Source organism: Ranitomeya imitator, chromosome 1 (assembly GCF_032444005.1).
Source record: "Ranitomeya imitator isolate aRanImi1 chromosome 1, aRanImi1.pri, whole genome shotgun sequence".
Taxonomy (NCBI): domain Eukaryota; kingdom Metazoa; phylum Chordata; class Amphibia; order Anura; family Dendrobatidae; genus Ranitomeya; species Ranitomeya imitator.
In genome coordinates this window covers 964,872,597-966,026,029 of record NC_091282.1, presented here as the reverse complement: position 1 = coordinate 966,026,029, position 1,153,433 = coordinate 964,872,597, and the positions used below count along the sequence as shown (strand labels likewise).

At 44.8% G+C, this 1,153,433-nt stretch overlaps 3 protein-coding genes across 5 annotated transcripts; 1 reads left to right on the top strand and 2 right to left on the bottom strand.

Annotated features, from left to right (window-relative positions):
* The first annotated feature begins 570,573 nt into the window (after positions 1-570,573).
* UGT8 (UDP glycosyltransferase 8) lies at positions 570,574-764,804 on the top strand. 3 transcript variants are annotated; one of them, XM_069743766.1, is made up of 8 exons: positions 570,591-570,896; positions 571,111-571,179; positions 629,292-629,405; positions 649,914-650,737; positions 715,898-716,040; positions 718,119-718,195; positions 731,541-731,760; positions 761,172-764,804. In XM_069743766.1, exons 3-8 carry the CDS (start codon positions 629,387-629,389, stop codon positions 761,518-761,520), a joined length of 1,632 nt encoding a protein of 543 aa, XP_069599867.1. In that variant the 5' UTR covers positions 570,591-570,896; positions 571,111-571,179; positions 629,292-629,386; the 3' UTR covers positions 761,521-764,804. The 3 variants fall into 3 exon arrangements, with proteins under 3 accessions (XP_069599868.1, XP_069599867.1, XP_069599866.1); XM_069743765.1 differs by lacking the exon at positions 571,111-571,179; XM_069743767.1 differs by lacking the exons at positions 571,111-571,179; positions 629,292-629,405 and having other exon boundaries at positions 570,574-570,896.
* Positions 764,805-769,259: 4,455 nt separating this feature from the next.
* On the bottom strand, positions 769,260-1,064,653 carry LOC138656668 (EF-hand calcium-binding domain-containing protein 14-like). The gene is made up of 10 exons (XM_069743764.1): positions 1,064,408-1,064,653; positions 967,319-967,506; positions 938,206-938,255; positions 926,746-926,832; positions 926,100-926,186; positions 911,529-911,603; positions 849,318-849,495; positions 784,705-784,806; positions 780,226-780,402; positions 769,260-769,781 (listed from the first exon to the last, which is right to left on the bottom strand). The coding sequence occupies exons 1-10, from the start codon at positions 1,064,503-1,064,505 to the stop codon at positions 769,777-769,779; spliced, it is 1,047 nt and encodes a 348-aa protein (XP_069599865.1). The 5' UTR covers positions 1,064,506-1,064,653; the 3' UTR covers positions 769,260-769,776.
* A 24,581-nt stretch (positions 1,064,654-1,089,234) lies between these two features.
* On the bottom strand, positions 1,089,235-1,090,745 carry LOC138658240 (son of sevenless homolog 1-like). Its single transcript, XM_069745735.1, has 3 exons — positions 1,090,576-1,090,745; positions 1,090,348-1,090,498; positions 1,089,235-1,090,264 (listed from the first exon to the last, which is right to left on the bottom strand). Exons 1-3 carry the CDS (start codon positions 1,090,706-1,090,708, stop codon positions 1,089,649-1,089,651), a joined length of 900 nt encoding a protein of 299 aa, XP_069601836.1. The 5' UTR covers positions 1,090,709-1,090,745; the 3' UTR covers positions 1,089,235-1,089,648.
* Positions 1,090,746-1,153,433: the final 62,688 nt, after the last annotated feature.

Genomic DNA, 1,153,433 nt, shown 5'->3' with positions numbered 1-1,153,433 from the left:
TTATAAAATCCAATTCTTAGCCATGTAGTCTGCCTATGCAAACATTTGTAAAAAATGGTTTATTTTGAAGACAGCTTATTGAATTTAAGTATGATACTGTAAAATGATGTAACCTATTACCTTCACAAACATTTGAAAAAGAATGAACCATTCTAAAGAGCTCACTAAATTCGAGCATGGTATTGTATTGGGACACCTTTATCGCAAATGAGCTCATGAAATTTCTTCCTTCCAAAATATTCCATGATCAACTGTGAGTGGCATTATTGAAAAGTGGAAGCATGTAGGAATTGCAGCCACTCAGGGATGAAGTGATCATTTAAAGTTACAGAATGGGGTTGCTATGGAATATAACACAAAAAGTTCCAATTCTTTTCTGATATTAACATCAGCACAATAACTGTGCACTGAAAGAATCGTGACATGGGTTTCAACAGTCAAGCAGCTGCCTGCAAACCTCACATTACCAACAAAATGCCACGTGTCAGATGGAATTTTTGAGTTGTGAACTGTAAACAAGTTGAATTTGTCAGGATGAAGGATGACTCTGGAGTTGGCAAATGGCAGGATGGTGTTACTTGCCTGACTGCATTGTGCAAACTGTAATTTTTGGTGAAGGAAAGCTAATGCCATTGGGTTGGCTTTCAGAGGTTGCCCTAGACCCCTTCATTCCAGTTAAGGATAATCTTAATGCTTCAGTATAACAAGAAAGAAATATATCTTGGTACCGTGTTAGCATCTTTTTTTTTTCTACACTATGTTGTGCATTCTAAGAATTGGCCAAATATTTATGGACGTAACTGTTTATCACCCATGGTAATTCTGCTTCATGTCACCTGGCTTATCCATGTTTTTTTTCCCCCTTTTTTTTTTTCTATACTATGTTGTGCATAAATATGTGATTCTTCAGAATTTGTTTTAGTCTATGCCTGATGAAGAGACGTATGTAGTCTCGAAATCTTGCAATTTGTTACCATCTTTTCAGTTAGCCATTAAAAGGTATCAACCACTGAGGACTCTCAATTCTAAATATTTTTCAGTATAACAAGACATTTGGGACAATTGTACACTTCCAAATTAGCTGCAAATTGATTTTTCTTTTTAAAGATTTGCTGAACTTTTTGAATTTAAATTTCAAAAGGTTTGATCATCTCTACTATTAAAACGTCTAATCCAGTACTGAAGTGGATAAGAAGTGTGTAAATACAGTTTGCCTCTCAGTTTTACACTTTCCAATAAAAAGCAATGCTGAACCAGATCGAGGATGAATTTAACAATTACATTCTCTATGTATTGCATTCCTGTTACAGGACAAACATTTATTAGTCTGTATAACCCATAAGAAATTGGCAGCAAATACTCCTCTGAGTAAAAGGGTAAAGATTGTCTTTTGTGCTAGATTACATTTAGAACTAGCTCTAAATTTACAATTAACGAAGACTTTTTCTCAATTAAATGAAAATGTTGTTCAGCTTGAACTATGCATTTATTGTTTCTGGGTTAAAGCTCTCTTTATGCAAAATGGCAATAGACTGGAGAGGAGGCATGGTAACATGTTTTCTTTCCATGTTTGGCCTAAAAAATGGTCAGACCTCTGGAAAACAGGACAGAAAGCTTAATGAAAAGGAACACTTTGTAGTCAGTTTTGCAATACTTTCATTCATTCAGACGACTTTGTGAATCTAACATTAAGGGAACTTCCCTTCTCTATGGTTTATGTTTTCTTATTAAAAGTGATAGATTGCAGATCTGTACAGTTTAGAATTTGCCCTGCGCCCAGCTGTAGCTGCAGTGTGTTATCTGCAAGTACCCATATAACACTCATTTGTACAAAAAAGCATACATCTTTGAATTATGCAACCACAAGCCGCCGACTGGACTGGGATTTAATTAAAATGAATGTAAACAAAAACCTAGAGAAGGCGAGGATCCTTTGCTTGTAAGACAAAAGGTACTTTCACACATAACGATATTGTTAACGATATCGTTGCTATTTGTGACGTAGCAACGATATCGTTAATGAAATCGTTCTGTGTGACAGCGACCAACGATCAGGCCCCTGCTGGGAGATCGTTGGTCGCTGAAAAAAGTCCAGAACTTTATTTCGTCGCTGGACTCCTGCTGACATCGCTGAATCGGCGTGTGTGACACCGATCCAGCGATGTCTTCACTGGTAACCAGGGTAAACATCGGGTAACTAAGCGCAGGGCCGCGCTTAGTAACCCGATGTTTACCCTGGTTACCAGCGTAAAAGTAAAAAAAAACAAACACTACATACAGTGGGGCAAAAAAGTATTTAGTCAGTCAGCAATAGTGCAAGTTCCACCACTTAAAAAGATGAGAGGCGTCTGTAATTTACATCATAGGTAGACCTCAACTATGGGAGACAAACTGAGGAAAAAAAATCCAGAAAATCACATTGTCTGTTTTTTTAACATTTTATTTGCATATTATGGTGGAAAATATGTATTTGGTCAGAAACAAAATTTCATCTCAATACTTTGTAATATATCCTTTGTTGGCAATGACAGAGGTCAAACGTTTTCTGTAAGTTTTCACAAGGTTGCCACACACTGTTGTTGGTATGTTGGCCCATTCCTCCATGCAGATCTCCTCTAGAGCAGTGATGTTTTTGGCTTTTCGCTTGGCAACACGGACTTTAAACTCCCTCCAAAGGTTTTCTATTGGGTTGAGATCTGGAGACTGGCTAGGCCACTCCAGGACCTTGAAATGCTTCTTACAAAGCCACTCCTTCTCTGCCCTGGCGGTGTGCTTTGGATCATTGTCATGTTGAAAGACCCAGCCACGTTTCATCTTCAATGCCCTTGCTGATGGAACGAAGTTTGCACTCAAAATCTCACGATACATGGCCCCATTCATTCTTTCATGTACCCGGATCAGTCGTCCTGGCCCCTTTGCAGAGAAACAGCCCCAAAGCATGATGTTTCCACCACCATGCTTTACAGTAGGTATGGTGTTTGATGGATGCAACTCAGTATTCTTTTTCCTCCAAACACGACAAGTTGTGTTTCTACCAAACAGTTCCAGTTTGGTTTCATCAGACCATAGGACATTCTCCAAAAACTCCTCTGGATCATCCAAATGCTCTCTAGCAAACTTCAGACGGGCCCGGACATGTACTGGCTTAAGCAGTGTGACACGTCTGGCACTGCAGGATCTGAGTCCATGGTGGCATAGTGTATTACTTATGGTAGGCCTTGTTACATTGGTCCCAGCTCTCTGCAGTTCATTCACTAGGTCCCCCCGCGTGGTTCTGGGATTTTTGCTCACCGTTCTTGTGATCATTCTGACCCCCCGGGGTGGGATTTTGCGTGGAGCCCCAGATCGAGGGAGATTATCAGTGGTCTTGTATGTCTTCCATTTTCTAATTATTGCTCCCACTGTTGATTTCTTCACTCCAAGCTGGTAGGCTATTGCAGATTCAGTCTTCCCAGCCTGGTGCAGGGCTACAATTTTGTTTCTGGTGTCCTTTGACAGCTCTTTGGTCTTCACCATAGTGGAGTTTGGAGTCAGACTGTTTGAGGGTGTGCACAGGTGTCTTTTTATACTGATAACAAGTTTAAACAAGTGCCATTACTACAGGTAATGAGTGGAGGAAAGAGGAGACTCTTAAAGAAGAATTTACAGGTCTGTGAGAGCCAGAAATCTTGATTGTTTGTTTCTGACCAAATACTTATTTTCCACCATAATATGCAAATAAAATGTTAAAAAAACAGACAATGTGATTTTCTGGATTTTTTTTCTCAGTTTGTCTCCCATAGTTGAGGTCTACCTATGATGTAAATTACAGACGCCTCTCATCTTTTTAAGTGGTGGAACTTGCACTATTGCTGACTGACTAAATACTTTTTTGCCCCACTGTACTTACCTACCGCCGTCTGTCCTCCAGCGCTGTGCTCTGCTCTCTTCCTGCTCTGCTTTCCGGCTCACAGACAGTACAGGAGGAGAGCAGAGCACAGCGCTGGAGAACAGACAGCGGTAGGTAAGTATGTAGTGTTTGTTTTTTTTTACTTTTAGCATGGTAACCAGGGTAAACATCGGGTTACTAAGCGCGGCTCTGCGCTTAGTTACCCGATGTTTACCCTGTTTACCGGCATCGTTGGTCGCTGGAGAGCGGTCTGTGTGACAGCTCTCCAGCGACCAAACAGCGACGCTGCAGCGATCCGGATCGTTGTCGGTATCGCTGCAGCGTCGCTTAATGTGAAGGGGCCTAAAGTCATCAACAGATAAAAATCAAGGACTTGGGAAATAATGGACACAGTTGTTTAAAGGGAATCTATCACCTACTTTTTTGTATACAAGCTGCGGCCACCACCATTAGGGGCTTATCTACAGCATTCTCTAATGCTGTAGATAACCCCCCCATATAACCTGAAAGATAAGAAAAACAGGTTATATTATACTCACCCAGGGGCGGTCCCGGTGCGGTCCGGTCAGATGGGCGTCGCGGTCCGGGTCTGGCACCTCCCATCTTCATGCGATGACGTCCTCTTCCTTGCTTTCTGTCACGGCTCATGCTCAGGCATACTTTATCTGCCCAGTTGAGGGCAGAGGAAAGTACTGCAGTGCGCAGGCATCGGGAAGAAGGCCAGCTCCTGCGCACTGCAGTACTTTGCGCTGCCCTCAACAGATAAAGTACACCTGCGCAGGAGGCGCGACAGGAAGCAAGGAAGAGGACGTCATCGCATGAGCCTTAGGCTTTGTTTAATTATGCACCTGTGTCTCACCCTGTCTCACTCTTTATCTGTGGTTCTGGATGGGCAGTGTGGAGGTTGGATCTGAAATGTCTGTCTGGACCTGGTCAACCTTTATCCTCGCTTGCCTACTCTGGCGCCATGGGGGTGACTCAGTAATGCTCCAGGTACAGCTTGCATTTAATGTGGTCTTGCTTTTAGTTCATTTAGGAGGCCTTTATGGCACAGCGAATATAAAAAACGTAGTGTAGGACTGCCCCAATATGAGAATGCCGTGAAGAGGCGGGGTGGCTGAAAGAATTGATCAATTGTTTGCTAAATGTCTCATTTTGAAAATACAGTTAGAAATTAATATGTGCATTTGAACTTTATATATTGCGTCTTAACCTTAGGCTGTGCTGGCTTCTCCCCTCTTTTGCTCTGTCATCGCATGAAGACCTGACTGTAACGCCCATTGGACCGGACCGCACCCTGGGTGTGTATAATATAACCTGTTTTTCTTATCTTTTGGGTTACATCGGGGGCTTATCTACAGAACTAGATTGTGGCCCGATTCTAACGCATCGGGTATTCTAGAATTTGCATGTCCCCATAGTATATGGACAATGATGATTCCAGAATTCGCTGATTGGTCAAGGCAACCTTTATGACATCATCATCGCCATGGCAACCATTATGACATCTATGTCGATACTGTGCCCGTCGCTGATTGGTCGAGGCGAATTCGCGGCAGACTGTGCAACCTTTATGACATCATCGTCGCCATGCTGTGCCTGTCGCTGATTGGTTGAGGCCTGGCGGCCGCGACCAATCAGAGACGTGGGATTTCCAGGACAGACAGAAAGACAGACAGACAGACAGATGGAAAAACCCTTAGACAATTATATACGGTATATAGATTATAGAATGTTGCAGATAAGCCCCTAAAGGCAGTGGCTGCAGCTTATATATGAAAAATGAGGTGACAGATTCCCTTTAATAGCATGCTGGCTTGATTTGTATCCAATTTTATAAAGAGTTTCCATCTGTTAATGTTAGGGCGCATTTCTAGGATAGCACCATTGCTCCTTGATTTCTATGACTACCAGAAATCTTGAGAATAAAGTGTATAAATCTCTTCTGGAGATGAAATCAATCTACTGTGAATAGACTTCAAGTCAAATTTCCTGAAGTTCGCAGTTCCCAGCTAATTTGAACAATTTGGCCAGCATGGCCCGCCACCCAACTCGCCCCCACAAAAAATTACAGGCTTCATTTAACAGATTGTTGAAAATTCCATCAGCAGAGAGCGCACTTACATGAATTAAGGGGTGGTCTCACCTTCTCCATAATGTCTTGAAGCTATCACATCACAAGGACTAGCACAATCAATCAGGGGGAACTATTCCAACCAGTGTAAATGATGAGGGCAGGGAAAGAAGTTGCCATTTTGTGTTCGGCTCATCATTATAAATAGTGAAACAGAAATGCCTAAACCAGAGTCCAATGTTCTACTTCAGTGCTAAATAACATAGAAAATTGGAGTGGTAGTCTCAGTCTATGGCTGGTGTCACACATGCGAGTGCACTGCGAAAAACTCTCGTGAGTCTCTAGCATCAATATCCAGCACTACCGCTGGCACTCGGGACCGGAGCGTGCGGCTGCATGAAATACATGAAGCCGCATGCTCTGGTCCTGAGTGCCAGCGACAGTGCTGGGTATTGATGCACGAGTTCCTTGCATTGCACTCGCAAGTGTGACACCGACCTATGAATAATACACTGATTCAAGTGATAGAGAAGGAGTTTGTAGTGCGCAAGGGTAGAAAGAATAGGACTGTATGGTAGGTGATGAGCAATTTAGAGGTGAGCAGTGAAGAATTAGTTTTTTCTTTGAACATCTGAGGTTCATAAACAGGGGTCGTATGTACTGTAAGTCAGATGTTCGTATGTGGGAAAATACTGATACAGGGAACATAAGTAAAGATACACTATCAAACCCTTTTATTTAATAAGACAGACGTGTCACTCACCCGAAGTATGCTGATTCAATGTCCTTTATTGATCTTCATATACAAATGGACATATTCGTGGAGAGGCGGCAGCCAAACGAGGGTGTGCGGGGAGTGAAGGACGGACAACGGCTGTTTCGCGCAAATGCGCTTCTACGGGTCCAGGTCTCATACTTCGGGTGAGTGCCACGTCTGTCTTATTAAGCATAGGTCTTCTATTTTTCAATATACGTTGAGCACCACCTGTGAAACGCTTGGAATGTATGTGTTAAAAAGGTCCTAATGTGAATCCTCCAGCAGTGACTGAGCCTGCATATAAGAATATCCCTGGTGCCGTTCATTCCTGACTGTTTGCGATTCCTAGAAAACCCTTTTATTTGCTCAGTCCTGGCCAAGGTCCACTCCTGTGAGGGGTTCTACCGGGAAACTTCACCTAACTCAGGAAACTGTAAAAAAAAAATGAGAATTTTGTAAAGAAAACTACATTAACAGAAAACCAAGATTTTTTGTTTCCTATGTTTCAACATTTTTTTCCTTTCCTGCTCTGTCCAACATAGGGGCCCGATCCTACCAGGGAACATCATACGATCAAAAAATATTATTCAATATTTATAGACAAATTTTGAATTTTGTTAAAGAAAATTACATTGATGGAAGATTTGTTCACTAAGTTGCAAACATTTTTGGCCTGTGTGTTCCCTTGTGCAGAGTCTGACTGGGGGAATTCCCTCTGGATGCTGCTCATGCCAAATTAATTTCAGCAAAAATTTGGGGAATTCATAGATATGTCAAAAAATTTAGTCACAAGCAGTCGTTATTTGCCATGTGAGAACAGTTGAAATGCCCACATTTTTTAAAAAGATGTTGTATGATCAAATTGAGAACATGTGTGCATGTGTTAGGGAGAATGTGTATGGCAGCCACTATAGTTTTGGCATTGTCATTTACTGGGTTGAGTGGTTGTAGTTTATATGAGTCTTCTTGTGTGACAGTTGATACACTATTTCTCCCTAATGCAGGTGGAGACAGAGGGATGATCTTTGAAAAAGATGTGGATGAAGTGTATACTCGTTGCCTATTGTTGACGTATCACTTCACCACAATTAAACAACAAGCCCACTTTCAGTCATGCATCGCCACCAAGCAAAACATTAACTCAACAGGCTATAAAATGTATTTAAAATCTCTGTTACTGCAGTAGGAGGAGTGCAACTTGCAGTAAAAAAATAAATTCCAGGGATCATGGTCTCTGCAATGAATAGGCTTATATCAGCAGTAGCTTAAATAATGGCAGCTTGATAGCTTCCATTGAGGTTGAGAACCTGCTATTATTTTGCAAAAGGCAACACAATTCATCGGGTTTGCCATTAATTATAGTGAACTTGGACAATTGATATTTCAGTTTCCATGCAAACGAATGACAGAATGCATGTTTCTTGTGCACAACAAAAGGTAAACTGACCATGGAATGCACGGAAAGCAGGAAAAGTAAATATAGCAGTAGAGAAAGACGATGATGGGGCTGATGACAGTGACCAGGCAGTGGCACTACATGTGTGCAGATTGCCTACCAGAAAGATAATCAAAAGGAAAAGGAGGACATCTTGAACCTTGCCCATCGTGCATGTTAATTTGCATGCTCCACATTAACAGGTGATGCTGTTTAATGTGCTACCTGAGATGCACAGTTCCCACTTGATGTGCCAGGATTTTTGTGGCTTATTTTCAACAGCAGCCTTGCAGCGCTGGAGTCCTGGGTTCAAAACCCACCAAGGATAACATCTGCAAGGAGTTTGTATGTTCTCCCCGTGTTTGCGAGGGTTTCCTCCGGATTCTCCGGTTTCCTCCCACATTCCAAAAATATACTGATAAGGAATTTAGATTGTGAGCCCCAACTGGGATAGCGATGATAATGTGTCTAAAGCGCTGCGGAATATGTTAGCTCTATATAAAAATAAAGGTTATTATTTTTATTATTATTATCATTATTAACAGCAGAGCCTGCAATAGATTTGTCCTCTGGTAGCATGGAAAAAGATTTCCACACCCAAGATGCCAGCTCATAAGAATCTCTGCTACTACTACTACAACCACCAACGAGCTTTCAGACACTTTTGAACTTCCAGTACCAACATTAGTTGTGACATTACCTGCTCCTAAGCTTACTGCAGAAAAAGAAAATCTTCCATCAGAAAATCTTTTAGAGAGACATCGTCTCCGCTCTTTGATGCTAACCCGGCAACACTCCCTCTCTGATGACATCAACTCTCCCTTTGGTGGAGCTCAGTTATGTTAAAGCAGAAATTATACCTACATAAGACTTTATTTGTGGATTTATTTATAAGAGATGCCTACTGAGATGTATGAATAAAATCATGTTATTCTTTAATTCATGTGTATAAATCATATTATGAATGTTATTGTTCTCCGCTTTTAAGCCGCCTTTGAAATCACAAGAATACAATTACATGTTAAAGTGGCTATTTATTCTCAGAATAAAACAAGACAGACTTCTTTTTCCAATCAGGCAGCATTAGTAATCCACAAAGATTGTATGTGTAATCCTGTTCTTTTCTGCCCAGCTGCAAACTGTTACAGAAAGCACAAGCATTACATGGAAAATGTTCTGGCGATTGGAGGAAAAGGACATACAAAAACACAACAGACGTGTTTCACAAATGTCTTCCCCTCAGTCTAAAGAGATACAAGACTTCCTCGGGACATACAGTATGTTGTCTATATAGACTAAATATAGGATTTCTTTAAATAGATCCCATGTTATGAGCTCTTACTTTCAATATATACCATCAATAGCAAATGTCCTCCACAGGGATGAATAGTGGGCAACCCAAGTACATTCCTTGTAAGTAGTGTTGAGCGATACCGTCCGATACTTGAAAGTATCGGTATCGGATAGTATCGGCCGATACCCGAAAAATATCGGATATCGCCGATACCGATATCCGATACCAATACAAGTCAATGGGACATCAAGTATCGGAAGGTATTCTCATGGTTCCCAGGGTCTGAAGGAGAGGAAACTCTCCTTCAGGCCCTGGGATACATAGAGATAGTAACATAGTAACATAGTAACATAGTTAGTAAGGCCGAAAAAAGACATTTGTCCATCCAGTTCAGCCTATATTCCATCATAATAAATACCCAGATCTACGTCCTTCTACAGAACCTAATAATTGTATGATACAATATTGTTCTGCTCCAGGAAGACATCCAGGCCTCTCTTGAACCCCTCGACTGAGTTCGCCATCACCACCTCCTCAGGCAAGCAATTCCAGATTCTCACTGCCCTAACAGTAAAGAATCCTCTTCTATGTTGGTGGAAAAACCTTCTCTCCTCCAGACGCAAAGAATGCCCCCTTGTACCCGTCACCTTCCTTGGTATAAACAGATCCTCAGCTAGATATTTGTATTGTCCCCTTATATACTTATACATGGTTATTAGATCGCCCCTCAGTCGTCTTTTTTCTAGACTAAATAATCCTAATTTCGCTAATCTATCTGGGTATTGTAGTTCTCCCATCCCCTTTATTAATTTTGTTGCCCTCCTTTGTACTCTCTCTAGTTCCATTATATCCTTCCTGAGCACCGGTGCCCAAAACTGGACACAGTACTCCATGTGCGGTCTAACTAGGGATTTGTACAGAGGCAGTATAATGCTCTCATCATGTGTATCCAGACCTCTTTTAATGCACCCCATGATCCTGTTTGCCTTGGCAGCTGCTGCCTGGCACTGGCTGCTCCAGGTAAGTTTATCATTAACTAGGATCCCCAAGTCCTTCTCCCTGTCAGATTTACCCAGTGGTTTCCCGTTCAGTGTGTAATGGTGATATTGATTCCCTCTTCCCATGTGTATAACCTTACATTTATCATTGTTAAACCTCATCTGCCACCTTTCAGCCCAAGTTTCCAACTTATCCAGATCCATCTGTAGCAGAATACTATCTTCTCTTGTATTAACTGCTTTACATAGTTTTGTATCATCTGCAAATATCGATATTTTACTGTGTAAACCTTCTACCAGATCATTAATGAATATGTTGAAGAGAACAGGTCCCAATACCGACCCCTGCGGTACCCCACTGGTCACAGCGACCCAGTTAGAGACTATACCATTTATAACCACCCTCTGCTTTCTATCACTAAGCCAGTTACTAACCCATTTACACACATTTTCCCCCAGACCAAGCATTCTCATTTTGTGTACCAACCTCTTGTGCGGCACGGTATCAAACGCTTTGGAAAAATCGAGATATACCACGTCCAATGACTCACCGTGGTCCAGTCTATAGCTTACCTCTTCATAAAAACTGATTAGATTGGTTTGACAGGAGCGATTTCTCATAAACCCATGCTGATATGGAGTTAAACAGTTATTCTCATTGAGATAATCCAGAATAACATCCCTCAGAAACCCTTCAAATATTTTACCAACAATAGAGGTTAGACTTACTGGCCTATAATTTCCAGGTTCACTTTTAGAGCCCTTTTTGAATATTGGCACCACATTTGCTATGCGCCAGTCCTGCGGAACAGACCCTGTCGCTATAGAGTCACTAAAAATAAGAAATAATGGTTTATCTATTACATTACTTAGTTCTCTTAGTACTCGTGGGTGTATGCCATCCGGACCCGGAGATTTATCTATTTTAATCTTATTTAGCCGGTTTCGCACCTCTTCTTGGGTTAGATTGGTGACCCTTAATATAGGGTTTTCATTGTTTCTTGGGATTTCACCTAGCATTTCATTTTCCACCGTGAATACCGTGGAGAAGAAGGTGTTTAATATGTTAGCTTTTTCCTCGTCATCTACAACCATTCTTTCCTCACTATTTTTTAAGGGGCCTACATTTTCAGTTTTTATTCTTTTACTATTGATATAGTTGAAGAACAGTTTGGGATTAGTTTTACTCTCCTTAGCAATGTGCTTCTCTGTTTCCTTTTTGGCAGCTTTAATTAGTTTTTTAGATAAAGTATTTTTCTCCCTATAGTTTTTTAGAGCTTCAATGGTGCCATCCTGCTTTAGTAGTGCAAATGCTTTCTTTTTACTGTTAATTGCCTGTCTTACTTCTTTGTTTAGCCACATTGGGTTTTTCCTATTTCTAGTCCTTTTATTCCCACAAGGTATAAACCGCTTACACTGCCTATTTAGGATGTTCTTAAACATTTCCCATTTATTATCTGTATTCTCATTTCTGAGGATATTGTCCCAGTCTACCAGATTAAGGGCATCTCTAAGCTGTTCAAACTTTGCCTTCCTAAAGTTCAATGTTTTTGTAACTCCCTGACAAGTCCCCCTAGTGAAAGACAGGTGAAACTGCACAATATTGTGGTCGCTATTTCCTAAATGCCCAACCACCTGCAGATTTGTTATTCTGTCAGGTCTATTAGATAGTATTAGGTCTAAAAGTGCTGCTCCTCTGGTTGGATTCTGCACCAATTGTGAAAGATAATTTTTCTCGGTTATTAGCAGAAACCTGTTGCCTTTATGGGTTTCACAGGTTTCTGTTTCCCAGTTAATATCCGGGTAGTTAAAGTCCCCCATAACCAGGACCTCATTATGGGTTGCAGCTTCATCTATCTGCTTTAGAAGTAGACTTTCCATGCTTTCTGTTATATTTGGGGGTTTGTAACAGACCCCAATGAGAATTTTGTTACCATTTTTCCCTCCATGAATTTCAACCCATATGGACTCGACATCCTCATTCCCTTCGCTAATATCCTCCCTTAAAGTGGACTTTAGACAAGACTTTACATAGAGACAAACCCCTCCTCCTCTCCGATTTTTACGATCCTTTCTAAACAGACTGTAACCCTGTAAGTTAACTGCCCAGTCATAGCTTTCGTCTAACCATGTCTCGGTTATTCCCACTATGTCAAAGTTACCTGTAGATATTTCTGCTTCTAGTTCTTCCATCTTGTTTGTCAGGCTTCTGGCGTTTGCGAGCATGCAGTTTAGAGGATTTTGTTTTGTTCCAATCTCCTCACTGTGGATTGTTTTAGAAATGTTCTTACCTCCCTTCTGAGTATGTTTTCCTGGGTCGTCTTTGTTCGAGTCTAATGTTTTTCTTCCCGTCCCCTCTTCTTCTAGTTTAACGCCCTCCTGATGAGTGTAGCGAGTCTTCTGGCGAATGTGTGTTTCCCAGGTTTGTTGAGGTGTAGTCCGTCTCTGGCGAGGAGTCCATCATACCAGTAATTCACACCGTGGTCCAGGAATCCAAATCCTTGCTGTCTGCACCATCGTCTTAGCCAGTTGTTTGCATCAAGGATCCTGTTCCATCTCCTGGTGCCATGCCCGTCTACTGGAAGGATAGAAGAAAAAACTACCTGTGCATCCAGTTCCTTTACTTTCTTCCCCAACTCTTCAAAGTCCTTGCAGATTGTCGGTAGGTCCTTCCTTGCCGTGTCATTGGTGCCAACATGTATCAGAAGAAATGGGTGGACGTCCTTGGAGCTGAAGAGCTTTGGTATCCTATCGGTCACATCCTTGATCATCGCACCTGGAAGGCAGCATACTTCTCTTGCAGTTATGTCTGGTCTGCAGATGGCTGCTTCGGTGCCTCTCAGTAGTGAGTCTCCCACCACCACCACTCTTCGTTGCTTCTTGGCTGTACTTTTTGCTGTAACTTGTTGCTGTGTGCCCTTTTCTTTTTTGCTTGCTGGTATTGCTTCATTCTTAGGTGTGCCATCTTCATCCTCTACAAAGATTTGATATCGGTTCTTCAGTTGTGTGGTTGGTGATTTCTCCATGGTCTTCTTGCTTCTTTTGGTCACATGCTTCCACTCATCTGCTTTTAGAGGTTCTCTGACACTTTTTGCACCTTCTGTGACCAGTAGAGATGCTTCTGTTCTGTCTAGAAAGTCTTCATTCTCTTTGATGAGTTTCAAAGTTGCTATTCTTTCTTCCAGACCCCGCACCTTTTCTTCTAAAAGGGCCACTAGTCTACACTTCTGACAGGTGAAATTGGATTCTTCTTCTGGTCGATCTGTGAACATGTAGCACATGCTGCAGCTCACCATGTAGGTTGTCACATCTGCCATGTTGCTCCTAGATCCTGCTGACTTGCTGTGTGTTTTCCTTCTTGTGTAATCTACTCAGCCAAGCTCTCTTGCAATAATGTCCTACAGGCAAAAATTTGCGCGGTTTGGTGATGCTTTCGAAGCAGCTGGTCCCGGCTGTACCCAACGATCTTCTAGCTTAGGGAGACTTCGCTTCTCCCAGAAGGCACCTGGAATATGCAAATTAGCCTCCTGAAGCTTGAATCCCTGGTTTGGTGATGCTTTCGAAGCAGCTGGTCCCGGCTGTACCCAACGATCTTCTAGCTTAGGGAGACTTCGCTTCTCCCAGAAGGCACCTGGAATATGCAAATTAGCCTCCTGAAGCTTGAATCCCTGGTTTGGTGATGCTTTCGAAGCAGCTGGTCCCGGCTGTACCCAACGATCTTCTAGCTTAGGGAGACTTCGCTTCTCCCAGAAGGCACCTGGAATATGCAAATTAGCCTCCTGAAGCTTGAATCCCTGGTTTGGTGATGCTTTCGAAGCAGCTGGTCCCGGCTGTACCCAACGATCTTCTAGCTTAGGGAGACTTCGCTTCTCCCAGAAGGCACCTGGAATATGCAAATTAGCCTCCTGAAGCTTGAATCCCTGGTTTGGTGATGCTTTCGAAGCAGCTGGTCCCGGCTGTACCCAACGATCTTCTAGCTTAGGGAGACTTCGCTTCTCCCAGAAGGCACCTGGAATATGCAAATTAGCCTCCTGAAGCTTGAATCCCTGGTTTGGTGATGCTTTCGAAGCAGCTGGTCCCGGCTGTACCCAACGATCTTCTAGCTTAGGGAGACTTCGCTTCTCCCAGAAGGCACCTGGAATATGCAAATTAGCCTCCTGAAGCTTGAATCCCTGGTTTGGCGATGCTTTCGAAGCAGCTGGTCCCGGCTGTACCCAACGATCTTCTAGCTTAGGGAGACTTCGCTTCTCCCAGAAGGCACCTGGAATATGCAAATTAGCCTCCTGAAGCTTGAATCCCTGGTTTGGCGATGCTTTCGAAGCAGCTGGTCCCGGCTGTACCCAACGATCTTCTAGCTTAGGGAGACTTCGCTTCTCCCAGAAGGCACCTGGAATATGCAAATTAGCCTCCTGAAGCTTGAATCCCTGGTTTGGTGATGCTTTCGAAGCAGCTGGTCCCGGCTGTACCCAACGATCTTCTAGCTTAGGGAGACTTCGCTTCTCCCAGAAGGCACCTGGAATATGCAAACTAGCCTCCTGAAGCTTGAATCCCTGGTTTGGTGATGCTTTCGAAGCAGCTGGTCCCGGCTGTACCCAACGATCTTCTAGCTTAGGGAGACTTCGCTTCTCCCAGAAGGCACCTGGAATATGCAAATTAGCCTCCTGAAGCTTGAATCCCTGGTTTGGTGATGCTTTCGAAGCAGCTGGTCCCGGCTGTACCCAACGATCTTCTAGCTTAGGGAGACTTCGCTTCTCCCAGAAGGCACCTGGAATATGCAAATTAGCCTCCTGAAGCTTGAATCCCTGGTTTGGTGATGCTTTCGAAGCAGCTGGTCCCGGCTGTACCCAACGATCTTCTAGCTTAGGGAGACTTCGCTTCTCCCAGAAGGCACCTGGAATATGCAAATTAGCCTCCTGAAGCTTGAATCCCTGGTTTGGTGATGCTTTCGAAGCAGCTGGTCCCGGCTGTACCCAACGATCTTCTAGCTTAGGGAGACTTCGCTTCTCCCAGAAGGCACCTGGAATATGCAAATTAGCCTCCTGAAGCTTGAATCCCTGGTTTGGTGATGCTTTCGAAGCAGCTGGTCCCGGCTGTACCCAACGATCTTCTAGCTTAGGGAGACTTCGCTTCTCCCAGAAGGCACCTGGAATATGCAAATTAGCCTCCTGAAGCTTGAATCCCTGGTTTGGTGATGCTTTCGAAGCAGCTGGTCCCGGCTGTACCCAACGATCTTCTAGCTTAGGGAGACTTCGCTTCTCCCAGAAGGCACCTGGAATATGCAAATTAGCCTCCTGAAGCTTGAATCCCTGGTTTGGTGATGCTTTCGAAGCAGCTGGTCCCGGCTGTACCCAACGATCTTCTAGCTTAGGGAGACTTCGCTTCTCCCAGAAGGCACCTGGAATATGCAAATTAGCCTCCTGAAGCTTGAATCCCTGGTTTGGTGATGCTTTCGAAGCAGCTGGTCCCGGCTGTACCCAACGATCTTCTAGCTTAGGGAGACTTCGCTTCTCCCAGAAGGCACCTGGAATATGCAAATTAGCCTCCTGAAGCTTGAATCCCTGGTTTGGTGATGCTTTCGAAGCAGCTGGTCCCGGCTGTACCCAACGATCTTCTAGCTTAGGGAGACTTCGCTTCTCCCAGAAGGCACCTGGAATATGCAAATTAGCCTCCTGAAGCTTGAATCCCTGGTTTGGTGATGCTTTCGAAGCAGCTGGTCCCAGCTGTACCCAACGATCTTCTAGCTTAGGGAGACTTCGCTTCTCCCAGAAGGCACCTGGAATATGCAAATTAGCCTCCTGAAGCTTGAATCCCTGGTTTGGTGATGCTTTCGAAGCAGCTGGTCCCGGCTGTACCCAATGATCTTCTAGCTTAGGGAGACTTCGCTTCTCCCAGAAGGCACCTGGAATATGCAAATTAGCCTCCTGAAGCTTGAATCCCTGGTTTGGTGATGCTTTCGAAGCAGCTGGTCCCGGCTGTACCCAACGATCTTCTAGCTTAGGGAGACTTCGCTTCTCCCAGAAGGCACCTGGAATATGCAAATTAGCCTCCTGAAGCTTGAATCCCTGGTTTGGTGATGCTTTCGAAGCAGCTGGTCCCGGCTGTACCCAACGATCTTCTAGCTTAGGGAGACTTCGCTTCTCCCAGAAGGCACCTGGAATATGCAAATTAGCCTCCTGAAGCTTGAATCCCTGGTTTGGTGATGCTTTCGAAGCAGCTGGTCCCGGCTGTACCCAACGATCTTCTAGCTTAGGGAGACTTCGCTTCTCCCAGAAGGCACCTGGAATATGCAAATTAGCCTCCTGAAGCTTGAATCCCTGGTTTGGTGATGCTTTCGAAGCAGCTGGTCCCGGCTGTACCCAACGATCTTCTAGCTTAGGGAGACTTCGCTTCTCCCAGAAGGCACCTGGAATATGCAAATTAGCCTCCTGAAGCTTGAATCCCTGGTTTGGTGATGCTTTCGAAGCAGCTGGTCCCGGCTGTACCCAACGATCTTCTAGCTTAGGGAGACTTCGCTTCTCCCAGAAGGCACCTGGAATATGCAAATTAGCCTCCTGAAGCTTGAATCCCTGGTTTGGTGATGCTTTCGAAGCAGCTGGTCCCGGCTGTACCCAACGATCTTCTAGCTTAGGGAGACTTCGCTTCTCCCAGAAGGCACCTGGAATATGCAAATTAGCCTCCTGAAGCTTGAATCCCTGGTTTGGTGATGCTTTCGAAGCAGCTGGTCCCGGCTGTACCCAACGATCTTCTAGCTTAGGGAGACTTCGCTTCTCCCAGAAGGCACCTGGAATATGCAAATTAGCCTCCTGAAGCTTGAATCCCTGGTTTGGTGATGCTTTCGAAGCAGCTGGTCCCGGCTGTACCCAACGATCTTCTAGCTTAGGGAGACTTCGCTTCTCCCAGAAGGCACCTGGAATATGCAAATTAGCCTCCTGAAGCTTGAATCCCTGGTTTGGTGATGCTTTCGAAGCAGCTGGTCCCGGCTGTACCCAACGATCTTCTAGCTTAGGGAGACTTCGCTTCTCCCAGAAGGCACCTGGAATATGCAAATTAGCCTCCTGAAGCTTGAATCCCTGGTTTGGTGATGCTTTCGAAGCAGCTGGTCCCGGCTGTACCCAACGATCTTCTAGCTTAGGGAGACTTCGCTTCTCCCAGAAGGCACCTGGAATATGCAAATTAGCCTCCTGAAGCTTGAATCCCTGGTTTCATTGAGAGATGTGTAAAATAAAGAATTAAAATAAAAAATATTGATATATTTACCTCTCCGGCGGCCCCTGAACTCAGCGCGGATAACCGGCAGGCTTCTTTATTCAAAATCCGCGCTCTTAGGACCTGAGAATCACGTCCCGGCTTCTGATTGGTCGCGGGCCGCCCATGTGACCGCCACGCGACCAATCACAAGCCGCGACGTCACCGCAAGCTATTAGCGCGCTCATTTTTGAAAAATGAGCGCGTTAATGACTTTCAAAGACGTAGCGGCATGTGATTGGTCGCGGCCACGCGACCAATCACAAGCCGCGACGTCACCGCAAGCTATTAACGCGCTCATTTTTAAAAATGAGCGCGTTAATAGCGGCTTTTTAAAAATGAGCGCGTTAATGACTTTCAAAGACGTAGCGGCTTGTGATTGGTCGCGGCCACGCGACCAATCACAAGCCGCTACGTCTTTGAAAGCCATTAACGCGCTCATTTTTAAAAAATGAGCGCGTTAATAGCTTGCGGTGACGTCGCGGCTTGTGATTGGTCGCGGCCACGCGACCAATCACAAGCCGCTACGTCTTTGAAAGCCATTAACGCGCTCATTTTTAAAAATGAGCGCGTTAATAGCTTGCGGTGACGTCGCGGCTTGTGATTGGTCGCGGCCACGCGACCAATCACAAGCCGCTACGTCTTTGAAAGCCATTAACGCGCTCATTTTTAAAAATGAGCGCGTTAATAGCTTGCGGTGACGTCGCGGCTTGTGATTGGTCGCGTGGCCGCGACCAATCACAAGCCGCTACGTCTTTGAAAGTCATTAACGCGCTCATTTTTCAAAAGTGAGCGCGCTAATAGCTTGCGGTGACGTCGCGGCTTGTGATTGGTCGCGGCCACGCGACCAATCACAAGCCGCTACGTCTTTGAAAGCCATTAACGCGCTCATTTTTAAAAATGAGCGCGTTAATAGCTTGCGGTGACGTCGCGGCTTGTGATTGGTCGCGTGGCCGCGACCAATCACAAGCCGCTACGTCTTTGAAAGCCATTAACGCGCTCATTTTTAAAAATGAGCGCGTTAATAGCTTGCGGTGACGTCGCGGCTTGTGATTGGTCGCGTGGCCGCGACCAATCACAAGCCGCTACGTCTTTGAAAGTCATTAACGCGCTCATTTTTCAAAAATGAGCGCGCTAATAGCTTACGGTGACATCGCGGCTTGTGATTGGTCGCGGCCACGCGACCAATCACAAGCCGCTACGTCTTTGAAAGCCATTAACGCGCTCATTTTTAAAAATGAGCGCGTTAATAGCTTGCGGTGACGTCGCGGCTTGTGATTGGTTGCGTGGCCGCGACCAATCACAAGCCGCTACGTCTTTGAAAGTCATTAACGCGCTCATTTTTCAAAAATGAGCGCGCTAATAGCTTGCGGTGACGTCGCGGCTTGTGATTGGTCGCGTGGCGGTCACATGGGCGGCCCGCGACCAATCAGAAGCCGGGACGTGATTCTCAGGTCCTAAAAGCGCTGATTTTGAACAACGAAGCCTGCCGGTTACCCGCGCTGAGTCCATGGGCCGCCGGAGAGGTAAATATATCAATATTTTTTATTTTAATTCTTTATTTTACACATCTCTATGTATCCGATACCGATACCCGATACCACAAAAGTATCGGATCTCGGTATCGGAATTCCGATACCGCAAGTATCGGCCGATACCCGATACTTGCGGTATCGGAATGCTCAACACTACTTGTAAGTCAAAATTTAGGTAGCAATATGGAAATGGGAGAATCAACACTGTATTTCTTCTTTTGATTTTGCTTAATTTTAAAAAAAAAATAGTTTTACTGATTATTATCGCAGGTTATGATACAGAAAAAAGTAGAATAACCACTATGGAGCCCAGGAGCTTGCTATGTACAGTGGGGCAAAAAAGTATTTAGTCAGTCAGCAATAGTGCAAGTTCCACCACTTAAAAAGATGAGAGGCGTCTGTAATTTACATCATAGGTAGACCTCAACTATGGGAGACAAACTGAGAAAAAAAAATCCAGAAAATCACATTGTCTGTTTTTTTAACATTTTATTTGCATATTATGGTGGAAAATAAGTATTTGGTCAGAAACAAACAATCAAGATTTCTGGCTCTCACAGACCTGTAACTTCTTCTTTAAGAGTCTCCTCTTTCTTCCACTCATTACCTGTAGTAATGGCACCTGTTTAAACTTGTTATCAGTATAAAAAGACACCTGTGCACACCCTCAAACAGTCTGACTCCAAACTCCACTATGGTGAAGACCAAAGAGCTGTCAAAGGACACCAGAAACAAAATTGTAGCCCTGCACCAGGCTGGGAAGACTGAATCTGCAATAGCCAACCAGCTTGGAGTGAAGAAATCAACAGTGGGAGCAATAATTAGAAAATGGAAGACATACAAGACCACTGATAATCTCCCTCGATCTGGGGCTCCACACAAAATCCCACCCCGTGGGGTCAGAATGATCACAAGAATGGTGAGCAAAAATCCCAGAACCACGCGTGGGGCCTAGTGAATGAACTGCAGAGAGCTGGGACCAATGTAACAAGGCCTACCATAAGTAACACACTACGCCACCATGGACTCAGATCCTGTAGTGCCAGATGTGTCCCACTGCTTAAACCAGTACATGTCCGGGCCCGTCTGAAGTTTGCTAGAGAGCATTTGGATGATCCAGAGGAGTTTTTGGAGAATGTCCTATGGTCTGATGAAACCAAACTGGAACTGTTTGGTAGAAACACAACTTGTCGTGTTTGGAGGAAAAAGAATACTGAGTTGCATCCATCAAACACCATACCTACTGTAAAGCATGGTCGTGGAAATATCATGCTTTGGGGCTGTTTCTCTGCAAAGGGGCCAGGACGACTGATCCGGGTACATGAAAGAATGAATGGGGCCATGTATCGTGAGATTTTGAGTGCAAACCTCCTTCCATCAGCAAGGGCATTGAAGATGAAACGTGGCTGGGTCTTTCAACATGACAATGATCCAAAGCACACCGCCAGGGCAACGAAGGAGTGACTTCGTAAGAAGCATTTCAAGGTCCTGGAGTGGCCTAGCCAGTCTCCAGATCTCAACCCTATAGAAAACCTTTGGAGGGAGTTTCAAAGTCCGTGTTGCCAAGCGAAAAGCCAAAAACATCACTGCTCTAGAGGAGATCTGCATGGAGGAATGGCCCAACATACCAACAACAGTGTGTGGCAACCTTGTGAAGACTTACAGAAAACGTTTGACCTCTGTCATTGCCAACACAGGATATATTACAAAGTATTGAGATGAAATTTTGTTTCTGACCAAATACTTATTTTCCACCATAATATGCAAATAAAATGTTAAAAAAACAGACAATGTGATTTTCTGGATTTTTTTTTCTCAGTTTGTCTCCCATAGTTGAGGTCTACCTATGATGTAAATTACAGACGCCTCTCATCTTTTTAAGTGGTGGAACTTGCACTATTGCTGACTGACTAAATACTTTTTTGCCCCACTGTATAAATCTAGATTGTGTCTACCTACGTAGCGGATGTTGGTTCCAGCAATTAAAGGGGCAATATCAACGGAGCTTCAGATTTGAAGGTTAGAGTAAGTAGAGATGAGTGAATTAATTTGAGTGGAATTAACTTCTACTCAAATTAAGCAGAAATCTTCATTTTCCAAAATGTGGAATTATTGTAATTCGCTTCTAAGCAAATTTAGTAAAATCGCAGCCGTTTGCTGCCTTTTGCCTGAACTATAAAGAACAATCAAAAGGTTAAAACAAATCCTCATACTCACTTCTCTAAATGAAATATATGAAACTGAAATTGCATTACTGCTCTAGAAAAAAGGAGAAAACAAAGATACTTAGTGCATAAATTGGCCAATTCATGCCTGCCCAATAACAACGACAAGTTTGCATTCTATAGCGATACACAGTGCAATTTTATTTGTTAGCTACATATGGAGATGGTACTCTTAGTATGCACCTGTTCATACCTGTTCAGTTTGGAAGGGACGTTTAGTGCTTTGATATTTGTATTCATAGGCTCTCTGAACAAGCACTCCACCGATCAGCCGATGGCGGTCTTAATAATAACAGGATCCTACCTACCCTTATAAATGTAGGCCATCAGACCAGGAGAGGAAAAACATTAGGTTAGGTTCCCAGCAAAGAAGATCGCCTTGCCGTGGCCACTGGGCATACATGAATTGTCCAATTTTTGCGGTAAGTATCTTCTTGACTTGCATAACTGACCTGATTCCCTTGGATGTGAATATACATGGTGGTATGCATCTAACATTTCTGAGGCTCCTTCAAACAGCAATTCAAGCGGACTCTCATCATGTATCTGTTGTGTGCCTATGCTTCCCTTAGTGGGCTCTGGGATCATTGCGGATGCATTCACTGTACTATAATGCTAAACATGATGGTGCTATAAAACTTAGCAGGAATTAAAACAAATAAATGAAAAGATATTTTGCAAGTTTCCATTCCAAATGAAACTTTATACTCCATTAGTCTAATCAGCTGGCATGTATCAAGTCAGTTTTACACGATTAGACAGTATTCTGAGCTCCTATTCTCTCTCCTGCATTCAATAAAATAGAACCTGGCCAGCACCTTTTCTATTCATATTACTGAAGCCATGTTAATTTTTGCAGAAGGTTTAACCCCGAGTGTTGTAGTGTATGAACACATCTTTGGCTCAAACTCAAAGATTATTATTAGCAGATCATAAAATTCTAAGCTGAATAACAAGAACTTATGAAATGAAATTAAATCCCTTTAAAAGCGCCTTATGCGAGCTTTTGATCTTAGAAATTGTTTACATAAATGTAATTGTATTTTGCAAAGGCAGGATAACAACATGAGCCCCGTAATTTACCAAAATCATAGCTGTTATTCCCAGGTTATAGAGTAGAGCTAAACAATTCAGATTCATTGTAATGAAAAAAATATGTTTAGATCGTAACAGAAATGAAATACACATTACTGAATAGGCCAGGTTATACATAACACGCACATGGATGCAGTCAGCATATGCATGTCATCATTAGTAGACACCATATGGTAAGAATGTCTGTCTTCTTTGAAAAAGAAATGTGCACACTTTTCCTTTTGTATACCTTGGAGAGGTCAAGAATTGGTTAATGTCTCTTTGTCTTATTCTCAGTACCTGAATTTTACAAATTATTCCTTGGAGTATCTTAAATGTCAAAAGGGATGATGGAATCAAACAAACAAAGGAAAAAAACACAATCATATTTTCAGCAAAGAGACAAATTCATTACTGTCATGACAGTTGCAAAGCCTGTCTGTTATTAATGAGGATTTACATTAGCGACCTTTGTGAGTGTTTTCTATGCAGTTAGCATTAATGAGGCAGTGAATGGGGAGTGGGTGCAATTATGTGGAGAATAGGCAATATTCTTAGAAAAACTGAGATTCCAATATTCTGTGCTATGGAAATGTTAATACAGAGGCATGGTGGCTGACCAGATAGAGAATATGTAATATGATTTTCTGTATTACTTTGAAAGCTTATATCAGGCCTTTATCTTTCTTAACTAGTTATACTAGAGGATAGGTTGGACTTGAAATAGGCAGTCAGCATTAAGCTTGTCCCTTTATTCAGTTAAAGAAGCACTCCTCCCATCAAAGTTTTTATCCTCTTAATATGTTACATCATATTGTATAGCACTGTGAACTTACAATTGCTCATTTTGCCTTTCTATCCAGTAAATTCTTCACTTTTTTCTGCTCTATGTAAAAACAGGAATCCTCTTGTCCCTGGATTTATCATTCCCCTCTTCAACGCCTGACACTTCTGCTCCCTCCTCCCCCCCCCCTGCAAGGGACTTTTGCAGTGACTCGTGATTCATGCTGGGAAAATTGACCTCCTGTTTCTCCATAGAGCTTAGAAGGATTTAGCTAGTCAGTTTTTAATCACTTAATGTCATAGACCCAATGGAAATCAGAAGAATTTACTTGGTTACAAAGGCAAAATGAGCAATTCTAAGTACACAATGCTATATAATATGATGATTGTAATATATTAAGAGGATACACTCTTTGATGGGAGTGCATCTTTTAGTTATTACATTTTTTAAATCAATGTTTCATCTGTTAAAGTTCAATTTACCAGTAGCAAGTTGTCTACTAATAAATTTTCCTTAAATTTTGTCTATTTTGTCTGAAATTTGTACCAATAATCAAAATTTACATAAAAAAACCCTTTCAAATATGACTTTATTCAATACATTAAAAAATATATATTCCAATTCAAAATAGAATTAAATAGAAGCCACTATCAAGAAAAAATACAATTATTATTAATCAATATGGGTCCAATATTTTCCCTTGTATTGGACTAATCCAGCTGTCATGAAGATAAGAGCGGGTTGGCTAAAAACAAATTCATATACAGTGAATACTAATTCAACCATCCAGTTAAATCAAAGAAATAGAGGACACAAAGTTGGATTGTAAAGGGTACTGGGGGTATATCTTCCCCTAATGAAACATCTGTCAATTAAAAATACTGCTCCTAGCAGACCATATGAACCTTAATCACAGGTTTTCAACAGCATAAAATACCTTGATATGTTGAATTACTTGCAAATGCTGCACAAAGATTATCCATTTTCTATTGTTTTTACTTTAAAATGGGCAGAGCTTGGATGGGAAGGGACAAGGCAAAGCCCTCCTAGCAATATTATGAACTCTATTTTTAAATTACAACCAGAAATGTACCCCAGTCCAGACTGGAGTAAAATTTTCCTGCAGAAAATGTTGTAAGATGCGCTTAATCCATTGAGAGGCATGCACCTAATGAATTAGGCACACATATTACTCCAGCAATGCCTTCATTAAGATTGGCATGCACAAGACCAGCCTTAATAAATCCGTCCCAATACTTATACTATGCCATAATTCATGAAAGTTATCATATGTATCAGATTTGGGGTCAATACACAAACATGCACATTTCGATATCAAAGAGTAGTACCATCATAAAGGAACAACACTCTAACCCCTGTATGCTTATCTGCCAAAACGGGGTAAATTTTCAATTCCTGATGAGATTCCTCTTTGAGTTTCAGAGGTTCTTCAAGGGAATAGACGAGGCTAAGGTGTATGATGAAGCATAAGGGACCCAGTCGTCCCACTAAAGTATCCATCTCCTGTGAGGTATCTTAATGGTGGCCTGATCCTGTAATGCATGTGTTTTAGCCTCATTAGCATGAAGTTCCACGTGCTACACGGTTGGTAATTGAACACGTGTACCCAGCTCATATATATATGGAGAGGCCACACAAAGATGCTTGTACCTGGCTATTTAGTAATATAGTTAATATATCATGGGGCTATTTTTGTCAGATCAATAGGATGTAACTGTACAATCAAATTATTTGAGTTAATCCTAATATACATGGATATCTTTAACCCCTTAGTGACAGAGCCAATTTGGTACTTAATGACCGAGCCAATTTTTACAATTCTGACCACTGTCACTTTATGAGGTTATAGCTCTGGAACGCTTCAACGGATCCCGCTGATTCTGAGATTGTTTTTTCATGACATATTGTACTTCATGTTAGTGGTAACATTTCTTCGATATTACTTGCGATTATTTATGAAAAAAACGGAACTATGGCGAAAATTTTTAAAATTTTGCAATTTTCAAACTTTGTATTTTTATGCCCTTAAATCAGAGAGATATGTCACGAAAAATAGTTAATAAATAACATTTCCCACATGTCTACTTTACATCAGCACAATTTTGGAACCAAACTTTTTTTTTGTTAGGGAGTTATAAGGGTTAAAAGTTGACCAGCAATTTCTCATTTTTACAACACCATTTTTTTTTAGGGACCACATCACATTTGAAGTCATTTTGAGGGGTCTATATGATAGAAAATAAGGAAGTGTGACACCATTCTAAAAACTACACCCCTCAAGGTGCTCAAAACCACATTCAAGAAGTTTATTAACCCTTTACGTGCTTCACAGGAACTGAAACAATGTGGAAGGAAAAAATGAACATTTAACTTTTTTTGCAAACATCTTAATTCAGAACCATTTTTTTTTATTTTCACATGTGTAAAAACAGAAATGTATCCATAATTTTGTTATTCAATTTCTCCTGAATACGCCAATACCCCATATGTGGGGGTAAACCACTTTTTGGACGCACCACAGAACTTGGAAGTGAAGGAGCGCCGTTTGACTTTTTCAATGCAGAATTGGCTGGAATTGAGATTGGACGCCATGTTGCGTTTGGAGAGCCCCTGATGTACCTAAACAGTGGAAACTCCCCACAAGTGACACCATTTTGGAAACTAGACCACTTAAGGAACATATCTAGATGTGTGGTGAGCACTTTGAACCCCCAAGTGCTTCACAGAAGTTTATAACGTAGAGCCGTGAAAATAAAAAATCGCTTTTGTTTACACAAAAATGATCTTTTCGCCCACAAATTCTTATTTTCACAAGGGTAACAGGAGAAATTTGACCACAAAAATTGTTGTGCGATTTCTCCTGAATACGTCGATACCCCATATGTGAGGGTAAACCACTGTTTGGGCGCACCGCAGAGCATGGAAGGGAAGGAGTGCCGTTTTACTTTTTCAATGTAGAATTGTCTGGAATTGAGATCGGACGCCATGTTGCGTTTGCAGAGCCCCTGGTGTGCCTAAACAGTGGAAACCCCCCACAAGTGACATTATTTTGGAAACTAGACCCCTTAAGGAACTTATCTAGATGTGTGGCGAGCACTTTGAACCCCCATGTGCTTCACAGACGTTTATAACGTAGAGCCGTGAAAAAAAAAATCGGATTTTTTCAACAAACATGATATTTTTGCCCACAAATTTTTATTTTCACAAGGGTAACAGGAGAAATTAGACCACAAAAGTTGTTGTGCGATTTCTCCTGAGTACGTCGATACCCAATATGTGGGGGTAATCCACTGTTTGGGCGCACCGCAGAGCTTGGAAGAGAAGGAGTGCCGTTTTACTTTTCCAATGTAGAATTGTCTGGAATTGAGATCGGACGCCATGTCGCGTTTGGAGAGCCCCTGATGTGCCTAAACAGTAGAAATCACCCACAAGTGACCCCATTTTGGAAACTAGACCCCCCATGGAACTTATCTAGATGTGTGGTGAGAACTTTGAATGCCCAAGTGCTTCACAGAAGTTTAGAATGCAGAGTCGTGAAAATAAAAAATATATTTTTTTTCCACAAAAAAGATTTTTTAGCCCCCAAGTTTTTATTTTCACAAGGGAAACAAGAGAAATTGGACCCCAAAAGTTGTTGTCCAATTTGTCCTGAGTATGCTGGTACCCCATATGTGGGGGTAAACCACTGTTTGGGCGCACAGCAGAGCTCGGAAGGAAGGAGCGCCGTTTTGGAATGCAGACTTTGATAGAATGGTCTGCGGGCGTTATGTTGCGTTTGCAGAGCCCCTGATGTACCTAACCAGTAGAAACCCTCCACAAGTGACCGCATTTTGGAAACTAGACCCCCCAAGGAACTTATCTAGATGTGTGGTGAGAACTTTGAATGCCCAAGTGCTTCACAGAAGTTTATAATGCAGAGTCATAAAAATAAAAAATATTTTTTTTTCCACAAAAAAGATTTTGTAGCCCCCAAGTTATTATTTTCACAAGGGTAACAGGAGAAATTGGACCCCAAAAGTTGTTGTCCAATTTGTCCTGAGTATGCTGGTACCCCATATGTGGGGGTAAACCACTGTTTGGGAGCACAGCAGAGCTCGGAAGGAAGGAGCGCCGTTTTGGAATGCAGACTTTGATAGAATGGTCTGCGGGTGTTATGTTGCGTTTGCAGAGCCCCTGATGTAGCTAACCAGTTGAAACCCTGTAACATATGGGATAGCTGACGCACCACTGCAATATGCAGATATAATATATAAAGGGGGTGCAAGACTGATGGCTAATAATGCAAACTAACAAAAGCACAAGAAACAAGAGCCATCAAAATATCTGCACACCACCAAAGTTATGATAAAAATAATCTAAGCTTTATTGGGAACATAATTAAAAACATCTAAAATCACACATAACCTCCGTGCAGATGCCCCTATGAACACTGTATGCCAAAATATACATAGATATATAAACGTATGAAATCTTCCAGACGTGTCCCTGCCCTCTGCACTTAATATTATTAATGTAACTATATATAGTCAAAATTTGAAATGAACACGCTGTATACAACCATATAACAACAAATATGCACACAGTCAAGTATAATACAAGCCACACAGCATGCAAATAGCATGCAACACCCCACCACAATATGCAGCTTCCAGCAAAAAAACCTATGGACCCAGAGGAGCAGATAAAATAAACTGCCCTAGATATCCAAAGAAAGGGACAGGGGAAGATGTCCAAATATATACCCTGAAATACCCTGCATAGTCTGATCCTAGGAGTGGTCAAAAGGTGAAGATAGTGCTGGAGAAAGCACCATAGGATAAATCCTGCTGCAGGATGCTGTGAGGCTGAATAGTCACAGGGCAAATGCGACCGGAGGAGAAGCCCAACGCGTGTCGCTGTTCTAGGACAGCTTCGTCAGGGGAAGTAGTGCAAATACCCCCAATAGCGCTTAAATACCTTATAATCAATTGTGTGGTCAGGTCTGGTGTGTGGCTGGCAGAGCATGGGGGCCGGAAAACCGGAAGTGACTCACCAGGAAGAAGGGAAAATGAAAGTGTCCTGAATAACACACTGCACATGTGCCAATGGAAGGTCAAAACAGCTGAATGGATACAGGCAAAAAGCCTGAAGAAACGTAAGTGTTTATGACAGCGCAGCTCCCGGGAGCAGATGTGGTGACAGTCCTGCGATGCATGACTGTCAGCACATCTATGGGCACAAGAGAGGAAGCATACTTGTACAGTCCATAGAGAGAGGCAGCAAGTACACAGCAAGGAAGAAAATGCAGAACAAATCCTATAAGATTAATATAGAACCAGAAGATTAAATCCTGAAAAAAGATTTTATGATTATGTACATATATATACCAATAAATAAGCACATATATAGATCATAGTGTTATAACATGAAATAAATATATATACAGTGGGGCAAAAAAGTATTTAGTCAGTCAGCAATAGTGCAAGTTCCACCACTTAAAAAGATGAGAGGCGTCTGTAATTTACATCATAGGTAGACCTCAACTATGGGAGACACACTCAGAAAAAAAAATCCAGAAAATCACATTGTCTGTTTTTTTAACATTTTATTTGCATATTATGGTGGAAAATAAGTATTTGGTCAGAAACAAAATTTCATCTCAATACTTTGTAATATATCCTTTGTTGGCAATGACAGAGGTCAAACGTTTTCTGTAAGTCTTCACAAGGTTGCCACACACTGTTGTTGGTATGTTGGCCCATTCCTCCATGCAGATCTCCTCTAGAGCAGTGATGTTTTTGGCTTTTCGCTTGGCAACACGGACTTTCAACTCCCTCCAAAGGTTTTCTATAGGGTTGAGATCTGGAGACTGGCTAGGCCACTCCAGGACCTTGAAATGCTTCTTACGAAGCCACTCCTTCGTTGCCCTGGCGGTGTGCTTTGGATCATTGTCATGTTGAAAGACCCAGCCACGTTTCATCTTCAATGCCCTTGCTGATGGAAGGAGGTGTGCACTCAAAATCTCACGATACATGGCCCCATTCATTCTTTCATGTACCCGGATCAGTCGTCCTGGCCCCTTTGCAGAGAAACAGCCCCAAAGCATGATGTTTCCACCACCATGCTTTACAGTAGGTATGGTGTTTGATGGATGCAACTCAGTATTCTTTTTCCTCCAAACACGACAAGTTGTGTTTCTACCAAACAGTTCCAGTTTGGTTTCATCAGACCATAGGACATTCTCCCAAAACTCCTCTGGATCATCCAAATGCTCTCTAGCAAACTTCAGACGGGCCTGGACATGTACTGGCTTAAGCAGTGGGACACGTCTGGCACTGCAGGATCTGAGTCCATGGTGGCGTAGTGTGTTACTTATGGTAGGCCTTGTTACATTGGTCCCAGCTCTCTGCAGTTCATTCACTAGGTCCCCCCGCGTGGTTCTGGGATTTTTGCTCACCGTTCTTGTGATCATTCTGACCCCACGGGGTGGGATTTTGCGTGGAACCCCAGATCGAGGGAGATTATCAGTGGTCTTGTATGTCTTCCATTTTCTAATTATTGCTCCCACTGTTGATTTCTTCACTCCAAGCTGGTTGGCTATTGCAGATTCAGTCTTCCCAGCCTGGTGCAGGGCTACAATTTTGTTTCTGGTGTCCTTTGACAGCTCTTTGGTCTTCACCATAGTGAAGTTTGGAGTCAGACTGTTTGAGGGTGTGCACAGGTGTCTTTTTATACTGATAACAAGTTTAAACAGGTGCCATTACTACAGGTAATGAGTGGAGGAAAGAGGAGACTCTTAAAGAAGAAGTTACAGGTCTGTGAGAGCCAGAAATCTTGATTGTTTGTTTCTGACCAAATACTTATTTTCCACCATAATATGCAAATAAAATGTGAAAAAAACAGACAATGTGATTTTCTGGATTTTTTTTTCTCAGTTTGTCTCCCATAGTTGAGGTCTACCTATGATGTAAATTACAGACACCTCTCATCTTTTTAAGTGGTGGAACTTGCACTATTGCTGACTGACTAAATACTTTTTTGCCCCACTGTATATATGTATTCCGGTGTGCAGACTTCATTAGAACATACAGTACATTGAAGACAGAATTAAATACTATCAAACTATGCTGAATCAGATTATTTCATCAATATATATACAGCATCCTCACAATATATATGGATAACACTTCCATGATATGATATTACACAGGATTACAGGCGGATACTTCAATTGTCCTGTTATGTAGTATATGGTCCAATGGGGAGGAGAAGAATTGGATCCCTCTCCCTTTCCCCCATATAATGTTCCATTTAGGTCCAGAGTCTTTTCCTCTTCTCCGAAGTTTTGTAAAAAAAAAAAAAACATATAAATTCTTCTCCAGTTGAAACCCTCCACAAGTGACCGCATTTTGGAAACTAGACCCCCCAAGGAACTTATCTAGATGTGTGGTGAGAACTTTGAATGCCCAAGTGCTTTACAGAAGTTTAGAATGCAGAGTCGTGAAAATAAAAAATATTTTTTTTTCCACAAAAAAGATAGTGTATCCCCCAAGTTTTTATTTTCACAAGGGTAACAGGAGAAATTGGACTGCAATAGTTGTTGTCCAATTTATCCCGAGTACGCTGATGTGCCATATGTGGGGGTAAACCACAAAGTGGATATACTTCAGTCCTGTTAGTTTGTCGTATATCAGCCAGCCACTTTCTGCCACTTACATTGTGTTGTTTTATGCACAGGGCCTGAGTTTTGGTTCAGTCCCCCCCAAAAAAAGGAGATTTAAATTCTCAACAAGTTTATATACACCTTCTACCTTGTTTTACAGTACCATATAACAGTTGTTATTTTGGTTAGATTTTCCAAAAAATTAGGAAATCTGGTGGAAGAGCCCATGGGCGGTGGTTGCCAGCTGGTACTGATGGTGGTGGTGTGTTATGAATTCTGTTATCGAACTCCCTCCTGTGGTCATGAATGGTACTTCGGCGAGTTCTGTCCATGGACTCCCTCTGGTGGCTGTGAGTGGAGCTGCTGCTTCTGAGGTTCCTTCCACAGGTGACGTAGGTTATTCTTTGGCTGGCTGCTCTATTTAACTCCACTCAGATCGTTACTCCATGCCAGCTGTCAATGTTCTTGTACTGGTTCAGTTCGCTCTTGGATCTTTCTGGTGACCTGTCTACTCCAGCAGAAGCTAAGTCACTGCTAGTTTATTATTTGTTCATTGTTTCCTTGTCCAGCTTGCTATCATGATTTTGCTTTGCTAGCTGGAAGCTCTGGGATGCAGAGTGGCATCTCCGCATCGTGAGTCGGTGCGGAGGTCTTTTTGCACACTCTGCGTGGTCTTTTTGTAGTTTTTTGTGCTGTCCGCAAAGATACCTTTCCTATCCTCAGTCTGTTTAGTAAGTCGGGCCTCCCTGTGCTAAAACCTGTTTCATTTCTGCGTTTGTGACTTTCATCTTAACTCACAGTCAATATATGTGGGGGGCTGCCTTTTCCTTTGGGGAATTTCTCTGAGGCAAGGTAGGCTTTATTTTCTATCTTCAAGGCTAGTTAGCTCTTAGGCTGTGAAGAGGCGTCTAGGCAGAGTCAGGTACGCTCCACGGCCATTTCTAGTTGTTGTGATAGGATTAGGGGTTGTGGTCAGCAGAGCTCCCACTTCCCAGAGCTTGTCCTGTGTGAGTTTAACCATCAGGTCAATTCTGGGTGCTCCTAACCACCAGGTCCATAACAGTGGTGGTGCATCTGGTAGTAGTGGCAAAAGCACAATAGCACCTAAGGCTGGAGGTGTTGAGCCAGAGTCATCGTCTGGCTACACAAGGCCTCAAAGGCTCCCTTATCTGGGAGTAGGAAAACAGCTTTTAAAGTCGGATGATCTAACCTTCATTAAAATGAACCAATCATGGATTTCAAATTATTTTGCCCCACCTTCCCCTGCTGACACGTAGCTTGCCTGAAAAATGTCTTGCTTTTGGCCTCCTCTTACTGACTTCTCCAATTCCTCCATTTGCAGCTGCTGAATGTCCACCATAGGCCATTTTTATACCTCCCTAAAAGGGCTGACTCCCCCCACAGGGCCGTGGTCACCACCTGGCGCAAGCACCCATGCGAGTGCCGTTTGCCTGGACAGGTGGGTGGGCCCACTCTTGGGCGACGGCACTGGCACAGGGTCCCTCATAATACAATGAAGTGTTTCTGACAGTGGTGGTGCACAACCAACGTCAGACACACCGTCGTAATATGAGGGGCCCTGTGCCAGTACCGCTGCCCATGAGAGAGTGTTCTCCCCCAGCTCGAACAGTACTCTACCACTTGCAATACTTACCTCTCCCTGCTCCACCACTGTGTAGTCTGTGCTGTTAATTCCTTCAATGGCACTGCCAATACAAATTTGTTGAAATGATAGATGATAGTTAAAATATACAGGGGCCTGGCCTCCATTTAGACCAATTAATAATTTGCGCCTAGTACCACTGTCTGCTACTCAGCAGAGGAGCCCACCCCTGTACCTAGCTATGCCACCTGTTTATTTATGAACAATTTTTTGGCAGACATTTAGCCCACTTTATTATTTAGGCCTACTAACTTAGTCTGCTACTCATTACAATTTTCCGACTCTGAGCAAAGCAATGTCGCCTGTTTATTTATGAACAATTTTTTGGCAGACATTTAGCCCACTTTATTATTTGGGCCTACTAACTGTGTCTGCCACTCATTACAGTTTTCCTCCACTGAACAAAGCAATGCCGCCTATTTAGTCCTGTTACCAATTTTGAACTGCATTTAGCCTACTTTATTATTTGGGCCTACTAACTGTGTCTGCCACTCATTATAGTTTTCCTCCACTGAACAAAGCAATGCCACCTGTTTAGTCCTGTTACCAATTTTGAATTGCATTTAGACTATTTTATTATTTGGGCCTACTAACTGTGTCTGCCACTCATTACAGTTTTCCTCCACTGAACAAAGCAATGCCGCCTGTTTAGTCCTGTTACCAATTTTGAACTGTATTTAGCCTACTTTATTATTTGGGCCTATATCTTTGTTTCCTCCTCATCCTGCCCATTGCCCAGCCACTGCTAGATGAGTTTGCTGGTATATTGACCCAGACCACTACATTCCCCTTGCACTCTACACAGCCAGAATCTGACCCTGCTGAAAGTCAAGTTCCCCTTCCCGCATACTATACCACCTTACACGGGGACAAAGAGGAAGGTACAGATGAAAGTGCAGATTCCTTCATCAGGTGGGGGGGCATACTCATTGGCGACGTCACTGGCACAGGGCCCCTCATAGTACGCAAAAGTGTCTCTGCCAGTGGGAGGCGCCACCCGCCGTCAAACACACTGCCGTACTATGAGGGGCCCTGTGCCAGTGCCAACTAGTTGGCCCCCCCTGCTTGTTCAGGATCACAGCACTTGCAAAGTTGAAATACTTACCTCTCCCTGCTCCACCGTTGTGACGTAGTCTGCGTATCCTGGGCCCACGAAAATCTTGAGCCAGCCCTACTCCCCCACAACTTTAGCCAAATGACCCCAGTTTTCAATGCTTAACTATTATTATAAAGTAAATTAAGATTGACAAGCTTAAGTAATAAGAATTGATGTTTTTGGCATTAAAATGGGCACTGTAGGTGTTTTTCTGTCCTCCACTCACTGCCGACTTTGATTCCCCATTGACTTGCATTGGGTTTCCTGTTTCAGTCAGCCCCCGACTTTTCGCAATAATCGGCCGATTTCACCCGACCCGACTTTTGACCCGACTCCTTGAAAAAGCCACGTCTAGGCGAAACGTGTGTTGGAGCTAGCAGGATACTATTGGGTATGGACTGTTTAATGTTATAGGATATTTGTTCTATCCCATTCCCCTTTGCATTTTCTGAACGCATGTTTGCAAAACAGATGGGCTATGTAATATGGGATATATTTTTTGCATTATTATGTTTAATATTTTGTCTATAAGCCCACTCCAATTATTGCACTAGTGGTTTTTTGTATTATTCTGTTGTTTTTCTTCCCCTTTTTTGAATGTGTATTTTAATATTATTAAATAAAATTTACATATTTTTACCATATTGGTTTTGTATTTTTGTTTTTTCACCCTTTCTGTTTGAAGAGGTGGTATTTAGTTATATGGGGTGATACCTGTTAAATTTATATCCTATTGATTGTGCAGTTGTATTTAAAGTCGGGTTTCGCGAAACCCGACTCGATCCGAAAAAAGTAAAAGTCGCTCAACTCTGGTACTGAGCACAAAGAAAAACAGATAACACTTCCCACATTTCCAACCCTACCCACTCACAAATGCATCTTATCTATAAAAAAATAATCAAAGACAGAAATGTCTAATCTACAACACTCCAATTGGATTTTCTACTCATTGAAAAATAGAGCTCCTTAACCCCTTCACAACCTTGCAATGTCAGGGCGAGTTGTAATTTTGAATGACACCATTGAACTTCCCATACAGTGTACTGGAAAATGGGAAGAACTTCCAAACTTTTTTTTATTTACCATGTTCACTAAATGCTAAAACTGACCCGCCATTATGATTCTCCAGGTCAATACGAGTTCGCATTCACCAAACATGTATTGAGTCTTTTTTATTTAACTGATGACAAAAGAATCCAAAGTTTTTAAAGAAAAAATAGCACCATTTTCCGAGACTCATAACGTCTCCTTTTTTAAAAATCTGGGGCTGGTTGAGGGCTTGTTTTTTGTACACTGAGCTGACATTTTTATTGATACCATTTTGGGGTAGATATGATGTTTTGAATGCCTGTTATTGCATATTATTGCAGGAAAGGTCTTTTCAGAGGTATGGATAATAAAAGGTACACGTTTTTACACATAGATAGAGAAGTAACAGAGCCTCTTGTGTCCCCAGGATATTCTTTGTCCCTTCAGGAGAAATGTTACACGTTATCATCAGACTTATGTCTCTGAAATAACGTTATGAATATTTGAGTTTGTACAGATCAGATAATGATAGGGCATGCATTTTCAGCTTCTGGACGAATTGGAGAAAAGATGCATGGTTTTTCATAACTGTAACCCCTGCCTATAAGCCACAAATCAATAGTGGGAAGATAATTGACAACAACTATGTCATAATTTGAGAATTTCATAAAATCCTGAAGGTTGAGGACATCCCACAACCTAGTCCATGTGAGGTCATCATGGGGGTGGGAGTGAGGGTGTAACTCAGGTGCTGATAAAAGATTAAGACAAATAATGATCTGTGCTCATGAAGAGAAATACTTATCAGTGTTTGCATGATTCCCGTTCGCTGGACATTTTTCAATCAAAGCACTTTCCTTCACTAGGCCAAATCATATCTGTGATAAGGGTAGTACGTTTCTTTTGTTTCTTCCATTTTAATTCATGCAACTGTATATGATATATTGTTTTGTCCCCCTTGTAAATTTTTTGGCATATTTTTATAAACACTGCCTATCGTTTTGAATTAAATATAAAATGTATTATTTCTGTTCCTTTGGTTCTGTGAAATGCACCCCAAAGCCATACGCTACCAGAAGCAGAACCAGGCCTCCAGTCAGCCTGTATAAACCACAACTGATGGTGGCAGTGAGTAGTCTGGGGTTATAGTGGAGTTCGCAGTGATTGCATCAGGGGTATATACATATATTCCATACATTGGAATTACAGGTGTTTATATTCCATACGCTCGCTATTAACCAGACTATTAGTGGAAACAGCCTGTGGCCTCCTCCATTGATCATCCATCAATCACATAATTGCCCAAACGATAGGGGACAGCAGAGAGCTGTTCGTTCCACAGATAACAGCGGGTGGATCTGCGCGGTCTCACAGCGTGCGATCTCTGACAGTCAGTATGCTATTTTGCGACCTCTGCTGGCCAGGAGATGTGGTACATTCAGGCTATGTTCCTTCTCAGTCAGACATAGTCATTACACAGTATATAGCAGGGGCACTTTTATAATATTATCTGAACATAGAAACATATTTTTTTTGTAACACATCCAATTGTGGAATTGATTTTTATTCCAAGATCTATTGATTAAAATGTACTATATTCAAAGGAAATGAGAGAAGCAAAATAATTTGCTCTTTTAAGCACCACTGGATGATCTTACTTCTCAAGTTATTTTTTTTTATCTCTAGAACATTTGTATTTTTGGATAGCTGAGCTAAATAAACCTTGGCCAAAGCACACATGACACTTGGATTTATTTCCAGTGAGATCATGTACTTATTTGCTTATTTTCCTAGAAATATTTTGAGCCTGTATATATAGAATACAATAAATGTAAAGAATATGGAAGCAGTTATAAATAATATGAATATCTTATTGCTGCTGAGACCTTAATAAGTTACTTTTATGTGTTTGCTGGATAAAATTAACAACTTTTTGACATCACTACATAAATGTATAAAGGCAAGAATAACATTCTCACATGATACAAAAGTTTTAAGTCAAATATAACTAGAAAATAATTAATATGTAGCAGTCTGTAGATAGGGTTTTGCTACAAGAGCCACAAATCTTTTATGTTTCCATTAACATAGCTGTAATAGGACTTTTTTTTGTCAAACAAGATGTAGTATCAAATTACCCCATTCATTTTACCATTTAATTTACTGGAAAAGGAAAAAATAAAGTGAGGTGAAGCTGTGAAAAAAGTGCAATTCTGCCATTAGTAACTAACTCCTGGTAGCCCCAGAGACCTAAATTTGGATTAAAGTGCAGCGCCCCAGAGACCTGGTCGTTGCAGTATAGCGCTCTGCCACTAAGGGGAGCAGCGGTACGTCTGATGGCACTAAAGAGTTATCCAGACCAGGTATCACCAAAACACATTACACTTCACACTCCGGCCACTAGGGGGGGCAAAAGGCTTTATTTATTGGGCCACTCCTCACACTGGTAAAACTAGGGGCTGGGGAGGAAGTTAGTCAGAAGCTGACTGGGTTGGAACCAGGCAACATCCCGTGGCAGGGGGTGTTGCAGGGAGAAGGCACAGGGGGGTCCCTGTCAGGCATGGGAACCTGGCAGGTGCCTACCGACAGAACAGAACGTAACGGAACCGCGCCTGAACACCTTGCGGCGGTAAGAGAGAGACAAGAGGGGAAGAATATTGTGGAACAGTGTAAACGAGATCAGCACAAAGGAGAGCCAGTAAGAGTCATGCCGAGAGGGGAAGGCAACATCTTACTGAGGCGCGTAGTCGGTGGCCGGATCACCGTAGGAGTAACTGACTTCAGGCCTTACTTAAAATTCCGCTGGACAGTTGATTATAGGTTGGCTGTCTACCTTTTACACCTACGAAGACATAGGGGGCAACATTGGGAGAGGGGCTGTTGTGAATTCTGTTATCGAACTCCCTCCTGTGGTCATGAATGGTACTTCGGCGAGTTCTGTCCATGGACTCCCTCTGGTGGCTGTGAGTGGAGCTGCTGCTTCTGAGGTTCCTTCCACAGGTGACGTAGTTTATTATTTGGCTGGCTGTTCTATTTAACTCCAATCAGATCGTTACTCCATGCCAGCTGTCAATGTTCTTGTACTGGTTCAGTTCACTCTTGGATCTTTCTGGTGACCTGTCTACTCCAGCAGAAGCTAAGTCCCTGCTAGTTTATTATTTGTTCATTGTTTCCTTGTCCAGCTGGCTATCATAACTGTTGTGAATTCTGTTGTCGGGCTCCCTCCTGTGGTCATGAATGATACTTCGGCTGGTTCTGTCCATGGACTCTCTCTGGTGGGTGTTTCTGAGTTTCCTTCCACAGGTGACGAGGTAAATTCGTTAGCTGGCTGCTCTATTTAACTCCACTTAGATCTTTGCTCCATGCCACCTGTCAATGTTCCAGTATTGGTCTAGTTCACTCCTGGATCGTTCTTGTGACCTGTCTTCCCAGCAGAAGCTAAGTTCCAGCTTGTATTTCTTTGGTTTGCTATTTTTCTGTCCAGCTTGCTATTTTTATTGTTGTCTTGCTTGCTGGAAGCTCTGGGACGCAGAGGGAGCGCCTCCGCACCGTGAGTCGGTGCGGAGGGTCTTTTTGCACCCTCTGCGTGGTCTTTTTGTAGGTTTTTGTGCTGACCGCAAAGTAACCTTTCCTATCCTCGGTGTGTTCAGTAAGTCGGGCCTCACTTTGCTAAATCTATTTCATCTCTGTGTTTGTATTTTCATCTTTACTCACAGTCATTATATGTGGGGGGCTGCCTTTTCCTTTGGGGAATTTCTCTGAGGCAAGGTAGGCTTATTTTTCTATCTTCAGGGCTAGCTAGTTCCTTAGGCTGTGCCAAGTTGCATAGGGAGCGTTAGGCGCAATCCACGGCTATTTCTAGTGTGTTTGATAGGATTAGGGATTGCGGTCAGCAGAGTTCCCACGTCCCAGAGCTCGTCCTTTATTATCAGTAACTATCAGGTCATTCCGTGTGCTCTTAACCACCAGGTCCATTATTGTCCTGACCACCAGGTTATAACAGTACAGGTGGCCCAAAGTACTAATGCATCTCAATAGAGGGATAAGAGAAGTTCTGAGACCATTTTTTTTTCTTTGCAGTTTGTTTTGTCTCTCTTTTCCCCTTTACCTCTGGGTGGTTCAGGACACAGGTGTAAACATGGACATTCAAGGTCTGTCCTCTTGGATGGATAATCTCACTACAAGGATACAAAACATTCAAGATTTTGTGGTTCAGAATCCGATGTCAGAGCCTAGGATTCCAATTCCTGATTTGTTTTTTGGTGATAGATCTAAGTTCTTGAATTTCAAAAATAATTGTAAATTGTTTCTTGCCTTGAAACCTCGCTCCTCCCCTGATCATTATTTCTTTGTTATGTGGTGACCCTCAAGACTGGGCATTTTCCCTTGCGCCAGGAGATCCGGCATTGCGTGATGTTGATGCGTTTTTCCTGGCGCTTGGATTGCTTTATGACGAACCTAATTCAGTGGATCAGGCAGAGAAAATCTTGCTGGCTCTGTGTCAGGGTCAGGATGAAGCAGAGATATATTGTCAGAAGTTTAGAAAGTGGTCTGTGCTCACTCAGTGGAATGAATGTGCCCTGGCAGCAATCTTCAGAAAGGGTCTCTCTGAAGCCCTTAAGGATGTAATGGTGGGATTTCCCACGCCTGCTGGTCTGAATGAGTCTATGTCCTTGGCCATTCAGATCGATCGGCGCTTGCGTGAGCGTAAAGCTGTGCACCGTTTGGCGGTATTCTCTGAGCATATGCCTGAGCCTATGCAGTGTGATAGGACTTTGACCAGAGCTGAATGGCAAGAACACAGATGTCGGAATGGGCTATGTTTTTACTGTGGTGATTCCACTCATGCTATCTCCGATTGTCCTAAGCGCAGTAAGCGGTTCGTTAGGTCTGCCACCATTGGTACGGTACAGTCTAAATTTCTATTGTCCGTTACTCTGATTTGCTCTTTGTCATCCTATTCTGTTATGGCATTTGTGGATTCAGGCACTGCCCTGAATTTGATGGACTTGGAGTATGCTAGGCGCTGTGGTTTTTTCTTGGAGCCCTTGCAGTATCCTATTCCATTGAGAGGAATTGATGCTACGCCTTTGGCCAAGAATAAGCCTCAGTACTGGACCCAATTGACCATGTGCATGGCTCCTGCACATCAGGAGGATATCCACTTTCTGGTGTTGCATAATCTGCATGATGTGGTCGTTTTGGGGTTGCCATGGCTACAGGTTCATAATCCAGTATTGGACTGGAAATCTATGTCTGTGTCCAGCTGGGGTTGCCAGGGGGTACATGGTGATGTTCCATTTTTGTCTATTTCGTCTTCCACTCCTTCTGAAGTTCCAGAGTTTTTGTCGGATTATCGGGATGTATTTGATGAGCCCAAAGCCAGTGCCCTACCTCCTCATAGGGATTGCGATTGTGCAATTAATTTGATTCCTGGTTGTAAGTTTCCTAAGGGCCGATTGTTCAATTTATCTGTGCCAGAACACGCCGCTATGCGGAGTTATATAAAGGAATCCTTGGAGAAAGGCCATATTCGCCCGTCGTCATCACCGTTAGGAGCAGGGTTCTTTTTTGTGGCCAAGAAGGATGGTTCTTTGAGACCTTGTATTGATTACCGCCTTCTTAATAAAATTACAGTCAAATTTCAGTATCCTTTGCCGTTGCTGTCTGATTTGTTTGCTCGTATTAAAGGGGCTAGTTGGTTCACCAAGATAGATCTTCGAGGGGTGTATAATCTTGTGCGTATTAAACAAGGCGATGAATGGAAAACAGCATTTAATAAGCCCGAGGGCCATTTTGAGTACCTGGTTATGCCATTCGGGCTTTCCAATGCTCCATCAGTATTTCAGTCCTTTATGCATGACATCTTCCGAGAGTACCTGGATAAATTCCTGATTGTGTATTTGGATGATATTTTGGTCTTTTCGGATGATTGGGAGTCTCATGTGAAGCAGGTCAGAATGGTGTTCCAGGTCCTTCGTGCGAATTCCTTGTTTGTGAAGGGGTCAAAGTGTCTCTTTGGAGTTCAGAAGGTTTCATTTTTGGGGTTCATTTTTTCCCCTTCTACTATCGAGATGGACCCTGTTAAAGTCCAGGCCATTTACGATTGGACTCAGCCGACATCTGTGAAGAGCCTGCAAAAGTTCCTGGGCTTTGCTAATTTTTATCGGCGCTTCATCGCTAATTTTTCTACTGTTGCTAAACCGTTGACTGATTTGACCAAGAAGGGTGCTGATGTGGTCAATTGGTCTTCTGCAGCTGTAGAGGCTTTTCAGGAGTTGAAGCGTCGTTTTTCTTCTGCCCCTGTGTTGTGCCAGCCAGATGTTTCGCTCCCGTTTCAGGTTGAGGTTGATGCTTCTGAGATTGGAGCAGTGGCTGTTTTGTCGCAAAGAAGTTCTGATGGCTCGGTGATGAAGCCATGTGCTTTCTTTTCTAGAAAGTTTTCGCCTGCTGAGCGTAATTATGATGTTGGTAATCGTGAGTTGTTGGCCATGAAGTGGGCATTCGAGGAGTGGCGTCATTGGCTTGAAGGAGCCAAGCATCGCGTGGTGGTCTTGACAGATCACAAGAATTTGACTTATCTTGAGTCTGCCAAACGGTTGAATCCGAGACAGGCTCGATGGTCGTTATTTTTCTCCCGCTTTGATTTTGTGGTTTCGTACCTTCCGGGCTCTAAGAATGTGAAGGCTGATGCCCTGTCAAGGAGTTTTGTGCCTGACTCTCCGGGTGTTCCTGAGCCGGTGGGTATTCTCAAAGAGGGGGTAATTTTGTCTGCCATCTCCCCTGATTTGCGACGGGTGCTGCAAAAATTTCAGGCTGATAGACCTGACCGTTGCCCAGCGGAGAAACTGTTTGTCCCTGATAGATGGACTAGTAGAGTTATCTCTGAGATTCATTGTTCAGTGTTGGCTGGGCATCCTGGAATCTTTGGTACCAGAGATTTGGTGGCTAGATCCTTTTGGGGGCCGTCTTTGTCACGGGATGTGCGTTCTTTTGTGCAGTCCTGTGGGACTTGTGCTCGGGCTAAGCCCTGCTGTTCTCGTGCCAGTGGGTTGCTTTTGCCCTTGCCGGTCCCGAAGAGGCCCTGGACGCATATTTCCATGGATTTTATTTCAGATCTCCCTGTCTCTCAAAGGATGTCGGTCATTTGGGTGGTTTGTGATCGCTTCTCTAAGATGGTCCATTTGGTACCCTTGTCTAAATTGCCTTCCTCCTCTGATTTGGTGCCATTGTTTTTCCAGCATGTGGTTCGTTTGCATGGCATTCCGGAGAACATCGTCTCGGACAGAGGTTCCCAGTTTGTTTCGAGGTTTTGGCAGTCCTTTTGTGCTAAGATGGGCATTGATTTGTCTTTTTCTTCGGCTTTCCATCCTCAGACAAATGGCCAAACTGAACAAACTAATCAGACTTTGGAAACATATCTGAGATGCTTTGTTTCTGCTGATCAGGATGATTGGGTGTCCTTCTTGCCTTTGGCTGAGTTCGCCCTTAATAATCGGGCCAGCTCGGCTACTTTGGTTTCGCCTTTTTTCTGTAATTCTGGTTTCCATCCTCATTTCTCTTCAGGGCAGGTTGAGCCTTCGGACTGTCCTGGTGTGGATACGGTGGTGGACAGGTTGCAGCAGATTTGGACTCATGTGGTGGACAATTTGACATTGTCCCAGGAGAAGGCTCAACGTTTCGCTAACCGCCGGTGCTGTGTTAGTCCCCGACTTCATGTTGGGGATTTGGTTTGGTTGTCATCTCGTCATGTTCCTATGAAGGTTTCCTCTCCTAAGTTTAAGCCTCGTTTCATTGGTCCGTATAAGATTTCTGAAATTCTCAATCCTGTGTCATTTCGTTTGGCCCTTCCAGCTTCTTTTGCCATCCATAATGTGTTCCATAGGTCGTTATTGCGGAGATACGTGGCGCCTATGGTTCCCTCCGTTGATCCTCCTGCCCCGGTGTTGGTCGAGGGGGAGTTGGAGTATGTGGTGGAGAAGATTTTGGATTCTCGTATTTCGAGACGGAAACTCCAATACCTGGTCAAGTGGAAGGGTTATGGTCAGGAAGATAATTCCTGGGCTTTTGCCTCTGATGTTCATGCTGCCGATCTAGTTCGTGCCTTTCATTTGGCTCGTCCTGATCAGCCTGGGGGCTCTGGTGAGGGTTCGGTGACCCCTCCTCAAGGGGGGAGTACTGTTGTGAATTCTGTTATCGAACTCCCTCCTGTGGTCATGAATGGTACTTTGGCGAGTTCTGTCCATGGACTCCCTCTGATGGCTGTGAGTGGAGCTGCTGCTTCTGAGGTTCCTTCCACAGGTGACGTAGTTTATTCTTTGGCTGGCTGTTCTATTTAACTCCACTCAGATCGTTACTCCATGCCAGTTTATTTTATTCATCAATAATTAGCAGCAATTGGTTTAATTTATACTCTTTTGTAGTAAAGCTTCTTAGCCTCAGACAAGGCATGCAATTTAAATCTATATCGACCTATCTGGGAGCAACACACGTGCTGGAGGCTCCATATCCCAGTGTACATCTACTATATATTTGTCTAAGGGTCACTTCCGTCTGTCTGTCTGTCTTTCTGTCACGGATATTCATTGGTCGCGGCCTCTGTCGTCTTTCTGTCACGGATATTCATTGGTTGCGGCCTCTGTCTGTCATGGAATCCAAGTCGCTGATTGGTCGTGGGCATTTTGCCACAACCAATCAGCGACGGGCACAGTCCGGCAGCAATATGGCTGCTCCTTCCTCCCCGCAGTCAGTGCCCGCTCCATACTCCCCTCCTGTCAGAGCTCACACAGGGTTAATGGCAGCGCTAATGGAGCGCCGCGGTGTAACGCACTCCCTTAACGCTGCTATTAACCCTGTGTGACCAACTTTTTACTATTCATGCTGCGTATGCGGCATCAATAGTAAAAAAATCTAATGTAAAAAATAATAAAAAAATAAAAAATCGTTATATACTCACCGTCCGTCGAGCCTGGATCCAGAACAGGTCTTTCCTGCTCCTCGCAATGCTCCGGTAACCGCTCCATGCATTGTGATCTCGTTAGATGATGTTGTAGCGGTCTCGCGAGACCGCTACGTCATCATCTCACGAGACCGCAATACACTCTTGAGACTGGAGCGCACGAGGAGCATCCTTAACCGCTTCGATCCGGGGGCCAACGGAAGGTGAGTATATAACTATTTTTTATTTTAATTATTTTTTTTAACAGGGATATGATGCCCACAATGCTATATACGTGGGTTGTGCAATATACTACATGGGCTGTGCAATATACTACATGGGATGTGCAATATACTATGTGGGCTGCGCAATATACTACATGGGCTGTGCAATATACTATGTGGGCTGCGCAATATACAATGTGGGCTGCGCAATATACAATGTGGGCTGTGCAATATACAACGTGGGCTGCGCCATATACTATGTGGGCTGTGCAATATACTACGAGCGCTGCGCAAAATACTATGTAGGCTGGGCAATATACTACGTGGGCTGCGCAATATACAACGTGGGCTGCGCAATATACTACGTGGGCTGCTCAATATACTACGTGAGCTGCGCAATATACTATGTGGGCTGCGCAATATACAACATGGGCTGCGCAATATACAACGTGGGCTGCGCAATATACTATGGGGGCTGCGCAATATACTATGCATGCTGCGCAATATACTACACGGGCTGTGCAATATACTACGTGGGCTGCACAATATACTACGTGGACTGTGCAATGTACTACGTGGGCTGCGCAATGTACTACTTGGGCTGCGCAATATACTGCGTGGGCTGCGCAATATACAACGTGGGCAGCGCAATATACTACGTGGGCTGCGCAATATACTACGTGGGCTGCGCAATATACTATGTGGGCTGCGCAATATACAACATGCGCTGCACAATATACAACGTGGGCTGCGCAATATACTATGGGGGCTGCGCAATATCCTATGCATGCTGCGCAATATACTACGCGGGCTGCGCAATATACTATGTGGGCTGCACAATATACTACGTGGACTGCGCAATGTACTACGTGGGCTGCGCAATGTACTACGTGGGATGCGCAATGTACTACGTGGGCTGCCCAATGTACCGCGTGGGCTGCGCAATGTACTGCGTGGGCTGCGCAATGTACTACGTGGGCTGCACAATGTACTATGTGGGCTGCACAATGTACTATGTGGGCTGCCCAATGTACCGCGTGGGCTGCGCAATGTACTGCGTGGGCTGCGCAATGTACTGCGTGGGCTGTGCAATGTACTGCGTGGGCTACGCAATGTACTGCATGGGCTGCGCAATGTACTGCATGGGCTGTGCAATATACTACGTGGCTGTGCAACATACCACGTGGGCTGTGCTATACACTATGCATACATATTCTAGAATACCCGATGCGTTAGAATCGGGCTACCATCTAGTAAAATATAAACAGCTACAAGTGCATCTCACAAAATTAGAATATCATCAAAATGTTAATTTATTTCAGTTCTTCAATATAAAAAGTAAAACTCATATATTAGATAGAGTCATTACAAACAGAGTGGTCTATTTCAAGTGTTTACTTCTGTTAATGATGATGATTGAATTACAGCCAATGACAAATCAAATATCATTATCTCAGTGAATTAGAATACTTTATAACACCAGCTTGAAAAAATGATTTTAAAATCTGAAATGTTGGCCTATTATTATTATTTATTATTATAGCGCCATTTATTCCATGGCGGTTTACATGTGAGGAGGGCTATACATACTAAAACAAGTACAATAATCTTGAACAATACAAGTCACAACTGGTACAGGAGGAGAGAGGACCCTGCCCGCGAGGGTTACTGAAATGTATGTTCAGTAAATGCACTTAATACTTGGTCGGGGCTTCTTCGGCATCAATTACTGCATCAATGTGGCGTGGCAAGAAGGCGATCAGACTGTGGCACTGCTGAGGTGTTATGGAATCCCAGGATGTTTTGATAGTAGCCTTCAGCTCGTCTGCATTGTGGGGTCTGGTGTCACTCATCTTCCTATTTACGATACCCCATAGATTCTCTATGGGGTTAAGGTCAGGCGAGTTTGCTGGCCAATCAAGCACAGTGATACTGTTGTTTTTAAACCAGGTATTGGTTCTTTCAACAGTGTGGACAGGTTCCAAGTCCTGCTAGAGAATGAAATTTCCATCTACAAAAACCTTGTCGACAGAGGGAAGCTTGAAGTGCTCTAAAATTTTCTGATGGATGGCTGCTAACTTTGCAGCCAAAGTTAAAAGAGTTGCCCAGTGATTCCTCATTTTTACAACTAAATTTACAAAACCATTTTTTTTAGGAACCACAACACATGTGAAGTCACTTTGAGGGGTCTATATGATAAAAAAGTGACCCCATTCTAAAAACTGCACCCATCAAGGTGCTCAAAATCACATTCAAGAACTTTATTAACCCTTTAGGTGCTTCACAGGAATTTTTGGAATGTGGAAAAAAAATTAACATTTAACTTTTTTTCACACATTTAGTTAAGATTTTTTTATTTTGACAAGGGTCACAGGAAAAAATAGACCACAAAACGTGTTGCGTAATTTCTCCTGAGCATGCCAATACCCCATGTAAGGGAGAAAACCATTGTTTAGGAGCACAGCAAAGCTCGGAAGTAAGGAGCGCGATTTGACTTTTTGAATGCAAAATTTGATGGAACAATTGGCGGATGCCATGTCCTATTTGAAGAGCTGCCTAAAAAGTGAAAATCCCCCACAAATTACATCATTTTGGGAACTGATCTTGATGTGTGGTGAGCACAGTAAACCCTCAGGTGCTTCACAGAAGTTTATAAAGTTGAGCCTTAAAAATAAAAAAAATCTAATTTTCCCCACAAATTTGTTTTTAGCACAAATTATTGCATTTTCATAATGGTAACGGGAGAAATTGCACCATACAATTGGTTGGGCAGTTTCTTCCGAGTATGTCGTACCCAATATGAGGGAGGAAACTACTGTTAGGGTGCATGGCAGAGCTTGGAATGGAAGAAGCATCATTTGACTTTTTGAATGTTATATTTCCTGGAATCATTAGCAGATGTCATGTTCCATTTGGAGAGCCTCTAATGTGCCTTAATAGTGGAAACCCCTGCCCAAATAACCCCATTTTGGAAACTAGAGCCCTCATGGAATTGATCTAGATGTGTGGTGAGCACATTGAACCCTCAGGTGCTTCACTGAAATTTATAATGGTGAGCCGTGAAAATAAAAAAATCAAATTTTCCGCACAAGAATGTTACTTTGACCCCAAAGTTTGCATTTCCATAAGAGTAACAGGAGAAATTGCACCATACAATTTGTTGTGCAGTTTCTCCTGAGTACACAAATACCCCATATGTGGAGGAATACTACTTTTGGCGCACAGTGCAAAGCTTTAAAGGGAATAGTTCAGATTTTGTTGGAATGGTTTGGGGGTGCCATGTCACATTGGCAGAGCCCCTGAGGTGCCAGAACAACAGAAACCCTCTGTATGTGAACTCATTTTAAAACCTACACACCCCAATGAATTCATCTAGTGGTGCAGTGATCATATTGACACCACATGTGCCTCACATAATTTTATACCACTAAGCATGCAACAGTCACCTTTTATTTCAAGAATGCAAAAATCTGTCTTCAATGAATACAGATATTTTACCCCTGAGTTGAGAGTTTTGAGATAGTATCAACAATCCAGTAAGAGAAAGGAGCAGATTTCAATAAGATATATTTCAAAGCTTCTTATTTTTATACGTACTATTGACATAAGAAATAAAAATTTAAAATGTCGATTATGCTTTAACTGTTCAAAGTTTCTTTTAACCCCTTCATGACCCGGGGTATTTTTGTTATTTTGTTTTTCGCTCCCCTCCTTCCCAGAGCCATAACTTTTTATTTTTCCGTCAATATGGCCATGTGAGGGCTTATTTTTTGTGGGACAAGCTTTACTTTTGAACGACATCATTGGTTTTAGCATGTCATGTACTAGATAAAGGGAAAAAATTCCAAGTGCGGTGAAATTGCAAAAAAAAGTGCAATCCCACACTTGTTTTTTGCTAGGTTCACTAAAAGCTAAAACTGGCCAGATCACTCCTTTGTAGTAGAATAACAAACTTGCTATGAGAGCCAACCACTGGGTGGCGCTCATAGCAATCCGGCATCAACAACCATAGAGGTCTTCAATTGACCTCTGGTTGTCATGCCGGCGCATCCCTGACCCCCGATCACATGACGGGTGTCAGCGATGAGCCCATTTCCAGCCGGATGGCCGGAAGCACTAGTTAAATGCGGCTGTAAGCATTTGAGAGTGGTATTTAACTAGTTATTAGCGGCGGGTGAATCGCGATTCCACACACCGCTATTGTGGGCACATGTCAGCTGTTCAAAACAGCGGACATGTCCAGCTTTTGATGCGGGCTCACTGCCGGGGCCCGCATCAAAGCACAAGATCTGACCTCAGATGTAATATTCCGTCCAAGGTCAGAAACGGGTTAATCACAACACAATCCACTGTATGTAGTGTTAGCATACACTATAAAATTTCTGTGTTTTTCCTTTTGTAAGAGATACCTGAAATCTATAATATATGTTCTTCTATGTTACCTTTTAGTATGACATTAATGTATGTTCGTGCCTGTCAAAGATGACACCAGAGAGATCACACAGAATCCCACTGCTGCCACCACTAGTGAAGGATGACATCAGAGAGATCGCACAGAATCCCCCCACTGTTACCACGTGTGATGAACCCGCACCTTGCCACACAAGCTGACATCACTATTACATCAGCAAGATCAGGTGGTATGGACTCCTCACTTGCACAAATCTGATCTTATGCACCCCTTGGGGACATGTAACGTCAGCTTGGTGCTGTTTTACACACACACACACACACACACACACACACCACACACACACACACACCTCCTGTACTCATGGCTCCAGAGTGGCAAGAGCAGTAAGAGAATGTCGCCCACACAGTTACTGATATGGCACTACACTCACTCACAAATCTGACAGGCTGAGAGGCCCCCTTCACTAGCCCTAGTGAAACAGTAGGACTGCCACCAGTTCCTCTTTAGATGTAAAGCTGGTCCATTAATGAGATTATATTGGGCCGGAAACCAGCCCCAAAGCATGGTAAGTCAAACCGAGAAATGGACGTGTGGATTCGTGGATCAGGATAAAAGAGCAGCCCAAGGTTAACAAATATATTAAATTGCCTAAAGGGCACACTAGACAATACACTATATACACAATGGTTATACATAAACATTGTTCAGATATGCAAATACAAATAGTGGTAGGACAAAAGATATAAGCAGATTATATGTCAATTATTGGAAGATGTTAGATCATGGGTGCGCTGGGCCACAGGGGGCATGGGCTGCTAGCCATTTCATTGGTCCTTTCTCAGCACTTTACTTGATTGCAAAGTGGACCTCATGCATAACAGAGAGCACATGGCCATCCCTTCTACAAGGGATCTCCACAACGTCAGAGTCAGGTTTATCTGGTTGTGCAAAATGAACTGCCTGAAACAGTCTGGCCGCATGGACATCAGAAGCTGGTGCTCACATCCTCTCCTCAGGACCGTACCCATCCAATGTACCACATATTGAAGCGACCGATGAACAACATGAGAGTCTAAGACCGTTGCTCTCTGGAACACCAGATTACCATCGATAATGACATGAGAAGGTGGTAGAGGCAAAGATACAGCAGATGCCACATACTTCTTGAGAAGCGAACGATGCAAAACATTATGGATTCTAAAGGTAGGTGGCAGAGCAAGGCGGAATGATACTGGATTGACGACAGTTAAGATCTTACAAGGACCGATAAACTGGGACCCAGTATCCAAGACGGAACCTTCAGCTTAATGCTCCTCGAGGCCAGGAATACCAAGTCACCAACACACAGGTACGGACCCACCAAACATCTCCGATCAGCCACACTCTTATATTTGGAACCCATCTGTCACAAATTTTTAGTCACCCCATGCCATATGGTGGAGATTGAAGTTGAAAACCATTCTTCCTCCAGTAATCCGGAAGGGCAATTACCATTGAAAGAACTAAACTGCGGATGGAACCCATACTGTATTTCCCCCCGAAAAATGGGGACTTACCAGTTGATTCCTGACAATTATTTACCGTGAATTCAGCTAACGGTAAGTAGGTAACCCAGTTGTCCTGATTCTCAGACACGAAACATCTGATACATGTCTCTAAATTTTGATTAACCCGTTCAGTCTGCCCTTTAGACTGCAGGTGAAAAGCATAAGAAAAAGACAAATAGATCCCCAGTCGGGTGCAAAATGCCCTCCAAAATTTGGAGATAAACTGTACCCCCCGATCAGAAACAACATCAGTAGGAATCCCATGCAGTCTAATTATTTCCCAGATGAAAATTTGAGCCAGAGATTTGGCATTAGGCAAAGCCGATAAAGCAATAAAATGAGACATTTTACTCAACCTGTCCACCACCACCAGGATTACAGTGTTCCCTGCTGACACGGGTAGGACCATAATAAAATCGACCGACAGATGAGCCCAAGGTCTGCTGGGAATCTCCAATGGTTGTAGAGCCCCTGTTGGATGGGTATGGGAAGTCTTAAGGTACCGTCACACTAGACGATATCGCTAGCGATCCGTGACGTTGCAGCGTCCTCGCTAGCGATATCGTCCAGTGTGACAGGCAGCAGCGATCAGGATCCTGCTGTGCTGTCGCTGGTCGGGGAAGAAAGTCCAGAACTTTATTTTGTCGCTGGACTCCCCGCAGACATCGCTGAATCGGCGTGTGTGACACCGATTCAGCGATGTCTTCGCTGGTAACCAGGGTAAACATCGGGTAACTAAGCGCAGGGCTGCGCTTAGTAACCCGATGTTTACCCTGGTTACCATCCTAAAAGTAAAAAAACAAACGCTACATACTTACCTACCGCTGTCTGTCCTCCAGCGCTGTGCACTGCACTCCTCCTGTACTGGCTGTGAGCGTCGGTCAGCCGGAAAGCAGAGCGGTGACGTCACCGCTCTGCTTTCCGGCCGCTGTGCTCACAGCCAGTACAGGAGGAGAGCAGAGCACAGCGCTGGAGGACAGACGGCTGTAGGTAAGTATGTAGCGTTTGTTTTTTTTTTACTTTTAGGATGGTAACCAGGGTAAACATCGGGTTACTAAGCGCGGCCCTGCGCTTAGTTACCCGATGTTTACCCTGGTTACCGGCATCGTTGGTCGCTGGAGAGCTGTCTGTGTGACAGCTCTCCAGCGACCAAATAGCGACGCTGCAGCGATCCGGATCGTTGTCGGTATCGCTGCAGCGTCGCTTAATGTGAAGGGGCCATTAGAATGCGCACAGATGTTGCAGGTGACCACATACTCCCGAACATCATTATGAGCACCTGGCCGCCAAAAACGTCGTGTAAGTAGATCCACAGAAGCCTTATTCCCAGGATGTCCAGTCCTCACCGTATCATGATGCTCACTGAGGAACCTAAGACAGAGATTGACTGGAATGAACTGTTTACCAAGTGGACAGGTAGCAGGGGCATCCCCCTGAATATCAGCAACCTCTCTTTCAATATTGGAGCATATAAACATCATCACTACCCCTTTTTGGAGAATAGGAACATGTTTGCACTTATCTCCTCTGTCTTAACATTTTTGCTACCCGTCCTAAAAGTAACAAAAAAGTTAAACCTGGTAAAGAATAATGCCCATCTTGCCTGTCGTGGTGTAAGATGTTTCACCGACTCCAAGTATACCAGATTTTTATGTTCTGTGATAATCATCAGTGGGTGAACCTCTCCCTCCAAAAAATGATGCCACTCCTCAAATGCTCATTTGATAACTAAGAGTTCCCTATTACCAATATCATGATTTCTGTCAGCTGGCAACAGTTTCTTAGAAAAGTAAGCACATGTAGCCATTTAGCAGGAGACGCACCTTGTGACAATACAGCCCCCACTCCCACCTCAGACGCATCAACCTCCACAATGAAAGGCTGAGAGACATCAGGCTGGATAAGAATTGGTGCAGAAGCACAACACCTTTTCAACATGTCAAACGCATCCAGGAAAGGACTTGACCACTTGGAGACGTCTGCCCCCTCCTTGGTCATATCTGTGAGAGGTTTGGCTACTACCGAAAATGTTTTTTTGAATTTTTGGTAGTAGTTGGCAAAACCCAAGAATTTCTGTAATGCCTTCAAATCCTCAGGACGATCCCACTCCAATATCGTCCAGACTTACACTGGATGAATGCAAAAACCGGTAGCAGACAATACATAGTCAAGGAAAGGGATCTCCTCAACAGAGAACATACGCTTCTTGGGTTTCACATACAGTTTATTGTCACATAGTATGTGTAGGACTTGATGACATGTCCCTGGTATGACTCAAGGTCAGGTAAATAAATAAGAATATCATCCAGGTAGATCATAATGAACCTGCCTACCTGGTGACTAAATATGTCATTAATAAAGGCTGAAGGATGGCGGGTGCGTTCCTCAGCCCAAAAGACATCACCAGATTATCATAGTGTCCTTCTGGCTTAATGAAGGCAGTCTTCCACCCAATCCCCTCTTTAATGTGGGTGAGGTTGTATGCCACCCTGAGGTCCATCTTAGAGAACCATTTTGCCCCAACAATTTGATTAAAGAGGTCAGGGATCAGGGGACATTGATACGGAATACGGACAATGATCACAATGAGTTCCTGGAAATCCAGGCAAGGACGTAACCCCCATCTTTTTTCTTGGCAAAAAAGAACACTGCAGCGATGGGAGATGAAACGGTCTGATATGACCCTTAATCAGAATTTCTTTAATATAGTCCTTCATGGCCTGCCTTTCTTGACCTGAGATGCTATAGAGTCTGCTCTTGGGCAGCTTGGCATCAGGAACTAGATTAATGGCACAATCATAAGGACAATGGGAGGGGGAAGTTTTTGGCTCCCCTGCTCAGAAAACACATCCCCGAAGTCTGACCGGTAATTGGGCACAGACTGTGTATCCACCCCAGCCAACTGGGTACCCAAGCAGTGTCCTTGACAGTATGTACTCCAATTAACTACTTTCTGTGTCTGCCAATCAACTACCGGATTGTGCAGAGCAAGCCAAGGAAGTCACAGTACCACAGGTGAGGGCAGGCACGCATCAGTTTGATACCTCAGAGTGTATGGCCCCCACGTGTAGCCACAAGTCACAGACCACCAGCGTAAAGTACCCCTGCTCGAAGGGGGCAGAGTCAATTGCAATAATGACTGTAGGTCTGGACAATGTATGTGGTCCTGGCTGAACCTAGCATCGACCAAATTAAACCCTTCCCCACTGTCCAGGAAGGCGGAAACGTCCACCTTATTTCCACAAACGTGTAGTAGAAAAAATGAGTCTTACCCACCGAGATAATAAGTACATCGGGATTGCCAATCTCCCCGCAACCCAGGCCCACTGGTTCTTCTAGCGGTTGTTTAAATAGAGGTCAGGAAGGACATGTGCTCACAAAACAGCACTTTCTACTACAACCAAAAGACACTCCCCCTTACGCCAAACTACAATTTGCCAGCATGAGATGCCGCACCCACCTGCATGGGTTCCACAGTAGGGTCAGTACTGAACCCCTTTGACCTCAGACCTCCTGCCCTCAGAGGTGACTCCCTATGTCCCTGGCAAAGAAGGTGATCAAATCAGATCACCAGAGACATGGCTGCCTCAAGGGAGTCAGGAGTCTCATAGAGAGCTAAAGCATCTCTTACTCTCACTGAGAGTCCCTCGCAGAATTGACTACGAAGGCCTGGGTCGTTCCACCTAGTGTCCCTGGCCCACCTCCGGAAGCAATATTCCTCCGACTAGCGGTCTCCATTCTGAAATTGGCATAGAGAGGAGTGAGCCAGGAAGATGAAATCGGGGTCTTCAAACACAAGGCCCAGAGCCTGAAAAAATCCCTCTACTGTCCAGAGTGACTGTGAGTAGGATGGGAGAGAAAAAGCTCATGCTTGTTGGTCCCTCCTGGAGGAGAGAGATTACAATCCCTACCCATTGCTCCTCTGTACCTGAGGATACCGGACGCAACCTGAAATAAAGTTTGCATGCCTTAAGGAACACCACAAACTTGTCACGCGCCCCAGAGAACCTGTCCAGTAAAGCAACCTTGAGCTCCACAATGATTTGCCTGGTGAGCGAGACCCCCACACCAGATGTAATAGGGTGCTTTGAAACCACTATGCACAAATCTGCCACCTCCAAACTGAGCTGCTGCAACAGCCCTGTCAGAGTAGATATAGGATCTGAAAAATTGATTGCGGTCTGAGTTAATGTCACTATTTGACTGACAAGTTATCTGGGACCTGGGGCACCTTTCCTTGCCCTAACACTAGGGGGCACCTTAACTCACTCTGTTCCCTGGGATACTTCAGATGGCAAAGACGCCAGGGCCTCTGCCCTTGCCCTATCTCCTAAATTAGCCCTTTGTCTGTCCCCTTCCCCCAGCCGGGGAAGAGGGAGCACTACTCTGCACCGCAGTACACCAACCCGACAGATAGGGTAACAAAGACAAGGGTAAACTTAAAACTCAACACACACAAAATATACACTCACATACAACAGAGGTATTCAGAATGTGTAGGGAGGGTGAAGAAAGCAAAACAGGGAAGGATAAGGAATTACCAAGAAAGCAAAACAGGGAAGGATAAGGAATTACCAAGCGTTCAAACCAGACAACAGTCTCTAATAAATTCCTCCAGCACTCCATTTATAAAACCAATGCACAGCTGAATGCAGGAATTTCCAACATGGACGATTAACCCTTATTCTGCTGAAAGAAATAAACACGTTTAATACACTGGAGAAGTGCTTCTTCTCAGCGGTGGAGTAGGAGCCACCAGACGCTGCAGTCTTCTGGCTCCACTCTGTTGCGGTAACTACGTGACAAGATTTTGGTGGGAAAAAATTTATTTTTTGATTTTCATAGCTCAACATTATAAACTTCTGTGAAGCACCACACATCTAATTACATTCCCTAAGAGGTCTAGTTTCCAAAATGAAATCACTTATGGGCAGTTTTCATTGTTTAGGCACATCAGGGGCTCTCCAAAATCGACATGGTGCCCGCTAATTATTTCAGCAAATTTTACATTCAAAAAGTTATGTTGTGCTCCTTTGCTTCTGAGTTTTGCCATGCACCAAAACAGTTGTTTTCTCCCACATATGGGGTATTGGCGAACTCAGGAGAAATTGTAAACCACATTTTGTGGTCCATTCTTTACTGTTTACCTTGCAAAAATAAAAAAATGTGGGTCTAAATTTAAACTTTTTGTGAAAAAAAGTTAAATGTATTTTGTTTCCTTTCAAATCCCATTAATTCATGTGAAGCACCTGAAGAGCTAATAAACATATTGAATGTGGTTTTGAATACTTTGAGGGTTGGAGTTTCTAGAATGGTGTAACTTTTGGGCATTTTCTGTCATATATACCCTTGAAAGTCACTTCAAATATGATGTGGTCCCTAAAAATAGATTTTGCAAATTTTGGTGGAAAAATGAGAAATCACTGGTCAACTTTTAAACTTTATAAGTTCCTAACAAAAAAAAAAAAAATTGGGCTGATGTAAAATAGACATGTTATGATATGTTATTTATTAACTATTTTGCGTCACGACTCTTTGATTTAAAGGCATAAAAACTAAAAGTTTGAAAATTACAAAATTTTCCAAATTTTCGCCAAATTTACGATATTTTCACAAATAAAAGCAAGTCATATCGAGCAAATGTTACCACCATCATGAATCGCCTGCCTGCTATGACCCTTCAAAGCGGCACTAAAATCTTGCTCAGGCAAGATACTTGTGGAAGGCAGCACATTACCTCTAAGGCACAGAGGGACAACACATTCCAGGTGTCCAGCTTTGAGACCCAAAAACTGAAGGTCACAAAGGAATTAGGGAGTATGCTGGCTTTGTTGGCCAGGTATTGCTTGACCATCTTTAAAAATGTCTCTCCTTGTCAAAAATACACAGACATCAGGACCAAGACTCTGGGAAGGTGTCATGAAATTGGTCCAGGCCTTTGACAGTGTACCCTACCTATGCTGTGTGTCTCCCTCGCCTCTCCTCATTGGTTTGGCAAGGAAGCTTGTCCCCTGCTGCTAGCATTGTCTGATGGTAATTTTTCCAACATATGTTCCACAACGGCCTTCTGCTGTAGCACCATTTTAGTATACCTCTCTGCCTCAGGGAGGAGAGATGTAAGGTTCTTCTTATAACGTGGGTCTAGCTGGTTGAACAATCATTACTCTTTTTCAACCAATATTAATATAATGAGAGGGTCACGGGAATGGCAGCCGTACATAAAATAGAAAAGGAAAGGAGAACCAGCTCACCCTTTGAAAGGCACGTGAAAGCACAGACTCCAAAGGACTGCTTGGAAGGAAACCAATGAACAAAAAGGTCCAGATTCCAATGAAGGCTTACATTTATTGAAAAACATTTAAAACGTTAAAGCATCTGCAGCGCCCCAGGGTCCTGGTCGTTGCAGTAGTGTCATTCCACCAGGGGGAGTGATGTTACGTCTGATGGCAATAAAGGAGATCACCTTACCAGGTATCACAAACCACACAACACACTTCACACTCCAGGCCACCAGGGGGAGCCATGCTTCTATCTATTAGGGCACTCACAATTAGGTAAAAACTGGTGGTCTGGATAGGAAGTTAGGCAGAAGCTGACTGGGCATTGACCGAGGCAGAAGCTGGCTGGGGATTGACCGAGGCAGAATCTGACTGGGCTTGACCCAGGCAGCACCTGTAAGGCAGACAGGGGGAAGGAGGAACATCAAACAGCTGCAGACAGAGTGGTCCCTGACAGGGGTGGGATCCTGTCAGAGGCCTAGATAGAAGGCCACAGAGCTGCGCCTGCCCCACGTGCGGCAGCATCCTAAGAAAGGACGCAAAGAGAGTTGCGTTGCTGAGAGTGAGAAACAAAGTCATAGCACAAGGAGAGGATTCCAGAGGGAGTTCTGCCCTGCAATAGGCTGCCTCCCTCTGAGAAGCCAGTAGCCAGAACACCGAGGGAGTAAGGAACTCTATGCTTTACTTCAGAGACTGGCAGGACAGTTAATTCAACGTTAGCTGCCCGACCTCACACCCAGGAGGCATGGTGGCAACTTGTGGGGGCTGGGGCGTCGTAGGGTCCCTGTAAAAAGCCTCAGGCCATCAGTCATATGGGTTTGTCCTATCCATACCATCTGGGGGACAGAGAGAAAGAGACAGAACACCTAGAACACCGACATCAGTTGTGAGGACCTCACAGAGAAGCTCAGCAGGGAGGTACTACAACACTCAGGTGCTAGAGGAAGGCTACTGATTTCCACCTGGATAAGGGGATTCTGGAATTGCCTTCGGACCGGCCGGACTCTGCCCGCCCTGTGATCTGGTGCTCTGGACTGTGGACGCTGAAGCCTTCAGTAAAGGTAAAGAGACTGCAACCTTGTGTCCTCGTTATTCACTGTGCCTTACAACATCCACCATTCTCCATCTACACTCTGGGAAGCCCTGGGGATACACTTCACCTGTGGGAAGGTATACCATCTAGCTGCCATAACATCACCCCAGTGGACCCCTAAGCAGCGTCGGTCACCCTGACCGAATACCACAGGTGGCGTCACGAACACTATCTCTTTAAAGACCTTTCCCCCATTTTTCAACGGACGTCCCTTAGGGCCATGGACCGGGTCAGCCACCGTGACATCCCCATTGAGAGCAAAAGGGCCTGGATCCGAGTACCCCACTGCCCCTACTGGGGGGCAATCCACATCCATGACATCAGCAATGCGTTTTGAACACTAGCAGTGTTCTTTATTAGCCAGCTCTTGTTCCTCTCCTCCTTCTCAGCATTCACGTCCTCATTGTTACCCAATCCATGCTGAGCAGATGAGATGAGGCTGGGCTGGCTAGTGTCTCCCTGTCTCATGCCTTCCTCTTTCTCCATCTGGTCCGCATGCAAAGCTTCATGTTAAACTTTTAGCAGTGATGTTGTAAGAAGGTGGAACGGTGTGGTAGTCATGGGCGAGTTCACTAAGCAACAGTTAGTGAGCACCCCGGAACCTTGTACATGAAAAGATAAATAAAGTCCTTTGTGCTGCATGTGCTGCATGCACCACAGCACACTCACAGGCTCTGTCAGATTGCCCTCAGCTGCTGCCATGCCGGCTCTGCATTCTTGAGCTCCACAAATTACTTCAGAGACGAGGTCTTTTTCCAACAGCTTAACTTTACTGGACAGCAGCATATTCTTCTCACAGACAGTACAGTTCAAACACAGAGACACCTTCTTATCTGCATTCTTCACATTAGCAGCACAGTTTACACAGTGCAACGTTTCCTGTACTTTCCCTTCCTCTGCCATACGGGCAGACTCTAGTATATCTGTAATTTCTCTCTCTTTACTCTCAGCGTTCAAGGCTGTACCTCTAGCCAGACTATGTCCTGTCTGCGCTTTCCTTTCCTCCGCCATCCTGGCAGCATCTTTGGACAGTTCATATCCCATCTGTACCTTTAGCATCACCAGCTCCCTGGCAGCCCCTTGTCTGGTTCCAATAGGGAAAGGTGCCGGGAACGCCATCTCAGCTGCTCCCACCCCAGTCGTAGACCCCAGATCCTTCTTGGGGATGGTCCTGTTGAGCTGGTGTCTGACTGCACTATTCTTCAGCCGGAGGGCCCTTTACTACTGTCTGCAGACCTATCCCTCACAGCCAGTTACTGTCTCACTGTATGTGTTCTGACCCTTGGACAGACTGCACGGGTGACTGACAGAACCGGGAAGTGTCTGTCTTATATCTCCCTGCTCTGTGCTGCTCTGCTCTGTGCCCCTTCCATCTACTTAAGTCCTTGCTGCATGTGCCTAAACTAATACTCTTATCTTTCCTATTCTCTATCTCTAATGTGCCCCCTCTATTCTAATCCCCCTATGGGCCTATACTGTCCCTAAGCTTACACACAGTATATAACAAATGTATCACATTACAATACATCACACACATTAATGAACATTAGGGAACCACACATTACATTAGCAATAGTGACATGAATAACTGTCAGGGTGCTGCACGGGACATATGTGCTAAGTGTTCAGGAGAGAGGAAGCACACAAGGGTCTCTGCTACCTCCTTTCAGCATCATCATCGCTCACCATCTTTGTAAATATCTCAAAGTCTTGGTGAACTGCACACATTTCTAACATCCATGCTCACTTTCAGTTGTTATTTGTGGAGGCCAACAAGAATACTGATGGGCATGTTGGAGCTGGTATTCTACAACTGGCCTCTTCTGCCCACAAAACCTTGCCAGCATTGACATTATGAAGTTCCATCGCATGGTCACATCAGACATCAGTTGGTGAGCCTCCACTTGCCTGCGTTGCTGCAGCACTGCCAGGGCAGTGGCAGCTGTTGCTGACTTGCAGAAATTGGTGCTGACGTGGTGTACCTTGACCAGAAGCTTTTTGGTTAGGTTTTCAGAAACTACTGAACTACCAAGTTGAGCATGTGGGCCAAGCAAGGTACATGTATGAGGTTGCCAAGCTTCACAGCTGTCACCATTTTATGGCCATTATCTCTTACAACAATGTCTGGTTGTAAGTTCAGCGAGAGAGCCACTAATCTGTATGGTTTTTTATTACTTTAAATAACTGTGCTGTGGTTTACAGGTTATCTCCTAGAGCGATGTTCCCCAAGTCCGGTCCTCAAGAGCCACCAACAGGTCATGTTTTCAGGATTTCCTTAGTATTGCACAGGTGATAATTGCATCACCTGCACAGGCAATAATTCCATCACCTGGGCAATACTAAGGAAATCCTGAAAACATGACCTGTTGGTGGCTCTTGAGAACCGGACTTGGGGAACACTGTCCTAGAGAAATTAGCTTCAGCAGAGGCTCTTGCCTCTTCACTGAGGCAGTTCTACAGAGCTTCCAGCTGATGTGTGCTCTGATATAACACATTGTAGATGGAGGATGAGGAGGAGCATGAGGGGGTGCAGGAAGTTGTGTAGTAGATGGAAGAAACCCTGATAGACGTCGGGACAACAATTCTCAGCATTGGTAGCACATCTGTCATGCCAAGGTGGGACTCAGCCCCAGCCTCAATAATGTTGATCCAGTGTGCCATCAGGGAAATGTAGTGTCCCTGGCCACAAATGCTTGTCCACATGTTGGTCACTAAGTAGACTGTACTAGTAACCATATTGGTAAGGACACACGGGTGATGTTCCTGGACACATGCTGGTACAATGCGAGAATGCCACACCAGGAGAAATAGTGGTCGCTGGGGACAGAGTACTGAGGGAGCAAATTTGTACACATGTAGCCGGCCAATTTTTGTTTTTATTTCAAACAAATGAAACTGCACACAAACCAAGTTCTACAGTATATCTGACAATAATAAATTTTTGAACAACCAAATTTGTACACCTGTAGCAAATCTAATTTAGTTTTCATTTCAAACCAGTGAAATTTCACACAAAGCACGTTTTACAGTATAGATGACAATTGTCCATTTTTTTTAGCAAAAATATTTTGTGAACTGTACCAGGTCAAGTGATAAAATTTGAACCCACTGTAATTTTCTACAAAGTACTTTAAACTGCATGGATGAGTAATTGAATCCATAAAAAATTTGGAAAAGTTTTTGGGATTTTTATATACTACCGTAATGTGATAAGAGTCACATTAAACTGTATGGATGAAAATTGAATCAATAAAATTTTTGGTAAGGTTTTTTTTTTAGTTTTATATATCACCAAAATATAATATTAAGCATGCAATACTGTATAGATGAGTAATTGAATCCAGACAAATTTTTTAACGCTTTTTTGAGTGGTAAATACTATGAAAGTTAACACAAAGCATGTACTACTGTATGGATGAGTAATTGAAGTCAGACAAATTTTTCAATGCTTTTTTTGGAGTGTGATATACCACTCTAATGGCACAAAAAGCATCTAATACTCTAATTGAATACAGGCAAATTTTACAAAGCATTTTTGGAGTGTTATATAACAGCAAAATATACCACAGACCTTGTAATACCATATGGATGAGTAATTGAATCCATAGAAAAATTTCAATGTTTTTTTGGAGTATTGTACATCACATAAATGTACCACAAAGCACATAATACCATATGCATGACTAATTGAATCCCTCAAAATTTTTTGAAAGTAAATATTTTGAAAGTTTAGTTGATGTATTCATACAATCATAAAGGCTCTGCAGAAAGTGCAATGTCAGGAAAAAATTATAAGGAGGGTTATCCATAGAACCCTGAAAGGCAACAACAGACGGGTCTCATTTAAATATTTTTAAAGTCTAGTTTCTGTACTCCTACAGTCATAAAGACAAAAAAAAATAAGAAGGGTAATATAGTAATCCTCCTCAGGGGTCCACTTCTTCTCTTTCCTCTGGAGACTGGGGGAACTGCCTCCAAATGTTTCTTGGAGCCCAATTCCCAAGTGTCTAGGCTGTAAGTGACTCGGCTTCTGGTAGTGCCAGAGCCCTTTGTGTCACCTGCAATTTTGACTGCTCCCGCATAGAAGTAACAGAACCCCATGGACAATTCGATCTCTCTGGGGTGGTAGCATGCCTATCTCAAACTGCCTCTAGGAGCCTCTCCCAGGCCTGTTCATTCCTCAAGAAGGGTTCATCCTGCTCTTTTCCTTTTCCGATCACACCCACTACATACCAGCGACATTGCTCCTCCATGAGTAATGTCATCCTGATTCCAGCTGTCAGTTCTAGCAGCCTTTTTGGCAAGTGTTCCATCTCTACTGCCCACTGGTTGAACGAGATGGGATGACAGGTCCAAAACTCTTCAATGGACCATCATCTCAGATGCAGGTCGTACATAATGATGTCCCCAGATTCCAGCTGGTGGTATCTTGCGGCTAGAGGGCCTGCTAGCATTTCTCCAGCCCTGGTCCTGGCTCTCCTCCTTGACTCTTCTTATCAGCCTAGGCCCCGCAGTCTGCTCTCCAGTTCCTGGAACCTAGTTCTCCTGTCTTCAGTCTGAAAGAACCCCAGCGATGAAGACTGTGGCCTGGGTTCAGGCCTTGATGGTTCCACAAAAATGCCCGGTTCAGGACCTCAGGTTCCTGCCACCTCCGCTGTCTAGCCACCTTTGTCTGGCTCCAATATTCCTCCAGTCACTCCTTCTGAAGTGTTGCATGATTCTGCCACTTTTGTCACCCACTAAACACGTTACACTACATCCATACTAATTGAATCCAGAAAATTTATACAACACTTTTTTGGAGTGTTATATACCACAAAAAGGTACCATGAAAATTTTACAACCCTTTTTTGTAGTATTATATAACACAGAAATGTACCACAAAGCACTCTATGGATGAGTAATTTAATCTATAAAAATCTTGCAATGCTTTTTAGAAGTATTATGCAGTGAAGAGCAAAAGGGTAACAATGTTTTGTACTTTTGAATTTCAGGCTCCATATATCCTCATCTACTACTGTTTTGACTGTGAGACTACCATCATTTTATAGACATTCATATTGGCTATATCATACATAAATTTGACTTGTAACTATTTAGCATATGATTAGATGTGCAAAGTCCAGTCATGTCACTGCATTGTTATAGTTTAGTTCCTGGTGGTGGAAAAATATTTTTCTTCCTAAATACTACAAAATACAACCTGTTCTCACATTCCCTAATGGCTCAGTGTATTAGTAGGTTTATTTCCAAGTGAAAGGTCACTGGTTCACAGGTAACGATCTCTTGGCCCAGAAAATTACCAAACTGCATCATGTGAGTGCCATGACAGTTGGAATAATGCGAAATGAAGTCGGTCCATCCTTTCAAAAACCAAAAAGTGGACATCCAGGCAAAATATCATAGTCAAAAAGTCAGCTCATCCCAAGGTCTATCAGTTCTGGTGCAACAAACACAACAGTGGAGTTGGCTCATATGATTGACAATAGTGAGATCATGTACATCCTTGCAAGCTTCGTGTGATGCACATTAAACAAGTCTGGAATGGTGGCCCAAGAAAAAGGTGAAGAAGCCTTAACTTCAATATTGTCATAAGAAGTGTTGGCTTGAGTTTGCAAACACGTAAGAAAAGTGGTTATTTAAAGATTTGAAATGGGTGATTTGGAGCGATAACATGAAAGTCAATAGACCTAGGCTCTTATAGGTGCAAATAAGTCTGAAGGAAACAAGGGGAAAAGGGGCTAAAGGATTGAGAAATTGAAGGAAATGTCAAGTTCAGCGGAGGAAGCCTGATATCGGGTTGGCAGCAGTACACAGAGGGGCCCGCAGATCCGGGGCCCCACTGTTGTGCTTCTACTGATCGGGCCCCATCATGCACTAAAATACTGTGCACTGCGGCGCACAGGTCTGCGCTGGGGCCCGGGAGCCTTCTTGGAGCTGTGCACAGCCGTCTCACCTAGCCAGCTGCGCAGCTCCTGCTCGGCTGTAGCTAGAATGTATGGGCTCCCTGCAGGTCCTGACTACAGCCCATACATTCTAGCCGTCTCAGTAGTGAATGTGCTAGAATGTAGGGGCTCCTGTCAGGTCTTCTCAGCAGCCCATACATTCTAGCTGCTGCTTCACTGCTGAAGACACTAGACGCCCCGGGAACGACTGAGGTAAGTATAAAAAACATTTTTGTTTTTTTAAATAGGTGAGGTGAGGTGGGGGGGAGTGAGACTGCAGATGATGAAGTGTGTTTTAGGGAGTACTGCACATGATGAAATAATAGGGGGCTGCAAATGATGAAGTGTATTTGAGGGGGTACTGCACATGAAATGATAAGGGACTGCAGATGAAGTGAAGGGGGATAGGGGACTGCAAATGATGATGTGGGGGTGATGGGAACTGCAAATGATGTGGGGGTGATGGGGACTGCAAATGATGTGGGGGTTATAGGGACTGCAAATGATGTGGGGGTGATGGGGACTGCAATTGATGATGTGGGGGTGATGGGGACTGTAAATGATGATGTGGGGGTGATTGGGACAGGAAATGATGTGGGAGTGATAGGGACTGCAGATGATGAAGTGTGTTTGAGGGGGTTCTGCACATGATGAAATGATAGGGGCTGCAAATGATGAAGTAAGGGTGACTGCAGATGAAGTGATGGGGGGATAGGGGACTAAATGATGATAGGTGACTAAGGCTGGTTTCACACTTGCATTTTAAAACGCATGCGTTTTTAAAAAAAGCGCATGGTGAAAAAACGGATGTAAACGCGTGCAAATGCTGCGTTTTTTTGACGCATGCATTTTTGCATGTGGTGAAAAAACGCGGCGTTTTGACGCATTTACATGCGTTTTTTCATGCGTTTGCGTTTTTTAAACGCATGATGAGAAATGTGTGACAGCTGCCAATCATCAAAATAAAGTAAAAAACCCACTATAAACAGAAATAGTTAGGGTTAGGGTTAGGGGTAGAGTTAGGGGTAGGGATCATAACCCTAACCCTAAAGGGATCCTAACCCTAACCCTAACCCTACCCCTAAGCCTAAAGGGATCCTAACCCTAACCCTAACCCTAAAGGGATCCTAACCCTAACCCTAATTAGGGGTTAGGGTTAGGATCCCTTTAGGGTTAGGGTTAGGATTCCTTTCGGCTTCGGGTTAGGGGTAGGGTTAGGGTTAGGGTTAGGATCCCGTTAGGGGTAGGGTTAGGGTTAGGGGTAGGGTTAGGGTTAGGGATAGGGTTAGGATCCCGTTAGGGTTAGGGTTAGGATCCCTTTAGGGTTAGGGTTAAGATCCCTTTATCACCTTTATGGTGGGGGGTGGCATATCAGTGAGTTTTCTGTTTTTTTTTAAATAAAAACGCATGCGTTTTTAACGCAAACAAACGCATGTGCTTAAAAACACATGCGTTTACATAGACATCAATAGGTTTTTTGCCGTGAAAAAACGCATGCGTTTTCTTGCGGCAAAAAAAACGCTGCAAAAATTACTACATGTTGCATTTCTGCAACACAACGCATGCAGAGAAAAAAAGCATTCATTGCAAAAACGCATCAAAACGCATGCAAAAAACGCATGCGTTTTTATTTGTTAAATATAGGGGGGAAAAACACATGCGTTTTTTGCATTTTTTACCGCAAAAAAAAAAACCGCAAATGTGAAACCAGCCTAAATGATGAAGTGGGGGTGATGGGGACTGCACATGAAGTGAGTGTGAGGGACGTGGACAGCAATTGAATTGAAGGTGGGGGTGGGAAGAGCAAATGGTGTATTGAAGGTGGGGAGAGCAAATAATGAATTTTGAGGGTGGGGAAGAGCAATTGATAATGAATAGAGGATGGGAGAGAGAGAAGACATGGCAATGAACTGAGGCAGAAGGGGCATGTAACTATAATGAATTGGGGTAAGGGTTAGAGCGGGAGGTAAATAGTGGGGGTCGTTGAGGATAAAGTGACTGGTAATAAATTGGGAGAAAGAATGCAGGTGCTAATTAATTTATATGTATTAAATGGGGAAAGTGGCTATATACAGATAGTGGGGGCACAGTGGTGGATCATAATTTATATTTGGAATGGTGGGTTGCATAATAACCAATTATATATTAATGGTGGGTGAACGTCTGTAATCAGATGTGTAGTGTAGAAGAAAGGGAAAAAATGGGGAATATGCTCTGGAAGCGGTGCTCTAGATAACTGTGTTATTTTATGCAGAGACGAGTCCTGGCAGAAAGAAGTGATAATCTGCGCTGGATTAAAAAGAAACGCAAAGATGAAGGACTTTAGCTAGAGGCGTCACTGGTGAGTATGTTACCTGTACACTGACACCATACACTGTATACTGCATATAGAGCTCCTGTGTATAATGTCACTGGTGATCACTATATTATCTGTACACTATACACTCTATACAGAGCTCCTGTGTATAATGTCACTAGTGATTGCTGTATTACATGTACACTGTACCCTATATACAGAGCTCCTGTGTATAATGTCACTGGTGATCCCTGTATTACCTGTACACTGACACTATATAAAGAGCTCCTGTGTATAATGGCATCAGTGACCACTGTATTACCTGTACACACACTGCATACTAAGTACAGATCTCCTGTGTATAATGTCACTTATGGTGATAGTATTTTTTTTTAATTAATGATCAGTATTGTACTATTCAGTCACAATGTGGTGGTAATATGTTGTCCGGCCATGATGTAGCGGTATTTGTTCCTTGTATGTGCTATTATTCGGGCACTGTGTGGTGGTAATATGTGGTCTGTTCATGTTGTGTTGGTATTTGTTCCTTGTATGTAGTTGGTCACCATGTGATGGTAATATGTGGTCTGGACATGCTGAGGTGGTATTTGTCCCTTGTATGTGGTATTGTTCAGTCACTGTGGTGGTAATATGTGGTCTGCACATGGTGTGGCGGTATTTGTTCCTTGTAGATAGTATTATAGGTCACTATGTGGTGATAATATGGTGTCTGGTCATGGTGTTGTGGTATTTGTCCAATTGAAAAATAAATAAAAATACATCTAAATTGTATTGCATATTTTAACAAATGTTTAATAGGTTAGAGTAGAGTAGGGCCCGGCCAAAAGAGTCTACCTTGTTGTCATCTCAGATTAAAAAAAAACCTTTTGGCCAAAACAAAAGCTGCTGGCTATGTGTTTGATCTGGTGATGGGAACTGTTAATGTGTGATTTGTGAGAAGTGGAGTTTTGCCAAGAGACAGCGGTGAGGCTGTGGACAGTTCGAGGGGTGGAGCCTGGGTGGAGTCTTAAGGGGGCCCTGAAAATTTTGCCAGTATGGGGCCCTGAAATTCCTAGTGGCAGCCCTGGATACAAATAACAAAGCAAATATTTAGCCTTTGCAAGGGCTGTTATTAAGCTGGTTCAGAATCAGCACCAGTATCAACATTATAGGACTCTGATTCATTCAACTGTGCACACACAGTCCTGGACAAGGAGTTTCTCCCCCCAGTAAGAACTATCTCTGAGCTGTGCAATGGCATCAGTAAGCAGAAAGTGGTGGCATCTGTTCTTTCATAACAGCTGATGATGTCACACGGCCAACCAAGCACTGTAATGCCACTACCAAGATGGCTACGGCATTACAGGGACTCATAGGCAATGTCCACATGCTTATTGGCTGTTTAATAGGTGACAAACATCCAGTGCCGAGCACATCCGAACACCCAGATACACGAGTGATATCAGAGTATCACCGAGCATGTTCGCTTATCCTTAAAGGGAACCTGTTACCCCCCCTCAGGCATTTGTAACTAAAAGAGCCACCTTGTGCAGCACTAATGCTGCATTCTGACAAGGTGGCTCTTTTAGTTATGCTCCCTGCACACGCTGAAATAAACGCTTATAAAATGTGCCCCCCAAATCGTGAAATCGTCCCGGGGGCAGGTCTTTCCCCCCTAATCTGACGCAGCACAGCCGTCACTCCGGGCCTTCGTGCGCCGGGCACCGCCTCCTCTTACTTCATTAGCGTTCCTGGCGCCTGCACTGTAAGTATTTTTTCCAGGCATGCGCACTTGCGCTTCCCTTCGAACTTACAGCGCAGGTGCCAGAGACGCTAATGAAGCAAGAGGAGGCGGCACCCAACGGGCACAGGCCCGGAGTGACAGCTGTTCTGCGTCTGATTAGGGGGGGAAAGACCCGCCCCTGGTATGATTTCATGGTATGGGGGGGGGGCACATTTTCTAAGCGTTTATTTCAGTGTGTGCAGGGAACATAACTAAAAGAGCCACCTTGTCAGAATGCAGCATTAGTGCTGCGTAAGTTGGCTCTTTTAGTTACAAACACCAGGGGGGTGACAGGTTCCCTTTAATTAATATAAGAGGTTATCAGGAGTCCTGAAATTCTTGAAAAGAACACATTTTGTGGTAAAGGTTTTCAAAAACAAGACTAGTACTTAGACATATGGGACCCAAAGTCTTAATGTGGTTTCACCCTACATATTTGCTTTGATACTTAATTGAATACATTTAGTAAGCCAACGTACATAAACAGTCAACTACTGTTGACTTCCTATGGCTGTGCTTCAAAGAAAGTATGTGTAGCTCACATCGATTTCCAGGCTGAAGTTAAAGGTAATAAAATTTGACTGTAGCACCACAATGTTAACCAGCAGAAGACTGTACTGAAGGGTAACTTAGAGCTTTTTAGCAATAAGTCTTGTAGAAATATTCCTCTGTAGGTCCTGTTAGCTTCCTCCTGACTCATGTAGGGAACAGGCTAAGGAACTGAGTTTGCTCTGCATGCAACCAATGTCGGCTGTGCTATACAATGTTACATTAAGATTAGGAGCAGTATTTTAATAATAATTAATAGATACATTCCAAAACTTATTACGGGGACAGTTGATTTCAATTGATCAGCCAGTATACAGGGGTATAAGAAATATGCAGCTTTAACTATAAGGATCTTTCATGAACATTGGCAGCGTATCTAAAGGCATGTACACAACATTTGATTAACAGACTTTAAAGGGAACCTGTCATGTAAAAAACACTATTAACCTGCAGATATGGGGTTAATCTGCATCTTAACAGTGTTCTGAAGCCGCACATTGCCTACACTTAGACCCCCATTGTCAGGAGGAACTTAACTCTATTCCTCCAGTCAGCATTTGGCTTCCACTTATAGGGGAGGTGCCAGCACGGTTTCAGTCACCGCTCTGTATATAGTGAATGGCGGCTGAAACCACGCTCCCCCCATACTGACAGCCAGTTCTGAGGGTCCGCTCTCACTGCCGTTCATTCTCTCATGCAAAAATCGGGCCAATTATTCTAATCACATTCAGGTCAAACTCTGTCAGCGTTTGATCCAAGTGTCATCTTAGTGTGATCCGATTCTCTCACATGAGCAGCTGCAAAGGGCCCAGAGGGGTCCAGCATTGCAAAGTTCACAATTATGTATCCTGTGTTTGAGATATAATCATGTTGATCAGCAGGTGGCAGCATTACAGAACTGCAGCACAACACTCTGCTCTGCATTAGGGTCTCTCTATAGCACTGGAGGCTGTCGGAACTAGTGAAGGCCAGTCCGGCCTTTTTTGGTGATCTGGCTGTCATGGCTCCGTGCACCAAAAAGAGCTGGCTCTTTTTGGATCCTAAATGGATCCTTATTAAACATCTGATCACACATCCGAAACCCCACCCACCTATGGCAAGAACTCCGCCCACTTGCTGGTAACCAAATAAATTGATGAGTTGGTGTAGTTTTGTTCTGGTGGGGGCGTTATGTATGCTGAACACTGGGATTTTACATCCGGTGAGAGCCATTCAGAGAATGTAGTGGCTCTCACTGGGGTGCCAGATCCTATCACTCACAGCAGGGCGCCGGCTCTTTGTACCGGATTGTTTGAACACAACCCATCACTTGTTGGAACAGAAGGAGAGAGGGAGACAACAGACTGATCATCTGCAGGGAGCGAAAAGAGAGCACTCCACTTATAGTCCTCTCCATTTCTATCAGGGCAAACTATCAGGAGAAACCGCCAGGTGGCACTCCCCAGCGGTTTATGCTGCCCTGACAGTGAGAACCCAGAGTCTCAGACAGCCTGTGACAGCTGCACTCACAGTGCCCGAGAGCTGGGCAAGAAAACACCGTAAAAGCAGAGCTGGAGTGAGCAGAACGCCAGGTAGTAAGTGTACTGAAAGGACCTGTGGTCACGTGACAACAGTGGGCGGGGCTTAGTGTCCTGTAGCAGGAGTATGCAGGATACTACAGTAACAAAGGGTACAGGAGAAGGGAAAGGGAGTCACCAGACACCAGGGAAAGGATGAGGCAGAGGGAGGCGCAATCCAAGACAAGCCGAGGTCAATAAACGGGAGCGGTAACGCAGTACACAATGAGCAAGGAAATAAAGAATAGTCAGGGACGTGGCAGGAGTCAGAAAACCAGAGAAGCAGATACACAGTACAGAATCAAAAGGCAAAATCACACCAGGGAACAGAACTGAGTCAGAACCATACAAGCAAACTAGAATACTGGCACAAGGCACAAGCAAACAGAGGTCAACACACTCAGCCAATAGCAAAAGTATAACTGACAGAGATTGGAGCTTCCCAGGGCTATAAGAAGCTCACCCCGAACCAAAGAGAGGCCAATAATAAGCCCCAGGTGTGCAGGTCAGAGCCTGCACTTATCAACACATTAACCACCGGTGTGCAGGTGAAACCCTGCACTGGGATCATGACAATTTCCTTCTGTGTCCTCCTCCTCTATCTAGATACTTGGTAATAGCTTCAGTGAAGGATGTGTTAGGCTTCTTTCACACTAGCGTTGTGTGACGGCCGTCGCAATGCATTGTTTTGGAGAAAAAACGCATCCTGCAAAGTTGCCCGCAGGATGCATTTTTCTCCATTGACTTGCATTAGCGATGCATTGCGACGTATGGCCACACGTCGCATCCGTCGTGGTTTGGCGGACCGTCAGCACAAAAAAAGTTACATGTAATGTTTTTTTGTGCGACGTGTCCGCCATTTCCGACTGCGCATGCATGGCTGGAACTTCGCCCCCTCCTCCCAGGACATTACAATGGGGCAGCGGATGCATTGAAAAAATGCATCCGCTGCCCCGTTGTTCATTTATTTCACAACGTGCGTCAGTACGTCGGCCCGACGCATTGCGACGGGCCCTTACCGACGCAAGTGTGAAAGTACCCTAAGGCCCGTGCTACTTCCAGAGATTGTGTGAGATTAGCTTGGGTAAGTATATGTATTAGTGTATATGCTGTATGTGTAATGTGTGGTTTTCTTTGTGTAAATAATTGCATGTGACTATGTATCTGCATTCCTGTGTAAGTATGATTATGGTTTCACAGGAAGATTTTATGCTGTAGTTATTGCTAACCTAGCAGCCAGAGTTTGATCAGTATTAGACCCTGTTTTTATCCATGTGTCATGATCCATTTTTGGATTCATGGCAGCTCTGGTTCCACTCTGTTTTAACACCTTTCTAACATTCAATGTACTATCCCGTCGAGGTGACCTGGGCCTGTATGACCATCGACGGGATAGTACGTCATGCCCTTTAATGAAACACTGCGACTTAAGTCGCCGTGATCGCATTAAAATTCCGACGCCATCTTATCTGGAGGAAGATGGTGTCGGCATCACAGGGCCTGTCTCCACCCCCCCAGCCTCCCGATCACTGTGATTGGCTGTTCAATTCTGAACAGCCAATCGCAGCCTTTCTCATTGTTTCAGCCAATCAGATTGGCTGAAACAGAGAGGTCCCAGGCTAGGATCGAGTAACCTTCATCGATCGTGCCAATCACAGAGCACAGCGGCAGTGTTACAGCGCTGTGCCCCGCCGGTACCTGCCTAGATCGGTGCTGTAATAGCACCGATTCTAGACCAGTACCTAGGACAGGCCTAGAAAGGCTTGCAGCTTCTGATTGGTGTGATCGACAATCGCGCCAATCACAGGGCATAGCAGCTGTGTGACAGCACTGTGCCCTGCTGGTGACCTGCCAGTGACCTGCTTAGGATTGGAGCTGTGAGCTCCGATCATAGGCCGGTGCCTAGCAACACCAACGTCACCAGGGCCACCTGTTATGACCTGGTGGTGAGGACAATAATGGACCTGGTGGATAAGAGCACACGGAATGACCTGATAGTTACTGATAATAAGGACGAGCTCTGGGACGTGGGAACTCTGCTGACCGCAATCCCTAAACCTATCAAACACACTAGAAATAGCCGTGGATTGCGCCTAACGCTCCCTATGCAACTCGGCACAGCCTAAGAAACTAGCTAGCCCTGAAGATAGAAAAATAAAGCCTACCTTGCCTCAGAGAAATTCCCCAAAGGAAAAGGCAGCCCCCCACATATAATAACTGTGAGTAAAGATGAAAATACAAACACAGAGATGAAATAGATATAGCAAAGAGAGGCCCGACTTACTGAACAGACCGAGGATAGGAAAGGTTACTTTGCGGTCAGCACAAAAACCTACAAAAAGACCACGCAGAGGGCGCAAAAAGACCTCCCGCACCGACTCACGGTGCGGAGGCGCTCCCTCTGCGTCCCAGAGCTTCCAGCAAGCAAGACAACAAATTAAATAGCAAGCTGGACAGAAAAATAGCAAACCAAAGAAATACAATCTGGAACTTAGCTTCTGATGGGAAGACAGGTCACAAGAACGATCCAGGAGTGAACTAGACCAATACTGGAACATTGACAGGTGGCATGGAGCAAAGATCTAAGTGGAGTTAAATAGAGCAGCAGCTAACGAATTAACCTCATCACCTGTGAAACTCAGAAACACCCACCAGAGGAAGTCCATGGACAGATCCAGCCGAAGTACCATTCATGACCACAGGAGGGAGCCCGACAACCGAATTCACAGCAGTACCCCCCCTTGAGGAGGGGTCACCGAACCCTCACCAGAGTGCCCAGGTTAGTAGAAGGGGAAAAAATGAACCCCAAAAGTGAAGCCTTCTGAACTCCAAAGAGACACTTTGACCCCTTCACAAACAAGGAATTCGGACGAAGGACCTGGAACACCATTCTGACCTGCTTCACATGAGACTCCCAATCATCTGAAAAGACCAAAATATCATCCAAATACACAATCAGGAATTTATCCAGGTACTCTCGGAAGATGTCATGCAAAAAGGACTGAAACACTGATGGAGCATTGGAAAGCCCGAATGGCATAACCAGGTACTCAAAATGGCCCTCGGGCTTATTAAATGCTGTTTTCCATTCATCGCCTTGTTTAATACGCACAAGATTATACGCCCCTCGAAGATCTATCTTGGTGAACCAACTAGCCCCTTTAACACGAGCAAACAAATCAGACAGCAACGGCAAAGGATACTGAAATTTGACTGTAATTTTATTAAGAAGGCGGTAATCAATACAAGGTCTCAAAGAACCATCCTTCTTGGCCACAAAAAAGAACCCTGCTCCTAACGGTGATGACGACGAGCGAATATGGCCTTTCTCCAAGGATTCCTTTATATAACTCCGCATAGCGGCGTGTTCTGGCACAGATAAATTGAACAATTGGCCCTTAGGAAACTTACTACCAGGAATCAAATTAATTGCACAATCGCAATCCCTATGAGGAGGTAGGGCACTGGCTTTGGGCTCATCAAATACATCCCGATAATCCGACAAAAACTCTGGAACTTCAGAAGGAGTGGAAGACGAAATAGACAAAAATGGAACATCACCATGTACCCCCTGGCAACCCCAGCTGGACACAGACATAGATTTCCAGTCCAATACTGGATTATGAACCTGTAGCCATGGCAACCCCAAAACGACCACATCATGCAGATTATGCAACACCAGAAAGCGGATATCCTCCTGATGTGCAGGAGCCATGCACATGGTCAATTGGGTCCAATACTGAGGCTTATTCTTGGCCAAAGGCGTAGCATCAATTTCTCTCAATGGAATAGGATACTGCAAGGGCTCCAAGAAAAAACCACAGCGCCTAGCATACTCCAAGTCCATCAAATTCAGGGCAGCGTCTGAATCCACAAATGCCATAACAGAATAGGATGACAAAGAGCAAATCAGAGTAACAGACAATAGAAATTTAGACTGTACCGTACCAATGGTGGCAGACCTAGTGAACTGCTTAGTGCTTAGGCTTCAGAGAGACCCTTTCTGAAGATTGCTGCCAGGGCACATTCATTCCACTGAGTGAGCACAGACCACCTTCTAAACTTCTGACAATATATCTCCGCTTCATCCTGACCCTGACACAGAGCCAGCAAGATTTTCTCTGCCTGATCCACTGAATTAGGTTCGTCATAAAGCAATCCAAGCGCCAGGAAAAACGCATCAACATCACGCAATGCCGGATCTCCTGGCGCAAGGGAAAATGCCCAGTCTTGAGGGTCACCACGTAACAAAGAAATAATGATCTTTACTTGTTGAACAGGGTCACCTGAGGAGCGAGGTTTCAAGGCAAGAAACAATTTACAATTATTTTTGAAATTCAAGAACTTAGATCTATCACCAAAAAACAAATCAGGAATAGGAATCCTAGGCTCTGACATCGGATTCTGAACCACAAAATCTTGAATGTTTTGTATCTTTGTAGTGAGATTATCCATCCAAGAGGACAGACCTTGAATGTCCATGTTTACACCAGTGTCCTGAACCACCCAGAGGTAAAGGGGAAAATAGAGACAAAACACACTGCAAAGAAAAAAAAAAGGTCTCAGAACATCTCTTATCCCTCTATTGAGATGCATTAGTACTTTGGGCCACCTGTACTGTTATGACCTGGTGGTCAGGACAATAATGGACCTGGTGGATAAGAGCACACGGAATGACCTGATAGTTACTGATAATAAGGACGAGCTCTGGGATGTGGGAACTCTGCTGACCGCAATCCCTAAAGCTATCAAACACACTAGAAATAGCCGTGGATTGCGCCTAACGCTCCCTATGCAACTCGTCACAGCCTAAGAAACTAGCTAGCCCTGAAGATAGAAAAATAAAGCCTACCTTGCCTCAGAGAAATTCCCCAAAGGAAAAGGCAGCCCCCCACATATAATGACTGTGAGTAAAGATGAAAATACAATCACAGAGATGAAATAGATATAGCAAAGAGAGGCCCGACTTACTGAACAGACCGAGGATAGGAAAGGTTACTTTGCGGTCAGCACAAAAATCTACAAAAAGACCACGCAGAGGGCGCAAAAAGACCCTCCACACCGACTCACGGTGCGGAGGCGCTCCCTCTGCGTCCCAGAGCTTCCAGCAAGCAAGACAACAAATTAAATAGCAAGCTGGACAGAAAAATAGCAAACCAAAGAAATACAAGCTGGAACTTAGCTTCTGCTGGGAAGACAGGTCACAAGAACGATCCAGCAGTGAACTAGACCAATACTGGAACATTGACAGGTGGCATGGAGAAAAGATCTAAGTGGAGTTAAATAGAGCAGCAGCTAACGAATTAACCTCATCACCTGTGAAACTCAGAAACACCCACCAGAAGAAGTCCATGGACAGAACCAGCCGAAGTACCATTCATGACCACAGGAGGGAGCCCGACAACCGAATTCACAACAGCCACCTCTGATTGCTGGGATCGATGTGATCATCGATCCCACCAATGACAGGTCACAGCAACGGTATGACCGCTCTGTGACCTGTCTCTCACCTGTCTCTGACCTGTCTAACTGCTCTACAGGAATCCTCACACTAGTTGAGGATTCCTGCAGAGCGGTCACACTGCCAGATCCCCTCCTGCACTGGGTCTTGTTGTGCCACAATTGCCTGTGACACCACAATTGATGCTGAAGACAGAAAAAAGAAGACAGAAGAAAGAAGAGAGACTACAACTGCAAGTGTTGATCCCCGATCCCAGCCCAATCTCTCTTCATCCACCCCAATCCCCCCATCCTCCCTATCCCCCTTCCCTTTCCCCCTCCACCCCCACTTTGCGCAGCTTCCGTGCACACATTTAGCAGCCGCCGAGCGTTGATTGGTGACGTAGTTCACCGATCAACACTCGTGCTCACTTTTCTTTTTCACACCCCCATGTTCCCCCATAGCTTCCATAACTAACTCATGCCTACCGTTTTCCTTTTTAGTTTGTCTTCACATCCCCGTGCGCACACCCACCAGCTGCTCCTAACTCATGCCTGCCATTTTTCTTTTTTTTTTCACATCCCCGTGGCACACCCAGCAGCTGTGTCTTACTCATGCTTGCCATTTTCCTTTTTTTGCACACCCAGCAGCGGCGCCTACCTTATGCCTGCCATTTTCCTTTTTTTTCACACCCCCGTGCGCACATCCAGCACCTGCCGAACTTTGATAAGTGACGCGGTTCACTTATCAGAGCTAAGCGCCTGCTGTTTTAGACTTTTTTCTTTTCACAGGCATTTTTTTCTCCCTATTTGCTATTTTTCTTTTAGCTTTTTCTTTTTCAGACAAGTTTGCACCAATCACTATCCCCCCTGCACACACATAGTTACAAATAAAGTACACCCAAGCACAGTATTCACACAAAAAATGTCCCACCCGTCATGCTCGTCCCAACAGCGCTATTTATTGGAGGAGGCATATTCTTTCATTGCCTCCAACACTGATAGTGAGGGAGAGGATCCCACATTCCTTTACTTTTCGTATTCTTCATCCTCTTCCTCTTCCTCCTTCTCATCTTCCTCCTTGGGTCCTGCGGAACTGCCACGCAGACTTTGCGTGGCGCCCCCTCCTGAAGATGAACCAGCGCACCTTTCTTCGGACCCCGTATGGACCTAACCCCAAAAAATTCTGAGCCACTGATTCCTGATTTTGTGGCAGAATCAGGAATCAAGTTTGACACCACCACAGAAATAGACTTTTTCAAAGTATTTTTCTCTGAGGAGTTTATTAACCTCATGGTGGACCAAACTAATTTGTACACTCGGCAATTTTTGGCGCAAAAATCCTGGTTCATCCTTTTCTAACTGGTCTCCTGTAGACACAGATGAAATGATGCAGTTTTGGGTCCTGGTCCTTCATATGGGGATCCTGAAGAAGCCAGATACTCGGCAATATTGGAGTGGTGATATTTTATACAACACTCCAGTGTTCTGAATGGTCATGGCCCGAACACGTTTTGAGGCCATACACAAATTCCTGCATTATATGGATAATGCAAAGTGTCCCCCATGAGATGACCCTAACTTTGACCGTCTGTTCAAAGTTAAGCTGGTCATTGAACACTTCAGCAAAAAGTTTGCTGAAGTGTATGTACCCCCAAGGGACATCTGCGTGGATGAGTCATGGTTCGTTTTAAGAGAAGGCTCAGATTCCGTCAGTACCTGCCCAGCAAGAGGGCCAGGTACGGAATCAAACTCTATAAGCTGTGCGAGAGTACCTCAGGTGTTATGATAAGATAATTCAGTACCACAATGGACATAGAGGTCAGAGCACATACAGTGACATGACAATAACCCAAAAACATAGAACGAGCTCTGAGACGTGGGAACTCTGCTGACCGCAATCCCTAATCCTCTCCAACAACACTAGAGGCAGCCGTGGATTGCGCCTAACGCTCCCTATGCAACTCGGCACAGCCTGAGAAACTAGCTAGCCTGAAGATAGAAAATAAGCCTACCTTGCCTCAGAGAAATACCCCAAAGGAAAAGGCAGCCCCCACATATAATGACTGTGAGTTAAGATGAAAAGACAAACGTAGAGATGAAATAGATTTAGCAAAGTGAGGCCCGACTTTCTGAACAGAGCGAGGATAGGAAAGGTAACTTTGCGGTCAACACAAAACCCTACAAAAACCACGCAAAGGGGGCAAAAAGACCCTCCGTACCGAACTAACGGCACAGAGGTACACCCTCTGCGTCCCAGAGCTTCCAGCAAGCAGGAAAAAACAAATAGACAAGCTGGACAGAAAAAACAGCAAACAAAATAGCAAAGCAGAACTTAGCTATGCAGAGCAGCAGGCCACAGGAACGATCCAGGAGGAAACAGGTCCAATACTAGAACATTGACTGGAGGCCAGGATCAAAGCACTAGGTGGAGTTAAATAGAGCAGCACCTAACGACTTCACCACATCACCTGAGGAAGGAAACTCAGAAGCCGCAGTACCACTTTCCTCCACCAATGGAAGCTCACAGAGAGAATCAGCCGAAGTACCACTTGTGACCACAGGATGGAGCTCTGCCACAGAATTCACAACAGTACCCCCCCTTGAGGAGGGGTCACCGAACCCTCACCAGAGCCCCCAGGACGACCAGGATGAGCCATATGAAAGGCACGAACAAGATCGGGAGCATGGACATCAGAGGCAAAGACCCAGGAATTATCTTCCTGAGCATAACCCTTCCACTTAACCAGATACTGGAGTTTCCGTCTTGAAACACGAGAATCCAAAATCTTCTCCACAATATACTCCAACTCCCCCTCCACCAAAACCGGGGCAGAAGGATCAACAGATGGAATCATAGGTGCCACGTATCTCCGCAACAATGACCTATGGAATACGTTATGTATGGAAAAAGAATCTGGAAGGGTCAGACGAAAAGACACAGGATTAAGAACCTCAGAAATCCTATACGGACCAATGAAACGAGGTTTAAACTTAGGAGAGGAAACCTTCATAGGAATATGACGAGAAGATAACCAAACCACATCCCCAACACGAAGTCGGGGACCCACACAGCGTCTGCGATTAGCGAAACGTTGAGCCTTCTCCTGGGACAAGGTCAAATTGTCCACTACATGAGTCCAAATCTGCTGCAACCTGTCCACCACAGTATCCACACCAGGACAGTCCGAAGACTCAACCTGCCCTGAAGAGAAACGAGGATGGAACCCAGAGTTGCAGAAAAACGGCGAAACCAAGGTAGCCGAGCTGGCCCGATTATTAAGGGCGAACTCAGCCAAAGGCAAGAAGGACACCCAGTCATCCTGATCAGCGGAAACAAAGCATCTCAGATATGTTTCCAAGGTCTGATTGGTTCGTTCGGTCTGGCCATTAGTCTGAGCATGGAAAGCCGAGGAAAAAGACAAGTCAATGCCCATCCTACCACAAAAGGCTCGCCAAAACCTTGAAACAAACTGGGAACCTCTGTCAGAAACGATATTCTCTGGAATGCCATGTAAACGAACCACATGCTGGAAGAACAATGGCACCAAATCAGAGGATGAAGGTAATTTAGACAAGGGTACCAAATGGACCATCTTAGAGAAGCGATCACAGACCACCCAAATGACTGACATCTTTTGAGAGACGGGAAGATCTGAAATAAAATCCATAGAGATATGTGTCCAAGGCCTCTTCGGGACCGGCAAGGGCAAAAGCAACCCACTGGCACAAGAACAGCAGGGCTTAGCCCGAGCACAAATCCCACAGGACTGCACAAAAGTACGCACATCCCGCAACAGAGATGGCCACCAAAAGGATCTAGCCACTAACTCTCTGGTACCAAAGATTCCAGGATGACCAGCCAACACCGAACAATGAACCTCAGAGATAACTTTATTCGTCCACCTATCAGGGACAAACAGTTTCTCCGCTGGGCAACGATCAGGTTTATTAGCCTGAAATTTTTGCAGCATCCGCCGCAAATCAGGGGAGATGGCAGACACAATTACTCCCTCTTTGAGGATACCCACCGGCTCAGATAAACCCGGAGAGTCGGGCACAAAACTCCTAGACAGAGCATCCGCCTTCACATTTTTAGAGCCCGGAAGGTACGAAATCACAAAGTCAAAACGAGCAAAAAACAGCGACCAACGAGCCTGTCTAGGATTCAACCGCTTGGCAGACTCGAGATAAGTCAAGTTCTTATGATCAGTCAAGACCACCACGCGATGCTTAGCTCTTTCAAGCCAATGACGCCACTCCTCGAATGCCCACTTCATGGCCAGCAACTCTCGATTGCCCACATCATAATTTCGCTCAGCAGGCGAAAACTTCCTGGAAAAGAAGGCGCATGGTTTCATCACCGAGCAATCAGAACTTCTCTGCGACAAAATAGCCCCTGCTCCAATCTCAGAAGCATCAACCTCGACCTGGAACGGAAGCGAAACATCTGGTTGACACAACACAGGGGCAGAAGAAAAACGACGCTTCAACTCTTGAAAAGCTTCCACAGCAGCAGAAGACCAATTGACCACATCAGCACCCTTCTTGGTCAAATCGGTCAATGGTTTAGCAATACTAGACAAATTGCAGATGAAGCGACGATAAAAATTAGCAAAGCCCAGGAACTTTTGCAGACTTTTCAGAGATGTCGGCTGAGTCCAATCATGGATGGCTTGGACCTTAACAGGGTCCATCTCGATAGTAGAAGGGGAAAAGATGAACCCCAAAAATGAATCCTTCTGAACACCAAAGAGACACTTTGATCCCTTCACAAACAAAGAATTAGCACGCAGGACCTGAAACACCGTTCTGACCTGCTTCACATGAGACTCCCAATCATCCGAGAAGATCAAAATGTCATTCAAGTACACAATCAGGAATTTATCCAGGTACTCTCGGAAGATGTCATGCATAAAGGACTGAAACACTGATGGAGCATTGGCAAGTCCGAATGGCATTACTAGATACTCAAAATGGCCCTCGTGCGTATTAAATGCAGTTTTCCATTCATCGCCTCGCTTAATACGGACAAGATTATACGCACCACGAAGATCTATCTTGGTGAACCAACTAGCCCCCTTAATCCGAGCAAACAAATCAGATAACAACGGCAAGGGGTACTGAAATTTAACCATGATCTTATTTAGAAGGCGGTAATCTATACAAGGTCTCAGTGAACCATCCTTCTTGGCTACAAAAAAGAACCTTGCTCCTAATGGCGACGATGACGGGCGAATATGCCCCTTCTCCAAGGACTCCTTCACATAACTCCGCATAGCGGCGTGCTCAGGCACAGATAAATTAAACAGTCTACCTTTTGGGAATTTACTACCAGGAATCAAATCGATAGCACAATCACAATCCCTATGCGGAGGTAGGGTATCGGACTTGGGCTCATCAAATACATCCCGGTAATCAGACAAGAACTCTGGAACCTCAGAAGGGGTGGATGACGAAATAGTCAGAAATGGGACATCACCATGTACCCCCTGACAACCCCAGCTGGACACAGACATGGATTTCCAATCTAATACTGGATTATGGACTTGTAGCCATGGCAACCCCAACACGACCACATCATGCAGATTATGCAACACCAGAAAGCGAATAACCTCCTGATGTGCAGGAGCCATGCACATGGTCAGCTGGGTCCAGTACTGAGGCTTATTCTTGGCCAAAGGCGTAGCATCAATTCCTCTCAATGGAATAGGACACTGCAAGGGCTCCAAGAAAAACCCACAACGCCTAGCATACTCCAAGTCCATCAAATTCAGGGCAGCGCCTGAATCCACAAATGCCATGACAGAATATGATGACAAAGAGCAGATCAAGGTAACGGACAGAAGAAATTTTTACTGTACCGTACCAATGGTGGCAGACCTAGCGAACCGCTTAGTGCGCTTAGGACAATCAAAGATAGTATGAGTGGAATCACCACAGAAGAAACACAGCCCATTCAGACGTCTGTGTTCTTGCCGTTCAACTCTGGTCAAAGTCCTATCGCACTGCATAGGCTCAGGTTTAAGCTCAGGTAATACCGCCAAATGGTGCACAGATTTACGCTCACGCAAGCGTCGACCGATCTGAATGGCCAAAGACATAGACTCATTCAGACCAGCAGGCATAAGAAATCCCACCATGACATCCTTAAGGGCTTCAGAGAGACCTTTTCTGAAAATAGCTGCAAGCGCACCTTCATTCCATTGAGTGAGTACGGACCACTTTCTAAATTTCTGACAATATACCTCTATCTCATCCTGACCCTGACACAGAGCCAGCAAATTTTTCTCTGCCTGATCCACTGAATTAGGTTCATCGTACAGCAATCCGAGCGCCAGGAAAAACGCATCGATATTACTTAATGCAGGATCTCCTGACGCAAGAGAAAATGCCCAGTCCTGAGGGTCGCCACATAAAAAAGAAATAATGATCCTAACTTGTTGAACTGGGTCACCAGAGGAGCGAGGTTTCAAAGCCAGAAATAGTTTACAATTATTTTTGAAACTCAGAAATTTAGTTCTATCTCCAAAAAACAAATCAGGAATAGGAATTCTCGGTTCTAACATAGAATTCTGAACCACAAAGTCTTGAATATTTTGTACTCTTGCCGTGAGCTGATCCACACATGAAGACAGACCTTTAATGTCCATCGCTACACCTGTGTCCTGAACCACCCAAATGTCTAGGGGAAAAAAAAGGCAAAACACAGTGCAGAGAAAAAAAAATGGTCTCAGAACTTCTTTTTTCTTTCTATTGAGAATCATTAGTACTTTCGGCCTCCAGTACTGTAATGATAAGATAATTCAGTACCACAATGGACATAGAGGTCAGAGCACATACAGTGACCTGACAATAACCCCAAAACATAGAACGAGCTCTGAGACGTGGGAACTCTGCTGACCGCAATCCCTAATCCTCTCCAACAACACTAGAGGCAGCCGTGGATTGCGCCTAACGCTCCCTATGCAACTCGGCACAGCCTGAGAAACTAGCTAGCCTGAAGATAGAAAATAAGCCTACCTTGCCTCAGAGAAATACCCCAAAGGAAAAGGCAGCCCCCACATATGATGACTGTGAGTTAAGATGAAAAGACAAACGTAGAGATGAAATAGATTTAGCAAAGTGAGGCCCGACTTTCTGAACAGAGCGAGGATAGGAAAGGTAACTTTGCGGTCAACACAAAACCCTACAAAAACCACGCAAAGGGGGCAAAAAGACCCTCCGTACCGAACTAACGGCACGGAGGTACACCTTCTGCGTCCCAGAGCTTCCAGCAAGCAGGAAAAAACAAATAGACAAGCTGGACAGAAAAAACAGCAAACAAAATAGCAAAGCAGAACTTAGCTATGCAGAGCAGCAGGCCACAGGAACGATCCAGGAGGAAACAGGTCCAATACTAGAACATTGACTGGAGGCCAGGATCAAAGCACTAGGTGGAGTTAAATAGAGCAGCACCTAACGACTTCACCACATCACCTGAGGAAGGAAACTCAGAAGCCGCAGTACCACTTTCCTCCACCAACGGAAGCTCACAGAGAGAATCAGCCGAAGTACCACTTGTGACCACAGGAGGGAGCTCTGCCACAGAATTCACAACACTCAGGGTACACCTACAGCTTACAGCTTTAGAGTATACGAAGGGAAGGACACCAGGATTGAACCCCTTGAGTGTCCCCCTGTCCTGGGAGTGAATGGGAAAATTGTGTGGGATTTGGTGCACCCACTGCTGGATAAAGGTTATCACCTCTACACCAATAACTTTGATTCCAGAACCCCACTCTTCAAATCCATCTCTGCATGAGGTACTGCAGCCTGCGGTACTGTCCGCAAAAATCAGAGAGGACTCCCAGAGATGCTACTTGGGCAGATGCTCAGAAAAGGTGAGAGCAGAGCCCAATGTGGCGACCACCTGCTGGTGGTCAAGTACAAGGACAAGAGGGATGTCCTTCTCTTGACCACCATAGACGGTGATGGCAGCACCCTCAGCACTGTACGAGGTACCTCTACACAGGTCAGCAAACCGACCTATGTACTGGGGTACAACAAAAACATGGGGGGGCGTTGATCTCTCAGATCAACTCCTCCAACCGTACAGTGCTTTGAGAGAGGCCAAGGTGTGGTACAAAAAGCTGTCCGTGCACACCGTACAAATGGCAATGCTCAATGCTTTCCTGCTGCCACGATGTGCACGCCACACCGATACGTCGTACCTTCAGTTCCAGGAGGTAGTCGTTAATGCCCTGATATTTGGCACTCGGGAAGGAGCGGGCCCCAGTACTTCCGGAACTGAAGGTGCTCGTATTGTAACAGGTCAGCATTTTCCGGGGGTTGTCCCACCAGCTGGTAGAAAAGGTAAGCCGCCAAAAATTTCAGAGTGTGTTACAAAAGAGGAATACGCAAGGACACCACTTTTCAATGTGACACCTGCTCCGACAAACCTGGCCTGTGTATGAAGAATTGCTTCAAATTCTACCACATCTCCTTGCACTATTAATTTACTTTAGAGGAAACAGTAGGTTAGTTCCAAAGAGGGGGCATATCTAGATAAGTTCCTTGGGAGTCTAGGTTCCAAAATGATGTCACTTGTGGATTTCTTTTACTGTTTAAGCACATCAGAGGCTCTGCAAAAGGAACATGATGCTCGCAGACCATTCCATCAAAGTCTGCATTCCAAAACATGACTGCTTCCCTTCCGAGCCCCGACGTGTAGCCAAACAGTTTTTACTCCCACATATGGGGTATTATTGTACTCAAGACAAATTGGACAACAACTTTTGGGGTCCAATTTCTCCTGTTACCCTTGGGAAAATTAATAATTGGGGACTAAAAGATCATTTTTGTGGGAAAAAAATAGGATTTTTTATTTTCACACCCGGGCATTATAAACTTCAGGGAAGCACTTGGGGGTTCCAAATTCTCACCACACACCTAGATAAGTTCCGTAGGGGGTCTAGTTTCCAAAATGGGGTCACTTGTTGGGGGTTTCTGCTGTTTAGGCACATTAGGGGCTCGCCAAATGCGACATGGCATTCGATATCAATTCCAGCCAATTTTAGCTTGAAAAAGTCAAACGGCACTCCTTCCCTTCTGAGCCCGGCGTGCACCCAAACAGTGGTTTCCCCCACATATTGGGTATCAGCGTGCTCCAGACAAATTGACAACTATTTTGGGGTCCAATTTCTGCTGTTACCCTTGGGAAAATAGAAAATTGGAGACTAAACAATCATGTTTGTGGAAAAAATGATTTTTTATTTTCTCACCCGGGCAGTATAAGCGTCTGTGAAGCACTTTTGGGGTTAAAGTGCTCATCACACATCTAGATAAGTTCTTTAGGGGGGGTCTAGTTTCCAAAATGGGGTCACTTGTGGGGGGTTTCCATTGTTTAGGCACATCAAGGGCTCATCAAACGCAACCTCTTGGCTCTTACTGAAACCTGGATCCAGCAGTCAGACACCACTGCTGCTGCTGCTCTCTCATATGATGGACTACATTTTTCTCATGCCCCAAGATCGGACAACAGAGCAGGTGGAGGAGTTGGTCTGCTCCTATCACCCAAATGTACCTTCCAAGTTATCCCCCAAGTACCCTCACTTGTCTTCCCTTCCTTTGAAGTCCATGCTGTCAGACTCTATACCCCCTTCTCAATGTGAGTGGCGGTGGTGTATCATCCTCTCGGCCCCTCTCATCAGTTCCTGGATCACTTTGCCACCTGGCTTCCTGAATTTCTTTCCTGTGACATCCCCACCCTCATCATGGGTGATTTCAACATCCCCATTGCTTTTCCCCTCTCCCCATCTGCTTCTCACCTTTTATCTCTAACCTCCTCTTTTGGCCTCTCGCAGCATACTAACTCTCCAACGCATGAAGACGGAAACTCCCTCGACTTGGTCTTCTCCTGGCTTTGCTCAGTGGACGATTTCACAAACTCCCCTCTCCCGCTCTCTGACCCCCACCTTCTTTCATTATCTATCAATAACTGCCATCCCGCCCAGGTCACCCCCACTTTCCACATGTATAGAAACATACAGGCCATTAACACCCAGAAACTTATGCAGAGCTTGCAGTCCTCATTGGCCCCTATCTCCTCCATCTCATGTCCTAATTCTGCACTGAAGCATTACAATGAAACCCTGCAAAGTGCCCTGGATGAAATTGCACCTCATATACATAGAACATGGCACAGGCGACGACAACCGTGGCACACGCTGCAAACACATTTCCTACAGCAGTGCTACAGGTGCGGCGAACGTCTGTGGAGAAAATCTTATCTCCCCCCGAAGATTTCAACCATTATAAGTTTATGCTTAAAACATACAACTCTGCCCTTCACCTCTCCAAGCAAACCTATTTTAACACCCTCATCAACTGACCTCACTGTCCAAATAACCCTAAACATCTCTTTGACACTTTCCATTCCCTACTCAACCCAAGAGTTCAGGCCCCAACCACTGATCTCCGTGCTGACGATCTGGCCAATTACTTCAAAGAAAAAATTGACCACATTCGACAGGAAATTATCTCCCAATCCCTTCATACCATGCACTGTCCTCCCTCCCCCACTGCATCCAGTTCACTCTCTGACTTTGAACCACTGACAGAAGAAGTAATCAGACTCCTTGCATCTTCTCGCCCGAACACTTGCACCAGTAACCTCATTCCATCACATCTCCTCCAGTCCCTTTTCCCGGCTGTCACCTCTCACCTAACAAAAATATTCAACCTTTCTCTCTCTTCCGGTATTTTTCCCTCCTCATTTAAGCATGCCATCATACACCCATTACTTAAAAAATCATCCCTCGATCAAAACTGTGCCGCTAATTATAGACCTGTCTCTAATCTTCCCTTCATCTCTAACCTCCTCGAATGCCTGGTCCACTCCTGTCTTATCCGCTATCTCTCAGATAACTCTCTTCTTGACCCTCTTCGATCTGGTCTCTGCTCTTTACACTCTAATGAATCTGCCCTCACTAAAGTCTCTAATGATCTTCTAACAGCTAAATCTAATGGTCACTACACCATGCTAATTCTCTTTGATCTCTCCACAGCATTCGATACTGGGGATCATCAGCTCCTCCTCACTATGCTCTGCTCCATCGGCCTCAAGGACACCGTTCTCTCCTGGTTCTCCTCCTATCTCTCTGACCGCTCCTTCACTGTATCTTTTGCTGGTTCCTCCTCCTCTCACCTTCCCTTTACTGTTGGGGTTCCTCAAGTATCAGTCCTAGGCCCCCTCCTCTTCTCTTTGTATACTGCCCCTATTGGACAAACAATCAGCAGATTTGGTTTCCAGTACCATCTCTATGCTGATGACACCCAATTATACACTTCTTCTCCTGATATCACACATGCCTTTTTAGAAAACACCAGTGATTTTCTTACCGCTGTCTCTAACATCATGTCCTCCCTCTATCTGGAACTGAACCTGTCAAAAACTGAACTCCTTGTGTTTCCTCCCTGTACTAACCAACCTATGCCCAACATTGCCATCTCTGTGTGTGGTTCCACCATTAATCCAAAGCAACATGCCCGCTGCCTTGGGGTCATCCTTGATTCTGAGCTTTCCTTCACCCCCTACATCCGATCATTGGCTCGCTCTTCTTATCTGCATCTCAAAAACATTTCTAGAATTCGCGCTTTTCTTACTTTTGACACTGCAAAAAACTCTTACTCTTTCACTCATTCATTCTCGTCTGGACTAGAGTAACTCTCTCCTAATTTGCCTCCCTCATACCAAACTCTCCAAGCTCCAATCTGTCCTGAATGCTGCTGCCAGGATTATATTCCTCACCAACCGTTACACCAATGACTCTACCCTGTGCCAGTCATTACACTGGTTACCCATCCACGCAAGAATCCAGTAAAAAACTTTTACCCTCATCCACAAAGCACTCCATGGCTCAGCACCACCCTACATCTCCTCCCTGGTCTCAGTCTACCACCCTACCCATGCTCTCCGTTTTGCTAATGACCTGAGGTTAAAATCCTCAATAATCAGAATCTCCCTCTCCCGTCTCCAAGACTTTTCACATGCTTCGCCAATTCTTTGGAATGCACTACCCTGGTTAATAAGATTAATCCCCAATCCCCACAGTTTTAAGCGTGCCCTAAAAACGCATTTGTTCAGACTACCCTACCGCCTCAATGCATTAACCTAACTATCCCTGTGTGGTCCATTCAGAAAAAAAACAAACAAAAAAAACCTTAATCAGGTTCCTCACATCATGTTCTCATATATTTCATGCAGTTAATGTCTCTTTGTCTGTACTGTTACATACTTAGGCTGTTAACTGGTTCATGCAGCTTTACATGATCACCCGATCCTTAAGGTACCTTCACACATAACGATATTGTTAACGATATCGTTGCTATTTGTGACGTAGCAACGATATCGTTAATGAAATTGTTATGTGTGACAGCGACCAACGATCAGGCCCCTGCTGGGAGATCGTTGGTCGCTGAATAAAGTCCAGAACTTTATTTCGTCGCTGGACTCCCTGCAGACATCGCTGGATCGGCGTGTGTGACACCGATCCAGCGATGTCTTCACTGGTAACCAGGGTAAACATCGGGTAACTAAGCGCAGGGCCGCGCTTAGTAACCCGATGTTTACCCTGGTTACCATGCTAAAAGTAAAAAAAAACAAACACTAGATACTTACCTAACGCTGTCTGTCCTCCAGCGCTGTGCTCTGCACTCCTCCTGCACTGTCTGTGAGCCGGAAAGCAGAGCGGTGACGTCACCGCTCTGCTTTCCAGCTCACAGCCAGTACAGGAGGAGAGCAGAGAAGCAGAGCGCAGCGCTGGAGGACAGACAGCGTTAGGTAAGTATGTAGTGTTTTTTTTTTTTTACTTTTAGCATGGTAACCAGGGTAAACATCGGGTTACTAAGCGCGGCCCTGCGCTTAGTTACCCGATATTTACCCTGGTTACCGGCATCGTTGGTCGCTGGAGAGCGGTCTGTGTGACAGCTCTCCAGCGACCAAACAGCGACGCTGCAGCGATCCGAATCGTTGTCGGTATCGCTGCAGCGTCGCTTAATGTGAAGGGGCCTTTACACTATGGCTGGTTCGAACAACAAAAGCAATTGGTATCATCCACCTCTCGTGTCTCCCTTTTTCCTGTAGATTGTAAGCTTGCGAGCAGGGCCCTCACTCCTATTGTTATCTATTTTGAACTGTGATTTTTGTTATCCTGTAATGTCTATTGTCTGTACAAATCCCCTCTATAATTTGTAAAGCACTGCGGAATATGTTGGCACTAGCACTAATATGTTGGCACCAATGTTTATAAAAAAAACTGCCATTTTCCAAGACCCATAGCGTCTCCAGTTTTCGGGATCTGGGGTTGGGGGAGGGCTTATTTTTTGCGTGCCGATCTGACGTTTTTATTGATACCATTCTGGTATAGATAGATTCTTTTGTTCGCCCATTATTGCATTTTATTGCAATGTTGCAGCGACCAAAAAAACGTAATTCTGGCGTTTCAATTTTTTTTCTCGTTACACCGTTTACCGATTGTTTTAATTCTAATTATATATTGATAGATCGGGCAATTCTGAAAGTGGTGATACCAAATATGTGTATATTTGATTTTTTTTCTATTGTTTTATTTTGAATGGGGCAAAAAAGGGGTGATTTGAACTTTTATTTTTTTCTTATTTTTTAAATACTGTATTTTTAAAAACTTTTTTTTACTTTTTACTTGTTTCAACAGCCTCCATGGGAGACTAGAAGCTGCACTTGTCCGATCACCTGTGCTACATAGAGCAGGGCTGCAGCCCTGCTCTATGTAGCAAATATGCTCACTTGCTATGAGCAACAACCACTAGGCAGTGCTCATAGCAATCCAGCAATGACAACCACGGGGGTCTCCTGCTGACCCTGGGTTGACATGCCAACCCATTGGCAACCCGCGTTCATGTGACACGGGCGCCGATGGGTGGAGGTAAAGACACGCTTCCTGCGCATCCTTGTTAAATGCCATTGTCAGAGTTTGACAGAGGCATTTAACATGTTAAAAGCTGCGGATGAATCGCGATTCCACCCGTGGCTGTACCGGGCACATGTCAGCTGATCAAATCAGCTGTCATGTGCCAGAACAGGTGCGGGTTTCATGTGCTGGGGAGGCATCCATTGACGGACTGTTTCCGTCAATGGTCGTTAAGGTGTAAAGCTCACTCCAGTAAACTTCCTTTTACAAAACTAGAGATCCCCTTAAACCATAAAATGAGTCAATGTAGGTAAAGGGAATGCAATGACAATAATACCGGCATGTGAGGAGAATACAGTGCTAGAATAAGTGCTAGATTATGAACTTTTAGCAATTTCTTATATTTTTTTCTTGCGCATTGGTTAAGGAGGATTTGGAAGGGGAAATATTTTGGTTTTGGTTGAGCCTATTTTCTTTTATATAGCAGTAAAACTTATATTAATTGTTTTTGATGGATTACTGAAAATTGCCTAATGTTACGGCTGCGACCGCAGATGCGGCCAAGCCGACACCTCCACGTCAAACAACGACGTGGGGCAAGCGTCCCTAGTGGGAACGGAAAGTGGACCCACTGGACCACATAGAGTTACCTGGACCTATCCAGACTAGGGAAGGGCAGTGAGCAGGGTCTGTGGCAGCTGAGCATGTGGACAAGATGGCGATATGCAGAACTAGATTACACCGCACAACTTCAGGTATGAAGAAACAAAGTTTACTTAAATGAAAACACAGTACATAATGAAACATAATGTCAGGATCCCGATTCCACACATCAGAGTAGGGTACACCTCTCAGGTTAACAGATGAAGGCAGGAGGACATCACAGGTTGATGAAGTCCGGGGTTATCTTGCACGGGCATGCTAGGCTGGCCTCTCTCACAGGCTTCAGGCGCAGCACAGGCTCAGCAGGAGAACATCAGACACCGACCTCAGAGGGACGTCAGACGGTGGCAAGGGTCATCACGGGTTGATGCAGTCCAGGGTCATCTGGCACGGGCTTACTAGAACGGCCTCTCTCTCAGGCCTCGGGCGCAGCACAGGCTCAGCAGGAGAACATCAGACACCGACCTTGGACAGACGTCAGACGATGGCAAGGGTCATCATGGGTTGATGCAGTCCAGGGTCATCTGGCACGGGCCTACTAGAGCGGCCTCTCTCAGACCTCAGGCATAGCACTGGCTCAGCAGGAGAACATCAGACACAGACCCAGGACAGACGTCATCACAGGGTGGACCCCAGGGAACCGGTGGAACATTGGGTCACAGGCAGGACATCGGGACAGGCAGGACATCAGACACAGGCAGGACATCAGGACATCGGACACAGGCAGGACATCAGGACATCGGACAGAGGCAGGACATCAGGACATCGGACACAGGCAGGACATCAGGACATTGGACAGAGGCAGGACATCAGGACATCTGGGACACTGGCATGGCAGCCCAGGTCATCGGCTGGGACACTGGCGTGGCAGCCAAGGGCATCAGGTCATCGGACACAGGAAGGACATCAGGACATCAGACACAGGCTGGATATCAGGAATACCGGATAGACATCTGGGACACTGGCGTGGCAGCCCAGGTCATCGGCTGGGACCTAGCGTGGCAGCCCAGGGCATCAGGTCATCGGACACAGGAAGGACATCAGGACATCAGACACAGGCTGGATATCAGGAATACCGGATAAACATCTGGGACACTGGCGTGGCAGCCCAGGTCATCGGCTGGGACTCGGAAGGCACAGGACCAGGTAACGGTGGACATCAGGTTCCTAGCTACAGCCGTCAAGCTCCGGGCATCGGACCTAGGAAGGAACTCAAGCGTGATGGTGCAATCACCGCCGGACTGGAACTGGGCCAGACGGGGTTAGCACCGCGTGGAAGACTGAGCGCAGCATAGTAAGAGCTCAGCAAGAACATTGGACTCCATCTTTAAAAAATGAGCCCTGAAAGTTCAGTCACTGGGTGCGCGGTGTCAGACACAAAAGGACTTCAGGAACATAGCACAAGGGACACAGTTCAGACAGGAACAGGTACTGGATATGCAGCCTCCAGGATAAGCGGGTCTGGGTACTCTGCCCCCAGAACAGTAGGGTAAACAAGACACAAACGGATCTGGATATACAGCCTCAAGGAAAGGCGGATCTTTGTACTCTGCTGTTTTTTTAAATGTTTTTATGTACACTTGCACTGTGACTTGGTCTCAATAAAGCTTTGGTATTATACAGTATTGTGTGTGCTCACTTCATGAGTGCAAGTTGTATGTCATTATGTCAGTAAAACAGGCTGTATCTGCTTAGGGCCAACAGAATTTTCTTTCAGCCTCCTTGGTTTTTCATTATATACTCACTATAAGGATTCTTAGTCAGTTTTAACTTATCCTCTAATATGTACATTTTACATAGTAGATTAATTTACTGTGAGACGAGACCATAAGAGCTTTTACCCTACAGAAGAGTACCCCGTTGACCTTTAGCGCTTACACTCTACAAGAGAGAGAACCTTGCTGATCATAAGGCTATGTGCCCACAATCAGGAAATAGCAGCGTTCAGTGAACCATGTGGATACAGCACATCTAATGATTGGCTATGGGTGAAATTACACAATGGAGACAAGCGTCTCCGTTGCAGATAATTGACATGCTTCGGCTCATAAACGCTCACCGTGAGGGTACACAGCATTAAATAGAAGCAAAGTGGGTATGGCATTTCTATAAATGACTTCCACTGTGCTTTTAATGTAGAACGCCGTGTTTTGGACGCAGCTAAGGTTAGCTGCATCCAAAACGCTGCTCTTCCTTATCTTGGACACATACCTTAAGAGCTAACACTGTATAGAAGTGAGAGACTTACCCAGTGATTCTGGAGATGGAAAATGACTCTGCAGTATAAACTGTGCTTCTCTTGGAACCACTGATCTGTGATGGTCCAGGTATTGACCGCCATTTTAAAAGGTCTAATGATCTATACGATGTCATAAAGGTAGGGCATTATGGAGATACCATGCGGCAATGTATAATTACGTTTACCTTGTGGAAAAAAAATAAAAAAGTAAAAGCATTAAAAAACAAAAAATGCAAAATAAAAATGAATAAAAAAAAAACGAATTAAAAATGACAAAAACAAAAGCAGGTACAGTATCTATTAACATGTACCATATCACTAGTGGACCTTTACTTTGTTCTGTAACTTAAATGTTTTGTTGATTTAGAGGTATGGTATAAAATGTCTTTTAGATGTTGATTGGATGGATTACATTATTGATGGTATTATTTCTGTTTTCAATAGATGACAAATAACCTGTCTACCAAATATAGTCAAAATGTAGATACATAAATTGAAATAAAAAATAAATCAAATCACTCTATTTTCATTGTGATATTCATCAGTTTTGCCTTTTTTTCTCTTTAGTAAATAAGGAGTAATGATATCCTGCACGTCACATTCCCAGTCACTACATCAGTTAATTTTTGATTCTTCAAACCCTCTATTTCAATGTCATTCTCAAACTGTCTTCTTTCTTTTATCATCTATTTTATGTAACTTTCACCTATGAAAGATTCTGATATTGATAGAAAAAATTAGTAAACTATCTCACCAGTGCTGTAGGCGGACAGAAGCATGGATTCCATGGGACCAAGTGTAAGTGCGAAATGAAAAGATAAAGCTTCAGCTTTGTTAAATTGCCTAAAAAAACTTTATTGGAAAAATTAATTGAAAGTTTTCAAGGTGGCTCAAGCAGCATGTTTCGAACGCAGACTGTGTACTTTGTGGAAGCTCAGCTCACACATATCCCATTTTGTGTGCTAAAGGAGCCAATAACAAATGGGGAAAAAATCACATGATGCAAAACAAAAAAAAAAACTTGTTATAAAAAAAAGTAAAAAACACAATAGAGTATACATTTGCAAAAGACAGACAACATTCTATGTTAAAATAAACCAAAATATTAAAAGACCAGTAGCGCTTCTAACCTCAAAGACCCGCAGCAGGTAATGATACAAATCCACCCTTTTGTATCGTAGTCTATAAGAATGATAGATAATATAATACCTGCGCTGGGTAAAAAAAAATTCCTCCACTCTATATCAATATGACCAAATGTTACCACAAGAAAAAACAAGATGTAGAATTCACCAGACTCTAACCAAACTATTGTGAAATTGAACACAAAGGAGTGAAAACCGAGCTATGTAAGAGACCAGGACCGTTTTGTCTCAGAATACATAGATAGTGCAGATGATATGGACTTTTACCTCTATTTTCTACAGTGGTGACGTAGGGTCTTCTTGTAGTGCTCTTTTTAGGAGATGTCGACTGTGACCGAGGGTCCAATGGTAATCTTCAGCTAGACCGGCTTTGGACACTGCCCCGGCCGGTGGCAGAACGCTCCAGGCTCGCCTACCACGTGGAGTGAATGAGCGCTTGTAGAGCCGCTAGGTTCTCTGCTGAAGCAGGAACTTCCGTGACGTCATGGTCACGTGAATGTTCACGTGACTGGGCTAAGGGAAGCGAAATGGACCAATTCCAACGCGTTTCGGAACTGACGTGTTCCTCATCCCTGAGTTAGTTAGTTTGGTTAGTGTCTGGTGAATTCTACATCTTGTTTTTTCTTGTGGTAACATTTGGTCATATTGATATAGAGTGGAGGAATTTTTTTACCCAGCGCAGGTATTATATTATCTAACATTCTATGTTAATATGCTTAATAATATAAAAATAATATAACACAAATTATTTACATGTATTCAAACCATTAAGACTATGCATTCCCAGATTATATATCTAAAACGCCTCTCGAGTGAACAAGCATCTTCTAATGTCCTCACCTCGGATTGTAACACTAAGCCTCTCGATGCCAAATACCTGCAAAGAAGTCTGCCATTGGTGTTTTTGATGAAGTGTTTAGACACATGAGAAATAGCACTGTGAGTATTAAATAAATTCTGAATATCTGAAATGTGCTCAGAAATACACATCTTTAATGTACGAGTGGTGTAGTCTACATACATTTTTACTACAAGATGCGCAACGTATGATGTACACTACATTTTGGGTATTGCAATTGATGTAATTTTTATTTTAAAGTTCTGTGATAAGCTTTTTATCCTAAACTATGGCTGTAGATCTATTAAGGGTCCCAGACGGATAACCTCTTTTAATGAATGTGGTTTTGGAAGCTGCAAGTTCAAAACTCAGATTATAGGTGTCACTGCATTTCCATTTACCCTGGTAAACTCCTCTATGGGAGTAGCCTTAATGGTATGTGCTACCTGAAAAAGGCTTAGAATAGGTGGAAGTGATGATTTTCTGACTTGAACCCTCCAATATGAGATTCCAAAAAAAGAGATGGAGGTTGTAACGGGAGTGGTGGTCCATGGTCTGAGGAGAGCCTTGAGGGGTGTGGCTAGGTGAGCACCTGACTTTTCTAGAGCCCCTCATGGTGGGGTTAGGCTTGGCTTCCAATGAACACCAAGGGCTACTCCAGGACAGACCATGGACGTACGGCAGCCAATGGACTAGTAGCTGGAACAGCCTGGAAAGTGAGCACAGCTGATGCAGGCAGGAACTGGCATGATCGGACTGGTACAACTGATGTACAGACTGGCATGGCAGATACAGGCGGGTCAGGCTGATATACAGATTGACACTGTGTCACGCACAGTGTAGGTCAGACTAAGTGCAACACAAAAGGATAAGGGAAAAGGGTGCCCAACACTAGGGAAATGGGGAGTGTAGACCCCTAGGAAGATCTAATGTCACTGTGTCTGCCCTAAGAGACCCTAAATAGGTTCCACACCTATTGCCGAGCAGGATACCTAGTCCCTCTCAGACCCTAGCAATAAGCCCTGAATCAGGGAGGACAGGATGAGCTCTAGTCAATACTCACTACCGCTAAAGACAACTGGGATAGACAAACAAAACAAGGGAACACTTAGTTTGAGAAGACTCAGAGAGAAACACCATCAACCTTCAAACTGTAAGAGAACGCTAGCCAACTGCTGCAGCTCCAAACCTCAACAGGGAAATGCAAACAGAAAAAATCATCCACGCTTGCCATCAGCAAGCAGGAAGTATGTCAACACTCAGGTTCTGGTGTGGCCATTAGCACGGGTGGAAGGTGGCTACTGGGTCCTTGTGTCAGAAGGACCAAGCAGAAGTCTGCAAAGCAAACTGCTGAGACCTACTGCAGACAGATGTAGTGCAACAGTCTGCAACCTCTGACACATCCATGACAGTACCCCCTGTTCTACAAGTGACCTCCAGACAGTCAAGACTAGGTTTCTCATGATATGAGGTGTGGAACGAATGAACCAGTCAGGTGACACTCACCACTGATGCAGAAACCCACATCCTTTCTTCTGCACCATAACCCCTCCAAAGCACCACGTATTGTAGGGAACAACATCGGAGGCGAGAATCCACAATCCTTGAAATTTGAAACTCTAGGTTTCCTTCAACCATAATTGGGGAAGGCGGTAGGGATGAGAGCTCAAAGGGTTCCATATATCTCTTTAGCAAAGACCTGTGAAAAACATTGTAGACCTTAAGAGCCTGAAGTAGCTCAAGATAAAACGCTGCTGGACCAATGACGGTGGTTATCTTATAGGGACCAATGAATCTAGGTCCCAACCACACAAAGTCATTCACAATCAGGTCCAGACCTGGCATCTGTTTACGGGCAGTTATACGTTTACGATAAGCAATAAATTACTTGGCACTCAGGAGTTCTTTATGCATGATCAGAAGTGAACAATTCGTTTATTTAGTGCATCCAGCTCAAACATTAAACGTTTTCGGTCTAATCACAAGACCTTCATCAGAAACAGATATGGAGTACTGGAAGCCATGAAGTGTATGTGTGGGCCCACAAGGGTGCCAACAACAGGCGGAGTCCAGGAGAGAATGGCGCCTTGAAGAGTCTGGAAAACGGAAGCAGAGCGCTGCTGAAGGGCGAGATACTCGCGGTGGCGGTAGCGCTGAATCCTCAAAGTAGAAGGAGTCGCGTTACACCTGTCTCCCCTGACCCTGTTTGGAACAGGTAGTGGTGAAACAGGACCACATGGATGGGTATGCGGTACTTTAGAACATGCACAAACATTGCAGGTAGACACTTGTTCAACCACATTCCGATGCAACTCCAAAGATGACGAGAAAGGAGGTACGCAGTTGCCTTACCACCTGGGTGGCCAGCAAGTACAGAGTTATGAAATTCTCTAGTTACCTTGCGGCGCAATTTAAATGGCACAAATAACTTCACCGGAGGGCAGGACACAGGGGCATCCCCCTGAGCCTCCAACAACTCACTCTCCAGATCAGTGTACGAGGCCAAGATGCCTACCCCTTTCTGCAAAATTGGGGCAGAATCCTCCAAGTCAGACAAAAATGCCGGTAAGGACCATGTAGATACAGCAGAAGGGGAAATGTTTAGGCAGTTACCATGACAGTAATCTCCCCACTTTACAATCTCTATGGATTGCCAATGCACAGTTGGATTACACTGTGTTCCAAATTATTAGGCAAATTGGATTTAAGTGTCAAAGATTTAACTGTTTTGTTTTTGTTATAAACTTGTGGATCGTATTGTGTCTCGGCTCAATGGATCACTGAAATCAATCTTAAACACATGTGATAATTAGTTTTCCAAGTGATTCTAATTAAAGGAAAACTACATAAAGACATAATGAGCAAGGTTTCTGCCAGGCAAATAATTCATTGGATTAAGAGAACAGCTGCGAAAATACCATTACAAAGCAGCAAACAGTTATTTGAAGCTGCTGGTGCCTCTGGAGTCCCTTGAACCTCAAGGTGTAGGATCCTTCAAAGGTTTGCTGTGGTGCATAAACCTACTATTCAGCCACCCCTAAACAGAGTTCACAAGCAGAAATGGTTGCAGTGGGCCCAGACATACATGAAGACTAATTTTCAAACAGTCTTGTTTACTGATGAATGTCCAGCAACCTTGGATGGTCCAGATGGATGGAGTAGTGGATGGTTGGTGGATGGCCACCATGTCCCAAAAAGGCTGCGACGTCAGCAAGGAGGTAGAGGAGTCATGTTTTGGGCCAGAATCATGGGGAAACAGCTGGTAGGGCCCTTTAAGGTTCCTGAAGGTGTGAAAATGTCCTCTGCAAAGTATATAGAGTAACTGACTGACGACTTTCTTCCATGGTATAAATAGCAGAAACGTGCCTTCAGGAGCAAAATCATCTTCATGCATGACCATTCCACCTTTGGTAAAAATGATCAGACAGCTTTGTTCTTCAGATCAGTACGATTACAGCGGATACCACATCTATTTTTTTAATGTTTTGGTGCTTTTACACAAAACTGCACTGCTCAAAAAAATAAAGGGAACACTAAAATCCCACATCTTAGATATCACTGAATGAAATATTCCAGTTGTAAATCTTTATTCATTACATAGTAGAATGTGTTGAGAACAATAAACCCTAAAAATGGCCAACGTAAATCACAACTAATATCCCACTGAGGTCTGGAGATGGAATGATGCTCAAAATCAAAGTTGAAAATGAAGTTACAGGCTTATCCAACATCAGTGGAAATGTCTCAAGACAAGGAAATGATGCTCAGTAGTGTATGTGGCCTCCATGTGCCTGTATGATCTCCCTGCAATACCTGGGCATGCTCATGATGAGGCAGCGGATGGTCTCCTGAGGGGATTTCCTTCCAGACCTGGACTAAAGCATCCGCCAACTCCTGGACAGTCTGTGGTGCGAGACATGTTTCCCAGATGTGTTCAATCGGATTCAGGTCTGGGGAATGGGCGGGCCAGTCCATAACTTTAATGCCTTCATCTTGCAGGAACTGCTGACACACTCCAGCCACATGAGGTCTGGCATTGTCCTGCATTAGGAATAACCCAGGGCCAACCACACCAGCATATGGTCTCACAAGGGGTCTGAGCATCTCAACTCAGTACCTAATGGCAGTTAAGCTACCTCTGGCGAGTACATGAAGGGCTGTGCGGCCCTCTAAAGAAATGCCACCCCACACCATTACTGACCCACTGCCAAACCGATCATGCTGAAAGATGTTGCAGGCAGTAGATCGCTCTGCTTGGCGTCTCCAGACTCTTTCATCTGTGAAGAGCACAGGGTGCCAGTGGTGAATTTGCCAATCCTGGTGTTTTGTGGCAAATGCCAAGCGTCCTGCATGGTGTTGGGCTGTCAACACAACCCCCGTCTGTGGACGCCAGGCACTCAGACCATCCTCATGGAGTCGGTTTTTAACTGTTTATGCAGACACATGCACATTTGTGGCCTGCTGGAGGTCATTTTGCAGGGCTCTGGCAGTACCCCTCTTGTTCCTCCATGCACAAATGCTGAGGTAGCTGTCCTGCTGCTGGGTTGTTGCCCTCCTACGGCCCCCTCCACATCTCCTGGTGTACTGGCCTGTCTCCTTGTAGCGCCTCCAGCCTCTGGACACTATGCTGACAGACATAGCAAACCTTTTTGCCACAGCTCGCATTGATGTGCCATCTTGGATGAGCTGCACTACCTGAGCCACTTGTGTGGGTTGTAGAGTCTGTCTCATGCTACCACGAGTGTAAAAGCACAATCAACATTCAAAAGTGACCAAAACATCAGCCACTGAGATGTGGTCTACGGTCCCCACCTGCAGAACCACTCATTTTTTGAGTGTGTCTTGATAATTGCCAATAATTTCCATCTGTTCGGGACATTTGTCTTATAAAACTAGATATATTTTTGAGATGGACATATTGAAACCCAAGGGCCTGAACAATGAAGTGGAACTGTTCGTATTCAATTAAGCCTATGGGGGACGAACCGCAGGTATATAAAGCCATTCAGCGCAGGGGGAGCCAACCCTGATGAGGGAATCCATAGCTATTCCGAAACGTGTAGGTTTTCTGGCTCCCACTGCGATCCGTAGTATCTCCAGAGACACCACGTGACTGATGATCACGTGACCCGAACATCATCAAAGGTCCTGCAAAGCATCGCGCAAGGATCCTCAAGCATAGGCCGCACGAGCGTCTGTCACCGGCCGGGACGGTGCTCGCACAAGCCGCCTGGAAGCCGATGGGCAAACACATCCATTAAGCTAAGTAACCTGCTCTATTATTACCGCCTGGGATTCATGGACAGCTTTTAATTTTTGCATGTATCTGCATTACAGGTACCGAACTAAGACTATACCTTCTATTGAATCCCTTATATAAGCACATTTACCAGCTCAGTAAGCACACCGGGGTTCTGTTCGGGCAGTCCATCTGCGGAGTAACAGCCAAAGCCCTCCTCAATCAGAGGATCACATTCATATTTATAATATTCTAATTTGCTTTTACTGCCAATCAGCGCTATGATATTTTATGTATAACAAATAAGGGGCACACTAGCAACCTAGTTACACTTTGAAGAAGCAGTGATTGAGACATATCTTTTTTTCTCTTCCTCATCACAGTCCTTGCCCCCATCCAATCTTTAACCCGATATACATTCTAATAGAGCAACTCGAGCACTCTTCCTATCAAACAGGTAAACACGCATCATAAATGTTTGACTAATGTACTTTATTTTATAGCGCAGATAAAATATATAACTTTTACTTTTTTATAATTATCCATTCCGTTGTGTGGTACGGAACATTACCCGCAGCTATTCCTATCTATCTATACAGGCCCCGCTACTCTATAAACCCTTTCTAAGTATAATACTAGTGTCAAGGAGCTAAGATTAGTTGCACCACTCTAGCAATAAAATAAAATAAAACACTGAAGTGGTGCTTAAAGGTCCATTTATACCAGTCAATGCACGGCTGTTAACAACTGACGATTGATGGTCATTTAATAGCCAGGCAGACTACCCTTCAGATGTGCAGAGCATGATCAGTAATATATCACTGTCTGCAAAGAGTGTCCTTGCTCTCGGCATCACATGTCCAGTTGATATTAGCTGGAATCACTGATGATCAGAAAAGTTGCTTAGAATTAATTCTGTTATAAGACATTTCAAATACATTATTTTAAAGTATTGGTAGGAAGTTGATTTTGATCTAATGATCTACTGGCATATTTATCTGTTTTCATTTCTAAAAATAACACATATTTCAGTGACATTTATTACTAGTACAGTTCTATATTGATTTATGACTATTTAATCCAAAAGGTAATGGAAAGCATAAAATCTATTGAAAATGAGCTGTGAGATGATATACTGTAAAATAAAAGAAAAAAGGTTCAGTAATTCTGGCTCTCACATAAATTTATAGCTCCAGAAATGGGATTATGTAGTTATCCATAATAGCCACATGTGAGTTGTTGAAAGTGACATTCCTGTGATGGACACTCCATAAATCACTTTTATTAACCTAGTTCACATTCAAGATGGTCATATTAGAAAGACTATAACATAAATAGGATATGGTACCCTAAGAAAAATTCTCAGTCTAGTACATTCTGAGCAGAATTCCCATTATTTTAACATTTTATTTTAGCATGTTTTATTCACTTATTTAAAAAAAACTAAGTATGCTTATCCTATGTAGAATTTCACATTTTCTTTTCTCTACTTCCAATATTTGTAAATAGAAATATCTTAAAATACATGAACTTTATGCTCATCAGCAATTCTGAGCCAGTTTATTGTTGTCACATGATATAGATTTGGTGCATAAAATTTAGGGAGAAAGTCTTTTGAAATTCAACTTTGCCACCTTTGACAAATTTTCCCTCAAAAATATATTTGTGGTGAACAAACATGCTGCAAATCTCTCTACTGCTAAACTTCTAAATACATGTATTACATTATGGGTTACCGTATGTTAGACCTGTTTTGACCCTCTTTTGAGCTCTTTAAAGGGACCCTGTCACCTGAATTTGGCGGACTCTCTGTCCGGTCCGATGGGCGGTGTTTTCTCTCCTTTCATGCACCCCTTCCTTTCCTGCTGGTCGCAATATTATCTTGAATATGAATTTGTTTCCTCTGTAGTTCACGCGTGCACAATGCAATCTTGCCTTGCTCACGCGCAGTGTGCTTTGCCCAACTGTGGGGAAAGCCGAAAAGCACTAGTGCGCATGCGCCGGCCCACTATGTCCCGGAAGTATTTTGTTGTGTTCTGGGACATAGTGCGCCGGCACATACGCACTAATGCTTTTCGTCTTTGCCCGCAGTTTGGCAAAGCATACTGTGCATGCGCAAGGCAAGAGTGCTTTGCGCACGTGTGAACTACAAAAGGAAACAGACTCATATTCAAGACAATATTGCGGCCAGCGGGAAAAGAAGGGGTGCATGAAAGGAGATAAAACACTGCCCAACGGACCAGACAGAGAGCCCGCCAAATTCAGGTGACAGAATCCCTTTAAAGCAAGCAGTGTTAGTAATTTCCAAGCGACCTACATTTACCTAGCTAGTGGAAAATGGATGGAAACAAACAGCATATTTAACAATAGATGGGTGTATCAAATTTCTCAGTTACTTAAGTTGTAAAAATTGTCAAAAAAATTATCTTTTTAGCCACAGACACCTGCCTTTGTAGTTATAAGCAGCTGGTGCAAATGGAAGAAACTGACTTTTTACGTGGCATGATGCACAAATTATCCCTGTTTGGGGCAAAAGGAGAGATCTTTTTTCTTTGCTAAATGAAAAATTAATATATTTTCACAATCTATCCAAAAATTAGTCATTATTCTGAGAACATAAACAATATGCTGTTTGAAGGCAATGGCTTATCAGAAGCTAGAGGTAAAAAAAATCATCCCTATTTTGGAATCTTCAACAGGTTTTCTATTTTCAACAGCACTAAAGAATTACAAAAGCTTTTTGTTAAGACATCCAAAAATGATCCATTTTTTTAGAGGGCAGGAAAAGGCTAGCAATTTTCAAAGTGAAGAAACAATGGTTTGTCAGCAAGTTGTGAAAAAAATGAACCACATTTTGAGAGTTGTATTATATGTGTACTCTTAAGAGAGTGTGCTTCCCGTTAGCAAGTCAATATACAGTAGCTATACAACACACTGGGAAAGTGCAGGATATGTGTGTATAATAATGTTGAAACAGTAAAGAGATATTTGGCTGTGTAGGGGCTGTGCAGGCCCAGCAACGGCAGTCTTGACAATACAGCACTATAAACCCGGTGTGCAGCTAGGAGATGTGTTGCCAACGTGGCTGTGTATTGGCAGTGGTAGTGGAAAAAGCTGCATGTTATCAAAATATGACGGGTCAGGCAAGGCGATATCCGGCAGGGTAGGGCCAACTACAGTAGCTCCGGAAGAAGTTGTGTAGTGCACTTTCAAATATGGTGTGCAGCCAGGAGATGTGGCTGGTATGGTTATGCAGTGACAGAATCCACATGAAAATGATAGATCAGGCAACAAGATTTCAAACCTTGTAAGGCTAGCATTGACAGCCCTAGCCACAGCAGTACTACTGTACACTATAGATAGCATAATGGACAGGAATTACCATAGATTCCTTTCTATGCATGTGTCATCAACACTGATGGCAGCAGAACAATGTAGCTGACAGACAACTGGTCCACTTTGGTGTGACAAAGCCACCATTTTATCTCTTTTACCTTAAAAAAAACAAAAAAGAAAACTGTGGCTTGGTCATCACACATGTCAGGAAGCAGATTTTCTCTGACACAAGTCTCAGTTTCAAGATTTTTGTATAATAGGAAAATAAGGATAGCGAGGTGTTAATTTTCCCTCCTTGTTTGCAGTGTGTGAAGAATACAGTATACAGTATATCACAGAACAATCAATTCACAATCACACTGACTATGCAGATACTGCACCTACCTTTATGAATCTCTGTATTATTATTCACAGGCTTGGACTAGCACATCCATATTGTGATTCAGCAGTGCAATAATATCTCACAATCAGATTTAGGCATTATTTTATCCATATGTGCAATGAGCTGTGCGTTCTGACCTCCTATGCCTAGGCTGTAAAATCTAAGAATGTCCACTGCTTGCCATGACCCCATCTTTTATTGTCCCGCTGATACTACCCCCGATTGGCTGCGCTAGATAATGTGGTGTCCAAGCTGCAAGGAATTATGGGAAAATGACTTCTCTTGGAGTCACTTCTTTTTTTATTACACACACATCTATATATATAATTGTCTAAGGGTTTTTCCGTCTGTCTGTCTGTCTGTCTGTCCTGGAAATCCCGCATCTCTGATTGGTCGAGGCCGCCAGGCCTCGACCAATCAGCAACGGGCACAGCGACGATGATGTCATAAAGGACGTAGACATCTCACGTTTCTGATTCAGCGACGGGCACAGTATCGACGTAGATGTCATAATGGTTGCCATGGCGACGATGTCATAAAGGTTGCCTCGACCAATCAGCGACGGGCACAGTCTGCCGCGAATTCTGGAATCATCATTGTCCATATACTACGGGGATATGCATATTCTAGAATACCCGATGCGTTAGAATCGGGCCACAATCTAGTATATATCTATATATATCTATATATATAATTGTCTAAGGGTTTTTCCGTCTGTCTGTCTTTCTGTCTGTCTGTCTTTCTGTCTGTCTGTCTGTCTGTCCTGGAAATCCCGCCTCTCTGATTGGTCGAGGCCGCCAGGCTTCGACCAATCAGCAACGGGCACAGCGACGATGATGTCATAAAGGACGTAGAAATCCCACGTTTCTGATTCAGCGACGGGCACAGTATCGACGTAGATGTCATAATGGTTGCCATGGCGACGATGATGTCATAAAGGTTGCCTCGACCAATCAGCGACGGGCACAGTCTGCCGCGAATTCTGGAATCATCATTGTCCATATACTACGGGGACATGCATATTCTAGAATACCCGATGCGTTAGAATCGGGCCACAATCTAGTATATATATATATATATATATATATCTATATATATAATTGTCTAAGGGTTTTTCCGTCTGTCTGTCTTTCTGTCTGTCTGTCTGTCTTTCTGTCTGTCTGTCTGTCTGTCCTGGAAATCCCGCCTCTCTGATTGGTCGAGGCCGCCAGGCTTCGACCAATCAGCAACGGGCACAGCGACGATGATGTCATAAAGGACGTAGAAATCCCACGTTTCTGATTCAGCGACGGGCACAGTATCGACGTAGATGTCATAATGGTTGCCATGGCGACGATGATGTCATAAAGGTTGCCTCGACCAATCAGCGACGGGCACAGTCTGCCGCGAATTCTGTAATCATCATCGTCCATATACTACGGGGACATGCATATTCTAGAATACCCGATGCGTTAGAATCGGGCCACAATCTAGTATATATATATATATATATATATATATATATATATATATATACAGTATATATGGCAATTACTATAAATTTTTCTCTTTGTGTGTAATGCCTACTTCATACTTCCCTGAAACACCGTCTGTGATGTACAGACTGGCTAAACTGAACTTAATGGTTTTGAAGGTATATACAAGGCTTTTCTGTTCAGATAGGGAGACTCGAAGCCAATGAATATATTAATTTCCTCACACGCCTACATTCAGCCTAAATTTACACCTACCTCTATATTAGACATGCAGTTGAAACCAGAAGTTTACATACACTAGATAAAAGACACATATGCATGTTTTTCCCGTTTTAGGTCAATTAGGATTATAATCATTATTAATATTTGCCAAATGTCAGAATTATGAGAGAGAGAGAATGTTGTAAGGCATTTTGCACTTTGCATTTACTGCAAAGATAAATTTTACATACACTAAGATTACTATGCCTTTAAACATTTCTGGACTGCCCATATGATGATTTCATGTGTTTGGAAGCTTCCGTTTTTTTGGCAACATCTAATAATAATAATCTTTATTTATATAGCGCCAACATATTCCGCAGCGCTTTACAGTTTAACAGTATCAAACACAACAGACATATGTAACAACGTTAACAATACAGTAATTAAAGCAAATGACCCTGCTCGTTAGAGCTTACAATCTACAATGAGGTGGGGGAGATACAAGGTACAAGTTTGTACGTACAATTATGTATTTACAATGATGGGAATAGATGGGGATAGTGAATGGGCTACACACACACAAACATAAAATGAGTTTGATCAGTGAACGTGGTAGGCCGCTCTGAACAAATGTGTTTTGAGCGAGGGCCTAAAACTATGCAAATTGTGGATGGTCCTAATATCTTGTGGTAGAGCATTCCAGAGGATTGGCGCAGCACGGGAGAAGTCTTGGAGTCGGGAGTGGGAGGTATGGATTAGTGCAGAGGTTAGTCGAAAGTCATTTGCAGAGCGCAACGGTCAGCTAGGCCGATAGACAGAAATGAGGGAGGAGATGTAAGGGGGTGCTGCACTGTGGAGAGCTTTGTGGGTGAGAACAAGTACTTTGAATTGTATCCTGTAATGAATGGGCAGCCAGTTTAATGACTGGCGAAGAGTGGACGCGTCCGAGTAACGATTAGCCAGATCCTGCATTAAGGATGGATTGGAGAGGGGAACATCTGAGTAAATTAGAGACACACCTGTGGATGTATTTTAATACACACTTGAAACACACTACCTCTTTGTGTAGCATCATGGGAAAGTCTAAAGAAATCAGCCAAGATATCAGGAAGAGAATTGTGGACTTGCAAAAGTCTGGCTCATCCTTGCGTACAATTTCAAGATACCTGATGGTGCCTCGTTTGTCTGTAGAAACAATTATACACAAGTACAAACAAGATGGGAATGTCCAGCCATCATACTGCTCAAGATGGAGACGGGATCTGTGTCCCAGAGATGAATGTGCTTTGGTCCGACATGTGCATATCAGCCCAAGGACTAAAGCAAAAGACCTTGTGAAGATGATGGCGGAAGCTGGTAGGATTGTGTCAATTTCCACAGTGAACCGAGTACTGTATTAACGTGAGCTGAAAGGTCACTCTGCCAGGAAGAAGCCATTGCTCCAAAAATTTAATGTTTGCAAATGCACACAGGAACATAGACTTTAATTTTTGGAGACATGTCCTGTGGTCCAATGAAATTAAAATTGAAAATCTCAAGACAATATAAACAATAACCCAAAGGCATATTGCCAAAATGGTAACAAATTGGCTTAAGGATAATAAAGTCAATGTTTTGGAGAGGTCATACCAAAGCCCTGATGTCAATCCTATTGAAAATTTATGGGCAAGGCTGAAAAGGCAGGTGCGAGCAAGGCGACATACAAACCTGGATCAGTTACACGAGTTTTGTCAGGAGGAATGGGCCCAAATTCCAACCAAATATTGTGAGAAGCTTGTAGAAGATTTATTCTGATTTCAACTTCCCGTAGCTGCATAGGGCGAAACTTGAACCATGTCCACTGCAGTCTCCCATTCTCCTCCACCCGCAGTGGAACCTGCTCAGCAGAGACATCGATTCCAGTGTCTGGCTCAAGCTGATACGGTGCGCTTGGTTACTGCTGCTTTTTCAGGCTCAGCCCTTGTAGCCATCACTGATCAGTGGCGAGCAGTCATTCCAGGGACTATGTCCTGCTTTTCCCCTACTGAGCATGCCCACGGGTCGACCTCTCATTGGAGCTCGGGAGTCACATGCTCACGTCCTGTAGCAGCTCCTATTGGATCACTAGAAAGGTCCTGGAGAGCTACAGCTATGAAAGGTTTGCATGGCCACACGGCCATGCACTAGTATAAATCAGTAATTGTGTGTGTGTGTGTTTGTGTGAATGTATGCCTGTTCTGGTGAAAGCTCCGAATCATACCCATCCCTAGTGTTGATGAATGCTCGCGAATGGTGGAGCTGTCTAATTAGTGCTATCCAGCACCAGGCACAATCTATAGCATCTATCAGTAGCGTTAGCTAGTGCCGCACTGTGCATAACCAGTGCGCTTACCTGTCCCTTGTTAGGGCTGTTAGTGGTGTCCGCCAGAGCGGCGCTGTGCGCACCGTGTCTGCTGAATCTATTTTATCTCAGTTTTCTCCTGACACCACTGTAGCAGTGTTGAGCGCAAGAGGTCTACAGGGACTCTAACCCCGCATTCTTGGGGCAGAGTTCTGTGATTCCTTACTTGCGTTTTCTCTGCGGTATTGCGGCCCTGTGACACAACAGGGTTCGCTTCCTTCATACCGGGTGTAGGTAACCCATGTGTGTTTTTATTATACCGCCATTTACTATCCACCATTACCTAGCAGCAGGTGTCATCTCTGCACGGTGGACCCGTGGCTGCGAATGCACATTTTCCATCTTTATAATTATTTGGTGCATTCCGCCAGCCCTAACACAGATATTGAGAAAAACATGCATATATGTATTTTTATATAGTGTATGTAAACTTCTGGTTTTGACTGTATGTGCTAGGAAAAAACCCAACTTCGGTTTATACAAAGCTGTAATATGACACCCAAAAATGTGCAGGAGACCAATACTGTACTATGTTATTCTTCTAATATCCTGATTTTTACTATTGGTTAAATATGAATTTGACAGAAAAAAAGGATTTTTTCCATCTGGTATGGCTTCTAGGGGAGATCATTTCTGCACATGTGACAACCTTCAGAGTCACTATAGTAGCACATTGAAATTGTAGGGTTCCCATGCTACACAAGCGTACAACTTTGATTTACACGGTCTACGCTTGATCCAATAAGCACCTGAAATAATCTGTAAAACAATTACAGCAACAATTATAAGAACATTAATAGTGCAGTTTTATAGTGTTTGATGGACACTCTGTCCAACAATCTACTATATAAAGCTGAATGTGTGTGTGTGTGTGTGTGTATGTGTGTATGTCCGGGATTGGCATCTGCACCGTCGCAGCTACAGCCACTAAATTTTGCACAGTCACACGTCTGGACCCTGAGAGCGTCATAGGCTACGTTGTGAGGTGAAATTTTAACCCCGCGCTTTCCAATTCACCAAACAATTTTGCCCCTATCTACATAATGGGGAAAAAAGTGAAAGGAAAAGTGTTTGAGGCGTCGCAGCTACAGAAACAAAATTTTGCACAGTCACACGTCTGGACCCTGAGAGCGTCATAGGCTATGTTGTGAGGTGACATTTTAACCCCGCGCTTTCCAATTCACCAAACTATTTTTCCCCTATCTACATAATGGGGAAAAGTGAAAGGAAAAGTGTTGGAGGCAAATTGACAGCTGCCAGATGTGAACAAGGGGGACTTAAAGAATGAGAGCGATGGCGCAAAAGAGTATATACCGATCAGTTGCTAAGGTGGGGCCCCGACATGGGATACTCACCACACACGGGGATATGAACACACACACAAAATGCGCCACACACTACCACGTGCTTGAACACATAGACCACCCTCAGCACACATTTCACCACACATACACCAACCTCGCCACATAAAAGTCGAAACACAAAAGTCGCCGCTCAAAACTCGCCACGCGCAAAACTCGCCACATGCAAAAACTAGGCTCACGCAAAACTCGCCACAAGTGCAAAACTCACCTCATGGAATACTCACCACACGCAAAACTTGCACACGCGGAAAAATTGCCACATGCACAAATTTTGCAACACATGCAAAAGTTGCCTCACACAAAACTTGCACATACTCAAAAGGCACCAGATATAAAACTCACCATGCGCAAAACTCGCCATGCGCAAAACTTGCTGCACACAACTTGCTACACTAACCTGTCACATGCAACTCGACACACAAAAGTTGCTACACGCATGTTGCCACACAAAACTCAGCTCACAAAAGTCGCTACATGCATGTCGCCACACACAACTCAACACACACAACTTGACAAACGAAACTCGCCCTAAAACACACACAAGTCTGGTATTAGCCTTCAAAAATAAAAATCTGATTAATAAGCAGACAAACTACAAGAGCAACAAATGTACCATATAGGAAATACGGCAGCTGTCAGTCACATGACCTGTCTATTATGTGTATGTGTGAGCTAATATATACTGCCAGGGGGAGGGCTTCCTGTTGGCTGGGGATTTATCAGGCTGCCAATTTATCTTACAAATACTGAGGTAAAAATACTGAGCAAATAACGTGTTAACGAGGTCTAATACAGGAGATCACACAGGTATATACTATATACAGGGGAGATGACACACAGATATATACTATATACAGGAGAGATGACACACAGGTATATACTATATAGAGGAGGAGATGACATACAGGTACATACTATATACAGGAGGAGATGACATACAGGTATATACTATATACAGGAGGAGATGACACACAGGTATATACTATATACAGGAGCAGATTACCTACAGGTATATACTATATACAGGAGGAGATGACATACAGGTATATGCTATATATAGAAGATGACATACAGGTATATACTATATACAGGAGGAGATGACACACAGATATATACTATATGCAGGGGAGATGACACACAGGTATATACTATATACAGGAGGAGATGACATACATGTATATACTATATATAGAAGGAGATGACATACAGGTATATACTATATATAGGAGGAGATGACATACAGGTATATACTATATATAGGAGGAGATGACATACAGGTATATACTATATACAGGGGAGATGACACACAGCAGGTATATACTATATACAGGGGAGATGACATACAGGTATATACTATATACAGGAGATGACATACAGGTGTATACTATATATAAGGGAGATGACAAACATGTATATACTGAGGTGAAAATGAGAGGTGTGAGGTGAAAATGAAAAGGTGTGAGTGCAAAATGAGAGGAGTGAGGGAAAATAGTGTAGTGATCGGAAAATGACAGATGTGAGGTCGAAATGACGTGTTAGGGGGGAATGAGAGGAGTGAGGGAGAAAATGAGAGGTGTGAGGGAGAAAATGAGAGATGTGAGGGGGAAAATTAAAGATGTGATTGGGAAAATGAGAGGCGTGATGGGAAAATAAGAGAAGTGACGTGCTATAACTAACCACAGATATTTACTATGCCCAGGCAACGCCGGGCTCTTCAGCTAGTCTAATATATAAAGCTGAATGTGTGTGTGTGTGTATGTGTGTATGTCCGGGGATTGGCATCTGCACCGTCGCAGCTATAGCCACAAAATTTTGCACAGTCACACGTCTGGACCCTGAGAGCGTCAAAGGCTATGTTGTGAGGCGAAATTTTAACCCCGCGCATTCCAATTCATCAAACAATTTTGCCCCTATCTACATAATGGGGAAAAAATGAAAGGAAAAGTGTTGGAGGCAAATTGACAGCTGCCAGAAGTGAACAACGGGGACATAAAGTGTGAGAGCGATGGCGCCAAAGAGAATATACCGTACAGTTGCTAAGGTGGGGCCCCGACATGGGATACTCACCACACACGGGGATATGAACACACACACACAAAATGCGCCACACACTACCACGTGCTTGAACACATATACCACCCTCAGCACACATTTCACCACACATACACCAACCTCGCCACATAAAAGTCGAAACACAAAAGTCGCCGCTCAAAATTCGCCACGCGCAAAACTCGCCACATGCAAAACTATACTCACGCAAAACTTGCCACACGTGCAAAACTCACCTCATGGAAAACTCACCACATGCAAAACTTGCACACGCGGAAAAATTGCCACATGCACAAAAGTTGCAACACATGCAAAAGTTGTCCCACACAAAACTTGCACATACTCAAAACGCACCACACATAAAACTCGCCACGCGCAAAACTTGCCAAGCGCAAAACTTGCTGCACACAACTTGCTACACTAACCTGTCACATGCAACTCGACACAAAAAGTTGCTACACGCATGTTGCCACACAAAACTCATCTCACAAAAGTCGCTACATGCATGTCGCCACACGCAACTCAACACACACAACTTGACACATGAAACTCACCCTAAAACACACACAAGTCTGGTATTATCCTTGAAAAATAAAAATCTGATTAATAAGTAGACAAACTACAAGAGCAACAACTATACCATAAAGGAAATACGGCAGCTGTCAGTCACATGACCTCTCTATTATGTGTATGTGTGAGCTAATATATACTGCCAGGGGGGAGGGCTTCCTGTTGGCTGGGGATTTATCAGGCTGCCAATTTAGCTTACAAATACGGAGGTAAAAATACTGAGCAAATAACGTGTGAACGAGGTCTAATACAGGAGGAGATGACACACAGATAGATACTATATACAGGAGGAGATGACACACAGGTATATACTATATACAGGGGAGATGACACACATAAATACTATATACAGGGGAGATGACATACAGGTATATACTATATATAGGAGGAGATGACATACAGGTATATAGTATATACAGAAGAGATGACATACAGGTATATACAATATACAGGAGGAGATGACATACAGTAGGTATATACTATTTACAGGGGAGATGACATACAGGTATATACTATATACAGGAGATGACATACAGGTGTATACTATATATAAGGGAGATGACAAACATGTATACACTGAGGTGAAAATGAGTGGTGTGAGTTGAAAATGAAAAGGTGTGAGTGCAAAATGAGAGGAGTGAGGAAAAATAGTGGAGTGATCGGAAAATGACAGATGTGAGGTCGAAATGGCAAGTGTTAGGGGGGAATGAGAGGAGTGAGGGGGAAAATAAGGAGTGAGGTGAAAATGAGAGATGTGAGGGAGAAAATGAGAGATGTGAAGGGGAAAATGAGAGGCGTGATGGGAAAATAAGAGAATTGAGGTGCTATAACTAACCACAGATATTTTCTATGCCCAGGCAATGCCGGGCTCTTCAGCTAGTACAATTATAATTGTCTATATGGATTGCAGACTGTAATTCAATATTTCTCAATTGTTGGCGTTCTTCATGAGATTTTTATAATTTATCACTTTTATTCATGGTCTCAGTTAGTGAAATCTTTACAGCTGCTCAGAAGATATTACATGTATTACATCATATAACTACCATGACTTATAGGCAACTTACATTGAGAGGATGAAATCTTGTAACTAGAATCTGGATGTGAGGAAACATTATTTTATAACAACAATCAGTTACCAGGATTGTCACTTCATTCATCTGCTCACTTTAATCACATTTTATCCTGCGTAAACTGTTATTCCAGCTGTTAGAAAGCTGACTGTTGTATTTACTGATGAAATCATAGAGTACGATGGGTGTAATAGCTGAAAAAGTATATATTTATAGTTTTATATATTTAATATAACTATTAATGAACATTTTTTCAGTTTCACATAAATAAATAAAAGGACAGGGTGGGAGTAATTTGAGGAATCTAAAGCCCCCGTCACACATAGCGAGATCGCTAGCGAGATCTCTGCTGAGTCACAAGTTTTGTGACGCAACAGCGACCTCAGTAGCGATCTCGCTATGTGTGACACGTAGCAGCGACCAGGCCCCTGCTGTGAGATCGCTGGTCGTGTCAGAATGGCCTGGACCGTTTTTTGATCGTTGAGGTCCCGCTGGGTAGCACACATAGCTGTGTTTGACACCTTAGCAACGACCTCGTTGACAGGACGTCCCATTGAATCGTCATGAAATAGCATCGTTGTACAGGTCGCTACAGGTCGCCGCATCGCTGCTGCGTCGTTGGGGAGATCGCACTGTGTGACATCTCACCAGCGACCACATAGCGACGCAACAACAATCCCTGACAGGTCGTATCGTTGTCGGGATCGCTTAAGCATCGCTATGTGTGACGGGGCCTTAAGGCTTAACACATATTCTGGTTGGCTTTAAATATGTTTCTTTAGTCATTGTTTGCAGATGTATATCCTTGTGGTTTTGTTACCTTTAGTCTGAATCTACAGTTTGCACATTTCAACAAGAATAAGGAAAACCAATGCATGCGGAGCTGTGTCCAAACGTATGGGACTGTATATAATTATGTTTCTTCATGTATCATATTTTAACGCAAAGGTACTGTTTATGTGTAAAGAGGTAAAAATTGAATCTCTTGGGATCCCATGCGCCCTTAATAATATAAGTGTCTCCTTTTGATGTACCCCTGTATATAGGGATAAAATGCATGAGAGATCCTTGACCTGTTAAACTCTACCACAGTACTGCAGAAGTAATACACAAAAATCATTTCTTTCAAAATGGAATTTTGTAAGAGGGAATGCTTAATGATGTCACCTATGACTAAGGCTGCTTTCAAACTGGCAGGACAGTATATTTGTAAAAGAAAGTGTTGTCATACAGTTTCCATTGGAAGAAAAACAGTACTAAAGATGGTAATGTAGGGCTAACACAGTTAATATCATTCCTAAGAAAGTTCTTTGGCTAAATAAGGTACCAATAAACTAATAATATACCTTTACTTACATTTATGATTTTTCCATTTATAAACCCATACAGTTCATGTCCTCCTGGTGCTGGTGGACATTTATATTATTGGCACAGTGATACCTTTAGATATGTAAAGTAGAAAGTGTATGTATTCCGCAGCTTGTAACATTTTATATAAAATGAAAAGTATGTGGGTTGTTCTGACTTTCCCAATTCATTTATACTTAACCCTTTCAAGACCAGGAGAATTTTTGCTTTGTGCTTTCATTTTTCGTACGCTTCTTTTTTTAAATGTATTTATCAAATCCTTTTCAAGCATAACACAAAGACACAGAAGGAAATGTGCAGAAAAAAAGCAGAACAAATAAAGGCAGTCATCAGAAGTACAAAGTATTGTCTCTCAACAATGGGATCTTACCGGAAATCCATGCAATAGCACAAATCGTATATCAAGGAACAGAATGCAAAATTCCACAATAGAAAAAACAGAAAAACTTTTCAGCTCATCCAATGGAAACATTCGCCTGTAGTCCACAATATGTCCGAGCAAGGAAAAAACATCTCTGTCTGACGTTGAAACGTGTGCACATGGAAAGAAAAATCCAGCTCAAGGAGTAAAAAGTATGAAAGATTTATTTAAACATATTAAAATTTGGAAAACTGCTGACAAGCGAAAAATTACATCATTTGGATGGAAGCTACCATATAGTCGCTGGACGCGTTTCGAGCACAAACGGCACTCTTAGACTTCAGCACCATTTGTGCTCGAAACGCGTCCAGCGACTATATGGTAGCTTCCATCCAAATGATGTAATTTTTCGATTGTCAGCAGTTTTCCAAATTTTAATATGTTTACTTAAAATTCCACAATAACACAAAACAAGTGAAATTCCACATCCAAAACAATTAGAAAAGCATGGAACAGAAAATGCCAGGAAGAAGCACAAGAAAAAAAGAAGAGGTGAGAGAGGATAAAGAAGGAATTAAAAAAATAGGAAAAGAGAGTGGGAGTGTGAGAGGGAAAAGGGGTTCCGGCCTGCGACCCAATAACCACAGACTTAGCCTTCCACAACAAGGACCAGATAGTCAGCAGAAGATCTAAATTCCTTTCAATAAATCCAGGTTTTATAAAAAAAATATCAAAATTTTTGACTGAGGAGGTGAGTTCCTTCATTATCATTACTTTATTCATTTTAGAAAACCAGAAAAAGACTGTTGGAATGGAGTCTTTTTTTTCCAAAGCAGAGGAAGGCACGATCTTGCCATCATGGCTAGTGATGAGTGAATTTTTTCAGAAAACGATCACCAAATATAAATTCGGCACGAATGTGGCACATTTGGATTCGTGATCAGAAAAACGAGCAAAATTTTATAAAATCAGTAAAAATAGGCAACATTCGTAAAAGAACGGGAAAATATTTGCATTGCCACAAAAGTATTTTCAGCACTTTAGCAATGATAATGGTGGTGTATCATGAGCGTTTGGCACGTGTTTGATGTGGGGAGGGGGTTTGCAGTGTTCAGAGGCACGGCGCTCTTGTAAACAGTCATTTTTTTTCCTAACTTTATGTGTGCACATTGCGGCTAGCCAATCAGAGTGCAGGAAACACCCACAATGTTCTGATACAACGACTTGTGTCATTGGCTGCTGAAATCATTTGACCATCTCCATATAAATAGCGGACATCTTGTTTTAGAGCCATTTTGACACTGTAACAGTGCAGGAAGGCTGCTCTAGACACTGGCACTGTTAACAGGAAGATTTTAGCTAGTTAGTTGGGCAGTTGTATATCAGTTAGTTAGTGTCCAGTGTGGCGGTTAAATTTACCTTCCAGACTTTTTTTTTGGCCATTACTGAGGTCCACAGTCTATGACAGCAAGGCACATGTCCTACAAGTGTGTTGTACACTGCTTCTATCATGCTCCATGCACGAGTATAGCATTCTAATAAAAACATTTTCACTAGCTAAATGTGAAACAGCCTACTGTATCCCACCTTGTGATTTAGTGCTGTGGTGATAAGAACCTGCCTGCAGATCTAAGGCACATTAAAAAAAATTATAATTTTTCAGTTGCAAAAAAGTTAGACAACCCGCCATATCACACTTTGTCTTTTGATTGGGTTGAAATTAAGCTGTAGAGACCAGATCCAGAGGCCACAAAAAATCTTCTATTCCTAATGTCACACATAGTAACATAGTAACATAGTAACATAGTTAGTAAGGCCGAAAAAAGACATTTGTCCATCCAGTTCAGCCTATATTCCATCATAATAAATCCCCAGATCTACGTCCTTCTACAGAACCTAATAATTGTATGATACAATATTGTTCTGCTCCAGGAAGACATCCAGGCCTCTCTTGAACCCCTCGACTGAGTTCGCCATCACCACCTCCTCAGGCAAGCAATTCCAGATTCTCACTGCCCTAACAGTAAAGAATCCTCTTCTATGTTGGTGGAAAAACCTTCTCTCCTCCAGACGCAAAGAATGCCCCCTTGTGCCCGTCACCTTCCTTGGTATAAACAGATCCTCAGCTAGATATTTGTATTGTCCCCTTATATACTTATACATGGTTATTAGATCGCCCCTCAGTCGTCTTTTTTCTAGACTAAATAATCCTAATTTCGCTAATCTATCTGGGTATTGTAGTTCTCCCATCCCCTTTATTAATTTTGTTGCCCTCCTTTGTACTCTCTCTAGTTCCATTATACCCTTCCTGAGCACCGGTGCCCAGAACTGGACACAGTACTCCATGTGCGGTCTAACTAGGGATTTGTACAGAGGCAGTATAATGCTCTCATCATGTGTATCCAGACCTCTTTTAATGCACCCCATGATCCTGTTTGCCTTGGCAGCTGCTGCCTGGCACTGGCTGCTCCAGGTAAGTTTATCATTAACTAGGATCCCCAAGTCCTTCTCCCTGTCAGATTTACCCAGTGGTTTCCCGTTCAGTGTGTAATGGTGATATTGATTCCTTCTTCCCATGTGTATAACCTTACATTTATCATTGTTAAACCTCATCTGCCACCTTTCAGCCCAGTAGGGGACCCGAGTTTAAAATAGTTTGTAGCATCTAGCGTGTTATAGATGCCTGTTCCATAGGCCACAAAAAATCTTCTGTTCCTAGTGTCATACAGTAGGGGACCTGACTTGAAAATAGTTTGTAGCATCTAGTGTGTTATAGAGGCATAACTCATAGGCCACAAATAAATTCTTCTGTTTCTAGTATCATACAGTAGGGGCCTGACTTTTAATTTGTAGCATCTAGTGTGTTATAGAGGCCTGATCCAGAGGCCACAAAAAATTATTCTGTTCCTAGTGTCATACAATAGGGGACCTGCCTTTGAAATTGTTTGTAACTTCTTTGTCATACAGGCCCCACTGACACACAAACAATTATTTTTTCAGTGACTAACACGATACAGCACGCCATATTTCAACTTGGAATTTACTGTCGCTGAAATTCAGCTGTTTGCAGAGGTGGTGTAGAGTTTTAAATCTATTTTTTTGTTGCTAATACTGTGCTCCTACCACACTATCTGAGCAACATGACTGGGAAAAAGCAAGGCCGCGGTGGAAGGGGAATTAGGCTTAATGTTCAAGGTGTATGTGGGGTAGTTGGTATTGTTTGTGGAAGCACTATTGAAGCAACATCACATCCTATTCAAAGACAACTGACAACTTATGTAACTGGACAAGCTACACTACTACCTTTCTTTGGCAGATGCACAGCGGTACACCTTGTCGATGATGCCCAGAAAGATCATGTACTAGAGTGCATGGTAACCACAGCTTCAAATGGCCTCTCCTCCTCTTCCTCCATCTCAGCATCACACCCAGTACAGTCCACAGAGGTGGCACCCAAATTCTTCTTACTTCCCTCCGTGTCCCAACTATCCAACCATTCAGCTGACTGAACCACGGATGGGTGAGTCTGAATAGCTTTTCACACATTGTATGCCATGTTCATCAGAAGTGTACTCAAAAGCTTCACAGAGTCAAAAGGAGGAGGACAACTGTAATGAGAGGCTCACACAGACTTAGTAGGCCTAAAATAAAAAAGTAGGCTAAATGCAGTTCAAAATTGGTAAGAGGAGTACACAGGCGGCATAGCTTTGTTCAGCGGAGGAGGACAACTGTAATGAGAGGCTCACACAGTTACTAGACCCAAGTAACTAAGTAGGCTAAATGCAGTTCAAAATTGGTAAGAGGAGTACACAGGCAGCATAGCTTTTTTCAGCGGAGGAGGACAACTGTTATGAGAGGCTCACACAGACTTAGTAGGCCTAAAATAAAAAAGTAGGCTAAATGCAGTTCAAAATTGGTAAGAGGAGTACACAGGCGGCATAGCTTTGTTCAGCGGAGGAGGACAACTGTAATGAGAGGCTCACACAGTTACTAGGCCCAAGTAAGTAAGTAGGCTAAATGCAGTTCAAAATTGGTAAGAGGAGTACACAGGCGGCATAGCTTTTTTCAGCGGAGGAGGACAACTGTTATGAGAGGCTAACACAGACTTAGTGTTCCTAAAATAAAAAAGTAGGCTAAATGCAGTTCAAAGTTGGTAACAGGAGTACACAGGCGGCATAGCTTTGTTCAGTGGAGGACAACTGTTATGAGAGGCTCACACAGACTTAGTAGGCCTAAAATAAAAAAGTAGGCTAAATGCAGTTCAAAATAGGTAAGAGGAGTACACAGGCGGCATTGCTTTGTTCAGTGGAGGACAACTGTAATAAGTGGCTCACACAGTTAGTAGGCCAAAATAATAAAGTGGGCTAAATGTCAGCCCCAAAAATGTTCATAAATAAACTGGTGGCATAGCTAGGTACAGGGGTGGGCTCCACTGCTGAGTAGTAGACAGTGGTAGATGGCGCAAAGTATTAACTGGTCTAAATGGAGGCCAGGGCCCCTGTATATTTTTACTATCATCTATCATTTCAACAAATTTGTATTGGCAGTGCCATTGAAGGATTTAACAGCACAGACTTCACAGTGGTGGAGCAGGGAGAGGTAAGTTTTGCAAGTGGTAGAGCACTGTCGAGCTGGGGGGAACACTCACTCGTGGGCGGCCGTACTGGCACAGGGCCCCTCATATTACGATGGTGTGTCTGACGTTGGTTGTGCACCACCACCATCAGAGACACTTCATTGTACTATGAGGGACCCTGTGCCAGTGCCGTCGCCCAAGAGTGGGCACACCCACCTGTCCAGGCAAACAGCACTCGCACGGGTGCTTGCGCCAAGTGGTGACCACAGCCCTGTGGGGGGAGTCAGCCCATTTAGGGAGGTATAAAAATGGCCTATGATGGAAATTCAGCAGCTGCAAATGGAGGAATTGGAGCAGTCAGTATGAGGAGGCCAAAAGCAAGACATTTTTAAGGCAAGCTACGTGTCTGCAGGGGAAGGTGGGGCAAAATAATTTAAAATCCATGATTGGTTCATTTTAATAAAGGTTAGATCATCAACATTTCGGGTAGCCATAAGTGTCCTTTTTTTGGTCAGTATTGAACCAGCAGCACTGAAGACTCTTTCTGATAGCACACTATCAGCTGGGCAAGCGAGCTCCTGTAATGCATATTCTGCCAATTCAGGCCAGGTGTCTATTTTAGATGCCCAGTAATCAAAGGGGAATGACTTGTGAAGGAGAACATCGATAAGGGAGGAAAAGGAGTTCGTAACCATACTGGACAAATGCTGTCTCCTGTCACTTTGAATCGATGCAGCAGTACCTGTGACAGCGGTCATTGCAAAATCACTCCACAACCTGGTCATAAAACCCTTCTGTCCAACGCCACTTCGGATTTGTGCACCTCTAACACCTCTGTCATGTTGCCCCCTACAGCTTGTGTGAAAACCATCACCGCCGCTGTGTGCTGGGAATGCCTGAACCAAACGGTCTACAAGAGTTGCTTGTTTGGTAGCCAATATTTGCTCAAGGTTCTCATGTGGCATGATATTTTGTAATTTTCCTTTGTATCGTGGATCCAGGAGGCAGGCCAACCAGTAATCGTCATCGGTCATCATTTTGATAATGCGGGGGTCCCTTTTTAGGATACGCAAGGCATACTCAGCCATGTGGGCCAATGTTACAGGTGTCAATTCACTGCTTGTGCTGGGTTGAGGAGCACTTTCTTGCAAATCAACATCACTTGTGGCCCGCAAAAACCCTGTACTTGACCTTGCAACGTCACCAGTTTCTATTGCCCCCTGAGAAGGATCCTCCTCCATAAATATTCATCCCCATCATCCTCCTCCTCCTCTTTGTCTGCCACCTCATCCAGGAGAGTTCCCTGACTAAACAATGGCTGACTGTCATCAAGGCTTCCCTCCTCCTCGGCTGCAGACGCCTGCTCCTTGATGTGCGTCAAACTTTGCATCAGCAGACGCATTAGTGGGATGCTCATGCTTATGATGGCGTCATCTGCACTTACCAGCCGTGTGCATTCCTCAAAACACTGAAGGACTTGACAAAGGTCTTGGAGCTTTGACAACTGCACACCAAACAACTCCATGTCTGCCATCCAACTGCCTGTCCATGTATGTGTATCCTCCCACAAATAAATGACAGCACGCCTCTGTTCGCACAGCCTCTGAAGCATGTGCAGTGTGGAGTTCCACCTTGTTGCAATGTCGATTATTAGGCGGTGCTGGGGAAGATTCAGCGATCGCTGATGGTTCTGCATACGGCTGGAGTGTACGGGCGACCGGCGGATATGCGAGCAAAGTCTTCGCACCTTCAGGAGCAGGGCTGGTAACTCCGGATAATTTTTCAGGAAGCACTGCACCACCAGGTTCAAGGTGTGAGCCAGCAAGGAATGTGTTTCAGTTCTGAAAGGGCTATGGCAGCCATAAAATTCCTTCCATTATCACTGAGTACCTTGCCTGCCTCAAGATGTGCACTGCCCAGCCATGACTGAGTTTGTTGCTGCAAGTACTCAGCCAGTACTTCCGCGGTGTGTCTGTTGTCGCCCAAACACTTCATTTGTAGCACAGCCTGCAGAAGCTTACCACTAGCTGTTCCATAATGGGAAACCTCGTGTGCAACACTAGCAGCTGCGGATGGAGTGGTCATGCGACTGCGCTCTGTGGACGAGCTCTCACTTCTGAAGGAGGAGGAGTAGGAGGAGGGGTGGCAAATGCCTAGAGCAAACTGTTTCCTAGACCGTGGGCTAGGCATATCTGTCCCAATATGGCTGTCCCCTGTGGACCCTGCATCCACCACATTAACCCAGTGCGCCGTGACGGACACGTAACGTCCCTGGCCATGCCTACTGGTCCATGCATCTGTTGTGAGGTGCACCTTTCTACTGACTGATTGCCTCAGTGCATGGACAATGCGGTCTTTGACATGCTGGTGGAGGGCTGGGATGGCTTTTCTCGCAAAGAAGTGTTGACTGGGTACGTCATAGCGTGGTACTGTGTAGGCCATCAGGGCTTTGAAAGCTTTGCTTTCAACCAACTGGTAGGGCATCATCTCTAACGAGATTAGTCTAGCAATGTGGGCGTTTAAACCCTGTGTACGCAGATGACAGGATGAGTACTTTCTTTTCCTAACGAGAGTCTCTTGTAGGGTGAGCTGGACTGGAGAGCTGCATATGGTGGAACTAGCGGGGGTGGTGGTGGACATGGCAGATTGAGAGAGGGTTGTTGATGGTATTCTTGATGTTGGCCTACCTACAGTGTTTCCTACCAAGAACCTTGTGATTCCCTGACTGCTTTGGCCTTGCGATGATACCTCCACATTTGCTGCTGGTGGTGTCCTAACCGGTGGGCTTACTGTGAGGGAAGCAATGTAGCGTTGCTGACTACCTTCATTCTGAGCAGGTGCACCAACGGTACTGGATGTTTGATAGTTAGTCAAGGCTTGCACGTGCATGCTGGTTAAATATCTACGCATGCACGTTGTATTTAAATTTAGGAGAATCTTCCCTCTGCTAAAGGTCTTTGAGCCCTTCTTACAGATAACTTCTAAAATTCCCACACTGCACTCTTCCTACTATGTATTACTTTTTCAGGCATTGCACGCTGTGCTAGTTTCACCGGATGGCCATGCTGTCCTAAAACTGTTTTTGGTTTTGACAAACGTTTTTGGCCTGATACGGGCCTGCCAGATGAAAGCTGTTGCGATGTAGATGGCTGCTGTGGATCATCCTCCTCCGCTTCTGAGCTACTGGCAGCGGCACCCTCTTCCCCCAATGGCTGCCAATCTGGGTCAACAACTGGGTCATTTATCACCTCCTCTTCAATGTCATGTGCACCTTCCTCTGTGTCACCATGTAAGGTGCTATAGCGTTCGTGACACTGCACCATAGTCTCATCAGGGTCAGATTCTGGCTCAGTACACTGCGAGGGCAATGTAGTGATCTGAGTCAATGGAACAGCATAATAATCTAGCTGTGGCTGTGCATCTGTGCACTCGATGTCCGATTCATCTTGTAATGGGCTTTTAACAATTTCCCTCTCTAACCCAGGCACGGTATGTGTAAAGAGCTCCATGGAGTAAACTGTAGTTTCGCCTGCCGCATCCTTCACTTTTGGTTTGGGTGAAGGACACAAGGAAGCGACTTGTTCCTGACCGGGAGCATCCACTGACGACTTGCTGCTTTTAGATTTCAAACCTTCTGAAGAGGAGGCGAAAGAGCTAGAGGCTGAGTAAGCAAGGAAAGCAAAAACTTTTTCCTGCTGCTCCGGCTTTAAAAGCTGTTTTCCTACTTTCAGATAAGGGAGCCTTCGAGGCCTTTTGTAGCCAGACAATGACGCTGGTTCAACACCTCAAGCCTTTGGTGCTATTTTGCTTTTCTCACTACCACCAGATGCTCCACCACCAGCTTCAGTACCAGCTGGCAACGACCTCCCAGGGCCTCTTCCACCAGACTTCCTCATTTTTGGAAAAATCTAACCAAAATAACAACCGTTATATGGTACTGTGAAACAAGGTAGAAGGTGTATATAAACTTGTGGAAAATTCAAATCTCCCTTTTTTGTGGGGGGGACTGCAACAAAACTCAGGCCCAGTGTATTACACTACACAATGTAAATGGCAGAACATGGCTGGAAAATGTACGACAAACTAACAGAACTGACGTAGATCCACTTAGTGCCAATTTAAATCTCCCTTTTTTGGGGGGGAGACTGCAACAAAACTCAGGCCCAGTGTATTACACTACACAATGTAAGTGGTAGAACGTGGCTGGAAGATGTACGACAAACTAACAGAACTGTGACATAGATCCACTTAGTGCCAATTTAAATCTCCCTTTTTTTGTGGGGAGACTGCAGCAAAACTCAGGCCCAGTGTATTACACTACACAATGTAAGTGGCAGAATGTGGCTGGAAGATATATCAAAAAATACAAGGGCTGTAGTACAATTTCAATCTCCCTACAATGATCTCAGGACAAGTATGGCAGCTATAAAAAGGACTGCTGCACACAAAAGTGTGGACAAATAAACAAGAGAACTGTGCAGAAAGGAGCAACAGGATTTTTGTTTTTTAAAAAGCAGTTGGTTTGCACAGCAGCGTGCAATCAGCAATGCAGCTATCAGGGAGCCTTATAAGGCAGCCTAATAAGCTACAGCCGAAATCGCTACAGCACAAGCATTTTTGGGGTTAATCTTCCCTCCCTAACTATATCCCTTCTTCTGATGCAGCTGCAGCAACCTCTCCCTATGCTAAGATCGGCAGAAGTAAGATGGTGGTCGGCGTGCACGCCCCTTATAGCCCCTGTGACGCCGCAGAAAGCAAGCCAATCACTGTAATGCCCTTCTCTAAGATGGTGGTGACCGAGACCTATGTTATCACGCTGCCCACACTCTGCGTTCTCCTTCATTGGATGAGAAATGGTGCTGAAAACGTCATACAAAACGTGACTTTGGCGCGAAGATCGCCGACCTCATGGCCGATCCCACACTAGGATCGGGACGGGTTTAACAAAACCCGACTTTGACAAAAGTCGGCGATTTTTGAATTTGTCCGATCCGTTTCGCTCAACCCTAGCCATCAGCTCTGGTGGAAGCTGGATATCAGCCTTTTTAGTGGCTAAAGATTTCTTATCAGCATGTCTACTCTTGATACCATCATTAAGACCTACAAATCTAGAAGTACCAATCTTTCAAACAACCCAGGCAGTAAACTGGAAAACTGGAAGATTTATACAAATGTCTGGATGATTTAAAAATCTACTGCTGTAGGCAAGCCATACCTGTTGACATTCAACTGCCCATTTCTTCTTTCTGCTGACAACTGCTGCCAATCAAGAAAAGCCAGCATCACAAAATTACTTATAGCTTGAATCAGATTTTTGTTTGTTTAAAAAAAATGCTGCCAGTGTTTGTTTTTTTATATACAGTATATCAGAATCTTTATAAAAAATATCAATTTTTCAATTCACACTATGGTCACAGAGATTTTTAAACTTACTTCCTGTCCTTCCAGAAAGAGTTATCAGCAAGGCTCGTTATCCTTAGAAGTCGGATTACAATGACAGGAAACACCTGTAAACACAGCTGATAACAAAGCATTAACCATTCACAATAGGTGACTTCACAGCTGTCCCTGCTCAACCTCTTTTCACAGTGACATTTGCAGAGACTGATAAGATGCGTCAATACAAAAGATAGTTGACGGCATTTAACTAGTGTGTCTATGTACATGTGTTGTTTCCTTAAACAAAATAAAATTAGAGCTAAAAGAGCCTCAGTGGTCAATGTGAAAATTGCAAGCCTTTTTGTATTTTTATTACAGATTATAGTATGTGAAAAAGAAGAAAAATTGCCAATATTTGAATAAAAAGTAAATGAAGTCTAAGGGGGAAAGTTTATTTTTGTGTAGTGTGTCAGAAGGCTTGTAGGCCATGCAAATCTTCTCTTCAGAGAGGAAAAAGACTGGAGCTAAACTACCAACTATTGGGCGCAGCAATCCTAAAAGTTAATATTAACCCTTTAATGAGCTTTGCCACATGAATAAAAACTACATTTGCAAAAACATGTTTTGGAATGTTTTCCCCCTCATCAATGCAAAGCAAGTGGTCTGATTATGACTAAGGATCTAAGGAGGAATTTTTCTCCATATGGAAAGTGTCAAGCAAGCGTAAAAGCGTAAAGAGACTTATAGGCCATGCAATGCTGCTCTGGGAATTTAAATGAGTAAATATCCTCTTCGAGATAGTGGACACTAGAGTTCTAGTCCTCTTCCTCTCTGAAAAGTATATTTTAATGAAAATAACGCATTTGACACAGAAATAGATTTAATTAATATTCTGATGGTAGCTTCCCTATGGTTTATATGTATTGTATGGCTTACGTCATGAATATATAGTCTAAACTGTAAATACAATTTAGTAACCCAGTGAAAAGTTAATTATAATATTGCTGTATTACAGCTTATGGTGGTAATACCTTTAAAAATAAGTTCACATTTAGAGAAAATATTCAGATCCACAAAAAGACTTCAGAATCACACAGGGCATTTTGATATTATAACAGAAATTTACTGACATGTTAAATGGTTCAAAAACTGCTGTGCTTCACTTTCAGTCTCCCACAGAGTTGTATCTGATTTGCAATTTCATACAGGCAAATGAGTGCATGTGCCCTTATTTTCGTGCTTGACATTACGATATTCTCCAGCTACTGTACTTTCTAACATGTAAAATATAATTATTTTTAAAGTTGATAACATGGAGAGACTGGCAACAAGCTGTTTCAATTAATCAATGAGCAGTATAATTAGACTTTACTGAAGCAGACAGAACGTGTACAGTATGTCTTCTGTGGTCTTACTCTTTCTAGAATGTAGAAAACTTTTAAGATGAATATGAGAAACCTACTGTGTTAGTAATGACAGTCTAATAGAACTCAATAATTAGACCCAGAAGTCTGCGCAATTTTTAAAACAGGTGAAAGAAGTAATATTTTACCATGTAGAAACAAGTAACCACACAATTTATTACCAGAAGTACATTAATACCATGGTAAAAAAAGGGTACTTAAATATTAAAAAGTGATATTTTAGGGGCGTGGCTTGCACGGGATCAGGAGCAGACCTGTGGCACAGGAGCTCCTGCTGAACCCCGTATTATAAGCGGCAATTTGCTTACTTTCTTGGGAAAGATTGCTCAAAACTTTAGTGGAAGTGTTCAGGATTGGACACATAATGAAAAAAGCGGACTCTAAGAAGACACAAACAGTTCCGGGACGTCCGGACCCCAGCTGCGGCCTTGCTGCAGGCCTGTGCTCACAGGACAACAGGAGGCTGCACTCATCGGCGCTATCAAGCCCCAGACCAGCTTTGTTTACAAATGGGACCACGGGCAGGCCCCTGTCAACAGCAACTCCCACACTGAAAGCTGCGGGGTCCTCCGGTGTTACTACGAGAACCGGAGCCGCCGCCGCAAATAGGCCCAAAGCCGCGGCCTCGCCTAAGCTGGCGAGGCCAAAAAGCAGAGGAGAGGAGGAAACCCCGCCCATAGACCGACTTACAGCTCCACCCATGGCACACGGCGGCGCCACCCCCAGAACATGGAGCCACAGCCGGACAGCTGCGCGGACACCGGGTAAGTCGGCGCTTCTAGCAACTTGTGCCGCGAGACCCCAGGGACATTTTGATCACCGCTCCCGGGCTGGCACAACTCTCAGGACCAGACCCAGAGCTGCGGCATTGAGCAGGCCGGAGAGAGGAGGCGGAGATGGAGCCACACCCACAGCTCCGCCCACAACTAGTGGCGGCGCCGCTCCAGGACGGAGGAGAACTGCCACGGCTGCAGGGGACATGTCAGGTGAGCTCTCACAGCGAGTGACACCTCTGCTAAAACCCCCTGGTCCCTCTACCTTGGCCCCCCGAACTGGAGCAACATCCAGTATTGTAGCAGCGGTCACATCTGTGCAGGCAGGGAGGGGGAACAGGAGATGGGAGGAAACTACTCTGCACACAGTATACAGTAACTCTACAACTATGGAGGCAAAGAAACAGGCTGCCAGCCGAGCATTAAATTATGATGCCCCAGAGTTTGTGCCCTACTCCAGCCCCCAGATGATAGAGGGGATTAAAGCTAACAGTCCAGAAAAAACGTCAGCCAGTCCAGAAGGCACACCACAACCAAAAAACTACCCTCAAATCGCACAACTTCAGGGACCCAATGTATATTCCTACTGGGGGGGGAGAACCCCATTGCAGAGTCATCACACCCCTCCCCCGATACAGAGGGGGTTAGAGCCACAGAAAATCTACCCACTGAACTATTTATAGACAAAGTGATGGAAGCTTTCTGCGAACGTCTTAACAAAGCAACGGAGGAGCTACTCCCAATGCTAGTGTTCTCTTTTAATTCACCAAGAACAGGTTCACCTTGTACGGATATAGCATCAGAATCATACATAAAAGACGCGCTGACATCCATCGCGGAAAGCTTGGAATCCTCCTCGTCCTTATCTTCCTCAAGATCCTCCCTCTGCGATCACTCCTCACCAACACATGATCCATACGAACCCTCTGTACACTCTTCGGACAGCAGTATGGGGAACTTTCCACCTGAGGGTCGTGATTTGCCCCACTCGGATCTTCCTCCAACCCCTCCTATGTCCTCAGCCTTACTAGTAAGCCTGCAAAGAGACATAGACTCACTCAAATGTAATTTGGCGACTCTCGAAGATTATAGACGTAGAAGCAACGTGAAAATTAGGGGAGTCCGGGAATCTATTAAACCCCCCCACTTGAAATATTATATTCACAAAATGATCTCTAAATTCTTTCCTGACGTCAACGATCCCAATATAATAGAAAGAATCTACCGAATCAAAAGACCCGTGTCCCTCCCACCAGACGTGCCAAGAGACATTATTGTCTCCTTCTTCCCAGCCTGGATTAAGGGTAAACTGTTCGACCTCTCCTCCGAAAAAAGCTTTTTGCTCTCCTCATATGGCCACCTAACATTCTTCAGAGACCTGTCTAAAGACACTTTGAAAAGGCGACATGATTTTTTATTCGTCACACGGGAGCTCCGGAGATCCCATTTTACTTATTCATGGTCACCCTCCTCCACTCTCTCGGTAAAACTCCACTCTGGTACTGTACATATTGCAACGCCGGAGGAGGGTATGACCTTTCTGCAGCGACATGGTCTGCACCCCTCTAGAGCCTCCAATGGTCCTTCTTGACTTGTAGTCCCGTGTTATACATAAAAGCATATATAATTATTATGCCTATAAGTTACAATTATATTTCTTCCCATTATTTAGCCTTGATATTGAGCCAGACTTTTTTGCTGCCCACACAGTCACAGGATCACCCACGGGTGCTCCCGTACAGCACAAGCTACCATTTATCATACATCAAGCTTAAAGTTCCAATAATGTGTATATTATTGCATTATTTATGTCACTGCATTTTGTTTCAAGGGCTGCGTCCCTTGCTTTATTCAGGCTTTTCTGTTGCCACTCCACACCTTACGTGTGATCTGTCTGTCATGCTTCCCTATTGCCTCTCCCTCCCTCTCCCCCCCCCCTACTAGCCCTTTATAATTGTTAAAAATTAATAAAAACATTGGAAAAGAAAAAGTGATATTTTATTAACTCAAAAATAAGACAATGTAGTAATAAGATACAAAAAGAAAGGTGTCAGCTCAATAAAGAGGGACTTAATACCATGGAGTACCACGTGACACAAACTATTTTATGGCATAAAAAAACATGACGTGACACAATATAGACCAACCAATGAGTGGATCCAATCTGAAATAAACCCAAAAGTGCAATATGAAAAAAAGTTCTAGTAAATCAATGTATAGTAATCAATGGGGGACCTATTTATATGCATGACATGTGGCAACTATGTATACAAGATAGAACTAGATGATAGTCTAAGGTGGATAGACCTATGCTTATGATGGCTGCATTAAAAGTACATGCCAGAACATGACAATAAGGTAACCACCAGAGTGCTAAAAGCTCAGTATGTCTGCTGCTTATACAATGCCAGCTGCACCTCTGAAAAAATAGGTATATGCCAATGGAAAATGTTGTGAATTCTGTGGCAGAGCTCCCTCCTGTGGTCACAAGTGGTACTTCGGCTGATTCTCTCTATGAGCTTCCGTTGGTGGAGGAGAGTGGTACTGCGGCTTCTGAGTTTCCTTCCTCAGGTGATGTGGTGAAGTCGTTAGGTGCTGCTCTATTTAACTCCACCTAGTGCCTCCAGTCAATGTTCTAGTATTGGACCTGTTTCCTCCTGGATCGTTCCTGTGGCCTGCTGCTCTGCATAGCTAAGTTTCGCTTGTGTTATTTTTGTTTGCTGTTTTTTCTGTCCAGCTTGCATTTTTGGTTTTTCTTGCTTGCTGGAAGCTCTGGGACGCAGAGGGTGTACCTCCGTGCCGTTAGTCGATATGGAGGGTCTTTTTGCCCCCTTTGCGTGGTTGTTTGTAGGGTTTTGTGTTGACCGCAAAGTTACCTTTCCTATCCTCGCTCTGTTCAGAAAGTCGGGCCTCACTTTGCTAAATCTATTTCATCTCTACGTTTTGTCTTTTCATCTTAACTCAGTCATTATATGTGGGGGGCTGCCTTTTCCTTTGGGGTATTTCTCTGAGGCAAGGTAGGCTTATTTTCTATCTTCAGGCTAGCTAGTTTCTCAGGCTGTGCCGAGTTGCATAGGGAGCGTTAGGCGCAATCCACGGCTGCCTCTAGTGTGGTTGGAGAGGATTAGGGATTGCGGTCAGCAGAGTTCCCACGTCTCAGAGCTCGTTCTATGTTTTTGGGTTATTGTCAGATCACTGTATGTGCTCTGACTTCTATGTTCATTGTGGTACTGAATTACCTAATCATAACAGGAAAATATGTTGGAGCGTGCAGTGGGTACGGAAAGTAATCAGACCCCTTTAAATTTTTCACTCTTTGTTTCATTGCAGCCATTTGGTAAATTCAAAAAACTTCATTGTTTTTTCTCAATAATGTACACTGTGCACCCCATCTTGACTGAAAAAACAGAAATGTAGAAATTTTTGCAAATTTATTAAAAAAGAAAAACTGAAATATCACATGGTCATAAGTATTCAGACCCTTTGCTCAGTATTGAGCAGAAGCATCCTTTTGAGCTAGTCTTCTTGGGAATGATGCAACTCCATGATGCACTTACCCATTCCTCACTACTGTACTATCATCATCCTCATCACCACCTGTATCATCTAATCAAATTGTTTGGTCTACCCACAGCCCACAGGTATGCTCATCCAATCAGCTTTTCTGCTTTATCTGTCTATATGAAGTGCATATAATCCCCACCTGGTATGCTTATCCACTCAGCTTTCCTGCTTTGTCTGTCTATATGAAGCACATATAATCCCCACCTGGTATGCTCATCCACTCAGCTTTCCTGCTTTGTCTGTCTATATGAAATACATGTAATCCCCACCTGGTATGCTCATCCACTCAGCTTTCCTGCTTTGTCTGTCCATATGAAGTGCATATAATTCCCCACCTGGTATGCTCATCCACTCAGCTTTCCTGCTTTGCCTGTCTATATGAGGTGCATATAATCCCCACCTGGTATTCTTTGCTTACCCATTATTTTCTATCCATATGTACTTCATTCCTCTTGTGTATCCCTTGCATACCTGAGTGGTCAATCTACCACACCCCTCTTTATGACCTGGCTTAACTGTGAACATGTGCTCTGGACACACACGCCCACATCCCCTCTCAGCTGCGAGCTCTTAAGTGGACATACATTCAAAGCCATAAGTCTAACCAGATGTGTCTGACCGTCTTTCAAATTACAGATTTCTAATTACTATGAATTAGAATAGAATTGGACTGGAATTGACTGGAAGGTAAAGAAATAGAAAACTACTATAATGTTTCGGCTTCTTTTAACATTCATCCCCATACTACTTTATTTCTTCCTATCTCCTGTAATCCCTCCAACAAGTAAGGAACTAGTCATTTCTTCCTCCATTCTCCCCAGCCACCTCACCTCCTCCACAGAACTGTTCCTCCACATACAATCCTTATTCTCCAGACACACACGGCCACATCATGTCCTATCTAGCTCCCACCTTCTAACGCTCTGTCTGCTACTCCTCATTGATGGCAACATATCTCCTAATCCTGGCCCTCCTCAACACATCCCCACACTCACTTCCAACCCCCTGCCATGATCCTCTACACATCTTCGCAACCACAATAATCTCATACCCATTCATCCAGGCCTCACTCCCAGGGGTGAACCTAGCCTCTCTGCTGCCTGAGGCGAACGGAAAAATGGCGCCCCCCCCACAGTCCCTGCCTCACTGCCTGTGCACACACATCCCTCCACCGGACCCGGTAATCACCGCTTGCAGTAGCATACCAGCAGAGGTGTATCTAGGGTTTCTGGCACCAGGGACAAGAATTCATTTTGGTGCCCCCCCTCCACCAAGGACATATGCGATTTGCACACTTAGTCATGTACCAACGAGCTCCTCTCCCTAATGCTCTCAATGTTCAGTGAAAAACTGAGAGAAGCAGAAGAGAAGCTCGTTGTCACAGGACCATAAGTATGAAAGTTGCATATGAGTGAAGTGTCCATGTGACGACTACTGGAACCTGCAGAGCTGAATCCTGACATCGCAGCTTCTGAATTCTCACAATGCATGCACTGCACACTTTTAGGATTCTCCCTTGCCGGTGGACGGTCATGTCAGAACAATCATGCGATTTGTATACTTCTGACCACATTCCGCCTAGACGTGCCCGGCCTCGCTTAGTTCATTTTCAATGACGGAGGCTACACATGTCTAGTCAGCACGTGACCGCATGTATGTAAATCACCAGCACGAGAGAATCCTGACAGCGTGCAGTTCGCACTGTGAGAAGTCAGAAGTCTGCAGTCACAAAGAATGACTGCAGACTCATTACAAACCTGGACAACCCCTTTAAAGCTCCTAACATAAATAAAAACATGAGAATTAGTTAGTATCACAAATAACATTTACATCCAGATACCTTATAGATGGCGTTGACTCTGGAGCCGTTCTTTTCTTCATCTTGTCCAGACCCCATGATGAGTTTTCTCAGCCACAGCCGTCTCTGCAGACTTCCATCTTCTCCACTCTTTTGCAGAAAGTCTCCACAAGACGCCCTTAAAGATACAAGTGTCATTATAATGCTCCGGAATAAAAAATTGCCCCTCACTATATTGTCTGCACAAAATATGACCCCACACTGTCCCTCTAAAGGTACATGCTCTTCACACTGACCTCTCCTTTCTATACCGGCCCCCTCTTCACACTGTCCTCTCACACTGTGTCCCCCCTATAAGGCCTAGTATTTATACTCCATATTTATACTCCATCCTCCCACCCTGTGTGCATGGCTCCCCCATCCTTCTCCCCTGCATGCATGGCTCCTCTATCCTCCCACCCTGCGTGCATGGCTCCCCCATCCTTCTTCCCTGCGTTCATGGCTCCCCCATCCTTCTCCCCTGCGTGCATGGCTTCCCCATCCTTCTCCCCTGCATGCATGGCTCCCTCATCCTTCTCCCCTGTGTTCATGGCTCCCCCATCCTTCTCCCCTGCGTTCATGGCTCCCCTATCCTTCTCCCCTGCGTGCATGGCTCCCCCATCCTTCTCCCCTGCGTTCATGGCTCCCCCATCCTTCTCCCCTGCGTGCATGGCTCCCCTATCCTTCTCCCCTGTGTGCATGGCTCCCTGCGTGCATGGCTCCCCTATCCTTCTCCCCTGCGTTCACAGCTCCCCCATCCTTCTCCCCTGCGTGCATGGGTACCCCATCCTTCTCCCCTGCGTTCACGGCTCCCCCATCCTTCTCCCCTGCGTTCATGGCTCCTCCATCCTTCTCCCCTGCGTTCACGGCTCCCCCATCCTTCTCCCCTGCGTTCACGGCTCCCCCATCCTTCTCCCCTGAGTTCACGGCTCCCCCATCGTTCTCCCCTGCGTTCACGGCTCCCCCATCCTTCTCCCCTGCGTTCACGGCTCCCCCATCCTTCTCCCCTGCGTTAATGGCTCCCCATCCTTCTCCCCTGCGTTCATTGCTCCCCCATCCTTCTCCCCTGCGTTCACGGCTTCCCCATCCTTCTCCCCTGCGTGCATGGCTCCCCTATCCTTCTCCCCTGCGTTCACAGCTCCCCCATCCTTCTCCCCTGCGTGCATGGGAACCCCATCCTTCTCCCCTGCGTTCACGGCTCCCCCATCCTTCTCCCCTGCGTTCATGGCTCCTCCATCCTTCTCCCCTGCGTTCACGGCTCCCCCATCCTTCTCCCCTGCGTTCACGGCTCCCCCATCCTTCTCCCCTGAGTTCACGGCTCTCCCATCCTTCTCCCCTGAGTTCACAGCTCCCCCATCCTTCTCCCCTGCGTTCACGGCTCCCCCATCCTTCTCCCCTGCGTTAACGGCTCCCCATCCTTCTCCCCTGCATTCATTGCTCCCCTATCCTTCTCCCCTGCGTTCATGGCTCCGCCATCCTTCTCCCCTGCGTGCTTGGCTCCCCTATCCTTCTCCCCTGCATGCATGCCTCCCCTATCCTCCCACCCTGCGTGCATGGCTCCCCTATCCTTCTCCCCTGCGTGCATGCCTCCCCTATCCTCCCACCCTGCGTGCATGCCTCCCCTTTCCTCCCACCCTGCATGCATGGCTCCCCTATCCTTCTTCCCTGCGTGCATGCCTCCCCTATCCTCCCACCCTGCGTGCATGGCTCCCCATCCTTTTTCCCTGTCATACTCACCTCTCACCACGCGGCACAGAACAGAACTTCCTGGCATCTCTTCTGCAGCGTCTTCTTTCCTGTCTTCAGCGGTCACATGATAGCGCTAATTAAGGTCATGAATATGCGCATATTCATGACCTTAAATGAGCGGTACCATGTGACCGCTGAAGACAGGACGCGCTGCCGGCGCTGAGATGCAGTTGCAGCCACCGCTGGAGGAAGGTGAGTATTACATCTTCAGGGAGGGGGGCGGGAGGGATGGAGAGAGGAGGGGGGGTGGGAAGGAGGGAGGGAGAAGGGGGGGAGGGAAGGAGGGAGGCAGGGAGGGAGGAGGGGGGGGCGGGCACTTGACCCCAGAGTTTTATAAAAAAAAAAAAAACCTAGCAGCGCAAATCCAGTTACTACGGAATCTGCCGCCCCCTCTCTTCTGCCGCCTGAGCCAAAGGGCTCAAATCGCCTAATGGAAGCAGCGTCCCTGCTCACTCCCCCAGTCCCCCTACCTGGAGTACTATGAAATGCACGCTCTGTCTGCAATAAACTGTCATTTATTTATGCCATATTTATCAATAACAAACTCTCCTTCCTTGGCATCACTGAAACCTGGCTCACCCCCTCTGACTCAGCCTCTCCAGCTGCACTTTCTTATGGTGGACTCAATCTCTTTCACACCCCTTGCCTCAGGAACAAACGTGGTGGTGGAGCTGGCTTGCTCCTGTCCAATACCTGCTCCTCTACCCCAATTCCACTACCACCCTCTGCTACTCTTCCCTCATTTGAGGTGCACTCCACCTGCATCTACTCCCCTCCAGCCTCCAGCTGGCTGTCATCTACCGCCCCCCAGAGCTAGCCATCTCCACCTTTCTTGACCACTTCACCACCTGGCTATTTCATTTCCTCTCAGCCGACATCCCCACTATCATCATGAGTGACTTCAATATCCCCATTGACACTTGCACCTCAGCTGCCTCTAAACTTTTATTGCTCACTGCCTCCTTAGGTCTCACTCAATGGTCATCCGCAGCCATCCATAAAGATGGCCACACACTGGTCCTCATCTTCACCCGCCTCTGTTCACTTACAAATCTCACTAACCCACCCCTCCCCCTGTCTGACCACAACCTACTGACATTTTCTTCCCTCTCCTCTCCTAGTGCACAACCCCCACTCCACAAACTCACTCACCCTCGCAGAAATCTCAAACACCTCAATTTACACTCACTCTTTGAGTACCTTCTCCCTCTTACAGGCATAGTTTCCTTCCATGGCACAGATGCTGCTGCATCTTTTTATAACACCACAATAACAGCTACACTTGATTCGGCCGCCCCCCTCACGCATAGCAAGACTCGTACAATCATCAGGCAGCCCTGGCTGACCAGCCTGACCAAAGAACTGAGATGGGCTTCCAGAGTCGCTGAGCAGAGATGTAAGGGATCTCATTCTGCTAAGCAATTTATCGCATACAAGCAGTCTCTCACCAGCTTCAAGTCCACTCTCACTGCCGCAAAACAAACCTACTTCTCATCTCTCATATCCTCCCTGACTCACAACCCTAAACAGCTCTTCAACACTTTTAATTCTCTACTCCGTCCCCAGCACCTCCTTCCTCTCCTCTCATTTCTGCTGAAGACTTTGCCTCTTTTTTTAAGCAGAAGATCGATAACATCAAAGCTTTGACCCGCAGCCCCCAATGCCCATCCTCTTGACTGCTCAGCCCTGTTATTCCAAAGCCAACTTCTCCACCATGACAGAAGATCAGCTGTCCACCCTCCTGTCAGGATCACATCTAACCACTTGCACGCTTGATCCGCTCCCGTCCCACCTCATCCCTAACCTCGCCAAAGTCTTCATCATAACCCTAACACAACTCTTCAACCACTCACAAACAGTGTCTTCCCCTCATCCTTCAAACATGCATCAATCATACCTATCCTCAAAAAACCCTTCCTCTGTGTTCGGCTATCGCCCGATACCCCTTCTCCCTTATGCTGCAAAATTACTGGAACAGCATGTCCATCTTGAACTGTCCTCCCACCTCTCCTCCTACTCCCTCTTTGACCGGTTACTATCTGGCTTCCAATCACATCACTCAACTGAAACTGCCCTAACTAAAGTGACCAACGACCTACTAACCGCCAAGCTCAAGCGACACTACTCTTTCCTCCTCCTCCTGGACCTGTCTTCTGCCTTCGACACTGTGGACCACTCCCTCCTATTACAGATTCTCTCATCTCTTGGCATCACAGACTTGGCCCTATCCTGGATCTCATCATAACTAACAGCTCAGACATTCAGTGTCTCCCTCTCCCACACCACCTCCTCATCTCGCCCCCTGTCTGTCGGTGTTCCCCATGGCTCAGTTCTAGGACCCCTTCCCTTCTCCATCTACACCTTCGGCCTGGGACAGCTCATAGAATCCCACAGTTTACAATATCAGCTCTATGCTGATGACATGCAGATCTACCTATCTGGATCTGACCTCACTTCCTTACTGACCAAAATCCCACAATGTCTGTCTTCTATTTCATCTTTCTTTTCTGCTCACTTTCTAAAACTGAACATAGACAAGACAGAATTCATATTTCCCCACCTCACTCTACCCCTCCATCTGACCTACCCATCAATGTCAATAGCTGCTCACTTTCCCCAGTCCTGCACTCTTGGTGCCTCGGGGTGATCCTTGACTCTGCCCTCTGTTTCAAGCCACATATCCAAGCCCTTGCTTCCTCCTGCCGATTCAAACTCAAAAACATTTCCCAGATCCGTGCATTCCTTGACCATGAAACCACAAAAACACTAGTGCACACCCTTATCATCTCCTGCTTTGACAACTGCAACCTCCTACTCTCTGGCCTCCCCTCTAGCACTCTGGCACCACTCAAATCCATCCTAAACTCTGCTGCCCAACTAATCCACCTGTCTCCCCATTATTTCCCAGCCTCTCCTCTCTGCCAGACCCTTCATTGGCTTCCTATTGCCCAGAGGCTACAGTTGAAAACACTAACAATGACATACAAAGCCATTCATAACCTGTCTCCTCCATACATCTGTGACATGGTCTCCCGGTACCTACCTACACACAACCTCTGATCATCTCATGATCTCCTTCTTTACTCCTCTCTCATCTCTTCCTCCCACAACCGCATCCAAGACTTCTCCTGTGCTTCCTCATACTCTGGAACTCTCTACCACAACACATCAGGCTCTCGCCTGAAATGGAAACCTTCAAAAGGAACCTGAAGACCCACCTCTTCCGACAATCCTACAACCTGCAGCGATCATCTGTCTACTGAACCACCGCATGACCAACTCTACCCTCTCCTAGTGTATCCTCACCCATTCCATGTAGACTGTGAGCCCTCTCGGGCAGGGTCCTCTCTCCTCCTGTACTTGTGTGTGCCTTGTTTTACTCATGTTTATTGTACTTGTCTATAAATGCCCCAATCACATTTAAAGTGCCATGGAATAAATGTATAATAATAAATCCCTTCCCGACCTATAATGCCACATAGGCGTCATGAAAGTCGGTGCCAATCTGACCTATGACGCCTATGTGGCATCTAGGAGGGATCGCGTCCCTGCAGATCGGGTGAAAGGGTTAACTCCAATTTCACCCGACCTGCAGGGATAGGGGGAGTGGTACTTCAGCCCAGGGGGGGTGGCTTAGCCCCCCCGTGGCTACGATCGCTCTGATTGGCTGTTGAAAGTGAAACAGCCAATCAGAGCTATTTGTAATATTTCATCAATGAAACTTGGTGAAATATTACAATCCAGCCATGGCCGATGCTGCAATATCATCGGCCATGGCTGGAGACCCCGATCTGCACTCACCATTGACTGACGATCTGCTGCTGCCGTCAGTTTTTCCTCCCCTCCGTTATGTCCTCGACTGCCCTCCGCTGCCTTCCTCTCCCCTCCTCTCCCCTCCATCCTGTACGGTGCCCCCCGCTGTCCGATCTCTCCCCCCGTACCTCCAGAACTCGGGGTCCCTCTTGATGTCCATCCGGCAACTAGAAAGGGCGCCGCCATCTTCCAAAATGACGGGCGCTTGCGCAGTGCAGCCGCCGAATCTGCAGGCTGGCAGATTCGTTCATTCATTTTGATCACTGCGATAGGTTCTATCACAGTGATCAACATAAAAAAAATAGTACATAGCCCCCCTTTATCACCCCATAGGTAGGGAACATCATAGAATAAAGAAAATATATTTATTTGTATTTTTCCACTAGGGTTAGGGTTAGAATTAGGGTTATGGTTATGGTTAGAACTAGGGTTAGAGTTTGAACTAGGGTTAGGGTTAGAATTAGGGTTAGAACTAGGGTTATGGTTAGAACTAGGGTTAGGGTGAGAATTAGGGTTAGGGTTTGAACTAGGGTTAGGGTTAGAACTAGGGTTAGGGATAGAATTAGAATTAGGGTATGTTTCCACGTTCAGGAAAAGCTGCGTGTTTGACGCTGCAAAGAGCCGCAGCGTCAAACACGCAGCGTCCAGATGTTACAGCATAGTGGAGGGGATTTCATGAAATCCCGTCTCCACTATGCATTAAAAGATGCATGCAGCAGAACCGCGTAAATGGACATGCGACGCGTCTTTTCAGAACGCAGCATGTCCTTACAATGCGATGACGCGTCAAAAAAAAGCATGAAAAATGCAGGTGACCTGCCAGAGACGTCAGGTGCAGATTTGGTGCAGATTTTACCTGCGTAAAATCCTGATCAAATCCTGATGCAATCCTGAACGTGGACACATACCCTTAGGGATAGAATTAGGGTTAGAATTAGGGTTGGAATTAGGGTATGTGCACACGGTGCGGATTTGGCTGCGGATTCGCAGCAGTTTTTCATCACGTTTACAGTACCATGTAAACCTATGGAGAACCAAATCCGATGTGCCCATGGTGTGGAAAATAACACGCAGAAACAGTGAGTTGTATTTTCCGCAGCATGTCAATTATTTGTGCGGATTCTGCAGCGTTTTACACCTGATCCATAATAGGAATCCACAGGTGTAAAACCGCAAGTGAAATCTGCACAAAAAACGCAGGAAATCCACCGTAAATCCGCAGGGAAAAAAACAGTGTGTTTTAACCACTGATTTTTCAAAAAGGGTACGGAAAGAACTGCACATGAATCCACAACGTGGGCACATAGCATTAGGGTTAGGGTTGGAATTAGGGATAAGATTAGGGTTAGCGTTGTGTTGGGGTTAGGGTTAGGCTTGTAGTTATGGTTATGGTTAGGGTTGGGATTAGGGCTAGGGGTGTGTTGGGGTTAGAGCTAAGGGTGTGTTGGGGTTAGACTTATGGTTAGGGATATGGTTAGAGTTCGGATTAGGGTTAGGGGTGTGTTGGGGTTAGTGTTTGAGTTAGAATTGAGGGGTTTCCACTGTTTAGGCACATCAGGGGGTCCCAAACGACATGCCGCCAGTGCCACCAATCATGCATTCAAAAAGTCAAATGGTGCTTCCTCCCTTCCGACCCTGACGTGCGCCCAAACAGTGGTTTTCCCAAACATATGGGGCATAAGCGTACTTCGTAAAAATTGCACAACAAATTTGGGGGTCTAATGTCGCCTGTTACAGTTGGGAAAATAAAAAAATGTGGACTAAAAAAATTTTTTGTGGGAAAAAAATGATTTTTTAATTTTCACGGCTCTGTGTTATAAACTTCTGTGAAGCACTTGGGGGTTCAAAACGTTAGGGGTCGAGTTCCCACCTCTGCACAGGGGGAATCTCGGGCCATCTCCGCTGCGGTCTCCCATTCTTCTCCTGCCACAGTGGAGCCTGCTCAGCGGAGACGTCGGTCCCAGCGTCTTGCTCAGTCCCACTCTGTACAAAGAGTTACTGCTGCTTTTCCTGCTTCTGCCATTAAAGTCAGTGCTGGGCAGTGGCGAGCAGATGCTTCTGGGACCAAGTCCTGCTTTTCTCGTTCTGAGCATGCCTTGAGTAAGATCTCTCAGTGGAGATTGAGGGTCACATAGTCAGATACTGCAGCTAAGTCCATTGGTCCTTTCAGGAAGGTCCTGTAGGTGCTAGGACTAAGTCCTGCTTTGCACACACTGAGCATGCCCAGGGCAAGATCTCTCAGTGGAGATTTAGGGTCACATGCTCAGGTATGGCAGTCTCTCATTGGTCCTTCTAGGAAGGTCTTTTACTTGCTGCAGCTATATATGGCTCGCATGACCGCACGGCCATGCGCTAGTATCAATTTATATATGTGCTTTGCGCCAGTGTGGTTATGCATGAGTGTGTTCAGGGACCCGGCTGAAATAAGCCCCTAGAATACCGGCTTCTCCGGTGAGGAGATTGCATGTTGCATAACCACTGACTGCTATCAGCTTGGCAGTAAGCTTGTGCTCCTGTGAGGCTAACAGGGCACAGTGCTTCCCTTTCACGGCTACTCTCTGGAGTAACAGAGCTAGTCTATACCGCCAAACAGTGCCGCCATTCGCTAGCAGCAGGTTCCTCCTGCACGGTGGACCCCAGGCTGCGAACGCACCATTTATAAGGCTACGTTCACATTAGCGTTGCGCGCCGGTGCGTCGGCGACGCAACGGCGACGCAACGCGCGACGCACCAAAAACGCGCGCAAAAACGCTGCGTTTTGCGATGCGTGCGTCGTTTTTTGACGAAAATCGGACGCACGAAAAATGCAACTTGTTGCATTTTCGTGCGTCCGACGCTAGCGTCGAAAACGATGCACATGTCGAAAAACGCTAACAAAAAAACGCACGCGTCCCCTATGTTAAACATAGGGGCGCATCGCCGCTGCGTCGCCGCTGCGTCGCCGACGCAACAGCGACGCACATTAGCGTAACGCTAATGTGAACGTAGCCTAATACACATCTCTATTTACTCGGTGCGTTCCGCTAGCCCTAACAGTATACTAGCGCCAGGGTCTGGCTAGTAAATGGCGGACGATCAGTGTTTACAGTGGTACATCCAGCAGCTGGAGGGTAGGTTGGCGGCTCTCGAGCTCACAACCTCAGCTGTGGATGTTACCACAGTCGCTGTTCAGGCTGCAAGTGTAGCTGCAGCAAGTTTGTCCTCTGCCACCCCTGCTCCGACTTTATCCTGTCTCCCGCTTCCAGACAAGTTTGCTGGTGACAGTAAGCAATGTCGGGGATTCGTGAGTCAGTGCTCCATACATCTTGAGCTTCCGGCTGCACGTTTTCCTACGGAATGGGTGAGTGGGATTTATCTTATCCCTTTTGTCGGGCAGGGCGTTGGAGTGGGCAACGCCGCTATGGGAGCGCAATGATCGTGTGGTGCAGAGTGCTCCTCTCTTCCTGGATGCTCTGAAACAGGTCTTTTTGGGATCTCGTGCCACCCACGATACCACACTTCAATTGTTGGCAACAACCCAGGGTTAGTCCATGGTCAGCCAGTTCGCCGTCCAATTCCGGACTCTGGGGTCTGAGCTGGAGTGGCCGGATAAAGTCCTTATTCCGGTGTTCTGGAGAGGACTGGCAGACAATGTGAAGGACGCCTTGGCCACCAGGGAGATGCCCGCCACACTCGAGGAGCTTATTTCAATATCTACCTGCGTCGACCTCCGTTTTAACGAGCGGAGGTTGGAGCGGGCCCAGTGTAGGCAGAGGTTTCGGCTGGCTCCCACCTTTGCCAGACCTCTAGAATCTTCCGTTCAGGCATCCAACTCCCATGAGACCATGGAGGTTTCTCGAGCGGGACCTAAGTCTCGGACCGCTCGAGTACCCGTGGTTTGCAGAAATTGCCAACAAGAAGGACATTATGCCAATAAATGTCCACGGCGGTTGGGTAAACGATCGTGTCTAGTAACCAATGGAGGAGGTTCTCTAGACACAGCGGCATTTTCCTCCAAGCTGTCCTTCAAGGGGACAATCATATTAGGCTCTTACTCTCTAACAGTCGAGCTTTGTGTGGACTCTGGAGCAGAGGGGAATTTCATGTCCTCGGCTTTTGCTCTGCGCCATGCGATACCTCTGGTGATGCTCGCCAAACCGGTGACTGTTAGAGTAGTGAATGGGTCAACACTTCCATCTCAGATCACACACCAGACTGTCCCTTTCACGTTAGCTATGTCCCCATCTCACCAGGAGATAATTTCCCTTCTTGTCCTTCCCGAGGGAATGGATGAAATTCTGCTGGGAATACCGGCTCCGTTTCCACTCCCCACATATTGAGTGGACCTCTGGGAGGATATTGGGTTGGAATGAATCCTGTAAGGGCAGATATGTGAAAGAGTGCGTTCAGGTTTCCACCACAGAGATACCGGCAGATCTCTCTTCTCATCCCAAATACTATTGGTCCTATGCAGATGTCTTCTCCAAAAAGGCTGCGGAGACCCTTCCGCCTCACCGTCCCTATGACTGTCCTATAGATCTCTTGCCTGGAGCAGAACCTCCTCGGGGACGTGTCTATCCCCTCTCTCTTCCGGAAACGGAGGCCATGTCCCAATACATCCAGGAGAATTTGGCAAGAGGGTTCATTAGGAAGTCAGTGTCACCAGCAGGGGCAGGGTTCTTCTTCGTGCAGAAGAAGAACGGAGAATTACGTCCTTGCATAGATTACAGGGGTCTTAACACCATCACCGTTAAGAATAAGTACCCGCTGCCCCTGATTTCTCAGCTTTTTGATAGGCTACGGGGAGCTAAGGTATTTACCAAATTAGATCTGCGGGGTGCCTATAACCTGATTCGCATCCGTGAAGGGGACGAATGGAAGATGGCGTTTAACATCAGAGATGGGCACTATGAGTACCTGGTGATGCCCTTCGGGCTCTGTGATGCCCCAGCCGTTTTCCAAGACTTTGTCAATGACATCTTCCTGGATATGCTTTCCACCTCGGTCGTAGTCTATCTGGATGATATTCTCATCTTTTCTCCAGATATTGACTCCCACCGGAGAGATGTTGACAGAGTCTTCGACCTCTTACGGGCAAATTCTCTCTATGCAAAGTTGGAGAAGTGTATGTTTGAGCATGAGTCTTTACCTTTCCTGGGCTATATCATCTCCGCCCAGGGATTGGCTATGGATCCTGTCAAACTACAGGCTGTGATGGACTGGCAAGAACCCCATTCTCTTAAAGCGGTGCAGCGCTTTATGGGGTTCATTAATTATTACCGCCAGTTCATTCCCCACTTCTCAACTTTGGTAGCTCCCTTGGTAACCCTCACCAAGAAGGGAGCAAATCCCAAATTGTGGTCTGAAGAGGTCTCCAGGGCCTTTTCTTCTATTAAGTCTCATTTTGCTAGCGCTCCCATCCTACATCGTCCCGATGTTGATAAGCCGTTCAAAATGGAGGTGGATGCCTCTTCCGTTGGTGTAGGAGCAGTCCTCTTCCAAAAGGATGCTCAAGGTCGGAAGCATCCATGCTTCTTCTTCTCCAAGACCTTCACAACTGCGGAGAGGAATTATTCCATTGGGGATAGGGAGTTGCTAGCGATGAAGCTGGCTTTCTCGGAATGGAGACATCTCTTGGAGGGGGCTCGTTTTCCCTTTCAAGTCTTCATGGACCACAAAAATTTGTTATATCTGCAAACAGCCCAGTGGCTAAATTCTCGCCAGGCCAGATGGTCCTTGTTCTTCTCCCAGTTCCACTTCACCCTTCACTATCTCGCTGCTGTGTCATCTGATACGGAGGAAGGGGAGCTTCGGCTTATTGTCCCTTCAGAGAGCCTGAGTACCGTAGCGCCGGTTTTGCTATAGTTTGTGCCTCCGGGCAAGACTTTTGTGCCCATTAATATGCGACCGGAGGTTCTCTCTTGGGCTCATTCATCCAGGGTGGGTGGACATTTTGGGACAAAGAGGACATCTGAGCTGCTGGCGAGGACGTACTGGTGGCCACATATGGTCCGTGATAGCAGAGATTATATTCAGGTGTGTGGCTCCTGCACCAAAATTAAATCTCCTCATCAACGGCCAGCTGGGTTACTCTATCCCTTGCCGGTGGCAGACAGGCCCTGGGAGATGGTCAGGATGGACTTTGTTGTGGGTTTACCCAAGTCTCGCGGCTGTACCATCATTTGGGTCATCACCGATCATTTCTCGAAAATGGTGCATTTGGTGCCGCTATCACGGTTACCTTCTGCTCGGGCCTTGGCAGCGTTGTTCATAAAACACATCTTCCGCCTACACGGTATGCCAGACAAAATTGTCAGTAACCGGGGTCCCCAGTTTGCATCTTGGATCTGGAGAGAGCTTTGTCGTCTTCTCAGCATTGAGTTAAATCTCTCTTCTGCATATCATCCTGAGACGAACGGGTTGGTAGAGAGGGCCAACCAGACCTTGGTCACATATCTGCGACATTTTGTCTCAGCCAGGCAGGGTGACTGGGCATCCTTGTTATCGTAGGCAGAGTTTGCACTGAACAACGCTGTAGCCAACTCCACTGGAAAAACCCCATTCCTTCTCAACTATGGTCAGCTTCCGCAGGTACCTGTGCCTATGCCCGTGTCTTCCGCCGACTTCAGGGTGGCAGACTGGGCTGTGGAGGCACGGGATATTTGAGACCGCACTCAGGATGCCATTCGGGCCTCCAAGGAGAGAATGAGGTCCTCCGCCGATGCACATCAGCGCCCCGCTCTGACCTTTGCTCCTGGCGAATGGGGTGGCTCTCCGCCCGTAACATCAGGCTGCGAGTTGAGTCCACTAAGTTTGCACCTCGCTACTTGGGTCCCTTCAAGGTCCTCGAGCAGGTTAATCCTGTGGTCTATCGTTTGGCCCTTCCGCCACGCCTAGGTATCACCGACACCTTTCATGTGTCCCTCTTGAAACCCGTATACATGTCCCGGTTTTCCGAGTCATCTGCTGGGACATCGGGTTCGTCTACCTATGATTACGAGGTGAACACTATTTTGGGGTGCAAGGTGGTACATGGCAAAAAATTTTATTTGGTGGATTGGAAGGGTTATGGTCCTGAGGACAGGTCCTGGGAGCCTGCTGAGCACATTCAGGCTCCACAGCTCATTGCCGCCTTCCAGCGTAGTGAGGCCCAAGGAGGGGGGGCAATGTTAGGGGTCGAGTTCCCATCTCTGCACAGGGGAAATCTCAGGCCATCTCCGCTGCAGACTCCCATTCTTCTCCTGCCGCAGTGGAGCCTGCTCAGCGGAGACGTCGGTCCCAGCGTCTTGCTCAGTCCCACTCTGTACAAAGAGTTACTGCTGCTTTTCCTGCTTCTGCCATTGAAGTCAGTGCTGGGCAGCGGTGAGCAGACGCTTCTGGGACTAAGTCCTGCTTTTCTCATTCTGAGCATGCCCTGAGTAAGATCTCTCAGTGGAGATCGAGGGTCACATGGTCAGATAATGCAGCTAAGTCCATTGGTCCTTTCAGGAAGGTCCTGTAGGTGCTAGGACTAAGTCCTGCTTTGCACACACTGAGCATGCCCAGGGCAAGATCTCTCAGTGGAGATTTAGGGTCACATGCTCAGGTATGGCAGTCTCTCATTGGTCCTTCTAGGAAGGTCTTTTACTTGCTGCAGCTATGTAAGGCTCGCTTGGCCATGCGCTAGTATCAATTCATATATGTGCTTTGCGCCAGTGTGGTTATGCATGAGTGTGTTCAGGGACCCAGCTGAAATAAGCCCCTATAATACCGGCACCTCCGGTGAGGAGATTCTATGAGTGTGTTCAAGGACCCGGCTGAAATAAGCCCCTAGAATACCGGCTTCTCCGGTGAGGAGATTGCATGTTGCATAACCACTGACTTCTATCAGCTTGGCAGTAAGCTTGTGCTCCTGTGAGGCTAACAGGGCGCAGTGCTTCCCTTTCACGGCTACTCTGTGGAGTAACAGAGCTAGTCTATACCGCCAAACAGTGCCGCCATTCGCTAGCAGCAGGTTCCTCCTGCACGGTGGACCCCGGGCTGCGAACGCACCATTTATAATAAACACCTTTATTTACTCGGTGCGTTCCGCTAGCCCTAACACAAAGTGCTCACCACACATCTAGTTAAGTTCCTTTGGGGGGGTCTAGTTTCCAAAATGGGGTCACTTGTGGGGGTTTCTACTGTTTTAGGCACATCAGGGGCTCTGCAAACGCAACGTGACGCCCGCAGACCATTCCATCACAGTCTGCATTTCGAAACGTCACTACTTCCCTTCCGAGCCCCGACGTGTGCCCGAATAGTAGATTACCCCCACATATCAGGTACCAGCATACTCAGGACAAACTGGACAAGAACTTTTGGGGTCCAATTTCTCCTTTTACCCTTGAGAAAATAAAAAATTTTTGAGGAAAAAAAAGATTTTTTTAATTTCACGGCTCTGCATTATAAACTTCTGTGAAGTACTTGGGGGGGAAAAGTGCTCACCACACATCTAGATAAGTTCCTTGGGAGGTCTAGTTTCCAAAATGGGGTAAATTGTGGGGGAGCTCCAATGTTTAGGCACACAGGGGCTCTCCAAACGTGACATGGTGTCCCCTAACGATTGGAGCTCATTTTTCATTCAAAAAGTCATATGGCGCTCCTTCTCTTCTGAGCCTTGCCGTGCGCACAAACAGTGGTTTACCACCACGTATGAGGTATCAATGTACTCAGGAGAAATTGCCCAATAAATTTTAGGATTCGTTTTATCCTGTTGCCCATGTGAAAATGAAAAAAATGAGGCTAAAATAAATTTTTTGTTAAAGAAAAGTACTTTTTCATTTTTACTGATCAATTTGTGAAGCACTTTGGGGTTCAAAGTGCTCACTATGTATCAAGATAAGTTCCTTGGGGGGTCTAATTTCCAAAATGGGGTCACTTGTGAGGGAGCTCCAATCTTTAGGCACACAGGGGCTTTCCAAACGCGACATGGTGTCCGCTATAGATTGGAGCCAATTTTTCATTCAAAAAATCAAATGGCGCTCCTTCATTCCGAGCCTTGCCGTGCACCCAAACAGTGGTTCCCCCCCCCACATATAGGGTATCAGGATTCTCAGGACAAATTGGACAACAACTTTCGAGGTCCACTTTCTTCTTTTACCCTGGGGAAAATAAAAAAAAATTGTTGCTTAAAGATCATTTTTGTGACTAACAAGTTAAATGTTCATTTTTTTCTTCCATGTTGCTTCTGCTGCTGTGAAACACCTGAAGGGTTAATAAACTTCTTGAATGTAGTTTTGAGCACCTTAAGGGGTGAAGTTTTAAGAATGTTGTAACTTTTGGGTATTTTCAGCCATACAGACCCTTCAAACTGACTTTAAATGTGAAGTGGTCCCTAAAAAAATGGTTTTGCAAATTTTGTTGTAAAAACGAGAAATTGCTGGTCAAATTTTATCCCTTATAACTTCCTAACAAAAAAAATTTTGTTTCCAAAATTGTGCTGATGTAAAGTAGACATGTGGGAAATGTTATTTATTAACTAGTTTGTGTCACATAACTCTCTGGTTTAACAGAATACAAATTCAAAATTTGAAAATTGTGAAATGTTCAAAATTATCGCCAAATTTCCGTTTTTTTCATAAATAAACGCAAAAATTATCGACCTAAGTTTACCACTATCATGAAGCCCAATATGTCATAAAAAAACAGTCTCAGATTCACTAGTATCCGTTTAAGCGTTCCTGAGTTATTACCTCATAAAGGGACACTGGTCAGAATTGCAAAAAGTGGCCAGGTTATTAAACGGAACCTGTCACCCCCAAAATCGATGGTGAGGTAACCTCTCCATCATCAGGGGCTTATCTACAGCATTCTGTAATGCTGTAGATAAGCCCCCGATGTAATCTGAAAGAGGAGAAAAAGAGGTTAGATTACACTCACCCAGGGGCGGTCCCGCTGCGGTCAGGTCAAATGGGTGTCTCAGGTCCACTCTGGAGCCTCCCATCTTCATTCCATGACATCCTCTTATGGTCTTCACGCCGCGGCCCCAGCAGTGCGCAGGCGCCGTGCCTCTCTGACCTTTCCAGCGCCTGCGCCTGGGTTGGTACAAAATCCATGCCTCTGCCAGGGCAGTGAGTGCCCAACGTTTGTCGCCACTAGTGTGTAGTTTCCTCAGGGGCCAATGCAAAAAAGGTGTGTAGCAAACATCTTATCTACATGAAGGTTGATTGTTAAATAAAATCAGCTGTTGGAGAACTTACCCGAAACAAGAGAGAAGTTTACGATCGACGCTAAATACCAGTATACATGAGCAAGACCAAAAAGGCCAGAAAAAATCAAGACCAAAAGGGCCATTGACTGTTTCTTTGTTTCCGTCCATTTCTGGGTGCTTCTTAAAGAATGTTTGGGGCCATTGACCTGCTGTTAGACCCATGACCTACTACGATACAAGCCCAGCTTTCTGACCTCGGACATTACATAACGACTAGTGTTGAGCGATACCTTCCGATATCGGAAAGTATCGGTATCGGATTGGATCGGCCGATATTCGAAAAATATCGGATATCACCGATACCGATACCCGATCCCAATGCAAGTCAATGGGACCAAAATATCGGAATTAAAATAAACCCTTTCTTTCCTTGTAGGTTCATTCTACATGAAGGAAAACAACTAAGAATAATGCAGGATGTATTTTGGGAGGTGGCGGAGACATTAAAGTCATAGAGGTTTAGCGCAATCAAATAGAATAGCCTTTTATTTTTTTTAAAGACGTTCGTAGTGACAAAGATATTGACTATGTAATTTTTTTTATTTTGTCAGATATTGATGTTTCACTATTCCACGCCCTTCCCCTTTTTTTTTTTTACTTTTCCCACACTTTCATCTTCATCATCATCAGCATCTTTGACATCAACTTCTTCACCTTATTCATCTTCTTCTTCATCCTTTACCTTTTTTTTTTTTTATTACATTCTTCATATCCATTTTATTCAACTATTATTATTCTTCCTATTCTACATATTCATTTTATTCAACTGTTATTATTCTTCCTATTCTACTTCTTCATCATATTCTCATTTGTGACAGGCATTCCCGTAGTTGTTATCTATAAAAGTTGGAAGATTACACCTTCCGTTCTGCCAGTCACAAAAGTTACATTTGTCCGCGTTCAGTTTGGCCTGCAGCATCAGGCTTTATCCAGGGGCACCACGAGGAGGAACGGACTCACCCCCATACACTGCTTAGTCTTCTTCTGCATATAATTTAGATAATATCTTTTGCTCTGATATTAAGTGTTATGCTTAATGTTCTTCTGCTCTTTGTTCTGCAGCCTCTTGTTCTTCTGCTTCTCGGTCTTCCATGTCGTCGTCTCCAGGGTCGTCGTCTCCAGTGTCGTCATCTCCACCGTCGTCATCTCCGCCGTCGTCGTCTCCGCCGTCGTCGTCTCCGCCGTTGTCGTCTATGCCATCGTCGTCTCCGCCGTCGTCGTCGTCGTCGTCATCGGGGTGGTCTTCCGGGTCGTCGACTTTAGGATCTTCAACTTGGAAATGTAGCAGAAGGTACAAGAAGGCTGAGAAAATGCCAAGAACCAGCTGATGGAACTGGAACTCGGATGGCTACCCGAAGGTTCAAGAGCCTATGGAACTAACGAGGACCAGCTGACGTTACTGGAACCCGGTTACTAAGCAGGAGGTACCCGTGCTAAAAAGCACTACCAAGGACCGCCTGACGTTGGCGGAACTCGGATACCCAGAAGGAGGCACCTAAGCCAAAGGCTCTGCCCGGAACCAGCTGACGGTACTGGAACCCGGATGGGTAGCCGAAGGTCCAAGAGCCAATGGAACTACCGAGGACCAGCTGACGTTACTGGAACCCGGTTACTAAGCAGGAGATACCCGTGCCTGAAAGCACTACCAAGGACCACCTGACGTTGGTGGAACTTGGATACCCAGAAGGAGGCACCTAAGCCAAAGGCTCTGCCCGGAACCAGCTGGCGGTGCTGGAACCAGGTGGTGGACCCGAAGGCCCACAGGAGAGGAGAGAACAGCTAGGCCGTGAGGCAGCCGCAGTTACCGAACCTCAACAGTCCTACAGGGGGAGCTGGGCCTACTGGCACTACAGAACCAGCCTTGACTACCAATTCATGCAGCCCACATAGGAAGCTCCAAAACTGGAGGCACCCTGGAGTTGGCTAACCCGACCGCACCACGACGGGGCAAGCATAGGCGTCTCAGTGAGCTTAACACAACCCGGAAACAGCTGACGGTGCTGAAACCAGGCTTGGCACGAGGGAGTACATGTGACAAAAACACTGCCGAGAACCAGCTGGCGGTGCTGGAACCCGGATGCGTTGCCCCAGTGTGCAAGAGCCAATGGCACGACCGAGGACCAGCTGACGGTGCTGGAACCCGGTTACTAAGCTGTAGGTGCCCGCGCTTAAAAGCACTACCTAGGACCGCCTGGCGTTGGCGGAACTGGGATACCCAGGAGGAGGCACCTAAGCCAAAGGCTCGGCCCGGAACCAGCTGGCGGTGCTGGAACCAGGTGGTGGACCCGAAGGCCCACAGGAGAGGAGAGAACAGCTAGGCCGCGAGGCAGCCGCAGTTACCGAACCCCAACAGTCCTACAGGGGGAGCTGGGCCTACTGGCACTACAGAACCAGCCTTGACTACCAATTCATGCAGCCCACATAGGAAGCTCCTAAACTGGAGGCACCCTGGAGTTGGCTAACCCGACCGCACACGACGGGGCAAGCATAGGCGTCTCAGTGAGCTTGACACAACCCGGAAACAGCTGACGGTGCTGAAACCAGGCTTGGCACGAGGGAGTACCTGTGACAAAAACACTGCCGAGAACCAGCTGGCGGTGCTGGAACCCGGATGCGTTGCCCCCGTGTGCAAGAGCCAATGGCACGACCGAGGACCAGCTGACGGTGCTGGAACCCGGTTACTAAGCTGTAGGTGCCTGCGCTTAAAAGCACTACCAAGGACCGCCTGACGTTGGCGGAACTCGGATACCCAGGAGGAGGCACCTAAGCCAAAGGCTCGGCCCGGAACCAGCTGGCGGTGCTGGAACCAGGTGGTGGACCCGAAGGCCCACAGGAGAGGAGAGAACAGCTAGGCCGCGAGGCAGCCGCAGTTACCGAACCCCAACAGTCCTACAGGGGGAGCTGGGCCTACTGGCACTACAGAACCAGCCTTGACTACCAATTCATGCAGCCCACATAGGAAGCTCCTAAACTGGAGGCACCCTGGAGTTGGCTAACCCGACCGCACCACGACGGGGCAAGCATAGGCGTCTCAGTGAGCTTGACACAACCCGGAAACAGCTGATGGTGCTGAAACCAGGCTTGGCACGAGGGAGTACCTGTGACAAAAACACTGCCGAGAACCAGCTGGCGGTGCTGGAACCCGGATGCGTTGCCCCAGTGTGCAAGAGCCAATGGCACGACCGAGGACCAGCTGACGGTGCTGGAACCCGGTTACTAAGCTGTAGGTGCCTGCGCTTAAAAGCACTACCTAGGACCGCCTGGCGTTGGTGGAACTGGGATACCCAGGAGGAGGCACCTAAGCCAAAGGCTCGGCCCGGAACCAGCTGGCGGTGCTGGAACCAGGTGGTGGACCCGAAGGCCCACAGGAGAGGAGAGAACAGCTAGGCTGCAAGGCAGCCGCAGTTACCGAACCCCAACAGTCCTACAGGGGGAGCTGGGCCTACTGGCACTACAGAACCAGCCTTGACTACCAATTCATGCAGCCCACATAGGAAGCTCCTAAACTGGAGGCACCCTGGAGTTGGCTAACCCGACCGCAACACGACGGGGCAAGCATAGGCGTCTCAGTGAGCTTGACACAACCCGGAAACAGCTGACGGTGCTGAAACCAGGCATGGCACGAGGGAGTACCTGTGACATAAACACTGCCGAGAACCAGCTGGCGTTGCTGGAACCCGGATGCGTTGCCTATTAAATATTGTCTTCCTACAGCCCCAACTAGCGGTGTTGGAGCAAAGGGTAAGCAGGGGGAGCAGAGTGTAGGACGAAGCCTGCACTGGAGTCAGCTTTGTGTCTGCGTTGCGTTTGCAGGACACTTTGCCGGCTACACAGTGGGGGAACAGCTGGCGTTGCTGAACCCCACTGACACAATGGCGGGTGTTTTTCTCTGTGCAGCTAGCACTTCCGGGCAAAAACTAGCGGTGTTAGAGCCCAAGGGCAGCAGGAGGAGGAGAGGAGCAGAGTGTAGGCCAAAGCCAAGTTGAACCAATTTCAAAGGTAACCTTTAACCCCCCCTCAGGTGTTACAAAGTACAAGAGCCACACCTTGTGCAGCATTATTGCTGCACAAGTCAAAGGTTGCTCTATTAATTTGTCTACTTGCACACGCTGAATGCAACACGTACACAATTTAGCCCATTGAACAGTCAAACTGTAGTTGAGGCGTGACTTGTATTTTTAAGGAGACGCAGCACAGGTGTCCCAAATAACGCCTTGGTGCTTGGCGCAGCTTCCTGAGCGTTGTTATTTGCTGTACAGGAGTCTGCGCTCTTGTGTTATCCCTTAGCAATGCCCTATTAGCGCTGCCCGTCTTATGACCTCATTTCATGTTGGCCGCTGCGGTTAACGATGGCCATAAATCCCAGACCCACAGTGCCTTTTCATAAAGTCACACTGCGGTGCTGGGATTCGTGGCCTTGATCAGTAAATATTTTCGCCGCTCACACACGTCCTTACACCTGCTTCAGACTGGGCGGCCTCAGCTGATCCCTTATCGCCTACCACGGGCATGAGGCCGCACAGTCTGAAGAAGGCGGAAGGAGATGAGTTAAGACAGGCGAACATATGCACTGCACATGCCCATTAATCACATCCTCGCTGTCCAAAAAAAGTAAGACACCAAGGGGCGTTGTTTCGAGCAGGGCAGACGCACAGGCGCAGCCAGCTAACCAATGATGTCAAAAGACGGGCAGCGCTACCAAGGGTGGTGCTGCGTATCATTATAAAGGAAAGTCACACCTCTGGGACAGTGGAATGGTCTCAATGAGACACATTTAGTACGTGTTTAATTAAACGTGGGCAAGGAGACAAAGTCAGCCACCTTGTACAAATGCAGCAGTACTGCTGTACAAGGTGGCTGTTATACATAGAAACACCTGGGGGTGGGGGGCAGTCTCCCTGCAATTTCAGTTCATGTGCCTGCGTGGCGTTTGCAGGTCACGTTGCCGGCTACACAGCAGGGGAACAGCTGGCGGTGCTGAACCCCACTAACACATTGGCTGGTGTTCTTCTCTGTGTAGCTAGCATGTCCGGGCAAAAACTGGCGGTGTTTGAGCCCATGGTCAGCAGGAGGAGGAGAGGAGCAGAGTGTAGGCCGAAGCCTGCACTGGTGGCAGCTTTTGTTCTGTTGTGCCAGCGTGGCTTGTGCTGGACACGTTGCCGACTACACAGCAGGGGAACAGCTGGCGATGCTGAACCCCATTGACACATCAGCTAGTGTTTTTTCTGTGTAGACAACACTTCCAGGTGGCAACTGACAGTGTTGCAACCCAGGGAATCAAAGAGGAGCAGAGTGTAGGCCGAAGCCTGCAGTGGAGCAAGTTGAAAGGGAACCTTTAACCCCCCCCCAGGCATTTGTTGCTGAAAGAGCCATCTTGTACAGCAGTAATACTGCACATGGAAAATGGTGGCTCCTAAAATTATGCTCCTTGCAAACGCAGAAGTACACACTCATATAATGTGTCCCCTCACACCGTCAAACCGTCCCGGAAGTGGGACTTTCCTTTGTAATGTGACACAGCACAGCCGTCATTACAACCCCCTTGGTGCCGTGCGCCACCTCCTCAACGTTGTTTGGTTCTGTCACGGAGCCCGCGCTGTAATGTTATCCCTTGGCCATGCACAGTTAGCGGTGCCCGTCTTCTGACATCATTTAGGTGTCAGGCTGGCAGTGCCTGTGCATCCAAGCTGCCCGAGATCAAACCTCGCAGTCTCATCTAATGTAATCCCACTGCGGGACTGGGATCCATGGGCATGCGCAGTGCATATCATCGCCTCTCACTCACCTCCTTCCTGCTTCTTCAGACTGTGCGGCGTCACGGCCATGGCATGCTATTAGGGATCAGCTGACGCCGCCTAGTCTGAAGAAGCGTGAAGAAGGGGAGTGAGAGGCTAGTATATGCACTGCGCATGGCCATGGATACCAGGCCCACTGTGGGATCACATTAGACGACACTGCGAGGTGGGATTTCGGGCAGCGTGGACGCACAGGCGCAGCCAGGACGACAACAAATGATGTCAGAGGACGGGCAGCGCAAGCTGTGCATGGCCACGGGATAACAGGGTCCATGACGGAATCAAACAACGCTAAGGAGGCAGCACACGGTGCCAAGGGGGTAGCAATGACGGCTGTGCTGCGTCACATTACAAAGGAAAGTCCCACCTCCGGGACGGTTGGACGGTGTGAGGGGACACATTACATGAGTGTGTAGTTCAGCGTTTGCAAGGAGCATAATTTCAAGAGCGACCTTTTCCTTGTGCAGTATTAGTGCTGCACAAGGTGGCTCTTTCAGTAACAAACGCCTGGGGGGGGGGGGACAGCTCCCCTTACATTTTAGTTGTGCCAGCGTGGCGGTCGCATGACACGTTGCCGGATACACAGCTGGGGATCAGCTGACGTTACTGAACCCCAATAACAGAGGAGCGACTGTTGACTGTGCACACAGCACTTCCAGGCACCAACTGGCAGTGTTAGAGCCCAGGGACAGCAGGAGGAGCAGATTGGAGGTATTGCCGCACACACAGCTGGGGATCAGCTAACGTTACTGAACCCCAATAACAGAGGAGCGACTGTTGACTGTGCAGACAGCACTTCCAGGCACCAACTGGCGGTGTTAGAGCCCAGGGACAGCAGGAGGAGCAGATTGGAGGTATTGCCGCACACACAGCTGGGGATCAGCTGACGTTACTGAACCCCAATAACAGAGGAGCGACTGTTGACTGTGCACACAGCACTTCCAGGCACCAACTGGCGGTGTTAGAGCCCAGGGACAGCAGGAGGAGCAGATTGGAGGTATTGCCGCACACACAGCTGGGGATCAGCTGATGTTACTGAACCCCAATAACAGAGGAGCGACTGTTGACTGTGCACACAGCACTTCCAGGCACCAACTGGCGGTGTTAGAGCCCAGGGACAGCAGGAGGAGCAGAGGAACAGAGTGTAGGCCGAAGCCTGATTGGAGCAAGTTGAAAGGGAACCTTTAACCCCCCCCAAGACGTTTGTAGCTGAAAGAGCCTTTTTGTGCAGCACTAAGGATGCAAAAGGAAAAGGTTGCTCTTTTAATTATGCTCCTTGCAAACACAGGAGTAAACACTAAAAATGTGTCCCCTTATACCGTAAAACCGTCCCGGAGGTGGGAATTTCCTTCGTAATGGGACGCAGCACAGCTGTCATTCCTATCCCCTTGGTGCCGTGCGCTGCCTCCTCAGCGTTGTTTTAAGCTGTCACGGAGCCTGCGCTGTTCTGTTATCCCTTGGCCATGCCCAATTAGCGCTGCCTGTCTTCTGACATAATTTGGTGTCAGGCTGTCAGTGCCTATGCGTCCACGCTGCTCCAGATCTCACCTCGCAGTGTCGTCTAATGTAATCCCACTGCGGGCCTTGGATCCATGGGCATGCACAGTGCATATCCTCGACTCTCACTCCCCTCCTTCCCTCTTCTTCAGACTGTGCGGTGTCACGGCCGTGGCATGCTATTAGGGATCAGCTGACGGCGCACAGTCTAAAGAAGGCAGAGGGAGATGGGCGAGAGCCCGAGGTGAAGATATGCACTGCGCATGCCCATGGATCCCAGGCTCGCAGTGTGATTCAATCAGAAGACACTGCGAGGCGGGTTCTCGGGCAGCGCGGGTGCACAGGCGCAGCCATCCTGACACCAAATTATGTCAGAAGAAAGGCAGCGCAAAGTGGACATGGCCAAGGGATAGCAGAACAGCGCAGGCTTCGTGACAGCTTAAAACAACGCTGAGGAGGCAGTGCATGGCACCAAGGGGGTAGGAATGACGGCTGTGCTGCGTCACATTATGAAGGAAAGTCCCAGCTCCGGCACGGTATAACGGTATCATTGAACACATATTATAAGTGTTAAGTTCTGCGTGTGCAAGGAGCTAAACTAAAAGAGCTACCTTTTCCTTGTGCAACATTACTGCTGCAGAAGATGGCTCTATCAGTAACAAACGCCGAGGGAGTGGGGGGGGGAACAGGTTCCCTTACATTTAGGTTGTTGTGCCAGCGTGGCGGTCGCAGGACACATTGCCGGCTACACAGCTGGGGATCAGCTGATGTTACTGAAACCCAATAACACTGGGTCGTATGTTTAGACTGTGCAGCCTGCACTTCTGAGCCGCAACTGGCGGTGTTGGAGCCCAGGAATAGCAGTTCAGGTGGTAGAAAGATGAACACATCAGGAGACCTGGATGACACCCAATTACTTAATCAGGCAGAGGAGTGGCAAATTCCTGCGAGATCCAGGCCTGGTTCATTTTCAGGAAAGTAAGGCGGTCAACGTTATCGGAGGATAGTCGCATGCGATGGTCTGTTAGTACACCACCTGCGGCACTAAAGACACGTTCCGATAAGACACTAGCCGCAGGGCAAGCCAGCACCTCCAATGCATACTGGCTTAGCTCTGGCCATGTATCCAGCTTAGAGACCCAAAACTTGAACGGGGAAGAGCCGTCTGGGAGTACACTAAGAGGGCAAGCCATGTAGTCTGTCACCATCTGACGGAACCGTTGCCTCCTGCTGACTGGAGCCGCCGGTGATGGTGTAGACATTTGGGGCGGGCACACAAAAGTTTTCCACAGTTGTGCCATACTTGGCTTGCCTTGGGCAGAGGCACTGCTTCTGCTCCCTCTTTGTGCAGAGCCTCCTCCTCCACTGCCTCGACGCACTGAGCGGCTTTGTAAAGCACTAGCAGCACTCCTCTCAGTTGGACTGTAGAAGATGATGGAATTCACCAGTGTGTTGTGGTACTCCCGCATTTTACGCTCCCGTGTCAACGCCGGGATGAGGTTTTGGACATTGTCACGGTAGCGAGGATCGAGGAGGGCGTACACCCAATAATCAGGCACGTTGAGAATGTGGTCGATGCGGCGGTCGTCTCTCAGGCACTGCAACATGAACTCAACCATGTGCTGCAGACTGCCAACTGGCCCAGAAACGCTGTCCCCTGCTTGAGACATGATCTCTGCCCGCTCTTCATCACCCCACCCTCGCTGTACACACTGACCACTGGACAATGGTGGAACTCCCTCCTCTGGATGTAGCTCTTCCTCGTCCATTGACTCCTCCTCATCCTCCTCACAAAGGGTCCCCTTCCAACCCCTTTGTGAGGAACCACGTGGCGCTGACTGTCCAGAACCTGATGGAAAAGGTGACTCCTCATCCTCCACCTCTTCCACATCATCCCTTATCCCTTGCAGGGTTTCTTGAAGCAAGCAGATAAGGGGGACAGTCATGCTGACTAGTGCATCATCTGCACTTGCCATCCGCGTGGAATAATCAAAAGGACGCAAAACCTGGCAGACGTCCTTCATAGTGGCCCACTCTGTGGTTGTGAAGTCTGAGCGGCGCTGACTGCGACTTTTTTGCGCCTGATGCAGCTGGTACTCCATTACTGCTTGCTGCTGCTCACACAACCGCTCCAACATATGTAACGTGGAATTCCACCTGGTAGGTAGGTCACATATGATGCGATGTTCAGGAAGGCGAAACCGACGCTGCAGAGCAGCAATGCGGGATCTTGCCAAGCTGGAACGCCGCAAGTGAGCACACTCTAAGCGGGCCTTGTGCAGAAGTGCATCAAGATCCGGATAGTCCCTCAGAAAACTCTGCACAACCAAATTGAGCACATGTGCCAGACATGGGATGTGAGTGAGGTTGCCAAGGCCTAAAGCTGCCACCAGATTTCGGCCATTGTCACACACTACCATGCCTGGCTGGAGATTCGCTGGCACAAACCACACATTGCTCTCCTGCTTTAGGGCACTCCAGAGCTCCTGCGCTGTGTGGCTTCGATTCCCCAAAGAAACTAGTTTCAAGACGGCCTGCTGACGTTTGGCCACGGCTGTGCTCATGTCGGTCATAGGTAAACGTTCACGGGTCCATGTGGAGGTGGACTGTGATGGATCCTGCAGCGATGAATCTGAGGAACTGGTGTAAGAGGAGGAGTCAATGCGTACAGACTGGATTCCTGCTATCCTTGGAGTGGGCAGGACACGTCCTGCGCCACTCGCACGGTCTGTACCTGGCTCAACAACATTAACCCAATGGGCAGTGACGGAAAGGTATCGCCCCTGTCCATGTTGACTGGTCCACGCATCGGTGGTGAGGTGGACCTTGCTACTGACGGCGTTCAGTAGCGCATGTTTTATTTGTCCCTCCACATGCTTGTGCAGGGCAGGGACAGCTTGCCTGCTGAGCAAAAGCGGCTGGGCACCTTGTACTGTGGGACTGCCAATGCCATCAAGTCACGGAAGCTGTCAGTCTCCACCAGCCTGAATGAGAGCATTTCCAGCGACAGAAGTTTGGCAATGCCTGCATTCAGAGCCTGTGCTCGGGGGTGGTTTGCCGAGAATGCCCGCCTTTTCTCCCATGCCTGTATTACCGATGGCTGTAGACTAGGCTGGGAGTGTGAGGATGACTGGGAATGTGGTGCTGTGGGTGGAATTACACTAGGTCTCTGGACAACAGTGCCAGAGGTTCTTCCATGGCGATCCAAGGAGGAAGCCGAACCAGCTGTGCGTGAGCTGGAGGAAGAAGCAACACGAGCTGAAGAGGTGGTAGCTGCCGCTGTTGGTTGGCCTAGCTCTTCAGTGTGTTTTTGGTACTCCACCACGTGCCTGGTCCGCACATGTTTCCACATATTTGTGGTATTGAGGTTGCTGACACTTTTACCTCTTTGTACTTTCTGATGACACAGCTTGCATTTGACAAAACAAATGTCATCTGCAACTGTGTCAAAAAAGGACCAGGCACTGCAAGTCTTGGGAGCGCCCTTTTTGGCTTTTGAAAGAGACAGGCTCCTAACTGGTGCCAAAGTGGAGTCTACAGGCTCTGCAGTCTTCCCCCTCCCTCTCCCTCTTTGGCCCGTTAGGGGAATCTCTTCCTCTGAGCTGCTCCCACCACCTTCCTGTTCCTCACGCCACGATGGGTCAAGGACCTCATCATCTCCACTACCCTCTGCCACCAACTGCTCCTCCTGGGTAGTCTCGGCAACACAGTACGCACCAGAAAGCGGCACCTGAGTTTCATCATCAGATGCGTACTGCGCTGTGGTCACCGCAGGCACTGACCCACCCGCCTCTTCAGAGTCAGAGAGACAAAGCTGTTGGGCATCACTGCACACTGCCTCTTCTTCCATTTCTCCAATACTGCTTGGCTGGCCCCCTGTTTCCAAGCCAAGAGATTCAGAGAACAGAAGTAGAGACTGCTCCTGTCCTGGGCTCTCTGACTGCCTGGCCAATTTGGCAGGTGGTGAAGAGACAGATGGCTGCTCTCCAGTGGTCTGTGCCTGAGAGGATGTGGCACTAATTGAAGTCAATGCGTTAGCTGCCATCCATCCGACAATGGCTTCAATTTGATCTTCACGCAGCAGCGGTGCACGGCGCTCTCCGACAAAGCTGCGCATAAAGGACTGTTCCCTGCTGAAACTGGGTGATGGTGAGTCACCGGTGCCAGCAGCAGGCATAAAATCACCATGTCCTCTCTCTGCTCCTCTCCCAGCTCCACGCCCACGCCCACGACCCTTACTCCCTGCCCTCTTCATCTTGGTTGACAGATAAAGATAAGCAGAAAAGTACAAAGGCCTTAGTGTGCTTATTCCTGAAATGCTCCTCCTAACAGGTGTAAGAAACACTAATGTTGTAAAGTGTGGACTAGACTTTATTATTGATAAAATGTGGCCTACACAAGTGTTAAGTGGTGTTTGGTGAACTTTACTTTTTTTTGTGCAGATCGGGCTACAGAGCTAGTTTAAATCACACGGAGACCGTGCAGACAGCCGTAAACGGCGCTGCAAGGCCCAAAAACCCTCCTCTAGGTTATCCTATCTAGTGTTTTTCCACTATTTTGCTGGAGACGGGTGGAAAGACACTAATAGGAAATTGTTTACAAAATGTTCAACAGGCTGCACTAGTTGAAAAAAAATTAAAAGTTATTTAACGGTATGAGGCAGTGACAATCCCTGAGCTGAATACAACGGGCTGTCGCTGCACACAGACTATAGGGCGAACTGCGCTCACACGGAGACCGTGCAGACAGCCGTAAACGGCGCTGCAAGACCCAAAAACCCTCCTCTAGGTTATCCTATCTAGTGTTTTTCCACTATTTAGCTGGAGACAGGTGGAAAGACACTAATAGGAATTTTTTAAATAATTTTTAAACAGGCTGCACTAGTTGAAAAAAATGAAAAGTTATTTAACGGTATGAGGCAGTGACAAACCCTGAGCTGAATACAACGGGCTGTCGCTGCACACAGACTACAGGGCGAACTGCGCTCGCACGGAGACCGTGCAGACAGCTGTAAACGGCACTGCAAGGCCCAAAAACGCTCCTCTAGGTTATCCTATCTAGTGTTTTTCCACTATTTGGCTGGAGACGGGTGGAAAGACACTAATAGGAAATTTTTTAAAAATTTTTCAACAGGCTGCACTATTTGAAAAAAGGAAAAGTTATTTTACAGTATGAGGCAGTGACAAAACCCTGAGCTGAATACAACCGGCTGTGGCTGCACACAGACTACAGGGCGAGCTGCGCTCACACTGAGACCGTGCAGACAGCCGTAAACGGCGCTGCAAGGCCCGAAAACCCCCCTCTAGGTTATCCTATGTAGTGTTTTTCCACTATTTGGCTGGAGACGGGTGGAAAGACACTAATAGGAAATTTTAGAAAAAATGTGCAGCAGGCTGCACTATGAGCAAAAAAGGACAATGGATAGAACTGTGTGAGGCAGTGTGAACCCGTCCTGAGCTGAATACAACCTGGTATATGGCTGCACACAGACTACAGAGTGAGCTGCACACACACACACACACACTGAGACCTTGCAGAACGCTGTTAAAACAGCGCTGCAAGGCAAGAGCAAGGTGAACTGAACAGTGAACACAGCGTTTGCTAAATTAGCCTTGGAAAAGCAAAATTAAGCAATTAGCTATCTCAACTGGCCCTCAGTTAGAACACAGCATCCTGTCCCTAACTGAAATCACAGCAGAGTGAGCGCAAAATGGCGGCAGCGTTTTTTATAGTGCAGAGTGACATCATTTCAGCAGCCAATCACAGCCTTGCCAGTACTTACATGCCCACCATGCTAAACAGGATGTGCCCACACTTCCATTCATTCCTCATTGGCTGCTGCGTTAACTTTGAATTCTGAGAACTTCCGATTCCGGTATCCGATACGCGGGAAGTATCGGAATTCGGTATCGGAATTCCGATACCGCAAGTATCGGCCGATACCCGATACTTGCGGTATCGGAATGCTCAACACTAATAACGACGCAAAATTATTTGAGAGTCTTCCCATTTCATGATGCCTTGCACACAGTCAAAGAACCCAAGGTAAGAGACAATAAAACAACCCCAAAATATCTTTGAACCTTACTGTGGTCTTTTATTTGTAGGCCTCTTTCTGTTTCTAGTAAACAGTAGAATTTCGTGCTTTAGCAAAAAACGATCTTGGTCTCATCTGTCTACAAGACACCTGCTGACCCTCTAACAATATAAAGGGACGCCTGATAGCTCTACAAATAGTGATGGCAAGCAGATGCCCCCCCCCCAAAAAAAAAGGTGACTTTCAATGTGTCTGAGCAGGTCTCACACACCACATTGGCAGATGAGGTATTAAAAAGCTAAAATTGCATTTCCTGTTTAATATTCTCTTTACTCTTGGAAGTAATACAAATGTGCAAAAAATGCAGCAAAAACACTGTATGAATACAGCCCAAGTTGTGGAGGAGAATTTATTTTCTCTTATTTATTTTGCCTTGTATGCAAGTAATTATCCTGGAAAGAATGTTTGTCAGCCCATAAAAGTGGCGTAATACTCTGACAACATTGTTCTCAGCACCAACCTGGGATTCAGAGATGCTTCCGGTGGTTTTCCCCATGCTGTTCCTATGCCATTTCATGGCTGTTTACATGATTTTAGCAATTTTTAGACCCCATCCCGACCTCAGGGGGAGGCAGCCACAAAAAATGCTTGCATTTCCCATTGACTTCAATTACACTCGTTACTCGGGTCAACCATCCAAGCATTGTGAATTGCTCGACTCGAGTTAGGAGTACCTGAACATTTTAGTGCTCGCCCGTCACTAAGTATCACATGTTCTTGGGGACATTTCCTTGGTATATAACCCTCAAAAACTTGACAAATTTATCAGTATTAAATTGCTCACCGATAGGGTTTTATGTCTTTTTTGGGGGGCACATTTAGTTGCCATCTAAGCTTCCAAAAACTTTATAAAAAATTTATCGGTATTCTATTGCTCACTCATAGACTATTCCTTGGTCTGGAATACATTTCCTTTTTATATAACTCTCAAAAACATGTTTAAAAATGTATCAATAACCCAAAACGAAAAATCCGGTCGATTTTTAGCTCTCATCCATAACTGTAATATTAGCCCAACAAGATTAGACGCAGAAGCGTATCAAAAATATCAACAATCTTTATTAGACTAATTCATAAAAGTATAAGTAAAAAGCAAAACATTGCTATTTGCAGTGGAGGAAAAAGCAACACCAACGTGCCACATCCATACGGGGGGGAGAGGGGGAGGGGGGGGCAAAGTCTGTGGGAAAAAAAAAAAAAATGAACATGCGATTGAGAGAAACCGGGAAAGACAAGAAAGTCTGTAAGAACTAAATAACAATATTCCCAAAGTGGATAACTAGTAATAGAAGACAATTGATAACACATTGTATAATATATATACAGTACAGACCAAAAGTTTGGACACACCTTCTCTTTTACAGATTTTTCTGTATTTTCATGACTATGAAAATTGTACATTCACACTGAAGGCATCAAAACAATGAATTAACACATGTGGAATTATATACTTAACAAAAAAGTGTGAAACAACTGAAAATATGTCTTATATTCTAGGTTCTTCAAAGTAGCCATCTTTTGCTTTGATGACTGCTTTGCACACTCTTGGCGAGCTTCAAGAGGTAGTCACCGGGAATGGTTTTCACTTCACAGGTGTGCCCTGTCAGGTTTAATAAGTGGGATTTCTTGCCTTATAAATGAGGTTGGGACCATCAGTTGTGTTGTGCATAAGTCTGGTGGATACACAGCTGATAGTCCTACTGAATACACTGTTAGAATTTGTATTATGGCAAGAAAAAAGCAGCTAAGTAAACAAAAACGAGTGGCCATCATTACTTCAAGAAATGAAGGTTAGTCAGTCGGAAAAATTGGGCAAACTTTCAAAGTGTCCCCAAGTGCAGTGGCAAAAAGCTTCAAGCGCTACAAATAAACTGGCTCACATGAGGACCGCCCCAGGAAAGGAAGACCAAGAGTCACCTCTGCTTCTGAGGATAAGTTTATCCGAGTCACTAGCCTCAGAAATCGCAGGTTAACAGCAGCTCAGATTAGAGATCAGGTCAATGCCACACAGAGTTCTAGCATCAGACACATCTCTACAACAACTGTTAAGAGGAGACTTTGTGCAGCAGACCTTCATGGCAAAATAGCTGCTAGGAAAAAACTGCTAAGGACAGGCAACAAGCACAAGAGACTTGTTTGGGCTAAAGAACACAAGGAATGGACATTAGACCAGTGGAAATCTGTGCTTTGGTCTGATGAGTCCAAATTTGAGATCTTTGGTTCCAAAGACCGTGTCTTTGAGCGACGCAGAAAAGGTGAACGGATGGACTCTACATGCCTGGTTCCCACTGTGAAGCATGGAGGAGGAGGTGTGATGGTGTGGGGGTGCTTTGCTGGTGACACTGTTGGGGATTTATTCAAAATTGAAGGCATACTTAACCAGCATGGCTACCACAGCATCTTGCAGCGGCATGCTATTCCATCCGGTTTGCGCTTAGTTGGACCATCATTTATTTTTCCACAGGACAATGACCCCAAACACACCTCCACGCTGTGTAAGGGCTATTTGACCAAGAAGGAGAGTGATGGGGTGCTACGCCAGATGACCTGGCCTCCACAATCACCAGACATGAACCCAATCGAGATGGTTTGGGGTGAGCTGGACCGCAGAGTGAAGGCAAAAGGGCCAACAAGTGCTAAGCATCTCTGGGAACTCCTTCAAGATTGTTGGAAGACCATTCCCGGTGACTACCTCTTGAAACTCATCAAGAGAATGCCAAGAGCGTGAAAAGCAGTAATCAAAGCAAAAGGTGGCTACTTTGAAGAACCTAGAATATAAGACATTAATTGCAGTTGTTTCAAACTTTTTTGTTACGTATAAAATTCCTCATGTGTTAATTCATAGTTTTGATCCATTCAGTGTGAATGTATAATTTTCATAGTCATGAAAATGCGGAAAAATCTTTAAATGAGAAGGTGTGTCCAAACTTTTGGTCTGTACTGTATATATATATATATATATATATATATATATATATCCTGCGGGGCAATATAAAGTGCTTGTGCAACCAAATAATATAGATAAATTAATTTGATAATACTATATTACAGTAGTATAAAGTGCCAAGTATACATAAAACCCGATTCAAATAATCAATAATTATTTTTTAAATACAGCAGCCAGCATATAGAGGCTAAAACACCAAACATTTCCGATCCCAAGTTTCTAATATAATAGAAGAATATGAATCTCACATTACTAGCCTGATTGATTATGTGGATGGATGGTCCCAATGAGCATTTCGCGTTTGTCTTCCTCGGGGGCTTTTGTGTCTAAGGGGGTTGGCTGGTCACGTTTATATAAGATGCTAAATGCCATCTGTATAGGACATATATGCAGTGCTTTTGACAGCCGAAGCAAGGACCGGAAGACATGGAGCCGGCGTTCCACACATAAGGTCAACACCCACCGCTGATGGAACCACATAGGGGCATGGAGTGCAACATCACAGGGACACGTGTCCATGACGACAGAGCCACGCCAGCCGGCAGAGACAAAAGCCGCAGGAAAATTGTAGCATCATAGAGATAAGTGGTGAAAATAAATGTGAAAAGAAACGGGGATCCATAAAATAATGGTGAGTGAGCACAAATGCAAAATAGAATATGATATAACCGTTAGGCAAGTGATAGAGAATGTGAAAGCTGAAAAGGTGATATCTGCAAAAATGCCTTGTGAAGGAATAAGTAAGTGGAGCAAATAGTGAAAATCTCTTAGATGATAGTCTGAGCATGCCCACAGATACAGTAGTGTTCAAAAGAATAACGGTGTTCAAAAATATTAATCACAAAATCTTTATACTAGTTTTTATTTCCATGCATTGGGAATATTGTACTCTTCTTTTTTTAATTCAAAACAAGATAAATGTATACAATTTTTAATTACTTTACAGGAAATTAAAAAAAAAACCCATTGGGATGTTCTGGAAAATAGTGTCTGCATTTGTCTTTGCAAACTCACAATATGTACTATTTTTGTTTGGATTTAGCATCTTCTGATATCTTCCCCCATGTAATCTCCAGTCCTCCCAAGACCTCTTTCTCTCCTCCACACTTATTCGCTCCTCATCCAACCGCCTCCAATACTTCTCCAGAATATCCCCCATCCTCTGGAATTCTCTGCCCCAACATGTCTGACTATCAACCACATTCGGATCCTTCAGGCGGAACCTGAAAACCCACCTCTTCAGGAAAGCCTACAACCTGCACTGACCCCGCTGCCGCCTCATCACTACCAGAGATACTGCCTTACCAACACCGGAGCTCCTGCAACCCTCAACCTATTGTCTCCCGCAAGGGCAGGGTCCTCGCCCACCTATTGTCTCCTTCACCATAATCCTGTAGAATGTAAGCCCGCAAGGGCAGGGTCCTCGCCCCTCTGTATCAGTCTGTCATTGTTTACTTTGTAAGTGATATCTGTAACTTGTAGGTAACCCATTCTCATGTACAGCACCATGGAATTAATGGTGCGATAAAAAAAAAAAATAATAATAATCTATGTTGCGTAGAGTCAACCAACTTCTGGCACCTCCCAACTATTATTCCGGCCCCGGATGCTTGGACTACACCCCACAATTTGTTTACATTTGTTGGCTTTGCACAAGAAACAACATTTCGATGTCACATCACAAGTGTTCTATCAAATTAAGGTCAAGGGATTGGGCTGGCCACTCCATAACCTCAATTTAGTTAGACTGGAAGCAAGATTTTGCTTGTTTACTGCTGTGTTTAGGGTCGTTTTCTTGTTAAAACACCCATTTCAGTGAGGCGTGGTTTGCAAGGGGAATGGAGCAGTCCTTTTCCACAGGAGCTCCTGCAATTCCCCTTAATAAAGCATCTAAAAGCTTACAAAAAGTTGAAATATCGATCCTAAAAGCAGTCACAACATGCCAGGATCCCCTTACAACAAGAAAAGACTGGATTCCACGGAGAAAAATCCTCCTTTGGGACAAAGAAGCATGAGGGATCTTAACGGAGGCCTACCAGCACTCCAGACCTAAATGGAGCAGGCCTGCAACTATAGCTCCTGGCCCTCGCTGTATCCCGGTGAAATCGAAGTTCTCTAAACCACAACAATCTCCTCCGGGAAGAAGCCAACACTCACCGGACTCCCTGCTCCGGCTGGAAATGACGAGATGAGAAGCCGGAAAGCAGCGTTGAGCTCGGACGCTGGGAAGCAGTGGAGGAAAGCCGGAAATAAAGCGGAGGTATCGCCACAACAAGTGCCCGACACGGCGCTTCCAGATGAGCGGGTCCAGGGAGCAGGTCTGTGATATGAAGCGCCAGTGTTTAGCGCAAGGCTGCAGCAGGATACGGGGCTCATTGGGGCACAGCAACGGAGCAGAGCAGCGTTCCGCTGCAGCAGTACAGAACAGGGGAGTCCCACTCCAGACAGACCGAGGGAGCCTGCTGTGGAACATACCTGGGAGGCGATTACCTAGAGGGGGAACCCCTTCTCACAGCAGCAGGACCCGTTGCTCAAAAGGAGGACAAAAGAGCTCTTGTGTGCTGGAGGAGCGGAGAGGGTCAGGAAAAGACCTCCGCACGGATTAAACCCAGGGACATGCAGGAGAAAAAAGGGGCCAGCCATAAAGAGATGAAGGTAAGCAGACCTTCACAGCCTCCCCACATACCACACAACCAACAGCTCATCTTAGGGGAGAGAACTGGGAAGAAAAAGCTCCCTGCCCCAACCTCACAAACCAATAAGCATCATTCCAATGCCATATGTCCTCCTTGTAGCCCCACCATAGACAATCAGAATCTAACATTAAGGGTTACATTTTCTGAAGATCTCCCAGGGCATCTTGAAAGACCATTGATTACACCTGAGTTTGAATCCTATATGTTCCAGCTTATTGACGCCAGCTTTAAAAGATATGAATATTCTTTTCAGACCTTGGGGGGCGGGGTGGAGGTGGGGAGAGATCGTCCTGTCAAATCATTCAGTTAGTTCTACTGGATCCACAGAAAGTTTAAATTGTATAGATGCATCGGACTATATTAAAACTGACTCATCTGACAATATCTCATCTACCCACTCTTCATTCAATGACGTCTCTTGTGAGAACCATATACAGGTTGAAAACCCTAATTTGGGAAGGTCCTCCCCTGGTTTATTACTTATTGAAGAGATCCATGCATTGGACAATCAGCCAACGGAGGGTTTTATGATTGATATGTTCAAAACCTTCCTAATATCAGTGAACCTATTGAAAGATGAAGCTATTGGGGATAAGGACAGGGATTTACTGCATGACCATAATAAACAAGGCAATTCCATAGCATCTGAAGCTTTTATAAAAAGACTTTTTAAAGACACTCTAATATCCGTGACTAATGATGCCGATTTAACTAACTCAGAATCCCCTGTGGGTCCCTGCTACGCTTCGAAATAATAAAAAAAATCCATCCAGAAAAAACGAACTAAAAGTTTCCCAAAATTATTCCTTACCCCAAGAATCACTGGATAGGATTCAAAAGGATATTTCTACTCTCAAAACTAATTTGGCCAATTACGAGAACCATAAAAGACAGAACAATGTAAAAATAATGGGAATCCCAGAGTCAGTTCAAACTTTCCAGCTCAAAATTACATTACATCAATGGTATCTCACTTGTTTCCCAACACCAATGAAAAATTCTTAATAGACAGATTTTTTAGACGGTCATCTCTTCCCCAGGACGTGTCAAGGGATGTAATTGTCAACTTCTACCCCAACTGGATAAGAAATGCACTTCTCAACATATCAAAGGAGTCAGAATTTCTTTCTTCGCCTTATAGCCACTTGGTTTTCTTTAAAGACCTATCGATAAAGAGACTCTACAGAAAAGGAAAGCTTTTTCCCACACCACGAGCAGACTCCGACGGGCCAGGATACCCTACGTTTGGACACAGAGTCGACTCTCAAAGTGAAATAAGCTTCAAGCCTTATTTCTATCACCTCTCCATACGATGGTGATATTTTTCTACAATCAACCGGAATACAACATCCTATGGCCTCCTCTGGATCTCCCTCTATGCCGACATCAGATCGGAACTCCGATGGAGGAATTTGAACCAGACTTGTCTATCTACGCTTTGGAGCCTTCTGAATGAACCGAACATTGGCCCCCAATCAGTCTGAGGTCACCTAAAGGAGTGCCCAGACTAGACAGACGTCCATATTTATACATTATTAAATGCATACTGCTATAGTTAATCTTCTTTCTCCTAGGTACAAATACGAGCAACTGACTTTTGGCTACTATTATATAGGCATATGCATGTCTGTTTTTTTTTTCCTTTTCTTTCAGGTGTGGAAGTCAAGCAACTGACTTTTGGCTAATTTTAAGCATATATATATGTCTGACTCTTCTTTTTCAGGTAACCGATACTATGTATTACTACTTGTACACTCATTCATATACCTGTCTCTCTTTCCCTTTCTCCATATCCTCTTCCCTCCCCTCCCTTTTCCCACCCCCACTTCCCCAAATTAGAAGGATGTTACTACCTACAAAATGCAAAGTTCAAATTAAAAAAACCAAAACAAACAAACAAAAAAAAAACATTTCAAATGGCATATCCTCGTCAACATAAGACATACTCTTCAAGTATTTTAAAAATATATGCAAACTGCTCCATAATCCCTGGTACAAAGGTAAATAGGTCCAGCACCATAAGAAACATGCCCATATCAAGATGCTTGCATTACCATACTTCACTGTCTTCAGAGTGTACTGTGGCTTGAATGAGTGTTTGGGGGTCATCTGACTAACTGTCTGCGGCCCTTGGGCCCAAAAAGAACAATTTGACTTTCATCAATTCACAAAATGTTTCTCCATTTTTCTTTTGGCCATTTGATGTGTTCTTTGACAAATTGTATCCGCATTCAGTATCTGTGTTTTTTTTTTTTTTTTTTTAACAGTGGGACTTTTCGGGGACATCTTGCTAAGAGATTAGCTTCACACAGGCGTCTTCTAAATGTCGCAGTACTCACAGATAACTTGAGACTGTTTTTGATTATCCTGGAGCTGATTATTGGCTGAGTTTTTGCCATTCTGGCTATTCTTCCATCCATTCGAATGGTAGTTTTCTGTTTTCTTCCACATCTCTCTAGTTTCGACCATTTGTGAGGGCTCTCACTCCTAAATTTAGGAGGACCCTCCCTCATGCCAAATAGCAAGATACTGGAATACATATTCCTCATCCTTTCACAATCCTTTTACAATTTCAAACATGCTCATTTGAATTTTGGGTTTTGCCCAACACCACCACCATGTCATTATGCGGCCCCTGGCATACAATTTGCAGATTGCCAGAAGGTGCCATGAAATAATACATTTGGGAGAGCTCTCACTCCTACATTTGGGAGGGCCTTCCCTCATGCCAAATAGTTAGCAAAATAGTGGAATACATATTCCCTATCCCTTTACAATGCCATTTAAAACATGCCCATTTGAATTTTGGGTTTTGCCCGCCCCCTCCATCATGTCCTGTCATGTTATTATGCGGACCTCGCTTTTGGAACCAAATTTTTTTTTTTGTTAGGGAGTTATAAGGGTTAAAAGTTGACCAGCAATTTCTCATTTTTACAACACAATTTTTTTTTTAGGGACCACATCTCATTTGAAGTCATTTTGAGGGGTCTATATGAAAGAAAATAACCAAGTGTGACACCATTCTAAAAACTGCGCCCCTCAAGGTGCTCAAAACCACATTCAAGAAGTTTATTAACCCTTCAGGTGCTTCACAGGAATTTTTGGAATGTTTAAATAGAAATGAACATTTAACTTTTTTTCACACAAAATTTTGTTCAGCTCCAATTTATTTTATTTTACCAAGGGTAACAGGAGAAAATGGACCACAAAAGTGTTGTACAATTTGTCCTGAGTATGCAGATACCCCATATGTGGGGGTAAACCACTGTTTGGGCACATGGCAGAGCTCGGAAGGGACGGAGCCTGTTTGACTTTTCAATGCAAAATTGACTGGAATGGAGATGGGACGCCATGCTGCGTTTGGAGAACCCCTGATGTGCCTAAACATTGAAACCCCCCACAAGTGACACCATTTTGGAAAGTAGACCCCCTAAGGAACTTATCTAGATGTGTGGTGAGCACTTTGACCCACCAAGTGCTTCACAGAAGTTTATAAGGCAGAGCCGTGAAAATAAAAATTATTTTTTTTCCCACAAAAATTATTTTTTAGCCCCCAGTTTTGTATTTTCCAAGGGTAACAGGATAAATTGGACCCCAAAAGTTGTTGTGCAATTTGTCCTGAGTACGCTGATACCCCATATGTGGGGGGAACCACCGTTTGGGTGCATCACAGAGCTCGGAAGGGAAGGAGCGCCATTTGGAATGCAGACTTAGATGGATTGGTCTGCAGGCATCACATTGCATTTGCAGAGCCCCTAATGTACCTAAACAGTAGAAACCCCCCACAAGTAACCCCATATTAGAAACTAGACCCCCCAAAGAACTTATCTAGATGTGTTGTGAGAACTTTGAACCCCCAAGTGTTTCACTACAGTTTATAACGCAGAACTGTGAAAATAAAAAATCATTTTTTTCCCACAGAAATGTTTTTTTAGCCCCCCAATTTTTTATTTTCTCAATGGTAACATGAGAAATTGGACCCCAAGAGGTGTTGTCCAATTTGTCCTGAGTACGCTGATACCCATGTTGGGGTAAACCCCTGTTTGGGCGCACGGGAGAGCTCGAAAGGGAAGGAGCACTGTTTTACTTTTTCAACGCAGAATTGGCTGGAGATTGAACGCCATGTCGCATTTGGAGAGCCCCTGATGTGCTTAAACAGTGGAAACCCCCAATTCTTACTGAAACCCTAATCGTAGCCACAACACTAACCCTAACCCTAGCACCAACCCTAGCCCTAACCCTAACCCTAGCCGTAACCCTAGCCCTAACCCTAACCCTACCCCTAACCTTAGCCTCAATCCTAACCCTAGCCCCAATCCTAACACTAGCCCTAACCCTAGCCCTAAGCCTTGTCCTAAAGGAAAAATGGAAATAAATACATTTTTTTAATTTTATTATTTTTCCCTAACTAAGGGGGTGATGAAGGGGGGGGTTGATTTACTTTTATAGAGGGTTTTTTTAGCGAATTTTTATGATTGACAGCCGTCATACACTAAAAGACGCTTTTTATTGCAAAAATAGTTTTTCACATTTTGAGAGCTAAAATTTTTCCATATTTTGGTCCACAGAGTCATGTGAGGTCTTGTTTTTTGCTGGATGAGTTGACATTTTTATTGGTAACATTTTTGGGCACGTGACATTTTTTGATCGCATTTTATGAGGCAGAATAACCAAAAACCAGCTATTCATGAATTTCTTTTTTGGGGGGGCATTTATACCTTTCCACGTTTGGTAAACCTGATAAAGCAGTTTTTTTTCTTCAGGTCAGTACAATTACAGCGATGCCTCATTTATATCTTTTTTATGTTTTGGCGCTTTTATACGATAAAGACTATTTTATTGAAAAAATAATTATTTTTGCATCGCTTTATTCTGAGGACTATAACTTTTTCATTTTTTTGCTAATAATGCTGTATGGCAGCTCATTTTTTGCGGAATAAGATGACATTTTCAGCGGTACCATGGCTATTTATATCTGTCTTTTTGATTGCGTTTTTATTCCACTTTTTGTTCGGCGGTATGATAATAAAGCATTGTTTTTTGCCTCTTTTTTGAGGAGTTTTTTACTGCGTTCACTGAAGGGGTTAACTAGTGGGACAGTTTTATAGGTGAGGTCGTTACGGACGTGGCGATACTACAGCTGCTATTGCTGGCCTTAAACATCCTCCTGCCGATTCCCAGGCCCCTTTATGGAAGGTATCAGCTCTTTTATCCAGGGGATCCTTTAGGGTTCCCATGTCCTCACAGGGTAGAACAATTTTTTTTGAGGCCTTAGCCACCGCAACGTCAAGTTTAGGGGCTTTATCCCATGAAGTAGAAGACTCCTCCTCAAAGAGATATTTCCTTTTAAGGGAGGGCACCGATGAGTTTTTTCTCTCTGGCTTTTCCCACTGATTTTTAATTAAAGCTTTGATATTTTCATTAAAAGGGAAGACTTTACGCTTGTTTGGCCTAATCCCCCAAACATTATGTCCTGAACCGTTTTGTCAGGATGAGGATCCAGCACCCTAATAGTCGATCTTACTGCCTTCACAAGTGCGTCAACTTCATCTAGGGAAATCAATGATGACCTCTACTCTCGTTATCCGAGGAAGAGAAGGAGAAGTCCCATGTATCTGAGTCCCCACTCTCAGAATTAGAGGAGTCAGAGTGGGAATAAACTATAGGTGTTTTTCCTTTAATCTTTTCCTCCTCTTTAAGGGATTTAAACCTGTTTTTACCTCTGACTTTATTACGGATCATAACTCAGAGGCAAAGTTTGGGGTTTCCTCACAGAGAACTCATCCTCTACAGGAGTCACAGAACTTCTTATCCAAGGTTTGTGGTAGGTCCTTCTCACACAGGGGGCAGGTTCTGTGTTTTGTTTTCCCTGTTCTTTTCCTTGCCTAAGAAAAACGGAGAAGAGGAGACCCCAATTATACCAGTGAACTTTCACGAAGATCACTCACCAATCTGATGCAGCTGTAAGTACTGGTTCTGGAGGAGTGGTAGGATCCTGTATGAGAGCCGTAGGTGGTGGTGTTGGCTGGTTCACCACACTGGAGCTCTTACTATGTTGCGTGGAATAGCTGCTGGACCGAGTATTCCAGGTGTCAGCAGAAGATCTCTTAATCTGTACATCCGGTTGTGCTGCTGTGGTGTCTTCGGCGGCCGGAGCTACTGGTCGCTGTCTTCCATGGCTCCTTACTTCCTTGGGACGGCATGCAGCAAGGAGCTCTGTTGTCCACCTGCTTTTAAAACTGGTGCCTATTACCAGTCCCCTCCCGTATGGCTGCATCTCTGGGGAAGCGCTGGTTCCTTTTTTTGTTTAGTTTTTTTCCCCCTGCTTCTGCGCTTGCGTGCGCTGCCAGGGAGCCAGAAATGAACAGAATAGATCCGGGGCGGCGGCCATCTTGGTGCACCTCATGCACACTCAGCGCATGCGCTCGCCCCGAACCGGAAGTGTTCATCATTTCCAGCACGGCATTGAACTTGGATGGACACCCTTGTGCGTGCCAGGTCCCAGAAGCCCCTACCTCCTATCCAGAGTGGCAGCTACGCTTCCCCCTGCACACGCTTCAGACCCATTGGTCCCAGCAGTGGCAGCATCGGACACCGCACCAGCCGTGGCAGGGGCCTCCCTGCTGCCAGAACCTGACTGGCTGGCTCCAGATCCTTGCTTCAGACATCTTCAGTCTTCAGGTACCAACACCTATTAGGTTCCCCATCAGGGACGGGAAACAAAACTAATGCAGGGGAGAGGTGTTGTGAATTCCGCTCTTGGGCTCCTTCCGGTGGTTGTAAGTGGCACTTTTGTGAGTTCTGCTCTTGGGCTCCCTCTTGTGGTTTCTAGTGGTATGGCTGCTCCTTGGAGTTAGCTGTCATCAGCTGCCTCCACTTATCTTCTCTTCTGCTCGGCTATTTAGGTCTGGCTCTTTCTTCAGCCAGTGCCACTTGTAAATTGTTCCTGGTTGGATTCACATCTCTTTGGAGTTCCCTGTTATCCTGACCAGTTCAGCTAAGCTAATGGTACCGTCACACTAAGCGATGCTGCAGCGATACCGACAACGATCCGGATCGCTGCAGTGTCGTTGTTTGGTCGCTGGAGAGCTGTCACACAGACAGCTCTCCAGCGACCAACTATGCCGGTAACCAGGGTAAACATTGGGTTACTAAGCGCAGGGCCGCGCTTAGTAACCCGATGTTTACCTTGGTTACCAGCGTAAAAGTAAAAAAAAACAAATACTACATACTTACCTTCCGCTGTCTGTCCCTCGGCGCTCTGCTTCTCTGCCCTGTGTAAGCACAGCGGCCGGAAAGCACAGCGGTGACGTCACCGCTCTGCTTTCCGGCCGCTGTGCTTACACAGGGCAGAGAAGCAGAGCGCCGAGGCACAGACAGCGGAAGGTAAGTATGTAGTATATGTTTTATTTTTACTTTTACGCTGGTAACCAGGGTAAACATCGGGTTACTAAGCGCGGCCCTGCACTTAGTAACCCGATCTTTACCCTGGTTACCAGCGAAGACATCGCTGAATCGGCGTCACACGCGCCGATTCAGCGATGTCAGCAAGAAGTCCAGCGACTAAATAAAGTGCTGGACTTTCTGCAGCGACCAACGACATCACAGCAGGATTCTGATCGCTGCTGTGTGTCAAACTGAACGATATCGCTAGCCAGGACGCTGCAACGTCACGGATCGCTAGCGATATCGTTCAGTGTGATGGTACCTTAAGTTTTTGCTTGCTCTTTTCTGTCCATAGATTGTGGACTTATCCATTCTGTGCTTTCTATGTTTGTCCAGCTTATCAGTGTGAATTAATTCTGTCTTGCTGGAAGCTCTGGGAGGCAGATTTGCCCTCCACACCTTTAGTCAGGTGTGGAGATTTTTTGTAAACTCTGCGTGGATTTTTGTAGTGTTTTATACTGACCGCACAGTATTCCATCCTGTCCTATCTATCAAGCTAGACTGGCCTCCTGTGCTCATCCTGGTTTCATTCTGTGTATGTCTTTTCCCTCTCCGCTCACAGTCATTATTTGTGGGGGGCTAATCTATCCTTTGGGGATTTTCTCTGAGGCAAGATAGTTTTCCTGCTTCTTTCTTTAGGGGTAGTTAGATCTTAGGCTGTGACGAGATGCCTAGGGAGAGTTAGGAGCATTCCACGGCTACTTCTAGTGTTGTGTGGAGCTTAGGGACTGCGGTCAGTACAGTTACCATGTCCTTCAGAGCTCGTTCCATGTTGCTCCTAGACCACCGTATCATAACAGTACAAGTGGCCAAAAATGAATTAAATGCATCTCAAAAGAAGGAAAAGAAAGTTCTGAACCATTTTTTTTTCTGTGCTTTGGTTTGTCTTTTTTTTTTCTCTTGATATCTGGGTGGTTCAGGATATATGCTTTGGCATGGATGTTCAGGGTTTGTTTTCTCGTGTGGATCAACTTGCTGCAAGAGTACAGAATATCCAGGACTATGTTGTCCAGACTCCAGCTTTAGAGCCCAGAATTCCTACTCCTGATTTGTTTTTTGGGGACAGATCCAAGTTTTTGAACTTTAAAAATAACTGTAAATTGTTTTTTGCTTTGAAACCCCGTTCTTCTGGTGATCCCATTCAGCAAGTAAAAATCGTCATATCCTTGCTGCGTGGTGACCCTCAAGACTGGGCTTTTTCTCTTGAAACATTATTGAATGTAGATGCATTTTTTCAAGCACTCGGATTATTGTATGACGAACCTAATTCTGTGGATCATGCAGAAAAAACCCTGTTGGCCTTGTGTCAAGGTCAGGAAGAGGCAGAGTTATACTGCCAGAAATTTAGAAAATGGTCTAAATGGAATGAAGAGGCTCTGGCTGCTATTTTCAGAAAAGGTATTTCTGAAACCCTTAAAGATGTTATGGTGGGCTTTCCTACGCCTGCCGGTTAGAGCGAATCTATGTCTCTAGCTATTCAGATTGATCGGCGTCTGCGCGAGCGCAAAGCTGTGCACCATATGGCAGTATCCTCTGAGCAAAGTCCTGAACCTATGCAATGTGATAGGATTTTGACTAGAAAAGAACGGCAGGAATTCAGACGTCAGAATAGGCTGTGTTTTTACTGTGGTGATTCGGCTCATGTTATCTCTGATTGCCCTAAGCGTACTAAGAGAGTCACTAGGTCTGTTACCATTAGTACTATACAGCCTAAATTTCTCTTATCTGTGACCCTGATTTGCTCATTGTCATCCTTTTCTGTCATGGCATTTGTGGATTCAGGCGCTGCCCTGAACTTAATGGACTTAGAATTCGCCAGGCGCTGTGGTTTTTCCTTGCAGCCTTTGCAGAGCCCTATTCCTTTGAGGGGCATTGATGCTACACCCTTGGCCAAGGATAAACCTCCGTACTGGACACAGATGACTATGTACATGGTTCCTGCACATCAGGAAGATTGCCGTTTTATTGTGTTGCATAACCTGCATGATGTTGTTGTACTGGGATTTCCATGGTTACAGGAACATAATCCGGTGCTGGATTGGAAAACTATGTCGGTGACTAGTTGGGGTTGTCGAGGAGTACATAGTGACGTTCCTTTGATGTCAATTTCCTCTTCCCCCTCTTCTGAGGTCCCTGAGTTTTTGTCGGATTTCCAGGATGTATTTGATGAGCCCAAGTCCAGTTCCCTTCCTCCACATAGGGACTGTGATTGTGCTATTAACTTGATTCCTGGTTGTAAGTTTCCTAAGGGCCGACTTTTCAATCTGTCTGTGCCAGAGCATGCCGCCATGCGGAGCTATGTTAAGGAATCTTTGGAGAAAGGGCATATTCGGCCCTCTTCGTCACCATTGGGAGCGGGTTTCTTTTTTGTTGCTAAGAAGGATGGCTCCTTGAGACCCTGTATTGATTATCGTCTTCTTAATAAGATCACGGTCAAATTCCAATACCCCTTGCCTTTGCTTACTGATTTGTTTGCTCAGATTAAGGGGGCTAGTTGGTTTACTAAGATTGACCTCCGAGGGGCATATAATCTTGTTCGTATTAAACAGGGTGACGAATGGAAAACTGCATTTAATACGCCCGAAGGCCATTTTGAATACTTTGTGATGCCATTTGGGCTCTCTAATGCTCCATCTGTGTTCCAGTCTTTCATGCATGATATTTTCCGCAATTATCTTGATAAATTCATGGTCATATATTTGGATGATATTTTGATTTTTTCCGATGATTGGGAATCTCATGTGAAGCAGGTCAGGATGGTGTTCTAGATCCTTCGTGATAATGCTTTATTTGTGAAGGGGTCTAAGTGCCTATTCGGAGTTCAGAAGGTCTCTTTTTTGGGTTTTATTTTTTCTCCCTCATCTATAGAAATGGATCCTATTAAGGTCCAAGCTATTCATGACTGGTGCCAACCTACATCTGTGAAGGGTCTTCAAAAATTTTTGGGCTTTGCTAATTTCTATCGCCGTTTCATTGCCAATTTTTCCAGTGTGGTTAAGCCTCTTACTGATTTGACGAAGAAAGGCGCTGATGTGACGAATTGGTTCTCTGAGGCTGTTGAGGCCTTTCAAGAGCTTCTGCCCCTGTGTTGCGTAAACCGGATGTTTCTCTTCCTTTTCAGGTTGAGGTGGACGCTTCTGAGATTGGGGCAGGGGCCGTTTTGTATCAGAGGGAGTCTGATAGTTCTTTGATGAAACCGTGTGCTTTTTTTTCCAGAAAGTTTTTGCCTGCGGAACGCAATTATGATGTCGGCAATGGGGAGTTGTTGGCTATGAAGTGGGCGTTTGAGGAGTGGCGACATTGGCTTGAGGGAGCTAAACACCGTGTTGTGGTCCTGACCGATCATAAGAATCTGATTTACCTCGAGTCGTCCAAGCGGCTGAATCCTAGACAGGCTCGATGGTCCCTGTTTTTCTCCCATTTTGATTTTGTGGTCTCGTATCTTCCGGGATCTAAGAATGTGAAGGCTGATGCCCTCTCTAGGAGTTTTTCGCCTGATTCTCCTGGAGTCCTTGAGCCGGTTGGCATTCTTAAGGAGGGGGTTATTCTTTCTGCTATCTCCCCTGATTTGCGGCGGGTGCTTCAGGAATTTCAGGCTGATAGGCCTGACCGCTGTCCAGTGGGGAAGCTGTTTGTTCCTGAAAGATGGACAAGTAAGGTAATTTCTGAGGTTCATTGTTCAGTGTTGGCTGGTCATCCTGAGAGGAGGTGGCCTTCCTTGTCACGCGATGTGCGTGCTTTTGTGCAGTCCTGTGGGACTTGCGCCCGGGCCAAGCCTTGCTGTTCCCGTGCTAGTGGGTTGCTTTTGCCTTTGCCGGTCCCTGAGAGGCCCTGGACGCATATTTCCATGGATTTTATTTCGGATCTTCCTGTTTCCCAGAAGATGTCTGTTATCTGGGCTGTTTGTGACCGGTTCTCTAAAATGGTCCATCTGGTACCTTTGCCTAAGTTGCCTTCCTCCTCAGATCTGGTTCCATTATTTTTTCAGCATGTGGTTCGTTTGCATGGCATTCTGGAGAATATTGTGTCTGACAGAGGTTCTCAGTTTGTCTCTAGATTTTGGCGAACCTTTTGTGCTAGGATGGGCATTGATTTGTCTTTTTCTTCGGTGTTTCATTCTCAGACTAATGGCCAAACTGAGCGAACTAATCAGACCTTGGAGACCTATTTGAGATGCTTTGTGTCTGCTGATCAGGATGATTGGGTGTCTTTCTTGCCATTGACCGAGTTTGCCCTTAATAATCGGGCTAGTTTGGCTACTTTGGTTTCACCTTTCTTTTGTAATTTTGGTTTTCATCCTCGTTTTTCTTCTGGGCAGGTTGAGCCTTCTGATTGTCCTGGTGTTAATTCTGTGGTGGACAGGCTGCAGCAGATTTGGACTCAGGTGGTGGACAATTTGACGTTGTCTCAGGAAAGGGCTCAACGTTTTGCTAACCGCCGTCGTCGTGTTGGTCCCCGGCTTCGTGTGGGGGATTTGGTTTGGTTGTCTTCTCATCATGTTCCTATGAAGGTTTCTTCTCCTAAGTTTAAGCCTCGGTTTATTGGTCCTTATAAAATTTCTGAAATTATTAATCCGGTGTCTTTTCGTTTGGCTCTTCCTGCCTTTTTTGCCATTCATAATGTTTTCCATAGATCTTTGTTGCGGAGATATGTGGTGCCCGTTGTTCCCTCGGTTGACCCTCCTGCCCCGGTGTTGGTTGAGGGAGAGTTGGAATATGAGGTTGAGAAGATTTTGGATTCTCGTTTTTCGAGGCGGAGGCTACAGTATCTTGTCAAGTGGAAGGGTTATGGCCAGGAGGATAGTTCTTGGGTTGTTGCCTCCGATGTCCATGCCACCGATTTGGTTCGTGCTTTTCACTTGGCTCGTCCTGATCGGCCTGGGGGCTATGGTGAGGGTTCGGTGACCCCTCCTCAAGGGGGGGTACTGTTGTCAATTCCGCTCTTGGGCTCCTTCCGGTGGTTGTAAGTGGCACTTTTGTGAGTTCTGCTCTTGGGCTCCCTCTTGTGGTTTCTAGTGGTGTGGCTGCTCCTTGGAGTTAGCTGTCATCAGCTGCCTCCACTTATCTTCTCTTCTGCTCGGCTATTTAGGTCTGGCTCTTTCTTCAGCCAGTGCCACTTGTAAATTGTTCCTGGTTGGATTCACATCTCTTTGGAGTTCCCTGTTATCCTGACCAGTTCAGCTAAGCTAAGTTTTTGCTTGCTCTTTTTTGTCCATAGATTGTGGACTTATCCATTCTGTGCTTTCTATGTTTGCCCAGCTTATCAGCGTGAATTAATTCTGTCTTGCTGGAAGCTCTGGGAGGCAGATTTGCCCTCCACACCTTTAGTCAGGTGTGGAGATTTTTTGTAAACTCTGCATGGATTTTTGTAGTGTTTTATACTGACCGCACAGTATTCCATCCTGTCCTATCTATTTAGCTAGACTGGCCTCCTGTGCTCATCCTGGTTTCATTCTGTGTATGTCTTTTCCCTCTCCACTCACAGTCATTATTTGTGGGGGGCTAATCTATCCTTTGGGGATTTTCTCTGAGGCAAGATAGTTTTCCTGCTTCTTTCTTTAGGGGTAGTTAGCTCTTAGGCTGTGACGAGATGCCTAGGGAGAGTTAGGAGCATTCCACGGCTACTTCTAGTGTTGCGTTGAGCTTAGGGACTGCGGTCAGTACAGTTACCACGTCCTTCAGAGCTCGTTCCATGTTGCTCCTAGACCACCGTATCATAACAGAGAGGTACCGCCTTTTTATCCTGTATATTTCCTATCCCTGAAGGGCGGATCCTCTTTCTCTGTGGTGCTGTCATGGGGGAGTGATGAGAAAAAATGTTCCCATTATTAGGAAGTGGGTCTCCCATAGTGTTGGCCTATGCAATGAATGCAAGGGCTGCCACAAATTTGGAGGCACTCCAATGCACCTTGAAAGAGACGTGGATGAGGGCCTCATAAAAGAAATGTTCCCATTAGAAAGCAGCTGGTCTCCTATACTTGTATTGCCCATGCACTAAGTGTATGGGCTGACAAACATTTAACACTGGATATACATGAACATACTGTCTAACAATTTTTTTTTTTACGGACATCATAAACACCATTTAAAAAAAAAATATGTGGGTGTTGCATCATGGACCATGGTCACTCTGATGGATCCACTTCAAAATCCATGTCAAATAACCCTTTCTCAACACATTTCAAACATGACTACTGAAAAAAAAAAGAAGATTGACACATTTTTGGAGTGGATGTTTTAGCCAGAAAAATCCATGTAAAAACTTGACATAAACACACTATTATAACAAAGAAAAATATGAATAATTCTGACCCAGGATATTCATATACAGAAATTATTAAATCCTCACTGCTGTAAAATGTTTTGTCTTTTTCTTTGTATAGAAAATCTGAAATGATCCATTTTTTAAGGGAAATGGTAGTCAATGGTGTGTTAATAGATGTCATTAGTGCAGTGGGAGCTGCTCCCTTTTCACCCCTGCTTACCTTTCATATCTACAGAAGGTTGACTGGAGGCACTAACACAATGTGTCCTTTTAGCCAATATCCTTAATTAAGCTACATCTCTCCTTCACTCTGATGGATTGCCACTGAATGAAGGTCATACACAATAGATAGAGTAGCCTTTTCTTGGAAGTTTTGGATATCGTCCAGAGTTCCATAAGTGCAGGGTCTTTTGGGATTAAGTCAAAGTTTGCTTAACTGAAGCCATTATGCTAGACTCAAATAGGGCACCTTTGTGAATATATTTTCCATCTGATATTCTGTACAGGTTTATATTTTATACTGTTTCAATTAGATGCTATTCTCACTAGGGAATTCATGTTTATAGAGAGGTTTCTTTTTCTTATTACACTTATATTAACCAATTACTGTCCAAATATACCTCTTTAATAAAAACATTTTTATATTTTTATACAGTATGTTCACAAGCATTCATATACCTGATAGAGAAAAGAAGGCTACTACTTAAAGTGTGACCTGTTACTTTAAATTAATGCTGTTTATAGTAAATTATCCACATTAAAGTACTATATACAAGTAGATTAGTGGGTAGAAAAAAAGAGCACTTAAGGAAAATGAAAATTGTAGCTAATGTAGTTTTATATAGTGGATGTTACCTCATCTTTAGGCCGGGATCACACATACTCGAGATAGGGCCGAGTCTCGCAGGTGAAAACCAAGCTCTGGCGCCAGCACTCCGGAGCGGAGCATGCAGCCGCACTGCAATACATGGAGCTGCACGCTCCGCTCTGGAGTGCCAGAGCATGGGTTTTCACCTGTGAGACTCGGACATATCTCGCTTATGTGTGATCCCGGCCTTAAAAGAAGCATTCCAATCAACGTTTTTATCCTCTTAATATATTGCAATCATCTATAATATGATGGTAGGAGCGTCACTCTGTCTGAAGCCTTTATAGACTGCGGAAGCCTTTATAGACTGCGCAAGCAGAACGCGCCTGCTCAGTCTGGACCCCACAGAGTTGCGCATCCAGAGATGAGGATTGTGGCCCAGGAGATCACGGTAAGTGTAAGCACTGAATGCATACTTCAGCAGCTCCTCAGGTGTTAGATGAACCCCCATAGCATGTGTGTTGTGATGCTTTGCTGCGCTGCCCCGAGCCCGACGTCATCTCCTCTCCCCGGGATCGCAGCTGAGATCAGAGACCCCCAAATCCCCCAGAAAATGACATAAGGCGCCGCTACATGATGACATGGAGGGGGCGGACCAGACTCTGTTGGCAGCTTTAAAGCTGCGGATGTGCAGCGGCAGCCAGAGAGCTGTCAGAGGCAGCAGCATGAAGCAAAGATGCCCGGGACCTCACCGCTCGAGACCGCTTCCTGAAAGGGGGGCAATCCCTGCCCTGTGAGAACAGCCATGTGGGCTCTGGGCCCAGACCCCTGCTCTGCTCCTGTCTGGGCTGCTGCTGGCTCTCTGCACTTCTGAGCTGCCCCTGTGGTTGGCCTCCTGATGGTTGGCAGCGCTTCCTCAGGTATAGCTCCTGTTGGCTCCTGCTCAGATTTATCACGGTTTTCTTGCACCGGCTCCGTGGATTTGGACGTATATTCTGGATTGACAGAATGGGGGTGCAGGATGGGAGCAGCACATGACAGGATGTCAGCACCACATGACAGGATGGGGACGCAGGATGAGAGCACCACATGACAGGATGGGGGTGCAGAATTGCAGTAGCACATACCAGAATGGGGGCACAGGATGGGAGCACCACATGACAGGATTGGGGTGCAGGATGAGAGCACCACATAACAGGATTGGGGCACAGGATGAGAGCACCACATGACAGGATTGGGGCGCATGTTGGGAGCACATGACAGGATGAGGGTACAGGAAGAGAGTAGCACATGACAAGATGGAGGCTCACAAAACAGGATGAGGGCGCAGCATGGGGGTTGCACATGACAGGAAGGGGCGCAGGATAGGAGCAGCATAAAACAGGATGGAGACCATATACCAATATAAATGCTCACCACCCGGGCGTAGAACGGGTTCAGTAGCTAGTGTTATATAACACTGTGTACGTCTAATTTCTCATTTTGTCCTTCTATGCAGTAAATTACATAGTAACATAGTTAGTAAGGCCGAAAAAAGACATTTGTCCATCCAGTTCAGCCTATATTCCATCATAATAAATACCCAGATCTATGTCCTTCTACAGAACCTAATAATTGTATGATACAATATTGTTCTGCTCCAGGAAGACATCCAGGCCTCTCTTGAACCCCTCGACTGAGTTCGCCATCACCACCTCCTCAGGCAAGCAATTCCAGATTCTCACTGCCCTAACAGGTGAGAAATTCTTCTTTTCTCCGCTCTATATAGAAACAGGAAGTCTTTTGTCCCTGCATTTATCATTCCCCTCTTCATATCTTAACCCAGCTGCTCTCTCCTCCCCTGCCAGAGACTTTACAGTGACTCATACAGGGAAAATTGTCTTGCTGCTTCTACATAGAGCTCAGCAGAATTCAGTTGTCAGTTTTTAGCCCCTTACCGACATCGGGCGTTATAGTATGCCGATGTCAGACTCCCTCCCTTTGATGTGGGCTTCAGCGGTGACATCTTTCTGGGGACATGTCAGCCATTTTGAACAGCTGACATGTGCCCACAATAGGGTGGAATTGCGATCCACCTGCGATTATTAACCAGTTAAATGCCATTGTCAAACTCTAACAGCGGCATTTAAATTGCGCTTCTGGCGATCACGTCAGAAATACACACACCGGTGACACCCATCACGTGATCGTAGGTCACCGTGTGTTGGCATGACAACATGAGGACTCCTGAAGACCTCTATGGTTGTCAGTGCCAGAATGCTATGAGCGCCACCCAGTGGTCGGCACTCATAGCAAGTGATCTGCTATATAGAGGCAATCTGAACATCGCCTCTATGTAGCAGAGCCGACCGGGTTGTGGAAGCTTCTAGTTTCCTATGGAGACTATTAAAGCATGCCAAAAGTAATAAAAAAAAATATTAATTCTATAAAAGTTCAAATTACCCCCCCTTTTGCCCCATTCAAAATAAAAACAATAAAAATAAAATCAAACATACACATATTTGGCATAGCAGCGTTCAGAATCGCCCAAGCAATAAAAAAAAAAAAATTATGTGATCGCTAAACGGAGTAGCGAGAAAAAAAAGTCGAAACGCCAGTATTACATTTTTTTGGTCGCCGCGACATTGCATTAAAATGCAATAACGGGCGATCAAGAGAAGGTATCTGCATCAAAATGGTATCATTAAAAACATCAGCTTGTCACACAAGAAAATAAGCCCTCACCCAACCCGAGATCACGAAAAATGGAGACGCTACGGGTATCAGAAAATTGCGCAACTACTTAGATAAAAAGGAACCTAGACATGTTTGGTGTCTATGAACTTGTAATGACAATCAAAATGGCCGGTCAATTTTAGCATTTAGTGAACCTAGTAAAAAAAAAGACAAAAAAGTGTGGGATTGCACTTTTTTGCAATTGCACAGCACTTGAAACTTTTTTTCCCCGTTTTCTAATACAAGACATGGAAAACCAATGGTGTTATTCAAAAGTACAACTTCTCCCGCAAAAACACGCCCTCATATGGCCATATTGACAGAAAAAAAAAAGTTATGTCTCTGGGAAGAAGGGGAGCGAAAACGAAAACACAAAACCGAAAAAAAGCTCCGGGGGTTAAGGTATGTGCACGCGTTGCAGACTGGCCTGTGGAATTTTCATCTCTTGGCCGAAAACACAGGCCAAAATGCTTGCGGATTTAACGCGGATGTGTTGCGCATTGTCACGCTTTCTTTGATGTGTGGATTTTCCTTACTCAATCTATAGTTCATTTGTCCATCAAAGAATTGACATGCTGTGGAAAAAAAACACAGCGAATCCACATGGATTTTTCCTCAGCATGTACAAAGCAATTCTCAAATTCCCATTGACTAACATTGTTACTGTACTACACTGTGTATTTGATGCAATTCCGCAAGTCCAAAAACACTGCGGAAATCATGTGATGTCATAGACCTAATGGAGAAGAATAGAATTAGCTGGGTAGAAAGGCAAAAGGAGCAATTATAGGTACACAGTGCTAACATGATTGTGACGCTAGTTACAACCCATGGACAGGCTGTGAATCAGCGCAGTCAGATGTTACGGGGTCAATAACAAAAGATCAAGTAATAAACCAAAGGAAAATACGAAGTCGTAAGTCACGTCACATGCCAGGGTCAGAATACCAGAGAAATAGCGGATAAGCAAAGGGCAATAACAAACGAGTAATCTGAACATGGTTCAAAGGTCAGCAGCAGCAGACATCAGAATTTACAGTACCAGCGAACACACTAGAGAGCACAAGCTTAGAACAAGCTTTAAAGGGAAGGTGCCGCAATTTTGTTTTTGTATTAAAAATAATTGTTTATATAAACAATTATTTTTAATACAAAATTATTTTTTTTAACTTTAATATATTTTTTATTATTAATTATTTTTGCAGCCACTGGGCGCCACCATTTTGCTTTGCAGCAGTGTAAGAGTCCCAGCACGACACTTACACTGTGCAAATACAGCAGCCCTGGGCATAGGAGGCTGTGGTCGGGAGCCGACCCCATAGCTATTGTCATACCGGCCTCCTCTGACGCTGCGGCCGCTTCTCCTATCAGTCCCGCTCTCTCCATTTCTCCTCGCCGCTCTCAGTGTCGCGCCGGTTCCCCGCGTCCTCTTCCTGCTGCTCTGGGATTTCGGCGTGGGGTGCGCGCTCCTCTTCCCTCCCGTCCTGTACCTGCTCCACACATGCGCCTTAGGACGCGGGCGTGCACTTCTTCCTCCACACCGAGCCTATGACTGCCCTATCAAGTTAATTCCTGGATCTACCCTTCCCAAGGCAAGAACCTATCCGTTATCTCCGGCAGAGACCTTAGCCATGTCAGAATACATCCGAGAGAATTTAGCCAAGGGTTTCATCCGGAAGTCCTCTTCTCCAGCTGGAGCCAGTTTTTTATTCGTTCGGAAGAAAGATGGATCCCTTCGGCCATGTATAGACTACCGAGGTCTGAATGCCATCACAGTCAAGAATAGGTATCCCCTACCGCTGATTCCTGAACTCTTCGACCGACTGAGAGGAGCCCGAATTTTCTCCAAACTAGATTTACGCGGAGCCTATAATTTGATCCGAATTCGCGCTGGAGACGAGTGGAAGACTGCCTTCAACACCCGGGATGGCCACTATGAATACCTGGTCATGCCCTTTGGTCTCTGTAACGCTCCAGCGGTCTTCCAGGAATTTATAAATGAGATCTTCCGTGATCTACTGTATTCTTGTGTGGTGGTGTATCTTGACGACATCCTTATTTTTTCACCCGACTTGTCCTCTCACAGAAGAAGTGTTCGTCTGGTTCTACAGCGTCTTCGGGAGAATCGCCTCTACGCAAAGATCGAGAAGTGTTTGTTTGAACAGACTTCTTTGCCTTTCTTGGGATATATTATTTCTGACATGGGGTTGGAGATGGATCCTGAGAAGCTATCTGCTGTACTTAAGTGGCCTCGTCCTATTGGAGTGAAGGCCATCCAACGATTTTTGGGCTTCGCTAACTACTATAGACAATTCATTCCGCATTTCTCTTCTGTGACCAAGCCTCTCGCCGCTCTTACCCGGAAAGGAGCGGTTCACAATGTTTGGCCTCCGGAGGCAGAAGACGCCTTCTCTCCCTAAAAAGGGCCTTCACATCTGCTCCTGTTCTTCATCGGCCTGTGGCCAGCAGGCCTTTCATCCTTGAAGTGGATGCCTCCTCTTCGGGTGCTGGGGCAACTCTCTCCCAAAGATCTCTCTCCGGTCGTCTGGTTCCTTGTGGGTTCTTCTCGAAGTCATTTTCGCCCGCGGAATGCAATTATTCAATTGGAGATCGAGAATTACTTGCTATAAAGATGGCTCTACAGGAGTGGCGTTATCTCTTGGAAGGGGCCATTCATCCCTTTAAAATTTTCACAGACCACAAAAACTTGGCTTACATTCAATCCGCCCAAAGACTTAATTCCAGACAGGCCAGATGGTCTTTTTTCTTTTCTCGTTTTGATTTTAAGCTTCATTTTCGACCCGGAGATAAGAATTCTAAAGCGGATGCACTTTCCCGATCCTTGCAATCTCCCGAGACAGAAGAAGGTCCTTCACATATTATTGATCCTGCCAAAATCATCATGGTGGCTCCCTCTAACCTCCTCTCTGTTCCCCCTGGCAGAACTTTTGTCCCGTGTGACAAGAGAACAGAGGTATTGCATTGGGGACATTCTTCCAAAGTTGCTGGACATGTCGGCACCAAGAAGACTCTCGCTCTTCTCTCCCGGTACTATTGGTGGCCGTCTCTCCGACAAGATACTTCGGATTTTGTGGCCTCCTGCACGACTTGTGCTAAAAACAAAGTACCTAGAGGGCTACCTTCCGGTCTCCTGCATCCGTTACCCGTTCCCGAGGCCCCTTGGCAACAAATAGCTATGGATTTCGTTACAGATTTGCCTCGTTCCTCTGGATGCACAACCATCCTGGTGGTGGTGGATCGGTTCTCCAAGATGGCCCATTTCGTTCCATTGCCTGGATTACCCTCGGCTCCAGAATTGGCAAGAATTTTCATCCATCAGATCTTCAGATTACATGGACTTCCTCAGCGAATTGTGTCGGATCGAGGGGTCCAATTTACCTCCAAGTTCTGGAGAGCACTTTGTAAGCTCTTGGGCATTTCGCTGGATTTCTCCTCCGCCTATCATCCTCAGACCAACGGGCAAGTGGAACGGATAAATCAAATCTTGACCTCCTACCTCCGCAATTTTACCAACGCTCATCATGATGACTGGGTAACTCTTCTTCCTTGGGCTGAGTTTGCCCATAATAATCATCCTAGTGGGGCAACTTCTAAATCTCCATTCTTTGTGGTTTCTGGTCTGAACCCGGGAATACCTCTTCCTATGTCTTCCCCTTCTGGAGTGCCTGCAGCAGACGCCTTTTCTTCTGAATTTTCCCAAATTTGGAGAGAGACCAAGGAGGCTCTCGTTCGGACTGCAGCCCAGATGAAGAGACACGCCGACAAAAGGAGGAGGGATCTTCCACCGTATCATCCTGGTGACAAGGTCTGGCTTTCGACTAAACACATTCGCTTGAAGATTCCTTCCTACAAGTTGGGTCCTCGATACATCGGTCCCTTCGAGATTTTGGGACGTATTAACAACGTGGCCTATAGATTGAGATTGCCGGCTTCTCTCCGAGTCCCTAACGTCTTCCATGTCTCGCTCTTGAAACCTCTCATTCTTAATTGATTCTCTCCTGCACCCATGGACTCCCCTCAGCCCTTTAGCATTGACAATGATTTTGAAGTAAAGGATATTCTGGCCATGAAGAGGGTTAGAGGAAGGGTCTTCTATCTTATTGATTGGAAGGGGTTTGGTCCTGAGGAGAGGTCGTGGGAGCCTAGGGAGAACGTTAATGCTCCACGGATTCTGAGAAGATTCACAGCCAGTCTCGGAGGGGGGAGTCTTAGGAGGGGGGGTACTGTCATACCGGCCTCCTCTGACGCTGCGGCCGCTTCTCCTATCAGTCCCGCTCTCTCCATTTCTCCTCGCCGCTCTCAGTGTCGCGCCGGTTCCCCGCGTCCTCTTCCTGCTGCTCGGGGATTTCGGCGTGGGGTGCGCGCTCCTCTTCCCTCCCGTCCTGTACCTGCTCCACACATGCGCCTAAGGACGCGGGCGTGCACTTCTTCCTCCAGTTAACCATTTCGGACCCTCCCTGCTCCTGTCTCCTCCAATCAGGTACTTCTTTGGGCTATATCAGGCCTCGCCTCCATAATGGAGGTGCCTGATTGTTGTGTGCAGTTTGTACCTTCGTTTGGCCCTGTCTGGTTCAGATCCTTTTCTGCTCCGGTCTGGTCCATTTTCTCAGGCTCATTCTCCTACTGTCTTCCCTCCTTTTTCCCAGCCTGTCTCCCTTAGTTCGTCCCTTCTGTCCTTTCCAGAGCCGTCCCTCTTGGTGCCAGCTGTTGCGGTATTGTTCCCCTCGGGCCTGCTCCCCAACTATGCCTGTATAGGGGTTGTCATCGCGGGTTCGCTCGTCCCTGGGTGTATCAGTACCGTGACCCAGTGGGTCCACTCTCTGTCCGGTTCTTCCGTCCTCACGGTCACTATTGGACTGCGCTCAGATTTTATCAGAGTGCAGTCAGATTGTCACAGTCTTCCGTTCTCACGGTCACTATAGGACTGCGCTCAGATTTCATCAGAGTGCAGTCAGATTGTCTCAGTCTTCTGTTCTCACGGTCACTATAGGACTGCGCTCAGATTTCATCAGAGTGCAGTCAGATTGTCTCAATCTTCCGTTCTCACGGTCACTATAGGACTGCGCTCAGATTACATCAGAGTGCAGTCAGATCGTCACAGCTATCATTGTGCTGTGATGTGGCCACGCCCCCTGGGCTGTCTCCACATCACAGCAGAGGCAGGAGATCGGCGCCATCTTGCTTCAGCCCACAGTGGAGTGTAACTGTGAGCTCCACTGTGACTGAGAGCTGTGCTGTTGGAGGAGCAGCTACATCTGTCTCCCCTCACACTGTCAGCGGCCATTCCCTGTCCTCTGCTGCCTGGTGTGTGGCTGTAATCTCTAGAATCGCTAGAGAGGGTGAAGGAGTGCTGCCGTCTGATGTCCTCTATCAGGAGCTGCAGAGAGGTAACAGAGGGGGATGGGGGAGGCTCTGTGCTGCTCCGACCCTGCCTCTCACTGTAGCTCCTCACAGGACATCAGACCGTGCATCTATCACTATATTGTGCTGAGCCATGTATCTAATCCTCTCCTGTGTAATACTGTCTACTGGCCCGTGTATCTAATCCTCTCCTGTGTGATACTGACTGCTGAGCCGTGTATCTAATCCTCTCCTGTGTGATACTGTCTGCTGAGCTGTGTATCTAATCCTATACTGTTTGATATTATGCTGAGCCGTGTATCTAATCCTATCCTGTGTGATACTGTCTGCTGAGCCGTGTATCTAATCCTCTCCTGTGTGATACTGTCTGCTGAGCCGTGTATCTAATCCTCTCCTGTGTGATACTGTCTGCTGAGCCGTGTATCTAATCCTATACTGTGTGATATTATGCTGAGCCATGTATCTAATCCTCTCTTGTGTGATACTGTCTGGTGAACCGTGTATCTAATCCACTCCTATGCACTCCTCTCCCCCCTGCATATCTTTCCCCATTGCACACCCAACTCAATGCGTGCGATAACAGGAGCTGCGGGCGTCATGCTGTATTATGGCATTATGTGAGATCTATATGACGGTATTATGTGATCTGTATGGTGGTATTATGCTTGATCAGTATTGTGAGGTTTATATGGTGGTATTGTGTGTGATCTATATGGCGGTATTATGTGAAAACACTGGCAGTATTGTGTGATCTATATGGCGGTATGTGAGAACACTGGTGGTATTATGTGTGATCTATATGGCGGTATGTGAGAACACTGATGGTATTATGTGTGATCTATATGGCGGTATGTGAGAACACTGGTGGTATTATGTGTGATCTATATGGTGGTATTATGTGTGATCTATATGGCGGTATTATGTGAGAACACTATGGCAGTATTATCTTCAGAAAGCGGACCCATTCTATGGTGGTTTTGGCTGAGCACCTGCACGCGGGTCTGGGGTAATAGAGGGGGCAGCATGACCTCCAGTTAGGTGTAGTCAGGGGAAGGCTGGTGAGGTAGCTGAAGAGAGGGGTCTCATTTTTATCATTACTATATGGCTACATTTCCTTCCCAGCGTCACCCCAGACTGCGCCTATCACCTCGCTTTCACATATTGCCAGGACAGGATGGGGAAGACAGGATCTGAGGAGGGGAATGGGGTCTGTATGCAAAGTCTGGATCAGACCAGGCCATTAATCCGCAGAAATGTTTCCTGGATTTCTGTGAAGCAGACGGTCCATCCATGTGTATAAAAGACAGCGCTCTACATACAATCCCTGGCTGCTCCGCGCACCAAACAGGGGGCCCCTATAGACCAGCACACTGCTCTCCTGAAATACTCTGTGCTGCTGTCACCCTGCTCCCTCCACCACATATCTCCCAGAATCCTTGCTGCCTGCCATCCTCGGTGACCGTCTACTTGTCAGTATAAGGCTGCTTTCACACTAGCGTCGGTACGGGCCCGTCACAGTGCATCGGGCCGACGGGCCGACGCATGCTGTGAAAGAAATGTCCGACGTGGGCAGCGGAAGCAGTCTTACGACGCTTCCGCTGCCCCATTGTAAGGTCTGGGGAGGATGGGGCGGAGTTTCTGCCGTGCATGCGCGGTCGAAAATGGCGGACTCGACGCACAAACAAATGTTACAAGTAACTTTTTTTGTGGCGGCGGTCCACCAAAACATGACGCGACCGTCGCACGACAGTTGCGACGTGTGGCAATACGTCGGTAATGTTAGTCTATGGGGAAAAAACGCATCCTGCAGACAACTTTGCAGGATGTGTTTTTTCTCCTGAACGACGCATTGCAACGTACAGCCAACAACGCTAGTGTGAAAGTAGCCTAAGGCTGCCGTCCACGCTCAGTATTTTACCTCAGTATTTGTAGCTAAAACCAGAAGTGGGTGATAAATGCAGAAGTGGTGCATATGTTTCTATTATACTTTTCCTCTAATTGTTCCACTCCTGGTTTTGGCTTACAAATACTGAGGTAAAATACTGACCAAATACTGATAGTGTGACGGCAGCCATACTCTGCAGTCACCAACAAAATGGCTGCTCATTTGGTTCCTGAATATCATCCTCTCTAATCCCTTAGCAAACACCCAGAAGGGGAGGAGAGGAGACATCACACACATCAGCAGACTCCGCCCATATTTACTGCAGTGCAGTAATGTGAGCTATTTGTACACTAGGTTTTTCTGAAATTTCAGCAGCTGCCCCTCCTAGTGTTTAAAAGTGGAAATTCCAAAACTTTTCAAATTATTTTTCATATTTTACTAAATTATAAACAAATGATAATATTTTTTAAGAAAATGTAATCATTAATTCTTTACATTTTTAAAATTTCTGAAAAAAAATTTTTTTGATGGCACCTTCCCTTTAACTGGCAGTGATCGGGTGCAGACAACTCACCTAAGTATCAGGGCAATTACCAAGAAAATGGAGCACTTGTGAAAATCTCTGTACTGTCCAGTCAGATAGGTCAACCGAACTGTCAATCAAAGCACCGACTGCTCAGCAGGCCCCAGCTGACAGAGGATGACAGAGCTGTTTATCACAGAGTCCCAGACACTCTGAGCAGAGCAATCATGACAATGATGATTGCGATATAATAACAGGATAAAAAAATTATGTGAGTGCTTTTTTAAGTGAATAAAACTAGGGATGAGTGGAAATTTTAAAATTTGAATTCACCGATGTTGGCGACTTTTCCAATATTATTTTTGTGACAAATAAATTCACCCAATTTAAACTCTGAAAAGCTTGTAATTGATCAGAAAATAAATGTGGCAGAGAGAAGAGTGAAAACCCAGCTAAGCATGAGTTTACATTTTACAGGTGAGAGAGAGGACCCCACTGACTATAAGAGCTTACACTCCACAGGAGAAAGAGGACCCAATTAACCATAAGGTTATGTGCCCATGTTGCGGATTCGTGTTCGTATTGGAGGGAGAGAGCTTGTCTAGGCTGTGCAAACAGTATAAAGAATCACAGGCCTGTGGCAGTGATACTGCTGCTGAGCCATCATACTAACATCATACTAACAGCCCTTCTAAGGGCTAATCATTTGCAGCACATACAATTTTCATTTAGCCTAGGGCGGGAGAGAAAGTCACAAGAGCAGGAAGAGTGACAGAATCCAGTTTGACGTTTTTTGCATATGGGATGGCATTGGACTCACTATTCGCTTTTCATGCCTTCCTCAATCCCACCTGGAATGGCCAAACATTTACTTTATAGCATGACCTTAACCAAATCAATTTCCCTGATACTTTAGTCATTAAGACACCTTCTGGTACACTTACCACGGACCTTTTTGTTAAGAATACAGATCGGAACAACTTGCTGCAGTTTGAGAGTTTCCATCCACATTCAGTCATGAGGTCAATTCTTATCTTTCAGATTCAATGCATCAATCGCATATAGTAATGTCCCATACTGGGACAATGTAATAAAGTTAAAAAAAAATATATTGTAATGTGTAAAAATATGTTTTAAAAAAATCACCAAGTAAAGAAAAAAATATTTTACCAATAAATACATTTATTTATGCAAATAATAAAAGACAATAAAAATAAAATATTTGGTATCGCTGTGTCTGTAACGACCAGCTCTATAAATCTGTCTCACTAGTTAACTCCTTCAGTGAACACCATAAAAAATAAATAAAAAACGAGGCAAAAAACAATGCTTTATCATCATACCATAAAAATGACAATAAAACGCAATCAAAAAGACAGATGTAAATCAAAATGGTACCCCTGAAAACGTCACCTTGTCCCGCAGAAAACAAGCCACCATACAGCTCCATCAGCAGAAAATTTAAAAAGTTATAGCTCTCAGAGTAAAGCGATGCAAAATAATTATTTTTTCCATAAAATAGTTTTTATTGTGTAAAAGCACCAAAACATAAAAAAATATATAAATAAGATATTACTGTAATTGTATTGACCCGAAGAATAAAGCTGTCTTACTAATTGTCTTACCAATTTTACCACATGCGGAACGATATTACAAAAAAGCAATTCCTGAATTGCTGGTTTTTGTTCATTCTGTCTCCCAAATAGCGGAATAGAAAGCGATCAAAAAATTTCATGTGCCCAAAAATGGTGGCAATAAAAACATCATCTCATTCCGCAAAAAACAAGCCCTCACATGACTCTGTCGGCTAAAATATGAAAAAAAATTATAGCTCTCAAAATATGGTGATGCAAAAACTAGTTTTCGCAATAAAAAGCGTCTTTTAGGGTGTGACAGCAGCCAAACATAAAAACGTGATACAATTCTGGTATTGCTCTAATAGCACCGACTCGAATAATAAAATTACCTAATCATTTTTACCACACAAGAAATGGTGTAAAAATTAAATAAAACCAATTATTCACATGCTGTTCATTTTTTCATTCTGCCTCTCAAAGAACCCAGTAAGGCTCAGCGCACATTTATCCCGTGCCCTGCGCTGAGCACTTACATCGGGGTTTCCATGTAAATCTTTGAAATTCGTGATTCAGACAGAACCCCCGGCGGAAGATTCCCTATAATGAGCCACTGTGGACCTGTGATCTTTTTAGGATTGCATAAAAGTGCCATTGGCCATAGTTTTGTGCACTTCTGAAAAGGACAATGCTGAACAGAGGACAGACAGAGTCCACAGTAACTCTGCTGCCTGATTATAGTGTCACGTCACTCGGAGATTTAGATGGAAACTCTGATGTAAGTGCTCAGCGTAGAGCGCCGGATAAATGTGATCATAAATGTTATGTAAAAAATTCCCAATAAAATCTTCAACTCAGTCCACAAAAAAAGCAAGCCCCCTCTCAGGTCTGTCATCTGTTCATGGAAATATAGTGTCATGCCCCCAACCATGGGACCGGCATCTATCACACAACTCCACTGGTACTGCTCACCCTATCCATGGCTCCAGATGATCGGCGGCTCCTTCTCTGCTAGGAATCTGCATCCCCTTTGCAAGTCTCCTAGAAATGCTCTTAAGGGTGGTGCCTGGGCAACGTGTTAATTCTGTAGGATTGTTGCCGCCTGCCCATGCTCTGCACATGCTCTGCTCTAACTGTTGCTTTGTATTATAATAATATCTTTGTCTCCACAGAATCCTCTGCTGACAGTTCCCTATCCTGGATTTATCTGGGATCTATCCAGATACCACTACCGGCTGCATCAGTCTTTCCGGGATTTCACAGAACTTCCAGGATTCTCTTCACCGGCAGAGCTATTGGAGCGCCCCCAGACGCAGGGCCGTGGGTTAATCGGTACCGGTCCTCTCTGTCTCAGTGCTGGGGTGGTCACGGTGGCTGGACCCGGTCCGTGACCCTGCTAAGGGGCGTCCAATGAAAGGGGTGATGGCTGTTTGTCAAGGGTTCGTGACGCCACCTGTGGTATTTGGTCAGGGTGACCGATGCTGCTTAGGGGTCCGCTGGAGTGATGGAATGGCAGCTAAATGGAATACCTTCCCACAGGTGAAGTATATCCCCAGGGCTTCCCAGTAGTGTAGGTGGCGATGATATGAGGCGCAGTTAATAACGAGGACACAGGGTTGCAGTCTCTTTACCTTTTTACTGAAGACTTCGGGATCCGCAATCCAGAGCACTGCTAACAGGTCTGGCTGAGTCCGGCCTGTCCGAAGGCACATCAAGAGTTCCCTTTGCAGGTGGAAATCAGTGCCTACCAACTAGCGCCTGTGTGTTGTAGTCCTTCCCTGCTGAGCATTCGGGATAGTCCTCACAACTTTCGTGTTCATTCTTTCTCTTCTCCATCCCCCAAGTTTATCTGGCTAGGACGCACCCGTATGACGGGTAGGCTCGGAGCTATTCTGCGACCCTAGAGACGCCCCTCTCAAACTTTGCCCCCTATATCTGCTTAGGTGATCTAAGGTAGATAGCCAACCTATAATCAACTGTCCTGCCGCTGTTTGAAGCAATGCTTGAAGTCTGTTACTTCCTCGGCATTCCAGCCACCGGCTACGCGCCTCAGTAGGATGTTGCCGATCTCGGGGCATGACTCCTACTGGTTATCTCCTTGTACTGCGATTTTGTTTCTCACTTCTCCACAATATCCTTTGCTTCATGTCCTTCCTTAGGATGCTGCCACAAGGTAGTGCAGGCGCGGCTCCATAACTGTCCTTTCTGCTAGGTACCTGCCAGGAACCCACCCCTGACAGGTCCTCCCTGGAGCTCTCCCAGGCTGCGTTCTGTCCTAACTTCCTATCCAACCCCCAGTTTTACCAAAGTGTGAGGAGTGGCCTAATACATAGTGCCTTTTGCTCCCCCTGGTGGCCGGAGTGTGAAGTGTAATGTGTGACTGTGATACCTGGTCAGGTGAAATTCTTTAGTGCAATTAGACATAACATCACTCCCCTTAGTGGCAGAGCGACATTATTGCAACGACCAGGACTCTGGGGCGCTGCACTATTATTCTACAGTGTCTTCTATCCGGTCTGTATGAGTTGTCTCTCTGGTCCAGGATTCGTGGCATTGAGGCCTCCTGGTGTTGTGACGTGGGAATCCCTGTATAGGGGTATACCTTGCCTGGTGCTCCACTATGTGGTACAATGTTGTGATCCAGAGGGTCCTCCCCTCAGGCATCTTTTCCCTTTTGATAAACTTCCTTTAATAAATCTCTTGGTTTTATGGATCTCATTCTATAGTCTATTGAGTATAGGGTATACAGCTACCACTGCACCATCAGTGGTCTAGTGAGTCCACTATACTTCATCCCATCCTGTGGGCGTAACATATAGTGGGCTTACTTGTTACTTGTAGCACAAATGCTCTGGAAAAGCGAAATTGCTCCTCGCCTCCCAAAAGAAGTTCATCAAATTCTCCACTCCCAAATCTCCCCATTCTTTGGAGCCCCAGTGTGCCTAAACCACATTTAGCGCCCACATGTTTGGCATTTCTGTAGTGATGAGAGCCCGCCTAATTTCCAGGTGTATGTCTCCAGAAGCATGAGCTCGGCATAATGTACTGGTCACCACAACAGCAGTTTGCAATTTGCACTCAGCAACATCCACTGCTGCTTACTTCTGGAAAACACCCATGGAGTCAAAATTGTTACTACATCAGAAGTTAAATTCCGAAATGGGTATAATTTTCAAAATGAGGTCACTTGAGGGGGGGGGGGGGTCTACTTTTCTAGCACTTATGGCTCTTTATATGGAATCTGCAAACTATTCTAGGGAAATCTGCGCTCCAGGAGGCAAATAGCTTCCCGTCTTTCCCGAGTCTCTCCGTACGGCTAAGCAGTACTGTACATACACACGGGGTAATTCTACATTCAGCATAAATTGAGGGACAAATTTTGATGCCATTATTACCCATTATCCAGGATGAAAATGTAAAACTTAAGGCTGACACACAATCTTGGTAAAAATGTGAATTATAGTTTCTCACCGCTTAATAGTATAAAAGTCTGTGACACAACTGCGGAGTCAATATAATCACTGCACCCCTAGATTAATTAATTGAAAGGTTTCGTTTGGAACCTCAGGGGCTCTGCCAATGTAACATGGCACCCTCAAACAAGTGCAGCAAAATCTGCTCTGTAATATGGCGTTTCGTCCCTTCTGATCTTTGCACTGTGCCCCAAAAGTAGTTTTTGACAACATATTGGATATTGGTTAACTCAGGAGAAATTGCTCAACAAATTTTGAGGACCATTTTCTCCTGTTACCCTTGTGAAAATACAAAATATTTTTTCACGGCTTCACGTAATAAACTTCTGTGAAGCACCTGGGGGTTCAAGGCGGTTATTGCACATTTAGATAAGTTCCCTAAGGGGTCTAGTTTCCAAAATGGTGTTACTTGTTGGGTTTTTTCACTGTTTAGAGGCACCAATTGCACTGTTTCTCAGTGTTTTAGGCAATCACATTGCCTTAAAAACTGATGACTGGCCTATGCTCACTACTATAATCCAATCATAGGCTGGAGCCTAGCAACACCAGGATCACCAGGGCCGCTCTGATTGAAGCGATCAATGATGACATTGATTGCACCAATTAGAGCACACAGATGCTGTGTGACCAGCGGCAGCAGGAGCAGGAGCACAAGCAGCAGCTAGAACAGGCTTTGTGGCACCACAAGGCACAGCACAGTGCACTGAGTGACACAGTGACCGCTCTGTACAAATCCGCAGCTAAAACGAGGAAGTACAGGGCGGTCACTGTGTCACTTGCAGCGCTGAAGTCCTGGGTTCAAATCCCACCCAGGACAACATCTGCAAGGAGTTTGTATGTTCTCCCCATGTTTGTGTGGGTTTCCTCCGGTTTCCTCCCACATTCCAAAGTCATACTGATAGGGAATTTAGATTGTGAGCCCCATCGGGGACAGTGATAATAATTTGTGTAAACTGTAAAGCGCTGCGTATATTAGCGCTATATAAAAAAAGGGATGTCCTTTTCTTGACCACATACATGATGATGGCAGCACCCCCACCACTGTACAAGGTACCTCTATACAGGTCCACAAACCACAGTGTTTACTGGTGTACAACAAGAAAATGAGGGAGGTTGATCCCTCTGATCAAGTCATCCAGTCGTACAGTGCAATGAGGAAAGCCAAGGTGTGGTACAAGGAGGTGGCCCTGCACATCATACAGATGGCTATGTACATCGCTTTCATGCTATCATGATGTGTAGGCCAGACCACTACGTTGTTCCTTCAGTTCCAGGAGGTAGTGATCAAGGCCCTAATCTTTGGAGATCAGGAAGGAGCCAGTACTTCCAGAACTGAAGGTGCTCATGTCGTACCAGGCCAATATTTCCCAGGGGAAATCCCTCAAACCACAAAGAAAGTAAGGTATCAAAATACAGTGGGGCAAAAAAGTATTTAGTAGTGTTGAGCATTCCGATACCGCAAGTATCGGGTATCGGCCGATACTTGCGGTATCGGAATTCCGATACCGAGATCCGATATTTTTGTGATATCGGGTATCGGTATCGGAAGTGTAAAATAAAGAATTAAAATAAAAAATATTGTTATATTCACCTCTCCGGCGGCCCCTGGACATCAGCGGGAGGATCCGGCGTCCGGCACGGCTTCTTTCTTCAAAATGCGCGCCTTCAGGACCTGTGGAATGACGTCCCGGCTTCTGATTGGTCGCGTGCCGCCCATGTGACCGCCACGCGACCAATCAGAAGCCGCGACGTCATTCCTCAGCTAAAGTCCTAGAATGAGCGCCTTCTAGGACCTGAGGAATGACGTCGCGGCTTCTGATTGGTCGCGTGGCGGTCACATGGGCGGCACGCGACCAATCAGAAGCCGGGACGTCATTCCACAGGTCCTGAAGGCGCGCATTTTGAAGAAAGAAGCCGTGCCGGACGCCGGATCCTCCCGCTGATGTCCAGGGGCCGCCGGAGAGGTGAATATAACAATATTTTTTATTTTAATTCTTTATTTTACACTTTAATATGGATCCCAGGGCCTGAAGGAGAGTTTCCTCTCCTTCAGACCCTGGGATCCATGAGGATACATTCCGATACTTGATGTCCCATTGACTTGTATTGGTATCGGATATCGGTATCGGCGATATCCGATATTTTTCGGGTATCGGCCGATACTATCCGATACCGATACTTTCAAGTATCGGACGGTATCGCTCAACACTAGTATTTAGTCAGTCAGCAATAGTGCAAGTTCCACCACTTAAAAAGATGAGAGGCGTCTGTAATTTACATCATAGGTAGACCTCAACTATGGGAGATAAACTGAGAAAAATAAATCCAGAAAATCACATTGTCTGTTTTTTTAACATTTTTTTTGCATATTATGGTGGAAAATAAGTATTTGGTCAGAAACAAACAATCAAGATTTCTGGCTCTCACAGACCTGTAACTTCTTCTTTAAGAGTCTCCTCTTTCCTCCACTCATTACCTGTAGTAATGGCACCTGTTTAAACTTGTTATCAGTATAAAAAGACACCTGTGCACACCCTCAAACAGTCTGACTCCAAACTCCACTATGGTGAAGACCAAAGAGCTGTCAAAGGACACCAGAAACAAAATTGTAGCCCTGCACCAGGCTGGGAAGACTGAATCTGCAATAGCCAACCAGCTTGGAGTGAAGAAATCAACAGTGGGAGCAATAATTAGAAAATGGAAGACATACAAGACCACTGATAATCTCCCTCGATCTGGGGCTCCACGCAAAATCCCACCCCGTGGGGTCAGAATGATGACAAGAACGGTGAGCAAAAATCCCAGAACCACGCGGGGGGACCTAGTGAATGAACTGCAAAGAGTTGGGACCAATGTAACAAGGCCTACCATAAGTTACACACTACGCCACCATGGACTCAGATCCTGCAGTGCCAGACGTGTCCCACTGCTTAAGCCAGTACATGTCCGGGCCCGTCTGAAGTTTGCTAGAGAGCATTTGGATGATCCAGAGGAGATTTGGGAGAATGTCCTATGGTCTGATGAAACCAAACTGGAACTGTTTGGTAGAAACACAACTTGTCGTGTTTGGAGGAAAAAGAATACTGAGTTGCATCCATCAAACACCATACCTACTGTAAAGCATGGTGGTGGAAACATCATGCTTTGGGGCTGTTTCTCTGCAAAGGGGCCAGGACGACTGATCTGGGTACATGAAAGAATGAATGGGGCCATGTATCGTGAGATTTTGAGTGCAAACCTCCTTCCATCAGCAAGGGCATTGAAGATGAAACGTGGCTGGGTCTTTCAACATGACAATGATCCAAAGCACACCGCCAGGGCAACGAAGGAGTGGCTTCGTAAGAAGCATTTCAAGGTCCTGGAGTGGCCTAGCCAGTCTCCAGATCTCAACCCTATAGAAAACCTTTGGAGGGAGTTGAAAGTCCGTGTTGCCAAGCGAAAAGCCAAAAACATCACTGCTCTAGAGGAGATCTGCATGGAGGAATGGGCCAACATACCAACAACAGTGTGTGACAACCTTGTGAAGACTTACAGAAAACGTTTGACCTCTGTCATTGCCAACAAAGGATATATTACAAAGTATTGAGATGAAATTTTGTTTCTGACCAAATACTTATTTTCCACCATAATATGCAAATAAAATGTTAAAAAAACAGACAATGTGATTTTCTGGATTTTTTTTTCTCAGTTTGTCTCCCATAGTTGAGGTCTACCTATGATGTAAATTACAGACGCCTCTCATCTTTTTAAGTGGTGGAACTTGCACTATTGCTGACTGACTAAATACTTTTTTGCCCCACTGTAGGTGCCGAGTGTGTTAGGCCGGGATCACACATGCGAGAAATACGGCCGAGTCTTGCATGTTTATACCTGGCATTGCCGCCATCACTCAGGAGCGGAGTGTGTGGCGCATAGCAAGACATGCAGCCGCACGCTCCACTCTTGAGTGACAACGGCAATTCCGTGTATTAACATGCGAGACTCGGACGTATTTCTCACATGCATGATGCCGGCTTTACAGAAGGTGGACACACAAGGATGCCACTTAAAGGAACTAGAAACTATGAATGGCATATTGCTGGTATTATATACAGCATTACCACAGTATTTCTTTGCATAGCAAAAATTACAGCCTTTTATGAAGTCCAGCCACAGGCTGGTTTTTATAGGAGTACCGTACCGTTATGGTAGACACGGGGGTCTTCAGCAGCCCCATGGTTGTCTTGGCGACCAAATAGAAAACCATGATTATGTCACGGAAAGGACGATGGGTGATTAGAATGGCTATAATTGGACATATGGACAGAGAGTATATTCACAAAATAACTTTTTATACTATAAATATTATCTGTGTTAGAATAAGGGAAATAATGCTGAGTGAAATAGCAAGTAGTGACCATGCACTACAGTATGCAGCAAATACTCTTTTTTGGGGCTTCTTTTAGGGTATTGCTGTATGACACTAATAACAGATAGTTGAATAACAAAGCACCACCTTGTGGGTTTTTTCCATGTTAAACAATATTTTGCTGATCACACACTATAAACTTTCACCTGAAATAATTTTCATTTCTTACATACATGACAAAACCCTTTACGTTTAATGAACATACTAATTATTAGTAACCAAGGAGAGCTTTACATATTTTGAATGTTATATTACTAGACATAAGCAGAATTCTTTTAATTTATACAGAAGTACTGTATGCCTAATATAAAGCTTGGAGCACCACCTAGTGAACATTTTTCATTATCACGATGAGCTTTAGTTTATGGAACATAATAAGGAGACATCGACATAAAGATTGTATTTTTTAATACTATTTTCACAATATGAGGACATAATAATATTTTACATTAACACGTAATATAGAAGAGGGAATTGAATAAATAGCAATTTGCTGTAATGCAGCAAGCAAAAACTTATGGACATGTCATGCTCTGTTTCTGTCTACCTGGGTAGACTAAGCGACTAGAAAAAATGTTTTCCAGCTCCTTCATGGAATATTTTTTACTGGTTTAAGGGATTTCATTGATGGACAAAGCATATTAAATCCTCCTACAGCATATCAGATATAGATATTGGTTTTGACTTGATTGATTTGAATTCATACTCTCTATTTCTTTTTTAAACTACATTTATGTTTAGGGTTATTGTCATATTGCAAGATCTATAGTCTCCTGACAAATGGTCGCGTATTATCCTCTTGTACTCATTAGTGAATGAAAAATTCATAATCAATTCTATGATGGTCAGTTGCCCAGATCTGGATCCAGCAACACAACCCTAAACCAACATGTCCACCGTTCTTTAAATTTGCCATTGAGATCTTCTGATGAAGTGCTTTCTTTGGTTTCCCCAAACTTATCTTCTGGTACTATTAATGTTGACAACATACATGAATTTCCCAGGACTGTCCTGATTTTCAAACACAATCCTGGCAAATGCAGTTTAGTATGAAAAATACAGCAGAGATGGGGAGGAGGATGTGCATGGGAGATCAGAGTGTGATGATGGGGAAAAGGATCAAAGTCTTCAAAGAAGGCAAATCATATAACTGGAAAGGGAAGCGGGGGATGAGGCGGGGGTAGGGACAGTGTCGGTCCGCGGTGCATAGGATGCATTAGTAAAATTAATTCTGGGATCCCACCGCACAGCTCGATGCATATATAACCTGAACTTCCCGATAGCAGAATCTGTACACTTTATGGAAATGTTGACTGAATTTTCATCTTGTGTCCATGGAAATATATACAGAGCATGCTGCACTCATTTGTGTTTTGTTTGCAAAAATCTGTGCCCCTTTAGTAAAGAAAAAAATTTTAACCCACATTCTCGCCTTCAATTTCAAAGTTGTCAGAACAGTCAACTCAAATCTTCTCTACTTCACTAATTGAAAGGAGTGCTGGTGGGGGGGGGAGGGTGGTCAAGTGGGATGGAGCTGGGGGCTCTGATGGCAGAGATCTCCTTTTGCAAGAAGTGTGAGCCTCACTCTTCTTGATGCCTACTGGATGTGATAAATGTAATGTGTGAGCAGATTTTTACTGTGTAATCTGAGGACACCATGGCTTGGGGCTGAGATACTGATTTCTCTGATGTGTCACTTATTAGACAGTGTGCTGTTGTTTCAATGCAATAAATGTTATATCACCAGCAAATTATCACTGCTTGGACTACAGTTTTGTGAGCCTTTGTCTGACCACGTCCCAAGCACTGATTAGCAGATTACTGTAAATAGATAATGTGCAAATAAAGCTGTTGTGTGGGCGGGTTTAGCTTTCGAAGCTCTGCTACATGCTACATCTTAGTGACCGAGCCAAAGTTTTGAAATCTGACCAGTGTCACTTTATGCTGTAACAACTCTAAGATGCTTCAACACATCCAACTGATTTTGAGAATTTTTTTTGTGACATATTGTGCTGTATGTAAGAACAGAAATTGGAGGGCACCAAAGGACAATAATTAAGGTGATCGACCCAAGGCCCAAAAAGTAACCATGTAAACACAGAGAGAAAAAGCTAGGGCCATAAAAAGGGTGATCAGCACACAATAGATTAAATAATCACAAGTTTTTATTGAGTGCAAAAAACATGCAACAGACACATTTAAAAACATTTAAAAGTCGCATAAGTGACTAAGTAACTATACTTGTAACCCAAGAAAAGATGACACCCCTAATACAATGATGCTCATAATAACAGCCAGTAAAAATTGACGAAAGCAGGATACAAACAGCACACCATATAAGAATTAATTTCTAGATACCAAGTATCGGTGAAACATGGCACAATATGGAGCTAAGCCATCCAATATATATTGTAGCATTCAAATGTCATGCTAAACAATGATCCCTAATAGGTAACACAAGCAACAATAGTAAAATACTATGTCCACCTAGAAAAACGAAGCCACCGAGAGTGGCGACACGCGTCAGGCTCTTCACCCATATTCCATGACACTCATTTTGTAGGACATATTGTGCTGTTTGATAGTGGTAAACTTAGGTGGATACGTTTTGCGTTTATTTATAAAAATATCAGAAATTTTGCAAAAATTTCAAAACATTTTAAATTTTTAAACTTTGAATAATAATAATTCCTTTAATCGCTTGAGGATCAGGGATATTTCCATTTTTGCATTTCCATTTTTTGCTTCCCTTCTTCCCACAGCCATAACTTTATTATTTTTTTGTCAATATTTCATATGAGGGCTTCATATTTTGTGGGACGAGTTGTACTTTTGAATGGCACCATTGATTTTATCATATTGTGTACTGGAAAACGGGAACAAATTTCCAAATGCTGTGAAATTGCAAAAAAAGTGCAATTCTACAATGTTTTTTGGGATTTTTTTTGTACCTTGTTCACTAAATGCTAAAACTAACCATATTTTTCTGACCATAAGACGCACTTTTTTTCCTCCAAATTTGGGAGGAAAGTGTGGGTGCGTCTTATGGTAGGGATGTAACGTGGGGAGGGTGCAGCAGCGAGTGGGATTGCACTGGGAGGCAGGAGGCAGAAGGCAGAAAATGTCCCTGCCCGGCTTCAGGAATCAGTGCTGGGGAAACCACATGGTCCCGATCATTAAAGTGCAGTGAATATTCATTAGCTGCTTCTCCGCCCACCTGTCAGCTGAGTGGTGAGATGGGAGCAGCAAATGAATACTCATTCACAGGGACACACATGGTTTCCCCAGCGCTGGATTCCTGCAGCAGCTGGGGAGATCTGTATGTCTGGTGGAGGAGGCAGCAGCAGGGGCCAGAGGGGACAAGATCGCTGCATACCTGCCTGCTGGGGCTGTGCTGGATGGATGCTGAGTGCTCCAGCACAAGGACCTGTGTGATGTCATGAAGAGGGCGGGCTGGAGCATCACATGGCAGCACAGATCCCTCCCTCTTCTGATGTCATCACAGGTCCTGCAGACACCACACTACAATCTGCATGCTTACTCCTGTGCTGTGGAGAGGCAACAAGAGGGAGCGCTCTGTGGTGTCATGGGATGGGATGCTCCAGCATTTTACCTCGCCACATCTGGCTGGCTGCCACAATTAAAAGGTTAGTTACTACAACACACCATAAAGCACTCTGCCACTTCTGTGGTGAACTATAACTCCCAGCATGCCATAGGATCTGCAGGACATGCTGGGAGTTATAGTTCTCCCAATGGGACCTCAAAGCAGCACTCTAGTGTTATTTTCCAGTGCTGGAGTGGTGCTTTAAATATAAGCCCTGTATACAATTCCTATACTCACCCTCCAGCGTCTTCATATAGTACTTTACAGACACCCACACTGGTCCTGTAGCTTCCAACATAATAGCATACTATTATATATAATAACAACACATATAATAGTATGTTTATGTTATTAAATATTTTACCACCTTTTTTGCTTCAAATATGTTTTTCTCCATTTTCCACCTCTAAAACCTGGTGCGTCTCATAGTCCGGTGCGTCTTATAGTCCGAAAAAATATGGTACCTGCTGAAATGATTCTATATGTCATTTAGAGTTCATAGACACCAAACATATCTAGGTTATTTATTATTTACGTGGTGAAAAAAATTCCAATGCTTGTAAATAAAAAAAAAAAATGTTGCCATTTTCCGAGACCCGTAGCGTCTCCATTTTCTGGGATCTGGGGCCGGGTGAGGGCTTATTTTTTGCATGCCGATCTGACGTTTTTATTGATATCATTTTGGTGTGTGTAGACGATCTTTTGAACACTTGCTATTGCATTTTATTGCAATGTTGCAGAGACCAAAAAGGTAATTCCGGCATTTCTAATTTTGTTTACTAGCTACTTCGTTTACTGATGGGATTATTTATTATTTTTACTTTTTTTTATTTTTACTTCCTTCAATAGTCTCCATGGGAGACTAGAAGTTTTGATCATCAGGCCTGCTCTATGTAGCAGAAATGCTCGCTTGCTATTACCTTATATTGCAGGGCAGTAAAAAGACGTATTGGTGGTCACTAAGGGGTTAAGATCAAAGAATAATTTAGCATTTTTGTTTATAATAAAATAATGCAGGAGAAGCACCATTATGCTCTACACTAGTGCCATTTCCACACCCTATAAACAACGCCTGGACTTCACTGAAAGACAGCAATAGTGGATGATCGTCGATTTCTTTCCATGGTGTAGAAAAACCCATACAATTACACAGCATCCACCCAAGTGAAGAACACTCTCCAGGAAGTAGGTGTTTCAGCATCTAAATCTACCATAAGTCCACTTTCACAAGTTCAGTATTTGGTCAGCATTTTACATCAGTATTTGTAAGCCAAAACCAGGAGTGGGTGAGAAATCCAGAAGTGGTGCATATGTTTCTATTATACTTTTCCTCTGATTGTTCCACTCTTGGTTTTGACTTGCAAATACTGATGTAAAATACTCAACAAATATTAAATGTGAGAACGTGGCCTGAAGCTAAGACTTTATGAAAGCAAATACAGAGCATTCACCACAAGGTGCAAACCATTATTCGGCCTTAAAAATAAAAAGACCCCATTAGACTTTGCCAAAAAATATTTAAAGAAGCCACCCAAGTTCTGGTAGAGCATTCATTGTTCAGAGAAAATAAAGATCAACCTGTACCAGAATTATGTGAAGGAGAAAGTATGGAGAAGGCGTGAAATGGCTCAAGATCCAAAGCACACCTTATCATCTGTAACACATTATTTAGACAGTGTGGTGACATGGGCATGCATGACTTCCAATGTCATGGGCTCACTAGTATTTATTGATGATGTGATGAAGACCGAAGCAGCCAGGTTAATTTCGAAGTGTGCAGAGTTTGCTCACATTCTACCTAATGTATCAAAATTGATTTGATGGTGCTTCACACTACAGATGGAAATGACTCATAACATGCTGTGTAAGCAACCCAATAGTTTTTATGGCAAAGAAGTGAAATATTTTTCAATGGCTGAGTCAATCACAAGTAGGGATGAGTGAAACCCAAACTGTAAAGTTCAGGGTTTGTACTGGACATCTAGTGTCCGATACTGAACCCTGAACATGGACTTCTTTCTGTACATCTGGTTTACTGTTTGTGTTTGGAAGACTAATAAAGCTTGTTGAAAGTCCGCAGCGCAGCCAGAGCCCATCCACAAGCTTTTTCAGTGCGGGTACTTCCAGCACCATCACAACCGTGCCAAGTATTGGTATGGCTGTGACTGGCTGGAGCATCATTTTAGAAAAAAAATTAAAAAAAGATTTGGGTTCCCCCTTTTTTATAACAAGCATAAGTAAAGCAGAAAGCTGGGGGCTGCAGCCCTCAGCTGTCTGCTTTATCTTTTTTTTTTTAATTATGGTCCACTCAATTTTTGATAACTAGCCAAAATAAAGTAAACAGCTGGGGGTTGGTATTGAGACATCAGTAGTTCAAGTGTTTTTGAATATCCATATTGAATCAGGAGCCCCATATAATGCTCCATACAGTTCATGATGGCCCCATAAGATGCTCCATACAAAATACGCCCCGTATAATGCTCCATACAGTTTATGATGGGCTCCATAAGATGCTCCATATTAAAATATGCCCCATATAATGCCGCACAAATGTTCATTATGACCTCATAAGATGCTCCATAGACACATTTGCCCCGTATAATGCTCCACAAATGTGGATTATGGCCCCATAAGATGCTCCATAGAAATATTTGCCCCATATTAAGCTGCACATGGCCCCATAAGATGCTCCATAGAGATATATGTCCATAGTAACTATGTCCATAGTTTGTAAGCTTGCGAGCAGGGCCCTCACTCCTCCTGGTATCTGTTTTGAACTGTATTTCTGTTATGCTGTAATGTCTATTGTCTGTACAAGTCCCCTCTATAATTTGTAAAGCGCTGCGGAATATGTTGGCGCTATATAAATAAAATTATTATTATTATTATTATTATTATTATTATTATTATATTTGCCCCATATAATGCTGCACATGGCCCCATAAGATGCTCCATAGAGATATTTGCCCCATATAATGCTGCACATGACCCCATAAAAGATATTTGCCCCATATAATGCTGCACATGGCCCCATAAGATGCTCCATACAGATAATTGCCCCAAATAATGCTGCACATGGCACCATAAGATGCTCCATGCCGATAATTGCCCCATATAATGCTGCACATGGCCCCATATGATGCTCCATAGAGACATTTGCCCCATATGCTGTTGCTGCAAATAAAAAAATAAAAAATTACATACTCACCTCTCAGGCCCCAGGCGCTTCTGATATTCACCTGCTCCCCGTTCCACTGCCGACTGCCGCTGTGACTTCCCCATCCTCCACGCTGACGTTCCGGCAGAGGGCAGCGCGCACAAATCGCGTCATCGTGCCTTCTGACCGGAGCGTCACTGCAGAGGACGCGGAAGATGCTCATTACAGTAATGAATATGCGGCTCCACCCCGATGGGAGTGGAGCCGGGTCCATACTCATTACTGTAATGAGCGGTACCATGTGACCGCTCACTACAGGAAGAAGCTGCCGGCGCCAGGGAACCAGGGACATGCAGGGACCGTGCCAGGAGCAGGTGAGTATTATTACACAGCTCTCCTCCCCCTCCCCTGCTGACCCCTGGGTATGACTCGAGTATAAGCCGAGAGGGTTACTTTCAGCCCAAAAAAGTGGGCTGAAAATCTCGGCTTATACTTGAGTATATACGGTAGATGTGATAATTCTGGTGCTTTGCCCAGCTTTTCACGCTCGCCTTGGTGCAATGGCAAGAGGGGTAATATTTTGGAGTTCATGTCAGCCATGTAATATCCGTTAGCATCAATCCAACAGGTTAGTAATGGGGAGGAGTCTATCAGACACCCCTATTACTAACCCCGTAAGTTAGTAGTTAAAAAAACCACACACATGAAAAACCATCTTTATATGAATAAAGACTCCCCTTACACTCCCTCGTTTACCCATTCATTAATTAAAAATAAATCCAACGTCAGAAGTTCCGACGTTAATCCAGTAGTAAAATGTCCCACGACATACACTGAATCCTATGGAGTCTCGTTGTCAGAAAGTTCTCAGAACAAGACTCCATAGGGTTACTCCCATTCAGCAGTAGATGCAAAAATTCTCATGTTAGTATTTTTGATTGTCAGACCTTTTCTATAAAGGAAGTAACATCATTTTAGATTCACATGGACCCGTAGAATCGCTGATTGCGCGAAGCGGCCGTCGTCCCTTCCACACTCCCCGCACTCTCACCGTTACCTGCCGACCCAAATGAATTGTTTGTAACCGGATTCCTGGTACATTAAAGGCTACAGTGTCACTCAAGTTGGGTGAGTGCCGCATATTTTCTTTCCTCTTGAAAACGAAGACTGAACGATTACTTGTGTATATGCAGAGTACCAACAACCAGTGGGGCATACTACCGCATGTCAATAGGAAAATCCAACAGAAAGGGCGTTCTCTGCTCAGGACTGCATTCCTTGTGCCATTCATTATTTTGTTGCTTAATTATTTAAGGCTCCAATTCTGGTGCCTAGCCTTGGCTCTTCTGAATTGCCTGGTGCAGTGGCAATGGGATTGTGGGGTTGTTGTGAGCTGTGTAATGTGTGCTGAAATCAAGCCCACAGGTTAGTGATGGACAGTCATCCATCAAAAATGCCCATTACTAATCGAGTAAGTAAAAAGAGAAGAAAATAAACAGAAAACAAATATTTATATGAAAAAAAATCCCCCAAAATTTCCCTCTTTCCTCCATTTATTAAAAAAGTTAAAAAAAATAATAATAATAATCTACAGGGTCAGCCTTAATACATAATATGGGGTTCCCACACCGATCCTAGTCTTCCTCATCCAGTCTATAAAGCGACAATCAGATAATGCAGCTCCATGGCCTGGGGAAGCAGCCACTGCTAGGTGTCATGCTCAATGAGACCTAGCTGCTGTGAACTGAGGTGACGTCAGCAAGGTTATCTCAGTTCTCAGCTGCTGGTTCTTGAAGGCAGAACTGCTGTGAACTGAGGAGATTTTACTGACGTTATCTCAATTTACAGTGGCCGGTTCTCATGAGGTCAGTGTGTGTCCCAGACTAATAAGTGACTGCAAGATCCATCGATTTTCATCTCAGATAATCCAGAAACATAAAGTTAGCCTGTAAGGGAGACTTTAAGGTTACTGGTGTTTCTAACTATTGGAGCACCTGGATGCTAAGGTTACCAAAGTTCACAGCCTCCAGGTGTTCCAGTAGCTGAAACTCCAGTAACCTTAAATTCTCTCTTAAAGGCTACCTTAAGAATTCTGGGCATCATAGCTGCCAGGAGCCCCGGTGACTATGAACTCTGTTAACAAGAAATGAGAGAACCGGTGGATGTCTGTGTTCGGCTTTTGGGTATTTTCTGCAATATAGGCCCTTCAAATTCACTGCAAATGTGAGGTGGTCCCTAAAAAATGATTTTGTAAATTTTGTTGGAAAATTGAGAAATCGTTGGTTAACTTATAACCCTTATAACTTCCTAACAAAAAAATAATGTTTCCAAATTTGTGCTGATATAAAGTAGACTTGTGGTAAATGCTATTTATTAACGATTTTACGTGACGCAATTCTCTTATTATATGCATACAGATTAAAAGTTTTAAAACTGCAAAATTGTCCAAATTTTTGCCAAATTTCCAATATTTTCACAAATAAATGCAAGTCATATCGAAGAAATTTTACCACCATCATGAAGTATCGCAATACAACTATATTAGAATCAGTAGCGTAGCTGGGGTATCAGGTGCAGTAATAGAGACTTACGGCAGCAGTTGCTCAGTATTGGGGTATCAGCAGGATGAGGAGTTTGTGCAGGTTGGGAATAGATGATGATGGGGCTGGAATATGAGAAGTGAAATGTGTCTTTGTTGTATTCTCTGCAGACGAGTACTGGCTGGTAGGGTTGAGTGAAACGGATCGAACAAATTCAAAAATCGCCGCCTTTCGGCAAAATCGGGTTTCATGAAACCGGACCCAATCCTAGTGTGGGATCAGCCATGAGGTCACCGATCTGCGCGCAAAAGTCGCGTTTCATATGATGCTTTCAGCGCCATTTTTCAGCCAATGAAGGAGGACGCAGAGTGTGGGCAGCGTGATGACATATGTCTTGGTCCCCACCATCTTAGAGAAGGGCATAACAGTGATTGGCTTGCTTTCTGCGGTGTCACATGGGCTATTAAGGGGCGTGCACGCCGAACGCCATCTTACTTCTGCCGATCTTAGCATAGGGAAAGGTTGCTGCAGCTTCATCAGAAGAAGGATATACTGTAGATAGGGAGGGAAGATTAACCCCAAAACTGCTTGTGCTGTAGCGATTTCCACTGTCCAACACCACCATTTTTTTTGCAGGGACAGTGGAGGCTATATTTTTGTGCATCAGCTCTGTAGCTTATTAGGCTGCCTTATAAGGCTCCCTGATAGCTGCATTACTGTTTGCACGCCTCTGTGCAAACCAACTGCTTTTTTAAAAGCAAAAATCCTGTTGCTCCTTTCTGCACAGTTATCTTGTTTATTTGTCCACACTTTTGTGTGCAGCAGTCCATTTTATTGCTGCCATACTTGTCCTGAGATCATTGTAGGGAGATTGAAATTGTACTACAGTCCTTGTATTTTTTGATATATCTTCCAGCCACTTTCTGCCACTTACATTGTGTTGTTTTATACACTGGGCCTGAGTTTTGGTTCAGTCTCCCCCCAAAAAAAGTGAGATTCAAATTCTCACAAAGTGGATATACCTCAGTCCTGTTAGTTTGTCGTATGTCAGCCAGCCACTTTCTGCCACTTAGATTGCGTTGTTATATACACTGGGCCTGAGTTTTGGTTCAGTCTCCCCCCCCCAAAAAAAAGGGAGATTCAAATTCTCACAAAGGGGATATACTTCAGTCCTGTTAGTTTGTCATATATCAGCCAGCCACTTTCTGCCACTTACATTGTGTTGTATTATGCACAGGGCCTGAGTTTTGGTTCAGTCTCCCAAAAAAAAAGGGAGATTTAAATTCTCAACAAGTTTATATACACCTTTTACCTTGTTTTACAGTACCATATAATGGTTGTTATTGTGGTTAGATTTTCCAAAAAATGAGGAAGTCTGGTGGAAGAGCCCATGGGCGGTGGTTGCCAGCTGGTACTGATGGTGGTGGTGGTGCATCTGGTGGTAGTGGCAAAAGCACAATAGAACCTAAGGCTGGAGGTGTTGAGCCAGCATCATCGTCTGGCTACACAAGGCCTCGAAGGCTCCCTTATCTGGGAGTAGGAAAACAGCTTTTAAAGCCGGAGCAGCAGGAAAAAGTTTTGGCTTTCCTTGCTGACTCAGCCTCTAGCTCTTTCGCCTGCTCTTCAGAAAGTTCCAAATATAAAAGCAGCGAGTCATCAGTGGATGCTCCCGGTCAGGAACAAGACGTTTCCTTGTGTCCTTCACCCAAACCAAAAGTGAAGGATGCGTCAGGTGACACTACAGGTTACTCCATGGAGCTCTTTACACATTCCGTGCCTGGGTTAGAAAGGGAAATTGTTAACTGCCCATTACAAGATGAATCGGACATGGAGTGCACTGATGCACAGCCAGAGCTAGATTATTATGCTGTTCCATTGACTCAGATCACTACATTGCCCTCACAGTGTACTGAGCCAGAATCTGACCCTGATGAGGCTATGGTGCCCCGTCCCGAACGCTATAACACCTTACACGGTGACACAGAGGAAGGTGCACATGACATTGAAGAGGAGGTGATAGATGACCCAGTTGTTGACCCAGATTGGCAGCCATTGGGGGAAGAGGATGCCGATGCCAGTAGCTCTGAAGCGGAGGAGGATGATCCGCAGCAGCCATCTACATCACAAGAGCTGTCATCTGGCAGGCCCGTAACAGGCCAAAAACATTTGTCAAAAACAAAAATAGTTTTAGGACAGCGTGGCCATCCGGTGAAAGTAGCACAGTGTGCAAGCCTGAAAAGATATTCCGTAGAAGGAAGAGTGTAGTGTGGCAATTTTTTAACCAAGATCCGAATGATCAGTCAAAAGTTATCTGTAAGAAATGCTCAAAGACCTTTAGCAGAGGGAAGAATCTTCAAAATTTAAATACAACGTGCATGCTTAGACATTTAACCAGCATGCACTTGCAAGCCTGGAATAACTACCAAACATCCCGTACCATTGGTGCACCTGCTCAGAATGAAGGTAGTGAGCAAAGCTACATTGCTTCCCTCACTGTAAGCCCACCGGTTAGGACACCATCAGCAGCAAATGTGGAGGTATCGTCGCAAGGCTAAAGCAGTCAGAGAATCACAAGGTTATTGGTAGAAAACACTGTATGTAGGTCAACATCAAGAATATCACCAACCCTCTCTCAATCCGCCATGTCCACCACCACCACCACTAGTTCCACCATATGCAGCTCTCCAGACCAGCTCACCCTACAAGAGACTCTCATTAGGAAAAGAAAGTACTCATCCTCTCATCCGCGTACACAGGGTTTGAATGCCCACATTGCTATACTAATTAGAGATGATGCCCTACCGGTTGGTTAAAAGCGAAGATTTCAAAGACCTGATGGCCTACACAGTACCGCGCTATGACCTACCCAGTCGGCACTTCTTTGCGAGAAAAGCCATCCCAGACCTCCAACAGCATGTCAAAGACCACATTGTCCATGCACTGAGGCAATCAGTCAGTAGAAAGGTGCACCTCACAACAGATGCATTGACCAGTAGGCATGGCCAGGGACGTTACGTGTCCATCACGGCGCACTGAGTTAATGTGGTGGATGCAGGGTCCACAGGGGACAGCCATAGTGGGACAGTTCTGCCTAGCCCACGGTCTAGGAAACAGTTGGCTGTAGGCGTTCGCCACCCCTCCTCCTCGTCCTCCAGCAGAAGCGAGAGCTCGTCCACAGAGCGCAGTCCCACGACCACTCCATCCGCAGCTGCCAGTGTTGTACACGAGGTGTCCCATTATCGAACAGCTAGTGGTAAGCGTCAGCAAGCTGTGTTACAAATGAAGTGTTTGGGCGACAACAGTCACACCGCGGAAGTACTGGCCGAGTACTTGCAGCAACAAACTCAGTCATGGCTGGGCAGTGTGTTGTGAATTCTGTGGCAGAGCTCCCTCCTGTAGTCACAAGTGGTACTTCGGCTGATTCTCTCTGTGAGCTTCTGTTGGTGGAGGGAAGTGGTACTGCGGCTTCTGAGTTTCCTCCCTGAGGTGATCTAGTGAGGTCGTTAGGTGCTTCTCTACTTAACTCCACCTAATGCTTTGATCCTGGCTTCCTGTCAATGTTCCAGTGTTGGACTTGCTTTTCCCTGGATCATTCCTGTGGCCTGCTGCTCTGCATAGCTAAGTTCTTCTTTGCTATTTGTTTGCTATTTTTTCTGTCCAGCCTTGTCTATTTTGTTGCTGGAAGCTCTGGGACGCAAAGGGTGTACCTCCGTGCCGTTAGTTCGGTATGGAGGGTCTTTTTGCCCCCTTTGCGTGGTGTTCTTTAGGGTTTTGTGTAGACCGCAAAGTTACCTTTTCTATCCTCGATCTGTTAAGAAAGTCGGGCCTCACTTTGCTGAATCTATTTCATCTCTACGTTTGTCTTTTCATCTTAACTCACAGTCATTATATGTGGGGGGCTGCCTTTTCCTTTGGGGTATTTCTCTGAGGCAAGGTAGGCTTATTTTCTATCTTCAGGCTAGTTAGTTTCTCAGGCTGTGCCGAGTTGCATAGGCAGAGTTAGGCGCAATCCACGGCTGCCTCTAGTGTTGTTTGGAGAGGATTAGGGATTGCGGTCTGCAGAGTTCCCACGTCTCAGACCTCGTTCTATGATTTTGGGTTATTGTCAGATCACTGTATGTGCTCTGACCGCTATGTCCATTGTAGTACTGAATTGCCTTTCATAACAGCAGTGTACATCTTGAGGCAGGCAAGGCAGTCAGTGATAACGGAAGGAATTTTATGGCTGCCATAGCCCTTTCACAACTGAAACACATACCTTGCCTGGCTCACACCTTAAACTTGGTGGTGCAGTGCTTCCTCAAAAATTATCCAGAGTTACCAGCCCTGCTCCTGAAGGTGCGAAGACTTTGCTCGCACATCCGCCGGTCGCCCGTACACTCCAGCTGTATGCCGAACCATCAGCGATCGCTGAATCTTCCCCAGCACCGCCTAATAATCGACGTTGCAACAAGGTGGAACTCCTCACTGCACATGATTCAGAGGCTGTGCGAACAGAGGCATGCTGTAATTATTTTGTGGGAGGATACACATACACGGGCAGGCACTTGGATGGCAGACGTGGAGTTGTCTGGTGTGCAGTGGTCGAAGCTACAAGACCTCTGTCAAATCCTTCAGTGTTTTGAGGAATGCACATGGCTGGTAAGTGAGGACGACGCCATCATAAGCATGAGCATCCCACTAATGCATCTGCTGATGCAAAGTTTAACGCACATTAAGGAGCTGGCGTCTGCAGCCGAGGAGGAGGGAAGCCTTGATGACAGTCAGCCATTGTCTGCTCCGGGAACTCTCCTGGATAAGGTGGCGAACGAAGAGGAGGAGGAGAATGATGATGGGGATGAATATTTATGGGAGGCGGATCCTTCTCAGGGGGCAATACAAACTGGTGGCGTTGCAAGGTCAGGTACAGGGTTTTTGCGGGACACAAGTGATGTTGATTTGCAAGAAAGTGCTCCTCAACCCAGCACAAGCAGTGAATTGACACCTGGAACATTGGCCTACATGGCTGAGTATGCCTTGCCTCTCCTAAAAAGGGACTCCGCATTATCAAAATGATGACCGATGATGATTACTGGTTGGCCTGCCTCCTGGATCCACGATATAAAGGAAAATTACAATATATCATGCCACATGAGAACCTTGAGCAAATATTGGCTACCAAACAAGCAACTCTTGTAGACCGTTTGGTTCAGGCATTCCTAACACACAGCGGCGGTGATGGTTCTCACATGAGCCGTAGGTGGCAACATGGCAGAGGTGTTAGAGGTGCACAAATCCGAAGTGGCGTTGGACAGAAGGGTTTTATGACCAGGTTGTGGAGTGATTTCGCAATGACATGAAAGGTACTGCTGCATCGATTCAAAGTGACAGGAGACAGCATTTGTCCATATGGTTACGAAGTACTTTTCTTCCCTTATCGATGTTCTCCCTCACAGGTCATTCCCCTTTGATTACTGGGCATCTAAAATAGACACCTGGCCTGAATTGGCAGAATATGCATTACAGGAGCTCGCTTGCCCAGCTGCTAGTGTGCTATCAGAAAGAGTCTTCAGTGCTGCTGGTTCAATACTGACCGAAAAAAGGACACGTCTGGCTACCTAAAATGTTGATGATCTAACCTTCATTAAAATGAACCAATCATGGATTTCAAATTATTTTGCCCCACCTTCCCCTGCTGACACATAGCTTGCCTGAAAAATGTCTTGCTTTTGGCCTCCTCTTACTGACTGCTCCAATTCCTCCATTTGCAGCTGCTGAATGTCCACCATAGGTCATTTTTATACCTCCCTAAATGGGCTGACTCCTCCCACAGGGCCGTGGTCACCACCTGGCGCAAGCACCCGTGCGAGTACCGTTTGCCTGGACAGGTGGGTGGGTCCACTCTTGGGTGACGGCACTGGCACAGGGTCCCTCATAGTACAATGAAGTGTCTCTGATGGTGGTGGTGCACAACCAACGTCAGACTCACTGTCGTAATATGAGGGGCCCTGTGCCAGTACCGATGCCCACGAGGAGTGTTCCCCCCCCAGCTCGAACAGTGCTCTACTACTTGCAGTACTTACCTCTCCTTGCTCCACCACTGTGTAGTCTGTGCTGTTAAATCCTTCAATGGCACTGCCAATACAAATTTGTTGAAATGATAGATGATAGTTAAAATATACAGGGGCCCTGGCCTCCATTTAGACCAGTTAATACTTTGCGCCTACTACCACTGTCTGCTGCTCAGCAGAGGAGCCCACCCCTGTACATAGCTATGCCACCTGTTTATTTATGAACAATTTTTTGGCAGACATTTAGCCCACTTTATTATTTGGGCCTACTAACTGTGTCTGCCACTCATTGCAGTTTTCCTCCACTGAACAAAGCAATGCCGCCTGTTTAGTCCTGTTACCAATTTAGCCTACCTTATTATTTGGGCCTATATCTGTGTTTCCTCCTCATCCTGCCCATTGCCCAGCCGCTGCTAGATGAGTCTGCTGGTGCATTAACCCAGACCACTACATTCCCCTTGCACGCTACACAGCCAGAATCTGACCCTGCTGAAAGTCAGGTTCCCCTTCCCGCATACTATACCACCTTACATGGGGACAAAGAGGAAGGTGCAGATCAAAGTGCAGGTTCCTTCATCAGGTGGGGGGGCATACTCGTTGGTGACGTCACTGGTACAGGGCCCCTCATAGTACGCAAAAGTGTTTCTGCCAGTGGGAGGCGCCACCCACCATCAAACACCGCCGTACTATGAGGGGCCCTGTGCCAGTGCCAACGAATGGGCCCCCCTGCTTGCTCAGGATCACAGCACTTGCAAAGTTGAAATACTTACCTCTCCCTGCTCCACTGCCGTGACGTATTCCGTGTTTCCTGGGCCCACGAAAATCTTGAGCCAGCCCTACCCCCCACAACTTTAGCCAAATGACCCCCAGTTTTCAATGCCTAACTATTATGATAAAGTAAATTAAGATTAACAAGCTTAAGTAATAAGAATTGATGTTTTTGTCATTATTATGGGCACTGTACGTGTTTTCCTGTCCTCCACTCACTGCTGACTTTGATTCCCCTTTGACTTGCATTGGGTTTCGTGTTTCAGTCGGCCCCCGACTTTTCGCAATAATCGGCCGATTTCACCCGACCCGACTTTTGACAAAGTCGAGTTTCGCGAAATCCGACTCGATCCGATAAAAGTAAAAGTCGCTCAACTCTACTGGCTGGAAGAAGTTGTCATGTCGGTCTGTGCCAGATGGAAAAGATGGGAAAAGTGAACAATTCCATCAGAGAACATCAGCGGTAAGTCATTATCTGTAACTGTGCTGTGATCTCTTATATATTCTGTAGGACTGGTATCTACCACTGACCATATGGCGGTAATATCCATGTTGGTCGTTATAAAGAGATTATCTTCAGTAATAGCGCAGTCATCTGCTGAGGTTCTCCTCGACTATTAGGAAGCGTCACCGAATTGTAATGAAGGTTGCCTGGTTATGGGCCCACTCAGAAGCAGGGGCGGATTATAAGAGGGTCAATCTGGGTGGTAGCCCAGGGCCCAGTGGTGTGGGGGGCCCTGGGCTACCGCACAGATTGCCCGCCGGCCGCCGCCATCAGGGCATTACTGCACGTGCTCCATCATTTTTGTGCCCCCGGACCCGGTGGGCAGAGAGAGGGGGCCCGCATCGGGCCTCGTCTCATCTGCTAACCGGCCCCCTACCGGCGCTGCAGCGGTTTCCTATTGACGTGCGGGCGCGTCATAGTCAGTCGCTGGCGAGTGCGCGCTGCTGTAGGGAGCTCGTCGCCTGGAGCGCTGGTCAGGTGAGGAGAACTCGGTTTGTTTATTTTTTGTTTTTTTTTATAACCTATTGGTGGAGACACTGGGGGCAATGCTGGAGGACACACTGGGGCAGATGATTGCTGGACACACTGACTGGGGCAATGCTGGAGACAATGAGGCAATGCTGGAGACACTGGGGCAGATTGCTGGACACACTGGGGGCAATGCTGGAGGACACACTGGGGGAGATGATTGCTGGACATACTAACTGGGGCAATGCTGGAGACACTGGGGCAATGCTGGACACACTGGGGCAGATTGCTGGACACACTGGTGGTAATATGCTGGACACACTGGGGGCAATGCTGGAGGACACACTGGGGCAGATGATTGCTGGAGACACTGGGGCAATGCTGGAGATACTGGGGCAGTGCTGGAGACACTGGGGCAGATTGCTGGATACACTGGGGGCAATGCTGGAGGACACGCTGGGGCAGATGATTGCTGGAGACACTGGGGCAATGCTGGAGACGCTGGGGCAATGCTGGAGACACTGGGGCAGATTGCTGGACACACTGGGGGCAATGCTGGAGGACACACTGGGGCAGATGATTGCTGGAGACACTGGGGCAATGCTGGAGATACTGGGGCAGTGCTGGATACACTGGGGCAGATTGCTGGATACACTTGGGGCAATGTTGGAGGACATGCTGGGGCAGATGATTGCTGGAGACACTGGGGCAATGCTGGAGACACTGGGGCAACGCTGGAGACACTGGGGCGGATTGCTGGACACACTGGGGGCAATGCTGGAGGACACACTGGGGTAGATGATTGCTGGACACACTGGGGCAATGCTGGAGACACTTGGGCAATGCTGGAGACACTGGGGCAGATTGCTGGACACACTGGGGCAGATTGCTGGACACACTGTGGGCAATGCTGGACAATTGGACATACTGGGGCATATTGCTGGACAGGAGACACTGGGGGCAATGCTGGACATACTGAGGCAGATTGCTGGACACACTGGGGGCAATGCTGGAGGACACACTGGGGCAGATGATTGCTGGACACACTGGGGCAATGCTGGAGACACAGGGGCAATGCTGGAGACACTGGGGCAGATTGCTGGACACACTAGGGGCAATGCTGGAGGACACACTTGGGGAGATGATTGCTGGACACACTAACTGGGGCAATGCTGGAGACACTGGGGCAATGCTGGAGACACTGGGGCAGATTGCTGGACACACTGGGGGCAATGCTGGAGGACTCACTGGGGCAGATGATTGCTGGAGACACTGGGGCAATGCTGGAGACACTGGGGGCAATGCTGGACAATTGGACATACTGGGGCATATTGCTGGACAGGACACACTGGGGGCAATGCTGGACACACTGGGGCAGATTGCTGGACACACTGGTGGTAATATGCTGGACACACTGGGGGCAATGCTGGAGGACACACTGGGGCAGATGATTGCTGGAGACACTGGGGCAATGCTGGAGATACTGGGGCAGTGCTGGAGACACTGGGGCAGATTGCTGGATACACTGGGGGCAATGCTGGAGGACACGCTGGGGCAGATGATTGCTGGAGACACTGGGGCAATGCTGGAGACACTGGGGCAATGCTGGAGACACTGGGGCAGATTGCTGGACACACTGGGGGCAATGCTGGAGGACACACTGGGGTAGATGATTGCTGGACACACTGGGGCAATGCTGTAGACACTTGGGTAATGCTGGAGACACTGGGGCAGATTGCTGGACACACTGGGGCAGATTGCTGGACACACTGTGGGCAATGCTGGACAATTGGACATACTGGGGCATATTGCTGGACAGGAGACACTGGGGGCAATGCTGGACATACTGAGTAATAAATCGAAACAGGTACAAAAGGGCACAGATATGAAGAATACAACACTACGTGGCAGTACATAAAAAGGCCCAAGGTACCACCCACAGCCGAAGCATAACATACTCAAATTATATAGGACATCAATCCATAAATATGGGCAACAGATATACAGAGTGCTGGTACTATGACCCGATATCCAAGAAGGCAAAGAAGTGTAACAGAGCAATATAACGCACATTACCTGGTATACTCAGCAGTGGGGGACCCAGAGCCCACCCCAACGCGCGTTTCGGAGCCACAGACCAGCTCCTTCCTCAGGGGGCGTGAGTAAGGAGCTGGTCTGTGGCTCCGAAACACGCGTTGGGGTGGGCTCTGGGTCCCCCACTGCTGAGTATACCAGGTAATGTGCGTTATATTGCTCTGTTACACTTCTTTGCCTTCTTGGATATCGGGTCATAGTACCAGCACTCTGTATATCTGTTGCCCATATTTATGGATTGATGTCCTATATAATTTGAGTATGGTATGCTTTGGCTGTGGGTGGTACCTTGGGCCCTTTTTATGTACTGCCACTTAGTGTTGTATTCTTCATATCTGTGCCCTTTTGTACCTGTTTCGATTTATTGGTTTTAATATATATTAATAAAGGTAAACTTTTATGGGATTAATCTGCATTGTGTTGTGATTAGGATAACTGTTATGTTTGCAGCTGTCACTTTATGGTCCTTGGCATACATACATGGGGTATTTGATTTTTTGGTTTCTATTTATGTTCCCATATATTAGATTATAATTTCTCCCTGTATGTAAAATGCAAGTTGCAACTCTATTGGACATACTGAGGCAGATTGCTGGACACACTGGGGGCAATGCTGGAGGACACACTGGGGCAATGCTGGAGACACTGGGGCAATGGTGGAGACACTGGGTCAATGCTGGACACACTGGGGCAGATTGCTGGACACACAGTGGGCAATGCTGGACAATTGGACATACTGGGGCATATTGCTGGACAGGACACACTGGGGGCAATGCTGGACATACTGGGGAAGATTGCTGGACACACTGGGGGCAATGCTGGAGGACACACTGGGGCAGATGATTGCTGGACACACTGTTGCAATGCTGGAGACACTGGGGCAATGCTGGAGACACTGGGGCAGATTGCTTGACACACTGGGGGCAATGCTGGAGGACACACTGGGGCATATGATTGCTGGACACACTGGGTCAATGCTGGAGACACTGGGGCAATGCTGGAGACACTGGGGCAATGCTGGACAATTGGAGATACTGGGGCAGATTGCTGGACACACTGTCTGGGGGCAATGCTGGACACACTGGGGCAGATTGCTGGACACTGAGGCAATATGGTGGACATACTGGTGCAGATTGCTGGACACACTGGGGGTAATATGCTTGACACACTGGGGCAGATTGCTGGACACACTGGGGGCAGGACTGGAGGCATGGGCAGAATTTAGATATGGGGCATGATTGGAGACACCGGGTAGAATGAAAGACATGGGGCAGGATTGGATCATGGGGCAGTATGGATACGATGGAGACAGATGGGGCAGGATGGGGAGATCATATGGGGTAGAATGGATACTCATGAGAGGAGGATGCGAGAGCATATGGCTGGAGCCAGGAATGAGATAAACAGGGCCAGGATGGGGAATATTTTTACCATAGGGGCTAATTAAGGGATATTATTACTGCAGTGATATATTTATTTTATTTTTTGAGTATACTGTTTTAAATGGGGGGCGGTCCTGTTACTGTGCAGAGTGACACTATATCGCCTTTTATTCTTCATGTGGTGTAATGTAGAAGTTGTGAAAAATTAAGTAATGTGTTCTGCAAGCGGAGCTTGAGATAACTGTGTTATTTCCTGCAGAAACGAGTCCTGGCTGGAAGAAATGATGGCGGTCTGTGCTGGATGAAAGATGAAGGACTTCACCTAGAGATGTCACTGGTGAGTCAGTGTTACCTATATACTGACACTATACACTGTATACTATATACAGAGGTCCTGTGTACAATGTCACCAGTGATCTCTGTATTACCTCTACACAGACACTGCATACTAAGTACATATCTCCTGTGAATACTGGCACTTATGGTGATGGTATTGTGTTTTTTGTTTTTTTATTACTGATCAGTATTGTAGTATTCAGTCACTATGTGGTGGTAATATGTGGTCTGGAAATGGTGTTGTGGTATTTGTCCCTTGCATGTGCTATTTGGTCACCAAGAGGTGGTAATATGTGGTCTTGACATGGTGCGGTGGTATTTGTTCCTTGTATGTGATACTATTCGATCACTGTGGTGAGATATATATATATATATATACATACAGTGGGGGAAATAAGTATTTGATCCCTTGCTGATTTTGTATATATATGGTCTGTAAAATGCTGATATCTGTTGTGAATTCTGTGGCAGAGCTCCCTCCTGTGGTCACAAGTGGTACTTCGGCTGATTCTCTCTGTGAGCTTCCGTTGGTGGAGGAGAGTGGTACTGCGGCTTCTGAGTTTCCTTCCTCAGGTGATGTGGTGAAGTCATTAGGTGCTGCTCTATTTAACTCCACCTAGTGCTTTGATCCTGGCCTCCTGTCAATGTTCTAGTATTGGACCTGTTTCCTCCTGGATCGTTCCTGTGGCCTGCTGCTCTGCATAGCTAAGTTCTGCTTTGCTATTTTGTTTGCTGTTTTTTTCTGTCCAGCTTGTCAATTTGTTTTTTCTTGCTTGCTGGAAGCTCTGGGACGCAGAGGGTGTACCTCCGTGCCGTTAGTTCGGTACGGAGGGTCTTTTTGCCCCCTTTGCGTGGTTTTTGTAGGGTTTTGTGTTGACCGCAAAGTTACCTTTCCTATCCTCGCTCTGTTCAGAAAGTCGGGCCTCACTTTGCTAAATCTATTTCATCTCTACGTTTGTCTTTTCATCTTAACTCACAGTCATTATATGTGGGGACTGCCTTTTCCTTTGGGGTATTTCTCTGAGGCAAGGTAGGCTTATTTTCTATCTTCAGGCTAGCTAGTTTCTCAGGCTGTGCCGAGTTGCATAGGGAGCGGTAGGCGCAATCCACGGCTGCCTCTAGTGTGGTTGGAGAGGATTAAGGATTGCGGTCAGCAGAGTTCCCACGTCTCAGAGCTCGTTCTATGTTTTTGGGTTATTGTCAGGTCACTGTATGTGCTCTGACCTCTATGTCCATTGTGGTACTGAATTACCTTATCATAACAGTACTGGAGGCCCAAAGTACTAATGATTCTCAATAGAGGGAAAAAAGAAGTTCTGAGACAATTTTTTTTTCTCTGCACTGTGTTTTGCCTTTTTTTTCCCCTAGACATTTGGGTGGTTCAGGACACAGGTGTAGCGATGGACATTAAAGGTCTGTCTTCATGTGTGGATCAGCTCACGGCAAGAGTACAAAATATTCAAGACTTTGTGGTTCAGAATTCTATGTTAGAACCGAGAATTCCTATTCCTGATTTGTTTTTTGGAGATAGAACTAAATTTCTGAGTTTCAAAAATAATTGTAAACTATTTCTGGCTTTGAAACCTCGCTCCTCTGGTGACCCAGTTCAACAAGTTAGGATCATTATTTCTTTTTTACGTGGCGACCCTCAGGACTGGGCATTTTCTCTTGCGTCAGGAGATCCTGCATTAAGTAATATCGATGCGTTTTTCCTGGCGCTCGGATTGCTGTACGATGAACCTAATTCAGTGGATCAGGCAGAGAAGAATTTGCTGGCTCTGTATCAGGGTCAGGATGAGATAGAGGTATATTGTCAGAAATTTAGAAAGTGGTCCGTACTCACTCAATGGAATGAAGGTGCGCTCGCAGCTATTATCAGAAAAGGTCTCTCTGAAGCCCTTAAGGATGTCATGGTGGGATTTCCTATGCCTGCTGGTCTGAATGAGTCTATGTCTTTGGCCATTCAGATCGGTCGACGCTTGCGTGAGCGTAAATCTGTGCACCATTTGGCGGTATTACCTGAGCTTAAACCTGAGCCTATGCAGTGCGATAGGACTTTGACCAGAGTTGAACGGCAAGAACACAGACGTCTGAATGGGCTGTGTTTCTACTGTGGTGATTCCACTCATGCTATCTCTGATTGTCCTAAGCACACTAAGCGGTTCGCTAGGTCTGCCACCATTGGTACGGTACAGTCAAAATTTCTTCTGTCCGTTACCTTGATCTGCTCTTTGTCATCGTATTCTGTCATGGCATTTGTGGATTCAGGCGCTGCCCTGAATTTGATGGACTTGGAGTATGCTAGGCGTTGTGGGTAGTGTTGAGCATTCCGATACCGCAAGTATCGGGTATCGGCCGATACTTGCGGTATCGGAATTCCGATACCGAGATCCGATATTTTTGTGATATCGGGTATCGGTATCGGAAGTGTAAAATAAAGAATTAAAATAAAAAATATTGTTATATTCACCTCTCTGGCGGCCCCTGGACATCAGCGGGAGGATCCGGCGTCCGGCACGGCTTCTTTCTTCAAAATGCGCGCCTTCAGGACCTGTGGAATGACGTCCCGGCTTCTGATTGGTCGCGTGCCGCCCATGTGACCGCCACGCGACCAATCAGAAGCCGCGACGTCATTCCTCAGCTAAAGTCCTAGAATGAGCGCCTTCTAGGACCTGAGGAATGACGTCGCGGCTTCTGATTGGTCGCGTGGCGGTCACATGGGCGGCACGCGACCAATCAGAAGCCGGGACGTCATTCCACAGGTCCTGAAGGCGCGCATTTTGAAGAAAGAAGCCGTGCCGGACGCCGGATCCTCCCGCTGATGTCCAGGGGCCGCCGGAGAGGTGAATATAACAATATTTTTTATTTTAATTCTTTATTTTACACTTTAATATGGATCCCAGGGCCTGAAGGAGAGTTTCCTCTCCTTCAGACCCTGGGATCCATGAGGATACATTCCGATACTTGATGTCCCATTGACTTGTATTGGTATCGGATATCGGTATCGGCGATATCCGATATTTTTCGGGTATCGGCCGATACTATCCGATACCGATACTTTCAAGTATCGGACGGTATCGCTCAACACTAGTTGTGGGTTTTTCTTGGAGCCCTTGCAGTGTCCTTTTCCATTGAGAGGAATTGATGCTACGCCTTTGGCCAAGAATAAGCCTCAGTACTGGACCCAGCTGACCATGTGCATGGCTCCTGCACATCAGGAGGTTATTCGCTTTCTGGTGTTGCATAATCTGCATGATGTGGTCGTGTTGGGGTTGCCATGGCTACAAGTCCATAATCCAGTATTAGATTGGAAATCCATGTCTGTGTCCAGCTGGGGTTGTCAGGGGGTACATGGTGATGTCCCATTTCTGTCAATTTCGTCATCCACCCCTTCTGAGGTTCCAGAGTTCTTGTCTGATTACCGGGATGTATTTGATGAGCCCAAGTCCGATACCCTACCTCCGCATAGGGATTGTGATTGTGCTATCGATTTGATTCCTGGTAGTAAATTCCCAAAAGGTTGACTGTTTAATTTATCTGTGCCTGAGCACACCGCTATGCGGAGTTATGTGAAGGAGTCCTTGGAGAAGGGGCATATTCGCCCGTCATCGTCGCCATTAGGAGCAGGGTTCATTTTTGTAGCCAAGAAGGATGGTTCACTGAGACCTTGTATAGATTATCGCCTTCTAAATAAGATCACGGTTAAATTTCAGTACCTCTTGCCGTTGTTATCTGATTTGTTTGCTTGGATTAAGGGGGCTAGTTGGTTCACCAAATAGATCTTCGTGGTGCGTATAATCTTGTGCGTATTAGGCGAGGCGATGAATGGAAAACTGCATTTAATACGCCCGAGGGCCATTTTGAGTATCTAGTAATGCCATTCGGACTTGCCAATGCTCCATCAGTGTTTCAGTCCTTTATGCATGACATCTTCCGAGAGTACCTGGATAAATTCCTGATTGTGTACTTGGATGACATTTTGATCTTCTCGGATGATTGGGAGTCTCATGTGAAGCAGGTCAGAACGGTGTTTCAGGTCCTGCGTGCTAATTCTTTGTTTGTGAAGGGATCAAAGTGTCTCTTTGGTGTTCAGAAGGTTTCATTTTTGGGGTTCATCTTTTCCCCTTCTACTATCGAGATGGACCCTGTTAAGGTCCAAGCCATCCATGATTGGACTCAGCCGACATCTCTGAAAAGTCTGCAAAAGTTCCTGGGCTTTGCTGATTTTTATCGTCGCTTCATATGCAATTTTTCTAGTATTGCTAAACCATTGACCGATTTGACCAAGAAGGGTGCTGATGTGGTCAATTGGTCTTCTGCTGCTGTGGAAGCTTTTCAAGAGTTGAAGCGTCGTTTTTCTTCTGCCCCTGTGTTGTGTCAACCGGATGTTTCGCTTCCGTTCCAGGTCGAGGTTGATGCTTCTGAGATTGGAGCAGGGGCTGTTTTGTCGCAGAGAAGTTCTGATTGCTCGGTGATGAAACCATGCGCCTTCTTTTCCAGGAAGTTTTCGCCCGCTGAGCGAAACTATGATGTGGGCAATCGAGAGTTGCTGGCCATGAAGTGGGCATTCGAGGAGTGGCGTCATTGGCTTGAAGGAGCTAAGCATCGCGTGGTGGTCTTGACTGATCATAAGAACTTGACTTATCTCGACTTAACTCGCCAAGCGGTTGAATCCTAGACAGGCTCGTTGGTCGCTGTTTTTTGCCCGTTTTGACTTTGTGATTTCGTACCTTTTGGGCTCTAAAAATGTGAAGGCGGATGCTCTGTCTAGGAGTTTTGTGCCCGACTCTCCGGGTTTATCTGAACCGGCGGGTATCCTCAAAGAGGGAGTAATTGTGTCTGCCATCTCCCCTGATTTGCGGCGGGTGCTGCAAAAATTTCAGGCTAATAAACCTGATCGTTGCCCAGCGGAGAGACTGTTTGTCCCTGATAGGTGGACGAATAAAGTTATCTCTGAGGTTCATTGTTCGGTGTTGGCTGGTCATCCTGGAATCTTTGGTACCAGAGAGTTAGTGGCTAGATCCTTTTGGTGGCCATCTTTGTCGCGGGATGTGCGTACTTTTGTGCAGTCCTGTGGGATTTGTGCTTGGGCTAAGCCCTGCTGTTCTCGTGCCAGTGGGTTGCTTTTTCCCTTGCCGGTCCCGAAGAGGCCTTGGACACATATCTCTATGGATTTTATTTCAGATCTTCCCGTCTCTCAAAAGATGTCAGTCATTTGGGTGGTCTGTGATCGCTTCTCTAAGATGGTCCATTTGGTACCCTTGTCTAAATTACCATCCTCCTCTGATTTGGTGCCATTGTTCTTCCAGCATGTGGTTCGTTTACATGGCATTCCAGAGAATATCGTTACTGACAGAGGTTCCCAGTTTGTTTCGAGGTTTTGGCGATCCTTTTGTGGTAGGATGGGCATTGACTTGTCTTTTTCCTCGGCTTTCCATCCTCAGAATAATGGCCAGACCAAACAAACCAATCAGACCTTGGAAACATATCTGAGATGCTTTGTTTCTGCTGATCAGGATGACTGGGTGTCCTTTTTGCCTTTGACTGAGTTCGCCCTTAATAATCGGGCCAGCTCGGCTACCTTGGTTTCGCCGTTTTTCTGCAACTCTGGGTTCCATCCTCGTTTCTCTTCAGGGCAGAATGAGTCTTCGGACTGTCCTGGTGTGGATACTGTGGTGGACAGGTTGCAGCAGATTTGGACTCATGTAGTGGACAATTTGACCTTGTCCCAGGAGAAGTCTCAACGTTTCGCTAATCGCAGACGCTGTGTGGGTCCCCGACTTCATGTTGGGGATTTGGTTTGGTTATCTTTTCGTCATATTCCTATGAAGGTTTCCTCTCCTAAGTTTAAACCTCGTTTCATTGGTCCGTATAGGATTTCTGAGGTTCTTAATCCTGTGTCTTTTCGTCTGACCCTTCCAGATTCTTTTTCCATACATAACGTATTCCATAGGTCATTGTTGCGGAGATACGTGGCACCTATGGTTCCATCTGTTGATCCTCCTGCCCCGGTTTTGCTGGAGGGGGAGTTGGAGTATATTGTGGAGAAGATTTTGGATTCTCGTGTTACAATACGGAAACTTCAGTATCTGGTTAAGTGGAAGGGTTATGCTCAGGAAGATAATTCCTGGGTCTTTGCCTCTGATGTCCATGCTCCAGATCTTGTTCGTGCCTTTCATGTGGCTCATCCTGGTCGTCCTGGGGGCTCTGGTGAGGGTTCGGTGACCCCTCCTCAAGGGGGGGTACTGTTGTGAATTCTGTGGCAGAGCTCCCTCCTGTGGTCACAAGTGGTACTTCGGCTGATTCTCTCTGTGAGCTTCCGTTGGTGGAGGAGAGTGGTACTGCGGCTTCTGAGTTTCCTTCCTCAGGTGATGTGGTGAAGTCGTTAGGTGCTGCTCTATTTAACTCCACCTAGTGCTTTGATCCTGGCCTCCTGTCAATGTTCTAGTATTGGACCTGTTTCCGCCTGGATCGTTCCTGTGGCCTGCTGCTCTGCATAGCTAAGTTCCGCTTTGCTATTTTGTTTGCTGTTTTTTTCTGTCCAGCTTGTCAATTTGTTTTTTTCTTGCTTGCTGGAAGCTCTGGGACGCAGAGGGTGTACCTCCGTGCCGTTAGTTCGGTACGGAGGGTCTTTTTGCCCCCTTTGCGTGGTTTTTGTAGGGTTTTGTGTTGACCGCAAAGTTACCTTTCCTATCCTCGCTCTGTTCAAAAGTTGGGCCTCACTTTGCTAAATCTATTTCATCTCTACGTTTGTCTTTTCATCTTAACTCACAGTCATTATATGTGGGGGCTGCCTTTTCCTTTGGGGTATTTCTCTGAGGCAAGGTAGGCTTATTTTCTATCTTCAGGCTAGCTAGCTTCTCAGGCTGTGCCGAGTTGCATAGGGAGCGGTAGGCGCAATCCACGGCTGCCTCTAGTGTGGTTGGAGAGGATTAGGGATTGCGGTCAGCAGAGTTCCCACGTCTCAGAGCTCGTTCTATGTTTTTGGGTTATTGTCAGGTCACTGTATGTGCTCTGACCTCTATATCCATTGTGGTACTGAATTACCTTATCATAACAGATATCTACGGGTATATAGTAGCTTGATTCAGCAAGAGAACAGTCGTATTGTCTAATTACAAATGGGCATGAGGTTTTACAAGTGAAAGACCTGTTATCCTGCTAAATCAAGTTCTTAAAAGTGTGACCAGGGATGGACTGGGACTGAAATTCAAAGCTGGCATTTAAAAGCACAAAAGCCCATGTTATCTCCATCCCCAAATCCCAGATTGGGATCTTTATCACTAATGTTATGCTGTCTGAAAGAAATCACAATTTACTACAAGACCTATATTTCTATTAATACCGCTATATACTATTTAATAATAATACTGCAATATAACAGACAAATGTCACCATAATACTGTATAACCAAATATTACCAGCATATAAAGTAAAGATAATTCCACCATACTGATCATTAAAGGGGTTGCCCAGGCTTGAGGTTAAAGTCTTCAGTTACTCTATGTGACTAAAGACTTCTGAATACTCACACCTCAGGCATCATAGTAGTAATGTCTTAGGCCAGAGGTCCCCAACCTTTCTGACCTTGAGAGCCAAATTCAGCTCTGCAAGAGGGTCACAAGCCACATCCAGCTCCTGCCTCCCTCACAGTAGTGGCAACCAATGCCCCCATTATGGGTTTAATGATAACTAGTGTTGAGCATTCCGATACCGCAAGTATCGGGTATCGGCCGATACTTGCGGTATCGGAATTCCGCTACCGAATTCCGATACTTCCCGCGTATCGGATACCGGAATGGGAAGTTCCCAGAATTCAAACTGAACGCAGCAGCCAATGAGGAATGATTGGAAGTGTGGGGACATCCTGTTTAGCATGGTGGGCATGTAAGTACTGGCAAGGCTGTGATTGGCTGCTGAAATGATGTCACTCTGCACTATAAAAAACGCTGCCACCATTTTGCGCTCACTCTGCTGTGATTTCAGTTAGGGACAGGACGCTGTGTTCTAACTGAGGGCCAGTTGAGATAGCTAATTGCTTTATTTTCCTTTCCCAAGGCTAATTTAGCAAAACGCTGTGTGTTCTTCATTGTTCACCTTGCTCTTGCCTTGCAGCGCTGTTTTAACAGCGTTCTGCAAGGTCTCTGTGTGTGTGTGTGTGCAGCTCACTCTGTAGTCTGTGTGCAGCCATATACCCGGTTGTATTCAGCTCAGGGGGGGTTCACACTGCCTCACACAGTTGTCCTTTTTTGCTCATAGTGCAGCCTGCTGCACATTTTTTCTCAAATTTCCTATTAGTGTTTTTCCACCCGTCTCCAGCTAAATTGTGGAAAAACACTACATAGGATAATCTAGAGGGGTTTTTGGGCCTTGCAGCACCGTTTACGGCTGTCTGCACGGTCTCCGTGTGAGCGCAGCTCGCCCTGTAGTCTGTGAGCAGCCATAGCCGGTTGGATTCAGCTCAGGGTGCGTTACTGCCTCATACCTTGAAAAAAAATTTCCTTTTTTTCAAATAGTGCAGCCTGTTAAAAAATTAAAAAAAAAAATTCCTATTAGTGAGTTTCCACCCGTCTCCAGCTAAATAGTGGAAAAACACTACATAGGATAACCTAGAGGAGGGTTTTTGGGCCTTGCAGCGCAGTTTACGGCTGTCTGCACGGTCCCCGTGTGAGTTAAACTTGCTCTGTAATCCGATCTGCAGAAAAAAAAAAAAGTAAAGTTCACCAAACACCACTTAACACTTGTGTAGGCCACATTTGAAAAATAATAAAGTTTAGTCCACACTTTACAACATTAGTGTTTCTTACACCTGTTAGGAGGAGCATTTCAGGAATAAGCACACGAAGGCCTTTGTACTTTTCTGCTTATCTTTATCTGTCAACCAAGATGAAGAGGGCAGGGAGTAAGGCACGTGGGCGTGGGCGCGGAGCAGGGAGAGGAGCAGGGAGAGGACGTGGTGATTCTGTGCCTGCTGTGGGCACCGGTGACTCGTCGTCACTCAGTTTCAGCAGGGAACAGTCCTTCATGCGCAGCTTTGTCGGAGAGCGCCGTGCATCGCTGCTGCGTGAAGATCAAATTGAAGCCATTGTCGGGTGGATGGCAGCTAACGCCTCGGCATCGACTTCAGTTAGTGCCACATCCTCTCAGGCACAGAGCACTGGAGAGCAGCCATCTGTCTCTTCACCACCTGCCAAATTGGCCAGGCAGTCAGAGAGCCCAGGACAGGAGCCGTCTCCACTTCTGTTCTCTGAATCTCTTGGCTTGGAAACAGGGGGCCAGCCAAGCAGCATTGGAGAAATGGAAGAAGAGGCAGTGTGCAGTGATGCCCAACACCTTTGTCTCTCTGACTCTGAAGAGGCGGGTGGGCCAGTGCCTGCGGTGACCACAGCGCAGTACGCATCTGATGATGAAACTCAGGTGCCGCTTTCTGGTGTGTACTGTGCTGCCGAGACTACCCAGGAAGAGCAGTTGGTGGCAGAGGGTAGTGGAGATGATGAGGTCGTTGACCCATCGTGGCGTGAGGAACAGGAAGGTGGTGGGAGCAGCTCTGAGGAAGAGATTCCCCTTACGGGCCAAAGAGGGAGAGGGAGGGGGAAGACTGCGGAGCCTGTAGCCTCCACTTTGGCACGCGGTAGGAGCCTGTCTCTTTCCAAAGCCAAAAAGGGCGCTCCCAAGATTTGCAGTGCCTGGTCCTTTTTTGACACAGTTGCAGATGACATTTGTTTTGTCAAATGCAAGCTGTGTCATCAGAAAGTCAAAAGAGGTAAAAGTGTCAGCAACCTCAATACCACAAATATGTGGAAACATGTGCGGACCAGGCACGCGGTGGAGTTACAGAAACACACTGAAGATGTAGGCCAACCAACTGCGGCAGCTACCACCTCTTCAGCTCGTGTTGCCTCTTCCTCCAGCTCACGCACAGCTGGTTTGGCTTCCTCCCAGGATCGCCATGGAAGAACCTCTGGCACTGTTGTCCAGAGACCTTGTGTAATTCCACCCACAGCACCACCTTCCCAGTCATCCTCACACTCCCAGTCTACTCTACAGCCATCGGTAGTACAGGCATGGGAGAAAAGGCGGGCATTCTCGGCCAACCACCCCCGAGCACAGGCTCTGAATGCAGGCATTGCCAAACTGTTGTCCCTGGAAATGCTCTCATTCAGGCTGGTGGAGACTGACAGCTTCCGTGACTTGATGGCATTGGCAGTCCCACAGTACAAGGTGCCCAGCCGCTTTTACTTCAGCAGGCAAGCTGTCCCTGCCCTGCACAGGCATGTTGAGGGAAACATAAAACATGCGCTACTGAACGCCGTCAGTAGCAAGGTCCACCTCACCACCGATGTGTGGACCAGTCAGCATGGACAGGGGCGATATGTTTCCCTCACTGCCCATTGGGTTAATGTTGTTGAGCCAGGTACAGATCGTGCAAGTGGCGCAGGACGTGTCCTGCCCACTCCAAGGATTGCAGGAATCCAGTCTGAACGCATTGACTCCTCCTCTTACACAAGTTCCTCAGAATCATCTCTGCAGGAGCCGTCACAGTCCACCTCCACATGGACCCGTGAACGTTTACCTATGACCGACATGAGCACAGCCGTGGCCAAACGTCAGCAGGCCGTCTTGAAACTAGTTTCATTGGGGAATCGAAGCCACACAGCGCAGGAGCTCTGGAATGCCATCAAGCAGGAGAGCGATGTGTGGTTACTGCCAGTGAATCTCCAGCCAGGCATGGTAGTGTGTGACAATGGCCGAAATCTGGTGGCAGCTTTGGCCCTTGGCAACCTCACTCACATCCCATGTCTGGCACATGTGCTCAATTTGGTTGTGCAGAGTTTTCTGAGGGACTATCCGGATCTTGATGCACTGCTGCACAAGGTCCGCCTAGAGTGTGCTCACTTGCGGCGTTCCAGCTTGGCAAGATCCCGCATTGCTGCTCTGCAGCGCCGATTCCGCCTTCCGGAACACCGCATCATATGTGACCTACCTACCCGGTGGAATTCCATGTTACATATGTTGGAGCGGTTGTGTGAGCAGCAGCAAGCAGTTATGGAGTACCAGCTGCATCAGGCGCAAAGAAGTCGCAGTCAGCGCCGCTCAGACTTCACAACCACAGAGTGGGCCACTATGAAGGACGTCTGCCAGGTTTTGCATCCTTTTGATTATTCCACGCGGATGGCAAGTGCAGATGATGCACTAGTCAGCATGACTGTCCCCCTTATCTGCCTGCTTCAGCAAACTTTGCAAGGGTTAAGGGATGATGTTGTGGAAGAGGTGGAGGATGAGGAGTCACCTTTTCCATCAGCTTCTGGAGAGTCAGCGCCACGTGGTTCCTCACAAAGGGGTACGCAGGGGCCACTTTGTGAGGAGGATGAGGAGGAGTCAATGGAGGAGGAAGAGCTCCATCCAGAGGAGGGAGCGACACAATTGTCCAGTGGTCAGTGTGTACAGCGAGGGTGGGGTGATGACGAGCGGGCAGAGATCATGTCTCAAGCAGGGGACAGCGTTTCTGGGCCAGTTGGCAGTCTGCAGCACATGGTGGATTTCATGCTGCAGTGCCTGAGAAACCACCGCCGCATCGACCACATTCTCAACATGCCTGATTATTGGGTGTTCACCCTCCTCGATCCTCGCTACCGGGACAACGTCCAAAACCTCATCCCAGCGTTGACCCGGGAGCGTAAATTGCGGGAGTACCACGACACACTGGTGAATTCCATCATCTTCTCCAGTCCAACTGAGAGGAGTGCTGCTAGTGCTTTACAAAGCAGCTCAGTGCGTCGAGGCAGTGGGGGAGGCTCTGCCCAAAGAGGGAGCAGAAGCAGTGCCTCTGCCCAAGGCAAGCCCAGTATGGCACAACTCTGGCACACTTTTGTGTGCCCGCCCCAAATGTCTACACCATCACCGGCGGCTCCAGTCAGCAGGAGGCAACGGTTCCGTCAGATGGTGACAGACTACATGGCTTGCCCTCTTACTGTACTCCCAGACGGCTCTTCCCCGTTCAAGTTTTGGGTCTCTAAGCTGGATACATGGCCAGAGCTAAGCCAGTATGCATTGGAGGTGCTGGCTTGCCCTGCGGCTAGTGTCTTATCGGAACGTGTCTTTAGTGCCGCAGGTGGTGTACTAACAGACCATCGCATGCGACTATCCTCCGATAACGTTGACCGGCTTACTTTCCTGAAAATGAACCAGGCCTGGATCTCGCAGGAATTTGCCACTCCACTGCCTGATTAAGTAATTGGGTGTCATCCAGGTCTCCTGCTGTGTTCATCTTTCTACCACCTGAACTGCTATTCCTGGGCTCCAACACCGCCAGTTGCGGCTCAGAAGTGCAGGCTGCACAGTAAAAACATACGACCCAGTGTTATTGGGTTTCAGTAACGTCAGCTGATCCCCAGCTGTGTAGCCGGCAATGTGTCCTGCGACCGCCACGCTGGCACAACAACCTAAATGTAAGGGAACTCGTCCCCCCCCCCGTCGTTTGTTACTGAAAGAGCCATCTTGTGCAGCAGTAATGCTGCACAAGGAAAAGGTAGCTCTTTTAGTTTAGCTCCTTGCACACGCAGAACTTAACACTTATAAAATGTGTTCACTGATACCGTTATACCGTCCCGGAGCTGGGACTTTCCTTCGTAATGTGACGCAGCACAGCCGTCATTCCTACCCCATTGGTGCCATGCGCTGCCTTCTCAGCGTTGTTTTAAGCTGTCACGGAGCCTGCGCTGTTCTGTTATCCCTTGGCCATGCCCTATTTGCGCTGCCTGTCTTCTGACATAATTTGATGTCAGGCTGGCTGCACTTGTGCGGCCGCGCTGCCCGAGATCCCGCCTCGCAGTGTCTTCTGATTGAATCACACTGTGGGCCTGGGATCCATGGGCATGCGCAGTGCATATCTTCCCCTCGGGCTCTCGCTCATCTCCCTCCGCCTTCTTTAGACTGTGCGCCGTCAGCTGATCCCTAATAGCATGCCACGACCGCACAGTCTGAAGAAGAGGGAAGGAGGGGAGTGAGAGTCGAGGATATGCACTGTGCATGCCCATGGATCCAAGGCCCGCAGTGGGATTACATTAGACGACTGCGAGGTGGGATCTGGAGCAGCGTGGACGCACAGGCACTGACAGCCTGACACCAAATTATGTCAGAAGACAGGCAGCGCTAATTGGGCATGGCCAAGGGATAACAGAACAGCGCAGGCTCCGTGACAGCTTAAAACAACGCTGAGGAGGCAGCGCACGGCACCAAGGGGAAAGGAATGACAGCTGTGCTGTGTCCCATTACGAAGGAAATTTGCACCTCCGGGACGGTTTTACGGTATAAGGGGACACATTTTTAGTGTTTACTTCTGTGTTTGCAAGGAGCATAATTAAAAGAGCAAACTTTTCCTTTTGCATCCTTAGTGCTGCACAAGATGGCTCTTTCAGCTACAAACGTCTTGGGGGGGGGGGGTTAAAGGTTCCCTTTCAACTTGCTGCAATCAGGCTTCGGCCTACACTCTGTTCCTCTGCTCCTCCTGCTGTCCCTGGGCTCTAACACCGCCAGTTGGTGCCTGAAAGTGCTGTCTGCACAGTCAACAGTCGCTCCTCTGTTATTGGGGTTCAGTAACGTCAGCTGATCCCCAGCTGTGTGTGCGGCAATACCTCCAATCTTCTCCTCCTGCTGTCCCTGGGCTCTAACACCGCCAGTTGGTGCCTGGAAGTGCTGTCTGCACAGTCAACAGTCGCTCCTCTGTTATTGGGGTTCAGTAACGTCAGCTGATCCCCAGCTGTGTGTGCGGCAATACCTCCAATCTGCTCCTCCTGCTGTCCCTGGGCTCTAACACCGCCAGTTGGTGCCTGGAAGTGCTGTCTGCACAGTCAACAGTCGCTCCTCTGTTATTGGGGTTCATTAACGTCAGCTGATCCCCAGCTGTGTGTGCGGCAATACCTCCAATCTGCTCCTCCTGCTGTCCCTGGGCTCTAACACCGCCAGTTGGTGCCTGGAAGTGCTGTCTGCACAGTCAACAGTCGCTCCTCTGTTATTGGGGTTCAGTAACGTCAGCTGATCCCCAGCTGTGTATCCGGCAACGTGTCATGCGACCGCCACGCTGGCACAACTAAAATGTAAGGGGACCTGTCCCCCCCCCCCTAGGTGTTTGTTACTGAAAGAGCCACCTTGTGCAGCACTAATACTGCACAAGGAAAAGGTCGCTCTTGAAATTATGCTCCTTGCAAACGCTGAACTACACACTCATGTAATGTGTCCCCTCACACCGTCCAACCGTCCCGGAGGTGGGACTTTCCTTTGTAATGTGACGCAGCACAGCCGTCATTGCTACCCCCTTGGCACCGTGCGCTGCCTCCTTAGCGTTGTTTGATTCCGTCATGGACCCTGCGCTGTTATGTTATCCCTTGGCCATGCACAGTTTGCGCTGCCTGTCCTCTGACATCATTTGTTGTCGTCCTGGCTGCGCCTGTGCGTCCACGCTGCCCGAAATCCCACCTCCCAGTGTCGTCTAATGTGATCCCACAGTGGGCCTGGTATCCATGGCCATGCGCAGTGCATATACTAGCCTCTCACTCCCCTTCTTCACGCTTCTCCAGACTAGGCGGCTTCAGCTGATCCCTAATAGCATGCCACGGCCGTGACGCCGCACAGTCTGAAGAAGCAGGAAGGAGGTGAGTGAGAGGCGATGATATGCACTGCGCATGCCCATGGATCCCTGGCCCGCAGTGGGATTACATTAGATGACACTGCGAGGTTGGATCTCGGGCAGCTTGGACGCACAGGCACTGCCAGCCTGACACCTAAATGATGTCAGAAGACGGGCACCGCTAACTGTGCATGGCCAAGGGATAACATTACAGCGCGGGCTCCGTGACAGAACCAAACAACGTTGAGGAGGTGGCGCACGGCACCAAGGGGGTTGGAATGACGGCTGTGCTGTGTCACATTACAAAGGAAAGTCCCACTTCCGGGACGGTTTGACGGTGTGAGGGGACACATTATATGAGTGTGTACTTCAGCGTTTGTAAGGAGCATAATTTTCGGAGCCACCATTTTCCATGTGCAGTATTACTGCTGTACAAGATGGCTCTTTCAGCAACAAATGCCTGGGGGGGGGGTTAAAGGTTCCCTTTCAACTTGCTCCACTGCAGGCTTTGGCCTACACTCTGCTCCTCTTTGATTCCCTGGGTTTCAACACTGTCAGTTGCCACCTGGAAGTGTTGTCTACACAGAAAAAACACTAGCTGATGTGTCAGTGGGGTTCAGCACCGCCAGCTGTTCCCCTGCTGTGTAGTCGGCAACGTGTCCAGCACAACAGAACAAAAGCTGCCACCAGTGCAGGCTTTGGCCTACACTCTGCTCCTCTCCTCCTCCTGCTGCCCCTGGGCTCAAACACCGCTAGTTTTTGCCCGGAAGTGCTAGCTGCACAGAGAAAAACACCAGCCAATGTGTTAGTGGGGTTCAGCACCGCCAGCTGTTCCCCTGCTGTGTAGCCGGCAACGTGACCTGCAAACACCACGCAGGCACATGAACTGAAATTAAAGGGACCCTGCCACCCACCCCAAGGTGTTTCTATGTATAACAGCTACCTTGTACAGCAGTACTGCTGCATTTGTACAAGGTGGCTGACTTTTTATCCTTGCCAACGTGGAACTCAACACGTACAAAATGTGTCTCATTGAGACCATTCCACTGTCCCTGAGGTGTGACTTTCTTTTCTAATGACACGCATCACCCCCCTTGGTAGCGCTGCCCGTCTTCTGACATCATTGGTTGGCTGCCTGTGCCTGTGCGTCCGCCCTGCCCGACACAAGCCCCCTCGTTGTCTCATATATTTTGGCTGCGAGGGTGTGATTGATGGGCATGTGCAGTGCATATGTTCGCCTGTCTTAACTCATCTCCTTCCGCCTTCTTTAGATTGTGCGGCCTCATGGCTGTGGTAGGCGATAAGGGATCAGCTGAGGCCGCCCAGTCTGAAGCAGGTGTAAGGACATGTGTGAGCGGCAAACATAGTTACTGCACAAGGCCACGAATCCCAGCCACGCAGTGTGATTTTTTGAAAACACACTGCGTGTTAGAGCTAGCGGAACGCACCAAATAATAAGACAGATAGTGTATGGTGCGTTCGCAGCCCGGGGTCCACCGTGCAGAGATGGAACCTGCTGCAAAGTAATGACGGACTATATGGCGGTACTCATAAGTATACACACGTGGGTTAAACTTCACCCAGCGTGAAGTTAGCGATCCTGTTGCGTCACAGGATCGCGGTACCGCACATAGAAGGCGAGCAAGTAGTCAGCGAACTCAACCCCAACTAGGATTGAAGTCCGATTAGACCCTTGCTGGCACAACACCGCAACTGGGTGCGTAAGGAAGCAGAATAACAATATTAGGGCACAAGAGTGCATGCGGTGCCGCACTGACGAACGCCACTAACCACCCAGGCTTGGGTAAGGAAAGCACAGAGGAAGTGCACGGCGCCGTACTGGTGGTCACAGCAACTGGACGCTGTAACGTGTGATTAGTGCTGTAGGATAAGTCGGGCACTAGATAGCAACCATACACCTTCTGCGAACAGACATTCAATAGGGAAGGGGTATCCAAGGACGACTTGCACTCACAACAAACACACGTAAGCAAATGTACACTAGCGCATGGCCGTGCGGTCATGCGCAGTTTATATAGTTGCAGCACAGGAAGTGGCCATAGAAACTTTGCCCTTCCAAGACCTGCCAAGAGGACCAATGGAATGTGCTGCAGAGCCTGAGCACATGACCCTCGATCTCCAACGGGAGATCTTGCCCTGGGCATGCTCAGTGTGTGCAGACAAGGACTTAGTCCCAGAGAAGTCCGCTCGCTGCTGACCAGCACTGGCTTTAATGGCAGAAGCTGAAGAAGCAGCAGTAACTCTCTGTACAGAGTGAGACTGAGCAAGACGCTGGGACCGACGTCCCTGCTGAGCAGACTCCACTGTGGCAGGATAAGAATGGGAGACCGCAGCAGAGATGGCCCGAGATTCCCCCTGTGCAGAATCGGGAACTCGAGACCTAACACTGCGGGCCTGGGATTCATGGCCATTGCTAACCGCACCGGCCAACATGAAATGAGGTGAGAAGACAGGCAGCGCTCACAGCGCATGGCCAAGGGATCACAATAGCGCAGACTCCTGTACAGCAAATAACAACGCTCAGGAGGCTGCGCCCAGCACCAAGGCGTTATTTATGTGCACCTGTGCTGCGTCTCCTTAAAAAGACAAGTCACGCCTCCAATACAGAACTGAACTACTGTTCAATGGGCTAAATTGTGTACGTCTTTCATTCTGCGTGTGCAATGAGCAAAACTTAAAGGGCAACCTTTAACTTGTGGAACTTTACTGCTGCACAAGGTGTGGCTCTTCAACATTGTAACACCTGAGGGTGAGTTAAAGGTTACCTTTGAAATTGGTTCAAGTAGGCTTCCGCCTACACTCTGCTCCTCCTGCAGACCCTGGGCTCTAACTACGCCAGTTGGGGCCCGGAAGTGCTGGCTGCACAGAGAAAAACACCCACCATTGTGTCAGTGGGGTTCAGCTGTTCCCCTGCTGTGTAGCCGGCATCGTGTCCAGCACAAGCCACGCTGGCACAACAGACCAAAAGCTGCCACCAGTGCAGGCTTCGGCCTACACTCTGCTCCTCTCCTCCTCCTGCTGACCCTGGGCTATAACACCGCCAGTTGTAGCCTGGAAGTGCTAGCTGCACAGAGAAAAACAACCGCCAATGTGTTAGTTGGGTTCAGCAGCGCCAGCTGTTCCCCTGCTGTGTAGCCGGCATCGTGTCCAGCACAAGCCACGCTGGCACAACAGACCAAAAGCTGCCACCAGTGCAGGCTTCGGCGTACACTCTGCTCCTCTCCTCCTCCTGCTGCCCCTGGGCTCAAACACTGCTAGTTTTTGCCCGGAAGTGCTAGCTGCACAGAGAAAAACACCAGCCAATGTGTTAGTGGGGTTCAGCAACGCCAGCTGTTCCCCTGCTGTGTAGCTGGCAACGTGTCCTGCAAACGCCATGCAGGCACCTGAACTGAAATTAAAGGAAACCTGGCCCCACCCCCCCAGGTGTTTCTATGTATAACAGCCACCTAGTACAGCAGTACTGCTGCATTTGTACAAGGTGGCTGATTTTTTCTCATTGCCCACGTTGAATTAAACACGTGGAATATGTGTCTCATTACAGACCATTACAATGTCTCTGAGGTGTGACTTTCCTTTTTAATGACACGCACCACCCCCCTTGGTAGCGCTGCCCGTCTTCTGACATCATTGGTTGGCTGCCTGTGCCTGTGCGTCCGCCATGCCCGACACAACCCCCCTCGTTGTCTCATATATTTTAGCTGCGAGGGTGTGATTGATGGGCATGTGCAGTGCATATGTTCGCCTGTCTTAACTCATCTCCTTCTGCCTTCTTCAGACTGTGCGGCCTCATGGCCGTGGTAGGCGATAAGGGATCAGCTGGGGCCGCCCAGTCTGAAGCAGGTGTAAGGACATGTGTGATTGGCAAACATATTTACTGCACAAGGCCACGAATCCCCCAGCCACGCAGTGTGATTTTTTGAAAACACACTGCGGGCCTGGGATTGCTAACCGCACCGGCCAACATGAAATGAGGTGAGAAGACAGGCAGCGCTCACAGCGCATGGCCAAGGGATCACAATAGCGCAGACTCCTGTACAGCAAATAACAACGCTCAGGAGGCTGCGCCCAGCACCAAGGCGTTATTTATGTGCACCTGTGCTGCGTCTCCTTAAAAAGACAAGTCACGCCTCCACTATTGTTTGACAGTGCAATGGGCTAAATAGTGTACGTGTTTTATTCAGCGTGTGCAAGGAGCAAAATTAATAGAGCAACCTTTGACTTGTGCAGCATTAATGCTGCACAAGGTGTGGCTCTTGTACCTTGCAACACCTGAGGGTGGGTTAAAGGTAACTTTTGAAATTGGTTCAACTAGGCTTCAGCCTACACTCTGCTCCTCTCCTCCTCCTGCTGACCCTGGGCTCTAACACCGCTAGTTTTTGCCCGGAAATGCGAGCTGCACAGAGAAAAAAACCAGCCAATGTGTTAGTGGGGTTCAGCACCGCCAGCTGTTCCCCTGCTGTGTAGCCGGCATCGTGTCCAGCACAAGCCACGCTGGCACAACCGACCAAAAGCTGCCACCAGTGCAGGCTTCGGCCTACACTCTGCTCCTCTCCTCCTCCTGCTGCCCCTGGGCTCTAACACCGCTAGTTTTTGCCCGGAAGTGCTAGCTGCACAGAGAAAAACACCCGCCATTGTGTCAGTGGGGTTCAGCAACGCAAGCTGTTCCCCCACTGTGTAGCCGGCAAAGTGTCCTGCAAACGCAACGCAGACACAAAGCTGCCTCCAGTGCAGGCTTCGGCCTACACTCTGCTCCCCCTGCTTACCCTTTGATCCAACACCGCTAGTTGGGGCTCTAGGAAGACAATCTTTAATAGGCAACGCATCCGGGTTCCAGCACCGCCAGCTGGTTCTCGGCAGTGTTTTTGTCACGGGTACTCCCTCGTGCCCAGCCTGGTTCCAGCACCGTCAGCTGTTTCCGGGTACTGTCAAACTCACTGAGACACCTATGCGTTGCCCCGTCGTGTTGCGGTCGAGTTAGCCAACTCCAGGGTGCCTCCAGTTTAGGAGCTTCCTATGTGGGCTGCATGAATTGGTAGTCAAGGCTGGTTCTGTAGTGCCAGTAGGCCAAGCTCCCCCTGTAGGACTGTTGGGGTTCGGTAACTGCGGCTGCCTCGCGGCCTAGCTGTTCTCTCCTCTCCTGTGGACCTTCGGGTCCACCACCTGGTTCCAGCACCGTCAGCTGGTTCCGGGCCGAGCCTTTGGCTTAGGTGCCTCCTCCTGGGTATCCGAGTTCCGCCAACGTCAGGCGGTCCTTGGTAGTGCTTTTAAGCGCAGGCACCTACAGCTTAGTAACTGGGTTCCAGCACCGTCAGCTGGTCCTCGGTCGTGCCATTGGCTCTTGCACACTGGGGCAACGCATCCGGGTTCCAGCACCGCCAGCTGGTTCTCAGCAGTGTTTTTGTCACGGGCACTCCCTCGTGCCCAGCCTGGTTCCAGCACCGTCAGCTGTTTCCGGGTACTGTCAAACTCACTGAGACACCTATGCGTTGCCCCTTCGTGTTGCGGTCGAGTTAGCCAACTCCAGGGTGCCTCCAGTTTAGGAGCTTCCTATGTGGGCTGCATGAATTGGTAGTCAAGGCTGGTTCTGTAGTGCCAGTAGGCCAAGCTCCCCCTGTAGGACTGTTGGGGTTCGGTAACTGCGGCTGCCTCGCGGCCTAGCTGTTCTCTCCTCTCCTGTGGACCTTCGGGTCCACCACCTGGTTCCAGCACCGTCAGCTGGTTCCGGCCGAGCCTTTGGCTTAGGTGCCTCCTCCTGGGTATCCGAGTTCCGCCAACGTCAGGTGGTCCTTGGTAGTGCTTTTAAGCGCAGGCACCTACAGCTTAGTAACCGGGTTCCAGCACCGTCAGCTGGTCCTCGGTCGTGCCATTGGCTCTTACACACTGGGGCAACGCATCCGGGTTCCAGCACCGCCAGCTGGTTCTCGACAGTGTTTTTGTCACGGGTACTCCCTCATGCCCAGCCTGGTTCCAGCACCGTCAGTTGTTTCCGGGTACTGTCAAACTCACTGAGACACCTATGCGTTGCCCCGTCGTGTTGCGGTCGAGTTAGCCAACTCCAGGGTGCCTCCAGTTTAGGAGCTTCCTATGTGGGCTGCATGAATTGGTAGTCAAGGCTGGTTCTGTAGTGCCAGTAGGTCAAGCTCCCCCTGTAGGACTGTTGGGGTTCGGTAACTGCGGCTGCCTCGCGGCCTAGCTGTTCTCTCCTGTGGACCTTCGGGTCCACCACCTGGTTCCAGCACCGTCAGCTGGTTCCGGGCCGAGCCTTTGGCTTAGGTGCCTCCTCCTGGGTATCCGAGTTCCGCCAACGTCAGGCGGTCCTTGGTAGTGCTTTTAAGCGCAGGCACCTACAGCTTAGTAACCGGGTTCCAGCACCGTCAGCTGGTCCTCGGTCGTGCCATTGGCTCTTGCACACTGGGGCAACGCATCCGGGTTCCAGCACCGCCAGCTGGTTCTCGGCAGTGTTTTTGTCATGGGTACTCCCTCGTGCCCAGCCTGCTTCCAGCACCGTCAGCTGTTTCCGGGTACTGTCAAACTCACTGAAACACCTATGCGTTGCCCCGTCGTGTTGCGGTCGAGTTAGCCAACTCCAGGGTGCCTCCAGTTTAGGAGCTTCCTATGTGGGCTGCATGAATTGGTAGTCAAGGCTGGTTCTGTAGTGCCAGTAGGCCAAGCTCCCCCTGTAGGACTGTTGGGGTTCGGTAACTGCGGCTGCCTCGCGGCCTAGCTGTTCTCTCCTCTCCTGTGGACCTTCGGGTCCACCACCTGGTTCCAGCACCGTCAGCTGGTTCCGGGCCGAGCCTTTGGCTTAGGTGCCTCCTCCTGGGTATCCGAGTTCCGCCAACGTCAGGCGGTCCTTGGTAGTGCTTTTAAGCACAGGCACCTACAGCTTAGTAACCGGGTTCCAGCACCGTCAGCTGGTCCTCAGTCGTGCCATTGGCTCTTGCACACTGGGGCAACGCATCTGGGTTCCAGCACCGCCAGCTGGTTCTCGGCAGTGTTTTTGTCACGGGTACTCCCTCGTGCCCAGCCTGGTTCCAGCACCGTCAGCTGTTTCCGGGTAGTGTCAAGCTCACTGAGACGCCTATGCTTGCCCCGTTGTGTTGCGGTCGGGTTAGCCAACTCCAGGGTGCCTCCAGTTTAGGAGCTTCCTATGTGGGCTGCATGAATTGGTAGTCAAGGATGGTTCTGTAGTGCCAGTAGGCCAAGCTCCCCCTGTAGGACTGTTGGGGTTCGGTAACTGCGGCTGCCTCGCGGCCTAGCTGTTCTCTCCTCTCCTGTGGACCTTCGGGTCCACCACCTGGTTCCAGCACCGTCAGCTGGTTCCGGGCCGAGCCTTTGGCTTAGGTGCCTCCTCCTGGGTATCCGAGTTCCGCCAACGTCAGGCGGTCCTTGGTAGTGCTTTTAAGCGAAGGCACCTACAGCTTAGTAACCGGGTTCCAGCACCGTCAGCTGGTCCTCGGTCGTGCCATTGGCTCTTGCACACTGGGGCAACGCATCCGGGTTCCAGCACCGCCAGCTGGTTCTCGGCAGTGTTTTTGTCACGGGCACTCCCTCGTGCCCAGCCTGGTTCCAGCACCGTCAGCTGTTTCCGGGTACTGTCAAACTCACTGAGACACCTATGCGTTGCCCCTTCGTGTTGCGGTCGAGTTAGCCAACTCCAGGGTGCCTCCAGTTTAGGAGCTTCCTATGTGGGCTGCATGAATTGGTAGTCAAGGCTGGTTCTGTAGTGCCAGTAGGCCAAGCTCCCCCTGTAGGACTGTTGGGGTTCGGTAACTGCGGCTGCCTCGCGGCCTAGCTGTTCTCTCCTCTCCTGTGGACCTTCGGGTCCACCACCTGGTTCCAGCACCGTCAGCTGGTTCCGGGCCGAGCCTTTGGCTTAGGTGCCTCCTCCTGGGTATCCGAGTTCCGCCAACGTCAGGCGGTCCTTGGTAGTGCTTTTAAGCGCAGGCACCTACAGCTTAGTAACCGGGTTCCAGCACCGTCAGCTGGTCCTCGGTCGTGCCATTGGCTCTTGCACACTGGGGCAACGCATCTGGGTTCCAGCACCGCCAGCTGGTTCTCGGCAGTGTTTTTGTCATGGGTACTCCCTCGTGCCCAGCCTGGTTCCAGCACCGTCAGCTGTTTCCGGGTAGTGTCAAGCTCACTGAGACGCCTATGCTTGCCCCGTCGTGTTGCGGTCGAGTTAGCCAACTCCAGGGTGCCTCCAGTTTAGGAGCTTCCTATGTGGGCTGCATGAATTGGTAGTCAAGGCTGGTTCTGTAGTGCCAGTAGGCCAAGCTCCCCCTGTAGGACTGTTGGGGTTCGGTAACTGCGGCTGCCTCACGGCCTAGCTGTTCTCTCCTCTCCTGTGGACCTTCGGGTCCACCACCTGGTTCCAGCACCGTCAGCTGGTTCCGGGCCGAGCCTTTGGCTTAGGTGCCTCCTCCTGGGTATCCGAGTTCCGCCAACGTCAGGCGGTCCTTGGTAGTGCTTTTAAGCACAGGCACCTACAGCTTAGTAACCGGGTTCCAGCACCGTCAGCTGGTCCTCGGTCGTGCCATTGGCTCTTGCACACTGGGGCAACGCATCTGGGTTCCAGCACCGCCTGCTGGTTCTCGGCAGTGTTTTTGTCACGGGTACTCCCTCGTGCCCAGCCTGGTTCCAGCACCGTCAGCTGTTTCCGGGTAGTGTCAAGCTCACTGAGACGCCTATGCTTGCCCCGTTGTGTTGCGGTCGGGTTAGCCAACTCCAGGGTGCCTCCAGTTTAGGAGCTTCCTATGTGGGCTGCATGAATTGGTAGTCAAGGCTGGTTCTGTAGTGCCAGTAGGCCAAGCTCCCCCTGTAGGACTGTTGGGGTTCGGTAACTGCGGCTGCCTCGCGGCCTAGCTGTTCTCTCCTCTCCTGTGGACCTTCGTGTCCACCACCTGGTTCCAGCACCGTCAGCTGGTTCTCGGCAGTGTCTTTTGCTCTTGTACCTTCTGCTCCCCATCCTGGTTCCAGTACTGTCAGCTGGTTCCGGGCAGAGCCTTTGGCTTAGGTGCCTCCTTCTGGGTATCCAAGTTCCACCAACGTCAGGTGGTCCTTGGTAGTGCTTTAAGGCACGGGTACCTCCTGCTTAGTAACCGGGTTCCAATAACGTCAGCTGGTCCTCGGTAGTTCCATTGGCTCTTGGACCTTCGGCTACCCATCCGGGTTCCAGTACCGTCAGCTGGTTCTCGGCAGTGTCTTTTGCTCTTGTACCTTCTGCTCCCCATCCTGGTTCCAGTAACGTCAGCTGGTTCCGGGCAGAGCCTTTGGCTTAGGTGCCTCCTTCTGGGTATCCGAGTTCCGCCAACGTCAGGCGGTCCTTGGTAGTGCTTTTTAGCACGGGTACCTCCTGCTTAGTAACCGGGTTCCAGTAACGTCAGCTGGTCCTCGGTAGTTCCATAGGCTCTTGAACCTTCGGGTAGCCATCCGAGTTCCAGTTCCATCAGCTGGTTCTTGGCATTTTCTCAGCCTTCTTGTACCTTCTGCTACATTTCCAAGTTGAAGACCCTAAAGTCGACGACCCGGAAGACCACCCCGATGACGACGACGGCGGAGACGACGACGGCAGAGACGACGACCCTGGAGACGACGACCCTGGAGACGACGACCCTGGAGACGACGACATGGAAGACCGAGAAGCAGAAGAACAAGAGGCTGCAGAACAAGGAGCAGTAGAACATTAAGCATAACACTTAATATCAGAGCAAAAGATATTATCTAAATTATATGCAGAAGAAGACTAAGCAGTGTATGGGGGTGAGTCCGTTCCTCCTCGTGGTGCCCCTGGATAAAGCCTGATGCTGCAGGCCAAACTGAACACGGACAAATGTAACTTTTGTGACTGGCAGAACGGAAGGTGTAATCTTCAAACTTTTATAGATAACAACTACGGGAATGCCTGTCACAAATGAGAATGTGATGAAGAAGTAGAATAGGAAGAATAATAATAGTTGAAGAAAATGAATATGTAGAATAGGAAGAATAATAATAGTTGAATAAAATGAATATGAAGAATGTAATAATAAAAAAAAATAGGTAGAAGATGAAGAAGAAGATGAATAAGGTGAAGAAGTTGATGTCAAAGATGCTGATGATGATGATGAAGATGAAAGTATGGGAAAAGTAAAAAAAAAAAAAAAGGGGAAGGGCGTGGAATAGTGAAACATCAATATCTGACAAAATAAAAAAAAAGTTACATAGTCAATATCTTAGTCACTACGAACGTCTTTAAAAAAAAAAAAAGGCTATTCTATTTGATTGCACTAAACCTCTATGACTTTAATGTCTCCGCCACCTCCCCAAATACATCCTGCATTATTCTTTGTTGTTTTCCTTCATGTAGAATGAACCTACAAGGAAAGAAAGGGTTTATTTTAATTCCGATATTTTGGTCCCATTGACTTGCATTGGGATCGGGTATCGGTATCGGCGATATCCGATATTTTTTGAATATCGGCCGATCCTATCCGATACCGATACTTTCCGATATCGGAAGGTATCGCTCAACACTAATGATAACCAAAGCTTTTCCACACAAATCACCCTGAAGCAGTATACTAAGATCCAGGGGTGCCCACAATATCCCCATTCAGCATTCTCCCATCACGCACTCCCAAGGCAGTCACATCCAGCTTCAAGCTCCTCCTCTGACCGGTAGTATCATCCTGCCTCCAGCGTACTATTCTTAAATTATCTCTAATCCCCCAAGACCAGTAGATGCGCATCCAAGTCTGCTCTTCTGTGCAGGGCTACTCACAAAGTTCACCATTTTGAGATGTGCTCTTCATACCTATTTGCTAGACCTGGAGCTAATGCACCAAGCTGGCAGACAGTCGCGAGCCACAATTCATGGGACCGCGAGCCACATGTGGCTCCCGAGCTACAGGTTGGGGACCCCTGTCTTAGGCTATGTGCACACGATGCGGATTTATTGCGGATGCGCAGCGGATTTTTCCGTGCAGAAACGCTGCAGATCTGCACTGTGATTTACAGTACAATGTAAATCAATGGATAAAAAAAAAGCTGTGCTGATGGTGCGGAAAATCAGTGCGGAAATGCTGCGGATTTAAAGAAGTGCATGTCACTTCTTTTGTGCAGATCTGCAGCGTTTCTACACCCTTCCATTATAGAAATCCGCAGTGGTAAAACCCACAGAAAATCCACACAAAATCTGCATCAATTCCGCTGCAAATCCGCACAAAATCCGCATAAAAACCGCGGCAAATCCGCAGCTGCGGATTCTGCCAGGAGATGCGGCTTTTGTGCAGAAAATTCTGCACCCCATTCCCTACATGTGCACATAGCCTTATAGCTGCCTTATATTAATTCCCCTATGCTTCCTTTAATACTACTCCCTATTGACAGCTTATAATAACGATCCCATACCGCCTTATAATAATAAAATTAATGCCTACTTTGCTTCCCCTATAATGATAATCCCCAAACATACCTCCTTATAGTTATGAGCCTCAGAGCATTTTTAATGCATTTTACATAGAAATCATGTGACCCCCATAGCAAAAGTCCTTTCACAGCACATAGAGCGCAGCCACAGAAATACTTTTTAAGAAACAGAGAGGGATATGTATTGCGGCACATACACACTTATTTTATGCCTACTGACACCCCTTAGTGTTCTTACCCACAATAACCTTATCATGGCATCCACAGAGTAAGAGGCCTCCACACAGTATGATGGCCTCACAAACCCATTATGATGTGCCCCACTGACCTCATTACTGACCTCCCCTTACAGTATATCAACCACAGCCCTTGTACAGTATGGTGTCCTCCACATCTGCTCCATTCAGTATAATCATACTTCCCAACTTTTGAAGATGGGAAAGAGGAACAGAGTGTGCGCCTCAGCAAATTTTAGGCCACACATCTGACCACACCCATTCATAACTAGTCACACCCATATCCAAGTCCTAACCACACCCATTTAGCATTGCTGATCACACTGTTTCATAAAGAATAATTATAAACAAAAAAATATGGCACACAGTGCTCCACACTGTACAATGGCCACACATGATGCTCCATACTGTATAATGGCCACACATGATGCTCCATACTGTATAATGACTGCACATGATGTTCCATACTGTATAATGGCCACACATGATGCTCCACGCTGTATAATGGCCACACATGATGCTCCATACTGTATAATGGCCACACATGATGCTCCATACTGTATAATGACTGCACATGATGCTCCATACTGTATAATGGCCACACATGATGCTCCACGCTGTATAATGGCCACACATGATGCTCCATACTGTATAATGACTGCACATGATGCTCAATACTGTATAATGGCCACACATGATGCTCCATACTGTATAATGACCACACATGATGGTCCATGCTGTATAATGGCCACACATGATGCTCCATACTTTATAATGGCCACACATGATGCTCCATACTGTATAGTGACTGTACATGATGCTCCATACTGTATAATGACTGCACATGATGCTCCATACTGTATAATGGCCACACATGATGCTCCGTACTGTATAATGACTGCACATGATGCTCCATACTTTATAATGGCCACAAATGATGCTCCATACTGTATAATGACCACACATGATGATCCATACTGTATAATGTCCCCACATGATGCTCCATTCTGTATATTGGCCGCACATGATACTTTGTACTGTATAATGGCCACACATAGCTACTCCTACACACGCGGCTGCGCTCCGCACACTTTGCACACGGCTCCGATCCGTACACACGCGCTCCACTCCATAACCTCGTACACATGTGGCTCCACTCCGGGCACCTCGTACACATTCAGCTCCGCTCCATACACCTCGTACACATTCAGCTCCGCTCCATACACCTCATACACATTTAGCTCCGCTCCATACACCTCATACACACACGGCTCCGCTCCGTACACCTCGTACACATTCAGCTCCACTCTATGCACCTCGTACACATTCAGCTCCGCTCCATACACCTCGTACACATTCAGCTCCGCTCCATACACCTCATACACATTTAGCTCCGCTCTATACACCTCACACATGGCTCCGCTCCGTACACCTCGTACATATTCAGCTCCACTCTATACACCTCGTACACATTCAGCTCCACTCCTTACACCTAGTACACATTCAGCTCCACTCCATACACCTCGTACACATTCAGCTCCGCTCCATACACCTCGTACACATACGGCTCCGCTCCATACACCTCATACACACACAGCTCCGCTCTGTTAACCTCGTACACATTCAGCTCCGCTCTGTACACCTCGTACACATTCAGCTCCGCTCCATACACCTCATACACATTCAGCTCCGCTCCATACACCTCATACACACACAGCTCCGCTCTGTTAACCTCGTACACATTCAGCTCCGCTCTGTACACCTCGTACACATTCAGCTCTGCTCCATACACCTCATACACATTCAGCTCCGCTCCATACACCTCATACACATACACGGCTCCACTCCATATACCTCATACACATGGCTCCGCTCCATATACACATGGCTCCGCTCCGTACACCTCGTGCACACATGGCTCTGCTACATCCACATTGTAAACACCTCCTGACCCCACACATGAGGCAGCTCACTTACCTCATCCAGCAGCACCATGGCAAGTTGGCAACCAGCACAGCCGAGTCCTGCAATCCACGGAGGTCCCGATCATGTGACCCCTGACTCCTCCCCCATGTGCCCTTCTCACAGGTCCTGTGCGCACGGAGCAGCCAATATGTCGTGTGCTGTGCTCAGGCTGCTTTGCGGGTGTGGAATGAGGCTGACAGCCTGATATTGCAGCACACCTCCCAACCACTGCGGGACAACTAATGTCCCGCCCGTGACCGTGGGGCTGACTGTCAAAATCAGGACAGTACTGCTGGATTCAGGATGGTTGGGAGGTATGGTATAATGTCTACCACAGCCACCCCACACAGTATGATTGCCCCCCGCAGCTTCTCATACAGTATTATGGTGCCACCACAGCCCCTACACAGTATGATGGTTCTCCACAGTCCCCTATACAGTATAATGCTCCTCCCACAACACCCTATATTGTGTGATGGCCTCCTACAGCCCCCTAAATAAAAAAAAAAACTTATACACACCTAATCCAGGATCCCTGTCCTCTGCAACCTCTGTTTCCTTTTCTATCCTGTCTTGCAAGTGATGCGGGCAGCAAGTTGCAGTGAAGTAATCGCTTCATCCGATGACCCCTGTGTGCCGCTGACCTACGTCACGCCACAGGCATAAAACAAGCCCTGCGGCCCACTGGAGTAACTAACAGAGCCACGAGGCAGTGACTATGTGTTTCATTACAACTGTTAACATTATCAGCGTCCTGAGGATGCTGATACTGTTAACAATGTAGCAGATAATTTGACCCACGGCCTGACTGATGGCCAGTCCAGCTCTGGCGTTGACTACTACTTTTATTTTATCAATCAAATATAGTTAACTTGCATAAGTACATGCAAAGTCAGTAAGTAAAAAATTAGCCAGTAGGACTTTAGTACAGTCATGGACAAAAATTTTGAGAATGAGACAAAGATTAATTTTTCCAAAGTCTACTGCTTCAATTTTTCTAATGGCAATTTGCATATACTCCTGAATGTCAGAGTGATCAGCTTAACAGCAATTACTGTACTTGCAAAGTCAATATTTGCCCAGAAAATGAACTTTAACCCCCAAAACACATTTCAACATCATTGCAGTCCTGCCTTAAAAGGAGCAGCTAACATCGTTTTAGTGATTGATCCATTAACACTAGGGTTGAGCGAAACGGGTCGGCCATTTTCAGAAGTCGCCGACTTTTGGCAAAGTCGGGTTTCATGAAACCCGACCCGACCCCTGTGTGGGGTCGGCCATGAGGTCGGCGATCTTCTGAATCTGGTATCGGAATTCCGATACCGAGTTCTGATATGTTTGCAATATCGGAAATCGATATCGGAATCCATATTTAAGTGTAAAATAAAGAATTAAAATAAAAAATATTGCTATACTTACCCTCTGACGCGCCCTGGTACTAACCGGCAGCCTTCCTTCCTTAGAATCAGTGCGTGAAGGACCTTAGATGACGTCGCGGCTTGTGATTGGTCGCGTGAGCGGTCACATGGGCGGTCGCGCGACCAATCACAAGCCGCGACGTCATCTAAGGTCCTTCACGCACTGATTCTAAGGAAGGAAGGAAGGCTGCCGGTTAGTACCAGGGCGCGTCAGAGGGTAAGTATAGCAATATTTTTTATTTTAATTCTTTATTTTACACTTAAATATGGATTCCGATATCGATTTCCAATATTGCAAACATATCGAAACTCGGTATCGGAATTCCGATACCAGATTCAGAAGATCGCCGACCTCATGGCCGACTTCTTTCCGGCAGCCTTCCTTCCTAAGAATCAGCGCTTGAAGGACCTTCGGTGACGTCGCGGCTTGTGATTGGTCGCGTGAGCGGTCACATGAGCGGTCGTGCGACCAATCACAAGCCGCGACGTTTTCTAAGGTCCTTCACGCGCTGACTCTAAGGTAGGAAGGCTGCCGGTTAGTACCAGGGCGCGTCAAAGGGTAAGTATAGCAAAAAGGGTCAACACTGCAAATATTGACTTGCTGCATTAACTCATTCTAACTGTCAATATAACCTATTGGTACTCATAATATGATTGCAATTATATTTCTGTATGTGATATAAACATCAGACAAACACTAATAAAAACCAGAGGGCAGCAGATCATGTGAAAATATAATTTTGGTGTCATTCTCAAAAATTTTGGCCATGACTGTATATAAAATATGTGCAATTATGACCATAATAACAGGGAGTATAAAAGAGATAAATCTTTATTGAGAAATAATTAAAAAATATATGGGGCACACAGTTAAGCCAAGTAATAAAATGGCATCACACTCCAATAGCAAAGCATATGTAACAATACACATAAAGGTAACAGCTGAACAGACCTTAGTATTTAGGATTAGAAAGACATAGTAATATGGTGTTAGGGTTGGCGGAACGCACCAAATATATAATTTATTAAATGGAATTGGTGCGTTCGCAACCCGGGATCCACCGTGCAGGAAAGCACCTGCTGCTAAATAATGGCGGCTCTATATGGCGGTATATACCAACTCTGTTAGCTTCACAGAGTAACCGCGAGAGGAAAGCTCTGTGCCCTGTTAGACTTTCACAGAGGCACAGGCCAACAACCCAGATGTGAGCAGTGAGTGGTCATGCATGCATACAAAACTCGTCGCCGGAGATGCCAGCATTCTAGGGGCTTATTTCAGCCGGGTCCCTGAACACACTTAAACACAATCTTCTCGCCGGAGGTGCCAGCATTCTAGGGGCTTATTTCAGCCGGGTCCCTGAACACATTCAAACACATGACCACATTGGCGCAAAGCATATAGCATAAGACGATACTAGCGCATGGCCGTGCGGTCATGCGCAGTTTATATAGTTGCAGCACAGGAAGCTGCTACTGAAGTTTTTGCCCTTTCAGGACCTTCCAGAAGGACCAATGGAAAGTGCTGCAGTACCTGATCATGTTTTGCCCTTTCAGGACCTTCCAGAAGGACCAATGGAATGTACTGCAGCACCTGAGCATGTGACCGAACACGTGGCCCTCGACCTCCAATGGGAGACCCTGCCCTGGGCATGCTCAGTGTGAGTAAACAAGGACTTAGTCCCAGAGAGGCTCGCTCGCCGCAGATCAGTGCAGGGTACCATAGGAAAGCCAGAAAAGGCAGTAGTGACCCTATGCACCGAATCAGCCCCAGCGAGATGCTGGGAGCGACGCCTCCGCTGAGCAGAGCCCACTGCGGCCGATACCGAATGGGAGACTGCCGCAGACACGGATCGAGATTCCCCCTGTGCAGCAGAGGAAACTCGACTCCTAACATTACCCCCCCTCCTAGGGCCCCCCCCCTCCTTGAGCCTCACTACGCTCAAAAGCTGCGATAAGCAGCGGAGCCCGAATGTGCTCCACAGGCTCACAGGTTCTATCCTCTGGGCCGTGACCCTTCCAGTCCACCAGATAAAATTTCTTGCCACGTACCACCTTGCACCCCACAATAGCATTCACCTCAAACTCATCCGTGGATGAACCCGATGTCCCAGCAGATGACTCGGAAAACCGGGACAAATGAACGGGCTTTAAGAGGGAAACGTGGAAAGTATCGGTGATACCAAGGCGTGGAGGAATAGCCAAACGGTAGACCACAGGGTTGACTTGTTCCAGAACCTTAAACGGGCCAATGTAGCGAGGAGCAAACTTAGTGGACTCAACTCGCAGCCTGATGTTACGGGTGGAGAGCCACACTAAGTTGCCAGGAGCAAAGACCGGAGCGGGGCGTCGGTGTGTATCAGCCGAAACCCTCATTCTCTCCTTGGAGGCCCGGATGGCATCCTGTGTGCTTTCCCAGATGTCACGTGCCTCCACCGCCCAGTCTGCCACCCTAGAATCGGTGGATGACACGGGCATGGGCACAGGGACACGCGGATGCTGGCCGTAATTAAGGAGAAAAGGAGTTTGACCAGTGGAATCGGCTACGGCGTTGTTCAGGGCAAATTCCGCCCAAGGTAGCAAAGATGCCCAGTCATCCTGCCTAGCAGAAACGAAATGTCGCAAATATGTCACCAGAGTCTGGTTGGTTCTCTCCACCAACCTATTCGTCTCGGGATGGTATGCAGAGGAGAGGTTTATCTCTATGCTGAGTAAACGGCAGAGCTCTCTCCAAAACCGAGATGCGAACTGGGGACCCCGATCGCTGACAATCTTATCAGGCATACCATGCAAACGGAAAACGTGTTTAATGAACAACACCGCCAAGGCCCATGCTGAGGGTAACCAAGGAAGCAGCACCAAATGCACCATCTTGGAGAAATGGTCGGTGACAACCCAAATAATGGAGCAGCCACGCGACTTGGGTAGACCCACCACAAAGTCCATCCCGACCATCTCCCCGGGCCTGTCTGCCACTGGTAGAGGGTAAAGCAACCCAGCAGGCCGTTGCCGAGGAGACCGATTCTGGGCGCAAGAAACGCACGCCTGAATATAGTCCTTGACATCTCGGGCCATATGCGGCCACCAGTATGTTCTCGCCAGAAGCTCAGATGTCCTCTTGGTCCCAAAATGCCCACCCACTCTGGAGGAGTGAGCCCAAGAGAGAACCTCCGGTCGCAAGTTAGCTGGTACGAAAGTCTTGCCCGGGGGCACAGACTCTAGCGAAACCAGAGCTACAGTTCTCAGGCTCTCAGAAGGGACAATAAGCCGAGGCTCCTCCTCCTCCTCCTCCGATGACACCACGGAGCGGGAGAGAGCGTCAGCACGAACGTTCTTCTCCCCGGAGAGGAAATGGAGAGTAAAATGGAACCGGGAGAAGAACAGGGACCATCTAGCCTGGCGAGAATTCAGCCGCTGGGCCGCTTGCAGATACACCAAGTTCTTGTGGTCAGTGAAGACTTGGAAGGGAAAGCGAGCTCTCTCCAAGAGATGTCTCCACTCCGAAAAAGCCAACTTCATGGCCAGCAACTCCCTGTCCCCGATGGAATAATTCCTCTCCGCTGGTGTGAAGGTCTTGGAGAAGAAGAAGCAAGGATGCTTCCGACCTTGAGCATCCTTCTGGAAAAGGACTGCTCCAGCACCAACGGATGAGGCATCCACCTCCAAGATAAATGGCTTATCAACATCGGGGGACTGTAGGATGGGAGCGCTAGCGAAGTGTGACTTGATCGAGAGAAAGGCTTTGGAGACCTCCTCTGACCACAACTTGGGATTTGCTCCCTTCTTGGTGAGGGCAACCAAGGGAGCTACCAAAGTTGAGAAATGTGGAATGAACTGGCGATAGTAATTAATGAACCCCATAAAGCGCTGCACCGCTTTAAGAGAATGGGGTTCCTGCCAGTCCATTACAGCCTGTAGCTTGGCAGGATCCATAGCCAAACCCTGGGCAGAGATGATATAACCAAGGAAAGGCAAGGACTCCTGCTCAAACACACACTTCTCCAACTTGGCATAGAGGGAGTTTGCCCGTAAGAGGTCGAAGACTTTACGAACATCTCTCCGATGGGAGTCAATATCTGGAGAGAAGATGAGAATATCATCCAGATAGACTACGACCGAGGTGGTGAGCATATCCCGGAAGATGTCATTCACAAAGTCTTGGAAAACGGCTGGGGCATTACAGAGCCCGAAGGGCATCACCAGATATTCATAGTGCCCATCCCTGGTGTTAAAAGCCGTCTTCCATTCATCCCCCTCACGGATGCGAATCAGGTTGTAAGCACCCCGCAGATCTAACTTTGTAAATACCCTCGCTCCCCGTAGCCTATCAAACAGCTCAGATATCAGGGGTAGTGGGTACTTGTTCTTAACGGTGATGGCGTTAAGACCCCTGTAGTCTATGAATGGACGTAAGTCTCCAGTCTTCTTCTGTACGAAGAAGAACCCTGCCCCTGCCGGTGACACTGACTTCCTAATGAATCCTCTTGCCAGATTCTCCTGGATGTACTGGGACATTGCCTCCGTCTCCGGGAGAGATAACGGATAGACTCGACCCCGGGGAGGCTCAGCACCAGGCAAGAGGTCAATAGGACAGTCATAGGAGCGGTGAGGCGGAAGGGTCTCCGCAGCTCTTTTGGAGAACACGTCTTCATAGGGCCAATAGTGCTTGGGGAGAGAGGAAAGATCTGCGGGTACCTGTGTAGTAGCAACCTGAACGCACTCCCTCAGACATCTACCCTCGCAAGATTTACTCCAACCCAAAATTCTCCCAGAGGACCACTCAATATGAGGAGAATGGTAGCGAAGCCATGGTATCCCCAACAGGACCTCATCAATTCCCTCAGGAATGACTAATAGTGAGATTATCTCCTGATGTGATGGAGACACAGATAGCGTGAAAGGAATGGTTTGGTGGGTAATCTGTGAAGGTAGTGTTGACCCATTTACCACTCGAACGGTTACCGGCTTGGCGAGCATCACCAAGGGTATTGCGTGACGCTGGGCAAAAGCGGAAGACATAAAGTTACCCTCTGCCCCAGAATCCACGCATAGCTTGACCATAAGAGTGGATGGGCCTATGGTAATTGTCCCCTTGAAGGACAACTTTGAGGCAAACGTCGCCGTGTCTAGTGTACCTCTTCCAACTGCCACTAGACGCTGACGTTTCCCCGACCGCTGAGGACCCTTGGAGGCAAGGTGTCCTGACTGCTGGCAAACATGACGGACCTTATGTGCACGGGCAGACTGAGACTTGGATCCCGCTCGTGTCACCTCTAAGGCCTCATGTGACTCGGATGCCTGGACTGGAGATTCCAAAGGTTTGGCGAAGGTGGGAGCCAGCCGAAACCTCTGCCTACACTGGGCTCGCTCCAACCTCCGCTCGTTAAAACAGAGGTCAATACGAGTAGATACGGCTATGAGCTCCTCCAGTGTGGCGGGAATCTCCCTAGCGGCCAAAGCATCCTTCACATGGTCAGCCAGCCCCCTCCAAAATATGGGAATGAGGGTTTTATCTGGCCATTCCAACTCAGACGCTAATGTCCGGAAGTGAACAGCAAAATGGCTGACCATGGTTGAACCCTGAGTCAAAGCCAGCAGTTGGAGCGCTGTATCATGGGTGACTTGAGGTCCTAAAAAGACCTGTTTCAGAGTGACCAGAAACCTAGGAACACTCCGCACCACATGATCGTTGCGCTCCCACAGCGGCGTAGCCCACTCCAACGCTCTGTCCGACAGGAGAGAGATTATGAATCCCACCTTTGCCCGCTCAGTAGGGAAACGTGCAGCCAGAAGCTCGAGGTGTATACCACATTGGCTCACGAAACCCCTACAGGACTTACTGTCCCCAGAGTATCTCTCAGGCAAAGGAAGGTGAGATAGGGTCGGAACAGAGGTGGCAGTGGGTAAAGCTGCTGCAGCCACGCTAGCAGCCTGAACAGCTATTGCGGTAACATCCACCGCCGAGGTTGCACGCTCAAGAGACGCCAACCGGCCCTCCAGCAGCTGGATGTACCCCTGCAATCGCTGTTCATCCGCCATTACTTAGCCAGATCCTGGCGCTAGTATACTGTTAGGGTTGGCGGAATGCACCAAATATATAATTTATTAAATGGAATTGGTGCGTTCGCATCCCGGGATCCACCGTGCAGGAAAGCACCTGCTGCTAAATAATGGCGGCTCTATATGGCGGTATATACCAACTCTGTTAGCTTCACAGAGTAACCGTGAGAGGAAAGCTCTGTGCCCTGTTAGACTTTCACAGAGGCACAGGCCAACTACCCAGATGTGAGCAGTGAGTGGTCATGCATGCATACAAAACTCCTCGCCGGAGATGCCAGCATTCTAGGGGCTTATTTCAGCCGGGTCCCTGAACACACTTAAACACAATCTCCTCGCCGGAGGTGCCAGCATTCTAGGGGCTTATTTCAGCTGGGTCCCTGAACACATTCAAACACATGACCACATTGGCGCAAAGCATATAGCATAAGACGATACTAGCGCATGGCCGTGCGGTCATGCGCAGTTTATATAGTTGCAGCACAGGAAGCTGCTACTGAAGTTTTTGCCCTTTCAGGACCTTCCAGAAGGACCAATGGAAAGTGCTGCAGTACCTGAGCATGTTTTGCCCTTTCAGGACCTTCCAGAAGGACCAATGGAATGTACTGCAGCACCTGAGCATGTGACTGAACATGTGGCCCTCGACCTCCAATGGGAGACCCTGCCCTGGGCATGCTCAGTGTGAGTAAACAAGGACTTAGTCCCAGAGAGGCTCGCTCACCGCAGATCAGTGCAGGGTACCATAGGAAAGCCAGAAAAGGCAGTAGTGACCCTATGCACCGAATCAGCCCCAGCGAGACGCTGGGAGCGACATCTCCGCTGAGCAGAGTCCACTGCAGCCGATACCGAATGGGAGACCGCAGCAGACACGGATCGAGATTCCCCCTGTGCAGCAGAGGAAACTCGACTCCTAACATATGGTCCAAGGAAACAATGTGCACATCATGAATAAGTAATAAGTCTAGACATGATAAAAATAGGTTCTTATTTGCATTTTGCAGCATAGTAAGGTAGAAAGTAACCAATTTTGGAGGTGTCTGCCAGGTCCCGGAAGTGCTTTTTTGGTGCTAAATGCCTTACACTCCCTGTTATTATGGTCATAATTGCACATATTTTTTCATATGATCCCCACTTTTATTTTATGTGGGCCCCTTAATCACTTAAGAAGAGATTGTCCAGTTTTGGATAATCCCTTTAACATTCAATAGCATCATAGTTATTTACATTACAAACACTTTTTTTCTGTTTTCAGTACTTAACATGGTAAAATGAATGCTGTCATTCAAAACTGCAACTCCCTGAAATCCTTTACCAGAGATTCCACCCATTTGTTGCAACTCCTGGAAGAATGTGATATCCCTGAGAACACCTTGTTAATCAGTATGGATGTGGAATCCCTGTACACCAGCATCGCACATCGTTCAGGTATGCAGGCGGTTACTTATTTCCTAGAAAATCCACAGAGAGAACCATAGAGCATGATAACTTTATTTTAAGACTATTACACTTTATACTGGACAAGAATTACTTTGTCTTTGATAGGAAATTCTTCAGACAGGTGTCCGGTACTGCCATGGGGGCTCGTTGTGCCCCCACTTACGCCAACCTATTTTTAGGTTGGTGGGAGGAGACAGTAGTGTATCAACATCGTTTGTTTAGCTCTAGGGTACATACCTGGCAACGATATATCGATGACATCCTGCTAATATGGATGGAGCCTGTAGAAGACTGCAATCAATTTATTGGGGATCTTAACATTAAGCTTACATCTGTGATTTCAGCAACCACCATCGATTTCCTGGATTTGAGACTTTCGATTATGGAATCGAGAATCGTAAGTGGATTACACCGTAAGACTACAGCTACTAATAGTCTCCTCCACTTTACAAGTTTCCATCCTTTCCATCTTAGAAAGAGCATCCCGAAGGGTCAATTCTTACGCGTAAGAAGAAATTGCAGCACAGATGAAGAATTCAGGCATCAAGCGAAGGATCTATCTGCCCGCTTTAAGAAAAGAGGATATCCACAGAGACTCATTTCAGGGGCCTTTCAGCATGCCCTTCAACAGGATAGGAAACATCTTTTTGAGAGAAAGGTACGTGGGCCTACACGCCCTCTGGCAATTATTACCACCTTCAATAACCAGTGGGCGGATGTACGGGACCTTCTAAGTAGGAATTGGGATATTCTCATGACCGACAAAAAGATTCCACCAGTGGTCTCTACCTCACCCTGCATGGTAGCAAGAAGGGCAAAAAAACTTAGGGATGACCTTTGTCACAGTCATTATCAACGCCTGGTTTTGAAGTTGAATCGAGGGATCAGAACTTATAGTTCTTATCCATGTGGGGGATGTAACATCTGCCAATTCATGATCTCTCAAGATGGTTTCTCTATTCCTACAGTACCATTTCGGATTCAACCGAAGGAATATTTTAACTGTAGATCCAGGAACGTGGTGTATGCTATCTTCTGCGATTGCCCAAAGGTGTATGTGGGACAGACCACACAGTAGTTAAGGAGGAGAATGCAACAGCATCTTTCAAGCATCTCTACGGCATCGAGGGACCGGGCGAAAAATAAAACTCTTTCTTCTTTGGCTGCGCATTTTCTGGACCACCATCGTTGTAAAATTTCTAACTTCAAGGTTATGGGACTGGAAGGAGTGCACCTGAATATCAGGGGCGGGGACACTATCAATCGGCTTTTGTGTTGTGAAACCAAATGGATATACAATCTACAGAGCATGGCCCCTAGGGGCCTTATTAAAGAATTTCTCTTCACCGGTTTCTATAAACAACTATGACATGGACAATCTGGGCATCTACGGTTTACTTTGTTATCCATAATTCTTCTGTCTCTGATGTCTAGCGCCGCTCCCCCATGTACCAGAATTATATAATTCAAGCAACTATGTACATATTTTTAAGATGGGACGGGCATCTATAGCCCTTTTTTGGCCTGGCACCAGCTCGTATGCCTTGTATATGTTCTAAGTTTTGAAGCCCTTACATTCAGTTGGGGCTCACTCTACGGACCTATTGAATCTATGTCAGGAATGTTTTTCCAACTAGATTTGGTCTAATTTGGAATGAGTAACTGGTCATTATTAGGGTCTTGGGTCTATTAGTCGTCCTATGAGTATGGGTGGTTGTGTGGTGTGATCGCTTATCTTTGTATATATGGGAAAGGGATTGTTATGTTATATCTATTCCGCTTTGATTAAACATTCATTTATGAAATAGCTAAAAACCATATAGGCTTGCTCTTTTTGTATGTGTTTATTTAAATACTACTTTTTGCTGGCATGCGTATATAGACACAACTTTTGGAGGCCAATTGGCCCCTCTGTGTCTTGCCAATGATTATCTAGTGTCGTGTGGAGAGAATAGCCTCCTTCTTGGCTATTATCAGATTTGGTACCTCTTTAAGGGGCTATGGGTATGTGGATATATTTGATATGGTTTATATGCACATTCAGGACAACTATGTCTTGACAGCGTGATATTTCCTTATGAGATGACCTATATATACTTACCTCTGGCAGGTTCTACATCTAAGTATGTGATCACATGTGATAAAGAGTGCGGCGATTTTAGGTCTTATAACGAGTGCCCATGACATCATATGTAGTATACACATCTGATCTACTCCCACGGCTATATATATAGCTGAATTTGGGGATCATTACCACTACTTTTTACTATCCTTTATTGTGGGTAACTCTTGTAAAATATATATGGGTCTTCCTCCCCAATCTGGTGTGGCCTACCGCACTGCACTAACCTTGGTACTATGCATATTTCAGCAGCAACCATTCCGACGTCTCATTTTGTTGCTCCGTGTCTCTGTGAGGGTGCGGAGTCTTTTATTTAGTGCTCGCGCAGTATGGATTACCCGCAGCTATCTGTGTGCCTTGTAGCATTTTCTATCATTTATGGATATGAGTGCTGTGCGTGCGCATGAGGTGCCTTTACGGCTATCTTAGTACCCCCGGATTTGGTATCATCACTATCGCTCTCTGTTAGTCTGTATCTGTGTGCAATTTTTATAAATTATTATGCGCGGCTTCTTTCCCCACCTTGTGTGGTTTCACCGCACTCTATCAGTTTGGGAACTATGCAAGTTTCAGCATTAAGCATTTTGACGTCCTGTCTGCTTTTCTCTCCCCTGAGGGGGTGGAGTCTGCTTAGCGCGTGCGCAATATGGTCTTTCCCGCAGCCATCTTTGTACGCGGGAGTATTCCCTTCCATTCATGGACGCCAGACCTGCGCATGCGCATTTAGTGCCTTCACGGCCATCTTAATACTCCCGGATTTATGTGTGTGTGTTGTCACGTCCGGTGTGGGGAACGCTGCTCTCCTGCTCACTATGGTAATGCCATGCTGCCGTCTCACAGCTGCTGTGGATTTATCCATTTGGGTATGCTTTAGTATGTATATAAATGGTGGTCGGCCACACAATGCGGTACCTGCTCTTGACGAAGCCACTCCCATGGCGATACGCGTTGGGCTTCGGCCCCCTGGACCTCTGTAGCGATAGGTATCCTGGTCATGTTCTACTGGCAGTACTATCTTTACCTATAGTAGTGTGGTAGCATTTTGCTCTGCACAGTGGTTTTTTTTCCCCTATATGCTGCATTTATTCAGCTTCATACATAGGTATGCACCTGGATGTGAGGGGGTTCTGGACACTTTAACTAGGTTCGGATACACCTCTGGGATACTCACTGTGTATGATATATACTTTATCTAGGCTATTTTGTATTTGTTTTGGGCTTTTCTTTATCATCCAGATATGTTTTTTATATACTTGGGTAAAATATTGAATCCGTCATAATAACAAATTTCAGTGCTGGAGGCTTATCCCCTTCTGACTGTTACTTTACTGGATGGTACCTTCCACTTCTCTTTATTTATCTTTTTTAAGTGATTCAGGCGATTCATTATGAGCAGCCTCATTTGCCTAGGAAACATTTGATATACTCCATGTTTATATTGTTGCTACCACTCACCTATTATGTATATACCGGTTATGCATTTTTAGGTATTTGTTTATTTAATTAGCAGGTTTATACATGTTCTTATAAGTAACTATCCTTAAGTGCTGCGAGCTGGGCCAGATATAAATTATACTACCTTCTGATTGTATACTGATTTGTTGTCATATTAAGCTAGCAAGACTGTACATGACTTCATCATATATTTAGGTGTGTATTTTAGGCAGTTATACCATCAGAAATATTTGTTATCTGGTGATACCTATTACGTTACATGTCCAGGGGGAGGTTCCTTATTAGGAACCTCTAATGTCATATTCTGTTTTTAAATTATTTTAAAAGTGTGGTGTGCTGTTTTGTGTTTCTTTTGGCTGACAAAATAAAGAATTTAAAAGTGATTTATATACTATTTTGTGGTGGTCCCCATTATATAGTGTGACGTATTTTTCTTGTTTTTCTTGAAGTTTACTACAGGTCATACTTTGGGTTGACCCCCTTATTGCTGCTATTATGCTGGATGGTGCCCTCCACCTTTCTATTATATCAAAACTGCAACTGCTTTTGCAAAAAAAATAAGCGCTAACAAGAGAAGAAGAGGAGGAAAAGATGAATGCACAAAAATATAATTGGCTGCATTCTTAAAAGGTTACATGATAGTACACTTCAGGAAACTTTTCATGGGGTTATATATGTGCAAATCATCAACATGATGTGTAGCATTCAGTAATGTAGACAGTACAGGTGGTATTACACATCTAATACATATACAGTGTGGAAGTAAGTATTTGATACAGTGCCGATTTTGCAAGTTTTCCCACCTACAAAGAATGGAGACGTCTGTAATTTTTATCGTAGGTACACTTCAACTGTGAGAGAAAGAATAAAATAAATCCAGAAAATGACATTGTATGGTTTTCACGTGATTAATTTGCATTTTACTGCATGAAGTAAGTATTTGATAGAATAGAAAAATAGAAATAAATATTCGGTACAGAAACCTTTGTTTGCAATTACAGAGGTCAGATGCTTCCTGAAGTTCTTGACCAAGTTTGCACACACTGCAGCAGGGCTTTTGACCCACTAATCCATACAGAACTTCTCCAGATCCATGTTCAGGGCTGTCTCTGGGCAACATTGAATTTCAGCTCCCTAAAAAGATTTTCTATTGGGTTCAGGTCTGGAGACTGGCTAGGCCACCTTCTCAGGGAGTTGCCCTAACTTTGTGTTACAGGTCATTGTCATGCAGAAAGACCCAGCCACGGCTCATCTTCAATGCTCTTACTGAGGGAAGGAGGTTGTTGGCGAAAATCTTGTCATACATGACCCCATCCATCCTCCCTTCAATACTTTCAATACAGGTCAGTTGTTCTGTCAACTTTGCAAAAAAAAAAAAAAAAACACTCCCAAAGTATGATATTTTCCCCACCATGCTTCATGGTTGGGAAGGTGTACTTGGGGTTGTACTCATCCTTCTTCTTCCTCCAAACACGGCGAGTATAGTTGATACCAAAAAGTTCTATCTTTGTCTCTTCTGACTACATGGCCTTTTCTCATGCCTCCTCTTCATCATCCAGATGGTCATTGGCGAACTTAAAATGGGTCTAGACATGTGCTGGTGCGAGAAGGGGGACCTTGTGTGCCCTGCAGGATTCGAATACATGATGGCATAGCTTGTTACTAACTGTAATATTTGAAACTGTGGTCCAGCTCTCTTCAGGTCATTGGCCAGGTCCTCCCATGTAGTTCTGAGCTGATTCCTGACCTTTCTCAGAATCATCCTTATCCCACGAGGCAGGATATTGCATGGAGCCCCAGACTGAGGAAGATTGACAGTCATCTTGTGTTTTTTCCATTTTCTAATAATTGTTCCAACAGTTGTTTCCATCTCACCAAACTGCTTCCCTATTGACTTCCCCATCACAACCTTGTGCAGGTCTACAAATTTTTCCCTTTTTATATTTTATACAGGTAATGATTTTAATCTGGTGTAATTAGTACAGGTAATGAGTGCAGAGGAGGAGGGATTCTTAAAAAAAAAAGCCTAACAGGTCTGTAAGAGCCAGAATTCTTGCTGATGGTAGGTGAACAAATAAATAAAATGCATTTTCTAGCATGAAATATTTAATAATCATACAATCGGATTTTCAGTTTTTTTTATTTATAGATTCTGTCTCTCACATTTGAAGTGTACCTAAGATAAAAATTACAGACCTCTCCATTCTTTGACGGTGCGAAAACTTGCAAAATCAGTAGAGTATTTATTATGTATACCCCTTTTCACATGCAATGCACCATGGAATAAATGGCACTGTAAGAATAAATAATGACAGTTATAAATAATTTTATTTTCAAGGCATTTTCTGTTACTGTTGAAACCAGTTTGTTCCACTAGAGGGCAACATTTTAACAGAAATGTGCAAATGCACTAATTCCATGCTTTTTTACATAAATACTTAGCTTTGTAGGGTTTTTTCTTTTAAATTTCTAACCTATTTTTGTCTGTCAAAACCCTTACGGACCAAGCCACTTTGTAGGTTAATGAGCAGGCCTTAATTTTGAAATCTGACCACTTCATGTGGGTATAACTCTGGAACGCTTCAATGTATTTCGGTGATTCTGAGAATGTTTTTTCATGGCATATTGTACTTTATGAGAGTGGTAAAATTTCTTTATGACTTCTGTGTATTTGTGAAAAAAATATAAATTTGGCAAAAATTTTAAAAATGTAACAATTTTCAAACTTTTCATTTTTATGCCCCTAAATCAAAGTCTTATGTCACACAAAATAGTAAATAAATAACATTTCCCACATGTCTACTTTACATCAGCACAATTTTTGAAACAGAAATTTTTTTGTTAGGAAGTTCTAAGGGTTAAAAGTTGATCAGCGATTTCTCATTTTTACAACAAAATTTACAAAACCATTTTTTTAGGGATCACTTCAAATTTGAAGTGACTTTGGGGGCCTATATGATACCCAAACGTGACACCATTCTAAAAGCTGCACTCCTCAAGGTGCTCAAATCCACATTCAAGAAGCTTATTACTCCTTCAAGTGCTTCACAAGAACTGCAGCAGTGTTGAAGGAAAAAAATGAACATTGAACTTTTTTTCACAAACATTTTAATTCTGGCACAATTTTTTTAAATTTCTCAAGGGTGTAAGGAGAAAATGAACCACAATATTTGTTGAGCAATTTCGCGTGAGTATTCTGATACCCCATGTGTGGAGGAAAACCACTGTTTGGGCGCACGGCAGGGCTCAGAAGGGAATGAGCACCATTTGAGGTTTTGAACGTAAAATTGGCTAGATTAGAGAGAGTGCACCATGTCGTTTTTGGAGAGCCCCTGATGTGCCTAAAGAGTGGAAACCCCCCCACAAGTGACCCAATTTTGTAAACTAGACCACTCTAGTCCTTATCTAGATGTTTGATGAGTACCTTAAACCCCCAGGTGCTTCACATAAGCTTATAACGTAGAGCCAAGGAAATTAATAATCACATTTTTTTTCCACAAAAGTCATCTTTTAGCACCAAATTTTTTATTTTAACAAAGGTAGCAGTAGAAAATGGATGCAAAAAATTGTTGTGCAATTTTTCCTGAGTATGCCGACACCCCATTTGTGGTGGAAGACAACTGTTTGGGCACATGGCAGGGCTCAGAAGGGAAGGAGAGCCGTTTCATGTTTTGAACCCAAAATTGGCTGGAATCGAGAGCGGACGCGATGTCGCATTTGGAGAGCCTCTGATGTGCCTAAACAGTGGAAACCCTCCACAATTGACCCTATTTTGGAAACTGGATCCCTCATGGGACTTATCTAGATGTTTGATGAGCACCTTGAACCCCCAGGTGCTTCATATAAGTTTATAATGTAGAACCATGAAAATTAAAAATGACATTTTCTCCACAAAAATCATATATAGCACCAATTTTTTATTTTCTCAAGGGTAAAAGGAGAAAATGGACCCCAAAATTTGTTGTCAAATTTCTCATGAGTGTGCCAATACCCTATGTGTGGGTAAAAACTACTTTTGAGGCACAGTGTAAAACTTAAAAGGGAAGGAGTACCATACTATACTGCAGATTTTACTATTCTGGTTTGAGGGTGCCATGACCCACTGGGAAAACCCCTGATTTGCAAGAACAGCAAGACTCCTCATAAGTGACTCAATTTTACAAAATACACCCTTTGATGAATTGATCTAGGGGTGAAGTGATCATTTTGTCACCATCGTTGGGTCACAGAATTTTATACCATTGTCAAGTGAAGAAAAAATAATTACATTTTTACCACAAAAATTTTATTTTAGCCCCAGATTTTGTATTTTCACACGAAGTGGGTAAGATTGGCACCAGAATTTGTACCAAAATTTTTGCTGAATTTAGAAATGCAGCATATGTGTACAGTACTGCTTAGCCATACGGAGAGTCTCGGTAGGGATGGAGCACTGTTTGCCTCCTGGAGCACAGATTTTCCCAGAATAGTTTGCGGACTCCATATACAGAGACCTTAAGTGCTAGAAAACAGAATCCCCCCTCAAGTCATCCCATTTTCGAAATTATACCCCTGCTTCATGTTCGTGTCTAACGTTTTTCTTCCTGTCCCCTCTTCTTCTAGTTTAGCTGCCTTCTGATGAGTGTAGCGAGTGTAGTGTGTTTCCCAGGTTTGTTGAGCTGTGGTCCGTCTCTGGTGAGGAGTCTGTTGTACAGGTACTTCACACCGTGGTCCAGCAATTCAAATCCATGTTGACTGCAGCATCGTCTTAGTCAGTTGTTTGCATCAAGGATCCTGTTCCATCTCCTGGTGCCCTGCCCGCATACTGGAAGGATAGAAGAAAAAACTACCTGTGCATTCAATTCCTTTACTTTCTTCCCCAAAAGGTGTCAGTTGACAGTCATTTTGAATTTCTTCCATTTTCTTACTATTGCACCAACAGTTGTCTCCTTCTCACCCAGCGTCTTACTTATGGTTTTGTAGCCCACTCCAGCTTTGTGTAGATCTATGATCTTGTCCCTGACATCCTTAAAGAGCTCTTTGGTCTTGCCCATGTTGTAGAAGTTAGTCTGACTGATTAATTGAGTTTGTGGACAGGAGTCTTTTATAAAGGTGACTATGTAAGGCAGCTGTCTTTAGTGCAGGTAACGAGTTGATTAGGAGCTTCTAACTGGTCCGTAGGAGCCAGAACTCTTAATGGTAGGTAAGGGATCAAATACTTATTTCTCACTGCAAAACGCAAATAAATTTAAATTAATTTTAAATTTATACAATGTGATTTTCTGGATTTTATTTTTGATATTCTATCTCAATGTTAAAAGTAACCTACCCTTAAAATTATAGACTGTTCATGTCTTTGTCAGCGGGCAAATTTACAAAATCAGCAAGGGATCAAATACTTATTTCCCCCACTGTATATAATGCATATTTTTGTTAATAATAAATGTAACGGGACTATGGAGGCATCAATACAGTGTAGTTACCTAAACACATTGTGGGGACAAGTGAGGGGAACATCATAATTTGTTGGGGCCATTATACCATGTGGGGGCTACTGTGTGGGACACAATGCTCTATGGATACTTCTGTGTGTGTCATCATTCAGTGTGGTGGCTACCATTGGATCATCATACAGTAAGAGGTCAGCTGTAGGTTCATGATAGTGTGGGCGCTAATATGGGAGCCATTATAGAGTGGGGGCTACTGTAGGAGCATCAAACAGTGTGGGAGCCATCATACAGTGTGTGGACTCTTATACAGGCCATTATACAGTGGTAGAGCTGCCAAGGGGATCATAATACAGTGTGGGAACTACTGTGGGGGCACTATATAGTGTGAGGTACAATATACAGTGTGGGGGCCATGATACAGTATGGGGCTACTGTGCAGGCCGTCATACAATGTGGGGTCATTATACATACTATGGGCATTATACTGTATATAGGAAACTATGGGGGCATTATACTGCGTATAGGGAAAATATGGGCCTTTCACCCTGTTCATAGGGGAGCTATGGGCCTATCATGCTATGGGGGCATCACACTTTATATAAGGGAGCTTTAGGGGCATTATATTGTACATGCGGAAGATGTGAGCTCATCATACTGTGTATAGGGAGCTATAGGGAGGACAGAGAGGACATTATTGCCATAAATGGGGAAATTCAAGGGACATGTTTAAATGTTAAGTGGTCGCTTATGAACCATTATTGTTATAGTAGCACTTGAGGTAGTGTGACTGTATAAATTACGCAGAGGGGGAATTATTACTTTCTAGGGGGCAAAATCTGTGCACTGTTTTCAAGAGCAGTTGCAAAGGATAGTAATATTTTCTATGTATTTGGATAGTAATATTTTCTATGTATTTTACCATCAAGTAGGCATTAAAGATATGCTTTGCCCTGTAAGGGCACATTGGTGTACATTATAATGTGGGACATTAAGTGGAGTACTGTTACTGATTCTGTGCCACACAATATGTGCAGTTATAAGGACACAAATCGCAGCAGAAGGCTCAGCATTGGGGAGAGTGTGAGACAGGGTTTCTGCGGTTTTGGAATAGAGACAGTGCTAGAAATGTGATAAGTCAAATGTGCCTTTGTTGTAAACCTTCCTGGAAGAGGTTGTAATGGAGGTACAGTGGCATGTACATTTTTGAGCATACCTGGTCAAAATCACTGTTATTGTGAACAGTTAAGCAAATTATAGATGACATTATTTCTAAAAGGTCCAAAGTTAGAGATGTCACATTTCCTTTGCATCTTAGGTACAATATATATATATATATATACATATACATATATATATATATATATATATATATATATACTGTATGTATATACAGTATATTATTATTTATTATAGCACCATTTATTCCATGGCGCTTCACATGTAAGGAGGGGTATATATAGTAAAGAACAAATACAATAATCTTAATGCAAGTCATGACTGGTACAGAAGGAGAGCGGACCCTGCCTGTGAGGGCTCACAATCTACAAGAGATGGGTGAGGATACAATAGGTGAGGGCAGAGCTGGTCGTGTAGCGGTTTGGTGGATCGGTGGTTACTAGAGTTGAGCGACCTTGACCTTTTTAGAGTCGAGCCGGGTTTCGCGAAACCCGACTATCTCAAAAGTTGGGTCGAGTGAAATCGGCCGATTATGGCGAAAAGTCGGGATCGACCGAAACACGAAACCCAATGCAAGTCAATGGGGCAGCATAGTCGGCAGTGAGTGGGGGCCAGGAAAACATCTACACTGCCCATTTTAATGGCAAAAACATCCATTCTTCTTAATGAAGCTTGTCAAGCGTAATTTACCTTATAATAATTGGAAGGCATTTGAAATTGGGGGTCATTTGGCTAAAGTTGTGTGGGGTAGGGCTGGTTCAAGTAATTAGTGGGCCCAGGAAATCTGGACCACGTCACGGCAGTGGAGCAGGGAGAGGTAAGTATTTCAACTTTGCAAGTGCTGTGATCCTGAGCAAGCAGGGGGGGCCCACTTGTTGGCATTGGCACTGGCACAGGGCCCCTCAAAGTACAGCGGTGTGTTTGCACGGCGGGGGCGCCTCCCACCGGCAGCAACACTTTTGCGTACTATGAGAGGCCCTGTGCCAGTGACGTCGCCAACTAGTATTCCTCCCCCCACCTGATGAAGGAACCTGCACTTTCATCTGCACCTTCCTCTTTGTCCCCGTGTAAGGTGGTATGGTATGCGGGAAGAGCAACCTGACTTTCAGCAGGGTCACAATGTTGTTGTGTAGCATGCACTGGGAATGTTGCGTTATGGGTCAATGTACCAGCAGACTCATCTATCACTGGCTGGGCAATGGGCACGATGAAGTGGAAACACAGATATAGGCCCAAAGAATAAAGTGGGCTAAATGCAGTTCAAAATTGGTAACACAGGAATAACCAGGGGGCATTGCAGTGGAGGACAACTGGAATGAGAGGCTTACACAGAGAGTAGGGCCAAATCAGTAAGTAGTCGAAATGCAGTTCAAAATTGGCAACCGTAGTAAACAGGCGGCACAGCTTTGTTCAGTGGAGGAGAACAGCAAGGAGTGGCAGACACCGATAGTAGGCCCCAACCCAACTAGTAGGCCAAATGCAGTCTAACATTAACAACTACTTAACGAGAGCCTGAAAATGGAATTTCAGGACAGGAAACCAGGAGAACAGCAAGGAGTGGCAGACACCGATAGTAGGCCCCAAACCAACTAGTACCCCAAATGCAGTTGTTCCATTTAACCACAATTTAATGAGAGCCTGAAGATAGAAGCTCAGGAAAGGCAACCTGGGGAACACCTTGGAGTGTAACACACCATCTCTCTCCACCCCATACCCATTTTGTAGGCCTAATGCAGTGTACTTTTCTACAACTACTAAACGAGAGTCGGAAGACCGAAGCAATGGCAAGGAAACCTGGGGAACACCTTGGAGTGTAACACACCATCTCTCTCCACCCCATACCCAATTTGTAGGCCTAATGCAGTGTAGTTTCCAAGAACTACTAAACGAGAGCCGGAAGATCGAAGCTCAGGAAAGGCAACCTGGGGAACACCTTGGAGTGTAACACACCCTCTCTCTACACCCCATACCCAATTTGAAGGCCTAATGCAGTGTAGTTTCCAAGAACTACTAAACGAGAGCCGGAAGATCGAAGCTCAGGAAAGGCAACCTGGGGAACACCTTGGAGTGTAACACACCCTCTCTCTACACCCCATACCCAATTTGAAGGCCTAATGCAGCGTAGTTTCCAACAACTACTAAAAGAGAGCCGGAAGATCGAAGCTCAGGAAAGGCAACCTGGGGAACACCTTGGAGTGTAACAAACCCTCTCTCTACACCCCATACCCAATTTGTAGGCCTAATGCAGCGTAGTTTCCGACAACTACTAAACGAGAGCATGAAGATCGAAGCTCAGGAAAGGCAACCTGGGGAACACCTTGGAGTGTAACACACCCTCTCTCTACACCCCATACCCAATTTGAAGGCCTAATGCAGTGTAGTTTCCAAGAACTACTAAACGAGAGCCAGAAGATCGAAGCTCAGGAAAGGCAACCTGGGGAACACCTTGGAGTGGAACACACCATCTCTCTACACCCCATACCCAATTTGAAGGCCTAATGCAGCGTAGTTTCCAACAACTACTAAACGAGAGCCGGAAGATCGAAGCTCAGGAAAGGCAACCTGGGGAACACCTTGGAGTGTAACACAACGTCTCTCTACACCACGGAAGGGCTGATTCTTAGGAAGGAAGGCTGTTGGAAATAAGCATTGCGCGTCCGAGGGTGATTATATTCTTATTAGGTATATACTCACCCTCGGACGCGCCCTGCTTCTTTATTTGGAATGAATGTTTATTTGCAATGTGGTGTTGACTTTCTCTATTATTTTGGTAATTAATGATTTTATTATTTTCATTGTTTTGCATCTTCTCGGCAATAATATAAAGAAGACGCGACAGGACAACACTCGGTGGATGCCATATCTGTGTTTTAAATTGAAAAAAACTTTCAGTTAACTACTTGCAGGAGAAAGTTATTGTAGCTGGTGGCCATTTTTAGTACTGTACCAGATTTTAGTTGTGTTTGTTTTTAATGTTAAAATGTCTGCATTTGATATCTCACCAGTATTTTCTTTTTTATAAGCAAAATACTTTTTTTTTTATTTTATGATGTTGGTTCAAGGGGTACACGGGCAGCAGTAGACAGGTCAGTGGAGGTCTAGTGGAAGGAGGGACCGCAGACAGGCTTCGAAGCCCTAACATAATACATTGGCCTGCCTGTAGGCAGTTTAAAATTGGTTCCAGGGGAACACGGGCAGCAGTAGACAGGTCAGTGGAGGCCTAGTGGAAGGAGGGACCGCAGACAGGCTTCGAAGCCCTAACATAATAAATTGGGCTGCCTGTAGGCAATTTAAAATTGGTTCCAGGGGAACACGGGCAGCAGTACACAGGTCAGTGGAGGCCTAGTGGAAGGAGTGACGGCAGACAGGCATCAAAGGCCTAACATCATAACATTGGGCTGTTGGCAATTTAAAATTGGTTCCAGGGGTACACGGGCAACAGTGGTCTGGTCAGTGGAAGTCTAGTGGAAGGAGTGACGGCAGACAGGCATCAATGGCATAACATAATAACATTTGGCTGTTGGCAATTTAAAATTGGTTCCAGGGGTACACGGGCAACAGTGGTCTGGTCAGTGGAAGTCTAGTGGAAGGAGTGACGGCAGACAGGCTAAGAAGGCCTAACATAACAAAATTGGGCTGGCTGTAGGCAAGTTTAAATTGGTTCCAGGGGAACACGGCCAGCAGTGGCCTGGTCAGTGTAGTAGTTGTAGAAAGAACGGACCGCAGACAGGCTTCGAAGGCCTAACATAACAAAAATGTCAAAACAATGGTATTGTCAGTGCCAGGCATTGAAGGATGTCAGCGCATAGACTAAACATTGGTGAAGCTGTGAGAGATAATTTTGCTAGTGGTAGAGCACTGTTTGAGCTGGGGGGGGGGAACTGTCTTGTGGCTGGCGGTACAGGCCCAGGGCCCCTCATATTACAATGGTGTGTCTGACGTTGGGTGCGCACCACCACCGCCAGAGACACTTTATTGTACTATGAGGGACCCAGTGGCAGTGCCGTCGACCAAAAGCGGGCACACCCACCTCTTCAGACAAACAGCACTCTCACGGGTGCTGGCGCAAAGTGGCGATACCACGGCCCCGTGTGGGGAGTTTGGCCATTTTGTTAGGAGTAAACATGTCGTATGCTGGACAATCAGGTGCAGAAAATTACGAGATTGGAAAAGTCATTCAGAAGAGTCCACAGGCAAGACCTTTTCATAGGAAAGTTAGGTGTCAGCCGGGCAAGGTGGGGCAAAAGATTTCGAAATCCAGTTGTGGTTCATTTTAATGAAGGTTAGATCATCTACATTTTGGGTAGCCAGACGAGTCCTTTTTTCAGTTAGTATTGAACCTGCAGCACTGAATACTCTTTCTGATAGGACACTAGCTGCCGGGCAAGCAAGCTCCTGCAATGCATATTCTGCCAATTCTGGCCAGGTGTCTAATTTGGATGCCCAGTAATCAAATGGGAATGACGGTTGAGGGAGAACGTCGATAAGGGATGAAAAATAGTTTGTAACCATACTGGACAAATGTTGTCTCCTGTCACTTTGAATTGATGCTGCAGTACCTGTCCTGTCTGCGGTCATAGCAAAATCACTCCACAACCTGGTCAGAAAACCCCTCTGGCCAACGCCACTTCTGATTTCTGCCCCTCTAACACCTCTGGTCTGCTGGTCCCTGGAGCTCGTGTGAGAACGATCACGGGCGCTGTGTGCAGGGAATGCCAGAAGCAAACGGTCAACAAGAGTTGATTGTTTTGTTGCTAATATTAGTTCCAAGTTCTCATGTGGCATAATATTTTGCAATTTGCCTTTATAGCGAGGATCAAGGAGGCAGGCCAACCAGTAATCGTCATCGTTCATCATTTTTGTAATGCGTGTGTCCCTTTTGAGGATACGCAAGGCATAATCCGCCATGTGGGCCAAAGTTCCAGTTGTCAAATCTGCGGTTGTGCTTGGTTGAGGGGCAGTTGCAGGCAAATCTACGTCACTTGTGTCCCTCAAAAAACCAGAACCCGCCCTTGCCACGCCACCAATTTCCAATGACCCGGGAAAGCTTCCTCATTAAAAATATACTCATCCCCATCATCCTCCTCATCCTCCACCTCCTCTTCGCCCGCTACCTCGTCCTGTACACTGCCCTGACCAGACAATGGCTGACTGTCATCAAGGCTTTCCTCTTCCTCTGGTGCAGACGCCTGATCCTTTATGTGCGTCAAACTTTGCATCAGCAGACACATTAGGGGGATGCTCATGCTTATTATGGCGTTGTCTGCACTAACCAGCCGTGTGCATTCCTCAAAACACTGAAGGACTTGACACATGTCTTGAATCTTCGACCACTGCACACCTGACAACTCCATGTCTGCCATCCTACTGCCTGCCCGTGTATGTGTATCCTCCCACAAAAACATAACAGCCCGCCTCTGTTCGCACAGTCTCTGAAGCATGTGCAGTGTTGAGTTCCACCTTGTAACAACGTCTATGATTAGGCGATGCTGGGGAAGGTTCAAAGAACGCTGATAGGTCTGCATACGGCTGGAGTGTACAGGCGAACGGCGGATATGTGCGAAAAGTCCACGCACTTTGAGGAGCAGGTCGGATAACCCCGGATAACTTTTCAGGAAGCACTGCACCACCAGGTTTAAGGTGTGAGCCAGGCAAGGAATGTGTTTCAGTTGGGAAAGGGAGATGGCAGCCATGAAATTCCTTCCGTTATCACTCACTACCTTGCCTGCCTCAAGATCTACAGTGCCCAGCCACGACTGCGTTTCTTGCTGCAAGAACTCGGACAGAACTTCCGCGGTGTGTCTGTTGTCGCCCAAACACTTCATAGCCAATACAGCCTGCTGACGTTTGCCAGTAGCTGCCCCATAATGGGAGACCTGGTGTGCAACAGTGGCAGCTGCGGATGGAGTGGTTGTGCGACTGCGGTCTGTGGACGAGCTCTCGCTTCTGCAGGAGGACGAGGAGGAGGAGGAGGAGGAGGGGGTGCGAACGGCTACAGCCAACTGTTTCCTAGACCGTGGGCTAGGCAGAACTGTCCCAAACTTGCTGTCCCCTGTGGACCCTGAATCAACCACATTTACCCAGTGTGCCGTGATGGACACGTAACGTCCCTGGCCATGCCTACTGGTCCATGCATCTGTTGTCAGGTGCACCTTTGTGCTCACAGATTGCCTGAGTGCATGGACGATGCGCTCTTTAACATGCTGGTGGAGGGCTGGGATGGCTTTTCTGGAAAAAAAGTGTCGACTGGGTAACTCGTAGCGTGGTACAGCGTAGTCCATCAGGTCTTTGAAAGCTTCGCTTTCAACTAACCGGTAGGGCATCATCTCTAACGAGATTAGTCTAGCTATGTGGGCGTTCAAACCCTGTGTACGCGGATGCGAGGCTAAGTACTTCCTTTTTCTAACCATAGTCTCATGTAGGGTGAGCTGGACTGGAGAGCTGGAGATCGTGGAACTAGCGGGGGTGCCGGTGGACATGGCAGACTGAGAGACAGTGGGAGATGGTATTGTTGCCGCCGGTGCCCTAGATGCAGTGTTTCCTACTACGAAACTGGAGATTCCCTGACCCTGACTGCTTTGGCCTGGCAAAGAAACCTGCACAGATACTGCAGGTGGTGCAGAAAATGGTGGCCCTACACTGCCGGAAGGGATGTTGCGTTGATGAGTAGCTTCATTGGCCGAGGGTGCTACGACCTTAAGGGACGTTTGGTAGTTAGTCCAAGCTTGCAAATGCATGGTGGTTAAATGTCTATGCATGCAACTTGTATTGAGACTTTTCAGATTCTGCCCTCTGCTTAAGGTAGTTGAACATTTTTGACAGATTACTTTGTGCTGATCAATTGGATGTTGTTTAAAAAAATGCCAGACTGCACTCTTTCTAGCATCGGATACCTTTTCAGGCATTGCAGACTGAGCTTTAACCGGATGGCCACGCTGTCCTCCAACAGGTTTTGACTTTGCCACGCGTTTTGGCCAAGATACGGGCCCGGCAGATGGAACCTGTTGCGATGTTGATGCCTGCTGCGGCCCCTCCTCCTCCGCTTCAGAACTGCTGCCGCCTGCACCCTGTTCCCCCAATGGCTGCCAATCGGGGTCAAGAACTGGGTCATCTATTACCTCTTCTTGTAGCTCGTGTGCAACTTCGTCTGTGTCACCGTGTCGGTCGGTGGTATAGCGTTCGTGATGGGGCAACATAGTCTCATCAGGGTCTGATTCTTGATCAGCACCCTGCGAGGGCAATGTTGTGGTCTGAGTCAAAGGACCAGCATAGTAGTCTGGCTGTGGCTGTGCATCAGTGCACTCCATGTCAGATTCAACTTGTAATAGGCATGGACTGTTAACTGCTTCACTTTCTAAGCCAGGGACGGTATGTGTAAAGAGCTCCATGGAGTAACCCGTTGTGTCGCCTGCTGCATTCTTCTCTGTTGTTGTTTTTGCTGAAGAGGACAAGGAAGCGACTTGTCCCTGACCGTGAACATCCACTAACGACGCGCTGCTTTTACTTTTACCAGTTTCACGAGAGGAGGCAAAAGAGCTAGAGGCTGAGTCAGCAAGATAAGCCAAAACTTGCTCTTGATGCTCCGGCTTTAAAAGCGGTTTTCCTACTCCCAGAAAAGGGAGGGTTCGAGGCCTTGTGTAGCCAGACGACGAACCTGGCTCCACAGCTCCAGACTTAGGTGCAATATTTTTTTTCCCACGACCACCTGATGCTCCACCACTACCACTACCCTCATTACCAGCTGACAATGAACGCCCCCGGCCACGACCTCTTCCACCAGACTTCCTCATTGTTTTAAAAACGTTACCAAACGAACGGTATTTGTTGCTGTCACACAACTTACACGGTGAGCTATAACTTCAGTATGATTTAGCTACCCCTTTACAGGTGGGTGAGACCACAACGAAAATCAGCCACAATGTTACACACTCTGTTGTTGTTGGCAACAAATGAGATGGCACACACGCAGGACTGTCACTGAAGCGCAAATGTAAATATTTATCTCCCACTGATTTGTGTTTGTTTTTTTTAAAAGGGAGACTTCAGAAAAAAAAAAAATTAAAAAAAAATTATTTTTTACAGAAGAATTTATAAAACAAATAAAATGAAATGATTGTTTCAGGGAGAATTTAGGAAAAAAAAAAAAAAAAAGGCTTTGTAGGGCCCACTGAGTGAGAGAGGACGCACACAGGAGTCAGGAGTGGCACACAAGCCCAGAGGCCAATATTAATCTCCCACCGATTGATTTAGTTATTTTTTTTGGTAGATTTTGGAACCCAAATCAAGCAAAAAAATTAATAGGCTTTCTATGGCCCACAATTGGGGAGAGAGAGATGGCACACCCAGGAGTCAAGACTGGCACACAAGCAGAAGGGGCAATATGAATCTCCCACAGATTTTTTTTTTTTTTTTTTTTTTTCAGGGAGACTTGAGAGAAAAAAAAAAACAAAAAAATGATTTTTTTCAGGAATAATTTAGAAACCAAAGAAAATAAAATGATTGTTTCAGGGAGAATTTAGAAAACAAATAAAACAAAAAATAGGCTTTCTAGGGCCCACTGAGTGACAGATGACGCACACAGGAGTCAGGAGTGGCACACAAGCCCAGAGGCCAATATTAATCTCCCACTGATTGATTTAGTTATTTTTTTTGGTAGATTTTGGAACCCAAATCAAGCAAAAAAATTAATAGGCTTTCTATGGCCCACTATTTGTGAGAGAGATGGCACGCTCAGGACTGGCACACAAGCCCAGAGGCCAATATTAATCTCCCATTTTTTTTTTTCCAGGGAAAATTTATAAACCCAATAAAAAAAATAATAATAAATAGGCTTTCTATGGCCCACTATCTGAGAGAGAGAGATGGCACGCTTAGGACTGGCACACAAGCCCAAAGGCCAATATTAATCTCCCACTGATTGATTTATTGATTTTTTCAGGTAGAATTTAGAACCCAAATCAAGCAAAAAAATTAATAGGCTTTCTATGGCCCACTGAGTGAGAGATGGCACACACAGGAGTAAGGAGTGGCACACAAGCCCTGAGGCCAATATTTTTCTCCCACTGATTGATGTTGTGATTTTTTCTGGTAGATTTTGGAACCCAAATCAAGCAAAAAAATAAATAGGCTTTCTATGGCCCACTGAGTGAGAGATGGAACTGTCCTTCAATTACTATCTCCCTCCAGTAATCTCAGCCAGGTATGGCAGGCAGCAATAAGGAGTGGACTGATGCACAAATTAAATAAAAAGTGTGGACAAACAAACAAGATAGCTGTGCAGAAAGGAAGGAACAAAAGGATTTGTGCTTTGAAAAAAGCAGTTGGTTTGCACAGCGGCGTACACACAGCAATGCAGCTATCAGGGAGCCTTCTAGGGCAGCCCAATGAGCTACAGCGCTGAGGAAAAAAAAAAAAAAAGGAGCTTCCACTGTCCCTGCACACCGAAGGTGGTGTTGGGCAGTGGAAATCGCTACAGCACAAGCGGTTTTGTGGTTAATGGACCCTGCCTAACGCTATCCCTGCTTCTGACGAAGCGGCAGCAACCTCTCCCTAAGCTCAGATCAGCAGCAGTAACATGGCGGTCGGCGGGAACTCCCCTTTATAGCCCCTGTGACGCCGCAGACAGCAAGCCAATCACTGCAATGCCCTTCTCTAAGATGGTGGGGACCAGGACCTATGTCATCACGCTGCCCACACTCTGCGTTTACCTTAATTGGCTGAGAAATGGCGCTTTTCGCGTCATTGAAACGCGACTTTGGCGCGAAAGTCGCGTACCGCATGGCCGACCACGCACAGGGGTCGGATCGGGTTTCATGAAACTCGACTTCGCCAAAAGTCGGCGACTTTTGAAAATGTTCGACCCGTTTCGCTCAACCCTAGTGGTTACTGCAGGTTGTAGGCTTGTTATATACTGTATATACTCGAGTATAAGCCGACCCGCGTATAAGCTGACCCCCCTAATTTTGCCACAAAAAACTGGGAAAACTTAATGACTTGAGTATAAGCCTAGGGTGCAAAATGCAGCAGCTACCGGTAAATTTCAAAAGTAAAAATAGATATCAATAAAAGTAAAATTAATTGAGACATCAGTAGGTTAAGTGTTTTTGAATATCTATACTGAATCAGGAGCCCCATATAATGCTCCATAAAGTTTGATGGGCCCCATTAGATGCTCCATATTAAAATATGCCCCATATAATCCTGCATAAAGGGTAATAAGGGCCCCATAAGATGCTCCATACAGTCACTTGCCCCATATAGTGCTGCACAAGTGTTATGGCCCCATACAGATGCTCCGCACAGCCACTTGCCCCATATAGTGCCGCACAAGTGTTATGGCCCCATAAGATGCTCCGCACAGCCACTTGCCCCATATAATGCTGCACAAGTGTTATGGCCCCATACAGATGCTCCGCACAGCCACTTGCCCCATATAGTGCTGCACAAGTGTTATGGCCCCATAAGATGCTCCGCACAGCCACTTGCCCCATATAATGCTGCACAAGTGTTATGGCCCTATACAGATGCTCCGCACAGCCACTTGCCCCATATAGTGCTGCACAAGTGTTATGGCCCCATAAGATGCTCCGCACAGCCACTTGCCCCATATAATGCTGCACAAGTGTTATGGCCCCATAAGATGCTCCGCACAGCCACTTGCCCCATATAATGCTGCACAAGTGTTATGGCCCCATACAGATGCTCTGCACAGCCACTTGCCCCATATAGGGCTGCACAAGTGTTATGGCCCCATAAGATGCTCCGCACAGCCACTTGCCCCATTTGCTTTTGCTGCCATAAAAAAAATCACATACTCACCTCTCCATCGCTCAGGACTCAGACACTTTTACTTGCTCCTCGTGTGGCTCTGTCTTCGGCACTGACGTTCTGCAGAGGGCATGCACTGACTACGTCACCGTGCCCTCTGACCTGAGCGTCACTGCCAGAGGACGCTGAAGACGGAGCCGCACCGGAACGAGGAGCGGTAAATATCGCGCAGCGCTGCGCTTCCCCTCCCCGTATACTCACCTACTCCTGGCGCTGTGTCCCTGCTTCTTCCACCGCTGCATCTTCTTCCTGTATTGAGCGGTCACTGTTACCGCTCATTACAGTAATGAATATGCAGCTCCACCTCTATGGGAGGTGGAGCGCATATTCATTTCTGTAATGAGCAGTACCATGTGACCGCTCAGTACAGAAAGAAGCTGCAGGGCTGGAAGAAGCAGGGACGTCCAGGGACCGCGCCGGGAGCAGGTAAGTATAATTATACAAACCCCGCTCCTCCTCCCCTGCCGACCCCCGGGTATGAATCGAGTATAAGCCGAGAGGGGGACTTTCAGCCCCGAAAAATGGGCTGAAAATCTCGGCTTATACTCAAGTATATACGGTATATATATATATATATATATACTGTATATGTTGTGATGCAGTGACCCCTGTTACAGGTAGGGGGCGTTGTATGGGCTTCAAAGAATATGCATGGAGGCGTATTGAGGCCATAGGAATGCATGGCAGTCACAGGCATAACTGTGGTGATATGACAAAGTCTGGCGTTATTGTGAATGGCCAGTATGTGTGTCGCAGAAGAAGATACTCTGCACTGTCAGCCTGAAGTAAGGATGTTCTGGGACCTGTATTCCTACAAGTGAATTGTGTTGCTTAACAAGGGAGACTGACAGGGCTAGTTATGAGAGATGGGGGGTCAAACTAGCCACACACACAACTCCCACCTATGGAAGTGGTTACAAGTATGTCATGTGACCAGGGTGTGGGTCACATAGTTGAGAGTGTTTGGACCTGAATGGTCTGGGCTGTAGGTCCTGGAAAGGCCTATGTGTTGGGAGTGCCGTCTCCCTGAATAGCACGTGGTGGGCTTTGGACCTGGTGGCCTGGGTGTTGGACGAGTGTCCTGAATATCACCCGGACAGGCCACATGTGTGTGTAGAGCCTGGGATAATCTAATCTTTATTTTTTTATATAGCGCTAACATATTCCGCAGCGCTTTACATGTTGCACACATTATCATCGCTGTCCCCGATGGGGCTCACAATCTAGAATCCCTATCAGTATGTCTTTGGAATGTGGGAGGAAACCGGAGTGCCCGGAGGAAACCCACGCAAACACGGAGAGAACATACAAACTCTTTGCAGATGTTGTCCTGGGTGGGATTAGAACCCAGGACTCCAGCGCTGCAAGGCTGGATAGCCCTACGCTGAGAAAGACACTGTACTGTTGAGGACCTTGGACAGACAAGGAGTCAGCCTGTGGAGCAGGAGCTCCTGGAAGGTAACCCTGGACAAGGTGATTGTGATATACCTAAGAGAAGTTTATCTGCTACATGAACAGACTGGGGGTCATGACATGTTCATGGATGTATTTTAATGAACTTTACGTTATGTAGTTTATGATGGTTAACAAACCTAAGAGACCGATTTTATATGAGGAAACCGTGCCTGAGTGCTTGAATCCCGTGCCAAGAGAGTGTCCCCCAAGTCACGTAGTAAGCAAAATGCTACAATTGGTGCTAGACTGCGGGCAGCGGTCCAAGAAGCACATGTTATAGTGCTGGCTGGTCTGAGCCAGAAAAGTCGACAGTCTGACAACCGTGTGTTATGCTGACCGGGGTCAGTGAGAACTGTTTGCGGGATACCTCTGAGAAGAGGGATCCAGGAACCTGTGTGGCCGACACCATCAGGTAACGGACAGGAGTCCGTGTTATTCTGACCGGGGTCAGTAAGAAACTGTGTTTGTGCTGTGAAGCCGAGTGTGTAACAGACAGGAGTCTGTGTTATTCTGACCGGGGTCAGTGAGAAACTGTGTTTACGCTGTAAAGCCGAGTGTGTATCAGACAGGAGTCTGTGTTATACTGACCGGGGTCAGTGAGAGATGTCTGTGGGATACCTCTGAGGATAAGAGGTATCCGGGAACCTGTGTAGTCGGCACCAACAGGTAATGGAAAGGGATCTGCGTTATACTGACCGTGGTCAGAGAGAGAGAGAAAGTTAGAGTGTGTTATTTTTTGTCCCTCAAACCAACTTGCTGTGGATTGGCAGGTCCACGAAGGTGACAAGCGTCTTGCTGTGGATCGGCGGGTCCATGAAGGTGACAAGCTTCTTGCTGTGGATCAGCGGATCCACAAAGCCTGCAGTGGAGCCATACAGATCATTGTGGAGTGTAGCGGCAGGTGCAGCAAGAGGTTCTGCAGCAGCCAGAGCTGTAGTGGCAGCAGCAGCGGATGGGGATCGGCAGCCGGAGGTGCCAGTGATTTGTGACTGCAGCGGGAGCTGTGGCACTACCAGCAGGAACTGGTGAGGTGTTGCAAAGACATTGTGCTCCAGGTCGTGCAGACTCTTAAAGGGCCAGTGCAAGCCCAGAGACATATATATGTACAGTCATGGCCAAAATTTTTGAGAATGACACCAAAATTATATTTTCACATGATCTGCTGCCCTCTGGTTTTTATTAGTGTTTGTCTGATGTTTATATCACATACAGAAATATAATTGCAATCATATTATGAGTACCAATAGGTTATATTGACAGTTAGAATGAGTTAATGCAGCAAGTCAATATTTGCAGTGTTGACCCTTCTTCTTCAAGACCTCTGCAATTCTCCCTGGCATGCTCTAAATCAACTTCTGGACCGAATCCTGACTGATGGCAGTCCATTCTTGCATAATCAACGCTTGCATTTTACCAGAATTTGTTGTTTTTTGTTTGTCCACCCGTCTCTTGATGATTGACCACAAGTTCTCAATGGGATTAAGATTTGGGGAGTTTCCAGGCCATGGACCCAAAATCTCTATGTTTTGTTCCATGAGCCATTTAGTTATCACCTTTGCTTTATGGCAAGGTGCTCCATCATGCTGGAAAAGGTATTGTTGGGCGCCAAACTGCTCTTGGACGGTTGGGAGAAGTTGCTCTTGGAGGACATTCTGGTACCATTCTTTTTTCATGGCTATGTTTTTAGGCAAGTCTGTGAGTGAGCCGATTCCCTTAGCTGAGAAGCAACCCCACACATGAATGGTTTCAGGATGCTTTACAGTTGGTATGAGACAAGACTGGTGGTAGCGCTCACCTCTTCTTCTCCGAATAAGCTGTTTTCCAGATGTCCCAAACAATCGAAAAGGGGATTCATCAGAGAAAATGACTTTGCCCCAGTCCTCAGCAGTCCACTCCCTGTACCTTTTGCAGAATATCAGTCGGTCCCTGATGTTTTTTCTGGAGAGAAGTGGCTTCTTTGCTGCCCTCCTTGAAAGCAGGCCTTGCTCAAAGAGTCTCCGCCTCACAGTGCGTGCAGAAGCACTCACACCAGCCTGCTGCTATTCCTGAGCAAGCTCGGCACTGCTGGTAGTCCGATCCCGCAGCTGAAACAGTTTTAAGATACGGTCCTGGCGCTTGCTGGTCTTTCTTGGGCGCCCTGGAGCCTTTTTGACAACAATGGAAGCTCTCTCCTAGAAGTTCTTGATGATGCGATAGATTGTTGACTGAGGTGCAATCTTTGTAGCTGCGATACTCTTCCCTGTTAGGCCATTTTTGTGCAGTGCAATGATGGCTGCACGTGTTTCTTTAGAGATAACCATGGTTAACTGAAGAGAAACAATGATACCAAGCACCAGCCTCCTTTTAAAGTGTCGAGTGATGTCATTCTTACTTAATCATGACTGATTGATCGCCAGCCCTGTCCTCATCAACACCCACACCTGTGTTAATGGATCAATCACTAAAACGATGATAGCTGCTCCTTTTAAGGCAGGACTGCAATGATGTTGAAATGTGTTTTGGGGGTTAAAGTTCATTTTCTGGGCAAATATTGACTTTGCAAGTACAGTAATTGCTGTTAAGCTGATCACTCTGACATTCAGGAGTATATGCAAATTGCCATTAGAAAAATGAAGGAGTAGACTTTGGAAAAATTAATATTTGTCTCATTCTCTAAATTTTTGTCCATGACTGTATATATATATACAGTATACATATATATATATTTGGACAGAGACAACATTTTTCTGATTTTGGTTATAGACATTACCACAATGAATTTTAAACAAAACAATTCAGATGCAGATGAAGTTCAGACTTTCAGCTTTCATTTGAGGGTATCCACATTAAAATTGGATGAAGGGTTTAGGAGATTCAGCTCCTTAACATGTGCCACCCTGTTTTTAAAGGGACCAAAATAATTAAACAGATTCAATAATTTTAAATAAAATGTTCATTTTTAGTACTTGGTTGAAAACCCTTTGTTGGCAATGACTGCCTGAAGTCCTGAACTCATGGACATCACCAGACGCTGTGTTTCCTCCTTTTTGATGCTCTGCCAGGCCTTCACTGTGGTGGTTTTCAGTTGCTGTTTGTTTGTGGGCCTTTCTGTCTGAAGTTTAGTCTTTAACCAGTGAAATGCATGCTCAATTGCGTTGAGATCAGGGGACTGACTTGGCTATTCAAGAATATTCCACTTCTTTGCTTTAATAAACTCCTGGGTTGCTTTGGCTTTATGTTTTGGGTCCTTGTCCATCTGTAGTATGAAATGACAACCAATCAGTTTGGCTGCATTTGGCCGGAACTGAGCAGACAGTATGTCTCTGAATACCTTAGAATTCATTCGGCTGCTTCTGTCCTGTGTCACATCATCAACAAACACTAGTGACCCAGTGCCACTGGCAGCCATGCATGCCCAAGCCATCACACTGTCTCCGCCGTGTATTACAGAGTATTATTATTATTATTTATTGTTATAGCACCATTTATTCCATGGCGCTTTACATGTAAGGAGGGGTATACAGAATAAAAACAAGTACAATAATCTTAAACAATACAAGTCATGACAGGTACAGGAGGAGAGAGGGCCCTGCCCGCGAAGGCTCACAATCTACAAGGGATGAGTGAGAATACAGTAGGTGAGGGTAGAGCTGGTCATGCAGCGGTTTGGTCGATCGGTGGTTACCTCAGGTTATTGGCTTGCCGGAAGAGGTAGGTCTTCAGGTTCTTTTTGAAGGTTTCAATGGTCGGGGAGAGTCTGATATGTTGGGGTAGAGGGTTCCAGAGTAGGGGTGATGCGCGAGAGAAATCTTGTATACGATTGTGGGAAGAGGAGATAAGAGGGGAGTAGGGAAGGAGATCTTGTGAGGATCGGAGGTTGCATGTAGTTAAGTATCGGGAGACGAGGTCACAGATGTATGGAGGAGACAGGTTGTGGATGGCTTTGTACGACATGGTTAGGGTTTTGTACTGGAGTCTCTGGGCAATGGGGAGCCAAGGAAGGGATTGACAAAGGGGAGAAGCTGGGGAATAGCGAGGGGACAGGTGGATTAGTCGGGCAGCAGTGTTTAGAATAGATTGGAGGGGTGTGAAAGTGTTAGAGGGGAGGCCACAGAGCAGGAGGTTGCAATAGTCAAGGCGAGAGATGATGAGGGCATGGACTAGGGTTTTTGCAGATTCTTGGTTGAGGAATGAACGGATTTGTGAAATATTTTTGAGTTGAAGTCGGCAGGAAGTGGAAAGGGCTTGGATATGTGGTTTGAAGGAGAGATCAGCATCAAGGATTACCCGAAGGCAGCAAGCTTGTGGGACTGGGGAGAGTGGGCAGCCATTTACTGTAATGGATAGATTCGTTGGGGGGGTCACGTGAGATGGGGGAAAGATGATGAATTCTGTTTTGTCCATGTTGAGTTTCAGAAATCTAGCGGAGAAGAAGGATGAAATAGTGGACAGACATTGAGGGATTCTGGTTAGTAGGGAGGTGATATCTGGTCCAGAGATGTAGCTCAGTGTGTCATCAGCATAGAAATGATACTGAAAGCCATGAGATTCTATGAGCTGTCCCAGGCCAAAGGTGTAAATGGAGAAGAGCAGGGGCCCTAGGACTGAACCTTGTGGGACTCCGACAGATAAGGGGCGAGGTGGGGAGGTGGTGTGAGTGGGAGACGCTGAATGTCTGGTCTGTTAGGTATGATGAGATCCAGGATAGGGCCAAGTCTGTGATGCCAAGGGATGAGAGGGTCTGTAATTATAGGGAATGGTCCACTGTGTCAAAGGCAGCCGACAGGTTCAGGAGGAGGAGGAAAGAGTAGTGTCGCTTGCTCTTGGCAGTTAAGAGGTCATTGGATACCTTAGTTAGGGCAGTTTGAGTGGAGTGGTGTAACCGGAAGCCAGATTGTAAGCGGTCAAAGAGGGAGCAAGAAATGAGATTGGAGGACAGTTCAAGGTAGACGTGTTGGTCCAGTAGCTTGGAGGCATAGGGGAGAAGTGATATAGGGCGATAGCTAGATACAGAGGATGGGTCAAGAGAGGGCTTTTTGAAAATAGGTGTGATGGAGGCATGTTTAAAGCTTGAGGGGAAAACACCAGTTGTTAGTGATAGGTTGAAGAGATGGGCTAGGGTTGGGATGAAGACTGTGGTGAGGTTTGGGATGAAGTGGGATGGGATCGGGTCAAGTGCACAGGTGGTGAGATGTGATCTTGAAAGTAGAGTGGAGAGTCGATCTTCTGTAATGGTGGAGAAGTTGGTTTTGGAGGTGGAGGGCTGGGAAGTCAGGAGGAAGGGCTCTGGGGTTATTGACCAAAACTGTCTCTGATGTTATCAATCTTCTGCTTGAAAAATGAGGCAAAGTATTCAGCTGAGATGAGTGGGGAGGGAGGAGGTGCTGGGGGACGGAGGAGAGAATTGAAGGTGTTGAATAACTGTTTAGGGTTGTGAGACAGGGAGGATATGAGAGATGAGAAGTGGGTTTGTTTAGCTGTGGCGAGTGTGGTCTTGAAAGTAGTGAGGGACTGTTTGAATGCGATGAAGTGCTCTTTGGAGTGGGATATTTTCCGTCTGTGCTCAGCAGCCCTGGAAGCTCGCCTCAGTTCTTTGGTCAGGCTGGTGTGCCAGGGCTGTCTATTGATTTTGCAAGCTTTGGTATGTGTAAGTGGGGCAGCAGATTCCAAAGCTACAGCTATTGTGGTGTTATATAGAGCGGCAGCATCATCCGCATTGTGTAAGGAATTTATTTCTGTGAGAGGGAGGAGGGATTCAGAGAATGAGTGTAGGTCAATGTGTTTAAGATTTCTGCGAGGGTGTGAAAGTTTGTGGGGTGGGGATTACAGACATGGAGTGGAGAGGGAAGAGAATGTGAGAAGGTTGTGGTCAGAGAGAGGAAAAGGTGAGTTAGAGAGGTTAGATAGAGAGCAGAGGAGGGTGAAGATGAGGTCCAGTGTGTGGCCATCTTTGTGGGTCGCTGTAGAAGACCATTGAGTGAGGCTGAAGGAGGAAATGAGAGATAGAAGTTTAGTGGCAGCTGAGAGGGAAGTGTCAATGGGGATGTTGAAGTCGACCATGATGATAGTAGGGAAATGAAGTAGCCAGGTGGTGAAGTGGTCAAAGAAGGTGGTGGCTGGCCCTGGGGGGCAGTAGATGACAGCCATTTGGAGGTTGAAGGGGGAGTAGATGCGCACAGAGTGCACCTTAATGGAAGGGAGGGTAACAGAGGGTGGCAGTGGGATTGGGGTGAAGGAGCAGGTATCTGACAGGAGAAAACCAACTCCTCCGCCATGTTTACTGCTGGGGCGGGAGGGGGGGGTGAGAAAGGTGGAAGCCACCATACGAAAGTGCAGCAGGAGAGGTTGATCTCGGTTTCATCTGTGCAAAGAATGTTCTTCCAGAACTGTGCTGGCTTTTTTAGATGTTTTTTAGCAAAGTCCAATCTAGCCTTTTCATTGATGCTTATGTTAGGAGTCGAGTTCCCGCCGCTGCACAGGGGGAATCTCGAGCCGTGTTTTCTGTGGTCTCCCATTCTGCATCAGCCGCAGTGAAGCCTGCTCAGCAGAGACGTCGGTCCCAGCGTCTCATCGAATCTGATACTGTGCAAAGGGTTACTGCTGCCTCTCCAGGCCCTGCACTGGTCTGCGACAAGCAGGCTTTTCTGGGACTAAGTCCTGCTTTGCACACACTGAGCATGCCCAGGGTAAGATCTCTCAGTGGAGGTCTAGGGTCACATGCTCAGGTACTGCAGCAACTTCCATTGGTTCTCCAGGAAGGCCCTGTACCTGATCAAGTTCTGTGGCAGCCTTCCATTGGTCCTTCTAGGAAGGTCCTGAAGTTGCTGCAGCTATAAAAGGTTCTCATGACCGCACGGCTATGCGCTAGTATCAAATATGTACGAGCTCAGGGCCAGTGTGGTCGTGTGTGTGGTCAGGGACCTGGCTGAAATAAGCCCCTAGAATGCTGGCACCTCCGGCGAGAAGTTTTTGTGTGTATGCAGTCAGGGACCCGGCTGAAATAAGCCCCTAGAATGCTGGCACCACCGGCGAGGAGTTTCTCATGAGTGAATTCAGGGCTGGCTAATAGCCATTAGAATTCCGGCTCACCCGGAGAGGAGCAGCGTGTTTGGTTGGGACTGCATGACCACTGTCGGCTCTACTCAGTAGCTGCGTTCCCTGTGAGCTAAACAGCGCACAGCATTCTCTTTACTACGGGCTCTGTGAAGTAACAGAGTTCGTTTATACTAATTTACTTCACCGCCTTACTTAGCAGCAGGTTCTTTCCTGCACGGTGGATATATTCGGTGCGTTCCGCCAACCCTAACAGCTTATGAGTGGCTTGCATCGTGTAGTGAACCCACTGTATTTACTTTCATGCAGTCTTCTCTTTATGGTAGATTTGGATATTGATACGCCGACCTCCTGGAGAGTGTTGTTCACTTGGATGGCTGTTGTGAAGGGGTTTCTCTTCACCATGGAGATTTTTCTGCGATCATCCACCAATGTTGTCTTCTGTTGGTGCCCAGGTCTTTTTGCATTGATGAGTTCACCAGTGCTTTCTTTCTTTCTCAGGATGTAACAAACTGTAGATTTTGCCACTCCTAATATTGTAGCTATTTCTCGGATGGGTTTTTTCTGTTTTCGCAGCTTATGGATGGCTTGTTTCACCTGCATGGAGAGCTCCTTTGACTGCATGTTTACTTCACAGCAAAACCTTCCAAATGCAAGCACCACACCTCAAATCAACTCCAGGCCTTTTATCTGCTTAATTGAGAATGACATAACAAACGGTGACCAGAAAAATGCCCACAGGAATATTGCCCACAGGAAAATTGCCCACATGGAAAATTGCCCATATGGAAAATTGCCCACACGGAAAATTGCCCACATGGAAAATTGCCCACATGGAATATTGCCCACACAGAAAATTTGGTAGCAAAAAGAGAAATCTAGCTCACCATAGTAACGATCCCAGGAGGCTCGGAGCACGGAAACGCTGTGTCAAGGCGTGAGGAAACCAGGAAAAGAAAAAGAATTCCAGCTCGACGAGGCAGTGAAAAGTAAAAACTTGGTACTTTATTCACTTCATATGGGAAGCAGAGGATAAAACATCAGAACAATATAGATAAAAAACACTATCTACGCGTTTCAGGTGACAAAGCACCCTTAGTCATGATATCTAGTATGTAGCCTGTTCAGTGCTTTTTATGTTAGCATCCGGTAGGCACACCGGTGCGATAATTAATTGGGAAAATGATCTAATAAAAGTGGAAACACCTGATGGTATGTATGGACCACAATTTAGCCACATAAGACAAAAGAGTTCACAGAACAAGCAGAAAAAAATCGACAGAAAAAAACACACATATACTTTGGCTATACATGAGACAAGAGATATATAGAACACAAAAAATCTGATTGCTTAATCATGTAAAAACAATAGTTCTCTGCAACGACAATATCCAAAATTACATAAATACAAAATCTACATAATGATGAGTTCTTCCTGAAATAATTAAGAAGACAAAACTTGAAACAAAATCCGAATAAGAAACTTGATGGAGTGATTTGCGTGCATTCACCATGATAATTATTCAGAGATGCCATAGCATAATAAACAAAGAGATAAACAAATTTCTTTAGATAATTTGACTAGTCCGGGACCTGTAAAAGTATGTATATAAAACACAAATATGATATGATTAATAAACAAATGACTTAAAAAGAGTTATTATTACGCATAAACAGAAGCCAGAAGAGACATAGCAATATAATATAATAAAGAGTAATGAGGAAATTTGCTGAATAAAGAATTCGCAAGCTCTGATATGTACATTCGGTTACTCAAATACCCCACAGGAACAGTAGACAAGTAGCTACGTGAGAGGGTAAAGACCCTAGGAGCTGTAATATTTGCAAATGGTTGCTAAAATAAGTCGCAGAAGCAGCAGACCATACAGGGGGGAAAGGAGAGCGTAGCGATCGTACGCGCCAAACGGCGCAGCGCCAAACACAAGCAAGCCAGCTCGGGCACACATGGTGCGCCGACACAAAGGGAAATGCGAAAAAGAAGTTCAGATGCGTTTAAGGAGCAATACAACTAATAAAAAAGCATGATATCTCTTCTCTTGTTAAGGCCATGCGGTGTTCTAGTTCCCAATTTGAATATCCACCATGTCTCCCTATTTCTCAGGGTTACCTCAGTATCCCCTCCTCTAAAAGGTCTATGCGTTTTTTCAATTGCATAAACCTTAAGGGAATTGAGATTAGATTGATGAGAATTGATGAAATGTTGTGACACTTGCGATATATTTCTGTGAATGTTGACATTTTCTACATCATAAATGTGCTCACAAATTCTTGTTTTTAATGGGCGCATGGTGCTCCCAACATATTTGAGATGACAAATCGTGCTTTCCATAATGTAAACTACGTTGTTGGTATTACAATTAAGAAATGTTTTCATTTGGTATGTTTTCTGATCGTTCACATCCGTAAAATCGGAGCATTTCTGTGCAAATTTACAAATTTTGCATACTGAGGTACCACATTTATAGAAGCCCTTCACGCTGAGCCAATTAGATGGCTGAGCATGGGACATATTGAGGGAGCTGGGGGAAAGACTATTGCCTAAAGATGGTGATTTTCTAGACACGATTCTACATCCATGTTTAAGTACAGCAGCGATGTCAGGATCCTCCCTTAAGATAGTTAGATTGTTTCTGATTAATTTACTAATGGAAGCAAATTGGTTGCTGTATTGAAAAACCAAAGTGATGGGATTGGTAGGAGTTGTTATTTTATTCTGTTGGGGTTTAAAACGAGTTTTTTTTATCAACTATTTTTTCTGCCCTCTGTAAACACCATTTGCTATAGCCTCTCTGTGTAAGTCTACCTTTAATGTCCTCAACTTCTTTGACATAGTCCTCCTGGGTACTGCAATTGCATTTTGCTCTAACCATTTCACCTACGGGTATACTTTTGATTGTATGTTTGGGATGGTGACTATTTGCCCTCAAAATTGTGTTTCCTGCTGTAATTTTTCTGAAGGTTGTTGTGACTACAGGAAAGTCGCTCACACCTTTGAGTTTTAAATCCAAAAACTCTATACATGTATGTTCCTGACGAGCAGTGAAACTAAGGTTAAAGGGGTTGCTATTGAAATATTCAATTAGTTTGTGCGCGGTAGATACATCGGAATTCCAAATCAATATGATATCATCGATGTATCTACCGTACCAAAATATATAATCCCTGAATGGGTTCTCAGCATTGTAGATGTAAGACTCCTCCCACCAACTCATGACCAAATTGGCGAGAGAAGGTGAGTACTTGGCCCCCATCGAGACGCCACTGATTTGCATGTAATAAATTTGATTAAAACAAAAAAAGTTAGTAGTGATCAGTAGTGTTGAGCGATACCTTCCGATATCGGAAAGTATCGGTATCGGATAGGATCGGCCGATATTCAAAAAATATCGGATATCGCCGATACCGATACCCGATCCCAATGCAAGTCAATGGGACCAAAATATCGGAATTAAAATAAACCCTTTCTTGCCTTGTAGGTTCATTCTACATGAAGGAAAACAACTAAGAATAATGCCGGATGTATTTGGGGAGGTGGCGGAGACATTAAAGTCATAGAGGTTTATCCCAATCAAATAGAATAGCATGTTTTTTGTTTTTTTTTAAGACGTTCGGAGTGACAAAGATATTGACTATGTAAATTTTTTTTTTTATTTTGTCAGATATTGATGTTTCACTATTCCACGCCCTTCCCCTTCTTTTTTTTCTTTTTTTTTTTTCTTTTCCCACACTTTCATCTTCATCATCATCAGCATCTTTGACATCAACTTCTTCTTCACCTTATTCATCTTCTTCTTCATCCTTTACCTTTTTTTTTTTTTTATTACATTCTTCATATTCATTTTATTCAACTATTATTATTCTTCCTATTCTACTTCTTCATCATATTCTCACTTGTGACAGGCATTCCCGTAGTTGTTATCTATAAAAGTTGGAAGATTACACCTTCCGTTCTGCCAGTCACAAAAGTTACATTTGTCCGCGTTCAGTTTGGCCTGAAGCATCAGGCTTTATCCAGGGGCACCACGAGGAGGAACGGACTCACCCCCATACACTGCTTAGTCTTCTTCTGCATATAATTTAGATAATATCTTTTGCTCTGATATTAAGTCTTATGCTTAATGTTCTTCTGCTATTTGTTCTGCAGCCTCTTGTTCTTCTGCTTCTCGGTCTTCCATGTCGTCGTCTCCAGGGTCGTCGTCTCCAGTGTCGTCATCTCCGCCGTCGTCGTCTCAGCCGTCGTCGTCTCCGCCGTCGTCGTCTCCGCCGTCGTCGTCTCCGCCGTCGTCGTCGTCGTCATCGGGGTGGTCTTCTGGGTCGTCGTCGTCGTCATCGGGGTGGTCTTCCGGGTCGTCGACTTTAGGGTCTTCAACTTGGAAATGTAGCAGAAGGTACAAGAAGGCTGAGAAAATGCCAAGAACCAGCTGATGGAACTGGAAATCGGATGGCTACCCGAAGGTTCAAGAGCCTATGGAACTACCGAGGACCAGCTGACGTTACTGGAACCCGGTTACTAAGCAGGAGGTACCCGTGCTAAAAAACACTACCAAGGACCGCCTGACGTTGGCGGAACTCGGATACCCAGAAGGAGGCACCTAAGCCAAAGGCTCTGCCCGGAACCAGCTGACGGTACTGGAACCAGGATGGGGAGCAGAAGGTACAAGAGCAAAAGACACTGCCGAGAACCAGCTGATGGTACTGGAACCCGGATGGGTAGCCGAAGGTCCAAGAGCCAATGGAACTACCGAGGACCAGCTGACGTTACTGGAACCCGGTTACTAAGCAGGAGGTACCCGTGCCTGAAAGCACTACCAAGGACCACCTGACGTTTGTGGAACTTGGATACCCAGAAGGAGGCACCTAAGCCAAAGGCTCTGCCCGGAACCAGCTGACGGTACTGGAACCAGGATGGGGAGCAGAAGGTACAAGAGCAAAAGACACTGCCGAGAACCAGCTGACGGTGCTGGAACCAGGTGGTGGACCTGAAGGCCCACAGGAGAGGAGAGAACAGCTAGGCCGCGAGGCAGCCGCAGTTACCGAACCCCAACAGTCCTACAGGGGGAGCTGGGCCTACTGGCACTACAGAACCAGCCTTGACTACCAGTTCACGCAGCCCACATAGGAAGCTCCTAAACTGGAGGCACCCTGGAGTTGGCTACCCCGACAGCACCACGACGGGGCAAGCATAGGTGTCTCAGTGAGCTTGACACAACCCGGAAACAGCTGACGGTGCTGAAACCAGGCTTGGCACGAGGGTGTACCTGTGTCAAAAACACTGCCGAGAACCAGCTGGCGTTGCTGGAACCCAGATGCGTTGCCCCAGTGTGCAAGAGCCAATGGCACGACCGAGGACCAGCTGACGGTGCTGGAACCCGGTTACTAAGCTGTAGGTGCCCGCGCTTAAAAGCACTACCAAGGACCGCCTGACGTTGGCGGAACTCGGATACCCAGGAGGAGGCACCTAAGCCAAAGGCTCGGCCCGGAACCAGCTGACGGTGCTGGAACCAGGAGGTGGACCCGAAGGCCCACAGGAGAGGAGAGAACAGCTATGCCGCGAGGCAGCCGCAGTTACCGAACCCCAACAGTCCTACAGGGGGAGCTGGGCCTACTGGCACTACAGAACCAGCCTTGACTACCAGTTCACGCAGCCCACATAGGAAGCTCCTAAACTGGAGGCACCCTGGAGTTGGCTAACCCGACCGCACCACGACGGGGCAAGCATAGGCGTCTCAGTGAACTTGACACAACCCGGATACAGCTGACGGTGCTGAAACCAGGTTTGGCACGAGGGAGTACCTGTGACAAAAACACTGCCGAGAACCAGCTGGCGGTGCTGGAACCCGGATGCTTTGCCTATCAAACATTGTCTTCCTACAGCCCCAACTAGCGGTGTTGGAGCAAAGGGTAAGAAGGGGGAGCAGAGTGTAGGCCGAATCCTGCACTGGAGTCAGCTTTGTGTCTGCGTTGCGTTTGCAGGACACTTTGCCGGCTACATAGTGGGGGAACAGCAGGCGGTGCTGAACCCCACTAACACATTGGCTGGTGTTTTTCTCTGTGCAGCTAACACTTCCGGGCAAAAACTAGCGTTGTTACAGCCCAGGGTCAGCAGGAGGAGGAGAGGAGCAGAGTGTAGGCCGAAGCCTAGTTGAACCAATTTCAAAGGTAACCTTTAACCCCCCCTCAGGTGTTACAAAGTACAAGAGCCACACCTTGTGCAGCATTAATGCTGCACAATAAAAGGTTGCTCTATTAATTTGTCTACTTGCACACGCTGAATGCAACATGTACACAATTTAGCCCATTCTACAGTCAAACTGTAGTTGAGGCGTGACTTGTATTTTTAAAGAGACGCAGCATAGGTGTCCCAAATAACGCCTTTGTGCTAGGCGCTGCTTCCTGAGCATTTTTTTTTGCTGTACAGGAGTCTGCGCTCTTGTGTTATCCCTTGGCAATGCCCTGTTAGCGCTGCCCGTCTTATGACCTCATTTCATGTTGGCCGCTGCGGTTAACGATGGCCATAAATCCCAGACCCACACTGCCTTTTCATAAAGTCACACTGCGGTGCTGGGATTCGTGGCCTTGAGCAGTAAATATTTTCGACGCTCACACACGTCCTTACACCTGCTTCAGACTGGGCGGCCTCTGCTGATCCCTTTTCGCATGCCGCGGCCAGGAGGCCGCACAGTCTGAAGAAGGCGGAAGGAGATGAGTGACGACAGGCGAACATATGCACTCCTCGTGCCCATAAACCACACCCTCGCTGACAAAATAAATAAGACAACGAGGGGCGTTGTTTCACGCAGGGCGGATGCACAGGCGCAGCCAGCTAACCATGATGTCAAAAGACGGGAAGCGCTACCAAGGGGGGTGCTGCGTATCATTAGAAAGGAAAGTCACACCTCAGGGACAGTGGAATGGTCTCAATGAGACACATTTTGTAATTGTTGAGTTCCACGTGGGCAAGGAGAAAAAGTCAGCCATCTTGTAAAAATGCAGCAGTACTGCTGAACAAGGTGGCTGTTATACATAGAAACACCTGGGGGTGGGGGGCAGGCTCCCTTCAATTTCAGTTCATGTGCCTGCATGGCGTTTGCAGGTCATGTTGCCGGCTACACAGCTGGGGAACAGCTGGCGGTGCTGAACCCCACTGACACATTGGCTGGTGTTTTTCTCTGTGCAGCTAGCAATTCCAGGCAAAAACTAGCGTTGTTAGAGCCCAGGGTCAGCAGGAGGAGGAGAGGAGCAGAGTGTAGGCCGAAGCCTGCACTGGTGGCAGCTTTTGATCAGTTGTGCCAGCGTGGCTTGTGCTGGACACGATGCCGGCTACAAAGCAGGGGAACAGCTGGCGGTGCTGAACCCCACTAACACATTGGCTGGTGTTTTTCTCTGTGCAGCTCGCATGTCCGGGCAAAAACTGGCGGTGTTAGAGCCCAGGGTCAGCAGGAGGAGGAGAGGAGCAGAGTGTAGGCCGAAGCCTAGTTGAACCAATTTCAAAGGTAACCTTTAACCCCCCTCAGGTGTTGCAAGGTACAAGAGCCACACCTCGTGCAGCATTAATGCTGCACAAGTAAAAGGTTGCTCTCTTAATTTTTCTCCTTGCACACGCTGAATAAAACACGTACACTTTTTAGCCAATTATACTGTCAAACAGTAGTGGAGGCGTGACTTGTCTTTTTAAGGAGATGCAGCACAGGTGTCAAAATTTACACCTAGGTGCTGGGCGCAGATTCCTGAGCGTTGTTATTTGCTGTACAGGAGTCTGCGCTCTTGTTATCTCTTGGCCATGCGCTGTGAGCGATGCCTGTCTTCTCACCTCATTTCATGTTGGCCGGTGCGGTTAGCGATGGCCATGAAACCCAGACCCGCAGTGTCTTTTAATAAAGTCACACTGCAGAGCTGGGATTCGTGACCTTGCGCAGTAAATTTTGTCGCCTGTCCCTCATGTCCTTACACCTGCATCAGACTGGGCGGCCTCATCTGATCCCTTCTCGCATGCCGCGGCCATGAGGCCGCACATTCTGAAGAAGGCGGAAGGAGATGAGTAAAGACAGGCGAAGATATCCACTGCTCGTGCCCATCAATCACACCCTCGCAGTCAAAATAAGTAAGACAACGAGGAGCGTGGTTTCAGGCAGGGCGGACGCACAGCCGCAGCCAGCCAACCAAAGATGTCAGAAGACGGGCAGCGCTAACAAGGGGGGTGCTGCGCGTCATTAAAAAGGAAAGTCACACCTCAGGGACATTGTAATGGTCTGTAATGAGACACATTTTTTACGTGTTTAATTAAATGTGGGCAAGTAGACAAAGTCAGCCACCTTGTACAAATGCAGCAGTACTGCTGTACAAGGTGGCTGTTATACATAGAAACACCTTGGGGTGGGTGGCAGGGTCCCTTTAATTTCAGTTCATGTGCCTGCGTGGCATTTGCAGGTCACGTTGCCGGCTACACAGCAGGGGAACAGCTGGCGTTGCTGAACCCCACTAACACATTGGCTGGTGTTTTTCTCTGTGCAGCTAGCACTTCCAGACTAAAACTGGCGGTGTTATGAGCCCAGGGTCAGCAGGAGGAGGAGAGGAGCAGAGTGTAGGCCGAAGCCTGCACTGGTGACAGCTTTTGTTCTGTTGTGCCTGCGTGGCGTTTGCAGGTCACGTTGCCGGCTACACAGCTGGGGAACAGCTGGCGGTGCTGAACCCCACTAACACATTGGCTGGTGTTTTTCTCTGTGCAGCTAGCACTTCCGGGCAAAAACTAGCGGTGTTTAAGCCCAGGGTCAGCAGGAGGAGGAGAGGAGCAGAGTGTAGGCCGAAGCCTAGTTGAACCAATTTCAAAGGTAACCTTTAACCCCCCCTCAGGTGTTGCAAGGTACAAGAGCCACACCTCGTGCAGCATTAATGCTGCACAAGTAAAAGGTTGCTCTCTTAATTTTTCTCCTTGCACACGCTGAATAAAACACGTACATTATTTAGCCCATTCTACTGTAAAACAGTAGTGGAGGCGTGACTTGTCTTTTTAAAGAAAAGCAGCCCAGGTGTCGAAAATAACACCTTGGTGCATGGGCGCAGCTTCCTGAGCGTTGTTATTTGCTGTACAGGAGTCTGCGCTCTTGTTATCCCTTGGCCATGCGCTGTGAGCGCTTCCTGTCTTCTGATCTCATTTCATGTCGGCCGTTGCGGTTAGCGATGGAAATGAATCCCAGACCCACAGTGTGTTTTCAAAAAATCACACTGCGTGGCTGGGATTCGTGGCCTTGTGCAGTAAATATGTTTGCCGCTCACACATGTCCTTACACCTGCTTCAGACTGGGCGGCCTCATCTGATCCCTTATCGCATGCCGCGGCCATGAGGCCGCACAGTCTGAAGAAGGCGGAAGGAGATGAGTTAAGACAGGCGAACATATGCACTGCACATGCCCATCAATAACACCCTCGCAGCCAAAATATATGAGACAACGAGGGGCGTTGTGTTGGGCAGGGCGGACGCACAGGCACAGGCAGCCAACCAATGATGTCAGAAGACGGGCAGCACTACCAAGGGTGGTGCTGCGTATCATTAGAAAGGAAAGTCACACCTCAGGGACAGTTGAATGGTCTCAATGAGACACATTTTGTACGTATTGAGTTCCACGTGGGTAAGGAGAAAAAGTCAGCCACCTTGTACAAATGCAGCAGTACTGCTGTACAAGGTGGCTATTATACATAGAAACACCTGGGGGTGGGGGGCAAGCTCCCTTCAATTTCAGTTCATGTGCCTGCGTGGCGTTTGCAGGTCACGTTGCAAGCTACACAGCAGGGGAACAGCTGGCGGTGCTGAACCCCACTAACACATTGGCTGGTGTTTTTCTCTGTGCAGCTAGCAATTCCGGGCAAAAACTAGCGGTGTTAGAGCCCAGGGTCAGCAGGAGGAGGAGATGAGCAGAGTGTAGGCCGAAGCCTCCACTGGTGGCAGCTTTTGGTCGGTTGTGCCAGCGTGGCTTGTGCTGGACACGATGCCGGCTACACAGCAGGGGAACAGCTGGCGGTGCTGAACCCCACTAACACATTGGCTGGTGTTTTTCTCTGTGCAGCTAGCACTTCAGGGCAAAAACTAGCGGTGTTAGAGCCCAGGGTCAGCAGGAGGAGGAGAGGAGCAAAGTGTAGGCCGAAGCCTAGTTGAACCAATTTCAAAGGTAACCTTTAACCCCCCCTCAGGTGTTGCAAGGTACAAGAGCCACACCTTGTGCAGCATTAATGCTGCACAAGTAAAAGGTTACTCTATTTAGTTTGCTCCTTGCACACGCTGAATAAAACACGTACACTATTTAGCCCATTATACTGTCAAACAGTAGTGGAGGCGTGACTTTTCTTTTGAAGAAGACGCAGCACAGGTGTCAAAATTTACACCTAGGTGCTGGGCGCAGACTCCTTACCGTTGTTATTTGCAGTACAGGAGAGTGCGCTCTTGTGTTATCCCTTGGCAATACCCTGTTAGTGCAGGCCGTCTTATGACCTCATTTCATGTTGGCCGGTGCGGTTAACGATGGCCATAAATCCCAGACCCACAGTGCCTTTCCATAAAGTCACACTGCGGTGCTGGGATTCGTGGCCTTGTGCAGTAAATATGTTCGCCGCTCACACATGTCCTTACACCTGCTTCAGACTGGGCGGCCTCAGCTGATCCCTTATTGCCTGCCACGGCCATGAGGCCGCACAGTCTGAAGAAGGCGGAAGGAGGGGAGTGAAGACAGGCGAACATATGCACTGCTCGTGCCCATCAATCACACCCTCGCAGTCAAAATATATGAGACAACGAGGGGGGTTGTGTCGGGCAGGGCGGACGCACAGGCACAGGCAGCCAACCAATGATGTCAGAAGATGGGCAGCGCTACCAAGGGGGGTGGTGCGTGTCATTAAAAAGTAAAGTCCCACCTCAGGGACATTGTAATGGTCTCTAATGAGACACATTTTGTACGTGTTGAGTTCCACGTGGGCAAGGAGAAAAAGTCAGCCACCTTGTACAAATGCAGCAGTACTGCTGTACAAGGTGGCTGTTATACATAGAAACACCTGGGGGTGGGGGGCAGGCTCACTTCAATTTTCAGTTCATGTGCCTGCGTGGCGTTTGCAGGACACGTTGCCAGCTACACAGCAGGGGAACAGCTGGCGGTGCTGAACCCCACTAACACATTGGCTGGTGTTTTTCTCTGTGCAGCTAGCAATTCCGGGCAAAAACTAGCGTTGTTAGAGCCCAGGGTCAGCAGGAGGAGGAGAGGAGCAGAGTGTAGGCCGAAGCCTGCACTGGTGGCAGCTTTTGATCAGTTGTGCCAGCGTGGCTTGTGCTGGACATGATGCCGGCTACACAGCAGGGGAACAGCTGGCGGTGCTGAACCCCACTAACACATTGGCGGGTGTTTTTCTCTGTGCAGCTAGCAATTCCGGGCTATATCTAGCGTTGTTAGAGCCCAGGGTCAGCAGGAGGAGGAGAGGAGCAGAGTGTAGGCCGAAGCCTGCACTGGTGGCAGCTTTTGATCAGTTGTGCCAGCGTGGCTTGTGCTGGACACGATGCCGGCTACACAGCAGGGGAACAGCTGGCGGTGCTGAACCCCACTAACACATTGGCGGGTGTTTTTCTCTGTGCACCTAGCACTTCCAGGCTACAACTGGCGGTGTTATAGCCCAGGGTCAGCAGGAGGAGGAGAGGAGCAGAGTGTAGGCCGAAGCCTAGTTGAACCAATTTCAAAGGTAACCTTTAACCCCCCCTCAGGTGTTGCAAGGTAGAAGAGCCACACCTTGTGCAGCATTAATGCTGCACAAGTAAAAGGTTGCTCTATTTAGTTTGCTCCTTGCACACGCTGAATAAAACACGTACACTATTTAGCCCATTAAACTGTCAAACAGTAGTGGAGGCGTGACTTGTCTTTTTAAGGAGACGCAGCGCAGGTGTCAAAATTTACACCTAGGTGGTGGGCGCAGATTCCTGAGCGTTGTATTAGCTGTACAGGAGTCTGCGCTATTGTGATCCCTTGGCCATGCGCTCTGAGCGCTGCCTGTCTTCTCACCTCATTTCATGTTGGCCGTTGCGGTTAGCAATGGATATGAATCCCAGGCCCACAGTGTGTTTTCAAAAAATCACACTGCGTGGCTGGGATTCGTGGCCTTGTGCAGTAAATATGTTTGCCGCTCACACATGTCCTTGCACCTGCTTCAGACTGGGCGGCCTCAGCTGATCCCTTATCGCCTACCACGGCCAGGAGGCCGCACAGTCTGAAGAAGGCGGAAGGAGATGAGTTAAGACAGGCGAACATATGCACTGCACATGCCCATCAATCACACCCTCGCAGCCAAAATATATGAAACGAGGGGGGTTGTGTCGGGCAGGGCGGACGCACAGGCACAGGCAGCCAACCAATGATGTCAGAAGACGGGCAGCGCTACCAAGGGGGGTGGTGCGTGTCATTAAAAAGTAAAGTCACACCTCAGGGACATTGTAATGGTCTGTAATGAGACACATATTTTACGTGTTTAATTCTACGTGGGCAAGGATAAAAAAACCGCCACCTTGTACAAATGCAGCAGTTCTGCTGTACTAGGTGGCTGTTATACATAGAAACATCTGGGGGGGTGGGGCCAGGTTCCCTTTAATTTCAGTTCATGTGCCTGCGTGGCATTTGCAGGTCACATTGCCGGCTACACAGCAGGGGAACAGCTGGCGGTGCTGAACCCCACTAACACATTGGCTGGTGTTTTTCTCTGTGCAGCTAGCACTTCCGGGCAAAAACTAGCGGTGTTTGAGCCCAGGGTCAGCAGGAGGATGGAGAGGAGCAGAGTCTAGGCCGAAGCCTGCACTGGTGGCAGCTTTTGTTCTGTTGTGCCAGCGTGGCTTGTGCTGGACACGTTGCCTACTACACAGCAGGGGAACAGCTGGCGGTGCTGAACCCCACTGACACATCACCTAGTGTGTTTTCTGTGTAGACAACACTTCCAGGTGGCAACTGACAGTGTTGAAACCCAGGGAATCAAAGAGGAGCAGAGTGTAGGCCGAAGCCTGCAGTGGAGCAAGTTGAAAGGGAACCTTTAACCCCCCCCCCCCCCAGGCATTTGTTGCTGAAAGAGCCATCTTGTACAGCAGTAATACTGCACATGGAAAATGGTGGCTCCGAAAATTATGCTCCTTGCAAACGCTGAAGTACACACTCATATAATGTGTCCCCTCACACCGTCAAACCATCCCGGAAGTGGGACTTTCCTTTGTAATGTGACACAGCACAGCCGTCATTCCAACCCCCTTGGTGCCGGGCGCCACCTCCTCAACGTTGTTTGATTCTGTCATGGAGCCCGCGCTGTAATGTTATCCCTTGGCCATGCACAGTTAGCGGTGCCCATCTTCAGACATCATGTAGGTGTCAGGCTGGCAGTGCCTGTGCGTCCAAGCTGCCCGAGATCCAACCTTGCAGTGTAATCTAATGTAGTCCCACTGCGGGCCAGGGATCCATGGGCATGCGCAGTGCATATCATCGCCTCTCACTCACCTCCTTCCTGCTTCTTCAGACTGTGCGGCGTCACGGCCGTGGCATGCTATTAGGGATCAGCTGACGCCGCCTAGTCTGAAGAAGCGTGAAGAAGGGGAGTGAGAGGCTAGTATATGCACTGCGCATGGCCATGGATACCAGGCCCACTGTGGGATCACATTAGACGACACTGCGAGGTGTGATTTCGGGCAGCGTGGACGCACAGGCGCAGCCAGGACGACAACAAATGATGTCAGAGGACGGGCAGCGCAAACTGTGCATGGTCAAGGGATAACATAACAGCGCAGGGTCCATGACGGAATCAAACAACGCTAAGGAGGCCGCGCACGGTGCCAAGGGGGTAGCAATGACGGCTGTGCTGCGTCACATTACAAAGGAAAGTCCCACCTCCGGGACGGTTGGACGGTGTGAGGGGACACATTACATGAGTGTGTAGTTCAGCGTTTGCAAGGAGCATAATTTCAAGAGCGACCTTTCCCTTGTGCAGTATTAGTGCTGCACATGGTGGCTCTTTCAGTAACAAACGCCTAGGGGGGGGGGACAGGTCCCCATATATTTTAGTTGTGCCAGCGTGGCGGTCGCATGACACGTTGCCGGATACACAGCTGGGGATCAGCTGACGTTACTGAACCCCAATAACAGAGGAGCGACTGTTGACTGTGCACACAGCACTTCCAGGCACCAACTGGCGGTGTTAGAGCCCAGGGACAGCAGGAGGAGCAGATTGGAGGTATTGCCGCACACACAGCTGGGGATCAGCTGACGTTACTGATCCCCAATAACAGAGGAGCGACTGTTGACTGTGCACACAGCACTTCCAGGCACCAACTGGCGGTGTTAGAGCCCAGGGACAGCAGGAGGAGCAGATTGGAGGTATTGCCGCACACACAGCTGGGGATTAGCTGACGTTACTGAACCCCAATAACAGAGGAGCGACTGTTGACTGTGCACACAGCACTTCCAGGCACCAACTGGCGGTGTTAGAGCTAGCTGAAAGAGCCATCTTGTGCAGCACTAAGGATGCAAAAGGAAAAGGTGGTTCTTTTAATTATGCTCCTTGCAAACACCGAAGTAAACACTAAAAATGTGTCCCCTTATACCGTTAAACCGTCCCGGGGGTGCGAATTTCCTTTGTAATGGGACACAGCACAGCATAGCTGTCATTCCTATCCCCTTGGTGCCCTGCGCTGCCTCCTCAGCGTTGTTTTAAGCTGTCACGGAGCCTGCGCTGTTCTGTTAGCCCTTGGCCATGCCCAATTAGCGCTGCCTGTCTTCTGACATAATTTGGTGTCAGGCTGTCAGTGCCTGTGCGTCCACGCTGCTCCAGATCCCACCTCGCAGTCTCGTCTAACGTAATCCCACTGCGGGCCTTGGAACCATGGGCATGCACAGTGCATATCCTCGACTCTCACTCCCCTCCTTCACTCTTCTTCAGACTGTGCGGTGTCACGGCCATGGCATGCTATTAGGGATCAGCTGACGGCGCACAGTCTAAAGAAGGCGGAGGGAAATGAGTGAGACCCCGAGGGGAAGATATGCACTGCGCATGCCCATGGATCCCAGACCCGCAGTGTGACTCAATCAGAAGACACTGCGAGGCGGGATCTCGGGCAGCGCGGCCGCACAGGAGCAGCCAGCCTGACACCAAATTATGTCAGAAGACAGGCAGCGCAAATAGGGCATGCCCAAGGGATAACAGAACAGCGCAGGCTCCGTGACAGCATAAAACAACGCTGAGGAGGCAGCGCATGGCACCAAGGGGGTAGGAATGATGGCTGTGCTGCGTCACATTACGAAGGAAAGTCCCAGCTCCGGGACAGTATAACGGTATCAGTGAACACATTTTATAAGTGTTAAGTTCTGCGTGTGCAAGGAGCTAAAAAAAAGAGCTACCTTTTCCTTGTGCAGCATTACTGCTGCACAAGATGGCTCTTTCAGTAACAAACGACGGGGGGGGGGGACAGGTTCCCTTACATTTAGGTTGTTGTGCCAGCGTGGCGGTCGCAGGACACATTGCCGGCTACACAGCTGGGGATCAGCTGACGTTACTGAAACCCAATAACACTGGGTCGTATGTTTTTACTGTGCAGCCTGCACTTCTGAGCCGCAACTGGCGGTGTTGGAGCCCAGGAATAGCAGTTCAGGTGGTAGAAAGATGAACACAGCAGGAGACCTGGATGACACCCAATTACTTAATCAGGCAGAGGAGTGGCAAATTCCTGCGAGATCCAGGCCTGGTTCATTTTCAGGAAAGTAAGCCGGTCAACGTTATCGGAGGATAGTCGCATGCGACGGTCTGTTAGTACACCACCTGCGGCACTAAAGACACGTTCCGATAAGACACTAGCCGCAGGGCAAGCCAGCACCTCCAATGCATACTGGCTTCGCTCTGGCCATGTATCCAGCTTAGAGACCCAAAACTTGAACGGGGAAGAGCCGTCAGGGAGTACAGTAAGAGGGTAAGCCATGTAGTCTGTCACCATCTGACGGAACCGTTGCCTCCTTCTGACTGGAGCCGCCGGTGATGGTGTAGACATTTGGGGCGGGCACCCAAAAGTGTGCCAGAGTTGTGCCATACTGGGCTTGCCTTGGGCAGAGGCACTGCTTCTGCTCCCTCTTTGGGCAGAGCCTCCCCCACTGCCTCGACGCACTGAGCTGCTTTGTAAAGCACTAGCAGCACTCCTCTCAGTTGGACAGGAGAAGATGATGGAATTCACCAGTGTGTCGTGGTACTCCCGCAATTTACGCTCCCGGGTCAACGCAGGGATGAGGTTTTGGACGTTGTCCCGGTAGCGAGGATCGAGGAGGGTGAACACCCAATAATCAGGCATGTTGAGAATGTGGTCGATGCGGCGGTCGTTTCTCAGGCACTGCAGCATGAAATCCACCATGTGCTGCAGAGTGCCAACTGGCCCAGAAACGCTGTCCCCTGCTTGAGACATGATCTCTGCCCGCTCGTCATCACCCCACCCTCACTGTACACACTGACCACTGGACAATTGTGTCGCTCCCTCCTCTGGACGGAGCTCTTCCTCCTCCATTGACTCCTCCTCATCCTCCTCACAAATTGGCCCCTGCGTACCCCTTTGTGAGGAACCACGTGGCGCTGACTCTCCAGAAGCTGATGGAAAAGGTGACTCCTCATCCTCCACCTCTTCCACAACATCATCCCTTAACCCTTGCAAAGTTTGCTGAAGCAGGCAGATAAGGGGGACAGTCATGCTGACTAGTGCATCATCTGCACTTGCCATCCGCGTGGAATAATTAAAAGGACGCAAAACCTGGCAGACGTCCTTCATAGTGGCCCACTCTGTGGTTGTGAAGTCTGATCGGCGCTGACTGCGACTTCTTTGCGCCTGATGCAGCTGGTACTCCATAACTGCTTGCTGCTGCTCACACAATCGCTCCAACATATGTAACATGGAATTCCACCGGGTAGGTAGGTCACATATGATGCGGTGTTCCGGAAGGCGGAATCGGCGCTGCAGAGCAGCAATGCGGGATCTGGCCAAGCTGGAACGCCGCAAGTGAGCACACTCTAGGCGGACCTTGTGCAGCAGGGCATCAAGATCCGGATAGTCCCTCAGAAAACTCTGCACAACCAAATTGAGCACATGTGCCAGACATGGGATGTGAGTGAGGTTGCCAAGGGCCAAAGCTGCCACCAAATTTCGGCCATTGTCACACACTACCATGCCTGGCTGGAGATTCGCTGGCAGTAACCACACATCGCTCTCCTGTTTGATGGCATTCCAGAGCTCCTGCGCTGTGTGGCTTCGATGCCCCAATGAAACTAGTTTCAAGACGGCCTGCTGACGTTTGGCCACGGCTGTGCTCATGTCGGTCATAGGTAAACGTTCACGGGTCCATGTGGAGGTGGACTGTGACGGATCCTGCAGAGAGGAATCTGAGGAACTGGTGTAAGAGGAGGAGTCGATACGTACAGACTGGATTCCTGCAATCCTTGGAGTGGGCAGGACACGTCCTGCGCCACTCGCACGATCTGTACCTGGCTCAACAACATTAACCCAATGGGCAGTGAGGGAAACATATCGCCCTTGTCCATGCTGACTGGTCCTCGCATCGGTGGTGAGGTGGACCTTGCTACTGACGGCGTTCAGTAGCGCATGTTTTATGTTTGCCTCAACATGCCTGTGCAGGGCAGGGACAGCCTGCCTGCTGAAGTAAAAGCGGCTGGGCACCTTGTACTGTGGGACTGCCAATGCCATCAAGTCACGGAAGCTGTCAGTCTCCACCAGCCTGAACGAGAGCATTTCCAGGGACAACAGTTTGGCAATGCCTGCATTCAGAGCCTGTGCTCGGGGGTGGTTGGCCGAGAATGCCCGCCTTTTCTCCCATGCCTGTACTACCGATGGCTGTAGAGTAGACTAGGAGTGTGAGGATGACTGGGAAGGTGGTGCTGTGGGTGGAATTACACTAGGTCTCTGGACAACAGTGGAGGAAGAGGCAACACGAGATGAAGAGGTGGTAGCTGCCGCTGTTGGTTGGCCTACGTCTTCACTGTGTTTCTGTAACTCCACCGCGTGCCTGGTCCGCACATGTTTCCACATATTTGTGGTATTGAGGTTGCTGACATTTTTCCCTCTTTTTACTTTCTGATGACACAGCTTGCATTTGACAAAACAAATGTCATCTGCAACTGTGTCAAAAAAGGACCAGGCACTGCAAGTCTTGGGAGCGCCCTTTTTGGCTTTGGAAAGAGACAGGCTCCTAACGGGTGCCAAAGTGGAGGCTACAGGCTCCGCAGTCTTCCCCCTCCCTCTCCCTCTTTGGCCCGTAAGGGGAAGCTCTTCCTCAGAGCTGCTCCCACCACCTTCCTGTTCCTCACGCCACGATGGGTCAAGGACCTCATCATCTCCACTACCCTCTGCCACCAACTGCTCCTCCTGGGTAGTCTCGGCAGCACAGTACGCATCAGAAAGCGGCACCTGAGTTTCATCATCAGATGCGTACTGCGCTGTGGTCACCGGAGGCACTGGCCCACCTGCCTCTTCAGAGTCAGAGAGAAAAAGCTGTTGGGCATCACTGCACACTGCCTCTTCTTCCATTTCTCCAATGCTGCTTGGCTGGCCCCCTGTTTCCAAGCCAAGAGATTCAGAGAACAGAAGTAGAGACGGCTCCTGTCCTGGGCTCTCTGACTGCCTGGCCAATTTGGCAGGTGGTGAAGATACAGATGGCTGCTCTCCAGTGCTCTGTGCCTGAGAGGATGTGGCACTAACTGAAGTCGATGCCGAGGCGTTAGCTGCCATCCACCCGACAACGGCTTCAATTTGGTCTTCACGCAGCAGCGGTGCACGGCGCTCTCCGACAAAGCTGCGCATGAAGGACTGTTCCCTGCTGAAACTGAGTGATGACGAGTCACCGGCGCCCGCAGCAGGCACAGAATCACCACGTCCTCTCCCTGCTCCTCTCCCTGCTCCGCGCCCACGCCCACGTGCCTTACTCCCTGCCCTCTTCATCTTGGTTGACAGATAAAGATAAGCAGAAAAGTACTAAGGCCTTAGTGTGCTTATTCCTGAAATGCTCCTCCTAACAGGTGTAAGAAACACTAATGTTGTAAAGTGTGGACTAAACTTTATTATTTTTCAAATGTGGCCTACACAAGTGTTAAGTTGTGTTTGGTGAACTTTCCTTTTTTTTGTGCAGATCGGGCTACAGAGCTAGTTTAAATCACACGGAGACCGTGCAGACAGCCGTAAACGGCGCTGCAAGGCCAAAAAACCCTCCTCTAGGTTATCCTATGTAGTGTTTTTCCACTATTTAGCTGGAGACGGGTGGAAAGACACTAATAGGAATTTTTTTTTTTTAATTTTAAACAGGCTGCACTATTTGAAATAAAGGAAATTGTTTTTCAAGGTTTGAGGCAGTAACGCACCCTGAGCTGAATCCAACCGGCTATGGCTGCACACAGACTACAGGGCGAGCTGCGCTCACACAGAGACCGTGCAGACAGCCGTAAACGGCGCTGCAAGGCCCAATAAACCCCCTCTAGGTTATCCTATGTAGTGTTTTTCCACTATTTAGCTGGAGACGGGTGGAAAAACACTAATAGGGATTTTTTTAAAAAATTTTTAAACAGGCTGCACTATTTGAAAAAAAGGAAAATTTTTCTCAAGGTATGAGGCAGTAACGAACCCTGAGCTGAATCCAACCAGCTATGGCTGCACACAGACTACAGGGCGAGCTGGGCTCAAACGGAGACCATGCAGACAGCCGTAAATGGCGCTGCAAGGCCCAAAAACCCCCCTCTAGGTTATCCTATGTAGTGTTTTTCCACAATTTAGCTGGAGACGGGTGGAAAAACACTAATAGGGAATTTTTTTTTAAATTTTTTAACAGGCTGCACTATTTGAAAAAAAGGAAAATTTTTCTCAAGGTATGAGCCAGTAACGAACCCTGAGCTGAATCCAACCGGCTATGGCTGCACACAGACTACAGGGCGAGCTGGGCTCACACGGAGACCGTGCAGACAGCCGTAAACGGCGCTGCAAGGCCCAAAAACCCCCCTCTAGGTTATCCTATGTAGTGTTTTTCCACAATTTAGCTGGAGACGGGTGGAAAAACACTAATAGGGAATTTTTTTTAAAATTTTTAAACAGGCTGCACTATTTGAAAGAAAGGAAAATTTTTCTCAAGGTATGAGCCAGTAACAAACCCTGAGCTGAATCCAACCGGCTATGGCTGCACACAGACTACAGGGCGAGCTGGGCTCACACGGAGACCGTGCAGACAGCCGTAAACGGCGCTGCAAGGCCCCAAAACCCCCCTCCAGGTTATCCTATGTAGTGTTTTTCCACAATTTAGCTGGAGACGGGTGGAAAAACACTAATAGGAAATTTGAGAAAAAATGTGCAGCAGGCTGCACTATGAGCAAAAAAGGACAACTGTGTGAGGCAGTGTGAACCCCCCCTGAGCTGAATACAACCGGGTATATGGCTGCACACAGACTACAGAGTGAGCTGCACACACACACACACACAGAGACCTTGCAGAACGCTGTTAAAACAGCGCTGCAAGGCAAGAGCAAGGTGAACAGTGAAGAACACACAGCGTTTTGCTAAATTAGCCTTTGGAAAGGAAAATAAAGCAATTAGCTAGCTCAACTGGCCCTCAGTTAGAACACAGCGTCCTGTCCCTAACTGAAATCACAGCAGAGTGAGCGCAAAATGGCGGCAGCGTTTTTTATAGTGCAGAGTGACATCATTTCAGCAGCCAATCACAGCCTTGCCAGTACTTACATGCCCACCATGCTAAACAGGATGTGCCCACACTTCCAATCATTCCTCATTGGCTGCTGCGTTCAGTTTGAATTCTGGGAACTTCCGATTCCGGTATCCGATACGCGGGAAGTATCGGAATTCGGTATCGGAATGCTCAACACTAGTGATCAGGAATTGGGTGACTTCTATTACATAGGATTGAAGATCTGAGGAAAAATCACTGTATTTTTCCATATCAAATTTTAATGCATAGAGTGCTATCTCAGGTGGTATGGACGTGTATAATGAAACAACGTCTGAAGTAATCCATGAAAAATCAGTCTGCCATGTGAGATCTTTCATGACATTAAGTACATCTGTACTGTCACTAAGATAGCCAGGTGTTCTCCGGACGGGAGGCTGAAGGAGCTGGTCAAGCCACTCCCCCAGTCTCTCGCCCAGGGACCCAATACCTGAGACGATCGGTCTCATAGGTGGAGGATATACATCTTTATGCGTTTTGGGCAAAGCATACAATACTGGGGTAACAGGAGTCGCAACCTTGAGATAATCACTCTCTTTCTTGTTGAAAAAGCCCAGACTGAGGCCCTCATCGATAAGTCCAAAGATTTTATCCCTAATAGATGGGGTGGGATTGGCAGGTAAACATTTATACACAGCAGAATCAGATAACATTTTATCAACCCAAGCTATATAGTTATTTCTATCCATAACTACAACGGAACCACCTTTATCGGAGTTTTTAATGACAAGATCATCATTGTCACGTAATTCTCGTAGTGCCCGTTGCAGTTTAGGTTTGAGATTACTATTGTGTAGGCGTGCATCAGAGGTGCTCTCAGAGAGAAGCCTTAGCTGTGTTTCCATGACAGTTTGAAACCTGTCCATCACAGGTCTGCATGCTTGTACAGGATAGTAATGGGGATTGGGTACCTTAATGCGATTTCTAGGAGGATTAGGGCCATTGCTTGAACTAAGACCATCCTCCTGTAGTTCTAATAAACAAATAAGTGACAATTGGTCAGCAAAATTGAAGGATTTAAAAACATTATCACATTCATATGCATTACCTTCAGTCTCAGACGGATCGTCCTTAAAGTGCAATTTGAGCGCAATATTCCTGATAAACCTGTTTACATCACAAATGGTAGAAAAAAGATCAAAATTATAGCTGGGCACAAAATTAAGACCATGAGACAGGAGTTCTTTCTGGTCATTTGTAAGGGAAGACGAGGAAAGATTGATCACATCAAATTGTCCTAACGTTGATGTCTGAGATGATATCTTGGGGGATTTTTGTTGGCGTCGATGTTTCCTTCCCTTTCTCCGATAAACCTTCTTCTGTTGTTGTTTAGTGGAGGCTTGCTTTTCTTGAAATAGGAGTTTTTTGATGCCTGCAAAGGTTCTGAGTCTGAATCTTCGGTGACTCCAGTGGACGTATCTAATTCTGATGAACTGAAAGTAACCTGTCTTTGCATGCGATTTTTTGAAGCGCGACGTTTATGGGATTTGAGGATTGATTTTTGGGATTGAGTCATTCTATCCCACCTTCCCCACTCATAGACCTGTTCATGAGCATAGTCGTATAAGTCGCGATCCAGTTTGCGTTTTTTCATGTCCATAATATTTTCCTCTGCTTTCACAATTTTGGAGTTGCTGGTATTCATGAACTCATCAAATTGGGCAGATGTCATTTTGTCTTTAGCGTCCTTAGTTGCAATTTCAATGTCCTTTTGCAATTTTGTTAACATTTCCTCCTCATGATGAATAATTAGTGCAATAAGTTTCAAAGAGCATTCAGATAAAATTGTGTTCCATTCTTTGACAAACATGTCTGAATAAACAGTACTAGGGATTTTCTTTAATCTCAGCCCTCTCGGGATCACATTTTTGTCTTTATAGTTCTTAAGTGAGCTGAGATCCCACCACACACGGTTTTCTTTCAGCATTAGTAGTAACAAATTGTCCAACAATGCATCTTTGTTACCAGGCGGTGAAGTGTCCTCTGTTGCCGTTGCTGCAAACAATCTCTCAGCTTTGTTTTGTCTTCCAGACACATTCATAATTATAAGCCAAAGTCTATTGCGCTGATGTGAAATTAAATCTCAATCCTCTTGATAATAACAATGAAAATGGGAGAAACTATGCGAGCACGGAGACACTGGTACACATGGTAGCAAAAAGAGAAATCCAGCTCACCATAGTAACGATCCCAGGAGGCTCGGAGCACGGAAACGCTGTTTCAAGGCGTGAGGAAACCAGGAAAAGAAAAAGAATTCCAGCTCGACGAGGCAGTGAAAAGTAAAAACTTGGTACTTTATTCACTTCATATGGGAAGCAGAGGATAAAACATCAGCACAATATAAATAAAAAACACTATCTACGCGTTTCAGGTGACAAAGCACCCCTAGTCATGATATCTAGTATGTAGCCTGTTCAGTGCTTTTTATGTTAGCATCCGGTAGGCACACCGTTGCGATAATTAATTGGGAAAATGATCTAATAAAAGTGGAAACACCTGATGGTATGTATGGACCACAATTTAGCCACATAAGACAAAAGAGTTCACAGAACAAGCAGAAAAAAATTGACAGAAAAAAACACACATATACTTAAGCTATACATGAGACAAGAGATATATAGAACACAAAAAATCTGATTGCTTAATCATGTAAAAACAATAGTTCTCTGCAACGACAATATCCAAAATTACATAAATACAAAATCTACATAATGATGAGTTCTTCCTGAAATAATTAAGAAGACAAAACTTGAAACAAAATCCGAATAAGAAACTTGATGGAGTGATTTGCGTGCATTCACCATGATAATTATTCAGAGATGCCATAGCATAATAAACAAAGAGATAAACAAATTTCTTTAGATAATTTGACTAGTCCGGGACCTGTAAAAGTATGTATATAAAACACAAATATGATATGATTAATAAACAAATGACTTAAAAAGAGTTGTTATTATTACGCATAAACAGAAGCCAGAAGAGACATAGCAATATAATATAATAAAGAGCAATGAGGAAGTTTGCTGAATAAAGAATTCGCAAGCTCTGATATGTACATTCGGTTACTCAAATACCCCACAGGAACAGTAGACACGTAGCTACGTGAGAGGGTAAAGACCCTAGGAGCTGTAATATTTGCAAATGGTTGCTAAAATAAGTCGCAGAAGCAGCAGACCATACAGGGGGGAAAGGAGAACGTAGCGATCGTACGCGCCAAACGGCGCAGCGCCAAACACAAGCAAGCCAGCTCGGGCACACATGGTGCGCCGACACAAAGGGAAATACGAAAAAGAAGTTCAGATGCGTTTAAGGAGCAATACAACTAATAAAAAAGCATGATATCTCTTCTCTTGTTAAGGCCATGCGGTGTTCTAGTTCCCAATTTGAATATCCACCATGTCTCCCTATTTCTCAGGGTTACCTCAGTATCCCCTCCTCTAAAAGGTCTATGCGTTTTTTCAATTGCATAAACCTTAAGGGAATCGAGATTAGATTGATGAGAATTGATGAAATGTTGTGACACTTGCGATATATTTCTGTGAATGTTGACATTTTCTACATCATAAATGTGCTCACAAATTCTTGTTTTTAATGGGCGTATGGTGCTCCCAACATATTTGAGATGACAAATCGTGCTTTCCATAATGTAAACTACGTTGTTGGTATTACAATTAAGAAATGTTTTCATTTGGTATGTTTTCTGATCGTTCACATCCGTAAAATCGGAGCACTTCTGTGCAAATTTACAAATTTTGCATACTGAGGCACCACATTTATAGAAGCCCTTCACGCTGAGCCAATTAGAGGCCTGAGCATGGGACATATTGAGGGAGCTGGGGGAAAGACTATTGCCTAAAGATGGTGATTTTCTAGACACGATTCTACATCCACTTTTAAGTACAGCAGCGATGTCAGGATTCTCCCTTAAGATAGTTAGATTGTTTCTGATTAATTTACTAATGGAAGCAAATTGGTTGCTGTATTGAAAAACCAAAGTGATGGGATTGGTAGGAGTTGTTATTTTATTCTGTTGGGGTTTAAAACGAGGTTTTTTATCAACTATTTTTTCTGCCCTCTGTAAACACCATTTACTATAGCCTCTCTGTGTAAGTCTACCTTTAATGTCCTCAACTTCTTTGACATAGTCCTCCTGGGTACTGCAATTGCGTTTTGCTCTAACCATTTCACCTACGGGTATACTTTTGATTGTATGTTTGGGATGGTGACTATTTGCCCTCAAAATAGTGTTTCCTGCTGTAATTTTTCTGAAGGTTGTTGTGACTACAGGAAAGTCGCTCACACCTTTGAGTTTTAAATCCAAAAACTCTATACATGTATGTTCCTGACGAGCAGTGAAACTAAGGTTAAAGGGGTTGCTATTGAAATATTCAATTAGTTTGTGCGCGGTAGATACATCGGAATTCCAAATCAATATGATATCATCGATGTATCTACCGTACCAAAATATATAATCCCTGAATGGGTTCTCAGCATAGAAGTGAATAAAGTACCAAGTTTTTACTTTTCACTGCCTCGTTGAGCTGGAATTCTTTTTCTTCACACAGAAAATTGCCCACACAGAAAATTTCCCACATGGAAAATTGCCCGCACGTAAAATTGCCCACACAGAAAATTGCCAATTGCAGCATCACAAAGTTTCAGATCCATGATATTTGAGGTGCAAAGTGAAGAATGCCCACAGAAAATTGCCCACAGGCTGAATTATAGGTTAAATGCTCTGCATGACAGGGGCATGGTATGCAGGTATACGTGAGATGCTCTGCAGAGCAGAAGAATAATATATAATTATTGGTGAGATGCTCTGCAGGACAGAGAATAGCAAAGACCAATAGGTTAAATGCTCTGCAGGACAGGGGATAGTATGCAGGTATATGTGAGATGCTCTGCAGGGCAGAAGAATAATATAGAATTATAGGTGAGATGCGCTTCAGGGCAGAAGAATAATATAGAATTATTGGTGAGATGCTCTGCAGACAGAGAATAGCAAATAGATATAGGTTAAATGCTCTGCAGGACAAGGGGATATTATGCAGGTATACGTGAGATGCTCTGCAGGGCAGAAGAATAATATATAATTATAGGTGAGATGCTCTTCAGGGCAGAAGAATAATATAGAATTATAGGTGAGATGCTCTGCAGGACAGAGAATAGCAAAGATCTATAGGTTAAATGCTCTGCAGACAGGGTGAATATTATGCAGGTATACGTGAGATACTCTGCAGGGCGGACTAATAATATAGAATTATAGATGAGATGCTATGCAGGACAGAGAATAGCAAAGATCTATAGGTTAAATGCTCTGCAGGACAGGGGGATAGTATGCAGGTATACGTGAAATGCTCTGCAGAACAGAGAATAGTATAGAATTATAGGTGAGATGCTCTGCAGAACAGAAGAATGTCGGCGAAAATTGCCCACACAGAAAAAAATAACTTAAGTTTATTAAACAATCATTACATACCTGCAAATAAGTAGCTGCCGGGTGATTGTCCTTGACTTCCATGGGCTCCATTGAAATACAATACAGCACAACACAAGCAGCAAAGAAAATGCAAACTGGATTTCAACAAAGGTCTCTGGGCCCAGTTTACTTCTCCGGGTTCTACAGGTTCGGTTCACTCATCTATAGTCCCAGAGTATGGATTCTGTTCTTATGAGTTGTCATTCCACTGTGCTAACAATAATTCTACTCTCATTGTGGTGTGTCTGGGCCTAGAGACCCATATTCCACTCTCATTGTGGGGTGTCTGGGCCTAGAGACCCTTAGTCCACTCTCATTGTGTTGTGTCTGGGCCTCGAGACCCTTATTCCACTCTCAGTGTGGTGTGTCTGGGCCTAGAGACCCTTATTCTACTCTCTTTGTGGTGTGTCTGGGCCCAGAGACCCTTACTCCACTCTCATTGTGGTGTGTCTGGGCCTAGAGACCCTTATTCAAATCCACTCTGCATTTCCTGCCATCCTATGCCTGCCTACACCTGCAGCATATGTGTATGATACATAACTAGGTAGGGTCTGTTCACTCTTACTCTTGGTAGCCATAAGTGGACAGAGAAGGAAGTGCATGCCCCAGATTCACTGCCAATGAAATCAATTGGAGAGTGGCGCTGCTATGGCACTTTCGGCTCCTCTGACAGATTCTTACAGCATCTCACTTTTCTCCTATGCCTTCTGGGCTTCCAGGACCATCTATCTCAGCCAGCAGCACCCTGCTTTTGGTGGGCTACCACTGAGATGATAATGTATTAGATCTGACCTGCAGTCCCTTGTAACTCCACAGATAATACAGTGATACTTTTGTGGGTACTGATAGCAGTGATGGCTCCTCTGGATCATACTGCTGCTGTTTCTGCATGTGCTACTGTTCTGGGCTGGTGGGAGGAGTAAGGCAGAGTCAGTGAGAGATGAGAGCAGACTAGATCTATCTATTGCTGAGAATGACAGACTGCTACAAACCACAGATCTTCAGCATGTTTGCAGTTTTGCACTAGGTCAGCTGTAAATCACAAGTTGATCACACATCATGTGAATATCCTCACCTTTCACCTCAAATATCATAGATCTGAAACTTTGTGATGCTGCATTGGCAATTTTCCATGCGAGCAATTTTCCATGCGGGCAATTTTCCGTGTGGGCAAATTTCCGTGTGGGCAAATTTCCATGTGGGCAATTTTCCGTGTGGGCAATTTTCCGTGTGGGAAATTTTCCATGTGGGCAATTTTCCGTGTGGGGAATTTTCCGTGTGGGTAATTTTCGGTGTGGGCAATTTTCTGTGTGGGGCATTTTCTTTATGGGCAATTTTCCTGTGGGCATTTTTCCTGTGGGCATTTTTCAGGGAACCGATGCCCGCAATCTACTTCAGCCAAATTTGTGTTCTAAAATTCAAATATATCTCTTTCTGTTCCAAGCCCTACTGTTTGCCCAAACAGAACTTTTTGACTGCATGTGGGGTATTGCTAGGCTCGAAAGAAAGTGGTAAACAAACTATGGAGTCCACTTTTTGGTGCTACCTCTTGCAAAAGTGAAAAAATTGGGGCTAAAAACAACAATTTACAGGTAAAGTTTTAATGTATTTGTTTTTCATTCCACTTTGCATTAATTCCTGTGTTGCACGTGAAGGCGTAAAAAATGTCATGGCAACTTTTGGGGCGTTTTGCAAGGCCTACACCTAAATCTGAATAGTGTTATGAACTGGTGGTTTAGGAGCAACATGGGACGAGCTCTGAAGGAGGTGGTACCTGTACTGACCTCAGTCCGTAAGCTCAACACAACACTAGAAGTAGCCGTGGGATGCTCCTGTCATTCCCTAGGCACCTCATCACAGCCTGAGAACTAACTACCCCTAAAGATAGAAACAGGAAAACTATCTTGCCTCAGAGAAAATCCCCAAAGGAAAGATAGCCCCCCACAAGTAATGACTGTGAGTGGAGAGGGAAAAGACATACGTAGAATGAAACCAGGATGTAGCACAGGAGGCCAGTCTAGCTAGATAGATAGGACAGGACGGAATACTGTGCAGTCAGTATTAAAAACTACAAAATTCCACACAGAGTTTACAAAAATCTCCACACCTGACTAAAGGTGTGGAGGGTAAATCTGCTTCCCAGAGCTTCCAGTTTAACTGAATTAATCCATACTGACAAGCTGGACAAAACATAGAATGCACAGAACGAATAAGTCCACAACATGTGGACAGGAAAGAGCAAAGAGAGAACTTATCTTTGCTGAACTGGTCAGGATATCAGGGAAATCCAAGAGAGATGTGAATACAACCAGGAACCATTGACAAGTGGCACTGGCTGAAGGGAAGAGCCAGGCATAAATAGCCGAGCAGAAAGACAATCAGTGGAAGCAGCTGCAGACTGCTAAATCCAAGGAGCAGCCATTCCACTTAAAACCACCGGAGGGAGCCCAAGAGCGGAATTCACAACAGTACCCCCCCCTTGAGGAGGGGTCACCGAACCCTCACCAGAGCCCCCAGGCCGATCAGGACGAGCCAAGTGAAAAGCACGAACCAAATCGGCGGCATGGACATCGGAGGCAACAACCCAAGAATTATCCTCCTGGCCATAACCCTTCCACTTGACAAGATACTGAAGCCTCCGCCTTGAAAAACGAGAATCCAAAATTTTCTCACCCTCATATTCCAACTCTCCCTCAACCAACACCGGGGCAGGAGGATCAACCGAGGGAACAACGGGCACCACATATCTCCACAACAAAGATCTATGGAAAACATTATGAATGGCAAAAGAGGCTGGAAGAGCCAAACGAAAAGACACCGGATTGATAATTTCAGAAATCTTATAAGGACCAATAAACCGAGGCTTAAACTTAGGGGAAGAAACCTTCATAGGAACATGACGAGAAGACAACCAAACCAAATCCCCCACACGAAGCCGGGGACCAACACACCGACGGCGGTTAGCAAAACGTTGAGCCTTTTCCTGAGACAACGTCAAATTGTCCACCACATGACTCCAAATCTGCTGCAGCCTTTCCACCACAGAATCCACACCAGGACAATCAGAAGGCTCAACCTGCCCTGAAGAAAAACAAGGATGAAAACCAAAATTACAAAAAAAAGGTGAAACCAAAGTAGCCGAACTAGCCCTATTATTAAGGGCAAACTCGGCCAACGGGAAGAAAGCCACCCAATCATCCTGATCAGCAGACACAAAGCATCTCAAATAGGTTTCCAAGGTCTGATTAGTTCGCTCAGTTTGGCCATTAGTCTGAGGATGAAATGCCGAAGAAAAAGACAAATCAATGCCCATCCTAGCACAAAAGGCCCGCCAAAACCTAGAGGCAAACTGAGAACCTCTGTCAGACACAATATTCTCCGGAATGCCATGCAAACGAACCACATGCTGAAAAAACAATGGAACCAAATCTGAGGAGGAAGGCAACTTAGGCAAAGGTACCAGATGGACCATTTTAGAGAACCGGTCACAAACAACCAGATAACAGACATCTTCTGGGAAACAGGAAGATCCGAAATAAAATCCATGGAAATATGCGTCCAGGGCCTCTCAGGGACCGGCAAAGGCAAAAGCAACCCACTAGCGCGGGAACAGCAAGGCTTGGCCCGGGCACAAGTCCCACAGGACTGCACAAAAGCACGCACATCCCGCGACAAAGAAGGCCACCAAAATTACCTAGCAACCAAATCTCTGGTACCAAAAATCCCAGGATGACCAGCCAACACTGAACAATGAACCTCAGAAATTACCTTACTTGTCCATCTATCAGGAACAAACAGCTTCCCCACTGGACAGCGGTCAGGCTTATCAGCCTGAAATTCCCAAAGCACCCGCCGCAAATCAGGGGAGATGGCAGAAAGAATCACCCCTTCCTTAAGAATGCCAACCGGCTCAAGGACTCCAGGAGAATCAGGCAAAAAATTCCTAGAGAGGGCATCAGCCTTAACATTCTTAGATCCCGGAAGATACGAGACCACAAAATCAAAACGGGAGAAAAACAGGGACCATCGAGCCTGTCTAGGATTCAGCCGCTTGGCCGACTCGAGGTAAATCAGATTCTTATGATCAGTCAGGACCACAACACGGTGTTTAGCTCCCTCAAGCCAATGTCACCACTCCTCAAACGCCCACTTCATAGCCAACAACTCCCGATTGCCGACATCATAATTGTGTTCCGCAGACGAAAACTTTCTGGAAAAAAAAGCACACGGTTTCATCAAAGAACCATCAGAATCCCTCTGAGACAAAACGGCCCCTTCCCCAATCTCAGAAGCGTCAACCTCAACCTGAAAAGGAAGAGAAACATCCGGCTGACGCAACACAGGGGCAGAAGTAAATCGGCGTTTAAGCTCCCGAAAGGCCTCAACAGCCGCAGAGGACCAATTTGTCACATCAGCGCCTTTCTTCATCAAATCAGTAAGGGGATTAACCACACTGGAAATGTTGGCAATGAAACGGAGATAGAAATTAGCAAAGCCCAAAAATTTTTGAAGGCTCTTCACAGATGTGGGTTGAATCCATTTCCATAGACGAGGGAGAAAAAATAAAACCCAAAAAAGAGACCTTCTGAACTCCGAATAGGCACTTAGACCCCTTCACAAATAAAGCATTATCACGAAGGATCTGGAATACCATCCTGACCTGCTCCACATGAGACTCCCAATCATCGGAAAAAATCAAAATATCATCCAAATATACAACCATGAATTTATCAAGATAATTGCGGAAAATATCATTCATGAAAGATTGGAACACAGATGGAGCATTAGAGAGCCCGAATGGCATCACGAGGTATTCAAAATGGCCTTCGGGCGTATGAAATGCAGTTTTCCATTCGTCACCCTGTTTAATACGAACAAGATTATATGCCCCTCGAAGGTCAATCTTAGTAAACCAACTAGCCCCCTTAATCTGAGCAAACAAATCAGAAAGCAAAGGCAAGGGGTATTGGAATTTGACCGTGATCTTATTAAGAAGACGATAATCTATACAGGGTCTCAAGGAGCCATCCTTTTTAGCAACAAAAAAGAAACCCGCTCCCAATGGTGACGAAGACGGCCGAATATGCCCCTTCTCAGCATATTCAGGAGCAACATGGGACGAGCTCTGAAGGAGGTGGTACCTGTACTGACCGCAGTCCCTAAGCTCAACACAACACTAGAAGTAGCCGTGGGATGCTCCTGTCACTCCCTAGGCACCTCGTCACAGCCTGAGAACTAACTACCCCTAAAGATAGAAACAGGAAAACTATCTTGCCCCAGAGAAAATCCCCAAAGGATAGATAGCCCCCCACAAGTAATGACTGTGAGTGGAGAGGGAAAATACAAACGTAGAATGAAACCAGGATGTAGCACAGGAGGCCAGTCTAGCTAGATAGATAGGACAGGACGGAATACTGTGCGGTCAGTATTAAAAACTACAAAATTCCACACAGAGTTAACAAAAATCTCCACACCTGACTAAAGGTGTGGAGGGTAAATCTGCTTCCCAGAGCTTCCAGCTTAACTGAATTAATCCATACTGACAAGCTGGACAAAACATAGAATGCACAGAACGAATAAGTCCACAACATGTGGACAGGAAAGAGCAAAGAGAGGGCTTATCTTTGCTGAACTGGTCAGGATATCAGGGAAATCCAAGAGAGATGTGAATCCAACCAGGAACCATTGACAAGTGGCACTGGCTGAAGGGAAGAGCCAGGCATAAGTAGCCGAGCAGAAAGACAATCAGTGGAAGCAGCTGCAGACTGCTAAATCCAAGGAGCAGCCATTCCACTTAAAACCACCGGAGGGAGCCCAAGAGCAGAACTCACAAAAGTGCCACTTACAACCACCGGAGGGAGCCCAAGAGCGGAATTCACAACAGAATAGGTACCGAAAGAAACAGGTTTTGTACATTTGTTGAAAAAATTAGAAATTGCTGCTAAACTTTAAACTGCTCTAACATCCTAAGAAAATAAAATGGCATTTGAATAATGATGCAGATGTAAAGTAGACATATGGGGAATGTTATTTATTATTTATTAATTATTTTGTACAGCATGACTAACTGGTTTAAGGATATAAAGTTTGAAAGTTTGAAAATTGCAATTTTTTTTTTCAAAAATGTTCTCCAAAATTGTGATATTTTCACAAATAAATGCAAGTTATATCGAACAAATTTTACCACTATCATGAAGTACAGTGTGTTACAAAAAAACATTTTCAGAATCACTGGGATCAGTTGAAGCGTTCCAGAATTATGACCTCATAAATTTACAATGGTCAGATTTCTAAAATTTGGCCTGGTCATTAAGGTCAAAATTAACTCAGTCACTAAAGGGTTAATATTTAGCAAAAATTCTCAGTAAGCCAACTTTGCAAGGTAGCATGCTGAACCTGACTGTAGTTGCCCTGTAACTAGAGATGAGCAAATATATTCGACTCCCTTCTTTTCAGCAAGCTATAGCGCTTACTGAATAAGCTGCAGAAGGAAACCGGCTTCCTGGATCGCTCCTGCTGATCAGCTGTCTGGTGCCGCAGCTGCATGTGTCGCGACTGTTTCACTGTCACAACACATGCATGCAGGGCTTGTTTGTTGGGCTCTCCATGCATGTGTTGTGACAATGAAACAGCCGCGACACAGTACAGATGATTATTGGGAGCGATCCAGGAAGCCGGTTTCCCTCTGCAGCTTATTACCATTAGGATTCACCTGCTCTTGTAAACATGTGCCAAACAGATTGGGTTTCATGCACACTCCTCCTTCATGCCGATGCTTAGCTGCACCTCTGGCCCAATGTACTGAATAATATAATATTATGGAAATAAATAGTGATGAGCCAGTATACTCGTTACTTGAGATTTCTCAAGCACGCTCGGGTGTCCTTCGAGTTTTTTTTAAGTGCTCAGAGATTTAGTTTTCATCGCGGCAGCTGAATGATTTACATCTGTTAGCCAACTTGATTACATGTGGGGGTTGCCTGCCAACCAGGCAACCCCCACATGTACTTATGCTGGCTAGTAGCTGTAAATCATGCAGCTGCGTCAACAAAAACTAAATCTCCGAGCACTTACAAATCCTCGGAGGCCCCCCGAGCGTGCTTGAGAAATCTCGAGCAAGGAATATATTCGCTCATCACTAGAAATAAAACCTTCTTAGTAAGTATGCAAAAGTTACATGACTTCCAGATATGACTCATGTTTCAGTACTTCATCATTTTCAAGGTTTGATGGCTCTCTGCATGCAGAAACATTCTTGTTTATATCCAAAGCACAAGAACCATGCCCCTGTTTCAGTTTCACACAACAAGGGTTGGGTTACTGTCTTTGAACGTAAAATATTAATAATTTATTATACGCTGTTAGCAAGCCGTGATTTCAGAAATTGTGAGGACAGTGACATAGCATACTAGTTGCATAAGTTTATATTATACACTTTATAATTGATTTTTTTTACTTGGAAGACTACAAAAATGGCCATGCAAATGTTTTGCTGGATTTGTCTTTGAAAGAGCAACATGCATTTATAATTTGCTAGGGGAAGAAATCGTGATGACATATTCCCTTTAATATATTTTCTAGAACAGCCTTGATTAAAGGACCTTTGACACATTTTGGAAGTTGAAAGCCCTTTTTCATAATATTGGAAAGTATTACAGTAGTGCGTGCAAAGACAGGCAAATCTGTAAAATCTGATACACTGCACGGTAAGTCAGTAAGATCTATCATTCGCCTTTAGAATTTGCTCTAAGTCGGATAAGGCACTGCATCTGTAGATCGCAATATAAATGGAAACCGTCACAGGGTAGAATGCAGGATTTCTCCATTGACTATAATTTTTGTTTCTTGGGTCCAAAACATTAAGATAAATAATCAATATCTCCATGGTCTTCCACCAGTGTTCTCTTTCTTCTGTAGCTCATACATGCTGATAACTGGTCTATAGTGATGAACATTACTATGGAAAGAGTTAATGCTGGGGTCAATGAAAGTTTAAAATAATTTTTAGGGTTGCTTTATGTTTAGAGATTCTCTGGTCAAATGACTGAATCTGAATTTTGAGTCATATCAGACTCCTTTGACGGCAGCTTATCTCACCGAGAATAGTATCTGGGTTCTTAAATTACTTGTAACTCAGCGATCATTGGGCGGTGCTCAATGTAAAACTCTAATCCCTGCCTCACATGTTTGGCGCCTGTCAATAAACATGCATGAATTACCTGCGCATAACTGTAATGCCGTAGCCATCTTGGTTGTAGCATTACTGTATTTGGATGGAAATGTGACATCATCAGGGATTATAAAAGACAGGCGCCGCTCGGCTCAGCATACTGGCACCATTGCACAGCTCTGTGACACTATGTATTGGAGGGAGAGAGTGCTTGTCTAGGCCTGTGTGCACAGTATAATGAATCAGTCCTGTAGTGTTAATACTGATGCTGAAGCTGAGCCATCATACTATCACCTCTTCTTAGGGCTAATCGTTTGCTTTGCTGTTTGTGTCACATACATTCTGCATTTAATCTAGGTAGAGAGAGAGAGACCTGCAGGAGCAGAGACAGTGGCAGAATACAGTCTGTAGACAGGGATTAGGGGTTGTAATATACAAAGAGAAAAAAGGAGTACAAAACTGCCCATGTATAAAAAATGTAACAATTACACAGGTCTGCGACTAAAAAGCTGTTTGATTATTTTCATCTAATTTCCACGTATTTTGGTGTGCTGAAAACGAAAAAAATATTGAAAAAAATACTGGACGTCAGGATTTGCCACAAAATGCAAAATTCTCTTCAAATTTTGTAGATTTTTCTCAATTTTTGGTATTTTTATCTTAGGGTTTTCAAAGTCAAAATTACTATTAATTAATTCACATCAATGCATTGAAGATATACAAGACCAAAAAATACAACTTTCAAAGAAAAGAACTTTCAGAGTGAGCTAATGAAACCAGCATCAACATGTTGCAAGCTGAACGGGCAGGCTCTGACATGCTCGGGCTTGATTCAATTGTTTTATCTTGGTTCTCGCCTGTTCACACTTTTTCATCTCAGTTCGTGTTAGCTCGTCATACTCAACCGTGTTTCCCAAAATTAGCATTATGACTCAACGGAAGTGTATTAATTCGCCTGACAGTTTCTGTGACATTTGTGGTGAATATCCTCCAAAAGAAGGATGGCTTGCATTTAATATAATATAATCTCACCCAATTTTGTCCAGGCAATAGGTCAGACCATGCAGCCCCAACGCGCATTTCGCGTGGGCTTCCTTAGGGGGCTGAGAATATATTGATATAAGGATTTGCACTGCCTACACCTCAATCATGTTTATAGGGATATAGCCACATTGGCTTTATGCTTCTTTTACTCTGATTATATTTATGGTGGTTAGATAGCGGAGCAAGATGGAATATATATTATGATCTCTGACTTCCCAGTCCTTTGATATATATAATTGTGTCGGACCTTTTTCTGTTCTGTGTCCTTCACTCTATATTTCTTTGTCTTTGGAAAAATCTTTTTATAATCATGTATGTGGTGATTTTATGATAATTATTAAATAATTGGTACATTTTTTATACATGGGCAGTTTTGTACTCTTTTTTCTCTTTGTATATTATGCTATTTTGGAGTATTGTAGTATGTTTTTAACAGTGTATTTTTTATTGATTTATTTCTGGGTTTTTTATTTAAGGGATTAGGGCTGTGCAGTCCCTCGCAAAATATATAAATTATTCATCGCTATTATTCTGTGGCTTGGGGTATATTTTTGTGAACTCTATCACTCCAAAAATGCAATAAAAATTTTTGCTGGGTTAAATTACTCTCCCATACAGTATTTGGTAGATTAGGATACATTGGTGTGATATCTATCACTCCAAAAAAGCATTTAAAAATGATGATGGGTTAAATTTCACAGCCATACAGTATTTCATGGTCTGGGGTACATTTTTGTGACTTATACCGTATTTTTCGGACTATAAGATGAACTTTTTTCCCAAAACATTTGGGGGAAAATGGGGGTGCATCTTATAGTCAGAATGTCCTTACAGTTAGCATGGTGGCAGCAGGAGTCGGGTGATTCTTCCAGTGGTGTGACGCTGTAGGGCAATGATCTCGCTCCCATCCCAACCTGATGTGGCAGGATCAGTAGTGATTGGTGGTGCACGGTTTGGAGAAATGTTATTGGGCCCTGTAGCCTCACGTTACCAAGAATTGGCAACCTGGGGGGTGGTGTTTACTTAAAACTGGCAGCAGAAAAGAGTTTGAGATCCATCATCACATGTCATTCAACCGTCAGGCAGTATGTAATGGGTGTGATCCCAGAAGAAAGGCAGCAGGATAAACTCTTTTTGAGGAATGAATGAGCCTGGGAGATGCTCCTTGAGGTGGCTCGAGACAGAGCTACTTCCATCCCGAAACAGCGTACTGTCCTTGGGATTCCCCACTTCCTATGCGAGAGCAGCCAATGGTGTAGGTGACACAGGGGTCCGTTGCCAATTTCTATATTTTTGGGGTTCAGCAATACCCAAAGCTGGGTCACCTGGGACCTGGGAATCGGGCTCCAGGAAACAGGTGGAGGCAGTACCCCCAGCCTACCAAAGAAGGAAAACAAGTGAACACCTGAAGAGGATTACTGCATTACCCTCTTTATAATTTTTTACTGGCTTTGCACTTTGTACAAAGCCTTTGAGTGTAGGAGTATAGCAATTACACTTTAAAAATATTTCAATGAGGCCCGCCAGTTGTTTCTTTCAGATGTCTATGGATGACCCTCCTTATAATTTTGTCCTGGCTTTGCACTTTCTGCAAAGCCTTTATGCATGTAGAAGTGCATAAACTACACGTTTAAAATATTTGCCTTCCAAAATTTATTCTGGAACCAATTAGCCATTCATACAATTTAATGCGGTTATTGGTACCTAATGGTGGTATATAAAACTAAGAAAAAGCGTTAAAAAATTTGACTGGGTCAAATTTTTCACCCATATACAATTCTGTGATATCTGACCCTGCAAAAAAGTTTGAAAAATGTTTCTGTATTAAATTACTCAGAAATACAGTATTTTGTGGCCTGTGTTACATTTCTGTGACATCTAATCCTCCAAAAAACGCTTAAATATTTATCTGGATTCAATTATTCATCCATAGAGTATTACATGTTCTGGGGTATATTTTGGTAGTATATAACTCTCTAAAAAAGCATTCCAAAATTTTATCTGGATTAAATTACTCAAGCATAGACTATAACGTGTTCTTGGGTACATTTTGTTAGTATCAAACCCTGAAAAAAATAGAGCAAAATTGTATCTGTATTAGCCTATACATACAGCATTACGTGTTCTTGAGCACCCAAACTTCAAAAAAATTGTGCAAAAATGTATTGGCATTATATTGCTCAGCCATAGTGTATTACATCTTTTAGGGTAGATTTTGGTTGTATCTAACCTTCTAAAAAATTGTTAAAAAATGTATCTATATTATATTGCTGGTCCATAGTGTATTACGTCTTCTTGGATGCATCTTGCTCTAAAAAATTGTTCATAAACTTATCAGTATTATATTGCTCATCCACACACTATTACATCTTCTTGGGTACATTTTGGGGGTTTCTAAATCTCCAAATAATTGTAAAAAAAAAAGTATATTGCCCATGCATACAGTATTACATGTTCTTGGTTACATTTTGGTTGTACATAATCTTTAAGAAAATTGTTAAAGAATATATTGGTATTATATTGCTCATCCACACAGTACTAGGTTTTCTTGGGTATATTTTCGTGGTATGTAACCATCAATAAAATAGTTAAAAAATCTATATGTATTATGTTGCTCATCCATTGAGTATTAAGTCTTCGTGGGTGCATTTCGGTGGTATATAACCCTCCAAAAAATTGTTCAACAATGTGTTGGTATTATATTGCTCATTTACATATTGTTACATGTTATTTAGTACCTTTTGGAGGTATATACCTTCAATAAAATTGTAGAAGAATTTATCGGTACTATATTGCTAATCCACACAGTATAACGCGTTCTTGGGTACATTTTAGTCATATTTAACCCTCAAAAAAACTTTTTAAAAAATGCATCTGCGTTATATTGCTCATCCAGTCTTATGTCTTCTTAAGTGCATTTTGGTGGTAACTAACCCTCCAAACAATTGTTCAAAAATGTATCAGCATTATATTGCTCATCCAAATGGTACTATGTCTTGTTGGGTACATTTCGGTGGTATCCAAACCTCCAAAAAATTGTTAATGAATTTATGGGTATAATATTACTCATCCACAGAGTATTACGATTTCTTAGGTGCATTTCAGTGGTATCTAACTTTCTAAAAAACTGTTCAAAAATATATCTGTATTATATTGCTCATTCATATAGTATTACGTTTTCTTGGGTGCATTTCAATGTTATCTAACTCTCCAAAAGACTATTCAAAAATGTATCGGTACTGCTCATCTACACAGTATTCCGTTATTAATATATTAATAATATTACATATTTTTGGGTACATTTTGGTGCTATATATAACACTACAAAAAAAATTGAGAAATTTGTCTGGATTCAATTACTCATCCATACAGTTTTACGTGCTTTCTGCTACATTTCAGCGTTATATAAAGCTAAAAAAAATTGAATTTTTTTTTATTAATTCAATTACTGATCCATACAGCATTACATTCCTTCTGTTACATTTTGGTGTTATAGAAAAATAAAAAAAAACCTTTAAAAAATGTTTATGGATCCAATGGTTCATCCCTACTGTATACTCTAAAGGTACCGCCACACTGAACGATATCGCTAGCGATCCGTGATGTTGCAGCATCCTGGCTAGCGATATTGTTTAGTTTGACACGCAGCAGCGATCAGGATCCTGCTGTGATGTCGTTGGTCGCTGCAGAAAGTCCAGCACTTTATTTCGTCGCTGGACTCCCTGCAGACATCGCTGAATCGGCGTGTGTGACGCCGATTCAGCGATGTCTTCACTGGTAACCGCCGGCCGGAAAGCAGAGCGGTGACGTCGCTCACAGTCAGTGCAGGAAAGCACAGCATCGGGGACAGACAGCGGAAGGTAAGTATGTAGTGTTTGTTTTTTTTACTTTTACGATGGTAACCAGGGTAAACATCGGGTTACTAAGCGCGGCCCTGCGCTTAGTAACCCGATGTTTACCCTGGTTACCGGCATCGTTGGTCGCTGGAGAGCTGTCTGTGTGACAGCTCTCCAGCGACCAAACAGCGACGCTGCAGCGATCGACATCGTTGTCGGTATCGCTGCAGCGTCGCTGAGTGTGAAGGTACCTTAAGCAAAGCTATAGTCTAAACAATGGTAAAGAGAGAGGGAGCAATTGGTGAGCCTGTAATGAGACAGTAGGTGGAATTCAGACATCGTGTTAACCCTATACTGTACAATGCAAATGAGGTACAAGCATAAGCAGTCGCAGAAATCAGACCTGTCCCGCTGTGACAATCTTGTTTCAGAGAGCAAATATGGAACATTTATGAAAAAATGCATCAGATTTTGAATTGTTGACCCATCATGATTGAAATGAATTGTGGACCGTGTGAACCCAGCATAAATCAGCTCTTCGACAACTGCTCTTAATGTGAGTTATGCCGATGACTGACTGACGTTTTAAACAATAATTTTAGCACCTGAATTGTAAATATAGAGACATTGAACCCATTCCCATTTTGCAACCATCGTAAATTTGAGTAACTGACTTATTCCTATTTGCACTGTAGATATGCATGAAGATAAGAAGTTATTAGGAGAAATGTCAGTGTCATGTGCAGCTCACCATGAAACTGCCATTCCTTTGTTTTCCCACTGCTTCATTGGTTGGACATTCCTCTGAATATGAGACATAGTTCTTGTGTCTTCAGGGCATAAGCTGTGCATTGGGTGTATTTATTACACAGATGCACTTGTATAAAAGTTTTGTATGTTAGGAAACAGAACTTCATTGTTACATTTAAAGTGACTTCAGGTGTCTTTGTACGAGCCTTCACAATAGTTTCAGATATCAGAATGGTTTTAGCTTTCTTCTTTCACTGGAAGACAGAAATAAAAAGGTCTTTTTGAGGCATTACCATAACATTCATTGGCTACATTACAAAAACTGAATTGTACCTGGAATCATGGCAAGCTTGGATGCTGAAACAAAACTTGCTTCAACTCTCCATGGCATCTTGGTTGGCAGCAGATTACCAGAATAAAGGTATTTGTATGATTTTAACCCCTTAGTGACAGAGCCAATTTGGTACTTAATGACCGAGCCAAATTTTGCAATTCTGACCACTGTTACTTTATGAGGTTATAACTCTGGAACGCTTCAACGGATCCCGCTGATTCTGAGAATGATTTTTCGTGACATATTGTACTTCATGGTAGTGGTAACATTTCTTCGATATTACTTGCGATTATTTATGAAAAAAACAGAAATATGGCGAAAATTTTTAAAATTTTGCAATTTTCAAACTTTGTATTTTTATGCCCTTAAATCAGAGAGATATGTCACAAAAAATAGTTAATAAATAACATTTCCCACATGTCTAATTTAAATCAGCACAATTTTGGAAACAAAATTTTTTTTTGTTAGGGAGTTATAAGGGTTAAAAGTTGACCAGCAATTTCTCATTTTTACAACACCATTTTTTTTTAGGGACCACATCACATTTGAAGTCATTTTGAGAGGTCTATATGATAGAAAATAATGAAGTGTGACACCATTCTAAAAACTACACCCCTCAAGGTTCTCAAAACCACATTCAAGAAGTTTATTAACCCTTTACGTGTTTCACAGGAACTGAAACAATGTGGAAGGAAAAAATGAACATTTAACTTTTTTTTTGCAAACATCTTAATTCAGAACCATTTTTTTTATTTTCACAAGTGTAAAAACAGAAATGTAACCATAAATTTTGTTATGCAATTTCTCCTGAATACGCCAATACCCCATGTGTGGGGGTAAACCACTTTTTGGGCGCACCGCAGAACTTAGAAGTGAAGGAGCGCCGTTTGACTTTTTTTAATGCAGAATTGGCTGGAATTGAGATCGGACGCCATGTCACGTTTAGAGAGCCCCTGATGTGCCTAAACAGTGGAAACTCCCCACAAATGACACCATTTTGGAAACTAGACCCCTTAAGGAACTTATCTAGATGTGAGGTGAGCACTTTGAACCCCCAAGTGCTTCACAGACGTTTATAACGTAGAGCCGTGAAAATAAAAAATCGCTTTTGTTTACACAAAAATGATCTTTTCGCCCACAAATTCTTATTTTCTCAAGGGTAACAGGAGAAATTAGACCACAAAAAATGTTTCGCGATTTCTCCTGAATACGTTGATACCCCATATGTGAGGGTAAACCACTGTTTGGGCGCACCGCAGAGCTTGGAAGTGAAGGAGCGCCGTTTTACTTTTTCAATGTAGAATTGGCTGGAATTGAGATTGGACGCCATGTCGCGTTTGGAAAGCCCCTGATGTGCCTAAACAGTGGAAACCCCCCACAAGTGACCCCATTTTGGAAACTAGACCCTTTAAGGAACTTATCTAGATGTGTGGTGAGCACTTTGAAACCCATGTGCTTCACAGAAGTTTATAATGTAGAGCCGTGAAAAAAAAAAGAAAAATCGCATTTTTTCAACAAAAATGATCTTTTTGCCCACAAATTCATATTTTCACAAGGGTAACAGGAGAAATTAGACCACTAAAGTTGTTGTGCAATTTCTCCTGAGTACATCGATACCCAATATGTGGGGGTAAACCACTGTTTGGGCGCACCACAGAGCTTGGAAGAGAAAGAGTGCCGTTTTACTTTTTCAATGTAGAATTGGCTGGAATTGAGATCGGACGCCATGTCGCGTTTGGAGAGCCCCTGATGTGCCTAAACAGTAGAAATCCCCCACAAGTGACCCCATTTTGGAAACTAGACCCCCCATGGAACTTATCTAGATGTGTGGTGAGAACTTTGAATGCCCAAGTGCTTCACAGAAGTTTATAATGCAGAGTCGTGAAAATAAAAAATATTTTTTTTTTCCACAAAAAAGATTTTTTAGCCCCCAAGTTTTTATTTTCACAAGGGTAACAAGAGAAATTGGACCCCAAAAGTTGTTGCCCAATTTGTCCTGAGTATGCTGGTACCCCATATGTGGGGGTAAACCACTGTTTGGGCGCACGGCAGAGCTCGGAAGGAAGGAGCGCCGTTTTGGAATGCAGACTTTGATAGAATGGTCTACGGGCATTATGTTGCGATTGCAGAGCCCTGATGTACCTAAACTGTAGTAACCCCCAACAAGTGACCCCATTTTGGAAACTAGACCCCCCAAGGAACTTATCTAGATGTGTGGTGAGAACTTTGAATGCCCAAGTGCTTCACAGAAGTTTAGAATGCAGAGTCGTGAAAATAAAAAATATTTTTTTTTTCACAAAAAAGATATTGTAGCCCCCAAGTTTTTATTTTCACAAGGGTAACAGGAGAAATTGGACCACTAATGTTGTTGTCCTATTTATTCTGAGTATGCTGATGCCCCATATGTGGTGGTAAACCACTGTTTGGGTGCACGGCAGAGCTCGGAAGGGAAGGAGCGCCGTTTTGGAATGCAGACTTAGATAGAATGGTCTGTGGGCGTTATGTTGCATTTGCAGAGCCCCTGATGTACCTAAACAGTAGTAACCCCCCACAAGTGACCCCGTTTTGGAAACTAGACCCCCCAAGGAACTTATATAGATGTGTGGTGAGAACTTTGAATGCCCAAGTGCTTCACAGAAGTTTATAATGCAGAGTCATAAAAATATATTTATATATTTCTCCACAAAAAAGATTTTGTAGCCCCCAACTTTTTATTTTCACAAGGGTAACAAGAGAAATTGGACCCCAGAAGTTGTTGTCCAATTTATCCCGAGTACGCTGATGCCCCATATGTGGGGGTATCCCACTGTTTGGGCGCACAGCAGAGCTCAGAAGGGAGGGAGCACCATTTGACTTTTTGAGCGCAAAATTGGCTGTCGTGTTTGGAGACCCCCTGATGTACCTAAACAGTGGAAACCCCTCAATTCTAGCTCCAACCCTAACCCCAACACACCCCTAACCCTATTCCCAACCTGATCCATAATCCTAATCACTAACCCTAACCATAATCACAACCCTTACCCCAAAACAACCTTAATGTCAACCCTAACCATAACCCTAATCAAAACCCTAAATCCAACACACCCCTAATCCTAATCTCAACCCTAACCTCAAACCTAACCCTAATCCCAATACACCCCTAATCACAACCCTAACCTTAACCCTAATCCCAAACTTAACCCTAATCCCAAGCGTAACCCTAATGCCAACCCTAACCCTAATACCAACCCTAATCCAAACCCTAACGCTAATCCCAACTCTAACCCTAACTTTAGCCCCAACCCTAGCCCTAACTTTAGCCCCAACCCTAACCCTAGCCCTAAGGCTACTTTCACACTTTGGCATTCTGTCGCAATCCGTCGTTTTGGACAAGAAACGGATCCTGCAAATGTGCCCGCAGGATGCGTTTTTTGCCCATAGACTTGTATTGCCGACCGATCGTGACGGATGGCCACACGTCGCGTCCGTCGTGCACTGGATCAGTTGTGTTTTGGCGGACCGTCGGCACAAAATAACGTTCAATGAAACGTTTTTTTGTACGTCGCATCGGCCATTTCTGACCGCGCATGCGTGGCCGTAACTCTGCCCCCTCCTCCCCAGGACATAGAATGGGCAGCGGATGCGTTGAAAAACTACACCTGCTGCCCACGTTGTGCACAATTTTCACAACGTGCGTCGGTATGTCGGGCCGACGCATTGCGACGGCCCCGTACCGACGTAAGTGTGAAAGAAGCCTAACCCTAAAATTAGCCCCAACCCTAACCCTAAAATTAGCCCCAACCCTAACCCTAAATTTAGCCCCAACCCTAGCCCTAACCCTAACCCTAGCCCTAACCCTAGCCCTAACCCTAACCCTAACCCTAGCCCTAACCCTAGCTCTAACCCTAACCCTAACCCTAGCCCTAACCCTAACCCTAGCCCTAACCCTAGCCCTAACCTTAGCCCTAACCCTAACCCTAACCCTAGCCCTAACCCTAACCCTAGCCCTAACCCTAACCCTAGCCCTAACCCTAGCCCTAACCCTAACCCTAGCCCTAGCCCTAACCCTAGCCCTAACCCTAGCCCTAACCCTAACCCTAGCCCTAACCCTAATTTTAGCCCCAACTGCTGTTCTCCTGCCATCCAGCAGATGGAGACCGATGGCGGGCGCACTGCGCATGCGCCCGCCATTTTCTTTTGCTGGCGGCCAGGAGGAGCAGCAGGAGGATCCAGGGACACAGGTGAGTATAATAGGGTCCCCGAATCCCCCTATTTCTCTGTCATCTGATGTGCGATCACATCAGAGGACAGAGAATTACACTTTACTTTTTTTTTTTTTGCGGTCGCCGGTAAACAGTTAATTACCAGCGATCGCAAAACAGGGGTCGGTAAAACCGACCCCGATCATGCTCTTTGGGGTCTCGGCTACCCCCGGCAGCCGAGACCCCAAAGATTCTCGCGGGGCCGGCCGGCGGGCGCACTGCGCATGCGCCCGCCATTTTGAAGATGGCGGCGCCCACCGGGAGCCACGAGGAGCACCGGGGGAGACAGGTAAGTATTGGGGGGCTACCTGGGACCCCTTTTCTCTGTCCAGAGAAATTAAAAAGAGATCGCATGTTTTTTTTTTGCGATCGCCGGTAAACGGTTAATTACCGGCGATCGCAAATGCGGGGTGGGTAAAAAACCCCCCGAATCATGTTCTCTGGTGTCTCGGCTACCCCCGGTAGCCGAGACCCCGGAGAAAATCTGACTCTGGGGGGCGCTATTCACTTTTGCCACAGCGTCATTAATTAACGGCACTGTGGTTTAAGTACCCTTAGCGGCCGCCGTTAAAAGGCGTATCGGCGGTCGCTAAGGGGTTAAGATAACGCTAATCTACTAGCTACTAGTAAGTAAAAAAAAGATTGAAGCACTCCTGTCACTGGGATACCGTGACAAACAAGGGCCCGAAGATCGTGGTATCTGCTTTCATGAACTCCTGCACTGGTTTGAAGTACTTCACCATCTTATTTAAAAGTGTTGGTATTTTACTTGCTTGCAGTTCAAGGGTTAATCTGTTCAGTTGAAGCTCTATCATGCCCACCAGGTTTAACAGCAGCCAGAGCCAGGAAAGAAAGTTATATTCTCCCTGCAGTCACTCACTTTCAGTCATCACGGTGATACAGGGAACTTTTTGGCGGTGTGCACACGGTCAGGATTTTTTGTGTCTTTTTCACGTTTTTTCACTATAAAAACGTGATAAAAACGCATACATATGCATCCCATCATTTATAATGCATTCCGCAATTTTTAGGCAAATGTTGCATTTTTTTCCACAAAAAAAGCATCGCGGTAAAGAACGCAGCATGTTCATTAATTTTGCAGATTTTTTGTGGATTTCCCACTATATTATTGCATTGGGAACCTCCGGAAAACAATCCGCAAAAAATCTGCTAAAAAAACCACGCAAAAAACGTGAGAAAAATGCGAAAAAAATGCATGCGGATTTCTTGCAGAAAATGTCCGGTTTTGTTCAGGAAATTTCTGCAAGAAATCCTGACGTGTGCACATAGCCTAACAGTCACCACTGACTGCACAGAGATCACTCCCTTGCTCCTTGAATGACAGATAACCTCCTCTTACGCATATGTGCAGCATGTGTGTGTAGGAAGCTGGATGTCAATGTGGCGGAGAAAGAGAACAGTGTGCGCACTGTACAGTGAACGGAACTCTCTGCACTGTCCCAATGACTTGAATGGCTATGGGGGAGAATATACCTTCATTTTCTCCTTGTAATTACTGCTCGATTAGGCTTCCAGATTATTGATATTTAATAATAATAATAATAATAATAATAATAATAATAATTGTATTTCTATAGCACCAACATATTCCACAGCAGTTTACAATTGAGCAAGGACATGTACAGGCAATAAAAACATTATAAAGTAACACATAATACAAGTTACAGGAGGAGTGAGGCTCGTTTACAATCTTCAATCATGGCCGAAAGTGTTGGTTCCCTGGAAATTGTTCCAGAAAATTAGGTATTTCTCCCAGAATTTTATTGCAGTTACACATGTTTTGTTATACACATTGTGAGGGGTTGACTCACCAACTACTTTACAAGGCAGACACAGGAACAGTTCTGGTAGTTGTTCACCTGTTGGTTTATTATAGACAGCATAAACCTTAGCAAGGTTCAGCAAAATAAAGAGAGCCTTTCTGGAATAAAGGTAAAACAAAAAATAACGTCCATCAGGGTCCTTTTTTCTGCAGGCTTCACTGCAGGTAATGCACACAGCATCCTTAGTTCCTATGGGAGCCACGTGGGAGTTCCATCTTTCCCCAATACTGACTCTCATGGCCAGGTTTTTAACACACATGTGATGGTCACATGACCTTGACCTCACACAGGTCCTGTCAGGACTCTGCATGTGGAGATGCAGTAGACCTCTGCCCACCCGCTCTATGAAGGTCCCCTAAAACCAGCCCAAAACAGGTTCCGATTAACCCTCTCAACACTTAGCGTGCTGAAGGCAAAAAGCACTCTGGTTTTACATCACTGACCGCAGTATGCGCAGTGACACGTATCTCCCTTCACATTCTATGCTAGTGACTCTGTCACGTATTCCCCCCTCTGCCCAAAGCCAGGGGTTTGGGCACCTTCAGATACTAAACAGGGAATTTGGGAGAGAGCATCTGCATTCCCATGTAACTTTCCTGGTCAATGCTCTATGGGGAACGTGAAGTATTGAAGGCCTAAGAACCACCTGGTCACCTTGGCATTATAACCCTTCTTCTTTCTCAACCATCTCAGAGGGGCATGGTCCAACACTAACTTAAACCTATGATCTAGCAAGTAGTTCTTCAGTGTGTCTACGGCCCATTTTATGGCTAAGCACTCTTTCTCCACTATTACGTAGATCTTTTCGCAAGATGAGTTTCCGGCTCAAGTATAGGATGGGATGCTCTTCTCCATTGATTTCCTGTGACAGCACAGCTCCCAACGCAACCTCTGAAGCCTCTGTCTGGACCACGAATTCCTTGCTAAAGTCTGGTGTGACCAGAACTGGATGCTTGCACAGAGCTGGCTTCAGCTCTTGAAACTCCATCTCTGTACCAGGAGTCCATTTCACCATCGTTGACTTGGTTCCCATAAGGAGATCTGTTAATGGTGTGCCAATTATGGCAAAGTTCAGGATAAAATGCCGGTAATAACCCACAGTACCATGAAACGCTGTCACTTGTTTCTTGGAGAGCAGTTGCAGCCACTCCTGAATTGCCTCTATTTTATTAAACTAGGGTTTGATTTGGCCTCTCCCGATGATGTAACTTAAGTACCTGGCCTCTTTCTTCCCTATGACACACTTCTTGTGATTTATGGTGAATCCTGCTTTCCTCAATTCATCGAGAATCGCCTGTACCTTGGGCAGGTGCGAACTCCAGTCAGGGCTAATGATGACAATGTCATTCAAGTAGGTTGAGCATATTTCTTATGTGGAGCCAAGATTCAATCCATCGCCCTCTGGAAGGTAGCTGGGGCCCCCTGCAGTTCGAAGGGCATTCTATTGTACTGAAAACATCCATCCAGCTTCGAGAAGGCCTGTACTCCTTGGCGCTCTGTGACACGGAGATCTGCCAGTACCCATTCGTCAGGTCGAGGGTTGTGGATGTACCTTGCGGGTCCCAGTCGTTCAATGAGTTCATCCACGCTAGGCATCAGGTATGCGTCAAAATTGGACACCTCATTGAGCTTGCAGTAGTCATTACAAAACCGCCATTCACCATTTGGCTTTGTTACGAGGACGATGGGACTTAACCAGCCACTATCAGGTCCATCATTCTTTTCACCTCCTTGAAAATTATCTCCCGCCGTGCTTTGGGGACTCTGTAGGGTTTGAGGTTTACCCTTACATGCGGTTCTGATAACTCATCATGTTCCACAGCCTGTGTAGGCCCTGGCAACTCTGAAAACAGGTCATGGCTCCGCTGCAGCAGTTCTCAACATTGTTGCTTCTGGGCCGGCGTTAACATCTCAGTGATCACAACCTTCTCGATCTTGGCTTCAGGATGGCCTCCAGACAAGGAGCTTCCAGTGGTTCACGGACCCGCCAAGGTTTAAGTAGTTTCACATGCTATACCTGATGTGGCTTCCTGCGACTGGGCTGGTGTACCTTGTAATTCAAGTGCTAGAGTTTCTCCACTATATCATGCAGGCCTTGCCACTTTGCCAAGAATTTGCTCTCCACCTTAGGGATAATTACTAGCATAGAGTCCCCGGGCTTGAATAGCCTTAGCCTTGATGATCAGTTGTATACCCTTGCTTGGGCCTCCTGTTGTGAATTCTGTGGCCAAGCTCCCTCCTGTGGTCGTGAGTGGTACTGCGGCTGGTTCTGTCTATAAGCTTCCTTTGGTGGATGAGAGTGGTACTGCGGCTTCTGAGTTTCCTTCATCAGGTGATGAGGTTAAGTCGTTAGGTGCTGCTCTATTTAACTCCACCTGATGCTTTGATCCTGGCCTCCAGTCACTGTTCTAGTATTGGTCTTGCTTCCTCCTGGATCGTTCCTGTGGCCTGTCTATCCTGCATAAGCTAAGTTCTGCTTATGTTATTTTTGTTTGCTATATTTTCTGTCCAGCTTGCTATATTGGTTTTTTTTGCTTGCTGGAAGCTCTGAGACGCAGAGGGAGCACCTCCGTACCGTTAGTCGGTGCGGAGGGTCTTTTTGCCCCTCTGCGTGGTTGTTTGTAGGTTTTTGTGTTGACCGCAAAGCTATCTTTCCTATCCTCGGTCTATTCAGTAAGTCGGGCCTCACTTTGCTAAATCTATTTCATCTCTGTGTTTGTATTTCATCTTTTCAGTCATTATATGTGGGGGGCTGCCTTTTCCTTTGGGGAATTTCTCTGATGCAAGGTAGGCTTATTTTTCTATATTCAGGGCTAGTTAGTTTCTCAGGCTGTGCCGAGTTGCATAGGGAGCGTTAGGCGCAATCCACGGCTACCTCTAGTGTGGTGTGATAGGATTAGGGATTGCGGTCAGCAGAGTTTCCACGTCTCAGAGCTCGTCATATGTTTTTGGTAAATGTCAGGTCACTTTGCGTGCTCTGAACTTCAAGGTCCATTGTGGTTCTGAATTACCTGTTCATAACAGCCTCCTGCGCCTGGAGAAAATGTTCCCTTACAATAGGCATTACATGTGCCATCCTTTCTTGCAGCTGTGCGACATGCTCAGTGACCCTTTGGTGCGGCATGAGCTCAGCTTCCCAAGTTTCCTTGGCGATGTCCAGTGGATTTCGTCCATACAGGAGCTTGAACGTCGAGAAGCCAGTGGAGGCCTGTAGGACTTCTCTGATAGAAAAGAGCAAGAATTGAGGCAGATAGTCACAGTCTCGACCATCCTTCTCAACGACCTTCTTGAGCATGGCCTTCAAGGTCTTGCTGAAGTGCTCTACCAGCCCATCAGTCTGTGGATGGTAAACAGAGGTTGGCAACTGGGCAATCTGGAGGACTCTACACAGCTCCCGCATCACTTTGCTCTTAAACGGGGTCCCCTGGTCGGTCAAAATATCTTTGGGCAAACCGGTCCTGGCAAAGATAAAGACAAGCCCCTGGGCTATACTTTTAGCTGAGGCTTTCCTTTGTGGCACTGCTTCCCAGTATCTGGATGCATAGTCCATGACCACTAAGATGTACTGATGGCCTCTTGTTGATTTAACGAGGGGACCTACCGCGTCCATAGCAATCCTCTCAAAGGGGATCCCAGGTAAGGGCACTAAGAGTTTTCAGAAGTGAGTGGTAGGAGCAGTTATCTGACAGGTGGGGCAGGACCTACAATAATTCAAGATCTCTCTATAACACCCTGGCCAACAGAATCTCTATAAGATTCTCTCCTGAGTTTTCTCATCTCCCAGGTGTCCACCCAAAACATGTGAATGGGCCATGACTAAAATCCTCCACCGGTAGGGTCCTGGAACTAGTAACTGCTCTACTATCTCTTATCCGCTCAGTTGGTCACCCAATACAATAACTCACCATGTACTGCAAAATGAGGAAACCTGGTGTCAGCCCCCGGCTCTTGAGCAACCCCATTACTTACAGTCACATTCTCCAATGCCCCCTTTAATGTGAGGTCACGAAGTTGTGCAATCCCAATTTTCTTTTTAGGCACCTCTAAACCAGGAAAGCTGGGCTCCTCTGTTACCATCACATCCTCCTCTCCAGCGGGGACACATAGTGGGAATGCCTCCAACTTTAATTTTGATGTAGACGTCTTCGGAGGGGCCTGTTTTTTTACTGGGACATTCTGTACAGCCCCCTTTTGTCACAAGTTCCAAAACAGAGGAAAATCCTGCCCCAGTATGACAGGATGGATCAAGTCTTTTATCACCCCAACCTCATGGGACTTATCACCACAGTCTGTTTGCATGGTTACTCGGGCTACAGGGTAGTCCTTGGCATCTACGTGTATGCAGCAGACGCTCACAAACTTGTTATGGATTAACTGGTGGGGTAGTGTGTGGCGCCCCAGGGTCCTGGTCATCACTGTGGTATTGCTTTCCTCTCGGGGAGAGTGATGCTACATTTGGAGGCAATGAAGAATAACTGCATCCGGGTAACACAATTCATGCAACATGTTCACACTCCAGACCAGAAGGGGGAGCTCTAAGCCTGTTTTAGGTGAACTTCCCTATAAGAACATCCTGATCTGGAGGGAAAAGTTCAGTTCCTGTCAGAAAGACAGAGGGAAAGGAAGCAGAGGAGCTGTCCATGCCCTGAGAGCTGCACATCCCAGAAAGAGACATTGAAAGGCAGAATTGTATTGCAGCGAGCGTGAAGGAAGTCGAAGCAAAGGAGAGGATATATATATTTTTTTAGCATTTATGAAAACTTTCTTTACACTTTTTTATTTGCTTCAATGGTTTCCTTAGTAGATTTAAAGTTGTGATCTTCTCATCGCTTGTGCCACACATACAGGGCTTCACCACTGCCATGTGTAGCAGAACTGATCATTTGCTATAAATGCTGGCAAAAGGGTGGCTCTCACAGCAGATCGGCAATGACTATCACAGGGGTCACCTGCAGACCTTGAGTTGTCATGCCCACCCATTAATGCCCCGCAATCAAGTGACAGTGGCGCCGATGGCAGGAGCTAGTGATGCGCTTCTGGCATGATCATGTTAAATTTCACTGTCTGAGAGTGACAGCAGCATTGAACATGCTAACAGCTGCGTTTGGATCGCTATTCCACCTGCAGCTGTTAGGGGCACTTGTCAGCTGATTAAATCAGCTGTCATGTGCCGGAAAAGATGTTGGCTCGGTGCCGGAACCCGCATTAAAGGGGGAGACACAACATGTGATGTACTTATACATCATATGTTGTGAATGGGTTCATATTTGGAATAAGTAACTGCAACCAATCACTTTTTTTATAACCATCAGCAAGTTTTTTACACCTCTGAACTGGAATTTAGAGCACTCTTCTTTTGAAAACTGCTCCAGGTCACTCATATTTGGTGCCTTCTCCAAGCAGCAATTTTAGATCTCTACACAGGAGTTCAATGGGATTTAGATCCAGGTTCACTACTGGTCACTTCAGAACTCTTTAGCACTTTATTTCCATCCATTTCTAGGTGCTTCTTAAAGTAGGTGTGGGGTCATTGTCCTGCTAGAAGACTCATGACCTAGAATGTAAACCCATCTTTCTGACACTTGGCACTACATTGCGACCCAAAGTCTTTGGTAATCTTCAGATTTCATTATGCCTTGCACACAGTCAAGATACCAAGTGCCAGAAGCAGCAAAACAACGGCAAAACATCTTTGAACCTCCACAATATATGTTAATAGGTACTGTGTTATTTTCTTTATAGGCCTCATTCTCTTTTCGGTAAACAGTAGAATGATGTGCTTTATCAAAGCGCTCTACCATGGACTCATCTGTCCATAAGACGCTTTTACAGAAGGATTTTTTTTAACTTACTCATGTATATTTTTGGAAAACTGCAGTCTAACTTTTTTATCTCTCTGTGTCAGCAGTGGGGTCCTTCTGGGTCTCCTGCCATAGCGTTTCATTTCATTCAATTGTTGACAGCAATGCACCCAAAGCCTGCAGGACAGCTTTATTTTCTTTGGAACTTGATTGGGGTTGATTATCCACCATCCAGGCTATCATGCATTGCAACTTTTCATCAAGTTTTCTCTGTCGTCTATGTCCATGGAGATTAGTTATGGAGTCATGGGTTGTAAATTTCTTGATTATATTGTGCAACATGGACAAAGGAACATCAAGATCGCTGGAGAACTTGAAACCTTGAGATTGTTGATATTGTTAAACAATTTTAGCTCTCAAGACCTCAGACAGTTCTATTCTCCTCTTTATGTTCTCCATGCTTAGTATGGCACCCACAGACACACAAGCAAAGATTGAGTCAACTTTACCCCTTGTTATCTAATTTCAGGTGTGATTTTTCGTTTTACCTATGAAAAGATTTCTGTGGCCAAAATGGAATTTAACCCCTTAGGCCCATCATCTGTACCAACAAATGCTCAAAAGAAAGCAGAATATGGGTCCATGTACTAATTATAGTATACAGTGGAAAAGTAAACCCTGTACTATAAAACATCTATATCAAAAATCCCAAGAAAACAGAAAGGGTTTTTTTTAGTGAAAAAATATATACATTTTATTAAACATATATCATATAAGGATAGGACAAAAATTCCAAAAAGGAGATATATATATATAGGTAGAATGCAGCTAAAAGGTCACTAGCACCATGAAGATGACAATTTTGGTGCCAACAATAAGAGAAATGAGCGTGTCTCAGTGGGTACAGTAGCACACAGTATCCAAGACGATGGGCAACTATAATAACCCCTTCATGACCTTGGGATTTTTTGTTTTTCCGTGTTCGTTTTTCGCTCCCCTCCTTCCCAGAACCATAACTTTTTTATTTTTCCGTCAATTTGGCCATGTGAGGGCTTATTTTTTGCGGGACGAGTTGTACTTTTCAACAACATCATTGGTTTTAGCATGTCGTGTACTAGAAAACGGGAAAAAAATTCCAAGTGCGGTGAAATTGCAAAAAAAGTGCAGTCCCACACTTGTTTTTTGTTTGGCTTTTTTGCTAGGTTCACTAAATGCTAAAACTGACCTGACATTATGATTCTCCAGGTCATTACGAGTTCATAGGCACCTAACATCACTGGGTTATTTTTTATCTAAGTGGTGAAAAAAAATTCCAAACTTTGCTAAAAAAAAAAAAAAAAAAAAAAAATGCGCCATTTTCTGATACTCGTAGCGTCTCCATTTTTCGTGATCTGGGGTCGGGTGAGGGCTTATTTTTTGCGTGCCGAGATGACGTTTTTAATGATACCATTTTGGTGTAGATACGTTCTTTTGATCGCCCGTTATTGCATTTTAATGCAATGTTGCGGCGACCTAAAAAACATAATTCTGGCGTTTCAAATTTTTTTCTCGCTACGCCGTTTAGCGATCAGGTTAATGCTTTTCTTAAATTGATAGATCGGGCGATTCTGAGCGTGGCGATACCAAATATGTGTAGATTTGATTTTTTTTATTGATTTATTTTGATTGGGGTGAAAGGGGGGTGATTTAAACTTTTATATATTTTTTATTTTTTTAACATTTTTTTCAACTTTTTTTTTTCACTTTTGCCATGCTTCAATAGCCTCCATGGGAGGCTAGAAGCAGGCACAACTCGATTGCCTCTGCTACATAGCAGCGATCTGCGATCGCGATGACGTGGGATCGGCGATGACGTCATTTCCGGCCGCCCGGCCGGATGCGGTAGTTAAATGCCGCTGTCTGCGTTTGACAGCGGCATTTAACTAATTAATAGGTGCGGGCAGATCGCGATTCTGCCCGCGCCTATTATGGGCACATGTCAGCTATTCAAAACAGCTGACATGTCCCGGCTTTGGTGCGGGCTCACCGCGGAGCCCTGCATCAAAGCAGGGGATCTGACCTCGGACATACTATCCCGTCCAAAGTCAGATAGGGGATAATATACAATTAGAAACTTGCCATTGTGTAATTAGATACATATTTGAGTCTACACCGTCAGCTGGCTTGAGAGAGCTGAAAGCCGATTGACATACCACTGTGAAGGATAGCTATCTCAAATCATAGCAGGTACCTGGTGGTTAATAGTGATTGGTGCTCTCTGGTTACAAATAGTCACTCAATATTACCCAGCAGCAGCGGTTATTTCATACTGGCAGTTAGTTAAATCTAAAGTCTTAGAGTAAAGGCAACGGGTCATAATACCTTACCTTGGGACACAGTGTTCCTTGTGTGCCGCTGTGTCCGTGAGACACGCTATGCCTCGACGCGTGTTTCACCGCACACGGCTTCGTCAGGAGGCGTGGTTAAAAGCTAAGAGTCATGGGTATATGTATCTAGAAGGTGAAGGCCAAACAACGAAACGGCGCACTGTCGTGCATGATGCCCCACCCCATGAGGAGGCAGCCTGGTGCGTGGTGCAAATGATGGGAAGGAGGACACACGTCATCACCTCCCATCCCTAAGGCAATGCGTCCAAGCTTTCCCCAACACCGGGCTAGTGCAGCGCATGCACGAAGTGCGTCTGCGCCGGGATCTATATTATTGCGCCGAACGGAAACAACAGAGTTCCAGAGTATATGAAGTTGAAGACCAGTCAGCGAGTTGACGCGCTGTCATGCGTGAATCCCCGCCATGTGAGGAGGCAGCCCGGCGCGCAACGCGAATGATGCGAAGGAGGACGTGCGTCATCACTTTCCATCACTATGGCAACGCCCTCGAGCTTTCCCCAGTACACGGCTGGTGCAGCGCACGCACGAGGCGCTTTTGCACCTAGGTCTATGCTATTGTACCGAAAGGGATAACAGAGTTCCAAAATATGCAATAAAGTTGCATATTACCAAAGTAGATATGGCGACAGGCTAATGTGGCAATCAATAGGTTAGTGACTATCAAAAAGTGCAAATATAGTCTAAATATTTGGTCAGAGGGTTGTAAATTTCTTGATTATATTGTGCAACGTGGACAAAGGAACATCAAGATCGCTGGAGAACTTGAAACCTTGAGATTGTTTATATTGTTAAACAATTTTAGCTCTCAAGACCTCAGACAGTTCTATTCTCCTCTTTATGTTCTCCATGCTTAGTATTGCACCCACAGACACACAAGCAAAGATTGAGTCAACTTCGCCAGGTGAGTTTATGAGCATCACATGCTTGAAACAAAATTGTTGCCAACAATTTTGTCTGACCAATTTTGAGGGTTTTGTGTAAAATTATGTCCAATTAACCTTTTTTCCTTGTTGTTCTAATACACATAGAGGAAATAAACATTTATATAACAAAACATGTGTAATTGCAACAGTTTTCAGGGAGAAATACTTCATTTCTTGGAACAATTTCAAGGATACCAACACTTTCAGCCATCACTGTATAAGATGGGGGTGGTTAAATAATGGGTAGAAGATTCTCGTCATGTATGGTCCAGCCATCATTATAATAAATAGGACATTTCAAGTAAGCTGTAATATCCAGTCATTAGCCAGTTTCTTTCTAAGTACAGCTAACAAGTGCTATTGGGTACTTGGAAGATGTGGAAAAAGATGAGTAGAAAGGGCCAAAGTGTGAGGAAAATTTAAAAAGAAGGAACAATGAAAAGTTAGACTAATAAATTGAGATGATATGCTTGCCTAAAGAGATGTGTTTTTAAGGGATGCATAAAATTGTATGGGCTAGATATTAGATCTTTCGGGGTAGTACATTCTAGAAAACTGGCGTAGCATGAAAGAAGCCTTGGAGACAGAAGAGTACTTAACCATTTTCAGGTAAATAACGTTTTTGAGAAAGACAAGCTTTTTCAGATTTTTGTGCTTACTAATTGGAAAGATGCTGAGTAGTGGTTCTAGATTTGTACCCACTCAATAAACATGCCACTAATTTCTTTGAGTTTTACATCTGCCTATAAAATTCATCCATCTTTCTTTTGTTCCATCAGCTCCACTTTTATGTATACTGGCGTGCACTTGTAAATCAGAAACTTTTAAACCCTGTTAAAAATTTTACTACAGAACTACTATAATCTATTGTATAAAAGCAGTCAAGATCTGGTATCACTGTATCCTAATTTATTAAAAATTTATACAGTAGGTACTCTGACTAATGAAGAGGTAAAGATAATTGACAGAGGTTTAATCTTTGGCTAGATTTTTTAAAAGCAATGCAAGTTCAGTGTTGTGAATAGAGATAAAAAATTTTAAACGCTTAAGATATAATATTTTATTTATTTAATATTTTATGCATTTGTCAATCTATCAGAAGTGTTGAGCATTCCGATACTGCAAATATCGGGTATCAGCTAATATTCGCTGTATCGGAATTCCGATACTGAGTTCCGATACTTTTGCGATATCGGATACCGGAATTGGAAGTTCCTATAGTGCGTGGGTGGAGACTGCGTGTGTGTGTGTGGGTGGGGTCTGTGCGTGATCGTGGGGGGTCTGTGCGTGCCTGCCAGGGCTCTGTGCGTGTGTGCCGAGGCTCTGTGCGTGTGTGCTGGGGCTCTGTGCGGGCCTGCCGGGGCTCTGTGCATGTGTGCTGGGGCTCTATGTGGCATGCAGGGGCTCTGTGCAGCGTGCCGGGGCTCTGTGCGTGTGTGCCAGAGCTCTATGCAACATGCCGGGGCTCTGTGCAGCGTGCGGAGCTCTGTGCAGCGTGCGGGACTCTGTGCGTGTGTGCCAGGGCTCTGTTCGGCATGTCGGGGCTTTGTGCGGCATGCTGGGGCTCTGTGCGGTGTGCCAGGGCTCTGTGCGTGTGTGCCGGGGCTCTGTGCGGCGTGCGGGGCTCTGTGCATGTGTGCCGGGGCTCTGTGCGGCGTGCTGGGGCTCTGTGCGTGTGTGCCGGGGCTCTGTGTGGCGTGTGGGGCTCTGTGCGGGCTGCCGGGGCTCTGTGCCTGTGTGCAGGCATCGTCCGATGGGACTACAAGTCACATCGGACGATGCCTACTACAGTGACAGTGATTGACACATTAGCTAATGATGGGACAGTAGTAGTTCCATCATCCGGCTAATGTGTTGAATGAAAAAAAAAACATACATACTACATACATACTACATACATGCTACATACTACATACATACTACATACATACTACATACATGCTACATGCATGCTACATTGTACATACTACATACATACAACATACAAACTACATGCATGCTAAATACTACATACATACCACATACATGCTACATACATGCTACATACATACTACATACATACTACATGCATGCTACATACATAGTAACATAGTAACATAGTAACATAGTAACATAGTTAGTAAGGCCGAAAAAAGACATTTGTCCATCCAGTTCAGCCTATATTCCATCATAATTAATCCCCAGATCTACGTCCTTCTACAGAACCTAATTGTATGATACAATATTGTTCTGCTCCAGGAAGACATCCAGGCCTCTCTTGAACCCCTCGACTGAGTTCGCCATCACCACCTCCTCAGGCAAGCAATTCCAGATTCTCACTGCCCTAACAGTAAAGAATCCTCTTCTATGTTGGTGGAAAAACCTTCTCTCCTCCAGACGCAAAGAATGCCCCCTTGTGCCCGTCACCTTCCTTGGTATAAACAGATCCTCAGCGAGATATTTGTATTGTCCCCTTATATACTTATACATGGTTATTAGATCGCCCCTCATGCTACATACATGCTACATACATGCTACATACATACTGCATACTACATACATACTGCATACACACTACATACATACTGCATACATGCTACATACATGTTACATACTACATATATGCTACATACATGCTGCATACATACCTACATGCTACATACATGCTACATACATACTACATGCACACTACATACATACTACATATACACTACATACAGTACATTCATACATTACATACAATACATACATACAGACATACAGTACATTAAACATAGAGTTCATACTCACCATTACTTGTCACTTTGTTCCCCGAAGCCAGTGTCATCTGTAAAAAAAATGAAAGTAACAAACAACCAATATACTCCCTGTCCGCAGAAATCCACGAGTGTCCCACAACGATCTCCCGTATAGAACGGCAGCACAGCTGATGCAACCGCTTTCTAGGGGCTCCAGGAACATAATGATGGGAGAAAGGTATCCTTCCACAGTGTATTCCTCCACCGCTGTAAAAAACAAATAGTCCCTGGTGTCACTTTTGTCATTGCTGTATGAGAAAATTTCCCACGCAGCAATTGCCATAAAGTGAGACTTTGTCCTAAGGTAACCTCTCAGTGATGCACTGCTGGAGCCATTGTCTCCTGTCAGTGTATCATTGAGGGTCCTATAGAGCAGTGACATCACCCAATGTCACTGTTCTATAGGCGAGATCGTCGTGGGACACTCGTTATTAATTGGACTAAGGAGGACAGGTAGTATACGGTTTATTATTTTATGTTTTTTTGCAGGCGCTGAAGTATGGTAAGTATGGTTAAATGAAGAATATTAAAATACTTTTTTCCTAATGTGTGTGAGTTTTATTAACCCTTTATTACTATTGGATTAATAATGGATAGGCGTCTTATTGACGCCTCTCCGTTATTAACCCGGCTTAATGTCACCTTGCAATAGCAAGATGACATTAACCCCTTGTTACCCCATGTCCCACCGCTACGCGGGAGTGGGAAGAGAGGGGCCAAGTGCCGGAATTGGCACATCTTACAGATGCGCCATTTCTGGGGAAGCTGTGGACTGGTATTTGAAGCCGGGGGGAGGGCAATATCCATGACCCCTCTCTAGGCTATGAATATCAGCCCGCAGCTGTCTGCGTAGCCTTTCTGGCTATAAAATATAGGGGGACACCACGTCATTTTTTGGGGCGTCCCCCTATTTTAAAGGGAACCTGTCACCCCCAAAATCGATGGTGAGGTAAGCTCACCATCATCAGGGGCTTATCTACAGCATTCTGTAATGCTGTAGATAAGCCCCCGATGTAACCTGAAAGAGGAGAAAAAGACGTTAGATTATACTCACCCAGGGGCGGTCCCGCTGTGGTCTGGTCAAATGGGTGTCTCAGGTCCGATCCTGCGCCTCCCATCTTCATTCCATGACGTCCTCTTCTGGTCTTCGGCGCAGGCGTACTTCGTCTGCCCTGTTGAGGGCAGAGCAAAGTACTGCAGTGCGCAGGCGCCGGAAAGGTCAGAAAAAAGGTCATGTTTCTATGGCTACTTTCACACTTGCGTTTTTAGCAATCTGTCACAATCCGTCATTTTGGGGAAAAAAACGGATCCTGCAAATGTGCTCGTAGGATGCATTTTTTACCCGTAGACTTGCGTTATCGACGGATCGAGATGGATGGCCACACGTCGCATCCGTCGTGCAACAGATCCGTCGTGTTTTGGCAGACCGTCGGCACGAAAAAACATTCAAGTGAACGTTTTTTTGTCCGTCGCGTCCGCCATTTTCTACCGCGCATGTGCTGTTGAAACTCCGCCCCCTCCTCCCCGGACTTCAGAATGGGCAGCAGATGCGTTGAAAAACTGCATCCGCTGCCCACATCGTGCACAAATTTCACAACGTACGTCGGCTCGACGCATAGCGACTGACCTATACCAACCCTGGTGTGAAAGAGGCCTTAAAGAGCAGGTCACTGGACTGGGGGAATTTTTCCTGGATGTATCTTTGCAGCATTAGCTCACTCTAGTACCTTAGGTAGTATTGAGCATTGGCACTTAATGCCGTTAGAATGAATAACTACAGGGACTGATTATTTTTGTCAGAATTCTTATCCTCCTCCTCTTCATGATGTGATACTGAGTACTTTTGGTGCACCCTGTCTTAATATTCGAATATCTCTGTTTGATTATATTACTATATTGTTGGATTATATTCTATTATTTTTAATGTGTTAATAAACTTATAACTTTTATTGATACTGTGAGTTGTTATACTTCGTTTTCTTGTCGTTGGCTATGTATGTACAGTATGTATGTAGTATGTATGTTGTATGTAGTATGTATGCAGCATGTATGTAGTATGTATATATGTAGAATGCTGTATGCATGTATGTAGTATGTAGTATGTATGTAGTATGTATGTATTATTATTATTATTTATTGTTATAACGCCATTTATTCCATGGCGCTTTACATGTAAGGAGGGGTATACATAATAAAATCAAGTACAATAATCTTAAACAATACAAGTCATAACTGGTACAGGAGGAGAGAGGACCCTTCCCGCGAAGGCTCACAATCTACAAGGGATGGGTGAGAATACAGTAGGCGAGGGTAGAGCTGGTCATGAAGCGGTTTGGTCGATCGGTGGTTACTGCAGGTTATAGGATTGCCGGAAGAGGTAGGTCTTCAGGTTCTTTTTGAAGGTTTCAATGGTAGGTGAGATTCTGATATGTTGGGGTAGAGGGTTCCAGAGTAGAGGTGATACGCGAGAGAAATCTTGTATACGATTGTGAGAAGAGGAGATAAGAGGGGAGTAGAGAAGGAGGTATTTTGAGGTTCGGAGGTTGTGTGTAGGTAAGTACCAGGAGACGAGGTCACAGATGTATGGAGGAGACACGTTGTGGATGGCTTTGTACATCATGGTTATGGTTTTGTACTGGAGTCTCTGGGCAATGGTGAGCCAGTGAAGGGATTGACAGAGGGGAGAAGCTGGGGAATAGCGGGGCACAGGTGGATTAGTCGGGCAGCAGAGTTTAGAATAGATTGGAGGGGTGCGAGAGTGTTAGAGGGGAGGCCACAGAGCAGGAGGTTGCAGTAGTCAAGGCGAGAGATGATGAGGGCATGAACTAGGGTTTTTGCAGATTCTTGGTTGAGGAATAAACGGATTTGTGAAATATTTTTGAGTTGAAGTCGGCAGGAAGTGGAAAGGGCTTGGATATGTGGTTTGAAGGAGAGATCAGCATCAAGGATTACCCTGAGACAGCGAGCTTGTGGGACTGGGGAGAGTGGGCAGCGATTTACTGCAATGGATAGAGTCGTTGGGGGGGGGGTCACGTGAGATGGGGGAAAGATGATGAATTCTGTTTTGTCCATGTTAAGTTTCAGAAATCTAGCGGAGAAGAAGGATGAAATAGTGGACAGACATTGAGGGATTCTGGTTAGTAGGGAGGTGATATCTGGTCCAGAGATGTAGATCTGTGTGTCATCAGCATAGAGATGATATTGAAAGCCATGAGATTCTATGAGCTGTCCCAGGCCAAAGGTGTAAATGGAGAAGAGCAGGGGCCCTAGGACTGAACCTTGTGGGACTCCGACAGATAGGTGGCGAGGTGAGGAGGTGGTATGCGAGTGGGAGATGCTGAATGTCCAGTCTGTTAGGTATGATGAGATATATATGTATGTAGTATGCATGTAGTATACCATGTAGTATGGTATGTATGTATGTAGTATGTATGTATGTAGTATGCATGTAGTATGTAGTATGTATGTAGTATTTTTTTTTTTACATTCAACAGATTAGCCGGATGATAAGACTGCTACTGTCCCATCATTAGCTAATGTGTCAATCACTGTCACTGTAGCAGGCATCGTCCGATGGGACTTGTAGTCCCATCAGATGATGCCTGCACACACGCACAGTCCCCCGGCAGCCGGCACAGAGCCCCGGCAGCCCACACAGAGCCCCGGCAGCCTGCACAGAGCCCCGGCAGGCACGCACAGAGCCTCGGTAGCCCGTACAGAGCCCCGGCAGGCACGCACATAGCCCCGGCAGCCTGCACAAAGCCCCGGCAGCCCACACAGAGCCCCGGCAGGCCCGCACAGAACACCAGCAGCCCACACACAGCCCTGGGAGGCCCACACTTAGCCCCGGCAGACCGCACAGAGCCCCGGCAGGCCTGTACAGACCCCCAGCAGTCCGCACAGACCCCCGGCAGGCATGAACAGACCCCCCATGGTCACGTTCAGACCCCGCCCGCACACACACACACACGCAGTCTCCGCCCACATACCGACCACACTCCATTATAGTGCATCATTGCACTATGGGAACTTCCGATTCCGGTATTCGATATCGCAAAAGTATCGGAACTCGGTATCGGAATTCCGATACAGTGAATATCGGCCGATACCCGATATTTGCAGTATCGGAATGCTCAACACTAGTGTACATAAATTGGCAAAAGCTAAACACAAAGAATACAAATTAAAATACTAGGCTGATTTTGCTATCTATACATACAAATACTGACTCACGAGAGCCAGCCCAGGCTTAATGCACAGCTACCCCACATAAACAATTGCTTCGCTCACACAGCAGTGTTTCCAGTTGCTGAGAGAGCCATCATCTTGATGAGTCTGTTATTTTATGCCATACCTCAATACTGCAAGTATAATTAGCCCCAATTGTCCTGAAAACCTGGAGTGACTTAATGGAGCAGAGAAAATGCACAGTTCTATGCTGCATAACATATAAAAAAATCGGTCCATTTTTCACAGCCGAGAATCGCACAAATGTTCCCTGAACAGAGATCCGTATGTCATCAGTGTGCAATGCGAGGTTACGATTTTGTCGCATGTAAGCATCCGTGTGGCATCCGTATGGCGAGATTTTATTGCCGGCTTGCAAAAAAGACATATAATGGATCCATGGCCTCAAATATTTGTGAAAATATATGTACAGTCTATATATACAGTATGTATATATATACATATGTCAGAGAGACACATACATCTATCTACAGTATCTTTAGATTTCATACAGAACTAGATAGCAGAATAGCTGACATTTCAATTGTCGGGTTCTGTAAAATCATTACAGAAGCAGATAGGATATGAGACATGGTTTACATACAGTAAACCATTGCACATCTGTTAGTTTTTTTTATTTCCCTCACTAATAATGTTAGTAGTGTGTGTGTAAAATTTTGGAGCTGTAGGTGTTAAATTAAAGAATTAATTCATGGAAAAAGCTGGGGTGGGCTCCCGAACAATTTTCTCTGTCAGAGAAGGAAAGCTAGTGACTATGGGCAGATATTAATAGCCTAGAGAGGGACCATGGTTATTGGACCCACCTGGCTAAAATCATCTGCCCCCCCAGCCACCCCAGAAAAGGTGCATCTGTAAGGTGTGCCTATTCTGGCACTTAGCCTCTCTCTTCCCATTGCCCTGTAGCAGTGGCATATGGGGTAATAAGGGGTTAATGTCACGGTTGTATTGTAAGGTGACATTAAGCCCGATTAATAATGGAGAGGTAGTAATAAGCCACCTATCCATTACTAATCCTATAGTATGAATGGGTTAAAAAATACACACACATTAAAAATAAAACCTTTTAATGAAATAATTAAACACACAGGTTTTTCCATCTTTATTACACTCTCAATCCAAGCGAAGCCCTCGTTCTTATGTAAAAAATCCAAAATAAAAAAGCAACAATAGCCCATACCTGTCTGCTATATAGTCAAGTCCCACGCTGCAATCCATCTCAAGGGGTTAAATAGTTTACGACTGGGAGCGGTGCTAATGCTACCACCCTGACTGTAAACCACTGTGCAATAAATGAAAAGCTGCCTGTGCAGCCTCTCCGCCTGACCAGACATGAACTCTGTAGCATGGGAAAGTTTTTGAACATTTTCCCATGATGTCAAGTTCACTGCAGGTCAGGCTACCGTTAACATCACTGAGGCTGTGCAGACTCCCTGACTGACCCTGTCAAAACTATCTCCTCCCATCGGTGCCCGTGTCACATGACCGCAGGTCAACGATTGGTTGACATGACAACCTGGGGTTAGCTGTAGACCCCTGTGGTTGTCATAGCCAGATAGCTATGAGCATCGACCAATCCTGCAGACTTCTATGGTTGTCACTGCTGGATTGCTATGAGCGCCGCCCTGTGGTCGGAGTTCATAGCAAGTGAGGTATTCTGCTACACGCAGGTGATATGATCATCTCCTGCATGTAGCAGAGCCGATGGGGTTATGGCAACTTCTAGTCTCCCATGGAGACTATTGAAGTATGCCAAAAGTGAAAAAAAAAGTTTTTAAAAATATTTAAAAAATATATAAAAGTTTCAATCACCCCCCTTTCAAACGATTCAAGATAAAACAATAAAAAATACACATATTTGGTATTGATGTGTTCAGAATTGCCCAATCTATCAATATAAAAAAGAATTAATCCAATCGATAAATGTGGTAGCGAGAAAAATTATTGAAACACCAGAATTACATTTTTTTGGTCACTGCAACATTGCAATAAAATGCAATAACACTTGATCAAAAGATAGTATACACACCAAAATGGCATCAATAAAGACATAAGATCGCTGCGCAAACAATAAGCCCTCCCCCGGCTTCAGATCCCGAAAAATGGAGACACTAGAGGTATCATAAAATGGCAAACTTTTTTTTTTTACATACATTGGATTTTTTTTCCACCACTTAAGTAAAAAAGAACCTAGACATGTTTGGTATCTGTGAACTCATAATGACCTAGATAATCTTAATGGTCAGTTTTAGCATTTAGTGAACATGGTAAAAAAAAATCTAAAAAACAATTGTGGAATTGCACTTTTTTTGCAATTTCACCGCATTTGGAATTTTATTCCCATTTTCCAGTACATGATATAGTAAAATCAATGGTGCCATTCAAAGGTAGAACTCGCCCCACAAAAAGCAAGCCTTCACATGGCCATAATGATGGAAAAATTAAAATTGTTGTTGCTGTGCGAAGAAGAGCAAAAAATAGAAATGCAAAAACTAAAATACCCCTGATCCATAAGGGGTTCATACAGGCTTTGGTAGTTCCTTCTGATTGTCTGTGGTAGTTTCGAGGCAATTATAAAGAAACCAATCTAGGTAATGTCATCTTATCTGGCTTATGCAATCTTGAAAAATGTGTAAAATGGCGGCGCTATATTAGGTGATTCCTGCAACGTTAATAGCAAACTGTTCTAATTTGCCTCAGCTCAACAAATGGAAACTAAAACTTAGACACAATGCCAATTTGCGTCATGTAAGGCCGTACTGGGCCGCGGGTCTTTGAAGGGAGGATGCCATGACAGGGTTAAGTGAGACTACATGAGGGAGCATGGGAAAGAAGGATAGTTGGGCAGGGAAGGGTTAACAAGTTTGAATTGTGGAATGAGGTTAGGCTGGGGGGAGGGGTAAGAGGGAGAGGAGGTGGAGTAAGGACGGGCAGTATAAGGACCAACAGCCATCTCGGTGGGGCAATCATTTTAGGTCCCCCACTATACTAAAAGCAAGCTACCACAGTCATGGAGACTGAAGCGATTCTGCAGCAGTTGAGAGCTGCTGCGGGAACCAGAGGTGCGGGATGGCTACAGGCATCTATTCAGGGCCTGCTGCCTGAAGGGGGAGTCGAGCAATCCCAGGCTCCAGATGCCAGGTGATGGCCTCGGAGGTCCAGGCCTCTGGAGCACCTCAGCCCTGAGGCTACCCCCAGGGCTCAGCGCCATATAAGGAGCCCCTTTAGGGACCTCCAGCTGTGGTCATGCAGCGCAGGCCGGGGGCGCGTAGACCTGCAGCTGGGAGGAATCCACCACATCGGCAGGGCCTGCAACAGGGGGAGGTGTCGGCCTCCTCCGCCGCTATGGCGTCCAGAGGAAGTGGGGAACCAGGACCAGGAGCGGCCACTGCCCAACCGGGAACGGGCACGCCTCGGCGTGGGAGAGAGGTATGGAGGAGCGCACGAGGGCCTGCTAGTCAGGCATCTTCGGTCAGAGAGGGGAGCTGGGGATCCGATCACTCACTGGCAGCATCTGGAGCCAAGGATCCAGAGGTGGGAACGGCAGGGGCCCCTTCTGCTCGGGCCCCGGCTCGGCGAGCATCTGGCATCAGTGAGAAGTCAGCAACGCAAGCCCCAGCACGCAGGGCGGCTGGTGAGTGGCAGCATGAGGACTCCTCCCGCTTACTAGCTGTTGCTGCTACAGATAGCAGAGTTCAAAGGCCTTATGCTGCAGCTGGGAGGGAAAGGGGGGGGGCGACGCTGAACGCAGGCCTGGAGGGGATCGTTTGGAAACAGGAGCGAAGGAATCTTCAGCCACTTGGGGGGGAGAGGGGGAAATTTGGATTGTGACGCTCGCCCAGAAGAAGAGGATCAGCATCCGGATTTGATCCAGGACAAGCGGGATTCTTGGACATTAGGGACGCAGTGATCGAGTCGGGGTCGGCTGTACAATACATCACCAGCTATGGGACAGCAGGAGGATGGAAGAGGAGCGCGCCCAGAGAGATCGCTTCAGGATGCTGGATTGGCGGCTGCTGGGAACACAGCACCCAGGCAGCTAGGTGAGAGAGAACTTACTTAATTTTACTTACCGGCACTAGCCTCAAACATAAATGCAAGGGGGGAGGATTTGTCTGTTGGGGGGCTAGTGGCTGCAAAGTTTAAAAGAGTTTGTTTGTTTATGGGAAGTGGGGAGTAATCAGGGCACGTCGTCCCCATCGGCAGCTTGGTTAGGTAATTTAAGGGGTATGGGGGACGCAGGAAGAGGTCGAGATTCACGTTCTGTGGTTCAGAGCGTGGCGACAGGGGCTACTGCGACGGTTGGGGACATGGCGGCATCAAGCAGCGAGGTAATGGGTCAGGTATCTGTGACAGTTGATAGTGGGGAAAAAGAGAAAGAAGAAACAGTGTGTCTGGGGAATACGGCAAAGGGGGAAGTTTATGTCTGTTTTGAAGGGCCGCTGGGGGCACATTTAAAGCAGGAAGTAAGGGAGAGGATTTGGAAGGGGGAATATGTAGAAATATTTTTGCTACTCCCACTGGAACATTGTAATTTAAAAGGGTTAGAAGGGATGAGTCAAAAAAGGAGGATGAGGACAAAAGACAATTTCGTCTAATTCCCCGCACATTCAATAATTGGTTACAGGCCTTCGCTATACTGGCTAGCGTGATTGGGAAAAAGTGCCAGAAAATTGTTCCCCCCTGTTCTGCTATATTGATACCATCGGGGGGAGTGTATGGGCGGCAAGAATGGCTGAGATACGACGAACAATTCCGCCAGCGGAAAGCGGTTCGTCCAAACATCCGATGGGATCATAAAGACATAACCCTATGGATGAGAGTAATGGCTCCAGGAAAAGGGGAGAAGAGTTCACAATCATTTCTTGGGGGCACTGGGGGTTCAGGGCAGTCAGGGCACTCGGTGGCAGTACAGAAAGGACTGTGCTTCGCATACAATGATGGCGCATGCAGGTTTGGCACCAAATGCAAATTTAAGCACGAATGTTCCGCCTGAGGAGGTAATCACGGGGTGTAGAATTGTTTCAAAGGAGGAAGACAGAAGGGTTCTGAGGGTTTTGAAAAAAGGGGTGACACCAGTTTGGCTGGAAGAGATAGAGCACTTTCTAAATAGATACCTTGACGAAGAGGCTGCAAAAATGTTACGGGATGATTTTCACTTTTTTCAGTTTAGATTAACAAATTGGGGTATTAATTCAATAGAAATCATACAATTCCCCCCAAAACACAACAAATTTTTATTAAATATTATTTAAAAAAAGCCACCAACCTGTGGTTGCACCAGACAACAACAACAAACACACAGTGAAAAAACTAGTGTGGGGGACTGAGCATACTCTGCACAATGTCTGTACTGAGGTCTGCCTATCTGCGGGGGTTGGCGCCCTATGGGATGCGTATTGGCACCCCCGCTCAGCGTCGGCTGACCCTGGGGTCCCTACAAAACCTCTATCAACTCAATGGGGTCTGTCTACCCACACAGTCATGTACTGAAGGTCCCCTATACACTAATCAAAGATCACACCTATGCCTAGGGAGTCTCAAAATAGAGAACATGTAATAGGCTCTTGACGGAAATGCAAAATAATTAGCGCCTTTGCTCAGAATGATATATAAGAGAAGTCATTACACGGCTTTCTCAAGATAACAATAATTGACATTCACCAATACCATGAGATATACTTATATAGTAATAATATTGATGTTGTGAACCATAGGATTCCATGGATATATTCCATCCAAATTATGCCACAAAAATATATCTCAATTCAGCCACCATGCTTAAATGCCGACCAATCCTGATATATAAAGTCAGCCTATAGCCAGTATATATCCACCACATTCCATCAGGAATGTATCACATCAATATGTACATTCAAAAAGGATTGGTACTCATCATAAGGTAAGGTCCCGTCCGCCTAATGTCTGTGTAGCCTCAACACGTTTCGCCTCTCTGGCTCATCAGGAGGCTCGATTCAATGCCATGTGTCTCGGTGGTTTATGATGGATTTAAGATCCCTTTTGTCGACGTGGAGGTGGGGTTGTCAACCAAGAATTTGAAATCAGCCAGAGAATTTCCAGAGGTGGTCACGGAAAAAAGAAGTGGCCTTAGGTAGAATGGCTGGCCCGTTTGACACAGCCCCTGTGGGTAATCTGAGAGTGTCGCCATTGGAGGTTGTGCCAAAAAAGGAGCCTAACAAATTCAGTTTGATTCATCACCTTTCATTTGCAAAGGGCTCTTTGGTAAATGATGGGATTGACCCCCAATTGTGTTCTGTTTTATATACATCTTTTGACTCAGCAATGATGTGGGTTAGAAAATGTGGGCAAGGTGCCCTGTTGGCAAAAACAGACATTGAAGCGGCGTTTAGATTGCTCCCAGTTCACACGGACAGTATGCATTTGCTAGGTTGTTTTTGGGAAGGCAGATTTTTTTGTGGATCGTTGCTTGCCGATGGGGTGTTCATTGTCATGCGCGTATTTCGAGGTATTTAGCACATTTTTAGAATGGGTAGTTAAGGACGTGGCAGGACTCAGTTCATGTGTTCATTATTTAGATGATTTTCTGTTTGTCGGGTCGGCTTTTTCCTCGGATTGTTCTGTTTTACTTCACTCGATGGAAGAGGTGTCTAAAAAATTTGGCGTTCCACTGGCAGCCGAAAAAACTGTCGGGCGTGTTACAATTTTGAGTTTTCTGGGTATTGAAATCGACACGGTGGCAATGGAGTGTAGATTATGAAAGGACAAACTGGAGAACATGAGATTGGAGGTGAAGCGCGTGGGTAGCTCGAAGAAGGTAACACTTTGCGAGGTGCAGTCGTTGCTTGGTAAACTGAACTTCGCATGTCAGATCATGCCAATGGGAAGAGCCTTTTGTCGTAGACTTTCTTTGGCCATGGTTGGGATTAGAGCGCTGTCTCATTCCATTCAGCTTAAAGAAGAGCTGAAGGATGATTTGAAGGTTTGGGCATTTATTCTGGAGTCATACAATGGAAGATCGCTTTGGATCGCGTCGGTGGTGTCGGCGGAGTTTCTCTGCATCTTGGTAGGTTTGGCTGATGAGAAGGTTTCTCTTTGTTCTTTCAGAATGAATGGTTAGTGGCTCAGTGGCCACAAGCTTGGAAAGAAAACGGTCTGATAGCCGATCTTACACTATGTGAGGTTTTTCCTATTGTTGTAGCTTTGACATTATGGGGAGGCAATGTTCGGGACAAGAAGATTTGTTTTAGTTGCGGGTCAATTGGGGCCGTGTCAGCTATAAATTCGTTGTCATCATCAGATTGATCACTGCTGCGAGTTATACAGCACTTGGTTTGGGCAGGTTTGAATTTTAATTTGTGGGTCTCGGCGGAGCTTGGGGTTTTGAAACATTACCACATTCTTGAAGCTCTTTCTTCTTCACAGTGGGATCGTGTTCGGGAGTTGGCACCGCAAGCGGAACCCACAGGGAAGGTTTGCTCAGAGGAACTATGGAATCTTCCGTTGGGGAAGTGAAAGATTTGTTGGTCAGATCGCTCTCGTCTGGAACTTGGTCGCACTACATTAGGGCTTGGGATGCTTGGGAAAAGCAAGTTGCTTTTATTTATCGGTCACAACTGGGAGACAGGATGGCCAGTGGCAAAAATCAATAATCTCTTATCAGGTTTGGCATTTGGCTTTAAGTTCAGGGGGTTGACGGATTTGAGAAAATCATTTCTGGTTCGGCAGGTGGTAAAAGGCTGTTGTAAAGGCTGGAAGGTAACAGACGGTAGACGTCCGGTATCATATGAAGTTTTATTGAATTTGGAAAAACAGTTGGAGGCTGTTTGTTCAGATCAGGGGGAGGTAATTTTGTTTAGATTAGCCTTTTCTCTAGCGTTTTTTGGTGCTTTTCAACTAGGCGAATTAGTTAGTCCTTACAGACATAAGAAGGGAGGTCTACTTAGGCAAGATGTGGACATGTTTGGGGACAGGTTAGCAATATTCTTGCATTCTTCTAAAACGGATACTGAAGGAAGAGGTTGTAGAGTGGTTCTTTTTGAGGTAAGCGGCTCTCCAGTATACCCTGTAAAATGTTTGAGAGAGTTCCTGTCTGGTTCAAGTTTGGGGGATTACCCATCGTTGGTACATAAGGACGGGTCATTTCTATCCCGTCTTCAATTTTTAACTATATTTAGACGATGTTTGGAAAAAGGGGGCATTTTGGCAAAGAATTTTAGTGGGCATTCATTTCAGATTGGGGTGGCAACGGAGGCTGCCAGGAGGGGTTTAGGAGATAAAATGGTCCAGAGGATTGGTCGCTGGGAGTCGGTGAGATTTCGTTCTTACATCTGCCCATCTTTGTTGTAACGGATTTTGATCGAATTGACTGTTTTTTTCCTTTCTAGTTATACAGTTATGATGTTTCTTTTCTATTTTCAGAGCCTAGACAATTACTTACATGGATCAAGGGTCATTCATTTGTCTTTTGGGTGGCAATGAGGGCCGACGTGCGACCGGAAGGGAGACAACTAGGAGTGCCACGATCACTTGGAACCCTGAGGTGGATCGGTAAAATGGGGATGATGTGGAGGCAACTGCTGCCAGAGTTTCACAGATTCATTTGGTTGGATCGGGTGCCGCACTAGTTGGTGATTCACTTGGGGGGCAATGATTTGGGCAAACGTCCATGCAGGGACCTAATCAGAGATATCAAATTTGATATGTTGAGGCTTTGGTCTATGTTTCCATGTTTGTTAGTGGTATGGTCTGACATCATTCCCAGTAAGGTATGGCATGGGGCGAGATCTGCTCAGGGTATGAACAAGGCAAGGATCAATTAAACAGAATGGTTTCATGTTTCATTTATGAGGAATGTTGTAATTGTGGTACGGCATAGGGATCTAGAGTCTGGACAGGGGGAGTATAGGAGGAAGGATGGGGTACAGTTAAATGCAATTGGTTTCGATATGTGGTGTCTGGCAATACAAGAGGGCATTAAAAAGGTCTGCTGGTATGGCATGACATAAATGTTTGAGGGGTCAGAACATTTATGCAGGTGGCGTGGGGGGGCTCTCGAGGTTGGTGGTCATAGAAATGGTGGATCGGAGGGGGGGGATTTCAGAGATCCTGGACTCCCCCTTGGGTGGATATAATTGGAATGGAACAAAAAGATCACATAGAGGTGATAACTGGGATCCGTGGGTAATTTTGAAGGAGATTGACCGGGTGAGTTTATGTCTCTGAGCTGGAGCGTAGCGACTATAGGCAAGACGCAACCTGGAGTGTTATCACCTGGTGGTGAGGACAATAATGGACCTGGTGGTTAAGAGCACACGGAATGACCTGATAGTTACTAATAATACAGGACAAGCTCTGAGACGTGGGAACTCTGCTGACCGCAATCCCTAATCCTATCACACACACTAGAAATAGCCGTGGATTGCTCCTAACGCTCCCTATGCAACTCGACACAGCCTAAGGAACTAGCTAGCCCTAAAGATAGAAAAATAAAGCCTACCTTGCCTCAGAGAAATTCCCCAAAGGAACAGGCAGCCCCCCACATATAATGACTGTGAGTTAAGATGAAAATTACAAACACAGAGATGAAATAGATTTAGCAAAGTGAGGCCCGACTTACTGAACAGACAGAGGATAGGAAAGGTAACTTTGCGGTCAGCACAAAAAAGTAAAAAAGACCACGCAGAGGGCGCAAAAAGACCCTCCGCACCGACTCACGGTGCGGAGGCGGTCCCTCTGCGTCCCAGAGCTTCCAGCAAGCAAGACAAAAATCAAAATAGCAAGCTGGACAGAAAAAATAGCAAACAGAGAAAAGCAAGCAGGAACTTAGCTTCTGCTGGGAAGACAGGTCACAAGAACGATCCAGGAGCGAACTAGACCAATACTGGAACATTGACAGGTGGCATGGAGCAATGATCTAGGTGGAGTTAAATAGAGCAGCCAGCTAACGAATTAACCTCGTCACCTGTGGAAGGAACCTCAGAAGCCGCAGCCCCACTCACAACCACCAGAGGAAGCCCATGGACAGAACCAGCCGAAGTACCATTCATGACCACAGGAGGGAGCTTAACAACAGAATTCACAACAGTACCCCCCTTGAGGAGGGGTCACCGAACCCTCACCAGAGCCCCCAGGCCGACCAGGACGAGCCAAATGAAAGGCACGAACCAGATCGGCAGCATGAACATCAGAGGCAAAGACCCAGGAATTATCTTCCTGACCATAACCCTTCCACTTGACCAGGTACTGGAGTTTCCGTCTCGAAATACGAGAATCCAAAATCTTCTCCACCACATAATCCAACTCCCCCTCAACCAACACCGGGGCAGGAGGATCAACGGATGGAACCACAGGCACCACGTATCTCCGCAACAACGACCTATGGAATACATTATGGATGGCAAAAGAAGCTGGAAGGGTCAAACGAAATGACACAGGATTGAGAACCTCAGAAATCTTATACGGACCAATGAAACGAGGTTTAAACTTAGGAGAGGAAACCTTCATAGGAACATAATGAGACGACAACTGTTGTGAATTCTGTTGTCGGGCTCCCTCCTGTGGTCATGAATGGTACTTCGGCTGGTTCTGTCCATGGACTTCCTCTGGTGGGTGTTTCTGAGTTTCCTTCCACAGTTGACGAGGTTAATTCGTTAGCAGGCTGCTCTATTTAACTCCACTTAGATCTTTGCTCCATGCCACCTGTCAATGTTCCAGTATTGGTCTAGTTCACTCCTGGATCGTTCTTGTGACCTGTCTTCCCAGCAGAAGCTAAGTTCCAGCTTGTATTTCTTTGGTTTGCTATTTTTCTGTCCAGCTTGCTATTTTTATTGTTGTCTTCCTTGCTGGAAGCTCTGGGACGCAGAGGGAGCGCCTCCGCACCGTGAGTCAGTGCGGAGGGTCTTTTTGCACCCTCTGCGTGGTCTTTTTGTAGGTTTTTGTGCTGACCGCAAAGTAACCTTTCCTATCCTTGGTATGTTCAGTAAGTCGGGCCTCACTTTGCTAAATCTATTTCATCTCTGTGTTTGTATTTTCATCTTTACTCACAGTCATTATATGTGGGGGGCTGCCATTTCCTTTGGGGAATTTCTCTGAGGTAAGGTAGGCTTTATTTTTCTATCTTCAGGGCTAGCTAGTTCCTTAGGCTTTGCCGAGTTGCATAGGGAGCGATAGGTGCAATCCACGGCTATTTCTAGTGTGTTTGATAGGATTAGGGATTGCGGTCAGCAGAGTTCCCACGTCCCAGAGCTCGTCCTTTATTATCAGTAACTATCAGGTCATTCCGTGTGCTCTTAACCACCAGGTCCATTATTGTCCTGACCACCAGGTCATAACAGACAACCAAACCAAATCCCCAACATGAAGTCGGGGACCCACACAGCGCCGGCGGTTAGCGAAACGTTGAGCCTTCTCCTGGGACATTGTCAAATTGTACACCACATGAGTCCAAATCTGCTGCAACTTATCCACTACAGTATCTACACCAGGACAGTCCGAAGACTCAACCTGCTCTGAGGAGAAACCAGGATGGAAACCAGAATTGCAGAAAAACGGCGATACCAAAATAGCCGAGCTGGCCCGATTATTAAGGGCGAACTCAGCCAAAGGCAAAAAGGACACCCAATCATCCTGATCAGCCGAAACAAAGCATCTCAGATATGTTTCCAAAGTCTGATTAGTACGTTCGGTTTGGCCATTTGTCTGAGGATGGAAAGCCGAGGAAAAAGACAAATCAATGCCCATCCTAGCACAAAAGGATCGCCAAAACCTCGAAACAAACTGGGAACCTCTGTCCAAAACGATGCTCTTCGGAATGCCATGCAATCGAACCACATGCTGGAAAAACAACGGCACCAAATCAGAGGAGGAAGGCAATTTAGACAAGGGTACCAAATGGACCATCTTAGAGAAGCGATCACAAACCACCCAAATGACCGACATCTTCTGAGAGACAGGGAGATCCGAAATAAAATCCATAGAAATATGCGTCCAGGGCCTCTTCGGGACCGGCAAGGGCAAAAGCAACCCACTGGCACGAGAACAGCATGGCTTAGCCCGAGCACAAGTCCCACAGGACTGCACAAAAGAACGCACATTCCGCGACAAAGACGGCCACCAAAAGGATCTAGCCACCAAATCTCTGGTACCAACGATTCCAGGATGACCAGCCAACACCGAACAATGAACCTCAGAGATAACTCTACTAGTCCATTTATCAGGGACAAACAGCTTCTCCGCTGGGCAACGGTCAGGTCTATCAGCCTGAATTTTTGCAGCACCTGCCGCAAATCAGGGGAGATGGCAGACAAAATGACCCCCTCTTTGAGAATATCCGCCGGCTCAGGAACACCCGGAGAGTCGGGCACAAAACTCCTTGACAGGGCATCAGCCTTCACATTCTTAGAGCCTGGAATGTACGAAACCACAAAATCAAAGCGGGAGAAAAATAGCGACCAACGAGCGTGTCTAGGATTCAACCGTTTGGCAGACTCGAGATAAGTCAAATTCTTGTGATCCGTCAAGACCACCACTCCTTCAAGCCAATGACGCCACTCCTCGAATGCGCACTTCATGGCCAACAACTCTCGATTGCCAACATCACAATTGCTCTCAGCAGGTGAAAACTTTCTAGAAAAGAAGGCACATGGTTTCATCACCGATCCATCAGAACTTCTTTGCGACAAGACAGCTCCTGCTCCAATCTCAGAAGCATCAACCTCGACCTGAAACGGGAGCGAAACATCTGGCTGGCACAACACAGGGGCAGAAGAAAAACGACGCTTAAACTCCTGAAAAGCTTCCACAGCTGCAGAAGACCAATTGACCACATCAGCACCCTTCTTGGTCAAATCAGTCAACGGTTTAGCAACACTAGAAAAATTACTGATGAAGCGACGATAAAAATTAGCAAAGCCCAGGAATTTTTGCAGACTCCACAGATGTCGGCTAAGTCCAATCATAAATGGCCTGGACTTTAACAGGGTCCATCTCGATAGTAGAAGGGGAAAAAATGAAACCCAAAAATGAAACCTTCTGAATAGGGTTGAGCGAAACGGGCCGTTCATTTTCAAAAGTCGCCGACTTTTGGCAAAGTCGGTTTCATGAAACCCGATCCGACCCCTGTGCGGGGTCGGCCATGCGGTACGCGACTTTCGCGCCAAAGTCGCGTTTCAATGACGCGAAAAGCGCCATTTCTCAGCCAATGAAGGTAAACGCAGAGTGTGGGCAGCGTGATGACATAGGTCCTGGTCCCCACCATCTTAGAGAAGGGCATTGCAGTGATTGGCTTGCTGTCCGCGGCGTCACAGGGGCTATAAAGGGGCGTTCCCGCCGACCGCCATGTTACTGCTGCTGATCTGAGCTTAGGGAGAGGTTGCTGCCGCTTCGTCAGAAGCAGGGATAGCGTTAGGCAGGGTCCATTAACCACCAAACCGCTTGTGCTGTAGCGATTTCCACTGCCCAACACCACCTTCGGTGTGCAGGGATAGTGGAAGCTACATTTTTTTTTTTCCTCAGCGCTGTAGCTCATTGGGCTGCCCTAGAAGGCTCCCTGATAGCTGCATTGCTGTGTGTACGCCGCTGTGCAAACCAACTGCTTTTTTCAAAGCACAAATCCTCTTGTTCCTTCCTTTCTGCACAGCTATCTTGTTTGTTTGTCCACACTTTTTATTTAATTTGTGCATCAGTCCACTCCTTATTGCTGCCTGCCATACCTGGCTGAGATTACTGCAGGGAGATAGTAATTGAAGGACAGTTCCTTTTTTTTTTTTTTTTTTTTTTTGTGGGAGATTAAGATTGGCATTTCTGCTAGAGTGCCATCCCTGTCTGTGTCATCTCTCACTCAGTGGGCCATAGAAAGCCTATTTATTTTTTTGCTTGATTTGGGTTCTAAAATCTACCTGAAAAAATCACTACATCAATCAGTGGGAGAAAAATATTGGCCTCAGGGCTTGTGTGCCACTCCTTACTCCTGTGTGTGCCATCTCTCACTTAGTGGGCCATAGAAAGCCTATTTATTTTTTTGCTTGATTTGGGTTCCAAAATCTACCTGAAATAATCGCAACATCAATCAGTGGGAGAAAAATATTGGCCTCAGGGCTTATGTGCCACTCCTGACTCCTGTGTGTGCCATCTCTCACTCAGTGGGCCATAGAAAGCCTAATAATTTTTTTGCTTGATTTGGGTTCTAAATTCTACCTGAAAAAATCAATAAATCAATCAGTGGGAGATTAATATTGGCCTTTGGGCTTGTGTGCCAGTCCTAAGCGTGCCATCTCACTCTCTCAGATAGTGGGCCATAGAAAGCCTATTTATTATTTTTTTTATTGGGTTTATAAATTTTCCCTGGAAAAAAAAAAAAAAAGTGGGAGATTAATATTGGCCTCTGGGCTTGTGTGCCAGTCCTGAGCGTGCCATCTCTCTCACAAATAGTGGGCCATAGAAAGCCTATTTATTTTTTGAGTTGATTTGGGTTCTAAATTCTACCTGAAAAAATCAATAAATCAATCAGTGGGAGATAAATATTGGCCTCTGGGCTTGTGTGCCACTCCTGACTCCTGTGTGCGTCATCTCTCACTCAGTGGGCCCTAGAAAGCCTATTTTTTGTTTTATTTGTTTTCTAAATTCTCCCTGAAAAAATCATTTTATTTTATTTGGTTTCTAAATTATTCCTGAAAAAATCATTTTTTTTGTATTTTTTTTTCTAAAGTCTCCCTGAAAAAAAAAAAAAAAAAATCAAATCAGTGGGAGATTAATATTGCCCTTTCTGCTTGTGTGCCAGTCTTGACTCCTGGGTGTGCCATCTCTCTCTCTCTCTCCAATTGTGGGCCATAGAAAGCCTATTTATTTTTTTGCTTGATTTGGGTTCCAAAATCTACCTGAAAAAATCACTAAATCAATCAGTGGGAGATAAATATTGGCCTCTGGGCTTGTGTGCCACTCCTGACTCCTGTGTGCGTCCTCTCTCACTCAGTGGGCCCTACAAAGCCTAATTTTTTTTTATTTGTTTTCTAAATTCTCCCTGAAATAATCATTTTATTTTATTTTGTTTCTAAATTCTTCCTGAAAAATTCATTTTTTTGTATTTTTTTTTCTAAAGTCTCCCTGAAAAAAAAAAAAATCAAATCAGTGGGAGATTAATATTGCCCTTTCTGCTTGTGTGCCAGTCTTGACTCCTGGGTGTGCCATCTCTCTCTCTCTCTCCAATTGTGGGCCATAGAAAGCCTATTTATTTTTTTGCTTGATTTGGGTTCCAAAATCTACCTGAAAAAATCACTAAATCAATCAGTGGGAGATAAATATTGGCCTCTGGGCTTGTGTGCCACTCCTGACTCCTGTGTGCGTCATCTCTCACTCAGTGGGCCCTAGAAAGCCTATTTTTTGTTTTATTTGTTTTCTAAATTCTCCCTGAAAAAATCATTTTATTTTATTTGGTTTCTAAATTATTCCTGAAAAAATCATTTTTTTGTATTTTTTTTTTCTAAAGTCTCCCTGAAAAAAAAAAAAAAATCAAATAAGTGGGAGATTAATATTGCCCTTTCTGCTTGTGTGCCAGTCTTTACTCCTGGGTGTGCCATCTCTCTCTCTCCAATTGTGGGCCATAGAAAGCCTATTAATTTTTTTGCTTGATTTGGGTTCCAAAATCTACCTGAAAAAATCACTAAATCAATCAGTGGGAGATAAATATTGGCCGCTGGGCTTGTGTGCCACTCCTGACTCCTGTGTGAGTCATCTCTCACTCAGTGGGCCCTAGAAAGCCTATTTTTTGTTTTATTTGTTTTCTAAATTCTCCCTGAAAAAATCATTTTATTTTATTTGGTTTCTAAATTATTCCTGAAAAAATCATTTTTTTTGTATTTTTTTTTTCTAAAGTCTCCCTGAAAAAAAAAAAAAAAATCAAATCAGTGGGAGATTAATATTGCCCTTTCTGCTTGTGTGCCAGTCTTGACTCCTGGGTGTGCCATCTCTCTCTCTAAAATTGTGGGCCATAGAAAGCCTATTAATTTTTTTGCTTGATTTGGGTTCCAAAATCTACCTGAAAAAATCACTAAATCAATCAGTGGGAGATAAATATTGGCCTCTGGGCTTGTGTGCCACTCCTGACTCCTGTGTGCATCATCTCTCACTCAGTGGGCCCTAGAAAGCCTATTTTTTGTTTTATTTGTTTTCTAAATTCTCCCTGAAAAAATCATTTTATTTTATTTGGTTTCTAACTTATTCCTGAAAAAATCATTTTTTTTGTATTTTTTTTTTCTAAAGTCTCCCTGAAAAAAAAAAAAATCAAATCAGTGGGAGATTAATATTGCCCTTTCTGCTTGTGTGCCAGTCTTGACTCCTGGGTGTGCCATCTCTCTCTCTCTCTCCAATTGTGGGCCATAGAAAGCCTATTTATTTTTTTGCTTGATTTGGGTTCCAAAATCTACCTGAAAAAATCACTAAATCAATCAGTGGGAGATAAATATTGGCCTCTGGGCTTGTGTGCCACTCCTGACTCCTGTGTGCGTCCTCTCTCACTCAGTGGGCCATAGAAAGCCTATTTTTTTTATTTGTTTTCTAAATTCTCCCTGAAACAATCATTTCATTTTATTTGGTTTATAAATTCTTCCTTAAAAAATCATTTTTTTTTATTATTTTTTTTTTCTAAAGTCTCCCTGTTAAAAAAAACAAAACAAATCAGTGGGAGATTAATATTTACATTTGCGCTTCAGTGACAGTCCTGCGTGTGTGGCATCTCTCTCATTTGTTGCCACCAAGAACAGAGTGTGTAACATTGTGCCTGATTTTCGTTGTGGTCTCACCCACCTGTAAAGGGGTAGCTAAATCATACTGAAGTTATAGCTCACCATGTAAGTTGTGTGACAGCAACAAATACCGTTAGTTTGGTAACGTTTTTAAAACAATGAGGAAGTCTGGTGGAAGAGGTCGTGGCCGGGGGCGTTCATTGTCAGCTGGTAATGAGGGTAGTGGTAGTGGTGGAGCATCAGGTGGTCGTGGGAAAAAAAATATTGCACCTAAGTCTGGAGCTGTGGAGCCAGGTTCGTCGTCTGGCTACACAAGGCCTCGAACGCTCCCTTTTCTGGGAGTAGGAAAACCGCTTTTAAAGCCAGAGCAGCAAGAGCAAGTTTTGGCTTATCTTGCTGACTCAGCCTCTAGCTCTTTTGCCTCCTCTCGTGAAACTGGTAAAAGTAAAAGCAGCGCGTCGTTAGTGGATGTTCACGGTCAGGGACAAGTCGCTTCCTTGTCCTCTTCAGCAAAAACAACAACAGAGAAGAATGCAGCAGGCGACACAACGGGTTACTCCATGGAGCTCTTTACACATACCGTCCCTGGCTTAGAAAGTGAAGCAGTTAACAGTCCATGCCCATTACAAGTTGAATCTGACATGGAGTGCACTGATGCACAGCCACAGCCAGACTACTATGCTGGTCCTTTGACTCAGACCACAACATTGCCCTCGCAGGGTGCTGATCAAGAATCAGACCCTGATGAGACTATGTTGCCCCATCACGAACGCTATACCACCGACCGACACGGTGACACAGACGAAGTTGCACACGAGCTACAAGAAAAGGTAATAGATGACCCAGTTCTTGACCCCGATTGGCAGCCATTGGGGGAACAGGGTGCAGGCGGCAGCAGTTCTGAAGCGGAGGAGGAGGGGCCGCAGCAGGCATCAACATCGCAACAGGTTCCATCTGCCGGGCCCGTATCTTGCCCAAAACGCGTGGCAAAGTCAAAACCTGTTGGAGGACAGCGTGGCCATCTGGTTAAAGCTCAGTCTGCAATGCCTGAAAAGGTATCCGATGCTAGAAAGAGTGCAGTCTGGCATTTTTTTAAACAACATCCAATTGATCAGCGCAAAGTCATCTGTCAAAAATGTTCAACTACCTTAAGCAGAGGGCAGAATCTGAAAAGTCTCAATACAAGTTGCATGCATAGACATTTAACCACCATGCATTTGCAAGCTTGGACTAACTACCAAACGTCCCTTAAGGTTGTAGCACCCTCGGCCAATGAAGCTAGTCATCAACGCAACATCCCTTCCGGCAGTGTAGGTCCACCATTTTCTGCACCACCTGCAGTATCTGTGCAGGTTTCTTTGCCAGGCCAAAGCAGTCAGGGTCAGGGAATCACCAGTTTCGTAGTAGGAAACACTGCATCTAGGGCACCGGCGGCAACAATACCATCTCCCACCGTCTCTCAGTCTGCCATGTCCACCGGCACCCCCGCTAGTTCCACGATCTCCAGCTCTCCAGTCCAGCTCACCCTACATGAGACTATGGTTAGAAAAAGGAAGTACTTAGCCTCGCATCCGCGTACACAGGGTTTGAACGCCCACATAGCTAGACTAATCTCGTTAGAGATGATGCCCTACCGGTTAGTTGAAAGCGAAGCTTTCAAAGCCCTGATGGACTACGCTGTACCACGCTACGAGCTACCCAGTCGACACTTTTTTTCCAGAAAAGCCATCCCAGCCCTCCACCAGCATGTTAAAGAGCGCATCGTCCATGCACTCAGGCAATCTGTGAGCACAAAGGTGCACCTGACAACAGATGCATGGACCAGTAGGCATGGCCAGGGACGTTACGTGTCCATCACGGCACACTGGGTAAATGTGGTGGATGCAGGGTCCACAGGGGACAGCAAGTTTGGGACAGTTCTGCCTAGCCCACGGTCTAGGAAACAGTTGGCTGTAGCCGTTCGCACCCCCTCCTCCTCCTCCTCGTCCTCCTGCAGAAGCGAGACCTCGTTCACAGACCGCAGTCGCACAACCACTCCATCCGCAGCTGCCACTGTTGCACACCAGGTCTCCCATTACGGGGCAGCTACTGGCAAACGTCAGCAGGCTGTATTGGCTATGAAGTGTTTGGGCGACAACAGACACACCGCTGAAGTTCTGTCCGAGTTCTTGCAGAAAGAAACGCAGTCGTGGCTGGGCAATGTAGATCTTGAGGCAGGCAAGGTAGTGAGTGATAACGGAAGGAATTTCATGGCTGCCATCTCCCTTTCCCAACTAAAACACATTCCTTGCCTGGCTCACACCTTAAACCTGGTGGTGCAGTGCTTCCTGAAAAGTTATCCGGGGTTATCCGACCTGCTCCTCAAAGTGCGTGGACTTTGCTCACATATCCGCCGTTCGCCCGTACACTCCAGCCGTATGCAGACCTATCAGCGTTCTTTGAACCTTCCCCAGCATCGCCTAATCATAGACGTTGCAACAAGGTGGAACTCAACACTGCACATGCTTCAGAGACTGTGTGAACAGAGGCGGGCTGTTATGTTTTTGTGGGAGGATACACATACACGGGCAGGCAGTAGGATGGCAGACATGGAGTTGTCAGGTGTGCAGTGGTCGAAGATTCAAGACATGTGTCAAGTCCTTCAGTGTTTTGAGGAATGCACACGGCTGGTTAGTGCAGACAACACCATAATAAGCATGAGCATCCCCCTAATGCGTCTGCTGGTGCAAAGTTTGACGCACATAAAGGATCAGGCGTCTGCAGCTGAGGAAGAGGAAAGCCTTGATGACAGTCAGCCATTGTCTGGCCAGGGCAGTGTACAGGACGAGGTAGCGGGCGAACAGGAGGAGGAGGACGAGGAGGATGATGGGGATGATTATATTTTTAATGAGGAAGCTTTTCCGGGGTCAGTGGAAATTGTTGGCGCGGCAAGGCCGGGTTCTGGTTTTTGGAGGGACACAAGTGACGTGGATTTGCCTGAAACTGCCCCTCAACTAAGCACAACCACAGATTTGAGAACTGGAACTTTGGGCCACATGGCGGATTATGCCTTACGTATCCTCAAAAGGGACACACGCATAACAAAAATGATGAACGATGACGATTACTGGTTGGCCTGCCTCCTTGATCCTCGCTATAAAGGCAAATTGCAAAATATTATGCCACATGAGAACTTGGAACTAATATTAGCAACCAAACAATCAACTCTTATTGACCGTTTGCTTCTGGGATTCCCTGCACACAGCGCCCGTGATCGTTCTAACACGAGCTGCAGGGGCCAGCAGACCAGAGGTGTTAGAGGGGCAGAAATCAGAAGTGGCGTTGGCCAGAGGGGTTTTCTGACCAGGTTGTGGAGTGATTTTGCTATGACCGCAGACAGGACAGGTACTGCAGCATCAATTCAAAGTGACAGGAGACAACATTTGTCCAGTATGGTTACTAACTATTTTTCATCCCTTATCGACGTTCTCCCTCAACCGTCATTCCCATTTGATTACTGGGCATCAAAATTAGACACCTGGCCAGAATTGGCAGAATATGCATTGCAGGAGCTTGCTTGCCCGGCAGCTAGTGTCCTATCAGAAAGAGTATTCAGTGCTGCAGGTTCAATACTAACAGGAAAAAGGACTTGTCTGGCTACCCAAAATGTAGATGATCTAACCTTCATTAAAATGAACCACAACTGGATTTCGAAATCTTTTGCCCCACCTTGCCCGGCTGACACCTAGCTTTCCTATGTAAAGGTCTTGCCTGTGGACTATTCTGAACGACTTTTCCAATCTCGTAATTTGCAGCACCTGATTGTCCAGCATCCGACATGTTAACACCTCCCTAAATGGCCAAAGTCCCCACACGGGGCCGTGGTATCGCCACTTGGCGCCAGCACCCGTGAGAGTACTGTTTGTCTGAAGAGGTGGGTGTGCCCGCTTTTGGTCGACGGCACTGCCACTAGGTCCCTCATAGTACAATAAAGTGTCTGGCGGTGGTGGTGCGCACCCAACGTCAGACACACCATTGTAATATGAGGGGCCCTGGGCCTGTACCGCCGGCCACAAGACAGTCCCCCCCCCCCAGGTCAAACAGTGCTCTACCACTTGCAAAATTTTCTCTCACAGCTCCACCAATGTTTAGTCTATGCGCTGACATCCTTCAATGCCTGGCACTGTCAATACCATTGTATTGACATTTTTCTTATGTTAGGGCTTCGAAGCCTGTCTGCGGTCCCTCCTTCCACTAGGCCTCCACTGACCTGTCTACTGCTGCCCGTGTTCCCCTGGAACCAATTTTAAATTGCCTACAGCCAGCCCAATTTATTATGTTAGGGCTTCGAAGCCTGTCTGCGGTCCCTCCTTCCACTAGGCCTCCACTGACCTGTCTACTGCCGCCCGTGTTCCCCTGGAACCAATTTTAAATTGCCTACAGCCAGCCCAATTTATTATGTTAGGGCTTCGAAGCCTGTCTGCGGTTCCTCCTTCCACTAGGCCTCCACTGACCTGTCTACTGCTGCCCGGGTTCCCCTGGAACCAATTTTAAATTGCCTACAGCCAGCCCAATTTATTATGTTAGGGCTTCGAAGCCTGTCTGCGGTCCCTCCTTCCACTAGGCCTCCACTGACCTGTCTACTGCTGCCCGGGTTCCCCTGGAACCAATTTTAAATTGCCTACAGCCAGCCCAATTTATTATGTTAGGGCTTCGAAGCCTGTCTGCGGTCCCTCCTTCCACTAGGCCTCCACTGACCTGTCTACTGCCGCCCGTGTTCCCCTGGAACCAATTTTAAATTGCCTACAGCCAGCCCAATTTATTATGTTAGGGCTTCGAAGCCTGTCTGCGGTCCCTCCTTCCACTAGGCCTCCACTGACCTGTCTACTGCTGCCCGGGTTCCCCTGGAACCAATTTTAAATTGCCTACAGCCAGCCCAATTTATTATGTTAGGGCTTCGAAGCCTGTCTGCGGTCCCTCCTTCCACTAGGCCTCCACTGACCTGTCTACTGCTGTCCGTGTTCCCCTGGAACCAATTGTAAATTGCCTACATCCCAATTTTTGTTATGTTAGGCCTTCGAAGCCTGTCTGCGGCCCGTTCTTTCCACTACTACTACACTGACCAGGCCACTGCTGCCCGTGTTCCCCTGGAACCAATTTTAAATTGCCTACAGCCAGCCCAATTTATTATGTTAGGCCTTCAAAGCCTGTCTGCGGTCCCTCCTTCCACTAGGCCTCCACTGACCTGTCTACTGCTGCCCGTGTACCCCTTGAACCAACATCAGAAAATATAAAAATAAGTATTTTGCTTATAAAAAAGAAAATACTGGAGAGATATCAAATGCAGACATTTTAACATTAAAAACAAACACATACAACAAAAATCTGGTACAGTACTAAAAATGGCCACCAGCTACAATAACTTTCTCCTGCAAGTAGTTAACTGAAAGTTTTTTTCAATTTAAAACACAGATATGGCATCCACCGAGTGTTGTCCTGTCGCGTCTTCTTTATATTATTGCCAAGAAGATGCAAAACAATGAAAATAATAAAATCATTATTTACCAAAAAAACAGAGTAAGTCAAAACCACATTGCAAATAAACATTCATTACAAATAAAGAAGCAGGGCGCGTCCGAGGGTGAGTATATACCTAATAAGAATATAATCACCCTCGGACGCGCCCTGCTTCTTTCCGACAGCCTTCCTTCCTAAGAATCAGCCCTTCCGTGGTGTAGAGAGAGGGTGTGTTACACTCCAAGGTGTTCCCCAGGTTGCCTTTCCTGAGCTTCGATCTTCATGCTCTCGTTTAGTAGTTGTCGGAAAGTAGGCTGCATTAGGCCTACAAATTGGGTATGGGGTGGAGAGAGATGGTGTGTTACACTCCAAGGTGTTCCCCAGGTTTCCTTGCCATTGCTTCGGTCTTCCGACTCTCGTTTAGTAGTTGTAGAAAACTACACTGCATTAGGCCTACAAAATGGGTATCGGGTGGAGAGAGATGGTGTGTTACACTCCAAGGTGTTCCCCAGGTTTCCTTGCCATTGCTTCGGTCTTCCGACTCTCGTTTAGTAGTTGTAGAAAACTACACTGCATTAGGCCTACAAAATGGGTATCGGGTGGAGAGAGATGGTGTGTTACACTCCAAGGTGTTCCCCTGGTTTCCTTGCCATTGCTTCGGTCTTCCGACTCTCGTTTAGTAGTTGTAGAAAACTACACTGCATTAGGCCTACAAATTGGGTATCGGGTGGAGAGAGATGGTGTGTTACACTCCAAGGTGTTCCCCAGGTTTCCTTGCCATTGCTTCGGTCTTCCGACTCTCGTTTAGTAGTTGTAGAAAACTACACTGCATTAGGCCTACAAAATGGGTATCGGGTGGAGAGAGATGGTGTGTTACACTCCAAGGTGTTCCCCAGGTTTCCTTGCCATTGCTTCGGTCTTCCGACTCTCGTTTAGTAGTTGTAGAAAGCTACACTGCATTAGGCCTACAAATTGGGTTTCGGGTGGAGAGAGATGGTGTGTTACACTCCAAGGTGTTCCCCAGGTTTCCTTGCCATTGCTTCGGTCTTCCGACTCTCGTTTAGTAGTTGTAGAAAACTACACTGCATTAGGCCTACAAAATGGGTATCGGGTGGAGAGAGATGGTGTGTTACACTCCAAGGTGTTCCCCAGGTTGCCTTGCCATTGCTTCGGTCTTCCGACTCTCGTTTAGTAGTTGTAGAAAACTACACTGCATTAGGCCTACAAATTGGGTATCGGGTGGAGAGAGATGGTGTGTTACACTCCAAGGTGTTCCCCAGGTTTCCTTGCCATTGCTTCGGTCTTCCGACTCTCGTTTAGTAGTTGTAGAAAACTACACTGCATTAGGCCTACAAAATGGGTATGGGGTGGAGAGAGATGGTGTGTTCCACTCCAAGGTGTTCTCCAGGTTGCCTTTCCTGAGCTTCTATCTTCAGGCTCTCGTTAAATTGTGGTTAAATGGAACAACTGCATTTGGCGTACTAGTTGGTTTGGGGCCTACTAACAGTGTCTACTGCTCCTTGCTGTTCTCCTGGTTTCCTGTCCTGAAATTCCGTTTTCAGGCGCTCGTTAAGTAGTTGTTAATGTTAGACTGCATTTGGCCTACTAGTTGGGTTGGGGCCTACTATCGGTGTCTGCCACTCCTTGCTGTTCTCCTCCACTGAACAAAGCTGTGCCGCCTGTTTACTACGGTTGCCAATTTTGAACTGCATTTCGACTACTTACTGATTTGGGCCTACTCTCTGTGTCAGCCTCTCATTCCAGTTGTCCTCCACTGCAATGCCCCCTGGTTATTCCTGTGTTACCAATTTTGAACTGCATTTAGCCAACTTTATTCTTTGGGCCTATATCTGTGTTTCCTCCTCATCCTGCCCATTGCCCAGCCAGTGATAGATGAGTCTGCTGGTACATTGACCCATAACGCAACATTCCCCGTGCACGCTACACAACAACATTGTGACCCTGCTGAAAGTCAGGTTGCTCTTCCCGCATACCATACCACCTTACACGGGGACAAAGAGGAAGGTGCAGATGAAAGTGCAGGTTCCTTCATCAGGTGGGGGGAGGAATACTAGTTGGCGACGTCACTGGCACAGGGCCTCTCGTAGTACGCAAAAGTGTTGCTGCCGGTGGGAGGCGCCCCCGCCGTGCAAACACACCGCTGTACTTTGAGGGGCCCTGTGCCAGTGCCAATGCCAACGAGTGGGCCCCCCCTGCTTGCTCAGGTTCACAGCACTTGCAAAGTTGAAATACTTACCTCTCCCTGCTCCACTGCCGTGATGTGGTCCAGATTTCCTGGGCCCACTAATTACTTGAACCAGCCCTACCCCCCACAACTTTAGCTAAATGACCCCCAATTTCAAATGCCTTCCAATTATTATAAGGTAAATTACGCTTGACAAGCTTCATTAAGAAGAATGGATGGTTTTGACATTAAAATGGGCACTCTAGGTGTTTTCCTGGCCCCCACTCACTGCCGACTATGCTGCCCCATTGACTTGCATTGGGTTTCGTGTTTCGGTCGATCCCGACTTTACGTCATAATCGGCCGATTTCACTCGACCCGACTTTTGAGATAGTCGGGTTTCGCGAAACCCGGCTCGACTCTAAAAAGGTCAAGGTCGCTCAACTCTACTTCTGAACTCCAAAGAGACACTTAGACCCCTTCACAAACAAAGAATTAGCACGAAGGACCTGGAACACCATTCTGACCTGCTTCACGTGAGACTCCCAATCATCCGAGAAGACCAAAATATCATCCAAATATACAATCAGGAATTTATCCAGGTACTCTCGGAAGATGTCATGCATAAAGGACTGAAATACTGATGGAGCAATGGAAAGCCCGAATGGCATAACCAGGTACTCAAAATGGCCCTCGGGCGTATTAAATGCTGTTTTCCATTCATCGCCCTGTTTAATACGCACAAGATTATACGCACCACGAAGATCTATCTTGGTGAACCAACTAGCCCCCTTAATCCGAGCAAATAAATCAGACAGCAGCGGCAAAGGGTACTGAAATTTGACTGTGATCTTATTAAGAAGGCAGTAATCAATACAAGGTCTCAAAGAACCATCCTTCTTGGCCACAAAAAAGAAACCTGCTCCCAATGGTGACGACGACGGGCGAATATGACCCTTCTCCAAGGATTCCTTTATATAACTCCGCATAGCGGCGTGTTCTGGCACAGATAAATTGAACAGTCGGCCCTTAGGAAACTTACTACCAGGAATCAAATTGATAGCACAATCGCAATCCCTATGAGGAGGTAGGGCACCAGATTTGGGCTCTTCAAATACATCCCGGTAATCTGACAAAAACTCAGGGACCTCAGAAGGGGTGGATGACGAAATAGACAAAAATGGAACATCACCATGTACCCCCTGACAACCCCAGCTGGACACAGACATAGATTTCCAATCCAATACTGGATTATGGACCTGTAGCCATGGCAACCCCAAAATGACCACATCATGCAGATTATGCAACACCAAAAAGCGAATATCCTCCCGATGTGCGGGAGCCATGCACATGGTCAATTGGGTCCAGTACTGGGGCTAATTCTTGGCCAAAGGCGTAGCATCAATTCCTCTCAATGGAATAGGGTACTGCAAGGGCTCCAAGAAAAAACCACAGCGCCTAGCAAACTCCAAGTCCATCAAATTCAGGGCAGCGCCTGAATCCACAAATGCCATAACAGAATAGGATGACAAAGAGCAAATCAGAGTAACGGACAAAAGAAATTTCGACTGTACCGTACCAATGGTGGCAGACCTAGCGAAACGCTTAGTGCGCTTAGGACAATCGGAGATAGCATGAGTGGAATCACCACAGGAAAAACACAGCCCATTCCGACGTCTGTGTTCTTGCCATTCAGCTCTGGTCAAAGTCCTATCACATTGCATAGGCTCAGGTCTATGCTCAGATAATACCGCCAAATGATGCACAACTTTACGCTCAGCGTCGATCGATCTGAATGGCCAAAGACATAGACTCATTCAGACCAGCAGGCACGGGAAATCCCACCATGACATCCTTAAGAGCTTCAGAGAGACCCTTTCTGAAAATTGCTGCCAGCGCACATTCATTCCACTGAGTGAGTACAGAGCACTTCCTAAACTTCTGACAATATATCTCTACCTCATCCTGACCCTGACACAGAGCCAGCAAGATTTTCTCTGCCTGATCCACTGAATTTGGTTCATCATAAAGCAATCCAAGCGCCAGAAAAAACGCATCAACATCACGCAATGCCGGATCTCCTGGCGCAAGGGAAAATGCCCAGTCTTGAGGGTCGCCACGTAACAAAGAAATAATGATTTTCACTTGTTGAATAGGGTCACCTGAGGAGCGAGGTTTCAAAGCAAGAAACAATTTACAATTATTTTTGAATTTCAGAAACTTAGATCTATCCCCAAAAAACAAATCAGGAATTGGAATCCTAGGCTCTGACATCGGATTCTGAACCACAATATCTTGAATGTTTTGTACCCTTGCAGTGAGATTATCCATACAAGAGGACAGACCTTGAATGTCCATATCTACACCTGTATCCTGAACCACCCAGAGGTAAAGGGGAAAAGAGAGACAAAACACACTGCAAAGAAAAAAAAATGGTCTCAGAACTTCTCTTATCCCTCTATTGAGATGCATTAATACTTTTGGGCCACCTGTACTGTTATGACCTGGTGGTGAGGACAATAATGGACCTGGTGGTTAAGAGCACACGGAATGACCTGATAGTTACTAATAATACAGGACAAGCTCTGAAACATGGGAACTGTGCTGACCGCAATCCCTAATCCTATCACACACACTAGAAATAGCCGTGGATTGCTCCTAACGCTCCCTATGCAACTCGACACAGCCTAAGGAACTAGCTAGCCCTAAAGATAGAAAAATAAAGCCTACCTTGCCTCAGAGAAATTCCCCAAAGGAACAGGCAGCCCCCCACATATGACTGTGAGTTAAGATGAAAATTACAAACACAGAGATGAAATAGATTTAGCAAAGTGAGGCCCGACTTACTGAACAGACAAAGGATAGGAAAGGTAACTTTGCGGTCAGCACAAAAAACTACAAAAAGACCACGCAGAGGGTGCAAAAAGACCCTCCGCACCGACTCACGGTGCGGAGGCGCTCCCTCTGCGTCCCAGAGCTTCCAGCAAGCAAGACAAAAATCAAAATAGCAAGCTGGACAGAAAAAATAGCAAACAGAGAAAAACAAGCAGGAACTTAGCTTCTGCTGGGAAGACAGGTCACAAGAACGATCCAGGAGCGAACTAGACCAATACTGGAACATTGACAGGTGGCAGGGAGCAATGATCTAGGTGGAGTTAAATAGAGCAGCCAGCTAGCGAATTAACCTCGTCACCTGTGGAAGGAACCTCAGAAGCCGCAGCCCCACTCACAACCACCAGAGGAAGCCCATGGACAGAACCAGCCGAAGTACCATTCATGACCACAGGAGGGAGCTTAACAACAGAATTCACAACACTGGAGGCCATGTTTTATGGATATGGAGGCCAAGTTTATGGTCTGGAGGCCAAGTTTATTACAGTTTGGGGCTTCGAGGACCACCCTCCGTGGTTAATGTTTAATAAATAAACTGTTTTTGTTATGTGTTAATAAAATGGCTGCTGTGGCCAATTTATCCAAATAAAAATGTGGTAAGTCTTTATTTCAGATAAAGTAGTTGGGCGGATATAATGAATGGAATAAAGAGGAATTGGATGAAAGGTTGGTAGAGAAATTCATGGGGATTCACGTATAACCAACTGTCAAATGAATTACATTTTTCTCTACTCTATTACAACATAAAGACATTTTTCATCTTTATTTTGACTACATGATCTCTGGGGTGGGCTTACAATCAAAATCAAACATACAAGCTATTGTAGAAGCTATCCGTTATCCCATTAAACATTGTACATGTCATATAACTTTCGAAATGTAAATCACCTTTCTACTCTGTAGTTGAATATTTTGAAAAACATATTCCAAATAAATGCATAATTTGAACACATAATAAAAAACACCAAAACCTTGTCAAATGACAGATGCACTAGCAGGGTGCATCAGGCCCCCCACTGATAAAGGTTGGAGCAGCACAGGTGCTAGGCAGCCACCTCTCCATTATTTAGGTGAGTGGGTGGGTGTTCACATCAGTAGCTTGCACCTGTGCTGCTCCAGCTTTTATCAGTGTGGGGCCTGATGCACCCTGCTAGTGCATTTGTCATTTGACAAGGTTTTGGTGAGTCTGATTTTTATGATGTGTTCTTTTGAGTTTCTCTATGTTAGCTGTCTAAATAAATGCATAATTTGAAAAAAAAAAAAAATATGTGAGCCCATTGGCTTAATATGACTTATTGTTGCCATCAGCAGTATGCATTTTCAGTAGCATAGATTGCAAATAAAGTTTATAAAGTATTCACCGTGAACACATAACTTGTAATGTCTGTATGCTAGAAGGCCCTATATAACTTGCATCTGTTGCTGTTAGTGGTGTTTTCAACTTTAGGTATCTGGTTTAGGGCTCAGTAGCCAATTAACAATTGATAATGGTTTCAAATAGCTCACTTGATATGTCTCCTTTTTCTTCTTATATGCATATTCCTCTCTATCAATGACTCAGTAAGGTCACAAAAAGGAAAATGGACATAAAGCAAAACAGATACACATAATATTCTTCCTATAATATTCTTCTTTTCAGAACTACAGTGGGGGAAATAAGTATTTGATTCCTTGCTGATTTTGTAAGTTTGCCAACTGACAAAGACATGAACAGTCTATCATTTAAAGGGTAGGTTAATTTTAACATTGAGAAACAGAATATCAAAATAAAATCCAGAAAATCACATTGTATAAATTGTATAAATGTATTTGCATTTTGCAGTGAGAAGTAAGTATTTGATCCCCTACCAACCATTAAGAGTTCTTGCTCCTACAGAAAAGTTAGATGCTCCTAATCAACTCGTTACCTGCATTAAAGACAGCTGTCTTACATAGCCACCTTCACAAAAGACTCCTTTCCGCAAACTCAATTAATCTGTTAGACTCTAATCTCTACAACATGGGAAACATTAAAGAGCTGTATAAGAATGTCAGGGACAAGATCAAAGACCTGCACAAAGCTGGAATGGGCTACAAAACCATAAGTAAGATGCCAGGTGAGAAGGAGACAGCTGTGGGTGCAATAGTAAGAAAATGGAAGAAATACAAAATGACTGTCAATCGACATCGATCTGGGGCACCATGCAAAGTCTCACCTCGTGGGGTATACTTGATCATGAGGAAGGTGAGAGATCAGCCTAAAGCATCACGGAGGGGAACTTGTCAATGATCTAAAGGCAGCTGGGGCCACAGTCACCAAGAATACCATTGGTAACATAACATTGCACTGTAAAGGTTTAAAATCCTGCAGTGCCCGCAAGGGTCCCCCTGCTCAAGAAGGCACCTGTACAGGCCCATCTGAAGTTTGCCAATGAGCACCTGGATGAATCTGTAGGTGATTGGGAGCAGATGCTGTCCAGATGAGACAAAAATTGAGGTCTTTGGCATTAACTCAACTCGCCATGTTTGGAGGAAGAAAAATGCTGTCACTGACCCAAAGAACACAATCCCCACTGTCAAGCATGAAGGTGGAAACATTATGTTTTGTGGGTGTTTCTCTGCTAAGGGCACAGGACTACTTCACCGCATTAATGGGAGAATAGATTTGCCATGTACCTTAAAATTATTTTAAAAATTATTATTAGTACCTTACAGTTATTAGGTTTTTTAGAAGGATGTAGATTTGGGAATTTATTCTGATGGAAAATAGTCTGAACTGCATGGACAAATGTCTTTTTTCAGCCTTGCAAACTGTGTTACTATGTTACTATGTTAAAATCCTTAATGACAACTTCCTTCCCTCCGCCAGGACAATAAAAATGGGTCGTTGCTGGGTCTTCCATCAAGACAATGACCCAAAACATACAGCCAAGGCAACAAAGGAGTAGCTCTAACAAGAAGCACATTAAGGTCATGGAGAGGCCTAGCCAGTCTCCTGACCTTAATGCCATATAAAACTTATGGAGGGAGTTTAAGCTCTGCCAAGTGACAGCCTCAAAATCTGAATGACTTAGAGATGATCTGCAAAGAGGAGTGGACCAAAATTCCTCCTCACATGTGCGCAAAACTCATCATCAAAACTTCTGACTGCTATGCTTGCCAACAAGAGTTTTGCCACAAAGATTTAAGTCTTTTTTGCCAGAGGGATCAAATACTGTTCATGTCTTTGTCAGTGGGCAAACTTGCAAAATCAGAAAAGGATCAAATACTTAATTCCCCCACTGTAGTTCTGAAAAGTAGAATATTATAATGTGTATCTGTTTTGCTTTATGTCAACTTTCCTTATTTTCCCCACAGTATATTTAACATTTAGGCAAAATAGTCTAATGCATGGAAAAATTATTCCACATGAATTTACTTAGCAGACAGCAGATGGTGCTGTGTTACCTGTCATAGCATGTTGATATGTGGTAGTTCCTCTCTAAACTGTGCTATGACACCTATTTGGTTTTGTATCAGTTCTCTCCTGTAAATCCCCTTCTTGAAATGATATGGATAATAGTTGTGTCCCAAGTAAAATAGTTTGTCACAGAATGTCTGAATGCTCCTGCTGAAAGAAAAATCTGCAATACTTATTTCTGCTAATTAGAGTTGAGCGACCTTGACCTTTTTAGAGTCGAGCCGGGTTTTGCGAAACCCGACTATGTCCAAAGTCGGGTCGAGTGAAATCGGCCGATTATGACGTAAAGTCGGGATCGACCGAAACACGAAACCCAATGCAAGTCAATGGGGCAGCATAGTCGGCAGTGAGTGGGGGCCAGGAAAACACCTAGAGTACACATTTTAATGTCAATACCATCCATTCTTCTTAATGAAGCTTGTCAAGCGTAATTTACCTTATAATAATTGGAAGGCATTTGAAATTGGGGGTCATTTGGCTAAAGTTGTGGGGGGTAGGGCTGGTTCAAGTAATTAGTGGGCCCAGGAAATCTGGACCACGTCACGGCAGTGGAGCAGGGAGAGGTAAGTATTTCAACTTTGCAAGTGCTGTGAACCTGAGCAAGCAGGGGGGGCCCACTCGTTGGCATTGGCACTGGCACAGGGCCCCTCAAAGTACAGCGGTGTGTTTGCACGGCGGGGGCGCCTCCCACCGGCAGCAACACTTTTGCGTACTATGAGAGGCCCTGTGCCAGTGACGTCGCCAACTAGTATTCCTCCCCCCACCTGATGAAGGAACCTGCACTTTCATCTGCACCTTCCTCTTTGTCCCCGTGTAAGGTGGTATGGTATGCGGGAAGAGCAACCTGACTTTCAGCAGGGTCACAATGTTGTTGTGTAGCGTGCACGGGGAATGTTGCGTTATGGGTCAATGTACCAGCAGACTCATCTATCACTGGCTGGGCAATGGGCACGATGAAGTGGAAACACAGATATAGGCCCAAAGAAGAAAGTGGGCTAAATGCAGTTCAAAATTGGTAACACAGGAATAACCAGGGGGCATTGCAGTGGAGGACAACTGGAATGAGAGGCTGACACAGAGAGTAGGGCCAAATCAGTAAGTAGTCGAAATGCAGTTCAAAATTGGCAACCGTAGTAAACAGGCGGCACAGCTTTGTTCAGTGGAGGAGAACAGCAAGGAGTGGCAGACACCGATAGTAGGCCCCAACCCAACAAGTAGGCCAAATGCAGTCTAACATTAACAACTACTTAACGAGAGGCTGAAAATGGAATTTCAGGACAGGAAACCAGGAGAACAGCAAGGAGTGGCAGACACCGATAGTAGGCCCCAAACCAACTAGTACGCCAAATGCAGTTGTTCCATTTAACCACAATTTAATGAGAGCCTGAAGATAGAAGCTCAGGAAAGGCAACCTGGGGAACACCTTGGAGTGTAACACACCATCTCTCTCCACCCCATACCCATTTTTTAGGCCTAATGCAGTGTACTTTTCTACAACTACTAAACGAGAGTCGGAAGACCGAAGCAATGGCAAGGAAACCTGGGGAACACCTTGGAGTGTAACACACCATCTCTCTCCACCCCATTCCCCATTTTTTAGGCCTAATGCAGCCTACTTTCCGACACCTACTAAACGAGAGCATGAAGATCGAAGCTCAGGAAAGGCAACCTGGGGAACACCTTGGAGTGTAACACACCATCTCTCTCCACCCCATACCCATTTTGTAGGCCTAATGCAGCGTACTTTTCTACAACTACTAAACGAGAGCATGATGATCGAAGCTCAGGAAAGGCAACCTGGTGAAAACCTTGGAGTGTAACACAACCTGTCTCTACACCCCATACCAAATTTGTAGGCCTAATGCAGCGTAGTTTCCACCAACTACTAAACGAGAGCCGGAAGATCGAAGCTCATGAAAGGCAACCCGGGGAACACCTTAGTGTAACACAACCTCTCTCTACACCACGAAAGGGCTGATTCTTAGGAAGGAAGGCTGTTGTAAATAAGCATTGCGCGTCCGAGGGTGATTATATTCTTATTCGGTATCTACTCACCCTTGGACGCGCCATGCTTCTTGATTTGTAATTAATGTTTATTTGCAATGTGCTTTTGACTTACTCAATTAATTTTTTAATTATTGATTTTATTAAATTAATAGTTTAACATCTTATTGGAAATAATTTAAAGGAGACGCGACAGGACAACACTCGGTGGATGCCATATCTGTGTTAACAACTCCAAAAAACTTTCAGTTAACTTCTTGCAGGAGAAAGAAATTGTAGCTGTTGGACCTTTGTAGTACAGTTCCAGATATTTGTTGTGTGTTTGTTTTGATTGTTAAAATGTCTGCATTTGAGATCTCAACACGATCTTATTTTTTATAATCAAATTAATTTTTAAAATATTTTATTAGGTTGGTTCAAGGGGTACACGGGCCGCAGTAGACAGGTCAGAGGAGGCCTAGTGGAAGGAGGGACCGCAGATGCGCCACTGTTTCACCCATACACAATTAGTAGGCCTAATGCAGCGTAGTTTCCAACAGCTACTAAACGAGAGCCGGAAGATCGAAGCTCAGGAAAGGCAACCTGGGGAACACCTTGGAGTGTAACACAACCTCTCTCTACACCACGGAAGGGCTGATTCTTAGGAAGGAAGGCTGTTTTAAATAAGCATTGCGCGTCCAGGGTGATTATATTCTTATTCGGTATCTACTCACCCTTGGACGCGCCATGCTTCTTGATTTGTAATTAATGTTTATTTGCAATGTGCTTTTGACTTACTCAATTAATTTTTTAATTATTGATTTTATTAAATTAATAGTTTAACATCTTATTGGAAATAATTTAAAGGAGACGCGACAGGACAACACTCGGTGGATGCCATATCTGTGTTAACAACTCCAAAAAACTTTCAGTTAACTTCTTGCAGGAGAAAGAAATTGTAGCTGTTGGACCTTTGTAGTACAGTTCCAGATATTTGTTGTGTGTTTGTTTTGATTGTTAAAATGTCTGCATTTGAGATCTCAACACGATCTTATTTTTTATAATCAAATTAATTTTTAAAATATTTTATTAGGTTGGTTCAAGGGGTACACGGGCCGCAGTAGACAGGTCAGTGGAGGCCTAGTGGAAGGAGGGACCGCAGATGCGCCACTGTTTCACCCATACACAATTAGTAGGCCTAATGCAGCGTAGTTTCCAACAGCTACTAAACGAGAGCCGGAAGATCGAAGCTCAGGAAAGGCAACCTGGGGAACACCTTGGAGTGTAACACAACCTCTCTCTACACCACGGAAGGGCTGATTCTTAGGAAGGAAGGCTGTTTTAAATAAGCATTGCGCGTCCGAGGGTGATTATATTCTTATTCGGTATCTACTCACCCTTGGACGCGCCATGCTTCTTGATTTGTAATTAATGTTTATTTGCAATGTGCTTTTGACTTACTCAATTAATTTTTTAATTATTGATTTTATTAAATTAATAGTTTAACATCTTATTGGAAATAATTTAAAGGAGACGCGACAGGACAACACTCGGTGGATGCCATATCTGTGTTAACAACTCCAAAAAACTTTCAGTTAACTTCTTGCAGGAGAAAGAAATTGTAGCTGTTGGACCTTTGTAGTACAGTTCCAGATATTTGTTGTGTGTTTGTTTTGATTGTTAAAATGTCTGCATTTGAGATCTCAACACGATCTTATTTTTTATAATCAAATTAATTTTTAAAATATTTTATTAGGTTGGTTCAAGGGGTACACGGGCCGCAGTAGACAGGTCAGTGGAGGCCTAGTGGAAGGAGGGACCGCAGATGCGCCACTGTTTCACCCATACACAATTAGTATTCCTAATGCAGCGTAGTTTCCAACAGCTACTAAACGAGAGCCGGAAGATCGAAGCTCAGGAAAGGCAACCTGGGGAACACCTTGGAGTGTAACACAACCTCTCTCTACACCACGGAAGGGCTGATTCTTAGGAAGGAAGGCTGTTTTAAATAAGCATTGCGCGTCCGAGGGTGATTATATTCTTATTCGGTATCTACTCACCCTTGGACGCGCCATGCTTCTTGATTTGTAATTAATGTTTATTTGCAATGTGCTTTTGACTTACTCAATTAATTTTTTAATTATTGATTTTATTAAATTAATAGTTTAACATCTTATTGGAAATAATTTAAAGGAGACGCGACAGGACAACACTCGGTGGATGCCATATCTGTGTTAACAACTCCAAAAAACTTTCAGTTAACTTCTTGCAGGAGAAAGAAATTGTAGCTGTTGGACCTTTGTAGTACAGTTCCAGATATTTGTTGTGTGTTTGTTTTGATTGTTAAAATGTCTGCATTTGAGATCTCAACACGATCTTATTTTTTATAATCAAATTAATTTTTAAAATATTTTATTAGGTTGGTTCAAGGGGTACACGGGCCGCAGTAGACAGGTCAGTGGAGGCCTAGTGGAAGGAGGGACCGCAGATGCGCCACTGTTTCACCCATACACAATTAGTAGGCCTAATGCAGCGTAGTTTCCAACAGCTACTAAACGAGAGCCGGTAGATCGAAGCTCAGGAAAGGCAACCTGGGGAACACCTTGGAGTGTAACACAACCTCTCTCTATACCACGGAAGGGCTGATTCTTAGGAAGGAAGGCTGTTTTAAATAAGCATTGCGCGTCCGAGGGTGATTATATTCTTATTCGGTATCTACTCACCCTTGGACGCGCCATGCTTCTTGATTTGTAATTAATGTTTATTTGCAATGTGCTTTTGACTTACTCAATTAATTTTTTAATTATTGATTTTATTAAATTAATAGTTTAACATCTTATTGGAAATAATTTAAAGGAGACGCGACAGGACAACACTCGGTGGATGCCATATCTGTGTTAACAACTCCAAAAAACTTTCAGTTAACTTCTTGCAGGAGAAAGAAATTGTAGCTGTTGGACCTTTGTAGTACAGTTCCAGATATTTGTTGTGTGTTTGTTTTGATTGTTAAAATGTCTGCATTTGAGATCTCAACACGATCTTATTTTTTATAATCAAATTAATTTTTAAAATATTTTATTAGGTTGGTTCAAGGGGTACACGGGCCGCAGTAGACAGGTCAGTGGAGGCCTAGTGGAAGGAGGGACCGCAGATGCGCCACTGTTTCACCCATACACAATTAGTAGGCCTAATGCAGCGTAGTTTCCAACAGCTACTAAACGAGAGCCGGAAGATCGAAGCTCAGGAAAGGCAACCTGGGGAACACCTTGGAGTGTAACACAACCTCTCTCTACACCACGGAAGGGCTGATTCTTAGGAAGGAAGGCTGTTTTAAATAAGCATTGCGCGTCCGAGGGTGATTATATTCTTATTCGGTATCTACTCACCCTTGGACGCGCCATGCTTCTTGATTTGTAATTAATGTTTATTTGCAATGTGCTTTTGACTTACTCAATTAATTTTTTAATTATTGATTTTATTAAATTAATAGTTTAACATCTTATTGGAAATAATTTAAAGGAGACGCGACAGGACAACACTCGGTGGATGCCATATCTGTGTTAACAACTCCAAAAAACTTTCAGTTAACTTCTTGCAGGAGAAAGAAATTGTAGCTGTTGGACCTTTGTAGTACAGTTCCAGATATTTGTTGTGTGTTTGTTTTGATTGTTAAAATGTCTGCATTTGAGATCTCAACACGATCTTATTTTTTATAATCAAATTAATTTTTAAAATATTTTATTAGGTTGGTTCAAGGGGTACACGGGCAGCAATAGACAGGTCAGTGGAGGCCTAGTGGAAGGAGTGACGGCAGACAGGCATCAAAGGCCTAACATTGGGCTGGCTGTAGGCAAGTTAAAATTGGTTCCAGGGGAACACGGCCATCAGTGGCCTGGTCAGTGTAGTTGTAGTTGAAAGAATGGGACGCAGACAGGCTTCGAAGGCCTAACATAATAACATAGGGCTGGCTGTAGGCAAGTTAAAATTGGTTCCAGGGGAACACGGCCATCAGTGGCCTGGTCAGTGTAGTTGTAGTTGAAAGAACGGGACGCAGACAGGCTTCGAAGGCCTAACATAACAAACTTGGGCTGGCTGTAGGCACTTTTAAATTTGTTCCAGGGGTACATGGGCAGCAGTGTATGGTCAGTGGAAGTCTAGTGGAAGGAGTGACCGCAGACAGGCTTCCAAGGCCTAACATAACAAACTTGGGCTGGCTGTAGGCACTTTTAAATTGGTTCCAGGGGTACATGGGCAGCAGTGGTCTGGTCAGTGGAAGTCTAGGGGAAGGAGTGACCGCAGACAGGCTTCCAAGGCCTAACATAACAAACTTGGGCTGGCTGTAGGCACTTTTAAATTGGTTCCAGGGGTACACGGTCAGCAGTGGTCTGGTCAGTGGAAGTCTAGTGGAAGGAGTGACCGCAGACAGGCTTCCAAGGCCTAACATAACAAACTTGGGCTGGCTGTAGGCACTTTTAAATTGGTTCCAGGGGTACACGGGCAGCAGTGGTCTGGTCAGTGGAAGTCTAGTGGAAGGAGTGACCGCAGACAGGCTTCCAAGGCCTAACATAACAAACTTGGGCTGGCTGTAGGCACTTTTAAATTGGTTCCAGGGGTACATGGGCAGCAGTGGTCTGGTCAGTGGAAGTCTAGGGGAAGGAGTGACCGCAGACAGGCTTCCAAGGCCTAACATAACAAACTTGTGCTGGCTGTAGGCACTTTTAAATTGGTTCCAGGGGTACATGGGCAGCAGTGGTCTGGTCAGTGGAAGTCTAGTGGAAGGAGTGACCGCAGACAGGCTTCCAAGGCCTAACATAACAAACTTGGGCTGGCTGTAGGCACTTTTAAATTGGTTCCAGGGGTACACGGGCAGCAGTGGTCTGGTCAGTGGAAGTCTAGTGGAAGGAGTGACCGCAGACAGGCTTCCAAGGCCTAACATAACAAACTTGGGCTGGCTGTAGGCACTTTTAAATTGGTTCCAGGGGTACACGGGCAGCAGTGGTCTGGTCAGTGGAAGTCTAGTGGAAGGAGTGACCGCAGACAGGCTTCCAAGGCCTAACATAACAAACTTGGGCTGGCTGTAGGCACTTTTAAATTGGTTCCAGGGGTACATGGGCAGCAGTGGTCTGGTCAGTGGAAGTCTAGTGGAAGGAGTGACCGCAGACAGGCTTCCAAGGCCTAACATAACAAACTTGTGCTGGCTGTAGGCACTTTTAAATTGGTTCCAGGGGTACATGGGCAGCAGTGGTCTGGTCAGTGGAAGTCTAGTGGAAGGAGTGACCGCAGACAGGCTTCCAAGGCCTAACATAACAAACTTGGGCTGGCTGTAGGCACTTTTAAATTGGTTCCAGGGGTACACGGGCAGCAGTGGTCTGGTCAGTGGAAGTCTAGTGGAAGGAGTGACCGCAGACAGGCTTCCAAGGCCTAACATAACAAACTTGGGCTGGCTGTAGGCACTTTTAAATTGGTTCCAGGGGTACATGGGCAGCAGTGGTCTGGTCAGTGGAAGTCTAGTGGAAGGAGTGACCGCAGACAGGCTTCCAAGGCCTAACATAACAAACTTGGGCTGGCTGTAGGCACTTTTAAATTGGTTCCAGGGGTACATGGGCAGCAGTGGTCTGGTCAGTGGAAGTCTAGTGGAAGGAGTGACCGCAGACAGGCTTCCAAGGCCTAACATAACAAACTTGGGCTGGCTGTAGGCACTTTTAAATTGGTTCCAGGGGTACATGGGCAGCAGTGGTCTGGTCAGTGGAAGTCTAGTGGAAGGAGTGACCGCAGACAGGCTTCCAAGGCCTAACATAACAAACTTGGGCTGGCTGTAGGCACTTTTAAATTGGTTCCAGGGGTACACGGGCAGCAGTGGTCTGGTCAGTGGAAGTCTAGTGGAAGGAGTGACCGCAGACAGGCTTCCAAGGCCTAACATAACAAAATTGGGCTGACTGTAGGCACTTTTAAATTGGTTCCAGGGTAACACGGCCAGCAGTGGCCTGGTCAGTGTAGTAGTTGTAGAAAGAAGGGACCGCAGACAGGCTTCGAAGGCCTAACATAACAAAAATGTCAAAACAATGGTATTGTCAGTGCCAGGCATTGAAGGATGTCAGCGCCTAGACTACACATTGGTGAAGCTGTGAGAGATAATTTTGCTAGTGGTAGAGCACTGTTTGAGCTGGGGGGTGGGAACTGTCTTGTGGCCGGCGGTACAGGCACAGGGCCCCTCATATTACAACGGTGTGTCTGACGTTGGGTGCGCACGACCACCGCCAGAGACACTTTATTGTACTATGAGGGACCCAGTGGCAGTGCCGTCGACCAAAAGCGGCCACACCCACCTCTTCAGACAAACAGCACTCTCAAGGGTCCAAGCGCAAAGTGTCGATAGCACGGCCCCGTGTGGGGAGTTTGGCCATTTCGTGAGGTGGAAACATGTCGTATGCTGGACAATCAGGTGAAGAAAATTACGAGATTGGAAAAGTCATTCAGAATAGTCCACAGGCAAGACCTTTTCATAGGAAAGCTAGGTGTCAGCTGGGCAGGGTGGGGCAAAAGATTTTGAAATCCAGTTGTGGTTCATTTTAATGAAGGTTAGATCATCTACATTTTGGGTAGCCAGACGAGTCCTTTTTTCGGTTAGTATTGAACCTGCAGCACTGAATACTCTTTCTGATAGGACACTAGCTGCCGGGCAAGCAAGCTCCTGCAATGCATATTCTGCCAATTCTGGCCAGGTGTCTAATTTGGATGCCCAGTAATCAAATGGGAATGACGGTTGAGGGAGAACGTCGATAAGGGATGAAAAATAGTTTGTAACCATACTGGACAAATGTTGTCTCCTGTCACTTTGAATTGATGCTGCAGTACCTGTCCTGTCTGCGGTCATAGAAAAATCACTCCACAACCTGGTCAGAAAACCCCTCTGGCCAACGCCACTTCTGATTTCTGCCCCTCTAACACCTCTGGTCTGCTGGCCCCTGGAGCTCGTGTGAGAACGATCACGGGCGCTGTGTGCAGGGAATGCCAGAAGCAAACGGTCAACAAGAGTTGATTGTTTTGTTGCTAATATTAGTTCCAAGTTCTCATGTGGCATAATATTTTGCAATTTGCCTTTATAGCGAGGATCAAGGAGGCAGGCCAACCAGTAATCGTCATCGTTCATCATTTTTGTAATGCGTGTGTCCCTTTTGAGGATACGCAAGGCATAATCCGCCATGTGGGCCAAAGTTCCCGTTGTCAAATCTGCGGTTGTGCTTGGTTGAGGGGCAGTTGCAGGCAAATCTACGTCACTTGTGTCCCTCAAAAAACCAGAACCCGGCCTTGCCACGCCACCAATTTCCCGTGCCCCCGGGAAAGCTTCCTCATTAAAAATATACTCATCCCCATCATCCTCCTCATCCTCCACCTCCTCTTCGCCCGGTACCTCGTCATGTACACTGCCCTGACCAGACAATCGCTGACTGTCATCAAGGCTTTCCTCTTCCTCTGGTGCAGACGCCTGATCCTTTATGTGCGTCAAACTTTGCATCAGCAGACGCATTAGGGGGATGCTCATGCTTATTATGGCGTTGTCTGCACTAACCAGCCGTGTGCATTCCTCAAAACACTGAAGGACTTGACACATGTCTTGAATCTTCGACCACTGCACACCTGACAACTCCATGTCTGCCATCCTACTGCCTGCCCGTGTATGTGTATCCTCCCACAAAAACATAACAGCCCGCCTCTGTTCGCACAGTCTCTGAAGCATGTGCAGTGTTGAGTTCCACCTTGTTGCAACGTCTATGATTAGGCGATGCTGGGGAAGGTTCAAAGAACGCTGATAGGTCTGCATACGGCTGGAGTGTACAGGCGAACGGCGGATATGTGCGCAAAGTCCACGCACTTTGAGGAGCAGGTCGGATAAACCCGGATAACTTTTCAGGAAGCACTGCACCACCAGGTTTAAGGTGTGAGCCAGGCAAGGAATGTGTTTCAGTTGGGAAAGGGAGATGGCAGCCGTTATCACTCACTACCTTGCCTGCCTCAAGATCTACAGTGCCCAGCCACGACTGCGTTTCTTGCTGCAAGAACTCGGACAGAATTTCCGCGGTGTGTCTATTGTCGCCCAAACACTTCATAGCCAATACAGCCTGCTGACGTATGCCAGTAGCTGCCCCATAATGGGAGACCTGGTGTGCAACTGTGGCAGGTGCGGATGGAGTGTTTGTGCGACTGCGGTCTGTGGACGAGCTCTTGCTTCTGCAGGAGGACGAGGAGGAGGAGGAGGAGGAGGGGGTGCGAACGGCTACAGACAACTGTTTACTAGACCGTGGGCTAGGCAGAACTGTCCCAAACTTGCTGTCCCCTGTGGACCCTGAATCCACCACATTTACCCAGTGTGCCGTGATGGACACGTAACGTCCCTGGCCATGCCTACTGGTCCATGCATCTGTTGTCAGGTGCACCTTTGTGCTCACAGATTGCCTGAGTGCATGGATGATGCGCTCTTTAACATGCTGGTGGAGGGCTGGGATGGCTTTTCTGGAAAAAAAGTGTCGACTGGGTAGCTCGTAGCGTGGTACAGCGTAGTCCATCAGGTCTTTGAAAGCTTCGCTTTCAACTAACCGGTAGGGCATCATCTCTAACGAGATTAGTCTAGCTATGTGGGCGTTCAAACCCTGTGTACGCGGATGCGAGGCTAAGTATTTCCTTTTTCTAACCATAGTCTCATGTAGGGTGAGCTGGACTGGAGAGCTGGAGATCGTGGAACTAGCGGGGGTGCCGGTGGACATGGCAGACTGAGAGACGGTGGGAGATGGTATTGTTGCCGCCGGTGCCCTAGATGCAGTGTTTCCTACTACGAAACTGGTGATTCCCTGACCCTGACTGCTTTGGCCTGGCAAAGATACCTGCACAGATACAGCAGGTGGTGCGCTAAATGGTGGTCCTACACTGCCGGAAGGGATGTTGCGTTGATGACTAGCTTCATTGGCCGAGGGTGCAACAACCTTAAGGGACGTTTGGTAGTTAGTCCAAGCTTTCAAATGCATGGTGGTTAAATGTCTATGCATGCAACTAGTATTGAGACTTTTCAGATTCTGACCTCTGCTTAAGGAAGTAGAACATTTTTGACAGATGACTTTGCGCTGATCAATTGGATGTTGTTTAAAAAAATGCCAGACTGCACTCTTTCTAGCATCGGATACCTTTTCAGGCATTGCAGACTGAGCTTTAACCGGATGGCCACGCTGTCCTCCACCAGGTTTTGGCTTTGCCACGCGTTTTGGGCAAGATACGGGCCCGGCAGATGGAACCTGTGGCGATGTTGATGCCTGCTGCGGCCCCTCCTCCTCCTCTGCTTCAGAACTGCTGCCGCCTGCACCCTGTTCCCCCAATGGCTGCCAATCGGGGTCAAGAACTGGGTCATCTAATAACTCTTCTTGTACCTCCTGCGCAACTTCGTCTGTGTCACCGTGTCGTTCGGTGGTATAGCGTTCGTGATGGGGCAACATAGTCTCATCAGGGTCTGATTCTTGATCACCACCCTGCGAGGGCAATGTTGTGGTCTGAGTCAAAGGACCAGCATAGTAGTCTGGCTGTGGCTGTGCGTCAGTGCACTCCATGTCAGATTCAATTTGTAATGGGCATGGACTGTTAACTGCTTCACTTTCTAAGCCAGGGACGGTATGTGTAAAGAGCTCCATGGAGTAACCCGTTGTGTCGCCTGCTGCATTCTTCTCTGTTGTTGTTTTTGCTGAAGAGGACAAGGAAGTGACTTGTCCCTGACCGTGAACATCCACTAACGACGCGCTGCTTTTACTTTTACCAGTTTCACGAGAGGAGGCAAAAGAGCTAGAGGCTGAGTCAGCAAGATAAGCCAAAACTTGCTCTTGCTGCTCCGGCTTTAAAAGCGGTTTTCCTAATCCCAGAAAAGGGAGCGTTCGAGGCCTTGTGTAGCCGGACGACGAACCTGGATCCACAGCTCCAGACTTAGGTGCAATATTTTTTTCCCCACGACCACCTGATGCTCCACCACTACCACTACCCTCATTACCAGCTGACAATGAACGCCCCCGGCCACGACCTCTTCCACTAGACTTCCTCATTGTTTTAAAAACGTAACCAAACTAACGTTATTTGTTGCAGTCACACAACTTACACGGTGAGCTATAACTTCAGTATGATTTAGCTACCCCTTTACAGGTTGGTGAGACCACAGCGAAAATCAGGGCCAATGTTACACACTCTTTTTTTGGTGGCTGCAAATTAGAGAGATGCCCCACACGCAGGACTGTCACTGAAGCACAAATGTTAATATTAATGTCACACTATTATTTTTTTTTTATTTTTATTTTTTTCAGGAACACTTTAGAAACCGCAAAAAAAAAAAAAATAGATTTTTGCAGGGAGAATTTAGAAAACAAATGTAACAAACTATATGCTTTCTATGGGCCACTGAGTGAGAGATGACGCACACAGGAATCAGGAGTGGCACACAAGCCCAGAGGCCAATATTTTTCTACCAATGATTGATGGAGTTATTTTCTCTGGTAGATTTTTGAACCCAAATCAAGGAAAAAAAATATAGGCTTTCTATGGACCACAATTGGAGAGAGAGAGAGAGAGAGAGAGAGAGAGAGATGGCACACCCAGGAGTCAAGACTGGCACACAAGCAGAAAGGCCAATATTAATCTCCCAATTTTTTTTTGGGTTTGTTTTTTTTTTTTTTTTTTCAGGGAGACTTTAGAAAAAAAAATAATAATAAAAATATGATTTTATCAGGAAGAATTTAGAAACCAAATAAAATAAAATGATTTTTTCAGGGAGAATTTATAAAACAAATAAAAACAAAAATAGGCGTTCTATGGCCCACTGACTGAGAGATGACGCACACAGGAGTCAGGAGTGGCACACAAGCCCAGAGGCCAATATTTTTCTACCAATGATTGATGTAGTTATTTTCTCTGGTAGATTTTTGAACCCAAATCAAGGAAAAAAAATATAGGCTTTCTATGGACCACAATTGGAGAGAGAGAGAGAGAGAGAGAGAGAGAGAGACAGATGGCACACCCAGGAGTCAAGACTGGCACACAAGCAGAAAGGCCAATATTAATCTCCCACTGTTTTTTTTGGTTGTTTTTTTTTTTTTTTTTCAGGGAGACTTTAGAAAAAAAAATAATAAAAAAAATATGATTTTATCAGGAAGAATTTAGAAACCAAATAAAATAAAATGATTTTTTCAGGGAGAATTTATAAAACAAATAAAAACAAAAATAGGCGTTCTATGGCCCACTGACTGAGAGATGACGCACACAGGAGTCAGGAGTGGCACACAAGCCCAGAGGCCAATATTTTTCTACCAATGATTGATGTAGTTATTTTCTCTGGTAGATTTTTGAACCCAAATCAAGGAAAAAAAATATAGGCTTTCTATGGACCACAATTGGAGAGAGAGAGAGAGAGACAGATGGCACACCCAGGAGTCAAGACTGGCACACAAGCAGAAAGGCCAATATTAATCTCCCACTGTTTTTTTTGGTTGTTTTTTTTTTTTTTTTTTCAGGGAGACTTTAGAAAAAAAAATAATAAAAAAAATATGATTTTATCAGGAAGAATTTAGAAACCAAATAAAATAAAATGATTTTTTCAGGGAGAATTTAGAAAACAAATAAAACCAAAAATAGGCGTTCTATGGCCCACTGACTGAGAGAGAGAGAGAGATGGAACGCTTAGTACTGGCACACAAGCCCAAAGGGCAATATTAATCTCCCTTTTTTTTTCAGGGAGAATTTCTAAAACCCAAAAAAAAAAAAAAATAGGCTTTCTATGGCCCACTATTTGTGAGAGAGATGGGACGCTCAGGACTGGCACAGATGGCACGCTCAGGACTGGCACAGAAGCCCAGAGGCCAATATTAATCTCCCTTTTTTTCTGGGAGAATTTATAAAACCAAAAAAATATTTAAATAGGCTTTCTATGGCCCACTATTTGTGAGAGAGATGGCACGCTCAGGACTGGCACAGATGGCACGCTCACAACTGGCACACAAGCCCAGAGGCCAATATTAATCTCCCTTTTTTCAGGGAAAATTTATAAAACCAAAAAAAAAATTAAATAGGCTTTCTATGGCCCACTATTTGTGAGAGAGATGGCACGCTCAGGAGTGGCACAGATGGCACGCTCACAACTGGCACACAAGCCCAGAGGCCAATATTAATCTCCCTTTTTTCAGGGAAAATTTATGAAAACCAAAAAAAAAATTAAATAGGCTTTCTATGGCCCACTATTTGTGAGAGAGATGGCACACTCAGGACTGGCACAGATGGCACGCTCACAACTGGCACACAACCCCAGAGGCCAATATTAATCTCCCTTTTTTTCAGGGAGAATTTATAAAACCAAAAAAAAAAATTAAATAGGCTTTCTATGGCCCACTATTTGTGAGAGAGATGGCACGCTCAGGGCTGGCACAGATGGCACGCTCACAACTGGCACACAAGCCCAGAGGCCAATATTAATCTCCCTTTTTTCAGGGAAAATTTATAAAACCAAAAAAAAAATTAAATAGGCTTTCTATGGCCCACTATTTGTGAGAGAGATGGCACGCTCACAACTGGCACACAAGCCCAGAGGCCAATATTAATCTCCCTTTTTTCAGGGAGAATTTATAAAACCCAAAAAAAAATAAAATAGGCTTTCTATGGCCAACTATTTGTGAGAGAGATGGCACACTCAGGACTGGCACACAAGCCCAAAGGCCAATATTAATCTCCCACTGTATTTTTATCAGGGAGAATTTATACACCCCACAAAAAAAAATACAGAAAAATGAAAAGGCTTTCTATGGCCCACTATGTGAGAGAGATGGCACACACAGGGATGGCACTCTAGCAGAAATGCCAAATTGCCAATCTTAATCTCCCACCAAAAAAAAAAACAAAAAAAAAACAGGGAATGTCCTACAATTACTATCTCCCTGCCTGCAGTAATCTCAGCCAGGTATGGCAGGCAGCTACTATCTCCCTGCCTGCAGTAATCTCAGCCAGGTATGGCAGGCAGCAATAAGGAGTGGACTGATGCACAAATGAAATAAAAAAAAAACTTCCACTGTCCCTGCACACCGAGGGTGGTGTTGGACAGTGCAAATCGCTGCAGCACAAGCGGTTTTGTGGTTAATGGACCCTGCCTAACGCTATCCCTGCTTCTGACAAAGCGGCAGCAACCTCTCCCTAAGCTCAGATCAGCAGCAGTAAGATGGCGGTCGGCGGGAAAGCCTCTTTATAGCCCCTGTGACGTCGCAGACAGCAAGCCAATCACTGCAATGCCCTTCTCTAAGATGGTGGGGACCAGGACCTATGTCATGACGCTGCCCACACTCTGCGTTTACCTTCATTGGCTGAGAAATGGCGCTTTTCGCGTCATTGAAATGCGACTTTGGCGCGAAAGTCGCGTACCGCATGGCCGACCCCGCACAGGGGTCGGATCGGGTTTCATGAAACCCCGACTTAGCCAAAAGTCGGCGACTTTTGAAAATGTTCGACCCGTTTCGCTCAACCCTACTGCTAATCGTCAATGGACCGAGGGCACTGCCAATATTCATGCATTGATATACAATACTAAGAATGGTGTACAAATGTTATAATTCTTGGAATCCTCATTAAAGAATTTAAGAAATAATTTTGTAAGTATTTGACTGTAAAAATAAGTTTATAGTGGTACAAAATATCAATGAATTGACACCAATTATATACAATTATGAAGTATGAATTAAACAGAAAAATGAAAACATTTATATAAAAGCAAATATTCAGTTAATAGGTAAATGCTTCTTGACTTGCCAAGAAAAATATAAACAAATGTTAACAGACAAAAGCTTCATATAGTGTATGCAGACTCTATGTGGAGTTGTTGCAGTTTTTTCAGTAAATTTGTTGTGCCTTTTCAACTGTTCCTGATCAGGAATGACAATTGTTACAGCAAGTACAAATTTGTGTGAAAAATAATTGCTAGAATTTCATTAGTGTTTCCCAACTCATACAGATTTGTGTCAGGCACAGCCAAGGTTGAATAAGAATACTGATCCCGGTCAACATGCCATGATAACTAAACATCCCAGTCAAAGAATCTTAATGCAAAATTTTCCTAAAGTCATGGTACTATTATAACCAAACTCTTATGATTCATCAATTAAGTATTCCCATAATACCAACATTGGATAAAGACTGATTTGTCTGTTGAACACGGATATTAAAATCCGCTGTTTAAATTCAATTAGATCCTATTTAGGTTAACCCCTTGCCAGAAATGTTTCACACATTTCATCCAATCTCCGATTTACACGTGTATCGCTGGTGACAATTCTCCTTACTCTCAATAATTGGCTCCATGGCAGTGATTGTATCATATTTCTAGGATGCTCATGGGAGAAATGCAGCATATTGTTTCTGTCTGTTGTTTCGACAAACAAATCTGTTTGCAGTTTATCACTATCCTTATAGACCAATGTGTCTAAAAATTTCATCTTCTCCACTGAGCAATCCATAGTGAACTTTAATTCCTGAAAAAACCCATTAAGCGATTGGTGGAATGCCATCAAATCTTCCTTGCTCCCATCCTACACAAAAGAGACGTTGTCTACGTAACGTCGCCAGTTCCTCACAATGTGCCAGAATGGTGACTTGTACACATGTTCACCTTCCAGAACAGCCATATAGATGTTAGCATATGTAGGGGCCACGTTGGACCCCATCGCTGTCCCGCAGTGGTGGAGGTAGTAATCATCCCCAAAGAGGAAGTAATTCCTCCTAAGGATGAACTCGAACAGCGCTAAGGTGAACCATGTACATTCCGGTGCCATGTCTGAACCGGCGAGCATCATGTGTACGGCAAAGAGGCCTCTTTCATGTTCAATCAAGGTGTACAAAGACACCACATTGAATGACACCAAAAAAGTTGATTCATCAACCCGTACATCCTCCAAAGATCTAATAAAATCACTAGTATCCCTAGTGTATGACGGAGCTATCATCGCAAATTTAGGCAGTATCCGATCTAAAAGAATTGCCACCTTGTTAAGCAAGGACCTTCTACCTGAAACAATTGGGCATCTGGGTGGATTGCAAAGATCTTTATGTATCTTTGGAAGGGTGTACAGGATTGGAACAATAAGATATTCAACAATTAAATAATCAGCCAATTTTTGATCAATAATTCCACTCAGAAGAGCTTCCTCTATCAGATATTTCACTTCCAATTGAAACCTCTAAGTGGGATTATAAGGCAATTTCTCATAAACCTGAAAGTCTGACAATTTAAAAAATTTAAATAAATCATTATCTAAATCAAACCAATTGATGCTACCCGAGGGGCAAAAAGAAAGTCCCCTGGATAACAACTGTATCTGACCTCTGTTTCCTATGTTTCCTGCCACCCCTGTGGCCACATCAGTTCCTCTTCGTGGGTTGGCTAAAAAATCAGTTGAACTAGGACGTATATTAGCACCATCATCAGTGGAGTCAGATTCACCACCTGTAAAACCAAAAGATGTTTGTGGTGCTCCAGATTTCTGCTCTTTCTTGAATTTTTTATTAGTTTGTATTTTACCAGAACCCGTTTTAAATTTGGGGCCCATCAATTAGGAATTCTTGAATTGCCAATTAAACACGCTACCATTATTGTAATCCACCAACTCTCTGTACCATTTAGAGTGCTTGGTATCTTCCAACTCGGCTCTGTATTTAGATAGATTATATCAATAACCTTTGACTCAATAGCTCGTAGTTCGTCCTCAGTAGTGTTATCAACGAGCCAGAGCCTAGTCTCATCACGCTTTTTCTTCAGAGTCTCTATTTCCTTTTTAAGGAACTCTATGTTAAGAAGCATAATATCAAAGGCATATTTATTACTAATTGCCTCAAATTTGGTGCAGAATTGGGTATTATTAGGTAGTAGTGTTGGATGTAAATTTGGCCTTAGTTCTCTCGGGATCCTCCGTGCCTTATAATATTCAACAAGAGTCCCAATATGCAATTCAAAAGAGATCAATTTTCATTTCTCATTTTCCCACCTCAACTTCAGCATATCAGCCGTAGGCTTATTGAGAAATGAATTATCAGTCTCTGCATCAGAAATCATTCTCACAGCATCCTCCTCTGTTTAAAAAAATGACAGGCAGGCAGAATCTGGCTCACCAACACTTAATCCAGCCGGTATATCCATATTGCAATAGCTACAGTATAGATGCACGTGAAAACTTGACTCCACATGTATTCAAAGAAAAAACAATTCACAGCACCTCATAGCAAATACAGGGTTAACTTTTACCCACAAAAGAGGCGCGCGTCAATTCCAGAGAGTCCTTTCTGGAAAACATCCAAACATTTAAGTAGAAAATGAAGACAGCGACTTAAACGGTGAAAAATCGCAGTTCCTTTATTCTTTCCTCTGTGGCGACGCTTCGATCCACATGATCTTTTTCAAGCACAGCACATGTCACAATTACCCTGTTTAAATAGTCTCATCTTTTTAAGTGGGAGAACTTGTACAATTAGTGCTGACTAAATCCTTTTTTTCCTCACTGTATATGTAAACCCGGCAATATTACAAAGCTTTGGGGCAAGGCAATTAGTTTCAGTCTCCCCTTAATTGTATCCATAATGATTGATTAAAGCAAAACTGACATCAATGTGATAATTTAGAGCGCTGTGTTTTCATGGTTGACCTATTCAGGGGTGTGAGAAGTATAATATTACAGGTAGCTGATGAGATGTAAAACCATTACTAACTGACTAGCGAGCCTAATGTTGGAGAAATGATTAACCATGCTTGGTAACTAATTGCCAAGCAATATAAACATCTAATATAGTAATTAAGTAAAGAGGTGTATTCTGAATACATTTATATCTTACTAGATGAAAAGCCCAGCATTGTCCGGGCATAGTAACTAACTGTGGTTAGTTATAAGAAATTATAATGATTATATTGCACATAAAAACATTTCACATCATATATTCTACACTACAGATTTGAAACACAAAATAACTAAATGATTGCCCAAGTATTGGTATTATTTTATTTGGTGCTGTTACTCTGGCCCCCGCCTGTGGTGACCCCTCCAACCCTGATCCCCACCATTGGTGACACCTCCAACCCTGGCTCTTGCCTGCGGTGACCCCTCAAACCCCAGCTGCCACCACTGGTGACCCCACCAATCCCTGACACCTCAGTATGCAGTATCTGCTGTCTGTAATGGGTGGCCGCTGTGTGTACACAGTGGCTGCTGTCAGTACACAGTGGCTGTGTCTGTACACAGTGGCTGCTGTCAGTGTACAGTGTAGCTCCCGTTTCTCTGCTGTGCTCGGCAATGCTGGGTATGTGAATGCCCCGGGTCTCATGTTTCCCCTCCTGAACACAATGCTGTGGTTGCCATTACCTCAGTCTGCAGCGGACCGCACATACACACATAGCGGATGGAGGACACTGAGCAGCGGCCCCATCTCACACTGTTTAGGCTGGTTTCACATTTGCGTTTTTTGCTGCTGCGTTTTAGCGCAAAAAAGTGCATGCGTTTTTTTTCCCTATACTTAACATTAAAAACGCATGCATTTCTTTGCATGCGTTTTGCTGCATTTTGCGGCCGCATGCGTCTTTTCTATGCATGCGTTGTGTTGCAGAAATGCAACATGTAGTAATTTCTAGCGGCGTTTTTTTGCGGCAAAAAAACCTATTGCTGTCTATGTAAACGCATGCGTTTTTAAGCACATGCATTTGCATGCATTTATAAACGCATGTGTTTTAATAGAAAAACACAAGAATACACACTGATAAGCCAACCCCAAACCCTAACCCTAACCCAAACCCTAACCCTTACCCTAACCCTAAGGGATCCTAACCCTAACCCTAAGGGTTAGGGTTAGGATCCCTTAGGGTCAGGGTTAGGGTTAGGATCCCTTAGGGTTAGGGATAGGGTTAGGGTTAGGGATAGGGTTAGGGTTAGGGTTAGGATCCCTTAGGGTCAGGGTTAGGGTTAGGATCACTTAGGGTTAGGGATAGGGTTAGGGATAGGGTTAGGGTTAGGGTTAGGGATAGGGTTAGGGTTAGGGTTAGGATCCCTTAGGGTTAGGGTTAGTATCCCTTAGGGTTAGGGTTAGGGATAGGGTTAGGGTTATGATCCCTTAGGGTTAGGGTTAGGGATAGGGTTAGGATCCCTTAGGGTTAGGGTTAGGATCCCTAGGGTTACTAGGGATCCTAACCCTAACCCTAACCCTAGCTATTTCTGTTTAAAGTGGGTTTTCTTGTTGATTTTGATGATTGGCAGCTGTCACACACTTCTCATCATGCGTTTTAAAAATGCAAACGCAGGAAAAAACGCATGTAAACGCATCAAAACGCCACGTTTGTATTAAAACATGCAAAAACGCATGCGTCTAAAAAACGCGGCATTTATTTCACCACATGCGTTTGCGTTTAAAATGCTGCATTTTTAAATGCAAATGTGAAACCAGCCTTACACATTCGGTGTATTGGGGTCAGATGAGGCGGTGTGTGGATGTCACATATTTCCTCTGCCCGCCCCTGGTGACTTCCTGCCCTCCCTCCTCCTCCTGGTTCCCCTCTCTCATTGCTTCCTCTCCAGGTCCCACTGTTCTTCGTCCCTTTGTCAGTAGGGTCTGGCCGCAGTGCTGCCCCGGAGGACAGCATGAAGCGCTCCTGCTGTGGATACTGAGCTGCTGCTGCCGCCTCTGATCATGCAGCTCAGAGCTCAGCAGCGCACCCTGGGGATGAGAGCACCTGCAGCCACAGAGCGTGGAGTGGGCGTGGCTTTATACATACATGCACACACAAATACATACACTCAGCATTATATATAAATTGCCAGAGGTAATATTTTGTGTGTTTCACAGGCATAGTAGCAAACAGGTTGTGGCTGCTTCTAACTGGAGTACTTGTGAAAAGATATCTGCTACTCCATGAGTGGACTAAAATCTTCAAATTTATTTCAGGAACATAAATATAGACAGGACATCTCAGTCAGTAAAAAACAACATGTTTCGACTAGAAGGTTTTAATCATGGTTTACATTTAGAGCAAAAAGGAACATATATATCAAAACAAGTGATTCTTCCCACTAAAAGGTTGGACTAATAACTGTAATGACCACACTAATTAAATGGCATCAGTTGTGCAACTACTGTTATATGAAAAAGTTTGGGCACCCCTATTAATCTTAAGCTTAATGTTTTATAAAAATTGTTTTTTTTGCAACAGCTATTTCAGTTTCATATATCTAATAACTGTTGGACACAGTAATCTTTCTGCCTTGAAATGAGGTTTATTGTACTAACAGAAAACGTGCAATCTGCATTCAAACAAAATTTGACAGGTGCATAAGCATGGGCACCCTTATCATTTTCTTGTTTTAAATACTCCTTCCTACTTTTTACTGACTTACTAAAGCACTTTTGGTTTTGGTTTTCTAACCTCATTGAGCTTTGAACTTCATAGCCAGGTGTATGCAATCACGAGAAAAGCTACTTAAAGTGGCCACTTGCAAGTTGTTCTCCTGTTTGAATCTCCTCTGAAGAGTGGCATCATGGGCTCCTCAAAACAACTGTCTAATGATCTGAAAACAAAGATTATTCAACATAGTTGTTCAGTGGAAGGATACAAAAAGCTGTCTCAGAGATTTAACCTGTAAATTTCCACTGTGAGGAACATAGTAAGGAAATGGAAGAACACAGGTACAGTTCTTGTTAAGGCCAGAAGTGGCAGGCCAAGAAAAACATCAGAAAGGCAGAGAAGAAGAATGGTGAGATCAGTCAAGGACAATCCTCAGACCACCTCCAGAGAGCTGCAGCATCAACTTGCTGCAGATGGTGTCACTGTGCATCGGTCAACTATACAACGCACTTTGCACAAGGAGAAGCTGTATGGGAGAGTGATGCGAAAGAAGCCGTTTCTGCAAGCACGCCACAAACAGAGTCGGCTGAGGTATGCAAAAGCACATTTGGAGAAGCCAATTTCTTTTTGGAAGAAGGTCCTGTGGACTGATGAAACCAAGATTGAGTTGTTTGGTCATACAAAACATGCATGGTGGCCAAAAAACACAGCATTCCAAGAAAAACACTTGCTACCCACAGTAACATTTGGTGGAGGTTCCATCATGCTTTGGGGCTGTGTGGCCAATGCCGGCCCCTGGAATCTTGTTAAAGTCGAGGGATGCATGGATTCCTCTCAGTATCAGCAGATTCTTGACAATAATGTTCATGAATCAGTGACAAAGTTGAAGTTACGCAGGGGATGGATCTTTCAACAAGACAATGGTCCAAAACACTGCTCCAAATCTACTCAGGCATTCATGCAGAGGAACAATTACACTGTTCTGGAATGGCCATCCCAGTCTCCAGACCTGAATATCATTCAACATCTGTGGGATCATTTGAAGAGGGCTGTCCATGCTCGGCGACCATCAATCTTAACTGAACTGGAATTGTTTTGTAAAGAGGAATGGTAAAAAATACCTTCATCCAGGATCCAGGAACTCATTAAAAGCTACAGGAAGCGACTAGAGGCTGTTATTTTTGCCAAAGGAGGATCTACTAAATATTAATGTCACTTTTCTGGTGGGGTGCCCATACTTATGCACCTGTCAAATTTTGAATGAATGCAGATTGCACATTTTCTGTTAGTACAATAAACCTCATTTTAAGGCAGAAACATTACTGTGTCCAACAGTTATTAGATATATGAAACTGAAATAGCTGTTGCAAAAAAACAATTTTGATAAAACATTAAGCTTAAGATTAATAGGGGTGCCCAAACTTTTTCATATAACCGTATCTAAACATGGAAACAACATGAAAATAGAATAAAATAATGAATTGAATTCTATTTTCGTCTTGTTTTTCATGTTTAGATATATGTACAACGCGTTGGTTTTGCTGACTAAGCTGTCCTGTGTATATTTATGTCCCTGAAATAAATTTAAAGATTTTAGTTCACTCACAGAGTGCCAGATATCTTATCACCGTTATCATCTGACAAGCTCATGTGCCTGTGCACCTGTAATAGGATTATACTGCAAGACTAATGAGCTGAAATCCCCATTCCCTGGATAACTGGAGTACTAGATTATGGCCTATGAATAGAGACATGTGAATCACCTCAAATTAGTTTCTGGCAGATTAGCTCGATTCTGCTAGTGGATTCAATTTGGCTAATAAAAATTATATTTTAATTAAAAGTGATTGGAAGGAGTTAAAAATAAAAAAAATACATTATACGCAGCTGTCCTAAGCCCTCACCTGTCCTTACACTGCCAGTCTTTGTTTTTTGCTGTGCTCTCTTCTGATGATGAGACCAGTGATGAGTAGTGTTGAGCGATACCGTCCGATACTTGAAAGTATCGGTATCGGATAGTATCGGCCGATACCCAAAAAATATCGGATATCGCCGATACCGATATCCGATACCAATACAAGTCAATGGGACACCAAGTATCGGAAGGTATTCTGATGGTTCCCAGGGTCTGAAGGAGAGGAAACTCTCCTTCAGGCCCTGGGATCCATATTAAGGTGTAAAATAAAGAATTAAAATAAAAAATATTGATATATTCACCTCTCCTTTGTTTAAAATGAGCGCCTTTAGGACCTGCGAATGACGTCGCGGGTTCTGATTGGTCGCGTGCCGCTCATGTGACCGCCACGCGACCAATCAGAAGCCGCGACGTCATTCGCAGGTCCTTAATTCCTCGAATTAGGAGTTTAGTGAATGAGAATGACGTCGCGGCTTCTGATTGGTCACGTGGCGGTCACATGAGCGGCACGCGACCAATCAGAACCCGCGACGTCATTCGCAGGTCCTAAAGGCGCTCATTTTAAACAAAGAAGCCTGCCGGTTACCAGCGTGATGTCCAGGGGCCGCCGGAGAGGTGAATATATCAATATTTTTTATTTTAATTCTTTATTTTACACATCCCTATGGATCCGATACCGATACCCGATACCACAAAAGTATCGGATCTCGGTATCGGAATTCCGATACCGCAAGTATCGGCCGATACCCGATACTTGCGGTATCGGAATGGTCAACACTAGTGATGAGATGGATGAGATGAGGGCAATCACTAGCCTCATAGCTGGAAGATGAGCAATGGAAAAACCAAAGACCAGAATGAAGGACTGGACAGCTTCCATGATGATGGTGATGAGGAAAGAACAGTTGAGTGTCTTAGAAAAGTGAGATTAACATAGTTCATCATTTTAACTTTTCTACCATCAAAAGTAGAGCGTAGAAAAGCTGCTAGCAGGCAGGAACCATTTTTCTGGATTTTTGTGATGTCAGTTCCCAAATTTTTGGATTCATCAGAATCAGAGATTTTGTGGACATTCAGAGCAAATTTAATTCATTACAATTTGATTTGATCTCTATGAGATAAAAAATTAGTCAAAGCCATTTTCATTTGATGCAAATGGACACACACTTACTCGTAAATCAGCATCAGGGTTTGCCTGTGTGGAAGGGGTCTCCAGTTCACATGTGAAAGCACGAACTGTGCTATACACTGAGGATCTGCCTTTATCAAGGCCTGGAACTAGCTCCGATCACTGCTGTTTAACTTTTTTTGGACGCCAGTGTTAATCATTTAAATGGAGAGATCACCAGTTACCATGGGCATTGGTTCCCATCTGTCCCTTGTAATGTTGATGGATTACCTGCTATATTCCTTTGAAGCTCAGCCGTAGTTGACCAAAGTATTGCAGTATATAGAAGAAATGATCAATGGATCGCCGATTCAAGTCCCAAAGTGCGAGTAAAAAATTTAGGACGGGGTCACACTTGCGAGTTCAATGCGAGAAACTTGCATCAAGTCCTGGCACTGCCGCCGATACTCGGGACCGGAGTTTGCGGCTGCATGTGTTTCTATGCAGTAGCACGCTTCAGTCCTGAGTGCCGGTGGCAGTACCAGGGCTTGATGCGAGAGACTTGTACGAATGTCTCGCTTTGACCTCGCAAGTGTGACCCTAGCCTTAAAAAGAGACCGCAGGGAGAAACCACCCTCCAGAATTGCAATTTTTTTTATAGCTCTCTTAAAAAATATGCAATAACATTTTTTTAAAATGTTATTCTCTCCAATTTGGTATCAATAAAAAGGTCAGCATTCAGTGCAACAAACAAGCCCTCAGCTTGATTGCCAGTAAAAGAAAAAGTTATGGGTCTTAAAAAAATGGCCACAAAACTTTTTTCTTACGAAGTTCTGATTTTTTTAATGACAAATATAAAAAAAAATCTGGTATTGCTGTATTCATACTGACTTGGAAAATCATGTTACTGTGTGATTTTTACCATACAATGAACAATCTATCAATAAATAGAAAAAAAAAGTAATGGTGGAATTGCATTATTTTTAACCGTTTCAATCCACTTGGATTTTTTTTCACTCCATTATATGGTAAATTGAATGGAGTCATTCAAAATGACAATGCCATATTCTATCTAATGATGAATTTCGGAGGTATGTTACTACGTTTTTCTTCCTGTAAAATGCCATGTTAGTGCACATTAAGGCTACTTTCGCACTTCCGTTTTCTGGGGTCCGTCGTGGTGCAGTAAAATGACGTATCGACGGATGTCATGAAAATAGGTAATAACGTGTGCGACGGATTCAGTGTAAAAATTCCGGGAATTAAATGTCCGGGAGAGAGTGAGAGAGAGAATGAATTTTTCCAGACTTGAAAATCCTTCTGGCATGCTCAGATGGAAAAAACTGGATCCGTCGCTGGATTCCAGTGTGTGACGGTCAGCGACGGATCCTGTGTCCATAGGCTTCCATTGTAGCCGACAACGGGCAGCGCAGGATGCGTCACTGACCGATTTTCCGACGTACACAAAAAATGTTACAATGAACTTTTCTCTGCACGACGGACCACTATTTTATGACGGATCCAGTGGACGACGGATGAAACGAATAGCTATCCATCACAATCCGTCCCTAATACAAGTCAAATTTTTTTGCAGGATCCTACATTCTCAAAAATCGACAGATTGTGATGGATCTGAAAAGATGGAAGTGTGAAAGTAGCCTAAGTCTCTGGAGTTATGCAGTAAGAGGCAGCAGTGAACTCCATGTTCCACAAGGGGTGTGCATCACACTTGGATTCTGGACCTTCCTGGTAATGTAACCTTCCTGCTTGTATGATGAGACCTTTTGCCTCCCTTGATGCACCATTTTTGGTTTCTAATGTCATGGCTTGATCTCTATGCTGATTTACCTATATGAGCCATCTAACTACCATTAACATTTCTGTGTGCAATACCCTGCTTCTGTGCCTTTCATAACCTTATACTTACCTCTTTTACTTATTTTCTTTACTGCTCCTATATTGCATGTGACCATGCACACTCAGTCTGATACTGAGTGTGAATGTGGTGAATGTGCTCTGTACGGTTAATTTTGGGCAAGGGGGCTGTGATAGCACTATTTTATTTAGTAAAAAAAATTGTCAGCTCATGCCCTCCATTACAAGTCTCAGAGACCCACACCCCTACATTGGGCCTACTTCTTAACTCTGTTTCCTACAATGTCACTTCCTTATCTCCGACGACATGACCTGGGTGAATGTGTTCTGTGCTTTTATAGGCCACAGAATTTTGAGCAAGGGGGGGCTGTGATGGCAATAGTATATTTTTAAAAAAGGTACCCCTCAATGTTGAAACCACATCCTTGTTGGCAAAGACTTCATAACATTTGTGTACCTTAAAGAGCTCACTTGAAAAGCTTCTTTTTGTGTTGCTTGGTTGCTCACATTGGACACAATACACTTCATATGAATTTGATAAAGCAATGCTGTTAGTTTGGCTCAGTAGTTCATTACAAATATTTCTTTGTTGACTATATTAGTTTCTCTCCTTGAGAGCCATAACTTTGGCTGTCTCAAATGTACAAATGGCGAATATACAAATGGCGATTTGGAATCCAGATTAAAATACTGTATACTGAATGCATTCAGACAATCACATAGCTGCATTTTATGTAAAAGATTTACAGATGTTTCAGACAATGCTCATAGTGACACAATCTTAAGAAATGTTTGTTTATTCACTTCACAAATAGTTCTAAGCCTCTATGTGTTTGCTGTTTGTCATTGTAAAACATTAAGGTTTACTGCAACTCTGCCAATGGTGGCTTGATCTAAATCCTTGTGGCTTTTATTTTCTAGGGGTTTATGGCCCCTCGTCTGATGACTCCATGATATCTAAGCTTCATACAACCTTGAATGCTGGCCACTTGAAGGTCTCGGTGAAATAAGAGTTACTACATAGTCTAAATCACTATATAAGATCAGAGAAACATGACTAAGACAGATGTCAAAACTGGGGTACCTGTACATGTACAGTGTGCTGATACTTGCATAATTGGGGATGCCCATGCAGAACTCCAGGAGTTCTCTGTCTTGGTGTTGCTTCTCTGATATTCCAGACGAATGATATTTAAAAGCCTTTTGGTGATGATGTAAATTTGCTGCATGTAGTTAATCTTCATATATACGTAATCACTATATGTATTTAATCCTTACATGTACTTATTAACCTTTGTATGTTAACATATAGAAAAGTGTAGGCACTCACACTATTCAATCATACTATTCCTTGAATTTTGTGGTTTGCAATAAAATTGCATTGTATTGCAAGTATTAGCCTTATTTAAATCAGGGGGTGCAAAAAATGGCTAAAAATAATGACCATAAAGAAAAAGAAGGAGAAAAGAAGCCACTACATAATCTGTACACCACCAGTAAGATATGTGAAAAAAAGAACAAGCTTTATTGGTAACAATACTAAAAACAATTAAAACCAATACAAAAGACACTTCCTCATTAGGACAAAATCCCCCACATGGCACTGAAAGAATACCGTAGTATACTGCTGGGTAAAATGCAAAATACACACACTATAATAAGAATGCAAGTCTTTTGAGTGTAGTTGATCCCCACAGATAGTCAGGCATAGAAAAGGTCCCCTTGGGATATAATAAGATGCATATAAGCTAGTGCTACCCCAAACATAAGGTTGCACCAGCCCAAATGCAAAGTGCAATGATGCTGCAAATGAAAATGCGAGTGAATAAGGTCCCACATCCATGGAAACCCTGAGAGGACCACAGCAAAAACAGCAAAAATATTGCCCAGGTAAGACCTGATGATGAGAGAGAATAACCTGACTGGCCAGTGGAGAGAACAGGGCGAAATGGCAGGAGGACCCAACGCGTATCGCGGTTGCTAAGACCGCTTCGTCAAGGGAAGTACATATCTTACTGGTGGTGTGCAGATTATGTAGTGGCTTCTTTTCTCCGTTTTCTTAGTGGCAGGTAAAGAAGAGACATTGCAGGAGACAGAGTTAAGAAGTAGGCCCAATGTAATGTATGCTCAATTCCCCAATGTGGGGTCCTGTTTTTACTAAATAAAATAGTGCCATCACAGCCCCATCCCCAAAATACACCGGCCTATAATGGTACAGAGCACGTTCACCCTGGTCATCTAGTTGTTCTGGAGGATGAGAATAAGGAGGAAGATAACAACAAACAGACCAAATCTGGAAGCGTATACCGATGTATACCGGTGCATGAGAATACACCTCCCCAAAAGAAAGAATGTATTTGAGGTCATGTTTCGCTGTTTTCACTTGGTGGTGTACAGAAGTCTTTCCCAATCCAGCCCTTGTTCATTTTTATAAGAGTCAGCCTGTCAGCATTTTCAGTTGACAGGTGGATGCGCTTATCTGCTATAATTCCACCAGCAGCACTAAAAACCCACTCTGACAGAATGCTAGCAGCAGGGCAGGCCAGGACCTCCAAGGCGAATAGAGCCAGTTCATGCCACGTGTCCAGCTTGGCTACCCAATAATTAAAAGGCACAGAGGAATCACGGAGGATGTTTGTATGATCTGCAAGGTACTCCCTCACCATCTTCCCAAACATTGCACTTCTTGTGACAGCACCCCTTGCCTCTGTCCAGGGACAATGGGAGGGTCTGATAAAACTGTCCCAGAACTTTGCCATTGTTCCCCTGCCTGGGCTGGATTGCACTTCTCTCTCGCTTGGACTCCTTGGTTGTACAACAAACTCTGACGTCTGCTGCCAGCATTCTCACATGGGAATTCCGCTACAAGGGCCCTCTGGTACAGCAACATTTTAGTACACCTCTCTGCCTCTGGTAGAACAGATTGAAAGTTCTCCTTGTAGCGTGGGTCTAGAAGTGTAATCAACCAGTAATGAGTGTCATCCAAAATTTTTATAATGCGAGGGTCACGTGAAACGCAGCGCAACATAAAGTCAGCCATGCGTGCCAGACTGCTAACAGGCAAGACTTCCGTGTCCTCACCAACAGGACAATTGACCATGCTGTCCTCCTCCTCCTCATCCTCCTCCTCCTCAGGCCATTCCCGCTGAGCAGTGGAAAATTTAACCGTGAGTACTACTAGAGAAGGGGTGCTAAGGACAGGTTCCCAAACCATATAGATTAATAGTAAGAGACTTAGCACTCAACTCAGTTGAGTGCTAAGTCTCTTACTATTATTCCCGCTGAACAGATGGTATGATAGCTGTGTTTGTAGTACCGTCTATAGAGCATGAAAGTAGCTCCTGTTCTTCTTCCTCCTCCTCCTCATTGACTACCAGGTTGAGAAGACATGAGGCTGGGGTGAGTGTAATCCCCCTGTATGGTTCCTTGCTCCATGTCCTCGTGCTCTGCTTGAAATGCATCCTCTTTGATTGTGAGCAGAGAGGTTTTCAGAATGCTGAGAAGTGGGATAATAATGCTAATTATGGCGCCATTGCCGCTCATCATCTTGGTGCAGTCCTCAAAGTTTTGGAGGATGGTACATGAGTCGAACATCCATGTCCACTCCTGAGGTCTTATGTGTGGAATCTGAAGTGAATATTGACAGCCTTGTTGATGTTAGTGGTCAACAACTGCTCTCTTCTGCTCACAAATCCTTCCCAACATATGCAGCGTAGAGTACCAGCATGTGGGGACATCACACACCAGCCGGTGAGCTGGAAGCTGCAAACGCTGCTGAAGCACGGCAAGACCGGCTGAAGCTATAGCTGACTTTCTAACATGGGCAAACAGATGGTGTACTTTCACTAGCAGATCCGGCAGCTCTGGGTAGCTTTTCAGAAAACTTTTGACCACGAGGTAAAGCACATGGACCAAGCAAGGTACGTGTGTGAGATCACCTTGCCTCAGAGCCGCCACCAAGTTACGGACATTGTTACACACGACCACGACTGGCTATAGGTTCAGCGGTGTTATCCAGACATCTGACTGCTCTTTCAGCGCTGTCCACAACTCTTCTGCTTTGTGTGGTTTGTCACCTATGCAGATTAGCTTCAGCACAGGCTGTAGCCACTTGGCTGAGGCAGTGCTGCAGTGCTTCCAGCTTCTGACTGATGTGTTGATTTCAGAGACAGAGGATGAAGAGGAGGAGGAAGTGCCGAAGCTGTAGACTGTGGAGGCAACCCTGATTGACGTAGGGCCTGCAATCCTCGATGTGGGGAGGATGTGTTCCATCCCAAGGTCTGACTGGGACCCGGATTCCACTATGTCAACCCAGTGTGCTGTCAGTGAGATGTACCATCCCTGCCCACAAGCACTTGTCCATGTGTCCGTGGATAGGTGGACTTTCCCTGTAACAGCATTGTTAAGGGCATGGGTAATGTTATGGGACACATGCTGGTGTAATGCCGGAATGGCTCACCGGTAGAAATAGTGGTGACTGGGGACTGAGTACCTTGGGACGGCCGCCGCCATCAGGTTGCGGAAAGCTTCTGTTTCAGTGAGACTAAAAGGCAGCATTTCTAGTGCAAGCAGAAGAGAAATATTAGAATTTAGGACTGTGGCCTGTGGGGCATTGGCTGGGTATTTGCCTTTGCGTTCCAAAGTCTGGGTTATAGACAACTGAAGGCTGTGCTGGGACAAGGACATGGACGGCTTGATGATGGTGCTGCTTGACTGTGGGCCACAACAGGTGCAGGGTTAGAGGCATCTTCACATGCACAGTGTACTGGGGATTGGCTTCTATGCAAAACAGTGGATGAAGCAGTGGTGTGACATGCAGGCAGTGGTCCTGGAGCCTGGGGTTCGGCCCACAAAATCAGGTGCTTTGCTGCCATGTGCCTGATCATGCCTGTGGTGGTCAGGCTGGTTATTTTGCTACCCCTGTTGACATGACAGGTGCTGCAAATGGCCTGTTTGGGGTTATCAGCAGAGTCTTTAAAAAATAACCAGACTCGGGAAGATCTAACATTTGGATGGCAACTTTCCTCATGGTGGTGTTACGGGGAACGGATGCACGCCTGTCTATGGCCACCACACTGCTTCTTCCTGCCTGTTGGAGTGATATGCCTCCTTCCCCATGTGTGCTGCTGCCCTTGCTTTGCATGTCCTCCTTCCAGGTTGGGTCAGTCACATAGTAATCCACCACCTCATCTTCCACATCCGCACCCTTCTCCTCCTCCTGACTTTCTGGCAATTGTGTCTCATCATTGTCCGCCTCTTCTGAAACTTTCCCACCATCACCTTCACATGACTGGGGCTGGTCAAAGCTTTGGGCATCTCTACATGTGATCTCATCTGTCCCCATTTCAGGTTGACCGGCCGAGAGTTCTGAATCATTAAATGGAAAACTGAACAGCTCTTCAGAGAGTCCAAGTGTGGGATCAGTTGTCTCAGGGCACTCGGCATGGTGGGAGGAAGGAGGATCAAGGTGAGGAATATCCGGACCACACTCACAGCTACTCAGACTTGACCGTGTGGAAGACATGGTGGTGGTGGTGGAGGCTAAGAGACTGCAAGCATTATCTGCTATCCAACCAACAACCGTTTCTCACTGCTCTGGCTTCAATAGTGGTGTGCTGAGGTCCCCTAGAAACTAGGACAGGAGAGAGAGAAGATGTAGGTCTTTGTTGTTGCCCACTTTCACCTTTACCACGGCCTCGTCCTCTGCATGCACCACATCATCATCACATCCACTTCCCTGTCCCTTGCCCCTTGCATTGCCCATTTTAAATGGACTACTGCACTATTTCAAATGCTCAACACAAATATATTTATTAGTAGCGAAATAATATCTGATCAGTATGCTTGCAAATCTACCATTTTTCAAACCCAAACACCAAGCAGGCCTCAGCCTGACATAACAGACTGTATTCAATTTTTGAGGGCTTTTTTGTGAAGTTAATTTGTGCAAAATAGTGCTGTATATAAGTAGAGTAACAGACAGCAAAAAAGTGGTTCACTGGCGTACAATGCCCAAACTTGGAGCACGCAGATATATGAGGGCTGTCACGGAAATACCACACTGACAAATATGTGGCCTTTTTATTTTTTTTAAAGCTAGATAGTGCTGTATATAATTAGAGTAACAAACAACAAAAAAAGTGGTACACCGGCCTACAATGATCAAACTTGGAGCACACAGATATATGAGGGCTGTCACGGATATACTACACCAGCAAATATGTGGCCTTTTTATATTTTTATATGCTAAATAGTGCTGTATAGTGTTGAGCATTCCGATACTGACTGAATGCCAGTTTGAGATAGCGATTTGCATCATAGTGCTTTACCCAGGCTAATTTAGCAACCGCTGTGTGAGAACCTTGCTTTTGCCTTGCAGCGCTGTTCACGGCTGTCTGCAAAGTCTGTGTGTGAGTGCAGCTCACTCTGTTGTCTGTTCTGCAGCCACAGCTGGTTGTTGTCAGCTCAGCGTGCGTCTGTTGTGAATTCTGTTTTCGAACTCCCTCCTGTGGTCATGAATGGTACTTCGGCGAGTTCTGTCCATGGACTCCCTCTGGTGGCTGTGAGTGCAGCTGCTGCTTCTGAGGTTCCTTCCACCTCAGTGCCTTCGGACTGTCCTGGTGTGGATACGGTGGTGGACAGGTTGCAGCAGATTTGGACTCATGTGGTGGACAATTTGACATTGTCCCAGGAGAAGGCTCAACGTTTTGCTAACCGCTGGCGCTGTGTTGGTCCCCGACTTCGTGTTGGGGTTTTGGTTTGGTTGTCCTCTCCTAAGTTTAAGCCTCGTTTCATTGGTCCGTATAAGATTTCTGAGGTTCTCAATCCTGTGTCATTTCGTTTGGCCCTTCCAGCTTCTTTTGCCATCCATAATGTGTTCCATAGGTCGTTATTGCGGAGATACGTGGCGCCTATGGTTCCCTCCGTTGATCCTCATGCCCCGGTGTTGGTCGAGGGGGAGTTGGAGTATGTGGTGGAGAAGATTTTGGATTCTCGTATTTCGAGATGGAAACTCCAGTACCTGGTCAAGTGGAAGGGTTATGGTCAGGAAGATAATTCCTGGGTTTTTGCCTCTGATGTTCATTCTGCCGATCTAGTTCGTGCCTTTCATTTGGCTCATCCTGATCAGCCTGGGGGCTCTGGTGAGGGTTCGGTGACCCCTCCTCAAGGGGGGGTACTGTTGTGAATTCTGTTTTCGAACTCCCTCCTGTGGTCATGAATGGTACTTCATGGACTCCCTATGGTGGCTGTGAGTGGAGCTGCTGCTTCTGAGGTTCCTTCCACAGGTGACGTAGTTTATTCTTTGGCTGGCTGTTCTATTTAACTCCACTCAGATCGTTACTCCATGCCAGCTGCCAATGTTCTTGTACTGGTTCAGTTCGCTCTTGGATCTTTCTGGTGACCTGTCTACTCCAGCAGAAGCTAAGTCCCTGCTAGCTATTATTTGTTCATTGTTTCCTTGTCCAGTTGGTTATCATGATTTTGCCTTGCTAGCTGGAAGCTCTGGGATGCAGAGTGGCACCTCCGCACCGTGAGTCGGTGCGGAGGTCTTTTTGCACACTCTGCGTGGTCTTTTGTAGTTTTTTGTGCTGACCGCAAAGATACCTTTCCTTTCCTCAGTCTGTTTAGTAAGTCTGGCCTCCCTTTGCTGAAACCTGTTTAATTTCTGTGTTTGTGACTTTCATCTTAACTCACAGTCAATATATGTGGGGGGCTGCCTTTTCCTTTGGGGAATTTCTCTGAGGCAAGGTAGGCTTTATTTTCTATCTCTAGGGCTAGTTAGCTCTAGGTCGTGTTAGGTACGCTCCACGGCTATTTCTAGTTGTGTGATAGGATTAGGGGTTGCGGTCGGCAGAGCTCCCACTTCCCAGAACTTGTCCTGTGTGAGTGTAACCATCAGGTCGTTCCGGGTGCTCCTAACCACCAGGTCCATAACAGCGTCACTGCCTCATACTGTTCCATTGCCCTTTTTTTCAATTAGTGCTGTCTGCTGCACATTTTTCCTGATTTATCCTATTATTGCTTTTCCATCCGTATCCTGCTAGATTGTGGAAAAACACTATATAGGAGTACAAAGAGGAGCTTTTTTGGTCTTGCAGCGCCATTCATGGCTGTCTGCAAGGTCTCTGTGTGAGTTCTGCTCACGCTATAGTCTGTTCTGCTAAAAAAACAAAAAGTTAATAAAGTTCACCAAACACTCCACTTTACAGTTGTGTAGGCCACATTAGCTCATATTAAAGTCTAGTCCACAATTTATAAAATTTGTGTTTCTTATACCTGTTAGCAGCTGTTCAGGAATAAGCACACTAAGCCCATAGTACCTTTCTGACTATCTTTATCAGTCTACCAAGGTGAAGAAGGCATGGAGTAAGGCACGTGGTCGTGGGCGTGGGGTTTCTGCAGGGAAAGGATGTGGGGATTCTGTGCCTGTGGCATGCACCGGTGACTCATCATCCCCCAGTTTTAGCAGGGAACAGTCCTTCATGCGCAGCTTTGTAGGAGCTCGTCGTACCCCACTGCTGCGGGACGAACAAATTGAAGCCATTGTTGGATGGATGACAGCTAACGCATCAACATCAATTAGTGCCACATCCTCTCAGGTCTTGAACACTGAAGAGCACCCATCTATCTCTTCACCACCTGCCAAATTGCCCAGGCAGTCAGAGAGCCCTGTACAGGAGCCATCTCTACTTCTATTCTCTGAATCTCTTGGCTTGGAAAGAGGGGGCCAGCCAAACAGCATTCGAGAAATGGAAAAAGAGGCAGTATGCAGTGATGGCCAACTGCTTTGTCTCTCTGAATCTGAAGAGGCGGGTGGGTCAGTGCCTCTGGTCAGCACACCTCAGTACGCATCAGATGATGAGACTCAGGTGCCACTTTCTGGTGCATACTGTGCTGCCGAGACTACCCAGGAGCAGCAGTTGTTGGAAGAGGGTAGTGCAGATGATGAGGTCCTTGACCCATTATGGCGTGAGGTACAGGAAGGTGGTGGGAGCAGCTCTGAGGAACAGATTCCCCGAATGGCCCAAAAAGGATGGAGAGGGAAAGGGAAGACTGCGTTGCCTGTAGCCTTCACTTCGGTACCCATTAGGAGCATGCCTCTTCCAAAACCCAAAACGGGTGCTTCCAAGACTTGCAGTGCCTGGTCCTTTTTTGACACAGTTGCAGATGACATTTGCTTTGTCAAATGCAAGCGGTGTAATCAAAAAGTCAAAAGAAGGAAAAGTGTCAGCAACCTCAATACCAAAAATATGTGGAAACGTGTGCGGACAAGGCAAGTAGTGGAGTTACAAAAACACACTGAAGACCTAGGCCAACCTACAGCGGCACTTACCACCTCTTCAGCTCGTGTTGTAGCTTCTTCCTCCAGCTCACACACAGCTGGTTCGGCTTCCTCACAGGATCGCCATGGAAGAACCTCTGGCACTGTTGTAGAGAGACCCAGTTTAATTCCACCCACAGCACCACATTCCCAGCCCAGTCTACAGCCATCGGTAGCACAGGCATGGGAGAAAAGGCAGCCATTCTCGTCAAACCACCACTGAGCACAGGCTCTGAATGCTGGCATTGCAAAACTACTGTCCCTTGAAATGCTGTCATTCTGGCTGGTGGAGACTGACACCTTCCGTAACTTGATGGCATTGGCAGTCCCACAATACAACGTGCCCAGCTGCTTTTATTTCAGCAGACAAGCCATCCCTGCCCTGCAAAAGCATGTGGAGGGAAACATTAAACATGCGCTACCAAACGCCCTCAGTAGCAAGGTCCACCTCACCACCGATGCGTGGACCAGTCACCATGGACAGGGACGATACCTTTCCCTCACTGCCCATTGGGTAAATGTTGTGGAGCCAGGTACAGATCTTGAGAGTGGCGCTGTACGTGTGTTGCCAACTCAAAGAATTGCAGGAATCCAGTCTGTACACAATGACTCCTCCTCATACTCCAGTTCCTCTGAATCAGCGCTGCAGGAGCCGTCACAGTCCACCTCCACATGGACCCGTGAACGCTTACCTGTTACGACCGATATGAGCACAGCCGTGGCCAAACATCAACACGCCATATTGAAATTAATTTCTTTGGATAATTGAAGCCACACAGCGCAGGAGCTCTGGAATGCCATCAAGCAGGAGAGCGACGTGTCGTTTGTGCCAGCGAATATCCAGCCAGGCATGGTAGTGTGTGACAATGGCCGAAATCTGGTGGCAGCTCTGGGCCTAGGCAACCTCACTCACATCCCATGTCTGGCACATGTGCTCAACTTGGTTGTGCAGAGTTTTTTGAGGGACTATTCGGATCTTAATGCACTGCTGCACAAGGTCCGCCTAGAGTGTGCTCACTTGCGGCGTTCCAGCATGGCAAGATCACACATTGCAGCTCTGCACCACTGATTCCGTCTTTCAGAACATCGCATCATATTTGACCTACCCACCAGGTGGAATTCAATGTTACATATGTTGGAGCGGTTGTGTGAGCAGCAGGCAGCAGTAATGGAGTAGCAGCTGCATCAGGCGCAAAGAAGTCGCACTGCGCGCCGTTAAGACTTCACAAACACTGAGTGGGCCACTATGAAGGACATCTGCCAGGTTGTGCATGCCTTCGATGATTCCACACGGATGGCGAGTGCAGATGATGCACTAGTCAGCATGACTATCCCCCTTATCTGCCTGCTTGAAAAAACACTGCAAGCGCTTAAGGGATGAGATTGTGAAAGAGGTGGAGGATGAGGAGTCACAAATTCCATCTGCTTCTGGACAGTCTGCACAATGTGGTTCCTCACAAAGGCCTAGGCAGTGGACACTTTGTGAGGAGGATGAGGAGGAGTCAATGGAGGAGGAAGACATCTGTCCAGAGGAGGGAGTTACACAATGCTCCAGTAGTCAATACATAGAGCGAGGGTGGGGTGATGCAGAGCAGGCAGAGATCACGCCTCAAGCAGGGGACAGCGTTTCTTGGCCAGTTGGCAGTCTGCAGCACATGGTTGATTTCATGCTGCAGTGCCTGAGAAACGACCGCCGCATCGCCCACATTCTCAACACAGCTGATTATTGGGTGTCCACCCTCCTAGATCCTCACTACCAGGACAACTTACAAAGCCTCATAACACCGTTGAACCGGGAGTGTAAAATGCAGGAGTACCAAGACACACTGGTGCATTCCATTATCTTCTCCAGTCCAACCGAGCGCAGTGCTGCTAGTGCTTTACAAAGCAGCTCAGTGTGTTGAGGCAATGGAGGAAGCTCTGCACAAAGAGGGAGCAGAAGCAGTGCCTGAGCACAAAGCAAGACGAGTATGCCCCAACTGTGGCAAAGTTTTGTATGCCCGCCATAAATGTGTACACCATCACAGACGGCTCCAGTCAGCAGGTTTGCAACGTTTCTGTCAGATGGTGACAGACTACATGTCTTGCCCTCTCAGTGTTTTCCCACACGGCTCTTCCTCCTTCAAGTTTTGGGTCTCTAAGCTGGATACATGGCAAGAGCTTAGCCAGTATGCATTGGAGGTGCTGGCTTGCCCTGCTGCTAGTGTATTAACGGAACGCGTCTTTAGTGCCGCAGGTGGTGTACTAACAGACCGTCGCATGCGACTATCCTCCGATAACATTGACCAACTTTCTTTTCTGAAAATGAACAAGGCCTGGATCTCACAGGAATTTGCCACTCCTCTTCCAGATTAAATAATTGGTTGGCAACTGTCATAGTCATAGTCATAGTTATTAAGGTTGAAGGAAGACTTTAAGTCCATCTAGTTCAATACATAGCCTAACCTAACATGCCCTAACATGTTGATCCAGAGAAAGGCAAAAAAAACCATGTGGCAAATATTAAGCTCCACTTTGGGGAAAAAAATTCCTTCCTGACTCCACATTCGGCAATCAGACTAGTTCCCTGGATCAGCGACCTATCAAGTAATCTAGTATATATACCCTGCAACATTATACTTTTCAAGAAAGGTATCCAATCCTCTCTTAAATTTAAGTAATGAATCACTCATTACAACATCATATGACAGAGAGTTCCCTAGTCTCACTGCTCTTACAGTAAAGAACCCTCATCTATTATTAGGCCTAAAACATCTTTCCTCCAGATGTAGAGGATGCCCCCTTGTCCCTATCTCAGGTTTATGATTAAAAAGATCATCAGAAAGGTCTTTGTACTGTCCCCTCATATATTTAGACATTAAAATAAGATCATCCCTTCAGTAATGTCAGTTGCTCCCCTGCTGTGTATCCAGCAATTGCTCCTGCTACCTCCACACTCACACTACTTCAGATATTAAACTTGCTCCAATTAGGCCTCGGCCTACACTCTGCTTCTCCTGGATTCCCTGGGCTACAACACCGTCAGTTGCTGCTCAGAAGTGCCGTCTGCACAGAGAAAAACATTAGCTCCTGTGTTAGTGGGGTTCAGTAACGTCAGCTGCTCCCATGCTGTGTATCCGGCAATTTCTCCTGCTCCCTCCACACTAAGACTACAACAGATATTAAACTTGCTCAAATTAGGCCCCGGCCTACAGTCAGTTTCTAGCATTGACCCTGGGCTCCAACACCACCAGTTGCTGCTCGGAAGTGCCGTCTGCACAGTCAACAGTTGCTCCTCTGTTATTGGGGTTCAGTATTGCAGCTGCTCCCCTGCTGTGTGTGCGGCAATTTCTCCACTCAGTTTCTAGCATTGACCATGGGCTCCAACACCGCCAGTTGCTGCTCGGAAGTGCTGTCTGCACAGTCAACAGTTGCTCCTCTGTTATTGGGGTTCAGTAACGCCAGCTGCTCACCTGCTGTGTGTGCGGCAATTTCTCCACTCAGTTTCTAGCATTGACCCTGGGCTCCAACATCGCCAGTTGCTGCTCGGAAGTGCCGTCTGCACAGTCAACAGTTGCTCCTCTGTTATTGGGGTTCAGTAATGCCAGCTGCTCCCCTGCTATGTGTGTGGCAATTTCTCCACTCAGTTTCTAGCATTGACTCTGGGCTCCAACATCTCCAGTTGCTGCTCGGAAGTGCCGTCTGCACAGTCAACAGTTGCTCCTCTGTTATTGGGGTTCAGTAACGCCAGCTGCTCCCCTGCTATGTGTGCGGCAATTTCTCCACTCAGTTTCTAGCATTGACCCTGGGCTCCAACACCGCCAGTTGCTGCCCGGAAGTGCTGTCTGCAAAGTAAACAGTTGCTCCTCTGTTATTAAGGTCCAGCAACGCCAGCTGCTCACCTGCTGTGTGTGCGGCAATTTCTCCACTCAGTTTCTAGCATTGACCCTGGGCTCCAACATCGCCTGTTGCTGCTCGGAAGTGCCGTCTGCACAGTCAACTCTTGCTGCCGTGTTATTGGGGTTCAGTAACGTCAGCTGATCCCCAGCTGTGTATCCGGCAATTGCTCCTGCTCCCGCCACACTCACACTACTAGAGATTTGAAACTTGCTTTAATTAGGCCTTGGCCTACCTCTGTTTCTCCTGTAATCCCTGGGCTCCAACACCGCCAGCTGCTGCTCAGAAGTGCTGTCTGCACAGTCAACAGTTGCTCCTCTGTTATTGGGATTCAGTAACGCCAGCTGCTCCCCTGCTGTGTGTGTGGTAATTTCTCCACTCAGATTCTAGCATTGACCCTGGGCTCCAACACCGCCAGTTACTGCTCGGAAGTGTCTGCACAGTCAACACTTACTGCCGTGTTATTGGGGTTCAGTAATGTCAGCTGATCCTCTGCTGTGTATCCGGAAATTGCTCCTGCTCCCGCCACACTCACACTACTACAGATATGAAACTTGCTCCAATTAGGCCTTGGCCTACCTCTGTTTCTCCTGTAATCCCTGGGCTCCAACACCGCCAGTTGCTGCTCAGAAGTGCTGTCTGCACAGTCAACAGTTGCTCCTCTGTTATTGGGATTCAGTAACGCCAGCTGCTCCCCTGCTCTGTGTGCGGTAATTTCTCCACTAAGATTCTAGCATTGACCCTGGGCTCCAACAACGCCAGTTACTGCTCGGAAGTGTCTGCACAGTCAACACTTGCTGCCGTGTTATTGGGGCTCAGTAATGTCAGCTGATCCTCTGCTGTGTATCCGGCAATTTCTCCTGATCCCTCCACACTCACACTACTGCAGAAATTAAAGGGAACCTGTCCCCCCAGGCATTTGTAACTAAAAGAGACACCTTGTGCAGCACTAATGCTGCACAAGGAAAAGGTGGCTCTTTTAGTTATGCTCCTTGCACACGCTGAACTAAACACTTATAAAATGTGTCCCCTCATACCGTGAAAGTCCCGGAGGCGGGACTTTCCTTCCTAATCAGACGCGGCACAGCTGTCATTCATACCCCCTTGGCACCGTGCGCCACCTCCTGAGTGTTGTTTGCATCTGTCCCGGAGCCTGCGCTGTTATGCAATCCCTTGACCATGCACAGTTAGCGCTGCCCGCCTTCTGACATCATTTTATGTCAGGCTGACTTCACCTGTGCGGCCGTGCTGCCCGAGATCCTGCCCCGCAGTGTCTTCTGATTTCTTCACAATGCGGGGGCTGGGATTCATGGGCATGCGCAGTGCATATCTTCGCCTCTCACTCATCTCCCTCTGCCTTCTTCAGACAGTGCGGCATCAGCTGATTCCTAATCGCCGTGGAATGCAGCACAGGCGCAGTCAGCCTGACAACAAATGATGTCAGAAGATGGGCAGCGCTAACTGCGCATTCCCAAGGGATAACATAACAACACAGGCTCCGGGACGGGTTCAAACAATGCTGAGGAGGCGGCGACTGGCGCCAAGGGGGTATGAATGACGGCTGTGCTGCGTCTCATTATGAAGGAAAGTCCCGCCTCCGGGATGGCTTCACGTTATGAGGGGGCACATTTTATAAGTGTTAACTTCAGCGTGTGCAAGGAGCATAAGTAAAAGTGCCACCTCTTCCTTGTGCAGCTTTAGTACTGCACAAAGTGGCTCTTTTAGTTACAAACGCCTGGGGGGAGGGGGAGTTACAGGCTGCCTTTTAACTTGATCCAATTAGACCTCAGCCTACAATCTGTTTCTCCTGTAATCCCTTGGCTCCAACACCGCCAGTTCCTGCTCGGAAGTGCTGTCTGCACAGTCAACACATGCTTCATTGTTTTGGGGTTCAGTAAAGTCAGCTGATCCCCAGCTGTGTGTGCGGCAATTTCTCCTGCTCCCTCCACATTGACACCACTACAGATTTTAAACTTGCTCCAATTAGGCCTCAGCCTACACTGTTTCTCATGTAATCCCTGGGCTCCAACACCTCCAGTTGCTGCTTAGAAGTGTCTTTGGCACGGGTACTCCCTCCTACACAGCCTGGTTCCAGTACGCCAGCTGTTTCCGGGTGGTGTCAAGGTCACTTTGCCTCCAATACGTTGTCCTGTCGGGTTGCGGTCGGGTTAGCCAATGCTATGGTGCCTGCAGTTTAGGTGTTTCCTATGTGGGCTGCGGGAACTGGCAATCAAGGCTGGTTCCGTAGTGTCAATAGGACAAGCTCTGTTATGATATGGTGGTTTAGGAGCAACATGGAACGAGCTCTGAAGGAAGTGGTAACTGTACTGACCGCAGTCCCTAAGCTCAACACAACACTAGAAGCAGCCGTGGAATGCTCCTAACTCTCCCTAGGCATCTCGTCACAGCCTAAGAGCTAACTACCCCTAAAGATAGAAGCAGGAAAGCTATCTTGCCTCAGAGAAAATCCCCAAAGGATAGATTAGCCCCCCACAAATAATGACTGTGAGTGGAGAGGGAAAAGACATACACAGAATGAAACCAGGATGAGCACAGGAGGCCAGTCTAGCTTGATAGATAGGACAGGATGGAACACTGTGCGGTCAGTATAAAACACTACAAGAATCCACGCAGAGTTTACTAAAAATCTCCACACCTGACTAAAGGTCTGGAGGGTAAATCTGCTTCCCAGAGCTTCCAGCAAGACAGAATTAATTCATACTGATAACGCTGGACAAACATAAAAGCACAGAACGGATAAGTCCACAAACTGTGAACAGAAAAGTGCAAGCAAAAACTTAGCTATGCAGAACTGGTCAGGAAAACAGGGAACTCCAAAGAGATGTGAATCCAACCAGGAACATTTACAAGTGGCACTGGCTGAAGGACAGAACCAGGCATAAATAGTCGAGCAGAAAAGACGATCAGTGGAAGCAGCTGAAGACAGCTAACTCCAAGGAGCAGCCATACCACTTGAAACCACAAGAGGGAGCCCAAGAGCAGAACTCACAAAAGTGCCACTTACAACCACCGGAGGGAGCCAAAGAGCGGAATTCACAACAGTACCCCCCCCTTGTTGAGGGGTCACCGAACCCTCACCAGAGCCCCCAGGCCGATCAGGACGAGCCAAGTGAAAAGCACGAACCAAATTGGTGGCATGGACATCGGTGGCAACAACCCAAGAATTATCCTCCTGACCATAACCCTTCCACTTGACAAGATACTGAAGCCTCCGCCTCGAAAAACGAGAATCCAAAATCTTCTCAACCTCATATTCCAACTCTCCCTCAACCAACACCGGGGCAGGAGGGTCAACCGAGGGAACAACGGGCACCACATATCTCCGCAACAAAGATCTATGGAAAACATTATGAATGGCAAAAGAGGCTGGAAGAGCCAAACGAAAAGACACCGGATTAATAATTTCAGAAATTTTATAAGGACCAATAAACCGAGGCTTAAACTTAGGGGACGAAACCTTCATAGGAACATGACGAGAAGACAACCAAACCAAATCCCCCACACGAAGCCGGGGACCAACACACCGACGGCGGTTAGCAAAACGTTGAGCCCTTTCCTGAGACAACGTCAAATTGTCCACCACATGAGTCCAAATCTGCTGCAGCCTGTCCACCATAGAATCAACACCAGGACAATCAGAAGGCTCAACCTGCCCAGAAGAAAAGCGAGGATGAAAACCAAAATTACAAAAGAAAGGTGAAACCAAAGTAGCCGAACTAGCCCGATTATTAAGGGCAAACTCAGCCAACGGCAAGAAAGACACCCAATCATCCTGATCAGCAGACACAAAGCATCTCAAATAGGTCTCCAAGGTCTGATTAGTTCGCTCAGTTTGGCCATTAGTCTGAGGATGAAACGCCGAAGAAAAAGACAAATCAATGCCCATCCTAACACAAAAGGCCCGCCAAAATCTAGAGACAAACAGAACCTCTGTCAGACACAATATTCTCCGGGAATGCCATGCAAACGAATCACATGCTGAAAAAACAATGGAACTAGATCTGAGGAGGAAGGCAACTTAGGCAAAGGTACCAAATGGACCATTTTAGAGAACCGGTCACAAACAACCCAGATAACAGACATCTTCTGGGAAACAGGAAGATCCAAAATAAAATCCATGGAAATATGCATCCAGGGCCTCTCAGGGACCGGCAGAGGCAAAAGCAACCCACTAGCGCGGGAACAGCAAGGCTTGGCTCGGGCGCAAGTCCCACAGGACTGCACAAAAGCACGGACATCGCGCGACAAGGAAGGCCACCAAAAGGACCTAGCAACCAAATCTCTGGTACCAAAAATCCCAGGATGACCAGCCAACACAGAACAATGAACCTCAGAAATCACCTTACTCGTCCATCGATCAGGAACAAACAACTTCCCCACAGGACAGCGGTCAGGCCTATCAGCCTGAAATTCCTGAAGCACCCGCCGCAAATCAGGGGAGATGGCAGAAAGAATCACCCCTTCCTTAAGAATGCTAACTGGCTCAAGGACTCCAGGAGAATCAGGCGAAAAACTCCTAGAGAGGGCATCAGCCTTAACATTCTTAGATCCCGGAAGATACGAGACCACAAAATCAAAACGGGAGAAAAACAGGGACCATCGAGCCTGTCTAGGATTCAGCCACTTGGCCGACTCGAGGTAAACCAGATTCTTATGATCAGTCAAGACCACAACGCGGTGCTTAGCTCCCTCAAGCCAATGACGCCACTCCTCAAACGCCCACTTCATAGCCAACAACTCCCGATTGCCGACATCATAATTGCGTTCCGCAGGCGAAAACTTTCTGGAAAAAAGGCACACGGTTTCATCAACGAACCATCAGACTCCCTCTGAGACAAAACGGCCCCTGCCCCAATCTCAGAAGTGTCGACCTCAACCTGAAAAGGAAGAGAAACATCTGGCTGACACAACACAGGGGCAGAAGTAAATCGGCGCTTAAGCTCCTGAAAGGCCTCAACAGCCTCAGAGGACCAATTCGTCACATCAGCGCCTTTCTTCGTCAAATCAGTAAGGGGCTTAACCACACTGGAAAAGTTGGCAATGAAGCGGCGATAGAAATTAGCAAAGCCCAAAAATTTTTGAAGGCCCTTCACAGATGTGGGTTGAATCCAGTCATGAAAAGCTTGGACCTTAACAGGATCCATTTCTATAGACGAGGGAGAAAAAATAAAACCCAAAAAAGAGACCTTCTGAACTCCGAATAGGCACTTAGACCCCTTCACAAACAAAGCATTATCACAAAGGATCTGGAACACCATCCTGACCTGCTTCACATGAGACTCCCAATCATCGGAAAAAATCAAAATATCATCCAATTATACGATCATGAATTTATCAAGATAATTGCGGAAAATATCATGCATGAAAGACTGGAACACAGATGGAGCATTAGAGAGCCCAAATGGCATCACAAGGTATTCAAAATGGCCTTCGGGCGTATTGAATGCAGTTTTCCATTCGTCACCCTGTTTAATACGAACAAGATTATATGCCCCTCGGAGGTCAATCTTAGTAAACCAACTAGCCCCCTTAATCTGAGCAAACAAATCAGTAAACAGAGGCAAGGGGTATTGGAATTTAACCGTGATCTTATTAAGAAGACGATAATCAATACAGGGTCTCAAGGAGCCATCCTTCTTAGCAACAAAAAAGAAACCCGCTCCCAATGGTGACGAAGAGGCCGAATATGCCCCTGTGCTCTGGCACAGACAGATTGAAAAGTTGGCCCTTAGGGAACTTGCAACGAGGAATCAAGTTAATAGCACAATCACAGTTCCTGTGCGGTGGAAGGGAACTGGACTTGGGCTCATCAAATACATCCTAGAAATCTGACAAAAACTCAGGGACCTCAGAAGAGGGGGAAGAGGAAATTGACATCAAAGGAACGTCACTATGTACCCCTTGACAACCCCAACTAGTCACAGTCATAGTTTTCCAATCCAGTACCGGATTATGTTCCTGTAACCATGGAAAACCCAGTACAACAACATCATGCAGGTTATGCAACACCAGAAAACGGCAATTTTCCTGATGTGCTGGGGCCATGTACATAGTCATCTGCGTCCAGTACTGAGGTTTATCCTTGGCCAAGGGTGTAGCATCAATGCCCCTCAAAGGAATAGGGCTCTGCAAAGGCTGCAAGGAAAAACCACAGCGCCTGGCGAATTCCAAGTCCATTAAGTTCAGGGCAGCGCCTGAATCCACAAATGCCATGACAGAAAAGGACAACAATGAGCAAATCAGGGTCACAGATAAGAGAAATTTAGGCTGTACAGTACTAATGGTAACAGACCTAGCGACTCTCTTAGTACGCTTAGGGCAATCTGAGATAGCATGAGTAGAATCACCACAGTAAAAACACAGCCTATTCTGAAGTCTGAATTCCTGCCGTTCTGTTCTAGTCAAAATCCTATCACATTGCATAGGTTCAGGACTCTGCTCCGAGGACACTGCCATATGGTGCACAGCTTTGCACTCGCGCAGACGCCAATCAATCTGAATAGCTAGAGACATAGATTCGCTCAAACCAGCAGGCGTAGGAAAGCCCACCATAACATCTTTAAGGGCTTCAGAAAGACCTTTTCTGAAAATAGCAGCCAGAGCCTCCTCATTCCATTTAGTGAGCACAGACCATTTTCTAAATTTCTAGTAGTATATCTCTGCCGCTTCCTGACCTTGACACAAGGCCAACAGGGTTTTTCTGCATGATCCACATGAGAAAACAAACCCTGAACATCCATGCCAGAGTATATATCCTGAACCACCCAGATATCAAGAGGAAAAAAAAAAAAGACAAACCAGAGTACAAAAAAAAAAAAAAATGGTTCAGAACTTTCTTTTCCTTCTTTTGAGATGCATTTAATTCATTTTTGTCCACTTGTACTGTTATGATATGGTGGTTTAGGAGCAACATGGAACGAGCTCTGAAGGAAGTGGTAACTGTACTGACCGCAGTTCCTAAGCTCAACACATCACTAGAAGCAGCCGTGGAATGCTCCTAGCTCTCCCTAGGCATCTCGTCACAGCCTAAGAGCTAACTACCCCTAAAGATAGAAGCAGGAAAGCTATCTTGCCTCAGAGATAGTCCCCAAAGGATAGATTAGCTTCCCACAAATAATGACTGTGAGTGGAGAGGGAAAAGACATACACATAATGAAACCAGGATGAGCACAGGAGGCTAGTCTAGCTTGATAGATAGGACAGGATGGAATACTGTGCGGTCAGTATAAAACACTACAAAAATCCACGCAGAGTTTACTAAAAATCTCCACACCTGACTAAAGGTGTGGAGGGTAAATCTGCTTCCCAGAGCTTCCAGCAAGACAGAATTAATTCATACTGATAACGCTGGACAAACATAAAAGCACAGAACGGATAAGTCCACAAACTGTGAACAGAAAAGAGCAAGCAAAAACTTAGCTTTGCAGAACTGGTCAGGAAAACAGGGAACTCCAAAGAGATGTGAATCCAACCAGGAACATTTACAAGTGGCACTGGCTGAAGGACAGAACCAGGCATAAATAGTCGAGCAGAAAAGACGATCAGTGGAAGCAGCTGAAGACAGCTAACTCCAAGGAGCAGCCATACCACTTGAAACCACAAGAGGGAGCCCAAGAGCAGAACTCACAAAAGTGCCACTTACAACCACCGGAGGGAGCCCAAGAGCGGAATTCACAACAAAGCTCCCCCTGTAGGACTGTGGGTTTTCGGTAACTACGGCCGGCTCGCGGCCTAGCAATTTTTTTTCCTGTGGACCTTCTGCTGCCTATCTGAGTTCCAGCACCCTTAGCTGGTTCTTTGGAAGACAATCTTGAATAGGTCCCCCTGGTTCCAGTACCGTCAACTGGTTCCAGGCAGAGCCTTTGGCTTAGGTGCCTCCTTCTGGGTTCCACGAACATCTGGTGGTCCTTGGTAGTGCTTTCTAGCACGGGTACCTCCTGCTTAGTAACCGTGTTCCAGTACCGTCAGCTGGTCCTCGGTAGTTCCATTGGCTCTTCTACCTTCGTGTAGCCATCCGGGTTCCAGTACCATCAGCTGGTTCTCGGCAGTTCCTCAGCCTTTTTGTACCTTCTGCTACATTTCTAAGTTCAAGCTTTTGGAAATGGTTTTTGCTAATCACTCTGGATCTCCCTGATGACGACCCTAAAGACGATGACCCTGAAGACCACCCTGAAGAAGACGATGACCCCGGAGACGATTACCCCGGAGACAATGCCCCTAGAGACGACGACCCTGAAGACCGATAAGCAGAAGAACAAGAAGCTGCAGAACAAAAAGCAGAAGAACATTAAGCATACGACTAAAAATCAGAGCAAAGGATATTATCTAAATTATAAGCAGAAGAAGACTAAGCAGTGTATGGGGGTGAGTCCGTTCCTCCTCGTGGTGCCCCTGGAAAAAACCTGCTGCTGCAGGCCAAACTGAACATGGACAAATCCTGTTGTAAATCTTTTGTGACAGGCAGAATGGAAGGTGTAATCTTCAAGCTTATATAGATAACAACTACAGGAATGCCTGTCACAAATAAGAATATGATGAAGACGAAGAATATGAGAAAGATGAAGAAGTAGAATATGAAGAAGAATAATAGTTGAATAAAAAGAATATGATGAATGTAAAAAAAAAAGAATAATAGGAAGAAGGTGAAGAAGATGAATAAGGTGAAGGAGAAGTCGATGAAAAAGATGCTGCTGCTGAGGATGATGAAGAAGAAAGTGTGGGAGAAGTAAAAAAGAAGGTGAAGAGCATGGAAGTAGTGGAACATAAATATCTGGCAAAACATAAAAAATCTTAACATAGTCAATATCTTTGTAACTCCGAACATCTTAAAAAAAAAAAAAAAAATTCCTGATATTCCATTTGATTCCGCTAAACATCTATGCCTTTAATGTCTCCTCCACCTCCCCCAATACATCCTACATTATTATTAGTTGTTTTCCTTCATGTAGAAATAACCTACAAGGAAAGAAAGGGTTTATATTAATTCCGATATTTTTGTCCCATTGACTTGCATTGGTATCGGGTATTGTTTTCGGGGATATCCGATATTTTTTAGATATTGGCCTATGCAATCCGATACCAATATTTCCGAATATCGGAAGGTATCGCTCAACACTAGTGCTGTATATAATTAGAGTAACAGACAGCAAAAAAGTGGTCCACCGGCCTGCAATGCCTAAACTTGGAGCACACAGATATATGAGGGCTTTCACGGAAATACTACACTGGCAAATACGTGACCTTTTTATATTTTTTTATGCCACATAGTGCTGTGTATAATTAAAGTAACAGACAGCAAAAAAAGTGGTACACCGGCCTACAATGCCCAAACTTGGAGCACGCAGGTATATTAGGGCTGTCATGGAAATACCACACTGGCAAATATGTGGCCTTTTCATATTTTTTATGCTAAATAGTGCTGTATATAATTTGAGTAACAGATAGCAAAAAAAGTGGTACACCGGCCTACAATGCCCAAACTTGGAGCACGCAGATTTATGACGGCTGTCACGGAAATACCACACTGGCAAATATGTGACCTGTTTTTTTTTTTTAAATGCCAAATAGTGCTGTATATATTTAGAGTAACAAACAGCAAAAACAGTGGCAAGACGGCCTAAAATGCCAAAACTTGGAGCACACAGATATATGAGGCCTTTTTTAGGTGAATTTAAAACACCAAAAAAAAAAGAAGTGGCACAAGGCTAGCACAAACAACTATGCTACGTATGCCTGACAAACTATGATTTTAAACAGGCCACATTCTGACAAAACACATATTGTATAATTCTTTTTTGGGGGGGGTGAATTTTTTGGGAAAAAAAAGGAACTAGGTATATAGTAAAGAAGCTGCAGCAGCAGCAGACTGTCATGGAGCTTTGGGAGGGATATAGCGGGAGCAATGGACACACATACAGTGCCTGCAGGCCTTGCACTAATGTGGATATGCTGTGCCCTGCCTACCTAGTGCTGCAATATCGGGATACACGAATTAGCCCTAAAAAGGACTGTTGGTTTCTCAGGAGTTTTGGATTTAAGAGTTGCAGACCTACAGTAACTATAAAAATCAAGATTCTGACCCTATCTCGACAGCAGCTCTCCTTACTCTTGCTGAATTCGGAGCAGAATGCGGCGAGCAGGGCAGCGCCAGGTCTCTTATACTCAGGATGATGCTGTGCGGCCAAGCCAGTCACTGCACGACCACAACAAAGATGGCGTTTCATGGCCTGGCAGACAATCCCTGTAGCGTGATTGGGTCTCTAAAGTCTACCAAAAATGCTGGGTTGAGACACCAGTTACCACCGAATAATCCCGGAAATACTCGATACTCGCCAAGTACACCGAGCATAGTGATACTCGAGCGAGTAACGAGCAGTGGCGAGCATGGTCGATCATCACTATTGCGAGTCGACACATACCAATCAGTATATCAAATGTGATTACATAATGAGTGTCACATCCACTCTTGGAAGCAGAGTCTTCACTGGAGGACAAGTTGGAACAGCAGGCAGCAGTCAAGTGAAGCACTACAGAAAAGAACAGATAAGAAAAATTGAACTTGCTAAAAGAGCCAAAGAAAACTAAAACATTTTTGAAGAGCATTATTTAAATTACAGGCAGCAGTCCAACAGCACAGCAGGCAGCACAGAACCGTGACAGCAGCACAGCACCAAGACAACACAGCACCACAACACTGGGACAGCACCACAACCCCGGAAAGAAGCACAACTCGGGGACAGCACTGCACAAATCCAAAAAGAAGTTAAACCGCACCCTATGTCCATACAGCTTCCATACGCATGTTGGCGCACGTCAGTGCCAGGGGGTCCAACCCGGCTACAAGTCCATATCCAAAAATAGAAAAAAGACAGCGCCACAATGGACAGTGATAACAATCTTACATTTTTAATCTGCCTCCTGCGGCAGCGCCACAATGGACAGTGATAACAATCTTACGTTTTTGCCGCAGGAGGCAGATTAAAAACGTAAGATTGTTATCACTGTCCATTGTGGCGCTGTCTTTTTTCTATTTTTGGAGTAGCACTGCACAGTCTACAAGGAAAAAATATGGGTGTGACTGGGCAGAGCAACATAGTAATTGAAAAGTACACACATTCATACTTACTGTACACAGGGCCACAGGAGCAATCCATGACAGGTAATCCAAGACAGGCAGGAGCAATCCAGGCAAGGAAGAGTCCAATACAGGAACATGTCAGAGTCTAGAAGGAGCAGAAAGCAAAACATAAGTACAGCGTACAGACTGCAGTCAGAGAGATAGACAGACATTTTCAAAGCTTCAGAGTCTTGAGAGTAATGGACTTCCAGTGTCCAGAAACCCTTTTATAAAGCTGGAATTTTGCAGGTGTTGAAATCATTTCCTGATTAGTCTGAAGTACGCATGCATATCGAACGCATGTGTACGCATGTTCTTGCATAACAATGCGTTCCCATAGACAGTATGTCTGAGCTTATTTGGTGCCTCAAAAAATGCAACATGTTGCGTTCGCCGCACACTGCGAAATGACGCATGTGTACGCATCTGCATGCGAACTGATGCAAACGCATGTCCCTGCAACCACAATGTTAAATATATGTACTCAAGACGCATGACGATCGGTACCCAGGTATACGCTGTGCACACATACGCTAATATGAACCTGGCCTAAGTAAGTCATTAGTCAGTTTGGCCAAGGCAGTTTCAATGGAAAGGTGGGGAAGGAAGCCACATTGTAGGTTGTCGAAGAGCGAGTTAGTTGCAAAGTGAGAGGAAAGTTCAGCGGGAGCAACGATATGGGGCGATAGCTGGATATAAAGCTCGGGTCAAGGGATGGCTTTTTGAGGATATGTGTGATTGTGGTATGTTTGAAAGCTGAAAGGAAGGTTAGTGATAGTTTGAAGAGATGGGTTAGGGATGGGATAAGTGTGGTGGTGAGGTTGGGGAAGAAGTGGGATGGGGTCAAATGCACATGTGGTGAAGTGTGATTTGGAGAGAAGATGAGTAAGCTCTTCAGTGATTTTGATTAGGGAAGTTATGGGGTTAGGGCATTGGTCTGGTATATAAAGGGGTTGTGGTGGATGGACAATAAAGACTTGCCTTGTTTGGTCTATCTTATTTTTGAAGTGCGTGACAAAGTTCTAGGCAGAGATTAGGGAATTCAGAGGGGGCAATGGTGGGCAGAGGAGGGAGTTGAAAGTGCTGAATAACTGTTTGTGGCTGTAGGATATGAGGGATGTTTAACAGAGGTGAGGGCGGATTTGAATGCGAGTGTTGTTTGTTTGATTGCGGTGAAGTTGTCTTGTGAAAGCATTTTCTTCCAGTGCTGCTCTGGAATTCTGGATACTTGCTGAAGCTTATTAGTGATGCAATGGATTCAAGCTTCAGGAGGCTAATTTGCATATTCCAGGTGCCTTCTGGGAGAAGCGAAGTCTCCCTAAGCTAGAAGATCGTTGGGTACAGCCGGGACCAGCTGCTTCGAAAGCATCACCAAACCAGGGATTCAAGCTTCAGGAGGCTAATTTGCATATTCCAGGTGCCTTCTGGGAGAAGCGAAGTCTCCCTAAGCTAGAAGATCGTTGGGTACAGCCGGGACCAGCTGCTTCGAAAGCATCACCAAACCAGGGATTCAAGCTTCAGGAGGCTAATTTGCATATTCCAGGTGCCTTCTGGGAGAAGCGAAGTCTCCCTAAGCTAGAAGATCGTTGGGTACAGCCGGGACCAGCTGCTTCGAAAGCATCACCAAACCAGGGATTCAAGCTTCAGGAGGCTAATTTGCATATTCCAGGTGCCTTCTGGGAGAAGCGAAGTCTCCCTAAGCTAGAAGATCGTTGGGTACAGCCGGGACCAGCTGCCTTTTTGCCTGTAGGACATTATTGCAAGAGAGCTTGGCTGAGTAGATTACACAAGAAGGAAAACACACAGCAAGTCAGCAGGATCTAGGAGCAACATGGCAGATGTGACAACCTACATGGTGAGCTGCAGCATGTGCTACATGTTCACAGATCGACCAGAAGAAGAATCCAATTTCACCTGTCAGAAGTGTAGACTAGTGGCCCTTTTAGAAGAAAAGGTGCGGGGTCTGGAAGAAAGAATAGCAACTTTGAAACTCATCAAAGAGAATGAAGACTTTCTAGACAGAACAGAAGCATCTCTACTGGTCACAGAAGGTGCAAAAAGTGTCAGAGAACCTCCAAAAGCAGATGAGTGGAAGCATGTGACCAAAAGAAGCAAGAAGACCATGGAGAAATCACCAACCACACAACTGAAGAACCGATATCAAATCTTTGTAGAGGATGAAGATGGCACACCTAAGAATGAAGCAATACCAGCAAGCAAAAAAGAAAAGGGCACACAGCAACAAGTGACAGCAAAAAGTACAGCCAAGAAGCAACGAAGAGTGGTGGTGGTGGGAGACTCACTACTGAGAGGCACAGAAGCAGCCATCTGCAGACCGGACATAACTGCAAGAGAAGTATGCTGCCTTCCAGGTGCGATGATCAAGGATGTGACCGATAGGATACCAAAGCTCTTCAGCTCCAAGGACGTCCACCCATTTCTTCTGATACATGTTGGCACCAATGACACGGCAAGGAAGGACCTACCGACAATCTGCAAGGACTTTGAAGAGTTGGGGAAGAAAGTAAAGGAACTGGATGCACAGGTAGTTTTTTCTTCTATCCTTCCAGTAGATGGGCATGGCACCAGGAGATGGAACAGGATCCTTGATGCAAACAACTGGCTAAGACGATGGTGCAGACAACAAGGATTTGGATTCCTGGACCACGGTGTGAATTACTGGTATGATGGACTCCTCGCCAGAGACGGACTACACCTCAACAAACCTGGGAAACACACATTCGCCAGAAGACTCGCTACACTCATCAGGAGGGCGTTAAACTAGAAGAAGAGGGGACGGGAAGAAAAACATTAGACTCGAACAAAGACGACCCAGGAAAACATACTCAGAAGGGAGGTAAGAACATTTCTAAAACAATCCACAGTGAGGAGATTGGAACAAAACAAAATCCTCTAAACTGCATGCTCGCAAACGCCAGAAGCCTGACAAACAAGATGGAAGAACTAGAAGCAGAAATATCTACAGGTAACTTTGACATAGTGGGAATAACCGAGACATGGTTAGATGAAAGCTATGACTGGGCAGTTAACTTACAGGGTTACAGTCTGTTTAGAAAGGATCGTAAAAATCGGAGAGGAGGAGGGGTTTGTCTCTATGTAAAGTCTTGTCTAAAGTCCACTTTAAGGGAGGATATTAGCGAAGGGAATGAGGATGTCGAGTCCATATGGGTTGAAATTCATGGAGGGAAAAATGGTAACAAAATTCTCATTGGGGTCTGTTACAAACCCCCAAATATAACAGAAAGCATGGAAAGTCTACTTCTAAAGCAGATAGATGAAGCTGCAACCCATAATGAGGTCCTGGTTATGGGGGACTTTAACTACCCGGATATTAACTGGGAAACAGAAACCTGTGAAACCCATAAAGGCAACAGGTTTCTGCTAATAACCAAGAAAAATTATCTTTCACAATTGGTGCAGAATCCAACCAGAGGAGCAGCACTTTTAGACCTAATACTATCTAATAGACCTGACAGAATAACAAATCTGCAGGTGGTTGGGCATTTAGGAAATAGCGACCACAATATTGTGCAGTTTCACCTGTCTTTCACTAGGGGGACTTGTCAGGGAGTCACAAAAACATTGAACTTTAGGAAGGCAAAGTTTGAACAGCTTAGAGATGCCCTTAATCTGGTAGACTGGGACAATATCCTCAGAAATGAGAATACAGATAATAAATGGGAAATGTTTAAGAACATCCTAAATAGGCAGTGTAAGCGGTTTATACCTTGTGGGAATAAAAGGACTAGAAATAGGAAAAACCCAATGTGGCTAAACAAAGAAGTAAGACAGGCAATTAACAGTAAAAAGAAAGCATTTGCACTACTAAAGCAGGATGGCACCATTGAAGCTCTAAAAAACTATAGGGAGAAAAATACTTTATCTAAAAAACTAATTAAAGCTGCCAAAAAGGAAACAGAGAAGCACATTGCTAAGGAGAGTAAAACTAATCCCAAACTGTTCTTCAACTATATCAATAGTAAAAGAATAAAAACTGAAAATGTAGGCCCCTTAAAAAATAGTGAGGAAAGAATGGTTGTAGATGACGAGGAAAAAGCTAACATATTAAACACCTTCTTCTCCACGGTATTCACGGTGGAAAATGAAATGCTAGGTGAAATCCCAAGAAACAATGAAAACCCTATATTAAGAGTCACCAATCTAACCCAAGAAGAGGTGCGAAACCGGCTAAATAAGATTAAAATAGATAAATCTCCGGGTCCGGATGGCATACACCCACGAGTACTAAGAGAACTAAGTAATGTAATAGATAAACCATTATTTCTTATTTTTAGTGACTCTATAGCGACAGGGTCTGTTCCGCAGGACTGGCGCATAGCAAATGTGGTGCCAATATTCAAAAAGGGCTCTAAAAGTGAACCTGGAAATTATAGGCCAGTAAGTCTAACCTCTATTGTTGGTAAAATATTTGAAGGGTTTCTGAGGGATGTTATTCTGGATTATCTCAATGAGAATAACTGTTTAACTCCATATCAGCATGGGTTTATGAGAAATCGCTCCTGTCAAACCAATCTAATCAGTTTTTATGAAGAGGTAAGCTATAGACTGGACCACGGTGAGTCATTGGACGTGGTATATCTCGATTTTTCCAAAGCGTTTGATACCGTGCCGCACAAGAGGTTGGTACACAAAATGAGAATGCTTGGTCTGGGGGAAAATGTGTGTAAATGGGTTAGTAACTGGCTTAGTGATAGAAAGCAGAGGGTGGTTATAAATGGTATAGTCTCTAACTGGGTCGCTGTGACCAGTGGGGTACCGCAGGGGTCAGTATTGGGACCTGTTCTCTTCAACATATTCATTAATGATCTGGTAGAAGGTTTACACAGTAAAATATCGATATTTGCAGATGATACAAAACTATGTAAAGCAGTTAATACAAGAGAAGATAGTATTCTGCTACAGATGGATCTGGATAAGTTGGAAACTTGGGCTGAAAGGTGGCAGATGAGGTTTAACAATGATAAATGTAAGGTTATACACATGGGAAGAGGGAATCAATATCACCATTACACACTGAACGGGAAACCACTGGGTAAATCTGACAGGGAGAAGGACTTGGGGATCCTAGTTAATGATAAACTTACCTGGAGCAGCCAGTGCCAGGCAGCAGCTGCCAAGGCAAACAGGATCATGGGGTGCATTAAAAGAGGTCTGGATACACATGATGAGAGCATTATACTGCCTCTGTACAAATCCCTAGTTAGACCGCACATGGAGTACTGTGTCCAGTTTTGGGCACCGGTGCTCAGGAAGGATATAATGGAACTAGAGAGAGTACAAAGGAGGGCAACAAAATTAATAAAGGGGATGGGAGAACTACAATACCCAGATAGATTAGCGAAATTAGGATTATTTAGTCTAGAAAAAAGACGACTGAGGGGCGATCTAATAACCATGTATAAGTATATAAGGGGACAATACAAATATCTCGCTGAGGATCTGTTTATACCAAGGAAGGTGACGGGCACAAGGGGGCATTCTTTGCGTCTGGAGGAGAGAAGGTTTTTCCACCAACATAGAAGAGGATTCTTTACTGTTAGGGCAGTGAGAATCTGGAATTGCTTGCCTGAGGAGGTGGTGATGGCGAACTCAGTCGAGGGGTTCAAGAGAGGCCTGGATGTCTTCCTGGAGCAGAACAATATTGTATCATACAATTATTAGGTTCTGTAGAAGGACGTAGATCTGGGGATTTATTATGATGGAATATAGGCTGAACTGGATGGACAAATGTCTTTTTTCGGCCTTACTAACTATGTTACTATGTTACTATGTTACTATATTGTCAGGGTTGTATATTTATTCGTCGCACTCTGCTATGCATTAGAGGGGTGACCGAGTTGATAGCCAATGCGAGAGTGGTATTGTAGAAACTAGTGGCAGTGCCTGTGTTGGGGAGTGAAGATATGGAGGACAGTGGTGCAATAGAGTCAGAGAGTGAGCGAGTGTCTAAATGTGCAAAGTTTCTGCAGGGGCGTGCTAGTTGTTGGACATAGGTAAGAGGTGAGGTGGGCAGTGATTAGAACGTGAGTAGATGGTGGTCAGATAGTAGGAGAGGAGAGGTTGCAAAGTTAGAAAGGGAGCAGAGATGGGTGAATACCAGGTCTAATATGTGTCCATGTGCATGGGTGGCTGAGGAGGAAAACAGAGTAAGTCCAAAAAATGAAGTGAGGGACAAGAGTTTGGAGGCTGCTGACTGTCAGGTGTCAATAGGGATATTGAAGTCATCCATGATGATGGGGGGTATGTCAGCAGAGAGAAAGTGAAGAAGCCAGGTGGAGAACTGGTCAATAAAGGCAGTGATCGGGCCTGGAGGTCAGTATATGACAGCCACATGGAGGTTGCAGGGTGAGTAGATGCGGACAGAGTGGACTTCAAAAGAAGGGAGGATGAGGGAGGAAAGAGGTGGGATTGAATTAAAGGTACAGTTGTTAGAAAGGAGAAGGCCCACTCCTCCACCATGTCTGTTGCCAGGGCGAGGAGTGTAGGTGAAGTGGAGGCCATCATAGCATAGCGTAGCATGGGAGGCTGTGTCAGAGGATGTCAGCCATGTTTCGGTGAGGCCCAGGAAGGAAAAATTACGAGAGGTAAAGAGTTCTTGAATCACATAAAGTTTATTGCAGATGCAGTGGGCATTCCAGAGTGATTCAGAGAGAGGGTGCAGGGGGGTGGTCATCAAGGGCATGGGTTTTACATAGGAGAGAATTCAGGTGTTTATATTAGGTTAGGAGCGATATGAGGGAAAATAATGGAAGGTATTAGCTGTGGGGGTCCAGGATTGGGGGATATGTCACCAGCAGTGAGGAGAAGCAGAGAGAGAAAGAGAGAAGATGGGAGAAGGAGAGTGGTTGGTATGTTTTATGTTTTAGTAGGAGATCTGTGATGTTGAGGGGCAGGTCAGCAGAAGAGGTCAAGTGGGGTGGTAAGAGGGAAGGAGAATTTATTATTTGGTTGTAGGGTGCTGGGGTTTGGGGATAGCGAAGAAGAGTGAGGATTAATGGAGCAAAAACTGTTAGGGCACAGATAAGCATGGTGAGAGGAAGTGTGAGGAAGAAAAATTAGTTACATTTAATAACAGTGGTTACTTGTAACTTATGTTCACATCTGGTCCATTTCTGGCATATTTCTACTGCACACTTAAAGAGCCCTACTTATGGAGCCAGACTATGAAATGTCCCCCTGTATTTATTTGGGTCCCTTGTGAATCATATTACAGCTATTCCACACTGAGTCTGTATGCTACTTTATCCCATAAACTATTAACATACTTTTTTTTACTTGACTTCAACTTTATGTGTTTCAATAGGGAGTGGGTATTTTCGCTATTATCTAGCACTCTGCACGACAAACAGAACATCTCTACCATAGCACATGAGTCAGTGTTTCCATGGACAAGGATTTATTTGTCAGGAAACTGTACTCGTCTTTAGCATGGAAACCGCACAATAGCATGTTCACAGCAGCTAAAATGATGAGAAAAATGGTACAAAAATATCATCTATAAATAATTCATGAACAACAACAGAAGGAAACATTATAGTCTTGTGATTGACTTTGAAACTATATTATATGTAAAGTTACGTCAAAGTTAAATTTCAATCTAATTATCCTAAAAAAAAAATTAAGCATACTGTAATCTTTGCTTAGGCTAGTTTCACATTTGCGTTTAAATCCGCAGCGTTTAAAACGCATCCGCAAGTGGTGGAAAAAATGCATATAAACATGTAAAAAAGCAGCGTTTTTTAGACGCATGCGTTGTCGCATGCGGTTAAAAAAATGCCGCATTTGTACGCGTTTACATGCGTTTTTTCCTGCGTTTGCGTTTTTGGTGCGCATGATGAGAAACTTCACAAGAGAAAAATCAAGATAGCCACACACCGCCAATGGGACTACAGAGGGCGTGTATGATGGGATCTCTATATATAGACCCTAGGGCTACTGAAATTTTAACAGTTTGCTACTGTATCCTGTGTCATGATGGATCTTTGCATGGAGAGCTTTTATTTCAACCTGGATTTCAGCTTCAAGCTGTTTCTTGCCTGTGCTTTTGCTTGGGAGCAAGACAGAAATTGCGAAAGATGGAGAAGGAGACAATGTAGGCGTTTTTGGAGGCACCCCATTATCGAACTACGTGAGAGCCGTGGAGCCTATCACACGCTCTATGCCGAGCTTAATGCCAACCCGGAGAAATTCCAGGAATACACACGAATGTCGCAAGACTCGTTCCGGGATTTGCTTTCTCGTGTCCAAGGAGCCATACGGCGACAGGACACCCAGCTCCGTAGAGCGATTCCACCCGAGGAACGTCTGCTGGTTACATTAAGGTACATTCAAAATCTAAACCAATGGCAGTCCAAATTTAGTGTTTTCTGACATTTATTTTTTGTGTATTTTCCTTTCTTTTTTTATCGTAACCACACCATAAAAAGAATAGATTGTAATTTTTTTTGTGTTTGTTTTTCTTCAAGATTTCTGGCCACCGGAGAGAGTTTATCATCCCTCCACTTCCAATACCGGCTTGTAATATCCACCCTGTCTGGAATAGTTGCGGACACCTGCTGGGCATTGTGGAATGTACTCCGGGATGAGTTCATACCCCTACCCACCTTGGACATGAAATTGCGGAAAAATTCTAGAATGTGTGTGATTTCCTCAACTGTTTAGGAGCGGTGGATGGAAAGCACATTCACATTATCAAACCAGCCAGGACAGGATCGGAGTACTTCAATTACAAAAAATATTTTTCTGTGGTGCTCATGGCAATAGCCGATGCGAACTGTCGCTTCATCGCCGTGGACATTGGAGCTTTTGGCCGTGGCAACAATTCCCAGACTTTCAAGAACTCGGATATGGGCCACCGTGTGTATGGCAACAATTTCAATTTTCCACCGCCACAACCTCTCCCCAACACTCAATGTCCACCAATGCCATTTGTTATGGTTGGGGATGAGGCCTTCCAGATGTGTGAAAACCTACTGAAGCCATATTCCAGTCAGGACTTGAACCACACTAGAAGGATCTTTAACTACAGACTGACCAGGGCCCGAAGAACAGTAGAGTGTACCTTTGGCATTCTGGTCGCTAAATGGCGCATTCTTGCATCAGCCATAAATCTAAAAGTGGAAACAGTCGACGAGGTGGTCAAAGCCTGTGTGGTTCTGCACAATTATATAATGGTTAAGGAGCAACCCAACATTGAACTGGATGAACCAGTTGCACACCCACTGCCCGATTTCCAGCATCAGCCACTGTGGTCAACTGCAGCCGTTGGTCACATGCGGGACCAATTTGCTGCCTTTTTTTATTCAGATATTGGACATGTGTCATGGCAGGACAATGTTGTTTAAAAGTCATGTTGTAATTACATCTGTACCAGTAATTTTCTACAATGATAATAATATTTCTCATTAATAAACTTTAGTTTTGGTTGTGTTGACCGTCTCTCCTATCTTTTTCCTCTCCAAACCAAGGTTGTCCTAAAACTGGCAGTATTTGATCTGTATTTAATATCAGTTTTTGTAATCCAAAACCAGGAGTGGGTGATAAAGGCAGAGGTGCTAGTTATTATGTTAATATCATAATTTACCTCTAATTGTTCCACTCCTTGTTTTGGCTTACAAATACTGATATAAAACACTGGCCACATACTGCTAGTAATGGCAGCCATGTTGCTTTATTGGTAAGCTTGTTGACGTCATTGCATCATGATTCTCTTCTCCTGTATCCATTGGACACAAATTGAAGAGACAATCACTGTCACACTATCTATACTCATCAAGTCAGGTGTCAGAAATAATGAATTCATGATAAACATATACAGGCTCATGAATTCACTATTTCTGACACCTGTGCAGGTGAGCATGGATATGTAGCGTGTGACCAACATTGTCCCCTCAATTTGTGTGTAATAGATTATGTATAAAGAAGAGAAAATGGTGGTTATACAAGGCAGTTCTCTACTCAACAGGTCAGGTGTCATAACTAATGAGTTTTTTGACACCTGACCTGTTCAGTAGAGGACTGCACTGTATTTCCACCATTTTCTCTTCAGACTGCCACACTAGGCACAGACAAAAAGAGATTATGGAGATACATGTAATATTTTTTGGCCCACCTCATATCTGTATACTAAAGACACACAAAGCTGCAGTCTTTTTATTTTTAACTACTGGAGATATGATGTGGCCCAAGAAGTAAGTGTGTCGACTTTTCTTGGCACACGGTGTGTGTTGCCGGCGGCAGAAGACACAATAAACCAAACATAATTGTGGCAAATCAAACTTTTTTTATTTTGTTAACTCAAAAAATTATTTTTTACTGTGCCGGCTTGGGGTAGAGTGATGTAAACAGGGGGTGTGAAGAACTGAGGCCTGGCTAACCGTGGACAATGCAGAGGTGGCAGGAGAAGGGGCGATGAAACTAGAAGGGTCTGGAAGTTTCAGGGATGGGGCTTGACACATGAGAGGCTTGAGACGCACTGGAAGGGTGAGACAAACCTGACATTACAGACACATTGGTAGGTGAAGGGGGAGTAATGCTAAGAGTCCTCTGTTTTTTTTTCTGTTTTTTTTGTGGTTTGCCTGGTTGGGGGAGGTTTTGGTGGGCTCATTTGCCATGGCGTGGTGGCGGGTGACCTGTCAGGGTCCGGCTGCACTGTGTCAGAGTCCATAGTGCTCGAAGAGCGTGCAGCCATGCCAGAGTCCATAGTGCTCGTAGAGCGTGCAGCCATGCCAGAGTCCATAGTGCTCATAGAGTGTGCAGCCATGCCAGAGTCCATAGTGCTCGTAGAGCGTGCAGCCATGCCAGAGTCCATAGTGCTCGTAGAGCGTGCAGCCATGCCAGAGTCCATAGCGCTTGTAGAGTGGAAGGCCATGCCAGGGTCCTGCTGCATCGAGGTGGTGGCGGTATGGAAGGCCATGCCAGGGTCCTGCTGCATCGTGGAGGTGGCGTTACGGAGGGCCATGCCAGGGTCCTGCTGCATCGTGGTGGTGGCAGTACGGAAGGCCATGCCAGGGTCCTGCTGCATCGTGGAGGTGGCGGTACGGAAGGCCATGCCAGTGTCCCGCTGCATCGTGATGTCAGTGGAGGAGGTCCAAGCAGGAGCAGCGGATGTCATGGTGGTGGCGGTGGGATGTCCAACTGCACTCAGCATGGTGGTGCTGTAGTGGTGTCCGGCTGTGGAAGGAATTGAGGTTGCCGTGCAGTGGGATGCAGCAGAGGTCGGCATTGAGGACAATCGTGACAGTGAAGGCACAGGTGGATATGCCCCCACTGTCTGCTGGAAATACCGACTCTGCTGCATAGCCTGCACGTAAGCAGCATTGCAGGCCTGTATGACACTCAGCTGGAGATCAGGAGTATGGTGTTCTGACATGCCCTTCTCAATTTTGTTAAAAAAAATGATGAGCTGGCCTCTGGAGGTCGGCTTTCACTTGATCAAGGCTTTTGGTGACCTCCTGGATACGTGCATTCAAGAGGTTATGTGAAACATCCATTCGGTCACCTAATGCCTTGATTGCTTCGTGTAAAACCGAGCTCAAGTGCAAAAACTCGGGCATGAGTGACCTGTCCAAAGCCCTCTGCCGCTGCCGGGATGAGCCCAAAAAAAGGGGGCAGTGGAAGAGGACTGCGAAAGGGAATACCTGATGGACTAGCTCCCTGGTCTCCAGTTAGTGTGGAAGGCCCACTTGCTGCTGCGCTGCTGGATGGCTGGGACGGGTCCGTGGCTGTCGGATGAAGGACCGCTCCAGAACCTGGGCCGACAGTCGTGCTGTATGTGCTGTGAAAAAAGGAAAAATAAAATTATTATCAAAAATTTACCAGATGCAAAATCCTGTGGAATTTAAAAATACAGATTATGGCAATACAATACAACCTAAAGCATGTGATAAATACTTACGTTCTCTGGGCAACGACCGAACGCGATGGTATTTGCAGCATCTGATCCTTGCTCCTGAACCACTGGGAACACGGCTCTCTTGACGCAGGTCCTTGTTGAAGCGGTCCTTCATCGAACGCCAACATGTTTTGACTTTGCCCACTTTTAAAAAAAACATTATGGTCAGAAAATGGACTTTTTGCCGTGCTCAGACAACTGTGTGTGATGAGAGAAACTCCTGAGAGTTTCTTTCATCACACACAGTCGAGTGAGCATGGCCAAGGTCTCTGCTGCTTCACACTGCAGTGCAATACTTACCAAATGCAGTTTGGACCCGTGTCGAGGCATTGTCCCAGCCATCCCACATCGCTTGCGCCACCTCATTCCATAACCGCCGGATCGTGGTGGTGTTCCAGTGCAGTGGATCCCGGCTGTCCCACAACGGGACTCGCTCCTGGATGTAGCCTGTCTGCATCTCGTCTGCTTCAGAGTCTGGTGAGAAGTGACCTGCAACTGTCCACACCCTCCCTTTTATCATCTTGATGGTGGGGGGTGGCTTATCAGTGTCTAGACATGGTTTTCTCAATTGGAACGCATGCGTTCGATTGCGCAAGGTTTGCATCAAAAAACGCATTGCTGTCTATGTAAACGCATGCGTTTTTAAGCACATGCATTTACATAGACAGCAATGCGTTTTTTTGATGCAAACCTTGTGCAATCGAACGCATGCGTTTCATGGAGGCAAATAGATGCCTCTAGAAATTACTAAATGTTGCATTTCCGCGCCAAGACGCAAGCAAGGAAATGACGCATGCGTCGTCAAACGTGGCAAAACGCAAACAAAAAAAAACGCATGCATTTCTAATGTTAAGTATAGGAAAACACGACGCATGCGTTTATATGTGGTACAAACGCTGCAGCAAAAAACGCAAGTGTGAAACCAGCCTTAGACTGTCAAACATAGCCAGTAGAGCTGACTGGCCTGTAGGGATCAGTGTAACAAACACAATTACAACTTTTGCTTGGAGCAAATCCGTTAACATATAATTATTACATATGTAGTAAAAGAATAATTTTTTATATTGTAGAAAATCCAACAAAATATGGGATTTGCAGCATGTAGGAGCAGAAACCATAATTCCAGCGATGCATAACTTACTGAGCTACGTGCTATCGTTTTGATGAAATCCCTGTTTTCTCTGCTACATATCCTCCAGTTCTCTGAATGGTATAACCCCGCCCACACCCCACTGATTGGCAGATTTCTGCCCAAATACAGTGTACACAGAAACTGCCACTTTGCCACAGTGGTGGGGGCGGGGTTATACTGAGCTCATGAATATGGAGGACTACATGGCAGCTGATTTACTAGTCCTCTAATCCTTGCTGATAAAACAGCAGTGACTTTATCAAAGCTACAGTATGTAGCCCAGTAAGTGACACAGCTCTGGAATCACGATTTCTGTCTCTTCAACATGCTACTTTAACCCCTTTACCCCCAAGGGTGGTTTGCACGTTAATGACCAGGCCAATTTTTACAATTCTGACCACTGTCCCTTTATGAGGTTATAACTCCGAAACGCTTCAACGGATCCTGGTGATTCTGACATTGTTTTCTCGTGACATATTGTACTTCATGATAGTGGTAAAATTTCTTTGATAGTACCTGCGTTTATTTGTGAAAAAAACGGAAATTTGGCGAAAATTTTGAAATTTTCGCAATTTTCAAACTTTGAATTTTTATGCAATTAAATCACAGAGATATGTCACACAAAATACTTAATAAGTAACATTTCCCACATGTCTCCTTTACATCAGCATAATTTTGGAACCAATTTTTTTTTTGTTAGGGAGTTATAAGGGTTAAAATTTGACCAGCAATTTCTCATTTTTACAACACCATTTTTTTTTAGGGACCACGTCTCATTTGAAGTCATTTTGAGGGGTCTATATGATAGAAAATGCCCAAGTGTGACACCATTCTAAAAACTGCACCCCTCAAGGTGCTCAAAACCACATTCAAGAAGTTTATTAACCCTTCAGGTGTTTAATAGGAATTTTTGGAATGTTTAAATAAAAATGAACATTTAACTTTTTTACACAAAAAATTTACTTCAGCTCCAATTTGTTTTATTTTACCAAGGGTAACAGGAGAAATTGGACCCAAAAAGTTGTTGTCCAATTTGTCCTGAGTACGCTGATACCCCATATGTGGCAGTAAACCACTGTTTGGGCGCATGGGAGAGCTCGGAAGGGAAGGAGCGCTATTTGACTTTTCAATGCAAAATTGACAGGAATTGAGATGGGACGCCATGTTGCGTTTGGAGAGCCACTGATGTGCCTAAACATTGAAACCCCCCACAAGTGACACCATTTTGGAAAGTAGACCCCCTAAGGAACTTATCTGGATGTGTGGTGAGCACTTTGACCCACCAAGTGCTTCACAGAAGTTTATAATGCAGAACCGTAAAAATAAAAAATCATATTTTTTCACAAAAATTATATTTTTGCCCCCAATTTTTTATTTTTCCAAGGGTAAGAGAAGAAATTGGACCTCAAAAGTTGTTGTCCAATTTGTCCTGAGTACGCTGATACCCCATATGTGGCAGTAAACCACTGTTTGGGCGCATGGGAGAGCTCGGAAGGGAAGGAGCGCAGTTTGACTTTTCAATGCAAAATTGACAGAAATTGAGATGGGACGCCATGTTGCGTTTGGAGAGCCACTGATGTGCCTAAACATTGAAACCCCCCACAAGTGACAACATTTTGGAAAGTAGACCCCCTAAGGAACTTATCTAGAGGTGTGGTGAGCACTTTGACCCACCAAGTGCTTCACAGAAGTTTATAATGCAGAACCGTAAAAATAAAAAATCATATTTTTTCACAAAAATTATATTTTTGCCCCCAATTTTTTATTTTTCCAAGGCTAAGAGAAGAAATTGGACCTCAAAAGTTGTTGTCCAATTTGTCCCGAGTACGCTGATACCCCATATGTGGCAGTAAACCACTGTTTGGGCGCATGGGAGAGCTCGGAAGGGAAGGAGCGCCGTTTGACTTTTCAATGCAAAATTGACAGGAATTGAGATGGGACGCCATGTTGCGTTTGGAGAGCCACTGATGTGCCTAAACATTGAAACCCCCCACAAGTGACACCATTTTGGAAAGTAGACCCCCTAAGGAACTTATCTGGATGTGTGGTGAGCACTTTGACCCACCAAGGGCTTCACAGAAGTTTATAATGCAGAGCCATAAAAATAAAACAAAATTTTTTTCCCACAAAAATTATTTTTTAGCCCCCAGTTTTGTATTTTCCCTAGGGTAACAGGAGAAATTGGACCCCAAAAGTTGTTGTCCAATTTGTCCTGAGTACGCTGATACTCCATATGTGGGGGGGAACCACCGTTGGGGCGCATGGGAGGGTTCGGAAGGGAAGGAGCGCCATTTGGAATGCAGACTTAGATGGAATGGTCTGCAGGCGTCACATTGCGTTTGCAGAGCCCCTAATGTACCTAAACAGTAGAAACCCCCCACAAGTGACACCATTTTGGAAAGTAGACCCCCTAAGGAACTCATCTTGATGTGTTGTGAGAGCTTTGAACCCCCAAGTATTTCACTACAGTTTATAACGCAGAGCCATGCAAATAAAAAATATTTTTTTTTCCACAAAAATTATATTTTAGCCCCCAGTTTTGTATTTTTCCAAGGTTAGCAGGAGAAATTGGACCCTAAATGTTGTTGTCCAATTTGTCCTGAGTACGCTGATACCCGATATGTGGGGGGGAACCACCGTTTGGGCGCATGGGAGGGCTCGGAAGGGAAGGAGCATCATTTGGAATGCAGACTTAGATGGATTGGTCTGCAGGCGTCACATTGCGTTTGCAGAGCCCCTAATGTACCTAAACAGTAGAAACCCCCCACAAGTGACCCCATATTGGAAACTAGACCCCTCAATGAACTTATCTAGATGTGTTGTGAGAACTTTGAACCCCCAAGTGTTTCACTACAGTTTATAACGCAGAGCCGTGAAAATAAAAAATCTTTTTGTTTTCCCACAAAAATTATTTTTTAGCCCCCAGTTTTGTATTTTCCCAAGGGTAACAGGAGAAATTGGTCCACAAAAGTTGTTGTCCAATTTGTCCTGAGTACGCTGATACCCCATATGTTGGGGTAAACCCCTGTTTGGGCACACAGGAGAGCTCGGAAGGGAAGGAGCACTGTTTTACTTTTTCAACGCAGAATTGGCTGGAATTGAGATCGGACGCCATGTCGTGTTTGGAGAGCCCCTGATGTGCCGAAACAGTGGAAACCCCCCAATTATAACTGAAACCCTAATCTAAACACACCCCTAACCCTAATTCCAATGGTAACCCTAACCACACCTCTAACCCTGACACACCCCTAACCCTAATCCCAACCCTATTCCCAACTGTAAATGTAATCTAAACCCTAACCCTAACTTTAGCCCCAACCCTAACTGTAGCCCCAACCCTAACCCTAACCCTAGCCCTAACCCTAGCCCTAACCCTAGCCCTAACCCTAGCCCTAGCCCTAACCCTAGCCCTAACGGGAAAATGGAAATAAATACATTTTTTTTTATTTTTCCCTAACTAACGGGGTGATGAAGGGGGGTTTGATTTACTTTTATAGCGAGTTTTTTTGCGGATTTTTATGATTGGCAGCCGTCACACACTGAAAGACCCTTTTTATTGCAAAAAATATTTTTTGCAATACCACATTTTGAGAGCTATAATTTTTCCATATTTTGGTCCACAGAGTCATGTGAGGTCTTGTTTTTTGCGGGACGAGTTGGCGTTTTTATTGAAAACATTTTTGGGCACGTGACATTTTTTTATCGCTTTTTATTCCGATTTTTGTGAGGAAGAATGACCAAAAGCCAGCTATTCATGAATTTCTATTGGGGGAGGCGTTTATACCGTTCCGCGTTTGGTAAAATTGATAAATCAGTTTTATTCTTCGGGTCAGTACGATTACAGCGATACCTCATTTATATCATTTTTTTATGGTTTGGTGCTTTTATACGATAAAAACTATTTTACAGAAAAAATAATTATTTTTGCATCGCTTTATTCTCAGGACTATAACTTTTTTATTTTTTTGCTGATGATGCTGTATGGCGGCTCTTTTTTTGCGGGACAATATGACGCTTTCAGCGGTACCATGGTTATTTATATCTGTCCTTTTGATCGCGTGCTATTCCACTTTTTGTTCGGCGGTATGATAATAAAGCGTTGTTTTTTGCCTCGTGTTTTTTTTTTTTTTTTCTTACGGTGTTTACTGAAGGGGCTAACTAGTGGGACAGTTTTATAGGTCGGGTCGTTACGGACGCGGCAATACTAAATATGTGTACTTTTATTGTTTTTTTTTTTTTATTTAGATGAAGAAATGTATTTATGGGAATAATATATTTTTTTTTTTTCATTATTTTGGAATATTTTTTTTTATTTTTTTTACACATTTGGAAAATTTTTTTTTTTACTTTTTTACTTTGTCCCAGGGGGGGACATCACAGATCAGTGATCTGACAGTTTGCACGGCACTCTGTCAGATCACTGATCTGACATGCAGCGCTGCAGCCTTCACAGTGCCTGCTCTAAGCAGGCTCTGTGAAGCCACCTCCCTCCCTGCAGGACCCGGATCCGCGGCCATCTTGGATCCGGGGCTCGAGCAGGGAGGGAGGTGAGGAGACCCTCGCAGCAACGCGATCACATCGCGTTGCTGCGGGGGGCTCAGGGAAGCCCGCAGGGAGCCCCCTCCCTGCGCGGTGCTTCCCTGCACCGCCGACACATCGCGATCATCTTTGATCGCGGTGTGCCAGGGGTTAATGTGCCGGGGGCGGTCCGTGACCGCTCCTGGCACATAGTGCCGGATGTCAGCTGCGATAAGCAGCTGACACCCGGCCGCGATCGGCCGCGCTCCCCCCGTGAGCGCGGCCGATCGGCTATGACGTACTATCCCGTCCAGGGTCAGATAAGCCCAGGGCAACTCGACGGGATAGTACGTCTAAGGTCACAGAGGGGTTAAGATAAGGTGGCAAAAACCTGGGGTACAGATTCCATTTGAGGTATATCCCACCATTTTGTTCCAAGAAATATATTAATGACAAAATCTTTAAAACAGCCTTGAGTAAAAAAATCATTTTGTATTGTTTTTAGAGCTCTAATTCAGACCTTCCTTTTTACCCTATGGTAATAGACAACAAACTTTGTAGCTTTAGATTGTAGATCTGCTCCATTTCATAGATTCCCCACTTCTTGGGACACTTTTTATGTAAAACTGTGCAGATCGTGGTCATTTAATAGCAAGTTTATACAGACAAATCACAGCAAACAATGTGCAAAAAGCGATGAATAAGAAATGGCTCAGTGGCATAGACTGCCATGGTTCTCGGTAGTGGGAGACCTGTTTACACAGGAGGATGCACATCCAAGAATGATGATTTTTTTTGAGCTTTGCAAAAGATCATTTCACCCTTTTAAAGAGCGTTTGCTTGTTCATCAGGTGATTGCCGTCCTGATTTTGTTCACAGTTATCTGTCATTGTAAATGCAGTTTTGGTTGCATAATTAGAAATGTTGGACCCATGCAGAAGAGTATGACTGAAAGTTTCCTGTCTGCTAGCATGACAATGACGCACATGTCTGTAGAAAAGATGTGTAGACGAAACAACTAGGCATTTTGGTGGTTGGGAATAGTGATCAATGAGTATACTCGCTCCTCGGGTTTCCCAGAGCATGCTCGGGTGGTCTCCGAGTATTTTGGCGTGCTCGGAGATTTACTTTTTGTTGACACAGCTGCATGATTTGTGGCTGCTAGACAGTCTGAATACATGTGGGGATTCCCAACAAACAGGCAACCCCCACATGTATTCAGGGTGTCCAGCAGCCGCAAATCATGCAGCTGCGGCTACGAAAACTAAATCTCCGAGCACTCCAAAATACTCGGAGACCACCTGAGCGTGCTCAGGAGAACCAGAGTCATGAGTATACGTGCTCATCACTAGTTGGGATGTGTGAATATAATCAGTAAAATTAGTTTAATTCACTTGTTTGTGCAATTACTGTATCCAATATAAATGCATATAAAATGTTCAACACTATTCATTCGGAATCATAATATCAAATGCTGTAATCAGGTAAAACGCTGGACTTTCCAGACAGAGTTTTAATTGTGCTTGTATAGCCCACATTTATGTCCCAGCCTGTGTGTTGATGTATTGTTCCACTGATAGAGGACAACGCAGGCTCCTTGCACTGGACGCCCCTGGTTGCATTCCTCTGAACACAATGACATTTTGAAGGGATGTGCGCTCAACAAAGAGTAATTCATGAGATTAAAATAAGGAATTGTAAAATAATGACGAAAGCGCATACTTTGTATTCTGACTTTTTCCGTTCAGAGGCTTAAACATTTGATAGATTTACAATATCTGAGAAGCATTTTAATTATGAAATACAATTCTGAATAAGTGTCAATCTTTATAAGTTTTTTTTTAAATGTCTAAACCATGCCCATCCTGAAAATAATTTTTCTTTTGCCCTTCATACAGTATGTGCAAACATTTCAGGCCATATAATCATAGTTATAAGATAACATTCTCGATGAAGTTGTACAGCTTATCAGAATCACAGTACAGGAATGACTGTTTTCTGCTACACTACAAAGAAGGCTTGATAATAGGTGAATGATTAATATGTACACGATTAATAGGTGCAAGATGTGGCAAGGGCCATATAGAAAAGTCAGACGAATGTCGGCAAATACTTAAAAGATGGAAAAAATAAGCTACTAATAAGTGATGTCGATATATGGAGCAAAAATATACAAGATAATGTTTCCAAACATAACTACATGTGGCACCGAGTTCAGCTTACCTTTAAAAAGCTGTTTTAAAGAAATCTGTCAACAGGATCAACCCTCCTAAACAGTCTACATCTCTGGCAAAAATTAAGAGACCACCACATGAAAACCCTGTCATGGGCAGCCCATTCTCCAGACCTGAACCCCCTTGGAAACCTCTTGAATGTAATCAAGAGGATGATGGATAGTCACAAGCCATCAAACAAAGAAGAACTGCTTACATTTTGCGCCATAAACAGTGTGAAAGACTGGTGGAAAGCATGCCAAGACGCATGAAAGCTGTGATTAAAAATCATGGTTATTCCACAAAATATTGATTTCTCAACTCTTCCTGAGTTAAAACGTTAGTATTGTTGTTTCTAAATAACTATGAACTTTTTTTCTTTGCATTATTTGAGGTCTGAAAGCACTGGGTTTCTTTTAATTTTCACCATTTTTCTTTGTCAGAAAAAAATACTAAATTTATTGCTTGGAAATTCAGAGACATGTTGTCAGAAGTTTATAGACTAAAAGAACAATTAAAAATTTTACTCAGAAATATACTGTACCTGTAAGGAGAAAAATCAGACAAAGTGAACATTTTGCTGTGGTCTCTTAATTTTTTCCTGAGCTTTAAATGGGTGAGTAGGTCATAGAAAGTTGAATAAAATGATACACTGATAGCTGCAATCTGATGATTCATTCCAGGAAATCCATGTTTTTATTATATGTAAATGAGCTGTAAAGATCTTGGAGCCGGACATGGATCTCCCTGCGAATCTGCCTCCAGATATTGCGTTAAATGAAATGGAAAGTTAGGCTACTTTCACATTTGCGTTGTGCGCCGCTGCGTCGGCGACGCAACGCACAACGCAAATAAAAACGCACCAAAACGCACGCAAAAAGGCTGCGTTTTGCGATGCATGCATCTTTTTTTGCCGAAATTTGGACGCAAGAAAAATGCAACTTGTTGCGTTTTCTGCGCCCGACGCTTGCGAAAAAAAAAACGCATGCGTCGCACAACGCAGCACAACGCATGTCCATGCGTCCCCCATGTTAAATATAGGGGCGCATGATGCATGCATCGCCGCTGCGTCGCCCGACGCAAACACGCAAAACGCTAATGTGAACGTAGCCTTAGCAGTGTGAGACATAATGGCTGACATGTGTGCTCCTTGTTTTAGCAGTGGAGACTTTAGACTCTCACACAGCATGCTTCCACACTGTTCTCCACTATCCACATGATAGTATATATGTGTCCCTGCTGTGTACTGTGTAATAGTTGTGTCTGACCGTACAGCAACATGGTCTGATCATATCACATCTCCTGGGCAGGGGAAGGAAGCAAAAGAGTATACAGACATTACAGCACGTGATCGCAGCAAATTCTTTTTGTGAGGTAAAACATTTCTCTGTTTGTTTCTAAACTATATTTTAGGCCACAGAATAATCTGTGATCCCATGCTGTCCTGTCTGTATTCTCTCTTTTGTGTCCTCCCCTGCCCAGGAGATGTGATATGATGAGACCATGTCCCTGTACGGTCAGACACAGCCATTACACAGTGCACAGCAGGGGCACATTTATAAGATTCTCAAAACAGGAACATTTTAATCACATCCAATTGTGGAAATTATTTGTATTTCAAGATCTAGTGAATAAAATGAACTTTTGTTCATGGGACAACCACTTTAAAAGTTTCTAGCAATAATAGTCTGAGAAGCTGCTATTTGTGCCACATGAGTGTGGCTGAGCAGAAAAGCAGTTTGAACTGTTGCATGAGGCATCAGGGCTCCCAGCACAGCAGGCTTGCACCAGTCCCTCAACCACCTCATCTAAGCTTAAACTTAAATTAAAAGCTCTAAATGCTGGCTCGGACCCTGATACCTCATACATGGCCTATGGCTTACAGCTGCTGTGCCATTAAAACATTTCTACTGTGGGTCAATTGATGCCACTTTTCATGGCATCTGCCCCAAATTTTTGGAAATGTTTGGACTTCATGTTTCCTGAATTTTTGCAGGTCTCTTAGCACCAGGCTTACATCTGTCATTCAACCACTTGAATCTGCTTCTTATTTGTTTTTACATCTGCTTTATCACAACTCGCCCGCCCTTTAACACATTCTGGGCACTCTCTCTATATCCACCCCTCCCTTCTCCCCTCTCCCATGTATGACTCTGAGGCTTTACTGACATTTCTTACCCACTCCAAACCAGCCACTACCGCCATGCAGCACTCAAAACATTCATCCAAATCATCCCACCACCTGCTCTTTCTGTTTTTTCTCCTTCTACTAGTTGCAGGTGACATCTCTCCAAACCCTGGACCTCCCTCCACCAGCATACATTACTCTCCTCCATCTTCATTTAGAAACCCTGCTAATCTTATTAACATTCAGTGCATGCTTTCTCCTATTGCTTTCCACTGTGCTGTCTGGAAGGCACGGACTGTGTGTAACAAACTAACTTACATTCATGATCTTTTCCTCTCTAATTCCCTTAACCTTCTGGCTATTACAGAAAACTGGATCCAGCATTCAGACACCACCGCCGCTGCCGCTCTCTCGTTTGGTGGTCTGAAATTTTCACATACCACCAGACCTAAGAACAGACAGGGTGGAGGTGTTGGTTTACTCCTTTCATCACAATGTGCTTTCCAGGTCATCCCCCCGTTCCCTCAATTACATTTCCTTCCTTTGAAGTCCACGCCGTCAGACTCTTTAAGCCCTTCTCCTTGTGGGTGGCGGTTGTTTATCACCCTCCAGGCTCCTCCCACCTGTTCTAGACCACTTTGCCACCTGGCTTCATCACTTTCTATCCTGTGACATCCCCACCCTGATCATGGGAGACTTTAACATCCCCATCAATGATACCCTCTCCCAATCTGCCTCTCATCTTCTCTCTCTTACTTCTTCATTCAACCTCTCACAGTTTACTAATTCTCCTACGCTTGAGGACAGGAATACTCTGAACCTGGTTTTCTCTCATCCCGGATCGCTGCACGACTTTACTAACTCCACTCTCCCGCTCTCGGACCACAACCTTCTTTCCTTCTCTGTCAAGAATTGTCTCCTCACCCAGGACACCCCCACTTACGACACTTATCGGAATATATGTACCATTCATACCCAACAGCTTATGGACAACCTCCACACATCTTTAGCCCCCATCTCCTCCCTCTCCTGTCCAGAATGCCCTGGATGAAGCAGCACATTCTACACGCAGAAAGACCTGACACAGACAATGGCAGCCCTGGCACACTATGCAAACACACTTTCTTTAGCATTGCTCAAGGTGTGCAGAGCGGCAATGGAGAAAATCTCTCTTAGCAGAAGACTTCATCCACTATAAGTTCATGCTCAAAACCTATAACTCTGCCCTTTCTCTGGCCAAACAATCCTACTTCACCATCCTCATCACCTCACTATCCAACAACCCAAAACGACTTTTTGAAACCTTAAACCTAAAGTACAGGCCCCCATCTCCAATCTCAGTGGTGAGGATCTGGCCACTTATTTCCTAGAAAAAATCAACCACATCCATCAGGATATCTCAGTCCAATCTCCTCAGTGCCTGGATCCCCTTCCCTGCCGCACCTCAAGCTCATTAGACATCTTTGAGCCTGTTTCAGAAGAAGTTTCCAAGCTCCTCACTTCTGCTAGGCCTACAACCTGCAATAGAGACCCCATTCTTTCACCTCTCTCACCAGTGGTCACCACTCACCTGACTAAAATATTTAACCTCTCTCTTTCTTCAGGTATCTTTCCCTACTCATTTAAACATGCCATCATTACCCCTTTACTTAAAAAGCCATCCTTGGACCAGAACTGCACGGTTAACTACAGACCTCTCTAAACTTTCCTACATCTCTAAACTCCTGGAACGCTTGGTCCACTCCTGTCTAATCCGCTATCTCTAGGATAACTCTCTTCTTGACCCCTTACAATCTGGTTTCCGCTCTTTACACTCCACTGAAACTGCCCTCACTAAAGTCTCTAATGATCTAATAACAGCTAAATCCAAAGGTCATTGCTCTCTGCTGATTCTCCTGGATCTATCTGCCGCATTGGATACTGTGGATCACCAGCTTCTTCTCACTATGCTCCGCTCCATAGGCCTCAAGGACACAGCCCTCTCCTGGTTCTCCTCCTACCTCTCTGACCGCTCCTTCACTGTATCTTTTGCCGGCTCCTCTTCCTCTCCTCGTCCCCTTACTATTGGATTTCCGCAAGGCTCAGTCCTTAGCCCCCTCCTCTTCTCTCTTTACATGGCCCCTATAGGACAAACAATTAGCAGATTTGGGTTCCAGTATCATCTCTATGCTGATGACACCCAATTATACACTTCTTCCCCCAACATCACCCCTACTCTAATTCAAAATACCAAGGATTGTCTGTCTGCTGTCTCTAACATCATATCCTCTCTCTATCTGAAACTAAATCTCTCCAAAACTGAATTACTTGTGTTTCTCCCTTCTACTAACCTCACTCTACCCAACATCGAAATTACCCTGAAGGGTTCAACCATAACTCCCAAGCAGCATGCCCGCTGTCTTGGGGTCATATTTGGCACCGAACTTTCCTTTACTCCCTATATCCGATCACTCACTCGCTCCTGTCACTTGCATCTTAAAATCATCTCCAGAATCCAACCTTTTCTCACCTTTGAAACTGCTAAGACTCTTACTGTCACTCTTATTCATTCTCGTCTCGACTACTGCAACTCTCTTCTGATCGGTCACCCTCTTTCCAAACTTTCTCCTCTCCAATCCATCAGCCATGGTCATATTTCTGTCCAGCCACTTCACCGATGCCTCCATCTTGTGCCAGTCATTACACTGGCTACCCATTCGCTACAGGGTCCAATATAAACTCATCTCTCTCACCCAAAAAGCTCTCCACAGTTCTGCACCACCTTATATCTCCTCTATCATCTCCGTCTATCGCCCTACACGTACCCTCCTTTCTACAAATGACCTAAGACTAACATCCCCCGTAATCCGAACCTCGCACCTCCGTCTCCCAGACTTCTTTCATGCTGCGCCAGCTCTCTGGAATGCACTTCCCCAGACGATCAGACTGATACCTAGCCCCGACCTATTCAAGCGTGCTTTAAAAACCCATCTCTTCAAACAAGCCTACCACATCAACTACTCAGTAAACTAATTTTGTCCTGTTCCCTCCTTCCAAATATTATCTGCATGTGAATCTGCACCCTACTATTCATCTGTCTCCACACCCTCCATGCACACGATAACTGCACTTGATACTTGACTATTGCACTTAAACACACGGGCTGATGACCGGATTATGCAGCTTTATATGAAAATCCCTATTTATTATAATTGCCAGACATGAAATAACAAGCACTTTTCAACTATTGTGTCCCCCCATTTTCTTGTAGATTGTAAGCTTTCGAGCAGGGACCTCACCCCTAATGTCACTGTTTTCTTAACTGGTACTGAATTTATTGTCTGTACATGTCCCCACCTATTTGTAAAGTGCTGCGGAATATGTTGTCGCTATATAAATAAAAATTATTATTATAAAATTATTATTATTTGTACTCTGGGTCAACTTATGCCAATTTTCCTGGTGTCTGCCCCTACTTTGAGCTGTATTGACAGCTATTTGGCCCACCCGAAGTGTTGTGTATCCATTACGTTTTGCCACCCATTAAGTTCAATGGGGTTCAGTTGTGTTCGACGAACCTTTTGGTGAATTTGTTCAGCGAACATCGGGGTGTTTACCAAACTGAACCGAATCTTGAAAGGTTTGCTCATCTCCACACATGACAGCTGATCAAATCAACTGCCATGTGCCAGAAAAGGTGTGGGCTCAGCACCGGAACCCTCACCAAATACATTTTACAGTATGTTTAGAAAACTTCAGCTGCAGATATTGCACAAATCCATGTCAAATTTTTTGTAAAATGTAAAAAAATGCAACAATTCTAATACAGTTACTCAATGTCCCAAAATAGAAATAATGGCACTTCCAGAGCATTAAATACAAACCAAAGGAGGCAACACATAGGCCATGGAGAGCCTTTGAAAAAATGCAGAATACCATAAAATCCTCCTTAAAGGGAACCTGTCACCCCCAAAATCGATGGTGAGGTAAGCTCACCGTCATCAGGGGCTTATCTACAGCATTCTGTAATGCTGCTTCTACAGCATTCTGTAATGCTGTAGATAAGCCCCCGATGTAACCTGAAAGAGGAGAAAAAGAGGTTAGATTATACTCACCCAGGGGCGGTCCCGCTGTGGTACGGTCAAATGGGTGTCTCAGGTCCGCTCCGGGGCCTCCTATCTTCATTCCATGACGTCCTCTTCTGGTCTTCATGCCGCGGCTCCAGCGCAGGCATACTTTGTCTGCCCTGTTGAGGGCAGAGCAAAGTACTGCAGTGCGCAGGGGCCGGTCCTCTCTGACCTTTCCTGCGCCTGCGCACTGCAGTACTTTGCTCTGCCCTCAACAGGGCAGACAAAGTACCCCTGCGCCGGAGCCGCGGCGTGAAGACCAGAAGAGGACGTCATGGAATGAAAATGGGAGGTGCTGTTCCGGACTTGAGACACCCATCGGAGCAGGACCGCCCCTGGGTGAATATAATCTAACCTCTTTTTCTCCTCTTTCAGGTACAGAATGCTGTAGATAAGCCCCTGATGAGTGAGCTTACCTCACCATCGATTTTGGGGGTGACAGGTTCCCTTTAACAAGTCCTGAAATAACTCCATTATGTCCGTTTAAAAAAAAAACAAAAAACTATTGACTTGCAAATTTCCAGTGTCTTGTACTGGAGCTCAAAGTGTTTAATGTATTTCTCAAATACAAGCCAGCACGTTGAACTGGTCAAGTGACAAACTGGTGTCTTGATGCTCCTTATCTATGATATCTGATCTCAGAACACCTGAACTTTCTAGTTAATTTGCTTCTAATGTTCCTTTCACTATACAGAGCACTAATGGGGATCAATAAATAGTCATATCATTATAGTTGTTAAGAAACCTATACACCAGGAGCATGTTTTAGTGTATAAGTAACGAATGCTTATTTTGGTCTTTGTTGCAGTCTTCAGAATCCACAATAATCTACAGGTCACTAACAAATCACCATACAAACAAACAAACAAACAGGGGCATCTCAATGGATCACACTGCGTTGATTAAAGGGCATATCACCCATTATTGAACTGTAAGACCTCCTGTACTATACTTCTCCCCTGAGCCAAAATACACTGCTCAAAAAAATAAAGGGAACACTAAAATCCCACATCCTAGATATCACTGATTGAAAAATTCCAGTTGTAAATCTTTATTCATTACTAGTGTTGAGCATTTTGATACTGAAATATCGGGTATCGACCGATATTCGCTGTATTGGAGTTTCGATACTGAGTTCCGATTCTTTTAGGATATCGAATACCGGAATCAGAAGTTCTCATAATGCAATGAGCCAGTTTGATTTTATTCAGCCAATGAGGATCCTAAGAAGTGCGTGGACATCCTGTTAGGCATGTTAGACATGTTAACTAATGGCATGGCTGTGATTGGCTGCTGAAATGATGTCATGATGCACTATAAAAGCCGGCGCCATCTTGGGTTCACTTTGCTGTGAATTTACTTATGGTAGGGACAGGACGCTGCTGTTTTGACTCTGAGGGACAGTTTGAGCTATCGATTTGCTTTATTGTGCTTTATCCAGGCTACTTTAGCAACTGCTGTTTGAGATGCTTTCTTATGCCTGTTCATGGCTGTCTGTGAGGTCTTTGTGTGTGAGTGCAGCTCACGCTGTAGTGTGTTCTGCAGCCACCTTCGGTTGTAGTCCACTCAGCGTGCGTCACTGCCTCATACATTGTCCTTTTTTGCATTATTGCTGCTCATTTTTCCTGATTTCTCCTATTAGTGTGGTTCCATCCGTATCCAGCTAGATTGCTTGCAAACACTATATAAGAGTAGATAGAGGAGCTTTTCTGCAGCCTTGCAGCACTAGTGCACAGTTCTCTGCACTGTTCACAGCTGTCTGCGAGGTCTGTGTGTGTGAGTGAAGCTCACGCTGTAGTGTGTTCTGCAGCCACCTCCAGTTGTAGTCCGCCTAGCATGCATCACTGCCTCATACATTGTCCTTTTTTGCATTAGTGCTGCTCATTTTTCCTGATTTCTCCTATTAGTGTGGTCCATCCGTATCCAGCTAGATTGCTTGCAAACACTATATAGGAGTAGATAGAGGAGCTTTTCTGCAGCCTTGCAGCACTAATGCACAGTTCTCTGCACTGTTCACAGCTGTCTGCGAGGTCTGTGTGTGTGAGTGCAGATCACGATGTAGTGTGTTCTGCAGCCACCTCCAGTTGTAGTCCGCTCAGCATCCATGCTTTGTGAGGAGGATGAGGAGGAGTCAATGGAGGAGGAAGACATCTGTCCAGAGGAGGGAGGTACACAATGTTTTTGTAGTCAGTATTTAGAGCGAGGGTGGGGTGATGCAGAGCAGGCAGAGATCACGCCTCAAGCAGGGGACAGCATTTCTTGGCCAGTTGGCAGTCTGCAGCACATGGTTGATTTCATGCTGCAGTGCCTGAGAAGCGACCACCGCATTGCCCACATTCTCAACATGGCTGATTATTGGGTGTCCACCCTCCTAGATCCTCGCTACCGGGACAACTTGCAAAGCCTCATAACACCATTGAGCCAGGATCGTAAAATGCGGGAGTACCAAGACGCACTGGTGCATTCCATCATGTTCTCCATTCCACCCGAGAGCACTACTGCTAGTGCTTTACAAAGCACCTCAGTGCATCGAGGCAGTGGAGGAAGCTCTGCACAAAGAGGGAGCAGGAGCAGCGCCTCAGCACAAGGCAATAAAGGCACAGATGATTGGCCTCGGGGAGACCAAAACATCCAACACTGCGGAGACACCATCACGTGTTTCTCAACGCAGTGATTCCAGAACACTGCCCCCATCCCTTATGGGAAATATGCAGATGCATGTAAAGAAGCTGCGGAGACACCATCACGTGTTTCTCGACGCAAGCAGTGAATAGCCAGGCCTTTCCCCGGGAAGGAACAACCACGGGAAGGGCAGCATCCTATGAAGGAAAGCCACCTATGCCAAGCATGGTATCTATCCACAGACAGCTGTTTCAGGGTTTCTGCCCCTCATCAGTGTGGAGTAGGAATCTGGCTATTAGGAGCAGTGCCTAGTAAAAAGGCTATAAAGGCACAGATGATTGGCCTCGGGGAGACCAAAACATCCAACACTGCGGAGACACCTTCACGTGTTTCTCAACGCAGTGATTCCAGAACACTGCCCCCATCCCTTATGGGAAATATGCAGATGCATGTAAAGAAGCTGCGGAGACACCATCACGTGTTTCTCGACGCAAGCAGTGAATAGCCAGGCCTTTCCTCGGGAAGGAACAACCACGGGAAGGGCAGCATCCTATGAAGGAAAGCCACCTATGCCAATCATGTTATCCATCCACAGACAGCTGTTTCAGGGTTTTTGCCCCTCATCAGTGTGGAGTAGGAATCTGGCTATTAGGAGCAGTGCCTAGTTAAAAGGCTATAAAGGCACAGATGATTGGCCTCGGGGAGACCAAAACATCCAACACTGCGGAGACACCATCACGTGTTTCTCAACGCAGTGATTCCAGAACACTGCCCCCATCCCTTATGGGAAATATGCAGATGCATGTAAAGAAGCTGCGGAGACACCATCACGTGTTTCTTGACGCAAGCAGTGAATAGCCAGGCCTTTCCCCGGGAAGGAACAACCACGGGAAGGGCAGCATCCTATGAAGGAAAGCCACCTATGCCAAGCATGGTATCCATCCACAGACAGCTGTTTCAGGGTTTTTGCCCCTCATCAGTGTGGAGTAGGAATCTGGCTATTAGGAGCAGTGCCTAGTAAAAAGGCTATAAAGGCACAGATGATTGGCCTCGGGGAGACCAAAACATCCAACACTGCGGAGACACCATCACGTGTTTCTCAACGCAGTGATTCCAGAACACTGCCCCCATCCCTTATGCAAAATATGCAGATGCATGTAAAGATGCTGCGGAGACACCATCACGTGTTTTTCGACGCAAGCAGTGAATAGCCAGGCCTTTCCCCGGGAAGAAACAACGACGGGAAGGGCAGCATCCTATGAAGGAAAGCCACCTATGCCACCTATGGAATCACTGCGTTGAGAAACACGTGATGGTGTCTCCGCAGCTTCTTTACATGCATCTGCATATTTCCCATAAGGGATGGGGGCAGTGTTCTGGAATCACTGCTTTGAGGAACACGTGATGGTGTCTCCGCAGTGTTGGATGTTTTGGTCTCCCCGAGGCCAATCATCTGTGCCTTTATAGCCTTTTTACTAGGCACTGCTCCTAATAGCCAGATTCCTACTCCACACTGATGAGGGGCAAAAACCCTGAAACAGCTGTCTGTGGATGGATACCATGCTTGGCATAGGTGGCTTTCCTTCATAGGATGCTGCCCTTCCCGTGGTTGTTCCTTCCCGGGGAAAGGCCTGGCTATTCACTGCTTGCGTCGAGAAACACGTGATGGTGTCTCCGCAGATTCTTTACATGCATCTGCATATTTCCCATAAGGGATGGGGGCAGTGTTCTGGAATCACTGCGTTGAGAATCACGTGATGGTGTCTCCGCAGTGTTGGATGTTTTGGTCTCCCCGAGGCCAATCATCTGTGCCTTTATAGCCTTTTTACTAGGCACTGCTCCTAATAGCCAGATTCCTACTCCACACTGATGAGGGGCAAAAACCCTGAAACAGCTGTCTGTGGATGGATACCATGCTTGGCATAGGTGGCTTTCCTTCATAGGATGCTGCCCTTCCCGTGGTTGTTCCTTCCCGGGGAAAGGCCTGGCTATTCACTGCTTGCGTCGAGAAACACGTGATGGTGTCTCCGCAGCTTCTTTACATGCATCAGCACAAGGCAAGACAAGTATGGCCCAAATGTGGCAAAGTTTTGTGTCCCCGCCACAAATGTCTACACCATCACAGACAGCTCCAGTCAGCAGGAGGCAAAGTTTCTGTCAGATGGTGACAGACTACATATCTTGCCCTCTCAGTGTACTCCCAGACGGCTCTTCCCCCTTCAAGTTTTGGGTCTCTAAGCTGGATACACAGCCAGAGCTTACCCAGTATGCATTGGAGGTGCTGGCTTGCCCTGCTGCTAGTGTATTATCGGAACGCGTCTTTAGTGCCGCATGTGGTGTACTAACAGACCGTCACATGCAACTATCCTCCAATAACGTTGACCGGCTTACTTTTCTGAAAATGAACAAGGCCTGAATCTCGCAGGATTTTGCCAGTCCTCTTCCAGAATAAATAACACTGGTCAACGCAATTTTTCTGGCAAAAGGTTTTAAAACATATTTTAAGTCAATTTTGGCTGCTGATTACGAATATGAACTCTGTTTTTGGCTATCATATCAGGATTTTGAGATATTTTCAATTTTTGATGAAAATTACTAATGTTTTATGATAAAAACACCTGATTTTCGGTACTACATTTTGTATATTTTTAATCAAGGAAAAACAAACATAGTATGTTACTAACATACAAACAAACATAGTATGTTACTATGTTACTATGTAACAAAGTCTATGTACAGCAAATCAAATATACATACAGAATTAAACTACAAAATATAAAAACACGTATATATGGCACACAGATGAATGACAAATGGCAGTTATTTGAACTTTCTTTTCTTGGCTGATCTGTGATGTACAGAGTCTGGGTTGTCTCTCATCAAGCTCCAGCAATAGTCAGCCATCATATGTGAGTCCCACCGGCCTTGATACCATTCTTTCATTGTTTTAATGTCCTGATGAAAACGCTCCCCTTGTTCCTTGCTCACATCCCCAAGGTTCTCTGGAAAAAAGTCAAAATGGCTGTGTAAATAGTGAATCTTGATACTCATCCTACATCCAAGATTTTGCAGACTCATTAGTAGCTCTTCCACAATCTCTTCATAGTTGTCTGCTTTCTTATTCCTTAGAAAATTCTGCACCACATTACAAAATGCATTCCAAGCTCTTTCTTTTGTCTCATTCATTAATATGATAAAAATTAGGTCTCTCATAAGTGTTCTTATTTAAGGGCCATCAAATATTCCAGCCTTTTTCTTCTCTTCACTAAGACCAGGAAAAGTTGACCATATATATAGTTAAAGCATTCTCCACTGTGATTGAGAGCTTTGACGAACTGCTTCATCAATCCAAGTTTTAAGTCTAAGGGAGGAAAGACAATGTCCTTCCTATCCACTAGAGGATCATGGATGACATTCTTATCGCCAGATGCCAAACTCTGTCGCTGAGGCCATTCAGTTTTCACCCAATGCCCTGCTGTAGCTCTACTGTCCCAGTAGCACAGAAAACAAGGGTGTTATCATAACAAATGGGAAATATGCATGTTCAAAGAAAACAAAGATATTCTCACATTTATTGGGAGACTAAAGGAAAACTAAATTTACCTTAGTGAACCATATAAACCTGCACTTTTCATACACTACTTATATTTATCATGGAATTCATGAAAATAGGCTATATACCTATAGTGCAAAAACGTGATGTGATAGAGAAATTATAAGATCAGATTTGAATTCAGCACCTCCAAAATAGTCTAAAACTTTTCTTAAAGTCGAGGCCAGAAATTTTTATTTTATTTGTAGACCAGTGTAATCGGTTGGCAACAGTATCCAAGTCTCCTGTTGTGTTCATGTTTCTACCACCTGAACTGTATTCCCTGGGCTCCAACACCACCAATTGCTGCTCGGAATTGCCGTCTGCACAGTCAACACATTCTCCAGTGTTATTGGGGTTCAGTAACGTCAGCTGATCCCCTGATGTGTGTCCGGCAATTTCTCCTGCTCTGTCCACATTCACACTACTACAGATTTTAAACTTGCTCCAATTAAGCCTTTGCCTCCACTCTGTTTCTAGTATTTACCCTGGGCTCCAACACCGCCAGTTGGTGCTCAGAAGTGCCGTCTGCACAGTCAACACATGCTTCAGTATTATTGGGGTTCAGTAACATCAGCTGATCCCCTGCTGTGTGTCCGGCAATTTCTCCTGCTCTGTCCACATTCACACTATTACAGATTTTAAACTTGCTCCAATTAGGCCTCTGCTTCCACTTTGTTTCTAGTATTTACCCTGGGCTCCAACACCACCAGTTGCTGATCAGAAGTGTGATCTGCACAGTCAACACATGCTCCAGTGTTATTGGGGTTCAGAAATGTCAGCTGATCCCCTGCTGTGTGTCCGGCAATTTCCCCTGCTCTGTCCACATTCACACTACTCCTGATTTTAAACTTGCTCCAATTAGGCCTCTGCCTCCACTCTGTTTCTAGTATTTACCCTGGGCTCCAACACCGCCAGTTGCTGCTCAGAAGTGTGGTCTGCACAGTCAACACATGCTCCAGTGTTATTGGGGTTCAGTAACATCAGCTGATCCCCTGCTGTGTGTCCGGCAATTTCTCCTGCTCTGTCCACATTCACACTACTACAGATTTTAAACTTGCTTTAATTAGGCCTCTGCCTCCACTCTGTTTCTAGTATTTACCCTGGGCTCCAACACCGCCAGTTGCTGCTCAGAAGTGTGGTCTGCACAGTCAACACATGCTCCAGTGTTATTGGGGTTCAGTAACTTCAGCTGATCCCCTGCTGTGTGTCCAGCAATTTCTCCTGCTCTGTCTAAATTCACACTACTACAGATTTTAAACTTGCTCCAATAAGGCCTCTACTTCCACTTTGTTTCTAGTATTTACCCTGGGCTCCAACACCGCCAGTTGCTGCTCAGAAGTGCGATCTGCACAGTCAACACATGCTCCAGTGTTATTGGGGTTCAGAAATGTCAGCTGATCCCCTGCTGTGTGTCCAGCAATTTCCCCTGCTCTGTCCACATTCACACTACTACTGATTTTAAACTTGCTCCAATTAGGCCTCTGCCTCCACTCTGTTTCTAGTATTTACCCTGGGCTCCAACACCGCCAGTTGCTGCTCAGAAGTGCGGTCTGTACAGTCAACACATGCTCCAGTGTTATTGGGGTTCAGTAACATCAGCTGATCCCCTGCTATGTGTCCGGCAATTTCTCCTGCTCTGTCCACATTCACACTACCACTGATTTTAAATTTGCTCCAATCAGGCCTCTGCCTCCACTCTGTTTCTAGTATTTACCCTGGGCTCCAGCACTGCCAGCTTTTTCCCGGCAGTGTCTTTGGCACGGGTACTCCCTCCTGCCCAGCCTTGTTCCAGCACGCCAGCTGTTTCCAGGTAGTGTCAACGTCACTTTGCCTCCAATACAATGTCCTGTTGTGTTGCGGTCGGGTTAGCCAACTCTATGGAGCCTGCAGTTTAGGTGCTTCCTATGTGGGCTGCAGGATCTGGCAATGAATTCTGGTTTCGTAGTGCCAATAGGACAAGCACCACCTGTAGGACTGTGGGGTCCGGTAACTGCGGCCGGCTCGCGGCCTTGCAAATTTTTTTCAAATGTACCTTCTGCTACCTATCTGAGTTCCTGTACCATTAGCTGGTTCTTTGGAAGTCAATTGTCAGGACTTATTACCTTTTGTGCATTACTGCCCTTTTCCAAGATGGCATCTTTGGTCTCATGTGCACTGTGTCTTCCTGCTATAAAACTCCACCCCAGCCTGCAGTCTGTGCTAGAGTATTCTGCTTTGCATCCAGCTCCTGACCCTGGTGACTCCCTGGCTATATACCTGCTCCTGTGAACCTGTGTGGCGATCCTGCTACTCTGCTCTGAGTTCCTGCTGCATACACCAGTTTCCAGTAATCCTCCTTCATCTGCTACTTGTGTTTACTTGCATCTGCATTTGTTGGACATGTAAGCTATTGCTGCTCTGCAAATACCTGAGACTATTACCCAGGCCTCCCTGGTTGAGCTAAGATATTGTTTGAACTGTCTAATAAGCATAGCTATCTGTGTTTGGACTAAACAAGGACTTAATTGTGTCAAGTATCCTCAAGAATAATTGTGCTTCATAGACTTTCTGCGTGATTGCATTTTCCTCTGAAGTTCCCTATAGACTGCTAAGCTGCATTTAATATTTACACCAAGTGTTGTGGACTTGAGTTTCTCTCTGCATCTGTTTGAATCACCGTGTGATAATATAGACTTTACCACTTATAAAACTGTGTCCTGTAGTTGTCTTGTTCCACGCAAAGAGTCTCCTGAGTTATCCCCTATAATTATTACATCAATCTTTAATATGTTCCCCCTGGGTTCCAGTAACATCAGCTGGTTCCAGGCAATGCTTTTGGATTAGGTGCCTCCTTCTCGGTATCCGAGTTCCATCTATGTCTGCTGCTCCTTGATAGTGCTTTCTGGCACAGGTACCTCCTGCTTAGTAACCAGGTTCCAGTACCATCAGCTGGTCCTCGGTAGTTCCATTGGGTCTTGTACCTTCTGCTACCCATCCAGGTTCCAGCACCGTCAGCTGGTTCTCGGCAGTTTCTCAGCCTTCTTGTACCTTCTGATACATTTCCAAGTTCTACCTTTTTTAAATGGCTTTTGGTAATCACTCTGGATCTCCCTGATGACGACCCTAAAGACGATAACCCTGAAGACCACCCCAAAGAAGACAACTACCCCGAAGGTGACGACAACCCTGAAGACCACCCCGAAGAAGACGACGACCCTGATGACAACGAACCTGAAGACCACCCCAAAGAAGACCAATAAGATGACCCTGAAGAAGATGACCAAGAAGACAAAGAACAAGAAGACAACTACCAAGATACAGAAGAACAAGAGACAGAAGACTAAAAAACAAAGCAAAAGATATTATCTAAATTATAAGCAGAAGAAGACTAAGCACTAAGCAGTGTATGGGGGTGAGTCCGTTCCTCCTCGTGGTGCCCCTGGAAAATAACTGCTGCTGCAGGCCAAGTTGAACGCGGACAAAGCCTGTTGTAAATCTTTTGTGACAGGCAGAACGGAAGGTGTAATCTTCAGACTTTTATAGATAACAACTACAGGAATGCCTGTCACAAATAAGAATATGATGAAGAAGAAGAATATAAAGAAGACAAAGAAGTAGAATATGAAGAAGAATAATAGTTGAATAACAAGAATATGAAGAATGTAAAAAAAAGAATGTTAGGAAGAAGGTGAAGAAGAAGATGAATAAGGTGAAGAAGAAGTTGATGAAAAAGATGCTGCTGCTGAGGATGATGAAAGAGAAAGTGTGGGAGAAGTAAAAAAGAAGGTGAAGAGCATGGAATTAGTGAAAGATAAATATCTGACAAAATATAAAAAAGCTTAACATAGTCAATATCTTTGTAACTCCGAACGTCTTAAAAAAAATGTAATTACTGCTATTCCATTTGATTGGGCTAAACCTCTATGCCTTTAATGTCTCCTCCACCTCCCCCAATACATTCTACATTATTCTTAGTTGTTTTCCTTCATGTAGATGTAACCTGCAAGGAAAGAAAGAGTTTATTTTCATTCCGATATTTGTGTCCCATTTGTGTATTGGTTTCCGGTATCGGAATCAGCGATATCCGATATTTTTAGGGTATGGCTCCGATCAAATCCGATCCGATATTTCCCGATATTGGAAGGTATCGCTCAACACTATTCATTACATAGTAGAATAAGAACAATAAAACCTAAAAATTATCAATGTAAATCACAACTAATATCCCACTGAGGTCTGGAGTTGGATTGATGCTCAAAATCAAAGTGGAAAATGAAGTTACAGGCTAATCCAACTTCAGTGGAAATGCCTCAAGACAAGGAAATGATGCTCAGTAGTGTGTGGCCTCCATGTGCCTGTATGACCTCCCTACAATGCCTGGTCATGCTCCTGATGAGGCGGCGGATGGTCTCCTGAGGGATCTCCTCCCAGACCTGGACTAAAGCATCCGCCAACTCCTGTGATGCAACGTTACATTGGTGGATGGTGCGAGACATGATGTCCAAGATGTGTTCAATCGGATTCAGGTCTGGGTGACGGGTGGGCCAGTCCATAGCTTCAATGCATTCTTCTTGCAGGAACTGCTGACACACTGCAGCCACATGAGATGTGGCATTGTCCTGCTTTAGGAGGGACCCAGGGCCAACTACACCAGCATATGGTCTCACAAGGGGACTGAGGATCTCATCTCGGTACCTAATGGCAGTCAGACTACCTCTGGCAAGCACATGGAGGGCTGTGCGGTCCTCCAAAGAAATGCCACCCTACATCATTACTAACACACCGCCAAACCGGTCATGCTGAAGGATGTTGCAGGCAGCAGATCGCTCTCCACGGTATATCCAGACTCTGTCACGTCTTTCACATGTGCTCAGTATAAACCTGCTTTCATTTGTGAAGAGCACAGGGTGCCAGTGGTGAATTTTTCAATCCTGGTGTTCCGTGGCAAATGCCAAGCGTCCTGCACGGTGTTGGACTGTGAGCACAATCCCCATCTGTGGACGTTGGGCACTCAGACCATCCTCATGGAGTCAGTTTCTAACCATTTGTGCAGACACATACACATTTGTGGCCTGCTGGATGTCATTTTGCAAAGCTCTAGCAGTGCTCCTCCTGTTCCTCTTTGCACAAAGGCTCAGGTAGGGATCTTGCTGCTGGTTTGTTGCCCTCCTACGGCCCCCTCCACATCTCCTGGTGTACTGGCCTATCTCCTGGTAGCGCCTCCAGCCTCTGGATACCACACTGACAGACACAGCAAGCCTTCTTGCCACAGCTCACACTGATGTGCCATCCTGGATGAGCTGCGCTGCCTGAGCCACTTGTGTGGGTTGTAGAGTCCGTCTCATGCTACCACAAGTGTGAAAGCAGAACCAACATTCAAAACTCCCCAAAACATCAGTCAGAAAGCATTGGTACTGAGATGTGGCCTGTGGTCCCCACCTGCAGAACTACTCCTTTATTGAGTGTGTCTTGATAATTGTCAATAATTCCCATGTGTTGTCTATTCCATTTGCACAACAACATGTGAAATTGATTGTCAGTGTTGCATCCAAAGTGGACAGTTTGATTTCACAAAAGTTTGATTTACTTGGAGTTATATTCTGTTATTTAAGTGTTCCCTTTATTTTTTTGAGCAGTGTACTTTGAGCTTTAGACCTTTGAGCTAAAAGTGGTTTGAAGAATCCCCCCCGATCTCCACTAGTCATCACCCCCAATTACTTTCTTGGAGCCCTACCCAACAAACATTCCCTCTTTATTCTGATACTTGATACTGGAGAGTCCACTGCATGTCATTTGGGAGCACAGCTCTAATTCTTTTGTGTCTCAGACCCCTGAGAAAGAGATCTGATTTGAGATTATCCTCACATATGTCAAGGATATAGCCCCTGATGGATTACGAACCATAAAGATTAGCTTCAATTTCTGTTAGGGCCACTATACTGGAGATTTTATTTTACAAAAATTGCTTGCATGCCAATAACAAGCCAAATGCACACATTAGACCATATTTAATAGTGTAACATACCTCAGACAATGTAACCCATGGGTAATTACAATATTGATATAGCAAAAAGGGGTTAAAATATAATTTTTACTAATTCAATTAAAACAACACAAGAAACTGCAGGTGCATAACACTGTCAAAAATACTAACATAAACTTGTAAACTAGACATAATAAAATATAGGTAGTATGCAAGGGGATTTAGGCAAATCCAGATCTAGTGTACAAAAAGGGTTAGATATAACCACAAAATAATCGATAAGTCCCATGTGTGATTATCAAAACCCCAAAAGTGCTTATACCATCATTTAACAATCCGTGTACACTAATACAAGGGAATGTATCCGATGTATGGCAGAATCAAGAACCCCAAAATATATGCCCAGAGATCAAATATCCACCCTGCAGTTGTCATGATCCAGTTCTGAGTTTATGTTCAGCTGTTTTATCTCTGGACTGGTCATGTGGGAGTTAATCCTCTCTGCCTCACTGTGAAGCTGGCTGAGCTATTTAAGTCCTCTGCAGCCTGCGGGCCAGTGTCAGCAATAGTTCATGCTGCACGGTTTGAGCACCTGACCTGGATCCCTGTACTAGTGTTCCTCTTTGCCTTTGACTGCCTGCACCCGTTTATGACTTGTTCCGACCTTTGGCCTGTACCCCGACTCCGTCTTACGTCTCACGTTTTGGTTACCACGTTCCTGGTAGTCTCTGACGTCTTGCTTGTCCCCGACTATTCTCTGCTCGCCCCTTCTGTACTGCGCTGCTATCTCCGTGTATGACCTTGGCTTGTCTCGCTTCTCTTTAATTACCTGTGACACCTGTGTTGTTGTTCAGTGTTGCTGCGCTGTGTGTACAACCTCCTTTCCTTAACCAGCACCCACTGGTGGACGTTGCTCTATACTGCACTGCAGCAGCACATTACAGCAGTAATTGATAGTCCCCCTGTGTTTAATCATAGTCCACACTGTACTTTAACAGTTGTCCAGAACAATACTTAGAAGAGCACATTTATGTGAGGGCACATATTCATAGCACAGCATCTCACTTTGTATTTGAGAAAAACGATAAGGCATATAATTATACAAATTTAAAAATGCCATACTTTAATTAAAAATACATTAATGACTGTGGTGCTGATATGAAAATATTATCTCTGTACCTCAAATAACCATAATGCTGATCAATTGACCTATCATTGGAAGAAATTGTTATATGACAGTAACCCAAACTGATTAAAAGGTGAAAGGAATGTTCTCACACGTTTACTCAGATTGTGCAGTTGTCTTCATTTACATCATATCCTAGGTGGAAGCCAGTTTGTCACCTTGCCTCCTATTGTGTTTTTTCCTCTCAAGATTCAACAGGGGAGTAGCATATTTAGCCTGGTTCTTCATGTCACATATGCATTCAGTCACCGATTCCTGTGGTTTTCAGATAGATGCTGCCAAGTATACCAAAAGATAAACTGTATTTATAGTTACTAGGGTTGAGCGAAACGGGTCGAACATTTTCAAAAGTCGCCGACTTTTGGCTAAGTCGGGGTTTCATGAAACCCGATCCGACCCCTGTGCGGGGTCGGCCATGCGGTACGCGACTTTCGCGCCAAAGTCGCGTTTCAATGACGCGAAAAGCGCCATTTCTCAGCCAATGAAGGTAAACGCAGAGTGTGGGCAGCGTGATGACATAGGTCCTGGTCCCCACCATCTTAGAGAAGGGCATTGCAGTGATTGGCTTGCTGTCTGCGACGTCACAGGGGCTATAAAGAGGCGTTCCCGCCGACCGCCATCTTACTGCTGCTGATCTGAGCTTAGGGAGAGGTTGCTGCCGCTTTGTCAGAAGCAGGGATAGCGTTAGGCAGGGTCCATTAACCACAAAACCGCTTGTGCTGCAGCGATTTGCACTGTCCAACACCACCCTCGGTGTGCAGGGACAGTGGAAGTTTTTTTTTTTTTTTTTTTCCCCTCAGCGCTGTAGCTCATTGGGCTGCCCTAGAAGGCTCCCTGATAGCTGCATTGCTGTGTGTACGCCGCTGTGCAAACCAACTGCTTTTTTCAAAGCACAAATCCTCTTGTTCCTTCCTTTCTGCACAGCTATCTTTTTTGTTTGTCCACACTTTTTATTTCATTTGTGCATCAGTCCACTCCTTATTGCTGCCTGCCATACCTGGCTGAGATTACTGCAGGCAGGGAGATAGTAGCTGCCTGCCATACCTGGCTGAGATTACTGCAGGCAGGGAGATAGTAATTGTAGGACATTCCCTGTTTTTTTTTTTTTTTTTTTTTGGTGGGAGATTAAGATTGGCAATTTGGCATTTCTGCTAGAGTGCCATCCCTGTGTGTGCCATCTCTCTCACATAGTGGGCCATAGAAAGCCTTTTCATTTTTCTGTATTTTTTTTTGTGGGGTGTATAAATTCTCCCTGATAAAAATACAGTGGGAGATTAATATTGGCCTTTGGGCTTGTGTGCCAGTCCTGAGTGTGCCATCTCTCTCACAAATAGTGGGCCATAGAAAGCCTATTTTATTTTTTTTTGGGTTTTATAAATTCTCCCTGAAAAAAAGGGAGATTAATATTGGCCTCTGGGCTTGTGTGCCAGTCCTGAGCGTGCCATCTGTGCCAGCCCTGAGCGTGCCATCTCTCTCACAAATAGTGGGCCATAGAAAGCCTATTTAATTTTTTTTTTGGTTTTATAAATTCTCCCTGAAAAAAAGGGAGATTAATATTGGCCTCTGGGCTTGTGTGCCAGTTGTGAGCGTGCCATCTGTGCCAGTCCTGAGCGTGCCATCTCTCTCACAAATAGTGGGCCATAGAAAGCCTATTTAATTTTTTTTTTTGTTTTATAAATTTTCCCTGAAAAAAGGGAGATTAATATTGGCCTCTGGGCTTGTGTGCCAGTTGTGAGCGTGCCATCTGTGCCAGTCCTGAGCGTGCCATCTCTCTCACAAATAGTGGGCCATAGAAAGCCTATTTAATTTTTTTTTTGGTTTTATAAATTTTCCCTGAAAAAAGGGAGATTAATATTGGCCTCTGGGCTTGTGTGCCAGTTGTGAGCGTGCCATCTGTGCCAGTCCTGAGCGTGCCATCTCTCTCACAAATAGTGGGCCATAGAAAGCCTATTTAAATATTTTTTTGGTTTTATAAATTCTCCCAGAAAAAAAGGGAGATTAATATTGGCCTCTGGGCTTCTGTGCCAGTCCTGAGCGTGTCATCTGTGCCAGTCCTGAGCGTCCCATCTCTCTCACAAATAGTGGGCCATAGAAAGCCAATTTTTTTTTTTGGGGGGGTTTTAGAAATTCTCCCTGGAAAAAAAAAGGGAGATTAATATTGCCCTTTGGGCTTGTGTGCCAGTACTAAGCGTTCCATCTCTCTCTCTCTCTCAGTCAGTGGGCCATAGAACGCCTATTTTTGGTTTTATTTGTTTTCTAAATTCTCCCTGAAAAAATCATTTTATTTTATTTGGTTTCTAAATTCTTCCTGATAAAATCATATTTTTTTTATTATTTTTTTTTCTAAAGTCTCCCTGAAAAAAAAAAAAAAAAAAAAAAAAACAGTGGGAGATTAATATTGGCCTTTCTGCTTGTGTGCCAGTCTTGACTCCTGGGTGCGTCATCTCTCAGTCAGTGGGCCATAGAACGCCTATTTTTGGTTTTATTTGTTTTATAAATTCTCCCTGAAAAAATCATTTTATTTTATTTGGTTTCTAAATTCTTCCTGATAAAATCATATTTTTTTTATTATTTTTTTTTCTAAAGTCTCCCTGAAAAAAAAAAAAAAAAAACAACCAAAAAAAACAGTGGGAGATTAATATTGGCCTTTCTGCTTGTGTGCCAGTCTTGACTCCTGGGTGTGCCATCTCTCTCTCTCTCTCTCTCTCTCTCTCCAATTGTGGTCCATAGAAAGCCTATATTTTTTTCCCTTGATTTGGGTTCCAAAATCTACCAGAGAAAATAACTCCATCAATCATTGGTAGAAAAATATTGGCCTCTGGGCTTGTGTGCCACTCCTGATTCCTGTGTGCGTCATCTCTCACTCAGTGGCCCATAGAAAGCATATAGTTTGTTACATTTGTTTTCTAAATTCTCCCTGCAAAAATCAATTTTTTTTTTTTGGGGGGGTTTCTAAAGTGTTCCTGAAAAAAATAAAAATTAAAAAAAAATAATAGTGTGACATTAATATTAACATTTGTGCTTCAGTGACAGTCCTGCGTGTGGGGCATCTCTCTAATTTGCAGCCACCAAAAAAAGAGTGTGTAACATTGGGCCTGATTTTCGCTGTGGTCTCACCAACCTGTAAAGGGGTAGCTAAATCATACTGAAGTTATAGCTCACCGTGTAAGTTGTGTGACTGCAACAAATAACGTTAGTTTGGTTACGTTTTTAAAACAATGAGGAAGTCTAGTGGAAGAGGTCGTGGCCGGGGGCGTTCATTGTCAGCTGGTAATGAGGGTAGTGGTAGTGGTGGAGCATCAGGTGGTCGTGGGGAAAAAAATATTGCACCTAAGTCTGGAGCTGTGGAGCCAGGTTCGTCGTCCGGCTACACAAGGCCTCGAACGCTCCCTTTTCTGGGATTAGGAAAACCGCTTTTAAAGCCGGAGCAGCAAGAGCAAGTTTTGGCTTATCTTGCTGACTCAGCCTCTAGCTCTTTTGCCTCCTCTCGTGAAACTGGTAAAAGTAAAAGCAGCGCGTCGTTAGTGGATGTTCACGGTCAGGGACAAGTCACTTCCTTGTCCTCTTCAGCAAAAACAACAACAGAGAAGAATGCAGCAGGCGACACAACGGGTTACTCCATGGAGCTCTTTACACATACCGTCCCTGGCTTAGAAAGTGAAGCAGTTAACAGTCCATGCCCATTACAAATTGAATCTGACATGGAGTGCACTGACGCACAGCCACAGCCAGACTACTATGCTGGTCCTTTGACTCAGACCACAACATTGCCCTCGCAGGGTGCTGATCAAGAATCAGACCCTGATGAGACTATGTTGCCCCATCACGAACGCTATACCACCGAACGACACGGTGACACAGACGAAGTTGCGCAGGAGGTACAAGAAGAGTTATTAGATGACCCAGTTCTTGACCCCGATTGGCAGCCATTGGGGGAACAGGGTGCAGGCGGCAGCAGTTCTGAAGCAGAGGAGGAGGAGGGGCCGCAGCAGGCATCAACATCGCCACAGGTTCCATCTGCCGGGCCCGTATCTTGCCCAAAACGCGTGGCAAAGCCAAAACCTGGTGGAGGACAGCGTGGCCATCCGGTTAAAGCTCAGTCTGCAATGCCTGAAAAGGTATCCGATGCTAGAAAGAGTGCAGTCTGGCATTTTTTTAAACAACATCCAATTGATCAGCGCAAAGTCATCTGTCAAAAATGTTCTACTTCCTTAAGCAGAGGTCAGAATCTGAAAAGTCTCAATACTAGTTGCATGCATAGACATTTAACCACCATGCATTTGAAAGCTTGGACTAACTACCAAACGTCCCTTAAGGTTGTTGCACCCTCGGCCAATGAAGCTAGTCATCAACGCAACATCCCTTCCGGCAGTGTAGGACCACCATTTAGCGCACCACCTGCTGTATCTGTGCAGGTATCTTTGCCAGGCCAAAGCAGTCAGGGTCAGGGAATCACCAGTTTCGTAGTAGGAAACACTGCATCTAGGGCACCGGCGGCAACAATACCATCTCCCACCGTCTCTCAGTCTGCCATGTCCACCGGCACCCCCGCTAGTTCCACGATCTCCATCTCTCCAGTCCAGCTCACCCTACATGAGACTATGGTTAGAAAAAGGAAATACTTAGCCTCGCATCCGCGTACACAGGGTTTGAACGCCCACATAGCTAGACTAATCTCGTTAGAGATGATGCCCTACCGGTTAGTTGAAAGCGAAGCTTTCAAAGACCTGATGGACTACGCTGTACCACGCTACGAGCTACCCAGTCGACACTTTTTTTCCAGAAAAGCCATCCCAGCCCTCCACCAGCATGTTAAAGAGCGCATCGTCCATGCACTCAGGCAATCTGTGAGCACAAAGGTGCACCTGACAACAGATGCATGGACCAGTAGGCATGGCCAGGGACGTTACGTGTCCATCACGGCACACTGGGTAAATGTGGTGGATTCAGGGTCCACAGGGGACAGCAAGTTTGGGACAGTTCTGCCTAGCCCACGGTCTAGTAAACAGTTGTCTGTAGCCGTTCGCACCCCCTCCTCCTCCTCCTCCTCCTCGTCCTCCTGCAGAAGCAAGAGCTCGTCCACAGACCGCAGTCGCACAAACACTCCATCCGCACCTGCCACTGTTGCACACCAGGTCTCCCATTATGGGGCAGCTACTGGCATACGTCAGCAGGCTGTATTGGCTATGAAGTGTTTGGGCGACAATAGACACACCGCGGAAGTTCTGTCCGAGTTCTTGCAGCAAGAAACGCAGTCGTGGCTGGGCACTGTAGATCTTGAGGCAGGCAAGGTAGTGAGTGATAACGGAAGGAATTTCATGGCTGCCATCTCCCTTTCCCAACTGAAACACATTCCTTGCCTGGCTCACACCTTAAACCTGGTGGTGCAGTGCTTCCTGAAAAGTTATCCGGGGTTATCCGACCTGCTCCTCAAAGTGCGTGGACTTTGCGCACATATCCACCGTTCGCCTGTACACTCCAGCCGTATGCAGACCTATCAGCGTTCTTTGAACCTTCCCCAGCATCGCCTAATCATAGACGTTGCAACAAGGTGGAACTCAACACTGCACATGCTTCAGAGACTGTGCGAACAGAGGCGGGCTGTTATGTTTTTGTGGGAGGATACACATACACGGGCAGGCAGTAGGATGGCAGACATGGAGTTGTCAGGTGTGCAGTGGTCGAAGATTCAAGACATGTGTCAAGTACTTCAGTGTTTTGAGGAATGCACACGGCTGGTTAGTGCAGACAACGCCATAATAAGCATGAGCATCCCCCTAATGCGTCTGCTGATGCAAAGTTTGACGCACATAAAGGATCAGGCGTCTGCACCAGAGGAAGAGGAAAGCCTTGATGACAGTCAGCGATTGTCTGGTCAGGGCAGTGTACATGACGAGGTACCGGGCGAAGAGGAGGTGGAGGATGAGGAGGATGATGGGGATGAGTATATTTTTAATGAGGAAGCTTTCCCGGGGGCACGGGAAATTGGTGGCGTGGCAAGGCCGGGTTCTGGTTTTTTGAGGGACACAAGTGACGTAGATTTGCCTGCAACTGCCCCTCAACCAAGCACAACCGCAGATTTGACAACGGGAACTTTGGCCCACATGGCGGATTATGCCTTGCGTATCCTCAAAAGGGACACACGCATTACAAAAATGATGAACGATGACGATTACTGGTTGGCCTGCCTCCTTGATCCTCGCTATAAAGGCAAATTGCTAAATATTATGCCACATGAGAACTTGGAACTAATATTAGCAACAAAACAATCAACTCTTGTTGACCGTTTGCTTCTGGCATTCCCTGCACACAGCGCCCGTGATCGTTCTCACACGAGCTCCAGGGGCCAGCAGACCAGAGGTGTTAGAGGGGCAGAAATCAGAAGTGGCGTTGGCCAGAGGGGTTTTCTGACCAGGTTGTGGAGTGATTTTTCTATGACCGCAGACAGGACAGGTACTGCAGCATCAATTCAAAGTGACAGGAGACAACATTTGTCCAGTATGGTTACAAACTATTTTTCATCCCTTATCGACGTTCTCCCTCAACCGTCATTCCCATTTGATTACTGGGCATCCAAATTAGACACCTGGCCAGAATTGGCAGAATATGCATTGCAGGAGCTTGCTTGCCCGGCAGCTAGTGTCCTATCAGAAAGAGTATTCAGTGCTGCAGGTTCAATACTAACAGAAAAAAGGACTCGTCTGGCTACCCAAAATGTAGATGATCTAACCTTCATTAAAATGAACCACAACTGGATTTCAAAATCTTTTGCCCCACCCTGCCCGGCTGACACCTAGCTTTCCTATGAAAAGGTCTTGCCTGTGGACTATTCTGAATGACTTTTCCAATCTCGTAATTTTCTTCACCTGATTGTCCAGCATACGACATGTTTCCACCTCACGAAATGGCCAAACTCCCCACACGGGGCCGTGCTATCGCCACTTTGCGCTTGGACCCTTGAGAGTGCTGTTTGTCTGAAGAGGTGGGTGTGGCCGCTTTTGGTCGACGGCACTGCCACTGGGTCCCTCATAGTACAATAAAGTGTCTCTGGCGGTGGTGGTGCGCACCCAACGTCAGACACACCGTTGTAATATGAGGGGCCCTGTGCCTGTACCGCCGGCCACAAGACAGTTCCCCCCCCCAGCTCAAACAGTGCTCTACCACTAGCAAAATTATCTCTCACAGCTTCACCAATGTGTAGTCTAGGCGCTGACATCCTTCAATGCCTGGCACTGACAATACCATTGTTTTGACATTTTTGTTATGTTAGGCCTTCGAAGCCTGTCTGCGGTCCCTTCTTTCTACAACTACTACACTGACCAGGCCACTGCTGGCCGTGTTACCCTGGAACCAATTTAAAAGTGCCTACAGTCAGCCCAATTTTGTTATGTTAGGCCTTCGAAGACTGTCTGCCGTCACTCCTTCCACTAGACTTCCACTGACCAGACCACTGCTGCCCGTGTACCCCTGGAACCAATTTAAAAGTGCCTACAGCCAGCCCAAGTTTGTTATGTTAGGCCTTGGAAGCCTGTCTGCGGTCACTCCTTCCACTAGACTTCCACTGACCATACACTGCTGCCCATGTACCCCTGGAACCAATTTAAAATTGCCTACAGCCATGTGTTATTATTTTAGGCCTTCGATGCCTGTCTGCGGTCACTCCTTCCACTAGGCCTCCACTGACCACACCACTGCTGCCCGTGTACCCCTGGAACCAATTTAGAATTGCCTACAGCCATGTGTTATTATTTTAGGCCTTCGATGCCTGTCTGCGGTCCATTCTTTCAACTACTACTACACTGACCAGGGCACTGCTGCCCGTGTACCCCTGTAACCAATTTAGAATTGCCTACAGCCATGTGTTATTATTTTAGGCCTTCGATGCCTGTCTGCGGTCCATTCTTTCAACTACTACTACACTGACCAGGGCACTGCTGCCCGTGTACCCCTGGAACCAATTTAAAATTGCCTACAGCCATGTGTTATTATTTTAGGCCTTCGATGCCTGTCTGCGGTCACTCCTTCCACTAGGCCTCCACTGACCACACCACTGCTGCCCGTGTACCCCTGGAACCAATTTAAAATTGCCTACAGCCATGTTTTATTATTTTAGGCCTTCGATGCCTGTCTGCGGTCACTCCTTCTACTAGGCCTCCACTGACCACACCACTGCTGCCCGTGTACCCCTGTAACCAATTTAGAATTGCCTACAGCCATGTGTTATTATTTTAGGCCTTCGATGCCTGTCTGCGGTCCATTCTTTCAACTACTACTACACTGACCAGGGCACTGCTGCCCGTGTACCCCTGTAACCAATTTAGAATTGCCTACAGCCATGTGTTATTATTTTAGGCCTTCGATGCCTGTCTGCGGTCCATTCTTTCAACTACTACTACACTGACCAGGGCACTGCTGCCCGTGTACCCCTGGAACCAATTTAAAATTGCCTACAGCCATGTGTTATTATTTTAGGCCTTCGATGCCTGTCTGCGGTCACTCCTTCCACTAGGCCTCCACTGACCACACCACTGCTGCCCGTGTACCCCTGGAACCAATTTAAAATTGCCTACAGCCAGCCCAATTTTTTTATTTTAGGCCTTCGATGCCTGTCTGCGGTCCATTCTTTCAACTACTACTACACTGACCAGGGCACTGCTGCCCAAGTACCCCTGGAACCAATTTAAAATTGACTACAGCCATGTGTTAATATTTTAGGCCTTCGATGCCTGTCTGTGGTCACTCCTTCCACTAGGCCTCCACTGACCACACCACTGCTGCCCGTGTACCCCTGGAACCAATTTAAAATTGCCTACAGCCATGTGTTATTATTTTAGGCCTTCGATGCCTGTCTGCGGTCACTCCTTCCACTAGGCCTCCACTGACCACACCACTGCTGCCCGTGTACCCCTGGAACCAATTTAAAATTGCATACAGCCAGCCCAATTTTTTTATTTTAGGCCTTCGATGCCTGTCTGCGGTCCATTCTTTCAACTACTACTACACTGACCAGGGCACTGCTGCCCGTGTACCCATGGAACCAATTTAAAATTGCCTACAGCCATGTGTTATTATTTTAGGCCTTCGATGCCTGTCTGCGGTCACTCCTTCCACTAGGCCTCCACTGACCACACCACTGCTGCCCGTGTACCCCTGGAACCAATTTAAAATTGCCTACAGCCATGTGTTATTATTTTAGGCCTTCGATGCCTGTCTGCGGTCACTCCTTCCACTAGGCCTCCACTGACCACACCACTGCTGCCCGTGTACCCCTGTAACCAATTTAGAATTGCCTACAGCCATGTGTTATTATTTTAGGCCTTCGATGCCTGTCTGCGGTCCATTCTTTCAACTACTACTACACTGACCAGGGCACTGCTGCCCGTGTACCCCTGGAACCAATTTAAAATTGCCTACAGCCATGTGTTATTATTTTAGGCCTTCGATGCCTGTCTGCGGTCACTCCTTCCACTAGGCCTCCACTGACCACACCACTGCTGCCCGTGTACCCCTGGAACCAATTTAAAATTGCCTACAGCCATGTGTTATTATTTTCGGCCTTCGATGCCTGTCTGCGGTCACTCCTTCCACTAGGCCTCCACTGACCACACCACTGCTGCCCGTGTACCCCTGGAACCAATTTAAAATTGCCTACAGCCAGCCCAATTTTTTTATTTTAGGCCTTCGATGCCTGTCTGCGGTCCATTCTTTCAACTACTACTACACTGACCAGGGCACTGCTGCCCGTGTACCCCTGGAACCAATTTAAAATTGCCTACAGCCATGTGTTATTATTTTAGGCCTTCGATGCCTGTCTGCGGTCCCTCCTTCCACTAGGCCTCGACTGACCTGTCTACTGCGGCCCGTGTACCCCTTGAACCAACCTAATAAAATATTTAAAAAATTAATTTGATTATAAAAAATAAGATCGTGTTGAGATCTCAAATGCAGACATTTTAACAATCAAAACAAACACACAACAAATATCTGGAACTGTACTACAAAGGTCCAACAGCTACAATTTCTTTCTCCTGCAAGAAGTTAACTGAAAGTTTTTTGGAGTTGTTAACACAGATATGGCATCCACCGAGTGTTGTCCTGTCGCGTCTCCTTTAAATTATTTCCAATAAGATGTTAAACTATTAATTTAATAAAATCAATAATTAAAAAAATAATTGAGTAAGTCAAAAGCACATTGCAGATAAACATTAATTACAAATCAAGAAGCATGGCGCGTCCGAGGGTGAGTAGATACCGAATAAGAATATAATCACCCTCGGACGCGCAATGCTTATTTACAACAGCCTTCCTTCCTAAGAATCAGCCCTTCCGTGGTGTAGAGAGAGGTTGTTGTTACACTCCAAGGTGTTCCCCAGGTTGCCTTTCCTGAGCTTCGATCTTCCGGCTCTCGTTTAGTAGCTGTTGGAAACTACGCTGCATTAGGCCTACTAATTGTGTATGGGTGAAACAGTGGCGCATCTGCGGTCCCTCCTTCCACTAGGCCTCCACTGACCTGTCTACTGCGGCCCGTGTACCCCTTGAACCAACCTAATAAAATATTTAAAAAATTAATTTGATTATAAAAAATAAGATCGTGTTGAGATCTCAAATGCAGACATTTTAACAATCAAAACAAACACACAACAAATATCTGGAACTGTACTACAAAGGTCCAACAGCTACAATTTCTTTCTCCTGCAAGAAGTTAACTGAAAGTTTTTTGGAGTTGTTAACACAGATATGGCATCCACCGAGTGTTGTCCTGTCGCGTCTCCTTTAAATTATTTCCAATAAGATGTTAAACTATTAATTTAATAAAATCAATAATTAAAAAAATAATTGAGTAAGTCAAAAGCACATTGCAAATAAACATTAATTACAAATCAAGAAGCATGGCGCGTCCGAGGGTGAGTAGATACCGAATAAGAATATAATCACCCTCGGACGCGCAATGCTTATTTACAACAGCCTTCCTTCCTAAGAATCAGCCCTTCCGTGGTGTAGAGAGAGGTTGTGTTACACTCCAAGGTGTTCCCCAGGTTGCCTTTCCTGAGCTTCGATCTTCCGGCTCTCGTTTAGTAGCTGTTGGAAACTACGCTGCATTAGGCCTACTAATTGTGTATGGGGTGTAGAGACAGGTTGTGTTACACTCCAAGGTTTTCACCAGGTTGCCTTTCCTGAGCTTCGATCTTCATGCTCTCGTTTAGTAGGTGTCGGAAAGTAGGCTGCATTAGGCCTACAAATTGGGTATGGGGTGGAGAGAGATGGTGTGTTACACTCCAAGGTGTTCCCCAGGTTTCCTTGCCATTGCTTCGGTCTTCCGACTCTCGTTTAGTAGTTGTAGAAAAGTACACAGCATTAGGCCTACAAAATGGGTATGGGGTGGAGAGAGATGGTGTGTTACACTCCAAGGTGTTCCCCAGGTTGCCTTTCCTGAGCTTCGATCTTCATGCTCTCGTTTAGTAGGTGTCGGAAAGTAGGCTGCATTAGGCCTAAAAAATGGGGAATGGGGTGGAGAGAGATGGTGTGTTACACTCCAAGGTGTTCCCCAGGTTTCCTTGCCATTGCTTCGGTCTTCCGACTCTCGTTTAGTAGTTGTAGAAAAGTACACTGCATTAGGCCTAAAAAATGGGTATGGGGTGGAGAGAGATGGTGTGTTACACTCCAAGGTGTTCCCCAGGTTGCCTTTCCTGAGCTTCGATCTTCATGCTCTCGTTTAGTAGGTGTCGGAAAGTAGGCTGCATTAGGCCTACAAATTGGGTATGGGGTGTAGAGAGATGGTGTGTTACACTCCAAGGTGTTCCCCAGGTTTCCTTGCCATTGCTTCGGTCTTCCGACTCTCGTTTAGTAGTTGTAGAAAAGTACACAGCATTAGGCCTACAAAATGGGTATGGGGTGGAGAGAGATGGTGTGTTACACTCCAAGGTGTTCCCCAGGTTGCCTTTCCTGAGCTTCTATCTTCAGGCTCTCATTAAATTGTGGTTAAATGGAACAACTGCATTTGGCGTACTAGTTGGTTTGGGGCCTACTATCGGTGTCTGCCACTCCTTGCTGTTCTCCTGGTTTCCTGTCCTGAAATACCATTTTCAGCCTCTCGTTAAGTAGTTGTTAATGTTAGACTGCATTTGGCCTACTAGTTGGGTTGGGGCCTACTATCGGTGTCTGCCACTCCTTGCTGTTCTCCTCCACTGAACAAAGCTGTGCCGCCTGTTTACTACGGTTGCCAATTTTGAACTGCATTTCGACTACTTACTGATTTGGCCCTACTCTCTGTGTCAGCCTCTCATTCCAGTTGTCCTCCACTGCAATGCCCCCTGGTTATTCCTGTGTTACCAATTTTGAACTGCATTTAGCCCACTTTCTTCTTTGGGCCTATATCTGTGTTTCCACTTCATCGTGCCCATTGCCCAGCCAGTGATAGATGAGTCTGCTGGTACATTGACCCATAACGCAACATTCCCCGTGCACGCTACACAACAACATTGTGACCCTGCTGAAAGTCAGGTTGCTCTTCCCGCATACCATACCACCTTACACGGGGACAAAGAGGAAGGTGCAGATGAAAGTGCAGGTTCCTTCATCAGGTGGGGGGAGGAATACTAGTTGGCGACGTCACTGGCACAGGGCCTCTCATAGTACGCAAAAGTGTTGCTGCCGGTGGGAGGCGCCCCCGCCGTGCAAACACACCGCTGTACTTTGAGGGGCCCTGTGCCAGTGCCAATGCCAACGAGTGGGCCCCCCCTGCTTGCTCAGGTTCACAGCACTTGCAAAGTTGAAATACTTACCTCTCCCTGCTCCACTGCCGTGACGTGGTCCAGATTTCCTGGGCCCACTAATTACTTGAACCAGCCCTACCCCCCACAACTTTAGCCAAATGACCCCCAATTTCAAATGCCTTCCAATTATTATAAGGTAAATTACGCTTGACAAGCTTCATTAAGAAGAATGGATGGTTTTGACATTAAAATGGGCACTCTAGGTGTTTTCCTGGCCCCCACTCACTGCCGACTATGCTGCCCCATTGACTTGCATTGGGTTTCGTGTTTCGGTCGATCCCGACTTTACGTCATAATCGGCCGATTTCACTCGACCCGACTTTGGACATAGTCGGGTTTCGCAAAACCCGGCTCGACTCTAAAAAGGTCAAGGTCGCTCAACTCTAATAGTTACCACTCAGAGACATCGACGATCTCCTATAGCCCATAGAGGTGACTTCACATCTGAATGCCAGGCTGCATATCCTGTCTTTGAGCAGCAATTCAGGGTACTGGAACGTATGACACTGGTGCTGACACGCACACGTCATATCTGGTGTGTGCACCAGGTACAAATGGCTGAAAATGACGTCACCTCGGTAACTAGTGAGGGAGGGTGATATCAAAGTGATACCACATGCTCCCTCACTATAATAGGGGATTCATGAGTGAATCAATAACCCTGTTAATACATAGATATTGCTATCCTTCAATAGTGCATACAATGCAAAGTTGAAGAGAAGCTAACCATAAATGAGACATTAGGATCCTAAAAAAATGGATCAATAAGTCAATAGCAGAGTTATATGCAGGACTTATCCATCAAACAATTTGTATACAATACCAGGGAACTCAGCAGAAAAGGACAGAAACAAATACTCAAAAAAGTCCCAGTAACAGAGCATCATGGGATAAGGAGAGGTGGGTATAAGGCGTGTAGCATGAAAACCAAAACACCTATGTAAATACACCACACAATGGAGTCAGAGAAGGCAAACTACCGATCCCTATTCTTCCCAAGTTGAGTTAGAGCCTTCCTATCAGTGGACGTTGGCACCCTAGAAGACTTCAGCAAGAGGCGCCCCAACTCAACAGTGGCTATCCCTATCCTAACTGACACTATTAATCATCTCGTCTTAGAAAAAAAATCACTAAAATCAGATGTACTTCCCTTCCATATGACAACTATATTGTCTATGTAACATACCCATAAGGCACGTTATCACCAAAAGGAGACTGTACGTCACCAAGGACAATAATTTCTTCTCACCAGCTCAGGAGCAGGTTAGCTTAAGGGGGAGCACATGGGCTCCAAATAGCTGTGCCCCTGAGCTGATGGATGTATTTCCTGTCAAAAAGGAAAACATTGTTGGTTAAGCAGTTGTTATGTCCATTGTATTGACATCCTCTTGTTTTTAGGTAGTTGTCCACAGTCACTAAACCTTTATAATGGGGAATCAAGGAGTATAGGGCCTCCATATTTATACTCCCCAGGATCATGTCGGGACAAGAACAATACTATCAAGTTTTCTCAATATATCCATTCTGTCACCCACATATAAATGAAGAGATGTCACAAATGGTCTCAATACCTGTTCTACGTAAATACCTAGGTTTTGTGTTAGGCTGATGACTCCAAAAACTATAGGTCTCACCTTTAACCCCTTTCTGACCTCGGATGGGATAGTACGTCCGAGGTCAGATCCCCCGCTTTGATGCAGGGCTTCGGCGGTGAGCCCGCATCAAAGCCGGGACATGTCAGCTGTTTTGAACAGCTGCATGTGCCCACAATAATAACTAGTTAAATGCCACTGTCAAACGCTGACAGCGGCATTTAACCAGCACTTCCGGCCGGGCGGCCGGAAATGAGAGCATCGCTGACCCCGTCACATGATCGGGGGTCAGCGATGCTTCTGTACAATAACCATAGAGGTCCTTGAGACTGCTATGGTTACTGATCCCGGCCTGCTGTGAGCGCCACCCTGTGGTCGGCGCTCATAGCACACCTGCATTTTTGCTGCATAGGAGCGATCTGATGATCGCTGCTATGTAGCAGAGGCGATCGAGTTGTGCCAGCTTCTAGCCTCCCATGGAGGCTATTGAAGCATGGCAAAAGTTAAAAAAAAAAGTGAAAAAAAAAAGTGAAAAAAATAAAAAAATATAAAAGTTTATATCACCCCCCTTTCGCCCCATTCAAAATAAAACAATAAAAAAAAATCAAACCTACACATATTTGGTATCGCCACGTTCAAAATCGCCCGATCTATCAATAAAAAAAGGATTAACCTGATCGCTAAACAGCGTATCGAGAAAAAAAAATTGAAACGCCAGAATTACGTTTTATTGGTGTCCGCGACATTGCATTAAAACGTAATAACGGGTGATCAAAAGAACATATCTGCACCGAAATGGTATCATTAAAAACGCCAACTCGGCACGCATAAAAAAAAATAAGCTCTCAACCGACCCCAGATCATGAAAAATGGAGACGGGATAGGAAAATGGCACATTTTTTTTTTTTTTTTTTTAAGCAAAGTTTGGAATTTTTTTTCACCACTTAGATAAAAAATAACCTAGTCATTTTAGGTGTCTATGAACTCATAATGACCTGGAAAATCATAATGGCAGGTTAGTTTTAGCATTTAGTGAACCTAGCAAAAAAGCCAAACAAACAACAAGTGTGGGATTGCACTTTTTTTGCAATTTCACCGCACTTGGAATTTTTTTCCTGTTTTCTAGTACGCGACATGCTAAAACCAATGATGTCCTCACATGGCCATATTGACGGAAAAATAAAAAAAGTTATGGCTCTGGGAAGGAGTGGAGCGAAAAACGAACACGGAAAAAACGAAAATCCCAAGGTCATGAAGGGGTTAAGGGGGGTAGTACCCTAGTGGACTTTTGGCAAATTACAGAAGGTTGCCATAATAGGAAATTGTGGAATTAAAAATTCAGTTCATTTTTGTCAATGAGCCCCTTGCAAAACCAAGATTGACTAATGTTTTGAGATCTTTGTGAAATTGTTTAAGCAGCTTTGAGAGTAGCATTTTATAACCCATACTTACAACCCATGGAATCTCCGATCCAAAGACAAGAGCTTTTGGATGAAAGTAAATGAGTCAACAGATTCTCTGAGATCACTCTGGCCATCTTGATCTCCTCACATGTTCGTTTGTCATAATTTATTCACGACAAGCTACTAAATAATGTGAAACTAGTACTTTATAGCTGCGCCCGTGGCTTTAAGGAATCCTCTCGTGACTATCCTACCTGACCAAAGTAATTTCAAACACCTATGAGCATCTCTCAATCATTGCTACTTCTGCCCTTCATTATATTATGGAAAGGAATCTGGATGAGCACTTTATACCCAGAGAAATGAATAGTAGGTTCGGAGCCTCACATACAGTGGCTTACAAACGTACCCCTTGGCTTTTTTCATGTGTTTTCTACCTTGCAACCTGGAATTTCACAATTTATTTTGAGGGTCTGTATCAGGTCATGTAAAGAACATGTCTACAACTGTGAAACTTTGTTTTTCTTTTTTTTTGTGAAGCAAAAAGAAATAGGACAAAATAAATGAAAACTTCAGAGTGCATACCTATTCAATCCCCCGCCTTAAGTCAGTACTTTGAAGAGCCTCCTTTTGTGGAAAATATAGCTGCCCGTAACTTTGGATAAGTCTCTATGAGCTTTCCTTATCTTGCCATTGGGATTTTTGCCCATTCCTCAAGACAAAACTGCTCCAGCTCTTTCAAGTTAGATTGTTTACTCTGGTGAACAGCAATCTTAGGCTATGTGCACACGTTGCGGTTTTTGCTGCGGATCCGCAGCGGTTTTGAAGCTGCGTATCCGCAGCAGTTTTCCATGCGGTGTACAGTACAATGTTAACCTATGGAAAAAAAAACTGCTGTGCACATGCTGCGGAAAAAACTGCGCAGAAACACTGCGGTTTATTTTCCACAGCATGTCAATTCTTTGTGCGGAATCCGCAGCAGTTTGGCACCTGCTCCATATTAAAAAACCGCAGGCGTCTAAAACCGCAGTGGAAACCGCTCAATAAACCGCAATAAATCCGCAGTACTTTTTGCACTGCGGATTTAATGAAATCCGCAGCGGAAAATTCCGCAATGGAATCCGCAGCATGTGCACATACCCTTAAAGTCTGACCACAGATTCTCAAATGGATTAAAGCTCATTTTTTGGTCTCATCTGACCACAGCACCTTCCTCCATACATTTAAGGATTCTCCCACATGTAAAGTAAAGGATTTTTTTTTGCTCATTCTTCCATAAAGACCACCTCTGTGGAGTGTATGGCTTATTGTGGTCATATGGACAGATATTCCAGTCTCTGCTTGTGATCTCGGCAGCTCTTTTAGGCTGGTTTCACACGTTATTCACACGTTAGTGGCTCCGGTACGTGAGGTGACAGATTCCTCACGTACCGGAGACACTGACTCACGTAGACACATTAAAATCAATGTGTCTCTGCACATGTCAGCGTGTTTTCACGGACCGTGTGTCCATGTGCAAAACACGGAGACATGTCAGTGTTCGTGGGAGCGCACGGATTACACGGACCCATTAAAGTCAATGGGTCCGTGTAAAACACGTACCGCACACGGACGCTGTCTGTGTGCAGTCAGTGTGCCGTGCAGGAGACAGCGCTACAGTAAGCGCTGTCCCCCCAGCGTGGTGCTGAAGCAGCCATTCATATCTTCCCTCCAGCAGCATTCGCTGTAGAGAAGATATGAAAAATCCTTTTTTTTTTTTTCTCGTGTTTAAAATAAAGATCCATGTCCCCACCCCAATCCCACCCCCTGTGCGCCCGCCCGCTGTTACTAAAATATTCACCCGGCTCCCTCGAAGCATCCTCTCTGCGCCGCACCTTCTCCTGTATGAGCGGTCATGTGGTGCCGCCGCTTACAGTCATGAATATGCGGCTCCACCTCCCATAGACGTAGGCTAAATGCAGTTCAAAATTGGTAACAGGACTAAACAGGTGGCCTAGCTTTGTTCAGTGGAGGACAACTGTATTGAGTGGCGCAGACACGGTTAGTAGGCCGAAATACAAAGGTAGGCTAAATGCAGTTCAAAATTGGTAACAGGACTAAACAGGCGGCCTAGCTTTGTTCTGTGGAGGACAACTGTAATGAGTGGCACAGACAGTTTGTAGGCCCAAAATAAAAAGTAGGCTAAATGCAGTTCAAAATTGGTAACAGGACTAAACAGGCGGCATTGCTTTGTTCAGTGGAGGACAACTGTAATGAGAGGCGCAGACACAGTTTGTAGGCCCACAATAAAAAAGTAGGCTTAAGGCAGTTCAAAATTGGTAACAGGACTAAACAGGCAGCATTGCTTTGTTCAGTGGAGGACAACTGTAATGAGTGGTGCAGACACAGTTTGTAGGCCCACAATAAAAAAGTATGCTAAATGCAGTTCAAAATTGGTAACAGGACTAAACAGGCAGCATTGCTTTGTTCAGAGGAGGACAACTGTAATGAGTGGTGCAGACACAGTTTGTAGGCCCACAATAAAAAAGTAGGCTAAATGCAGTTTAAAATTGGTAACAGGACTAAACAGGCGGCATTGGTTTGTTCAGTGGAGGACAACTGTAATGAGTGGCGCAGGCACAGTTTGTAGGCCCACAATAAAAAAGAAGGTTAAAAGCAGTTCAAAATTGGTAACAGGACTAAACAGGCGGCATTGCTTTGTTCAGAGGAGGACAACTGTAATGAGAGGCGCAGACACAGTTTGTAGGCCCACAATAAAAAAGTAGGCTAAATGCAGTTCAAAATTAGTAACAGGACTAAACAGGCGGCATTGCTTTGTTCAGTGGAGGACAACTGTAATGAGTGGCGCAGACACCGCTTGTAGGCCCACAATAAAAAAGTAGGCTTAATACAGTTCAAAATTGGTAACAGACCTAAACAGGCGGCATTGCTATGTTCAGTGGAGGACAACTGTAATGAGTGGCGCAGGCACAGTTTGTAGACCCACAATAAAAAAGTAGGCTAAATGCAGTTCAAAATTGGTAACAGGACTAAACAGGCGGCATTGCTTTGTTCAGAGGAGGACAACTGTAATGAGTGGCGCAGACACAGTATGTAGGCCCACAATAAAAAAGTAGGCTAAATGCAGTTCAAAATTGGTAACAGACCAAACAGGCGGCATTGCTTTGTTCAGTGGAGGACAACTGTAATGAGTGGCGCAGACACAGTTTGTAGACCCACAATAAAAAAGAAGGCTAAAAGCAGTTCAAAATTGGTAACAGGACTAAACAGGCGGCATTGCTTTGTTCAGAGGAGGACAACTGTAATGAGTGGCACAGACACAGTTTGTAGGTCCATAATAAAAAAGTAGGCTAAATGCAGTTCAAAATTGGTAACAGGACTAAACAGGCGGCATTGCTTTGTTCAGTGGAGGACAACTGTAATGAGTGGCGCAGACACAGTTAGTAGGCCCAAATACAAAAGTAGGCTAAAAGCAGTTCAAAATTGGTAACAGGACTAAACAGGTGGCAAAGCTAGCTACTGGGGTGGGCTCCTCTGCTGAGTAGCAGACAGTAGTAGTAGGTGCAAAGTATTAACTCGTCTAAATGGAGGCCAGGGCCCCTGTATATTTTAACTATCATCTATCATTTCAACAAATTTGTATTGGCAGTGCCATTGAAGGATGTAACAGCACAGACTACACAGTGGTGGAGCAGGGAGAGGTAAGTATTGCAAGTGGTAGAGCACTGTTCGATCTGGGGGGGACACTCTCTCATCGGCGGCGGTACTGGCACAGGGCCCCACATATTACGACGGTGTGTCTGACATTGGTTGTGCACCACCACTGTCAGAGACACTTCATTGTACTATGAGGGACCCTGTGCCAGTGCCGTCACCCAAGAGTGGGCACACCCACCTGTGCAGGCAAATGGCACTCGCACGGGTGCTTGCACCAGGTGGTGACCACGACCCTGTGGGGGGAGTCAGCCCATTTAGGGAGGTATAAAAATGGCCTATGGTGGACATTCAGCAACTGCAAATGGAGGAATTGGAGAAGTCAGTGAGAGGAGGTCAAAAGCAAGACATTTTTCTGGCAAGCTACGTGTCAGCAGGGGAAGGTGGGGCAAAATAATTTGAAATCCATGATTGGTTCATTTTAATGAAGGTTATATCATCAACATTCTGGGTAGCCAGACGTGTCCTTTTTTCGGTCAGTATTGAACCAGCATCACTGAAGACTCTTTCTGATAGCACACTAGCAGCAGGGCAAGCGAGCTCCTGTAATGCATATTCTGCCAATTCTGGCCAGGTGTCTATTTTTGATGCCCATAAATCAAAGGGGAATGACCTGTGAGGGAGAACATTGATAAGGGAGGAAAAGTATTTCAAACCATACTGGACAAATGCTGTCTCCTCTCACTTTGAATCGATGCAGCAGTACCTGTTGTGTCAGCGGTCATTGCGAAATCACTCCATAAACTGGTCATAAAACCCCTCTGTCCAACGCCACTTCAGATTTGTGCACCTCTAACACCTCTGCCATGTTGACCCCTACGGCTCGTGTGAGAACCATCACCGCCGCTGTGTGCTGAGAATGCCTGAACCAAACGGTCTGCTAGAGTTGCTTGTTTGGTAGCCAATATTTGCTCAAGGTTTTCATGTGGCATGATATTTTGTAATTTTCCTTTATATCGTGGATCCAGGAGGAAGGCCAACCAATATCCGTCATCGGTCATCATTTTGATAATGCGGGGGTCCCTTTTTAGGATACGCAAGGCATACTCAGTCATGTGGGCCAATGTTCCAGGTGTCAATTCACTGCTTGTGCTGGGTTGAGGAGCACTTTCTTGCAAATCAACATCAGCTGTGTCCCGCAAAATCCCTGTACCTGACCTTGCAATGCCACCAGTTTGTATTGCGCCCTGAGAAGCATCCTCCTCCCATAAATATTCATCCCCATCATCCTCCTCCTCTTCGTCCACCACCTCATTCATGAGAGTTCCCTGAGCAGACAATGGCTGACTGTCATCAAGGCTTCCCTCCTCAGCTGCAGATGCCAGCTCCTTAATGTGCGTCAAACTTTGCATCAGCAGACGCATTAGTGGGATGCTCATGCTTATGATGGCGTCGTCTGCACTGACCAGCCATGTGCATTCCTCAAAACACTGAAGGACTTGACAGAGGCCTTGGAGCTTCGACCACTGCACACCAGACAACTCCATGTCTGCCATCCAAGTGCCTGCCCGTGTATGTGTATCCTCCCACAAATTAATTACAGCACGCCTCTGTTCGCACAGCCTCTGAACCATGTGCATTGTGGAGTTCCACCTTGTTGCAACGTCGATTATTAGGTGGTGCTGGGGAAGATTCAGCGATCGCTGATGGTTCAGCATACGGCTGGAGTGTACGGGCGACCGGCGGATGTGCGAGCAAAGTCTTCGCACCTTCAGGAGCAGGGCTGGTAACTCCGGATAATTTTTGAGGATGCACTGCATAAATTTCCTTCCGTTATCACTGACTACCTTGCCTGCCTCAAGATGTACACTGCCCAGCCATGACTGAGTTTGTTGCTGCAAGTACTCGGCCAGTTCTTCCGCTGTGTGTCTGTTGTCGCCCAAACACTTCATTTGTAACACAGCCTGCTGACGCTTACTACTAGCTGTTCGATAATGAGACACCGCGTGTGCAACACTGGCAGCTGCGGATAGAGTGGTCATGCGACTGTGCTCTGTGGATGAGCTTTCGCTTCTGGAGGAGGAGGAGGAGGGGTGCGAACGCCTACAGCCAACTGTTTCCTAGACCATGGGCTAGGCAGAACTGTCCTACTATGGCTATCCCCTGTGGACCCTGCATCCACCACATTAACCCAGTGTGCCGTGATGGACACGTAACGTCCCTGGCCATGCATCTGTTGTGAGGTGCACCTTTCCACTGACTGATTGCCTCAGTACATGGACAATGCGGTCTTTGACATGCTGGTGGAGGGCTGGGATGGCTTTTCTCACAAAGAAGTGCCGACTGGGTAGGTCATAGCGTGGTACTGCGTAGGCCATCAGGGCTTTAAAACTTCACTTTCAACCAACTGGTAGGGCATCATCTCTAACGAGATGAGTCTAGCAATGTGGGTATTCAAACCCTGTGTATGCAGATGAGAGGATGAGTACTTTCTTTTCCTAACGAGAGTCTCTTGTAGGGTGAGCTGGACTGGAGAGCTAAATATGGTGGAACTAGCGGTGGTGGTGTTGGACATGGCGGATTGAGAGAGGGTTGGTAATGGTATTCTTGATGTTGGCCTACGTAGAGTGTTTCCTACCAATAACCTTGTGATTCCCTGACTGCTTTGGCCTTGCGACGATACCTCCACATTTGCTGCTGGTAGTGTCCTAATCGGCGGCCTTACAGTGAGGGGAGCAATGTAGCATTGCTGACTACCTTCATTCTGAGCAGCTGCACCAACGGTATGGGACGTTTGGAAGTTAGTCAAGGCTTGCAAGTGCATGCTGTTTAAATGTCTAAGCATGCACATTGTATTTAAATTTTGAAGATACTTCCCTCTGCTAAAGGTCTTTGAGCATTTCTTACAGATAACTTTTGACTGATCATTCGGATCTTGGTTAAAAAATTGCCACACTACACTCTTCCTACTATGGAATACCTTTTCAGGCATTGCACGCTGTGCTACTTTCACCGGATGGTCACACTGTCCTAAAACTGTTTTTGTTTTTGACAAACATTTTTGGCCTGATACGGGTCTGCCAGATGACAGCTGTTGCGATGTAGATGGCTGCTGCGGATCATCCTCCTCCGCTTCTGAGCTACTGGCAGCGGCACCCTCTTCCCCCAATGGCTGCCAATCTGGGTCAACAACTGGGTCATCTATCACCTCCTCTTCAATGTCATGTGCACCTTCCTCTGTGTCATCGTGTAAGGTGCAATAGCGTTCAGGACGGGGCACCATAGTCTCAGCAGGGTCAGATTCTGGCTCAGTACACAGCGAGGGCAATGTAGTGATCTGAGTCAATGTAACAGCATAATAATCTAGCTGTGGCTGTGCATAAGTGCATTCCATGTCCGATTCATCTTGTAATAAGCAGTTAACAATTTCCCTTTCTAATCCAGGCACGGTATGTGTAAAGAACTCCATGGAGTAACCTGTAGTGTCGCCTGATGCATCCTTCACTTTTGCTTTGGCTAAAGGACACAAGGAAACGTCTTGTTCCTGACTGGGAGCATCCACTGACGACTCGCTGCTTTTATATTTGGAACTTTCTAAAGAGGAGGCGAAAGAGCTGGAGGCTGAGTCAGCAAGGAAAGCCAAAAGCTGTTTTCCTACTCCCAGATAAGGAGCCTTCGAAACCTTGTGCAGCCAGACAATGACGCTGGCTCAACACCTCCAGCCTTAGGTGCTATTGTGCTTTTACCACTACCACCAGATGCACCACCACCACCATCAGTACCAGCTGGCAATCACCGCCCATGGGCTCTTCCACCAGACTTCCTCATTTTTTGGAAAATCTAACCAAAATAACAACCGTTATATGGTACTGTAAAACAAGGTAGAAGGTGTATATAAACTTATTGATAATTTAAATCTCCCTATTTTTTTTGGGGGGGACTGAACCAAACCTCAGGCCCTGTGCATAAAACAACACAATGTATGTGGCAGAAAAAGGCTGGCTGATATACTACAAACTAACAGGACTGAAATACTGTATATCCACTTTGTGATAATTTGAATCTCACTTATTTTTTTGGGAGACCGAACCAAACCTCAGGCCGTGTGCATAAAACAACACAATGTAAGTGGCAAAAAGTGGCTGGCTGATATACCACAAACTAACAGGACTGAAGTATATCCACTTTGTGAAAATTTGAATCTCAATTTTTTGGGGAAGACTGAACCAAAACTCAGGCCCAGTGTATATAAAAACGCAATCTAAGTGGCAGAAAGTGGCTGGCTTATATACGACAAACTAACAGGACTGCAGTAGATCCACTTTGTGAGAATTTGAATCTCACTTTTTTTGGGGAGACTGAACCAAAACTCAGGCCCAGTGCATAAAACAACACAGTGTAAGTGGCAGAAAGTGGCTGGAAGATATATGAAAAAATACAAGGACTGTAGTAAATTTTCAATCTCCCTACAATGATCTCAGGAAAAGTATGGCAGCAATAAAAAGGACTGCTGCACACAGAAGTGTGGACAAATAAACAAGATAACTGTGCAGAAAGGAGCAACAGGATTTTTGCTTTTAAAAAAGCAGTTGGTTTGCAAAGCAGCGTGCAAACAGCAATGCAGCTATCAGGGAGCCTTATAAGGCAGCCTAATAAGCTACAGAGATGATGCACAAAAATATAGCCTCCACTGTCCCTGCAAAAAAATGGTGGTGTAGGACAGTAGATATCGCTAAAGCACAAGTGGTTTGGGGGTTAATCTTCCCTCCCTAACTGAATCCCTTCTTCTGATGAAGCTGCAGCAACCTCTTCCTATGCTAAGATCGGCAGAAGTAAGATGGCGGCCGGCGTGCATGCCACTTTATAGCCCCTGTGACGCCGCAGAAAGCAAGCCAATCACTGTCATGCCCTTCTCTAAGATGGTGGGGACCGAGACCTATGTCATCACGCTGCCCACACTCTGTGTCCTCCTTCATTGGCTGAAAAATGGCGCTGAAAGCATCATACGAAACGCGATTTTTGTGCGCAGATCGCCGACCTCATGGCCGATCCCACACTAGGATCGGGTCGGGTTTCATGAAACCCGACTTTGCCGAAAGTCAGCGATTTTTGAATTTGTCCAATCCGTTTCGCTCAACCCTAGTCAATGCTACAAGACAGCAAAGCCTAGAGAACATGACCATAATACCTATCAACAAGCCAGAGATCCAGGGGGCATATGGAGCCCAATGCGTGTTCCCACCAAGGTGGCTTCTGCAGGGGCAGATATATCAGTGTAGGCTGACTACTATATATATATATATATATATATATATATATATATATATATACATATACTACATACCCTTTAGTATGAACTTGCATCAGCTGTGGAAGAACGGCATGACATAGTAGAGAATACAGAGTTCCGGCGTTCTAGGCACCGGAAATGAAGTCAGCAGGGGAGGGCTCGCATAGGAGTACAAAGATGGCTGAAAAACTGAAAACTGCACATGCGCGTGCACCATCCGCAAATAGAGGACGGCGCATGCCCCAGGTGTGCCAATATGGTCCTCGGTCGCTTGGCATGCACACTCGCCGATATCCGAGCATTTCAATAGCACGTGCGTATAAAACAGGACAAGTAAGTCCATTTAGGGTAGCCGCAAATCCATTATATATGTATGTACATCTAAGCATGAATTTTTTCAGATAGTCCAATTCGAATACTTGCACAGGCCCCAAGTCAACGGGGCTCTTACCTTACATCTAGGAAAGTTGCAACCCCCCCCTTCCCCCGGCTCAATCACTGCCAAACCCGTTATTTATGATGAAATAAATTGATAAATATATACACCTGGTCCCGAATATACCACTGTAACTAACATAAAAAATAGTGAGTAAATCAAAAGGCACACACCAAAATTAGTGTGGCCGGGAAGAAGTTTTAGGCAACTCTGGCACCTGTTTTTTTTTACTAAAGATTGTGTAGGAACAGGGGTTAATCAATGTATGGTGCCAAACTGCACCTACCTGTGCCTGCATGAAATAAAATAACCAAGGAACCAAAAAGCATGCTAGCAAAAGAATGCTAAGTGCCCCAAATTGTCGGGGCCCCAGCAATCATAATCAACGTCCAGATCTTCTTGTGTCTAGGAAAAGACTATATAAGTAAACTTAATTGGGAACAAACATATGTATGAATAGATATGATGAAATCGTATACTTTGTGAGGGATACACTATCAAGAAAGTGAGCCGGGTAACACCAAATTATGTCGACTGAGCATATGAGGCACAACAAATGTTTGCACAGGAAAAAACCTACATGCATGCGAGCTTGTGCCAAGTCCACGTCTTCAAATTACCCATGTTATAAAAGATAGCCGTTACAATCAGGCATTTTGGCCTGTAGGGGAAATTGAGTGTTGGATATGATACCTCCAAGCTTAAGAAAAAAAAAATGATTTATGTGGGGCAGACCACGCAGGAATTAAGGAAGAGAATGCAACAACATCTTTCAAATATTTCAACGGCACAAAAGGATCGGGAGAAAAACAAGGATGAGGAATACACTGCAATCTTAGAATAACACGTTTAAGGATTGGCGTTGGCCATTCCATTTTTGATAAACAACAGTGATGAACCCTGAGCAAGCAGGACAGCTTGAATTTCTTTATAACTTTATCAGGGCTGCTTATCCACCATCCTGCATTGCGATCTTTCATCAATTTTTCGTTGCCGTCCAAGTCCTGGGAGATTAGCTACAGTCCCATGGGTTGTAAACTTCTGCGCACAGTGGACCGAAAAATACTTAGATCTGTGGAGATGGAGCTGTAACCTTGAAATTGTTGATATTGTTGCTTTACCGCGTTTTTTCTGCGGATTTCACTGCGGTTTTACAACCATGGTTTTCTATAGGAGCAGCTGTAAAACCGCTGCCGAATCCGCAGAAAGAAGTGACATGCTGCGGAATATAAACCGCTGCATTTCCACGCGTTTTTTCCGCAGCATGTGCACTGCGTTTTTTGTTTCCCATAGGTTTACATTGTAATGTAAACTTATGGGAAACTGCTGCGGACCCACAGCTGCGGAAACGCTGCCGTTCCACAGGGTTTTCCGCATCGTGTGCACATACCCTTAGTATCCGCTCTCCTTGGGGCTGTGATGCTGTGTTGTGACACATGACACCGCCGTCCAAACAGCACTGGCATCACTGTCTCCACCTTCGGACAAATTGAATATGTTGAGCAAGTCAGGGATCAGCTGCAGTCTCGACTTCCTCTTAATGCTCAGTTTGTCTGAAGGCTGAGACAATGACGCCAGCACAGATTGAGCGCCGGGCATCACGTGTCATTCCACCACATTACAGCCCCTTAACGACACAAAACCACTTGAATGATGCCAGCACAGGAGCTGAGTATAGGTTTTATTATTTTATAAGGGCCAAACATTTAGTTTAAGAAGGGGTTTTCCAAGTAGTGGAAACCCCTTTTAAAATGGCATCATTTGGGGTATTTTCTGTCTCATAGGTCCCTCAAATTCACTTCAAATGTGACCCCTAAATAAAAAATAGTTTTGTAATTTTGGGGGGAAAAAGTAGAAAATGCTCATAAATCTTCAACTCTTCTAACTTCCTGTAAATTATGTTTAAAAATTGATACTGATGTGAAGTAGACATGTGGTAAATGTTATTTATTATTTTATGTGATGTAACTATCAGGTTTAAGGGGATAAATATTGCAAAATTGCAACATTTTCTAAAATTTCTTCAAAATTCCGATAATAACCTAAATTTACCACTAACATGAAGTACAATATGTCTCAGCCAAAAAATCACTGGGATACGTTGAAGCGTTCCAGAGGTTTCACCACACAAACTGACACTGCTCAGAGTTAAAAAATTGTCCTGGCAGACGCGGTACTGAATAAGGTACGCGTCTCTGACTGGGGAGCACTTATAGAGAGCTGCACGAAAAGGTGGTCTGTGCCAGTTCCCCCCTAGCATCACTTCCCCCTTAGTGATGCACTAATTGGAAGACCCCCAGCCGGCCAGTGGGCACTAGAGGGGAGGGGTCCTACTGCCACTCCTACAGGGGTTAAATCCAGGTGTCCGGCCGGGAACTTTCTCTTTCACTCTCGGCAGGACACCTGGAAGCTTTTGTCCCTGCAGTCGTGATGTCGGACCCCCTGATTGAGGCCTTACAGAAGAGAGCGGCACAGAGAGGTGAGAACTGGCTTCGGTCCATTTTTACCGACATCAGGGCTCAGCTTTCTGTGCCCTCTCCCGACCCCTGCTCACACCCCCCTTATCTGGTCCGGCCTCGTCCTCCCTCACGCCTGCGCCCCCGGGGCACCTTGTGGCAAGCTCACCTTCCACGCTGGCCTGCTTGCCAGCTGGGGGCCGTCCCGTGCAGCATTCATGCGGTCCAGGGTATGATTTGGTGCTGCCCCTCTCTTCCACCCTACGGGCTGAGGGTATCACAGCCGCAGACGCTGTGAGGGCCTCCAGGAAGCGGCGGGGGAGGGCCGGGCGCCGCACACAGCGCAAAAGAAGGGTAGTCCCCCCGGGCGTCGCGGGCCGCGCCGTGCAGCTGACAGGGTCGCCTCCTCCCCCTGCGCCTCCGGTGGCCGGTGGTGAGCTGGCTAGCGGCGCCGGGCGGCTTGAGGCTTCGCCTCCTTCCCTGGCCGCTCCGGCGGCTACTGCGGCTGTGCGGGGGGGAAGGCGGTCTGCCCGCCTACCCCGCGCCCCGGAGCGGCTCCAGGTCGGTGAAGGGGCGGCCTCGACACCTCGCAGCGGCCGGCGTCCTCGGGCACCGCTTGCTGCATCGGTCCGGCGCTCGGTGGAAGCTCCGCCCACCGACTTCCTGTCTCCGCCCACCCACTTCCGGTCCCCTCATTTCAGCAGTGCTGGTTACAGCGCCGGACAGTCCTCCGTTACCTTCCCTGCGGGCACATATATGCCGCCCGCAGGGGGTAACCTGGAGGCTACCACTAGCGCCCCACGGTCCCCAGAGCGCGCTGATCGGTCAAACCAGACCGATCAGCGCACTGATTTCTCACCTGGTCTGACCTCCTGCCCACCCCCGGCAGACGCCGCACTGATGCCTGCTCGGGGGTATCAGGGGTCACTACGAAGCGGTTACAGCGCGGCTGAAGAGCGCATTGTTCGGTCCCATAGGACCGAGCAGGGCGCTCAACAGCTGCACAACGGGAATCACTTCGAAATATCAATAAACGCACCAAGCACGGACATATTTACACCTCCCCCCATTGCCCAATTTCCTAATAAAAATTATCCGTCAACTGCCGCCCCGTTAAATCCCAGCAACAAGGCTGAATACAGTTACCGCCTGACTCCCCCCCCCTTCTAAGTAGCACAACAGGACCGGATACCTCCAATATTCACCCCCCATAATACCGCTAGAACCCCCCCATTACACCGCTGAGCAACGGCGGACGAAGGCGTAGACGCCGCACGTCCTCCCAATCCTCATCAGATAACTCCCATCACCATTCCCGCTACCCCTCTAAACGCCCCTCCCGTCACCGTCGCAGATGCAGCTCCCATAGGAGCTGCCGCAGATCTCAGACAACATCCGAGGGGTCCGAATTATCGCAGAGCCCGGATAGAAGTCGCGCACGTGGCAAATCATCTAAATCACGGGCACCCTCTAGGGCTATCAGCCGGGGAGAACAATCCCCCGCGGCTTCCAGCCACAACAACCACCACGCAGTCGCTGAAGACAGAGCCAACAATCCGCCACTACGTGGTTGTAATCGGGCTCCATCGCAAGATACTCACCTTCAATCCCTCGCTGTAGCGGGAGCCAGAGTTTCCCCATCCTGCGACATCACCCCGTCAACATCGGCGGGGGTTCCTCCAGGATCGGTGTACACTCGTCCAGAGTCACACAGCGGTGAGTGTTCCAAGGATAGCGAGGAAACGTTACGCTACGGGGTTAATGTAAAGGAAATGGAGCTAACTTCAGCGTTAAAGGAGATAATCCTACAATTATCTCAGGCAAGGGGAAATGTGGTGAACAATTCAACACCACAGTCCGCTAATCTAAACAAAGACGCCTTCTTCTGCGGGATCAGCCCGCTAGGTGCTCATATAGATCTGGACACTAGACAGAAGATATGGAACAACGATTATATTGACATATGGTCGCTGTTATCAGCGGACCAACAAACGGTGGATAGACCTAACGATAGGGGTTTCGATAGGGGGAGATCGAAAATCGGTTTAACCATGAATAATTGGCTCCAGGCCTTCGCAGTATTGGGCTGTATTATGGGCCAGAAACATCCGGAACGCTGCTCCGAATTGTTTATATATCAGGACATGATATATAGTTCGTATAAGTCGCATGGCGGTTCAGCCTGGCGACGGTACGACGAGGAGTTCCGCAGGCGTCTGGCCCTACAGCCCGATCTAGGTTGGGGGGTGAAAGTGACATGTGTGGTTGCGGCTGATGCTGTCCCAAAAGCAGCCCCCCTTTTCAGCTACGACCACTAATTATTCCGCAGCCGCAGGTCAGAACTCGGTGGTCGTGCGAAAACCCGGGGCCTGCTGGCTATATAACGAGGGAAACTGCCGTTTCCACACATTATGCAAATTTAGACATGATTGCTCCGCTTGCAGGGGGGAGCACCCAGCATCAAGGTGCACTCGTCAGCTGCACAAAGGGCCTACACGGCAGAACCCCGGTGAGCGTAACCGCGATGGCCCCCTGGCTAAAGCTCTATCCTAATAAGAAAGCGGCTCAGCAGCTGCAGGCAGGATTCTCTGACGGTTTCTTTATCCCCATTAGGCTAACAAAAACGCCAACCCTATCTGATAACATAAAATCGGCTTGCGAATTTCCCCAAATTCTCAGACTAAAAATCGAAAAGGAGGGAGAAATGGGTAGAATAGCCGGCCCCTTTAAATCGCTCCCCTTTAAAAACATGAGAATATCACCGTTAGGCATCATACCAATAAAGGAACCCGGTAAATACTGCCTAATCCACCATTTATCTCACCCAAAGGGCGATTCGGCTAACGACGCAATTTCCCCAGAAGAAGCTTCCGTCTCATACGCATCGTTCGATAAAGCGGTAGAACTAGTCCGGGCAGCCGGACCCGGCGCCCTGCTAGCCAAATCCGACATAGAATCGGCATTCCGGTTACTACCCGTGCACCCCGAATGTTTCCACCTTCTGGGCTGCAAAGTGGACCAATACTATTACTTCGACATGTGCCTCCCGATGGGATGTTCCATCTCATGTCACTATTTCGAGCTGTTCAGCACCTTCCTAGATTGGGTAGTTCGGTACGAGACGGGCAGTAAATCCCTAATTCACTACCTCGACGATTTCCTGTTCGTCGGCCCCAGAAATTCTAAACTCTGCTTCGATCTACTAGAAAAATTCAAATCTATCTCACTCAAATTCGGCGTGCCCTTGTCACCAGAGAAAACGGAGGGACCATGTAATGTATTGCCCTTTCTGGGCATTGAAATAGATACCAACATGATGGTGTTCCGCTTACCAGAGGCTAAAATACAAAAAAACCCTGCAAATGTTGAAAGGCTTCTGCGAAATTCACAAGGTAACCCGACAGCAAATGCAGGCGTTATTGGGTCTTCTAACGTTCGCCTGCCGTGTAATGCCGGTCGGCAGAGCATTTTCGCGCAGACTATCTCTGGTGACAAAAGGCGCTTCTCAGCCCGGCCATAGAATTAGGCTCACTCGTTCGCTAAAAGCAGATCTGCTGGTATGGCAGACGTTCCTACAATCGTACAACGGTCACACGTGCATCATGGCTAGAGAGATCACTAGCAAGGAATTAGGGCTGACAGTAGGGTGGAACAAAAAAGAGGGTTTCGCAGCAATCTATAAAAACCAATGGTGCAAATCTGGTTGGCCAGAGAAATGGACGACAACAAAATGGGGGCATGACCCAGCCCTATGGGAATTGTTTGCGGTAGTAGCAGCATTGGAGATATGGGCCGATCAGTTGAGGAACATGAACATTCGTTTCCAAACTAAAAATGTGAAAACAGCGAAGAGTCTAAATCACATGTCTTCTTCATCCTTGCCCATACTCGCTCTCTTGCAAAGGCTCGCACTGATATGCCTGGAAAACAATATTTCGTGTAGAGCCATGGTGGCGGAAGTTGACGAGAATATCATTAACCCATTGTTATTTTCCAATTGGCAGACTTTCAGAATCCAGCAGCCTAACGCGCAACCCCGGGGTATTCGGTGTCCACAGTCCCTGTGGGACACAGTGGCCAATCATTGATGCCCTTAATCCGGGCCTCTGTTTTGCCAGCTACCTGGCACGTGTATGGTAAGGCTTGGGAGGAGTGGTGCTCACTAATTCAGGGTAGGCCAGTCGATAAATGCGACCGAGCACGAAGCGCGGTGACAACCGATTTCTTATTACGGATGAGGGAAAGTGGGGCGTCGGGCACCTCGGCACAACGGAAATTATCGGGGCTAGCAATTTTCTTTCAATTATTGGGTTGGGTAGACGTAACTAAGTCCTTTTGCATAAGACAAGCCATAAAAGGTTTGAAAAGGCTTCAGCCAAGCCAAGAATGTCGCCGCCCCATTTCACTGAGATTATTGCAGGACCTGATTGCGATATCCCCGTCGGTCTGCTCATCGCAATATGAGGCGGCCCTCATATCAGCAGCTTTTGCGACCGTCTTTTTCGGAGCACTGCGTATCAGCGAATTGCTACCGCGGTCAAAAAACGCGTCGGAAGGAGGCCTAATTAATGAGGACATAGTTATATGCAGTGACGCCCTGCGCATCAGGGTTAGAAAGTCCAAATGCGATCCCACTGGTAGGGGCACATGGATACTGGTTAACTCCACAGATGGCCCAGTTTGCCTGCTAAAAATGGTTAGAAGATACTCCGGGATAAGACACGCTGGTAGATTTTTCTTCACTCATACAGACGGGTCCCCTCTGACCAAGTACCAATTTCAGGCGATGTTCAAGCTATGCTTGGAAAAAGCCGGGGCAAATCCAGAGTACGGAACACATTCGTTCCGCATAGGGGAAGCCACAGAAGCAGCTAGGGCAGGAGTGTCAGAGGCCGAAGTGCAGAGAATGGGTCGTTGGAAGTCCGCATGCTTCGCCAGATACATAAGACCCGACTTGCTTAATTAACATGTGTTGTCTCTTTCAGGGGTTGAAGTTTGGGTTGTAGGAGATTCCTACGTTTACTGGGCCGAAAAGAGGGCCGAACGGCGGCCAGGAGGGACAAATCTTTACCTCCCGGGCATAAAAGTTAACTGGAGGGGTGTCAGAGGCCTCCAGTGGAAACAGGTGTTCAAAGAGATGGTTGGCATAGCAAGGATGGCGGAACATCCGGTGATAATGGTGGTACACGCGAGTGGCAATGACCTTGGCAAACAAAAGGTGGCCGAATTGTACAAATGGGTGACAACGGATATGGAAAGGTTCAGCTGTCTATTCAGGAACATGATACTGGTGTGGTCGGATATAGCACCACGGGACGTCTGGCGAGGAGTAAGAGATAAAAAAGCCATAGAGCGGACAAGAAGGAAATTCAACGCGCGGATTGGAAAATATGTGAGAGGAAGAGGCGGTATCGTGATCCGTCACCGCCCGCTACAAGGGGATAACACGCCACAATTAAGACCGGACGGAGTTCACCTAACCGACATTGGCCTCGATATTTTTCTGTCTGGTTTACAGGATGGAGTTGAACAGGCCCTAACATCGAGAAGTGGGGTCAGAGTCCCGCGTAGTTAATACACGGGATCCTCCGTGGCGGAAAAAGCGGAGGAGGGCAAAGGTCGTAACCGCTCGTTGGGCCAATTCCCCTGTCGATCACTGACAGGAGCTCGGCGCGAGCCGCTCGTTACGATATGTAATTGCCCTTTCTCCGATTATTTAATTAATAAACTGTGACCGACCTGTTCAACCCACCTAGGACTGTGTGTGTTTCATTACGGGATTGATGGGAGGGGGGAAGGCACTGGTTACGACACCCAGGTCTCCACAGTCTGGCAGACGCGGTACTGAATAAGGTACGCGTCTCTGACTGGGGAGCACTTATAGAGAGCTGCACGAAAAGGTGGTCTGTGCCAGTTCCCCCCTAGCATCACTTCCCCCTTAGTGATGCACTAATTGGAAGACCCCCAGCCGGCCAGTGGGCACTAGAGGGGAGGGGTCCTACGGCCACTCCTACAGGGGTTAAATCCAGGTGTCCGGCCGGGAACTTTCTCTTTCACTCTCGGCAGGACACCTGGAAGCTTTTGTCCCACCCACCCTCCCTTTTTAAAGGCTAATGATTAAACTAACCCACAGGATAATGTAAATGTGTGAATTATCTTATAAGATTTAAAAAAAAAAAAAAAAAAAAAAATTATTACGTATGTTGATATAACTAACCCCTGGTAACCTTTATTAAGTCACAGCGGAAAAAGCGGAGGAGGGCAAAGGTCGTAACCGCTCGTTGGGCCAATTCCCCTGTAGATCACTGACAGGAGCTCGGCGCGAGCCGCTCGTTACGATATGTAATTGCCCTTTCTCCGATTATTTAATTAATAAACTGTGACCGACCTGTTCAACCCACCTAGGACTGTGTGTGTTTCATTACGGGATTGATGGGAGGGGGGAAGGCACTGGTTACGACACCCAGGTCTCCACAGTCTGGTCAGGAAGGAGAAAAAAGGCTCTGGCACAAAAGAGAATCTGTTGCAAAATTTATTAAAAAATATGTCTTCATATTGTGTTGAAAATATAAAAACATACATTTTGGATACTACAGGGAACAGCTGCTTGCATTTACCAAGAAAAACAGTAGTAAGACTGTGTAGCATTATGACTGCTGCAAGGCTGGGCTGACAATGCACCCACTAGTGTGACTTTACTCCTGTCCCCCACTTTTGAGTTTTGGCAAAAAGAGATGTAAGAAGACATACTAATTGGGATAACAGATTGTGAGCCTCAGTGTAGACAGTGATCATGATGTCTGTAAAGCGCTATGTAAAACGCCATTCAAGCAAGTAAAATAAATAATAATGTTTTGAAACACTGTTTAGCACCTTCTTATTGGTGATCGCACTGTGATCAAGTGTCCGATGTTTTTATGGCACTGCTCACAAAGAGCAGCGCCATGAATAGTGCTACAAGGTTGTGGCGGTAAGCACATTATCGCTCACTGCCATGTCCCTATCTGTGTTTTCCGAGCTGTGGATGTGCTCACTGTTGTGGCCCGCAGACAGTAGATGCAAGTGCCAGCTGAATGAGTACAAGCAGTGGTCCGACAGTACATCCAGGGGTTATCTTTGATGTGCTTAGCCCTATTACCCTGCTCATTGTTTACAGCGCCACAAGGGACAATTCCTTAATTGTGATCCAAAAATGTATTGTCCCACGTCCTTTTGCTAATACTCAAAAGGGGGAGACTGACCTTAGTCTTCTACATCCATTGTATGCTCTATTTGATTTCTGTAAGCATCATGAACTGACTTATAAAGTCAAGCAAATACAAATGGCAGCCCCAATAATATGTTTTGTTCTTTATTCAAAATAAAAATAAATCTGTTAATTAAAAAAAGTGACAATACCTTTAAAGTTAGTCTTTACCTTGCTATGATCTAACTCGGCTTCCCTGATAATTTATTCTCATGTCTAATGTACAATATCCTCATCCTGCTTGGCCTCTTGTTACCTGATTCCTCTTCAGCTTGCTTTTATCTGTTCCACAATATTGCACTCTCTGTCTTCCCGACCTTTAATACCCAACCCTTATCTTCTTTAACTATGCACACATCTATTACAACGTACAGCATACCTGACTCTGTCTAACCTGTGTCACCTGACATAGGTCTTGCATGATTACACACTAGAATTGCCTGATTGTCATTCTAACGTTTATCAGTACTTTCTGATATATATATTTTTTTAATATGGAGACCCATCGCATTTGTACCACTTAGCTATTCCTGTTGATTTCGGTTCCATTACTGTTAGATGTTGATCTAAGAATCGACCTCTGGAATAGTGAAGGAAACATCATTTTTGGGATGAGTTAAGTTGCTTGAACCATAATCATAAGAAATTAATGTCCTATGATTGGTCAAGTCTGATTATTTATTTCGCCGAGTACTGCAAGGAGTTTGTGGTGGTCAAATTAGTTCATTATGGGATTTTCATATGAATTTGGTAATCTACCAAAGTACTAGGCAAACTTGTGGCATAAAATAACCAGCTTCCTTTTTTTAGGATATAGAAGATTGGAAAATATTCCAATCACTTGACTATACTAAGATGTTGGCCTCCAATCTTATTAGAGAAAACAAGCTACATAGATACAAATTAATACTTATGTATGGTCACAGATATTGTTAATTGGCATGCAATATAATTTGAACTTAACCTAGATATTTATAAAAGAAAAATTTGGGAGCAAGACAATAAGTAGCTAAACATTTAGAATTTTCTTACAGATAGATGACGGGAACCAAGGTCAGCAATATACCAAAATGATGCACGCTGAGCTTTAAGACTTAAGAATCAAGGACCCACTATGCCATGGATCTGGGAGAGCCTGGAGGGGCGTGAATAAGCGACCACCAGGGTTTTCACAAGAGCCATTGATGGTGTGGTTAGATATGAGCCACAGGTGGACGCCAGGTGGCACCCCTCCAGGACAGATCCTTGCACTGCAGCAGCTGACCCGAAGGGTAAGGAAAGCAGACATGGACACTGATTCAAAGACGGGACCAGATTCTGGTTGAACATACTGTATATTAGAGCTGGTTCATACTGGACAGGGTTTCATGCACAAGTACTGGTTCAGGTACTGAAGGAGAGGTTTCAGGTTCAGGTGCCACCAGAGTGGCTTAATGGTTCAAGTACCATAGGTGCAGTTTCAGGTCCTAGTACCACTTGTGCAGTTTAAGGCTCGAGGTACAGATTTAGACTTGGCTGATGCAGGTACATAGAACTAGTACTGGCACAGGTTTAACTGAATGGATACAGGGACTTGAAAGCAGGATAGCAGCTTGCAGACTGACTAAATACAATTGTTGCTCAGGCACCTACCAACAGGTGTAGATGCCTTACGTACTTAGTGCCTTCTAAGCATTGGCTGGGGACACATTAGGAGTGTCCGCTCTGCCATGGAACCTGCAAGACGTGCACAGGCCCAAGCACACAGAAGCTGGGACAGAAAACTCATTGGAGCGGCAAGGGTGGCATCCTTGCAGGGAGGGAGGAGCTGAAGCCGGTGTTACAGTAGCGCTCAAACCTAATAATACAATTCATACAAAATACTGAAATGCATGATTAGAAGAAGAATTTGTTAGAAGCAATACAGTATATAGGAAACGTTATTTAGTATAATTAATACTGCAGTGTATCAATGCCATTTACTCAAATAAGAGTTACCAGTCACAGCTAGTTATCAATTATTCCTATGCTACATGCTTCACGTTCAATGCTTACTTCTTACACTGACATGGCTGAAAGTGCTGGCACCCTTGAAATTGTTCCAGAAAAAGAGTTTTCTCTCAGAAAATTATTGCAATTACGCATGTTTTGTTATACACATTATTTCCTTTTTGTGTATAGGAACAGCTCAAAAAAAATGGAAAAAAGGCAAATTGAACATAATTTCACAGACAAAATTGTTGGCATCTTTCCAAAAATGGGGGTAAACAACTTTGTTTCAAGCATGTAATGCTCATTCAAAGTCACCTGTGGCAAGAAACAGGTGTGGGAAATATGAAAATCATACCTAAAATCAGATAAAAAGGGGAGAAGTTGACACAAACTTTACATTGTCTGTGAGTGCCACACTAACCATGGAGAACAGAAAGAGAAGAGAACTGTCTGAGGACTTGACAACCAAAATTGTTGAACAATATCAACAATTTCAAGGTTACAGCTCCATCTCCAGAGATCTAAGTGTTTTTTGGTTCACTGTGCGCATAAGTTTACAACCCATGGGACTGTAGCTAATCTCCCAGGACTTGGAAGGCAACGAAAAATTGATGAAAGATCGCAATGCAGGATGGTGGATAAGCAGCCCTGATAAAGTTATAAAGAAATTCAAGCTGTCCTGCTTGCTCAGGGTTCATCACTGTTGTTTATGAAAAATGGAATGGCCAACGCCAATCGTTAAACGTGTTATTCTAAGATTGCAGTGTATTCCTCATCCATAAGATAGGCGATAGCTTACTGATCACATGTAGTTCAACAACTGGGACACACACCAATCCTGAAAACAGAGCCATTCAGAGCCAATCTGAATGGGATTAAGGTTGAGCTTGCATATTTCTGTTCCATTTTTGCATAGGTACTGTCAAAGATAGTGAAGAACAGTGCTCAGTTATCTATAGCAGTGCTGCAGACAGTGAATACAGCAGGGTCATAGAAACTCGAACTCTACTCCATTCAGATGTGCTCTGCAGGGACTTGCTCTTGGGGTCGATGGAGGTCGCAGTGATTGGACTCCCTGCAATCAATAAATCATCTCCTATCCTATGGATATCGAATACCTTACATTCTCAAGACAACCATTGTTTTAAGTCAGCAAAAATTGTAAATATTCACAATACATTTAAACAGTATAATATTAATTTATATATTTGCATTGACGTATATAATTATTTCTCAAAAATGTTATTTCATTGGGTTTAAATGTCAAACATATTGAAGTTCATGTTAGCTAAAACTATGGGATATGTTCATTAATGGGGTTGTCTTATGAACAAAGTACCATATATACTCGAGTATAAGTCGACCCGAGTATAAGCCGACCCCCCTAATTTTGCCACAAAAAACTGGGAAAACATAATAACTCGAGTATAAGCCTATGGTGGAAAATGCAGCAGCTACCGGTAAATGTCAATAATAAAAATAGATACCAATAAAAGTAAAATTAATTGAGACATCAGTAGGTTAAGTGTTTTTGAATATCCATATTGAATCATGAGCCCCATATAATGATCCATAAAGTTCATGATGGGCTCCATATAATGCTCCATACAAAATACGCCCCATATAATGCACCATACAGTTTATGACAGGCCCCAGAAGATGCTCCATATTAAAATATGCCCCATATAATGCTGCACAAATGTTGATTATGGCCCCATAAGATGCTCCATACAGACATTTGCCCCCATATAATGCTGCACAAATGCTGATTATGGCTCCATAAGATGCTCCATAGACACATTTGCCCCATATAATGCTGCACAAATGCTGACTATGGCCTCCATAAGATGCTCCATAGAAACATTTGCCTCGTATAATGCTTCAAAAATGCTGATTATGGCCCCCATAAGATGCTCCATAGAGATATTTGCCCCCATATAATGCTGCACAAATGCTGATTATGGCCCCATAAGATGATCCGAAGACACATTTGCCCCATATAATGCTGCACAAACGCTGATTATGGCCCCCATAAGATGCTCCATAGAAACATTTGTCTCGTATAATGCTTCAGAAATGCTGATTATGGCCCCATAAGATGCTCCATAGAGATATTTGGCCCCATATAATGCTGCACAAATGCTGATTATGGCCCCATAAGATGCTCCATAGAGATATTTGCCACCATATAATGCTGCACATGGCCCCATAAGATGCGCCATAGAGATATTTGCCCCATATAATGCTACACATGGCCCCATAAGATGCTCCATAGAAATATTTGCCCCATATGCTGTTGCTGCGATAAAAAAAATCACATACTCACCTCTCGTTGCTCAGGCCCCCGACACTTGCTATATTCACCTGTCCCCCCATTCCACCGCCGAGCGCAGCTTTCTTCCTCACCCTCAGGCAGAGGGCAGCGCGCACATTAATCGTGTCATCGCGCCCTCTGACCTGAGCGTCAATGCAGAGGACATGGAAGATGGAGCGGCGCCGATGGTGGAATGTGAAACAGGTGAATATGCCCCCGTTATACTCACTTGCTACTGGCGCAGTCCCTTCAGGTCCCTGGTTCTCCAGGCGCTGACAGCTTCTTCCTGTATTGAACGGTCACATGGTACCACTCATTACAGTAATAAATATGCGGCTCCACCCCTATGGGAAGGGAGTCGGGTCCATATTCATTACTGTAATGAGCGGTACCATGTGACCGCTCAATACAGGAAGAAGCTGTCAGCACCCGGAGAATAAGGGACCTGCAGGGACCGCGCCAGGAGAAGGTGAGTATTATTAGACAGCTGCCGCTCCCCCTTCCCTGCCGACCTCTGGGAATGACTCGAGTATAAGCTGAGGGGGCAATTTCAGGCTAAAAAAAAATGGGCTAAAATTCTCTGCTTATACTCGAGTACATACTGTACTTTTATTTCAATCATTAGATCTTGGAATAAAAATAAGTTGCATAATTAGATGTGTTAAAAATGTTCCTTTGCTGAGATAATCTTATAAATGTGCCCATGCTATATACTGGGTAATGGCTGTGTCTGACTATGCAGGGACATGGTCTGATCATACCACATCTCCTGGGCAGAGTGGAAAGCAAAAGAGAGTATACAAACATTACAGCATGAGATTGCAGTTGCTTCTTTTTGTAAGATCAAACATTTTACAGTATGGAAATTAATGCTTTATCTCACAAAAAGAACCAACTGTGTTAAGGTACCTTCACACATAACGATATTGTTAACGATATTGTTGCTATTTGTGACGTAGCAACGATATCGTTAATGAAATCGTTCTGTATGACAGCGACCAACGATCAGGCCCCTGCTGGGAGATCGTTGGTCGCTGAATAAAGTCCAGAACTTTATTTCGTCGCTGGACTCCCTGGAGACATCGCTGGATCGGCGTGTGTGACACCGATCCAGCGATGTCTTCACTGGTAACCAGGGTAAACATCGGGTAACTAAGCGCAGGGCCGCGCTTAGTAACCCGATGTTTACCCTGGATACCATGCTAAAAGTTAAAAAAAACAAACAGTACATACTTACCTACCGCTGTCTGTCCTCCAGCGCTGTGCTCTGCACTCCTCCTGTACTGTCTGTGAGCCGGAAAGCAGAGCGGTGACATCACCGCTCTGCTTTCCGGCTCACAGACAGTACAGGAGGAGAGCAGAGAAGCAGAGCGCAGCGCTGGAGGACAGACAGCGGTAGGTAAGTATGTAGTGTTTGTTTTTTTTAACTTTTAGCATGGTATCCAGGGTAAACATCGGGTTACTAAGCGCGGCCCTGCGCTTAGTTACCCGATGTTTACCCTGGTTACCGGCATCGTTGGTCGCTGGAGAGCTGTCTGTGTGACAGCTCTCCAGCGACCAAACAGCGACGCTGCAGCGATCCGGATCGTTGTCGGTATCGCTGCAGCGTCGCTTAATGTGAAGGGGCCTTTACCCTTCTATCCTGTCTGTATACTCTCTTTTGCTTACTGCCCTGCCCAGGAGCTGTGGTATGGGCCGATCGTGTTCCTCCTTGTACCTTTAAAGATGGACCGTTTTTAGGTCTGAAAAGTGTCAGGAGTTCGGGGTTCCCCCTTATGCACTGTTTTTATTGGTGAAGATGTCTGAATAAAGAGAATATTTTTTTAAGAAAAGGACTCCTGTGCTGGAAAAATCCTTTGTTTCTACTGTGAACACAGCTATTAGGCTACGTTCACATTAGCGTCGCGTCGCTGTTGCGTCGGCGACGCAGCGGCGACGCATGGAAAAACGCGCGCAAACGTTTTGCGACGCGTGCGTCGTTTTTTGACGAAATCGGACGCAAGAAAAATGCAACTTGTAGCGTTTTCTTGCGTCCGACGCTAGCGTCTAAAACGACGCACGTGTCGGAAAACGCGTGCAAAAAGACGCACGCGTCCCCTATGTTAAACATAGGGGCGCGTCGCCGCTGCGTCGCCGACGCAACAGCGACGCGACGCTAATGTGAACGTAGCCTGACACAGTACTTATCATGAGATACTTATTATCTTAGCACAGGCACATTTTTTAACATATCCAATTGCGGAACTTATTATTATTCCAAGAACTATTAATTGTAATGTACTTTGTTCATGGGAAACCTTTTAAAGACTGCTATTTCATACGCCAATCTTAATGAAGGGCTAGCTTAAGTACGATGCACGAAATTAATTAAAAGGCCTAATAATGAGTTAATTGAATTTTCTTAGGGGGGTGTCCCTCACCAGAAATGCTACTCCTGTCAAATAAGAGAGTAGTACTTCTGGCCAGCACTTTTCCACACATTTCAGGTGGAAGTAGCCACACATTTTCCTGCCCTAACTCCATCCTCGCATCTGCCCATTTTAAAGGAACCATTTCAAAATAGAGTGAAAACTCCAAATGTCACAATACTTTCCCAAACATATTTTGGAAAAAAATTGTGCAACTTTTCAAAGTGTTTTGCTTAAGTTTTCTGGTGAATATACTTTGCCAAATTGCCCCGTATATATGCAAATATACCATATACACCACATGTACAGAATTAGAATAAAAAACTCTAATTACTGCTAAAAGTATTCAAATTTAAATAACTGAAACATTTTAGCCATTGGTGAAATACTTGTGTCAGCAGTGATTGTTATCTAGATTGTGTTTCCTTGATGGCTTGAATTTATCACAATGCTGATGTTGCTAGAAGGGCCCTGGCTGCATCTCATTTTATACAAGGGATCTATTGATGTACAGTATGTGTAGTACATTCTTTTTTGGGATTGTTCATTTCTCACTTAATTTGAAGCTAATGTATTCCATAGCTAGCTTCAGAATCCATTGTACAGTTCTGTTTGTTACTTTAGGATTGTTTCCAATGTCAAATGAATCAATTTCAACATCACATAACATTATAGTATTGAGCATTTTAAATATTTTGTGCTTTTGTTTCTTTTTAATATTTTGACTGACTATATTTCACTGACTTCTAAGACAGGAAAAGTGTGAAATCCTTACATGGAGCTACTTCCCTCTTTGATGTCAAAACTAAATGACATTGTCCACCATACCTAGGATAGTTTGAACTAGGGGCTGTACATTATACTTTAATCAATGCATAATTTATAGCTTATTTATATCTTCTACAACTATTTATTTACTAGATGGTAGCCCGATTCTAACGCATCGGGTATTCTAGAATATGTATGTAGTTTATTTATGAAGATTTTAGAATAATACATTGAATACACAGGATAGCACAACCACGTAGTATATAGCACAGCCACGTAATATATAGCACAGCCACATAGTATATAGCACAGCCCACGGAGTATATAGCACAGCCCACAGAGTATATAGCACAGCCACATAGTATATAACAGCACACGTAGTAAATAGCACAGCCACGTAGTACATAGCACAGCCACATAGTATATTGCACAGCCATGTAGTTTATTGCACAGCCACGTAGTATATAGCAAAGCCACATAGTATTTAGCAGAGCCAACAGAGGATATAGCACAGCCATGCAGTATATAACACAGCCCACAGAGTATATAGCACAGCCCACGGAGTGTATAACAGCCCACATAGCATATCACACAGCCACGTAGTTTATAACAGCCCATGTAGCATATAACACAGCTCATGTAGTATATAACAGCTCACGCACGCAGTATATAACATAGCCCACGTAGTGTATAACACAGCCCACGTAGTATATAACAGCCCACGTAGTGTATAACAGCCTATGTAGTGTATAACACAGCCATGTAGTATATAGCACAGCTCACATAGTATATAACATAGCCACGTAGTATATAGCACAGCCACGTAGGATATTGCACAGCCATGTAGGATATTACACAGCCATGAAGTATATTGCACAGCTACGTAATATATTGCACAGCCCACATAGTATATTGCACAGCCCACGTAGTATATTGCACAGCCCGCGTAGTATATTGCACAGCCCACGTAGTATATAGCACAGACACGTAGTATATTGCACAGCCATGTAGTATATTGCACAGCCCACGTAGTATATTGCACAGACCGCGTAGTATATTGCACCGCCCACGTAGTATATTGCACAGACACGTAGTATATTGCACAGCCATGTAGTATATTGCACAGCCCACGTAGTATATTGCACAGCCCACGTAGTATATAGCAATGTGGGCATCATATCCCTGTTTAAAAAAAGAATTAAAATAAAAAATAGTTAAATACTCAGCTTCCGTTGGCCCCCGGATCCAGGCGAAGAATTTACCGATGCTCCTCACGCGCTCCGGTCCCAAGAGTGCATTGCGGTCTTGCGAGATGATGATGTAGCGATCTCGCGAGGTGAGTATATAACTATTTTTTATTTATTTTTTTATTTGTAACATTAGATCTTTTTACTATTGATGCTGCATAGGCAGCATCAATAGTAAGAAGTTGGTCACACAGGGTTAATAGCAGCGATAACACGGTCCATTAACGCTGCCATTAACCCTGTGTGAGTGCTGACTGGAGGGGAGTATGGAGCGGGCGATGACTGCAGGGAGTAAGGAGCGGCCATTTTGCTGCCGGACTGTGCCCATCGCTGATTGGTCATGGCTGTTTTGCCGCGACCAATCAGCGACTTGGGATTTCCGTTACAGACAGACAGAAAGACAGACAGACAGAAAGACGGAAGTGACCCTTTAACAATTATATAGTAGATTTACACTGTTAGAGGGCAAGAAATGTAATAATTTAATTTCTAATTTTTTTTTGCAAAACGCTCATGTGTCTAAATATTCCTGTTAATAGCAAGTCATGATGCGTTCTGCTGTTGTTTTGATTTTGTTGCAGAATGTCCACATAGGGCTTGGTTCACACCTTCTCCGGAGTCTCAGTTAGCGGACTGTGTCTTAAGTTCCATCATTTTTTCTGAATTGCATCCAGGGCAGAGAAACATTTGCATGTATTCTTTTTGACACAGTTTTATGATCATGGCTTCTTTCATCTTTAGGACCAAATTTCACATCCCTCCCTAAGGTTACAAACCTTTGGCTTGCTCCATGTGGAGTTTTATAGTGTCCTGCCATTCATCAGTGACATCATCACCCAAGGCGTTTTAAAGTCCACTTGGACAAAGCCTTGTGTCTGAGTATTGATACTGTACTTATATTCATTTGGAGTTTTCCATCATCCAGATTCTTCTGTTGCCATGATGGATGTGCTGCATCAGTGACTTGCACTCATCATTTGCTGTAAGCATCACTAAATATTATCAGTCTGTTTACATTATGTTGCAATTTGCTATGAATTCTATAACTTGCATCTACTGCTCCTATAATCCTGCTTTTTGGCGGATTTTTTCCTGTATGCATCACAAACTATTATTAGAGACTGTTCACATTACGCTGCATTCAACTTTGTATTCTGCTTCCCATATCCGAGTTCTGCTTAAGATCATCTTTTTTCGTCTTAATCTGACATTAATTGTTAAGTGTGCTCAGCTTCGATTGTTCACCATAGCCTGTTGTTCGGGTCCTTACTGTTCCACTACTGTTCCACATGATTTCCAGCCTCCTTTGTCAATGCCCTGAGCCCATATTTCCACCCTGACCCACAGCTTTGTGAATCTACCTCACTGACCGCCGATACGCATTAAAACTGCCACCTTTAAGGGGCCTTATTCCTCTTTGCCGTTTTACCACTTTGTGCCGCTTGTCAATCATGTCTGCTGTTTATTTGCTGTTACCTTTGTGCCCAGAAGAGGCTGCTTTGGTGTTAAATCCATTGGATTTTTAGGAAAGCAATTAAACTGCACCTGTTTGGACCAAACTGCATTGCCTGTGTGAATACTACCTAATGCCAACCTGAAAGCCTGAATCCCTACAATGGCCTTAAAGCATATAGGAAAAGATTGAATACCTAATTTGTGTCATAAATCATGATTTTTTTTCACAAAATACCCTGACATAAGCTAGGATTGATTTCTATTTTGCGGAAACAATTCTCAGTACAGAAGCAGAGCATACCATGCAGATGGTGTTATTGAGCAAACAATTGCTGCATCATAGCAAATAGTCAATGGTGAATAGTTCACAAAAATTCCCTTAAGCGTTAACAACAACATAAATTTCAATGTTCGTGGGAAAAAGAAACAAAAAAGTCTTTCCTTTGGCAGCACATTCAAATGAGTCACATGGTAGAACACCACTTTTCTTGTATCTCACGTGTACTCATATTTTCTTCACATTTACTAATAAACCATGACACCAAATTCATATAACTAGAAAAGCCATTATGACTGCCTGAAGAAAATTACTGGTTACATTACTAATTCAGATTTCTTTAAGGGTATGTGCACACGTCAGGATTTCTTGCAGAAATTTTCCTGACAAAAACCGGACATTTCTGCCAGAAATCCGCATGCGTTTTTACTGCGATTTTACCGCGTTTATGATGCGTTTTTGGTGTCTTTTTTGTGCGTTTTTTCCCAAATGCATAGAATTGCGGGAAAAACACAGAAAATCCGCAAAAATAATGAACATGCTCATTTTTTTACCGCGATGCATTTTTTTCCGCGAAAAAAACGCTTCCATGTGCACAAAACATGCAGAATGCATTCTAAATGATAGAATGCATAATGTATGCGTTTTAATGAGTTTTTATATCGTTTTAGTGTGAAAAAACACAAAAAAAACCACAAAAAATACTGAACGTGTGCATATAGCCTAACAGTTATTCCATAAATGTCAGGTCAGGGGTCTAATCTTTTGGATAACACAACTTTAACTGATTGAGGAACCACAACACCTCTGCTACAATGTGGCAGAATATGAGAAGTTGCAGAACAGGTTTGTTGAGCTGGGATTTTGGAGCAGTGGAAACATATTGTGTGGAATGATAAACCATACTCCTTTATCTGGTAGCCTAATTTAACAATTTATATAGAAAAAAGGAAAACACAGTCCTCCTGAGGTCCAAGGGAGTATAATCAATATACAAAAATCTTTATTGGTAATCAGTGAAGGTACATGGGGCTAAAAGTACACACAGAACCAGCATCCATGCAAGGAGCTGGTAAAACAAAGCTACATATAAATAAAGATACACCATAATAAGATTCAATCACATTGTGCCCATAGTGCAATGCATAGTTAATCAGGCAGGAGTCCCAGAATCACAACCGGTATCACATAGTACTACACAATCTTATGCAGATCACTTAAAGTATGCGATAGCAGGAACCAACGTGGTCCAGCAGCCCACCCCGACGCGCGTTTTGGAGACAGAACTCCTTCCTCACGCCTCACTGCAGTAATATGGGCAAGAGTCATACATCTATTTTGAAAAGACAACATCTAGATATGACGCTGAGCATGTGCACTCAACTTCTTTGATCGACCATGACAAGACCAGTTTTGAGTAGAACCTTTCTTGTTAAACTGCTGTTTGGTCTTGGCCATAATACTGCAGCTCAGTTTCAGGATATTGGCAATCTTCTTATAGCCTAGGCAATCTTTAGGTAGAGAAAAATTATTTTTTACAGTTCCTCAGAGAGTTCGCCTCCATGCCACATCACATTGATGCAGTAATTGATGCAAAATTAGACCCGTCCAAGTATTGAGTGCATTTACTGAACACTCATTTCAGTAGAACAAAAATTTGGATTTAATATCATTTTTCAAGATGATGTTATAAAGTATTCTAATTTACTGAGATAATGACTTTTGGGTTTTCATTGGCTGTAAGCCATAATCATCAACATTAACAGAAATAAACACTTGAAATAGATCAATATGTTTGCAATGACTCTATATAATATATGAGTTTCACTTTTTGTATTGAAGAACTGAAATAAATAAAATTTTTGGTGAAATTCTAAATTAATGAGAAACACCTGTATATATAATATAAAGGGATACTGTATACAATATTAAGGAAGAACACTTTACATAACAAGGAATAATGCTATGTATAATAAGGGAGAACACTTTGGCCTCTCTTCATCAAGACCGCCATTGTTCATGCAAGTCTTTATGAGGGAGTGTGTGGGAGTTAGACGTGCCTGATTAATTAAAAGGCTCAATCCCCTTTATGAATAAGTTGCATTTCAAAAGTTGCATTTACCTCTGTGCCCGTGCTACAATTCTTACTTAAAGACTGGAGTAAGATTTGTGATACAAGGTACGCCACAGCTTGTTATGACGTAGATGAGAGGGCATCTTCAAGCACCTTTCCACCCATTTTGGCAGAACTGGCCAAAACTGTGACTTTCCAAAAACTTCAGCTTGATGAATTGGGGTCCTTATGCATAGCTAGGCCTTTAGAGGAGCCACAACACATCTGCACAGATCTGGTTTAAACTGACCTGCAATATAAGATTATACTGTGTGAAACTACATCTCCTAGTGAAACCCTTAAATGGTAGTGTATGCTGGGAGTTGTTGTTCTACAAAAAAGGTTGTTATTACAAGAGATGAGCGAATATTTCAATGTTCGGTTCGGATAATGATCGCCAAAGTTGCTATATTTGCCAATTAATTTGTTGAATATTCGCCTAACATAACCGAACGCCATTCATGTCAATGGGAGGCAAAATCAAACGCATGCACAACACCTTATAACAGCCCCAAATGCTGCTAAAAACACATCAAATGAGTGACAGACACCAGGAAAGTGGCCTCAATCCATAGTACAAATGCCAGCATGGCACTGCAGCAATCAGCCAGTCATGAGGTATCGGGGTCTGGGACAGCATTTACAGCTTTCAATTGAACGTCACAGTAAGACAAAGTAGATGTGGGATCGGTGTAGGCCTCCTTTGCTGGGAACCCTTATACCACATGCAACACCTCTACCTGGTTCCATGCTGAGCCACACTGAGGTGGCACAAATATCAGTTTTTCAGACTACCAATGTCAGAAAAATTTAAGGATAGTGTAACACAGGTAGTTGAGTCCAAGGTAGTGTTCACATTTCCAAAAATTATTGGCAGACACCACTAAAGTGGCATCAATTTCACCACAGTATAGATAGTATAATAGGGACCGACAGGTCTTCCACTGCACGCAGAGGTGTAGCTAGGGTTTTGGTTCAAGGGGGGGCGAAACTTCTGAGTGGGCCCCTAACCAGGTAACCTTGATTACAACTGGATTATTCACCTTAATAGTGGAGGAGAACCTCAGCAGATGACCGCGCTGTTACTGAAGATAATCTACTATATAATTGTCTAAGGGTCAGTTCCGTCTGTCTGTCTGTCTGTCTGTCGCGGATATTCATTGGTCACGGCCTCTGTCTGTCATGGAAATCCAAGTCACTGATTGGTCGTGGCTAGTGTTGAGCGATACCATCCGATACTTGAAAGTATCGGTATCGGATAGTATCGGCCGATACCCGAAAAATATCGGATATCGCCGATACCGATATCCGATACCAATACAAGTCAATGGGACATCAAGTATCGGAATGTATCCTGATGGTTCCCAGGGTCTGAAGGAGAGGAAACTCTCCTTCAGGCCCTGGGATCCATAGCGAGGTGTAAAATAAAGAATTAAAATAAAAAATATTGATATGCTCACCTCTCCGGCGGCCCCTGGACATCACGCTGGTAACCGGCAGGCTTCTTTGTTTAAAATGAGCGCGTTTAGGACCTGCGAATGACGTCGCGGCTTCTGATTGGTCGCGTGCCGCTCATGTGACCGCCACGCGACCAATCAGAAGCCGTGACGTCATTCGCAGGTCCTTAATTCCTAGAATTAGGAGTTTAGTGAATGAGAATGACTTGCGGTATCGGAATGCTCAACACTAGTCGTGGCAAAATGCCCACGACCATTGCCACGACCAATCAGTGACGGGCACAGTCCGGCGGCAAAATGGCCGCTCCTTCCTCCCCGCAATCAGTGCCCGCACCATACTCCCCTCCAGTCAGCCCTCACACAGGGTTAATGGCAGCGTTACTGGACCGCGTTATGCCGCGGTGTAACGCACTCCGTTAACACAGCTATTAACCCTGTGTGACCAACTTTTTACTATTGATGCTGCGTATGCAGCATCAATAGTAAAAAGATCTAATGTTACATATAATAAGAATACAAAAAAAAGGTTATTCTCACCTTCCAAGGTCGTGTGGTGTCCTCAGCAGTGCAAGCGGCAGGTTCCAGTGCCAAGTATGCTATGCGAGAAGCACCTGCCATGACGTCACGGTCATGTGACCGCAACGTCATCACAGGTCCTGGAGGTTCGGTGCCAAGGTCCTGCGCTCATACCAACCCTGGGACCGGAAGCTACGTTCATGTGACCGCGATGTCATCACAGGTCCTGTGCACACAGGCGCCAGGACTTCAAGGGGCCTTCGGAAGGTGAGTATATGTTTATTTTTTATTTCAAGTCTTTTTTAACCACGCAAATAGTGCCCACATTGCTATATACTACGTGGGCTGTGTTACATACTGCTTGGGCTCTGTTATACACTACGTAGCTGTGCAATACACTACGTAACTGTGTTATATACTACATGGGCTGTGCAATATACTACGTGCCTGTGCAATACACTACATAGCTGTGCAATACACTACGTGGCTATGTTATATCATACATGGCTGTGTTACATACTGCGTGGGCTCTGTTATACACTACGTAGCTGTGCAATACACTAGGTCACTGTGCTATATACTACGTAGCTCTGCTATATACTACGTACGCTGTGTTACATACTACATACTGTAGCTCTGTTATATACTACATCAGTTGTGTTATATACCTCGTCACTGTGCAATATAGTACGTAGCCTGTGCTATATACTACCTACATATTCTAGAATACCCGATACTTTAGAATCAGGCCACCATCTAGTCTCTATATAAAGACTATATAAAGACATAGTACCATCATATGGTCAGTCCTACAGAACATATAAGAGCACAGAACAGTTATAGATGGGTATTTACTGCTGACATTCTTTCTGATGGAATCGTTAATATTTCCCCTCTTTTCCTACTGGCCCAGACTGACATGACTTTTTCCAGCCATGACTCGTCTGCAGAGAATACAACAAAGACACATTTCACTTCTCATATTCCAGCCATCACCATCTATTACCAATCTGCACAAACTCCTCATCCTATTGATATTGCAATGCTGAGCCGCTGCTGCCATATGTGTCCCTATTACTGCACCTACTGTGTGGTTCTCTGTGTCGTCTAAATTCTCAAGCAACCCTCTATAGTATAGTAATGCCAGGTGTAAGTGCCCTAGAAAACAGTGCCCATATTTTGCCCCCTAGAAAGTAATAATGCCCTCTGTGCCCTTTTAATAGTCACAGTAACCTGAGTTCCCCTATAACAATAAGTGCCCATTTTGCATTTAATAATGTCCTGAGTCTCTCCACTGTACATCTCTCCTATACACAGCATGATGCTCTCTTATACACAGTATATTGCCCCCTCACTGTATAGTACCACACACACAGTATACTGACCCCTTAGTAGCCTCCAAACTGTTTGATAGCTCCAACACTGTATGATTGCCCCTTTACTGTAATCCTCACACTGTACAATGGACCCCTCACTGTAATCTCCACACTGTATGATGCCCCCTAGAAGACCTCCATATAGTATAATGCACCAGATAGTCCTAAATGTAGTATAATGCACTCCCCATAAGCCTCCATATAGTATAATGCACTCCCCCAAAGCCTCCATATAGTATAATGCACTCCCCATAAGCCTCCATATAATATAATGCACTTACCATAGACCTACTATATATTGTATAATGCACGCCCCATAGGCAGACTCTATAGCACAAGAAAGCCCCCATAGGCAAACTCTATACTGTATAATGATGTCAATCTATGAGAAAACACAGCTGACCGCACCACCGCTCAGAGGAAAAAATCACTCCTGCTCACCTGCGATGGGAGTCCCGTGGAAGCGCCAGGTGGGCGCGAAACGGCTGTCGTCAGGCTTGCCGCACTCTATACATCTGCACCCCTGGCCGTGAAGAGTTTTATGTAAGATAATAAAGTTACCTCTCGTGAAGGATCAGTGAGTGCTGCCTTTTCTGTTTTCTTCTATTGGATGGACTCTATACTGTATAATCCATCCCCCATAGGCAGACTCTATAGCACAAGGCAGCACCCATAGGTAGACTGTCGTATAAGGCAGCACCCACAAAGGCAGACCCTGTAGTATAAGGCAGCACCCCCATGGTCAGATGCTGTAGTATAAGGCAGCACCCCATAGGCAGACCCTGTGGTATAAGGCAGCACCCCCATAGGCAGAACCTGCAGCATAAGGCAGCACCCCACAGGCAGACCCTGTAGAATAAGACAGCACCCCATAGGCAGACCCTGTAGCATAAGGCAGCACACCACAGGCAGATCCTGCAGTATAAGACAGCACCCCATAGGAAGACCCTGTAGTATACGGCAGTACCCCTATAAGCAGACCCTGTAGCACAAGGCAGCACCCATAGGTAGACTCTGTCGTATATGGCAGCATCCACAAAGGCAGACCCTGTAGTATAGGACAGCACCCCCACAGGCAGACCCTGTAATATAAGGTAGCACCCAATAGGCAGACCCTGCAGTATAAGGCATCACCATTATAGGCAGACCCTGTAGTATAAGTCAGCACCCCCATAGGCAGACCCTCTAGTGTAAGGCAGCACCCCACATGCAGCCCCTGTAGTATAAGGCAACACCCTATAGGCTGACCTTGTAGTATAACCCAGCACCCATATAGGGAGACCAAGTAGTATAAGGCATAGGCAGACCCTGTAGTATAAGGCAACACTCCATAGGCTGACCTTGTAGTATAACCCAGCACCCATATAGGGAGACCAAGTAGTATAAGACAGAACCCACATACACAGATCCTGTAGTATAAGGCAGCACCCTCATAGGCAGACCCTGTCATATAAGGCAGCACCTCACAGGCAGACCCTGTAGTATAAGACAGCACCCCCATAGGAAGATCCTGTAGTATGACAGCACCCCCATAGGCAGACCCTGTAGTATAAGGCAGCACCCCCATAGGCAGACCCCATAAAATTAGGCAGCCTGGAGGCAATAGTGGATCCCTCTCCCTGAGGTCCCTGCTGCCTGTAGCTTGCTGGCAAAGTCCTCTCCCTCCTGTCCTGAAACAGGTAACTGTATGATGGGCAGCTTGAGCCATTTTATAGGGTCTCTATCACGGCCCGGGCTCTTCAGGTGCTGCGTTGCTTCCATGCGAGGTGTGGGCAAATGACATACAGTCCTATGCTATCCGGTTCTGCTAGGTGTCCTAGAGTATAACACAGCCTCGGGCTCCCGGTGCCCAGCTCCTGCACTTCAGCTCTGAGGGTGCCCGGTCATAGTTCCCCTCTGAGCCCCTTGCTTTCTTCACTGTGCTCCTTTCCTCAATAGCATCACTACATTCAACCCCTTGGGTTCACGTCCTTCCCTGGAGCTGCAGCTCAGTCCTGGCTGCACGGCTCCGCTGTCTGCTCTCAGTACCAGACTTCCTTCTCTGTCCACTGTCTCTCAGCAACTAACCTAACTCCTCCTCCAGACCAGAACACTTAAAGCTGGGGAAGCTCCCCTGAATCCGGGTTCTGAGCTCCCCCTTCTTGCCTGGATTCAAAATGTGTTTAATGTGGGTGTGTTACCTGGTAAATGGAATCCTCCTTGCCTCCAAGCATGATATCGCCCTCCCGAAAGGAAGGCAACATCACTGTAACAACCAGTTACCTGGCATGTTACAGACACCCAACCAGGAGTGTTGACATGTAAACAAATGATGGTCATATGCCACAAAAGCGGCATAAATTTCAAGAGAATAGAAATAGTATAATTGGGACTGACGCGTCTTCCACTACAGCGAGCACAGCAGATGTAGCCTAACCATGACTGTTCATATTTCCACAAATTTGTGCTAACATCTGCAGCAGCATCAGCAGCAGCAAAAGCAGGCACAGAAGCCACACTAAAGATATCACAGAGTTCAGTTACATGAAATTAATTCATCACACTAAAAAATGCAAGATCACCTAGTCTGTACAGTCTGTGATTGGGGTGTAAAGGTCCTTGGAGATCCTTGACTTGTTCATCTTGATGAAAGTTAGGCTGTCTACAGCTGCGCTTATCTGTCAGGATACCACCAGCAGCACTGAAGACACATTCTGAGATAATGCTGTCTGCCAGGCATGATAAAACCTCCAAGGCTTGTGAGGCAAGCTCAGGCCACTCATCCATTTTGGAAGACCAAAATGTGAAAAAGTCCAAACCCTCCTTGATGGTATTGATATGCAGTTCTAGATACTCCTGCACAATCCTCTTCATTTGTTCACCACTTGTAAGACTTGGACTCTGTTGTGCTGGTGCTCGAGCTGGTCTGAAAAAAGTGTCAAAGGACTCACAGTAATTGCTTCTTCCTCTTACACTACTGCTGCTGCTAATGTTTTGGCATTGACAATTTGACGTGCCGAAGTTTGGAAATCTAGAGCTGCGAAGCAAACTGTGTGCTTCACTGCAATCTTGGGGAAAAGCTCTTTTAAGGTTATGGAAAAGAGTGGCAACCCATTAGTCAGCAGTATTCCTATTCATAACTATACGGTGATTATGCTGCAGATAGTGCAGCAAGAAGGCACTCATGTGTCGGGCTCTACCATGAGGTCAAAGCCCATTCTGTGTTGGTGGCTGGGTAGCAATGATGCTTGTTTACTCCATCCCCTCCCACTAACCATGAGCAACAGAGAGAGGAGAATTATCCTGTTCATCTGGCAGTTGCTCGCCCATCACCTCTTCCCCTTCCATTTGTTCCTCGGATCTTGCACTTTTGATAACAGTTTGTCTGTGATCACCAGCCCTGTTGTGAATTCTGTTGTCGGGCTCCCTCCTGTGGTCATGAATGGTACTTCGGCTGGTTCTGTCCATGGACTTCCTCTGGTGGGTGTTTCTGAGTTTCACAGGTGACGAGGTTAATTCGTTAGCTGCTGCTCTTTTTAACTCCACTTAGATCTTTGCTCCATGCCACCTGTCAATGTTCCAGTATTGGTCTGTTCACTCCTGGATCGTTCTTGTGACCTGTCTTCCCATCAGAAGCTAAGTTCCAGCTTGTATTTCTTTGGTTTGCTATTTTTCTGTCCAGCTTGCTATTTAATTTGTTTTCTTGCTTGCTGGAAGCTCTGGGACGCAGAGGGAGCGCCTCCGCACCGTGAGTCGGTGCGGAGGGTCTTCTTGCGCCCTCTGCGTGGTCTTTTTGTAGGTTTTAGTGCTGACCGCAAAGTAACCTTTCCTATCCTCGGTCTGTTCAGTAAGTCGGGCCTCACTTTGCTAAATCTATTTAATCTCTGTGTTTGTATTTTCATCTTTACTCACAGTCATTATATGTGGGGGGCTGCCTTTTCCTATGGGGAATTTCTCTGAGGCAAGGTAGGCTTTATTTTTCTATCTTCAGGGCTAGCTAGTTTCTTAGGCTGTGCCGAGTTGCATAGGGAGCGTTAGGCGCAATCCACGGCTATTTCTAGTGTGTTTGATAGGTTTAGGGATTGCGGTCAGCAGAGTTCCCACGTCCCAGAGCTCGTCCTTATTATCAGTAACTATCAGGTCATTCCGTGTGCTCTTAACCACCAGGTCCATTATTGTCCTGACAGTACAGGACATTATTGTCATAACAGTACAGGTGGCCCAAAGTACTAATGCATCTCAATAGAGGGATAAGAGAAGTTCTGAGACCATTTTTTTTCTTTGCAGTGTGTTTTGTCTCTATTTTCCCCTTTACCTCTGGGTGGTTCAGGACACTGGTGTAAACATGGACATTCAAGGTCTGTCCTCTTGGATGGATAATCTCACTACAAGGATACAAAACATTCAAGATTTTGTGGTTCAGAATCCGATGTCAGAGCCTAGGATTCCAATTCCTGATTTGTTTTTTGGTGATAGATCTAAGTTCTTGAATTTCAAAAATAATTGTAAATTGTTTCTTGCCTTGAAACCTCGCTCCTCAGGTGACCATGTTCAACAAGTAAAGATCATTATTTCTTTGTTACGTGGTGACCCTCAAGACTGGGCATTTTCCCTTGCGCCAGGAGATCCGGCATTGCGTGATGTTGATGCGTTTTTCCTGGCGCTTGGATTGCTTTATGACGAACCTAATTCAGTGGATCAGGCAGAGAAAATCTTGCTGGCTCTGTGTCAGGGTCAGGATGAAGCGGAGATATATTGTCAGAAGTTTAGAAAGTGGTCTGTGCTCACTAAGTGGAATGAATGTGCCCTGGCAGCAATCTTCAGAAAGGGTCTCTCTGAAGCCCTTAAGGATGTCATGGTGGGGTTTCCCATGCCTGCTGGTCTGAATAAGTCTATCTCCTTGGCCATTCAGATCGATCGACGCTTGCGTGAGCGTAAAGCTGTGCACCATTTGGCGGTACTATCTGAGCATGGGCCTGAGCCTATGCAATGTGATAGGATTTTGACCAGAGCTGAACGGCAAGAACACAGACGTCGGAATGGGCTATGTTTTTACTGTGGTGATTCCACTCATACTATCTCCGATTGTCCTAAGCGCACTAAGCGGTTCGCTAGGTCTGCCACCATTGGTACGGTACAGTCTAAATTTCTATTGTCTGTTACTCTGATTTGCTCTTTGTCATCCTATTCTGTTATGGCATTTGTGGATTCAGGCGCTGCCCTGAATTTGATGGACTTGGAGTATGCTAGGCGCTGTGGTTTTTTCTTGGAGCCCTTGCAGTATCCTATTCCATTGAGAGGAATTGATGCTACGCCTTTGGCCAAGAATAAGCCTCAGTATTGGACCCAATTGATCATGTGCATGGCTCCTGCATATCAGGAGGTTATCCGCTTTCTGGTGTTGCATAATCTGCATGATGTGGTCGTTTTGGGGTTGCCATGGCTATAGGTTCATAATCCAGTATTGGACTGGAAATCTATGTCTGTGTCCAGCTGGGGTTGCCAGGGGGTACATGGTGATGTTCCATTTTTGTCTATTTCATCTTCCACTCCTTCTGAAGTTCCAGAGTTTTTGTCAGATTATCGGGATGTATTTGATGAGCCCAAAGCCAGTGCCCTACCTCCTCATAGGGATTGCGATTGTGCAATTAATTTGATTCCTGGTAGTAAGTTTCCTAAGGGCCGATTGTTCAATTTACCTGTGCCAGAACACGCCGCTATGCGGAGTTATATAAAGGAATCCTTGGAGAAAGGCCATATTCGCCCGTCGTCATCACCGTTAGGAGCAGGGTTCTTTTTTGTGGCCAAGAAGGATGGTTCTTTGAGACCTTGTATTGATTACCGCCTTCTTAATAAGATCACAGTCAAATTTCAGTATCCTTTGCCGTTGCTGTCTGATTTGTTTGCTCGTATTAAAGGGGCTAGTTGGTTCACCAAGATATATCTTCGAGGGGCGTATAATCTTGTGCGTATTAAACAAGGCGATGAATGGAAAACAGCATTTAATACGCCCGAGGGCCATTTTGAGTACCTGGTTATGCCATTCGGGCTTTCCAATGCTCCATCAGTATTTCAGTCCTTTATGCATGACATCTTCCGAGAGTACCTGGATAAATTCCTGATTGTGTATTTGGATGATATTTCGGTCTTTTCGGATGATTGGGAGTCTCATGTGAAGCAGGTCAGAATGGTGTTCCAGGTCCTTCGTGCGAATTCCTTGTTTGTGAAGGGGTCAAAGTGTCTCTTTGGAGTTCAGAAGGTTTCATTTTTGGGGTTCATTTTTTCCCCTTCTACTATCGAGATGGACCCTGTTAAAGTCCAGGCCATTTACGATTGGACTCAGCCGACATCTGTGAAGAGGCTGCAAAAGTTCCTGGGCTTTGCTAATTTTTATCGGCGCTTCATCGCTAATTTTTCTACTGTTGCTAAACCGTTGACTGATTTGACCAAGAAGGGTGCTGATGTGGTCAATTGGTCTTCTGCGGCTGTAGAGGCTTTTCAGGAGTTGAAGCGTCGTTTTTCTTCTGCCCCTGTGTTGTGCCAGCCAGATGTTTCGCTTCCGTTTCAGGTCGAGGTTGATGCTTCTGAGATTGGAGCAGGGGCTGTTTTGTCGCAAAGAAGTTCTGAGGGCTCGGTGATGAAGCCATGTGCTTTCTTTTCTAGAAAGTTTTCGCCTGCTGAGCATAACTATGATGTTGGTAATCGTGAATTGTTGGCCATGAAGTGGGCATTCGAGGAGTGGCGTCATTGGCTGGAAGGAGCCAAGCATCGCGTGGTGGTCTTGACAGATCACAAGAATTTGACTTATCTTGAGTCTGCCAAACGGTTGAATCCGATACAGGCTCGATGGTCATTATTTTTCTCCCGTTTTGATTTTGTGGTTTCGTACCTTCCGTGCTCTAAGAATGTGAAGGCTGATGCCCTGTCAAGGAGTTTTGTGCCTGACTCTACGGGTGTTCCTGAGCCGGCGGGTATTCTCAAAGAGGGGGAAATTTTGTCTGCCATCTCCCCTGATTTGCGGCGGGTGCTGCAAAAATTACAGGCTGATAGACCTGACCGTTGCCCAGCGGAGAAACTGTTTGTCCCTGATAGATGGACTAGTAGAGTTATCTCTGAGATTCATTGTTCAGTGTTGGCTGGGCATCCTGGAATCTTTGGTACCAGAGATTTGGTGGCTAGATCCTTCTGGTGGCCGTCTTTGTCGCGGGATGTGCGTTCTTTTGTGCAGTCCTGTGGGACTTGTGCTCGGGCTAAGCCCTGCTGTTCTCGTGCCAGTGGGTTGCTTTTCCCTTGCCGGTCCCGAAGAGGCCCTGGACGCATATTTCTATGGATTTTATTTCGGATCTCCCCGTCTCTCAAAAGATGTCGGTCATTTGGGTGGTTTGTGATCGCTTTTCTAAGATAATCCATTTGGTACCTTTGTCTAAATTGCCTTCCTCCTCTGATTTGGTGCCATTATTTTTCCAGCATGTGGTTCGTTTACATGGTATCCCGGAGAACATCGTTTGTGACAGAAGTTCCCAGTTTGTTTCAAGGTTTTGGCGATCCTTTTGTGCTAGGATGGGCATTGATTTGTCTTTTTCCTCGGCTTTCCATCCTCAGACAAATGGCCAAACCGAACGAACTAATCAAACTTTGGAAACATATCTGAGATGCTTTGTTTCTGCTGATCAGGATGATTGGGTGTCCTTTTTGCCGTTGGCTGAGTTCGCCCTTAATAATCGGGCCAGCTCGGCTACTTTGGTTTCGTCGTTTTTCTGCAATTCTGGTTTCCATCCTCGTTTCTTTTCAGGGCAGGTTGAGTCTTCAGACTGTCCTGGTGTAGATACTGTGGTGGATAGGTTGCAGCAGATTTGGACTCATGTGGTGGACAATTTGACATTGTCCCAGGAGAAGGCTCAACGTTTCGCTAACCGCCGGCGCTGTGTGGGTCCCCGACTTCGTGTTGGGGATTTGGCTTGGTTGTCATCTCGTTATGCTCCTATGAAGGTTTCCTCTCCTAAGTTTAAGCCTCGTTTCATTGGTCCGTATAAGATTTCTGAGGTTATCAATGCTGTGTCATTTCGTTTGGCCCTTCCTGCTTCTTTTGCCATCCATAATGTGTTCCATAGGTCGTTATTGCGGAGATACGTGGCGCCTGTGGTTCCATCCGTTGATCCTCCTGCCCCGGTGTTAGTTGAGGGGGAGTTGGAGTATGTGGTGGAGAAGATTTTGGATTCTCGTGTTTCGAGACGGAAACTCCAGTACCTGGTCAAGTGGAAGGGTTATGGTCAGGAAGATAATTCCTGGGTTTTTGCCTCTGATGTTCATGCTGCCGATCTGGTTCGTGCCTTTCATTTGGCTCATCCTGGTCAGCCTGGGGGCTCTGGTGAGGGTTCGGTGACCCCTCCTCAAGGGGGGGTACTGTTGTGAATTCTGTTGTCGGGCTCCCTCCTGTGGTCATGAATGGTACTTCGGCTGGTTCTGTCCATGGACTTCCTCTGGTGGGTGTTTCTGAGTTTCACAGGTGACGAGGTTAATTCGTTAGCTGCTGCTCTTTTTAACTCCACTTAGATCTTTGCTCCATGCCACCTGTCAATGTTCCAGTATTGGTCTGTTCACTCCTGGATCATTCTTGTGACCTGTCTTACCATCAGAAGCTAAGTTCCAGCTTGTATTTCTTTGGTTTGCTATTTTTCTGTCCAGCTTGCTATTTGATTTGTTTTCTTGCTTGCTGGAAGCTCTGGGACGCAGAGGGAGCGCCTCCGCACCGTAAGTTGGTGCGGAGGGTCTTTTTGCGCCCTCTGCGTGGTCTTTTTGTAGGTTTCCTCTCCTTGAGACCTTGGGAACCATGAAGGATACATTCCGATATTTGTGTCCCATTGACTTGTATTGGTATCGGGTATCGGTATCGGCAAGATCCGATATTTTGCCGGTATCAGCCGATACCATCTGATACTGATACTTTCAAATACCGGAAGGTATCGCTCAACACTAGGGTTGAGCAACTTTTACTTTTTTAGGGTCGAGTCGGGTTTCACGAAAACCCAACTATCTCAAAAGTCGAGTCGAGTAAAATCGGCCGATTATCGCAAAAAGTCGGGGATCGACCGAAACACGAAACCCAATGCAAATCAATGGAGAAGCATAGTCGGCAGTGAGTGGAGGCCAGAAAAACACCTACAGTACCCATTTTAATGGCAAAAACATCCTTTCTTGTTACTGAAGCTTGTCAATCTTAATTTACCTTATAATAATAGTTAGGCATTGGAAATTGGGGGTCATTTGGCTATAGTTGTGGGGGGTAGGTCTGGTTCAAGTATTTAGTGGGCCCAGGAAATGTGGACCACGTCACGGCAGTGGAGCAGGGAGAGGTAAGTATTTCAACTTTGCAAGTGCTGCGATCCTGAGCAAGCAGGGGGGGGGGCCCACTGGTTGGCATTGGCACTGGCACAGGGCCCCTCAAAGTACGGCGGTGTGTTTACACAGCGGGGGCGCCTCCCACCGGCAGCGACACTTTTGCGTACTATGAGGGGCCCTGTGCCAGTGACGTCGCCAACGAGTATTCCACCCCACCTGATGAAGGAACCTGCACTTTCATCTGCACCTTCCTCTTTGTCCCATGTAAGGTGGTATAGTAGTGTGCACGGGGAATGTAGCGTTCTGGGTCAATGTACCAGCAGACTCATCTATCACTGGCTGAGCAATGGGCAGGATGAGGAGGAAACACAGATATAGGCCCAAATAATAAAGTGGGCTAAATGCAGTTCAAAATTGGTAACAGGACTAACCAGGGGGCATTGCTTTGTTCAGTGGAGTATAACTGTAGTGAGAGGCTGACACAGTGAGTAGGTCCAAATCAGTAAGTAGTCTAAATGCAGTTCAAAATTGTTAACAGAAGTAAACAGGCGGCACTGGTTTGTTCTGTGGAGGAGAACATCAAGGAGCGGCAGACACCGTTAGTAGGGCCAACAAAACAAGTAGGCCAAATGCAGTGTTATATTAAAAACAATTTAACGAGAGCCTGAAGATAGAAGCTAGGGAAAGGCAACCTGGAGAAGACCTTGGAGCGGCAGACACCGTCTCTACAACCCAGACCCAACTTGAAGGCCTAATGCAGTGTTGTTTGAACAACTACTTAACAAGAGCTTGAAGATAGAAGCTAGGGAGAGGCACCCTGGAGAACACCTTGGAGCGGCAGACACCGTCCCTACAACCCAGACCCAACTTGTAGGCCAAATGCAGTGTAATATTAACAACTACTTCACGAGAGCCTGAAAATGGAAGTTCAGGACAGGAAACCAGGAAAACAGCAAGGAGCAGCATACACCGTTAGTAGGCCCCAACCGCACTAGTAGGCCAAATGCAGTGTAATATTAATAACTACTTCACGAGAGCCTGAAAATGGAAGTTCAGGACAGGAAACCAGGAGAACAGCAAGGAGCGGCATACACCGTTAGTAGGCCCCAACCAAACTAGTAGCCCCAATGCAGTTTTAAAATTCCGATAGGCTGAAAACCTGACAATTGCAGGTCATTTTTTTTAAAGAGGACAGCTGTATAGAGTGGCACAGACAGACACTGCTAGTAGGCCTTACACCACAAATTTGGCTCAACGCAGGTTTAAAAAAGGTTACATGGGTACACGGTCAGCATTAGTGTGGTCAGTGGAGGACAATTGGAAGGAGGGACCGCAGACAGACTTATTAGGCCTAAAATAAAAAAGGAGGCTCTATGCACTTTTAATTAGGTTCCAGGGGTACACAGGCAGCATTGGTGTGATCAGTGGAGGACTATTGGAAGAAGGGACCGCAGACAGACTTAGTAGGCCTAAAACTAAAAAAAATAGGCTCAAAGCACCTTCGATTATGTGGCAGGGGTACACAGGCAGCATTGGTGTGGTCAGCGGAGGACGATTGGAAGGAGTGTCTGACACAGTTAATACTCCCAAAAAAGAAATAGATGTTAATGTCTCGCAAAACAACAAAACCCCCCAAAAAAGGGTGGCATACTTAGGTACAGCAGTGGGTGTTATGACCTGGTGGTCAGGACAATAATGGACCTGGTGGTTAAGAGCACATGGAATGACCTGATAGTTACTGATAATATAGGACGAGCTCTGAGACGTGGGAACTCTGCTGACCGCAATCCCTAATCCTATCACACACACTAGAAATAGCCGTGGATTGCTCCTAACGCTCCCTATGCAACTCGACACAGCCTAAGTAACTAGCTAGCCCTAAAGATAGAAAAATAAAGCCTACCTTGCCTCAGAGAAATTCCCCATAGGAAAAGGCAGCCCCCCACATATAATGACTGTGAGTAAAGATGAAAATTACAAATCCAGGAAAAAGATGTGCACACTGTCACTAGGTTGGTGCAGGCATGAACAAAATAGTCCAAGTATAAGAAAAATCAGCCGCACTCAAATGGTTGATATCCCACCAGGCGGACGTGCTTCCACACAACTCCACCAGAGCTGTGAGGTTTTGATAAAGACCCGCTGGGGTCGAAACGTTACCCGAATTGAATAGTCCGCCACCCATTTACCTCCTAAAAAAGCACCTGGTGATGTTTATTGTTTGTGTTAATAAAGAAACTACACAGTTTGCTGAACTTTCAACCATTTGACTGCGGCTGATTTTTCTTATACTAAGATGAAAATTACAAACACAGAGATGAAATAGATTTAGCAAAGTGAGGCCCGACTTACTGAACAGACAGAGGATAGGAAAGGTAGCTTTGCGGTCAGCACAAAAAACTACAAAAAGACCACGCAGAGGGCGCAAAAAGACCCTCCGCACCGACTCACAGTGCCGAGGCGCTCCCTCTGCATCCCAGAGCTTCCAGCAAGCAAGACAACAATCAAAATAGCAAGCTGGACAGAAAAATAGCAAACCAGAGAAAAACAAGCAGGAACTTAGCTTCTGCTGGGAAGACAGGTCACAAGAACGATCCAGGAGCGAACTAGACCAATACTGGAACATTGACAGGTGGCATGGAGCAATGGTCTAGGTGGAGTTAAATAGAGCAGCCAGCTAACGAATTAACCTCGTCACCTGTGGAAGGAACCTCAGAAGCCGCAGCCCCACTCACCACCACCAGAGGAAGCCCATGGACAGAACCAGCCGAAGTACCATTCATGACCACAGGAGGGAGCTTGACAACAGAATTCACAACAGGTGGGCTCCTCTGCTGAGTTTCAGACATAGTAATTTGGCGCTAAGTATTTACTGGTGTCAATATAGGACACTGACCCTGACAATTTTAACTAGCATCATACATGTCAACAAATTGGTGTTTTCAGTGCCAGGCATTGAAGGATGTCAGCGCATAGACTAAACATTGGTGGAGCTGTGAGAAATAATTTTGCAAGTAGTAGAGCACTGTTTGAGCTGGGGGGGAAACTCTCTTGTGGCCGACGATACAGGCCCAGGGCCCCTCATGCTACAATGGTGTGTCTGACGTTGGGTGCGCGCCACCATCGCCAGAGACACTTTATTGTACTATGAGGGACCCAGTGGCATTGCCGTCGACCGAAAGCGGGCACACCCACCTCTTCAGACAAACGGCACTCTCACGGGTGCTTGAGCCAAGTGGCGAGACTACAACTCCGTGGGGGGAGTTAGACCATTTAGGGAGGTGTAAACATGTCGTATGCTGGACAAACAGCTGCTGCCAATTAAGAGATTGGAACAGTCAGTAAGACCAGTCCACAAGCAAGACCTTTTCATAGGAAAGCTAGGTGTCAGCCGGGAAAGGTGGGGCAAAATAATTCGAAAACCATGAGTGGTTCATTTTAATGAAGGTTAGATCATCAACATTTTGAGTAGCCAGACAAGTCCTTTTTTCTGTCAATATTGAACCAACAGCACTGAATACACTTTCTGATAGCACACTAGCTGCTGGGAAAGCAAGCTCCTGCAATGCATATTCTGCCAATTCAGGCCAGGTGTCTATTTTGGATGACCAGTAATCAAATGGGAATGACGGTTGAGGGAGAACATCGATAAGGGATGAAAAATAGTTAGTAACCATACTGGACAAATGTTTTCTCCTGTCACTTTGAATTGATGCTGCAGTATCTGTCCTGTCTGCGGTCATTGCGAAATCACTCCACAACCTGGCACTGTGTGCTGGGAATGCCTGAATCAAACGGTCTACAAGGGTTGCTTGTTTGGTTGCTAATATTTGTTCGAGGTTCTCATGTGGCATGATATTTTGCAATTTGCCTTTATAGCGAGGATCAAGGAGGCAGGCCAACTAGTAATCATCATTGGTCATCATTTTAATAATGCGTGGGTCCCTTTTGAGAATACGTAAGGCATAATCCGCCATGTGGGCCAAAGTTCCAGTTACATAGTTACATAGTTACATAGTTATTAAGGTTGAAGGAAGACTATATGTCCATCTAGTTCAACCCATAGCCTAACCTAACATGCCCTAACATGTTGATCCAGAGGAAGGCAAAAAAAACCCATGTGCAAAGAGTAAGCTCCACATTGGGGAAAAAAATTCCTTCCCGACTTCACATACGGCAATCAGACTAGTTCCCTGGATCAACGCCCTATCAAGGAATCTAGTGTATATACCCTGTAACATTATACTTTTCCAGAAAGGTATCCAGTCCCCTCTTAAATTTAAGTAATGAATCACTCATTACAACATCACACGGCAGAGAGTTCCATAGTCTCACTGCTCTTACAGTAAAGAATCCGCGTCTGTTATTATGCTTAAACCTTTTTTCCTCCAACCGCAGAGTTGTCAAATCTGCGGTTGTGCAGGGTTGAGGGTCAGTTTCTGGCAAATCTACGTCACTTGTCTCCCTCAAAAAGCCAGAACCCGGCCTTGCAACGCCACCAGTTTTCTCATCCCCATCATCCTCCTCGTCCTGTACACTGCCCTGACCAGACAATGGCTGACTGTCATCAAGGCTTCCCTCTTCCTCGGCTGCAGATGCCTGCTCCTTTATGTGCGTCAAACTTTGCATCAGCAGACGCATTAGGGGGATGCTCATGCTTATTATGGCGTTGTCTGCACTAAACAGCCGTGTGCATTCCTCAAAACACTGAAGGACTTGACTCAGGTCTTGTACCTTCGACCACTGCACACCTGACAACTCCATGTCTGCCATCCAACTGCCTGCCCGTGTATGTGTATCCTCCCACAAATACATAACAGCACGCCTCTGTTCGCACAGTCTCTGAAGCATGTGCAGTGTGGAGTTCCACCTTGTTGCAACGTCGATGATTAGGCGAAGCTGGGGAAGGTTCAAAGACCGCAGATGGTTCTGCATACGGCTGGCGTGCACGGGCGAACGGCGGATATGCGAGCAAAGTCTTCGCACTTTGAGGAGCAGGTTGGGTAACCCTGGATAACTTTTCAGGAAGCACTGCACCACCAGGTTTAAGGTGTGAGCCAGGCAAGGAATGTGTTTCAGTTGTGAAAGGGCTCTGGCAGCCATAAAATTCCTTCCGTTATCACTCACTACCTTGCCTGCCTCAAGATGTACAGTACCCAGCCATGACTGAGTTTCTTGCTGCAAGAATTCGGACCGAACTTCCGCGGTGTGTCTGTTGTCGCCCAAACACTTCATTGCCAATACAGCCTGCTGACGCTTGCCACTAGCTGTCCCATAATGGGACACCTCGTGTGCAACAGTGGCAGCTGCGGATGGAGTGCTCGTGCGACTGCGGTCTGTGGACGGGCTCTCACTTCTGCAGGAGGACGAGGAGGAGGAGGAGGGGGGCGAACGCCTACAGCCAACTGTTTCCTAGACCGTGGGCTAGGCAGAACTGTCCCAATATTGCTGTTCCCTGTGGACCCTGCATCCACCCCATTAACCAGTGTGCCGTGATGGACACGTAACGTCCCTGGCCATGCCTACTGGTCCATGCATCTGTTGTCAGGTGCACCTTTGTACTCACAGGTTGCCTGAGTGCATGGACGATGCGGTCTTTTTCATGCTGGTGGAGGGCTGGGATGGCTTTTCTCGAAAAGAAGTGTCGACTGGGTAGCTCGTAGCGTGGTACAGCGTAGTCCATCAGGGCTTTGAAAGCTTCGCTTTCAACTAAGCAGTAGGGCATCATCTCTAACGAGATTAGTCTAGCAATGTGGGCGTTCAAACCCTGTGTACGCGGATGCGAGGATGAGTACTTCCTTTTCCTAACGAGAGTCTCATGTAGGGTGAGCTGGACTGGAGAGCTGCAGATGGTGGAACTAGGAAACAGGAACACATGGGCTACTTGCACAGTGAACAAGTCTGTATGATCATGTTCACACACCACCAAGAAAGTAGCCCATGTGTTCCTGTTTCCATAATTGTTCTCTTGTGTCTACAAGACTGGGGAGTTCCACCACTCCTCTTGGGCTATCTGCACAAAAGCTGTTCTACCCTGTATGCACACATGGATTTTTCCTCTCTGAACCCTGTTCACACAGGTTATATACAGATGATCAGGTTTTTAAATACATCAGATAGGGATTGCATACATTAGTTAGGACTGCTCTGATAAGGGTATACCGTGAAGATTGGTAGAGCAGCTTAGTATACATTTTTTGCAAAAAAAATATCAACCAAATACCCTGTTTTTTACATCTTTTACTAGCACTTGCGGATTACTGCAACATTTTTTCAAACTGAGTGTTTTTGGTTTTACTATTCTCTTTTGTGTCTTCAGGTTTCTTGGTGGTGTGTGAACATGATCATACAGACTTGTTCACTGTGCAAGTAGCCCATGTGTTCCTGTTTCCATAATTGTTCTCTTGTGCCTACAAGACTGGGGAGTTCCACCACTCCTCTTGGGCTATCTGCACAAAAGCTGTTCTACCCTGTATGCACACATGGATTTTTCCTCTCTGAACCCTGTTCACACAGGTTATATACAGATGATCAGGTTTTTAAATACATCAGATAGGGATTGCATACATTAGTTAGGACTGCTCTGATAAGGGTATACCGTGAAGATTGGTAGAGCAGCTTAGTATACATTTTTTGCAAAAAACGTATCAACCAAATACCCTGTTTTTTACATCTTTTACTAGCACTTGCAGATTACTGCAACATTTTTTCAAACTGTGTGTTTTTGGTTTTACTATTCTCTTTTGTGTCTTCAGGTTTCTTGGTGGTGTGTGAACATGATCATACAGACTTGTTCACTGTGCAAGTAGCCCATGTGTTCCTGTTTCCATAATTGTTCTCTTGTGTCTACAAGACTGGGGAGTTCCACCACTCCTCTTGGGCTATCTGCACAAAAGCTGTTCTACCCTGTATGCACACATGGATTTTTCCTCTCTGAACCCTGTTCACACAGGTTATATACAGATGATCAGGTTTTTAAATACATCAGATAGGGATTGCATACATTAGTTAGGACTGCTCTGATAAGGGTATACCGTGAAGATTGGTAGAGCAGCTTAGTATACATTTTTTGCAAAAAAATATCAACCAAATACCCTGTTTTTTACATCTTTTACTAGCACTTGCAGATTACTGCAACATTTTTTCAAACTGTGTGTTTTTGGTTTTACTATTCTCTTTTGTGTCTTCAGGTTTCTTGGTGGTGTGTGAACATGATCATACAGACTTGTTCACTGTGCAAGTAGCCCATGTGTTCCTGTTTCCATAATTGTTCTCTTGTGTCTACAAGACTGGGGAGTTCCACCACTCCTCTTGGGCTATCTGCACAAAAGCTGTTCTACCCTGTATGCACACATGGATTTTTCCTCTCTGAACCCTGTTCACACAGGTTATATACAGATGATCAGGTTTTTAAATACATCAGATAGGGATTGCATACATTAGTTAGGACTGCTCTGATAAGGGTATACCGTGAAGATTGGTAGAGCAGCTTAGTATACATTTTTTGCAAAAAAAATATCAACCAAATACCCTGTTTTTTACATCTTTTACTAGCACTTGCGGATTACTGCAACATTTTTTCAAACTGAGTGTTTTTGGTTTTACTATTCTCTTTTGTGTCTTCAGGTTTCTTGGTGGTGTGTGAACATGATCATACAGACTTGTTCACTGTGCAAGTAGCCCATGTGTTCCTGTTTCCATAATTGTTCTCTTGTGCCTACAAGACTGGGGAGTTCCACCACTCCTCTTGGGCTATCTGCACAAAAGCTGTTCTACCCTGTATGCACACATGGATTTTTCCTCTCTGAACCCTGTTCACACAGGTTATATACAGATGATCAGGTTTTTAAATACATCAGATAGGGATTGCATACATTAGTTAGGACTGCTCTGATAAGGGTATACCGTGAACATTGGTAGAGCAGCTTAGTATACATTTTTTGCAAAAAACGTATCAACCAAATACCCTGTTTTTTACATCTTTTACTAGCACTTGCAGATTACTGCAACATTTTTTCAAACTGTGTGTTTTTGGTTTTACTATTCTCTTTTGTGTCTTCAGGTTTCTTGGTGGTGTGTGAACATGATCATACAGACTTGTTCACTGTGCAAGTAGCCCATGTGTTCCTGTTTCCATAATTGTTCTCTTGTGTCTACAAGACTGGGGAGTTCCACCACTCCTCTTGGGCTATCTGCACAAAAGCTGTTCTACCCTGTATGCACACATGGATTTTTCCTCTCTGAACCCTGTTCACACAGGTTATATACAGATGATCAGGTTTTTAAATACATCAGATAGGGATTGCATACATTAGTTAGGACTGCTCTGATAAGGGTATACCGTGAAGATTGGTAGAGCAGCTTAGTATACATTTTTTGCAAAAAAAATATCAACCAAATACCCTGTTTTTTACATCTTTTACTAGCACTTGCAGATTACTGCAACATTTTTTCAAACTGTGTGTTTTTGGTTTTACTATTCTCTTTTGTGTCTTCAGGTTTCTTGGTGGTGTGTGAACATGATCATACAGACTTGTTCACTGTGCAAGTAGCCCATGTGTTCCTGTTTCCATAATTGTTCTCTTGTGTCTACAAGACTGGGGAGTTCCACCACTCCTCTTGGGCTATCTGCACAAAAGCTGTTCTACCCTGTATGCACACATGGATTTTTCCTCTCTGAACCCTGTTCACACAGGTTATATACAGATGATCAGGTTTTTAAATACATCAGATAGGGATTGCATACATTAGTTAGGACTGCTCTGATAAGGGTATACCGTGAAGATTGGTAGAGCAGCTTAGTATACATTTTTTGCAAAAAAAATATCAACCAAATACCCTGTTTTTTACATCTTTTACTAGCACTTGCGGATTACTGCAACATTTTTTCAAACTGAGTGTTTTTGGTTTTACTATTCTCTTTTGTGTCTTCAGGTTTCTTGGTGGTGTGTGAACATGATCATACAGACTTGTTCACTGTGCAAGTAGCCCATGTGTTCCTGTTTCCATAATTGTTCTCTTGTGCCTACAAGACTGGGGAGTTCCACCACTCCTCTTGGGCTATCTGCACAAAAGCTGTTCTACCCTGTATGCACACATGGATTTTTCCTCTCTGAACCCTGTTCACACAGGTTATATACAGATGATCAGGTTTTTAAATACATCAGATAGGGATTGCATACATTAGTTAGGACTGCTCTGATAAGGGTATACCGTGAAGATTGGTAGAGCAGCTTAGTATACATTTTTTGCAAAAAACGTATCAACCAAATACCCTGTTTTTTACATCTTTTACTAGCACTTGCAGATTACTGCAACATTTTTTCAAACTGTGTGTTTTTGGTTTTACTATTCTCTTTTGTGTCTTCAGGTTTCTTGGTGGTGTGTGAACATGATCATACAGACTTGTTCACTGTGCAAGTAGCCCATGTGTTCCTGTTTCCATAATTGTTCTCTTGTGTCTACAAGACTGGGGAGTTCCACCACTCCTCTTGGGCTATCTGCACAAAAGCTGTTCTACCCTGTATGCACACATGGATTTTTCCTCTCTGAACCCTGTTCACACAGGTTATATACAGATGATCAGGTTTTTAAATACATCAGATAGGGATTGCATACATTAGTTAGGACTGCTCTGATAAGGGTATACCGTGAACATTGGTAGAGCAGCTTAGTATACATTTTTTGCAAAAAACGTATCAACCAAATACCCTGTTTTTTACATCTTTTACTAGCACTTGCGGATTACTGCAACATTTTTTCAAACTGAGTGTTTTTGGTTTTACTATTCTCTTTTGTGTCTTCAGGTTTCTTGGTGGTGTGTGAACATGATCATACAGACTTGTTCACTGTGCAAGTAGCCCATGTGTTCCTGTTTCCATAATTGTTCTCTTGTGTCTACAAGACTGGGGAGTTCCACCACTCCTCTTGGGCTATCTGCACAAAAGCTGTTCTACCCTGTATGCACACATGGATTTTTCCTCTCTGAACCCTGTTCACACAGGTTATATACAGATGATCAGGTTTTTAAATACATCAGATAGGGATTGCATACATTAGTTAGGACTGCTCTGATAAGGGTATACCGTGAAGATTGGTAGAGCAGCTTAGTATACATTTTTTGCAAAAAACGTATCAACCAAATACCCTGTTTTTTACATCTTTTACTAGCACTTGCGGATTACTGCAACATTTTTTCAAACTGAGTGTTTTTGGTTTTACTATTCTCTTTTGTGTCTTCAGATGGTGGAACTAGCGGGGATGCCGGTGGACATGGCAGACTGAGAGAGGGTTGGAGGTGGTATTCTTGCTGGTGCCCTACATGCAGTGTTTCCTACTACGAACCTGGTGATTCCCTGACTGCTTTGGCCTGGCGACGAAATCTGCACATTTACTGCAGGTGGTGCGGGAAATGGTGGGCTTACAGTGAGGGAAGGGATGTAGCGTTGCTGACTAGCTTCATTGGCCGAGGGTGCTACAACCTTAAGGGACGTTTGGTAGTTAGTCCAGGCTTGCAAATGCATGGTGGTTAAATGTCTATGCATGCAACTTGTATTGAGACTTTTCAGATTCTGACCTCTGCTTAAGGTAGTTGAACATTTTTGACAGATGACTTTACGCTGATCATTTGGATGTTGTTTAAAAAAATGCCAGACTGCACTCTTTCTACTATCGGATACCTTTTCAGGCATTGCAGACTGAGCTTCTTTAACCGGATGGCCACGCTGTCCTGCAACTGGTTTTGGTTTTGCCACGCGTTTTTTGGCCAGACACGGGCCTGGCAGATGGAACCTGTTGCGATGTTGATGCTTGCTGCGGCTCCTCCTCCTCCGCTTCAGAGCTACTGCTGCCTGCACCCTGTTCCCCCAATGGCTGCCAATCGGGGTCAACAACTGGGTCATCTATGACCTTCTCTTCTATCTCGTGTGCAACTTCGTCTGTGTCACCGTGTAAGCCGGTGGTATAGCGTTCGTCACGGGGCACCATAGTCTCATCAGGGTCAGATTCTGGATCAGTACACTGCGAGGGCAATGTTCTGGTCTGAGTCAAAGGAACAGCATAGTAATCTGGCTGTGGCTGTGGATCTGTGCACTCCATGTCCGATTCAACTTGTAATGGGCATGGCCTGTTAACTATTTCACTTTCTAACCCAGGAACGGTATGTGTAAAGAGATCCATGGAGTAACCTGTTGTGTCGCCTGACGCATCCTTCTCTGTTGTTCTTGGTGAAGAAGACAAGGAAGCAACTTGTCCCTGACCGTGAACATCCACTGACGACGTGCTGCTTTTACATTTAGCAGTTTCAGAAGAGGAGGCAAAAGAGCTAGAGGCAGAGTTAGCAAGGAAAGCCAAAACTTGTTCTTGCTGCTCCGGCATTAAAAGCGGTTTTCCTACTCTCAGAAAAGGGAGCGTTCGAGGCCTTATGTAGCCAGATGACGAAGCTGGCTCAAAAACTCGAGACTTAGGTGCTATATTGCTTTTCCCACGACCACATGATGCTCCACCACCACTACCATCATTACCAGCTGGCAATGACCGCCCACGGCCACGACCTCTTCCACCAGACTTCCTCATTGTTTGAAAAACGTAACCAAACTAATGGTATTTGTTACTGTAAAACCAGTTACAAGGTGAACTCAAACTTCTGTTGGATTTATATATGCCTTTATAGGCGGGTGAGACTGCAGGGAAAATCAGGCCCAATGTATAACAGTACACAGCTTCAGTGGCAGACAGATATGCCACTAACAGGACTGACGCAGATGCACACACTACCAATAAAAATCTCCCCCTTTTTATTTTTTCAGGGAGAATATTGAAGAAATGTGGCCCACTCTTATACAGTATATGTTCTGTGGAATAAAATGAAAGACAGATGCCACAGACAGGACAGGCACTGAGGCAGAAATGCCAATCTTAATCTCCCACTATTTTTTTTTCCTGGGAGAATTGTCAAAAAATCTGGCCCAGTGTTACACACTAGGTTTTCTGTGGCACAAAATGAGATACAGATGCCACACACAGGACTGTCACTGAGGTAGAATTGCCAATCTTAATCTCCCACTAGTTTTTTTTCCTGGGAATATTGTCAAGAAATCAGGCCCAGTGTTACACACAAGGTTTTCTGTGACACAAAATGAGAGACAGATGCCACACACAGGTCTGGCACAGAGGCAGAAATGCCAATCTTAATCTCCCACTATTTTTTTTTCCTGGGAGAATTGTCGAAAAATCTGGCACCGTGTTACACACTAGGTTTTATGTGGCACAAAATGAGAGACAAATGGCACACACAGGACTGGCACTGAGGCAGAAATGTTAATCTTAATCTCCCACTTGTTTTACTTTATTGTGGGAGAATCGTCAAGAAATCAGGCCCAGTGTTACACACTAGGTTTTCAGTGGCACAAAATGAGAGACAGATGCCACACACAGGACTGGCACTGAGGCAGAATTGCCAATCTTAATCTCCCACTATTTTTTTTTCTGGGAGAATTGTCAAGAAATCAGGCCCAGTGTTACACACTAGTTTTTCTGTGGCACAAAATGAGAGACAGATGCCACACACAGGACTGGCACAGAGGCAGAATGGCCAATCTTAATCTCCCACTTGTTTTATTTTATTGTGGGAGAATTGTCAAAAAATCTGGCACCGTGTTACATACTAGGTTTTCAGTGGCACAAAATGAGAGACAGATGCCACACACACGACTGGCACAGAGGCAGAATGGCCAATCTTAATCTCCCACTATTTTTTTTTATTTATGGGAGAATTGGCAAGAAATCAGGCCCACTGTTAGACTGTATGTTTTCTGTGCCAGAAAATGAGACACAGATGCCACACACAGGACTGCCACTGATGCAGATTTGCCAATTTTAATCTGCACCCTTTTTTTTTTCCTTAGGGAGACTAGTGAATAAATCTGGGCCACTGTATTAGAGTATATTTTCTGTGGCAGAAAGTGGCTTGAAGAGATATAACGAAAAAAAAAAGGCACTGTACTACAATTACTATCTCCCTGCAGTAATCTCAGCAAAGAATGGCAGGCAGCAATAACAAGGAGTGGACTGCTGCACAAAAAAGTCAAAAGTGTGGACAAACAAACAAGATAGCTGTGCAGAAAGGAAGGAGCAACAGGATTTGTGCTTTGAAAAAAGCAGTTGGTTTGCACAGCAGCGTACAAACAGCAATGCAGCTATCAGGGAGCCTTCTAGGGCAGCCCAATGAGCTACAGCGCTGAGGAAAAAAAAATGTACCCTCCACTGTCCCTGCAAATAAAAGGTGGTGTTGGACAGTGGAAATCGCTGCAGCACAAGCAGTTTGGGGGTTAATGTACCCTGCCTAACGCTATCCCTGCTTCTGACGAAGCGGCAGCCACCTCTCCCTATGCTCAGATCAGCAGCAGTAAGATGGCGGTTGGCGGGAATGCCCCTTTATAGCCCCTGTGACGCCGCAGAAATCTAGCCAATCACTGTCATGCCCTTCTCTAAGATGGTGGAGACCAGGAACTATGTCATCACGCTGCCTACACTCTGCGTCCACCTTCATTGGCTTAGAAATGGCGCTGAACGCGTCATTGAAAGGTGACTTTGGCGCGAAAGTCGTGTACCGCATGGCCAACCCCACATAGGGATCGGGTCGGGTTTCATGAAACCCGACTTTGCCAAAAGTCGGCGACTTATGAAAATGACCGATCCGTTTCGCTCAACCCTACTCAACACTACACGTCACATATCAACCTGTTAACTGGCATGGACAAAGACCTCTGTATCGATACAAGTCGATAACCTGAGAGGTTCGAACAGCGGAAATAAGCACACAGCTTCCACGCTTTCTGAAGCAGCTCACCAGGCCAGGATAGCAGCAGAGAGAATGCTGTGCCACCAGGTTGAGGACGTGAGCCATGCAAAGCACATGTGTGAGCTCGCCTAACCTTAGGGCCACCACTAGGTTCGCACCATTATCGGACACGGCCTTCCCTGAATGCAGGTTCAGTGGAGACAGCCATTGATCAAACTTAGCCTGGAGAGCTGTCCACAACTCTTCAGCAGTATGACTGTGATCTCAAAGGCATATCAATAGGGTTGAGCGAAACGGGTCGTTCATTTTCAAAAGTCGCCGACTTTTGGCAAAGTCGGGTTTCATGAAACCCGATCCGACCCCTGTGCGGGGTCGGCCATGCGGTACGCGACTTTCGCGCCAAAGTCGCGTTTCAATGACGCGAAAAGCGCCATTTCTCAGCCAATGAAGGTAAACGCAGAGTGTGGGCAGCGTGATGACATAGGTCCTGGTCCCCACCATCTTAGAGAAGGGCATTGCAGTGATTGGCTTGCTGTCTGCGGCGTCACAGGTGCTATAAAGGGGCGTTCCCGCCGACCGCCATGTTACTGCTGCTGATCTGAGCTTAGGGAGAGGTTGCTGCCGCTTCGTCAGAAGCAGGGATAGCGTTAGGCAGGGTCCATTAACCACCAAACCGCTTGTGCTGTAGCGATTTGCACTGTCCAACACCACCTTCGGTGTGCAGGGACAGTGGAAGCTACATTTTTTTTTTTTCCTCAGCGCTGTAGCTCATTGGGCTGCCCTACAAGGCTCCCTGATAGCTGCATTGCTGTGTGTACGCCGCTGTGCAAACCAACTGCTTTTTTCAAAGCACAAATCCTCTTGTTCCTTCCTTTCTGCACAGCTATCTTGTTTGTTTGTCCACACTTTTTATTTAATTTGTGCATCAGTCCACTCCTTATTGCTGACTGCCATACCTGGCTGAGATTACTGCAGGGAGATAGTAATTGAAGGACAGTTCCTTTTTCTTTTTTTTTTGTGGGAGATTAAGATTGGCATTTCTGCTAGAGTGCCATCCCTGTCTGTGCCATCTCTCACTCAGTGGGCCATAGAAAGCCTATTTATTTTTTTGCTTGATTTGGGTTCTAAAATCTACCTGAAAAAATCACTACATCAATCAGTGGGAGAAAAATATTGGCCTCAGGGCTTGTGTGCCACTCCTGACTCCTGTGTGTGCCATCTCTCAGTCAGTGGGCCATAGAAAGCCTATTTATTTTTTTTGCTTGATTTGGGTTCCAAAATCTACCTGAAAAAATCACTACATCAATCAGTGGGAGAAAAATATTGGCCTCAGGGCTTGTGTGCCACTCCTGACTCCTGTGTGCATCATTACTCACTCAGAGGGCCATAGAAAGCCTATTTTTTTTTTTTGCTTTATTTGGGTTCTAAATTCTACCTGAAAAAATCAATAAATCAATCAGTGGGAGATTAATATTGGCCTTTGGGCTTGTGTGCCAGTCCTAAGCGTGCCATCTCTCTCACAAATAGTGGGCCATAGAAAGCCTTTTTTTTTCTTTTTTTTTGGTTTTATAAATTCTCCCTGAAAAAAAAAGGGAGATTAATATTGGCCTTTGGGCTTGTGTGCCAGTCCTAAGCGTGCCATCTCTCTCTCTCAGATAGTGGGCCATAGAAAGCCTATTTATTATTTTTTTATTGGGTTTATAAATTTTCCCTGAAAAAAAAAAAAAAAAAGTGGGAGATTAATATTGGCCTCTGGGCTTGTGTGCCAGTCCTGAGCGTGCCATCTCTCTCACAAATAGTGGGCCATAGAAAGCCTATTTATTTATTTTTTTTTGGTTTTATAAATTCTCCCTGAAAAAAAAAAGGATGATTAATATTGGCCTTTGGGCTTGTGTGCCAGTCCTAAGCGTGCCATCTCTCTCTCTCAGATAGTGGGCCATAGAAAGCCTATTTATTATTTTTTTTATTGGGTTTATAAATTTTCCCTGAAAAAAAAAAAAAAAAAGTGGGAGATTAATATTGGCCTCTGGGCTTGTGTGCCAGTCCTGAGCGTGCCATCTCTCTCACAAATAGTGGGCCATAGAAAGCCTATTTATTTTTTTGGTTGATTTGGGTTCTAAATTCTACCTGAAAAAATCAATAAATCAATCAGTGGGAGATAAATATTGGCCTCTGGGCTTGTGTGCCACTCCTGACTCCTGTGTGCGTCATCTCTCACTCAGTGGGCCATAGAAAGCCTATTTTTTGTTTTATTTGTTTTCTAAATTCTCCCTGAAAAAATCATTTTATTTTATTTGGTTTCTAAATTCTTCCTGAAAAAATCATTTTTTTTTATTATTTTTTTTTCTAAAGTCTCCCTGAAAAAAAAAAAATCAAATCAGTGGGAGATTAATATTGCCCTTTCTGCTTGTGTGCCAGTCTTGACTCCTGGGTGTGCCATCTCTCTCTCTCTCTCTCCAATTGTGGGCCATAGAAAGCCTATTATTTTTTTAGCTTGATTTGGGTTCCAAAATCTACCTGAAAAAATCACTACATCAATCATTGGGAGAAAAATATTGGCCTCTGGGCTTGTGTGCCACTCCTGACTCCTGTGTGTGGCATCTCTCACTCAGTGGGGCATAGAAAGCCTTTTTTTTTTATTTTTTTTTTTATTTGGTTTCTAAATTGTCATTGGAAAAATCATTTTATGTTATTTGGTTTCTAAATTCTTCCTGAAAAAATCATTTTATTTTATTTTGTTTCTAAAGTCTCCCTGAAAAAAAAATAAAAAAATACAGTGGGAGATTAATATTTACATTTGTGCTTCAGTGACAGTCCTGCGTGTGTGGCATCTCTCTCATTTGGTGCCACCAAAAACAGAGTGTGTAACATTGTGCCTGATTTTCGTTGTGGTCTCACCCACCTGTAAAGGGGTAGCTAAATCATACTGAAGTTATAGCTCACCGTGTAAGTTGTGTGACAGCAACAAATACCGTTAGTTTGGTTACGTTTTTAAAACAATGAGGAAGTCTGGTGGAAGAGGTCGTGGCCGGGGGCGTTCATTGTCAGCTGGTAATGAGGGTAGTGGTAGTGGTGGAGCATCAGGTGGTCGTGGGAAAAAAAATATTGCACCTAAGTCTGGAGCTGTGGAGCCAGGTTCGTCGTCTGGCTACACAAGGCCTCGAACGCTCCCTTTTCTGGGAGTAGGAAAACCGCTTTTAAAGCCGGAGCAGCAAGAGCAAGTTTTGGCTTATCTTGCTGACTCAGCCTCTAGCTCTTTTGCCTCCTCTCGTGAAACTGGTAAATGTAAAAGCAGCGCGTCGTTAGTGGATGTTCACGGTCAGGGACAAGTCGCTTCCTTGTCCTCTTCAGCAAAAACAACAACAGAGAAGAATGCAGCAGGCGACACAACGGGTTACTCCATGGAGCTCTTTACACATACCGTCCCTAGCTTAGATAGTGAAGCAGTTAAAAGTCCATGCCCATTACAAGTTGAATCTGACATGGAGTGCACTGATGCACAGCCACAGCCAGACTACTATGCTGGTCCTTTGACTCAGACCACAAAATTGCCCTCGCAGGGTAATGATCAAGAATCAGACCCTGATGAGACTATGTTGCTATGTTGCCCCATCACGAACGCTATACCACCGACCGACACGGTGACACAGACGAAGTTGCACACGAGCTACAAGAAGAGGTAATAGATGACCCAGTTCTTGACCCCGATTGGCAGCCATTGGGGAAACAGGGTGCAGGCGGCAGCAGTTCTGAAGCGGAGGAGGAGGGGCCGCAGCAGGCATCAACATCGCAACAGGTTCCATCTGCCGGGCCCGTATCTTGCCCAAAACGCGTGGCAAAGCCAAAACCTGTTGGAGGACAGCGTGGCCATCCGGTTAAAGCTCAGTCTGCAATGCCTGAAAAGGTATCCGATGCTAGAAAGAGTGCAGTCTGGCATTTTTTTAAACAACATCCAATTGATCAGCGCAAAGTCATCTGTCAAAAATGTTCAACTACCTTAAGCAGAGGGCAGAATCTTAAAAGTCTCAATACAAGTTGCATGCATAGACATTTAACCACCATGCATTTGCAAGCTTGGACTAACTACCAAACGTCCCTTAAGGTTGTAGCACCCTCAACCAATAAAGCTAGTCATCAACGCAACATCCCTTCCGGCAGTGTAGGGCCACCATTTTCCGCACCACCTGCAGTATCTGTGCAGGTTTCTTTGCCAGGCCAAAGCAGTCAGGGTCAGGGAATCACCAGTTTCGTAGTAGGAAACACTGCATCTAGGGCAACGGCGGCAACAATACCATCTCCCACCGTCTCTCAGTCTGCCATGTCCACCGGCACCCCCGCTAGTTCCACGATCTCCAGCTCTCCAGTCCAGCTCACCCTACATGAGACTATGGTTAGAAAAAGGAAGTACTTAGCCTTGCATCCACGTACACAGGGTTTGAACGCCCACATAGCTAGACTAATCTCGTTAGAGATGATGCCCTACCGGTTAGTTGAAAGCGAAGCTTTCAAAGCCCTGATGGACTACGCTGTACCACGCTACGAGCTACCCAGTCGACACTTTTTTTCCAGAAAAGCCATCCCAGCCCTCCACCAGCATAATAAAGAGCGCATCGTCCATGCACTCAGGCAATCTGTGAGCACAAAGGTGCACCTGACAACAGATGCATGGACCAGTAGGCATGGCCAGGGACGTTACGTGTCCATCACGGCACACTGGGTGAATGTTGTGGATGCAGGGTCCACAGGGGACACCAAGTTTGGGACAGTTCTGCCTAGCCCACGGTCTAGGAAACAGTTGGCTGTAGCCGTTCGCACCCCCTTCTCCTCCTCCTCGTCCTCCTGCAGAAGCGAGAGCTCGTCCACAGACCGCAGTCGCACAACCACTCCATCCGCAGCTGCCACTGTTGCACACCAGGTCTCCCATTATGGGGAAGCTACTGGCAAACGTCAGCAGGCTGTATTGGCTATGAAGTGTTTGGGCGACAACAGACACACCGCAGAAGTTCTGTCCGAGTTCTTGCAGAAAGAAACGCAGTCGTGGCTGGGCACTGTAGATCTTGAGGCAGGCAAGGTAGTGAGTGATAACGGAAGGAATTTCATGGCTGCCATCTCCCTTTCCCAACTGAAACACATTCCTTGCCTGGCTCACACCTTAAACCTGGTGGTGCAGTGCTTCCTGAAAAGTTATCCGGGGTTATCCGACCTGCTCCTCAAAGTGCGTGGACTTTGCTCACATATCCGCCGTTCGCCCGTACACTCCAGCCGTATGCAGACCTATCAGCGTTCTTTGAACCTTCCCCAGCATCGCCTAATCATAGACGTTGCAACAAGGTGGAACTCAACACTGCACATGCTTCAGAGACTGTGCGAACAGAGGCAGGCTGTTATGTTTTTGTGGGAGGATACACATACACGGGCAGGCAGTAGGATGGCAGACATGGAGTTGTCAGGTGTGCAGTGGTCGAAGATTCAAGACATGTGTCAAGTCCTTCAGTGTTTTGAGGAATGCACACGGCTGGTTAGTGCAGACAACGCCATAATAAGCATGAGCATCCCCCTAATGCGTCTGCTGATGCAAAGTTTGACGCACATAAAGGATCAGGCGTCTGCAGCTGAGGAAGAGGAAAGCCTTGATGACAGTCAGCCATTGTCTGGCCAGGGCAGTGTACAGGACGAGGTAGCGGGCGAAGAGGAGGAGGAGGACGAGGAGGATGATGGGGATGATTATATTTTTAATGAGGAAGCTTTTCCGGGGCCACTGGAAATTGTTGGCGCGGCAAGGCCGGGTTCTGGTTTTTGGAGGGACACAAGTGACGTGGATTTGCCTGAAACTGCCCCTCAACCAAGCACAACCGCAGATTTGAGAACTGGAACTTTGGCCCACATGGCGGATTATGCCTTACGTATCCTCAAAAGGGACACACGCATTACTAAAATGATGAAAAATGACGATTACTGGTTGGCCTGCCTCCTTGATCCTCGCTATAAAGGCAAATTGCAAAATATAATGCCACATGACAACTTGGAAATAATATTAGCAACCAAACAATCAACTCTTGTTGACCGTTTGCTTCTGGCATTCCCTTCACACAGCGCCCGTGATCGTTCTCACACGAGCTGCAGGGGCCAGCAGACCAGAGGTGTTAGAGGGGCAGAAATCAGAAGTGGCGTTGGCCAGAGGGGTTTTCTGACCAGGTTGTGGAGTGATTTTGCTATGACCGCAGACAGGACAGGTACTGCAGCATCAATTCAAAGTGACAGGAGACAACATTTGTCCAGTATGGTTACAAACTATTTTTCATCCCTTATCGACGTTCTCCCTCAACCGTCATTCCCATTTGATTACTGGGCATCCAAATTAGACACCTGGCCAGAATTGGCAGAATATGCATTGCAGGAGCTTGCTTGCCCGGCAGCTAGTGTCCTATCAGAAAGAGTATTCAGTGCTGCAGGTTCAATACTAACAGAAAAAAGGACTCGTCTGGCTACCCAAAATGTAGATGATCTAACCTTCATTAAAATGAACCACAACTGGATTTCGAAATCTTTTGCCCCACCTTGCCCGGCTGACACCTAGCTTTCCTATGAAAAGGTCTTGCCTGTGGACTATTCTGAATGACTTTTCCATTCTCGTAATTTTCTGCACCTGATTGTCCAGCATACGACATGTTTACACCTCACTAAATGGCCAAACTCCCCACACGGGGCCGTGGTATCGCCACTTGGCGCCAGCACCCGTGAGAGTGCTGTTTGTCTGAAGAGGTGGGTGTGCCCGCTTTTGGTCGATGGCACTGCCACTGGGTCCCTCATAGTACAATAAAGTGTCTCTGGTGGTGGTGGTGCGCACCCAACGTCAGACACACCGTTGTAATATGAGGGGCCCTGGGCCTGTACCGCCGGCCACAAGACAGTTCCCCCCCCCAGCTCAAACAGTGCTCTACCACTTGCAAAATTATCTCTCACAGCTCCACCAATGTTTAGTCTATGCACTGACATCCTTCAATGCCTGGCACTGACAATACCATTGTATTGACATTTTTGTTATGTTAGGCCTTCGAAGCCTGTCTGCGGTCCCTCCTTCCACTAGGCCTCCACTGACCATTGTACTGCTGCCCGTGTACCCCTGGAACCAATTTTGAATTGCCAACAGCCCTATTTTTTTATGTTAGGCCTTCGAAGCCTGTCTGCGGTCCCTCCTTCCACTAGGCCTCCACTGACCATTGTACTGCTGCCCTTGTACCACTGGAACCAATTTTAAATTGCCAACAGCCCTATTTTTTATGTTAGGCCTTCGAAGCCTGTCTGCGGTCCCTCCTTCCACTAGGCCTCCACTGACCATTGTACTGCTGCCCTTGTACCACTGGAAGCAATTTTAAATTGCCAACAGCCCTATTTTTTTATGTTAGGCCTTCGAAGCCTGTCTGCGGTCCCTCCTTCCACTAGGCCTCCACTGACCATTGTACTGCTGCCCGTGTACCCCTGGAACCAATTTTAAATTGCCAACAGCCCTATTTTGTTATGTTAGGCCTTCGAAGCCTGTCTGCGGTCCCTCCTTCCACTAAGCCTCCAGTGACCACACCACTGCTGCCCGTGTACCCCTGGAACCAATTTAAAATTGCCTACAGCCATCTGTTATTATGTTAGGCCTTCGATGCCTGTTTGCGGTCACTCCTTCCACTAGGCCTCCACTGACCACACCACTGCTGCCCGTGTACCCCTGGAACCAATTTAAAATTGCCTACAGCCAGCCCAATTTTTTTATTTTAGGCCTTCGATGCCTGTCTGCGGTCCGTTCTTTCTACTACTACACTTACCAGGCCACTGCTGCCCGTGTTCCCCTGGAACCAATTTAAAATTGCCTACAGCCATGTGTTATTATGTTAGGCCTTCGATGCCTGTTTGCGGTCACTCCTTCCACTAGGCCTCCACTGACCACACAACTGCTGCCCGTGTACCCATGGAACCAATTTAAAATTGCCTACAGCCATCTGGTATTATGTTAGGCCTTCGATGCCTGTCTGCGGTCACTCCTTCCACTAGGCCTCCACTGACCACACCACTGCTGCCCGTGTACCCCTGGAACCAATTTAAAATTGCCTACAGCCAGCCCAATTTTTTTATTTTAGGCCTTCGATGCCTGTCTGCGGTCCCTTCTTTCTACTACTACTACACTGACCAGGCCACTGCTGCCCGTGTACCCCTGGAACCAATTTAAAATTGCCTACAGCCAGCCCAATTTTTTTATTTTAGGCCTTCGATGCCTGTCTGCGGTCCCTTCTTTCTACTACTACTACACTGACCAGGCCACTGCTGCCCGTGTTCCCCTGGAACCAATTTAAAATTGCCTACAGCCATGTGTTATTATGTTAGGCCTTCGATGCCTGTCTGCGGTCACTCCTTCCACTAGGCCTCCACTGACCACATCACTGCTGCCCGTGTACCCATGGAACCAATTTAAAATTGCCTACAGCCATCTGTTATTATGTTAGGCCTTCGAAGCCTGTCTGCGGTCCTTCCTTCCAATAGTTCTCCACTGACCAGACCAATGCTGGCCGTGTACCCCTGGAACCCAGCTGAAAGTGCATGTAGCCTCCTTTTTTTCTTTGTTTTATATTTAGAAAGCCCAGATGAACTACGCTGTGCAACGGTTCAAGCTACCCAGTCGACATTTCTTTTGCGAGAAAAGCCATCCCAGCCCTCCACCGGCATGAAAAAGTCTGCATTGTCATAGCACTCAGGCAATCAAACAGTAGAAAGGTGCACCTGACAAGAGACGCATGGACCAGTAGGCATGTCCACAAAAAGTTACGTGTCCATTACGGCGCACTGGGTTAATGTGTTGGATGCATGGTCCACAGGGGACAGCCTACAAAGTCTGTCTGCAGTCCCTAATTCCAATTTTCCTCCGCTGACCACACCACTGCTGCCCGTGTACCTCTGGAACCAATTTTACAGTGTCTACAGCCTAATTTTGTTATGTTAGGCCTACTACGCCTGTCTGCGGTCCCTCCTTCCAATACTCGTCCACTGACCACACCACTGCTGCCCGTGGACCCCTGGAACCTATTTTTAATTGCATAGAGCATCCTTTTTTTAATAGTAGGCGTACAAAGTCTGTCTGCGGTCCACTATTGAAATTGTCCTCCACTGCCCAGAGCACTGCTGCTTGTGTACCCCTGTAACTTTTTTAAGCTGCAGTGAGCCACATTTTTGGTTTAAGTCCTACTACCTGTGTCTGTCTGCGCCACTCAATTCAGCTGTGTTCCTTTGAAAAAAGCTGAGCGTCAATAGTCTTGTTTTCAGCCTCTAGGAATTTTAAAACTGCATTGGGGGTACAACTTTGGTAGGGCCTACTAACGGTGTCTGCCTCCCCAAGGTGTGCCCCAGGTTTCCTCGCCATTGCTTCGATCTTAATGCTCTCGTTTAGTAGTTGTTGGAAACTACACTGCATTAGGCCTACAAATTGGGTATGGGGTGTAGAGAGATGGTGTGTTCCACTCCAAGGTGTTCCCCAGGTTTCCTCTCCATTGCTTCGATCTTCATGCTCTCGTTTAGTAGTTGTAGAAAACTACACTGCATTAGGCCTACAAATTGGGTATGGGGTGTAGAGAGATGGTGTGTTCCACTCCAAGGTGTTCTCCAGGTTGACTTTCCTGAGCTTCGATCTTCCGGCTCTCGTTTAGTAGTTGTTGGAAACTACCCTGCATTAGGCCTACAAATTGGGTATGGGGTGTAGAGAGATGGTGTGTTCCACTCCAAGGTGTTCCCCAGGTTTCCTCTCCATTGCTTCGATCCTCATGCTCTCGTTTAGTAGTTGTTGGAAACTACACTGCATTAGACCTACAAATTGGGTATGGGGTGTAGAGAGATGGTGTGTTCCACTCCAAGGTGTTCTCCAGGTTGCCTTTCCTGAGCTTCGATCTTCCGGCTCTCGTTTAGTAGTTGTTGGAAACTACGCTGCATTAGGCCTACAAATTGGCTATGGGGTGTAGAGAGATGGTGTGTTCCACTCCAAGGTGTTCCCCAGGTTTTCTCTCCATTGCTTCGATCTTCATGCTCTCGTTTAGTAGTTGTTGGAAACTACACTGCATTAGGCCTACAAATTGGGTATGGGGTGTAGAGAGATGGTGTGTTCCACTCCAAGGTGTTCTCCAGGTTGCCTTTCCTGAGCTTCGATCTTCCGGCTCTCGTTTAGTAGTTGTTGGAAACTACACTGCATTAGGCCTACAAATTGGGTATGGGGTGTAGAGAGATGGTGTGTTCCACTCCAAGGTGTTCCCCAGGTTTCCTCGCCAATGCTTCGATCTTCATGCTCTCGTTTAGTAGTTGTTGGAAACTACACTGCATTAGACCTACAAATTGGGTATGGGGTGTAGAGAGATGGTGTGTTCCACTCCAAGGTGTTCCCCAGGTTTCCTCTCCATTGCTTCGATCTTCATGCTCTCGTTTAGTAGTTGTTGGAAACTACACTGCATTAGGCCTACAAATTGGGTATGGGGTGTAGAGAGATGGTGTGTTCCACTCCAAGGTGTTCTCCAGGTTGCCTTTCCTGAGCTTCGATCTTCCGGCTCTCGTTTAGTAGTTGTTGGAAACTACACTGCATTAGGCCTACAAATTGGGTATGGGGTGTAGAGAGATGGTGTGTTCCACTCCAAGGTGTTCCCCAGGTTTCCTCGCCAATGCTTCGATCTTCATGCTCTCGTTTAGTAGTTGTTGGAAACTACACTGCATTAGGCCTACAAATTGGGTATGGGGTGTAGAGAGATGGTGTGTTTCACTCCAAGGTGTTCCCCAGGTTTCCTCTCCATTGCTTCGATCTTCATGCTCTGGTTAAGTAGTTGTTGGAAACTACACTGCATTAGGCCTACAAATTGGGTATGGGGTGTAGAGAGATGGTGTCTTCCACTCCAAGGTGTTCCCCAGGTTTCCTCGCCAATGCTTCGATCTTCATGCTCTCGTTTAGTAGTTGATGGAAACTACACTGCATTAGGCCTACAAATTGGGTATGGGGTGTAGAGAGATGGTGTGTTCCACTCCAAGGTGTTCCCCAGGTTTCCTCTCCATTGCTTCGATCTTCATGCTCTCGTTTAGTAGTTGTTGGAAACTACACTGCATTAGGCCTACAAATTGGGTATGGGGTGTAGAGAGATGCTGTGTTCCACTCCAAGGTGTTCTCTAGGTTGCCTTTCCTGAGCTTCGATCTTCCGGCTCTCGTTTAGTAGTTGTTGGAAACTACACTGGATTAGGCCTACAAATTGGGTATGGGGTGTAGAGAGATGGTGTGTTCCACTCCAAGGTGTTCCCCAGGTTTCCTCGCCAATGCTTCGATCTTCATGCTCTGGTTTAGTAGTTGTTGGAAACTACACTGCATTAGGCCTACAAATTGGGTATGGGGTGTAGAGAGATGGTGTGTTCCACTCCAAGGTGTTCTCCAGGTTGCCTTTCCTGAGCTTCGATCTTCCGGCTCTCGTTTAGTAGTTGTTGGAAACTACGCTGCATTAGGCCTACAAATTGGCTATGGGGTGTAGAGAGATGGTGTGTTCCACTCCAAGGTGTTCCCCAGGTTTCCTCTCCATTGCTTCGATCTTCATGCTCTCGTTTATTAGTTGTTGGAAACTACACTGCATTAGGCCTACAAATTGGGTATGGGGTGTAGAGAGATGGTGTGTTCCACTCCAAGGTGTTCTCCAGGTTGCCTTTCCTGAGCTTCGATCTTCCGGCTCTCGTTTAGTAGTTGTTGGAAACTACGCTGCATTAGGCCTACAAATTGGCTATGGGGTGTAGAGAGATGGTGTGTTCCACTCCAAGGTGTTCCCCAGGTTTCCTCTCCATTGCTTCGATCTTCATGCTCTCGTTTAGTAGTTGTTGGAAACTACACTGCATTAGGCCTACAAATTGGGTATGGGGTGTAGAGAGATGGTGTGTTCCACTCCAAGGTGTTCTCCAGGTTGCCTTTCCTGAGCTTCGATCTTCCGGCTCTCGTTTAGTAGTTGTTGGAAACTACACTGGATTAGGCCTACAAATTGGGTATGGGGTGTAGAGAGATGGTGTGTTCCACTCCAAGGTGTTCCCCAGGTTTCCTCGCCAATGCTTCGATCCACATGCTCTGGTTTAGTAGTTGTTGGAAACTACACTGCATTAGGCCTACAAATTGGGTATGGGGTGTAGAGAGATGGTGTGTTCCACTCCAAGGTGTTCCCCAGGTTTCCTCTCCATTGCTTCGATCTTCATGCTCTCGTTTAGTAGTTGTTGGAAACTACACTGCATTAGGCCTACAAATTGGGTATGGGGTGTAGAGAGATGGTGTGTTCCACTCCAAGGTGTTCTCCAGGTTGCCTTTCCTGAGCTTCGATCTTCCGGCTCTCGTTTAGTAGTTGTTGGAAACTACACTGGATTAGGCCTACAAATTGGGTATGGGGTGTAGAGAGATGGTGTGTTCCACTCCAAGGTGTTCCCCAGGTTTCCTCGCCAATGCTTCGATCTTCATGCTCTGGTTTAGTAGTTGTTGGAAACTACACTGCATTAGGCCTACAAATTGGGTATGGGGTGTAGAGAGATGGTGTGTTCCACTCCAAGGTGTTCTCCAGGTTGCCTTTCCTGAGCTTCGATCTTCCGGCTCTCGTTTAGTAGTTGTTGGAAACTACGCTGCATTAGGCCTACAAATTGGCTATGGGGTGTAGAGAGATGGTGTGTTCCACTCCAAGGTGTTCCCCAGGTTTCCTCTCCATTGCTTCGATCTTCATGCTCTCGTTTATTAGTTGTTGGAAACTACACTGCATTAGGCCTACAAATTGGGTATGGGGTGTAGAGAGATGGTGTGTTCCACTCCAAGGTGTTCTCCAGGTTGCCTTTCCTGAGCTTCGATCTTCCGGCTCTCGTTTAGTAGTTGTTGGAAACTACGCTGCATTAGGCCTACAAATTGGCTATGGGGTGTAGAGAGATGGTGTGTTCCACTCCAAGGTGTTCCCCAGGTTTCCTCTCCATTGCTTCGATCTTCATGCTCTCGTTTAGTAGTTGTTGGAAACTACACTGCATTAGGCCTACAAATTGGGTATGGGGTGTAGAGAGATGGTGTGTTCCACTCCAAGGTGTTCTCCAGGTTGCCTTTCCTGAGCTTCGATCTTCCGGCTCTCGTTTAGTAGTTGTTGGAAACTACACTGGATTAGGCCTACAAATTGGGTATGGGGTGTAGAGAGATGGTGTGTTCCACTCCAAGGTGTTCCCCAGGTTTCCTCGCCAATGCTTCGATCTACATGCTCTGGTTTAGTAGTTGTTGGAAACTACACTGCATTAGGCCTACAAATTGGGTATGGGGTGTAGAGAGATGGTGTGTTCCACTCCAAGGTGTTCCCCAGGTTTCCTCTCCATTGCTTCGATCTTCATGCTCTCGTTTAGTAGTTGTTGGAAACTATACTGCATTAGGCCTACAAATTGGGTATGGGGTGTAGAGAGATGGTGTGTTCCACTCCAAGGTGTTCTCCAGGTTGCCTTTCCTGAGCTTCGATCTTCCGGCTCTCGTTTAGTAGTTGTTGGAAACTACACTGCATTAGGCCTACAAATTGGGTATGGGGTGTAGAGAGATGGTGTGTTCCACTCCAAGGTGTTCTCCAGGTTGCCTTTCCTGAGCTTCGATCTTCCGGCTCTCGTTTAGTAGTTGTTGGAAACTACACTGGATTAGGCCTACAAATTGGGTATGGGGTGTAGAGAGATGGTGTGTTCCACTCCAAGGTGTTCCCCAGGTTTCCTCGCCAATGCTTCGATCCACATGCTCTGGTTTAGTAGTTGTTGGAAACTACACTGCATTAGGCCTACAAATTGGGTATGGGGTGTAGAGAGATGGTGTGTTCCACTCCAAGGTGTTCCCCAGGTTTCCTCTCCATTGCTTCGATCTTCATGCTCTCGTTTAGTAGTTGTTGGAAACTACACTGCATTAGGCCTACAAATTGGGTATGGGGTGTAGAGAGATGGTGTGTTCCACTCCAAGGTGTTCTCCAGGTTGCCTTTCCTGAGCTTCGATCTTCCGGCTCTCGTTTAGTAGTTGTTGGAAACTACACTGGATTAGGCCTACAAATTGGGTATGGGGTGTAGAGAGATGGTGTGTTCCACTCCAAGGTGTTCCCCAGGTTTCCTCGCCAATGCTTCGATCTTCATGCTCTGGTTTAGTAGTTGTTGGAAACTACACTGCATTAGGCCTACAAATTGGGTATGGGGTGTAGAGAGATGGTGTGTTCCACTCCAAGGTGTTCTCCAGGTTGCCTTTCCTGAGCTTCGATCTTCCGGCTCTCGTTTAGTAGTTGTTGGAAACTACGCTGCATTAGGCCTACAAATTGGCTATGGGGTGTAGAGAGATGGTGTGTTCCACTCCAAGGTGTTCCCCAGGTTTCCTCTCCATTGCTTCGATCTTCATGCTCTCGTTTATTAGTTGTTGGAAACTACACTGCATTAGGCCTACAAATTGGGTATGGGGTGTAGAGAGATGGTGTGTTCCACTCCAAGGTGTTCTCCAGGTTGCCTTTCCTGAGCTTCGATCTTCCGGCTCTCGTTTAGTAGTTGTTGGAAACTACGCTGCATTAGGCCTACAAATTGGCTATGGGGTGTAGAGAGATGGTGTGTTCCACTCCAAGGTGTTCCCCAGGTTTCCTCTCCATTGCTTCGATCTTCATGCTCTCGTTTAGTAGTTGTTGGAAACTATACTGCATTAGGCCTACAAATTGGGTATGGGGTGTAGAGAGATGGTGTGTTCCACTCCAAGGTGTTCTCCAGGTTGCCTTTCCTGAGCTTCGATCTTCCGGCTCTCGTTTAGTAGTTGTTGGAAACTACACTGCATTAGGCCTACAAATTGGGTATGGGGTGTAGAGAGATGGTGTGTTCCACTCCAAGGTGTTCTCCAGGTTGCCTTTCCTGAGCTTCGATCTTCCGGCTCTCGTTTAGTAGTTGTTGGAAACTACACTGGATTAGGCCTACAAATTGGGTATGGGGTGTAGAGAGATGGTGTGTTCCACTCCAAGGTGTTCCCCAGGTTTCCTCGCCAATGCTTCGATCCACATGCTCTGGTTTAGTAGTTGTTGGAAACTACACTGCATTAGGCCTACAAATTGGGTATGGGGTGTAGAGAGATGGTGTGTTCCACTCCAAGGTGTTCCCCAGGTTTCCTCTCCATTGCTTCGATCTTCATGCTCTCGTTTAGTAGTTGTTGGAAACTACACTGCATTAGGCCTACAAATTGGGTATGGGGTGTAGAGAGATGGTGTGTTCCACTCCAAGGTGTTCTCCAGGTTGCCTTTCCTGAGCTTCGATCTTCCGGCTCTCGTTTAGTAGTTGTTGGAAACTACACTGGATTAGGCCTACAAATTGGGTATGGGGTGTAGAGAGATGGTGTGTTCCACTCCAAGGTGTTCCCCAGGTTTCCTCGCCAATGCTTCGATCTTCATGCTCTGGTTTAGTAGTTGTTGGAAACTACACTGCATTAGGCCTACAAATTGGGTATGGGGTGTAGAGAGATGGTGTGTTCCACTCCAAGGTGTTCTCCAGGTTGCCTTTCCTGAGCTTCGATCTTCCGGCTCTCGTTTAGTAGTTGTTGGAAACTACGCTGCATTAGGCCTACAAATTGGCTATGGGGTGTAGAGAGATGGTGTGTTCCACTCCAAGGTGTTCCCCAGGTTTCCTCTCCATTGCTTCGATCTTCATGCTCTCGTTTATTAGTTGTTGGAAACTACACTGCATTAGGCCTACAAATTGGGTATGGGGTGTAGAGAGATGGTGTGTTCCACTCCAAGGTGTTCTCCAGGTTGCCTTTCCTGAGCTTCGATCTTCCGGCTCTCGTTTAGTAGTTGTTGGAAACTACGCTGCATTAGGCCTACAAATTGGCTATGGGGTGTAGAGAGATGGTGTGTTCCACTCCAAGGTGTTCCCCAGGTTTCCTCTCCATTGCTTCGATCTTCATGCTCTCGTTTAGTAGTTGTTGGAAACTACACTGCATTAGGCCTACAAATTGGGTATGGGGTGTAGAGAGATGGTGTGTTCCACTCCAAGGTGTTCTCCAGGTTGCCTTTCCTGAGCTTCGATCTTCCGGCTCTCGTTTAGTAGTTGTTGGAAACTACACTGGATTAGGCCTACAAATTGGGTATGGGGTGTAGAGAGATGGTGTGTTCCACTCCAAGGTGTTCCCCAGGTTTCCTCGCCAATGCTTCGATCTACATGCTCTGATTTAGTAGTTGTTGGAAACTACACTGCATTAGGCCTACAAATTGGGTATGGGGTGTAGAGAGATGGTGTGTTCCACTCCAAGGTGTTCCCCAGGTTTCCTCTCCATTGCTTCGATCTTCATGCTCTCGTTTAGTAGTTGTTGGAAACTATACTGCATTAGGCCTACAAATTGGGTATGGGGTGTAGAGAGATGGTGTGTTCCACTCCAAGGTGTTCTCCAGGTTGCCTTTCCTGAGCTTCGATCTTCCGGCTCTCGTTTAGTAGTTGTTGGAAACTACACTGCATTAGGCCTACAAATTGGGTATGGGGTGTAGAGAGATGGTGTGTTCCACTCCAAGGTGTTCCCGAGGTTTCCTCTCCATTGCTTCAATCTTCATGCTCTCGTTTAGTAGTTGTTGGAAACTACACTGCATTAGGCCTACAAATTGGGTATGGGGTGTAGAGAGATGGTGTGTTCCACTCCAAGGTGTTCCCCAGGTTTCCTCTCCATTGCTTCGATCTTCATGCTCTCGTTTAGTAGTTGTTGGAAACTACACTGCATTAGGCCTACAAATTGGGTATTGGGTGTAGAGAGATGGTGTGTTCCACTCCAAGGTGTTCCCCAGGTTTCCTCTCCATTGCTTCGATCTTCATGCTCTCGTTTAGTAGTTGTTGGAAACTACACTGCATTAGGCCTACAAATTGGGTATGGGGTGTAGAGAGATGGTGTGTTCCACTCCAAGGTGTTCTCCAGGTTGCCTTTCCTGAGCTTCGATCTTCCGGCTCTCGTTTAGTAGTTGTTGGAAACTACACTGCATTAGGCCTACAAATTGGGTATGGGGTGTAGAGAGATGGTGTGTTCCACTCCAAGGTGTTCCCCAGGTTTCCTCGCCATTGCTGCGATCTTCATGCTCTCGTTTAGTAGTTGTTGGAAACTACACTGCATTAGGCCTACAAATTGGGTATGGGGTGTAGAGAGATGGTGTGTTACACTCCAAGGTGTTCTCCAGGTTGCCTTTCCTGAGCTTCTATCTTCAGGCTCTCATTAAATTGTGGTTAAATGGAACAACTGCATTTGGCGTACTAGTTGGTTTGGGGCCTACTATCGGTGTCTGCCACTCCTTGCTGTTCTCCTGGTTTCCTGTCCTGAAATTCCATTTTCAGGCTCTCGTTAAGTAGTTGTTAATGTTAGACTGCATTTGGCCTACTAGTTGTGTTGGGGCCTACTATCGGTGTCTGCCACTCCTTGCTGTTCTCCTCCACTGAACAAAGCTGTGCCGCCTGTTTACTACGGTTGCCAATTTTGAACTGCATTTCGACTACTTACTGATTTGGGCCTACTCTCTGTGTAAGCCTCTCATTCCAGTTGTCCTCCACTGCAATGCCCCCTGGTTAGTCCTGTGTTACCAATTTTGAACTGCATTTAGCCAACTTTATTCTTTGGGCCTATAACTTTGTTTCCTCCTCATCCTGCCCATTGCCCAGCCAGTGATAGATGAGTCTGCTGGTACATTGACCCATAACGCAAAATTCCCCGTGCACGCTACACAGCAAGATTGTGACCCTGCTGAAAGTCAGGTTCCTCTTCCCGCATACCATACCACCTTACACGGGGACAAAGAGGAAGGTGCAGATGAAAGTGCAGGTTCCTTCATCAGGTGGGGGGAGGAATACTAGTTGGCGACGTCACTGGCACAGGGCCTCTCATAGTACGCAAAAGTGTTGCTGCCGGTGGGAGGCGCCCCCGCCGTGCAAACACACCGCTGTACTTTGAGGGGCCCTGTGCCAGTGCCAATGCCAACGAGTGGGCCCCCCCTGCTTGCTCAGGATCACAGCACTTGCAAAGTTGAAATACTTACCTCTCCATGCTCCACTGCCGTGACGTGGTCCAGATTTACTGGGCCCACTAATTACTTGAACCAGCCCTACCCCCCACAACTTTAGCCAAATGACCCCCAAGTTCAAATGCCTTCCAATTATTATAAGCTAAATTACGATTGACAAGCTTCTGTAACAAGAATGGATGTTTTTGCCATTAAAATGGGCAGTGTAGGTGTTTTCCTGGCCTCCACTCACTGCCGACTATGCTCCCCCATTGACTTGCATTGGGTTTCGTGTTTCGGGCGATACCCGACTTTTCGCCATAATCGGCCGATTCCACTCGACTCAACTTCTAAGATAGTCGGGTTTCGCGAAACACGACTCGACTCTAAAAAGGTCAAGGTCACTCAACCCTACATATCAATTTTAGGACTGTCTGATTGAGGTCGGTGTGACCTGGCTGTGCAATACGGAAGTGGTGGGGATTCGTTCTCCACTGTCTTATTAAAGCAGAGGTTGAGGGTGCAGTTGGATGCCTTAGAGGAGATAGAGAGCAAAGCTGAAGCAGTTCAGGAAGTGTTAAATGTAGAGGTTTGTCCAGCAAGCCTTGGGGATTCCAAGACTTGTGGAGCAGCGCCTGCTCCCACAGCCACCGGAGTCACCCAGTGCCCAGTCAGCAAGATGTAACACCCTTGGCCATGCTTACTCGTCCAAGTGTCTGTGGTGAAATCCACCCTGGCAGACATAGATTTTGTCAAGGAACAGGTGATGTCTGCAGCATGCTGGTGTTGCACAGGCACAGCTTTCTTAGAAAAGTAATGGCAATTGGGCAATTAGTATCAGGGAAGTGCGACGGCCATCAGCTTTTGGAAACCATCTTTATCTACCAGGCAGAAAGGCAGCATTTCTGTGGCCAACAATTTTAGATGGTGGAGTTCAACCTCTTAGCATTGTCATGCTTATGAGAAAACAATATTTTATGTGACCACAACTGCGGAACTGTGGGCTGTCTGCAGTTCTGAGAGAGGGCGGAGTACGGTGAACCAGACAAACTCCTGGACCATGAGAAAGGTGAAGGCATAGATGTTATGGTGGATTGCAAAAGTTGTGGTGTGCTTGTTCTCTGAGATGGGTTTAAAACAGCAGGCATGTCCGCATCCGATACAGCTGAAGGCGGGCTCTCAGGCTCTCAGTCAGTGTGACTGGAGCTGTTAAAGAACCAGAGTTTATGCGGTCAAATACCTGCATGTCAATAGTTGGCACGGTAACAGAAGAGGAGGATGAAGCAGCAGATGCGATTGATTGGGCATTTTTGCACAGTGGGATTCCCAGAGTAACACATGTTGATTGCGTATGTGAAGGTTCATACAAATAGTAGTCAAATTATTGCACTTTTTACCTCTACTCAGTCTTTTTTTTGCAAAGTTGACAGATTAAATGAGTTGACTCATCCTTTACAGTGTCAAAAAAAGGCCCAGGCTAGGCAACCCTTGCCACCTCTGTGAGCTGCAGACCTGTGGATGCAGTTGGTCACAGCTACAGTTGTGGTTGAGGATGCATTGCTTGCCATGGCTGCATCATTTCTTGCCTGTGATGTACGTACGGTGCAACGCATCCTCCTCATCTTCCTTCTCAGATAACCTACTCAGCTATGTGCCTCTGTGTTCATGGCAACTGGGATCTAACACCTCCTCATCATCATACTCTATGTCAGGGGTGGGGAACCTCAGGCCCCCGGGCCATTTAAGGCCCTCGATGACCTTTCATCAGGCCCTGGGGCAGATTCTCAGGGACCACATTCTTGGGCAGGTAGCTGTATTTTAATTGCCACCAGCTCATTAATTTCTTCTTGCTCTGTTAGCACACACACAGTGTTCACTACTGAACACTTAAGGACATGCAATGAAAGATTGCGTCCTGACACCAATGCCAGAGTCAGGATGTACTTTGTGGGCCGAGTTTGTACAGCCCCTGAAGGATGGTATAAATATTTTAATGGCCATTGGTAGAAAAAAGATTCCCCACCTCTGCTCTATGTTGTCACATTCTTCGCCCTTGGAGTCACCCTCCTCCTTTCCCTGCCCTGACAGCACAGTACAGTCCAGTCCACATGAGCCTCAGATATCTGAATCTCATCAGGATCAGCTTCCCCAGGGGTTATCATCTGATGACGAGGGTCAGGATGCAGCTCAGGCCCTAATTCATCCTGCTCCAGATCCAAGCTAAAAATATTTTGGGCATCGGTGTAGATTTCCTTCTGTTGACTCTTTGAAGCTTTTGAGTTCACTTCTGATGACCATGGCATAGAATGTGTGAACACTGAACAGCTCTTGAGACTCACCCATCTGTGGTTCTGAAAAGTCAGTTGTATGGTTGGAGAGTTGGGATGCGTGGGGGAAGCAAGGGGAATTTGCTCTGTGAACTGTACTGGGTGTGATATTGAGGTGGAGAAATAGGAGGAGGGGCCACTTGAAGCTGCGCTTACCATCCACTTGAGCACATGTTCTTTCTGGGCCTCATCAAGAAGGCGTACCGCTGTGGGTCTGCCAAAGAAAGGTATTGGAGTAGTTGAGTAGCCTGTCCAGTAAGAGTTGTCAGATGTCTTTGCATAGGACATGACATTGTTGGTTCACTAGTGCTTTCACTAACCTTACCACCTACCCCATATACACCTTAAAAACCAAGCCTAATTCCCCTTCCTGCATGGCCTCACTTTTTCCCAGGCATATTGCTCAGATAGTGTGGTAGGAGCACAGTATTAGTAACAAAATAGATTTTAAACTCTGCCCCATCTCTGCAAACAGCTGAAATTCCAAGGTGAAATATGGCATGCTGTATCGGGTTAGTCACAGAAGAAAGATCTGAGTGCGGAAGAGGCCTGTATGAGAAAGAAGATGTGCTACAAAAATTTGAAAGTCAAATGTCCCCTACCGTATGTTGTTAGCAACCCAAGCATTTTTTGTGCCTCTGGATCAGGCCTCTATAAAGGTATGTTTCCCACAGTCAGAAAATGCTGTGGGTTGTACGCTTCATACATCCACAGTGTGCAACCCGCAGTGGCCAGATGTTACAGCAAAGTGGATGTGATTTCAAGAAATCCCATGCATACTATGCGTGACCGAACATCTCTGGCTTCCATGCGGAGGCGGACATCGGCACGTCTTTCTAGACCGCAGCATGTCTATTTATTTTGCGGAGATGCTCAGTCTCAACAAGATAAATATCACTAGTCCAATGTATTGGGCGCTGTGATTCCGCACAGTTCAATGAACACATGCGAAATCACCTGCGCTCAAAAGTTGTCAGCGATTTGGATGGAGGGAGCGGACATGTGCTGCGTCCAAAGCGCTGCCTAATACTGACCATGAGGACGTAGCCTCACACATTAAGTGCTACAAACTATTCAAATATGCGATGTCCCCTACTGTATAATACTTGGAACAGAAGAATTGTTTGTGGCCTCTGGATCAGGCCTCTATAAAACACTAGATGCTGCAAAATATATGAATGTGAAATGTCCCCTACTGTATGACACTAGGAACAGAAGAATTATTTGGGTGGCCTCTGGATCAGGCCCCTATAACACACTACTGTATGTCATTGGTCATGGTCATTGGTGAACTTCAAACAGGCCTGGACATGTGATGGTGTGTGCAGGGGGATCTTGCGTGCCCTGCAGGATTTTAATCCATGATGGTTTAGTGTGTTACTAACAGTAACGTTTGAAACTGTGGCACCAGCTCTCTGCAGGTCATTGACCAGGTCCTCCTTGTAGTTCTGGGCTGATTCCTGACCTTTCTCAGGATCATGCTTACCCCACGAGGTGAAATCCTACATGGAGCCCCAGATCGAGAAAGATTGACAATCATCTTGTGATTCTTCAATTTTCTAATTGTGCCAACAGTTGTTGCCTTCTCAACAAGCTTCTTGCCAAATTTCCTATAGCCCATCCCAGCCTTGTGCAGGTCTGCAATTTTGTCCCTGTGTCCTTAGACAGTTCTTTGGTCTTGGCCATGTTGGAGAGGATGGAGTGTGATTGATTGAGTGTGTGGACAGGTGTGTTTTATGCAGTTAATGATTTTAAACAGGTGCAATTAATATAGCTAATGAGGGCAGAATAGGAGGGCTTCTTAAACAAAAACTAACACATCTGTGAGAGCCAGTATTTTTGCTGGTTGGTAGGGGAATCAAATACTTATTTCATGCAATAGAATGCAATTTAATAATTTAAAAAACATACAATATGATTTTTTGTTTTTTATTTTTAGATTTTGTCTCTCACAGTTGAAGTGTACCTACGATAAAAAATACACACCTCTCTATTCTTTGTAGGTGGATAGCTTGGAAAATCATCAGTGTATCAAAAAATTTTCCCCACTGTACCTCCCATCCAATGTTAATGCATGGCTCCATCTTCTAGCTTCCGCAATCTGCCAGGCTCCTGATGAATGACACTGACAATGCATGAGTTTCCCGCCAGGGCTGTGGGGTACCCGGTACCGGGTGTTCACAGGGGGTTATCACGGTGGCGACCCAGTCCGTGGCCCTGGGCACCCATGTAAAAGGGGAAATTGAATAAAGTTTATGTTCATGATGCCACCTGTGGTATTCGGTCATTGGGGACCGACGCTGCCTTAAGGGGTCCGCTGGGGTGATGTTATGGCAGCTAGATGGTATAACTTCCCACAGGTGAAGTATATAACCAGGGTTCCCAGTGTGTGGATGGGAGATGATGGTGAATGGTGCAGTAAAGAACGAGGACACAGGTTTGCAGTCTCTTTACCTGGTTTACTAAAGACTTCAGGCAGCCACAGTCCAGGGTTCCAGATCACAGGGCAGGCAGGGTCCGGCCAGCTTGGAAGCGAATCCAGAGTCCCCTTTACCAGGTGGAGTTAAAAGCCTTCCTCTAGTGCGGTAGTGTTGTAGTCCTTACTGCCTATGGCTTCAGATAAGGTCCTCACAGTTCTTCTCTCTGGCCCCATATAGGATAGGACAATAGCTGTATGACAGGTAACTCAAGCCTTTTTACAGGGACTCTATCACGTCCCGGGCTTTATGTGTTACTGTGTCTCAGGTGTGTGTGGCTGACAGGTAACTTGCAGTACAGCTGTCCTGCCGGTTTCTGATGTAAGTCTTGGAGTCCCTTACAACCTCGGTGGTCCGGCTACGGGTTATCTGCGCTTTGCCAGCGAGACAGTCTGCTTGCTGCTGTCCTTCCCCTGGTGTCACTCTCTTGTGCTTTGCTCTCCTGCACGCTCAATGAACAATGTTCGGCTTTCTGTATGTCTCTTTCTTTAGGAGCTGTAGTACTTAAGACTACACAACCCCTTTGTACGTTCTTCCTGCCTCAGACTGCTCCAGTCTTCTTCCTGGCACTTTCTGATCTAACGTTTTCTCAAAACCACAATACATATAGGGGAGTCACCTAGGAATAGGATCAAAAGCTCTCCCTTGTGGCCTGGAGTGGGAACATGTTGTGTGTATGGTGGTTACCTGATAAAAGATATCCTTCAGCGCTTCCAAGCGTAATATCACTCTCCCCGTAAGGAAAGCAATGCTACTGTGACGACCAGGACCCTGAGGCGCCACATACATATTTGAGCCACATGAGTCAAAGAGAACATGCCAAGTGAAACAGGTGTTGCTGATATGTATAACTGCAATCACCAAATAGGTGGATGCGGCTGAATTTATAAGTGGTGCTGCAAAAAGACATGGCTGGCTCCTTTTCTCATTGTCCTGTGTTGTAAAGTAGATGACACGTCAGGATGTCAGGTGAGGGGCAAAAGCACACAAAAGAGAAAGGCGCAGACAGAAACAGACAGATCATGCTGCAGCTGTTCAGGCAAGTGATCTATCTCACCCCAGAGCTGGATTCAGAGCTTTCTGCTCAGTACTGCTGTATAATGTCCTTGATGCTGCTGTTTATTGTCCTCCATGCTGTCACTGTTTCTGAGCATGGAAATAAATAACATGGCACTCTGGATTAATGCTGCTGGTGGTGCACAAGTCGGGTGTCCAACCCATACAATTAGGCAAAAAAATTACTTGGCATTCAGTATTTGAAAAAATGATTCCTTCTTTATCGTACATCCAGACCAAAAAAATTAAACATTTTCGGTCCGTCATAGGACCTTCATCAGAATATCCTTATTGGAGAAAACTAGAGTATACATAAAATAGAAAAACAAAACAAGACAAGATCAACAATATGTCATGGAATACAGAATACAAGGTAAAATTTTTAGTGCAATTCAACTTGTCAAGCGATTTGACGTGGTAGGAGGTAACAGAAGATATTCTATCCAAGGGTGCTTAAAGTGAACGAAAAGTCCGGTGGTGACTCCACCTGTGCTTTTACTAGCAGTTAAGGAAGGATACAAGCAATGACCAACGTTCTGTAAGAGCATATAAAATAGATCATCAAAGACCATTATTTGAAGACTGTGGAACTCTCAGATATTGGAAAAGGATATAGTAGTTTCACCCCAACCAGGGGTAATAAAGACTGTTTCAGTAAAAGTAACGTGAACTATGTGTGGAAGCATGGAAGTACCTGGAAAAGAAACACTTGTTATAATATCCCGGTTGAAGAAAGTGAATCCACAGTTAACAGTTTTGTGCTGTAAGAGAAATTGCCAGTTTTGCGCTGTAGGGAAAATAACCTTCCGAAAATAATCTTAGTAATAAAGGGTTGATGGCAGTTATGGTGTGACTAGTGACCTTAAGGTAAGTGTACAAATAAATATGAGAGGTAGATACCTGGATGTCATATGAAATTATGGGAATAAAGGCGGCTGTGTGCAGTCTGGTGATGGTAATGCCAACTGTAGGAATTGAAAGGGTAAGGAAATCAAGGTATATATGAAACACCTTACATGAGCTTAGTTAATAGTATACCTCGACCTGGTGGGGCTATTCACATAACAGGAGAGGACAACACTACTTGAATATGCAAAGGACTTGCGACAGGAATGGTTCTGCAAAAGGATATTACATTTGAAACGTTGCCACACCATTTGAGCAATAAAGCCCACTTTTTTAATTTTTTTGTGCTGTTTTCCATTTTTTACTCTTATTATTGAAAACGATTTGACTACTGGTTGGGAAAGCTTAGCATGACACTTGAGGTAATATCAGATGCTGTTCCAACTTTTATCTCTTTTCTCTCTCTTTTTTTCTCTCTCTCTCTATATATATACAGTATATACTATGCAGTATATCTATATCTTGATATTACTATGTCACCTCGGAAATTGAGTGTATTTTTATTGAGTTCTGGTCTTTCTAGAACAACTATTCAATACCGCCTTGTTTAACTGTAAAACACTATGTGTTATTATTAAATACTTATGACAGCTCTACCTGGTACTTTCCTACAAAACAGGTTTTTGGTTTTTAAGAATCCAGAATAAAAGCGCTACATATTCAATGGGAATATGTCTACAAAGCAGAAGTGAGGGTAGGAGGAGTTAGATCTGGGAAAAGTTAGTTAAAAAGGGCACAAGAGCAGGAGAGAAGGGAGGGAGGGCGCAGCCTGTGGCTATCACCATCACACTCTGTGCTTAGACACTGGCAGGCAACATCACACAAGCAGATAGCAAGAGATTACTGGGACATGAAGCTGTGATCTCCACCTGGACAGCACTTGCCACCTGGCTTGTGCCTTCATTATCCTGCACAATACAAGGCAAGGAGGAGCCTGAAGACTATTCTCACCTTGATCTCAGCTATTTAGTGGACACAAAGTGAAGGACGCTCCAGAACCCAAGTCATACTGATCACATTCCCTGTGGAAGCTAATTTCCTAATAGGTTTATAAGGGAAATATCAATCATATGAGGTAAGACATCGATCTACTGTATAGTTTATGACATCCTTACTGTATTATATTTATTAATTTCTGCCATAATCCACGAGAACATTAAACACTTTGACACACGGATGTCACTATTGTATAAAAGTTGTATATTATTGCTCTCGCATCTGCCCATGGGTGTAATGGCAAACTTACATTATTTTATAATTAATGCTCTAATACATTATTTGCATTATAGATAATAGACTAGAAATCCAGCAATGGGAATCCTCTGTGTAGAGCATAGGATATCTGTTTGTTCAGAAAGGTAACTTGCAACAATCATTTACGTTTTTAATACTTATTTAATAAATATAGTAAATAAATGACATAAAGATTAGTCGGGCATTCACTGTTTAGTGGTTGGATCGACATCTCTGAAACCTGAAATTCATTAGCTACTCTGTGGCCCAACTCATTGCCAGATACCTATCTAAATGTGTGCAAATTAATGAGAACTTCCTACCATTCGTTTGAGCACATGTGAAATATTACGAAGGCTCAGTGACCTCACTGATGTGTCTGCCTGTGAATCTAACTGTAGAAAAGTTAATCATTCTGCATAGATCGTGTACCTGCGGCCATTGTGACTATAGGTCTATTGCGTATAAGGTACAATTTCAGTAGGTAGGGCTAGAAGAATGCGATGGTCTTAAACTAGGCACTAGGTTCAAGGTTCAATAAGTTCTGTACAGGAGTTGGATTAATTATTATTAATGATATGAAGTAACTATATGCCATCACAATCTAAAATGTTGATTGTGTAATGATAATATCATTAAAAAAATAATTCAACATTGGGGCATTTTTGCACATAACTAAGCTCAATCCTTGTGGACCTTCACCTTTCTTCTGGTTATAGAGTGGTTGATTTTGCCCCCAGTCTGATATGTGTGTACATTTATCTCACTCAGCCTAAAGCTACAATAAACATTACAGATCCCGAAAGTAGACAAACAACATGTGTCTATGGTTTACGGTATATATGAAAATAAGAAAAGATTGACGTATCGTAACAGGATAGTTATATTGTGACTATCAGTTGTCCTATGCTAGACACCACTGCTTTGTTTTACTGTGTGCTGCTTTGTTATTTCCACGACCTTAGCAGAGACGGGACCATTATAGAGCGATAAAGGTTAATGATCTTAATGATAAATGTTTTGTTAAATGTCCTCAGTTCTTATCTAACTCAGACAAAGTTTTTGGTATTTACCGTGCGCAAATATAATGTGCAGTAAACATATAGGGCACAATTCATTCTTGTGTTTGCATTCTTTTGTCTAGATTTTGGTATTGTTTTCATTTGTGCCTTGTTATTCTCTTAATTTGCATCTTTTTAAAGTGTATTTCACGTGTGCTTACTTTTTTAATTTTTTTTGCCATTGTGGACAATATTTAGGGTTTCTATTTATTTTCTACTGATTCAATGCGCAAAAGTGTTGCTCATATGTGCAGTCTCCTCCTAAGTGTGATATTATGAACAGCTGTATTTTTACAGCAAACTTTTCATCATTTTAACAGAACATTCAAAATTTGACTCTGAAAAGATGCACTACGTATGCCATTTTAAAAAAATTTGCAGCAAAAATATCAACGAATATTAAAAAACAAAACAGTGACTTAATTGGAACATTCCGTCTCAGATTACACTATTTACCTGTTAATACAAGGTTAATCTGCAGGTAAATAAAGCTTCATGTAAAAGTTTGTGCACCCCTGGTCAAAATTGCTGCTACTACGAACAGTTAAGCAAGTTGAAGTTGAAATGATCTCTAAATGGCCTAAAGTTTAAGATAACACACTACCTATATTTTCGGGGGAAAAATATAACTATATTGTCATTTTTTTTTTCCATTTTAAAAAATACAAAAAAGGAAATGGGCCAATGCAAAAGTTTCGAAGCCCTTGGAGATTTGTGTGCTCAGATAACTTTAACCAAAGTTTCAGACGTTAATAAGCCTGTTAGAGTTATTGCTTGTTCTCTATCATCATTAGGAAAAGCCAAGTGATGCCAATTTCCCAGCTTTATAAAAATCCATCCTTTTCTGACCATGTGCTTAAAAATAGCAGCCATGGGTTCTTCTAAGCAGCTGCCTACAACTCTTTAAAAGATAATGGTGGAGGCCCACAAAGCAGGAGAAGACTATAAGAAGATAGCAAAGCATTTTCAAGTTCTCCTTTCCACAGTTCAAAATGTAATTTAGAAATAGCAGTTAACAGGAACAGTGGAGGTCAAGATAAGGTCTGGAAGACCAAGCGACATTTCAGTGAGAACTTCTCATAGGATTGCTAGAGAGGCAAATCAGAACCCCCACTTGACTGCAAAAGATCTTCTGAAAGACTTAACAGATTCTGGATGAGTCATCAGAAGAAAATTTCTCCTACTTGCTTACCATAAAACTCAGCATCAGAAGTATGCAAAAGAATATCTAAACAAACCTGATATATTTTGGAAACAAGTCCTGTGAAATTATGAGGTTAAAATAGAAGTCTTTCACCACAATTATCAAAGGTATGAGTGGAGAAAAAAGGGCATAGAGTTTCAGGAAAAGAACATCTCACCAACTATAAGTATAGGGTGGATCAATCATGATGTTGCAGCCAATGGCACAAGGAACATTTCACTGATTGAGAGAAGAATGGATTCAATGAAATTTAAACAAATTCTTGATGCAAACATAACACCATCTGTAAGAAAAAGCTGAATTTGAAAAGAGGATGGCTTCTACAAATGGATAATCATCCTAAACACATGTCAAAATCCACAATTTACTACCTGAAAAAGCACAAGCTGAAGGTTTTACAATGGCCCTCTCATTCCCTTGATCTGAACATCATTGAAAATCTGTGACTAGACCTCAAAATAGCAGTGCATGCAAGACAACCAGGGAATCTCACGGAACTGGAATAGTATTCCAAGGAAGACTGGGTGAAAATCCATCAAAAAAGATTCTTGTCTGGCTGTGATATTTTCAAAAGGGGTGCTACTAAGTACTAGCAGTGCGGGGTGTCCAAACTTTTGCGTCTGCCCATTTTCATTTTATAATTATTAAAATGTAAAATACGAAGGAAATGTGTCATGTATAACTTTACTTAACTGGTGACAGAAACTAATTTTGGCCAGGGGTGCCCAAACTTTTACATGTCACTGTAGAATTACAAAGGCAGCACCCCCATAGGCAGACCCTCTAGTTTAAGGCAGCAAAGCTGTCCTGTCATCTTACTAAGAATGCAGCTATTGGGAGAAAGTGAACTTTACTGCTCCCAGGAACCACCGGCTTTCAGACATAGAAGAGATGCCCATGCCCAGAGCGACTTCAGTCCCTTCTCACAGTAGTGCGAGTGGCAGCTGTAGGCACACCCCAGGACTCGAATGACAGCCAACTGATCACTGATACACTGGGCATAATTACAGCATCTGTTCACAGTATAGTATGACTGTAGGCACTCCATGCTTATCCCCTTTGCTGATACCTTTGATTGGTAGCTGGATCTTCAATGTATCAGTGCAGAGCTAGGTTTCATTCAAGTCCCGGACAATGATTGTAACCAATAGATGTATAAATAACCATTCCCACTAAAATTACAATAAAATTAGTAATAATACTAGTTCTAATGCAAAGGCATCAGCTATTCCAAAACCCCTGCTGAGTACAGACCACAATGGAATGAGTTTAGGATGAGATGGCTTCCTCCCTCTCCCCTGCTTGCTCTCTCCCACATCACATTGTACATTCATGTCTAGCGCTTAAATCTCTTCACGCTGTGGCCATTTTCCGTTTTTTTTTCTTTGCATTTTTTCCTCCTCTTTTACCAAGAGGCATACATTTTTTATTTTAATATAGAGGACTTGTTTTCTTCCATAACGAATTGTACTTTTGAATGACACCATTTATTCAACCACTTGGTATACTGGAAAACTGGAAAAAAATTACAAGTGCTTTGAAATTGCAAAAAAAGTGCTATTTCATTATATGGTAAAACTGACCAGGCAATAGGATTCTCCAGGTCGGTACAATTATGCAAATACCAAACATATATGTTATTTTTATTATTGTTTTTTATTTAAGTTGCGAAAAATAATTCAGAAACTGGAAAGAAAACATTTTGCTTTTTGTCGCCATTTTCTGAGATCTGCAAGTTTTCCATTTATCGGGATATAAGGCTCTGTTAGAGCTTATTTTTTGTACCCAGAGCTGATGTGTTTTTTTATACCATTTGGGGGTAGATATAATGATAAACGCCTCTTTTAGCATTCTATTGCAATGTTTTAGCTGTCCCCCAAAAAATGTAATTCTGGCGTTTTTTTATTTTTTTTGTCCCGGATTAGTTTATTTTATATATTTAATAGAGTTTTACAAATGCAGCTATACCAAATATGTGTATTTTTTTTGCTGTTTTACTGAGTCAAAAGAGGGGTGATTTGAACTTTTGTGTTTTTTTTATTTTTTTTATATTTTTTAAAACTTGATGTAATAGTTCCCTTGGGGGATTTGAAGCTGCTATTGTCCGATAGCTTGTGCTATGTATAGCTAAAATCCAGTGAACGCCAGCCATGGGAGGGCTTTTACAGAAGAATTGTAACTACAGGCACAGGAGTCTTCAGCAGACCCTCAGCTGTCATGACAACACATCAGCTCGCCGTGATCACATCACGGAGGCAACAACGGGATCGTTGAACGATGCGCACCCCTGCCATCAAACAACAATAAGCATTACAAGCATACTGTATATGAATCTATTGGACACATTCCTCATGAGGATGGAATTGCAGCATGCAAAAATTTCCTTCAAAAGAACAATCTAGCCACAGAACCAACACTGCAATTTATCAGGTTTGTGCTCCATCACAACTATTTTTTTTTTGGGAACGATTTATACCAACAGTGTATGGGCAGCGCCATGGGAAGCAAAATGACCCCACAATATGCTAACTTATTTATGGCGCAATAGGAGGAAGAATTTTTGTCATCTTGCTCTGTTAAACCTCTTGCATACTTCTGCTATATTGATGATCTGCTCATAATATGGACTGGCTCAAAAGATGATCTACTCACCTTCCACAATAACTTCAACAAGTGCCACCCAACCATCAATCTCACCCTCAACGTTTCAAAGACCCAAATACATTTTCTCGACATGACCATATACATCAAGGACAAGACCATACAAACATAAATTTACCATAAGCCCACAGGACATCCAGCTTATCTTAGATGGAAGAGCTTTCATCCAAGACACACAAAAATTCCATCATCTACATTCAAGTTCTGAGAAAATCCGATAAAATAATGTACACAAGAACAAAGTATAAAAAATACAAATTTTATTAAAGAAAAAACACAAAAAACAGTAACATACAAAACAACAAAATACTAAACCTGGTAGGTGTCACAGAGTGGGAAACCAAAAACGGCGCAGGAACCCACCATACTCAATAAAGAGGCACTTCACAGAAAACTAAATGGACCAAAATGGTGCACATGGTAGGTCTGTAAGCATGATATCAAGAAGAAGGCTGATTGCCGAAACGTGCGTAGGGGCACTTGCGTAGGGGCAGGCGTCGGCACCCACCGGAGGTATCTACTTACAGATTGATATAGGTAACTGCTCTTGGAGGTTCTCTATGATTAGTGATTCTTTTTGATATCATGCTTACAGACCTACCATGTGCACCATTTTGGTCCATTTAGTTTTCTGTGAAGTGCCTCTTTATTGAGTATGGTGGGTTCCTGCGCCGTTTTTGGTTTCCCACTCTGTGACACCTACCAGGTTTAGTATTTTGTTGTTTTGTATGTTACTGTTTTTTGTGTTTTTTCTTTAATAAAATTTGTATTTTTTATACTTTGTTCTTGTGTACATTTTTTTACCGGATTTTCATATTTTTCTGTACTGAACAGTTATTGTGTCCATCTAATGGGTAAAATAGGATTAGAACTAGGTTATTATCATGGTTTAATTAGATCTTTATTTGGTATGTGTATACCCCTATTTTTATTGACCCGATTCCTTCTGTTTTCATTCAAGCTCTGAGGTATATTCGGATCTGTTCAGACAGTAAAGACAGGGAACTACAGCTGTGATCACTGAGGAATACATTCCTACAACAAGGATACCATCCACTGGTAATAGATGAGCAGATCCACAGGGCTACAAGGATCCCAAGAAACAGCATCCTGGATTACAAACTGAGAGAGGATAACAGGGTACCTCTTGTGGTCACATACAACCCCCACATGAACATCCTAAGGAAAATTGGTGCTGATCTCCAACCCATATTCCATAGAGATCACAAATTGAAAGACATATTCCCAGAACTACCACTTATCTCCTACAAAAAGCCCTCTAACTTAAGGAATCTGCTTGTCCGAAATATCCTATCATCACCATCAGTGATTAGCACATTCCTTGAAACATTAAAAAATGAAAAACTTGTACTCACATATTACCAACAAATATAGTCTGTGTACCGAACACAAATCAGGACTATAAGGTCACAGGTTCCTTTTCTTGTACATCCTCCAATGTGGTGTACATGATACAATGTATGAGGTGCCCTGGAAGTATTTATATTGGGGAAACCAGGCAAAAACTACAAACTAGGATGAATCTACACAGACACAATCAGGAATTAAATGGACACACAGGTGGGAAAACATTTCTCTGGACAGATTTAAAAGGCTTAATACTAAAAGGTCATTTTAAGGATGACAGGGAAAGAAAGATTTGGGAAGTCAAACTAATGAAGATGTTCAATTCTCTGACAGGAGGACTCAATTTAACACCTGGATTTATGAGTCACTACATGGATACAATTCACACCTCCACCAGACTGACTCCAGATAACTAAGCACATTATTCCCACTGCCTCTCCTTTTGTAAGTAAAGGTACCTTCACACATAACGATATCGTTAACGATATCGTTGCTTTTGGTGACGTTGCAACGATATTGTTAAGGAAATCGCTATGTGTGACAGCGACCAACGATCAGGCCCCTGCTGGGAGATCGTTGGTCGCTGAACAAAGTCCAGAACTTTATTTTGTCGCTGGATCTCCCGTGGACATCGCTGGATCGGCGTGTGTGACACCGATCCAGCGATGTCTTCACTGGTAACCAGGGTAAACATCGGGTAACTAAGCGCAGGGCCGCGCTTAGTAACCCGATGTTTACCCTGGTTACCATCCTAAAAGTAAAAAAAACAAACACTACATACTTACCTACCGCTGTCTGTCCCCGGCGCTGTGCTCTGCACTCCTCCTGTACTGGCTGTGAGCGTCGGTCAGCCGGAAAGCAGAGCGGTGACGTCACTGCTCTGCTTTCCGGCTGACCGACGCTCACAGCCAGTACAGGAGGAGTGCAGAGAAGCAGAGCGCCGGGGACAGACAGCAGTAGGTAAGTATGTACTGTTTGTTTTTTTTACTTTTAGGATGGTAACCAGGGTAAACATCGGGTTACTAAGCGCGGCCCTGCGCTTAGTTACCCGATGTTTACCCTGGTTACCGGCATCGTTGGTCGCTGGAGAGCGGTCTGTGTGACAGCTCTCCAGCGACCAAACAGCAACGCTCCAGCGATCCGGATCGTTGTCGGTATCGCTGCAGCGTCGCTTAATGTGAAGGGGCCTTAAATGCCTAATTGGTTGGTTCCACCAACATTTTGTGATAGTCCTGAGCCCGCTGTTCCTTCATATCACCGAATACCCCCCTCTTATCAGCCTGGGGACCTCAAAATTCCCTCCCTCTTTTGATGCCGCCAGATTCCTGCAGCATCGACCCTAGGACCCCGCTCCACCGCAGCAGCCCCCACTACAGCACAGCAGGCCCCAATCTCCACAGTAAGCTACATTCGAATTATAAGAAGCAATATCCTTTTCCCTCCCCCAAAAAAAGTACATTTCATAATCTGAAAAATACGACAATTTATTTATGAGGCAGGATAAATAAAAAATGCAGTGTTGCAGTTGTTTTTACTATTTTTTTTGTGACACAGTACGGGATGAATAATGATATACTATGTTTCATTGTTGATGCAGCGGTACCATATTTGTAACTTTTTTTTAGTTACTTTTATTTTTTTCTAGATTAAAACTTTTTTTCATTGAGAAAGCTACTGGAATTTTAGGCACAGTGTTTTTACCTCTTTTTTTTAACACTTAATAATATTTTTCTACTTTTTTGTTTTAAAATGTTTATTAATTCCCACAAGGGATATTTATCATGCATCTCATGATTGCATTAGTAACACACAACACTCCCTTACCTCACAGTCAGTACTTGACTGACAGTTGCCCTATCAGGCCATGCTCCATGTGGGATTTTATTGGTTGTGATTCATGGCTGACTCGGAGGCCTTTATAAGGCCTCCTGTTGCCATAGGAACCCATTGGCACCCACAATCAAACTGGGCTGACAGAGTGATAGCTTTTCCTCAGTCACGTCAAACTTCTGATCTGCTGCCGTCACTCTTGTACATTAAATGGAGCTAATTGCTTGTAAAAGCAATCAACTTTGTAATGTACCATAGATGAAGCACAATGATAAGAAAAACCCCTTTCAATGTGCCATTCCCTTTTTTCACTGATTCTCATTTTTTTTACCATATATTCAAGCTTTTAATAAACATGGCTGCAAATGACAAAAGAAAACAACATGATAAACATTTGGACCACTTCTAAATGATTTTTATTACTGATAAAAAGAAGAGTGAAAATGGCCAAGTGTGTCCTTAAGAATGCCACTAGTTACTACTACTACTAACTACTACTACTACTGTCCATGTTTTTGTAGGCTATAAATCTAAAAAGTCATAATAGAATGCAACTATTGTATACAGTGCATAAGCCATATTATTCAAATCACCTGGCTAATGTTGTGTACACACCCCACACCCCATCTCTTGCTGCCAAAGCAGCATTGACCCGTCAAGTTATGAACACCAAAGTAATTCTGAGGGTGCCTATCAATATCGGGAACCAAAAAAATTTGCAGATTCTATAATTCTTGTAAATTATTAAATGGAGTTTCCAACGAATACCACGAATGCTTATTTGGATTAAGATTTGGAGAATTTAGAGGCCTGATTCAGATTGTGAAGTTCTTGTCATGTTCCCTAAACCATACTTTAAACAATTTTGATGTGTGGTTGCTGCAATTTGCTGCCGAAAGAGGTCACTGCCAGAAAGGAATGCCACTGCCATGAAGGGATATACATTGTCTGAAATTATATTTAGGTAGCTGTTACATGTCAAAAGTAACATCCTCCCAAATGTCTGGACCCAATGTTTCATAGCAAAACATTGCCCAAAGTATCATACTGCCTCAGCCAACACTGCCTACTCTTTGTAGTGTTTACTTCTATAATCTCTTTCCCAGACTCTCACATCCCTCTGTCCTCGAGATGTAAAAAAATCCAAAATTAATTGATCAAACTGGGCAATTTTCTGCCATTGCTCTATGTTGCACTTCTCATACTTATAAGCTCATTTTAGGATCTTTTGGTGTTGCCCTGGGGTCAACATGTACAATATTCAGTCTTGCAAAGTATTTTTAATGATTTCTATTATAAATGATGTGAAGGTGGGGAAGAACTTGTGCACCCCCTCTGAAGACCCCTGTGTTTTAATGTTATGCAAAATGGATTTTATTGCATGTTTTATCCTCCTGGATGTTGCAGTTCCTGTTAGTCAGGGGTAACAGGGTTAACGGTAGGACTGACTTATTGTTGGGGAGCAGTAACAGGGACCTCTTTCTTTAGTTAGTTGTTAATGGGCGAGTTACACCTTCAAAGAAAGGTTAGCAATCATCACCGAGTGTATGCAAGACAGCCAAGCAGCTTTGGACTTGGATATGAACGCCAGGGCCCAATTTTTGATAGCTACATGCATATTTGACTATACACTCATTCACAAATTTCTATAGCAATAAACTGGGTGGATTGTTAAATGAATAAAATTTGTCTTTTTCAGTATATAGGGAATCAAGTATTTTGTACCAAGTACTGCTCATCCAAGAAAATGGTGGCCCACTCCTGCATGGAGCCCACCAGAGGTTCCTCCTGTTCTCCTGTGGGCCTGTTCGCGACTTCAGCCAAGGCAATTAAAGGGAGAATGTCTGAGCAAAAATTCAACAGTAGCGGCAGTTCCCCATAGCAGGCAAGTCTGGGGCACTTAAGTACTGGAAAAGCTAAATGAAGCAGTCACGTTTGCAGACCTGGAGACCAGCTGTGAAGGAGAAAGGCAGAGTCAGCCAGGCTGGGGAATGTCAATATGGTAGCAGCTAATGAGAGCTCCCTTACAGTGTTTCACAAGAGTACAGTGGCCACAGTGAAACACATTGACCTGTGGGGCTCTAGAGTGTATTTTGGATGCAGTAGTCACAGCAAAACACATTGACTCATGTGGCCCTGAGCCAGGAAAATTTTGTACTGCTGTTCACCTGCAACGTTCACCACAAGTATTGTGCCATCTTCCATGACCACCAAGAATTGTCTGGTTTCCTCATCTGGTGTTTAAAAGGATCCTACGTTGCGAAAATTGTGGCAGAGCTGAACTGAAAATTGTGCACAGCAGTAATACAGCCATACACCCAGTCAGGACCCCCATTTTCATGTAGTACGAGTACCTCACCCATGGCTACCACCCCGTGCCACGTTACAAATTACATTAACTTTTTTTTAGTAATTTGTACTAAAATATCTCTTTTTTGCAACAGAATCCAACAGGCTAGTTTTCCCTCCAACATGTATCAATGAGCCATGGCAGCCCATGACCCTTTTGCTAGTGCAAGTGATATCTCTCTCTGGACCAATTTGCTAGATACTAATCACTGCATATTTGGAATGTTCTGCAATATCTGCCACTTTAAAGATGCTCTGACTCTAGCTATTCTAGAAATATAATTTGGCCCATGTTAAAGTTTCCCTCATATGTACACTTGCACATTTTTATTGTTTCAACCCATCAATTTCAAAGTTTGACTTTCTACCTAAGATATCTTCAACGTTTTCGCAGTTGCCATTGTTACAACATAACATTAACGTCGGCCTTTGTTTAGTTTCACCTGCAGTCCCATAGGAAATCTCAGATCTCCACAACTGATGATGATATGAGCAGGATCTATTCTAGGTTTTCTGCTGCATGAGGCCAAAAGTAAAATAGAGTGCAATAAAAGCCTGAAGTGAACTAACACAATTCTGTTATTGTTTTTTTGGGTTTTGTTTTTACAGTATTCATTGTAAGGTAAAAATAACCTGTGAAAATAGTTTCCTGGGTCAGTGTGATCACAGCAATACAAAATTTTCATAGATTTTTTTTGTAAAAAAAAACCTAATTGGTTTGTGTTGCCATTTTTGAGGCCTGTATCATTTTTATTTTTTCATCAATGGATGTCAAAGTTACACTTTTCGAGCAAGCCTGACAGCTGTTAATAGGGCTTCCATGGAAAGATGGCATTCTCACTTTAACACTTGTACATGATTATGAACTTGTACAGTTGTACAGTGTCTCGTGGACAGGGGTTTTGTAGTCAGCTGGTGACCGGTAGAGCAAGATGGGTGCAAGAAGAGGGACAATGTAAAGGAGCAAACAGGTGGTCAAAATGCAAGCCAGAAAACAGAACTTACAAAGTATCACAACAGCAGAAATGGATCAGGGTTATCAGGCTTAGTGTAACTAAATAACTGAAGCCAGAGGCTGTCTGCTGGGGTTTACATAGAAGGGAGACATGTCCTTTACTCCCAGAATACAGCTAATTACATTACCACTTCACATTGGTGAATTGGGAAGGGACAACTAGTTTCAGCTATCTTAAAGCTAAACTTCCACAAGCTGCCATCTTCCAGCAATAACTGAGGTCTTAGTGAGACACCTCCCAGTGACCAGGATGGAGCTTGCACTATATTCAGACAAAGATGTGACAATGGAGCTGCAGGAGAGCTTGCTGTTTGTGCTATAAGTTGTTAAATACCATATATACTTGAGTATAAGCCGAACCAAGTATAAGCCAAGGCACCTAATTTTGCCACGAAAAAGTAAGTAAACTTATTGTCTCGTGTATAAGCTGGGTATGCATTGTCCCCTCATCCCTATCCTGGTATGCTGGGCTCCCCCATCCCTGTCATTGTATGCATGGCTCCCTCATCCCTGTAATTGTATTCATGGATCCCCCATCCCTGTCATTGTATGCATAGCGCCCCCGTCGCTGTCCTGGTATGCATGACCCCCCCATCATTGTCCTGATATGCATTGCTCCCACATCGATGTCCTGGTATGCATGGCTCCCCCATCCCTGTCATTGTATTCATGGCTCACCAGTCCCTATCCTTGTATGCATGGCTCCCCCATCGCTGTCCTGGAATGCATGGCTCACCTGTACTTGTCATTGTAAGCATGGCTCCCCCGTCGCTGTCCTGGTATGCATGGCTCCCCATCCCAGTCATTGTATGCATGGCTCACCCATCCCTATTCTTGAATGCATGGCTTCCCCATCCCTGTTCATGTATGCATGGCTCCCCTGTTCCTGTCCTGGTATGCGTGGCTCCCCTGTCGCTGTCCTGGTATGCATGGCTCCCCCGTCATTCTCCTGGTGTGCATGTGAGTCACCCACAGGGCAGTGTGGTACTCGGTACCGGGTCCGGTCGCAAGGGGGATGTCACGGTAGCTGCGACCCGGTCCGTGGCCCTGGACCTCAACGTTAAAAATTAAAATGTTCAAAGTTTGTCGTGACGCCACCTGTGGGGTTCGGCCAGTAGTGGGGACCAATGCTGCATTAAAGGGCTCCCCTGGGGATGTTGCGGGAGCACGGGTGTTACACTTCTCATAGGTGAAGCAGGGTCCCCAGGGGTCCTATTGTGTAAGGCGTGGATACTATGTGCCGGTGAATAAATGGAGGAGACAAGTTGTAAGTCTTTACATGATTTACTGCAGATGGTAGGCCACACTCCAGGGCACCGGCAACAGGTACATTAGGAGTCCAGGAAGTCCAGAGACAATTGGAATCCCCTGGGCAGGTCAGGTTGGGGGCCTTCCACTCTGCGCTTGCTGTGTCTGAGGTACCTACCTGTATGGTAGGCAGCTTGGGCCGTCCTTTCTGGGGGTATCCGCATGGTGACTCCAGGCTCCAGGGTGCTGCTGTACCACAGGTGCAAATGGTCAATGTCCTTGTAATCCTATGCCCTCCGGTTCTGCTCTGTGTCTTAGTACTCCACAAAAGCCTTGGGTTCCCGGTACCCGGTTTCTGTGCACTGACTCCCTGGAGACCTAATCTTAGCCTCCTGGAGTCCTGTATCTCCACTGTGCTTTTTCCCTGTCTGTCCTCGCTCACAGACTATCTGTACAGACTAAACTAACTTCTCCTCCAAACAAGGATCTTTATTGAGGGAAGCTGCCCTAAAACAGGGTTTTAAGCTCCCTTTCCTGGCCTGGATCTGGAAGGTGTTGTGTGTGATAACCTGCCAAAGGGAATCTCACTTGTCTCCAGGCATGGCTACTGGGGTGCCACATGTGAGGAAAATGTATATAATAAGTTTAGGTTTTCTGCCAGCTTTTATAGGTTGAACGTTGACCCCCCTTTACTTCAGGGTTTAGCTTTTCTTTTCAATGGGTGTAGAAGAGCTTTTATTGCTTCATGCTAGCCCATGCTGTGGGCTAAAACCCCCCTTCTCTGTGTTCCTGTTCTGAGATGTGTATGTGCGGCTCCCAAACCCTTCATGCCCCGCCCAAAATAATTTTTACGATTGCTGATGTTGGCTCAAGCCTTCCTCCAGCAGTAACTGGTCTGATTTCCTTCTTTTAAGGCAAGAAGTCCTTTGTTCCATTATAGTGAGATATTGGGCCAACGGTTTATCCTAGGAAAATAATACCAGTTTGTGAATCTCCATCGATGCATCTATCAGCCACGGTAAGCGCGGGCTTCTAGTTCCAACAGAGACAGAGTATGGATTTCTCTGGAACTATGCATCCCATCAAGCCCAAATTTGGTCTCATTAGAATGCCAATGTTAATACAAGATGAATGCTGGGTGTGTTATGATTCTGACATGTTCTGTAGCAAAGATACAGGCATTAGACAAACTTGTGTTACATTTAGTAAGACTGAAGAGATAGGAGGGTCTGAGGAAGCCATCCCTGTTAGTGATGTCACGAGGCTGTGGTTATTTAAGTGACTCCACTTTACCCAGCCTTCAGAGTCTGTCTGAGTCTGACTTGAGGAGCCCTCACTGCCAGTCCTGATGCATTGGGACATTTGGGAGCTCCGCCCACTAGCCTGGTTTTGCCTGAAATGAACTGAGAACATGTGAGTTTTACCTATTCTCATTTAATCCCTTTATTTTATAATTACTTTGTACACATTTTCAATTGTCTCATATTGTAACATCTTCATATAACTTTTTATAAACCCTGCCTTAAATCTTTTATGGAGTATAATATTTAAAATTCTAGATTCGTTCTTCTGCTCTAAAACGTACCCTAAGTCTTCTGAAGGGAATTACGCTACTGTTTTGGGTTAGCTTCGGACCCGTTTAAATGAAGCTGGTGGCAGCATACCGTGTGCTGTGCCTTTGGGAGTCGTTGTAGTGACTGCAGAGTTGATAATTATTGTTCCTGCCTGAATGGGAGTAGTTATATCGCGTCACTGCAGCTTGCCTAATAGCCAGTACATAGCAGGCAGACTTTCTCGCGACTAATTACCCTAGGTGCAGTACCTAATCTGACCTGAGGGTAAGGGGGCGCCAGAGAGCTGCAAGTTCAAGCAGAACTGTAAAGTGGGATATACATAAATCCCTGCAATTCGTGGTATATTGAAGAGCAGTGGGATAACTAGAATAAGCCCCTGCTGTAAACTAAGAGGTTCATAGACTTGTGTGTGTTTTTCTCAGCACATTGTAACAGTGGAGGGATAACTAAGATAAGCCCCCTGCACATGTGATAGCCATCTGTTGGCCTAAAGTCACCCTGATCCGTGACGTGGGGGTGACGGTCACGGTGTGAATCGTGACACCACACATGGCTTCCCCATCCCTGTCATTGTATGCATGGTTCACCCATCCCTATCCTTGTATGCATAGCTCCCCCATCCCTGTCCATGTATGCATGGCTCCCCTGTCCCTGTCCTGGTATATGCAGCTCCCCTGTCACTGTCCTGGTATGCATGGCTCCCCAGTCCCTGTCCTGATGTGCATGGCTCCCCCATCACTGTCCTGGTATGCATGGCTCCCCCATCCCTGTCATTGTACGCATGGCTCCTCCGTCACTGACTTGGTATGCATGGCTCCCTCGTTGCTGTGCTGATATGCATGGCTTCCCCTATCCTTGTATGTATGGCTCCTGTTAAAAAAAGACAAAAAAAATCCTACTTACCTGCCGGCATGCCCTCGCTGGCACTGCATCTCGTTCCGGCACCTGCAGCTCTTTCAGCCAAGGGATCACGTGGGCCCGCTCATTAAGGTAATGAATATGCACTCCACGCCTATGGGACTGGAGAGGTGTGCATATTCATTACCTTAATGAGCAGGGCCACGTGATCGCTTGGCAGGAAGAGATGCTGGCACCGGAACGAGCTAGATGCAGTGCCAGCGAGGGCGTGCAGGGAGGTAGGATGTGTGCTTGAAGCCGGCGACTGCGTGTGTCACTGTGCCCTATTACAGCAGCGGCACAGACTTTAGCCACAGCTCCTACCTCTGTGACCCGCTGTGTTCACTCATGCTATTTTTATTCAATACTGCAGTATTGCAGTATGCAAGGACAAATCATGGTTGAGTGCATTAATTAATAGCAATATCAGGTTAGCCCCTGTCATATACACTTCTATTGCATGAATCTGCAACTCGCAGTATGTCCTCAATAACGGTAAGAAGATAATTGGAATTTTTGTTAATAGCCATCATCAGGCTTCGGACAATATTGGAACTGTAGCAGAGGTGTAGCTAGGGTTTTGGTTCAGGGGGAGCGAAGCTTCTGAGTGGGCCCCTAACCAGTGGGCCCCTAACTGAGTGGGCACCTAACCAGTTAACCTTGATTACCACTCGGTGACGCACCCTAATAGTGGAGGAGAAACTCAGCAGATGACCGCGCTGTTACTGAAGATAATCTCTATATAAAGACCAATATTGATATTACCGCCATATGGTCAGTGGTAGAAACCAGTCCTACAGAACATATAAGAGATCACAGCACATTTACAGATGGTGACTTACTGCTGACGTTCTTTCTGATGGAGTTGTTTACTTTTCCGGTCTTTTCCATCTGGTTCAGACCCTCACAACTTCTTCCACCCAGGACTCATCTGCAGAGAATACAAAAGAGACACATTTCACTTCTCATGTTTTCAGCACGTCACCATCTTTTCCCAACCTGCACAAACTCCTCATCCTACTGGTACCTTATTGCTGCTGCCATATGTGTCCCTATTACTGCACCTGCTCTATGGTTCTCTGTGCCTCAAAATTCTAAAGCAGCCCTGTATAATATAGTAATGCCGGGTGCAAGTGCCCTAGAAAACAGCGCCCACATTTTGCTCCCTAGAAAGTAATATTGCCCTCTGTGCCCCTTTGATAGTCACAGTAACCTGAGTTCCCCTATAACAATAAGAGCCCATTTTACATTTAACAATGTCCCGAGTCTCCCCCTGTCCAGCTCCCCTATACACAGCATCATGCTCTCTTATACATAACATGATGCCTCCTCACTGTAATGTACCCCTACACAGTATTCTGACCCCTTAGTAGCCCCCAAACTGCTTGATGGCCCCAACACTGTGTGATGGCCCCTTCACTGTAATCCCCACATTGTATGATGGCCCCCTAGATATTCTCCATAAAATGTAATGAGCCAAATAGTCCTCAATAAAGTATAATACATTCCCCATAGGCCTGTAAAGTATAATGCATTCCCAATAGGCCAGCATAGTATAGTGCACTCCCCATAGGCCAGTATAGTATAGTGCACTCTCCATAGGCCAGTACAGTATAATGCAACCCTATAGGCCTGTACAGTATAATGCACTCCCCAAGGCAGCCAGTGCAGTATATGCACCCCCATATGCCTGTATAGTAGAATACATTCCCTATAGGCCTGTATAGAATAATGCACTACCCATAGGCCAGTACAGTATAATGCACTCCCCATAGGGCAGTACAGTATAATGCACCCCCATAGGCTTGTATAGTATTATACATTCCCCATAGGCCTGTATAGTTTAATGCACTCCCCATAGGCCTGTACAGTATGATGCACTCCCAATAGACAGCCAGTACAATATAATGCACCCCCATCAGGCATTCTGTATAGTATAATGCACCACCATTTGGAAGTCTGTATAGTATATTGCACCCCTATTAGGTAGCCAGTACAGTATAATGCACCCATATTATGCAGCCAGTACAATATTATGCACCCCCATTATGCAGTCTGTACAGTGTAATGCACCCCCATTAGGCAGCCTATGTAGTATAATGCACCCCCATTAGGCAGCCAGTACAGTATAATGCATCCCCATTAGGCAGTTTGTATAGTATAATGCACCTCTATTAGACAGACTGCATAGTATAATGCACCCCCATAGGCAGCCAGTACAACATAATGCACCCCCAATCAGGCATTCTGTATAGTATAATGCACCACCATTAGGCAATCTGTATAGTATATTGCACCCTTATTAGGTAGCCAGTACAGTGTAATGCACCCTCGTTAGGCAGCCTGTATAGTATAATGCATCCCCATTAGGCAGCCAGTACAGTATAATGCACCCCCATAGGCAGCCAGTACAATATAATGCACCCCCATCAGGCATTCTGTATAGTATAATACACCACCGTCAGGCAGTCTGTATAGTATATTGCACCCCCATTAGGCAGCCAGTACAGTATAATGAACCCCCATTAGGCAGCCAGTACAGTATAATTCACCCCCATTAGGCAGCCAGTACAGTATAATTCACCCCCATTAGGCAGCCAGTACAGTATAATGAACCCCCATTAGGCAGCCAGTACAGTATAATTCACCCCCATTAGGCAGCCTGTATAGTATAATACACCCACATTAGGCAGTCTGTATAGTATAATGCACCCACATTAGGCAGCCTGAATAGAATAATGCACCCCAATTAAGCAGTCAGTGCAGTATAATGCACCCCCATAGGCAGTCTGTATACTATAATGCACCACCATTAGGCAGTCTGTATAGCATAATGCACCCACATTAGGCAGCCTGTATAGAATAATGCACCCCCATTAAGCAGTCAGTGCAGTATAATGCACCCCCATTAGGCAGCCTGTACAGTATAATGCACCCCTATTTGCCAGCCTGTATAATATAGTGCACCCCCATTAGGCAGCCTGAATAGCATAATGCACCCCCATTAGGCAGCCTGTATAGTATAATGCACCCCCATTAGGCAGTCAGTGCAATATAATCCACCACCATTAGGCAGTCTATAAAGTACAATGCACCCCCATTAGGCAGCCTGTATAGTATAATGCACCCCCACTAGGCAGCCAGTACAGTGTAATGCACCCCCATTAGGCAGCCTGTATAGTGTAATGCACCCCCATTAGGCAGCCTGTATAGTATAATGCACCCCTATTAGGCAGTCTGTATGGTATAATGCACCCCCATTAGGCAGTCAGTGCAATATAATGCACCCCATTAGGCAGTCTGTATAGTACAATGCACCCCCATTAGGCAGCATGTATAGTATAATGCACCCCTATTTGTCAGCCTGTATAATATAGTGCACCCCCATTAGGCAGCATGAATAGCATAATGCACCCCCATTAGGCAGCCTGTATAGTATAATGCACCCCCATTAGGCAGTCAGTGTACATACATACAACATACTACATACATAATAAATACATACAACATACTACATACATACTACATACTACATACATACTACATACATACTGCATACATACTACATACATACATACAACATACTACATACATACTACATAAATACATACAACATAGTACGTACATACTACATGTATACATACAACATACTTCATACATACTACATAAATACTACATACATACATACAACATACTACCTACATAAATATTACATACTACATACATACTATATGCATAAATACAACATACCACATACATACTGCATGCATACCACATGCATACAACATACTACATATATACTACATACATACTACATGCTACATACAACATACTACATGCATAATACATACAGCATACTACATACATACTACATACATACATACAACATACTACATACATACTACATACATACAAACCGCATGCATACTACATACATACTACATACTACATACATCATACTACATACATACATACATACTACATACATACTACATACATACATACATACATACATACATACTACATACAATACGTTCATACATTACATACAATACATACATATAACATACAGTACATATAACATAGAGTACATACTCACCATCGCTTGTCACTTTGATCCCCGAAGCCAGTGTCACCTGTAAAAAATATTAAATTAATAAACAAACACTATACTCCCTGATCCGCAGAAATCCAATAAAAAAGAGTGTCCCACGACGATCTCCCATGGAGAGCAGCAGCATCAGCTGATGCGACCGCTCTCCAGGGGCTCCAGGAATACAATGATGGCAGATATCCTTCCGCACTGTATTCCTCCACCACTTTAAAAAAGAGTCCCTAGTCTCACTTCTGGTACTGCTGTGTGAGAAATTTCCCACGCAGCAATGCCATAAAGTGAGACCAGTGAACTAAGGTAACCTCAGTGATGCACGGCAGGAGCCATTGTCTCCTGTCAGTGTGTCACTGAAGGCTCTATAGAGCGGTAACATCACCCGATGTCACTGTTCTATAGGGAAGATCATCATGGGACACTCGTTATTAATTGGACTGCGTCGGACAGGGAGTATACGGTTTATTATTATTAATTTTTTGCAGGTGATCGAGTATGGTAAGTATGGTTAAATTAAGAATAATAAAATACTTTTTTCTGGCTGTATCTTTTTTTTTAACTCTTTCACTACTCTAGGATTAATAATGGATAGGTGTCTTATTGATGCCTCTACATTATTAACCTGGCTTACTGTCACCTTACAATAGCAAGGTAACATTAACCCCTTATTACCCCACATTCCACCGCTGCTCAGGAGTGGGAAGAGAGGGGCTAAGTGCCAGAATTGGTGCATCTCACAGATGCACCATTTCTGGGGTGGCTGTGGGCTGGTATTTGTAGCCGGGGGGCCAATTTCCATGGCCCCTCTCTAGGCTATGAATATCAGCCCACAGCTGTCTGCGTAGCCTTTCTGGCTATAAAATATAGGGGGACCCCACATCATTTTTTTTGGGAGGTCCCCCTATTTTAATAGCCAGTAAAGGCTACGAAGACACTGCGGGCTGATATTCATAGCCTGTGAGGGGCCATGGGTATTACCCCCTTCCCAGGCTACAAATATTGGCCCCCGGCTGTCGGCTTTTCCCATCTGGCGCAGAAAGTTACGCGGGAGCCCACTCTACGTTTTTTTCCTTTTTTTGGCATTTTTAGTCATTTAGAAAACACTACAATGTAAAATAGATGTTTTTAGGAATTCTGATTTTTTATCCCCATTGACTTCAATGAGGATCGGAAATCGGAATTCCCGATCGCCGATTTTCAAGTGTGATCGGAACGATCCTTTCTGATTCGATTTTTAGGGTGATCGATCAACCCTAGTGATGAGCGAATGTGCTTGCCACTACTCGGTACTCACCCGAGTATCACTGTGCTCGGTGTACTTGGCGAGCACCGAGCATTTCCGGGATTACTCAGCGGGAACTCGGGTCTCCAGCCTGCATTTTTGGCGGTCTTTAGAGACCCAATCAACATGCAGGGATTTTCTGCCAGGCACTGTAACACCGCAGACATTTTTGTTGTGGTCTTGCAGTGATTGGCTGGCCGCACAGCATCATCAAGGGTATAAGAGACCAGACGCCACCCTGCTCGCTACATTCTGCTCTGGACTTAGCGAGTGTAGGGAGAGCTGTTGCTGAGATAGGGTCAGAATTGTTCTTTTAATTGTTAGTGTAGGTCTGCAACTGTTCAGTCCACAACTCCTGAGAAACCAACAGTCCTTTTTAGGGCTATTTCGGGGGTCCAGAGATTGCAGTGCTAGGTATGCAGGGGAGTCTATGTGCACATATCCACATCAGTGCAAGGCCTGCAGGCACTGTATGTGAGTACATAGCTCTCACTGCATACCGTAACTCCAAATCTCCATTACTGTCTGCTGCTGCTGCTTATTTTATATATACCTAGCTTCAATTTTTTCTTCACCTTATACCTGCTCCTTTTATTCTAAAGCAATCCATATCCTCCTTATTTCAACACTTATTTGCTTGGTCACGCTGCATACTACAGCCAGGTTATTTTAATCGAAGAGCGTGGAAATCTACCTTTTTTTTTTGTCCCAGGCACCAGATGTGAGTGCGACAATTTTTTTTTGTCTCATAGACAACTTGTTGACACAATTTAGTTGTGCCCCAAAAAATCAAGGCCACATTTAGATCAGTCTCTTATCTGAGGCTGACGGCTGATGTATCAGTGGTGGAAAAGTTGCAGCTTCGCAGGCATAAGTTTCATAGTTCTGTGTGCTAGCCTTGTTCTACTCATTTTTAATTTTTTGCCAAATTTCACATGCAAGAGAAAAAAAATTATACAGTCTGCTATCTGTGGCTGCGGCCTGGTATATCTGTGGTGGAAAAATCGTAGTTTCGCAGGCATACATATCATAGTTCTGTGTGCTAGCCTTGTTCTACTTTTTTTTTCAAAAAGTCACCCAAAAAAAAAATTATATAGTCTGTTATGTCAGGCTGAGGCCTGGTGTATCTGTGATGGAAAAAATCATAGCTTCGCAGGCATAAGTTGCATGGTTCTGTCTGCTAGCCTTGTTCCACTCTTTTTTTTTAAATTCTCCAAAAAAAAAAAAAAAAAAGTAAACAGTTTGTTATGTCTGGCTGAGGCCTGGTGTATCTGTGGTGGAAAAATTGCAGCTTCACAGGCAAACTTAGCATACTTCTGTCTGTTAGAGTTGTTGTATTCATTTTTAATTTGTTGCCATATTTCACATACAAGAGAAAAAAAATTATACAGTTTGTTATCTGTGGCTGTGGCCTGGTGTATCTGTGGTGAAAAATCGTAGTTTCGCAGGCATGCGTATCATAGTTCTGTATACTAGCCTTGTTCTACTTTTTATTTTTTTCAAAAATTCACCAAAAAACAAAAAACTGTATACAGCCTGTTATGTCAGGCTGAGGCCTGGTGTGTCTGTGGTGGAAAAATCGTATAAGTTGCATAGTTCTCTCTGCTAACCTTGTTGTACTCATTTTTTACTTTTTTCCAAATTTCACAAACAGAAAAAAAAATTATACAGTCTGTTATCTGTGGCTACAGCCTGTTGTATCTGTGGTGAGAAATCGTAGCTTCGCAGGCATACGTAGCATAGTTCTTTCTGCTAGCCTTGTTGTACTCATGTTTGCCAAATTTCACATACAAGAGAAAAAAAATTATACAGTCTGTTAACTGTGGCTGCGGCCTGGTGTATCTTTGCTGGAAATATCATAGTTTTGCAGGCATACGTATCATAGTTCTGCCTGCACGCCTTGTTCTACTTTTTTTTTTTTTAAATTCACCAAAAAACAAAAATAATTATACAGTCTATTAAGTCAGGCTGAGGCCTGGTTTATCTGTGGTGGAAAAATTGTACCTTCGCAGGTATAAGTTGCATAGTTCTGTCTGCTAGCCTTGTTGTTCTCATTTTTTTTATATTTTTCTAAATTTCACACACAACAGAAAAAAAATGATGATACAGTCTGTTATCTGTGGCTGCGACCTGGTGTATCTGTGGTGGAAAAATCATAGCTTTGAAGGCATATTGATCAGATATAATTTTACTCCAAATAAATACATTTGTGTTGAGCTTTGAAATAGTTCAGTAGTCCATTTAAAATGGGCAAGGCAAAGGGCAAGGGACGGGGAAGTGGATGTGATGCTGATGGTGCATGCAGAGGACGAGGCCGTGGCCAAGCTGAAAGTGCGCCACAACAAAGACCCACATTCTTCTTCCTCAACCTTCCTGTCCCAGTTTCTAGGGGATTGCAGCACACCACTATTGAAGCCAGAGCAGTGTGAAATGCTTGTTGGTTGGATAGCGGATAATGCTTCCAGTCACTTAGCCATGGCCATGTCTTCCACACGGTCAAGTCTGAGTAGCTGTGAGTGTGGACCAGATATTCCTCACCCTGATCCTCTTTCCTCCCACCATGCTGAGTGCCCTGAGGCAACTGATCACACACTTGGACACTCCGAATAGCTGTTCAGTTTTCCCTTTCAAGATTCCGGACTCTCAGCCGGTCAACTTGAAGTAGGGCCAGATGAGATCGCATGTAGTGATTCTCAAAGCTTTGACCAGCCATGGTTGCATGAAGGTGATGGTGGGAAAGTGTCACAAGAGGTGTCACAAGCAGGGTGTGGATGTGGAAGATGAGGTGGTTGATGACATAGTGACTGACCCAACCTGGCAGGAGTACATGCAGAGCGAGGACAGCAGCACACATGGGGAAAGAGGCATATAACCCCAAAGGGCAGGAAGAACCAGTGTGGTGGCCACAAACAGAAGGCGTGCATCCGTTCCCCGTAACACCAAGATGAGGGAAGTTGCCATTCCAACTGTTAGATCTTCCTGAGTCTGGTTATTTTTAAAGACTCTGTTGATAGCCCCAAACAGGCCATTTGCAGCACCTGCCAAGCCCGCATCAGCAGGGGTATCAAAACTACCTTAGTCTGTTCAGAAATGACCGAACGGATAAGCAAGGGGGAGGTGTGTGTCTATATATGGAAAATCATCCTTAAAAACCCATCCTGCGTGATAATATAGGTGAATCTAATGAAAATGTAGAGTATCTGTGGGTGGACATAAGGGGAGGGGGAAAAATAATAAATTAGTGATAGAGGTTTGTTATAAGTCTCCAAAAATAATGGAAGCAACGGAGAATATCCTCATAAAGCAAATAGATGAAGCAGCGACTCAAGGAGAAGTCATTATTATGGGGGACTTAAACTACCCTGAAATAGATTGGGGAACAGAAACCTGCAGTTCCAGCAAAGGTAATCGGATTTTGACAACTATGAAAGACAATTACCTTTCACAGCTGGTTTAGGACCCAACAAGAAGGGGGGCACTGCTAGACATAATATTAACTAACAGGCCAGATCAAATATCAAATATAAGGGTTGGGGGTCACTTGGGGAATAGTGATCACAAAATAATAAGTTTTCATGTATCCTTTAATAAGATGTGTAGTAGAATGTAAGCCCGCAAGGGCAGGGTCCTCTTCCCTCTGTACCAGTCTGTCATTGTTAGTTTTGTTTACTGTAAGTGATATTTTTATTTTGATGTAACTCCTTCTCATGTACAGCACCATGGAATTAATGGTGCTATATAAATAAATAATAATAATAATAATAAATAGGAGAGGGGTTACAAGGACACTAAACTTCAGGAGGGCAAATTTCCAACGGATGAGAGATGATCTTGGTGCAATTAACTGGGACGATATCCTGAGACATAAAAATACACAAAGAAAATGGGAGACGTTTGTTAGCATCCTGGATAGGACCTGTGCACAGTATATACCTTATGCGAATAATAATAATAATAATAATCTTTATTTATATAGCGCCAACATATTCCGCAGCGCTTTACAGTTTAACAGTTTCAAACACAAAAGTCATAAGTAACAACGTTAACAATACAATAATTAAAGCAAAATAAGACGACCCTGCTCGTGAGAGCTTACAATCTACAATGAGGAGGGGGAGATGCAAAGTACAGGTGTGTATTTACAATGATGTATTTACAATCATGGTCCAGCCATCTTCAGGGGTTGGGGAATAGATGGGGATAGTGAATGGGCTACACACACACACAAACATAAAATGACTTTGATTAGTGAACGTGATAGGCCGCTCTGAACAAATGTGTTTTGAGCGAGCGCCTAAAACTATGCAAATTATGGATGGTCCTAATATCTTGGGGTAGAGCATTCCAGAGGATTGGCGCAGCACGGGAGAAGTCTTGGAGTCGGGAGTGGGAGGTACGGATTAGTGCAGAGGTTAATCGAAAGTCATTTGCAGAGCGCAGTGGTCTGTTAGGCTGATAGACAGAAATGAGGGATGAGATGTAAGGGGGTGCCGCACTGTGGAGAGCTTTGTGGGTGAGAACAAGTACTTTGAATTGTATCCTGTAATGAATGGGTAGCCAGTGTAACGACTGGCGAAGAGCGGACGCGTCCGAGTAACAATTAGCCAGATGGACGACCCTGACTGCTGCATTAAGGATGGACTGGAGAGGGGAAAGTCGAGTGAGGGGGAGGCCAATTAATAAAGCGTTACAGTAGTCCAGGTGGGAGTGGATCAGGGCGACAGTGAGGGTTTTAGCTGTCTCCATGGTGAGAAAAGGGCGGATTCTGGGAATAAACATACTAGAAATAGGAGGAAACCAATATGGCTAAATAAAGCTGTAAGGGACGCAATAAGTGACAAAAAGAAAGCATTTAGAGAATTAAAGGAAGTAGGCAGTGAGGAGGCATTACATAAATATAGAAAATTAAATACATCCTGTAAAAAGCAAATCAAGGCTGCAAAGATTGAGACAGAGAGACTCATTGCCAGAGAGAGTAAAAATAATCCCAAAATATTCTTTACCTACGTAAATAGTAAGAAACTACAAAATGATAGTGTTGACCCCCTTAAAAATAGTCTGGGTGAAATGGTGGATGAGGATGAGGAAAAAGCCAATATGCTAAATGACTTTTTTCATCAGTATTTACACAAGAACATTCCATGGCAGACAATATGATCAGTGATAACAAAAATTCCCCATTAAGATGCTCATGAGGAGAACAGAAATTTACCTCTATACAAGTCACTAGTTCAACCACACTTAGAATACTGTGCACAGTTCTGGTCTCCGGTGTATAAGAAAGACATAGCTGAACTAGAGCGGGTACAGAAAAGAGCGACCAAGGTTATTTAGAGGACTGGTGAGTCTGCAATACCAAGATAGGTTATTACACTTGGGGCTATTTAGTTTGGAAAAAACGAAGACTAAGGGGTGATCTTATTTTAATGTATAAATATATGAGGAGACAGTACAAAGACCTTTCTGTTGATCTTTTTAATCATAGACCTGAGACAGGGACAAAGGGGCATCCTCTACGTCTGGAGGAAAGAAGGTTTAAGCATAACAACAGACGCGAATTCTTTACTGTAATAGCAGTGAAACTATGGAACTCTCTGCCGTATGATGTTGTAATGAGTGATTCATTACTTAAATTTAAGAGGGGACTGGATGCCTTTCTTGAAAAGTATAATGTTACAGGTTATATATACTAGATTCCTTGATAGGGTGTTGATCCAGAGAACTAGTCTGATTGCCGTATGTGGAGTCGGGACTGAACTTTTTTCCTGAATGTGGAGCTTACTCTTTGCCACAGGGTTTTTTTTTTCCTTCTTCTGGATCAACATGTTAGGGCATGTTAGGTTAGGCTATGGGTTAAACTAGATGGACTTAAAGTCTACCTTCAACCTTAGTAACTATGTTACAATGTTACTATGTTACCAGCCTAACCACAACCAGCATGATCAAGCACATGGCAGCAAAGCACCCGACTTTGTGGCCCAAACGCCAGGCTCCAGGAACACTGTCTGCAGGTGACACCACTGCTTCTTCCTCTGTTTTGCATAGAAGCCAATTCCCAGTCCACCGTGCATGTGAAGATGCCTGTAGCCCTGCACCTGTTGTTGACAACAGTCAAGCAGCACCATCATCAAGCCTGTCCACGTCCTTGTCCCAGCCCAGTCTTCGATTGTCTATACCCCAGTCATTGGAACGCAAGTGGAAATACCCAGCCAACGCTCCACAGGCCACAGTACTACATTCTAACATTTCTCTTCTGCTTCCACTCAAAATGTTGCCTTTTAGGCTCATTGAGATAGTAGCTTTCCGCAACCTGATGGCGGCAGCCGTCCCAAGTTACTCGGTCCCCAGTCACCACTAGCTAGATGCAGTTAAAAATTAGTAATTAGATCAACAGGCGGTGTAGCTTGCTTCATGGGTGGGGTACGCTGCTGAGTTGCACCAAATTCTACTAGGCCCAAAAGGATTTCCTGGGCTAGATGCTGTTAAAAAATAGTACTTTGGTAAACAGGCTGTGTAGCTTGCTTCATGGGTGTGGTACGCTGCTGAGTTGCAACAAATTCTACTAGGCCCAAAATGATTTCCTGGGCTAGATGACGTTACAAAATAGTAGTTAGCTAAACAGGCGGTGTAGCTTGCTTCATGGGTGGGGTACGCTGCTGAGTTGCACCAAATTCTCCTAGGCCCAAAAGGATTTCCTGGGCTAGATGCCTTTAAAAAATAGTACTTAGGTAAACAGGTGGTGTAGCTTGCTTCATGGGTGGGGTACACTGCTGAGTAGCACCAAATTCTATTAGGACCAAAAGGATTTCCTGTGCCAGATGCCGTTAAAAAATAGTACTTGGGTAAAGAGGCGGTGTAGCTCGCTTCATGGGTGGGGTACTGTGCTGAGTAGCACAAAATGCCATTAGGTACAAAATGATTTCCTGGGCTACATGCAGTTAAAAATTAGTAATTAGATCAACAGGCGGTGTAGCTTGCTTCATGGGTGGGGTATGCTGCTGAGTAGCACAAATTCTACTAGGCCCAAAAGGATTTCCTGGGCTAGATGACGTTACAAAATAGTAGTTAGGTAAACAGGCGGTGTAGCTTGCTTCATGGGTGGGGTACTGTGCTGAGTAGCACAAAATGCCATTAGGTACAAAATGATTTCCTGGGCTACATGCAGTTAAAAATTAGTAATTAGATCAACAGGCGGTGTAGCTTGCTTCATGGGTGGGGTACACTGCTGAGTAGCACCAAATTCTATTAGGCCCAAAAGGATTTCCCGTGCCAGATGCCGTTAAAAAGTAATACTTGGGTAAAAATGCCATTAGGTACAAAATGATTTCCTGGGCTAGATGCAGTTAAAAATTAGTATTTAGTTCAACAGGAGGTGTAGCTTGCTTCATGGGTGGGGTATGCTGCTGAGTAGCACTAATTCTACTAGGCCCAAAATGATTTTCTGGGCTAGATGCCGTTACAAAATAGTAGTTAGGTAAACAGGCGGTGTAGCTTGCTTCATGGGTGGGGTACGCTGCTGAGTAGCACTAATTTCTACTAGACCCAAAAGGATTTCCTGGGCTAGATGCCGTTACAAAATAGTACTTAGGTAAACAGGTGGTATAGCTTGCTTCATGGGTGGGGTACACTGCTGAGTAGCACCAAATTCTACTAGGCCCAAAATAATTTCCTGGGCCAGATGCCGTTAAAATATTGTACTTAGATAAACAGGCGGTGTAGCTTGCTTCATGGGTGGGGTACTGTGCTGAGTAGCACAATATGCTATTAGGTACAAACGATTTCCTGGGCTAGATGCAGTAAAAAATTAGTAATTAGGTAAACAGGCGGTGCAGCTTGCTTCATGGGTCGGGTACGCTGCTAAGTAGCACTAAATTCTACTAGGCCCAAAAGGATTTCCTGGGCTAGATGCCGTTAAAAAATAGTACTTAGGTCCACAGGCAGTGTAGCTTCCTTCATGGGTGGGGTATGCTGCTGAGTTGCACCAAATTCTACTAGGCCCAAAAGGATTTCCTGGGACAGATGCCGTTAAAAAATAGTACTTTGGTAAACAGGCGGTGTAGCTTGCTTCATGGATGTGGTACACTGCTGAGTAGCACAAAATGCTATTAGGTACAAAACGATTTCCTGGGCTAGATGCCATTAAAAATTAGTAATTAGATCAACAGGCGGTGTAGCTTGCTTCATGGGTGGGGTACGCTGCTGAGTTGCACCAAATTCTACTAGGCCCAAAAGGATTTCCTGGGCTAGATGCTGTTAAAAAATAGTACTTTGGTAAACAGGCTGTGTAGCTTGCTTCATGGGTGGGGTACGCTGCTGAGTTGCAACCAATTCTACTAAGCCCAAAATGATTTCCTGGGCTAGATGACGTTACAAAATAGTAGTTAGCTAAACAGGCGGTGTAGCTTGCTTCATGGGTGGGGTACGCTGCTGAGTTGCACCAAATTCTCCTAGGCCCAAAAGGATTTCCTGGGCTAGATGCCTTTAAAAAATAGTACTTAGGTAAACAGGTGGTGTAGCTTGCTTCATGGATGGGGTACACTGCTGAGTAGCACCAAATTCTCTTAGACCCAAAAGGATTTCCCGTGCCAGATGCCGTTAAAAAATAGTACTTGGGTAAAGAGGCGGTGTAGCTTGCTTCATGGGTGGGGTACTGTGCTGAGTAGCACAATATGGTATTAGGTACAAACGATTTCCTGGGCTAGATGCAGTTAAAAATTAGTAATTAGGTAAACAGGCGGTACAGCTTGCTTCATGGGTTGGGTATGCTGCTAAGTAGCACTAAAGTCTACTAGCCCCAAAAGGATTTCCTGGGCTAGATGCCGTTAAAAAATAGTACTTAGGTCCACAGGCAGTGTAGCTTCCTTCATGGGTGGGGTATGCTGCTGAGTTGCACCAAATTCTACTAGGCCCAAAAGGATTTCCTGGGACAGATGGCGTTAAAAAATAGTACTTTGGTAAACAGGCGGTGTAGCTTGCTTCATGGGTGGGGTACTGTGCTGAGTAGCACAAAATTCTACTAGGCCCAAAATGATTTCCTGGGCTAGATGACGTTACAAAATAGTAGTTAGCTAAACAGGCGGTGTAGCTTGCTTCATGGGTGGGGTACGCTGCTGAGTTGCACCAAATTCTCCTAGGCCCAAAAGGATTTCCTGGGCTAGATGCCTTTAAAAAATAGTACTTAGGTAAACAGGTGGTGTAGCTTGCTTCATGGGTGGGGTACACTGCTGAGTAGCACCAAATTCTATTAGGCCCAAAAGGATTTCCCGTGCCAGATGCCGTTAAAAAGTAATACTTGGGTAAAAATGCCATTAGGCACAAAATGATTTACTGGGCTAGATGCAGTTAAAAATTAGTAATTAGATCAACAGGCGGTGTAGCTTGCTTCAAGGGTGGGGTATGCTGCTGAGTAGCACTAATTCTACTAGGCCCAAAATGATTTTCTGGGCTAGATGCCGTTACAAAATAGTAGTTAGGTAAACAGGCGGTGTAGCTTGCTTCATGGGTGGGGTACGCTGCTGAGTAGCACTAATTTCTACTAGACCCAAAAGGATTTCCTGGGCTAGATGCCGTTACAAAATAGTACTTAGGTAAACAGGTGGTATAGCTTGCTTCATGGGTGGGGTACACTGCTGAGTAGCACCAAATTCTACTAGGCCCAAAATAATTTCCTGGGCCAGATGCCGTTAAAATATTGTACTTTGATAAACAGGCGGTGTAGCTTGCTGCATGGGTGGGGTACTGTGCTGAGTAGCACAATATGCTATTAGGTACAAACGATTTCCTGGGCTAGATGCAGTAAAAAATTAGTAATTAGGTAAACAGGCGGTGCAGCTTGCTTCATGGGTCGGGTACGCTGCTAAGTAGCACTAAATTCTACTAGGCCCAAAAGGATTTCCTGGGCTAGATGCCGTTAAAAAATAGTACTTAGGTCCACAGGCAGTGTAGCTTCCTTCATGGGTGGGGTATGCTGCTGAGTTGCACCAAATTCTACTAGGCACAAAAGGATTTCCTGGGACAGATGCCGTTAAAAAATAGTACTTTGGTAAACAGGCGGTGTAGCTTGCTTCATGGATGGGGTACACTGCTGAGTAGCACAAAATGCTATTAGGTACAAAACGATTTCCTGGGCTAGATGCCATTAAAAATTAGTAATTAGATCAACAGGCGGTGTAGCTTGCTTCATGGGTGGGGTACACTGCTGAGTTGCACCAAATTCTACTAGGCCCAAAAGGATTTCCTGGGCTAGATGCTGTTAAAAAATAGTACTTTGGTAAACAGGCTGTGTAGCTTGCTTCATGGGTGGGGTACGCTGCTGAGTTGCAACAAATTCTACTAAGCCCAAAATGATTTCCTGGGCTAGATGACGTTACAAAATAGTAGTTAGCTAAACAGGCGGTGTAGCTTGCTTCATGGGTGGGGTACGCTGCTGAGTTGCACCAAATTCTCCTAGGCCCAAAAGGATTTCCTGGGCTAGATGCCTTTAAAAAATAGTACTTAGGTAAACAGGTGGTGTAGCTTGCTTCATGGGTGGGGTACACTGCTGAGTAGCACCAAATTCTATTAGGCCCAAAAGGATTTTCCGTGCCAGATGCCGTTAAAAAATAGTACTTGGGTAAAGAGGCGGTGTAGCTTGCTTCATGGGTGGGGTACTGTGCTGAATAGCACAATATGCTATTAGGTACAAACGATTTCCTGGGCTAGATGCAGTTAAAAATTAGTAATTAGGTAAACAGGCGGTGCAGCTTGCTTCATGGGTCGGGTATGCTGCTAAGTAGCACTAAATTCTATTAGGCCCAAAAGGATTTCCCGTGCCAGATGCCGTTAAAAAGTAGTACTTGGGTAAAGAGGCGGTGTAGCTTGCTTCATGGGTGGGGTACTGTGCTGAGTAGCACAAAATGCCATTAGGTACAAAATGATTTCCTGGGCTAGATGCAGTTAAAAATTAGTAATTAGATCAACAGGCGGTGTAGCTTGCTTCATGGGCGGGGTATGCTGCTGAGTAGCACTAATTCTACTAGGCCCAAAATGATTTTCTGGGCTAGATGCCGTTACAAAATAGTAGTTAGGTAAACAGGCAGTGTAGCTTGCTTCATGGGTGGGGTACGCTGCTGAGTAGCACCAAATTCTACTAGGCCCAAAAGGATTTCCTGGGCCTGATGCCGTTAAAAATAGTACTTAGGTAAACAGGCGGTGGGTGGCTGGGATACTCTGCTTACTAGCAGACACTGAAGCTTTGGAGCAGACCTCTGAATCCCAGGCCATAGTATGAGTAAACAACTCTGCAGACTTCCCCACCCACCTGGAATGACGATGGCAACATCATGTAAAACTCAGCAAGTGGACTAAATAAAAGAGTCTCCATTTTTTCCAAAAATTCGGCCACAGACACCGCTTAAGTGGCAACAATTTCGCCAGAGTTTTTTAAAACGGTTGGTGAGGTGATTTTCAAAAATCATCAAGCTTTTAGTCTCCCCAAGATGACACAGGGGTAGAAAAGTCCTTGCAGATCCAGGATTTGTTCATCTTGATGAACTTTAGTCTGTCTACATTGTCACTGGACAGCCGCGTGCGCTTATCTGTCAGCACACCACCAGCAGCGCTGAACACACGTTCAGAGAGAACGCTGGCTGTGGGGCACGACAAGATCTCCAAGGCGTGAGTGGCAAGCTCAGGCCATTTTTCAAGATTGGAAGCCCAAAATGAGCAAGGGTCCAGTTCCACAGTTATGGCATCGATGTTAACTTGGAGATACTCTTGTACCATGCTCTCTAGGCATTCCTGTGCATCAGACTTCTTGTCTCGTGTGGCCTTGCAAAGGATGGTCTAAAAAAATCTTGAAATGCTTGGAAAAGATCGCTGTTACCACCAAATACGATGTTACTGTTACGGTTTGAGTGATGACTCGATCGTCCCATGGTTGGCAAGTTAGAACTCAGAGATTGACTACGTGCACCACTGGTGTTTTGTGATGTTAGAATCTGTAGCAGTCTCTGCTGATACTCCTGCATGCGTGAATCCGTTTCTATGGCAGGAATTATTTTACCAAATTTGCTTTTGTACCGGGGATCTAAGAGTGTGGCAACCCAGTAGTCAGCATTACTTCGGAATCTGACAATCCGAGGGTCATGTTGCAGGTAGTGCAGCAAGAAGGCACTCATGTGTCTTGCGCATCCAGGAGGACCAAGTCCTTGTTGTCTTGGTGGTGGTGAGGTGAGAATCATGCTTCCTTCGTCTGCCCTCTCCCCCTTCCTCGCAGAACAGAAATTTGATCAAGGTCTCCCTCATCTGATCTTCCATGCCTAGTGCCAGTTCGTCCTCCACTTCTTCCTCGCCTCCTGCACCTTCCTCAACAGTTTGGCTGCTACCATGTGCCCTCGGTAATCACTCTCCCCCAGCCTTCAATGCCAGCCGCCTTGGTGCTGCCAACCTTCTTGACCTTGGAGATATGATCCCTTCCGCATACGTCTCCTCCTGTTCCTCCTCCTCCTCCTCTTGTTCCACCACCTGACTCCGAACACTGTGTAAGGTGTGCTCCAGCATGTAAATCACCGGAATGGTCATGCTGATAATGGCATCGTCAGCACTAAACATCTTCGTTGTTATTTCAAAACTGTGCAGAAGGGTGCATAGGTCCCTGATATGAGACCAATCCTGCAGCGTGATTTGCCCCACCTCTTGATCTCGTTGGCCCAGACTATACGTCATAACAAATTGCACCAGGGCTCGTCGGTGCTGCCACAGTCGCTGCAACATGTGCAGAGTTGAATTCCACCGTGTGGGCACATCGCATTTCAGCTGGTAAACTAGTAGGCCCAACGACTTCTGTAGACATGCAAGTTGTCGAGCTGCAGGATGCAAATGGCGGAAGTGAGCACACAGCGACCGTGCCCTCTGCAGAAGCCTATCTAGTCCGAGATAGTGGGATAAAAATTGCTGGGCAACCAGGTTCAAAATGTGAGCCATACAAGGCACATGTGTGACATTGCCCCGGCAAAGGGCCACACCCAGGTTTGCAGCATTGTCGCACACAGCCTTCCCTGGCTGAAGTTTGAGTGGAGACAACCATTGATGGAACTCGGTCTCCAGAGCTGACCACAACTCCTCAGCTGTGTGACTCACATTTCCCAGACATTTCAATGTAAACATTGCCTGAAGCCCTTGAGCCCTGGTGACAGCATAGTGAGGATGTGTGCAGGATTCCTGCAGAAGCAGTGGAGGAACTTCTAGATACAGAGGATCGACGAGCAACTCGTGGCGACGGCAAGACTTGGACAGCAGCCCCTTCTCCTGATGTCGCCGTAGTTACCAAGTGCCCAGTCACCAACATGAAACGCCCCTGTCCATGTCTACTCGTCCAAGTGTCTGTGGTGAAATGCATCCCGTCACACACAGAGTTTCTCAAGGAAGCAGTGATGTTGTGTGCAACATGATGGTGTAGAGCAGGCACAGCTTTCTTTGAGAAGTAGTGGCGACTGGGCATCTGGTACTGGGGCACTGCGACGGACATAAGGTCTTAAAAATCCCCTGTGTCCACCAGGCAGAAAGGCAGCATTTCTGTAGCCAACAGCTTGCAGATGGAGAAATTCAACCTCTTAGCTTTATGATGGCTAGGAGGAAATGGTCTTTTACTTGTCCACATCTGAGGGACTGAGGGCTGGCTGTCGTGCTTAGACGGAGTTGAGTAGGGTGTCCCCGGCAAACTGCTGGTCTGTGAGGAAGGTGCAGGCAGAGTTGTTATGCTGCCTTGATCAAAATATGGTGTCGATGTCGGAGAGCGCTCAGCACCAGCAGGTGTTTCCACTTGCAAATTTCCTGACGACCTGCCAATCACACTGGCTGTTGCAGGTAAAGTGGTGGAAGGTCTGCATCCAAAACCATGTGCGACTGCTGTCCCCACAGTCACAGAGGATGAAGAGGATGCGGATGCACTTGATGAGGCAGATGGTGGTTGACCCGGCCCACTAGGCCGCATTGTAGCACAGTGAGCTTCCCACTGCTACTTATGTCTCATTTCCATGTGACGGTTCATGCATGAAGTACTCAAGCTAGTGATTTTTTGGCCTCTACTGAGATGTTACAGACAACATGAGTTGGGTCATCCTTTGCAATGTCAAAAAATGCCCAGGCTATGCAAGGCTTAGAGCCCATGTGACCTGAAGAGCCACCGTGACTTCTGATCTGAGGCACAGTTGGGGTTGAGGATGCAGTTGTTGACGTGCTTCCAGTACTCCGTCTCTGTCCAGGAAGGTGCACCGTTACCTCATCATCAGACTCGTCACTAGCATCCTCCTCCACCTCCTCTGCTGACCTCATGGACTGGCGGACTGGGGGTTGACAGCCTGAAGATTGAAGCTCAGGAAAGTAAACCAGGAGAACACCTAGGAGCGGCAGACACCGTAAGTAGGCCCCAACCAAACTAGTAGGCCAAATGCAGTTAAATATCTGATATAGGCTGAAAGCCTGAAGATAGAAGCTCAGCTTTTTTCCTTGGAGGACAACACCAAGGAGCGGCAGACACCGTTAGTAGGCCCCAACCAAACTAGTAGGGCAAATGCAGTTTAATATTAAAAATATAGGCCGAAAGCCTGAAGATTGAAGCTCAGGAAAGTAAACCAGGAGAACACCTAGGAGCGGCAGACACCGTTAGTGGGGCCCAACCAAACTAGTAGGCCAAATGCAGTTTAATATTAAAAATATAGGCAGAAAGCCTGAAGATTGAAGCTCAGGAAAGTAAACCAGGAGAACACCAGGCAGTGTAGTTTGTTTTACAGGCGGGCTACTCTACTGACGTGCAGACACTGCTCCTAGGCCCTAAACTCTTAACTGGATTAGATGCAGTGAAAATAGAGATACACAGGCGATGTAGTTAGTTTCACACTCAGGCTACTCTGCTGACGTACAGACACTGCTCCTAAGCCCAAAACTATCAACTGGATTGCATGCAGTGAAAATTGAGATACAAAGGCGGTATAGTTTGTCTCACAGGCGGGCTACTCTGCTGACGTGCAGACACTGCTCCTAGGCCCTAAACTATTACCTGAATTAGATGCAGTGAAAATAGAGATACACAGGCGGTGTAGTTAGTTTCACAGGAGGGCTACTCTGCTGACGTGCAGACACTGCTCCTAGGCCCAAAACTAATAACTGGATTAGATACAGTGAAAATAGAAATACACAGGCTGTGTAGTTAGTTTCACAGGCGAGCTACTCTGCTGACATGCAGACACTGCTCCTAGGTCCAAAACTAATAGCTGGATTAGATGCAGTGAAAATAGAGATACACTGGTGGTGTAGTTAGTTTCACAGGTGGGCTACTCTGCTGATGTGCAGACACTGCTCCTAGCCCCAAAACTATTAACTGGATTAGATGCAGTGAAAATTGAGATACACAGGTGGTATAGTTTGTTACAAATGCAGGCTACTCTGCTGACGTGCAGACAGTGCTCCTAGGCCCTAAATTATTAACTGGATTAGATGCAGTGAAAATAGAGATACACCGGCGGTGTAGTTAGTTTCACAGGCGGGCTACTCTGCTGATGTGCAGACACTGCTCCTAGGCCTAAAACTAATAACGGGATTAGATGCAGTGAAAATAGAGATACACAGGCGGTGTAGTTAGTTTCACAGGCGGGCTACTCTGCTGACGTGCAGACACTGCTCCTAGGCCCAAAACTAATAACTGGATTAGATGCAGTGCAAATAGAGTTACACAGGCAGTGTAGTTAGTTTCACAGTCGGGCTACTTTGCTAACGTGCAGACACTGCTCCTAGGCCCAAAACTTATAACTGGATTAGATGCAGTGAAAATTGAGATACACAGGCGGTATAGCTTGTTTCACAGGCGGGCTACTCTGCTGATGTGCAGACACTGCTCCTAGGCCCTAAACTATTAACTGGATTAGATGCAGTGAAAATAGAGACACACAGGCGGTGTATTTAGTTTCACAGGCGGGCTACTCTTCTGATGTGCAGACACTGCTCCTAGGCCTAAAACTAATAACGGGATTAGATGCAGTGAAAATAGAGATACACAGGCGGTGTAGTTAGTTTCACAGGCGGGCTACTCTGCTGACGTGCAGGCACTGCTCCTAGGCCCAAAACTAATAACTGGATTAGATGCAGTGAAAATTAAGATACACAGGCAGTGTAGTTAGTTTCACAGGTGGGCTACTCTGCTGACGTGCAGACACTGCTCCTGGGCCCAAAACTATCAACTGGATTAGATGCAGTGAAAATTGAGATACACGGGCGGTATACTTTGTTTCACAGTGGGCTACTCTGCTGAAATGCAGACACTGCTCCTAGACCCAAAACTATCAACTGGATTAGATGCAGTGAAAATTGAGATACACAGGCGGTATACTTTGTTTCACAGTGGGCTACTCTGCTGAAATGCAGACACTGCTCCTAGACCCAAAACTATTAACTGGGTTAGATGCAGTAAAAATTGAGATACACAGGCGGTGTAGCTAGCTCACAGGCGGGCTACTCAGATGACTATCAGACAATGCTACTAGCCCAAAAGGATTGGCTGAGCTAGATTACACCTAAAGCTGTGACAAACACTTGCACAGCACTGGCACAGATCTGCCTGGCAAACAGTGCTATGAACTGCTGTAACCTTCCCTGAAAAGGGCTGATATTACAACTAGTCCCGACTCCTCCCGACTCCCTAAACCTATCTCTCTGACAATTCACTCCAAAAAAACACTCTTAGTCTGTATAGCGCCCACAGCAGCAGCGGTGTCGTTAAACACTAAGCAGCAGTGAGGAAATGGTGGCGACGGGGAAAATGGCTGGTTCTTATAGGGCAAGGTCATGTGACATACACAACCAATGACACATGCCCTTGCTTGTGTGCATCACATGCACATTGCTGTGTGTGTGTGCACTGCTGATAGGCTGAGAGACTGCACCACCCCACTATAAATGCGAGAAAGAAAAAAAAAATGGAGATCGGCTTTATTTCAGCACAGATCTATCCCCCGCCCCCCACGCCCACTATACACTGAAACAGTCTATTAACAATGATAAACAGTTTTAATGTGCAAATCAAGCTAGGCTTTTTGTGAACGAACAGTTATCGAACAGAAACTCGAACAGCCGAAATTTAAGCAAATTGTTCAGGTTCGTCGAACGCCTCGAACACCGCCCAAAACAGCTCGAATTTGAAATTGGTGAACAGTTCGACTCGAACACCGCTCATCTCTAGTGCTGTGGACTAAGAACACCGAGAGTGTTCGAAACACGTTCAGCTATCTCATGGATGTCCCTCTGTAAATTTACTTTTTGCTGATTTTGACATGCAGTGTTTCCATTTTTAACAATTTTTGGAATAAAGAATTTTTTATCTTTAATACTTTCTGAGCTGGATTTTCTCTTCCATTCCATTACTTCAGGAGTGCTGGGGCAGCAGCTCTTTCCATTCTCGGATCCTACAAGGACTATGAGGAAATGTTTTCCTGAAGAGTGAGCTCAAATTTTTTGTTGTTGTTGTTTCTGAGCTCACACACCTACCTTGCCTGGCCCATGGGCTTAACCTCGTGGTTCAATGTTTTCTGAAAAGCTACCCAATGCTGGCGGATCTGCTAGTGAAAGTATGCCCATTTTATAAAGTCAGCTACAGCTTCAGCTGCTCTTGCCGTGCTTCAGCAGTGTTTGCAGCTTCCTGCTCACTGACTGGTGTGTGAAGTCCCCATGCTTTGGCACTCTACAGTGCATATGTTGGAAAGGATTTGTGAGCAGAAGAGGGCTGTTGTTGACTACCAACATCAACATGGCCGTCGATATTCAGTTCAGACTCCACAATAAGACCTCAGGAGTGGACATGGATGTCAGACATATGTACCATCCTCCAAAACTTTGAGGACTGCACCAAGATGGTGAGTGGCGATGACGCCATAATTAGAGTCACCATCCTGCTTCTCTGCATTCTGAAAACCTCTCTGCTCACAATTAAAGAGGATGCATTGAAGGCAGAGCATGGGGACATGTAGCAAGGAACCATACAGGGGATTACACTCAGCCCAGCCTTATGTCTTCCCAGCGTGGATTGTTTGGCAATGAGGAGGAGGAGGAGGAAGAGCAGGAGCTACTTTCATGCACTATAGATGGTACTACAAGTACAACAAGCACAGCTGTCTTACCGTCTGTTCAGTGGAGATGGCCTGAGGACAGGGAAGAGGAGGATGCAGATGAAGTGGAGGAGGAAAACATGGTCAGTTGTCCTGTTGGTGAGGACCCAGATGTCTTGCCTATTAGCAGTCTGGCACACATGGCTGACATTATGTTGCGCTGCGTTTCACGTGACCTTTGCAATATAAGGAGAACTTTCAATCTCTTCTCCCAGAGGCAGAGAGGTGTACTAACATGTTGCCGTACCACAGGGCCCTTGTAGCAGAATTACTTAAAAAATTCTCATGTGACAATGCCAGCAGCAGATGTCAGAGTTTGGTGTACAAACAAGGCGTCCAAGCGAGAGAGACAGAAGTACAACCAGCTCAGGCAGGGGAACAATGGCAAAGTTCTGGGACAGTTTTCTCAGACCCTCCCATCGTGTCGGCACAGAGACAAAGGGTGCTGGCACAAGAAGTGCAATGTTTGGGAAGATGCTGAGGGAGTACCTTGCAGATCATACAAGCATCCTCCGTGATTCCTGTGTGCCTTTTAATTATTGGATATCCAAGCTGGACACATGGCATGAACTGGCTCTCTACGCCTTGGAGGTCCTGGCCTGCCCTGCTGCTACTGTTCTGTCAGAGCGGGTTTTTAGTGCCGCTGGTGGAATTATAACAGATAAGTGCATCCGTGTGTCAACTAAAAATGCTGACTGGCTGACTCTTATAAAAATGAACAAGGGCTGGATTGGGCAAGACTTCTGTACACCACCACGTGAAAACGGCGAAACATAACCTATAATACATTATCTTTTTTGTAGAGGTGTATTGTCATGCACCTTTCCCCAACCACACATGGGTACCGCTTCCTGATTTGGACTGTTTGGTGTTATCCTCCTCCTTATCCTCGTCCTCATCATCCACAATCAGTACAATACCAGGGTGAACGTATTCTGTGATGGAAAAGTCACTCAATATTTGTGCAAGGGTGTTTTTAGAATGGACGTTACTATTTATGCAAATTGCCTCTTCTGAGAAAAAGAGGACTTAAACTCTATAGCGCCACCTGTTGGAAGTAGCGATCCTACAAGTCACAATCAACTCTTTAACGAGTCGTGCAATATGACTTAGGATTAAAGCCAAATCAGTATCTCAATTCGCAGACACGGTGTTTCGGGCTGTTGGCCCTCGTCAGTGTGAAGCATGAGAACTGATTTGGCTAGGTGAGAGGCTCTGGACTGGGGTCTAAGGGGTATTGTTTCTCCTTGTGGAGAGTGACATACCATCTCTGGCTTGTCAAGGTAAGGAGGCTTATTCGCCGTGCAATGCTCCTCTGGGAAATTAAATATGCAAATTGCCTCTTCTGAGAAAAAGAGGACTTAAACTCTATAGCGCCACCTGTTGGAAGTAGCAATCCTACAAGTCACAATCAACTCTTTAACGAGTCGTGCAACATGACTTAGGATTAAAGCCAAATCAGTATCTCAATTCGCAGACACGGTGTTTCGGGCTGTTGGCCCTCGTCAGTGCGAAGCCAAAATAACCAAAACCAAAATAACCAAAATAAACTCCCCAAGGTGGAACAGTCATCGAAATGAGATGTACGTATATTTTTCCCATTCATTGTTATATATTCCAGTCTTAATATCTCTGGAACGACCTTTTATGACCTAGTGTATACCTCTACAATATGAAAATATTGAAATACTATTATATTCAATTTTTATTTATATCCCTGTCTCTGAGCTGTTGCTAGGGACAAACATATCTTATTGGACACATTCTGGCATTATATATATGAATCTGGCATTATATATATGAATCTGTGTTCACCCCTCCCTTTTGTTATTTACTTTCATCGGTGGATTCAAATCCTTTATTTATTTTTTTTATTTCAGTATGATTTATCTTAATGTCTCCTCATTCTCCACCAATATATCACCAAGCTTAACGTGCTCTGTGCCGCTACAGGCAGTCCAATTTTTGGCAAGGGTGTCTATGATGCCCATAGTATATTTTTAAAAAAATGTATCCCCCTTGGGGAAATGTTTGTCAGCCCATGCACTGCGTGTATGGGCATTACAAGTCTAGGAGACACTCTACTTTACATTGGGTCTAGTTTTGAATGAGGCCTTCAGCAATGTCACTTCATTCTCCTCCACTAGATCACCACACTTTACGTGTTCTGTGCTGCTATAGGCAGTCCAATTTTTGGCAAGGGTGTCTATGATGCCCATAGTATATTTTTTTTAAATGTATCCCCCTTCGGGTCTGTGGACTTGAAGCATGCATCTTTTTTTCTGATGTGCTGTCAGCTTTCTTTTTTTCATGTCTCCTTATGTGTCACACACCACATGGCCAGCTAGGGTTGTTAAATGTTACAATTACATTTCCCAGTGAATGCATTTGTTTGGGTCAATAGCAATGTGTCAAAAACGCTGCATGTGAACATACCCCAAGTGGAGGAGGAACATTTCGGTCTGGGGTAAATTATTTTGCCTTATATACAAGTCATTCGCCTGGAAAAGATATACCTTAAGATATTTAACAGCAAAATTCATTTTGGTTTCATTTTTGTATGTTTTTTGGTGCACCTGTAAAAATGGCGTGAAACTCTGGCAACATAGCTAAAAGCTGTGACCTAGGAGTCAGAAATACTTCCGGGGGGTGATCTCCTTGATGTTCCTGTGTTATTTCTGCAGTGTTTCCATCATTTTTAGATGTTTTTTAGACCTTAAAAGGACCCCCGGGGGAATCGTGGTAAAAACACTCGTGTTTCTCATAGACTTACATTGGGCTCATTGCTTGGGTCGAGTACCCGAGTATTCCAATTTTCTCGACCCGAGCAACAAGCACCCTATTTGATTCTCATGATTGATAAGGATCTCTGCAGTCAAACTCCCACTGATTTAAAAGGAAACATCTATAGTTTGGATAGGAGATAACGTCTTATTACTTAATACTTATTACTTATTTCCTAATATTCCTTTAAGTGACTACTTTAGCAACATAGTAAGAATCAAAGGATTTTGAAACATGACATAAAAGTAGTATTCAAAAGTAATCACTTTGCTTCAATGATTTTGGAAAGCTTGCTATTGTGTGTGCCAAAACTCAAAAAAACATGAAGAGTGAGGAAGGTCTGTAGACATCTTTTTCGGATTGAGATTCCTCTCCTCAAACTGAACTGATTTTGTATACCCAGATAATGTCTTGGTTCTGCAACAAATAAAACAATCTCCACTGTTGTAGAAATTTCCATCAAATATACATTTGTAACAATCATAAGAATTAATCGTATTAATAGGTTAGTCTGCCATACATTTCTCCCTACTCCCATGAGCCGAAGAGCAACTGAGCGCTTCACTTGAATATCTCTGACCATGACATTAAGAGCTAATGGTTTGGCCATGTGCATGATTGACCACCGATCCATTCACACATGGCTTTACAGAGTCCTGTTTTTTAGGATTTGTGGTCGTCCCAGCAGTCTGTTCCCTACTGATTGGGAATAAACCCTTACCCTATGGGTAGTGGATAGCTTCCAAACTTGAGAAAACCTCGTTGATCTTTATTTATATTGGCAAGTTGCCAAGCTGCTTATATGAATAGATTTATTTTCTCGATGCTAATGTGTTACTTTTCCAAACTGAATGACTAATATTATAATGGGTGACCACAATTGTAATATATGTGGTAATTAGGAATAAAAAAAATTGGAAATGAAAATGAAAATATAGTTTTGTAAAATTCAAGGTGGGTTACTTTATACATTTAAAACAAACTCAAGTTGTAAAACACCTTGATACAACTTTATTTGATGGTTGACCTACTAGAGTCATTAAAGCCTTGGCTGTCCTACACCATTCTTTTTAATGATTGACTAATACATTTTTATTACGTTGAGTCGGTTGACTTTGTACCTTTCTGTTGATTTTTCCTTTAACCTATATTCTGCACAGTGATATCACTATGGGGGAATTGACGTGATAACAGCTTGCCAAACCAAGAAGACTTTTTTGTGAAGTCAATAAATTAAAATGATTAAAACCTTTTATGATGAATCATATAAAAGCTTTTTGTCTTCCGAAAACCTATGTCCTTGGCACAGATTATTAAAATAAAAATACTGTGCTTTATTCATTCTCTGGTCCAGCGCTGAGTCTCCATCACTGCTCCCGGTATCTGTTATTTTCTGCGCCTTTGTCGAAAGCACTGCAGCCAATAGCAGAGCTCAGTTTCTCTGTCTGCGGTAATGGCATGAACAGCTGCAGTGCTGTTGATATGATAGTACTGCAGACAATAAGGGTGTGTGCAGATGATCAGTAAACGCTGAAGGTTGGACACTGCGTACTTGTGCGTCCAGATGTTACAGCATAGTGGATGGGATTTTAAGAAATCCCATGTCCACTATGAGTCCAGAGTCGCTGTGCCACACAATTCTGCATCCAAAGCGCTGCTGGTTCCGGATCGTCTGCACATACCCTAAGAGGCACTGTTTCATTAAGCTGCAGTTCGGGGATAGGGATTTTCCACAAGCAGAAAACTGTTTTCTTTTCTATCAGAACAGATAAAAGTATGTTGGTGCATTTAATTTGAAGGCAACTCATAATGTTTATTGAATGGCAATGGTAACCTTGTAATGTATCTTTATCACACATTTTCTTTTCTTATCACAAATCTGTATTAAAAAATAATTAGAATTCTAACAATTTTCATAGGGATTTTCTAAGCTCATACTCCCTGTTCTTTCACAAAGACTCAGGATTCAAATGACAGTCAATAACACAGGATCCAGTGTTGCTGCCAATGTACATTTAGACTTCCTGAAAGAATAGGAAGTATGAAGCCGAAACAGTGCCAATGACCAGTGTAAAAATTGTAAGATTCAATTTTCTTATACACAATGTAATGTATATACAGTGGGGCAAAAAAGTATTTAGTCAGTCAGCAATAGTGCAAGTTCCACCACTTAAAAAGATGAGAGGCGTCTGTAATTTACATCATAGGTAGACCTCAACTATGGGAGACAAACTGAGAAAAAAAAATCCAGAAAATCACATTGTCTGTTTTTTTAACATTTTATTTGCATATTATGGTGGAAAATAAGTATTTGGTCAGAAACAAAATTTCATCTCAATACTTTGTAATATATCCTTTGTTGGCAATGACAGAGGTCAAACGTTTTCTGTAAGTCTTCACAAGGTTGCCACACACTGATGTTGGTATGTTGGCCCATTCCTCCATGCAGATCTCCTCTAGAGCAGTGATGTTTTTAGCTTTTTTCTTGGAAACACAGACTTTCAACTCCCTCCAAAGGTTTTCTATAGGGTTGAGATCTGGAGACTGGCTAGGCCACTCCAGGACCTTGAAATACTTCTTACGAAGCCACTCCTTCGTTGCCCTGGCGGTGTGCTTTGGATCATTGTCATGTTGAAAGACCCAGCCACGTTTCATCTTCAATGCCCTTGCTGATGGAAGGAGGTTTGCACTCAAAATCTCACGATACATAGCCCCATTCATTCTTTCATGTACCCGGATCAGTCGTCCTGGCCCCTTTGCAGAGAAACAGCCCCAAAGCATGATGTTTCCACCACCATGCTTTACAGTAGGTATGGTGTTTGATGGATGCAACTCAGTATTCTTTTTCCTCCAAACACGACAAGTTGTGTTTCTACCAAACAGTTCCAGTTTGGTTTCATCAGACCATAGGACATTCTCCCAAAACTCCTCTGGATCATCCAAATGCTCTCTAGCAAACTTCAGATGGGCCCGGACATGTACTGGCTTAAGCAGTGGGACACGTCTGGCACTGCAGGATCTGAGTCCGTGGTGGCGTAGTGTGTTACTTATGGTAGGCCTTGTAAGCTCTCTGCAGTTCATTCACTAGGTCCCCCCGTGTGGTTCTGGGATTTTTGCTCACCGTTCTTGTGATCATTCTGACCCCACAGGGTGGGATTTTGCGTGGAGCCCCAGATCGAGGGAGATTATCAGTGGTCTTGTATGTCTTCCATTTTCTAATTATTGCTCCCTCTGTTGATTTCTTCACTCCAAGCTGGTTGGCTATTGCAGATTCAGTCTTCCCAGCCTGGTGCAGGGCTACAATTTTGTTTCTGGTGTCCTTTGACAGCTGTTTGGTCTTTACCATAGTGGAGTTTGGAGTCAGACTGTTTGAGGGTGTGCACAGGTGTCTTTTTATACTGATAACAAGTTTAAACAGGTGCCATTACTACAGGTAATGAGTGGAGGAAAGAGGAGACTCTTAACCCCTTTACCCCCAAGGGTGGTTTGCACGTTAATGACCGGGCCAATTTTTACAATTCTGACCACTGTCCCTTTATGAGGTTATAACTCTGGAACGCTTCAATGGATCCTGGTGATTCTGACATTGTTTTCTCGTGACATATTGTACTTCATGACAATGGTAAAAATGATTTGATAGTACCTGCGTTTATTTGTGAAAAAAACGGAAATTTGGCGAAAATTATGAAAATTTCGCAATTTTCCAACTTTGAATTTTTATGCAATTAAATCACAGAGATATGTCACACAAAATACTTAATAAGTAACATTTCCCACATGTCTACTTTACATCAGCACAATTTTGGAACCAAAATTTTTTTTTGTTAGGGAGTTATAAGGGTTAAAAGTTGACCAGCAATTTCTCATTTCTACAACACCATTTTATTTTAGGGACCACATCTCATTTGAAGTCATTTTGAGGGGTCTATATGATAGAAAATACCCAAGTGTGACACCATTCTAAAAACTACACCCCTCAAGGTGCTCAAAACCATATTCAAGAAGTTTATTAACCCTTCTGGTGCTTCACAGGAATTTTTTGAATGTTTAAATAAAAATGAACATTTAACTTTTTTTCACAAAAAATTTAATTCAGCTCCAATTTGTTTTATTTTACCAAGGGTAACAGGAGAAAATGGACCCCAAACATTGTTGTACAATTTGTCCTGAGTATGCCAATACCCCACATGTGGGGGTAAACCACTGTTTGGGCGCATGGCAGAGCTCGGAAGCGAAGGAGTGCCATTTGACTTTTCAATGCAAAATTGACTGGAATTGAGATGGGACGCCATGTTTCGTTTGGAGAGCCCCTGATGTGGCTAAACATTGAAACCCCCCACAGGTGACACCATTTTGGAAAGTAGACCCCCTAAGGAACTTATCTAGAGGTGTGGTGAGCACTTTGACCCAACAAGTGCTTCACAGAAGTTTATAATGTAGAACCGTAAAAATAAAAAATCATATTTTTTCACAAAAATTATCTTTTCGCCCCCAATTTTTTATTTTCCCAAGGGTAAGAGAAGAAATTGGACCCCAAAAGTTGTTGTACAATTTGTCCTGAGTACGCTGATAGCCCATATGTGGGGGTAAACCACTGTTTGGGCGGATGGGAGAGCTCGGAAGGGAAGGAGCGCCGTTTGACTTTTCAATGCAAAATTGACAGGAATTGAGATGGGACGTCATGTTGCGTTTGAAGAGCCACTGATGTGCCTAAACATTGAAACCCCCCACAAGTGACACCATTTTGGAAAGTAGACCCCCTAAGGAACTTATCTAGAGGTGTGGTGAGCACTTTGACCCACCAAGTGCTTCACAGAAGTTTATAATGTAGAACCGTAAAAATAAAAAATCATATTTTTTCACAAAAATTATCTTTTTGCCCCCAATTTTTTATTTTCCCAAGGGTAAGAGAAGAAATTGGACCCCAAAAGTTGTTGTACAATTTGTCCTGAGTACGCGGATACCCCATATGTGGGGGTAAACCACTGTTTGGGTGGATGGGAGAGCTCGGAAGGGAAGGAGCGCCGTTTGACTTTTCAAAGCAAAATTGACAGGAATTGAGATGGGACGCCATGTTGCGTTTGAAGAGCCACTGATGTGCCTAAACATTGAAACCCCCCACAAATGACACCATTTTGGAAAGTAGACCCCCTAAGGAACTTATCTAGAGGTGTGGTGAGCACTTTGACCCACCAAGTGCTTCACAGAAGTTTATAATGCAGAGCCGTAAAAATAAAACAAAATTTTTTTCCCACAAAAATTATTTTTTTAGCCCCCAGTTTTGTATTTTCCTGAGGGTAACAGGAGAAATTGGACCCCAAAATTTGTTGCCCAATTTGTCCTGAGTGCGATGATACACCATATGTGGGGGGAACCACTGTTTGGGCACATGGGAGGGCTCAGAAGGGAAGGAGTGCCATTTGAATGCAGACTTAGATGGAATGGTCTGCAGGTGTCACATTGCGTTTGCAGAGCCCCTAATGTACCTAAACAGTAGAAACCCCCCACAAGTGACACCATTTTGGAAAGTAGACCCCCTTAGGAACTTATCTAGATGTGTGCTGAGCGCTTTGACCCACCAAGGGCTTCACAGAAGTTTATAATGGAGAGCCGTAAAAATAAAACAAACATTTTTTCCCACAAAAATTATTTTTTAGCCCCCAGTTTTGTATTTTCCCGAGGGTAAAAGGAGAAATTCGACCCCACAATTTGTTGTCCAATTTGTCCTGAGTGCGCTGATACCCCATATGTGGGGGGGAACCACTGTTTGGGCGCATGGGAGGGCTCGGAAGGGAAGGAGCTCCATTTGGAATGAGGACTTAGATGGAATGGTCTGCAGGTGTCACATTGCATTTGCAGAGCCCCTAATGTACCTAAACAGTAGAAACCTCCCACAAGTGACACCATTTTGGAAACTAGACCCCCTAAGGAACTCATCTAGATGTGTTGTGATAGCTTTGAACCTCCAAGTGTTTCACTACAGTTTGTAACGCAGAGCCGTGAAAATTAAAAAAAAAAATCTTTCCCCCCAAAATTATTTTTTAGCCCCCAGTTTTGTATTTTCCCGAGGGTAAGAGGAGAAATTCGACCCCAAAAGTTGTTGTCCAATTTGTCCTGAGTACGCTGATACCCCGTATGTTGGGGGAAACCAACGTTTGAGCGCATGGCAGAGCTCGGAAGGGAAGGAGCGCCATTTGGAATGCAGACTTAGATGGAATGGTCTGCAGACGTCACATTGCGTTTGCAGAACCCCTAATGTACCTAAACAGTAGAAACCCCCCACAAGTGACCCCATATTGGAAACTAGACCCCCCAGGGAACTAATCTAGATGTGTTGTGAGAACTTTGAACCCCCAAGTGTTTCACTACAGTTTATAACGCAGAGCCGTGAAAATAAAAAATCTTTTTTTTTCCCACAAAAAATATGTTTTAGCCCCGAGTTTTGTATTTTCCCAAGGGTAGCAGGAGAAATTGGACCCCAAAAGTTGTTGTCCTATTTGTCCTGAGTACGCTGATACCCCATATGTTGGGGTAAACCCCTGTTTGGGCACACGGGAGAGCTCGGAAGGGAAGAAACACTGTTTTACTTTTTCAACGCAGAATTGGCTGGAATTGAGATCGGACGCCATGTCGCGTTTGGAGAGCCCCTGATGTGCCTAAACAGTGGAATCCCCCCAATTATAACTGAAACCCTAATCCAAATACATCCCTAACCCTAATCCCAACAGTAACCCTAACCACACCTCTAACCCTGACACACCCCTAACCCTAATCCCAACCCTATTCCCAACCGTAAATGTAATCTAAACCCTAACTGTAACTTTAGCCCCAACCCAAACTGTAGCCCTAGCCCTAACCCTAGCCCTAACCCTAATCCTAACCCTAGCCCTAACCCTAGCCCTAACCCTAGCCCTAACCCTAGCCCTAACCCTAACCCTAGCCCTAACCCTAGCCCTAACCCTAACCCTAGCCCTAACCCTAGCCCTAACCCTAGCCCTAACCCTAGCCCTAACCCTAGCCCTAACCCTAGCCCTAACCCTAGCCCTAACCCTAGCCCTAACTCTAACCCTAGCCCTAATGGGAAAATGGAAATAAATACATTTTTTTAATTTTTCCCTAACTAAGGGGGTGATGAAGGGGGGTTTAATTTACTTTTATAGCGGGTTTTTTAGCGGATTTTTATGATTGGCAGCCGTCACACACTGAAAGACGCTTTTTATTGCAAAAAATATTTTTTGCGTTATCACATTTTGAGAGCTATAATTTTTCTATATTCTGGTCCACAGAGTCATGTGAGGTCTTGGTTTTTGCGGGACAAGTTGATGTTTTTATTGGTAACATTTTCGGGCACGTGACATTTTTTGATCGCTTTTTATTCCGATTTTTGTGAGGCAGAATGACCAAAAACCAGCTATTCATGAATTTCTTTTGGGGGAGGCGTTTATACCGTTCCGCGTTTGGTAAAATTGATGAAGCAGTTTTATTCTTCGGGTCAGTACGATTACAGCGACACCTCATTTATATCATTTTTTTATGTTTTGGCGCTTTTATACGATAAAAACTATTTTATAGAAAAAATAATTATTTTTGCATCGCTTTATTCTCAGGACTATAACTTTTTTATTTTTTTGCTGATGATGCTGTATGGCGGCTCGTTTTTTGCGGGACAAGATGACGTTTTCAGCGGTACCATGGTTAGTTATATCTGTCTTTTTGATCGCGTGTTATTCCACTTTTTGTTCAGCGGTATGATAATAAAGCGTTGTTTTTTGCCTCGTTTTTTTTTTTTTTTTCTTACGGTGTTTACTGAAGGGGTTAACTAGTGAGCCAGTTTTATAGGTCGGGCCGTTACGGACGCGGCGATACTAAATATGTGTACTTTTATTGTTTTTTTTTTTTATTTAGATAAAGAAATGTATTTATGGGAATAATATTTTTATTTTTTTTTTCATTATTTTGGAATATTTTTTTTTATTTTTTTTTACACATTTGAAATTTTTTTTTTTTACTTTTTTACTTTGTCCCAGGGGGGGACATCACAGATCAGTGATCTGACAGTTTGCACAGCACTCTGTCAGATCACTGATCTGACATGCAGCGCTGCAGCCTTCACAGTGCCTGCTCTGAGCAGGCTCTGTGAAGCCACCTCCCTCCCTGCAGGACCCGGATCCGCGGCCATCTTGGATCCGGGGCTGGAGGGAGCAGGGAGGGAGGTGAGACCCTCGCAGCAACGCGATCACATCGCGTTGCTGCGGGGGGCTCAGGGAAGCCCGCAGGGAGCCCCCTCCCTGCGCGGTGCTTCCCTGCACCGCCGGCACATCGCGATCATCTTTGATCGCGGTGTGCCGGGGGTTAATGTGCCGGGGGCGGTCCGTGACCGCTCCTGGCACATAGTGCCGGATGTCAGCTGCGATAAACAGCTGACACCCGGCCGCGATCGGCGGCGCTCCCCCCGTGAGCGCTGCCGATCGCATATGACGTACTATTGCGTCCTTGGGAAGTAAAGCCCACCCCACATGGACGCAATAGTACGTCTAATGGCAGAAAGGGGTTAAAGAAGAAGTTACAGGTCTGTGAGAGCCAGAAATCTTGATTGTTTGTTTCTGACCAAATACTTATTTTCCACCATAATATGCAAAAAAAAATGATAAAAAAAACAGACAATGTGATTTTCTGGATTTTTTTTTCTCAGTTTGTCTCCCATAGTTGAGGTCTACCTATGATGTAAATTACAGACGCCTCTCATCTTTTTAAGTGGTGGAACTTGCACTATTGCTGACTGACTAAATACTTTTTTGCCCCACTGTATATATATATATATATATATATATATATATATACATATATATATATATATATATACATACATACAGTATAATATAATATATATAACTGAATATATAATAATAATATATAAAACTGAATGTGTGTGTGTATGTGTGTATGTCCGGGATTGGCATCTTCACCGTCTCAGCTACAGCCACAAAATTTTGCATAGTCACACGTCTGGACCCCGAGAGCGTCATAGGCTATGTTATGAGGCAAAATTTTAACCTGCGTGTTCCAATTCACAAAACAATTTTGCCCCTATCTACATAATGGGGAAAAAGTGAAAGGAAAAGTAGTTCCATTATATCCTTCCTGAGCACTGGTGCCAAAACTGGACACAGTACTCCATGTGCGGTCTAACTAGGGATTTGTACAGAGGCAGTATAATGCTCTCATCATGTGTATCCAGACCTCTTTTAATGCACCCCATGATCCTGTTTGCCTTGGCAGCTGCTGCCTGGCACTGGCTGCTCCAGGTAAGTTTATCATTAACTAGGATCCCCAAGTCCTTCTCCCTGTCAGATTTACCCAGTGGTTTCCCGTTCAGTGTGTAATTGTGATATTGATTCCTTCTTCCCATGTGTATAGTAACATAGTAACATAGTTAGTAAGGCCGAAAAAAGACATTTGTCCATCCAGTTCAGCCTATATTCCATCATAATAAATCCCCAGATCTACGTCCTTCTACAGAACCTAATAATTGTATGATACAATATTGTTCTGCTCCAGGAAGACATCCAGGCCTCTCCTGAACCCCTCGACTGAGTTCGCCATCACCACCTCCTCAGGCAAGCAATTCCAGATTCTCACTGTCCTAACAGTAAAGAATCCTCTTCTATGTTGGTGGAAAAACCTTCTCTCCTCCAGACGCAAAGAATGCCCCCTTGTGCCCGTCACCTTCCTTGGTATAAACAGATAACCTTACATTTATCATTGTTAAATATCATCTGCCACCTTTCAGCCCAAGTTTCCAACTTATCCAGATCCATCTGTAGCAGAATACTATCTTCTCTTGTATTAACTGCTTTAGGGTGGTTTCACACTTGCGTTTTTGTCTGCAGCGTTTTTTTTCAAAAAAACGCACGTGTTTTTTTTCCCTATATTTAACATTGAAAACGCATGCGTTTTTTGTTGTACGCGTTTTGAAACGCATGCGTTCATTTTCAGAAATGCAACCTGTAGTATTTTTGAGAGGCGTTTTTTGGACCAAAAAAAACGCATGCGTTTTCATGCGTTTTTTTGGGTCAAAAAATACATTGGAGTCAATGGGGACGCATGCGTTTTTTTGTGCATGTGTTTTTTTGCGTTAAAAACGCATGCGTTTTGATATTAAAAAACCAGAAAACACACTAATATGCCACCCCCAACATAAAAGTGATAAAGGGATCCTAACCCTAACCTTAACCCTACCCCTAACCCTAACCCTACCCCTAACCCTAACCCTAAGGGATCCTAACCCTAACCCTACCTCTAACCCTAACCCTAAGGAATCCTAACCCTAACCCTACCCCTAACCCTAACCCTAACCCTAAGGGATCCTATCCCTAACCCTACCCCTAACCCTAACCCTAACCCTAAGGGATCCTAACCCTAATCCTACCCCTAACCCTACCCCAAACCCTAAGGGATCCTAACCCTAACCCTAACCCTACCCCTAACCCTAACCCTAACCCTAATCCCTTTAGGGTTATGGTTAGGGGTAGGGTTAGGGGTAGGGTTAGGGTTAGGGTTAGGGGTAGGGTTAGGGTTAGGATCCCTTAGGGTTAGGGGTAGGGTTAGGGTTAGGGGTAGGGTTAGGATCCCTTAGGGTTAGGGTTAGGGGTAGGGTTAGGGTTAGGGGTAGGGTTAGGGGTAGGGTTAGGTTTAGGATCCCTAACCCTACCCCTAACCCTAACCCTAACTATTTCTGTTTATAGTGGGTTTTTTACTTTATTTTGATGATTGGCAGCTGTCACACATTTCTCAGCATGCTTTAACCCCTTCCCGACCTTTGACGCATACGCTGCGTCATGAAAGTCGGTGCCATTCCGACCCATGACGCAGCATATGCGTCATGGAAAGATCGCGTCCCTGCAGATCGGGTGAAAGGGTTAACTCCCATTTCACCCGGCCTGCAGGGACAGGGGGAGTGGTAGTTTAGCCCAGGGGGGGTGGCTTCACCCCCTCGTGGCTACGATCGCTCTGATTGGCTGTTGAAAGTGAAACTGCCAATCAGAGCGATTTGTAATATTTCACCTAAAAAAATGGTGAAATATTACAATCCAGCCATGGCCGATGCTGCAATATCATCGGCCATGGCTGGACACACTAATGTGCACCCACCCCACTCCTCCGATCGCCCCCCCAGCCCCCCGCTCTGTGGTCTGCTCCCCTCGGTCCTGTGCTCCGCTCCCCCGTCCTCCTGCCCGCTCCCCCGTGCTCCAATAACACCCCCCGTGCTCCAATCAAACCCCCCCGCACTCCGATCCCCCCCCCGCACAGCGATCCCCTCCCCCGCACAGCGATTCCCCCCCCGTGCTCTGATCCACCCGCCCGCACAGCGATCCCCCACTCCGTGCTCCAATCCACCCCCTCCCGTGTTCCGATCCCCCCCCCGTGCTCCGAAGCCCCCCCTCCGTGCCCTGATCTCCCCCCCTTATACTTACCTGGCCTCCCGGGGACCGTCCGTCTTCTTTCCTGGGCGCCGCCATCTTCCAAAAGGGCGGGCGCATGTGCAGTGCGCCCGCCGAATCTGCCGGCCGGCAGATTCGTTCCAGAGTGAATTTTGATCACTGAGATATAACCTATCTCAGTGATCAAAATAAAACAAAAAGTAAATGACCCCCCCCCCTTTGTCACCCCCATAGGTAGGGACAATAAAAAAAATAATTTTTTTTTTCCAACTAAGGTTGGGGTAAGAACTAGGGTTAGGGTTAGGGTTAGGGTTAGGGGTAGGGTTAGGGGTAGGGTTAGGGGTAGGGTTAGGGGTAGGAGTAGGGTTAGGGTTAGGGTTTCGGTATGTGCACACGTATTCTGGTCCTCTGCGGATTTTTCCGCTGCGGATTTGATAAATCCGCAGTGCTAAACCGCTGCGGATTTATGGCGGATTTACCATGTTTTTTCTGCGCATTTCAATGCGGTTTTACAACAGCGATTTTCTATTTGAGCAGTTGTAAAACCGCTGCGGAATCCGCAGAAAGAAGTGACATGCTGCGGAATGTAAACCGCTGCGTTTCCGTGCAGTTTTTCCGCAGCATGTGTACAGCGATTTTTGTTTCCCATAGGTTTGCATTGAACTGTAAACTCATGGGAAACTGCTGCGGATCCGCAGCGTTTTCCGCAGCGTGTGCACATACCTTTAGAATTAGGCTATGTGCACACGGTGCGGATTGGCCGCTGCGGATCCGCAGCAGTGTTCCATCAGGTTTACAGTACCATGTAAACATATGGAAAGCCAAATCCGCTGTGACCATGGTGCGGAAAATACCGCGCGGGAACGCTGCGTTGTATTTTCCGCAGCATGTCAATTCTTTGTGCGGATTCCGCAGCGTTTTACACCTGTTCCTCAATAGGAATCCGCAGGTGAAATCCGGACAAAAAACACTGGAAATCCGCGGTAAATCCGCAGGTAAAACCCAGTGCCTTTTACCCGCGGATTTTTCAAAAATGGTGCTGAAAAATCTCATACGAATCCGCAACGTTGGCACATAGCCTTAGGGCTAGGGTTGGGTTGGAATTAGGGTTGTGGTTAGGGTTAGGGGTGTGTTGGGGTTACGGGTGTGTTGGGGTTAGGGTTGTGAATAGGGTTACGGCTACAGTTGGGATAAGGGTTAGGGGTGTGTTGGAGTTAGAATTGAGGGGTTTCCACTGTTTAGGCACATCAGGGGGTCTCCAAACGCAACATGGCGCCACCATTGATTCCAGCCAATCTTGTATTCAAAAAGTCAAATGGTGCTCCCTCACTTCCGAGCCCCGACGTGCACCCAAACAGTGGTTTACCCCCACATATGGGGTACCAGCATACTCAGGACAAACTGCGCAACAATTACTGGGGTCCAATTTCTCCTGTTACCCTTGTGAAAATAAAGAAATGCTTGCTAAAACATCATTTTTGAGGAAAGAAAAATGATTTTTTATTTTCACGGCTCTGCGTTGTAAACGTCTGTGAAGCACTTGGGGGTTCAAAGTGCTCACCACATATCTAGATAAGTTCCTTGGGGGTCTAGTTTCTAAAATGGGGTCACTTGTGGGGGGTTTCTACTGTTTAGGCACACCAGGGGCTCTGCAAACGCAATGTGACGCCCGCAGACCATTCCATCAAAGTCTGCATTTCAAAAGTCACTACTTCCCTTCTGAGCCCCGACGTGTGCCCAAACAGTGGTTTACCCCCACACATGGGGTATCAGCGTACTCAGGAGAAACTGGACAACAACTTTTGGTGTCCAATTTCTCCTGTAACCCTTGGGAAAATAAAAAATTCTGGGCTAAATAATTATTTTTGAGGAAAGAAAACGTATTTATTATTTTCACGGCTCTGCATTATAAACTTCTATGAAGCACTTGGGGGTTCAAAGTGCTCACCACACATCTAGATAAGTTCCTTTCGGGGTCTAGTTTCCAAAATGGGGTCACTTGTGGGGGGTTTCTACTGTTAAGCCACATCAGGGGCTCTGCAAACGCAACGTGACGCCCACAGAGCATTCCATCAAAGTCTGCATTTCAAAACGTCACTACTTCACTTCCGAGCCTCGGCATGTGCCCAAACAGTGGTTTACCCCCACATATTGGGTATCAGCATACTCAGGAGAAACTGGACAACAACTTTTGGGATCCAATTTCTCCTGTTACCCTTGGGAAAATAAAAAATTCTGGGCTAAATAATTATTTTGAGGAAAGAAAACGTATTTATTATTTTCACGGCTCTGCATTATAAACTTCTATGAAGCACTTGGGGGTTCAAAGTGCTCACCACACATCTAGATAAGTTCCTTTCGGGGTCTAGTTTCCAAAATGCGGTCACTTGTGGGAGGTTTCTACTGTTAAGCCACATCAGGGGCTCTGCAAACGCAACGTGACGCCCACAGAGCATTCCATCAAAGTCTGCATTTCAAAATGTCACTACTTCACTTCCGAGCCCCGGCATGTGCCCAAACAGTGGTTTACCCCCACATATGGGGTATCAGCGTACTCAGGAGAAACTGGACAACAACTTTTGGGGTCAAATTTCTCCTGTTACCCTTGGGAAAATAAAAAATTGCAGGCTAAAAGATCATTTTTGAGAAAATAATTTTTTTTTTAATTTTCGTGGCTCTGCGTTATAAACTTCTGTGAAGCACTTGGGGGTTCAAAGTCCTCACCACACATCTAGATTAGTTCCTTTGGGGGTCTAGTTTCCAAAATGGGGTCATTTCTGGGGGATCTCCAATGTTTAGGCACACAGGGGCTCTCCAAACGTGACATGGTGTCCGCTAATGATTGGAGCTAATTTTCCATTTAAAAAGCCAAATGGCGTGCCATCCCTTCCGAGCCCTGCCGTGCGCCCAAACAGTGGTTTACCCCCACATATGGGGTATCAGCGTACTCAGGACAAACTGGACAACAATATTTGGGGTCCAATTTCTCCTATTATCCTTGGCAAAATAGGAAATTCCAGGCTAAAAAATCATTTTTGAGGAAAGAAAAATTATTTTTTATTTTCATGGCTCTGCGTTATAAACTTCTGTGAAGCACCTGGGGGTTTAAAGTGCTCAATATGCATCTAGATACGTTCCTTGGGGGGTCTAGTTTCCAAAATGGGGTCACTTGTGGGGGAGCTCCAATGCATAGGCACACAGGGGCTCTCCAAATGCGACATGGTGTCCGCTAACAATTGGAGCTAATTTTCCATTCAAAAAGTCAAATGGCGCGCCTTCCCTTCCGAGCCCTGCCGTGTGCCCAAACAGTGGTTTACCCCCACATATGAGGTATCGGCGTACTCGGGAGAAATTGCCCAACACATTTTAGGATCCATTTTATCCTGTTGCCCATGTGAAAATGAAAAAATTGAGGCTAAAAGAATTTTTTTGTGAAAAAAAAGTACTTTTTCATTTTTACGGATCAATTTGTGAAGCACCTGGGGGTTCAAAGTGCTCACTATGCATCTAGATAAGTTCCTTGGGGCGTCTAGTTTCCAAAATGGGGTCACTTGTGGGGGAGCTCCAATGTTTAGGCACACAGGAGCTCTCCAAACGCGACATGGTGTCCGCTAACGATGGAAATAATTTTTCATTCAAAAAGTCAAATGGCGCTCCTTCCTTTCCGAGCCTTACCATGTGCCCAAACAGTGGTTTACCCCCACATATGAGGTATCTGCGTACTCAGGAGAAATTGCCCAACACATTTTATGATCCATTTTATCCTGTTGCCCATGTGAAAATGAAAAAATTGAGGCTAAAAGAATTTTTTTGTGAAAAAAAAGTACTTTTTCATTTTTACAGATCAATTTGTGAAGCACCTGGGGGTTCAAAGTGCTCACTATGCATCTAGATAAGTTCCTTGGGGCGTCTAGTTTCCAAAATGGGGTCACTCGTGGGGGAGCTCCAATTTTTAGGCACACGGGGGCTCTCCAAACGTGACATGGTGTCCGCTAAAGAGTGGAGCCAATTTTTGATTCAAAAAGTCAAATGGCACTCCTTCCCTTCCAAGCCCTGCCGTGCGCCCAAACAGTGGTTAACCCCCACATATGAGGTATCAATGTACTCAGGACAAATTGGACAACAACTTTCGTGGTTCAGTTTCTCCTTTTACCATTGGGAAAATAAAAAAAATCTTACTAAAAGATAATTTTTGTGACTAAAAAGTTAAATGTTCATTTTTTCCTTCCATGTTGCTTCTGCTGCTGTGAAGCACCTGAAGGGTTAATAAACTTCTTGAATGTGGTTTTGAGTACCTTGAGGGGTGCAGATTTTAGAATGGTGTCACTTTTGGGTATTTTCAGCCATATAGACCCCTCAAACTGACTTCAAATGTGAGGTGGTCCCTAAAAAAAATGGTTTTATAAATTTCGTTGTAAAAATGACAAATCGCTGGTCAAATTTTAACCCTTATAACTTCCTAACAAAAAAAAATTTTGTTTCCAAAATTGTGCTGATGTAAAGTAAACATGTGGGAAATGTTATTTATTAACTATTTTGTGTCACATATCTCTCTGGTTTAACAGAATAAAAATTCAAAATGTTTAAATTGCGAAATTTTCAAAATTTTCGCCAAATTTCCGTTTTTATCACAAATAAACACAGAATTTATTGACCTAAATTTACCACTAACATGAAGCCCAATATGTCACGAAAAAACAATCTCAGAACCGCTAGGATCCGTTGAAGCGTTCCTGAGTTATTACCTCATAAAGGGACACTGGTCAGAATTGCAAAAAACGGCAAGGTCTTTAAGGTCAAAATAGGCTGGGTCATGAAGAGGTTAAAAAAACGCAAACGCATGAAAAAACGCATGTAAACGCGTCAAAACGCCGTGTTTTTTTCACCACATGCAAAAACGCATGCGTCAAAAAACGCAGCGTTTGCACGCGTTTACATGCGTTTTTTCACCATGCGTTTTTTTGCGCTTTTTACCGCAAAAACGCACCCAAAAAAACGCAAATGTGAAACCAGCCTTACATAGTTTTGTATCATCTGCAAATATCGATATTTTACTGTGTAAATCTTCTACCAGATCATTAATAAATATGTTGAAGAGAACAGGTCCCAATACCGACCCCTGCGGTACCCCACTGGTCACAGCGACCCAGTTAGAGACTATACCATAGATCTGGTAATAGATGAGCGTACTATGTTTATTATGTTCTTTTTTCTCAATTTATTTATGCACACTGTTGTAAGTCACTTAAAATAATTCTTTGTATCTATTATTTTTATACAGTATGTGGTCTGCATGAAAAGAATGGTCAAAGGAGCCTGATCAGTAGAGATGAATCAATTTGGTGAACCCTGAACCCTGGTCCACATCCATAGTCTATGGCCGCTGGACCTCACGGTTTGTGAATCGCTGCCTATCTACTAGAATTCCTGTTACCTCCTCTGATTAATTGTCCCAGTGCAGTGTCATACATGTATCAGACTGCAAGAAAGACATGGACTAAAAAATCAGAATAGGCGCTTGGGATTCCACCATGTAAGAGGTGGTCTACATGACTTCAATCATGAGTCCCCAGACTGTTGATAAGGATTCAGTCATCTCCACTGGTCAAGGAATTATCTGAACTATAACTAATTTGGTGTCATAATAATCATTTTGGTTTTAATTTTCTGTTTAATACAAATTATAAAAAAAATAAAATTGTCCTCTGGGGTTTTGATTGGTCATGTCTAGCCTTTGTAGGTTAATAATCTACTATGTTATAAAAAAAAAATAAAATCAACCAAATTGAAACATGAATTCATGGTTTGGGGGACATGAATCGACTGACAAGTTCTCTTTCAAAAATGTCATGTTGTATTTTTTTAAAGGGAATAGAGTGGAATATTTTGTAAAAGTGAATCTGTTTCTATTTATTAACACTGATTTAGGTGCATGCTTATACCTAAAATATGTAATGACGGTAAATGTAAATGCTTTTTCGTTAGGTGAAAGGATTTTTAAGTTTGCTTGAAAATCATCGGTTTTGGCAGCACATCTTTCTGTGGAAACAGGACATGTGATTCTCAGAACCATATTATTCTATGCCACAGAATACTTGTACTAATGATCATTCTGTATCCATGGAAGTGCTTCGGCCTGTTTACACAGGCTACTAAACAACTGTTGATTGTCATGCATGCACGCAATCAAAGGTCTTTTTGATGACAGTCGTAAACCATTGTAAATGCATCCTAGCTTTGCGTCTTTATTTACCGGTAAATATTCTTCAGTTTTGGAATTTTTCCTGCTTGACTGGTTTCTTGCAAGATATTATAATGTAAGCATCACTTACATATAAATGTTATGTTTGCATCACATTGCATTAAGGCGTAAATAACCTTTTTCAAAATTGTTTTTATATTTTAACCTCTTCTCTACCCATAAATTTTCTGATTTTTCGGTTTTATTTTTTCCTTATCTTTAAAGAGCCATTACTTTTTTATTTTTTCAGTCATATAGCCATAAGAGGGCTTGTTTTTTGCTGAAGGAGTTGTAGTTTTGAATTATACCATTTATTTTACCATATAGTGTATGGGAAAGCAGGAAAAAAGTTCTAAGTGTGTTGAAATTGCAAAAAAAGTCCAATTCCACAATTATTTTTGTGGGCTTTTTATTTACCATGTTCACTATAAGGTACAATTGATCTGGCAATGTGATTCTCCATATCAGAATGAATATGCAGATACTAACTATATAGTGTTTTTATTTAGGTGGTGAAAAAAAGTGGAATCTTGTAAAAAATAAAATAAAAAAAAATTGGTTTTTGTATCTGTAACATTTTCATTTTTTGAGATCTGGGGCTGACTGATGGCTTATTTTTTGCAATATTGCAATACAATATTTTCATCACCTCAATGCATTTCATTGCAATGTTTCAGCTGCCAAAAACTGTCATTTTGATGTTTTGATTGTTTCTTTTTACGCCGCTTACCAATTGGATTAATTTAGTTTATGTGTTGAGAGATTGGGCTTTTATGGACACAGCAATACCACATATGTGCATTTTAATTTTGTTTTTTTGTTGTTGTTTTTTTAATGAAGCAAAAGGGGGTTATCTGAAATTTTGTGGTTTTTTTAATTTTTTAATTTAAACTCTTTACGGTCTACAATAGTCTCCTTAAGAAACTTGAAGCTGTTATCCTCCTATTACCTGTGCTATATATAGCAGGGCTTCAGCACTGCTATGCATAGCAGAAATTGCAATTTCCTATAAATAACGGCCATGGGCACGGGGGTCACCAACTATCATGACAACCCATCGGCACCCCGTGATCATGTGACTGCGTCACCGATGGGCAGGATGAATGTCATGCTTCCGGCTGGCATGTGTTAAATCCCCATCAGTGATTGACAGCGAGAACTAACTGGCTCACAGCCATGGGGGATCACCGCTCTGGTCGCTGCTGTTAACTTACCGTCACATTAAGCGACGCTGCAGTGATATAGACAACGAGCCGATCGCTGCAGCGTCGCTGTTTAGGTCACTAGGAGACGTCAAACATCGGCAACAGCTGAACGATGCAGGAGCGATCCAGTGACGTACTTATCGTTCTCGCTGGTTGATGTTCCATGAAAAACCATTGCAGGCATCGTTGCTTTTGCTGTCAAACATGACGAATCACGCCGACCTGACGACCAAATAAAGTTCTGGACTTCTAGCTCCGACCAGTGATCTCACAGCGGGATCCAGATCGCTGCTGCGTGTCAAACACAACGAGATCGCTATCCAGGACGCTGCAACTTCACGGATCGTTGTTGTTCTCGTTGGAAAGTTGCTCAGTGTGAAGATACCTTTAGAGACATTTGATAGCTGATTAAATCAGCCATCAAGTGCGGAGAAAGATGTGGGCTCGCTGAGAGACGCTACACACATATACGTCAAAGGTAGTATAAAAATTAAGCCTTCACATGCAGATCAGTGGGAGTCTAAAATATATAGCTGGAAAACTTGGGACTAGATCAATCATTGTTATAGTAGGAGAAATTAAATTTTAATAGTAACTTTCCAAGGTTACAGCATTTTTGTTAAGCACCTGTGGGCTCACAATGTTCAGAGCATCCGTGGATAGTTTTACAAATAAGGTCAGTTTTGGAGATTTTCTGACACTGATATTCCTCAAAATGTGGCTTGGCATCCACAATACATTCCAGGCAAATCAGTGCTCCAAAAATCAAATCTCAATTCTTCTCTTTCAAATCCTGCTGTGTGGCCAAACAGTAGGTTTTGATAGGATGTGGGGTGTTGCAGCTCTTGGAGAGAAACCATGCAATAAATTGTAGGGTCAATTTTCCACTATTATGCATTGTGGAGCTGAAAAACTTGAATGCAAAAAGGGGTTTTCCCTCTAAAAAAAAGTATATTTTCATTAATAGATCTTGGAATAATAATAAGTTCCACAATTGAATGTGTTTAAAAAATATTTTCCTGTGCTGAGATAATCTTACAAATGTGCACCTGCAACAAGGTGGAATGGAGTGGTAGTCGTGGGTGAGTTCACTAAGCAACAGTCAGTGAGCTCTCCGACACCTTGTACATGAAAAGATAAACTCCCGGTACTGCTATACAGTTGATTACCTCCGTTCCACATTCACATCTCCTTCCCAGGGCGGCGAAGAGACAGACAATGACATGTTCAATGCTTTTTATGACGGAAACGTTTACTTGCAGAATAGATGTCTTCAGGCACAAATTACAAGAAGGTTTAGCAGTATCAATATCTTCAGGCACAGGTTATTTTCCTGGGAAGTTGTGCTACTAGGATATGAATTCTATCCCTTCTCCACAGCCTCTATTCAGTCCTCAGCCACAGCTGCTGACTCTCTTCTTGTGTACCAGTAAGCACTCCATCTTGACCCTGTCTTGGTCTCATGCTGCCGGACTCTCTTCTAGTATTCTAGCCCGCACACTGTCTTGACTCTGTCTTGGTCTCAGGCTGCCGGACTCTTGTACTCACGTGGACCCTTGACTCAATGTGTACTGAGTCTGACCTCTTGTCTGAGTGCGCTTACACCATCACTGGTCCACACTGTTCCTGTAATGCTGTTTTACCTTTACGGGCGTCCTCAGGATGATACTTCCAACCACTGACTCTGGTCCTAGAGGTCTGGAATCTTCCTACTCTTGCCCTGTCTCTGCGACACAGATTCTATTTACGCCTTGGCCTGGGCATGGCCGCCCAGGCACTGCACTCTATTCACTTCTTGCCCGGGGAATGGCTACTCGGGCTCTGCCGCTGATTTCCTGCTGCTGTTCCCTTATCTACTTGCTCCTTCCTCCAAGTTAACCCATGCCTGCTTGTAGTCTACCACTGCTCCCCTTCTAGAGCCTTCTTCTGCTTCCAACTATTGGCCATCCTGTCGCATCATTTCACTCATATGCACAACACATTTATAATATATTAGAACACACATGTGGGGATGAGTAGCAAGAGAAGAAGAGGTGCCATATCACCCCCAACACACCTGCTATGCGCTGCATAATGGCTGTGTCTGACCATGCAGGAACATGGTCTTATCACACCTCGCACCTTACCACTGCTTCTGTGAAGGGGAGGATCCAAAAGAGTATGCAGATATTACATCATGGGATCACAGCTGATTCTTTTTGTGAGCAAAACATTTCAGTGCCTGTTTTTAACCCCTTTACCCCCAAGGGTGGTTTGCACGTTAATGACCGGGCCAATTTTTACAATTCTGACCACTGTCCTATTATGAGGTTATAACTCTGGAACGCTTCAACGGATCCCAGTGATTCTCACACTGTTTTCTCGTGACATATTGTACTTCATGAGAGTGGTAAAAATTCTTTGATAGTACCTGCGTTTATTTGTGAAAAAAACGGAAATTTGGCGAAAATTATGAAAATTTCGCAATTTTCCAACTTTGAATTTTTATGCAATTAAATCAGAGATATGTCACACAATATACTTAATAAGTAACATTTCCCACATGTCTACTTTACATCAGCATTTTTTTTGTTAGGGAGTTAATAGGGTTAAAAGTTGACCAGCAATTTCTCATTTTCACAACACCATTTTTTTTTTTTAGGGACCACATCTCATTTGAAGTCATTTTGAGGGAACTTTATGATAGAAAATACCCAAGTGTGACACCATTCTAAAAACTGCACCCCTCAAGGTGCTCAAAATCATATTCAAGAAGTTTATTAACCCTTATGGTGCTTCACAGGAATTTTTGGAATGTTTAAATAAAAATGAACATTTAACTTTTTTTCACAAAAAAATTACTTCAGCTCCAATTTGTTTTATTTTACCAAGGGTAACTGGAGAAAATGGACCCCAAAAGTTGTTGTACAATTTGTCCTGAGTACATCGATACCCCATATGTGGGGGTAAACCACTGTTTGACAGAGCTCGGAAACGAAGGAGCGCCATTTGACTTTTCAATGCAAAATTGACTGGAATCGAGATGGGACACCATGTTGCGTTTGGAGAGCCCCTGATGTGCCTAAACATTGAAACCCCCCACAAGTGACACCATTTTGGAAAGTATATCCCCTAAGGAACTTATCTAGAGGTGTGGTGAGCACTTTGACCCACCAAGTGTTTCACAGAAGTTTATAATGCAGAATCGTAAGAATAAAAAATCATATTTTTTCACAAAAATTATCTTTTCACCACCAATTTATTATTTTCCCAAGGGTAAGAGAAGAAATTGGACAGCAAAAGTTGTTGTACAATTTGTACTGAGTACGCGGATACCCCATATGTGGGGGTAAACCACTGTTTGGGCGCATGGGTGAGCTCAGAAGGGAAGGATCGCCGTTTGACTTTTCAATGCAAAATTGACAGGAATTGAGATGGGACGCCATGTTGCGTTTGGAGAGCCCCTGATGTGCCTAAACATTAAAACCCCCCACAAGTGACACCATTTTGGAAAGTAGACCCCCCTAAAGAACTTATCTAGAGGTGTGGTGAGCACTTTGACCCACCAAGTGCTTCACAGAAGTTTATAATACAGAACCGTAAAAATAAAAAATCATATTTTTTCACAAAAATTATCTTTTTGCCCCCAATTTATTATTTTCCCAAGGGTAAGAGAAGAAATTGGACCACAAAAGTTGTTGGACAATTTGTCCTGAGTACGATGATACCCCATATGTGGGGGTAAACCACTGTTTGGGCGCATGGGAGAGCTCGGAAGGGAAGGAGCGCCGTTTGACTTTTCAATGCAAAATTGACAGGAATTGAGATGGAACGCCATGTTGCGTTTGGAGAGCCCCTGATGTGCCTAAACATTGAAACCCCCCACAAGTGACACCATTTTGGAAAGTAGACCCCCTAAGGAATTTATCTAGAGGTGTGGTGAGCACTTTGACCCACCAAGTACTTCACAGAAGTTTATAATGCAGAACCGTAAAAATAAAAAATCATATTTTTTCACAAAAATTATCTTTTCACCCTGAATTTTTTATTTTCTCAAGGGTAAGAGAATAAATTGGACCACAAAAGTTGTTGTACAATTTGTCCTGAGTACGCAGATACCCCATATGTGGAGGTAAATTACTGTTTGGGTGCATGGGAGAGCTTGGAAGGGAAGTAGTGCCGTTTGACTTTTCAATGCAAAATTGACAGGAATTGAGATGGGACACCATGTTGTGTTTGGAGAGCCACTGATGTGCCTAAACATTGACACCCCATAAGTGACACCATTTTGGAAATTAGACCCCCTACGGAACTTATCTAGATGTGTTTTGAGTGCTTTGACCCACCAAGTGCTTCACAGAAGTTTATAATGCAGAGTCCTAAAAATAAAACAAAATTTTTTTCCCAACGTTTGTTGCCCAATTTGTCCTGAATGCGTTGATACACCATATGTGGGGGGAACCACTGTTTGGGCACGTGGGAGGGCTCGGAAGGGAAGTAGGTCTGCAGGTGTCACATTGCGTTTGCAAAGCCCCTAATGTACCTAAACAGTAGAAACCCCCCACAAGTGACACCATTTTGGAAAGTAGACCCCCTATGGAACTTATCTAGATGTGTGGTGAGCGCTTTGACCCACCAGGGGCTTCACAGAAGTTTATAATGCAGAGACATAAAAATAAAACAAAAATTTTTTCCCACAAAAATTATTTTTTAGCCCCCAGTTTTGTATTTTCCCAAGGGCCCCCAAAATTTGACCCCAAAATTTGTTGTGCAATTTGTCCTGAGTAAACTGATACCCCATATGTGGGGGGGAACCACTGTTTGGGCGCATGGGAGGGATCGGAAGGGAAGGAGCTCCATTTGGAATGCAGACTTAGATGGAATGGTCTTCAGATGTCACATTGCGTTTGCAGAGCCCCTAATGTACCTAAATAGTAGAAACCCCCCACAAGTGACACCATTTTGGAGACTAGACCCCTAAGGAACTCATCTAGATGTGTTGTGAGAGCTTTGAACCCCCAAATGTTTCACTACAGTTTGTAACGCAGAGCCGTGAAAATAAAAAAAAAAAACTTTCCCCCCAAAATTATTTTTAAGCCCCCAGTTTTGTATTTTCCCAAGGGTAAAAGGAGAAATTCGACCACAAAACTTGTTGTCCAATTTGTCCTGAGTACGTTGATACCCCATATGTGGGGGGGAACCACTGTTTGGGCGCATGGGAGGGCTCAGAAGGGAAGGAGTGCCATTTGGAATGCAGACTTAGATGGAATGGTCTGCAGGCGTCACATTGCGTTTGCAGAGCCCCTAATGTACCTAAACAGTAGAAACCCCACACAAGTGACCCCATATTGGAAACTAGACCCCCAGGGATCTTATCTAGATGTGTTGTGAGAACTTTGAACCCTGCTCTGAGCAGGCTCTGTGAAGCCACCTCCCTCCCTGCAGGACCCGGATGCCGTGGCCATCTTGGACCCGGGCCTGGAGCAGGGAGGGAGGTAGAGAGACCCTCGCAGCAATGCGATCATATCACGTTGCTGCGGGGGGCTCAGGGAAGCCCGCAGGGAGCCCCCTCCCTGCGCGATGCTTCCCTGTACCGTCGGCACATCGCAATCATGTTTGATCGCGGTGTGCCGGGGGTTAATGTGCCGGGAGCGGTCCGTGACCGCTCCTGGCACATAGTGCCGGATGTCAGCTGCGATAGGCAGATGACACCCGGCCGTGATCGGCCGCGCTCCCCCCGTGAGCACGGCCGATCGCGTATGACGTGCTATCCCGTCGGTGGTCATAGGGGCCCACCCCACCTCGACGGGATAGTACGTCTAATGTCAGAAAGGGGTTAAACAATACTTTACCTAAAAGAAATAATCACGGTGATACCCTGCTGTGCTATCTGTATACTCTTTTGCTTCCTCCCCTGCCCAGGAGATGTGGTATGATGAGACCATTACACCGTACACAGCAGGGGCACATTTATTAGATTATCTCAGCACAGGATAATTTTGGATAACACATCCAATTGTGGAGTTTATTTTATTACAAGTTCTGTTGTTTAAAAAGTTTTTTTTTCAGGGGAAAACCCCTTTGAGCAACAATGTAGTGAAATAAATGTAATTGTTTATTTTTCTTTTCAATTTACATTAGGCAAAGATGCAGTTTCTAAAATAGCATCTAAAGTGGAGATTTTTTGACACCTCCACATTATAAGCACCTCAAAGTCAATTAAACAGATTGCAGTTGTTCTTTAAAAAGTAGGTTTTGAAAACTAGTAAGAAATGAAAATTTGCCTCTATTGTTAACAAAATAAAAGGACATTTAAAAAATGATGCTGATGAAAAGTAGTTATAAGTTAAATGCTATTTAGCAACTAGTTTGCATGGTATACCTATTTAATTAATAATTAAATGTTTAACTAAAACATTTCAGATATTTTCTAAAAAAAAAAAACCCTCAGATTATATTCTCCTTTCTTTACCACTAAGATAAAGCCCACCTTTAAAAAACCATTAAAAAAAACAGTCTCATAATCACCGAGACCAGACAAAGCATTCCAAATTATTATTACTTAGGCTGCCGTCACACTAGCAGTATTTGGTCAGTATTTTACATCAGTATTTGTAAGCCAAAACCAGGAGAGGAACAATTAGAGGAAAAGTATAATAGAAACATATGCACCACTCTGAATTTATCACCCACTCCTGGTTTTGGCTTATAAATACTGAGGTAAAATACTGACCAAATACTGCTAGTGTGACGGCAGCCTTAAAGTGAGGCATGTCAGATTTGTAAAATAGGGCTCTGTCATGAAGAGGTTAAATGAAATGGTGTTCATGGACTTAAAGGGACACTGTCACCTGGATTTGGAGGGAACAATCTTCAGCCATGGAGGCGGGGTTTTGGGGTTTTTGATTCACCCTTTCCTTACCCGCTGGCTGCATGCTGGCTGCAATATTGGATTGAAGTTCATTCTCTGTCCTCCATAGTACACGCCTGCGCAAGGCAATCTTGCCTTGTGCAGGCATGTACTACAGAAGTCATTGCTTCAAAAGCCACCCCTCACAGATGTATTGAGGACATGGGCTACAAGTGTCACATTCCTTGTGTTAAGCCACTCATGACCAATAGACAACGCCAGAAGAGTCTTACCTGGACCAAGGAGAAAAAAGAACCGGACTGTTGCTCAGTGGTCCAAGGTGTTGTTTTCAGATGAAAGTAAATTTTGCATTTCATTTGGAAATCAAGGTCACGGAGTCTAGAGAAAGAGTGTAGAGGCACATAATCGAAGCTGCTTGAGGTCTAGTGTGAAGTTTCCACAATCAGTGATGGTTTGGAGAGCCATGTCATCTGCTGGTGTAGGTCCACTGTTTTTTTTATCAAGACCAATGTCAGCGCAGCTGTCTACCAGAAAATTTTAGAACACTTCATGCTCCCCTCTGCCGACACAGTTTTTGGAGATGGAAATTTCATTTTCCAGGACTTGGCACTTGTCCACACTGCCAAAAGTACCAATACCTGGTTTAGAAACAACAGTATCACTGTGCTTGACTGGCCAGCAAACTCGCCTGACTTTACCTCCATAGAGAATCTATAGGGTATTGTCAAGAGGAAGGTAAGAGACACCAGACCCAACAATGCAGACAAGCTGAAGGCTGCTGTCAAAGCAACCTGGGCTTCCATAACACCTCAGCAGTGCCACAGACTGATCGCCTCCATGCCATGCCGCATTCATGCAGTAATTGATGTAAAAGGAGCCCCAACCAAGTATTGAGTGCATTTACTGAATATACATTTCAGTAGGCCAACATGTCGGATTTTAAAATCATTTTTCAAGCTGGTGTTCTAAAGTATTCTAATTTACTGAGATAATGACTTTTGGGTTTTCATTGGCTGTAAGCCATAATCATCAACATTAACAGAAATAAACACTTGAAATAGACCACTCTATTTGTAATGACTATATATAATATAATACATTTTTGATGATATTCTAATTTTGTGAAAAGCACCTGTAGTTGAACATACCTATGTTACATCAACTGACCAAACAATTACCACACTGTGGTATGTACCGTGGCACTTAAATGTTTGGGCACCCTTGGTCGAAATTACTGTTATTGTAAACAGTTAAGCAAGTTAAAGATGGAATGATCTATAGATAAAGTTTACACATTTTCTTATATATTTATATTGTAGGTATACAGTATATATATATGTAGGTATACAGTATATATATATATATATATATATATATATATACCTACAATATAAATATATAAGAAAATGTGAATATATATATATACTAGATGGTGGCCCGATTCCAACGCATCGGGTATTCTAGAATTTGCATGTCCATGTAGTATATTGCACAGCCCATGTAGTATATTGCCCAGCCACGTAGTATATTGCCCAACAACGTAGTATATTTCCCAGCCACGTAGCAAATTGCCCAGCCACATAGTATATTGTCCAACCACGTAGTATATTGTCCAACCACGTATTATATTGCCCAGCCACGTAGTATATTGCCCAGCCACGCAGTATATTGCCCAGTGTTGTAGTATATTGCCCAGCCACATAGTATATTGCCCAGCTACATAGTATATTGCCCAGTCACGTAGTATACAGCACAGAGCAACGTAGTATACAGCACAGACATGTAGTATACTGCCCAGTGATGTATATTGCCCAGCCACGTAGTGTGCAGCACAGAGCCACACAGTATACAGCACAGACACGTAGTATACTGTCCAGTCATGTAGTATACTGCCCAGTCACATAGTATATTGGCTAGTCACGTAGTATATTGACCAGCCACATAGTATATTGCTCAGCCACATAGTATATTGCACACACCGCGTAGGATACATTGCCCAGCCCGCGCAGTACCATGCATGCAGTATATAACACAGGCCACGTAGTGTATAACAGAGGCCACGTAGTGTATAGCACAGCCCACACAGTACATTGCACAGCCCGTGCAGTACATTGCACAGCCCGCGTAGTACATTGCACAGCCCGCGCAGTACATTGCACAGCCCGCATAGTACATTGCACAGCCCGTGCAGTACATTTCACAGCCCACGCAGTACATTGCACAGCCCGCGCAGTACATCGCACAGCTCGCGCAGTACATCGCACAGCCCGCGCAGTACATCACACAGCCAGTGCAGTACATTGCACAGCCCGTGCAGTATATTGCCCAGCCACGTATTATGTTGCCCAGTCACGTAGTATATTGCCCAGTCACGTAGTATATTGCCCAGCCACGTAGTATATTGACCAGCCACGTAGTAGTATATAATAAAGCCCGCGTAATGTATTGCACAGCCCACGCAGTATATAGCAATGTAGGCACCATATCCCTGTTAAAAAAAGAATTAAATAAAAAATAGTTATATACTCACCCTCCATTGGCCCCCAGAGCGAAGCGTTTACCGACGCTCCTTGCGCGCTCTAGTCTGAAGAGTGCATTGCGGTCTCGCGAGATGATGACGTAGCGGGCTCGCGAGTCCGCACGTCATCATCTCACGAGACCGCAATGCATGGAGCGGTCACCGGGGCGTCGCGAGGAGCGGGAAAGGCCTGTTCCTGATCCGACGGACGATGAGTATATAACTATTTTTTATTTTTTTTATTATTTTTAAAATTAGATCTTTTTACTATTGATGCTGCATAGGCCACATGAATAGTAAAAAGTTGGTCACACAGGGTTAATAGCAGCGTTAACCAAGTGCATTACACCACGGTCAACGCTGCCATTAACCCTGTGTGAGCGATGACTGGAGAGGAGTACGGAGCGGGCACTGACTGCGGGGGGGAAGGACTGCCGGACTGTGCCCGTCCCTGATTGGTCGTGGCTGTTTTGCCACGACCAATCAGCGACTTGGATTTCCATGACAGACAGAGGCCACGACCAATGAATATCCATGACAGACAGACAGAAAGACAGACAGACAGACAGACGGAAGAGGCCCTTAGACAATTATATAGTATATATATATATATGTATATATATATATATATATATATATATAATTAAGTATATGTAATTGTTTTTTTTTTTCGTACTTTTCATTTTATAACATTACAAAAAGGAAAATGGCCTGATGCACAAGTTTTGGCGCCCTGCAATGTTAGTATCTAGTAGCACCCCCATTTTCAAGTATCACAGCTTGTAAACGCTCTTAGTGGCCTGCCGAGAGTCTTTTAATTCTTCCAGTTCTGTGGTTCCTGGGTCATCTTACATGCACTGCTATTTGTGGTCTAGCCATAGATTTTCAATGATGTTCAGATTATAACACAAAGTAAAGAGTCCATATAAAAGTGCTGGTTTGCCCACTTGGCCCTGAGTCCAGCTTAGTCTTTTAGCTAGTATTAGGGTTAGTGTTGGTTTTAGGGTTTGGGTTGGTATTAGGGTTAGGGTTGGGATTAGGGTTAGGGGTGTATTAGGGTTAGATTTGTGGCTAGTGTTATGGTTAGGTTTGGGATTAGGGTTAGGGGTGTTTTGGGGTTAGGGTTGGAGTTAGAATTGGGGACTTTCCACTGTTTAGGCACAACAGGAGCTCTTCAAATGCAACATGGTGTCTGATCTCAATTCTAGACAATTCTGTGTTGAAAAAGTCAAACGGTGCTCCTTCCTTTCCGAGCTCTGCCATGCACCCAAACAGTGGTTTTCCCCACATATGGGGTAGCAGCATACTCAGAAAAAAAGTGAACAACCACTTTTGGGGTCCAATTTCTCCTGTTACGGTTGAGAAAATAAAAAATTGGGGGAGAAAAGATCATTTTTGTGGAAAAAATATGATTTTTTATTTTCACGGCTCTTCATTATCAACTTCTGTGATGCACTTGGGGGTTCAAAGTGCTCACCACACATCTAGATAAGTTCCTTAGGGAGTCTAGTTTCCAAAATGATGTCACTTGTGGGGGTTTCCACTGTTTATTCACATCAGGGGCTCTCTAAACATGACATGGCGTCGATCTCCATTCCTGCCAATTTTGCATTGAAAAGTCAAACGGCGCTTCTTCCCTTCCGAGCTCTGCCATGCGCCCAAACAGTGGTGTACCTGCACATATGGGGTATCAGCATACTCAGGACAAATTGTACAACTTTTGGGGTCCAAGTTCTCCTGTTACCCTTGGTAAAATAAAAAAAGTTAAATGTTCATTGTTTTTAAACATTCCAAAAATTCCTGTGAAGCAACTAAAGGGTTAATAAACTTCTTAAATGTGATTTTGAGCACTTTGAGAGGTGCAGTTTGAAAGGTGTCACACTTGGTTATTTTCTATCATATAGACCCCTCAAAGTGACTTCAAATGTGATGTGGTCCCTAAAACAATTGGTGTTGTAAAAATAAGAAATTGCTGGTCAACTTTTAACCCTTATAACTTCCTAACAAAAAAAATTGTTTCCAAAATTGTGCTGATGTAAAGTAGACATGTGGCAAATGTTACTTCTTAAGTATTTGGTGTGACATATCTGTGTGATTTAAAGGCATGAAAATTCAAAGTTGGAAAATTGTGAAATTTTCAATATTTTCGCCAAATTTCTGCTTTTTTCACAAATAAACCCAAGTCATATCAAGTAAATTGTACCACTTTCATGAAGTACAATATGTCTCGAGAATCACCGGGATCCATGGAAGCGTTCCAGAGTTATTACCTCATAAAGGGACAGTGGTCAAAATTGTAAAAATTGGCCTGGTCATTAACATGCAAACCATTAACATACAAACTGCCCTTGGGGTTAAAGTGTTTAAAGGGGTGTCAGACTGCATTTGTGTTTGTCATGGGACAAATACAGCTTCCAACATAACTTCCTTACTGAGGCTCAAGTGTGCTTCTGATTCTTGCCTAAGTCTATCATATGTGCTACTATGTGCTGAAAGTCTATATTCTAGATAGTATTTGCTCTCTGATATAGAACGCTGATAAACAGTAATCATCATAATTACCACAGCAATTAATAACTATCTTCCTCTAGACTCTGGATGTAATGAAATAACTGGTACCATCAATTGTACAAGAATACAGCATCAGAACCAGCATCAGTGCATGCATACATTGCTAGAATCACCACTAGTACATGAAAACCTCACCAACATCAACATCAGTACAGGAATGCATAGCTAGAACCACCAAAAGTACATCAATACAGCACCATAACCACCATCAGTACATGAAAAAAGAACCAGACATACCATACATACTGAAATACTTTATTAAAAAATTCAGATGAATATGAGTAGATCTATAGTACCGAGCTGCAGCACTATACTATTAATGGAGCTGTATTGTTCCTCTCCACAGCTAATCATCACATTTGGCCACCGGCATAACAAACAGGACTGCGGGGAATCGCACCCCCATTAAACTGATATTGATGATTACCAATATGTCATCAATATAGAGTGATGGACAACCTTTTAAAGAGTACTGTATCATCTTCTTTCTTTAGAAGTGCACCACTCCTCTTCCTCCCAAATTCCTTTTCCTCCCAAATTCCTTCTTGCTAGTGTTGGTGCCTGCCTGAAGATTGACAGTTTGGATGCACCACTGAAGGACCACTAGGTACAAGCAGAGGAGGCTTTTCCACTGCAACATGGCAAAAGCACAGGGACACTGAAGCTGCCCGGATGCAGTGATCTGCATAGCTTTAGAGCAGTACTGCCAGGCTCTAAAGCATGCAAGCATTGCACGATATATAAACTGTACTATTAAAAATATTTTACTTCCACACTGTGCTCTCTTCTAAAATAGTATCTTAACACTGTCCTCGCCTATTATAAAATATTGCCTTCACACAGTCTCACTTATGAAATATAACCCCCACATTGTTTATCTTTATGAAACTTAACCGCTGCACCGTTACCTTTAAAAACTATCACTGCCTCTCTATCCATCTTTATGATCTATAACAGACACACCATTCTTCCTTATGAACTGGAACTACAACACTGTCTGCTCATATTAAATATTGCCTCCATACCGTCTCATTTATGAATTTTTACTGCCACACTACCTTCCTTATTAACTATACTCACTACACCATCCTCCTTTATGAACTATAACTGCCCCACTGTCTGCTTCTATAAAATATTTCCCCTGCACTCTCCCACTTGTGAACTATCACCATCACACCTTTCTCTCTTATGCTTTCCCTATCTCTACATTTTCCCCATCTTCATCGTTTTCCGCAACCCATGTTGCCCACTCTTCACATTTCAAGGCATTGGTCCCACGTAAAGGATCTTTATTTGTCTAAAATTCAAAGCAACTCACTGAAAAAGGACACAAATTTAAAAAATCACGGAAAAATGACAGCTGCCGTTAACAACACCAAGACACAATATTAATTCACTGCAGCAGGGCTCATGAGAAAGCCAGAGGTAGCACTGATGCAAAATACTGATCTCAGGTCATCTCAAAATACTAATTTTTAGTCTCAGGTCCTGTGATATTTCACTTTCTCTATATAACACATGCAGGTCTCATTTACTCAACCTATGCAATTTCGACGCAAGAATAAAAAGTAAATAGACCCTACCGTATCAGAGATTAATTATTGACCATCAGGTAGAGCTCGGCATTGGTATACCCGGGATTTCAGTCCTATAGGAAGACTAATAAAGACACATGCACCAGATTGTCTTTAAAGAGAATCTCAATTATTATGACATAGACACATTTTTTTATAAGGGGGACTGGTAACATAAAAGATTACTTAACTATTGCATAATTATTATCTTGAATATTGGTAAAGACAATGATTTGGAAATGACAATGACTACATATCATGATAAATTGCAATTATGGCGCTCATGTGGCACCTGGAGTTAGTGTAAAAAACATTGTAAACAGTTTGGCCTTGGCATAGATAGAAGTTTGTGATTTCCTATGAATTTACAGAATATGGGAATTTTAAGCCCACTTGTACAGCCATACTCCCGTTCAGTCAATTCCAAATATTGCACATTTGCGAAAACAAGGATGTCATCGAGTGACAGATGATAACCACAAGAATGTTTTAAATTGAATTTTAAACTTAAGGTACCTTCACACTAAACGATATCGCTAGCGATCCGTGACGTTGCAGCGTCCTGGCTAGCGATATCGTTCAGTTTGACACACAGCAGCGATCAGAATCCTGCTGTGATGTCGTTGGTCGGGGCTAGAAGGCCAGAACTTTATTTCGTCGCTGGATCTCCCGCTGACATCGCTGAATCGACGTGTGTGACAGCGATCCAGCGATGTCTTCGCTGGTAACCAGGGTAAACATCGGGTTACTAAGTGCAGGGCCGCGCTTAGTAACCCGATGTTTACCCTGGTTACCATCCTAAAAGTAAAAAAAACAAACACTTCACACTTACCTTCCGCTGTCTGTCCTCCGGCGCTGTGCTTTCCTGCACTCACTGTGAGCACAGCGGCCGGAAAGCAGAGCGGTGACGTCACCGCTCTGCTTTCCGGCCGCTGTGCTCACAGCCAGTACAGAGAAGCACAGCGCCGGGGACAGACAGCAGAAGGTAAGTATGAAGCGTTTGTTTTTTTTTACTTTTAGGATGGTAACCAGGGTAAACATCGGGTTACTAAGCGCGGCCCTGCGCTTAGTAACCCGATGTTTACCCTGGTTACCGGCATCGTTGGTCGCTGGAGAGCTGTCTGTGTGACAGCTCTCCAGCGACCAAACAGCGATGCTGCAGCGATCGACATCGTTGTCGGTATCGCTGCAGCGTCGCTGAGTGTGAAGGTACCTTTAGAAATAAATTTAATTCTTTCACAATTCCCCTCTTTTTATCATCTTGTCTATCTTCCTAAAAATCCCTCCCTCCCTCATCTCCATAGGTCTGCAAGACAACCTTACTTCACAAAGTACAAGGCTAACACTAATTACATTGGGCAAAACAAATATTTGATACACTGTTGATCTTTCAAGTTTTCCCACCTAAAAAGAATGGAGAGGTCAGAATCTAAAAATAAAAACCAGAAAATCACATTGTATGACCCACATTGTAGGTGAGAAAACTTGCAAAATCAGTACTCTATGAAATACTTATTTGTGGAGGAAAATGGTGTATGCCTCTTCTAAGTCTTGATGTCCCTGCTCTGACTGTGGATGGGGAGGTGGGGAGATGCAGCGGCAGAGCAGCTGGTCACAGGTGGCAGGAGCTGGGGCTGCAGCTAACTCCTGAGCCTGCTGCTAAAGAGAAATGAATATTCACTGCATTCAATGCCCTTGGGAGTGGAAAGTAGTGAATATTCGTTTCTCTTTAATAACCTACACGCTGTTAGCCACAGCAGCCGGCTTCCTGCAGTTGCCAGACTTTTGCGTGTCCCTGCTACTTAATGGAATGAATATTCACTGCTAACCACTCACATAGTTGTGGAATGCAGTGAGTATTCATTCCATTTAGCATCAGGGACATGAGAACACCCAGCAGCTGCTGGAAGCCGTCGGCTGCGGCTAACAGCGTGTACATTATTAGTGAGAAATGAATACTCACTGCTCTCCATGCACATATTCCTATCATGGAGAGAAGTGAGTATTCTGGCAGCCGTCCTCAGACTGTAAGCAGCGCTTGACTTCACTGTCATGTGCTGTTTACAAGCATAAAGCAACTACTGGCATCAGAACAGGAAGCTGAAAAGGAGCGCAGGAAAGTAAGTATAACATTTTATGTGTTTTATTAATGTTTTTCTGATGGGGGGTCCATGTATACCAGGATGGAGATGGGGGCCCTGCATACCAGGATAGGGATAATGGGGCCATGCATACAAGGATAGGGATGAGGGGGCCATGCATAACAGGATGCATGCCAGGATAGTGAAGAGGAGGTCATGCAAAACAAGATAGAGTTGAGGAGGCCATGCATATCCAGATATGGATGAGGGGGCCACGCATACCATGATGGGAATGTGGGCTATGCATACCAGGATAGGGATGATGGGGCCATGCATACCAGGACAGGGGTAAGGGGGCCATGTATACCAGGATAGGGATGAGGGAGCCATGCATGCCAGGATAGGGATGAGGGGACCATGCATACAAGGATAGGGATGAGGGGGCCATGCATAACAGGATGCATGCCAGGATAGTGAACAGGATGTCATGCAAAACAAGATAGAGTTGAAGAGGCCATGCATATCCAGATTTCAAGTTTTAGGTTACCTGAAGAAGGCCTGCAATTAGTTCTGAAAAAATTCTTTATAAGCTTTATTATTATTGCAATAACCAGAATTAAAAAAAATCCTTGAATAAGATAATGAATTACTTATGTGATACATCCATTTATTCCCTTAAACAAACCACAATAGCCATGAAGGAAATGGAAGGTCATTCAATGAGCTTGTTTTCCTTTACTCTTCCTTTATCTTCTCAGCCTGTTCTATATCATGGGTAACTTTCAGAAGTCCTGCAGGATCTATATAATTACAACATGCAGGACCTGCAACTTGACAAAATCCACTCTGTGAGGCTGTGAGATAAATAAGTGCCACTGCATGTTAATTGATTATTATAATGAGCTGTCTCATATACACAGATTCAACACTGAGAGCATCAAAAAGTTACATTATCAAAGATATCACCAAGTTCCTCTATCAGCTAAGCATTTCTCATTGTCACACACATTACTCTCAACGGGATAGTCAACACCATTCCTGCCTTCAAATATCATGGATTTTGCAGCAAGTGTTTATTATGATGAGAATGGGTGATACGTTTGGCAATCATGTGTTGTGGAACATTTTTTTAAGGGAAGACTTTATCTTCCTATACCCATGTTGCTGGCTCCAACCTAGCTGATGAGATGCACTTGTTATAACAGTTATTACTATTTATTATTATAGCGTAATTTATTCCATGGAGCTTTACATGTGAGGAGGGGTATACATAGCAAAATCAAATACAATAATCTTAAACAATACAAGTCGTGACTGGTACAGTAGCTGAGAGGACCCTGCCCACGAGGGCTCACAATCTACATGGCATGAGTGAGGATACAGTAGGGGAGGGCAGCGCTGGTCATGCAGCGATGTGGTGGAGCGAGGGTTACTGCAGCTTGTAGGCTTGTCGGAAGAGGTAGGTCTTCAGGTTCTTTTTGAAGGTTTCGATGGTAGGCGAGAGTCTGATATGTTGCGGTAGAGAATTCCAGAGTAGGGGTGATGGGTGAGAGAAATCTTGTATGCAACAATGTGGGAAGAGGAGGTAAGAGGGGAGTAGAGAAGGAGATCTTGTGAGGATCGGAGGTTGCGTGTAGGTAAGTACAAGGAGATAAGGTCACAGATGTATGGAGGAGACAGGTTGTGGATGGCTTTGTTTGTCATGGTTAGGGTTTTGTACTGGAGTCTCTGGGCAATGGGGAACCAGTGAAGGGAATGACAGAGGGGAGAGGCCGGGGAATAGCGGGGGGACAGGTGGATTAGTTGGTCAGCAGAGTTTAGAATAGATTGGAGGGGTGCGAAATTGTTCGAGGGGAGGCCACAGAGCAGGAGACGCTTTAAACCTAATCAATGTAGGAACTAATATAGGTGTAACATTATATTTGGAGTGCTATTTAAGAGTGACTGTATATGAGTTCAAGAGCTCATGAGCGTTGGGATATTTTTGCTTTGTACAACCTCCTCTGGCTCTTTGAGTTGAAAGGGTAAAACTATTTTCAATTGATTCTGTATTTTGGGAGAATGTTTCCCAAATGCCTTTCTCTAGTGAGGACTATATGGAGCCACAATTGGCTTGGACTGGCCCACAGGAGAACAAGAGAATCCTCTGGTGGGCCCTTTATATGAGGAATACATGGCACAATAAACTTGAATCACTATGTACAGACAGATGCAGCATCTTATTCATTTAACAATCTACCCAGTTCATTGTTACATAAATTTGTGATTGAGGTTAATGTTACATTTGCACATAGCTGAAAAGTTGGATCCTGGAGTTGATTAGTGGTGTGTCCTTGGCATCCCAGTCCGACACTGGCCACAAATATATCATAGCTGTAAGGAGTCTTTGTGCCATCGTACAGGCACAACTGTGATGTAAGTTGTATGCTCGATGTCTGATCACAGAACATTTGCTTAATTCATGACAAAATTGCATGTCAATCTTTCGGATCAAAATTTTAAAATTGAGCAGCAATTGGGATATACAGTATGAGCGATATAATCAAATGCAAATAATAGCCAATGCTGTATATTGCATTCTTTTATTTGAAGGACATTTGATTTAGGCTATATCAATGAAGTAAAACTTTACTACAGTTTTTTTTATCAAATTTACATTTTATTGTGTAGAAATACGCAGAATGTGTGTGGTACTGTACCAAGAAAGATTTAACCTGCAAGTCCTAGTGCGAGGAATAGGCTGAACTGGATATTAGTAATTTGAACTCAGCAATTCCTTGTAAATATTCCACAGGTACAGAAGATAAATTAATTATAAGTGTAAATTATTATTGTGCTTACATTACTTTTTTTCTCACAACAGCCATGAAGTCTACTTCATCTGCTACTCTACTCTTCTGGTTCACCCTCGCAATAACAAAGGCTGCCAAAATGATCATCGTCCCGCCAATAATGTTTGAAAGTCACTTATATATATTCAAAACAGTGGCCACAGCTCTTCATGAAAAAGGCCATGAAACCGAATTTCTGGTTTCAGAAGGAAGGGAAATACCACCATCAAGTCATTACAAAATCCAGCGCTATCCAGGGATTTTTAACAGCACTACATCCGATGAATTTCTTCAATCAAAAATGAAGAATATATTTTCCGGGAGGTTCACAGCACTAGAAATGTTTGATATTCTTGACCATTATTCCAGTAATTGTGACATTATGGTGGGAAACCAGGAGCTGATGCAGCGTTTAAAGAAAGAAAACTATGACATGGTGATTGTTGATCCAAATGAAATGTGTGGTCTTGTCATAGCCAATATTTTGGATATTAAATATGTTGTGTTTTCTACAGGACTTTGGTTCCCAGTTGAGGTTGGTGCCCCTGCACCTTTATCATATGTTCCAGAATTTAATTCACTTCTCACAGATCGCATGGACTTGTTGGAGAGAATTAAAAATACAATTGTTTATTTAGTCTCTCGGTTTGGAATAAATTTTATCGTCCTACCAAAATATGATCGAATAATGAGGAAATACAACATTTTACCAGCTAGATCTATGTATGAATTGATACAAGGATCCTCTCTTTGGCTGCTTTGCACTGATGTTGCACTGGAATTTCCTAGACCTACTCTCCCACATGTTGTGTATGTTGGAGGAATTCTCACCAAACCAGTTAAACCGCTACCACAGGTAAGGTTTTATTATTGTTGTCATAATATTTTAATAACATTTTTTATTTTTTCACAAAACATATTTTCCTTCCAGTCCCAATAATGGTAAACTAAAAATGAACATAATCTTTCATATTGAAAAAAATCCACTATACTCACCCTCCCAGTGCTTCTATGGCAAGCTCCTCTCTTGCAGTATACAGCTCTGGCAAAAGTTAAGAGACCACTGAAAAATGATCAGTTTGTCTGATTTTTCTCTTTATAGGTATATTTTTGAGCAAAATGTAAATTGTTCTGGAAACTTCTGACAACATGTCTCTAAATTTCCAAGCAATACATTTTGTATTTTTTTTCAGACAAAGAAAAATGTTCAAAATAAAAAAAACCCCCAGTGCTTTCAGACCTCAAATATTGCAAAAAACTGTAATACATATCTTAATTATACTAACTAACTAATCTATATTAACTTCTATATATTGTTTTCTTGGTAAATACCTATATATTGACTATAAATTTGGTACATTCCAAACTATAATTATAATTTTTTGAACTTTCATTTTAAACAACATCTTTTTCACATAACTGGCATGCATCCCTGTTAGGAATTTGAAAAAAAAAAAGCATCAATATATTGGCCCCAGAGTATAAATGCCTCACTTGTTATAAACATTTTGCTACAGCAACATTGTCAAATATAATGTCTTCTTTCCGCGGGTTTTTTAGATCAAGCTTTATGTTTCATGCTAAAATTAAACTTCTATATACAGTACTGAGCAAAAGATTTAGGCAACTCTAGAATCTAAGTATGAACATGTTAAAGGGAACCTGTCAGCAGGATTGTGTTGAGTAACCTACAGACAGTGTCATATGCAGCACTGTGTGAGTCCCAAGGAAACTAAAGTTGCAACACAATTGTGATATTTATTTAATTATTTATTTTTTACGATGCAACTATTTTTATTCTATGCATCCATGGTTTTGGGCACCGGTGCTCAGGAAGGATATAATGGAACTAGAGAGAGTACAAAGGAGGGCAACAAAATTAATAAAGGGGATGGGAGAACTACAATACCCAGATAGATTAGCGAAATTAGGATTATTTAGTCTAGAAAAAAGACGACTGAGGGGCGATCTAATAACCATGTATAAGTATATAAGGGGACAATACAAATATCTCGCTGAGGATCTGTTTATACCAAGGAAGGTGACGGGCACAAGGGGGCATTCTTTGCGTCTGGAGGAGAGAAGGTTTTTCCACCAACATAGAAGAGGATTCTTTACTGTTAGGGCAGTGAGAATCTGGAATTGCTTGCCTGAGGAGGTGGTGATGGCGAACTCAGTCGAGGGGTTCAAGAGAGGCCTGGATGTCTTCCTGGAGCAGAACAATATTGTATCATACAATTATTAGGTTCTGTAGAAGGACGTAGATCTGGGTATTTATTATGATGGAATATAGGCTGAACTGGATGGACAAATGTCTTTTTTCGGCCTTACTATGTTACTATGTTACTATGTTACTATGGTTGTACATCAAATCCAGTTAGATGATACTTATTTTGAATAGTTGAGCTTTCCATTAAAAATTCATGACCATTGGAAGCCATTGTTAACCTATTTGTGCCCCTCGACTAATGATCGCGGGTTCAAATCCCATAGGTGGACTGAAAATGAATGGACAAACAAAAAAAAAAAAAAGTTTAAAAAATATCCAAAAACTTAAATCACCCTCTTTTTCCAAGTTTATACATCAAGAATTTAAAAAAAAAAAAACATTTGGTATTATCATGTTAGTAAAAAAAACAAAATCTACAATTAGTTAACCCTTACGATAAACGCCCCAAAATATAATCAAAAGGACAGATTTTCTGTCTTTTAATTGGTGCACTTCCCCCCAAAAATGTAACAAAAATAAACATAATGCTCTATTGATGTAAATATAAAAATTGCATGAACCTCAAGTTTTTTCAGTCATAATTTTTTTTACCACTAAAATATAAAAATCTATACTAAACTAATTTTATTATTGCTGTAGTCATACTGAAACAGAAAATCATATTTCCATATTTCCATATTTTACTGGCATTTTTACTGCGCAATAAATGGCAAAAAAGTAAAATGTAAAACAATTACATACCGCATAGTACATTTATACACATCAGCTTCATTATTATTCTGACAGCATCCTATCATCCCACACATGAAGAGGAAAGAATCAGTTCTTATCCTCAACTCGATTTTCTTGCTTTCCAGCAAGTTAAATAATTACACTGTTCTATATATTTTCAAAAATTTTCAGGTTCAGTTAAGAAATGAGCCATTTCTTTATGATTTTGACCTCCTGAATTGAAATTTGAAAATAAAAATGTTTAATTGGCTCTTGTTTATTTTATATAAAAGAGTTTACCTTTCACTGCTACATATTAATAATGCATACAATTTCAGGACATTGAACGCTGATGACAATTTTAGTCAGCACTACCATCTGAAAATAGCACACATTAATTAAATAAATAAATAAAATGTGGGATCCCCTTAGTTTTACTAACCAGCAGAAGGAAAGCAGACATTTGGGGGCTAGTGGTTTTATTCTGGGAAGGGGCCAATATCCATTAAGGTTCCCATCCTATTATTAACAGCTCACAGCGGTGAAAAAAAACTGTGGAGTGTCCCGTATTTTTAATAACCAGCAAAGGCTAAACGGACAGCTGCATGCTGATCTTAATAGGCTGGGAAGGCACAATGGATATTGGGCCCCTCCCAGACTAATAACACTCGCCCCCAGTCACCGCAGAAATGTTGTATCCATTAAATGTGTTAATACTGGGGCTTAGGGTACCGTCACACTATAACATTTCGATCGCTACGACGGTACGATTCGTGACGTTCCAGCGATATCGTTACGATATCGCTGTGTCTGACACGCAGCAGCGATCAGGGATCCTGCTGAGAATCGTACGTCGTAGCAGATCGTTTAGAACTTTCTTTCATCGCTGGATCTCCCGCTGTCATCGCTAGATCGGTGTGTGTGACACCGATCTAGCGATCTAGCGATGCGATCCAGCGATGCGTTCGCTTGTAACCAGGGTAAACATCGGGTAACTAAGCGCAGGACCGCGCTTAGTTACCCGATGTTTACCCTGGTTACAAGCGTTAAACTAAAAAAAAAAAAACAGCACATACTTACATCTGGTGTCCGTCAGGTCCCTTGCCGTCTCTGCTTCCCGCACTGTGACTGCCGGCCGTAAAGTGAAAGCAGAGCACAGCGGCTGTGCTTTCACTTTCACTTTACGGCCGGCAGTCACAATTCGGGAAGCAGACTGCAAGGGACCTGACGGACACCAGAATGTAAGTATGTGCTGTTTGTTTTTTTTTAGTTTAACGCTTGTAACCAGGGTAAACATCGGGTAACTAAGCGCGGTCCTGCGCTTAGTTACCCGATGTTTACCCTGGTTACCCAGGGACCTCGGCATCGTTGGTCGCTGGAGAGCTGTCTGTGTGACAGCTCCCCAGCGACCACACTACGATTTACCTACGATCACGGCCAGGTCATATCGCTGGTCGTGATCGTAGGTAAATCGTATAGTGTGACGGTACCCTTAGCCTCGGCTCTTCCCGCTGGCCCTGGTGGATTGGCAAATGGGGTAATGATTTTGGAGTTGATAAATTTCTTACTCTGCAAGCGGTGACATAAGTAAGTGTAAGGAGGTTGCTTTCCCTGCTCCTTACCTGGAACCACTTAGTCAGACAGCTGGGTTGTTGAGTGGAAGACTTTCTGCCCTGGACAGAAGGGACCATGTGACTGCAGGGGGCAGAGAATAAGAGAGAGGGGTGTGGTCAGAAAAGAGCGGAAGAGCAGAGCGCGTGGGACAAAGGGGACAGTGCGCCAAAGAGAGAACAGGCTGCAGCGCCGCGCTCCCCAAAAGAGAGTGTTCCCCGTGAGGACACTGAGGCTGAGATACCCACCATAGTGAAGGCTGCATGTGAGGGTGTGGACTTGGAAGCCTTCGCAAACAGAGAAGAGTTTTCCCCTGACAGCGCAGAGACAGTGACCCGAGTACGCAGCCCTGGTGACCACAGTGACAAGCCAAGACCCCTGAGTGTGATAAGTAAACTGCCCAGTGTGTGTGTAGCATTGCTACTGCAGAGGGACTGCCAGCCTAACATATATAGACTCCTGCAGCAGCATGACTGTGCTATTTCCTGCTTCCAGTTTCACTCTGAGAAAAGACTGCAAAGATTTAACCTCGGATTCTCCAGTTCCCAGGAGACAGAGGAGAGATTGCAAAATCTTCAAGTGCTGCTGGTGACTGTATCCACGTTGGAATAAGGACCCTCCAGTCTGGACCTCGCTGGACTGATAAGTTACAAGAACATTCGTTAACCGTTTCGATTCCGCTTAACTGTTTACTGTTTGCTTTATCTCTATTAACCCCCTGTTTTCTCCCTGCGAGGAGAATCTTACTCCTGCTAATAAATCCCCCTCAACAGTTGGTCTGCCTGTTTCGTGGTGACATACTCTACCCTGCACTCTATTACACTTGGCGTAGTTGGCATCATGTCACAGCGCGGAAAGGGCAGACCAAGCAGTTGGGGGAGGCCCCAGGTCTAGCATCTCCCTGGGAGACATGTTAGTTAACCTGCCAAAATTCTCAGGGAGCGATGTCGTGTTGTGGAGTTGGATGGAACGCATCCGAGGGATGATGCGGATGCATCCTATGACACCGGCTCTGCAGGCGGAAATAGCTGTGATGGCCCTAGTGGGGTATGGACGGGATTCTGTTATGCTCAGAACCCCCAGGTGAGAGATACCCTGGACAAAGTATTACGTATACTTGAGGAGACGCATGGGGACCCCACTGATGTAGGGGAGCTGCGCATGCGACTGTTTCGCCGGGTACAAAGAGAGGGGGAGACCATGATGCAATATATGAATGCACTGCAGGAGCTTCATACTGCTATCATATGGAAGGACGGCGTAGGTGTGGGGGCAATTGACATTGTGCTGCGAGACCAACTGTTGACAGGCTTGCGAGATGTGTTGATGAAACAGGCCCTGAGAGAGCGCATGCGCGTAAAGCCAGATATGACTTTCTCTGAGGTCGAGAGTGAGACATGCACACGCGATCAAGAGCAAGGGGTGATAGTGCCAGTGGGGAAGGTCTGGAGCGGGGAGGTAACTGCCCCTCAATGGGTAGAAGACTTGAAGAAGGAGGTTAAGCGGGTCCGTGAGGAAGTGGCTGAATATAAGGAGACCCCTGCTGCAGAGTACAGCCCTCTGGTACGAGAAAGAGAGACCGCCCCCCCAAAGTGAGACTAGTGCCGCTCAGCGAAGAAGACTACCTATATACTACAATTGTGGAGCACCCAGTCAGAATGAAGAGGAGATGACATGGACCCGAGATTCCCAGTTGAAGATATGAAGAATCTGGGAAGAGATTGAGAGTCTGGGGAAAGCCCTGATTGTGGTTTTGGGGACCAGCGGCATACCCCGAGGTAATGTGCAGAAGCAGCCAGAAAGAGATAGCGGAGAGGTGCGTAGCATGAAGAAGGCTTCAGTGGTGACCCCAGAGTGTGACTCCATATCCTGGAGTGAAGAGTAACCGCAGATGAGAGATGTCTCCTGCCGAGGTCGATGATCCAGACTGAAGTGCCCTCCAGACAGACGCAGACATGAGTGCTGGTCGTGCAGAAGGGTGGGACACATGTCCAGAAATTGCCCTACCTGAGAAGAGCGGTGGCAGAGATCTGCTCACCCCTCTGAGGTTCCTGCTAACTGGAGGGAACGTCACCCTCAGAAGAGAGTGGTACAGCAAGAAGGGAAGAGCCCCACCTAGAGCAAGACAGTACCACAATGTTGGATGCCCAGGAGAAGGGGAAAAAGTGCCAAGTGTTCCTGCGATGCTCGTTTTCAAGGTTCTAGTCGATGACAAGGAGGAACCACTGATGTTGTCCCATGAGGTGAAAAGTGTGCTGGCTAACAGCTCACAAGATCCTGATCAGACAGAGGAAATGGAACAGCTGTGTGAGATGGGGTGTGTGGCTGAGAAGCCCTGGGATGTGATGCCCGCAGAGCCCGGCGCAGATGACGAAGAGTCTGGCCTGCATGGTCCTAATCCATCTGATTCTAGTTTCGACAAGAATAATAATAATAATCTTTATTTATATAGCGCCAACATATTCCGCAGTGCTTTACAGTTTAACAGTTTCAAACACAACAGTCATAAGTAACAACGTTAACAATACAATAATTAAAGCGAAATAAGACGACCTTGCTCGTGAGAGCTTACAATCTACAAATGCTCCTGTCAAAGAGAGGGGGAGCTATGGAGAAGAATTACTTGTACTAAGCCCCCAGACTGAGGAGCCCGGGCTAAAAAGTCCCTAAAGTTCCGATAATGACAAGGAAAAGGACGAATCATCTATGCAAGCATCTGCTAGTGGCAATGCCAAAAGGAAGAAGAAAAAGAGGACAGCGGATGCTGTTATAAAATCTAATGTGACAACAGAAAATTTGTCTGAGGAATTTTCTTCTATGGCTGCCGACGAGGTAGAGGAAGAATATCTCAACCTGACTGATGATGAACTCCTAGACCATTTAGTTTGGCAGTATGTGACGTTGGAATAAGGACCCTCCAGTCAGGACCTCGCTGGACTGATAAGTTACAAGAACATTCGTTAACTGTTTCGATTCAGCTTAACTGTTTACTGTTTGCTTTATCTCTATTAGCCCCCTGTTTTCCCCCTGCGAGGAGAATCTTACTCCTGTTAAAAAATCCCCCTCAACAGTTGGTCTCTCTGTTCCGTGGTGAGATACTCTACCCTGCACTCTATTACATAAGGATACCACAGTTCATAAGCCAGCTCACACAGAAGTTACTGTGAGAATCGCATCTGTGACCTGTGGAAACATTAATTACATCACCATTTGTAAACTGCAGCAGGGTTCTCACGCTACTGTGTGTTCAAACAGCCATGCTGAGCAGTCAAATTACTGATATTACCGCTCAACACTGCATCCAGATGTAGCAGGGTTGAGGATAGTCATGGGATCTAATTATGGATTTACAGCGGACACCTGTGGCTTACTTTTATTTTTATGGTATTAAATGGGTAAATGAGGGTAATTGTTGGGGAGTTATTTTTGCAATTAAAGAACTTTTCTGTGTGTGTGTTTATTATTTTTCACTACAGGGTTAACCATGTGGGTGGAAGAGAGACACCTCTACATTACTAACCCTTGTGCATAATTTCAGCGGACATTACACAGCTAACATCAACGCCATAACCATAACCTCACTTGCCAACACACCAGGGCAAGTGGGATGAGCTGAAGCAAAGTGCCAGAATTGGCGCATCTAATTTCTTGGGTGGCTGAGGGTTGGTGTTATTAGTCTGGAAGGGTGCCAATAACCATGGCCCCTCCTCAGCCTACAAATATCAGTCCGCAGATTTAGGTTTAGCCATTGCTGGTTAATAAAAATAGGGGGACCTCACGTAATTTTTTTAGGGTTCCTCCTTTTTAATAAACAGCAAAGGCTATGCAGAAAGCTGTGAGCTGTTTTTAATAGGCAGGGAACATTTATGGATATTGGCCCCTTTCCAGAATATTAACATCAGCCCTCAGCTGTCTGCTTTCCTTCAGTTAGTTAATAGAGATGGGCAAATCCGTGGATGGTCTATTTCAGCTGAACATATAAAAAAAAGCTTGGCTCGCGTACCAGAATGAATAAGGGGCCAGAACAATTGTTGTTTCCACGCTGCTATCTGCGTGACAGCGCAGGAAACACTGGCTCTGATTGCTACTGCCGGTCAGAGTGCTAGGGATCTCATGCTGTCAGATGACAGCATGTAGGCCAGCAGCTCTGACCAGCGGTAAAAAGTTTACTGCAACTCACAGACATCGACTGATGAAAGTACTACTCCCATCATCTTACACCTGCTCTCGCTGATAGCAGCATTATCAGGTGAGGTTTATGAAAAGCTTCGTATTGGCTGGTTAACAAAATAGAGAAAAAAAGGCGTAGGGTCCCCCCCATTTTTGTCAACCATCCAAGCTAAAGCAGACAGCAGGGGGCTGCCAATAGATGCTAGTGCGCATGTGTCACCACCAGCGCCATGTTGTTGGATGAAAAAATTTGGCTGCAGGAAAAGGACATTGACAGCAACACTTGAGCAGTAGCCTCTATCGGCAAGATTATTATCAAAGAATGAACAATGAAACAGCAATTCTGTAATCATTCAATTTTTATTTTGTGACTCATTAGATTTGAAAAATGGAGCCTGATCAAAAAAGTGAAAACTGTTTGTGGCTAAATTTATTTAAAAAAAAACATTCACTGTGCAATATAAGTGAATAAGCTTGGGATGTTTCAGACATATTGTTACCAATTATGTGGACTTTTTTTGTAATATTGGCTTATTAAAATAGTGTTTTCTATATCTATCTCTATACATACATATAACATATTTATAGTTATTTATTGCTATATTTCCTTTTCTTTTACTTTTATGTTGTCTGTTAGAGTGCTCAGGTTTACGATTAGACATGGCCTATGGCTATTAGATGTTACTTATGAAAGGATCTAATATGCCACCATAGCTAACAGACCTGGGCACCACTGTTTTGTCTCTGGTTGCCAAAGAAGGGTCCACATTAGTGTTGAGCCTTCCGATACTGCAAATATCGGGTATCGGCAGATATTCGGTGTATCGGATTTCCGATACTGAGTTCCGATACTTTTAAGATATCGGATACCGGAATCGGAAGTTCCTATAGTGCAATGATGCACTATAATGGACTGTGGGCGGTGTGGGCGGAGACTACGTGTCTGTGTGTGCGGGCGGGGTCTGTGCTTGACCGTGGGGGGTCTGTGCGGGCCTGCCAGGGGTCTGTACGTGTCTGCCGGGGGTCTGTGGAGCCTGCTGGGGGTCTGTACGTGCCTGCTGGGGGATCTGTATGGGCCTGCCGGGGGTCTGTACGGGCCTACCGGGGTCTATGCAGCCTGCCGGGGGATCTGTATGAGCCTGCCAGGGGTCTGTACTGGCCTGCCGGGGTCTGTGCGGGCTGCCGGGGGTCTGTATGGGCTTCTCGGGGGTCTGTGCGGCCTGCCGGGGGTCTGCGCGGTGTTGTGATAGACAATTCAGTAACACAATGTACATAGCGATCAGAGCACATACAGTGATCTGACAATAACCCAAAAATAATAGAACGAGCTCTGAGACATGGAAACTCTGTAAACCGCAATACCTGATCCTCTCCAAACACAAGTAGAGGCAGCTGTGGATTGCGCCTAACGCTCCCTATGCAACTCGGCACAGCCTGAGAAACTAACTAGCCTGAAGATAGAAAAATAAGCCTACCTTGCCTCAAAGAAATACCACAAAGGAAAAGGCAGCCCCCCACATATAATGACTGTGAGTAAGATGAAAAGACAAACGTAGGGATGAAATAGATTCAGCAAAGTGAGGCCCGATATTCTAGACAGAACGAGGATAGGAAAGATAACTTTGCGGTCTACACAAAACCCTAAAGAAAACCACGCAAAGGGGGCAAAAAGACCCTCCGTACCGAACTAACGGCACGGAGGTACACCCTTTGCGTCCCAGAGCTTCCAGCAAAACAAATAGACAAGCTGGACAGAAAAAATAGCAACAAATAGCAAAGAAGCAATTAGCTATGCAGAGCAGCAGGCCACAGGAATGATCCAGAGAAACACAAGTCCAACACTGGAACATTGACAGGAAGCATGGATCAAAGCATCAGGTGGAGTTAAGTAGAGAAGCAGCTAACGACCTCACCAGATCACCTGAGGGAGGAAACTCAGAAGCTGCAGTACCACTTGCCTCCACAAACGGAAGCTCCCAGAGAGAATCAGCCGAAGTACCACTTGTGACCACAGGAGTGAACTCTGCCACAGAATTCACAACAGTACCCCCCCTTGAGGAGGGGTCACCGAACCCTCACCAGAGCCCCCAGGCCGACCAGGATGAGCCACATGAAAGGCACGAACAAGATCGGGAGCATGGACATCAGAGGCAAAAACCCAGGAATTATCTTCCTGAGCATAACCCTTCCATTTAACCAGATACTGGAGTTTCCGTCTTGAAACACGAGAATCCAAAATCTTCTCCACAATATACTCCAATTCCCCCTCCACCAAAACCGGGGCAGGAGGCTCAACAGATGGGACCATAGGTGCCACGTATCTCCTGAAAACACCTAAGCACAATAATGCGGAATCCCAGAAAAAAGTATATCAACCACAACAAGAAAACAGAGATCCCTAAAAAATAACTTTTAATAATGAATATAAAAAGACTATATTTACCCACAAATTAAATAAAACAGTATTAAATGTACCTAGTGGACCCTAAATTGAACTACAATGAGTTCTACCTGGCAGTGGAGGTTGGCACCCTACTTTACTGGGTCCACATTAGTGTTGAGCCTTCCGATACTGCAAATATCGGGTATCGGCAGATATTCGGTGTATCGGATTTCCGATACTGAGTTCCGATACTTTTAAGATATCGGATACCGGAATCGGAAGTTCCTATAGTGCAATGATGCACTATAATGGACTGTGGGCGGTGTGGGCGGAGACTACGTGTCTGTGTGTGCGGGCGGGGTCTGTGCTTGACCGTGGGGGGTCTGTGCGGGCCTGCCAGGGGTCTGTACGTGTCTGCCGGGGGTCTGTGGAGCCTGCTGGGGGTCTGTACGTGCCTGCTGGGGGATCTGTATGGGCCTGCCAGGGGTCTGTACGGGCCTACCGGGGTCTATGCAGCCTGCCGGGGGATCTGTACGAGCCTGCCGGGGGTCTGTACTGGCCTGCCGGGGTCTGTGCGGGCTGCCGGGGGTCTGTATGGGCTTCTCGGGGGTCTGTGCGGCCTGCCGGGGGTCTGCGCGCTGTTGTGATAGACAATTCAGTAACACAATGTACATAGCGATCAGAGCACATACAGTGATCTGACAATAACCCAAAAATAATAGAACGAGCTCTGAGACATGGAAACTCTGTAAACCGCAATACCTGATCCTCTCCAAACACAAGTAGAGGCAGCTGTGGATTGCGCCTAACGCTCCCTATGCAACTCGGCACAGCCTGAGAAACTAACTAGCCTGAAGATAGAAAAATAAGCCTACCTTGCCTCAAAGAAATACCACAAAGGAAAAGGCAGCCCCCCACATATAATGACTGTGAGTAAGATGAAAAGACAAACGTAGGGATGAAATAGATTCAGCAAAGTGAGGCCCGATATTCTAGACAGAACGAGGATAGGAAAGATAACTTTGCGGTCTACACAAAACCCTAAAGAAAACCACGCAAAGGGGGCAAAAAGACCCTCCGTACCGAACTAACGGCACGGAGGTACACCCTTTGCGTCCCAGAGCTTCCAGCAAAACAAATAGACAAGCTGGACAGAAAAAATAGCAACAAATAGCAAAGAAGCACTTAGCTATGCAGAGCAGCAGGCCACAGGAATGATCCAGAGAAACACAAGTCCAACACTGGAACATTGACAGGAAGCATGGATCAAAGCATCAGGTGGAGTTAAGTAGAGAAGCAGCTAACGACCTCACCAGATCACCTGAGGGAGGAAACTCAGAAGCTGCAGTACCACTTGCCTCCACAAACGAAAGCTCCCAGAGAGAATCAGCCGAAGTACCACTTGTGACCACAGGAGTGAACTCTGCCACAGAATTCACAACAGTACCCCCCCCTTGAGGAGGGGTCACCGAACTCTCACCAGAGCCCCCAGGCCGACCAGGATGAGCCACATGAAAGGCACGAACAAGATCGGGAGCATGGACATCAGAGGCAAAAACCCAGGAATTATCTTCCTGAGCATAACCCTTCCATTTAACCAGATACTGGAGTTTCCGTCTTGAAACACGAGAATCCAAAATCTTCTCCACAATATACTCCAATTCCCCCTCCACCAAAACCGGGGCAGGAGGCTCAACAGATGGGACCATAGGTGCCACGTATCTCCTGAAAACACCTAAGCACAATAATGCAGAATCCCAGAAAAAAGTATATCAACCACAACAAGAAAACAGAGATCCCTAAAAAATAACTTTTAATAATGAATATAAAAAGACTATATTTACCCACAAATTAAATAAAACAGTATTAAATGTACCTAGTGGACCCTAAATTGAACTACAATGAGTTCTACCTGGCAGTGGAGGTTGGCACCCTACTTTACTGCGGTTGGCGCCCCCACTCCTCGACGGCTCGCCCTTACAAGCCCTAAAAGGCCCTATATCATAGGAAAGGCTGAGTAGACACTACTCTCAATACCTAAAATGATAACCTGCCTATCAGTGGAGGTTGGCACCCTAATTTACTGCGGTAGGCGCCCCCACTCAACGACGGCTTACCCTAGGGTCCCTAATAATCCCTATAATACGGGATAGACAAAGAAAATTTTGTCCCACAAACACCACCGATACCCGTAGAAGAGAAAAAAACAAACCAAAATAGAAAAATAAACCTAAACAAAATAATATAAGTAACGAAAAAAAGTTTCACTATACTAGACTGATGTATATATTGAGCAAGCAAATAATGCTATAATAGATAGAATACTATAACCCAAATACGGGTACACTGGGTGCAATAATATTTATGTCCACAAAATAGAGACCCAGCACTCAGATAAAGTCCACTCTTGTGACACTATATGATATACATATGCTTAATAACAAATAGTATATGTCCATAAATATGGCACAGCAACCATGGCAAGAAGTGGACAAAAGAAAAAATCTTCAAGGCAGCCAATATAACCACAGCCACCACTAGATGAACAATAATAACAACTCCTCTAAATATCTAGTATGAGGATTAGAGGACACGATCGTCCTAGTGGTGCAAGATAGACTGTCAGGATTATATATCACCAGTGTACTCATCCATTTACTGCGATTTTTTGGCGTGGATCCAGCTGCCAAGAATACAGAGCGGTTTCATGTGGATAAATACAACTAGCCCCACAAGGCAGCCCATGTGACCACAACCACTACTAGATGAAAAAAATGATAACAACTCTTCAGAAAATTAACATGAGGATTAAAAGGACACAATCGTCCCAATGGTGCAGAGTAGACAGTAAGGATTACATATCACCAGTGTACTCATCTATTTGCTGCGGTTTTCATGGCGTGGATCCAGCTGCTGCCAAGAGTACAGAGCGGTTTCATATGGATGAACATAACCGGCATCTGTCAAATAGTCCCCAAGCAATGCCCGATGCGTTTCCCCCCCATAGGGAATGGTGGGGGTTCATCAGGGGTATGCAGACACGCATAGGATGTAGGTGCTGTAGCGGCAAGCGCCACTTACCAAGTCCGCCTTTTTATACATCAGCAGGGAGCACACTGGAAGCGTCGGCAAGTACGCCGGAAATGACGCCGCCAGGACGCCCATAATGCACAGCGCCACATGATGCGAGCCGGGCCACAAGAAAATGGAGGAGCGGCCAAAAGCCGCCCACACACAAATGGCCGATCTGAACTGCGCATGCGCATATAAGCGCTCTGCAGAAACAAAGGCAGCATACATACGGCTCCATCGAAATGGCCGACACAGCAGCACAAACGCCCTAGAAGGTCAAAGCTAATGCTGGGCAGTGAGAATACACCGCTGGAGGCAGACCAACTACGAGGATAGATATCCCCACACATATATTGTAATCGGGCGAACACTTTGGCCAATGATAAAACATATACAGCTGATAGGTGGTAAGTGGCCATATGGACAAGAACCAAATGAATAAATAAAGTCAAAGTAACAGAAAATGATGAAAAAAGGTCAAAATATACGACCTAGCTTGTAAAACAAAGTATAAATATACATGGCCATAAATACACATATAGAGACCCACCATATATGACTAGACAAAACTAGCAAAGGACAACTGCTCATTAAGACCCAGAGGGCTCACAGATCTAAGTAGATACGTCCACCTGGACTCCCGTTGTAGTATCTTTCTGTCAAAATCACCGAGTCTGACCGTGGGAGCAATAACTTCAATGACCTTAAACGATAAACATCCACTGTCACCTCCATGTTCCATGTTAACGTGTCTCGCTAAAGGTGTATCTCTGTTGTGTCTGATATCACCAAGGTGTTCGCTCATACGAACACGTAGTTCACGTTTGGTTTTACCAACATAATCCCTGGGACAGGAACACGTACAGAGATACACCAAACCCGTAGTTCTGCAATTAGCAAACTGTCTGATAGAAAAAATCCTGCCTGTAACCGAACTACAAAAAGTTTTGGACACGTCAATATATTTACAAAAGGAGCAATGCCCACATTTGAAGGTGCCCAAGGACCTATTGGCAAGCCACGTACTCTGTTTCTTAGGGGGGATAAAGTGACTATGGACGACACTGTCTTTAATAGACCTACCCCTTCTATAAGTAATTGACGGATGGGGAGATACAAACTTGCCAATTACAGGGTCAGATTTAAGTATCTGCCAATGTCGTTTAAAGACTTCATAGATTCTCCTGGATTGGTCATCAAAGGTACCAATTAACCGTGTAATGGTAGAACCCTCAGTTTTAATCTTAGGTACCAACAAAGATGTTCTATTAGATCTTCGTGCTACATGATAAGCAGAATCGATCACATCATGCGGATATCTCCTTGCCCCTAAAACGGTCCTTCAATTCCAACGACTTCCTCTCAAAATCATTAAGGGAGGAACAATTCCTGCGAAGTCGCAAGAATTGTCCCTTAGGTATACCTCTTTTTAACGGAGGGGGGTGGTGGCTCTCCCATCTCAGCAAGCTGTTTGTAGCTGTTGGTTTCCGAAAAATAGTTGTACTGAGAGAGCCATCCATTTGCCTACAAATATTAACATCCAAAAAATTAATGCTCTGTCCCCCAATCTCAAAGGTGAAAAATAAACCTTCAATGGTAGTGTTGAGATATGCTACAAAGTCGGAAAAAGAGCAGGCATCACCCCTCCAAAGGACCAGGATGTCATCGATAAATCGGCCCCAGAAAATAATCCTGGGGCTCCATGTCTCATCCTCATCCTTGAAGATCAAAGTATCCTCCCACCAGCCCAGGAGCAGATTAGCGTAAGTGGGGGCACAAGGGCTCCCCATCGCTGTGCCCCTGAGCTGGTGGTAGTACTTCCCTCCAAAAAGAAAGTAGTTCCGCTGTAACACAAAATTTAGAAGCTCTAAGAGAAATATATTATGACGTCCACAATGAACACCCCTGCTACTGATGTAATATTCAATTGCCCTAAGTCCATCCCTGTGTCGAATACTACTATACAACGCCTCCACATCAATGGGGGCGATGATAGTATCTGGTTCAACCACGACCCCCTCCAATTTTGTCAATAGATCACTCGTATCCCTTATATAAGAGGGTAGGGCCGTGACAAAAGGTCTTAAAAGTCTGTCCAGATAGATGCTCGAATTTTGAGATAGAGCATCTACCCCTGATACTATAGGCCGACCCTTAAGGGGACTGTACCCTTTATGGATTTTAGGTAAAGCATAAAAGGTTGACACCATAGGGAACCTAGGTAAAAGAAAACCAAATTCACTTTTAGATATAAGTTTAGACTCAAAGGCCCGTGTTAACATCCTCGATAATTCAGCAGTGTAGTCAGCCGTGGGGTCACCCTTTAATATCTCATAAGATGATACATCAGATAAAATAGACATGCACATCTTAGTATAATTCTCATGATCCATAATCACCGTATTACCGCCTTTATCGGAAGGCTTAATAACTAAAGATGTATTATTCCTGAGATCATTCAAAGATTTCCTCTCTGAATAGGTCAAATTAGGATGAGTCGAGTCAAGGCTCGGAATGATGTTATTAATCTCTTCCGTTACCAGTTTCTGGAACACATCGATGCTGCCAAAATCACAAGACGGTGGCATTCTACTGCTAGTAGGTTTAAGATCCGAGAAAGGGCCCTCACCCGCGACCCTACTACCTTCCTCACTAAGCTCCGTAAGAATTTCAAAGTTACTCAGGTCCTCAGCCGAAATACCCAGTTGTTGACATTTCTGTAGGTCATTTTTATGAAAGAAATTCCTCCACCTGAGCTTCCTAGTGAAAAGGTTGAGGTCCTTGATCCAGGTAAACGGATCAAAACGCATTGTTGGGACAAAGGTGAGACCCTTTTTAAGCACTTGTTTCTCAGACATAGTAAGTGAATATGATGACAAATTGATAATCTGGTTATCGTCCTGTTCGAACTGTGTCACTACTTTTGGTGGCTGGTGGGATTCCGGTTTCGTAGATGGTACAAAAGCCCCCCCCGATCCTCTAAAAAAGAGGAAGACGAGGAGGTAGAGGGTTGATAACCCCTGTCCGATCCATAGTTTTGCCATCTCCGTCCACCCCTTCGACCACGGCTCTTTTGTCTAGAAAATTGTCTGGACACTGTCCCCCTTGGTGCTGAATCTAAGTCTGAAGAGTCAATATCCGAGGAGGAGATGTCCACCCCTGTTGCTGTAGTGACCTGTAAGGAAGGATAAGCCCTCTTCTCCTTAAACTCCGAACAATCCTTCACAAAACGTTTATGTTTCCTCTCCTTAATTTCTAGATGGAATTTCTCAACAGAGTTTTTAAGGGATTCCTCCTTATTAATAAATTCAGGATCACTTTTGAACTTCAAGATGTTATCCACAAGTTCTTTTAACTTAGTTGAAGAGTTTTCTAGAGTCTTCTTCTCCTCCTCTAGAAGAATATGCATGAACCTCAATGATGAGGCCTCCGTTAAAAAGAGGTATACCTAAGGGACAATTCTTGCGACTTCGCAGGAATTGTTCCTCCCTTAATGATTTTGAGAGGAAGTCGTTGGAATTGAAGGACCGTTTTAGGGCAAGGGGATATCCGCATGATGTGATCGATTCTGCTTATCATGTAGCACGAAGATCTAATAGAACATCTTTGTTGGTACCTAAGATTAAAACTGAGGGTTCTACCATTACACGGTTAATTGGTACCTTTGATGACCAATCCAGGAGAATCTATGAAGTCTTTAAACGACATTGGCAGATACTTAAATCTGACCCTGTAATTGGCAAGTTTGTATCTCCCCATCCGTCAATTACTTATAGAAGGGGTAGGTCTATTAAAGACAGTGTCGTCCATAGTCACTTTATCCCCCCTAAGAAACAGAGTACGTGGCTTGCCAATAGGTCCTTGGGCACCTTCAAATGTGGGCATTGCTCCTTTTGTAAATATATTGACGTGTCCAAAACTTTTTGTAGTTCGGTTACAGGCAGGATTTTTTCTATCAGACAGTTTGCTAATTGCATAACTACGGGTTTGGTGTATCTCTGTACGTGTTCCTGTCCCAGGGATTATGTTGGTAAAACCAAACGTGAACTACGTGTTCGTATGAGCGAACACCTTGGTGATATCAGACACAACAGAGATACACCTTTAGCGAGACACGTTAACATGGAACATGGAGGTGACAGTGGATGTTTATCGTTTAAGGTCATTGAAGTTATTGCTCCCACGGTCAGACTCGGTGATTTTGACAGAAAGATACTACAACGGGAGTCCATGTGGACGTATCTACTTAGATCTGTGAGCCCTCTGGGTCTTAATGAGCAGTTGTCCTTTGCTAGTTTTGTCTAGTCATATATGGTGGGTCTCTATATGTGTATTTATGGCCATGTATATTTATACTTTGTTTTACAAGCTAGGTCGTATATTTTGACCTTTTTTCATCATTTTCTGTTACTTTGACTTTATTTATTCATTTGGTTCTTGTCCATATGGCCACTTACCACCTATCAGCTGTATATGTTTTATCATTGGCCAAAGTGTTCGCCCGATTACAATATATGTGTGGGGATATCTATCCTCGTAGTTGGTCTGCCTCCAGCGGTGTATTCTCACTGCCCAGCATTAGCTTTGACCTTCTAGGGCGTTTGTGCTGCTGTGTCGGCCATTTCGATGGAGCCGTATGTATGCTGCCTTTGTTTCTGCAGAGCGCTTATATGCGCATGCGCAGTTCAGATCGGCCATTTGTGTGTGGGCGGCTTTTGGCCGCTCCTCCATTTTCTTGTGGCCCGGCTCGCATCATGTGGCGCTGTGCATTATGGGCGTCCTGGCGGCGTCATTTCCGGCGTACTTGCCGACGCTTCCAGTGTGCTCCCTGCTGATGTATAAAAAGGCGGACGTGGTAAGTGGCGCTTGCCGCTACAGCACCTACATCCTATGCGTGTCTGCATACCCCTGATGAACCCCCACCATTCCCTATGGGGGGGAAACGCATCGGGCATTGCTTGGGGACTATTTGACAGATGCCGGTTATGTTCATCCATATGAAACCGCTCTGTACTCTTGGCAGCAGCTGGATCCACGCCATGAAAACCGCAGCAAATAGATGAGTACACTGGTGATATGTAATCCTTACTGTCTACTCTGCACCATTGGGACGATTGTGTCCTTTTAATCCTCATGTTAATTTTCTGAAGAGTTGTTATCATTTTTTTCATCTAGTAGTGGTTGTGGTCACATGGGCTGCCTTGTGGGGCTAGTTGTATTTATCCACATGAAACCGCTCTGTATTCTTGGCAGCTGGATCCACGCCAAAAAATCGCAGTAAATGGATGAGTACACTGGTGATATATAATCCTGACAGTCTATCTTGCACCACTAGGACGATCGTGTCCTCTAATCCTCATACTAGATATTTAGAGGAGTTGTTATTATTGTTCATCTAGTGGTGGCTGTGGTTATATTGGCTGCCTTGAAGATTTTTTCTTTTGTCCACTTCTTGCCATGGTTGCTGTGCCATATTTATGGACATATACTATTTGTTATTAAGCATATGTATATCATATAGTGTCACAAGAGTGGACTTTATCTGAGTGCTGGGTCTCTATTTTGTGGACATAAATATTATTGCACCCAGTGTACCCGTATTTGGGTTATAGTATTCTATCTATTATAGCATTATTTGCTTGCTCAATATATACATCAGTCTAGTATAGTGAAACTTTTTTTCGTTACTTATATTATTTTGTTTAGGTTTATTTTTCTATTTTGGTTTGTTTTTTTCTCTTCTACGGGTATCGGTGGTGTTTGTGGGACAAAATTTTCTTTGTCTATCCCGTATTATAGGGATTATTAGGGACCCTAGGGTAAGCCGTCGTTGAGTGGGGGCGCCTACCGCAGTAAATTAGGGTGCCAACCTCCACTGATAGGCAGGTTATCATTTTAGGTATTGAGAGTAGTGTCTACTCAGCCTTTCCTATGATATAGGGCCTTTTAGGGCTTGAAAGGGCGAGCCGTCGAGGAGTGGGGGCGCCAACCGCAGTAAAGTAGGGTGCCAACCTCCACTGCCAGGTAGAACTCATTGTAGTTCAATTTAGGGTCCACTAGGTACATTTAATACTGTTTTATTTAATTTGTGGGTAAATATAGTCTTTTTATATTCATTATTAAAAGTTATTTTTTAGGGATCTCTGTTTTCTTGTTGTGGTTGATATGCCACGTATCTCCGCAACAATGACCTATGGAATACGTTATGTATGGAAAAAGAATCTGGAAGGGTCAGACGAAAAGACACAGGATTAAGAACCTCAGAAATCCTATATGGACCAATAAAACGAGGTTTAAACTTAGGAGAGGAAACCTTCATAGGAATATGACGAGAAGATAACCAAACCAGATCCCCAACACGAAGTCGGGGACCCACACGGCGTCTGCGATTAGCGAAAAGTTGAGCCTTCTCCTGGGACAAGGTCAAATTGTCCACTACCTGAGTCCAAATCTGCTGCAACCTGTCCACCACAGTATCCACACCAGGACAGTCCGAAGACTCAACCTGTCCTGAAGAGAAACGAGGATGGAACCCAGAATTGCAGAAAAACGGCGAAACCAAGGTAGCCGAGCTGGCCCGATTATTAAGGGCGAACTCAGCCAAAGGCAAAAAGGACACCCAGTCATCCTGATCAGCAGAAACAAAGCATCTCAGATATGTTTCCAAGGTCTGATTGGTTCGTTCGGTCTGGCCATTAGTCTGAGGATGGAAAGCCGAGGAAAAAGACAAGTCAATGCCCATCCTACTACAAAAGGCTCGCCAAAACCTCGAAACAAACTGGGAACCTCTGTCAGAAACAATATTCTCTGGAATGCCATGCAAACGAACCACATGCTGGAAGAACAAAGGCACCAAATCAGAGGAGGAAGGCAATTTAGACAAGGGTACCAGATGGACCATCTTAGAAAAGCGATCACAGACCACCCAAATGACTGACATCTTTTGAGAAACGGGAAGGTCAGAAATAAAATCCATAGAGATATGTGTCCAAGGCCTCTTCGGGACCGGCAAGGGCAAAAGCAACCCACTGGCACGAGAACAGCAGGGCTTAGCCCGAGCACAAATCCCACAGGACTGCACAAAAGTACGCACATCCCACGACAGAGAGGGCCACCAAAATGATCTAGCCACTAACTCTCTGGTACCAAAGATTCCAGGATGACCAACCAACACCGAACAATGAAGTTCAGAGATAACTCTATTCGTCCACCTATCAGGGACAAACAGTTTCTCCGCTGGGCAACGATCAGGTTTATTAGCCTGAAATTTTTGCAGCACCCGCCGCAAATCAGGGGAGATGGCAGACACAATTACTCCTTCCTTGAGGCTACCCGCCGGCTCAGATAAACCCGGAGAGTCGGGCACAAAACTCCTAGACAGAGCATCCGCCTTCACATTTTTAGAGCCCGGAAGGTACGAAATCACAAAGTCAAAACGGGCAAAAAACAACGACCAACGAGCTTGTCTAGGATTCAAGCGCTTGGCAGACTCGAGATAAGTCAAGTTCTTATGATCAGTCAATATCACCACGCGATGCTTAGCTCCTTCAAGCCAATGACGCCACTCCTCAAATGCCCACTTCATGGCCAGCAACTCTCGGTTGCCCACATCATAATTTCGCTCAGCAGGCGAAAACTTCCTGGAAAAGAAAGCGCATGGTTTCATCACTGAGCAACCAGAACCTCTCTGTGACAAAACAGCACCTGCTCCAATCTCAGAAGCATCAACCTCGACCTGGAACGGAAGAGAAACATCTGGTTGACACAACACAGGGGCAGAAGAAAAACGACGCTTCAACTCTTGAAAAGCTTCCACAGCAGCAGAAGACCAATTGACCAAATCAGCACCCTTCTTGGTCAAATCGGTCAATGGTTTGGCAACACTAGAAAAATTGCAGATGAAGCGACGATAAAAATTAGCAAAGCCCAGGAACTTTTGCAGACTTTTCAGAGATGTCGGCTGAGTCCAATCATGGATGGCTTGGACCTTAACCGGATCCATCTCGATAGTAGAAGGGGAAAAGATGAACCCCAAAAATGAAACCTTCTGCACACCAAAGAGACACTTTGATCCCTTCACAAACAAAGAATTAGCACGCAGGACCTGAAAAACCATTCTGACCTGCTTCACATGAGACTCCCAATCATCCGAGAAGATCAAAATGTCATCCAAGTACACAATCAGGAATTTATCCAGGTACTCACGGAAGATGTCATGCATAAAGGATTGAAACACTGATGGAGCATTGGCAAGTCCGAACGGCATCACTAGATACTCAAAATGACCCTCGGGCGTATTAAATGCAGTTTTCCATTCATCGCCTTGCCTGATTCTCACCAGATTATACGCACCACGAAGATCTATCTTAGTGAACCAACTAGCCCCCTTAATCCGAGCAAACAAATCAGATAACAATGGCAAGGGGTACTGAAATTTAACAGTGATCTTATTAAGAAGGCGGTAATCTATACACGGTCTCAACGAACCATCCTTCTTGGCTACAAAAAAGAACCCTGCTCCTAATGGCGACGATGACGGGCGAATATGCCCCTTCTCCAGGGATTCCTTCACATAACTGCGCATAGCGGTGTGCTCAGGCACGGATAAATTAAACAGTCGACCTTTTGGGAATTTACTACCAGGAATCAAATTGATAGCACAATCACAATCCCTATGCGGAGGCAGGGCATCGGACTTGGGCTCATCAAATACATCCCGGTAATCAGACAAGAACTCTGGAACCTCAGAAGGGGTGGATGACGAAATTGACAGAAATGGAACATCACCATGTACCCCCTGACAACCCCAGCTGGACACCAACATGGAATTCCAATCCAATACTGGATTATGGGCTTGTAGCCATGGCACCCCCAACACGACCACATCATGCAGATTATGCAACACCAGAAAGCGAATAACCTCCTGATGTGCAGGAGCCATGCACATGGTCAGCTGGGTCCAGTATTGAGGCTTATTCTTGGCCAAAGGTGTAGCATCAATTCTTCTCAATGGAATAGGACACTGCAAGGGCTCCAATAAAAACCCACAACGTTTAGCATAATCCAAGTCCATCAAATTCAGGGCAGCGCCTGAATCCACAAACGCCATGACAGAATACGATGACAAGGAGCATATCAAGGTAACGGACAGAAGAAATTTTGACTGTACAGTACCAATGGTGGCAGACCTAGCGAACCGCTTAGTGCGCTTAGGACAATCAGAGATAGCATGAGTGGAATCACCACAGTAGAAACACAGCCCATTAAGACGTCTGTGTTCTTGCCGTTCAACTCTGGTCATAGTCCTATCGCACTGCATAGGCTCAGGTTTAATCTCAGGTAATACCGCCAAATGGTGCACAGATTTACGCTCACGCAAGCGTCGACCGATCTGAATGGCCAAAGACATAGACTCATTCAAACCAGCGGGCATAGGAAATCCCACCATGACATCCTTAATGGCTTCAGAGAGACCCTTTCTGAAAATGGCTGCAAGCGCAGATTCATTCCATTGAGTGAGCACGGACCATTTTCTAAATTTCTGGCAATATAGCTCTATCTCATCCTGAGCCTGACAAAGAGCCAGCAAATTTTTTTCTGCCTGATCTACTGAATTAGGCTCATCGTACAGCAATCCAAGCGCCAGGAAAAACGCATCGATATCACTCAATGCAGGATCTCCTGACGCAAGAGAAAATGCCCAGTCCTGAGGGTCGCCACGCAAAAAAGAAATGACGATCCTAACCTGTTGCGCTGGGTCACCAGAGGAACGAGGTTTCAAAGCCAGAAACAGTTTACAATTATTCTTGAAACTCAGAAATTTAGTTCTTTCTCCAAAAAACAAATCTGGAATAGGAATTCTCGGTTCTAACAAAGAATTCTGAACCACAAAATTTTGAATATCTTGAACTCTTGCCGTGAGCTGATCTACACATGAAGACAGACCTTTAATGTCCATTGTAACACCTGTGTCCTGAACCACCCAAATGTCTAGGGGAAAAAAAAGACAAATCACAGTGCAAAGGAAAAAAAATGGTCTCAGAACTTCTTTTTTCCCTCTATTGAGAATCATTAGTACTTTGGCTTCCTGTACTGTTGTGATAGACAATTCAGTAACACAATGTACATAGCGATCAGAGCACATACAGTGATCTGACAATAACCCAAAAATAATAGAACGAGCTCTGAGACGTGGAAACTCTGTAAACCGCAATACCTGATCCTCTCCAAACACAACTAGAGGCAGCTGTGGATTGCGCCTAACGCTCCCTATGCAACTCGGCACAGCCTGAGAAACTAACTAGCCTGAAGATAGAAAAATAAGCCTACCTTGCCTCAGAGAAATACCCCAAAGGAAAAGGCAGCCCCCCACATATAATGACTGTGAGTAAGATGAAAAGACAAACGTAGGGATGAAATAGATTCAGCAAAGTGAGGCCCGATATTCTAGACAGAACGAGGATAGGAAAGATAACTTTGCGGTCTACACAAAACCCTAAAGAAAACCACGCAAAGGGGGCAAAAAGACCCTCCGTACCGAACTAACGGCACGGAGGTACACCCTTTGCGTCCCAGAGCTTCCAGCAAAACAAATAGACAAGCTGGACAGAAAAAATAGCAACAAATAGCAAAGAAGCACTTAGCTATGCAGAGCAGCAGGCCACAGGAATGATCCAGAGAAACACAAGTCCAACACTGGAACATTGACAGGAAGCATGGATCAAAGCATCAGGTGGAGTTAAGTAGAGAAGCAGCTAACGACCTCACCAGATCACCTGAGGGAGGAAACTCAGAAGCTGCAGTACCACTTTCCTCCACAAACGGAAGCTCCCAGAGAGAATCAGCCGAAGTACTACTTGTGACCACAGGAGTGAACTCTGCCACAGAATTCACAACAGCGCGGCCTCCCAGGGGTCTGTATGGGCCTCTCGGGGGGTATGTGCGGCCTCTCGGGGGTGTGTGTGGCCTGTCGGGGGTCTTTGTGTTTGTGTGCAGGCATCATCCCATGGGGCTACAAGTCACATCGGGCTATGCCTGCTACAATGGCAGTGATTGACACATTAGCCAATGATGGGACAGTAGTAGTCCCATCATCCGGCTAATGTGATGAATGTAAAAAAAACACAAACATACATACTACATTCTAAATACTACATACATACTACATACATACAACATACTTCATACATACAACATACATACAACATACATACAATATACTACATACATACAACATACATACATACAACATTCGTAGAACATACTACATGCATACTACATACAACATACTGACAACAAACTACATGCATACAACATACATTCATACAACATACATACAACATACTACATACATACTGCATACATACAACATACCACATACATACAACATACATACAACATACTAAATCCTACATAGATACATACAAACAACATACATACATACAACATACATACAACATACTACATACATACATACAACACACTACATACATACATACAACATACATACAACATACCACATACATACAACAAACATACAACATACATACTGCATATGTACAACATACATACATACATACATACTGTACATACAACATACATACACCATACTACATACATACAACATACATACTACATGCATTCTACATACATACTACATACATCATACATAAAACATACATACTGCATACATACTACATACATACATACAACATACATACTACATACATACATACTACATACAGTACAGACCAAAAGTTTGGACACACCTTCTCATTTAAATATTTTTCTATATTTCATGACTATGAAAATTGTAAATTCACACTGAAGGCATCAAAACTATGAATTAACACATGTGGAATTATATACTTAACAAAAAGTGTGAAACAATTGAAAATATGTCTTATATTCCAGGTTCTTCAAAGTAACCACCTTTTGCTTTGATGACTGCTTTGCACACTCTTGGCATTCTCTTGATGAGCTTCAAAATGTAGTCACTGGAAATGGTCTTGCAACAATATTGAATGAATCCCAGAGATGATTAGCACTTGTTGAATCTTTTGTCTTCACTCTGCGGTTCAGCTCACCCCAAACCATCTCGATTGGGTTCAGGTCTGGTGACTGTGGAGGCCAGGTCATCTGGCGTAGCACCCCATCACTCTCCTTCTTGGTCAAATAGCCCTTACACAGCCTTGTGGTGTGTTTGGGGTCATTGTCCTGTTGAAAAATAAATGATGGTCCAACTAAACGCAAACCGGATGGAATAGCATGCCGCTGCAAGATGCTGTGGTAGCCATGCTGGTTCAGTATGCCTTCAATTTTGAATAAATCCCCAACAGTGTCACCAGCAAAGCACGCCCACACCATCACACCTCCTCCTCCATGCTTCACAGTGGGAACCAGGCATGTAGAGTCCATCCGTTCACTTTTTCTGCGTCGGACAAAGACACGGTGGTTGGAACCAAAGATCTCAAATTTGGACTCATCAGACCAAAGCACAGATTTCCACTGGTCTAATGTCCATTCCTTGTGTTCTTTAGCCCAAACAAGTCTCTTCTGCTTGTTGCCTGTCCTTAGCAGTGGTTTCCTAGCAGCTCTTTTACCATGAAGGCCTGCTGCACAAAGTCTCCTCTTAACAGTTGTTGTAGAGATGTATCTGCTGCTAGAACTCTGTGTGGCATTGACCTGGTCTCTAATCTGAGCTGATGTTAACCTGCGATTCCTGAGGCTGGTGACTCGGATAAACTTATCCTCCGAAGCAGAGGTGACTCTTGGTCTTCCTTTCCTGGGGCGGTCCTCATGTGAACCAGTTTCTTTGTAGTGCTTGATGGTTTTTGCAACTGCACTTCGGGACACTTTCAAATTTTTCCCAATTTTTCAGACTGACTGACGTTCATTTCTTAAAGTAATGATGGCCACTTGTTTTTCTTTACTTAGCTGCTTTTTTCTTGCCATAATACAAATTCTAACAGTCTATTCAGTATGACTATCATCTGTGCATCCACCAGACTTCTGCACAACACAACTGATGGTCCCATCCCCATTTATAAGGCAAGAAATAGCACTTATTAGACCTGACAGGGCACACTTGTGAAGTGAAAACCATTCCCGGTGACTACATCTTGGAGCTCATCAAGAGAATGCCAAGAGTGTGCAAAGCAGTCATCAAAGCAAAAGGTGGCTACTTTGAAGAACCTAGAATATAAGACATAATTTCAGTTGTTTCACACTTTTTTGTTAAGTATATAATTCCACATGTGTTAATTCATAGTTTTGATGCCTTCAGTGTGAATGTACAATTTTCATAGTCATGAAAATACAGAAAAATCTTTAAATGAGAAGGTGTGTCCAAACTTTTGATCTGTACTGTACATACATACTACATACAATACATTCATACATTACACACAATACATACATATAGATATACAGTACATATAACATAGAGTACATACTCACCATCACTTGTCACTTTGATCCTCGAAGCCAGTGTCATCTGTAAAAAATATTAAAATAACAAACAAAGAATATACTCCCTGATCTGCAGAAATCAACGAGTGTCCCACGACAATCTTCCGTGGAGAACGGCAGCATCAGCTGATGCGACCGCTCTCTAGGGGCTCCAGGAATACAATGACGAGAGGAAGGTATCTTTCCGCACTGTATTCTGCCGCTGCTGTAAAAAATAGTCCCTATTCTCACTTTTGGCATTGCTGTGTGAGAAATTTTCCCACGCAGCAAATGTCATAAAGTGAGACTCTGAACTATAGTAACCTCTCAGTGATGCATTGCAGGAGCCATTGTCTCATGTCAGTGTGTCCCTGAAGGTCCTATAGAGCAGTGACATCAACTGATGTCACTGTTCTATAGGGGAGATCGTCATGGGACACTCGTTATTAATTGGACTACAGCGGACAGGTAGTATACGGTTTATTATTTTACATTTTTTGCAGGCGCTGTCTCGATTTATAGATACCATCCACTCCAGAGTGAAAGGAGTGTGAGTGTCCCCTAGGTAACCACATAACCGGATATGATGTTTTAATTGTGGTGTTCATACTTCCGGCGGCTCTGCGTTCCACTGACTGGAATGCACCAAGCAACATGATTTCCACTGGATATGATGCACACAAGATGGCGCGGTCATTTCTGGTTTGCTCTGCGTTCCACTATATGGATGGCATCGAGTTGCGTGCCATCCCATGTGGATAAACGGGGGTCTTTGAGGAATGGAGACCACCTGGATAGTGTGGAAATGGCTCCAAGTTTCACATCCTCAACAGGCTGTGAGTAGGGTTGAGCGACTTTTACTTTTATAGGATCAGGTCGGGTTTCACGAAACCAACTTTCTCAAAAGTCGGGTCGAGTGAAATCGGCCGGTCCTATAGAAAAGTCGGGGTCGGCCGAAACACGAAACCCAATGCAGTGCAATGGAATACTATGGTTCCCAGGGTCTGAAGGAGAAGAAACTCTCCTTCAGGTCCTGGGATCCATATTTAAGTGTAAAATAAAGAATTAAGATAAAAAATATTGCTATACTTACCCTCTGACACGCGCGTGAAGGACCTTAGATGACGTCGCGGCTTGTGATTGGTCGCGCGACCACCCATGTGACCGCTCACGCGACCAATCACAAGCCGCGACATCACCGAAGGTCTTTCAAGCGCTGATTCTTAGGAAGGAAGGCTGCCGGAAAGAAGCAGGGCGCGTCCGAGGGTGAGTATATTAATATTAGGTATATACTCACCCTCGGACGCGCCCTGCTTCTTTCCGGCAGCCTTCCTTCCTAAGAATCAGCGCTTGAAGGACCTTCGGTGACGTCGCGGCTTGTGATTGGTCGCGTGAGCGGTCACATGGGCGGTCGCGCGACCAATCACAAGCCGCGACGTCATCTAAGGTCCTTCACGCGCTGATTCTAAGGAAGGAAGGCTGCCGGTTAGTACCAGGGCGCGTCAGAGGGTAAGTATAGCAATATTTTTTATTTTAGTTCTTTATTTTACACTTAAATATGGATTCCGATACCGATTTCCGATATTGCAAACATATCGGACCTCGGTATCGGAATTCCGATACCAGATTCAGAAGATCGCCGACCTCATGGCTGACCCCACACAGGGGTCGGGTCGGGTTTCATGAAACCCGACTTTGCCAAAAGTCAGCGACTTCTGAAAATGGCTGACCCGTTTCGCTCAACCCTACTGGCAACACAGTAGTCAGCAGAGTCATCATTAGTTTTGCTTAAATTGTTTGATTGTCTTAAACTTTGTAACTTTTGAATGTATTATATGAAGTGCTGACTTGTAAAGCTATGCGGAATATGTTTGAGGTATAAAAAATAAAGGTTATTATTAGTAGATTGAAGATGGTGATGTTCAAGTTCTTAGTGTTGCCATGTTTAGGAGGAAAGAATCTTTTACGTGAGCACACCTGCACAAACGAGGACTCGCTGCTGTGCTGACACAGGGTGGTATAGGGTGAACACGACAAGCTGCTGGACTGTGAAAGAGGTGCAGGCGGAAATGTTATGGTGAATTGATAAAAGTGTAGTGTGCTTGGTATGTAAGTTCAGTCAAAAACAGGCATGTCTACTTCCGTATCAGCTGACAGGCTCTCAGTCACCCCAACTATAAGGGGTAAACAAGTGGAGGTTCTGCGGCCAGAGACATGTGTGACAACACTTGCCACGTTGAGGGAGGAGGAATAATCAGAAGATGTGGTTGATGGAGTGGACGGTGGTAAGCGAGGACCACTAGTCTGCATTTTAGCACAGTGACATTTCCAGAGTAGCGTATGTTGATTGTGCATGTGCCAGTTTATGCATGTAGTACTCAAATTATTTCATTTTTTTAACTCTACTAAGTTGACAGATAAAGTGATTTATTTTTTTATTTTTGCCGATCTGGAAAAAAATACCCACGCTAGATAACTGCTGCTGTGCACTGGCAGAGTTGGGGCTCAGGATACATTGGTTGTCGTGGCTGCATAACTCTGTGCCTACGTAACCTTCTCGTCTTACTTTCTACCAGTGCATTTCTGTTCCTCAGCTGGTCCATCTTCTCCCGTGGTTCCAGTGTCCCTTCAGTGCCTGCCTGCATTATTCATCTCTCCTTTGGGCCATAGCAGCCTAGGGGCTCAGTAGGGGCTCAGCTGCCATCTTCTTCAGGTCAGCCCTAGAGTAGCACCTAGTGCCACCTCCTAGTCCCTCTTTGGGTCGCAGTTTTCATCTGCTGCCACTTATCCAAGATGGGATTTGGTAGGCCACCTAGTTATATCCCTCCAGGCTTTCCGAGGGATAAAGCACAGTGGTTCCCACACCTTGCCTGTTACAGTCTACATCTGCTGGGTTGGCTGTAGTGGAAGAGGTGTCGACCCCCGCTATACTAGTTCTACTCTATTGCAACTGATGCCATTTTGTTGGGTTCTCATTTTTGAAAATGTATAGACTCCTGGTTGGGTTTCCTTCATGTGTGTTGCCTGCAGCAGTAGGCCCCCGACACCATCAGGCCTCTAGGGCCTTGGAGTCAACTACCCGTGTTACTATCCTTACATTTTCTGACAATAGTAGTCTGCAAAACTTAATATTTGTGCCACCTGAGTGTGGCTGAGCTTGAAAGCAGGTTGAGCTGTTGCATGTGGTATAAGGGCTCCCAGCACAGCAGGCCTATACCGATCCCTCACCCATCTCGTCTTATTTTGACGCGCAATTGAAAGCTGTAAATGCTGTCCCAGACCCTGATACCTCATGCAATTCTGATTGCTGCCATGCTATGCTACAACTTGTACTGTGGTTGAAATGAAGCCACTTTGCTGGTGTTTGTCCCTCATTTGATGTTTTTTTTAAAGCTTTTGGGGCTATTTGAATTTTTTATGTATGTGTTTGTTTTTGCCTCCCATTGATGTGAATGGTGTCCGGCTATATTAGGGGAATATTCGCCGAATATTTCAAATTTGGCAATCATAATCTGAACCGAACATTGAAATATTCCCTCATCTCTAGTCTTGGTCACTATTCACAAAGGCATTTAGATTTAAATAGCCAATATTTATGGCATGACCTGGCTATTGCTGTAGAATCTGGGTTAAGTTAACCCCTTAGCGACCGTCGGATTTTCTCCGGGGTCTCAGCTGCCGGGGGTAGCCGAGACCCCAGAGAACATGAATTGGGGGGTTTTGTACCGACCCCGCATTTGCGATCGCCGGTAATTAACCGTTTACCAGCGATCGCAAAAACAAACAAACCGCAATTTCTTTTTAATTTCTCTGTCCTCCGATGTGATCGCACATCAGAGGACAGAGAAAAGGGGTCCCGGATCGCCCCCCGATACTCAACTGTCTCCCCCAGTGCTCCTCGTGGCTCCCGATGGGCGCCGCCATCTTCAAAATGGCGAGCGCATGCGCAGTGCGTCCGCTGGCCAGCCTCGGGAGAATCTTTGGGGTCTCGGCTACCGGGGGTAGCCGAGACCCCAAAGAGCATGATCGGGGTTGGTTTTACCGACCCCTGTTTTGCGATCACCGGTAATTAACTGTTTACCGGCGACCGCAAAAAAAAAAAAAAAAGCAAAGTGCAATTCTCTGTCCTCTGATGTGATCGCACATCAGAGGACAGAGAAATAGGGGAATTCAGGGACCCTATCATACTCACCGGTGTCCCTGGGTCCTCCTGCTGCTCCTCCTGGCCGCCGGGGAAAAGAAAATGGCGGGCGCATGCGCAGTGCACCCGCCATTTGTCTCCATCTGCCGGCCGGCAGGAGAAGAGCAGTTGGGGCTAAAATTAGGGTTAGGGCTAGGGTTAGGGTTAGGGCTAGGGCTAGGGTTAGGGCTAGGGCTAGGGTTATGGCTAGGGTTAGGGCTAGGGCTAGGGTTAGGGCTAGGGTTAGGGCTAGGGCTAGGGTTAGGGTTAGGGCTAAGGTTAGGGTTAGGGCTAGGGTTAGGGCTAGGGTTAGGGTTAGGGCTAGGGTTAGGGTTAGGGTTAGGGTTAGGGCTAGGATTAGGGTTAGGGCTAGGGTTAGGTTTAGGGCTAAATTTAGGGTTAGGGTTGGGGCTAAATTTAGGGTTAGGGTTGGGGCTAAATTTAGGGTTAGGGTTGGTGCTAAATTTAGGGTTAGGCTTCTTTCACACTTACGTCGGTACGGGGCCGTCGCAATGCATCCGACCGACATACCGACGCACGTTGTGAAAATTGTGCACAACGTGGGCAGCAGATGTAGTTTTTCAACGCATCCGCTGCCCAATCTATGTCCTGGGGAGGAGGGGGCGGAGTTACGGCCACGCATGCGCGGTCAGAAATGGCGGATGCGACGTACAAAAAAAGTTACATTGAACTTTTTTTGTGCTGACGGTCCACCAAAACACTGATCCAGTGCACGACGAACGCGACGTATGGCCATCCGTCACGATCCGTCGGCAATACAAGTCTATGGGCAAAAAACGCATCCTGCGGGTACATTTGCAGGATCCGTTTCTTGTCCAAAACGACAGATTGCGATGGATGCCAAACGACGCAAGTGTGAAAGTAGCCTTAGGGCTAGGGTTAGGGTTGGGGCTAAAGTTAGGGCTAGGGTTGGGGCTAAAGTTAGGGTTAGATATGGGGTTAGGGTTTGGATTAGAGTTGGCATTAGGGTTAGGGTTGGCATTAGGGTTACGCGTGGGATTAGGGTTAGGTTTGGGATTAGGGTTAAGGTTAGGGTTGTGATTAGGGGTGTATTGGGATTAGGGTTAGGTTTGAGGTTAGGGTTGAGATTAGGATTAGGGGTGTGTTGGATTTAGGGTTTTGATTAGGGTTATGGTTAGGGTTGACATTAGGGTTGTTTTGGGGTAAGGGTTGTGATTATCGTTACGGTTAGTGATTAGGATTATGGATCAGGTTGGGATTAGGGTTAGGGGTGTGTTGGGGTTAGGGTTGGAGCTAGAATTGGGGGGTTTCCACTGTTTAGGTACATCAGGGGGTCTCCAAACACGACAGCCAATTTTGCGCTCAAAAAGTCAAATGGTGCTCCCTCCCTTCTGAGCTCTGCCGTGCGCCCAAACAGTGGGTTACCCCCAGATATGGGGCATCAGCGTACTTGGGATAAATTGGACAACAACTATTGCAGTCCAATTTCTCCTGTTACCCTTGTGAAAATAAAAACTTGGGGGCTACAAAATCTTTTTTGTGGAAAAAAAATATTTTTTATTTTTATGACTGCATTATAAACTTCTGTGAAGCACTTAGGCATTCAAAGATCTTACCACTAGTGTTGAGCGATACCGTCCGATACTTGAAAGTATCGGTATCGGATAGTATCGGCCGATACCCGAAAAATATCGGATATCGCCGATACCGATATCCGATACCAATACAAGTCAATGGGACATCAAGTATCGGAATGTATCCTCATGGATCCCAGGGTCTGAAGGAGAGGAAACTCTCCTTCAGGCCCTGGGATCCATATTAAAGTGTAAAATAAAGAATTAAAATAAAAAATATTGTTATATTCACCTCTCCGGCGGCCCCTGGACATCAGCGGGAGGATCCGGCGTCCGGCACGGCTTCTTTCTTCAAAATGCGCGCCTTCAGGACCTGTGGAATGACGTCCCGGCTTCTGATTGGTCGCGTGCCGCCCATGTGACCGCCACGCGACCAATCAGAAGCCGCGACGTCATTCCTCAGGTCCTAGAAGGCGCTCATTCTAGGACTTTAGCTGAGGAATGACGTCGCGGCTTCTGATTGGTCGCGTGGCGGTCACATGGGCGGCACGCGACCAATCAGAAGCCGGGACGTCATTCCACAGGTCCTGAAGGCGCGCATTTTGAAGAAAGAAGCCGTGCCGGACGCCGGATCCTCCCGCTGATGTCCAGGGGCCGCCGGAGAGGTGAATATAACAATATTTTTTATTTTAATTCTTTATTTTACACTTCCGATACCGATACCCGATATCACAAAAATATCGGATCTCGGTATCGGAATTCCGATACCGCAAGTATCGGCCGATACCCGATACTTGCGGTATCGGAATGCTCAACACTACTTACCACACATCTATATAAGTTCCTTGGGGGGGTCTAGTTTCCAAAACAGGGTCACTTGTGGGGGGTTACTACTGTTTAGGTAGATCAGGGGCTCTGCAAACGCAACATAATGCCCACAGGCCATTCTATCTAAGTCTGCATTCCAAAACGGTGCTCCTTCCCTTCCGAGCTCTGCCGTGCGCCCAAACAGTGGTTTACCCCCACATATGGCGCATCAGCGTACTCGGGATAAATTGGACAACAACTATTGCAGTCCAATTTCTCCTGTTACCCTTGTGAAAATAAAAACTTGGGGGCTACAATATGTTTTTTGTGGAAAAAAAAAATATTCTTTATTTTCACGACTGCATTCTAATCTTCTGTGAAGCACTTGGGCATTCAAAGTTCTCACCACAGATCTAAATAAGTTCCTTGGGGGGTCTAGTTTCCAAAATGGGGTCACTTGTGGAGGGTTTCTACTGGTTAGGTACATCAGGGGCTCTGCAAACGCAACATAATGCCCGCAGACCATTCTATCAAAGTCTGCATTCCAAAACAGCGCTCCTTCCTTCCGAGCTCTGCCGTGCGCCCAAACAGTGGTTTACCCCCACATATGGGGTACCAGCATACTCGGGACAAATTGGACAACAACGGTTGGGGTCCAATTTCTCTTGTTACCCTTGTGAAAATAAAAACTTGGGGGCTAAAAAATCTTTTTTGTGGAAAAAAAAATATTTTTTATTTTCACGACTCTGCATTCTAAACTTCTGTGAAGCACTTGGGCATTCAAAGTTCTCACCACACATCTAGATAAGTTCCCAGGGGGGTCTAGTTTCCAAAATGGGGTCACTTGTGGGGGATTTCTACTGTTTAGGCACATCAGGGGCTCTCCAAACGCGACATGGCGTCCAATCTCAATTCCAGACAATTCTACATTGAAAAAGTAAAACGGCACTCCTTCTCTTCCAAGCTCTGCGGTGCGCCCAAACAGTGGTTTACCCCCACATATTGGGTATCAGCGTACTCAGGAGAAATCGCACAACAACTTTTGATGTCTAATTTCTCCTGTTACCCTTGTGAAAATAAAAATTTTGGGGCAAAAAGATAATTTTTGTAGAAAAAATGCGATTTTTTTTTTCCACGGCTCTACGTTATAAACGTCTGTGAAGCACATGGGGGTTCAAAGTGCTCACCACACATCTAGATAAGTTCCTTAAGGGGTCTAGTTTCCAAAATGGTGTCACTTGTGGGGAGTTTACAGTGTTTAGGTACATCAGGGGCTCGCTAAACGTGACATGGCGTCCGATCTCAATTCCAGCCAATTCTGCATTGAAAAAGTCAAACGGCGCTCCTTCACTTCTAAGTTCTGCGGTGCGCCCAAACAGTGGTTTACCCCCACATATGGGGTATTGGCGTATGCAGGAGAAATTGCATAACAACATTTATGGTTACATTTCTGTTTTTACACATGTGAAAATAAAAAAAATGGTTCTGAATTAAGATGTTTGCAAAAAAAAGATAAATGTTCATTTTTTCCTTCCACATTGTTTCAGTTCCTGTGAAGCATGTAAAGGGTTAATAAACTTCTTGAATGTGGTTTTGAGAACCTTGAGGGGTGTAGTTTTTATAATGGTGTCACACTTTGTTATTTTCTATCATATAGACCCCTCAAAATGACTTCAAATGTGATGTTGTAACAAAAAAAAATGGTGTTGTAAAAATGAGAAATTGCTGGTCAGATTTTAACCCTTATAACTCCCTAACAAAAAAAAATTTTGTTTGCAAAATTGTGCTGATGTAAAGTAGACATGTGGGAAATGTTATTTATTAACTATTTTTTGTGACATATCTCTCTGATTTAAGGGCATAAAAATACAAAGTTTGAAAATTGCAAAATTTTAAATTTTTTTGCCATATTTCCGTTTTTTCATAAATAATCGCAAGTAATATCGAGGAAATGTTACCACTATCATGAAGTACAATATGTCAGAATCAGCGGGATCCATTAAAGCGTTCCAGAGTTATAACCTCATAAAGTGACAGTGGTCAGAATTGTAAAAATTGGCTCGGTCATTAAGTACCAAATTGGCTCTGTCACTAAGGGGTTAAGCTTAGCCAGGCTCCCGTGGTAATCACCAGAGTCCATACAATGTACAGATGGGCTGTCGGGTGACCCGGGACCAGGGACTTCTTCCCCGTTCCAAACACTGGGGGGCCCCTAGCTCGCCCTATTCCCCGGCATACTTCTGAAGGTGAAGATGCTGGGGCCTCCACCACTGCCTTATCTCATGACTTAGCCCTTCATCTGTTCTATTTCCCCACCCAGGGAAGAGGAGCCCTTTTGTGCACCATAGTACACCAACCCAATAAACAAGGCAACATAAACAAGGTTTAACTGAAAGATCCAGGCATACAAAATATTCACTAAAATATAACAGAGGAATGCACCAAGGCGTAGAGGTAGGGGAATAAACCAAAATAGAGAAAGGATAGGGAATTACTACACATAGAAACCAAGCAACAGTCACTGATAACTCCTCCAACTCTCCTGATATGAACTCCTCTTCCTCCGTTAGCCGTGTAGCAAATGCTAGCTCTGATAAGGATTGTAACAGAGCCCAGATTAGAAAGGGGAACGGAGTGGCTAAACAAGATCAGCTGTGAGCACAGGGTTTTCCAACATGGCCGATTAACCCCTGCTCTAACAGAAGGAATAAACAAATTTAAAATGGAGAAGTGCTTCTTCTTGCTCCACACTGTTGCAGTAACATATATGTTCTCAGCAAAAATTAAGTAAAGCTTAACAGAAATCTAAATACCTAAACACATTAGATGAAATGGGATGACTAACATCCATCTATCGAATGAATGATGGTGTTGATGGCCCAAAATACATAACAGACTATATGGATTTTTTTGGCCAATGATGCAATCAGCACTGATCATTGGCAAAAAATTATAACATGTCCGATCAGTGTTTTAAACAATTACAAATGTTCTTTGGTAAGATAGTTCATTTCACAAAACCAGCAAATAATATTTGATTGTGGTTGAAATTGATAATCTAATACAACCTTGGTCCAATGTGTATGTATTCATTAAGAATATAGCTTTAATAAATGTGGTATTATTGTCATAAGTTACAGAAAGTATAATCACTGAGCTGCCCAACTTAACGTATCATCATTAAGGTGTAGTGGTTTTAGAATGCATCAACTCTGAAATGTATAACCCAATTTTCCTGGCATCAGTAGCAGTTTCAGAATGTGTCATCGTTTCAGTACCTGATGTCATTGAGATGTATTTTTCCGGTATCAATAGAAGACGCAGAATGTATCATCACTGAGCTGTAAACCAGCGTTCCAGCAACTTTTGACTTGCATTGAAACAGTAGCAGTATTGAAAAACTGGGTTACAGCTAAATACTATCATCTAAGTTGCTGTGGTAATCTGGGCACTGGAAAAACTGGCTTAGGTCCCTTTCATACATCATTTTTTTGCCGTCAGTCACAATCCGTTGGCTCGACGGATCGCCAGATCTGTCGCAGATTGTGAAAATGTGATGCGACTAATTCATTTTTTTGACGGATCTGATTAGCGGATCTGGCTAATTGTATCCTAAATAAATCGGAGCATGCTCAGTTAAAAAAAAGTGGAATCTGTCACTGGATTCTGTCATTTGACAGATCTGATGCCCATAGGCTTCTATTCGAGCAAATGATGGACGGCGATGGATCCGTCGCTGTCCGATTTTTCGACGTACACAAAAAACATTACTTTGTCCGTTGTCTCCGGCCACCGGACAAACAATTTTCGATGGATCCGGTGAACGACGGATGAAACGTGAGGCCATCCATCGCTAATACAAATCTATGAGATAAAAACGGATCCGGAGGCATCAGTTGCCGGATTGGTTTTTTCAAAATTCGACGGATTGCGCCTGATAACTGATAACAAAAACTGATGTGTGAAAGGGGCCTTAAACCCCCCTACACATTAGATAACAATTGGCCAAACCTGCAGATTTTGATGCAATTAGCAACCTCTGACATCATCTGTTGAATTTCACTCAATACTTCTTTTGGAAAAGGCTCAGAGAACATGGGAGCAGTTTGCTGAGTTGAGCGTTTCTGTGTATAGGAGAATTGGAAGAGATAGCTACCAGCCAAACGATCCGTTGGCCAAAAGCTATCTCATTTTGAATAGTTAACTTTATAGCCCAGTCAGGAGTTATCAATGGCTCCTAAATTTTGAAAACAGGGCTTTTTACATAACGCTAATCTAATGAACAGTTCCTCAAATATACAGTATACAGGAATTATTGTAAGGTGCATTGGAGCATAACAGATAAGTACTCAAGGAAAGCATCTTATATTATACTAAAAGTTGGACAGATCCAGACAGAAGTGTGGTGCCCTAATTAAGTTACTACCCCTAAACACCTCCAAAAGTCAGACTATAGGGCAGATAGTTAGGTTTAAGTGCATTTTTCTTAAAAATAATTCACATAATATTTTACACTACTTGTTAATAAGGGGAACATTTATGAAAGTTTTGTATTAAGCTGAATCTCATGTTACTGACTTAAACTGAGGTCTAAGGGGTAATGTGTCTCCTTGTGAAGAGTGACATACCGGCTCTGGCATGCCAATGTAAGGAGGCTTTTTCGCCATGCAATGCTCCTCTGGGAAATTAAATATGCAAATTACCTCTTCAGAGGAAGAGAACACTATAGCGCCAACCCTTGGAAGCAGCGAACATGGAAGTGACCATCGACCATTTAAAAAGCCTTGCAATATGAGTTAAGATAAAAGCCAAATCAGAATCTCAAGTTGCAGACATGGTGTTTCAGGGTGTTGCCCCTTGTGACTGCAAAGTATGAGATCTGATCTTTCTAGGTGAGAGTGTCTGGACTCAGATCTAAGACTTAAACTGAGAATGATGTAAATACATTATACAAGGTGGTTTATGCTGTATTTTTCCATTGAACATGAAGTCTAGGATTTTTCTAAAGCATTTTCCATGAATACCTTTAAGCAATTGATGAAAGAAAACACAACTGATGATGGTTATATTTTTATTGGCATAGTCCTAAATAACTTGAACAACTTGTGTAGTCATCATCTGGCCATTTAATATTTCCATGTGATCAGGTTTTCTTTTAATGTTTAATTTAACATTTAGCAGTGTAACCCTGTGCTGGTTGGTACCAGCTAAAGCCCAGCTCAGAAACTGCAGCTGTACATTAAAGTACTAAAGGCTGCATAGAATGGCCAAGTGATAATTCGACCACTCAAACAAAGAACACACAGTGCCATGAATAAGTCTCTTCTTTTCTTCAATTGAGACTTTCATGACTTCCTCTTCTACTTGGCTGATGGTGAATAGATAAAAAAACTGTTGTCAATTTGTCCTTTAGTATAAGTGATGTATTTTCTAATTATTTATAGCTTTTATTTGTGGAAACATAATCTTCTCGACTAAGTTCAAGTATTACGCTCACAGTGCTTTTTATGTTTCATGCTAACTGCCCAATAATTGCATGTGTATATATACAAGTTCAAAAAATAAAGGGAACACTAAAATCCCACATCCTAGATATCACTGAATAAACTATTCCAGTTGTAAATCTTTATTCATTTCATAGCGGAATGTGTTGAGAACAATAAAAACTAAAAATGATCAACGTAAATCACAACTAATATCCCACGGAGGTCTGGAGTTGGAATGATGCTCAAAATCAATGTGCAAAATTAAGTTACAGGCTAATCCATCTTCAGTGGAAAAGCCTCAAGACAAGAAAATGATGCTCAGTAGTGTGTGTGTGGCATCTACGTGCCTGTATGATCTCCGTAAAATACCTGGGCATGCTCCTGATGAGGCAGCAGATGGTTTCCTGAGGGATATCCTCCCAGACCTGGACTAAAGCATCCTCCAACTACTCCCAGATGTGTTCAATTGGATTCAGGTCTGGGGAACGGGCGGGCCAGTTCATAGCTTCAATGCCTTCATCTTGCAGGAACTGCTGACACTCTCCAGCCACATGAGGTCTGGCATTGTCTGGCAGGGCCAACTGCACCAGCATATGGTCTCACAAGGGGTCTGACAGAGGATCTCATCTTGGTACCTAATGGCAGTCAAGCTACCCCTGGTGAGCACATGGAGGGCTGTGTGGCCCTCCAAGGAAATGCCATCCCACACCATTACTGATCCACTGCCAAACCAATCATGCTGAAGAATGTTGCAGGCAGCAGATCACTCTCCAGACTCTGTCTCATCTGTCACATGTGCTCAGTGTGAACCTGCTTTCATCTGCGAAGAGCACAGGGCGCAAATGGTGAATTTGCCAATCCTGGTGTTATGTGGCAAATGCCAAGCATCCTGCATGGTGTTGGGCTGTGAGCACAACCCACATCTGTGGACATCAGGCACTCAGACCATCCTCATGGAATTGGTTTCTAACCATTTGTTCAGACACATGCATATTTATGGCATGCTAGAGGTCATTTTGCAGGGCTTTAGCAATGCTCCTCCTGTTCCTCCTTCCACAAATGCTGAAATAGCGGTCCTGCTGCTAGGTTGTTGCCCTCCTACAGCCCCCTCCATGTCTCCTGGTAGCGTCTCCAGCCTCTGGACACTACGCTGACAGACACAGCAAATCTTGCCACGACTCGCATTGATGTGCCATCCTGGATGAGCTGCACTACCTGAACATTTGTGTTTGTTGTAGAGGCCGTCTCATGCTACCACGAATGTGAAAGCACAACCAACATTCAAAAGTGGCCCAAACATCAGCCAGAAAGCATTGGTACTGAGATGTGGTCTGTGATTGATTGTCAAACAGTGTTGCTTCCAAAGTAGACAGTTTGATTTCACAGAAGTTTGAACTACTTGGAGCTATATTCTGTTGTTTAAGTGTTCCTTTATTTTTTCAGCAGTGTATATATATATTTATATATATATATAAATATAAATATATATATATATATATATATATATATATATATATATATATATATACAGTGGGGCAAAAAAGTATTTAGTCAGTCAGCAATAGTGCAAGTTCCACCACTTAAAAAGATGAGAGGCGTCTGTAATTTACATCATAGGTAGACCTCAACTATGGGAGACAAACTGAGAAAAAAAAATCCAGAAAATCACATTGTCTGTTTTTTTATCATTTTTTTTGCATTTTATGGTGGAAAATAAGTATTTGGTCAGAAACAAACAATCAAGATTTCTGGCTCTCACAGACCTGTAACTTCTTCTTTAAGAGTCTCCTCTTTCCTCCACTCATTACCTGTAGTAATGGCACCTGTTTAAACTTGTTATCAGTATAAAAAGACACATGTGCACACCCTCAAACAGTCTGACTCCAAACTCCACTATGGTGAAGACCAAAGAGCTGTCAAAGGACACCAGAAACAAAATTGTAGCCCTGCACCAGGCTGGGAAGACTGAATCTGCAATAGCCAACCAGCTTGGAGTGAAGAAATCAACAGTGGGAGCAATAATTAGAAAATGGAAGACATACAAGACCACTGATAATCTCCCTCGATCTGGGGCTCCACGCAAAATCCCACCCCGTGGGGTCAGAATGATCACAAGAACGGTGAGCAAAAATCCCAGAACCACGCGGGGGGACCTAGTGAATGAACTGCAGAGAGCTGGGACCAATGTAACAAGGCCTACCATAAGTAACACACTACGCCACCATGGACTCAGATCCTGCAGTGCCAGACGTGTCCCACTGCTTAAGCCAGTACATGTCCGGGCCCGTCTGAAGTTTGCTAGAGAGCATTTGGATGATCCAGAGGAGTTTTGGGAGAATGTCCTATGGTCTGATGAAACCAAACTGGAACTGTTTGGTAGAAACACAACTTGTCGTGTTTGGAGGAAAAAGAATACTGAGTTGCATCCATCAAACACCATACCTACTGTAAAGCATGGTGGTGGAAACATCATGCTTTGGGGCTGTTTCTCTGCAAAGGGGCCAGGACGACTGATCCGGGTACATGAAAGAATGAATGGGGCCATGTATCGTGAGATTTTGAGTGCAAACCTCCTTCCATCAACAAGGGCATTGAAGATGAAACGTGGCTGGGTATTTCAACATGACAATGATCCAAAGCACACCGCCAGGGCAACGAAGGAGTGGCTTCGTAAGAAGCATTTCAAGGTCCTGGACTGGCCTAGCCAGTCTCCAGATCTCAACCCTATAGAAAACCTTTGGAGGGAGTTGAAAGTCCGTGTTGCCAAGCGAAAAGCCAAAAACATCACTGCTCTAGAGGAGATCTGCATGGAGGAATGGGCCAACATACCAACAACAGTGTGTGGCAACCTTGTGAAGACTTACAGAAAACGTTTGACCTCTGTCATTGCCAGCAAAGGATATATTACAAAGTATTGAGATTAAATTTTGTTTCTGACCAAATACTTATTTTCCACCATAATATGCAAATAAAATGTTAAAAAAACAGACAATGTGATTTTCTGGATTTTTTTTTCTCAGTTTGTCTCCCATAGTTGAGGTCTACCTATGATGTAAATTACAGACGCCTCTCATCTTTTTAAGTGGTGGAACTTGCACTATTGCTGACTGACTAAATACTTTTTTGCCCCACTGTATATATATATATATACTGTATAAACTTCCTTCTCACTCCCAAATGGGGGTGGTCTTTTTGTCTTTTCTCATTCTTGGGTCCTCTACCAGAGGCCTGGGAGTTTGAGGGTTCTGTGCAGGATATTACATGTTCCCAGCATTGCGCTTTTCTGGACAGACAGTTCAGATGTTGCTCCTGAGATCTGTTGTAGCCATTTTCACAACTTAGGGGTCACTGCTCCAATTGCTCCTATCACCACTGGAATCACTGTTGCCTTCACCTTCCACATCTTCTCCATTTGTCTTTTGAGGCCCTGGTATTTCTCTAGCTTCTCATATTCCTTCTGCCTGATGTTGCTGTCACTTGATACTTGGACAGGGCAAGAGAACCTGGATCTGATTAAATGCTATATATACATACAGTTGTGCTCAAAAGTTTACATAAACTGGCAGAATTTTTCTTTCTTGGCCTTTTTTCAGAGAATATGAATGGTAACACCAAAAATTTTTCTCCACTCATGGCTAGTGGTTGGATGAATCAATTTATTGTCAAACTACTGTGTTTTCTCTTTTTTATATCATAATGACAACCCAGAACATCCAAATGACCCTGATCAAATGTTCACATACCCCTTTTCTTAATACCATGTATTGCCCCCTCTAACATGAATGACAGCCCGAAGTCCTTTGTGGTAGTTATGGATGAGGTTCTTTATTTTCTCAGACGGTAAAGATACCCACTCTTCTTGGCTAAAAGCCTCCAGTTCCTGAAAATTCTTCGGCTGTCCAGCATGACCTGCACGCTTGAGATCTCAGAGTGGATCAATAATATTGAGGTCAGGAGACAGAGATGGCCACTCCAGAACCTTCACTTTGCTCTGCTGTATCCAATAACAGGTCGATTTTGCTTGTGTTTTGGATCATTGTCATGTTGGAACGTTCAAGTACGTCCCATTCACAGCTTCTGAGCTTATGAGTGCAAATTTGCCTACACTATTTGCTGATAACTTGCTGTATTCATCATTCCTTCAACTTTGACCAAGTTTCCTGTGCCTTTGTAGCTCACACATCCCTAAAACATCATCTATCCACCTCCATGCTTTAAAGTAGGAATGATGTTCCTTTAATCATAGGTATTGTTGACGTCTCTCCAAATGTAACATTTATGGTTGTAGCTAAAAAGTTAAATTTTAGGTCTCCTCACTCCAAATTACCTTGTTCCAGAGGTTTTGAGGCTTGTCTCTGTGCTGTTTTGCATCTTGTAGATGAGATACTTTGTGGCATTTGCACAGCAATGGCTTTCTTCTGGCTACTCGACCATGCAGCCCATGCAGCTTCATGTGCCTCCTTATTGTGCATCTGGAAACAGCAACATCGCTAGTTTTCAGAGAGTCCAGTATTTCAGCTGATGTTATTTGTGGGTTTCTCTTTGCATCCCAAACAATTTTCTTGGCAGTTGTGGACTATATTTTTGTTGGTCTAACTGGTTTTGTTTTTACAGAGCCCCTGATTTTCCATTTGTTAATGACAGTTTGACTGCTGCTGACTGGCATCATCAATTCCTTCGATATCTTTTTGTATCCCTTTCCTGTTTTATACAGTTCAACTACCTTTTCCTGTAGATACATTGACAATTCTTTTGCTTTCCCCATGACTCACAATCCAGAAACGTGAGTGACTGGATGAAAGATGCAAGAGTCGGTCTGGATCCCAGAAACTCTCTCAGCTTTTATGCGCACATACTGATTACAAGCAAACTTTTCACAGGTGAGGATGTTACCTTTAGTAGCCATTCAAACCCATTTGTGTCACATTCTCTGCATAATATCAGGCCAAAATCACCAGGGTATGTGAACTTTTGATCAGGGTAATTTGAATGTTTTGGATTATCATTATGATTTAAAAAGAGAAAACACAGTAGTTTGACAATAAATGGCTACTCCCAACCACTAACCATGAGTGGAGAAAAAGTTTTGGTGTTATTATTCATATTCTCTGAAACAGGCCAAGAAAGAAAAATTCTGCCGGGGTATGTAAACTTCTGAGAACAATTTTATATATATATCTATATATATATATATATATATATATAGATATATATATATGTATATGTGTATATATATATATATATATATAGATATATATATACAGTATATATAGATAGATAGTTATAGATAGATGTAGATATGTATATATGTTACTACTAGCTGAAGAGCCCGGCGTTGCCTGGGCATAGTAAATATCTGTGGTTAGTTATAGCACATCACTTCTCTTATTTTCCCATCACGCCTCTCATTTTCCCAATCACATCTTTCATTTTCCCCTCACATCTCTCATTTTCTCCCTCAGACCTCTCATTTTCTCCCTCACTCCTCTCATTCCCCCCTAACACTTGTCATTTCAACCTCACATCTGTCATTTTCTGATCACTCCACTATTTTTCCTCACTCCTCACATTTTGCACTCACACCTTTTCATTTTCACCTCATCACCTCAGTATATACATAATAATAATCTTTATTTTTATATAGCGCTAACATATTCCGCAGCGCTTTACAGTTTTTTGCACACATTATCATTAGGGTTGAGCGACCTTGACTTTTTTAGGGTCGAGCCGGGTTTCGCGAAACCCGACTATCTCAAAAGTCGAGTCGAGTGAAATCGGCCGATTATGGCGAAAAGTCGAGGATCGACCGAAACACGAAACCCAATGCAAAGCCAATGGGATTTTTTTTTTTTTTTCTCTCTCTCTCTCTCTCTCTCTCTCTCTCTCTCTTTCTCCTCCGTCCGTCCCTGAACTGAAAAGCTGGTGTTACACATTGCAAATCGCTACAGCGCACAAGCGACAACATGGCGATAGGTCTTAGGGGCGTGGACGCCTATGTCATCACTCTGCCCACGCCCCTTCATTGGCTGAAAAAAATGGCGCCAAGCGCGTCATACGAAACGCGACTTTGGCGCGAAAGTCGCGTACCGCATGGCCGACCCCACACAGGGATCGGGTCGGGTTTCATGAAACCCAACTTTGCCAAAAGTCGGCGACTTTTGAAAATGAACGATCCGTTTCGCTCAACCCTAATTATCATCACTGTCCCAGATGGGGCTCACAATCTAGAATCCCTATCAGTATGTCTTTGGAATGTGGGAGGAAACCGGAGTGCCCGGAGGAAACCCACGCAAACACGGAGAGAACATACAAACTCTTTGCAGATGTTGTCCTGGGTGGGATTAGAACCCAGGACCCCAGCGCTGCAAGGCTGCTGTGCTAACCACTGCGCCACCGTGCATCTCCCTTGTCATCTCCCTTATATATAGTATACATCTGTATGTCATCTCCTGTATATAGTATATACCTGTATGTCATCTCCCCTGTATATAGTATATACCTGCTGTGTGTCATCTCCCCTATATATAGTATATACCTGAATGTCATCTCCTTCTATATATAGTATATACCTGTATGTCATCTCCTCCTGTATATAGTATATACCTGTGTGTCATCTCCCCTGTATATAGTATATATCTGTGTGTCATCTCCTCCTGTATATAGTATATACCTATATGTCATCTTCTATATATAGCATATACCTGTATGTCATCTCCTCCTGTATATAGTATATACCTGTAGGTAATCTGCTCCTGTATATATATATACCTGTGTGTCATCTCCTCCTGTATATAGTATATACCTGTATGTCATCTCCTCCTGTATATAGTATTTACCTGTATGTCATCTCCTCCTCTATATAGTATATACCTGTGTGTCATCTCTCCTGTATATAGTATATATCTGTGTGTCATCTCCCCTGTATATAGTATTGTTAAGTCCTTCTCAGTCCCTGGCTTACTAGAGGTAGGGATCCAGAGTAAATGACACGCAAACAAGGTATTGTGTGATCATATACAAGGGAAGCCCAGGAGCACATCTCTCTCTCTGGGCTTTGCCCTCCCTTTATATAGAAAAGAATTATTCTTTTACAGACATGCGCACAAGCGCTCATATTTCACTATCTCTTACATAAACAATCTATACCAGTCTTTATCAGTAGAAAGTTACATCATCTGGAAGGTGAATGAAAGGCTGCTATTGAAAGAAGGAATGCACACATGATTACTTCCATAAAAGGAAATGTCAAGTCAGCAGAAATGTATCTTGTTGTAAGCGAGATTTCTCAGGAAGAAGACAAGACGGATTCCTTTAGTTCAGTCTGATCTCCACAATTCCCCCCTTTGACATTTTCTTTTATTTATTTTATTACCACAGGGCCAAAGACAAAGCCTTTATTTGGTATTACACATGTACATGCTTGTATTCAATAAGAGAATCAAATCTAGTATTAATTCTTCCGTTTAACTCTCGCAACCTTTTCTTTGTTTTGCAATAAGTACAGATATTACAAAGGGATAGCAAAATAAGCGCAATAATCAGTATTAGCAAAGGATAACATAAGAGAAGAAGGAAAAAAAAAAAACAAAAAAAAAAACTTTATACTCTTGCATCTATTACACAAAGTTTATCTGTGCATACTGAGATACTCTTGAGCACAATCTGGAATAGTACGTATATGACTACAATAATCATAACTATATGTATTATGCTCTGCATAATCCCGGCAACCCACCCACCGATTCCTCTGAACCAGTTGGCTGGGTTAAGAAAAGAAAAGGTATCTGACCACCAGCTATCCTTATTCTGGTCATTGTCTTTGTCATACTGATCTCTGAGTCGTTGTACGTCCTTTAATTTAAATGTCATACTCATAGTACTATTCGGGTCTATATAATGACAGCAGGTGGGTCCGATGATTTGACACATACCCCCTTGTGAGGCAGTTAGGTAATCCAATACCAGGGTATGTTGGTTAGTGACTATTATAAGCTGATTCTGTACAGCTATACTAGTGTTTAGTATATCCAATATATCCCAGATCTGATCATCTAGATAATCCGTGGCTCTAACTAATTTATCCCACATCTGTGTTAACATAGGATAAATAAAAATGGTACTAGCAATTTTGTTAGGAATTCCCATTTGTACTATATGTGGCCTCCCCGAGGGACGTGGTGAGTTATCTGCAGCTCTTTTATACAGTGTGTGCTTGGGCACGGCTTGCATATTCACTTGTTTATTTGAAATTATGAATGTAGCCGGGGTTAGGCGTCCTAATGTACAAGTACCCTTTATACCTACGGGAAGCCATTTATATGCTCCTTCTCCGCATATCCAAAATGTACCTTCAGGCAGATCCCATAGAGCTGAGTGCTGCAATACCAATCTGTGAGCCAAGTCCACAAATCTAGATACATTCTGAAGCATACACCAAGAGGGTTTTTGTCCCAAGGGGCTACAGTACCCGGCTGCGGGATTCCCACATACAGGCATTCCTTTGATATACTCATTGGATTCATTACAAACCAGGTTCCCCAGCTTACTTGTACAACTGTTTGCATCACCTTGGGGGAACAATTTAGAATGTTTCCATTTTCTATTATGTATGTATCTTTCCAATACTACAGGTTTGAAAGCATCAGAGGGGGGGACGGTTGTACTGAAACTAAGCTGTAGATTTTCTGTGGGGACCTGTCCTAAATTAGTTAATCCAGTCTTATTTCTAGGTACCCATTTTCCTCCCCTAAATGCTAAATATTGTAGATGTGTGTTACTCCCTGAGAGATTACCCTGCCACCAAGGAAATTCTACCCATCCCACAATTGGTATGGCGATTGTAGTATTCCACAGCCTAGCATTACCAATTTGGTTGTTGGCCAGGTTGTCTGAACAATTAGGCCAAGCGAATATTTCTTCTGCTAATACGGGAACTGCTAGAAAAGGTATACTTGTGGCTGATACCGGCGAATGGGTACAGACCCAACAATCTGTCAGGGTTTGTGTATTGTTTAACAAGTCATGCACTAATTTTCTATGATGTTGTACGAATCTATTGTTCAAAGGGGCTAGAGAATTCAGTCTATCCCACGCCTCCGTTGAGGTTATCATTATTAACATCAATATCATGAGTTTATACTGCTTTTCTTGCAATGGCTTGCATGTATCCATGATGCCTTTCCTTCAAGCTTGACTGATGTAGGTGTTGTCAACAGGACTTGGAAGGGTCCGTCAAACCTTGGTTCTAGAGCCTTTCTGGTGTGTCTTTTTACATAGACTTGATCACCTGGTTCCAACTTGTGACTTCCTTCTGTGTTGTCAGGATCTGGAAGGGAAGCAAAAACTTGTGCATGCACCTTAGTTAATTGTTTCTGAAGATTTTGCACATAAGAAGTCAATGACTCAATATTTAACACAAGTTGCTGTGGAAAGTAACATCCTAAATTGGCAGTCCTGCCAAACAAAATTTCATATGGAGACAGTTTAGTCTTACCCCTTGGGGTATTGCGTATTGAGTAAAGGGCCAGTGAAAGGCATTCTGTCCAAGGCTTTCCTGTTTCAGCCATGGCTTTCTGTATTTTTAATTTTAAAGTTCCATTCATGCGTTCCACCTTACCAGAACTTTGAGGATGGTACGGAGTGTGTAACTGACTTTCAACACCCAACATTTTCAGTACATTTTGAAATATTTCTCCAGTGAAATGAGTACCCCTATCTGACTCGATCACTTCAGGGAGACCGTAACGGGGTATCAGTTCGGCAACTAGCTTTACAGCAGTGTTTTTAGCTGAAGCCTTCCGAACTGGATAGGCCTCTGGCCACCCCGAGAACATGTCCACACATACCAACACATACTCATACCCATTACTTTTTGGCAGCTGGATAAAGTCTATTTGTAATCGCTGAAACGGGTAGAGAGGTCGGACGTGGTGCTTCATAGGGGTCTTTGCTGTCTGTCCGGGATTATGTGTCAGGCATATAGCGCATGCAGCACAATAGTCTCTTGCATAGTTGCCAAAACCTGGAGCCAACCAGACTTGCTTTGCCAGTAGTGTCATTGCATTTGCAGACACATGAGTAGGGTGGTGCAGTCCACCAACTACAATCGGATACCAGGCTCTAGGTAGACATATTAGTCCATCTTTCTTCCAAATTCCCGCTTGTTCTTCTGCCCCTTCCTTTTTCCACCTGTCCCTCTCCTCTTCTCCTGCATCTTCCTGTGCTTGTCTCAATCTATCTTCAGTATTTTCTGTGGGGTTTACAGTATGAACCTGTTGTAAGGGTTTGACAGCTGCTGCTTTGGCTGCTTTATCAGCCCTATCATTTCCCCTAGATTCCCTAGTGTCGAGTCTCACATGTGCAGCTACCTTGATTACTGCTACTTCTTTTGTTTCTTGTGCAGCCTCTAAGATCTGTTTGATCAGAGAAGCATGTTTTACAGGTTGTCCTGACGCTGTCATGTAACCTCTAGCTCTCCAGATTACTCCAAAATCAAACACAATACCATGTGCATACCTAGAATCAGTGTATATATTAGCTGTCTGGTTCTCAGCTATTTTAAGAGCTTCAATCAATGCTGTTAGTTCTGCTTCTTGTGCAGACTGTTTCGGTGGAAGTGGTTCTGCTTTGAGAGTTTCAGATTCTGACACAACTGCATACCCTGTATGGAAGTTACCTGTGTCATCTGCAAACCTACTACCATCTATAAACAGCTCTAAATCTGGATTTTGAAGTGGTGTTTCGGATACATTGGGTAAGCCTACCGTTTCTTGTAAAATGAGCTCTGTACAATCATGTGTGTCTGTAGGGAAAAAATTTGCGTGTGGATCAGTGTCCTTATTCCCCCCTTCAGACTCGAGAGGTAGCAGTGTAGCTATATTGAGAGTCTGAAGCCTAGCAAATGTGATAGTAGAGGGGAGCAACAAAGAACACTGCAGCCGCAAATGTCTGGCCATGGAAATGTGTTTTGGTTGGACCTGGTTTAATATCCCATAAACATCATGTGTAGTTTGAACTGTGAGTGGATACTCTAGGACAATTTCTGATGCTTTGTCCAACAATAGTGAGACAGCAACAACTACACGTACACAGGTTGGCGCTGCTCTAGCTACGGGATCTAACCTTGCTGAAAGATATGCAATTGGTCTTTGTTTCCCTGCATGCTTCTGGGTAAGAACTCCTGTAGCATGGGAATCAACTTCTGCAGCCATAAGCTGAAACGGTTTGGTGTAGTCTGGTAGCCCTAACGCTGGAGCTGAAACAAGGGCATCTTTTAATTGTTGGAACGAAATCTGACCTTCTTTTGTCAACAAATAAGGCTCACTTTTTACACAGTCATACAGTGGTTGCATTAGTTGACTGGCATGTATAATCCATTGTCTACAATGAGACACTATTCCTAAAAATGCTCGTAGCTGTTTATGATTTCTAGGCTCATTCATCTGTCTTATTGCTTCAGTTCTTTGTGGTGTAAGATGCTTTTTACCTTGAGAAATGCAATGACCTAGAAAGACCACTTTGGTCTGACAAACTTGTAGCTTTTGTCTATTCACTCTACACCCTTCTTTTTCTAAAAAACATAGTAAACTCACAGTGGACCTTTCTGCAGTTTCTAGATCTGGGCAGCAAAGTAGTAGGTCATCCACATACTGCAAAATTACTACCTGTGGTTCGGGTTCAAACCTCTGGAGGACTGTTTGTAGGGCATTTGAATAAAGAGTAGGGGAGTGTATCATTCCCTGTGGAAGGCGTGTCCACGCCAACTGTTTGCCCTTAAATGTAAATGCAAACAAATGCCAACTATCTTGGTGTAAAGGAACCGAGAAAAATGCATTTGAAAGATCTATTACAGTAAATACTTGAGAACTGGCTGGTATCTGTGATAGTAACGTATGAGGATTGGGTACAACTGGGGTGATTGGATCTAGAACTTTGTTTATTTCTCTTAAATCATGTACCATACGATATTTGGGCATAGAACTCTTATCAAGAGTTCTCTTTTTGACTGGATACAGAGGAGTGTTAGCAGGTGATTGTATCTCTACCAAAACTCCTTTCTCTTTATATCCCTCTATCTGTTTTGTAATCGCTAGTTCCTGCTGGGCACTCACAGGGTATTGTCTGAGCTGTGGGAGAACAGTTCCTGGTTGCACAGATAGTTTTACAGGAGAGATATGCAATAGTCCCACATCGGTGTCACCCTGTGCCCACAGTGTTTCTGGGACCATTGAGAGGTCTAGATCTGTGGTGTACTCTTTTTCTTCAGCATAATCCTCAAAAGCCTGAATTCTAACATATTGTTCTAATGTTTCTGCATCATCAGGGATAGTCAGTATAACTGTGCCATCTTCCCTAAAATTGATGTTAGCTTCTAATTTCTTTAGGACATCAGTTCCTAACAAACATGTTGGGGCACCTCTGGCATACAAAAATCTGGATGCAAAACATTTAGGTCCTAATGAGACCTCTAGGGGCACAGTATATGGCAGTGTTCGAATTACCCCATCATAACCCTCAGCAAAAGTTGTTTGTTCTGAAATATCTTCCGGATTCGGAAGAAAATCTTGATTCAAAATTGAGGAAGTTGCACCTGTATCTGTCAAAAATGGAATCTCTCTCCCCCCCACATTCACCTGTATCATAGGTCTTCTAGCTGGTAGGGAAGTTTGTAACACATCGAGTCAATCTGAATCTGGTATGGGACCATCTATGATGGTAGATTTCTGCTGGTTGTCCGTTTGGGGAGGGTTATTTCTGGGAACAAATTTGCCTGACTTTATATCTGCCAACTTCTTCCTGCACTCTCTTTGGAAATGACCTGGCTTTTTACAGTAGTGGCAAGGAAAGTTGTGTCTCACTCTTCCTCCTGTATTAGCTTGTGCTATTCTAACAGGCTTACGATTCTCTCTCATATCCATGACTATTCCTAAACATCATTGTTTCACAATATTTGGTTGTTCAATTGTTCTCCAATCTGGAGTAGAGGATTTAAATTTTTCTCTGATTTTCGGATCTAGCCCCTCTATTAATTGTTTTGTAAAAAGTCTCCTTACTGAAGCATCAGTCAAATCCAATCCTTCATCCCTAAAGCTATTTTCTAATTCTTGACTATATTCTTCAATACTTTGCCCAAATTTCTGCATAATCACACCCGTAGATCCCCTTTCCCTCTGTTTTTCTCTCATGAAAATTATTAATGCCTCTGTGAACTGGGTACCTGATGCTTCTGTCTGTAAGGCACCCCCTTCTGCCACTGGTCTATTGGGCTGTAGGTGTGTCAATAATTCCTGAAAAAGTCCGGGGGACATTTTCATTCTACATAATTCTTCCCCGTCCGCCCAGACCCCAGCATGAGTCTGCATGATTTGTTGTATGTATTGTGCAAATCGGATGGGATATTGAGTGGGATCAGGCGCATTATGCAGGAGGGACATACCTTCAGCAGGGGACCAAGGAAAATACTGTCGGGTCTGGTGATATCTAGTTCCCATTACCCCGTCAGCACCAGGTTCCCTAAAGGGTCTTGGTACTACCCTAACAGGGGCAAGTACAGCGCCATGTCTAGGTGTACCACAGACTAGGCAATCATTTCTCCAATCTGGATTTTGTTGTCCACAGTGTGAACATACCCATCCTCCTACCCCACCAAGATTGGGATACAAGGCTGGAAATTGTTTTCCTCCTTCTGCTCCTCCAGATGGTACAAATGATTGGGCTTTTGGATCTAGATAAGGTGGTGGGATTATGTCACAACTTTTTCCCTTCCCCATAATCCATTTGGAAGTGTCTGGATCATACTTCCAATTCTCCTCTTTAGCTGTTTTTGAGACCTCTATCATACAGTGTATGATTTCTTCCCACCCATTGTCTTTGATAATTCCACCTCGTTCTTTACTCAGTCTTTCCCATTCAGTGCTAAACATAAGTGCTTCTGAAATTCCCAATTTTTCTCTTACCCTTCTAATCTGACTTCTGACTGTCTTCCCACATCTTTCCTGTATGATATCTGCTGCTTCCACTTGTCCTAAGACGGTTTTTGTCTGTTTATTTCCCATTTTTCTTTTTTTTTTTTCAATATTAGCTATTTCTACCCCAGGTGACGTTTGGACAATCACTTATCCTAGGTGATGTCTCGTTGCCTTCTCTCCTAGGGAGCTAAAATATTGAAGGGCTGATCTGCTCCATTCTTTCTAATGTGCAGAATGTACTTAAGTGCTATTATGCACGCAAACAGACCCAGCAACACCATACAGATCACAAAACTTTCTGTGTCAGTTAGCATACTTGTCCCAGGCTCATGGACCCGCGTCCTGGGCTCATTCTATCAAACCTTATCCAGAAATGAAGGAGGTTAAGCACTTAAATGAGAGTCAAGCATGGGCGGAGGTCTCCCCGAAAGGACGCAACCACATGACCCAGTTAGGCTGACTTCCGTGTATAAGGCTTATACCCCAACTATTTCGGCTTATTTTTCTACGCACTTTTGCTCTTCTTTCACAACATACCACAACCTTCACTCCGTTCACACACTGCCAGGGACAGGACTCATAAATCTATACAATATAGTAACCCGAGTTTTATAGGTATCTACTCACTACTAGACTAACCCAGCATGACACGGCTCATAGAGATCTTTCGGATAATACAAGGCAGATAAAAGAGAACTAATAATGTCTCTTACCTGGCCAGGTTTTTCAGTTCATTTGCCGTCCATTATCCCAGATCTCCATTGTCCGTATCTGCAGGTGAATCTCGAGCAAATACTCTCATCTCGGGTCCCTGTTCGGTGCGCCAAAGAAATGTTAAGTCCTTCTCAGTCCCTGGCTTACTAGAGGTAGGGATCCAGAGTAAATGACACGCAAACAAGGTATTGTGTGATCATATACAAGGGAAGCCCAGGAGCACATCTCTCTCTCTGGGCTTTGCCCTCCCTTTATATAGAAAAGAATTATTCTTTTACAGACATGCGCACAAGCGCTCATATTTCACTATCTCTTACATAAACAATCTATACCAGTCTTTATCAGTAGAAAGTTACATCATCTGGAAGGTGAATGAAAGGCTGCTATTGAAAGAAGGAATGCACACATGATTACTTCCATAAAAGGAAATGTCAAGTCAGCAGAAATGTATCTTGTTGTAAGCGAGATTTCTCAGGAAGAAGACAAGACGGATTCCTTTAGTTCAGTCTGATCTCCACAGTATATACCTGTGTGATCTCCTGTATTAGACCTCGTTAACACGTTATTTGCTCAGTATTTTTACCTCAGTATTTGTAAGATAAATTGGCAGCCTAATAAATCCCCAGCCAACAGGAAGCCCTCCCCCTGGCAGTATATATTAGCTCACACATACACATAATAGACAGGTCATGTGACTGACAGCTGCTGTATTTCCTATATGGTACATTTGTTGCTCTTGTAGTTTGTCTGCTTATTAATCAGATTTTTATTTTTGAAGGATAATACCAGACTTGTGTGTGTTTTAGGGCGAGTTTCGTTTGTCAAGTTGTGTGTGTTGAGTTGTGTGTGGCGACATGCATGTAGTGACTTTTGTGAGATGAGTTTTGTGTGGCAACATGCGTGTAGCAACTTTTTGTGTGTCGAGTTGCATGTGACAGGTTAGTGTAGCAAGTTGTGTGCAGCAAGTTTTGCGCATGGCGAGTTTTGCGCGTGGTGAGTTTTATGTCTGGTACCTTTTGAGTATGTGCAAGTTTTGTGTGAGGCAACTTTTGCATGTGTTGCAAATTTTGTGCATGTGGCAATTTTTCCGCGTGTGCAAGTTTTGCGTGTGGCGAGTTTTCCATGAGGTGAGTTTTGCACTTGTGGCGAGTTTTGCGTGAGCCTAGTTTTTGCATGTGGTGAGTTTTGCGCGTGGCGAGTTTTGAGCGGCGACTTTTGTGTTTCGACTTTTATGTGGCGAGGTTGGTGTATGTGTGGTGAAATGTGTGCTGAGGGTGGTATATGTGTTCAAGCACGTGGTAGTGTGTGGCGCATTTTGTGTGTGTGTTCATATCCCCATGTGTGGTGAGTATCTCATGTCGGGGCCCCATCTTAGCAACTGATCGGTATATACTCTTTTGCGCCATCGCTCTCATTCTTTAAGTCCCCCTTGTTCACATCTGGCAGCTGTCAATTTGCCTCCAACACTTTTCCTTTCACTTTTCCCCATTATGTAGATAGGGGAAAAATAGTTTGGTGAATTGGAAAGCGCGGGGGGAAAAATTTCACCTCACAACGTAGCCTATGACGCTCTCAGGGTCCAGACGTGTGACTGTGCAAAATTTTGTGGCTGTAGCTGCGACGCCTCCAACACTTTTCCTTTCACTTTTTTCCCCATTATGTAGATAGGGGCAAAATTGTTTGGTGAATTGGAAAGCGCGGGGTTAAAATTTCACCTCACAACGTAGCCTATGACGCTCTCAGGGTCCAGACGTGTGACTGTGCAAAATTTTGTGGCTGTAGCTGCGACGCCTCCAACACTTTTCCTTTCACTTTTTTCCCCATTATGTAGATAGGGGCAAAATTGTTTGGTGAATTGGAAAGCGCGGGGTTAAAATTTCACCTCACAATGTAGCCTATGACGCTCTCAGGGTCCAGACGTGTGACTGTGCAAAATTTTGTGGCTGTAGCTGCGACGCCTCCAACACTTTTCATTTCACTTTTTCCCCATTATGTAGATAGGGGCAAAATTGTTTGGTGAATTGGAAAGCGCGGGGTTAAAATTTCACCTCACAACGTAGCCTATGATGCTCTCAGAGTCCAGACGTGTGACTGTGCAAAATTTTGTGGCTGTAGCTGCGACGCCTCCAACACTTTTCCTTTCACTTTTTTCCCCATTATGTAGATAGGGGCAAAATTGTTTGGTGAATTGGAACGCGCGGGGTTAAAATTTCACCTCACAACGTAGCCTATGACGCTCTCAGGGTCCAGACGTGTGACTGCAAAATTTTGTGGCTGTAGCTGCGACGCCTCCAACACTTTTCCTTTCACTTTTTTCCCCATTATGTAGATAGGGGCAAAATTGTTTGGTGAATTGGAAAGCGCGGGGTTAAAATTTCACCTCACAACGTAGCCTATGACGCTCTCAGGGTCCAGACGTGTGACTGCAAAATTTTGTGGCTGTAGCTGCGACGCCTCCAACACTTTTCATTTCACTTTTTCCCCATTATGTAGATAGGGGCAAAATTGTTTGGTGAATTGGAAAGCGCGGGGTTAAAATTTCACCTCACAACATAGCCTATGACGCTCTCAGGGTCCAGACGTGTGACTGTGCAAAATTTTGTTGCTGTAGCTGCGACACCTCCAACACTTTTCCTTTCACTTTTTTCCCCATTATGTAGATAGGGGCAAAATTGTTTGGTGAATTGGAACGCGCGGGGTTAAAATTTCACCTCACAACGTAGCCTATGACGCTCTCAGGGTCCAGACGTGTGACTGTGCAAAATTTTGTGGCTGTAGCTGCGACGCCTCCAACACTTTTCATTTCACTTTTTCCCCATTATGTAGATAGGGGCAAAATTGTTTGGTGAATTGGAAAGCGTGGGGTTAAAATTTCACCTCACAACATAGCCTATGACGCTCTCAGGGTCCAGACGTGTGACTGTGCAAAATTTTGTGGCTGTAGCTGCGACGCCTCCAACACTTTTCCTTTCACTTTTTTCCCCATTATGTAGATAGGGGCAAAATTGTTTGGTGAATTGGAACGCGCGGGGTTAAAATTTCGGCTCACAATATAGCCTATGACGCTCTCGGGGTCCAGATGTGTGACTGTGCAAAATTTTGTGGCTGTAGCTGCGACGGTGCAGATGCCAATCCCGGACATACACACATACACACACACACACACACACACATTCAGCTTTATATAGTAGATTTGTATGCACAAGTGTAGGTATATACTGTATATATCTATGTAAAGAAATATTGTGGTAGATCGGCTCAATTGGTTGCACACAGAGGTAGACACAGGAACACTCTTTCTTTAAGTCTCAGACTAATTTATTAGGAGTGCTGCATAAGCCAGTGCAGAGTTAGCAAAAATAAACAAGGCCTTCCTGGTCTAAGGAAAAACAAAGCATAACATACAGCACAGTCCGTGTGGTTGTGGGGATCCTCCCATTCAGGAATATCAACATGTATTGGTTCAGTTTCCTTGTCAGGACTAGAGATGAGCAAATATTTCAATATTCGGTCTGGCTCATAATCGCCGAATTTGCAATATTCGAAGATTCAATCGTCGATTTAACTGCCAAATATAGTCAAACATACACAGCACAAAAGGTGGCAGAGTGCTTCTGATCTGTGGTAACGTTACCACCTTCAGATCGTTGCTGCCATCAGAACCCTGCAGAGTCACACTGTCAGATGTCAGGTCAGCAGGTTCTGGCTGATGAGATACTACTTCTCCCATCAGTCTGCATCTGCTGTCAATGATAGCTGTGAGAAATTCTTAATTCCCTGGAACCAGAGGCATAGCTAAGGGTTCAGCTCAGGGGGGGCGAAACATCTGAGTGGGCCCCTAAACCTTGATTACAACTATGGTGGCACACTTTAATCATGGGTATAGGGGGAACCTCAGCAGATGATACTGCTGTAATTGAAAAGGTATAATGGCCCCCGCATTAGCCCCCACGTTGTATCTCCCTTGGATTCTGGTTTCTGTCCCTTTCTGTGGGCTGAAAATTGCAGAAAATATAAACAACCAGTAAATGCGTATAGAGTCCACCATATGGGAATAGGTCCCTGAATGAATCCAGGTAACCCTAAGGCCGCCGTCACACATGCGAGTTTTACGGACGTAAGAGCGCAGAATCTACGTCCGTAAAACTCGCAAAAAATACGGCACAATTATTCTCTATGCCCCTGCTCCTATTTGCCGTATTTTACTGATCAGTATTATACGGCTTTCTACGGCCGTACAAAATCGCAGCATGCTGCGTTTGTCACCGTACTGCGCAAGAAATACGCCAATGAAAGTCTATGGAAGCATGAAAAATACGGATTACACACGGACAAGCAGCGTGACTTGCGAGAAATACGCAGCGCTGTTAGAGAGAAAAGCCGGTAATTCAGTGCGGTGTACAGTAAAATCACACTGACAGCTTACAGTAGAATAGGTAGAATAAATGTGTACACATAGAATAGGTATATATATATATATATATATATATATATATATGTCAGTGAGACACATATATGTATATATATTAATATTTATTCCAGCGCTAGACAGCTTGAAAGCCGGTAATTCAATTACCGGCTTTTTCCTTCTCCTTCCTAAAACCCGACATGATTTGAGACATGGTTTACATACAGTAAACCATGTCTTCTCTCCATTTTTTTTGCAGATTCCACACTACTAATGTCAGTAGTGTGTATCTGCAAAATTTGGCCGTTCTAGCTCTTAAAATAAAGGGTTAAATGGCGGAAAAAATTGGCGTGGGCTCCCGCGCAATTTTCTCCGCCAGAGTAGTAAAGCCAGTGACTGAGGGCAGATATTAATAGCCTGGAGAGGGTCCACGGTTATTGGCCCCCCCCTGGCTAAAAATATCTGCCCCCAGCCACCCCAGAAAAGGCACATCTGGAAGATGCGCCTATTCTGGCACTTGGCCACTCTCTTCCCATTCCCGTGTAGCGGTGGGATATGGGGTAATGAAGGGTTAATGCCACCTTGCTATTGTAAGGTGACATTAAGCCTAATTAATAATGGAGAGGCGTCAATTATGACACCTATCCATTATTAATCCAATACTAGTAAAGGGTTAAATAAAACACAAACACATTATTTAAAATTATTTTAATGAAATAAAAACAATGGTTGTTGGAGTATTTTATTCAACGCCCAATCCAGTCACTGAAGACCCTCGTTCTGTGAGTAAAAAAACATAATAAACCAACAATATACTTACCCTCCGCAGATCTGTAACGTCCAACGATGTAAATCCTTCTGAAGGGGTTAAAACATTTTGCAGCAAGGAGCTGTGCTAATGCAGGCTGCTCCTCGCTGCAAAACCCCAGGGAATGAGGCTAAAAATAGATCAATGATCTATATTTAGCTTCATTTGCGGTGAGGCGCCCTCTGCTGGCTGTTCATAGATCGTGGGAAATTATCTAGAAAGCCAGGGAGCTTTCTAGGTAATTTCCCACGATCTATGAACAGCCAGCAGAGGGCGCCTCACCGCAAATGAAGCTAAATATAGATCATTGATCTATTTTTAGCCTCATTCCCTGGGGTTTTGCAGCGAGGAGCAGCCTGCATTAGCACAGCTCCTTGCTGCAAAATGTTTTAACCCCTTCAGAAGGATTTACATCGTTGGACGTTACAGATCTGCGGAGGGTAAGTATATTGTTGGTTTATTATGTTTTTTTACTCACAGAACGAGGGTCTTCAGTGACTGGATTGGGCGTTGAATAAAATACTGCAACAACCATTGTTTTTATTTCATTAAAATAATTTAAAAAAATGTGTTTGTGTTTTATTTAACCCTTTACTAGTATTGGATTAATAATGGATAGGTGTCATAATTGACGCCTCTCCATTATTAATTAGGCTTAATGTCACCTTACAATAGCAAGGTGGCATTAACCCTTCATTACCCCATATCCCACCGCTACACGGGAATGGGAAGAGAGTGGCCAAGTGCCAGAATAGGCGCATCTTCCAGATGTGCCTTTTCTGGGGTGGCTGGGGGCAGATATTTTTAGCCAGGGGGGGGCCAATAACCGTGGACCCTCTCCAGGCTATTAATATCTGCCCTCAGTCACTGGCTTTACTACTCTGGCGGAGAAAATTGCGCGGGAGCCCACGCCAATTTTTTCCGCCATTTAACCCTTTATTTTAAGAGCTAGAACGGCCAAATTTTGCAGATACACACTACTGACATTAGTAGTGTGGAATCTGCAAAAAAAATGGAGAGAAGACATGGTTTACTGTATGTAAACCATGTCTCAAATCATGTCGGGTTTTAGGAAGGAGAAGGAAAAAGCCGGTAATTGAATTACCGGCTTTCAAGCTGTCTAGCGCTGGAATAAATATTAATATATATACATATATGTGTCTCACTGACATATATATATATATATATATACCTATTCTATGTGTACACATTTATTCTACCTATTCTACTGTAAGCTGTCAGTGTGATTTTACTGTACACCGCACTGAATTGCCGGCTTTTCTCTCTAACAGCGCTGCGTATTTCTCGCAAGTCACACTGCTTGTCCGTGTGTAATCCATATTTTTCACGCTTCCATAGACTTTCATTGGCGTATTTCTTGCGCAGTACGGTGACAAACGCAGCATGCTGCGATTTTGTACGGCCGTAGAAAGCCGTATAATACTGATCAGTAAAATACGGCAAATAGGAGCAGGGGCATAGAGAATAATTGTGCCGTATTTTTTGCGAGTTTTACGGACGTAGATTCTGCGCTCTTACGTCCGTAAAACTCGCATGTGTGACGGCGGCCTGAATGGAAAGAAAGAGGAAAGCAGAAGGGGGGAGGTAAAATATCACACAATGAAAGAAGAAAGTGCGCCCCCCTGTATGTCATCTCTTCTTTTTTTCCCTTCTCCCCATTTGTGGGCCATGTTATTCAGACTGAGTATACATATGCATCTATATGTGATTGTGATTATCTACACTCACCTACTGGCTGTTCCCATTTTTATTCTATTTGGCTCTTCCTCATATATATTTATCCTCAACTTTATTGGGATTTTTATTGTTTATATAAATGGCATTTTCATATGTGTTACCTTGTATTTACTGATATGAGATGAGACACACTGGACTGATAGGACCCTGACCCCGGCTACAGGACCACATTACAGGAGACAGAGAGAGAGATGCTGAGAGAGAGACAGACAAAGAGAAAGACAGAGAGAGCGAGACAGAGAGACAGAGAGAGAAAGACTTAGAGACAAAGGCTATGTGCACACGTCAGGATTTCTGGCAGAAATTTTTCCTGACAAAAACCGGACATTTCTGCCAGAAATCCGCATGCGTTTTTTGCTCGTTTTTTTATGCGTTTTTGATGCATTTTTTTGTGTTTTTTCCAAATGCATAGTGGGAAAAACGTGAAAAAAACACAAAATTAATGAACATGCTGCTTTTTTTACCACAATGCGTTTTTTTCGCGGAAAAAACGCATCATGTGCACAAAAATTGCAGAATGCATTCTAAATGGTAGGATGCATAATGTATGTGTTTTAATGAGTTTTTATTGCAAAAAAAACGCAAATAAACCTGAATGTGTGCACATACCCAAAGAAACAGAGAGAGACTGAAACAGAGACTGAGATTGAGACAGAGAGAGAGCGAGACTGATACAAACAAAGAGAGAGTGAGACAGAGAGAGAGACTGCCAGAGAGAGACAGAGACTAAGAGAGACTGACACAGAGACAGAGCCTAAGGTTAGGGTCACATTGCGTTATGTGACCGCGTTTGACGGACTACGTTACACCGTGGCATAACGCGGTGTAACGTAGTCCGTTAACGCCGCCATAGCCTGTAATGGCGAACGCATCGCTAGCGCACGCCCACATTGGGCGTGCGCTAGCGATGTGCCGTCATTTGAGTGACGGACCGCGAACGCTGCTTGCAGGGATCTGCGCTAGCGGGATCAGCCTTTTGTGACATTGCGTTAGAACAGTCCGTAGTGCTATGCGCTAAACGGACTGCCCTAACGCAATGTGACCCTAGCCTAAGAGAGACTGACACAGAGACAGAGACTAAGAGAGACTGACACAGAGACAGAGACTAAGAGAGACTGACAGAGACAGAGACTAAGAGAGACTGACACAGAGACAGAGACTAAGAGAGACTGACACAGAGACTGAGCGACTGAGACAGAGACTAAGAGAGACTGACACAGAGACAGAGACTAAGAGAGACTGACACAGAGACTAAGAGAGACTGACACAGAGACAGAGACTAAGAGACTGACACAGAGACTAAGAGAGACTGACACAGAGACTAAGAGAGACTGACACAGAGACTAAGAGAGACTGACACAGAGACAGAGACTAAGAGAGACTGACACAGAGACAGAAACTAAGAGAGACTGACACAGAGACAGACACTAAGAGAGACTGACACAGAGACTGAAAGACTGACACAGAGACTAAGAGAGACTGACACAGAGATAGAGACTAAGAGAGAGACTGAGACAGAGAAAGACACAGAGAGCGAGACAGAGAGACAGAGAGCGAGACCTTGACTGAGCGAGACTGAGAGCGAGACAGAGCCAGAGCGAGACTGACAGAGAGAGACTGACCCTGAGACAGAGAGTGAGCGAGATAGAGAGTGAGCGAGACAGAGAGCGAGCCAGATAGAGAGCGAGCCAGACAGATAGACAGAGAGCGAGCGAGACAGACAGAGAGCGAGCGAGACAGAGAGTGAGGGAGACTGAGAGAGACTGACAGAGTCACAGAGAGAGAGCAAAACGGATGCAAGAACCCTCAGGGACTTGTCAGGAGGGGAACAGTGTCCTGCCTCCTTACTGCACAGTACAGTCACTTCCAGTCACCTGCAGCCTGAGCTCCTACATCGTCCTATCTCCTGTCCTGCTCCTGTATGCAGGGCTCAGGGAGGGAAGAAGCAGCGTCCTGATTTTCTCCTGCTCCTCTCAGCAGGAAGAAGCCGGTGCCCTGCGTTGTGAGGTTTTTCCTGCAGACACAGCTGCAATGTGGGCGTGTCTGCAGTTGGACCCCTGCAGCAGAAGTACAGTTCTGGGCCGGCATTCAGCCTCCCGGTCTATAGAACAGACAGCTGTAGTGCAGGGAGATCATGTCTCTCTGCACTACAGTGGCGCTTACCTATATCGGCGTGCTGTGCACACCGATATAGTTAGTATTGGCAGTAGCTCCAGGTGGGCCCCTCTGAGCTCCGGGCCCGGGGCGACCGCACCCTCTGCCCCCCTGGTAGCTACGCTACTGCCTGGAACAATTTCAAGGGTGCCAACACTTTCAGCCATGACTGTAAGTACCATATGTACAATTGATTTTTATACTTCTAAAGGGACCAGCTAATGTTTGTAAACTTTATTGGTCCTATTCATTTGCTTTTGTTTAGTCGCTTTTCTGTTGATTCTCTTGTGGTAATCACTAATGTTATATTTTGCCACATTGATCAAAATGGCTCAAGTGGTTCATGAATTTTGTGCAAAATAAAAAATACTCTTTATTTTTGCCTTTCTCCTGGTTTTGCACTTAAAAATAACACTTTTCACTAAATGGATCATGATTTGTTTGTTTAAAAATGTCAAGTCTAGGGAGGGACACAAACTTATCATTCTGCAGGATGCCGACTTAGGTGACCTCGGCCCCAGCTGAAAGAATGCAGATCTGCTCCATTGACCCTCGGTGAACCATGGATATGTTTGTAATAAGCAGGTTTGGACCATCCGGTCACCTGAAACCTATGGATACATTTGGGGAAACCAGGTTAGGACCATCCGGTAACCTGGTACCATGGAGATGTTTTGAGACGCCAGGTTGTGACCCTCCAGTCAAATGGCCTTGTACCTGAATGGGCAGTATCTTCCTAAGATTGTCGTTACCTTCTCTCTGTGCTTGCCACAGGTGGGAAAAAGTCGGCCCTGGAAGATGAAGCCAGATTGTGACCCTCTGGTCAATTGGCCCTTGTACCTGAATGGACTGTCATCTTCCTACACTTGTCCTTAACTCCATTTTGTGCATGCCACAGGTGGGGTAATTGGCCCTGGAAGATCTGAAGTAACAGCTGCTATTATCCCAGTGAGTTAGCGGAATGATGAGACTCTGTAATGTGCACCATCTTTGGGTATTTTGCTAGGGCTCTTCTATGTGGTATATATCTGTTTTATGGTTTAATAAAGTATTGCCACATTGTTTTAACCTCACCCTCTGTTGTCTGTGTAGCATTATGCCCATGGTAAAAGGAGAGCGGGCATGCGGTGGGATGACTCTGCATCCATGCGGTTTTGGATAGCAGACTGTTGATCACCCGCCGATCCCCCTTTCTTGTCTCCACAATACTGTATAGCAGACTGTAAACTCAAGGGAGCCTTCTATCCTACTATCCATAATAGCATTAAACAAATAGTAATGAGTAATAAAAGGTAGAGAAAATTATTTACTTATAGGTCTTAAAAAGAGATGAGCGAATCCGAACTTAAAAGTTCGGTATTCATTTCAGACATTTCAGTGCCAAACGCTGAACAGAGACTTCTCCTGGAAGTCCATTACAAAGTCTGGAGTTCCGGGGGAAGTCCATTGCAGAGAAAGAGAATTTTCCAGCTCAAAAGTTTGGGTTCTCATTGTTTTCAATGTTGTTCGGGTTCTGGTTCAAGTTTGAGTAGAGTTCTGGTACCCAAATCGAACTCTGGAATAATGTTTGGGTCGGGTACCAATATCCAGACTTCCATGGGTCCGCTAAACCCTAGTCTTGAAATCCTTCGTTCAAGGGCTGTTTTTCTTTACTACTACTTTGTTCACAAGTAACTTAGTTAGCAAGCCTAGAGAGCAAGAAGTGAAAAATATTTGAAAAAGTAGAGAAATATTTTTAAATATAAAAAAATTAATATTCTTTGAATAGCACCAACATACTCTGCAGCACATTATAATTCAGAGGGGACATGTACAGATAATATCAGACATTACAGAGTAGCACATCATTTACATAGGTACGTGTGTCAAACGATCGAGGTGTCCTTTATCAAACTATCGTAGTTCGATAAAGAACGCCACAAGCGTTTGAAACACGTATCCATATCTTGCCATGTGAACTTTGCCATTGTCATGTTATTTTTTGAGAACCAAAACCTAATAAATTGTTGGATTCAGAGGAGCTGGAATACACCTCCTTTTTTTCAGCAGCACTACACGTGTGACCGCACGAGTCCCGTGATTCAGCAAGCTGTATGCTGCTGTGGGTGAGCTGGTTCATTCTTTTTTCTTTGTATGTTCTCCCCGTGTTTTTGTAGGATTCCTCTGAGTACTCTGGTTTCCTCCCACACTCCAAAGACATATTGATAGGGAATCCAGATTGTGAGCCCCAATGGGGACAGTGATGATAAAGTCTGTAAAAACGTTGTGGAATAGCGCTACATAAGTGATTAAGAAAAATTAATGTATCAGTTAATTCCACAAATAGCACAGTTGCCTCGATTAATGTTTATAGCAGAAACACCAGAGCTAGCCAGTAATAAATAGATTTGCTGTACTTTACAGCAGTATGTACAAGTGCTACTCACATAGTATAACATTGGATCATCGGACAGAACTCGACCATGTGATACGCTTGTGTGAGCGAGCCCTTACTGTAAGATACTTAATTATTAGCAATTTTGATAATTTTGGTGTTTCTTTTTTTACTTAAGGACTTTGAGACCTGGATGGATAGTGTGGATGAACATGGCTTTGTACTGGTCTCATTTGGGGCTGGAGTAAAATATTTATCTGAAGATATTGCTGAGAAACTAGCAGGAGCTCTTGCCAAACTGCGTCAGAAAGTCCTTTGGAGGTAAGATAAGATGTGACTATGTCACCACCTATTAAGACTAATGGATAAAATATGCTATAATTAGTGATGAGCGAGTGTGCTTGTTACTCGGGTATTCCCAGCATGCTCGTGTGTTCTCCGAGTATTTTGGGCATGCTCATAGATTATGTTTGTGTCACCGCAGCTGCATGATTTGCGGCTGTTCGACAACCTGAACTCATGTAGAAATTGCCTGTTTGTTAGGGAATCCTCACATGTATTCTGGCTGTCTAGCAGCCACAAATCATGCAGCTGCTGCAACACAAACATAATCTACGAGCACGCCCAAAATACTCGGACAACACCCGAGCATGCTCAGAAAACCAGAGTAACGAGCACACTCGCTCATCACTAGCTATAACATAAGTATCAGTTTGGGCCACAGCAAACAAAAAGAGCATTTGGTCCCTATTTCCCCATGCAAATGGGAAGATTTATACTTGAATATATCAGTATTCACACTGGACCTTATATCATCACCATTTTCCATGGATTTTATCTCTGTTGCAAATTATACATGGAACACAATTCAGATGATATAATATCATATTACATGAGCTTTTAAACTGTTTTATGGAAGTGAAATTCTGCCACAGAAAATAAGGTGTATATATGTGTAGTCTTCTAAAAAAAAAGGCAGACTGCGTTACTTGATGCTCACATGCCTCATTGTAAAATATCCAACAAGGCTCCTGCTACCCACTAATAATGATCTTTAATAGTCATGGTATTCTCATATAAGCCAAAGGTTTTTTTTTAAGTTCCCTAGGCTTAAAGCACCACTCAAGTGTTTTTTTTTTATTGCGCCGCTGGAGTGGTGCTTTAATTATAATTCCCCTGTCCTCTGACTCATACTCTCCTGCTGCCACCTTCATCATTTTCCAGCCTCGCTCCCATCGGTCTATTGTGAAAAGTGACCTGCTGGCAGCTCCAGTGTTTCATGGAGCGGCGTGGTAGTCACTTTTCTATGCAAGTCTATGACAACCTCATTCTGGCATTCATAGTCTTGAGTTGAGCTCTTGTGATCTAGCCTCTGACTTCAGGCCAGTCAGAAGCTGCGCTCACAAAATGGCGCCATGGGACTGGAGCAGTGCTGAAAAACGGGGAAGACGCTGGAAGGTGAGTATATGAAAGAGTGCACGGGGCTTAGATTTAAAGCACCACTTTATCATTGGAAAAAAAAAAATGTTGGAGTAGTGCTATAAGAGCTCGGGTGCAACTACAACATCAGCACCTATTAAATTCCCACAATGAGTTTTTGGTGAGTTTTTGATGCTTTATATTTCGATGCCAAAAAAACCCAGCATCTTCCAGAGACAGCAAAATGTATAGGATTTATAAACATATGAACTACATAAACTGACCTAATGTGCTTGTTTGAAAACAACAACATGTATATTTGGGAACTACATTTCATGTAGAAAATCTGCTGGTAAAAAATGCATATGTATTTTAGTGCAACACACTAAAAGACTGAATCAATAAATTTGACAAAGTGAAATACCAGTAAGTATCAAAAACAACTGTGTTTAATACATGACATACGAAAAAGAGACAAAAATGCTTGTAAACAATAAAACACTAAAAAATGCACAACAGAAAAAAAATTAAAGAAACCTAATTAATCTAATAGGTGCAAAAATGCTGCAGAGAATCTGCAACACTAAAAACTCACCAAATAATAACTATGGAATTGTAGCCTTCTAGATATGCCTCTGAACCTGTGTGACCTTACAATCTTTCAGATCAAAGTAAACAAATAAAAATATTCTTAGCAAAAAAAGTGTTAGTGTCTGTGCAAAGTCCAGTTTTATTGTTAATTATAGTGTCAGCTGACTGTTTTATGTCCCTGGAATCACATTGATTGCTTTTTGTGAGTAGTAGGCTTATATTTGCTCTTTTGAAATCAATAATGTAAGGTAAAAGTGCAGCATTGGCCATTAATGTTTTATTCTGTACTATTGAAAAGAGAAATATTTTACAGTGATAATGCATTATATTTATTCTGCAATGACAATTCCATCTCTAGTTGCTGTTTTAATATTATTTTGTTTATTCAGATTTTCTGGACCAAAGCCCAGGAATTTAGGTAACAACACAAAACTGGTGGAATGGCTACCTCAGAACGACTTACTTGGTGAGGACATGTTATTTTATTTTTTCCATAGAAAGCTTAAAGCAAGCCTATCATCAGGACTTTGCTAAGTAAACTACAGGCATTGTAAGGTTGGTGCAGTTGCACTGATTAAAATGATACCTGGTTTGAACAAATTCATCTTGTGGTTGTTGTTTATCCTGTAAGTTTTAAGTTAATGAGATGCTCATGCCCTGAGGCATACCTGTGGGCAGGTCTTCTTTTCATGCTCTGGCCTCATCATCATCATTCTGGGCTTAAATGACAGGTCACTGACAGTGACAAGCCTCCTATTTTAAATACTATGCCTGCGCATTTAATATTCTGGTCTTCATAAAAAAAAATTTTGCTTTCTCAAATGGTGCCAGTGAGAGAGCTTTGCTATGTCCGGCTGCAATGATTTCCTTCTTCTTTCTCTGGAACACAGTGGGAGGCGCATGCGCAGATTGAGATCATTGCTTACCGATAGATGCTACTGTGCATGCACCACCGCCGGTGCCATTTTGTTGAAGAAAAATATGTTTTTTGAAGATCAAAATATTAAATGTGCAGACACAGTATTTAAAATAGAAGGCAGGTCACTGATGGTGCAGTGACCTGTCATTGAAACCCAGAATGATGATGATGAATCCAGGGCATGAAAAAAAGACTAACCCACAGGCACACCCTGGAGCACTGCAAGCACAGATTAAACAACAAACCACAAGATGGATTTCTTTAAACCAGGTATCATTTTTATCAGTGTAAAAGCACCAACCTGACAATGCCTGTAGTTTACCTAGCAAAATCCTGATGACTTGTTCAATTTAAATTGAATTTTGATATACCTTTAATCTGATAGGGAGAATGTTCAGGTTGTTAGGTTTTAGTAAGTAGAGTTTGACTAAGGCCTGGATCACACATAAGCGAGATACGGCCGAGTCTCGCAGGTGAAATCCCTCCTCTGGCGCCGGCACTCCGGAGCGGAGCGTGCAGCAACACATGGAGCTGCACGCTCCACTCCCAAGTGCCGGCGCCAGAAGAGGGATTTCACCTGCGAGACTCGGCCGTATCTCGCATATGTGTGATCCCGGCCTAAGACTCAGAATGTACTGCCAAGGCCATAGGTTTTCATGACGTTGTATGAGCGTAGTCAGTGACATCATTTGGCATAGTCAGCGTGTTGGGTGGTGATGGTAGCCGGAAAGAGCTGTGATGTATTGATGTCTTGAGGCCTACACAGTGAGTCTTGTGGAGTAGCTGGCATGGGAATGGTGGAGCAAATTAGCCCGGGGATGCTGCTCAGCAGGCTAGGTGAGGGCTGAGGAGAGATGAGTACTATGTTTATATTTCTGCTGCTTCCAAGGCCCTAAAACAAATTGTTAAAAATTGCCAACAGTTTGCTAAATTCAGGTGAATCATATTGCAAAGTAAAATATGTTTTGTCAATTCCCCCAAAAATTGAATAATTCATCACTAGTCATCTATCTACAATATTTTCAAAAATTGGACAAAAGAACCATAAAAATGCATTCTATCCAGTACTCTAATTAAACAAATCCACTTATTGAGAAGCCAAGAAAATGAGTACCGTAAGTTGGCTTACTTATCAAGTCAAATTCGAGCAGGACTGCCATTGTCTGACCATGTGGAAACTACAAGCCTAACATACAATGTGGTATCACAGTTATTAACTAAAAAATTAAAATCTTTGCACTAAGGACATACATGGGGCCACATAGTCCTAATTGCAACCTCCCCAATAAAATATTTTGGAAGAGTGGGCCTGGGCATGGCACATAGGACAAGTATTGCGGCATGTACAAAATAGTTGTGCCCCATTTAAAGTCCCTTAGTGGTTTTCATCCTCAACAATGCACCTTTCATGGCCTTCTTAGAGTATATTGACCCAAAAATTGCCTCCCCCATAGTGAATTCCTAGTGTCCCCACAGTTACCCACAACTTATTATAATGATGTCCCAACACAAACCCTAACACAGTGTCATGCTGCTGCAATGCAGGTAGGTGCAGGCTTTACTAGATCTCAGTAGAAGAAGCAGGTCCTGCATCTAAATAGAGCTGACCTGCAGTGCAGCGGTGAGGCTACCACAGGTGGCAACAGGATAGCCAAACAAGCCAGTTCTATATAGTCAGTAGCACAGTACCAAAGGAAAACACAAAGCACAGAGTCAGAGACAAGCCTAGAGGTCAGTCACAGTCAGGAGCGGATAAGCCAAAGACAGAAGACAAAAACAGGTCAGGATACAAGCCAAGTCAAAACCATGACATAGGGTATACGTGAGTTCCGTGACCTGGAAAAAATTACCCCAACCCCCTTAAACAGATCTCTTAACAATCTAAAGAATAAACTTCTAACGTACTCAAAACAGCAGACAGAGACATATGTTGGATTTAATTGGCCACAGCAGCCATTTTATTAAATAAAAGATAACAGAACTTTTATGACAACCCAGAATAGGAGGGGCGGTCCTCGAAGCCCCAAAGTTATAAAAAACTCAGTATCCCAAAAACTCCACAATGTTCAGCCCAGGATGAGTCTTACCCCTAGCCGTAAAGCACCAGCTCAGGGATAGATAACAACCAATCCTGGTCCACCGAACCCACCCCCATGCCAGGGGTCCATAAATCCACCTCACGCGGAATAACCGTACCACGCCTTGTTAAATTCTCTCATGGGGTGTCCAGGACCTCTCAAGATCCCCACCCCATTGAACCACGATTTACCATTTCCACCGACTTCGAGGACCTCCACCCCCGCCAACTGCCGTGACAATACCCTGACAGCATTCACATAACAAAATAAATACATTTAGACGCCTCTTAAAACAATACTCCAAAAGCCCACATATGCCGACTTCACCCCCCCCATTACCCTAACCAAAAAAGGGAGGGTGGGCGGGAGATTCCTCACTTGTCACGCAGGCACCTAAAATGGATGCCTGCGTGAGGAGCGTGCCCCTTTTTATGTGCCCCCTCCCCACAGTCCCCTAGTTCCACCCCTTATTTTCAAAAAAATGCCCCTAAAGCCACCCCTCAAGTTCCCAGTTAACCCCTTACCACCGTATCCCTTCTAACTGCTCCAGCTCCCCAGGTCCCACGTAACCCCGTCATGGCGGCCTCCCTTTACGTGCCGTGGGCCCCCAGTACGGCCTTTCTTGACATAGGGTATACGTGAGTTCCGTGACCTGGAAAAAATTACCCCAACCCCCTTAAACAGATCTCTTAACAATCTAAAGAATAAACTTCTAACGTACTCAAAACAGCAGACGGAGACATATGTTGGATTTAATTGGCCACAGCAGCCATTTTATTAAATAAAAGATAACAGAACTTTTATGACAACCCAGAATAGGAGGGGCGGTCCTCGAAGCCCCAAAGTTATAAAAAACTCAGTATCCCAAAAACTCCACAATGTTCAGCCCAGGATGAGTCTTACCCCCAGCCGTAAAGCACCAGCTCAGGGATAGATAACAACCAATCCTGGTCCACCGAACCCACCCCCATGCCAGGGGTCCATAAATCCACCTCACGCGGAATAACCGTACCACGCCTTGTTAAATTCTCTCATGGGGTGTCCAGGACCTCTCAAGATCCCCACCCCATTGAACCACGATTTACCATTTCCACCGACTTCGAGGACCTCCACCCCCGCCACGAACACGAATGGCCTGACACCTTAGCCATTCATGTCCCTCCACACCTTCAAGCTTAATTCAATGCCACTACGGATAGCCAAACACCACATATCATTACCCACCGCATTCAGGTGCACGCCATCAGCTCTCCAGTAAGCTCCTTGACCCGATTCCAAGTCCACATGTCTCACGGCCAACGCGCCATTCCTCACCATAAACCGAGATATGGCCCTGTTTATTTTAATCCGGGCCCTGTTCACCCCCTCGTGTGATCTAGCACCTCTTCATCTTTTACGGGGAATGATGTCGGACCACACCAACAACACTTTTGGAAACATGACCCAGAACCTCAGGATATCGAATTTGATATCCTTAATCAGCTCCCTACAAGACCGTTTAGCCAAATCATTCCCCCCTAAATGTATCACCACGATCTCCGGCACTCTATCCAGTCTAACAAAACGATGAAATCCTTCCACACCATCCCCCTTTTACCGATCCATCATAAAGTCACTGTCTCTCGAGAAAGACCCAACTGACGACTGTCCGGACGAACCGCAGCACGCAACGCAGCCCATACAACATACGAATGCCCCATGATCCAGACGAGCATCGGATCAGGCCCTACAACACAGAAAGAAAGGCAACAAACAATTAACTTAACACAGCTTCTAACTCACAATAGGTTTGGGCGAACATACGACTGGAATCTTGAAGATTCCCACCTCCCAATTCTCCGAACCACATCCTCACCAAGGCCCCACCTAGCGGCCTCAGTCGCTGCCCCGATCCTGAAGGAGTGACCACTATATTGTGTTGCAGGTAAGCCCGCTGCCGCCAAACATTTCCTAAAAACAGAAATAAACTGAAAACGGGACAAGAAAGACCCATTTTCGTGCACCAAGAATGGCTCGTCTAACACCCCGCCCTTTGCCATGTACTTCTTCACGGATGCCACCGGGCACACCGGGGATCCTTCAACATTGAACAACACCACTTTGCACCCTTTCCCATACACGTCCGTTTTGGAAGCCTTAATAAACACTACCACCTTATTCCCTTCGACATCCACGTTTTCTCTTAACAAAATACCTTTTTTACTAACGGACGGGCTAACCAACTCACCTAACCGAAATGCCCCAAAGAAGGCCAAAGAAAAGGCTGCACAGAACAGAACCACTTCCCATTCGGAAAAACACACCTCTTGCAACTTCCGCTCAATGGCTGAGAGCACCTCATAAGATACGGGTCGGCGACTGTCCGAAGCCTTCCAGCCTTTCTTCCAACCCCGAACAACTTGCCGAACCAAGAAGGATTTCGTTATATCCTTACCCCCCCTCCATTTAAGGTTGAAGGCTAGCCCCGCCAGAAACTTATTCAAACGTGTCACAGACCAACCTGCCTCCCAATGATGACCTAAGAACAACAACAAACCATTTGTAGATTGTGAGCCCTCGCGGGCAGGGTCCTCTCTCCTCCTGTACCAGTTGTGACTTGTATTTTTCAAGATTATTGAACTTGTTTTATTATGTATACCCCTCCTCACATGTAAAGCGCCATGGAATAAATGGCGCTATAATAATAAATAATAATAATAATAATAATAATAATACTCCTCCTCCATATCCTGGTCCATACTTGACATCCAGGATTCCCACAAGCTCCAAGCCTGATTATAATGAGACCAAGATGAATCCGCGAGCGATTTGGTAAATAACTCTGTTACGGCCCTCGCGGCATGTTCCACAACTCCACTGGACAATCCCGGCCCGCGCTCTCCGCCTGTGGTGCCAAATCCCGGAAAAGCTGCCACTGAAATTGAGAAAGAGCAACAACTATTGGATCAGGCGCTGACAAGCTAACTTCAGATACAATCCATAAGTTAAACTTAAGACCCAGGAAAACCAAGTGCTGCAAGACCTTCACTACTGCAGGCGTAGCCGCTGACAACGAGTTTACCGCCGTCACTGTTCCAACATGCTCACAATGAAAAGAAATCTTCAAATTCCTCAATTTGTCACCCCACAGGGCCAACGCAACTACCCTGGGGAACAAATGCAACAGTAGCCGGTTGTTTGTTAACCCCTCCTCCTTCCATTCTTCCGACCAAGCCGCTGCTGACCAGCTACCATGAAAGAAAAGACCAAAGCCACTCATTTCAACGACATGCACCAAAATGCCCAAGGAGGTAGCATCTGCCACCGGCTGAATCCACAGAGATCTGCCATTGTACTCGTCCAGAAAATCCGCCCACATCTTCAAATCGTCCCGAAACTCTTTCTTTATCCTGATGAAATGCAAAGGGGACTTTACCCCTACTGTTGCCAAGGATAGGCGGCGGCAGAACGCTCGACCCAACGGCATGATCCTACATGCAAAGTTCAGTTTCCCTAACAACGATTGCAAACTGCGCAAATTTATCTTCTTCAAACCAATCGTATTAACCACATCTTGGCGCAACGCGGTAACCTTGTCTGCAGGTAGCCTACATTCCATTGCTACCGTGTCGATTTCAATGCCTAGGAAGCTCAACACTGTCACCGGACCAACTGTTTTATCCTCCGCCAAAGGCACCCCGAAGTTTTTTGTCACACTCTCCATTGTATGCAACAAAATCGAACAATCTGCTGATTCCGCTGGCCCTATAAACAGAAAGTCATCCAGATAGTGCGAACATGAGCGTATCCCAGACACATCTTTCACCACCCATTCTAGGAACGTGCTGAAGGCCTCAAAGTAAGCACATGAAATCGAGCAACCCATGGGAAGACAACGATCAACAAAGAAGCCGCCATCCCAAAAACAACCCAATAAATGCAAACTGTCAGGATGAACTGGCAACAAACGCTTCGATGTCGGTCTTAGCCAGCTTAGCCCCCTTTCCACATGCTCTAACCCACTCCATCGCTGAATCGAATGATAAGTACGACACCGAACTCAACTCGGGATCAATACCATCATTAACCGAAGATCCCTTCGGAAATGACAGGTGATGGATTAACCTAAATTTATTAGGTTCTTTCTTAGGGACCACGCCAAGAGGTGACACCCTCAGATTTGCAATCAGAGGGGCGACAAACGGGCCTGCCATTCTTCCCAGAGCAACTTCCTTATTCAACTTCTCCGACACGACCTCCGGGAATTGTAACGCCGATTTCAAATTTTTTCTTTTTAAACTAACATCCTGCTCAACATAAGGGATTTTGAAACCCTCCTTAAAACCGTCGCGCAATAAAACTGCAGCTGACCTATCAGGGTATCTACTTAGAAAGACCTCCATCACGACCCACTGCACCGGAGTCACCCCTTTTGTCAGCTGAATCTCCAACTTTTTGCCTGTTACCCCTGAAACATTTTGAAGCGCTATGCACCCCCCCGCAGGTTGAACACTCGTGCCTATATTTACACTTGCTCCCGAATCTGCATATGCCATCATTGAAGGCGAAACACAGTCCCTTCTGCAAAGCCGCCGAGTGTCCTGACTGCCCTGAACTCCCGGCGCCCCCGTGAAAAGGCTGGCTAGTCTGACCTAAACGGGACGGGACCATAACTCTCATCCACAACGCTATGTCCTTGTGATCCCACCTGATACTTGGCCTAAAAGCCTTACGCTGACGAAACTGTTCGTCATAGCGTAACCAACCCTGTCCCCCATAGGTCCTGTAAGCCTCCCCTATGGCATCTAAGTAACAAAATAATGCCGAGCAATTTTCCGGGGCCTTCTCCCCGATTACGCTAGCCATAATAGCGAAAGCTTGCAGCCAATTTGAAAATGATCTGGGAATCAGCCTATATCTCCGTTTCTCCTCATCTTCTTTTTTAGAGTCCTCCCTTCTAGGTCTATCCAAATTAAATCTCTCTAGGGGTAAAAGAGAAAATATTTCTATGTACTCCCCTTTCCAGATTTTTTCCCTAACCTCTTGTTTTAAATGTGCCCCTAACGGGCCCTCGAAGCAGACATAGACCTCCCCCCCAGCCGCATCGTCTAGTTGCGGTACATCCTCCTTTTCCTTATCCTGCAAAGCTCCCTCACCTGGTGCATCAATTCCTGACCCAGGCCCTGGTGCTGTTCCGTCCTTCTCCCTTGATGAGCTCCCCGTGTCTGCCGCAGGACCCGCACTGCTGGATGTACCCGTAACTTCAGACAACTGTCTAGACCCCTCAAACGACCCCGTATTTCCCAACCAAGCAGCTGACGGCAAAGACCCCCTGCTAAGACCGGACCCCCACAAGCCCGCTAGCTCCCCTAAACCTCTAAGGATTAAACCCATACCCCCGCTAGCAACTCCCGAAGTAATGTCACTATTCCTAGCTTCAGGGGAAACTATGCCTGGCAAATTAAAGATAGGGAAAATGTTCTCACCTAGCTGCCTGGGTGCTGTGAGCCCAGCAGCCGAAGATCCAGCTCCCAGCCGAAGGTGTCCTGCATCCCGACCGGCTTGATCCGCGATGTTGCCCGCCGAACTCCTGGCGGCCGTATCCGTGTCCTGGCGACTCGGTGATGCCGTCGACTGCCCTGGTGCTGCGGAAAGGGAAAAGGCCGAGCCAGCATCCTGCCGCCCGATGGAAGATGTGCGGCTCCTTGCCACGGATACGTCCCCGGCACTGCGTACCGAAGCGACGGAATGTCGCCTGCCGGAATCCGGAAAATTTCCGCCACCACCAGCAGAGGACGCAGATCCAGGAAAGTCCCGGCCATCACCAGCAGAGGGCGCAGATCCAGGAAAATCCCGGCCATCACCAGCAGAGGGCGCAGCTGCAGGGAAATCCCGGCCAACACCAGCAGAGGGCGCAGAACTTGCAATATCCAGGCCACCACCAGCAGAGGGCGCTGCTGCGTTGAAGACTCCAGAGCTGTGCACTGCAGAAGGCCGCACGCTGATGCCAGGGCCAGCCGACTGCCGCCCGCATAATCCTCGGCGCTGAGGGGCCACCGCACCTGACCCCCGTCTCCTCGGCTGTCGCTGCCTCCCACGCTGAGCGGCGCCAGCGGGCATGCTGGCGGCCGCCGTACCGGCTCCTGCTCCTGCCGCCCCACGTCGCCCGGACACTGAAGGAGGGGAGGAAGGATCCACCCCCCGTTGTAGGCCCCGCCGCACTGGAGGATTCCTCCCGGCGCCGCGCTGTGAGGTGGAGGGAACAGCGCTGCTTACCGGAGGGTCCGCAGAGGGGCTCCTATTTCGGCGCCGGGCCCTGGGGATGATATCCGGGCTTAGGCGCGCCGGAGGCCTAGTCCTCCGCGGCCGGCGCCCGTCCTGCGGTGCCTGCGATGGTGCTCCCGATGTCCCCTGGAGAAGGCTGTTAACGGATGCATTCAGCCAATCTGTCCCCTGGGAGCTGGCTGCCGTCCGGAGACGCTGGAGGATCGCTTCAACGTCCATTCTGGTAAGTGTGACAGAGATTCCTCACTTGTCACGCAGGCACCTAAAATGGATGCCTGCGTGAGGAGCGTGCCCCTTTTTATGTGCCCCTTCCCCACAGTCCCCTAGTTCCACCCCTTATTTTCAAAAAAATGCCCCTAAAGCCACCCCTCAAGTTCCCAGTTAACCCCTTACCACCGTATCCCTTCTAACTGCTCCAGCTCCCCAGGTCCCACGTAACCCCGTCATGGCGGCCTCCCTTTACGTGCCGTGGGCCCCCAGTACGGCCTTTCTGGGGGGTCAGCACACTAAAGGGAAACACTGAGTCAAGACAGGAAGAGGGGAAAACAGAGACACAGGTTCAGGCAGCTAAAGCAGCAGGACAAATCAGGATATACCAGAGTCAGTTACACACGCTGTAGGCAGAACTATAACTGACACCACCTGCAGGATGCCACAGAGATAAACAGCAAAACCTGAAACCAGACTGAGGCTGAGAAAAGTTAACCCCTGACATGATCAGACCGGGAAAAGGGAAAAAAGGACTCAAAACCCGGTCTAAATCATGCCTCACAGTATGAATTACTTACATTGCACCCACACAGTATGATGTCCCATCAGTATCAATACCCGCATTATGATGCCCTAGAAATAACACTCAACACAGTATGCTGCATCCATAGTGACTCCATACACTATATGATGCACCCATACTATAATGTTGCCACAGTGACAGTACACAGTTTGATGACCAACACTGAACCACACACATTATAGCATCATTAGAGAATGATAACCCCAGTCACCCTCCACAGTATGATGCTCCCACAACCAAATATACAAAATGATGCCCCCACATAATATGACAGCCCTCACAGTCTCCCATTCAATATCATAACCCCACAACCTCCTCACACAGTATGATCCTCCCACATAGTATGATGCCTCTCACAGCCCCCACAACGTCTAGTTTAATGGCCCCCATAGTCCCATTACATATATCCATGGCCTGCATAGCCAGGGCCCGACTGGGACTAAAATTCAACCCTGGCATGCGAAGTTACACAGGCCCACTTGTCACATGGTGACTGTATAGTATATTTCTACACTTGTAGGCAGGGCCGGTTTTAGGCAAAGAGGGGCCCTAGGCAAAGTCTAAAATGGGGTCCCAAATGCTAACATATTGCACATCACACAAAAGCATTTCGGTTGTATTTACATGGCTGAGTTCAGGCCGCTAAATGAGTTTGATCGACAATACTGAAGTTGTTCAACGCTTGTTTCTCAGCCTCTTTCCACCATCTGAGAAAGAATGATGGGACAGAACCATCACTAATAGATCACTAACAGATCATCATACAGTATCATGTTATCAGCAGCACATCTACAGTTTACACCGGCGATGTGCTGCTGAGAACAATGATTTTTGTTCCGGCAAAAACAATCTTAATATGCAGCATTTTACTTGTTTAGTAAAATACACCCCATAGTCGTCCATATTTTAAAATGTGCACCACAGTCCTCCATATAGTGTAATACACTCCCTATAGTCCTCCATTTATTAAAATACACTGTTCAGTCCTCCACATAGTAAAATACACTCCTCATAGTCCTTCAAATAGCATAATACACTCCTCATAGTGCTCCATATAGTATAATGCACCGCCATAGTCATCCATGTAGTACAATTCACTTCCCATAGTATAATGCACCCCATAGTTCTTCATATAGTATAACGTATTCCCCATAGTCCTCGATACAGTATAATGCAGCCCACATACAATATTATGCAGCCACCACCCTACAGAGTATAATGCAGCCACCCCAGAGTATAATGCAGCCACCCCATAGTATAATGTAACCCCCATAGAATATAATGCAGCCCCCTCATAGAGTATGATGTAATCACCCCTCATAGAATATAAATATAATACAGCCCCCCATAGAATATAATGTAGCCCCAAATAGAATAGAATACAGCCCACCTCCCCATAGAATATAATGCAGCCCCATCAAAGAGTATGAGGCAATCATCCCTCATAAAATCTAATGCAGCCCCCATAGAATATAATACAGCCCACCTCCCCATAATATATAATGTAGCCCCCCCATAGTATAAAAGTCAGCCTCCACATAGAATATAATATACCCCTCCTAGTATATAACACAGCCTCCCCCATAGAATATAATATACCCCCGCAATAGTTTATAACACAGCCACATAGTAAATAACACGCCCTCCCCCATAGAATATAATACACCCCCACAGAATATATCAAAGCCCGCATAGTATATAGCACAACCCGCATAGTATATAGCACAGCCTGCCTAATATAGCACAGCCCAAATAGTGGTATACAGCACAGCCCGCATAGTAGTATACAGCACAGCCCGCGCAGTAATATACAGCACAGCCCACATAGCGGTATACAGCACAGCCCGCGTAGTAGTATACAGCACAGCCCGCGTAGTAGTATACAGCACAGCCCACACAGTAGTATACAGCACAGCCCACACAGTATACAGCACAGCCCACACAGTAGTATATACAGCACAGCCCACACAGTAGTATACAGCACAGCCCACACAGTAGTATATACAGCATGGCCCACACAGTAGTTCATACAGCACAGCCCACACAGTAGTATATACAGCACAGCCCACACAACTGTAACTGAGGCAATGACAGACTAGCACAGCCCACATCTCTTCTCTCCTCCCCACCGATAATGGCCCCACAGTCCAGTAAAAAAAAAAAATACACTCCTCACCTCTCCTCTTGTTCCTGTATCGGCGGCTGCAGTCTGCCTGGGACACAGCAGGTGCACGATGATATGACATCATTGTGCACCCGCAGTGTCAGAGGCAGAGCGGGGAATGATGGGAGAGGGAGCGTCAGCAGACGCGCTCTCCTCCATCATTGCATTGAACTGTACTGGTGTCATAGACGCCAGTATAGTTGAATGTGGCGGCGGCGGCACTGGCGGGAGTAGGGGGGAAAGTGCAGTGGCCCACTACTGGCACCGGCCCTTCTGGCATTTGCCAGACGTGCCCGATGGCCAGTCCGGCCCTGCGCATAGCCCTCAGGCCCATTCATATCTGAGAAAAAAAGACCTTAGTGTCTTTTGATGGAATATATGAATAAATAAGACATATTATGAATACACTTGAGAATGTGTTTATGAAGTGTAACTTCTGCAAATGTCATTTGGGTGTAGTTTTATAGGGAATCTGTTACTAAGATTACCGGTAACTCCCCAAACCAACCTCACATACGAGTATGTTTTTTTCATGTAAATCCATCAACACCTTCATATATTCTATCTATATTCTAATGGGGCATTAATTATTCTGGGCACGACAGAGCACCTTGAAGCCTCTTCCTCCTGAGATTGTTTCCTCAACCAGTCCCAGCTAATTTAGCTTGATTGTGTGATGACAGTCACCAGGCAGGGGAACAAAAGCAATGAACTATCAGTCAGGATAAAGAGTTTGGTGCTGGATGGGGAAACAACAGAGGCTGGTTAAGTGCCCTATCATGCCCAAGGAAATGAAAAGGTATCTGTCACCAGGTTTTTGCCATTTAATCTGAATGCTGCAAAATGTGGGGGCAGAGACCCTGCTTGTAGCTAAGTGTCACTTACTGGAAAAGCTTGGTGCAGTTTTTAAATAATCACTGTTTTCTCAGCAGGAGATTATCACTTAAAGGACTAGTAAACATATAGTCAAGCATATTCATGAGTTCATTATAAGCCCCCCCACTGATTGGCAGCCTTCTGTGTACACTGTACATTAGCAGAAAGCTTTCAATCAGTGATTTGGCTGCAATTACACAGAATGAAGCATTCAGAGAACTGCTAGATCGGAAGCAATTAAATCAATGATTTTATTAAAATTAAAATGTCAGTACGCAGTGTTACGTTTAAGAAATGGCGATCTCTGCTCCAAAAATCTTGCTGTTCTCAGATGGGATAACAAAAACCGTATGATAGATTTCCTTTAATGCATCATTTGCATATGAATTGCAATGCTAATTTCTCAGAAATGTAGAAATAGTTAAAAGATTTAAAGGTGTTGAAGGATTGAGATTTCAAAGCCCTGTATGCACATATGTGTAGTTTGTGGAGATCGATTTTACTAACAAATTCCACTTACCGTAAATAATTTTGCCTCTTTAGAGAAGAAGAGGAGTTGAACTACATATGGCCAAATGTATCAGTTGCAATTTCACCAGAAATCTAGTGACCAAAAATATAGAAAATAGTTACAAATATTTATGGGTATGTCATAAATGTGAAATAAAAATACAAAGTAAACCTCATATAAAATTGTTTTATGATATTATCTTCTAGGACATCCAAAAATAAAGACCTTTCTTAGCCATGGAGGATTGAATGGCATTTTTGAAGCGATGTACCATGGTGTTCCTGTGGTTGGAATCCCTTTGTTTGGAGACCATTATGATACCATGACTAGAGTGCAAGCTAAAGGCATGGGAATATGTCTTGATTGGAGTCGTATGACTGAAGATACTCTATTTGAGTCCCTCTCAGTTGTTATCCATCATCCCAGGTAATGAATATCACATATACTAAAATCATTTATGTTAATGCTGTTTTACAAATTATAATGCTTTGGTAATGGAAGAGTAATCTCATCTTGAAATTAGGTAAACTTGGCGATCAAAACGTAATGAAATATTAAAATGGTGCTACAAATGGAAAAGATCAATAAAAGACACCTATTTACAACTGTAATATTGGCAAAAAGTGATTCATTTATCAGAATAAGAATCCAGAATGATCAATCAAAGAAACAGACCCAATATGTGACACAGAAAGGCAGGGGCGGGCTGGGCCTAGAGGCTAAGGGGTTTAAGCACCTGGATTGGTCCACTCCACTAGCAGGAGTTTAGGGCCACTAGGCTGACTACTGATTTTGTAGCCCTGGCCTAGCATCAGTGTCTTTAAATGTGCCGAGCGTGGTCCTAACGTGTCGCAGAATAGCAGAAGCAGCTGAAAAACACACTGTGTGCGATCACATCCGCTAAAATGTTGTCAGGCAGCACAGTTGTGTATAGGGATCCTTGGGGGTCATCATACTGTATGGGGGAGATGTGAAGGTCATCATACTGTGTAGAGCACTGTGGGGGTCATCATACTGTGTGTAAGGCTGTCAGGAACTATGGCGATATCATTCTGTGTGTGGGAAGCAGAGGATGAATCATACTGTGTGTGCAGAGTTGCAGGTACATCATACTATATATGTATAGTAATCTGTGAGGACATCATACTGCATATAGGAGGGCTGTGAGACGATTATACAGAATAATGGGGAGATGTGGGGGCCATCATATTGTGTATAGGAAGGTTGTGAGGGTCATTAAATTATATAGAGGGATCTGTGGGGACCATCATATTGTGTTTAGAGTCTAAGAGACCATCATACTATATAGAGGGGAAAAGCAGGGCATCATACAGTCTATAAGGGCTATGGGGCCCTTCATATTGTATATAGGGGACTAGCAGGGTATTATGCTCTGTAAAAGGGCTTATAGGGAACTATCATAATCTGTTTATGGGGCTATGGCAGCCATTATACTGTGTATAGGTGGCTAATGGGCCATCACACTGTATACAGAGTGTCGGCGGGACCATCATATTGTACATAGAGGGGCTATGGGTTCATCATGCTGTCTATATGGAGCTGTTGGGCTAGCAAGAATGTTTATAAGTGGCTGTGGGGCTAACATAACATGTGAAGGGAAATCATACTGTGGAATGGGGCTATGCAGCCATAATTCTGTGTATAGAGTCTGTGAGGGCATCATACTGTTTATAGGGGAGTTGTGGGAATCATCATATTGAACATAGGGGGAAAATATGTCTGTAGGATGTGTGTGTATTACTGATGAGCAAGCAATAAAATGCTTGGGTACTCATTACTCGGGTCGAGCAAATCGTAATGTTCGGGTGCTCGGCCCGAGTAGCAAGTATAATGGAAGTCAATGGTAAACTCAAGCATTTTTCCCCTGAAATAGAGAGGGGGTCTAAAAATTGCGGTAAACATTGTAAATAGCACTGGATTGGCATGGGAACAGCATGGGGAAGACCCCTGGAAGCATCTCTGAATCCTGGGTCAGTGCTAAAAAAAAATTTTTTGTCAGAGTATTACAGCACTTTTATGGACTGACATTAACCCCTTCAAGACCCAGCCTATTTTGACCTTAAAGACCTTGCCGTTTTTTGCAATTCTGACCAGTGTCCCTTTATGAGGTAATAACTCAGGAACGCTTCAACGGATCCTAGCGGTTCTGAGATTGTTTTTTCGTGACATATTGGGCTTCATGTTAGTGGTAAATTTAGGTCAATAAATTCTGCATTTATTTGTGATAAACACGGAAATTTGGCGAAAATTTTGAAAATTTCGCAATTTTCACATTTTGAATTTTTATTCTGTTAAACCAGAGAGATATGTGACACAAAATAGTTAATAAATAACATTTCCCACATGTTTACTTTACATCAGCACAATTTTGGAAACAAAATTTTTTTTTGTTAGGAAGTTATAAGGGTTAAAATTCGACCAGCGATTTGTCATTTTTACAACGAAATTTACAAAACCATTTTTTTTAGGGACCACCTCACATTTGAAGTCAGTTTGAGGGGTCTATATGGCTGAAAATACCCAAAAGTGACACCATTCTAAAAACTGCACCCCTCAAGGTACTCAAAACCACATTCAAGAAGTTTATTAACCCTTCAGGTGCTTCACAGCAGCAGAAGCAACATGGAAGGAAAAAATGAACATTTAACTTTTTAGTCACAAAAATTATCTTTTAGCAACAATTTTTTTATTTTCCCAATGGTAAAAGGAGAAACTGAACCACGAACGTTGTTGTCCAATTTGTCCTGAGTACGCTGATACCTCATATGTGGGGGTAAACCACTGTTTTGGCGCACGGCAGGGCTTGGAAGGGAAGGAGCGCCATTTGACTTTTTGAATCAAAAATTGGCTCCACTCTTTAGCGGACACCATGTCACGTTTGGAGAGCCCCCGTGTGCCTAAAAATTGGAGCTCCCCCACAAGTGACCCCATTTTGGAAACTAGACGCCCCAAGGAACTTATCTAGATGCATAGTGAGCACTTTGAACCCCCAGGTGCTTCACAAATTGATCCGTAAAAATGAAAAAGTACTTTTTTTTCACAAAAAAATTCTTTTAGCCTCAATTTTTTCATTTTCACATGGGCAACAGGATAAAATGGATCCTAAAATGTGTTGGGCAATTTCTCCTGAGTACACCAATACCTCACATGTGGAGGTAAACCACTGTTTGGGCACATGGTAAGGCTCGGAAGGGAAGGAGCGCCATTTGACTTTTTGAATGAAAAATTATTTCCATCGTTAGCGGACACCATGTCGCGTTTGGATAGCTCCTGTGTGCCTAAACATTGGCGCTCCCCCACAAGTGACCCCATTTTGGAAACTAGACCCCCCAAGGAACTAATTTAGATGCCTAGTGAGCACTTTAAACCCTCAGGTGCTTCACAAATTGATCTGTAAAAATGAAAAAGTAATTTTTTTTCACAAAAAAATTCTTTTCGCCTCAATTTTCTCATTTTCACATGGGCAGTAGGATAAAATGGATCATAAAATTTGTTGGGCAATTTCTCCCGAGTACGCCGATACCTCATATGTGGGGGTAAACCACTGTTTGGGCACTCGGCAGGGCTCGGAAGAGAAGGCGTGCCATTTGACTTTTTGAATGGAAAATTAGCTCCAATTGTTAGCGGACACCATGTCGCGTTTGGAGAGCCCCTGTGTGCCTAAACATTGGAGCTCCCCCACAAGTGACCCCATTTTGGAAACTAGACCCCCCAAGGAACTTATCTAGATGCATATTGAGCACTTTAAACCCCCAGGTGCTTCACAGAAGTTTATAACGCAGAGCCATGAAAATAAAAAATAATTTTTCTTTCCTCAAAAATGATTTTTTAGCCTGGAATTTCCTATTTTGCCAAGGATAATAGGAGAAATTGGACCCCAAATATTGTTGTCCAGTTTGTCCTGAGTACGCTGATACCCCATATGTGGGGGTAAACCACTGTTTGGGCGCACGGCAGGGCTCGGAAGGGATGGCACGCCATTTGGCTTTTTAAATGGAAAATTAGCTCCAATCATTAGCGGACACCATGTCACGTTTGGAGAGCCCCTGTGTGCCTAAACATTGGAGATCCCCCAGAAATGACACCATTTTAGAAACTAGACCCCCAAAGGAACTAATCTAGATGTGTGGTGAGGACTTTGAACCCCCAAGTGCTTCACAGAAGTTTATAACGCAGAGCCATGAAAATAAAAAAAAAAATTATTTTCTCAAAAATGATCTTTTAGCCTGCAATTTTTTATTTTCCCAAGGGTAACAGGAGAAATTGACCCCAAAAGTTGTTGTCCAGTTTCTCCTGAGTACGCTGATACCCCATATGTGGGGGTAAATCACTGTTTGGGCACATGCCGGGGCACGGAAGTGAAGTAGTGACGTTTTGAAATGCAGACTTTGATGGAATGCTCTGTGGGCGTCACGTTGCGTTTGCAGAGCCCCTGATGTGGCTTAACAGTAGAAACCCCCCACAAGTGACCCCATTTTGGAAACTAGACCCCCAAAGGAACTTATCTAGATGTGTGGTGAGCACTTTGAACCCCCAAGTGCTTCATAGAAGTTTATAATGCAGAGCCGTGAAAATAATAAATACGTTTTCTTTCCTCAAAAATAATTATTTAGCCCAGAATTTTTTAATTTTCCCAAGGGTAACAGGAGAAATTTGACCCCAATATTTGTTGTCCAGTTTCTCCTGAGTACGGTGATACCCCATATGTGGGGGTAAACTACTGTTTGGGCACATGCCGGGGCTTGGAATTGAAGTAGTGACGTTTTGAAATGCAGACTTTGATGGAATGCTCTGCGGGCGTCACGTTGCGTTTGCAGAGCCCCTGATGTGCCTAAACAGTAGAAACCCCCCACAAGTGACCCCATTTTGGAAACTAGACCCTGAAAGGAACTTATCTAGATGTGTGGTGAGCACTTTGAGCCCCCAAGTGCTTCATAGAAGTTTATAATGCAGAGCCGTGAAAATAATAAATACGTTTTCTTTCCTCAAAAATAATTATTTAGCCCAGAATTTTTTATTTTCCCAAGGGTTACAGGAGAAATTGGACCCCAAAAGTTGTTGTCCAGTTTCTCCTGAGTACGCTGATACCCCATATGTGGGGGTAAACCACTGTTTGGGCACACGTCGGGGCTCAGAAGGGAAGTAGTGACTTTTGAAATGCAGACTTTGATGGAATGGTCTGCGGGTGTCACGTTGCGTTTGCAGAGCCCCTGGTGTGCCTAAACAGTAGAAACCCCCCACAAGTGACCCCATTTTAGAAACTAGACCCCCCAAGGAACTTATCTAGATATGTGGTGAGCACTTTGAACCCCCAAGTGCTTCACAGACGTTTACAACGCAGAGCCGTGAAAATAAAAAATCATTTTTCTTTCCTCAAAAATTATGTTTTAGCAAGCATTTTTTTAGATTCACAAGGGTAACAGGAGAAATTGGACCCCAGTAATTGTTGCGCAGTTTGTCCTGAGTATGCTGGTACCCCATATGTGGGGGTAAACCACTGTTTGGGCACACGTCAGGGCTCGGAAGTGAGGGAGCACCATTTGACTTTTTGAATACGAGATTGGCTGGAATCAATGGTGGCGCCATGTTGCGTTTGGAGACCCCTGATGTGCCTAAACAGTGGTAACCCCTCAATTCTACCTCCAACACTAACCCCAACACACCCCTAACCCTAATCCCAACTGTAGCCATAATCCTAATCACAACCCTAACCCCAACACACCCCTAACCACAACACTAACCCCAACACACCCCTAACCCTAACCACAACCCTAATTCCAACCCTAACCCTAAGGCTATGTGCCCACGTTGCGGATTCGTGTGAGATATTTCCGCACCATTTTTGAAAAATCTGCGGGTAAAAGGCACTGTGTTTTACCTGCGGATTTTCCGCGGATTTCCAGTGTTTTTTGTGCGGATTTCACCTGCGGATTCCTATTGAGGAACAGGTGTAAAACGCTGCGGAATCCGCACAAAGAATTGACATGCTGCGGAAAATACAACGCAGCGTTCCCGCGCGGTATTTTCCGCACCATGGGCACAGCGGATTTGGTTTTTCATATGTTTACATGGTACTGTAAACCTGATGGAACACTGCTGCGAATCCGCAGCCAAATCCGCACCGTGTGCACATAGCCTAATTCTAAAGGTATGTGCACACGCTGCGGAAAACGCTGCGGATCCGCAGCAGTTTCCCATGAGTGTACAGTTCAATGTAAACCTACGGGAAACAAAAATCGCTGTACACATGCTGCGGAAAAACTGCACGGAAACGCAGCGGTTTACATTCCGCAGCATGTCACTTCTTTGTGCGGATTCCGCAGCGGTTTTACAACTGCTCCAATAGAAAATCGCAATTGTAAAACCGCAGTGAAATGCGCAGAAAAAAACGCGGTAAATCCGCCATAAATCCGCAGCGGTTTAGCACTGCGGATTTATCAAATCCGCAGCGGAAAAATCCGCAGAGGACCAGAGTACGTGTGCACATTCCTAACCCTAACCCTAGCCCTAACCCTAGCCCTAACCCTAACCCTACCCCTAACCCTACCCCTAACCCTACCCCTAGCCCTACCCCTAACCCTACCCCTAACCCTACCCCTAACCCTACCCCTAACCCTAACCCTACCCCTAACCCTAACCCTACCCCTACCCCTAACCCTATTCTAACAGTGGAAAAAAAAAAAATTCTTTATTTTTTTATTGTCCCTACCTATGGGGGTGACAAAGGGGGGGGGGTAATTTATTATTTTTTTTATTTTGATCACTGAGATACATTATATCTCAGTGATCAAAATGCACTTTGGAACGAATCTGCCGGCCGGCAGATTCGGCGGGCGCACTGCGCATGCGCCCGCCATTTTGGAAGATGGCGGCGCCCGGGAGAAGACGGACGGGACCACGGCTGGATCGGTAAGTATGATAGGGTGGGGGGGGACCACGGGGGGGGGGATCGGAGCACGGGGGGGGGGAATCGGAGCGCGGGAGGGGTGGAACGGAGCGCGGGGGGCGTGGAACGGAGCACGGGGGGGCTGGAATGGAGCACGGGGGGGTGGAACGGAGCACGGGGGGGGTGGATCGGAGTGCATGGGGGGTGATTGGAGCACGGGGGGGTGATTGGAGCACGGGGGGAGCGGGCACGAGCACGGGGGGGAGCGGAGCACTGGACGGAGGGGAGCCGGAGCAGTGTACCGGCCAGATCGGGGGGGTGGGGGGGCGATCGGAGGGGTGGGGTGGGGGCACACTAGTATTTCCAGCCATGGCCGATGATATTTCAGCATCGGCCATGGCTGGATTGTAATATTTCACCCGTTATAATAGGTGAAATATTACAAATCGCTCTGATTGGCAGTTTCACTTTCAACAGCCAATCAGAGCGATCGTAGCCACGAGGGGGTGAAGCCACCCCCCCTGGGCTAAACTACCACTCCCCCTGTCCCTGCAGATCGGGTGAAATGGGAGTTAACCCTTTCACCCGATCTGCAGGGACGCGATCTTTCCATGACGCCGCATAGGCGTCATGGGTCGGAATGGCACCGACTTTCATGACGCCTACGTGGCGTCATGGGTCGGGAAGGGGTTAAAACATACAAAACTGCATTTAAAATGGGTTTGAGTGGAAAAAAGGTTAAGAAACATTCTTTCCAGGATAATGACATGTATATAAGGCACAATAAATAAGAGAAAAAAAGCTCCTCCATACCTTGGGCTATGTTCACATGTAGTGTTTTTGCTGCATCTTTTCACTTTTGCATTGCTTTTAATGATGAAAAAAATTGCACCAGAAATGTAATTTTATCATTTTAATACCTTATCGGGCCATGTGGTGTGTGAGACATGATCAGACACATTGAATGTCATTTTTTTTGCAGGGCCAACAGTCGCCATCATTGTTTCTAGATGGCCATCAGGCGGCCCTTTCTATTGTTAGAGGGCCAGCAGGTGCCTTTTGGACAGATGAGACCAAGATAGAATTTTTTGGTAAAGCACATAATTCTACTGTTCAATGTAAATGGAATGAGGTCTACAAATAAAAGAACACAGTAGTTCCAGTCAAATATGGTGGAGGTTCAAAGATATTTTTGGGGTTGCTTTTCTGCCTATGGTGCTGGGTGCCTTGAAATGTGAAGATTCCCAAAGCATTTTGGGTCGCAGTGTAGTGCCTGGGGTCAGAAAGCTGGAATTACATGGTAGTAAGTCATGGGTCTTCCAGCAGGACAATGACCCCAAATATACTTCAAGAATCACCCAGAAGTAGATGTAAACAAGCACTGAGAGTTTAGAAGTGATAATTCTAGCTCTAGTAGCATAAAGTCTTCCACCACTACCTCATACATACAGATGCTACAGAGAAACTGTGAATGGACAAATTAAATCATTTAATATTGCCTGCTTTGCTGAATTTTTTAATACGGACTCACGGACATCACTCCTAAGTGTAAGTTACCACCAGTTTGCCCACCTGTTTTTGGCTGCCATTAATTTACAGCGTTTGATTTATCGGTGTATTTTCATGAGGAGTGACGGTATTTAGCATATACACCTGCAGGTGATATTTATTCTGCCTCCTCTTGTTAGCACCGGTTTTCTTGCTGGTCTTCTTTTTGTAGGCTGCCTTTTTGTCGGTAGTTCTATATGGTAACTTTCTAGATGCAGCAGTGTAGGTGTGGACTATATTGGGATATTGTTTATATACCTAGGTGTATGTGATGTCATGTGTATTTATCCGTTCCATTACATCTGGAAGGTTTTTTCACTTTAGCATTATATTAAAATTGATTGTGTGAATTATTAATAAAAATTACTTATTTTTATATTATACTCAGACATTGTGTTTTTAGTCCTTTATGTGCTGTTTGGCTACTTAGGGCTTTTTTTGTTTTGGTTTCAGTCGGTATTGTAACACAATGATATAATAAGGATCAGGTTATTGATTATAAATGCTATTTGAGGCCTAAAACTTTTTTGTGTGTTTTGAGGCTCAACTCTTTTACGATAAATGCTGTATAAAATGTCACTGCTGAAAAAAATTGCAGTGTTACAATGGCACCAAAATGTGCCAAGTTAAGATGGACGTATAGGACTGCAGTATCAATATAGCAATGCGATTTTTTTTTTTAACAAAGGGGTTTTTGTTTGGGCCTTTGAGGCCCACTCTAGCACAATAAATGCTGTATAAAATGTCACATCTCAAAAAAGGCTATATTACAATGGCAGTCAAATTTTCACACCTCAATTGGACGCATGAGACTGCAGTATTAATATAGCAATGCAATTTTTTTAACCATTTCCTTTTTTGGGGGGTTTAGGCCCAACGGTAACACGCTAAATGGCCTATAAAATTTCACAGCTGCAAGAAACGACAGTATTGCAATACCTGGTAAATTTGCACACCTCAGACAGATGTATCGGACTGCAGTATAAATATAGCAATGCATTTTTATCTTTTTAACAAACAATTTAATTTATTAATCGCAGTACTACAATGCCAGGCAAATTGTCCCAATTGAGATGGACGTATGAGACTGCAGTATCAATATAGCAATGCTATTGAGATCCCACCAAGTCTGGCTGTATGCTTTTGATACACAACTGCTGCAGTAAAAATGATGTATAATTAAGATCAAGATTAAGTAGGATTAAGAACAAAAATAATATTATTAGGCTTCTTTCACACTTCTGTCGTTCGGGGTGCGTCATAATGCAGTGAAGTGACGTATCGACGGATGTTGTGAAAATAGTGGAAAACGTGTACAACGCATCCAATGTTATGATGGATGCGTCGAAGGAGTTCCTGCCTGCATTTTCAGGTATAAAAAATCCTTCCGGGCATGCTCAGAATGAAAAAACGGGATACGTCGCTGTATTCCTGTGCTTGACGGTCGCTGACCGATTTTCCGACGTGCAGAAAAAACGTTCCTCTGAACGTTTTCTCCACCCGACGGACTGCTGTTTTCGGACGGATCCAATGCACGACGGATGAAACGGATGGCCATCCGTCACAATCCGTCGCTAATACAAGTCTATGGGAAAAAACAGGATCCTGCAGAAAAATTTGCACAATCCTGTTTTTTCAAAACTCGACGGATTTCGACTTGACAGGAGGAAAAAGACGGAAGTGTGAAAAAGGCCTTAGCCTTGATAAAGGGTTTTGGTATCAGTTGCAGGCTGCAGCACAAAGAAGTTACAATTCACCCTATCCTGTCCTACATGATGCCTTCAGCACAATCTCTCCCTAATTTATGTTAACAGCAGTATAAATGTATTATTTATTATAATTCACCCTAAGAAGGGCTGCTGTTATACTTCACAGAAATATAATTGTGGTTGAATACCTGGCTAATGCGCAGCTTCAATTCTGTCCCTCCTTCATTAATACTTCTCCCTACGCTGTCTATGTCTGTGGTACTTTGTGCTGAGCATGGCATCGCAGGTCTTATATAGACCTGATGATACTCTGTAGCCAGCCAAAACTAAGATGGCTACGGCATTACAGTGATTGGCAGGCAATCCCCATATGTTCATTGGCTGTCTAAAAAGTGCTAAACTGAAGTGGATATATCTTATTCCAAGACTCTTTTGACTTTTTATAGTTTGTTTTGAGGGATTGGAATATGGTAAAGATGTTGGATGGACGCAAGTTGAGAGTTATCATTTTATGCATTAAGTATTAGGCTGGCGTCACACTATCAGTATTTGGTCAGTATTTTACCTCAGTGTTTGTAAGCCAAAACCAGGAGTGGAACAATTAGAGGAAAAGTATAATAGAAATGTGTCGCCCAGGAGACCGGGGTACCCAGCACCGGACCAATGGGGTCTGTCTCTGTCCTGGATAGATGACTATTGTCCAAATGAAAGACTGAGGCGTTGAAACGTTTAACCAGTTTACTTTAACATAAAGGGATTTACAACCAGTCCTGTCACCGGAGTCTGTATGGGAACTCTAAATTACTTTGACCCTGCCGGGGTCTTCGCCTCTTATTGTACGCAATTTCTGTGTGGCCCTGCTGCTGTATGTGAACTGGCTGCCGGCCCAATCTGTCCCCTCCGGGTCCTGGTTCAACGGGCAACCCGAGTCCTTTTATCGGCTTACCCCCTCCAGGAGTACCGCTGAACTCTGTGTCTGCTGCTGCGTCCGGCCCTAGTGAAGCTGATATCACCTCACGTTTTTCCGGTTGCTGTATTATATATAATGAATACAGCCACGGATCCGGTATCCGTCTTTGCGCCTGTTCTGGGTAGTGATTAATGCTACCCGGTTCTCACAATATACTTTTTCTCTGTCCCTTTTCTCCTCAGGCGGGTGATTTGGGCCTGGAAACCGTCATAGGGCTGTTAGAAATTCAGCTGTATGACCTCTCACTTTCAGCTCCTTAGCCCAACTGCCAGCTTTTCTCTCAGACCAGAATGGATCAAGGGGAGTCTCTGGAGCTCCCCCTTCTGGCCAGAGGTGGTAGTGCAGTTTTGCTATCTTAGTACCTGTATTTAGTGTCAGTAACTATTTTTGTGGCAAATACCCCTAGGGGTGCCACATTCCCCCTTAGTTAAGAACAGTACTCCGGGACTGTGGGACGATAACATTTTGAAATAACAATTAATATGTACAGAGTCTTAAAAATGAAAAGTTACAAAAACCACTCAAGGAAACAAAAATAGAGTTCTGTAAAAAGTCACTTCAAATAGCGTCCATCAATACAGTTCTATCCTTGAAGGTACTAGGAAAGGCACTGCACTTTGTGTCCAAGAATTTAGTTCCATTTTTCCAACGGAGTTACCAATATAAAGTCTAAAGAAAGTTCAAAAAGAGCAAAAAGCAAAGTTCAAAAAGCAGTCTTTTCGGAGCTTTGATTTAGTGCCTCCGGGCTGATAAAAAGTTCAAGAATATGCAATAAGTTCATACAGACAAGTCTCTGTAGGTACTGGGCTTAAACATTGCAGAATGATAACAATGACTATAGTTTTATAGTTGGTAATCCGCATACCTGGCCGGTAATTGACCCTGGGTACTACGCTGTGATCTACGTAATAGCGGTGTCTCTTCATGTGGTGTACTACTGTCTACTGCGGATGTAGTATCTGCCCGCTCTGCTAAAGATAATTCCACGACTATGGAATTGGCAAGTCCACCGTGAATGGGTTGAATAACTTCTGGTTCTGGCTGGACAACTTCTGGTTCTTTCAATGCTTCCGGACATAATTTAAGATTGTCTCTTGACACTAGTACAGATGTTAAGCCCCCGTTTTTGCTAATGAGGCACATTTTAGGATTATCCATTCTTGTTGGTAAAACTGCGTAGGCTACGGCTTCCCACTGATTGTCTAGTTTATTGGTTCGACGATTTCTCTTGAGCACTTGGTCACCCGGTCTTAATGGGGTCGCTAGAGCATTCTGGTTGAAAGTTCGCTCTTGTCTTTCTCTAGTTTGCTGAAGGCTTCTTTCCACACTCTCTTGCACTTGGCGATACTGCTTTTGCCGTATGATATCCCAATTGGAGTCTTGAACTTCTGCATCTGGTTTCAGAATTCCCATTTCTAGATCGATTGGTAATTGGCCGGGTCTTGCACGCATAAGGTAAGCTGGGGTGCAGTTGGTGGAGCTCACCGGGACATGATTATACAGATCCACCAAGTCAGGCAATTTCTCTGGCCATTGATTCCTTTCTGTCTCAGGTAAAGTCTTTAGTAGTTCTATTACAATATGGTTCATCTTCTCGCATAAGCCGTTTGTTTGTGGATGATAGGCCGTCGTCCGGATCTTTTTGCAACCATACATATTACAGAATTCTCTGAAGATCTCTGATTCAAAGGCTGTACCTTGGTCGGTGAGAACCTGTTCCGGATATCCATGGGGTCTACAAAAGTATGTTTGGAATGCTTTGGCTGCTGTTTTTGCTGTCAGATCTTTTACGGGTACTACTACCAAGAAGCGTGAATAATGGTCCACGATGGTCAAGGCATAGATATAGCCGGACCGGCTTGGTGTCAACTTCACGTGGTCTATGGCTACAAGTTCAAGTGGTTGTTTGGTGATTATGGGCTGCAGTGGTGCTCTTTGGTTCTTTTGATTGTTTCTTCTGAGGTTGCACGGGCCACAGTTTCTGCACCACTGTTCGATTGATTTTCTCATCCCGACCCAATAAAATCTTTCTCTTAGAAGTACTTCTAACTTTTTCCAACCGAAGTGACCAGCACCATTATGGTAAGCTTCGAGGACCATCTTCACATCTTGTTTAGGCACGATAATCTGCCAAACCAATTCATGTGTTTTCGGATTGGTGTACCTTCTACAGAGCTTCCCTTGATACAGGAACATTTTGCCTCTCTCTTTCCAGAGTTGATGCGTCTCTTCTGGGGCATCCTCATCGGGATATGCACTTTGCTCAGTCAGCAGTTCCTTCACCAACTTCACAGCCGGATTGCTGTCTTGGGTGTCAGCCCATCTATGGTGTGCTAACGGATTAAAATTCACCTCTTGTTGTTTCTGATAGGTACTTGACTGATGATGTTTTGCCTTGGGATGATGGAAGGCTGGTAGTTCAATTTCTTCAAGCTCCCCCGTTTCTTCTTCTACATCTCTCAAGTGTGGCATCCAGGATAGGGCATCGGCATTTCCATTCTTGCGACCTGCTCGATACTTGATTATGAAGTTGTAATTAGATAACCGGGCTATCCATCGCTGTTCTAACGCACCTAATTTGGCTGTGTCCAGATGGGTCAACGGATTGTTGTCAGTATAGACAATAAATTCTGCAGCGGCCAGATAGTGTTTGAAACGTTCAGTCACAGCCCAAACTACTGCCAGTAGTTCCAATTTGAAGGAGCTGTAATTTTCTGAATCTCTTTCAGTTGGTCGGAGCTTTCTACTTGCAAAGGCGATGACTTTCTCCCGACCTTCTTGCTTTTGTGACACCACCGCTCCTAGTCCCACATTACTGGCATCGGTGTAGAGGATGAAAGGTTGATGGTACTCTGGGTATGCCAGAACCTCTTCTCCGGTTAGTGCCTTTTTTAGTTGTTCAAAGGAGTCTTCCCTTTCATCGTTCCACTGAAAAGGAGGGTTTCGGTTTGAAGGTTTCTTCGTCTGCCCTACCAAGGCGTCTTGCAAGGGTGCTGCCAACTTGGTAAATCCTTTTATAAATCTGCGATAGTAACCCACCAATCCCAGGAATTGCCTCACTTCTTTTGCATTGGTAGGTCTTGGCCAATCCCTTATGGCGCTTATTTTCTCGGGATCCGGTGCTACTCCCTCCGAACTAACGATGTGTCCCAGGTACTGTACCTTTGGCTTGAGAAGGTGACATTTGGATGGCTTGATTTTCATGCCATACCTGGATAAGGCTTCGAACACTTCTGCCAGGTCTTTTAAGTGTTGTTCGTAAGTCTTTGAGTAGACGATCACATCATCTAGGTACAGGAGGACGGTCTCGAAGTTTTTGTGTCCGAGGCAGCATTCCATCAGCCGCTGGAAGGTACCGGATGCGTTGCAGAGTCCGAATGGCATGCGATTAAATTCACATAGACCCATTGGTGTGGTGAATGCCGTCTTTTCCTTATCTCTCTCAGCCACAGGAACTTGCCAATACCCGCTTGTTAAGTCTAAGGTGGAAAAATACAGTGGGGCAAAAAAGTATTTAGTCAGTCAGCAATAGTGCAAGTTCCACCACTTAAAAAGATGAGAGGCGTCTGTAATTTACATCATAGGTAGACCTCAACTATGGGAGACAAACTGAGAAAAAAAAATCCAGAAAATCACATTGTCTGTTTTTTTAACATTTTATTTGCATATTATGGGGGAAAATAAGTATTTGGTCAGAAACAAAATTTCATCTCAATACTTTGTAATATATCCTTTGTTGGCAATGACAGAGGTCAAACGTTTTCTGTAAGTCTTCACAAGGTTGCCACACACTGTTGTTGGTATGTTGGCCCATTCCTCCATGCAGATCTCCTCTAGAGCAGTGATGTTTTTGGCTTTTCGCTGGGCAACACGGACTTTCAACTCCCTCCAAAGGTTTTCTATAGGGTTGAGATCTGGAGACTGGCTAGGCCACTCCAGGACCTTGAAATGCTTCTTACGAAGCCACTCCTTCGTTGCCCTGGCGGTGTGCTTTGGATCATTGTCATGTTGAAAGACACAGGCACGTTTCATCTTCAATGCCCTTGCTGATGGAAGGAGGTTTGCACTCAAAATCTCACGATACATGGCCCCATTCATTCTTTCATGTACCCGGATCAGTCGTCCTGGCCCCTTTGCAGAGAAACAGCCCCAAAGCATATTGTTTCCACCACCATGCTTTACAGAAGGTATGGTGTTTGATGGATGCAACTCAGTATTCTTTTTCCTCCAAACACGACAAGTTGTGTTTCTACCAAACAGTTCCAGTTTGGTTTCATCAGACCATAGGACATTCTCCCAAAACTCCTCTGGATCATCCAAATGCTCTCTAGCAAACTTCAGACGGGCCCGGGCATGTACTGGCTTAAGCAGTGGGACACGTCTGGCACTGCAGGATCTGAGTCCATGGTGGCGTAGTGTGTTACTTATGGTAGGCCTTGTTACATTGGTCCCAGCTCTCTGCAGTTCATTCACTAGGTCCCCCCGCGTGGTTCTGGGATTTTTGCTCACCGTTCTTGTGATCATTCTGACCCCACGGGGTGGGATTTTGCGTGGAGCCCCAGATCGAGGGAGATTATCAGTGGTCTTGTATGTCTTCCATTTTCTAATTATTGCTCCCACTGTTGATTTCTTCACTCCAAGCTGGTTGGCTATTGCAGATTCAGTCTTCCCAGCCTGGTGCAGGGCTACAATTTTGTTTCTGGTGTCCTTTGACAGCTCTTTGGTCTTCACCATAGTGGAATTTGGAGTCAGACTGTTTGAGGGTGTGCACAGGTGTCTTTTTATACTGATAACAAGTTTAAACAGGTGCCATTACTACAGGTAATGAGTGGAGGAAAGAGGAGACTCTTAAAGAAGAAGTTACAGGTCTGTGAGAGCCAGAAATCTTGATTGTTTGTTTCTGACCAAATACTTATTTTCCACCATAATATGCAAAAAAAATGATAAAAAAACAGACAATGTGATTTTCTGGATTTTTTTTTCTCAGTTTGTCTCCCATAGTTGAGGTCTACCTATGATGTAAATTACAGACACCTCTCATCTTTTTAAGTGGTGGAACTTGCACTATTGCTGACTGACTAAATACTTTTTTGCCCCACTGTAATTAGCAGATTTCAAAGCAGTCAAGGATTCTTCTATCCTAGGCAAGGGGTAGGCGTCTTTATGGGTGATGTTATTAATCCGCCGGTAGTCTACGCACATTCTCATGGTTCCGTCCTTTTTTTTGACAATCACTAGAGGGGCCGCCCAGGGGCTACAGCTGTCTCTTATTACCCCGGCCTGTTTCATCTCCCTCAGCATATCTTTTGCACATTGATAGTGAGCGGGCGGTATGGGTCTATATCTTTCTTTTATTGGGGGATGGTCACCGGTGGGGATTGTGTGTTCTACCCCTTCTATCCATCCGAAGTCCAATGGGTGTTTACTGAAGACTTGTTCATATTCCGTCACTAGCCTATACACCCCTTGTTTTTGATGGGTAGGTGTTGAATTTATGCCCACGTGTAGCTGTTGGCACCAATCCTCCAATTCTCTATCTGAGCCGTTGACTTCCACCTGACAGGTTGGTTCTAAGGGCTCAATGGTTGTGATGGCATTGTTGTCAACAGTATATAGCTTTGCCACTGTAGCATACCTTGGCAAAGTGACCTCTTCCTCTCCACAGTTCAAAAGTCGTACCGGCACTCGTCCCCGGTGTACCTCGACTACCCCTCGTGCTGTGAGTATAGTGGGCCTGCTGTCAGTGTACACTGGTTCTATTAAGGCTTGATAATCTCGTCCCTTAGTACCAATGGCTGCTCTACACCATACCAGCATTTCTGTTTTTGGTGGGATTACAATAGACGTTGGATCACTTACCCTCACACTGCCGATTTCTCCACCTGCAACTTCTACCTGTTGCCTTAACATCAATACTTTTATTTCCCTCCGCAGAACTCTCTGCTGGTAGGATTGGGCAGTTTCAGCAATTTGCTGTAAGACAGAAATAACTTCGGCAAAGCAGTTCTCTAACACATTCATTCCTATCAATACAGTTGGTTCACAGTTCCGCCGGTCAACATCAACAACAATTATACCCTGTTTCTTCAATTCTACTTTACCAATCTTTATGGTCATCTCCCTGAATCCTAGTTTCGGTACCAACTTACCATTACTGGCCCATATATCTAGTTCAACATCAGAGGGCCCTTTATCAATATCTGCATCAGCCCAGTACCTCTTATAAAGGATATACGGTATAGATGAAATCTGGGAACCTGTGTCCAGCAAAGCATTGAGGGGAATTCCGTCCAGCACGATAGGGATAATGGGTCGTCCTCCGATGTACCTGTCGTGCCAGGGTGTCGTTCCTTGAAAGTTCATTCCTGTGAAGCGGCCCGCATTCCCAGGGGATTCCCGTTTAAATCACAATCTCATGCAAAGTGGCCTGGCTGCTGGCAACGGCGGCAAATGGGCTGTCCATCCGGTTGGTAGCGGTCGCGGGGTCGTCCTCTCCATGTCAGGTATTTCCGGGGTCTCATCCATGGAACATCCTCTCTACGGTTTGCCAACTCCATCTTGGGTCCTCTCATCTCCTGCATGGTTTTAGCCATTGAAGCAACAACATCAGCTAAAGAGTCAAGCTTTTGTTGAAGAGCCTCATTAGTACTGGGCCCCAGGGGCTTAGCAATGGCCCCAGACATAGCTGATGTCACTGGCACTCCCTGTTGTTGAGGTGCCTCTGCCATGGGTTGCGCAGGATCCTGATCCCGAGGTGCCTCTGCCAGCTGGAGACGTATAGCGCTCTCCTTTAATTGGGCAAATGTCAATTCAGGGTTCTTAAAAACAAGCATACTCACATGCCCCCGGTGAGAAGGGGTGTAGAGTCCCTCAATAAATTGATCTCTTAGCAGTTTATCCGCTCCGGTGTTAAAAATGGGTTCAGCCAGTGTAAGTGATTTAAGGGCTTCCTGCAGGTTTAAGGCAAAGTCTCTCACGCCCTCATTAGCTTTTTGTTTGCAATTAAAGAATCGTACTTTAGCTTTGCTGCCGGCAGTGGTTTCAAATGTAGCTTTTAATCCAGCAAATATGCGTTCAACAGTGCCTTTTAGATCAGCTGCCCATGCTGTGACTTCTCGCTTAGCATGGCCACTTAACTGCATCATCAGGAGACTAACACGCTGAACTTCACCCACGGGGAACATGTCAAAATGGGCCAGCATCTTTTCTCTGAAATCGTCAAGGGTATTAGGCTCACTTTCATACATTGGAAGCCACGGGCCACCCGGGGTATATGGCATCAGCACCGGCATGATGGGTGCCACTCCTTGCACCGCTGTGCTACCGGACTCTCTATCGACACTCTGTCTTTCAGCTGCATTAGCGTCACCGGGTGCTGCGGCATCTCCGTGCTGCGACATACTGTGCCCCCTTAGTTAATCCGGACCCTTCCGGTCCTCTGCTTCCGTCGGGAATGTGTAGATTCGTTCCGCTGTGCAGCAGGATTGGTTTTCCCCTTGCTCTGACGTCAGAGCGCTCAGCTTAATGCCGCCCACAATGACACGCCCCCTGCTGCTCCCGCCCGCCGCGCGCTCAGTAATGGCGGATTCTGAAGTTTTTCAGTCAGACTGGGGCTCAGGTAATGGCATAGCTCAATTAACAGTCTCGTACCTAACGGTTATGAGGTGATGGCGGCCATCTTTACTCCATTATAACCAATGGGGAAAAGTCACTTTCAATAGTTTTTAATGGGAAATGGAATTTTCTTTAATAAAGTCAATTTTCAAGATTTTTCATCCAAGTTTTCACAGTTTTGGGCTCCAATCACGGCACACAATACCCGGTATACGGGCTGGCTGGATCCTGTTCGTGACGCCAATTGTGTCGCCCAGGAGACCGGGGTACCCAGCACCGGACCAATGGGGTCTGTCTCTTAAGCGGGATGTCACAGGTGGCTTGACCCGGTGCTGTGGCCTCAAGCAATGCACAGTGTAAGGGGTATCGTGAGGGGACAGGCACTTACTTGATCAACAGCAGGTTCTCCCAGCGGTGACGATCCCTATCCTGGATAGATGACTATTGTCCAAATGAAAGACTGAGGCGTTGAAACGTTTAACCAGTTCACTTTAACATAAAGGGATTTACAACCAGTCCTGTCACCGGAGTCTGTATGGGAACTCTAAATTACTTTGACCCTGCCGGGGTCTTCGCCTCTTATTGTACGCAATTTCTGTGTGGCCCTGCTGCTGTATGTGAACTGGCTGCCGGCCCAATCTTTCCCCTCCGGGTCCTGGTTCGACGGGCAACCCGAGTCCTTTTATCGGATTACCCCCTCCAGGAGTACCGCTGAACTCTGTGTCTGTTGCTGCGTCCGGCCCTAGTGAAGCTGATATCACCTCACGTTTTTCCGGTTGCTGTATTATATTTAATGAATACAGCCACGGATCCGGTATCCGTCTTTGCGCCTGTTCTGGGTAGTGATTAATGCTACCCGGTTCTCACAATATCCTTTTTCTCTGTCCCTTTTCTCCTCAGGCGGGTGATTTGGGCCTGGAAACCGTCATAGGGCTGTTAGAAATTCAGCTGTATGACCTCTCACTTTCAGCTCCTTAGCCCAACTGCCAGTTTTTCTCTCAGACCAGAATGGATCAAGGGGAGTCTCTGGAGCTCCCCCTTCTGGCCGGAGGTGGTAGTGCAGTTTTGCTATCTTAGTACCTGTATTTAGTGTCAGTAACTATTTTTGTGGCAAATACCCCTAGGGGTGCCACAGAAACATATGCACCACTTCTGCATTTATCACCCACTCCTGGTTTTGGCTACAAATACTGATGAGAAATACTGATCAAATACTGATAGTGTGACTACAAGTAGTGACGAGCACGCTCCTTCATCATCACTAGTGTGTATTTAATATTGTATTGTGGTGTGTGAATGCAAAATGAAGCAGAGGGGTTCATTTGATTATTATGGGGTCCATTTGGATTTCATTACATCAGTTCATAGATAAGAGAAGAAGTTTTGCGTGCAGGATTTTTTTTCCTCATTTTAAAGATGTACCAAAAACAAAACCCAGATGGAACTCAAAGTAATCAATCGGGATTCCTCTCCTTACTTTTTCTTTATTTTGCAGCAGATCTGTTTTGCATAATAATTCCACTTGTCTATTTCTAAAACAGAAAAGACAAGTAAAATTCTCTAATGCAATATGAGAAAGTAGGCTAAAGGTGGATTTACACTGCCATATTAATGTGAGATGTGTATTCCTAGGAATTTTTATTTCCCAATAATTGGCAGTGTAAACAGGATGCCTGTCATCCGAACAAAACAGTCATTCATTGGGTGAAATGATCTTTGCTTAAAAATCAACTTTCATTGTCCTGCGTATATAGAACTTGTGCTTTTGAGATCAATGACAGCCTATGCACACAGAATGATCCATCACTGATCTTTCGGCACACAATGGAAGCGCGGTCGACCTGTGTAAACAGACTATTAAATGCGTAACCGAGTGATAGAGGCTAAAGGGCGAATGTCTTTTATCTGTAAAGATGCAAATTGTCTCTTCAGAGAGGAAGAAGACTAGAACTCTAGTGCCACCTTTTTGGAAGTAGCAATCCTAACAGTCAATGTCGGCCCTTTAACGAGCCTTGTCACATGACTTAGGATAAAAGCCAAACCAGAATCTCAATTTGCAGACACTGTGTTTCGGGGTACTGCCCCTCATCAGTGCAAAGTGGAGATCTGGTTTGGCTGATTGAGAGGCGTTTGACCGGGATCCAAGAAGTATCGTTTCTCCTTGTGGAGAGTGACATGATAAACATGTCGAGGTGAAAAGACTTAAAGCCGCAATACTCCTATGGGAAATATGCAAATTGTCTCTTCAGAGAGGAAGAAGACTAGAACTCTAGTGCCACCTATTGGAAGTAGCGATCCTAACAGTCAATGTCGACCCTTTAACAAGCCTTGTCACATGACTTAAGATAATAGCCAAACCAGATCTCAATTTGCAGACACTGTGTTTCGGGGTACTGCCCCTCGTCAGTGCAAAGTGGAGATCTGGTTTGGCTGATTGTGAGGCGTCTGACCGGGATCCAAGAAGTATCTTTTCTCCTTGTGGAGAGTGACATGATGGAAAGCCTCTACAGGTACACCAAATCCATGAAAAATGAGCTAACTGGATTAGAGCTCCCTTACTATAGATCTCAAAAGTGCCACAGTTCCTGCTTCTGTGTTACACGCATACAGTTTATATGCTTAGACTACATTATATACACACACATACAGCATCTACGCTATATATACGTAATCTACACCATATACACATTGTCTACATTGCACTGGTAGAGCGTAGCGAGTCACCAATCTTTTTCCTGTTCAGTTCCTCCAACAGGGTGAAGGGTCTATGGTCACATGACCATGGTGTCACCAAATTCATTTACCCTTCTAAACTCAGAAACCACACTGATATTGTAGGACAAGCATTATCAGTGTAGTTTCAGATTTTTTATAGCAGGCAGCCTGTGTAAAGTCAGGCAGTGCAGGATTGTCGACTTATGCCCCAATTATTTTCTGGACAATTGAATAAAAAAATCACAGATAGCCCATTTTTTTTTACGACCATACACTCTATTCAGTTTTATAAGCTGTACTCCCCGAACCAATCCCTTTTATGTTGTATTCACACATGCATTTTTTTATGCAATTTTTGAGCCAATGTCAAAAGTGTATGTTAACAAAAATAAAAATAAAATGTAAGGACTTAAACTTCTCCTTCTTGTTGGATCTACTATTAGGTTTGATTCCGAGTTCAGAAAAAGCATAAAAAACTGCTTCTTTTCAGCCTCACGCAATAGATTATTGTAAGAAAAATTCAAACAGTCTGTCAGGATGCTAAGATATAATGCATGGACAACATAACAGGAAACCTCTAAGAAATATTATATATTCCAGTATTTTACTACTGCACTACTGTTCTAGTTAAATGACCATACAGATTAACAGAGACAAGGCAGATCCCATTGTAAGCCTGCCGGGTCCATCATGTAACAGATCCATTATTAACATGAATTCCATTATTCTTAATATGGAAAAGAATGGTATTCAGAATACAGCTGTGACCCCCATCTTATTCTGACAAATGTCCGACAGTGGACATAAAGCTGCACTATATAGCGGGATTCCTGAAACTTAAAGGGACTCTGTCACCTGAATTTGGAGGGAACAATTTTCAGCCATAGAGGCAAGGTTTTCGGGTGTTTGATTCACCCTTTGCTTTGCTCATTCTTTGTAATCCGTAGTATATACCTGCGCAAGGCAATCTTGCCTTGCGCAGGCGTGTACTATGGAGGACAGAGAATGAACTTCAATCCAATATTGCAGCCAGCATGCAGCCAGCGGGTAAGCAAAGGGTGAATCAAACACCCGAAAACCCCGCCCCATGGCTGAAAATTGTTCCCTCCAAATTCAGGTGACAGAGTCCCTTTAATGGTAGCTTGTCTGGTGACTCTTTCTGCCCACACCTCAGACAGCATGAATCAGAGCCTGGCTGCTCGAATGTGGCCAGGTATATTACACCAGTCCGGCTCCCCCCGAAGGCTATTCCCAGAACTGTAGCACGTGATTGACAGGTCTCTTCATAGTTACATAGTAACATAGTTAGTAAGGCCGAAAAAAGATATTTGTCCATCCAGTTCAGCCTATATTCCATCATAATAAATCCCCAGATATACGTCCTTCTACAGAACCTAATAATTGTATGATACAATATTGTTCTGCTCCAGGAAGACATCCAGGCCTCTCTTAAACCCCTCGACTGAGTTCGCCATCACCACCTCCTCAGGCAAGCAATTCCAGATTCTCTCTGCCCTAACAGTAAAGAATCCTCTTCTATGTTGGTGGAAAAACCTTCTCTCCTCCAGACGCAAAGAATGCCCCCTTGTGCCCGTCACCTTCCTTGGTATAAACAGATCCTCAGCGAGATATTTGTATTGTCCCCTTATATACTTATACAGGTCCTTCTCAAAAAATTAGCATATAGTGTTAAATTTCATTATTTACCATAATGTAATGATTACAATTAAACTTTCATATATTATAGATTCATTATCCACCAACTGAAATTTGTCAGGTCTTTTATTGTTTTAATACTGATGATTTTGGCATACAACTCCTGATAACCCAAAAAACCTGTCTCAATAAATTAGCATATCAAGAAAAGGTTCTCTAAACGACCTATTACCCTAATCTTCTGAATCAACTAATTAACTCTAAACACATGCAAAAGATACCTGAGGCTTTTATAAACTCCCTGCCTGGTTCATTACTCAAAACCCCCATCATGGGTAAGACTAGCGACCTGACAGATGTCAAGAAGGCCATCATTGACACCCTCAAGCAAGAGGGTAAGACCCAGAAAGAAATTTCTCAACAAATAGGCTGTTCCCAGAGTGCTGTATCAAGGCACCTCAATGGTAAGTCTGTTGGAAGGAAACAATGTGGCAGAAAACGCTGTACAACGAGAAGAGGAGACCGGACCCTGAGGAAGATTGTGGAGAAGGACCGATTCCAGACCTTGGGGAACCTGAGGAAGCAGTGGACTGAGTCTGGTGTGGAAACATCCAGAGCCACCGTGCACAGGCGTGTGCAGGAAATGGGCTACAGGTGCCGCATTCCCCAGGTAAGGCCACTTTTGAGCTACAGAGAAGCAGCACTGGACTGTTGCTAAGTGGTCCCAAGTACTTTTTTCTGATGAAAGCAAATTTTGCATGTCATTCGGAAATCAAGGTGCCAGAGTCTGGAGGAAGACTGGGGAGAAGGAAATGCCAAAATGCCTGAAGTCCAGTGTCAAGTACCCACAGTCAGTGATGGTGTGGGGTGCCATGTCAGCTGCTGGTGTTGGTCCACTGTGTTTCATCAAGGGCAGGGTCAATGCAGCTAGCTATCAGGAGATTTTGGAGCACTTCATGCTTCCATCGGCTGAAATGCTTTATGGAGATGAAGATTTCATTTTTCAGCACGACCTGGCACCTGCTCACAGTGCCAAAACCACTGGTAAATGGTTTACTGACCATGGTATTACTGTGCTCAATTGGCCTGCCAACTCTCCTGACCTGAACCCCATAGAGAATCTGTGGGATATTGTGAAGAGAAAGTTGAGAGACGCAAGACCCAACACTCTGGATGAGCTTAAGGCCGCTATTGAAGCATCCTGGGCCTCCATAACATCTCAGCAGTGTCACAGGCTGATTGCCTCCATGCCACGCCGCATTGAAGCAGTCATTTCTGCCAAAGGATTCCCGACCAAGTATTGAGTGCATAACTGAACATTATTATTTGTTGGTTTTTTTGTTTGTTATTAAAAAACACTTTTATTTGATTGGATGGGTGAAATATGCTAATTTATTGAGACAGGTTTTTTGGGTTATCAGGAGTTGTATGCCAAAATCATCAGTATTAAAACAATAAAAGACCTGACAAATTTCAGTTGGTGGATAATGAATCTATAATATATGAAAGTTTAATTGTAATCATTACATTATGGTAAATAATGAAATTTAACACTATATGCTAATTTTTTGAGAAGGACCTGTACATGGTTATTAGATCGCCCCTCAGTCGTCTTTTTTCTAGACTAAATAATCCTAATTTCGCTAATCTATCTGGGTATTGTAGTTCTCCCATCCCCTTTATTAATTTTGTTGCCCTCCTTTGTACTCTCTCTAGTTCCATTATATCCTTAATCTCTCTCTCTTCCACATGTGTACATGAGAAAAACCGATCATTCACCTGTAGTGAAGCTGTGAGCAGTAAACTATCTTTAACCCCTTCATGAAGGAGCCCTTTTTGTTTTTTTCAATTTCGTTTTTTGCTCCCCTCCTTCCCAGACCCATAACTTTTTTATTTTTCCATCAATATGGCCATGTGAGGGCTTGTTTTTTGCGGGACGAGTTGTACGTTTGAACGACACCATTGGTCTTACCATGTCTTGTACTAGAAAATGGGAAAAAAATTCCAAGTGTGATGAAACTGCAAAAAAAGTGAAATCCCACACTTGTTTTTTGTTTGGCTTTTCTGCAAGGGTCACTAAATGCTAAAACTGACCTGATATTATGATTCTACATGTTATCATGAGTTCATGGGCTGCAGACATGTCTTGGTTATTTTTTATCTAAGTGGTGAAAAAAAGTTCCAAACTTTTCTAAAAATGGAAAAAAAAATTGCACATTTTTCCAATACCCGTAGTGCCTCCATTTTTCGGGATATCAGGTCGGGTGAGGGCTTATTTTTTGCATGCCAAGCTGATGTTTTTAATGATACTATTTTAGTGCAAATACGTTCTTTTGATCGCCCGTTATTGCATTTTAATGCAATGTCACAGCGACCAAAAAAACATAATTCTGGCGTTTTGAATTTTTTTTTCGCTACGCCGTTAAGCGATCAGGTTAATCCTTTTTTTTTATTGATAGATCGGGCGATTCTGAACTCAGTGATACCAAATATGTGTATATTTGATTTTTTATTGTTTTATTTTAAATGGGGCAAAAGGGAGGTGATTTAAACTTATTTTTTTTATTTTTTTCATATTTTTTAAAACATTTTATTTTTGCCATGCTTCAATAGCCTCCATACACTTAGGTAGGAAAAAAGGATCATCCCCGTCATAGGTATACAGGGTTTAAGTACACGTCAGCATTTGGAAGCGACGCCCAATGGATCAGATGCCACCCAGAGTCAGAGTTCAGGCTCATCAGGAAGTTCACATAACAAGATTAACCCCTTCATGACCGGGGGATTTTTCGTATTTCCATGTTCGTTTTTCGCTCCCCTCCTTCCCAGAGCCATAACTTTTTTTATTTTTCAGTCAATTTGGCCATGTGAGGGCTTATTTTTTGCGGGACGAGTTGTACTTTTGAAAGACATCATTGGTTTTAGCATGTCGTGTACTAGAAAATGGGAAAAAAATTCCAAGTGCGGTGAAATTGCAAAAAAAGTGCAATCCCACATTGGTTTTTTGTTTGGCTTTTTTGCTAGGTTCACTAAATGCTAAAAATGACCTGCCATTATGATTCTCCAGGTCAGTACGAGTTCATAGACACCTAACATGACTAGGTTATTTTTTATCTAAGTGGTGAAAAAAAAATCCAAACTTTGCTAAAAAAAAAAATTGCGCCATTTTCCGATACTTGTAGCGTCTTCATTTTTCATGATCTGGGGTCGGTTGAGGGCTTATTTTTTGCGTGCCGAGATGACGTTTTTAATGATAGCATTTCGGTGCAGATACGTTCTTTTGATCGCCCGTTATTGCATTTTAATGCAATGTCGCGGCGACCAAAAAAACGTAATTCTGGCGTTTCGAATTTTTTTCCCACTACGCTGTTTAGCGATCAGTTTAATACTTTTTTTAATTGATAGATCGGGCGATTCTGAACGCGGCGATACCAAATATGCGTAGATTTGATATTTTTTTATTGATTTATTTTGATTGGGGCGAAAGGGGGGTGATTTAACCTTTTATGTTTTTTTTATTTTTTTCACATTTTTTTAAACTTTTTTTTTTAACTTTTGCCATGCTTCAATAGCCTCCATGGGAGGCTAGAAGCAGGCACAGCACGATCGGCTCTGCTACATAGCAGCGATCTGCTGATCGCTGCTATGTAGCAGAAATGGAGGTGTACTGTGAGCGCCGACCACAGGGTGGTGCTCACAGTCACCGGTGATCAGTAACCATAGAGGTCTCTAGGACCTCTATGGTTACCATCCTGAAGCATCGCCGACCCCCGATCATGTGACGGGGGTCGGCGATGACGTCATTTCCGGCCGCCCGGCCGGAAGCGGTAGTTAAATGCCGCTGTCTGCGTTTGACAGCGGCATTTAACTAGTTAATAGATGTGGGCAGATCGCGATTCTGCCCGCGCCTATTACGGGCACATGTCAGCTGTTCAAAACAGCTGACATGTCCTGGCTTTGATGCGGGCTCACCGCGGAGCCCTGCATCAAAGCAGGAGAGCCGGCATCGGACGGTATAGTACGTCCGATGCCGGTAAGGGGTTAAAAATCATCAGAGAAATACAAATTGATATTTTACACATTTAGCCTTCATGAGAGGCTAGAAGCTGGCACAACTCGATCGGCTGTGCTACATAGAAGCGATGCTCAGATTGCTTCTATGTAGCTGAATTCCTGCTTCGCTATGAGCACCGACCACATGGTGGCGCTCACAGCAATCCTGCATCAATAACCATAGAGGTCTCAAGGAGACCTATGGATGTCATGCCGACACATCGCTGACCCCCGGTGACGTGACGGGGTCAGCGGTGCGCGCATTTCCGGCTCGATGTCCTGAAGCGCTAGTTAAAGGGACTCTGTCACCTGAATTTGGCGGGACTGGTTTTGGGTCATATGGGCGGAGTTTTTGGGTGTTTGATTCACCCTTTCCTTACCCGCTGGCTGCATGCTGGCTGCAATATTGGATTGAAGTTAATTCTCTGTCCTCCATAGTACACGCCTGCGCAAGGCAATCTTGCCTTGTGCAGTCGTGTACTATGGAGGACAGAGAATGAACTTCAATCCAATATTGCAGCCAGCATGCAGCCAGCGGGTAAGGAAAGGGTGAATCAAACACCCAAAAACTCCGCCCATATGACCCAAAACCAGTCCCGCCAAATTCAGGTGACAGGTTCCCTTTAAATGCTGCTGTCAGCGTTTGACAGCGGCATTTAGCTGGTTAATAGCTTCAGGTGGATCGCGATTCCACCTGCCGCTATCGCACGCACATGTCAGCTGTACAAAACAGCTGACATGTCACGGCTTTGATATGGACTCCCCGCCGGAGCCCACATCAAAGGGGGAGACACGACATGCGCAGTACTATGCAGTGTTAAAGCATATTGCAGCATTTCAGAGAATAAAATACCTGCCTGTGATCTGCAGCCAGGCGTGGGTTGGGCAGTATGAACCTCCGTTAACATGTTTGTCATAATTCTGCTCCTGGTGGGTTCTGTTAATCACAATACACTAGGGATTTATTGTGTTTAAAAAACCACTCATTTTTATGTGAAGTACTCAAAGATGGAAAGCAGGGAAAAATGCTAAGTACGTTGAAATTGCATAAAAAAGTGCAATTAAAAAATAGTTTTGGGGATATTTTTGTTACCATATTCACTATATGGTCAAATTTACATGGTAATATTATTCTCCAAGTCAGTACAATCATGAAGATACCAAAAATTGATAATTTTTTTTTTTTAAAAGTGGTGAAAAAAAGTTCAGAAATTTGTAAAAACAAATTTTGCTTGTGTTGCCAATTCTGAGACGCGTAACATTATCAATTTTCAGGAAATAGGACTGTGTGAGGGCTTATTTTTTGTGCCCTGAGCTTATTTTTTATACCCTTTTGGGTAAATATGATGTTTTGATTGACTCTTATTGCATTTTATTGCAATTTTTGCCACTGTCAAAAAAATGTAATTCTGATTTTTAGATTTTGTTTTTCAATATGCTGTTTACTGATCAGATTATTTTTTTTTATATTTTGATAAATTGGACTTTTACTAACTCAGCGATACCAAATATGTGTATTTTTTATTTTTAAATTTCTTAATGTTTAATGGGGACAGGGAGCTGTTTGAGGGCATCATACTTTGTAAGGGAGCTTGGTGGGGACATTATACAGTGTAGGGGGGCTTCATGGGATTGCCATATTGTGTAAGAGGGTTATGTAGGGACTTCATACTATGGGGGTGCTTGACAGTGATATCTTGTGTGAGGGATTTTGTAGGGACATCATACTGTGTGGGGACATCATACAGTGTAGAGGGATTTGTGGTGATATCATAATACATAGGGATGGGTTTTTGTGAGGACATCCTACTGTTTGATGAGCTGTGTGGGGATATTATACTGTGTGTTGGAGGGGCTTCATGGGATTGCCATATTGTGTAAGAGGGTTATGTGGGGACTTCATACTATGGGGGTGCTCGACAGTGATATCTTGTGTGAGGGATTTTGTAGGGACATTATACTGTGTGGGGACATCATACAGTGTAGAGGGATTTGTGATGATATCATAATAAGTGGGGAGGGGTTTCTGTGAGGACATCCTACTGTTTGATGAGCTGTGTGGGGATATTATACTGTGTGTTGGAGGGGCTTTGTGAGGACATCATACAGTGTGGGGGAAGGGCGTTCTGGGTTTTGAGACATAATACTGTATGGGGGAACATCATAATGTTTAAGGGGCTCTATGGTGACATCATATTATGTGGGGACATCATACTGTGTGGGGACTGCGGGGGTATCATACTGTTTTGGGAGCTGTTGATCAAGATATAAGAGCTGAATAAAAGAAGCAGTACCATTAATAAACTTTACAAAAAACAGTAAACTATTTGCTTTTGATTAACTGTTAGAGGTAAGAATACATGTTGCATAATCCTATCTAAACTTTGCGCAGTATTAAGTTATAAAAAGTAACATAAAACAATAATGAGAAGCAGAATTAATGTTGTCTTTTTGGTTCCGCCCACCACAGCAGTCACTGTCTATGATGCGGCCCTTTGAGAAAATGTATTGTATGTTCTATTCTGTCTTGTGGAAATACACTTAGCTTTTCCAGATGATTGAGTTTCTTTTTTGCTTTCCATCAATGGTACATTGCTTATGTTAACTCCAGGCAGCAGGATCTTAGTTCTTAAAAATGTCATCTTTTTTGTTTCTTTTACTACAGTTATCGACAGAAAGCACAGAAGCTATCAAAAATTCACAAGGATCAGCCAGGTCATCCTGTCTCCAGGGCTGCTTTTTGGATTGATTATGTCCTCCGAAACAATGGCGCTAAACATCTTCGTGCTGCGGCCTATGACGTTTCCTTAGCTCAGTACTTTTTGGTTGATATTGTGTTACTTATATTTTTTATTGTTATCCTACTGGGGTATGTGCTTTATAAAATTAGGAAATACTTGCAAAAGAGCAAAGCTACAGACCACAGCACCACCAATGGATTCTACCATAATGGCCTAGCAAATGGCAAGCACAAGAAAAATGGTCACATTAAACATAAAGAGAAAGTGAAATGAACAAGCACAAGCCTGAATGAAAGGAACCACTGTAAAGTAGAAGAACACTGTATAGTAGGCTTCAGTAATAAGACACCAATGGCCATTTCAATCATTATTTATTCCCAGATTATTTGCTTCATTTACAGTCAATGTGCCTCAAAGCACTGAATGACTTGATGTTTAATTCCGACTAACATTTCTAAAATATTTCATCAATCTGTAGGTCTACGAACCATTCTTCTTCACTAAGAATGATATTTCACTACTAGAATATCCAAAACTGTGTTTTGCAATGCACATTGTGTGAATGTGCTGACCTCCTTTATAATACATTGTCCATGTACAGTACATGAAATATTTACTTGGGACTAAACCACTATTTATAAAAAATGTACATATGAATATGTCTGTCAGCTGTGCGCATTGCTTTTATGTTGGCCTAAGAGTAACATAATTTACAAATAGAATTTATAGCATATTAAATATTCATTTTTTTATATATATATGTATAGTCCTAAACCCATAAAAGGAAGTGGAAAATAAACAGAATAACAAAAAATCCTATCGGAACACACCCGTATGTCTACTACATATTTAACCAGTATAGTTATGTTCATGAGAAGCCCAAATTTTTAATAACTGGAAAGAAAAAAATGATTTCTGCAGACCTATATTGTATATACTCATACTTTTACAGCTACCTTTTTCTTTCTTGACAACAAACGCAAAGCCAACAAGCATTTGCCATATTGCTATTTTGCTGTTGATGTTGTATAAGCACCATGGGTAGCCCTGAGAGCCTACGTGCTGGTACGGCATAGCAATCTATGATCTCTTTAATTATCTTTCTTCCATCGTACTATATGAAAGATAGATTCTTGAGGGTAATGTTATAATATAGTACATTGTGTAAAGCCTTTTAGCTCTGAAGTGTCATATTCATTGAAGTGCTTGCTCACTGGTGAGGCGATGATTTGTTGCTATTGGTGGTACCCATCAATGAAAGGTAGCACTATGTTCTATCTGTTCAAAAAGAAATAGCTTCAATCATGTACTGTCAATAGCTACCTCTGTATGTGTTAATTTAAAGGGTGTCTGTACTTTCAGGTAACTTTTTAGAATAACCTGCCCTGTGTGGACACATGGGGAATGACTCTATCTCTGGCCATTTTGGGAATTGTGTCCTGAATTTGCACCAGTTTTCCCATCAGTGGGCTCGATTTCTTAATTTGCAATCCACTGAGAAGCTGGTGTGAGGATACTGGAAGCTGTGAACTTCCACATACAAATCACAGCTCACAGGCAGTCTCCATTCCTCTTTTAGACAAGCAATTTCAAGATGTACAGCAGCACAGAGCTGTCTGAATAATAATCAGCTCTGGGGTGAGGTAAATTAAATAAGAATCCTCAACTCAATATTTCTTTATTTGACTCTGCCTGTTTCTTCACCCTGTTCCTCACTCCTCCTATCCCTCCCTTCTTAAGGCCAGTCTCACACGTCCAGATAATTCCGGTACCGGAGAAAATGGTACCAGAGTTATCCATGTCCATGTGTCCGTGTGCTCACGCGGGCCATCCGTGTGGGATCCGTGTGATGTCCGTGAGTATGTTTTTAGGGTCTGTGGGCTGCACGTGTGCTATACGTGTGCTGTACGTGTGTCTGTGTCCTTGCATTGCAACAATTTTTACAATTTTAACCCTATGACAGGAAAAACGAACACGGACAGCACACGGATGGCACACGGACGGCATCCGTGTGCAGTACGTGTTTACACGGACCCATTGACTTTAATGGGTCTGTGTGATCCGTGCGCTCCCACGAACACTGACATGTCTCCGTGTTTTGCAAACGGACACATGGTCCGTGAAAACATGCTGACATGTGCAGAGACACATTTACTTTAATGTGTCTACGTGAGTCATTGTCTCCGGTACGTGAGGAAACTGTCACCACATGTACCGGAGCCACTGACATGTGAAACCGGCTTAATAGAGTATGATGGGCTGTGTTACATGGCATCACAGTGAGCCTTAGAAAAATGGACTTGAGCTGTTTTTTTTTCATTGTGAATGACTAGTCACCACTCATGATTTGCTAATAAGCCAGGACTAGTCAGGCATGGCATCTACTTTGCCAGAACAGAATAGCCCTGCTTCAGACACTGTAATCATGCCTCCTTGACAGGATTGACACCTTGTTCCCTGTTCTCTTGTGCACTGAAGCTTTGATGTGGGACAGGGAAGAGGATGTCAATCACGCCATGGAGGCAGGACTAGGCCGGGGGAAGCCTCACCCAGCTGGACTAGTTGTAACTAACTGGCAACTCATGAGCAGCGATAAACTAAGTTTTGAAACATAACACATTTGATTAGAATGCAGGTATACGGCCTGAAAGACAATGTTGGCAATTTGGAACCCTTGGGCAACCTCATAGGCTGCCTCTAAGAGTACTATGCACTGTAAACTTCTTTGACTTATTTTATTTTTCAATTAGAAGCACATTAAAAAATGACTTGACTCGTAAAAGAAACAGAGAAGTGTTTTTAATATGTCTGTGTTTTCCAAATATATTTCATGCAACAATTACAGTATATTTATTTGTGACCTATTTACAGTATATGCTGAACATAAGACTATCTACATATTTGCATTGTGGTTTTTGATAATAAATGAAATATATTATCAACATCAAAAGGACAAATAACATAGATTCCTTTCTGATAGCTTCTGCAACATTGATGATGAACAGAAAGGGCCATTTAAGTCCAGCCCTATTCCTCCCTATGCCTTAGCCCCACCCAGGAATCACTTCACCACTTTTAGGCCGGTTTCACACGTCAGTGGCTCCGGTACGTGAGGTGACAGTTTCCTCACATACCGGAGCCACTGACACACGTAGACGCATTAAAATCAATGCATCTGTGCAGATGTCATTGATTTTTGCGGACCGTGTCTCCGTGTGCCAAACACGGAGACATGTCAGTGTTCGTGGGAGCGCACGGATTACACGGCCCCATTAAAGTCAATGGGTCCGTGTAAAACACGTACCGCACACGGACGTTGTCCGTGTGCCGTGCAGGAGACCGCGCTCCAGTAAGCGCTGTACCCCCCACATGGTGCTGAAGCCGCGATTCATATCTTCTGTGCAGCAGCGTTTGCTGCAGAGAAGATATGAATAATCCATTTTTTTTGTGGTTTTTCGTGTATAAAATAAAGGTCCATGTCCCCACCCCCTGTGCGCCCCCCCCGCTGTTCTGAAAATACTCACCCAGCTCCCTCGTTGGCTGTTGCTGCTTCCTCTCCTGGCCTCACCTTCTACTGTATGCGGTCACGTGGGGCCGCCGATTACAGTCATGAATATGCAGCTCCACCTCCCATAGGGGTGGAGCCGCATATTCATTACTGTAAATGAGCAGCCCCACGTGACCGCATACAGTAGAAGGTGGGGACAAGGGGTGGGGACATGGACCTTTATTTTATACACGATAAACTTAAAAAAAAGGATTATTCATATTTTCTCTGCAGCAAACGCTTGCTGCACAGAAGATATGAATCGCGGTTTCAGCACGATGCTGCACGCTGCGTGTGGTACCCAGTGGGCACACGGGCGGCACACGTGTGCCGCCCGTGTGCCACACTGATGTGCCACATAAACGCAGGGGCACACGGACACGGATAATTCCGGTACCAATTTTTTCCGGTACCGGAATTATCTGGACGTGTGGGACAGCCCTTAGGCCAACTTTACACATGAGAAAGCCTTGAATTAGCAAGGATTTTTTCTACAACATTGTCCCAGTTTCAACAAATTTGGGACTGTCTTGAACTATGCTACCGTTTTAATGGGAAGGTAGCACTGCGTGAAATACCATAATTTGTTTCATATCTGAGAAAAGATAGTGCTGAACTTTCAACACAAATTTAAGCAGAACCTTACATCAGATTATTTTTTGCACTAATCCATACCAGAAAAAGTAAATGTCTTTAAGAAAAAAAATGGCACTACCTTCATAACATTTTCACTGCTTGCCCCTTGAACTTAACAACTTTGATTTCTCTGTTGGTTTATGCTATGAAAGATGTAAAGTTCTGCAATCATTGAGTCTTAACAATATATTCATAAAGATGCTCAGGATTAAATATTGTCGAACATTATATCATATTTTAAGTGACCTTAAATTATTCAAATTTGCAGTATCAATGACAAACAATATCAGTTAGCATAATTTGTCTCTTTATTCCGGTCTCTTTTTTTATTAATTGGAATAATGTTAAAAGGAATCTGTCACAAGACTTTTGCTACTTCATTTGACAGCAGCATAACGTAGGAAAAGAGACCCTGATTCCAATGATGATTCCAGTGATGTAACACTTACTGGGTGCAGAAGTGTGATAAAATCAGAGATTTTAGATGTTACATGAAGCAGTGTTCATAAAGCTAGCCTCACCCACCTCTGTGTGTACATTGCTATTGACAGTGAGCTGCTTATCACAGGAGAGCGTCAATTGAGCTGGAGTCAAGGCAGTGATAATCTCCTGGTGATAAAACCTTAATTGTAAGTAAACAACAGCACACAGCTTAATAAGCGACATATCCCAGAATTCTGTGTTTTTACCCCTACATCCTGATGTCCTCAGATTACCTAGCGAAACCCTGCTGATAGATTCATTTTAATACAACACTGTCTGAGAAAAAGTACTACTAAATCATATACAAGCCGAAAAGCAGACCATGCTCAGTTTATGAATTACTGAATCCTGATGGAGGCGTTGTAAAGGAGACTGAGCAAATTATCGGAACATTGAGATGACAGTACTGTGTAAATACCATGTTAAAGTAGGTTTACATGTGGTATATGTACATAGTGAACAATACTTCATTTATTAATTTTATTGATTTTTCTACGTCAACATTCTCCACCAGGAGCTTGGATTGAAAATGAAGGAATGTCTTACTGTAGCACAAATAAGCAAAAAGAAAACTACTAATGAAGCAATGATCGGTGGAGTCAGAATTGTGTGTAAAAACAAACATTACTTTAGTACTGTGATAAGTTGAAAATAAAAGCTTGAATGGTTTAACTTATTGCTCTTAATGTATGCACGGACTCATGTGAGGAGACAATATGTGCAGTATTAATGTCTTGTATTTTGGCAGCTCTGGTCTTCACATGGCAAACAAAAAGCAGCTTTTATTTTTCGAGCAGCCTGAATGTTTCATTGATTGTGCGCCCCACTGCTAAATGAAGCACTTGTGGTTGTAAGGGAACATTGTGTAACTCCAAGGACAGAGGCTGCATTATAACATTGAATTAACAGGTGTATCGCTCATATAGGAAGTCAACCGCAATCCACAGAAACCGTCACCACAGATGTCCACATACAACAACTGCATGACACTCAAATAGCCTAGAAAACAAGACCGAAAAGAAATGATTTTATATAAAAAATGAGTGCTGTAACATGGCACATATACAGCTGTGATTTATAGATTGTTGGAGGGTGGTGGGTGATTGCAGAGATGGAGCCGGTGTAGGGAGTCTTATAGGAAACGCTCCCTGTGGGACATGCTGATTGTCTCACCTCCAGAAAGAAAAAAAAAACCTCTCTAGTGTCACCTACAGGTAGTTGCATTGTACAGTTTATAACAAAAGTGAGTACACCCCTCAAATATTTGAAAACATTTTATGATATCTTTTCATGGGACAGCACTGACGATCTGACACGTTGATGCAATGTAGTCAGTGTACAGCCCTCTAAATAACTCAACAACACAGCAATTAATGACTAAACTATTGGCAACAAAAGTGAGTACGCCCCTAAGTGAAAACGGCCAAATTGTGCCCAAAGTGTCAATATTTTGTGTGTCCACCATTATTTTCAAGCACTGCCTTAACTCTCTCGGGCAAGGAGTTCACAAGAGCTTTACATATTGCCACTGCAAACCTCTTACATGATGGCATCTCCACCTTCTGTTTGAGGATGCCCCACAGATAGATTTTAGGTCTGGATATATGCTTGGCCAGTCCAGCACCTTCACCCTTAGTTTTATCAAGGCAGTAGTCATCTTGGAGGTGTGTTTATGGTCGTTACCGTGATGGAATACAACCCTTTGGGCCAGTTTCCTAATGGAGAGGATCTTGCTCTGCTTCAGCATGTCACAATACATGTTGGCATTTTTGGTTCCCTCAATAAACTGTAGCTTCCCACAGCCTGCAGCACTCACACAGTCCAAAACCATGACACTCCCATCATCATGTTTGACTGACTGTTGTCTTTGTACTCCTCACCTGGTTGCCGCCACACACGCTCAACACCATCTGAACCAACTAAGTTTATCTTGGTGTCATCAGACCACAGAATGTGGTTCCAGTAATCCATAGCCTTAGTCTGCTTGTCTTCAGAAAAGTGTTTGCAGGCTTTCTTTTTGCATCATCGTTAGAAGAGGCTTCCTTCTGGGACGACAGCCATTTAGACCAGTTAGAGGCGTTTGGCCTGAGCATTGACGGGCCGACTCACCACCCCTTTAACCTCTGCAGCAATGTAAGCAACACCCATATGTCTATTTTAAAAAGACAACCTCTGGATATAATGCTGGACTTTTGCATTAAACTTCATTTGAACATGACAAGACCAGTTCTGAGCGTTACATGTCTTGTTAAACTGCTGCGTGTATCTTGGCCACCGTGCTGCAGCTCAGTTTCAGGATTTTGGCAATATTCTTATAACCTAAAGTCATCTTTTTGAAGAGCAACAATTGGTTTTTTTTTCCGATTCACAAAGTTCTTTGCCATGAGGTGCCATTTTGAAATTCCAGTGACCAGTGTGGGAGCGATAACACCAAATTTTGCACACCGGTTCCCACTCACAAAACAATTTTGGCACACCGGCTCCCACTCACACCTGAGACCTTGTAACACTAATGAGTCACATGACACCTGGGAAAGAAAATGGCTAATTGAGCACAACTTGGCCATTTTCACTTAGGGGTGTACTCACTTTTGTTGCCAGAGGTTCAGACATTAATGGCTATGTGTTGAGTTATTTAGAGGGCACACCACGTTTACACTGTTATACAAGCTGTACATTGTATTGAAGGGTCAGCTTTTCAGTGCTGTCCCATGAAAAGATAATAAAATACTTACAAACATGTAAGGTGTGCACTCACTTTTATGATAATTCACTGCCAATGAAAGAACTGTTTCTATGATTTTCTCCATTGTCAGTAATGGAAGACATAGTAAGATGCTTTAAATATAAGTCATGGGAGGTACTAATTCCCAGTTCAAAGATGGAGCTGGTGTAAAAAAAATTGACAGGCGATGCTCACTAGGAAAGTTGCCTGAAAAGTAGAGCCTGTCTCATAACATCAACTGTCATGTGAGTGGCGAATAGGTTGCGTGGGGCAGATAGCTCAGGGGCTCATTTGCATAAGTCCTCAAGCATACAGCTGTATTATGGACTGTTGAAAATTACCAACTATACTGCACCCCTGTGCCTACATTTCCACGTGGACTCATTAAGACTTACTTCTTATGGCTTTATATGGACACTTTCAGGAGATATTCTGCCTTTCTTTCGAGGACAGAATACAGTGATGCATAAAAGCACCTTACTATGTTACATAATATTAATCTTTAGATGGCACAGATAGATGGCATGTGCCTCAATAATAAAGTATCGTGCGAACAGTATGTGTTTCCATACATACGCTGTATCTAAATGGAATTTTTCTTAAAAAATGAAAACAAAGATATGGATATAATGCAGTATGTTTATTAAAGAAGAAAAGCAATAATACCACACATTCTTTTTAATGTTCAGTATTGTTATTACGCAATTAGACTAAATGATTTATTTAAGACACTCCCCCAAAGCTAAACAATACTAACCAAATGTTTGGGTTTATTTTCTCAATGAATTTGTGCTGACTACTGTATACTTCACGTCTGAGATTATTACAATGCAGGGAAAGAGCACAAACATTCTAATATAAGATTTAATTGTAAAGGACAACATCGTAATTACGGTCCTTGTAATCTCATTCTACAAAACGCCGGACTTGACCACGCTAATGTTTGTTGTACATTGTAAAGCTTAAAAAACAAAGTGGAAATAAACATTGTTTCTGAAGTTCTGAGCAGAGCGATACATTTTACATGTGCACATGCAGTAATAGAAATAAAATATTTGTTTACAATTGTTTTGACGACTCTGTGTATATTTTAGATGACTTGTTTCTGGCGGTCTGATTGAGCTATCCGTCAATGTTGTTAATCTGGAATGACAATGTTATAGCACATTAATTTTCTAAACACTAGATTAAAGTTATCTCCATCAACAAAGAGAATTTGAAAGAAAGATAAGATGAAAGAAATTATAAATATAATATTTCATTACGAGTTGAATGAATAAATGTTTCAATAGATACATTCATTCATTGAAGACAAAATGGCAAATTATTGTATTTATACTGCTTTTATCCATTATATCAATCAATTGAAATAAATACCTATTTCCTTGACTATTCATCTAGTGTCACCACTTTCTTTCATTGTATCCTCACTAGTGTTGAGCCACCTCCCTAGTGTTCGGGTTCGGTTCGTCGAACTTGGACATGTTCGACGAACACCGTCGAACCCCATTGAAACCAATGGCAGGCAAACACAAACACATACAAACACATAGAAAACACATAGAAAACACCTTAAAAGGTGTCCAAAAGCTGACAAACTGCTCAGAAAACACAATAAACACATGGAAAAGTCACAACTACATATAGTCATGCGAAAAGAAAAGAGGTGGAGGAGTAAAAGGAGGAGGAGACACAGATATAGGCATGTCATGCCCTTCTAAAATCAAGAAAGGCTGGAGTAGAAATCTAAAATCACTCTACCAACACCCAGACGTCTTGACAAAAAAAAATAAAAAAAGAAATATCTTTAGGTAGAATGGCGGGTCCATTCAGAACACTTTCCTTAGAAGACGTAGTAGTATCCCCGTTGGGAGTTGTGCCAAAAAAGGAACCCAATACATACAGACTAATCCACCATTTGTCAGATCCAAGGGGCTGGTCAGTAAACGACAACATCGACGCGGAACCAAGTACAGTACTATGTACTGTACCTCCTTTGACGAGGCAATCAGGCGGGTCAAGAAGTTGGGAAGGGGCACCCTAATGGACAAAACAGACATTGAGGGGGCGTTCCGGTTACTACCTGTGCCTTTGAATAGTGTCCTCCCATTGGGCTGCTTCTGTGAAGGAGCATACTACATAGATTGCTGTTTGCCCATGGGGTGCTCCATATCCTGCTCACTATTTGAGGCGTTTAGTTGCTTCCTCGAATGTGTCGTCATGGATGTTTGTAAGGCGGCACATATTATCCATTACCTCGACGACTTCTTATGCCTGGGCTCAAAAGATTCGCCACAGTGTGAATACACGTGGTAGTCCACCTGTAAGAAGGAGAGAGCTGGAGGGAGAGCAGACACCCCAGAGCCGAAAGGTTAGATTGAGAAAGGAAGAAGGCAGTGCAGCTTGATTCATGGGTGGGGTACTCTGCTGAGTAGCAGAAATTGCTACTAGGCCCTAAAGGATTTCCTGGGCCAAATGCCATTAAAAAATAGTACTTAGGTAAACAGGCGGTGTAGCTTGCTTCATGGGTGGGGTACTCTGCTGAGTAGCAGAAATTGCTACTAGGCCCAAAAGGATTTCCTGGGCCAAATGCCATTAAAAAATAGTACTTAGGTAAATAGGCGGTGTAGCTTGCTTCATGGGTGGGGTACGCTGCTGAGTAGCACTAAATTCTACTAGACCCAAAAGGATTTCCTGGGCTAGATGCAGTTAAAAAATACTACTTAGGTAAACAGGCAGTGTAGCTTGCTTCATGGGTGGGGTACTCTGCTGAGTAGCACAAAATTCTACTAGGTCTAAAAGGATTTCCTGGGCTAGATGCCGTTAAAAAATAGTACTTAGGTAAACAGGCGGTGTAGTTTGCTTCATGGGTGGGGTACTCTGCTGAGTAGCAGAAATTGCTAGTAGGCCCGAAGTATTATTCAACAAAAGCGGACTTAAATCACTTTGGCCGCAAGAAGAGAACCATAAATAAAATCACCATTCTTTATTTCCATTAAGATAAAATCCATAAGACAATAAAGACATCACAGAAACAGAGTGTACTGAAGGACACGATAAACCGCACTCAGTATATAGGTATATCGATAAGGTATTTTGTCAATTTAGAGCATCAATATGCAATCACATTGGGTGGTATGGCATCATATACAATTTAGGTGCCATTAAAGGGACTCTGTCACCTGAATTTGGAGGGAATAATTTTCAGCCATTGGGGCGGGGTTTTCGGGTGTTTGATTCACCCTTTCCTTACCCGCTGGCTGCATGCTGGCTGCAATATTGGATTGAAGTTCATTCTCTGTCCTCCATAGTACATGCCTGCACTGCTGACGTGCAGACACTGCTCCTAGGCCCAAAACTATTTACTGGGTTAGATGCAGTAAAAATTTAGATACACAGGCGGTGTAGCTTCACAGGCGGGCTACTCCGCTGATGTGCAGACACTGCTCCTAGGCCCAAAACTATTAACTGGGTTAGATGCAGTAAAAATTGAGATACACAGGCGGTGTAGTTAGTTTCACAGGCGGGCTACTCTGCTGATGTGCAGACACTGCTCCTAGGCCCAAAGCTATTAACTGGGTTAGATGCAGTAAAAATTTAGGTACACAGGCGGTGTAGCTAGCTTCACAGGTGGGCTACTCAGATGACTATCAGACAATGCTACTAGCCCAAAAGGATTGGCTGAGCTAGATTACACCAAATGCTGTGACAAACACTTGCACAGCACTGGCACATACCTGCCTGGCAAACAGTGCTATGAACTGCTGTAACCTACCCTAAAAAGGGCTGATATTACAACTAGTCCCGACTCCTCCTGACTCCCTAAACCTATCTCTCTGACAATTCGCTCCAAAAAAACACTGCCGTCTAACACTAAGCTGCAGCAGTGAGGAAATGGTGGCGACGGGGCAAATGGCTGGTTCTTATAGGGCAAGGACATGTGACATACACAGCCAATGACACATGCCCTTGCTTATGTGCATCACATGCACATTGCTGTGTGTGTGTGTGCACTGCTGATAGGCTGAGAGACTACACCGCCCCACTGTAAATGTGGGGAAAAAAAAAAAAAGGAGATCGGCATTATTTCAGCACAGAACTATTCCCCGCCCACTATACACTGAAACAGTCTATTAACAATGATAAACAGTTTTAATGTGCAAATCAAGTTAGGCTTTTGGTGAACGAACATTTATCGAACAGAAACTCAAACAGCCGAATTTTAAGCAAATTGTTAGAGTTCGTCGAACGACTCGAACACCGCCCAAAACAGCTCGAATTTGAAATTGGCGAACAGTTCGACTCCAACACCGCTCATCTCTAATCCTCACACATACAGGACAGAACAAGATGTAATTGTATTCATAATGAAAGACACAAAATCACGGAATCTAACAGTATTCCTTCCACCAAACCATTGAACACTACAAATAATGATTCACTTTTCATTATAAATAGTGAGTCTCAAACTCACAATAATGCATCACTCCGAACATGGATATCGGTCTGACCTACTATAGCACCCGTAGCATCACGCATAACATAGTAACATAGTAACAGTTAGTAAGGCCGAAAAAATAAATTTGTCCATCCAGTTCAGCCTGTATTCCATCATAATAAATCCCCAGATCTACGTCCTTCTACAGAACCTAATAATTGTATGATACAATATTGTTCTGCTCTAGGAAGACATCCAGGCCTCTCTTGAACCCCTCGACTGATTTCGCCATCACCACCTCCTCAGGCAAGCAATTCCAGATTCTCACTGCCCTAAACAGTAAAGAATCCTCTTCTAACACTCACATCACCATGATAACCCATTTTGATGTAAAGAAGAAACTGGTTTATGGCAGCATGGTGACTCAGTGTTTAGCACTGGGTTCAAATCCCACCAAGGACAACATATGCAAGGAGTTTGTATGTTCTCCCCGTGTTTGCATGGGTTTCCTCCAGATACTCAGGTCTCAATCCACATTCCAAAGACATACTTATAGAGAATCTAGATTGTGAGTCCCATTGGGGACAGTAATGATGATGTCATTACTAGAAGCTAGAAGATCGTTGGGTACAGCCGGGACCAGCTGCTTCGAAAGCATCACCAAACCAGGGATTCAAGCTAGAGGAGGCTAATTTGCATATTCCAGGTTCCTTCTGGGAAAAGCAAGGAGTCTCCCTAAGCTAGAAGATCGTTGGGTACAGCCGGGACCAGCTGCTTCGAAAGCATCACCAAACCAGGGATTCAAGCTAGAGGAGGCTAATTTGCATATTCCAGGTTCCTTCTGGGAAAAGCAAGGAGTCTCCCTAAGCTAGAAGATCGTTGGGTACAGCCGGGACCAGCTGCTTCGAAAGCATCACCAAACCGCGCGCCTTATGGCGCGCAAATTTTTGCCTGTAGGACATTATTGCAAGAGAGCTTGGCTGAGTAGATTACACAAGAAGGAAAACACACAGCAAGTCAGCAGGATCTAGGAGCAACATGGCAGATGTGACAACCTACATGGTGAGCTGCAGCATGTGCTACATGTTCACAGATCGACCAGAAGAAGAATCAAATTTCCCCTGTCAGAAGTGTAGACTAGTGGCCCTTTTAGAAGAAAAGGTGCGGGGTCTGGAAGAAAGAATAGCAACTTTGAAACTCATCAAAGAGAATGAAGACTTTCTAGACAGAACAGAAGCATCTCTACTGGTCACAGAAGGTGAAAAAAGTGTCAGAGAACCTCCAAAAGCAGATGAGTGGAAGCATGTGACCAAAAGAAGCAAGAAGACCATGGAGAAATCACCAACCACACAACTGAAGAACCAATATCAAATCTTTGTAGAGGATGAAGATGGCACACCTAAGGATGAAGCAATACCAGCAAGCAAAAAAGAAAAGGGCACACAGCAACAAGTGACAGCAAAAAGTACAGCCAAGAAGCAACGAAGAGTGGTGGTGGTGGGAGACTCACTACTGAGAGGCACAGAAGCAGTCATCTGCAGACCGGACATAACTGCAAGAGAAGTATGCTGACTTCCAGGTGCGATGATCAAGGATGTGACCGATAGGATACCAAAGCTCTTCAGCTCCAAGGACATCCACCCATTTCTTCTGATACATGTTGGCACCAATGACACGGCAAGGAAGGACCTACCAACAATCTGCAAGGACTTTGAAGAGTTGGGGAAGAAAGTAAAGGAACTGGATGCACAGGTAGTTTTTTCTTCTATCCTTCCAGTAGACGGGCATGGCACCAGGAGATGGAACAGGATCCTTGATGCAAACAACTGGCTAAGACGATGGTGCAGACAACAAGGATTCGGATTCCTGGACCACGGTGTGAATTACTTGTACGATGGACTCCTCGCCAGAGATGGACTACACCTCAACAAACCTGGGAAACACACATTCGCCAGAAGACTCGCTACACTCATCAGGAGGGCATTAAACTAGAAGAAGAGGGGACGGGAAGAAAAACATTAGACTTGAACAAAGAAGACCCAGGAAAACATACTCAGAAGGGAGGTAAGAACATTTCTAAAACAATCCACAGCGAGGAGATTGGAACAAAACAAAATCCTCTAAACTGCATGCTCGCAAACGCCAGAAGCCTGACAAACAAGATGGAAGAACTAGAAGCAGAAATATCTACAGGTAACTTTGACATAGTGGGAATAACCGAGACATGGTTAGATGAAAGCTATGACTGGGCAGTTAACTTACAGGGTTACAGTCTGTTTAGAAAGGATCGTAAAAATCGGAGAGGAGGAGGGGTTTGTCTCTATGTAAAGTCTTGTCTAAAGTCCACTTTAAGGGAGGATATTAGCGAAGGAAATGAGGATGTCGAGTCCATATGGGTCGAAATTCATGGAGGGAAAAATGGTAACAAAATTCTCATTGGGGTCTGTTACAAACCCCCAAATATAACAGAAACCATGGAAAGTCTACTTCTAAAGCAGATAGATGAAGCTGCAACCCATAATGAGGTCCTGGTTATGGGGGACTTTAACTACCCGGATATTAACTGGGAAACAGAAACCTGTGAAACCCATAAAGGCAACAGGTTTCTGCTAATAACCAAGAAAAATTATCTTTCACAATTGGTGCAGAATCCAACCAGAGGAGCAGCACTTTTAGACCTAATACTATCTAATAGACCTGACAGAATAACAAATCTGCAGGTGGTTGGGCATCTAGGAAATAGCGACCACAATATTGTACAGTTTCACCTGTCTTTCACTAGGGGGACTTGTCAGGGAGTCACAAAAACACTGAACTTTAGGAAGGCAAAGTTTGACCAGCTTAGAGATGCCCTTAATCTGGTAGACTGGGACAATATCCTCAGAAATAAGAATACAGATAATAAATGGGAAATGTTTAAGAACATCCTAAATAGGCAGTGTAAGCGGTTTATACCTTGTGGGAATAAAAGGACTAGAAATAGGAAAAACCCAATGTGGCTAAACAAAGAAGTAAGACAGGCAATTAACAGTAAAAAGAAAGCATTTGCACTACTAAAGCAGGATGGCACCATTGAAGCTCTAAAAAACTATAGGGAGAAAAATACTTTATCTAAAAAACTAATTAAAGCTGCCAAAAAGGAAACAGAGAAGCACATTGCTAAGGAGAGTAAAACTAATCCCAAACTGTTCTTCAACTATATCAATAGTAAAAGAATAAAAACTGAAAATGTAGGCCCCTTAAAAAATAGTGAGGAAAGAATGGTTGTAGATGACGAGGAAAAAGCTAACATATTAAACACCTTCTTCTCCACGGTATTCACGGTGGAAAATGAAATGCTAGGTGAAATCCCAAGAAACAATGAAAACCCTATATTAAGGGTCACCAATCTAACCCAAGAAGAGGTGCGAAACCGGCTAAATAAGATTAAAATAGATAGATCTCCGGGTCCGGATGGCATACACCCACGAGTACTAAGAGAACTAAGTAATGTAATAGATAAACCATTATTTCTTATTTTTAGGGACTCTATAGCGACAGGGTCTGTTCCGCAGGACTGGCGCATAGCAAATGTGGTGCCAATATTCAAAAAGGGCTCTAAAAGTGAACCTGGAAATTATAGGCCAGTAAGTCTAACCTCTATTGTTGGTAAAATATTTGAAGGGTTTCTGAGGGATGTTATTCTGGATTATCTCAATGAGAATAACTGTTTAACTCCATATCAGCATGGGTTTATGAGAAATCGCTCCTGTCAAACCAATCTAATCAGTTTTTATGAAGAGGTAAGCTATAGGCTGGACCACGGTGAGTCATTGGACGTGGTATATCTCGATTTTTCCAAAGCGTTTGATACCGTGCCGCACAAGAGGTTGGTACACAAAATGAGAATGCTTGGTCTGGGGGAAATTGTGTGTAAATGGGTTAGTAACTGGCTTAGTGATAGAAAGCAGAGGGTGGTTATAAATGGTATAGTCTCTAACTGGGTCGCTGTGACCAGTGGGGTACCGCAGGGGTCGGTATTGGGACCTGTTCTCTTCAACATATTCATTAATGATCTGGTAGAAGGTTTACACAGTAAAATATCGATATTTGCAGATGATACAAAACTATGTAAAGCAGTTAATACAAGAGAAGATAGTATTCTGCTACAGATGGATCTGGAAAAGTTGGAAACTTGGGCTGAAAGGTGGCAGATGAGGTTTAACAATGATAAATGTAAGGTTATACACATGGGAAGAAGGAATCAATATCACCATTACACACTGAACGGGAAACCACTGGGTAAATCTGACAGGGAGAAGGACTTGGGGATCCTAGTTAATGATAAACTTACCTGGAGCAGCCAGTGCCAGGCAGCAGCTGCCAAGGCAAACAGGATCATGGGGTGCATTAAAAGAGGTCTGGATACACATGATGAGAGCATTATACTGCCTCTGTACAAATCCCTAGTTAGACCGCACATGGAGTACTGTGTCCAGTTTTGGGCACCGGTGCTCAGGAAGGATATAATGGAACTAGAGAGAGTACAAAGGAGGGCAACAAAATTAATAAAGGGGATGGGAGAACTACAATACCCAGATAGATTAGCGAAATTAGGAATATTTAGTCTAGAAAAAAGACGACTGAGGGGCGATCTAATAACCATGTATAAGTATATAAGGGGACAATACAAATATCTCGCTGAGGATCTGTTTATACCAAGGAAGGTGACGGGCACAAGGGGGCATTCTTTGCGTCTGGAGGAGAGAAGGTTTTTCCACCAACATAGAAGAGGATTCTTTACTGTTAGGGCAGTGAGAATCTGGAATTGCTTGCCTGAGGAGGTGGTGATGGCGAACTCAGTCGAGGGGTTCAAGAGAGGCCTGGATGTCTTCCTGGAGCAGAACAATATTGTATCATACAATTATTAGGTTCTGTAGAAGGACGTAGATCTGGGGATTTATTATGATGGAATATAGGCTGAACTGGATGGACAAATGTCTTTTTTCGGCCTTACTAACTATGTTACTATGTTACTATGTTACTATGTCTGTAAAGCGCTGTGAAATTATTGGTGCTATATAAGCACGTAAAATAAATAAATGTTTTAAAACCAAAAATGAACTCCTACACTCCAGTTTTAGTGACATCACCATGACCACAAACAGATGCGGTTATGATGTATTTTTTGGTGGGTCATAAAGTACATTTCAACTTTTCCTGTTTTTATTGTCTTTATTATCTGAGAAAGGAGTTGGCATGAACCCTGAAACAGGTTGATCCAATGCCACTGATGGCATTTAACCTGTAACACTCACACTATCAATCCATTTTCTACCGAGGGCTATCAGTTCCGGATCACAGTTGGCAGCAGCATCCACTACCATCCAGGAGAACCAAGGTGTTGTGTTCTTTACACAACACCTTCAGGTGAACACAAATGACATGGGGGAAACAACAACCCAAATATAGGTCTGCATCCACATGGTATAATTATGGTGCCCTATAAGCTTATCTCCCCTTAAGATTACTTAATTTGGCGCATCTTTTAGTTACCATGCTCTAGAGAGCTATGTGTATGCCAGTCAGGGGCTTGCAAGCATTTCTATTGTAATTTGAGTCCCTTTTATGGTGTAAATTATGATGAATTTGTCAGGCACACTTGACCACATGCTATCCCAGCCATGCTCTCCCTAGTTTTCAAAAGTTGGCAGAGATGGCTGGGATTGGAGTGAAAATACAGCAGACCTTTATGGTCCAGCAGACCTCAATGGTTGTCTTTGCCGAATTGCTATGAGCGCCACCCGATGGTTGGTGCTCATAGCAAGTGAGCATGTCTGCTACACATAGGTGACCTGATCATTGCCTGTGTGTAGCAGGGGCAATTGGGTTTCACAGCTTCTAGTCTCCCATGGAGACTATTGAAGCATGCAAAAAGTAAAAAAAAAAATAAAAAAAATATAAAAAAAATAAAAAAATATAAAAGTTCAAATCACCCCCTATTTGCCACATTCAAAATAAGTCAATAATAAAAAAAACACATATTTGGTATCGCCGCGTTCAGAATTGCAAAATTTATTGAGGTATAAAAATAATTAATCCGATCGGTAAACGGCGTATCGAAAAAAAAGTAAAAATGCCAGAATTACATCTTTTGGTCACTGCTGCATTGCATTAAAATGCAATACCAGGCAATCAAAAGATCGTATCCACACCAAAATGGTATCATTAAAAATGTCAGCTCAGCGCACAAAAAAAGCCAACCTGAGAGCATGAAAAATGGACATGCTACGGGTAAAAAAAATCAAACACATATTTGAACTTTTGCTGCTGCAGCTACAGAAAACTGCAGGAGTAACCTAGTGCCGTTCTACTTTTCTCTATGAAATTCAACATATTTGGTATCGCCCGGTCTATCAATGTAGAAATGCCAGAATTAAGTTTATTTGGTCGCCGCAACATTGCCTGAAAATGCAGTAACGGACAATCAAAAGATTGTAACTCCACCAATATGGTATCATTTAAAAAGTCAGCTCAGTATGCAAAAAACAAGCCCTCACTCAACTCGAGAACACAAATAAATGGAGACGCTACAGGTATTGAAACATGGCGCTATTTTTTTTTTTTTTTAGCAAACTTTGGAATCTTTTTCACCACTTAAATAAGAAAGAACCTAGACATGTTTTAGCATTTGGTGAACATGGTAGAAAAAAATCCTCAAAAACAGTTGTGGAATTGCACTTTTTTGCAATTTCATCTCACTTGGATTTTTTTTCCTGTTTTCGAGTACACGACATGGTAAAACTAATGGTGTCATTCAAAAGTACAACTCATCCCTCAAAAACAAGCCCTCACATGGCCATATTGATGGAAAAATAAAAAAGCTATAGATCTGGGAAGAAGGGAAGAAGAGGAGCAAAAAATAGAAACATAAAAATGAAAAAGGGCTACAGCATGAAGGGGTTAAAGAGTTAAAAGACATGCCAAAGGACCAAAAGCTATTGCATTTGTTATTATAGACAAGTCGTGTTGGGGAATGCATTATTTTTTCTTTGCAGACCTGTGAATTATTATGACCATAAAATCAGAAAGCGTCCTCTGAGCAATTGTCAGATTGGGTTGAAAAGATTGATTTTAGATAATGTTCCCTTTACGACTGAATATTCACACCTTCTAACAGAAATGTCCTCATGAGTTCCATGTAAGAATACATTGCATCTTGGTCAGTGTCAAAATGTGCTAGTAACTCCTCACGTGGAGTCTCTTCTCCGAGAACATTCTTTATTTCTGCATAGGTTAGATATCCATCTGCGTCTTTGTCTGCTCCATAAAAAAATACCTGAAAATCTGAACATAGAGAAGGTTCAATTAAATTCAATTGTAGCCTTTAATAAACAAATATGTCTTGCTTCCTTAGATAACCTGGTGCCACTCATAGTCATTATTTGTACTTGATGCCACCAAAATTCAAATTTGTCAGATTGCTCAATTTAGACTTCAAAGTTATTTGATGTAAATAAAATGTTCCTTAAGCTCTGGGGTCTCTACATATAGAATATACTAAGAGTAGAGTTAAGAAAGCAAAAACAATATTCAACTTGTCGCTCACCTTTCCTGCCACAGCTGCAGTCTACCTTTTGGTCCTATAGATTGTAAGCTTGCGAGCAGGGCCCTCACTCCTATTGGTATCTATTTTGAAGTGTGTTTTCGTTACGCTGTCATGTCTATTGTCTGTACAAATCCACTCTATAATTTGTAAAGCGCTGCGGAATATGTTGGCGCTATATAAATAAAATTATTATTATTTTGGTACTGTACTTCTCCTGAACTCTTCTTTCCTGTGACACGGGACATCCTTTTTACAAATTTCCACTCTACAGCTTCCAGCACTGACTGTGAACCACCCAAGATGCTGACCACGCCTTAGGTGATCCAGGTAGTAACATCATCACATGCATTTTGACGTCAAAAGTCAACTATGCATTTGCAGCTGGCACAGAGTAAAAAAAAAAGAGGTTGTTGCATACTGGAGAAAAGAAAAGGCCAGTTGGAGTAGAGAATGAGACAGAGATCTTCAACAGCGGCGGGACAGGTGTGCGTCAAGTTTCGGCAACCATTTTGTTGAACTCACGTGAATCAAACTGCAAAAATTTGAAATTAGGGAAAATCCAATTTTTTGGGAAACTTCCAGGCAAGTTTCATCTCTACAATAGTCTTTAATTCAACAAAAGAAAAATAATATTCAGAAAAATATGCTGACTTTAAGCATTAGACATTTTTCACCACTAAAGACTGGGTCTTGCACTTTTTTCCCCAGATTATTTAGATGAATCAACCTTTACCTTTTCTTGAATTCAGTAAACAATTTCAGTTTCTTGAAAAACTGATTCAACGTGCACTTCATGGACATAAGTACTGGGAAACATACATTACATACAGGATCTTTAATTCAACTCCTTATTTGTATCTTTAGGCATTAATATGGAGTTGCTCCCACCTTTGCAGCTAAAACAGCTTCCACTTTTCTAGGATTTTGTAAAGTGATAGAATTTTGTGTGTCTGTGAGAATTTTTTCCCATTCATTCAGAAAAACATTTTTTAGGTCTGTCACTGATGTTAGATTAGATAGCCTGGCTAACAATTGATTAATATATTTCATCCCAAAGATGATTAGTGGGGTTGAGGTCAGTTCTCTGTGCAGCCAGTCAAATTCATCCACACTGAACTTCCTCAACCATGCCTTTATGGACATTGCTTTGTGCATCTGGGCACAGTTATTCTGGAACAGAAAGGGCCTTTTGTATATTGTTCTCACAAAGTTGGAAGCATAAAATTATCATAAACACTTTTGTATGCTGAAGAACTTAAAGGGGTATTCCCATCTGAAAGATCCTATCCCAACATTTAGCAGGTGTAATAATATTAATATTAGCAAATATCTCCAATTAGAAATGTAGTAGTAGTACTTCTGATTTGCTACAGTGCCTTGCGAATGTATTCGGCTCCCTGAAACTTTTCAAATTTTTCCCACATATCATGCTTGAAACATAAAGATACCAAATGTAAATTTTTGGTGAACAATCAACAACAAGTGGAACACAATTGTGAAGTTGAAATGTATTGGTTATTTAACATTTTTGTGGAAATTCAAAAACTGAAAAGTGTGGCGAGCAATATTATTTGGCCCCTTTAACTTGATACTTTTTTGCCCCACCTTTTGCTGCCATTACAGCTGCACGTCGCTTGGGATATGTCTCTATCAGTTTGGTACATTGAGAGACTGAAAGTCTTGCCCATTTTTCCTTGGCAAACCGCTCGAGCTCAGTGAGGTTTGATGTGGATCGTTTGTGAACAGCAGTTTTCAGCTCTTTCCACAGATTCTCGATTGGATTGAGGTCTGGACTTTAACTTGGCCATTCAAACATACGTTTATTTGTGAACCATTCCATTGTACATTTTGCTTTATGTTTGGGATCATTGCCTTGTTGGAAGACAAATCTCCGTCCCAGTCTCAGGTCTTTTGCAGACTAAACAGGTTTTCTTCAAGTATGGTCCAGTATTTGGCTTCATCCATCTTCACATCAATTTTAACCATCTTCCCTGTCCCTGCTGAAGAAAAGCAGGCCCAAACCATGATGCTGCCACCACCATGCTTGACAGTATGCATGGTGTGTTCAGGATGATGAGCTGTGCTGCCTTTATGCCAAACATATTGTTTGGCATTGTTGCCAAAAAGCTAGATTTTGGTTTCATCTGACCAGAGCACCGTCTTCCACATGTTTGGTGTGTCTCCCAGGTGACTTGCTGCAAACTATAAAATACACTTTTTATGGATATCTTTGAGAAATGGCTTTCTTCTTGCCACTCTTCCATAAAGACCAGATTTGTGCAGTGTATGACTGATTGTTGTTCTTTGGATAGACTGTCCCACCTCAGCTGTAGATCTCTGCAGTTCATCCAGAGTGATCATGGGCCTCTTGGCTGCATCTCTGATCAGTCTTATCATTGTTTGAGATGAAAGTTTAGAGGGACGGCCGGGTCTTGGTAGATTTGCAGTGGTATGATACTCCTTCCATTTCAATATGATCGCTTGCACAGTGCTCCTTGGGATGTTTAAAGTTTTGGAAATCATTTCATTTTGTATCCAAATCCTGCTTTAAAATTCTCCACAACAGTATCATGGACCTGCCTGTTGTGTTCCTTGGTCTTCAAGATGCTCTCTGTGCTTCAAACAGAACCCTGAGACTATCACAGAACAGGTGCATTTATACGGAGACTTGATTACACACAGGTGGATTATATTTATCATCATTAGGCATTTAGGACAACATTGGATCATTCAGAGATCCACAATAAACGTCTGGAGTGAGTTTGCTGCACTGAAAGTAAAGGGGCCGAATAATTTTGCACTCCCCACTTTTCAGTTTTCAAAAATAAAATAACCAATAAATTTTGTTCAACGTCACAATTGTGTTCCACTTGTTGTTGATTCTTCACCAAAAATTTACATTTGGTATCTTTATGTTTGAAGCATGATATGTGGGAAAAGGTTGAAAAGTTCTAGGGAGCCGAATACTTTCACAAGGCACTATATGCTATCTACCCTATGTGCTGGGAAATGCAGTAGCTTGCATATCTATGATTATGACAACTAATAGCGAGTTAGCTGTTAGTGGTCATAACCATGGATAGTAAAGTTCTGCAGTGCACATACGCAGGGGCTCTTTGGCCTTTTCCTGTGCATGCGCAGTGTAGTACTTTGCTCTGCCCTCGACAGGGCATGGAGTACACCTGCACAGAAGCACCATGCCTGGATCACTGTGGATGGCATCCACACGAAGCAGAAAGGAGGATGGTATTGCAAGAAGAGAGGAAGCAATGGACCAAAGCAGCGACGCTCATCGAATCGGACCGCCCAGTAGGGGAGTATACTAAAAGCTTTTTCTTGTCTTGCAGGCCGGATTGGGGGCATATATACAGCATAATAGAATGATGTACTGTATATCAGAGCTGATGATAGGTTCCCTTAATTACAAGGGTGGCTTTTTATGACAGTGCCATGCTCTAATTCAGAGAGCTCTGTAGAGAAACTTTTTTTTCATAAATGTTTGTACAAGCAAACTGCATAGCTGGAGGCTGGATTTTACACACTTGTGGCAAATAGAATGAATGATAAACCTGAAATCATTGATGAAGACGTGACTCCCAATGCACTTTGTCCTTACAGCATAATATTTTAACAGGCCAGTAAAACTCTTGTCAAGCTGCAATCCACTTTACAACAACCGAGTGGCCTCAAATAAATTCAGAATATCATCTTGTAACAGAGTATAGGGAAATTATGCTTTTAGTTAAAGCTGACATATTAAACGAAAACAAAAGAATTAGATCAGGTATAGAGATTAAATATGATTGATTAATTTCTGTTTTTGTCGCATTTGTGCAAAGATCAACATGAAAATAGTGATTCGGCAAAACTGTATGGCCACAAATAAGTATTATGTTTTATAGAAACAAATTGCCCAATAATATATCATATGCATAGCCGTTAGTCACAAAAGTTGGAAACATAAATATATGATACACTCATGGTTATCCTACTTTGCTATACTTCTTTGAAAAGCAATTTAAGAGTAACATGACTCTTACCAGCTCGGGTTTTCAGGAAAGACGTAGGTACATGATGTTCCATATCCTCTTCTTTTTCTTTTGACAATGGTAGAACTGTGCTCTGCATATTCCAGATAGTTTCTGCAATGTATTATCACACAACAGTTTTGCCTATTATAAATGATGATAATGTACATATTTGATGCAGAGTAAAATGCATTACACTGTCCTGTCAAAGTGTCCATTTAATTGAAATGTCAAGAAAAGTGGCCAGAGCAAATAGCACAGTCAGACAATGTTACTGATCCTTGAAGTCTGCAATATTCCTCATATTTTCTTAATGCGAAGTCCGTAAAATGACATAGAACTGTTTCAGAGATGTGATACACGCTTACAAATGTGTCCGACTGTGAGTCACATATGAAGCTACCTTTTACTGTTAATCATTTGTGACACAATCGATCAGTAAATGACTTTCTCTTTAGAAATATTGTTAATTAATTAAAAACATTATCTAGTATATAATATTGATGACCTATCCATGGAGTAGGTCATCAACATCAGATCATAGGGGCTCTGGCATCTGGCAATCACACCGATCAGTTGTGGGTTGAAAGCATTAAGCATTGAATGTGTAGCCGTCAGTCAGACCCACACTGATCTGATATTGGCAACCTTTCCTTTAGATAGGTCATCAATATTATATACTCAGAGAACCCCTTTAAGGAATTATATCTCTTTTTTTTCAAGAGAGCTAATGGCATTAGTTTTTATATGGTAGAGTGATGTTTCATAACTTCAAACATAGCATAAATAGGACTACTGAAAGTGTCTTCTGTGCCATAACTGCATTAGGGCAAGAATCAATTTAAGAGGCGTTCTGGTGATATTAAATTAGTTTAGTTAGTTAGACAACGTGAAAATAAACAAGTTTGCAGTTGACTTTTATCTGCTGTCATTTTCCTAATATGAAAACTTTTATTTTACATAGTGTACATTGGTGATCGACCACTGAGCCTGGCTAACTATGCACAGTAGTTATGACGCACCTGCCAGGGCCATGGGGTACCCAGAATCGGACCGGACAGTTTTATGGGGGAGGCCGTGATCCATTTCTGTGGCCCTGGCCATGTCATAAAATGGAGAATAATTATGTGGTGTTTGGTCATGATGCCACCCGTGGTGTTCGGCAATGGGGGGCTGACGCTGTGGTTAGGTCCACTGGGGTTGATGGTGATGCAGCAAGGATGGTTCAGCTACCCACGGGTAGAGCGGGGCCCCAGGGCAAATATATTTGATTGTTCACATAGTGGTGAACGTTGGGGTGCAGAGAATAAGTGAAGGACACATAGAGGTACAGTTTTCTTTACCTTTTACTTGAAAGTAGATGCAATCTGGAGTACCAATTACAGATGATGGACTGAGTCCGGCTTGCCTGGAGGCTTTTAGGGGATCCACCGTGCCAGGTGGGCTTGGGGACTTTGCTTCTGTGCTCTCTTTTAGGGTCCCTGCTGCTTGTAGCTAAGCTCCGGCACTCTCCTGCTTCTTTTCTAACCTGTATGGCAGACAGCGTGCGCCTATTTATGGGCACTATCCTTTTCACTGTCAGCCCTGGGCTCTTTGTCTGCTACCGTGCCTTCAGGTGTTCGGTGTTACCAGGGAACTTGCAGTCCCCTGCCATCCAGATTCGGCTGTCAGGGCGTAAAGCACCCACCCAGCCAAAGACACTGGCTTCCCTTTTTATCAGTGCTCGGCTCTGGGGTCAGCTATATTTTATTCCCCTGAGCTCTTGTCTCTGCTCCTGTCCCTTCCCTCTCCACAGATAAAACTGCCAACTCTCCTCTATCACTGTCCTGTCACGAGCTCCAGCTGGCTCCCATTTCTATGACAACTCCCCCGTTTACTCTCTCAGCTGACTTCTTTCTGACTCACTAACCCCACTTGCTGACCAGAATTTAAAAGCAAGCTCCCCTTTCTGGCCTGGAGCAGGAATTGACATGTACACTGTGTTACCTGGCATGGGGACCTTCCTTCTTGCCTCTAGACATGACATCATCCCTTAGAGGGAGGCAATGTCACCATGGCAACCAGATTCTGGGGTGCCACATTTACAGTACATTCCAGGCTGAGGAGTTAATTCATGAGACCCCAGTAAACTCTCCAGCCCAATGATTTCTATACAGCAGTTAGCTGCTCATCTTCCTACCCCTTCCAATTAGTTTTTGATTGAGCTGCTGCTATCAGTCTTGCAAAATCACATTCCCTCCTCAGCAGGGCCATACCAATGGCAGTTTGCAGAGAAGTTCTCCCTCTGTAAAAGCCATGACAGACCATTAAAGTTTCATAATTTCATAGCTTTTAAGATTGAAAGCCATAAAACCATCGAGTTCAAGCTATAACCTAACATGTTGATCCAAAAGAAGGCAAAAACCCCATGTTAAATGCATTATATTGCTGGAAAAATTATTTTCCAACAAATTTATTACAGTAGAAAGCAGAAACAAAGCAATAGTGATGAGCGAATTTGTTCAGAAGACGGTCACCAAATATAAATTTGGCATGAATATGTACATTTAGATTTGTGATCGGAAGCACGAGAAAAATTTAATAAAATTGGAAAAAAGGTAACATTCAATAAAAGTGTGGGAAAATATTTGCATTGCTCCCAAAGTTTTTTCAGCACTTTTCATCAGGGCACATGTCCTTCAAGTGTGTTGTGCACTGTTTCTGTTGTACTCCATGCAAGATTATGGCATTCTAATTGGTATTAATTCACTAGCTAAATGTGAAAAAACCTGCTGTATCCCAGATTTTAGCTAGTTAGCTAGGTGGTAGTATATAAGTCAGATAGTGTAGCTAAATAGTGTCCAGTGTGGCTGTTAAATTTACCTTCCAGCATTTTTTTTGGCCACAGACAAAGCCAGCAGGGCGCATGTCCTACAATTGTGCTGTGTGCTGCTTCTATTGTGCTCCATGCACAAGTATAGCATTCTATTTAATATTTTTTCACTACATAATTCAAAAAAACTATTATTTTTTTCTGTTGCTAAATGTGAAACTGCCTGCTGTATCCCATGTTGTCACTTTGTGGCGGTGATATGAACCCGTCTGCGGACCAAAGGCACATTAAAATTTTCCCATGTTGTCATTTTGTGGCGGTGATATGAACCTGTCTGCAGATCTAAGGCACATTAAAAAATATATCATTTATAATTTTTCAGTTGCAAAAAGTTAGACAACCCGCCATATCACAGTTTGCCATTTTGTTGGGTTGAAATTAAGCTGTAGAGGCCTGATCCAGAGGCCACAAAAACTCTTCTGCTCCTAGTGTCATAAAGTAGGGGACCTGACTTTAAAATAGTTTGTAGCATCTAGTGTATTTTAGAGGCCTTTTACATAGGCCACAAAAAATCTTCTGTTCCTATTGTCATACAGTAGGGGACCTGAATTTAACCCCTTTATAACATATGACGTACTATCCCGTCAAGGTGACCTAGGACTTAATTCCCAGTGATGGGAGAGTATGTCATAGTGGATAGGCAGTGCTCACGGGGGGAGCATGGCCGATCACGGCCGGGGGTCAGCTGACTATCGCAGCTGATATCCGACACTATGTCAAAGATGATCACAGTGTTCCGGCGGTATAAGGAAGCATCGCGTAGGGAGGGGGCTCCCTGCGTGCTTCCCTGAGACCCTCGGAGCAACGTGATGTTGCTCCGAGGGTCTCCTACTTCCTCCAACCTGCAAGCCCTGGATCCAATATGGCCGCGGGGCTGCTTCTGGTCTCTGCAGGGAGGTGGCTTGCAAGCTCCTGCTCAGGGCAAGTGCTTGCAAGCGTCCCTGCAGTGCCTGTCAGATCGCTGATCTGACCCTATAACATAATGCCCCCCCGTGGCAATGTTATAAAGTAAAAAAAAAAATATTCACACTTGTAAACAAAAAAAATCCTAAATAAAGAAAAAAAAAATATTGTTCACATAAATACATTTCTTTATCTAAAAAAAACAATAAAAGTACACATATTTAGTATCACCGCATCCGTAATGACCCGACCTATAAAACTGTCCTACTAGTTAACCCCTTCAGTGATCACCGTAAAAAAAAAACGAGGCAAAAAACAACGCTTTATTATCATATTGCCGAACAAGAAGTGGAATAACACGCGATCAAAAAAGACGGATATAAATAACCATGGCACCGCTGAAAACGTCATCTGGTCCCGCAGAAAAGGAACTGCCATACAGCATTATCAGCGAAAAAATAAAAAAAGTTATAGTCCTCAGAATAAAGCGATGCAAAAATAATTATTTTTTCTATAACATAGTTTTTATCGTATAAATGCGAGAAAACATAGAAAAATGAAATAAATGAGGTATCGCTGTAATCGTACTTACCCGAGTAATAAAACTCCTTTATCAATTTTACCAAACGTTGAAGAGTATAAACGCACCCCCCAAAAAGAAATTCATGAATAGCTGGTTTTTGGTCATTCTGCCTCACAAAAATCAGAATAAAAAGCGATCAGAAAATTTCACATGCCCGAATATGGAACCAATAAAAACGTCAACTCGACCCGCAAAAAACAAGACCTCACATGACTCTGTGGACCAAATTTTTGAAAAATTATAGCTCTCAAAAAATGTGGAGACGCAAAAACTATTTTATGCAATAAAAGCATCTTTTAGTGTGTGACGGCTGCCAATCACAAAAATCTGCTAAAAAACCTGCTATAAAAGTAAATCAAGCCCCCCTTCATGACCCCCTTAGTTAGGGAAAAATAATGAAATAAAAAAAATGTATTTATTTCCATTTTCCCGTTAGGGTTAGGGTTGGGGCTAGGGTTAGGGTTTGGGATTGGGATAGGGTTGGGGCTACGGTTAGGGTTGGGGCTAGGGTTAGGGTTGGGGCTAGGGTTAGGGCTAGGATTAGGGTTGTGGCTAGGGTTAGGGCTAGGTTTGGGGATAGGGTTAGAGTTGGGGCTAAGGTTAGGGTTGGGGCTAGGGTTAATGTTGGGGCTAGGGTTAGGGCTAGGGTTAGGGTTGGGGCTAGGGTTGAGGTTAGGGAGACAGTTAGGGTTGGGGCTAAAGTTGGGGTTGGGGCTAAAGTTGGGGTTGGGGCTAAAGTTAGGGTTGGGGCTAAAGTTAGGGTTAGGGTGGAGGCTAAAGTTAGGGTTAGGGTTGGGGCTAAAGTTAGGGTTTGGATTACATTTAGGTTGGGATTAGGCTTATGGGTGTGTCAGGGTTAGGGGTGTGCTAAGGGTTATGATTGGGATTAGGGTTAGGGGTGTGTTGGAGTTAGGGGTGTGGTTAGGGTTGGGATTAGGGTTAGGAGTGTGTTGGGGTTAAGGGTGTGTTGGTGTTAGGGGTGTGGTTGGGGTTAGGGTTTGGGGAATGTTCAGGTTAGGGGTGTGATTAGGGTTATGGGTAGAGTTGGGATTAGGGCTAGCAGTATGTTTGGGTTAGGGCTTCAGTTAGAATTGGGGGTTTTCCACTGTTTAGGCACTTCAAGGGCTCTGCACATGCGACATGGCATCCGATCTCAATTTCAGCCAATTCTGCGTTGAAAAAGTAAAACAGTGCTCCTTCCCTTCCAAGCTCTCCCGTGTGCCCAAAAAGGGGTTTACCCTAACATATGGGGTATCAGCGTACTTAGGACAAATTAAACAACAATGTTTGGGGTCCAATTTCTCTTGTTACCCTTGGGAAAATAAAAATTTGGGGGGCTAAAAAACCATTTTTGTGGAAAAAAATGATTTTTTATTTTCATGGCTCTGCGTTATACACTGTAGTGAAACACCTGGGGGGTTCAAAGTTCTCACAACACATCTAGATCAGTTAATTGGGTGGTCTAGTTTCCAATATGGGGTCACTAGTGGGGGTTTCTACTGTTTAGGTACATGAAGGGGCTCTGCAAACGCAATGTGACACCTGCAGACCATTCCATCTAAGTCTGCATTGCAAGCGTCGCTCCTTCAATTCCGAGCTCTGCCATGCGCCCAAACGATGGTTCCACCCACATATGGGGTATCAGCGTACTCAGGACAAATTGGAAAACAACTTTTGAGGTCCAATTTCTCCTGTTACTCTTGGGGAAATACAAAACTAGGGGCTAAAAAAGAATTTTTTGTGAAAAAAAAAGAATTTTTATTTTCACGGCTCTGCATTTTAAACTGTAGTGAAACACTTGGGGGTTCAAAGCTCTCACAACTCATCTAAATACGTTCATTAGGGGTTCTACTTTCCAAACTGGTGTCACTTGTGGGGGGTTTCAATGTTTAGGCACATCAGGGGCTATCCAAACGCAGCATGGCGTCCCATCTCAATTCCAGTCAATTTTGTATTGAAAAGTCAAACGGCGCTCCTTCCCTTCCAAGCTCTGCCATGCGCTAAACAGTGGTTTACCCCACATATCAGGTATCAGCGTACTCAGGACAAATTGCACAACAACCTTTGATGTCCAATTTCTTCTCTTACTCTTGGGAAAATAAAAAATGGGGGGTGAAAATATCATTTTTGTGAAAAAATATGATTTTTTATTTTTACGGCTCTGCATTATAAACTTCTGTGAAGCACTTGTTGGGTCAAAGTGCTCACCAAACATCTAGATAAGTTCCTTAGGGGGTCTACTTTCAAAATGGTGTCACATGTGTGGGGTTTCAATGTTTAGACACCTCAGGGACTCTCCAAACGCAGCATAGCGTCCCATCTCAATTCCAGTCAATTTTGCATTGAAAAGTAAAACGACGCTCCTTCCCTTCTGAGCTCTGCCATGCGCCCTAACAGTGGTTTACCCCCACATATGGGGTATCTGCGTACTCAGGACACAGTTTACAACAACTTTTACGGTCCATTTCCTCCTGTTACCCTTGGTAAAATAAAACAAATTGGAGCTGAAATAAATTTTTTGTGAAAAAAGTTAAATGTTCGTTTTTTTTTAAACATTCCAAAAATTCCTGTGAAACACCTGAAGGGTTAATAAACTTCTTGAAAGTGGTTTTGAGCACCTTGAGGGATGCAGTTTTTACAATAGTGTCACACTTGGTTATTTTCTATCATATAGACCCCTCAAAATGACTTAAATTGTGATGTGGTCCCTAAAAAAAGGGTGTTCTAAAAATGAGAACTTGCTGGTCAACTTTTAACCCTTATAACTCCCTAACAAAAAAATTGTGGTTCCAAAATTGAGCTGATGTAAAGTAGACATGTGGCAAATGTTACTTATTAAGTATTTTGTGTGACATATCTCTGTGATTTAAGGGCATGAAAATTCAAAGTTGGAAAATTGCGAAATTTTCAAAATTTTTGCCAAATTTCCATTTTTTTCACAAAAACACAAGTAATATCAAAGAAATTTTACCACTATCATGAAGTACAATATGTCCCGAGAAAACAGTGTCAGAATCATCAGGATCCATTGAAGTGTTCCAGAGTTATAACCTCATAAAAGGACACTGGTCAGAATTGTAAAAATTGGCCCGGTCATTAACGTGCAAACCACCCTTGGGACTTAAGGGGTTAAAATGGTTTGTAGCATCTAGTGTGTTATAGAGGCCTGATCCAAAGGCCACCAAAAAAATCTTTTTTTCCTAGTATCTTACAGTAGGGGACCTGATTTTAAAATAGTTTATAGCATCTAGTGTGTTATAAAGGCCTGATCCAGAGGCCACAAAAAAAGTATTCTGCTCTTAATGTCATACAGTAGGAGACCTGACTTTCAAATTGTTTGTAGCATAACTTATTTGTCATACAGGCCTCATCCACACAATTCTTTTTTTCTGTGACTAACATGATACAGCACGCCATATTTCAACTTGGAATTTTCTATAACTGAAAATCAGCTGTTTGTAGCTGCTCCTACCATATTATCTGAGCAACATCACTGGGAAAAAGCGAAGCTGTGGTGGATGGGGAATTAGGCTTGGTGTTCAAGGTGTATGTGGGGTAGGTGGTATTGTTTGTGAAAGCACTAGTGAAGCAACGTCACATCCTATGCAAAGACAACTGAGAACTTCTGTTACTGGACACGTTACACCACTTTCTTTCTTTGGCAGGCGCACAGTGGTACGCTTTGTCAATGATGCCCAGAAAGAGCATGTATTCGAATGGATGGCAAGCGCAGGTTCAAGTGCCCACTCCTCCTCTTCCTCCACTTCAACATCACACCCAGTGCAGTCCACAGAGGTGGCACCCAAATTCCCCTGCTTCCCCCCGCATCCCAACTCTCTAATCGCACAAATGACTGTACGGAACCACATATGGGTGAGTCTTAAGAGCTGTTCACACATTCTATGACATGGTCATCAGAAGTGTACTCAAAAGGTTCACAGAGTCAAGAGGAGGAAAACTGCACCGATGCTTAACATTTTTTTTAGCTTGGATCCTGGGCTGGACGATGTAGGGTCCGAGCTGCATCCTGACCCTCAGCATCAGACTTTAACCCCTAGATGGGGAGGTGATCCTGATGAGACTCAGATATCTGACTCTCACGCCGACTGTACTGTGCTGTCAGGGCAAGAAAAGGAGGAGGGTGACTCCAAGATCAAGGAATGTGATAACACAGAGGATGATGAGGAGGAGGTGTTAGATCCCAGTAGGCATGAACATAGAGGTGCACAGCTGAGTAGGTCATCTGAGGAGGAAGACGAGGATGTTACATTGCTCTGTACATTGCAGACAAGTAGTGATTCAGCCATGATGAGCAATGAATCCTCAGCCAGAACTGTGCTTGTGACCAGCAGCATCAGTGGTTCTGCAGCTCACAGGAGTGGAAGGGGTTGCCTAGCCTGGGCCTTTTTTGACACTGCAAATGATGAGCTAAATCACGTAATCTGCCAACTTTGCAAAAAATAACTAAGTTGAGGTAAAAAGTGCAATAATTTGACTACTACATGTACGAACCTTCACATGCGCAATCAACATGCTTTGCTATGGGAATCCCACAGCTCAAAGGTGCGCACCAGAGGACCTCAACAACCATCAGCCCCTCCATCAATTGCATCTGCTGCTTCTTCCTCCTCTGTTACCATACCAACTATTGAGACGCAGGTCTTTGACCGCAGAACTTCTGGTTCTTTACCTGCTCCAGTCATGCTGACTGAGAGACCACATCAGCTGTAACAGAAGCGGACATGTGTGCTCTTTTTGACCGATCTCAGAAAAGAAGCATACCACAAGTTTTTGGATGAACTGTAAGAACTCCACCTGCACCTCTCACGGACCAGCAGTTTGTCTTGTTCACCGTACTCCGCCCTCTCTCAGCACTGCAGCCAGCCCATGGTTCCACAGTTGTGGTCATGTAAGAGATTGTTTCCTCCCATACATGACAAAGGTAAGAAGTTAAACCCAACCATTTCCAAACTGTTGGCCATGGAAATTCTGCCTTTCCACCTGGTAGATACAGATGATTTCAAAAAGCTGATGGCCATCGTAGTCCCCCAGTACCAATTGCCCAGTCACCATTACTTTTCTAAGAAAGCTGTGCCTGTGTTACACCATCATGTCGCAGACAACATCACCAATTCCTTCGCAGACTAAATCTCTGTCTGCCAGGGTGCATTTCACCACAGACACTTGGATGAGTAAGCATGGTCAAGGGCATTACATCTCGCTGACTGGACACTGGGTGACTCTGGTGGATGTGGGACAGGCACTGCTTCAAAAGTTTTGGAATCCCCAAGGCTTGCAGGACAAACCTCTACATTTAACACTTCCTCCACTGCGTCTGCCTCCTCTATCAGCTCTAGGGCTTCAACCTGCGCCATCAACCTCTGCGTTAACGAGATATTTGTTCCAACAGTGCAAGGCAAATCCCCACCAGTATTAAAATTGATATACATTGGAGATAGCAGTCATACAGCTGAAGAGTTGTGTACAGCTGTACGGGCTGAGTTTGATCAATGGCTGTCTCCACCGAACCTGCATCCAGGGAAGGCCGTGTCCGATAACAGTGCGAACCTGATGGCGGCTCTAAGGCTAGGCAAGCTCACACACGTACCTTGCATGGCTCACATCCTCAAATTGGTGGTACATCATTTTTTCTGCCTATCCAGGCCTCGGTGAACTGCTCCAGAAAGCACGTAAGCTGTGTGCTCAGTTCTGCCATTCACATCCCTCTGGTCAACTTACATCGATACAGAGGTCTTTGTCCATGACAGTTAACAGGTTGATATGCGATGTGCCGACACAGTGGAATTCCACTCTGCATATGTTGCAGTGACTGTGGCAGCAGAAATGAGCCCTGATGCAGTATGTCATGTCGTATAGCCTGAGCCAATGCATTATGGACGTGGTGCATATCACATTTACAGAAGCACAAATTAAGGACCTCTCCACCCTTCTGCACAGTTTCAATTTGGCTACTAAGATGGTTAGTGCTGACGATGCCATCACCAGCATGACTATTCTGGTCATCTATATGCTGAAACAGATTTTGAATAGCCTGTGAGAGGAGATGGTGGTCCCAGAAGAAGAGGAGGAAGCAGAGGAGGATGCAGAAGGGATAACATTGTCTCTAAGTTCAAGACTGTCGTCACACCGGCAGGTGCCAAGGGAGGGTGGATTACTGTGATCTAGGGGAGCTGATGATAACAGACAAACTGTTATCGAAGGTGCAAGATCTGAGGAACAAATGGAGGAAGAAGAGGTGATGCGCGAGCAATTGTCAGATGAAGAGGATAATCCTCCCCTCTCTGTTGTTCATGGTTGGTGGGAGGGGATGGAGCCTCATTGTTAGCCAGTCACCAACACAGCATGGGCTTGAACCTCATGGTAGAGCCCGACATATGAGTGCCTTCTTGCTGCACCATGATCCCCGTATAGTTATGATTCGGAATACTGCTGACTACTGGGTTGCCATTCTTAGATCCATGTTATAAAAACAAATTTTGCCAGATGATTCCCACCCTGGAAAGGGACCTGTGAATGCTGGAGTATCGAAACACGCTTTTGCAAAAACTTAAGAGAGCTTTTCCCCAAGACAGTAGTGAAGGACACAGTTCGAATCGCAGCTCCAGACTTCCAACTTCTGGCACATCAATTCGTTAACACCAAGACATAAGCAGCAGCAACAGTGGTGGCAGAAGTGGAAAAAGCAATTTCTGTGAGTCCTTTGATGCTTTTTTTAGACCAACTCATGCACCAGCACAACAGAGTTCAAGTCTAACAAGTGGTAAACGAGTGGAGAGGATGGTGCAGGAGTATCTAGAGCTGAATATAAATACCATCAGGGAGGGTTTGGACCCTTTCACATTTTGGTTTTCCAAAATGGATGAGTGGCCTGAGTTCGCTTCACATGCCTTGGAGGTTTTATCGTGCCCGGTAGCCAGTGTTCTCTAAGAACGTGCTGCAAGTGGTGTCCTGATGGATAATCACAGTCTGCTGTCCCCTGAAATTGTAGACTGCCTAACTTCCATCAAGATGAAAAAGTCATGGATCTCCAAGGACTTTTGCACCCCAATCGCATACTGTACAGAGACTAGGTGATATTGCATTTTTTAGTGTGATGCATTAATGTCACGTAACTGCACTAATTTTTTGTGTGGCTACTGTGCCTGCTGTGGCTGCTGCTGCTGATGTTCACAAACTTGGGGAACTCTGAACAGTAATGCTTGGTCTACATCTGTTGGGTTAGCTGTAGTGGAAGACGTCAGTCCCAATTATACTATTTCTATTATTGTGACAGTTATTACACTTTGGTGGTGTCAGGCCCTCATTTTTTTTATATGTGAACACTCCTGGCTGGGTGTTCATCTGTTGGATTTGGTGTAGTGGAAGACCTGTCCGTCCCTATTATGCTATTTCTACTGTGGTGAAATTGATGCCACTTTGATGGTGTCTGCAAATAATTTTTGGAAATGCGAACACTTCTGGTTGGGTCCCCTTCATGTGTGTTCCCTGTAGCAGTAGGCCTCCGAGACCATGAGGCCTCCACTCCCTTGGACTCAACTACCTGTGTTACAATCCTTAAATTTTTATGACAATGGTAGTCTACAAAACTGATAATTGTGCCACCTGAGTGTGGCTCAGCATGAAGCAAGTAGAGGTGTTGCATGTGGTATCAGGGCTCCCAGCAAAGGAGGCCTTCACCGATCCCTCACCCACCTCGTCTTACTGTGACATACAATTGAAAGCTGTAAATGCTGTCACAGACCCCAATACTTCATGACTGGTTGATTGCTGCAGTGCCATGCTTCAATTTGTACTGTGGGTGTATTGATTTTACTGGTGTCTGTCCCTCATTTGATGTGGTTTGGCAGCATTTGGGGCCGTTATAAGGGGTTGTTCATGAGTTTGCTTTTGCCTCCCATTGCCCTAAATGGCATTCAGTTATGTTTGGTGAATATTCGACTAATTAATCGGCGAATATTGCATATTCGGCAATTGTAATCCGAACCGAAGACTGAAAATATTTGATCATCTCTACTCAGTAGGACAAAGCTACTGAAAAAGTACTGTCACACAAGGAACAGTGCTGCACTCTGCATGACCCAGAAATGACCTTTACAATGCCCATAGACAATCAGAATGAGGCTTCAAAAGCTTTCACCATAAAAGAGACTTTTGACTCACTAGTAGAGTATAGAATAAGCCTGATAGTATAATTTTTGGTGGCGTCACTCAGAAAAGGAGAAGACTGGTGCTGGATGTCAAAGAAAGTCGTGGTAGCTGAGTATATTAACCCCCTAGTGAGAGAGCCAATTTGGAACTTAATGACCAAGCCAATTTGTACAATTCTGACCACTGTCACTTTATGAGGTTATAGCTATGGAACGCTTCAATGTATCCGACTAATTCTGAGAATGCTTTTTTCATGACATAATGTACTTCATGGTAGTGGTAAACTTTCTTCAATATACACTACCGTTCAAAAGTTTAGGGTCACTTAGAAATTTCCTTATTTTTGAAAGAAAAGCAGAGTTATTTTTCCAATGAAGATGAAATTAAATGATTCAGAAATACACTCTATACATTGTTAATTTGGTAAACAACTAGTCTAGCTGCAAACGTCTGGTCCAATTTCTCCTATTACCCTTGTGAAAATAAAAAATTGCTTGCTAAAACATCATTTTTGAGGAAAGAAAAATTATTTTTTTATTTTCACGGCTCTGCATTGTAAACTTCTGTGAAGCACTTGGGGGTTCAAAACTGGGGGTCTAGTTTACAAAATAGGGTCACTTGTGGGGGGTTTCTACTGATTAGGCACATCAGGGGCTCTGCAAACGTAACATGATGCCCGCAGACCATTCCATCAAAGTCTGTATTTCAAAGCGTCACTACTTCCCTTCCGAGCCCCGACGTGTGCCCAAACAGTGGTTCCCCCCCCCACATATACTTTTTCATTTTTACGGATCAATTTGTGAAGCACCTGGGGGTTCAAAGTGCTCACTATGCATTTAGATAAGTTCCTTGGGGGTCTAGTTTCCAAAATGGGGTCACTGGTGGGGGAGCTCCAATGTTTAGGCACACAGGGGCTCTCCAAACACGACATGGTGTCCGTTAAAGATTGGAGCCAATTTTTCATTGAAAAAGTCAAATGGCGCTCCTTCCCTTCCGAGCCCTGTCGTGCGCCCAAACAGTAGTTCCCCCCACATATGGGGTATCGGCGTACTCAGGACAAATTGTACAATAACTTTTGGGGTCCAGTTTCACTTTTTACCCTTGGGAAAATAAAAAAATTGTTGCTAAAAGGTCATTTTTGTGACTAAAAAGTTAAATGTTCATTTTTTCCTTCCATGTTTCTTCTGCTGCTGTGAAGCACCTGAAGGGTTAATAAACTTCTTGAATGCGGTTTTGAGCACCTTGAGGGCTGCAGTTTTTAGAATGGTGTCACTTTTGGGTATTTTCAGCCATATAGACCCCTCAAACTGACTTCAAATGTGAGGTGGTCCCTAAAAAAATGTTTTGTAAATTTTGCTGTAAAAATGAGAAATCGCTGGTCAACTTTTAACCCTTATAACTTCCTAGCAAAAAAAAAATTGTTTCCAAAATTGCGCTGATGTAAAGTAGATATGTGGGTAATGTTATTTATTAACTATTTTGTGTCACATAACTCTCTCGTTTAACAGAATAAAAATTCAAAATTTGAAGATTGCAAAATTTTCAAAATTTTAGCGAATTTTCAATTTTTTTCACAAATAAACGCAAAAATTATCGACCTAAATTTACCACTGACATGAAGCCCAATATGTCACAAAAAACAATCTCAGAACCGCTAGGATTCATTGAAGCGTTCCTGAGTTATTACCTCATAAAGGGACACTGGTCAGAATTGCAAAAAACGGTCAGGTCATTAAGGTCAAAATAGGCTGGGTCATGAAGGGGTTAAATCAGAGAGTGGTGTCACACAAAATAGTTATAAATAAATAACATTTCCCACATGTTTACTTTACATCAGCACAATTTTGGTAACTTTATTTTTTTTATTAGGACATAAGGGTTAAAAGTTGACCAGCGTTATATCATTTTTCCAACAAAATTTACAAATCCATTTTTTTAGGAACCACCTCACATTTGAAGCAAGTTTGGGGGTCAATATAACAGAAAATACCCAAAAGTGATATCATTCTAAAAACTGCATCCCACAAGATGTGCTAAACCACATTAAAGAAGTTTATTAACCCTTTAGGTGCTTCACGAGAACTAAAACAATGTGGAAGGAAAATTTGAACATTTAACTTTTTTCACAAAAAATTTAACTTGTAACCAATTTTTTTTTCACAAGGGTATCAGGAGAAAATGGACCACAAAATTTGTTGTTCAATTTCTCCTGAGTACGCCAATAGCCCATATGTGGGGAAAAGCAACTGTTTGCATGGCAGGGCTCAGAAGGGAGGGAGCACCATTTGAATTTTTGAATGTAAAATTAGATGGAATCAATGGTGGTGCCATGTCGCATTTGGAGACCCCCCTGATGTACCTAATTCTAAATTCGACCCTAACTCTAACACACCCCTGACCGTAATACAAACCTTAAATATAACCCTAACTACAACCCTAACCCCAACACCCCCCTAACCCTAAACACACCCCTAACCCTAATCCTAACCGTAACCATAATCTGAACAATAATCACAACCCTAACTTTAGCCAAACCCTAACTTTAGCCCAACTCTGACTTTAGTCCAACCCTAACCCTAGCCCCAATCCTAACCCTAGCCCCTACCCTAATTCTAACTTTAGCCCAACCATAGGCCTAACTTTATCCCAACTCACTTTAGCTCAACCTTAACCCTAACTTTAGCCCAACCCTAACCCTAACTTTAGCCCAACCCTAACCCTAACTTTAGACCAACTCACTTTAACCCAAAAACCCTAATGGAAATAAATACATTTTTTTTATTTTATTATTTTTACCTAACTAAGGGGGAGATAAAGGGAGGTTTGATTTACTACTTTTTTAGTTTGATCACTGTGATAGAGTATATGAGTCCTCCAAAAAACCATACCAACAGTGAAGTTTGGAGGTGGGAACATTTTGGTGTGGGGCTGTTTTTTAGCATACGATATTGGCAAGCTTTATATGATTGAAAGAAGGATGAATGGAAATGTACTGAGACATTTTGATAAAAATCTGCAGCCATCTATACCAGGATGATGAAGATGAAATGAGGGTGGATATTTCAACAAATCCCCAAAACACAGCCAATTAAACTTTCAATTAGTTTCAGAGAAAGAAAATAAAATGGACAATCACCTGACCTAAATCCAATAGAAAATGTATGGAAGGAACTAAACCTCAGAGTTCACAGAAGCAGCCCAAGGACAGTTCAGGTTTTGAAGAGTGTTTATGTGGTAGAATGGACCAAAATCACACCTGAGCAATGCATACAACCAGTTTCTCCATACAGGAGGCATCTTGAAGTTGTCATCACCAACAAAGGCTTTGCACAACGCTTTGCACGACGTATTAAAATAAATTACAGTAACCGTGTTCAATACTTTTTCCCCGTGTCAATTCTCATCATTACACATAATTTATGGACATCTGTGGTTTGATTTATTTACTTTGAGTGGATTGGATGGGTTGTTACCAACATCTGGTGAGAACATCTTGTCAATACATAGTTATTAAGGTTGAAGGAAGACTTTAAGTCCATCTAGTTCAACCCATAGCCTAACCTAACATGCCCTAGAATGTTGATCCAGAAGAAGGCAAAAAACCCCATGTGGCAAAGAGTAAGCTCCACATTGGGGAAAAAAATTCCTTCCCGACTTCACATACGGCAATCAGACTAGTTCCCTGGATCAACGCCCTATCAAGAAATCTAGTATATACAGTGGGGCAAAAAAGTATTTAGTCAGTCAGCAATAGTGCAAGTTCCACCACTTAAAAAGATGAGAGGCGTCTGTAATTTACATCATAGGTAGACCTCAACTATGGGAGACAAACTGAGAAAAAAAAATCCAGAAAATCACATTGTCTGTTTTTTTATCATTTTTTTTGCATATTATGGTGGAAAATAAGTATTTGGTCAGAAACAAACAATCAAGATTTCTGGCTCTCACAGACCTGTAACTTCTTCTTTAAGAGTCTCCTCTTTCCTCCACTCATTACCTGTAGTAATGGCACCTGTTTAAACTTGTTATCAGTATAAAAAGACACCTGTGCACACCCTCAAACAGTCTGACTCCAAACTCCACTATGGTGAAGACCAAAGAGCTGTCAAAGGACACCAGAAACAAAATTGTAGCCCTGCACCAGGCTGGGAAGACTGAATCTGCAATAGCCAACCAGCTTGGAGTGAAGAAATCAACAGTGGGAGCAATAATTAGAAAATGGAAGACATACAAGACCACTGATAATCTCCCTCGATCTGGGGCTCCACGCAAAATCCCACCCCGTGGGGTCAGAATGATCACAAGAACGGTGAGCAAAAATCCCAGAACCATGCGGGGGGACCTAGTGAATGAACTGCAGAGACCTGGGACCAATGTAACAAGGCCTACCATAAGTAACACACTACGCCACCATGGACTCAGATCCTGCAGTGCCAGACGTGTCCCACTGCTTAAGCCAGTACATGTCCGGGCCCGTCTGAAGTTTTCTAGAGAGCATTTGGATGATCCAGAGGAGTTTTGGGAGAATGTCCTATGGTCTGATGAAACCAAACTGGAACTGTTTGGTAGAAACACAACTTGTCGTGTTTGGAGGAAAAAGAATACTGAGTTGCATCCATCAAACACCATACCTACTGTAAAGCATGGTGGTGGAAACATCATGCTTTGGGGCTGTTTCTCTGCAAAGGGGCCAGGACGACTGATCCGGGTACATGAAAGAATGAATGGGGCCATGTATCGTGAGATTTTGAGTGCAAACCTCCTTCCATCAGCAAGGGCATTGAAGATGAAACGTGGATGGGTCTTTCAACATGACAATGATCCAAAGCACACCGCCAGGGCAACGAAGAAGTGGCTTCGTAAGAAGCATTTCATGGTCCTGGAGTGGCCTAGCCAGTCTCCAGATCTCAACCCTATAGAAAACCTTTGGAGGGAGTTGAAAGTCCGTGTTGCCAAGCGAAAAGCCAAAAACATCACTGCTCTAGAGGAGATCTGCATGGAGGAATGGGCCAACATACCAACAACAGTGTGTGGCAACCTTGTGAAGACTTACAGAAAACGTTTGACCTCTGTCATTGCCAACAAAGGATATATTATAAAGTGTTGAGATGAAATTTTGTTTCTGACCAAATACTTATTTTCCACCATAATATGCAAATAAAATGTTAAAAAAACAGACAATGTGATTTTCTGGATTTTTTTTTCTCAGTTTGTCTCCCATAGTTGAGGTCTACCTATGATGTAAATTACAGACACCTCTCATCTTTTTAAGTGGTGGAACTTGCACTATTGCTGACTGACTAAATACTTTTTTGCCCCACTGTATACCCTGTAACATTATACTTTTCCAGAAAGGTATCCAGTCCCCTCTTAAATTTAAGTAACGAGTCACTCATTACAACATCATACGGCAGAGAGTTCCATTGTCTCACTGCTCTTACAGTAAAGAATCCGCGTCTGTTATTATGCCTAAACCTTCTTTCCTCCAGACGTAGAGATGCCCCCTTGTCCCTGTCTCAGGTCTATGATTAAAAAGATCATCAGAAAGGTCTTTGTATTGTCCCCTCATATATTTATACATTAAAATAAGATCACCCCTTAGTCTTCGTTTTTCCAAACTAAATAGCCCCAAGTGTAATAACATATCTTGGTATTGCAGACCCCCCAGTCCTCTAATAACCTTGGTCGCTCTTCTCTGCACCCGCTCTAGTTCAGCTATGTCTTTCTTATACACTGGAGACCAGAACTGTGCACAGTATTCTAAGTGTGGTCGAACTAGTGACTTGTATAGAGGTAAAATTATGTTCTCCTAATGAGCATCTATACCTCTTTTAATGCATCCCATTATTTTATTTGCCTTTGTAGCAGCTGCCTGACACTGGCCACTGAATATGAGTTTGTCATCCACCCATACACCCAGGTCTTTTTCATTGATGGTTTTGCCCAGAGTTTTCGAATTAAGCACATATACATCTTATTACTTCTACCCAAGTGCATGACCTTACATTTATCCCCATTAAAGCTCATTTGCCATTTATCAGCCCATGATACATAATTCATCCTGTAATATAAACTTGTCCTCTGCAAATATTGAAATTCTACTCTGAATGCCCCCTACAAGGTTATTAATAAATGTTAAAAAGAAGAGGGCCCAATACTGACCCCTGTGGTACCCCACTGCTAACCGCTACCCAGTCCGAGTGTGCTCCATTAATAACCACCCTTTGTTTCCTATCCCTGAGCCAGCTCTCAACCCACTTACACATATTTTCCCCTATCCCCATTATTCTCATTTTATGTATCAACCTTTTGTGTGGCACCGTATCAAAAGCTTTTGAAAAGTCCATATACACTACATCTACTGGGTTCCCTTGGTCCAGTCCGGAACTTACCACTTCATAGAAGCTGATCAGATTAGTCTGACATGAACGGTCCCTAGTAAACCCGTGCTGATACTGGGTCATGAGGTTATTCCTCTTCAGATACTCCAGTATAGCATCCCTTAGAATGCCCTCCAGTATTTTACCCACAGTAGAGGTTAAGCTTACTGGCCAATAATTACCGAGTTCAGTTTTTGTCCCCTTTTTGAATATTGGCACCACATTTGCTATACGCCAGTCCTGTGGCACAGACCCTGTTTTTATGGAGTCTTTGAAGATTAAAAATAATGGTCTATCAATGACTGTACTTAATTCCTGCAGGACTCGGGGGTGTATCCCATCCGGGCCCGGAGATTTGTCAATTTTAGTGATTTTTAGACGCCGCCGTACTTCCAGCTGGGTTAAGCAGGTGACACTTAATGTGGAATTTTTGTTATCACTGATCATTTTGTCTGCCATGGGATTTTCTTTTGTAAATACTGATGAAAAAAAGTCATTTAGCATATTGGCTTTTTCCTCATCCTCATCCACCATTTCACCCAGACTATTTTTAAGGGGGGCAACACTATCATTTTTTAGTTTCTTACTATTTACGTAGTTAAAGAATATTTTGGGATATAGCACCTTTAGAAATATATTCACTTAGAAAATTGGCTACATGTTCATGTTGCTTTTAACATAACCATGAAACACGATATTGATGGCTACATGTGTACAAGATCAGAACCACCATCAGTCAACATATGAGTGCAGCACAAGAACTACCATCAGTACATGAATGCAGCATGAGAATCATCATCAGTACATGAATGCAGTGCCAGAAACACCATCAGTACATGAATGCAGTGCCAGAAACATGGTTAGTACATGAATGCAGCACCAGAAACACGGTCAGTACATGAATGCAGTGCCAGAAACATGGTTAGTACATGAATGCAGCACCAGAAACACTGTCAGTATATGAGTGCAGCATGAAAATCACCATCATTACATGACTAAATCCTACAGAACAATGGGGTAATAGACCCTAGGGGTGAGCTACACTGAAATGTCAGTCATAGTAGAATTATAAAAGGGTATAAATTGTATTTCTCACAAGATATTAGTTTACAAAATGAAAAACAGTAACAATACAATACATGAAAGTTAGTAGATCAATGGTGAGGCCACAAAAATAGGACGTCAACACTGGCAGTAATATTTGTAAACAAAAACATGTAGGAACTGTTAATAATGACTCCATATACCAAGGTTAATGGAAGAAATATACAAATACAATAAATCCTGATATAAGGAAACAATGTTGGGCTATAATATGGTATGGCCACAAAATTGCACCAAAGTACAAAAACAGTGTTCTTTCAATATTGCTAAGATAAGTGCAGGTAATGTAACCATTGTATTGTTAAATGATCCCCCAACATGATACAGCGCAGAGCTTATCAATGTGGTGAGTGACCCTGATGTATGTCCGTAGCCCCGACACACGTGTCACGTAGGCTTCATTGAGGTATTGGCCCTTTCCTACTAGGATTATGGTTATGGTTCTAATGCATGCCCATGGTTTCGATCTTTTTCAATATCACTACATGAATGCAGCATGAGAACTACAACTAGTACATGAATGCAGCGCCAGAAACACCATCAGTACATTAATGCAGCTTCAGAACCACCGTCAATACATGTTCCCTCATACTACCCCTCTTTAAAATGCTCCCCACACACTGCCCTTCTCCAAAGTATTCTGCCACTCTGCTCATCTGTATAATATATTTTCCACATTCTCCCTTTCCAAAAAGGGGTGGGAGGGGGTCACAGATTGAGAAAGACTGTTCACAGCCAAAACGTTGCCACACTAGATGTTCTAATAAAGTCCCTGTTTTTTCACTATCCTTTTGGAGTGCTGCCTGCTTTTCTTACTACATAGATATAGGATAGATATGATTATGAAGTGAATAGATAATAGTATGTCACACGGATAAGGTATCATCAGGTCGTGTGATGGGGCCTATATTCAATAATTATACATTGTTACCAAGTTTACGTACAGCACAATATACTTCAGTACAACAAACCTTCCAGTTTGTAGAATATTCAGCACTTTTACATTTGGAGCAAATGTTGCTGTAAAAATATATAGTAAGATATTATTAAATGCAGCAAGATGACTAGATGCAGACTTAGCATTAAATGCATTTTCAAACACTATTGTATGAATTTAACAGAATATATGAAAGACTATATGATTGTTAGGACGCCAATAAACAGTCTTGCAGCGCCCTCTTGTGTTAGAAATACAATCCTGCTATTTAACTAGCGTCCATATTGAGAAAAATATTTTGGTACCTAAAGCTGGAGTATACTTTCCTCTGATCTGTGTACCGCTCTTATATTTTAATACTGTCAGGAGTCTTGTCTGTAAGGCCAGCTTATCAGGAGTGTAATCTTTATTACATACTATTTACCAGCATACCAGGCGTTTTAGAAAATGAAGATTATATATAATTATTAGACTGCATTGAATATATGTGTGCCTAAAGAACCAGGTGAAGACATTTTTTTCAGACATTCTGTGTATGCAGATTACCTATTCACCCACTGTCACAATTCCCTGGTATTTACAAAGCAAGTGGGTGGACCGGAATTTATTCAACATATAACCAGAACTACGTAAAACGCATACTTGTGAACACACGCCCGTCCATTCAGGCTAGGAATACAAGGGAATTGTGACAGTGTTTTCATTACACACCTCCATGATTCAGTAATCAGCAATCACATACAATAACGGTAAAAATTTGTTTAGAGCCTAGAAAATCCCATTAATATACTTTGATTTCTAGGTTAGAGACTAACTAAAGCCATGTATACCCTTAAATTTATGGATTAAAAAAATACTCAATACATACAAAAGACAATAATCAACACAATTATTAAAATTAGTATATATACAAAAAATGGGAACACAATCTATCCCTATTTCATTCCTTAGTCTCTCTCCTACTTTACAGCGGATGTTGGCACCCTAGACCAGCGCAGACGGCGCCACAACTTGTCGGCGGCTGACCCTTCTCACCCTAATGCACCTTATTGATGTGAGTAAAGAAGTTTTTTGCCATATAAACTATAAATCCCTACAACTATGTTAGTATCCATAAACTGGAAAGAGGAGAGGTTAGTATCAAGGCGTATAATGCTAGTGCTAACTTAATGCTGATACAGTAAGTCAGCAACCATTACTAGGATAGGGGTCTCATACCCAGAGAAATCCCTTAGTTAACTAGATAATGTAAAAATAAAGTGCAAATGCAATTTTATTAGGCTGAGGCCAAAAGAATATTCAAATATATACAACAAAGGGGAACCAGTCTATCCCTGTTTTATTCCTTAATCTTTCTACTACCAGGGAATTAATGAATCAGTGGTTGAGTCTTACATGCCGCTCCATTCTAATGGGAATAAAAGTTGCACATTCTGCAGATCGGTGCAGGTTCCAGCAGTGAGACCCCCACCAATCAATAACTTATCATTTATCCTTTGGCCACATTCACATGTTCAGTATTTGGTTAGTATTTTACATCAGTATTTGAAATCAGAGGTATAATAGAAACATGTGTACCACTTCTGCATTTATCACTCATTCCTGGTTTTGGCATGCAAATACTGAGGCAAAATACTTACCAAATACTAAATGTGTGAACATGTCCTTAGGATAGGTGATTTCACCGTACAACCCCTCTAAGTGAATATTTGCTACTGTGTAGTAGTCAGAAGGCAGGGAGGGGTTAAATATCAAAGTATTTAATTTCTGTTGGAAATCATGAATCTTCCCATTATTGATATCAGTCAGAGAGAACAAGTTAAACCCATACACTAAACAATCCACTATACCGAGACCAATAATACCACATACGAGGAACAAATACCGCCACACCATGACCAGACTACATATTATCACCACACAATAACCAAATAATACCACATACAAGAGATAAATAACATCACACCATGACCAGATCACATTTTACCACCACACAATGACCAAATCATACCTTATACACGGGATAAATGCCACCATACTGTGACCAGACCACATCTTAACACCACATAATGACCAAATTATACCACATACAGGGGACAAATACAGCCAAAGGCCAAACTACATATTACCACCACATAGTGACCAAATAATACAACATGCTAGAGAGAAATACCACACCATGACCAGATCATATATTACCACCACATAGTGACCGAATACTACAATACTGATCATTAATAAAAACCACAATACTGATAACACTAAAATTAGCACTGGTGACATTATACACAGAAGCTTCGTGATCACCAGTGACATTATAAATAGTAATTCTGTACATACTGTACAGCATACAGTGTAAGTGTACAGGTAATACATTGACTCACCATTAATATTATACAGGAGCTCTGTATACAGTATAAAGTGTATAGTGTCAGTGTACAGGTAACACAGTGATCATCAGTGACATTACAGTACATACATAGCTCCTATGTATATACTGTAGAGGTGATACAGTGACCACCGCTGACATTATACACAGAAGCTCTGTGTGTCATGTACAAGTAATACAGTGACCACCAGTGATATTATACACAGGAGATCTCTATATACTATACAGTGTGTAAAATCAGTGTACAAGTAACATACTGACTTACCAGTGATGTCTGTAGTTGAAGTCTTTCATTTTTGCTTTTCTTCTTCATCCAGTGCAGACTGCCATCTCTTCATCAAGCTAGGACAAGTCTCTGCAGAACATAACACAGTTATCCATAGCTGATCGCTTCCAGAGCACATTCCCAACTTATTCCCCAACTTCTACACTACGTCAGATGAAGAAAAAAGTGACATAGTGCCGCCCTTGACAGTAACTGTACCCCTTTTTGTTCCCCTCCATGGAAAACAGTATCCTCAAAAGTAAATTATGTAAACAGTAATTATGTCCCCACTTGCCACCATAAACCAATAATGTATGTTCCTCATCCTGACTCCCATACAGTAATTAGGTCTCTCCTTTATTAAGGTCCCAGATCCTCGGCCCCTTTATTTTATGTCCCCATCCTAGGCCCCTATGTTGCCATCATCATGGACCCCTATGACTACTTTAACAATGTCCCCATCCTGCGTCCCTTTATTTATAAATGTCCCCATCATAGTAACATAGTTATTAAGGTTGAAGGAAGACTTTAAGTCCATCTAGTTCAACCCATAGCCTAACCTAACATGCCCTAACATGTTGATCCAGAGGAAGGCAAAAAAACCCATGTGGCAAATAGTAAGCTCCACTTTGGGGAAAAAAATTCCTTCCCGACTCCACATACGGCAATCAGACTAGATCCCTGGATCAACGCCCTATCAAGGAATCTAGTATATATACCCTGCAACATTATACTCATGGGCCCCTTTATTTAATAATATCCCTTATTCTGGGCCCCTTTATTTAATATTGTCTCTGTTTGGCCCCTTTATTTAATAATGTCCCCTTCCTTGGCCTCTTCATTTAATAATATCCCCATCCTGGGCCCTTTTATTTAAAGGGAGTATCCGAGACTTTACAAAAAAAAAAAAAAAAAATTGGGGTCATTATCACTTAAAGCGGCCTTCACAAAAAACAAAAATATATATCCAAGCATTAACAGGTAGATAATTGCAACTTACCTGCCTGTTGTGCATGGTGCTGATCCCTCTGCTGACGCAATGGGGCGGGATTCCGAGGATATTCTGTTTGACAGCCGTCTCCCTCAGTTAGGCAGTGGGGATACGGTTGTCAATCAGAATGACCTTGAAAGTCCTGCCCCGTTGACAGAGCGGACTGGAAAAAAAGCCTTCTCTCTGTAGATGTGTTATCAGCAGAGGCTTCTGAATCTTTGGCAGGAGCAGTCTGTGATCGCTCTGTGCTGGAGAAGAATGGTGCCGGACACGACACTGCAATTACCTGCCTGCTAGTGCTTAGGTATATTTTTGTTTTTTGCAAATTCCCCTTTCAGTACTAATGTCCTCATCTTGGGCACCTTCCAGTAATAATGTTCCCATCCTTTGCCTCTTCCAGTAACAATATCCCAATTCTGGACCCTTCCAGTAATAATGTCCCCATCTTTTTGGCCCATCCCAGTAACAAGTTCCCATGCTGAGCTACTTGCGGTAATAATGTTCCTATTCTGGGCCCCTTCCAGTGATAATGCTCCCATCCTGGACCCCTTTCAGTATTAATATCCCCATCCTGGGCCTCTTCGTGTTCATTAAAATAGCCACTGACTGCAGCTTAACAAGGTGCTCTGTTTTGTGACAGGCTGGCGATGACATCACATAGCAGTTAACATTGAAAAGTCACCGACCTATCTAAGGCAGCAGGTGTCAGCATATGGCCATTTAATGTCTCTGCTATCTGACTTCAGTAATTGGCCTGTCACTGAGAAGAGCGCTCTGTCACAGCTGCAGCCATCATTCATCTTGATGTGTATTGTTGTCAGGGCTGGCTCCAAATTTTTGTAGGCCACAGGTGAAAAAGTCTCAGTGGGCCCTGTTAACACATACCACAATTCATGATGCACAGATAAGAAATATTGATATAGTACAACTAGATGGTGGCCCGATTCTAATGCATCAGGTATTCTAGAATATTTATGTAGTTTATTTATCAAGATTTTAGAATAATACAATGAATACACAGGATTCAGCTGGCCAGGCACGACCAATTAGCGAAGCGTGGTCCAAATCCCACGCCAATTCGTGGCCGGAGTGCTCTTGTTGCTGATTGTTCGCGGCTGGCGACGTAGTATATAGCACAGCCACGTAGTATAAAATAGCCCACGTAGGATATAACAGCTCAAGCAGCATATAACACAGCCCACGTAGTATATTGCACAGCCACGAAGTATATAACAGCCCACATAGGATATAAGAGCACAAATAGGATATAACACAGCCCACGTAGTATATTGCACAGCCACGAAGAATAAAGCACAGCCACATAGTATATAGCACAGCCACGTAGTAAATTGCACAGCCACGTAGTGTATTGCACAGCACACATAATATATAGCACAGCACATGTAGTATATAAGACAGCCCATGTAGTACATAGAACAGCCCATGCAGTATATAGCACAGCCACATAGTATATAGCACAGCCACGTAGTATATAACAGCCCACGTAGCATATAACACAGCCACGTAGTATATAACAGCCCACGTAGCATATAACACAGCCCACGTAGCATATAACAAAGCTCACGAAGTATATAACAGCCCACACTGTACATAACACAGCCCACGTAGTGTACAACACAGCCCACGTAGTGTATAACAGCCCATGTAGTATGCAGCACAGCCCACGTAGTATATTGCACAGCCACGTAGTATATTGCACAGCCATGTAGTATGTAGCACAGCCCACGTAGTATGTAGCACAACCCACGTAGTATATTGCACAGCCCTCGTAGTATATTGCCCAGCCATGTAGCATATAGCACAGCCACGTAGTATATAGCACAGCACATGTAGTATATAGCACAGCCACATAGTATATAGCACAGCCCTGTACTATATAGCACAGCCCACATAGTATATAGCACAGCCACATAGTATATAGCACAGCCACATAGTATATAGCACAGCACACGTAATATATAGCACAGCCCAAATAGTATATAACACAGCCCACGTACTATACAACACAGCCACGTAGTATATAGCACAGCCACATAGCATATAAAAGCCCACATAGCATATAACACAGCCATGTAGTATATTACAGCCCACGTAGCATATAACACAGTTCACGTAGCATTTAACAGCCCACGCAGTATATAACACAGCCCATGCAGTGTATAACACAGCCTACGTAGTATGTAGCACAGCCCATGTAGTAAATTGCACAGCCATGTAGTATTTTGCACAACCACGTAGTTTATTGCACAGCCCACATAGTGTATAGCACAGCCACGTAGTATATTACACAGCCCACGTAGTATATTACACAGTCACATAGAATATAGCACAGCCCACATAGTGTATAACACCGCCCACATAGTATATAGCACAGCAACGTAGTATATTGCACAGCCACGTAGTATAACACAGCCACATAGTTTATTGCACGGCCACGTAGTATGTAGCACAGCCCACGTAGTATGTAGCACAGCCCACGTAGTATATTGCACAGCCACATAGTATGTAGCACAGCCCACGTAGTATGTAGCACAGCCACGTAGTATTTTGTACAGCCACATAGTATATTGTACAGCCACATAGTATATTGCACAGCCACGTAGTAGGTAGCACAGCCCACGCAGTATATTACACAACCCAGTTAGTATATTGCACAGCCACGTAGTATACTGCACAGCCACGTAGTAAGTAGCACAGCTCACACAGTATATTACACAGCCATGTAGTATATTACACAGCCTACATAGTATATTGCATAGCCACGTAGTTTATTGCACAACCATGTAGTATGTAGCACAGCCCACGTAGTATATTGCACAGCCACGTAGTATATTGTACAGCCACCTAGTATATTGCACAGCCCATGTAGTATATTGCACAGCCATGTAGTATATTACACAGCCCATGTAGTATATTACACAGTCACGTAGTATATTGCACAGACCATGTAGTATATTGCACAGCCACGTAGTATATTACCCAGCCCATGTAGTATATTACACAGCCACGTAGTATATTACCCAGCCCACGTAGTGTATAGCACAGCCCACGTAGTATATAGCACAGCAACATAGTATTTTGCACAGCCATGTAGTATAACACAGCCAAGTAGTATGTTAATAAAGAATGTTAATAAATTTGTAGGTTCGGAACTTCAACCTTTGGTGGAGGTCTTACCTTCCTTTATCAAAGATACAAACGACTTCCTTAAAAAATTGATGGCTTTTATATTAGTACCAATACATTATTCGTAACATGCGATGTGGAATCATTATATACTAATATACGCCATGAGGATGGTATACAAGCAACACAGTTTTTTCTGCAATCATCTGTCACATCCAATCACAAGAATTCTTTTGTGGAACAATTATTATCATTCACTCTATCACTAGGCGTGTACTATGGAGGACAGAGAATGAACTTCAATCCAATATGGCAGCCAGCATGCAGCCAGCGGGTAAGGAAAGGGTGATTCAAACACCCGAAAACCCCGCCCCTATGGCTTAAAATTGTTCCCTCTAAATTCAGGTGACAGAGTCCCTTTAAGGGGTCCTTATACCTGCAGCTCCAGGGGATGGCTATGGGTGCCTCCTTTGCACCCGCTTATGCCAACCTCTTCCTGGGGCTGTGGGAGAAGGACCTCTTCCTGTCAGATCGCTCGTCGTCAATGGACCGTGTCCTCTTTTGGGCACGGTACATTGACGACATATTCTTGACCTGGCAGGGCTCAGTAGAATCATTAAATGAATTTATGCTATACCTTAATTGTAATCCATATAACATACATTTGACTTACCACTTTAGTATGGATCAGATTGAATTCTTGGATGTGAGAGATTTTAGGGGGACAGATGACTGCCTGCAAACAGATTTGTATCAAAAATCCACAGTAGTTAATTCCTTTCTGCATGCTTCCTCCTTGCATCCGCCAGCCATGATAAGATCCATCCCCATTGGCCAATTTTTGCGTCTACGCAGAATTTGTTCTACAGACGAGAACTTTGAAAAACAGGCAGCAGACCTTAGGCTGAGATTCTTAGACAGAGGATATAGCCGCCGTTCTGTTAAAAAGGCATACAATCGTGCCAGAAACACCACGAGGCACCAAGTACTATATTCTTCTAAGCCGAAGATGTCCAATCAACAGGTGAGATATATAACACAATATACTGGACAGACCACCTTGATGCGATATTTTTTGGAAAAATCTTGGCCTATTCTCCAAGTGGACCCCGTCATTTCTCAGTACATCGGGGGGAAACCTAGTCTGACATTCAGAAGGTCAAAAAATCTGGGAGACCAATTGGTCAAGAGCCACTATGTTGAAGAGGTCAGATCATCATTTTTCTCTGTCTCCAAACCGACTGTTGGCTGCCACCCTTGTGGCAGATGTGTGGCGTGCCCGAATCTTGAGAGAGCTCAGACCTTCACAAGTTCAGATGGCTTGAAGACTTTTAAAATCAATCAGTCTATAACTTGTACCACCAAGGCAGTGGTGTGCTACGCTACCTGTCCATGTTCTTTAATATACGTTGGTTTGACCACCTGCCAATTAAAAGTTCGTATCCGTGTACATGTCTTAGGGATTCTGGCTGCTAAAGATACTAAGGATATATCTGCGCTTAAGACTCTTACAAAACATTTCAAAATCTGCCATGATTCAGATGCGTCGCTGTTACGAGTCATTGGGATTGATACAATCAGATCCACCATTAGAGGTGGTAAGATCAGTACACCATTGGCAAGATTGGAATCTAAATGGATCTGGACCCTCAAAACAGTTTCACCCCTAGGCCTAAATGAAAATTTTAGCTTTGCCTCTTTTTTGTGAACCTCTTCTTTTAATTGTACCGGTATGGTTTTTATTTATTCTTTTATATTTTTTTACACATATTAGTGATTTATCTAGATAATGTATGTGTTGTTCTTAGATTTGCAGTCCATTTAATATTCCAGCCCTTTTAATATGACCATTTTATATTTTTATTTTATATTTATATATATATATATATATATATATATATATATATATATATATACTATATGCAATTTCCCAGTGGCCCTTGGTTGCACAAAAGTTGCGACACATACAAAATTTGCCTCACACAAAACTTGCACACACTCAAAACACACCAAACATAAAACTCGCCACGCACAAAGCTCGCCATGCACAAAATTTGCTGCACACAACTTGCCTCACTAACCTGTCACATGCAACTCGACACACAAAAAGTTGCTACACGCATGTCGCCACACAAAACTCATCTCACAAAAGTAGCTACATGCATGTCGCCACAAGCAACTCAACACACGCAACTTGACACATGAAACTCGCCCTAAAACACACACAAGTCTGGTATAATCCTTCAAAACTAAAAACTGATTAATAAGGAGACAAACTACAAGAGCAACAAATGTACCATATAGGAAATACGGCAGCTGTCAGTCACATGACCTGTTATGTGTATGTGTGATCTAATATATACTGCTAGGGGGGAGGGTTTCCTGTTGACTGGGGATTTATCAGGCTGCCTATAGCAACCAATCACAGCTCAGCTTCTATTTTGCTACAGGTAATTAATCTGACCTCTGATTGGTTAATATAGGCAGCAAAGGACATTGTCAGTATAACAAAGCTTGTGTGAGGTAATAGCATGTCAGTTAGGGTGTGTTGGTGGAAAGGCTCATGTCAGTCACAATACCTCTATGTGAGAGGATATAGAAACTGCTAGTTACAGACTATTTTTACCACAATAAATCCTCATAAGAAAAGGAATTCCATGACACGAATGTCAGCTGATGCGAAAAGAAAAGCTGCATTACGGGCCAATGAAAAATGTGAAGAACGAGAAACACGGCTGACACGCATGAGAACAGCAGCTGCTTCCTCAAGAGCCAATGAACTTTCTGAGCAGAGGGAAGCGAGGCTTGCAGACATGAAAACAAGAGCTGCTTCCTCAAGAGCCAATGAACTTTCTGAAGAGAGGGAAGCGAAACTTGCAGACATGAAAACAAGAGCTACTTCCTCAAGGACCAATGAACTTTCTGAGGAGAGGGAAGCAAGGATTGCAGACATGAAAACAAGAGCTGCTTCCTCAAGGGCCAATTAACTTTCTGAGGAGAGGGAAGCGAGGCTTGCAGACAAGAGACCAAGAACTGCTTCCTCAAGAGCCAATGAATTTTCAGAGGAGAGGGAAGCAAGGTTTGCAGATAAGAGAAGAAGAGCTGACTCCTCAAGGGCCAATGAGTCATCTCAGCAGAGAGAAGGCCGACTTGCCACTAAGAGAATTGCTATTTCTTCCACCAGGGCACAGGAAATGGATGGAGATTTGAAACGTGCTGCCTTTTGTTACCAGTCAGACTTAAACTATCAGGATAGTTTACAACATTATTTATGCCGACATTTAAAGTTCAAGGACAGGTTTACCACTCAATTGGCTCACTGCTTCCATTACAAGGAGAAGAACCTCCATTTGTTCAACTCTTCTTCATGGGAAATGCAGAAGCAGAGGCTCAGCGGAGATGCTCTTTAATTCCTAACACTCGCCTTGATATTGTCACTATTTTGCAGCAGTTTCTTCACTCCAACAATCCATATGTTCAACTTTTCAAGACTGCACTTAATGCATGCCAAATGATGATTACAAGGTTGTCATTCAAGCTGACAAAACACCACAAGGTGAACATCAGCGACATTTCAATGCTCCCACGCTTGATGATGTAGCCATCTTGATTGTAGGTAATGATTTTCAAAGCTGTGACATTGTGCTTCAGAAAAGAAACAATAGTTTGCAATGAGTAGCAGAAACTCACAGGTCCTATGATGCACTGCAATATCTAATCATCTTTTGGCAGGGACAGGATGGCTATCACTTTGGCATACCTCAGACAGATCCTAAAACAGGCAACCCTTCAGGAAAAAAGTGTCTGCCATGGACTTCTATGCATATAGGATCATGACAAGATTTGCAGAGGAAAATCACATCTTGCAATGCAAACACCTCTTCCACCAATTTATTGTTGACATGTATGCAAAGATTGAGAGTAAATGTCTTTTATATACCTTACTAATTCAAAAGAAGCTCAGGGCAGAGGAATATATTCACCTTAGAGATGTTGTTGCAAATTATACTGATCCAAAAGAGTTGGGGAAAATGATTATTCTTCCATCAACTGTCATTGGAAGCCCACGACACATGCATGAATACACACAGGATGCAATGACTTATGTGAGAAAGTATGGCCGTCCAGATCTTTTCATCACCTTTACTTGCAATCATGCCTGGGAGGAAATTGGAGGGCAATGTTGCCAGGCCAAAAAACAGTGAATCGCCATGACCTTATTGCTCGGGTTTTCAAACAGAAACTTTAAAAAATGACTAATCTCCTCACAAAATCACATATTTATGGTGAGACGCAGTGCTGGATGTATTCAGTTGAATGGCAAAAAAGAGGCTTTCTTCACGCCCACATCTTGATCTGGCTGAAGCAAAAAATATAGCCTACCGATATTGACAATATCATCAGTGCCGAATTGCCAGACCTTCAGATTGAACCATTACTGTTTGACACCATCACAAAAAACATGATCCACGGTCCGTGTGGGAGTGTCAACAAAAATTCTCCCTGTATGATTGATGGCAGCTGTTCAAAGCATTACCCAGATCCCTGGTCCAAGAAACCAAAACAGGACAAGATGGATATCCAGTCTACCAGAAAGAAAGAAAGAAGAAAGCCAGGGGATTATGATTTCACAGCAAAGCTCAAAATGCGTGTTGGATCATCACTCTAAGAGATAGAAATTGACAACAGGTGGGTAGTGCCATACGACCGACCCTTTGCTCTCAAAAATCTTCCAGGCCCACAAAAATGTTGAATCTTGCCACTATGTGAAATCAGTCAAGTATATCTGCAAATATGTCCACAAAGGAAGTGATCAAGCAGTTTTTGAACTCCAGAAAAATGGACCTATTATTGATGAAGTGGAGGAATTCCAGATGGGGAGGTACATAAGCAGCAATGAAGCTGTTTGGAGAATACTAGGATTCTCCATTCATAAGCGCTACCCACCAGTTATGCATCTGAATGTGCACTTGGAAAATGGACAGAGAATTTAGTTTAACCCAGCAAACTTGCAGCAGAAGCTCCAAACACCACCTAAGACCACCCTCTTGGCATTTTTTGAGCTGTGTCAACAAGACCCTTTTGCACAAACAATTCTCTACTGTGATTTACCAAAGTACTACACTTGGAATGCCTTCAGAAAAACACTGGAACGGAGGAAACGGGGGCTTGATATTGAAGGCTATCCAGGTGTGAAAGTAAGTGATACTCTTGGTCCCGTCTACACTGTTCATCCGACAAATGCAGAGTGCTTCTACCTGTGCATGTTACTTCATGTTGTCAAAGGCCCTACATCATTTTCTGACCTGAAGACCATCAGAGGCACGTGTGTGAAGCATTCAGGGAAGCTTACCAAAGAAAGGACTTCTGGAAAATGATGGACACTGGGACATGACCCTCAGAGATGCAGCAGCCACACAAACCCCAAAGCAACTAAGACACCTCTTTGCTCTTATTCTAACAACCTGTAGCATTTTAAATCCTCTTGAGATTTGAACAAAGTACAAAACTGATCTTAGTGAGGACATCCTAATGCAGTTTAGAAGGGAAAATCCTCAGCAACTCATCAACTTCACTGAGGAATGTTCGATGAAACTTTAATGCTCCTTAAAGATCAGTGCATAGCAATGTCAGGAAAAGCCTTACAGTTGCTTGGTTTGCCTGCTCCAATAAGAAATCTTGAAGGCATCCAAATGTGTAGGAAGATTTTCATAGAAACAAACTACAATATTGATGAACTGACAGCATTTGTGTCTCAGAACCAACCACTATTAGTACCAGATCAAAGGGACGTCTATAACTACATTTTAAGTTTTAGTGAAACCAACAAAGCTGGTATTGTCTTCCTTGATGCTCTAGGTGGAACAGGAAATACATTTGTGATCAACTTGCTCCTTGCAAAATTTCGACAACAAAAAAAAGGTTGCACTTGCAGTGGCATCTTCTGGAATTGCAGCTACACTTTTAAAAGGTGGCAGGACAGCACATTCGACATTCAAACTACCACTTAACCTCTCTCATAGTGACAGCCAATTGCCAATTGACAAGACTGGCCAAACTGCTTCAAAAATGCAGCACCATCATTTAGGATGAATGCACCACGTCACACAAAAGGGCTATGGAAGCAGTGGACAGACTGCTGCAAGACCTGCGTAGCAACAAATATATCATGGGAGGAGAAGTTGTTGTTTTGACAGGTGACTTCCGCCAATCACTACCTGTTATTCCAAGATCAACCCCTGCAGACGAACTCAATGTCTATCTCAAAGCATCATATCTTTAGAGAAAAGTAAAGAAAATGTCACTGAACACAAGCATGAGGGTCTACATGACAGGTGATGTTTCTGCTGGACTGTTTTCGAGCCAACTGTTGACTATTGGAGATGGCAAGGCTCCAGTAAACTCAGCCACTGGACAGATCACCTTCCCAAGCAACTTTTGTTGCAATGTGACTTCCATTGAGGAGTTGAAAGCAAAGGTTTTTCCAAACATTCAACTCCACTTCAAAAATTATGTCTGGCTGTGTGAATGGGCTATTCTAGCTCCCAAAAATGACAGCGACAGCAAGATCAATCTTCAAATTCTAAATCTCCTTCCAGGTGTGTGCACAACATACAAGACAGTGGATACAGAAATAGACCCTGCTCAAGCATTATTTTATCCAACTGAGTTCCTCAATTCCCTGGAGCCACAAGGACTTCCTCCTCACAACCTCTTTCTAAAACCTGGAGCACCTATTCTGCTATTGAGAAATTTGGATCCACCAAAGCTGTGTAGTGGAACAAGACTCTTGATTAAAAACCTGTTTCCACATGTAATTGAGGCAACCATTTTGACAGGATGTGCCACAGGAGAAGATGTTTTCATTCCAACAATTCCTCTCATTCCATCTGATTTGCCTTTTGATTTTAAATGCCTCCAGTTTCCTGTTCGACTGGCATTTGCTATGTCCATCAACAAGGCTCAAGGACAGTCCTTGAAAGTAGTTGGAATCGATTTACAATCTCCATGCTTTTCTCATGGTCAACTTTATGTGGCCTGTTCAAGAGTTGGAATAGTCAAAAATCTGTTCGTCTTTGCACCTGAAGGAAAAACTAAGAATGTCGTTTATCAAAAGGCTCTTGAATAAGTAGTAGAAGATTACTTCACATTACTTGGCCAATTTAGTTAAATCTATGTGGAATATCTCTGGTGTTGAAATATATGTTGTAAAATGCTTCTATTAGCTTAGTTTTTGCCTTTTAATAATTACATTTCTATCTATTTGTTTTGTGGTTTTTGTGTGCAGAATAAATTTTTGTTAACACTTTCTATTTTGCTAACAGCAGTTATTAACCCGGGCAAAGCCAGGTAGTACAGATGGTTACCAATAAAGTTTTGAATTTTAATATTTAAAATTAGCGATTTACCTTCTTTCCTCACTTCATTACCTGAGGTTGCGTATAATCAGGTTGAAAAAAGACTTTTTCGCCATAATAATTTTGTGAGATTGTGTATACATTAGTATTGAGCAAATCTGATACTGCAAATATCGGGTATCGGAGTTCCGATACTGAGTTCTAATACTTTTACAATATCGAATACCGGAATCGGAAGTTCCCATAATGCAATGAGCCAGTTTTATTCTATTCAGCTATTGAGGATCCTAAGAAGTGTGGGCACATCCTGTTAGGCATGTTAGCCATGTTAACTAATGGCATGGCTGTGATTTGCTGCTGAAATGATGTCGGTGGTGGGCAGTGCGTGGCGAAGACTGCGTGTCTGTGTGTGCAAGCGGAGTCTGTGCGGGCCTCTCGGGGGTCTGTGCGGGCCTGCCGGGGGTCTGTACGGGCCTCTCAGGGGTCTATGCATGCTGCCGGGGGTCTGTACGGGCCTTTTGGGGGTCTGTGCGTGCTGCCGGGGGTCTGTACGGGCCTCTCGGGGGTCTGTGCGGGCCTGCCAGGGGTCTTTGTGTCTATGTGCAGGCATCGTCTGATGGGACTACAAGTCGCATCGGGCTATGCCTGCTACAATGACAGTGATTGACAGTAGTATTCCCATCATCTGGCTAATGTGTTGAATGTAAAAAAAAACACAAACATACATACTACATACAACATACTACATACATACTACATACATACATACATACTGTACATACAACATACAGTACATTCCAAAAGTTTGGACACACCTTCTCATTTAAAGATTTTTCTGTATTTTCTTGACTATGAACATTGTACATTCACACTAAGGCATCAAAACTATGAAATAAAACTTGTGGAATTATATACTTAACAAAAAAGTGTGAAACAACTGAAATTCTGTCTTATATTCTAGATTCTTCAAAGTAGCCACTAGGGTTGAGCGAAACGGGTCGAACATTTTCAAAAGTCGCCGACTTTTGGCTAAGTCGGGGTTTCATGAAACCCGATCCGACCCCTGTGCGGGGTCGGCCATGCGGTACGCGACTTTCGCGCCAAAGTCGCGTTTCAATGACGCGAAAAGCGCCATTTCTCAGCCAATGAAGGTAAACGCAGAGTGTGGGCAGCGTGATGACATAGGTCCTGGTCCCCACCATCTTAGAGAAGGGCATTGCAGTGATTGGCTTGCTGTCTGCGACGTCACAGGGGCTATAAAGAGGCGTTCCCGCCGACCGCCATCTTACTGCTGCTGATCTGAGCTTAGGGAGAGGTTGCTGCCGCTTTGTCAGAAGCAGGGATAGCGTTAGGCAGGGTCCATTAACCACAAAACCGCTTGTGCTGCAGCGATTTGCACTGTCCAACACCACCCTCGGTGTGCAGGGACAGTGGAAGTTTTTTTTTTTTTTTTTTCCCCTCAGCGCTGTAGCTCATTGGGCTGCCCTAGAAGGCTCCCTGATAGCTGCATTGCTGTGTGTACGCCGCTGTGCAAACCAACTGCTTTTTTCAAAGCACAAATCCTCTTGTTCCTTCCTTTCTGCACAGCTATCTTTTTTGTTTGTCCACACTTTTTATTTCATTTGTGCATCAGTCCACTCCTTATTGCTGCCTGCCATACCTGGCTGAGATTACTGCAGGCAGGGAGATAGTAGCTGCCTGCCATACCTGGCTGAGTTTACTGCAGGCAGGGAGATAGTAATTGTAGGACATTCCCTGTGTTTTTTTTTTTTTTTTTTTTTGGTGGGAGATTAAGATTGGCAATTTGGCATTTCTGCTAGAGTGCCATCCCTGTGTGTGCCATCTCTCTCACATAGTGGGCCATAGAAAGCCTTTTCATTTTTCTGTATTTTTTTTTGTGGGGTGTATAAATTCTCCCTGATAAAAATACAGTGGGAGATTAATATTGGCCTTTGGGCTTGTGTGCCAGTCCTGAGTGTGCCATCTCTCTCACAAATAGTGGGCCATAGAAAGCCTATTTTATTTTTTTTGGGGTTTTATAAATTCTCCCTGAAAAAAAGGGAGATTAATATTGGCCTCTGGGCTTGTGTGCCAGTCCTGAGCGTGCCATCTGTGCCAGCCCTGAGCGTGCCATCTCTCTCACAAATAGTGGGCCATAGAAAGCCTATTTAATTTTTTTTTTGGTTTTATAAATTCTCCCTGAAAAAAAGGGAGATTAATATTGGCCTCTGGGCTTGTGTGCCAGTTGTGAGCGTGCCATCTGTGCCAGTCCTGAGCGTGCCATCTCTCTCACAAATAGTGGGCCATAGAAAGCCTATTTAATTTTTTTTTTTTGTTTTATAAATTTTCCCTGAAAAAAGGGAGATTAATATTGGCCTCTGGGCTTGTGTGCCAGTTGTGAGCGTGCCATCTGTGCCAGTCCTGAGCGTGCCATCTCTCTCACAAATAGTGGGCCATAGAAAGCCTATTTAATTTTTTTTTTGGTTTTATAAATTTTCCCTGAAAAAAGGGAGATTAATATTGGCCTCTGGGCTTGTGTGCCAGTTGTGAGCGTGCCATCTGTGCCAGTCCTGAGCGTGCCATCTCTCTCACAAATAGTGGGCCATAGAAAGCCTATTTAAATATTTTTTTGGTTTTATAAATTCTCCCAGAAAAAAAGGGAGATTAATATTGGCCTCTGGGCTTCTGTGCCAGTCCTGAGCGTGCCATCTGTGCCAGTCCTGAGCGTCCCATCTCTCTCACAAATAGTGGGCCATAGAAAGCCTATTTTTTTTTTTTGGGGGGTTTTAGAAATTCTCCCTGGAAAAAAAAAGGGAGATTAATATTGCCCTTTGGGCTTGTGTGCCAGTACTAAGCGTTCCATCTCTCTCTCTCTCTCTTAGTCAGTGGGCCATAGAACGCCTATTTTTGGTTTTATTTGTTTTCTAAATTCTCCCTGAAAAAATCATTTTATTTTATTTGGTTTCTAAATTCTTCCTGACAAAATCATATTTTTTTTATTATTTTTTTTTCTAAAGTCTCCCTGAAAAAAAAAAAAAAAACAGTGGGAGATTAATATTGGCCTTTCTGCTTGTGTGCCAGTCTTGACTCCTGGGTGCGTCATCTCTCAGTCAGTGGGCCATAGAACGCCTATTTTTGGTTTTATTTGTTTTATAAATTCTCCCTGAAAAAATCATTTTATTTTATTTGGTTTCTAAATTCTTCCTGATAAAATCATATTTTTTTTATTATTTTTTTTTCTAAAGTCTCCCTGAAAAAAAAAAAAAAAAAACAACCAAAAAAAACAGTGGGAGATTAATATTGGCCTTTCTGCTTGTGTGCCAGTCTTGACTCCTGGGTGTGCCATCTCTCTCTCTCTCTCTCTCTCTCTCTCTCCAATTGTGGTCCATAGAAAGCCTATATTTTTTTTCCTTGATTTGGGTTCCAAAATCTACCAGAGAAAATAACTCCATCAATCATTGGTAGAAAAATATTGGCCTCTGGGCTTGTGTGCCACTCCTGATTCCTGTGTGCGTCATCTCTCAGTCAGTGGGCCATAGAACGCCTATTTTTGGTTTTATTTGTTTTATAAATTCTCCCTGAAAAAATCATTTTATTTTATTTGGTTTCTAAATTCTTCCTGATAAAATCATATTTTTTTTATTATTTTTTTTTCTAAAGTCTCCCTGAAAAAAAAAAAAAAAAATCAACCAAAAAAAACAGTGGGAGATTAATATTGGCCTTTCTGCTTGTGTGCCAGTCTTGACTCCTGGGTGTGCCATCTCTCTCTCTCTCTCTCTCTCTCTCTCTCTCTCTCTCTCTCCAATTGTGGTCCATAGAAAGCCTATATTTTTTTTCCTTGATTTGGGTTCCAAAATCTACCAGAGAAAATAACTCCATCAATCATTGGTAGAAAAATATTGGCCTCTGGGCTTGTGTGCCACTCCTGATTCCTGTGTGCGTCATCTCTCAGTCAGTGGGCCATAGAACGCCTATTTTTGGTTTTATTTGTTTTATAAATTGTCCCTGAAAAAATCATTTTATTTTATTTGGTTTCTAAATTCTTCCTGATAAAATCATATTTTTTTTATTATTTTTTTTTCTAAAGTCTCCCTGAAAAAAAAAAAAAAAAAAAAAAAACAGTGGGAGATTAATATTGGCCTTTCTGCTTGTGTGCCAGTCTTGACTCCTGGGTGCGTCATCTCTCAGTCAGTGGGCCATAGAACGCCTATTTTTGGTTTTATTTGTTTTATAAATTCTCCCTGAAAAAATCATTTTATTTTATTTGGTTTCTAAATTCTTCCTGATAAAATCATATTTTTTTTATTATTTTTTTTTCTAAAGTCTCCCTGAAAAAAAAAAAAAAAAAAAAAAAAAAACAGTGGGAGATTAATATTGGCCTTTCTGCTTGTGTGCCAGTATTGACTCCTGGGTGTGCCATCTCTCTCTCTCTCTCTCTCTCCAATTGTGGTCCATAGAAAGCCTATATTTTTTTTCCTTGATTTGGGTTCCAAAATCTACCAGAGAAAATAACTCCATCAATCATTGGTAGAAAAATATTGGCCTCTGGGCTTGTGTGCCACTCCTGATTCCTGTGTGCGTCATCTCTCACTCAGTGGCCCATAGAAAGCATATAGTTTGTTACATTTGTTTTCTAAATTCTCCCTGCAAAAATCAATGTTTTTTTTTTGGGGGGGTTTCTAAAGTGTTCCTGAAAAAAATAAAAATAAAAAAAAAATAATAGTGTGACATTAATATTAACATTTGTGCTTCAGTGACAGTCCTGCGTGTGGGGCATCTCTCTAATTTGCAGCCACCAAAAAAAGAGTGTGTAACATTGGGCCTGATTTTCGCTGTGGTCTCACCAACCTGTAAAGGGGTAGCTAAATCATACTGAAGTTATAGCTCACCGTGTAAGTTGTGTGACTGCAACAAATAACGTTAGTTTGGTTACGTTTTTAAAACAATGAGGAAGTCTAGTGGAAGAGGTCGTGGCCGGGGGCGTTCATTGTCAGCTGGTAATGAGGGTAGTGGTAGTGGTGGAGCATCAGGTGGTCGTGGGGAAAAAAATATTGCACCTAAGTCTGGAGCTGTGGAGCCAGGTTCGTCGTCCGGCTACACAAGGCCTCGAACGCTCCCTTTTCTGGGATTAGGAAAACCGCTTTTAAAGCCGGAGCAGCAAGAGCAAGTTTTGGCTTATCTTGCTGACTCAGCCTCTAGCTCTTTTGCCTCCTCTCGTGAAACTGGTAAAAGTAAAAGCAGCGCGTCGTTAGTGGATGTTCACGGTCAGGGACAAGTCACTTCCTTGTCCTCTTCAGCAAAAACAACAACAGAGAAGAATGCAGCAGGCGACACAACGGGTTACTCCATGGAGCTCTTTACACATACCGTCCCTGGCTTAGAAAGTGAAGCAGTTAACAGTCCATGCCCATTACAAATTGAATCTGACATGGAGTGCACTGACGCACAGCCACAGCCAGACTACTATGCTGGTCCTTTGACTCAGACCACAACATTGCCCTCGCAGGGTGCTGATCAAGAATCAGACCCTGATGAGACTATGTTGCCCCATCACGAACGCTATACCACCGAACGACACGGTGACACAGACGAAGTTGCGCAGGAGGTACAAGAAGAGTTATTATATGACCCAGTTCTTGACCCCGATTGGCAGCCATTGGGGGAACAGGGTGCAGGCGGCAGCAGTTCTGAAGCAGAGGAGGAGGAGGGGCCGCAGCAGGCATCAACATCGCCACAGGTTCCATCTGCCGGGCCCGTATCTTGCCCAAAACGCGTGGCAAAGCCAAAACCTGGTGGAGGACAGCGTGGCCATCCGGTTAAAGCTCAGTCTGCAATGCCTGAAAAGGTATCCGATGCTAGAAAGAGTGCAGTCTGGCATTTTTTTAAACAACATCCAATTGATCAGCGCAAAGTCATCTGTCAAAAATGTTCTACTTCCTTAAGCAGAGGTCAGAATCTGAAAAGTCTCAATACTAGTTGCATGCATAGACATTTAACCACCATGCATTTGAAAGCTTGGACTAACTACCAAACGTCCCTTAAGGTTGTTGCACCCTCGGCCAATGAAGCTAGTCATCAACGCAACATCCCTTCCGGCAGTGTAGGACCACCATTTAGCGCACCACCTGCTGTATCTGTGCAGGTATCTTTGCCAGGCCAAAGCAGTCAGGGTCAGGGAATCACCAGTTTCGTAGTAGGAAACACTGCATCTAGGGCACCGGCGGCAACAATACCATCTCCCACCGTCTCTCAGTCTGCCATGTCCACCGGCACCCCCGCTAGTTCCACGATCTCCATCTCTCCAGTCCAGCTCACCCTACATGAGACTATGGTTAGAAAAAGGAAGTACTTAGCCTCGCATCCGCGTACACAGGGTTTGAACGCCCACATAGCTAGACTAATCTCGTTAGAGATGATGCCCTACCGGTTAGTTGAAAGCGAAGCTTTCAAAGACCTGATGGACTACGCTGTACCACGCTACGAGCTACCCAGTCGACACTTTTTTTCCAGAAAAGCCATCCCAGCCCTCCACCAGCATGTTAAAGAGCGCATCGTCCATGCACTCAGGCAATCTGTGAGCACAAAGGTGCACCTGACAACAGATGCATGGACCAGTAGGCATGGCCAGGGACGTTACGTGTCCATCACGGCACACTGGGTAAATGTGGTGGATTCAGGGTCCACAGGGGACAGCAAGTTTGGGACAGTTCTGCCTAGCCCACGGTCTAGTAAACAGTTGTCTGTAGCCGTTCGCACCCCCTCCTCCTCCTCCTCCTCCTCGTCCTCCTGCAGAAGCAAGAGCTCGTCCACAGACCGCAGTCGCACAAACACTCCATCCGCACCTGCCACTGTTGCACACCAGGTCTCCCATTATGGGGCAGCTACTGGCATACGTCAGCAGGCTGTATTGGCTATGAAGTGTTTGGGCGACAATAGACACACCGCGGAAGTTCTGTCCGAGTTCTTGCAGCAAGAAACGCAGTCGTGGCTGGGCACTGTAGATCTTGAGGCAGGCAAGGTAGTGAGTGATAACGGAAGGAATTTCATGGCTGCCATCTCCCTTTCCCAACTGAAACACATTCCTTGCCTGGCTCACACCTTAAACCTGGTGGTGCAGTGCTTCCTGAAAAGTTATCCGGGGTTATCCGACCTGCTCCTCAAAGTGCGTGGACTTTGCGCACATATCCGCCGTTCGCCTGTACACTCCAGCCGTATGCAGACCTATCAGCGTTCTTTGAACCTTCCCCAGCATCGCCTAATCATAGACGTTGCAACAAGGTGGAACTCAACACTGCACATGCTTCAGAGACTGTGCGAACAGAGGCGGGCTGTTATGTTTTTGTGGGAGGATACACATACACGGGCAGGCAGTAGGATGGCAGACATGGAGTTGTCAGGTGTGCAGTGGTCGAAGATTCAAGACATGTGTCAAGTCCTTCAGTGTTTTGAGGAATGCACACGGCTGGTTAGTGCAGACAACGCCATAATAAGCATGAGCATCCCCCTAATGCGTCTGCTGATGCAAAGTTTGACGCACATAAAGGATCAGGCGTCTGCACCAGAGGAAGAGGAAAGCCTTGATGACAGTCAGCGATTGTCTGGTCAGGGCAGTGTACATGACGAGGTACCGGGCGAAGAGGAGGTGGAGGATGAGGAGGATGATGGGGATGAGTATATTTTTAATGAGGAAGCTTTCCCGGGGGCACGGGAAATTGGTGGCGTGGCAAGGCCGGGTTCTGGTTTTTTGAGGGACACAAGTGACGTAGATTTGCCTGCAACTGCCCCTCAACCAAGCACAACCGCAGATTTGACAACGGGAACTTTGGCCCACATGGCGGATTATGCCTTGCGTATCCTCAAAAGGGACACACGCATTACAAAAATGATGAACGATGACGATTACTGGTTGGCCTGCCTCCTTGATCCTCGCTATAAAGGCAAATTGCAAAATATTATGCCACATGAGAACTTGGAACTAATATTAGCAACAAAACAATCAACTCTTGTTGACCGTTTGCTTCTGGCATTCCCTGCACACAGCGCCCGTGATCGTTCTCACACGAGCTCCAGGGGCCAGCAGACCAGAGGTGTTAGAGGGGCAGAAATCAGAAGTGGCGTTGGCCAGAGGGGTTTTCTGACCAGGTTGTGGAGTGATTTTTCTATGACCGCAGACAGGACAGGTACTGCAGCATCAATTCAAAGTGACAGGAGACAACATTTGTCCAGTATGGTTACAAACTATTTTTCATCCCTTATCGACGTTCTCCCTCAACCGTCATTCCCATTTGATTACTGGGCATCCAAATTAGACACCTGGCCAGAATTGGCAGAATATGCATTGCAGGAGCTTGCTTGCCCGGCAGCTAGTGTCCTATCAGAAAGAGTATTCAGTGCTGCAGGTTCAATACTAACAGAAAAAAGGACTCGTCTGGCTACCCAAAATGTAGATGATCTAACCTTCATTAAAATGAACCACAACTGGATTTCAAAATCTTTTGCCCCACCCTGCCCGGCTGACACCTAGCTTTCCTATGAAAAGGTCTTGCCTGTGGACTATTCTGAATGACTTTTCCAATCTCGTAATTTTCTTCACCTGATTGTCCAGCATACGACATGTTTCCACCTCACGAAATGGCCAAACTCCCCACACGGGGCCGTGCTATCGCCACTTTGCGCTTGGACCCTTGAGAGTGCTGTTTGTCTGAAGAGGTGGGTGTGGCCGCTTTTGGTCGACGGCACTGCCACTGGGTCCCTCATAGTACAATAAAGTGTCTCTGGCGGTGGTGGTGCGCACCCAACGTCAGACACACCGTTGTAATATGAAGGGCCCTGTGCCTGTACCGCCGGCCACAAGCCAGTTCCCCCCCCAGCTCAAACAGTGCTCTACCACTAGCAAAATTATCTCTCACAGCTTCACCAATGTGTAGTCTAGGCGCTGACATCCTTCAATGCCTGGCACTGACAATACCATTGTTTTGACATTTTTGTTATGTTAGGCCTTCGAAGCCTGTCTGCGGTCCCTTCTTTCTACAACTACTACACTGACCAGGCCACTGCTGGCCGTGTTACCCTGGAACCAATTTAAAAGTGCCTATAGTCAGCCCAATTTTGTTATGTTAGGCCTTCGAAGACTGTCTGCCGTCACTCCTTCCACTAGACTTCCACTGACCATACACTGCTGCCCATGTACCCCTGGAACCAATTTAAAGTGCCTACAGCCAGCCCAATTTTGTTATGTTAGGCCTTGGAAGCCTGTCTGCGGTCACTCCTTCCACTAGACTTCCACTGACCAGACCACTGCTGCCCATGTACCCCTGGAACCAATTTAAAAGTGCCTACAGCCAGCCCAAGTTTGTTATGTTAGGCCTTCGAAGCCTGTCTGCGGTCACTCCTTCCACTAGACTTCCACTGACCAGACCACTGCTGCCCGTGTACCCCTGGAACCAATTTAAAAGTGCCTACAGCCAGCCCAAGTTTGTTATGTTAGGCCTTGGAAGCCTGTCTGCGGTCACTCCTTCCACTAGACTTCCACTGACCAGACCACTGCTGCCCGTGTACCCCTGGAACCAATTTAAAAGTGCCTACAGCCAGCCCAAGTTTGTTATGTTAGGCCTTGGAAGCCTGTCTGCGGTCACTCCTTCCACTAGACTTCCACTGACCATACACTGCTGCCCATGTACCCCTGGAACCAATTTAAAAGTGCCTACAGCCAGCCCAAGTTTGTTATGTTAGGCCTTCGAAGCCTGTCTGCGGTCACTCCTTCCACTAGACTTCCACTGACCAGACCACTGCTGCCCGTGTACCCCTGGAACCAATTTAAAAGTGCCTACAGCCAGCCCAAGTTTGTTATGTTAGGCCTTGGAAGCCTGTCTGCGGTCACTCCTTCCACTAGACTTCCACTGACCAGACCACTGCTGCCCGTGTACCCCTGGAACCAATTTAAAAGTGCCTACAGCCAGCCCAAGTTTGTTATGTTAGGCCTTGGAAGCCTGTCTGCGGTCACTCCTTCCACTAGACTTCCACTGACCATACACTGCTGCCCATGTACCCCTGGAACCAATTTAAAAGTGCCTACAGCCAGCCCAAGTTTGTTATGTTAGGCCTTCGAAGCCTGTCTGCGGTCACTCCTTCCACTAGACTTCCACTGACCAGACCACTGCTGCCCGTGTACCCCTGGAACCAATTTAAAATTGCCTACAGCCATGTTTTATTATTTTAGGCCTTCGATGCCTGTCTGCGGTCACTCCTTCCACTAGGCCTCCACTGACCACACCACTGCTGCCCGTGTACCCCTGGAACCAATTTAAAATTGCCTACAGCAAGCCCAATTTTTTTATTTTAGGCCTTCGATGCCTGTCTGCGGTCCATTCTTTCAACTACTACTACACTGACCAGGGCACTGCTGCCCAAGTACCCCTGGAACCAATTTAAAATTGACTACAGCCATGTGTTAATATTTTAGGCCTTCGATGCCTGTCTGTGGTCACTCCTTCCACTAGGCCTCCACTGACCACACCACTGCTGCCCGTGTACCCCTGGAACCAATTTAAAATTGCCTACAGCCATGTGTGATTATTTTAGGCCTTCGATGCCTGTCTGCGGTCACTCCTTCCACTAGACTTCCACTGACCATACACTGCTGCCCATGTACCCCTGGAACCAATTTAAAAGTGCCTACAGCCAGCCCAAGTTTGTTATGTTAGGCCTTCGAAGCCTGTCTGCGGTCACTCCTTCCACTAGACTTCCACTGACCAGACCACTGCTGCCCGTGTACCCCTGGAACCAATTTAAAATTGCCTACAGCCATGTTTTATTATTTTAGGCCTTCGATGCCTGTCTGCGGTCACTCCTTCCACTAGGCCTCCACTGACCACACCACTGCTGCCCGTGTACCCCTGGAACCAATTTAAAATTGCCTACAGCCAGCCCAATTTTTTTATTTTAGGCCTTCGATGCCTGTCTGCGGTCCATTCTTTCAACTACTACTACACTGACCAGGGCACTGCTGCCCAAGTACCCCTGGAACCAATTTAAAATTGACTACAGCCATGTGTTAATATTTTAGGCCTTCGATGCCTGTCTGTGGTCACTCCTTCCACTAGGCCTCCACTGACCACACCACTGCTGCCCGTGTACCCCTGGAACCAATTTAAAATTGCCTACAGCCAGCCCAATTTTTTTATTTTAGGCCTTCGATGCCTGTCTGCGGTCCATTCTTTCAACTACTACTACACTGACCAGGGCACTGCTGCCCGTGTACCCCTGGAACCAATTTAAAATTGCCTACAGCCATGTGTTATTATTTTAGGCCTTCGATGCCTGTCTGTGGTCCCTCCTTCCACTAGGCCTCCACTGACCTGTCTACTGCGGCCCGTGTACCCCTTGAACCAACCTAATAAAATATTTAAAAAATTAATTTGATTATAAAAAAAAGATCGTGTTGAGATCTCAAATGCAGACATTTTAACAATCAAAACAAACACACAACAAATATCTGGAACTGTACTACAAAGGTCCAACAGCTACAATTTCTTTCTCCTGCAAGAAGTTAACTGAAAGTTTTTTGGAGTTGTTAACACAGATATGGCATCCACCGAGTGTTGTCCTGTCGCGTCTCCTTTAAATTATTTCCAATAAGATGTTAAACTATTAATTTAATAAAATCAATAATTAAAAAAATAATTGAGTAAGTCAAAAGCACATTGCAAATAAACATTAATTACAAATCAAGAAGCATGGCACGTCCGAGGGTGAGTAGATACCGAATAAGAATATAATCACCCTCGGACGCGCAATGCTTATTTACAACAGCCTTCCTTCCTAAGAATCAGCCCTTCCGTGGTGTAGAGAGAGGTTGTGTTACACTCCAAGGTGTTCCCCAGGTTGCCTTTCCTGAGCTTCGATCTTCCGGCTCTCGTTTAGTAGCTGTTGGAAACTACGCTGCATTAGGCCTACTAATTGTGTATGGGGTGTAGAGACAGGTTGTGTTACACTCCAAGGTTTTCACCAGGTTGCCTTTCCTGAGCTTCGATCTTCATGCTCTCGTTTAGTAGGTGTCGGAAAGTAGGCTGCATTAGGCCTACAAATTGGGTATGGGGTGGAGAGAGATGGTGTGTTACACTCCAAGGTGTTCCCCAGGTTTCCTTGCCATTGCTTCGGTCTTCCGACTCTCGTTTAGTAGTTGTAGAAAAGTACACAGCATTAGGCCTACAAAATGGGTATGGGGTGGAGAGAGATGGTGTGTTACACTCCAAGGTGTTCCCCAGGTTGCCTTTCCTGAGCTTCGATCTTCATGCTCTCGTTTAGTAGGTGTCGGAAAGTAGGCTGCATTAGGCCTAAAAAATGGGGAATGGGGTGGAGAGAGATGGTGTGTTACACTCCAAGGTGTTCCCCAGGTTTCCTTGCCATTGCTTCGGTCTTCCGACTCTCGTTTAGTAGTTGTAGAAAAGTACACTGCATTAGGCCTAAAAAATGGGTATGGGGTGGAGAGAGATGGTGTGTTACACTCCAAGGTGTTCCCCAGGTTGCCTTTCCTGAGCTTCTATCTTCAGGCTCTCATTAAATTGTGGTTAAATGGAACAACTGCATTTGGCGTACTAGTTGGTTTGGGGCCTACTATCGGTGTCTGCCACTCCTTGCTGTTCTCCTGGTTTCCTGTCCTGAAATTCCATTTTCAGCCTCTCGTTAAGTAGTTGTTAATGTTAGACTGCATTTGGCCTACTAGTTGGGTTGGGGCCTACTATCGGTGTCTGCCACTCCTTGCTGTTCTCCTCCACTGAACAAAGCTGTGCCGCCTGTTTACTACGGTTGCCAATTTTGAACTGCATTTCGACTACTTACTGATTTGGCCCTACTCTCTGTGTCAGCCTCTCATTCCAGTTGTCCTCCACTGCAATGCCCCCTGGTTATTCCTGTGTTACCAATTTTGAACTGCATTTAGCCCACTTTCTTCTTTGGGCCTATATCTGTGTTTCCACTTCATCGTGCCCATTGCCCAGCCAGTGATAGATGAGTCTGCTGGTACATTGACCCATAACGCAACATTCCCCGTGCACGCTACACAACAACATTGTGACCCTGCTGAAAGTCAGGTTGCTCTTCCCGCATACCATACCACCTTACACGGGGACAAAGAGGAAGGTGCAGATGAAAGTGCAGGTTCCTTCATCAGGTGGGGGGAGGAATACTAGTTGGCGACGTCACTGGCACAGGGCCTCTCATAGTACGCAAAAGTGTTGCTGCCGGTGGGAGGCGCCCCCGCCGTGCAAACACACCGCTGTACTTTGAGGGGCCCTGTGCCAGTGCCAATGCCAACGAGTGGGCCCCCCCCTGCTTGCTCAGGATCACAGCACTTGCAAAGTTGAAATACTTACCTCTCCCTGCTCCACTGCCGTGACGTGGTCCAGATTTACTGGGCCCACTAATTACTTGAACCAGCCCTACCCCCCACAACTTTAGCCAAATGACCCCCAATTTCAAATGCCTTCCAATTATTTTAAGGTAAATTACGCTTGACAAGCTTCATTAAGAAGAATGGATGGTTTTGACATTAAAATGGGCACTCTAGGTGTTTTCCTGGCCCCCACTCACTGCCGACTATGCTGCCCCATTGACTTGCATTGGGTTTCGTGTTTCGGTCGATCCCGACTTTACGTCATAATCGGCCGATTTCACTCGACCCGACTTTGGACATAGTCGGGTTTCGCAAAACCCGGCTCGACTCTAAAAAGGTCAAGGTCGCTCAACTCTAGTAGCCACCTTTTGCTTTGATGACTACTTTGCACACTCTTGGCATTCTCTTAATGAGCTTCAAGAGGTAGTCACCGGGAATGTTCTTCCAACAATCTTGAAGGAGTTCCCAGCTATGCTTAGCACTTGTTGGCCCTTTTGCCTTCACTCTGCGGTCCAGCTCACCGCAAACCACCTCGATTGGGTTCAGGTCTGGTGACTGTGGTGGCCAGGTCACCTGGCGTAGCACCCCATAACACTCCTTCTTGGTCAAATAGCCCTTACACAGCCTGGAGGTGTATTTGGGGTCATTGTCCTGTTGAAAAATAAATGTTGGTCCAACTAAACGCAAACCGGATGGAATACCATGCCACTGCAAAATGCTGTGGTAGCCATGCTGGTTCAGTATGCCCTCAATTTTGAATAAATCCCCAACAGTGTCACTAGCAAAGCACCCCCACACCACCACACCTCCTCTTCCATGATTCACTGTGGGAACCAGGTATGTAGAGTCTCATTTACCTTTTCTGCATCACAGAAAGACACGGACACAGATTTCCACTGTCCCAATGTCCATTCCTTGTGTTCTTTAGCCCAAACAAGTCTCTTCTGCTTGTTGCCTGTCCTTAGCAGTGGTTTCATAGCAGCTATTTTACCATGAAGGCCTGCTGCACAAAGTCTCCTCTTATCAGTTGTTGTAGAGATGTGTCTGCTGCTAGAACTCTGTGTGGCATTAACCTGGTTTCTAATCTGAGCTGCTGTTAACCTGCAATTTCTGAGGCTGGTGACTCGGATAAACTTATCCTCAGAAGCAGAGGTGACTCTTGGTCTTCCTTTCCTGGGGCAGTCCTCATGTGAGCCAGTTTCTTTGTAGCGCTTGATGGTTTTTGCCACTGCACTTGGGGACATTTTCAAAGTTTGCCCAATTTTTCGCACTGACTGACCTTCATTTCTTAAAGTAATGATGGCCACTCATTTTTCTTTACTTAGCTGCTTTTTTTGTGCCATAATACAAATTCTAACAGTCTATTCAGTAGGACTATCAGCTGTGTATCAACCAGACTTCTGCACAACACAACTGATGGTCCCAACCCCATTTATAAGGCAAGAAATCCCACTTATTAAACCTGACAGTGCACACCTGTGAATTGAAAACCATTCCCGGTGACTACCTCTTGAAGCTCATCAAGAGAATGCCAAGAGTGTGCAAAGCAGTCCTCAAAGCAAAAGGTGGCTACTTTGAAGAACCTAGAATATAAGACATAATTTCAGTTGTTTCACACTTTTTTGTTAAGTATATAATTCCACATGCATTAATTCATAGTTTTGAAGCCTTCAGTGTGAATGCACAATTTTGATAGTCCTGAAAATACAGAAAAAAATTTAAATGAGAAGGTGTGTCCAAACGTTTGGTCTGTACTGTACATACATACATACATACTACATGCATACAACATACATACTACATACATACTACATGCATACTACATGCATACAACATACATACTACATACATACTACATACATACAACATACATACTACACACATACAAAATACATACTACATACATACTACATGCATACCACATACTACATACATACAACGTACTACATACATACAACATGCATACTACATACATAATACATACATACTACATACATAATACATACATACAACATACTACATACATACCACATACATACTACATACATACTACATACATACATATATACAAACTACATACATACATACAACATACTACATACATACTACATACAATGCATTCATACATTACATACAATACATACATATAGACGTACAGTACATATAACATCACTTGTCACTTTGTTCCCCGAAGCCAGTGTCATCTGAAAAAAATATTAAAATAACAAACAAACAATATACTCCCTGATCCGCAGAAATCCACGAGTGTCCCAAGATGATCTCCCGTGGAGAACAGCAGCATCAGCTGATGCAACTGCTCTCTAGGGGCTCCAGGAATACAATGACGGGAGGAAGGTATCCTTCGGACTGTATTCCTCCGCCACTGTAAAAAAATAGTCCCTAGTCTCACTTTTGGCATTGCTGTGTGAGAAAGTTCCCATGCAGCTTTTGCCATAAAGTGAGACCAGTGAACTATAGTAACCTCTCAGTGATGCACAGCAGGAGCCAATGTTTCCTGTCAGTGTGTCACTGAGGGTCCTATAGAGCAGTAACATCACCCAACATCAACATCAAAAAATGACGTGGGGTCCCTCTATATTTTATAGCCAGAAAGGCTGCGCAGACAGCTGCGGGCTGATATTCATAGCCTAGAGAGGGGCCATGGATATTGGCTCCCTCGGCAACAAATACCAGCCCCCAGCCGCCCAAGAAATGGCGCATCTGTAAGATTGCCAATTCCGGCACTTAGCCCCTCTCTTCCCACTCCCGTGTAGCGGTAAGATATGGGGTAATAAGGGGTTTATGTCACCTTGCTATTGTAAGGTGACATTAAGCTGGGTTAACAATGGAGAGGCGTCAATAAGACGCCTATCCTTTATTAATCCTACAGTAGTGAAAGAGTTAAAAACAAAATAATGACACAGCCAGAAAAAAGCATTTTATTATTCTTAATTTCACCATACTTACCATACTTCAGCGCCTGCAAAAAATGTAAAATAATGAACCGTATACTACCTTTCTGCCGTAGTCCAATTACCGTAATAACGAGTGTCCTAAGACTATCTCCCCTATAGAACAGTAACATCGGGTGATGTCACTGCTCTATAGGACCCTCAGTGACACACTGACATGATGCTCCATACTGTATAATGACCACACAGTGCTCCATACTGTATAATGGCCACACATGCTCCATACCAGTGGTCCCCAACTCCAGGCCTCGAGGGCCGCCAACAGTGCAGGTTTTCAGGATTTCCTTAGTATTGCACAGGGGTTGGAATCATCACCTGTGCAGATGATCACATTACCACCGATGCAATACTAAAGAAATCCTGAAAACCTGCACTGTTGGCGGCCCTCGAGGCCTGGAGTTGGGGACCCCTGCTCTATACTGTATAATGGCCACACAGTGCTCCATACTGTATAATGGCCACACATGATGCTCCATACTGTATAATGGCCACACATGATGCTCCATACTGCATAATGGCCACACATAATGCTCCATACTGTATAATGGGCACACATAATGCTCCATACTGTATAATGGCCACACATGATGCTCCATACTGTATAATGGCCACACAGTGCTCCATACTGTATAATGGGCACACATAATGCTCCATACTGTATAATGGTCACACATGATACACCATACTGTATAATGGCCTCACATGATGCTCCATACTGTATAATGGGCCCACATGATGCTCCATACTGTATAATGGCCACACATAGCTATTTTTACACACGCGGCTGCGCTCCGTACACCTTGAAAATACAGCTCCACTCCGTACTCATGTGGCTCAGCTCCATACACCTCATACACACCTGGCTCTGCTCCATACACCTCATACACATGCAGCTCGCTCCGTACACCTAATATACACCTGGCTCCTCTCCGCACACCTAATACACACCCGGCTCCGCTCCGTATACCTCCTACACACGCGGCTCCGCTCCGTACACCTCTTACACATTCAGCTCTGCTCTATACACCTTGTACATATTCAGCTCCACTACATACACCTCGAAAACACACACACGGCTCTGCTCCGTACACCTCATACACATTCAGCTCCGCTCCATACACCTCGTACACACACGGCTCTGCTCCATACACCTCGTACACACACGGCTCTGCTCCATACACCTCATACACATTCATCTCTGCTCCGTACAGCTCGTACACACACGGCTCCGCTCCATACACCTCATATACACATGGCTCCACTCCGTACACCTCATGCACATTCAGCTCCACTCCATACACTTCGTACACACACGGCTCCGCTCCATACACCTCGTACACACACGGCTCCGCTCCATACACCTCATACACACATGGCTCTGCTCCATACACCTCATACACACACGGCTCCGCTCCATATACCTCATACACACATGGCTCTGCTCCATACACCTCATACACACATGGCTCTGCTCCATATACCTCGTACACACACGGCTCCGCTCCACTCCATACACCTCATACACACACGGCTCTGCTGCATACACCTCATACACACACGGCTCCGCTCCATACACCTCATACACACACAGCTCCGCTCCATACACACACAGCTCTGCTGCATACACCTCATACACACACGGCCCCGGTCCATACACTTCATACACACAATTGCCATTGCAACCAGCACAGCAGAGTCCTGCCATCCATGGAGGTCCCGATCATGTGACCCATGACTCCTCCCCTCCTGTGACCTCATCACAGGTCCTGTTTGCACAGAGCAGCCAATATGTGATGTGCTGCTCTGCAGGTGCAGGGATGACAGGCTGTTATTGCACACCGTGGGTTGTGAGCAGAAGTGCATGCACCACACTAGTGACAGCAAATGTCACGGATTATCGAGAGTAGGCACCAGGTGTTTTGACCGCCGCTCTGCCGCCCCCTGTCTTTTAGTGAGGACTGCCGCCTGAAGCAAAGGGCTCAACTTGCCCCATGATAGCGGCGCCCGTGTCTGTACTCAGAAATTCATCAAAGCTGGCATTGTCTCTTGCATTTTTCCAGGAGTTTGTTGGAGCCACGTACAGAAAAAAATCTTTTCAAGGGCGGTAAATATCACTTCTAAAGTATATTTTGCAATTATATTGCTCTTATCTGCAATTCATCTACAGTCAGCTTTCTGACACTGGACACTACATTGCGACCCTAAATCCTTTGGGAATCTTCACATTTCATGATGCCTTGCACACAGTCAAGGCACCGAGTGCCAAAGGCAGCAAAACAACATGAAAGCAACTGTTCTGTGCAAATCAAGATCCCTTAATAAAGATCCTAAAGTAAAACATAACTTTTAATTCTTAAAATTCTAAACAATGGAAAACACACTGTTTAAAAACACATGACAATAGGAATTGATAATCATTCAGTGATGATATTTTTAAATCCAATCATAAACTTATTATTGTGCTGTGCTTATATTACTGACAGTTTAGTAGCAGATGAAGTGTAACAGCTATTTCGAAAAACACTATTCACTCTTATAGGCTCCCTCATATTATTGTATAATTATCAAGCAAAGTTTCTTAATTGATTTGCAATCATTTGGGCCAAACCTGGGAAAAGGGCAGCCCGTGGGTCACATCCAGCCCTCTTGCTGTCTCAGTGTGGCCCGCGGACCAAGACAAACGAGGGGCTGGAAATCAGAGGTCAAAGGGCCGCAGGGTGCCTGCTTGCTGTCTCCATCTGCATTGTGCCACTGACTCCTTTGATGGAGGAGGGGCCATCGGCCACTTCCTTCACCAATCAGCATGTGAAACAGCTGACACGATGGCATAATTTCATCAAATCAGCTGTGTACTCTGGAGAGTCCACACACTGGATAAAGAGAGAGAAGCAGAGCGCCGGGGAACGGGACCAAGGTGAGTATGTGGTGGTCTTTTTTTTCATGTGTATGGGATGTTTGGGTAGGCATGGGGAGGCTATGGGGGTGACATGGTGGTGCCCATGTGGGTCACATGTTACTGCATGTGACGGGGTGTACGGCAGAGCAAGAAGGGACAACAGGCCGAGGGATGATTCAACAGATTTATTATCAAGGACGCTGGAACAACACATGCAGGTAGATCTACAGAGTCCACAATTAGTCCAACAGAACAGGTTCGGGGGCACCTCCCGATAATCCTTGTGCCAGCTAACAAAGCAGTAGTCCACACGAGTCCAAGGGATCCCAAAACAATCCCACGAGCGACGAGATATGTCCTCAGCTCAAGTCTCGCCCCATTCGCTTCCGCAGTCACAGATGGACATGGGGTCTTGCCTCAGCTAAGAATCCCCACTCCTTCTCCTTCAAGGATCAACTCACATCTGATCTCAAAATAAGAATGGATTGTCTGAGCTCCTGGGATCCGCCCATGAAGGGGGTAGGGGTCACACCTTCTATTCAATGGTTGGGTCCACCAGAAGATTCTAGACTGGTGGGCTCTGCTTAATCTATGTAGTATGTACATTTGACTAGCCACTTGCTGTGAGGAAGAATGGCTATTCCTCCACTAGTGATGTTGACAAAGCTTAATTACATTAGAGCTGAGGGCTGCAAGTATTGGGGGAAGGAGACATATTGTTACAGGTGAACTCCCAGCCCAAGAAAATACCTAAATTACAGCTAATAGACACCAGAGAACAGTTACATACATCAAATGGCATATTATTCAGATACAGGACAGGGCAAAAGTACATATCATGACACTGCACATGGGGGGTGACATAGTGCTGCACATGGTGGGTGACATGGTGCTGCACATGGAGGGTGACATGGTGCTGCACCACATGGGGGGTGACATAGTGCTGCACATGGGGGGTGACATGGTGCTGCACGTGGTGATGCACATGGGGGAGTGATATGGTGCTGCTCATGGGGGTGACATGGTGCTGCATATTGGGATGACATGTCACTTCAGCAGCACAGTTCCATAACACCTCAGCAGTGCCATAGGCTGATCGCCTCCATGCCTTGCTGCATTGATGCAGTAATTGATGTAAAGGAGCCCTGACCAAGTACTGAGTGCATTTACTGAACATACATTTCAGTAGGTCAATATTTCAGATTTTAAAGTCATTTTTCAAGCTGGTGTTATCAAGTATTTTAATTTGCTGAGATAATGAATTTTGGGTTTTCATTGGCTGTAAGCCATAATCATCATCATTAACACAAATAAACACTTGAAATGGATCACTCTGTTTGTAACATAGTAACATAGTAACATAGTTAGTAAGGCCGAAAAAAGACATTTGTCCATCCAGTTCAGCCTATATTCCATCATAATAAATTCCCAGATCTACGTCCTTCTACAGAACCTAATTGTATGATACAATATTGTTCTGCTCCAGGAAGACATCCAGGCCTCTCTTGAACCCCTCGACTGAGTTCGCCATCACCACCTCCTCAGGCAAGCAATTCCAGATTCTCACTGCCCTAACAGTAAAGAATCCTCTTCTATGTTGGTGGAAAAACCTTCTCTCCTCCAGACGCAAAGAATGCCCCCTTGTGCCCGTCACCTTCCTTGGTATAAACAGATCCTCAGCGAGATATTTGTATTGTCCCCTTATATACTTATACATGGTTATTAGATCGCCCCTCAGTCATCTTTTTTCTAGACTAAATAATCCTAATTTCGCTAATCTATCTGGGTATTGTAGTTCTCCCATCCCCTTTATTAATTTTGTTGCCCTCCTTTGTACTCTCTCTAGTTCCATTATATCCTTCCTGAGCACCGGTGCCCAAAACTGGACACAGTACTCCATGTGCGGTCTAACTAGGGATTTGTACAGAGGCAGTATAATGCTCTCATCATGTGTATCCAGACCTCTTTTAATGCACCCCATGATCCTGTTTGCCTTGGCAGCTGCTGCCTGGCACTGGCTGCTCCAGGTAAGTTTATCATTAACTAGGATCCCCAAGTCCTTCTCCCTGTCAGATTTACCCAGTGGTTTCCCGTTCAGTGTGTAATGGTGATATTGATTCCCTCTTCCCATGTGTATAACCTTACATTTATCATTGTTAAACCTCATCTGCCACCTTTCAGCCCAAGTTTCCAACTTATCCAGATCCATCTGTAGCAGAATACTATCTTCTCTTGTATTAACTGCTTTACATAGTTTTGTATCATCTGCAAATATCGATATTTTACTGTGTAAACCTTCTACCAGATCATTAATGAATATGTTGAAGAGAACAGGTCCCAATACTGACCCCTGCGGTACCCCACTGGTCACAGCGACCCAGTTAGAGACTATACCATTTATAACCACCCTCTGCTTTCTATCACTAAGCCAGTTACTAACCCATTTACACACATTTTCCCCCAGACAAAGCATTCTCATTTTGTGTACCAACCTCTTGTGCGGCACGGTATCAAACGCTTTGGAAAAATCGAGATATACCACGTCCAATGACTCACCGTGGTCCAGCCTATAGCTTACCTCTTCATAAAAACTGATTAGATTGGTTTGACAGGAGCGATTTCTCATAAACCCATGCTGATATGGAGTTAAACAGTTATTCTCATTGAGATAATCCAGAATAACATCCCTCAGAAAGCCTTCAAATATTTTACCAACAATAGAGGTTAGACTTACTGGCCTATAATGTCCAGGTTCACTTTTAGAGCCCTTTTTGAATATTGGCACCACATTTGCTATGCGCCAATCCTGCGGAACAGACCCTGTCGCTATAGAGTCCCTAAAAATAAGAAATAATGGTTTATCTATTACATTACTTAGTTCTCTTAGTACTCGTGGGTGTATGCCATCCGGACCCGGAGATTTATCTATTTTAATCTTATTTAGCCGGTTTCGCACCTCTTCTTGGGTTAGATTGGTGACCCTTAATATAGGGTTTTCATTGTTTCTTGGGATTTCACCTAGCATTTCATTTTCCACCGTGAATACCGTGGAGAAGAAGGTGTTTAATATGTTAGCTTTTTCCTCGTCATCTACAACCATTCTTTCCTCACTATTTTTTAAGGGGCCTACATTTTCAGTTTTTATTCTTTTACTATTGATATAGTTGAAGAACAGTTTGGGATTAGTTTTACTCTCCTTAGCAATGTGCTTCTCTGTTTCCTTTTTGGCAGCTTTAACCCCTTCCCGACCTTTGACGCATACGCTGCGTCATGAAAGTCGGTGCCATTCCGACCCATGACGCAGCATATGCGTCATGGAAAGATCGCGTCCCTGCAGGCCGGGTGAAAGGGTTAACTCCCATTTCACCCGATCTGCAGGGACAGGGGGAGTGGTAGTTTAGCCCAGGGGGGGTGGCTTCACCCCCTCGTGGCTACGATCGCTCTGATTGGCTGTTGAAAGTGAAACTGCCAATCAGAGCGATTTGTAATATTTCACCTAAAAAACTGGTGAAATATTACAATCCAGCCATGGCCGATGCTGCAATATCATCGGCCATGGCTGGAAACACTTATGTGCACCCACCCCACCCCTCCGATCGCCCCCCCAGCCCCCGATCTGTGGTCCGCTCCCCTCCGTCCTGTGCTCCGCTCCCCCGTCCTCCTGTCCGCTTCCCCGTGCACCAATCACACCCCCTGTGCTGCAATCAAACCCCCCCGCACTCCGATCCCCCCCCGCACACAGCGACCCCCCCCCGTGCTCCGATCCACCCCCCCCGCACAGCGATCCCTCACCCCGTGCTCCAATCCTTCCCCGTGCTCCAATCCTCCCTCCCGTGTTCCGATCCACCCCCCCATGATCCGATCCACCCCCCCGTGCTCCGGCACCCCCCCCCGTGCCCTGATCTCCCCCCCCTTATACTTACCTGGCCGCCCGAGGTCCGTCCGTCTTCTTTCCTGGGCGCCGCCATCTTCCAAAATGGCGGGCGCATGTGCAGTGCGCCCGCCGAATCTGCCGGCCGGCAGATTCGTTCCAGAGTGAATTTTGATCACTGAGATATATCCTATCTCAGTGATCAAAATAAAAAAAATAGTAAATGACCCCCCCCTTTGTCACCCCCATAGATAGGGACAATAAAAAAAATAAAGAATTTTTTTTTTTTCACTAAGGTTGGGGTAAGAACTAGGGTTAGGGTTAGGGGTAGGGTTAGGGGTAGGGTTAGGGTTAGGGGTAGGGTTAGGGGTAGGGGTAGGGTTAGGGGTAGGGGTAGGGTTAGGGCTAGGGTTAGGGGTAGGGGTAGGGTTAGGGCTAGGGTTAGGGTTTCGGTATGTGCACTCGTATTCTGGTCCTATGCGGATTTTTCCGCAGCGGATTTGAAAAATCCACAGTGCTAAACCGCTGCCGATTTATCGTGGATTTACCGCGGTTTTTCTGCGCATTTCACTGCGGTTTTACAACTGCGATTTTCTATTGGAGCAGTTCTAAAACCGCTGCGGAATCCGCAGAAAGAAGTGACATGCTGCGGAATGTAAACCGCTGCGTTTCCGTGCAGTTTTTCCGCAGCATGTGTACAGCGATTTTTGGTTCCCATAGGTTCACATTGAACTGTAAACTCATGGGAAACTGCTGCGGATCCGCAGCGTTTTCCGCAGAGTGTGCACATACCTTTAGAATTAGGCTATGTGCACACGGTGCGGATTGGCCGCTGCGGATCCGCAGCAGTGTTCCATCGGGTTTACAGTACCATGTAAACATATGGAAAACCAAATCCGCTGTGCCCATGGTGCAGAAAATACCGCGCGGGAACGCTGCGTTGTATTTTCCGCAGCATGCCAATTCTTTGTGCGGATTCCGCAGCGTTTTACACCTGTTCCTCAATAGGAATCCACAGGTGAAATCCGCACAAAAAACACTGGAAATCCACGGTAAATCCACAGGTAAAACGCAGTGCCTTTTACCCGCGGATTTTTCAAAAATGATGCTGAAAAATCTCATACGAATCCGCAACGTTGGCACATAGCCTTAGAGTTGGGTTGGAATTAGGGTTGTGGTTAGGGTTAGGGGTGTGTTGGGGTTAGGGTTGTGGTTAGGGGTGTGTTGGGGTTAGGGTTGTGATTAGGGTTACGGCTACAGTTGGGATAAGGGTTAGGGGTGTGTTGGAGGTAGAATTGAGGGGTTTCCACTGTTTTGGCACTTCAGGGGGTCTCCAAACGCAACATGGCGCCACCATTGATTCCAGCCAATCTTGTATTCAAAAATTCAAATGGTGCTCCCTCACTTCCGAACCCCGACGTGTGCCCAAACAGTGGTTTACCCCCACATATGGGGTACCAGCATACTCAGGACAAACTGCGCAACAATTACTGGGGTCCAATTTCTCCTGTTACCCTTGAGAAAATAAAAAATTGCTTGCTAAAACATCATTTTTGAGGAAAGAAAAATGATTTTTTATTTTCACGGCTCTGCGTTGTAAACGTCTGTGAAGCACTTGGGGGTTCAAAGTGCTCACCACATATCTAGATAAGTTCCTTGGGGGGTCTAGTTTCCAAAATGGGGTCACTTGTGGGGGGTTTCTACTGTTTAGGCACACCAGGGGCTCTGCAAACGCAACGTGACGCCCGCAGACCATTCCATCAAAGTCTGCATTTCAAAAGTCACTACTTCCCTTCTGAGCCCCCACGTGTGCCCAAACAGTGGTTTACCCCCACACATGGGGCATCAGCGTACTCAGGAGAAACTGGACAACAACTTTTGTGGTCCAATTTCTCCTGTAACCCTTGGGAAAATAAAAAATTCTGGGCTAAAAAATTATTTTTGAGGAAAGAAAACGTATTTATTATTTTCACGGCTCTGCGTTATAAACTTCTGTAAAGCACTTGGGGGTTGAAAGTGCTCACCACACATCTAGATAAGTTCCTTTGGGGGTCTAGTTTCCAAAATGGGGTCACTTGTGGGGGGTTTCTACTGTTTAGGCACACCAGGGGCTCTGCAAACGCAATGTGACGCCCGCAGACCATTCCATCAAAGTCTGCATTTCAAAAGTCACTACTTCCCTTCTGAGCCCCCACGTGTGCCCAAACAGTGGTTTACCCCCACACATGGGGTATCAGCGTACTCAGGAGAAACTGGACAACAACCTTTGTGGTCCAATTTCTCCTGTAACCCTTGGGAAAATAAAAAATTCTGGGCTAAAAAATTATTTTTGAGGAAAGAAAACGTATTTATTATTTTCACTGCTCTGTGTTATGAACTTCTGTGAAGCACTTGGGGGTTCAAAGTGCTCACCTCACATCTAGATAAGTTCCTTTCGGGGTCTAGTTTCCAAAATGGGGTCACTTGTGGGGGGTTTCTACTGTTTAGCCACATCAGGGGCTCTGCAAACGCAACGTGACGCCCGCAGAGCATTCCATCAAAGTCTGCATTTCAAAACGTCACTACTTCACTTCCGAGCCCCAGCATGTGCCTAAACAGTGGTTTACCCCCACATATGGGGTATCAGCGTACTCAGGAGAAACTGGACAACAACTTTTGGGGTCAAATTTCTCCTGTTACCCTTGGGAAAATAAAAAATTGCGGGCTAAAATTCATTTTTGAGAAAATAATTTTTTTTTTTTTTTTCATGGCTCTGCGTTATAAACTTCTGTGAAGCACTTGAGGGTTCAAAGTGCTCACTACACATCTAGATTAGTTCCTTTGGGGGTCTAGTTTCCAAAATGGGGTAATTTGTGGGGGATCTCCAATGTTTAGGCACACAGGGGCTCTCCAAACGCGACATGGTGTCCGCTAATGATTGGAGATAATTTTCCATTTAAAAAGCCAAATGGCGTGCCTTCCCTTCTGAGCCCTGCCGTGCGCCCAAACAGTGGTTTACCCCCACATATGGGGTATCTGCATACTCAGGACAAACTGGACAACAACATTTGTGGTCCAATTTCTCCTATTACCATTGGCAAAATAGGAAATTCCAGGCTAAAAAATCATTTTTGAGAAAAGAAAAATTATTTTTTATTTTCATGGCTCTGCATTATAAACTTCTGTGAAGCACCTGGGGGTTTAAAGTGCTCAGTATGCATCTAGATAAGTTCCTTGGGGGGTCTAGTTTCCAAAATGGGGTCACTTGTGGGGGAGCTCCATTGCATAGGCACACAGGGGCTCTCCAAATGCGACATGGTGTCCGCTAACAATTGGAGCTAATTTTCCATTCAAAAAGTTAAAAGGCGCGCCTTCCCTTCCGAGCCCTGCCGTGTGCCCAAACAGTGGTTTACCCCCACATATGAGGTATCGGCGTACTCGGGAGAAATTGCTCAACAAATTTTAGGATCCATTTTATCCTATTGCCCATGTGAAAATGAAAAAATTGAGGCGAAAATAAATTTTTTGTGAAAAAAAAGTACTTTTTCATTTTTACGGATCAATTTGTGAAGCACCTGAGGGTTTAAAGTGCTCACTAGGCATCTAGATAAGTTCCTTGGGGGGTCCAGTTTCCAAAATGGGGTCACTTGTGGGGGAGCTCCAATGTTTAAGCACACAGGGTCTCTCCAAACGCGACATGGTGTCCGCTATCGATGGAGATAATTTTTCATTCAAAAAGTCAAATGGCGCTCCTTCCCTTCCGAGCCTTACCATGTGCCCAAACAGTGGTTTACCCCCACATGTGAAGTATCGGTGTACTCAGGAGAAATTGCCAAACAAATTTTAGTATCCATTTTATCCTGTTGTCCATGTGAAAATGAAAAAATTGAGGCTAAAAGAATTTTTTTGTGAAAAAAAAGTACTTTTTCATTTTTACGGATCAATTTGTGAAGCACCTGGGGGTTTAAAGGGCTCACTATGCATCTAGATAAGTTCCTTGGGGCGTCTAGTTTCCAAAATGGGGTCACTTGTGGGGGAGCTCCAATTTTTAGGCACACGGGGGCTCTCCAAATGTGACATGGTGTCCGCTAAAGAGTGCAGCCAATTTTTCATTCAAAAAGTCAAATGGCGCTCCTTCCCTTCCAAGCCCTGCCGTGCGCCCAAACAGTGGTTTACCCCCACATATGAGGTATCAGCGTACTCAGGACAAATTGGACAACAACGTACGTGGTTCAGTTTCTCCTTTTACCATTGGGAAAATAAAAAAATTGTTGCTGAAAAATCATTTTTGTGACTAAAAAGTTAAATGTTCATTTTTTCCTTCCATGTTGCTTCTGCTGCTGTGAAGCACCTGAAGGGTTAATAAACTTCTTGAATGTGGTTTTGTGCACCTTGAGGGGTGCAGTTTTTAGAATGGTGTCACTTTTGGGTATTTTCAGCCATATAGACCCCTCAAACTGACTTCAAATGTGAGGTGGTCCCTAAAAAAAATGGTTTTGTAAATTTCGTTGTAAAAATGAGAAATCGCTGGTCAAATTTTAACCCTTATAACTTCCTAGCAAAAAAAAATTTTGTTTCCAAAATTGTGCTGATGTAAAGTAGACGTGTGGGAAATGTTATTTATTAACTATTTTGTGTCACATAACTCTCTGGTTTAACAGAATAAAAATTCAAAATGTGAAAATTGCGAAATTTTCAAAATTTTCGCCAAATTTCCGTTTTTATCACAAATAAACACAGAATTTATTGACCTAAATTTACCACTAACATGAAGCCCAATATGTCACGAAAAAACAATCTCAGAACCGCTAGGATCCATTGAAGCGTTCCTGAGTTATTACCTCATGAAGGGACACTGGTCAGAATTGCAAAAAACGGCAAGGTCTTTAAGGTCAAAATAGGCTGGGTCATGAAGGGGTTAATTAGTTTTTTAGATAAAGTATTTTTCTCCCTATAGTTTTTTAGAGCTTCAATGGTGCCATCCTGCTTTAGTAGTGCAAATGCTTTCTTTTTACTGTTAATTGCCTGTCTTACTTCTTTGTTTAGCCACATTGGGTTTTTCCTATTTCTAGTCCTTTTATTCCCACAAGGTATAAACCGCTTACACTGCCTATTTAGGATGTTCTTAAACATTTCCCATTGTAATGACTCTATATATGAGTTTCACTTTTTGTATTGAAGAACTGAAATAAATGATATTCTAATTTTGTAAGACGCACCTGTATCTACCCTCATATACAGTGCCAGTGACCCTGTAACATTTCTTATAATAATATACATATAAAGTTATTCATTTGTGTCAATATAACACATTACTAAATCAGCTCTGTATTTCACATAACTCTTGAAGGATGTTCCCCAGGGTCTATTTACCCTCTAGTTGCTGTTGTATTCCCCATGCTGTAGTTCTGCATCTCCTAGTTGAGCATGCACAGTAAATATAGTCTTTCTCTTCTGTATAATATCAGAGCTCTGCTATGCATTCACCTTGGATATAGAGTATATTCTATGTTTAGAATAGAATCTACTTTTCTGCTTGATGCCTGCTGCTGACAGGTGAGTTATGTAAAACTGAAAATGCTGCTTTGTTGAAGCATGTGGCAGAAGATAATCCTCTGCCATATGCATCAACTGAGAAGCATTTGCAGTTTTGCAATATTGAACTGTCAGCAACAGGCATCAAAGAAAACTACATTTTGTCTCCATTCTGGTGTGTCTAGTTATTACAAGATCTGTTATGTAGGCAGAACAGAGCTCTTGACCTAGGCTGAAAACAAGGTAAGAGTAATGTTTAAGTAGATGGCAGATAAAATTGGCCAAGCAGACTTCTGCACAGGACCATGCAGTGCAGCAAAGAATAGTGTTTTGTAAACATAGATTAGCTTAATTATCTGCCAACTATATGGATATAGCTGAGCTGAGCACAGTGCAGCAAACCTGTGATGGAAGTGATATCTTACATGTGGATTAGTCAGCTCACTGTAAGCACAGCCCTGAATCATCACTTCAGAGAGGTGTGGCAATTGTACAGCACACAGGAGAGGAAGGGATGGGTTGTGCAGCATAGAAGAAGCAGGGTGCTGCTGGTAAACTTAGCTTAAGCAGTGCAAGAATAGGATCGCACATTCAGGTTTGTGAAGATGGATACACAGGCTGACTGATGGAGATGAAAAAAGAACGAAAAAAATGTTATGTAGCGCTTGGTTTGTATAGTAACAAAAAGTTGGCATTCAGTGTACTCTATGAAAAAAAGTATGCAATTTTGGTAATAACCCTTTAACATGCTTTCCAAACTTCGGAAAAGAAATAGACATTCACAGACAGTGTTAATAATCTGACATTTGAAATTATATTTTCTATTATTTTGCTTATGTCCTATAAGATAGCAAAATACTAGATCTCCGAAGAGTACATACTCAATGGTGCTGGAGTGTGAGGCTCAGTCACTGACTGTCCTGTGCTTCCACTCTTCGTTGGTTTCATGGTTGTTTCATTTTCTCCTAAACGCTCTTGCTTTGTTCGGTTTAAAGCATTCTCAATAAAGTAGACATCATCCCTGAGCTGTGATATTTGAGAAAAGCTTAACTCCAAACCCTGTGAAGACATAAAGAAGACAAGAATTTTATTGAATACATCACTCAGAAAAGAAGAATAGAAAGCAGAGACATTAATCATTTGAGCTTAAATGTGACAGTGTGCAACCATTTACCAGATGATCAAAAACCAGACACGTAAGAATGCTGGATTTCTGCCTCAAATGAATGATGTGTTTTCAGTGGTTTCCATTGGACAGATTCAGTTAAGGGAATCACTGTGCACTCACACACACCACACACACAACAGTGCACACACACACACCACAGTGCACACACACACACACGCACGCACACACACACACACCACAGTGCACACACACACACACGCACGCACACACACACCACAGTGCACACACACACATGTACCACAGTGTGCACACATACATCACTGTGCACACACGCACACACACACCACAGTATACGCACACACACACATACACACACACACACACCACAGTGCACACACACATGCACCACAATGTGCACACACACAACAGTGTGCACACATACATCACTGTGCACACACGCACACACGCACCACAGTGCACACACACACTCAAATCTTCCTTTGCTGAAAGTGTTATGATACAAAATGCAAAACATGGTTATATGCTGCCATCCTGTGGCAAAACTGGGTGTTCTGTGTGTGTGTGTGTGTGTGTGTATATATATATATATATATATATATATATATATATATACATTTCTGTTCCTTTGTTCTTTTTAATCACTGTTTGATATTTATTCTTATATGATGTTAACATATATGTTCTTACGATTAAAAGTAAAGTACATACTGTATATACACACCGCATATAAAAAGTCTGCAGCTCCCTGTTAACATTAATGTTACCCATAATCTGATCAAATCTATTGAAGGCAAACAATACAACAACAAAACACAATTAAAATAATAATAGTGCATAAATGTGAACATGCTCTTTTAAATGGGGATGTCAATCACATTTAATCCATGCTGAATAGTAGTCAGTGCACAGCTCCCATCATTTAAAGGGAACCTGTCATCACGAAAATGCCATCCAACCTGCAGGCATCATGTTATAGAGCAGGCGAGCTGAGCAGATTGGTATGTACAGTAGTATTGTGAGAAAAGATTCAAAGCAAGGCTACGTTCACATGTTCAGTATTTGGTCAGTATTTCACATCACTATTGTTAGCCCAAAAACCAGCAGTGGAACTATGAGAGGAAAAGTATAAGGGTATGTTCACACGTTCAGGATTTCCATCCTTTTTTTTTCAGGACAGTTTTTTTAAAAAACTGCAGCTCTTGGCAGAAAACGCAGGTCCTTTTTTTGTCCTTTTTTGATGCGTTTTTGATGCGTTTTTTGATGCGTTTTTTGATGCGTTTTTTTATCCTTTTTTTACTGTGTGTTTCCTAGGAAGCTTTTTAGGGCTAAAATGGCTGAAAATACCTAACCCTACCCCTAACCCTACCCCTAACCCTACCCCTAACCCTAACCCTAACCCTACCCCTAACCCTACCCCTAACCCTACCCCTAACCCTAACCCTACCCCTAACCCTACCCCTAACCCTACCCCTAACCCTAACCCTACCCCTAACCCTACCCCTAACCCTACCCCTACCCCTAACCCTACCCCTAACACTACCCCTAACCCTACCCCTAACCCTACCCCTAACCCTACCCCTAACCCTAACCCTACCCCTAACCCTAACCCTACCCCTAACCCTACCCCTAACCCTAACCCTATTCTAACCTTAGTGAAAAAAAAAAAAAATTCTTAATTTTTTTTATTGTCCCTACCAATGGGGGTGACAAAGTGGGGGGGTGTCATTTACTATTTTTTTATTTTGATCACTGAGATAGGTTATATCTCAGTGATCAAAATGCACTTTGGAGCGAATCTGCCGGCCGGCAGATTCGGCGGGCGCACTGCGCATGCGCCCGCCATTTTGCAAGATGGCGGCGCCCAGGGAGAAGACGGCCGGACGGACACCGGGACGCCGGGTAAGTATAAGGGGGGGAGATTAGGGCACGGGGGGGCATCGGAGCACTGGGGGGGGGGCATCGGAGCACGGGGGGGGCATCGGAGCACGGGGGGGCGGGATCGGAGCACGGGGGGGCAGCCACACTCCGCCCACGCACTTCCGCCCGCTCCCCCGCACTTCCTGCTGCAGCGGTTCTGCACATCAAATCGCAGTAAAACCCGCAGATATATTTTTGATCTGCGGGTTTTACTGCGATTTTGACCTCACAATGGAGGTCTATGGGTGCAGAACCGCTGCGGTTCAGGAAGAAGAATTGACATGCTCCTTCTTTTTTCCGGGAGCTATTCAGCGCGTCTTTTTTTTTACAATTTCCGGACCATGTGCACAGTGTGTCCTGTTTTCCATAGGGTACAGTGTACTGTACCCTGCATGGAAAACAGCTGCGGAACCGCAGCCGCAAAACCGCCGCGGTTCCGCGGTAAAAAACGCACTGTGTGAACATGGCCTAATAGAAACATATGCACCACTTCTGCATTTTTCACCTATTCCTGGTTTTGGCTTATAAATACTGAGGTAAAAAAAGTTCCAAATACCAAAGTGAACATAACCTAGCTTGTGTTTTCATCATTTAATCCTCTGCTCTTTCTGGGATTTTGGGTCCAGTAGGCGGTCAGATGAGTGATTGACAGCTTTCTTTATATAAGAGTGCATACAGAGATAGCTGTCAGTCACTGATAGGACCGCTCACTGGACCAAAGACCCCAGAAACAGCAGAGTTGTAAATGATGAAATCACAGGTTGCACTGATTCTTTCCTCACAAAACTATATATCATTCTGCTCAGGTCCTCCTGCCCTATAACATGGTGCCTGCAGATTGGACGGCATTTTATGGCTCACTCACACTAGCATATAACACGGCCGAGTGCTATCTGATGTTTCATTGGATTTCTCTCGGCCAAATGTTATACTATGGGTCAGTGCAGAGCTGACATTTTTTTTCTTATACTCAGGCAGCATGAAAAATCAAACGCAACATGAGACTAGTGCTTCCAATAACGGGATAACAAGCACACATTCAAGTTCATGGGAGCGTGTGAAATGTTGGACTGCACTCAGATGTCAAACAAGTGCAATGTACGAGCACATGGAAAAGATGGCGAAATTAAGTTCTCCATCTTCTCCGCACCTCTGCTGCAATTGTCTCATGCGAGAGAAAGGTATTACACTAAAATAACTTTTGAATCAAGCTCTGACAAAGTTTGAGCCTAGTGTCATTAGCATAATTAGTTCCTTTCTCTGGCATGAGGGAATATTCGGCAGTGTGACCCAGGGCTTATGGTGACAGGTTCCATTTATAGTGATACTGATTAAAGGGAATCTGTCCGCTGGTTATTACTATTTAATCTGATGGCAGCATGAAGTAGTGGCATAGACGCTGATTCCAGCGATGTGCCACTTACTGGGCTGCTTGCTGTAGTTTCAAAAAAAATCACTGTTTTATCATCAGGAGATTATCAATAGAGGACTAAAAAACCTGCTGCCCGGTAGTCCTCCATAAGCATGAGCTCTGTATAAATCTGTCACCACCACTGAGCGCAGTTTTCTGCCTATGCATGTTGCAAACAGAAAGATGTCAATTATTGGTATGAACGATATTATATAGCGCTCAGCATTAAGAGGAATGGTAAATCTCCAGCAGAGAAAACTGTGCCTAAACTACACTATGCAGACCAAAAAGGGACACATTGCTGCAGTCAAGATCTCTGCCCCTACATCATGCTGTTATCAGATTGCAAAGAATAATTTGGTGAAATATTCCCTTTATCTTCATATAAAGTTTTGATGTTCTAGTAGAATTTTCCTGACATTTTCTTAGTTGCATTGCATAGCAAAATCCACGATCTATAGCTTTCAGTGTTGTTGAAAGTTAGCAGAAGGAAGCCAAAAAAATGTCCAATGCTTTAAATTTACCATGGAACCTTGTGAAGACAGCCATCAAGAAGTGCCACAAGTATAGTACAAAAGTGACATTACCTGGAACTGGACATTCTCAAAAATTGATGAAAAACAAAAATAATATTGTCCTGGGAGGCTGCAAAGATGCCTATTGCAACATTAAGGAAGCTGCATGAATTTCTGTCAAGGACTGCTTGTGTACTGCATGCGAGAACAATCTTCCATATTCTTCATCTATCTGGCCTGTCGGGTAGGGTGGCAAGGTGGAAGCCTTTTCTTACAAAGAAAAACATCCAAGCCCAGCTATGTTTTACCAAAACTTACATCATCTGCCAAAAGCATGTGGGAGAATGCTTTGTGGTCTGATGAGACCAAGGTTTTGCCCATAATTCTGCCATTTTGCTGAACAGTAGAGAGTCAGCAGATGCTTTAAATGAAAACAAAAATCTCACCCCAAGAGCTGCTCATCTCATCTGTTATCTAATATTGGAAACCAGGAAAAAATATATACACTGTGTGCACAATTATTAGGCAGGTTATATTTCCGATGATTCATTTTATTTTTGAGACTCTACCGTGTTGTTAGTCAATCGAAAAGGTTAATAAACCTGAATATTTAAGAAAGTAAAAGTCAGGTTTTGTCTTTCTTAGGAGAATAGCCATGTGTGCAGAATTATTGGACAACTATTATTATGCATAATTATTATTCAATCAAATGAAAAATTTTAATTTTCCCGTCTCAACTGTTTATTTTCATCTGTTAAAATGAGAACAATAATGAAACAATTCAAAATGTGCAAAAATACATTTCTGACATTCAAAAGATAATAGTAGTCACAATCAGCAACCTTCTTTTTAATTAACAATCATAAACCTTCTATCCATGAAGTCAGTTTCTTAATCTGTTGACATTCAACTTTTTGGGCAGCACCAACCACAGCCTTCCAGACACTGTTCAGAGTTCAGAGTCAGTGTACTGTTTTACTTCACCATGTGTCTGCCATTTAAAAAGGGCCCACAAGTTCTCATTGGGGTTTATTACAAATGAGGAAGGGGCCGTGTCATGAGTCCTTACCCTTTAAGGCCCATTTTGCCTGAGGAAAACAAGCTAATAATTCTTGATAATAGGTGTATTATTCTTTGGCCACATTCACCCTCATTACACAAATACACATCCCCTAATGTGCTTCACCAATAAGCTGTTTCGTGCGTTAAAGCTGTGAGTTCAGCTGGGCGCTAGATTGCAGCCATACGCCTTACGCGAACAGTCATACACAAGTAATGGGTTTTTTCAAGGAACGACTTGCACTCATTAACACACACACGATTACAATTGTATACTAGCGCATGGCCGTGCGGTCATGCGAACCTTTTATAGCTGCAGTATGTACAAGACCTTCCTAGAAGGACCAATGAGAGGCTGTCACAGAAGTTGAGCACCTTCAGGACCTTCCTGGAGGACCAATGGGATCTGCTGCAGTATCTGAGCATGTGACCCTCGATCTCCAATGGGAGATCTTGCCCTGGGCATGCTCAGAAGGTAAAAAGCAGGACTTCATCCCAAAAGCGTCTGCTCGCCGCTGCCCAGCACTGGCTTCAATGGCAGAAGCAGGAAAAGCAGCAGTAACCCTTTGCACAGAGAGAGAATGAGCAAGACGCTGGGACCGACGTCTCCGCTGAGCAGGCTCCACTGCGGCTGATGCAGAATAAGAGACCGTAGCAGACATGGTTCGAGATTCCCCCTGTGCAGCGGCGGGAACTCGACTCCTTACACGGTCAGTCTGAGTCTGCTGCACACCCAAATGAAACACTGCTGTAAGCAAGCGACAGGACTTTTTGTGTAATTTTGTGGGCCGAGTGCTGTTGATTAGAGTTGAGCGACCTTGACCTTTTTAGAGTCGAGCCGGGTTTCGCGAAACCCGACTATCTCAAAAGTCGGGTCGAGTGAAATCGGCCGATTATGACGTAAAGTCGGGATCGACCGAAACACGAAACCCAATGCAAGTCAATGGGGCAGCATAGTCGGCAGTGAGTGGGGGCCAGGAAAACACCTAGAGTGCCCATTTTAATGTCAAAACCATCCATTCTTCTTAATGAAGCTTGTCAAGCGTAATTTACCTTATAATAATTGGAAGGCATTTGAAATTGGGGGTCATTTGGCTAAAGTTGTGGTGGGTAGGGCTGGTTCAAGTAATTAGTGGGCCCAGGAAATCTGGACCACGTCACGGCAGTGGAGCAGGGAGAGGTAAGTATTTCAACTTTGCAAGTGCTGTGAACCTGAGCAAGCAGGGGGGGCCCACTCGTTGGCATTGGCACTGGCACAGGGCCCCTCAAAGTACAGCGGTGTGTTTGCACGGCGGGGGCGCCTCCCACCGGCAGCAACACTTTTGCGTACCATGAGAGGCCCTGTGCCAGTGACGTCGCCAACTAGTATTCCTCCCCCCACCTGATGAAGGAACCTGCACTTTCATCTGCACCTTCCTGTTTGTCCCCGTGTAAGGTGGTATGGTATGCGGGAAGGGGGACCTGACTTTCAGCAGGGTCACAATCTTGCAGTGTAGCGTGCACGGGAAATGTTGCGTTATGGGTCAATGTACCAGCAGACTCATCTATCACTGGCTGGGCAATGGGCAGGATGAGGAGGAAACACAGATATAGGCCCAAAGAATAAAGTGGGCTAAATGCAGTTCAAAATTGGTAACACAGGACTAATCAGGGGGCATTGCAGTGGAGGACAACTGGAATGAGAGGCTGACACAGAGAGTAGGCCCAAATCAGTAAGTAGTCGAAATGCAGTTCAAAATTGGCAACAGTAGTAAACAGGCGGCACAGCTTTGTTCAGTGGAGGAGAACAGCAAGGAGTGGCAGACACCGATAGTAGGCCCCAACCCAACTAGTAGGCCAAATGCAGTCTAACATTAACAACTACTTAACGAGCGCCTGAAAACGGAATTTCAGGACAGGAAACCAGGAGAACAGCAAGGAGCGGCAGACACCGATAGTAGGCCCCAAACCAACTAGTACGCCAAATGCAGTTGTTCCGTTTAACCACAATTTAATGAGAGCCTGAAGATAGAAGTTCAGGAAAGGCAACCTGGAGAACACCTTGGAGTGGAACACACCATCTCTCTACACCCCATACCCAATTTGTAGGCCTAATGCAGCGTAGTTTCCAACAACTACTAAACGAGAGCATGATGATCGAAGCATTGGCGAGGAAACCTGGGGAACACCTTGGAGTGGAACACACAATCTCTCTACACCCCATACCCAATTTGTAGGCCTAATGCAGCGTAGTTTCCAACAACTACTAAACGAGAGCCGGAAGATCGAAGCAATGGAGAGGAAACCTGGGGAACACCTTGGAGTGTAACACACCATCTCTCTACACCCCATACCCAATTTGTAGGCCTAATGCAGCGTAGTTTCCAACAACTACTAAACGAGAGCCGGAAGATCGAAGCTCAGGAAAGGCAACCTGGAGAACACCTTGGAGTGGAACACACCATCTCTCTACACCCCATACCCAATTTGTAGGCCCAATGCAGCGTAGTTTCCAACAACTACTAAACGAGAGCCGGAAGATCGAAGCAATGGAGAGGAAACCTGGGGAACACCTTGGAGTGTAACACACCATCTCTCTACACCCCATACCCAATTTGTAGGCCTAATGCAGCGTAGTTTCCAACAACTACTAAACGAGAGCCGGAAGATCGAAGCAATGGAGAGGAAACCTGGGGAACACCTTGGAGTGTAACACACCATCTCTCTACACCCCATACCCAATTTGTAGGCCTAATGCAGCGTAGTTTCCAACAACTACTAAACGAGAGCCGGAAGATCGAAGCAATGGAGAGGAAACCTGGGGAACACCTTGGAGTGGAACACACCATCTCTCTACAGTGGAACACACCATCTCTCTACACCCCATACCCAATTTGTAGGCCTAATGCAGCGTAGTTTCCAACAACTACTAAACGAGAGCCGGAAGATCGAAGCTCAGGAAAGGCAACCTGGGGAACACCTTGGAGTGGAACACACCATCTCTCTACACCTCATACCCAGTTTGTAGGCCCAATGCAGCGTAGTTTCCAACAACTACTAAACGAGAGCCGGAAGATCGAAGCTCAGGAAAGGCAACCTGGGGAACACCTTGGAGTGTAACAAACCCTCTCTCTACACCACAGAAGGGCTGATTCTTAGGAAGGAAGGCTGTCGGAAAGAAGCAGGGCGCGTCCGAGGGTGATTATATTCTTATTAGGTATATACTCACCCTCGGACGCGCCCTGCTTCTTTATTTGTAACGAATGTTTATTTGCAATGTGGTTTTGACTTACTCTATTTTTTTGGTAAATAATGATTTTATTATTTTCATTGTTTTGCATCTTCTTGGCAATAATATAAAGAAGACGCGACAGGACAACACTCGGTGGATGGCATATCTGTGTTTAAAATTGAAAAAACCTTTCAGTTAACTACTTGCAGGAGAAAGTTATTGTAGCTGGTGGCCATTTTTAGTACTGTACCAGATTTTTGTTGTATGTGTTTGTTTTTAATGTTAAAATGTCTGCATTTGATATCTCTCCAGTATTTTCTATTTTATAAGCAAAATACTTATTTTTATATTTTATGATGTTGGTTCCAGGGGTACACGGGCAGCAGTGGTGTGGTCAGTGGAAGCCTAGTGGAAGGAGTGACCGCAGACAGGCATCGAAGGCCTAAAATAATAACACATGGCTGTAGGCAATTTTAAATTGGTTACAGGGGTACACGGGCAGCAGTGGTGTGGTCAGTGGAGGCCTAGTGGAAGGAGTGACCGCAGACAGGCATCGAAGGCCTAAAATAATAACACATGGCTGTAGGCAATTTTAAATTGGTTCCAGGGGTACACGGGCAGCAGTGGTGTGGTCAGTGGAGGCCTAGTGGAAGGAGTGACCGCAGACAGGCATCGAAGGCCTAAAATAATAACACATGGCTGTAGGCAATTTTAAATTGGTTACAGGGGTACACGGGCAGCAGTGGTGTGGTCAGTGGAGGCCTAGTGGAAGGAGTGACCGCAGACAGGCATCGAAGGCCTAAAATAATAACACATGGCTGTAGGCAATTTTAAATTGGTTCCAGGGGTACACGGGCAGCAGTGGTGTGGTCAGTGGAGGCCTAGTGGAAGGAGTGACCGCAGACAGGCATCGAAGGCCTAAAATAATAACACATGGCTGTAGGCAATTTTAAATTGGTTCCAGGGGTACACGGGCAGCAGTGGTGTGGTCAGTGGAGGCCTAGTGGAAGGAGTCAGCGCAGACAGGCATCGAAGGCCTAAAATAATAACACATGGCTGTAGGCAATTTTAAATTGGTTACAGGGGTACACGGGCAGCAGTGGTGTGGTCAGTGGAGGCCTAGTGGAAGGAGTAACCGCAGACAGGCATCGAAGGCCTAAAATAATAACACATGGCTGTAGGCAATTTAAATTGGTTCCAGGGGTACACGGGCAGCAGTGGTGTGGTCAGTGGAGGCCTAGTGGAAGGAGTGACCGCAGACAGGCATCGAAGGCCTAAAATAATAACACATGGCTGTAGGCAATTTTAAATTGGTTCCAGGGGTACACGGGCAGCAGTGGTGTGGTCAGTGGAGGCCTAGTGGAAGGAGTCACCACAGACAGGCATCGAAGGCCTAAAATAATAACACATGGCTGTAGGCAATTTTAAATTGGTTCCAGGGGTACACGGGCAGCAGTGGTGTGGTCAGTGGAGGCCTAGTGGAAGGAGTGACCGCAGACAGGCATCGAAGGCCTAAAATAATAACACATGGCTGTAGGCAATTTTAAATTGGTTCCAGGGGTACACGGGCAGCAGTGGTGTGGTCAGTGGAGGCCTAGTGGAAGGAGTGACCGCAGACAGGCATCGAAGGCCTAAAATAATAACACATGGCTGTAGGCAATTTTAAATTGGTTCCAGGGGTACACGGGCAGCAGTGGTGTGGTCAGTGGAGGCCTAGTGGAAGGAGTGACCACAGACAGGCATCGAAGGCCTAAAATAATAACACATGGCTGTAGGCAATTTTAAATTGGTTACAGGGGTACACGGGCAGCAGTGGTGTGGTCAGTGGAGGCCTAGTGGAAGGAGTGACCGCAGACAGGCATCGAAGGCCTAAAATAATAACACATGGCTGTAGGCAATTTTAAATTGGTTACAGGGGTACACGGGCAGCAGTGGTGTGGTCAGTGGAGGCCTAGTGGAATGAGTGACCGCAGACAGGCATCGAAGGCCTAAAATAATAACACATGGCTGTAGGCAATTTTAAATTGGTTCCAGGGGTACACGGGCAGCAGTGGTGTGGTCAGTGGAGGCCTAGTGGAAGGAGTCACCGCAGACAGGCATCGAAGGCCTAAAATAATAACACATGGCTGTAGGCAATTTTAAATTGGTTACAGGGGTACACGGGCAGCAGTGGTGTGGTCAGTGGAGGCCTAGTGGAAGGAGTCACCGCAGACAGGCATCGAAGGCCTAAAATAATAACACATGGCTGTAGGCAATTTAAATTGGTTCCAGGGGTACACGGCCAGCAGTGGTGTGGTCAGTGGAGGCCTAGTGGAAGGAGTCACCGCAGACAGGCATCGAAGGCCTAAAATAGTAACACATGGCTGTAGGCAATTTTAAATTGGTTACAGGGGTACACGGGCAGCAGTGGTGTGGTCAGTGGAGGCCTAGTGGAAGGAGTGACCGCAGACAGGCATCGAAGGCCTAAAATAATAACACATGGCTGTAGGCAATTTTAAATTGGTTCCAGGGGTACACGGGCAGCAGTGGTGTGGTCAGTGGAGGCCTAGTGGAAGGAGTCACCGCAGACAAGCATCGAAGGCCTAAAATAATAACACATGGCTGTAGGCAATTTTAAATTGGTTACAGGGGTACACGGGCAGCAGTGGTGTGGTCAGTGGAGGCCTAGTGGAAGGAGTCACCGCAGACAGGCATCGAAGGCCTAAAATAATAACACATGGCTGTAGGCAATTTTAAATTGGTTCCAGGGGTACACGGGCAGCAGTGGTGTGGTCAGTGGAGGCCTAGTGGAAGGAGTCACCGCAGACAGGCATCGAAGGCCTAAAATAATAACACATGGCTGTAGGCAATTTTAAATTGGTTATAGGGGTACACGGGCAGCAGTGGTGTGGTCAGTGGAGGCCTAGTGGAAGGAGTGACCACAGACAGGCATCGAAGGCTTAACATAACAAAAATGTCAATACAATGGTATTGTCAGTGGCAGGCATTGAAGGATGTCAGCGCATAGACTAAACATTGGTGGAGCTGTGAGATAATTTTGCAAGTGGTAGAGCACTGTTTGAGCTGGGGTGGGGGGAAACTGTCTTGTGGCCGGCGGTACAGGCCCAGGGCCCCTCATATTACAACGGTGTGTCTGACGTTGGGTGCGCACCACCACCGCCAGAGACACTTTATTGTACTAGGAGGGACCCAGTGGCAGTGCCGTCGACCAAAAGCGGGCTCACCCACCTCTTCAGACAAACAGCACTCTCACGGGTGCTGTCGCCAAGTGTCGATACCACGGCCCCGTGTGGGGAGTTTGGCCATTTAGTGAGGTGTAAACATGTCGTATGCTGGACAATCAGGTGCAGAAAATTACGAGATTGGAAAAGGCATTCAGAATAGTCCACAGGCAAGACCTTTTCATAGGAAAGCTAGGTGTCAGCCGGGCAAGGTGGGGCAAAAGATTTCGAAATCCAGTTGTGGTTCATTTTAATGAAGGTTAGATCATCTACATTTTGGGTAGCCAGACGAGTCCTTTTTTCTGTTAGTATTGAACCTGCAGCACTGAATACTCTTTCTGATAGGACACTAGCTGCCGGGCAAGCAAGCTCCTGCAATGCATATTCTGCCAATTCTGGCCAGGTGTCTAATTTTGATGCCCAGTAATCAAATGGGAATGACGGTTGAGGGAGAACATCGATAAGGGATGAAAAATAGTTTGTAACCATACTGGACAAATGTTGTCTCCTGTCACTTTGAATTGATGCTGCAGTACCTGTCCTGTCTGTGGTCATAGCAAAATCACTCCACAACCTGGTCAGAAAACCCCTCTGGCCAACGCCACTTCTGATTTCTGCCCCTCTAACTCCTCTGGTCTGCTGGCCCCTGCAGCTCGTGTGAGAACGATCACGGGCGCTGTGTGCAGGGAATGCCAGAAGCAAACGGTCAACAAGAGTTGATTGTTTGGTTGCTAATATTAGTTCCAAGTTCTCATGTGGCATTATATTTTGCAATTTGCCTTTATAGCGAGGATCAAGGAGGCAGGCCAACCAGTAATCGTCATCATTCATCATTTTAGTTATGCGTGTGTCCCTTTTGAGGATACGTAAGGCATAATCCGCCATGTGGGCCAAAGTTCCAGTTCTCAAATCTGCGGTTGTGCTTGGTTGAGGGGCAGTTTCAGGCAAATCCACGTCACTTGTGTCCCTCAAAAAACCAGAACCCGGCCTTGCCGCGCCACCAATTTCCAGTGGCCCCGGAAAAGCTTCCTCATTAAAAATATAATCATCCCCATCATCCTCCTCGTCCTCCTCCTCTTCGCCCGCTACCTCGTCCTGTACACTGCCCTGGCCAGACAATGGCTGACTGTCATCAAGGCTTTCCTCTTCCTCAGCTGCAGACGCCTGATCCTTTATGTGCGTCAAACTTTGCATCAGCAGACGCATTAGGGGGATGCTCATGCTTATTATGGCGTTGTCTGCACTAACCAGCCGTGTGCATTCCTCAAAACACTGAAGGACTTGACACATGTCTTGAATCTTCGACCACTGCACACCTGACAACTCCATGTCTGCCATCCTACTGCCTGCCCGTGTATGTGTATCCTCCCACAAAAACATAACAGCCCGCCTCTGTTCACACAGTCTCTGAAGCATGTGCAGTGTTGAGTTCCACCTTGTTGCAACGTCTATGATTAGGCGATGCTGGGGAAGGTTCAAAGAACGCTGATAGGTCTGCATACGGCTGGAGTGTACGGGCGAACGGCGGATATGTGAGCAAAGTCCACGCACTTTGAGGAGCTGGTCGGATAACCCCGGATAACTTTTCAGGAAGCACTGCACCACCAGGTTTAAGGTGTGAGCCAGGCAAGGAATGTGTTTCAGTTGGGAAAGGGAGATGGCAGCCATGAAATTCCTTCCGTTATCACTCACTACCTTGCCTGCCTCAAGATCTACAGTGCCCAGCCACGACTGCGTTTCTTTCTGCAAGAACTCGGACAGAACTTCTGCGGTGTGTCTGTTGTCGCCCAAACACTTCATAGCCAATACAGCCTGCTGACGTTTGCCAGTAGCTGCCCCATAATGGGAGACCTGGTGTGCAACAGTGGCAGCTGCGGATGGAGTGGTTGTGCGACTGCGGTCTGTGGACGAGCTCTCGCTTCTGCAGGAGGACGAAGAGGAGGAAGAGGGGGTGCGAACGGCTACAGCCAATTGTTTCCTAGACCGTGGGCTAGGCAGAACTGTCCCAAACTTGCTGTCCCCTGTGGACCCTGCATCCACCACATTTACCCAGTGTGCCGTGATGGACACGTAACGTCCCTGGCCATGCCTACTGGTCCATGCATCTGTTGTCAGGTGCACCTTTGTGCTCACAGATTGCCTGAGTGCATGGACGATGCGCTCTTTAACATGCTGGTGGAGGGCTGGGATGGCTTTTCTGGAAAAAAAGTGTTGACTGGGTAGCTCGTAGCGTGGTACAGCGTAGTCCATCAGGGCTTTGAAAGCTTCGCTTTCAACTAACCGGTAGGGCATCATCTCTAACGAGATTAGTCTAGCTATGTGTGCGTTCAAACCCTGTGTACGCGGATGCGAGGCTAAGTACTTCCTTTTTCTAACCATAGTCTCATGTAGGGTGAGCTGGACTGGAGAGCTGGAGATCGTGGAACTAGCGGGGGTGCCGGTGGACATGGCAGACTGAGAGACGGTGGGAGATGGTATTGTTGCCACCGGTGCCCTAGATGCAGTGTTTCCTACTACGAAACTGGTGATTCCCTGACCCTGACGGCTTTGGCCTGGCAAAGAAACCTGCACAGATACTGCAGGTGGTGCGGAAAATGGTGGCCCTACACTGCCGGAAGGGATGTTGCGTTGCTGACTAGCTTTATTGGCCGAGGGTGCTACAACCTTAAGGGACGTTTGGTAGTTAGTCCAGGCTTGCAAATGCATGGTGGTTAAATGTCTATGCATGCAACTTGTATTGAGACTTTTCAGATTCTGTCCTCTGCTTAAGGTAGTTGAACATTTTTGACAGATGACTTTGCGCTGATCAATTGGATGTTGTTTAAAAAAATGCCAGACTGCACTCTTTCTAGCATCGGATACCTTTTCAGGCATTGCAGACTGAGCTTTAACCGGATGGCCACGCTGTCCTCCAACAGGTTTTAGCTTTGCCACGCGTTTTGGGCAAGATACGGGCCCGGCAGATGGAACCTGTTGCGATGTTGATGCCTGCTGCGGCCCCTCCTCCTCCGCTTCAGAACTGCTGCCGCCTGCACCCTGTTCCCCCAATGGCTGCCAATCGGGGTCAAGAACTGGGTCATCTATTACCTCTTCTTGTAGCTCGTGTGCAACTTCGTCTGTGTCACCGTGTCGGTCGGTGGTATAGCGTTCGTGATGGGGCAACATAGTCTCATCAGGGTCTGATTCTTGATCAGCACCCTGCGAGGGCAATGTTGTGGTCTGAGTCAAAGGACCAGCATAGTAGTCTGGCTGTGGCTGTGCATCAGTGCACTCCATGTCAGATTCAACTTGTAATGGGCATGGACTGTTAACTGCTTCACTTTCTAAGCCAGGGACGGTATGTGTAAAGAGCTCCATGGAGTAACCCGTTGTGTCGCCTGCTGCATTCTTCTCTGTTGTTGTTTTTGCTGAAGAGGACAAGGAAGCGACTTGTCCCTGACCGTGAACATCCACTAACGACGCGCTGCTTTGACATTTACCAGTTTCACGAGAGGAGGCAAAAGAGCTAAAGGCTGAGTCAGCAAGATAAGCCAAAACTTGCTCTTGCTGCTCCGGCTTTAAAAGCGGTTTTCCTACTCCCAGAAAAGGGAGCGTTCGAGGCCTTGTGTAGCCAGACGACGAACCTGGCTCCACAGCTCCAGACTTAGGTGCAATATTTTTTTTCCCACGACCAGCTGATGCTCCACCACTACCACTACCCTCATTACCAGCTGACAATGAACGCCCCCGGCCACGACCTCTTCCACCATACTTCCTCATTGTTTTAAAAACGTAAACAAACTAACGGTATTTGTTGCTGTCACACAAATTACACGGTGAGCTATAACTTCAGTATGATTTAGCTACCCCTTTACAGGTGAGTGAGACCACAACGAAAATCAGGCACAATGTTACACACTCTGTTGTTGGTGGCAACAAATGAGAGAGATGCCACACACGCAGGACTGTCACTGAAGTACAAATGTAAATATTAATCTCCCACTGATTTGATTTTTTTTTTTTTTTCATGGAGACTTTAGGAAAAAAAAAATAGAATAAAATGATTTTTTCAGGAAGAATTTAGAAACCAAAGAAAATAAAATGATTTTTTCAGGGAGAATTTAGAAAACAAATAAAACAAAAAAAGGCTTTCTATGGCCCACTGAGTGAGAGATGACGCACACAGGAGTCAGGAGTGGCACACAAGCCCAGAGGCCAATATTTATCTCCCACTGATTGATGTAGTGATTTTTTCAGGTAGATTTTGGAACCCAAATCAAGCTAAAAAAATAATAGGCTTTCTATGGCCCACAATTGGAGAGAGAGAGAGAGAGAGATGGCACACCCAGGAGTCAAGACTGGCACACAAGCAGAAAGGGCAATATTAATCCCCCACTGATTTGTTTTTTTTTTTGTTTTTTTTTCAGGGAGACTTTAGGAAAAAAAAATAGAATAAAATGATTTTTTCAGGAAGAATTTAGAAACCAAATAAAATAAAATGATTTTTTCAGGGAGAATTTAGAAAACAAATAAAACAAAAAAAGGCTTTCTATGGCCCACTGAGTGAGAGATGACGCACACAGGAGTCAGGAGTGGCACACAAGCCCAGAGGCCAATATTTATCTCCCACTGATTGATGTAGTGATTTTTTCAGGTAGATTTTGGAACCCAAATCAAGCTAAAAAAATAATAGGCTTTCTATGGCCCACAATTGGAGAGAGAGAGAGAGAGAGAGAGATGGCACACCCAGGAGTCAAGACTGGCACACAAGCAGAAAGGGCAATATTAATCTCCCACTGATTTGTTTTTGTTTTTTGTTTTTCAGGGAGACTTTTTAGGAAAAAAAAAATAGAATAAAATGATTTTTTCAGGAAGAATTTAGAAACCAAATAAAATAAAATGATTTTTTCAGGGAGAATTTAGAAAACAAATAAAACAAAAAAAGGCTTTCTATGGCCCACTGAGTGAGAGATGACGCACACAGGAGTCAGGAGTGGCACACAAGCCCAGAGGCCAATATTTATCTCCCACTGATTGATGTAGTGATTTTTTCAGGTAGATTTTGGAACCCAAATCAAGCTAAAAAAATAATAGGCTTTCTATGGCCCACAATTGGAGAGAGAGAGAGAGATGGCACACCCAGGAGTCAAGACTGGCACACAAGCAGAAAGGGCAATATTAATCTCCCACTGATTTGTTTTTTTTTTTTTTTTTCAGGGAGACTTTAGGAAAAAAAAAAAATAGAATAAAATGATTTTTTCAGGAAGAATTTAGAAACCAAATAAAATAAAATGATTTTTTCAGGGAGAATTTAGAAAACAAATAAAACAAAAAAAGGCTTTCTATGGCCCACTGAGTGAGAGATGACGCACACAGGAGTCAGGAGTGGCACACAAGCCCAGAGGCCAATATTTATTTCCCACTGATTGATGTAGTGATTTTTTCAGGTAGATTTTGGAACCCAAATCAAGCTAAAAAAATAATAGGCTTTCTATGGCCCACAATTGGAGAGAGAGAGAGAGATGGCACACCCAGGAGTCAAGACTGGCACACAAGCAGAAAGGGCAATATTAATCTCCCACTGATTTGTTTTTGTTTTTTGTTTTTCAGGGAGACTTTAGGAAAAAAAAAATAGAATAAAATGATTTTTTCAGGAAGAATTTAGAAACCAAATAAAATAAAATGATTTTTTCAGGGAGAATTTAGAAAACAAATAAAACAAAAAAAAGGCTTTCTATGGCCCACTGAGTGAGAGATGACGCACACAGGAGTCAGGAGTGGCACACAAGCCCAGAGGCCAATATTTATCTCCCACTTTTTTTTTTTTGTTCCAGGGAAAATTTATAAACCCAATAAAAAAAATAATAAATAGGCTTTCTATGGCCCACTATCTGAGAGACAGAGAGAGATGGCACGCTTAGGACTGGCACACAAGCCCAAAGGCCAATATTAATCTCCCTTTTTTTTTTAAGGGAGAATTTATAAAACCAAAAAAAAAATAAATAAATAGGCTTTCTATGGCCCACTATTTGTGAGAGAGATGGCACGCTCAGGACTGGCACACAAGCTCAGAGGCCAATATTAATCTCCCACTTTTTTTTTTTTTCCAGGGAAAATTTATAAACCCAATAAAAAAAAAAAATAAATAAATAGGCTTTCTATGGCCCACTATCTGAGAGAGAGAGATGGCACGCTTAGGACTGGCACACAAGCCCAAAGGCCAATATTAATCTCCCACTGATTGATTTATTGATTTTTTCAGGTAGAATTTAGAACCCAAATAAAGCAAAAAAAAAAAAAAAGGGCTTTCTATGGCCCACTGAGTGAGTGATGATGCACACAGGAGTCAGGAGTGGCACACAAGCCCTGAGGCCAATATTTTTCTCCCACTGATTGATGTAGTGATTTTTTCAGGTAGATTTTATAACCCAAATCAAGCAAAAAAATAAATAGGCTTTCTATGGCCCACTGAGTGAGAGATGACACAGACAGGGATGGCACTCTAGCAGAAATGTCAATCTTAATCTCCCACAAAAAAAAAAAAAAAAACAGGGAGTGTCCTTCAATTACTATCTCCCTGCAGTAATCTCAGCCAGGTATGGCAGGCAGCAATAAGGAGTGGACTGATGCACAAATTAAATAAAAAGTGTGTACAAACCAAAAAGATAGCTGTGCAGAAAGGAAGGAACAAGAGGATTTGTGCTTTGAAAAAAGCAGTTGGTTTGCACAGCGGCGTACACACAGCAATGCAGCTATCAGGGAGCCTTCTAGGGCAGCCCAATGAGCTACAGCGCTGAGGGGGAAAAAAAAAAAAATGTAGCTTCCACTGTCCCTGCACACCGAAGGTGGTGTTGGGCAGTGGAAATCGCTACAGCACAAGCGGTTTGGTGGTTAATGGACCCTGCCTAACGCTATCCCTGCTTCTGACGAAGCGGCAGCAACCTCTCCCTAAGCTCAGATCAGCAGCAGTAACATGGTGGTCGGCGGGAACTCCCCTTTATAGCCCCTGTGACGCCGCAGACAGCAAGCCAATCACTGCAATGCCCTTCTCTAAGATGGTGGGGACCAGGACCTATGTCATCACGCTGCCCACACTCTGCGTTTACCTTCATTGGCTGAGAAATGGCGCTTTTCGCGTCATTGAAACGCGACTTTGGCGCGAAAGTCGCGTACCGCATGGCCGACCCCGCACAGGGGTCGGATCGGGTTTCATGAAACCCGACTTTGCCAAAAGTCGGCGACTTTTGAAAATGAACGACCCGTTTCGCTCAACCCTACTGTTGATTTAATGGTGAGCCCAGAACAAGTAGAGGTGGTTTTATATTGGTTAGCTAAGATTGCCTTCAATCTCTTTGATTTGTCTTACACCCCGTTCCCTGCCGAAAGCGCAGATTTTTGCACCTATGGCCCATGGGCATTTGTCTTCCACCTGACCACCTTCTAAATCAGGCAAGCAGTCTGAGCCCCAAGTCATGTGGCATTTACTTCAAACTTCTGCTTTTTGATGACTCTGCTAGCTGTGGTTCCGTGGGCCATCCAACTGGCCATGTCCCACAATTCAAAGAGATTGGAGGCACTGATGCCCAACTACTTGTTCTGTTGGCAGATGAGTACGTGGGAGAGGTAGTAGTGCAAACTGTCAGCGGACCATCACAGCACATCTCTCATAATGCTGATGACGAAACACAGGGGCCAACTGCTGCAGCTTCCTGTTGTGTGTACATTGGCAAGGAGGGCAGAGATTAAGACTGGGAGGGTGCGGAGGATTAGAATTATCACTTATTTTTACATCACCATTGATTTCATGGTGCTGTATATTACAGTCATGGCCAAAAGTATTGACACCCCTACAATTCTGTCAGATAATACTCAGTTTCTTCCTGAAAATGATTGCAAACACAAATTATTTGGTATTATTATCCTCAATTAATTTGTCTTAAATGAAAAAACACAAAAGAGAATGAAGCAAAAAGCAAAACATTGATCATTTCACACAAAACTCCAAAAATGGGCCAGACAAAAGTATTGGCACCCTCAGTCTAATAATTGGTTGCACAACCTTTAGCCAAAATAACTGCGATCAACCGCTTCCAGTAACCATCAATGAGTTTCTTACAATGCTCTGCTGGAATTTTAGACCATTCTTCTTTGGCAAACTGCTCCAGGTCCCTGATATTTGAAGGGTGCCTTCTCCAAACTGCCATTTTTAGATCTATCCACAGAGGTGTTCTATGGGATTCAGGTCTGGACTCATTGCTGGCCACCTTAGAAGTCTCCAGTGCTTTCCCTCAAACCATTTTCTAGTGCTTTTTGAAGTGTGTTTTGGGTCATTGTCCTGCTGGAAGACCCATGACCTCTGAGGGAGACCCAGCTTTCTCACACTGGGCCCTACATTATGCTGCAAAATTTCTTGGTAGTCTTCAAACTTCATAATGCCATGCACACGGTCAAACAGTCCAGTGCCAGAGGCAGCAAAGCAACCCCAAAACATCAGGGAACCTCTGCCATGTTTGACTGTAGGGACCATGTTCTTTTCTTTGAATGCCTCTTTTTTTCTCCTGTAAACTCTTTGTTGATGCCTTTGCCCAAAAAGCTCTACTTTTGTCTCATCTGACCAGAGAACATTCTTCCAAAATGTTTTAGGCTTTTTCAGGTAAGTTTTGGCAAACTCGAGCCTGGCTTTTTTATGTCTCAGGGTAAGAAGTGGGGTCTTCCTGGGTCTCCTACCATACAGTCCCTTTTCATTCAGACGCTGACGGATAGAACGGTTTGAAACTGTTGTACTCTCGGACTGCAGGGCAGCTTGAACTTGTTTGGATGTTAGTCAAGGTTCTTTATCCAACATCCGCACAATCTTGCATTGAAATCTCTTGTCAATTTTTCTTTTCTGTCCACATCTAGGGAGGTTAACCACAGTGCCATGGGCTTTAAACTTCTTGATGACACTGCACACAGTAGACACAGGAACATTCAGGTCTTTGGAGATGGACTTTTAGACTTGAGATTGCTCATGCTTCCTCACAATTTGGTTTCTCAAGTTCTCAGACAGTTCTGTGGTCTTTTTTCTTTTCTCCATGCCCAATGTGGTACACACAAGGACACAGGACAGAGGTTGAGTCACCTTTAATCCATGTCAACTGGCTGCAAATGTGATTTAGTTATTGCCAACACCTGTTAGGTGCCACAGGTAAGTTACAGGTGTTATATACTTAACAAAAAAGTGTGTAACAACTGAAAATATGTCTTATATTCTAGGTTCTTCAAAGTAGCCACCTTTTGCTTTGATGACTGCTTTGCACACTCTTGGCATTCTCTTGCTAAGCTTCAAGAGGTAGTCACTGGGAATGGTTTTCACTTCACATGTGTGCCCTGTCAGGTTTAATAAGTGGGATTTCTTGCCTTATAAATGGGGTTGGGACCATCAGTTGTGTTGTGCAGAAGTCTGGTGGATACACAGCTGATAGTCCTACTGAATAATCTGTTAGAATTTGTATTATGGCAAGAAAAAAGCAGCTAAGTAAAGAAAACGAGTGGCCATCATTACTTTAACAAATGAAGGTTAGTCAGTGCGAAAAATTGGGCAAACTTTGAAAATGTCCCCAAGTACAGTGGCAAAAACCATCAAGCACTACAAAGAAACTGGCTCAAATGAGGATTGCCCCAGGAAAGAAAGACCAAGAGTCACCTCTGCTTCTGAGGATAAGTACAGTGGGGCAAAAAAGTATTTAGTCAGTCAGCAATAGTGCAAGTTCCACCACTTAAAAAGATGAGAGGCGTCTGTAATTTACATCATAAGTAGACCTCAACTATGGGAGACAAACTGAGAAAAAAAAATCCAGAAAATCACATTGTCTGTTTTTTTAACATTTTATTTGCATATTATGGTGGAAAATAAGTATTTGGTCAGAAACAAAATTTCATCTCAATACTTTGTAATATATCCTTTGTTGGCAATGACAGAGGTCAAACGTTTTCTGTAAGTCTTCACAAGGTTGCCACACACTGTTGTTGGTATATTGGCCCATTCCTCCATGCAGATCTCCTCTAGAGCAGTGATGTTTTTGGCTTTTTGCTTGGCAACACGGACTTTCAACTCCCTCCAAAGGTTTTCTATAGGGTTGAGATCCGGAGACTGGCTAGGCCACTCCAGGACCTTGAAATGCTTCTTACAAAGCCACTCCTTCGTTGCCCTGGCGGTGTGCTTTGGATCATTGTCGTGTTGAAAGACCCAGCCACGTTTCATCTTCAATGCCCTTGCTGATGGAAGGAGGTTTGCACTCAAAATCTCACGATACATGGCCCCATTCATTCTTTCATGTACCCGGATCAGTCGTCCTGGCCCCTTTGCAGAGAAACAGCCCCAAAGCATGATGTTTCCACCACCATGCTTTACAGTAGGTATGGTGTTTGATGGATGCAACTCAGTATTCTTTTTCCTCTAAACACAACAAGTTGTGTTTCTACCAAACAGTTCCAGTTTGGTTTCATCAGACCATAGGACATTCTCCCAAAACTCCTCTGGATCATCCAAATGCTCTCTAGCAAACTTCAGACGGGCCCAGACATGTACTGGCTTAAGCAGTGGGACACGTCTGGCACTGCAGGATCTGAGTCCATGGTGGCGTAGTGTGTTACTTATGGTAGGCCTTGTTACATTGGTCCCAGCTCTCTGCAGTTCATTCACTAGGTCCCCCCGCGTGGTTCTGGGATTTTTGCTCACCGTTCTTGTGATCATTCTGACCCCACGGGGTGGGATTTTGCGTGGAGCCCCAGATCGAGGGAGATTATCAGTGGTCTTGTATGTCTTCCATTTTCTAATTATTGCTCCCATTGTTGATTTTTTCACTCCAAGCTGGTTGGCTATTGCAGATTCAGTCTTCCCAGCCTGGTGCAGGGCTACAATTTTGTTTCTGGTGTCCTTTGACAGCTCTTTGGTCTTCACCATAGTGGAGTTTGGAGTCAGACTATTTGAGGGTGTGCACAGGTGTCTTTTTATACTGATAACAAGTTTAAACAGGTGCCATTACTACAGGTAATGAGTGGAGGAAAGAGGATACTCTTAAAGAAGAAGTTACAGGTCTGTGAGAGCCTGAAATCTTGATTGTTTGTTTCTGACCAAATACTTATTTTCCACCATAATATGCAAATAAAATGTTAAAAAAACAGACAATGTGATTTTCTGGATTTTTTTTTCTCAGTTTGTCTCCCATAGTTGAGGTCTACCTATGATGTAAATTACAGACGCCTCTCATCTTTTTAAGTGGTGGAACTTGCACTATTGCTGACTGACTAAATACTTTTTTGCCCCACTGTATATCCGAGTCACCAGCCTCAGAAATCGCAGGTTAACCAGAGCTCAGATTAGAGACCAGGTCAATTCCACACAGAGTTCTAGCAGCAGACACATCTCTACAACAACTGTTAAGTGGAGACTTTGTGCAGCAGGCCTTCATGGTAAAATAGCGGCTAGGAAACGACTGCTAAGGACAGGCAAAAAGCAGATGAGACTTGTTTGGGCTAAAGAACACAAGGAATGGACATTAGACCTGTGGGAATCTGTGCTTTGGTCTGATGAGTCCAAATTTGAGATCTTTGGCTCCAACCACCGTGTCTTTGTGCGACGCAGAAAAGGTGAACGGATGGACTAGACATGCCTGGTTCCCACCGTGAAGCATGGAGGAGGTGTGATGGTGTGGGGGTGCTTTGCTGGTGACACTGTTGGGGATTTATTAAAAATTGAAGGCATACTGAACCAGCATGGCTACCACAGCATCTTGCAGCTGCATGCTATTCCATCCGGTTTGCGTTTAGTTGGACCATCATTTATTTTTCATCAGGACAATGACCCCAAACACACCTCCAGACTGTGTAAGGGCTATTTGACCAAGAAGGAGAGTGATGTGGTGCTACGCCAGATGACCTGGCCTCCACAGTCACCAGACCTGAACCCAATCGAGATGTTTTTGGGTGAGCTGGACCACAGAGTGAAGGCAAAAGGGCCAACAAATGTTAAGCATCTCTGGGAACTTCTTCAAGATTGTTGGAAGAACATTTCTGGTGACTACCTCTTGAAGCTCATCAAGAGAATGCCAAGAGTGTGCAAAGCAGTCATCAAACAAAAGGTGGCTACTTTGAAGAACCTAGAATATAAGACATAATTTCAGTTGTTTCACACTTTTTTGTTAAGTATATAATTTCACATGTGTTAATTCGTAGTTTTGATGCCTTCAGTGTGATTGTACAATTTGCATAGTCATGAAAATGCAGAAAAATCTTTAAATGAGAAGGTGTGTCCAAACATTTGGTCTGTATTATATATATATATGTGTGTGTGTTAGGTGTCGAGTTCCCACCTCTGCACAGGGGGAATTTCGAACCATCTCTGCTGCAGTCTCCCATTCTTCTCCAGCCGCAGTGGAGTCTGCTCAGCAGAGATGTCGGTCCCAGCGTCTTGCTCAGCCTCACTCTGTGCATAGGGTTGCTGCTGCTTTTCCAGCTTCTGCCATTGAAGCCAGTGCTGGGCAGCAGCGAGCAGATGCTTCTGAGACTAAGTCCCACTTTGCACACACTGAGCATGCCCAGGGCAAGATCTCTCAGTGGAGATCTAGGGTCACATGCTCAGGTACTGCAGCAATTCCATTGGTCCTTCTTTTGAAAGGTCCTATACGTGCTGCAGCTATTTAAGGCTCGCATGGCCGCACGGCCATGCGCTAGTGTACTTTCTTTTAAACGTGTGTGTGCTGTGAGTGAAATTCGCTCTTTAAATAACCCTCCCTATTGGATGACTGTTTGCGGAAGGTGTATGATTGCTATCTAGCGCCTGACTTATCCAACAGCACGTTACACACTAATACAGCGTCTAGTTGCTGTGTCCGCCAGTGCGGCGCCATGCGCTTTCACAGCGCTTTCCTGACCCAAGCCTGGGTGGTTAGTGGCATCCGCCAGTGCGGCACCGCACGCACTCTCGTGCAATCCTTTGTTATTATTTTGGTTACGCTGACACCCCAGTTGCGGTGTCGACCGCAAGTAGTCTACACAGACTCAGATCCCAAGGCTTAGGACTGAGCTCGGAGACTCCTTGCTTGTGCTCTTGTGTGCGGTACCGTGGCCATGTGACTTAACAGGGTTCGCTTCCTTCACACAGGGTGAAGTTAACCCGTGTGTATTCACATTGTACCGCCATATAGTCCGTCATTACTTGGCAGCAGGTTCCATCTCTGCACGGTGGACCCCGGGCTGTGAACATACCTTATTCTGCGCACAACCTCAGCTGTGGATGTAACCGCAGTTGCTGTTTAAGCTGCTAGCGTGGCTGCAGCAACCTTGTCCACTGCCACCTCTGTACCGACTCTATCACGCCTCCCGCTGCCAGAAAAATTTTCTGGTGATAGTAAGTCTTGTAGGGGTTTCGTGAGTCAGTGCTCTATACATCTCAAGCTTCTGGCCTTTCGTTTCCCTATAGAGCGGGCAAAGGTGGGGTTTATTGTGTCTCTCCTGTCGGACAGGGCGTTAGAGTGGGCTATGCCGCTGTGGGAGCGTGGCGATCATGTGGTGCAGAGTGTTTTGTTTTTCCTGAGCACACTGAAACAGGTCTTTTTCGGACCTCGTGTCACCCATGATACGGCGCTCCAACTGTTGGCATTGACTCAGGGCTCGTCCTTGGTCAGCCATTTTTCCGTCCACTTCCGCACCCTAGCATCTGAGCTGGAGTGGTCGGATAAAGCCCTAACTCCGATATTTTGGAGGGGGCTGGTTGACCACGTGAAGGACGCCCTGGCCACTAGGGAGATTCCTGCCACACTGGAAGAGTTAATAGCTGTGTCCACTTGTATTGACCTCCATTTTCACGAACGGAGGTTAGAGCGAGCTTTCGGCTGGCTCCCACCTTCGCCAAACCTTTGGAATCTCCAGTCCAGGCCCCTGAGTCACATGAGGCCATGGAAGTGTCACGAGCGGGATCTAAGTCCCGGACCGCTCGTGCACTCCAGGTTTGTCATGTTTGCCAGCAGTCAGGACATCTTGCCACCAGATGTTCCCAGCGGTCGAGGAAACGTCAGCGTCTAGTGGTAGTAGGTGGAGGTATACTAGACACGGCGACGTTTGCCTCCAAATTGTCCTTTAAGGGGACAATAACAATAGGCTCATTCACTCACTCGGTAGAGCTCTGCGTGGATTCAGGGGTGGAGGGCAATTTTATGCCTTCTGCCTTCGCCCAACGTCACGCAATACCCCTGGTTATGCTTGCTCAACCAGTAACGGTACGAGTGGTGAATGGATCGACACTGCCCTCACACATAACACACCAGACCATCCCTTTTACTCTGTCCATGTTGCCATCCCATCAGGAGATTATATGTCTGCTCATCATTCCTGAGGGAATTGATGAGGTCCTGTTGGGAACACCTTGGCTGCGGTACCACTCTCCTCATATCGAGTGGTCCTCAGGCAGAATTCTGGGATGGGGTGAATCTTGTGGGGGTAGGTGTCAGAGGGAGTGCATTCAGGTTGCTACTACAGATGTACCTGCAGATTTATCCTCTCTCCCCAAGCAATATTGGTCTTATGTAGACGTGTTCTCCAAAAAGGCAGCGGAGACCCTTCCGCCCCATCGCCCCTATGACTGTCCTATTGATGTCTTGCCTGGTGCTGAGCCTCCCCGGGGTCGAGTTTATCCGTTATCTCTCCCGGAGACGGAGGCAATGTCACAGTACATCCAGGAAAATCTGGCAAGAGGATTCATTAGGAAGTCAGTGTCACCTGCTGGGGCAGGGTTCTTCTTCGTGCAGAAGAAGAATGGGGAATTGCGTCCATGCATAGACTACAGGGGTCTTAACGCCATCACCGTTAAGAATAAGTATTCTTTGCCCTTGATATCTGAGCTCTTTGATAGGCTTCGGGGAGCAAGGGTATTTACTAAATTAGATCTGCGGGGTGCTTACAACCTGATTCGCATCCGTGAGGGGGATGAATGGAAGACGGCTTTTAACACTATCGATGGGCACTATGAATATCTGGTGATGCCCTTCGGGCTCTGTAAAGCCCCAGCCGTTTTCCAAGACTTTGTGAATGACATCTTCCGGGATATGCTCTCCACCTCGTCGTAGTCTATCTCGATGATATTCTCATCTACTCTCCAGATATTGACTCCCACCGGAGAGATGTTTGCAAAGTCTTCGACCTCCTACGGGCAAACTTCCTCTACGCCAAGTTGGAGAAGTGTATGTTCGAGCAGGAGTCCTTACCATTCCTAGGCTATATCATCTCCGCCCAGGGATTGGCTATGGATCCTGCCAAACTACAGGCTGTGATGGACTGGCAGGAACCCCATTCTCTTAAAGCGGTGCAGCGCTTTATGGGGTTCATTAATTATTATCGCCAGTTCATTCCGCACTTCTCAACTTTGGTAGCTCCCTTGGTTGCCCTCACCAAGAAGGGGGCAAATCCCAAATTGTGGTCTGAGGAGGTCTCCAAGGCCTTTAACTCCATAAAGTCACACTTTGCTAGCGCTCCCATCCTGTCATCTGTGGAGGAGGCTACCTTCTGCACGGGCTCTGGCTGTGTTATTCATCAAGCATATCTTTCACCTACACGGTATGCCAGACAAAATTGTCAGTGACCGGGGTCCCCAGTTTGCATCTTGATTCTGGAGAGAGCTTTGTCGTCTACTCAGTATTGAGTTGAATCTCTCTTCGGCATATCATCCCAAGACGAATGGGTTGGTAGAGAGGGCCAACCAAACCCTGGTCACATATTTACGACATTTTGTTTCTGCCAGTCAGGATGACTGGGCATCCTTGCTACCGTGGGCAGAGTTTGCGCTTAACAACGCCGTAGCCGACTCCACCGGTCAGACTCCATTCCTCCTAAATTACGGCCAGCATCCACGTGTCCCTGTGCCCATGCCCGTGTCTTCCGCCGACTCCAGGGTGGCAGACTGGGCTGTGGAGGCACGGGACATTTGGGACCGCACTCAGGATGCCATTCGGGCCTCCAAGGAGAGAATGAGGTCCTCCGCCGATGATCATCGGCTCCCCGCTCCGACCTTTGCTCCTGGCGACTTAGTGTGGCTCTCCGCCCGTAACATCAGGCTGCGTGTTGAGTCCACTAAGTTTGCACCTCGCTACTTGGGTCCCTTCAAGGTCCTCGAACAGGTTAACCCTGTGGTCTACCGTCTGGCCCTTCCTCCACGCCTGGGTATCACCGACACCTTTCATGTGTCCCTCTTGAAACCCGTATACATGTCCCGGTTTTCCGAGTCATCTGCCGGGACATCGGGTTCGTCTATGGACAATTACGAGGTGAACGCTATTTTGGGGTGCAAGGTGGTACGTGGCAAAAAATTCTATTTGGTGGATTGGAAGGGTTATGGCCCAGAGGACAGGTCCTGGGAGCCTGCTGAACACATTCGAGCTCCACAGCTCATTGCTGCCTTCAAGCATAGCGAGGTCCAAGGAAGGGGGGCGCTAGGAGGGAGGGTAATGTTAGGCGTCGAGTTCCCGCCTCTGCACAGGGGGTATCTTGAACCATCTCTGCTGCGGTTTCCCATTATTCTCCAGCCACAGTGGAGTCTGCTTAGCGCAGACGTCGGTCCCAGCGTCTTGCTCAGTCTCACTCTGTGCATAGGGTCACTGCTCCTTTTCCAGCTTCTGCCATTGCCATTGGGGCCAATGCACGCCAGAGCTCCTAACGGCCGGAGCAACGTCACGGCAGGCTGCCGCAGAGATGACCAGGCCAGGCGGCCTGCTTCCTGTGGCAGCGCGAGACGGTGGGGAAGCATCCCAGAGGCAGCGGCGGGCAGCACCCCAGACCCAGCGGAGCTGCTGGACACGACCGGGGGGCACCATTCCCTTCAAGCACCGGCGACCGGGCCTGCATCCTCTTGGGTGGCGGCGTCAGATGGCAGCGTTTTGGACATCGGGTCCGGGTCTGGGCCTACAGGACATCAGGCAGTCACCTCGGCTGACGGATTTGGTACGGTCCCCTCTGCAGGGGGCGGATCGGTTGGAGCGGTATTGCGGAACGAAGTTCACGTCCGGGAGGGCCCAAGGATGGCTTCAGGATCGAGAGACGGCTGGACGGCGACAGCGTCTGCGGCTGGGGGAATCACAGCTCCCTTGCAGCCTGGTGAGAATCCATCTATGTATTGTTTGTTTCCGGAGTTTTCGACGCTGACTTTGACTTCTGTGAATCGGGTTGAGGGGTATGTGGAGCGGGATGATGGAGTCGGTATGTGGGCTGATGCGAGTCGTGAGGGGGTGGGGGAGTTGTTGTCGGGTGTACGTGAGCTGTTGTCACGGTTGGGCAGTGGTAGGCCAGGGCCATCCCCTTTGTCAGCTTGGGTCGGATCGTCTGGCCCGAGGTTGGCATTATCCGGCAGCGGGTCTGCCAAATCGGGCAGGTTGACCAAGCCAGTCTCGGTATCTGTGCAGACTGAGAAAGAGAAGGAAGGGGGCATTCGGTTGGATGATAAGGCACGGGGCGAGGTGTATGTTTGCTTTGAAGGGCCGTTGGAGGCGCACTTGAAAAAGGAGGTGCGTGAGAAGATTTGGAAGGATGAGTATGTCGAGATATTCTCGCTTTTGCCATTGGAAAAATTTAACCTTGATAAGAGTAAAAAGGAAGATAGTAAGAAGGAGGATGAGGAAAAGCGGCCTTATTCCTCACGTTTGTAAATTGGCTTCAGGCGTTCGCGATTTTGGCAAGCGTTATTGGTGAGAATGCTCCCGAGAACTGCTCCGTCTTGTTTTGTTATATGGATTCCATAGGTGAGACGCATAGGGCCTATGGTGGGCAAGCATGGTTACGATACGATGAGCAGTTCCGGCAGCGGAATGCGGTCCGTTCAGCGATCCGGTGGGATTAGAAGTACATTGGTTTGTGGTTACGGGTGATGGCGCCAACAAAGTTTGGTCACTCCCTTCAAAGCGGGGCTTGAACTTCCGGCCAAAGCGCTTCGCAGGGGTTGACTCCGGTGAGGTTGGACACGATGGCCCCCTATCTAAATAGGTTTCCTGACAGGGAGAGAGCAGAGTTGCGCTGGGCTGGGTTTAGTGTTGGTTTTTGTATACCTGCCCTGGCTTTTGTAGTGCCACCGAGTTAAAAGAACCTCAGATCGGCCTTGTTGCACGCATCAGTTGTGTCAGAAAAGTTGGGCAAAGAGGTGGCTTTGGGTAGGATGTCTAGACCGTTTCCCACTCCTCCCTTGGATGATTTGGTGGTGTCGCCGTTGGGTGTGGTCCCCAAGAAGGAGCCTAATAAATTTAGGCTCATTCAGCATTTGTCCTACCCAAAAGGGAGGTCCGTGAATGATGGGATCGATCCAGAGCTTTGTTCGGGGTGTATACGTCGTTTGATGAGGCAGCCAGGTGGGTGCGCAGTTGTGGTAGAGGGGCATTGTTGGCTAAGACCGATATTGAGTCAGCCTTTCGTTTATTGCCGTTCACCCCGATAGTAACATAGTTAGTAACATAGTTATTAAGGCCGAAAAAAGACATTTGTCCATCCAGTTCAGCCTATATTCCATCATAATAAATCCCCAGATCTACGTCCTTCTACAGAACCTAATTGTATGATACAATATTGTTCTGCTCCAGGAAGACATCCAGGCCTCTCTTGAACCCCTCGACTGAGTTCGCCATCACCACCTCCTCAGGCAAGCAATTCCAGATTCTCACTGCCCTAACAGTAAAGAATCCTCTTCTATGTTGGTGGAAAAACCTTCTCTCCTCCAGACGCAAAGAATGCCCCCTTGTGCCCGTCACCTTCCTTGGTATAAACAGATCCTCAGCGAGATATTTGTATTGTCCCCTTATATACTTATACATGGTTATTAGATCGCCCCTCAGTCGTCTTTTTTCTAGACTAAATAATCCTAATTTCGCTAATCTATCTGGGTATTGTAGTTCTCCCATCCCCTTTATTAATTTTGTTGCCTTCCTTTGTACTCTCTCTAGTTCCATTATATCCTTCCTGAGCACCGGTGCCCAAAACTGGACACAGTACTCCATGTGCGGTCTAACTAGGGATTTGTACAGAGGCAGTATAATGCTCTCATCATGTGTATCCAGACCTCTTTTAATGCACCCCATGATCCTGTGTGAGGTTGTTAGGCTGTTATTGGGACGGCGGGTTTTATGTTGACCATTGTTTGCCGATGGGCTGTTCGCTGTCGTGGGCTTATTTTGAGGCCTTCAGTTCTTTTTTGGAGTGGGCGGTGTGGGATGTGTCCGGTTTGGATTTAGTGATTCATTATCTGGACGACTTCTTGTGCATAGGGCCTGATCAGTCGCAATGTTGTGGGGTCCTGTTGAGGACGGTTGTTTGGGTTGCGGAGCGTTTTGGGATCCCACTGGCACCGGGCAAGACTGAGGGTCCGTGCATGAGTCTGTCTTTTTTGGGTATTGTTATCGGTTCCGTGAAGTGGGAGTTTAGGTTGCCGGTTGACAAGGTGTTGGGTTTGAGAGACAAGGTGGCCCGTGCTAGACGCTTGAAGAAATTGCCGCTGCGAGAGGTGCAGTCGCTTATGGGAAAATTGAATTTTGCACGCCGAATTATCCCAATTGGGAGGATGTTTTCACGTAGATTGGCTAGCGCTACGGCCGGGATTACCACCCCACATCATTTTGTTCGCTTGTCGTCCGAACACAAGGCCGACTTGGAGGTTTGGGACTGTTTTTTGTCGGGGGTCGATTTTCGAAACAAAAGGGTGCGCTGTAACTGTGATAATATGGCGGTCGTGTGTGCTATTAACAGTTTGACGACAGCGTCGCCCCCCATGACCAGAGTTTTCGGCAGTTGGTTTTGTCTTGTTTATCCTTGAATGCTTATTTTACGGCATCACACGTGCCCGGTGTTAATAACTGCATTGCCGATTCTCTGTCTCGTTTCCAGTGGGAGCGTTTTCGGTCGCTGGCTCCGAGGTGTGAGGAGACGGGGCTGGAATGCCCAGCGGAGCTTTGGGGCGTGGTGTCCAGGCTACAGAACCTTTTATTCAAGCGTCTTTGGCGCCGAGTACGTGGTCGTGTTATCAGGCAGTATGGAGTTCGTGGAAGAGCTGGTTGGCTTCTTGTGGCATTGCGGGTACTGGTCGGGAACAAGTGGGGGCGTTGTTGTTGTGGATGAGGCACGGGGCGGACCAGCGATGGTCGGCAGCAAAGGTTGATAGGATGATAGCGGCTTTAGCTTTTGGTTTCAGGCTCTGGGGCCTGCAGGACTTGACGAAGTCCTTTTTGGTAAGGCAACTGCGAAGAAGTTGAGAAGAATGGGTAGCCGTGGCGATTACAGGCGCCCGGTGTCTTTTGAGATGTTGGAGCGGTTGGGGGCACGTCTGGGCGATATATGTGTTTCCGGTTATGAGGTTGCGCTATTTCGTCTGGCTTTCTCGTTGGCCTTTTATGGGGCCTTGAGGGTGGGGGAGTTGGTGTCCCCCACTACAGTTTGTCAGGGGGGCCTTTGGGCAGGGGACTTTTTTGTTTCCGAGGGGTCGTTGCAATTTTGGATTCGGAAGTCTAAGACGGATCAGATGGAATGGGGTAAAAGGGTGGTTTTGGGCAACGTTCCCGGGTCCGTTATGTGTCCGTCCATTGCTGGCAGGATTTTGATAGGCTTCACCCGTGGGGTGATGGGCCTTTGTTACGTCATGAGGACGGGTCTTTTCTGTCTAAATACCAGTTTGTAGCGGTTTTTCGGCAGTCTTTGGAGACCATTGGCGTGGATTCTTCCAGGTTCGCCTCGCATTCTTTTTGGATTGGGGCCACTAAGGAGGCGGCACGGAGTGGTTTGGCTCCTGCGGTGGTACAGAGGATAGGGCGGTGGGAGTCTGGTCGTTAGGGGAGTTACGTGAGGCCCTGAGAGGCTGGTGACTGTCGGTCATTGTACTCGTTGTTGGCGCGTGCCTAAGTTTATGTTTTTCAGGTTCATCCTCGCTGTTGCTGTGGATTATCAACCACTCTTATGCGTACTGGGGCGCAAAGTGAGCAGACGTCCGACGGGATGGAAGACAGCTCGGTTTTTCCAGGGACGTGGTCAACAATACCAATGTCAAGACCTGGCTGGAGCGAGCCGCCTCACCCCCTCCCCCGGGCGGCGTATGTGAAAGCCGACATGACAGGGGGTTTGGAGCAGGGAAAAAGGGGGCGTGGAGTCTCTCTCTTAGGGGAGGGTTAATGCTGGCCTGGAGAGGGTATGGGGTGAGTGGGGGGGAGGAGCCAGTCACTTCCCGCTCTGAGGACCTGTGAGCAGTCCCGCCCACCCGCCCTTTATGTTGTGTATTCGATAATTTTAGTTGGCTTTTTGTTTTCGGGTCATAGTGGCTGTAGGCGGGGGGAGGGGTCCTTGGAGTTGGTGCTAAATTGGCCTGGGGGGGTCCGTCGGGATACGGATTCTCCAGTTGGTATAAGTTTTGGTTGCGGGTCTGGTGATTTGGGGGAATCTTGGTAATGGTGGGCCAGATTCCTAAGTTGGAAGTGGACAAGGGTAACCCTTCGGGGTATTTTGGTACTCTCGAGCCTGTGGGGTAACGGCTGAGAGTAATCTACGGTTGGTCTCTTGTCCACTTGTTTATACTATGGTTGACACCAGACTTTTAGCTTCAAGGACCCCTTCCCAGATCATGTTACGGTTAAATGTTTTGTTTGTTTATAATAAAGGCCGCTGTGGCCAATTATATCCAACTTGAGACTCATGTCATTATTCTGATGCTGGGAAGAAAAGGGGTCGGAGACCCTTGGGGCGACACTTATTCACGGTAGTCGACAATACCAATGTCAAGAAACTGCAGCGCTGACAGCTTCTATAGAATGCAGATGCTTCATCTGCATGCTATAGAAGCGATCAGCCTGCAAAAAATGATTGTCCCATAGTGAGACAAAGTGTAAAACTTAGAATGAAATTAAAAATATTTAATAAATTAAAAAAAAAAAAATAATAATAAAAACATCAATATTCATTCTATCACTAAATAAATATTTGAATGAAAAAAACTATCTAAACAATAAAATTGCACATATTTGGTATTGCCGCGTCTGTAGTCAGCTGCCCAATAAATCTGTCCCACTAGTTAACCCCTTTAATAAACACTATAAAACAACAAGGCAAAAAACAATGCTTTATCATCATATCGCCGAACACAAAGTGGAATAATAATACGCGATCAAAATGATGGATATCAATAAACATGGTACCGCTGAAAACGTCATCTTGTCCCGCAAAAATCAATCCCCCATAAACCTCCATGATTAGAAAAATAAAAAAGTTATAGCTCTAAGAAAAAAGCGATGCAAAACTAACTATTTTTTATCTAAAACAGTTCTTATTGTAAAAGCGCCAAAACATTAAAAAATGATATAAATGAGGTATTGCTGTCATCGTACTGACCCGAAGAATAAAACTTTATCAATTTTAAAACACGTGGAATGGTATAAATGCCCCCCCCCAAAGAAATTCATTAATTGCTGATTTTTGTTCACTATGCCTCCCAAAAATCGTAATAAAAAGCGATAAAAATCTGATGTGCCCAAAAATGTTACCAATAAAAATGTCAATTCGTCCCGCAAAAAACAAGACCTCACATGACACTGTGAGCCAAAATATTGAAAAATTATAGCTCTCAAAATATGGTGATGCAAAAACTATTTTTTGCAATAAAAAGTGTCGTTTAGTGTGTGACAGCATAAAAACCTGCCATAACGCCTCTTTCACATGTCCTGATATTTCCGGTACCAGAAATGTCAGTGTCCATGTGTGTAATACTTGCGGCACACGTGTGGCATGCGTATGCCGCATCAGTACCACAAGGACGGGTGCCAGGGAAGATGCATTACAGTAAGCGCTGTTCCCTGGTGCCTGGTGCTGAACACGGCTCTCTCCCCTGCTTGTGCCGATCACCAGCAGAGCAAGGGAGAATGATGAGAGCCGTGTTCAGCACCCAGCAATGGGGAACAGCGCTTATTGTAAGGCTTCTTCCCTGGTGCTGATGCGTGTCACATAGATGACATCCATGTGCCTTATATGTATGCACGTGTGCTGGATGTTTTGTGGCCTGTGCTGACACAAAAAAACAGACATGTCAGTGGGTTTTGCCCATAGACACACGGTCCGTGAAAGCACACTGACTTGTGCACAGACCCATTCACTTGAACAGGCAAATAGTGCTCCGTTCCTCCCAAAACTCTCCGCATGGCTGTCCAATGGTATAAAATTCTATGACACACTCAATGCACCCCTAGATAAATTCATTGAGAGGTGTGAGGGGTTCTGCTGTTCTGGCATCTCATGGGCTCTCCCAGTGGGTCATGGCACCTGCAAACCATAAGGGTATGTGCACACGCTGTGGATTTTGCTGCAGATCCGCAGTGGATTGGCCGCTGCAGATTCACAACAGTTTTCTATGCATTTACAGTACCATGTAAACCTATGGAAAACAAAATCCGCAGTGCACATGCTGCGGAAAAAATGCACGGAAATGCTGCGTTGCTTATTCCGCAGCATGTCAATTTTTTGTGCGGATTCCGCAGCGGTTTACACCTGCTCCATAATTGGAATCTGCGGGTGTAAACCCGCAGTTGAAATTCGCACAAATACCGCAAAAAAACACGGTAATTCCGCAGGAAATTCGCAGTGCGAATTACCTGCGGATTTACCAGAATCAGTCAAGAAAAATCTGCGGAGTAATCCGCAAGGTGTGAACATAGCGTAACAGTAAAATCTGGCGCTCCTTCCTTTCTGAGCTCTGCCATGTACCCAAACAGTGGTTTACCCCACATATGGGGTGTCAGCGTACTCGGGACAAATTGAACAACAACTCTTGTGGTCTAATTTCTTCTGTTACCCTTAGGAAAATAAAAAATTTGGGGTGAAAATATCATTTTTGTAAAATATGATTTTTTTATTTTTACGGCTCTACGTTATAAACATCTGTGAAGCACTTGGGGGTTCAAAGTGCTCACCACACATCTAGATAAGTTTTTTGAGGGGTCTAATTTCCAAAATGGGGTCACTTGTGGGGGAATTCCACTGTTTAGGCACATCAGGGGCCCTCCATGTGTGACATGACGCCAGCAGACCATTCCATCAAAGTCTGCATTCCAAACTGTCGCTACTTCCCTTCCGAGCCTCTACGTGTGCCCATACAGTAGTTTTTTTCCCATATATGGGGTATCAGAGTACTCAGGACAAATTGCAAAACAACTTTTGGGGTCCATTTTCTCCTGTTACCTTTGGGAAAATAAAAAAAAATTGGGGACTAAAAGATCATGTTTGTGGAAAAAATATGATTTTTTTATTTTCACACCCAGGCGTTATAAACTGTAGTGAAACACCTGGGGGTCCAAAGTTCTCACCACACATCTAGATAAGTTCCTTGGGAGTCTAGTTTCCAAAATGGAATAACTTGTGGGGGGTCTCCACTGTTTAGGTACATCAGGTGCTTTCCAAATGCGACATGGCGTCAGATCTCAATTCCATACAATTTTGTGTTGAAAAAGGCAAACGGTGCTCCTTCCCTTCCGAGCTCTGCCATACGCCCAAACAATGGTTTACCCCCCACATACCGGGTATCAGCGTACTAAGAACAAATTTCACAATAACGTTTGGGGTCCTGTTACCCTCGGGAGAATAAAAATTGGGGGCAAAAAGATCATTTTTGTGGAAAAAATATGATTTTTTAATTTTACGGCTCTACATTATAAACTTCTGTGAAGCCCTTGGGAGTTCAAAATTCTCACCACACATCTAGATAAGTTCCTTGGGGGGTCTAGTTTCCAAAATAGGATCACTTGTGGGGAGTTTCCACTGTTGAGGCACATCAGGGGCTCTCCAAACGCAACATGGCGTTCGATCTCAATTCCAGCCAATTTTGTGTTGAAATAGTCAAACAGCACTCCTTCCTTCCAAGCTCTGTCATGCACCTAAACAGTGGTTTTCCCTCACATATAGGGTATCAGCGTACTCAGGACAAATTGCACAATAACTTTTTGGGACAATTTTTCCTGTTACCCTTTGAGAAATAAAAAAGATTTGATCTGAAATATTTTTTTTGTGAAAAAAAGTTAAAAGTTTATTTTTTTTAAATATTCCAAAAATTCCTATGAAGCACCAAAAGTGTTAATAAACTTTTTGAATGTGGTTTTGAGCACCTTGAGGGGGGCAGTTTTCAGAGTGGTGTCACTTTTGGGTATTTTGTATAATATAGATCCTCAAAGTGACTTCAAATGTGATGTGGTCCCTAAAAAAAATGATGTTGTAAAAATGAGAAATCGCTGTTTAAATTTTAACCCTTATAACATCCTAACAAAAAAAAATGTGGTTCCAAAATTGGCTGATGTAAAGTAGACATGTGGGAAATGTTACTTATTAAGTATTTTGTGTGACATATCTGTGTGATTTAAGGGCATGAAAATTAAAACTTGGAAAATTGCCAAATTTGTGTTGAAAAAACAGAGTCTGAATCACCCAGATTCATGGAAGCCTTCCAGAGTTATTACCTCATTAAAGGACAGTGGTCAGAATTGTAAAAATTGCCCCGGTCATTAATGTGCAAACCATCCTCAGGGGTAAAGGGGTTAAACCAATAAATAGGAATATTTTGTTAAAAAAATAATAATAATAATACACATCTTTGGTATCGCCGCATCTGGAACAATCCGAAGTATGAAGCTATTTAACCCTTTTAGGGAACTCAGTAATAAAAAGATTAGTAAAAGTAAAAAGATGTTTTTGATCATACCGCCAAAATAAAATTGAATAACATGCAATCAGAATCGAATTTAAATAAAACTGGCATGACTGAAAATGTCACCCTGTCTTGCATGAAAACAGCTGCCAGACAATTCTGTTAGCAAAGAAATAAAGGGGTGTCAATGCAATCATACTGCGCAAAAGAATAAAGCTGTCTAATCCCTTTTACTATCAAAAAATGTCATGCCCGAAGGTACTACCAATAAAAACATCATTTTGTCCCATAAAAAAGCCTCACATGACTCTTTTGACACAAATATAGAAAAATTATAGCTCTCAAAATATGGTTATGCAAATACTTTTTTGCAAAAATACGGTAAGTGTCTTTTAGTGTGTGATAGCAGCCAAACATAAAAAAACTATATAAATCTGATATCACTGTAATAGTGCCAACCTGAAGAATAAAGCCATCTTATCACTTTACTACACAAGAAACTGCGTAAAAAAAAAATAAATTAAGGCAATTCCTGATGTGAAATTAATTTGTTCATTCTGCCTACTAAAAATCACAATAAAGTTCTGTGTCCATTTATCCTGCACTTTAAGCTACATTTTTACACCGGATTTCTATGTAAATCTCTGAAATGCTTGAATCAGACAGAACCCCCAACAGAAGATTCCCTATAATGAGGTGGATGGAGGCACTGCTGACGCCTTCTGGCCTGTGATCCAGTGGTGTCCGTCTTTTTAAGCATGCATAAAAGCGTGATCGGCCAGAGGTTGATGCACCTCTAAAAAAAAGAAGGTTTTAACTGAACAAAGACCAGATGTAGTCGATAGTATCTCTGCTGCCTCATTATAGTGAATGGAGCCATTGAGGTTTCATATGAATCACGTAATTTAGAGATTTAGATGGAAACCCAGATGTAAGAGCTCAGCGTACAGCGCCTGATAAATGTGATAAAAAATGTTATGTAAATTGTTCCTAATAAAACTTCAACTCAATCTACATATAAAGCAAGTCCCCCTCAGGTCCATCATTTGTCAATGCAAATATAGGGGTCTTCCATGTCATTGGCAGCACAAAGGCTCTGGCTCCATGTCACCCAAAAAGAAATCAATCTCAATCTGCGTGCCCAAATCCAAATGCCGATCTCCCTTCTGAGCCCCACAATATGCCAAATTTAGTGTCCTCATGTTCGGTAGTGATGAATGCCCACTTAATTTACAGATGCATGTCTTCAGAAGCTCGAGCTGAGCATAATTTACGGGCACTACAACATACTGGCCACTAGAGATGGCAGATTTGCATTTTTCACTCTGCAACATCCAGTGCTGCTTGTTTCTGGAAAACACCCATGGAGTCAAAATCATCACTACCCTGGAAATAAATTACCAGAGTGGTGTAATTTCCAAAATTTGGGGGGAATCCTGCTTTTCTGGCACTCAAGGGCTCTGTGTATGGCATCCACAAACTATCCTACCATAATTTGTTCTCCAAATAGTGTTCCTTCCCTCACGAGCCTCATCATGTAGCTAAGCACTACTGTACAGCTAAATAAGAGGTATTTTCACTTTCATGGCATAATCCCGGATACAATCTGACTTTGTGACTTCTCTTGTGATACCTATCACCGTGACTGGGGATCTGTTGTCATGTTGTATTGTGGTCAAGATAAGGACATCCCTTTTGCCCTTATACTTGACCAACAACATTTTGACTCCACATTTGGCTCTGCTCTCTTCCTTTCTCAGCAGTTGCCCAATTGGCAGCTTAGAGAGGCCTCTCGGTTTTTTTGCATGATGAACATGAACATGCAACAATACATCTGGCATTGAGGGACTAAAAGAGTGGGATGCTGATGTACAAGTTATCCACTTAGAGATGATAAAACTGACCCAGCACTGGGTGCACCAATTCCCACACAATTTTCACACTCATTTCTACCAAAGAGGGATATTTTTGGGGATCCATTCTTCCCTTCATAAACCCTAAATCGGTGGGTGTACTTTGAGGTACTGTTTCACAACTTTTACAGCTTAATTCTATAACTTGTTCTCTTACTAGGCAAGTATTGTCAGAATTTTAGACTTCTTTTGAATTAAATTAGAAATTCATTTTTCTAAACAGTGAGGATGTGTTTGTAAGCGGTGCTTTTACACGTGTAATGTGTGGGGTGTGTATAAAGCGTAGTATTTTTTTAGTAGTTTATTATGAAAAGTAGAGAAAAAAATAGATAAAAAAAGGAGAAAATAAATTTGAGAAAAAAGTGGAAAAGGAAAAAAGGAAAAATTTAGCAGAAAAAAATAGAAGAAAAAACTGAAAAAATCAATAGAAGTAAAACAATTTTGTATAAAATAATTACAGTGACGTTCATTACACTAATGCCATACCTATAAAATTACTTAGGGCCGATTATTTATTTTTTCTGTAAAAGAATTAAACATGTCACTAACACTGATGTCCGCTCCCCCAATGCCTTGCATTTAAAGCTACTCAGTGCTAACTATTTTTTTTCCGCAAAAGAAAAATGGACGTCACTTACGGCAACGTCCGCTCTCCACGTGCCCTACCTGTAAAGCTACTCGGTGCTAACTATTTTTTTCTGCAAATTAAAAATGGACATCATTAACACTCTGACATACGCTCCCCTAATGCTCTACCTACAAAGCTAAAAGGTACTATTATTACCTGGAACAGGGATTAGAAACTGCTGCTGCTGCTGTGATCATAGATCAGTCACACAGCAGAGCACAGCAAACAATCTAAAACTCTGGAACAAGGAAGATCAAAGGAGGATGGCAGCTACTGGCCACCAATTATTTCTCTCTCCCAGGTACATTGAAGCTAATCAACCACTCTGCATGCCAGATCTGAGGGAAACATGATGAACAGAGTGGTGATTATTATTTTAAACTAGCCATTTTGGCGCCAATTGGGCAGTAACTATTGATTAGCCAATTGGTACCAAAAAGGTTAATACATTTTACATTGCTATGGTTGGTGCTGTTCAGACAGCCCCAATCATAGGTTGCCAGATTAGATTTTTTTTTTCAACTTTATTGCTAACACGCTGTTGTTGCCTTGTCAGTGATCGCCAATGTAACCGTACAGCCCTCCCATGACCATGTGCAGGGATGGACTGCTGTCAAAGAGCAGTCACTTTTACTCCGGTGCTGTTCAATTCAGCTTGCCGCATCGTACACGCACTTCAAATAGTGCGGTACATTTACGGCTCATGTCGTGAAAGGGTAAATTGGCACCATTCTGATGCACATATAGCTTTTTGATCCCTGTTATATTGTCATGGAGGAAAAAATATACATAAAATGTAAACTGCATATTATTTTTTAAAAATACATTTTTCACTTTTTTTTGCCATATTCTCTGAGACCCTTATTTTATTATAGTTCAATAGACAGAGTTGGGTGATGATGAATTTATTCTATGGGACGAATTGTAGTTTTCCCTTCTACCATTTTTTATTTTAATTTTTTATTCCAAAGAGTTAAAATATAGAGATTGGAACTAGCTTTGGTCTCAAGAGATGCAGGGTGAGCTCAGATAAATATTAAAGGAGCAAATAATGTTGGGGAGAGTCAACATATACACTGTGTTCCAAATTATTATGCAAATGATATTTTTCTCGGATTTTCCTAAATGGTCAGTCAATCTAATAAAAGTCATCACCCTCCCAATGAAAACAGTATAATCTCCAAAATAAATAAAAACTCAAAAGAACTGATCCCACCTAAATTGGTGGATTCGTCTGGCATTAATGCAATTTTTATGAAGGTCTATTAAAAAAGGCACAAAAGTTGTGGCATACAAAGTGAAGTTTCATATTTCAGACATTAATACTACTACAACCCCTGGCAAAAAATTATGGAATCATCGGCCTTGGAGGATGTTAATTCAGTTGTTTAACTTTGTAGAAAAAAATCAGATCACAGACATGGCACAAAACTAAAGTCATTTCAAATAGCAACTTTCTGGCTTTAAGAAACACTAAAAGATAAAGTATCAAGAAACAAAATGTGGTAGTCAGTAATGGTTACTTTTTTAACGAAGCATAGGGGAAAAATTATGGAGTCACTCAATTCTGAGGGAACATATTATGGAATCATGAAGAACAAACAAACAAAAAACACTCTAACCCATCACTAGCATTTTGTTGCACCACCTCTGGCTTTTATAACAGCTGCCGTCTCTGAGGCATGGAACTAATGAGTGTCAAACCATACTCTTCATCAATCTGGCTCCAACTTTCTCTGATTGCTGTTGCCAGATCAGCTTTGCAGGTTGGAGCCTTGTCATGGAACATTTTCTTCAACTTCCACCAAAGATTTTCAATTGGATTGAGATGCAGACTATTTGCAGGCCATGACATTAACTTTGTGTCTTTTTTCAAGGAATGTTTTCACAGTTTTGGCTCTATCGCAGGATGCATTATCATCTTGAAAAATGATTTCCTCATCCCAAAACATCCTTTCAATTGATAGGATAAGAAAAGTGTCCAAAATATCAACGTAAACTTGTGCATTTATTGAAGATGTAATGACAGCCATCTCCCCAGTGCCTTTACCTGACATGCAGCCCCATATCATCAATGACTGTGGAAATTTTGGAAATTTGCATGCTCTCTTCAGGCAGTCATCTTTACAAATCTCATTGGAATGGCACTAAACAAAAGTTCCATCATCATCACCTTGCCCAATGCAGATTCGTGATTCATCACTGAATGTGACTTTCTTCCAGTCATCCACAGTCCACGATTGCTTTTCCTTAGCCAATTCTAACCTTGTTTTTTTCTGTTTAGGTGTTATTGATGGCTTTCATTTAGCTTTTCTGTATGTACATCCCATTTCCTTAAGGAGATTTCTTACAGTTCGGTCATATACGTTAACTCCAGTTTCCACCCATTCATTCCTCATTTGTTTTGTTGTGCATTTACTATTTTGAAGACATATTGCTTTAAGTTTCCAGTCTTGACGCTTTGATGTCTTCCTTGGTCTACCAGTATGTTTGCCTTTAACAACCTTCCCATGTTGTTTGTATTTGGTCCAGATTTTAGACACTGCTGACTGTGAACAACCAACATATTTTGCAACATTGTGTGATGATTTACTCTCTTTTAAGTGTTTGATAATCCTCTCCTTTGTTTCAATTGATATCTCTCATGTTGTAGCCAAGATTCATGTCAGTCCACTTGGTGCAACACCTCTCCAAGGTGTGATCACTCCTTTTTAGATGCAGACTAAGGAGCAGATCTAATTTGATGCAGGTGTTAGTTTTGGGAATAACATTTACAGGGTGATTCCATAATTTTTCCCTCAGAATTGAGTGACTCCATAATTTTTCTCCTATACTTGGTAAAAAAAGTAACCATAACTGACTACCACATTTTTTGTTCTTGATTTCTTTTAGTGTTTCTTAAAGCCAGAAAGTTGCCATTTGAAATGACCTTAGTTTTGTGCCATGTCTGTGATCTGCTTTTTTTCTATAAAATTAAACAACTGAATGAACATCCTCCAAGGTCGGTGATTACATAATTTTTGCCAGGGGTTGTATTAGTGGTGTATCAGCTGAGTGCACAATACTAGTCTTTTTTTTAAATAATTTAAAATGTTTAAAATTATTAGTAAAACAATGGAATAATTCATGAAATTGTGACTCAGATGCAAATAAATAAGGTTGAAGAGCTAAGGATGGACTTAATGTATGTAAGGTCCATTAGGAAAAATACAGAATTTTAACTTATAATTAGGGTTGAGCGAAACGGGTCGTTCATTTTCAAAAGTCGCCGACTTTTGGCAAAGTCGGGTTTCATGAAACCCGATCCGACCCCTGTGCGGGGTCGGCCATGCGGTACGCGACTTTCGCGCCAAAGTCGCGTTTCAATGACGCGAAAAGCGCCATTTCTCAGCCAATGAAGGTAAACGCAGAGTGTGGGCAGCGTGAAGACATAGGTCCTGGTCCCCACCATCTTAGAGAAGGGCATTGCAGTGATTGGCTTGCTGTCTGCGGCGTCACAGGGGCTATAAAGGGGCGTTCCCGCCGACCGCCATGTTACTGCTGCTGATCTGAGCTTAGGGAGAGGTTGCTGCCGCTTTGTCAGAAGCAGGGATAGCGTTAGGCAGGGTCCATTAACCACCAAACCGCTTGTGCTGTAGCGATTTCCACTGCCCAACACCACCTTCGGTGTGCAGGGACAGTGGAAGCTACATTTATTTTTTTTTTTTTCCCCTCAGCACTGTAGCTCATTGGGCTGCCCTAGAAGGCTCCCTGATAGCTGCATTGCTGTGTGTACGCCGCTGTGCAAACCAACTGCTTTTTTCAAAGCACAAATCCTCTTGTTCCTTCCTTTCTGCACAGCTATCTTTTTTGTTTGTCCACACTTTTTATTTAATTTGTGCATCAGTCCACTCCTTATTGCTGCCTGCCATACCTGGCTGAGATTACTGCAGGGAGATAGTAATTGTTGGACACTCCCTGTTTTTTTTTTTTTTTTTTTGTGGGAGATTAAGATTGACATTTCTGCTAGAGTGCCATCCCTGTGTGTGCCATCTCTCACTCAGTGGGCCATAGAAAGCCTATTTATTTTTTTGCTTGATTTGGGTTATAAAATCTACCTGAAAAAATCACTACATCAATCAGTGGGAGAAAAATATTGGCCTCAGGGCTTGTGTGCCACTCCTGACTCCTGTGTGCATCATCACTCACTCAGTGGGCCATAGAAAGCCTATTTTTTTTTTTTTTGCTTTATTTGGGCTCTAAATTCTACCTGAAAAAATCAATAAATCAATCAGTGGGAGATTAATATTGGCCTTTGGGCCTGTGTGCCAGTCCTAAGCGTGCCATCTCTCTCTCTCAGATAGTGGGCCATAGAAAGCCTATTTATTATTTTTTTTATTGGGTTTATAAATTTTCCCTGGAACAAAAAAAAAAAAAGAGGGAGATTAATATTGGCCTCTGGGCTTGTGTGCCAGTCCTGAGCGTGCCATCTCTCTCACAAATAGTGGGCCATAGAAAGCCTATTTTTTTTTTTTTTTTTGGTTTTATAAATTCTCCCTGAAAAAAAAAAGGGAGATTAAAATTGGCCTTTGGGCTTGTGTGCCAGTCCTAAGCGTGCCATCTCCCTCTCTCAGATAGTGGGCCATAGAAAGCCTATTTATTATTTTTTTTATTGGGTTTATAAATTTTCCCTGGAACAAAGAAAAAAAAAGTGGGAGATTAATATTGGCCTCTGGGCTTGTGTGCCAGTCCTGAGCGTGCCATCTCTCTCACAAATAGTGGGCCATAGAAAGCCTATTTATTTTTATTTTTTTTGGTTTTATAAATTCTCCCTGAAAAAAAAGGGAGATTAATATTGGCCTTTGGGCTTGTGTGCCAGTCCTAAGCGTGCCATCTCTCTCTCTCAGATAGTGGGCCATAGAAAGCCTATTTATTATTTTTTTTATTGGGTTTATAAATTTTCCCTGAAAAAAAATAAAAAGTGGGAGATTAATATTGGCCTCTGGGCTTGTGTGCCAGTCCTGAGCGTGCCATCTCTCTCACAAATAGTGGGCCATAGAAAGCCTATTTATGTTTTTGGTTGATTTGGGTTCTAAATTCTACCTGAAAAAATCAATAAATCAATCAGTGGGAGATAAATATTGGCCTCTGGGCTTGTGTGCCACTCCTGACTCCTGTGTGCGTCATCTTTCACTCAGTGGGCCATAGAAAGCCTATTTTTTGTTTTATTTGTTTTATTAATTCTCCCTGAAAAAATCTTTTTTTTTTTTATTATTTTTTTTTTCTAAAGTCTCCCTGGAAAAAAAAAAAATCAAATCAGTGGGAGATTAATATTGCCCTTTCTGCTTGTGTGCCAGTCTTGACTCCTGGGTGTGCCATCTCTCTCTCTCTCCAATTGTGGGCCATAGAAAGCCTATTATTTTTTTAGCTTGATTTGGGTTCCAAAATCTACCTGAAAAAATCACTACATCAATCATTGGGAGAACAATATTGGCCTCTGGGCTTGTGTGCCACTCCTGACTCCTGTGTGCGTCATCTCTCACTCCGTGGGCCATAGAAAGCCTATTTTTTCTTTTATTTGTTTTATAAATTCTCCCTGAAAAAATCATTTTTATTTTATTTGGTTTCTAAATTCTTCCTGAAAAAATCTTTTTTTTTTTTATTATTTTTTTTTTCTAAAGTCTCCCTGGAAAAAAAAAAAAAAAATCAAATCAGTGGGAGATTAATATTGCCCTTTCTGCTTGTGTGCCAGTCTTGACTCCTGGGTGTGCAATCTCTCTCTCTCTCTCCAATTGTGGGCCATAGAAAGCCTATTATTTTTTTTGCTTGATTTGGGTTCCAAAATCTACCTGAAAAAATCACTACATCAATCAGTGGGAGATAAATATTGGCCTCTGGGCTTGTGTGCCACTCCTGACTCCTGTGTGCGTCATCTCTCACTCAGTGGGCCATAGAAAGCCTTTTTTTGTTTTATTTGTTTTCTAAATTCTCCCTGAAAAAATCATTTTATTTTATTTGGTTTCTAAATTCTTCCTGAAAAAATCATTTTATTCTATTATTTTTTTTTCCTAAAGTCTCCCTGAAAAAAAAAAAAATCAAATCAGTGGGAGATTAATATTTACATTTGTGCTTCAGTGACAGTCCTGCGTGTGTGGCATCTCTCTCATTTGTTGCCACCAACAACAGAGTGTGTAACATTGTGCCTGATTTTCGTTGTGTTTCAAAAACCTGACCTGCACATCCAAACATAGACTGAGTGTGAACAGGTGCTGAACCCAGAGTCGCCAACTCGTATATAGTTAAATAAATAGGGCAGCACACTGCAGCGCCAAAACATGCAAACTTGAAAAAACGAAATTTGAACTGCATTACTGCACTAGAAATATGAAAAATGAGAGCTTTTAGCGCACAAAAATGGCCAATTTTATGTGTACCTCGTAGCCACGTTAAGGCATCTCTCTTATACGAGGTCCTACGCTTGACCTACCTCACTGAGAATAAACGTCTCCATCTGAATGGGTACATGTGAAACCTCTTCTTGGACTCAAATTCTCTCTCTATGTGGAGGGGTATTGGACCTACTATAATTAAAACACCTGAAGCTAGGAGGCGGGGAGTGCACGATCAGAAGGCTAGAGAATACATTTCAAAAACCTGACCTGCACATCCAAACATAGACTGAGTGTGAACAGGTGCTGAACCCAGAGTCGCCAACTCGTATATAGTTAAATAAATAGGGCAGCACACTGCAGCGCCAAAACATGCAAACTTGAAAAAACGAAATTTGAACTGCATTACTGCACTAGAAATATGAAAAATGAGAGCTTTTAGCGCACAAAAATGGCCAATTTTATGTGTACCTTGTAGCCACGTTAAGGCATCTCTCTTATACGAGGTCCTACGCTTGACCTACCTCACTGAGAATAAACGTCTCCATCTGAATGGGTACATGTGAAACCTCTTCTTGGACTCAAATTCTCTCTCTATGTGGAGGGGTATTGGACCTACTATAATTAAAACACCTGAAGCTAGGAGGCGGGGAGTGCACGATCAGAAGGCTAGAGAATACATTTCAAAAACCTGACCTGCACATCCAAACATAGACTGAGTGTGAACAGGTGCTGAACCCAGAGTCGCCAACTCGTATATAGTTAAATAAATAGGGCAGCACACTGCAGCGCCAAAACATGCAAACTTGAAAAAACGAAATTTGAACTGCATTACTGCACTAGAAATATGAAAAATGAGAGCTTTTAGCGCACAAAAATGGCCAATTTTATGTGTACCTCGTAGCCACGTTAAGGCATCTCTCTTATACAAGGTCCTACGCTTGACCTACCTCACTGAGAATAAACGTCTACATCTGAATGGGTACATGTGAAACCTCTTCTTGGACTCAAATTCTCTCTCTATGTGGAGGGGTATTGGACCTACTATAATTAAAACACCTGAAGCTAGGAGGCGGGGAGTGCACGATCAGAAGGCTAGAGAATACATTTCAAAAACCTGACCTGCACATCCAAACATAGACTGAGTGTGAACAGGTGCTGAACCCAGAGTCGCCAACTCGTATATAGTTAAATAAATAGGGCAGCACACTGCAGCGCCAAAACATGCAAACTTGAAAAAACGAAATTTGAACTGCATTACTGCACTAGAAATATGAAAAATGAGAGCTTTTAGCGCACAAAAATAGCCAATTTTATGTGTACCTCGTAGCCACGTTAAGGCATCTCTCTTATACGAGGTCCTACGCTTGACCTACCTCACTGAGAATAAACGTCTCCATCTGAATGGGTACATGTGAAACCTCTTCTTGGACTCAAATTCTCTCTCTATGTGGAGGGGTATTGGACCTACTATAATTAAAACACCTGAAGCTAGGAGGCGGGGAGTGCACGATCAGAAGGCTAGAGAATACATTTCAAAAACCTGACCTGCACATCCAAACATAGACTGAGTGTGAACAGGTGCTGAACCCAGAGTCGCCAACTCGTATATAGTTAAATAAATAGGGCAGCACACTGCAGCGCCAAATAATGCAAACTTGAAAAAACGAAATTTGAACTGCATTACTGCACTAGAAATATGAAAAATGAGAGCTTTTAGCGCACAAAAATGGCCAATTTTATGTGTACCTCGTAGCCACGTTAAGGCATCTCTCTTATACGAGGTCCTACGCTTGACCTACCTCACTGAGAATAAACGTCTCCATCTGAATGGGTACATGTGAAACCTCTTCTTGGACTCAAATTCTCTCTCTATGTGGAGGGGTATTGGACCTACTATAATTAAAACACCTGAAGCTAGGAGGCGGGGAGTGCACGATCAGAAGGCTAGAGAATACATTTCAAAAACCTGACCTGCACATCCAAACATAGACTGAGTGTGAACAGGTGCTGAACCCAGAGTCGCCAACTCGTATATAGTTAAATAAATAGGGCAGCACACTGCAGCGCCAAAACATGCAAACTTGAAAAAACGAAATTTGAACTGCATTACTGCACTAGAAATATGAAAAATGAGAGCTTTTAGCGCACAAAAATAGCCAATTTTATGTGTACCTCGTAGCCACGTTAAGGCATCTCTCTTATACGAGGTCCTACGCTTGACCTACCTCACTGAGAGTAAACGTCTCCATCTGAATGGGTACATGTGAAACCTCTTCTTGGACTCAAATTCTCTCTCTATGTGGAGGGGTATTGGACCTACTATAATTAAAACACCTGAAGCTAGGAGGCGGGGAGTGCACGATCAGAAGGCTAGAGAATACATTTCAAAAACCTGACCTGCACATCCAAACATAGACTGAGTGTGAACAGGTGCTGAACCCAGAGTCGCCAACTCGTATATAGTTAAATAAATAGGGCAGCACACTGCAGCGCCAAAACATACAAACTTGAAAAAACGAAATTTGAACTGCATTACTGCACTAGAAATATGAAAAATGAGAGCTTTTAGCGCACAAAAATGGCCAATTTTATGTGTACCTCGTAGCCACGTTAAGGCATCTCTCTTATACGAGGTCCTACGCTTGACCTACCTCACTGAGAATAAACGTCTCCATCTGAATGGGTACATGTGAAACCTCTTCTTGGACTCAAATTCTCTCTCTATGTGGAGGGGTATTGGACCTACTATAATTAAAACACCTGAAGCTAGGAGGCGGGGAGTGCACGATCAGAAGGCTAGAGAATACATTTCAAAAACCTGACCTGCACATCCAAACATAGACTGAGTGTGAACAGGTGCTGAACCCAGAGTCGCCAACTCGTATATAGTTAAATAAATAGGGCAGCACACTGCAGCGCCAAATAATGCAAACTTGAAAAAACGAAATTTGAACTGCATTACTGCACTAGAAATATGAAAAATGAGAGCTTTTAGCGCACAAAAATGGCCAATTTTATGTGTACCTCGTAGCCACGTTAAGGCATCTCTCTTATACGAGGTCCTACGCTTGACCTACCTCACTGAGAATAAACGTCTCCATCTGAATGGGTACATGTGAAACCTCTTCTTGGACTCAAATTCTCTCTCTATGTGGAGGGGTATTGGACCTACTATAATTAAAACACCTGAAGCTAGGACGCGGGGAGTGCACGATCAGAAGGCTAGAGAATACATTTCAAAAACCTGACCTGCACATCCAAACATAGACTGAGTGTGAACAGGTGCTGAACCCAGAGTCGCCAACTCATATATAGTTAAATAAATAGGGCAGCACACTGCAGCGCCAAAACATGCAAACTTGAATAAACGAAATTTGAACTGCATTACTGCACTAGAAATATGAAAAATGAGAGCTTTTAGCGCACAAAAATGGCAAATTTTATGTGTACCTCGTAGCCACGTTAAGGCATCTCTCTTATACGAGGTCCTACGCTTGACCTACCTCACTGAGAATAAACGTCTCCATCTGAATGGGTACATGTGAAACCTCTTCTTGGACTCAAATTCTCTCTCTATGTGGAGGGGTATTGGACCTACTATAATTAAAACACCTGAAGCTAGGAGGCGGGGAGTGCACGATCAGAAGGCTAGAGAATACATTTCAAAAACCTGACCTGCACATCCAAACATAGACTGAGTGTGAACAGGTGCTGAACCCAGAGTCGCCAACTCGTATATAGTTAAATAAATAGGGCAGCACACTGCAGCGCCAAAACATGCAAACTTGAAAAAACGAAATTTGAACTGCATTACTGCACTAGAAATATGAAAAATGAGAGCTTTTAGCGCACAAAAATGGCCAATTTTATGTGTAACTCGTAGCCACGTTAAGGCATCTCTCTTACACGAGGTCCTACGCTTGACCTACCTCACTGAGAATAAACGTCTCCATCTGAATGGGTACATGTGAAACCTCTTCTTGGACTCAAATTCTCTCTCTATGTGGAGGGGTATTGGACCTACTATAATTAAAACACCTGAAGCTAGGAGGCGGGGAGTGCACGATCAGAAGGCTAGAGAATACATTTCAAAAACCTGACCTGCACATCCAAACATAGACTGAGTGTGAACAGGTGCTGAACCCAGAGTCGCCAACTCGTATATAGTTAAATAAATAGGGCAGCACACTGCAGCGCCAAAACATGCAAACTTGAAAAAACGAAATTTGAACTGCATTACTGCACTAGAAATATGAAAAATGAGAGCTTTTAGCGCACAAAAATGGCCAATTTTATGTGTACCTCGTAGCCACGTTAAGGCATCTCTCTTATACGAGGTCCTACGCTTGACCTACCTCACTGAGAATAAACGTCTCCATCTGAATGGGTACATGTGAAACCTCTTCTTGGACTCAAATTCTCTCTCTATGTGGAGGGGTATTGGACCTACTATAATTAAAACACCTGAAGCTAGGAGGCGGGGAGTGCACGATCAGAAGGCTAGAGAATACATTTCAAAAACCTGACCTGCACATCCAAACATAGACTGAGTGTGAACAGGTGCTGAACCCAGAGTCGCCAACTCGTATATAGTTAAATAAATAGGGCAGCACACTGCAGCGCCAAAACATGCAAACTTGAAAAAACGAAATTTGAACTGCATTACTGCACTAGAAATATGAAAAATGAGAGCTTTTAGCACACAAAAATGGCCAATTTTATGTGTACCTCGTAGCCACGTTAAGGCATCTCTCTTATACGAGGTCCTACGCTTGACCTACCTCACTGAGAATAAACGTCTCCATCTGAATGGGTACATGTGAAACCTCTTCTTGGACTCAAATTCTCTCTCTATGTGGAGGGGTATTGGACCTACTATAATTAAAACACCTGAAGCTAGGAGGCGGGGAGTGCACGATCAGAAGGCTAGAGAATACATTTCAAAAACCTGACCTGCACATCCAAACATAGACTGAGTGTGAACAGGTGCTGAACCCAGAGTCGCCAACTCGTATATAGTTAAATAAATAGGGCAGCACACTGCAGCGCCAAAACATGCAAACTTGAAAAAACAAAATTTGAACTGCATTACTGCACTAGAAATATGAAAAATGAGAGCTTTTAGCGCACAAAAATGGCCAATTTTATGTGTACCTCGTAGCCACGTTAAGGCATCTCTCTTATACGAGGTCCTACGCTTGACCTACCTCACTGAGAATAAACGTCTCCATCTGAATGGGTACATGTGAAACCTCTTCTTGGACTCAAATTCTCTCTCTATGTGGAGGGGTATTGGACCTACTATAATTAAAACACCTGAAGCTAGGAGGCGGGGAGTGCACGATCAGAAGGCTAGAGAATACATTTCAAAAACCTGACCTGCACATCCAAACATAGACTGAGTGTGAACAGGTGCTGAACCCAGAGTCGCCAACTTGTATATAGTTAAATAAATAGGGCAGCACACTGCAGCGCCAAAACATGCAAACTTGAAAAAACGAAATTTGAACTGCATTACTGCACTAGAAATATGAAAAATGAGAGCTTTTAGCGCACAAAAATGGCCAATTTTATGTGTACCTCGTAGCCACGTTAAGGCATCTCTCTTATACGAGGTCCTACGCTTGACCTACCTCACTGAGAATAAACGTCTCCATCTGAATGGGTACATGTGAAACCTCTTCTTGGACTCAAATTCTCTCTCTATGTGGAGGGGTAGTGGACCTACTATAATTAAAACACCTGAAGCTAGGAGGCGGGGAGTGCACGATCAGAAGGCTAGAGAATACATTTCAAAAACCTGACCTGCACATCCAAACATAGACTGAGTGTGAACAGGTGCTGAACCCAGAGTCGCCAACTCGTATATAGTTAAATAAATAGGGCAGCACACTGCAGCGCCAAAACATGCAAACTTGAAAAAACGAAATTTGAACTGCATTACTGCACTATAAAATTGGCCATTTTTGTGCGCTAAAAGCTCTCATTTTTCATATTTCTAGTGCAGTAATGCAGTTCAAATTTCGTTTTTTCAAGTTTGCATGTTTTGGCGCTGCAGTGTGCTGCCCTATTTATTTAACTATATACGAGTTGGCGACTCTGGGTTCAGCACCTGTTCACACTCAGTCTATGTTTGGATGTGCAGGTCAGGTTTTTGAAATGTATTCTCTAGCCTTCTGATCGTGCACTCCCCGCCTCCTAGCTTCAGGTGTTTTAATTATAGTAGGTCCAATACCCCTCCACATAGAGAGAGAATTTGAGTCCAAGAAGAGGTTTCACATGTACCCATTCAGATGGAGACGTTTATTCTCAGTGAGGTAGGTCAAGCGTAGGACCTCGTATAAGAGAGATGCCTTAACGTGGCTACGAGGTACACATAAAATTGGCCATTTTTGTGCGCTAAAAGCTCTCATTTTTCATATTTCTAGTGCAGTAATGCAGTTCAAATTTCGTTTTTTCAAGTTTGCATGTTTTGGCGCTGCAGTGTGCTGCCCTATTTATTTAACTATATACGAGTTGGCGACTCTGGGTTCAGCACCTGTTCACACTCAGTCTATGTTTGGATGTGCAGGTCAGGTTTTTGAAATGTATTCTCTAGCCTTCTGATCGTGCACTCCCCGCCTCCTAGCTTCAGGTGTTTTAATTATAGTAGGTCCAATACCCCTCCACATAGAGAGAGAATTTGAGTCCAAGAAGAGGTTTCACATGTACCCATTCAGATGGAGACGTTTATTCTCAGTGAGGTAGGTCAAGCGTAGGACCTCGTATAAGAGAGATGCCTTAACGTGGCTACGAGGTACACATAAAATTGGCCATTTTTGTGCGCTAAAAGCTCTCATTTTTCATATTTCTAGTGCAGTAATGCAGTTCAAATTTCGTTTTTTCAAGTTTGCATGTTTTGGCGCTGCAGTGTGCTGCCCTATTTATTTAACTATATACGAGTTGGCGACTCTGGGTTCAGCACCTGTTCACACTCAGTCTATGTTTGGATGTGCAGGTCAGGTTTTTGAAATGTATTCTCTAGCCTTCTGATCGTGCACTCCCCGCCTCCTAGCTTCAGGTGTTTTAATTATAGTAGGTCCAATACCCCTCCACATAGAGAGAGAATTTGAGTCCAAGAAGAGGTTTCACATGTATCCATTCAGATGGAGACGTTTATTCTCAGTGAGGTAGGTCAAGCGTAGGACCTCGTATAAGAGAGATGCCTTAACGTGGCTACGAGGTACACATAAAATTGGCCATTTTTGTGCGCTAAAAGCTCTCATTTTTCATATTTCTAGTGCAGTAATGCAGTTCAAATTTCGTTTTTTCAAGTTTGCATGTTTTGGCGCTGCAGTGTGCTGCCCTGATTTTCGTTGTGGTCTCACTCACCTGTAAAGGGGTAGCTAAATCATACTGAAGTTATAGCTCACCGTGTAAGTTGTGTGACAGCAACAAATACCGTTAGTTTGTTTAAGTTTTTAAAACAATGAGGAAGTCTGGTGGAAGAGATCTTGGCCGGGGGCGTTCATTGTCAGCTGGTAATGAGGGTAGTGGTAGTGGTGGAGCATCAGCTGGTCGTGGGAAAAAAAATATTGCACCTAAGTCTGGAGCTGTGGAGCCAGGTTCGTCGTCTGGCTACACAAGGCCTCGAACGCTCCCTTTTCTGGGAGTAGGAAAACCGCTTTTAAAGCCGGAGCAGCAAGACCAAGTTTTGGCTTATCTTGCTGACTCAGCCTCTATCTCTTTTGCCTCCTCTCGTGAAACTGGTAAATGTCAAAGCAGCGCGTCGTTAGTGGATGTTCACGGTCAGGGACAAGTCGCTTCCTTGTCCTCTTCAGCAAAAACAACAACAGAGAAGAATGCAGCAGGCGACACAACGGGTTACTCCATGGAGCTCTTTACACATACCGTCCCTGGCTTACAAAGTGAAGCAGTTAACAGTCCATGCCCATTACAAGTTGAATCTGACATGGAGTGCACTGATGCACAGCCACAGCCAGACTACTATCCTGGTCCTTTGACTCAGACCACAACATTGCCCTCGCAGGGTAATGATCAAGAATCAGACCCTGATAAGACTATGTTGCCCCATCACGAACGCTATACCACCGACCGACACGGTGACACAGACGAAGTTGCACACGAGCTACAAGAAGAGGTAATAGATGACCCAGTTCTTGACCCCGATTGGCAGCCATTGGGGGAACAGGGTGCAGGCGGCAGCAGTTCTGAAGCGGAGGAGGAGGGGCCGCAGCAGGCATCAACATCGCAACAGGTTCCATCTGCCGGGCCCGTATCTTGCCCAAAACGCGTGGCAAAGCCAAAACCTGTTGGAGGACAGCGTGGCCATCTGGTTAAAGCTCAGTCTGCAATGCCTGAAAAGGTATCCGATGCTAGAAAGAGTGCAGTCTGGCATTTTTTTAAACAACATCCAATTGATCAGCGCAAAGTCATCTGTCAAAAATGTTCAACTACCTTAAGCAGAGGACAGAATCTGAAAAGTCTCAATACAAGTTGCATGCATAGACATTTAACCACCATGCATTTGCAAGCCTGGACTAACTACCAAACGTCCCTTAAGGTTGTAGCACCCTCGGCCAATGAAGCTAGTCAGCAACGCAACATCCCTTCCGGCAGTGTAGGGCCACCATTTTCCGCACCACCTGCAGTATCTGTGAAGGTTTCTTTGCCAGGCCAAAGCAGTCAGGGTCAGGGAATCACCAGTTTCGTAGTAGGAAACACTGCATCTAGGGCACCGGCGGCAACAATACCATCTCCCACCGTCTCTCAGTCTGCCATGTCCACCGGCACCCCCGCTAGTTCCACGATCTCCAGCTCTCCAGTCCAGCTCACCCTACATGAGACTATGGTTAGAAAAAGGAAGCACTTAGCCTCGCATCCGCATACACAGGGTTTGAACGCCCACATAGCTAGACTAATCTCGTTAGAGATGATGCCCTACCGGTTAGTTGAAAGCGAAGCTTTCAAAGCCCTGATGGACTACGCTGTACCACGCTACGAGCTACCCAGTCGACACTTTTTTTCCAGAAAAGCCATCCCAGCCCTCCACCAGCATGTTAAAGAGCGCATCGTCCATGCACTCAGGCAATCTGTGAGCACAAAGGTGCACCTGACAATAGATGCATGGACCAGTAGGCATGGCCAGGGACGTTACGTGTCCATCACGGCACACTGGGTAAATGTTGTGGATGCAGGGTCCACAGGGGACAGCAAGTTTGGGACAGTTCTGCCTAGCCCACGGTCTAGGAAACAGTTGGATGTAGCCGTTCGCACCCCCTCCTCCTCCTCTTCGTCCTCCTGCAGAAGCGAGAGCTCGTCCACAGACCGCAGTCGCACAACCACTCCATCCGCAGCTGCCACTGTTGCACACCAGCTCTCCCATTATGGGGCAGCTACTGGCAAACGTCAGCAGGCTGTATTGGCTATGAAGTGTTTGGGCGACAACAGACACACCGCGGAAGTTCTGTCCGAGTTCTTGCAGAAAGAAACGCAGTCGTGGCTGGGCACTGTAGATCTTGAGGCAGGCAAGGTAGTGAGTGATAACGGAAGGAATTTCATGGCTGCCATCTCCCTTTCCCAACTGAAACACATTCCTTGCCTGGCTCACACCTTAAACCTGGTGGTGCAGTGCTTCCTGAAAAGTTATCCGGGGTTATCCGACCTGCTCCTCAAAGTGCGTGGACTTTGCTCACATATCCGCCGTTCGCCCGTACACTCCAGCCATATGCAGACCTATCAGCGTTCTTTGAACCTTCCCCAGCATCACCTAATCATAGACGTTGCAACAAGGTGGAACTCAACACTGCACATGCTTCAGAGACTGTGCGAACAGAGGCGGGCTGTTATGTTTTTGTGGGAGGATACACATACACGGGCAGGCAGTAGGATGGCAGACATGGAGTTGTCAGGTGTGCAGTGGTCGAAGATTCAAGACATGTGTCAAGTCCTTCAGTGTTTTGAGGAATGCACACGGCTGGTTAGTGCAGACAACGCCATAATAAGCATGAGCATCCCCCTAATGCGTCTGCTGATGCAAAGTTTGACGCACATAAAGGATCAGGCGTCTGCAGCTGAGGAAGAGGAAAGCCTTGATGACAGTCAGCCATTGTCTGGCCAGGGCAGTGTACAGGACGAGTTAGCGGGCAAAGAGGAGGAGGAGGACGAGGAGGATGATGGGGATGATTATATTTTTAATGAGGAAGCTTTTCCGGGGCCACTGGAAATTGGTGGCGCGGCAAGGCCGGGTTCTGGTTTTTGGAGGGACACAAGTGACGTGGATTTGCCTGAAACTGCCCCTCAACCAAGCACAACCGCAGATTTGAGAACTGGAACTTTGGCCCACATGGCGGATTATGCCTTACGTATCCTCAAAAGGGACACACGCATAACTAAAATGATGAACGATGACGATTACTGGTTGGCCTGCCTCCTTGATCCTCGCTATAAAGGCAAATTGCAAAATATAATGCCACATGAGAACTTGGAACTAATATTAGCAACCAAACAATCAACTCTTGTTGACCGTTTGCTTCTGGCATTCCCTGCACACAGCGCCCGTGATCGTTCTCACACGAGCTGCAGGGGCCAGCAGACCAGAGGAGTTAGAGGGGCAGAAATCAGAAGTGGCGTTGGCCAGAGGGGTTTTCTGACCAGGTTGTGGAGTGATTTTGCTATGACCGCAGACAGGACAGGTACTGCAGCATCAATTCAAAGTGACAGGAGACAACATTTGTCCAGTATGGTTACAAACTATTTTTCATCCCTTATCGATGTTCTCCCTCAACCGTCATTCCCATTTGATTACTGGGCATCAAAATTAGACACCTGGCCAGAATTGGCAGAATATGCATTGCAGGAGCTTGCTTGCCCGGCAGCTAGTGTCCTATCAGAAAGAGTATTCAGTGCTGCAGGTTCAATACTAACAGAAAAAAGGACTCGTCTGGCTACCCAAAATGTAGATGATCTAACCTTCATTAAAATGAACCACAACTGGATTTCGAAATCTTTTGCCCCACCTTGCCCGGCTGACACCTAGCTTTCCTATGTAAAGGTCTTGCCTGTGGACTATTCTGAATGCCTTTTCCAATCTCGTAATTTTCTGCACCTGATTGTCCAGCATACGACATGTTTACACCTCACTAAATGGCCAAACTCCCCACACGGGGCCGTGGTATCGACACTTGGCGACAGCACCCGTGAGAGTGCTGTTTGTCTGAAGAGGTGGGTGTGCCCGCTTTTGGTCGACGGCATTGCCACTGGGTCCCTCCTAGTACAATAAAGTGTCTCTGGCGGTGGTGGTGCGCACCCAACGTCAGACACACCGTTGTAATATGAGGGGCCCTGGGCCTGTACCGCCGGCCACAAGACAGTCCCCCCCCCAGCTCAAACAGTGCTCTACCACTTGCAAAATTATCTCACAGCTCCACCAATGTTTAGTGTATGCGCTGACATCCTTCAATGCCTGCCACTGACAATACCATTGTATTGACATTTTTGTTATGTTAGGCCTTCGAAGCCTGTCTGCGGTCACTCCTTCCACTATGCCTCCACTGACCACACCACTGCTGCCCGTGTACCCCTGGAACCAATTTAAAATTGCCTACAGCCATGTGTTATTATTTTAGGCCTTCGATGCCTGTCTGCGGTCACTCCTTCCACTAGGCCTCCACTGACCACACCACTGCTGCAGGTGTACCCCTGGAACCAATTTAAAATTGCCTACAGCCAGCCCAATTTTTTTTATTTTAGGCCTTCGATGCCTGTCTGCGGTCCGTTCTTTCTACTACTACTACACTGACCAGGCCACTGCTGCCCGTGTACCCCTGGAACCAATTTAAAATTGCCTACAGCCATGTGTTATTATTTTAGGCCTTCGATGCCTGTCTGCGGTCACTCCTTCCACTAGGCCTCCACTGACCACACCACTGCTGCCCGTGTACCCCTGGAACCAATTTAAAATTGCCTACAGCCATGTGTTATTATTTTAGGCCTTCGATGCCTGTCTGCGGTCACTCCTTACAATATGCCTCCACTGACCACACCACTGCTGCCCGTGTACCCCTGGAACCAATTTAAAATTGCCTACAGCCAGCCCAATTTTTTTATTTTAGGCCTTCGATGCCTGTCTGCGGTCACTCCTTCCACTAGGCCTCCACTGACCACACCACTGCTGCCCGTGTACCCCTGGAACCAATTTAAAATTGCCTACAGCCATGTGTTATTATTTTAGGCCTTCGATGCCTGTCTGCGGTCACTCCTTACAATATGCCTCCACTGACCACACCACTGCTGCCCGTGTACCCCTGGAACCAATTTAAAATTGCCTACAGCCAGCCCAATTTTTTTATTTTAGGCCTTTGATGCCAGTCTGCGGTCCGTTCTTTCTACTACTACTACACTGACCAGGCCACTGCTACCCGTGTACCCCTGGAACCAATTTAAAATTGCCTACAGCCATGTGTTATTATTTTAGGCCTTCGATGCCTGTCTGCGGTCACTCCTTCCACTAGGCCTCCACTGACCACACCACTGCTGCCCGTGTACCCCTGGAACCAATTGAAAATTGCCTACAGCCATGTGTTATTATTTTAGGCCTTCGATGCCTGTCTGCGGTCACTCCTTCCACTAGGCCTCCACTGACCACACCACTGCTGCCCGTGTACCCCTGGAACCAATTTAAAATTGCCTACAGCCATGTGTTATTATTTTAGGCCTTCGATGCCTGTCTGCGGTCACTCCTTACAATATGCCTCCACTGACCACACCACTGCTGCCCGTGTACCCCTGGAACCAATTTAAAATTGCCTACAGCCAGCCCAATTTTTTTATTTTAGGCCTTCGATGCCTGTCTGCGGTCACTCCTTCCACTAGGCCTCCACTGACCACACCACTGCTGCCCGTGTACCCCTGGAACCAATTTAAAATTGCCTACAGCCAGCCCAATTTTTTTATTTTAGGCCTTCGATGCCTGTCTGCGGTCACTCCTTCCACTAGGCCTCCACTGACCACACCACTGCTGCCCGTGTACCCCTGGAACCAATTTAAAATTGCCTACAGCCATGTGTTATTATTTTAGGCCTTCGATGCCTGTCTGCGGTCACTCCTTCCACTAGGCCTCCACTGACCACACCACTGCTGCCCGTGTACCCCTGGAACCTATTTATAATTGCATAGAGCATCCTTTTTTTAATAGTAGGCGTACAAAGTCTGTCTGCGGTTCACTATTGAAATTGTCCTCCACTGCCCAGAGCACTGCAGCTTGTGTACCCCTGTAACTTTTTTCTGCTGCAGTGAGCCACATTTTTGGTTTGAGTCCTACTACCTGTGTCTGTCTGCGCCACTCAATTCAGCTGTGTTCCTTTGAAAAAAGCTGAGCGTCAATAGTCTTGTTTTCAGCCTCTAGGAATTTTAAAACTGCATTGGGTGTACAACTTTGGTAGGGCCTACTAACGGTGTCTGCCTCCCCAAGGTGTTCCCCAGGTTTCCTCTCCATTGCTTCAATCTTCATGCTCTCGTTTAGTAGTTGTTGGAAACTACGCTGCATTAGGCCTACAAATTGGGTATGGGGTGTAGAGAGATGGTGTGTTCCACTCCAAGGTGTTCTCCAGGTTGCCTTTCCTGAGCTTCAATCTTCATGCTCTCGTTTAGTAGTTGTTGGAAACTACGCTGCATTAGGCCTACAAATTGGGTATGGGGTGTAGAGAGATGGTGTGTTCCACTCCAAGGTGTTCCCCAGGTTTCATCGCCATTGCTTCGATCTTCATGCTCTCGTTTAGTAGTTGTTGGAAACTACGCTGCATTAGGCCTACAAATTGGGTATGGGGTGTAGAGAGATGGTGTGTTCCACTCCAAGGTGTTCCCCAGGTTTCATCGCCATTGCTTCGATCTTCATGCTCTCGTTTAGTAGTTGTTGGAAACTACGCTGCATTAGGCCTACAAATTGGGTATGGGGTGTAGAGAGATGGTGTGTTCCACTCCAAGGTGTTCCCCAGGTTTCATCGCCATTGCTTCGATCTTCATGCTCTCGTTTAGTAGTTGTTGGAAACTACGCTGCATTAGGCCTACAGATTGGGTATGGGGTGTAGAGAGATGGTGTGATCCACTCCAAGGTGTTCTCCAGGTTGCCTTTCCTGAGCTTCAATCTTCATGCTCTCGTTTAGTAGTTGTTGGAAACTACGCTGCATTAGGCCTACAAATTGGGTATGGGGTGTAGAGAGATGGTGTGTTCCACTCCAAGGTGTTCCCCAGGTTTCCTCTCCATTGCTTCGATCTTCATGCTCTCGTTTAGTAGTTGTTGGAAACTACGCTGCATTAGGCCTACAAATTGGGTATGGGGTGTAGAGAGATGGTGTGTTCCACTCCAAGGTGTTCTCCAGGTTGCCTTTCCTGAACTTCTATCTTCAGGCTCTCATTAAATTGTAGTTAAATGGAACAACTGCATTTGGCGTACTAGTTGGTTTGGGGCCTACTATCGGTGTCTGCCACTCCTTGCTGTTCTCCTGGTTTCCTGTCCTGAAATTCCATTTTCAGGCTCTTGTTAAGTAGTTGTTAATGTTAGACTGCATTTGGCCTACTAGTTGGGTTGGGGCCTACTATCGGTGTCTGCCACTCCTTGCTGTTCTCCTCAACTGAACAAAGCTGGGCCGCCTGTTTACTACGGTTGCCAATTTTGAACTGCATGTCGACTACTTACTGATTTGGGCCTACTCTCTGTGTCAGCCTCTCATTCCAGTTGTCCTCCACTGCAATGCCCCCTGGTTAGTCCTGTGTTACCAATTTTGAACTGCATTTAGCCCACTTTATTCTTTGGGCCTATATCTGTGTTTCCTCCTCATCCTGCCCATTGCCCAGCCAGTGATAGATGAGTCTGCTGGTACATTGACCCATAACGCAAAATTCCCCGTGCACGCTACACAGCAAGATTGTGACCCTGCTGAAAGTCAGGTTCCTCTTCCCGCATACCATACCACCTTACACGGGGACAAAGAGGAAGGTGCAGATGAAAGTGCAGGTTCCTTCATCAGGTGGGGGGAGGAATACTAGTTGGCGACGTCACTGGCACAGGGCCTCTCATAGTACGCAAAAGTGTTGCTGCCGGTGGGAGGCGCCCCCGCCGTGCAAACACACCGCTGTACTTTGAGGGGCCCTGTGCCAGTGCCAATGCCAACGAGTGGGCCCCCCCTGCTTGCTCAGGATCACAGCACTTGCAAAGTTTAAATACTTACCTCTCCCTGCTCCACTGCCGTGACGTGGTCCAGATTTACTGGGCCCACTAATTACTTGAACCAGCCCTACCCCCCACAACTTTAGCCAAATGACCCCCAATTTCAAATGCCTTCCAATTATTATAAGGTAAATTACGATTGACAAGCTTCTTTAACAAGAATGGATGTTTTTGCCATTAAAATGGGCAGTGTAGGTGTTTTCCTGGCCTCCACTCACTGCCGACTATGCTCCCCCATTGACTTGCATTGGGTTTCGTGTTTCGGGCGATACACGACTTTTCGCGATAATCGGCCGATTCCACTCGACTCGACTTCTAAGATAGTCGGGTTTCGCGAAACACGGCTCGACTCTAAAAAGGTCAAGGTCGCTCCACCCTACTTATAATTAGAATACAGCCGGACAAAAAAATATTGATAACCAATATGGATTTTACATGGGTTGAATTAACTACACCCTAACACACTTGCACCATTCCTGCTATAAAAAGGTATATTTTTTGTCACTTTATCTTGGAAGAAAGGTTTCAACTTCCAAAAGTTTGAACAATCTAAAGTAATACCCTGCTTTAAAACCTTATACTTTGAAACCACCTCTCATTTAGAAAATAGATCATGTAGGGTTGAATTAGTTACATTATGTACATTATGTACCATTTCAGAATAGAACTTCTAACAATTGGAATTCTAATGGGAAGTATTTATTACAAGACACTAGGCAATTTTATGCTTTTGTAGATCCATTTTAGACTGTATTACATTTTCAGCAAAAAGCATGTAATTTCCATTAAATTAATTGAACATGCACAGAAAATTGTACTGACCTCCTCCAGGCGATTTTGAAGGCTGTTCAGTGCTGTGGTCATATTGTTGAACTGTCGTTCCAGTGCTTTCTCGTACTGTGAAAAATGTAATAAAATGTAATAAGAACAAATTACTGTATAAATTACAATGCTCATCTGCAAATGAAGTTGACCCTTTGAAATCTGAGAATAGAATGCAGTACTAATACATTTTTATGTTGTCTGATATTTTTATTTCATACCATTGTTCTACAATTCTCCTGATTTTTCTAATATTTTCTACAGAGATAAACTGATTTTTTTAATTCAACTTTTAAGTAAAAAAAGACCTCAGAGTTAGCTATCATAAAGGTTTCCAGGCTGCTTAAAAGCAGAATGAACAACTCCGGTGTCCCTGTAAAGAGTCCACAAACATACTGCTACCTTTACTTTTTAGCTTTCCTTAGTCCCCTGCAGCAATTCTTTTGGTCTGTCATTGTATACAACCTGAATTTCTTGCAAGCTCTTCCTGTGTGCCTCTAGAATACATCTCACAAGAGAATGGGTGCTCTGGCTTCTTTGCCACAGCTGTATCCATCCCACAGATTCCTTACTTTTACCCTAAGTGTCTGCTCACTCCATTTACAAAGCACCATCTTGAGATTCCTATGCAGTCTCAAGATGGATACATTCTATTCAGTTTCTCAATTCTAACATTTGTCGATCTTCACTTAGTATGAGCTATCCTGAGGTACTGTTACTGACTATAATGCTTCATGTGCTGCCACTGGCATCACGTCCAATCTATGATTTGGAGTGGAGCAATGAGGACTATAATATAATAATTTATTCTAAAGTACTCTAGTGCTGTGAAATTCCAAGCACCATTTTCTAGTTGATAAGCTTACTATTCTTATCTGTGAAATCTATATTAATTCTGTTGCTTCTGCACTCTTTACATGCCTGTACACATACCAGTCATTCACTAAGTGAAGATCACACATTATGCCCCCAAATCACCATTCAGAGCACATTGCTCATAAAGCCTCTGACCGAGTCCTGCCTACTGCATTCAGGGCTGTACTTGACTAAAACATTTTACTCCGTTCAAAGCACAGACAAGAAATCTCTGTACTCTGTGCCTTGAAAGGACTGTATCATGGATTAAAGGGAAACTGTCAATAGGATCAAACATCCTAAGACATTTAGGTATTTGGGGAAGCAAGTCATAGAAAGTTGAAGAGTTAAAAGTTAAAGTCTATTTTCCTTAAACAATGATTCTTTCCCCTTTTCAAGTACTGACTCAGCTGCTCCACTTCACCCCCCTGCCGGGGACTTTGCAGTGATCAAAGAATTATAGTTCTAATGATGACTCATGCAGGGAGAACACACTTCTTATTTCTACACAGAGCTTAGAAGGATTCAGGTAAACTGTGTATAATCACATGATGTCATAGACGTAATGAAAAATAGAAGAATTATGAGGATAGAAAGGCAAAGTGAGCAATTGTAAGTACAGTTGAGCTAAAAAGTTTACATACCCTGGCAGAATTTTTGCTATCTTGGCCTTTTTTCAGAGAATATGAATAATAACACCAAAAGTTTTCCTCCACTCATGATTAGTGGTTGGGTGAAGCCATTTATTGTCAAACTACTGTGTTTTCTCTTTTTAAATCATAATAACAACCCAAAACATCCAAATGACCCTGATCAAAAGTTTACATACCCTGATGATTTTGGCCTGATAACAAGCACAGAAGTTGACATAAATGGGTTTGACTGGCTATTTAAGGTAACATCCTCAACTGTGAGTTGTTTGCTTGTAATCAGTGAGGGTGCAAAAAAGCTGAGTGAGTTTCTGGTATCCAAACAGACTCTTGCATCTTTCATCCAGCCACTGACATTTCTGGATTGTGAGTCATAGGGAAAGCAAAAGAATTGTCAATGGATCTATGGGGAATGGTAGTTGAACTGTATTAAGCAGGAAAGGGATACAAAAAGATATCTACAGAATTCATAATGCCAGTCTGCAGCGTTCAAACTGGGATTAACAAATGGAACATCAGGGTCTCTGTAAAAACAAAACAGTCAGGTAGACCAAAGAAAAATTGTCCACAACTGCCAGGAAAATTGTTCGAGATGCAAAGAAAAACCCACAAATAACATCAGCTGAAATACTGGACTCTCTGAAAAATAGCGGTGTGACTGTTTAAAGATGCACAATAAGCAGGCTGTGAAGAAGCCAGATTGTATCTTAATTTCCCTGACAACCATGTTTTTGTAGACCAAAAAGAACTGACTTTTTACCTGTATATTGGCTTGTGAATTTAAGTGTTTATGGCTGGAGGGTCAAGAAGACAGACTTGCCAACTGATATATTATCTAACATACTGTGTAGCTCTGTAATAGTGACTGTACATAGGGTGTGTTAAGCTTTGTTTATTGATGTGTGCTGATATGCTAATAGTACATTATATTCTGGAACCAGCTTGGTGACTTCGAAAGCAGAGAGGGAAAGACTGTACCAATAGAGTGAGTGGTCAAATAGTGCTACTTGATCCCATCACCATTGTTTACCTCCTCTTGATGATGGACTGAAGGACTCTGGGTAATTCTAAAAATAGCTTACAGGCCTAGGGTATAAAAGGATCTTAGCTGAGGGTCTGTCGGACCCGGCAGAAGAACACAGGACTGCTCTCGGAAATCTCCCTACGCTTGTCGTTACCTCCTCTCTGCGTGCATACCACAGATGGAGTAGTGACCCTGGGAGCTCTGACATAACATCTACCATTATCTTGGCGAGTCAGCGGACAAGTGAGGCCCTGCAATGCACACCATCTTGGGGTAATTGCTGAGATTGTCCTGTTTGTTATTGTGTGTTGTGGTTCAATAAAGTATTGCCACACTGTTTTACCTTAACCCTGTGTTGTCTGTGTAGTGTATTGCCCACCAGGAGATAGAGCGGCGTTCAGTGGTATGAGCCCTTGTCCATTCAGTCTTGCTAAAGACAGCCATGCTAGCGGACGAGAGCACCCACTGACCCCGTTTCTCCACACAGGCACTTGAAGAAAAATGGGCTGCATGGTCAAGTCGCCAGAAGAAAGCGATTACTGTGCAAATGCCACAAATTATCTCGCCTACAATAGCAAAACAGCACAGAGACAAGCCTCAAAACTTCTGGAACAAGGTACTTTGGAGTGATGAGACCAAAATTAAACTTTTTGGCCACAACCATAAAGGAACACCATTTTCACTGTAAAGCACAAAGGTGAATCGCTGATTTTTTGGGAATATGTGAGCTACAAAGGCACAGGAAACTTGGTCAAAGTTGAAGGAATGATGAATGCAGCACATTATCAGCAAATACTGCTGCGCATTGGACATACTTGGACGCTCCAACATGACAATGATCCAAAACACAAGGCCAAGTTGACCTGTCATTGGCTACAGCAGAACAAAGTGAAGGTTCTGGAGCAGCCATCTCAGTCTCCTGACCTCAATATCATTAAACCACTCTGAGGAGATCTCAAGTGCGCAGTTCATGCTAGACAGCCCAGGAATTGGAAAACTGGAGGCTTTTTTGCCAAGAAGAATGGGCAGCTTTACCATCTGAGAAAATAAAGAACCTCATCCACAACTGCCACAAAAGACTTCAAGCTGTCATTCATGTTAGAGGGGGAAAAACATGGTATTAAGAAATGGGGTAAGTAAACTTTTGATCAGGGTCATTTGGATGTTTTGGGTTGTCATTATGTTTTAGAAAGAGAAAACGCAGTAGTTTGACACTAAATGTCTTCACCCAACCATTAGCCATGAGTGGAGAAAAAGTTTTGGTGTTATCATTCATATTCTCTGAAAAAAGTCCAAGAAAAGAAAAATTCTGCCGGGGTATGTAAACTTTTGAGCGCAACTGTATACAGTGCTAAATAGTATAATGACTGTAATATATTAAGACGATACACATTTTAATTGGAGTGCTTCTTTAATTACCTGAAACCGTCTTAAACTAACCCCTTCATGTGTTCCTGACCAATGATGTACAGTTACATCATGGTGATTGTGTGGGTCACAGTAGCTGTGCCTGCACGATCTCCGCCAGGAGCTTGGCTTAGGTGATAGCCAAACTCTGGCTGTCACAGCACTGCTCCCGGCAATTCAAGGCAATGTCGAAATGGGGCCTTTGTGCTTGTGCTACATCACAACACCCATTACTATATTAGCCAGAGTGACAAGCTTCTACAAAACAGTAGAACCTGCTCCAGCCCCCCTCTCTCTCTCTCTTTCTCCCTGGCTCCAGCCAGGTTAGAAGTTGCAAGTGAGGGCCCCGATTACAGCACAGTAGACAGAGGTCAGAGCCGGGCTAGGCGGAAGATGCCTGAAGCCCTGTGTGTCTGTGTCTTCTCCCTTTATCATGGCTGCTCCTAGCACTGTCCTGGGAATGGATCTGTACAAGTTAAGCTGCAGAGCCTGGTAAGTATACATGTATATGTGTATCTGTGTGTACATGTGCAGTATACAGTGTGTGTGTCTGTATATGTGTATATAGTATGTGTGTGCATATATACAGTATATAGTATGATTATGTATATCTGTGGTGCCTGTGAGTATATATATATATATATATATACACACACACACACATGTACATACAGTAAATAGTATGTGTATGTATACTAAATTTGTATACTGCATGTGTGCAGTATATTGTGTAAATATATAAACTGTATAAATATGTGAGCATACTATATATACTGTACATAAACTGAATGTTTCTGTGTGTATATACAGTATATAGTGTGTTTCCATATTTATGAAGCATATATAATGTGTGTACATATATAGTGTGTATCTGTGTATATATATTGCATAGTTCTGTAATTGTAGTGTTACCATAATAGGAATCAGTAGTTTACTGTATTCTGCGGATTATAAAATGCTCCGGATTATAAAACGCACCCCAAATTTTGAAGAGAAAAATAAGAAAAAAAACTTTTTTAATAAAATGATGGTGCTTCTTATAATCCATGCATCTTATTGCTTATTGCTTACTAGGGGGTGGTGGCTGTGGTGAAGCGGTGTCCCAGGGTCGCTGCTGGAGGAGGCAGGAGTGGGGTGATGCTGCAGGCCAAAGGCAGGGAAGAGGTGGTGTTCGGATGTGCGGCTGCGGGTGTTCAGTGCTGCGGGGGCTCTGCGACATTTTGTGGAAGGCCAGAACCCTTGCAGTTTATTTATTTATTTTTACTCATTTATATAGCGCTATTAATTCCACAGCACTTTACAGACATTAGAGGCACTGTCCCCAATGGGGCTCACAATCTAAATTCCCTATCTTTGGAATGTAGGAGCAAACCGGAGTACCCAGAGAAAACCCACGCAAACATGGGGAGAACATACAAAATCTTTGCAGATGTTGTCCTTGGTGGAATTTGAACCAAGGACCCCAGCGCTGCAAGGCTGCAGTGCTAAAAACTGAGCCACCGTGCCGCCCCAGTTGCATGGCATGGTTTCCTATGCGGTGGACTCCTGGGAAAATAGCTGCCAGGGTGGCGCATATGCACATGGAGATCTCGGCCCCAAGATCTTGGGAGTTGAGATCTCAGTGCTGAAATCTCATCTCCCAAGATCTTGGTGCCGAGATCTCCATCTGCTCATGCGCCGCCCCCAGCAGCCATTTTTCCATAGTCCACCCCATAGGAAACCATGCAACTGCGGGGACTCTGCATTTCACAAAATGTCGGTAGAGCCCCCCTGCACCGTACACCCGCAGCACCAAACACCCGCAGCGGCGCACCGCACCTGAAATCACCCCTTCATCCCAGCCTGTGGCCTGCAGAGGCCCTGGACCCTGATCTACCACAGCTGAAAAGTGAATAATAACCATCAGGGACCCCGGAGTCATAGGGGATTTAGCAGAGTTGGTTGGGGGACATGTGGGACTTTTTTTTCTAATCGCTTTTTATTCTGCTGTTTCTTAGGTAGGATGTAGAAAAAGACTGCAATTCTGCTAATGTTTTCTATTATGTGAGTGTACAAGCCCCTTCACATGACCTATCATGTTTTTCACAGATGCCACATGTGCCCTATTTGACCTACGGTGCTGCACTCATGTCCATGTTTTCCCAGCAGCACAGATGACAAGGGCCAATACAAGTCTATGTAAACATGCCCTCCGTGTGCCGTCCATGTGCCGTTCATGTGCTGTCCGTGTGCCGTCCGTGTTTAACATGGAAAGTATATGAGAAGCTTTGTAATTTCATTTCCATTATCCATACCGGAAAAACACGGATGGCACATGCATGGCACACTGTTTGAAAACACTGGTGACACCGATATCAGTGTAACATGTATGTGTTTTATATGGACATGGGGGCCCCACTTTGAATTTTGCCTAGGGCCCCAATTTGTCTAAAACCAGCTCTGGCTACAGACAACACGCTTAATCAAGGTGGCTCTATGCATGGACCAACAGAAGATTATTCAGAGACTGGTGAGCTGACTTTGATCCCCCTTTTGCCCTTTTTCCTCCACATACATTGAGTCTACAGATACGTAATCTCCAGTACAGGTATTCACTTTACCTTCAGCATACAAAGAATTTATCTGACATCTGTGACAAGAAGAAAGCATATAAGCTTCCTCCACATATACATTATGACATTATGACTGTCTCATTGAGCTGCTTCCTGGGGCAGCTATTCCTTTTGGTAATCTATACCATTTGGCGACACCTAAGCTTCAAGACTTGAAGAAGTATATTGATGAAAATCTGTCCAAAGGCTTTATATGTGCTTCTTTCTCACCAGAAGGGGCACCTATCTTTTTTGTAAAGAAGAAGGATGCAACCCTGAGACCCTGTGTTGACTATCGGGAATTCAATAAGGTAACCAGTCGGAATCGTTATCCTTGCCTTTAATTCCCAAATTATTGGAACAAGTCCGCCATGCTAAGGTTTTCTCTAAACTGGATTTTCATGGTGCAGATTCGTTCAGGTGATGGGTGGAAAACAGCTTTCAAATGTTGAAATGGACACTTCGAACATATTGTGATGCCCTTCGGGTTTTGTAATGCCCCTGCGACATTTCGACATCTGGCTAATGATATTTTCAGAGATTTATTGGACCAGTTTGTGGTGATCTATTTGGACGATAGTCTAATTTTTTCTGACTCCCTGCAGGAATATGAAGAACATGTCAAATCTGTTTTGAAACGTCTGAAAGAGAACCATCTGTATATCAAGCCGGAGAAGTGCGAGTTCGATCATTCTGAGATATAGTTCTCTGACTGTCTCTCTTCTCAGGGGCTGAACACGGAATCTGGTAAGATTCAGGCTATCCTTGACTGGCGGGTACCCAAGAATGTTAAAGAGGTCCAACGTTTTATCGGTTTTGCAAGTTTCTATAGACGTTTTATTCTAAATTTTTCTGACATTGTCCGTCCCATTACTTCCTTCACTAAGAAGGAGAAGCTCTTTATGTGATCATCGCAGGCTCAAGAAGCTTTTGATTGGCTTAAGACTTGTTTCACCTCAGCACCGCTGTTGATCCACCCAGACCCAGCACATCTTTTAATTGTGGAGGTGAACACTTCTGATAATGCTTTGGGGGTTATTCTCTACCAAAGAACTGGAGAGAAGGGTCTGCTTCATCCTTGTGCTTTCTTTTCCAGTAGACTTACCTCAGCAGAGAAAAACTATGTTATGGGAGACATGAAACTGTTGGCTATTGTTACAGCTTTCAAGGAATGGAGGCATCATCTGCAAGGAGCAGCACAACAGATCAAAGTGCTGACTGATCATCGCGATTTGGAGTTCCTTAGTTCCACTAGATGACTTTCTCCTCATCAGGCTCATTGGAGTTTATTTTTAAATCAATTTAATTTTGTTATCTTGTACCGTCCTGGATCTCATAATGCGAAGGCTGATGGATTATCCCCAATCCATGCTGCAGATTCCATACCTAGAGCCCCATTCAAGATCATTCTATCTGATGCCAACTTAATCAGAGTTATCCACAATCAGGAGTTGTGGAGGGAGTTCAAGGAGGCCTATGATGGAAATTTCTGGACAGTCCACCTGTTAATATCAATCTTTTCCTTAGGTGCGGCATGTGGTTCAGAGATCGACGTATCTTAAGGTACCTTCACACTAAACGATATCGCTAGCGATCCGTGACGTTGCAGCGTCCTGGCTAGCGATATCGTTCAGTTTGACACGCAGCAGCGATCAGAATCCTGCTGTGATGTTGTTGGTCGGGGCTAGAAGGCCAGAACTTTATTTGGTCGCTGGCTCTCCCGCTGACATCGCTGAATCGGCGTGTGTGACGCCGATTCAGCGATGTCTTCGCTGGTAACCAGGGTAAACATCGGGTTACAAAGCGCAGGGCCGCGCTTAGTAACCCGATGTTTACCCTGGTTACCATCCTAAAAGTAAAAAAAACAAACGCTACATACTTACCTTCCGCTGTCTGTCCCCGGCGCAGTGCTTTCCTGCACTCACTGTGAGCACAGCGGGCGGAAAGCAGGGCGGTGACGTCACCGCTCTGCTTTCCGGCCGCTGTGCTCACAGCCAGTACAGCGCCGGGGACAGACAGCGGAAGGTAAGTATGAAGCTTTTTTTTTTTTTTACTTTTAGCATGGTAACCAGGGTAAACATCGGGTTACTAAGCGTGGCCCTGGGCTTAGTAACCCAATGTTTACCCTGGTTACCGGCATCGTTGGTCGCTGGAGAGCGGTCTGTGTGACAGCTCTCCAGCGACCAAACAACGACGCTGCAGCGATCCGGATCGTTGTCTGGATCGCTGCAGCGTCGTTTAGTGTGAAGGTACCTTAAGTCCCGGAGGCTGTCCATCTGCAGATCCTCAAATTGATCCATGACTCCAAGTTGGCAGGTCACGGGGGGGTACAGAAGACACAAGAGTTCCTAAGCTGATTTTTCTGGTGACCAACTTGCCTGAAGGATACTAAGGACTATGTTCTCTCTTGCGAGGTATATGCTTGTTACAAGACTCCTCGTGTGTCTCCTATGGGTCTTCAACCATTACCTGTTACATTCCGCCCATGGGGGGTCTATCTCGATGGACTTAATTGTGGAGTTGCCTACATCAGGGGGCATCAATACAATCCTGGTGATGGTCAATTGCCTGACTAAAGCCGCTCATTTTGTTCTATGTACTGGGCTCCATTCAGCTAAGAATACAGTGAACTTGGCTATACAGAATGTTTTTCGGCTGCATGGAATCCTGGATGAGATCTTCTCTGACCGTGGAGCGCAGTTCACCTCAAGATTTTGGAAGCAGTTTTGTTATGCATTCAATGTTAACCTTCGTCAGGCTGCATAATTTAACAACGTTAACAGGCTGCAGAGGTACAATTGTACCTTCATATATATTTTATTGAAATCTGGCCAATATATTCTGGACCAAAACTGCAGAGATGTCACGAAATTTCAGCCTTCTACAGCTTTTCGAAAAAAAAAGTTATTGCAGTTTTAAAACGGAATAGCTACAATTGTACCTACTCAGCCGGACGAAGGTTAATATCTATCGCTCCTCTGCTTTTCACCCTTAGACGAACGGTCCGACCGAGCATATCAATTAGATTTTAGAACAATACCTACGATGCTACATCAACCATCTTTAGGATGATTGGTTGGAGTTACTTCCGTTAGCTGAATTTTCATATAACATTTCTCTGAGTGCCTGCACTAAGTTCACACCTTTCTTTGCCAATCTGGGTTACCATCCGAGATTCTTACCTAGGTCTCAAATTAATGCTCCAGTTCCAGCTGTAGAGGAAAGGCTGACTGTGATGAGGCAAATCTCGAGATTCTGAAGGAATCCCTGAGCACAGCTCAAGAACGTTACAAGTGATCGGCTGATAGATTCCGTAAACCGACACGCGTGTTCAAGGTAGAAGATTCTGTATGGTTATCGTCTAAATATCTGAAGTTGAACGTTTTTTCACAGAAGCTAGGAGAGAAATTCATCGGCCCTTTGAAGATCAATGGTATTGTGAGCTCTGTGGCCTGCCACATGAAGTTGCCTAAGACTATGTAAGTATAACCAGTTTTCCATGTTTCTTTACTAAAGTCCATATCTCTTAATACCTTCCAGGGATATGTTGTGCCACCTCCGCAGCCTGTCATGATTGATGGGCAAGAACTTTTTGTGGTGGAAGAAATTATTGATTCTAGGATTCGCAGGAATCGGCTCCAATATCTGATAAGATGGCAGATGTATCTTCCTAAAGAAGATTCATGGGAACCTGTGGAAAACATCAATGCCCAACAGAAAATTTCTCATTTTCATCATAGATTCCATGAGAAACGGGGTCCAGAATCATCCTGAGGCCGCTTCTAAGGAGGGAGTAATATCAGGACTCTGAATATTTTCTAATTACCTTTCGGGCATTCCTGCCCTCTTTCAAGATGGCATCTTTTGTTTCATATGCCCTGTGTCTTCCTGCTTTATAACTACACCCCTGCCTTTAGTCTGTGCTATAGTATTCTGCCTGTGTCCAGCTCCTGATCCTGGTGGCTTCCTGGCTTTCTACCTGCTTCTGTGAACCATTGTGGATATCCTGTCACTCTGCACTCAGAGTTTCTGCTGCATACTCCAGTTTCCAATATTCCTCCTGCTTTCAGCTGTTCGTGTTGCTCTCATCTGCATTTGTTGTACACGTAAGCTGATTGCTGCTCTGCTCTGCAATACCTGAGACTCCTTATCCAGACCTTACTGGATGAGTAAATATATTATTTGAACTGCCTTATATATATTTACAGTGCCTACAAGTAGTATTCAACCCCCTGCAGATTTAGCAGGTTTAATAAGATGCAAATAAGTTAGAGCCTTCAAACTTCAAACAAGAGCAGGATTTATTAACAGATGCATAAATCTTACAAACCAAAAAGTTTTGTTGCTCAGTTAAATTTTTATAAATTTTAAACATAAAAGTGTGGGTCAATTATTATTCAACCCCTAGGTTTAATATTTTGTGGAATAACCTTTGTTTGCAATTACAGCTAATAATCGTCTTTTATAAGACCTGATCAGGCCGGCACAGGTCTCTGGAGTTATCTTGGCCCACTCCTCCATGCAGATCTTCTCCAAGTTATCTAGGTTCTTTGGGTGTCTCATGTGGACTTTAATCTTGAGCTCCTTCCACAAGTTTTCAATTGGATTAAGGTCAGGAGACTGACTAGGCCACTGCAACACCTTGATTTTTTGCCTCTTGGACCAGGCCTTGGTTTCTTGGCTGTGTGCTTTGGGTCGTTGTCTTGTTGGAAGATGAAATGACGACCCATCTTAAGATCCTTGATGGAGGAGCGGAGGTTCTGGGCCAAAATCTCCAGGTAGGCCGTGCTATCCATCTTCCCATGGATGCGGACCAGATGGCCAGGCCCCTTGGCTGAGAAACAGCCCCACAGCATGATGCTGCCACCACCATGCTTGACTGTAGGGATGGTATTCTTGGGGTCGTATGCAGTGCCATCCAGTCTCCAAACGTCACGTGTGTGGTTGGCACCAAAGATCTCAATCTTGGTCTCATCAGACCAGAGAACCTTGAACTAGTCAGTCTCAGAGTCCTCCAAGTGATCATGAGCAAACTGTAGACGAGCCTTGACATGACGCTTTGAAAGTAAAGGTACCTTACTGGCTCGTCTGGAACGGAGACCATTGCGGTGGAGTACGTTACTTATGGTATTGACTGAAACCAATGTCCCCACTGCCATGAGATCTTCCCGGAGCTCCTTCCTTGTTGTCCTTGGGTTAGCCTTGACTCTTCGGACAAGCCTGGCCTCGGCACGGGAGGAAACTTTCAAAGGCTGTCCAGGCCGTGGAAGGCTAACAGTAGTTCCATAAGCCTTCCACTTCCGGATGATGCTCCCAACAGTGGAGACAGGTAGGCCCAACTCCTTGGAAAGGGTTTTGTACCCCTTGCCAGCCTTGTGACCCTCCACGGTCTTGTCTCTGATGGCCTTGGAATGCTCCTTTGTCTTTGCCATGTTGACCATGTATGAGTGCTGTTCACAAGTTTGGGGAGGGTCTTAAATAGTCAGAAAAGGCTGGAAAAAGAGATAATTAATCCAAACATGTGAAGCTCATTGTTCTTTGTGCCTGAACTACTTCTTAATACTTTAGGGGAACCAAACAGAATTCTGGTGGGTTGAGGGGTTGAATAATAAATGACCCTCTGAAAAGACTTTTCACAATTTAAAAAAAAAATAAACAAAGAAATAACATTCTTTTTTGCTGCAGTGCATTTCACACTTCCAGGCTGATCTACAGTCCAAATGTCACGATGCCAAATTAATTCCAAATATGTAAACCTGCTAAATCTGCAGGGGGTTGAATACTACTTGTACCCACTGTATCTGTGCATTGACTAGACAAGGACTTCATTGTTTTCAAGCAACCTCAAATGTGCTTCACAGACTGCTCTGCTGATTGCATTGTCCTGTGAGGTTACCTACAGACTCTGCTCTATAGCTTCACTATGTGACTATGGACTTTGATGTTTTCCCTGCACCTGTTTGAAACACTGTGTGATAATATAGACTTTACCACCCATAAACTGTGTTCTGTAGTGTCTTGCTCCACACAAAAGGCTCCTGAGTAGTGTTGAGCGATACCTTCCGATATTTGAAAGTATCGGTATCGGAGGGTATCGGCCGATACCGGCAAAATATCGGATCTCGCCGATACCAATACCCGATACCAATACAAGTCAATGGGACACAAATATCGGAATGTATCCTCGATGGTTCCCAGGGTCTGAAGAAGAGGAAACTCTCCTTCAGGCCCTGGGATCCATATTAATGTAAAAAATAAAGAATAAAAATAAAAAATATGGCTATACTCACCCCTCCGAAGGACCCTGGCTGTCACCGCTGCAAGCGTCCGCCTCCGTTCCTGAGAATTGCAGAGAGTGAAGGACCTTCGATGATGTCGCGGTCACCTGACCGCTCACGTGACCGCTCACCTGACTGCGACGTCATCGAAGGTCCTTCACTCACTACATTCTCAGGAACAGAGGCGGACGCTTGCAGCGGTGACAGCCAGGGTTCTTCGGAGGGGTAAGTATAGCCATATTTTTTATTCTTCTTCTTTATTTTTTACATTAATATGGATCCCAGGGCCTGAAGGAGAGTTTCCTCTCCTCCAGACCCTTGGAACCATACTCACCGCACACTCCGATACCGATTTCCGATATCACAAAAATATCGGAACTCGATATCGGAATTCCGATACAGCAAATATCGGCTGATACTTGCAGTATCGGAATGCTTAACACTACTCCTGAGTAATCCATTATAATTATTACACCTGCTTTTTCAGGAGTTCATCCAAAACTGGCCCAAACAGCTGTTCCCCCTCACATGGGATGGTACATAGCTTTGACCTGGCCTGGTTGTCCGCCGGCCAGCAGTTTAGCCATAGAGCTCTTTGGGTTGCATTTGTAAGGCCTGTGCCCGTTGCTGCCAACCTGACCGAGTCTGCCCAGACATTCGATGGAAAGGCTGTGGCACCCTGCATCATTGGTATTGTAGCTAAAATGCTCTCTCTGGAAGCCTTATCCTTTATCTGGGTCTCTAGTTAATCCAACCAGACCAATACAGACCTGACCATACATGTATTTGCCATCGCCGGTCTTAGAGATCCTGCTGACATGTCCCAGGTGCTTTTAAGAAAGTATCTGCTTTCTTGTCTAGCAGATCCTTTAGATTTCCCATGTTCTTGAAGGGTAATGAAGACCTTCTAGACACCTTAGCCAATGCTTTATCCAGTTTCGAGGCTTTATCCCATAAAGACAAGGCAGGTTCTTCAAAAGAATACCTTCTCTTGAAGGCTGGAGGAAGGAACCTTTCCTCTCTGTTTTTTCCACTCTCGATGAATGAGAGAGCGGATTTTGCTGTTTAGGGGAAAGACCTTCGCGTCTTCTGATCCAGACCCAAAACATGACATCCTGCATCGATCTTTCTGGTCTGGATTCGAAAATCCCCATAGTACTTCTAGCCACCTTTACCAGTTTATTTACCCCGTTAATAGGGAAGCTGGAACGGCCTGATCCAGGAAGCTGAAGCAGGTGATATGGAGACATCTTTCTCAATAACTGAGTTACTATAACTGTCTGGGGATCTAGCCTTTCTTTTTTTCACCTTATGGACACTTTCCTGGGAAAGGGATCTCAGAGGCTCCTGAACCTCTACCCTGATGATCTCTCTTAAACTAGTCGAAAAGTCTTGCTTCTACTGTCTGCTGAATGCATCTTCAACTTTCTTAATTGTTCACAATAACAGTAACTTTGACCAGGGGTGCCCAAACTTTTACATACCACTGTATGTATTGCAGTATCAGATTCATTTGTCTAGCCATGATGTAATGCAAAAATTCATTTGCAGGCACTGATGCATGGGAAATTGTTGGCCTTACATACTGTAGCTTCTTTCAGTAATAACAATTGATTAAAATTAAATTAAAATTAAATTAAAGTTAAAATTGTCAAACCTATGCCGATCAGTTTACATCTTTATGAAATAAACCATTTAATAATTATTTCATTTTACTGTTTGATTTATTGAGTTTAACTTATAAATATATATTGAGTTTAACATACCTTTATTCCATTAGATTTTAGCTGGACCAGCAGAGATTTAATCTCTTCTCCTTGGCTTGAAAGTGCCTTTGTCATTGATTTTACATTCTAAAATATATTTTAGAATAAATAGATATAGACATAATTCTTTTTCACAGATTATTTCTTCAAAATATTTGACAATTTACTATAAAAAAGCAATAGCTTTAAAAGTTTCTTTTTACAAAAATTATCCTTTTAAACAAAAGATCTAAACATGCTTAAATGTATCCTTCCTTTTAGGTACAGTATACTTTTTCTGACTAAACTAGTGCAAGTTACCAAACATTTTCAGCAGCATTAAACAATTGTGTCTAGAAATATCGCACTTTCTACACATATGCGCTTTGTTTGCATATGTTTGACAAAAACTTTAAATATATTTAAACTATATTTTCTTCATCATTCATTTATAATTGTACACAGATGTTTAAGTTGTTTTTTATGTTTATATCAAAAAGTATGTAAAAAATTATGCAAAGTACACAAAGCCAAAGTATTGCATGTTGTTTGTTAGCATAGTGTTGCTTATCCATTTATTTTTACAATAAATTGCAGTATAGTGCTTCAAAATATCCTCTGTTCCGTAAAAAGATATTCTTCATTAAATGGACAAAGTTGTACTTACAACTTCTAATGCATTGACTCTTTTCAAAAGATTACTGTCCTTGGATTGATACTGTGGTTGAACCTGCTCCATTTTCTGATCATCATTCTGAGAAATCAAAAAATAATTGACAAAAAAAATCAAGTTGCAAATTGTGGAAATCACTTACAATCCAAGATACAAAAAATAATCCCAATCTAATCACATGAGGCCTGGTTCATTCAGATGTGTTTGGCTGTTTTCTTGAAATAGTGCAAAAATTTTGTGCAACCTGAGATTGCACAATGGTTTTGCAGCTTTTGGCATTTTTACTCCACGGCCTGCTTTGCCAAAATGTGCGGAGCATACTGTAGTATCGACGAAGTTTGTCAAAGCTTGCCTGGAAAATTCAATACAATTAAAGAACAGTAAAACATGACAAGTGAAAGCATTTTGTGCATGACAGCGTGGCAAACACTGCTTCTGATCGTCGTTGAAATTATTACCGCAGATCAGGGAGTCGCAGTTCCCACAGTGTCAAAAAACCACAGTTTACTGCGGTGAACTCGCCTCTGCACCATGCGACTTTCACAGTGCTAGCAGGGATCTCACCAAGGTCAATGCAGTTTGGCCCAGCTGGAAATGCAGCCTCTGTGACCAGAGGTAACCTCGATGACATCACCACCGGTCATTGAAGCTTCAGTGGTTCTCAGCCTGGACAGTCGCATCTTGGCACTTTCCAGGTTGAAAACGGTTTATCCCCCAGACATGAATTATGGCATGAGACAGTACAACAGATAGGTGAGGGATATTGTTGTTTTTTGTTTTAGTTTACTTACAGGAGACGAGGTATTCAGTGGAATTAGGCGTTAGGTGGGCATAACTGTGTTTGTTATTTTTAAATACAAAAATGAAAGTGTTTTGTTTTATTTCAAATAAAATACTATTCTGGCCGTGTCTTTATTAACCATACAACTAGGGTTGTGACCCCTCTATTCTGGATAACCAGCCTTGCTGAAGCTGACAGCTGAGGGTTGCAGTCCCAAGCTGTGAATTTTGCCAGGCTGATTATCAAAAATAAAGGGGAACCAAAGCTGTTTTTTTTTACCTTATTTTACTTTTTGCAATTTACTTTTTACTCTCTATCTATCTTTCTATATACACTGCTCAAAAAAATAAAGGGAACACTCAAATAGCAGATTCTAGATCTGAATGAATGAAATATTCTCATTGAATGCATTGTCATCAAGAGCAAACTGTTCCAGTTGTCTCGTATTTGAAGGTTGCCTTTTACAGACAGCATGTTTCAGCTCTTTCCAAATATGCTCAATAGGAGTTAGGTCAGGGCTCATAGAAGGCCACTTCAGACTAGTCCAATGTTTTCCTGTTAGCCATTTTTGGGTGTTTTTAGCTGTGTGTTTTGTGTCATAATTCTGTTGCAAGACTCATGACCTGTGACTGAGATCAAGCTTTCATGTTTTTCTCTAGAATCCCTTGAAAGTCTTGAGATTTCATTGTACCCTGCACAGACCCAAACACCCTGTGCCAGATGCAGCAAAGCAGCCACAGAACATAACAGAGCCTCCTCCATATTTCACAGTAGGGACAGTGTTATTTTATTGATATGCTTCATTTTTCCAACTGTGAACATAGAGCCGATGTGCCTTTCCAAAAAGTTTCATTTTTGTCTCATCTGTCCATAGGATAATACAAATGGTAGCAAAAGAGCCCAGAAAAACTTCTAAACAGATTAAAGTTGTCAGATTGCACCATCCATTGTATGAGCCAAAGTGGACTTCATATGAGACGACCAAGGAGGACACCATTCTTGAAAACAAATCATAAAAAAGACAGACTGAAATTTGCCAAACTACTAGGGGTCTACATCAACAGGGGTAGCAAAACTACCAGCCTGACAACCACCAGCATGATCGGGCACAAGGCAGCAAAGCACTCGACTTTGTGGGCTGAATGCCAGGGTCCAGGAACAGTGTCTGCAGGTGACACCACTGCTTCTTCCACTGTTGTGCATGCAAGCCAATCCCCTGTCCATTGTGCATGCAAAGATGCCTCCTGCCCTGCACTTGTCATTGCACACACTCAACTAGCACCATCATCAAGCAAGTCCCGAACTTGTCCCAGAGCAGCATTCAGTTGTCCATACCCCAGTCCTTGGAATGCAAGCCCAAATACGCAGCCAACACCCCACAGACCACACTATTAAATTCACACATTTCTCATCTGCATGCACTCTAAATTTTGCCTTTTAGGCTTGTGAAGATGGAAGCTTTCCGCAACCTGATGGCGGCGGCCGTGACTTGGTACTCAGTCCCCAGCCACCACTATTTCTCCCGGTGTGCCATCCTTGCATTACACATTCATGTGTCCCACAATATTAGCCATCCCCTCAACAATGCAGTTACTGGGAAAGTCCACCTAACTATGGACATTACAAGTATAGGAGACCCGCTCCTTTGTAATGGGAACAGATTTTTAGGATGCCCTCCTCCACATCTCTTCCAAGGGGTATTGGGATGTGTCCGCATTTGGGGCATGCCTTGCATTCACTGCATAGGCAAGCAGTATGGGAGAACCACTTCCTAATAATGGGAACTGTAGGGGGTGGTCAGCTTCAATAATGTAATTCTTCAATGCCGGGTCTTCAGCTTCAACACTGACATTCTTCAATGCAAGTTCTGCAGAATCAACACTGCAATGCTCCACTGTCAGGTGTTCAGCCTCAATACTGCAATGCTCCAATTCTGGGTCTTCATCCTCAAGACATACATTCTCCAATGCAGGTTCTTCAGGCTCAACACAGCAATTTTCAACCTCAACATTGACTTTCTGCACTGCCGGGTCTTCAGCCTCAACACTGACATTCTCCAATGCAAGTTCTTCAGGCTCAACACTACAATGCTCCACTGCCGGGTGTTCAGCCTCAATACTGACATTCTCCACTGCGAGGTCTTCATCCTAAACATTGCAATTCTCCAATGCAGGCTATTCAGGCTCAACACTGCAATTTACTACACAGGCAAATAGTATGGGAGTACCAATTTCCTAATAATGGAAACTTTGGTTTCATGTGGCCATCCTGTACGTGGCTTCAAAGTTATATTGTGGGGCATCTAAATTTGATGCAGGGCAGGCCTTGCATGCAATGCATTAGCAAATAGTATGGGGGTACCAACTTTCTAATAATGGGAAGAATGCTTTCAGGTGGCCATGCAGTACATCTGTTTAACCCCTTAAGCCCCGAGGGTGGTTTGCACGTTAATGACCGGGCCAATTTTTACAATTCTGACCACTGTCCCTTTATGAGGTTATAACTCTGGAACGCTTCAACAGATCCCAGTGATTCTGACATTGTTTTCTCGGGACATATTGTACTTCATGATAGTGGTAAAAATTCTTTGATAGTACCTGCGTTTGTTTGTGAAAAAAACGGAAATTTGGCGAAAATTATGAAAATTTTGCAATTTTCCAACTTTGAATTTTTATGCAATTAAATCACAGAGATGTATCACACAATATACTTAATAAGTGACATTTCCCACATGTTTACTTTACATCAGCACAATTTTGGAACCAAAATTTTTTTTTGTTAGGGAGTTATAAGGGTTAAAAGTTGACCAGCAATTTCTCATTTTTACAACACCATTTTTTTTTAGGGACCAAATCTCATTTGAAGTCATTTTGAGGGGTCTATATGATAGAAAATACCCAAGTGTGACACCATTATAAAAACTGCACCCCTCAAGGTGCTCAAAACCATATTCAAGAAGTTAATTAACCCTTCTGGTGCTTCACAGAAATTTTTGGAATGTTTAAATAAAAATGAACATTTAACTTTTTTTCACAAAAAATTTACTTCAGCTCCAATTTGTTTTATTTTCCCAAGGGTAAGAGAAGAAATTGGACGTCTAAAGTTATTGTACAATTTGTCCTGAGTACGCTGATACCCCATATGTGGGGGTAAACCACTGTTTGGGCGAATGGGAGAGCTCGGAAGGGAAGGAGCACCGTTTGACTTTTCAATGCAAAATTGACAGGAATTGAGATGGGACACCATGTTGCGTTTGGAGAGCCACTGATGTGCCTAAACATTGAAACCCCCCACAAGTGACACCATTTTGGAAAGCAGACCCCCTAAGGAACTTATCTAGAGGTGTGGTTAGCACTTTGACCCACCAAGTGCTTCACAGAAGTTTATAATGCAGAACCGTAAAAATAAAAAATCATTTTTTTTCAAAAAAATTATATTTTCACCCCCAATTTTTTATTTTCCCAAGGGTAAGAGAAGAAATTGGACCCCAAAAGTTGTTGTACAATTTGTCCTGAGTACGCTGATACCCCATATGTGGGGGTAAACCACTGTTTGGGTGCATGGGAAAGCTCAGAAGGGAAGGAGCGCCGTTTGACTTTTCAATGCAAAATTGACAGGAATTGAGATGAGACGCCATGTTGCGTTTGGAGAGCCACTGATGTGCCTAAACATTGAAACCCCCCACAAGTGACACCATTTTGGAAAGTAGACCCCATAAGGAATTTATCTAGATGTGTTTTGAGCGCTTTGACCCACCAAGGGCTTCACAGAAGTTTATAATGCAGAGCCGTAAAAATAAAACTAAAATTTCTTCCCACAAAAATTATTTTTTAGCCCCTAGTTTTGTATTTTCCCGAGGGTAAGAGGAGAAATTCGACCCCAAAAGTTGTTGTCCAATTTGTCCTGAGTGCGCTGATACCCCATATGTGGGGTGGAACCACTGTTTGGCCGCATGGGAGGGCTCGGAAGGGAAGGAGCGCCATTTGGAATGCAGACTTAGATGTAATGGTCTGCAGGTGTCACATTGCGTTTGCAGAGCCCCTAATGTACCTAAACAGTAGAAACCCCCCACAAGTGACCCCATATTGGAAACTAGACCCCCAGGGAACTCATCTAGATGTGTTGTGAGAACTTTGAACCCCCAAGTGTTTCACTACAGTTTATAACGCAGAGCCTTGAAAATAAAAAATCTTTTTTTCCCACAAAAAATATATTTTAGCCCCCAGTTTTGTATTTTCCCAAGGGTAACAGGAGAAATTGGACCCCAAAAGTTGTTGTCCTATTTGTCCTGAGTACGTTGATACCCCATATGTTGAGGTAAACCCCTGTTTGGGCACACGAGAGAGCTCGGAAGGGAAGGAGCACTGTTTTACTTTTTCAACGCAGAATTGGCTGGAATTGAGATCGGACGCCATGTTGCGTTTGGCGAGCCCCTGATGTGCCTAAACAGTGGAAACCCCTCAATTATAACTGAAACCCTAATCCAAACACACCCCTAACCCTAATCCCAACAGTAACCCTAACCACACCCCTAACCCTAATCCCAACAGTAACCCTAACCACACCTCTAACCCTGACACACCCCTAACCCTAATCCCAACCCTATTCCCAACTGTAAATGTAATCTAAACCCTAACCGTAACTTTAGCCCCAACCCTAACCATAACTTTAGCCCCAACCCTAACTGTGGCCCCAACCCTAACTGTGGCCCCAACCCTAACCCTAACCCTAGCCCTAACCCTAACCCTAGCCCTAACCCTAACCCTAGCCCTAACACTAACCCTAGCCCTAACCCTAGCCCTAACCCTAGCCCTAGCCCTAACCCTAGCCCTAACCCTAGCCCTAACCCTAGCCCTAACCCTAACCCTAACCCTAGCCCTAACCCTAACCCTAGCCCTAACCCTAACCCTAATGGGAAAATGGAAATAAATACATTTTTTTAATTTTTCCCTAACTAATGGGGTGATGAAGGGGGGTTTGATTTACTTTTATAGCGGGTTTTTTAGCGGATTTTTATGATTGGCAGCCGTCACACACTGAAAGATGCTTTTTATTGCAAAAAATATTTTTTGCATTACCACATTTTGAGAGCTATAATTTTTCCACATTTTGGTCCACAGAGTCATGTGAGGTCTTATTTTTTGCGGGACGAGTTGATGTTTTTATGGGTAACATTTTCGGGCATGTGACATTTTTAGATCGCTTTTTATTACAATTTTTGTGAGGCAGAATGACCAAAAACCAGCTATTCATGAATTTCTTTTGGGTGAGGCGTTTATACCGTTCCGCGTTTGGTAAAATTGATAAAGCAGTTTTATTCTTCGGGTCAGTACGATTACAGCGATACCTCATTTAAATCATTTTTTTATGTTTTGGCGCTTTTATACGATAAAAACTATCACATCGCGTTGCTGCGGGGGGTGTTATGGCTGGCAATCAGGCAACACAGCGTGCAGTAATCAGCGCACATACAGAGATCTGGCAATAACCGAAAACAATAGGACGAGCTCTGAGACGTGGAATCTCTGTAGACTGCAGTACCTGATCTATCCTCACACAACTGTAAGCAGCAGTGGATTGCGCCTATCAACTACCTATGCAACTCGGCACTGCCTGAGGAGCTGACTAGCCTGAAGATAGAAATACAAGCCTGACTTACCTCAGAGAAATACCCCAAAGGAATAGGCAGCCCCCCACATATAATGACTGTTAGCAAGATGAAAAGACAAACGTAGGAATGAAATAGATTCAGCAAAGTGAGGCCCGATATTCTAGACAGAGCGAGGATAGCAAAGAGAACTATGCAGTCTACAAAAAACCCTAAAACGAAAACCACGCAAAGGGGCAAAAAGACCCACCGTGCCGAACTAACAGCACGGCGGTGCACCCCTTTGCTTCTCAGAGCTTCCAGCAAAAGTGAATAGCAAGCTGGACAGAAAAAACAGAAAACAAACTAGAAGCACTTATCTAGCAGAGCAGCAGGCCCAAGGAAAGATGCAGTAGCTCAGATCCAACACTGGAACATTGACAAGGAGCAAGGAAGACAGACTCAGGTGGAGCTAAATAGCAAGGCAGCCAACGAGCTCACCAAAACACCTGAGGGAGGAAGCCCAGAGACTGCAATACCAATTGTGACCACAGAAGTGAACTCAGCCACAGAATTCACAACAGGGGGGCTCAGGGATGCTTCCCTATACTGCCGGCACATCGCGATCATGTTTGATCGCGGTGTGCCGGGGGTTAATGTGCCGGGGGCGGTCCGTGACCGCTCCTGGCACATAGTGCTGGATGTCAGCTGCGATAGGCAGCTGACACCCGGCCGTGCTCCCCCCGTGAGCGTGGCCGGTCGCCTATGACGTACTATCCCGTCGGTGGGAATTAAAGCCCACCCCATCTCGACGGGATAGTACGTCATATGGGATTAAGGGGTTAAAGAGTCATTGGGGTGCGTGTAACTTTGGGGCTGGACAGGCCTTGCCTTCAATGCACAGGCAAACAGTGTGGGAGTAACAAATTAGTAATAATGGGAACATTGCTTTCAGGTGGCCATCCTGTATGTGGCTTCAAAGGGATATTGGGGTGCGTCTACATTTTGGGCAGCCCTGCCACTCACTGCATATGCAATAATATGATAGGAGACCCACTGTTTAATAATGTGAACAACAAAGCAAAGGCGGCTGATGGCTTTCTAAGAATAGTAAGGACCGACTGCTGGGCCTTTAAGAATAGTAAAGGCCACCTGATGGCCCTATAAAATAGGCTTTGTGGCTTTCAGAGTCCCTCCCTTGTAAACAAAACAGGATGTGTCAGATGATGTGTCACACACCACATGGCCAGATAAGGTTGTAAAATGTTAAAATAACCTTTCCCAGTGAATGCATTTGTCTTGGTTGAAAGCAATGCTAAAGTTGAAAAGCGCATCAAAAATGTTACATGTAAACATAGCCCAAGTAGTGGAGGAGCATTTTTGTTTTGGGTTATTTATTTTGTTTTATATACAAATTATTACCCTGGAAAAGGTGTTCCTTAACATATTTCCCAGGAAAATCCATTTTGTTTTTGTTTTTGTATGTTTTATTGTGAGTCTGTAAAAGTGGCGTTAGACTCTGACAACATTGTCATCACATTACATTGTCATAACAATATGCTCGACCCGAGCAACGAGCAACCGAGCATTTTAGTACTCGCCCATCACTAGTACCTGTTCATTGGACCCATTTCAGGTGACTACTGTACATGATGAAGCTACTTGAGATAGTGCCCACTGGATGTAAGGCTGTCATTAGAGTAAAAGGGATCCAGTTGGATAAACATGTTAGGTGGGCTGCGCTGCTGGAATAATCCAATTCTTCAACAATGAAGATAAAACATTTTTTTATTTACAACTCATTTTAACACCATATGGGAATCTTAATCAAGTGAAAAAAACACAAGTCTATGTGAAGAAGTAGATTTTTCTAGTCTGACAGCTTCTGTGTGAATGCTTCTCATCTCCTGCTTTTTTATTAGGCTGGCCGACTAATACACTTTTCCTTCTCTTTGTTTATTGACAGCTAGTAACAATGTACCAATACCAAGGAAAATATATGAATGTATAACAATTAATGATTAGCGAGTATACTCGTTGCTCGGGTTTTCCCGAGCACGCTCGGGTGGTCTCAGAGTATTTGTTAGTGCTCAGAGATTTAGTTTTTGTCAACGCAGCTGCATGGTTTACTGCTGCTAGCCAGCCTGAGTACATGTGGGGGTTGCCTGGCTGCTAGGGAATCCCCACATGTATTCAAGCTGTCTAGCAGCAGTAAACCATGCAGCTGCATTGACAAAAACTAAATCTCTGAGCACTAACAAATACTCGGAGACCACCCGAGCAGCAGCCTGCTGGTGTTATATAGTGGATACTGCAAATAATTGTGGGAGTTTTCATGTGTATAAAAGGTAACAAATAACCGCAATAATGTGGATAGTTGTGAAGTCTTGTCTGAGACCATGGTAAATTGATCTGAAACAGCCTGTTGTAAAAGGTTTATGTTGAGCAAAATGTAGATTGTTACTTAATATTATTTTCTTTTGCTGAGGAAAAGGGCTGCTTAGAATAGACTCCTTTGGATTTTTTTTTTGTATCTGCCAAAGACTTTCATTTTCTAAACCCAATGCTTCAGTTTAAATTATAAATAAAACCTTATTATCATCATTGTTGAAGAAGAATTGGATCACTCCAGCAGCAGAGCCCACCTAATGTGTATCATCCAAATGCATCCATTTCTTCATCAGAGTAAAAGGAAAATAATTAAAGGAATCTATAGTTTTGCGCATATTCAGAAATCTTTCATATGTATTTTTTACTCCTTGTTTCAATATTTGTTATTTCATAGTTTTGCTGCCTTTAGCCTGAATCTACATTGTGCAAATATCGCTTAGAACAAGGAAAACCATTGCATGAATCGATGTGTTTGATTGGTACTATATATAACTTGAAATTGAAACTCTAAGAAATATAAGTGTAATTATGCAAATCACAGGATTAATAGACATGATAATTGTCAAAGACGATATCAGAGAGACCACGCAGATCCCACCGCTGCCACCAATTGTCAAGAGATGACTTCGGGAAGACCATGCAGATCCCACCGCTGTGACCAATTGTCAAAGATCACAGCCTGAGAGGTCAGGCAGATGCACCATGCTATTATGTTTTTATCATGAACAGTCCTCTACAGCCTCCTAGTGGGATGGAAAAGGGAAAGAAAGGCCGTAGCAGTAGGGAGCAAGGGATAGGACACGTCCTGACACCAACCTGTGCTTTCCCCTAAGCTCCCCTAATGCGCTATGTGGGTCCTTTCCCCAGCCGCCATCACGTGCCTGATTGTCACCTCAATATACCTGGGTAGTGCAAGGATGTTAACCTCACCAATGCAGATGGTAAAAACACAGTGGAATTGACAAACACAGAACAGACACAGAAAAGGGAATAAATATTCAACTTCAGGCTCTGCTGCTGAGCTCCAAGCAGCAGAGACAACAGCACCAGGAATCCAAACTCCTACAGCAGCATTAGCTACACTACTGACACAAGAGAATGCCTCACTCCACGCTGGTCTGCAAAGAATAACTCTTATACCGGCAGTCAGCTGATGGGTCATGTGACCATTTAAAGGATGGTGGGAGTGGTTACCAAACAGCATCAGCTGAATAGCCCAAAAGCAGCTGTCAGAAAATTTCTGACATTAACTCTTGCTGGACCAAAGGGAAAAAACAGCATTTAAACTAGAGCAGATCTATAGCTGCCATGAATCCCAGAATTGTGAGAAGCGAGTACTGAAATGCTAGCGTGCTCATTGCTCGAATCGGGCAATTCTTAATACTTCCATGCTTGTCTCGAGTGACGAGTATTATGAGATTCAATGGGAAAATTGAGGTTTTTTTTTATTGCAGACCCTACAGACCCAGAGGTCTAGAAGGGGGGGGGGGGCATGAAAATGTTCAAATAGATGGGAAAAGTGCTTAATGGGAGGAGAATAGCATGGGGAAGGCCCCTGGAAGGCTCTCTGACTTCTAGATCACTGCTGACAACAATGGTGTCACACTTTTACTCTACTTTATGGAGTGACAGTAAAGCATACCAAACTGACAAGAATTTGGATTTTACTGGAAAAAAAATGTTAAACATTTTTTCTTGTATAATGACTTGTATATAAGGCAAGATTTAAAAAGGATTTAAAAATATATAATTTAAGTAAACAAAAATGTTTTTTTTATTATTAAAAAATAAGATATTTCGGTGTTATTTTTGAAGGAAGCTGGAACTGCCAAAATTAAGGGACTGAGATTCACCCTCTATTAGATATAAAGGAGGGCCTCATACACATTGAGTTTAAATTGTCATGTATTGGTACTCCAAGACTCATAAAGGCCATGCATTTTTGAGGGTTATATACCAAGGAAATGCACTTCTGAACATGGAATAATCTGTGGGTGAGCAATATAATACCGATACATTTTCATTATCTATATAAATATCAAAATAGAAAGTGAATAAAAGGCAGACAAACAAGCAGGGTCAGATAACAGGTACTGCATAGGCACATAATTATTGATAGTACATAATAGATAGTGTATGCAGCTTGTGCACACAGGTAAGGTTTCCAAACATCAGTATCATATCTGATAGTAAATCAAGTCAATTGGCATTACTCTACATTCAAAGCAGAGAGAAGGGACATAACTTACCAAAGGGAAGACTACAGCTGAAGCTGGTCCTGCCGTCCGGCACAGGGTCAGCTACAGTTACCTTTCTGATATACCGCAATCCTTAATAATTGCAGTGTATTGTGAAGTTGACGACTTTCTGTCTACTTGTTTATGTGAGATCTAGCATGGCAGATATGGGAGCCCTCAGGAGGCCCTCAGATGTCAAGTCAATCAATTGCTTCTCACTATAGGATCGTTTGATGGAGAGGGCAGTGGTTATCAGAAGTGACAACTGAAATGTTAAACCCTTATAAATGCTCATGTTATGCTAGACAGTGGCATTTTAAAGGTTAAGCTGTCGAAATTGGGACTAGCTTTGATTGCATCAATTGTACTCTGGTTCCAGCAGTGCTGCACAGCCAGTTTCCACACGCTTTAAGGAGCAGAAGATACATGTACTCTGGGATTAATGAAATACTTCTTACCTTGTGTGTTCCATTTAGAATACTTTCTTTTTCTGCATGATAAAGATGACCTAATTTGTATAAAAATATAAGTATTCAATTAAGTTTTTTTTACTATCAATATATTCTGCAATATCAACATACCTATGTCTATCCCAGTGGAGCTTACAATCTAATTTCCCTATCTATGACCTCATTCAGATTCTTCAGGAAACTGGTAATTTTTGGTAATTTTAAATTCAGACATGATCCTTTGGCGTAAACATGGTCTATAAAAAACACCGATTATTTTGATTATAACATGCAGAAGTTCCGACTGGGAGAAAAACGGTTAGAGCACGTACTTGAAAATCAGATGTCTGAATGAGGTCTTAGACACATACACTATTTTCTGCCAAACTGTTATGAAATTAATTCACTGATTATTGTATTTTTGATAGAATCTAATAATCACACAAGAATTACAGTTTACTTATCTCTAACTTCTGGAAATCACTAAAACATTTTAACGGAAACTTTAAAATAATTTTTTATGTTGTACATTCTGGTGACAGATTGCAATTAATTAAAAATGAGTTGTGGCATGTAAAACACATATGCAGTATTTGCCCTGCATGATAGCATTAATTTAACTTGTGTTTTACCAGTTCTGAGATACTACAGAAATTAGAGCTCATAGTGCATTTTTAATATAAGAATATCTAGCATAATAGGTGGTGTAATTTCAGAGTAAGTTCAGACTAGTAACATGAACACAGATCAATTAGATTCTGGAAGAAATTTTAAAAAATCACATGCATTTGATAAACTCGTATCAGACAGATTTATATATATATATATATATATATATATATATATATATATATATACCGTATATATATATATACCGTATATATATATATACAGTGGGGCAAAAAAGTATTTAGTCAGTCAGCAACAGTGCAAGTTCCACCACTTAAAAAGATGAGAGGCGTCTGTAATTTACATCATAGGTAGACCTCAACTATGGGAGACAAACTGAGAAAAAAAAATCCAGAAAATCACATTGTCTGTTTTTTTTAACATTTTATTTGCATATTATGGTGGAAAATAAGTATTTGATCAGAAACAAACAATCAAGATTTCTGGCTCTCACAGACCTGTAACTTCTTCTTTAAGAGTCTCCTCTTTCCTCCACTCATTACCTGTAGTAATGGCACCTGTTTAAACTTGTTATCAGTATAAAAAGACACCTGTGCACACCCTCAAACAGTCTGACTCCAAACTCCACTATGGTGAAGACCAAAGAGCTGTCAAAGGAGACTAGAAACAAAATTGTAGCCCTGCACCAGGCTGGGAAGACTGAATCTGCAATAGCCAACCAGCTTGGAGTGAAGAAATCAACAGTGGGAGCAATAATTAGAAAATGGAAGACATACAAGACCACTGATAATCTCCCTCGATCTGGGGCTCCACGCAAAATCCCACCCCGTGGGGTCAGAATGATCACAAGAACGGTGAGCAAAAATCCCAGAACCACACAGGGGGGGACCTAGTGAATGAACTCCAGAGAGCTGGGACCAATGTAACAAGGCCTACCATAAGTAACACACTACGCCACCATGGACTCAGATCCTGCAGTGCCAGACGTGTCCCACTGCTTAAGCCAGTACATGTTCGGGCCTGTCTGAAGTTTGCTAGAGAGCATTTGGATGATCCAGAGGAGTTTTGGGAGAATGTCGTATGGTCTGATGAAACCAAACTGGAACTGTTTGGTAGAAACACAACTTGTCGTGTTGGGAGGAAAAAGAATACTGAGTTGCATCCATCAAACACCATACCTACTGTAAAGCATGGTGGTGGAAACATCATGCTTTGGGGCTGTTTCTCTGCAAAGGGGCCAGGACGACTGATCCGGGTACATGAAAGAATGAATGGGGCCATGTATCGTGAGATTTTGAGTGCAAACCTCCTTCCATCAGCAAGGGCATTGAAGATGAAACGTGGCTGGGTCTTTCAACATGACAATGATCCAAAGCACACCACCAGGGCAACGAAGGAGTGGCTTCGTAAGAAGCATTTCAAGGTCCTGGAGTGGCCTAGCCAGTCTCCAGATCTCAACCCTATAGAAAACCTTTGGAGGGAGTTGAAAGTCCGTGTTGCCAAGCGAAAAGCCAAAAACATCACTGCTCTAGAGGAGATCTACATGGAGGAATGGGCCAACATACCAACAACAGTGTGTGGCAACCTTGTGAAGACTTATAGAAAACGTTTGACCTCTGTCATTGCCAACAAAAGATATATTACAAAGTATTGAGATGAAATTTTGTTTCTGACCAAATACTTATTTTCCACCATAATATGCAAATAAAATGTTAAAAAAACAGACAATGTGATTTTCTGGATTTTTTTTTCTCAGTTTGTCTCCCATAGTTGAGGTCTACCTATGATGTAAATTACAGACGCCTCTCATCTTTTTAAGTGGTGGAACTTGCACTATTGCTGACTGACTAAATACTTTTTTGCCCCACTGTATATACTAGATGGCAGCCCGATTCTAAAGAATCGGGAGTCTAGAATCCATATATACTTTATTTATTCAAATGTAAGAATAATACAATTAATAAATAATAGTAAGAAAGAACAAAAATAATAGGCAATATATGGAGAAAACACCAAACAAAAGTTCAAAATTGGTGTGAAAATGTCACTGAACCACTTCACAACTAAATATATATAGTTTTGGTAAATGGTATTATCATTTTTTTGACGAAATTCGGCAGGAGCTTGAAGAGCAACGTCACTGGGCCCGCCTCCACGCAGTGGAAACTTGCTGTGAGGTAAAAATTCAAAAATCACACCAAAATGGCGGGCGGAGTGTGTCACAGTATGGCACGTTTCTGATTGGTCGCTCGCAGCAGGCGGCAACCAATCAGACACTGGACACTGTTGACGTCACTTATCTCCGGACATTAGCTCCGGACATTAGCTCCGGACATTATCTCCGGACATTAGCTCCGGACATTAGCTCCGGACAAAGCCACGGAAGTTGGCACAAATTGCAGGAAGTAGTATTCTAGGCAATTATATATTAGATATATACAGTATATACAGAGTGGAGCGCGGTAATTTGCTTTTTTGCACTGCATGCTGTGGCGGCACTGTCGGTCGAAGAGAGGGGAGAGTGGGTGTGGCTTACAGTGGCTGATGGGAGATTTGTATTCCTCTGCCTTTCAGTTGCCATCATGCAGTGGACACGTGAGGAGAGGTCATTTTGTGTTGAAGCGTATTTTTCAAATGCCCACTCGATCATTGCAGTGCAGCGTGCTTTTCGTTTACAATTCGCTGTTCCTCCAAGCGGACGTGTTCCTGGACGGCAATCAATTGTAAATTATGTGAATGCATTCAGAACAGCAGGGAATGTGTCATGTGTACGAAGGGGACCTGAGAGAAGGATTACAACACCACAAAACATCGAGAGAGTTAGAGCAGCAGTACTGCAATCTCCGAAACGCTCTGCTCGGAAGCAATCATTTGCTCTTGGCATTTCAAGACGTTCTCTCCACCGGATTCTTCATGATGAACTGAATTTTCACCCGTATAAAATGTGCGTGGTCCAACATTTGTCAGCATGGGACTATTTGACACGGCGGACCTCTTGTGAAGACATGTTAGCAACGATACCCTGTGACGCAATTGTGTTTTTTTCTGATGAGGCACATTTTCACCTCAGTGGGTGTGTAAACAAACAAAATATGCGTTACTGGAGTGAAACAAACCCCAGAGAAGTTCACGAGAGACCTCTGCATTCGGACCACGTCACTGTGTGGTGCGCCATATCACGAGTAGGCATCATTGGTCCTTACTTTTTTCAGGATAATGGTCGTGCCATAACTGTGAACTCCGAACGGTACTTGTCTATGATACAGGATTATTTTCAGCCGGCTCTTGAGGCAATGGAACTAGAGGATACATGGTTCCAACAGGATGGTGCCACTGCACACACAGCGAGGGTTACCATGAATTGTTTGAGGCAAATGTTTCCTGGACGGCTTATCTCTTTGAGGGGAGATGTGAACTGGCCAGCATGCTCACCAGATTTAGCCCCATGCGATTTTTTCCTTTGGGGTTACCTGAAGTCTAAGGTGTATATCAACCGTCCCAACACCTTGGAAGACCTAAGGAACAATATTGAAGCTGAAACTGGCAGAATACCAGTGGACATGCTTGTTAGAGTTCATGAAAACTTCAGAAAACGTATGCAGCAGTGTGTGGATAGCGAAGGTCGACATTTGCCAGATACACTATTTAAAACCATGTAATTTAAAAATTCCATTACTGTTCAGTATAATTAAAATATAAAATAAATTTTTCTAATGATCATAATTTTTTTATTTCATTCCCAAATCAGCAAATTACCTCGCTCCACCTTGTATATATATACACCGTATATATATATATATATATATATATATATATATATATATATATATTTACATATATATATATATATATATACAGTGGGTATGGAAAGCATTCAGACCCTTTAAATTTATCACTCCTTGTTTCATTGCAGCCATTTGGTAGTTTCAAAAAAGTACATTTTTTTCTATTAATGTACACTCTGCACCCCATCTTCACTACTGAAAAAAAAATTGTAGAACTGTTTGCTAATTAAAAAAAACTAAAGCTGAAATATCACATGGTCATAAGTAGAGTTGAGCGACCTTGACCTTTTTAGAGTCGAGCCGGGTTTTGCGAAACCCGACTATGTCCAAAGTCGGGTCGAGTGAAATCGGCCGATTATGACGTAAAGTCGGGATCGACCGAAACACGAAACCCAATGCAAGTCAATGGGGCAGCATAGTCGGCAGTGAGTGGGGGCCAGGAAAACACCTAGAGTGGCCATTTTAATGTCAAAACCATCCATTCTTCTTAATGAAGCTTGTCAAGCGTAATTTACCTTATAATAATTGGAAGGCATTTGAAATTGGGGGTCATTTGGCTAAAGTTGTGGGGGGTAGGGCTGGTTCAAGTAATTAGTGGGCCCAGGAAATCTGGACCACGTCACGGCAGTGGAGCAGGGAGAGGTAAGTATTTCAACTTTGCAAGTGCTGTGAACCTGAGCAAGCAGGGGGGGCCCACTCGTTGGCATTGGCACTGGCACAGGGCCCCTCAAAGTACAGCGGTGTGTTTGCACGGCGGGGGCGCCTCCCACCGGCAGCAACACTTTTGCGTACTATGAGAGGCCCTGTGCCAGTGACGTCGCCAACTAGTATTCCTCCCCCCACCTGATGAAGGAACCTGCACTTTCATCTGCACCTTCCTCTTTGTCCCCGTGTAAGGTGGTATGGTATGCGGGAAGAGCAACCTGACTTTCAGCAGGGTCACAATGTTGTTGTGTAGCGTGCACGGGGAATGTTGCGTTATGGGTCAATGTACCAGCAGACTCATCTATCACTGGCTGGGCAATGGGCACGATGAAGTGGAAACACAGATATAGGCCCAAAGAAGAAAGTGGGCTAAATGCAGTTCAAAATTGGTAACACAGGAATAACCAGGGGGCATTGCAGTGGAGGACAACTGGAATGAGAGGCTGACACAGAGAGTAGGGCCAAATCAGTAAGTAGTCGAAATGCAGTTCAAAATTGGCAACCGTAGTAAACAGGCGGCACAGCTTTGTTCAGTGGAGGAGAACAGCAAGGAGTGGCAGACACCGATAGTAGGCCCCAAACCAACTAGTACGCCAAATGCAGTTGTTCCATTTAACCACAATTTAATGAGAGCCTGAAGATAGAAGCTCAGGAAAGGCAACCTGGGGAACACCTTGGAGTGTAACACACCATCTCTCTCCACCCCATACCCATTTTGTATGGCCTAATGCAGTGTACTTTTCTACAACTACTAAACGAGAGTCGGAAGACCGAAGCAATGGCAAGGAAACCTGGGGAACACCTTAGAGTGTAACACACCCTCTCTCTACACCCCATACCCAATTTGAAGGCCTAATGCAGTGTAGTTTCCAAGAACTACTAAACGAGAGCCGGAAGATCGAAGCTCAGGAAAGGCAACCTGGGGAACACCTTGGAGTGTAACACACCCTCTCGCTACACCCCATACCCAATTTGAAGGCCTAATGCAGCGTAGTTTCCAACAACTACTAAACGAGAGCCGGAAGATCGAAGCTCAGGAAAGGCAACCTGGGGAACACCTTGGAGTGTAACACACCCTCTCTCTACACCCCATACCCAATTTGAAGGCCTAATGCAGTGTAGTTTCCAAGAACTACTAAACGAGAGCCGGAAGATCGAAGCTCAGGAAAGGCAACCTGGGGAACACCTTGGAGTGTAACACACCCTCTCGCTACACCCCATACCCAATTTGAAGGCCTAATGCAGCGTAGTTTCCAACAACTACTAAACGAGAGCCGGAAGATCGAAGCTCAGGAAAGGCAACCTGGGGAACACCTTGGAGTGGAACACACCATCTCTCTACACCCCATACCCAATTTGAAGGCCTAATGCAGAGTAGTTTCCAAGAACTACTAAACGAGAGCCGGAAGATCGAAGCTCAGGAAAGGCAACCTGGGGAACACCTTGGAGTGTAACACAACGTCTCTCTACACGACGGAAGGGCTGATTCTTAGGAAGGAAGGCTGTTGGAAATAAGCATTGCGCGTCCGAGGGTGATTATATTCTTATTAGGTATATACTCACCCTCGGACGCGCCCTGCTTCTTTATTTGGAATGAATGTTTATTTGCAATGTGGTGTTGACTTTCTCTATTATTTTGGTAATTAATGATTTTATTATTTTCATTATTTTGCATCTTCTCGGCAATAATATAAAGAAGACGCGACAGGACAACACTCGGTGGATGCCATATGTGTGTTTTCAATTTAAAAAAACTTTCAGTTAACTACTTGCAGGAGAAAGTAATTGTAGCTGGTGGCCATTTTTAGTACTGTACCAGATTAGAGTTGTGTGTTTGTTTTTAATGTTAAAATGTCTGCATTTGATATCTCACCAGTATTTTCTTTTTTATAAGCAAAATACTTATTTTTATATTTTCTGATGTTGGTTCCAGGGGTACACGGCCAGCAGTGCCCTGGTCAGTGTAGTAGTAGTTGAAAGAATGGACCGCAGACAGGCATCGAAGGCCTAAAATAATAACACATGGCTGTAGGCAATTTTAAATTGGTTCCAGGGGTACACGGACAGCAGTGGTGTGGTCAGTGGAGGCCTAGTGGAAGGAGTGACCGCAGACAGGCATCGAAGGCCTAAAATAATAACACATGGCTGTAGGCAATTTTAAATTGGTTCCAGGGGTACACGGACAGCAGTGGTGTGGTCAGTGGAGGCCTAGTGGAAGGAGTGACCGCAGACAGGCATCGAAGGCCTAAAATAATAACACATGGCTGTAGGCAATTTTAAATTGGTTCCAGGGGTACACGGGCAGCAGTGACCTGGTCAGTGTAGTAGTAGTTGAAAGAATGGACCGCAGACAGGCATCGAAGGCCTAAAATAAAAAAATTGGGCTGGCTGTAGGCAATTTTAAATTGGTTCCAGGGGTACACGGGCAGCAGTGACCTGGTCAGTGTAGTAGTAGTTGAAAGAATGGACCGCAGACAGGCATCGAAGGCCTAAAATAAAAAAATTGGGCTGGCTGTAGGCAATTTTAAATTGGTTCCAGGGGTACACGGGCAGCAGTGGTGTGGTCAGTGGAGGCCTAGTGGAAGGAGTGACCGCAGACAGGCATCGAAGGCCTAACATAACAAACTTGGGCTGGCTGTAGGCACTTTTAAATTGGTTCCAGGGGTACACGGGCAGCAGTGGTCTGGTCAGTGGAAGTCTAGTGGAAGGAGTGACCGCAGACAGGCATCGAAGGCCTAAAATAATAACACATGGCTGTAGGCAATTTTAAATTGGTTCCAGGGGTACACGGACAGCAGTGGTGTGGTCAGTGGAGGCCTAGTGGAAGGAGTGACCGCAGACAGGCATCGAAGGCCTAAAATAATAACACATGGCTGTAGGCAATTTTAAATTGGTTCCAGGGGTACACGGACAGCAGTGGTGTGGTCAGTGGAGGCCTAGTGGAAGGAGTGACCGCAGACAGGCATCGAAGGCCTAAAATAATAACACATGGCTGTAGGCAATTTTAAATTGGTTCCAGGGGTACACGGGCAGCAGTGACCTGGTCAGTGTAGTAGTAGTTGAAAGAATGGACCGCAGACAGGCATCGAAGGCCTAAAATAAAAAAATTGGGCTGGCTGTAGGCAATTTTAAATTGGTTCCAGGGGTACACGGGCAGCAGTGACCTGGTCAGTGTAGTAGTAGTTGAAAGAATGGACCGCAGACAGGCATCGAAGGCCTAAAATAAAAAAATTGGGCTGGCTGTAGGCAATTTTAAATTGGTTCCAGGGGTACACGGGCAGCAGTGGTGTGGTCAGTGGAGGCCTAGTGGAAGGAGTGACCGCAGACAGGCATCGAAGGCCTAACATAACAAACTTGGGCTGGCTGTAGGCACTTTTAAATTGGTTCCAGGGGTACACGGGCAGCAGTGGTCTGGTCAGTGGAAGTCTAGTGGAAGGAGTGACCGCAGACAGGCATCGAAGGCCTAAAATAATAACACATGGCTGTAGGCAATTTTAAATTGGTTCCAGGGGTACACGGACAGCAGTGGTGTGGTCAGTGGAGGCCTAGTGGAAGGAGTGACCGCAGACAGGCATCGAAGGCCTAAAATAATAACACATGGCTGTAGGCAATTTTAAATTGGTTCCAGGGGTACACGGACAGCAGTGGTGTGGTCAGTGGAGGCCTAGTGGAAGGAGTGACCGCAGACAGGCATCGAAGGCCTAAAATAATAACACATGGCTGTAGGCAATTTTAAATTGGTTCCAGGGGTACACGGGCAGCAGTGACCTGGTCAGTGTAGTAGTAGTTGAAAGAATGGACCGCAGACAGGCATCGAAGGCCTAAAATAAAAAAATTGGGCTGGCTGTAGGCAATTTTAAATTGGTTCCAGGGGTACACGGGCAGCAGTGACCTGGTCAGTGTAGTAGTAGTTGAAAGAATGGACCGCAGACAGGCATCGAAGGCCTAAAATAAAAAAATTGGGCTGGCTGTAGGCAATTTTAAATTGGTTCCAGGGGTACACGGGCAGCAGTGGTGTGGTCAGTGGAGGCCTAGTGGAAGGAGTGACCGCAGACAGGCATCGAAGGCCTAAAATAATAACACATGGCTGTAGGCAATTTTAAATTGGTTCCAGGGGTACACGGGCAGCAGTGACCTGGTCAGTGTAGTAGTAGTTGAAAGAATGGACCGCAGACAGGCATCGAAGGCCTAAAATAAAAAAATTGGGCTGGCTGTAGGCAATTTTAAATTGGTTCCAGGGGTACACGGGCAGCAGTGGTGTGGTCAGTGGAGGCCTAGTGGAAGGAGTGACCGCAGACAGGCATCGAAGGCCTAAAATAATAACACATGGCTGTAGGCAATTTTAAATTGGTTCCAGGGGTACACGGGCAGCAGTGACCTGGTCAGTGTAGTAGTAGTTGAAAGAATGGACCGCAGACAGGCATCGAAGGCCTAAAATAAAAAAATTGGGCTGGCTGTAGGCAATTTTAAATTGGTTCCAGGGGTACACGGGCAGCAGTGACCTGGTCAGTGTAGTAGTAGTTGAAAGAATGGACCGCAGACAGGCATCGAAGGCCTAACATAACAAACTTGGGCTGGCTGTAGGCACTTTTAAATTGGTTCCAGGGGTACACGGGCAGCAGTGGTCTGGTCAGTGGAAGTCTAGTGGAAGGAGTGACCGCAGACAGGCATCGAAGGCCTAAAATAATAACACATGGCTGTAGGCAATTTTAAATTGGTTCCAGGGGTACACGGACAGCAGTGGTGTGGTCAGTGGAGGCCTAGTGGAAGGAGTGACCGCAGACAGGCATCGAAGGCCTAAAATAATAACACATGGCTGTAGGCAATTTTAAATTGGTTCCAGGGGTACACGGGCAGCAGTGACCTGGTCAGTGTAGTAGTAGTTGAAAGAATGGACCGCAGACAGGCATCGAAGGCCTAAAATAAAAAAATTGGGCTGGCTGTAGGCAATTTTAAATTGGTTCCAGGGGTACACGGGCAGCAGTGACCTGGTCAGTGTAGTAGTAGTTGAAAGAATGGACCGCAGACAGGCATCGAAGGCCTAAAATAAAAAAATTGGGCTGGCTGTAGGCAATTTTAAATTGGTTCCAGGGGTACACGGGCAGCAGTGACCTGGTCAGTGTAGTAGTAGTTGAAAGAATGGACCGCAGACAGGCATCGAAGGCCTAAAATAAAAAAATTGGGCTGGCTGTAGGCACTTTTAAATTGGTTCCAGGGGTACACGGGCAGCAGTGGTCTGGTCAGTGGAAGTCTAGTGGAAGGAGTGACCGCAGACAGGCATCGAAGGCCTAAAATAATAACACATGGCTGTAGGCAATTTTAAATTGGTTCCAGGGGTACACGGACAGCAGTGGTGTGGTCAGTGGAGGCCTAGTGGAAGGAGTGACCGCAGACAGGCATCGAAGGCCTAAAATAATAACACATGGCTGTAGGCAATTTTAAATTGGTTCCAGGGGTACACGGGCAGCAGTGACCTGGTCAGTGTAGTAGTAGTTGAAAGAATGGACCGCAGACAGGCATCGAAGGCCTAAAATAAAAAAATTGGGCTGGCTGTAGGCAATTTTAAATTGGTTCCAGGGTAACACGGCCAGCAGTGGCCTGGTCAGTGTAGTAGTTGTAGAAAGAAGGGACCGCAGACAGGCTTCGAAGGCCTAACATAACAAAAATGTCAAAACAATGGTATTGTCAGTGCCAGGCATTGAAGGATGTCAGCGGCTAGACTACACATTGGTGAAGCTGTGAGAGATAATTTTGCTAGTGGTACAGCACTGTTTGAGCTGGGGGGGGGAACTGTCTTGTGGCCGGCGGTACAGGCACAGGGCCCCTCATATTACAACGGTGTGTCTGACGTTGGGTGCGCACCACCACCGCCAGAGACACTTTATTGTACTATGAGGGACCCAGTGGCAGTGCCGTCGACCAAAAGCGGCCACACCCACCTCTTCAGACAAACAGCACTCTCAAGGGTCCAAGCGCAAAGTGGCGATAGCACGGCCCCGTGTGGGGAGTTTGGCCATTTCGTGAGGTGGAAACATGTCGTATGCTGGACAATCAGGTGAAGAAAATTACGAGATTGGAAAAGTCATTCAGAATAGTCCACAGGCAAGACCTTTTCATAGGAAAGCTAGGTGTCAGCCGGGCAGGGTGGGGCAAAAGATTTTGAAATCCAGTTGTGGTTCATTTTAATGAAGGTTAGATCATCTACATTTTGGGTAGCCAGACGAGTCCTTTTTTCTGTTAGTATTGAACCTGCAGCACTGAATACTCTTTCTGATAGGACACTAGCTGCCGGGCAAGCAAGCTCCTGCAATGCATATTCTGCCAATTCTGGCCAGGTGTCTAATTTGGATGCCCAGTAATCAAATGGGAATGACGGTTGAGGGAGAACGTCGATAAGGGATGAAAAATAGTTTGTAACCATACTGGACAAATGTTGTCTCCTGTCACTTTGAATTGATGCTGCAGTACCTGTCCTGTCTGCGGTCATAGAAAAATCACTCCACAACCTGGTCAGAAAACCCCTCTGTCCAACGCCACTTCTGATTTCTGCCCCTCTAACACCTCTGGTCTGCTGGCCCCTGGAGCTCGTGTGAGAACGATCACGGGCGCTGTGTGCAGGGAATGCCAGAAGCAAACGGTCAACAAGAGTTGATTGTTTTGTTGCTAATATTAGTTCCAAGTTCTCATGTGGCATAATATTTTGCAATTTGCCTTTATAGCGAGGATCAAGGAGGCAGGCCAACCAGTAATCGTCATCGTTCATCATTTTTGTAATGCGTGTGTCCCTTTTGAGGATACGCAAGGCATAATCCGCCATGTGGGCCAAAGTTCCCGTTGTCAAATCTGCGGTTGTGCTTGGTTGAGGGGCAGTTGCAGGCAAATCTACGTCACTTGTGTCCCTCAAAAAACCAGAACCCGGCCTTGCCACGCCACCAATTTCCCGTGCCCCCGGGAAAGCTTCCTCATTAAAAATATACTCATCCCCATCATCCTCCTCATCCTCCACCTCCTCTTCGCCCGGTACCTCGTCATGTACACTGCCCTGACCAGACAATCGCTGACTGTCATCAAGGCTTTCCTCTTCCTCTGGTGCAGACGCCTGATCCTTTATGTGCGTCAAACTTTGCATCAGCAGACGCATTAGGGGGATGCTCATGCTTATTATGGCGTTGTCTGCACTAACCAGCCGTGTGCATTCCTCAAAACACTGAAGGACTTGACACATGTCTTGAATCTTCGACCACTGCACACCTGACAACTCCATGTCTGCCATCCTACTGCCTGCCCGTGTATGTGTATCCTCCCACAAAAACATAACAGCCCGCCTCTGTTCGCACAGTCTCTGAAGCATGTGCAGTGTTGAGTTCCACCTTGTTGCAACGTCTATGATTAGGCGATGCTGGGGAAGGTTCAAAGAACGCTGATAGGTCTGCATACGGCTGGAGTGTACAGGCGAACGGCGGATATGTGCGCAAAGTCCACGCACTTTGAGGAGCAGGTCGGATAACCCCGGATAACTTTTCAGGAAGCACTGCACCACCAGGTTTAAGGTGTGAGCCAGGCAAGGAATGTGTTTCAGTTGGGAAAGGGAGATGGCAGCCATGAAATTCCTTCCGTTATCACTCACTACCTTGCCTGCCTCAAGATCTACAGTGCCCAGCCACGACTGCGTTTCTTGCTGCAAGAACTCGGACAGAACTTCCGCGGTGTGTCTATTGTCGCCCAAACACTTCATAGCCAATACAGCCTGCTGACGTATGCCAGTAGCTGCCCCATAATGGGAGACCTGGTGTGCAACAGTGGCAGGTGCGGATGGAGTGTTTGTGCGACTGCGGTCTGTGGACGAGCTCTTGCTTCTGCAGGAGGACGAGGAGGAGGAGGAGGAGGAGGGGGTGCGAACGGCTACAGACAACTGTTTACTAGACCGTGGGCTAGGCAGAACTGTCCCAAACTTGCTGTCCCCTGTGGACCCTGAATCCACCACATTTACCCAGTGTGCCGTGATGGACACGTAACGTCCCTGGCCATGCCTACTGGTCCATGCATCTGTTGTCAGGTGCACCTTTGTGCTCACAGATTGCCTGAGTGCATGGACGATGCGCTCTTTAACATGCTGGTGGAGGGCTGGGATGGCTTTTCTGGAAAAAAAGTGTCGACTGGGTAGCTCGTAGCGTGGTACAGCGTAGTCCATCAGGTCTTTGAAAGCTTCGCTTTCAACTAACCGGTAGGGCATCATCTCTAACGAGATTAGTCTAGCTATGTGGGCGTTCAAACCCTGTGTACGCGGATGCGAGGCTAAGTATTTCCTTTTTCTAACCATAGTCTCATGTAGGGTGAGCTGGACTGGAGAGCTGGAGATCGTGGAACTAGCGGGGGTGCCGGTGGACATGGCAGACTGAGAGACGGTGGGAGATGGTATTGTTGCCGCCGGTGCCCTAGATGCAGTGTTTCCTACTACGAAACTGGTGATTCCCTGACCCTGACTGCTTTGGCCTGGCAAAGATACCTGCACAGATACAGCAGGTGGTGCGCTAAATGGTGGTCCTACACTGCCGGAAGGGATGTTGCGTTGATGACTAGCTTCATTGGCCGAGGGTGCAACAACCTTAAGGGACGTTTGGTAGTTAGTCCAAGCTTTCAAATGCATGGTGGTTAAATGTCTATGCATGCAACTAGTATTGAGACTTTTCAGATTCTGACCTCTGCTTAAGGAAGTAGAACATTTTTGACAGATGACTTTGCGCTGATCAATTGGATGTTGTTTAAAAAAATGCCAGACTGCACTCTTTCTAGCATCGGATACCTTTTCAGGCATTGCAGACTGAGCTTTAACCGGATGGCCACGCTGTCCTCCACCAGGTTTTGGCTTTGCCACGCGTTTTGGGCAAGATACGGGCCCGGCAGATGGAACCTGTGGCGATGTTGATGCCTGCTGCGGCCCCTCCTCCTCCTCTGCTTCAGAACTGCTGCCGCCTGCACCCTGTTCCCCCAATGGCTGCCAATCGGGGTCAAGAACTGGGTCATCTAATAACTCTTCTTGTACCTCCTGCGCAACTTCGTCTGTGTCACCGTGTCGTTCGGTGGTATAGCGTTCGTGATGGGGCAACATAGTCTCATCAGGGTCTGATTCTTGATCAGCACCCTGCGAGGGCAATGTTGTGGTCTGAGTCAAAGGACCAGCATAGTAGTCTGGCTGTGGCTGTGCGTCAGTGCACTCCATGTCAGATTCAATTTGTAATGGGCATGGACTGTTAACTGCTTCACTTTCTAAGCCAGGGACGGTATGTGTAAAGAGCTCCATGGAGTAACCCGTTGTGTCGCCTGCTGCATTCTTCTCTGTTGTTGTTTTTGCTGAAGAGGACAAGGAAGTGACTTGTCCCTGACCGTGAACATCCACTAACGACGCGCTGCTTTTACTTTTACCAGTTTCACGAGATGAGGCAAAAGAGCTAGAGGCTGAGTCAGCAAGATAAGCCAAAACTTGCTCTTGCTGCTCCGGCTTTAAAAGCGGTTTTCCTAATCCCAGAAAAGGGAGCGTTCGAGGCCTTGTGTAGCCGGACGACGAACCTGGCTCCACAGCTCCAGACTTAGGTGCAATATTTTTTCCCCCACGACCACCTGATGCTCCACCACTACCACTACCCTCATTACCAGCTGACAATGAACGCCCCCGGCCACGACCTCTTCCACTAGACTTCCTCATTGTTTTAAAAACGTAACCAAACTAACGTTATTTGTTGCAGTCACACAACTTACACGGTGAGCTATAACTTCTGTATGATTTAGCTACCCCTTTACAGGTTGGTGAGACCACAGCGAAAATCAGGCCCAATGTTACACACTCTTTTTTTGGTGGCTGCAAATTAGAGAGATGCCCCACACGCAGGACTGTCACTGAAGCACAAATGTTAATATTAATGTCACACTATTATTTTTTTTTTATTTTTATTTTTTTCAGGAACACTTTAGAAACCCCCCAAAAAAAAAAAAATAGATTTTTGCAGGGAGAATTTAGAAAACAAATGTAACAAACTATATGCTTTCTATGGGCCACTGAGTGAGAGATGACGCACACAGGAATCAGGAGTGGCACACAAGCCCAGAGGCCAATATTTTTCTACCAATGATTGATGGAGTTATTTTCTCTGGTAGATTTTGGAACCCAAATCAAGGAAAAAAAATGTAGGCTTTCTATGGACCACAATTGGAGAGAGAGAGAGAGAGAGATGGCACACCCAGGAGTCAAGACTGGCACACAAGCAGAAAGGCCAATATTAATCTCCCACTGTTTTTTTTGGTTGTTTTTTTTTTTTTTTTTTTCAGGGAGACTTTAGAAAAAAAAATAATAAAAAAAATATGATTTTATCAGGAAGAATTTAGAAACCAAATAAAATAAAATGATTTTTTCAGGGAGAATTTAGAAAACAAATAAAACCAAAAATAGGCGTTCTATGGCCCACTGACTGAGAGATGACGCACCCAGGAGTCAAGACTGGCACACAAGCAGAAAGGCCAATATTAATCTCCCACTGTTTTTTTTGGTTGTTTTTTTTTTTTTTTTTTTCAGGGAGACTTTAGAAAAAAAAATAATAAAAAAAATATGATTTTATCAGGAAGAATTTAGAAACCAAATAAAATAAAATGATTTTTTCAGGGAGAATTTAGAAAACAAATAAAACCAAAAATAGGCGTTCTATGGCCCACTGACTGAGAGATGACGCACCCAGGAGTCAAGACTGGCACACAAGCAGAAAGGCCAATATTAATCTCCCACTGTTTTTTTTGGTTGTTTTTTTTTTTTTTTTTTCAGGGAGACTTTAGAAAAAAAAATAATAAAAAAAATATGATTTTATCAGGAAGAATTTAGAAACCAAATAAAATAAAATGATTTTTTCAGGGAGAATTTATAAAACAAATAAAACCAAAAATAGGCGTTCTATGGCCCACTGACTGAGAGATGACGCACCCAGGAGTCAAGACTGGCACACAAGCAGAAAGGCCAATATTAATCTCCCACTGTTTTTTTTGGTTGTTTTTTTTTTTTTTTTTTTCAGGGAGACTTTAGAAAAAAAAATAATAAAAAAAATATGATTTTATCAGGAAGAATTTAGAAACCAAATAAAATAAAATGATTTTTTCAGGGAGAATTTAGAAAACAAATAAAACCAAAAATAGGCGTTCTATGGCCCACTGACTGAGAGATGACGCACCCAGGAGTCAAGACTGGCACACAAGCAGAAAGGCCAATATTAATCTCCCACTGTTTTTTTTGGTTGTTTTTTTTTTTTTTTTTTCAGGGAGACTTTAGAAAAAAAAATAATAAAAAAAATATGATTTTATCAGGAAGAATTTAGAAACCAAATAAAATAAAATGATTTTTTCAGGGAGAATTTAGAAAACAAATAAAACCAAAAATAGGCGTTCTATGGCCCACTGACTGAGAGATGACGCACCCAGGAGTCAAGACTGGCACACAAGCAGAAAGGCCAATATTAATCTCCCACTGTTTTTTTTTTTTTTTTTCAGGGAGACTTTAGAAAAAAAAATAATAAAAAAAATATGATTTTATCAGGAAGAATTTAGAAACCAAATAAAATAAAATAATTTTTTCAGGGAGAATTTAGAAAACAAATAAAACCAAAAATAGGCGTTCTATGGCCCACTGACTGAGAGATGACGCACACAGGAGTCAGGAGTGGCACACAAACCCAGAGGCCAATATTTTTCTACCAATGATTGATGTAGTTATTTTCTCTGGTAGATTTTAGAACCCAAATCAAGGAAAAAAAATATAGGCTTTCTATGGACCACAATTGGAGAGAGAGAGAGAGAGAGAGAGAGAGAGAGAGAGAGAGAGAGAGATGGCACACCCAGGAGTCAAGACTGGCACACAAGCAGAAAGGCCAATATTAATCTCCCACTGTTTTTTTGGTTGTTTTTTTTTTTTTTTTTTTTCAGGGAGACTTTAGAAATAAAAATAATAAAAAAAATATGATTTTATCAGGAAGAATTTAGAAACCAAATAAAATAAAATGATTTTTTCAGGGAGAATTTAGAAAACAAATAAAACCAAAAATATGCGTTCTATGGCCCACTGACTGAGAGAGAGAGAGAGATGGAACGCTTAGTACTGGCACACAAGCCCAAAGGGCAATATTAATCTCCCTTTTTTTTTCCAGGGAGAATTTCTGAAACCCAAAAAAAAAATAAAATAGGCTTTCTATGGCCCACTATTTGTGAGAGAGATGGGACGCTCAGGACTGGCACAGATGGCACGCTCAGGACTGGCACAGAAGCCCAGAGGCCAATATTAATCTCCCTTTTTTTCTGGGAGAATTTATAAAACCAAAAAAATATTTAAATAGGCTTTCTATGGCCCACTATTTGTGAGAGAGATGGCACGCTCAGGACTGGCACAGATGGCACGCTCACAACTGGCACAGAAGCCCAGAGGCCAATATTAATCTCCCTTTTTTTCTGGGAGAATTTATAAAACCAAAAAAATATTTAAATAGGCTTTCTATGGCCCACTATTTGTGAGAGAGATGGCACGCTCAGGACTGGCACAGATGGCACGCTCACAACTGGCACACAAGCCCAGAGGCCAATATTAATCTCCCTTTTTTCAGGGAAAATTTATAAAACCAAAAAAAAAATTAAATAGGCTTTCTATGGCCCACTATTTGTGAGAGAGATGGCACGCTCAGGACTGGCACAGATGGCACGCTCACAACTGGCACACAAGCCCAGAGGCCAATATTAATCTCCCTTTTTTCAGGGAAAATTTATAAAACCAAAAAAAAAATTAAATAGGCTTTCTATGGCCCACTATTTGTGAGAGAGATGGGACGCTCAGGACTGGCACAGATGGCACGCTCAGGACTGGCACAGAAGCCCAGAGGCCAATATTAATCTCCCTTTTTTTCAGGGAGAATTTATAAAACCCAAAAAAAAATAAAATAGGCTTTCTATGGCCCACTATTTGTGAGAGAGATGGCACACTCAGGACTGGCACACAAGCCCAAAGGCCAATATTAATCTCCCACTGTATTTTTATCAGGGAGAATTTATACACCCCACAAAAAAAAATACAGAAAAATGAAAAGGCTTTCTATGGCCCACTATGTGAGAGAGATGGCACACACAGGGATGGCACTCTAGCAGAAATGCCAAATTGCCAATCTTAATCTCCCACCAAAAAAAAAAAAAAAAAAAAAACAGGGAATGTCCTACAATTACTATCTCCCTGCCTGCAGTAATCTCAGCCAGGTATGGCAGGCAGCTACTATCTCCCTGCCTGCAGTAATCTCAGCCAGGTATGGCAGGCAGCAATAAGGAGTGGACTGATGCACAAATGAAATAAAAAGTGTGGACAAACAAAAAAGATAGCTGTGCAGAAAGGAAGGAACAAGAGGATTTGTGCTTTGAAAAAAGCAGTTGGTTTGCACAGCGGCGTACACACAGCAATGCAGCTATCAGGGAGCCTTCTAGGGCAGCCCAATGAGCTACAGCGCTGAGGGGAAAAAAAAAAAAAAAAAAAATTCCACTGTCCCTGCACACCGAGGGTGGTGTTGGACAGTGCAAATCGCTGCAGCACAAGCGGTTTTGTGGTTAATGGACCCTGCCTAACGCTATCCCTGCTTCTGACAAAGCGGCAGCAACCTCTCCCTAAGCTCAGATCAGCAGCAGTAAGATGGCGGTCGGCGGGAACGCCTCTTTATAGCCCCTGTGACGTCGCAGACAGCAAGCCAATCACTGCAATGCCCTTCTCTAAGATGGTGGGGACCAGGACCTATGTCATCACGCTGCCCACACTCTGCGTTTACCTTCATTGGCTGAGAAATGGCGCTTTTCGCGTCATTGAAACGCGACTTTGGCGCGAAAGTCGCGTACCGCATGGCCGACCCCGCACAGGGGTCGGATCGGGTTTCATGAAACCCCGACTTAGCCAAAAGTCGGCGACTTTTGAAAATGTTCGACCCGTTTCGCTCAACCCTAGTCATAAGTATTCAGACCCTTTGCTCAGTATTGAGTAGAAGCACCCTTTTGAGCTAGTACAGCTATGAGTCTTCTTGGGAATGATGCAACAAGTTTTTCACACCTGGATTTGGGGATCCTCTGCCATTCTTCCTTGCAGATCCTCTCCAGTTCAGTCAGGTTGGATGGTGAACGTTGGTGGACAGCCATTTTCAGGTCTCTCCAGAGATGCTCAATTGGGTTTAGGTCAGGGCTCTGGCTGAACCAGTCAAAAATGGTCACAGAGTTGTTCTGAAGCCACTCCTTTGTTATTTTAGCTGTGTGCTTAGGGTCTTGTTGGAAGGTGAGCCTTCGGCCAAGTCTGAGGTCCAGAGCACTCTGGAAGAGGTGTTCATCCAGGATATCTCTTTACTTGGCCGCATTCATGTTTCCTTCAATTGCAACCAGTCATCCTGTCCCTGAAGCTGAAAAACACCTCCATACCATAATGCTGCCACCACCATGTTTCACTAGTGGTATTGTATTGGGCAGGTGATGAGCAGTGCCTGGTTTTCTCCACACCTACCACTTAAAATTATCACCAAAATGCTCTATCTTCATCTCATCAGACCAGAGAATCTTATTTGTCATAGTCTGGGAGTACTTCATGTGTTTTTTAGCAAACTCTATGTGGGCTTTCGTATGTCTTCCACTGAGAAGAGGCTTCCGTCGGACCATTCTGCCATGAAGGCCTGACTGGTTGAGGGCTGCAGTTGACTTTGTGGAACTTTGTCCCATCTCCCTACTACATCTCTGGAGCTGTGATCTTGGGTTTCTTCTTTACTTCTGTCACCAAGGCTCTTCTCCCACGATTGCTCAGTTTGGCTGGACGGTCAGGTCTAGGAAGACTTCTAGTGGTCCCAAACTTCTTCCATTTAAGATTATGGTGACAACCTTGAGTACTGCATAAATTCTGTTGTAACCTTGGCCAGATGTGTGCCTTGCCACAATTCTGTCTCTGAGCTCCTAGGCAAGAAGTGTCAGGTGTGTACCATTACAAATCAAGTCATGTCAGTTTAATTTAACACAGCTGGACTTTAATAAAGGAGTAGAACCATCTCAAGGAGGATCACAAGGAAATGGACAGCATGTGACTAAGGCAGGATCCAGCGATTTTTTTAAAAAACGGATCCGTTGCAAATAGTGAAAAACTGATGCAACTGATCTGTTTTGTTTTCTTTAGAGAGAGAACGGAAAATGTGCATGATATCAATGCATGAAAAATGGGATTCAGAGGCCAGATTCATCATTTCACATCTCAGTTTTATACATTTTTCACCGGATCCATCGCTGTGCATTCTTCTGTACGTTTTCTCTGTCCGCCGGAAACAGGTTTTCTGATGGATCTGGCAAAAAGCAGATGAAACATGTGGCCATCGGGTGCAATCTGGCGCTAATACAACTCTATGAAAAAAAAAAAACGGATGAGGCGGAAAAAAAACAGATAAGTTTTTTTCAAAACTTGCCGGATTGTGCCTGACGGCAAAAACCTGATGTGTGAAAGCAGCCAGATATATGGATAGATACATCTATATAAGGTTACGCAGACAGCTGCGGGCTGATATTCACAGCCTAGAGAGGGGCCATTGGATACTGCCCCCCCCTGCTACAAATACCAGCAAGCAGCCACCCCAGAAATGGCGCATCTGTAAGATGCGCCAATTCTGGCACTTAGCCCCTCTCTTCCCACTCCCGAGTAGCGGTGGGATATGGGGTAATATGGGGTTAATGTCACCTTGCTATTGTAAGGTGACATTAAGCCAGGTTAATAATGGAGAGGCATCAATAAGACGCCTATTCATTATTAATCCTAGAGTAGTGAAAGAGTTAAAAAAAAATAAAGACACAGCCGAAAAAAGTATTTTAATATTCTTAATTTAACCATACTTACCATACTCGATTGCCTGCAAAAAATGTCAAATAATAAACCGTATACTCCCTGTTATGGACCTGGTGGTTAGGAGCACCCGGAACGACCTGATGGTTAAACTAACACAGAACAAGCTCTGGGAAGTGGGAGCTCTGCTGACCGCAACCCCTAATCCTATCACACACACTAGAAATAGCCGTGGAGCGTACCTAACTCGGCCTAGACACCTCTTCACAGCCTAAGAGCTAACTAGCCCTAGAGATAGAAAATAAAGCCTACCTTGCCTCAGAGATATTCCCCAAAGGACAAGGCAGCCCCCCACATATATTGACTGTGAGTTAAGATGAAAGTCACAAACACAGGAATGAAACAAGTTTCAGCAAAGGGAGGCCAGACTAACTAAACAGACTGAGGATAGGAAAGGTATCTTTGCGGTCAGCACAAAAAACTACAAAAAGACCATGCAGAGTGTGCAAAAAGACCTCCGCACCGACTCACGGTGCGGAGGTGCCACTCTGCATCCCAGAGCTTCCAGCTAGCAAGGCAAAATCATGATCGCAAGCTGGACAAGAAAACAATGAACAAATAATAAACTAGCAGGGACTTAGCTTCTGCTGGAGTAGAGTAAAGATCCAAGAGCGAACTGAACCAGTACAAGAACATTGACAGCTGGCATGGAGTAACGATCTGAGTGGAGTTAAATAGAGCAGCCAGCCAAAGAATAAACTACGTCACCTGTGGAAGGAACCTCAGAAGCAGCAGCTCCACTCACAGCCACCAGAGGGAGTCCATGGACAGAACTCGCCGAAGTACCATTCATGACCACAGGAGGGAGTTCGATAACAGAATTCACAACAGTACCCCCCCTTGAGGAGGGGTCACCGAACCCTCACCAGAGCCCCCAGGCTGATTAGGACGAGCCAAATGAAAGGCACGAACTAGATCGGCAGCATGAACATCAGAGGCAAAAACCCAGGAATTATCTTCCTGGCCATAACCCTTCCACTTGACCAGGTACTGGAGTTTTCGTCTCGAAATACGAGAATCCAAAATCTTTTCCACCACATACTCCCACTCCCCTTCGACCAACACCGGGGCAGGAGGATCAACGGAGGGAACCATAGGCGCCACGTATCTCCGCAACAACGACCTATGGAACACATTATGGATGGCAAAAGCTGGAAGGGCCAAACGAAATGACACAGGATTGAGAACTTCAGAAATCTTATACGGACCAATGAAACGAGGCTTAAACTTAGGAGAGGAAACCTTCATAGGAACATAACGAGACGACAACCAAACCAAATCCCCCCAACACGAAGTCGGGGACAAACACAGCGCCGGCGGTTAGCGAAACGTTGAGCCTTCTCCTGGGACAATGTCAAATTGTCCACCACATGAGTCCAAATCTGCTGCAACCTGTCCACCACAGTATCCACACCAGGACAGTCCGAAGGCTCAACCTGCCCTGAAGAGAAAAGAGGATGAAAACCAGAATTACAGAAAAACGGCGAAACCAAAGTAGCCGAGCTGGCCCGATTATTAAGGGCGAACTCAGCCAAAGGCAAGAAGGACACCCATTCATCCTGATCAGCAGAAACAAAGCATCTCAGATATGTTTCCAAAGTCTGATTAGTTCGTTCGGTTTGGCCATTTGTCTGAGGATGGAAAGCTGAAGAAAAAGACAAATCAATGCCCATCTTAGCACAAAAGGACCGCCAAAACCTCGAAACAAACTGGGAACCTCTGTCCGAGACGATGTTCTCCGGAATGCCATGCAAACGAACCACATGCTGGAAAAACAATGGCACCAAATCAGAGGAGGAAGGCAATTTAGACAAGGGTACCAAATGGACCATCTTAGAGAAGCGATCACAAACCACCCAAATGACCGACATCCTTTGAGAGACAGGGAGATCTGAAATAAAATCCATGGAAATATGCGTCCAGGGCCTCTTCGGGACCGGCAAGGGCAAAAGCAACCCACTGGCATGAGAACAGCAGGGCTTAGCCCGAGCACAAGTCCCACAGGGCTGCACAAAAGAACGCACATCCCGTGACAAAGAAGGCCACCAAAAGGATCTAGCCACCAAATCTCTGGTACCAAAGATTCCAGGATGACCAGCCAACACCGAACAATGAACCTCAGAGATAACTCTACTAGTCCATCTATCAGGGACAAACAGTTTCTCCGCTGGACAACGGTCAGGTCTATCAGCCTGAAACTTCTGCCGCACCCGCCGCAAATCAGGGGCGATGGCAGACAAAATTACCCCCTCTTTGAGGATACCCGCCGACTCAGGAACACCCGGAGAGTCAGGCACAAAACTCCTTGACAGGGCATCAGCCTTCACATTCTTAGAGCCCGGAAGGTACGAAACCACAAAATCAAAATGGGAGAAAAACAGCGACCATCGAGCCTGTCTAGGATTCAATCGTTTGGCAGACTCGAGATAAGTCAAATTCTTGTGATCCGTCAAAACCACCACGCGATGCTTGGCTCCTTCAAGCCAATGTCGCCACTCCTCGAATGCCCACTTCATGGCCAACAACTCTCGATTGCCAACATCATAATTGCGCTCAGCAGGCGAGAACTTTCTAGAAAAGAAGGCACATGGTTTCATCACCGAGCCATCAGAACTTCTTTGTGACAAAACAGCCCCTGCTCCAATCTCAGAAGCATCAACCTCGACCTGAAACAGGAGCAAAACATCTGGCTGGCGCAACACAGGGGCAGAAGAAAAACGATGCTTCAACTCCTGAAAAGCCTCTACAGCCGCAGAGGACCAATTGACCACATCAGCACCTTTCTTGGTCAAATCAGTCAACGGTTTAGCAACACTAGAAAAATTAGCGATGAAGCGACGGTAAAAATTAGCAAAGCCCAGGAACTTCTGCAGGCTCTTCACAGATGTCGGCTGAGTCCAATCATAAATGGCCTTAACTTTAACAGGGTCCATCTCGATAACAGAAGGGGAAAAAATGAAACCCAAAAATGGAACCTTCTGAACTCCAAAGAGACACTTTGACCCCTTCACAAACAAGGAATTCGCACGAAAGACCTGGAACTCCATTCTGACCTGCTTTACATGAGACTCCCAATCATCTGAAAAGACCAAAATATCATCCAAATATACAATCATCAATCTATCCAGGTACTCTCGGAAGATGTCATGCATAAAGGACTGAAATACAGATGGAGCATTAGAAAGCCCGAAAGGCATAACCAGGTACTCAAAATGGCCCTCGGGTGTATTAAATGCTGTTTTCCATTCATCGCCCTGTTTAATACGCACAAGATTATACGCCCCTCAAAGATCTATCTTGGTGAACCAACTAGCCCCCTTAATCCGAGCAAACAAATCAGACAGCAGCGGCAAAGGGTACTGAAATTTGACTGTGATCTTATTAAGAAGGCGGTAATCAATACAAGGTCTCAAAGAACCATCCTTCTTGGCCACAAAAAAGAACCCTGCTCCCAATGGTGATGATGACGGGCGAATATGACCTTTCTCCAAGGATTCCTTTATATAACTCCGCATAGCGGCGTGCTCTGGCACAGATAAATTGAACAGTCGGCCCTTAGGAAACTTACTACCAGGAATCAAATTAATAGCACAATCGCAATCCCTATGAGGAGGTAGGGCACTGGATTTGGGCTCATCAAATACATCCCGGTAATCCGACAAAAATTCAGGGACTTCAGAAGGAGTGGAAGGCGAAATTGACAGCAATGGAACAACACCATGTATCCCTTGACAACCCCAGCTGGACACAGACATAGATTTCCAATCCAATACTGGATTATGGACCTGTAGCCATGGCAACCCCAAAACGACCACATCATGCAGATTATGCAACACCAAAAAGCGAATATCCTCCTGATGTGCAGGAGCCATGCACATGGTCAATTGAGTCCAGTACTGAGGCTTATTCTTGGCCAAAGGCGTAGCATAAATTCCTCTCAATGGAATAGGATACTGCAAGGGCTCCAAGAAAAAACCACAGCGCCTGCCAAACTCCAAGTCCATCAAATTCAGGGCAGCGCCTGAATCCACAAATGCCATAAGAGAATAGGACGACAAAGAGCAAATCAGAGTAACGGACAAAAGAAATTTAGACTGTACCGTACCAATGGTGGCAGACCTAGCGAACCGCTTAGTGCGCTTAGGACACTCGGAGATAGCATGAGTGGAATCACCACAGTAAAAACACAGCCCATTCTGACGTCTGTGTTCTTGTCGTTCAGCTCTGGTCAAAGTCCTATCACATTGCATAGGCTCAGGCCTATGCTCAGAGAATACCGCCAAATGGTGCACAGCTTTGCGCTCCCGCAAGCGCCGATCGATCTGAATGGCCAAGGACATAGACTCATTCAGACCAGCAGGCGTGGGAAATCCCACCATGACATCCTTAAGGGTTTCAGAAAGACCCTTTCTGAAAATTGCCGCCAGGGCACACTCATTCCACTGAGTAAGCACAGACCACTTTCTAAACTTCTGACAACATACCTCCGCTTCATCCTGACCCTGACACAAAGCCAGCAAGATTTTCTCTGCCTGATCCACTGAATTTGGTTCATCATAAAGCAATCCAAGCGCCAGAAAAAACGCATCTACATCACGCAATGCAGGATCTCCTGGTGCAAGGGAAAATGCCCAGTCTTGAGGGTCACCACGCAACAAAGAAATAATGATTTTTACTTGTTGAACGGGGTCACCAGAGGAGCGGGGTTTCAAAGCAAGAAACAGTTTACAATTATTTTTGAAATTCAGGAACTTAGATCTATCCCCAGAAAACAAATCAGGAATTGGAATTCTAGGCTCTAACATCGGATTCTGAACCACAAAATCTTGAATGTTTTGTACCCTTGCAGTGAGATGATCCACACAAGAGGACAGACCTTGAATGTCCATATCTACAACTGTGTCCTGAACCACCCAGAGGTTAAGGGGAAAAGAAAGACAAAACACACTGCAGAGAAAAAAAAAAGGTCTCAGAACTTCTCTTATCCCTCTATTGAGATGCATTAATACTTTGGGCCAGCTGTACTGTTATGGACCTGGTGGTTAGGAGCACCCGGAACGACCTGATTGTTAAACTAACACAGAACAAGCTCTGGGAAGTGGGAGCTCTGCTGACCGCAACCCCTAATCCTATCACACACACTAGAAATAGCCGTGGAGCGTACCTAACTCGGCCTAGACACCTCTTCACAGCCTAAGAGCTAACTAGCCCTAGAGATAGAAAATAAAGCCTACCTTGCCTCAGAGATGTTCCCCAAAGGAAAAGGCAGCCCCCCACATATATTGACTGTGAGTTAAGATGAAAGTCACAAACACAGGAATGAAACAAGTTTCAGCAAAGGGAGGCCAGACTAACTAAACAGACTGAGGATAGGAAAGGTATCTTTGCGGTCAGCACAAAAAACTACAAAAAGACCACGCAGAGTGTGCAAAAAGACCTCCGCACCGACTCACGGTGCGGAGGTGCCACTCTGCATCCCAGAGCTTCCAGCTAGCAAGGCAAAATCATGATCGCAAGCTGGACAAGAAAACAATGAAAAAAATAATAAACTAGCAGGGACTTAGCTTCTGCTGGAGTAGACAGGTCACCCGAGTGATCCAAGAGCGAACTGAACCAGTACAAGAACATTGACAGCTGGCATGGAGTAACGATCTGAGTGGAGTTAAATAGAGCAGCCAGCCAAAGAATAAACTACGTCACCTGTGGAAGGAACCTCAGAAGCAGCAGCTCCACTCACAGCCACCAGAGGGAGTCCATGGACAGAACTCACCGAAGTACCATTCATGACCACAGGAGGGAGTTCGATAACAGAATTCACAACAACTCCCTGTCCGGCGCAGTCCAATTAATAACGAGTGTCCCACGACGATCTCCCCTATAGAAATTTGACATCGGGTGATGTCACAGTTCTATAGGGCCTTCAGTGACACACTGACAGGAGACAATGGCTCCTGCAGTGCATCACTGAGGTCACCTTAGTTCAGAGTCTCACTTTATGGCAATGCTGGTTGGGAAATGTCTCACACAGCATTGCCACAAGTGAGACTAGGGACTAATTTTTACAGTGGCGGAGGAATACAGTGTGGAAGGATATCTTCCATCATTATATTCCTGGAGCCCCTGGAGAGCGGTCGCATCAGCTGATGCTGATGCTCTCCACGGGAGATCGTCGCGGGACACTCATTTTAATTGGATATCTGTGGACACAGGGAGTATAATGTTTGTTTATTATTTTAATATTTTTTTACAGGTGATACTGGCTTCGGGGATCAAGGTAACAAGGTGATGGTAAGTATGTTGTATGTACTGTATTTCTGTATGTATGTATTGTATGTAATGTATGAATGTACTGTATGTATGTATTGTATGTTATATGTTGTATGTTGTATGAACTGTTATATGTTGCATGTACAGTTATATGTTGTATGTTGTATGTTGTATGTTATATGTTGCATGTTGTATGTACTGTTATATGTTGCATTTTGTATGTTATATGTTGTATGTTATATGTTGTATGATGTATGTTGTATGTTCTGTTGTATGATGTATGTTATATGTTGTATGTTATGTTGTATGTTGCATGTCCATTTATATGTTGTATGTTGTATGTTCTGTTATATGTTGTGTGTTGTATGTTATATGTTCTGTTATATGTTGTATGTTCTGTTGTATGTTATATGTTTATGTTTTTTTTTTTTACATGCAACACATTACCCGGATGATGGGACTACTACTGTCCCATCATTGGCTAATGTGTCAATCACTGTCACTGCAGCAGGCATAGCCTGATGGGACTTGTAGTCCCATCGGATGATGCCTGCACGCACACACACCTGCACAGACCCCCGAGAGCCCCGCAGAGACCCCCGGCAGCCCGCACAGACCCCCTGGCAGCCCGCACAGACCCCTGAGAGCCCGGTACAGACCCCCGGCAGCCCACACTGACCCCTGAGAGCCCTGCACAGACCTCTCGAGAGCCTCGCAGAGACCCCCGGCAGCCCACACAGACCCCCGAGAGCCCTACACAGACCCCCGGCAGCTCCGCACAGACCCCTGGCAGCCCGCACAGACCCCCTGCTGCCCACACAGACCCCTGACAGCCCTGCACAGACCCCCCTGCAGCCAGCACAGACCCCCAGCAGCCCCCACAGACCCCCGAGAGCCCTGCAAAGACCACCAGCAGCCCACACAGACCCCTGAGAGCCCCGCACAGACCCCCAGCAGCCCGCACAGACCCCCGAAAGCCACACACAGACCCCTGAGAGCCCTGCACAGACACCGCCAGCACACACATGCACAGTCTCCGCCCACACACTTCCCCCCTCCCGATCTGCAGCATTTCACCCGCAGCTAAACCGCAGATCTTAGCAATCTAGCAATAATAGGTTGTTATATTGAAATATTAGGTTAGGGTCCCATCAAAGAAAGTAAAGCCTTGCTGTGGCTGATGGACTCTCATTAATTGTCCCATTTATGAGCTAAGTACCTACGTTTTTATAAATATATTCTATTTAGCAGTGGAGCAGTTAAAATGTGATATATTCAATGTTTGCATTCATCCTAGTGCTTGCATTGTGCTGCTGTAATCTTTTGTAGGTATGTATGCATATGTATATGTATTTGGCTTTTGTCCTAAGTCACATTTCAAGGCTCGTTAAAGGGTCAATAGTGACTTGTAGGATTGCTGCTTCCAACAGGCATTGCTATAGAGCTCAAGTCCTCTTCCTCTCTGATGAGGCAATTTTCATATATACATATGTACATATACACACAAACAACATACATTTTGAATGAAAAAAGCACCAGACAATATCACTATTCACATTCAAATATAACATATAGTACTAATAACAAGTTGAATTTCTGCTGCCTCTTTCGGATACCTATTGGGATAGACCTATATCAGACAGTATGGAGACTGGGTCTGTGGGGGTAACACACAGATATGTTGCTTTTTAATGCAGTTTAGTTTTTATTCAATAGGGCTAAACAGCTACTCAGAAGTTTGCTAATGGGGTCTATTGAATTCTAGCTATTCGCTGATATGGTCCATTAAGTAATTGTGAGTAACACAAGTGAGATTACTCACCATTTTTTCCATTGTTTTGCACTGTAGTATATTCTTTATTACATTTTTTCGCATCCATGTGTTCAGTCACAACAAAGATGCACAGCACCACTTGTGACAAGACCAGAAACACTATAAAAATAGTGTGACAAAGCCATTGTGGATGTGACCATGTCATATTTGCAGTCAATCTTCTTAAGTTAGATTTCCTAAAACATTAGAAGAAGCATGCCATTAAATGTAATCCTCTTATTTCAATACAAAGCCACAAGGATACAAATAGGCCGGATTTAAGTGCTACAATTCTAAGGATCTTTTATAAAATAATAATGAGTAAAAGTTGTACAATGTTTTTTCCATTTGTGACTGATTATTGTATAATATTGCTCGCAGTCTTTCATTCCTATATTGATTGATGTTATGCATTCCTATATTAATGCTTGAAATAACAAATTGATTTTCATTTTATTTGAGGTCACAAATTCTTATTAACTCAGCCTAATCTCAATACCGATGAAAGGGATCATCATAAAACCAATGGAATTTCGAGACACTAGATGCAGTCCCATGTACAATGCAAAGTAAACTCACCTTTATCTTATATTTATACGAGTTATAGTAGACAAACACTGTTACCCACAATTGTGTTCCTGCCATATCCAGTTTTCATTTTTGCACCTTTTTTTCTATCCCCTTCATCCAAGATTTAGACATTTTTATTTTTTTGTCAACATAACTGCTCGTATAAGGCTTTGATTATTTGCGTGACAAGTTCAAATATTTAACCCCTTTCTGCCATTGAACATACTATTCCGTCCATGTGGGGTGGGCCCTACTTCCCAAGGATGGAATAGTACATCCAGCGCAATCAGCCGCGCTCCCCCCGTGAATATCGCAGTTGACATCCGGCACTATGTGCCATGAGCGGTCACGGACCGCCCCGGCACATTAACCCCCAGGACACTGCAATCAAACATGATCGCAGTGTTCCAGCGGTATAGGGAAGCATCACACAGGAAGGGGGCTCCCTGTGGGCTTCCCTGAGACCGCCGGAGCAACGAAATGTGATCGCGTTGCTCCGAGGGTCCTTACCTCCTCCTGCCTGTAGCAGGCCCTGATCCAAAATGGCCGAGGGGCTGCATTCGGGTCCCACAGGGAGGTGGCTTCGCAGCGCCTGCTCAGAGCAGGCACCGGGAAGCCTCCAGGAGTGCACGTCAGATCGCTGATCTGACACAGTGCACAGCAAAGTGTCAGATCAGAAATAAATAATAATAATAAAAAAAAGTGTTCCAATAAATAAATTCCTTTATCTAAATAATAAAAAAAAACAATAAAAGTACACATATTTAGTATCGCCGTGTCCGTAACGACTCGACCTATAAAATTGTAGCACTAGTTAACCCCTTCAGTAAACACCGTAAAAAAAAAAAAAAACAGGTAAAAAACAAAGCTTTATTATCATACCGCCAAACAAAAACTGGAATAACACACAATCAAAAAGACGGATATAAATAACTAGGGTACCACTGAAAACATCATCTTGTCCCACAAAAAACGAGCCACCATACAGCATCATCAGCAAAAAAATAAAAAAGTTATAGTCCTCAGAATAACGCGATGCAAAAATAATTATTTTTTCTGTAAAATAGTTTTTATCGTATAAAAGCAACAAAGCATTAAAAAATGATATTAATGAGGTATCGCTGTAATCATACTGACCTGAAGAATAAAACTACTTTATCCATTTTACCAAATGCGGAACGGTATAATCGCCCCCCCAAAAGAAATTCATGAATAGCTGGTTTTTGGTCATTCTGCCTCACAGCAATCGGAATAAAAGCGATCAAAAAATGTCACGTGCCCGAAAATGTTGCCAATAAAAATGTCAACTTGTCCTGCAAAAAACAGGACCTCACATGACTCTGTGGACCAAAATATGGAAAAATTATAGCTCTCAAAATGTGTTAACGCAAAAAACTATTTTTGCAATAAAAAGCATCTTTTAGTGTGCGACGGCTGACAGTCATAAAAATCCACAAAAAAACCTGCTATAAAAGTAAATCAACCCCCACTTCATCACCCCCTTAGTTTGTGAAAAATTAAAAAATTAAAAAAATGTATTTATTTCCATTTTCCCCTTAGGGTTAGGGCTAGGGCTAGGGTTAGGGTTAGGGCTAGGGTTAGTGCTAGGGTTAGGGTTAGGGCTAGGGTTAGGGTAAGGGTTAGGGTTATTGTTAGTGTTAGGGCTAGGGTTAGGGTTAGGGCTAGGGATAGGGCTAGGGTTAGGCTGAGGGTTAGGGCTAGGGTTAGGGTTACAGTTAGGGTTGGGCCTAAAGTTAGGGTTTGGATTAGGCTACGTTCACATTTGCATTGTGCGATGTTGCGTCAGAGACGCAACGCACAACGCAAACAAAAATGCAACAAAACGCATGCTAAAATGCAGCGTTTTGCGACGCATGCGTCCTTTTTTGCCGAATTTTGGACGCAAAAAAAATGCAACTTGCTGCGTCCTCTGCGCCCTACTGTCATGGTCAGGACATGGTTAATGTCCTGTCAGGGTTAATTTTTGCTAGCCTCTTTTCTATATTGGGAGGGGTATTTATACTCGCTCCTAGCCTGGTTTCTCTGTCAGCTATAGATTCTGTTTCTGTCTGTATGCGTGACTCCTGGATTGTGTGCCTGGTTTGCATAGCGTTGTCTTGCTTTCTGTGCTTTACCCTGTTTGTGTTCCTGGCTACTGAACTCTGGCTTTGCTTCTGACGATCCTCTGTCTCTGTTTTGGTACCTCGTTATCTCCTGGCTACGACTTCTGCTTGTTTGATAATTCTTTAGTGCTTGTCCCTTCTCTGTTTCCCTGGCATCTGGCTCCGCCCCCTTTTCCTCCTCCCACTCTGTCACATGGTCTAGGTCCTGTTCGTTACCTGTACACTCTGTTTCATGTCAAAGGTCCTGTGGGTTCAGGTTAGTAACTTGGCATTTTGCTCAACTGCTGTGTACAGCTTCCCCTGCAGCATAGATATCCAGGCACCGTGACATTATAGCTGACCTTACAGTCTTTTTCCCTGGTGGGGGGTTCTTGGTATGCCATGGATCCTGTACAGGTTCTCACGGGGCAGATTAATGAGCTCTCCCAGTTGTTGCAGAAGCTGTCTGTGGAACAGCAAGCCCTGGTCCACTCGCACCAGCAGGTGCAGAGAGATGTGGCAGGTGCTTTACAGATGTCTGTTTCCTTGCGGTCCCGGGAGGGGGGCACCACTGATGTATCCCTGGTGGACCCCGAACCACCTGTAAAGTTACCTGATTCTTTTTCTGGGGATAAAAAGTTATTCAGGGTCTTTAGGGAGGGATGCAGGTTGTTTTTTGAGTTGCGTCCCCGGGCCTCGGGAAATGAAAGACAGAGGGTGGGGGTAGTTATGTCTTTATTAAGGGGGTCCCCTCAAGCATGGGCCTTCTCCCTCTCTCCCTCTGCTCCTGAACGCATGTCTGTGAACCTGTTTTTTGAGTCCCTGGGGCTCATTTATGATGAACCAGATAGAGTACATCTGGCGGAGGAAATGGTGATGAGTTTGACACAAGGGAAGCACTCTGCTGAATGGTTCTGCTCAGAGTTTAGGCGCTGGGCAGCTGAAATTTCTTGGAATGATGCAGCCCTGAGGGGGTTGTTCCGCATGAGTCTGTCTGACCATCTGAAGGACGCTCTGGCACTTCATCCTCCTCCTAATACCCTGGAGGATGCCATGACACAGGCAGTTCGAATGGACCGGAGACTCCATGCTCGAGGAGTGATGCAGCAAGAGACTTCCTTGTTTTCCAAATTGCGTGACGCTGCTCCTGTATCTGAACCCATGGAGATTGGGTCAGTTTCGGTTATGGAGAAAGAAAGGAGGCGCCGGAGAGACAATCAATTGTGCTTTTACTGTGGAGCCTCTGGACATTGGAAAAGCAACTGTCCACTCTGCCCTTCTTCTGTGAAACCGTCTGAGAAACGACTGAGTCTGGGCAACAATCGAGGAGGTTGTCCAGACTCCCAGGTACATGTTTTTTCACTTGCCAAAATATTGCTTCAAGTGGAATTGGAACTTGCTGGCGGTCCTGTGGTGACCACCGCCTTTGTTGACTGTGGCTCTTCTATTAATTTGATTGATGCCCAAGTTGTGACTCGTCATAAGATAGGGACAGTCAGGCTGAAAAACCCTGTTAAAGTTGTGGCTGTTGATTCATCCCCTCTTACCCGGGATGGAATTTGTTTCGGGACTGATGTTTTTGCTCTGAAGGTGGGTTCCACTCATGTGGAAAAATTAAGTTGCTTTGTAATGAATAATCTACCTGCAGGACTGGTACTGGGTATGCCTTGGCTGCAACGCCACAATCCTGTCATTGATTGGGTGTCAGGGGAAATCACTCAATGGAGATGTAAGGGTAATGGTCCGTGTTGAAACCTGGAACCTCTTGTTAACCCTATTAAGTCTGTATCTGTGTCGTCTGTCGGTCTGGAGGGTATTCTGGAGTACCTGAAGGACTTCGAAGACGTGTTTTCCGAAAGTGAGGCTGAGGCGCTTCCACCACATCGACCCGGTGATTGTGCAATTGATTTGATCCCGGGAGCCAAATTACCCAAGGCTCGTCTGTACAATTTGTCTGGGCCTGAGCGCCAATCTATGAAAGAGTACATCACAGAGAGTCTCCGCAAGGGGCATATTCGGCCCTCTGTCTCACCCGTTGCTGCGGGGTTTTTCTTTGTCAAGAAAAAAGATGGTGGTTTGCGACCGTGCCTCGACTTTCGAGAACTAAATAAGATTACTGTTAAAAACACGTATCCTCTTCCTATGATTCCTGATTTATGTAATCAACTCACTGGGGCCAAGTGGTTTTCCAAGCTTGACTTACGAGAGGCTTATAATCTGATAAGGATCCGAGAGGGGGATGAATGGAAAACAGCATTTCTGATGACCGAGGGCTTGTTTGAAAATTTGGTCATGCCCTTCGGTCTCACCAACGCTCCTGCTGTTTTCCAGAGTTTTATTAATGTTGTGTTTTCTGACCTGATTGGGCGTTATGTTGTCATTTACCTGGATGACATCTTGATATACTCAGAGGACAGTCAGTCACACTTACACCATCTTCACTCGGTTCTTGTAAGACTCAGGGAGAACCATTTATATGCTAAGCTGGAGAAGTGCTCGTTCTTTTTGCAAGAAATGTCTTTTCTGGGGTTAATTGTATCTGGGGAGGGATTCCGCATGGATCCTGGGAAGGTTCAGGCCATTTCTGATTGGGTGCAACCTCAGGACCTGAAGGGGTTGCAACGATTTCTGGGCTTCGCTAATTATTATAGGAAATTCATTAAAGGGTTTTCGCAGGTAGTGAAACCCTTGACGGACCTCACACTCAAAGGGGCGGATGTAAAAAATTGGTCCATGGCCGCAAAAAATTCCTTTCTGACACTGAAGAAATGTTTCACTTCAGCACCCGTGTTGATACAACCCGATCCATCGAAACCTTTTATCGTGGAGGTTGACGCCTCGGAGGTGGGGGTGGGGGCAGTGTTGTCTCAGGGTCCGTCCACCCTTACTAACCTTAAACCCTGTGCCTTTTTCTCAAAAAAATTCTCTTCGGCCGAGAGAAATTATGATGTCGGCAACAGAGAATTGTTAGCAATTAAATTGGCCTTCGAAGAATGGAGGCATTTTCTGGAGGGGGCTGTTTTTCCCGTTATGGTCATCACTGATCATAAAAATTTGGCCTATATCGAGTCCGCTAAGAGATTAACCCCCAGACAGGCTCGGTGGGCACTTTTTTTTCTCGGTTTCATTTTACCATTACATTTCGACCAGGGTCTAAAAATGTGAAGGCGGATGCCTTATCCCGTAGTTTTGATTCTGTGTCCCCTCCAGAACCTCCTTCCTCCATTCTTCAACCTGGAGTGGTTGTGGCTGAAGTCTCATCTGAGTTACAGAGGGAGATTTTGAATGCACAAGCACAAGCTCCCAGGAATAAACCCCAAGGTAAACTGTTTGTACCCGATCACTTCCGTTTCACACTTCTGCAAGAATTTCATGATTCTGTGTTGAGTGCACACCCTGGGATTGCAGCTACTCGGGGGGCAGTAGCTAGGAACTTTTGGTGGCCTTCTATGGGTTCGGATATCAAAAAGTTTGTGAATTCTTGTGGGGTGTGTGCTCGTTCTAAGAGCTCTCTGGTCCAGCCGGCCGGGGAGTTGGTACCTTTGCCAGTTCCGGATGGACCCTGGACGCACCTCTCCATGGATTTTATCACTAATCTTCCGTCTTCCAAGGGCAACTCTGTGGTTTGGGTTGTGGTTGATAGGTTTTCAAAGCAAGCCCATTTTGTGCCGCTACCTGCGTTGCCTTCTGCTGAAACCTTGGCTCGCTTGTTTATTCAGCATATAGTTCGGTTGCATGGGGTCTCTGTGAATGTGGTGTCTGACAGGGGTGTGCAGTTTGTGGCCAGGTTTTGGAGAGCTTTTTGTAAGAAGTTGGGGGTTACGTTGTCATATTCCTCTGCTTATCACCCGGAATCCAACAGACAGACTGAACGCACCAACCAGTCGTTGGAACAGATTTTGAGATGCCTGGCCTCTTCCAGACAGGAGGACTGGTGTGAGGTTTTTCCCATGGCTGAGCTTGCGTTCAATTGTCGTATTAATCAGTCTACTGGCAAATCTTCTTTTGAAGTCAATTGTGGATTTGTTCCACAGTTTGGAGAATTTTCCCGCATGGATTCTGGTTGCCCTGGTGCTGAGGGTCTGGTGCAACAGTTAAGAACCCTTTGGAGGGAGGCTCAGGCGAACATCTCCAAAGCCCAAAAGAGGTACAAACATTTTGCAGACAGGAGGAGGGGGTCAGCTCCTACACTGACGGTGGGGGAGAAGGTATGGTTGTCTACTCGTAACATCAAACTTAAGATTCCCTCCATGAAGTTGGGCCCCAGGTTTATGGGTCCATACAAGATTATTGAGGTGATCAACCCGGTGGCCTATAGGTTACAGTTGCCCACCTCTTTCAAAATTTCTAATGTCTTCCACAGGTCCCTATTAAAACCTGTGGGGACGGTTAGAGAAGATTCTTCATTTGTTCCGCCAGTATTGGTAGAGGGTCAGCTGGAGTATGAGGTAGGGCGCATAATTGATTCACGGTGGGTGCGTTGTAGGCTTCAGTACCTTGTACATTGGAAGGGGTTTTCTATTGAGGATAGGTCATGGGTTCCGGCCAGTTCTGTGCATGCTGATCGACTGGTGCGGGCTTTTCATGTAAGATACCCTGAGAAGCCTGGGGGTCCAATGGCCCCCCGTTAAGGGGGGGGGTACTGTCATGGTCAGGACATGGTTAATGTCCTGTCAGGGTTAATTTTTGCTAGCCTCTTTTCTATATTGGGAGGGGTATTTATACTCGCTCCTAGCCTGGTTTCTCTGTCAGCTATAGATTCTGTTTCTGTCTGTATGTGTGACTCCTGGATTGTGTGCCTGGTTTGCATAGCGTTGTCTTGCTTTCTGTGCTTTACCCTGTTTGTGTTCCTGGCTACTGAACTCTGGCTTTGCTTCTGACGATCCTCTGTCTCTCTGTTTTGGTACCTCGTTATCTCCTGGCTACGACTTCTGCTTGTTTGATAATTCTTTAGTGCTTGTCCCTTCTCTGTTTCCCTGGCATCTGGCTCCGCCCCCTTTTCCTCCTCCCACTCTGTCACATGGTCTAGGTCCTGTTCGTTACCTGTACACTCTGTTTCATGTCAAAGGTCCTGTGGGTTCAGGTTAGTAACTTGACATTTTGCTCAACTGCTGTGTGCAGCTTCCCCTGCAGCATAGATATCCAGGCACCGTGACACCTACGCTTGCGGCAAAAAAACCGCATGTGTCGCAAAATGCAGCACAACGCATGTCCATGCGCCCCCTATGTTAAACATAGGGGCGCAAGGCGCATGCGTCGCCACGGCTGCGCCCGACGCAGCCTGGCACAACGCTAATGTGAACGTAGCCTTACATTTACAGTTGGGAATAGTGTTGGAATTAGGGTTAAGGGTGTGTTACGGTTAGGGGTGTGGTTAGGGTTACCATTGAGATTAGGGTTAGGGGTGTGTTTGGATTAGTTTTTCAGTTATATTTGGGGTTTTCCACTTTTTAGGCACATCAGGGGCTCTCCAAACGCGACATGGCGTCCGATCTCAATTCCAGCCAATTCTGCATTGAAAAACAGTGCTCCTTCCCTTCTTAACTCTCCCATGCACCCAAACAGGGGTTTACCCCAACATATGGGGTATCAGCGTACTCAGCACACATTGGACAACAACTTTTGGGGAAATACAAAACTTGAGGCTAAAAGTAATTTTTGTGGAAAAAAAAGATTTTTATATTTTCACGGCTCTGCGTTATAAACTGTAGTGAAATACTTGGGGGTTCACAATTCTCACAACACATCTATATAAGTTCCGTGGGGGGTCTAGTTTCCAATATGGGGTCACTTGTGGGGGGTTTCTACTGTTTAGTTACATCAGGGACTCTGCAAATGTAACTTGACGCCTGCAGACCAATCCATCTAAGTCTGCATTCCAAATGGTGCTCCTTCCCTTCTGAGCTCTCCCATGCGTCCAAACGGTGGTTCCCCCCACATATGGGGTATCAGCGTACTTGGGACAAATTGAACAACAACTTTTGGGGTCCAATTTCTCCTGTTACCCTTGGGAAAATACAAAACTGGGAAAAAAAATAATTTTTATTTTCATGGCTTTGTGTTATAAACTGTAGTGAAACACTTGGGGGTTCAAAGCTCGCACAACACATCTAGATGAGTTCCTTAGTGGGTCTACTTTCCAAAATGGTGTCACTTGTGGGGGGTTTCAATGTTTAGGCACATCAGTGGCTCTCCAAACGCAACATGGCGTCCCATCTCAATTCCAGTCAATTTTGCATTGAAAAGTCAAACGGCGCTCCTTCCCTTCCAAGCTCTCCCTTGCACCCAAACAGTGGTTTATCCCCACATATGGGGTATCAGCATACTCAGGAGAAATTGTACAACAACTTTTGGGGTCCAATTTCTTATCTTACCCTTGGGAAAATAAAAAATTGGGGGCGAAAAGATCATTTTTGTGAAAAGATATGATTTTTTATTTTTATGGCTCTGACCCATTAAGCGATTCACAGAAGTTCATAATGCAAAGTGCTCACCACACATTTAGATAAGTTCCTTAGGAGGTCTACTTTCCAAAATGGTGTCACTTGTGGGGTTTTCAATGTTTAGGCACATCAGGGGCTCTCCAAAGGCAACATGGTGTCCCATCTCAATTCCAGTCAATTTTGCATTGAAAAGTCAAATGGTGCTCCTTCGCTTCTGAGCTCTGCCATGCGCCCAAACAGTGGTTTACCCCCACATATGGGGTATCAGCGCACTCAGGACAAGTTGTACAACAACTTTTGTTGTCCATTTTCTCCTGTTACCCTTGGTAAAATAAAACAAATAGGAGCTGAAGTAAATTTTTTGTGAAAAAAGTTAAATGTTCATTTTTATTTAAACATTCCAAAAATTCCTGTTAAACACCTGAAGGGTTAATAAACTTGTTAAATGTGGTTTTCAGAACCTTGAGGGATGCAGTTTTTAGAATGGTTTCATACTTGGTTATTTTCTATCTTATAGACCCCTCAAAATGACTTCAAATGAGATGTGGTTCCTAAAAAAAATGGTGTTGTAAAAATGAGAAATTGCTGGTCAAATTTTAACCCTTATAACTCCCTAACAAAAAAATTTTGGTTCCATAATTGTGCTGATGTAAAGTAGACATGTGGGAAATGTTACTTATTAAGTTTTGTTTGACATATCTCTGTGATTTAATTGCATAAAAAAATCAAAGTTGGAAAATTGCGAAATTTTCTAAATTTTCACCAAATTTCCATTTTTTTCACAAATAAATGCAGGTAATAGCAAAGAAATTTTTACCACTATCATGAACTACAATGTGTCACAAGAAAACGTTGTCAGAATCACCAGGATCCATTGAAGCGTTCCAGAGTTATAACCTCATAAAGGGACAGTGGTCAGAATTGTAAAAATTGGCCCGGTCAATACCGTGCAAACCATCCTTGGGGGTAAAGGGGTTAAATGACAGCATTTATTTTTGGTATACAATGTACTTTAAATCAGAAAGAATTTCCAAGAGTGGTGAAATAGTGGAAAAAAAAATTGGTCTTGTTTTTAGGTTTTGTTTGCACAGTGTTCATAAAGCTGTTAGAATGAACTTGGATCATGATTTGCATGCCATCGTAGTCATGATTGCTGTGTTACTATATTTGTATAAGTGTTGTTTTTCTGTAAGTGGTGAAAAAAATTGATGAATGAAAATTTTGCAAACACGGAAATTTGTTTTATGTTGTCATTTTCTGAAACCCATAACTGTGTTTTCATTGGTGGACCTGTGTGTGGGCTTGATTTTTGCATGCCATTCTGATGTTTTTATTAATAAATACCATTATGGGGTGCATACAACATTTAGACCATTTTTTGTTCTTTTTATTTCCTTTCTTAGGAAGGCGAGTAAACCAAAAACCATGTTTACTACATAGGGTCATATTTCTGTCCAGCCACTTCACCGATGCCTCCAACTTGTGCCAGTCATTTCACTGGCTACCCATTCACTACAGGGTCCAGTATAAACTCATCTCTCTCACCCACAAAGCTCTCCACAGTTCTGCACTGCCTTATATCTCCTCTCTCATCTCCGTCTATCGCCCTACACGTGCCCTCCGTTCTACAAATGACCTAAGACTAACATTCCCCGTAATCCGAACCTCGCACCTCCGTCTCCAAGACTTCTCTCGTGCTGCGCCAGCTCTCTGGAATGCACTTCCCCAGTTGATCAGACTGATACCTAGCCCTGACCTATTCAAGCACGCTTTAAAAACCCATCCCTTCAAACAAGCCTACCACATCAACTACTCAGTAAACTAACTTTGTCCTGTTCTCTCCTTCCAAATATTATCTGCATGTGAATCTGCACCCTACTATTCATCTGTCTCCATACCTTCCATACACACGATAACTGCACTTGATGCTTGATTATTGCACTTAAACACACGGGCTGATGACCGGATCATGCAGCTTTATATGAAAATCCCTATTTATTATAATTGCCAGACCAGAAATAACAAGCACTTTTCACCTATTGTGTCCCCCCATTTCCTTGTAGATTGTAAGCTTGCGAGCAGGGACATCACCCCTAATGTCACTGTTTAAATTGTCTTAACTTGTACTGAATTTATTGTCTGTACATGTCCCCGCTTAATTGTAAAGTGCTGCGGAATATGTTGGCGCTATATAAATAAAAATTATTATTATTATTATAGGTGAATTAAGTTTATAACTTGATAACTTTAGTGCAGCAATAACAACTATGTTTAATTTTTTTAGGGTGAGATAGGAGGTGATTTTTATATTTTTTTAATCTGTTTTATATTTTAAATCGTTTTTTATTGTTTACTTTAATTTTTAGTCCTTAAAAGGACTTGAACCTGTGAACGTTTGTTTTACAAATCGCAAACCTGCAGTACTGCAGCATGTAGCGATAATGATGTTCTGCTTTGAAAGCTGTCTATAGTTTGGGATTTATATTGAGACCAAAATTGCAGTGACAAGGACCTTCAGCAGTCCATTCTCTGACACCCAGCAGTTGCATTGGTGGCAGGAAGTGCCTCGTACACACTGGTAATAAGTATTTAATCTGTATTTAAATGGTTAAACACAAGTAATCCGACATATGAGTATTATATACTATGAATTCTCTAGATTTGTGACTTGCTGTTCTGCATTATTATTTTTTTTTACGGTCTTGGGTTCAATCTCAAGCCATGGCAACTTCATGGACAAATGATTTGTGAGCTGTAGGAAGAACAATCTTGTGCAAGCCTAAATCCCACCAGGGTCTTCTCCGCTATTATCTTTATAGTTCTAAGCCATCAGGTTGTTGGTCTTCCTCCTCGTCCTGTTTCTTCTATTCTTTTTCGAACATGATGTCCTTATTCAATAATTTCTCTCTTCGTATGGTGTACAAAGTAGTCAAGTCGTATCTAGGTGATCCTTGCTTCCAGTAACAGGTCTGGCTTGATTTGAACCAAAATTTATTTATTTGTTCTTCTCGCCATCCATAGTATTGATAACATTCTTCTCAAGCACTGCATTTCGAAGAAATTCTTCTTTTGTATTGGTTCTTTATGGTTCAGGTTTCATTATGACCCTGTGAGTAATGCCCCCTTGGTAAAGACAATAATAATTAGCACTTAATAAAAAAAGCCAAAATCTCTGGAACTATTCAGCACCTTTTAAAAAAACAAACAAACATAAAATGGTGTACTCAAATGAGCAGTGGAAAAAAAAAGGAGAGGCCACTTCTACAAGTCCTCTTTAAGGCTACGTTCACAATTGCGTTGTGCGGTGCTGCGTCGGCGACGCAATGCACAACGCAAACAAAACGCATGCAAAACGCATTGTTTTGTGACGCATGTGTCCTTTTTTGGCATGATTTTGGACGCAAAAAAGATGCAACTTGCTGCATCCTCTGCGCCCTGACACTTGCGCCAAAAAAGACGCATGCATCACAAAACGCATGAAAACGCATTTGTCCATGCGCCCCCATGTTAAATATAGGGGCGCATGACGCATGCGTCGCCGCGGCTGTGCCCGACGCAGCCCCGCAAAACGCTAATGTGAACGTAGCCTAAGCTGTGCCAGAATTTAATAAGTTAGCTACTTTGGGAAATATACTACCATGACTTATAATCAGGTTCCATTATGGTATTTGTAATTTTGACAAAAATTGCTTCAGCGTGCATATTTAGAGGAATTGTATATTTACAACAAACCTGGTTTATCAATTATCTCCGTTTTATCTGTACAGAATAATAAAAGTATATATATGTTACATGTATTATGTCAACACATTCTTGTTATGGGTATAGGCATTGATATTCATACAGTAGAAATTCATCGGGATACATGCTAGACTTAAAGAGCACTAAAATTTCAATGATTATGAAGGATAAATTAGGTGAGTTTGTTATGCTGCCCAGCAATTAACCCAAAGCTGACTTGGGCAAAGATCAAATGATGATTAGGCGTAAAGGCTAGTTTACTTACACTAGCCTGAGGATGATAATATTAAAACTTCTCCAAATATTTCCATTAACAGCATCTTGCCGTAATATATTAGGATAAGATAGAAGATGCTTCTTCCTGTTCTATCACTCATGTAATGAAAGGTGCATCAACTATCTGGACCTATATCTTCACACTTTTAAGTGAAACAATGGGAAACATCACCTGATGCAAATAGTTCCTTTATCTTTTTATTCACAGACAGGAGCATTTGCTTTAAGCACTTATCTTAAGAAGCAGCTGCTCATCTGAAAGATAAACTCAGATGAAAAGTAATTGGGAATGGAAAGTTTGGTGGATAACATTTTTCATTTCTCTAGAAAACTGCATTATCAGAAACATAGAATATTGGATTATATGACCTCTAGCACTTATCAATAAAAGCACTAACTCTCATGGGCAATGGCGAGCTAGTAGATGGAGAGTTGTAAGGGAGCTGAGTAAATGAGTGAATGTACTGAAGATTACGTTGGAAAGATATGAGTTTGTTGAAATAAAAAAGTAAAGAAATGCCAAGATTTTTTCAACTAATAAAATACTAAACCAATTATATTTGAAAACATAATGTGTTTTTATTTATGATATTTTATTTAATGTTAAAGGGGTTGTCCCATGAGAAAGAGTGCTGTTTAATTGAAAAATAATGGAAATTATTCATTTTCATAATTGGACTTCACACTCACAAATCCTCGCTTACCCCAGCACCCTCCTACCTACCATTCAGTCAGAAATCTACAAGCCATTAACCCTCATACACTTTCAGACTCCCTACACTCATCATTGTCCCCAATCTCTTCTTTTTCCTGTCCTGATCTGGCTGTACATTACTTCAATGACACTCTTAGAAGCACCCTGGACCAAGTAGCTCCCCTCACCCTCAGAACCTCCAAACACAGAGTGAAACAGCCCTGGCTCACATCGCAAACCCGATATCTCCAGCAATGCTCTAGGTGTGCTGAACACTTATGGAGGAAAACATGCACACCAGAAGACTTCATACACTTCAAATTTATGTTAAGGACCTATAACTCTGCCCTTCACATCGCCAAGCAGACCTACTTCACCACCCTGATCTCCTCATTATCCAACAACCCCAAGAAACTTTTTGACACCTTTCACTCCCTCCTCAGGCCAAAAGCACAAGCCCCTATTACAGACATTTGTGCTGATGACCTGGCCTCCCACTTTATAGAGAAAATAGACAATATCTGTCAGGAAATCTGCTCCCAACCACTAAGTTCAGTGACTCCCATCCCTTCCCTCATTTCCCCTGGCTCACTCTCCACATTCGATCCCATCACAGAAGAAGTCTCCAAGCTCCTCTCCTCTTCTCGTCCGACTACATGCACTACCGACCCCATTCCCTCACATCTCCTCCAGTCTCTCTCTCCAGTCGTCACAAGTCACCTAACTACAATCTTTAATCTCTCCCTCTCCTCTGGCATTTTCCCCTCCTCCTTCAAACACTCTATCATTACTCCATTACTAAAGAAACCCACCCTCGACCCATCTTGCACAAACAACTACAGACCGGTCTCCAATCTCCCCTTCATCTCTAAACTCTTTGAGCCCCTGAAATACTCCCACCTTCCCCGTTACCTCTCCACTCACTCCTTCCTAGACCCTTCACAGTCCGGTTTCTGCCCCTACATTCGACAGAAACTGCACTCATCAAAGTGACCAATGACCCTCTGACAGCAAAACATAATGGTGACCACTCTCTGCTCATTCTTCTCGACCTTTCTGCAGCTTTTGACACTGTTGATCACCCTCTCCTGCTCTCTAGGCTCCAGTCACTAGGCATTAAGGACACTGCTCTCTCCTGGTTCTCCTCCTACCTTTCTGACCGCTCCTTCAGTGTTCTGTTCTCTGACTCCACTTCATCTCCTCTTCCTCTCGCTGTCGGGGTACCTCAGGGCTCAGTCCTTGGCCCCCTTCTATTCTCCCTCTACATGGCCCCAATTGGACAGACCATCAGCAGATTTGGCTTTCAGTACCATCTTTATGCTGATGACACACAACTATACATGTCATCCACTGACCTTACTCCCGCTGTGCTACAGAACACCACTGACTGTCTGTCCGCAGTCTCCAACATCATGTCTGCTCTCTATCTGAAACTCAACCTCTCCGAAACTGAACTTCTTCTGCTCCCGCCATCTACTAACCTCCATAAATCTGACATTTCCCTCTCCGTGGATGGCACCATAATAACACTCCAGCAGCAGGCGCGCTGTCTGGGTGTTATGTTTGACTCCAATCTCTCCTTCACCTCCCATATAAAATCTCTTGTCCACTCATGCCGCTTACACCTAAAGAACATCTGTAGAATCCGCCCTTTTCTCACCATGGAGACAACTAAAACCCTCACTGTCGCCCCGATCCACTCCCGCCTGGACTACTGCAATTCTCTATTCATTGGCCTCCCCCTCACTCGACTTTCCACTCTCCAGTCCATCCTTAATGCAGCAGCCAGGGTCGTCCATCTGGTTAATCGTTACTCGGACGCGTCCACTCTTCACCAGTCATTACACTGGCTACCCATTCATTACAGGATACAATTCAAAGTACTTGTTCTCACCCACAAAGCTCTCCACAGTGCGGCACCCCCTTACATCTCCTCCCTCATTTCTGTCTATCGGCCTAACAGACCACTGCGCTCTGCAAATGACTTTCGACTAACCTCTGCACTAATCCGTACCTCCCACTCCCGACTCCAAGACTTCTCCTGTGCTGCGCCAATCCTCTGGAATGCTCTACCCCAAGATATTAGGACCATCCACAATTTGCATAGTTTTAGGCGCTCGCTCAAAACACATTTGTTCAGAGTGGCCTATCACGTTCACTAATCAAAGTCATTTTATGTTTGTGTGTGTGTGCAGCCCATTCACTATCCCTATCTATTCCCCAACCCCTGAAGATGGCTGGACCATCATTGTAAATACATCATTGTAAATACACACCTGTACTTTGTATCTCCCCCTCCTCATTGTAGATTGTAAGTTCTCACGAGCAGGGTCGTCTTATTAGTCTTATATTTTGTATTGCTAACGTTGTTACTTATGACTTTTGTGTTTGAAACTGTTAAACTGTAAAGCGCTGCAGAATATGTTGACGCTATATAAATAAATATTATTATTATATTTATTTTACATTTTAAAATGCATTTTTATCGTCATGATTAACCGGAAGAAATGCTGTATACAAATTGCCTATACAAAAATATAATATAAAATTGTTTAGCTTAGAAGGAGACACCTTAGATAAATTCTGTTAGATTAAATATAACAGAAAGCATGGAAAGTCTACTTCTAAAGCAGATAGATGAAGCTGCAACCCATAATGAGGTCCTGGTTATGGGGGACTTTAACTACCCGGATATTAACTGGGAAACAGAAACCTGTGAAACCCATAAAGGCAACAGGTTTCTGCTAATAACCAAGAAAAATTATCTTTCACAATTGGTGCAGAATCCAACCAGAGGAGCAGCACTTTTAGACCTAATACTATCTAATAGACCTGACAGAATAACAAATCTGCAGGTGGTTGGGCATTTAGGAAATAGCGACCACAATATTGTGCAGTTTCACCTGTCTTTCACTAGGGGGACTTGTCAGGGAGTCACAAAAACATTGAACTTTAGGAAGGCAAAGTTTGACCAGCTTAGAGATGCCCTTAATCTGGTAGACTGGGACAATATCCTCAGAAATGAGAATACAGATAATAAATGGGAAATGTTTAAGAACATCCTAAATAGGCAGTGTAAGCGGTTTATACCTTGTGGGAATAAAAGGACTAGAAATAGGAAAAACCCAATGTGGCTAAACAAAGAAGTAAGACAGGCAATTAACAGTAAAAAGAAAGCATTTGCACTACTAAAGCAGGATGGCACCATTGAAGCTCTAAAAAACTATAGGGAGAAAAATACTTTATCTAAAAAACTAATTAAAGCTGCCAAAAAGGAAACAGAGAAGCACATTGCTAAGGAGAGTAAAACTAATCCCAAACTGTTCTTCAACTATATCAATAGTAAAAGAATAAAAACTGAAAATGTAGGCCCCTTAAAAAATAGTGAGGAAAGAATGGTTGTAGATGACGAGGAAAAAGCTAACATATTAAACACCTTCTTCTCCACGGTATTCACGGTGGAAAATGAAATGCTAGGTGAAATCCCAAGAAACAATGAAAACCCTATATTAAGGGTCACCAATCTAACCCAAGAAGAGGTGCGAAACCGGCTAAATAAGATTAAAATAGATAAATCTCCGGGTCCGGATGGCATACACCCACGAGTACTAAGAGAACTAAGTAATGTAATAGATAAACCATTATTTCTTATTTTTAGTGACTCTATAGCGACAGGGTCTGTTCCGCAGGACTGGCGCATAGCAAATGTGGTGCCAATATTCAAAAAGGGCTCTAAAAGTGAACCTGGAAATTATAGGCCAGTAAGTCTAACCTCTATTGTTGGTAAAATATTTGAAGGGTTTCTGAGGGATGTTATTCTGGATTATCTCAATGAGAATAACTGTTTAACTCCATATCAGCATGGGTTTATGAGAAATCGCTCCTGTCAAACCAATCTAATCAGTTTTTATGAAGAGGTAAGCTATAGACTGGACCACGGTGAGTCATTGGACGTGGTATATCTCGATTTTTCCAAAGCGTTTGATACCGTGCCGCACAAGAGGTTGGTACACAAAATGAGAATGCTTGGTCTGGGGGAAAATGTGTGTAAATGGGTTAGTAACTGGCTTAGTGATAGAAAGCAGAGGGTGGTTATAAATGGTATAGTCTCTAACTGGGTCGCTGTGACCAGTGGGGTACCGCAGGGGTCAGTATTGGGACCTGTTCTCTTCAACATATTCATTAATGATCTGGTAGAAGGTTTACACAGTAAAATATCGATATTTGCAGATGATACAAAACTATGTAAAGCAGTTAATACAAGAGAAGATAGTATTCTGCTACAGATGGATCTGGATAAGTTGGAAACTTGGGCTGAAAGGTGGCAGATGAGGTTTAACAATGATAAATGTAAGGTTATACACATGGGAAGAGGGAATCAATATCACCATTACACACTGAACGGGAAACCACTGGGTAAATCTGACAGGGAGAAGGACTTGGGGATCCTAGTTAATGATAAACTTACCTGGAGCAGCCAGTGCCAGGCAGCAGCTGCCAAGGCAAACAGGATCATGGGGTGCATTAAAAGAGGTCTGGATACACATGATGAGAGCATTATACTGCCTCTGTACAAATCCCTAGTTAGACCGCACATGGAGTACTGTGTCCAGTTTTGGGCACCGGTGCTCAGGAAGGATATAATGGAACTAGAGAGAGTACAAAGGAGGGCAACAAAATTAATAAAGGGGATGGGAGAACTACAATACCCAGATAGATTAGCGAAATTAGGATTATTTAGTCTAGAAAAAAGACGACTGAGGGGCGATCTAATAACCATGTATAAGTATATAAGGGGACAATACAAATATCTCGCTGAGGATCTGTTTATACCAAGGAAGGTGACGGGCACAAGGGGACATTCTTTGCGTCTGGAGGAGAGAAGGTTTTTCCACCAACATAGAAGAGGATTCTTTACTGTTAGGGCAGTGAGAATCTGGAATTGCTTGCCTGAGGAGGTGGTGATGGCGAACTCAGTCGAGGGGTTCAAGAGAGGCCTGGATGTCTTCCTGGAGCAGAACAATATTGTATCATACAATTATTAGGTTCTGTAGAAGGACGTAGATCTGGGTACTTATTATGATGGAATATAGGCTGAACTGGATGGACAAATGTCTTTTTTCGGCCTTACTAACTATGTTACTATGTTACTATGTTAGAGGTGATGTCATTTACATGAATAATTACAGTAGATTTGTGGTCAATCCAGGAACTGACATACTATTTATTCCCTCCAATGACTTTACCAATAGCCAGAGGAAATGTATTACATGTGGCAGAAAGTCAATTACGACATCTAAATAGGAAAGTGTTCTTTACTGTTAAAGTAGTCAGAGCATGAATTGCTCTTCTATAAGATGTAATATAGGCAGACACTACAATATATCAGCATTTAAAAAGGGCTGGATGCTATTCTAGCAAAAAATAGCATTGTGGGTTATAAACAATCTAGCAATAGAGAATGTATAATTGGTTGAGTAAGGTCGAGCTTGATGAGGCTGTTTTTTTTTTTTTTTTTAAAGACTCAACGAGTTCATGTGTATTGTTTTTTTTTTCTATCTTTGTCTTCCTCTGGATAAGAAAGGGGAGTAAGTTTTCAAAAGATTTACCCACAACCTTTCCTTTCATTCATATCTTCTCTCATCCCTTGGTAGAACTTGATAAGCACATACCCGTATTTTCCGGCGTATAAGACGACTGGGCGTATAAGACGACCCCCAACTTTTCCAGTTAAAATATAAAATCTTCTCAAAAGTCGGGGGTAGTCTTATATGCCGAGTGTCATCTTATAAGGTGGGTGCGGAGCAATTTGCGGTTGAAGTATATAGTGGGGGGGAGTGGTCCCGATGACGAGGTGAGGGAGCGCCTCACCAGGAAGGTGTAAGTGAAGCAAACTGTCAGCGTCTGGGATGCCAGGGGTATGCAAAAAAGAGAGAGAGCGGTGCTGTGCCTAGAAAAACACTCCTCTTTCACTCATCTTTCACTCATCTGGCTCGCCCTTGTATCCTATTATCTCCTTCTCTGCCTCTGCTTCACTTACACCTTCCCGGTGAGGTGCCCCCTCATTGGGACCGCTCCCCCCACAATATGCGGTGACCGCAGATTACTCCGTATCTGCACTATAAGACGACACCTGGCGTATAAGACGACACCCGACTTTTGAGAAGATTTTCAGGGGTTAAAAAGTAGTCTTATACGCCAGAAAATACAGTATATCTTTATTCAGCAGTACTAAGAATGTATATATATATATATATATATATATGTTTAACTTAAAGGCTTGATAAAAAAAATATAGGTATTTTGGCCCATTTTGAACCCTGTGATATGACTTCTGTCTCTCCCAGTAGTAGGTGTCGCATTTGCACTGCTGACTAGAGATGAACGGATATGAAGACATTCAAATTTGTAAAATCGCGCTGAGTGTGAAATTCAATCTGCAGCAAATTTATTCTCTTCAAATTGAATGCTCTTTTATTATCCTTTGGTATCTGGACAGACCCAAGAGCATAATAAATGTAAAATGTAAAAAAGGAAAAAAAAATCTCCGAAATGCGGAGATTTTGTAATTCGCTCTGCACAGGTTCAGCAAAATGGCGACTTACCTGCAAAAGGTGAAAAAATACGAAACCAACTTATTCTCACCAAACCTCTCCCCTCTTCATCACCCTTGCTGTTTGCTATTCTTATACAGCCTTAAGAGCCTCTTCTTACCTCCACTTTGTGCTAAAACCCTAGACCTCTTTATGCCAGTGTGAACTTATGACACGCATGTGCAGTTACATTCCCAACCTGGTCGTAGCTTGAATTCTTGGCCTAACATGAAGAGGCATGGGATTTCAGCACGTGGTTGTAGGAAGACATGGCGGGGGCAAAGTTAAGGTGGATAAAGAGGTGAGCAGTGAGGTATTATTTTTTCTTACATTTTGCCTTTCTTGTACAGTTTGTCAAAATGCCATTTTGATGAATTAGAGATGAGCAAATAAAAAAAAAATATATGTATTCTTGAGAATACATATTTTGTAAATTTAAGTAGAGGTCAATTTTGCATAAATAAATTTATACAAGTCTACTGTTGACAGTCACGAGGTATAAAGGCGCATTCCTGCTCTACATTAGTCTGGCTGGGACTTTTGATCCTGACAATAGACACGTGTCTATGTATTATGCAGTGTGCTCATTACTTTTTGCTGCTGCGATCCTTGGGCAAGGCCATTCACTATTTAAACCCCAACAGCTACTTTAAAATTTTCACCTACCCTGGTTCACACTCCTATTAAACTGCTCCTGCTCAGCTCGTTTGATTTCTGCTGCTTAATTTGGCATCCTCCTGACCTTGTCACTGTCCTATAATATTTTCACTGACTTTGCCCTTATGGATACGACCCAGTTTGATGAGCCTTCATTCTTACAAATCACTCTACCTGCCAGCAACGACTCAGTAGACATAACCAAGCAGGCCTTGCATAAGTCAATATCCCTTTACAAGGGTTAAAAGGTAAAGGCCAGTGTTACACATGTCCCTTCCTTTGCTATGCTCCATGTTGGGTGTTATTTATTGTCCAGAATATCTCAATGATATCATCTCCATTATTAAAAAGACTATTGCCTTATTTGTCTCCTGACAAACTGATATTAATAACAATTTTACATTAATTCTAAAATAGCCAGGCAAGCTCTTATTTTTCTATGGTGCATCATATACTTTCTATTTAGGCTGCATATATATTAGTAATTTTTTTTTATTTTTCATATTATGAGGACTTTCAATCATAATTGTTGTTACATTTTTTATTAGCGTTATGTTATACATGTTTTTATACTGTAGATTGCTATTGTTATGCCCATGGCTTTGAACTTGTATCTAATAAAATGTATTAATTGTAGACAATAATGAATTTATTGATTTGTGTCCGCATTTTAAATATGAACATTTTGAAGAAGTGTTCAAGCATGTCCGTCATTACTAATGTAACAACTGGATAAAACTTTCCTAAAGATGTCAAATTATGTTACTGGCACTGCACTATATGGAATAGCATATGCTCATATAAATTACTGTATAAATAGAATGGAAATAAGATATTTTAAGTAAAAATTATGTTTTCATTTTTTTTGTAGCAAGACAGATTTAAGAATATGTTTCTGTAGAAAATAACTACCGTATATACTCGAGTTTAAGTCGCCCCGAGTATAAGCCGAGACCCCTATCTTTGCCACAAAAAACTGGGAAAACTTAATTACTCGAGTATAAGCCTAGGGTGGAAAATGCGGCAGCTACTGGTAAATTTTAAAAATAAAAATAGGTAGCAATAAAAGTAAAATTAATTGAGATATCAGTAGGTTAAGTGTTTTTGAATATCCATATTGAATCAGGAGCCCCATATAATGCTCCATACAGTTCATGATGGCCCCATAAGATGCTCCATACAAAATATGCCCCATATAATACTCCATAAAGTTTATGATGGGCCCCATAAGATGCTCCATATTAAAATATGCCCCATATAATGCTGCACAAAGGTTAATAAGGGCCCCATTAGATGCTCTATAGAGATATTTGCCACATATAATGCTGCACAAATGTTGATTATGGCCACATAAGGTGCTCCATAGAGATATTTGCCCCATATAATGCTGCACAAATGCTGATTATGGCGCCATAAGATGCTCCGTAGAGATATTTGCCCCATATAATGCTGCACAAATGTTGATTATTGCCCCATAAGAGGCTCCATAGGAAATGTGCCTCATATAATGCTGCATAAAAGTTGATTATTGCCCCAAAAGATGCTCCATAGGAAATTTGCCCCATATAATGCTGCATAAAAGTAGATTATGGCCCCATAAAATGCAGTTTATGCTGATATTATTAACTGTACAATATATCTGCTGCTGCAATTAAAAAAAAAATGACATACCTCTCGTCGCTGCCCGCTGCTCCTCAGCATCCTCCGCAGTGACTGTTCAGGCAGAAGGTGGCGAGCACAATAACACGTCATCGGGCACTCTGATCTGAACATCACAGACAGAGGACTTTTTAGATGGCGCCCGGCGGTGGAACGGGGACAGGTGACTATTGTGCAATGCCCCCGTTATACTCACCTGCTCCTGGCGTGGTCCCTGCACATCCCTGGTTCTCCAGGCGCTGACAGCGTCTTCCAGTGTTGAGCGGTAGCTGATACCGCTCATTACAGTAATGAATATGCGACCCCACCTTTATGGGATTGGAGTCGCGTCCATATTCATTACTGTAATGAGCGGTACAACGTGACTGCTCAACACAGGAAGAAGCTGCTGGTGCCTGGAGAGCCAGGGACGTGCAGGGACCACGCTATGAGCATGTGAGTATGATTAGACAGCTGCCCCCTCCCCTGCTGACCCCTGGAAATGACTAAAAGTATAAGCCGAGATGGGCAATTTCAGCCTAAAAAATGGGCTGAAATTCTTGGCTTATACTCGAGTATATACGGTAGTTTGAAACAACTTTCAAGCACTTACCCATGTTTGAGGCTATGTTTCAAAACACTCTTGACTGAGGAATGGGAGATTATTGCACTGCTCAAAAAAATAAAGGGAAAACTTAAACAACAGAATATAACTCCAACTAAATCAAACTTCTGTGAAATCAAACTGTCCACTTAGGAAGCAACACGGTTTGACAATCAATTTCATATGCTGTTGTGCAAATGGAATAAACAACAGATGGAAATTATTGGCAATTATCTAGTCACATTCAATAAAGGAGTGATTCTGCATGTGGGGTCCACAAACCACATCTTAGTACCAATGCTTTCTGGCTGATGTTTTGGTCACTTCTGATTGTTAGTTATGCTTTCATACTCGTGGTAGCATGAGATGGACTCTACAACACCCACACAGGATGGCACATCAATGTGAGCTGTGGCAAGAGGGTTTGCTGTGTCTGTCAGCGTAGTGTCCAGAGGCTGGAGGCACTATCAGGAAACAGGCCAGTACACCAGGAGATGTGAGGAGGGCCAGAGGAGGGCAACAACCTTGCAGCAGGACCGCTACCTCAGCCTTTGTACAAGGAGGAACAGGAGGATCACTGCCAGAGCCCTGCAAAATGACCTTCAGCAGGCCAAAAATGTGCATGTGTCTGTACCCATGGTTAGAAACTGACTCCATGAGGATGGTCTGAGTGCCTGACATCCAAAGATGTGGGTTGTGCTCACAACCCAACACCATGCAGGACACTTGGCATTTGCCACAGAACACCAGGATTGGCAAATTCACCAATGTGCTCTTCACAGATGAAAGCAGGTTCACACTGAGCACATGTCACAGACGTGACAGAGTCTGGAGATGCCATGGATAGCGATCTGCCTGCAACAGCCTTCAGCATGACCGGTTTGGCAGTGGGCAGTGGCTGCACAGTCCTCCATGCGCTCGCCAGAGGTAGCCTGACTGCCATTAGGTAATGAGATGAGCTCCTCAGACCCCTTGTGAGACCATATGCTGGTGCGGTTGGCCCTGGGTTCCTCCTAATGCAGGACAATACCAGACCTCATGTGGCTGGAGTGTGTCAGCAGTTCCTGCAAGAGGAAGGCATTGAAGCTATGGACTGGCCCTCCCATTCCCCAGACCTAAATCCGATTGAACACATCTGGGACATCATGTCTCGCACCATCCCCGAATGTCGCATTGCACCACAAACTGTCCAGTCCAGGAGTTGGCGGATGCTTTAGTCCAGGTCTGGGAGGAGATCCCTTAGGAGACCATTCGCCGCCTCATCAGGAGGATGCCCAGGCATTGTAGAGAGGTCATACAGGCACGAGGAGGCCACACACACTATTGAGCATCATTTCCTTGTCTTGAGGCATTTCCACTGAAGTTGGATCAGCCTGTAACTTCATTTTCCACTTTGATTTTGAGCTTCATTCCAACTCCAGACCTCCGTATGATATTAGTTGTGATTTACGTTGATCATTTTTAGGTTTTATTGTTCTCAACAAATTCCACTATGTAATGAATAAAGATTTACAACTGGAATATTTCATTCAGTGATATCTAGGATGTGGGATTTTAGTGTTCCCTTTATTTTTTTGAGCAGTGTAGTTTGACTTTACTGTATATCCTAAAAGCCCTGTAGTAAAGCTCTAAGGCCTCTTTCAGACGTCCAGATAATTCCGGTACCGGAGAAATCGGTACCGGAATTATCTTTGTCCGTGTTCTCATGTAGCACATCAGTGTGGCACACGTGCGGCATCCGTGTGCCGCCCGTGTGTCACCTGAGGACAACACGGATCATGCAGGAGAGACAGCGCTACGCTAAGCGCTGTCCCCCCTGTGCGGTGCTGAAGCCGCATTCATCTCTTCTCCCCCGCAGGAGAGAAGAGATGAAAGATAATTTTTTCTTTTTTTTTTGTTAAAAATAAAGTTTGCGTGTGACTCCCCCCTCCCATCCCCCGTGCGCCGCCCGGCCCCTTGCATAGAAATACTCACCTAGCTCCCGCGATGTCTCCTCTCAGCGCCGGCAGCTTCTCCTGTGTGAGCAGTCACGTGGGACCGCTAATTACAGTGAGGAATATGCGCATATTCCCCCACTGTAATGAGCGGGACCACGTGACCGCTCACACAGCACAGGCTGCAGCCGCTGAGAGGAGACATCGCTGGAGCTTGGAGCTGGGTGAGTATTTCCTGGCCAGCTGGGGGGGCGCACAGGGGATGGGGGGCGGGAGGGGCGCATAAACTTTATTTTTAAGGGGAAAGAAAAAAAAAAGATGATTAATCCCTTCTTTCCAGCAAATGCTGTTGGGAAGAAGGGATGAATTCTGGATTCAGCACTGCACACAGGGGGGACAGCGCTTAACTGTAGTGCTGTCTCTCCTGCGGGCGGTACGTGCACACGGAGGAGAGTGCACACTGTTCTCCGTGTGCACGTGTGCGGCACGTATTGCGGTACGTGCTGCCGGCGAAAAACGGACATATCTCCGTGTTTTCAACAGGGACACACGGTCCGTGAAAACACATTTGCATAGACCCATTCTTTTGAATGGGTCTACGTGTGTCAGTGTTTCCGGTACGTGAGAAAACTGTCACTACACGTACCGGAGACACTGACGTCTGAAAGAGGCCTAAAAGAGCTTGAATATTTTTTGGAAAAAAAAAAATCAAGCATTTAACCTGATAACAACTAAGCATTGTAAATTGAATGGTCTTTGAATTTATGTGGTTCTTGCTCCTATAAATTTGCAGTACTTGATTAAAGTTCCTGCTCTAGCAATCTGGGAGAAGGTTGGGTCTCCGTATGTCACACTCATTCGGAGGAGGGTGAGAATATAATCAAGGAGACAACAGAAGTAGCTTATTACTTATTTTGCCTTCTCTTTGCTGACTACATAGCACTCAATGAGAATTATGTAGTGAATAGAAGAATTGGCATGCTTTTATAGGAACTTGGTATGGAAGGAACTTGGTTCTAGCCTAGCAGACGTAAATCTGCCCTGCAAGTGATATATCTATGCCTCTATATTGGTCTGTTTTCCACTGAAAATATGGAAAAATAAAGAATATTAAAAAATGTCCAGAGATTGTGTCATGTTTTCTTTGGGACAAATTGAATAAATGAATAATATAGCACAAACTAACATTGAATGAACTGACAAAATATAAAAAGCTCCCACCCCTCAAACAAAAATGTTGGATAATTTTTTTCATATAAAATACATTTTATGACATACAGGGAGCAAATGACAAAAAACTACATATCTAGGTATCTACACAGTCATAATAACATGAAAATATATATTTCACAACTTATTTGGTATTATCTGTAAATAGTAAAATATAGGGACAAAAATATCTTAATCAAAAATACTTTTTTTCTATACAAAAGGGGGCCTTTTTAAATACTTAGGAAGCCTTTGGAGGGGTTGTTTGTTAATTATTCTAATTTACTGAGATAATGGCTTTTGAGTTTTTATTGTTTGAAAGCAATAATCATCAACATTAATAGAAATAAACACTTGAAATAGATCACTTTGTTTGTAATGATTCTATATAGTATATGAGTTTCACTTTTTGTATGAAGAACTGAAATAAATTAACTTTCAATGGTATTCTAAATTTGTGAGAAGCACCTGTATCAATGACAAATATTTTTGTACCCCAAAACAGCACTAAAAATAAAGGAAGTTATCTGACATTAAAAAAGTCTCATAAAGCCACATCAGGAAAAAATTTAAAAAATGTTATCAGTATACCTAATTTGGACGTGTCCGTGTGTCTGTGCACTATGAGTCATCCACAGTTGGGCATAACCATGAAAACCTAAGGAGAGGAGCTCTCCCTGGTGGCGAGTTAAAGCATAAGCCTTTTTTGAATGTTGGCCTGTAAGGCAACATTACAAAGATGGATCATATTGAGCGCGCTGCTGCGCATAGAGAAGCGAATCGAATACGGATGTGTAACCTGCGTCTTAATGAAACAAAAGATGAACGAAATTGTCGAAGAACTGCTAATGCAGCTTGACAGAGGGTGGCCAGAACAAGAGAAACGAATGAAGTAACTGAACCACGTAGAGCATCTAATGCTGCACGACAACGAGCAACACGCAATGCACAAAGTGATACACATATTTCACAAAAAAGAGAACAAGATAAAATACGTGTCCAAAATGCAAGATCCACTCAACGACGGCACATTACATTTGCCGCTAGAGGACTTCTCAATCAAATTGATGAGACACGTATTGAAGAGCACTATGCTGGCGAACTGACATTTCAATGTCAGTTCTGCCAATCTAAAAATTTCTAAGACAAAATAGCGCAGGGCAAAACATTCCCTTCCTACTACAAGAGAGGGCACATCCAATTACGTCTCATTCGTATGGATGATCAGTTAGTCAAGTTGATGAAAGGAGAGCATCAGCACTCCAATAACTTTATGGCTAATATAAGGCAATACAATAGCTTGATTGCTTTGGCATCAATGGGAGCACAAGTAGTGCCGCCTTCTGGGCATGGTCCATACTGTTTTCGAATTCATGGACAAATTTACCACATAACTGCCTCATTGCATCCCGCAGTGGGTAATAGTACTCCGTACTACCGTCTCCTGGATGCGCCTGACCCCGACGAAGGCTGATGCCGAAACGCATGTCGGGGTTGGGTGCATCCAGGAGACGGTCTTTACATCAATAATGTTGTTCGTGGCCATAATCATAGCATGATACATCAACAGCAACTATTGCACGCATTCTAGTCTCTGAATATTTATTAGCGGTTGCTATCCTAACCTTTAGCAACTCTGCACTTGCACCTTATTTTTATTGTGTTCTTCCATGCACACACTTGCCACATTTTTTCCTGTGGATATTAATTTGCTACTATTGGTGCCATGCATGTACTTATTTATTTATACTGTTGACCTATGTGTTATCATGAGTCACCTCAGCATATTGTATAAATACGTTTCCGTCTCCTAGTGTAGGCCCCTATGTTTGGTAACTCCCCTCCCTCACCACATCGTGTACCCTATCCTTAATAAATACATCATTATTTAATTTGGGCATGTATTCGGTTCCTTTTGCTCTTCTTCTTTGCTTATAAAACTTCCGAGCTGTCCACTACTCAGTCCATGTTGGTATACGTAGTAGCTACAGCTGATGAATTTTGTTTTGTTTTGTATATAATTTTCGCTTGACTGATTCATTCTGTACATATACCTTGCCTTGAGTTCTGTCTTAAGCAGAAAAGAAGTCTATTTGCTCAGTAACCTCCACTGGATTAACGGCTACATTACTACAAAACGGTAGCACCTACCATTCCAAGTTTGGCCTTGGAATTACAACAAATGAGACCACAGTGTCAAAAAATAAGCCAACCTCACTTCAAGCAAAGGAGCTTAGTGAGTCATCTGTCATTATTTGGGACCAAGTAACAATGACTCCCTGTTTTAATATGAATGCTGTGGATAATTTGTTCCAAGACATTCTTGGAAAAAAAGACCATTTGGTGGAAAAGTTTTCATAAACGGTGGTGACTTTTGTCAAACCCTACCAATAGTGGAAGGTGGAAAAAAAGCCCACATTGTACAGTCCACCATTAAATACTCAAAATTCTGGAATCAGATTTCACGGTTCCAGTTACAACAGAATATGAGATCGTCTCAGGACGAAGTTGAGTACAACTCATGGTTACTGAAACTTGGCAATGGAGAGTTGTCAAATGTATATGGTATACCAGAAGACACAATTGAAATCGCAAATTCTTTTATTGAAGAGGGTGATTTAATTACAGCTATTTTTGGTGACTCAATTGAGATAACCGATGCAACGGTAGAAGCAATTGCCAATAAAGTAATTCTTATGCCATTGAATTATGACGTTCACACCTTGAATGACAAATGACCATCAATAAATCTCAGGGACAGTCCTTGGATATTGTAGGAATTTATTTGCCTCTTCCAGTGTTTTCACATGGGCAGTTATATGTGGCTTTCCCCAGGGGAAGGAAATGCCAACAAATAAGGGTCAAAATATTTGAGACACAGAAGCAAGGTAAACTTATTCCTAACATTGACAAATGGTTTACTGTCAACTGTGTGTACAAAGAAGTCTTTTATTAAGCTTTTCAAAAATTGTAAAAGCCAAAAAATGTTTTACACAAAAGCAGGACTAACTCCTAGCCACGGCCTACTGACTAAACATTGGGCATGGGCAGGGCCTTGGGGGCAGATCATAAGTGCGCTCAACCATGTAAAGTATCTTACGCTCAAGAAAATTGAGGAATAGAGCTATCGGATAGCTCTACCCGTTCATTTCCTTTAGGAATAGGGCTATGGAATAGCTCTACCTGTTCACTTTCTTCATGGATAGCGCTATCGGATAGCTCTACCCAAACAGTATTAACTACAGAGCTTTTCAAACACAAGGTAGGAGTGGCAGGAGAGGTACACCAGGTATTTATGTTTGCTATTAGTCTACACATATGCCAGTCTGGTGCGTGGGTACACCCCATTGCGTGGTTCGCAATCACCACACACGCACGAAGGGCGCGCAATCACTCGTCTCTACTGAAAACCGAAGAGAGAAAAAAATGGTTATCAGTCATGTTCATAAAGGGGTTAAAATAAACCTCTTATATTAATATTTAGATATTCTTTAGCTTCTACTACCAAATAAAATTGTATAATACGCATTTATTGGTGTCCTTTTTGCTTGTGTATGCTAAATGCATATATCTTTTCAAGTACTCAATGGATTTATTTATTCCTAGGGGTGTACTTAGTAAAAAGGAGATTATTGTAATGGATTGATACATTCCTACAATCTTTCTTCTTTTTTCATTCCTCATTCTCACAAACAACAGAATCATAGGCCTCAGGGAGATCAGCAGATTGTGGAAAAGAACATTATCAATAAAACCTCCCTTGACTCAATTAAGTAATGCATGTAGAAATCCTAATGAACAATGCAGAAAACGTAAGACATTGATATTTGCATGGTTTAAGATCTTTTGTGAAATTGGCATTTAAATGCACTTCTAAATCAGACATTTAGCTTAGAAATGGCTAGAATTGAATCCAATAATTTGTACATAACTTTTTATAAAACTTAACAAAAGTAAGAAAAGACACATAATAAAATTAACAAAATCTTCATAATTTTCTAAGTGTTTTGAGGCAGGAAACTATTTTATTACAGAAGTCCCTTCTGCAAATAATTAAATATCCGAACTATATCCTGTTACAGGAAACCTTTTTTAGCTGTAGGTCATGTTAAAATCTAATCGGTAGAACATCAAATATTTGTGGATCTCATACATTATGTAATAAGAGGTTACAAGGGTATAATAAATGCCACTAAATAAAATTGTAATAAAATATGTAGGTTACAGTTATCATTTTGTGTTAGGAAGAAGAATACCGAATATGCTTAAGTGTTTAGTTTGTCTAGCCAGTTGGAAAAAAATGGTTATGATTAAGAACACTTTAGTTTGAAACGTGTAATCCATCACTCACTATTTTAACAGCGTGTTTTTAAAGGCATTGTAATAAAATAAAATGATGTTTTTAACGTCCACTCAATTACCTGATTTTAGATGTCTGTTGCTGGAACTTTTTTGTTTCATTATTTTCTTCACTGTATGTTATTTAACATACCGTATCTGTGTAAATCTCAAATTAAAGAGCTATACTATAAGATTTTTGAAAAAAATAATTCAGAATAGACTTTTACTAAAGAATAACAGAGGCTTTTGTAAATCTGTTTCAGTTAATGTATTCAATAAAGTCCATCCTGCCCATCTCGGAGCATTCTGCTGGGAACCTGTGATACATTTGAGATTAGTAGATAGCATTAATTAGCTGAACACAGTTTCTCATTCTTGAGTTAACAGGTTTTCTGTGGCATGGTAAGGGTTTACGGTACCGTCACACATAACGATATCGTTAACGATATGGTTGCTTTTTGTGACGTAGCAACGATATCGTTAACGAAATCGTTATGTGTGACAGCGACCAATGATCAGGCCCCTGCTGGGAGATCGTTGGTCGGTGGGGAAAGTCCAGAACTTTATTTCATTGCTGGATCTCCTGCTGACTGAGCGCTGTGCTTTACGGCCGGCGTTCAGTCAGTGCGGGAAGCTGAAGGCGAGGGACGTGATCAGACACCGGAATGTAAGTATGTAGTGTTTGTTTTTTTTACATTTACAATGGTAACTAGGGTAAACATCAGGTTACTAAGCGCGGCCCTGCACTTAGTAACCCAATGTTTACCCTGGTTACCCGGGGACTTCGGGATCGTTGGTCGCTGGAGAGCTGTCTGTGTGACAGCTCTTCAGTGACCAAACAGCGACGTTGCAGCGATCGGCATCGTTGTCTTGATTGCTGCAGCGTCGCTAAATGTGACGGTACCTTTAGAGTTCCTCGTGGTCTATTGGCTGCGCTGCTTATTGAAACCACACCATTGCATTATATAAACCTGTGCCTGGCTTTTCTCCATGCTAGCAATAAAATCTTCATTCTGTTTATGGCTGCATTGGAGAAGGTGGTTTTGGAGTGTCGTTCTTGTAATCTTGAGATAGTTGCATTTGGCTTGTTGTGAATACCTCTTCCTTCTGTTTGTTGTCGTTCCTTCGGGTTTCTATCCTGTTACTATGCATCCATCTTCCCTTTGTACTTTATCCTCTATGCCTGTCATTTGATTATGTCTTGGTTTACCCCTGCCTGTCCAGTCGGTTTTACCCCTTATGCCTCTGACCTTCCCTCTCTGGGTAAAGGTGGAAGCTGCATATAATTTCTTACCAGCACAGAGAGGTGCGAGAACCGGGCATCTGAAACTTCAGGAGTAAACGCAGGTTAGGAATAGACTATAGCTTCCTCAGATTAGGGATAATATAGGGTTACTCCAGCATTCCTATAGTCACAGCGTGACATTTGTAAAGGATTAGTGATGATGTTATCCTGTTTTTTGAAGGAAGTCCTGAATTTAAAATAGTAGTGCACATGATATAGTCATCAGTAATGAAAGGCTTAAAAATGTATGTAAGTATTAGGGATACACTGGGTTTACACAGTACAATTGCATTTGTTAAATGATCATCCATTTCGCTACATACAAGTTTTGCTGTTGGACTGTTTCGACAGGCCAACACTATTCTTTTCCACAGAACAATCATTAAAACAATAATTTTTATGTGCCTAAAATATTTAGTTATTCGCAGCACATTCCGTTTCACAAGATGATGTGCTGTACAGAATGACTATTTTGAAAGGGAATCTGTCAGCATGATTTTACCCCATAACTATTTATATGGGCATATAACTCTTTCAAAGGCCGGAGTCACATTACAGCAAGATACGGCTGAGTCTAGCAAGTTAAAAACAAGCTCTGGCACCGCCACTTCGGAGCAGGGCGTGCGGCTCTATGTATTGCTGTGCGGCCGCACGCTCCGCTCCGGAGTGCCGGTGCCAGAGCTTGGTTTTTACCAGCGAGACTCGGCCATATCTCGCTGTGTGTGATCCCGGCCAAAGACAAGTACAGTAACACCTTTATATGGCCAGTCCTTGACTTCGTTACAGAGAATTCAGCATTTTAAATGATATGTAAATGATCCTGAAACGCTCCTGTAGATCTAAATCTTTCTGGCTCTAATCCACACACAGTAAAGCCACTTGCTGCTTGATTTACAACCTCCATGCTGTGTCGCTTCAGGCAGAGGAGCTATCAGTCAAACAACAGTATGTTGTGCTGGTCGAGAATAGAGCAGGAGTGACAGAGGGTTCAGATCAACCATAGTCCTTCAGCATCATTTGCATATGCTGATTTCTCAATAGCTGGAGAAAGGACTGTCTTGATTAAAGCATTGCTGGACTTGTCTTTAAAAGATCTACATGCACATAACATATAAATAGTTAAGGGTGTGAAATCCTGCTGACAGTCTCTTTAAGACTGCTATAAAATCATTAAACCTAATTAAGAAGCATTGGTTGGGGTTTGCTGGCCACAATAGAATGATCAATTATCGTGAATAAGGATGAGCGGGCCCATGGAAGTTAGGATTTTGGTACTGACCTGAACTTCATTCCATAGTTCGGTTCTGATACTAAAACAGTACCTGAACTTGAACCAGAACCCGAACCCCATTGAAAACAATTTGGAGCCAAACTTTTGAGTTGGAATTTTTTCTCTCTCTTTCTCTTCGAACATTGCAACTGACTTCTAAGCGAAGTCTGTGTCCGGTGTTTAGCACCGGACACTGACTGTCTGGTACAAACCCCGAGTTTGCTCATCTCGAACCGTGAACAAGCATTCTTATGTATGTTCATTGTGTGTATATTTTGTGTGTCCAAATTGACTTTTTAGATTATACAAATTAAACTACTCAATATTTGCATTAAATGGATACAAATTTTGGTTGCAGTGCTACTTTTAATTTTGTCATGCCGTACTGTATACAATGTTGGGTTAGTCATCTAGAAATGGGAAGACCAAAACCATTTAAGTTTGAGTTTTGTGGAGGAATTTGGAATTAGGTCTGTGATACACAGCCATTATCTGCCATTGTATGTGGAGCCTAGCTACACCCACTGCTATTAACTTCTAATGCTGAGCGGGGCATTTATAGCACACAGAGAGCACTGTCCTAAGCACCTAATGACACCAATGATGTGATTGAGTGGCATTGATGGGATCTGCTTTACACTTTTTTGCCTGTCTTGAAATTGCTCTTCCGAAAAACAGTCTGTGTCTGGCATTCACAGGAGACCATTGTGATTTTCACCATACACTGCATTTCTTAATGTCAGGGTAACAACACAGAGATCACGCGGATCCCATCATTGATACCTATGGTCAAGTACCAATACTCCACCACCTCCAATCATCAGGACAATAACACTGATTGGACACCCATTAAAGATACCGCATGGCTTCACGGGTGTTGTTTCTAGAGAAAGACGAATGAAGCTATTTCATTTTACCTATTTAATCCAAAATGTAGCCAGTGTTTATAAAAATATAAAAAGATATTACAAAATGGACAAAACAGCACAGCATATACAATTTCATAAAATATAAAGGGATAAAAAAGTGTTATTGTGGAGGGAAGCACTCCTTTTAGGGAAGCGGTACAGCACCACAGCAAACTGTGTCTTCCAGGACTCACAATAACAAAAAAATCCAGATTTACTTGTATTGAATAAAAGATATGCCCACATACCTCTCTTCAGTGAGCTCATATCAGGGCAGGTCATGGGATTTGGATAGGGTCTTAATAATTAAGAGATCTCCATCTTTCAGGATATATTGGTACCTGGAGGTCCCAGGAGGGAAATATTAATGTCATATTCTTATTATGATCTTAGCTTCCCATAAATAGGAAACATGGCATGAATATTGCCATCCAACTGTCAAATTTTAATTTGGGACTTGACATGGCAACTGCCCAGTGATGTAAATCAATGCTTTATGCTTGCCATTTCGTTATGACCCCAGAAATATGCCTGCCATAACTGTAGGACTCTTTCTGTTCATAAAAAAAAAACAAAAAAACAATATTCATAATGTGGACACGGACAAAGGAGCTCACAGCAATGTAATATAGGGAAGCAAGGGCCATAAGTCGGTGGCCTCCCACCTTCTTCTGCAAGCAGAGCCTGGAATTTGTGTTTGCGATCTAACAGATCTAACAGATCCCAAAAATAGAAAATAAACTACATAATCATAAACACACCTGTGATAAAAATATTAACAACTTTATTGGGACAGACCATGTTAATAAAAACAATTAAAATCCAAGTATCCCAAAAGACAGCCTGCAATGATGGCAATAACAAGATAGTGTAGGGATCCAGTATAGTAACTATATACCAAGAGGTACAGTCCTCAAAAATGCAAATATATACTATAATACAGTATAAGCAAGAAATAAATATACATAAATAAATTCAAGGTAACACAGCATAAGGCTGACAAATTATAACCTAAATAACAATATTATAGGTACTTAAAAGAAGGCATAGAAAAATAACACATCAATAAGAAAGAGAACATGTGTGTATAACATAGCAAGGAACTCTGAAACAGGAATCGAGATATGTAACACATGAACAAAAAGTATACCACTTTTACATGAAGTCCATGTTGTGGTAGAAAGGCTCACTTGTCTGCACATGGAGGCAGACAAGGGAACACTGTGGCTTTAGGAATGCACTTGGTTTATTTAGATGCAGCATAAACCAGGGTGAAGCACAAAGTAAACATGGCCCTCTGGGCAAAGAGCAAGACAAAAACAAAATGGTAGCATTAGGCACAGTCCTTGTATTAGTGGGGATCAGCTCGCTGAGGGTTAGCAAGACCCATTGTTCAGGCATAAGCAAAACACAAAACAATTCTCCAGAGTGCTCCTCTCCAGACACTGAACACTGCTGCCTTTGCAGGCCAGCTATTTAAGCCCCAGATCACACGCTTGGGTGGAGATAAGGTGGACATCCTTCCACCCGTTCTATGGATGTCCAAGTAAAAGCCAGCCCATTATACAAATTAGCTTAACCCCTCATTGCACTAAGTGTGCTGGAGGAAAAACCTCGGGGTTTTATGTCACTGACACCATTAAGCGTAGTGAAATATATCTCCCCTTCAGCATATTACCAGTGACTTTGTCACAATGCATACAGAATCCAATATGCCAAGCGGTATAGCGTAAATGGGGATAGACCCCATGCGTACCACAGTTGTGGAGAACAGAAAAACTGACCAGCACATCCCTGATGTGCTAGTCAGTTTTTCTGTTTGTAGCAAACTCATGTAACTTGCACTCCTACGCCCAATTCCATCACACTAAGGTGGTTTCAAGTAGCTGGTTCCTTCCTGCCCCATATATTGTAGGCTTTTTAGTTCAAGAGAGGTATCTTATCAGGACAGGGACCCAACTATAAGGTATGCATTGACGTTGCAGTTGGGTTTATATACTTTGGCCAATTTCTGTGCTAAACATCTTATTTTTACTGTAAATTTTCCTATAGCAACATTGCATTTCCAATTTTCCAAAATTACATATGTACATAATATAGCACTTAGCCAATTTTCTATGGCAGTAATGCAGTTCCAATTTTCTAGATTGCAGCTTTGTATTTTCTTACTGTTGTAGAGAAGCTTCATTGGGGAAATGTCTAACATTTGTGCACAGCAATGAAAACATTTAAAAGAAAAACCCTTAAAAGGAACTCCATAATACAGAAAGTTAAACACAATTGTCTATCTCAGAAAGTGTGTATGTTTTAAAATAGTTATTTTTTTTTTACATATTGTTGTTCAACATTTGTACAAATGCCAACAAAGTACAGAGGTCTATTGCATGTTCTGGCTTTGGGACATGAACCTGCTTAGCTTTTCTTGTACTTTTCTATTTTGTCAAGGCATATGGCTGTGTTGTATTTTTTTCTAAAGCTTTTAAAGAAAGGTCACATTTTAATTTCTGTATACTTGATTTTAATTGTCTAACTTATCAACCGTACCACATTCAGACAACAACCATACTGCATCCTGTTGAATAATATAATTTTCTAGTCATAAACTTGCATATAGCTTCTTTATAATGTAGCATTTTAGGGTGCACAAACCTTATTAAATTTTTGTGGAAAGAGGTATAGTTAAAATAATGTTTTGTTTTTTTTAAAGTATAAAAAATGCTTAAAAAAAAACGGAACTTGTAATGACACCAAATGCTACTAATCTGCAAACATAGGGTTAATCTGTATGGTAAGGCTGGTTTCACATTTGCATCTGTGCGCTCACCGTTTGATCCGCATGCGTCATGCGTACATATATTTAACATGGTATACTCAGGGACATGGGTCTGCATGTGTTCGCTTGCGGATGCATATTGTAAGATTACGCTACCTGAGTGTGTTGGGGGACACTCGCTTGGCAGCAGGATAAACACTTCAGGCACGATATCGCACACATATCAGTCTTATTTGGTTTATTACACATCATAAACCACATGACGTAGAGTCCATTGTGTTACACAGTTCATAGAACATCACAAGCACCAACAGTCTGTATAGTACCTTATGGGAGCTCCTGCTCCACCTGCTGACTCCTTGTCAGTCCACTCCTCCGGGTATGCTGCCTCACAGGGATCACCAACTTGCCTGGCTGGCACACATTAGTCAGTCCAGCCCCACTGAAGGACTGTAACTTCCCCACACAGTAGCTGTCAATGGCTCTGCAGATCCCGGTCCTCACCTCATGCTATTCAGGGATCCAGTCCTACTCCCAGGACCTCCCAACACCCAGGATCACACAGGTGGCCAGTCCGGGTACTATTCAGGACGTCCATCCCCAGCTCGGACCGTCCAATACCATTCTAGTCATTCGCCAGAAGACTCGCTACACTCATCAGGAGGGCGTTAAACTAGAAGAAGAGGGGACGGGAAGAAAAACATTAGACTCGAACAAAGACGACCCAGGAAAACATACTCTGAAGGGAGGTAAGAACATTTCTAAAACAATCCACAGTGAGGAGATTGGAACAAAACAAAATCCTCTAAACTGCATGCTTGCAAACGCCAGAAGCCTGACAAACAAGATGGAAGAACTAGAAGCAGAAATATCTACAGGTAACTTTGACATAGTGGGAATAACCGAGACATGGTTAGATGAAAGCTATGACTGGGCAGTTAACTTACAGGGTTACAGTCTGTTTAGAAACGATCGTAAAAATCGGAGAGGAGGAGGGGTTTGTCTCTATGTAAAGTCTTGTCTAAAGTCCACTTTAAGGGAGGATATTAGCGAAGGAAATGAGGATGTCGAGTCCATATGGGTCGAAATTCATGGAGGGAAAAATGGTAACAAAATTCTCATTGGGGTCTGTTACAAACCCCCAAATATAACAGAAAGCATGGAAAGTCTACTTCTAAAGCAGATAGATGAAGCTGCAACCCATAATGAGGTCCTGGTTATGGGGGACTTTAACTACCCGGATATTAACTGGGAAACAGAAACCTGTGAAACCCATAAAGGCAACAGGTTTCTGCTAATAACCAAGAAAAATTATCTTTCACAATTGGTGCAGAATCCAACCAGAGGAGCAGCACTTTTAGACCTAATACTATCTAATAGACCTGACAGAATAACAAATCTGCAGGTGGTCGGGCATTTAGGAAATAGCGACCACAATATTGTGCAGTTTCACCTGTCTTTCACTAGGGGGACTTGTCAGGGAGTCACAAAAACATTGAACTTTAGGAAGGCAAAGTTTGAACAGCTTAGAGATGCCCTTAATCTGGTAGACTGGGACAATATCCTCAGAAATAAGAATACAGATAATAAATGGGAAATGTTTAAGAACATCCTAAATAGGCAGTGTAAGCGGTTTATACCTTGTGGGAATAAAAGGACTAGAAATAGGAAAAACCCAATGTGGCTAAACAAAGAAGTAAGACAGGCAATTAACAGTAAAAAGAAAGCATTTGCACTACTAAAGCAGGATGGCACCATTGAAGCTCTAAAAAACTATAGGGAGAAAAATACTTTATCTAAAAAACTAATTAAAGCTGCCAAAAAGGAAACAGAGAAGCACATTGCTAAGGAGAGTAAAACTAATCCCAAACTGTTCTTCAACTATATCAATAGTAAAAGAATAAAAACTGAAAATGTAGGCCCCTTAAAAAATAGTGAGGAAAGAATGGTTGTAGATGACGAGGAAAAAGCTAACATATTAAACACCTTCTTCTCCACGGTATTCACGGTGGAAAATGAAATGCTAGGTGAAATCCCAAGAAACAATGAAAACCCTATATTAAGGGTCACCAATCTAACCCAAGAAGAGGTGCGAAACCGGCTAAATAAGATTAAAATAGATAAATCTCCGGGGCCGGATGGCATACACCCACGAGTACTAAGAGAACTAAGTAATGTAATAGATAAACCATTATTTCTTATTTTTAGTGACTCTATAGCGACAGGGTCTGTTCCGCAGGACTGGCGCATAGCAAATGTGGTGCCAATATTCAAAAAGGGCTCTAAAAGTGAACCTGGAAATTATAGGCCAGTAAGTCTAACCTCTATTGTTGGTAAAATATTTGAAGGGTTTCTGAGGGATGTTATTCTGGATTATCTCAATGAGAATAACTGTTTAACTCCATATCAGCATGGGTTTATGAGAAATCGCTCCTGTCAAACCAATCTAATCAGTTTTTATGAAGAGGTAAGCTATAGGCTGGACCATGGTGAGTCATTGGACGTGGTATATCTCGATTTTTCCAAAGCGTTTGATACCGTGCCGCACAAGAGGTTGGTACACAAAATGAGAATGCTTGGTCTGGGGGAACATGTGTGTAAATGGGTTAGTAACTGGCTTAGTGATAGAAAGCAGAGGGTGGTTATAAATGGTATAGTCTCTAACTGGGTCGCTGTGACCAGTGGGGTACCGCAGGGGTCAGTATTGGGACCTGTTCTCTTCAACATATTCATTAATGATCTGGTAAAAGGTTTACACAGTAAAATATCGATATTTGCAGATGATACAAAACTATGTAAAGCAGTTAATACAAGAGAAGATAGTATTCTGCTACAGATGGATCTGGATAAGTTGGAAACTTGGGCTGAAAGGTGGCAGATGAGGTTTAACAATGATAAATGTAAGGTTATACACATGGGAAGAGGGAATCAATATCACCATTACACACTGAACGGGAAACCACTGGGTAAATCTGACAGGGAGAAGGACTTGGGGATCCTAGTTAATGATAAACTTACCTGGAGCAGCCAGTGCCAGGCAGCAGCTGCCAAGGCAAACAGGATCATGGGGTGCATTAAAAGAGGTCTGGATACACATGATGAGAGCATTATACTGCCTCTGTACAAATCCCTAGTTAGACCGCACATGGAGTACTGTGTCCAGTTTTGGGCACCGGTGCTCAGGAAGGATATAATGGAACTAGAGAGAGTACAAAGGAGGGCAACAAAATTAATAAAGGGGATGGGAGAACTACAATACCCAGATAGATTAGCGAAATTAGGATTATTTAGTCTAGAAAAAAGACGACTGAGGGGCGATCTAATAACCATGTATAAGTATATAAGGGGACAATACAAATATCTCGCTGAGGATCTGTTTATACCAAGGAAGGTGACGGGCACAAGGGGGCATTCTTTGCGTCTGGAGGAGAGAAGGTTTTTCCACCAACATAGAAGAGGATTCTTTACTGTTAGGGCAGTGAGAATCTGGAATTGCTTGCCTGAGGAGGTGGTGATGGCGAACTCAGTCGAGGGGTTCAAGAGAGGCCTGGATGTCTTCCTGGAGCAGAACAATATTGTATCATACAATTATTAGGTTCTGTAGAAGGACGTAGATCTGGGTATTTATTATGATGGAATATAGGCTGAACTGGATGGACAAATGTCTTTTTTCGGCCTTACTAACTATGTTACTATGTTACTATGTTACTAATACCCAGGCCACCAGTAGCAAAGTCCCACCATGTGCTATTCAGGATTCCTCCTCCCAGGAAATCCAACACATACTTCAGGACCTTCAGACCACACATGTTACCCACACCCTGGTCACATTATATACCCTGAAACCACACCCCTGGGTGGGAGTGTGGATGTGTGGCTAGTCTGTCCCGCCCATCTCACACAACTAGCCTAGTTCGTCACCCTTGCCTATTATACAACATTACACCAACTGTTGAGGGACTACAGGTCCCAGAATAACCACATTACATCAGACTTACCACGCAGACTCCCTCTGCGACACATATCGGCCATTAATCACATGACCAGTCACTGTTTCATCACAATTATGTCTCCAAGTGCACCTTGAAGTGCAGATGCTGGCCCCCTGGCTGTAACATTGGTCACTGCACCACAATATGCATCCTTTGTTTCACGGTCAGCGGAGGGGTCCGGCGAATGCAACATATTGCATTTTTGGAGGCGTCAAATATTTTGCAATCATCCGCATGCGTACGATTGTGGATGATTGTGGCTAAAAAGACATTACCGTCAATGGGAACGCATTGGTACGCAAGTACATGCATACGCATGCGTTCAATATGCATGCGTACTTCACACTAATCATGTCCATGAAACGATGTTACCACCTGAAAAATCACTGATGTATAAAAGGGGTCTGGAGACAGGTAGTCCTTTACTCTCAAAACTCTGGAAGTGATGGTTACTGCTTTGCTGCTCTGAAGACTGTTTTGCTGAGCGGAAGACTCTGGATTTCACTCAGGATGTAAGTATAGAAGTTATGAAAATGTCTGTCTGTTTCTCTCACTGCAGTCTGTACTCACTTCTGTCTCTCTTGCAGCATTCCTCATCAAAGATGTCCTCCAGTGAAGAGCATACCTCCCAGAGAGGACAGGAGACTGATGAAGTGAGTACATTTGCTACTGATTGGTAAGTATTGGCTGTCAATATGAAACATGTGGTAAAATCTTGTATTTTCTTTACAGAACAAAGAACAGTTCCAGTGCGGAAGAGCAAGAGCAGACTCAGGCCCAAATTCAGGTGGAAAGATGGGGGATAAGTAATCTTGACTGTTTTTGTTTTGCTTTATGTTTACAACTATATTAACCCCTTAGTGACAGAGCCAATTTGGTACTTAATGACCAGGCCAATTTTTGCAATTCTGACCACTGTCACTTTATGAGGTTATAACTCTGGAACGCTTCAACGGATCCCGCTGATTCTGAGATTGTTTTTTCGTGACATATTGTACTTCATGTTAGTGGTAACATTTCTTGGATATTACTTGCGATTATTTATGAAAAAAACGGAAATATGGCGAAAATTTTTAAAATTTTGCAGTTTTCAAACTTTGTATTTTTATGCCCTTAAATCAGAGAGATATGTCATAAAAAATAGTTAATAAATAACATTTCCCACATGTCTACTTTACATCAGCACAATTTTGGAAACAAAATTTTTTTTTGTTAGGGAGTTATAAGGGTTAAAAGTTGACCAGCAATTTCTCATTTTTACAACACCATTTTTTTTTAGGGACCACATCACATTTGAAGTCATTTTGAGGGGTCTATATGATAGAAAATAATGAAGTGTGACACCATTCTAAAAACTACACCCCTCAAGGTTCTCAAAACCACATTCAAGAAGTTTATTAACCCTTTACGTGCTTCACAGGAACTGAAACAATGTGGAAGGAAAAAATGAACATTTAACTTTTTTTGCAAACATCTTAATTCAGAACCATTTTTTTTATTTTCACAAGTGTAAAAACAGAAATGTAACCATAAATTTTGTTATGCAATTTCTCCTGAATACGCCAATACCCCATATGTGGGGGTAAACCACTGTTAGGGCGCACCGCAGAACTTAGAAGTGAAGGAGCGCCGTTTGACTTTTTCAATGCAGAATTGGCTGGAATTGAGATCGGACACCATGTCACATTTAGAGAGCCCCTGATGTACCTAAACAGTGGAAACTCCCCACAAGTGACACCATTTTGGAAACTAGACCCCTTAAGAAACTTATCTAGATGTGTGGTGAGCACTTTGAACCCCCAAGTGCTTCACAGAAGTTTATAACGTAGAGCCGTGAAAATAAAAAATCGCTTTTGTTTACACAAAAATGATCTTTTTGCCCACAAATTCTTATTTTCACAAGGGTAACAGGAGAAATTAGACCACAAAAGTTGTTGTGCAATTTCTCCTGAGTACGCTGATACCCAATATGTGGGGGTAAACAACTGTTAGGGCGCACCGCAGAGCTTGGAAGAGAAGGAGTGCCGTTTTACTTTTTCAATGTAGAATTGGCTGGAATTGAGATTGGACGCCATGTCGCGTTTGGAGAGCCCCTGATGTGCCTAAACAGTGGAAACCCCCCACAAGTGACACCATTTTGGAAACTAGACCCCTTAAGGAACTTATCTAGATGTGTGGCGAGCACTTTGAACCCCCATGTGCTTCACAGAAGTTTATAACGTAGAGCCGTGAAAAAAAAAATTGCATTTTTTCTACAAAAATGATCTTTTTGCCCACAAATTTTTATTTTCACAAGGGTAACTGGAGAAATTAGACCACAAAAGTTGTTGTGCAATTTCTCCTGAGTACGCTGATACCCAATATGTGGGGGTAAACCACTGTTAGGGCGCACCGCAGAGCTTGAAGAGAAGGAGCGCCGTTTTACTTTTTCAATGTAGAATTGGCTGGAATTGAGATCGGACGCCATGTCGCGTTTGGAGAGCCCCTGATGTGCCTAAACAGTAGAAATCCCCCACAAGTGACCCCATTTTGGAAACTAGACCCCCCATGGAACTTATCTAGATGTGTGGTGAGAACCTTGAATGCCCAAGTGCTTCACAGAAGTTTATAATGCAGAGCCGTGAAAATAAAAAATATTTTTTTTTTCCACAAAAAAGATTTTTTAGCCACCAAATTTTTATTTTCACAAGGGTAACAAGAGAAACTGGACCCCAAAAGTTGTTGTCCAATTTGTCCTGAGTATGCTGGTACCCCATATGTGGGGGTAAACCACTGTTTGGGCGCACGGCAGAGCTCGGAAGGAAGGAGCGCCGTTTTGGAATGCAGACTTTGATAGAATGGTCTGCGGGTATTATGTTGTGTTTGCAGAGCCCCTGATGTACCTAACCAGTAGAAACCCTCCACAAGTGACCCCATTTTGGAAACTAGACCCCCCAACGAACTTATCTAGATGTGTGGTGAGAACTTTGAATGCCCAAGTGCTTCACAGAAGTTTAGAATGCAGAGTCGTGAAAATAAAAAATATTTTTTTTTCCACAAAAAAGATATTGTAGCCCCCAAGTTTTTATTTTCACAAGGGTAACAGGAGAAATTGGACTGCAATAGTTGTTGTCCAATTTATCCCGAGTACGCTGATGCGCCATATGTGGCGGTAAACCACTGTTTGGGCGCACGGCAGAGCTCGGAAGGGAAGGAGCGCCTTTTTGGAATGCAGACTTTGATAGAATGGTCTGTGGGCATTATGTTGCGATTGCAGAGCCCCTGATGTACCTAAACTGTAGTAACCCCCCACAAGTGACCCCATTTTGGAAACTAGACCCCCCAAGGAACTTATCTAGATGTGTGGTGAGAACTTTTAATGCCCAAGTGCTTCACAGAAGTTTAGAATGCAGAGTCGTGAAAATAAAAAATATTTTTTTTTCACAAAAGATTTTGTAGCCCCCAAGTTTTTATTTTCACAAGGGTAACAAGAGAAATTGGACCCCAGAAGTTGTTGTCCAATTTATCCCGAGTACGCTGATGCCCCATATGTGGGGGTAACCCACTGTTTGGGCGCACGGCAGAGCTCAGAAGGGAGGGAGCACCATTTGACTTTTTGAGCGCAAAATTGGCTGTCGTGTTTGGAGACCCCCTGATGTACCTAAACAGTGGAAACCCCCCAATTCTAGCTCCAACCCTAACCCCAACACACCCCTAACCCTAATCCCAACCTCATCCATAATCCTAATCACTAACCCTAACCATAATCACAACCCTTACCCCAAAACAACCCTAATGTCAACCCTAACCATAACCCTAATCAAAACCCTAAATCCAACACACCCCTAATCCTAATCTCAACCCTAACCTCAAACCTAACCCTAATCCCAATACACCCCTAATCACAACCCTAACCTTAACCCTAATCCCAAACCTAACCCTAATCCCAAGCGTAACCCTAATGCCAACCCTAACCCTAATACGAACCCTAATCCAAACCCTAACCCTAATCCCAGCTCTAACCCTAACTTTAGCCCCAACCCTAGCCCTAACTTTAGCCCCAACCCTAACCCTAGCCCTAGGGCTACTTTCACACTTGCGTCGTTTGGCATTCCGTCGCAATCCGTCGTTTTGGACAAGAAACGGATCCTGCAAATGTGCCCGCAGGATGCGTTTTTTGCCCATAGACTTGTATTGCCGACGGATCGTGACTAGTGTTGAGCGATACCTTCCGATATCGGAAAGTATCGGTATCGGTTTGGATCGGCCGATATTCAAAAAATATCGGATATCGCCGATACCGATACCCGATCCCAATGCAAGTCAATGGGACCAAAATATCGGAATTAAAATAAACCCTTTCTTTCCTTGTAGGTTCATTCTACATGAAGGAAAACAACTAAGAATAATGCCGGATGTATTTGGGGAGGTGGCGGAGACATTAAAGTCATAGAGGTTTATCCCAATCAAACAGAATAGCATGTTTTTTGTTTTTTTTTAAGACGTTCGGAGTGACAAAGATATTGACTATGTAAATTTTTTTTTTATTTTGTCAGATATTGATGTTTCACTATTCCACGCCCTTCCCCTTCTTTTTTTTCTTTTTTTTTTTCTTTTCCCACACTTTCATCTTCATCATCATCAGCATCTTTGACATCAACTTCTTCACCTTATTCATCTTCTTCTTCATCTTCTACCTATTTTTTTTTTTTTATTACATTCTTCATATTCATTTTATTCAACTATTATTATTCTTCTTATTCTACATATTCTTTTTATTCCACTGTTATTATTCTTCCTATTCTACTTCTTCATCATATTCTCATTTGTGACAGGCATTCCCGTAGTTGTTATCTATAAAAGTTTGAAGATTACACCTTCCGTTCTGCCAGTCACAAAAGTTACATTTGTCCGCGTTCAGTTTGGCCTGCAGCATCAGGCTTTATCCAGGGGCACCACGAGGAGGAACGGACTCACCCCCATACACTGCTTAGTCTTCTTCTGCATATAATTTAGATAATATCTTTTGCTCTGATATTAAGTCTTATGCTTAATGTTCTTCTGCTCTTTGTTCTGCAGCCTCTTGTTCTTCTGCTTCTCGGTCTTCCATGTTGTCGTCTCCAGGGTCGTCGTCTCCAGTGTCGTCATCTCCGCCGTCGTCGTCGTCGTCATCGGGGTGGTCTTCCGTGTCGTCGTCATCGTGGTGGTCTTCCGGGTCGTCGACGTTAGGGTCTTCAACTTGGAAATGTAGCAGAAGGTACAAGAAGGCTGAGAAAATGCCAAGAACCAGCTGATGGAACTGGAACTCGGATGGCTACCCGAAGGTTCAAGAGCCTATGGAACTACCGAGGACCAGCTGACGTTACTGGAACCCGGTTACTAAGCAGGAGGTACCCGTGCTAAAAAGCACTACCAAGGACCGCCTGACGTTGACGGAACTCGGATACCCAGAAGGAGGCACCTAAGCCAAAGGCTCTGCCCGGAACCAGCTGACGTTACTGGAACCAGGATGGGGAGCAGAAGGTACAAGAGCAAAAGACACTGCCGAGAACCAGCTGACGGTACTGGAACCCGGATGGGTAGCCGAAGGTCCAAGAGCCAATGGAACTACCGAGGACCAGCTGACGTTACTGGAACCCGGTTACTAAGCAGGAGGTACCCGTGCCTGAAAGCACTACCAAGGACCACCTGACGTTGGTGGAACTTGGATACCCAGAAGGAGGCACCTAAGCCAAAGGCTCTGCCCGGAACCAGCTGACGGTACTGGAACCAGGATGGGGAGCAGAAGGTACAAGAGCAAAAGACACTGCCGAGAACCAGCTGACGGTGCTGGAACCAGGTGGTGGACCCGAAGGCCCACAGGAGAGGAGAGAACAGCTAGGCCGCGAGGCAGCCGCAGTTACCGAACCCCAACAGTCCTACAGGGGGAGCTGGGCCTACTGGCACTACATAACCAGCCTTGACTACCAGTTCACGCAGCCCACATAGGAAGCTCCTAAACTGGAGGCACCCTGGAGTTGGCTAACTCGACCGCACCACGACGGGGCAAGCATAGGCGTCTCAGTGAAGTTGACACAACCCGGAAACAGCTGACGGTGCTGAAACCAGGCTTGGCACGAGGGAGTACCTGTGACAAGAACACTGCTGAGAACCAGCTGGCGGTGCTGGAACCCGGATGCGTTGCCCCAGTGTGCAAGAGCCAATGGCACGACCGAGGACCAGCTGACGGTGCTGGAACCCGGTTACTAAGCTGTAGGTGCCCGCGCTTAAAAGCACTACCAAGGACCGCCTGGCGTTGGCGGAACTCGGATACCCAGGAGGAGGCACCTAAGCCAAAGGCTCGGCCCGGAACCAGCTGACGGTGCTGGAACCAGGTGGTGGACCCGAAGGTCCACAGGAGAGGAGAGAACAGCTAGGCCGCGAGGCAGCCGCAGTTACCGAACCCCAACAGTCCTACAGGGGGAGCTGGGCCTACTGGCACTACAGAACCAGCCTTGACTACCAGTTCACGCAGCCCACATAGGAAGCTCCTAAACTGGAGGCACCCTGGAGTTGGCTAACCCGACCGCACCACGACGAGGCAAGCATAGGTGTCTCAGTGAGCTTGACACAACCCGGAAACAGCTGACGGTGCTGAAACCAGGCTTGGCACGAGGGAGTACCTGTGACAAAAACACTGCCGAGAACCAGCTGGCGGTGCTGGAACCCGGATGCGTTGCCCCAGTGTGCAAGAGCCAATGGCACGACCGAGGACCAGCTGACGGTGCTGGAACCCGGTTACTAAGCTGTAGGTGCCCGCGCTTAAAAGCACTACCAAGGACCGCCTGGCGTTGGCGGAACTCGGATACCCAGGAGGAGGCACCTAAGCCAAAGGCTCGGCCCGGAACCAGCTGACGGTGCTGGAACCAGGTGGTGGACCCCAAGGCCCACAGGAGAGGAGAGAACAGCTAGGCCGCGAGGCAGCCGCAGTTACCGAACCCCAACAGTCCTACAGGGGGAGCTGGGCCTACTGGCACTACAGAACCAGCCTTGACTACCAGTTCACGCAGCCCACATAGGAAGCTCCTAAACTGGAGGCACCCTGGAGTTGGCTAACTCGACCGCACCACGACGAGGCAAGCATAGGTGTCTCAGTGAGCTTGACACAACCCGGAAACAGCTGACGGTGCTGAAACCAGGCTTGGCACGAGGGAGTACCTGTGACAAAAACACTGCCGAGAACCAGCTGGCGGTGCTGGAACCCGGATGCGTTGCCCCAGTGTGCAAGAGCCAATGGCACGACCGAGGACCAGCTGACGGTGCTGGAACCCGGTTACTAAGCTGTAGGTGCCCGCGCTTAAAAGCACTACCAAGGACCGCCTGGCGTTGGCGGAACTCGGATACCCAGGAGGAGGCACCTAAGCCAAAGGCTCGGCCCGGAACCAGCTGACGGTGCTGGAACCAGGTGGTGGACCCGAAGGTCCACAGGAGAGGAGAGAACAGCTAGGCCGCGAGGCAGCCGCAGTTACCGAACCCCAACAGTCCTACAGGGGGAGCTGGGCCTACTGGCACTACAGAACCAGCCTTGACTACCAGTTCACGCAGCCCACATAGGAAGCTCCTAAACTGGAGGCACCCTGGAGTTGGCTAACCCGACCGCACCACGACGAGGCAAGCATAGGTGTCTCAGTGAGCTTGACACAACCCGGAAACAGCTGACGGTGCTGAAACCAGGCTTGGCACGAGGGAGTACCTGTGACAAAAACACTGCCGAGAACCAGCTGGCGGTGCTGGAACCCGGATGCGTTGCCCCAGTGTGCAAGAGCCAATGGCACGACCGAGGACCAGCTGACGGTGCTGGAACCCGGTTACTAAGCTGTAGGTGCCCGCGCTTAAAAGCACTACCAAGGACCGCCTGGCGTTGGCGGAACTCGGATACCCAGGAGGAGGCACCTAAGCCAAAGGCTCGGCCCGGAACCAGCTGACGGTGCTGGAACCAGGTGGTGGACCCCAAGGCCCACAGGAGAGGAGAGAACAGCTAGGCCGCGAGGCAGCCGCAGTTACCGAACCCCAACAGTCCTACAGGGGGAGCTGGGCCTACTGGCACTACAGAACCAGCCTTGACTACCAGTTCACGCAGCCCACATAGGAAGCTCCTAAACTGGAGGCACCCTGGAGTTGGCTAACCCGACCGCACCACGACGAGGCAAGCATAGGTGTCTCAGTGAGCTTGACACAACCCGGAAACAGCTGACGGTGCTGAAACCAGGCTTGGCACGAGGGAGTACCTGTGACAAAAACACTGCCGAGAACCAGCTGGCGGTGCTGGAACCCGGATGCGTTGCCCCAGTGTGCAAGAGCCAATGGCACGACCGAGGACCAGCTGACGGTGCTGGAACCCGGTTACTAAGCTGTAGGTGCCCGCGCTTAAAAGCACTACCAAGGACCGCCTGGCGTTGGCGGAACTCGGATACCCAGGAGGAGGCACCTAAGCCAAAGGCTCGGCCCGGAACCAGCTGACGGTGCTGGAACCAGGTGGTGGACCCCAAGGCCCACAGGAGAGGAGAGAACAGCTAGGCCGCGAGGCAGCCGCAGTTACCGAACCCCAACAGTCCTACAGGGGGAGCTGGGCCTACTGGCACTACAGAACCAGCCTTGACTACCAGTTCACGCAGCCCACATAGGAAGCTCCTAAACTGGAGGCACCCTGGAGTTGGCTAACTCGACCGCACCACGACGAGGCAAGCATAGGTGTCTCAGTGAGCTTGACACAACCCGGAAACAGCTGACGGTGCTGAAACCAGGCTTGGCACGAGGGAGTACCTGTGACAAAAACACTGCCGAGAACCAGCTGGCGGTGCTGGAACCCGGATGCGTTGCCCCAGTGTGCAAGAGCCAATGGCACGACCGAGGACCAGCTGACGGTGCTGGAACCCGGTTACTAAGCTGTAGGTGCCCGCGCTTAAAAGCACTACCAAGGACCGCCTGGCGTTGGCGGAACTCGGATACCCAGGAGGAGGCACCTAAGCCAAAGGCTCGGCCCGGAACCAGCTGACGGTGCTGGAACCAGGTGGTGGACCCCAAGGCCCACAGGAGAGGAGAGAACAGCTAGGCCGCGAGGCAGCCGCAGTTACCGAACCCCAACAGTCCTACAGGGGGAGCTGGGCCTACTGGCACTACAGAACCAGCCTTGACTACCAGTTCACGCAGCCCACATAGGAAGCTCCTAAACTGGAGGCACCCTGGAGTTGGCTAACCCGACCGCACCACGACGAGGCAAGCATAGGTGTCTCAGTGAGCTTGACACAACCCGGAAACAGCTGACGGTGCTGAAACCAGGCTTGGCACGAGGGAGTACCTGTGACAAAAACACTGCCGAGAACCAGCTGGCGGTGCTGGAACCCGGATGCGTTGCCCCAGTGTGCAAGAGCCAATGGCACGACCGAGGACCAGCTGACGGTGCTGGAACCCGGTTACTAAGCTGTAGGTGCCCGCGCTTAAAAGCACTACCAAGGACCGCCTGGCGTTGGCGGAACTCGGATACCCAGGAGGAGGCACCTAAGCCAAAGGCTCGGCCCGGAACCAGCTGACGGTGCTGGAACCAGGTGGTGGACCCCAAGGCCCACAGGAGAGGAGAGAACAGCTAGGCCGCGAGGCAGCCGCAGTTACCGAACCCCAACAGTCCTACAGGGGGAGCTGGGCCTACTGGCACTACAGAACCAGCCTTGACTACCAGTTCACGCAGCCCACATAGGAAGCTCCTAAACTGGAGGCACCCTGGAGTTGGCTAACTCGACCGCACCACGACGAGGCAAGCATAGGTGTCTCAGTGAGCTTGACACAACCCGGAAACAGCTGACGGTGCTGAAACCAGGCTTGGCACGAGGGAGTACCTGTGACAAAAACACTGCCGAGAACCAGCTGGCGGTGCTGGAACCCGGATGCGTTGCCCCAGTGTGCAAGAGCCAATGGCACGACCGAGGACCAGCTGACGGTGCTGGAACCCGGTTACTAAGCTGTAGGTGCCCGCGCTTAAAAGCACTACCAAGGACCGCCTGGCGTTGGCGGAACTCGGATACCCAGGAGGAGGCACCTAAGCCAAAGGCTCGGCCCGGAACCAGCTGACGGTGCTGGAACCAGGTGGTGGACCCCAAGGCCCACAGGAGAGGAGAGAACAGCTAGGCCGCGAGGCAGCCGCAGTTACCGAACCCCAACAGTCCTACAGGGGGAGCTGGGCCTACTGGCACTACAGAACCAGCCTTGACTACCAGTTCACGCAGCCCACATAGGAAGCTCCTAAACTGGAGGCACCCTGGAGTTGGCTAACCCGACCGCACCACGACGAGGCAAGCATAGGTGTCTCAGTGAGCTTGACACAACCCGGAAACAGCTGACGGTGCTGAAACCAGGCTTGGCACGAGGGAGTACCTGTGACAAAAACACTGCCGAGAACCAGCTGGCGGTGCTGGAACCCGGATGCGTTGCCCCAGTGTGCAAGAGCCAATGGCACGACCGAGGACCAGCTGACGGTGCTGGAACCCGGTTACTAAGCTGTAGGTGCCCGCGCTTAAAAGCACTACCAAGGACCGCCTGGCGTTGGCGGAACTCGGATACCCAGGAGGAGGCACCTAAGCCAAAGGCTCGGCCCGGAACCAGCTGACGGTGCTGGAACCAGGTGGTGGACCCGAAGGTCCACAGGAGAGGAGAGAACAGCTAGGCCGCGAGGCAGCCGCAGTTACCGAACCCCAACAGTCCTACAGGGGGAGCTGGGCCTACTGGCACTACAGAACCAGCCTTGACTACCAGTTCACGCAGCCCACATAGGAAGCTCCTAAACTGGAGGCACCCTGGAGTTGGCTAACCCGACCGCACCACGACGAGGCAAGCATAGGTGTCTCAGTGAGCTTGACACAACCCGGAAACAGCTGACGGTGCTGAAACCAGGCTTGGCACGAGGGAGTACCTGTGACAAAAACACTGCCGAGAACCAGCTGGCGGTGCTGGAACCCGGATGCGTTGCCCCAGTGTGCAAGAGCCAATGGCACGACCGAGGACCAGCTGACGGTGCTGGAACCCGGTTACTAAGCTGTAGGTGCCCGCGCTTAAAAGCACTACCAAGGACCGCCTGGCGTTGGCGGAACTCGGATACCCAGGAGGAGGCACCTAAGCCAAAGGCTCGGCCCGGAACCAGCTGACGGTGCTGGAACCAGGTGGTGGACCCCAAGGCCCACAGGAGAGGAGAGAACAGCTAGGCCGCGAGGCAGCCGCAGTTACCGAACCCCAACAGTCCTACAGGGGGAGCTGGGCCTACTGGCACTACAGAACCAGCCTTGACTACCAGTTCACGCAGCCCACATAGGAAGCTCCTAAACTGGAGGCACCCTGGAGTTGGCTAACTCGACCGCACCACGACGAGGCAAGCATAGGTGTCTCAGTGAGCTTGACACAACCCGGAAACAGCTGACGGTGCTGAAACCAGGCTTGGCACGAGGGAGTACCTGTGACAAAAACACTGCCGAGAACCAGCTGGCGGTGCTGGAACCCGGATGCGTTGCCCCAGTGTGCAAGAGCCAATGGCACGACCGAGGACCAGCTGACGGTGCTGGAACCCGGTTACTAAGCTGTAGGTGCCCGCGCTTAAAAGCACTACCAAGGACCGCCTGGCGTTGGCGGAACTCGGATACCCAGGAGGAGGCACCTAAGCCAAAGGCTCGGCCCGGAACCAGCTGACGGTGCTGGAACCAGGTGGTGGACCCCAAGGCCCACAGGAGAGGAGAGAACAGCTAGGCCGCGAGGCAGCCGCAGTTACCGAACCCCAACAGTCCTACAGGGGGAGCTGGGCCTACTGGCACTACAGAACCAGCCTTGACTACCAGTTCACGCAGCCCACATAGGAAGCTCCTAAACTGGAGGCACCCTGGAGTTGGCTAACCCGACCGCACCACGACGAGGCAAGCATAGGTGTCTCAGTGAGCTTGACACAACCCGGAAACAGCTGACGGTGCTGAAACCAGGCTTGGCACGAGGGAGTACCTGTGACAAAAACACTGCCGAGAACCAGCTGGCGGTGCTGGAACCCGGATGCGTTGCCCCAGTGTGCAAGAGCCAATGGCACGACCGAGGACCAGCTGACGGTGCTGGAACCCGGTTACTAAGCTGTAGGTGCCCGCGCTTAAAAGCACTACCAAGGACCGCCTGGCGTTGGCGGAACTCGGATACCCAGGAGGAGGCACCTAAGCCAAAGGCTCGGCCCGGAACCAGCTGACGGTGCTGGAACCAGGTGGTGGACCCCAAGGCCCACAGGAGAGGAGAGAACAGCTAGGCCGCGAGGCAGCCGCAGTTACCGAACCCCAACAGTCCTACAGGGGGAGCTGGGCCTACTGGCACTACAGAACCAGCCTTGACTACCAGTTCACGCAGCCCACATAGGAAGCTCCTAAACTGGAGGCACCCTGGAGTTGGCTAACTCGACCGCACCACGACGAGGCAAGCATAGGTGTCTCAGTGAGCTTGACACAACCCGGAAACAGCTGACGGTGCTGAAACCAGGCTTGGCACGAGGGAGTACCTGTGACAAAAACACTGCCGAGAACCAGCTGGCGGTGCTGGAACCCGGATGCGTTGCCCCAGTGTGCAAGAGCCAATGGCACGACCGAGGACCAGCTGACGGTGCTGGAACCCGGTTACTAAGCTGTAGGTGCCCGCGCTTAAAAGCACTACCAAGGACCGCCTGGCGTTGGCGGAACTCGGATACCCAGGAGGAGGCACCTAAGCCAAAGGCTCGGCCCGGAACCAGCTGACGGTGCTGGAACCAGGTGGTGGACCCCAAGGCCCACAGGAGAGGAGAGAACAGCTAGGCCGCGAGGCAGCCGCAGTTACCGAACCCCAACAGTCCTACAGGGGGAGCTGGGCCTACTGGCACTACAGAACCAGCCTTGACTACCAGTTCACGCAGCCCACATAGGAAGCTCCTAAACTGGAGGCACCCTGGAGTTGGCTAACCCGACCGCACCACGACGAGGCAAGCATAGGTGTCTCAGTGAGCTTGACACAACCCGGAAACAGCTGACGGTGCTGAAACCAGGCTTGGCACGAGGGAGTACCTGTGACAAAAACACTGCCGAGAACCAGCTGGCGGTGCTGGAACCCGGATGCGTTGCCCCAGTGTGCAAGAGCCAATGGCACGACCGAGGACCAGCTGACGGTGCTGGAACCCGGTTACTAAGCTGTAGGTGCCCGCGCTTAAAAGCACTACCAAGGACCGCCTGGCGTTGGCGGAACTCGGATACCCAGGAGGAGGCACCTAAGCCAAAGGCTCGGCCCGGAACCAGCTGACGGTGCTGGAACCAGGTGGTGGACCCCAAGGCCCACAGGAGAGGAGAGAACAGCTAGGCCGCGAGGCAGCCGCAGTTACCGAACCCCAACAGTCCTACAGGGGGAGCTGGGCCTACTGGCACTACAGAACCAGCCTTGACTACCAGTTCACGCAGCCCACATAGGAAGCTCCTAAACTGGAGGCACCCTGGAGTTGGCTAACTCGACCGCACCACGACGGGGCAAGCATAGGCGTCTCAGTGAAGTTGACACAACCCGGAAACAGCTGACGGTGCTGAAACCAGGCTTGGCACGAGGGAGTACCTGTGACAAGAACACTGCCGAGAACCAGCTGGCGGTGCTGGAACCCGGATGCGTTGCCTTGCCTATTAAAGATTGTCTTCCTAGAGCCCCAACTAGCGGTGTTGGAGCAAAGGGTAAGCAGGGGGAGATGAGTGTAGGCCGAAGCCTGCACTGGAGGCAGCTTTGTGTCTGCGTTGCGTTTGCAGGACACTTTGCCGGCTACACACTGGGGGAACAGCTGGCGTTGCTGAACCCCACTAACACAATGGCGTGTGTTTTTCTCTGTGCAGCTAGCACTTGCGGGCAAAAACTAGCGATGTTAGAGCCCGTGTTGAAGCAGGAGGAGGAGGAGAGGAGCAGAGTGTAGGCCGAAGCTTAGTTGAACCAATTTCAAAGGAAACCTTTAACCCCCCCCTCAGGTGTTACAAAGTACAAGAGACACACCTTGTGCAGTATTAATGCTGCACAAGTGAAAGGTTGCTCTATTAATTTGTCTACTTGCACACGCTGAATGAAAGACATACACAATTTACCCCATTCTACAGTCAAACTGTAGTGGATGCGTGACTTGGTTTTTTGATGAGACGCAGCACAGGTGTCCAAAATAACGCCTTGGTGCTTGGAGCAGCTTCCTGAGCGTTGTTATTTGCTGTACAGGAGTCTGCGCTCTTGTGTTATCCCTTGGCAATGCCCTGTTAGCGCTGCCCATCTTATGACATCATTTCATGTTGGCCGGTGCGGTTAACGATGGCCATAAATCCCAGACCCACAGTGTCTTTTCATAAAGCCACACTGCGGTGCTGGGATTCGTGGCCTTGAGCAGTAAATATTTTGGCCGCTCACACACGTCCTTACACCTGCTTCAGACTGGGCGGCCTCTGCTGATCCCTTCTTGCATGCCGCGGCCATGAGGCTGCACAGTCTGAAGAAGGCTGAAGGAGATGAGTTAAGACAGGCGAAGATATGCACTGCTCGTGCCCATCAATCACACCCTCGCAGTCAAAATAATTAAGACAACGAGGAGCATTTTATTCAGGCAGGGCGGACGAACAGGCGCAAGTAGCCAACCAATGATGTCAGAAGACGGGAAGCGCTACCAAGGGGGGTGCTGCGTATCATTAGAAAGGAAAGTCACACCTCAGGGACAGTGGAATGGTCTCAAAGAGACACATTTTGTACGTGTTGAGTTCCACGTGGGCAAGGAGAAAACATCAGCCACCTTGTACAAATGCAGCAGTACTGCTGTACAAGGTGGCTGTTATACATAGAAACACCTGGGGGTGGGGGCCAGGCTCCCTTCAATTTCAGTTCATGTGCCTGCGTGGCGTTTGCAGGTCACGTTGCAAGCTGCACAGCAGGGGAACAGCTGGCGGTGCTGAACCCCACTAACACATTGGCTGGTGTTTTTCTCTGTGCAGCTAGCATTTCCGGGCAAAAACTAGCGGTGTTTGAGCCCAGGGTCAGCAGGAGGAGGAGGAGAGGAGCAAAGTGTAGGCCGAAGCCTGCACTGGTGGCAGCTTTTGGTCGGTTGTGCCAGCGTGGCTTGTGCTGGACACGATGCCGGCTACACAGCGGGGGAACAGCTGGCGTTGCTGAACCCCACTAACACATTGGCTGGTGTTTTTCTCTGTGCAGCTTGCATTTCCGGGCAAAAACTAGCGGTGTTTGAGCCCAGGGTCAGCAGGAGGAGGAGGAGAGGAGCAAAGTGTAGGCCGAAGCCTGCACTGGTGGCAGCTTTTGGTCGGTTGTGCCAGCGTGGCTTGTGCTGGACACGATGCCGGCTACACAGCGGGGGAACAGCTGGCGTTGCTGAACCCCACTAACACATTGGCTGGTGTTTTTCTCTGTGCAGCTAGCATTTCCGGGCAAAAACTAGCGTTGTTACAGCCCAGGGTCAGCAGGAGGAGGAGAGGAGCAGAGTGTAGGCCGAAGCCTAGTTGAACCAATTTCAAAGGTTACCTTTAACCCCCCCTCAGGTGTTACAAAGAACAAGAGCCACTCCTTCTGCAGCATTAATGCTGCACAAGTAAAAGGTTGCTCTATTAATTTGTCTACTTGCACAAGCTGAATGCAACACGTAGACTATTTAGCCCATTATACTGTTTAACAGTAGTGGAGGCGTGACTTGTCTTTTTAAAGAAAAGCAGCACAGGTGTCGAAAACACCTTTTTGCATGGGCGCAGCTTCCTGAGCGTTGTTAGTTGCTGTACAGGAGTCTGCGCTCTTGTGATCCTTTGGCCATGCGCTGTGAGCGCTTCCTGTCTTATGACCTCATTTCATGTTGGCCGTTGCGGTTAGCGATGGACATGAATCCCAGACCCACAGTGTGTTTTTAAAAAATCACACTGCGGTGCTGGGATTCGTGCCCTGGTGCAGTAAATATGTTTGCCGCTCACACATGTCCTTACACCTGCTTCAGACTGGACGGCCTCATCTGATCCCTTATCGCATGCCGCGGCCATGAGGCCGCACAGTCAGAAGAAGGCGGAAGGAGGGGAGTGAAAACAGGGGAACATATGCACTGCTCGTGCCCATCAATCACACCCTCGCAGTCAAAATATATGAGACAACGGGGGGCGTTGTGTCGGGCAGGGGGGACGCACAGGCACAGCCAGCCAACCAATGATGTCAGGAGACGGGCAGCGCTAACAATGGGGGTGCTGCGTGTCATTAAAAAGGAAAGTCACACCTCAGGGACATTGTAATGGTCTGTAATGAGACACATTTTGTACTTGTTGAGTTCCACGTGTGCAAGGAGAAAAAGTCAGCCACCTTGTACAAATGCAGCAGTACTGCTGTACAAGGTGGCTGTTATACATAGAAACACCTGGGGGGGTGGGGGGCAGGCTCCCTTCAATTTCAGTTCATGTGCCTGCGTGGCGTTTGCAGGTCACGTTGCAAGCTACACAGCAGGGGAACAGCTGGCGTTGCTGAACCCCACTGACACATTGACTGGTGTTTTTCTCTGTGCAGATTGCATGTCCGGGCAAAAACTAGCGGTGTTAGAGCCCAGGGTCAGCAGGAGGAGGAGGAGAGGAGCAAAGTGTAGGCCGAAGCCTGCACTGGTGGCAGCTTTTGTTCTGTTGTGCCAGCGTGGCTTGTGCTGGACACGTTGCCGACTACACAGCAGGGGAACAGCTGGCGGTGCTGAACCCCACTAACACATTGGCTGGTGTTTTTCTCTGTGCAGCTAGCATTTCCGGGCAAAAACTAGCGGTGTTTGAGCCCAGGGTCAGCAGGAGGAGTAGAGGAGCAGAGTGTAGGCCGAAGCCTAGTTGAACCAATTTCAAAGGTTACCTTTAACCCCCCCCTCAGGTGTTGCAAGGTACAAGAGCCACACCTTGAACAGCATTAATGATGCACAAGTCAAAGGTTGCTCTATTTAATTTTGCTCCTTGCACACGCTGAATTAAACACGTACACTATTTAGCCCATTATACTGTCAAACAGTTGTGGAGGCGTGACTTGTCTTTTTAACGAGACGCAGCACAGGTGTCAAAATTTGCACCTAGGTACTGGGCGCAGATTCCTGAGCGTTGTTATTTGCTGTACAGGAGTCTGCGCTCTTGTGTTATCCCTTGGCAATACCCTGTTAGTGCAGGCCGTCTCATGACCTCATTTCATGTTGGCCGGTGCGGTTAACGATGGCCATAAATCCCAGACCCACAGTGGCTTTTCCTAAAGTCACACTGCGGTGCTGGGATTCGTGGCCTTGTGCAGTAAATATGTTCGCCGCTCACACATGTCCTTACACCTGCTTCAGACTGGGCGGCCTCAGCTGATCCCTTATCGCATGCCGCGGCCATGAGGCCGCACAGTCAGAAGAAGGCGGAAGGAGGGGAGTGAAAACAGGGGAACATATGCACTGCTCGTGCCCATCAATCACACCCTCGCAGTCAAAATATATGAGACAACGGGGGGCGTTGTGTCGGGCAGGGGGGACGCACAGGCACAGCCAGCCAACCAATGATGTCAGGAGACGGGCAGCGCTAACAATGGGGGTGCTGCGTGTCATTAAAAAGGAAAGTCACACCTCAGGGACATTGTAATGGTCTGTAATGAGACACATTTTGTACTTGTTGAGTTCCACGTGTGCAAGGAGAAAAAGTCAGCCACCTTGTACAAATGCAGCAGTACTGCTGTACAAGGTGGCTGTTATACATAGAAACACCTGGGGGGGTGGGGGGCAGGCTCCCTTCAATTTCAGTTCATGTGCCTGCGTGGCGTTTGCAGGTCACGTTGCAAGCTACACAGCAGGGGAACAGCTGGCGTTGCTGAACCCCACTGACACATTGACTGGTGTTTTTCTCTGTGCAGATTGCATGTCCGGGCAAAAACTAGCGGTGTTAGAGCCCAGGGTCAGCAGGAGGAGGAGGAGAGGAGCAAAGTGTAGGCCGAAGCCTGCACTGGTGGCAGCTTTTGTTCTGTTGTGCCAGCGTGGCTTGTGCTGGACACGTTGCCGACTACACAGCAGGGGAACAGCTGGCGGTGCTGAACCCCACTAACACATTGGCTGGTGTTTTTCTCTGTGCAGCTAGCATTTCCGGGCAAAAACTAGCGGTGTTTGAGCCCAGGGTCAGCAGGAGGAGTAGAGGAGCAGAGTGTAGGCCGAAGCCTAGTTGAACCAATTTCAAAGGTTACCTTAAACCCCCCCCTCAGGTGTTGCAAGGTACAAGAGCCACACCTTGAACAGCATTAATGATGCACAAGTCAAAGGTTGCTCTATTTAATTTTGCTCCTTGCACACGCTGAATTAAACACGTACACTATTTAGCCCATTATACTGTCAAACAGTTGTGGAGGCGTGACTTGTCTTTTTAACGAGACGCAGCACAGGTGTCAAAATTTGCACCTAGGTACTGGGCGCAGATTCCTGAGCGTTGTTATTTGCTGTACAGGAGTCTGCGCTCTTGTGTTATCCCTTGGCAATACCCTGTTAGTGCAGGCCGTCTCATGACCTCATTTCATGTTGGCCGGTGCGGTTAACGATGGCCATAAATCCCAGACCCACAGTGGCTTTTCCTAAAGTCACACTGCGGTGCTGGGATTCGTGGCCTTGTGCAGTAAATATGTTCGCCGCTCACACATGTCCTTACACCTGCTTCAGACTGGGCGGCCTCAGCTGATCCCTTATCGCATGCCGCGGCCATGAGGCCGCACAGTCAGAAGAAGGCGGAAGGAGGGGAGTGAAAACAGGGGAACATATGCACTGCTCGTGCCCATCAATCACACCCTCGCAGTCAAAATATATGAGACAACGGGGGGCGTTGTGTCGGGCAGGGGGGACGCACAGGCACAGCCAGCCAACCAATGATGTCAGGAGACGGGCAGCGCTAACAATGGGGGTGCTGCGTGTCATTACAAAGGAAAGTCACACCTCAGGGACATTGTAATGGTCTCTAATGAGACACATTTTGTACGTGTTGAGTTCCACGTGGGCAAGGAGAAAAAGTCAGCCACCTCGTACAAATGCAGCAGTACTGCTGTACAAGGTGGCTGATATACATAGAAACACCTGTGGGTGGGGGGCAGGCTCCCTTCAATTTCAGTTCATGTGCCTGCGTGGCGTTTGCAGGTCACGTTGCAAGCTACACAGCAGGGGAACAGCTGGCGTTGCTGAACCCCACTAACACATTGGCTGGTGTTTTTCTCTGTGCAGCTAGCATGTCCGGGCAGAAACTGGCGTTGTTTGAGCCCAGGGTCAGCAGGAGGAGGAGAGGAGCAAAGTGTAGGCCGAAGCCTGCACTGGTGGCAGCTTTTGGTCGGTTGTGCCAGCGTGGCTTGTGCTGGACACGATGCCGGCTACACAGCGGGGGAACAGCAGGCGGTGCTGAACCCCACTAACACATTGGCTGGTGTTTTTCTCTGTGCAGCTAGCATGTCCGGGCAGAAACTGGCGTTGTTTGAGCCCAGGGTCAGCAGGAGGAGGAGAGGAGCAAAGTGTAGGCCGAAGCCTGCACTGGTGGCAGCTTTTGGTCGGTTGTGCCAGCGTGGCTTGTGCTGGACACGTTGCCGACTACACAGCAGGGGAACAGCTGGCGGTGCTGAACCCCACTAACACATTGGCTGGTGTTTTTCTCTGTGCAGCTAGCATTTCCGGGCAAAAACTAGCGGTGTTTGAGCCCAGGGTCAGCAGGAGGAGTAGAGGAGCAGAGTGTAGGCCGAAGCCTAGTTGAACCAATTTCAAAGGTTACCTTTAACCCCCCCCTCAGGTGTTGCAAGGTACAAGAGCCACACCTTGTGCAGCATTAATGCTGCACAAGTAAAAGGTTGCTCTATTTGTTTTGCTCCTTGCACACGCTGACTAAAACACGTACACTATTTAGCCCATTATACTGTCAAACAGTTGTGGAGGCGTGACTTGTCTTTTTAACGAGACGCAGCACAGGTGTCAAAATTTGCACCTAGGTACTGGGCGCAGATTCCTGAGCGTTGTTATTTGCTGTACAGGAGTCTGCGCTATTGTGATCCCTTGGCCATGCGCTGTGAGCGCTTCCTGTCTTCTGACCTCATTTCATGTCGGCCGTTGCGGTTAGCGATGGACATGAATCCCAGACCCACAGTGTGTTTTTAAAAATCACACTGCGGTGCTGGGATTCGTGCCCTGGTGCACTAAATATGTTTGCCGCTCACACATGTCCTTACACCTGCTTCAGACTGGGCGGCCTCATCTGATCCCTTATCGCCTGCCGCGGCCATGAGGACACCCAGTCTGAAGAAGGCGGAAGGAGATGAGTGAACACAGGCAAACATATGCACTGCACATGCCCATCAATCACACCCTCGCTGTCCAAAAAAATAAGACACCGAGGGCCGTTGTTTCGAGCAGGGGAGATGCACAGGCGCAGCCAGCTAACCAATGATGTCAAAAGACGGGCAGCGCTAACAAGGGTGGTGCTGCGTGTCATTACAAAGGAAAGTCACACCTCAGGGACATTGTAATGGTCTCTAATGAGACACATTTTGTACGTGTTGAGTTCCACGTGGGCAAGGAGAAAAAGTCAGCCACCTCGTACAAATGCAGCAGTACTGCTGTACAAGGTGGCTGATATACATAGAAACACCTGTGGGTGGGGGGCAGGCTCCCTTCAATTTCAGTTCATGTGCCTGCGTGGCGTTTGCAGGTCACGTTGCAAGCTACACAGCAGGGGAACAGCTGGCGTTGCTGAACCCCACTGACACATTGACTGGTGTTTTTCTCTGTGCAGATTGCATGTCCGGGCAAAAACTAGCGGTGTTAGAGCCCAGGGTCAGCAGGAGGAGGAGGAGAGGAGCAAAGTGTAGGCCGAAGCCTGCACTGGTGGCAGCTTTTGGTCGGTTGTGCCAGCGTGGCTTGTGCTGGACACGATGCCGGCTACACAGCGGGGGAACAGCAGGCGGTGCTGAACCCCACTAACACATTGGCTGGTGTTTTTCTCTGTGCAGCTAGCATGTCCGGGCAGAAACTGGCGTTGTTTGAGCCCAGGGTCAGCAGGAGGAGGAGAGGAGCAGAGTGTAGGCCGAAGCCTAGTTGAACCAATTTCAAAGGTTACCTTTAACCCCCCCCTCAGGTGTTGCAAGGTACAAGAGCCACACCTTGTGCAGCATTAATGCTGCACAAGTAAAAGGTTGCTCTATTTGTTTTGCTCCTTGCACACGCTGACTAAAACACGTACACTATTTAGCCCATTATACTGTCAAACAGTTGTGGAGGCGTGACTTGTCTTTTTAACGAGACGCAGCACAGGTGTCAAAATTTGCACCTAGGTACTGGGCGCAGATTCCTGAGCGTTGTTATTTGCTGTACAGGAGTCTGCGCTATTGTGATCCCTTGGCCATGCGCTGTGAGCGCTTCCTGTCTTCTGACCTCATTTCATGTCGGCCGTTGCGGTTAGCGATGGACATGAATCCCAGACCCACAGTGTGTTTTTAAAAAATCACACTGCGGTGCTGGGATTCGTGCCCTGGTGCACTAAATATGTTTGCCGCTCACACATGTCCTTACACCTGCTTCAGACTGGGCGGCCTCATCTGATCCCTTATCGCCTGCCGCGGCCATGAGGACACCCAGTCTGAAGAAGGCGGAAGGAGATGAGTGAACACAGGCAAACATATGCACTGCACATGCCCATCAATCACACCCTCGCTGTCCAAAAAAATAAGACACCGAGGGCCGTTGTTTCGAGCAGGGGAGATGCACAGGCGCAGCCAGCTAACCAATGATGTCAAAAGACGGGCAGCGCTAACAAGGGTGGTGCTGCGTGTCATTACAAAGGAAAGTCACACCTCAGGGACATTGTAATGGTCTCTAATGAGACACATTTTGTACGTGTTGAGTTCCACGTGGGCAAGGAGAAAAAGTCAGCCACCTCGTACAAATGCAGCAGTACTGCTGTACAAGGTGGCTGATATACATAGAAACACCTGTGGGTGGGGGGCAGGCTCCCTTCAATTTCAGTTCATGTGCCTGCGTGGCGTTTGCAGGTCACGTTGCAAGCTACACAGCAGGGGAACAGCTGGCGTTGCTGAACCCCACTGACACATTGACTGGTGTTTTTCTCTGTGCAGATTGCATGTCCGGGCAAAAACTAGCGGTGTTAGAGGCCAGGGTCAGCAGGAGGAGGAGGAGAGGAGCAAAGTGTAGGCCGAAGCCTGCACTGGTGGCAGCTTTTGGTCGGTTGTGCCAGCGTGGCTTGTGCTGGACACGATGCCGGCTACACAGCGGGGGAACAGCAGGCGGTGCTGAACCCCACTAACACATTGGCTGGTGTTTTTCTCTGTGCAGCTAGCATGTCCGGGCAGAAACTGGCGTTGTTTGAGCCCAGGGTCAGCAGGAGGAGGAGAGGAGCAGAGTGTAGGCCGAAGCCTAGTTGAACCAATTTCAAAGGTTACCTTTAACCCCCCCCTCAGGTGTTGCAAGGTACAAGAGCCACACCTTGTGCAGCATTAATGCTGCACAAGTAAAAGGTTGCTCTATTTGTTTTGCTCCTTGCACACGCTGACTAAAACACGTACACTATTTAGCCCATTATACTGTCAAACAGTTGTGGAGGCGTGACTTGTCTTTTTAACGAGACGCAGCACAGGTGTCAAAATTTGCACCTAGGTACTGGGCGCAGATTCCTGAGCGTTGTTATTTGCTGTACAGGAGTCTGCGCTATTCTGATCCCTTGGCCATGCGCTGTGAGCGCTTCCTGTCTTCTGACCTCATTTCATGTCGGCCGTTGCGGTTAGCGATGGACATGAATCCCAGACCCACAGTGTGTTTTCAAACAATCACACTACGTGGCTGGGATTCGTGGCCTTGTGCAGTAAATAGGTTTGCCGCTTACACATGTCCTTACACCGGCTCCAGACTGGGCGGCCTCAGCTGATCCCTTATCGCCTACCACGGCCAGGAGGCCGCACAGTCTGAAGAAGGCGGAAGGAGATGAGTTAAGACAGGCGAACATATGCACTGCTCGTGCCCATAAACCACACCCTCGCTGACAAAATAAATATGACAACGAGGGGCGTTGTTTCTAGCAGGGCGGATGCACAGGCGCAGCCAGCTAACCATGATGACAAAAGACGGGAAACGCTACCAAGGGGGGTGCTGCGTATCATTACAAAGGAAAGTCACACCTCAGGGACAGTGGAATGGTCTCAATGAGACACATTTTGTACGTGTTGAGTTCCACGTGGGCAAGGAGAAAAAGTCAGCCACCTTGTACAAATGCAGCAGTACTGCTGTACTAGGTGGCTGTTATACATAGAAACACCTGGGGGGGTGGGGCCAGGTTCCCTTTTAATTTCAGTTCCTGTGCCTGCATGGCGTTTGCAGGTCACGTTGCCGGCTACACAGCAGGGGAACAGCTGGCGTTGCTGAACCCCACTAACACATTGGCTGGTGTTTTTCTCTGTGCAGCTAGCACTTCCGGGCAAAAACTAGCGGTGTTTGAGCCCAGGGTCAGCAGGAGGAGGAGAGGAGCAGAGTGTAGGCCGAAGCCTGCACTGGTGGCAGCTTTTGTTCTGTTGTGCCAGCGTGGCTTGTGCTGGACACGTTGCCGACTACACAGCAGGGGAACAGCTGGCGGTGCTGAACCCCACTGACACATCACCTAGTGTTTTTTTCTGTGTAGACAACACTTCCAGGTGGCAACTGACAGTGTTGAAACCCAGGGAATCAAAGAGGAGCAGAGTGTAGGCCGAAGCCTGCAGTGGAGCAAGTTGAAAGGGAACCTTTAACCCCCCCCCCCAGGCATTTGTTGCTGAAAGAGCCATCTTGTACAGCAGTAATACTGCACATGGAAAATGGTGGCTCCGAAAATTATGCTCCTTGCAAACGCTGAAGTACACACTCATATAATGTGTCCCCTCACACCGTCAAACCATCCCGGAAGTGGGACTTTCCTTTGTAATGTGACACAGCACAGCCGTCATTCCAACCCCCTTGGTGCCGGGCACCACCTCCTCAACGTTGTTTGGTTCTGTCACGGAGCCCGCACTGTAATGTTATCCCTTGGCCATGCACAGTTAGCGGTGCCCGTCTTCTGACATCATGTAGGTGTCAGGCTGGCAGTGCCTGTGCGTCCAAGCTGCCCGAGATCCAACCTTGCAGTGTCATCTAATGTAGTCCCACTGCGGGCCAGGGATCCATGGGCATGCGCAGTGCATATCATCGCCTCTCACTCACCTCCTTCCTGCTTCTTCAGACTGTGCGGCGTCACGGCCGTGGCATGCTATTAGGGATCAGCTGACGCCGCCTAGTCTGAAGAAGCGTGAAGAAGGGGAGTGAGAGGCTAGTATATGCACTGCGCATGGCCATGGATACCAGGCCCACTGTGGGATCACATTAGACGACACTGCGAGGTGTGATTTCGGGCAGCGTGGACGCACAGGCGCAGGCAGGACGACAACAAATGATGTCAGAGGACGGGCAGCGCAAACTGTGCATGGCCAAGGGATAACATAACAGCGCAGGGTCCATGACGGAATCAAACAACGCTAAGGAGGCAGCGCACGGTGCCAAGGGGGTAGCAATGACGGCTGTGCTGTGTCACATTACAAAGGAAAGTCCCACCTCCGGGACGGTTGGACGGTGTGAGGGGACACATTACATGAGTGTGTAGTTCAGCGTTTGCAAGGAGCATAATTTCAAGAGCGACCTTTCCCTTGTGCAGTATTAGTGCTGCACATGGTGGCTCTTTCAGTAACAAACGCCTAGGGGGGGGGGGGACAGGTCCCCTTACATTTTAGTTGTGCCAGCGTGGCGGTCGCATGACACGTTGCCGGATACACAGCTGGGGATCAGCTGACGTTACTGAACCCCAATAACAGAGGAGCGACTGTTGACTGTGCACACAGCACTTCCAGGCACCAACTGGCGGTGTTAGAGCCCAGGGACAGCAGGAGGAGCAGATTGGAGGTATTGCCGCACACACAGCTGGGGATCAGCTGACGTTACTGAACCCCAATAACAGAGGAGCGACTGTTGACTGTGCACACAGCACTTCCAGGCACCAACTGGCGGTGTTAGAGCCCAGGGACAGCAGGAGGAGCAGAGGAACAGAGTGTAGGCCGAAGCCTGATTGGAGCAAGTTGAAAGGAAACCTTTAACCCCCCCCCCCAAGACGTTTGTAGCTGAAAGAGCCATGTTGTGCAGCACTAAGGATGCAAAAGGAAAAGGTTGCTCTTTTAATTATGCTCCTTGCAAACACCGAAGTAAACACTAAAAATGTGTCCCTTTATACCGTTAAACCGTTCCGGAGGTGCGAATTTCCTTCGTAATGGGACACAGCACAGCTGTCATTCCTATCCCCTTGATGCCGTGCGCTGCCTCCTCAGCGTTGTTTTAAGCTGCCACGGAGCCTGCGCTGTTCTGTTAGCCCTTGGCCATGCCCAATTAGCGCTGCCTGTCTTCTGACATAATTTGGTGTCAGGCTGTCAGTGCCTGTGCGTCCACGCTGCTCCAGATCCCACCTCGCAGTCTCATCTAACGTAATCCCACTGCGGGCCTTGGAACCATGGGCATGCACAGTGCATAACCTCGACTCTCACTCCCCTCCTTCCCTCTTCTTCAGACTGTGCGGTGTCACGGCCGTGGCATGCTAGGGATCAGCTGACGGCGCACAGTCTAAAGAAGGCGGAGGGAAATGAGCGAGAGCCCGAGGGGAAGATATGCACTGCGCATGCCCATGGATCCCAGGCCCGCAGTGTGACTCAATCAGAAGACACTGCGAGGCGGGATCTCGGGCACCGCGGCCGCACAGGCGCAGCCAGCCTGACACCAAATTATGTCAGAAGACAGGCAGCGCAAATAGGGCATGCCCAAGGGATAACAGAACAGCGCAGGCTCCGTGACAGCTTAAAACAACGCTGAGGAGGCAGCGCATGGCACCAAGGGGGTAGGAATGACGGCTGTGCTGCGTCACATTACGAAGGAAAGTCCCAGCTCCGGGACGGTATAACGGTATCAGTGAACACATTTTATAAGTGTTAAGTTCTGCGTGTGCAAAGAGCTAAAAAAAAAGAGCTACCTTTTCCTTGTGCAGCATTACTGCTGCACAAGATGGCTCTTTCAGTAACAAACGACGGGGGGGGGGGGGGGGGGGACAGGTTCCCTTACATTTAGGTTGTTGTGCCAGCGTGGCGGTCGCAGGACACATTGCCGGCTACACAGCTGGGGATCAGCTGACGTTACTGAAACCCAATAACACTGGGTCGTATGTTTTTACTGTGCAGCCTGCACTTCTGAGCCGCAACTGGCGGTGTTGGAGCCCAGGAATAGCAGTTCAGGTGGTAGAAAGATGAACACAGCAGGAGACCTGGATGACACCCAATTACTTAATCAGGCAGAGGAGTGGCAAATTCCTGCGAGATCCAGGCCTGGTTCATTTTCAGGAAAGTAAGCCGGTCAACGTTATCGGAGGATAGTCGCATGCGACGGTCTGTTAGTACACCACCTGCGGCACTAAAGACACGTTCCGATAAGACACTAGCCGCAGGGCAAGCCAGCACCTCCAATGCATACTGGCTTAGCTCTGGCCATGTATCCAGCTTAGAGACCCAAAACTTGAACGGGGAAGAGCCGTCTGGGAGTACAGTAAGAGGGCAAGCCATGTAGTCTGTCACCATCTGACGGAACCGTTGCCTCCTGCTGACTGGAGCCGCCGGTGATGGTGTAGACATTTGGGGCGGGCACACAAAAGTGTGCCAGAGTTGTGCCATACTGGGCTTGCCTTGGGCAGAGGCACTGCTTCTGCTCCCTCTTTGGGCAGAGCCTCCCCCACTGCCTCGACGCACTGAGCTGCTTTGTAAAGCACTAGCAGCACTCCTCTCAGTTGGACAGGAGAAGATGATGGAATTCACCAGTGTGTCGTGGTACTCCCGCAATTTACGCTCCCGGGTCAACGCAGGGATGAGGTTTTGGACGTTGTCCCGGTAGCGAGGATCGAGGAGGGTGAACACCCAATAATCAGGCATGTTGAGAATGTGGTCGATGCGGCGGTCGTTTCTCAGGCACTGCAGCATGAAATCCACCATGTGCTGCAGAGTGCCAACCGGCCCAGAAACGCTGTCCCCTGCTTGAGACATGATCTCTGCCCGCTCGTCATCACCCCACCCTCGCTGTACACACTGACCACTGGACAATTGTGTCGCTCCCTCCTCTGGACGGAGCTCTTCCTCCTCCATTGACTCCTCCTCATCCTCCTCACAAATTGGCCCCTGCATACCCCTTTGTGAGGAACCACGTGGCGCTGACTCTCCAGAAGCTGATGGAAAAGGTGACTCCTCATCCTCCACCTCTTCCACCACATCATCCCTTAACCCTTGCAAAGTTTGCTGAAGCAGGCAGATAAGGGGGACAGTCATGCTGACTAGTGCATCATCTGCACTTGCCATCCGCGTGGAATAATCAAAAGGACGCAAAACCTGGCAGACGTCCTTCATAGTGGCCCACTCTGTGGTTGTGAAGTCTGATCGGCGCTGACTGCGACTTCTTTGCGCCTGATGCAGCTGGTACTCCATAACTGCTTGCTGCTGCTCACACAACCGCTCCAACATATGTAACGTGGAATTCCACCGGGTAGGTAGGTCACATATGATGCGGTGTTCCGGAAGGCGGAATCGGCGCTGCAGAGCAGCAATGCGGGATCTGGCCAAGCTGGAACGCCGCAAGTGAGCACACTCTAGGCGGACCTTGTGCAGCAGGGCATCAAGATCCGGATAGTCCCTCAGAAAACTCTGCACAACCAAATTGAGCACATGTGCCAGACATGGGATGTGAGTGAGGTTGCCAAGGGCCAAAGCTGCCACCAGATTTCGGCCATTGTCACACACTACCATGCCTGGCTGGAGATTCGCTGGCAGTAACCACACATCGCTCTCCTGCTTTATGGCATTCCAGAGCTCCTGCGCTGTGTGGCTTCGATGCCCCAATGAAACTAGTTTCAAGACGGCCTGCTGACGTTTGGCCACGGCTGTGCTCATGTCGGTCATAGGTAAACGTTCACGGGTCCATGTGGGGGTGGACTGTGACGGATCCTGCAGAGAGGAATCAGAGGAACTGGTGTAAGAGGAGGAGTCGATGCGTACAGACTGGATTCCTGCAATCCTTGGAGTGGGCAGGACACGTCCTGCGCCACTCGCACGATCTGTACCTGGCTCAACAACATTAACCCAATGGGCAGTGAGGGAAACATATCGCCCCTGTCCATGCTGACTGGTCCACGCATCGGTGGTGAGGTGGACCTTGCTACTGACGGCGTTCAGTAGCGCATGTTTTATGTTTGCCTCAACATGCCTGTGCAGGGCAGGGACAGCCTGCCTGCTGAAGTAAAAGCGGCTGGGCACCTTGTACTGTGGGACTGCCAATGCCATCAAGTCACGGAAGCTGTCAGTCTCCACCAGCCTGAACGAGAGCATTTCCAGGGACAACAGTTTGGCAATGCCTGCATTCAGAGCCTGTGCTCGGGGGTGGTTGGCCGAGAATGCCCGCCTTTTCTCCCATGCCTGTACTACCGATGGCTGTAGAGTAGACTGGGAGTGTGAGGATGACTGGGAAGGTGGTGCTGTGGGTGGAATTACACAAGGTCTCTGGGAGGAAGCCAAACCAGCTGTGCGTGAGCTGGAGGAAGAGGCAACACGAGCTGAAGAGGTGGTAGCTGCCGCTGTTGGTTGGCCTACATCTTCAGTGTGTTTCTGTAACTCCACCGCGTGCCTGGTCCGCACATGTTTCCACATATTTGTGGTATTGAGGTTGCTGACATTTTTCCCTCTTTTTACTTTATGATGACACAGCTTGCATTTGACAAAACAAATGTCATCTGCAACTGTGTCAAAAAAGGACCAGGCACTGCAAGTCTTGGGAGCGCCCTTTTTGGCTTTGGAAAGAGACAGGCTCCTAACGGGTGCCAAAGTGGAGGCTACAGGCTCCGCAGTCTTCCCCCTCCCTCTCCCTCTTTGGCCCGTAAGAGGAAGCTCTTCCTCTGAGCTGCTCCCACCACCTTCCTGTTCCTCACGCCACGATGGGTCAAGGACCTCATCATCTCCACTACCCTCTGCCACCAACTGCTCCTCCTGGGTAGTCTCAGCAGCACAGTACGCACGAGAAAGCGGCACCTGAGTTTCATCATCAGATGCGTACTGCGCTGTGGTCACCGGAGGCACTGGCCCACCTGCCTCTTCAGAGTCAGAGAGAAAAAGGTGTTGGGCATCACTGCACACTGCCTCTTCTTCCATTTCTCCAATGCTGCTTGGCTGGCCCCCTGTTTCCAAGCCAAGAGATTCAGAGAACAGAAGTAGAGACGGCTCCTGTCCTGGGCTCTCTGACTGCCTGGCCAATTTGGCAGGTGGTGAAGAGACAGATGGCTGCTCTCCAGTGCTCTGTGCCTGAGAGGATGTGGCACTAACTGAAGTCGATGCCGAGGCGTTAGCTGCCATCCACCCGACAACGGCTTCAATTTGGTCTTCACGCAGCAGCGGTGCACGGCGCTCTCCGACAAAGCTGCGCATGAAGGACTGTTCCCTGCTGAAACTGAGTGACGACGAGTCACCGGCGCCCGCAGCAGGCACAGAATCACCACGTCCTCTCCCTGCTCCTCTCCCTGCTCCGCGCCCACGCCCACGTGCCTTACTCCCTGCCCTCTTCATCTTGGTTGACAGATAAAGATAAGCAGAAAAGTACTAAGGCCTTAGTGTGCTTATTCCTGTAATGCTCCTCCTAACAGGTGTAAGAAACACTAATGTTGTAAATTGTGGACTAAACTTTATTATTTTTCAAATGTGGCCTACACAAGTGTAAGTTGTGTTTGGTGAACTTAACCTTTTTTTTGGTGCAGATCGGGCTACAGAGCTAGTTTAAATCACACGGAGACCGTGCAGACAGCCGTAAACGGCGCTGCAAGGCCAAGAAACCCTCCTCTAGGTTATCCTATATAGTGTTTTTCCACTATTTAGCTGGATACAAGTGGAAAGACACTAATAGGAATTTTTTTTTTCAAATTTTAAACTGGCTGCACTATTTGAAAAAAAGGAAATTGTTTTTCAAGGTATGAGGCAGTAACGCACCCTGAGCTGAATCCAACCGGCTATGGCTGCACACAGACTACAGGGCGAGCTGGGCTCACACGGAGACCGTGCAGACAGCCGTAAACGGCGCTGCAAGGCCAAAAAACCCTCCTCTAGGTTATCCTATATAGTGTTTTTCCACTATTTAGCTGGATACGAGTGGAAAGACACTAATAGGAATTTTTTTTTTCAAATTTTAAACAGGCTGCACTATTTGAAAAAAAGGAAAATTTTTCTCAAGGTATGAGCCAGTAACGAACCCTGAGCTGAATCCAACCGGCTATGGCTGCACACAGACTACAGGGCGAGCTGGGCTCACACGGAGACCGTGCAGACAGCCGTAAACGGCGCTGCAAGGCCAAAAAACCCTCCTCTAGGTTATCCTATATAGTGTTTTTCCACTATTTAGCTGGATACGAGTGGAAAGACACTAATAGGAATTTTTTTTTTCAAATTTTAAACAGGCTGCACTATTTGAAAAAAAGGAAAATTTTTCTCAAGGTATGAGCCAGTAACGAACCCTGAGCTGAATCCAACCGGCTATGGCTGCACACAGACTACAGGGCGAGCTGGGCTCACACGGAGACCGTGCAGACAGCCGTAAACGGCGCTGCAAGGCCAAAAAACCCTCCTCTAGGTTATCCTATATAGTGTTTTTCCACTATTTAGCTGGATACGAGTGGAAAGACACTAATAGGAATTTTTTTTTTCAAATTTTAAACAGGCTGCACTATTTGAAAAAAAGGAAAATTTTTCTCAAGGTATGAGCCAGTAACGAACCCTGAGCTGAATCCAACCGGCTATGGCTGCACACAGACTACAGGGCGAGCTGGGCTCACACGGAGACCGTGCAGACAGCCGTAAACGGCGCTGCAAGGCCCAAAAACCCCCCTCTAGGTTATCCTATGTAGTGTTTTTCCACAATAGAGCTGGAGACTGGTGGAAAAACACTAATAGGAAATTTGAGAAAAAATGTGCAGCAGGCTGCACTAAGAGCAAAAAAGAACAACTGTGTGAGGCAGTGTGAACCCCCCCTGAGCTGAATACAACCGGGTATATGGCTGCACACAGACTACAGAGTGAGCTGCACACACACACACACAGAGACCTTGCAGAACGCTGTTAAAACAGCGCTGCAAGGCAAGAGCAAGGTGAACAGTGAAGAACACACAGCGTTTTGCTAAATTAGCCTTTGGAAAGGAAAATAAAGCAATTAGCTAGCTCAACTGGCCCTCAGTTAGAACACAGCGTCCTGTCCCTAACTGAAATCACAGCAGAGTGAGCGCAAAATGGCGGCAGCGCTTTTTTATAGTGCAGAGTGACATCATTTCAGCAGCCAATCCAAGCCTTGCCAGTACTTACATGCCCACCATGCTAAACAGGATGTGCCCACACTTTCATTCATTCCTCATTGGCTGCTGCGTTCAATTTGAATTCTGGGAACTTCCGATTCCGGTATCCGATACGCGGGAAGTATCGGAATTCAGTATCGGAATTCCGATACCGCAAATATCGGCCGATACCCGATACTTGCGGTATCGGAATGCTCAACACTAATCGTGACGGATGGCCACACGTCGCGTCCGTCGTGCACTGGATCAGTTGTGTTTTGGCGGAGCGTCGGCACAAAAAAACGTTCAATGAAACGTTTTTTTGTACGTCGCATCCGCCATTTCTGACCACGCATGCGTGGCCGTAACTCCGCCCCCTCCTCCCCAGGACATAGATTGGGCAGCGGATGTGTTGAAAAACTACAGCTGCTGCCCACGTTGTGCACAATTTTCACAACGTGCGTCGGTATGTCGGGCCGACGCATTGCGACGGCCCCGTACCGACGTAAGTGTGAAAGAAGCCTAACCCTAAGTTTAGCCCCAACCCTAACCCTAAATTTAGCCCCAACCCTAACCCTAAATTTAGCCCCAACCCTAGCCCTAACCTAACCCTACCCCTACCCCTAATCTAACCCTACCCCTAACCCTACCCCTAACCCTACCCCTAACCTAACCCTAACCAAACCCTAACCAAACCCTAACCCTACCCCTAACCCTACCCCTAACCCTACCCCTAACCTAACCCTAACCTAACCCTACCCCTAACCTAACCCTACCCCTAACCCTACCCCTAACCTAACCCTACCCCTAACCTAACCCTACCCCTAACCCTACCCCTAACCTAACCCTAACCCTAACCTAACCCTACCCCTAACCCTACCCCTAACCTAACCCTACCCATAACCCTACTCCTAACCTAACCCTAACCCTACCCCTAACCCTACCCCTAACCCTAACCTAACCCTACCCCTAACCCTAACCTAACCCTACCCCTAACCCTAACCCTACCCCTAACCTAACCCTACCCCTAACCCTAACCCTACCCCTAACCCTACCCCTAACCCTACCCCTAATTTTAGCCCCAACTGCTGTTCTCCTGCCGGCCGGCAGATGGAGACAGATGGCGGGCGCACTGGGCATGCGTCCGCCATGTTCTGCTGCCGGCGGCCAGGAGGAGCAGCAAGAGGATCCAGGGACCTAGGTGAGTATGCTAGGGTCCCCGAATCCCCCTATTTCTCTGTCCTCTGATGTGCGCAGGATGCGTTTTTTGCCCATAGACTTGTATTGCCGACGGATCGTGACGGATGGCCACACGTCGCGTCCGTCGTGCACTGGATCAGTTGTGTTTTGGCGGAGCGTCGGCACAAAAAAACGTTCAATGAAACGTTTTTTTGTACGTCGCATCCGCCATTTCTGACCGCGCATGCGTGGCCGTAACTCCGCCCCCTCCTCCCCAGGACATAGATTGGGCAGCGGATGTGTTGAAAAACTACAGCTGCTGCCCACGTTGTGCACAATTTTCACAACGTGCGTCGGTATGTCGGGCCGACGCATTGCGACGGCCCCGTACCGACGTAAGTGTGAAAGAAGCCTAACCCTAAGTTTAGCCCCAACCCTAACCCTAAATTTAGCCCCAACCCTAACCCTAAATTTAGCCCCAACCCTAGCCCTAACCTAACCCTACCCCTACCCCTAATCTAACCCTACCCCTAACCCTACCCCTAACCCTACCCCTAACCCTACCCCTAACCTAACCCTAACCAAACCCTAACCAAACCCTAACCCTACCCCTAACCCTACCCCTAACCCTACCCCTAACCTAACCCTAACCTAACCCTACCCCTAACCTAACCCTACCCCTAACCCTACCCCTAACCTAACCCTACCCCTAACCTAACCCTACCCCTAACCCTACCCCTAACCTAACCCTAACCCTAACCTAACCCTACCCCTAACCCTACCCCTAACCTAACCCTACCCATAACCCTACTCCTAACCTAACCCTAACCCTACCCCTAACCCTACCCCTAACCCTAACCTAACCCTACCCCTAACCCTAACCTAACCCTACCCCTAACCCTAACCCTACCCCTAACCTAACCCTACCCCTAACCCTAACCCTACCCCTAACCCTACCCCTAACCCTACCCCTAATTTTAGCCCCAACTGCTGTTCTCCTGCCGGCCGGCAGATGGAGACAGATGGCGGGCGCACTGGGCATGCGTCCGCCATGTTCTGCTGCCGGCGGCCAGGAGGAGCAGCAAGAGGATCCAGGGACCTAGGTGAGTATGCTAGGGTCCCCGAATCCCCCTATTTCTCTGTCCTCTGATGTGCGATCACATCAGAGGACAGAGAATTACACTTTACTTTTTTTTTTTTTTTTGCGGTCGCCGGTAAACAGTTAATTACCGGCGATCGCAAAACAGGGGTCGGTAATACCGACCCCGATCGTGCTCTTTGGGGTCTCGGCTACCCCCGGCAGCCGAGACCCCAAAGATTCTCCCGGTGCCGGCCGGCGGGCGCACTGCGCATGCGCCCGCCATTTTGAAGATGGCGGCGCCCACCGGGAGACACGAGGAGCATCGGGGAGCTAGGTGAGTATTGGGGGGCCTCCTGGGACCCCTTTTCTCTGTCCTCCGATGTGCGATCACATCGGAGGACAGAGAAATTAAAAAGAGATCGCTTTTTTTTTTTTTTTTGCGATCGCCGGTAAACGGTTAATTACCGGCGATCGCAAATGCGGGGTGGGTTAAAAAACCCCCGAATCATGTTCTCTGGGGTCTCGGCTACCCTCGGCAGCCGAGACCCCGGAGAAAATCGGCCTCTGGGGGGCGCTATGGACTTTTTCCACAGCGCCGTTAATTAACGGCGCTGTGGTTTAAGTACCCTTAGCGGCCGCCGTTAAAAGGCGTATCGGCGGTTGCTAAGGGGTTAATGTGTTTCTTTGATTTCTAGGTTCCACATCGTAAAGCCACCATAGAAAACGACCTCCTAATAACATTGGTGCTGTAGCGAATTCCGTTGTGGGACACTCGGGATCAGCGGCTCTAGGACACTGTAATCATTCTCATGTACATGTAATCATGTATGGGGTGAAGTGGCCAGATTGCTGTCGGATGTTTGGGACCATGCCACACCACAAGTCAGAAAGGATTTTTGTAAGTATTGCAATGTGGTCTGATGTGGCAGTGAACATGTGCTGCATTGTTTTACAATTTCTTTTTTTTCCCCTTCACAGTGAAGAGAGTCAAAGTCCGGCGACATTCGATGAAGCTTGGTACCACTATATTGATGATTTATTGATTATTTGGCAGGGTTCTAGTGATCATTTTAATGGTTTTATTTCATACCTTAATATGAATGACTAATATATCAAACTTACGCACAAAATATATAAACAACAAATTGATTTTTGGACATCCAGATTTTTGTTAATAATGAGGGTAGGGTACAAACCGACGTTTTCAGGAAAGAGATGTCGGTGAATACCCTTTTACACGCCTCCTCGGCCCATACTCCATCCACCGTGTGGGCTATCCCAACAGGTCAGTTCCTGTGGGTCAGACGCCTATGCTCTACTGAAGAGTGGTGTGAGGAGCAGGCTCTGGACCTTTGGGATAGATTCCATGTGTGGGGTTACAGCAAACGTTGCATTAAACGTGGTTATCAGCGGGCTAAGACATCCAGCCGTGACCAGCTTCTGTCAGGCTAGAAGAGGGTCTCGGATAAGCCTTTTCTGATCAAGTCCACCTCCACATACAACAACAGGTGGAAAACAATTCCAGAAGTTTTGAATAGACATTGATCTAGTCTCAAGACTGAACCAGTTATAGGTGGACTACTTCCTGAGAGACCTTTAATGACAGCTAGAAGGAGTAGCAGTTTGAAGGATCTGTTAGTCAAAAGCCTCTATGTGGCAAATTCCACTTTCCCCTTCTACACTGGGAGACCATGTCAGGGATGTTTTCCATGTGGGTCATGCTTGGCATGTCGTAATGTGGAACGGGCAACACAATTTTGCTCATCTGATGGAAAACAGATTTTTGAAATTAGTGAGTACATTTCGTATAGCAGTGATTTTGTGGTATATTATGCTACATGTCCTTGTGACCTCATATACGTCAGGTTAACATCAAGGGAATTACGCGTGAGAACCATGAAACATGTTAGGGACATCAAAGCAGCCCAGACAATTGTTGACATAGCATCTCTGAAAACGATTCCCCGACATTTCAGGCTGCGCCATGCCTGCAATTTGGATCTTCTAAAAATACGTGGTATAGACCGAGTACATGGTGGTATTAGAGGAGGTGACCTTAAGCGCAGGTTGGCGCAGCTGGAATGTCGCTGGATTGTAAAATTAGATACCATGGCCCCTTTGGGCCTTAATGAAAAGTTGAGCTCTGCTCCTTTTCTATAATATGGATTGGTATTTAGACCCTATGTTCTTATGACGATGTTCATATGATTGTCTCTGGAAATTGTATATACCGTAATAATTTTTAAAATAAGTATTGTTTTTTATTTTAATTCTGTGTTTTTGTGTGTTTTATTTTTTCATTAGCGAATGATTATCCCAGCACTTAACTTGCACCTCAGTTTAATACTCCCATGAGGACGCCATATTTGTCGATTGACGTATGGAACATTTAATTAATATTTCTGATGGGGATGCATATTCATCAGTCAATTTATGGAGCGCATAGATATTACCTCCTATGAGGACATTTTATCCATCAGCTAAATCTATGGAGCGGAGTGAATGATCTGACCTGTTTCACATTCTTTGAAGATCATGTGCGGCACGAAGGGTTAACAATGTATTGGCGGATGTTATATATTGTTTATATGAGAAAAATTATGCTATTAATTCATGATGTATTGTTAATGCTGCTGTAAGTATATTAGTAGTTAATTTTGACCATCTTGCCCTTTTCTGTGCCCTTTATTATCATGGCCGCCTGTGTTTTGCTTGGTACATTTACTATGGCGCTCTTCTGCTGCCGTGTGTAGCGTGTGTGGACGATCCTGCTTTTGGCCCGCGTTCCAGATGGCGTCTTTATGGTGTGGTGTGTAGTATTGACATCAGATGTAACATTTGTTCCTAATACTCACTGCCCCTGTGATGCCGGATGTGACGCTGTGGATCTTCTTGAGCTCTGCCCCCACGCACTCGATTGGCGCGGCTTCAGAGGTGTGTGCTCTCCTGTAAGATTCTCATTGGATGCTGGGCGGCACCGTGAGATATTTAAAATGGAGCTTGCAACACAATATGCACTACTCCCAGAAGAAGCAAAAGCGAAACGCGTTGGGACATTAACGCATCGGCTGGGCATCAGCATGGGTAAGAAAATTTTGGTATGATCAATTTTAAAGCACTTTGTGATGATCTATGTACCTTTACTATTAACTAAAGGTGTTACTTGTTAGCCTTAATGATATGACATTGGTACTTTGGTCATGGCTTCCTTTGCCGGATATTGTGCAATATTATCTTTTCTCTGCCATGTTATTATGCGGATTGTGGTGATACCTCAGTACAAGTATTTTGACATTGATTTATGCGATGTGCATTATGCACTTTATTAATGAGCAGTATTGTCTCCATTTTTCATGTCTGGGGTCTCCCCATATGTTCGCATGCTGTGTGCCCACCTTTGCTTTCCATAGTTTTTATTGCTGCCTGCTTGTTCTTTCTTAAACTGTTTTTTGTTATAGATAAAACTGTTTTTCACTTGATATGTGGTTTGCTTGTAATTTTTCTGATAATAAAGATATTTTGTAATTTTACAAGATACTGTCTAAAGTGATTTATTTATAGGCAAACCCCCTTTTTGTACTATATTTACATTATTAATACGGGTCAAAAAGCTCTCTAGGTTTCTTTTGAATGTGATGCATGCAGCACGGTGGCGCAGTGGTTAGCACTACAGCCTTGCAGCGCTGGGGTCCTGGGTTCTAATCCCACCCAGGACAACATCTGCAAAGAGTTTGTATGTTCTCTCCGTGTTTGCGTGGGTTTCCTCCGGGCACTCCGGTTTCCTCCCACGTTCCAAAGACATACTGATAGGAATCCTAGATTGTGAGCCCAATCGGGGACAGTGATGATAATGTGTGCAAACTGTAAAGTGCTGCGGAATATGTTAGCGCTATATAAAAATAAAGATTATTATTATGCATGCCTGCCATGCTATTTACAGCCAGGCTATGCAGCAGACTCGGTACTTCCAACAGCCACACATGGCTTTTCCAGCTGTTCCACCACTACCAAGGTTCACCAGAATGCTGAGGTCTGCTCCATGCCTGTCTACCTCCACCTCCATGCAGAGTCCTGCTGCACACCAGTCTACCTCTACCACCAGGTTGAGTCCTGCTACACACCAATCTACCTCCACCACCATGACGAGTCCTGCTGTGCACCAGCCTCAAGCCACCACTCCCACCCTCCCAAAGAAACAAAGAAGCAAACAGAAGGTAAGTACCAGTTCAGCACAGCAAACCAAGAAGAAGACAAGGACCAACCAACGTACCCCAAAAACTGTCCTGACACCTCCACCGTCACCTTCCAGTGTGTCTCTGCTTTCTAATTTGTCTCTTCCTTCCCACGCTTCCACTTCTAATGTGTCTACTTCCATCTTAGACCTCCCAGAACCCACACATTTTGTTGGCCCTTCCCCTAGAACCCCTTCATCATCCACACATGCTAGCAAATCATCCCAGCTACACACCCCCATGTCCATCATATTTCACCTTACAACATTCCCCAAAGCTATTTTTTATTCCCCAAAGCTAATTTTTTATTGTGAAATAAAATTTTGCTTTTTTTGCACATTCACAGTGTGATTTTTTTTATCTCTGTATGCGCTATCGCCACACTTATGCGCCGTTGCCTCAAACACACACTTATGTGTATTGTATTGTTGAGGGAACTTGGAACAGGTGTTTAACTAGAGGTTTTTTATTATTTCAGTCAACAAACAGTACAGGAACATTTTAACATTACAAGTAAATTTAAACATAATATTAAAGGGAAAATTTAACATTACAGGTACCTTTTAACATTACGGTTATATTTTAGCAGCTTAAACCATTTTGTCTTGCCATGACAGATGTCCTTTGGCAGAAACAAAGTAGGCAGCAAATGTATCCCCCATTTGGGCAACTTCCACTGAAGTCCTCAGAGGGTGATCTTGGTAATCACGCAATGTGGTAGCAACAGGTTCCTTTATTTCTAAGTTTGGTTGCTCTTTAGCAAGGATGTACTGTAGTCGTGCAGAATTACACACGCTTTCACAACCTCATCAAGAGTATCAATTTTTAGATTAATATCTGTTCCCAAAATGCACCATTTAGTGACCAGCAATCAAAAAGCACACTCCACAGGTCTTCATGCCCTTGTCAGTCGGTAGTTGTAAATCTTTTTTGTGTGATTTTTTGAGTCCCGATTTGAGTATCGTTTTAGGAGGTTGACACACATTTGGAACGCTTCATCCCCAACCACAACAAACGGCATTGGCGTTCCTTCAGTGTTAGGAAGAGGTTGTGGCGGTAGAAAATTAAAATCATTACCATACAAACGTTGGCCCATGTCAGAGTTTTTAACAGTCTGTGAGTCATTTCCTCATCCAAATGAGCCAATGTCAACTTCGACAAATCTACACTCAGCATCTGCAATCACCATGAAAACAATAGAAAAATATTATTTAATTTCCAGTTAGGAAAATTACAAATGTCCATAAATTTTATAGTATTTTTCAGCCAAAGTTCAGTTGTGGGTGTGTGAGGAATTCTGCATGCAGAATATCACATAAAGCACAGCAGGTGTCTGCAACTATCCCATAAATGGTGGACACTCCAATCCGGAATTGGAAATGGAGAGATGATAATGTCTCTCCAGTAGTCAGGAATCTGCAGAACAGAAAATGGAGAAAAAAAATCAGTTCATGGCTTTTAGAAAAAAATGGAAAAAAAGTTAGTACATGGCTTTTAGAAAAAATGGAAAAAAGTCCATACATGGATTTAGAACAATCATATTATTAATGACAGGTGTTTCTTTTTCAAAATTATATTCTGTAGGGTCACCAACAGACGTTCCTCAGCAGGAATTGCTCACCGTAGCTGTGTGTCGTGCCTGGTTATGGATCCTCACACACGTTGAAACAAGTCATCAAAGCTCTGTTCCAACATCCTGGTGTAGCCAAAAAACTTCTGAGGGTTTGCAGGAAGCTCGGTGTACAACGTTTGGTAGGCTCCATGTCTTTCTCGGACTTCAACGATAGGGTGTTGCCAGTAGCGACGACAACTTCTTCTCCATCTTTCTTCATAACAAGCAACAGCATAGGCATAAGTCAAGTTCAAATCCAAATCCAGATTATGATTTAAGCTCTCTATGCGAAGATCCTTCTTGCAGCAGGATACAGCAGCAAAAGATGAGGATTTCATCTGTTCAAGGGTCTATATAGAGAATTTCAATGAGACACGCCCATTGGACGTGGCTTGTGTCAAGGAAATTTTCCTGGAAAGCATTGTCCTATTGAACGCATGCTCATAAATAATGCAAACACATGCCAAAATGCATGCAAACCCGACTTTGTCAAAAGTCGGGTCGGGTGAAATCGGCTGAGGGGCAATCTAATAACCATGTATAAGTATATAAGGGGACAATACAAATATCTCGCTGAGGATCTGTTTATACCAAGGAAGGTGATGGGCACAAGGGGGCATTCTTTGCGTCTGGAGGATAGAAGGTTTTTCCACCAACATAGAAGAGGATTCTTTACTGCTAGGGCGGTGAGAATCTGGAATTGCTTGCCTGAGAAGGTGGTGATGGCGAACTCAGTCGAGGGGTTCAAGAGAGGCCTGGATGTCTTCCTGGAGCAGAACAATAATGTATCATACAATTATTAGGTTCTGTAGAAGGACGTAGATCTGGGGATTTATTATGATGGAATATAGGCTGAACTGGATGGCCTTACTAACTATGTTACTATGATTATCGCGAAAAGTCGGGGGCCGACCGAAACACGAAACCCAAAGCAAGTCAATGGGGATTCAAAGTCGGCAGTGAGTGGAGGACAGGAAAACACCTACAGTGCCCATTTTAATGCCAAAAACATCAATTCGTATTACTGAAGCTTGTCAATCTTAATTTACTTTATAATAATAGTTAGGCATTGAAAACAGGGGGTCATTTGGCTAAAGTTGTGAGGGAGTAGGGCTGGCTCAAGATTTTTGTGGGCCCAGGAAATGCAGAATACGTCACGGCGGTGGAGCAGGGAGAGGTAAGAATTTCAACTTTGCAAGTGCTGTGATCCTGAGCAAGCAGGGGGGCACACTAGCACAGGGCCCCTCATAGTACGGCAGTGTGTTTGACGGCGAGCGGCGCCTCCCACTGCCAGAGACACTATTGCATACTATGAAGGGCCCTGTGCCAGTGCCAACGAGTATGCCCCCCACCTGATGAAGGAACCTGCACTTTCATCTGCACCTTCCTCTTTGTCCGCGTGTAAGGTAGTATAGTATGCCGGAAGGGGAACCTGACTTTCAGCAGAGTCAGATTCTGGCTGTGTAGAGTGCAATGGGAAGGTAGTGGTCTTGGTCAATGTACCAGCAGACTCTTCTAGCAGTGGCTGGCCAATGGGCAGGATGAGAAGGAAACAAATAAGCCCAAATAAGAAAGTAGGCTAAATCCAGTTAAAAATTGGTAACAGGACTAAACAGGCGGCATTGCTTTGTTCAGCGGAGGACAACTGTAATGAGAGGCTGACACAGTTTGTGGGCCCCAAAAAGTAAGTAGGCTAAATGCAGTTCAAAATTGCTAACAGGACTAAACTGGAGGCATTGCTTTGTTCAGCGGAGGACAACTGTAATGAGGCGCAGACACAGTTAGTAGGCCCAAAAAAGAAAGTAGGCTAAATGCAGTTCAAAATTGCTAACAAGACTAAACAGGCGGCATTGCTTTGTTCAGTGGAGGAAAACTGTAATGAGGGGCAGACACAGTTAGTAGGCCCAAATAAGAAAGTAGGCTAAATGCAGTTCAAAATTGCTAACAAGACTAAACTGGTGGCATTGCTTTGTTCAGCGGAGGACAACTGACGTCACTGCTGTGCTCTGCTTTACGGCTGGCGCTGACACAGTCAGTGCGGGAAGCTGATTCCGGGGGACGTGACAGACATCGGAATATGAGTATGTACTGTTTTTTTTTTAACTTTTACAATGGTAACCAGGGTAAATATCGGGTTACTAAGCGCGACCCTGCGCTTAGTAACCCGATATTTACCCTGGTTACCCGGGGACTTCGGCATCGTTGAAGACAGTTTCAACGATGCCGAAGTCTTTCCCCTGATCGTTGGTTGCTAGAGAGAGCTGTCTGTGTGACAGCTCCCCAGCGACCACACAACGACTTACCAACGATCACGGCCAGGTCGTTTAGTGTAACGGTGACTTAACTTCATTACCATGCTAAAAGGAACTTTATTCATGAGAAATGGTGGGGACCAGGAGCGTTCCTCTCTGCAGACCTGTGACCAGGAGACAAAATGGAGTCACGCCAATCTCTGTTAGTATGCCTGTCCAAGATGGCGGCGGCTCCCTCATCACACCTCCCTGTTTTAGAGGGCACTAGGGGGCATCACATTCCTGTGTTCCCCCATGCGCCCATCCGCATCTTCTCCTTGCCGGGACAACCCATCAGCATTACCAAGGTCGCTGCCTCTTCAGTGGTGATTGGTGAAGTGATACTGCTGGAGAGCGAGGCTCCAGCGTAGCAACCTCCCATTCATCCCAGAGACCGAGTGTAACCAGCTGAAGGGGTTGTGGTCTGTTTCCACGGTGAAGTGGTGTCCGTACAAGTATGGCTGCAGACGCTACAGGGCCCATACAATTGCCAGACATTCCTTCTCCATCGTGGAGTAGGCCACATCCCTCGGCAGGAGCTTCCGGCTCAGGTACAAAACGGGGTGTTCATGTCCCATAGTGTCAACCTGGCTAAGCACAGCACCGAGGCCAAAGTCGCTGGCATCGGTCTGTACTACGAACGGCTGCGTGAAGTCGGCTGCCTGTAGTACGGGAGAGCTAGAAAGGGCGGATTTGAGCACCTGGAAGGCTGTCTAGCAGGCGACTGTCCAGTCAACTGCGACAGGCAGCTTCTTCTTGGTGAGGTCCGTCAGGGGCTTGGCCAGGGTGCTATAGTGTGGAGCAAACCTCCTATAGTACCCGGCAGTCCCCAAGAAGGACATCACCTGCTTCTTGGTCCTGGGGGAGGGCCAGGAGGTGATGGCATCCACCTTCCTGGGCTCTGGCTTCAGAGCTACCCCACCTACCCGGTGACCCAGGTAGTGGACCTCACTCATACCCAGCTGGCACTTTTCCGGCTTAATGGTCAACCCTGCTCTCTGGATCCTCCCTAACACCTGCACCAGGTGCTGTAGGTGATCCTCCCAGGTGGGACTGAAGATGGCAATGTCATCCAGGTATGCGGTCGCATACCCTTCCAGTCCCTCGAGCAGCGTGTTGACCATCCGCTGAAAAGTGGCAGGGGCATTCTTCATGCCTAAGGGCATCACCGTGGACTCATACAGTCCAAATGGGGTGGTAAAGGCAGAGCGTTCCCATGCCTTAGGGGTCAGGGGAATGTGCCAATATCCCCTGCTCAGATCCATGATGGTCAGGTACTTGGCCCCGGTCAGCTGATCGAGCAGGTCATCGATGCGCGGCATTGGGTACGCATCGGTGACCGTCACAGTGTTGAGCCCCCAGTAGCCCACGCAGAACCGCATAGTTCGGTCCTTTTTAGGGACGAGGACTACAGGCGAAGCCCACGCGCTGTTGGACGCTTGGATCACCCCCAGCTTCAGCATCTCGTCTATTTCTTGGGCCATGTGCTGCTGCACCTCGAGAGAGACCCGATATGCTGAACGCCGGATCGGGGGGTGATTGCCGGTGTCCACATCATGGACGGCTACCTCAGTCATTCCGGGCAGGCTGCTGAACAGCTCCCGAAAGAGGTGTAGGGTGACCCCCAGCTGGGAACGTTGGTCCTCCTGGAGCTGGTGGCCAATCCCCACGTCCTCGATGGATCCACCCGCCTTGACTTGGGTGAGCAGATCCAAGAGGGTTTCTACCTCACCTTCCTCGGGGAGGTTGCACACTGGGTGGGCACAAGCCTCCCGCTTATGATGTGCCTTCATCATGTTCACGTGGAAGGCCTTCCTCCTTCCACAGGCGTGGCCCAGGGTGACCAGATTGGTGATGGCGTTGAGCTGCTGGTGCATGAGGTATGGACCCTTCCAGGCCACCTGAAGCTTGCTTTGTGGGACGGGGACCAGTACCCACACCTTTTGACCCACCTGGTAGGTCCTCTCACAAGCATTCTGGTCATACCACCGCTTCTGGTCAGGTTGGGCCTTGGCCATATTGTCATGCACCAGCCGTGTCAAGGTCGACATTCTGTCCCGGAAGCGCACAACATACGCAATGGCCGACACTCCAGGGGTGGCCAAATCTCCTTCCCATGCTTCCTTCACCAGGGCAAAGGGCCCCCGTACACGTCACCCATACAGAAGCTCAAAGGGGGAGAACCCCGTTGAGGCCTGTGGAACCTCCCGGTAGGCAAATAGAAGGTGTGGGAGATACGGCTCCCAGTCTCTCCCATGGGAGTCGACCAACATCTTAAGCATCTGCTTTAAGGTGCCGTTGAACCGCTCACACAGGCCATTGGTCTTTGGGTGATATGGGCTGGCTACCAGATGTTGCACTTGTATATGCTTACAGAGAGACTCCATCAGCTGGGACATGAACTGGGTCCCTTGATCGGTGAGCATTTACTGGGGAAACCCCACTCTGGAGAAGATCTCCAGTAAGGCAGTGGCCACTTTGTCAGCCCGAATGGATGACAAAGCTACCGCCTCCGGGTACCGAGTGGCTTAGTCCACTACCGTTAATATGAAGCATTTTCCAAAGTGGCTGGGAGTGGACAGAGGTCCAATGAGATCCACAGCCACCCTCGAGAAAGGCTCTACAATGATGGGCAGAGTTACCAGTGGGGCTTTGGGGTACCGCCCCACCTTCCCCACCCTCTGACAGGTGTCACATGAGCGGCAGTAGGCAATTACCTTGGTCCTCTTTCCAGACCAGTAGAAATGCTGCGCTAGCCTGGCCCTGGTTTTAGCGATCCTTAGGTGTCCGGCCATGGGAATCTCGTGTGCTATCCACAACAATTCCGCACTGAACGGATAGGGCACCACTAACTGTCGGTCCCTGGGCCACGCCTCCGGTGAACCCTGCTGGACCATTACCCGGTACAGCCTTCCCTGAGGCCAGACCACCCACTTGCGGTCTGACTCCCCAGGCAGCTGTGCCGCCTGCTCCTTGAGAGCATTTAGGCTAGCGTCAGCTTCCAACGCTGCCGAAATCCCTGACTCGATGTGGCGAGAATGGACGACACTGCCACATCTGCTGTCAGCTCCCTGGGATCTGTCTCCTGGCCGCTGTCTGACTCGGCAGCCACTTGGTCAGAGAGGGGGAAGCCGTCGGACCTCTGCAAGGCACCTTGGGCTTCGGTGCTCCCACTCCTGGTGACAGCGGCCACGACCACTGTGCCCATGGGTAGCGCCTGCTTCCCCCTGGCTCCTGACCAAGTCGCCGGGTCAGGCAGAATTCCCTGCACTCCTGACATTCCTGGTGTGGGGACCTCCTGCCCTGGGGTCTTACCTGGTGGCTCCTCTCCTGGGATGCCACCTCCCCCTATGGCCTGTTCCTCTTCCTGCAGGGGGCCTAGACTCAGCAGGCTGGATTTCCTTAGGGGCCCTTCACTGTCCATAGCAGCCCCTCCCTCCACCTCTGAGCTCTCCCCTACAGTCTCCTCACCTGTCCTCACTGTGAGCTCTGTGTGTGGGGTGTCAGTGCATGGATTACCATCAGGCTTCACTCCCTCCTCCACTGTTGGAAGTACACTCAACACATCAACATCGGCATTCACATTAGAGTCATGACATTCTTGGGGAGCCGAACTTGGGGGTTCAGTGGCCACAAACTGAGACACTAGCCACCCCAAACTGGTCCCAAGTAATTCATTGGCAGGAATATTTGACATTACTCCCACCTCTCGCAATCCCCTCCCGGCACTCCAGTCCAAAAACACCTTGACAACAGGCAGTGCCGGTTCCACGCCTCCAATTCCGGAGATGGAAAGGGTTTTCCCCGGTACCAAGTCTTGAGGGGACACCACCTCAGGACGTACCAGGGTTTGTTCAGCACCTGTGTCCCGCAGTCCCATGACCGCTGAGCGGCCGATGGTGATGGGTTGGTAATTGTCCAGGGACCTCCCACCACCCCCTCCCACACATAAAACAGTGGATGGTTTCAGGGACAGGGATGGGGCCTTAAGACGCTGGGGACATACAGCCTTGAAGTGTCCCAGCTTGTTGCAGTGATGACAATGTCTGGGTTCTGCACCTGGCCTGGAGAGGGCTGCAGGGGGAACACCCCTTGCACTCTGGGGGCTGGAGAAACAGGGGCAGGATTGGGCTTACCCCCTCTCCAGGTGCTGCTGGCAGGCTTTTTTGGCTCAGGCGCCTTGTTATTGGCATACTCGTCTGCCAGGGCTGCTGTAGCAGAAGCCCCCTTCGGTTTCTGGTCACGGAGGAACTGCTGGAGGTCCTCTGGGCAGTTCCACAAGAACTGCTCCATGATGAACAGTTCCTGGACCTCCTGGCGGGTGGTGAGTGCTAGACCTGAGGTCCAGTGCTCTGCAGCTCTCAGCAACGCTCACATGTAGTCGGTCCAGGTGTCCTTTGGGCCCCGCTGCAGGCTCCGGAACATCTTGCGGTAGGACTCCAGGGTGAGGTTGTAGTGCTGGATCAGGGCACGCTTGATGCTGCTGTAGTCTTGCTCCACCCCGGCAAGTAAGTCCCCAAAAACTTCCAGGGACTTACCTCTCAAACGGGGGGTCAGGTATCTTGCCCACTGAGCCGGGGCCAGATGGTGTTCAAAGGCCAGCAAGAAGGAATCCAGGTCTCCATCCATCTCAAGCAGAGGGAAGTCTTTGGCCGGGACTTTGGAAGCCCTGGACCCTGGTGCTGCTGGGGCATTCAACGGGAGCCCGTGTTGAGCCATCTCCAGTCAGTGCTGGTGCTCCGCTGCTCTCTCTGCTGCTGCTTGCTCCGCTGCCTGCTCTGCACCTCTCTCTGCCCGCTCCGCTGCTTCACGGCGATCTGCCCGCTCTCGCTCCTCTGCTTCACGGTGATCTGCACACTCTCACTCCGCCGATTCAAGGCATTCTGCACGCTCGGCCTCCGCTGCTTTCTCTGCAGCTACCATGAGTCTCATGTAGGCATCTTCATTACCCGCCTCGAGACGTGCCACTGTCGCTGCAACAAGAGCCTCTGACGTGGACAGCCTGGGGCGGGTAGGTGGTGGGTAGTCCCTTGCCAGACTAAGGACGGGTGGCTGGCTCCTTTGGGAGTCTGGGCTGAGCTCCGCCTCTCTTTGAACAGTACCGTCCACCACCACCTCCTCATAGACCATAGCACTGGCTTGCGCCCTCACTGCAATCCTGGTGCCATCCGCCACCTTTGGAACCTCTGGTTACTGACACAGCTGTAACCCTGACCTTGCACACAACTTATATCTACACTCTGACCGTCTAGTGCAGGGCTGACCTTAAGACCCCAGCACTAAAAGCTACCGCTGGTAGTCTTTAGTGTCTGGGAGTAGGGGTCCCACGCACACTATTACTCCGATCCCACCGTTGCCACCAATGTGAAGGAAATCCCGGTTCCTCCCACGTCACCAATCCGTGATGTCACTACACAGGCACAGCTCTCCGGCGTCCCCTTTGTCTCTCAGGTCAATAAGGGAACTGCACCTAGAGCAAATGGCCATCGGGGAGACTGCCCTGTTACCCACGCTGGGTATTCTAAGATTCGCAATCAGAGTAAAAGGATCAGCCCAAAATTAATTTATGATTTAATTGCCTTAAGGGTGCACTAGGTAATTACAAGTAATATACAGACAAAATATATCAAGCATTACAGTCAGAGTAAAATATAACAATCACAATACAGGGCTTAAAGGTATACAGCTGGAGGTCAATTTACCAGGTTGAAGGTCGCTTGTGGAAGCCGGGGGGCTCGGCGTTCCGCAGGTCAAAGACTTAGTTGCCGGGCAGCCCCCAGAAAGCGTGTGCTTGCTCCCCTCTGGCTGGCATACCCTGTTACTTAGTTTATCATCATCTTCTTCTGTTGTCCCTCTCTCCAAGTGTCCTCTGCTCTTAAACCTTCCATGTCCCTCCCCCCCTAAAACTGGGTGGGCTAGCATTCTCCACCCCTCCGTCTCCCTGCAAGATTTATTCCAACATCTAATAAATGGGATAACTGCTCTCAGGGTGGTCAGATCAGTTCACGGGCAGTACCAGCGCACAAGCTTGGTTCTGTTGGTCGCCCAGGGACCAAACCCGGACCCATTCGGTCACTGTGGGAGGCTAATTTTCCAAATCTCAGGTTTCAGATCTCCCACGGATTCGGGAATTGCACTGACAGATGCGCAATTTCTTTAGGGCGAGGGGGATATTTCTTATGAGCCTGTACCTCGGATGATGCGTCCATAATTCACGATTCCATGTTGGAGATGGTTCGACTGGAAGGCCACAATAGACATATGTCCTGTGGCCACTTGACATATGTGCTTTAATTAAGCCCCCAGGCACCTTCTTGTCCCCTGCTGGTGTGGCTTCCCCATTGGCTTTGAAGTACCTTTTGCCTGCTAAACAGAGCTTAATTTCATTACCATGCTAAAAGGAACTTTATTCATGAGAAAAGTTGGAGGCCAGGAGCGTTCCTATCTGCAGACCTGTGACCAGGAGACAAAATGGAGTCACGCCAATCTCTGTTAGTATGCCCGTCCAAGATGACGGCGGCTCCCTCATCACAGCCACCAGTTTCTATTGCCCCCTGAGAAGCATCCTCCTCCCATAAATATTCATCGCCATCATTCTCCTCCTCCTTCTCTTCATCCACCACCTCGTCCAGGAGAGTTCCCTGACCTGACAATGGCTGACTGTCATCAAGTCTTCCCTCCTCCTCAAATGCAGATGCCTGCTCCTTGATGTGCGTCAAACTTTGCATCAGCAGACGCATTAGTGGGATGCTCATGCTTATGATGGCGTCGTCTGCACTTACCAGCCATGTGCATTCCTCAAAACACTGAAGGACTTGACAGAGGTCTTGGAGCTTCGACCACTGCACACAAGACAACTCCATGTCTGCCATCCAACTGCCTGCCCGTGTATGTGTATCCTCCCACAAATAAATGACAGCATGCCTCTGTTCGCACAGCCTCTGAGGCATGTGCATTGTGGAGTTCCACCTTGTTGCAACATTGATTATTAGGTGGTGCTGGGGAAGATTTAGCGATCGCTGATGGTTCTGCATACGGCTGGAGTGTACGGCAGACCGGTGGATGTGCGAGCAAAGTCTTCGCACCTTCAGGAGCAGGGCTGGTAACCCCGGATAATTTTTCAGGAAGCACTGCACCATCAGGTTCAAAGTGTGAGCCAGGCAAGGAATGTGTTTCAGGTCTGAAAGGGCTAAGGCAGCCATAAAATTCCTTCCGTTATCACTGACTACCTTGCCTGCCTCAAGATGTACACTGCCAACCATGACTGAGTTTCTTGCTGCAAGTACTCGGCCAGTACGTCCGCAGTGTGCCTGTTGTCGCTCAAACACTTCATTTGTAGCCTGCTGACGCTTGCCTCTAGCTGTTCCATAATGGGACACCTGGTGTGCAACACTGGCAGCTGCGGATGGAGTAGTCGTGCGACTGCGCTCTCTGGACGAACTTTCACTTCTGGAGGAGGAGGAGGGGTAGCGAACGCCGACAGAAAACTGTTTCCTAGACCGTGAGCTAGGCAAAACTGTCCCACTATGGCTGTCCCCTGTGGACACTGCATCCACCACATTAACCCAGTGCGCCGTGATGGACACGTAACGTCCCTGGCCATGCCTACTGGTCCATGCATCTGTTGTGAGGTGCACCTTTCTACTGATTGATTGCCTCAGTGCATGGACAATGCGGTCTTTGACATGCTGGTGGAGGGCTGGGATGGCTTTTCTCGCAAAGAAGTGTTGACTGGGTAGGTCATAGAGTGGCACTGCGTAGGCCATCAGGGCTTTGAAAGCTTCGCTTTCAACCAACCGGTAGGGCATCATCTCTAATGAGATTAGTCTAGCAATGTGGACATTCAAAACCTGTGTACGCGGATGACAAGATGAGTACTTTCTTTTCCTAACGAGAGTCTCTTGTAGGGTGAGCTGGACTGGAGAGCTGCATATGGTAGAACTAGCGGGGGTGGTGGTGGATATGGCAGATTGAGAGAGGGTTGGTGATGGTATTCTTGATATTGGCCTACCTACAGTGTTTCCCACCAAGAACCTTGTGATTCCCTGACTGCTTTGGCCTTGCGACGATACCTCCATATTTGCTGCTGGTCGTGTCCTAACCGGTGGGCTTACTCTGAGGGAAGCAATGTAGCGTTGCTGACTACCTTCATTCTGAGCAGGAGCACCAACGGTACTGGACGTTTGGTAGTTAGTCCAGGCTTGCAAGTGCATGCTGGTTAAATGTCTACGCATGCATGTTGTATTTAAATTTAGGAGATTCTTCCCTCTGCAAAAGGTCTTTGAGCACTTCTTACAGATAACTTTGCACTGATCATTCGGATCTTGGTTAAAAATTCCCACACTGCACTCTTCCTACTATGGATTACCTTTTCAGGCATTGCACGCTGTGCTACTTTCACAGGATGGCCACGCTGTCCTAAAACTGTTTTTGGTTTTGTAAAACATTTTTGGCCAGATACGGGCCTGCCAGATGAAAGCTGTTGCGATGTAGATGGCTGCTGCAGATCATCCTCCTCCGCTTCTGAGCTACTGGCAGCGGCACCCTCTTTCCCCAATGGCTGCCAATCTCGGTCAACAACGGGGTCATCAATCACCTCCTCTTCAATGTCATGTGCACCTTCCTCTGTGTCACCGTGTAAGGTGCTATAGCGTTCGTGACGGGGCACCATTGTCTCGTCAGGGTCAGATTCTGGCTCAGTACACTGTGAGGGCAATGTAGTGATCTGAGTCAATGGAACAGCATAATAATCTAGCTGTGGCTGTGCATCTGTGCATTCCATGTCCGATTCATCTTGTAATGGGGTTTTAACAATTTCCCTTTCTAACCCAGGCACGGTATGTGTAAAGAGCTCCATGGAGTAAACTGTAAACTGTTTTGCCTGCCACATCCTTCACTTTTGGTTTGGGTGAAGGACACAAGGAAGCGACTTGTTCCTGACCGGGAGCATCCACTGACGACTCGCTGCTTTTAGATTTCGCACCTTCTGAAGAGGAGGCGAAAGAGCTAGAGGCTGAGTCAGCAAGGAAAGCCAAAACTTTTTCCTGCTGCTCCGGCTTTAAAACCTGTTTTCCTACTCCCAGATAAGGGAGCCTTCGAGGCCTTGTGTAGCCAGACGATTTACGCTGGCTTAACACCTCGAGCCTTTGGTGCCATTTTGCTTTTTCCACTACCACCAGATGCTCCACCACCACCACCACCATCATCAGTACCAGCTGGCAACGACCGCCCACGGCCTCTTCCTCCAGACTTCCTCATTTTTGGAAAAATCTAACCAAAATAACAACCGTTATATGGTACTGTGAAACAAGGTAGAAGGTGTATATAAACTTGTGGAGAATTTAAATCTCCCTTTTTGGGGGGGGAGACTGCAACAAAACTCAGGCGTAGTGTATTACACTACACAATGTAAGTGGCAGAACGTGGCTGGAAGATGTACGACAAACTAACCGAACTGTGACGTAGATCCACTTAGTGCCAATTTAAACCTCCCTTTTTTGGGGGGTAGACTGCAACAAAACTCAGGCCCAGTGTATTACACTAAACAATGTAAGTGGCAGAACGTGGCTGGAAGATGTACGACAAACTAACAGAACTGTGACATAGATCCACTTAGTGCCAATTTAAATCTCTTTTTTTTGGGGGGAGACTGCAACAAAACTCAGGCCCACTGTATTACACTACACAATGTAAGTGGCAGAACGTGGCTGGAAGATGTACGACAAACTAACAGAACTGTGACGTTGATCCACTTAGTGCCAATTTAAATCTCCCTTTTTTGGGGGGAAGACTGCAACAAAACTAAGACCCAGTGTATTACACTACACAATGTAAGTGGCAGAACGTGGCTGGCTCATATATGACAAACTAACAGAACTGTGATGTAGATCCACTTAGTGCCATCTTAAATCTCCATTTTTTTTGGGGGGGAGACTGCAACAAAACTCAGGCGTAGTGTATTACACTACACAATGTAAGCACAAAAATATAAACTCCACTGTCCCTGCAAAGAAAAGGTGGTGTTGGACAGTGGAAATCGCTACAGCATAAGCAGTTTCGGGGTTAATCTTCCCTCCCTAACTATATCCCTTCTTCTGATAACGCTGCAGCAACCTCTCCCTATGCTAAGATCGGCAGAAGTAAGATGGTGGTCGGTGTGCACACCCCTTTATAGCACCTGTGACACCGAAGAAAGCAAGCCAATCACTATAATGCCCTTCTCTAAGATTTTGAGGTGTCATCACGCTGCCCACACTCTGCGTCCTCCTTCATTGGATGAGAAATGGCGCTGAAAATGTCATATGAAACGCGACTTTGGCGCGCTGATCACACACTAGGATTGGGTCGGGTTTCACGAAACCCGACTTTGCCGAAAGACGGCGATTTTTGAATTTGTCCGATCCGTTTCGCTCAACCCTAGTGTCTAGAAAACTAGAGGGTTCATAGAAAAGAAGGTAAATCAGAACAATCTCACCAATCCAGTTAGAGATGCCACCTTCAAAATGATACCCTCCGAAGTGTCAAAAAAACACAGAAACCCCTGAAACCATCGCTTGGTATTCAACCAGCCATTCCGGGATGGGACCGCCTCCCAACGGATTTCTTCCTGAATGGATTCATCAGGGTATTCATCAGGGTATATGGAGGTCAAAAATTAAGTTCCCCAAAGATTTCTGGCACTCTCCAAGAGCTTAATGCAAAGGGGATTCCATTTCAGATGTCTCTTTATATATGCCATATAGGATGGTCACTCCCCCATTTCCTACTATGTGCTGCTGTTCTAATTACACATCTGGCAAATATCATGTGGTCAGTATCATATTCTCATATTTAATTAGCAACCCACATGGTCCATGTGTATACCAGGTCCGCACCACCTCATTACTGAGATGCATGCCACTATTGAGGAGGTGCACTTGTAAACCATGCCTCGCTCTCAATAGAGCCCGAACTTCTGGTCTGTTAAACGCCGGAATGTCCGTCTGCGCATGCGTGAACCGCACGACATTTTCTTAGGAGGTGTGCCCACAGACCATGCCTCGCTCTCACCAAGGCCCGCACTTCTTGTCTGTGGAGCGCAAAGATATACATCCAGCGATGCTGCTCGGCACATGCGTGAACCGCACAGTGGTAAAACGCATAGTTATATACACTGGTTCTTCAGTGCATTGCGCTTATATTTACATCCCCAATGCACCAAAATGGTGGACCCCCCCACATATGGGGTATCAGCATACTCATGACAATATGGACAACAACTTTGGGGGTCCAATTTCTCCTGTTACCCTTGGGAAAATACAAAACTGGGGCTAAAAAATAATTTTTGTGGAAAAAAAAGATTTTTTTTTTCATGGCTCTGTGTTATAAACTGTAGTGAAACACTTGGGGTTCAAAGTTTTCACAGCTCATCTAGATAAGTTCCTAGGGGGGTCTAGATTCCAATATGGGGTCACTTGGGGGTTTCTACTGTTTAGGTATATCAGGGGCATGGCAAACGCAATATGATGCCTGCAGACCATTCCATCTAAGGCCGGCGTCACACTAGCGAGTTTTACGGACGCATGAGAGGCGCAGAAAATACGCATTGCACATGAACCAATGATTTTCTATGGGGCAGCTCCTATCTGCCGTCAGTGTGATTTTACTGTACACCGCACTGAATTGCCGGCTTTTCTATAGAACACCGCTGCGTATTTCTTGCAAGTCACACTGTTGGTCCGTGTGTAATCCGTATTTTTCTCGCCCCCATTGACTTTCAGTGGCGGATATTTTGCGCAAAACGCTGACAAACGCAGCATACTGCGATTTTCTATGGCCGTACAAGACCGTATAATACGGATGGGTAAAATACGGCAGATAGGAGTTGCCAAATAGAAAATCATTGGTCCGTGTGAAATGCATATTTTATGCTCCTCTCATCCATCCGTAAAACTCGCTAGTGTGACACTGGCCTTAAGTCTGCATTTCAAACGGCGCTCCTTCCCTCCCGAGCTCTGTCATTCACCCACACGGTGGTCCCCCCCACATATGTGGTATCAGCGTACTCAGAACAAATTTGACAACAACTTTTGGGGACCAATTTTTCCTGTTACCCTTCGGAAAATACAAAACTCGGGGCTAAAATATAATTTTTGTGGGAAAAAAAGATTTTTTTATTTTCACGGCTCTGCGTTCTGTAGTGAAACACTTGGGGATTCAAAGTCCTCTCAACACATCAAGATAAGTTCCTTAGGGGGTCTACTTTCCAAAATGGTGTCACTTGTGAGGGGTTTCCACTGTTTAGGCACATCAGGGGCTCTCCAAACGCAACATGGCATCCTATCTCAATTCCAGTCAATTTTGCATTGAAAAGTCAAACAGTGTTCCTTCTTTTCTGAGTTCTGCCATGCGCCCAAACAGTGGTTTACCCCCACATATGGGGTATCAGCGTACTGAGGACAAATTGCACAACAACTTTTATGGTCCAATTTCTTCTCTTACCCTTGGGAAAATAAAAAAATGGGGGGCAAAATATCATTTTTTTGGAAAAATATGATTTTTTTTATTTTTACGGCTCTGCCATGCATCCAAAACAGTGGTTTACCCCCACATATGGGATATCAGCATACTAAGGACAAATTGTACAACAACTTTGGGGTCCAATTTCTCCTGTTGCCTTTGATCAAATAAAACAAATTGGAGCTGAAGTAAATTTTTTGTGAAAAAAAGTTAAATGTTCATTTTTTTTAAACATTCCAAAAATTCCTGCGAAACACCTGAAGGGTTAATAAACTTCTTGAATGTGGTATTGAGCACCTTGAGATGTGCAGTTTTTAGAATGATGTCACACTTGGGTATTTTCTCTCATATAGACCCCTCAAAGTGACTTGAAATGTGATGTGGACCCCCAAAAAATGGTGTTGTAAAAATGAGAAATTGCTGGTCAACTTTTAACCGTTATAATTCCTTAACAAAAAAAAACCTTTGGTTCTAAAATTGTGCTGATGTAAAGTAGACTTGTGGGAAATGTTACTTATTAAGTATTTTTATGTGACATATCTCTGTGATTAAGAGCGTGAAAATTCAAAGTTGCAAAATTGTGAAATTTTCGCCAAATTTCCATTTTTTTCACAAATAAACGCAAGTAATATCAAGGAAATTTTACCACTACCATGAAGTACAATATGTCACGAGAAAACAATGTCAGAATCACCAGGATACATGCAAGCATTCCATAGTTTTAACCTCATGAATGCACAGTGGTCAGAATTGTAAAAATAGGCCCGGTCATTAACATGCAAACCACCCTTATTGGTTAAGGGGTTAAACCTAAAAATCCTTGGCAAAAAAAAATGGCAAAACCATGACAAAATCAGCAACAAGAATAGCATAGAAAAATAGTTTGCATTATTTTAAAGTTTGTCTTAATTTCCCTTAAAAGATGCAGGTTGTGCATAATACAATGGAATTCTAATAGAAAATAGATTTTCTTTTATAGTTCTAAAACCTAACCATAAATAAGTTTCTTGTGTGCCTTTCCAAGCATATGAAGTAAATAAGATGCTAATCATTGCAAAGAAAGGATGCCAATGACATACTAGTAACTAGAAGAAAAACATTGTTTTCACTGTTACAGCCCAAACATACGCTAATTAGCTATTATTGTTGCACTTATATTTTAATATCCCACCATAATAAAATTGATTATTCACTTTAGAGAATAAAACAAAAGTAAATTGCTGTGTTTACTCAATAAACCGAAGATTTCTCCACTCATTATGCAGCATATTAATTATAATTAGCAACATTTAAAATGCCAATAGGAGCATAATGCAGAAAGGAAAATAACAGTACTTAACATGATCAGACTGCATAATGCTCCAGAGAATCAATGTTTATAGAGAACACATCCATAAATATTAGTATAATGAATATTATTTCAGGTTAACACGTTCTAGATCGATCTATCTATATCTATCTATCTATCTATCTATCTATCTATCTATCTATCTATCTATCTATCTATCTATCTATCTATTCATCCATCCATCTATCTGTCTCGTAATCTGACTGTCTTTGTAATCCAGTCTGTTGTTTCTTCAACTTGATTTAAGAAATTGTCGATTTTTCCACATTATTATTTAAGAACTACATATAAAAGTAAAGAATGTTATCCCTTTACATTGTACCAAACAACATATTTAGCATTTCTACATCTATAACTCTTCTGTGCTACATCTACACTTGTTATTACTCACCCATTAGACTTCACTGGTAAAACTTTGCCTTTTTCATATTCTTCCAAATCCGATTCATCGTGTAAGAGAGCATAATTCTCCTGTTGTAAAGTATCCATACTATCTCTTGAAGCGATTCAGACTTTTTTGCTTTTTAGATCAGTGCTCCAGTACTTGAGATTTTTTCTTTTCTTTGTTCTCTTTTTTTCAAAATGTCTTTAGTCTGTCTATACAGACAGTTCTCTGTTTTAAGTAGTACCATCAAGCTTGAAATGGTTCTGGTGAATTACTTTAGGAATGCTGCAGTATATAGTTTCGTTCTAAGGTTTCTCCAACTCACGGACAACAGGTTGAGCATCAGGAGCAGGTCATCTAATAACTAAGGATTCAGACAATGGCCCTTTGATTTTCAGAAAGAATGAACCATATGATGGGAACATACCAAATGGATCCCAAGAATGCACTGAACTGTGAAACATCATAAAAGTGATATCTGGCATATTAAAAGCAAACTTTACATTTTGCAACACGTTGATCTTTATTAGTTATTTAATATCTAAATTATATTGTTTTTAAGGGTGTTTACTGTTAAGTTCTTATTGTGATAAAATCATAATATAATAGTTCTTCAATATGTGCATAAAATCAGACCGCATTAAACTTAATAAATATTATTTCTATTATTATTATTGTTATTATTGAGCCACCCATCATGTTCCAATATGTTTCATTGTGCAATTTACATCAGGCATGAAAGTATAGATATACAAATATAGAAGTACAAAATAAACAATTTCAGTTATTCTGTACATGTACTGTAGCTGCATTAATACATGCATCTATGTATGTATGTACATACATATGATGTAAGAAAAGCAGATGAAAAAAGGAACTTAGCCCCTCTGGTGTGGCAATGTTGACGTTACCACACGAAAAGGGCTAATAAAGTACCTTTTTTTTCATCTGAATTTTTTGGAGTGCTGTCTGCTTCTCTTACATGATATTTATATGACAACGGGAAAGTTAACTGGGAGGCCTTGCATCCATCTCTGGCTCACTTGAAGCTGTTCCGGTATTTTTTATTCTACATACACAGATGCATATATGGTATATATAAAGAGAGAAAGAGAGAGAGAGATAGTTTACAATCTAAGGCCGGTTTCTCACTTGCGTTCCCCTGATGTGCGGAGGGCTGCGGACTTCCTCCGTGAAGCCCCGCCCTCGGCCGCACCTCCCCGCATGTGACCTGCGTACCTATATTTAACATTAGGTACGCAGGTCATGCGGCTGCATGCGGATGGCGCCTCATGCGTCACTTTGACGATGCGGTGAGGAGCGGAGACGCAGCCATGTAGCATTTTTTTTTTTTGCCGCATCGTCAAAACGACGCATGCGGCACCATCCGCATACAGCCGCACGACCTGCGTACCTAATGTTAAATATAGGTACGCAGGTCGTATGCGGGCCGCATACAGATGTAGGCGGAGATAACAGCGGAGGTGCAGCCAAGGGTGGGGCTTCACGGAGGAAGTCCGCAGCCCGCCGCACATCAGGGGAACGCAAGTGTGAAACCGGCCTAATAGGATTGGAAATATAAATTTAGAGCCTGATTTCACAAGTTCAGAATCGGATTTTACTTTAACCCCTTTACCCCCAAGGGTGGTTTGCACGTTAATGACCAGGCCAATTTTTACAATACTGACCACTGTCCCTTTATGAGGTTATAACTCTGGAACGCTTCAACGGATCCCAGTGATTCTGGCACTGTTTTCTCGTGACATATTGTACTTCATGATAGTTGTAAAACTTATTTGATGTTACCTGCATTTATTTGTGGCAAAAAAATTGAAAATTTCGCAATTTTCCAACTTTGAATTTTTATGCAATTAAATCACAGAGATATGTCACACAAAATACTTAATAAGTAACATTTTGTACATGTCTACTTTACATCAGCACAATTTTGGAACCAAATTTTTTTTTTGTTAGGGAGTTATAAGGGTTAAAAGTTGACCAGCAATTTCTCATTTTTACAACACCATTTTTTTTTAGGGATCACATCTCATTTGAAGTCATTTTGAGGGGTCTATATGATAGAAAATACCCAAGTGTGACACCATTCTTAAAACTGCACCTCTCAAGGTGCTCAAAACCACATTCAAGAAGTTTATTAACCCTTCAAGTGTTTCACAGGAATTTTTGGAATGTTTAAATAAAAATGAACATTTAACTTTTTTTCACAAAAAATTTATTTCAGCTCCAATTTGTTTTACTTTACCAAGGGTAAAAGGAGAAAATGGACCCCAAAAGTTGTTCTACAATTTGTCCTGAGTATGCCGATACCCCATATGTGGGGGTAAAGCACTGTTTGGGCGCATGACAGAGCTCAGAAGCGAAGGAGAGCCATTTGACTTTTCAATGCAAAATTTACAGGAATTGAGATGGGACGCCATGATGCTTTTGGAGAGCCACTGATGTACCTTAACATTGAAACCCCCCACAAATCACACCATTTTGGAAAGTAGACCCCCTAAAGAACTTATCTAGAGGTGTGGTGAGCACTTTGACCCACCAAATGCTTCACAGAAGTTTATAATGCAGAACCGTAAAAATAAAAAATCATATTTTTTCACAAAAATTAATTTTCGCCCCCAATTTTTTATTTTCCCAAGGGTAAGAGAAGAAATTGGACCCCAAAAGTTGTTGTACAATTTGTCCTGAGCACGCTGATACCCCATATGTAGGGGTAAACCAATGTTTCCGGGCATGGGAGAGCGCGGAAGGGAAGGAGCGCCGTTTGACTTTTCAATGCAAAATTGACAGGAATTGAGATGGGACGCCATGTTGCATTTGGAGAGCCACTGATGTGCCTAAACATTGAAACCTCCAGAAGTGACACCATTTTGGAAGGAGACCCCGTAAGGAACTTATCTAGAGGTGTGGTGAGCACTTTGACCAACCAAGGGCTTCACAGAAGTTTATATTGCAGAGCAGTAAAAATAAAACAAAAATTTTTTCCCACAAAAATTATATTTTAGCCCCCAGTTTTGTATTTTCCCAAGGGTAACAAGAGAAATTGGAACCCAAAAGTTGTTGTCCAATTTGTCCTGAGTACGCTGATACTCTATATGTGGGGGGAGGGGGCACCGTTTGGGCACATGGGAGGGCTCGGAAAAGAAGGAGTGCCATTTGGGATGCAGACTTAGATGGAATGGTCTGCAGGCGTCACATTGCATTTGCAGAGCCCCTAATGTAACTAAAGAGTAGAAACCCCCCACAAGTGACACCATTTTCGAAAGTATACCCCCTAAGGAACTCATCTAGATGTGTTGTGAGAGCTTTGAACCACCAATTGTTTCACCACAAAAAAATTATGTTTTAGCCCGCAGTTTTGTATTTTCCCAAGGGTAACAGGAGAAATTGGACACCAAAAGTTGTTGTACAATTTGTCCTGAGTACGCTGATACCCCATATGTTGGGGTAAACCCCTGTTTGGGCACACGGGAGAGCTTGGAAGGGAAGGAGCACTGTTTTACTTTTTCAACGCAGAATTGGCTGGAATTGAGATCGGACGCCATGTCGCGTTTGGAGAGCCCCTGATGTGCCTAAACAGTGGAAACCCCCCAATTATAACTGAAACCCTAATCCAAACACACCCCTAACCCTAATCCCAATGTTAACCCTAACCACACCTCTAACCCAGACATACCCCTAACCCTAATCCCAACCCTATTCCCAACTGTAAGTGTAATCCAAACCCTAACCCTAACTTTAGACCCAACCCTAACTGTAGCCTTAACCCTAGCCCCAACCCTAACCCTAGCCCTAACCCTAGCTCTAACCCTTACCCTAGCCCTAACCCTAGCCCTAACCCTAACCCTAGCCCTAACCCTAGCCCTAACCCTAACCCTAACCCTAGCCCTAACCCTACCCCTAGCCCTAACCCTAATGGGAAAATGGAAATACATAATTTTTTAAAAATTTTTAATTTTTCCCTAACTAAGGGGGTGATGAAGGGGGGTTTAATTTACTTTTATAGCGGGTTTTTTTGCAGATTTTTATGATTGGCAGCCGTCACACACTGAAAGACGCTTTTTATTGCAAAAAATATTTTTAGCGTTACCACATTTTAAGAGCTATAATTTTTCCATATTTGAGTCCACAGAGTCATGTGAGGTCTTGTTTTTTGCGGGATGAGTTGATGTTTTTATTGGTAACATCTTCGGGCACGTGACATTTTTTGATCGCTTTTTATTCCGATTTTTGTGAGGCAGAATGATCAAAAACCAGCTATCCATGAATTTCTTTTGGGGAGGTGTTTATACCGTTCCGCGTTTGGTAAAATTGATAAAGCAGTTTTATTCTTCGGGTCAGTTCGATTACAGCGATATCTCATTTATATCATTTTTTTATGTTTTGGTGCTTTTATACGATAAAAACTATTTTATAGAAAAAATAATTATTTTGGCATCGCTTTATTCTCAGGACTATAACTTTTTTATTTTTTGCTGATGATGCTGTATGGCAGCTCGTTTTTTGCAGGAGAAGATGACGTTTTCAGTGATACCATGGTTATTTATATCTGTCTTTTTGATTGCGTGTTATTTTGCTTTTTGTTCGGCGGTATGATAATAAAGCGTTGTCTTTTGCCTCTTTTTTTTTTTTCTTACGGTGTTTACTTAAGGGGTTAACTAGTGGGGCAGTTTTATAGGCTGAGTCGTTACAGACGTGGCGTTTTTTTTTTATTTAGATAAAGAAATGTATTTATGGGAATAATATATATATTTTTTCTTTATTTAGGAATTTTTTTAACATTTTTTTATACATGTTGAAAATGTTTTTTTTTTTACTTTTTTACTTTGTCCCAGGGGGGGACATCACAGATCGCTGATCTGACAGTTTGCACAGCACTCTGAGGTATTATGGCTCTTGTCTCTTTGTAGCACATACTCAAAAGCACAAACAGCATGGAGGTCAATTCAGCACTACTGGACAGTTTAGCTGTGAATTGTTTGGATAGAGGGATCAATAATTTAATAAAAATGCCATTATTGCAAAACAGGGCATATGGTGGCTCAGAGGGTGCTCACAAAAAATATAATAAGTTTACATAACATATCATATGGTGAGTAAAACCCAGCATATAGTCACCAAAAATTCATATATATATTTATATATATATACTATATAATAGTCTAAGGGTCATTTCTGTCTGTCTTTCTGTCTGTCACAGATATTCATTGGTCACGGCCTCTGTCTGTCATGGAAATCCAAGTCGCTGATTGGTCGCGGCACAACAGCCACGACCAATCAGTGACGGGCACAGTCCAGCGGAAAAATGGCTGCTCCTTACTCCCCACAGTCACTGCCCAGCACCCCCTCCATACTCCCCTCCAGTCACCGCTCACACAGGGTTAATGTTGGCAGTAATGAACCGCATTATGCCGCGGGTAACGTACTCCGTTACCGTTGCTATTAACCCTGTGTGTCCCCAACTTTTTACTGTTCATGCTGCCTATGCGGCATCAATAGTAAAAAGATCTAATGTTAAAAATAATTTAAAAAAAAACAAAAAATCATTATATACTCACATTCAGCCGCCTTTCCTGCTCCGGGAACCGCTCCATGCAGGCATCAGCTAAAGACGTAAATGACTGTGCAACTCTAAAAACGCTACCACGTCATTTTAGACAGCATCATGCGTGTAACCCTAAGGATCTTAAGATCTATGGTATTGATCATGTTAGGAGCGGCATAAGAGGTGGCGATCTTAGGAAAAAACTCGCGCAACTAGAATGTCGTTGGATAGCGGTTTTGGGGACTATGGCTCCACAGGGACTAAATGAACAACTTAGCTTTGCGTCTTTTTTATAGATTCATTTCCTCAGGTCTGTTTTTGATTCGTTGTGTTCTGTATTTTAATTTGTGTGTTTTTTGTGTTATTTTAGAATTTCTCTTACACGTATTATCTATTTCCATCTGTATGTTTCTGGGCATCCATGAGACATCTGGATAATATGTCGGCTGTGTGCTGGAAGGAGAAAAGATTGAAAGGAACTAGAGTGTTTATTTACTACGGACACCATATCACAGAAGAGACAAGTTGTCCATCTTGCATGGGAAATATATGACATAGTGGGCTTTAAGTATATATTCCACTTTTTATATATATATTTTTGTTGTGTATTTTAGTTGATACATTGCTTTGCATGTTATTTATATGGAATGTCTTTTTGTATGTATGGGCTCTATATATACATCAATGTACGTTGTAGAGTATATATATTTTTATTCACCTGCACTTGGTGCGGGATTATTTCACTCTGTCTATTTTTAGAGTGGGAGGTGTTAGTCCGAATATAGGTGTCATTTATCAATATCTACACTTCACTAGTTTTTCGGAGCGAGCGGCACGTTAGTGATCATATCTAACCGCTCTAAAGCACTTTTTCGTTGTATGTACCATAGTAGACACTTATTATTGTTTTATTATAGAATCTGATACTTGTTTTTTAGTTTTTCACTATTATCACACGAAATACTTACTGCCCTGAGTTATTCCCTTTAGCAAGATGGCGCTTTTGGAGGGCGCGCATGCGCGCCACAGTGGGGCTTTTCGGACCATTCCTTCTGGCATCCGGAAGTGACGGAGCGGGAAGTGACATCCAGAGGATTTTTTCCTCGCCCTGCTCTGTACATTAGGAGAGCCGGCAGGTATGTGTTATGCATCCCCATTTTGGCGGTGCGCATGCGCCATTAATGGCGCCGTTGAGTGGCTACAGCTGCATATGTCCTTTAAATGGAGCCCAGCTAACACACAAAAATACGCCCCCCGAGGAAGCCAACGCAAAACGCGCGTCGGGGCTAGCTGGACGGACACTGGCACCTTTTTATGGGTAAGATAGGCATGGGTGACTGGGTTTTTGGTGCCCACTTGGGCTAGTTGAATAGTTACACTTAAATTTAGTATTACCGAACTAGGCACTATGCACTTTTATATGATATACTAGCCGTCCCTGATCTGTGTTCAGAGGTGATAGGTTCCTGTCAGATTTATCTACCCATGGTGTAACCTTCAGTGTCTTATGTCCTACGTACATTTGCTCTGCATGTACCTTGTCTTTATAGTGTCTACCTATTTGCATTGTTATATTTATAATAAAATTTGTTACCATTTTTATTAAAAATGTTGATGGGTCGTTTCTACTCCGTTTAGTTGTAGGATATATTGATTAGTGGAGTTTTCCCCTGTTACATATGTCCATCCCTAGGGCATATCCCTCTTTGAGGTTCTATTTTGATATGCATCAGTGGTATCTATACTATGTGTCTGTGCTGTATACTACGAAATTTGAACTGCATTACTGCACTAGAAATATGAAAAATGAGAGCTTTTAGCGCATAAAAATGGCCATATTTATGTGTACCTCGTAGCCACTTTACGGCATCTCTCTTATACGAGGTCCTACGCTTGACCTACCTCGCTGAGAATAAACGTCTCCATCTGAATGGGTACATGTGAAACCTCTTCTTGGACTCAAATTCTCACTCTCTGTGGAGGGGTATTAGACCTACTATAATTAAAACACCTGTGGCTAGGAGGCGGGAGTGCACGATCAGAAGGCTAGAGAATACATTTCAAAAACCTGACCTGCACATCCAAACATAGACTGAGTGTGAACAGGTGCTGAACCCAGAGTCGCCAACTCGTATATAGTTAAGTAAAAAGGGCAGCACACTGCAGCGCCAAAACATGCAAACTTGAAAACACGAAATTTGAACTGCATTACTGCACTAGAAATATGAAAAATGAGAGCTTTTAGCGCATAAAAATGGCCATATTTATGTGTACCTCATAGCCACTTTACGGCATCTCTCTTATACGAGGTCCTACGCTTGACCTACCTCGCTGAGAATAAACGTCTCCATCTGAATGGGTACATGTGAAACCTCTTCTTGGACTCAAATTCTCACTCTCTGTGGAGGGGTATTAGACCTACTATAATTAAAACACCTGTGGCTAGGAGGCGGGAGTGCACGATCAGAAGGCTAGAGAATACATTTCAAAAACCTGACCTGCACATCCAAACATAGACTGAGTGTGAACAGGTGCTGAACCCAGAGTCGCCAACTCGTATATAGTTAAGTAAAAAGGGCAGCACACTGCAGCGCCAAAACATGCAAACTTGAAAACATGAAATTTGAACTGCATTACTGCACTAGAAATATGAAAAATCAGAGCTTTTAGCGCATAAAAATGGCCATATTTATGTGTACCTCGTAGCCACTTTACGGCATCTCTCTTATACGAGGTCCTACGCTTGACCTACCTCGCTGAGAATAAACGTCTCCATCTGAATGGGTACATGTGAAACCTCTTCTTGGACTCAAATTCTCACTCTCTGTGGAGGGGTATTAGACCTACTATAATTAAAACACCTGTGGCTAGGAGGCGGGAGTGCACGATCAGAAGGCTAGAGAATACATTTCAAAAACCTGACCTGCACATCCAAACATAGACTGAGTGTGAACAGGTGCTGAACCCAGAGTCGCCAACTCGTATATAGTTAAGTAAAAAGGGCAGCACACTGCAGCGCCAAAACATGCAAACTTGAAAACACGAAATTTGAACTGCATTACTGCACTAGAAATATGAAAAATGAGAGCTTTTAGCGCATAAAAATGGCCATATTTATGTGTACCTCGTAGCCACTTTACGGCATCTCTCTTATACGAGGCCCTACGCTTGACCTACCTCGCTGAGAATAAACGTCTCCATCTGAATGGGTACATGTGAAACCTCTTCTTGGACTCAAATTCTCACTCTCTGTGGAGGGGTATTAGACCTACTATAATTAAAACACCTGTGGCTAGGAGGCGGGAGTGCACGATCAGAAGGCTAGAGAATACATTTCAAAAACCTGACCTGCACATCCAAACATAGACTGAGTGTGAACAGGTGCTGAACCCAGAGTCGCCAACTCGTATATAGTTAAGTAAAAAGGGCAGCACACTGCAGCGCCAAAACATGCAAACTTGAAAACACGAAATTTGAACTGCATTACTGCACTAGAAATATGAAAAATGAGAGCTTTTAGCGCATAAAAATGGCCATATTTATGTGTACCTCGTAGCCACTTTACGGCATCTCTCTTATACGAGGTCCTACGCTTGACCTACCTCGCTGAGAATAAACGTCTCCATCTGAATGGGTACATGTGAAACCTCTTCTTGGACTCAAATTCTCACTCTCTGTGGAGGGGTATTAGACCTACTATAATTAAAACACCTGTGGCTAGGAGGCGGGAGTGCACGATCAGAAGGCTAGAGAATACATTTCAAAAACCTGACCTGCACATCCAAACATAGACTGAGTGTGAACAGGTGCTGAACTCAGAGTCGCCAACTCGTATATAGTTAAGTAAAAAGGGCAGCACACTGCAGCGCCAAAACATGCAAACTTGAAAACACGAAATTTGAACTGCATTACTGCACTAGAAATATGAAAAATGAGAGCTTTTAGCGCATAAAAATGGCCATATTTATGTGTACCTCGAGGCCACTTTACGGCATCTCTCTTATACGAGGTCCTACGCTTGACCTACCTCGCTGAGAATAAACGTCTCCATCTGAATGGGTACATGTGAAACCTCTTCTTGGACTCAAATTCTCACTCTCTGTGGAGGGGTATTAGACCTACTATAATTAAAACACCTGTGGCTAGGAGGTGGGAGTGCACGATCAGAAGGCTAGAGAATACATTTCAAAAACCTGACCTGCACATCCAAACATAGACTCAGTGTGAACAGGTGCAGAACCTAGAGTCGCCAACTCGTAAGCGTAGGACCTCGTATAAGAGAGATGCCGTAAAGTGGCTACGAGGTACACATAAATATGGCCATTTTTATGCGCTAAAAGCTCTCATTTTTCATATTTCTAGTGCAGTAATGCAGTTCAAATTTCGTGTTTTCAAGTTTGCATGTTTTGGCGCTGCAGTGTGCTGCCCTTTTTACTTAACTATATACGAGTTGGCGACTCTGGGTTCAGCACCTGTTCACACTCAGTCTATGTTTGGATGTGCAGGTCAGGTTTTTGAAATGTATTCTCTAGCCTTCTGATCGTGCACTCCCGCCTCCTAGCCACAGGTGTTTTAATTATAGTAGGTCTAATACCCCTCCACAGAGAGTGAGAATTTGAGTCCAAGAAGAGGTTTCACATGTACCCATTCAGATGGAGACGTTTATTCTCAGCGAGGTAGGTCAAGCGTAGGACCTCGTATAAGAGAGATGCCGTAAAGTGGCTACGAGGTACACATAAATATGGCCATTTTTATGCGCTAAAAGCTCTCATTTTTCATATTTCTAGTGCAGTAATGCAGTTCAAATTTCGTGTTTTCAAGTTTGCATGTTTTGGCGCTGCAGTATGCTGCCCTTTTTACTTAACTATATACGAGTTGGCGACTCTGGGTTCAGCACCTGTTCACACTCAGTCTATGTTTGGATGTGCAGGTCAGGTTTTTGAAATGTATTCTCTAGCCTTCTGATCGTGCACTCCCGCCTCCTAGCCACAGGTGTTTTAATTATAGTAGGTCTAATACCCCTCCACAGAGAGTGAGAATTTGAGTCCAAGAAGAGGTTTCACATGTACCCATTCAGATGGAGACGTTTATTCTCAGCGAGGTAGGTCAAGCGTAGGACCTCGTATAAGAGAGATACCGTAAAGTGGCTACGAGGTACACATAAATATGGCCATTTTTATGCGCTAAAAGCTCTCATTTTTCATATTTCTAGTGCAGTAATGCAGTTCAAATTTCGTGTTTTCAAGTTTGCATGTTTTGGCGCTGCAGTGTGCTGCCCTTTTTACTTAACTATATACGAGTTGGCGACTCTGGGTTCAGCACCTGTTCACACTCAGTCTATGTTTGGATGTGCAGGTCAGGTTTTTGAAATGTATTCTCTAGCCTTCTGATCGTGCACTCCCGCCTCCTAGCCACAGGTGTTTTAATTATAGTAGGTCTAATACCCCTCCACAGAGAGTGAGAATTTGAGTCCAAGAAGAGGTTTCACATGTACCCATTCAGATGGAGACGTTTATTCTCAGCGAGGTAGGTCAAGCGTAGGACCTCGTATAAGAGAGATGCCGTAAAGTGGCTACGAGGTACACATAAATATGGCCATTTTTATGCGCTAAAAGCTCTCATTTTTCATATTTCTAGTGCAGTAATGCAGTTCAAATTTCGTGTTTTCAAGTTTGCATGTTTTGGCGCTGCAGTGTGCTGCCCTTTTTACTTAACTATATACGAGTTGGCGACTCTGGGTTCAGCACCTGTTCACACTCAGTCTATGTTTGGATGTGCAGGTCAGGTTTTTGAAATGTGCTGTATACTACGTGACTGGGCAATATACTACATGACTGGGCAATATACTATGTGGCTGGGCAATATACTACATGACTGGGCAATTTACTACGTGGCTGGGCAACATACTACGTGGACATGCATATTCTAGAATACCCGATGCGTTAGAATCGGGCCACCATCTAGTATATATATATATCAATAAAAGTGCAAGTTGCTAGCTGCAAAAAGGATTTAGAAAAACAGGGTAATCATGCAAACCAAAAATAATAAAGACCCAAAATATTTTAGAGTGAAGCAGGTTATAGAAACAGGCAATTAAAAATAATACCAACTGTATCAAACAAGATTTAAAGCTGTGTCAATAATAAGAATAGATCAAAGGTTCTGTATATATTTAAGTATTATGCAGATTATCTATCCAGAGAGAATATGACATTTATGTGAAGTAAAATTTGCATCAATCTAAGAAATGTATGGTAAAATATCTCAATGGTGCATATTGAACCATTATTATACATGAATACCAGTCATTTGTACTCGTTAAATTGTATAGTGTTGAAACACACCAAAATGAGTGGTGGGCTGTTAGATGTGGCAGCAGGCCCTGATGTACGTTTCCGACCAGACTTTCGTCAGGGAGTATTGGTCAGGCAGGTCCTATTTATGTAATGTCTTGTTTGAGAACAGGTAGCAGTAATCAGGCCTGGGTGTGGCTGGGGAATTTGAACTCAACTATCCAAAGATGTGATAAACCACAATTAATTTATTTCACACTTTGCACTGATGAGGGGCAATACCCCGAAACACAATGTCTGCAAATTGAGATTCTGGTTTTGCGTTTATCCTAAGTCATGTGACAAGGCTCGTTAAAGGGTCGACATTCACTTCTAGGATTGCTACTTCCTATAGGCGACACTAGAGTTATAGTCCTCTTCCTCTTTGAAGAGACAATTTGCATGTTTCCTAGAGGCGCATTGCAGCATTAAGTCTCCTCATCTCGACATGTCTTTCTCCACAAGTAGAAACATTATTTCTGGGGTTAACCCCTCTCTGACCTTAGACGTACTATCCCGTCGAGGTGCATTGGGCCTATCTCGATGGGATAGTACGTCATAGCGATCGGCCGCACTCACGGGGGCAGCGCGGCCGATCGCGGCCGGGTGTCAGCTGCCTATAACAGCTGACATCCGGCACTATGTGCCAGGAGCGGTCATGGACCGCCCCCGGCACATTAACCCCCGGCACACCACGATCAAACATGATCGCGGTGTGAATGCGGTTTAGGGAAGCGTTGCTCTGGGAGGGGGCTCCCTGCGGGCTTCCCTGAGTCCCCCGCAGCAACGCGATGTGATCGCGTTGCTGCGAGGGTCTCTTACCTTCCCTTCTCGCTGCAGGCCTGGATCCAAGATGGCCACGGCATCCGGGTCCTGCAGGGAGGGAGGTGGCTTACCAAGTGCCTGCTCAGAGCAGGCGCTTGGTAAGACTGCAGTGCTCTAAGTCAGATCACTGATCTGACAGAGTGCTGAGCAAACTGTCAGATCAGTGATCTGTGATGTCCCCCCCTTGGACAAAGTAAAAAAGTAAAAAAAAATATTTCCACATGTGTAAAAAAAAAGTAAAAAAAAAATCCTAAATAATGAAAAAAAATATATATATTATTTCTATACATTTCTTTATCTAAATAAAAAAAACAAACAATAAAGTACACATATTTAGTATTGCCGCGTCCGTAACGACCCAACCTATAAAACTGTCCCACTGGTTGACCCCTTCAGTAAACACCGTAAGAAAAAAAAAAAAACGAGGCAAAAAACAATGCTTTATTATCATACTGCCAAACAAAAAGTGGAATAACACGCGATCAAAAAGACAGATATAAATAACCATGGTACCATTGAAAACGTCATCTTATCCCGCAAAAAACAAGCCACAATACAGCATCATCAGCGAAAAAATAAAAAAGTTATATTCCTGAGAATAAAGTGATGCAAAAATAATTATTTTTTCTATAAAATAGTTTTTATCGTATAAAAGCACCAAAACACAAAAAAATAATATAAATGAGATATCGCTGTAATCGTACTGACCCGAAGAATAATACTGTTTTATCAATTTTACCAAACGCAAAGCGGTATAAACGCCTCCCCCAAAAGAAGTTCATGAATAGCTGGTTTTCGGTCATTCTGCCTCACAAAAATCAGAATAAAAAGCAATCAAAAAATGTCACGTGCCCGAAAATGATACCAATAAGAACGGTAACTCGTCCCGCAAAAAACAAGACCTCACATGACTCTGTGGACTTAAATATGGAAAAATTATAGATCTCAAAATGTGGTAATGCAAAAAATATTTTTTGCAATGAAAAGCGTCTTTCAGTGTGTGACAGCTGCCAATCATAAAAATCCGCTAAATAACTCGCTATAAAAGTAAATCAAACCCCCCTTCATCACCCCATTAGTTAGGGAATGTATTTATTTCCATTTTCCCATTAGGGTTAGGGTTAGGGCTAGGGTTAAGGTTAGGGTTAGGGCTAGGGTTAGGGCTAGGGTTTAGGCTACAGTTAGGGTTGGGGTTAAGTTAGGGTTAGGGTTGGAGCTAAAGTTAGGGTTAGGGTTTGGATTACATTAACAGTTGGGAATAGGGTTGGGATTAGGTTTAAGGGTGTGTCTGGGTTAGAGGTGTGGTTAGGGTTACCGTTGGGATCAGGGTTAGGGGTGTGTTTGCATTACGGTTTCAGTTATAATTGGGGGTTTCCACTGTTTAGGCACATCATGGGCTCTACAAACGCGACATGGCGTCCGATCTCAATTCCAGCCAATTCTGCGTTGAAAAAGTAAAACAGTGTTCCTTCCCTTCCGAGCTCTCCCGTGTGCCCAAACATGGGTTTACCCCAACATATTGGGTCCAATTTCTCCTGTTACCCTTGGGAAAATACAAAACTGGGGGCTAAAAAATAATTTTTGTGGAAAAAAAATATTTTTTATTTGCACGGCTCTTCGTTATAAACTGTAGTGAAACACTTGGGGGTTCAAAGCTCTCACAACACATCTAGATGAGTTCCTTAGGGGGTCTACTTTCCAAAATGGTGTCATTTGTGGGGGTTTCTACTGTTTAGGTACATTAGAGACTCTGCAAACGCAATGTGACGCCTGCAGACCATTCCATCTAAGTCTGCATTCCAAATGGCACTCCTTCCCTTCCGAGGCCTCCCATGCACACAAACGGTAGTTCCACCCCACATATGGGGTATCAGCGTACTCAGGACAAATTGGACAACAACTTTTGTGGTCCAATTTCTCCAGTTACCCTCGGGAAAATACAAAACTGGGGGATAAATAATAATTTTTGTGGGAAAAAATGTTTGTTCTATTTTTACGGCTCTGCATTATAAACTTCTGTGAAGCCCTTGGTGGGTCAAAGTGCTCACCACACATCCAGATTAGTTCCTTAGGGGGTCTACTTTCCAAAATGGTGTCACGTGTGGGGGGTTTCAATGTTTAAGCACATCAGTGGCTCTCCAAATGCAACATGGCGTCCCATCTCAATTCCTGTCAATTTTGCATTGATAAGTCAAATGGCTCTCCTTCCCTTCCGAGCTCTCCCATGTGCCCAAACAGTGGTTTACCCCCACATATGGGGTATCAGCGTACTCAGGACAAATTGTACAACAACTTTTGGGGTCCAATTTCTTCTCTTACCCTTGGGAAAATAAAAAATTGGGGGCCAAAAATAATTTGTTGTGAAAAAATATGATTTTTTATTTTTACGGTTCTGCATTATAAACTTCTGTGAATCACTTGGTGGGTCAAAGTGCTCACCACACCTCTAGATAAGTTCCTTAGGGGGTCTACTTTCCAAAATGGTGTCACTTGTGAGGGGTTTCAGTGTTTAGGCACATCAGTGGCTCTCCAAACGCAACATGGCGTCCCATCTCAATTCCTGTCAATTTTGCATTGAAAAGTCAAACGGCGCTCCTTCCCTTCCGAGCTCTCCCATGCGCCAAATAGTGGTTTATCCCCACATATGGGGTATCAGCGTACTCAGGACAAATTGTGCAACAACTTTTGGGGTCCAATTTCTTATCTTACCCTTAAGAAAATAAAAAATTGGGGGCAAAAATATAATTTTTGTGAAAAAAAAAAGATTTTTTATTTTTACGGTTCTGCATTATAAGCTTCTGTGAAGCACTTGGTGGGTCAAAGTGCTCACCACACCTCTAGATAAGTTTCTTAGGGGGTCTACTTTCCAAAATGGTGTCACTTGTGGGGGGTTTCAATGTTTAGGCACATCAGGGGCTCTCCAAACGCAACATGGCGTCCCATCTCAATTCCTGTCAATTTTGCATTGAAAAGTCAAATTGCCCTCCTTTGCTTCCGAGCTCTGTCATGCACCAAAACAGTGGTTTACCCCCTCATATAGGGTATTGGCGTACTCAGGACAAATTGTACAACAAATTTTGGGGTCCATTTTCTCCTGTTACCCTTGGTAAAATAAAACAAATTGGAGCTGAAGTAAATTTTCTGTGAAAAAAAGTTAAATGTTCATTTTTATTTACATACATGCTAGCCACCTTAGGGAGAGACCCAAGTTGGGCTAAATGTAGCGGGACGAAAGAGACCGAAAAGCCCTCTACTTAAAGGAAATACATAGTGGATGCTTTCCTGAAACGGAAAGTACTTGCAAGCAGCATAATACAAAGAATAGCAGGTTTATCCAGAATCCTTTGCAGTAGGCGGAGCTATGCAAATCATCTCTTTCCACCCCTGTCTAATCCACAGCGCTTGGAATCGCCAAGCGTGCAATGCTGCGGATTAGTTTCTAAATTTACACAGCCAACCAATTCCTACCTGTGGACACGTGTTTCGGGCTTTAGGCCCTCATCAGCACAGGGCTGGAATTGGTTGGCTGTATGGAGTGGGGCTCGGTGAGCAAGCGATACATACATGCTAGCCATCTTAGGGAGAGACCCAAGTTGGGCTAAATGTAGCGGGATGAAAGAGACCGAAAAGCCCTCTACTTAAAGGAAATACATAGTGGATGCGTTCCTGAAACGGAAAGTACTTGCAAGCAGCATAATACAAAGAATAGCAGGTTTACCCAGAATCCTTTGCAGTAGGCGGAGCTATGCAAATCATCTCTTTCCACCCCTGTCTAATCCACAGCGCTTGGAATCGCCACGCGTGCAATGCTGCGGATTAGTTTCTAAATTTACACAGCCAACCAATTCCTACCTGTGGACACGTGTTTCGGGCTTTAGGCCCTCATCAGCACAGGGCTGGAATTGGTTGGCTGTATGGAGTGGGGCTCGGTGAGCAAGCGATACATACATGCTAGCCACCTTAGGGAGAGACCCAAGTTGGGCTAAATGTAGCGGGACGAAAGAGACCGAAAAGCCCTCTACTTAAAGGAAATACATAGTGGATGCTTTCCTGAAACGGAAAGTACTTGCAAGCAGCATAAATACAAAGAATAGCAGGTTTACCCAGAATCCTTTGCAGTAGGCGGAGCTATGCAAATCATCTCTTTCCACCCCTGTCTAATCCACAGCGCTTGGAATCGCCAAGCGTGCAATGCTGCGGATTAGTTTCTAAATTTACACAGCCAACCAATTCTTACCTGTGGAGACGTGTTTCGGGCTTTAGGCCCTCATCAGCACAGGGCTGGAATTGGTTGGCTGTATGGAATGGGGCTCGCTGAGCAAGCGATACATACATGCTAGCCACCTTAGGGAGAGACCCAAGTTGGGCTAAATGTAGCGGGACGAAAGAGACCGAAAAGCCCTCTACTTAAAGGAAATACATAGTGGATGCTTTCCTGAAACGGAAAGTACTTGCAAGCAGCATAATACAAAGAATAGCAGGTTTACCCAGAATCCTTTGCAGTAGGCGGAGCTATGCAAATCATCTCTTTCCACCCCTGTCTAATCCACAGCGCTTGGAATCGCCAGGCTGTGTAAATTTAGAAACTAATCCGCAGCATTGCACGCTTGGCGATTCCAAGCGCTGTGGATTAGGGGTGGAAAGAGATGATTTGCATAGCTCCGCCTACTGCAAAGGATTCTGGGTAAACCTGCTATTCTTTGTATTATGCTGCTTGCAAGTACTTTCCGTTTCAGGAAAGCATCCACTATGTATTTCCTTTAAGTAGAGGGCTTTTCGGTCTCTTTCGTCCCGCTACATTTAGCCCAACTTGGGTCTCTCCCTAAGGTGGCTAGCATGTATGTATCGCTTGCTCACCGAGCCCCACTCCATACAGCCAACCAATTCCAGCCCTGTGCTGATGAGGGCCTAAAGCCCGAAACACGTGTCCACAGGTAGGAATTGGTTGGCTGTGTAAATTTAGAAACTAATCTGCAGCATTGCACGCTTGGCGATTCCAAGCGCTGTGGATTAGACAGGAGTGGAAAGAGATGATTTGCATAGCTCCGCCTACTGCAAAGGATTCTGGGTAAACCTGCTATTCTTTGTATTATGCTGCTTGCAAGTACTTTCCGTTTCAGGAAAGCATCCACTACATTTTTATTTAAACATTCCAAAAATTCCTGTGAAACACTTGAAGGGTTAATAAACTTCTTGAATGTGGTTTTGAGCACCTTGAGGGGTGCAGTTTTTAGAATGGTGTCACAATTGGGTATTTTCTATCATATAGACCCCTCAAAATGACTTCAACTGAGATGTGGTCCCTAAAAAAAAAATGGTGTTGTAAAAATGAGAAATTGCTGGTCAAATTTTAACCCTTATAACTCCCTAACAAAAAAAAAAATGTGTTTCCAAAATTGTGCTGATGTAAAGTAGACATGTGGGAAATGTTACTTATTAAGTATTTTGTGTGACATATCTCTGTGATTTAATTGCATAAAAATTCAAATTTGGAAAATTGCGAAATTTTCTCCAAATTTCCGTTTTTTTCACAAATAAACGCAGATAATATCAAAGAAATTTTACCACTTTCATGAAGTACAATATGTCACCAGAAAACCATGTCAAAATCACCACGATCCATTGAAGCGTTCCAGAGTTATAACCTCATAAAGGGACAGTGGTCAGAATTGTAAAAATTGGCCTGGTCATTGACGTGCAAACCACCCTTGGGGGTAAAGGGGTTGAAGTAACAGGCACATATCTCATACAAAACAGCAATTATGTGCAAGTCATTACATATCAATAGTTCAACTCAGTACATATAAAATAATAATGTAATAATAATGTAATAGAATAATAATGTACTGACTATATTTAATGCATTGAAGGGTAACTGTACTTTCAAGTTATTTTGTGTGTTCATGTTCACTATTTCTGCCAATTATTGACTTGTATCTTCACCAGTTTAGATTTCTGCATGCTTTCTCTATTATATTTACAATCCACTGTAAGCCATTGGAAGGAAAATGGCTGGTTTGATCTCTGGCACATTACAGCATATGGTCAAGGATTCCTTTTAGTCCATCCATTTGACTTTTTCAATGAAAAATTGGTTGCAATCTTCAGCGGACACCATGTCGTGTTTGGAGAGCCCCTGTGTGCCTAAACATTGGAGCTCCCGCACAAGTGACCCCATTTTGGAAACTAGACCCCCCCAAGGAGCTTATCTAGATGCATAGTGAGCATTTTGAACCCCCAGGTACTTCACAAATTGATCAGTAAAAATAAAAAAGTTCTTTTTTTTTCACAAAAATTTCTTTTAGCCTCAATTTTTTCATTTTCACATGGGCAACAGGATAAAATGGATCCTAAAATGTGTTGGGCAATTTCTCCTGAGTATACCGATACCTCATATGTGGTCACAAACCACTGTTTGTGCGCACAGCAAGGCTTGGAAGGGAAGGAGCGCCATTTGACTTTTGAATAAAAAATTAGCTCCAATCATTAGCGGACACCATGTCACGTTTGGAGAGCCCCTGTGTGACTAAACATTTAAGCTCCCCCACATGTGACCCCATTTTGGAATCTAGACCCCCAAAGGAACTTATCTAGATGCATAGTGAACACTTTGAACCCCAGGTGCTTCACAAATTGATCTGTAAAAATGAAAAAGTACTTTTTTTTTGCAAAAAATTTCTTTTAGCCTCAATTTGTTCATTTCCACATGGGCAACAAGATAAAATGGATCCTAAAATTTATTAGGCAATTTCTCCTGAGTAGGGTTGAGCGACTTTTATTTTTATAGGGTCGAGTCGGGATTCACGAAACCCGACTTTCTCAAAAGTCGGGTCGAGTGAAATGGGCCGATCCTATAGAAAAGTCGGGGTCGGCCGAAACACGAAACCCAATGCAGTGCAATGGGATACTAATGGTTCCCAGGGTCTGAAGGAGAGGAAACTCTCCTTCAGGCCCTGGGATCCATATTAATGTGTAAAATAAAGAATGAAAATAAAAAATAGGGATATACTCACCCTCGGACGCGCCCTGCGTCCTTCACTCGCTCATTCTTAGGAGGGGAGACTGCCGGTTAGAACCAGGGCGCGTCCGAGGGTGAGTATATCCCTATTTTTTATTTTTATTCTTTATTTTACACATAAATATGGATCCCAATACCGATTCCCGATATCGCAAAAATATCGGAACTCGGTATCGGAATTCCGATACCCGATAAGAAGATAGCCGACCTCATGGCCGACCCCACACAGGGATCGGGTCGGGTTTCATGAAACCCGACTTTGCCAAAAGTCGGCGACTTCTGAAAATGACCTATCCATTTTGCTCAACCCTACTTCTGAGTACACTGATACCTCACATGTGGGGGTAAACCACTGTTTGGGCACAAGGTAGGGCTCGGAATGGAAGGAGCGCCAATTGACTTTTTGAATGAAAAATTAGCTCCAATCGTTAGCGGACACCATGTCGTGTCTAAACATTGGGGCTCCCCCACTTGTGACCTTATTTTGAAAACTAGACCTCCCATGGAACTAATCTAGATGTGCAGTGACCACTTTAAACCCCCAAGTGCTTCATAGAAGTTTATAATGCTGAGCCATGAAAATAAAAAATCATTTTTCTTTCCTCAAAAATTATTTTTTAGCCCGCAATTTTTTATTTTCACAAAAGTAACAGGAGAAATTGGACCCCAAAAGTTATTGTCCAGTTTGTCCTGAGTATGCTGGTACCCCATATGTGGGAGTAAACCACTGTTTAGGCGCACGACGGGGCTCGTTTGGAGACCCCTGATGTGCCTAAACAGTGGAAACCCCTCAATTCTAACTCCAACACTAATCCTAACACACCCCTAACCCTAATCCCAACTCTAGCCATAACCCTAATCACAACGCTAACCCAAACACACCCCTAACCACAACCCTAACCCCAACACACCCCTAACCCTAACCATAACCCTAACCACAAGCCTAATCTAAACCCTATTTCCAACCCTAGCCCTATTTCCAACCCTAACTCTAATTCCAACTCTAACCCTAAGGCTATGTGCCCACGTTGCGGATTCGTGTGAGATTTTTCCACACCATTTTTGAAAAATTCGCAGGTAAAAGGCACTGCATTTTACCTGTGGATTTACTGCGGATTTCCAGTGTTTTTTGTGTGGATTTCGCATGCGGATTCCTATTGAGGAACAGGTGTAAACCACTGCTGAATCCGCACAAAGAATTGACATGCTGCGGAAAATACAACACAGCTCTTTCTGCGTGGTATTTTCCGCACCATGGGCACAGCGGATTTTGTTTTCCATAGGTTTACATGGTACCGTAAAACCTGATGGAAAACTGCTACGAATCCACAGCGGCCAATCCGCAGCGGATCCGCAGCCAAATCCGCACGGTGTGCACATAGCCTAATTCTAACCCTAACCCTAGTTCTAACCCTAACCCTAGACCTAGTGGAAAAAAATATTTTCTTTATTTTGTTATTGTCCCTACCTATGGGGGTGATAAAGGGGGGTTCATTTACTATTTTTTTATTTTGATCACTTTGATAGGTGTTATCACAGTGATCAAAATGTACCTGGAACAAATCTGCCGTCTTGCAGATTCGGCGGGCGCACTGTGCATGTGCCCGCCATTTTGGAAGATGGCGGCGCCCGTGGAGAAGACAGATGGACACCGGGAGGCTCGGTAAGTATGAAGAGGTAATATCGGAGCATGGGGGAGCAGACAGGAGGAAGGGGGAGCGGACAAGAGGATGGAGGGGAGCGGACCACAGTACGGGACAGAACGGAGGTTTGGGGAGGAGATCGGTGGCAGGGGGCAGATCAGGGCTTCCAGCCATTGCCGATGATAGTGCAGCATCAGCCATGGCTGGATTGTAATATTTCACCACTTTTCATAAGTGAAATATTACAAATTGCTCTGATTGGCTGTTTCACTTTTAACAGCCAATCAGAGTGACCGTAGCCACCGGGGGGCTAAGCCACCCTGCCTGGGCTGAAGTACCACTCCCCCTGTCCCTGCAGATCGAGTGAAATTGGAGTTAACCCTTTCAACCGATCTGCAGGGACGTGATCCCTCCATGACGCCACATAGGCGTCACAGGTCGGATTGGCACCGACTTTCATGACGCCTACGTGGCATCACAGGTCAGGAAGGGGTTAAAAGATGAACACCATCAAACTGACAATCAGGACAGACAGTAACAGACAAAATAAAGAAAATGTCTAACGTGGACACAAAACGCGCATAGAGGCTTCTTCCATCTGTTGAGGGTCTTGTGCACAATTCTGGTAAGTCTTACCCTTATCTCAAGCCCATCTATTTTGTCTTTGGGGCTATAGGTATTACATTATACCTATGCTTGGTCAAGACTTACCCCTCTATAGTTTGTCAATAGAGAAAACTCCGGCACACAATAGAAGTCAATGCAATTTTCTTGTGAATTTATTAGAAAAATGACAGCGTTTCAAATAATGTTAGATTCGTTAGAGAAAAATATATGTAACACCGCATACGGAGGAAAAAGAATTCTATGCATCAATTCACAGGTAACAATTTCATTTCAACGTTTCGGCCTGTAAGCCTTTGTCAAGAAAACCTGTATATGAATCTATAATAACAAAAGTAAATACATTAAGATACATATAAAAACCAAAAGAGTGAAAAATTGAAACAAAAACAAAACAATAAGGCAATAAAACAATAATAAAATAAAGCAAAACAACACAAGATCTCGAAATATAAAATCCCTTCAAAAGGACCCCTTGGGAATATATGCAATAGTATTTTTATATACGGAAATACACAAGCGGAACCAGAGGACAACATATGTACTCGTCAAACTAGAAAACATCCTAAAACTAAAAGAAAAGAAAAATAAAGAAAAATAAAGAAAAATAGTAAGAAGATAACTATAAGAAAAAGCTAAATGAAACAAGGTAACAGATATACATATATATGTGTTAGAAAAGACTATGTAATAGTAATGGAGACCGCGCAAAAGAAGGGGGGGGGTCAACAAACGGCAATCCACCAAAATGAAACCTGAAATGTGTATACACATATAGTCACACACAGGACTGTGTCACTAAGTATATAAGGTAGCTTCCTAGCTGTGACGTCACACACTCAGATCTCTGTCGGCCATCTTCCTCGTGCTTGTATCCAGGGACGCCACCGGCCGGGGCTTCCTTATTGGCGCCGGTCATTTCACCCGGCAGCGCCACGCACGGCTCTGTACCTGGCATGTGGGTATTTTCATTCCAGTCTCAGCCATAGCCATTTTGCTCGGCACAGCTCCCATACGCGGTCTCCCAGGAGTTACAGGTACGATTACCTTATATACTTAGTGACACAGTCCTGTGTGTGACTATATGTGTATACACATTTCAGGTTTCATTTTGGTGGATTGCCGTTTGTTGACCATACTGGTCCACAGTAACTAAGGGCCCTTTTCAGTTCTATTTTTATACCATTTAGTGCTGTATTATTGTTTATTGTATATTGCCCTTTGTTCTATTGTACCACCCCCCCTTCTTTTGCGCGGTCTCCATTACTATTAGGGTATGTGCACACGATGCAGATTTAGTGCAGAAAAATCTGCTGCAGTTCTGCACTAAATCTGCATCTCCTGGCAGAATCTGCAGGTGCGTTTTTGATGCGTTTTTGATGCGTTTTTGATGCGTTTTTTATGCGTTTTTCAGTGCAGTTTTTGGTGCAGATTTGAAGTGCGTTTTTTGTGCGTTTTTTGAGCGTTTTTTGAGCGTTTTTTCATGCAGTTATGTAAGCGTTTTTTAAAGCTAAATTAATAAAGTTAAAAAAAAAAAAAAAAAATTGTCCATGTCATGATGTCATTTCCTAGTCCAACCTCTGTTTTGTTAAAGCCATAACCAATTTCTGACAGGCTTCACCATGAGTGCTGGTAATGAAGAACGTAGCCCACCGCATACAGAACAGCATGTTGAAACGTCTGTCCGGATACGCAGGCCACAGCGCCTCCAGATGCTTGGGGTTTTACTGGAGTATCTGAATCAGCAAAGATTGCAGGTAAGGCTTCAGTTGTTTGGCGTCAGTCAGCTCCGACATAGTGACGGATCGACGGATCCGTCACAATTGTTGAGAAAACGGTTTTAAGGCTACGTTCACATTAGCGTTTTGCGTGTTTGCGTCGGGCGATGCAGCGGCGACGCATGCGTCATGCGCCCCAATATTTAACATGGGGGACGCATGGACATGCGTTGTGCTGCGTTGTGCGATGCATGCGGTTTTTTTGCCGCAAGCGTCGGGCGCAGAAAACGCATTTTTCTTGCGTCCAAATTTCGGCAAAAAACTACGCATGCGTCGTAAAACGCAGCGTTTTTGCGTGCGTTTTGGTGCGTTTTTATTTGCGTTGTGCGTTGTGTCGCCGACGCAGCGGCGCACAACGCAAATGTGAACATAGCCTAACTGATCCGTTTTTTAGACGGATCAGATACTTGGGGGTTGTCTGGGAAAAGTATCTACTTTTTGGAGTATGGACAATTGAAAAAGCGGATTGGGGCGACGGATCTGCCGAAATGACGGTCGCGATGGATCCGTCGCCCATAGGCGGCCATTCTATTGAATGGCGGACGCGACGGATCCATCGTGAACCGCCATTTCGGCACAGACAAAAAACGTAATGTCCGTCAATGTCTAGATGACGTACACCAAATCTCGATGGATCCGTCACATGATGGATGAAACGGACGACCATCTGCCACAATCCGTCTGAGGGATAATACTGAGGGACAATTGCTGTGTGTGTGTGGTCCCGTGAACAGATTGCTACCATAGTGACTTCATCAGGGCCCAGTCATTAATTGTAGGCCAAGAAAGATATGTTTTTCGTCGTATATTCTATAGGTCAAAGAAATGTCATTGTAGAATAAAGAAAAGGCAAATTGTAGGGAGTTTAGTAAATACAGTTTTAAAAATACGCTATGGGATGGTGAAAATTCTTAAATAAATCATAAAAAAGAATGAAAAAAGTAGTCATTGCTTTGTTAAACTTCATTCTTTTATTAATTATTTTTTAACTAAATCACAATTTTATAGAACGAGCTGATTTTCAGACAAAACTTGTCGGGCATGGGTATTAAAACAAAAAAATTGTGTGACAGAATATAATGGAACATCATTATTGTAACATACAATACAGTCCAGCAAGAAAAAAAATGAGCGGTACTGCCCCTACCACTCGGGTCTCTACTGGACCAATTTCAGGTGAAAAAAATGTATAACTAGAGGCCACTCTCCAAAAACCGTATTCACATGGGACTTTGGGTGCTCTTCCGAAAAAATAGTCTATTGACCACAACTTCTTGAGAAGAGAAAAATGGAGGCACTCACCAGTCTTCCACAAAGATTCCTTTATTATTATTATTGTGAGCAGCTCACACGAGCTTCGGCTCCCGCTCCCCCCGCCATGAATTTTATCTGGAGTTGGTGTTAATAAAGGAATCTTTGTGGAAGACTGGTGAGTGCCTCCATTTTTCTCTTCTCAAGAAATTATTGTAACATAGTATACTCTGGGCCAAATAGAAAGTGGTCAGAGTTGGTATCAGCATAGTACTGGCTGGTAGGCCGGTGATACCGTTGGTCATGCTGCAGTGGCGGTGTTGGTGGTGGTGGTGGAGGTGGAGGTCTCACACTCCGTGTGATACCTGTTACAATGTCCGCTAGGGGGGCAATTGGTGCAGGTTCCTCGAACGCATCCAAAAGGGCATGGACAGAGCTCATAAATTTGCTCAGTCTTTCCGGTGCCAATAACCGTGCCTTGTTGGCTATAGTAGACCCAAAAAGATCAAGATAATCCTCTTTGGCAGATTTGTTCAGAAGATCAATGGTCTCATTGACCCTTTTTGTGGTTTTATCTTCTTTTTTTTTGTTTAATTTTTTTTGGGGGGGTGGGACGGTTATTGGCACCGGAACAACAGAGGTTCCTTGGGTTATTGGCACATCACTTTGGTCAGCCGAAGATGCTGAACTGGAACATATTCCCGAAGTGCCTGCGACAACAGGGATAGAGTCTGTTGAACCCAAAACAGATGTGTCATCTGCTGACTCTGATGTATCTTGTGTTGAGTCCTCTACGGGGTCAGGAGCTTGAATGTTCCCTTCAGTGCTGTGAAAAAAAAGGAATTTTTAAGTTTGATACATTACATTATATTCATCATTACTGCATTCACGTTATTGTTAACAAATTACCTCCTCAAAGTCCTGCTGGTGATCAAGAAACTTAGCTCCTCATACAGGCTCAAGTTCCCTTTGACCGGGGAAGACCCGCTTTTGGACTGGCTGCTCAGAATTTTTTGGAAGCGGTCTCGCACTGAGCGCCACCGCTGTTTGACCTCTTTACCTAAAACAATAAAATAATATGATCATTACATTCCCTTGAAAAAAATTTTTTATGCAAGGTGTAAAAATAATACTTACTAATTTGCTGCTGCAGGGTACTGTTGTAGCCATCATAATGCGGATAGAGGTCACGTACAATCCTCATCCAGCAGTTATCCCGTGCATATTTATCTTTGTATGCCTCATCGGCCGGGTCCCATATGGCGGGCATGTCCCTTATCTATAATGGATAACAAAATGTAATTAAAAACCTTCCTCAGATTAAAAAAAGGACTAATCAAAAAATTTTTTTTAGACATTGTAGACACACCGACATGTGAGATGTATATATATATATATTTATATATATATATATATATATATATTATAAATACATGTGTAGACCCATAGAGAGAGCGTAGGGCGGATATTAACCACAAGATGTAGCATGGTTTAGGAAACCCCCCGGAATCATAACCCAAAAAAAACGATCCGGTGGAAAAAAACGGATCCTGCAAATGTGCTCGCAGGATTTGTTTTTTACCCATAAACTTGTAGGCTACTTTCACACAAGCATTTTTTTCAATACATTGCAATGCGTCGTTTACGGGAAAAAATGCATCCTGCAAAGTTGTCTGCAGGATGCGTTTTTGCCCCATAGACTAACATTGGCGACGCATTGACACACAATGTTGTGGCGGTCCGTGGCTGGAATCAATGGTGGTGCCATGTTGCGTTTGGAGACCCCTGATGTGCCTAAACAGTGGAAACCCCTCAATTCTACCTCCAACACTAACCCCCCCACACCCCTAACCCTAATCCCAACTGTAGCCATAACCCTAATCACAACCCTAATTCCAACCCTAACCCTAAGGCTATGTGCCCACGTTGCGAATTTGTGTGAGATTTTTCAGCATCATTTTTGAAAAATCCGCGAGTAAAAGGCACTGGGTTTTACCTGTGGATTTACCGTGGATTTCCAGTATTTTTTGTGCGGATTTCACCTGCGGATTCCTATTGAGGAACAGGTGTAAAACGCCGCTGAATCCGCACAAAGAATTGTCATGCTGCGGAAAATACAACGCAGCGTTTCCGCACGGTATTTTCAGCACCATGGGCACAGCGGATTTGGTTTTCCATAGGTTTACATGGAACTGTAAATCTGATGTAACTCTGCTGCGCAGCCAAATCCGCACCGTGTGCATATAGCGTAAAGGTATGTGCACACACTGCGGAAAACGCTGCGGATCCGCAGCAGTTTCCCATGAGTTTACAGTTCAATGTAAACCTATGGAAAACAAATATCGCTGTACACATGCTGCAGAAAAACTGCACGGAAACGCAGCAGTTTACATTCCGCAGCATGTCACTTCTTTCTGCGGATTCCGCAGCGGTTTTACAACTGCTCCAATAGAAAATCGCAGTTGTAAAACTGCAGTGAAATGTGCAGAAAAACCGCGGTAAATCCGCCATAAATCCGCAGCGGTTTAGCACTACGGATTTATCAAATCCGCAGCGGAAAAATCCGCAGAGGACCAGAATATGTGTGCACATACCCTAACCCTAACCCGAGCCATAACCCTAGCCCTAACCCTAGCCCTAATCCTAGCCCTAACCCTAGCGCTAACCCTAGCCATAACCCTAGCCCTAACCCTAGCCCTAACCCTAGCCATAACCCTAGCCCTAACCCTAGCCCTAACACAAGCCCTAACCCTAACCCTAGCCCTAACCCTAGCCCTAACCCTACCCCTAACCCTAGCCATAACCCTAGCCCTAACCCTAACCCTAGCCCTAACCCTAGCCCTAACCTTAACCCTAACCCTAGCCATAACCCTAGCCCTAACCCTAGCCATAACCCTAACCCTAATCCTAGCCCTAATCCTAGCCCTAACCCTAGCCATAGCCCTAGCCCTAACCCTAACCCTAGCCCTAATCCTAGCCCTAACCCTAGCCCTAACCCTAGCCCTAACCCTAACCCTACCCCTAAACCTAACCCTAGCCATAACCCTAGCCCTAACCCTAACCCTAGCCCTACCCCTAACCCTACCCCTAACCCTAGCCCTAACCCTAGCCCTAACCCTAGCCCTAATCCTAACCCTAACCCTAACCCTAGCCATAACCCTAGCCCTAGCCCTAACCCTACCCCTAGCCATAACCCTAGCCCTAACCCTAGCCATAACCCTAACCCTAATCCTAGCCCTAATCCTAGCTCTAATCCTAGCCCTAACCCTAGCCATAACCCTAGCCCTAACCCTAACCCTAGCCCTAATCCTAGCCCTAATCCTAGCCCTAACCCTAGCCCTAACCCTAACCCTAACCCTAGCCATAACCCTAACCCTAGCCCTAACCCTACCCCTAACCCTAGCCATAACCCTAGCCCTAGCCCTAACCCTAACCCTAGCCATAACCCTAACCCTAACCCTAGTGGGGGGGGGGAAAAAAAAATTTTTTATTTTTTTTATTGTTCCTACCTATGGGGGTGACAAAGGGGGGGGTCATTTACTATTTTTTTGTTTTGATCACTGAGATAGTTTATATCTCAGTGATCAAAATGCACTTTGGAACGAATCTGCCGGCCGGCAGATTCGGCGGGCGCACTGCGCATGCGCCCGCCATTTTGGAAGATGGCGGCGCCCAGGGAGAAGACGGACGGACCCCGGGAGGAAGGAACGGTAAGCATGATGAGGTGGGGGGGGGCCAGGGGGGGGAGCGGAGCGTGGGGGGGTGGATCGGAGCGCGGGGGGGGGGGTGGATCGGAGCGCGGGGGGGGGGGTGATCGGATCACGGGGGGGTGATTGGAGCACGGGGGTGAACGGACAAGAGCACGGGGGGAGCGGAGCACAGGACGGAGGGGAGCCGGAGCAGTGTACCGGTGGCTTGGGGGGGATCGGTGGGGTGGGGGCACATGTTATATGTTGTGTTTGTGTTTTTAACCCATTGTAGTCAGTCGCCTGACGATGGGACAACTCTCCCATCATCACATTTCAATGGGAGAAGTAGTCCCACCCGACGAATGACTACAATGAGTCACTACTGACAGAGAGACAGACACACAGACCGACACACACACACAGACCGACACACACACACACAGACACTACATACCATTTCCACCATGCGCTTCACATCGATCCCCATCCGACGGTACGACTCCATTTTCACTACACTCCGCCCACACACTTCCTCCACATCACTGACGTCACTTCCGTCTGCTGCGGTTTTGACACCCAAATCCGCATAAAATCTGCAGATGGTTATTACATCTGCAGTTTTTATGCGGATTTGACCCACAAAATGGGAGCCTATGGGTGCAGAAACGCTGCAGAACTGCACAAAAGAAGTGACATGCACTTCTTTGAAATCTGCAGCGTTTCTGCACGGATTTTTCTGCACCATGTGCACAGCTTTTTTTTTTTTCTATTGATTTTCATTGAATTGTCACTCACAGTGCAGTTCTGCAGCGTTTCTGCTGCAGAAAAAAACGCTGCAGAACTGCACTAAATGTGCATCGTGTGCACATACCCTTACATAGTCTTTTCTATCCCTTGTTTACACCAGGAGTGGCGGTTCCCTGGTCTGGAGTCCAGCTGCAAAGGGGTTTTTTCTTTTAGGTTGAGTTAGCACTGGTGTGTTTAGTATTATACATATATATGTGTACTAACAATCAAAACGACACACCGGCATCTATACTAACATACACACACACACTCTCAATCCCACACACTCACACACACACACTCACACATACGCTCACACACACACTCACACACACACACACTCACACACACACACTCACACATACACACACACCCACACTCACACACACACTCACACACACATTCACACACACACTCACACACACACATTCACACACACACACTAACACACACACACATACACATACACACACACATACACACACACATACATACACACATATACACACACGCACACCCACACACACACTCACACACACACACTCACACACACACACACACACACTCATACACACACATACACACACACATACACACACTCACACTCACACACACACTCACACACCCACACACACACACTCATACACACACCCACTCACACATACACTCACACATCCAACCATACATGCATATATACGTATATGCAAATAACAGGAGATATGACCATAGAGAAGCTAGGTAAAAAACGGGCTAGAGTCTAAGAATACACAAAATGCATGTCCAAATAGATAAGTAAGTCCCACATACAGGGGACAAGATGCCAGGATGGAAGAAAGTAAGAAGCGGCAGGTAGAGGCAGGCTTACCCGTGGCAGAGGTCCAACCGTGCGAGGTCCGTGGTGCGGTGAAGAAAGGAGCGCAAAACCGCGCTTATAAGTGCCCGCTTGCCGCCACGAGTGAGGAAGACAGAAAGACTTCCGGGTGCCCAGGAGGTAAGTGGCCATAGTGCGCAGGCGCCAGAAAAGAATGGAGCGCCGAACGAAGACAAAGCCTGCCGAGCGATGAAGTAGCTCGGCGCATGCGCAATCAGCGCAATTAGGAGCCGACCTGGAAAGAAACGCGCATAGAGGCTTCTTCCATCTGTTGAGGGTCTTGTGCACAATTCTGGTAAGTCTTACCCTTATCTCAAGCCCATCTATTTTGTCTTTGGGGCTATAGGTATTACATTATACCTATGCTTGGTCAAGACTTGCCCCTCTATAGTTTGTAACGTGGCTAAAGGTTGGATAGTCGATGGGAGGTATGTATCACAGAGAAGGCTTGTCGCTGTGATGTGACCCAGAGTGTTTTCTGTAATGCACATAAAGCAATAAGAAATTGTTTAGGATATTTGGGTCCGGGTTACGGGTAGCTATGAGAGATGGGAGGGTCTGGCTACCCATATACCTCACCCCTGGGTAAGGGGCATAACCGTGCCTATCTATGTTTTGGTTCCGTACCTGTGGTGATGTCACAACCACATGTCTAATCATGTGATGGGTTCCTGGGTGTGGTTACACCTATGTAACGAGGTGTGTGTGTAGCACATGGAGTGAGAGTGTGTTTGGGAGTCTGCAAGAGTGGACAGACTTCCATGTGTCCTGGCTGGACACTGCAGAGTGGCCTGTGTGTTGGATGGTTCCAAGTGGGGACAGACGTCCTGAACAGCACACAGAGACCATATTTAGGCTGGAGAGCCTACGTGCTGGACATGGCACAGCCTGTATGCCTACAGGTCTGAAAGAGAGCGGAGCTCTAATATGGACATTGAGGATTCAACTGTCTAAAGTAAGACTGTTTACCTGTTGTTCCTGTTGCTATGTGGTTTATGGAGCAATAAACCTGTGAATTTTTAATGAAACGTACCTCCAGAGTGTCATCCGCCGCACCTGAGCGAGTACAATCCCTACAAGTTATATATAGTGCATCCTCACTGCGGGTGCACGACATTATGATGAATTCTACCACTTTATGCGCATTACCTCAATGTATATCCTGTTACTGTCGGTCCTGATTGTCAGTTTGATGGTGTTCTTCTTTTAAATGATATTCTAATAAAATTTTTACTTTTTTACTCTTTAATATTTAGTCACTCCAATTTTTCTCCTAGTCAGAAAAAGTTTTTTATGCAGTATTTGGCATTTTGGGATGATTTTATGCATATTGCCATTTAAACTGTGTTTATTTGTTAATTTAAGTTATTACCAACCAGTTAATTCCAAATATCACCATTAGAGATAATCTATTTGATTATTATTATTATTATTATTATACATTTTTATAGCGCCATTTATTCCATGGCGCTTTACATGTGAATACGGGGCAAATATAGACAAATACATTAAACATGAGCAGATAACAAGGCACACGAGTACATAAGGAGGGAGGACCCTGCCCGCGAGGGCTCACAGTCTGCAGGGGGTGGGTGAGGATACACTAGGAGAGGGAAGATTAGTAAATAATTGAAGTCATTTGCAATTTCACCAAAATTTAGGATTTGACTAAATCCAAATATTTCAGGATTCTGATCGCCAGTACTGCCATTTTGCTGGACTTTTTTGAAAGCTGGTAAGGGGTTGCAAAATGCTAAAATTTTATACCATCCTAAACCCACCACTTACATGTTCTGTCACTGCAGCTCTCCAGCCAGTCCTCCACTTTCTTCCTTTGATCTCTTTGGATCTTCCTGTGTTGACTTGGTCCATTTTTTCCTCTCTATTCATTATGCTTTGGGGTCTGAAGTATAAACTTATTTTTGGTGTACTTTCAATTTGGACTGAATTTTATTTGGACTGGAATGAATCTGCAAGGCAACTCTGCCAAAAACTCTATTCAGCAAATCACATACAAAAAACTGAGCTGATAGGTGTTCAGTTATAAAAATATAAAATTTTGCTTTATGTAAATCATTAGAGAAAACAAAATAAAGCAATAGCTAATATAATTTTTTACCCCAGTTTCATTGTCTTGAGCAGAAAAAACAAGCAGTAGATGTAGATGAAATCTCAAACTCCAGCAGAAAATTAACTTTAATTGAACAAAGTTGGAAATGAAGAGGATTGTTCTTTTTACACCCACTGGCATTTATAATATGCTGAATGTCAAGGTAATATATTTCTCTGCACTTTATCCAGACTGTGCTAATTAATTGTCTACTCTGCATCTACATGCTTCATGCAACCTTTCAGATTTTGAAAAAAATATATAAGAGTAAAATATAATGCTTATATCAAACTTAAAAGTAATACTTTGAACATTATTTTAAAGAGGACTTGTCATCAGGTAAAAATTGGCCAGTTTTTGTTTTCAATTTTTTTCACGCTGCTTTATTCCATTTATTTTTGATCCCTGACTTTAGTCTGCTTTGCCCTGTGAGCCAAGTTACTTTGGCGTAAACCATAAAAATGAACACCAGAGGCCCATATCTGTGGGTTGGCAGATTAAAAAAAAAAAAATCCACAATACTCAAATGAACAGAAAAATACATTTGTATTATGGTGGGGGGTAGACAGGGGGGTGTTGTGCCTTATGGTATAAGTATTTTTCATAGTTGTATTTGACACACTACTGAAGGAGGTAAGATTCCTCCTTCAATTAGACCTCGTTCCAAGAAATTCCTGCTGCTCTCTTCATGTCCAAATATAGATTTATTTGTTCAAATTGTGAGTAAAGATTTAATGGTCATTCCCCGGTTTATTTATCATGACAATTTAACAACAGAGGAAAGGGGGCGACTGCACGTCCTTGAGAATCTACAGGAGGTTGTAATCAAACTGGCAGACAAGGGTGGTAATATAGTCATCCAGCCTAAATGTGATTATGAAAAAGAGGCATATCACTAATTAGGTGATAAAATATGTTATAAAAAACTGACCTTTAACCCCTTGTCCGCCTATACAACTCAGTTGACGGGCATCATTAATAGATCTCAAAATGATGGAATTATCACCAAGGAGTTGGCAGCAGCTCTGGTGGTTACCGAGCCTATGATTGCAGCTGCCTAAGATCCATAAGGACACGCAGTCTCCCCCAGGACAACCAATTATCTCTGAGACAAGAAATTACTTGGAAAAAGGGAATTAATGGATAGATTCTAAATTACAGCCCCTGGTGAAGGAGTTGCCTTCTTTTTTGAAGGATACTGGAGAGCTCTTCCGCAGGGTGGATGGTTTACATTTGGAGAAGGATGTGATGCTGGTGACAGAGTCACTGTACACCAATACCAGCATCTGGCACAAATACGGTTTGAAGGCTGTGGAATTTTTCCTTGGTACATCAACCCTCCCTGTGGGAATTAGAAATCTGATTTTGGAACTATTGGAATTTGCACTAATGCATAACTTCTTTGTCTTTAAAGGGTCCTTCTTCCAGCATCTCGAGGGTACTGCTATGGGGGCGTCATTTGCGCCCGCCTATGCAAATCTTTTCCTGGGGCTGTGGGAGAGGGACTTCTTGCTGTCAGATTAGTTGGCGTCAATGTGCCGCATCCTATCTTGGACATGGTACATTGATGACATACTGCTGATCTTGCAGGGTTCCATTTGAACATTGCAACAATTTTTTCAATGCTTAAACAGCAATGATCGGAACATCTTCCTCACATACCATAGGAGTTGTGAAGAAATTGAGTTTCTAGATGTTAAGTTGAGGAGAGGTGTCAATGATGAAGTACAAACTACTATCTTTTGTAAAAAAAACAGCTGCAAACATACTGTTGCACGCCTTCTCCTCACACCCCAAAGATATTATACAGTCTGTACTAACCGGAATCCTGCATCTACCCAGGTTATGCTCTACTGATGATGATTTTCTTATGCAGGCAGAAGTTCTAAGATCTAGATTGCTGGTATAGCAAGAGGATGATCAAAATGGCTTTTAATTTTAAGATTAAAATAGATAAATCTCCGGGTCCGGATGGCATACACCCACGAGTACTAAGAGAACTAAGTAATGTAATAGATAAACCATTATTTCTTATTTTTAGTGACTCTATAACGACAGGGTCTGTTCCGCAGGACTGGCGCATAGCAAATGTGGTGCCAATATTCAAAAAGGGCTCTAAAAGTGAACCTGGAAATTATAGGCCAGTAAGTCTAACCTCTATTGTTGGTAAAATATTTGAAGGGTTTCTGAGGGATGTTATTCTGGATTATCTCAATGAGAATAACTGTTTAACTCCATATCAGCATGGGTTTATGAGAAATCGCTCCTGTCAAACCAATCTGATCAGTTTTTATGAAGAGGTAAGCTATAGGCTGGACCACGGTGAGTCATTGGACGTGGTATATCTCGATTTTTCCAAAGCGTTTGATACCGTGCCGCACAAGAGGTTGGTACACAAAATGAGAATGCTTGGTCTGGGGGAAAATGTGTGTAAATGGGTTAGTAACTGGCTTAGTGATAGAAAGCAGAGGGTGGTTATAAATGGTATAGTCTCTAACTGGGTCGCTGTGACCAGTGGGATACCGCAGGGGTCAGTATTGGGACCTGTTCTCTTCAACATATTCATTAATGATCTGGTAGAAGGTTTACACAGTAAAATATCGATATTTGCAGATGATACAAAACTATGTAAAGCAGTTAATACAAGAGAAGATAGTATTCTGCTACAGATGGATCTGGATAAGTTGGAAACTTGGGCTGAAAGGTGGCAGATGAGGTTTAACAATGATAAATGTAAGGTTATACACATGGGAAGAGGGAATCAATATCACCATTACACACTGAACGGGAAACCACTGGGTAAATCTGACAGGGAGAAGGACTTGGGGATCCTAGTTAATGATAAACTTACCTGGAGCAGCCAGTGCCAGGCAGCAGCTGCCAAGGCAAACAGGATCATGGGGTGCATTAAAAGAGGTCTGGATACACATAATGAGAGCATTATACTGCCTCTGTACAAATCCCTAGTTAGACCGCACATGGAGTACTGTGTCCAGTTTTGGGCACCGGTGCTCAGGAAGGATGTAATGGAACTAGAGAGAGTACAAAGGAGGGCAACAAAATTAATAAAGGGGATGGGAGAACTACAATACCCAGATAGATTAGCGAAATTAGGATTATTTAGTCTAGAAAAAAGACGACTGAGGGGCGATCTAATAACCATGTATAAGTATATAAGGGGACAATACAAATATCTCGCTGAGGATCTGTTTATACCAAGGAAGGTGACGGGCACAAGGGGGCATTCTTTGCGTCTGGAGGAGAGAAGGTTTTTCCACCAACATAGAAGAGGATTCTTTACTGTTAGGGCAGTGAGAATCTGGAATTGCTTGCCTGAGGAGGTGGTGATGGCGAACTCAGTCGAGGGGTTCAAGAGAGGCCTGGATGTCTTCCTGGAGCAGAACAATATTGTATCATACAATTATTAGGTTCTGTAGAAGGACGTAGATCTGGGGATTTATTATGATGGAATATAGGCTGAACTGGATGGACAAATGTCTTTTTTCGGCCTTACTAACTATGTTACTATGTTACTATGTTAAAGTGAGACATTCCTCTAGGAGTGATCTTCTATAGAGAACCTGAAATAAGGACAAGAGTGACATTGTACGGTTCGTGACAAATTATGATTCCCAGTTCCCCATGCTCAGAAGGGTGCTGGATAAATCCTGGCACATTCTAAGGGTCTCTATCTGAAACTAAATCTCTCCAAAACTGAACTACTTGTGTTTCTCCCTTCTACTAACCTCACTCTACCCAACATCGAAATTACCCTGGAGGGTTCAACCATAACTGCCAAACGGCATGCCCGCTGTCTTGGGGTCATATTCAACACCGAACTTTCCTTTACTCCCTATATCCGATGACTCACTCGCTCATGTCACCTGCATCTTAAAAACATCTCCAGAATCCGACCTTTTCTCACCTTTGAAACTGCTAAGAGTCTTCCTGTCGCACTTATTCATTCTCGTCTGGACTACTGCAACTCTCTTCTGATCGGTCTCCATCTTTCCAAACTTTCTCCTCTCCAATCCATCTTGAATGCGGCAGCCAGGGTCATATTTCTGTCCAACCGCTTCACCGATGCCTCCATCTTGTTCCAGTCATTACACTGGCTACCCATTCGCTACAGGGTCCAGTATAACTCATCTCTCTCACCCACAAAGCTCTCCACAGTTCTGCACCGCCTTATATCTCCTCTCTCATCTCCGTCTATCGCCCTACACTTGCCCTCCGTTCTACAAATGACCTAAGACTAACATCCCCCGTAATCCGAACCTCTCACCTCCGTCTCCAAGAGTTATCTCGTGCTGTGCCAGCTCTCTGGAATGCACTTCCCCAGACGATCAGACTGATACCTAGCCCCGACCTATTCAAGCGCGCTTTAAAAAACCATCTCTTCAAACAAGTTTACCACATCAACTACTCAGTAGTGTTGAGCGATACCTTCCGATATCGGAAAGTATCGGTATCGGATAGGATCGGCCGATATTCAAAAAATATCAGATATTGCCGATACCGATACCCGATCCCAATGCAAGTCAATGGGACCAAAATATCGGAATTAAAATAAACCCTTTCTTTCCTTGTAGGTTCATTCTACATGAAGGAAAACAACTAAGAATAATGCAGGATGTATTTGGGGAGGTGGTGGAGACATTAAAGTCAAAGAGGTTTAGCCCAATCAAATAGAATAGCATGTTTTTGTTTTTTTAAAGACGTTCGGAGTGACAAAGATATTGACTATGTAAATTTTTTTTTTATTTTGTCAGATATTGATGTTTCACTATTCCACGCCCTTCCCCTTCTTTTTTTTTTACTTTTCCCACACTTTCATCTTCATCATCATCAGCATCTTTGACATCAACTTCTTCTTCACCTTATCCATCTTCTTCTTCATCCTTTACCTTTTTTTTTTTTTTATTACATTCTTCATATTCATTTTATTCAACTATTATTATTCTTCCTATTCTACATATTCATTTTATTCAACTGTTATTATTCTTCCTATTCTACTTCTTCATCATATTCTCATTTGTGACAGGCATTCCCGTAGTTGTTATCTATAAAAGTTGGAAGATTACACCTTCCGTTCTGCCAGTCACAAAAGTTACATTTGTCCGCGTTCAGTTTGGCCTGCAGCATCAGGCTTTATCCAGGGGCACCACGAGGAGGAACGGACTCACCCCCATACACTGCTTAGTCTTCTTCTGCATATAATTTAGATAATATCTTTTGCTCTGATATTAAGTGTTATGCTTAATGTTCTTCTGCTCTTTGTCCTGCAGCCTCTTGTTTTTCTGCTTCTCGGTCTTCCATGTCGTCGTCTCCAGGGTCGTCGTCTCCAGTGTCGTAGTCTCCGCCGTCGTCGTCTCCGCCGTCGTCGTCTCCGCTGTCGTCGTCGTCGTCGGGGTGGTCTTCTGGGTCGTCGATGTTAGGATCTTCAACTTGGAAATGTAGCAGAAGGTACAAGAAGGCTGAGAAAATGCCAAGAACCAGCTGATGGAACTGGAACTCGGATGGCTACCCGAAGGTTCAAGACAAGAGCCTATGGAACTACCGAGGACCAGCTGACGTTACTGGAACCCGGTTACTAAGCAGGAGGTACCCGTGCTAAAAAGCACTACCAAGGACCGCCTGACGTTGGCGGAACTCGGATACCCAGAAGGAGGCACCTAAGCCAAAGGCTCTGCCCGGAACCAGCTGACGGTACTGGAACCAGGATGGGGAGCAGAAGGTACAAGAGCAAAAGAGACTGCGGAGAACCAGCTGACGGTACTGGAACCCGGATGGGTAGCCGAAGGTCCAAGAGCCAATGGAACTACCGAGGACCAGCTGACGTTACTGGAACCCGGTTACTAAGCAGGAGGTACCCGTGCCTGAAAGCACTACCAAGGACCACCTGACGTTGGTGGAACTTGGATACCCAGAAGGAGGCACCTAAGCCAAAGGCTGTGCCCGGAACCAGCTGACAGTACTGGAACCAGGATGGGGAGCAGAAGGTACAAGAGCAAAAGACACTGCCGAGAACCAGCTGACGGTACTGGAACCAGGTGGTGGACCCGAAGGCCCACAGGAGAGGAGAGAACAGCTAGGCCGCGAGGCAGCCGCAGTTACCGAACCCCAACAGTCCTAGAGGGGGAGCTTGGCCTACTGGCACTACAGAACCAGCCTTGACTACCAATTCATGCAGCCCACATAGGAAGCTCCTAAACTGGAGGCACCCTGGAGTTGGCTAACTCGACCGCAACACGACGGGGCAACGCATAGGTGTCTCAGTGAGTTTGACAGTACCCGGAAACAGCTGACGGTGCTGGAACCAGGCTGGGCACGAGGGAGTACCCGTGACAAAAACACTGCCGAGAACCAGCTGGCGGTGCTGGAACCCAGATGCGTTGCCCCAGTGTGCAAGAGCCAATGGCAAGACCGAGGACCAGCTGACGGTGCTGGAACCCGGTTACTAAGCTGTAGGTGCCTGCGCTTAAAAGCACTACCAAGGACCGCCTGATGTTGGCGGAACTCGGATACCCAGGAGGAGGCACCTAAGCCAAAGGCTCGGCCCAGAACCAGCTGACGGTGCTGGAACCAGGAGGTGGACCCGAAGGCCCACAGGAGAGGAGAGAACAGCTAGGCCGCGAGGCAGCCGCAGTTACAGAACCCCAACAGTCCTACAGGGGGAGCTGGGCCTACTGGCACCACAGAACCAGCCTTGACTACCAGTTCACGCAGCCCACATAGGAAGCTCCTAAACTGGAGGCACCCTGGAGTTGGCTAACCCGACCGCACCACGACGGGGCAAGCATAAGCGTCTCAGTGAGCTTGACACAACCCGGAAACAGCTGACGGTGCTGAAACCAGGCTTGGCACGAGGGAGTACCTGTGACAAAAACACTGCCGAGAACCAGCTGGCGGTGCTGGAACCCGGATGCGTTGCCCCAGTGTGCAAGAGCCAATGGCACGACCGAGGACCAGCTGACCATGCTGGAACCCGGTTACTAAGCTGTAGGTGCCTGCACTTAAAAGCACTACCAAGGACCGCCTGACGTTGGCGGAACTCGGATACCCAGGAGGAGGCACCTAAGCCAAAGGCTCGGCCCGGAACCAGCTGACGGTGCTGGAACCAGGAGGTGGACCTGAAGGCCCACAGGAGAGGAGAGAACAGCTAGGCCGCGAGGCAGCTGCAGTTACCAAACCCCAACAGTCCTACAGGGGGAGCTGGGCCTACTGGCACTACAGAACCAGCCTTGACTTCCAATTCACGCAGCCCACATAGGAAGCTCCTAAACTGGAGGCACCCTGGAGTTGGCTAACTCGACCGCAACACGACGGGGCAACGCATAGGTGTCTCAGTGAGTTTGACAGTACCCGGAAACAGCTGACGGTGCTGGAACCAGGCTGGGCACGAGGGAGTACCCGTGACAAAAACACTGCCGAGAACCAGCTGGCGGTGCTGGAACCCGGATGCGTTGCCCCAGTGTGCAAGAGCCAATGGCACGACCGAGGACCAGCTGACGGTGCTGGAACCCGGTTACTAAGCTGTAGGTGCCTGCGCTTAAAAGCACTACCAAGGACCGCCTGACGTTGGCGGAACTCGGATACCCAGGAGGAGGCACCTAAGCCAAAGGCTCGGCCCGGAACCAGCTGACGGTGCTGGAACCAGGAGGTGGACCCGAAGGCCCACAGGAGAGAAGAGAACAGCTAGGCCGCGAGGCAGCCGCAGTTACCAAACCCCAACAGTCCTACAGGGGGAGCTGGGCCTACTGGCACTACAGAACCAGCCTTGACTACCAATTCATGCAGCCCACATAGGAAGCTCCTAAACTGGAGGCACCCTGGAGTTGGCTAACCCGACCGCACAACGACGGGGCAAGCATAGGCATCTCAGCGAGCTTGACACAACCCGGAAACAGCTGACGATGCTGAAACCAGGTTTGGCACGAGGGAGTACCTGTGACAAAAACACTGCCGAGAACCAGCTGGCGGTGCTGGAACCCAGATGCGTTGCCTATTAAAGATTGTCTTCCTAGAGCCCCAACTAGCGGTGTTGGAGCAAAGGGTAAGCAGGGGGAGCAGAGTGTAGGCCGAAGCCTGCACTGGAGGCAGCTTTGTGTCTGCATTGCGTTTGCAGGACACTTTGCGGGCTACACAGTGGGGGAACAGCTGGCGGTGCTGAACCCCACTAACACATTGGCTGGTGTTTTTCTCTGTGCAGCTAGCACTTCAGGGCAAATACTAGCGGTGTTAGAGCCCAGGGTCAGCAGGAGGAGGAGAGGAGCAGAGTGTAGGCCGAAGCCTAGTTGAACCAATTTCAAAGGTAACCTTTAACCCCCCCTCAGGTGTTGCAAGGTACAAGAGCCACACCTTGAACAGCATTAATGCTGCACAAGTCAAAGGTTGCTCTCTTAATTTTGCTCCTTGCACACGCTGAATAAAACACGTACACTATTTAGCCCATTATACTGTCAAACAGTAGTGGAGGCGTGACTTGTCTTTTTAAGGAGACGCAGCACAGGTGTCAAAATTTACACCTAGGTGCTGGGCGCAGATTCCTTACCGTTGTTATTTGCAGTACAGGAGACTGCGCTCTTGTGTTATCCCTTGGCAATACCCTGTTAGTGCAGGCCGTCTTATGACCTCATTTCATGTTGGCCGGTGCGGTTAACGATGGCCATAAATCCCAGACCCACAGTGCCTTTTCATAAAGTCACACTGCGGTGCTGGGATTCGTGGCCTTGTGCAGTAAATATGTTCGCCGCTCACACATGTCCTTACACCTGCATCAGAGTGGGCGGCCTCAGCTGATCCCTTATCGCATGCCGCGGCCATGAGGCCGCACAGTCTGAAGAAGGCGGAAGGAGGGGAGTGAAAACAGACGAACATATGCACTGCTCGTGCCCATCAATCACACCCTCACAGTCAAAATATATGAGACAACGAGGGGCGTTGTGTCGGGCAGGGCGGACGCACAGGCACAGCCAGCCAACCAATGATGTCAGAAGACGGGCAGCGCTAACAATGGGGGTGCTGCGTGTCATTAAAAACGAAAGTCACACCTCAGGGACATTGTAATGGTCTCTAATGAGACACATTTTGTACGTGTTGAGTTCCATGTGGGCAAGGAGAAAAAGTCAGCCACCTTGTACAAATGCAGCAGTACTGCTGTACAAGGTGGCTGTTATACATAGAAACACCTGGGGGTGGGGGGCAGGCTCCCTTCAATTTCAGTTCATGTGCCTGCGTGGCGTTTGCAGGACACGTTGCCGGCTACACAGCAGGGGAACAGCTGGCAGTGCTGAACCCCACTAACACATTTTCTGGTGTTTTTCTCTGTACAGCTAGCACTTCCGGGCAAAAACTAGCGCTGTTTGAGCCCAGGGTCAGCAGGAGGAGGAGAGGAGCAAAGTGTAGGCCGAAGCCTGCACTGGTGGCAGCTTTTGGTCGGTTGTGCCAGCGTGGCTTGTGCTGGACACGATGTCGGCTACACAGCAGGGGAACAGCTGGCGGTGCTGAACCCCACTAACACATTGGCTGGTGTTTTTCTCTGTGCAGCTACCACTTCCGGTCAAAAACTAGCGGTGTTAGAGCCCAGGGTCAGCAGGAGGAGGAGAGGAGCAAAGTGTAGGCCGAAGCCTGCACTGGTGGCAGCTTTTGGTCGGTTGTGCCAGCATGGCTTGTGCTGGACACGATGCCGGCTACACAGCAGGTGAACAGCTGGCGGTGCTGAATCCCACTAACACATTGGCTGGTGTTTTTCTCTGTGCAGCTCGCATTTCTGGGCAAAAACTAGCGGTGTTAGAGCCCAGGGTCAGCAGGAGGAGGAGAGGAGCAGAGTGTAGGCCGAAGCCTAGTTGAACCAATTTCAAAGGTAACCTTTAACTCCCCCTCAGGTGTTGCAAGGTACAAGAGCCACACCTTGAACAGCATTAATGCTGCACAAGTCAAAGGTTGCTCTCTTAATTTTGCTCCTTGCACACGCTGAATAAAACACGTACACTATTTAGCCCATTATACTGTCAAACAGTAGTGGAGGCGTGACTTGTCTTTTTAAGGAGACGCAGCACAGGTGTCAAAATTTACACCTAGGTGCTGGGCGCAGATTCCTTACCGTTGTTATTTGCAGTACAGGAGACTGCGCTCTTGTGTTATCCCTTGGCAATACCCTGTTAGTGCAGGCCGTCTTATGACCTCATTTCATGTTGGCCGGTGCGGTTAACGATGGCCATAAATCCCAGACCCACAGTGCCTTTTCATAAAGTCACACTGCGGTGCTGGGATTCGTGGCCTTGTGCAGTAAATATGTTCGCCGCTCACACATGTCCTTACACCTGCATCAGAGTGGGCGGCCTCAGCTGATCCCTTATCGCATGCCGCGGCCATGAGGCCGCACAGTCTGAAGAAGGCGGAAGGAGGGGAGTGAAAACAGACGAACATATGCACTGCTCGTGCCCATCAATCACACCCTCACAGTCAAAATATATGAGACAACGAGGGGCGTTGTGTCGGGCAGGGCGGACGCACAGGCACAGCCAGCCAACCAATGATGTCAGAAGACGGGCAGCGCTAACAATGGGGGTGCTGCGTGTCATTAAAAACGAAAGTCACACCTCAGGGACATTGTAATGGTCTCTAATGAGACACATTTTGTACGTGTTGAGTTCCATGTGGGCAAGGAGAAAAAGTCAGCCACCTTGTACAAATGCAGCAGTACTGCTGTACAAGGTGGCTGTTATACATAGAAACACCTGGGGGTGGGGGGCAGGCTCCCTTCAATTTCAGTTCATGTGCCTGCGTGGCGTTTGCAGGACACGTTGCCGGCTACACAGCAGGGGAACAGCTGGCAGTGCTGAACCCCACTAACACATTTTCTGGTGTTTTTCTCTGTACAGCTAGCACTTCCGGGCAAAAACTAGCGCTGTTTGAGCCCAGGGTCAGCAGGAGGAGGAGAGGAGCAAAGTGTAGGCCGAAGCCTGCACTGGTGGCAGCTTTTGGTCGGTTGTGCCAGCGTGGCTTGTGCTGGACACGATGTCGGCTACACAGCAGGGGAACAGCTGGCGGTGCTGAACCCCACTAACACATTGGCTGGTGTTTTTCTCTGTGCAGCTACCACTTCCGGTCAAAAACTAGCGGTGTTAGAGCCCAGGGTCAGCAGGAGGAGGAGAGGAGCAAAGTGTAGGCCGAAGCCTGCACTGGTGGCAGCTTTTGGTCGGTTGTGCCAGCATGGCTTGTGCTGGACACGACGCCGGCTACACAGCAGGTGAACACCTGGCGGTGCTGAATCCCACTAACACATTGGCTGGTGTTTTTCTCTGTGCAGCTCGCATTTCTGGGCAAAAACTAGCGGTGTTAGAGCCCAGGGTCAGCAGGAGGAGGAGAGGAGCAGAGTGTAGGCCGAAGCCTAGTTGAACCAATTTCAAAGGTAACCTTTAACTCCCCCTCAGGTGTTGCAAGGTACAAGAGCCACACCTTGTGCAGCATTAATGCTGCACAAGTCAAAGGTTGCTCTCTTAATTTTGCTCCTTGCACACGCTGAATAAAACACGTACACTATTTAGCCCATTATACTGTCAAACAGTAGTGGAGGCGTGACTTGTCTTTTTAAGGAGACGCAGCACAGGTGTCAAAATTTACACCTAGGTGCTGGGCGCAGATACCTGAGCGTTGTTATTTGCTGTACAGGAGTCTGCGCTATTGTGATCCTTTGGCCATGCGCTGTGAGCGCTGCCTGTCTTCTCACCTCATTTCATGTTGGCCGGTGCGGTTAGCAATGGATATGAATCCCAGGCCCGCAGTGTGTTTTCAAAAAATCTTACTGCGTGGCTGGGATTCGTGGCCTTGTGCAGTAAATATGTTTGCCGCTCACACATGTCCTTACACCTGCTTCAGACTGGGCGGCCTCAGCTGATCCCTTATCGCCTACCACGGCCATGAGGCCGCACAGTCTGAAGAAGGCGGAAGGAGATGAGTTAAGACAGGCGAACATATGCACTGCACATGCCCATCAATCACACCCTCGCAGCCAAAATATATGAGACAACGAGGGGGGTTGTGTCGGGCAGGGCAGACGCACAGGCACAGGCAGCCAACCAATGATGTCAGAAGACGGGCAGCTCTACCAAGGGGGGTGGTGCGTGTCATTAAAAAGGAAAGTCACACCTCAGGGACATTGTAATGGTCTGTAATGAGACACATATTTTACGTGTTTAATTCAACGTGGGCAAGGGGAAAAAATCAGCCACCTTGTACAAATGCAGCAGTACTGCTGTACTAGGTGGCTGTGGCAACGAGGGGGGTTGTGTCGGGCAGGGCAGACGCACAGGCACAGTCAGCCAACCAATGATGTCAGAAGACGGGCAGCGCTACCAAGGGTGGTGCTGCGTACCATTAGAAAGGAAAGTCACACCTCAGGGACAGTGGAATGGTCTCAATGAGACACATTTTGTACGTGTTGAGTTCCACGTTGGCAATGAGAAAAAGTCAGCCACCTTGTACAAATACAGCATTACTGCTGTACAAGGTAGCTGTTATACATAGAAACACCTTGGGGTGGGTGGCAGGGTCCCTTTAATTTCAGTTCATGTGCCTGCGTGGCGTTTGCAGGTCACGTTGCCGGCTACACAGCAGGGGAACAGCTGGCGGTGCTGAACCCCACTAACACATTGGCTGGTGTTTTTCTCTGTGCAGCTAGCACTTCCGGGCAAAAACTAGCGGTGTTTGAGCCCAGGGGCAGCAGGAGGAGGAGAGGAGCAGAGTGTAGGCCGAAGCCAGTTGTGCCAGCGTGGCTTGTGATGGACACGTTGCCGACTACACAGCAGGGGAACAGCTGGCGGTGCTGAACCCCACTGACACATCAGCTAGTGTTTTTTCTGTGTAGACAACACTTCCAGGTGGCAACTGACAGTGAAAAATCACACTGCGGTGCTGGGATTTGTGCCCTGGTGCACTAAATATGTTTGCCGCTCACACATGTCCTTACACCTGCTTCAGACTGGGCGGCCTCATCTGATCCCTTCTCGCATGCCGCGGCCATGAGGCTGCACAGTCTGAAGAAGGCGGAAGGAGATGAGTTAAGACAGGCGAAGATATGCACTGCTCGTGCCCATCAATCACACCCTGGCAGTCAAAATAATTAAGACAACGAGGAGCATTTTATTCAGGCAGGGCGGACGCACAGGCGCAACTAGCCAACCGATGATGTCAGAAGATGGGAAGCGCTACCAAGGGGGGTGCTGCGTATCATTAGAAAGGAAAGTCACACCTCAGGGACAGTGGAATGGTCTCAAAGAGACACATTTTGTACGTGTTGAGTTCCACGTGGGCAAGGATAAAAAGTCAGCCACCTTGTACAAATGCAGCAGTACTACTGTACAAGGTGGCTGTTATACATAGAAACACCTGGGGGAGAGGGGGCCAGGCTCCCTTCAATTTCAGTTCATGTGCCTGCGTGGCGTTTGCAGGACACGTTGCCAGCTACACAGCAGGGGAACAGCTGGCGTTGCTGAACCCCACTAACACATTGGCTGGTGTTTTTCTCTGTGCAGCTAGCAGTTCCGGGCAAAAACTAGCGGTGTTTGAGCCCAGGGTCAGCAGGAGGAGGAGAGGAGCAAAGTGTAGGCCGAAGCCTGCACTGGTGGAAGCTTTTGGTCGGTTGTGCCAGCATGGCTTGTGCTGGACACGATGCCGACTACACAGCAGGGGAACAGCTGGCGGTGCTGAACCCCACTGACACATCACCTAGTGTTTTTTCTGTGTAGACAACACTTCCAGGTGTCAACTGACAGTGTTGAAACCCAGGGAATCAAAGAGGAGCAGAGTGTAGGCCGAAGCCTGCAGTGGAGCAAGTTGAAAGGGAACCTTTAACCCCCCCCCCCCAGGCATTTGTTGCTGAAAGAGCCATCTTGTACAGCAGTAATACTGCACATGGAAAATGGTGGCTCCGAAAATTATGCTCCTTGCAAACGCTGAAGTACACACTCATATAATGTGTCCCCTCACACCGTCAAACCGTCCCGGAAGTGGGACTTTCCTTTGTAATGTGACACAGCACAGCCGTCATTCCAACCCCCTTGGTGCCGTGCGCCACCTCCTCAACGTTGTTTGGTTCTGTCACGGAGCCCGCGCTGTAATGTTATCCCTTGGCCATGCACAGTTAGCGGTGCCCGTCTTCTGACATCATTTAGGTGTCAGGCTGGCAGTGCCTGTGCGTCCAAGCTGCCCGAGATCCAACCTCGCAGTGTCATCTAATGTAATCCCACTGTGGGCCAGGGATCCATGGGCATGCGCAGTGCATATCATCGCCTCTCACTCACCTCCTTCCTGCTTCTTCAGACTGTGCGGCGTCACGGCCGTGGCATGCTATTAGGGATCAGCTGACGCCGCCTAGTCTGAAGAAGCGTGAACAAGGGGAGTGAGAGGCTAGTATATGCACTGCGCATGGCCATGGATACCAGGCCCACTGTGGGATCACATTAGACGACACTGCGAGGTGGGATTTCGGGCAGCGTGGGCGCACAGGCGCAGCCAGGACGACAACAAATGATGTCAGAGGACAGGCAGCGCAAACTGTGCATGGCCAAGGGATAACATAACAGCGCAGGGTCCATGACGGAATCAAACAACGCTAAGGAGGCAGCGCACGGTGCCAAGGGGGTAGCAATGACGGCTGTGCTGCGTCACATTACAAAGGAAAGTCCCACCTCCGGGACGGTTGGACGGTGTGAGGGGACACATTACATGAGTGTGTAGTTCAGCGTTTGCAAGGAGCATAATTTCAAGAGTGACCTTTTCCTTGTGCAGTATTAGTGCTGCACAAGGTGGCTCTTTCAGTAACAAACGCCTAGGGGGGGGGGGAAAGGTCCCCTTACATTTTAGTTGTGCCAGCGTGGCGGTCGCATGACACGTTGCCGGATACACAGCTGGGAATCAGCTGACGTTACTGACCCCCAATAACAGAGGAGCAACTGTTGACTGTGCAGACAGCGCTTCCAGGCACCAACTGGCGGTGTTAGAGCCCAGGGACAGCAGGAGGAGCAGATTGGAAGTATTGCCGCACACACAGCTGGGGATCAGCTGACGTTACTGAACCCCAATAACAGAGGAGCGACTGTTGACTGTGCAGACAGCACTTCCAGGCACCAACTGGCGGTGTTAGAGCCCAGGGACAGCAGGAGGAGCAGAGGAACAGAGTGTAGGCCGAAGCATGATTGGAGCAAGTTGAAAGGGAACCTTTAACCCCCCCCCCAAGACGTTTGTAGCTGAAAGAGCCATCTTGTGCAGCACTAAGGATGCAAAAGGAAAAGGTGGTTCTTTTAATTATGCTCCTTGCAAACACCGAAGTAAACACTAAGAATGTGTCCCCTTATACCGTTAAACCGTCCCGGAGGTGCGAATTTCCTTCGTAATGGGACACAGCACAGCTGTCATTCCTATCCCCTTGGTGCCGTGCGCTGCCTCCTCAGCGTTGTTTTAAGCTGTCACGGAGCCTGCGCTGTTCTGTTAGCCCTTGGCCATGCCCAATTAGCGCTGCCTGTCTTCTGACATAATTTGGTGTCAGGCTGTCAGTGCCTGTGCGTCCACGCTGCTCCAGATCCCACCTCGCAGTGTCGTCTAACGTAATCCCACTGCGAGCCTTGGATCCATGGGCATGCACAGTGCATATCCTCGACTCTCACTCCCCTCTTTCCCTCTTCTTCAGACTGTGCGGTGTCACGGCCGTGGCATGCTATTAGGGATCAGCTGATGGCGCACAGTCTAAAGAAGGCGGAGGGAGATGAGCGAGAGCCCGAGGGGAAGATATGCACTGCGCATGCCCATGGATCCCAGGCCCGCAGTGTAATTCAATCAGAAGACACTGCGGCGGGATCTCGGGCAGCGCGGCCGCACAGGCGCAGCCAGCCTGACACCAAATTATGTCAGAACACAGGCAGCGCAAATAGGGCATGCCCAAGGGATAACAGAACAGCGCAGGCTCAGTGACAGCTTAAAACAAGGCTGAGGAGGCAGCGCATGGCACCAAGGGGGTAGGAATGACGGCTGTGCTGCGTCACATTACGAAGGAAAGTCCCAGCTCCGGGACGGTATAACGGTATCAGTGAACACATTTTATAAGTGTTAAGTTCTGCGTGTGCAAGGAGCTAAACTAAAAGAGCCACCTTTTCCTTGTGCAGCATTACTGCTGCACAAGTTGGCTCTTTCAGTAACAAACGACAGGGGGGGGGGGGACAGGTTCCCTTACATTTAGGTTGTTGTGCCAGCGTGGCGGTCGCAGGACACATTGCCGGCTACACAGCTGGGGATCAACTGACGTTACTGAAACCCAATAACACTGGGTCGTATGTTTTTACTGGGCAGCCTGCACTTCTGAGCCGCAACTGGCGGTGTTGGAGCCCAGGAATAGCAGTTCAGGTGGTAGAAAGATGAACACAGCAGGAGACCTGGATGACACCCAATTACTTAATCAGGCAGAGGAGTGGCAAATTCCTGTGAGATCCATGCCTGGTTCATTTTCAGGAAAGTAAGCCAGTCAACGTTATCGGAGGATAGTCGCATGCGACGGTCTGTTAGTACACCACCTGCGGCACTAAAGACACGTTCCGATAAGACACTAGCCACAGGGCAAGCCAGCACCTCCAATGCATACTGGCTTAGCTCTGGCCATGTATCCAGCTTAGAGACCCAAAACTTGAACGGGGAAGAGCCGTCTGGGAGTACAGTAAGAGGGCAAGCCATGTAGTCTGTCACCATCTGACGGAACCGTTGCCTCCTGCTGACTGGAGCCGCCGGTGATGGTGTAGACATTTGGGGTGGGCACACAAAAGTGTGCCAGAGTTGTGCCATACTGGGCTTGCCTTGGGCAGAGGCACTGCTTCTGCTCCCTCTTTGGGCAGAGCCTCCCCCACTGCCTCGACGCACTGAGCTGCTTTGTAAAGCACTAGCAGCACTCCTCTCAGTTGGACAGGAGAAGATGATGGAATTCACCAGTGTGTCGTGGTACTCCCGCAATTTACGCTCCCGGGTCAACGCTGGGATGAGGTTTTGGACGTTGTCCTGGTAGCGAGGATCGAGGAGGGTGAACACCCAATAATCAGGCATGTTGAGAATGTGGTCGATGCGGCGGTCGTTTCTCAGGCACTGCAGCATGAAATCCACCATGTGCTGCAGACTGCAAACTGGCCCAGAAACGCTGTCCCCTGCTTGAGACATGATCTCTGCCCGCTCGTCATCACCCCACCCTCGCTGTACACACTGACCACTGGACAATTGTGTCGCTCCCTCCTCTGGACGGAGCTCTTCCTCCTCCATTTACTCCTCCTCATCCTCCTCACAAAGTGGCCCCTGCGTACCCCTTTGTGAGGAACCACGTGGCGCTGAGTCTCCAGAAGCTGATGGAAAAGGTGACTCCTCATCCTCCACCTCTTCCACAACATCATCCCTTAACCCTTGCAAAGTTTGCTGAAGCAGGCAGATAAGGGGGACAGTCATGCTGACTAGTGCATCATCTGCACTTGCCATCCGCGTGGAATAATCAAAAGGACGCAAAACCTTTGCAGACGTCCTTCATAGTGGCCCACTCTGTGGTTGTGAAGTCTGATCGGCGCTGACTGCGACTTCTTTGCGCCTGATGCAGCTGGTACTCCATAACTGCTTGCTGCTGCTCACACAACCGCTCCAACATATGTAACGTGGAATTCCACCGGGTAGGTAGGTCACATATGATGCGGTGTTCCGGAAGGCGGAATCGGCGCTGCAGAGCAGCAATGCGGGATCTTGCCAAGCTGGAACGCCGCAAGTGAGCACACAGCAGGGCATCAAGATCCGGATAGTCCCTCAGAAAACTCTGCACAACCAAATTGAGCACATGTGCCAGACATGGGATGTGAGTGAGGTTGCCAAGGGCCAAAGCTGCCACCAGATTTCGGCCATTGTCACACACTACCTTGCCTGGCTGGAGATTCGCTGGCAGTAACCACACATCGCTCTCCTGCTTGATGGCATTCCAGAGCTCCTGCGCTGTGTGGCTTCGATTCCCCAATGAAACTAGTTTCAAGACGGCCTGCTGACGTTTGGCCACGGCTGTGCTCATGTCGGTCATAGGTAAACGTTCATGGGTCCATGTGGAGGTGGACTGTGACGGCTCCTGCAGAGATGATTCTGAGGAACTTGTGTAAGAGGAGGAGTCAATGCGCACAGACTGGATTCCTGCAATCCTTGGAGTGGGCAGGACACGTCCTGCACCACTCGCACGATCTGTACCTGGCTCAACAACATTAACCCAATGGGCAGTGAGGGAAACGTATCGCCCCTGTCCATGCTGACTGGTCCACGCATCGGTGGTGAGGTGGACCTTGCTACTGACGGCGTTCAGTAGCGCATGTTTTATGTTTCCCTCAACATGCCTGTGCAGGGCAGGGACAGCTTGCCTGCTGAAGTAAAAGTGGCTGGGCACCTTGTACTGTGGGACTGCCAATGCCATCAAGTCACGGAAGCTGTCAGTCTCCACCAGCCTGAATGAGAGCATTTCCAGGGACAACAGTTTGGCAATGCCTGCATTCAGAGCCTGTGCTCGGGGGTGGTTGGCCGAGAATGCCCGCCTTTTCTCCCATGCCTGTACTACCGATGGCTGTAGAGTAGACTGGGAGTGTGAGGATGACTGGGAAGGTGGTGCTGTGGGTGGAATTACACAAGGTCTCTGGACAACAGTGCCAGAGGTTCTTCCATGGCGATCCTGGGAGGAAGCCAAACCAGCTGTGCGTGAGCTGGAGGAAGAGGCAACACGAGCTGAAGAGGTGGTAGCTGCCGCTGTTGGTTGGCCTACATCTTCAGTGTGTTTCTGTAACTCCACCGCGTGCCTGGTCCGCACATGTTTCCACATATTTGTGGTATTGAGGTTGCTGACATTTTTCCCTCTTTTTACTTTCTGTTGACACAGCTTGCATTTGACAAAACAAATGTCATCTGCAACTGTGTCAAAAAAGGACCAGGCACTGCAAGTCTTGGGAGCGCCCTTTTTGGCTTTGGAAAGAGACAGGCTCCTAACGGGTGCCAAAGTGGAGGCTACAGGCTCTGCAGTCTTCCCCCTCCCTCTCCCTCTTTGGCCCGTAAGGGGAATCTCTTCCTCAGAGCTGCTCCCACCACCTTCCTGTTCCTCACGCCACGATGGGTCAACGACCTCATCATCTCCACTACCCTCTGCCACCAACTGCTCCTCCTGGGTAGTCTCGGCAGCACAGTACGCACCAGAAAGCGGCACCTGAGTTTCATCATCAGATGCGTACTGCGCTGTCGTCACCGGAGGCACTGGCCCACCCGCCTCTTCAGAGTCAGAGAGACAAAGCTGTTGGGCATCACGGCACACTGCCTCTTCTTCCATTTCTCCAATGCTGCTTGGCTGGCCCCCTGTTTCCAAGCCAAGAGATTCAGAGAACAGAAGTAGAGACGGCTCCTGTCCTGGGCTCTCTGACTGCCTGGCCAATTTGGCAGGTGGTGAAGAGACAGATGGCTGCTCTCCAGTGCTCTGTGCCTGAGAGGATGTGGCACTAACTGAAGTCGATGCCGAGGCGTTAGCTGCCATCCACCCGACAACGGCTTCAATTTGGTCTTCACGCAGCAGCGGTGCACGGCGCTCTCCGACAAAGCTACGCATGAAGGACTGTTCCCTGCTGAAACTGAGTGACGACGAGTCACCGGTGCCCGCAGCAGGCACAGAATCACCACGTCCTCTCCCTGCTCCTCTCCCTGCTCCGCGCCCACGCCCACGTGCCTTACTCCCTGCCCTCTTCATCTTGGTTGACAGATAAAGATAAGCAGAAAAGTACTAAGGCCTTAGTGTGCTTATTCCTGAAATGCTCCTCCTAACAGGTTAAGAAACACTAATGTTGTAAAGTGTGGACTAAACTTTATTATTTTTCAAATGTGGCCTACACAAGTGATAAGTTGTGTTTGGTGAACTTTCCTTTTTTTTTCTTCTGCAGATCGGACTACAGAGCAAGTTTAACTCACACGGGGACCGTGCAGACAGCCGTAAACGGCGCTGCAAGGCCCAAAAACCCTCCTCTAGGTTATCCTATGTAGTGTTTTTCCACTATTTAGCTGGAGACGGGTGGAAAGACACTAATAGGAATTTTTTTTTAAAAATTTTAAACAGGCTGCACTATTTGAAAAAAAAGGAAATTTTTTTTCAAGATATGAGGCAGTAACGCACCCTGAGCTGAATCCAACCGGCTATGGCTGCACACAGACTACAGGGCGAGCTGCGCTCACACAGAGACCGTGCAGACAGCCGTAAATGGCGCTGCAAGGCCCAAAAAACCCCTTCTAGGTTATCCTATGTAGTGTTTTTCCACAATTTAGCTGGAGACGGGTGGAAAAACACTAATACGAAATTTTTTTTTTAAATTTTAAACAGGCTGCACTATTTGAAAAAAAGGAAATTTTTTTTCAAGGTATGAGGCAGTAACGCACCCTGAGCTGAATCCAACCGGCTATGGCTGCACACAGACTACAGGGCGAGCTGCGCTCACACAGAGACCGTGCAGACAGCCGTAAACGGCGCTGCAAGGCCCAAAAAAAACCCTCTAGGTTATCCTATGTAGTGTTTTTCCACAATTTAGCTGGAGACGGGTGGAAAAACACTAATAGGAATTTTTTTTTTTAAATTTTAAACAGGCTGCACTATTTGAAATAAAGGAAATTTTTTTTCAAGGTATGAGGCAGTAACGCACCCTGAGCTGAATCCAACCGGCTATGGCAGCACACAGACTACAGGGCGAGCTGCGCTCACACAGAGACCGTGCAGACAGCCATAAACGGCGCTGCAAGGCCAAAAAAAACCCCTCTAGGTTATCCTATGTAGTGTTTTTCCACAATTTAGCTGGAGACGGGTGGAAAAACACTAATAGGAAATATTTTTTTTAAAATTTTAAACAGGCTGCACTATTTGAAAAAAAGGAAAATTTTTTTCAAGGTATGAGGCAGTAACGAGCCCTGAGCTGAATCCAACCGGCTATGGCTGCACACAGACTACAGGGCGAGCTGGGCTCACACGGAGACCGTGCAGACAGCCGTAAACGGCGCTGCAAGGCCCAAAAACCCCCCTCTAGGTTATCCTATGTAGTGTTTTTCCACAATTTAGCTGGAGACGGGTGGAAAAACACTAATAGGAAATTTGAGGAAAAATGTGCAGCAGGCTGCACTATGAGCAAAAAAGGACAACTGTGTGAGGCAGTGTGAACCCCCCCTGAGCTGAATACAACCTAGTATATGGCTGCACACAGACTACAGAGTGAGCTGCACACACACACACACACAGACCTTGCAGAACGCTGTTAAAACAGCGCTGCAAGGCAAGAGCAAGGTGAACAGTGAAGAACACACAGCGTTTTGCTAAATTAGCCTTGGGAAAGGAAAATAAAGCAATTAGCTATCTCAACTGGCCCTCAGTTAGAACACAGCGTCCTGTCCCTAACTGAAATCACAGCAGAGTGAGCGCAAAATGGCGGCAGCGTTTTTTATAGTGCAGAGTGACATCATTTCAGCAGCCAATCACAGCCTTGCCAGTACTTACATGCCCATGCTAAACAGGATGTGCCCACACTTCCAATCATTCCTCATTGGCTGCTGCGTTCAGTTTGAATTCTGGGAACTTCCGATTCCGGTATCCGATACGCGGGAAGTATCGGAATTCGGTATCGGAATTCCGATACCGCAAATATCGGCCGATACCCGATACTTGCGGTATCGGAATGCTCAACACTACTACTCAGTAAACTAACTTTGTCCTGTTTCCTCCTTCCAAATATTATCTGCATGTGAATCTGCACTCTACTATTCATCTGTCTCCACACCCTCCATGCACACGATAACTGCACTTGATACTTGACTATTGCACTTAAACACACGGGCTGATGACCGGATCATGCAGCTTTATATGGAAATCCCTATTTATTATAATTGACAGACCTGAAATAACAAGCACTTTTCACCTATTGTGTCCCCCCATTTCTTTGTAGATTGTAAGCTTGCGAGCAGGGACCTCACCCCTAATATCACTGATTAAATTGTCTTAACTTGTACTGAATTTATTGTCTGTTCATGTCCCTGCTTAATTGTAAAGTGCTGCAGAATATGTTGGCGCTATGTAAATAAAAATTATTATTATTATTATTATAAGGGCAGACCCAGTCCTTGCTAAATTCTTGCCTGAGAGGGACGCCATCACTGCTAGAAGATTACGGGGGATGCTGATGCAATTCATTGGCGGCCGTATTTAATTTTAGAGTATATAATGCATGGGACGGAAGTGTGTGTGTGTGTGACCCCTGACGAAGGACAGACTGAAATGCACGTTGGGGCGGGCGCACACTCCCCTGGTCCCCTGCCTCCTGCTGCACACTCTGCACTTTGTAGTGAGTATAGAGATATAAATACATGTGGCGTGGTGTCTCAAATAGGGACATGGCCCAGTGATGAGTCACAAGTTATGAGAATGTGACTGATATTTTGTGCAAGACAGTGATAATGGGGATAGGACCCTGTTTAATGCTATAATAGACATTTGTGTTATGGTAATTGGATACTGGTGGGGATACACAGGGGGTGTTGTGCCTTATGGTATAAGTACTTTTCATAGGTGTATGTGACACACACCTTTCAATTTATTTTTACTGTTTCTAATAAAGATAGTATAAAAATTTTAATTGGACAAGTACATCATTTATTCCCTAGTGGAATTAGATGTTACATAGCTAGGAAGATAGAAGAAAAGCCAGCGAATAATCTGTGGTGTACTGTAAAATCGCTGCAGGAGCTGTAAAGTAAATACATACAGTAAAGAATGGTAGATATACAGATGCCTGTGACAAATACAATTAGTACAGTGTGTGTTCAGCTTACTGTACATTTATTTAATTAATAAAAGATTATTTTTTTGAAAAAAATGGTGTGGGCTCTTGCGTAATTTTTGTAACTAGCAGAGGGGATGCCGACGGCTAAGGGCCGATGTTTATAGCCTAGTAAGAGGGTAATACCCATGGGGCTTTCCAGGCTATTAATATCAGCTTACAAGTGTATACTTAGCCTTTACTGGCTATTAAAATGGGGGACCCTGAAAATAATGACATAGGGTTCCCCTTTAATTAATAACCAGCAAAGGCTATGCAGACAGCTGCGGGCTGATATTAACAGCCTAGGAAGGGTCCATGGATATTGGACATGTCCAGGCTAAAATCATCAGCTCTCAGTTGCCCCAGAAAAGGCGCATCTCTAAGATGCACCAATTCTGGCACTTAGCCTCGCTCTTCCCAATTGCCCTGTAGCAGTGGCAAGTGGATTGATATTTGAGGGGTTGGTGTCACCTTTGTATTGTCAGGTGACATCAAGCTCCAAAGTTAGTAATGGAGAGGTGTCAATAAGACGCCCCAATTACTAACCCAATAGTCACATTCTATGAAAACACAGACACGCAGAAAAAAGTCCTTTAATTGAAAGAAATAATAATAACTTTAAACCATATTTACGACCTTGTCTATTCCCCCAAAGCCTTTGTCATCTGCAAAAGATGAAAAAAGAAACAACAATATTTCTCACCTTTCCTCAGAGATGCTGCTAATTCATTTGTCCCAAGAATGGGTCTAGCTCTGCTAAATCTAGATGGCAGGCTGCACGGTTGCATGATGCGATCATGGAGCCTGTCATCCAGTAGACACTGAGCACCATGTGCTCACTGTCTGCCTGTGAACTCCTGTTCCCTGTAGAAAGGCACCATGAGCATGAGAAAGTTCACCTGCTCATGGTGCCATCTGACTGGTCCTGCGAGCTTATGGCCAATTAACTCATTTCACCTTTCTGACATCAGCGCGAGTGCCATGGGAAATTTTCTCATGGCGCTCGCACTGACATCACATATATGAAGTGAGTTCATTGGGGTTGATGTCAGTTTTGTAATGTCAGATGACATCAAGCCCAGGGGTTAGTAATGGAGAGGCATCTATAAGACACTCCTAATACTAACCCCATAGTCATATTATAATAAAGACACAGCCAAAATGAAGTCCTTTATTTGAAATAAATCTCCCCTGCCCTCTTTTATTTACATTTAGTATTTTTAATTTTACAGTAATAAATAGGTGAAAGAGGGTAGGGGATTGTTTCTTTCAAATAAAAGAGTCTGCGTTGTTATTTTAGAAAGAAGTTTTTTCTGTATGTATGTGTAATTTTAGAACATTTGACTATGAGGTTATTAATGGGGGTGTCTAATAGATACCTTTCTGTTAATAACCTTTGGGCTTGATGTCAGCTGACATTACAAAACTGACATCAACCCCACAAATATTACCCCACTTGCCACCGCACCAGGGCAATTGGGAAGAGCCAGAATTGTCGCATTTAATAGTTGCGCCTTTTCTGGGCTGGCTACAGGCTGCCAATATCCATGGCCCCTTCCCAGTCTGATAATACCAATCCCTTGCTTTCTGCTTTAGCTTGGCTGGTTGTCAAAAATGGGGTGATCCCATGCCATTTTTTAAATTATTTGTTTAAATATTTAAAAAACAGTGTAGAGACCCCTCATTTTTGATAACCAGCCAAAATAACTCAAACAGCTGAGGGCTTAAGTCCGCAGCTGTTGGTTTTGCCTGCACTGGTAAGCAAAAATAGAGGGGACCCCAAGCTATTTTTTTATTTTATTTAGGTATTGCATAGGTCCTGGCTGATGAATACTCTCATCATCGCACTCCTGCTCTCGCTTCTATAAGCGAAAATGGGTGTAAGATGATGAGAGTAGTACTTTTTACGGCTGGTCACAGCTGCTGGCTCACACGCCATAATTTGTCTGATAGCATGGGAACCGTATGTTAGCGTTGGAGGAACGCACCGAGTATATATATATGTGTTATAATAGGTGCGTTCGCAACCCGGGGTCCACCTTGCAGGAGAGAACCTGCTGTTAGCAATTGGAGGCACTATATGGCGGTATAAGCGAACTCTGTTACTTCACAGAATTTCTTAGATAGGAAAACGCTGTGCCCTGTTAACCTCACAGAGGATCACAGCTACCTAACAGAGCAGAAAGCAAACAGTGGTCATGCAGGCAGCATAGCACACGAACAACTCCTCTCCGGTGGAGCCGGAATTCTAGTGGCTATGCACCAGCCCTGAATTCACACACACAAAACTCCTCACCGGAGGTGCCGGTATTCTAAGGGCTTATTTCAGCCAACCCTGACCAGATGCAGACATGACCACAAAGTAGCAAGCTCATAATATAGGTTGATACTAGCCCAAGGCCGTGCGGCCATGCAAACCTTTTATAGCTGCAGCAGACAAGGACCTTCCTAGTGGTCCAGTGGGAGCTGCTACAGGACCTGAGCATGTGACTCCCGACCTCTAATGAGAGGTCCTCCCTTGGGCATGCTCAGAAGGGAAAAAGCAGGACTTAGTCCCAGAGACGTCTATTTGCCGCAGACCAGTACTGGCTATAATGGCTGAGCCTGGAAGAGCAGCAGTAACAAAGCACAGAGTGTCAGCCTGAGCCAGACGCTGGGACCGACGTCTCCACTGAGCAGACTCCACTGCGGCTGGAGGAGAATGGGAGACCGCAGCGGAGGTGGGTCGAGATTCCCCCTGTGCAGCGGTGGGAATTTGACACCTAACACTGTAGTTCTCTTATAGGCAATAACAAACCTATCGCCGATGAGAGCCGGTGTTTGTAGTGCTGTCACACAGATGACAGTATGGTAATCACTGAATGCTCAGACTACCAGACCTGAACAGTAACATGGACTTCAGGGAGAAGTCTGTGTTCAGGGTCTGATCCCAAACTTTACCAATCAGGATCACCCATACCTTGCAGAAATAGCTGCAAGGATATGTCCAAGTTTGATTATACGAGTGGATGTACCTTATGCAAATTCAGATGGGATCAAATATCTAGAGAGGATATAAGCCATGTGGATCTTTCCTGTTGGAAGAAAGATCAGTATGTACTGAGGTGAAGAAAAATATTTAGTCGACCACCAATTGTGCCAGTTCTCCAACTTAAATGAGAGAGGCCTATAATTGATATCATAGGTAGCCCACAACTATGAGAGTCAAAATGAGAAAGCAAATCCAGAATATCACCTTGTCTGATTTGGCAAGATTTATTTTGCAAATTATGACTATGAACCAGAACAGATGAGAAGCAAGCCTTGAGCAGAGTCAAAGTCCGGCCACTAAACTGCAAACTCCAGCCAGAGTTGCCAAATCCTGTCAGGATCCATCTGCAAGCCTCCAGGGGAAATTATATAGAGTAAAAAAGGAAACTTGAGGTGTTCAAAGGGGCACGTTTTTAGTTTTTGCACATGGAATATTGTTCCAAATTGTATGCAAAATTGAATGGACATGCAGACAAAAAGAGTAAAAATCCATGGAGAAAATCAAGATGTACATTTATACAGCACCAATTACAAAAAATTGGGACTCTGAAGAAAATTAAGAGAGCAAGAAAGCAATGATTTGGAAATGTCTTAAAAGTATTTTTAATTCACAACAGGACATAGAACACATATCATAATTTGAAAGATAGACATTTTTCCATTCTTTTGAAAAAAAATTATCTAATTTAGAAATTGATGGCAGCAACAAAAAAGTTGGGAGAGGTTAACAAAAAATAATTCTTACTAAAGAAAAACAGTTAGAGGTTCAATTGTCAGCTAAGTCACATGACTTGATAAGAGGGAGGGATTATAATAATAAATAAATAATCTTTATTTTGATATAGTGCTAACATATTATACAGCGCTTTACAGACATTATCATCGCTGTCCCCAATGGGGCTCACAATCTAAATTCTCTATCAGTATGTCTTTGGAACGTGGGAGGAAACCGGAGTGCCCGGAGGAAACTCACGCAAACACGGAGAGAACATACAAACTCCTTGCAGATGTTGTTCTTGGTGGGATTTGAACCCAGGTCTTCAGTGCTCACTACTGAGCCACCGTGCTGCCCACATGGATTATGAGCTCACCACACTATGTCATCCAATGTTGAGGATTAGATTAAATTCAATGGATGTACTTATCTTTATTTGATTTGATCAATCTGTATTCAGATTGTGAGGAGCTCTTTGTTAATTAGTCAGTAACAACTATGTATACATAATTTTTTTACTATGGACTGATTTACTTTTAACTAGTACAATTTGTATGACATCTATATATCCTTGTATTACTTGAATTTATGTTGAGTTTTTCAAAATATTTTTTTTCAAAATGTGAAACAAAACTAGCTTATTTCATCTTATAAAATGCATCTTAGTTTATGATAGTTGGGATTCATCAGCATATGAATGTATTTTAATGTATTTTAATGTATTTATATTTATATAAATTATATATGTAATTTATAATTTATAATTTATATGTAATTATATTTATATTTATGTATTTATTTAATGTATTTTACATTATGCAGTTACAGACAATTGTATATGATAAATTTCTACATAATGTTTTGTCTGTGTCTATCACACACAATCCTCTTGTAAATTAGCCTCATTATCATGATGGATCTACATGACCCGTGTTACCACCTGTACTTAATGCTTAACAATGATTTTCCAATTTTATTGTAATTGGTTTAGCGCTATTTAAATAATTCACTCAGTATATCCAGCCATATTCTATGACTAAAGGAAGCTCAGACACCAGAAACGCACCAGGTTTTGTACATTTTTTGGATTCTATGTTTTTAATGAATCTGTAAAAAAGCATGAAATAATTTTTACACATCGTTGGATGTATGATCGAGAGGCAGAGTCTCTAATAAACAAAATGTCAGAAAAATATTTCTCAATGTAAAATTGCAGCGATATCCCACCATCTGCAGTACATAATATCATTAAAAGATTCAGTGATTCAAGAGAAATTCATGTATAGAAGCGTCAAGGCAAATGGTCAATATCGGATGCTCAGGATGTACAGCCCCCAGGTGGCACTGCATTCAAAACACTCATGATTCAATTATGGAAATCACTGCCTGGACTCAGGAATATTTCCGGAAATCATTGTCTGTGAATGCAGTTTGCAGTGCAATCAATCGTCAAATGGAAACTATAGCATGCAAAGAAGAAACATATTGAAAAATGCAGTTAGAAATTCTGCTGTTGTGTTCTGTGGCCAAAAGTTCACTTAAAATGGACTGAGACAAAATGGAAAATTTGAAATTCTTTATGGAAACCTCAAGTGCTAAATCAAGATGAGATAGGCCATCTAGTTTGTTTTCGGTGCACTGTTCAAAAACCTGCATCTTTGCTAATAGGGGGTTGTATGGCATGAGCAGATTACTCATGTTGAAGGGCACTATGAATGCAGAGCATCAATTAGAGTTTTTTAAAAACTAATGCTCTCATCCAGACATTTTTTATTTCAGAGCAGGCCTTACATATTTCAGCAAGAGAATGCTAAACAAAATACTGCATCAATTGCAACAGCATGACTTGGCAGAAGTGTTTGGATGATGAACTGGCCACCTGCCGTCGATAACTTTCACCAATACAATACATTTGTTGCATCATGAAATGCAAAAATTGGCAAAAAAGATCCATGACTTCTTAGTCAGACAAAAATGGGGCAACATTCCTCTCCGAAAACTCCAGTATTTGGTCTGCTATTTTCCCAGACGTTTAAAAACTGTTGTAAAAAGAAGAGGGGATGCTCCACAACAGTAAACATGTCCCTGTCCCATTTTTTTAGAGTTGCCATCAATTTCTATTTGAGTAAATTTTTCCAAATGTAATAGAAAAATGTAAAACTTTTAACCCCTTCATGACCCAGCCTATTTTGACCTTAAAGACCTTGCCGTTTTTTGCAATTCTGACCAGTGTCCCTTTATGAGGTAATAACTCAGGAACGCTTCAACGGATCCTAGCGGTTCTGAGACTGTTTTTTCGTGACATATTGGGCTTCATGTTAGTGGTAAATTTAGGTCAATAAATTCTGCGTTTATTTGTGATAAAAACGGAAATTTGGCGAAAATTTTGAAAATTTCGCAATTTTCACATTTTGAATTTTTATTCTGTTAAACCAGAGAGATATGTGACACAAAATAGTTAATAAATAACATTTCCCACATGTTTACTTTACATCAGCACAATTTTGGAAACAAAATTTTTTTTTGTTAGGAAGTTATAAGGGTTAAAATTTGACCAGCGATTTGTCATTTTTACAACGAAATTTACAAAACCATTTTTTTTAGGGACCACCTCACATTTGAAGTCAGTTTGAGGGGTCTATATGGCTGAAAATACCCAAAAGTGACACCATTCTAAAAACTGCACCCCTCAAGGTACTCAAAACCACATTCAAGAAGTTTATTAACCCTTCAGGTGCTTCACAGCAGCAGAAGCAACATGGAAGGAAAAAATGAACATTTAACTTTTTAGTCACAAAAATTATCTTTTAGCAACAATTTTTTTATTTTCCCAATGGTAAAAGGAGAAACTGAACCACGAAAGTTGTTGTCCAATTTGTCCTGAGTACGATGATACCTTATATGTGGGGGTAAACCACTGTTTGGGCGCACGGCAGGGCTTGGAAGGGAAGGAGCGCCATTTGACTTTTTGAATCAAAAATTGGCTCCACTCTTTAGCGGACACCATGTCACGTTTGGAGAGCCCCCGTGTGCCTAAAAATTGGAGCTCCCCCACAAGTGACCCCATTTTGGAAACTAGACGCCCCAAGGAACTTATCTAGATGCATAGTGAGCACTTTGAACCCCCAGGTGCTTCACAAATTAATCCGTAAAAATGAAAAAGTACTTTTTTTTCACAAAAAAATTCTTTTAGCCTCAATTTTTTCATTTTCACATGGGCAACAGGATAAAATGGATCCTAAAATGTGTTGGGCAATTTCTCCTGAGTACACCAATACCTCACATGTGGGGGTAAACCACTGTTTGGGCACATGGTAAGGCTCGGAAGGGAAGGAGCGCCATTTGACTTTTTGAATGAAAAATTATTTCCATCGTTAGCGGACACCATGTCGCGTTTGGAGAGCTCCTGTGTGCCTAAACATTGGCGCTCCCCCACAAGTGACCCCATTTTGGAAACTAGACCCCCCAAGGAACTTATTTAGATGCCTAGTGAGCACTTTAAACCCTCAGGTGCTTCACAAATTGATCTGTAAAAATGAAAAAGTACTTTTTTTTCACAAAAAAATTTTTTCGCCTCAATTTTTTCATTTTCACATGGGCAGTAGGGTAAAATAGATCATAAAATTTGTTGAGCAATTTCTCCCGAGTACGTCGATACCTCATATGTGGGGGTAAACCACTGTTTGGGCACTCGGCAGGGCTCGGAAGGGAAGGCGCGCCATTTGACTTTTTGAATGGAAAATTAGCTCCAATTGTTAGCGGACACCATGTCGCGTTTGGAGAGCCCCTGTGTGCCTAAACATTGGAGCTCCCCCACAAGTGACCCCATTTTGGAAACTAGACCCCCCAAGGAACTTATCTAGATGCATATTGAGCACTTTAAACCCCCAGGTGCTTCACAGAAGTTTATAACGCAGAGCCATGAAAATAAAAAATAATTTTTCTTTCCTCAAAAATGATTTTTTAGCCTGGAATTTCCTATTTTGCCAAGGATAATAGGAGAAATTGGACCGCAAATATTGTTGTCCTGTTTGTCCTGAGTACGCAGATACCCAATATGTGGGGGTAAACCACTGTTTGGGCGCACGGCAGGGCTCGGAAGGGATGGCACGCCATTTGGCTTTTTAAATGGAAAATTAGCTCCAATCATTAGCGGACACCATGTCACGTTTGGAGAGCCCCTGTGTGCCTAAACATTGGAGATCCCCCAGAAATGACACCATTTTGGAAACTAGACCCCCAAAGGAACTAATCTAGATGTGTGGTGAGGACTTTGAACCCCCAAGTGCTTCACAGAAGTTTATAACGCAGAGCCATGAAAGAAAAAAAAAAATTATTTTCTCAAAAATGATCTTTTAGCCTGCAATTTTTTATTTTCCCAAGGGTAACTGGAGAAATTTGACCCCAAAAGTTGTTGTCCAGTTTCTCCTGAGTACGATGATACCCCATATGTGGGGGTAAATCACTGTTTGGGCACATGCCGGGGCTCGGAAGTGAAGTAGTGACGTTTTGAAATGCAGACTTTGATGGAATGCTCTGTGGGCGTCACGTTGCGTTTGCAGAGCCCCTGATGTGGCTTAACAGTAGAAACCCCCCACAAGTGACCCCATTTTGGAAACTAGACCCCGAAAGGAACTTATCTAGATGTGTGGTGAGCACTTTGAACCCCCAAGTGCTTCATAGAAGTTTATAATGCAGAGCCGTGAAAATAATAAATACGTTTTCTTTCCTCAAAAATAATTATTTAGCCCAGAATTTTTTATTTTCCCAAGGGTAACAGAAAAAACTGGACCCCAAAAGTTGTTGTCCAGTTTCTCCTGAGTATGCTGATACCCCATATGTGGGGGTAAACCACTGTTTGGGCACATGCCGAGGCTCGGAAGTGAAGTAGTGACGTTTTGAAATGCAGACTTTGATGGAATGCTCTGTGGGCGTCACGTTGCGTTTGCAGAGCCCCTGATGTGGCTTAACAGTAGAAACCCCCCACAAGTGACCGCATTTTGGAAACTAGACCCCGAAAGGAACTTATCTAGATGTGTGGTGAGCACTTTGAACCCCCAAGCGCTTCATAGAAGTTTATAATGCAGAGCCGTGAAAACAATAAATACGTTTTCTTTCCTCAAAAATAATTATTTAGCCCAGAATTTTTTAATTTTCCCAAGGGTAACAGGAGAAATTTGACCCCAATATTTGTTGTCCAGTTTCTCCTGAGTACGGTGATACCCCATATGTGGGGGTAAACTACTGTTTGGGCACATGCCGGGGCTTGGAATTGAAGTAGTGACGTTTTGAAATGCAGACTTTGATGGAATGCTCTGCGGGCGTCACGTTGCGTTTGCAGAGCCCCTGATGTGCCTTAACATTAGAAACCCCCCACAAGTGACCCCATTTTGGAAACTAGACCCCGAAAGGAACTTATCTAGATGTGTGGTGAGCACTTTGAACCCCCAAGTGCTTCATAGAAGTTTATAATGCAGAGCCATGAAAATAATAAATACGTTTTCTTTCCTCAAAAATAATTATTTAGCCCAGAATTTTTTATTTTCCCAAGGGTTACAGGAGAAATTGGACCCCAAAAGTTGTTGTCCAGTTTCTCCTGAGTACGCTGATACCCCATGAGTGGGGATAAACCACTGTTTGGGCACACGTCGGGGCTCAGAAGGGAAGTAGTGACTTTTGAAATGCAGACTTTGATGGAATGGTCTGCGGGTGTCACGTTGCGTTTGCAGAGCCCCTGGTGTGCCTAAACAGTAGAAACCCCCACAAGTGACCCCATTTTAGAAATTAGACCCCCCAAGGAACTTATCTAGATATGTGGTGAGCACTTTGAACCCCCAAGTGCTTCACAGACGTTTACAACGCAGAGCCGTGAAAATAAAAAATCATTTTTCTTTCCTCAAAAATTATGTTTTAGCAAGCATTTTTTTTGATTCACAAGGGTAACAGGAGAAATTGGACTCCAGTAATTGTTGCGCAGTTTGTCCTGAGTATGCTGGTACCCCATATGTGGGGGTAAACCACTGTTTGGGCACACGTCAGGGCTCGGAAGTGAGGGAGCACCATTTGACTTTTTGAATACGAGATTGGCTGGAATCAATGGTGGCGCCATGTTGCGTTTGGAGACCCCTGATGTGCCTAAACAGTGGTAACCCCTCAATTCTACCTCCAACACTAACCCCAACACACCCCTAACCCTAATCCCAACTGTAGCCATAACCCTAAACACAACCCTAACCGCAACACACCCCTAACCACAACCCTAACCCCAACACACCCCTAACCATAACCACAACCCTAATTCCAACCCTAACCCTAAGGCTATGTGCCCACGTTGCGGATTCGTGTGAGATATTTTCGCACCATTTTTGAAAAATCCGCGGGTAAAAGGCACTGCGTTTTACCTGCGGATTTTCCGCGGATTTCCAGTGTTTTTTGTGCGGATTTCACCTGCGGATTCCTATTGAGGAACAGGTGTAAAACGCTGCGGAATCCGCACAAAGAATTGACATGCTGCGGAAAATACAACGCAGCGTTTCCGCGCGGTATTTTCCGCACCATGGGCACAGCGGATTTGGTTTTTCATATGTTTACATGGTACTGTAAACCTGATTGAACACTGCTGCGGATCCGCAGCCAAATCCGCACCGTGTGCACATAGCCTAATTCTAAAGGTATGTGCACACGCTGCGGAAAACGCTGCGGATCCGCAGCAGTTTCCCATGAGTTTACAGTTCAATGTAAACCTACGGGAAACAAAAATCGCTGTGCCCATGCTGCGGAAAAACTGCACGGAAATGCAGCGGTTTACATTCCGCAGCATTTCACTTCTTTGTGCGGATTCCGCAGCGGTTTTACAACTGCTCAAATAGAAAATCGCAGTTGTAAAACCGCAGTGAAATGCGCAGAAAAACCGCGGTAAATCCGCCATAAATCCGCAGCGGTTTAGCACTGCGGATTTATCAAATCCGCAGCGGAAAAATCCGCAGAGGACCAGAATACGTGTGCACATACCGAAACCTTAACCCTAGCCCTAACCCTACCCCTAGCCCTAACCCTAACCCTACCCCTAACCCTACCCCTACCCCTACCCCTACCCCTAGCCCTAACCCTAACCCTAACCCTACCCCTAACCCTACCCCTAACCCTAACCCTATTCTAACATTAGTGGAAAAAAAAATTTCTTTATTTTTTTATTGTCCCTACCTATGGGGGTGACAAAGGGGGAGGGTCATTTATTATTTTTTTTATTTTGATCACTGAGATATAATCTATCTCAGTGATCAAAATGCACTTTGGAACGAATCTGCCGGCCGGCAGATTCGGCGGGCGCACTGAGCATGCGCCCGCCATTTTGGAAGATGGCGGCGCCCAGGGAGAAGACGGACGGGACCCCGGCTGGATCGGTAAGTATGATGGGGTGGGGGGGGACCACGGGGGGGGATCGGAGCACGGGGGGGGAATCGGAGTGTGGGAGGGGTGGAACGGAGCACGGGGGCGTGGAACGGAGCACGGGGGGGCTGGAATGGAGCACGGGGGGGTGGAACGGAGCACCGGGGGGGGTGGATCGGAGTGCAGGGGGGGTGATTGGAGCACGGGGGGGTGATTGGAGCACGGGGGGAGCGGACAAGAGCACGGGGGGGAGCGGAGCACTGGACGGAGGGGAGCCGGAGCAGTGTACCGGCCAGATCGAAGGGCTGGGGGGGCGATCGGTGGGGTGGGGGCACACTAGTATTTCCAGCCATGGCCGATGATATTTCAGCATCGGCCATGGCTGGATTGTAATATTTCACCCGTTATAATAGGTGAAATATTACAAATCGCTCTGATTGGCAGTTTCACTTTCAACAGCCAATCAGAGCGATCGTAGCCACGAGGGGGTGAAGCCACCCCCCCTGGGCTAAACTACCACTCCCCCTGTCCCTGCAGATTGGGTGAAATGGGAGTTAACCCTTTCACCCGATCTGCAGGGACGCGATCTTTCCATGACGCCGCATAGGCATCATGGGTCGGAATGGCACCGACTTTCATGACGCCTACGTGGCGTCATGGGTCGGGAAGGGGTTAATATCTGATATGTGTCATATATTTTGTTGGGAATAAAATTTGGCTATAAGAGACTTCAAAATATTTAAATTCTTGTTTTCTTTATATTTTATTCAGCTTCAAAACTTTTTTTTGTAATTGGGGTTGTACTAGAAAATATTAATGTAGGACAACTTAGAAAACCTAATTTATAGAGTCTTGGAACATGACTTTTGGATATGGGATGGACCACACTCCATCTTAAAACCACCATAACTACTGTAAACCTAGGTACTAAAATAAATACACGAAACACATTATTTTGGTTGTCAAAATGGCCACAGCTTTTATTTAAATCACGGGATTAAATAATCACAGTAGGAGTCAGGTGAACTGCTAGTACATTGGGATTCACAAGTACTGCGATATCCCCAGCTGTCTAATATACAGCACCAGGACAGACAGCCATAAAGGGGCGGCATGCACTGGCTTGCCATTCAAGCAGAGCCAGTAATCTTTCAGGGCACCAATGACCCTATTATCCTCACTCTTGTGCTTAACCACTGTGCCCGCCCCTGATTGATGTTACCATTACAACATCCTTGAGGCTAGCCACCAAAGCCGAGCCTGCTCACCACCATGAGGTTTTACATCCTCTATTAGTTAAAATGAGTCCACATTAACTTGTCTGCAACTTCCACCTGACTCCTAAACCACCACCAGCGAGGCCTTTGACACCTTGAATGGACTCGACCCCCATCACCCATGCCTAAAAAAGTCATCAACCAGTTCTGCTTGCTATGGAAAGACTGTGCATATGAGTAACAAAATTCCAGGACTACAACAGATTAATTTTAACAATGCAACACTACCAAATTATGATCGATAATACGGTAACTACAGCAAAATAGCAGCCTCTAAACATCCTGCAATGAGGATCCTATAATGGGGAATGCAGAAACTAAACCATAATTAAGGGGTAGCCACAGTCTGACTACCTGTATAATAACATCTGTCATGCCACAAAAACTATTATACTGCATGTATTGTAGCCAGCTCTAATAACTCACCAATTCACAGATTTTAGTTCTAGAAACCACCATTACATACAGTAGCTGGGATGCAGTAACCAATTCTTAAACCCACTATTACTACCCAAAAAGTGATGAGTGTGTATAAAGAGAAAGATACTATAAACAAGGAGCAGTTAAAAGCCATACACAATATAATATCGACAGTATAACCGATCATTAAATAATTTAAATAATTTCTGTAATATTTGGACATAGTAAATTAAATAAGCCTATAGCAGAAAAGTCTACAACGGCATTATTAATAACCTTGCCACGCCATTGTTAATTGCTTTACAGGCACTTGATAACATATACCATTAACCCTCTCCAACTGGGGCAAAGGCTTTGGGAATAGGCACATTGCCCTTCGTGTTAATGCACTTAATAGGCTCCCACTGGCTAAGTCTAAGTTCACATTAGCGTTGCGCCGCTGTTGCGTCGGCGACGCAGCGGCGACGCGCCCCTATGTTTAACATAGGGGACGCGTGCGTCTTTTTGGTTGCGTTTTTCGCCACGTGCGTCGTTTCCGACGCTGGCGTCGGACGCACAAAAACGCTACAAGTTGCATTTTCTGTGCGTCCGATTTTGGTCAAAAACGACGCACGCGTCGCAAAACGCGCGCGTTTTTGCGCGCGTTTGCGCGCGTTTTTCGATGCGTCGCGCGTTGCGTCGCCGACGCAGGGCGGCGCAACGCTAGTGTGAACGTACCCTAAAGGGCATCGGGATCCACTTTATTACTTTTCCCTTAGTCACTCCCACTGACTCCCGGTCACTCCAGACAGCGGCATTTAATCGGTGCTTCCGGCCGGGCGGCCGGAAATGATGTCATCGCCGACCCCGGTCACATGATCGGGGGTCGGCGATGCATCAGGAAGGTAACCATAGAGGTCCTTGAGACCTCTATGGTTACTGATGCCGGCCTGTTGTGAGCACCCCCCTGTGGTCGGCGCTCACAGCACACCTGCATTTCAGCTACATAGCAGCGATCTCATGATCGCTGCTATGTAGCAGAGCCGATCAGGCTATGCCAGCTTCTAGCCTCCCATGGAGGCTATTGAAGCATGGCACAAGTAAAAAAAATGTTTTTAAAAATATGAAAAAAAATATTAAAAATATAAAAGTTTAAATCACCCCCCTTTCGCCCCATCCTAAATAAAACAATTAAAAAAAAAACCTACACGTATTTGGTATCCCCGCTTTCAGAATCGCCCGATCTATCAATAAAAAAAGCATTAATCTGATCGCTAAACAGCGTAGCGAGAAAAAAAAATCTGAAACGCCAGAATTACGTTTTTTTGGTCGCTGTAACATTGAATTAAAATGCAATAACGGGCGATCAAAAAAACGTATCAGCACTGAAATGGTATCATTAAAAACGTCATCTTGGCATGCAAAAAATAAGCCTTCACCCGACCCCAGATCACGAAAAATGGAGACGCTTCGAGTATCGGAAAATGGCACTTTTTTTTTTAAGCAAAGTTTTGAATATTTTTTCACCACTTGTATAAAAAATAACCTAGACATGTTAGATGTCTAGGAACTCAAAATGACCTAGAGAATCACAATGGCAGGTTAGTTTTAGCATTTAATGAACCTAGCAAAAAAGCCAAGCAAAAACATGTGTGGGATTGCACTTTTTTTGCAATTTCACCGCACTTGGAATTTTTTTCCCGTTTTCTAGTAAAAGACATAGTAAAATCAATGGTGTCGTTCAAAAGTACAACTTGTCCCGCAAAAAATAAGCCCTCACATAACCATATTGACGGAAAAATAAAAAAGTTATGGCTCTGGGAAGGAGAGAAGTGAAAAATGAAAACGCAAAAACGAAAAATGGCCGCGACTTGAAGGGTTTAAATCCCACCAAGTACAGCATCTGCAGGAGTTTGTATGTTCTCCCCATGTTTGCGTGTGTTTCCTCCAGGGACTCTGCGTTTCTCCCACACTCCAAAGACATACTGATAGGGAATGTAGATTGTGAGTCCCATCGGGGACAGTGCCAATAATGTCTGTAAAGCGCTGTGGAATTAATGGCGCTATATAAATGAGTGCAAACAAATATTACCAGCATATAGGGACTAAATAATATCACATACAAGGAGAAATACTACCACGCCATGACCAGACCACAAATTACCAACACACAGTGACCAAATACTACAATATTGATAATGAATACAAACCACAATACTAACAACACTGTTATTACAACCAGTGACATTATACACAGTACATCTGTATATAGTGTCAGTGTACAGGTAATACAGTGATCACTGGCAACATTATAAACAGGAGTTCTGTATATAGTGTCAGTATACAGGTAATACAGTGACCACCAGTGACATTATACACAGGAGCTCTGTATATAGTGAATAGTGTACAGGTAATACAGTGATCACCAGTGACATTATACACAGGAGCTCTGTATACAGTGACAGTGTACAGGTAATACACTGATTACCAGTGACATTATACAAAGGAGTTCTGCATATAGTACAAGTGTACAGGTAATACAGTGATCACCAATGAAAATATACACAGGAGCTTTGCATATAGTGTATAGTGTACAGGTAATACAGTGATCACCAGTGACATTATACACAGGAGCTCTGTATATAGTGTATAGAGTACAGGTAATACAGTGATCACCAGTGACATTATACACAGGACCTCTGTATATAGTGTTAGTGTACAGATAATACAGTGATCACCAGTGACATTATACACAGGAGTTCTGTATATAGTGTATAGTGTACAGGTAATACAGGGATCACCGGTGACATTATACCCACGAGCTCTGTATATAGTGTCAATGTACAGGTAATACAGGGATCATCCTTGACATGATACACAAGAGCTCTGCATATAGTTTCAGTGTACACATAATACATTGATCACCAGTGACATTATACAATGGAGCTCTGTACACATTATATATTATATAGTGTAAGTGTACAAGCAACACACTGACTCACCTTTGACATCTGTAGTTGAAGTCTTTTATCTTCATCCAGTGTGGACTGCCATAATTTCTTCCAGTAATGACTCGTCTCTGCAGAAAATATCACAGTTAGCTATAACTGATCACTTCCAGAGCACATTCCCCACTATTTTCCTCAACTTCTATACTATGTCAGATGAAGAAAAAAAGACATGGTGCCACCCTGCAAAGTAGCAGGACCCCCTTTTGTTCTCCCCATAGAAGACAGTAACCTCAAAAGTAAATTTCAGTAATAAGGTCCACTGATTGGCCCCTACAGTAATTATGTCCCCATTTGCCACCATAAACCAATAATGGATATTCCTCATCCTGACCTCAATACTGTAATTATGTCAGCACTTTATTTAATAAGGTGCCAGATCCTTGGCCCCTTTATTTAATGTCTCCATCCTGAACCACAATGTCAACTTTAATAAGGTCCCTATCCTGGGCCCCTTCCAGTAATAATGTCCTCATCCTGGGCCCCTTTATTTAACGTACCCTCCCTGGGCCCTATGTAAGCCCCTATGGCCACTACCTTCCCCAATCACAGAGAGGGATTCTTCGCACCTTCTTACACTCCCCGGCATCCTCTTGTGGCTTCATATTCGGCGTGGTCATTACATTGGCTGCCGACTGCAGCTTGGACAGGGTGTTTTGCTCTGTGACAGGCCGCGCGCTGACGTCACATAGCAGTAACATTGAAAGGCCGCCGGCCTATCAAAGGCTGCAGGAGTCATTTAACAAAACTGCTATGTGACTTCAACACATGGCCTGTCACAGAGCAGAGCACCTTCTCACAGCTGCAGCCGACATTCATCTTGATGTCCATTGTAGCCAGGATTGGCTCCAGGTTTTCGTGGGTCTTGGGTGAAAGAGTATCAATGGGTCCCTTTAACACATGCCAACATTCCTGATGCACAGATAAAAAATACAGGTATAGTACAATGTATGGGCACCACTTAGTCCTTCATACAGTATTAGGGGCACCTCAAAGTCCTCAATACAGTATTATGGGCAACCACTTAGTGCTCCATACAGTATTATGGCAAACCAAATAGTCTGCCATGCAGTATTATGGGCAACTACAAAGTCCTCCATACAGTATTATGGGCACCACATAGTGCTTCATACAGTATTATGGGCCCCATATAATGCTCCTCCATACAGTATTATGGGCACCTCATAGTTCTCCATACAGTATTATGCACAACCACACAGTCCTCTATCCAGTATTATGGCCAACCACATAGTCTGCAACACATTATTATGGGCACCATATAGTCATCCATACAGTATTATAGGCCACATGTAAAGCTCCTCCATACAGCACATCATGGCCCTCTGCTCCTCCATACAGCACATCATGGGCCCCCTGCTCCGCCATACAGAACATCACAGGCCCACCGCACTTCCATACAGTATTGTGGGCCCCCTGCTCCTCCATACAGTATTGCGGGGCCCCTGTTCTTTCATACACTATCATGGGCCCCCTGCTCCGCCATACAGCACATCACTGCCCCTTGCTCCTCCATACAGTATTGTGGGCCCCCTGTTCCTTAATGCAGTATTGTGGGCCCCTGTTCCTGCATACAGTCTTATGGGCCCACAGGTCCTCCACCATGTTGTATGGGTCCCCTGTTCCTCCATACAGTCTTATGGGCACTCTGCTCCTCCATACAGTCTTATGGGCCCCCTGCTGCTCCATACAGTCTTATGGGCCCCATGCTCCTCCATACAGTCCTATGGGCCTCCTGCTCCTCCATACAGTCCTATGGGCTCCCTGCTCCTCTTTACAATCTTATGGGCCCCCTGCTTCTCCGTACTGCCTTATGGACCCCCTGCTTCTCCGTACTGCCTTATGGGCCCCCTGCTCCTCCATACTGTTTTATGGGCTCATGCTCCTCCACACAGTCTTATGGGCCCCCCACTCCTCCGTACAGTAATATGGCCCCCCACCCCTCCACACAATATTATGCTCCTCCATAGAGTATTATGCCCCCCGCTTCTGCATACAGTGTTATGCCCCCTGCTCCTCCATGCAATATTATGGGACCCTGCTTCTCCACCCAGTATTATGCCCTCCACTGTTCCACACAGTATTATGCCCTTCCTGCTCCTCCACACAGTGTTATGCCCCCCACTCCACCATATAGTATTATGGGACCTCACTCCTCCACACAGTATTATGCCCCCTGTTGTGAATTCTGTTGTCGGGCTCCCTCCTGTGGTCATGAATGGTACTTCGGCTGGTTCTGTCCATGGACTTCCTCTGGTGGGTGTTTCTGAGTTTCCTTCCACAGGTGACGAGGTTAATTCGTTAGCTGGCTGCTCTATTTAACTCCACTTAGATCTTTGCTCCATGCCACCTGTCAATGTTCCAGTATTGGTCTAGTTCACTCCTGGATCGTTCTTGTGACCTGTCTTCCCAGCAGAAGCTAAGTTCCTGCTTGTATTTTCTTTGGTTTGCTATTTTTCTGTCCAGCTCTGGGACGTAGAGGGAGCGGAGGGTCTTTTTGTGCCCTCTGCGTGGTCTTTTTGTAGGTTTTTGTGCTGACCGCAAAGCTACCTTTCCTATCCTCAGTCTGTTCAGTAAGTCGGGCCTCACTTTGCTAAATCTATTTCATCTCTGTGTTTGTATTTTCATCTTTACTCACAGTCATTATATGTGGGGGGCTGCCTTTTCCTTTGGGGAATTTCTCTGAGGCAAGGTAGGCTTTATTTTTCTATCTTCAGGGCTAGCTAGTTCCTTAGGCTGTGCCGAGTTGCATAGGGAGCGTTAGGAGCAATCCACGGCTATTTCTAGTGTGTGTGATAGGATTAGGGATTGCGGTCAGCAGAGTTCCCACGTCCCAGAGCTCGTCCTTAATTATCAGTAACTACCTGGTCATTCCGAGTGCTCTTAACCACCAGGTCCATTATTGTCCTGACCACCAGGTCATAACAGCCCCCCACTCCTTCATACAGCATTATGCCCCCCCGCTCCTCCATACAGTATCATGGGACCCCACTCCTCCACACAGCATCATTGGGCTGCACTCCTCCACACAGTATTATACCCCCCGCTCCTTCATACAGTATCATGGAACCCCGATCCTCCACAGTATTATGCCCCCTGCTCCTCCATACATTATTATGGGACTCCACTCCTTCACACAGTATTAAGCTCCCCCGCTGCTCCATACATTATTATGGGCCCCCCGCTGATCCATACAGTATTGTGGACCTTCTGCTACTCCATGCAGTACATCATGGGCCCCATGTAATACTGCATAAATAAAGAAAAAAAAAGTCAAATTCTCACCTTTCCCATTTCCACCATAGGTCCGGGACACTCAGCGTCTCCCCGGCTCTGAAATGCTTAGGACAGAGAGGCTGAGCGTGCACTGATGACGTCATTGCACTCTCTGCACTGAGACGTTGCAGAGTAAGAAGGCGCTGAAGACACTGCAGCTGCTGGAATGAGGAGAGGTGAGTATTAGAAGGGAAGGGCCCCAATGCCAGCGCTGGCACTGGGGGGCCCTGATGCCAGCCCTGGAACCGGGGGTCCCAACTCATGGACCCCATCTCATACTCCATGTCCCACTCCCTGTTTGCCCAGGACCCTGAGCGCTTTCCTTGATTTTGCCGAGTGGTGCCGCCAGCCCTGGTCGTTGCAGCAGATCGGGACTGCAAGCATGCATGTGCCCATGCGCGCCTCTACTGCCTTCAGGTTTAAAGGGCCAGTGTCCCTAAATTTTTTTCTTCTTCCACCTTCTCTTCCTCTTTGGGTCTATCAGGTACCTCACTGGTGTCCCGGTGGGCCGGTCCAACCCTGAATGTAGGCTTGTACAAATCATTTAACCTATTAGACTTCTTAGCGCTCACCTTTTCTTTGGACAATCATTATTACAGTCCTCTCCAGTCCAATCCCTCTACTTCCTGGCATTCTGCAGTAAGTATTGGGATTGTACTGCACATGAATAGAGTAAAATTATTTCTGTGATGAAGCCATATCTGCAAGAATTATTTTTTGAAGAAGAAAAAGTGATCACTAATATGAGTCATGTGTCATGCTAACAGTAAAGCATCCTGATTCTATTCATGTTGCTTTTCATCCAGGTAAATGGGTTTATTCACAATTATGACTAAGAAATCTGCCATGAACAAATAATTTGGTCATGAAAAACACACCTTTTTTCAGCAAAAAATGCCCAGGCTAGGCAATACAAACCGTAACCCTGCGAATTGCATTCTCATGACAAATGGTAAGGACACAGCCAGAGTTGGAACTGAGGCTACAGTGCTTGTCATCATTGCATCATTTCATGCCTGTGTGGGAAGCCGCACTGTAACCTCCTTATCTTCCTCCTCCTCCACCTCCTCTGCTGAGCTACTCAGCTGCGTATCTCTGGGTTCACACAACCTCATTGTCATGCTCTGTGTTCTCATACTCCTCATCCTGTGAGTCACACTCCTCCTCTTCCTGCTCTGACACCATAATACAGTCCATGTGCACTTCTGGTATCTGAGTCTCACAGGATCACCTCCACCCTTGGTGGTTAACGTCTGGTAGCGAGATTCTGGATTCTGCTCGGACTCTACTTTGCCCGGCCCGGATCTAACATGAAAAAAGTTGGGGCATCGGTGCAGAGGATTTCCTTTTCTGGATTCTTTGATGCTTCAGAACAGACTTCTGATGCTCATGGAATAGAATGTTTGAACAGCTCTGCATAATGGCCCTTCTGAGGTTCCCCACAGTCTGTTGGGCGTTTGAATTTTTTTACTTGGGGGGAAAAAGGGGTGATTGGGATACCACATCTGAGGATTGTACTGTCTGTTTTATAAAGGTAGAGGAAGAGGAGGAGAAGCCAATTGATGCAGCAATTGCCGTGCACTGTAGCACATGCTCTTTCTGAGTCTCATCAACAAGTCATACCGCTGTGAGGCTGCCAAAGAAAGGTAGTTGAGTAGCCTGGCCATAGATATTAGTTAATAGTTGTTGTCAGTGGTCTTTGTATAGGACGAGACGATGTTTGTTCATTTGAGCTTTCATTCACATTAACACCTAGCCCACGTGCATGTTGAACACCAAACCTATTCCTCCTTTCACCACAACCTTCCTTTTCCCCACTCATGTTGTAAGTAGCCTTCCCCTATTGTAACCTGTTGTTTCACAAACTTAAGCTCACAGCTGTCAGTCACCTGTCACTAAATTAACAATCAATATTTATTTTCTTAGATAGTGTGCCTGAACTACACTGTTACACTGTTATACCAATTTTTAAGTGGAAATTCTGGCCTTCTGATTTTCCAATGAAACATTGTTTTATCACAAATGATTTGGAATAGCTAATTGGTCCTCATGGCTGCACCCCAATATTAGGCCTAACAATTTTGTAGTGGAAATCTGGCTTCCTGATTTGTCTCTGAAACAGTGTTTTAAAAAATTATTTTGAGTAGCTAATTGGGCCTCATAGCGGACACCATAATATTAAGCCACCATAATATTAAGCCTAACAAATTTCAAGTGGAAAGCTTCTGATTTGCCATTGAAACCCAGTTATCTCACAAACGATTTCAAGTAGCAAATGGGGCCTCTAGAGACTGCCACACAGTTTGCACAAAGTGCTTCACACAGGACAGGATTCTATCTATTTAACTGACAAGTTCACATTCAGCACCAGCACTAGCGCACAAGAGACCTCTGCACTGTGACACTAAGATAAATCAACAGCAAAACAAGATGTCTGCTTTTTATATTGCAGGGACATCTGACTTTGGCAGCCAGTCACAGAAGACCTTGTCTCAAGAAGTTGTGGAAGGTTTCTGCATTGAATTGGTTTCTGATTGGTTGCTGGAATAAACACACATAAAGTTAAGGAAAAATAAGGGCGCACAGCTCCTGTATCCTCTCCACACCACCTCTCCTCATGAAAAACATCCCCCCCGTCCCTCTCGCTCATCATACAGAACCACTATCCTAGCCCAAATAATAACACAAGCATTAGTGGAAACTCAATGATTTACCAAACTGTAACTGAATTTTGCCTACTAAACTCAGGTTAAAATGGATAAAAAAATTCACGTGAAAGCAAATACGAATCCGGATGTGCTACGTCCGTGCCGAATTTGACATTGGTGAACATCTCTACAATTGACCACAAAATGAACAAAATTGATTGATCTGCTGGAAGCTCGATTTCACAGCCACACAGGATCCTGTGTGTCTGAATTTGCTTATTGACATTTAACCGCCTAGATAACTTTCTGACTATGGAAACAGGAACACATGGGCTACTTGCACAGTGAACAAGTCTGTAGGAACATGTTCACACCACCAAGAAACTTGAAGACACAAAAAAGCTTAATAGAACCAAAAACACTCAGTTTCAAAAAAATCACAGTAATCTGGAAGTGCTAGTAAAAGATGTAAAAAACAGGGTATTTGGTTGATACGTTTTTTTGGTGGAGCAGCTTAGCATACATTTTTTGCAAAAAACGTATCAACCAAATACCCTGTTTTTTATATCTTTTACTAGCACTTGCGGATTACTGTGATTTTTTTGAAACTGAGTGTTTTTGGTTCTACTATGCTCTTTTGTGTCTTCAACTTTCTGACTATCCAGTAGCAGCCACCTCTGGAAGTGCCTCTCTACGCTGTTACACTGACAAAATGCCACAAAAACATCATGTCCACTCTTTATATGGAAAGGAACATGTGACTTCTGCAGCCAATGACACAAACCCTTCTGTCTGGACTTTCTGAATGGTTTCTGCACCGAAATTGACTGCCGCCAGTACGTCACTCCTGTAACCTCTTCCCATCCCCTCCCCTCATCAAACATGTCCCCCACTCATCATATAGTACCACTATCCTAGCCAAAGTCATAACAAAAGCATTAGTGGAAAAGCGATCATGTAACTTTGGTGAAATTTTGCCTATTTTTAGTAAAAATGCTCGGGTATCTGAACATGAATCCGAATGTGCTACATTCGTGCCGAATTGAGATTAGCGAACATTTTCTGAACAAGTTCGCTCATCTCTATATAGGCCCAAACAATAACTTTTCTGGACTGACAGTGTGTTTAAAAGTAGTCTGGGAATTAAATGATTCATCATCATTGTCTTGTTGCCATTTCTAGGCCAAAGAAATAATTTTTCAGTACCGCTGTGTCTTTTTTAGTAGTGTGCCAAATAATAATTTGCATAGGCCATCTCATTGCCATTTCTTATCCCCCCAAAATTATTTTTCAGCACCATTATGTTTTCTAGTAGCGTGGCAAATAAATAATTTGCATCAGCCATCTCAATGCCATTTCTAGGACAAATAAATAATTTTTCTGTACTGCTGTGTGTTTTTTAGTAGTGTTGTGAATAAATAACTGGTATTAGCCATCTCATTACCATTTGTGGGCCAAAGAAACAATTATTTAGCACCGCTGTGTCTTTTCCAGTAGAGTGTCAAATAAATATTGGCATCAGACATCTCATTGCCATCTGTAGGCCAAATTAATAATTATTCATTCAGTACTGATGTGTGTTTTCTAATAGTGTTACAAATACATAACTGGCATCAGCCATCTCGTTGACATTTATATACCAAAGAAGTAATTTTCAGGGCTGTTTTGTGTTTTTTATTAGTAAAATCAAATAGAAACCTCGCTTGAGGAGAGACAAAGAAACAATACGGGATAAATACAATAAAATAAAATAAAATGACCCCAACGATGAGTGTCCCAAAAAAGCAACAGTACTACTCCCACTGGTGAAATAGTAATAAGAGATCGTGGAACTGAAATACAGCAGACTGCCCACACAGTGATATGATGAAGCTAACACCTAAGAGGGGCCGATAGCTGACGGCTTACCTATATATGTTGGAAGCTGTGGCATGCGGTGCACTGCTGGGGAATTGTATATCCTTTGCTGTTGCAAGTAGCAGATACCGGAGATGCGGTTCTGTCGGTGCACGGTGGTGAGGCGCAGTGTGGTAACCAGGGGCGCTCCGGCCGGTAGCGCGTCCCGGAAACCACGAGGAGTGAAAAGAAAAAAATGGCCGATTGGCTCCTCCTACCAGTGACGTCACTCAGTATGGAGCGCTGAGGCGCTCAAAAACAAGGGGGAAAGAGACGGAGATTAACCAACGCGTTTCAAAGAGGCTGCGCTCTTCTTCATCAGGGTTACCGCTGCTCAGACTCCCAAGCCCTATATACACTCCAGCTGTGATTTCGCACCTCCCACACTATTAACCCCAGACTCTCCAACAAGTGCCTATATCTCTATGTAATCCTCTAATCTGCAAAAATACAAAGTGGGGACCTTTATTACTCCAACAAGAAGCAACTCACATATTATATTCAGTTGCTACACCCATACTCCTGCTTGAAAAGTGCACATATATATTGATAAAACAAATAAACTTTATTTATCCTGACACATTAAAACAGATAAAAACATACATGGGGAAATATAATAAACCACGTATTATGAAATGAATGTGCCCGAAATAAGAATCCTATCTAAAATCAGCAGCCTGTATGGCCATATAAATATAGTAGGTTAAAAATATAGTAGGTTAAGAACGTAATGAGTTAAAAATGTGAAGGGAGGAAAAAAAAGGGGGGGGGGGAGAGGTAGGGACGCTCCCGTATTCACAGTGCCACCGCTAAGATACAATTTTAGTGGGATGAACCTGATTTGATGATTTCTATAGATCCAAATCCCATAAGAAATCATTTGGACACTGCTATCTCCCACTCAGACCCACCCCGTGGTGTATTAATAAAAAAAAAATTTTTTTTATTATTATTCATTAAAATGCAAACAGTTCCAATTCTTGATTAAGGCCCCTAGGGGCCAGGCTGTCCAATGTAAAAATCCACTGCGTTTCCGCCCTGGACATATTTCTGATGAAATCCCCTCCTCTCTGGTTTTGATGGACCCTTTGAATGCCAGTAAAGGACACCCCTTTAGTGAATTTATTACGCCTCTCTACAAAGTGCCGTGATAGAGGGTGCCCTATGTGGCTTTTATGGATATTGTTCAGGTGTTCCTTGATCCGTGTCATAAGGCAGCGTTTAGTTCGCCCCACATAAAGTTTATTACAGGGACATTGGATCAGATAAATGACACCTGTCGAGAAGCAGGTGATGTTTTCCTTAATCATAAATTCCCTGTTTCCGCTTGTATCCTTAAATGTGAGTTGTCGTGTTTTTTTGAAACTGTTATTTATACAACAAAAACAGCTGCCACAAGGTGCAAACCCTCCATTCGGTAGGGTGGATGTCCCCGGCCCCCTTAATCGATTACCCATGGTCAGTTTAATGGTAGGGGCAATCATATGGCCTAGGGATTGGGTTTTCCTGTAAATAAACCTTGGGCGGACAGGTAAATAGTCCCCCACTGGTTTGTCGCCTTGTAAAACTGCCCAGTTTTTCTCAATAATTCTTTTCAAACACCGGTTTCAGTTCGTCGGGAACCCCTCACTTTGAATCTGGATTCTCCCTTAACAAATTGTAATAATTTACTGGATATAACCGTATATCCCAACACCCCGTTACCTGATGATTTGCAGACAGGACCAAGTGGACTATCCCAGTGTCCAACCATTATATCTAATAGATTTTCACCCCTTGCACTAGTGGAGGATGATAATGGGGGTGGGCAACTTTCTAGTCAAATAGATCCCTGTGTAAGAGAGTATTAGGGACGTGATGCAATCACTAGGCCAAGCAAACAGACCTCTATAAGGGAACCTCAGATTGAGAACCCTAGTGGTCCCCGTCTACCACAAATCAGTAATAAAAGGGTCAGAGGAGTTAAAACTCCATCGGTAAGTGGAACATCTGGGAGGAACTTGAGAGGACCCAAAGCACCCCCACACCGTCCCTGCATCAACCGGGATTTTTTCCGGGTAAGGTCAACAAAACAAAAAGAGGTAGGAGGGGGGGGGGGGGGAAACGCCCCAAAAATAAAATAGATGGTCAGGGGAGTGGTAATGAGCAAAAAATATATAATTTAAGCGATTATCAATTATCAAAAAGTGAAATATCTCTATTACAGAAGGGATTGAAATTTTCACCTACATCTACGGCAAATCCGTTTAATTTATATATTTCTATGAAGAAATATTTACGCAATTTGGCTTTAAAGAAGTATTTTTTAAAAAGGGAAGGTACCATTACCAGTAACTTTAACGTATCTGGAGCCGGATATATCCATACATCATTATCTAACCCCTCCAAATTCACCCCTGCACAGGAGTTTTCTAATGCCTTCCGCACATTTGACACACTTGTCACGGCAGACATCCGAAAAATGGGCCGAAAAATAACAAAGAACGTATCTTACAATCTGACGGTGCAGGAAAGGACAGCTATAAAGGCATTGCAAGATAACAATGATATTATAGTCCGACCGGCGGATAAGGGCGGGGGGATAGTGATACTAAAAAGATCTATGTATCGGGAGGAATCAATTAGACTCCTCAGTGATGAAATCACATATAGTAAATTAAAAAGTGATCCAACTGTACATTTTGTCAAGAAATTGAACATCCTATGCTCTAGAGGGAAATCTATGGGCATTCTTAACAAGAAAGAATTTGAGTTTGTGATGAACCGCACTCCGAGTATAGCGGTTTTTTACCATATCCCAAAATTACACAAGAATCCGACGTGCCCCCCGGGGAGACCAATTATCTCTGGCATTAACAGCCTCACATCTAATCTCTCTAGGTATGTCGACATCCACCTGCAGAAATGCATGACTTTAATTCTGGCATACCTGAAGGATACAGGCCATGTATTGCAGGTTCTAGAAACTGTGAGCTGGAAACCCAATTACATTCTGGGCACATTGGATATCAAGTCCTTGTACACAGTAATCAATCAGAACATGGGTTGCCAGCTGGCAGGCTACTATCTTGAGTTACTGGACATTTACACACAGACACAGACCCAATTCATCCAGGAATGCATCCGGTTTATTTTACAGCACAACTACTTTTTATTTGAGGACCAATTTTTCGTACAAAAGTGTTGTACAGCTATGGGGACGCCGTTTGCCCCGAGCTATGCCAACCAATATGTAGCCAAATAGGAGGAGTCACAGACATATCCATCAGGACAACTCCAAGAATGCCTGATTTTTTGGCGTCGATTCATCGACGATATCGTGTTCATCTGGGAACGCACCCAAAATGACTTTGATGTATTTATATCTAATTTAAATAAAAACGAATATGGTCTAGAGTTTACCCCCACAACAAGTGACACGAACGTTAATTTTTTGGACCTAAACATTTATGTGGAAGGGAACCAACTGTTCACTAAATGTTACCACAATGAAGTAGATGTGAACAGTTTTATCCACATAACCAGTTGCCACCTCCCTATATGGCTCACTAATATACCCAAGAGCCAGTTTATACGTATTAAACGTAACTGCACTAAAGAGGATGACTATTGCAGGGAGTCAGAAGCGTTGACACAGCAGTTCCTGGAGAAAGGGTATCCGAAAATCCTATTGGAACAAGCCAAAATGGAAATGGAATCCTTACCAAGAAACCAGTTAGTACATTCAGTTAAACCCAACACTTCGGATAATAGCAATATCAGAGACCAAATAGGCCAATTACCATTTATATCTCAGTTCCACGCAGGGCATACGCTTTTTAAAAGAATTATTGAGAAACACTGGGCAGTTTTACGAGGCGACAAACTATTGGGGGAATATTTACCTGTCCGCCCAAGGTTTATTTACAGAAAAGCCCAATCCCTAGGCCATATGATTGCCCCTACCACTAAACTGACCATGGGTAATCGATTAAGGGGGCCGGGGACATCCACCCTACCGAATGGAGAGTTTGCACCTTGTGGCAGCTGTTTTTGTTGTATAAATACCAGTTTCAAAAAAACACGACAACTCACATTTAAGGATACAAGCGGAAACAGGGAATTTATGATTAATGAAAACATCACCTGCTTCTCGACAGGTGTCATTTATCTGATCCAATGTCCCTGTTATAAACTTTATGTGGGACGAACTAAACGCTGCCTTATGACACGGATCAAGGAACACCTGAAGAATATCCAAAAAGGCCACATAGGGCACCCTCTATCACGGCACTTTGTAGAGAGGCATAATAAATCCACTAAAGGGGTATCCTTCACTGGCATTCAAAGGGTCCATCAAAACCCGAGAGGGGGGGATTTCATCAGTAATATGTCCAGGGCGGAAACGCAGTGGATTTTTACATTGGACAGCCTGGCCCCTAGGGGCCTTAATCAAGAATTGGAACTGTTTGCATTTTAATGAATAATAATAAAATTTTTTTTTTTTTTTTATTAATACACCACGGGGTGGGTCTGAGTGGGAGATAGCAGTGTCCAAATGATTTCTTATGGGATTTGGATCTATAGAGATTATCAAATCAGGTTCATCCCACTAAAATTGTATCCTATCGGTGACACTGTGAATACGGGAGCGTCCCTACCTCTCCCCCCCCCGTCTTTTTTTCCCCTCCCTTCACATTTTTAACTCATTACGTTCTTAACCTACTATATTTTTAACCTACTATATTTATATGGCCATACAGGCTGCTGATTTTAGATAGGATTCTTATTGCGGGCACATTCATTTCGTAATACGTGGTTTATTATATTTCCCCATGTATGTTTTTATCTGTTTTAATGTGTCAGGATAAATAAAGTTTATTTGTTTTATCAATATATATGTGCACTTTTCAAGCAGGAGTATGGGTGTAGCAACTGAATATAATATGTGAGTTGCTTCTTGTTGGAGTAATAAAGGTCCCCACTTTGTATTTTTGCAGATTAGAGGATTACATAGAGATATGGGCACTTGTTGGAGAGTCTGGGGTTAATAGTGTGGGAGGTGCGAAATCACAGCTGGAGTGTATATAGGGCTTGGGAGTCTGAGCAGCGGTAACCCTGATGAAGAAGAGCGCAGCCTCTTTGAAACGCGTTGGTTAATCTCCGTCTCTTTCCCCCTTGTTTTTGAGTGCCTCAGCGCTCCATACTGAGTGACGTCACTGGTAGGAGGAGCCAATCGGCCATTTTTTCTTTTCACTCCTCGTGGTTTCCGGGACGCGCTACCGGCCGGAGCGCCCCTGGTTACCTCACCACCGGGCACCGACAGAGCCGCATCTCCGGTATCTGCTACTTGCAACAGCAAAGGATATACAATTCCCCAGCAGTGCACCGCACGCCACAGCTTCCAACATATATAGGTAAGCCGTCAGCTATCGGCCCCTCTTAGGTGTTAGCTTCATCATATCACTGTGTGGGCAGTCTGCTGTATTTCAGTTCCACGATCTCTTATTACTATTTCACCAGTGGGAGTAGTACTGTTGCTTTTTTGGGACACTCATTGTTGGGGTCATTTTATTTTATTTTATTGTATTTATCCCGTATTGTTTCTTTGTCTCTCCTCAAGCGCGGTTTCTATTTGATTTTATTGAGCTTTATGTACATGGATGGGCACTACCCTGTTTGATTCCAGCAGCTGAGGAGGACTGATCTTCAGGGCGAGCGCCAGTGTTATCCCAGTATCTTGTTTTTTATTAGTGTTGCATATAAATAAATGGCATGTGCTATTTAGTTTCCATTTATAGGGCAAAGAAAAACATTTTCGGGATCGGTGTGTTTTCTAATAGTCTGGGAAATACATACCGTATATTTTGAACTATAAGACCCACTTGATGCATTACATTTTTTCCATATTTTCCTCCTGAAAATATGGAGTGGTCTTATAGTTAAAAAAATATGGTCATTGTCATCAGTTATGCACAGTGTATTTTCTAGTAGTGTGATAAATAAATAATTTGCATCAGGCATCTCGTTGCCAATTGTAAGCTAAATAAATAATTTTTCAGTACCAGTGTGTGCAAATAAATAATTGGCATCATTCATTCATTGCCGTCTATTAACCAAGTAAATATATTTTCAGGAATGCTGTGTTAGGACTGGCGGAATGCACCAAATATAAATAAGAGGCAATATAAGATGCGTTTGCAGTCCGGGGTCCACCGTGCATAAAAGACACCTGCTGCTCGGTAATGATGGACTATATTAAGAGAAGACACACACCGGTTAGCTTCACCCGGTATGAAGGAAGCAAAACCTGTTGCATCACAGGGCCGCGATACTGCACAGAGAGTGCAAGCAAGGTGTCACAGAACTCTGACCCAAGACTCAGGGTAAGAGTCCCTCTAGACCTCTTGCACTCGACACCGCTACAGTGGTGTCAGGAGTAAACTAAACTTAAATAAATTTAGCACACTGGGTGCATGCAGCCCGGCTCTGGTGGACACCACTAACCGCCCTAACTAGGGACTGGAAAGCGCAGTAGTTGCACACGGTGCTGCACTGGCTAGCGCTGCTAACAGCCGCTATAAGATCATGCCTTGTGCTGGATGGCACTAACTGGCACTAGACAGCTCCAACATTCGCGAACATTCATCAACACTAGGAATGGGTATGATTCAGAGCTGTCACCAGAACAGGCATACACACACACACACACACACACACGATAACTGGTTTATAGTAGCGCATGACCGTGCAGCCATGCAAACTTTTTATAGCTGTAGCTCATCAGGACCTTCCTAGTGGTCCAATAGGAGTCGCTACAGGACCTGAGCATGTGACCCCCGACCTTTAATGAGAGGTCGAACCGTGGGCATGCTCAGTAGAGGAAAAGCAGGACATAGTCCCTGGGACATCTGCTTAACACTGATGAATGCTGGCTATGAGGGCTGAGCCTGGAAAGGCAGCAGTAACCAAGCGCACAGTATCAGCTTGAGCCAGACACTGGAATCGACGTCTCTGTTGAGCAGGTTCCACTGCAGCTGGAGGAGAATGGGAGAACGTAGAGGACATGGTTCAAGATTCCCCCTGTACAGCAGCTGGAACTCGACACCTAACATGCTATATCTTTTCTTTTAGTGCGGATAATAAATAATTTGTATCAGCCTTCTTGTTGCCATTTGTAGGCAAAATAAATATTTGTTCAGGACCACTGTGTTTTTTATAGAAGTGTTTCAAAAAAATAACTGGCATCAGTCATTTTGTTGCTATTTGTAGGCCAAAGAAATAATTTTACAGGATAAGTGTGTTTTCTAGTACTCGAAAAAACATAATTGTCATCAGCCGTCTCGCTGTCATTTATATATCAAACAAATAATTTTCAGGCCTGTTTTTTTTCTACTAGCGTGGCAAATAAATAACTAGCATTAGCCATGTAGTTGCCATTTTTAGGCCTAATAATTAATTTTTAAGGACCGCTTTGTCTTTTCTAGTAGTGTGGCAGGTTGCTACACAATACTGCCTCATTTCCTTCATACAAGAGTAGGGGAAGTGAAAGAATTAGTGGATACAATTAGTGGGATTATCCATCACATGTGTGCATAGCAAAAACATTAGTATAGAAAAATAGGAGACAAAAAAAAGCGCAAATAGGGTCTTATCCCCAGGATTGCTACTAATCAATTATGAGAGAACTGCTCACCTGGTGGTACACAGTACAGGCGTGTAGGTTGTCAGCTGCTGCAGATCCACAGGTCGGCACTGCGACCTCTCAGAACCGTTAAAATAGATGAAATGTGGATTAAATCTGCGCTGCTGCGACAAATAATGGATCCAGATACAATTGTAAGGTGTTCGGGTGGTTTATTCAACGCGTTTCGAAGCTCATGGCTTCTTCTACAGGAAGTTTCAACACAAAGATATCTTTGAGTGGAAACTTCCTGAAGAAGAAGCCATGAGCTTCGAAACGCGTTGAATAAACCACCCGAACACCTTAGAATTATATCTGGATCCATTATTTGTCGCAGCAGCGCAGATTTAATCCACATTTCATCTATTTTAACATAACAAAAACATGTCACAGATATACAGACAAATCTAATTTATCATTTAAGTCTAGAGGACCCTGTGCTTCTGTATCCAATATCCATTTAGCTTCTCTTTGAAGAAGCAGTCTGTTCGATTCCAGAAAATGTTAACACATTTGGGTCTGCATTATGGCAGTCATGAATGTGTTTGATAAACCTTAAAGACCCTTTCATTGTTGCAATAGAATGATAGTGTCCCCTGAACCTTGTGCATAATGGTCTGATTGTTTTCCAAATATAATAAAACTGTTGTGGACGTAAGGCTACTTTCACACTAGCGTCGTTCGACGCATGTCACAATGCGTTGTTTTGAAGAAAAAACGCATCATGCAAAGTTGCCTGCAGGATGCGTTTTTTCTCCATAGACTTTAATTAGCGACGCCACACATTGCATCCGTCGTGCGACGGATGCGACGTGGTTTTGCAGTCCGTCGGGACAAAAAACATTGCTTGCAACTTTTTTTTGTCCGTCGGGTCTGCTTTTTCCGACCGCGCATGCGCAGCCGGAACTCCGCCCCCTCCTCCCCTGACCTTACAATGGGGCAGAGGATGCGTTGTAAAACTGCATCCGCTGCCCCCGTTGTGATTTTACTTCACAGCATGCGTCGGTACGTCGGCCCGACACACGCTAGTGTGAAAATAGCTTAAGATTGCATATACAACGTATTTGGTACGGTAAGTAATCAAATATTTTATTTCATGTGTGATTTTACCTAATTTTTAATTTTAACCTGTAATGCCTAACTGGCAAAATGAACAATGCCCAGAATGATAATTCCCTAATGGTTTGCTTTCTTCTAGCCAAGAAAACAATTTTTTATCTGAGGTAAATCTTTTTTTTACAAGTAAATAGCCAATATTTTTATTTCTTTTGTATGTACCTAAAAGTTTGTTTTGAGCCACCTCTCTAAGATCTTTATCGCTTTCTAGCAAATAACTGTTTTTTCTGATTGCGTTTTTTATCAGACTCATACGTGGGTGATTTTAAAAATAAAAATAAATCTTTGTTTTTTATTGATATAATGTTTTCTTGATTTTTTTATTAATTCTAAATGTGTTTTCTCTTTTGCTTTATTTTGTGCTTACCTTAATAAAGCTTAAGGGTAATCCCTCTCTCTAAAGTTTTTAGTAAGTTCCTCTGCTTGCACTTCACATCCTGCATCACTACTGTTAATTTGTCTAAGTCTAGGATATTGACAAAAACGTACCTTTCTTTTTGTATGACTGTGGTGCGCACTTCTATAATGTAGGATAATATTGGAAGCTGTCAATTTCTTTAAAGTTTTTTTGACTGTATTGCAATTTGCTATAACTATCTGCACATCTAAAAACTCTAGATTATTAATATTCACAAATTTTGCTGTCAATTTCATATTCATTGTGTTATGATTCTTCAAATGATTGACAAATCTATTTTTTTAACAAGTGGGAGGATACAAAAATTTGTGTTTATAGACTCTGGGAATGACAATGGGGACCATGCACCTGAGCAATATGCTGTTGGGCCAGTTGGGGTCAGGATCAAAATTTGGCCCCGGGGCCTGCAGCACTCTAGTTACACCACTGAGTGTAACAAATGTAAAACAAAAGTATTTTTTGTCAAAAGAGCCATAATTGCACAATAAGCTTTTGGAGGAAATACCGTATTTTCCGGCGTATAAGACGACTGGGCATATAACACGACCCACAACTTTTCCAGTTAAAATATAAAATCTTCTCAAAAGTCGGGGGTTGTCTTATATGCCGAGTGTCATCTTATAGGGTGGGTGCGGAGCAATCTGTGGTCGAAGTATATAGTGGGGGGGGAGAGATCCCGATGACGAGGTGAGGGAGCGCCTCACCAGGAAGGTGTAAGTGAAGCAAACTGTGAGCGTCTGGGATGCCAGGGTTATGCAAAAAAGAGAGCGGTGCTGTGCCTAGAAAAACACTCATCTTTCACTCATCTG

Coding starts and splice junctions, on each gene's coding strand:
- UGT8 (XM_069743765.1), top strand. Junction 716,041..718,118: donor CGTCAGAAAGTCCTTTGGAG/GTAAGATAAGAT, acceptor TTGTTTATTCAG/ATTTTCTGGACCAAAGCCCA. Junction 731,761..761,171: donor GTTGTTATCCATCATCCCAG/GTAATGAATATC, acceptor CTTTTACTACAG/TTATCGACAGAAAGCACAGA.
- LOC138656668 (XM_069743764.1), bottom strand. CDS start 1,064,505: ATGGATACTTTACAACAGGAGAATTATGCTCTCTTACACGATGAATCG. Junction 967,507..1,064,407: donor TTACCAGTGAAGTCTAATGG/GTGAGTAATAAC, acceptor CTAATGTTTTAG/GAAATCTAACTTAAGAAGAT. Junction 780,403..784,704: donor TTTCCTGAAAACCCGAGCTG/GTAAGAGTCATG, acceptor CTCTATGTTCAG/ATTTTCAGGTATTTTTTTAT.
- LOC138658240 (XM_069745735.1), bottom strand. CDS start 1,090,708: ATGCCCGCCATATGGGACCCGGCCGATGAGGCATACAAAGATAAATAT. Junction 1,090,499..1,090,575: donor TACCCTGCAGCAGCAAATTA/GTAAGTATTATT, acceptor TTATTGTTTTAG/GTAAAGAGGTCAAACAGCGG. Junction 1,090,265..1,090,347: donor ACCAGCAGGACTTTGAGGAG/GTAATTTGTTAA, acceptor TTTTTTTCACAG/CACTGAAGGGAACATTCAAG.